At 46.8% G+C, this 1021256-nt stretch overlaps 371 protein-coding genes across 411 annotated transcripts in view, besides 77 other annotated features; 182 read left to right on the top strand and 189 right to left on the bottom strand.

Annotated features, from left to right (window-relative positions):
* The window catches only part of TSTA_117140 (uncharacterized protein), a gene marked incomplete at its 3' end in the record, with an annotated part of 669 nt that extends 646 nt beyond the window's left edge, over positions 1-23 (bottom strand). The window contains exon 1 of the mRNA XM_002481875.1: positions 1-23. This exon is cut by the window's left edge and continues 95 nt beyond it.
* A 121-nt stretch (positions 24-144) lies between these two features.
* Positions 145-4398, bottom strand: TSTA_117130 (ubiquitin C-terminal hydrolase (HAUSP), putative; the record flags this gene model as incomplete). Its single annotated transcript, XM_002481874.1, has 12 exons — positions 145-479; positions 535-664; positions 720-1034; positions 1094-1508; positions 1563-1672; positions 1734-2332; positions 2403-3351; positions 3403-3511; positions 3576-3765; positions 3819-3976; positions 4042-4186; positions 4290-4398. The coding sequence occupies 12 exons, from the start codon at positions 4396-4398 to the stop codon at positions 373-375; spliced, it is 3336 nt and encodes a 1111-aa protein (XP_002481919.1). The 3' UTR covers positions 145-372.
* Positions 4399-5388: 990 nt separating this feature from the next.
* TSTA_117120 (pyruvate dehydrogenase kinase, putative) lies at positions 5389-7449 on the top strand. Its single transcript, XM_002481873.1, has 4 exons — positions 5389-5683; positions 5741-5860; positions 5922-6204; positions 6260-7449. The coding sequence occupies exons 1-4, from the start codon at positions 5562-5564 to the stop codon at positions 7049-7051; spliced, it is 1317 nt and encodes a 438-aa protein (XP_002481918.1). The 5' UTR covers positions 5389-5561; the 3' UTR covers positions 7052-7449.
* Positions 7450-7637: 188 nt separating this feature from the next.
* TSTA_117110 (microsomal signal peptidase subunit (gp23), putative) lies at positions 7638-8692 on the top strand. The gene is made up of 3 exons (XM_002481872.1): positions 7638-7924; positions 8012-8085; positions 8154-8692. The coding sequence occupies exons 1-3, from the start codon at positions 7779-7781 to the stop codon at positions 8672-8674; spliced, it is 741 nt and encodes a 246-aa protein (XP_002481917.1). The 5' UTR covers positions 7638-7778; the 3' UTR covers positions 8675-8692.
* A 3-nt stretch (positions 8693-8695) lies between these two features.
* On the bottom strand, positions 8696-9520 carry TSTA_117100 (stress response RCI peptide, putative). The gene is made up of 3 exons (XM_002481871.1): positions 9368-9520; positions 9229-9304; positions 8696-9158 (listed from the first exon to the last, which is right to left on the bottom strand). Exons 1-3 carry the CDS (start codon positions 9411-9413, stop codon positions 8987-8989), a joined length of 294 nt encoding a protein of 97 aa, XP_002481916.1. The 5' UTR covers positions 9414-9520; the 3' UTR covers positions 8696-8986.
* Positions 9521-9760: 240 nt separating this feature from the next.
* On the bottom strand, positions 9761-12310 carry TSTA_117090 (uncharacterized protein; the record flags this gene model as incomplete). The annotated part of the gene is made up of 2 exons (XM_002481870.1): positions 9761-10876; positions 10931-12310. 2 exons carry the CDS (start codon positions 12308-12310, stop codon positions 9929-9931), a joined length of 2328 nt encoding a protein of 775 aa, XP_002481915.1. The 3' UTR covers positions 9761-9928.
* A 1904-nt stretch (positions 12311-14214) lies between these two features.
* TSTA_117080 (glucose dehydrogenase, putative) lies at positions 14215-16022 on the bottom strand (the record flags this gene model as incomplete). The annotated part of the gene is made up of 3 exons (XM_002481869.1): positions 14215-15158; positions 15220-15933; positions 15989-16022. The coding sequence occupies 3 exons, from the start codon at positions 16020-16022 to the stop codon at positions 14215-14217; spliced, it is 1692 nt and encodes a 563-aa protein (XP_002481914.1).
* Positions 16023-18268: 2246 nt separating this feature from the next.
* TSTA_117070 (uncharacterized protein) lies at positions 18269-19154 on the bottom strand (the record flags this gene model as incomplete). Its single annotated transcript, XM_002481868.1, has 4 exons — positions 18269-18559; positions 18635-18781; positions 18953-18989; positions 19072-19154. The coding sequence occupies 4 exons, from the start codon at positions 19152-19154 to the stop codon at positions 18269-18271; spliced, it is 558 nt and encodes a 185-aa protein (XP_002481913.1).
* A 202-nt stretch (positions 19155-19356) lies between these two features.
* TSTA_117060 (uncharacterized protein) lies at positions 19357-20927 on the bottom strand (the record flags this gene model as incomplete). Its single annotated transcript, XM_002481867.1, has 3 exons — positions 19357-19602; positions 20383-20532; positions 20586-20927. 3 exons carry the CDS (start codon positions 20925-20927, stop codon positions 19357-19359), a joined length of 738 nt encoding a protein of 245 aa, XP_002481912.1.
* A 971-nt stretch (positions 20928-21898) lies between these two features.
* Positions 21899-25663, top strand: TSTA_117050 (uncharacterized protein; the record flags this gene model as incomplete). Its single annotated transcript, XM_002481866.1, has 2 exons — positions 21899-22303; positions 22338-25663. 2 exons carry the CDS (start codon positions 21899-21901, stop codon positions 25557-25559), a joined length of 3627 nt encoding a protein of 1208 aa, XP_002481911.1. The 3' UTR covers positions 25560-25663.
* Positions 25664-26667: 1004 nt separating this feature from the next.
* On the top strand, positions 26668-28319 carry TSTA_117040 (translation initiation factor eIF4E3, putative). The gene is made up of 3 exons (XM_002481865.1): positions 26668-26763; positions 26843-27643; positions 27699-28319. Exons 1-3 carry the CDS (start codon positions 26729-26731, stop codon positions 27925-27927), a joined length of 1065 nt encoding a protein of 354 aa, XP_002481910.1. The 5' UTR covers positions 26668-26728; the 3' UTR covers positions 27928-28319.
* A 559-nt stretch (positions 28320-28878) lies between these two features.
* Positions 28879-32469, top strand: TSTA_117030 (Ulp1 protease family protein; the record flags this gene model as incomplete). Its single annotated transcript, XM_002481864.1, has 5 exons — positions 28879-28950; positions 29010-29081; positions 29140-29212; positions 29270-30333; positions 30387-32469. Exons 2-5 carry the CDS (start codon positions 29026-29028, stop codon positions 32467-32469), a joined length of 3276 nt encoding a protein of 1091 aa, XP_002481909.1. The 5' UTR covers positions 28879-28950; positions 29010-29025.
* Positions 32470-32770: 301 nt separating this feature from the next.
* On the bottom strand, positions 32771-33488 carry TSTA_117020 (disease resistance protein Aig2, putative; the record flags this gene model as incomplete). Its single annotated transcript, XM_002481863.1, has 2 exons — positions 33353-33488; positions 32771-33303 (listed from the first exon to the last, which is right to left on the bottom strand). Exons 1-2 carry the CDS (start codon positions 33378-33380, stop codon positions 32771-32773), a joined length of 561 nt encoding a protein of 186 aa, XP_002481908.1. The 5' UTR covers positions 33381-33488.
* Positions 33489-33878: 390 nt separating this feature from the next.
* TSTA_117010 (uncharacterized protein) lies at positions 33879-35581 on the bottom strand (the record flags this gene model as incomplete). The annotated part of the gene is made up of 2 exons (XM_002481862.1): positions 33879-35129; positions 35190-35581. The coding sequence occupies 2 exons, from the start codon at positions 35579-35581 to the stop codon at positions 34004-34006; spliced, it is 1518 nt and encodes a 505-aa protein (XP_002481907.1). The 3' UTR covers positions 33879-34003.
* A 404-nt stretch (positions 35582-35985) lies between these two features.
* On the bottom strand, positions 35986-37399 carry TSTA_117000 (GTP cyclohydrolase I, putative). Its single transcript, XM_002481861.1, has 3 exons — positions 36999-37399; positions 36641-36945; positions 35986-36578 (listed from the first exon to the last, which is right to left on the bottom strand). Exons 1-3 carry the CDS (start codon positions 37312-37314, stop codon positions 36276-36278), a joined length of 924 nt encoding a protein of 307 aa, XP_002481906.1. The 5' UTR covers positions 37315-37399; the 3' UTR covers positions 35986-36275.
* A 341-nt stretch (positions 37400-37740) lies between these two features.
* Positions 37741-39559, bottom strand: TSTA_116990 (chromatin assembly factor 1 subunit C, putative). The gene is made up of 6 exons (XM_002481860.1): positions 39416-39559; positions 39306-39368; positions 39140-39245; positions 38626-39087; positions 38085-38570; positions 37741-38028 (listed from the first exon to the last, which is right to left on the bottom strand). The coding sequence occupies exons 1-6, from the start codon at positions 39432-39434 to the stop codon at positions 37854-37856; spliced, it is 1311 nt and encodes a 436-aa protein (XP_002481905.1). The 5' UTR covers positions 39435-39559; the 3' UTR covers positions 37741-37853.
* A 467-nt stretch (positions 39560-40026) lies between these two features.
* On the top strand, positions 40027-44541 carry TSTA_116980 (exonuclease Kem1, putative; the record flags this gene model as incomplete). The annotated part of the gene is made up of 2 exons (XM_002481859.1): positions 40027-41746; positions 41800-44541. 2 exons carry the CDS (start codon positions 40027-40029, stop codon positions 44331-44333), a joined length of 4254 nt encoding a protein of 1417 aa, XP_002481904.1. The 3' UTR covers positions 44334-44541.
* A 1791-nt stretch (positions 44542-46332) lies between these two features.
* On the top strand, positions 46333-49504 carry TSTA_116970 (protein kinase, putative; the record flags this gene model as incomplete). The annotated part of the gene is made up of 2 exons (XM_002481858.1): positions 46333-49142; positions 49210-49504. 2 exons carry the CDS (start codon positions 46333-46335, stop codon positions 49403-49405), a joined length of 3006 nt encoding a protein of 1001 aa, XP_002481903.1. The 3' UTR covers positions 49406-49504.
* A 287-nt stretch (positions 49505-49791) lies between these two features.
* Positions 49792-50763, top strand: TSTA_116960 (short chain dehydrogenase/reductase family; the record flags this gene model as incomplete). The annotated part of the gene is made up of 2 exons (XM_002481857.1): positions 49792-49864; positions 49919-50763. The coding sequence occupies 2 exons, from the start codon at positions 49792-49794 to the stop codon at positions 50761-50763; spliced, it is 918 nt and encodes a 305-aa protein (XP_002481902.1).
* On the bottom strand, positions 50120-52395 carry TSTA_116950 (NADH pyrophosphatase, putative). 2 transcript variants are annotated; one of them, XM_002481855.1, is made up of 3 exons: positions 52170-52395; positions 51649-52113; positions 50120-51597 (listed from the first exon to the last, which is right to left on the bottom strand). In XM_002481855.1, the coding sequence occupies exons 1-3, from the start codon at positions 52279-52281 to the stop codon at positions 50894-50896; spliced, it is 1281 nt and encodes a 426-aa protein (XP_002481900.1). In that variant the 5' UTR covers positions 52282-52395; the 3' UTR covers positions 50120-50893. The 2 variants fall into 2 exon arrangements, with proteins under 2 accessions (XP_002481900.1, XP_002481901.1); XM_002481856.1 differs by having other exon boundaries at positions 51649-52395.
* Positions 52396-52938: 543 nt separating this feature from the next.
* TSTA_116940 (uncharacterized protein) lies at positions 52939-55473 on the top strand (the record flags this gene model as incomplete). Of its 2 annotated transcripts, XM_002481854.1 has the most annotated exons (3): positions 52939-53064; positions 53120-54239; positions 54333-55473. In XM_002481854.1, 3 exons carry the CDS (start codon positions 52939-52941, stop codon positions 55355-55357), a joined length of 2271 nt encoding a protein of 756 aa, XP_002481899.1. In that variant the 3' UTR covers positions 55358-55473. The 2 variants fall into 2 exon arrangements, with proteins under 2 accessions (XP_002481899.1, XP_002481898.1); XM_002481853.1 differs by having other exon boundaries at positions 53120-55473.
* Positions 55474-55753: 280 nt separating this feature from the next.
* Positions 55754-57918, top strand: TSTA_116930 (uncharacterized protein; the record flags this gene model as incomplete). Its single annotated transcript, XM_002481852.1, has 2 exons — positions 55754-56017; positions 56080-57918. The coding sequence occupies 2 exons, from the start codon at positions 55754-55756 to the stop codon at positions 57916-57918; spliced, it is 2103 nt and encodes a 700-aa protein (XP_002481897.1).
* Positions 57919-58199: 281 nt separating this feature from the next.
* Positions 58200-60014, bottom strand: TSTA_116920 (efflux pump antibiotic resistance protein, putative; the record flags this gene model as incomplete). Its single annotated transcript, XM_002481851.1, has 3 exons — positions 58200-58525; positions 58584-59727; positions 59799-60014. 3 exons carry the CDS (start codon positions 60012-60014, stop codon positions 58200-58202), a joined length of 1686 nt encoding a protein of 561 aa, XP_002481896.1.
* Positions 59904-59925: a microsatellite.
* Positions 60015-60554: 540 nt separating the features above from the next.
* Positions 60555-61817, bottom strand: TSTA_116910. Of its 2 annotated transcripts, XM_002481849.1 has the most exons (3): positions 61726-61817; positions 61295-61646; positions 60555-61236 (listed from the first exon to the last, which is right to left on the bottom strand). In XM_002481849.1, exons 1-3 carry the CDS (start codon positions 61766-61768, stop codon positions 60657-60659), a joined length of 975 nt encoding a protein of 324 aa, XP_002481894.1. In that variant the 5' UTR covers positions 61769-61817; the 3' UTR covers positions 60555-60656. The 2 variants fall into 2 exon arrangements, with proteins under 2 accessions (XP_002481894.1, XP_002481895.1); XM_002481850.1 differs by having other exon boundaries at positions 61295-61817.
* A 187-nt stretch (positions 61818-62004) lies between these two features.
* Positions 62005-63339, bottom strand: TSTA_116900 (PQ loop repeat protein). The gene is made up of 4 exons (XM_002481848.1): positions 63061-63339; positions 62869-62988; positions 62577-62801; positions 62005-62517 (listed from the first exon to the last, which is right to left on the bottom strand). The coding sequence occupies exons 1-4, from the start codon at positions 63102-63104 to the stop codon at positions 62103-62105; spliced, it is 804 nt and encodes a 267-aa protein (XP_002481893.1). The 5' UTR covers positions 63105-63339; the 3' UTR covers positions 62005-62102.
* Positions 63340-63563: 224 nt separating this feature from the next.
* Positions 63564-66649, bottom strand: TSTA_116890 (alpha glucosidase II, alpha subunit, putative; the record flags this gene model as incomplete). Its single annotated transcript, XM_002481847.1, has 3 exons — positions 63564-65720; positions 65773-66508; positions 66565-66649. The coding sequence occupies 3 exons, from the start codon at positions 66647-66649 to the stop codon at positions 63656-63658; spliced, it is 2886 nt and encodes a 961-aa protein (XP_002481892.1). The 3' UTR covers positions 63564-63655.
* A 524-nt stretch (positions 66650-67173) lies between these two features.
* Positions 67174-68895, top strand: TSTA_116880 (nucleoside diphosphate kinase). Its single transcript, XM_002481846.1, has 7 exons — positions 67174-67252; positions 67353-67383; positions 67462-67505; positions 67563-67666; positions 67746-67811; positions 67865-67929; positions 67981-68895. The coding sequence occupies exons 1-7, from the start codon at positions 67236-67238 to the stop codon at positions 68113-68115; spliced, it is 462 nt and encodes a 153-aa protein (XP_002481891.1). The 5' UTR covers positions 67174-67235; the 3' UTR covers positions 68116-68895.
* Positions 67981-69101, bottom strand: TSTA_116870 (uncharacterized protein). Its single transcript, XM_002481845.1, has 2 exons — positions 68953-69101; positions 67981-68895 (listed from the first exon to the last, which is right to left on the bottom strand). Coding segments are annotated over exons 1-2 (630 nt in total). The 5' UTR covers positions 68954-69101; the 3' UTR covers positions 67981-68266.
* A 967-nt stretch (positions 69102-70068) lies between these two features.
* Positions 70069-72306, top strand: TSTA_116860 (methylenetetrahydrofolate reductase; the record flags this gene model as incomplete). The annotated part of the gene is made up of 2 exons (XM_002481844.1): positions 70069-70190; positions 70252-72306. Exons 1-2 carry the CDS (start codon positions 70104-70106, stop codon positions 72304-72306), a joined length of 2142 nt encoding a protein of 713 aa, XP_002481889.1. The 5' UTR covers positions 70069-70103.
* On the bottom strand, positions 70738-74134 carry TSTA_116850 (tRNA-guanine transglycosylase family protein). The gene is made up of 3 exons (XM_002481843.1): positions 73749-74134; positions 72657-73683; positions 70738-72594 (listed from the first exon to the last, which is right to left on the bottom strand). Exons 1-3 carry the CDS (start codon positions 73999-74001, stop codon positions 72414-72416), a joined length of 1461 nt encoding a protein of 486 aa, XP_002481888.1. The 5' UTR covers positions 74002-74134; the 3' UTR covers positions 70738-72413.
* A 103-nt stretch (positions 74135-74237) lies between these two features.
* On the top strand, positions 74238-75855 carry TSTA_116840 (thymidylate kinase). The gene is made up of 3 exons (XM_002481842.1): positions 74238-74280; positions 74346-74501; positions 74558-75855. The coding sequence occupies exons 2-3, from the start codon at positions 74351-74353 to the stop codon at positions 75121-75123; spliced, it is 717 nt and encodes a 238-aa protein (XP_002481887.1). The 5' UTR covers positions 74238-74280; positions 74346-74350; the 3' UTR covers positions 75124-75855.
* TSTA_116830 (GIY-YIG catalytic domain containing protein) lies at positions 75153-76538 on the bottom strand (the record flags this gene model as incomplete). The annotated part of the gene is made up of 2 exons (XM_002481841.1): positions 76127-76538; positions 75153-76065 (listed from the first exon to the last, which is right to left on the bottom strand). The coding sequence occupies exons 1-2, from the start codon at positions 76381-76383 to the stop codon at positions 75153-75155; spliced, it is 1170 nt and encodes a 389-aa protein (XP_002481886.1). The 5' UTR covers positions 76384-76538.
* A 912-nt stretch (positions 76539-77450) lies between these two features.
* Positions 77451-77484: a microsatellite.
* A 467-nt stretch (positions 77485-77951) lies between these two features.
* TSTA_116820 (PHD transcription factor (Rum1), putative) lies at positions 77952-83689 on the top strand (the record flags this gene model as incomplete). Its single annotated transcript, XM_002481840.1, has 6 exons — positions 77952-78302; positions 78365-78413; positions 78470-79279; positions 79345-79439; positions 79498-82160; positions 82220-83689. 6 exons carry the CDS (start codon positions 77952-77954, stop codon positions 83325-83327), a joined length of 5076 nt encoding a protein of 1691 aa, XP_002481885.1. The 3' UTR covers positions 83328-83689.
* A 238-nt stretch (positions 83690-83927) lies between these two features.
* On the top strand, positions 83928-85469 carry TSTA_116810 (exopolyphosphatase, putative; the record flags this gene model as incomplete). The annotated part of the gene is made up of 2 exons (XM_002481839.1): positions 83928-84118; positions 84149-85469. 2 exons carry the CDS (start codon positions 83928-83930, stop codon positions 85467-85469), a joined length of 1512 nt encoding a protein of 503 aa, XP_002481884.1.
* Positions 85470-85573: 104 nt separating this feature from the next.
* On the bottom strand, positions 85574-89604 carry TSTA_116800 (SH3 domain protein (Cyk3), putative; the record flags this gene model as incomplete). Its single annotated transcript, XM_002481838.1, has 1 exon — positions 85574-89604. The coding sequence occupies one exon, from the start codon at positions 89602-89604 to the stop codon at positions 85909-85911; it is 3696 nt and encodes a 1231-aa protein (XP_002481883.1). The 3' UTR covers positions 85574-85908.
* Positions 89605-89749: 145 nt separating this feature from the next.
* Positions 89750-89773: a microsatellite.
* A 2807-nt stretch (positions 89774-92580) lies between these two features.
* TSTA_116790 (conidial pigment polyketide synthase PksP/Alb1) lies at positions 92581-99181 on the top strand (the record flags this gene model as incomplete). The annotated part of the gene is made up of 4 exons (XM_002481837.1): positions 92581-92879; positions 92930-93221; positions 93277-97461; positions 97529-99181. 4 exons carry the CDS (start codon positions 92581-92583, stop codon positions 99179-99181), a joined length of 6429 nt encoding a protein of 2142 aa, XP_002481882.1.
* Positions 99182-99752: 571 nt separating this feature from the next.
* Positions 99753-101937, bottom strand: TSTA_116780 (conidial pigment biosynthesis oxidase Arb2; the record flags this gene model as incomplete). The annotated part of the gene is made up of 4 exons (XM_002481836.1): positions 99753-101112; positions 101191-101361; positions 101452-101622; positions 101690-101937. 4 exons carry the CDS (start codon positions 101935-101937, stop codon positions 99918-99920), a joined length of 1785 nt encoding a protein of 594 aa, XP_002481881.1. The 3' UTR covers positions 99753-99917.
* Positions 101938-102662: 725 nt separating this feature from the next.
* Positions 102663-103776, bottom strand: TSTA_116770 (uncharacterized protein; the record flags this gene model as incomplete). The annotated part of the gene is made up of 2 exons (XM_002481835.1): positions 102663-103689; positions 103754-103776. 2 exons carry the CDS (start codon positions 103774-103776, stop codon positions 102678-102680), a joined length of 1035 nt encoding a protein of 344 aa, XP_002481880.1. The 3' UTR covers positions 102663-102677.
* A 152-nt stretch (positions 103777-103928) lies between these two features.
* On the bottom strand, positions 103929-104890 carry TSTA_116760 (conidial pigment biosynthesis scytalone dehydratase Arp1). The gene is made up of 4 exons (XM_002481834.1): positions 104620-104890; positions 104501-104556; positions 104401-104442; positions 103929-104325 (listed from the first exon to the last, which is right to left on the bottom strand). The coding sequence occupies exons 1-4, from the start codon at positions 104873-104875 to the stop codon at positions 103963-103965; spliced, it is 717 nt and encodes a 238-aa protein (XP_002481879.1). The 5' UTR covers positions 104876-104890; the 3' UTR covers positions 103929-103962.
* A 711-nt stretch (positions 104891-105601) lies between these two features.
* TSTA_116750 (conidial pigment biosynthesis 1,3,6,8-tetrahydroxynaphthalene reductase Arp2) lies at positions 105602-106499 on the top strand (the record flags this gene model as incomplete). Its single annotated transcript, XM_002481833.1, has 2 exons — positions 105602-106391; positions 106462-106499. 2 exons carry the CDS (start codon positions 105602-105604, stop codon positions 106497-106499), a joined length of 828 nt encoding a protein of 275 aa, XP_002481878.1.
* Positions 106500-107375: 876 nt separating this feature from the next.
* TSTA_116740 (conidial pigment biosynthesis protein Ayg1) lies at positions 107376-109373 on the top strand. The gene is made up of 5 exons (XM_002481832.1): positions 107376-107756; positions 107818-108650; positions 108712-108844; positions 108909-108982; positions 109051-109373. The coding sequence occupies exons 1-5, from the start codon at positions 107664-107666 to the stop codon at positions 109157-109159; spliced, it is 1242 nt and encodes a 413-aa protein (XP_002481877.1). The 5' UTR covers positions 107376-107663; the 3' UTR covers positions 109160-109373.
* A 384-nt stretch (positions 109374-109757) lies between these two features.
* On the bottom strand, positions 109758-111585 carry TSTA_116730 (conidial pigment biosynthesis oxidase Abr1/brown 1; the record flags this gene model as incomplete). Its single annotated transcript, XM_002481831.1, has 3 exons — positions 109758-109797; positions 109882-111182; positions 111250-111585. 3 exons carry the CDS (start codon positions 111583-111585, stop codon positions 109767-109769), a joined length of 1668 nt encoding a protein of 555 aa, XP_002481876.1. The 3' UTR covers positions 109758-109766.
* A 1989-nt stretch (positions 111586-113574) lies between these two features.
* On the top strand, positions 113575-115284 carry TSTA_116720 (C6 transcription factor, putative; the record flags this gene model as incomplete). The annotated part of the gene is made up of 7 exons (XM_002481830.1): positions 113575-113712; positions 113771-114171; positions 114270-114345; positions 114430-114608; positions 114636-114791; positions 114865-115203; positions 115258-115284. 7 exons carry the CDS (start codon positions 113575-113577, stop codon positions 115268-115270), a joined length of 1302 nt encoding a protein of 433 aa, XP_002481875.1. The 3' UTR covers positions 115271-115284.
* Positions 115285-116158: 874 nt separating this feature from the next.
* On the top strand, positions 116159-117689 carry TSTA_116710 (uncharacterized protein; the record flags this gene model as incomplete). Its single annotated transcript, XM_002481829.1, has 4 exons — positions 116159-116489; positions 116549-116626; positions 116685-117199; positions 117271-117689. The coding sequence occupies 4 exons, from the start codon at positions 116159-116161 to the stop codon at positions 117316-117318; spliced, it is 972 nt and encodes a 323-aa protein (XP_002481874.1). The 3' UTR covers positions 117319-117689.
* On the bottom strand, positions 117591-120484 carry TSTA_116700 (small nucleolar ribonucleoprotein complex subunit (Pwp2), putative; the record flags this gene model as incomplete). Its single annotated transcript, XM_002481828.1, has 5 exons — positions 117591-119370; positions 119422-119663; positions 119716-120211; positions 120270-120382; positions 120467-120484. The coding sequence occupies 5 exons, from the start codon at positions 120482-120484 to the stop codon at positions 117591-117593; spliced, it is 2649 nt and encodes an 882-aa protein (XP_002481873.1).
* Positions 120485-120739: 255 nt separating this feature from the next.
* On the top strand, positions 120740-122812 carry TSTA_116690 (septin). The gene is made up of 7 exons (XM_002481827.1): positions 120740-121034; positions 121113-121126; positions 121190-121232; positions 121288-121450; positions 121510-121820; positions 121874-122382; positions 122443-122812. Exons 1-7 carry the CDS (start codon positions 120990-120992, stop codon positions 122504-122506), a joined length of 1149 nt encoding a protein of 382 aa, XP_002481872.1. The 5' UTR covers positions 120740-120989; the 3' UTR covers positions 122507-122812.
* Positions 120759-120794: a microsatellite.
* A 117-nt stretch (positions 122813-122929) lies between the features above and the next one.
* On the top strand, positions 122930-124298 carry TSTA_116680 (WD repeat protein). Its single transcript, XM_002481826.1, has 4 exons — positions 122930-123085; positions 123143-123485; positions 123545-124131; positions 124195-124298. Exons 1-4 carry the CDS (start codon positions 123028-123030, stop codon positions 124215-124217), a joined length of 1011 nt encoding a protein of 336 aa, XP_002481871.1. The 5' UTR covers positions 122930-123027; the 3' UTR covers positions 124218-124298.
* Positions 124299-124475: 177 nt separating this feature from the next.
* Positions 124476-129031, top strand: TSTA_116670 (ATP-dependent bile acid permease, putative; the record flags this gene model as incomplete). Its single annotated transcript, XM_002481825.1, has 17 exons — positions 124476-124724; positions 124772-124914; positions 124942-125424; positions 125535-125782; positions 125835-125966; positions 126237-126413; positions 126453-126666; positions 126693-126779; positions 126858-127008; positions 127122-127197; positions 127250-127361; positions 127418-127489; positions 127538-127653; positions 127918-128133; positions 128211-128403; positions 128464-128544; positions 128609-129031. 17 exons carry the CDS (start codon positions 124476-124478, stop codon positions 128844-128846), a joined length of 2988 nt encoding a protein of 995 aa, XP_002481870.1. The 3' UTR covers positions 128847-129031.
* A 215-nt stretch (positions 129032-129246) lies between these two features.
* On the top strand, positions 129247-130317 carry TSTA_116660 (uncharacterized protein; the record flags this gene model as incomplete). Its single annotated transcript, XM_002481824.1, has 2 exons — positions 129247-129970; positions 130007-130317. The coding sequence occupies 2 exons, from the start codon at positions 129247-129249 to the stop codon at positions 130315-130317; spliced, it is 1035 nt and encodes a 344-aa protein (XP_002481869.1).
* Positions 130318-130427: 110 nt separating this feature from the next.
* Positions 130428-132836, bottom strand: TSTA_116650 (LCCL domain protein; the record flags this gene model as incomplete). Its single annotated transcript, XM_002481823.1, has 2 exons — positions 132202-132836; positions 130428-132141 (listed from the first exon to the last, which is right to left on the bottom strand). The coding sequence occupies exons 1-2, from the start codon at positions 132687-132689 to the stop codon at positions 130428-130430; spliced, it is 2202 nt and encodes a 733-aa protein (XP_002481868.1). The 5' UTR covers positions 132690-132836.
* A 455-nt stretch (positions 132837-133291) lies between these two features.
* Positions 133292-134191, top strand: TSTA_116640 (uncharacterized protein; the record flags this gene model as incomplete). Its single annotated transcript, XM_002481822.1, has 3 exons — positions 133292-133387; positions 133446-133706; positions 133970-134191. The coding sequence occupies 3 exons, from the start codon at positions 133292-133294 to the stop codon at positions 134189-134191; spliced, it is 579 nt and encodes a 192-aa protein (XP_002481867.1).
* A 345-nt stretch (positions 134192-134536) lies between these two features.
* On the bottom strand, positions 134537-136076 carry TSTA_116630 (uncharacterized protein; the record flags this gene model as incomplete). Its single annotated transcript, XM_002481821.1, has 3 exons — positions 134537-135257; positions 135310-135653; positions 135807-136076. 3 exons carry the CDS (start codon positions 136074-136076, stop codon positions 134573-134575), a joined length of 1299 nt encoding a protein of 432 aa, XP_002481866.1. The 3' UTR covers positions 134537-134572.
* Positions 136077-139159: 3083 nt separating this feature from the next.
* On the top strand, positions 139160-141200 carry TSTA_116620 (aromatic amino acid aminotransferase, putative; the record flags this gene model as incomplete). Its single annotated transcript, XM_002481820.1, has 3 exons — positions 139160-139310; positions 139376-139949; positions 140004-141200. The coding sequence occupies 3 exons, from the start codon at positions 139160-139162 to the stop codon at positions 141052-141054; spliced, it is 1776 nt and encodes a 591-aa protein (XP_002481865.1). The 3' UTR covers positions 141055-141200.
* Positions 141201-141232: 32 nt separating this feature from the next.
* Positions 141233-143331, bottom strand: TSTA_116610 (C6 transcription factor, putative). The gene is made up of 3 exons (XM_002481819.1): positions 142343-143331; positions 141852-142284; positions 141233-141793 (listed from the first exon to the last, which is right to left on the bottom strand). Exons 1-3 carry the CDS (start codon positions 143140-143142, stop codon positions 141392-141394), a joined length of 1635 nt encoding a protein of 544 aa, XP_002481864.1. The 5' UTR covers positions 143143-143331; the 3' UTR covers positions 141233-141391.
* Positions 143332-143736: 405 nt separating this feature from the next.
* On the bottom strand, positions 143737-145416 carry TSTA_116600 (uncharacterized protein). Its single transcript, XM_002481818.1, has 2 exons — positions 144754-145416; positions 143737-144701 (listed from the first exon to the last, which is right to left on the bottom strand). The coding sequence occupies exons 1-2, from the start codon at positions 145170-145172 to the stop codon at positions 143771-143773; spliced, it is 1350 nt and encodes a 449-aa protein (XP_002481863.1). The 5' UTR covers positions 145173-145416; the 3' UTR covers positions 143737-143770.
* Positions 145417-145528: 112 nt separating this feature from the next.
* Positions 145529-146694, top strand: TSTA_116590 (TPR repeat protein). The gene is made up of 2 exons (XM_002481817.1): positions 145529-146062; positions 146123-146694. Exons 1-2 carry the CDS (start codon positions 145612-145614, stop codon positions 146581-146583), a joined length of 912 nt encoding a protein of 303 aa, XP_002481862.1. The 5' UTR covers positions 145529-145611; the 3' UTR covers positions 146584-146694.
* Positions 146695-146863: 169 nt separating this feature from the next.
* Positions 146864-148716, top strand: TSTA_116580 (G-protein complex beta subunit CpcB). Its single transcript, XM_002481816.1, has 4 exons — positions 146864-147050; positions 147132-147258; positions 147346-147663; positions 147851-148716. The coding sequence occupies exons 1-4, from the start codon at positions 146971-146973 to the stop codon at positions 148274-148276; spliced, it is 951 nt and encodes a 316-aa protein (XP_002481861.1). The 5' UTR covers positions 146864-146970; the 3' UTR covers positions 148277-148716.
* Positions 148717-148830: 114 nt separating this feature from the next.
* On the bottom strand, positions 148831-150258 carry TSTA_116570 (TPR domain protein; the record flags this gene model as incomplete). The annotated part of the gene is made up of 2 exons (XM_002481815.1): positions 148831-150135; positions 150169-150258. 2 exons carry the CDS (start codon positions 150256-150258, stop codon positions 148831-148833), a joined length of 1395 nt encoding a protein of 464 aa, XP_002481860.1.
* A 205-nt stretch (positions 150259-150463) lies between these two features.
* On the top strand, positions 150464-153283 carry TSTA_116560 (DUF159 domain protein). 2 transcript variants are annotated; one of them, XM_002481814.1, is made up of 4 exons: positions 150464-150533; positions 150582-151107; positions 151156-152594; positions 152672-153283. In XM_002481814.1, exons 1-3 carry the CDS (start codon positions 150507-150509, stop codon positions 151878-151880), a joined length of 1278 nt encoding a protein of 425 aa, XP_002481859.1. In that variant the 5' UTR covers positions 150464-150506; the 3' UTR covers positions 151881-152594; positions 152672-153283. The 2 variants fall into 2 exon arrangements, with proteins under 2 accessions (XP_002481859.1, XP_002481858.1); XM_002481813.1 differs by having other exon boundaries at positions 151156-153283.
* Positions 151471-151504: a sequence feature (CT-rich).
* TSTA_116550 (uncharacterized protein) lies at positions 152330-154074 on the bottom strand (the record flags this gene model as incomplete). Its single annotated transcript, XM_002481812.1, has 3 exons — positions 153901-154074; positions 153456-153844; positions 152330-153401 (listed from the first exon to the last, which is right to left on the bottom strand). Exons 1-3 carry the CDS (start codon positions 153943-153945, stop codon positions 152330-152332), a joined length of 1506 nt encoding a protein of 501 aa, XP_002481857.1. The 5' UTR covers positions 153946-154074.
* A 496-nt stretch (positions 154075-154570) lies between these two features.
* Positions 154571-154592: a microsatellite.
* A 72-nt stretch (positions 154593-154664) lies between these two features.
* Positions 154665-154754: a sequence feature (GA-rich).
* A 1879-nt stretch (positions 154755-156633) lies between these two features.
* Positions 156634-158724, bottom strand: TSTA_116540 (transcriptional regulator Cwf13/SkiP, putative; the record flags this gene model as incomplete). The annotated part of the gene is made up of 3 exons (XM_002481811.1): positions 156634-157028; positions 157083-158519; positions 158578-158724. 3 exons carry the CDS (start codon positions 158722-158724, stop codon positions 156843-156845), a joined length of 1770 nt encoding a protein of 589 aa, XP_002481856.1. The 3' UTR covers positions 156634-156842.
* A 361-nt stretch (positions 158725-159085) lies between these two features.
* TSTA_116530 (uncharacterized protein) lies at positions 159086-160686 on the bottom strand (the record flags this gene model as incomplete). Its single annotated transcript, XM_002481810.1, has 2 exons — positions 160376-160686; positions 159086-160312 (listed from the first exon to the last, which is right to left on the bottom strand). Exons 1-2 carry the CDS (start codon positions 160559-160561, stop codon positions 159086-159088), a joined length of 1413 nt encoding a protein of 470 aa, XP_002481855.1. The 5' UTR covers positions 160562-160686.
* A 668-nt stretch (positions 160687-161354) lies between these two features.
* On the bottom strand, positions 161355-163973 carry TSTA_116520 (DnaJ domain protein). Its single transcript, XM_002481809.1, has 4 exons — positions 163323-163973; positions 162926-163264; positions 161585-162862; positions 161355-161517 (listed from the first exon to the last, which is right to left on the bottom strand). Exons 1-4 carry the CDS (start codon positions 163809-163811, stop codon positions 161359-161361), a joined length of 2265 nt encoding a protein of 754 aa, XP_002481854.1. The 5' UTR covers positions 163812-163973; the 3' UTR covers positions 161355-161358.
* A 303-nt stretch (positions 163974-164276) lies between these two features.
* Positions 164277-166172, bottom strand: TSTA_116510 (uncharacterized protein). Its single transcript, XM_002481808.1, has 2 exons — positions 165189-166172; positions 164277-165122 (listed from the first exon to the last, which is right to left on the bottom strand). Exons 1-2 carry the CDS (start codon positions 166127-166129, stop codon positions 165071-165073), a joined length of 993 nt encoding a protein of 330 aa, XP_002481853.1. The 5' UTR covers positions 166130-166172; the 3' UTR covers positions 164277-165070.
* Positions 166173-172785: 6613 nt separating this feature from the next.
* TSTA_116500 (60S ribosomal protein L4) lies at positions 172786-174246 on the bottom strand. The gene is made up of 3 exons (XM_002481807.1): positions 173998-174246; positions 173771-173921; positions 172786-173706 (listed from the first exon to the last, which is right to left on the bottom strand). Exons 1-3 carry the CDS (start codon positions 174200-174202, stop codon positions 172944-172946), a joined length of 1119 nt encoding a protein of 372 aa, XP_002481852.1. The 5' UTR covers positions 174203-174246; the 3' UTR covers positions 172786-172943.
* A 215-nt stretch (positions 174247-174461) lies between these two features.
* Positions 174462-175918, bottom strand: TSTA_116490 (uncharacterized protein; the record flags this gene model as incomplete). The annotated part of the gene is made up of 1 exon (XM_002481806.1): positions 174462-175918. One exon carries the CDS (start codon positions 175916-175918, stop codon positions 174680-174682), a length of 1239 nt encoding a protein of 412 aa, XP_002481851.1. The 3' UTR covers positions 174462-174679.
* A 1459-nt stretch (positions 175919-177377) lies between these two features.
* Positions 177378-178370, bottom strand: TSTA_116480 (Impact family protein; the record flags this gene model as incomplete). Its single annotated transcript, XM_002481805.1, has 2 exons — positions 177378-177731; positions 177756-178370. 2 exons carry the CDS (start codon positions 178368-178370, stop codon positions 177378-177380), a joined length of 969 nt encoding a protein of 322 aa, XP_002481850.1.
* Positions 178371-179065: 695 nt separating this feature from the next.
* TSTA_116470 (uncharacterized protein) lies at positions 179066-179559 on the top strand (the record flags this gene model as incomplete). Its single annotated transcript, XM_002481804.1, has 2 exons — positions 179066-179442; positions 179497-179559. Coding segments are annotated over 2 exons (440 nt in total), but the record flags the coding sequence as incomplete, so codon positions are not given.
* Positions 179560-182074: 2515 nt separating this feature from the next.
* On the top strand, positions 182075-185139 carry TSTA_116460 (kinesin light chain, putative; the record flags this gene model as incomplete). Its single annotated transcript, XM_002481803.1, has 3 exons — positions 182075-182450; positions 182496-183074; positions 183132-185139. The coding sequence occupies 3 exons, from the start codon at positions 182075-182077 to the stop codon at positions 184979-184981; spliced, it is 2805 nt and encodes a 934-aa protein (XP_002481848.1). The 3' UTR covers positions 184982-185139.
* Positions 185140-185992: 853 nt separating this feature from the next.
* Positions 185993-187974, bottom strand: TSTA_116450 (uncharacterized protein; the record flags this gene model as incomplete). Its single annotated transcript, XM_002481802.1, has 2 exons — positions 187718-187974; positions 185993-187523 (listed from the first exon to the last, which is right to left on the bottom strand). Exons 1-2 carry the CDS (start codon positions 187762-187764, stop codon positions 185993-185995), a joined length of 1578 nt encoding a protein of 525 aa, XP_002481847.1. The 5' UTR covers positions 187765-187974.
* Positions 187975-188021: 47 nt separating this feature from the next.
* Positions 188022-190125, top strand: TSTA_116440 (hexose carrier protein, putative; the record flags this gene model as incomplete). The annotated part of the gene is made up of 7 exons (XM_002481801.1): positions 188022-188126; positions 188190-188566; positions 188618-188746; positions 188796-189126; positions 189178-189509; positions 189562-189661; positions 189726-190125. 7 exons carry the CDS (start codon positions 188022-188024, stop codon positions 189903-189905), a joined length of 1554 nt encoding a protein of 517 aa, XP_002481846.1. The 3' UTR covers positions 189906-190125.
* A 36-nt stretch (positions 190126-190161) lies between these two features.
* TSTA_116430 (uncharacterized protein) lies at positions 190162-190930 on the top strand (the record flags this gene model as incomplete). The annotated part of the gene is made up of 2 exons (XM_002481800.1): positions 190162-190525; positions 190586-190930. 2 exons carry the CDS (start codon positions 190162-190164, stop codon positions 190876-190878), a joined length of 657 nt encoding a protein of 218 aa, XP_002481845.1. The 3' UTR covers positions 190879-190930.
* A 2591-nt stretch (positions 190931-193521) lies between these two features.
* Positions 193522-195396, top strand: TSTA_116420 (sugar transporter, putative; the record flags this gene model as incomplete). Its single annotated transcript, XM_002481799.1, has 2 exons — positions 193522-193774; positions 193881-195396. The coding sequence occupies 2 exons, from the start codon at positions 193522-193524 to the stop codon at positions 195182-195184; spliced, it is 1557 nt and encodes a 518-aa protein (XP_002481844.1). The 3' UTR covers positions 195185-195396.
* A 1472-nt stretch (positions 195397-196868) lies between these two features.
* On the bottom strand, positions 196869-198856 carry TSTA_116410 (uncharacterized protein; the record flags this gene model as incomplete). The annotated part of the gene is made up of 5 exons (XM_002481798.1): positions 198714-198856; positions 198388-198658; positions 197761-198331; positions 197427-197697; positions 196869-197369 (listed from the first exon to the last, which is right to left on the bottom strand). The coding sequence occupies exons 1-5, from the start codon at positions 198834-198836 to the stop codon at positions 196869-196871; spliced, it is 1737 nt and encodes a 578-aa protein (XP_002481843.1). The 5' UTR covers positions 198837-198856.
* A 325-nt stretch (positions 198857-199181) lies between these two features.
* Positions 199182-200321, bottom strand: TSTA_116400 (endosomal cargo receptor (Erv25), putative). Its single transcript, XM_002481797.1, has 4 exons — positions 200087-200321; positions 199905-200034; positions 199553-199853; positions 199182-199486 (listed from the first exon to the last, which is right to left on the bottom strand). Exons 1-4 carry the CDS (start codon positions 200282-200284, stop codon positions 199468-199470), a joined length of 648 nt encoding a protein of 215 aa, XP_002481842.1. The 5' UTR covers positions 200285-200321; the 3' UTR covers positions 199182-199467.
* A 169-nt stretch (positions 200322-200490) lies between these two features.
* On the bottom strand, positions 200491-204686 carry TSTA_116390 (uncharacterized protein; the record flags this gene model as incomplete). Its single annotated transcript, XM_002481796.1, has 2 exons — positions 200491-202255; positions 202311-204686. The coding sequence occupies 2 exons, from the start codon at positions 204684-204686 to the stop codon at positions 200843-200845; spliced, it is 3789 nt and encodes a 1262-aa protein (XP_002481841.1). The 3' UTR covers positions 200491-200842.
* A 397-nt stretch (positions 204687-205083) lies between these two features.
* Positions 205084-205118: a microsatellite.
* A 2662-nt stretch (positions 205119-207780) lies between these two features.
* Positions 207781-207808: a microsatellite.
* Positions 207809-208951: 1143 nt separating this feature from the next.
* TSTA_116380 (C6 finger domain protein, putative) lies at positions 208952-210593 on the bottom strand. Its single transcript, XM_002481795.1, has 2 exons — positions 210486-210593; positions 208952-210258 (listed from the first exon to the last, which is right to left on the bottom strand). The coding sequence occupies exons 1-2, from the start codon at positions 210585-210587 to the stop codon at positions 209077-209079; spliced, it is 1284 nt and encodes a 427-aa protein (XP_002481840.1). The 5' UTR covers positions 210588-210593; the 3' UTR covers positions 208952-209076.
* Positions 210594-211258: 665 nt separating this feature from the next.
* Positions 211259-212195, top strand: TSTA_116370 (RTA1 domain protein, putative; the record flags this gene model as incomplete). The annotated part of the gene is made up of 2 exons (XM_002481794.1): positions 211259-211439; positions 211507-212195. 2 exons carry the CDS (start codon positions 211259-211261, stop codon positions 212193-212195), a joined length of 870 nt encoding a protein of 289 aa, XP_002481839.1.
* Positions 212196-212835: 640 nt separating this feature from the next.
* TSTA_116360 (uncharacterized protein) lies at positions 212836-214265 on the bottom strand (the record flags this gene model as incomplete). The annotated part of the gene is made up of 2 exons (XM_002481793.1): positions 212836-212941; positions 212980-214265. The coding sequence occupies 2 exons, from the start codon at positions 214263-214265 to the stop codon at positions 212836-212838; spliced, it is 1392 nt and encodes a 463-aa protein (XP_002481838.1).
* A 2804-nt stretch (positions 214266-217069) lies between these two features.
* On the top strand, positions 217070-219469 carry TSTA_116350 (developmental regulatory protein WetA; the record flags this gene model as incomplete). The annotated part of the gene is made up of 2 exons (XM_002481792.1): positions 217070-217187; positions 217629-219469. 2 exons carry the CDS (start codon positions 217070-217072, stop codon positions 219296-219298), a joined length of 1788 nt encoding a protein of 595 aa, XP_002481837.1. The 3' UTR covers positions 219299-219469.
* A 154-nt stretch (positions 219470-219623) lies between these two features.
* TSTA_116340 (uncharacterized protein) lies at positions 219624-220790 on the bottom strand. The gene is made up of 3 exons (XM_002481791.1): positions 220554-220790; positions 220384-220500; positions 219624-220328 (listed from the first exon to the last, which is right to left on the bottom strand). Exons 1-3 carry the CDS (start codon positions 220624-220626, stop codon positions 219940-219942), a joined length of 579 nt encoding a protein of 192 aa, XP_002481836.1. The 5' UTR covers positions 220627-220790; the 3' UTR covers positions 219624-219939.
* A 397-nt stretch (positions 220791-221187) lies between these two features.
* TSTA_116330 (calponin homology domain protein) lies at positions 221188-223197 on the top strand (the record flags this gene model as incomplete). Its single annotated transcript, XM_002481790.1, has 2 exons — positions 221188-221354; positions 221408-223197. 2 exons carry the CDS (start codon positions 221188-221190, stop codon positions 223137-223139), a joined length of 1899 nt encoding a protein of 632 aa, XP_002481835.1. The 3' UTR covers positions 223140-223197.
* A 109-nt stretch (positions 223198-223306) lies between these two features.
* TSTA_116320 (uncharacterized protein) lies at positions 223307-225147 on the bottom strand (the record flags this gene model as incomplete). Its single annotated transcript, XM_002481789.1, has 2 exons — positions 224938-225147; positions 223307-224880 (listed from the first exon to the last, which is right to left on the bottom strand). The coding sequence occupies exons 1-2, from the start codon at positions 225029-225031 to the stop codon at positions 223307-223309; spliced, it is 1668 nt and encodes a 555-aa protein (XP_002481834.1). The 5' UTR covers positions 225032-225147.
* Positions 225148-225453: 306 nt separating this feature from the next.
* On the bottom strand, positions 225454-226795 carry TSTA_116310 (unfolded protein response protein Orm1, putative). Its single transcript, XM_002481788.1, has 3 exons — positions 226194-226795; positions 225768-226126; positions 225454-225715 (listed from the first exon to the last, which is right to left on the bottom strand). The coding sequence occupies exons 1-3, from the start codon at positions 226324-226326 to the stop codon at positions 225665-225667; spliced, it is 543 nt and encodes a 180-aa protein (XP_002481833.1). The 5' UTR covers positions 226327-226795; the 3' UTR covers positions 225454-225664.
* Positions 226796-227308: 513 nt separating this feature from the next.
* On the top strand, positions 227309-229177 carry TSTA_116300 (zinc knuckle domain protein; the record flags this gene model as incomplete). The annotated part of the gene is made up of 2 exons (XM_002481787.1): positions 227309-228314; positions 228365-229177. Exons 1-2 carry the CDS (start codon positions 227352-227354, stop codon positions 229175-229177), a joined length of 1776 nt encoding a protein of 591 aa, XP_002481832.1. The 5' UTR covers positions 227309-227351.
* On the bottom strand, positions 229002-230399 carry TSTA_116290 (HAD superfamily hydrolase, putative). Its single transcript, XM_002481786.1, has 5 exons — positions 230193-230399; positions 230096-230128; positions 229823-230032; positions 229613-229775; positions 229002-229562 (listed from the first exon to the last, which is right to left on the bottom strand). Exons 1-5 carry the CDS (start codon positions 230381-230383, stop codon positions 229356-229358), a joined length of 804 nt encoding a protein of 267 aa, XP_002481831.1. The 5' UTR covers positions 230384-230399; the 3' UTR covers positions 229002-229355.
* A 42-nt stretch (positions 230400-230441) lies between these two features.
* TSTA_116280 (uncharacterized protein) lies at positions 230442-231924 on the top strand. The gene is made up of 2 exons (XM_002481785.1): positions 230442-230599; positions 230659-231924. The coding sequence occupies exon 2, from the start codon at positions 230786-230788 to the stop codon at positions 231797-231799; it is 1014 nt and encodes a 337-aa protein (XP_002481830.1). The 5' UTR covers positions 230442-230599; positions 230659-230785; the 3' UTR covers positions 231800-231924.
* Positions 231925-232048: 124 nt separating this feature from the next.
* On the bottom strand, positions 232049-237468 carry TSTA_116270 (uncharacterized protein; the record flags this gene model as incomplete). Its single annotated transcript, XM_002481784.1, has 2 exons — positions 232049-234137; positions 234190-237468. 2 exons carry the CDS (start codon positions 237466-237468, stop codon positions 232536-232538), a joined length of 4881 nt encoding a protein of 1626 aa, XP_002481829.1. The 3' UTR covers positions 232049-232535.
* Positions 237469-239752: 2284 nt separating this feature from the next.
* TSTA_116260 (uncharacterized protein) lies at positions 239753-240817 on the top strand (the record flags this gene model as incomplete). The annotated part of the gene is made up of 2 exons (XM_002481783.1): positions 239753-239875; positions 239986-240817. 2 exons carry the CDS (start codon positions 239753-239755, stop codon positions 240607-240609), a joined length of 747 nt encoding a protein of 248 aa, XP_002481828.1. The 3' UTR covers positions 240610-240817.
* Positions 240818-242525: 1708 nt separating this feature from the next.
* Positions 242526-242561: a sequence feature (GA-rich).
* Positions 242562-242832: 271 nt separating this feature from the next.
* On the top strand, positions 242833-245836 carry TSTA_116250 (DUF907 domain protein). Its single transcript, XM_002481782.1, has 2 exons — positions 242833-244719; positions 244788-245836. Exons 1-2 carry the CDS (start codon positions 243079-243081, stop codon positions 245364-245366), a joined length of 2220 nt encoding a protein of 739 aa, XP_002481827.1. The 5' UTR covers positions 242833-243078; the 3' UTR covers positions 245367-245836.
* Positions 245837-245952: 116 nt separating this feature from the next.
* TSTA_116240 (U1 snRNP complex component Yhc1, putative) lies at positions 245953-246681 on the bottom strand (the record flags this gene model as incomplete). The annotated part of the gene is made up of 4 exons (XM_002481781.1): positions 245953-246239; positions 246302-246370; positions 246428-246562; positions 246615-246681. 4 exons carry the CDS (start codon positions 246679-246681, stop codon positions 245953-245955), a joined length of 558 nt encoding a protein of 185 aa, XP_002481826.1.
* A 587-nt stretch (positions 246682-247268) lies between these two features.
* TSTA_116230 (phosphoglucomutase, putative) lies at positions 247269-248975 on the top strand (the record flags this gene model as incomplete). The annotated part of the gene is made up of 2 exons (XM_002481780.1): positions 247269-247803; positions 247828-248975. 2 exons carry the CDS (start codon positions 247269-247271, stop codon positions 248973-248975), a joined length of 1683 nt encoding a protein of 560 aa, XP_002481825.1.
* A 556-nt stretch (positions 248976-249531) lies between these two features.
* Positions 249532-250411, bottom strand: TSTA_116220 (uncharacterized protein; the record flags this gene model as incomplete). The annotated part of the gene is made up of 1 exon (XM_002481779.1): positions 249532-250411. One exon carries the CDS (start codon positions 250409-250411, stop codon positions 249923-249925), a length of 489 nt encoding a protein of 162 aa, XP_002481824.1. The 3' UTR covers positions 249532-249922.
* Positions 249829-249863: a microsatellite.
* A 2-nt stretch (positions 250412-250413) lies between the features above and the next one.
* Positions 250414-250456: a microsatellite.
* Positions 250457-251572: 1116 nt separating this feature from the next.
* Positions 251573-251633: a sequence feature (A-rich).
* Positions 251634-252053: 420 nt separating this feature from the next.
* TSTA_116210 (cell wall glycosyl hydrolase YteR, putative) lies at positions 252054-253393 on the bottom strand (the record flags this gene model as incomplete). The annotated part of the gene is made up of 3 exons (XM_002481778.1): positions 252054-252201; positions 252257-252909; positions 252958-253393. The coding sequence occupies 3 exons, from the start codon at positions 253391-253393 to the stop codon at positions 252112-252114; spliced, it is 1179 nt and encodes a 392-aa protein (XP_002481823.1). The 3' UTR covers positions 252054-252111.
* A 1200-nt stretch (positions 253394-254593) lies between these two features.
* TSTA_116200 (endo-1,3(4)-beta-glucanase, putative) lies at positions 254594-256802 on the bottom strand (the record flags this gene model as incomplete). Its single annotated transcript, XM_002481777.1, has 5 exons — positions 256413-256802; positions 255896-256349; positions 255521-255841; positions 255229-255245; positions 254594-254954 (listed from the first exon to the last, which is right to left on the bottom strand). Exons 1-5 carry the CDS (start codon positions 256769-256771, stop codon positions 254594-254596), a joined length of 1512 nt encoding a protein of 503 aa, XP_002481822.1. The 5' UTR covers positions 256772-256802.
* A 218-nt stretch (positions 256803-257020) lies between these two features.
* Positions 257021-257215: a mobile genetic element.
* A 1007-nt stretch (positions 257216-258222) lies between these two features.
* Positions 258223-259958, top strand: TSTA_116190 (carboxylesterase, putative; the record flags this gene model as incomplete). The annotated part of the gene is made up of 2 exons (XM_002481776.1): positions 258223-258691; positions 258799-259958. 2 exons carry the CDS (start codon positions 258223-258225, stop codon positions 259956-259958), a joined length of 1629 nt encoding a protein of 542 aa, XP_002481821.1.
* A 412-nt stretch (positions 259959-260370) lies between these two features.
* Positions 260371-262525, bottom strand: TSTA_116180 (NAD dependent epimerase/dehydratase, putative; the record flags this gene model as incomplete). The annotated part of the gene is made up of 6 exons (XM_002481775.1): positions 260371-260843; positions 260903-261019; positions 261064-261077; positions 261105-261268; positions 261324-261330; positions 261468-262525. The coding sequence occupies 6 exons, from the start codon at positions 262523-262525 to the stop codon at positions 260371-260373; spliced, it is 1833 nt and encodes a 610-aa protein (XP_002481820.1).
* A 92-nt stretch (positions 262526-262617) lies between these two features.
* Positions 262618-262698: a sequence feature (A-rich).
* Positions 262699-264641: 1943 nt separating this feature from the next.
* On the bottom strand, positions 264642-265913 carry TSTA_116170 (uncharacterized protein; the record flags this gene model as incomplete). Its single annotated transcript, XM_002481774.1, has 2 exons — positions 264642-265138; positions 265430-265913. 2 exons carry the CDS (start codon positions 265911-265913, stop codon positions 264642-264644), a joined length of 981 nt encoding a protein of 326 aa, XP_002481819.1.
* A 2456-nt stretch (positions 265914-268369) lies between these two features.
* Positions 268370-268729, top strand: TSTA_116160 (uncharacterized protein; the record flags this gene model as incomplete). Its single annotated transcript, XM_002481773.1, has 2 exons — positions 268370-268416; positions 268501-268729. The coding sequence occupies 2 exons, from the start codon at positions 268370-268372 to the stop codon at positions 268727-268729; spliced, it is 276 nt and encodes a 91-aa protein (XP_002481818.1).
* A 178-nt stretch (positions 268730-268907) lies between these two features.
* TSTA_116150 (uncharacterized protein) lies at positions 268908-269265 on the top strand (the record flags this gene model as incomplete). The annotated part of the gene is made up of 2 exons (XM_002481772.1): positions 268908-269038; positions 269094-269265. 2 exons carry the CDS (start codon positions 268908-268910, stop codon positions 269263-269265), a joined length of 303 nt encoding a protein of 100 aa, XP_002481817.1.
* A 777-nt stretch (positions 269266-270042) lies between these two features.
* Positions 270043-272063, bottom strand: TSTA_116140 (oxidase, putative). Its single transcript, XM_002481771.1, has 7 exons — positions 271668-272063; positions 271496-271614; positions 271416-271446; positions 271209-271358; positions 270836-271156; positions 270600-270774; positions 270043-270545 (listed from the first exon to the last, which is right to left on the bottom strand). The coding sequence occupies exons 1-7, from the start codon at positions 271861-271863 to the stop codon at positions 270215-270217; spliced, it is 1323 nt and encodes a 440-aa protein (XP_002481816.1). The 5' UTR covers positions 271864-272063; the 3' UTR covers positions 270043-270214.
* A 356-nt stretch (positions 272064-272419) lies between these two features.
* On the top strand, positions 272420-274400 carry TSTA_116130 (integral membrane protein, putative). The gene is made up of 8 exons (XM_002481770.1): positions 272420-272722; positions 272776-272911; positions 272971-273158; positions 273218-273254; positions 273317-273384; positions 273438-273820; positions 273878-273945; positions 274001-274400. The coding sequence occupies exons 1-8, from the start codon at positions 272612-272614 to the stop codon at positions 274291-274293; spliced, it is 1284 nt and encodes a 427-aa protein (XP_002481815.1). The 5' UTR covers positions 272420-272611; the 3' UTR covers positions 274294-274400.
* Positions 274401-275187: 787 nt separating this feature from the next.
* On the top strand, positions 275188-277772 carry TSTA_116120 (choline dehydrogenase, putative). Its single transcript, XM_002481769.1, has 2 exons — positions 275188-275469; positions 275535-277772. Exons 1-2 carry the CDS (start codon positions 275411-275413, stop codon positions 277477-277479), a joined length of 2004 nt encoding a protein of 667 aa, XP_002481814.1. The 5' UTR covers positions 275188-275410; the 3' UTR covers positions 277480-277772.
* Positions 277773-277930: 158 nt separating this feature from the next.
* TSTA_116110 (uncharacterized protein) lies at positions 277931-280361 on the bottom strand. Its single transcript, XM_002481768.1, has 5 exons — positions 279615-280361; positions 279328-279540; positions 279044-279276; positions 278767-278990; positions 277931-278715 (listed from the first exon to the last, which is right to left on the bottom strand). Exons 1-5 carry the CDS (start codon positions 280347-280349, stop codon positions 278003-278005), a joined length of 2118 nt encoding a protein of 705 aa, XP_002481813.1. The 5' UTR covers positions 280350-280361; the 3' UTR covers positions 277931-278002.
* A 749-nt stretch (positions 280362-281110) lies between these two features.
* On the top strand, positions 281111-282214 carry TSTA_116100 (hydrolase, carbon-nitrogen family, putative; the record flags this gene model as incomplete). The annotated part of the gene is made up of 4 exons (XM_002481767.1): positions 281111-281155; positions 281239-281327; positions 281387-281796; positions 281856-282214. The coding sequence occupies 4 exons, from the start codon at positions 281111-281113 to the stop codon at positions 282212-282214; spliced, it is 903 nt and encodes a 300-aa protein (XP_002481812.1).
* Positions 281933-285094, bottom strand: TSTA_116090 (vacuolar dynamin-like GTPase VpsA, putative). The gene is made up of 7 exons (XM_002481766.1): positions 285032-285094; positions 284895-284964; positions 284736-284830; positions 283925-284681; positions 282972-283872; positions 282836-282920; positions 281933-282775 (listed from the first exon to the last, which is right to left on the bottom strand). The coding sequence occupies exons 1-7, from the start codon at positions 285055-285057 to the stop codon at positions 282607-282609; spliced, it is 2103 nt and encodes a 700-aa protein (XP_002481811.1). The 5' UTR covers positions 285058-285094; the 3' UTR covers positions 281933-282606.
* Positions 285095-285495: 401 nt separating this feature from the next.
* On the bottom strand, positions 285496-288058 carry TSTA_116080 (vacuolar ATP synthase catalytic subunit A, putative). Of its 2 annotated transcripts, XM_002481764.1 has the most exons (4): positions 287596-288058; positions 286794-287543; positions 285828-286724; positions 285496-285771 (listed from the first exon to the last, which is right to left on the bottom strand). In XM_002481764.1, the coding sequence occupies exons 1-4, from the start codon at positions 288007-288009 to the stop codon at positions 285715-285717; spliced, it is 2118 nt and encodes a 705-aa protein (XP_002481809.1). In that variant the 5' UTR covers positions 288010-288058; the 3' UTR covers positions 285496-285714. The 2 variants fall into 2 exon arrangements, with proteins under 2 accessions (XP_002481809.1, XP_002481810.1); XM_002481765.1 differs by having other exon boundaries at positions 285496-286724.
* A 557-nt stretch (positions 288059-288615) lies between these two features.
* On the top strand, positions 288616-290209 carry TSTA_116070 (Auxin Efflux Carrier superfamily; the record flags this gene model as incomplete). Its single annotated transcript, XM_002481763.1, has 5 exons — positions 288616-288853; positions 288904-289263; positions 289321-289798; positions 289860-290043; positions 290129-290209. The coding sequence occupies 5 exons, from the start codon at positions 288616-288618 to the stop codon at positions 290207-290209; spliced, it is 1341 nt and encodes a 446-aa protein (XP_002481808.1).
* A 38-nt stretch (positions 290210-290247) lies between these two features.
* TSTA_116060 (catabolite degradation protein, putative) lies at positions 290248-293968 on the bottom strand (the record flags this gene model as incomplete). The annotated part of the gene is made up of 7 exons (XM_002481762.1): positions 290248-290755; positions 290804-290951; positions 291010-291493; positions 291541-291947; positions 292009-292103; positions 292228-293384; positions 293948-293968. 7 exons carry the CDS (start codon positions 293966-293968, stop codon positions 290653-290655), a joined length of 2415 nt encoding a protein of 804 aa, XP_002481807.1. The 3' UTR covers positions 290248-290652.
* Positions 292130-292222: a microsatellite.
* Positions 293969-294792: 824 nt separating the features above from the next.
* TSTA_116050 (inositol polyphosphate phosphatase, putative) lies at positions 294793-298802 on the bottom strand (the record flags this gene model as incomplete). The annotated part of the gene is made up of 6 exons (XM_002481761.1): positions 294793-294926; positions 294977-295644; positions 295695-295954; positions 296007-296216; positions 296267-298682; positions 298755-298802. 6 exons carry the CDS (start codon positions 298800-298802, stop codon positions 294836-294838), a joined length of 3693 nt encoding a protein of 1230 aa, XP_002481806.1. The 3' UTR covers positions 294793-294835.
* A 651-nt stretch (positions 298803-299453) lies between these two features.
* TSTA_116040 (uncharacterized protein) lies at positions 299454-300408 on the top strand. The gene is made up of 6 exons (XM_002481760.1): positions 299454-299526; positions 299619-299662; positions 299735-299808; positions 299869-299930; positions 300002-300103; positions 300179-300408. Exons 1-6 carry the CDS (start codon positions 299522-299524, stop codon positions 300258-300260), a joined length of 369 nt encoding a protein of 122 aa, XP_002481805.1. The 5' UTR covers positions 299454-299521; the 3' UTR covers positions 300261-300408.
* Positions 300409-300412: 4 nt separating this feature from the next.
* On the bottom strand, positions 300413-301791 carry TSTA_116030 (proteasome component Pre6, putative). 2 transcript variants are annotated; one of them, XM_002481758.1, is made up of 5 exons: positions 301505-301791; positions 301443-301449; positions 301339-301391; positions 300892-301279; positions 300413-300829 (listed from the first exon to the last, which is right to left on the bottom strand). In XM_002481758.1, exons 1-5 carry the CDS (start codon positions 301533-301535, stop codon positions 300493-300495), a joined length of 816 nt encoding a protein of 271 aa, XP_002481803.1. In that variant the 5' UTR covers positions 301536-301791; the 3' UTR covers positions 300413-300492. The 2 variants fall into 2 exon arrangements, with proteins under 2 accessions (XP_002481803.1, XP_002481804.1); XM_002481759.1 differs by having other exon boundaries at positions 301339-301449.
* Positions 301792-302723: 932 nt separating this feature from the next.
* Positions 302724-302766: a sequence feature (GA-rich).
* Positions 302767-302946: 180 nt separating this feature from the next.
* TSTA_116020 (RNA binding protein (Arp), putative) lies at positions 302947-305109 on the top strand (the record flags this gene model as incomplete). The annotated part of the gene is made up of 4 exons (XM_002481757.1): positions 302947-303102; positions 303195-303252; positions 303340-304046; positions 304132-305109. 4 exons carry the CDS (start codon positions 302947-302949, stop codon positions 305047-305049), a joined length of 1839 nt encoding a protein of 612 aa, XP_002481802.1. The 3' UTR covers positions 305050-305109.
* A 577-nt stretch (positions 305110-305686) lies between these two features.
* Positions 305687-305709: a sequence feature (AT_rich).
* A 213-nt stretch (positions 305710-305922) lies between these two features.
* Positions 305923-309653, bottom strand: TSTA_116010 (nuclear condensin complex subunit 3, putative; the record flags this gene model as incomplete). The annotated part of the gene is made up of 3 exons (XM_002481756.1): positions 305923-307483; positions 307535-309147; positions 309200-309653. 3 exons carry the CDS (start codon positions 309651-309653, stop codon positions 306143-306145), a joined length of 3408 nt encoding a protein of 1135 aa, XP_002481801.1. The 3' UTR covers positions 305923-306142.
* A 324-nt stretch (positions 309654-309977) lies between these two features.
* Positions 309978-311591, top strand: TSTA_116000 (cysteine synthase (o-acetylserine (thiol)-lyase) (csase)). Its single transcript, XM_002481755.1, has 2 exons — positions 309978-310133; positions 310187-311591. Exons 1-2 carry the CDS (start codon positions 310016-310018, stop codon positions 311182-311184), a joined length of 1116 nt encoding a protein of 371 aa, XP_002481800.1. The 5' UTR covers positions 309978-310015; the 3' UTR covers positions 311185-311591.
* On the bottom strand, positions 311242-312610 carry TSTA_115990 (sulfite oxidase, putative; the record flags this gene model as incomplete). Its single annotated transcript, XM_002481754.1, has 4 exons — positions 312519-312610; positions 312396-312454; positions 311896-312343; positions 311242-311838 (listed from the first exon to the last, which is right to left on the bottom strand). Exons 1-4 carry the CDS (start codon positions 312540-312542, stop codon positions 311242-311244), a joined length of 1128 nt encoding a protein of 375 aa, XP_002481799.1. The 5' UTR covers positions 312543-312610.
* Positions 312611-312785: 175 nt separating this feature from the next.
* On the bottom strand, positions 312786-313939 carry TSTA_115980 (Mitochondrial import inner membrane translocase subunit (TIM22), putative). The gene is made up of 3 exons (XM_002481753.1): positions 313625-313939; positions 313466-313561; positions 312786-313407 (listed from the first exon to the last, which is right to left on the bottom strand). Exons 1-3 carry the CDS (start codon positions 313715-313717, stop codon positions 313072-313074), a joined length of 525 nt encoding a protein of 174 aa, XP_002481798.1. The 5' UTR covers positions 313718-313939; the 3' UTR covers positions 312786-313071.
* A 488-nt stretch (positions 313940-314427) lies between these two features.
* Positions 314428-316378, bottom strand: TSTA_115970 (uncharacterized protein; the record flags this gene model as incomplete). The annotated part of the gene is made up of 2 exons (XM_002481752.1): positions 314428-314749; positions 314868-316378. The coding sequence occupies 2 exons, from the start codon at positions 316376-316378 to the stop codon at positions 314557-314559; spliced, it is 1704 nt and encodes a 567-aa protein (XP_002481797.1). The 3' UTR covers positions 314428-314556.
* Positions 314445-314468: a sequence feature (AT_rich).
* A 678-nt stretch (positions 316379-317056) lies between the features above and the next one.
* On the bottom strand, positions 317057-319777 carry TSTA_115960 (Mst3-like protein kinase, putative; the record flags this gene model as incomplete). The annotated part of the gene is made up of 6 exons (XM_002481751.1): positions 317057-317965; positions 318025-318642; positions 318711-319312; positions 319375-319542; positions 319599-319666; positions 319723-319777. The coding sequence occupies 6 exons, from the start codon at positions 319775-319777 to the stop codon at positions 317698-317700; spliced, it is 1779 nt and encodes a 592-aa protein (XP_002481796.1). The 3' UTR covers positions 317057-317697.
* Positions 319778-320580: 803 nt separating this feature from the next.
* Positions 320581-320613: a sequence feature (A-rich).
* Positions 320614-320966: 353 nt separating this feature from the next.
* TSTA_115950 (actin interacting protein 2) lies at positions 320967-322733 on the top strand (the record flags this gene model as incomplete). Its single annotated transcript, XM_002481750.1, has 2 exons — positions 320967-322568; positions 322623-322733. 2 exons carry the CDS (start codon positions 320967-320969, stop codon positions 322653-322655), a joined length of 1635 nt encoding a protein of 544 aa, XP_002481795.1. The 3' UTR covers positions 322656-322733.
* Positions 322734-322870: 137 nt separating this feature from the next.
* Positions 322871-324102, top strand: TSTA_115940 (NAD dependent epimerase/dehydratase family protein). The gene is made up of 4 exons (XM_002481749.1): positions 322871-323059; positions 323126-323145; positions 323205-323916; positions 323968-324102. The coding sequence occupies exons 1-4, from the start codon at positions 322878-322880 to the stop codon at positions 323990-323992; spliced, it is 939 nt and encodes a 312-aa protein (XP_002481794.1). The 5' UTR covers positions 322871-322877; the 3' UTR covers positions 323993-324102.
* Positions 324103-325256: 1154 nt separating this feature from the next.
* On the top strand, positions 325257-327951 carry TSTA_115930 (uncharacterized protein; the record flags this gene model as incomplete). The annotated part of the gene is made up of 2 exons (XM_002481748.1): positions 325257-326460; positions 326494-327951. The coding sequence occupies 2 exons, from the start codon at positions 325257-325259 to the stop codon at positions 327651-327653; spliced, it is 2364 nt and encodes a 787-aa protein (XP_002481793.1). The 3' UTR covers positions 327654-327951.
* Positions 325835-325866: a microsatellite.
* Positions 327952-327966: 15 nt separating the features above from the next.
* On the top strand, positions 327967-328822 carry TSTA_115920 (UPF0047 domain protein). Its single transcript, XM_002481747.1, has 2 exons — positions 327967-328329; positions 328400-328822. The coding sequence occupies exons 1-2, from the start codon at positions 328054-328056 to the stop codon at positions 328556-328558; spliced, it is 435 nt and encodes a 144-aa protein (XP_002481792.1). The 5' UTR covers positions 327967-328053; the 3' UTR covers positions 328559-328822.
* Positions 328400-329682, bottom strand: TSTA_115910 (NADH-ubiquinone oxidoreductase). Its single transcript, XM_002481746.1, has 3 exons — positions 329267-329682; positions 329001-329168; positions 328400-328939 (listed from the first exon to the last, which is right to left on the bottom strand). Exons 1-3 carry the CDS (start codon positions 329624-329626, stop codon positions 328811-328813), a joined length of 657 nt encoding a protein of 218 aa, XP_002481791.1. The 5' UTR covers positions 329627-329682; the 3' UTR covers positions 328400-328810.
* Positions 329683-329931: 249 nt separating this feature from the next.
* Positions 329932-330691, top strand: TSTA_115900 (uncharacterized protein; the record flags this gene model as incomplete). The annotated part of the gene is made up of 3 exons (XM_002481745.1): positions 329932-330000; positions 330056-330427; positions 330488-330691. The coding sequence occupies 3 exons, from the start codon at positions 329932-329934 to the stop codon at positions 330689-330691; spliced, it is 645 nt and encodes a 214-aa protein (XP_002481790.1).
* A 59-nt stretch (positions 330692-330750) lies between these two features.
* TSTA_115890 (uncharacterized protein) lies at positions 330751-332495 on the bottom strand. Its single transcript, XM_002481744.1, has 4 exons — positions 332413-332495; positions 331748-332359; positions 331275-331694; positions 330751-331212 (listed from the first exon to the last, which is right to left on the bottom strand). Exons 2-4 carry the CDS (start codon positions 332221-332223, stop codon positions 330879-330881), a joined length of 1230 nt encoding a protein of 409 aa, XP_002481789.1. The 5' UTR covers positions 332224-332359; positions 332413-332495; the 3' UTR covers positions 330751-330878.
* Positions 332496-333812: 1317 nt separating this feature from the next.
* Positions 333813-336657, top strand: TSTA_115880 (CCCH zinc finger and SMR domain protein; the record flags this gene model as incomplete). The annotated part of the gene is made up of 3 exons (XM_002481743.1): positions 333813-334720; positions 334772-335455; positions 335504-336657. 3 exons carry the CDS (start codon positions 333813-333815, stop codon positions 336060-336062), a joined length of 2151 nt encoding a protein of 716 aa, XP_002481788.1. The 3' UTR covers positions 336063-336657.
* Positions 336309-337656, bottom strand: TSTA_115870 (citrate lyase beta subunit, putative; the record flags this gene model as incomplete). 2 transcript variants are annotated; one of them, XM_002481741.1, is made up of 4 exons in its annotated part: positions 337636-337656; positions 337355-337567; positions 337038-337258; positions 336309-336986 (listed from the first exon to the last, which is right to left on the bottom strand). In XM_002481741.1, exons 2-4 carry the CDS (start codon positions 337407-337409, stop codon positions 336309-336311), a joined length of 954 nt encoding a protein of 317 aa, XP_002481786.1. In that variant the 5' UTR covers positions 337410-337567; positions 337636-337656. The 2 variants fall into 2 exon arrangements, with proteins under 2 accessions (XP_002481786.1, XP_002481787.1); XM_002481742.1 differs by lacking the exon at positions 337636-337656 and having other exon boundaries at positions 337355-337596.
* A 2532-nt stretch (positions 337657-340188) lies between these two features.
* Positions 340189-341866, top strand: TSTA_115860 (uncharacterized protein; the record flags this gene model as incomplete). The annotated part of the gene is made up of 2 exons (XM_002481740.1): positions 340189-340837; positions 340890-341866. The coding sequence occupies 2 exons, from the start codon at positions 340189-340191 to the stop codon at positions 341864-341866; spliced, it is 1626 nt and encodes a 541-aa protein (XP_002481785.1).
* A 347-nt stretch (positions 341867-342213) lies between these two features.
* On the top strand, positions 342214-342839 carry TSTA_115850 (uncharacterized protein; the record flags this gene model as incomplete). The annotated part of the gene is made up of 3 exons (XM_002481739.1): positions 342214-342472; positions 342521-342591; positions 342714-342839. 3 exons carry the CDS (start codon positions 342214-342216, stop codon positions 342837-342839), a joined length of 456 nt encoding a protein of 151 aa, XP_002481784.1.
* Positions 342840-342975: 136 nt separating this feature from the next.
* Positions 342976-344566, bottom strand: TSTA_115840 (mannosyl-oligosaccharide alpha-1,2-mannosidase, putative; the record flags this gene model as incomplete). The annotated part of the gene is made up of 3 exons (XM_002481738.1): positions 342976-343189; positions 343316-343803; positions 343865-344566. 3 exons carry the CDS (start codon positions 344564-344566, stop codon positions 342976-342978), a joined length of 1404 nt encoding a protein of 467 aa, XP_002481783.1.
* Positions 344567-345855: 1289 nt separating this feature from the next.
* TSTA_115830 (uncharacterized protein) lies at positions 345856-346741 on the top strand (the record flags this gene model as incomplete). The annotated part of the gene is made up of 2 exons (XM_002481737.1): positions 345856-346114; positions 346161-346741. 2 exons carry the CDS (start codon positions 345856-345858, stop codon positions 346739-346741), a joined length of 840 nt encoding a protein of 279 aa, XP_002481782.1.
* Positions 346333-346353: a microsatellite.
* Positions 346742-348616: 1875 nt separating the features above from the next.
* On the top strand, positions 348617-349582 carry TSTA_115820 (clathrin-coated vesicle protein, putative). Its single transcript, XM_002481736.1, has 4 exons — positions 348617-348763; positions 348819-348864; positions 348924-349210; positions 349271-349582. Exons 1-4 carry the CDS (start codon positions 348676-348678, stop codon positions 349417-349419), a joined length of 570 nt encoding a protein of 189 aa, XP_002481781.1. The 5' UTR covers positions 348617-348675; the 3' UTR covers positions 349420-349582.
* A 32-nt stretch (positions 349583-349614) lies between these two features.
* TSTA_115810 (catechol dioxygenase, putative) lies at positions 349615-350836 on the bottom strand. Its single transcript, XM_002481735.1, has 2 exons — positions 350429-350836; positions 349615-350377 (listed from the first exon to the last, which is right to left on the bottom strand). The coding sequence occupies exons 1-2, from the start codon at positions 350677-350679 to the stop codon at positions 349696-349698; spliced, it is 933 nt and encodes a 310-aa protein (XP_002481780.1). The 5' UTR covers positions 350680-350836; the 3' UTR covers positions 349615-349695.
* A 6351-nt stretch (positions 350837-357187) lies between these two features.
* On the top strand, positions 357188-358688 carry TSTA_115800 (uncharacterized protein). Of its 2 annotated transcripts, XM_002481733.1 has the most exons (5): positions 357188-357393; positions 357470-357517; positions 357592-357627; positions 357696-357827; positions 357885-358688. In XM_002481733.1, exons 1-5 carry the CDS (start codon positions 357214-357216, stop codon positions 358554-358556), a joined length of 1068 nt encoding a protein of 355 aa, XP_002481778.1. In that variant the 5' UTR covers positions 357188-357213; the 3' UTR covers positions 358557-358688. The 2 variants fall into 2 exon arrangements, with proteins under 2 accessions (XP_002481778.1, XP_002481779.1); XM_002481734.1 differs by lacking the exon at positions 357470-357517.
* Positions 358689-361020: 2332 nt separating this feature from the next.
* Positions 361021-361057: a sequence feature (AT_rich).
* A 109-nt stretch (positions 361058-361166) lies between these two features.
* TSTA_115790 (fumarylacetoacetate hydrolase, putative) lies at positions 361167-364884 on the top strand (the record flags this gene model as incomplete). The annotated part of the gene is made up of 5 exons (XM_002481732.1): positions 361167-361207; positions 361266-361331; positions 361870-361940; positions 362008-362294; positions 362353-364884. 5 exons carry the CDS (start codon positions 361167-361169, stop codon positions 363802-363804), a joined length of 1917 nt encoding a protein of 638 aa, XP_002481777.1. The 3' UTR covers positions 363805-364884.
* Positions 361668-361692: a microsatellite.
* TSTA_115780 (potassium ion transporter (Trk1), putative) lies at positions 363443-366672 on the bottom strand (the record flags this gene model as incomplete). Its single annotated transcript, XM_002481731.1, has 2 exons — positions 363443-364917; positions 364984-366672. The coding sequence occupies 2 exons, from the start codon at positions 366670-366672 to the stop codon at positions 364159-364161; spliced, it is 2448 nt and encodes an 815-aa protein (XP_002481776.1). The 3' UTR covers positions 363443-364158.
* A 1161-nt stretch (positions 366673-367833) lies between these two features.
* TSTA_115770 (uncharacterized protein) lies at positions 367834-368990 on the bottom strand. The gene is made up of 3 exons (XM_002481730.1): positions 368494-368990; positions 368102-368432; positions 367834-368042 (listed from the first exon to the last, which is right to left on the bottom strand). The coding sequence occupies exons 1-3, from the start codon at positions 368931-368933 to the stop codon at positions 367902-367904; spliced, it is 912 nt and encodes a 303-aa protein (XP_002481775.1). The 5' UTR covers positions 368934-368990; the 3' UTR covers positions 367834-367901.
* A 979-nt stretch (positions 368991-369969) lies between these two features.
* On the bottom strand, positions 369970-370986 carry TSTA_115760 (uncharacterized protein). The gene is made up of 3 exons (XM_002481729.1): positions 370548-370986; positions 370243-370495; positions 369970-370179 (listed from the first exon to the last, which is right to left on the bottom strand). Exons 1-3 carry the CDS (start codon positions 370963-370965, stop codon positions 370068-370070), a joined length of 783 nt encoding a protein of 260 aa, XP_002481774.1. The 5' UTR covers positions 370966-370986; the 3' UTR covers positions 369970-370067.
* A 1058-nt stretch (positions 370987-372044) lies between these two features.
* Positions 372045-373977, top strand: TSTA_115750 (alpha-galactosidase; the record flags this gene model as incomplete). Its single annotated transcript, XM_002481728.1, has 7 exons — positions 372045-372122; positions 372198-372330; positions 372382-372522; positions 372580-372669; positions 372731-373039; positions 373114-373298; positions 373355-373977. 7 exons carry the CDS (start codon positions 372045-372047, stop codon positions 373736-373738), a joined length of 1320 nt encoding a protein of 439 aa, XP_002481773.1. The 3' UTR covers positions 373739-373977.
* Positions 373353-375654, bottom strand: TSTA_115740 (eukaryotic translation initiation factor eIF-4A subunit, putative; the record flags this gene model as incomplete). 2 transcript variants are annotated; one of them, XM_002481727.1, is made up of 4 exons in its annotated part: positions 373353-373969; positions 374039-374248; positions 374304-375197; positions 375251-375654. In XM_002481727.1, 3 exons carry the CDS (start codon positions 375498-375500, stop codon positions 374229-374231), a joined length of 1164 nt encoding a protein of 387 aa, XP_002481772.1. In that variant the 3' UTR covers positions 373353-373969; positions 374039-374228. The 2 variants fall into 2 exon arrangements, with proteins under 2 accessions (XP_002481772.1, XP_002481771.1); XM_002481726.1 differs by lacking the exon at positions 373353-373969 and having other exon boundaries at positions 374119-374248; positions 375251-375505; positions 375557-375587.
* Positions 375655-375777: 123 nt separating this feature from the next.
* Positions 375778-377618, top strand: TSTA_115730 (splicing factor 3a subunit 3, putative). Its single transcript, XM_002481725.1, has 3 exons — positions 375778-375932; positions 375987-377395; positions 377451-377618. The coding sequence occupies exons 1-3, from the start codon at positions 375843-375845 to the stop codon at positions 377473-377475; spliced, it is 1524 nt and encodes a 507-aa protein (XP_002481770.1). The 5' UTR covers positions 375778-375842; the 3' UTR covers positions 377476-377618.
* Positions 377619-377693: 75 nt separating this feature from the next.
* TSTA_115720 (ATP dependent DNA ligase domain protein) lies at positions 377694-381481 on the top strand (the record flags this gene model as incomplete). Its single annotated transcript, XM_002481724.1, has 2 exons — positions 377694-379059; positions 379108-381481. Exons 1-2 carry the CDS (start codon positions 377909-377911, stop codon positions 381479-381481), a joined length of 3525 nt encoding a protein of 1174 aa, XP_002481769.1. The 5' UTR covers positions 377694-377908.
* Positions 381482-381821: 340 nt separating this feature from the next.
* TSTA_115710 (20S cyclosome subunit (APC8), putative) lies at positions 381822-384121 on the bottom strand (the record flags this gene model as incomplete). Its single annotated transcript, XM_002481723.1, has 4 exons — positions 381822-382951; positions 383006-383189; positions 383241-383955; positions 384018-384121. 4 exons carry the CDS (start codon positions 384119-384121, stop codon positions 381873-381875), a joined length of 2082 nt encoding a protein of 693 aa, XP_002481768.1. The 3' UTR covers positions 381822-381872.
* Positions 382115-382202: a microsatellite.
* A 577-nt stretch (positions 384122-384698) lies between the features above and the next one.
* TSTA_115700 (F-box domain protein) lies at positions 384699-386735 on the bottom strand. Its single transcript, XM_002481722.1, has 2 exons — positions 386209-386735; positions 384699-386139 (listed from the first exon to the last, which is right to left on the bottom strand). Exons 1-2 carry the CDS (start codon positions 386562-386564, stop codon positions 384804-384806), a joined length of 1692 nt encoding a protein of 563 aa, XP_002481767.1. The 5' UTR covers positions 386565-386735; the 3' UTR covers positions 384699-384803.
* A 3429-nt stretch (positions 386736-390164) lies between these two features.
* Positions 390165-392538, top strand: TSTA_115690 (high affinity methionine permease; the record flags this gene model as incomplete). Its single annotated transcript, XM_002481721.1, has 8 exons — positions 390165-390426; positions 390509-390844; positions 390908-390983; positions 391044-391230; positions 391290-391558; positions 391629-391765; positions 391815-392067; positions 392125-392538. The coding sequence occupies 8 exons, from the start codon at positions 390165-390167 to the stop codon at positions 392342-392344; spliced, it is 1740 nt and encodes a 579-aa protein (XP_002481766.1). The 3' UTR covers positions 392345-392538.
* A 2668-nt stretch (positions 392539-395206) lies between these two features.
* Positions 395207-396300, top strand: TSTA_115680 (uncharacterized protein; the record flags this gene model as incomplete). Its single annotated transcript, XM_002481720.1, has 2 exons — positions 395207-395970; positions 396228-396300. 2 exons carry the CDS (start codon positions 395207-395209, stop codon positions 396298-396300), a joined length of 837 nt encoding a protein of 278 aa, XP_002481765.1.
* A 460-nt stretch (positions 396301-396760) lies between these two features.
* Positions 396761-399573, top strand: TSTA_115670 (farnesyl-pyrophosphate synthetase). Its single transcript, XM_002481719.1, has 2 exons — positions 396761-396995; positions 397070-399573. The coding sequence occupies exons 1-2, from the start codon at positions 396876-396878 to the stop codon at positions 397991-397993; spliced, it is 1044 nt and encodes a 347-aa protein (XP_002481764.1). The 5' UTR covers positions 396761-396875; the 3' UTR covers positions 397994-399573.
* TSTA_115660 (zinc-binding oxidoreductase, putative) lies at positions 398286-399613 on the bottom strand (the record flags this gene model as incomplete). Its single annotated transcript, XM_002481718.1, has 3 exons — positions 398286-399396; positions 399464-399509; positions 399547-399613. The coding sequence occupies 3 exons, from the start codon at positions 399611-399613 to the stop codon at positions 398286-398288; spliced, it is 1224 nt and encodes a 407-aa protein (XP_002481763.1).
* Positions 399614-400762: 1149 nt separating this feature from the next.
* On the top strand, positions 400763-403659 carry TSTA_115650 (glycogen synthase Gsy1, putative). The gene is made up of 5 exons (XM_002481717.1): positions 400763-401144; positions 401196-401293; positions 401347-402985; positions 403037-403232; positions 403281-403659. Exons 1-5 carry the CDS (start codon positions 401057-401059, stop codon positions 403387-403389), a joined length of 2130 nt encoding a protein of 709 aa, XP_002481762.1. The 5' UTR covers positions 400763-401056; the 3' UTR covers positions 403390-403659.
* Positions 403660-403784: 125 nt separating this feature from the next.
* TSTA_115640 (uncharacterized protein) lies at positions 403785-404944 on the top strand. Its single transcript, XM_002481716.1, has 2 exons — positions 403785-404126; positions 404192-404944. The coding sequence occupies exons 1-2, from the start codon at positions 404037-404039 to the stop codon at positions 404360-404362; spliced, it is 261 nt and encodes an 86-aa protein (XP_002481761.1). The 5' UTR covers positions 403785-404036; the 3' UTR covers positions 404363-404944.
* Positions 404178-408264, bottom strand: TSTA_115630 (GARP complex component (Vps54), putative; the record flags this gene model as incomplete). The annotated part of the gene is made up of 3 exons (XM_002481715.1): positions 404178-405039; positions 405092-407984; positions 408054-408264. The coding sequence occupies 3 exons, from the start codon at positions 408262-408264 to the stop codon at positions 404817-404819; spliced, it is 3327 nt and encodes a 1108-aa protein (XP_002481760.1). The 3' UTR covers positions 404178-404816.
* Positions 404384-404428: a microsatellite.
* Positions 408265-408559: 295 nt separating the features above from the next.
* TSTA_115620 (DNA replication licensing factor Mcm5, putative) lies at positions 408560-411059 on the bottom strand (the record flags this gene model as incomplete). The annotated part of the gene is made up of 4 exons (XM_002481714.1): positions 408560-409226; positions 409280-410682; positions 410741-410867; positions 410923-411059. The coding sequence occupies 4 exons, from the start codon at positions 411057-411059 to the stop codon at positions 408734-408736; spliced, it is 2160 nt and encodes a 719-aa protein (XP_002481759.1). The 3' UTR covers positions 408560-408733.
* A 566-nt stretch (positions 411060-411625) lies between these two features.
* Positions 411626-412860, top strand: TSTA_115610 (ribokinase; the record flags this gene model as incomplete). The annotated part of the gene is made up of 1 exon (XM_002481713.1): positions 411626-412860. Exon 1 carries the CDS (start codon positions 411715-411717, stop codon positions 412858-412860), a length of 1146 nt encoding a protein of 381 aa, XP_002481758.1. The 5' UTR covers positions 411626-411714.
* Positions 412861-413798: 938 nt separating this feature from the next.
* On the bottom strand, positions 413799-414134 carry TSTA_115600 (uncharacterized protein; the record flags this gene model as incomplete). The annotated part of the gene is made up of 2 exons (XM_002481712.1): positions 413799-414013; positions 414113-414134. The coding sequence occupies 2 exons, from the start codon at positions 414132-414134 to the stop codon at positions 413799-413801; spliced, it is 237 nt and encodes a 78-aa protein (XP_002481757.1).
* Positions 414135-414698: 564 nt separating this feature from the next.
* TSTA_115590 (uncharacterized protein) lies at positions 414699-416460 on the top strand. Its single transcript, XM_002481711.1, has 2 exons — positions 414699-414867; positions 414937-416460. The coding sequence occupies exons 1-2, from the start codon at positions 414747-414749 to the stop codon at positions 415761-415763; spliced, it is 948 nt and encodes a 315-aa protein (XP_002481756.1). The 5' UTR covers positions 414699-414746; the 3' UTR covers positions 415764-416460.
* Positions 416461-416528: 68 nt separating this feature from the next.
* TSTA_115580 (RNA polymerase III transcription factor subunit, putative) lies at positions 416529-418471 on the bottom strand (the record flags this gene model as incomplete). Its single annotated transcript, XM_002481710.1, has 3 exons — positions 416529-417823; positions 417876-418266; positions 418331-418471. 3 exons carry the CDS (start codon positions 418469-418471, stop codon positions 416529-416531), a joined length of 1827 nt encoding a protein of 608 aa, XP_002481755.1.
* Positions 416591-416633: a microsatellite.
* Positions 416673-416729: a microsatellite.
* A 1586-nt stretch (positions 418472-420057) lies between the features above and the next one.
* On the top strand, positions 420058-423326 carry TSTA_115570 (protein phosphatase regulatory subunit (Ssc1), putative). Of its 3 annotated transcripts, none has more exons than XM_002481708.1 (7): positions 420058-420158; positions 420253-420639; positions 420714-421313; positions 421386-421910; positions 421964-422091; positions 422158-422482; positions 422649-423326. In XM_002481708.1, the coding sequence occupies exons 1-7, from the start codon at positions 420135-420137 to the stop codon at positions 422772-422774; spliced, it is 2115 nt and encodes a 704-aa protein (XP_002481753.1). In that variant the 5' UTR covers positions 420058-420134; the 3' UTR covers positions 422775-423326. The 3 variants fall into 3 exon arrangements, with proteins under 3 accessions (XP_002481753.1, XP_002481752.1, XP_002481754.1); XM_002481707.1 differs by having other exon boundaries at positions 422611-423326; XM_002481709.1 differs by having other exon boundaries at positions 422158-423326.
* Positions 423327-423758: 432 nt separating this feature from the next.
* Positions 423759-426352, top strand: TSTA_115560 (vesicular fusion ATPase, putative; the record flags this gene model as incomplete). Its single annotated transcript, XM_002481706.1, has 2 exons — positions 423759-424009; positions 424086-426352. The coding sequence occupies 2 exons, from the start codon at positions 423759-423761 to the stop codon at positions 426277-426279; spliced, it is 2445 nt and encodes an 814-aa protein (XP_002481751.1). The 3' UTR covers positions 426280-426352.
* A 652-nt stretch (positions 426353-427004) lies between these two features.
* TSTA_115550 (histone acetylase complex subunit Paf400, putative) lies at positions 427005-438761 on the top strand (the record flags this gene model as incomplete). The annotated part of the gene is made up of 3 exons (XM_002481705.1): positions 427005-427059; positions 427145-427302; positions 427380-438761. The coding sequence occupies 3 exons, from the start codon at positions 427005-427007 to the stop codon at positions 438759-438761; spliced, it is 11595 nt and encodes a 3864-aa protein (XP_002481750.1).
* Positions 438078-440296, bottom strand: TSTA_115540 (mRNA splicing protein Yju2). Its single transcript, XM_002481704.1, has 3 exons — positions 440145-440296; positions 439860-440091; positions 438078-439802 (listed from the first exon to the last, which is right to left on the bottom strand). Exons 1-3 carry the CDS (start codon positions 440159-440161, stop codon positions 439236-439238), a joined length of 816 nt encoding a protein of 271 aa, XP_002481749.1. The 5' UTR covers positions 440162-440296; the 3' UTR covers positions 438078-439235.
* Positions 440297-440632: 336 nt separating this feature from the next.
* TSTA_115530 (20S cyclosome subunit (Cut9/Cdc16), putative) lies at positions 440633-442963 on the top strand (the record flags this gene model as incomplete). Its single annotated transcript, XM_002481703.1, has 2 exons — positions 440633-440729; positions 440790-442963. 2 exons carry the CDS (start codon positions 440633-440635, stop codon positions 442961-442963), a joined length of 2271 nt encoding a protein of 756 aa, XP_002481748.1.
* A 675-nt stretch (positions 442964-443638) lies between these two features.
* Positions 443639-443671: a microsatellite.
* On the bottom strand, positions 443653-446642 carry TSTA_115520 (C6 transcription factor, putative). The gene is made up of 6 exons (XM_002481702.1): positions 445570-446642; positions 445252-445517; positions 445067-445201; positions 444927-445017; positions 444195-444865; positions 443653-444107 (listed from the first exon to the last, which is right to left on the bottom strand). The coding sequence occupies exons 1-6, from the start codon at positions 446412-446414 to the stop codon at positions 443731-443733; spliced, it is 2385 nt and encodes a 794-aa protein (XP_002481747.1). The 5' UTR covers positions 446415-446642; the 3' UTR covers positions 443653-443730.
* A 181-nt stretch (positions 446643-446823) lies between these two features.
* On the bottom strand, positions 446824-449067 carry TSTA_115510 (MFS multidrug transporter, putative). 2 transcript variants are annotated; one of them, XM_002481700.1, is made up of 4 exons: positions 448498-449029; positions 447827-448430; positions 447438-447769; positions 446824-447377 (listed from the first exon to the last, which is right to left on the bottom strand). In XM_002481700.1, the coding sequence occupies exons 1-4, from the start codon at positions 448931-448933 to the stop codon at positions 447103-447105; spliced, it is 1647 nt and encodes a 548-aa protein (XP_002481745.1). In that variant the 5' UTR covers positions 448934-449029; the 3' UTR covers positions 446824-447102. The 2 variants fall into 2 exon arrangements, with proteins under 2 accessions (XP_002481745.1, XP_002481746.1); XM_002481701.1 differs by having other exon boundaries at positions 447827-449067.
* Positions 449068-450291: 1224 nt separating this feature from the next.
* On the top strand, positions 450292-454383 carry TSTA_115500 (phosphoribosylformylglycinamidine synthase; the record flags this gene model as incomplete). Its single annotated transcript, XM_002481699.1, has 1 exon — positions 450292-454383. The coding sequence occupies one exon, from the start codon at positions 450292-450294 to the stop codon at positions 454381-454383; it is 4092 nt and encodes a 1363-aa protein (XP_002481744.1).
* Positions 453857-457408, bottom strand: TSTA_115490 (gamma-tubulin complex component GCP5, putative). The gene is made up of 2 exons (XM_002481698.1): positions 457229-457408; positions 453857-457177 (listed from the first exon to the last, which is right to left on the bottom strand). The coding sequence occupies exons 1-2, from the start codon at positions 457295-457297 to the stop codon at positions 454541-454543; spliced, it is 2706 nt and encodes a 901-aa protein (XP_002481743.1). The 5' UTR covers positions 457298-457408; the 3' UTR covers positions 453857-454540.
* A 134-nt stretch (positions 457409-457542) lies between these two features.
* Positions 457543-459352, top strand: TSTA_115480 (alpha-1,2-mannosyltransferase (Ktr4), putative). The gene is made up of 4 exons (XM_002481697.1): positions 457543-457871; positions 457931-458194; positions 458251-458869; positions 458930-459352. Exons 1-4 carry the CDS (start codon positions 457718-457720, stop codon positions 459084-459086), a joined length of 1194 nt encoding a protein of 397 aa, XP_002481742.1. The 5' UTR covers positions 457543-457717; the 3' UTR covers positions 459087-459352.
* Positions 459353-459485: 133 nt separating this feature from the next.
* Positions 459486-460774, bottom strand: TSTA_115470 (cytochrome c oxidase subunit Va, putative). The gene is made up of 4 exons (XM_002481696.1): positions 460277-460774; positions 460056-460101; positions 459835-459952; positions 459486-459772 (listed from the first exon to the last, which is right to left on the bottom strand). The coding sequence occupies exons 1-4, from the start codon at positions 460465-460467 to the stop codon at positions 459654-459656; spliced, it is 474 nt and encodes a 157-aa protein (XP_002481741.1). The 5' UTR covers positions 460468-460774; the 3' UTR covers positions 459486-459653.
* A 146-nt stretch (positions 460775-460920) lies between these two features.
* Positions 460921-460952: a microsatellite.
* Positions 460953-461339: 387 nt separating this feature from the next.
* Positions 461340-463326, top strand: TSTA_115460 (fatty acid elongase (Gns1), putative). The gene is made up of 3 exons (XM_002481695.1): positions 461340-462005; positions 462065-462347; positions 462400-463326. Exons 1-3 carry the CDS (start codon positions 461598-461600, stop codon positions 462735-462737), a joined length of 1029 nt encoding a protein of 342 aa, XP_002481740.1. The 5' UTR covers positions 461340-461597; the 3' UTR covers positions 462738-463326.
* Positions 463327-465002: 1676 nt separating this feature from the next.
* Positions 465003-465025: a sequence feature (AT_rich).
* A 1626-nt stretch (positions 465026-466651) lies between these two features.
* Positions 466652-468383, top strand: TSTA_115450 (uncharacterized protein; the record flags this gene model as incomplete). Its single annotated transcript, XM_002481694.1, has 2 exons — positions 466652-467854; positions 467882-468383. The coding sequence occupies exons 1-2, from the start codon at positions 466755-466757 to the stop codon at positions 468381-468383; spliced, it is 1602 nt and encodes a 533-aa protein (XP_002481739.1). The 5' UTR covers positions 466652-466754.
* A 180-nt stretch (positions 468384-468563) lies between these two features.
* On the bottom strand, positions 468564-473152 carry TSTA_115440 (nicotinamide nucleotide transhydrogenase, putative; the record flags this gene model as incomplete). Its single annotated transcript, XM_002481693.1, has 16 exons — positions 468564-469040; positions 469105-469368; positions 469427-469595; positions 469650-469796; positions 469846-469979; positions 470031-470456; positions 470509-470670; positions 470728-470868; positions 470915-471067; positions 471120-471578; positions 471646-471763; positions 471810-472070; positions 472128-472179; positions 472292-472381; positions 472447-473005; positions 473062-473152. 16 exons carry the CDS (start codon positions 473150-473152, stop codon positions 469009-469011), a joined length of 3258 nt encoding a protein of 1085 aa, XP_002481738.1. The 3' UTR covers positions 468564-469008.
* Positions 473153-473670: 518 nt separating this feature from the next.
* Positions 473671-473718: a microsatellite.
* Positions 473719-474060: 342 nt separating this feature from the next.
* On the top strand, positions 474061-476389 carry TSTA_115430 (uncharacterized protein). The gene is made up of 3 exons (XM_002481692.1): positions 474061-474839; positions 474888-475294; positions 475344-476389. Exons 1-3 carry the CDS (start codon positions 474092-474094, stop codon positions 476223-476225), a joined length of 2037 nt encoding a protein of 678 aa, XP_002481737.1. The 5' UTR covers positions 474061-474091; the 3' UTR covers positions 476226-476389.
* A 137-nt stretch (positions 476390-476526) lies between these two features.
* TSTA_115420 (uncharacterized protein) lies at positions 476527-477057 on the bottom strand (the record flags this gene model as incomplete). Its single annotated transcript, XM_002481691.1, has 2 exons — positions 476527-476581; positions 476660-477057. 2 exons carry the CDS (start codon positions 477055-477057, stop codon positions 476527-476529), a joined length of 453 nt encoding a protein of 150 aa, XP_002481736.1.
* Positions 477058-478249: 1192 nt separating this feature from the next.
* Positions 478250-479508, top strand: TSTA_115410 (short chain dehydrogenase/reductase family protein). Its single transcript, XM_002481690.1, has 4 exons — positions 478250-478396; positions 478446-478656; positions 478710-479084; positions 479136-479508. The coding sequence occupies exons 1-4, from the start codon at positions 478296-478298 to the stop codon at positions 479442-479444; spliced, it is 996 nt and encodes a 331-aa protein (XP_002481735.1). The 5' UTR covers positions 478250-478295; the 3' UTR covers positions 479445-479508.
* Positions 479509-479909: 401 nt separating this feature from the next.
* On the top strand, positions 479910-482044 carry TSTA_115400 (amino acid permease, putative; the record flags this gene model as incomplete). Its single annotated transcript, XM_002481689.1, has 10 exons — positions 479910-480008; positions 480094-480114; positions 480171-480219; positions 480270-480345; positions 480396-480621; positions 480668-480788; positions 480837-481180; positions 481269-481391; positions 481437-481842; positions 481893-482044. The coding sequence occupies 10 exons, from the start codon at positions 479910-479912 to the stop codon at positions 482042-482044; spliced, it is 1617 nt and encodes a 538-aa protein (XP_002481734.1).
* Positions 481212-481255: a sequence feature (AT_rich).
* A 1399-nt stretch (positions 482045-483443) lies between the features above and the next one.
* Positions 483444-483474: a microsatellite.
* A 420-nt stretch (positions 483475-483894) lies between these two features.
* Positions 483895-483956: a sequence feature (GA-rich).
* A 24-nt stretch (positions 483957-483980) lies between these two features.
* Positions 483981-485300, top strand: TSTA_115390 (nitrogen metabolite repression regulator NmrA; the record flags this gene model as incomplete). The annotated part of the gene is made up of 2 exons (XM_002481688.1): positions 483981-484624; positions 484678-485300. 2 exons carry the CDS (start codon positions 483981-483983, stop codon positions 485090-485092), a joined length of 1059 nt encoding a protein of 352 aa, XP_002481733.1. The 3' UTR covers positions 485093-485300.
* Positions 485301-486028: 728 nt separating this feature from the next.
* Positions 486029-487398, top strand: TSTA_115380 (uncharacterized protein; the record flags this gene model as incomplete). The annotated part of the gene is made up of 2 exons (XM_002481687.1): positions 486029-486203; positions 486251-487398. 2 exons carry the CDS (start codon positions 486029-486031, stop codon positions 487396-487398), a joined length of 1323 nt encoding a protein of 440 aa, XP_002481732.1.
* A 265-nt stretch (positions 487399-487663) lies between these two features.
* Positions 487664-488791, bottom strand: TSTA_115370 (feruloyl esterase B precursor, putative; the record flags this gene model as incomplete). The annotated part of the gene is made up of 2 exons (XM_002481686.1): positions 487664-488581; positions 488633-488791. 2 exons carry the CDS (start codon positions 488789-488791, stop codon positions 487664-487666), a joined length of 1077 nt encoding a protein of 358 aa, XP_002481731.1.
* Positions 487838-487865: a microsatellite.
* Positions 488792-489879: 1088 nt separating the features above from the next.
* On the top strand, positions 489880-491376 carry TSTA_115360 (extracellular endo-1,4-beta-xylanase, putative; the record flags this gene model as incomplete). Its single annotated transcript, XM_002481685.1, has 9 exons — positions 489880-490114; positions 490187-490276; positions 490337-490458; positions 490508-490653; positions 490720-490808; positions 490864-490899; positions 491004-491062; positions 491116-491181; positions 491239-491376. 9 exons carry the CDS (start codon positions 489880-489882, stop codon positions 491374-491376), a joined length of 981 nt encoding a protein of 326 aa, XP_002481730.1.
* Positions 491377-492628: 1252 nt separating this feature from the next.
* TSTA_115350 (aldo/keto reductase, putative) lies at positions 492629-495021 on the top strand. Its single transcript, XM_002481684.1, has 3 exons — positions 492629-492803; positions 492852-493006; positions 493063-495021. The coding sequence occupies exons 1-3, from the start codon at positions 492680-492682 to the stop codon at positions 493849-493851; spliced, it is 1068 nt and encodes a 355-aa protein (XP_002481729.1). The 5' UTR covers positions 492629-492679; the 3' UTR covers positions 493852-495021.
* On the bottom strand, positions 493061-495491 carry TSTA_115340 (AMID-like mitochondrial oxidoreductase, putative). Of its 2 annotated transcripts, XM_002481682.1 has the most exons (3): positions 495356-495491; positions 495033-495286; positions 493061-494984 (listed from the first exon to the last, which is right to left on the bottom strand). In XM_002481682.1, the coding sequence occupies exons 2-3, from the start codon at positions 495268-495270 to the stop codon at positions 493960-493962; spliced, it is 1263 nt and encodes a 420-aa protein (XP_002481727.1). In that variant the 5' UTR covers positions 495271-495286; positions 495356-495491; the 3' UTR covers positions 493061-493959. The 2 variants fall into 2 exon arrangements, with proteins under 2 accessions (XP_002481727.1, XP_002481728.1); XM_002481683.1 differs by having other exon boundaries at positions 495033-495491.
* A 1195-nt stretch (positions 495492-496686) lies between these two features.
* Positions 496687-497463: a mobile genetic element.
* Positions 497200-498630, top strand: TSTA_115330 (uncharacterized protein; the record flags this gene model as incomplete). Its single annotated transcript, XM_002481681.1, has 2 exons — positions 497200-497319; positions 497449-498630. 2 exons carry the CDS (start codon positions 497200-497202, stop codon positions 498628-498630), a joined length of 1302 nt encoding a protein of 433 aa, XP_002481726.1.
* Positions 498631-499803: 1173 nt separating this feature from the next.
* On the bottom strand, positions 499804-501426 carry TSTA_115320 (uncharacterized protein; the record flags this gene model as incomplete). Its single annotated transcript, XM_002481680.1, has 2 exons — positions 499804-500916; positions 501058-501426. The coding sequence occupies 2 exons, from the start codon at positions 501424-501426 to the stop codon at positions 499804-499806; spliced, it is 1482 nt and encodes a 493-aa protein (XP_002481725.1).
* A 2913-nt stretch (positions 501427-504339) lies between these two features.
* On the bottom strand, positions 504340-506395 carry TSTA_115310 (lysophospholipase, putative; the record flags this gene model as incomplete). Its single annotated transcript, XM_002481679.1, has 4 exons — positions 505803-506395; positions 505172-505742; positions 504761-505125; positions 504340-504705 (listed from the first exon to the last, which is right to left on the bottom strand). The coding sequence occupies exons 1-4, from the start codon at positions 506202-506204 to the stop codon at positions 504340-504342; spliced, it is 1704 nt and encodes a 567-aa protein (XP_002481724.1). The 5' UTR covers positions 506205-506395.
* Positions 506396-506581: 186 nt separating this feature from the next.
* TSTA_115300 (NAP family protein) lies at positions 506582-508212 on the top strand. The gene is made up of 3 exons (XM_002481678.1): positions 506582-506914; positions 506983-507852; positions 507901-508212. Exons 1-3 carry the CDS (start codon positions 506794-506796, stop codon positions 508011-508013), a joined length of 1104 nt encoding a protein of 367 aa, XP_002481723.1. The 5' UTR covers positions 506582-506793; the 3' UTR covers positions 508014-508212.
* Positions 506657-506720: a sequence feature (GA-rich).
* Positions 506673-506748: a sequence feature (A-rich).
* Positions 507705-507760: a microsatellite.
* On the bottom strand, positions 508084-508982 carry TSTA_115290 (SNARE domain protein; the record flags this gene model as incomplete). The annotated part of the gene is made up of 3 exons (XM_002481677.1): positions 508084-508160; positions 508240-508895; positions 508951-508982. The coding sequence occupies 3 exons, from the start codon at positions 508980-508982 to the stop codon at positions 508084-508086; spliced, it is 765 nt and encodes a 254-aa protein (XP_002481722.1).
* Positions 508983-509400: 418 nt separating this feature from the next.
* Positions 509401-510607, bottom strand: TSTA_115280 (uncharacterized protein; the record flags this gene model as incomplete). The annotated part of the gene is made up of 2 exons (XM_002481676.1): positions 509401-510512; positions 510556-510607. 2 exons carry the CDS (start codon positions 510605-510607, stop codon positions 509401-509403), a joined length of 1164 nt encoding a protein of 387 aa, XP_002481721.1.
* A 1072-nt stretch (positions 510608-511679) lies between these two features.
* Positions 511680-513159, bottom strand: TSTA_115270 (monocarboxylate transporter, putative; the record flags this gene model as incomplete). The annotated part of the gene is made up of 2 exons (XM_002481675.1): positions 511680-513060; positions 513122-513159. The coding sequence occupies 2 exons, from the start codon at positions 513157-513159 to the stop codon at positions 511680-511682; spliced, it is 1419 nt and encodes a 472-aa protein (XP_002481720.1).
* A 208-nt stretch (positions 513160-513367) lies between these two features.
* TSTA_115260 (uncharacterized protein) lies at positions 513368-515616 on the top strand (the record flags this gene model as incomplete). Its single annotated transcript, XM_002481674.1, has 2 exons — positions 513368-513766; positions 513799-515616. The coding sequence occupies 2 exons, from the start codon at positions 513368-513370 to the stop codon at positions 515614-515616; spliced, it is 2217 nt and encodes a 738-aa protein (XP_002481719.1).
* Positions 515617-516142: 526 nt separating this feature from the next.
* On the top strand, positions 516143-516987 carry TSTA_115250 (uncharacterized protein). Its single transcript, XM_002481673.1, has 2 exons — positions 516143-516426; positions 516477-516987. The coding sequence occupies exons 1-2, from the start codon at positions 516409-516411 to the stop codon at positions 516834-516836; spliced, it is 378 nt and encodes a 125-aa protein (XP_002481718.1). The 5' UTR covers positions 516143-516408; the 3' UTR covers positions 516837-516987.
* A 94-nt stretch (positions 516988-517081) lies between these two features.
* Positions 517082-519271, top strand: TSTA_115240 (uncharacterized protein; the record flags this gene model as incomplete). Its single annotated transcript, XM_002481672.1, has 2 exons — positions 517082-517774; positions 517823-519271. The coding sequence occupies 2 exons, from the start codon at positions 517082-517084 to the stop codon at positions 519005-519007; spliced, it is 1878 nt and encodes a 625-aa protein (XP_002481717.1). The 3' UTR covers positions 519008-519271.
* On the bottom strand, positions 518717-520387 carry TSTA_115230 (uncharacterized protein). The gene is made up of 6 exons (XM_002481671.1): positions 520281-520387; positions 519798-520228; positions 519663-519742; positions 519586-519616; positions 519380-519537; positions 518717-519171 (listed from the first exon to the last, which is right to left on the bottom strand). Exons 1-5 carry the CDS (start codon positions 520380-520382, stop codon positions 519477-519479), a joined length of 705 nt encoding a protein of 234 aa, XP_002481716.1. The 5' UTR covers positions 520383-520387; the 3' UTR covers positions 518717-519171; positions 519380-519476.
* Positions 520388-520734: 347 nt separating this feature from the next.
* TSTA_115220 (uncharacterized protein) lies at positions 520735-523270 on the top strand (the record flags this gene model as incomplete). Its single annotated transcript, XM_002481670.1, has 2 exons — positions 520735-522324; positions 522385-523270. The coding sequence occupies 2 exons, from the start codon at positions 520735-520737 to the stop codon at positions 522922-522924; spliced, it is 2130 nt and encodes a 709-aa protein (XP_002481715.1). The 3' UTR covers positions 522925-523270.
* Positions 523271-523992: 722 nt separating this feature from the next.
* Positions 523993-524027: a sequence feature (A-rich).
* Positions 524028-524866: 839 nt separating this feature from the next.
* On the top strand, positions 524867-526881 carry TSTA_115210 (glutamine synthetase). The gene is made up of 4 exons (XM_002481669.1): positions 524867-525074; positions 525145-525354; positions 525511-526437; positions 526488-526881. The coding sequence occupies exons 1-4, from the start codon at positions 525072-525074 to the stop codon at positions 526503-526505; spliced, it is 1158 nt and encodes a 385-aa protein (XP_002481714.1). The 5' UTR covers positions 524867-525071; the 3' UTR covers positions 526506-526881.
* Positions 526882-526922: 41 nt separating this feature from the next.
* TSTA_115200 (MFS monosaccharide transporter, putative) lies at positions 526923-529218 on the bottom strand. Its single transcript, XM_002481668.1, has 4 exons — positions 528952-529218; positions 528705-528829; positions 527525-528656; positions 526923-527472 (listed from the first exon to the last, which is right to left on the bottom strand). Exons 1-4 carry the CDS (start codon positions 529035-529037, stop codon positions 527157-527159), a joined length of 1659 nt encoding a protein of 552 aa, XP_002481713.1. The 5' UTR covers positions 529038-529218; the 3' UTR covers positions 526923-527156.
* Positions 529219-531691: 2473 nt separating this feature from the next.
* On the bottom strand, positions 531692-532610 carry TSTA_115190 (uncharacterized protein; the record flags this gene model as incomplete). The annotated part of the gene is made up of 4 exons (XM_002481667.1): positions 531692-531729; positions 531766-531956; positions 532179-532222; positions 532272-532610. The coding sequence occupies 4 exons, from the start codon at positions 532608-532610 to the stop codon at positions 531692-531694; spliced, it is 612 nt and encodes a 203-aa protein (XP_002481712.1).
* Positions 532611-532721: 111 nt separating this feature from the next.
* Positions 532722-533585, top strand: TSTA_115180 (monooxygenase, putative; the record flags this gene model as incomplete). Its single annotated transcript, XM_002481666.1, has 2 exons — positions 532722-532764; positions 532900-533585. 2 exons carry the CDS (start codon positions 532722-532724, stop codon positions 533583-533585), a joined length of 729 nt encoding a protein of 242 aa, XP_002481711.1.
* Positions 533586-534255: 670 nt separating this feature from the next.
* TSTA_115170 (zinc knuckle transcription factor (CnjB), putative) lies at positions 534256-535866 on the bottom strand (the record flags this gene model as incomplete). Its single annotated transcript, XM_002481665.1, has 6 exons — positions 534256-534794; positions 534856-535069; positions 535119-535217; positions 535269-535399; positions 535453-535670; positions 535727-535866. 6 exons carry the CDS (start codon positions 535864-535866, stop codon positions 534256-534258), a joined length of 1341 nt encoding a protein of 446 aa, XP_002481710.1.
* Positions 534316-534516: a mobile genetic element.
* Positions 535448-535606: a mobile genetic element.
* Positions 535867-535995: 129 nt separating the features above from the next.
* Positions 535996-536030: a microsatellite.
* Positions 536031-536307: 277 nt separating this feature from the next.
* Positions 536308-537367, bottom strand: TSTA_115160 (3-hydroxyacyl-CoA dehyrogenase, putative; the record flags this gene model as incomplete). Its single annotated transcript, XM_002481664.1, has 2 exons — positions 536308-537157; positions 537211-537367. 2 exons carry the CDS (start codon positions 537365-537367, stop codon positions 536346-536348), a joined length of 969 nt encoding a protein of 322 aa, XP_002481709.1. The 3' UTR covers positions 536308-536345.
* A 203-nt stretch (positions 537368-537570) lies between these two features.
* TSTA_115150 (GNAT family acetyltransferase, putative) lies at positions 537571-538348 on the bottom strand (the record flags this gene model as incomplete). Its single annotated transcript, XM_002481663.1, has 2 exons — positions 537571-537667; positions 537753-538348. 2 exons carry the CDS (start codon positions 538346-538348, stop codon positions 537571-537573), a joined length of 693 nt encoding a protein of 230 aa, XP_002481708.1.
* Positions 538349-538669: 321 nt separating this feature from the next.
* On the bottom strand, positions 538670-540105 carry TSTA_115140 (actin-related protein ArpA; the record flags this gene model as incomplete). Its single annotated transcript, XM_002481662.1, has 3 exons — positions 538670-538914; positions 538968-539282; positions 539338-540105. The coding sequence occupies 3 exons, from the start codon at positions 540103-540105 to the stop codon at positions 538852-538854; spliced, it is 1146 nt and encodes a 381-aa protein (XP_002481707.1). The 3' UTR covers positions 538670-538851.
* A 457-nt stretch (positions 540106-540562) lies between these two features.
* TSTA_115130 (glycosyltransferase family 28, putative) lies at positions 540563-541566 on the bottom strand. The gene is made up of 3 exons (XM_002481661.1): positions 541132-541566; positions 540943-541081; positions 540563-540895 (listed from the first exon to the last, which is right to left on the bottom strand). The coding sequence occupies exons 1-3, from the start codon at positions 541454-541456 to the stop codon at positions 540757-540759; spliced, it is 603 nt and encodes a 200-aa protein (XP_002481706.1). The 5' UTR covers positions 541457-541566; the 3' UTR covers positions 540563-540756.
* Positions 541567-541720: 154 nt separating this feature from the next.
* On the top strand, positions 541721-543161 carry TSTA_115120 (37S ribosomal protein Rsm24, putative). Its single transcript, XM_002481660.1, has 2 exons — positions 541721-542351; positions 542411-543161. The coding sequence occupies exons 1-2, from the start codon at positions 541760-541762 to the stop codon at positions 543010-543012; spliced, it is 1194 nt and encodes a 397-aa protein (XP_002481705.1). The 5' UTR covers positions 541721-541759; the 3' UTR covers positions 543013-543161.
* Positions 543162-543744: 583 nt separating this feature from the next.
* Positions 543745-545065, bottom strand: TSTA_115110 (uncharacterized protein; the record flags this gene model as incomplete). The annotated part of the gene is made up of 3 exons (XM_002481659.1): positions 543745-544577; positions 544642-544723; positions 544796-545065. 3 exons carry the CDS (start codon positions 545063-545065, stop codon positions 543745-543747), a joined length of 1185 nt encoding a protein of 394 aa, XP_002481704.1.
* A 1634-nt stretch (positions 545066-546699) lies between these two features.
* On the bottom strand, positions 546700-551857 carry TSTA_115100 (chromatin remodeling complex subunit (Chd3), putative; the record flags this gene model as incomplete). Its single annotated transcript, XM_002481658.1, has 3 exons — positions 546700-547588; positions 547647-551403; positions 551462-551857. The coding sequence occupies 3 exons, from the start codon at positions 551855-551857 to the stop codon at positions 546948-546950; spliced, it is 4794 nt and encodes a 1597-aa protein (XP_002481703.1). The 3' UTR covers positions 546700-546947.
* Positions 551858-552010: 153 nt separating this feature from the next.
* Positions 552011-553751, top strand: TSTA_115090 (RNA methyltransferase, putative; the record flags this gene model as incomplete). The annotated part of the gene is made up of 2 exons (XM_002481657.1): positions 552011-552061; positions 552192-553751. The coding sequence occupies 2 exons, from the start codon at positions 552011-552013 to the stop codon at positions 553749-553751; spliced, it is 1611 nt and encodes a 536-aa protein (XP_002481702.1).
* A 100-nt stretch (positions 553752-553851) lies between these two features.
* TSTA_115080 (aspartic endopeptidase (AP1), putative) lies at positions 553852-555743 on the bottom strand. Its single transcript, XM_002481656.1, has 3 exons — positions 555084-555743; positions 554163-555023; positions 553852-554103 (listed from the first exon to the last, which is right to left on the bottom strand). The coding sequence occupies exons 1-3, from the start codon at positions 555426-555428 to the stop codon at positions 554032-554034; spliced, it is 1278 nt and encodes a 425-aa protein (XP_002481701.1). The 5' UTR covers positions 555429-555743; the 3' UTR covers positions 553852-554031.
* Positions 555531-555561: a microsatellite.
* A 1919-nt stretch (positions 555744-557662) lies between the features above and the next one.
* TSTA_115070 (SNF2 family helicase/ATPase, putative) lies at positions 557663-561582 on the bottom strand (the record flags this gene model as incomplete). Of its 2 annotated transcripts, XM_002481654.1 has the most annotated exons (5): positions 557663-557832; positions 557916-558061; positions 558120-561095; positions 561156-561299; positions 561463-561582. In XM_002481654.1, 4 exons carry the CDS (start codon positions 561580-561582, stop codon positions 557945-557947), a joined length of 3357 nt encoding a protein of 1118 aa, XP_002481699.1. In that variant the 3' UTR covers positions 557663-557832; positions 557916-557944. The 2 variants fall into 2 exon arrangements, with proteins under 2 accessions (XP_002481699.1, XP_002481700.1); XM_002481655.1 differs by having other exon boundaries at positions 557663-558061.
* A 741-nt stretch (positions 561583-562323) lies between these two features.
* TSTA_115060 (uncharacterized protein) lies at positions 562324-563112 on the top strand (the record flags this gene model as incomplete). Its single annotated transcript, XM_002481653.1, has 2 exons — positions 562324-562480; positions 562520-563112. The coding sequence occupies 2 exons, from the start codon at positions 562324-562326 to the stop codon at positions 563110-563112; spliced, it is 750 nt and encodes a 249-aa protein (XP_002481698.1).
* A 236-nt stretch (positions 563113-563348) lies between these two features.
* On the bottom strand, positions 563349-563882 carry TSTA_115050 (uncharacterized protein; the record flags this gene model as incomplete). The annotated part of the gene is made up of 3 exons (XM_002481652.1): positions 563833-563882; positions 563599-563774; positions 563349-563530 (listed from the first exon to the last, which is right to left on the bottom strand). The coding sequence occupies exons 2-3, from the start codon at positions 563699-563701 to the stop codon at positions 563349-563351; spliced, it is 285 nt and encodes a 94-aa protein (XP_002481697.1). The 5' UTR covers positions 563702-563774; positions 563833-563882.
* Positions 563883-564033: 151 nt separating this feature from the next.
* TSTA_115040 (AP-3 adaptor complex subunit mu, putative) lies at positions 564034-565984 on the top strand (the record flags this gene model as incomplete). Its single annotated transcript, XM_002481651.1, has 3 exons — positions 564034-564077; positions 564131-564550; positions 564613-565984. 3 exons carry the CDS (start codon positions 564034-564036, stop codon positions 565982-565984), a joined length of 1836 nt encoding a protein of 611 aa, XP_002481696.1.
* Positions 564938-568630, bottom strand: TSTA_115030 (aldehyde dehydrogenase, putative). 2 transcript variants are annotated; one of them, XM_002481650.1, is made up of 3 exons: positions 568278-568630; positions 566845-568217; positions 564938-566714 (listed from the first exon to the last, which is right to left on the bottom strand). In XM_002481650.1, exons 1-3 carry the CDS (start codon positions 568433-568435, stop codon positions 566671-566673), a joined length of 1575 nt encoding a protein of 524 aa, XP_002481695.1. In that variant the 5' UTR covers positions 568436-568630; the 3' UTR covers positions 564938-566670. The 2 variants fall into 2 exon arrangements, with proteins under 2 accessions (XP_002481695.1, XP_002481694.1); XM_002481649.1 differs by having other exon boundaries at positions 564938-566432.
* Positions 568539-568558: a microsatellite.
* Positions 568631-569007: 377 nt separating the features above from the next.
* On the bottom strand, positions 569008-571203 carry TSTA_115020 (isocitrate lyase AcuD). Of its 2 annotated transcripts, XM_002481647.1 has the most exons (5): positions 570841-571203; positions 570634-570789; positions 570234-570576; positions 569619-570171; positions 569008-569550 (listed from the first exon to the last, which is right to left on the bottom strand). In XM_002481647.1, the coding sequence occupies exons 1-5, from the start codon at positions 571048-571050 to the stop codon at positions 569190-569192; spliced, it is 1623 nt and encodes a 540-aa protein (XP_002481692.1). In that variant the 5' UTR covers positions 571051-571203; the 3' UTR covers positions 569008-569189. The 2 variants fall into 2 exon arrangements, with proteins under 2 accessions (XP_002481692.1, XP_002481693.1); XM_002481648.1 differs by having other exon boundaries at positions 569008-570171.
* A 1204-nt stretch (positions 571204-572407) lies between these two features.
* TSTA_115010 (alpha,alpha-trehalase TreB/Nth1) lies at positions 572408-575215 on the bottom strand. The gene is made up of 5 exons (XM_002481646.1): positions 574866-575215; positions 574729-574801; positions 574542-574663; positions 572764-574490; positions 572408-572718 (listed from the first exon to the last, which is right to left on the bottom strand). The coding sequence occupies exons 1-5, from the start codon at positions 575001-575003 to the stop codon at positions 572589-572591; spliced, it is 2190 nt and encodes a 729-aa protein (XP_002481691.1). The 5' UTR covers positions 575004-575215; the 3' UTR covers positions 572408-572588.
* Positions 575216-575397: 182 nt separating this feature from the next.
* On the bottom strand, positions 575398-576685 carry TSTA_115000 (short chain dehydrogenase/reductase family). Its single transcript, XM_002481645.1, has 4 exons — positions 576507-576685; positions 576216-576450; positions 575814-576117; positions 575398-575729 (listed from the first exon to the last, which is right to left on the bottom strand). Exons 1-4 carry the CDS (start codon positions 576534-576536, stop codon positions 575510-575512), a joined length of 789 nt encoding a protein of 262 aa, XP_002481690.1. The 5' UTR covers positions 576537-576685; the 3' UTR covers positions 575398-575509.
* Positions 576686-576827: 142 nt separating this feature from the next.
* Positions 576828-579096, bottom strand: TSTA_114980 (thiol methyltransferase, putative). The gene is made up of 2 exons (XM_002481643.1): positions 578372-579096; positions 576828-578300 (listed from the first exon to the last, which is right to left on the bottom strand). The coding sequence occupies exons 1-2, from the start codon at positions 578855-578857 to the stop codon at positions 577926-577928; spliced, it is 861 nt and encodes a 286-aa protein (XP_002481688.1). The 5' UTR covers positions 578858-579096; the 3' UTR covers positions 576828-577925.
* On the top strand, positions 576885-577859 carry TSTA_114990 (OTU-like cysteine protease, putative; the record flags this gene model as incomplete). Its single annotated transcript, XM_002481644.1, has 2 exons — positions 576885-577747; positions 577799-577859. 2 exons carry the CDS (start codon positions 576885-576887, stop codon positions 577857-577859), a joined length of 924 nt encoding a protein of 307 aa, XP_002481689.1.
* A 378-nt stretch (positions 579097-579474) lies between the features above and the next one.
* Positions 579475-579533: a sequence feature (GA-rich).
* A 277-nt stretch (positions 579534-579810) lies between these two features.
* Positions 579811-581673, top strand: TSTA_114970 (MFS multidrug resistance transporter, putative; the record flags this gene model as incomplete). The annotated part of the gene is made up of 3 exons (XM_002481642.1): positions 579811-580479; positions 580553-581314; positions 581380-581673. The coding sequence occupies 3 exons, from the start codon at positions 579811-579813 to the stop codon at positions 581671-581673; spliced, it is 1725 nt and encodes a 574-aa protein (XP_002481687.1).
* Positions 581674-581909: 236 nt separating this feature from the next.
* On the bottom strand, positions 581910-586766 carry TSTA_114960 (PE repeat family protein). Of its 2 annotated transcripts, none has more exons than XM_002481640.1 (5): positions 586424-586766; positions 586170-586242; positions 585474-586097; positions 584388-585341; positions 581910-584331 (listed from the first exon to the last, which is right to left on the bottom strand). In XM_002481640.1, the coding sequence occupies exons 1-5, from the start codon at positions 586505-586507 to the stop codon at positions 582152-582154; spliced, it is 3915 nt and encodes a 1304-aa protein (XP_002481685.1). In that variant the 5' UTR covers positions 586508-586766; the 3' UTR covers positions 581910-582151. The 2 variants fall into 2 exon arrangements, with proteins under 2 accessions (XP_002481685.1, XP_002481686.1); XM_002481641.1 differs by having other exon boundaries at positions 584388-585335.
* Positions 585224-585264: a sequence feature (GA-rich).
* Positions 586263-586296: a sequence feature (UNKNOWN FEATURE KEY polypurine).
* Positions 586767-588267: 1501 nt separating the features above from the next.
* Positions 588268-590554, bottom strand: TSTA_114950 (gamma-glutamyltranspeptidase). The gene is made up of 4 exons (XM_002481639.1): positions 590308-590554; positions 590232-590250; positions 589822-590171; positions 588268-589762 (listed from the first exon to the last, which is right to left on the bottom strand). Exons 1-4 carry the CDS (start codon positions 590467-590469, stop codon positions 588488-588490), a joined length of 1806 nt encoding a protein of 601 aa, XP_002481684.1. The 5' UTR covers positions 590470-590554; the 3' UTR covers positions 588268-588487.
* A 530-nt stretch (positions 590555-591084) lies between these two features.
* Positions 591085-593637, top strand: TSTA_114940 (C6 transcription factor, putative; the record flags this gene model as incomplete). The annotated part of the gene is made up of 5 exons (XM_002481638.1): positions 591085-591473; positions 591525-591552; positions 591604-592083; positions 592135-593367; positions 593470-593637. The coding sequence occupies 4 exons, from the start codon at positions 591085-591087 to the stop codon at positions 593365-593367; spliced, it is 2130 nt and encodes a 709-aa protein (XP_002481683.1). The 3' UTR covers positions 593470-593637.
* Positions 593638-593861: 224 nt separating this feature from the next.
* Positions 593862-595410, top strand: TSTA_114930 (uncharacterized protein; the record flags this gene model as incomplete). Its single annotated transcript, XM_002481637.1, has 3 exons — positions 593862-594194; positions 594262-594580; positions 594637-595410. The coding sequence occupies exons 1-3, from the start codon at positions 593983-593985 to the stop codon at positions 595408-595410; spliced, it is 1305 nt and encodes a 434-aa protein (XP_002481682.1). The 5' UTR covers positions 593862-593982.
* Positions 595411-595780: 370 nt separating this feature from the next.
* On the bottom strand, positions 595781-596184 carry TSTA_114920 (HET-s/LopB domain protein; the record flags this gene model as incomplete). The annotated part of the gene is made up of 2 exons (XM_002481636.1): positions 595781-596008; positions 596050-596184. 2 exons carry the CDS (start codon positions 596182-596184, stop codon positions 595781-595783), a joined length of 363 nt encoding a protein of 120 aa, XP_002481681.1.
* A 1811-nt stretch (positions 596185-597995) lies between these two features.
* On the top strand, positions 597996-599726 carry TSTA_114910 (formate/nitrite transporter family protein, putative). Of its 2 annotated transcripts, none has more exons than XM_002481634.1 (3): positions 597996-598768; positions 598823-599300; positions 599370-599726. In XM_002481634.1, the coding sequence occupies exons 1-3, from the start codon at positions 598472-598474 to the stop codon at positions 599522-599524; spliced, it is 930 nt and encodes a 309-aa protein (XP_002481679.1). In that variant the 5' UTR covers positions 597996-598471; the 3' UTR covers positions 599525-599726. The 2 variants fall into 2 exon arrangements, with proteins under 2 accessions (XP_002481679.1, XP_002481680.1); XM_002481635.1 differs by having other exon boundaries at positions 599365-599726.
* A 6039-nt stretch (positions 599727-605765) lies between these two features.
* Positions 605766-607295: a mobile genetic element.
* On the top strand, positions 606012-607483 carry TSTA_114900 (pogo transposable element, putative; the record flags this gene model as incomplete). Its single annotated transcript, XM_002481633.1, has 2 exons — positions 606012-607333; positions 607444-607483. 2 exons carry the CDS (start codon positions 606012-606014, stop codon positions 607481-607483), a joined length of 1362 nt encoding a protein of 453 aa, XP_002481678.1.
* Positions 607484-613122: 5639 nt separating this feature from the next.
* On the top strand, positions 613123-616437 carry TSTA_114890 (C2H2 finger domain protein, putative). The gene is made up of 3 exons (XM_002481632.1): positions 613123-613688; positions 613769-614313; positions 614373-616437. Exons 1-3 carry the CDS (start codon positions 613228-613230, stop codon positions 616040-616042), a joined length of 2676 nt encoding a protein of 891 aa, XP_002481677.1. The 5' UTR covers positions 613123-613227; the 3' UTR covers positions 616043-616437.
* Positions 616438-616514: 77 nt separating this feature from the next.
* On the bottom strand, positions 616515-619044 carry TSTA_114880 (threonyl-tRNA synthetase, putative). The gene is made up of 4 exons (XM_002481631.1): positions 618505-619044; positions 617601-618441; positions 616873-617542; positions 616515-616817 (listed from the first exon to the last, which is right to left on the bottom strand). The coding sequence occupies exons 1-4, from the start codon at positions 619011-619013 to the stop codon at positions 616663-616665; spliced, it is 2175 nt and encodes a 724-aa protein (XP_002481676.1). The 5' UTR covers positions 619014-619044; the 3' UTR covers positions 616515-616662.
* Positions 619045-619256: 212 nt separating this feature from the next.
* On the top strand, positions 619257-620365 carry TSTA_114870 (snoRNP protein (gar1), putative; the record flags this gene model as incomplete). Its single annotated transcript, XM_002481630.1, has 5 exons — positions 619257-619317; positions 619385-619432; positions 619485-619585; positions 619658-619803; positions 619899-620365. 5 exons carry the CDS (start codon positions 619257-619259, stop codon positions 620152-620154), a joined length of 612 nt encoding a protein of 203 aa, XP_002481675.1. The 3' UTR covers positions 620155-620365.
* A 122-nt stretch (positions 620366-620487) lies between these two features.
* On the top strand, positions 620488-621777 carry TSTA_114860 (phosphatidylserine synthase). The gene is made up of 6 exons (XM_002481629.1): positions 620488-620669; positions 620724-620784; positions 620834-620871; positions 620934-620945; positions 621010-621188; positions 621260-621777. The coding sequence occupies exons 1-6, from the start codon at positions 620600-620602 to the stop codon at positions 621626-621628; spliced, it is 729 nt and encodes a 242-aa protein (XP_002481674.1). The 5' UTR covers positions 620488-620599; the 3' UTR covers positions 621629-621777.
* A 1614-nt stretch (positions 621778-623391) lies between these two features.
* TSTA_114850 (WSC domain protein, putative) lies at positions 623392-625604 on the top strand. Its single transcript, XM_002481628.1, has 3 exons — positions 623392-624433; positions 624496-624956; positions 625023-625604. The coding sequence occupies exons 1-3, from the start codon at positions 624115-624117 to the stop codon at positions 625041-625043; spliced, it is 801 nt and encodes a 266-aa protein (XP_002481673.1). The 5' UTR covers positions 623392-624114; the 3' UTR covers positions 625044-625604.
* Positions 625605-626464: 860 nt separating this feature from the next.
* Positions 626465-628787, top strand: TSTA_114840 (uncharacterized protein; the record flags this gene model as incomplete). Its single annotated transcript, XM_002481627.1, has 2 exons — positions 626465-626678; positions 626730-628787. The coding sequence occupies 2 exons, from the start codon at positions 626465-626467 to the stop codon at positions 628556-628558; spliced, it is 2043 nt and encodes a 680-aa protein (XP_002481672.1). The 3' UTR covers positions 628559-628787.
* Positions 628788-629040: 253 nt separating this feature from the next.
* TSTA_114830 (succinyl-CoA:3-ketoacid-coenzyme A transferase (ScoT), putative) lies at positions 629041-631074 on the top strand. 2 transcript variants are annotated; one of them, XM_002481625.1, is made up of 3 exons: positions 629041-629370; positions 629423-630602; positions 630657-631074. In XM_002481625.1, exons 1-3 carry the CDS (start codon positions 629308-629310, stop codon positions 630968-630970), a joined length of 1557 nt encoding a protein of 518 aa, XP_002481670.1. In that variant the 5' UTR covers positions 629041-629307; the 3' UTR covers positions 630971-631074. The 2 variants fall into 2 exon arrangements, with proteins under 2 accessions (XP_002481670.1, XP_002481671.1); XM_002481626.1 differs by having other exon boundaries at positions 629423-631074.
* Positions 631075-631212: 138 nt separating this feature from the next.
* Positions 631213-631753, bottom strand: TSTA_114820 (uncharacterized protein; the record flags this gene model as incomplete). The annotated part of the gene is made up of 2 exons (XM_002481624.1): positions 631629-631753; positions 631213-631545 (listed from the first exon to the last, which is right to left on the bottom strand). The coding sequence occupies exons 1-2, from the start codon at positions 631641-631643 to the stop codon at positions 631213-631215; spliced, it is 348 nt and encodes a 115-aa protein (XP_002481669.1). The 5' UTR covers positions 631644-631753.
* Positions 631754-631907: 154 nt separating this feature from the next.
* Positions 631908-633589, top strand: TSTA_114810 (metal homeostatis protein bsd2). 3 transcript variants are annotated; one of them, XM_002481621.1, is made up of 4 exons: positions 631908-632090; positions 632179-632637; positions 632690-633372; positions 633435-633486. In XM_002481621.1, the coding sequence occupies exons 1-3, from the start codon at positions 632067-632069 to the stop codon at positions 633281-633283; spliced, it is 1077 nt and encodes a 358-aa protein (XP_002481666.1). In that variant the 5' UTR covers positions 631908-632066; the 3' UTR covers positions 633284-633372; positions 633435-633486. The 3 variants fall into 3 exon arrangements, with proteins under 3 accessions (XP_002481666.1, XP_002481667.1, XP_002481668.1); XM_002481622.1 differs by having other exon boundaries at positions 632690-633589; XM_002481623.1 differs by having other exon boundaries at positions 631908-632637; positions 632690-633589.
* Positions 633590-633819: 230 nt separating this feature from the next.
* On the bottom strand, positions 633820-635022 carry TSTA_114800 (uncharacterized protein; the record flags this gene model as incomplete). The annotated part of the gene is made up of 6 exons (XM_002481620.1): positions 633820-634321; positions 634395-634465; positions 634515-634549; positions 634586-634612; positions 634662-634880; positions 634992-635022. 6 exons carry the CDS (start codon positions 635020-635022, stop codon positions 633820-633822), a joined length of 885 nt encoding a protein of 294 aa, XP_002481665.1.
* A 5280-nt stretch (positions 635023-640302) lies between these two features.
* TSTA_114790 (C6 finger domain protein, putative) lies at positions 640303-642368 on the bottom strand. The gene is made up of 2 exons (XM_002481619.1): positions 642012-642368; positions 640303-641958 (listed from the first exon to the last, which is right to left on the bottom strand). The coding sequence occupies exons 1-2, from the start codon at positions 642141-642143 to the stop codon at positions 640516-640518; spliced, it is 1575 nt and encodes a 524-aa protein (XP_002481664.1). The 5' UTR covers positions 642144-642368; the 3' UTR covers positions 640303-640515.
* A 382-nt stretch (positions 642369-642750) lies between these two features.
* On the bottom strand, positions 642751-643839 carry TSTA_114780 (RTA1 domain protein, putative; the record flags this gene model as incomplete). The annotated part of the gene is made up of 2 exons (XM_002481618.1): positions 643286-643839; positions 642751-643226 (listed from the first exon to the last, which is right to left on the bottom strand). Exons 1-2 carry the CDS (start codon positions 643785-643787, stop codon positions 642751-642753), a joined length of 978 nt encoding a protein of 325 aa, XP_002481663.1. The 5' UTR covers positions 643788-643839.
* A 1387-nt stretch (positions 643840-645226) lies between these two features.
* On the bottom strand, positions 645227-646212 carry TSTA_114770 (sugar transporter, putative; the record flags this gene model as incomplete). Its single annotated transcript, XM_002481617.1, has 2 exons — positions 645227-645408; positions 645453-646212. The coding sequence occupies 2 exons, from the start codon at positions 646210-646212 to the stop codon at positions 645227-645229; spliced, it is 942 nt and encodes a 313-aa protein (XP_002481662.1).
* Positions 646213-647743: 1531 nt separating this feature from the next.
* Positions 647744-648325: a mobile genetic element.
* Positions 648326-650208: 1883 nt separating this feature from the next.
* TSTA_114760 (MFS sugar transporter, putative) lies at positions 650209-651961 on the bottom strand (the record flags this gene model as incomplete). Its single annotated transcript, XM_002481616.1, has 5 exons — positions 650209-650564; positions 650637-650931; positions 651010-651244; positions 651299-651497; positions 651571-651961. 5 exons carry the CDS (start codon positions 651959-651961, stop codon positions 650209-650211), a joined length of 1476 nt encoding a protein of 491 aa, XP_002481661.1.
* A 320-nt stretch (positions 651962-652281) lies between these two features.
* Positions 652282-654736, top strand: TSTA_114750 (C6 transcription factor, putative; the record flags this gene model as incomplete). The annotated part of the gene is made up of 2 exons (XM_002481615.1): positions 652282-652342; positions 652578-654736. The coding sequence occupies 2 exons, from the start codon at positions 652282-652284 to the stop codon at positions 654644-654646; spliced, it is 2130 nt and encodes a 709-aa protein (XP_002481660.1). The 3' UTR covers positions 654647-654736.
* An 8-nt stretch (positions 654737-654744) lies between these two features.
* TSTA_114740 (dihydroxy-acetone synthase, putative) lies at positions 654745-657165 on the bottom strand (the record flags this gene model as incomplete). Its single annotated transcript, XM_002481614.1, has 5 exons — positions 654745-655476; positions 655532-655693; positions 655767-656399; positions 656467-656947; positions 657011-657165. The coding sequence occupies 5 exons, from the start codon at positions 657163-657165 to the stop codon at positions 654745-654747; spliced, it is 2163 nt and encodes a 720-aa protein (XP_002481659.1).
* Positions 657166-657841: 676 nt separating this feature from the next.
* TSTA_114730 (oxidoreductase, short chain dehydrogenase/reductase family) lies at positions 657842-658841 on the top strand (the record flags this gene model as incomplete). The annotated part of the gene is made up of 3 exons (XM_002481613.1): positions 657842-658408; positions 658473-658586; positions 658641-658841. The coding sequence occupies 3 exons, from the start codon at positions 657842-657844 to the stop codon at positions 658839-658841; spliced, it is 882 nt and encodes a 293-aa protein (XP_002481658.1).
* A 469-nt stretch (positions 658842-659310) lies between these two features.
* TSTA_114720 (uncharacterized protein) lies at positions 659311-661245 on the top strand (the record flags this gene model as incomplete). The annotated part of the gene is made up of 2 exons (XM_002481612.1): positions 659311-659470; positions 659571-661245. The coding sequence occupies 2 exons, from the start codon at positions 659311-659313 to the stop codon at positions 661160-661162; spliced, it is 1752 nt and encodes a 583-aa protein (XP_002481657.1). The 3' UTR covers positions 661163-661245.
* Positions 661246-661850: 605 nt separating this feature from the next.
* On the top strand, positions 661851-664347 carry TSTA_114710 (MAP kinase MpkA). 2 transcript variants are annotated; one of them, XM_002481610.1, is made up of 6 exons: positions 661851-661910; positions 662070-662331; positions 662497-662629; positions 662687-662753; positions 662813-663127; positions 663187-664347. In XM_002481610.1, the coding sequence occupies exons 2-6, from the start codon at positions 662219-662221 to the stop codon at positions 663819-663821; spliced, it is 1263 nt and encodes a 420-aa protein (XP_002481655.1). In that variant the 5' UTR covers positions 661851-661910; positions 662070-662218; the 3' UTR covers positions 663822-664347. The 2 variants fall into 2 exon arrangements, with proteins under 2 accessions (XP_002481655.1, XP_002481656.1); XM_002481611.1 differs by lacking the exon at positions 661851-661910 and having other exon boundaries at positions 662023-662331.
* A 72-nt stretch (positions 664348-664419) lies between these two features.
* Positions 664420-668793, bottom strand: TSTA_114700 (ubiquitin C-terminal hydrolase, putative; the record flags this gene model as incomplete). Its single annotated transcript, XM_002481609.1, has 7 exons — positions 664420-664749; positions 664808-665257; positions 665315-665486; positions 665542-665962; positions 666018-666648; positions 666701-668707; positions 668769-668793. 7 exons carry the CDS (start codon positions 668791-668793, stop codon positions 664634-664636), a joined length of 3822 nt encoding a protein of 1273 aa, XP_002481654.1. The 3' UTR covers positions 664420-664633.
* Positions 668794-669578: 785 nt separating this feature from the next.
* TSTA_114690 (NADH-ubiquinone oxidoreductase 213 kDa subunit) lies at positions 669579-670698 on the top strand. The gene is made up of 4 exons (XM_002481608.1): positions 669579-669808; positions 669890-670009; positions 670066-670260; positions 670320-670698. The coding sequence occupies exons 1-4, from the start codon at positions 669622-669624 to the stop codon at positions 670412-670414; spliced, it is 597 nt and encodes a 198-aa protein (XP_002481653.1). The 5' UTR covers positions 669579-669621; the 3' UTR covers positions 670415-670698.
* A 1085-nt stretch (positions 670699-671783) lies between these two features.
* On the top strand, positions 671784-674891 carry TSTA_114680 (PH domain protein; the record flags this gene model as incomplete). Of its 2 annotated transcripts, XM_002481607.1 has the most annotated exons (5): positions 671784-672312; positions 672363-672850; positions 672899-673236; positions 673308-673762; positions 673827-674891. In XM_002481607.1, the coding sequence occupies 5 exons, from the start codon at positions 671784-671786 to the stop codon at positions 673856-673858; spliced, it is 1842 nt and encodes a 613-aa protein (XP_002481652.1). In that variant the 3' UTR covers positions 673859-674891. The 2 variants fall into 2 exon arrangements, with proteins under 2 accessions (XP_002481652.1, XP_002481651.1); XM_002481606.1 differs by having other exon boundaries at positions 673308-674891.
* A 331-nt stretch (positions 674892-675222) lies between these two features.
* On the bottom strand, positions 675223-675921 carry TSTA_114670 (uncharacterized protein; the record flags this gene model as incomplete). Its single annotated transcript, XM_002481605.1, has 2 exons — positions 675223-675503; positions 675672-675921. The coding sequence occupies 2 exons, from the start codon at positions 675919-675921 to the stop codon at positions 675223-675225; spliced, it is 531 nt and encodes a 176-aa protein (XP_002481650.1).
* Positions 675922-676927: 1006 nt separating this feature from the next.
* On the bottom strand, positions 676928-679476 carry TSTA_114660 (RNP domain protein; the record flags this gene model as incomplete). The annotated part of the gene is made up of 9 exons (XM_002481604.1): positions 676928-677427; positions 677480-677633; positions 677697-678148; positions 678229-678280; positions 678373-678483; positions 678548-678641; positions 678808-678874; positions 678947-679301; positions 679462-679476. The coding sequence occupies 9 exons, from the start codon at positions 679474-679476 to the stop codon at positions 677291-677293; spliced, it is 1437 nt and encodes a 478-aa protein (XP_002481649.1). The 3' UTR covers positions 676928-677290.
* Positions 677796-677976: a microsatellite.
* A 2940-nt stretch (positions 679477-682416) lies between the features above and the next one.
* On the top strand, positions 682417-683798 carry TSTA_114650 (uncharacterized protein). The gene is made up of 2 exons (XM_002481603.1): positions 682417-683285; positions 683355-683798. Exons 1-2 carry the CDS (start codon positions 682752-682754, stop codon positions 683685-683687), a joined length of 867 nt encoding a protein of 288 aa, XP_002481648.1. The 5' UTR covers positions 682417-682751; the 3' UTR covers positions 683688-683798.
* Positions 683799-683868: 70 nt separating this feature from the next.
* On the top strand, positions 683869-685750 carry TSTA_114640 (WD domain protein). Its single transcript, XM_002481602.1, has 3 exons — positions 683869-684520; positions 684576-685380; positions 685460-685750. The coding sequence occupies exons 1-3, from the start codon at positions 683971-683973 to the stop codon at positions 685677-685679; spliced, it is 1575 nt and encodes a 524-aa protein (XP_002481647.1). The 5' UTR covers positions 683869-683970; the 3' UTR covers positions 685680-685750.
* An 85-nt stretch (positions 685751-685835) lies between these two features.
* TSTA_114630 (GTPase activating protein (BUD2/CLA2), putative) lies at positions 685836-690215 on the bottom strand (the record flags this gene model as incomplete). The annotated part of the gene is made up of 3 exons (XM_002481601.1): positions 685836-686224; positions 686283-687303; positions 687356-690215. 2 exons carry the CDS (start codon positions 690213-690215, stop codon positions 686366-686368), a joined length of 3798 nt encoding a protein of 1265 aa, XP_002481646.1. The 3' UTR covers positions 685836-686224; positions 686283-686365.
* A 1754-nt stretch (positions 690216-691969) lies between these two features.
* On the top strand, positions 691970-694902 carry TSTA_114620 (autophagy protein Apg9, putative; the record flags this gene model as incomplete). Its single annotated transcript, XM_002481600.1, has 2 exons — positions 691970-692700; positions 692763-694902. 2 exons carry the CDS (start codon positions 691970-691972, stop codon positions 694900-694902), a joined length of 2871 nt encoding a protein of 956 aa, XP_002481645.1.
* Positions 694903-695850: 948 nt separating this feature from the next.
* TSTA_114610 (class I alpha-mannosidase 1A) lies at positions 695851-698941 on the top strand (the record flags this gene model as incomplete). The annotated part of the gene is made up of 3 exons (XM_002481599.1): positions 695851-696908; positions 696963-698615; positions 698676-698941. 3 exons carry the CDS (start codon positions 695851-695853, stop codon positions 698713-698715), a joined length of 2751 nt encoding a protein of 916 aa, XP_002481644.1. The 3' UTR covers positions 698716-698941.
* A 399-nt stretch (positions 698942-699340) lies between these two features.
* TSTA_114600 (uncharacterized protein) lies at positions 699341-701799 on the top strand (the record flags this gene model as incomplete). The annotated part of the gene is made up of 7 exons (XM_002481598.1): positions 699341-699395; positions 699464-699556; positions 699664-699782; positions 699868-700096; positions 700164-700264; positions 700326-700482; positions 700533-701799. The coding sequence occupies 7 exons, from the start codon at positions 699341-699343 to the stop codon at positions 701675-701677; spliced, it is 1899 nt and encodes a 632-aa protein (XP_002481643.1). The 3' UTR covers positions 701678-701799.
* Positions 701800-701851: 52 nt separating this feature from the next.
* Positions 701852-703213, bottom strand: TSTA_114590 (cell wall glucanase (Scw4), putative; the record flags this gene model as incomplete). Its single annotated transcript, XM_002481597.1, has 3 exons — positions 701852-702856; positions 702930-703117; positions 703147-703213. 3 exons carry the CDS (start codon positions 703211-703213, stop codon positions 701852-701854), a joined length of 1260 nt encoding a protein of 419 aa, XP_002481642.1.
* Positions 703214-704022: 809 nt separating this feature from the next.
* TSTA_114580 (serine palmitoyl CoA transferase subunit LcbA) lies at positions 704023-706164 on the bottom strand. The gene is made up of 4 exons (XM_002481596.1): positions 705740-706164; positions 705162-705672; positions 704605-705096; positions 704023-704546 (listed from the first exon to the last, which is right to left on the bottom strand). Exons 1-4 carry the CDS (start codon positions 706066-706068, stop codon positions 704364-704366), a joined length of 1515 nt encoding a protein of 504 aa, XP_002481641.1. The 5' UTR covers positions 706069-706164; the 3' UTR covers positions 704023-704363.
* Positions 706165-706284: 120 nt separating this feature from the next.
* TSTA_114570 (1,3-beta-glucan synthase catalytic subunit FksP) lies at positions 706285-712614 on the bottom strand (the record flags this gene model as incomplete). The annotated part of the gene is made up of 3 exons (XM_002481595.1): positions 706285-707035; positions 707091-712415; positions 712484-712614. 3 exons carry the CDS (start codon positions 712612-712614, stop codon positions 706708-706710), a joined length of 5784 nt encoding a protein of 1927 aa, XP_002481640.1. The 3' UTR covers positions 706285-706707.
* A 2657-nt stretch (positions 712615-715271) lies between these two features.
* Positions 715272-715298: a microsatellite.
* Positions 715299-716400: 1102 nt separating this feature from the next.
* Positions 716401-718837, top strand: TSTA_114560 (SprT family metallopeptidase, putative; the record flags this gene model as incomplete). The annotated part of the gene is made up of 2 exons (XM_002481594.1): positions 716401-717434; positions 717488-718837. 2 exons carry the CDS (start codon positions 716401-716403, stop codon positions 718563-718565), a joined length of 2112 nt encoding a protein of 703 aa, XP_002481639.1. The 3' UTR covers positions 718566-718837.
* A 49-nt stretch (positions 718838-718886) lies between these two features.
* TSTA_114550 (mitochondrial protein Fmp26, putative) lies at positions 718887-720751 on the bottom strand. Its single transcript, XM_002481593.1, has 7 exons — positions 720441-720751; positions 720267-720385; positions 720135-720206; positions 719912-720082; positions 719741-719859; positions 719474-719690; positions 718887-719418 (listed from the first exon to the last, which is right to left on the bottom strand). The coding sequence occupies exons 1-7, from the start codon at positions 720631-720633 to the stop codon at positions 719062-719064; spliced, it is 1248 nt and encodes a 415-aa protein (XP_002481638.1). The 5' UTR covers positions 720634-720751; the 3' UTR covers positions 718887-719061.
* Positions 720752-720795: 44 nt separating this feature from the next.
* TSTA_114540 (ABC iron exporter Atm1, putative) lies at positions 720796-723916 on the top strand. Of its 2 annotated transcripts, XM_002481591.1 has the most exons (7): positions 720796-721449; positions 721498-721557; positions 721610-721724; positions 721778-722046; positions 722104-723150; positions 723209-723425; positions 723487-723916. In XM_002481591.1, exons 1-7 carry the CDS (start codon positions 721090-721092, stop codon positions 723600-723602), a joined length of 2184 nt encoding a protein of 727 aa, XP_002481636.1. In that variant the 5' UTR covers positions 720796-721089; the 3' UTR covers positions 723603-723916. The 2 variants fall into 2 exon arrangements, with proteins under 2 accessions (XP_002481636.1, XP_002481637.1); XM_002481592.1 differs by lacking the exons at positions 723209-723425; positions 723487-723916 and having other exon boundaries at positions 722104-723173.
* On the bottom strand, positions 723683-724417 carry TSTA_114530 (uncharacterized protein; the record flags this gene model as incomplete). Its single annotated transcript, XM_002481590.1, has 2 exons — positions 723683-724105; positions 724136-724417. 2 exons carry the CDS (start codon positions 724415-724417, stop codon positions 723833-723835), a joined length of 555 nt encoding a protein of 184 aa, XP_002481635.1. The 3' UTR covers positions 723683-723832.
* Positions 723959-724666: a mobile genetic element.
* A 752-nt stretch (positions 724667-725418) lies between these two features.
* On the top strand, positions 725419-726686 carry TSTA_114520 (uncharacterized protein). Of its 2 annotated transcripts, none has more exons than XM_002481588.1 (3): positions 725419-725665; positions 725742-725931; positions 725989-726686. In XM_002481588.1, the coding sequence occupies exons 2-3, from the start codon at positions 725904-725906 to the stop codon at positions 726180-726182; spliced, it is 222 nt and encodes a 73-aa protein (XP_002481633.1). In that variant the 5' UTR covers positions 725419-725665; positions 725742-725903; the 3' UTR covers positions 726183-726686. The 2 variants fall into 2 exon arrangements, with proteins under 2 accessions (XP_002481633.1, XP_002481634.1); XM_002481589.1 differs by having other exon boundaries at positions 725419-725669.
* Positions 725989-727707, bottom strand: TSTA_114510 (2-dehydropantoate 2-reductase family protein, putative). Its single transcript, XM_002481587.1, has 3 exons — positions 727482-727707; positions 726769-727412; positions 725989-726703 (listed from the first exon to the last, which is right to left on the bottom strand). Exons 1-3 carry the CDS (start codon positions 727678-727680, stop codon positions 726509-726511), a joined length of 1038 nt encoding a protein of 345 aa, XP_002481632.1. The 5' UTR covers positions 727681-727707; the 3' UTR covers positions 725989-726508.
* Positions 727708-729214: 1507 nt separating this feature from the next.
* Positions 729215-729235: a microsatellite.
* Positions 729236-735109: 5874 nt separating this feature from the next.
* On the bottom strand, positions 735110-739510 carry TSTA_114500 (uncharacterized protein; the record flags this gene model as incomplete). 3 transcript variants are annotated; one of them, XM_002481585.1, is made up of 5 exons in its annotated part: positions 735110-735873; positions 736002-736253; positions 736301-736956; positions 737010-738782; positions 738835-739510. In XM_002481585.1, 5 exons carry the CDS (start codon positions 739508-739510, stop codon positions 735793-735795), a joined length of 3438 nt encoding a protein of 1145 aa, XP_002481630.1. In that variant the 3' UTR covers positions 735110-735792. The 3 variants fall into 3 exon arrangements, with proteins under 3 accessions (XP_002481630.1, XP_002481629.1, XP_002481631.1); XM_002481584.1 differs by having other exon boundaries at positions 736013-736253; XM_002481586.1 differs by having other exon boundaries at positions 735110-736253.
* An 808-nt stretch (positions 739511-740318) lies between these two features.
* Positions 740319-748069, top strand: TSTA_114490 (myosin type II heavy chain, putative; the record flags this gene model as incomplete). Its single annotated transcript, XM_002481583.1, has 5 exons — positions 740319-740765; positions 740836-740979; positions 741033-741217; positions 741270-747255; positions 747307-748069. 5 exons carry the CDS (start codon positions 740319-740321, stop codon positions 747751-747753), a joined length of 7209 nt encoding a protein of 2402 aa, XP_002481628.1. The 3' UTR covers positions 747754-748069.
* A 928-nt stretch (positions 748070-748997) lies between these two features.
* Positions 748998-750268, top strand: TSTA_114480 (gibberellin 20-oxidase, putative; the record flags this gene model as incomplete). The annotated part of the gene is made up of 2 exons (XM_002481582.1): positions 748998-749374; positions 749537-750268. The coding sequence occupies 2 exons, from the start codon at positions 748998-749000 to the stop codon at positions 750180-750182; spliced, it is 1023 nt and encodes a 340-aa protein (XP_002481627.1). The 3' UTR covers positions 750183-750268.
* Positions 750269-750310: 42 nt separating this feature from the next.
* TSTA_114470 (oligopeptide transporter, putative) lies at positions 750311-754004 on the bottom strand (the record flags this gene model as incomplete). Its single annotated transcript, XM_002481581.1, has 9 exons — positions 750311-751087; positions 751158-751498; positions 752006-752706; positions 752781-752967; positions 753098-753156; positions 753204-753312; positions 753369-753517; positions 753572-753738; positions 753861-754004. 9 exons carry the CDS (start codon positions 754002-754004, stop codon positions 750311-750313), a joined length of 2634 nt encoding a protein of 877 aa, XP_002481626.1.
* Positions 754005-755335: 1331 nt separating this feature from the next.
* Positions 755336-755372: a microsatellite.
* A 754-nt stretch (positions 755373-756126) lies between these two features.
* TSTA_114460 (phosphoenolpyruvate phosphomutase, putative) lies at positions 756127-757258 on the top strand (the record flags this gene model as incomplete). The annotated part of the gene is made up of 2 exons (XM_002481580.1): positions 756127-757174; positions 757239-757258. The coding sequence occupies 2 exons, from the start codon at positions 756127-756129 to the stop codon at positions 757256-757258; spliced, it is 1068 nt and encodes a 355-aa protein (XP_002481625.1).
* Positions 757259-757765: 507 nt separating this feature from the next.
* On the bottom strand, positions 757766-758917 carry TSTA_114450 (uncharacterized protein; the record flags this gene model as incomplete). Its single annotated transcript, XM_002481579.1, has 2 exons — positions 757766-757909; positions 757955-758917. The coding sequence occupies 2 exons, from the start codon at positions 758915-758917 to the stop codon at positions 757766-757768; spliced, it is 1107 nt and encodes a 368-aa protein (XP_002481624.1).
* Positions 758918-759756: 839 nt separating this feature from the next.
* Positions 759757-761065, top strand: TSTA_114440 (phosphonopyruvate decarboxylase, putative; the record flags this gene model as incomplete). Its single annotated transcript, XM_002481578.1, has 3 exons — positions 759757-760522; positions 760547-760949; positions 761017-761065. The coding sequence occupies 3 exons, from the start codon at positions 759757-759759 to the stop codon at positions 761063-761065; spliced, it is 1218 nt and encodes a 405-aa protein (XP_002481623.1).
* Positions 761066-761153: 88 nt separating this feature from the next.
* Positions 761154-761188: a sequence feature (AT_rich).
* Positions 761189-761509: 321 nt separating this feature from the next.
* TSTA_114430 (pre-mRNA splicing factor, putative) lies at positions 761510-762527 on the top strand. Its single transcript, XM_002481577.1, has 2 exons — positions 761510-761649; positions 761724-762527. The coding sequence occupies exons 1-2, from the start codon at positions 761647-761649 to the stop codon at positions 762471-762473; spliced, it is 753 nt and encodes a 250-aa protein (XP_002481622.1). The 5' UTR covers positions 761510-761646; the 3' UTR covers positions 762474-762527.
* TSTA_114420 (mitochondrial GTPase (YlqF), putative) lies at positions 761909-763732 on the bottom strand (the record flags this gene model as incomplete). The annotated part of the gene is made up of 2 exons (XM_002481576.1): positions 761909-763406; positions 763469-763732. 2 exons carry the CDS (start codon positions 763730-763732, stop codon positions 762597-762599), a joined length of 1074 nt encoding a protein of 357 aa, XP_002481621.1. The 3' UTR covers positions 761909-762596.
* A 387-nt stretch (positions 763733-764119) lies between these two features.
* On the top strand, positions 764120-766671 carry TSTA_114410 (anion exchange protein, putative). The gene is made up of 3 exons (XM_002481575.1): positions 764120-764863; positions 764917-765848; positions 765909-766671. The coding sequence occupies exons 1-3, from the start codon at positions 764306-764308 to the stop codon at positions 766504-766506; spliced, it is 2088 nt and encodes a 695-aa protein (XP_002481620.1). The 5' UTR covers positions 764120-764305; the 3' UTR covers positions 766507-766671.
* Positions 766672-767104: 433 nt separating this feature from the next.
* Positions 767105-769950, bottom strand: TSTA_114400 (phosphoinositide 3-kinase, putative; the record flags this gene model as incomplete). Its single annotated transcript, XM_002481574.1, has 2 exons — positions 767105-769828; positions 769892-769950. The coding sequence occupies 2 exons, from the start codon at positions 769948-769950 to the stop codon at positions 767167-767169; spliced, it is 2721 nt and encodes a 906-aa protein (XP_002481619.1). The 3' UTR covers positions 767105-767166.
* Positions 769951-770386: 436 nt separating this feature from the next.
* TSTA_114390 (nuclear protein Qri2/Nse4, putative) lies at positions 770387-771970 on the top strand (the record flags this gene model as incomplete). The annotated part of the gene is made up of 3 exons (XM_002481573.1): positions 770387-770720; positions 770779-771606; positions 771656-771970. The coding sequence occupies 3 exons, from the start codon at positions 770387-770389 to the stop codon at positions 771841-771843; spliced, it is 1350 nt and encodes a 449-aa protein (XP_002481618.1). The 3' UTR covers positions 771844-771970.
* A 152-nt stretch (positions 771971-772122) lies between these two features.
* On the top strand, positions 772123-773524 carry TSTA_114380 (uncharacterized protein; the record flags this gene model as incomplete). Its single annotated transcript, XM_002481572.1, has 4 exons — positions 772123-772281; positions 772345-772535; positions 772566-772813; positions 773250-773524. The coding sequence occupies 4 exons, from the start codon at positions 772123-772125 to the stop codon at positions 773522-773524; spliced, it is 873 nt and encodes a 290-aa protein (XP_002481617.1).
* A 283-nt stretch (positions 773525-773807) lies between these two features.
* TSTA_114370 (uncharacterized protein) lies at positions 773808-774420 on the bottom strand (the record flags this gene model as incomplete). Its single annotated transcript, XM_002481571.1, has 2 exons — positions 773808-774161; positions 774184-774420. The coding sequence occupies 2 exons, from the start codon at positions 774418-774420 to the stop codon at positions 773808-773810; spliced, it is 591 nt and encodes a 196-aa protein (XP_002481616.1).
* A 490-nt stretch (positions 774421-774910) lies between these two features.
* Positions 774911-775805, top strand: TSTA_114360 (uncharacterized protein; the record flags this gene model as incomplete). The annotated part of the gene is made up of 2 exons (XM_002481570.1): positions 774911-775043; positions 775102-775805. 2 exons carry the CDS (start codon positions 774911-774913, stop codon positions 775803-775805), a joined length of 837 nt encoding a protein of 278 aa, XP_002481615.1.
* Positions 775806-776543: 738 nt separating this feature from the next.
* Positions 776544-777192, top strand: TSTA_114350 (uncharacterized protein; the record flags this gene model as incomplete). Its single annotated transcript, XM_002481569.1, has 4 exons — positions 776544-776606; positions 776661-776826; positions 776885-777072; positions 777127-777192. The coding sequence occupies 4 exons, from the start codon at positions 776544-776546 to the stop codon at positions 777190-777192; spliced, it is 483 nt and encodes a 160-aa protein (XP_002481614.1).
* Positions 777193-777518: 326 nt separating this feature from the next.
* Positions 777519-778105, bottom strand: TSTA_114340 (uncharacterized protein; the record flags this gene model as incomplete). The annotated part of the gene is made up of 2 exons (XM_002481568.1): positions 777519-777692; positions 777764-778105. The coding sequence occupies 2 exons, from the start codon at positions 778103-778105 to the stop codon at positions 777519-777521; spliced, it is 516 nt and encodes a 171-aa protein (XP_002481613.1).
* Positions 778106-780196: 2091 nt separating this feature from the next.
* On the top strand, positions 780197-782268 carry TSTA_114330 (LCCL domain protein). Its single transcript, XM_002481567.1, has 2 exons — positions 780197-780756; positions 780810-782268. Exons 1-2 carry the CDS (start codon positions 780248-780250, stop codon positions 782257-782259), a joined length of 1959 nt encoding a protein of 652 aa, XP_002481612.1. The 5' UTR covers positions 780197-780247; the 3' UTR covers positions 782260-782268.
* Positions 782269-782365: 97 nt separating this feature from the next.
* Positions 782366-784296, bottom strand: TSTA_114320 (Ser/Thr protein phosphatase family). Its single transcript, XM_002481566.1, has 3 exons — positions 783500-784296; positions 782975-783450; positions 782366-782922 (listed from the first exon to the last, which is right to left on the bottom strand). The coding sequence occupies exons 1-3, from the start codon at positions 784101-784103 to the stop codon at positions 782683-782685; spliced, it is 1320 nt and encodes a 439-aa protein (XP_002481611.1). The 5' UTR covers positions 784104-784296; the 3' UTR covers positions 782366-782682.
* A 185-nt stretch (positions 784297-784481) lies between these two features.
* TSTA_114310 (ThiF domain protein, putative) lies at positions 784482-786442 on the bottom strand (the record flags this gene model as incomplete). The annotated part of the gene is made up of 2 exons (XM_002481565.1): positions 784482-786177; positions 786402-786442. 2 exons carry the CDS (start codon positions 786440-786442, stop codon positions 784521-784523), a joined length of 1698 nt encoding a protein of 565 aa, XP_002481610.1. The 3' UTR covers positions 784482-784520.
* Positions 786443-787402: 960 nt separating this feature from the next.
* TSTA_114300 (homoserine O-acetyltransferase) lies at positions 787403-789133 on the bottom strand (the record flags this gene model as incomplete). The annotated part of the gene is made up of 2 exons (XM_002481564.1): positions 787403-789019; positions 789113-789133. 2 exons carry the CDS (start codon positions 789131-789133, stop codon positions 787544-787546), a joined length of 1497 nt encoding a protein of 498 aa, XP_002481609.1. The 3' UTR covers positions 787403-787543.
* Positions 787483-787503: a microsatellite.
* Positions 789134-790208: 1075 nt separating the features above from the next.
* On the top strand, positions 790209-791383 carry TSTA_114290 (alpha-1,6-mannosyltransferase subunit (Och1), putative; the record flags this gene model as incomplete). The annotated part of the gene is made up of 2 exons (XM_002481563.1): positions 790209-791289; positions 791349-791383. The coding sequence occupies 2 exons, from the start codon at positions 790209-790211 to the stop codon at positions 791381-791383; spliced, it is 1116 nt and encodes a 371-aa protein (XP_002481608.1).
* Positions 791384-792024: 641 nt separating this feature from the next.
* Positions 792025-792045: a sequence feature (AT_rich).
* A 17-nt stretch (positions 792046-792062) lies between these two features.
* Positions 792063-793763, bottom strand: TSTA_114280 (cAMP-dependent protein kinase catalytic subunit, putative; the record flags this gene model as incomplete). Its single annotated transcript, XM_002481562.1, has 4 exons — positions 793196-793763; positions 793029-793118; positions 792848-792972; positions 792063-792785 (listed from the first exon to the last, which is right to left on the bottom strand). The coding sequence occupies exons 1-4, from the start codon at positions 793440-793442 to the stop codon at positions 792063-792065; spliced, it is 1185 nt and encodes a 394-aa protein (XP_002481607.1). The 5' UTR covers positions 793443-793763.
* Positions 793764-793847: 84 nt separating this feature from the next.
* Positions 793848-795242, bottom strand: TSTA_114270 (vacuolar ATPase proteolipid subunit c, putative). Its single transcript, XM_002481561.1, has 8 exons — positions 794989-795242; positions 794918-794935; positions 794850-794862; positions 794702-794784; positions 794533-794645; positions 794376-794460; positions 794234-794319; positions 793848-794182 (listed from the first exon to the last, which is right to left on the bottom strand). Exons 1-8 carry the CDS (start codon positions 795034-795036, stop codon positions 794140-794142), a joined length of 489 nt encoding a protein of 162 aa, XP_002481606.1. The 5' UTR covers positions 795037-795242; the 3' UTR covers positions 793848-794139.
* Positions 795243-795958: 716 nt separating this feature from the next.
* On the top strand, positions 795959-799890 carry TSTA_114260 (Rho guanyl nucleotide exchange factor (Rom2), putative; the record flags this gene model as incomplete). Its single annotated transcript, XM_002481560.1, has 4 exons — positions 795959-798656; positions 798713-799143; positions 799198-799629; positions 799698-799890. The coding sequence occupies 4 exons, from the start codon at positions 795959-795961 to the stop codon at positions 799776-799778; spliced, it is 3642 nt and encodes a 1213-aa protein (XP_002481605.1). The 3' UTR covers positions 799779-799890.
* Positions 799891-800231: 341 nt separating this feature from the next.
* On the bottom strand, positions 800232-802367 carry TSTA_114250 (septin AspA, putative). Its single transcript, XM_002481559.1, has 6 exons — positions 802204-802367; positions 802033-802102; positions 801826-801942; positions 801676-801763; positions 801006-801611; positions 800232-800941 (listed from the first exon to the last, which is right to left on the bottom strand). Exons 1-6 carry the CDS (start codon positions 802225-802227, stop codon positions 800689-800691), a joined length of 1158 nt encoding a protein of 385 aa, XP_002481604.1. The 5' UTR covers positions 802228-802367; the 3' UTR covers positions 800232-800688.
* Positions 802368-802770: 403 nt separating this feature from the next.
* Positions 802771-802830: a microsatellite.
* Positions 802831-802998: 168 nt separating this feature from the next.
* On the top strand, positions 802999-804787 carry TSTA_114240 (phosphatidylinositol 3,5-bisphosphate-binding protein, putative). The gene is made up of 5 exons (XM_002481558.1): positions 802999-803122; positions 803191-803229; positions 803301-803398; positions 803454-803810; positions 803862-804787. Exons 1-5 carry the CDS (start codon positions 803014-803016, stop codon positions 804390-804392), a joined length of 1134 nt encoding a protein of 377 aa, XP_002481603.1. The 5' UTR covers positions 802999-803013; the 3' UTR covers positions 804393-804787.
* On the bottom strand, positions 804702-805682 carry TSTA_114230 (uncharacterized protein; the record flags this gene model as incomplete). The annotated part of the gene is made up of 2 exons (XM_002481557.1): positions 805576-805682; positions 804702-805503 (listed from the first exon to the last, which is right to left on the bottom strand). The coding sequence occupies exons 1-2, from the start codon at positions 805629-805631 to the stop codon at positions 804702-804704; spliced, it is 858 nt and encodes a 285-aa protein (XP_002481602.1). The 5' UTR covers positions 805632-805682.
* Positions 804856-804884: a microsatellite.
* Positions 805683-805843: 161 nt separating the features above from the next.
* TSTA_114220 (dynein family protein) lies at positions 805844-808001 on the top strand (the record flags this gene model as incomplete). Its single annotated transcript, XM_002481556.1, has 6 exons — positions 805844-806279; positions 806345-806506; positions 806566-806942; positions 806996-807089; positions 807141-807787; positions 807840-808001. Exons 1-6 carry the CDS (start codon positions 806117-806119, stop codon positions 807999-808001), a joined length of 1605 nt encoding a protein of 534 aa, XP_002481601.1. The 5' UTR covers positions 805844-806116.
* Positions 808002-808192: 191 nt separating this feature from the next.
* TSTA_114210 (tyrosine-protein phosphatase precursor, putative) lies at positions 808193-809216 on the top strand (the record flags this gene model as incomplete). Its single annotated transcript, XM_002481555.1, has 2 exons — positions 808193-808249; positions 808353-809216. 2 exons carry the CDS (start codon positions 808193-808195, stop codon positions 809214-809216), a joined length of 921 nt encoding a protein of 306 aa, XP_002481600.1.
* TSTA_114200 (spermine/spermidine synthase family protein) lies at positions 809215-811445 on the bottom strand. The gene is made up of 4 exons (XM_002481554.1): positions 811374-811445; positions 810136-811309; positions 809782-810082; positions 809215-809727 (listed from the first exon to the last, which is right to left on the bottom strand). Exons 2-4 carry the CDS (start codon positions 811185-811187, stop codon positions 809314-809316), a joined length of 1767 nt encoding a protein of 588 aa, XP_002481599.1. The 5' UTR covers positions 811188-811309; positions 811374-811445; the 3' UTR covers positions 809215-809313.
* A 279-nt stretch (positions 811446-811724) lies between these two features.
* TSTA_114190 (uncharacterized protein) lies at positions 811725-812408 on the top strand (the record flags this gene model as incomplete). Its single annotated transcript, XM_002481553.1, has 2 exons — positions 811725-811878; positions 811951-812408. 2 exons carry the CDS (start codon positions 811725-811727, stop codon positions 812406-812408), a joined length of 612 nt encoding a protein of 203 aa, XP_002481598.1.
* Positions 812409-812663: 255 nt separating this feature from the next.
* TSTA_114180 (uncharacterized protein) lies at positions 812664-813383 on the top strand (the record flags this gene model as incomplete). The annotated part of the gene is made up of 2 exons (XM_002481552.1): positions 812664-813109; positions 813287-813383. The coding sequence occupies 2 exons, from the start codon at positions 812664-812666 to the stop codon at positions 813381-813383; spliced, it is 543 nt and encodes a 180-aa protein (XP_002481597.1).
* Positions 813384-813430: 47 nt separating this feature from the next.
* TSTA_114170 (serine/threonine protein kinase, putative) lies at positions 813431-816856 on the top strand. 2 transcript variants are annotated; one of them, XM_002481551.1, is made up of 2 exons: positions 813431-816178; positions 816232-816856. In XM_002481551.1, the coding sequence occupies exons 1-2, from the start codon at positions 814675-814677 to the stop codon at positions 816699-816701; spliced, it is 1974 nt and encodes a 657-aa protein (XP_002481596.1). In that variant the 5' UTR covers positions 813431-814674; the 3' UTR covers positions 816702-816856. The 2 variants fall into 2 exon arrangements, with proteins under 2 accessions (XP_002481596.1, XP_002481595.1); XM_002481550.1 differs by having other exon boundaries at positions 816229-816856.
* A 28-nt stretch (positions 816857-816884) lies between these two features.
* TSTA_114160 (AMP-binding enzyme, putative) lies at positions 816885-819044 on the bottom strand. The gene is made up of 6 exons (XM_002481549.1): positions 818936-819044; positions 818786-818856; positions 818581-818728; positions 817438-818523; positions 817089-817386; positions 816885-817037 (listed from the first exon to the last, which is right to left on the bottom strand). Exons 3-6 carry the CDS (start codon positions 818707-818709, stop codon positions 816922-816924), a joined length of 1629 nt encoding a protein of 542 aa, XP_002481594.1. The 5' UTR covers positions 818710-818728; positions 818786-818856; positions 818936-819044; the 3' UTR covers positions 816885-816921.
* Positions 819045-821041: 1997 nt separating this feature from the next.
* On the top strand, positions 821042-823843 carry TSTA_114150 (uncharacterized protein; the record flags this gene model as incomplete). Its single annotated transcript, XM_002481548.1, has 7 exons — positions 821042-821128; positions 821187-821255; positions 821318-821381; positions 821437-821577; positions 821631-822836; positions 822893-823350; positions 823407-823843. 7 exons carry the CDS (start codon positions 821042-821044, stop codon positions 823683-823685), a joined length of 2304 nt encoding a protein of 767 aa, XP_002481593.1. The 3' UTR covers positions 823686-823843.
* A 125-nt stretch (positions 823844-823968) lies between these two features.
* Positions 823969-824711, top strand: TSTA_114140 (nuclear distribution protein RO10, putative; the record flags this gene model as incomplete). The annotated part of the gene is made up of 2 exons (XM_002481547.1): positions 823969-824248; positions 824299-824711. Exons 1-2 carry the CDS (start codon positions 824017-824019, stop codon positions 824709-824711), a joined length of 645 nt encoding a protein of 214 aa, XP_002481592.1. The 5' UTR covers positions 823969-824016.
* Positions 824712-825410: 699 nt separating this feature from the next.
* Positions 825411-825432: a sequence feature (AT_rich).
* Positions 825433-826244: 812 nt separating this feature from the next.
* Positions 826245-828243, top strand: TSTA_114130 (high osmolarity signaling protein Sho1, putative). Its single transcript, XM_002481546.1, has 4 exons — positions 826245-826859; positions 826932-827087; positions 827153-827275; positions 827321-828243. The coding sequence occupies exons 1-4, from the start codon at positions 826791-826793 to the stop codon at positions 827816-827818; spliced, it is 846 nt and encodes a 281-aa protein (XP_002481591.1). The 5' UTR covers positions 826245-826790; the 3' UTR covers positions 827819-828243.
* Positions 828244-828814: 571 nt separating this feature from the next.
* Positions 828815-830080, top strand: TSTA_114120 (PQ loop repeat protein; the record flags this gene model as incomplete). Its single annotated transcript, XM_002481545.1, has 8 exons — positions 828815-828968; positions 829033-829067; positions 829129-829214; positions 829269-829359; positions 829416-829545; positions 829607-829663; positions 829716-829764; positions 829816-830080. 8 exons carry the CDS (start codon positions 828815-828817, stop codon positions 830078-830080), a joined length of 867 nt encoding a protein of 288 aa, XP_002481590.1.
* Positions 830081-831331: 1251 nt separating this feature from the next.
* Positions 831332-833491, top strand: TSTA_114110 (response regulator, putative; the record flags this gene model as incomplete). Its single annotated transcript, XM_002481544.1, has 3 exons — positions 831332-831932; positions 831985-832628; positions 832684-833491. The coding sequence occupies 3 exons, from the start codon at positions 831332-831334 to the stop codon at positions 833050-833052; spliced, it is 1614 nt and encodes a 537-aa protein (XP_002481589.1). The 3' UTR covers positions 833053-833491.
* A 172-nt stretch (positions 833492-833663) lies between these two features.
* Positions 833664-835175, bottom strand: TSTA_114100 (HLH DNA binding domain protein, putative). Its single transcript, XM_002481543.1, has 2 exons — positions 834614-835175; positions 833664-834562 (listed from the first exon to the last, which is right to left on the bottom strand). The coding sequence occupies exons 1-2, from the start codon at positions 834941-834943 to the stop codon at positions 833936-833938; spliced, it is 957 nt and encodes a 318-aa protein (XP_002481588.1). The 5' UTR covers positions 834944-835175; the 3' UTR covers positions 833664-833935.
* Positions 834071-834113: a microsatellite.
* Positions 835176-836759: 1584 nt separating the features above from the next.
* Positions 836760-836791: a microsatellite.
* Positions 836792-836908: 117 nt separating this feature from the next.
* Positions 836909-838307, bottom strand: TSTA_114090 (uncharacterized protein; the record flags this gene model as incomplete). Its single annotated transcript, XM_002481542.1, has 2 exons — positions 836909-837580; positions 837801-838307. 2 exons carry the CDS (start codon positions 838305-838307, stop codon positions 836909-836911), a joined length of 1179 nt encoding a protein of 392 aa, XP_002481587.1.
* A 306-nt stretch (positions 838308-838613) lies between these two features.
* Positions 838614-841236, bottom strand: TSTA_114080 (RNA binding protein; the record flags this gene model as incomplete). Its single annotated transcript, XM_002481541.1, has 1 exon — positions 838614-841236. One exon carries the CDS (start codon positions 841234-841236, stop codon positions 839596-839598), a length of 1641 nt encoding a protein of 546 aa, XP_002481586.1. The 3' UTR covers positions 838614-839595.
* Positions 841237-841890: 654 nt separating this feature from the next.
* Positions 841891-841928: a microsatellite.
* Positions 841929-843722: 1794 nt separating this feature from the next.
* On the bottom strand, positions 843723-844550 carry TSTA_114070 (uncharacterized protein; the record flags this gene model as incomplete). The annotated part of the gene is made up of 2 exons (XM_002481540.1): positions 843723-843776; positions 843834-844550. 2 exons carry the CDS (start codon positions 844548-844550, stop codon positions 843723-843725), a joined length of 771 nt encoding a protein of 256 aa, XP_002481585.1.
* Positions 844551-845123: 573 nt separating this feature from the next.
* On the bottom strand, positions 845124-846108 carry TSTA_114060 (mitochondrial 37S ribosomal protein MRPS16). Its single transcript, XM_002481539.1, has 3 exons — positions 845958-846108; positions 845635-845830; positions 845124-845513 (listed from the first exon to the last, which is right to left on the bottom strand). Exons 1-3 carry the CDS (start codon positions 846032-846034, stop codon positions 845463-845465), a joined length of 324 nt encoding a protein of 107 aa, XP_002481584.1. The 5' UTR covers positions 846035-846108; the 3' UTR covers positions 845124-845462.
* A 154-nt stretch (positions 846109-846262) lies between these two features.
* Positions 846263-848970, top strand: TSTA_114050 (AI-BP family protein). The gene is made up of 5 exons (XM_002481538.1): positions 846263-846482; positions 846535-846643; positions 846701-846766; positions 846822-846916; positions 846978-848970. Exons 1-5 carry the CDS (start codon positions 846387-846389, stop codon positions 847407-847409), a joined length of 798 nt encoding a protein of 265 aa, XP_002481583.1. The 5' UTR covers positions 846263-846386; the 3' UTR covers positions 847410-848970.
* On the bottom strand, positions 847577-850064 carry TSTA_114040 (polyubiquitin binding protein (Doa1/Ufd3), putative; the record flags this gene model as incomplete). The annotated part of the gene is made up of 3 exons (XM_002481537.1): positions 847577-849450; positions 849509-849962; positions 850017-850064. 3 exons carry the CDS (start codon positions 850062-850064, stop codon positions 847577-847579), a joined length of 2376 nt encoding a protein of 791 aa, XP_002481582.1.
* Positions 850065-850286: 222 nt separating this feature from the next.
* Positions 850287-851532, top strand: TSTA_114030 (uncharacterized protein). The gene is made up of 2 exons (XM_002481536.1): positions 850287-850670; positions 850725-851532. Exons 1-2 carry the CDS (start codon positions 850390-850392, stop codon positions 851491-851493), a joined length of 1050 nt encoding a protein of 349 aa, XP_002481581.1. The 5' UTR covers positions 850287-850389; the 3' UTR covers positions 851494-851532.
* Positions 851533-851730: 198 nt separating this feature from the next.
* On the bottom strand, positions 851731-854524 carry TSTA_114020 (uncharacterized protein; the record flags this gene model as incomplete). The annotated part of the gene is made up of 2 exons (XM_002481535.1): positions 851731-852782; positions 852954-854524. 2 exons carry the CDS (start codon positions 854522-854524, stop codon positions 851807-851809), a joined length of 2547 nt encoding a protein of 848 aa, XP_002481580.1. The 3' UTR covers positions 851731-851806.
* Positions 854525-855999: 1475 nt separating this feature from the next.
* On the top strand, positions 856000-858368 carry TSTA_114010 (carbonyl reductase, putative). Of its 2 annotated transcripts, XM_002481533.1 has the most exons (3): positions 856000-857361; positions 857428-857808; positions 857873-858368. In XM_002481533.1, the coding sequence occupies exons 1-3, from the start codon at positions 857109-857111 to the stop codon at positions 858118-858120; spliced, it is 882 nt and encodes a 293-aa protein (XP_002481578.1). In that variant the 5' UTR covers positions 856000-857108; the 3' UTR covers positions 858121-858368. The 2 variants fall into 2 exon arrangements, with proteins under 2 accessions (XP_002481578.1, XP_002481579.1); XM_002481534.1 differs by having other exon boundaries at positions 857428-858368.
* Positions 858369-859492: 1124 nt separating this feature from the next.
* TSTA_114000 (uncharacterized protein) lies at positions 859493-861094 on the top strand (the record flags this gene model as incomplete). Its single annotated transcript, XM_002481532.1, has 2 exons — positions 859493-859924; positions 859980-861094. The coding sequence occupies 2 exons, from the start codon at positions 859493-859495 to the stop codon at positions 860997-860999; spliced, it is 1452 nt and encodes a 483-aa protein (XP_002481577.1). The 3' UTR covers positions 861000-861094.
* Positions 861095-861303: 209 nt separating this feature from the next.
* On the bottom strand, positions 861304-863246 carry TSTA_113990 (clock controlled protein (Ccg-8), putative). The gene is made up of 2 exons (XM_002481531.1): positions 863064-863246; positions 861304-862968 (listed from the first exon to the last, which is right to left on the bottom strand). Exons 1-2 carry the CDS (start codon positions 863188-863190, stop codon positions 861686-861688), a joined length of 1410 nt encoding a protein of 469 aa, XP_002481576.1. The 5' UTR covers positions 863191-863246; the 3' UTR covers positions 861304-861685.
* A 1355-nt stretch (positions 863247-864601) lies between these two features.
* Positions 864602-869027, bottom strand: TSTA_113980 (RNA-directed RNA polymerase, putative; the record flags this gene model as incomplete). The annotated part of the gene is made up of 1 exon (XM_002481530.1): positions 864602-869027. One exon carries the CDS (start codon positions 869025-869027, stop codon positions 864945-864947), a length of 4083 nt encoding a protein of 1360 aa, XP_002481575.1. The 3' UTR covers positions 864602-864944.
* Positions 869028-870622: 1595 nt separating this feature from the next.
* Positions 870623-871734, top strand: TSTA_113970 (uncharacterized protein). The gene is made up of 3 exons (XM_002481529.1): positions 870623-871140; positions 871225-871491; positions 871528-871734. The coding sequence occupies exons 1-3, from the start codon at positions 870772-870774 to the stop codon at positions 871699-871701; spliced, it is 810 nt and encodes a 269-aa protein (XP_002481574.1). The 5' UTR covers positions 870623-870771; the 3' UTR covers positions 871702-871734.
* Positions 871735-872122: 388 nt separating this feature from the next.
* Positions 872123-873571, bottom strand: TSTA_113960 (ankyrin repeat-containing protein, putative; the record flags this gene model as incomplete). The annotated part of the gene is made up of 2 exons (XM_002481528.1): positions 872123-873459; positions 873529-873571. The coding sequence occupies 2 exons, from the start codon at positions 873569-873571 to the stop codon at positions 872123-872125; spliced, it is 1380 nt and encodes a 459-aa protein (XP_002481573.1).
* A 1584-nt stretch (positions 873572-875155) lies between these two features.
* TSTA_113950 (uncharacterized protein) lies at positions 875156-877575 on the top strand. The gene is made up of 3 exons (XM_002481527.1): positions 875156-875851; positions 875916-876381; positions 876433-877575. The coding sequence occupies exons 1-3, from the start codon at positions 875329-875331 to the stop codon at positions 876911-876913; spliced, it is 1470 nt and encodes a 489-aa protein (XP_002481572.1). The 5' UTR covers positions 875156-875328; the 3' UTR covers positions 876914-877575.
* On the bottom strand, positions 877065-877895 carry TSTA_113940 (RNA binding protein, putative; the record flags this gene model as incomplete). The annotated part of the gene is made up of 2 exons (XM_002481526.1): positions 877612-877895; positions 877065-877536 (listed from the first exon to the last, which is right to left on the bottom strand). The coding sequence occupies exons 1-2, from the start codon at positions 877818-877820 to the stop codon at positions 877065-877067; spliced, it is 681 nt and encodes a 226-aa protein (XP_002481571.1). The 5' UTR covers positions 877821-877895.
* A 342-nt stretch (positions 877896-878237) lies between these two features.
* Positions 878238-879221, top strand: TSTA_113930 (uncharacterized protein; the record flags this gene model as incomplete). The annotated part of the gene is made up of 2 exons (XM_002481525.1): positions 878238-878294; positions 878337-879221. 2 exons carry the CDS (start codon positions 878238-878240, stop codon positions 879219-879221), a joined length of 942 nt encoding a protein of 313 aa, XP_002481570.1.
* Positions 879222-879509: 288 nt separating this feature from the next.
* On the bottom strand, positions 879510-881863 carry TSTA_113920 (transcription factor (SPT8), putative). Its single transcript, XM_002481524.1, has 3 exons — positions 881575-881863; positions 879898-881515; positions 879510-879843 (listed from the first exon to the last, which is right to left on the bottom strand). The coding sequence occupies exons 1-3, from the start codon at positions 881615-881617 to the stop codon at positions 879630-879632; spliced, it is 1875 nt and encodes a 624-aa protein (XP_002481569.1). The 5' UTR covers positions 881618-881863; the 3' UTR covers positions 879510-879629.
* A 1028-nt stretch (positions 881864-882891) lies between these two features.
* Positions 882892-884846, top strand: TSTA_113910 (Amid-like NADH oxidoreductase, putative). 2 transcript variants are annotated; one of them, XM_002481522.1, is made up of 7 exons: positions 882892-883056; positions 883120-883164; positions 883229-883276; positions 883348-883817; positions 883883-884300; positions 884376-884443; positions 884501-884846. In XM_002481522.1, the coding sequence occupies exons 1-7, from the start codon at positions 883003-883005 to the stop codon at positions 884580-884582; spliced, it is 1185 nt and encodes a 394-aa protein (XP_002481567.1). In that variant the 5' UTR covers positions 882892-883002; the 3' UTR covers positions 884583-884846. The 2 variants fall into 2 exon arrangements, with proteins under 2 accessions (XP_002481567.1, XP_002481568.1); XM_002481523.1 differs by having other exon boundaries at positions 883883-884304.
* A 127-nt stretch (positions 884847-884973) lies between these two features.
* Positions 884974-888531, top strand: TSTA_113900 (DEAD box helicase involved in nonsense mediated decay, putative; the record flags this gene model as incomplete). The annotated part of the gene is made up of 4 exons (XM_002481521.1): positions 884974-885387; positions 885446-885804; positions 885855-886279; positions 886364-888531. 4 exons carry the CDS (start codon positions 884974-884976, stop codon positions 888529-888531), a joined length of 3366 nt encoding a protein of 1121 aa, XP_002481566.1.
* Positions 888394-888427: a microsatellite.
* Positions 888532-888673: 142 nt separating the features above from the next.
* TSTA_113890 (ABC bile acid transporter, putative) lies at positions 888674-893898 on the bottom strand (the record flags this gene model as incomplete). Its single annotated transcript, XM_002481520.1, has 2 exons — positions 888674-893654; positions 893834-893898. 2 exons carry the CDS (start codon positions 893896-893898, stop codon positions 888932-888934), a joined length of 4788 nt encoding a protein of 1595 aa, XP_002481565.1. The 3' UTR covers positions 888674-888931.
* Positions 893899-895387: 1489 nt separating this feature from the next.
* On the top strand, positions 895388-897341 carry TSTA_113880 (ubiquitin conjugating enzyme (UbcC), putative). The gene is made up of 3 exons (XM_002481519.1): positions 895388-895601; positions 895662-895788; positions 895849-897341. Exons 1-3 carry the CDS (start codon positions 895425-895427, stop codon positions 896370-896372), a joined length of 828 nt encoding a protein of 275 aa, XP_002481564.1. The 5' UTR covers positions 895388-895424; the 3' UTR covers positions 896373-897341.
* On the bottom strand, positions 895843-898413 carry TSTA_113870 (phosphatidylinositol transporter, putative). The gene is made up of 4 exons (XM_002481518.1): positions 898034-898413; positions 897841-897982; positions 897413-897790; positions 895843-897354 (listed from the first exon to the last, which is right to left on the bottom strand). Exons 1-4 carry the CDS (start codon positions 898330-898332, stop codon positions 896857-896859), a joined length of 1317 nt encoding a protein of 438 aa, XP_002481563.1. The 5' UTR covers positions 898333-898413; the 3' UTR covers positions 895843-896856.
* Positions 896277-896362: a microsatellite.
* A 244-nt stretch (positions 898414-898657) lies between the features above and the next one.
* TSTA_113860 (transcription factor (Snd1/p100), putative) lies at positions 898658-901693 on the bottom strand (the record flags this gene model as incomplete). Its single annotated transcript, XM_002481517.1, has 2 exons — positions 898658-901339; positions 901556-901693. 2 exons carry the CDS (start codon positions 901691-901693, stop codon positions 898829-898831), a joined length of 2649 nt encoding a protein of 882 aa, XP_002481562.1. The 3' UTR covers positions 898658-898828.
* A 472-nt stretch (positions 901694-902165) lies between these two features.
* Positions 902166-903233, bottom strand: TSTA_113850 (Cu,Zn superoxide dismutase SOD1). The gene is made up of 5 exons (XM_002481516.1): positions 903107-903233; positions 902703-902882; positions 902495-902646; positions 902343-902439; positions 902166-902290 (listed from the first exon to the last, which is right to left on the bottom strand). Exons 1-5 carry the CDS (start codon positions 903117-903119, stop codon positions 902268-902270), a joined length of 465 nt encoding a protein of 154 aa, XP_002481561.1. The 5' UTR covers positions 903120-903233; the 3' UTR covers positions 902166-902267.
* Positions 903234-903681: 448 nt separating this feature from the next.
* On the bottom strand, positions 903682-905317 carry TSTA_113840 (transaldolase). 2 transcript variants are annotated; one of them, XM_002481514.1, is made up of 6 exons: positions 905165-905317; positions 905066-905096; positions 904877-904995; positions 904656-904820; positions 904212-904595; positions 903682-904156 (listed from the first exon to the last, which is right to left on the bottom strand). In XM_002481514.1, the coding sequence occupies exons 1-6, from the start codon at positions 905201-905203 to the stop codon at positions 903920-903922; spliced, it is 975 nt and encodes a 324-aa protein (XP_002481559.1). In that variant the 5' UTR covers positions 905204-905317; the 3' UTR covers positions 903682-903919. The 2 variants fall into 2 exon arrangements, with proteins under 2 accessions (XP_002481559.1, XP_002481560.1); XM_002481515.1 differs by having other exon boundaries at positions 903682-904141.
* Positions 903694-903721: a sequence feature (AT_rich).
* An 836-nt stretch (positions 905318-906153) lies between the features above and the next one.
* Positions 906154-913970, bottom strand: TSTA_113830 (Beige/BEACH domain protein; the record flags this gene model as incomplete). Its single annotated transcript, XM_002481513.1, has 7 exons — positions 906154-906363; positions 906421-906633; positions 906696-907001; positions 907064-907218; positions 907277-910979; positions 911034-911398; positions 911459-913970. The coding sequence occupies 7 exons, from the start codon at positions 913968-913970 to the stop codon at positions 906154-906156; spliced, it is 7464 nt and encodes a 2487-aa protein (XP_002481558.1).
* A 1693-nt stretch (positions 913971-915663) lies between these two features.
* Positions 915664-915707: a microsatellite.
* An 86-nt stretch (positions 915708-915793) lies between these two features.
* TSTA_113820 (autophagic serine protease Alp2) lies at positions 915794-917808 on the top strand (the record flags this gene model as incomplete). The annotated part of the gene is made up of 3 exons (XM_002481512.1): positions 915794-916153; positions 916221-917159; positions 917217-917808. The coding sequence occupies 3 exons, from the start codon at positions 915794-915796 to the stop codon at positions 917391-917393; spliced, it is 1476 nt and encodes a 491-aa protein (XP_002481557.1). The 3' UTR covers positions 917394-917808.
* Positions 917769-920715, bottom strand: TSTA_113810 (uncharacterized protein; the record flags this gene model as incomplete). Its single annotated transcript, XM_002481511.1, has 3 exons — positions 917769-917807; positions 917858-920117; positions 920168-920715. 3 exons carry the CDS (start codon positions 920713-920715, stop codon positions 917769-917771), a joined length of 2847 nt encoding a protein of 948 aa, XP_002481556.1.
* A 162-nt stretch (positions 920716-920877) lies between these two features.
* Positions 920878-923060, top strand: TSTA_113800 (short chain dehydrogenase/reductase family oxidoreductase, putative). The gene is made up of 3 exons (XM_002481510.1): positions 920878-921989; positions 922055-922302; positions 922353-923060. Exons 1-3 carry the CDS (start codon positions 921932-921934, stop codon positions 923013-923015), a joined length of 969 nt encoding a protein of 322 aa, XP_002481555.1. The 5' UTR covers positions 920878-921931; the 3' UTR covers positions 923016-923060.
* Positions 923061-923240: 180 nt separating this feature from the next.
* On the top strand, positions 923241-925435 carry TSTA_113790 (amino acid transporter, putative). The gene is made up of 5 exons (XM_002481509.1): positions 923241-923440; positions 923504-923577; positions 923634-923988; positions 924058-924286; positions 924340-925435. Exons 1-5 carry the CDS (start codon positions 923376-923378, stop codon positions 925135-925137), a joined length of 1521 nt encoding a protein of 506 aa, XP_002481554.1. The 5' UTR covers positions 923241-923375; the 3' UTR covers positions 925138-925435.
* Positions 925436-925458: 23 nt separating this feature from the next.
* Positions 925459-926751, bottom strand: TSTA_113780 (Bax Inhibitor family protein). 2 transcript variants are annotated; one of them, XM_002481507.1, is made up of 3 exons: positions 926501-926751; positions 926376-926446; positions 925459-926316 (listed from the first exon to the last, which is right to left on the bottom strand). In XM_002481507.1, the coding sequence occupies exons 1-3, from the start codon at positions 926639-926641 to the stop codon at positions 925722-925724; spliced, it is 807 nt and encodes a 268-aa protein (XP_002481552.1). In that variant the 5' UTR covers positions 926642-926751; the 3' UTR covers positions 925459-925721. The 2 variants fall into 2 exon arrangements, with proteins under 2 accessions (XP_002481552.1, XP_002481553.1); XM_002481508.1 differs by having other exon boundaries at positions 926376-926751.
* Positions 926752-927056: 305 nt separating this feature from the next.
* TSTA_113770 (signal transduction protein Syg1, putative) lies at positions 927057-930428 on the bottom strand (the record flags this gene model as incomplete). The annotated part of the gene is made up of 7 exons (XM_002481506.1): positions 927057-928148; positions 928208-928297; positions 928351-928524; positions 928572-928715; positions 928768-930189; positions 930221-930296; positions 930415-930428. 7 exons carry the CDS (start codon positions 930426-930428, stop codon positions 927057-927059), a joined length of 3012 nt encoding a protein of 1003 aa, XP_002481551.1.
* Positions 927149-927197: a microsatellite.
* A 75-nt stretch (positions 930429-930503) lies between the features above and the next one.
* Positions 930504-930545: a sequence feature (T-rich).
* A 689-nt stretch (positions 930546-931234) lies between these two features.
* Positions 931235-931675, top strand: TSTA_113760 (uncharacterized protein; the record flags this gene model as incomplete). Its single annotated transcript, XM_002481505.1, has 2 exons — positions 931235-931586; positions 931637-931675. The coding sequence occupies exons 1-2, from the start codon at positions 931323-931325 to the stop codon at positions 931673-931675; spliced, it is 303 nt and encodes a 100-aa protein (XP_002481550.1). The 5' UTR covers positions 931235-931322.
* On the bottom strand, positions 931547-933687 carry TSTA_113750 (triglyceride lipase-cholesterol esterase, putative). Of its 2 annotated transcripts, XM_002481503.1 has the most exons (3): positions 933576-933687; positions 933368-933447; positions 931547-933309 (listed from the first exon to the last, which is right to left on the bottom strand). In XM_002481503.1, exons 1-3 carry the CDS (start codon positions 933608-933610, stop codon positions 931823-931825), a joined length of 1602 nt encoding a protein of 533 aa, XP_002481548.1. In that variant the 5' UTR covers positions 933611-933687; the 3' UTR covers positions 931547-931822. The 2 variants fall into 2 exon arrangements, with proteins under 2 accessions (XP_002481548.1, XP_002481549.1); XM_002481504.1 differs by having other exon boundaries at positions 933368-933687.
* Positions 933688-935046: 1359 nt separating this feature from the next.
* TSTA_113740 (protease S8 tripeptidyl peptidase I, putative) lies at positions 935047-937822 on the top strand (the record flags this gene model as incomplete). 2 transcript variants are annotated; one of them, XM_002481501.1, is made up of 5 exons in its annotated part: positions 935047-936485; positions 936536-936760; positions 937023-937160; positions 937268-937409; positions 937471-937822. In XM_002481501.1, 4 exons carry the CDS (start codon positions 935047-935049, stop codon positions 937332-937334), a joined length of 1869 nt encoding a protein of 622 aa, XP_002481546.1. In that variant the 3' UTR covers positions 937335-937409; positions 937471-937822. The 2 variants fall into 2 exon arrangements, with proteins under 2 accessions (XP_002481546.1, XP_002481547.1); XM_002481502.1 differs by having other exon boundaries at positions 937023-937409.
* Positions 937823-937885: 63 nt separating this feature from the next.
* Positions 937886-939740, bottom strand: TSTA_113730 (oligosaccharyl transferase subunit (beta), putative). The gene is made up of 4 exons (XM_002481500.1): positions 939493-939740; positions 939301-939411; positions 938531-939240; positions 937886-938472 (listed from the first exon to the last, which is right to left on the bottom strand). The coding sequence occupies exons 1-4, from the start codon at positions 939629-939631 to the stop codon at positions 938044-938046; spliced, it is 1389 nt and encodes a 462-aa protein (XP_002481545.1). The 5' UTR covers positions 939632-939740; the 3' UTR covers positions 937886-938043.
* Positions 939741-939858: 118 nt separating this feature from the next.
* On the top strand, positions 939859-940641 carry TSTA_113720 (NADH-ubiquinone oxidoreductase 9.5 kDa subunit, putative). Of its 2 annotated transcripts, none has more exons than XM_002481498.1 (2): positions 939859-940233; positions 940296-940641. In XM_002481498.1, the coding sequence occupies exons 1-2, from the start codon at positions 940050-940052 to the stop codon at positions 940340-940342; spliced, it is 231 nt and encodes a 76-aa protein (XP_002481543.1). In that variant the 5' UTR covers positions 939859-940049; the 3' UTR covers positions 940343-940641. The 2 variants fall into 2 exon arrangements, with proteins under 2 accessions (XP_002481543.1, XP_002481544.1); XM_002481499.1 differs by having other exon boundaries at positions 939859-940237.
* Positions 940642-941460: 819 nt separating this feature from the next.
* Positions 941461-942188, bottom strand: TSTA_113710 (uncharacterized protein; the record flags this gene model as incomplete). Its single annotated transcript, XM_002481497.1, has 2 exons — positions 941461-941835; positions 941928-942188. 2 exons carry the CDS (start codon positions 942186-942188, stop codon positions 941461-941463), a joined length of 636 nt encoding a protein of 211 aa, XP_002481542.1.
* Positions 942189-942445: 257 nt separating this feature from the next.
* On the bottom strand, positions 942446-944763 carry TSTA_113700 (transcription factor RfeG, putative). 2 transcript variants are annotated; one of them, XM_002481496.1, is made up of 4 exons: positions 944014-944763; positions 943893-943937; positions 943729-943827; positions 942446-943656 (listed from the first exon to the last, which is right to left on the bottom strand). In XM_002481496.1, the coding sequence occupies exons 1-4, from the start codon at positions 944152-944154 to the stop codon at positions 943168-943170; spliced, it is 774 nt and encodes a 257-aa protein (XP_002481541.1). In that variant the 5' UTR covers positions 944155-944763; the 3' UTR covers positions 942446-943167. The 2 variants fall into 2 exon arrangements, with proteins under 2 accessions (XP_002481541.1, XP_002481540.1); XM_002481495.1 differs by having other exon boundaries at positions 942446-943827.
* Positions 944764-944808: 45 nt separating this feature from the next.
* Positions 944809-944935: a sequence feature (CT-rich).
* Positions 944936-946277: 1342 nt separating this feature from the next.
* TSTA_113690 (uncharacterized protein) lies at positions 946278-947828 on the bottom strand (the record flags this gene model as incomplete). Its single annotated transcript, XM_002481494.1, has 6 exons — positions 946278-946697; positions 946728-947170; positions 947212-947317; positions 947344-947505; positions 947554-947581; positions 947659-947828. 6 exons carry the CDS (start codon positions 947826-947828, stop codon positions 946278-946280), a joined length of 1329 nt encoding a protein of 442 aa, XP_002481539.1.
* Positions 946515-946556: a microsatellite.
* Positions 947829-948114: 286 nt separating the features above from the next.
* On the top strand, positions 948115-950142 carry TSTA_113680 (sister chromatid cohesion protein (Eso1), putative; the record flags this gene model as incomplete). The annotated part of the gene is made up of 2 exons (XM_002481493.1): positions 948115-949355; positions 949407-950142. The coding sequence occupies 2 exons, from the start codon at positions 948115-948117 to the stop codon at positions 950140-950142; spliced, it is 1977 nt and encodes a 658-aa protein (XP_002481538.1).
* A 481-nt stretch (positions 950143-950623) lies between these two features.
* TSTA_113670 (conserved glutamic acid rich protein) lies at positions 950624-953626 on the top strand (the record flags this gene model as incomplete). Its single annotated transcript, XM_002481492.1, has 4 exons — positions 950624-952214; positions 952266-952350; positions 952399-952837; positions 952888-953626. The coding sequence occupies 4 exons, from the start codon at positions 950624-950626 to the stop codon at positions 953149-953151; spliced, it is 2379 nt and encodes a 792-aa protein (XP_002481537.1). The 3' UTR covers positions 953152-953626.
* Positions 951832-951852: a microsatellite.
* Positions 953627-953817: 191 nt separating the features above from the next.
* On the bottom strand, positions 953818-955597 carry TSTA_113660 (uncharacterized protein). Its single transcript, XM_002481491.1, has 2 exons — positions 954919-955597; positions 953818-954869 (listed from the first exon to the last, which is right to left on the bottom strand). Exons 1-2 carry the CDS (start codon positions 955141-955143, stop codon positions 953904-953906), a joined length of 1191 nt encoding a protein of 396 aa, XP_002481536.1. The 5' UTR covers positions 955144-955597; the 3' UTR covers positions 953818-953903.
* A 1514-nt stretch (positions 955598-957111) lies between these two features.
* TSTA_113650 (ER membrane protein Wsc4, putative) lies at positions 957112-959869 on the top strand. Of its 2 annotated transcripts, XM_002481489.1 has the most exons (6): positions 957112-957468; positions 957557-957815; positions 957873-958171; positions 958296-958394; positions 958449-959003; positions 959063-959869. In XM_002481489.1, exons 2-6 carry the CDS (start codon positions 957695-957697, stop codon positions 959078-959080), a joined length of 1092 nt encoding a protein of 363 aa, XP_002481534.1. In that variant the 5' UTR covers positions 957112-957468; positions 957557-957694; the 3' UTR covers positions 959081-959869. The 2 variants fall into 2 exon arrangements, with proteins under 2 accessions (XP_002481534.1, XP_002481535.1); XM_002481490.1 differs by lacking the exon at positions 958296-958394.
* A 97-nt stretch (positions 959870-959966) lies between these two features.
* TSTA_113640 (uncharacterized protein) lies at positions 959967-961470 on the bottom strand (the record flags this gene model as incomplete). 2 transcript variants are annotated; one of them, XM_002481488.1, is made up of 7 exons in its annotated part: positions 961239-961470; positions 961103-961188; positions 960806-961045; positions 960529-960631; positions 960400-960471; positions 960304-960365; positions 959967-960224 (listed from the first exon to the last, which is right to left on the bottom strand). In XM_002481488.1, the coding sequence occupies exons 2-7, from the start codon at positions 961127-961129 to the stop codon at positions 959967-959969; spliced, it is 762 nt and encodes a 253-aa protein (XP_002481533.1). In that variant the 5' UTR covers positions 961130-961188; positions 961239-961470. The 2 variants fall into 2 exon arrangements, with proteins under 2 accessions (XP_002481533.1, XP_002481532.1); XM_002481487.1 differs by having other exon boundaries at positions 961249-961470.
* A 300-nt stretch (positions 961471-961770) lies between these two features.
* On the top strand, positions 961771-964460 carry TSTA_113630 (glutathione S-transferase, putative; the record flags this gene model as incomplete). Its single annotated transcript, XM_002481486.1, has 4 exons — positions 961771-962124; positions 962176-962510; positions 962572-962655; positions 963160-964460. 4 exons carry the CDS (start codon positions 961771-961773, stop codon positions 964139-964141), a joined length of 1755 nt encoding a protein of 584 aa, XP_002481531.1. The 3' UTR covers positions 964142-964460.
* Positions 964461-965724: 1264 nt separating this feature from the next.
* On the top strand, positions 965725-968503 carry TSTA_113620 (stress response transcription factor SrrA/Skn7, putative; the record flags this gene model as incomplete). Its single annotated transcript, XM_002481485.1, has 7 exons — positions 965725-965775; positions 965847-965863; positions 965963-966035; positions 966102-966245; positions 966312-967205; positions 967258-967447; positions 967503-968503. 7 exons carry the CDS (start codon positions 965725-965727, stop codon positions 967991-967993), a joined length of 1860 nt encoding a protein of 619 aa, XP_002481530.1. The 3' UTR covers positions 967994-968503.
* A 686-nt stretch (positions 968504-969189) lies between these two features.
* Positions 969190-971552, top strand: TSTA_113610 (translation initiation factor eif-2b epsilon subunit, putative; the record flags this gene model as incomplete). Its single annotated transcript, XM_002481484.1, has 4 exons — positions 969190-969336; positions 969386-969510; positions 969558-970735; positions 970787-971552. 4 exons carry the CDS (start codon positions 969190-969192, stop codon positions 971491-971493), a joined length of 2157 nt encoding a protein of 718 aa, XP_002481529.1. The 3' UTR covers positions 971494-971552.
* Positions 971553-972164: 612 nt separating this feature from the next.
* On the top strand, positions 972165-974181 carry TSTA_113600 (RING finger protein; the record flags this gene model as incomplete). Its single annotated transcript, XM_002481483.1, has 4 exons — positions 972165-972571; positions 972642-973170; positions 973218-974104; positions 974153-974181. The coding sequence occupies exons 1-4, from the start codon at positions 972478-972480 to the stop codon at positions 974179-974181; spliced, it is 1539 nt and encodes a 512-aa protein (XP_002481528.1). The 5' UTR covers positions 972165-972477.
* Positions 974182-975050: 869 nt separating this feature from the next.
* TSTA_113590 (mitochondrial carrier protein, putative) lies at positions 975051-977284 on the top strand. The gene is made up of 8 exons (XM_002481482.1): positions 975051-975183; positions 975316-975385; positions 975457-975492; positions 975553-975685; positions 975736-975828; positions 975880-975936; positions 975988-976432; positions 976490-977284. Exons 1-8 carry the CDS (start codon positions 975152-975154, stop codon positions 976542-976544), a joined length of 921 nt encoding a protein of 306 aa, XP_002481527.1. The 5' UTR covers positions 975051-975151; the 3' UTR covers positions 976545-977284.
* Positions 977285-978981: 1697 nt separating this feature from the next.
* TSTA_113570 (AAA family ATPase, putative) lies at positions 978982-982891 on the top strand (the record flags this gene model as incomplete). The annotated part of the gene is made up of 3 exons (XM_002481481.1): positions 978982-979071; positions 979131-981348; positions 981409-982891. The coding sequence occupies 3 exons, from the start codon at positions 978982-978984 to the stop codon at positions 981627-981629; spliced, it is 2529 nt and encodes an 842-aa protein (XP_002481526.1). The 3' UTR covers positions 981630-982891.
* TSTA_113580 (uncharacterized protein) lies at positions 981833-982714 on the bottom strand (the record flags this gene model as incomplete). The annotated part of the gene is made up of 2 exons (XM_002481480.1): positions 981833-982665; positions 982687-982714. The coding sequence occupies 2 exons, from the start codon at positions 982712-982714 to the stop codon at positions 981833-981835; spliced, it is 861 nt and encodes a 286-aa protein (XP_002481525.1).
* A 475-nt stretch (positions 982892-983366) lies between the features above and the next one.
* On the bottom strand, positions 983367-985143 carry TSTA_113560 (trehalose-phosphate synthase/phosphatase complex subunit Tps1, putative; the record flags this gene model as incomplete). The annotated part of the gene is made up of 4 exons (XM_002481479.1): positions 984802-985143; positions 984375-984747; positions 983952-984322; positions 983367-983905 (listed from the first exon to the last, which is right to left on the bottom strand). The coding sequence occupies exons 1-4, from the start codon at positions 985100-985102 to the stop codon at positions 983367-983369; spliced, it is 1584 nt and encodes a 527-aa protein (XP_002481524.1). The 5' UTR covers positions 985103-985143.
* A 774-nt stretch (positions 985144-985917) lies between these two features.
* Positions 985918-987378, bottom strand: TSTA_113550 (metallo-beta-lactamase domain protein, putative). Its single transcript, XM_002481478.1, has 4 exons — positions 987157-987378; positions 987076-987088; positions 986667-987008; positions 985918-986609 (listed from the first exon to the last, which is right to left on the bottom strand). Exons 1-4 carry the CDS (start codon positions 987238-987240, stop codon positions 986179-986181), a joined length of 870 nt encoding a protein of 289 aa, XP_002481523.1. The 5' UTR covers positions 987241-987378; the 3' UTR covers positions 985918-986178.
* A 100-nt stretch (positions 987379-987478) lies between these two features.
* On the bottom strand, positions 987479-990581 carry TSTA_113540 (mitochondrial aconitate hydratase, putative; the record flags this gene model as incomplete). The annotated part of the gene is made up of 5 exons (XM_002481477.1): positions 987479-988085; positions 988139-990083; positions 990164-990183; positions 990245-990322; positions 990546-990581. The coding sequence occupies 5 exons, from the start codon at positions 990579-990581 to the stop codon at positions 987822-987824; spliced, it is 2343 nt and encodes a 780-aa protein (XP_002481522.1). The 3' UTR covers positions 987479-987821.
* Positions 990582-991457: 876 nt separating this feature from the next.
* TSTA_113530 (C2H2 finger domain protein, putative) lies at positions 991458-993168 on the top strand. Its single transcript, XM_002481476.1, has 3 exons — positions 991458-991834; positions 991890-992069; positions 992139-993168. The coding sequence occupies exons 1-3, from the start codon at positions 991794-991796 to the stop codon at positions 992257-992259; spliced, it is 342 nt and encodes a 113-aa protein (XP_002481521.1). The 5' UTR covers positions 991458-991793; the 3' UTR covers positions 992260-993168.
* TSTA_113520 lies at positions 991458-995065 on the bottom strand (the record flags this gene model as incomplete). 3 transcript variants are annotated; one of them, XM_002481473.1, is made up of 4 exons in its annotated part: positions 991458-991731; positions 991850-992329; positions 992380-994736; positions 995037-995065. In XM_002481473.1, the coding sequence occupies 2 exons, from the start codon at positions 995063-995065 to the stop codon at positions 993008-993010; spliced, it is 1758 nt and encodes a 585-aa protein (XP_002481518.1). In that variant the 3' UTR covers positions 991458-991731; positions 991850-992329; positions 992380-993007. The 3 variants fall into 3 exon arrangements, with proteins under 3 accessions (XP_002481518.1, XP_002481519.1, XP_002481520.1); XM_002481474.1 differs by having other exon boundaries at positions 992411-994736; XM_002481475.1 differs by having other exon boundaries at positions 991850-994736.
* A 253-nt stretch (positions 995066-995318) lies between these two features.
* TSTA_113510 (mitochondrial carrier protein, putative) lies at positions 995319-996531 on the bottom strand. The gene is made up of 4 exons (XM_002481472.1): positions 996324-996531; positions 995926-996268; positions 995515-995869; positions 995319-995460 (listed from the first exon to the last, which is right to left on the bottom strand). The coding sequence occupies exons 1-4, from the start codon at positions 996490-996492 to the stop codon at positions 995392-995394; spliced, it is 936 nt and encodes a 311-aa protein (XP_002481517.1). The 5' UTR covers positions 996493-996531; the 3' UTR covers positions 995319-995391.
* A 251-nt stretch (positions 996532-996782) lies between these two features.
* TSTA_113500 (dsDNA-dependent ATPase Rad54, putative) lies at positions 996783-999426 on the top strand (the record flags this gene model as incomplete). Its single annotated transcript, XM_002481471.1, has 5 exons — positions 996783-996788; positions 996842-997507; positions 997570-997653; positions 997709-997832; positions 997880-999426. 5 exons carry the CDS (start codon positions 996783-996785, stop codon positions 999424-999426), a joined length of 2427 nt encoding a protein of 808 aa, XP_002481516.1.
* A 292-nt stretch (positions 999427-999718) lies between these two features.
* TSTA_113490 (vacuole-associated enzyme activator complex component (Vac14), putative) lies at positions 999719-1003251 on the top strand. Its single transcript, XM_002481470.1, has 10 exons — positions 999719-999880; positions 999951-1000113; positions 1000180-1000350; positions 1000409-1001102; positions 1001156-1001871; positions 1001924-1002028; positions 1002082-1002200; positions 1002248-1002327; positions 1002378-1002534; positions 1002596-1003251. Exons 1-10 carry the CDS (start codon positions 999813-999815, stop codon positions 1003017-1003019), a joined length of 2697 nt encoding a protein of 898 aa, XP_002481515.1. The 5' UTR covers positions 999719-999812; the 3' UTR covers positions 1003020-1003251.
* Positions 1003252-1003424: 173 nt separating this feature from the next.
* TSTA_113480 (DHHC zinc finger membrane protein) lies at positions 1003425-1005246 on the top strand. Its single transcript, XM_002481469.1, has 4 exons — positions 1003425-1003768; positions 1003828-1004444; positions 1004495-1004535; positions 1004592-1005246. Exons 1-4 carry the CDS (start codon positions 1003630-1003632, stop codon positions 1005238-1005240), a joined length of 1446 nt encoding a protein of 481 aa, XP_002481514.1. The 5' UTR covers positions 1003425-1003629; the 3' UTR covers positions 1005241-1005246.
* Positions 1005247-1006133: 887 nt separating this feature from the next.
* On the bottom strand, positions 1006134-1007793 carry TSTA_113470 (uncharacterized protein). The gene is made up of 3 exons (XM_002481468.1): positions 1007154-1007793; positions 1006774-1007087; positions 1006134-1006714 (listed from the first exon to the last, which is right to left on the bottom strand). The coding sequence occupies exons 1-3, from the start codon at positions 1007368-1007370 to the stop codon at positions 1006508-1006510; spliced, it is 738 nt and encodes a 245-aa protein (XP_002481513.1). The 5' UTR covers positions 1007371-1007793; the 3' UTR covers positions 1006134-1006507.
* Positions 1007794-1008533: 740 nt separating this feature from the next.
* On the top strand, positions 1008534-1010145 carry TSTA_113460 (uncharacterized protein). The gene is made up of 2 exons (XM_002481467.1): positions 1008534-1008954; positions 1009005-1010145. Exon 2 carries the CDS (start codon positions 1009073-1009075, stop codon positions 1010027-1010029), a length of 957 nt encoding a protein of 318 aa, XP_002481512.1. The 5' UTR covers positions 1008534-1008954; positions 1009005-1009072; the 3' UTR covers positions 1010030-1010145.
* A 44-nt stretch (positions 1010146-1010189) lies between these two features.
* Positions 1010190-1012746, bottom strand: TSTA_113450 (cell wall glucanase, putative; the record flags this gene model as incomplete). Its single annotated transcript, XM_002481466.1, has 2 exons — positions 1010190-1010641; positions 1010696-1012746. 2 exons carry the CDS (start codon positions 1012744-1012746, stop codon positions 1010500-1010502), a joined length of 2193 nt encoding a protein of 730 aa, XP_002481511.1. The 3' UTR covers positions 1010190-1010499.
* Positions 1011580-1011614: a microsatellite.
* Positions 1012747-1014021: 1275 nt separating the features above from the next.
* TSTA_113440 (uncharacterized protein) lies at positions 1014022-1018482 on the bottom strand. Its single transcript, XM_002481465.1, has 5 exons — positions 1018388-1018482; positions 1017270-1017561; positions 1015967-1017079; positions 1014797-1015573; positions 1014022-1014740 (listed from the first exon to the last, which is right to left on the bottom strand). Exons 1-5 carry the CDS (start codon positions 1018460-1018462, stop codon positions 1014559-1014561), a joined length of 2439 nt encoding a protein of 812 aa, XP_002481510.1. The 5' UTR covers positions 1018463-1018482; the 3' UTR covers positions 1014022-1014558.
* Positions 1014997-1015043: a microsatellite.
* A 600-nt stretch (positions 1018483-1019082) lies between the features above and the next one.
* Positions 1019083-1019135: a sequence feature (T-rich).
* Positions 1019136-1021256: the final 2121 nt, after the last annotated feature.

Here is a 1021256-nt window from a genome sequence, read left to right as displayed (position 1 = left end):
ATCCTATCTCTTATGAGAAGATTGTACTCTGCTTCGAAGTCAACGTATGTGATTGAACACACAAAGTTGCAAATCATTGGTCTGCTCGCAACCAGAATCTAGAACCCGCAGCACCCGCACATGCCGTTTCTCCGCTGTGGAGAGTCCGTGATTTGCATAGAGGTAGTGGTTGCCAGGTATTCCGTAGCATAAGATATCACCCATAACATAAATACCATAATGGAATATTGAAGTATGTCTTATTTAACGATAGCGCTATATGAATCCTCTGGGTGGCAGCCTTCGAGTAAAAACTATCTTTCCAAAACATGCACCCAGTACCTCCCCGTTGACAGCGTACATACCCAACAACGCCGATGTGAGTTTCTCCCCTTATTTAATTGAGAATGTTTCACCTCTCCAAAAGCTTCGGTTCTTATTCACATGGTCGAGTCCCAAGGAATCATTAGCCTCCGTGGCCACATCGGAAAGAATATCATCTACGAGTTTGTCAGTATATAGCTAGCTTTCATCTCAAGAGATTTTTCAACATACCATCCTCTAAATATCTTGTATTTTGGTAGATTCCCTGAGGAACCACGGCGAACTTGATCTTCTCAAATTGCTTGCCTTTGATGCCAGTCCGTTTGGACAATCGTTCTTTGGTCTGTTTGAAAATCTCGCCCTGCAACTCGTGTTAATCGTGTGCCTATAAGTCTTATATCATACCTAGTACTTACAGGCTTGACAACGAATTTAAAGGGGATGCCATGCGACTTGGTTGGTTCCCGGTCAAAGTTAAACGCCGTAATGAGACGCTCATCACCTTTCATATTGAGCTCTTCCTCTGGGATTTTCTCTGCGTAAAGCGACACGTACTCATTCAATCCAGTAATGGTAAGATCGTGTCGAAGCTCCTTGTGTAGCTTGCCGTTCTGTACCTCATAGATCCGAATGGCCTGCATTGACTCGTCATCGATATCGGCCTTTTTCTGGAGAGCGGCTAATACGTCGTTTACAGTGCCGGTCCTAGGTACAAGCAGTTCATATGTTGTCTGCGAGCAATCTAGTCAGTATATATACAGTGCACCAAATACCGAGATAAAAACTGTACCTCCTTGTTGATACCGTCGATGAGCCAAGTCACCTTCAGGGTCTTCTTCGTTTCATATTCACTAAGACTCGTGTCGAGAACTTCGTAGTAAAGCGCATCTGGTAGATGCATGCTGTACCCGTAGCTTCCATACTGTCCGTTTAGGATCTGAAACAATGTCTGGTTGATGGTTCGTTTGATGGGTTGTTTTGGTTTGCCATTGTTCGCGAGCACAGGAGAAAACCGAAGATGACTGTAATCGACGCCTAGATGCTCGCCAACTTTCTTTGCAAATTGCTCGTACGTCATCTTGCGACTAAGGGTGAGGACAAATTCATCTCCCTGTCTCTTCAAGGGAGCGAACTTCACTTTCATTCTGTTCAAGAGATAGTCGTAATACTGCCGAGTCTCTGTATACAATACAGTGGCAGGAAGTCTGAGATACGATTAGTATTGACCAATGCATGTGCCATGATAAATGAACACTTACTCAGCCTCTTTATACGTTCGTTGAAATGTAATGATGTCTCCATCCTGTATCTCAGACTGATGAAAAGTCTGCTTAGGCTTCATTGGGTCAACCATCGTGTGTTTGATTTCCTTCGAAGAGTAAACAATATTAGCTAGTCGCATTCGAAGACAGTTGTTTGTGCAAACATACCTCAAAAAGTAGGAATTCAGTCCCTGGGGCCCAACCCATCTTCTCTAGAATAATAGGTGCAAGATCTGCCACTTTTTGATTTTTACGAACATACACTGAACCAACACCTGTCAAAGTCTGAGCAGGCACGTCAAAATGTTTCAAAAATACGAGGACAGAGGAGCTAGACTCCGGCCACGACACCACGCCATCCGACCCTGGTTCTCCGACTTCCATCCACACTTTAAGAGGGTTATTCTTGGTGGAAAGTCGGCTCCAGGCTTCTTCCATAGTTATATCCGGATTCGGAATAACCTGATCGGGACGGATTGTCTTGTTTTGTCGGTTAACCATGACCCAAAGGCGTACTCGCTTGGGATCCAGCCCTCTCTCCTCAGCAAGCTCCTGCGCAAACTCGCCAACCTTTTTTGCACGGAGAATGCGGTATGATTTGGGTAGGGCCGGATCTCCACTTGGAAGGTCAGAACTGGTAAGATCGAAACCATGATGAGCTTGGAAAGTCGTGTCATCAAGGACTCCGACATTCATATATAAGTGAGCCTCCTCTCTTTCCTTCCTCCTTCGAGCCAATTCAGCACGTTCTTCTACCAAGCGTCTTTCTGCAAGTGAAATTACAGTCAGTCAGCGATTCGGTATTAGACAAGAACCATGACTTGTACAAGTCCCTACCTATATGTGATGGAACATCCTCTGTGGTTATAGGAAGCAGCACGTCATCTAATCGAGTTTTCCGAATGTACACCAACATGTATGCATTCATCGAGCGCTTTGTCGACAAACCTCTAGCATACTGTTGCCTCATAGCTATCGAACCGTTGGATAAGTCATACTCTCCGCCAAAATTCTCCTCGAGGACTTCCTTGTCGCTGGCACGAATAACTTTGTCGTCATCAAACCGGTAGAAATGGCCATCTTTAGTGGGCTTCAAAAATGCGTAATAATGTCCAGCATTAAAATCCCCACTATGCACCAAAACCCCATGAAGCTGATACTCCCATGATTCGGATTTGTCTGCATCTTCTGATAGGTATGGACTGAGATCAATGTCCATTGGGAATGTGTGGCGGTCGTTGATTTTCATCATGGCATCCCGATTGATGTCGTATTCAAATCGTTTCAAGTGAAGATGTAGTACAGGAGGAAAACTTTCGAATATCACACCTTTCTTGGCGTCCTGTAGGCCATATGGCGGACCAGCATCATACTTATTCTCACCTTCAAGTGTTTCGACTTGAATATAATCTTTGAAGCTGTCATCTAAGGTCTTGTTGCCTCGGACATTGAGTTGAATATCCCAGAACTCCTCAACGCGAGACGACTCGTAATTTACGTTGATACAGGAAAGATATGTTTTCGTCTTTCCCACAAACAGATCTGGAAGGGCCTTCTCAGCAGGTGTTCCTTTCATCTTTTCCTCAAGTCTTTCCATCAATTTCCGACATAATTCCTGAACGTCTTGTTGTTCGAATATTTGTCTGGATTCCCAGCCGAAAGATGCCGTGAGTTCCGTGGTTGAAACGGCGTTCTCGTTTGTTTGAAGATTGAAGAATAGCCGCTGAAGGGTCCATGCACTGTTTTCTCTTGTGGCCTCCTCCTCGGTTGGAATTTGATATACAGCCTGCGAAATTAGTATAAAAACCCCTTTTGTGTCTTCCAGTAAACAACATACCTTTCTAAATGCGTTTGTAAAGTACAATGACTGAAGTAGAGAGTTGAGATAGCAAGTTGCACCTTGATTTCGCAGACCTACCATTCCGGTCTCTTTCTTCGAATCGTAGCTACGAAGAAGGTTTGTTAGATAACGTCTATAAAAGAAACCAATCGGGATGCGGCACGACGTACTTCTGGAAGCTATGCCATAGAACTCCTGTGGGATCTTTCACGATCCGAACATAGGCAGTTACCATTGCTTCATCGTTCTGGACCAAAGGTATTCCTCGACCATCCCACTGCAGATTAAATAGCTTCCTCAGTTCGGCAAATCGAGTGAAACCCCAGTCGGCTTCCTCAGCGTTGAATCGATGCGTGGCAACTTCGATGATCGTCAGCGCGTCTAACAAGAAGGCGGAAGTGGTTGTCGCTTACCATGTGACACATATATGGAAGGATCGTTTACATTCCACAACACTAGAGAGAACTGGACGCATGCATACCAATTTTCGGGTGGCTCCTTTTCCCAGGCTTGCTCAAGATAAAAGGAAGCATGGTCAACCTGATTGCCGTAAGGGAAGAAGAGAATCCGCCTAGCAGACCATTAGAGATGATTCGAGCAGCTCCAAAGGACAATAATCCAGTAAGATGTACACACCATGGAGCTCCTCCACATTCAAAGACAGGTCCATGCTCTTTCTTCTTCAGCTTCCGCCAATCTTTAATATGCCATGTATGATAAGCCTCAGCTTCGGTCTCTAATTCGGGATCCTTAGGAAGGACTCGTGTCATCATGGCTGGAACTGTTGAAGGAATAGAATGTCAGATTCCAGCTGTAAATTTCTGAACCACCGGGCTTGTTTTTCACGGCCTTCAGGAGCGCGGAGAGGGAAAGGTGTGACGTACAGTCGTTCGCCAGCGGCTCGGACTCGGGTTCATCCTCAGAACCTGAGCGAGACACGACAATAACATCGGTGCGATCATTGTTGTATTGGTCATATCCATCGTAGAGCATCTCGCTCTCCCCAAGCTATATCGGACAAAGTGGAAAAGAGTAATAATTAGCCTTAGGTCTTTCGCGGTGTAAGAGTCGCAGTGGTAGAGTGTGCTTATGGTTCGATGCAGGGTGCTTGTTGACTGAGTGGAAGCTGTGTGGGCTAGGTTGCTGATATGTATGCCGGAACGGCGGAGTCGAAAACATAGATGAGCTCGCACTTACATTGTCCATGGAGGGGATACTGCCTCCGCACAATTACGGTAAGGTAACGAGCGCACAACGCTGGGGAAAAGTGTCTCAAGATACAAACTCCCAAGGCGACAATGAGGCTGTTCGAGAGATGGATAGAAAATATGGATGAAGTGGGAGAAAGGCGGAGTGACGATGATTGCAGGAAAGAATCAGTAGACCTGGGCAAGAATTCAAGCGCTAGTCTTGTTTATCGTTAGTGGTATTTACCATACTCTATTACGCACATATCGTGCCGTGTCTCATACAGTAATTTTCATTTCAGTGTATATACATTGTAATACAGGATTCTGAGCAAACAATATGTTTCGTCCTCTTTTGATCTCATGTCGAACATGTTTCGGGTTCTACCAGTAAGCTATCTTTATAACTGAATTACATTTCACTTCTCATGATGCCTATCGCTGTCAGAGGTATCTATTGGCTGGTCAATATCGATAAGGCTGTACGGTAATTACGTATATTACCCAAAAATGCCCAAGCTCCTTGTACATGTTTGATGGTAAGTGCAGGGACTGTTTCTGATAGTGATAACATAGTGAGACCTGATAATTGAAAAATATAGCAGACTTTAAAGCTATCATCACAAGGAGTCTTCCCTAGGTAAGGGGAATTATCAGTGTATCAATGATACGTAACTCAGTAAGAGATAGTTGCGGGGAAGAGTCTCCGAAGGCTAGTAAGAGCTTGTTCACATGCCACGCTAAGCATCTCTAGACCGCCTTGGCAAATACATCCTCGACTTTTGAAAAAGATTCCATGTTACTTACTTTCACTTTTTCATTTTATTCAATGTCCACTTATTCTACTATGCCAGTAGACTGCTGAATGGCCATGTGCAGATATAATAAGCAGCATCGTGCAGCGAATAATACCCGGACTAATTGGGACACTTTTGCTAGGAGGGCCCGGCAATTGCATGACGAGACAACATGATTAGAAGTCGTGTGTCAACCTGCTACCAACCACACAGCCGCATATTTCTCAATTCTGCTTCATATTCCACAGAATCTCACAAGCCACCTCCATGGAGACCTGCTAGTATACTTGATGAGTAAAAATTGATGCCTTTTCCTCTGATTGAAGCGCCTTCTGACTGTGTGACTCACAGGTGGGTGGAAAAACAAGTGCGCCCAATCAGTCTTCGTCAATTGACCTTTTTTGGTCGAGCTTTGACAGAGCCTCGCTTGCTGAGTTCTGCGAATTATGTTCGAACCGAGCTTCCTACGAGGTGTGTTGATATTCACTCTCCTCTTCGCTGCGTTTCGATGTGGCTAACACTCACGAAACAGACTTGCTCATCGTCTGCGTGACATGCAAAGACTGCCTTATGTAGTTGTCGCAAACCCGCATATATCGACGGTCTATGAACTTTACTACAAGGCTTTCGAGAAATTTAGGACTATTCCCGAAATCAAGTCCTTAGCCGACAATAATCGCTACTGTGATGTCTTACGTGAGATGCTCAAGGAGCACCTCACGGTCATTCCGAATCTCGCCATGGGGGTGCTTGAGTGCCAAGGACTTGTGAAACCGGATGAAATTGATCGATTCCTAAACACGATGCTTCGCGCGGTAAGCTGACTGTTTTATATTAGTTTGGAAGTCTTGTCTGATATTCAATATCCAGAGAATATCTCGTCGGGTGATAGCAGAGCAGCACCTTGCTTTGACAGAGTCCTTTAACACGTCACAGGAATCGATAAAATCTGATCCTAGAACTGACCAGAATTCCGATTTCGTCGGTGAGGTCTTCCTCAAATGCAATGCAAAGGATGTGGTTGAAAGTTGTGGAAAATTCGCACAGGAGTTGATGCGCCAGAGTTCTGGGTCAAATAAAATACCTGAGATTAACATTAAGGGGCATCTGGACGCAACGTTCCCCTATATACTTGGCCATTTGGAATATATCATCGGCGAACTTTTGCGAAATTCTATTCAGGCAGTGATGGAGAAGTATCGAGAAAGCCCTACAGATCCTCCACCAATAGAGGTTCTGATTTGTGAGGCATCGCAGTATGTTACTATGCGCATATCTGATCGTGGCGGCGGTGTTCCCAGGGAGATATTTCCAACTCTGTGGTCATTCAGTAAAGGACCACGGACACAAGATCGTTTGGAAAATCTCGGTCAGGTCCCCACTCTGGCTGCCACTATGCAAGAACTCGAGGTTCCCCGGAAAATGGAAGCTGGGCTCAAACGAACTTACCGAGAAGGCTCTTTGTCAACTTTGAGTTCACGTCCACCCAATCTTCGCCTTGGTATTGGACTTCCCATGAGCAGAGTTTATGCCGAATACTGGGCTGGAAGCTTAGAACTACATAGTCTGGAAGGCTACGGAGTCGACGCTTTCCTGCAAATTTCGAAGCTCGGTAACAAGAACGAGCAAGTTACTACGCGGGCTTCGGTGGATGCAGTATGATTTATGTGTATGGGCTGGAACGACCTTTGGAATATCAATGCTACATTTCAGGGTTGTATTTATTGTCGCGCGAGCACTACTACTATACGACGAAGCTAGCACACAACCTGCTAAGCTATTTGAGTCTCTGCATTCAAACCAGACATGTGGTATGATCCAGGTAAGCGGCTGCTCCTCTACATCCGAGGCCCGGATTGGGCCTACCTACGCAGCTTCGTCGAGGGCTTAATATCACGACCCATCCTTTGGAATAAAGAAAATAAGGAATTGGAAAGGCCGATGAAGTCAAATCACATACTGCCTTCTTCAAATCTTTCCCGAGGTAAATAATGACTAGGTATCATCAGGATTGAACTTCCTGAAAAGCGATTTCAAATAAATGAAATTTTCAAACACTCACACGTTGTCTCATAAATTATATTATTAACCTATTCACCAATTAACCAATTATGACTTCTTTATTCTGTTGTAACTTTGTATGCGAGAAATAGGTGAGTTGTATGGCCTGAGCTCTGATTGGCTCAAAACGTTCTACAACACGTGTCTTTCCAGTGATAACTCTAAGCTCCGATTATCAGTATGCATCGGACTCAATACCTACTCCAATTGCTAAACTCATCAAGTTATTTCTGTACTTGGGCATCATTTTCGTCAGTTAAATATACGCCTGAGGGCGTTCCTATATCACTGATTGCTTCATTTTGCGCAGTCTCAACAATCAACAACCATGCATTCCGCAAGCAATCGTGTACAGGGCGTATTCGGCTTCTTCACAACAGTGGCAGCTTTTGTCGCCGGATTTGCAGCTCTATCTGTCCTTTTGCATCCTGCCACAGATGTTTCATCTAGCATCGGTTTGACAAATGTGCAAGTGTATGTTCGATGCGGAATCGCCGAAAGGGCATCTTGTCGCCTTTTTTCTGCTTGACGAATGCTGACTTTCTTTTTTCGTGGTAATAGGGTCCGAGGTCGACCGCACTACTACTCCTCCAAACGAGAAGAATATGCCCGAATCGAATTCGATCTTGATGCAGGTAAAGCGCCCAGCTGGTTCGCCGAGCTTACTGAATACAAGTCTAATTCAATATTTCATCTGATGCAGATCTCTCCCCGCTATTCAATTGGAACACAAAACAACTCTTCGTCTACGTCCTAGCCTCGTATCCCGCGTCTTCGGCAGCAAGCGAAAATCCTCACAACTCCGAAGCTATCATCTGGGATATGATCATTCCCGCACCAGAATCGCCATATTCATTTTCCAATCTGAAAGAACGATTCTTCCCATCAACCACAAAGTCCGTCGGCAAGAACTCCAAGAAGACCAATAATAAGAAAACGCAACCGAAGAAAACCGAACAGCAACAATCAGGTATCCTACACCTACGCAACCAAAAATCAAAATACCAAATCACGGATATCTCGGGTAAGATTGCGGAGCGGGAAAACGTCACGCTCACAGTAGGCTGGAATGTGCAGCCCTGGGTTGGAGCGTTGTTGTGGAGTGAAGGGACAGGAGCGTGGCCTAGGACGGAGGGACAGGTTGGAAGGAGTAAATCGTTTAAATTCCCGGCAATAAAGACCAAGTCGAGCACGGGTACGACGTCGCAGGCTACGTATGTTTAAGTCGGGCGTTGGGCATATATTCGGAGTTGGCATGTGGGCTTTATATTGCATTCTTATAGGAAAGTGGTAAACACAAATCGACAGATACCCAAACCTTACACTTTTATGGGGGCTATACTTGACTGGCACCATACCAGTCACGCAGTGAATAAAGTTCTCGAGAAAAAAGCAAAAAACCAAGGCGACGCCAAAGCACAGGGGTATTCCGCATCTTGTATCCATCCAGTACCAAATAACCCTAACACACTTCAACGCAAAGACTCAAGCTATCCTCATCCCCATCATGATCAACCAGCACATAGCCCGCTGAAATCAAGTTCGTATAGTACCATACTGCGTTTGCTGATGATGACCTCCGGACTGAATCCGCTCCGAATAAACGCCTGTAGCCGGCTTCGCTAACGTCGCCCCGCCAGCAGCGAGACCCCGACGATGGTAATACACGTATTCTAGGTAGTAGGCATGAATGTGTCCTGGGAAGTATCTGTGAATCAATGGTGTTAGTCAAAGATACCCGGATACGTTGTCTGAATCGGATTTGCGAGGGAACATACCCAAGAATAGTGAGGAGGATGTTGATTAGCAAGTCCGCGCTACAGCCTGAAATGAGGAAGACCCCGAGAGGTGGTACTTTAATATATTGTTAGCATCACAACCGATGTTTCGAAAGCTCAATCAATAAGATACACATACTGAACAAGGTAATAATGATGATGCACAAAGCAGAGCAGTCGGCCATATTGATTGCAGTGTATTCTCTTTTCGTTCGATATGATTATTTCCCGGTCTCTTGATTGACAAGTGTTTAAGTATAATCAAGGCAAGAGTACATATATGATGTGGCTTTCAGGAACAAGCACAAAAGAAAAAGCTCCTGCTTTATATTCTTCCAGGAGTGGGCTGATTCAAGGGATGATGTCATCACTCTTATAACTTACCAACAATACGCGAGTTACGATACACTGAAATACCAGTAACATACATTGATGTAACGAGTGTAATAATGAGCCACATGTGGCACTGTAATGTGGCGTTATTACGAATAGTGTCTGTCTATTTGGATGTCTAGGATTAAACACACAACTTTATAATAGACAACAGGCAAAGTTTATATATTCTCTAGTCGTTACATCATCATGATCGGAGGTCTGACAAAAGCTCCTCATCACACCTAATCAAGGTGAAGACACTTTTTCTCTCTAATATACTGAGGGATGGAATTAAGGATAGTATCGTAGTTGGTGATGTAGGCTTTCAGAAAGACATCTCAGAGCTAAACCGAAGTCCACTGCCGCGATTCCCTAGTCCATTGTTGTTGATGCCAGGGCTGGTCGGTCGACTGCCGTTCCCCCATGACTTGGGACTTCGGGGTTGTGTACTAGTTGCTCGTGTAGCTGGACGGTTGTTGCGAATAGTTCGAAGCTCTTCTTCCTTTTTCCGAAGAAGAGACTCACGGGATTCTAGAGTCTGCTCAAGTTCCTTAACTCGAGCTAGGTGTTTTGCTTCGCCGTTTTGCAGTTTAAGTTCTTTCAACTTGACCGCCTCAGCGTCAACTTGACTTTGAAGAATCATTTGCTGGCTCTGTAGAGCTTGTTTCTCATTGGCTAGTTCTGCGGCACGGGATGATGCATTTTGATATTGTTCACGCGCATATTCGGCTTGCTTCTTTTCATACTCGAGAGTTTTTGTGAGTTTCGTATGGTCGTCGGTAAGTTCACGAATCTTCTGTCGTAAAGTTTCAAGTTCTCCGCTCAAGCCGCCTTCAGCTTTGAGATCCTTCCTCGCTGATTCCAAGTCGTGTTTCAGTTGGGTCCGTTCATCTTTGAGCTTCGTTATCTCTTCCTGTTGTTTGACGACTTTCTGTTCAAGCTTTGCTTTGTCCACGGTCAAGCCATCTCGCTCTCTTCGTAGTTGATGCAACTCCTTGTTGCGAGTTTCATATCGGTGTTGTAGATCCTCCCATCCTTTGATACGTTCTTTTGAGCGAGTCTCGTAATCAGTAATCGTCTCTTGCAATCGATCAACTTCGGCAGCATGATCAGTCTTCATTTCAACCAGTCGAGCCTCGAGAGCCTGCAACTTTGCGGTCAAATCCAAAGTTTGACTCGGTGGTGCAGTGGACTGCGTCGTTGTTTGAGTAAGATCCTGTGATAAATGAAGGCGCTGCCTCTTCGAATCAGGAGCGACGGCATCCAAAGTATCCTTTCAGCGAGTCAGAAAACAAAAACCGTATCTAGCCACAATATAGCCACTTACAAATATACGTTTATTCACGGACGATCCAGTTGTCATCGGATCCGGAGCTTGCGCACCGAGAGGTTCTTGGGTTTGCAGATCATTCGATACAAGTATGTGAAGTGGTTCAATCGGAGGAAGGTTCCAACTAACATTAAAGTCTTCTGACATAAGACAGGTAAAAATTTCTTCAGCATCATCCTGCACGCCCAAAGCATCATCTTGTAAGTCGCCCAGGACATCCACAAGACTCTTCACAATATGTACGAGTAACCTCAATCTTTGTGGTTCCGGGAGATCGGGTAGACATCGCTGAATGTGCTCACTAGAATTGGCTATCATCAAGTGCACAACAGGGAGCAAGTTCCCGTTACGCGTGTATGTGGTCCTGAGATGCTCGACCACGGGGCTTGACGTATTGAATGAGGAATCAAGTGCAATGATGACTGCCGGCGGCCGATAGGTTTCCACAGTACCATCATGTTCCGTAGACAGAATGCCCACGCTGAGCGATCCATTGACCAAAGAGAGCTCGACGTGTCCATGCATCTCAGCACGGGGTCGGACGGGAGCAAATCCTTTCCCTTGGAAGTAGCGTTCAACTAATTCGGCAGTTTCCTTCTTCCCCACCATAAACAAGATGTGCAGATCTTGTGCCCCAGCAATCTCTATCAAATGACCTAAAAATAGGAATTTGGAACTGGTATATTCTGCCCACGAGGCTTCTTTGTGAGAATCCCATTTAGACTGTTTCACGTGCTCGGCTATGTTCAGATCAGTATGAATCGCAACGTTGTCGAGCTTTTCGATAAGATGCCGAATGTCCGATATGACTTGAGCCTGCTCAGATTGGGAGGGGACAGTTCCATCCCCGGACTTAAATCCAGACAGAAGCAGTTTTACAGACTCTGAATGCTCCGCGAGAGCTCTCTCGTAGTTATCCTTGCCTACGGAGTCCATGGGCATAGTAACGGCAAATTCAGAAGGGCCAAGTCGAAGCGAGCCCGGGAGACAATGTTCAGTCTTTTCGAAAATAGCACTAGGTTGGATAGTCTGCACACTCGCTTGTTCGGGAAACAGTAGTGCTGGAGAGACCACAATGACATCCGTTGCGTCCCCTTGTTCCTCGACTGATGCAGCCAGGTTTTCAGGATTCTCGTGCGCCCGAGTACTCAAAGGTAATGTTGTCTGGGGGACAGATACCGGTACAACAGGTTCAATGTCCCCTGCAGATGATGGCGTTGCACTTTCGGCAACTGAAGTCGGAGCAACACTGGCCGGCGCGCGCAGCCGAGCATGAGCATTTTGAAGTTTCTCCTTTGGAGTGGAGCCGGGGATGTCGTCGAACCTCCTTGAAGACTCAAAGCCTTGACGAATTGTCGGATCTGGTCTCGTCTCCATAGCGCCTCAAATATTAGAGATCTTAGAGGAGACCGAGAAGCTAAGTTCAATCACGGGTTACAAAGCTCCTATTTGTGAGGGAGGAAGCTTAAAGTTTCAGTAATTGGTAGAGTGGCAATCTGTAGAATTTTGCCTGATGCAGAAGCTTTCTACACGTTGCATTTGCTGACTTGATCTGCTATACACTGGTCTAACTTCAGTTTGTCAATATAGCGTACCAGAATGTAGAACGAACGACCAATGCTTCAGACCTACCTGATTTGGCCAGTTGCGCGCATATACCGGTATTTTACGCGCCGTGTCAAGCGCCAGTCAATGCCCAAGGAATATATTGAGCGAGCATTGTTGTAATAAGAAATTGAACGATTCAAAACAGTTCTGAAGCAAAGGATGTCTGCAGCAGCAAAGTCTACTATAATAACCCCAGTGGAACGGTCTGTATGGGACAAGATGTAAAGCGGACAAGAAACGAAGGTCGGGAGCTTATCGACACAACCTATGCGGACTAGACTATATTAGGTTAGACTGTATATTCTGCCACCGCCCGGTCGCCCAATATAAATTCAAGGGGGCTCTCCTGACAACATTCTTCCGTATATGTTCGTTGCAATGAAAGTAACGAAAGATGGACATGGCCAATTTTCACAGTATTATTAGTTTAAGTGGATAAGGCTTGGAGCGACATAAAGTTACCCAGAAGACACGTCAACCTCTAGGGTAGCGTTTCTCCTGTCTTTCAACAGGCCATGATCACAAATTGTTGCAAGCACCGGCCAAGACAAGTATCATAGGGATGTCAATATGATATACACTTGATTTGGGCGGTCTTGGGATTGTAAGAGTTGTATGTCACAGATTGGGCGTTCACTTATAACGAGAAGGACGAGCCCGGCGTTGTAAAGTCTACCCTTCGCAAGCATTTTGGCGAAAGGGGTCCTTGCTAATGTTGAAGTCCCGCAGATTTATTTTGCGAGCAAGGTATTTCCAAGTAAAAATAATAATTATCTTCCTCGCATTGCTCACTTCATTTCACAGATAAATTGCCGTGATGTACTTGTGCAAGAAAGGATCTGGGGTTGGACTCAACATCGCTTGGGGTTATATCTCCTAGTCTCAGAAGATGTCTGTTAAGCAACAGGCAAGAGATGATTTGCGACAGTTAAATGAGGTAAAAACTTCTTCCTCCCAACAAGTCGACTCTACATCGTACCGGACCCGGATCCCCTCTCTCATCGAGGCATTCAAGAATTGGAAAATGAAATGACCTTCTCAACCGACAATAGCGACAACGATCTCGGCTTTATGCACAACGACTCTATTCTATCCACCTGCATAGTGGATAATGACAAAATTGTCGGGCTTGTTGACTGGGGGGGCAGGATATTTTGGTTGGTAGACAGCAGGAACTGTCCACGTCAAGATCCGAACACCGAAAAGAGAGTCCTTGATCTAGATGAAGATTTCTTGAACAATACTCTTTTCTGAAAATGACCTTTACGATAGTCCCTAACCATGAGACCAACTGCAGCTTTACTTTCAGGATCCAGAATTTCACTGTTTGGGCATCTCTTCAATATACAGGTTGAATTATATGCTGGCTAGACCCTTTGGGTTTGCGCATTCGACTGAAACGCGTATCATCCGGATTGATTCGGCCGCCAAAGGTATACGAACACCTTTGGAACATTAGCATGCAATGAGGAAGGAGAACATGTACAACGCTATTTTCAATAACTTCATCACAATTTGGAGATTGAACTCGGTCATTAACAGAAGCATGGGGAGTTGACATTGATAACGCCGTGTAACTAATGATTAATGAGAAAAGAGGCTTCAGAAGCAGATTCTTCAAGAAGGAATGAAAATTGGATCGAATCGCAACGACTCAGCTGGTACATACATCATTACAGTTTATACTCTTCAATCAGTTTATCCGCGCATGTGAGTCCCGTAACATAGGCTACAGCCTGGGTATGACAACTAGCCAAAACCGGAACGACGCTCAAGTCTGCGATACGAAGTCCATTAATACCTATCAGTTTGAACTGGGCATCCACAGCCGCATCCAAATCTCCAGGTTTCCCCATCTTGACAGTACCCGTCATGTGCCAGCTTGAGGAAACATTTTGCGTCCAGTACTCCAGCAGATCCTCTTCAGAATCTGACTTTGGAGCAGCTACATCGGCTAAATTATTCTTCTTGTAAGAGTCACTATTTGCAAATCGGAGAGCATCACGGAGTGATTCAATTGCGGCGCGTCGGTCAAATGGATGAGCGAGGAACTTGGGATCAAACCGGAGAGGTACATCGGGGTCTGAAGATTGAAGGAGGACCTCTCCGCGAGTCTGTGCATTGTAGAGAAAGACAAGCAGGCATGAATAGTTCAGAGCGCTTTCGGGGAATTGAGGAATAAACCAATGAACCGGAAAATGAGTGAGTATTTCATAGTGAGGCACAGTTTCGTGCAATAAATACTTCTTCTCATCATCCGGCAGTGCTTGAAACTCTTTTGAGGAGACGAGTTGGTCCAGTTTGAACCAGCCAACGCCCAACTGGCAGGCGAACTTGGTCCAAGGTCCTGTGCTGTCATGCTTCCACCGTTCAAGGGCTTCATCCATTTTTTTCTGGTCTCCATAGAAAGCTGCCCGATCAGTGTCACCTTTGACACGAGTGTAGACCAAGGGAACAAAGCAATGATCGCGGAGACCACGCCCAATAGCAGGTACTGGCAGTACAACGGGGATGTTATGAGCTTCTAGCTGGTTAGCAGGTCCAATACCTGAATGCATTAGAATCTTCGGCGTATCAAGAGCGCCAGCAGAGAGGACAACCTCTTTGGCGGCGAAATCTAGCCCGAAAAGATTAAATAACGACCTCACTGAATATAAGGAGCTGACAATCTGGCTTACATTGATTTCCCTTCGACTCTACTCCCACAGCATTCTTGCCCTTCAAAATAAGGCGTTGCACAGGAGCGTCAACGATGACAGTAAGATTATCTGGTCTTGGAACAAGAAGGTCCGCTGCCGTTGACCGCAAGCCCTTATAAGAAGAGTTGATTAACATAGACATCCCGATCGGATTGCCAGAATTGTGGTCTGGATTCAAAGGAAACCCAGCACGTTCGAAATCGTCTATCATTGCCGGGACATCTCTCTCCCACTCACTCGCGAATCCGACATGAAGCGGACCCGATGTGCCGTGGTCCGAAGCCTTCGGGTTGGCATATTTCTTATCGATGCCAGCAGGAATATCGTTATGGAAGGTCTCAAGACTCTTGTATCGAGCTTGCATACGGTCCCATCGATATGCATCGTCGCCCACGATTCTAGCCCACTCGTCGTAGTCACCACGAGCGCCAACACTATAGACCCCAAAATTGATGGCACTGGACCCGCCAATACCTTTTCCACGTGAGTAATCAATTTCACGGTCATTACAATGATCCTGAGAAGTCGTTTTGTAGCCCCAGTTCATTTCTTTGTTTTGAAAAGTAAGCCATCGCTGTCCATCCACACGGAGATTGCGGTCTTCGTTGTTGCTCCCAGCTTCAAGTAGGAGCACTTTTGGACGGCTCGAAGCCTGAGCCAGAGATGCAGCCACTGCACTCCCAGAAGGTCCACCTGGGTCTGGTTAGACTAACAATGCTTAAAGGGAATCATGAGAAGGGTGCCCTACTTCCGACCACAATGAAGTCATATGTTGTTGCCATTTTCGCGCGTCAAGACTATTGTGCAATTCAGATCTACGACGAGCTATAGAAATATCCTCGATGCAGGGCATCTCTTTCTTTATTAATGTAGTTTTCGTATTCTCCTGGCACCGGCTGAAAAGATCCAATCTAATGTCTGAATGAGGAATTAGTTAACTAGCTTGGCAGCGTTTTACATAAAACCGGCAATCCCGGCCAAGATAGCGCGATCTAGATTGATGCTGGGATGTTTAGAAATTGAGGCAATTACTATTTAGGAAGCTATCTGGTGGATAGATATTTGGCAGGCAAGAAATTCAGTCTTCGTTGAGCTTGCGCCTGGACCCCCTACGACCCACTTAGGAATCAACAACCCTCGTATTTGCATACGCTGATCACGATGTTTTAGAGTATGCGCATTAACGTCTACTGTCAGTGTCAGCTTGCCATGCAGCTAATTAGCGAGAAACTCTGGCCGATCTCAGTTCTTACTTCTCGCAGTTCTTTTCATTGACGGATTCGTCCATGGAATCTTCTCTCGTGGATTCTGGAGTACAAACTACGTATATGAGTCTGGGTTGCTATAGTTCATCGACCTCTGAAAAGATAATCGTGGGCCTCTCAGTACTAAGTCTACCTAGGTACACGAGAATATGTGTCGGTATGCAGGGGTAACCTTGAAAGAGTGATGCGATAGTGTACTTGAAAGCGTTTCAAATGAGGCCTTGGATCTGTTCAAACTTCGAAGACTCGAAGTCGGGGTTTCATGCTACTTAACCTTAAATGGATTTGACCACGCTTTGGCCTTCCTTCAGCAACTGGCTCAAAATCAAGCCGTCTGTCTCATGAATGTGTGTGCTGCGTGAGACCGTTAAGGCCACTTCCCCTCTTGGAACCTGTTAGTTGGTCATAACTAGTGGCTATTGGCTTTTAACTATGTGTTGTGGACCAGGCATCCAGATTCCGAGGTAAGCGAAGTTCAGAGAAGTAATTATTAGGAGTTTGGTTTTCATACCCAGCCTGATGTTTTTTTCAGTTCGTTCGGCCAGTCGTCTGAAAGACATCACATCAAGTCAAAAACAAACGAGACATGAACCACAAAGTTGGCGCGAACTTAGCCATTCATTGTCTATTCAGAAGAATCCAGCTCGGGGTAGCGATGAACCTACTCTCTTCTTACGGTCTTTAGATGCCACACTCTACGATTCCGGTGCCAATTCCTGTCGCCAGGGAAAGCGACCTGTTAGGGCTGGCACTTCCCTTCTACCTATACTTTCCATCTGTTTTAGTATGACTCCGTACTTCCTGTGCGTTTCTACCCTATCCTAGACTTCGAGGAAGCTCTCGTTGACCAGATATCTCACTATTCGAGCAACCCACGGCATCTTTAATTCTTTGACAACAAAAGTAGTGTCATCCCAATACTCGGAAGCTTCAGAATCCAGTAGGTGGTCGAGACATACGATATATGTGTGCCGGTGTCGCCGAATATGTGGATGAAGTTCGATACCTTCAAGGACTCATCTCAGTGCGCTCTGCCAAGTGGGACCGAGGACTCTTCAAAGAATCATGTCCATAATACACTGAGGCGAGAAAAATTTGGGATAAGAAAAACTCAAGTTTTAAGACACTTACTGTACACAGCCAGGGAACCCGTACCTCGCGCTTGGAACCATGTGTGCTATGCCGCTACACTATTGAAGCTTCTTGACATGATTATTTGCAGGCAGTTTGCTCTTGAGGGGAAATTATTGCCTTAACTGAATAACAAAGTGCAGTACTATCAGATGAAGGTTTCTATACTTGTAGCAGTTTCAGATTGGATTAATTGGAGGCAAAGTTATGTGAATTCTTATTTCTAGGCTCATGCTATGTACTAGCAGCCATGGCGCCTCTAGATACATATATCAGTGCATGGAAGTATTTAATATCATCAAAAAAAAGAACCATCCTTATTGCGCAACATCCACGAATAGTTTCAGATCCATGCGCAAAGAGTCACATCGCGAGCAAGGATAAAAGAGAAAACACGCTGCTGCTCAAAACGAAGTGAACGACAGGATGATATGTATCAGGAAGGTATTGAACGACCTGGATGCCACAAGAAGACATTATGCCAAATTCTTGGTATTGAACAGCCGGTTGCCCGTATCAGTACCTCCAGACCTAGTGCATTTGTTCTGGGACAGACGTAATGTGACGATGCTGAGACTGTCGTAGCTTCCAGCCAAGGCTTGGGAGAGATGGCCGCCAGAAGCACACTCAGCTTAAACAACGCTAGCAACAACCACAATGCGAATGGTAGCATGAAGGTTGCAAATGTGTTGCACAAATTCTGCAATGGACTTGCCGCTGTTAATAACCAGGTCGACAAGTAGAATGTTGATTTGACCATCTAGATGTCCCAACTTGACATCAGTGGGATTTTTGGCTTGAAAATATATTGCACTAGGGAACATGTCCCAGGCTCCATGAGCCATGGGGCCTCCTACCCTCATAAGAGAGACGATCAGGGTCCGATCCTCATGGAAGAGTCGATATCCATCGGTGAAATGTCCCTGCTCATGGGGAATGGTGTATATCTTACGCCAATGACTGAACTAACAAACACGGTTGCCAAAATAGCTGCTTACACGCCGGTGAGCTTCATATAGAATAAGACTATTATTGCGTGCATCCCGCATAGCCGTCTTGAGCAACTTTGCAGATGTTCTATCCGTTGGGTCGATAACGTCGATATTTTGCTTTCGCTGGCCACGAATGAAAACGTCGACGGTGAACTGTTACTGTGTCAAACTCGTCGCTGGAAGTCGGGTTGCGTCGAGACGTGGAGGAGCGTTAGGAGGTAAAATCACCTGTTAAAGCTTGAAATCTGCATCCTCAAGAGCCCCTTCTAAGGCTTCATCCATCGTCTCGCTTCGTTGATGTTCGTTTCCCACGATAACAACTACCTTGTTGGCTTTCTTCAACATTGGAATATCCAGCGGGCTATCGCCAAAAGCACAGACACAAGTCTTGCAGTACTCTTGTAAACGATCCACTACCGCTTCTTTAGCCGAGGAGTAACAACAATGCGGTCACTAAGACGGCCTCCCAGAACAGTTTGACCGTGTCTTCAGCCGTCAGAGTTCGATCAGCGTCGAGAACTAGCATGGTTTCTATAGGGCCATCTATGTGTGCTATGATTTTGCCTAGTTTGTGGTCAACTGATGCCGAGTTTATCTTCTCATTATCATAATGGAAATCCATCATCAATTTTGTTCATCGGGAAATCCATAAGGCAAGGTGATAAAGACATAAATAGAATCGAATGCTTGTGGCAAAGTTTGCGCAGCTGGGACTTCCCATAATCTTGCTATTCTTGTAAATTTTTCACGGAGTCATTGGCTCTATTGCGAGTCTGATCTTCGAGTCGTCGTTGCGCAATAACTTCAGGTTGGACATCCAAGTAGAGGATGTGAGTGTAAGTATCCAAATCAGCCTCGTTGCAAACAACGTCCTTTTCCTTGCCTTCAGACCGGAAAATAAAGTGCCCTGCGACGATCGCCGTCTTTCCATTATCCTCGGCATCTCTTCCGATCTTTTTGATAGTGCGGGTCCGCTAATATTTCCTGCTGCCGTTAAGCAATCTGGAAGACGTGTCTAGACCACCTAAAAGGAGTTCCTTTATCACATGGGAACCATCGAAAAATAATATGAACTTGTCATCTCTAAAGATATCTTTTGACTTCTTCAGATAATATCATATGTCTTTCCGCATCCGGAGATTCCGTGCAGTCCAACGACGGTAGGTTCGACGTTCGGAGAAGGGGGAGGCTACTCCCCCATGGGACTTGTTGGTTGGGATGAATTGAGGTTTTCAGAGGTGATGCATGTAGATGTATTGACTTCCATAGTATTTGGAGACATGCCTGTCTTTGGTTGACTGGCATACAAGTGACGTGAGATTGAGAAATGTAGAGTCAACATCCCTAGACTGGGGAAGGGGAAACAGCTACTTGAATATCTGCATCAGTTTCTGCTGTGTTGCATATTGCAATGTTTGACACATCTATAAATGCAAGAATGCGGCCCAATGCAGGAGTTGCTTTGTATACCACTCTCACACGGATTGGCAGGTGATAAATAGATCTTGTAGAAATCCTTTGTCTGGGACAATATTTTAGGTATCAGGCTTCAGAAGAGACAACAAGCTACACATATTGGATTAATTGTTGATATAAGCAGACAAAGCTTACCTAGGTAAAGAATGATTCTATATTGAAGGTACACTTCACCTAACAGACTAGATTTGGTTCCTAGAATCATCCTAGAATTTATGATAAGAAAGAGACTGTCAGACATATTATAGCGATAGCTATCTAAGACCAATGCAACATACCAGCGCAGCATACATGTATACCATGCCATAAACTGGAGGTAAGAGTGGGTAGAGCATGCGAGAAATGGAGCCATAACCGGTAGATAGGAAATGCCAGAAGTTGTCTGTCTTACCCGACCTGTCACCAGCCGAGACCCAATCAATCAAGGCCTAGACAAGGTGTCACGGAGAAGTGGCCATATACGCAGCAGCTTCGAGCGAACTCGAGTGAATTGGACGGGATCAATCTGATGACGAGTGCAACTTCGAATAACTTTTCGGTTTTTTGTCGGATTGACGACCTCTCGTACCACATGGGGAGCGTGGCACAACAAGGAAGCTGTGATGTGGAACAGCCATCGGGACGAGAACTTGCCAAACACATACAGATAAACAGGCATATACTTTCGATCAAAGAAGTTATGTAATGGCTGGATATCAGAACCATCATGCTGAGCTCGACTGATTGAGAAGACGACATCCGAAGCTTCGCAGATTTTCTCCGGATAGGTTTGTGCCTCGCAGAGCTCTTGCTCCTCCTCTCGAAGTCGGTCATAATGCGCCATGAACGTGATGTGTGGCGCTTTAGACCTAGTACACTGTGCACACTGTGCCAAAATGCCAAGAACGTAAAGTCTCTAAACGCCATGTCGTAGTTGGCTTCGTATCTGCAGTTGATATGATACTCCGTAGAAGAGGAAGAGTTGGTTGACGGAGGATGAAATCTTAATGTCAACAAGACTAGATTCGCTCGGTGTTCAAGCAACATATAAATAGTCACTTAACCCATCTCTAAGCTCAAAACTGCCAGTGGTGGGCATCGAAATGAAGACATGCATTCTGGCTATCTGGTAGCGTATTGGACGCTGCTGTGATGCAGGTCCTAAAGGAAGGTAGTCAACGCCTCTTTGCCAGAAGTGAGTCACCAAGAGTCGAACGAAGCCAGAGGTTTAGATGGACTTTACTAGTGGATCCTCAGGGCGCTGAAGATCAAGCTCATTTGTGAATAGCTTCACCGAGCAAGATGGTTTAGACTGATCTAACAGAAACTGGGAGTATCCGATAAGCAAACTTAACCTGAAAATCTCCATTCTGTATAACAACTCTGTGGTCAAAGATTGTACAGAGAGCCTAATGGTAGAATCAGTGAATAATAAAAGAAGATGAAGGGATGAAGGAGAAGAAAGACATGAAAGAGTATGGAGTCTGGACACGGTGCCAAGACCAGGACGGGTAGCTGCTTCCAACCTCTTTGGGCATAGTGACGACAATACTCTCTTTTTCTTTCAATCTTCAAGACAAGACCTCAAATACCTAATGTCATTCTTTCATTACTAGCCTGCTAGTATTTTTCCTTTGTCTTTTATAATTTTATCTTCCTCCTAGTTTATACTAGAAGTAACTTCGGCATGATCATGCCTTTCTACAGTTTCTCTTGAAATCGATGAATGCGGAATATCTCTACCGGAGTCATGGAATAACCTCAAGCAAACCGCCAACGAGCGCATCCATTTCTCACCAACTAACGTCCAAAGACATGGAAATGCCGGCCGTTTCAGAGTCGCATGAACCGGATCAACGTCCGAATCTCATATGTATACCACAACTTTCTCCAGATATTGAAGATCCAGACCGGTACTCTGTACAGGGCGTTGTTACACTTGTGTGGCCGTTTTCCAGCTCGAATCGCGTACTCAGCCTTCTCCTCGCCGAACCAGACTTTCGCCTCAGAAACCAAAACGGGCAGGTCAAGGTGACATTTTGTGGGCGATGTGCCGAGGAGGTTGCCCGCACCAAAGTTGGTATCGGGGATACAGTCACGTTGGGCTTGCAGGGAGCGCAATGGACAGAGAATCAGAAAGTTCAGTCAACTCCTGGGAAGTCACTCCGTTGGGAATTGCAGTTCAATTTTCGGGTGAAGTTTGAGGTAGGAAAGTGGCTAGTATGTGTTTTGACTTCCGGCTAACAGTCCCAAGGCAACTAGGAACGGGAAAACGACTGCTGCCGTTGATTATGAGCAGCCAGCGTCACCCAAACAAGATGCGCAACATATTGAGTCCATCACTCCTGCGCAGCTCTCTGGCCGTCTTCCCTCCCCGACTCTGTCTCAGGAGCGGTGGGAAACACCTGCATTTCTGCGTATGAAACGACTTCGATCGGGGAGCCCTGTACCTACTTCCGCCTACGATATCCTCGCAGAGGAGGATGGATATATACCCGGCATAGGTAGAAAACGGCCGAGGTTCAGTTTTCCGAGTAGCGAGTGGCGATTGCTGGACGAATCTGACGATCAATCAGAAGATCTCATTGGGAATAACGAGAATTGGTTCGACTCCGACGAGGAATTGCTAGACCGAGATGCGGATGGGAATATTAATGCAGCATCAGCTGACCCCGCCTACGAATCCGAGGACCCTACTGGGACGCTACCCCATACCAGTCTTGTGGAAGATCGGGTGGGGGATAACTTGCAACTTGCTGAGTCTGATACAGCTGTACAGGGGGTGCAAATTGTATGTGACAATGTCGAGGAAGTCGAAGTTGAAACGCCTTCTTTGGAACAAACACCCGTTGAGCCTAATTTACCAGATGCTCGGCTCTCCTTTGCATTACCACGTCTGGATCATATAGCCTCTTCGACTTTCCCAACACCATCACCTCTGGTCCACACGCCCGCAGACTCTCCGAACCTTTCCGATGTATTGCTTAACAATATACCAAATCCCCGGCCGCAATCCTCCCAAGAATTCACCGAATCTGCCGATCAGAGCAATCATGTCAATGTCTCATCTGATGTCTACAGCAACCACTTCTCGGCTGCTGCGGAATGGCATGAATTGGATGCTCAAAACAGAATGAATAAACAGGGCTTGCAGAAAAATCTGCAATCAGTATACGTAGAAGTGAATTCTCACGAACTGTTCAACGATGGAAACACTGTGCAAGGCGCCCACGAGCACTATTTATCTTCGGAACCCACTCACGCAGGTGAATGTTCTGCAGAAAATGGCGATGGACCCACGGTTTTCGACAGTAACGGGCCGGAAATCACGAATGAAACAGAAGCGGACGGAGACGGAAAAGATCATGAATCAATACAGGGAGACCGTATTGAACAAAGTGGCGGCGAAATCACGAATGCGTATGACTCTATTTCTGAGGATGGCAAAGATGGTGATCTCGCTGGGTCGGAGTCGGACGATGTGGATGACGATGCATCATCACATGCGGAGATCATTAGTGTTGGCGGTTTTAGTCCTGTTGGCTATAGAAGAGAAAGTGGGCAGGTCGAAGAGGAGGAGGACAATGAAAGCGACTCTGAAGACGGAGGCTTTTCCGATGATGCCGAAGGGGATGAAGATGACATTATGTCTAAACAATCTGAAGAATCCGGTCCTGGAACTGGATATGATGAGGGGAGTGCTGACGATGCTTACCGAGAGAAATCACCATTGAGAAGTCCGCATCCTACCGTCCACCCGGAAGTAATCGTATTAGATAGTGATAGCGAAGATGAGCCTCGTCTAATGACAGCACCTTCGGCAAAGGATAGCAATGACGCCACCAATGACACAGGATTGTCCCCACAGATTGATGTCGCCGACGATCAGAATTCAATCCAGAGCATCGATGACATGGAAGAAGATAGAGATGCATACAACGATGGGGAAGATGAAAAAAGTGATGGAGACATGGTGCCAAGCGAAATCGATACTCAGGAGCACGAAGACGCCAATGATGAACATTTACTACGCCATACTGTGGACAGCCTAGCCGCAACGGGTTATGCACAAGCAGAAGAGGATTGTGAACACAAAGCTCCTGCTAGTGACATGGATCAGATACTGTCAAAGCCAGGCGATTCTGACAGCGTAACTGGACAATTAGACGCGACGAAAGTGCGACCGAAACCTAGCGCCACAAGCACCATTGACAACAATACGACGCATGAAGAGCAAGAGCATGGCAGCGTTTTGGATGTTGACAATATGCCAGTTGATCACGGCGATAACGAGGATCAGTGTCCGGCCTCAGAAGGTCAAATAGCCGTCCAAGAGCAATTTACCAGCTCGACCCAGCGACTGGCATATCGAAATGTGTCTCCAATGCCGGTACCTACTCCTCCATCAGCAGTCAAAGGCGATTCTCAAAACAGCCATCTCGGACCTACGGCTCTACTTTCAGTGGGTCATGGCTTATCGCCACCATCGGAGATGGTTGAGTCGGAAGTTGTCGATGATAACGGCCACTGTCGCTGGATTGATGGCTCGGATGAGAGGCCTTCACAAATTTCTGACAGGCAATTATCAACTGAGGAGTACCCGGTTCACCATTCTGTTGATGAAGGTGGGAACGTCTCAGAGAAGCTCGACGAAGTCGTTCTAGTAGAGAACCATACATTGAGACCGACAGAGACTGAGGATTATGAGGTAGATGAGATGAGGCAGCGCGGCTTTCAAGAAGATCACACGTCCTTCATCGACGAAACGACGAAGTCGCAAATCTACCTTCCTCTGGCTACGCTCGTTGGACGGCTTCACAAGACAGTTGACGTTATTGCCGTTGTTGTCGATGCGTCACCTGTTGAGTTCTTGACAACTACAACTAAAGGATATAACATGCAACTACGAGTTACCGACATGTCTATGGCGGGAACAACAATCGTCGTCAATATCGTCCAGCCAACAGAAACATCACTACCTAGAGTGACGGAAGGCGACGCGGTTGTGCTTCGTGCTTTTGAAGTCCAAACTTATAATAGTTCTATTGAACTGCTAAGTTCTGGCGACAGTGGTTGGGTCGTTATATCTCCCCAAGCTGACCTGCCTCATATTACTCATTCGAACGTGGTCTTTGAAGAAAATGAACATGTATACGTGGAATCACTGCAGAAATGGTTTTGTGAAGCCGGCGCTGCAATGGCAGCCGACCATATGCTGCAGCTCTCTGTCAGTCAAGACCAGGAGCAGTTTTCGCCTTTTAGCGCGGCATCCAGTGATGCTGGCAGCTTGGAGTCAAGCAGGAGCGGACCTGTGTCACGGCCCCGTCCGCGACGAAGGAAAAGTCATCGCCGAGTCACAATACACGAATTGAGAGACGGGCGGAGGTATACTGAGTTTGGATGGCTAGACAGCGACTCCATACATGAGCTGCGGGATGGAACAGTGTATACACACTCGTTTGAGAGAGATAGATGAGGTCTCCTGTAATTAAATTACATTCAATTGTACATATTATCTATTGTTCACCTGGGCACTCGCTTCTTAACAATTCCGGGCAGCATCTAGTCACAGTGGGTAGTCTCCGGAGGTCTATATCTCTAAAAATTCCAAGTTAGCTGTGAACAAGTGCTTGCTAACGACGATCCTGATTTGCCAAGGACAGTACGAGGGGGAAAATGATTATTTATTATCAGACTTTGCCTTAACACCTCAATCTCAACCAGCGACCTTGTAGAAAGGATAGAACCGTAGTTTTGCGGTTGAGGATCGGATTACCATACGCTCATGATTCTTCATCTAAGACAGGGAGCTATGAAGACGACGAAAAAGATTACACATACCGAAGGTACTCGATCCAATCTTTACAGTCCGTCAGACATGCCATCCTTCAATATCACAAAGATAGAGGAGAATAGATCAAATCTACGAATAGTTTCAAAAGGTTTGTCCCGTCATTCAGGTCATCAACGCATCATGGGAAGCTGCAAAAGAAGCAGCCCTCGTGATGATGGTTTTAGATGCGATAGTTGGCTGTAACGCCAATTAATCTCGACACACACATCGGAATCGCCAGCGCTGTAGGAAAATGAAAATAGAGAACTGGCGATGATTTGAGTCGGTGGTCTTGGGTTTTGGAGAAGAGAAGAAGGAAGAAAAATTTCCTGCAGAGAAATAAACAGTCAAGCCCCAAGTGGAGCCTCGTCGAAGGCGGGATCGGGTGACAGAAAGATGCCGATTGGTGCATACGGTGTCTGTAACTGCGTATGTAATTCTAGCTGTTTTCGTACATTTCATCCTGAATAAAGCGTAACATTACACGATAAATTACCAATTTCTCCAAAACCTCAGGCCAATCCATCCCATCCCACTCCAAACATCATCCTCACAAAACTCAACCACCTCGTTTCTAACCACTACCCTGCCGCCTTTACTCCGCTATTTAGCTCTTCAATAACGACTAATTTATACTTTAGTGTGTTACTCCTGAACAAATCCAAGAACAGCCTCTCCTCCAATTGTCCGCTACTCAGTATTCGGTACTCGACTTTTCGCTTACACTCAAGTCTCCAAATCTCGATACTTGACTTGCTTCTCAACAACCGAATGTTCGTTGGCCTTTCCGAGCTGTCGTAGCCGCCTTCTCGATGGATCAAGCAAACCTGTGGACCCGGAGATCAAAGTACGTCGCTATTATTTTCGTCTTTTTGCTTCTGCGGTGTAAGTGAGCTTTACTGTATACTGACATTTTGTACCTCCAGCGCAAGCAAATTGTCTCTGTCCACGGCCAGTGACAAGGAAGGTAGCTCCAGACCAGAGCTTCCTCGTACTCATTCATCGAAGCGCTTCGGACCCGACAGCTCGCACGGACGATCTAATCCTTTCAACGCCATATCACCCCTCTCCGGAGGTGTCTCTTCGCCTTCCGCTGGTGCGTCGAACGCCTTTGGGCTTGGTTCCGGCGCATTCGCATCTTTTGGCTCGTCCACAAAGACTCCCAAGACTCCCGGGAGCACTTTCGATCTCAGTTCGACGACAAAAGACAAACGCGATACGAGCGAAGATACGTCATCTGCGGCGGGAAATATAAAATCAAAGACCTCCTCCTCCTCACTCGACACCACATCTACAACGGCTATCAAAGAACATCCACTGAAATCAACTTGGATTGTTTGGTACCGCCCTCCCACTCCGAAATACTCCGATTACGAGAAATCGACAGTTGCTCTCGCATCCATATCATCCGTGGAGAGCTTCTGGACAATCTACTCCCACCTGAAGCGCCCCTCACTTCTTCCCACTGTTTCGGACTATCACATCTTCAAGAAGGGCATCCGTCCGGTGTGGGAAGACGAGGCCAACAAGCGTGGTGGAAAGTGGATTATCCGCCTAAAGAAGGGTGTGGCGGACCGCTACTGGGAAGATCTCCTGTTAGCCATAGTCGGCGACCAATTCGCAGAGGCAGGAGACGAGGTCTGCGGTACGGTCTTGAGTGTCCGGAGCGGCGAGGATGTGCTCAGTGTATGGACCAGGATCGACGGAGGCCGAAATATTAAAATAAGGTATGACCCGGGATACACAAAATGACTACATACAACTTACTGACCGGCTTTACAGAGAAACAATAAAACGTGTACTAGCTCTACCAGCAGACACTAACATAGTCTGGAAGAGTCACGATGATAGTATCGCCCAGAGGTCAGCCATCGACCAAGCTCGACAAGAGAAGGCCGCGGCAAACTCCGGCCATCATCACCATGGCTACCACCACGGAGCCAACGAGCGCCGAAGGGGAGGTAACAATGATGAATCCTTCGGAGATAGGAGCAAAGGAATGGCGTCTTGATTTTTTTTGGTCATAAGGCGGTAATCTGTTCTTGATGCAGCCACTTGTATAGTAAAATTTCTTGACACAATTGTCTTTGATGTTTCCTGCGGGGGTTTTTGGTCATTGCTGCATTTCTTGTTTCTGTTTTTTATCTTTATTCGGTTTTGATTGGATTGGAGCCATGATCGTATGACAATGAGTGGGAAGGGAATATCCGGAAATACAAAATGTTCAGAGCTATTATGGAGTGATGTCTTGGGCTTTTTCTTTTCCTTTTCTTGTCTCTTCTTCCTTTGGACTCACTGACTCATGTTGCTTTTGGAGAGATTTTACTCATATGGTGTGTGTGCATTATGAAAGGCTTACTCTTGATGTTGATGATCGGTGGAATTGTAACAGTATGATGATTGATATGAAAGATTCTCTTCTAAAGGATAGTAAATAAGTCTGCTAGAGGTATATATAGTGGTTCCTGAGGCACCAAGAGCAGCTTCCGGCAAAAAAAGTCTGGGCCGCCTTTCTTAGTGGGTACGGGGCACATGCACCACTGCATCATACCGGCAGCCATTTATCATTCTTCCAAACCACTCTGAAAGCTCCGCGTCTCCTCATTCTCATCTGATCAGCTTTGCCAGCCTATGGACCTAACTTATGATGCCTCTTTACGCGTACTCATTGGCAGATCGCATAAAATAAATGCAGTTTCTTGCGGAACTTACGCAATATCTTACTGGACCACCGCCTTCCACTGGTCACCGCTCAGACCCCAGTGCCAACTCTGATAACCTTGCGTCTCATGGTGAAGAAGCGGAGGATCCGGAGAGAAAATCCGGACAAAGGACAGCAGGCGCATCTTCAAATGCGAGGAGAAAAGGCAATATGACTGTAAGTATTTTGGATTATTCTATATACACGGAGTGACAACTGCCCCTCTGAGGAAAAATCACTTGTTTAGCTCGACATTGCATGCACAACATACTAAATCTAGTCATTCGAAGACTGTTGCTAATTTGATATCTAGTTTTTGTCACGGGGGGATTTGTGAGCTCTCATTCTAGCCTCTATAATCGTTGAATCGTCATCATTGCTGACTCAGATAGTGCTGGCAGACTGAACATGCGGCGGAGAGAGGAGAGTGCCTCAGCTGAGCAGAGATTGTTTCCAACCTACAAGTACGTCGAACTTCCTACTAGTCCTCGGAGACTACCGCTGACTTTCTTCTTCAATTAGCAAATCTCCAGACGATGTTCCAATCAGACCTGGGCAGACATTCGGGGGTTCTAATAATAAGTCACAAATCCGAGTACGCATACATCTGGAGCTGATGATATTCTATCACTAACTCTCTCTTTAACCTCAGAAATTCAATTTTCACCCAAGAGATTTCATAAACTCAAGACGGAGGGATAGTGGCCCGGTACGTGCCTGGGGAGGACGAAACACCGCTAACGGCTCTGCGCAATATTCAACGCCATCTCGACACCCGCTGAGCTCGCCAACATTGGTTGATAATGATGACAGGGTATTGAAACGTCGGCGTCATTCATCTGGCCCAGTCATTGATTTAGTGGTTGATGATGACACACAGTCGGTTCACGAAGGAGACACACGTCGAGACCAGAGTGTGGAACCAACTGGAGACTATGAAACGAAAGGAAACCCAACCCAAGTGTTTCAGGTCCCAGAAGATGATGACCCTGAGGATGCTTCCGTGGAAGTGAAATCGACCAAAGAAGAGAATAGATCAGGCGAATCTATAGAGATTGACGATATTGCCCCCTTGCAGGTCGAAAAAGTCAACTCTACAACTCACGTCGTTAAAGACGCAGCTGACAGTGAAGAACACCATCTTTCTGACAGGAGTGAAAGCCCGGATGAGCTACAGAAGGACGTCACATTTCGAACGTATCCTAGAAAACCCGCTTCAAATCTCCGAGCCATCAATTTCGAATCAATTTCCGATGAAGACATCCAAAAGCAAAGTAGGGGATTAAAACGCAGAATTTCGCCGAATGATATCCGGCCAACACTCTTCAACTCGTCAAATAAGACTCCAGAGAGAAGATATCCCCGCAGCCAGCGATTTGTTGCATCCCACAGACACCTATTTGAAGTAAGCTTCTTTAGGTATGGCAATGTCAAAGTTGAAAACCGAAGCGTCCAGCTATTCCTTGATGAGGGGAAAGGAACTATTGGACTGCTCACTTCGAGCAAGCTGCAACCGTCAGTGAGCGTACCGATTCGCCGGATAATGCAGGTCCTAGTAGGTTCACATAGTAGCTTAAAAACTCGATTCAGTCTTTCCAAAATTGAGGGTTCTGTGAATCAGGATCTGGTCGATGTTGAGTTTGCAAGCGAACAAGAAAAAGACCAGCTTTGTTCTTTGCTACAAAAGAAAAATGTGAAACTTCGTGAGAAATTAGGGTGGGTCATATATACACTATTTCATGGTCCTAATCAGCGCTGACATTGCACAGGAATTGGATGGACAAAGCCTTTAATAATGTGACTACTATCGACCTGATTCATCAAAAGCGGCCGAGCAGTCCCGGTAGTCCAGAGCCTGCCGACAGTACAAAGCCCGACCTAGTGAAACGACAAAGGTTATCAGCGACAATGCAAGGCGAAGAGGAATCTCTCAAAGGTATCAAGCAGCCACCACGTCGGATGGCTTTACCAGTTACGCAGTCTTCTGGTCCAGTCAAGAATACTCGGTCAACACACGACGATGAAGGAATCGCAATCCCAGTGAAAACATATCAAGCATTTCTCAAAGAACGGGAAACAAGATGCAAGGATCGCCAAGGTCTTGTTGACTTAGTCGAAAATGAACCTAATTCCATCCCCGAGACAGCCTCCCCCGGTGACGGCACGTGGTCGAAACCACTCGTGTACCCGCGCGTGGGAAAGAAAAAGGCAGAAGTCAATAGTTACGACCTCGAGCGCTTACGCGACGGAGAGTTTCTGAACGACAATCTTATAGGCTTGTATGCTCGCTTCTTGGAGCATTACCTTGAACGAAACAAACCAGAAGTGTCCAAGCGGGTTTACTTCTTCAATTCGTATTTTTATGCCACGCTCACCACTCCTGTCAAGGGGAGAAAGGGAATTAACTATCCAGGCGTTGCGAAATGGACGAGAAATGTCGATCTATTCGACCATGACTACGTCATTATCCCTATCAATGAAAGCGCCCATTGGTATCTGGCTATAATTTGCAACCTCACCAGTCTCAAGAGACGCTACAAGGCCGAGGAAGTAGAGGTCGCGTCGGAGCAAGAATCTCCAGAGCAACAAGAGACGATTGATCAGAAAGAAATCCCCGAGACTCCTCCTTCTGCAAAAGCTGCTACCCCTGAAGAGACCACCCGCGTCTCGCATGCGTGGATGAAAGTAAACGACGTCGTGCCAAACTCAAATCCTCAAAGCGGCGCAGATTCTGCCGATGAGTGGCCCGAGAAGGAAGAGAATCGGACTTCGCCACCTGGTGCTTTCCACAACGGAAATTCTTTTGAACCCAATCAGTCAATTGCTGCTGATACGGATTTTGTGAAGAGGAAGAAGCCCAAATTTGCAGGCCCGATATACTCGCTTGACCAGCCAACAATCATCACATTTGATTCACTCAATGAACCTAGGCAGCATGCTATCAAGGTCCTGAAACAATACCTCGTCGGAGAATCAATCAAAGCAAAGATCCAATTCAGCATGAAGGATGTCAAAGGCATGACGGCCAAAGGAATTCCGTTGCAGCCTAACTTTTCTGATTGCGGTCTCTATCTGCTAGCATATTTGGAGAAGTTTGTGCAGGAGCCAGACACATTCATCAGAAACCTGCTCCGGAGAGAAATGGACACACATATTGACTGGCCTACTTTGAAGTCGGGACTGTTGCGACGGAGACTCCGCGAATTTCTCTTCAAGCTGCATGACGAGCAAGAAAGTGGTCGGGACACTGGTTTATTGGTGGATGCACAGCCAATCTCTTACTTATTAGGTCCCTCGACCGCTAATCCGACTGAAAACGCGCAAGATGCCGAAGCTGCCCCTGTTGCCGAACCGGAAATTATCGCTGATTCTTTCCAAGAGAAGGATAAAGAAGATGAAGCCGATTCAGATGAGCAGTCTATCGTTCAAGAGACGCAGATTTCAGAGCAACAAAGCGCTCCAGATCCTCCCCCTGAGCGGGAGACAATCAATGGGTCAAAAGCAGCGCAACATGTCAGTGAGGTGGTCGAGATTCCCAAAACACCAGAACGTGAATTGCCAAACCGTGAATCGAACGCTAATGTGGAGATACTTGACAGTTCGCCTGTTGACATGAAAGACGCTGCAGATAAATCCGGAAAAGAAAGTCCTGGTCCTGGGAAGCGTGTCGAAGCTGATAAAGATGTGTTCGAAGACATGTTTGAGTACCTTAGTCAGGACACTCCTCCACGGAATATTGTGGAGGTGCGAGTACCTATTGTGCAGGTGCCGGGAACACCACCGTCGTCTAAAAAGCCTGGCAGAGACAGAACTAGTCCTCGACAGGTTAAGTCGAAGAGGAGGACTTCATGATCTCATGTATGACGAACATTGAATCCTAACATACTGGTGATAGTCTTCTCATTTTCCACTTTTTTGTGTTATCACTATTTTCTCTTGATTTGCTTGTGTCTAATTGTGCATAGATGGGTGGGGGGGGGAGCATTTACATATCAAGTTGTCATTTTTCCGGGGTTATGGAGGTTAGCATTATAGGAGTCACTTGTATTTTAGATACCAATATGCATGCTTTGAATGAGACCCGTTTTCATTATTCCGTCTATCGTCTAGGATACGTACAACCACTCCCGTCTACCCAGGTCGTAGACAACTATCACAAGTCATCCTCCGGTGCAGTAATCCACCATTGCAACTTATCCCTCTTGAAAGACTCAAAATCCCACTCCGCATGCATATCAAGATCCGACTCCAGGTCCGTCCATACATATGTCGTCGCCTCAACCTCGTCCATTTCAGTCTCATTACCACCCTCAGCCAGATGGGCAGTCTGATCCAATCCCTTCTGCAAGGCTTTGTCATCCCCATCCTGAGCTTGCTTATTCTCAGTAGAGGCAGCAGTAGACTTCAAAACCCTGACCTTCACAGTACGCTTCTCGTATTGTGACCCTTCAAAGGTATCTAATCTCAATACATCCCCTTCCGTAAGCCCCGTGACAACAACACCTAGTACAGCCGAATCGGCCTCAGAGGAAGGTAAAATGGCTGGATAATCTGCATTATGCACTCGATAGCGTCTGTATCCGGGTAAGAGGGCGGGCCGGGTGGTGAGGAGGGCCTTTTGCCAGAGTTCGGGGGTTGGGGAGCCGTGGATTATGCGGTGGAGGATTGAGGGGGCCATGAGGGTTCCTGTTTGATGTGTTAGGATCATATGGATATGAGAATGTTGAGGTATTACCATAGAAGAAGAAGGTGTGGTCACCCATGTCTTTTTTTTTTCTCTCTTTTTTTTGCTGGTGCGGGGTTGTTATTGTGAGTTGGAGATTGATACAACTGCCCCTGATAAGATCTTTGATTGACGATTGCTACTGATACCTAGGTAGCGAGGTTGACCCTTCGCTGGATGGTGTTCGAATATGTTCGACCACTTGGGTAGGATCAAGGTTGTTCCAGCTTGTTGAAGATTAAGGATGTTGCAATATACTTAGGTAGAATTAAGATTTTCTTATCAGTTACCTAGGTAGATATATTTATATTTTATGGCAGGTGACGTGAGGCTGGGAAGCAAGTCTCTAGATTCTAGGCACTGGAAGCATTTACATAAAGGACTAAGTTGTCTCTGCGGTTGTGAGAGCACTCTGACACAACATTAATATGACTAGATTTATTCTTCATCACCGTTTCTCGAAGTTACAGTGTGTGCCTGAATGGTTGACTATAAGAAGCATTGCGGGGAAGCTTATCAATTTGGATACCCTAACCCTGACTGACTCACCAACATAATTTCAATTCCATTCATTTGCTATCAAAACTAATTAGGGTGACTACATCAGACCTGTGCTGTGCGAATCTGATACTGCAGCCGAATAACACTCATAGCGCATGGCCATCACTTATCAGCTTCGTCCAGCGACATAGTATCATCATCATCAACAACTGGCTCTGGCCGTGGTCCCGTGCAGTTCAGGATACAAAAGAACGCCGGCTCCATATCCATACCCCTACGCACGCATTCTTTGAGGATCAAATCATCGGGGCGGAGAAGCTTAACATGTCTACCATCCTTACCATATCCCTCATATTGCAACAAGCCCAATTCAGCAAGAGGCATTCCGTAAAAATCGGCTGGATCGTTGTTGCGAGGCTCGTATTTCCATCGTAGCCACGTCTGCACCGTTTCAACCCTGTTGATGAGGAATTTGCGTTCGAGCACACGGCATAGCATGGTCATACTGGGTTGGGCTATGAGCATGCGACGCATGTGGCCGTAGGCTCTCTTAGCAAGTGGATCTGTGCAGCGCATGTCGATTCTCATAAAAAGCATAATTGCGTAGAAAAGATCAGATGCGGACCATAGATCTTCGTTTTGGATGATAGCAACACGGCGCTGGTTATCTGGGATATCCATCAGGAACCAGACTTTCTTGACGATTGTTGCACAATGTCCTGGGAGGTAGAGGCCTTCATCGTTCAGCATGGTGATGATTTTCTGTGCTACCTCTTCACGATAGCGGACCATGCGAAGCCAGCGGAAGGAAGGTATCAGACGAGATTGCCCACGAGTCTGATCGAGTTCGACACGGCTGTCGTCGTTGCAGAGTCTGCGGTAGCATCTGAATGGGAAAACTGTTGCTGCATCCGAGGCATAACGCATAGCTTGAGAGAGCATTATGGCTGTTGTGGCTGTGTTAACCACATTATGCAAATCCTTAGAGATGGCATAGAGAGTGACTAGTTCGTCAATGTCGAGGCATGTGATGAAATGAAAGAAGATGTGGGCATGTTGCAGGATAGCCTGGAAGATATTGAACTGGGGCGTCCCACGCCTAGCGTCAAGACGACAATTGTTTTTGAATGACTGCATAGACAACTGCTCAACTGACAATGTGGGTTTCTTGGATTCGCCAGTGTCTCGCTTCACCCGCTTGGAAGTGCTGTTGATTCGTGGCCCACCAAAATCTGGATCGGGATTTGGCACAGCTGGTGGCTGAATGATGTTTGGAAAGATATCATTACTAGAAAGAATTTTAGTCAACGAGAACATTCTTCTGCGGTGTGGCGATGTGTAAACTTACGCTCGACGTGGTCTCGGCTGGGCTTGAGGAGCCGTGACTTGAGGAGCCGTGGCTTGAGAAGGATTCGCACCACCAAGCAGCAACAGCCCAGAGACAGCAGCTACCAAGTTTGGATCTGCTCCTCCAAGCTGTGCAGCGGATTGCTGAGAAGGCTCCGCGGCTCCTCGAGACACAGATGGATTGATAGTTGTGCCTTGGCTGACCAGAGAGTCGTCGCCAAAGGTTCCTGGATGGACATTCACGTCTTGAAGGCGTGGGTCGATGTTTGGATCAAGATTTTGAGCACTGCTAGATGGCTGAGCAGGCGCCAAAGGTCTGTTGCGAGCAGGTGCACTGGGTCTCAACTGAGAAGGTTCATCTGATCGACGACGAATGAACTTGACGCGTGCCATGCTGTTTGGATCAAAACATCGAGTATGAGGAAATGACAATTTGGACAATGACAGAAGTGTTGCCAGAAAGAAGATGAAAGGAGGAAGTCGGAAGGCGTTGCTACGCAGCGTCAGATATCAGATGAAGGCAGGTAGCGAGGAGAAGAAACTCAGCTGGTTGCCGTGACGGTGAGAAGGCTGGGTTTGTTTGTTTGTCTGAGGGGCAATGTCACAATAAGAAATTTGCAGTCCCTGAAGGTGAAAACTGTCTGTTGTTTCACGTGATAACTCCATTGTCAGGCATTTTGTCTGCTCATCCCCCTTGTTCTATAGCCTGGAAACATCTAGGATTCAGTAAGAAGCCCTAACAGTTAGGATCATTAATTAAATCTCATTAGCAGCTTCTAACAGTACAAAACGCCTTTCAAATAGAGTCGAGTTCCTTGCGGAGTATCATGTATGTATCTAAAAATCGTTGAGAACAATACATTCATGCAGTTTCAGTGGAAAGATCATCACCGCCCACTGCTGTAGAGTGTAAAAATGAACATGAAAGCAAAATGCCTAGCCAAAAATCCTGTTGAGAGGTTCCGCCATAACTCCGTTCTTGAGAAATCGCCGAGAGGGAAATAGAAGAGAGTGGTAGAAAATAAGAAAGGAAACGCTTAAAATACACTCAACTCACAAGATATCTGATTACTGCTGCAATTGCAAATCACCGGCGATTGAGAAGTGTCAAAAACTCCTCTCGAGTCTTCGCGCTTGTTCGCATGCAGCCAAGCATACAGCTTGTTGTGGTTGTGCTGGTAGTCTTTTGCACACCACGCATCACCATGCAGAGATGCGATGATTCCATGACAACACCGACTCCTCGTGGATTCAACACTTCTTTGATAGCTAAAGCGATTTGTTTCGTGAGACGTTCTTGGACTTGCAGGCGCCGGGAGAACATTTCGGCCAGACGGGCCAGTTTGGAAAGGCCGAGCACTCGGCGGTCAGGAATGTAACCGATATGAATCTATAAAGGAAGTCAAGTTAGTTGCTGCCATGGGTCCCTGGAAACGAGAGGGGAAAACTCACCTTCCCGGTAAATGGTACCATGTGATGCTCGCATAGCGAGAACACTTCGATATCCTTCACAATGACTAACTCATCGTGATCTTCCATAAACGTGGCATTGTTTACCAAATCCCGAACATTCTCCATGTATCCCTTTGTAAACCAGAGCATCGCCTTAGCATAGCGTTCGGGGGTCCCCAGAAGACCTTCTCTTTCTGGATCTTCTCCCACACACTCCAAGATAGTCTTCACAGCACTTGCTAGCCTCTTCACTCGCTCTTCATTCTGCTCAGGAGATTCCTCTAGCCGCTCTTTTGTGCCGGGGCCTAAGAATCATTAGCTCATGAATAAATGCAGTCAGAGTGATACGTATACTCACATGGCCAGCTCAAGCCGTCGAAATCAATTGGTGGTACCAGTGTGTACGGACTGGCCGGTCGACTAACTAGTGAAGGCGGACTCACTGGTCCTGTCTTATCAGCCTCGTTGGGCTCATTCTCTGCATTTGTGTCCGCTGCCTCAAAACTGACGGCACCGCGGAACGACGAGCGGATAGAGGAATTCAAGCTCTCACGCTCGCGAGCACTATTGCTCGTCGCGGTCGAGGAATGTAATGGTGAGCTGCCATTCAAGAGATGAGACGGCACTGCTGAATAGGGCCTTGGGCCGAGAGGTGGGGATGAGCCGGAGCCCATTGCGTATCAGTTGATGATGTGAGAAGTTTACAATGACCGAGCGACCAGGAGTCTATTTTGATGGATAAAAATGAGACAGGAGCAAGAGAATTTAAGCACCAGGGCGGAAGAAAGACAATTGATGAGTAGATTGACCGGAGCTAGGTAGACATCGGAAACAATGGCGGTCCTTTCGGTCAGCGACGATTGCTAATTATTTTTTTTTTTTTCGTAAGACGATTGGATCCCCGCAATGAATCACCTATTCTGTTGCCGCTTTTACTGTGGAAGGAATTGCCCGAAATTACTTTATGTGCATCAACCAATTAGATTATAGGACAGCTTCAAATTAGGCTTAGTTCTGCTGCTGCTATAACAACGGCAATGCACGACTTACTGATAAGGAACGGGCGATAAGCTCAGTTCTTTTAGCCCTTTGATTTCATTCATTGTTACTCTTGGATTCTAGGGAACTATTCTGAAAGGAAGATTCTGGAGAAAGGCTTATTATGGCTGGCATTTTCAGGATTGCCTCTAGCAAGTGCCTAAGTTGTCTCTCTTCAGGCCTCCAACTCCTCTGTCGGGACATCCCCGAGATCTTTGCCCACAATCGCATCTGAGACTTTCCACACTTGCAACAAATTATCCTCTGCTGCCGAGCAGAGCACCCATGGATCGCTCAGATTCCAGCTAAAGTCGGAGATTCGGTTGGTATGACCACCGTGCATAAACAACCTATTTACAAGACGGTTAGTAGGGGTATCACGATGGCTATGGCACGAGGAACTCACAATTCAGGTGGACCATCTTGAGCATCTTCAGGAGTCTGTTCTTCGCCCGCTCTGCTCAAATCCCAGAACATAATCTTTCGATCGTAGCTTGCACTTGCCAAAACTGCCTCTTCAAAGGGGTGCCAAGATACAGAGGTGACTGACTCAGTGTGGCACTCAAGGGCATGTAGTTTGGATTTCAGGTTTCGAAGATCCCACAACCCTATAGACTTGTCCGCGGATCCCGTGGCTAGGACCGTTTCGGCGGCCGGGTTGAATGCGATCGCATTGATAGCGTCTCGGTGCTGTCCTTCGGCAACAGCTGCCGCTTTTGTGGTGTCGGACTCTCGAATGTCGATGATCTGAAGCGTAATATCGTCCGACACAGTACCGATGAGCGAGGAATGCAAAGGGTGATATTGGACATCGTTCACGATAGACGAATGATGTGTATAGGTACTAATTGGCCTGATAGCCTTATTTCCCTTGGTGTACGTTTCCATATCCCTGTAGCCGTCGTTAATTTCCTAAAAGCAACAGGCTCGAAATGGAAGTTACCCACCAGAGTCGCACTGTCTTGTCTTCACTTCCAGTCACCAATTTTCCCTCTGCATGCGGGCTCCAGCTCAGCCCGAACCCTTCCTTTGTATGTCCTAACAGCTCCAACTGGGGATTAACGGTTCCTGTGGGAATGCTTGGGTGTTTAGACCGATCCCAGATCATGACCCTACCATCCGTGCACATTGTCGCGATGATGTTGGGGTTCTGTGGTTGGTATCTTGCTTTATTAACCTCTCCCTTGTGGTCAATTTTCTGGACAATATTGAATTTGACTTCCACCGCGCTCTTCTTTGCGCCGCCCCCGTAACCTCCAATTTCGCCGCGCTCCTCATCATAGTCTTCTGCTTCTGGGTAGTTTGGGTTTGGTAATTGGACATGCGCAATTTGCAGATAATTTTTCGCGTCGTTGGATGTATGAGTACCAAGGAGTAAGCGATGCGTAGAATAAGGCTTGTCGGGAACCCTAGAGCTCATTAGACGAAAGACTTTCAACGACAAAAATACACGAAACATACTCTTGTTTATCGGGAAGCCATTGCGTGGTAAGGGTGGGCCACTCGAGAGCAGTGCTCAGAATCATGTCGTAGAGAAACGGCGCATTTTTCTTCCACGTTTTGTATTCTTCGAGACAATGAACAAGTCAGTCGTAAAACGTGTCTCCTGTTACAGAATAAAACACACCTTCATTGATAATCTTCTCTTCATTTCTCTCTTCTTCTTGCTCCTCCTGTTCCTCAATAAAACCTGGGTCGTTGTTAGAATGAGCTCCAACCGAGAATAAGAAGTCTCACCATCGTCATAAGGCTCCATGACTGCTTTCAGATTGACCTGATCGCGAGTGAAGATCTGTTAAAGATTCAGGAAGGAGTTCCTGAGGCAGGAAACTGTCCGGCTTTTATATTTGGAAGTTTCCTGCAAGAAGTAAAGCTGGTGATGGCAGAAGCAAGCAAATCTGCGGTGGAAGCTCCAAACACGCGGAGCGCGTTAATAGGCACTAAACCATTTCCGGCGAGGGAAGTCTGCTCCCGGAAGGGGAGAATCATTGCTCCGCAGTAAAACACCTCGACTTTGCAGCCTTAGTTTCAAGGCTAAGGCGGCGAACGCATGAAGAGGCAGTATCATCCCGCATCGGAAGGTGAATAAGAGCACACTGTTCTTGTTCGCATTCGCATCGCGCGTCTGAAGATTTCTTCCTTTCTTTTTATTCGATCTCGTTTCGTTTTCTTTTCTGATTTAGTACCACGTTACGAGTGTTACGTTTTCAGATTCTACATATCTCTCCTTTGGTGCTGTTGAGATCGTTTTATTTAATGCCTTGCGATTGAATCGCGAGATCCCAGCTTTCTTTCTGTGGTGCCTAGTTCGATCCCATACCATCAGACTCTCATAGCTAGAAACAGCCATGGGTGTTCCCAAATTCTTTCGATGGCTCAGCGAGCGCTATCCCTCGATATCGCAGTTGATCGCCGAGAATCGCATCCCAGAATTCGACAATCTCTACTTCGACATGAATGGAATTATTCACAACTGCACACACAGCGATTCAGATTCACCCACGCACCGGATGTCCGAAGATCAAATGTTCATCGCTATTTTCAACTACATCGAGCATTTATACGGGAAGATAAAGCCAAAGAAGCTCTTCTTCATGGCTGTGGATGGAGTAGCTCCGCGCGCAAAAATGAATCAACAGCGTGCTCGACGATTTCGTTCTGCGCTTGATGCCGAAGTCGCAAAGGAAAAAGCTATCGCTCAGGGTATCGAAATGCCAAAGGAAGATGCATTTGACAGCAATTGCATTACCCCAGGTACCGAATTCATGGCTCGGTTAACCAAACAGTTGAAGTACTTCATTAGCAAGAAGATCTCTGAGGATGTGGATTGGCAAGGTGTTGATATTGTTCTCTCCGGTCATGAAGTACCGGGAGAAGGCGAACACAAGATCATGGAATATATCCGTCAGGCGAAAGCCCAGCCGGATTATGACCCAAACGTGCGCCATTGCTTGTATGGATTGGACGCAGATCTGATCATGCTGGGCCTTCTTAGCCATGACCCGTACTTCTGTCTACTACGTGAAGAGGTCACATTCGGACGACAGGCACAAAAGAAATCGAAAGAGCTCGAACATCAGAACTTCTATTTACTGCATCTTTGCATTGTCCGGGAGTATCTGGAATTGGAGTTTCAGGAACTGAAGGCTATCAAAGATTCTAGCATTGATTTTGACATGGAACGTATCATTGACGATTTTATACTTATGGCGTTTTTCGTTGGGAATGACTTTCTACCAAACTTACCGCACATGCATATCAACGAAGGGGCACTCGCATTGATGTTCACCAAGTACAAAGAGGCGCTTCCAAAGATGGGTGGTTATATTAACGAGTATGGAACCATTAATTTGCAACGGCTAGGTATTCTTCTCGATCATCTCTCTGAATTTGAGTTTCGCTTTTTCGAAGCCGAGTACTCGGACGCGAAATGGATCCGTTCGAAGTCTTCGAACAGTGACGCAACGGAGTCGAATGACAGCCAGAAATCGTTTACGATAACCCCCTCACAGAAGAAGCTTCTCAAAGACATCAAGCAATATGTTTTGAATCGACCGTCTAATATTCAGCATGCTAAGCCGTTGGATCTTTCACCAACCCTTCCCGCGCGAGACCGAAAATTCGTCGAACAACTTGCAGATGACCTACGACTAATGTGGACGACGATAACAGACGACCATGGCGAACGATTCATCAGACTTCAACTTCCAGGCTCTACCCTTGCCAATGGAGGGGAAGGTGACGCCGAGGAATCCGAAGAATCCGAGGATGAAGAAGCTTCTATGGCGCTCCGACGAGTGATCAAAAGATATGAGAATGCAAAGGTTTACGAGCAAACTGCAGAAGAGGCTCAGATGGCTGCCGAGCAGAAGTATGAGAAGAAGTTCCAGGAATGGAAAAACAAATATTATATGGAGAAGTTTGGTCATGGTCTGGAAGACGAAGCAGCAATGACCAAGTTGACGGAGAACTACGTGCAAGGACTTCAGTGGGTGTTATTCTACTACTATCGTGGCGTTGTGTCCTGGCCGTGGTACTTCCAATATCACTATGCGCCCATGATTTCTGGTTCGTACCCTGTTTCTTTCCAGTTATATTAAGGCTAATTGGTCTTTCTTCAGACGTGAAAAAGGGTCTTGGTGCAAATATCGATTTCAAACTAGGACAACCATTCCGTCCATTCCAACAGCTTATGGGCGTGCTACCTGATCGTAGCAAAAAGATCGTCCCCCCTGCTTATTGGGACCTTATGACATCTCCAGACTCGCCTATTATCGACTTCTATCCCCGTGACTTTGAGCTCGATATGAATGGCAAGAAAATGGAATGGGAGGCCGTCGTCAAAATTCCTTTTATTGACGAGAAACGTTTGCTCCCTGCTATGGCCTCTCGTGAGCATCTTCTAACTCCAGAGGAGAGAGGACGGAACGAATTTGGTGTCACGCTGAAGTTCACGTACTCTCCATCTATTGAATTTGTCTATCCATCCCCTCTCCCTGGAATCTTCCCGGATATTCCCAGGTGCCACTGCATCGAAAACATATACGAACTCCCAACTATGGACGGACTTGAACATTATGTTGGACTCGTCGATGGTGTTAAGCTTGGCGCTGCGGCTTTGGCAGGATTCCCAACTCTAAAGACACTACCACATGCCGGGCAACTGGCATTCCATGGCGTTAATGTTTTCCAGCAGGACAGTCGTAAGGAGAGTATGGTCATTACACTACTTGGGCCAGAAGCCAGATCCAATATTGAGTTAGCGAAAGCGAAGCTTGGAAAACGCGTCTACGTCGGCTATCCTTTTCTCCAGGAAGCCCTTGTGGACCGAGTGTCGGATGAGTTATTTGATTACGTCTTGCCGGAAGGAGAGCAACATATTGTTGCGATACCACATTCTCCACCCCAAATAGAGCAGTGGGCTAGGAAGTCAGACAGAATCGAAGGATACTATAGCAAACGCCTCGGAATGATTATCGGCCCTGTTGAATCAGTCATCCATGTTCAATTGCTCAAAGGTCTGAGAAAAACTGACGACGGTGCGACAATTAAGGAATTTGCGGATATTCCTGGGCAAGAGACAGATCATGCTCTACAGCTTATCGTTGATAGCATTATCAGTGAAGACGAACGGTTCCTTGAAAGAGAGGCGCTCCCCATTGAGGAGGAATTCCCCGAAGGGTCGAAGGCTTTCTTCTTGGGAGAGTTCAACTATGGAACAGCAGTGCAGGTCACTTCACATGAAGATGGGAAGATCACTGGTATGATGGCAGCGGTCAAGGGTAAGGAGCCCGAATTTGGTAAACGACATGTTAGGGAGGCAGAGAAACTCTCGCCTTATACGCCATCGTTTGCTATCGCAAGGAACCTCCACTTGAACGCTCTCGTTTTAGCAAAGATCACCTCGTCATTCTCCGTGACAATTGATGGCCAAAGAGCTAATCTTGGTCTCAATCTGAAATTCGAAGCTCGCAAACTGAAAGTCTTGGGCTACTCCCGCCGAGGAGACAGCGGCTGGGAATTTAGTAATAAGGCGATTGACCTCATTCAGCAATACATGATCAAATTTCCAGAATTTATTGCCGGGATTCAGAGGAATCCACAAGGTGATATATACGAGCCTACAGACTTCTACCCCGAGGAGATTGCGATGAGTAAAATGAAGGAGATCAAAGCTTGGTTGAAATCTGTCGAGTCTAAACATCTGGAGAAAGTCCCTCTTGATGCTGAGCAACTCGATTCTGACGTTGTGAAACGTATCGAGCTTGATGCGGATCGCATAGCTCAAGTACAATCTGCACATGAAATCAAGCGAATCAAAGGCGTCCCGCGACAAGCACTGTTGAAGCCGGCTGATGTTGAGCACCGACTTGGAAATCAACGATTTTCTCTTGGAGATCGCGTTGTCTATGTTCAGGAGTCTGGAAAGGTTCCTCTTGCTTATCGAGGTACCGTGGTTGGCGTCACTCGCACTCCTCGAACAGTCTTTCTTGATGTTGTGTTCGATGCACCATTTATGAGCGGAACAACACTGGGTGATCGTTGCTCTCCGTTCCGAGGGCAGACTGTTCCCGTATTCTCTATTCTCAACCTAACCGATCGACAACTCGTGGCTGGATCGCGGGCTGCAAATACGAGGGCAGCACAGAACACACCAGCAAATATAGGCTATGGATCACCTCTGGGACCAGGCGGGCTAGGCCAGTTAAGGGATGCTCTTCCCCCTGCTCCTCTACGGGGATCGTATCGCGGTGCCATCTCTGGACAGTCCAATGGACGTGGGGCACATATCTCGCGGGGTGGTCGTGGTGGCATCACCACGAAACCCAGTCATGCTAATGGTGATGCAAATGGCTTGCAAAATGGCCATAACTTTCGTGGGACGAGAGGGCGAGGACGTGGTGGCGCTCCCCGTGGACAGCATCACACTCGAGGAGGTTATACCTCTGTGGAGAATGGTCATCAAGACGAAGGAGTGATTAAAAACAACCCTAACTTTCGACCGAAAAGCTACAACAATGTGCCTCCCCCTGCAGGCTTAAATAACGGAACTGGACGGGGAAGGCCCAACGGGGCTCGTGGAGGAAATTCTCATGGTGGTGGTCGGGGCACAGGCTTGGCCAGAGGGAGAAAGCCTGCAGCAGCCACCCAGTAGATTCTGCGAGGAATTTTGCGCGAGGTTCTACGCTTGGGTAATGGTTATGGCAATGTAATTTTTTCGTTGTATTGGATGCTGAATGGTGAAACACGAACTGTCAGTCTTGTATCCTCTGTATCATGGATGGTGGTTCCGAATAATTAGAAATGAATAAACAGGCTAGTACAGGTAGTAACTGCTGTGACCTAGCATTTGCGCAGTACTCGAACTCTAAATTCTTATAAATTTGTAGATTGATCTTAAACGAGATGGAATTATAAATGCCTCAGGCAGCCGTTCTCTAGGGAAAATAAGTCACGTGGCCTGCCTGCTACTCAATCCGAGACTTGGCCCGCTCTGCCGGACATCCCAGACGACCTCTCTATAACCAGCCTGTTTTGCAGACCGATCTTTGCTATTTTCCGATTTTCGATATGTTCAAGAGACCCCTATATCGTGACTGTCGTCGATGGGACATCGCCTTGACAGGAGGTTCTTGACCCGATCCTCATCGATTCATCTAGCTCCTCAGTTAGCAGTCACCGTCGTGACTTCTCATCCTCGCTTTAAATATCGTGCATATCGAACGCTCGCATCAACACCAATAACCGAGGATGATTACTCGTTGTTATTCTTTGATAGCTGCGACCTTATGCAAGTCTGATTGCAGCTGGATTTCCTGAACTTCATGCCATTCGTCACTCCGCCCCGAACATCAACGGTCAACTAGTAGATACTTGATACGTTCACGTTCCGTCGTCTTTCTTAGCCTATATACAGCTTGGATTCACGGTTCAGCGTTGTCGTTATGTACTCGACCTGCATTAACAGCACTAGCGTTCCCTTCCCTGCGGGTTGGGGTATATATCGAGACAAGATGCGATGAGCTTGACAACAGATATGGAGAACTCCAAAATGGCCAAACTGACCGATTCACACTTGGTTGCTATTATTCATGACAAATCTCCTGCGTTATTGTTCAGCGTTCTGCCTGATGAGATTTGGACAGCACGATATAACGACAACAAGGGTAATACTAGCCCCTCGGCGTCATGGGACAGGTATCATTTCGGTGATACTTTGTCTTCCGTAGATAGTTCGTTCAAATGTCCCTGGTCTATCATTGATCCCTGCATCAAGCTAGGCTCTAATATCAGAAAAGCAGCCACCTGCTGCTTCGTCCCAGCAGAGACAACGGAACAGATCGTCGGCCTAAATCTCGTTGTTCATACAAACCGAATTTGGCATTCGCAGGCACGTCTAACAAGATGTTTACTGGGACTCGATATTATTGCTATTGGTTGATACCAGGTCTTAAGTTCAGTCTGGAGGGTGAATGGTTTCGACAGTCGGACACAATCCTCGTCATGACACTCTTTCGGGTCATGATGCGAGATGTTATCCGTTACGAGAGGGTTATTTTTTTTGCTACAGAGCTTTCGTAGAGTATCAGCGGTGAATGGTTCCTCTAGAGGAGCGTCTCATCTGATGACATTGTTACAGCATGACGCGGACACATTGCGTCTTGGAAGCGTTTGCTGGGAACAGTTCTTCACCGTAGATTGACTTGTTGCCGCGCAAGTCCTGTATACTCGGATGATATGCGCGAGGTGTGTATACCTCTCCATTCTCAAAACAGCCATAGTACAGTACATTTGCGAAATATATCTTGAGTTTTCATACTGACAGGAGCCTCAGCGCAGCAGGATCACGCATGCCATCGCCCGCCGAGAAGCCGAGACGCAGTCTGATTCGGAAAAACCAATAGTCCGTCCACCCTGCGCTAATCTCCGAAGATGCCCTGCGAATGCCAACGACGAACCAGGCAAACCGGTGGAAAAAAGAACTTTTGTTCGTGGTGACAAGGCAACACCCAGAGAATCTTCTCATTCTATACGAACCGGTCTCAGATCGCATTGAAAGGATTTCTGCCGAATGCTATAACTCCCTAAATGAATCAACTCTACTCGAAATTTTTTCTATAATCTCCCCACCCGATGCAGTTATCGAAGAATCTATGGCTGCATCTCAAAGGAGTCCGGGGCTGAAAGACGAGTGGAGAGCTACACAAGAACATCAAGATAAAAGTGCTTTCGTTCGCGGTCGCTTTTCGGAGCACGAAAGGGGAAAGAACAGACACCGCGTTAGGCGTAGGCCTAGTGGTCCGGATCGTCGTTCAAGGTCGCCAGTATCGTCGCGTTTTGGCCAGCCATCTGGGTACGAAGATAGCTTGGGACAGTTTGAATCATCATCAATACCTTCGGCGTCGCGAAGACCGTCTTTTTCTTCCTCTCAATCGCTACCCGTGAGTCGAGACGGACCAAGGGCCCAAGAGGCGAACGACGTATCATCCGAAAAGTCCTACGGGCGTGGTGGTGCTGACAGGGAGGCCTTTTCACAAACGAGACGCGGTCGCTCTCCGCGTGGCCCACGCCGAGATCGTAATCGCAAGAACCGTAACGCAGGGAATCATCAGCGTGGGCAGTCAAGTCAGCAGAGAAGACCATCAAGGCGAGAACGATATCAGGAACGAAACTCCAGAGCTCGTCCATTTCCGAGCGGGGGGTTTGATCAACTTGAGAACAATCCCAAGTCTCGTTCGTCCTTATCGCCTGCAAGACCAGATACCGTATTAGGTTCAGCGTCACAAAGATCAAACAGTCCAGGATTCTCATACGAAGACCGTAATAAGAGCGGGCGGTCACCGTCCATATCATCAAACCTAAAAGGTGAAACAAGCACATACAAACATAGGCCCGCCACAGCAGAACCACGGGATTCACCGTCTATGTCTCGACCGACTTCGTCTTCGAATGCTGAGGCTCGCAATGACCCCAGTGGCAACAATAACGCTTCTGAATCTTTTTCTAGACACGGAACGATGAATACGACGCAGGACTTCGATATGCGGGATGCGCCAACAGGACCACGTGCGGACAGGCAACATGCTTCTCAATATGGGTCATACCACGGGGGTTCAGAACCTAACTCGCCGTATCCAAATAGTAGAGGAGGTCGCAACAAGCACATGGGGAATGACCAAGATTCATATCAGCATGATACAAATCACGCCCCCAGCAACATGCCTCCAGCTCGCGGAGGCTATCATCGAGGTTTTCAAGATCGTCGTTTCTCCGGCCATGGCCCATCCGGCTTCAACGGTTCCAGCTCGCAACGAGGCAGAGGTCACTTTAATAGTCATCAATGGATCCCGACAGGACCTCGAGATCGAGGAGAACAGAACAATTCACCCAACTTTCACCACTCCGGTTCAAATACACCGCAATACCAAGCTTCTCAATCCAATGACCAGCCACCAGCCGCTTCTCACCATGATGATAATTCCAGGTTTCTGGGAGACGTGAACATGGAACACGTTCAAGCTAAGCCTAGCGCAGATCTTGGGGATGCTCAAACTATGCCACCGCCTCCCCGAGAACCGGCTTCGTCGACAACCCCAGCGAAGGAAGGTAGTAAATTTAGTTTTGCATTTAAATCGAAAGCGAACCCTCCGCCTCCTGCAAAACCTGTCCCCGATTTGGCTCAGAGAATGCAAGTTCGTGAACCGCCTCGGGGGCCAGCTATGCGTCCTCCTGAGCAGCCGTCTCGTAATAGAATGTCTGGACCGCCTCCGCCACCAAAGTTCAAACAGGATCATCGACGAGATCGAGACCGAGATACGCACCGCGGCCGAGGCAGAGACGATCGACGAGATCTCCACCCGAGAAATCCGCGCGATTCAAGGCGAGAAGACCATCGCTTTGACCCCCGTGATGCGCGACATCGCGATGACCAGCGACCAGACTTTAGACACGATCGTCGCAGGGATAGATCTCCTGAGCCAAAGAGGCAGAAAAGGACTGTTCAGCGCGTTAGACCTCGACAGATACTACCGGAAGAGTTTCGAGATTCAGACTCCGTATACTATCGCAAACCTGGGGATGAATCTGTTATTGGTGCTGGCACTTATGGAAAAGTGTTCAAAGCAATACATATATATACACAGGACAAAGTTGCTCTCAAAAGAATACGGATGGAAGGAGAAAAGGATGGATTTCCTGTTACTGCAGTGCGAGAGATCAAATTACTGCAACATCTACGGCACAACAACGTTGTCAGCTTGTTGGAGGTGATGGTGGAAAGGAATGAATGTTTTATGGTGTTCGAATACTTATCACACGATCTGACTGGGTTGATTAATCATCCTACCTTCACACTTACGGAGGCCCACAAAAAGGACCTTGCCAAGCAGATGTTTGGTGGTCTCCAGTATCTTCACCATCGCGGTGTTCTTCACAGAGACATCAAGGCCGCCAACATTCTGATCAGCAACCGTGGCCAACTGAAATATGCGGACTTTGGATTAGCCCGTTTCTTCTCCAAGAGCCGCCAACTAGACTACACAAACCGAGTTATCACGATTTGGTATAGACCACCCGAGCTACTTCTTGGTGACACTCGATACGGGCCGGCAGTTGATATTTGGAGTGCGGCATGTGTTTTCATGGAGATGTTTACGAAAAAGGCAGTGTTTCCGGGCGATGGAAAAGAGCTCAACCAACTCGACAAACTCTATAGCAGCCTTGGAACACCAACGCGAGCCGACTGGCCAGGCATCGTCGACATGCCTTGGGTAGAATTAATGGGACCGACAGAGAGAAAGAAGAGAGTCTTTGAAGACACGTATCGAGACTTTCTAAGTCCCAGCGCACTTGATCTGATGTGCCAGATCTTTCAGTATGATCCTGCTAAACGACCGACAGCGGATGAAGTACTTGCTCATGCATATTTTACTGCTGAAGAGCCCGGTCCACAACAGGCTACCGAGTAAGTTTTTCTTTACCATAGTTGATCTCAATTGCTTTGCACATGACTAACCTAAGATCTCCTACAGACTAGAGAACATCGAGGGTGACTGGCACGAATTCGAGTCGAAAGCATTGCGCAAGGAAAGAGATCGAGAAGCTCGAGAAGCTCGAAAGGATAGAGAAAGGGAAAGAGAAAAAGAGAAGAGAAGGGCGAGCACTGGGCTTCCTCAGGAGACACAACGTGATGCGAAGCGACAACGTCAAGAGGAGGACAGTGCATAACAGCAGCAGCAGCACCAACAAGGATAATGAGATGCTTTTTACGAGAACTGATCATGTCTTATCTATCTATACAATCAAAGTCTAATGCCATAATGCTTATGCCTAGCGTCCATCAGACATTCGTCTTATCGTAGAGACCTATCCACTCCATCTGGGCTCATCCGCTGAAGCCAGATCTTAGATAACCACATCCCATGAAACTTGCCTCTTCGGGCAAGTGGGACGCAAGCACGTCAGTCACGGACAGAACTCCGTGGTCGACAAGAATCAACGAACTTATACCCCTCGACGCTATAGCAGATCCAGGAAAGGACTACAAATAGAGCCTGATCGCGCTGCCCTTAACTTACTATTCAAGTCATCCTGATCGTCCAGTATCATTCAACATGTCGCATCTCGATGCTTCCAAGCTATTTTCGCTCAATGGCCTTGTGGCTGTAGTCACTGGCGGCGGAAGTGGTGAGTCCGTCCTATGCAATCCCATCTTGCTACCTATGTTAACGCATGTATAAGGTCTGGGACGTACAATGGCCCTCGCACTCGCGCAAAACGGGGCATCAAAAGTATTCATCATTGGCCGTCGAGCCGACGCTTTGAACGAAACAGCATCCCTCTCTCCTCGACTGGGAGTCATTATCCCGGTCATAGGAGACATCGGATCTAAAGAATCCCTAGAGAACGCATACAAAACCGTTTCTTCTCAAACCGAGTACATTGACCTCCTCATCGCGAACAGCGGCATAATCGGTCCGGCAAACGCACGCAATGTAACGGAGGATGGCGAAACCGTTCCGTTGGAGAAATACAGAGAGAGTCTCTGGTCAATTGATCCGAAAGAAATGACTCACACCTTCCACGTCAATGCAACCGGTGCCCATTTCACGGTCGTCGCTTTCCTACCGCTTTTAGACGCAGCAAACAAGCGTCGTCCACCCCAAGTGCCCAATAGCGGTATCTTGAGTCCTCCCCGACCTCAGATTATCATCACTTCCTCTATTGCGGGATTCATGCGCGAAATCGTTTCGGGGTTTGCCTATCAAGCTTCCAAGGCAGCCGTGAATTCACTTATCAAAATGTGGTCGAATAATCTACTCAATTATCAAATTCGTGTCAACGGTATCGCGCCGGGAATCTATCCAAGTGAGATGACTACTGGCAGGCTTCGGGAATTTGGGACTCAGCATGGTGTTACGGAAGGTGATGCGCCAAAGACTGCTGTTCCATTGACGAGGCTTGGATCAGAGCAGGATATTGCTGGGCTTGTTTTGTTTATGGCTGGTGCTAGTGGTGGGTATCTTAACGGGACTATTGTCATCTCGGATGGTGGCAGATTGGCCTCGAAACCTTCCAGTTACTAAGTGCCTACGTAAGCCTTTGAAGATAGATAAATTTCTTGCACATAGTCGATTGGTCTATGCACAATATTAAACGAGTCTATTGAACATCAAGAAGCTCTCTAGTAAACGGACCATCTATGTACATCCGGTATTACATCTTGGCAAGTTTGTCGCCAACATATTCCTGATTGATAGCCGCTTGTATCAACTGATTAGCTATAGCCGTGACCGGGGGCAGTCGCAGATTGCCCTCGACATATTCCTTGCTTGGAGGTTCGCCAAGCATGCCGGCACCATTTTTCAATGCTTCTTCGACTTCAGCAATAGAGAACCATTTTGCATCTTCCAGTTCCGGGTCATGCTCGAGGTTGATAACTTCATGCGCAGGGTCGCTGACTTGCGCAATGGCTCCAATCATCAGATTGGCAGGGTATGGCCAGGGCTGTGTGGAGTGGATAACGACTCGCGATAAGGTTACGCCAGCTTCTTCCCAGACCTCACGACGCACAGCGTCCTCAACGGACTCACCAGGTTCAATAAAACCAGCCAGAGTCGAGTACCAATTTGGTGGGAAACGTTTCGAGCGGCCGAGTAATAGTCGTTTTCCGTCAGCGGAAAGAGTGGCAACAATAATAGTAGGGTCGGTTCGAGGGAACGAAAGGTTGGAGATGGTTGTGCGAGTTGGGCATGGCCCTTTTTCTGGGCTCTTGCCCTCTGCAGCCAGTGCCTGATCAGTGGGTGGGCATGCACGTTTTGTGCCGGCGTTGATAGAAAGAGTGCGATGACCGCATGTTCCACAGAATTTATTGCGACTATTCCAATCCATATAAGCACGCGCTTGGGCGTATATAGCACCTGAATCTGCTGTTAGTAATTGAGAGGCAACAATAATGAAATTGTGCATACCGTCAGTTGGAGGTTGCAGCAAGTGTTGTCGTGTAGTAAATGGCGTAATCCCTCTTGCCGCAAGCTCCTCAACTACCGACTTGGCTTCAGCCTTCTGCTCGTCGGTACCTTTCTCGCTGACATCCAGCGCAAAATAAGGCCGACCCTTATAGATAGTCCATTGTAACAATTCCTCGCCGGTCTGCACACTAGCTGCAGCACTCTCGTCAACGCCTAGGAAGATCAATTCTGGTTTCGTAATGCGCGAATCAAACTCCTTCAACATGTCCTCTTCGGATTTATCAAAAATGGTCGGAGGGACTAGCTTCTGAACGTCCTTGTACTCGGCATGGTATAACGAATTAGGACCCTTAATCAAGGGAGACAGGTCTTTGAGTAGAACGAAACGGGCGGAGGGATGCTTCACAGCTGCGCTGAGAAATGCATGGTCCGTTCGCAGAAACGAGAGGCGATTCAACGGAGAGCCTGACGATATGTATGTTTAGTACAGTCTTAGAACTCAATGGCGAATGCCTGAGTACCTCCGAAGTAGTTCACAGTCTCCCTGCCGAAACGCCGCGCCAGCATCGAGTCCGCTTGGATATGAGCGGGGTTCGGAAGCTGGAGGATGTTATTTGTATCGGAATTGCTCATGATGCAGATGTCTTCTAGACAGAAGATATGTTTTAGCGGAAATTCAGGACTAATCCAAAGGTCATCGATATATCAAAGAACACAAAATAAAATCAAAATGCAGTACCTGGGCGCAGAGAGGCGAGATGACGCCTGTCGCTGTTCCTCCCGATGAATAATCCCGAATTGATTTATCAGCTAGACATCATTAGGTGCCTTGATTCTCAGGCATTAATATTGGTAAGTTTCCCATTCTAGTAATTCTTTCTAAACCCAGTCATTCCTGCTATTTATCGTGCAAACTCGTCGCAATTACATACAACAACGTTTCTAAGCGCTCTCAGGGGTTGGCATTTCGATTTATACTTCTCTTTGTATATGCTGGCGCCAGATGAACTATATCCTCAGGCAACAAGGCAACAAGGCAGACCCCAGGCACTGCTGCCTACTGTCTGCCACGCCTATAAAAGGGGCCTCTTTTCCCCTTCTTCCTCTCGATTCTTATTTATTTTTCAAACTGTGAAGACTCTTCCTATTACTAGTGTCTATTCTGAATACCTGTCAACCGCTTATATAGTTGACATTCCATTATTCTGTGATTTCTTTTCATTGTAAAATCGGCTTGATAGTATACTTATACCTGACAACAACAAAAGAAGAAAACAATAAGCAGAAAATATGTCTCAATCTCAGGTTACAGTTCACTCTACTGAAATTGATATAACGGATCTGCCCACGAAGTCGGTAACCTTTGCTCCGAACAGGGCTACTGTTACTCGGGAGATTGAAAACATTCAAACCAAGGCGAGTATATTCCTAATTCAAATATGGAGTGATCACTTTCTAACACCGTTCCTAGTTGGGCGCAAATGAGATCATCATCTTAGGACTTGATCCCGATATCGACCCCGACTCTGTCCGGGTAGAAGGCTACGGCCTGGCAACCATCACCGACACTCAGACAGAGATTGTCCCTCGGAAGCAGCAATTCGAGGATCAATTTCCCGATCTTGTAGAAGACGATGAAGATGAATCCGAGGATAACTCAACGCTCTCCGACGACGACTACGGGGTCGACAGAACTGCTTTCGAAAAAGCAAAGTCAGAACTAAAATCAGCAGAAGCAACTCTAGCTCGTTACCAGAATAGACAAGACACTGCTGTCAAGGTCCTAAGTTTTCTGGATCACTACGGCCAGAGCATTAAAGCTGAGGAGGTGGACGTCACTAAAATGACTGACTTTTTGACTGTCTACGGCGAGCAACGTGAACAGCAGAGCGAAGCACACATATCAACATCCGCAGGTATTGCTCTATGGACTGAAGAGGTGGAAGAGGCTCGTAAAAGGTTCAATCGTGCTGAGGCGGCTTTCAAAAAGGCAAAAGATGCTGCCTCGCGCGAAATTCGTCGACAAAGGGAGAAGAAACAGCGCGAGAAACAGCAGAAACGACGAGAGAAGCAACGTATTATCCAACAACGACGCAGGTTCTGGACACATAACGTGGGACAGGTTGTCGTCTGTCTCGATCGTGCATCTGAATTTACACCTGCTTCAAGTAGGAGGCAGTCTATTACATCAGTCACTGGACCAGGAGTTGATTCTACGCCGTCTAAACCGCTTGACGAGGATCACATTAACCTTCGACTCACATATGTAGTACCCAGTGCTAGATGGGCACCTCGCTATGAACTCAAGATTAGCACCCCAAAATCTTCAGCAGACTTGGTGTATCGTGCGGAGTTTGAAAATACCACCTCGGAGACATGGAAAAATGCTAAGATAACTTTTTCCACATCGCAGACCTTTTTCTCCGGGCTGGACGAGAAAATTCCGATTTTGGATCCCTGGCACGTAAAACTCGGAAGCGTAGTCGGAACGTTTACAAAAAAGGATGTTCCTACCAGCAGTGTTCAGAGCAAGAAAGAGATGATGGCCAATAATGTCGGACCATTCCACGAATCTAAGAAAATGAGAACAGGTGGGTTATTTGGTGCTTCCACCACTTCTCCTCCGGCCTTTGGCTCTGTTAATGCTGCTGGGCTTTTTGGTTCTAACAATACCGGTGGAGCAGCATTTGGAAATACCAATCCGGCCAATGTTAATCTTTTTGGCAGCGCACCAACACAACAGCAGGTGCAACAACAGCAACAGATAATGCGACGAGCGCAGCAGATACAACAGATGCAACAGCATCAGCCAAACCAAATGGCACAGGCACATATCATGCCACGAGCGCTACCGCCTATCGCGAGTTCGAGTCATGCGAGAGCAGCACCAGGGATTGCTTTCAGAAAAGCTCCTACAAGTGCAGCTGACGACTCAGATAACGAATCTGAAGACGAGGCTGATGAGTTAACACTAAACCCAGAAGACCATTCAATCGCACATCAAGATTCAATTCGTCAAGACTATGGTCTTACTACAACATATGATCTCCCGGGACAGCGGACTCTGGAGCCATCGACAGTTCAGCGACGCCACGTTATCGCTGAACTCCATCTTGCCTCTATCATTCTATCTCACGTTCTGATTCCTAAACTCCGACGTGCAGCCTTCCTCAAGGCACGAATCACCAATACCACAGCAGTCAGTCTGCTCCGAGGCAAGGCCGGAATGACTGTTGATGGTACATTTTTGGGGTCAACTACACTCCCAAGCTGCGAGCCAAGCCATTTCATCGATTTATCCCTTGGTGTTGACCCATCTATATTGGTATCGTACGCCAAACCAACAGCCCGTCGAGCAACAACGGGGTTCTTCAGCAAGGAGGACTCGACTATTTTCACGCGTAGCTGTTGGATCAAGAACACCAAAAAGAGCGAAGTCTCGATTATCGTACTTGATCAGGTTCCCGTCAGTGAAGACGAAAACTTGCGCATCAACATTCTGCAGCCAAAGGGACTGGACAAGGAGAATGATACGGCAAATCTGAACGAACTGTTTAAGAAAGGGGAGAATGGCAAGGGAGATGTTCTACTAGGAAAGGATGGTCAGATCAAATGGAATATCAAACTGCGACCAGGCAAGGACGTCAAGTTGGTGCTGGAATACGAGAGTCGTATCCCCAGTGGGCAGCAGATTGTTGGACTGGACTAGGTTTTACTGTTGTATCTATCTATCTGTCGAATCTCGATTCCAAGTATGTATATTTGACGAATATCGCACTATATAGTTTTATCGTAAATAAATTTCACTGCATTGAAATGAATTTCAATAGTTCAATTTTGATAAGTAAATTCCGAGAAATGAAGTCAGAGAAACAGGAACAACCTTGGAAAGAATCATAGTTGCTGCTTTGTAAGTCTCAAGTTAGGGCTTGTTACTTCGACCGAATATTCCGCCGACGTCTCGGTGGAAGACACAATCTCGGTCGAAACCCAACCCCAATCGTATTCAGCTGAATTGTAGTCGGCAAACTTCAACCATCTGAACAGCACAGAGATTATTTACACAACAGAATCATTGCCTGATTATTGATCCACAGTGGTTGCGATGGAGGACCATCGCCGAGACCCTAGCTCGGCCGGATATGAGTATCCTGTTAAGCAGCGGAAAGTGCGCAAAGGAACTCGTAGCTGTTGGGAATGCAAACGCAGAAAAGTCCGATGTTCTTTCTCCGCAATTAATGATAATTCTACAGTCTGTGTTGCATGTCGGAAGCGTCGTACCCCCTGTGTCAGCCAGGAGTTTTTGGAGGACTACGCTCCTCCCTCATCTCTAGGGATAGTAGCGCCAGTTCATGGTTCCGAGACATTAGTAAGTATATGTCTACGCTATACCAGGAATGCCTCTTGGTTGTAGTTAACTGGCCGGTATAGGGGACTTCCGGCATACAAAAAAGTACTACCGCAGAGTCTGCGGCTCTATTAACGCCAGAGTCCTCTCGAGGATCGACCGTCGATGACCATCGAACACTTTCCGGGGCGCACAAGTTGGCTGAGCTCTCCAAGGCACTCCATGCTGCCTTCCCAGCTCAACAAGATGTCAATACCATATGCCAAACCACTTCATCATGTTTATTGGTTATCTCTCAATTACATACCCGGCCACGAAACGAGATCGATCTTGATGAGGACAAGTTGAAGAAGCGGCTTGCTGAGATCCCGCCCAGTACTACTCATCCGATCATCTTAGCAAGGCATATGCTTTTATTAGCCAGTTTACTCCAGGATATGCATACCGTTGAGCAGGAGATTAGGATGACCGAGACGCCCCTAGCAATTATGGATCGGCTGCTGGATAGTGTCACAACGCTAATCATGAAAAAGGATAGCCTTATTACAACCGTCGATGGACTTCAATGTGTTCTCCTCGAAGGGACGTTTCATGCAAACGGAGGTAATCTGCGGAGTGCGTGGCTTGCTTTCCGCAGAGCATTAAGTCTCGGGCAGTTGCTTGGTCTCGATCGTCCCCAGATTCCATCTTTACCTGTCATTGATTCCAAGAGGAAAGTGGACTTGCGTCAGCTTTGGTTCCGCATACTTTACTTCGACACCTTCTATTCCATGATGCTTGGTCTTCCTCAGGGAAATGTAGATATGTCGATGACATATCAGACATTATCCGACTGTCCATCGATCGACCAGCTTGAGCTCGTCCAGGTGCAAGTGGCGTCTGGAATCATTGAACGTGACAAGCGACATTCCTTTGCAGACGAATACGGAACAACTCGAGATATCGACAATCAACTGCTCCAAGTAGGCCGAGATATGCCGAACAGGTTTTGGCTACCACCCCCGCCAACTGCCAATGTGACTGAGAAGGATGCCATCCTTGCCGGGTTTCGAGATACATTCGTTCTAATGGACGTCTTAATTTACTATAATCTGCTTAACCAGCTTCACTTACCATATCTACTTTGGTCAGATTTCGGTAATAAGAACTACGAATATTCAAAAATTGCTTGTATTCAAGCTAGCCGAGAAATCCTGACACGGTATATTATCCTCTTGAATCACAACCAGCTATCTTTCTTCTGTGAGCGAATCGACTACTTTGTGTTGATGGCATCCATGACTCTGCTACTTGTCTACCTTGGCAATCATCGTTGTCCTCGGGATGTAGCAGAGACATCAAGCGCAATTCCTCATCTCCTTACGCCACACCAACGCCTCAGTGACCGTGCCACAATGAAGCAGGTACTTCGTCTGATCGAGCGAGCCTCTGCAAAGGGCTTTGAGGAGTCTCAACGAAAGGGGTTGAATTTATTGCGCTGTCTGCTTAGCATTGAAGCTGATGCAGCATCCGGTCAAAATTATACCATTTCAACCGGCGTCAGTCATAGTTCTTCCTATCAACGCGGTCCCGAATATTTTCATACTGTCGGTAGTGATGTCGAGGACTCAGTGTCTATAAACATCCCCTATCTTGGTATGATCAAGATTACCCGACAGACCACGCCTATGCCAGAGATAATGAACTCATTGCAGACTGATCCGAGTGCAGTGAATGGAGAGAATATGTACCAGTCATCCACGACAACTCAAGTGCCGCAGCAATTTTCGTATGGCCTGCAAGAGTTGGGCGATGATTTGGCTGCCGCAAGTGATAATTATCGACTATCTTTTCAAGACATTGATCTGGACTTTTTTGATAGCTTAGTACGAAGGAGAGACTTTGAGTTTGGTCTCGATGGGTACGATGGAATGATTAGTTGAGTTGATATTGGTCCGTAGCAATAATTGTGATTCAGGCTTGTTTCGTCTTGGAATTACTATTTGATATGTGTAAATGACTCGAATTCTTCCACTTCAGCAGATTAGACAACTGCTCTATTCCAAGGAAACCAATACTTGATAATCTAATGCAAATAATGTCAGTCTAAATATTAAATACTATGTATGATGTTGTCCCCTTCACAAAGTACAACCTATCCATCAACACTACAAGGCTTGCTCTTCCTGAGACCCTCAACACGACTCCTTGTGCTGCATGCAATCTAAGCAACAGCAACAATCACATCCGGCTTTGTAGAATCAGAGTCCTCCGCTTTCTGCTCGTGCAAATTCTTCCACGAACTCAAAAGGCTGGCGAAAAAGGCAAATCCCATCATTCCGATGGCAATAGTGAAAGCTGCCCTGATACCGGCCATGTACCCATCAAGGACCATGGGAAGCTCCTCGGCATTGAAAACTTCTCGAAGCTGAGTTGCTCCCGCAGCAACGATTTTGGTGCGATCGATACTTGAAGCAGTCTTGATGATTTTGTTTATGAAAGCTGCCTGCGCTGCTGCGAGAGAGAATGCTCCTCCGATGACTTGAAAGACTGTGAAAATGTCCCAGAGTTAGAAAGTATGATATGATTTGCGACGGTAGACACTTACAAAACAACGTCGCAGTAGCTTTCGATATATCGGCAGCACTTGCGTTGGCCTGCGCAATGTTGATTGTTATCTGAAAAGGAAATGAACAACCAAAACCGGCTAATATTTGGTAACCAATCCATTTACCAGTGCCGGTATGAAAGCCCAAAGTTCGAAAAAGTCCGAAGCCTATGGTACTAATGGCCGCCCCGGCCGCCATGAATGGAACAGTCCAGCCTGTTTTGCCAACAACAAATCCACCCATGGCTACACCTATGCTGATAGTGAGAACGAGAGCTAGATTCCGAACACCCGACTCAATAGCGCTGACGTCCTGGATACTCTGGAAGTAGATCGGCAGGTAATACAGAATAAGAAAATATGCACCAGCAAAGGGGAATTGATACAAAGCGCCAGCCCAGATGGATCGTTGCTTGAACATGCGAGGTACGATCATAGCACGCTCCTTTTGGAAATACTCCCAGACGACAAATGTAGCGGTGATCAGGAAAAAGCCGACAATGAGGCCAATGACCACACTACTGTTCCATAGCCTTGTTTGGCCCCCGTATTCAAAGGCCATAATGAAAGTAATGATGGCAGCCATGCAGAGTATTACCCCAACAGGGTCCATCTGAAGTAACCGTTCCCTCCATGTTGCTGGAAGGGGTTTTGCCTGACTGGGTGTGTGGAAAAAGAAGACAATAATAGCAGCCACGACTCCACCAAGAGGTAGGTTGATGTAGAAACACCATCGCCAACTGACACGATCCGAGAAGACACCACCCAGCAGAGGACCAATGACAGCAGATATCCCATATGTCGCTCCAGTGATACCTATGAATGCCGGTCTACGCCGCGGCTCAACTGAGAATGCGATGATGGTAAAAGCACCTGTTGACATACCAGCACCTCCCAGACCGGCAATGGCACGACCAAATATGAAAGCGATTGTATTAGGGGCCACTCCACATAGTAAACTACCCACTTCAAAGACGAAAACGGATAATAAAAAGGAGTTTTTGAGTTTGTAATACGTATAGATCTTTCCCCAGGACGTTTGGAAGCCCCCGAATGTCATGAAATATGCACTTCCGAACCAGGATACTTGGCTGACGCTGTGGAACTCATCTGTGATTTTGGGAATTGCGGTACCGACGATGGTCTAGATATCGATCTGTCAACTTTTCTTGCACTAACTTATGCCAATCATCGCCCCTTGGGAGACTAGCTGACCTGGTCAAGCGCAGATAAGAAAACACTAAACATCACGGCCATGGTGATGAAGGCCAAGGGGAGTGCGCTTGGATATTCTTCAGTTTTGGAGTCGTATCCCGAAGACTCTGTCTCTGTCTCTGTCTCTTTTGTTATGTAATCTGGATCTGTTACTTCAACCACCCTTTCCACGTCGGGATTGATCACACTCTGTCTGGGAGATATGGCAGTCGTCATATCGCTTTTGTATGAGAATTTGTTCTTGTCAAGGAATGAATAGGTGCGATGTAGACTTGGACAACAACCTCGGGAAGATTTGCATCAGCTTCAACTCAGATGTAGCAGGCGTTCATGGCGTTATAAAAGGACCTCGAAAGGAACCATCTTACCCCGATTAGGGCTTGACCGAAAGGATGACCCGCCCAAACGAGATCAATCTCATACCGACCCAGAATTAGTAATCCAAGTTACTATCTGCATAGAGACTTTATTATGATCCCAGGGATTGTTCTAAGGATTCACAGAAGATGGAGAGTCAGTTCAAAGGAAGAAAAAGGGGCGACACTTCGGTCGTGCTGCTCTTCCGCCGAGGTTTTCGGTCGAACGTGTCCTATACTTGCTCAAATAGGAAAATTCAATGAATAATGCGTTTTTCTCAAGTAAAGTGAACTGATCACCCAGGCCTTCCACCGAGAACAAGGTGATTAGTTCGTTTCATCGCCGCAGGCTTAATAATGCCTTGGACAATCGAGATGCTATGCAATTAATGTGTTTCATCAGCCTAAAGAATTTGATCATGCTGAATATTCATTCTGTGCCTATTCATGGTCCCAAGCATGTATAGAAATGTGCATAGAAATACATAATCCACGCTCGAGTTTATCTGGAAATACCAGTAACCCTCTGCACAGCATCGGTGAGAGGCAATTCCGGATCAATAACCCCCGCTACCTTCAAGACATCGACCGTCTTCTGCACAATCTCACTACTCAATCCTCTGGTATGTTTGACAAATCGTGTAGCCTTCAGCCATTCCCGTGCATCATCTTCCACATAGTGGCATCCAAAATCTCCCGTACCTAACAGCTTGATAACGTTCTCAGTATCGCTCTCAAATGTAGAAATACCTTTATCTAACAACTCAAACAACGCCTGAAGAGTTGCATCATTCTCTGGTGTCGGGAATGTCTTTGTAGATGCCACAATAAGCCACGATGGCCAAGGGGTATATATCTCCCCAATCTTCTTGAGTGGAGGTGGAGTCGTCGATGGCACAGCGGGATCAAAATATGGCTTTGTGGTAAACTGCTCCCACATGAAGAATTCTGCGTTTTGTGATGCGCCTGACGATGAGACGCCTTCTCGTAGATCGCCGAATGGGCCGAGAATGACGGGTTTGAGACTGTCGACGGACCAGCCTTGTTGTTGAGAGAGGACGAAGGACATTATATGTGATCCACTGGAGTTTATATCAGTGCTGTCTGATGGACAATATGTAGCAGTCAGTTACTACTCACCTGCCCAACCTGCTCACGCCAACACGCGAATCCTTCAAATCGCTAACCCCAGTCAAATCCTCTCTATTCCTGCCTGTGACAATCGCCCATCTCAAAGGCGTCTCAACCCATTGTCCTACAATCCTATATCCACCGTCATCGCCGGCAGCCTTACTTGCTTCCAATTGCTGCTTGCCAGTCAGTCCCGCGATCCAGCCTTCAGTGAGACCTATGCCGATATCAATCTCATTGGAACGGATGGATGTTATCATATGCCCCGTTCCGGACGGGAAGCAGATGAGTTCGAGCTCAAAGGGCAGATTTGCGTAGGATGGGTCTCGAATTGCAAGATGGAGAGGTGCTAGGTAATGTTCTTGAAGTCGTTGGTAAAATTCGACACATTTCGCGACTCGACTGCCTAGATAAATAGAGGGAGGTAAAATTCAACGTACCTGGCACGTAGCCTACTCGGATTGTTTTCTTTAAGGATGCCATGTTGTCAGCCTATTGTCCTGTGCAGGAGATGTTGAGTACCTTTGTAGGTGAGTCTATAAAATTGATGCGGGGTTAACCCCCGCTTCCAAGCCTCCTTGGAAGCTTAAGCTTGCTATCAAGCTCCGCTATGAGATATAAATATGTGTCCATGCTGCGAAAATAATGCGACAGCTTGGATAATTTAGATCCAATACAGTTAGTAATATAATATATAAAAGAAACTGCAGTTGCAGTGTACATTAATAGTCGTATATATATATCTCTCTCTCTACATAACCCCATAATGCCCTAGCATATGCCAACCAGATCACTAGGGAGCTCGATGAGAAGACAATCAGCCCAGGTGAATATCCTTCTCATTTGCGCCCCATCGATCACCATTCCCCGTTGCTGTATGAGTAGCCTTCCCAGTACCGTACATCAAGTATTGTAGGCCCAAGTACATATCGCACATGCATTGAAAGATTGCACAAAACTTGAATGCCGGAGGAATAACATCCTTGGTATAAAACAGGTAGCTCATCTTCATAGCGTCACCGAGAAGCCAAGAAGCTAGAACGGAAACACGGAATCCTTTACAGGAATGAGAGCGCTGGTTGGCGAGGATCTGGGGGACAGGGAGAAAAGCTTCGACTGTGAGTCCGGCGACGCCGAGGAGGTTGATGTAGGTCTCCGTTTGAGAGATGAAGGGGAGAAAAACGTGAATAACGAAGAGAAAGCCGGTGAAGTAGCCCAGAACAGTCCAATATCTGATATTGAATATTATTAGCATAGATCAACCCTCGAAACACTGGGAGAAATGACATACGGCTTCTCATTCCTCCAGCGCCAAAAGTTATATGGTCGCATAAACCCCATAAGAGTGTTATCATGATACTGTCCACTGAACGGTACATGCTCAATATTATCTTTTGCACTCGGAGTTGGTCTATGGGTCAATGCGATTTTCAGCAGTACCAACTGCACGAATATCATATTGATTGCTTGGATGAATAATGAGGCGGCGTAATATGACCCGAACCAGTAGAAGAATCTAAACAAGAAGACGCCTTGTCAGTTGACTGAAAACTCCTTCGAGGAAGGCAGGACGGCTAACGTACTTGAAGATAGACGCTATGAGCATAATCAACGGAATGTCTAAGGAGAAGCCGGCTGAGCTCTTGCTCCGATGGATGCTATGAATCTGGTCGGCATAGGACGTGATGGGCGCGGTAATGAGACTGTGACCAGAGATAAGAATTAGTAAGGAACAAACATCGAATCAATTGATGTTCTGGGATGAGAGCCCGTACAAGAATGGCGCCCCATATTCTAGTATAATATCAAGAAGCCACATTGTTGCTATGAAAGTATTCTTGTGACCTCACTCAAGGATCGGAAAATATGAAAATTGATAATTGTAGAAGATCGAGGAGCAATTGAAGTCAATCAGGCAGATTTGATGTTGTTGATTATCATCTGAACTGGCGCTTGAGTTTTCGGGTGGCAGCGATGTTTCACCTTGCTGACCGAGTCGGAGTTCCAAGGACCTCGAGAATTCCGGTCGCGAGTTAGTGAATAACTAAATCCGACAGTAAAGAATGATGAGGATTTACAGTAGCCGTCCAGCGCGCGCAAGTGTGATTCGATATGTGAGAATTCTTGACGGACTGAAAGGAAATTGCTGATTGCGGCCGGCCCGCAGCCTTAAAAGTCAGGCTTAGCGATTAGATTGAGAGTGGGTCGCGACTCCTGGCGATCATCCGGACTGAGCCAATAAGAAGCGTCCATCTACTACATCTAATTACGAAGACTCAACTCGTTGATCTTTGATAGAATTGACTTGATACTACTGATCAGTATGTGCGAGAGATGCAGACACATGTACGCCGTAGTACAGAACATTCCCTAGAATTCGATCTTCCATGACTTTCCAATACCAACATTAGGATTCTTCACCACAGCAAATGCCGCCTTACCGTTCTTGCTACCAGTAAACTGCAAGACAGCCTTGGTGGCTTCCTTAGCTCCATCTTCGATCACCGTGACGGTCTCTTTCTGTTCCCATTCTGCTGGTGCACCGATCACGACGATCTTCTCAATACGCACATCGGCCATTGACTTGAGGTATGCATCAGTCTTTGGGCCTTTGGTGCCGATGTCTTCGGATACAAACGTGGAGTCCACGAAGATGAATTGTCGGTGGATGTAACCACCTTTCTCGTAGTCATAACCTTCTCCGTCGTCCACATAGAGAGTGCCGTCAGCTGAACCGTTCTCGTCTAGTACAACCACCAGGGTATAGGGATCCCATCTCATCAATCCACTGCTGCGGCGCGGACGATCTTTGCGAGGAATGACATGCCCACCCTGCATAAGGACTGGAACTTTATCCAGTGGAGCAGGGACCTTGTGCCACTTTCTACTGCCCTGGTAGATCGTGTAGTCAAAGTAGTCGTAGTACTTTTCATTATCAGACAGGTAGATGTCGACAGAATCCTGGTCCTTGGCAACAACAGGCTTAACCAGGATACCAGTCGAACCGAGGTAGAATTGGTCATCCATGGCAAAACCGTGCTCGTCCTCCGGATGAATGTAGTACTGGGGCCGCACAATGGGGATTCCACTAACAGAAGCCTCGTGGAACGCTGTGTACCATGCAGGAAGGAGTTGATAGCGGAGACGGATTGCCTGACTGATGATTTGCATAAAGGGCTCACCAGTCAAATATGGTTCACGCCGACGCGTATCAATATGAGCATGAGCTCGGAAGAAAGGATACCAAATACCCGTCTGGTACCAGCGCACGAGGAGATCCTTATCGGGGTTTCCGAAGAAACCACCAACATCTGCTCCGGCGAAGGGGAACCCAGCAATACCTTGATTCAAAACCATGGGCATGGACATCGCCAAGTGTCCCCATTCAGCCTGGTTGTCGCCGGTCCACATGGCTCCCATTCGCTGAGTCCCGGCATAAAATGATCGTGTCAAGACAAATGGACGCTGGAGCTGACCCTTCTTTCGCTCGACCAAACCCTGGAAGGTGGCATTAACCACAGTCATACCATTGATATTGTGAACATCTCTGTGTTCCCAATTTCCGTAGTGGATGTTGTCCTTTGGCATGGTGGTTTCCGGTCCGTTAAACACTGAAGGCTCGTTCATGTCATTCCAGATAAAAGTGTTGTGGAATGTGCCCTTGAATTTATCGTATGAATAAAGACTTTTCCACCACGAGATAGCGGCCGGGTTAAAGCAGTCGACCCAATGTGATGAGCCTGGCCAGCACCAGCCGTCGTAGATGTTTCCATCTTTGTTCTTGATGCCCAGGTCTTTGCCCTTGAGCTCATCAATAATAGGGTAGCCATTTTCGTTCTTCAAGTGGGGATCGATAATAGCCACAAGCTTGCGCTCTGACGCGTCCAATTGATCTTGCATACCCTTGGGGTCAGGGAAGGTCATTGGATCCCATGTGAAATACTTCTTGCCGTCCGTATATTCAATATCGAGCCAAATAACGTCGTAAGGGATCTGGTATCGGTCGAACCTGCGATCGACTTCTTTCACGTCTTCGTCAGTGACGTAGTTCCATCGACACTGATGATAGGCGATGGCAAATTGTTGTGGAAGTTGCGTATATCCCGTCAACTCTCCATAAGTTTTACTAAGGGCTTGCGGATTAGGACCGAGAAAGACGAACACGTCAAGTTGACCTGACTCAGAGAACCAGTGAGTTTGTGTAGTCTTCTTGCCGGAAAGTCCTAGCGATAGCGGGTTAGAAGTGGATTTGGCTTTGACAATATCAATCCATGTCTCAGCTGCGTTGAGCCAAAATACGCCCACGGATGAGTTTTTGCGGTGAGCTTGCATGAAAGGGATGGCGCCGTATAGGGTCATTGGGCTGTTTAGCTCATACTCAAACACATCACTATTGTATAGTCGGTAGGGATCTTCGTGGTTACCGGAGCCACCACTGAAGACGATTAGCTCTAATTCATGTGTAGATAGTGGAAGTCCATGCTTACCGTGTCTCTCTCAATGACATCGAGTCAGCATGTTCCGGAATACCATATACATGCTCGTATCCTGGAAAAGTAATGTCCAAAGCAACACTTTCCGGTCCTTTTGGCTTGGAATCAGTGTTTCCGCCAAAAGACTCCTCCCACCACGTGGACTCATCCTCAGGGGTGGTCTCGCCTTCTGGAGCATCAACCTTGGGTCTCCAGTGCTCCAGATTGAGAAAGCCCCGGTCATTCAACTTAACGTGGGTCTCTCCATCACGCTGGAAACTGATTTCCAACGGCGCATGGCGGAGTACCATTAGATACTGATTTTCAGGGCCATATTGGACCTTGGTATATCCCGTCTCAGATTCGGGGCTGAAGACAGCAGCCTTGTTCGGTGCCAGACCGCCAACAATGGCCCACTTCTCGGCCTCGTTATATCGCTCCTTTCGAATATTACTGCCGTGGCGCAGTTCGATATCTCCCTTGATCCGCTTTTCCTCGTCCAGTACGACTCTGGCAGCACCTGACTCCAAGAATGATACGGTAAGAGGTAGCCTGATCTTCTCGCCGGATTTAATGGTCTTCGACACAATTCCGTGCAGATATCCATTCTTTAGTTCGACAGTCGATGGGTCGAGCTCATATGGGGGTTTCCAATTGCTTCCCGAGGCGATAGCTTCATCAGCATAAGCTCGGTTCCGCTTGCAGAAACCGGACTGGGAACATGTCTTGAAATTCTCGTGCTTGACGCTCACTTGTTGTCATTAGCATTTTCTTTTTTGAAAATATAGAAAGCATATTGATACGTACCAGCAGGTAGAACGAAACAAGCAAGGATGGTAAGGAAGCTCAGGAACAGCACCAACTGTTGCTTCACAGACCGAGGTCCGGCCATGACGTATGAAAGATGAAGAAAGCAATTGAGGCTGAAATTCAACTATATGCAGAACAGCAACTCAATGTGAATATTCTGACCCCCATCTATCTTGCATAAGGCGTGCAGAAAAGCTGCGATAATAAGTGATGCAGCAGTGACTGATATGTAGGGGCTAGATAGGACGAATGAAGCTGCCAGATAAACAAGTCCCAAGCTGCGGCCGCTAACAACTCCGCCAAGACCACGATCTACCCCTGTATTGGGATTACCAAGTACAATACACTGGTATTTTTCAACATCTCCCATTTTGTATATAAAAACGTCAAGACAGCTCACAATTCAATGCTTGAAGACCAAATGCATGTTAGCTGATAGTACCCAAGCTATGCCCAAAGTAACTATAGAACAAAGAGGCTACTCTGACAACCAGTTGTACACGTAGAGCAGTCAAGTTGGCCTGTACGGTACCCCTCCTGCCCCACCGCTCTTTCTGCTGTCCGCCATAATAATTTTCTCCCACTCCCCTCCATCTTCTCCTCCTTACTTCCAATCCTCAATTCAAACAGTCTTCAGAGTCCTTTTCTGAATCTCTTCTACATTCAAAATGTCTTCCGAGCAGACGTGTGTTACCTTGCTCCTTCCACCTCCATGCTTATTCGCACTTATTCCCTGCTTGACCGCCTAAAACTTTTTGCACCCCTCGTACTAACCGTTCGTCTAGTTTCATTGCTATCAAGCCCGATGGTGTCCAGGTACTTATGAACCTCTTCCGATCAATCTTCACACAAATTGGCTCCACGATCGTTGTGACCATACTGACAAATATCTAGCGTGGTCTCGTTGGACCCATCGTCTCTCGCTTCGAGTCCCGTGGGTAAGTCATACCATGATCATCTGCATCGAACAATCGTACTAATCGCTTAACAAACAGCTTCAAACTCGCTGCCATCAAGTTGATCTCTCCTCCTCGTGAGCTCCTCGAGAAGCACTATGCCGATCTTGCCGACAAGCCTTTCTTCCCCGGTCTCGTTACCTGTTCGTCTTCCTTCAAATAGCGTCCTTGGTCCTGTGGCGCTGCAATTGATTCCAGTGTCAATACTAATCTAGAGCTCAGACATGTTGAGCGGACCCATCGTTGCCATGGTCTGGGAAGGCCGTGACGCCGTCAAGACTGGTCGTAGTACGTTATATACCAATTGCCTGGAAATAAGGCACCTTATTAACAATCTGCAGCCATCCTCGGTGCCACCAACCCTCTTGCTTCTGCCCCTGGCACCATCCGTGGTGACTACGCCATTGTAAGTTGCTTCGACGAGATTAGCGCAGTTGCACCAACTAATATATTACAGGACGTCGGCCGCAACGTCTGCCACGGTTCCGACAGCGTCGAGAACGCCAAGAAGGAAATTGCTCTCTGGTTCAAGGAGGGTGAGGTCATCAACTACAAGCACAGCCAGTTCGACTGGATCTACGAGAAGGCTTAAATGTCTGTTGTCAATGCCTCCTGACTAGACGATAGAGAAATAAAAGATATCAAAAATAAGCCATGCGAATAGAGATCTTTTCAATATATGACTACGTCGTATGTCCAAGATCTTATGGTGTAATGGTTTTGTACATTCAATAGAACCGAGATCATGTCCTTTGGAAAATGCCTTTTATGCCTCTCCCAATAGGCCCAAGCAAGACTCGCGCAAACCACGGTGTTGCCCAGACACTCGCAACAATCCTCAAAGGCAACAATGCCTTCGTAGTAACATATGCTGCGGCAAACTGAAGAACCAATTGCGCCCCTTTCTGCTGGGTCAGGACTTGATCATCCGCCGAAGGTGTACATGAAGAAACATTCTTTGCAGCTTCTACATCCTCACTACCTACCCATCCTTTCTTAGTCATCCACTTCCCGAATCGCTGTACGGCTTCATTAAGGGTATCATTATCACCGGCGGACAGTAAGGGAGTCCAACCGGAATAGTGGAAGAAACCGAATAGACCGAATAAAGGGAGAACGGCGGTGATCTCGTGGAGAACGAGAAAGGATGTTATATGTGTAGTGGGTGCGCCGATGAGAGGGGTTGTGTAGCCGCGGAGGAAGCGTGGGAGTCTATCGTTGAATTTTTGTAAGCGCGCCCGAAGACTGGAAGATGGTTCGGGTGCTCGATCGGGGGACGCGGAGTTTAATAGGCGTCGCTGGAGGGAGAATCTTCTTATTATGTGTAGCTTAGGGTTTATCGAAGGTCTTGGGAAGAGTCTGGAGAATATCACTGAATGAATCGTCAGGCACTGATGATTGTAGATTTGGAGCAGAGTAGTTGACTAACTGATTGCATTGCCATTGGGCCCTGGCAGATCGCAGACCGGATTAGCCAGAAAGAAACTATTAATCGAATCCGAATCCTGTTGCTATCTTCCCATCATTAACATTATGCTTATACGCGCAACTCGCAGGATGTTGTTGTTCACGCAATTCATCTGGAGAGAAGCACCTTGAATGTTTGTGTTGTTTGTCTCCAGAAAAATATCCACTATCCCGAATATGGCTAGATTTAAACCCAATTTACTTTAGTCTGATATAAAACTGATATCCTGAATCTTCACTCTGCAGTCAATAGCTAAGGAACAGCTGCATCAGCTAATTTGGTAAGGGGATCTTGCGAGTATACTACTATCAACAGAAAGAAAAACGGTCCATATTCTCATGGAGACTGTTTTCTCCTTGAATGATCTCGGCGCCACTTGTATTCCGATATTGGCCGGTGTCTTGCAAGCGGCCGAGGATGGTTGATAGCAATCCCGCCTAGAAAGGCAGGATTGCTATACCAACAGTGACCGAGTGAGACGATCGTTTCTGCGAAGCGGCTTCTGCTATCATATTGGGCTGTGCATCATAGATATGCTACAATACTCCAGGACCATCGCAATCAACTCTTAGTACTCTGTACTCTGTCGCTTTTTCACCTTCCCCGAAGCCGGCATGCAACGGTATATATTCACTGACGGGCCACAAAGAGGTCCCGGAAGATAGCGCTTGCAGAGTGAAAAGAACAAGGTCGCATTGATACCTCAATGCCTCAATCCAAAGCCAGGTTTGGCCGTAGAAGGCAGTCCCAATTGACCGCACACTCGCTGTCATCGATCGAACCCCACATGTTCTCCGCGCTCCGATTTCGCATCAATTTTATTCTGAAGCTAAGCAGTTAATCGACAAAATCTACGCTGTTGTTTACTTGAACAACCATTTCTTTAAGTTAGTTAAAGTCAAAAGTAGTGAGCTGTCAAGTAAGAGGTAAAATCAGAAAAGAAAGTGGAATATCGGACATATATTCACTGCGGGGAAGAGTACAGTTCTTGATGGGCCCCACTTGACGATTCTTTTCCGGTCCCTTAGTTGAGTCCATCTTCTCCAAACACCACTACCTTCTATCTTTTGTATTCATATCAATATTATTCTTTAAGGCAACTCATTCTCAATATGGAGAAAATTACTGAGAAGATTGCGGCTTTGCCGCCAGGTTCCAATTATTTCTCATTGGAGTTCTTCCCTCCCAAGACACAGATGGTTGGCTTATTTTCCACCGACTTCGTTGGGAGATCCCAACTAACTTATCATATCTGAATAGGGCTCGGTGAATCTACAAGCTCGTCTCGAACGCATGGCCCAGGTTTTGCGCCCACTATTCGTTACTGTGACATGGGGCGCTGGAGGAACGACGGCTGCAAAGTCTCTTGAGCTGGCCGAGATCTGTCAACGTCAATTGCAATTAACGACATGTCTTCATCTTACGTGCACGAATATGACCAGAAGTTTAATCGACGAAGCATTGGAGCAGGCCAAAGCACTCGGTATCAAAAATATTCTTGCTCTCCGAGGCGACCCACCCCGCAGCGAGGAGTACAATATGGATGGAGATGATGATAGCAATAAGGACTTTACATGGGCTATAGATTTGGTGCGCTACATTCGACGTACATACGGCGACTACTTCTGTGTCGGAGTCGCGGCGTACCCCGAAGGTCACCCTGGAGAGTCTCAGACAGACATTCAAGATCCCGAAAAGGACCTGCCGTACCTGGTGGAAAAAGTGCAGGCCGGAGCAGATTTTATCATGACTCAATTAACATATGACTTCGAAACATATCAGAAATTTGAGGAGAGGCTGCGAAACCATCCGTCGGGAGCGATAAAGTCTATACCTATCATCCCTGGTCTTATGCCTATTCACGGTTACAAGATTCTTACCCGGGTGACGAAACTTAGCGGAGCCCATATCCCGCCTGCAATCATGTCTCGAATTGAGCAAGTACGATCAGACGATGAACGGGTCAAACAAGTCGGCGTCGATATTGTCAGTGAGATTGTAAACCAGATCAAGTCCTTGCCCAATCCAGGACATCGTGGATACCATTTCTATACGCTGAACTTGGAGAAGTCGGTGACTTTAATTCTCGAACGTTGTGATTTGATTCCACCTTCTAGCGACGATGACGCCGTTGAAGATGATATTGCGATTGAGGAAGTCGCCGTATCGAATAATAAAGATGATCTCAAAACATTAGTGTCACGCCGTCGAGCCTCGTCGGTCAACTCTGGTCCTTACAACAGGGTCATTGTGGACAAGCTACACGTACCTACAGACCAACAGTCGGAACATTCCTCGAGAAAATCCATCACATACGAAACTCTTGCTTCCAGTGCCGGCGTCCCAGCACTCAACCCACCCCCACGAAGCACACAGCTACAAATCTCAGAAGGTATCGGATCACTAGGCCGCGAAGCAACATGGGACGATTTCCCCAATGGACGTTGGGGTGATTCACGCTCGCCCGCCTTTGGTGAAATTGACGGTTACGGTCCTTCTTTGCATGTCAACGCCACCGTAGCAAAACAGTTATGGGGCTTTCCCGTGACTAGAGAAGACATTGGTGCTCTTTTCCGAAAACACGTATCTGGAGAATTGTACATTGTCCCTTGGTCTGAGGGAGGGGCAGCAGAGGACGCAAATCTCAACGCGGAGACGGAAACGATCAAACCACAACTATTACAGATTATCGAGAAGAAGAATTGGTGGACACTTGCATCTCAACCTGCCGTGAATGGTGTACGAAGTGACCATCCCGTCTTTGGCTGGGGTCCACCTGGCGAGGGATTCGTTTTCCAAAAGGCCTTTGTCGAATTCTTCTGCCCCAGTTCCGACTACCAAAACAAAGTCAAGCCCACTCTCCTAAAACACGGCAGTGAAGAGTTTTCCTGGTTCGCCATCAACGCCGCCGGTCACCTAGAATCATCATTTTTGATATCAACCTCCTCGTCCCCTAAACCGGAAGACACCTCTTCAGCCGTCGCCGCGGCCGACGAAGAACCACTCGAAATACGCGAAAGCACAGGTATGGCAGTGACATGGGGCGCCTTCCGCGGTCGCGAAATCACAACACCCACCATAATCGAAGAAGTCAGTTTCCGTGCTTGGGGTGAAGAAGCATTCCGTATCTGGGATGAGTGGCGACGTATTTACCCTCGTGGATCGGCTACGGAGCGGTTACTGAATGAGACCAAGAATGATGTGTGGTTGCTCTGTGTGATTGGGCATAGATATGGAGCTGGTACGGTACCAGGGTCGGAGGAAGAGAAGAAGGAGATGAATACGTTGTGGAATGTGCTTGCGGGGGATATGTAAATAAAGTATGATATTAGATAGTCTTATTCGAAGTGTATTCTGTACGCAAGCTGCGTCAATTGTCTTATTTTTCATCTAATTATTATCCAAGGTTGAAGAAGGATCAATCAGCCACTCTTCTCCGCAAATCCCTGCCTCTCCAAGCCTTCCGCATTAGTATCCGGAGTCGCTACAGAGGACTGCTGTGACTCGGCATATTTCTCAAGGGCATCGTTCAACCTTCCATAAGCAGGTTCGTTTCTGCGTGGTTCGCCGGTTTTGGAGACGTAGCTACTATATCCTCGTACCCTATACAATCAAAGTCAGAACATTCAACATATATCATAAAGCGACAAGATGGCAAGACATACCTAGGTCCCTGACCAGTCTGTTTCGGAAAAGCAGATTCATACTCTCTCTCAAAAGAGGCGATATCTGCCTCGAGCGTATTGTTTGTGATGGATTCACGAACAGCTTCAAAAAACCGATCCATTACGTGATGATTATGGATCTGTAGTAATGACCAGGCAAGCATTTCCTTTGCTGAGAGTAGATGGTGGATATATGCGCGGTGATGTTTTCGGCATGCATAGCATTCACATCCCTCGGAAATCGAGGTGAGATCTGTGCTGTATGACTTATCCCAGAGATCGAATGCTAGTGGTTTTGAGGTAACATTTGTGGCAGTATTCGTCAATGATGATGGCGTAAACACAAACTCGAGGGCAATACCAGCATTGGACAAATCCCCAATGAATGGAATGGTGAATAAATCAGCCCCCAAAGCGATATCGCGAAGTATTTCTTGTGGCACCCATGGCTCACCGATACAGAATCTCGCAAGGTCGCTGAGTGTATCTGGAATGATGGATAAAGACGCAGATTCGTAGAGAGCCAGACCGGAGATTTTAGGCCGTAACTCATCCTCCAAATCATCAAGGTATAGACTTTGCTGCGTATTCTCTAGCGGGAGAATCGGCGCGAAATATAGCGAAGTATCGTCCATATTATTGCAACTGGAGCTGTCTGATTCGCCATATAAATAATGTGTCGCATCGCGAGTATACGCGTGTGTCCGATCAACCATCTTCGCTCGCCTCTTGACACCCGGTACGTGTCCAGGGGTCAAATCCGCAAACCCAATGACGATATCCGGTCGCAATTCCTGAATTGTCTCTAGCCATTTTGCATGTTCTAGAATGTAAGAGCCCGCCGAGGTCAGTATTGTAATTGAGTTTGGCGTGTTCGCTTGCGGAGTGACGACCGGTTGGGCCCTGCGCGACGCGAGGATGAGGACATCATCGTCTTGCGCGGCGATAAATTTTCGTAATCGGGACTCCCGAGGGTGGGATTGAGGTATATTCAGTATCGGTATTGTTCGAGGAGCTTTATCCAAGACTGCACTAGCACATGGAAGAGATCAGTAAAATGGCAACTGTGCAACAGTTCCCGGTTTCACATACAATCCTCCAACCCGACGTAAAGACTGCCAATTGCGGTACTATTTCTGACTATATCCGGCGATATATGTGGAACAGTGCCTCTCGAGGTTATAGTAATATAGTGCGGAGTCCGAATGGGTTTTCTGTTGGGCAAGATGAGTTTGCCCACGCGAGCTGCGAGACCTGACGAGGCAGCTGATGCCGCAGAACTATGCACGGTCACAAAAGGGTTTCTCATCTTTTCAGTATTTTGCTCATCGAATTCATTCCCCATTTTTTTCCTTTTTCTTTTGAAAGTAGCCGGAATCAAACCGGATTCCTTTTATTTTGTCCCAAGGTTCAGGGGGTTATAGTAAGGATGTGATAATCCTATACTGAACCGAATAAGAGTCTTGCCTAGAAGATGGATCAATTTCTTGGTGGATAATTTTTTTTAATCTTTTCCAAACCGTCGGACAGAAAATGATTGATGGATTGACCGCCTTGCGTACTTCAAATTTCCCAGTATCTGCGCACAATTGATGCACACGCGACCAGCAAAAAAGAAAAAAAGGTAAAGAAAAGACAACAATCAACTGTTGCACCCTATTTGTTTGCAATTGCTGAATTTTCTGGTAGTCAACATGGCGGAGTTATCAGCAAGCGATAAGGAGAAGCGCGGGGCTTTGGTTGTGGTGGAAGGATTGGACCGCGCGGGAAAGTCCAGCCAGTGCGAATTGCTGTACAAGAGCCTCTTGGGCATGAATTACAAGGCCAAATACATTCGATTTCCAGGTATGAGATGTATCTCTTCATTGAATTTGTTGGCATGTTGCTGATTGCGCAGAAAGACCGCAGTACTCCCATTGGCAAACAGATTGATAGCTATCTACGCGGCCAGTCACAACTGGACGACCATTCTATACATTTGCTCTTCTCAGCCAATAGGTGGGAGTTAGCCCAGAGTATCCACGAGTATATCGCTAATGGGACGACGGTCATCGTGGACCGATATTCATATTCTGGCGCGGTTTACTCTGCTGCCAAAGGAAACCCCAATCTGTCACTTCACTGGGCATGGCAACCAGAGGTAGGCTTACCGCGCCCTGACCTCTGTCTTTTTCTGAGTATATCTCCCGAAGAAGCGGCAAAAAGAGGGGGCTATGGTGTTGAGCGATACGAGACCGACTCCATGCAAAAACGTGTGAGGGAGCTATTTCTCTCGCTGTTGGATCTCCCGCATAATGATGAGATCTGTGTTATTGATGCTGGGCAGTCCGTCGACGAAGTTGCACAGGATATCTTGGATCCAGTTCTAGAATGTATGAAGAACGTGGACTCCATTGGCCCGTTGAAAAAGCTGGGACCGTGGACATTTATCCCGACGGGAGAGAGCCCAACCGGCCGGAAGGATTAGATTTGAGCTTCGCATTATATCGGGAATTGTCAGTCAAAGCCATCTTCCTCGCTGTCGTCAATCACTATCTCGACTCGTCCTGTCGAGCCTTTGACATTTGCAGCGTTACGATCACCGTCCTCTGAGCTAGGCTCGACGTTCACAGCATTCATCCAATCCTCGTCGAGATCTTCATAGTCACCATCAAGCGTATAGTCACCTGTTTTCGCCGGTTTTTTACCTCCTTTGGATGATTTCGTGCCTTGGGTATTTGCCTTGTCTTTGCGCTCCCCTTTCAGTAACTTTGTAGCGTTTTTCCCTCCGTGTAGCCGCATACTCAGTTCTTTCATCAATTCTACCCATGTAACTTCTTGCCTGCAAGCTGGGCATTCTCCAAGGATCGGGACCAATCCAGAGCTTCCTTCGTCTTCCAGGAAAAGCTGGGATATACAATTGACATGGAACACGGCGTGGCAACGGCGGTGTGAACAAACCACAATGATTTCAGTCTGTGTAGATAACTGCTGCTGACATACCTCACATGATAATGAATTAGTATTATCGCCCAAGAGAGACGTGGATTTTGCCAGGTGTTCTTGAATGCCACCATACGTTGCATCAATATGGGTCATGTCGTTCGCTGGCAGGTTGGAGTCCAGCACACTGGCACCCTCAGCACGGAAGTCGAGTTTGACGCGTATGGTATCGGGAAGCAACCCGTCTGCACGTTCTATCCAACGTTGCCAGTGATTATGCGCTTCACTTGACAGAAATCGCACGGTCAGGGGCCATGTTCCGAAGTAGGTAGAACGTAACAACTGGTGTAAATTGCCCAGTACCTTTGGCGTGGAGGTCCATATGCCAGAGCCCTTGTCCGTGGGAGGGTTCTTGCGCTTTCGATTCAGTTGGTCGGTTTCTACAGCACCTATGTGACGGGTTGTGTGTACATGCTGCCATGACCACCTATCAAATATGTTATTCAGCTTGTAGGCCAAGTAAATGCCAGAAACGTCAAAGAACGTACTCGAATTGCAACGCGCCAGTCCGGCTCGGGAAGCCCTCTACAATGGCCACCATCTCCCACGGCCTCAAGGTATTGCGCTCCGTCCTCTTTGCGCCGCCTTTTGCAAACCCATTATGCTGCTCTAGACGTCGCGCTGGATCTGGCGTTGAGCCGATGTAGAGGGCGCTAGGTCTTTTCGCAGAGCGGAGTAGATAGCAGCAATAGAAAGCCGGAATGGGTTTGGTTAGAACTGCCTCTTCTGAGACGGTTGTTGTCATTGCTCAAGTCACTTCGGCCATGCATCAATTACCGTGTGAGGAAATCGCGATCCGCATCACCAGCTAGACGACGTGTTACGCTAAACCCGAACGACACGTCGTCACGTGATGCCTTCGCTGAGCGGGGATCGACCTGCGCTTTTTGCCAATCTATCGGCATATCAACAATCGTTCTGGTCTGATCTTACTTTGTACACTTTGTCCAGGGGCTACTCGGTGTGGCTGCCTGAGGACTCAGGAGTGCAAGCACCCAAAGATACGATGTAGAACACGTGATGCAACTGCCTGTTTCGACCCGCTTTGATATAACTCCAGCTCTCATTGGAGGAACACCAGCCATTCGACGTTGGTCTCGCAGCGAAGTGGGGCATAGACCGGGTTAAATCTGACTGCACTCGACCAGCTTTCGTGATGGTCGATGATTGTATGACCTTCGATATGTTCCAAGGTTATTAATAACCACATCAAAGTGCGATGATCACATGGACTCGATTGCGGCTGAATTTCCGCTCGGATGTTATCATGCTCCGGGCGTTCTTTTTACCCCTGGGCCCTACATTTATATATCATCATCCCCATCTTGTTTTGGAGCCGACGACAAAGAAAACGATAGGGCAAGGATGTAAGAGCCTTGTTTGTGTTTCTTCCACATGATACATGCTATTACACTCCAATACTTATCATAAGCATTCCCGAGACTTGGTGCCTATTGAGTGATTTTGTACCGGCCTTCCGTTTGCAGGATATGTACAACTGCGGCATGTGTCCTATCAGATCGGATTGCCCCTGTGGGAGTGAGATCTCTCGCCATCAATCAACCAACTATTGTTCCTGGGATGACATTCTCAGTAATATAGCAATCATCTTAGTATTTACTATTGTGTAGAATCATCAAATGTACCTCTATTATTGTTCGGTACCGGCCGGGGCTGCCAGGGAAAGAACGACCTATCATATCCGCGAATGTAGAAAATTCCCAATGAGGGAAAGCCCAAACGACTCGGAGCTAGAGTGACTGACGCTAACACTAATCTGCCCCATCTCTCTCGGTCTTCTTCCTCTTTATACTCTCCTCGCTCTCTCTCTCTCTCCCTCTCTCTCCCCATCTACAACTGTCGGCTACTGCCTGTTCGACCTGTCGGTTTACCAGCTGGCCGTCACCAATCCGCCCAGTGAGCTGTCAGCCTAGCTGGCTCAACCCTCTCTCCGTACCACTCTAACCCAGTTTAGACCATATTGCTCGCTTTCCACGGTTCCCGTCCCGAATCTGCTCTCTTTCTCTTCCCTCCCTCCCTCAATTCTCTTCGATCTCCAGGCTGGGAGACCTCACACTCGCCTTGCTAATCACTCTCGAAGACTATCCGACCACTTGTATTACGTCTTTCTCTACTCTACGTCATTATCAGTCAACGTCTTACACCTTGTCGTTGATCCTGGAATTGTACGGCACCGCCTTGTCCAATGCCGTCCTCTCCTCCTCTTCAGTCTCGATAGAACTGGAAAGCGACAACGTACTCCACCGTCTTCCCATCGATATCCGGCGCCATTCGAAGCGACTCGAGTAAGAGATGGTGGCCCCCGCGACCACTCCCGCAAATGCGCAAGCGAACAACCCCCGGCAGCGGACGAATGCCTCCTACCCTTCCTACGGTCACAATGTGCCACTGAGTGCTCGACGGTCTGCACCCTTGGATCTTTCCACCGTTGAGCGACGTGGCCAACCAAGTGCTGCTCGAGAACCAACAAATCGTGTCCGTGCTCATGGCCTATTGGAGGCCCCTACCTTCCGTCCCACCGAGGAAGAATTCAAAGACCCGAACGAATACATTCGAAAAATTGCACCAGAAGGAGCCAAATACGGAATTTGCAGAATCATACCACCCGAGAGCTGGAACCCTCCATTTGCGGTAGATACAGAGGTGCGTTTTTTCTACTCTTTTTTATCTGCAAAAAAAAAGCATACTGACAAATTACACTACAGAGGTTTCATTTTAAAACCCGTCGTCAGGAGTTAAATTCAGTCGAGGGAGGTATGTTTCAGCCCTTGACGAGATATTCCAGGTTCCACGTTCTGACTCAACCCCAGGTACCCGGGCGAATCTGAATTACCTCGATCAGCTAGCGAAATTCCATAAGCAACACGGCACCAACCTCAACCGGTTCCCCAGCGTCGACAAGAGACCTCTCGATCTATACAAGCTGAAGAAAGCAGTCGAAGTTCGTGGTGGCTTCGATCAGGTCTGCAAGCTGAAAAAATGGGCCGAAATTGGGCGCGATTTAGGCTACAGCGGCAAGATCATGTCGTCGCTCTCGACGTCGCTGAAGAATTCATACCAACGGTGGCTTCAACCTTACGAAGAGTATCTCCGTGTTGCCAAACCGGGCGTGCAGCAACAGCTTGAGGTCGAACAAGGAGGGCCCTATACGCCGTCACCTAATCGTTCGCCGGTAGCAAAGCGACCTATGTCCGCTACTCCATCAAATGCGCGCCAGGATTCTCCTGCCGTACGAGCTTCCAACATCCTCAACGCATCAATTGAGACCGATCATGTGTCGGAACAGCAAGCCTCTGCAACGGAAATTCCTGTTCGCCCGACGCCGGGTTTTACCGCTGTGAATCGTCCAGGAGGGTTTACGCCTATCAACCGTTCACCATCATTTGCTGCGGTGAATCATACTCCCCCGATCAAACGAGAGAATGAAAATGGCACGTCCACTCCCAAAAGTATCGCGCCATATCCGGGTAAGGATAAGGCCGAAGCAAAGCATACCCCGGTCACCAATGGGCATACGTCTCATCCACTCAAACGTACCATCAGCCATGACAGCCTTGCCGCTGATTCGCAAAGTGATGAACTTGACGCTTCAGGCCGAAGAAGCAAGCGACTCCGAAAAGGTTCGTGTAAATAATGACATGTTACCATCTTATTGATCTTATTCCACTAACAGATCTATGCACAGATGGTGTACCCACAGTTGCTGGCTCTCACATGAGTCTTCTTCGTCCCACCCCACCTAAAGGAAAAATGAAGAGTGGCACACGTAAAACGGGCGAGGTATGTACCCCTTTGGTTTTGATTGAAAATCATCAACTAAACTGACCTTTAATTCCAGAAATGCGAGGCTTGTGGGAAGACAGACAACCCCGAGACCATCTTCGTGTGTGACAGCTGCGAAAACGGCTACCACAAATCTTGTCTCGAGAATCCTCTAAATGCCGATCCTGATTATGATTGGCACTGCCCGAAATGTCTTGTCGGTACTGGCGAATTCGGTTTCGAGGAAGGCGGAGTTTACTCCTTGAAGCAATTTCAAGAAAAGGCCAATGCGTTCAAAAAGAATTACTTCGCTCCTCGCATGCCTTTTGACCCCGTTTTGAACACGCAACGCCGTGAAACCGAGGACGACGTGGAGCGCGAGTTTTGGAGGCTGGTCGAGAGCCTGACGGAAACCGTGGAGGTTGAGTACGGGGCCGATATTCACTCGACAACCCACGGCAGTGGTTTCCCGACAGTTGAGAGGAACCCACTAGATCCATATTCTCAAGATCCCTGGAACTTGAATGTGCTACCCTTCTACGGCGATTCTCTATTCAGGCATATCAAGTCTGACATTTCAGGTATGACTGTGCCATGGGTCTACGTTGGGATGTGCTTTTCCACTTTCTGCTGGCATAATGAAGACCACTACGCTTATTCTGCGAATTACCAACATTTCGGTGCTACCAAGACTTGGTACGGTATTCCTGGGAAGGATGCTGAGGCCTTTGAAGCAGCGATGCGGCAAGCCGTTCCGGAGCTCTTCGAAACACAACCCGACCTTCTGTTCCAGTTGGTGACTCTTCTTCCACCTGATCAACTGAAGAAGGCTGGTGTAAATGTCTATGCGCTTGATCAGAGAGCTGGCCAGTTTGTTATTACCTTTCCCCAGGCGTACCATGCCGGTTTCAATCATGGTTTCAACTTCAACGAGGCCGTTAACTTCGCTCCGACTGATTGGGAACCGTTTGGTGCCCTCGGTGTTGAACGGTTGCAAGCATTCAGAAGACAGCCGTGTTTTTCACATGATGAACTGCTAATGACAGCTGCAGCTAGAGATACATCCATCAAGACTGCCAAGTGGCTTGCACCGGCACTAGAACGTGCAGTTGGTCGCGAAGAGTCTGATCGTGCCTCTTTCCTTGCCCGCCATCGGGAAATCGCTCGGCATCAATGTAAGTTTAACGGAAGTGACTGGTCCAATGATGCGGACTGTAAATTGAAGTATGTCGTGGACGAGGAGGATCTCCCGGAAGAAGAGTACCAGTGTCATTACTGCAAAGCTTATGCATATCTTACCCAATTCCGTTGTGACAATACCGGCAAGACTATCTGTTTGATCCACGCCGACATGTACGAATGTTGTGACGAGCCTCTTGAACAGAGAATGCTCGGTTCACACCACACCCTGCGATATCGAATGACGGATGAATCATTACGAAACCTGGTCCAAAAGATACGAGACCGGGCTAGGATACCCGAAGCATGGACTGAGAAATTGGACAAAATACTGGAGGACGAAGCGAAACCTCAGTTGAAGGTCCTCCATAGCCTCTTAAGCGAAGGTGAGAAGATCCCTTATCACTTGCCCGGCCTTCAAGACCTGGCGGCTTTTGTTCAGCGGTGCGACAAGTGGGTTGAAGAAGCCAACAACTACATCACGCGAAAGCAACAGAACCGCAGGAAGAATGAGAAAGCCTGGCGTAAAGGCACTTCGAAAGCCGCACAGCTTGAAGAACGCGATCGTGAGCTTCGCAGAGTGGAAAACATCCACGCTCTACTTTCAGAAGCTGATAAACTGTCCTTCGACTGTCCACAGATGGCGGCCCTGGAAGAGAAGACCCACGAAATCGAGAAATTCCGCCTGGAGGTCCATCTCGCCCTTAACTCCAACATACGATCAGCCTCCGAGATCGAAGAGTTGGTCGAATCCAGTCGGAATTTCAATGTCGACTTGCCCGAGGTGGAAAAACTCGAAACTCTGCTTCAGCAAATAAAGTGGAGAGAGCAGTCTCACGTAAAACGCGAGCAGCACCTCACACTCGACGATGTCCATCAATTCATTCAGCAAGGAGAGGAGTTAGGCCTTTCCGAGAATGATCCAGACCTGGTACATTTCAAGGAACTTCGTCGTTCTGGTGACGCATGGGAAGCCAAAGCCAAGGAGTTGATTTCTGTGGAAGCTGTTCACTATGTGCAGTTGGAAGCTTTGTCTGCTCAGGCGTCAAGGTTTCCTGTCTCTCCTGAGACTCTAGCCCAAGTCGAAGCCATTTTGACCAAGCAGCGTGACGCTCAGAACCATATCCGATCTCTTTACGAACGTTCCAAAGACCCGGACCTTCGCAAACGCCCTACCTACAAAGAAGTGCGAGAACTGATGGAGTCGCTCGAGCAGCTCAATAGTCGACCAATCGGAGTGATAGATCTCGAACGCGAACAAAAACATCACGAAGATTGGATGCGAAAGGGCAAAAAGCTATTTGGAAAAGCCAATGCGCCTTTACACATTCTGAAGTCCTATATGGAGGTGGTTGAGAAAAAGAATGCAGCCTGTTTTGATCTAGATGATCGCTGTCGCCCACCTGTCGAACCTTCCTCACGTGACAACACTCCTGATGGTCTTTTGGAGAATCCATCTGCAAGCTGGTTTGAGGCGAAGTCACGAAAGCGAGATGTTTTTTGCATATGCAGATTACCGGAATCAGGAATGATGATTGAATGCGAGCTGTGTCATGAATGGTTGGTCCCCGGCTACTTTGGCAATTATGAGCAAGAACTGAAGCTGACAAAGTATTTAGGTATCACGGCAAGTGCCTGAAGATTGCACGAGGCAAGGTCAAGGAGTTCGACAAATACACATGCCCAATTTGTGATTGGCGACGAAAAATCCCTCGTGATGCCGCGCGTCCCAAGCTGGAAGATTTGCAAGAGTGGCAGGCGGAGATTGCCAATTTGCCCTTCCAACCGGACGAAGAGGAGGTTTTAAATAGCATCGTGAAACAAGCCACGCAATTCCGGGAGTTTCTTCAGAGCTTCACCAACGCTGCATGCACCACGAATGAGGAGGTCCCAACTCTGATCTTTTATCTTCGCAAAATTGAAGGGGCAGAAGTTTTACTCGCTTACGAGACGAACTTCTTCCGTCAAGAAATTCACAAATGGGCACCGGTGGCCCCTGAACCTCCCCCAATTCTGGAGCAGTCCCTTTCAACACGGAAACCACGTCCCACGAAGAGTCAAAAGATTATGGCACAGCTAGGGGTAGACCGCGTTGAAGACCTCCCTGCGCACCTCAGACCCAAGACTATCCAAGCCGGAAAGCGCAAGTCTATGGATGCTTCTCAGCCGGGTCGTACATCGCAACCTGGAGGTAGCGGTACGACGGACTACAAATCGGATACCCCTGGAGAGAACGGAGCTGGCCTAGAGAACTCGTCTACACCGTTTTTTTCTGGCAGCTACGCCAATCTTGGGCAGGATTCCAGTCCATCATTCAGACTATCGTCGACACCAGAGCCTGCTCCTGCCTTACTTCCTCATGCTACTGGTCATTCTACGACATTCCCATCGCGCTCATCACCGCAAGGGTTGGACCAACCACTCTTTGGCGGGCCCTCTGTTTTTCGTGATCCACAGGAAGGCGGCCCGGGGGTAGGCATTGATACTGGAAATCCTTTCGGTAGCAGCCCACCTCGCCAAGAGATGACCGACGTCTTTGCTGATCTAACAAACGACGACCCGGAGACTGTCGAGCCGATGGAAAACACTCACGCCAACGAAGCCCTGGAGGCTCTTGATGTTAGCAACGGCAGTGAAAGACACGACTCGAACGCTGAAGGCGATGGCAATATATCCGGATCCGGGGATGACGTCGAGACCCGCGATAGAGACGGCGATGGCTTCTAAGAGTGTATAATATCCACAAGAAGTCACCAAAAGCGGCATTGAGACGTTTCGAATTGCTTCAAGACGCGTTTGCTATTTACGAAATGGTATCTACGAGAGTATGTTTTTTTTTTTTTTTCTCGGTTGGTGTCGGGCGGAGAAATTAGAAATCTATACCTGTGGCGTTCAAAATTTCTTCCAGCAAAAGCTCTTTGCTGATTGTCTTTTTCTGTCCTTCTCTTTATGACAATGTCTTGTTTGCTTGTACTGTTTCTTGTTAGAACTTTTTCTTGCTTGATACATCTTCCTTTCTTCACATGACACTTGTCATCAAAAGATGGACAGATGATGTGTGTATGATTATAGCAGATCTACCAGAGATATCAATGTATTATTATCATTCGATAAGTCTGGATCCAAACATGAATTGTTTCGTAGACTCTTAAGTTGGTGCCTGATTTTTCGGGCCGTAACTCAAAATCCCACTATTTATTTCTAAGGTTTTAATGTCCTGGGTGACATCAATTTTCCCTTGGATATGACTGTCCATATCTTCTGATTTCCAACTAACCTGGAAAACCCCTCATAACTCTGGACCAAGACACAAGAGCTGGTTAAGAAATGCCTCAAGATACAAGTATGAATCTCGGCCCATCACATATCACCTCATCTGGCCTACTCCCATTCCTCAAACATGCCCGCCACCACTTTCTACCCACGATAAGAAATGGGATTACAACATACAGCCCGATATATGTACTGGGTAACCAGTCTGCAGATCTTGATTCTATAATATCTGCAATATTATACTCGTATTTCTTCTCACGGGCCGAAAAAAGAAGGTATGTGCCTTTGGTGAATTTAACGGATGTACGGGGTGGATCGGGATTGAGGAGATTGAGGCCTGAGTTCGCGTGTGCGCTGGAGCTTGCTGTCTCATCGTCTTCTTCATCTACTGCTTCAACAGAGGGTAAGAGGGATAAGGATGGAGAGGATGGGATTGTACAATTGCTCAAAGAGCATATTCTCACCGTCGCTGATCTACGGGAGGGACTTTTATCTTCTCCAGATGTTGTGAATACAGATGCAGAGCCCAAAAAGATGGGAAACAAACTGGAGCTCGACTGTGTGATGGTAGACTGGAACAATCTTCCGCACAAGACATCTCCGCAAGAAGAGCAAGGCAAAGGCTCAATAGATGGTCTTTCGGATCTCGTCTCTTTCACCGTCACTGGATGTATCGATCATCGTCCCGACGAAGGGTTTGTGCCGCCGTTGGGACGGTTGCCGGAGGGGAGTCCGCGGGTTATTATTTCCGGACCTGGTTCGTGTACTAGTTTGGTTATTCGTGAGATTCGAGAGCGTGTGTTGTGGCCTGTTTCGTCTTCCGAAGTGCATGAAGAACGGCAGCGGCAACACGTTAGTGAAGGAAGTGAGGAGGGTGATTGGGAAGTCCAACTAGCCAAACTTGCGCTTGCCTCTATCCTGATTGACACCACCAACCTCACAGCCGAAGGGAAAGTGACCGATGTTGATCGCGAGGCTGCTTCCTTCCTCACGGAAAGAATCTCATCTTCATCTCCTACTGGTGGGGGCGGGAAAGAATGGGATAGAGATTCCTTCTTCCAGAAAATTCAATATGCGAAGGCGCATAGTTTGGATTGGTTGACTGTCGACGAGATGCTTGGTCGAGACTACAAGGATTGGACTGAGACCACGCCATCCGGTGACAAGAAAGTTATCGGGATTGCGAGTGTGGTTCGTCCGCTGAACTGGATTATTGACAAAGGGGAGGATGAAGATGATAAATCAACCACCGCGGATGACAACTTGAAGTCGTTCTTGGGTAAGTTGAAGAAGTTTGCGCTGGAACGGCATCTGGATGTCATTTCTGTAATGACGGCATTCAATACAGAAGACGATGGCAAAGAAGAACGGTTTGCACGAGAACTACTCGTTTGGGGCCTTGAAGATGACAACAGCGACGCTCTCGAAAAATTCGCCAATACAGCGAAGAAGCAACTGGGACTACAAAAGTGGAATGAGTTCCCCATCGAAGGTAGTCACGAATATTCTGGTCGTCTATACATATGGAAACAAGGGAATGTTTCTCAAAGTAGGAAGCAAGTTGCGCCACTGCTTAGGAGAGCCTTTACGGGGTGATGCACTGTGTATACGTATGATATGAAGATGCAAATGGTATCCAATTCTGACAAAATTTGACTGATCAAGTACAGACACACATAGAGAGAACCAATATCGACACACTCCTGATCGTCAGTGGAGGAAAATAGAAAACTTGAAGATCCATGCATCTTAATCCCAAAGATTTCTTCAAACAAGGGGGAAAAATAATGCAATGGAGAACAATGATAAAAACAGAAGTATGAAACAAGATTTTCAAGCAAAGCCGCTAATTGCAATGCAATGGACAATGGAATGAGACAGACTCATTCGCTCTATTAACGCCGTTCCTGCGCCGGTAAATGAACACGGGACAAGGAAAAGGTCTTTGAAAAAAAATAAAAATGAAAGAAGCAAAGATAAACCGCCGAAGCCCTCTAGTTGTATGTCGAACCAAACCGGGCAAAAGAAATGCAAATTAGTAAGACTCCCATTCGCAAAACACGCACCATCGCGCACTGCGATCTGCCAAAACAAGTCCGCGCCAAACGCCGCGTTCGCCAATCTTTATAACAGTCTCCCATACGCTACCGTCCGGAGTGCCTTCGGTCAATGAATCGGAATTCTCGTTGGTCGTGCTAATCATATGGTCCGCTTTGCGCATGAGACGCAGAATCTTCCCGGATGGCGATTGTATGGCTAATTTAGCGGGCTTATCTCGATTCGATGTGGACTTGCTTGATGACACAACTGATGTATTCGCCGTAAAGCCGTCTAATGATGTACTAGAAGCTACGGATCCACCGTAACTGCTGGACACCATGCTCAGGGCACTGGATGGACGCATAATTGAGGGTGACACCCGCCCATCACCCGGGATATCCCCACTGCTGGATTTTGAAAACGGCGCGGCTGGGTGTTGCCGAACGGCAAATACAAAAGTGTTGTTGATTGCCAGCTTGCCACACTGCGGCTGAATCACGTACAGATCATGACGCTGTGCATGAGGAGTTGGGTGTCGCAGCAAGAACTCGTACGGGGGGTTCTCTCCGGTGTGCAGAATTGGCAACGTGACAGCAAGTGGATGAGGAATGTCTCTGCTTGAATGCATCAACCCCTTCTTGCCTGCATAGATCTTGAGTACGCCTTGTCCTTCATCACCAGGGAGAAGTGCCTTGATCGTGAAGCGTTTCTGACCGCGAATCCAATCGGGCTGAGCGAGCGCACGTTTGCGTACAACATCTCCACTCTCAAACCAGTCACCATCAACATCACGGGCGAACGCCGGGGCTTCGACCTCAGCAGCGCATTCAACATCTGGTGGAACGAGAATGCGTAGTTGCATGATGTCCAAACCTTCAATGCGAATGTGACTCGTATCATAATTAGGTATCTGCATCGAGTTCTTGAAGAACGCTGGACTGACTGGAGGCAGAGCTAAAAGAACGTCTGGAGAGATGGGCGGGCAAATATGCTGTTCTTCAGGATGAAGAGGAATATGTGTGTAGCAAATTTCGAGAGGTCGAGCAAGGAAATACCAGCTCTCGGCATGTTGAGAGTTCGTTGTCACGAATTGACTACGTTTGGGATTTGTGGGACTCGCCAGCGAACAGTCCATGAATCGCCATTCACCATCAATCAGTATGGCGTTCCACCAGTGGTTCGGTCGGGAGAGGGCAGTCAGGTCTAGAAGCTCTCCGGGACTCTTCAAGTAGCCCTTGATGATATCTGCATGCAGTCCAACAGCAGAGCACATTTCCTGGACAAGAAATGCAACGTCCTGAGGACATCCGCGCTTCATATTAATCACGCGTTTCAAGTCCACCTCATTTTCGTCCAATGGTTCCTCCCACGCGATCTTTTCGCTGACCCAGATGAAGATGGCTCTTAAACGCTGGACATCGCTCTTATATGGTCGACAGATGTAACCTTGAGCTAAACTGGCTGGGTTCGTCAAGGGTGGCAGACTGCTAATAAATCGTGTGCTCTTGTCCACTAGGTTAAGGTTAATGGCTCCCCAATTCGTGGGCTCGCTAAGTGGGAGACCATCGATACTTTCATCTCCTTCTGCCGTTTCGTAAAGCTCCTCAACGGCGTAAATAACTGGATGGTCCATCATTTGACAGCGTTCCGCGCGCTCAATACGCTCATTTCGACTTGGCGTGCTTGCTCGGTTCACATCACGTCGAACTTGCACCCAGTCAATGGAACTGCTGGTTCCTAGGTCTGGCTGCGAAGCATTCTGTTCTGAGCGTCGTGACGAGCCGAATGACTGAGTGAATCGATGCTTGGTGGGTGACGGGGACCCACCACTATGTGGTGACTGAATGCTGCTTCGAGCAGTTGCCGCCCCAGTTTTGGCAGATTCAAGGAACCGCTTAAGAAATCCATTCTTCTTGACTTTGGGTGTGGACAGGCCACCGAAGACTCCAGGTGAATCATTCAGATCTTTGCTGGGTGACCATGGTACAGCAGATTGAGCGCCTTGCCTGGAAGTATTGTGGCTGGAATGGTAAGAAATGCCACTGATTGGTGTCAGCGGTCTTTCAAGGTCACTAAAAATGCCTCTGTTTAAACTATCCATTCCCGTTGTCGGCCGCTCAGCCGAAAAACTGCCCCATTTTGCCTGCCCATGTCTTGCAAAACTTCCCGCACTCGTTGCACTGAACTGACCGGCTGAAGTTCCACTCATCAAACTGGCGGTGGTGTTCGTACTAGTTGTATCAGTCGTGAAAGTGCTCTGAACACCACTTGAAGAATTCGTTGTGTTGGATTTATTAGTCATTGTACGGTTTAAGAACTGTTTACCCAATTCCACTGCAGATTTTCGCGCCCGCAACTGAGGCCGCGGTACACCAATTGAGTCATGCCTAGCATGGTATCCATGTTGTTTCGGCGGCGGTGGTGGTCCAACATCATCTTCACTATCCTGGGTCGACTGATCTGACTGGTCGTGAAGTTGTCTGAGTCGACTTTCCATTCTTTGTACATAGTTGTTGAACTGAGGGGGTCCGTCATAGTATCTCTGACCGTAAGCTTGTTGCTCATCAAATCTATTTACTCCATGATCAATATCCTCTTCGCTGTCCAAGCCGAAACCCAAGGATGTGTTCGCCCGAGGTCGGGCAGGCCGTGGACTCGTCGCTCGAATCTCGTTATATGCATCGGGTGACCATGGATTAGAAAATTGGGGGGTAGGAGAAGGAGATGGGGCGCCACGAGGTAGACCCATGTCTTGCAAAGAAGTCATCACATCTTCCATGGCATCTCTTAGCGGTGAGGGAGTGTTGCCATGACCAACTGACGAGTGGCCACCTGGCGAGTGCCCAGGTGAATGGCCAGGTGAGAGACTGGGAGGTAGAGGAGATGTTTCACGTGGAGGTGGCGTTTTGGCGAATACAGTATAACGGTTATTCATCTCGATTGGCGTAGGCGCTATGCTCATACGATGCTGCTGGCTCCTTACTGCCACTCGATGAGGAGGTGGAGGCGGAGGTGGAGGAGACGGGGATGCCTCGCGCACTGGAGGTTGCGGAGGAACATAAGGGACGTCTTCAAGCGTCATTTTCGAGGGTACTGGATAGGAAGGTGCGGTTGAGACGAAGTCGTCGCGCGTTTGAGGCACTGGTGACGGCGCACGAGCATTCTCAGCGGGACTTGGGGATACTGTCTGCGACGGCGGTCTGTTCAGTGTGTTGCGAGCTCTGATTGCAGTGGTTGGTGTTCGTGGAGGTTTTTGCGGTAAAATTGATCGCGGTGGTGTATTTTCCCGAGAGGTCGCTGTGGAAGGTGTCTCTGATAGTTTTTCTCGAGCTCGTCGATTGGCCTCCCCTGGAGTTACCGCGTGTCTGTGTGCTTGAAATGGCTTCCGGAAGACCGTTCGTTGCTTTTTAAGACTGCGAGAATCCGCACTATCATTTCGAGTCAAGGCGTCTGTAGTGGATCGAGTCACAGGCACGAAATCTTCCCCAAGGACCACAACAAAGTTCGAAGGGAACAGCCCCATCATCCGTTTATCACGGCGCAAACGCCCCATCCACCATGAACCGTCACCGGCATTGAGGCATTCTATCAGATCTCCCTCAACAAATCCAAGATCTCTTTTCGACTCCCCTCCCCATGAATAAATCGCTCGACACCAGCATGGAAACTTTGTCGGCAGTGCTGGTGTCATAGCGATACTGTCACAGTCGCTTGCCTACACGACTCAAACAGAGAGGCAGATAAAGTATCGCGGTGTCGTCTCCCCAATGTATCGAGCGTGCGCGATTGATATTAACTGTGATACAGAGCAATTGACTGGCTGTAAACGTCGTTATTGTGTGTGTGTGTGTGTGTGTGTGGAAGGTAATAGCTGGACGGAGAATGAAGATGAGGAAGGGCGGCGGTACCAATAACAAGGATAGTAATGAGTGATCAATGAGCCAGCTCAGCGAGCCATTGTCTGATGCTGTGTAGCGAATGATGCGATGAAGCCGGTAGACTCGAATAATGCTAAGACGGTCGGGCTCTTCAGTCTCGACTCGAGTCAGATAAATTCGGAGAGAGATGTAGTGAGAGATTCGAGAGAGCAGTGTTGGTTGCCCTGTTGGGCTTGGCCTGGTTCATTGTTTGTGCCCTGTGTTTACGCTGCACCTGTTTGGGTTTAGCGGCTGGCAGCCTTGTTGCCTTATCGATAAGCTTATCTTCGATCTCGGCCCGAGAGATCTTCCGCTCTTTTTGCATCTACTCAGTACAGTTTACTTTTTCACTGTTCTATCATCAACATCGCATCGAGACCCTCCAACTGTCTCCAACCATGCCGACGTGTTAAGTCATTTCTTTTCGAAATGTTTCTACCGAATACTACCTGTGTACACACATCCCGTTCCGGCCAAGTGCATTAATCAACCGAGACATTGTCGAGATACGTGCAGAGGACTCGAAGTAAGGATTGTGAGGCGGGAAAATGAAGATTAGCAATTTCGTAAACTGATCATTGATGAGGAGTCTCGATTTTCGCCACTTTATTACAAGTAGATTGAGCAGCGATAGCATGAACACTTTCGCAGGTAATGGGGATAAGCATGACGCGTTTAGGAATGGCCTCAACCGAACCATTCCTAAGTCTATGGCCTATCAGCCTGTTTGTTTTAATATATGTTCTGGTTCCAACTCAAAAAATAGGGAAGAACCAACGTTGAAGCCATCGCCCTGAATGAGGGTGTGCAATCTCCCCAGCATCTGGTGACATAATGTCTTACAATACAGACATCATTCCATTAGAAGCTTGCATTTCGTGCTTGAATCGAGTGGTCTGATGAGTCGGGGCACTGTCTTGACGATCGAACGGAAGGAAACACCTAGCTTACTGATATTCTAAAGATATCACTTGGCATTTCCCCCTTTTGATAACCTATTTCTGGAAATGCAACGTATCATTCTCGATAAAACCAATTGTGATATCCTGTACTTTAGGCTTCCCGATGAATATATTGAAATAATATCCCCGATGTCTCCGGGGTGCACTGCATCCGGTTGCAGAGTTCATTTCCAAATGCGGCAATCGGGCACATTCCACAGGTCACGATTCAGCCAATAGTATTTAGGTAGCTATTTATATCTCACCATCAAGACGGATTGAAGTCACTGGGCACTCAGCATGTAGCCGACTGTTGGTAACTAACTAGGAAAAGCTGGAAATTGAAACTCATCTCGTGTTCCAAGTCATCCCATGCATGCTTTGCTGTGCGAGGAGCAAAGCATCCCTTCTTCAATTACTCCTAGAGCATGTAATGAACTTGGTTCTGAAAGATTACGATTGACGTGTTTTCTCCAAGGCTCGCAAAAGCTTCCTTTGGATTGTGCGTAACATGAAAAAGAAAGTGAATGAGGTAGTGCTAGTGGCGGTTTCATTTTAAGTCTCACTTTTAATACTGGTCTGTATGCATGGACTAGGACCCTCGAGATTTTAAGTATTTCGCATGAAAGGAAAGGCCCTAGCTACTAAGAGCAGTTCTGAAATGGTCGTTTACGTCATGTAAGAGGCTCATATCTAGCCCTCGATCTTGAAGTAATAATCGCATGCCATATAATGCACGAAAGGAGATAACTCATCTATCAAGTGTCGTAGCTTGCATGAACCGGCCTAAACCGGCTCCAATGGATAGGACGACCAGATGCTCACTGAAGATACAAGGCATAGAGAATAAGGCTCTGATTGAGTGAACAGAGCGCATCAGTTCTCTTCAGCGAGGAATGGTATGGGAGGAAATATGTAAAAGTAGGGCTACTGAATTCCACGTGACATCAGCGTTATTATGGTATTTTTGCGTAATAACGGATTGAGTACTAGTTAATAATGCCAATATTTATGTAATACGTTACCCGTATTTTACGCCAGGGCCCCAACAACTTCCAATACAGATTTCCCCGTCGCCGCATGCGGGTTCACATAATAACCAATAATTTTTCCTTCTCTATAGATCAACCCCTGCCGTTTTCCTCGACCTATCAACCTGTTTGCATTTTCAAGCATACTGATCTACCTGATATCCGAGATCATGTGTATACAAGTCGAGAGCTACCATGTGGTCCATCACGGCTATGGCTGGGGTTAAGAACGCGATCCATGAGTCCGTAGGTGTTCATATCGATCTGGACCATCGAATCAGGTCGACAGATCAACAGCCTGTTTCCTTGCTCCTATGGATCGCTCATCGTAACGGTGGTATCTCGCAGCTTGATGTTATCCACACCGCCGCAAATCGGACCTGAGGGCCTTCCGATGGCCCTTCATGTCACAGACTTTCCCCATTCGGCAATACGTGCCATATTACATGGCTCAAATAGGATAAAACGCAATTCTAGAATCTTGTCCATGTACTTGATGGATCCTTAACTTGACGTTACCGCTTGCAATTTTGTCGGACTAACGTCATTAATATCTCTCCTTGATTTCTACACAGATATATCCGTACATAATAACTAGGGCATGAGGGTTTTTTGCACTAAGTGCTATCAAGAGGAAAATCTTGCAAAATCTATGGTCTCCGTCTTAGACCCTCGGCAGTACTGTTTATTGAATGATCAGTCAACCATTTGGGCTACCAGTGACAAGGAGATCCACATCCATTATCAGCAAAGTTACGCAAATCCACAATAGTCCTGTATGAGAGCCGGGATGGGCTCGACAAGTTGGGCTTATGTCTTTGGCGATCAGACAAGCGAGTTTGATTCTGGACTTCGACGTCTCCTCCAGGCAAAAGGCAACACTTTCGTTACATCCTTTCTAGAAAGATGCTCCTTCGCTTTACGCCATGAAGTAACCCAGCTTCCACCTTCTGACCGTCGCAAATTTCCTCGTTTCACCAGTATTACCAGCCTACTTTCGAGATATCGGGAGTCAGGACCAAACCCTGCTCTCGAAAGTGCATTAACTATCATCTATCAACTGGGATCCTTTATTAGGTAAGATAATCCTTGTACTTTTCAAACTATTCGCTTCTAACCGAAGGTAGTTATTACGGAGATGGCGGCCAGATTTATCCTGTAGGTTCGGAAAGCTATGTGATTGGGCTATGCACTGGCCTGCTTGCATCTGCAGCAATAGCATCATCAAGAACCATTGGAGAATTGATTCCTCTAGCTGTCGAAGCTGTCGTTGTTGCTCTTAGACTTGGGCTATGCGCCTACAAAGTCCGTAACTACGTCGGCCAATATGATGGTCGCTCTCAAAGCTGGTCTGCTGTAATCTCAGGAGTGAGTGAGGAGAGAGCTCTTGCTCTCATTACTGAATTTGGCAAGAAAAAGGTACGTCTTATGCATGCAAAGTCTACTAAGTGGTGCGTCTTATTAACTCATCCAGGGTCTTTCGCCTTCATCTCGACCTTATGTCAGCGCTGTCAGCTATAATGGACTTACGATTAGTGCACCTCCTCTGGTCCTTGAAGAACTTATTGACTCTGAGTTATCAAAGCACGCCAAGCCTCTCAGAGTAGCAGTTCATGCACCCTTTCATGCACCGCACCTTTATGGGCAGGAAGATGTGGAGTGGGCACTGAACACCACAAACCACGGCTCGTTCAAAGACTACTGTTCGCGCATTCCTGTCTTATCCAGTACCACTGGCTATGAAATTGCTGCAGAAAGCTTTGAGGACTTGCTCAGGGTTGCCGTCGAAGAGATTCTTCTCAAGCAGCTTTGCTGGGATAAAGTTCTTGATGGCTATTCATCCATTATCAAGGGTTCATCCGTCTCTACATGTACAATTTTCCCTGTCGCAACTTCGGCTTCTTCAGGGCTTGTGTCTGCATTGAAGCGCGCTGGAATCTCTGAAGTTCTTCTGGAAAATACACTCAGTGATTCTACCAAGCCTGGAAAGTTCCCAAGTACAACAGGCAGGACCGAACAATCCAAAATTGCCATCATCGGTCTCTCCGGAAGGTTCCCAGATGCACCAAGTCCCGAGCATTTCTGGGATATCCTCTACCAAGGCCTTGATGTTCACAGAGAGGTACCTCCTGATCGGTGGAACTGGAAGACGCACGTCGATCTTACTGGCAAGAAGCGCAACACCAGTCAAGTGCCATACGGTTGTTGGATTCCTGAGCCAGGCCTTTTCGATCCCAGATTTTTCAATATGTCGCCAAGGGAAGCACTTCAGGCAGATCCAGGTCAGCGGCTGGCACTAGTCACGGCGTATGAAGCGTTAGAGATGGCAGGTTTTGTTCCTGACTCCACGCCCTCTACGCAGAAGGACCGTGTTGGTATCTTCTACGGCATAACCAGTGATGACTACCGTGAAATTAATAGTGGTCAAGACATTGACACCTACTTTATCCCTGGCGGTAATCGTGCTTTCACTCCCGGACGAATCAATTATCACTTCAAATTTAGTGGGCCGAGTGTCAGCGTGGATACTGCATGCTCCTCTAGTTTGGCAGCAATCCATATGGCTTGCAATGCATTGTGGAGGAACGACTGTGATGCCGCCATTGCTGGAGGCACGAATATCCTTACTAACCCCGACAACCACGCCGGTCTTGACCGAGGCCATTTCCTTTCTCGCACGGGAAATTGCAATACCTTTGATGACGCAGCCGACGGTTATTGCCGTGCGGATGGTGTAGGCACTGTTGTTCTCAAAAGACTCGAAGATGCGATTGCAGACAATGATCCTATCCAGGCTGTAATTGCAGGAGCCTACACGAACCATTCCGCCGAGGCTGTTTCAATGACACGTCCTCATGTCGGTGCTCAGGCTTTTATCTTTGACAAACTTCTGAATGAAGCCGATGTTCATCCCAATGACGTGAGCTACATTGAGATGCATGGAACTGGCACCCAAGCTGGTGATGCGGTTGAGATGAAGTCAGTGCTTGACACATTCGCTCCTGATCATGGTCGAAAGCCAGAGCAAACCCTCCACCTCGGATCAGCAAAGTCAAACATCGGCCATGGAGAATCAGCATCGGGTGTTGCGTCCTTGATCAAAGTATTGCTCATGATGCGCAAAAGCACGATTCCTCCGCATTGTGGAATCAAAACAAAGATCAACCAGAATTTCCCGACAGATCTCAAGGAACGCAATGTCCATATTGCTTTCAAGCCTACGCCTTGGGTAAAGCCGGAGTCAGGGTTGCGCAGATGTTTCCTTAATAACTTTTCTGCAGCCGGAGGAAACACTGCACTCCTTTTAGAAGATGCACCAAATCGCCAAATTGCTACCATTGCCGATCCGCGCTCAATGTTCTCAGTTGCAGTCTCAGCCAGATGTCAAGCCTCGCTTAAGAACAACATAAAGAACCTTTCAGATTGGATCGAGAAGCACTCTTCTGACATGAAGGAGGATGAGTTTTTAGCCAAGCTATCCTACACTACTACTGCTCGACGTATCCATCACCCATTCCGCATTATGGTTTCTGGAACAAAGGTTAGCGAGGTGCAAGAAGCTCTTCGTGCAGCAGCTAGCCGAGAAACCATTAGCACAGCTCCATCTGTCGCATCGGGTGCCGGTTTTGTCTTTACTGGGCAAGGAGCACAATACACCAACATGGGGAAGCAGCTCTTTGAGGGATTCTTGCAGTTCCGTTCTGATGTTTTACGTTTCAACGGAATTGCTCAGAGTCAAGGATTTCCATCTTTTGTCTCCTTAATTGATGGCAGTGTACCTATTGAAGAATTCGGCCCGGTGATCACGCAGCTGGGAACAACTTGTATGCAGATGGCCATAGCGAACCTATGGATTTCTTGGGATGTCCGTCCTACGTTCGTCATGGGTCACAGCCTTGGAGAGTATGCTGCTCTCTATGTCTCTGGAGCATTGACAGCTTTTGATGCAATCTACCTATGTGGTCGTCGTGCCCAACTTCTGGAAGAGAAGTGCAAGGTTGGAACTCATGCAATGCTGGCAGTGAGATCTGGCTTGAGCGAGATTACTCCTTTCCTCAATCCAGGAGTGCACGAAGTCGCTTGCATTAATGCTCCTGGTGAGACCGTCATTAGTGCTACCTCTCAGAATATTGATGCTCTTGCTGAGCAGCTCGTTGCTGCAGGAATTAAGGCCACCAAATTGAAAGTGCCCTTTGCCTTCCACTCTTCTCAGGTTGAGCCAATTCTGGAGGAGCTCACCAAGGTGACCAAGGGAGTCAAGTATCACAAGCCATCAATCCCTCTTGTATCTCCCCTTCTCGGAGAAGTGATCAATGAGAAGAACTATGAGCAACTCAGTGGAACGTATCTTAGTCGACATTGCCGAGAGACTGTCAACTTCCTCGCAGCTATCGAGGCTTCCCGACATGCCAAGCTCATGACGGACAAGACTGTATGGATTGAAATTGGTTCTCACACGGTCTGTTCTGGTATGATAAAATCTACCCTTGGCCCTCAGGCAAACACGGTAGCCTCGCTGCGCAGGAATGAAGACACATGGAAGGTGCTTTCCCAGAGTTTGACATCTTTATATATCGCTGGCATTGATATACAGTGGAAGGAGTATTATCAAGACTTCAAATCAAGCCATGAGGTACTTCACCTACCAGCCTACAGCTGGGATAACAAGAATTATTGGATAGATTACAAGAACGACTTCTGTTTGACAAAGGGTGGCGATCCAGTCCCTCAGATTACTAGCCCCGCGCCTTCACACCTCACAATTTCTGCTCAGAAAATCGTCAAAAGCATCGGTGAAGCAAATAAAGCAACTGTCATTACCGAGACTGATATCTCTGATCCCCGTTTGTGTCCTGTTATTCAGGGCCATAAGGTCAACGGAACTCCTCTCTGCCCCTCTTCATTATACGCCGACATTGCCCAGACTTTGGCAGAATACTTGATTGTCAACTTCAAACCCGAGCTCAAAGGAGTTGGTCTTGATGTCGCTGATATGGCCGTTCCAAAGCCCCTAATCTACAAGAACGCCGGGCCTCAGCTCTTCCGGGCCGCTGCAACTGCTGATTGGGATGGCCGACAGGTATCCATGCAGATCTACTCCGTCACTCCTGAAGGCAAGAAGATGGCAGATCACGCAAGCTGTATTGTCAAATTCTTTGATGTCGAAGCTGCACAAGAGGAATGGAAGCGCAATGCATATCTTATTCACAGAAGTGTTGATCGGCTCTTCCAAAATGTTGCTAACGGCGATAGCAACAAGCTTGGTTGTGGAATGGTCTACAAGTTGTTTGGGGCACTGGTCGATTACGACAAGAACTACAAGTCGATGCGAGATGTCATCTTAGACAGCGATCAATACGAGGCCACTGCTTTGGTCAAATTCCAGGCTGAGAAAGCAAACTTCCACCGGAACCCGTTCTGGATCGATAGTATAGGCCATATTACCGGGTTCACTATGAACGCAAACGATGCAACTGATTCGGCCAACTTTGTCTACGTCAATCATGGCTGGGATTCGATGCGTTGTGCTACAAAGTTCTCCGCCGATGCGACTTACCGCACTTATGTTAGGATGCAGCCCTGGCAGGGCACAATCTATTCCGGTGATGTCTATGTTTTCGAAGAAAATGAAATCATAGCTGTATACGGAGGGGTAAAGGTAAGCATTTTTTATCCACTCCCACAACGACATCCGGCATGGCGAATTCTAACTTTGAAGGTTATAGTTCCAAGGAGTACCGCGCAAGATTCTCAACACTGTCCTTCCTCCACCAGGCGGTACCGCACAGGTAACCAAGCCAGCGACAAAGGGCCCAGTTCCTGTTCCTGTCACCGTGCCAAAGACAAAGCCCATTGCAAAGGCAGTCAAATGTAGTGCTCCTAAAACTCCTGCTCCCAGTGTCCTTGTCCAAGCTTTCAAGATATTGGCTAGCGAGGTTGGCCTGTCCGAAGCAGAGCTTTCGGACGACCTTGTCTTCTCTGACTATGGTGTTGACTCGCTTCTCGCCTTGACTATTACCGGAAAGTTCCGTGAAGAGCTCAACCTCGATCTTGAATCCAGTATCTTCATGGATTATCCAACTGTCAAAGACTTTAAAGGACTTTTGATGCAGTCTGCAACCCCAGTGGATAGCAGCGAATCCTCCTCAGAGTCGTCTGTATTCGACGATTCTGGGTTAACGGAACCACCTACTCCCGGAACCCCTGGAGATTACCCTCCACCTATGAAGGTTGCTCCATCTCTAGAAGAAGACAAGACTCTGGCTACCATCCGCCAAACCCTCATTGAAGAAATCGGAGTGTCTGCAGAGGAGTTGACTGGGGAAGCAAACCTCAGTGAGATGGGTATGGATTCTTTGCTATCTTTGACTGTACTCGGAAGATTACGTGAAGCTCTCGGTCTGGATTTGCCATCCGAGTTCTTCATTGAGAACCCAACAATGGGCCAGGTTGGAGAAGCTCTTGATTTGAAGCCAAAAGCTCCCATACGGCAGCCCAAGTCAGCTATGTTGTCTACGTCAGCGCCATTACTTCAACCAGAGGATTTGTCTTCCAAACTTCAACACCCTCCAGCCACATCTATTCTTTTACAAGGAAATCCCAAGACGGCCAAACATACACTGTTCCTCTTCCCTGACGGCTCTGGCTCGTCAACTTCCTATGCAACACTCCCCAAAATATCTGCAGATGTCTGCGTTTATGGATTGAACTGTCCTTATATGAAGACTCCAGAGAAGCTCAACTGTGCCCTTCAAGATCTCACTGCCTCATACGTGGCCGAGATGCGCCGTCGTCAACCGAAGGGGCCCTATAACGTAGGTGGATGGTCAGCCGGAGGAATCAGCGCTTACGATGCAGTCCGTCAGCTTGTTATCGAGCAAGGTGAAACAGTTGAGAGAATCTTCTTCCTTGACTCTCCATTCCCAATTGGTCTCGAGAAATTGCCTCCTAGGCTGTATAAATTCTTTGACGACATGAAGATCTTCGGTGACGGAAAGGCACCTCCACCAAAATGGCTTCTACCACATTTCCTCGCTTTCATCGATGCGCTAGACATGTACGAGGCAGTTCCTTTCCCAAGCAACGATCCCAAGTATGAGAGTCGCCTACCAAAGGCATATCTCGTCTGGGCCAAGGATGGTGTCTGCGGCAAGCCTAGTGATCCTCGCCCTGCACCATCTGAGGATGGCAGCCACGATCCTAGGGAAATGCTTTGGCTTCTCAATGATCGTACCGACTTCGGTCCGAATGGCTGGGACACGCTGGTCGGTAAACACAAAGTCGCTTCAATCGAGGCCTTGCATGAAGCAAATCATTTCACAATGATGGACGGTAGTAAAGCCGGTGGATTGTCTAGCTTTATCAAGAATGCTTTCTAATGGGCCCCGTCTGATCAAGGACAATTTTCGTTATTTTCATATCTACTTACTTCCTTTTCGTGGTCTCATTTTGGTCATATTTCTCTCATATTTCTCACAGGTCATTCCTTTCCAAAACTTCACTGTTTGTCCTTATTCGATCATTTTTTGTTTCTAGATTGAATGTGTCCGAAGTTCTAGGCTATATGCATAAATTAAAAGGTAGTTTAGGTACGGGAAAATAATATTTCAAATATAATATGATTATTCGACTTCTATAGTCCAAAGAATATAAACCTTGAAATATTGTTAAGTCTCTTTGTAGGTCTGGCTGCTTTTCGCAAGGCTGGGTATTTGTCCTTGTGCTACATCTAGGTATGTACCTTGGTATAAACTTATACGTATACGGCAATCAACTGAAATAACTTGTCGGTTTCAGCCCTGGAGGGCATGAGTTGGGGCTTATGAACCTTACTGCTAATTTCGTCATAGCATTCATTCTACGCAAAATTTTTATGGCTTTAATTCCTGGAAATTGTCCGCCAGTTCGAACAGGATTATAGTATTGACACGAACAAGGACTCGGAAATTAATGCATATAAGTATAGCAGACATCACGATTTTAAGCATGAAATATGAGTAGAAGCTCCGATATTAAGCCCAAAGAGTCATTGATACTGGGTATATCTCTATGAATGAACAAACAAACTCTCGTACCTTCGTTTTCTTGCACGAGAGATGAGCTTAAAGAAGTGTATTAACACGCATCATCCCAATAGCCACTTTGGATTTGATCCCAAACATCATAACCATCCAACAAAACCATGCCCATTCCAGACCATAGATGCGTCTCCATGTGACAGTGCAACAAGAAAGGTCCGGGATTTTGCACAAAGTATCTGATTGCTATCCACGCTTCCCCTCGGGGAGAGGTGACAAATGTGTCTCTGTAGAGAGGCATGTCAAGGAAAAAACTCTGCGGACTTGCAGCAACACCTTCGTCGATGGAGGACCAATTGAAAATACCCTGTGCGGCGCCGATCAAAAACATCTTGTTCGAATGTTTATGAATTGGGTGAGGGGGCTGAACAGGCGTAATTGATGCGTCCCATAAGCGCAATTGATAGACGATATCGACCCAGGTGTTATTTCTGGTGGCGATTTTGAGGGCATTCTCGAGGCCAGGGGAGTCCTTGTTGTATAGAACTGGTTCCATACTGTCAAGATCCGCTGGAAGGGATGTGGTACCGCCTAGGGACCACTGCCAGGAGGAGTTGATACGTGATAGATTCAACAAAAAGAAATCATCTGCCTTTTCAGCAGGGTGGATTTCTGGGAAAGGGGGTAAGACGGAAACATTCAATGCAACAACATCGGGGGATGTGGGCTGACCACCATAATTGATATAGGGCACAGATTTCCTGGCATTATTCTCAGCGCCCCGATACTGCAAAGTTGCATAACCGGCAATAATTTGGTTGCCACCGGTGTCGGTAATGGTGATGTTGTAGTTGGCAGGCTCCTTATCAAGTTTGATAAGAGCAGAATACCGCTCACCATTATAGAGTTCGAATGTGTCAGCAAGCTGAGGCTCTATGTACCTGCCATCCACTTCATAAATCCACATTGGGTGTTCGTCCACAGAAACAACTAGTGCTTTTTCACTAGCTGCACCGATGAAGTTCAGACTAGCCCAGCCATTGCTTGGGTCGACTTCTACTGTGGCCCTGGACCCCTCGCTAGCCACACAACCCTCGTTGAGTTTAGCGGGGAGCTTTTCTGCGTGATGTTCCCAGAGACCCTGAGTACCAGTGACAAAGGGAAGACATCCCTTATCAGTGACATTTGCCTGTAGCACATGTTGGACAGAAGCGGGCATCAAAGAGATTAATTCTCCCTGTGGCGGGCAATAAACGGAACCCTTGCCTTGAATTAGGATGCTGTCAGAGCAACTGTATTTGAAAGTCAGTCACAATTATGCATGAACCCTCAAATACGTATCAGTACAAGAAGCAAGGGAGGTTACATACAAAATGTCATAACCTGTCTGTTTCATTGCATCCATGTACTCAAATGAGGTATATTGAGTCCAATCCGAGACAATAATGAGCTCTGCATTCTGAACTGCATGCCTTATAGCGCGCAGCTCGGTGGTATCAGTTGTAATCATTTCGAATGGATCTTCTGTCTGTTTAGAAGGCCTGCATTATAGTCAATTTTGAACTTCCGTCAGTAAAAGTAGGTGATGAAATGATACCAGTCCCAGCATACGCCTCATAGGATCTACTTACCGGATACGAATTGCGCCATAGAGACCATCTTGCAGAGTAGCCATGTCGTGGGAATGGTACCAATAAGTACCATATTCATTCGCATGCCATTGATAAATGAACGTATTCTCTGGTGCTATGGCCCACTGAGTGAGGCCAGGTACTCCATCTGCCCATGCTGTGTTTTTTTGCCTGGAGGAAACACGTTAACAAAGGTTCATTGGGTAGAAAATAGGAATAAACGGGTTATTTCTCATACTCAATTCCGTGGAAATGCACGCTGGTATTGAATGGTAAGTGATTGCTGACAGTTACCGTCACATCGTCCCCTTGGTCCAGAACTAACGGTGGTCCTGGGAATTGTCCATTGACAAAGATCATCTGTCTTTCTTGTCCATTTGGGGCACCCACCTGCCATGTGAGGTCAAGGTCAAAGTGGACACGAGCGCCATGGGTAAAAGTGACTATAAACGCCACAGCTGGCAACACTCGACGCGAAAGTGTCATAATTGGAGTGTTTTACAACACAACAGAACAAAGGCGAAAGTGAGAGCCTCTTTCAGAGTCAAATGAAGAATGCAGGGGTAGAAGTCGCACACGAATTGGAATCAATAACCGCCCCCTTGACTGGGTGGCTTCCTGTGTGGAATTGCAATTTGATATACCTATAGCTGATACATTGCTGCGGCTACAGTAAGAATATCCGACAAGAGGAAATAGCATAGAAAGAAAAATATGCATTCAACATCAAAATAACCGCATTGGGAAGGCGGTATATTCAAATTTTGTTTTCATACATTCCGAGCTAGTGTATAGATATGTCCGGACGTGGATGTCCATATAAAATAACATTCCTCGGCAATTCGGGCCGTCTCCGTAAACCCTAGTTCGGTCCCGTTCCTAGATATTGAGCAATCGGTTCCAGTTGAAGTCGCAGAAGATTGATGTTAGTAGATTCTAGCGACAATTCTAGAAATCAACCTCTCGTTATTGCCACTTAAGACTGTCTCGTTCTCGATCAAAATGACGACATGTGGTTGCACGATCAGCGAGTTTCTATCTTTACATTCAGGAATTATGAACTAGTACGGTTTCAAGTAGCATCCAGAAGCCATTTCTTTGTTTACGACGGCTGTGTGCAGTTACTAGAAAAGATGATCAACATTAAGAACTACTCATATCGCATGGTTCATAAACCCGAAATCAAACACACAACATCCCAGATACCTGAATACATGTGCTAGAGCTCAGAAAAGATACATGCCAGCTATTTTTGCCGGTTCTATGAAGCTTCCTCCAACAGGTGCAGTTTGGCCACCATTTGTCGCGATATAAAGTATTTCCCATGGCCCATTGTGGACGAACTGAACAGTGGTTGGCCCTGCAATATCAGTTGAGTTGATGCCACCGTATATAATGCTTGTTGGATAATTTTCATCATCAAGGTCAATTGCGATAATAGAATTTTGGACGAAGGTCGCCATAAAAGCCACACTTCCATTTGGAGCCAAAGCAAAACCATCCGGGACAATAGTCTGGTCGTTCAGAATAGTTTCTATAGGTCCAACGGCAGTCCCCTCCTCGAGATCAAGAGGCACACGACCAAAGACTTTGTTTTGGGTTGCGGTGAAGTAAAGATATCCGTTTTGCATGCGCAGGTTGTTCACTCCAGCTAGGCCGTCGTCTTGAATCACAATTGAGTATTCGCCGTTTGCCGTATCTAGCTTGTAGAGTGCACCCTGACCAGCGTCTGCAATGAGGACATTAACAGTATCTCTCGTCTTTTGAAATGTCACCACTCCATGTAAGAATTGAGCGTCGGGAATTGCAGCAATCAAGTTGGCCGTACCGACACCATCTCCGTCGATAGAGACTTTCCAAGCTGAGAATGAGCCTGCCTCTGGTGTGAGGGTGGTAGTGTCCAGGTTTCCAGCAATGACAACGTATTCGTCGTCATCAATAGATGAAATCCCGATCAAGTTATTCGCGTCCGAGATGTTCGTTGCCACCTGAGCAGTTCCTTCGTCCACATTGATTGTCCATACTTCTGGTACATCGGTTCGGGTTATAACGAGATCGTTATTCGGCCGATTAGCAATATTTGCAATCCATGATCCATTATCTTCAAATTGGAAGGCGGTGAAGGGACTTGCTTCTGCGTCTCTGAATCCTGGTGTGTTGCTAGCTAGGGATAACAAGGGCAACACCCCAACACCCAGAACAGAAATGGCTGATTTCATCTTTTGAGAGTATTCCTCGCTGCAGTACAGTTAAAAATCTTCGAAAGAAAATAAACTGACTTATATTTTCAGATTGTAAATACTTCCTCAAAGAAAGATATGTCATTGTTAAAGATTTCTGTTGGGGTATACTACGTCTATTAGTATTTCAAGGACACTGGCCGTCACCAAAGAATTTTCTTTCATTCCAAACAAACATTCCACCGTCGCGCTTGCTACTGAAATCAGTTTCCAATCATCCGTTTCTTTTATGCGAGTCTGGACCTAGGAGACAGGTATATAAGATTGCTCCTTAGTGGCGACAAGCCTTGAAGACATCCTCGAACTGATACTCATTCCAACGAACTGTAGGCTTCAAACCGGCAAACTTCCATACTCCATCCACCTTGCGATAGTAGTGCTCGTTTGTAGCGTGACCATGACCCTTGACCTTGACCGTTTTTAAATCAATGTCGGTGTAAACCTGGTGGGCAGCTCGTAGTTGGTGGTGTCCGACGACTTCGGTATCAGATATCTTTTCCCACCAGGTTTGGCCAAGTAGATGCTGGGTTTTGACTGTGGGATCGCCTAGGAAGCTTGGATCGGTGATCATTTTCATGTACTCATTGGCAGTTATTGAGTCCCATCGGGCAAGCCCAATTTGGGTGTAGTCGACCTGTATGATAGTAGTTAGCCAGGATCGCAAGTATTCTTCTCTTGACACGTGTGTGCCTGGCAGCAGGTGACGTACTGTCAGAGTTGGAGCAATGATTCCCCTGAGTCGATCCCAGTCCTGGAATTATTTTAGTTTCTGCAACTCCGTCTTGTAAGCATCGAATGGCCTTGGCTACCTTGGAGTCATAGCTGTCTGCCCAGTCGAAAACGACCTTGGAGAGTTCGAGAAAATCTGGTATAACTACTTAGCGGTCAAATTTCAATAGCTGCAGACACATAATTTGCTAGATGTTACCTTGAAAGCTAATGTCCAGGTTTGGTTTCCCAGAGCTCACAAACTTTGACGGCTCAACGTCCTTTGTCAGAGATGGTGCCATGCTGAATCCTTGAAGATATTTTCGTTTAGATATATTGACAAAGGTTGAAACCAAATATCTTCTGCGGCACAAGTCAATACTGCCTGACACAGTGACAAATTTCGAGTAAACGTTCAGATCAAACGTGGGTGAGAAAACGGAAGAGCTGACCCCGGACGAAATCTGCGCTTTCATTTATGGAGTCACCCTACTACGTAAATTAAAGTAAATTAATTCTGAATTTATAGATGCAAGCAATGCATGCTATGATGTTACGCCTCATGTCGTTGCACCAAAACCAACCAGCTTGATTTACATACACATAGAGAACAGACGAGGATGGCCTATGGGAGGCTGGGAACCGACTACGTACCACCACACCTGCGGCGCAATAACGACCCTATGTTAATAATATGGAAAAACATACAATCAGGTTTTTCCGGATTTAGAGAGGAGATTTGTTTGTTTGCCTGTCTTCCTTAGCTTTGCAACGTACCCTAAAGAACCACATATAAGTGTTTCCGAAAACGGAAAGTTTCAAGCCCAGAATGTGACCAAAAGCCATATTGTACCTTAGGTCGAGGTCAACACATGACCACTGTGCAATTTGTTTGGACGCATGCAACACATATCTAGGCCCTCTGATTTCAGCAGGGGTAGCTAAGTCGAGGATGATATCTTTCCATTTTTGGAAAGGGGGGCACGCTCGCGGTCGTTAATGTCCTATACCCCTACTGCAAGGGAATTCCGACACGAGTAACCATTCTGCGCCAAACGAACCTATCGTGAAATACGCTACGTAGGTTCTGAAACGGTTATTTGTAACCAATATAACATACTCTTCTTTCCCCTCTACCACTTAAATAATCCTAAAGAACACTCCACTTCTTCCTTTATCTTCTCATTCATTTATCATTCACAATGATCGCTTCAAGTAACAGCACAAATGACAACGCTTGCCATGCTACGCCACGCACCCTCCTTGGTAAAGTAGCGCTTGTCACTGGAGGTGGGCGCGGTATTGGCGCCGGTATTGCCCTTGAACTCGCTAAACGAGGGGCATACGTAGCCATCAACTATTCGTCCAGCGCCAGCTCTGCCAACCAAATTATCCAGTCTATCGAGGCTGAGGGCTCTCGCGGTGCCGCTTTTAAAGCCGACGTTACAAAAATCGAGGAGATCGAGAGTTTGTTCAACAGTGTGCACCGATACTTTGGCCGCATCGATATTGTTGTTTCCAACGCGGGAGTCGAGAAATTCAAGCCATTGAGTGAAACAGCCTTAGAAGATTTCAACGAGGTTTTCAACATCAACACTCGCGGCCAGTTTTTCGTCGCCAAAACTGCCCACAAGCACATCGAGCAGGGTGGTCGAGTGATTCTGATGTCTTCCATTGCCGCCGGTGTCAGTGTCCCAGGCCATGCTCTGTATGCCGGTAGCAAATCGGCCATTGAAGGCTTCACGCGCTGTTTCGCTGCCGATTTCGGCGAGAAGCGCTGCACAGTAAACGCTATAGCGCCCGCTGGCATCAAGAGTGATATGTGGCTGGCAAATGCTTGGCGATACGCCGCAGGCTGTGACAAAACTTCTTCCTTAGAGGAGATCGAAACTGCTTTGGCAAACGGTAGTCCACTCAAGAGGTGTGGTGTTCCAGCCGATATTGGTCGGGTCGTTTGCTTCCTTGCCAGTCCAGACGGTGAATGGATCAATGGTGAGTCTTCGCCTCAGATCTTTCTAATAATATTATATAGATTACTAATCGTTGATGTTATTTTATTTAGGACAAACTATTCCTGTCAACGGAGGTGCCAATATCTAAACCAACTACGTCCCAGGCAGAAACCTGACAACTACACTTCAAATATATTCTGCAGTTTTCGGTTTAGAGTTCGTTATTTGTCTTATCTGTAAATACGCTGGTATGGAATTCATATTCATACCTAGGTACAAGCTATTGCTCCTTATGCAAATACTAGTATTCTATTTTTACCAAGCCTATTTGAGTAATCTGTTATGAACAACAAAGCACTGTAGACGTACACGTTGACGAAGCATATCTGCTCATCGCCATTAGGATACATACCCTTGAAAGTATTTATTCTAGGAGTCTAGAGTTGCACAATCTATTTTTGCATTGAAATCCTGCATGAAGCATCGATGTAAGGCTAAGGCTGTAATGGCAGTTGGACACGACAGCCACAGACGTACAAACCAGCTTTAATTGCGTCATATATATCCAATAGGCATATTAAAAGATTTCCGGTAATCATAGCATAGGATCAACAATGATACGGTCGAAGCACATGTTGCGCCTCGATAAGATGATCCATGATGAACAATAATTTCCTAATTAGGACATGGTTTCCGTTTTCGGAAAGTGTCTGGACACCAAGACCAAGGAGGCAATATCTACGAAATCTTAGCCCTTGTGCAACTTTTAGACAACAGTATTTCAGCCCCCTTGCTGTAGAAATTGTAATTTTTTTTATAATAGATGTCATTCAAGCAACACATGATTTGAATGCATCCGAATTGCACAATTGGATGCTCAAACTCGAGCAATGTGGATACAAAGCCCTATCTTGGCGATCGAACAGCGGTTGCAATCGGAAACTGGGACAATGGAATGCATGCCTTTCGTGGATCTTACAAAGCTATATATAGGCATATGGAGAGTATTCTTAGCCCTTGTTTCGAGGTAAGTGGGCTGAATCTGGCCACAGCCCACGTTCTATCTGCAGACGGAAGATACTTCATTCCGACCTTGGAAACGAGCCCTGATGACACATTTTACCTCGATCTAAAGAGAACACCAGGAGCGCATTTGGACTAGGCTTACACTCACTTTGATTTCAAAGGTTTTTAGCTTCAAGTACAAAGGGCAAACATCAAGGCGATGAGTGTCTCTCTGCTCAATTTTCCCCCATTCTGCCTTTCTTTCTCTATACTCTCTCTTCAATAGTCCTTACCCTTAATCAACAAGATGATAAACTGGATTTTGGGTGACAAATTCTATGCGATTTATCCGCACAAGAACTCAATCAAGGGTTTGTGGGAGTCGAAATGGGAAGCAGCTGTAAGAAGCATTTATCCAGCCTCTAATCCCGATAAAAAGTGTACTTACACTTCGGAAACAGTGCCTAAAAGCCGTCTACCCTTTCCATGACGGTGCTTTCGAAGATTTTAAGCCCATCTTCGAAACCCTCATTGCCGAGAATATCAATGACGCGTACACGGACGAATATACAAACGCATTTCTGCCCACAGCAAAGGCACTCGAGACCAAGGCTTTCGAAGCTGCAGAACGCGGTATTTGGGATAAAGCAGCAGAGTACTACCGCCGTGCAGCAGTAGTATATCGCATCTCACGCTTCCCCTACGTTAGTACCATCACTGAAGGCAATACTGTCACAAGCCCTCTCAAGCGTGCCGCCTTCGATCGCCAAAAAGAAGTCTACCTCAAAGCCGCTTCTACATGGAGTCCGCCCATCAACGAAGTAATCATCCCTCACAAGTACCGTGCGGGCAAGGATGGCGAGACCATCCCACTACTTATTCGCATTCCACAGCAAGCGGATATAACCAACCAAGTCCCCGTCGTCCTACTTATGACCGGTCTAGACGGATATCGATGCGACAATTCTCAGCGCACCCACGAACTTGTTGGTCGCGGATGGGCAACTGTCATCTGTGAAATTCCAGGTACAGCAGACTGCCCTGCTGATCCTGCCGACCCAGAATCAGTTGATCGGCTGTGGAACTCTGTGCTGGCGTATATTGCCTCCAGACCAGAGTTCAATCTCAAGAAAATTGCTGCATGGGGTTTGAGTGCTGGTGGTTATTATGCTGTTCGAGCTGCTTCGACTCATCGCAACCAATTTTTGGGTTGCGTAGCACACGGACCGGGTACTCACCATTTTCTAAGCGAAAAGTGGCTAGAAAGGATTGATGATCATGAGTACCCATTCATGTGGGTTTCTAGTCTCTCTGGAAATACAGTAATTGAACTAGTGTACTGACGAGATATACAGAATATCCAAGGCCATGGCTGAGAAATTTGGCTTCCAGAACGTGGAAGATTTCATAAAGGATGGACAAAACAAGTTTTCACTACTAGAAAATGGCATTGTGAAAAAACCTTCATGCAGGCTTCTATTGTTGAATGTGGGTGTCCTACCCTTGTTTTCCCATAGACTATTCAGGAACGGAAATTAACCATGATTGACAGGGTATCGATGACGGTGTAGTTCCAATCGAAGACTCTTTGATACTGTTCAACCATGGAAGTCCCAAGGAAGGCCGGTATGTCACTTACCCATATAAATATGTATTAACGTTGTTACTTTGCAATCTACTAACACGTGTCACAGTTTTGTTGAGAAATTGGCACATATGGGCTATCCAGACACCCTGGCCGTGGCATACGAGTGGTTCGAGAATCTTCTAACCAAGGGAGATAATCCAGGATTGCGAAACTGAGGTATGCTACACAGGGTGGGGAGAGATACTGCATTTGGTCCTTATTTGCATTGTTATTTCGTTTTTTCATTTTCATTTTACCTATCGAAACATTACCGAGCCCTGCTGGAGGGTAAGTGAGGAGATTGGAACAGACGGTACGTATTTAGGACGCACTTTCATTTTGTATTTAGCTGTCGCAAGTCATTATTGAATTAATTATTCTCTATATTTCCAGGGCTCTGTATCTACATATGTAGGTAGATGACAGCCAGTGTGCTTGTACAGTATGAGACTTCTTCGGGATTTCCTGTGCCGAACTCCATCGATTGATACACAAAGTTATAAACACCAACTTTTGTAGTAATATATTAAGAGATAACTCAAAATCCAATGCTGCTATGTACATCATGAATGCATTTGAAAAAAACATTAAAATAGACGTATCTCTAGGGAGTAGTGAGTATGCCACTTCTCGAGTTCCAACGAGTCGTAAAGGAATGATAAGAACAGAAGTGAACGTCGAATAAAAGAAAAGGGTGACTATTATGCTCTAAGAGGAAATAAACGAGTGAGTACCTAGCTAGGTAGGTAGGTATAGTTGAAAACGGAAATCAGTTGATATTATTTATGGGAACGTAGGTGGCGGGTAAGAAGCCCTAATTCGGAGTTAGCGCGGACATAACAGTCAGGAAACCTAGTCCATTGGCAACATTTGAGCAAAGAAAATGAGAAAAACTTACCCTGAATCGCCTGGATAGATATAGTTATTTGCTCCCTGTAGGTTTGTTCCCTGCTTTCCTGCCGCGTTTCCGCTAGAAGGCGATCCATAGGCATCACAGATACGAATATGGTCTTTTGATCTGTACATATTTTGAAATTGGTCTGGTGCCTCAATTATTGTAACCACAAATCCGGCTTCAACATGCCATTCAATATGGCAATGTAAGAGCCAGACACCGGGATTGTCAGCACGGAACCGAATAACAGCATGGCCATTATTCTGCACCATGATGGTGTCACGTATGACCGGAGTGGAAGAGACATTCGCGTAATAACCGTTAAAGAAGCCGCCGTCAACATTAGTGCGTTGTAGAACCTGAAACTGATGGCCGTGCAAGTGCCACGGGTGAAGGTTATTGTGGTAGTTGTTAATCACAATTTCTACGACGTCGTTATGCTTGAGGATAATCGGGTTCACGTCCCCGTACACAGCAGGGTTGTTGTAGTACTTCGGGCCGATGGTTAACGCTGTGTAAAGTGTAGGCACTTGTTGGGGCATATAGGTCCGACCATTGATCGTGAACCGGCTGATTCCGTTGATGGTAGTGTGACCAGTATTGAGAATGATTTGATGATCCACCGGTTCCAGCAGTGGCGTGCGATCATATGGCACAAACGACAAGTCATCAATAAAGTCAAACTCATTGATAACTGGAGGCGGTGGTAGCGGCAAAGACTCATCATACACGAGCCATGCAGTAGCATTAGGGTTATAGTGTTCCGGGATGGGCTTGTTCTCGTAAACGAACATCATATTGATGTCAATGGTATCCCAGAAAGCATAGTTTTTGCTTGCATCATCTTTGGTCTTGATGAGAACACTCATACGTTGGCCGGGGGCAATTCGAATGTTCCTCTCCCCCACTGGGTAGGGTTCCACCCAGACACCGTCGATTTCCACAACGGTCATTTCATGGTCGTCAAACAAGAATGCATGGCCAGGCCAGTTTCCAACGCAGATGAAGCGGACCAAGTATGTCTTGCCTGGTTGGACTTTGAACTGTGACTGTGTCGAGTCATTGATCAATGCAACGTCAGGGACCGGTTCATCCCCAGCGTTGCTCTGTGCATTGTCGGTCGATTCATACTGGTCAAGGAGCTCGGGCATCTCCTGGTGATACCAGTCTGTCAAGGTGACTGTAAACTCATCATCCCATTCAAATGGAGGACTTGGATCGTGAACAATCAATGGGCCGCGCAAGCCATCGGGATACTGTCCCATATTATGTGAATGATACCAATATGTACCAGCTTGATCGAGCTAGGATGACAAGTAGAATTAACGAGATGTCCACAGTGGTAGAAGCCTATTGGTTTTGGATGCTTACCGTAAAATTGTAACGGATAGTTGACCCGGGAGGAATAGGGCATTGGGAAACATCTGAAGCGCCATCCATAGTACCGGAAGTATACTGATGTATGCCATGCCAGTGAATAGCAGTAGACTGGTTTCCCAGGCTATTCGTCACATCCACAATCAACCGGTCACCGACATCAACATCGACTTGTGGACACGGCCATTCATTATTAATACCAATTACCGGCCTTTCATAGCTATCCGGGGCAGCATTGACCCAAGTAACATCCCACTGGAGGTAGACATCCTTGGCGGCAACAAACTGCACAAGGCCAGAAACGAACAGTAATGCAAATGAAGGAATCATATGAGCGACTTATATCTCTGTCAGCCCACAATTGAAAAGAAATGTAAAGATTGACTATTAGTTGGAAGTAACGATCGAAAAGGATTGAGAAAAAGGCACAAAAACGTCAACTTCTAACGATTGACTAGACGGTGCCGAAAACCTACCAGACAGGAGAACAGAAAGAAAAAGGATAGACTCAATTGCTTCTATTTATTCGAACAGAATAGCATGAAGTTATCCAATAACAGGATGTTTTGATTTAGTCGTTTGTGGAAATACCGACGCGAAGCACAAATTGAGATTGCGGAATGCTTATATTCTCGCAACATCGTCAACAACAGAACGCAATTCGTCGAAAGATAAGGAGGCTGACCTGAAGATCTGGACACACGTAGAATTCCGCTAGGATCAAGTGGTGGGTAGTCGAATCTCAGTCTATAGGTGTAGTTAGAGTGCCGAAATACCCCTTGCATCTGTTCAGAATATTTCCGATAATGTACCTGGTGATCAATTGGCGAGAAATAAACAAATATTTAGAGCAAAATAAGATACATAAAAGTATTTCTAGAGACTCGGAAGATTGCAAAAGTATAACATCGCCGACCTTCATCAACGGTTACATCAAGCTCGCTATTTTGCTGTTACATCTCATCCGGAGGAGATAGCACTTGAATGATAAGACTGTAATGCAAATTCCCATACTGGTAATCTTCGGAATTTTGCTTATGGCTATGCCTGGTGAGACATGGGGTAGTGGTCCTCCACCCTGGTCGAGATGACTTGAACAAAAGTCAACTCCTGACCTGGGGAATTAGGGTGATGTTCCAGTTGCTGCGGTAAAGATGAGGTGGGAAAGCAATTCATATTTCCCAAGGTTCCTCTGCCCAATTAATTGGGTTGCAGCAGTATCGTAACGTTGGTTGCTGATCACCAGTGTATCCGAGTACAGAGTGGTCGTTAACGGATAAGACTTCATAGTCCAAAGGAGAAGACTCGCACGGTTTCGGAAATTTTTATTAGGATCTCCAAAATAAGGCCGATAATTTTATCCACGTTCCCTGCTTATCTAGGTGCCAGTTTAAATGACCAATGAAGGGGTAGAAGAACCCGGGTCTTATGTTGGTTTGTTGTGTTCAAACCCTGATCTATTCCATGCACAACTTCATCAGGGATGCAGAATGCAGTAGTGAATTGCTAAATACCAAGGCTGCAAGTCACATTCAGACATATTTGATAGGACAAGGCAAAGATAGTGCATAGAAGATTATGACTCGTTCGATATCTGTAACTATCGGGTACTGTCCGATTTATGCCTGAGTTGTTCTTAGGGCTAAGTTAACTATCAGCCTCAGCCTGGATGGATAATAGGGTTATCCCCGTTTTTACCTGTACCTCGTATCAGCAAACCCTAACGTCAATAAAGCTTGACCTTGTCAGCTATGTAAACGCCTGACAGGTAGGTTATACATGTACGACCACAGAATATATAAAAGACAACCATATTTTGAGCTGGAAATACCGCGACGCCTCGAAATGCCCTCATAAACCATACAAATTACCACCCCATAACGAGCCTCGATTTTGGTCAAATGGTCTAATTTCCAGTCCTCACATAGTACTACTTATTCGTATCTCAAGCCTGTCACAACACAGACACGTAACTATAATCGGTAGAGAACTGGAGATCATCTCCGATAAAGTTAGCATGATCCGCAAATCTCTCCAGTCCGTAGCTTTAATCTCACGGAAATATCAGACGTTACAAACTCGCATAGATGAGTGGCTAGATCTCAAGATGCACTAACGACCTTTTAAGCAGTAGCATCAGATTCCAATCCCTTTGAAGTGAGCAGATTAATTATTATGTATAAGATGGCCTGCCCCGCTTGGCGAAAGTGGCTCTAATCACTTCATCACATTGACATTTGCTCTTGGAGATCATCGCGACTAAAAGCACCTTTATCGCTCAGGAAAAGTGAGGCAGCGAACTCTCAGGCACGTTAACCAATGTCGAAAACCACACCGACACAAGATCCAGCCTTAGCTTCACGATGGCCCACGGAATTTCCGCCCAGGCGCGTCTCATCCCAAAGACGAAATCAAAAATCCACTGCGTGTGAAGCCTGCAAGGTCAAGAAGATCAAGGTATGGGGGTTCGCGTAACTCGCTATTTCATTGCCTATTGACAAGAGGAAAATAATAGTGTTCTGGCGGTCCACCGTGCGAAAGTTGTGTTCGAAATGGTATCGAGTGCGTCGTTGACGAGACACAAGATGGTCGTCGCAAAATAGCAATCAAACGAACAATCGACGATTTGGAAAAGGATCGAGATCTTCTACTGGATCTGGTTGCCAGTATGCGTGATGGCAAAAACACCTACGTGGAACAACTATTGAGTTTGATTAGGGGCCATGGTTCGCTCGGCGAGATCAGAGCGTATATAGATGCACAAGTTCGAGAAGCACATATCGAACAGACACCGGAACTCGAGAGACTTCAGCAAGAAATCCAGGAGTCGAGAAGCGTTCGGGCTCGTGAGATGAGGAGTATAATGGATGTTCAAAGGTTGTCGGATATTCCTGTCCTGCAAAACCCTGGGTCACGGTGACTGATGATAGTGAATTGGTTTCTCACTTGATCTCCTTGTGGTATACATGGAACAATCCATTTTATAATTATATACATCGCGAAATATTCATTAGGGACATGCAAGCTGGCCAGCTAGATTGCGAGTACTGTTCTCCTTTCTTAGTCAACGCCATTCTTGCTGAAGCAAGTGTAAGTATTGGATGCCTAGGATTCGAAGGTTGTACAGGTAGGTTAGTATTGTTGAGCTGACTGTATAATTTCATATATCAATAGGCTCTAAGCGACTATGTCGAAGTGTTCACTGATCGGGATGATGCAGCAACTCGGGGCGAAAAGTTTCTCATCGAAGCAAGAAGACAGCTTTTCACAATGGACGACTTCGCAACCCTTCCCACAATTCAGGGCTTGACAATACTGAGCGTGGTCTACGTTGATCAATTCTCGCTACAGAGGTATATCGTCTTCTAACGCTGTGACAGGATGTCTATTATTGGCAAGGATCGTTCAGGCTGGATGTATCTTGGAATGACCATACGTGCTGCTCAAGAGTACGAAAATTCGGTACTGAAAGGCAATATGGAAAATGGAAATGATTCCATCAGTTACGCTCTCTGGGGTATCTTCAATATGATCACGTATGTAACCTAACCTATGGCCCTCTCCGTGATTGATGCATGGTCAAAGAAGAACCAACCAACTCTTATCTAGCACTTACTCCGTCTCTCTGATGCGATATGAAGCCAAACCATTACCTCGATATCCACGACCAAAATCTAGCCACAACACCAAGTGGGATGTCTGGTCTCCCTATCCAAGACAATCGCAACCAGTTCCGGGGCATATATCTTGCATCTCACATGGATGGTCCGATTTGATAATTATTGTCAGCCAAATCGGAAAATGGATGTGCAATAAAGAGGAGCAACTTGGATCAGATATGGCCACAAAAGTCACGAATTTCTACAAGGAGCTGCAGAACTGGAAAAAAGATCTACCGACATGTGTCCAGGCTGAGTCTGCCTCGGTGCCTCAAACACTATACTTGCAGTAAGTGTGACCACCCAAATATCAGTCGGGTTGACTGACCGGGACGACATCTAGTATGCAGGAATAAACAATCATAATGCAAATTTTCGGCTTCGTTAGGTCACACGGCGTGGAACTGGATGAGATAGATATCCAAGACATACGCATTAAAGCGGCACTTAGAGTCCTGGATATGGTCAACCTACACCGCACCAAATGGCAACGCATGTCTCCAACTATGATCCACTGGCTCAGCGTCAGTCTCTTTGTCTTACTCGAAGCTCTTGACAACGAAAACAACAGAAAAGCCTTCACGGAACTATGCGTCGTCACGCGTGCATGTGCCCAACGCTGGATGTTGAGTAAAGGTATACTACGGATGGTACAACTTAATGCTGCAAAGATGAATGTGTCTCTACCAGAAGAAGCCCGTACAGTTTTCATTGACTTCACAGAGAAGGATTGGGAGAGGAAACATCGAACTCAATTTAAAAGCCTCTACCCTAATTTCTCGTCAACTTTTCAGGATCGAGAAGGAGATGACGTAGAAATGGATGGATTTTTGGATAAGTGGGACAAGATGAACTTGAATGAAAACACACGGCCAGGAGATAGTCACTGATCGTGAAATAGAGAGTTCCAAAATTCTCGTATTGTTTTATATATGAGTTCTTCATCTCGGAAGGAAAGCCGATGCGGATATTTATCCCCTCAATGCATTCATTGAGGTGGTTTCTCCCCGCTTCATGACCCCATGGTTGCCGAACGAGCTGGGGTATGCTCAAACAACCTTGAAATATCACCTGTAATAATAAATATCTGTAGATCAACCTCCCTCGCTTGTTGTAAACTTATACCCCGCGTTCCGTAGTGGAATCAACTCAATCACCATCAGTATCCCCCGTGATACCGAATATTATACAGTGAGCAGCACGAAAGACGTGCCACTGCAGCTACATGAGACGGATCTAAAAGCATGTCTTCAGTCAAGATCCCCTCATTTGACAACCTGACCCTTGACCCCTCAGGCCCAAAAGGTAACGCCTGGGGCCTCTTCGGAAAGGACAACCACCTAGGCATGCTCAACCTGCTCACCCCAGATGTGATTAAGCAAAGTGCAGCTGAAGAAATCAGAGAAGGAGCCCGTTTCGCATTGGACTGGAAGCTCAACGCTCTACACAAACCAGCATTTGGAAGAGAGTCGTTCGAGAAGAAGATTCACCACAAAGTGCCAAGGGCAGTGAACGATGATGTTTTGGTGTTTAATACACAGTCTAGCACCCAGTGGGATGGGTTTAGGCATTATGGTTCGGTTTTCCGGACGCATTGCAGAAACAGAAGCGCAACTGACTTCGAAGCGATATAGCAAACCAGGCACACAAGCTCTTTTATAATGGGACTTCACAAGAAACCATTGAGACGACTGATGTTCTTGGAATTGACTGTAAGCAATAACCCGTAAGCTCCTTGAAATGGAATCACTGATTTCGAATCGAATGAAGCATGGGTCGATAATGGCGGCATCGTTGGACGCGGCGTCTTAATCGACGTCGCCTCTTACGCCGAAAAGAACAACGTCACTTTTCCTCCCTTCGAAAGCACAGTAATCCCTCTCGACCTTGTCAAAAAGGTTGCAGAAGAGCAACAAGTTTCATTCCGACTAGGTGACATTCTCTTCATTCGTGTGGGATTCACAAAGGCATACGAACAACTATCCGCCGAAGAGGGTCTTGCCCTCGGCCAACGAGCCATCTCACGATTCGCGGGTATCGAATCTAGCGAAGCCACTTTACGATGGATATGGGAGAACCAGTTTGCTGCCATAGCTAGCGATGCGGTTGCAGTTGAGTCGTCACCTGTAGATGGTCCTCAGGTTCCTCCGGAGTGGTCCTTGCATCAGTGGTGTTTGGCTGGATGGGGAATGCCGTTGGGTGAGATGTTTTATCTGGAAAAGCTTGCCAGTTATTGTGCAAAGAAGAAGAGATGGACGTTTTTCTTTTCCAGCGTGCCATTGAATGTGAGTTGATTCCTAACCATCCAATCCTCTCCTGTATACCATCGTTTGACCTGAGTATTCGTCGTTCATAGGTCCCCGGAGGCGTCGCCAGTCCACCAAATGCTATTGCCATAATGTGAAAACGTCTTGAATGGTTAAATAGTCATCTGCATTGATGATTGAGACATGTGACTCATACCACATGAAATTATGTACATTGAAAGAAAGATACCACGAACGATGCAATGAGAAGATATTGTGCGAATAAAACTTTTGAATATACCCCAGTATCATGACTTACCCGATACGCCCGCCAAAAGTATGCAAATATGTCTCAAATAGTGGGACCAGCAGCCGACCAAACGCTAAGCTGGTCTGCCGGAGTCAAACAAGGCCCCTGCAGGTCTCTTTTTTATTCTATTTCGATCATTTCTTGATCAACAGGCGCACTCTCATTGATCCTTAGCGTATTATTGGCCTTCTTGGAAGCAAGAACCGGTTTAGACAGCAAATAATTCAACCCATACACATTCTTCTCTGTAAGACGCTTGAGGCTGTCCCTAAAGTCATCCAGAACCCGCTGTAAAGCGCGCAGTTCCGGTGCTAATTGACCATTATGCTCCTTCAGGTATCGGCCGTGTACACTGAGAATAGACTCAATCCAGAGCAAGTTGAATTCGAAATGTGGGGTCTCCTCTGTTGAGTGCGCAATGAATCGAATGAATCTCGGAAGATATGCCTGAGGAATGGAGCGCACGATATGAGAAATATCACGATAAGGAATGCTCTCGTATACGGTGCGGATGAGTGGTGCTTCGTTCAGACGGAACGCCATAATTAAAGCTTTGAGGAACGATGCATCATCGGTGGAAGTGGCATGCGACGACTTTTTGGCGTCCTGTAGCGTATCCAAGATGGAATCTGGGGTGATGTCTATATCCAAGTCGAACGGATCAAAGACGAACTCCGTATCAAGACTATAGATTAAAAGTCCTTCCGTCGTCGCCGCACAAAACGATCGGCCAGTTGGCGCAAATGAGACAGCGGAGACTCGGACCTCTGGCTTTGTATTTCTCGCCCCAGCATCGCCACGTTTCGCGCCTGGCAGGCTACGATCAATACGACCTTCGAGATCAGACGCCTCCCCTGCTTCATCAAGCAGGCCACGAGGTCCGGCTTCGGTCAAATCCTTACTGTTCAAGTATTCTTGAGTGCCATCAATGGACATGTTCACGGACACAGTATACTTCTTGACCAGCGAGCCAGTAGTCACGTCATACAGGCAAATGTATTTGCTGTTGCCTCCAGCTAGCAAGCAAGTGCCATCGGCACTGTACGTAATCTTCGTAAATGACTTTGTGCCCTCCACATTGGCGGCTGTCCGTCGATCAGATATTTTTCTACCTCCAGAAACATCACGACGCCCTTCTATAGCACTTTCTTGAACAGCATCGAATACGTTCCAAAAGCTGAGTTGTCCGTCAAGACTTGATGCAGCTATTTGCTTCCCGTCAGGGCGCATATCGACACTCAAAACATCGGATTGCAATTGCAATGGCTCGCTAGTTTGCGATCGACCAAATATACTCCATATCCGGACAGTGCGGTCCCAGCTACCACTAACCAGGTTACTGCCATCTGCAGCAAAAGCGAGCGACACAACTGGCCCTTCGTGCCCGGCGAGTTGTTCGAGTAATTGACCAGTCTGCACGGACCAGACATGGATATCGAAGGAATCTTGAGAGCCGGCGCAAACCACTTCTCCGCTTGGATCAACAGCGAGAGAAGTGAACCCAAGCCTAGAAGGAGCTGTAAATGTTCGGAAATTGCGATATCTTATCAGGTCCCAGGCTCTGACTGATCCATCCAATGAGGCTGTATACAGAACGTTTCCCTTTTTCGAGAATTTGCAGTCCGTGACGGCGCCGGTATGTTCTGTAAATGTTACAATACAGAATCCGGACGAGGTATCCCACACTTTGATCTTGCCGTCATCAGCTGTGGTAATCACTCGCTGTCCGTCTGCCGAGTAAACCAAAGAATTTAGCGAGTCCAAATGTCCCTGTTGCTTGAGTATATATGATTCAGACTGCCACTCCCACACGAGGAGCTGGCCGAATTTAGACGATCCGAATGCCAACCACTCGCCAGACTTGTTTATGGTGACAAAATCAATATTACTTTGTGAAACGCTGTAGAATATTAGTATATGTAAGCTAATGACCTCGTTGAAGGGAGCTTACCTCAATGTATGAATATTGTTAAAGTCTGGCAATTCATAGAGTCCAAAAATGCCGTTTGAGAAACCAACCACTAGTAGGTTAGACTGTGCATGAAAAGAAGCGCACTTCAGTTTGGCGTCATTCTGGAGAAAAAAGTCTTTTCTCATAATCCGCCAGCGCTCTTCACCGTCTACCTCATCTTCTAGTCTTTTCGTGGTATATTCCCATCGGAAAAGTGCGCCGTCCTCGCTCACAGTATAAATCTATTAAAGAGTCAGTAGGACGTCAGGGCAACTTGGAAAATCTATATCTTACAGCTTCTTGATCTGCAGTAAAAAATGCCGCCTTGACTCCCTGCCGATGTCCCGCCAGAGTTGTCGGCTCGAATCCGTCTTGCGGGTCCAAACTCCATACCCGCGCTGTTAAGTCCTTGGACGATGTAAGGATGAAACGAGAATCGCTCGACCACTCAATGTTTTGAATCGTATCAAAATGCCCCGTAAGTTCCCTATGCAGAACGAATGGCGCGTATTCTAAGTCTCCACCAGCGTCGGTTCCGGGGACTGAGGGGGTTTGCCATAGCTGCAGCCGCCGTCCAATGCCCACGGCGAAATGCTGGCCAGACGGAGAGAATTTGAGCGCATCAGCTGGGCCCTTGAATGAAATATGATATATAACAATGCGTCGTTTGAAATTGGTTAAGATAGCACGCCCATCTTCGTCAACGGTGAGAAGTAGATTGCCTTGAGGATTGAGGTCGAGCCGAACAATGTTCTTGCGATGGAACAGAGGAAGGGTATATGATTTGTTGCTAGATCATACAATGTTAGAAAATATAACACTCTCCCCGTTTAGAAGGATGGATATACTTGACTAGATCAAAAACAGTGACTCTGTTGCCCACTGGCGACAAGAGGCAGGTACCGTCGGGAGTAAAGAGTAGATTTCCCTTGCGGTAAACAGTTCCCAAAAGATTGGAAAACTAGAAAGTCAAGTGAGAAGTTAGCAACAGCGGTCATTGCATAACATTGAAGTAAGTACGGCGAAAGGCCAGCGTATATCATACCTTGAAATCCGTCTTCATTGTGCCTGTATGTGCATGAGAGTATCCCCCGGTAAGCTTCAACCTTGTACAAGATTTCAATTTTTTGAAGCTTTTCTTCGGCCTCGGAACGATAAGCAACAGTTAATCCGTTCCGAGAGCGCAACTAAGCCTAGTTCGGGAAGGTGCGATCCGGGGCCTGTGCCTTCCCGAAGTAACCTAGCTCTGTACGCTGTGATTGGCTCCAGCTGCGTACAACCTTAGTGAGCTGCCCCACCGTGCCAGTTCAGGGGCTCCAAGTCCAACAACAACACTGAGACAGACAGACAGACAGACAGACAGAACAGACAGAACAGATTCTGGATCAGCAGCCAGCAGCTAGTCTCCTAACTAGTCTCCTTCGGTCCATCCCCTTTCCTCTACTTGTTTGTTTCTCATCGCTTTCCACTCCTGCTCCTAATCATCCTTTGGCTTGGGTTGTCTGGCCTGAACAAAGTCTCTGTATTCACTTCCATTCGGTTTCTCGAAACACAATCAACTGTGAATAATGGCTACTTCAACTGAGACTGCTTCGCCAATTGGCATTGCCAATGTAAGTGATGACACCTCTGTTCACAGTTGCCAATGTATAATGTATATGAGCATTAGCTAACGCAATTCGTTGATCTAGCTCCCCAACCAGCGGTATGTCAATTGCATGGTTATCAACTCCTGAGGATTGGAACTCATATTGATGGAACTTCGCAGTCATAAAATTGTCGCAAAACGAGGAGCGGCTTTCACAATTATGGTGCGTCTTACTGATTGACACAATTGCGAAAGAACGTTTACCAACAGAAATACAGGTTGCTGGTGAGTCGGGTTTAGGAAAGACTACATTCATCAATACACTTTTCTCGACTACGATCAAGAACTACGCCGACCACAAGAAGCGGCACGCCAAACAAATCGATAAGACCGTTGAGATTGAGATCACCAAGGCAGAATTGGAGGAGAAGTTTTTCAAAGGTATCACACATCACCATGGATATGCTCGGTCGTGTCATATACTTAACCTGGCATTTTAGTCCGTCTCACTGTTATTGACACTCCTGGTTTTGGTGACTATGTCAACAACCGCGATTCATGGCAACCCATTATCGAATTCCTGGATGACCAACACGAGTCATATATGTTGCAAGAGCAACAACCCCGCCGAACAGACAAGATCGATCTCCGCGTTCATGCCTGCCTCTACTTTATTCGTCCTACCGGCCACACCTTGAAACCCCTCGACATTGAAGTCATGAAGCGCTTGAGCTCCCGTGTGAACTTGATTCCTGTCATTGCCAAGGCCGACACCCTCAGCGCATCCGATTTGGCTCGTTTCAAGCAGCGGGTGCGTTTGCTGAAGATATCTCTGTGTTCGCGACTCTTACTGATGGCGTCTAGGTTCGTGCTGTTGTTGCATCTCAAGGTATCCAGATCTATCAACCGCCCGTCGAGGAGGACGATGAACACGCTGCCGCCCACGCCCGTAGCTTGTCTGCTGCCATGCCGTTTGCCGTCATTGGCTCTGAGAAAGACGTCAAGAACAACGAGGGTAAAGTCGTGAAGGGTCGTCAGTACGCCTGGGGTGTCGCCGAAGTCGAGAACGAGGACCACTGCGACTTCAAGAAACTTCGATCCATTCTTATCCGAACTCACATGCTTGACCTCATCCACACCACCGAGGAATCTCACTATGAAGCGTACCGTGCCCAGCAGATGGAGACAAGGAAGTTCGGAGAGGCTCGACCTCGCAAATTGGATAACCCCAAGTTCAAGGAGGAGGAAGAGAACCTTCGCAAGCGTTTCACCGAGCAAGTCAAGGTCGAAGAACAGCGGTTCAGACAATGGGAGCAAAAGCTTATCTCCGAGCGCGACCGCCTCAACAAGGATTTGGAGGCGACCCATGCAGCGTATGTCATTTTTTTTCCCCTTCTAATCAGATTACCAAGAATACTGCTAACTGTCACTAGTATCAAGCAACTCGAACAAGAATTGGAACAGATGCAAGGTTCCGCTCGAAGCGGTCGTCGTTAGAGGTCTGGGGAGTGATACCAAAATTCGAGAATATGTCTGGGCCGTTGGTGACGGCTTACTAAGAATTATGCGGACTGCATGCCTTTCATTTCGTATTTGAGACTACCCCTACTATTTCTTTGGTTTTATCCCGAGTGAGCGAACAAAAAGTACTCGTTATCCTGGGCCAGACAAATCCCGGACCTGGGTGAGTCGGTGATTCTTTTTGCCTCATAATGTCGTTGAGTAATGGTTTCTTGCGTCCTATATAATATCCTTTCCTTTAAGTGATAGCTTGCCAATACAAGTTATTTAATATTTTTCATGAGAAACTTTGAAGTGAATAAATATATCTAGCTTTGAAAGCTTTGGAAGCTTGACTGCAATCAGATGGTCTAAGCTCCGGTAAGCATATTTCTTCCCGCAACTGTCTTTTTTAACCTTAAGGCTCATTCCGACTATCCCATCACACGACGTCAGTTGGACCTTTAAAAGCTATGTACGTATAACGGAAATCCTGACACTATCTAATTATTCTCCGGATGTCAATCAGCCGGAAATTCCCAACTCGCCACGCCCATACACTCAAAACTCACAGTGGTAAGTCAACTCGCAGGAACCAGCAATCAGCTCCCACCACTAATAGTTCGCTTTCAGGCCCCGTCAACACGGTGATATTCTCGAGTTATCCAGGAACATATGTCCTGACCGGCTCAACCGACCGAGCTATACACCTGTCTCGAGCTCTTCCTAGCTCCGATACCCACTCACTCGTCGAAACCACGCGACCCATTCAGAAGTACGAGGCGCATGGTTACTCGGTACTTGATATCGCCGTCAGTTCGGATAATGCGCGCTTCTCCAGTGTAGGAGGAGATCGACAAGTCTTTCTTTGGGATGTTGAGCAAGGGTCTACTGTGAGGAGATGGACGGGCCATTCGAGCCGTGTTGAAGCCGTGCAATTTGCGGGCGAAGGAGATTCGATTGTCGTCTCAGGTAGGTGACTTCTATACGCAATCGCATGAACTGCGAACTGAGTTTATATGTGTGTCAAGGTAGCGCAGATACTACGATCAATTTATGGGACGCGAAATCCAACGCGTATAAGCCCATTCAAACCTTGACTGAGGCTTCCGATACCGTGTCTTCATTGCACGTTCATATGCCCACCTACTCAATCGCTAGCGGAAGTTACGATGGACGAGTCCGAATCTACGATCTGCGTATGGGACGTACCACGGTAGACGTTATCGCACACCCTGTCACGAGCGTAAGATGTTCCGCCGACGGTAATGCCGTGCTCGTTTCCAGCTTGGACGGCAAGATCCGGATGCTGGATCGTACAGATGGTAAACTACTCAAGGCCTACGGTGGTGAATCACAAGTCGGCAAGTTTGGAGAAAAATACATGAATAAATCGCTCCGAATCCGCTCTGTGTTCGCCAAGGGAGATGCCGTTGTCTTGAGCGGAAGTGAAACTGCAGATATGGAGAGCAAGGAAAACACGAGTCAAGCGTTTGTGTTTGCGTGGAATGTTCTTACTGGCGACATTATTGCGACTATACCAGCTGGGGAAGGCGTCAAGGTGATCAGTTGCGTCGCATGGAATGAAAAGGGCCAGTGTTGGGCCGGTGCCTGTGCTGATGGTGAGTTTGTATCCACGATTTCCCATCCTTTATCAACTACAGACAGCTAATCGTCTTACCAAGGCACGGTGAAAATCTACAGCTGATGCGTATAATCGAATTTTGAGAGATTACCCAATATTGTCAACAATAGCCAGCGGATATATCACCGTCCAGCCAAGCGTAATGTAGAAGTGCATATATACAGATAATCGAACAGGACATTCTAGTCGGGGAGGAAGGAGATCCTGATAACAAAAGAGCTAGCCACGATACCTGCCAGAAGGTAATGACTTCTCTTCATTTATAACTCTCTTCACTCAACAAGGAAACAACCATGAACACACGGAATTTCCGAGTTATTGATGCGTAGTAAATGTCACATGCCTTCCAACTCTTCGCCAGGGGTCGACAATGTCTTCGGCCCTGCTGTCGGCACTGGGTACCGCGATGGCTTCGACTTTACATTGTTGTTTGAACAGAGCATATTAAGCATTCCCCCAGCTACCATTCTTCTGATTATCCCGCCTCTCCGGATAAGATATCTACTTAGGAAAAATTTTCGGACGCGATACAATGCAGTCCGAATTACAAAATTTGGTAAGGAGTCTTTCGTACAGGCCACATGAACTCAGAGAATACTTGCTAAACAATGGGGCAGGTTATTGCGGCCGGGTTTGCAGCTGTACACCTAGCGCTGCTCGTTCTTTGGGCATATACCACCGTGCCGCGCACAAGGGCTACCATACCCTCAGTGGTCCTGAATGTTCAGCTTGTGATTCTTTCCTGGACTGAAGACACCCGGTAAGTGAGGCCAGCTTCTCTCCTCAGTGCCTATCCGCTGTTGTCTTCCCTTTTTGATATATCTCAAGCGAGGACTTTATGGGCCCTTCAGGGCAGGAACGAGTCTATTGCCACCGCATTCACCGCGAGTGTAGGATTGAAGGCTACATTCTTCCCCATTGAAAGCACAGGAAAACGACGATATTTGCATAGGGAATATCGCAATCTTCCACCAGAATCTACTAGTGGAATTTTCAAGCATTCTAAACTATTCCTTGCCGGGTTCAAGTCAGTTCTCACACTGAATGATTTGGATGGGTTGGATAAGAACCTGCAGTCCACTGGCCAAAGTCACAAAGCCAAATATGCGTGGCAGCGGCGCAAAAGGCCAGAGAGGCGCTTTGAAGTGCCTATAGCCATTTGCAAAGCATTGTGGTGGCCATTGCTTTCGGCAGTCTTTCCACGTTTGTGCTTAATTGGATTCACATTCGCCCAGCTGTTTCTGATATCTTCTCTGCTTGACTGGCCTCGGTGAGAGCCAGGACTCCGAGAATAAAGGATATGGACTCTTAGGTGCCACAGTACTTATATATCTAGGCCTCGCCATTTTGAATTTGCATTACACTCACCATGATATATAGCTTTATTGCCATGTTCAGGGGCGCGATCGCTTCGTTGGTCTATGAGCATAGACTCAGTATTTCAGACGGGAGTCTTGATGATCGCTCGGCTGCTATTACCCTGATGACAACAGATATTGGTCGGATATCTGCCTGTTTGGTCAGCTTGAATGAATGCTGGGCTCTACCTATTGAGATTGTTATTGGTATAACCTTGCTATCCATTCGTATTGTTTGGGTAAACCTTGTACCAGTGATCATGACCATATGTAAGTCTGTTGGTTCATTTGAGGAAAATATTCTTAACTAAAGCCACTTTAGTCTCTGGAATGGGGAGCATGAAGATCGCCAAACACATCGGAGGGCGCCAGAAGATCTGGGTGGATTTAGTACAACAACGAATTGCCATCATGGCCTCGATGCTCTCCAAAATCCAGACCGTCCGGCGTATGGGTTGGAGCAACGCACTGGCGAAAATCATCCAAAAGAAGCAAAATGAAGAAACGCGCCGAATGGAGGGCTTTCGATAGAGCATTGTAAGCATTGTATGGCAGAATGTCATCCAAATTCCAGAATCTACCTTGGGCCCTAGCTCCTGCTTTGACATTTGCAATATATACCTCTCAAGAAAAATCGTCAGATACAACAATGCTTTGACTAGTTTGTCTATCATCACACTTCTCACCGATCCGGTATCCAAACTGTTAAGTGCCATTTCTTCAGCTGCTGCTTCTTCTGGTTGTTTTGACCGAATTCAGAAGTTCCTACCAACACCATCGAAACCTGCAAATTCCAGACGCCGAACCCAGCCGGGGCGACAGAAGCTCATACGTGCCACCCTTGGCCATGCATTTTGTGAGAAAGGTCGAATCGAAGTCTCACCTAGAAATATTGCCTACTGTGCTTAAACTCCGTGGCTTCCAAATTCTGCCATTCAAGGCGCTATTTGTGGCTTCATAAACGAGAATGAAGATACAAACCGTATTGACATTAAGTGGTATGAGACTGTTCTGCGTGCATGTGCTCTTGGCTACGACCTGAAACTACTGGACAATGGTGGTAGAGCGAAAATTGGAAGTGGTTCTAGCACTGTCGTAAGTGGTGATCAAATGCAACGGATCGCTCTGGCCAGGGCCTTGTATTCCAGGAAGAAGTTTTCTTACTAGATGATGTCTTCAGTGCACTTGATAACGCCGCCAAAAAACTGATTATGACTCGTCTTTTAGGAGAAAATGGCCTACTGCGGCAGCTCAATTCTGCGGTTGTGTTGGTGACAAATGATAGTAAGCACAGAAAACTATCAAACATGACTATTCGTATGGGCACCTTCTAACACCTCTGCAGCGAAACTTTTCTCATATTCCGATCACATCTTTGTCCTATCCAATTGAAGGTTGGAAGTGACAACTCTAAACGGGGCGCGCAGCGGTATTCGCATGAACTTGAAGTCCTAGTAGTGATACTGGAGTCGAAATATCTGAAGATAGAGAGAATAGTATGTCGATGCCCTCTATCAAAGAGACCGCTGCTCAGCTATTGAAGGATAATTAAATCAATGATCTCACTCGAGCAACGGGAGATGCTACAGTTTATATGTACTACATGCAGTCCATTGGCTGGCAAAAGATACTCACGTATGTCTTTCTCGTGATTCTCCATGTCTTTTGCGCACGTTCAGTCGTAGGTATTCGATTTCTTCCTCTATGTATCAATTCAAACTGACTTTTAGCCTCCAGAAATATGGCTGGAACGATGGGCTACTCACGACGGGGCCCAGAAAGCTCATTATGGTAGTGTTTATCTCGTATTGGCCGTAATCAATTCAGTTGGGAATCGTGGATATGTTTGGTAAGGCCTAACAGAGTCCTTTCTTCGACATATATGGGTGGTAAGCTGTTTACTAGGGCTATCCTTGTTTCTTTATCTCCTTCGATGTCACGAAAACTGCACCGAAGGCTGCCAAATACCCTGATGAGGTTCGTTGCCATCGAGATCTACTTTTATACGTACTAATAATAGAGTAGAGTCTCTTCATCATATCTTTCTAGCACAGACAGTGGCGTTATCTTGAACAGGTTCAGCCAAGATATTGCTCTGATCGAGGGCCAGTTGCCTATTGGCATGCTTGTATTCGTCCCTAGTAAGTAATCACTGAATGAGGCATGAGGATCATTCTAACACCAATCTTCAATTAGATCTATTCACCTCTGTCGCCACAGCCGGCTTAATCGCAAGCGAATCAGGACACATACAATCGCCGTCCCATTCCTTCTCATCGTCATCGTCCTCCTGCAAAAGTTCTACCTTCGCACGTCACGGCAACGCCGTCTCCTTGATCTCGAAAGCAAGAGTCCTCTATATACACATTTCATGGAAATGATAAGTGGACTCGCTACAATATAAGCATTCAATTGGCAGGAGCAGTTTCTTCGTAAGAATTTTAAACTGCTGGATACTTCACAGAGGCCGTACTACCTTCTTTACTGCATCCAGAGATGGCTCACATTGGCCCCGGATTTGATCGTTGCTGCAGAGACGGCCACCCTCGTCGGTCTGGCTATCAAAATCAAGGGCTCTGTTAGTGACGGCCTGATTGGTGTCTCTTTGAATAGTATACTTTGCAAGTTCTTACTTCTCAATTTTGGATTAAATTGTGCTACATGGTTCCGGCTTTGCTAATGCGAATCCTGGCTCTAGCATTCAGCAATAGCCTTTCCAGTGTTACCACCAGCTGGACCCAGCTCGAAATCTCCCTTGGATCTATGTCAAGAGTACGGGATTTTGAAACAAATGTTGAGATAGAAGATGAGCCGAAAGAAGAGAAAGGATCCCCCGCACAATGGCCTAGTCATAGCATGATTCAGTTCAGACAAATGACTTCTCAGTACAGGTAATGAAGTCCGAAATTGTGCCAGTGGATCCTTGCTAAAGACAAGATTCTGGTTTTTAGTCCCGAAAACGTTGTCCTACGGAATATCTCTTTCACCGTGCAATCCCGCCAGAAAATACGCATCTGTGGACGGACAGGAAGGTACGTCAAATCAAATAAGAGCGGGAAACGCATTTCGCTGGCTCTTTCGTTAATAATATTATAGCGGAAAAAGCACTTTCCTGGCAACAATTCTAGGGATATTAGAAATATCACACGGTAGTCTAGTCATCGACGGAATCGACATCACCAGCCTTCCCCGTGAGATACTACGCGAAAGACTCGTAACTATCCCTCAAAGTACGCTCATGCCGGAAGGCAGTAGTATCCGGACAAATGCTGATCTAAGCAGACATCATTCCGATGCAGAGATTATAGGTGCACTTGACTGCGGCTGTCTGTAGAGGAGTGGGAATGTATTTGCTAGACTTCTTGATGGTGATGCATTATGATCTCTGTCAGACTGGATATCCCTGCAACTGAGCATGAACCTTGGAAGTACTCCATAATGAGCTAGAGGGTTAATTAAGTGTAATATGGAAGTACATTTATTTACTCAATTCAGAAATGGCATGAAGATGGAAATCCCTTGATGTCATCAATTTGGACACAGTGAGCACTAACACATCGACCGCGAATGGCATCCCCGCGCATAGCAACGTGGTAATACGACTCCACCAACTATCTCATAGTCCTTGAGTAATCAAGGAAATGCTTCGCTCAGAGGCGGGCTATTTAACGAGATGCATCCGAGCTGATACCAACTCCATATAATCCCGTGCCTATACATCGGAAAACATAATAATGCGTACCTCAACCTTGCTGGTGGCTGCGCTGGCAGCAACAGTCAGCACAGCAAAATGTTCATCCAACGTCACCATCTACCGAAACGAGAGCTTCCTGCCAGGAAACAAACTACCGGAATCTCACATCACGACCGACGGCAAGGATATCGTCAATCTCTTTGTCTCATTAACCAGCTCAACAAAATGGACTCTAATCTCCAAGACCAAAATAGAAGGCGACACCGGCGAACCAGAGGGAATGGTCCGCGTAGGTGACCAACGTCTATTCGTAACATCCAACCAATATACAATCCCAACAGTGAAATATAACAAAACCATCAACGGCACTGATCGTACCCCCGGGGCGGGGTTTTCGCATATGCTCATTTATGATTTGGAAGGACGACGTATTGCCAATGCATCCTTGACCGCGCCGGGAGATATTGAGTATCACGGCGGAGGCATTGATTACGATGGCCGCTATGTATGGATTACGCTCGCTCAATATCGACCAAATACCACTGCTACAATCGCTCGCATTGACCCGTTAAACTTGAAAGTTACGCGCGTGTTTCGCACCGCTGATCATAACGGCGGCATCATCCACGATACCATCACCAATGAACTAGTAACCCTAAACTGGAACGGGCAGAACGCGACAACTTGGTCTTTGAATGGATATCCCAAGGGGTTTACAGCACTTCCCAGCTTTACATATCCGTTACGAAATGTGCCCAACCCAAGTTTTTTTATTGGATATCAAGACTGTAAATATCTAGGTCATCACACCATTCCAACCCTTCTCCTGGCCCAGGCCTGTTGCGGATTACAACCCGATTTCAACCCCGTGAGATCCGTGATGCTTTGTGGCGGTGTAGGTACATTCGGTAAATTGAGTCTTGGTGGCATGGCGCTTGTCGATACGCAGACTATGTTGCCTCTGTGGGAAGTGCCGATTACGTTGACAAGTGATTTGGGGGTTACGCTTACGGAGAATCCGGTGGATGTGCAGGTTGTGGATGGGAAGTTGAGAGTGTGGTTTATGCCGGATCAGCATAATAGTACCTTGTATGTTTATGAGGCTAATTGATAGTCTATACTCTGATTGTAGATAACTACGGATTGAGCTCCATAATCTCATGAGGAATTGAGTATATCATATCACAGAAGACATATCCACCGGTCTATATGGAGATGAAATCATGAACCTCGCTTCTGTTGCGGCGGGGGATCAATCCATCTTCCATCCCGAAGCCAAACACCAGCTCCCCCATAATGTCCAGCTTCAGATCCTTTCAAAAAGGCGAAGCGGAAAAAGAGGTCTTGTGGCTCGTCCTCATTTTCATCTTTTGCTTGCTCAGTTATTGACGATCTTCGGTGTAATTCATCCTTTTGCACCGTGAAAGAAACCATGTCATCGTCAGATTCATCCCCGCTGTCAACATCTTGTAAATTGAGGTCGTCACTGTAATTGACTAGTTCCAAACCCCGGTGACCCTGTCGACGCCAGGTGAATTTCCCCTTTCGGTCTTCATCGAGATATCCCCGCCAACGTTCGACGTCGTTCAAAAGAACGCTGATACCGTCAACACCGAGATGCTCCATGCGTTGTCGCTCCCAGAGATGAAATGTAATGTTTCCATTACCACGATATGCGGAGCCACTGCCACTGCCAATTGCATTATTGTAAAATATTGGATGCATCGGGGACGCTTTGTCTAAATGAATGGACACAGATGCATTGGTGATATTGGGATATGAAGCACCCCACCATCCACCGGGACCTGTTGGATCTTCTCCTAGAGCTGCGGGTGTTTCAATAATAGACGCAAAACCCCACCGCGCGACACCGTTGACGAATAAGCCCAAGAGTAACCCTTGGTAAATGAAAGATGCACGAGTTGGAATGATGGTGCCTGGCATAAGCAACATTGCAAGTATATAATGGTGAATCCGAAGTCGAAGGCCCGGCAATGCCAGCAGGAAAAGAAGTATGGCGACGAATGAAAGATATACCTTTAAATAGCGTGGCATTAAGCCCGCTTGACGAATTAGCCACGCTTGACTTAGCACAATCACGATAATTATTGAAACCACAGTAGCGAGTGCAACCTTGGCACCAGGTTGGTTTGCCAGATCATGTGGAGTCAGACGTTGAAGGGGTATCCAGAGAGCGAATGTGTAGTTGTTCAGGGCACCGATAAATGCAGGAGTCAAGTACAAGATTGACTTTTCAATTTGATATCCTGGATGCGCTACTCGCTGCAAAAGTGGTCGAGCCGCATAGAGATAAAGAACGTATGCTATAAAGCATGCCGGAAGTAGGCGAGAGAGCAAAATAGAAAATAACTCCGCTAGTGAAGGGAAATATGGAGGGTCAGATACGACTCCCACGTGTAAAATGAGCATACTAAAAGTGCTAAAGTAGAAAACTCCTGGAGATAGTGTGAAAATACTGATTATAGCGACGGAAGCCGCTGTGATGCCGAGCAATGGCCATCGTGGATCTGCTGGACAGGAGTTTTGTGAATCGGAAAGTGACAAAAAGTAGAAAGACTTTGGAAATGTCGATGGAAACCCAGTCGAAGTGATTCCGTTCCGAGTGGACGATGGGAATGAGTGTCCTGCGCCGTTCAATTTCAGCACGCCGCAGCCACCACTTGAATCGCTCACGACACCTGCATGGATTGCAGCTTGGCAAATGAAACTATCAGCTCGATAGATGCCCAGTTCAGAAGAGTCGGGTTCCGGGCCACCAACAACAAGAGACTGGTAATTGAGGGTTTGGTTGCCAACGGTCCGTTCCTGTTGAAGGATGACTGATTTGCAATTACCTGGACAACGGAATGCGAGGTGAGAGGCGTCAAAGGGCCGGCATTCATTCCCGTTCAAGCCACAGCGATTTCCGGCGGCCCTAACTATAAGTAAGTATTTGATGCCAATAGGTAAGAGCCTAACGAAGACTGCAACGTACCAATAGCTTGCCGCACATGATATGACCTGTGGTCGACCATAGTCTTCAATATTGCCAGATGTATTGGCCTTGAGAATAATAAGGAACCATGGCAACAGCCAAAGAAAATATACCAAAAGAAGTAATGCCACTTTATGTGCCTTCCTGGGAGCATATCTATCGAAAAACTTCACCGGTATCTCCTGGATTTTGGGAAATAATGGCTGAAACAGCAAATCATGAGGTGGATCGGGACCTTTGACCCAGCGGGCTGTAACCCGACCAGCCTTTCGCAGTGGAAGAGGGATCCAACGCCATTGGAAAGAAGAAGAAGATTCTCTGAGCCAGACTGGCATACGAAAGCTTGTGCCATCATGGCCATGGTGGTTGGTTTCAACGTTGAGCACATGTGTCACGGGGTTGTCGAGATCTTCATCTTCGATTCCATCATCCGTCAAAGGAGGGGCAACGTAGATGCCTCGCTCTTCATCACGCTGGTCTCGAATCATATCTGATAAGGAAAAGGAAAGAATGCATGTGAAAGCTCTAACTTTGTTGCTGTGTGTGGAAACTCGTGATACGATGACTCCTACAAAGGAGTGACTCGTAAATGCAAAAATAAGACGTGACTGGTAACGCTTCAACAAAAGGAGAGCAAGTATATAGAATGTACGAATAGGGACAAAGTGTTGATGATTGTTTAGAGTCGTTGGATGAGATGAAGTCGGATCATAGTAAGCCCGAGATTCATCCAATAGGCAGCTACGTCATTGGGTGATTCAGTGTCACGTGGCAGTTATCCGCACAAATAGACTTTCTGTAATTATGCATGTATAATTGCCCTGCACAATCTTTAAAGGAACTACATCTCGTAAAGTTGTCTTTTCAATCAACGACATCATCCAGGAGACCTGGGCGAATGAGTTTATTCGCAGAGGTCGATGCAGCTTGAAGGAACACTAACACTGCAGAGTAGCTAAGGTATATCAGCACAGATCCGACGCTTACCTTAGTTTTTCTAGTTTTCGCCGCTGTAGCAGCGAGTTTATCTCCCGGCCTCGCTTCTGTGGCCATCTGCACACCAAAGAGAAAAAGTGAAATGAACGCGGAGATGACACCGAGTCGTGTGCCAGTCGATTTGACAAGAAGATCCAATACCCATATTGGGATGAGGAGCGTAGCAAGACCTATCAGCAAGACGATTATTGTATCGAATAGACAGACTCTCGTCTTTGACTAATAGAAAATTGCTTCCTCATCGTAAGAATTGTCTGCCCAGAAGTTGCGCAGATGAAGATCTTTGTTGCAGCTGGTGTATGCGGCGGAGAGGTCTTGCCAATATTCTAGTGGGCCAGTCCAACGAGAATACTCTCAAAAAAACTGAGAACTATTACGCAGCCCGTGCAGACTGGAGGAAACACTTCTTTATTCCACTGTCAGGAATAAAGCCAAGTATAATTGCTGCAAATATCTCCTCAGAGACTTATCTCGGGGAGGGCTCTATAGTAAAGGAGGCATGGTTCTACGTACGTTTTGAGAGAATATCTTTCCCGGAGACCGTCGCTAACAGGCACTTAGGATACACGGAAAGAAGAATGGATGAATGGGCTCCTTATAAGGGCAATCAGACTACCAGATTACGTATCTCTTCATGAAAGGAAGCTGATCATACAATTAGCTCTGACATTGCATTCTGATAGGATATGCTGAGAATTTTGAAGATTGAGAGAGTGCTATCGAGCACGAATGAGTATTTTTTGGCGAAAGTATTAAAGTAGAGGTAGAAAAGGTGCTGGAAGATTGTGAGAAGAAAGAAGGTATGATATTGGAGGCAGCAGAGGAAGAACCAGAGGGAGCAACTGTGGGAGTAGCAAGGGAAGCAGTGGAAGTAGCAAGGAAAGCAGTGGGAGTAGCAAGGAAAGCAGTGGGAGTAGCAAGGAAAGCAGTGGGAGTAGCAAGGAAAGCAGGGGGAGCAGCAAGTTGGGAGAGCCTGCGGCTGCTGCGGCCCTAGATTCCAAGGATATGGCAGCAATGCCTGTGAAGCTTATGTGAAAAAACCGACTGGGCCCGTCATACCGAGTGGACTACCACCACCACCAGTTAAACCACATTTGAGGATGGGATGAGTTTTCCGGCCATACGCATTCAGGGTGTGAAATTGACTCTTGTTGAACAGGTCTGGGGTGTCCGCCCGGGCATATCTAGGTAGAAGATCCTGTAACTCAGAGTGGATGAGTTAGACAGTAGTACCCAGCCGATTTCAAGCTATGGCATTTGGTATATCTGTTGGCTGTATATCTATGTTCAAGATCATCTAGGTATGTACCACTCATAGAAATTATCTGGCATGGCTACTGGTAGAATATCATTCAACACTCATTTTGTGAGAAGATTATGGAGAAAACGGATCAATATACCCAGGACAGGTGCTGTTTGCTGGTACGAAGAAGCCCGTAGTGTCTGCATGCTGTTTACCAGCAGGATCAACAATAGTAAGCAGAGCTTCTCCTGGCCCACCACCATTCGCCCACATGAATGTGAATGGCACGAGCTCCCCAACCCCGATATTGACTGTCACAGAACCAGCTTGATGGATATAATCGCCTGCGAGGTAATCGTAGTTGGTATTCTTGTAGTCGCTGTACGCTTTGGTTCCGTGCCACGCGTAGAAAACATTGTCAGTGTCCGAACTGGAGGAAAGAGTATAAATTCCAGGTCCTTCCTTTGCCCAAAGATATCCTTGAATCACAATGCAGACGAATTCACAAGGCTCATTAGCTGGTAAATTGCATTCGTGATTTCCGCTTGAGGTTGAATATCCCACGGTTTGGAACGAAGCAACGTTCTCAACATACCCACTGAAATTGTACTTCGGACTATTGAAGTTCTGTGGATCAAATGTAATCGCATGTCCCGGGAAGTAATTCTGTGAGCTATAGTAGTAGTACCAATTCAAGCCGAGTTGAGTATTAGTTGGTACAGGAGTGTATGAGGTAGTGGTAGTAGTTCTGGTCGATGTTGCTATAGACTCAGTCGTGACCACAAATGCAGTGTGGGTTGTGACTAAAGTAATAACTCTGACGACGAGTCAGTTACCAATTCCTGCCAGACTTCTAGGATGATACTAACTCCGTAGTCACGGGGACTGTCGTTACATCGATAGTAGCAGTGACAGTACCAGATGCCACCCAATCGGTTGAAGTTTCGGTGACAGTAAGAGACGGGCCGAGAAAGCATTCACAAGCTGAAGACAATAATGAGTCCTTCAGTGGAGGTACCCAAGTTGGCGTGGGAAGTGGCCATAGGGACAGGGATAGTGTTGTCGGAAGAGGAGTAATGGAAGATGCCTTTCTGACAAGTTTGCCTGCTACGGTAGTTGCAGCAGCGGTTGCTGGACCAGCTGCGTTTCCGAAGCTGGTTCCAGAGTAGCATTCTGTTGTAGGAGATGTGACGGTGACAATATGAGTAGATTCCTACAAGAGGAGGTAAGCAAATATTGTTCATACTACCGCCAGCGCAAGGGCAAGGTAGACATACAAAAGAAATGTTGAAGGTTTCTGTGATTGTTGTGCTCTAATTACCATTAGCAATCAGATATGAATCCTCTGATGTGATTTCAAGCTTACAGTGCTCTCAAAGTCCACAAACGTTTCCGTGATGGTGAATGGAGCTGGTACGGTCTCGACAACGACAGTGGTTGCCGCTGGAGTTGTGACTGTAGTTGACACCACCACTGTTGAAACACCAACAAACTGAGAGCAAAAAGCAGGAGCTAAAGGATTAGCACTGAATACGGATACTGCATCTGCCAAGCAGCTGCAGTTGGATGGTGTAGGATCCAGGGGAAGTGCAACCACAGTACCCAACACGAGGCACAAGTGCGGAGATAGCTTCATTTTTGCGAAAAAATTCATAGCTCGAGCAGCCTAGACAATTCCACTTGTACTCTTGATACCAGAGGGAAGTTCAAATCGCTCCAGGAGACCCATCCTTTTATATGGGAGCATTTCCCGTTGCAGATAACCTTCCTCCAACATGACAAAAAGGGGGTCTCGCAGCACCAAGAGAGCAGCGCATCCGTCTCTCCAATTTTCTAGGGGAGCAAGGTAGAAGTGGGAGTTCATGGCTAGCTGATGAAATGAATATTGATCGATTAAGACGAGTTGCAAGTCTGTATGGACAGGTCCAATTTTCAAGTCATACTTTCCCCCTCATCCATCGCGAACTCTGGTACATCAATTAGAACAGTGGCTTGCATTCTCATATGTAGAACTGAGTCAAGCGGGAAACTAAGCTCTCCGTGCTGCAATGTGGTTCACAATAACAAGCAAAAGTAGCCAACTCCGGTGTTAGGATTGGAAAACTGACAGTGGCGGGATGACAGGTGGCAGGGGTCTAAGCAAGCAGCTAAAAGTATCAGTGGGTGGTCAGGAACCTAGGTTCGTCCACTTCTTCAAAGATGGATGTTTCCAATCACCTGCAAGCCACCACCGCTAGATTGCAGGCGATGCACAGTTGAAAATTATTGGCCAGGGTCGAGGCGGGCGAAGATTTGTCACTTGACTCTTTCAGCCAGCCAACAGCCCGGGTACCGTAGCAACCGGAAATGGACTCGGGAAAGAGATCTTCTGAGTCGACAAACATGCATTGCAGCCATTGCAGATAGACTCTGTCCTTGGTTTACGCAACTTCACATCGGCGTGTGTTCATGTTTCGAGAGACTTCTGACAACCTGACGTTTCTGTCACTATCTTTAATGTCCACGCTTTAAGACATGTTTTGAGGATAGTTCGCCGCATATGTAAAGATCGGGGGAAACTGTCTAGAGCCCGAACCAATTTGGGGGAAACCTTCGGTGTCTCATGAATTCCAACATTTTGATTATGAGATTCAGGAAATTGGCTGTCTTTCAAATTCTTCATTCATGGTTAACGAGCGCAGGACCCCTAGGGATCAACAATCGTAGGCAGGGTGTTAATAGCACCGTTAACTAATAAGGAAATATTTTCTGTAGCCCTAGCGAGGTTCTTGTTCAACAATAGCAATCCTCGTCTTGCCGAATTACTTGGAAGTACGTTGAATCAGGTCCTAATGGTGGATTAGCAGATTGCAAGCTTGGAAAACAAGAGGCAATATCCCCAAGGTCATACTAGAAGGTTGTACGTGAAGATAAAATGGCCAAAGTACTACAGAATCTCCAACTCCGTAAGCGTCTATTGAGGTCATATATGCAGAGTTATATTTGTAATCCCTTACGTTTGTCTGCAATATTGTCAGCGAGATGACATGCACCAAGAGATTGTATAATACACACACCAAATTGTATCTCGATTCCATCACTTGACAAGGTCTCGGGCTATGTCTAGTCAGCAATTAATTTAGTGCCCGCAGGAGGTAACTCACTACAACAGACAATGCAGCATTCGCAATAAGAACATCAAGTCTCTCTTCGAACTCGGTGAACTACTTTGCAGCAGAGATACAGCTCCTTGCATCTGACAGATTCAGCTCAAGGAAGTGCAGACCTGCTGTCATATGCGGGTTGATCGGCTCAAGGTGATTACAGAGTTGCTCGAATTTTCCTTTCGATTGAGAAGCAACATATACTTTGGCAGTGTGCTTTAATAGCTGCTCTACCGCCTCTTTACCAATTCCCGTGGCACCACTAGGGAACGGATTTTGTGTTGGTCTGTATAAAGGCTGCTATAATGTCAATGATTCTCACCCGGTGACTATGACAACCTTCCCAGTCAGATCAGGAATGTCTTCAACAGAGAAGTTCTTTTGAAATGACTCTATGACTATTGTGAGCCGTCATTGGTCAGCCGCGGCTTGTCATGTGACCTCGCTTAAGCTGGGCCACTATATTAGATAGATTCGAGGGCCCCTGGCCTCTCTCTTCCAGGGTGATCAACCAATATCATCCTCAAGATCAAATGCCACATCAAAATGCAGAGAGACTAAACATTCTGATTGCTAGAGGCCCTATAACTGTGGGATACCGCTTTATAAACGAGTAACTCCGTATGCTATAAGAAGTTGTAACTAGTCTCTGAACGGGGTTTAGAGACCGGCCACCCCTATCTCCGGGCTTCGTGGTTATGATACTACATAGTTTTAGTAGCAGCAAAGAAAGATAGCTTCAAGTTCACAAACAATAAACCTAATATCATGAGGCTGTCCCGTTGTCTCACCTGGAAGATAAAAGTCAGGACTCTAGGCTTGCGGAATGTTTACAAGTTGCTGCCTTAGAAACAAAATTAACCACGTGACTCTTGTCAGATCGAGTCAATCTCACATCAATCTACATCAATCTACATCGTCTTGCTGTTAGTGCCTAACCTGGATAGGATATTCCTTCCAGTCTGTAGTTATCGTATCTCTCGACTCTATCTTTATCTTCAAACACGAAAGTACCATACGTATCGTACATTACAATACCTTCGTAAAAAACGACATTGCCGATCGTAACGGCTTAGCTTGACAGAAGTAACATATATCATTGGACAGCGCCCTTCTCCATGCAATTGGCAATTTGACAGAGATAAGGCGTTGTTGAGCGGTCTCCGTAATGCCGCTGGTCTGGGGGAGTCGATGGGAGCTGTCTCGTATTATTTGTTTCTGAATGTACCATTAGAAATCTATTTTCAATATTATTGGTGAAATGTCTTGAATTGATAAACAATTCTTGGTTAAATATGGGTACCTGGTTCTGTAATTGATCCGTATTACCATTACAACCCAGTAGGGCACACTTATCGTACTTATCAGTGGTCCAGGTAATCATGAATTAATAATGTGCTGTCTCCCCAACTAGTCAACATCGAAACAACACCAATTCTGACAGATGTGAGGGTATCATCTTCAATCACGACATCCTAGTAGTTACCTGCATCCTTGTTCAGCAGATCTACATCCATCGGAGACTTTCTCAACGGTCCGGTCGGCTTGCATATCCGCCACAGATTGACACACGACAATGGCTCAACATCCAGAGTTCCGGAGCTCGTTGCATCCTCCCTTGGATTTATCCCACCACTTTTCGCAAACTACCAAGAATAGACAGAGTAGCAACGTGAAGGGGCTATATAAATGGTTTCAAATCCCTGGAATGCAGAATGTGGCCGGTGGTAGGTGGTTATCTCTCCATATCAGTTTTTGTAGATACGGATCCATTAATAGACTATTATGTCAGGCCTGCCGCACGAATCCTACTTTCCCTATGATACTCTTGAAGCAGCGGCAGCACGGCCATCTCGATTCGACCTACCGGACTCATCAAAAGGGAAAAACAACAAGCCGGCAGAATGGCATGTAACAGTACCCAAGATCCAGGATACCACCGATATCCTCAAAAAGATTGATCTATCAACTGCTCTTCAATATGGTACCGCTGAAGGTTATCCACCTTTGGCCGCGTTTATTCGCAAACTTACTCGCGATCACCTTCATCCCAACATCCCCTACGCTGAAGGACCGGAGATTATCATGTCATGTGGCAACACCGATGGATTTGGAAAGGTCATCGAGGCTCTTACTAATCCCTGGAACAAGACAAGGGATTGGATTCGAGACAAAGAGGGTGTTCTCTTTGAGGAGTTTGCCTATATGAATGCTGTGCAGACAGTTCAGCCCCGTGGTCTTAATATCGTTACAGTTGCTGTGGACGCTGATGGAATGAAGGCTTCTGGACCAGGCGGTTTGGCCGATGTGCTTGAAAATTGGGACTTTAGCCAGGGAAGATGTCCGCATCTGATGTACACTGTGACGTAAGTTTGTCTCACTAAAAGAAGGAAAAGAAGAAGATGTTGACTATGACGCAGCCTCGGCCAGAATCCTACCGGTAGCACAACCTCCATTGAGCGTCGCAAGGAAATCTATGCCTTGTGTCAGAAATACGACATTATCATAATCGAGGATGAACCCTACTGGAATCTTCAATTCCCCTCGTCAAGGAAACATGCCGCCAAATATCGCGGGGATGCTGTACAGGCAGATTTGTTCAACCGAAACTACAATGCACACGGTCGATCTTCCGGCTACGAATTCCTGGACAGCCTCGTGCCATCCTTTTTGTCAATTGATGTGGATGGCCGTGTCGTACGTTTAGATACATTCTCCAAGACCATCGCACCCGGTTGTCGTCTAGGCTGGGTTACCGCCCAGCCAGCTATTATTGAACGTATAGCGCGCATCACCGAGACCTCAACCCAGCAACCTTCGGGCTTTGTCCAAGTCATGGTCGCACAGTTGCTACTGCAACAACAAAGCTCACCCGCAGCACGCAAAGCGACTGATAAAGATAACCTAGGCTGGACATTGGACGGATGGATCCAATGGCTCGAAGGACTACGAGATGCCTACGAGCGTCGCGTACACGACATGTGCAGTACCTTAGAAGAAGGTCGAACTGTCGCCATTGACAAACCTGCCCCTGCCGCCAAGCACAGACGTGCCCCCAGTAACGGCGGTCTCGATAGCTGGTCCGTCGTCAGCAAAGTACCCATGTACGACTTCAACTGGCCCCTTGCTGGAATGTTCATTTGGATCAAAATCCGCTACGACACGCATCCTTTACTCGAAATATATGGCGCTGAAAAAGTTTGCAAGGCTCTATGGCTCTTCCTACTTGAAAAACCTTTCTTAGTCCTTTGCGCTCCTGGTACAATGTTCGCGCCTACTGAAGCCATACGTGGTCGCGCATCTAAGTATTTGCGTCTTTGCTTTGCCCCCATGGCTGAAGATGCGGTTACGGACATTTCGCAGCATTTCGTGGCGGGATGTAGAGCGTTTTGGCAGTTGGAGAATTTTGATGATATTCCTGGTTTGGATGATCCTATCATGCCTGAAATGATGGGTATGCAGATGTGTTAAATACTTTTTCTTCTAATGATTTTACGACTTGAGTTCTGGGTTTGATACGTACAGTTCGCCGTTTTCGCCTATATATAAGAGCTATTTAGTGCTTTACTTAGATTGTAAAAATTGGTTTTTGAATATAGGATCTGATGGCTATTATTAAGTGTCTCGATGTGAGCTGTATTCACCAATGCAATGGCCATGAACAAGTAATTATTGATTGGAGTAATATAATGCAATGCCATAATGGTCTTAAGAACTAGATGCATCGCCAATGTAGTATAAATACGTGATCGAAACATGAATACCAGTCCCTGTGGTGCTGTCCTATACGTCATCAGGTGCAGAGTAGTTAATAGTGGTCTGCCGTATGCAGTATCGTCCGTTTCACATAATCATCATATTCATCATCGTCCTCCTCCTCCTCAGCTTCATTGCAAATATCTTCAATCTGCCGAATAGGGAGTACCGTTGTTATCGGAGTCGGGGTTGTCGTAGGAATAGTAGTTGGTAAGGTTTCGAGAGAGAAACCGGGCATTGGTCTCGGAGAATTGCCCCATCCTCGAAACTGGAGTTTTTCGAATAATATCTCCATTCTAGGGTTCACATTTCCTCGTAGTGAGGCTAAGAATTCAGCGATGTGACAGACCATCTCTTCCGGGCCGACTTTCATGATTTGTCGGCGTTCGGAGACCCATGGTATGCAGGATAGCATATCTGCGAGGGATATTGCTACGTCTGCCAATTTCATTTGCTGGAACAAGAGTCAGTAACAAGCTTTCAATGGAAATGTTGAATATAGGTGAGCTTACCATGCCTATACCATGAGCCTCGATGATATTACGTGAAAGATGACTCAGATACATGAGCACAATCTCTGCCACGTGTTCAGGAAAACAAATGCTCAAATTCTCGTCATCCGCGTTCACGGAAAGTTTGATGTGGAATATAGACATCTTCCATACCATTATCCTCATCCATTGCTGAGTAATAAGAAAGTCGGCTTGCTGGACTTGCATCTTTGACTCTACCTGTTGCAGTCCTCGTAGCTGCTTATCAGTGCCGACGAAAAAGTCAGCCGTCCGAATCAGCATGTCGCTATCCATAGCGCGGCCAAATGTATGGAAAAGTTGGCACAGGTCTGTAAATGCAACTAGGCCAGGTTGGACATCTTGAGTTTCTAGCTGGGGTAAATCGGGATCTAATACCAAGATTCTCGGTAGATCGAATCGAGTTGTATGGCCGCTGAACAATTCTGTCCGTGAGTCAAACTAATCAGTTCACTTTGTGGGATATAGCATACCGTTCTGTGATACTCAGAATCCGTATTATACGAAGATGCAACTGGGCTTCCTTTTTGGATAGCCCTATGTAGTGTTTAGCTTGATCGAGTTCGAGAAACTGTGCCAATGTGATCGCCTCACGTATGAGCACTGTCGCTCTGCAAACATGGCCACGGTTTGCATAGAAAATATGTAGAAAAAAAGACGAAAGTAATAGTTCGAGACTTGGTTTCTCATGATAACGAAGTGTAGCTCTTGCTCGTTCTGACTCCCCAGCTACCCATGTATTATCAACCGCATGAGCAGCTTGAGCGATATCCGAGGGATTGAATTTCAAATGCGCGAGGACAACCGCCGTTAAGGCTGTACATAAAGCGTAAGCTTCTGCATCTTCCGGATCTTGAATCCGTAAACTCATTTCATCCCGGTCAACGACCGGCCATACCGAATATAGTCGTTCATGGTATACATCGAGGTACTGCTGAATCAAAGGAATTGGTAAGGTTGGCGAGAATTGAGAGCTGGTCGGTGGAGATTCCACAGTACTGCTACTACTGCTACCACCGTCTCCATGCTGCTGCTGCTCCGGAATGACAGGCACAAGTTGACTCTCCGGTACAGTTGCTGAATCTTGCAAGATACTTTCTTGGAGACGGGCCAAACGCCGCTTTTCAGCCCATGGCCCCTTGGGACCGGGCTTGGATTGAGCTCGGGATGTAGTGCAGGAAATGCCCAAAGTATGACAACGTCCGCATGGATTTCCACGATCACATTTTATTTTCCTCGTGGCACACGGGTCACAAGCTCGACTACGGGTCATTTGCCTGATGTAGCGGACTTTGGCGCGTGGAGCCCATGAGTATACATAGAAACGAGCCCGGCGGCGGAATATTTTGCAGGAGAATAAGTGCTGGGAGATATTGTCGCGAGAAAAAAAGGGGTGCTGTCTCAGGGAAATTTCAGCAGTCGAAGACGGTCTTATATATAGCAGGGAATTCAAACTCGCTTCCAGAAGAAAGTAACAAAATCGTCAGCTTGGTTTTTGGTGGAGATCCATGCCGAATCATGGTTGTGGTCACGTGAAGACACCTTACTGGCCGAGAGTGATGCCTGAGCCACCGGTCACATCGTCTCCAACACCATCTCCATACATAGTACTCTGGAGACTGTCAATCGCTTAGTGCAACCCACAATGCTTGGTTTTAACCACCAATAAGCCTGAGAACCAGGTGCTTGACTCTGGAACAGATGTAACACCCATGCAAATTTATACGACTAGCTACAGATTCACTGTTACTATACTTAAGAGATATTCTCGGAGTCATCCTCGAAATGATATTTTGTTTATCAAACACTAATCAAGTTTGAATCCAATAAAGCCATTAACATGGATATCAAGATAGCAAAGCTTGAGTTATGCCGACGTCTTTGAAGCAACTGCAAAGTACCTACGAGTAAGGCATTCGGCTGCTCGGTGCGATATATGCTGGTTGATATGCTCCGATCGTGGACGTTTCAGGACTCATATATTGAGTACTATACGCTGGATGCCCTCCCTTTGGTAGTAGTAGCCGCGGGGGAGGGGGTGGTAAAGGACTCCCTTTCCTTTTCTTCGACCGCTGTGACAAACTGCAGCCCATGCATGCCGGATCCGCACGACAACGTGCACATGCACTGCCCGGATTGTTGACTTGAAATCTAGCCTTGACGCTGTAGACCCAACACTCTAGTCCCTGGATCTGACATCGTGTACATCTGTCCGCACCAATTCGTTGGACTCCAAGCTCCGTTTCCATTATCCTTCCAATATTGCTAGCCACCCGCGGACTGTCTCGATTCTCTTGAGCCCACATATACCACCATTTACCAACTGCAGTCGGTTCGTATACCTCCTTGGTCTTCGTACCAAAGGCGGTCCAGTTCCAAGGTAGACGAGGTTGATCAGCTATATCAGCTTGATCGAATGTGCTTTCATCCTGTGGTTTTATAGGTTTGTCATTCGTGCTAGTGGAGGGTTCAGTTTTCAGATTCGTATTGGTTTCGTTTTGAGGAGCGTTTGGGGTAACGTTTTGGGAAGCGGTTCTGGGGGCGACTTCGGGGGCGTTTTGAGGGGTGATAGAATAGTTTTCTTGCGAGCTTGGAGAGGTTTTGCGCTCCAGGACTGTGAGAGATTGGTCTTTCAAGCGTTTAGATGTTCTTTTTCTCGCGGGTTTAAAGAATTTGATTCTCGGCCCTGTTCGAGGTTCGCTTACTACGGTCGTGGGCGATTCATTCACGAACCTTGTAGAAAACGAAGATGAAGGAGGTGCATGTGTAAGATATTGTGGCGTCGAAGCAGCTAGCGTTGTAGCATTGACTGCTGGTGGTAGATGAGAGTTTCTGGTTACGTTAGCCATAATCTCATATGCAACATTGGTTATTGACTTCATACCCTTGATTAACAAAGCGAGGAGTGTACGGCCTATCACGGGAGTAAGCATACTGCGGTTCCGCATCCGACTTTCGTGGTGTCCATTTATTATCATCTCCTGATGAGCCAGTGGTAGTATTGGGGTGGGTATCGCCTTTCCATTTGAGATCTGTCTGGGTGTCTGAATCATTTTTCGTTTCTTGTTCTCCTGTCAAGTTTGCATCGTCCTCCAAATCTGTGCCGGCATCAATATTTGCATCGTCATCCCAGTTTGTACCGTTCTCCAAGTTTGTGCTGTCATCCTGGTTTGTATCTTCCTCCCAGTTTGTGTCATCGTCCAGCTTTGCGTCGTCTTCGAAAGATTCATGCTGGTGGCTTTCTGGTGGCGTCTCTTCTTGTTTTCTTGAAAACCGTCGGAACAGGCTCTGAAGAAATGACATTTTTGCGAGTAAGGCTCAGTATGTGGCGATAGAGACTGGACAGCGCGCAATGCGACAACGCGCAACGCGTTACCGACGCGCTAAAGGAAACTCCAGTAGGGTTGAGGAATATGAGTCGATAGCGCGGATGCTAAACTGAAGATTATCTAAAAATCATGCAGGGTTAGTCTTCAAAATATCGTGAGGTAAGGTTCTGGTTGCTCTGATAGGCTGTATGAGGGGCTTTTGATTATTGACTGGTTATGATGTAGAGACTTGTCAGTCTGCCGAGGTACCTACCCAATTTTATTGCTTATGCAAACAGAGCAAACAGGAGAAAACAATATGATGTCAAACTTGCCTCTTTGCATGCTTACAACATCAGTTTAAGTATTCATTTCGCTTTGAGGAGTATTTCTAGGACAGCTGACTATATCAGTTGCTGCAGAGTTTGTATACAATGGCAGCAGCACAATTTATTCGGTCTCTGCGACCGACAGCACGAAATGGCCTAAGGACTTTTCCAAACTTGCAGCCACAAAGTCGAGCTTTTGGATTATCAGCACATCGTGCCAATGAACGCGCTCCGAGCACCGCCAAAGGACACCGGGAGATTCAAAAAGAGCGCCCTTTGAACCAATCCATTCCGAATACTACCTCGACACTTACCAAGGACTACCCGAAAGTTGGTGCTGACAGCTCTCCGCCAGATTTTCTGAGCACTGTCGACCCAAACTATAAGCCAGCTGATCCGTATCCCGGAAAGGTTGAACATTTGACTGGCGGGAGGGAATCTGCGGGTGCTCAAAAACCGGAGCTGGAAGTGGGTGAGATGGAGGGTATTACGTTCAAGGTTGAGCCGCTGAAGAGGCAAGGTGAAGATACGAGCACAATGCGTGCCAGGTTACTATGTATGCCAACTTTGTCGTTGAATGTGGTGTACTTTGAGCAGGACTGACTGTCGAATATAGATCAAAGCCGGAAGAGAGGCATTCTCGAGACCGATCTTTTACTGTCAACTTTTGCAGACGTATATCTCGGAAATATGTCCAAGGAACAATTACAACAATACGACAAATTCCTCGACGAGAACGATTGGGATATTTACTACTGGGCTACTCAAGAACCAAAACAGGCCGAAAAAATTGCATCCTCTTCAGCAGGAGATGCCGGTTCTGCCGTCAAGGTAGATACGCCGACGGAGGCATGGAAGCAAGGAGCCGGCAAGACTGGTGAGTGGGCGCAGACAGTGGGAGCATTCAAACCTGCATATCGTCCGGTGCCTTCTCGATGGGCTGATTCGGAGATTTTGGCCTTGGTGAGACAGCATGTGCAGGATAAGAGTGCAGTCGGGTTTCATGCCGCTAAACAGAAGAAACGAGGAGGAAGCGGTTTGGGCCGGATGCCAGATGTGAAGGTGTTTGACTCGTAGAGTCGATGTCGTTGTATATTACTCGATTCATTTGTATGGTGATGTCCCATAGTGTGTTATTAGTCCGATGTGATACGTTCTGATAGCCTGTATGGCACTGTACCTGATGCTGACAGAAGCAAGCCACATAATAATGCTGACTAATAACATGCTAGGCTGTATCCAGTAGGCGGTGTGGTGTCTGTGGCTCAAAGCAAAAGCTCGCTTAGGGCTGTTACTAGGGCACAAACCCCGAACTAGTGCGCTTACGGATTACTCCATCCATTTTCCTCAAGAACTTGAAGCGGCACGGCGCTCAAACGATATAGATAGCCCTTCTAGTCGTCTTTCTCCTCCTTTCTCCTCTCCCCGTTTCAAGGTTCTTTTCCCTGTCGCCAAACCTTGATCATGGCTGAGCAGCTCATCCTTCGCGGAACTCTTGAGGGCCACAATGGCTGGGTTACCAGCTTGGCTACCTCTCTTGAGAAGTAAGAACGGCGTGATCTCGATTTTTTTTTTTACGTTGTTGTTGCCGACAATCTTGCTAATTTCAATGGCATCGTTTACAGCCCCAACATGCTTCTCTCCGCCAGTCGCGACAAGACTTTGATCGTCTGGAACTTGACTCGTGACGACCAAGCATACGGTTACCCCAAAAGAAGCCTTGAGGGCCACTCCCACATTGTCTCCGACTGTGTACGTTTTTTTTTTTCGAGCTTATGGATGACAATAATTGGATGGACAACCATTGTTTTGAGAGCATGGGGCTGACCGGTCAAATAGGTCATCTCCTCAGACGGTGCCTACGCTTTGTCTGCCTCCTGGGACAAGACTCTCCGTTTGTGGGAACTTGCGACTGGCAACACCACCCGTGTCTTCAGCGGTCACACCAGCGATGTCCTCTCCGTTTCCTTCTCTGCCGACAACCGTCAGATCGTCTCCGGTTCCCGTGACCGAACCATCAAGCTCTGGAACACCCTTGGTGACTGCAAGTTCACCATTACCGAGAAGGGCCACACCGAGTGGGTGTCTTGCGTCCGCTTCAGCCCTAACCCCCAGAACCCCGTTATTGTCTCTGCCGGTTGGGACAAGCTTGTGAAGGTATGTTTATTCTCTGCACGTCGAGATTCGTGCGAGTCGAATGATGTATTGCATCAAACGTATTTGCTACTTCAGAGCCTTCGGGCCATGAGACAAACAACACCATTATGCCCTGATCGATCCACCGTGTCATGAATACATCAAGCTACAGGAGATATCAATTGATCGGGTTAGCTAACCAATTCAGGTCTGGGAACTCGCTTCCTGCCGCCTTCAAACCGACCACATCGGACACACCGGATACATCAACACCGTCACCATCTCCCCGGACGGTTCCCTCTGCGCTTCCGGTGGCAAGGACGGCACCACCATGCTCTGGGACCTCAACGAGTCCAAGCACCTCTACTCCCTCCAGGCCGGTGACGAGATCCACGCCCTCGTCTTCTCCCCTAACCGCTACTGGCTCTGCGCCGCCACCAGCAGCAGCATCACCATCTTCGACCTCGAGAAGAAGAGCAAGGTTGACGAGCTCAAGCCCGAATATGTCGAGAAGGGCAAGAAGAGCCGTGAGCCCGAGTGTGTTTCCTTGGCCTGGAGCGCTGATGGTCAGACTTTGTTCGCTGGTTATACCGACAACAAGATCCGTGCTTGGGGTGTTATGTCACGAGCATAAATGGGGATTTTTTTTAATGTTGGGTTAGGAGCAAAGAATTGAAACGGAATTTTGTAGAAAAAATTATCAAAAAGGGCAACGAATCCATCAAAAATACCACATTCAATTTGTCTATTCCGATTGAGTGACTGTTTTCTTTTTGAGAAAAAGAATGGAGGCTGGGTTCTAGGAAATGGAATGAAGCGATGAGCATTAATGAAAGCCAGAATTTCTTTTTTCTGTTACTATGAGTTTTCGTCTTTTTGCGCAAACTTTCTCTGATTACCACTTGAGGTTGGTTGGGATTGTAAAGCATCATCTTTTTCGAAACGTTTCCCTTCGATCTCTACCCTTCGCAGGGAAGCAGAAGTCGTTCAGGAGTGGCTATGTGACGTTTATTATCATGCAAGATGTTTGAATAAAATCAGGACATTAAAAAATCTAAGTGCTTCCCACTTGGTCATACATATGCATATCGGTGTAAAGGATCTTAGCACGAGACACTGGATTGAAGAGGTATGTTCCAGTCATGAATAGGTAGTGTACATATGCAGAGTATTCAACTAATATACAAGTTATTGTACCTTTGCCGTCTTCTTTCTTGCTCGATCATAACTTGCCAGTAGTGTAACCGCCTTCTCAACACCTTCTGCATAATTCGCCGATTCGCAATACCGTTTCTCTTCACGAAGCCATTTCCGAGCCTCCTCATCTGCTCCCCGCCAGTCCGCAATGGCTGAAAGGACATCTGCTGCTGCCGCACAGCCCAAATCGCAGTCTTCATCGCGCATATCTTCTTGGACCATCTTGGAGACTTCGATTGCTTTAAGGGCCCATGCTCGAGAGGATTGCATTTGTTGCTCAACAGTGACCGGGGGTCTCTTTTTGTTAGTGGCATCTTGTTGGTCAGGTTTATGATCAAACATTGCAGCTGCGATGTTGGCGAGCAAGACGACCTGTCGACAGGTGATTTCTTTACCCTCCACGTCTCGCAGGATCGCTATCGATGGCATAAGCAATTCCAGAGCCTTATCTGGTCTCCCCGCACGCAACCAAGTCTCCCCGAGATCAGACATGATGTGTCCGACTTCCTCCGCATTCAACCAACCATCTCCTTCCTCAGGAGTAGCCAGGGCAGGTAAACCACGAGCCTCTCGATAGCGTATTTCTTGTCTCAAGATTTCCAGCGCCTGTCTCCGTGCCAGGAATGATTTGGCGGGATCTTTCAAATGTTCACCCTCTTGCAACTCAGCGATGAGTAAATGCGTACCAATGACTTTCTTCATGGTCTTATCAGTTTGTCTCAATTCATATTCCTTCGTCTCCTCTTCCGGTACCAGTAAATCTCGCAAGTTGGGGTCCGCCACAGGTTTGTCCTTTGGTAACGTCACGGAATATCTGGTCCTTGTATCCGCGGCCCATTTAAAGGCATCCTTCATAACCGTCGTCAGCATCTGAACGGCTTGTTTGTGATATCCAGCTTTGACCAACATATCGGCCATTTGAAGCTTGATTCCCAACACTTCGTCAGACCAGGGATGCATCCCTAGCTCCGTTGCAACGCGCAAAGCTGCTCTGTAATGTTCCAAAGCCTTTTGAGGTTCGAGATTGATCTCTGTGGAGTACAACGCTTTGCGTAATTCTTTGGCGACTGCGGGAGGGAATCGGTTGACTTTTTCATCGACCTCTGTTGCACTAAGGTAGAATCTTCGTAATAGATATGTGGAGACTGCGGTAGCCGCGATGATTGATACGATGGCGAAGGGGAAGAAGACTGGGTTCTTGCGCCAGATGTCTCTGGCTGCAGAACGGTAAGTCCGTCGGATACGTTGGGAGAATGCTGCGGTCCGTATTTGCGTAGAAGTATACGTTATCGGGAGCTGTATTGTTGTAGGTCGTGATTGTGGACGAACATCTTTGTAGAGAGAACGGCGAGGAACGTGTGAAGCTTCTGTTGAGGGAAGTCTCAAGGCGACGAATCGCCTTGATGCGCAGCTAAACATGGTTATTCCCTGATGTTTATACCCCCATGACTTGTGTCGCAAGTATGATAGTGTCGTAATGTACAAGCGAATGTCGATGAGGATGATGCTGAAGTCGGACAATTTTCGTCTCCTAACCTTTATGGCAATCGCAAAGTGGCCCGAGCTTTCTCCACCTTCATGACGTCGCCAATCGATCTCTTAACTTCAGCAGTTTACACTCATTATTGCGACGATGTGATAGATCTTGTCTATATTGAATAAACAAGATGTGCGGGCGCTATGCCCTCGGAGTTGTAAGTAACTAACATCCTCGTATGTTCAGTACACGCTAACATAACCAGCGCATGTTCTTCGTCCGACGCCGCATGCAAGAACAAGGAATGCAAGTCGACGAAGCGCCAGAAGACGACGAAATACGCGAAACCTACAACTTTGCCCCTGGATACTACGGCGCAGTCTATCGCGCTGATTCTCCTGACCACGGCTTCGATGATGAGCCACCACCACACGATCAAGACAGTGAGAACATATCATCATCCCCCGCTGAAAAGGACGGCGAAGAAGAAAAGACAATAAAATATAAACTTCAAAAAATGCGCTGGGGATTAATCCCCTTCTGGACAAAACGACAACCCGACTACGGCTCTATGATGCGCACAATCAACTGTCGCGCTGACTCCCTCGCCGAAAATAAGGGGATGTGGACATCGATGAAACGCAAGAAACGCTGCGTGATTATCTGTCAGGGATTCTACGAATGGCTGAAAAAGGGTCCCGGAGGAAAGGAAAAAGTGCCGCATTTCATTAAACGGAAAGATGGAGATTTGATGTATTTTGCTGGTCTTTGGGATTGTGTTCAGTATGAAGGTTTGTTCCCTGCTCTATCTCTGTCGGATCGATTGACTCATTGTATAGACTCAAACGAGAAATTGTATACATATACAATCATCACAACCGATTCAAACCCCTACTTAAAATTCCTCCACGACCGAATGCCCGTCATCCTCGACCCAGCCAGCAAAGAGATGCAAGCCTGGCTTGATCCCCGGCAAACAACATGGAACAAGGAACTACAATCAATCCTGAAACCTTACGAAGGGGAATTAGAATGTTACCCGGTCTCCAAGGAAGTGGGCAAAGTTGGGAATAACTCGGCCGAGTTTTTAGTGCCGGTCAATAGTAGAGAGAATAAGAGTAATATTGCTAATTTCTTTGCTAATGCGGGCGCGAAGAAGAAGAAGGAGGAGGAGGAGAAGGGAGAGGAAGCGGCGAAGGGTGCAGACAAAGAAGAAGAAAAAGGACGGATTCGAAACGAGACTGATCCTGAGGTCAGAGAAACGGTAGATGCAGAGTGGACGGAAGACAACGCACCCAAACCCGTGCCTCGGTCTGATCGTGATAAAAAAACATCCCCTCAATCAGGCCTGAAACGAAAATTTTCAACAGACGAAAGCCCACCAGTCACAAAAAGACAAAAATCACTATCGCCGGTCAAGGAGAGAGACACGGCCGTTGGAGGACGGAAAATGAAGAGTGCAACGAGTAGCTCTCCGTCAAAACCGAAGAGCATCAGAAATAAACGTGCTGCCGCAGCGGCTACCACGGGCTCGCAACGGATTACCGATTTCTTCAAAAAGTGATCGTCTACTTAAATCCAGTAAGTGGAGATATTTTCAAAATGTCAGATTCGGTGAGAATGGGGTGATTTGTCTTTTGCGAACGTCATTTCATTCAGTAATGGCGATTTACCAGAATATACCCCCTATATGTACAATTTCGGAAGAACAAGTAAAGAAGACAGTGCAAGTTATCATGACATTCATGAGTATACATATGATGCAACCTGAAGATAAATGAACACATAAATCACAGTAGAGAAGAGAGAGAAGAGATAATTTTTGCCCGCTATTACAACATTTTTTTGCAATCCGCTTGATAAAACTCAACCTTTTGGTATCTTATGTCATGACACATCATAATAAATAACATTAAAAGAAGTTGGAGAAGAAAAGTCAATAACTTTTGGTGCGGTCCTGTGATGCCCGCAATCTAAAAATTTCATGATCATGAATGTTTTTTGGGCCTCTGATTACTCTGCATCCGTTGGTGCGGGTTGGGCTTTTTCGGCATCAAGAGCTTGGACGGCGAGGTTGATCTCACGTTCCCAGACTAGAACAGTCCCGGCACGGGCGGTGCTTAAGAAACTAATCTCAACAGCATCGCCGTATTGTTCCGGTTCAAGGCGATGATGTGGGATGGATGTAGATTTCGTGGTACTGTTGGCGTCATGGGACGGTCTTCGGTCGTATACTGCGGGATGGTAGGCCTCAATACCAGGTGGGGGAATGTCAGAAGTATACTCTGGGACCTTTAGACCGGTGGCAGAAGAGGTACTTGGAGCCAAGCTGCTGACGCTGTCCGATAATTGGAGATCATCGATATTTGCAGATCCAAAAGAGAATCGTTTAGACTCATTGGCGGGAGAACTGACGATGGACATGGCAGCGCCTGGGAAAGGATCGCGATTGTGGCCTGTAGCATCGGCGAGGCGGCCTGCGACGCCGCATACAATACCGGTAGCGTCAATAGGTACGTCACGCAGGTCGAGAGTAATGGGTATTAGAATGTCTTCCTTGGATCCGAGAAGGATACTGCTTTCTTCGTCGTCTGAATGCATGCTTGGATCAAGCGTGAACCGTGGCAGTAAGCGCTTCTCCAGTAATAGTGATGCAGCTGGGTCGGCGGATGTCAAAGTCAGGGACAAAAACCGCGGATGATCGACCAGGAGAGCAGTTGTGAGTGCATTCCGAAGAATGGCAGCCGAGGACTCGGTGTCACCGTCACGATGATGGGCGGAACATTGCACTAATTGAACAGTCTGGTCGACACGAGGGATAATCCGGTTCTTTCGAAGAAACTCAAAAGTCCGAGTTTGAAGTTCGTTTACAGTGGATGGCGGAGGCGTAGATGGAGGTGAAATATGTATTGATGACTGTAGGCCCGGCGTTGGGGGAGACTGAATGTTGAAGTTGTTAACAAACTGATCGGAGTCGGTCTCGAATGTGAATCCTTGGCTCGACAGAGTGTGGATAACCTGGTCTTTTGACCGGGCCGGAACCAAGATATAGTCGGAGAAGTAAGTGGAAATGAAAAAGATAGATCTAAGACTGTTAGCCAGCGGTAGGGAAAGAACCAGTGGGTTCTTGTATACGTACATTCCGGCGAGAGCAAGAGGGCCGGTTAACTCTAGGACTCGTCGGCCAGCGTCCAAGCCTTGACCTTCAACTTGCATGGCAATAAAGTCATCGTCACTAATCCAAACTTTTTGATTCGACGAAGCAAGCTTGTTGAATTTCGTTGCCAGCGGCGTGAAGAACCGCTCTGCCAGTTGACGAGAGCATACCACGGAGCACTCGACAGGGGTCACTGAGAAATTGATGAAGCCGAGATTGAAAGGAGTAAGGCTGGCGCGGTCTACATCTTCACCTTCTTCCTCTGCGAGCTTGTTGATCGCAGGGATGTCGCAATAAAGCAGACGCAAAAGCGGCTGCACAAAGAAGGGATATAAATCCAGCGGAATATGGACCAGGGCTAAACCCGAATCCTAGGCAGGTCAGCATTGACGGTTGACAACCCTTAAGTCAGTGCAAAAAGACATACTGTGATCTGTACAGTGGCTGATATAAGAGACAATGACTGGTCCATGTTGTAAGTGGTCTCTATTAAGATAGATAGATGAAGTCGGTAGAGACTGGATACACCACCAGCAGTCGACTATGTGTTTTGGAAAGAATGAATTTGCAATGCATGAATTCGAATTACCAACGAACAACTAGAGAAATACTTTCTTTTTAGAAGTATGAATCAGCCAGTCAAAGCGTTGCTGGCAATTAGGCAATCAGAGGTGATATAACGTGAGCGCGACTGATTTTATGATAGAGAAATGCACGATGGCGTGGCCGCCTATCGAGAGAGAAGACAGCAATTCGAGCGATTCAACGTGGATGGTGTAATTTCTTTGCTCCCTTCTCTTGTCACTGAAAAATAAAAAAAAAAAAACTTTTTTGTGTCTGATACTGTTCTGTGGTGGCAAGAATGATCTTAGCGCATTAAATCAATAGTTTGATAATGGCCTCATGTAACTATAATTGGTGTTACAGTAGTGACCGTCAGGTTGTATGCCCTAAGCCAAGGCCGTGCAGAACCCTAGCTAGTCGACTAGTTCTGGCGTGGTTAGGACTCGGATGCGTCTGGTCGCGAGAGAATAGAAAGGAGATATGAGAAGAGATGAAGAAGGAAAAATCGAGGAGAGTATATAAAAGAGATAAACAAGAAGAAGAAGAAGAAGAAGAGGGGAACATGGGGATGACTCTTTCCTTATCCGGAGTGGGTCCTCTGCCCTCTCTTCCTTTTTGTATGGTCAACTCTTCTCTATACACTCTTTATTTTTCTTCTTCTCCTCTTCCCCTCTCCTCTTCTTTATCTTCTTCGCGTCAATACCCTCTTATCTTCTCGCTTAGCTGCCAAGTGTTTACTGCTTCCGGTCAGTTGTTCCGCACTTATCTCTATCGACGGCATCTTTCCCCACGTGCGTACCGGTACATACAAGCTTGACTCACAATCCGAAAGGGTTCTATCTCTCTACACACTAGCGAGCTGGTCAGCCAAGTCATACAGCAGCCACCGGACGATCAGTGCATCTACGTATTTTGTACGAGCAAGCCAGTCGCCTCGTGAGAAGCATGCTTTGACGATTGGCGATTCATGATTGTCCAAATGCGGCAATCTCTCTAGCCATCCCGGCCAATCAGGCAGACACAGCCTCAACACTGTTACTGACAGCAGCGTTCGCCTGAACCGCCACGATGACGACTGAGCTGAGAAGCCGAGCTGAACCGAGTTTGTTTACAGAAATAATAATATCCGTATCCAGCATTCCGGCACTACTTACGCCGTAAAGAGGGGTATTAAACGGCGGCCGGAGCGCTTGGGCTTTGATTGAGCAATCTATGCATGGTCGTGTTTGATGCTGAGTTGTCAGGCACAAGTACTGTACCATCTAACACCTCGACAGTAAATTAACCAGGGATTCATGCAAGTATCCGTGCGCTAAGTGAGGTACGTGCAGGCCTTAATACAGCCTTCTAGGATGGGCGGATCGGAGAATAGGGTATGGCGGTTCGTCTGGCCTGATTATTGCGAGACTCCCTATTCGACAGGCACTGGCCAATGAGACTGGAATATCAAAGATCAAAGTCATTCTTGCATTTTAAGTATGAAGTGCTATGAGCAAGGTTCCCTTAGACCCTGAGAATCACCATGCATTTCGAGGTCTGTGCCTGATTCTATTGCGCGTATCGCGCTTTTGCACTAATATTGACGAGTGCTATTAGCGTCAAGCCTGACACCTAACTACGTATCTTTTTTACCTACGTACTACTATCTGACTTGCATCAAGTGGAGAGAAGAATTCGGAACAATTGTCTGACTGTCAAAGATAGGGTACAATCGGCCAACCGATTGGACGGCACAGCCGAATCTACCCTATCTCAACCTTTGTGTTTCGTATGCTTGCTAGTCACGCTACCTCTGGATACTGTTGAGGTTTGCGTATCTGGACTGGAACGAAGTCAGGTACCTATCTCGGACTCTGTGTCTACAGTGAGAATACTACCAGCCAAATACGTACTCATAAACTGGGTGTCGGCGGCAACAAAAGAAAAGCAATATATTCCGTCCATCTGATAGGATATCCGTGCTAACCCTAACCTTCAAACTCAAATCCGCTCCCCCACGGGGTAGACATTTAGTCAAGTTGAGAACTCGTCAGAAAAAAGCAAAGAAGAGAAAAGCAAAAATGAGTCATTCTTCTCTCGTTACACCGTACAAGAAGAAAGAAGATAAGCCGCTGACGTGATCAATATCGGGGTTGTACACGCCCCCGGATAGATCATTTGACGATAGCCACTGAATGAATCGAATTAGTGAATACATTACATTCGTTCATTCATTCGATCGTGCGTCCGTACGTCGTACCATGCCACCACCCTTGCGATACGAAGATGCAAGAGATCGGATCTATGTGCTCTTCCCCGGATTTTGATCCCCCACGTTTTATGTTCAATTTATCATAGTTTCAGAAGGATTCTGTGGGGAGGAGGGCTGATAGTGTCAGACTGTTGACTAAGGGGATGCTCTTGGTGCCGAGGTATATCTACGCGCTAAGCGTGGCTTCAGCCACTATGATTTGATAATCCAGTGGCACAGCGCTGTAGTTATGCGGTGATTTGTCTGATACATATCGACCAAGCAATTCCGATGCCGTGTCGAGGTGAAGAGGGATGAACAGGCCTATTAGGTAATGTAATGGCTCAGAAATAGAAAAATACAACTGACGAAGATGTGGTCAAATCGTTGATAAAAGCCCGTCTAAGATGTAAGCATAGAAGCCAGGAGGCAAGGAATACATCCTAGCATACGTTCGAATATAGACGTAAGTCCAAGCCTCGTATATGAACCAATATTCACTATTTTTACACAACGCCATGATTGCATAGTTCAAAATCATCCTTCTGCTAGACATAACGGTCAGGATATGCAAATTAGTCCTCCTCTTCTACCCTCGCCCGCTTCGATCCTCGACCTCCATCTTCATCTCGATCAGCCTGTTGAATACCGTACCGCTTTTGACCGGCGCTTGAACTGCCACCGGTCACATCGGCAATCATACTATCAATGCCGAACGGATCTGCAGTGTCCTTTTCAAACTCAACAGGGCCATCGCGAGCCTATACACGTGCGGCATTAGTATAAATTCTTGAAGGGTAAAACGGTAACCTTACCTCAGCTTCTGCTGCACCCCGGAATCCCTCCTTTGCTCGTCCGAGAACTTCAAAACGACCACTCTTTTGGATCTTGCTCATTTCACCGGAGGCGGCATCCTCATCGTATTCATCGTCTGCCTGCGCGCGAGGACGATAAATACTACTAATAGCATCCTGAGCTGCAAATAGTGGCTTATCGTAAGGATTGTCCTCGTTGAATCCCGTTCCCAGTCCACTAGTCTGATTAAACAAGCGCGAGTCATACATAGACTCTGTGTTTTGGGTAGGTTTCGCTAGTCCCAGCGCCACTTTCTCCGAAATATCACGATTTTGCTCCCGTGCAAGCATCTGAATACGACGTTCTGTGCCCATACGAGATTGTCGCAGTTGTCGCTCCGCTTCCTGTCGGCGCTCACGACGAGCCTTCTCCCGCTCTCGAGCCGCCGACTCATCGTCGCTAGGTGAGACTGATCGCGACGAATATGCAGGTGAAGGGCTGCGACTACCACTAAAAGACCTCGCACGAGACTCTCGACGACTCGATGCCGCAGTAGATCGCTGTTCGCGCGCCTTTTGTGCCAATTGTCGCAAATGTTCTTCCTTTTGCGCCTTCTCCTTTTCAGCCAGTTTTTGCTGCATTTGTGCTCGTTGCCGGACTTCTTCTCTGGCATGTCGGTCGGCTGTAAATAGTGCTTCGGCAAACTGCGCGAATTTATCGTTGATTGTGACGTCTTGTAAACCTCGACCGTCTGCTGCTAGACGCTTATCGAGAGGCACTGTATAACCTTTAGGATTCTTCCAGTTCGACACTGGCGGTGGGATTTTCCATGCTTCTTGATCTTCGGCGGTCAATTTTCGTGGCGGAGAGTGCATTACTGGCGGGGGTGGTGACGGGGGACCACGTGGAATCTTCTTGTGTTTGAATTTCGGGGGCTCCATGGGATCTTGCTGTCGCTCCATAATCTTCATAATACGATCATTTTTCCTACTTGTATCCCCCATCTGATTTGCCGGGGTGTATCGCACAAATGTAGGATCAGCTCTCTGTCCACCACGAACGTTTTTGGGTTTCTGAGCTGCAACAGCTCCAGTGACCAATCTGGCCAGAGCATCTTTTGTCTTTTCCATTTGTTCAGCTACTTCTTCTTCCGACGGCCGATCGAGAGAGATTTCGCCCATATCTACACGTTGTCGAAGTGGGATGAGGTCTTTGAATGAGGCATGGACGATTCTGTTATCGCTATGACCCCGTCGCGCAATGGCATCGTATTTGACTTTTCCTTCTCCATCGACCTGGACTGCGAGCGCGTTAGACGTTGACTGGGCACCTTTACGACCCATATCTAGCGGATATTGTGCAACGAGAATTTCTGGAAAGGCGCCGCCATCGCTGAAATCTTCAGGTGCTCTCGGTCGCCATCCCGTTCTGTTGCCGTATGGTGGAGGTCCGGTTCTCTGTAAAACCTTTATTAGTATAGAACAGTAATCAATGCTGTTGTGACGGTTAACGTACCCTTAATACAACCTGGCTCTCATCGAGGGCACCCGCGCCGAGCACTCGGGGTCCACGCTGCTGCGCGTGAGATGGAATCTCTTCATCTTCACCTGTGTATTTGGGTTTTGGTAGAGACTTGAAGAGACCCGATGCAACTGAAGCCATGGTGGGTATATTTGTGTGGTGGCGGCGTTGAAGTAAATTTACTGCAAAAGAGGATGGATGTTGAAGTTTTGATGATGGCAACGGTTGCGCTGTTGGTTTATCTTGGCTACCGTAGTATCTCACCATCAGTAGAAAAGCTTCAACTTGGTACCTCACGTAGATAAATTCAGCCAAAATTGAGGTACAAAGTAAGGAAACGAGCTAGTATCTACAATTTCTAAAAGTGCTCAATTGCTTCGACATAGATCACCGGCCGCTGATCATGTGCCGGGTGCTGCTGTTCCCTTCAATATTAGACAATGCTACTTCTCTTCTCTATCAAGAGTCGACTACTGACTATTTCCAGTGAATTCAATGTTGATCAAACTTTTTGGTAGGTATAGGTCTTAAAATACTCCCATCCCCACTCGTCCTCCACCCAGTGCCCTGGTTGATATTGCTCGTCAATTTCCGCCCTTGATCTCAACCGAAATTCACCACTGGCATCGCAGACCCAGAATCTATACTCTCCGTCTATACCTTGGATCGGTATGCACGACATAGGCCTAGTCCTGCACTCGGTTTCCCTGTATGAGCGGATCCATGGTAGTTCACTGAAATATCCTCTACGCTGCCAGGGTGTGTCAGGACTCCGGGCCTGGGTAGGGGATTGGGAGTTCTTACATTTGACATTGTCAACACCAGTCTCGCCAGTATTCCAGTCTCCAGTATTCCATTCGCTGGTATTCCAGTCATTCCATGCATTGGTCGCTGGGTCTGGAGCCTTTGAATCGTTTTCAGGAACGACCGGCCAGTCATCGATGACTTCTGCAGCTGGAGTTGCTTCGGCCTCTGGGCTCTTTGAATCGTTTTCAGGAACGACCGGCCAGTCATCAATGAGTTCCGCAGCTGTAAATGCTTCGGCCTCTGGACTCTTTGATTCGTTTTCAGGAAGTACCGGCCAGTCATCGATGGCTTCTGCAGCTGGAGATGCTTCAGTGTCTTCATTCTTTTTTTCATCTTTCTTGTCCTTGTGGTCTCCAGAAAAGTCGACATTCTTCTGATCGTTGGTTCCTAGATTATGGGATTTGTTGTCGTCCTTGGCTTTGGCCTTGCCCTTGGTCTTATCCATGGTATCATCGCTCCTATCGTTGACTTTTGAACTTTCCTCTTGGGAATCTGACTCCTGCGTCTTTAGCTTTGCCCTTTTGTCATATTTGGACTTCTTGCCACCCCTATCGGTTTCCTGGTTCCAGTTCTTGTTTTTTCCTTGGTTGTTGTCGTCGCTGTCCTGGTTGTTTTCCTGGTCCCAGTCCTTGTTTCTTCCCCGGTGGGTATCGTCGCGCTGGTTTCTCTGATCCTTGGAGCGCGATTTTGCAGGTCCCGCTGTAACATTCAAAAGGCTATCGGTGGTTTGGACACCAGCATCTATTGTGTTTCTGCGGTCTCTATGTGGGCGGTCGTTACTGGTGTTGTCGGTCGCCTCATTCTGGTTTGAGTCAGACCTCACTTGTCGCCTGTCACGGCTTTCATTCGCTCGACTTTGCTCGCGCGCTCTTCCAGCGTTAACAGTAACCCCTGGCGGTAGTCGTGACGTTCCACGATTGACCTTTTATGGCAAGTACTTCAGTCAGACATAACTTGGAATTCTTAGCAGGGACATGAAGCTCACAGTCTGAGAACGTCGTACGGGCCGAGTGTCGATGCTCCTGACAACTTTTCCATCAACTCGTTGACGGACGTACACATGCTCAAGTTCTGATTCATCTTTTGGTTTCTTCCTGTGCTTAGCCAAGCTGGGCCAGAAACAGACCATCCACTGTTCAAGGCAGCAGTCGATGCAAATATCGAAGCACATCTTGTCAGTTGTTTTTTCTGATCCGTTTCTCAGGGAAGATGTGTGGTGATGAGATCCGCTGAGACAGGGTCAGTTGATTTTTATATGGAGTCAGAAGAGGAGTGTGTCAAACAACAGCAGTGGTTGCAAAGAAAACAATCGTAAATGTGCACAGTCTGTCTTGTAAGACTGTGTGCCTACAGTGAATCGTCACGACGACACAGTCATGGTAAACAACACACTTTAGGAAACCTAAGGGTTTCATTGATGAGAGTACCCCTTAAAGAAGGCTCATTACGAGAGATATCTTATCCAAGCAACAAAACTGAAGTGAAATTAGAACCTCTCTTATGTTGTTATACATACTACATAGACTATCCATTCTACTTAGGACTTGCACGCTAATAGAGGGAAACAAGCAACAGATCATAGAGAATCACAAGCAAATACTCATAAATCAGAACAACAAAGGAAGATTTTTAGAAGGGCATCAGACGAAAGAGATAGATATGTTCTCACCACAGATTCACACATGTATATTTTCATATGAAGATATAAGATCTAATTAAGATATTTTAGCAGGAGTACCTAAATAGTGAGGGTGAAGGCTCCAAAATAATAGTAATTATAGTAATAATATACTATGTAAGACTTCAAGGTATACCTTTAATAAAAGCCAAACACCATCTAACATGCAATTTTTCTCCAACGTCAACATAGCTAGGTATGTGACAATCGAGCAAAGAGAAGAGAAGTCTAGACAAGTCTCCTTTTCAGGGTAACATAATAATATACATGTTACTGGTGAGCACAATAATTTACAAGTCTTCTGAAAGCAGCATATGTTCTCTTTGCGGACAGGCCAGATCTTCTCCATCTTTGGCTTCGGTATAATGACGCAGACCGTGGAAATCATACCATACTTTTAATGTTTTGGGAAGGAGAGGAGCTGGGTCATAGAAACCTATTATTTGAAACTGTGGTTGAGATTATCAAGTCAGTATTACATCGCCATCTCCTGGTTGAGGGATGTAAATGACTTACTCGAATAGTGTCTTTCGATATAAATAGTCGACTCTTTTCAACTAGAGCGGCCACAGGGATCGTAGCATCAATGACTTTAGGGTCTGTCAAATCATCGGTAATTTTTGCATTCTTCGGCGGAATATAACCATATTCAGCCTTTACCACGACTAATCCGCCTTTATCCTTCTCACGCGCTTGTCGGCGTCGTGTATAGTCACTCATCAGCTCAATTTGTTGTGCACTCTCTTTCTGGCGCATAGGTATCTGAGATTTGAGGACCTTTCGCTTCCGGATAATTGCTTCACGGCGATGACGTCTCTCTTGTGGACGAATGTAACCAAATTCGATGCCGAGATAGGTAAGACAGGGCACAAGAACGGCCAATGTAGATATATCAGCGTCTGCAAGATCGAATGGGCAAATCATAATGGGCACTTTGATAGATTGTCCCAGACGATGCCATTGAACTGTCATGACTAGACCCCGCCTGTCACGTAGACCAACACCAAGACCCATAGTGGTGAAATCGCCGACTCGTCGAAGAGCTTTTATAGCCCATGTCATTCCCCCTTCCAGATCGACGGAAGCCTCAACCTCGACTCGCACACCGCGATGAGCCGGTAAAGGAATTGTTGGATGGTAGCCGTCGAGATTCCACTCTGAACGTGGAACGTCCTCGAGTTTGTCGGCGAAGAAATTGCGACTGTAGGTCAGATTCAGACCTCCCCCAACTGGAGTTGCAGCAACGCTCCACTGCCATATCTCGTTTCTTGTTGATTTTGGAATTTCAGGGTCCCCAGCAAGGTCTGCAGTGACAGGATCCGATATTGTAGTATACTGAAGTTGTAACGAACCATTATTTGATGATAACAAATCTCTTCTTGGGTCAATCGACATGTCTATGAACGGTGATAACAAGCCTCGTACAAATGAGGGCCATGTCAATCGTGAACCAGTAGTGTACGTCAGAGTGCCAAACTTCCGAAGCCCAAACGGCCTCTGAACAAATGTTGTGATTTTAGGCATGAATTTATTGGGCTTCGATGATATGTCCGTTTTCATGAGCACCGTGAATGGTTTGCCGTTGGGAAATGGAACTACTTGCTTTTGGATATGCATGCTCAGCGTCCGAGTAGGTAGAATACCCAGAGTTCCACCAACGGATGCCCCATCGAGCAATGACCGCATACTAAGCTTGGGTTGAGGTCCTGCCTGCAATCCAGCAGATGGGAAACTATGGTTAATAGATGCACCGAGGTTGAAAGATGCACCACCTAGTATACGCGGGCCGTCAATCTATAATATTCTCAGTCACTATGCATGCTCTTTTTCAACCAACAGCTGATCGGGATAGATTACCTGGACAATCTCTGTCGTTCCATCCTCGTAACTAATTTTCAATGGCTGCCTGATTTGTACAACGGCACCGTTGATACTGGTATGAAATGTGACCTCAGGTGAAGATTGTAGCTGCTCTTCTGGCTTGTCATCCTCCTGAGATATTTCTTCTTCCGGTTCTGTGTGGTTGCCAGAAAACCATGTCCAAGCACTCGAGAAATCCGGTAAGGCCGCCTTAAAATTGTATCCAAGAACATATCGACTCACACGCATAGGTGGCGGCCAAGTGATCCGCAATTCGTCTTCCTCCTCGCCTGGTGAGATCCATGAGGACGCATCGACGGTAACCGACACGGATCCCTGGCTCCATACGTAAGTACAGGACCTATATTAGGCAAGAGAAACAAGTAAAACATACCTTTGCGCCAACCAATTCTTCCAAAGCCGCCCTCTCCCTGGCCTTCATTCTCGCAAGAAACCACCTCCTAAACTCAGCAGGCGGCATTGCTCTTGGACCGACTTGCCCTAAGCTCGCATCTCCGTTCTCCATCCTCGTTGACATACGTCCTCCCGCACTCCATTCCCGCTCAACTCCTTCCTCGCCTTCCAAATCATAAACAACTCGCTTCTTCGGATCGATCAAAGTCGTGTATGCTTCCTGTATACGTCTGAACTGCGCGTTGGCTGCTTCCACGAGATGCGGGGGTTGCTTATCCGGATGGAGACTTAGCGACAGGTTGTGGTATGCGGTTTGTAGCTGGCTGTCTGTGGGGGGTGGGTATCGCGAGAGTCCGAGTAGGCTGTAATAATCGACTTTGTCAGGGTATTGCAGAAACCGGTCGTAGTCTTTGTCATCTGCATAAGTGCTGCCATTTGGCAGAGTTTCTTCAGATCGTGAAGAAGCCATTCCCACCGGAACGTGCGTCGGAGAATTAGCTTAACAGCTGAAATCAGACGAAGAGAGTGAGAGCCAAACGGAATGAGATTATCTTTCCATTTTTGTAAAATCAAGACCCTCTTCTGTAGTATTCAATATATATAATGGCATAATCGAAGAATCACTTCGATTGAAATGCCCAAGTTGTGCAAGTCGGAAAGCTCACAAGGTGTTTCCCTTCCTGGAGAGCTTCCGCAGGCTTGGCGCCAGTCGCTGTATGCTGAGCTTATTTTAACCCTAAGATAGCGGGGTCAAGTCTATAAGAGCTGCGTGCTATATAAGTAGAGGATATTATGTCTTCGACTGCGAAAATGACATCGAAATAGCTATATCCATATCTTATGTGTTCTTTCTACTCTTCTACATCTGCTAAAACCTACGGGACAATCGGGACTCCCGGGGTTACCCTAACCCCTAGTCCATTCAGCAACGATTAGGACGACGATAATATGTATTGCTGCTTCAAAGCAACTTAGAATACACGACAAATTTATTATCATAGAGGTCACCTTGTACTCCGTACATTCGTGAAATTCTGCGAAACAGCATACCTCGCTCGGAATGATAATCGTGCAACGCCGAGTTTAACATCATTCATCATGTGTGTCGATAGTGACACAGGGATAGCAGCAGGTCCAGACCCGTCAATTGCTACCTTGACTTTGGACGGCACAGCATTACACAGGTATACAATGCAATGCAATTGTTCTCCAATTTCTGTCGTATCGCGCTTTCGCCATCAATGTTGTGTTGACCGACTACATCAAGACTACTGATATCAAGATGAGTGCAAATCTCCTCTTCCGAGAGCCGCTATATCGCTTTTCGGGATGCAACAGCCACGATGCCAATATCTCCAGCCACATTTGGTCCGGGTCCCACTAACGAGTCAGTTTGACTACTGCGGATCTTCGGTTGTCGACACAAATGGTTCATTTGTTCCATTCAAAGTTGTTGCGCCGTACGAAGGCCATCAATGGAAAAAAAAATCCCAGCCGTGAATCTATTTTCAAAGAATCACGGGGTTATAGCCCTCATGAAAAGCTCCTTCCGAACCGCAGGATTATCGGCGGGTCTCTTGCGCTAGGATTGTTTCGGAGAAAGTGGAATATTGCGTATTTGGCAAAGAAATCAGTATCCTGTCGAGGTATTGAACATGTACCGTGAGGTCGTCTTCCGAAGTAATTTGAAAGAATGTCTATTTGCCGCATCTGAACTAGTCATCTCGTTCACGCTGATTGAGGATCGTATGAAGACGATCTCGCCCGACTCCCGCGAGGTCTAATTATGAATAGCCTGTCAGTCTTGAGCCGATTACTAAAGGAACAGATACAATGATTGACTTACGCGCTTTCGAACCTACACTCCCGCCCCGACTTTTGACATTGGTCACATTTCGGAAGATTTGGCTGACATTTCACTTTCTTTTCTCTGCACGGAATACAGGCCTGCGCCAAGCGTTTCCGGGCCTTCCCAGCCTTTGTCAAACCCCAATTCGGATTGACTGGCTGGCCGTCAATCAGTTTGGGGCAGTAAGAGTTATCGGCAAAGATATAACAGACTCCTTTTCCTGGGAGGTACCGCTCATCAACGACCTGATTAGGAACAGCGGGGCCTCGTGACCCAGGGCGCGAACCCTCTTGTCCGGGGCTTGATACGAAGTGGGATAATGACGGATCAGAATGCCGCGGGCTTGCTGTGGCATCTTTGGACTGACTTCTGGAAGAATCTTCGTCTGAGACGAGATGCGAACGAGATCTATGGGACGGACGTGTATAAGAGGCCTCCATACCCACTTGCGAGATTGGCGGCAATGTACCAGACTGCGGAGATCGATTATCCTCATATTCTCTGTCGCCAGAGGTGGCTAAAGAGGAATAATCAGGATATCCTCCATGGGATTTCCGTGGAGGTTTGTAATGTGAACTTGGAGGAAGCGAATGTATGGATGGCGAATTTTGTAGGCTATGGCCATGGCGCGAAGTAGGAGGAGGAAGAGAAGGTAAGTAGCCTGCATTTCCCCCAGAGAGCAGTTGGTGGACGGATGGCAGGTTTTCTCTCTGAGCAGGAAAATCGTTCCTCGAATGCTGTGCGTCTGTTCTCTGGTGTGATGATGTCTGTTGCTCATCCGCAATTAGCCCTATTGGGATTGATGAATGTGGTGGTGGGAGTCGATAATGGCGACTGTTTCGGTCCTGGCCATGTCTGCCACCGTCGTAATGGTAGCTCATACTCTGCAAAGGAAATGTATGGCCAGGATGCTCGATTCGTGAATACGTTATACTCATCTCAGGCTGCTATTATGATGTCCGCAGGAACCCAGTTGCGTAACAATATCACGCGGATTGCCAAAAAGCGGATGATATGGGTATCTGTTGTAGAAGGTGTCGAAAAACCGCAAAGGTATCGTCGTTTTCAGTGTTTCGTCAACGGCAAGAGGTCAAAACTACCTTTGTTGTGAACGAGCGAATCAACAAGGGGTTTCTTGCTGGGGGATTATGGGTCCAGGATGGCTAGGTCTTCTACAAAGACACTTTTTTGAGAGGATTTTCGCCAGCTCGATCGTGTGTAATCAGATGACGCAATAACTGCCAAGAGACTATGGCATTAATTGACGGCAAGCAAAGCGTATGCTCATTGCAGAAAGCGAATAGGGCTCGTGAATGGGTTCGAGCATTAAATTCCAACAGTCGACGATTATGCACACTCAGTTTATATCACAACCCTCGCCCGATTGAGAGCAATTCGACAGCGAGCCCAGTGTCACGAAGTGATGGTATGTGAACTTTCTGCGGCAGTGCCCAGACACAATCTGATGCAACTTACAATGGGTTAGTATGACATTGGTTGCAAGAGAGAACTTGGCCGGACAGTCAATATGATGCCACGATGCTTTTTAAAAGCCTAGCATGATCTTCAGTGGATTTGCCTGCATGGACCCGTCAAGAAAACACCAGGCAACGAATGAAAGGCGGATCTGGACTGATCACTGATCTTAAGTGTGTGCATGTGTTCGGCATTGATTGAAGCGAGGAGCTCGAGAAAGAAGAAAACCGAATGCGAAGGAGATCAAACCGATATAGAGGGTCGATGTTGCGAGCAAATAGGAAAGGATTTCCAAACGGGCACCACCGAAAGCTCCACGTTGTAGAACTAAGTCGCAATCGCTCTGAGTTCGACTGGATGAAGACCCTTCGTTGGCAGTGGGACCATTCAGCATTAAACTCTCCAAGGAAGATGCTTTTTTTCGTTCTTTACGATGTGGTATGTACATACTACGTATGTACGTACATGCCGAACCATGCAATCAACAGGCTTCCTGTTACAGCCCCTAACTGACAAGCAACTTTAGTACACATCGCCAAGGATACCGTCCATATTACTGTTGCCCCATTTCGCTGCTGTCGCCGGGTCGCCGAATAGATAGTCGGCGGGGGTTCTAGCGGAAATCGAGAAATTAGTATAAACCAATACCGTAATGCCCAAGAATTGGGACCGCAGCCATTAGTTGTAGCCTGTTGCGACTCACTACATAGTGGGCCGGCATGGACTGAATCAGTACCTAGGTAAATCTTCGGCGCCGTTTGGCCCTCACTCTGCAGTACTAGTATCAATCCTCCTAAGACCTAGAATGACCGGGGTTGGGCATTATCTTACGATGCGGCTTGCAGGCGTACAAGGAGCCATTGAGGTGTACAGTCTAAGCAGTATGAGGTATTCGCTCGAGGCATCTGAAGACCAACAGCAGGTCTAGTCCACAGACCACACACGGAGTTGAGATTGCGCTTGTAGTCTGTGTCTACGGTCACAGATCGATCGGTACGATCTATGCTCATACCTCCTCGATAGGCCTTGATTAGATTGTGCGTAAATTAAGTGACGCTGCCTTCTGAGAGCACTCAAGGTTTTAGGTAGGTTGTACAAAATGTAGGTCTGATCATCAGCGAGATGTTGACACGCTTGCAATTCGATTTCAGTCAAGCAAAAGAAGCTAAAAAGTGGGCTGGAGATGATAGACGTACCACTCGGCTGAGACACGATTTGTCTTGTTCTGGTACTCCGTAGATTAAGTCGACTCTAACGTTAGCCGTCTGGTGGAAGTAATTTTATCGACCGAAGTTGTTTCTTGTCCCCAGCACGGAGCATCCGTCCAGTGTCCACCGTGCATCTTATCGGTAAGCTCTTGTCCCCAACAGTACGCGGTCGCCAATCAAATTCTGTTGATGACGAGTCTTGCAGTCCGATGTTCGCTCAACAGACACGGCTGGTCGGCATCAATGCATCTGTGAACAGGGGTACATCATCAGGCAAACGAAAGTCTCGTACGCTGAGTGAGCAATCAAACACAAAAAGGAACTGCCGAACGGGCATTTCCGAGGAGAATTTTCTATCGAAATTCGAGAACAGCCTAACGGCCAGCTGATCCATCTTGTACCTGACGTCGTTTGCTCCATATTCTGACCATTATCATATGGACGTGCGTCCGGGAGACTAGGCAAAAGCGCCGTCTCACATCTCTGACTGTTGTAGCCTCTTACAAGCAGTATTCGTCCGCACGTAATCTGGATCCAACTCCATACTCCACCGCAGTGGGAATTGTAGGTAGCGGGTCTCTTGTCAATTGGTCGAAGGAAACGCCCGGCAGTAGTGCCGACGTCCTAACGCAACCGTGTGTGGCGCCATTTTTAGAATTGGAAAACGCCGAGAGAAGAGTGCAGGGTTTCCCTTGTTGGCTGGTGTTCCCCCTGTACGTACTTTTCAAGAACAGGGACAAAGAGCGAGCGGATCTACGCCCGGGGGGCGGGGACGGCAGCCACAATGGGGGAAGACCATAACTATTAGCCTCTCGTAAAGGATGAGTAGCATGACCCATACAATTCAGTAGCGGCTTCCGAAGCGCAGCTAGCCACCGCTAGAGGCACATAGCTGGCAACTAGTTCTGAGCTAGTTCTGCCCCGGTGCTGGGAAACGCAGCTAGTGGGATTTAGGCGGGCGAAATCGTGTTGGGCGGGTATGTAAAAATCTCCGTCTGGGCATGCTGCCATGCGGAAGATTTCTCTCCAAGAGTCAAGCCACTTCGGCAAAACCAGGTAGATCGACCCGCTTCAACGGACAGTGGAATATCGGGTTTTGCGCGTTTTATTCGCTCCAAGTTCCGGGGCTGTGAAGAGTTTTACCCCTTTGCACAAGCCCTCGAGGTCGGAACAAAAGACACGCTCCTTTGGGAAAAAAGCAGGGCTTCCGAAAAGGACTGGTCCACTTTCTAATCAAAAATTAATTATACGAGAAGACCTTGCCGTTGGATGAATTGACGCCCTCTCCACTGAAATAAAGTATGTAGTATCGACTCTTACCTCATTAATAAGTGCAGCGACCTATGGGTTACTGGCACCGTAGTTATTAGTCAAGCCACGGTAGGCTCATTCGGCATAGTCTCTCGACAAGGATCAAGAATCGGGAACAACGGTGGAAAGAAATCAAACGAACGTAGCACGACTAGTGACGTTTTCAAGAGAAGAGGTTTTCTTCGAAAAAAAATGAAGGAAGGATGTTTGATTTGAGGATCTACGGAAGATCTCCTTCCTTCCACACATAATTCACATGACTTCTCTGTAGTATTATCTTTCCTATTACATTCAAATATCTGTGAGGAGGAACTTGGTGCTGGGGTGTATATACTTACAATATGCGTGGTAATACTTCGACCTATCATGCATCGTCCTTGGTACAGTAAATATAGATGACGGCCTAGGTAGAGTCTAGACTTTAGCTAGCATAGAAAGGGTCCAACTATCTAATACACTATTGAATTTTTAGTTCCTTTCTAGTCCTATGATGGTATGACTTGGATATACACAATAAAAAACTTGACCATAGAAAGTAGTGACTACGTATGTAGCTCGTACGGAGTATTTCTTTGGTGAGAAATTCTCCTAGACTGTAGAAAGGCAACGAGGCAAGCTTCCAGAATATTAACGAACAACAGCTTCTTACTCAGCAGGTATATACTGCTGATTTTACTATCAACTGCCTATTTCCTTGACTCAGTTGACTAACTCTTGGTATTATTGTTAGTAATAGAACAAGCGCCGTGTCTTCGCTTACATGTGAGAGAGAAGCCGGCCAGAACTGCATTAATTTATTAGAGTCACTTATAACTGGTCAACCAACAAATACCACAACGTAGTTAGATCAGCTTAAATGAATGCAAAAGATATCTAGGCTGTAGCTAAAGTTAAGCATGTATACGTAATTCCAATCGTGCGAGGCGCAGGTAGCATTCGCTTCAGCAGGGGATCCAAATTTACCGAAATAGGCAATTGCGCACCTGAATTAGGGTTCCTCGCATCCAGTGACCAAACCACAGACTACTGAATCATTTATTCTCGGCAGTCAGAACGCCGATGCAATTAGGCCTTTATTAGCCTGTCAGCGCCGCAAAATGTTTGGAAAGTTCGACCAAAGCCCGTGTGTGCATTACAAGTGTACGCCACGATAAAGTATAAAAACGACTGACCTATTCTTAAGTCCTTTGGACTTTTCTGTAGATGAGCTGCAGTCCTGGGAGAGAAAGCCGTGGTTTCCAATTCACTTTGAAAGGAGTGCATTCAATCCATTCATCCCTGTCCGAGATATGCCTCACCTTATACCAATAACTGTCGATAGCCTCGTATCCGCGTTCTATCAGACATCAAGCCTACGTACGGAGTACTAACTTACATCCGGGCTACCCTATTAGTAACCCGGCACTAAGTCGATCGGAAGGAACGTGCTGTCGTTCCCGTTCCGCCTTGTCCAACTCTCCTAGCCTGGAATGGGGATACCTTCAAGCCTCGAGGGATCACCGGAAACTTCAAATTAATCGCGCATTGAAGATTACAGTTAGGATGTTGTAGCTACGTAGTTGTAAGGTCATGATGTAGTACGTACTACGTGTTTTGTTTTTTGATTAGTTAGCATCCTCACTCCGTAATCCCTATCAGTACGTTTTTTTAGTAAACTGACTATTGCATGCTTGAGTGGAACCCGGAGATTCGAGAATCTGTCGATCTGGTCCGTGGATAATCCTCTCTTCTTTTGTCTGTATGCCATTGCTATATTGAAGTTTATACCAGGCACATAGTTACGTACATCGTATTACATGATGATATCCATCCATTTGTCTCACCCCCAGAACTTACTTGATCCTGACCGAATACGACGTCGCAGCCACGCCCAGAATTAACCGAGTCAAATATGTTACGAACTAACCAACAACTACAAGTCCCAGCTCATGAATCTGGCCTCGACAATTGGTGCGTAGATGTTGGATAAGGTGGGAAGACTTCGGGATATAGGCAGATGCAAGTAGCGGACCGTCGCTCATAAACCTATGTTTCTTTTTCCTTTTTTTTTTCCCTTTCGTTTATCTAGTCGTTAATGAATCTCAATTTTAAACTCGACTTGCCTTCTGACGTTATTTATAGATCTACAGTATCCGTGCGGGAATAAAATATCATACATTCGCCATCATGGTGTGCTGCATTAGTGCGGCACTGAGCATGAATAGATAAGTTAGGGCTAGGGTATATACAATATTTGAACCTCGTCCATAGCCTCGAGGTCCTGGGCAGTCAATAGACAATGCTGACGCTATATCACCTTGTCTCCTATACGCTATCAACCGTTGACTTAACATTGCTGAATCAAATGCATGTGCATAAACATTGAGAATATCCGAGGATTTTGCGTTCTGACGCCCCGAAGTGGTACGATCTCAAGCCGAGACCGAGATAGAAATCATATGTACCCTATCAATACCTTTGTAGCAGTTGTAGGTGTGGGTACATACAGGCCAGACAAGTAGCAATACCTGTGAGTCTATATTAGAATCAATTTAAGCTATCTAGGTATAATGTACCTAGAGCATGCCGGACTTCCACGGATTATTTTTCCCGAATTCTTTCGGTGATCGGGCTTGGTATACGGTACGGTATACATGCAGTAGGGTACATAGGTAGTATCTTGTTGATAATGCTTTTATCTCAGTCACTCTCCTTCCGTTTGGTCATATCTCTTTCGACATACCTACGTAGATGGGTAACCTGGCAATCTCCAACTTTGGAATAACTCCTTAACGTAGGAACCCTATTGCCTAAGCTCGATGCAGCCAGCCGTCTAGCTATACTACAGTCAGTATGCTCAAGATTCTTTGAAGCTAGATGATATTAACCAACCTCTTTCCAGACTTTAGTACAATGCTGATTCGTGCGTCTGCCCGTACCTAGGTAAGCTTTTTGCTAGGGCACGTACTTCCTTTTACGGGCACCCTGTCTCTACAAGGAGGCTTGTTTCAACCTATCTAAGCGAAGTCCGCATGATTTGATCTGCACCATATATTAAAAACCGACAAGGATCAGCAGCAACAAAAACATGTGAAATGTTCCTCCGCGCCTACGTCCGTATCTCGATTGGAAAAAACAGCCCGTCAATAGGATGAAGGGAGCTGAAGTTTTGAGAATCTCCGGGGAGATGTTTGAGCAAGATCCAACGTTTGAGATGGACTTCTGCATAAAACCATGGAATACAACGGACGATTGTTCCAGGTTCGGAATATGCGTTCTTGAATATCTTATGTATTGGATTTCGACAGGGTTTTGTTCTGTTGTTTTTCGCGGATGTCGTCGTTGTTTCCGGGCATGGATTGGAAGGTACTAACACTTGAATTTGAGACATGCATATATTCTCCCAACTGATGCTGGGAATTCACTCATGACATTGGGATGGCATTGGGATGTGTAGTATCTCTCTTTCGGTATTACGTACCGATTTCCATAATCGGATACTACAATCGACAATCCGTCGAGAATGCAATGCAATACACAGTTCAAGTCAATAGGATCGGTCATGAGATAGAAGATTATACACCCTTACGTCGAGAAACCAAGTCGAATCATATCTGGTTCATTGATAGCATCACACATTATGGCACGCATGCATATTCATTTCATGTAGCTGTGCTAGAAACTAGTGGTAGTGGACATAAAAAAACCCCTATTTTGAAGAAACAAAGAAAAGGTGCCAGAAAATGACGAAAAACAGAACAAAAGATTGCTAAAAGGTTTACTGTTCAGCAAGGATCTTCTGGAACTGCTCACCAGCACGTTCGGGCTTGGATGCCTCGATCTTCTGCTGACCAACCTTGTCCTTGGAGTACTGAGCAGCATAAGGGTTGAGACGGAGCAGAACTTGCTTGTTGCGAAGAGGATTCTTCTTCTGGACGAATGGACGCTTGGTGCGGGCCTCACCCTTGGGCTCACGGAGCACGGACTGGATTTCAGAAGAGTTGATGATACGGGTGATATCTGCGTTGGCAAGAACGTTGGAGGGGAGGAGGAAGTCCTTCTTAAGAGCAGAAGCAGTAGTAGTAGTACCGTAGACTTCGTCCAAAGCAGCGAAAGCAGAAGAAGTCCAGACAATGAAGCGACCGAGGTGACCACCAGGGGCGAGTTGGAGGAGGTTGAGAGCGTAGACAGATGAGGTCTCAACACCGGGGATGTTGCGGAAAGCCTTGACGAGCTCCTTGCCGTCGGTCTCAGGGTTGTAGACGACGAGAGGACCACGGCGTTGGCGGAAACGACGGCCTCGCATCTTACCCTTACCGGCACGGCTCTTGCGGGACTTCTGGACCTTGACGAGGTCGGGGCCAGCACCGACAGCCTTGAGGAGGGCAACGGCAGCCTTGGTCTTGGCGACGGCAGCGTTCTCGAAGGTCTTGGACTCGACCACGAGAGGAACCTCGGGGACATTGGCGACACGGTGACCGCGAGCGAACAAAAGAGAAGGAACGGAAGAGGCAGCCAAAGCAGAAGCGGTAGCAAAGCGTCTAAACAATGTCAATTAGAACCATCTCCAACCTTTGAATGCCCTTCCTATCAAGTTTATCCTACCTCTGACCCTGGTTGACCTTCTGGTGCCATTTCCTCCAGACCTTGGTAGGAGCGAACATACGACCGGAACGGCACATGTTACCGAACGCAGCCTGACCAGCACGGTGAGTACCACCACCAGAGACACGGGGAATACGGGCAACAGCGCGACCTGTAATTCAAATCCAAATCAATTTCAATCCTCCAATGTGTAGCCAATTCTCCCAATTTCTACGATCAAAACGTACCAGTACCCCAGGACTCGGCAGAAGTCTGTTCACCAGCCTTCTCGCTCACGGCATAGGGCTGTCTCTTGTTCTTCGCAATACCGGTGTGAACTTTCTGGACGATATCCGGGCGGATTGGCGAAGAGAAGACGGTGGGCAGAGGGTGAGTAGCACCAGAGGGCTTGCCCTCAGCCGTGGCGATGGTGACGGTTGGTCGGGACGCCATTGTTGTCGACAAGTTTTTGGTGTCGTTTGGTCGTTGTCGAGATCGAAGTCAGGATGTTGAGATAGCTTCGAGATTGAAGATGTGGATTTTTTTCTCGCTTAGTGGATTCTGCCGCCAGGTGCGGGTAATTCAGCCGAAAGAGGAAATAAGGGTTTAGGGCTAAGGCTTTTTCGGCTGCTACTGGCAGGCCCACATTAAAATTTACAGCCAATCATGTTCTATTTCCTACGATTTTGTTCATTTAAGCTGGGAAATTCATGACGACTCAAAAACAATGGTGGATTCTTTATATGACTTGTGCAAGACAGTCAGAATAATAATAATATAATGATTGAAGAATGTTTCCCATGTTCATTTTTCGTTTCTCATGTACATGCACGGCCGTTTAAAAATCATGAACCAAGTTAAAGAACCTCCAGGGCAAAAGAAGAGAAAAGACGCGTCAATGACTTGCAGTCCAGCTGCTACAACTCAATATCAAGCCGTACTAAGAAGATGTCGTCGGTTGTGTATGTGGCCACCATACTCTCGCTTTGCAACAATGTTGAGCGTGGCAGACTGTCCAGACTGACATGTGGTTCCAGCAGCGATAGGTTGAACAGCTGACCAGGCACCACTCGCGCAGCGTTGGTAGGATTTACCGCCGATACAATTCCACATACCTTCGGATGAACATGCGCCAGTGAGACCACCAGAAGTAGCACCGCCACTAGCACCAGTACCGGCGCCAGCACCTGGGTTTGCGGAAGGTTCTGCTGGTGGGGAAGCAACTGGCTGCACGGTATTTTCCGGAGCGGTCGCGGTAGTTGGTTGAGCGGCGGTAGCGAAGGTAGTTGGAGCTCCTTCTGTGGAGCCGCTGCCAGCAGCACCAGCCGAACCAGAGGAACCACCAGACGCACCGCCAGATGCACTAGAAGAGCTGCCAGACGAACCGCCAGCAGAGGTGCTGCCAGTAGGCTGAGATGCAGGGACAACACCAGTAACGGGTCCAGAACCTCCAGAGCAGGCAGGCTGGCCCGATGGTTGAAGATTTGAAGCCTGGCCAAGTTGTTCTACCGAGCTGCCCGGATTCGGGAAACGAATGTCGACTCCCTCCGTAGTTGTACATCCATTGATATTAGCGACAAACATTTGAGGGAAATCAGCACGCTTGGATATCGATGTTTTCTCCTCTCGCTTCTTGCTACCCCCCTTTGCAAGGATCTGAACAGGAGCACAGTTCATGTACATTTCGCGATTACCAATCCGATTGAACCAGGTCCAAGCCAAAGTATAGCGACCCGGGGCGATATCAGGAATTGGGAAGTGGAACTTTGTGGGATCAGGGGCGTTGGCGTCGTTTCCGATATTGCCAGCTGCGTTTACGGGACAACCTCCTTCAATGGAATGGATGACCATCCACTTGGAGTTCTTTGTAGGCTCTAGATCGGTTGTCAAGCTGATCTGGCAGGAACCGCCGCCGTGAGTTGCGCCACCAACCAAGCTCAGCTCAGGTGAGTCGCCCACATGGTAGGTGTTAGCGGCAAGCGTAGCGGGTGTAAAGGAATAGGTGTCTCCTCGTAGTTTGCAAGGAAAATCGGAGCCGTCAGCAGCCAGGGGAGAATTGTTCAGGCTGTCTTGTCCAAATGGTTGAGGAGAAGACATCTTCATGTGTCCCTGCACAGTCGAAGCTGCAAGGAAGGCGGAAAGCAGAAGATGTTGCTTCGTGAGAAACATTTTGAAGGTTAAAAATGCTGACTCTTTCTTAGGCGGAAAATATTTTTGTTGCTTTGAGCGGTTCCAGCCGACTCAGTAGGACAAAAAGAAAGGATCGTTTATCCCAAAAGGATAGAATATTGAATGTCGAAAAGAGTGATAATCGCGTCTACTCCTGGTGACAATGACTTATAAGGATCGTGAAGGGATTAACGGTTCTGTCAAAGAACTTGACCTGCAGATAAAGAACAGAAAGGATAAAAAATGAAGTTGATGGGAAAGAAATATTTTTGTGCAGCGTGTGACGAAAGGAAAGGAAAGAAAGATAATGAAATAGCCAAGACTCATAGGGGGATAGTCATATATATGGTACAGGATTGAAAGGTATTATTGAGGCTATTGACTGGGTGTCACCTAACTAGCGCAAAGTGTTTGAATGGTATTCACCAATAATTCCTCATTCTTGATACAAGCCCATTGTTTTATTGAGAATCTCCTCCCTATTGGCAGGTTGTTGCCAAGGAAGAGACATAGTCAACTGGGGATTGACGAAAAGTCCCTTGCCATGGAGAAGCCGTGTTTCATGCAAGGATACATGAGGGAAGGAATCTTACAAGTCAAGTCTTCCAAGATACATCTTTCTTTGACTCATGATACGATCTGTCCAAAGTTGTGTGCCATAAAGAACTAGATCCCTCGTCTTGTCTCGACAATCAGAAACACACCATTAGTTTAAAGTACCACACTAAGGCAGTTGAAACCGGCTCAAAGGACGACTCGGGTTATCCCCTTGAGCCCCAGTTTCAGATACAATATCCATTGTCAACTGCCCAGCAAGGTAACAGACTCGTCTGAAACAGCCGCAAGGAGGCCAGTAGGTGTGAAATGGACCAATCAGCAATTCGAGATTACAGTCCCTGGCTATTTGATGAAACTTGCTGCCAAATCTTGAAGTCTGAAAATTAAACAATTTTGTCGAGTCATTCGGTTTTTTTTGGCCGATTGTTTGGTTTGTGTGAATTATTCAAGATCTAGGCATTCGAGTGTGTGATGACGATGATCTCATGTCAAGACGAGGCTAGATGTAATGTTCTAAGAGCATCTCGACTATGACACAATTTTTGATGACAAAAAGAATATTGAATTCTACATTCTGTGACCCTTGATCTGTCCTACTTCTGTTACCACTGAGTTAGGATGCTGAACTACGTACGACTCGGTGATCGAGGAGATGACTTTGGTAATGAGAGGTCTCGTGATTCCATGAACCCTAATTCCATGCACCCTCCCTGTATGACAGTTGCAATTCAAAATACTCCAAAGCAATTCGACAGCGTCACAAACGCAATAGTATCGGCAATCCCTCTTATGTACCCTATCCAGGCTTAGAGAAAAACAACTGGCCTGGACTTCGTGCGGTGACCTATATCGAATAGTCTCGTAACATAGCAGCGAAAAATCTACAGACTCAACAGATATTTCACTTTTTCCCCTTCTTCTTCCCTTTGTCTTTGGCACTCGAAGCATCCCTTTGAAACCCCGCCTTGATAAGTGCGTCTTTCCCGACATTGTTAATAATTCGAAACCTATCCGGGCCAAGCAAGATTCCTCCATACCACCGCGTAACGACCACTAGCACATCCCAAACATCCATCAGCTGCATTAGATGTAGTAAACGTCCGCCCGCAGCGGTTTCTCCATCATCATCACAGTCTTGGAATATCCTTTCAATGTTGTCATCTTTTCTCTCTCGAATACGCCATGCGCTAATATTGTGTGTCGCACTTGCGACCTTTTTGTCTGTTGCTAGGAGGTAATCTAGATACGCCTTTGCCTGGTCTCTGCTAGTAACAGGTACCGCACGACCGACAAAAACTGATTTCTTTTCTGTGACAATATCGGACAGTATCCAATCGGGAGGGCTATCTATGCCGAATGAGTCTTTCAAAGAGAGAGCCATGAAATTATCGGCAGTCTGGTCAACCTGATCGTCCGTGGCATGCTCTCCAACTGGTGTTTCGTTTCCTCTCGATGCATTTTCAGGGTCTGTTGTTCCACCAATGCTCAATTCAGAAAACTTTTCAGTCGCCTCGCTGATTACTTCAAATAAGCAGACTTGCCCCGGTTGATGTGCTCGGCTGACAATATCCCTTAACACATCAACAGTTAAACTCCCTTCGCCGCGGGAGGAGGTCGATGCTGTCCCAACTACTCGGGGAGGTGTTTCCGGATACTCATCGTCAAACCCGAATATAAACGATAGGTGAGGATGCTCCGGAATACGCAATCGTATCGTCGTGGTAATAGCAGCGGTGCTGTTATCTGTTCCTCCCAAATCTAGCGTTCGTGGGACATTGTCCGAGGCTGAACTGATTGTATTGATTTCGATCGTATCGGGTTCGTATATTGCATTTATCGCCTCAATCTCTTCAGCAAGCTCTCGTTGCTGCAGATTTTCGAGGGCGGAAGACATCGCATCGTTGCGATTGCTCTCTTCGATTCATCAATGTTCAAGTTGGAAGATGGCGACGCCCCGCCTCGGACAACCTTCCATAGAAGGCTCCGGATAAATATAACCCCGGCTAAATCAACATCCTCTGTAACGAGCAACAACAAAATATCTAATATGATCGAAGAACAGAATGTACTTGAAAATATCAAGCTTTGGGGTGAACCTCAGTCCACTGGGGAAACACAGCGCTTGCAGGTAAGACACCAGTCGACATACGCGCTGTCTTTACACAAGTCACTAAGCAAGGCCTAAGTAGAGCAAGCAGATGGAAAGAAGACTCGATAACAATATATGACACCAATGTTTCAGAGAGCAAAGCTCTTCAAGAGAGACTGTGTGTCTGCGTCTACTAGCTAGTAGCAGGATTACTTTGTGGGAAACTAGCCATGGGGACCAACAATCAGTGATATCACTTTCGGCCAGGTTCTTAAGGAATCTGATTCTTCTACTACTTTTCAAGTCACCAGTCAAGGAAGGATATGCATCTTAAAGGTAGTATGTCGGCCTTGATCAACTCAATTACCGAACATTCCTGAAGACGACTCCAGTACCACATAGTAGAGAGATCTCATTGCCGACCCCAAAATCGCAAAATCGATTCCTTCATCTGTGAGAGCACTGCATATCGTCGTCTTCAAAAGCATTTACTCTCCTAGCAATGTGTGTTGCCCTACTTTTACGGAGTGGTAGAACAAATCGACGCAAAATCGTGCCAACCTTTTCTGAAGCGGCTTTGAAAGATAAGCAACTCCCCAACGCTGTCCTCATCGAATATATTCCGGACTTGCATCGGATCAATCTTTCAACATATTCAGACCACCGCATGGTTGGATTTTGTACAATTCTGGAGAAGATATATGCAGTTGGAATATATCACGGTAACCCTTACCCTCGAAACATGACTGTCCAGACATCCACGAACAGGGTTGTGTGTATTGATTTTGATCTTGCACAAACATTCTCAGGGAATAGATTGGATTGGCAGCGGATGAAGGATGAGAAATTCATGGTGGATGAGTCTTGTGAGGATCTAGTAAGTACTTACTCCCGAATTCGGTTTGTCGATACAAATTAACCATTGCTTTAGACAGAAGACTTCAAAGAAGGCAAGCTATCGCGCGGCTGGTATTATTATTACAAATATTTATGAATCCCTCTAAAACTACGGAGTTGTTATGAATGGGTTATGCAGCGTTTGCGTAATAGGAGTATTATGGACAGACGGAAGGTCTATTGGTTTCGAGCTATCCTTTTATGTATAGTGGCTTTGGCGTCAGGAGTAGTTAGGTTTCTTTCCCTCTTCAATTAAAGTCGTTCTCTGGGAGGGTTTGTAGGAAAGAAAAGTTTTTGTCTTCTCCTTTAGACTTAGAATAGTTCGGACATCCTTGACAATAATGGAACAGCCTCATGAATTGCCGAGAGTTCTACTTTGTGACAATTGCATATGAATGTGGCCATTCGTCTTGGAGCTCTGGCGGTTTTAGGGCTTATCTGACACGATGTCCTTAGTTGGTAATATCAAAGACACATGAAATGAGGGAAAATTAAAGTCGTCGAATTCAAAGATTATAGAGAAGTGAGTGCATTCTCCTCCTAATTTATTCAATTGCCAAACGTTTATATGACTGGGGAATCTGCAAGTAACCATTAGTTTTTGTACCAACTGAACAAACAGAGAGGCGTATGTCCGGAAACTACCGTTCATTCACTGAGAGATGCCCTTGGTTTCAGGCTCCAATATTCTGAGCTTAAGTATTTATTTACCTCTCCTGCCTCTCCTGCCTCACTTTCCTCGTTCTTCTTCTTCTTCTAATACGAGAAATCTCCATTCCTGCCATCCATCTGCCAACTCAAAAGGTATCACGAGCTTTGGAAGAAACATCTATAAACCAAGTCATTTCTCAGACACATACGATATCTAGATACAAATCGTAACGCGTACACGCGATTTGTCTGCGACGTCTTCCCCAAGCTCCCGTTCTGCTGTCTCTTTGGTCTCGATTCTTCAAACGTACAGTCGAAACATCTATGAAGTGTTTCATGAACTGAGTCAAATGAACTTCGAAGAATTTTTGGCGTACATACATACTGGTGCATATCCTGTGGCAGAACAGCTGCTCGGACATGATCTGGAAGTTGAAGATCGCATGAAGTTGGGATTGGTGTCTCGCGTCGCAAATCTTGTCGTGCAGGAGTGGCCTATTCTAAGCACTCTGCGCATTTCGACACACTCAGCAGACTTGGATTATCTGGAACTGGTATCCAAGAATGAGAAATTGTTAAGTCATGTACCAGAACTCGTGTTTGATCATTCAACTTTCTCACTTTTCTTTCTTCTACTAGGGAATGCCCATGAGAACTAGTCTTGCAATGAGACAATGGTTCTGTGTTTGACATGTCGTAAAAGTGTGTGATGAATATGATAGAGTGAACACCCTTAAGCAACGGCAAGATCTTTGTAAGAATAGCAACGTCCCAGTGACTTTGCAGATTTTCTCATTGCGGTACCTCTAGATCTTTCCATATTCCCATGGAAGTATTTGCCCGGGCTTCTCCAAACTCTCTGACAAAGCACTGCCTTGAGAAGCCGCGAGAAATTAGTTCCTAGACGTATATCATTCCTACCGATTGCGACATTCTGGTCCAAGGTCGGTGAGACCTATTTGCCCAACCCAGCATTTCGTGATGACGATGATGTGATCGACACACTTGGGGATCAATATCTTGAAAAAGAACTCCAGAGGTATTTCGCAATAGGTGGGATAGAGGTCCTCCATGACATATTGTTGCAAGGGCCTTGGAACCTGCGCTCATATCGGAAAGCATACCTGCAACATCTGTTCCCAAAACTTAAGAGTATGGCTTTTAATGGGATCCCACCCGAACTGATGTCTCCAATGAACGGAGGACCAGTTCATGAAATCTTGCGTGACTCCGCGGAGTGCATACAAGAATTGAATATATGCTTGCCACAGCCAGATGATAATGTCAGCAGAGTGCATTACTACTCTGGAATGGACTCGCTAGTCCATGCATTTTCACTTTCGCTACAACACCTAACAGTGGAGATGGAAAGGGTTCACCGGAGCGAAAGAGATCACATCGATTTGATACGCATGTCAGCCAAGATGCTACAGTCACACCAGAAATCTCTTTCCCAAATGTACACATATAGATTTATTTCAAACCCTAACATGAATCATAACTAATCCATATGCAGCTAATGGGTTATTTTAGGTATGTTTCGAAGCTGAATTAATCGGTCATCTTTATCTAAAAGCTCATACTCCAAGTCCTTTTTGTCTTTTCGCAGACGGAAGAGGTCATTGATGATAGGGTGTTTAGAGGCCATTTCTATAATTTTAAATACTTTGTATGTGTATTGAAGGTGCCACTCGCTGTCCGATTACGTTATTGGCTGCTTCAGAGAAACAGCCTGATGCCAGCCTCATGAGCTACCCCCTGAGGGCATGGGCGGCTATTGCAGCCCTGTGGTTGGTGAGTATAGATGGGAGGCTGTGAACACAAAACTGCCCCTGTTCTCCCACGACGTTAATGCTGACCGTCCGTCTCCAGGTGTTGTCGTCGTCAAGACCTTGATACAGTAGAATCTGCTTGAATCTCTACCCTAAATCCTTCGATAATCCGTGCTGCTCTTAGTAGAAATGCGCCCGAAAACCCGTAAGGATTTTGCGATCGCCCTTCCTCTCGAGGCCGACGCCGTTGAAGCCCTTTTCGATGAACAGTACGACCGGCTCGGAAAATACTATGGCAAACAGCCAGGTGGCGCGAATGCATATATAAATGGAAGGATTGGCAAGCATGATGTGGTCCTGTGCTACATACCAGGAATGGGCAAAGGAAATGCAGCAGGTGTTGCAGCCAGCCTGAAAGTCAGCTACCCAGGCGTCGAGCTTGCTTTAGTTGTCGGTATCTGTGGAGGCGCACCACCGCCACCAAAATATCAAGAGATATTTCTTGGCGATGTGATCATCAGTAATTTTGTGGTCAAATATGATTTTGGCAGACAATACCTCGGCGGTTTTCAATGAAAGACTGGCGTCCAGGACACACTCAGCAGACTAGGTCGAAAGATCTGTGCTCTTCTAAATGGTCTCCGCGCTGAAAATGCCCGCCGTGAACTCCAGGATCAGACCCAACAATATCTTCGCATTCTTCAGCAAAGAGGGGCGAAGTGGTATCGTCCAAATGCCGACGATATTCTTTTTAATGCCTCTTACCCACACAAACATTATAGTCATGCTTCTACTGGGTGCTCCTGTTTTGGAAGTGATTCCCCTGATAACATTTGTGAGGCGGCATTAAGGCAGAGCTGCAATGAGCTTGAATGCAACAAAGGTCAAGCAATCCGATATCGAGAGCCCTCAGAAGCTGTCCAGACTTCTCTCTATATTGGAACCGTCGCTTCTGCCGACACGGTAATGAAATCCGGACAGCACCGTGATGAAATCGTCCGAAAGGAGAACGCCATTGGCTTTGAAATGGAAGGGGCGGGGGTGTGGGATCATGTTTCGTGTATCATTATCAAGGGTGTGTGTGACTATGCCGACAGTCACAAGAACAAGTTGTGGCAAGCATATGCAGCAGCAACTGGAGCCTCAGCGGCAAAGGCTTTCTTGGATTACTGGCCTGTAGACCACGAAGGTCAGTGAACTGTCTAGTGGGAGCTTGGTGATATCAATTGTCTTATATTCCTGATAGATGCGAGTAAAACTCGTCACTTGATGACCCCCTTTGAGAGAAATGACTGTTTCGTGGGCCGCCACGACGAAATCCAGAAATTAGAGGATTTAATATCTGTGCCTGATAGAGCAAAAAGGCTTGCTATTACTGGACTGGGTGGAGTTGGGAAGACACAAGTAGCTCTGGAGTTAGCATACCGGATGCGAGACAGAGAGCCTGAATGCTCAATCTTTTGGATCCCTTGCACCAGCTCCGAGGCTGTTGAGCAGGCGTGTATGACTATTGCGGAAATGGTAGGACTCCAGGACGTGAAGCCAGCAGAGATAAAAGAGCGTATCAAGACCTACTTCAGCCAAAATGACGAAAAGTGGCTTCTGATCTTTGATAATGCAGATGATATTGATATGTGGGTTAATGGTAATAATGATACTCTACCATTAAAGAACTTCCTTCCTGTCAATAACCACGGCCACGTCATCTTTACGACCCGCAATCGAGAGTTAGCGGTGGATTTAGCATCCCCTTATGTGATACATGTTCGCGAACTCGACGAAAAGACCGGCATGGAGTTTCTGGAAAAGTCTCTAGTTCGCACCGACCTGCTTCATGATTCTCGTACGACAATTGCTCTGCTTGAGCAGCTGACGTTTCTTCCATTAGCTATCAGCCAGGCTACTGCATATATCAACAAAAAAGATATAATGTTGTCTGATTACTTGATACTTTTAGAAGAGCAGGAGGCAGACGTTGTGGAGCTCCTCAGCAAGGATTTTGGTGATAATGGACGCTACAACGATATACAGAGTCCGATAGCCAAGACGTGGCTAATCTCATTCAGTCAGGTTCAGAAGCTGGACCAACTCGCCGCTGAATACCTATCACTCATGGCTTGTGTCAATCCACGCAATATACCGCAGGCCTTTCTTCCACAGCCAGGATCCAAACTGAAGATGAGAGATGCTCTTGGGCTTCTCAGCGCCTACTCTTTTATTACCATCCAACCTGGGAATTCCTCTATTTCCCTTCACCGCTTGGTACATCTGGCAACTCGAAACTGGATGAGGAAGGAGGAACAATTTTCGGTCTATATAACCAAAGCAGCTGACCGATTGAATGAGATTTTCCCTCATAATGACCATACCAATCGACAGCTTTGGAGGGAATATTTACCCCACACTCTATCCTTGTTGAGTGAACGCGAGTTTCGCGAACAACAACAGCAGTATATTGACTATATCCAGAAGGTGGGGGCCTGCTTGTACAGCGACGGTAGGAATAATGAAGCGGAAAAATTGTTGGCACAGGTCATGATGGACCGGAAACAGGTGCTAGGGCCTGAGCATCCTGTCACTCTGGCCAGCATGAACAACCTTTCATTAACATACCTGAATCAAGGACGATGGAAGGAAGCAGAAGCGCTGCAGGTCCAGGTTATGGAGACCTGGAAACAGGCGCTAGGGCCTGAGCATCCCTCCACTCTGACCAGCATGAGCAACCTTTCAGTAACATACCAGAATCAAGGACGATGGAAGGAAGCAGAAGAGCTTGGGGTGCAGGCGACGGAGACCCGGAAACAGGTGCTAGGGCCTGAGCATCCTGACACTCTGACCAGCATGTGCAATCTTGCCTATACTTGGAAATCACTCGGAAATATCCAGGCCGCCTTTGCTCTAATGGAAGAATGCTTTGAGCTCCGGATCAAAGCCCTGGGCCCTGATCACCCAGATACTACATCCTCATCCCACATACTCAGCTCCTGGAATGCAGCAGACTCCGGCAGTTGGCGCTTTGGACGAATCTGGCTAATCTCTGTAGTTGTTATTCCACTCTTGGCATTAGCTATTACTGGGATTCAGAGACTCTGCTGAGATACTGTAGTGGGTATCGTACTGCTAGTGGCTGCAAGATACAGTATTATTCATAATGATTATCACGTACGTCGGGGGCAGGCACATAGTAAATCCTCGAGGATCAAGCCGCTGAAATTGGCAACATCCCCTGTTTTGAAAGGATTGTATGTTGTTAGCCAAGGGTGAACCTTGACACGATCCGCGGGTTGGCAAACAGGTTGCAATAACCGCACATGCCACTGTTTATCTGTTTATCATGTTTACATTTTGCATCGAATCTTCAGATGTTTCTGTATTCACAGTACTAAGTTACCAATACGCAAAAAGGTTTGATACAACTCATTTTTTTACCAGAATACATACTATCTACATCCAGTTAAGCATGTGGGGTTAAATTAGGGTTTGAAAAACGATCTATGTATATTTGCTTGGGAAGGAGATTTCTGGTGCCACAATACCACAACTTGTTGTTGCATTATCAAGTTTAACCATTGATGGGGACTCCCTGTGTACAACATGTGCAGAGCTTGTGAGGTTAGGCAGAGTTATTCACAGCTGCAGATCAATGAAAACATTGACAATGCATGTACTAGCTCTAGAGAATGAGACCTTAGAAGATGTTCTCAACGAGTGGAGAAAGTCCGGGAATCTGAATAATTTGAAAAAGGTTGTTCTTACAGGGCAGTGCTTTGTATGGGGTCCAGATGGCAGTCTTATATCTGAGTCTTGGTATATGCGCAGAAACGGCTGAAACCTCGTGGATTGCTTGCAAGGAAGAACAACTATATTTCCTTTTTATTCTAATTTCACTACTGTCCTCATGAACAGCTAGGATGAATTTTGACTTGATTACTTGGGATACTGGAAACCATAGGAAGGTGTCTTACAACCCACTCAACGTGAAATGAAATCAAGAATACCCAATATCATGATTGAAAAAAAATATAAAAAATACTCCGGCAAGAATTCATGTATGCCTTCTAAACAAGTATTATACATAGATTGAAGGTATTTTTAAACATCTCAACTCTACTCATCTGGCCCCAGTAAAGGATCGTGTGATAACGAAATGAAACGTGCCCTCAAGTCTGGCTGAGTCTCGGATCTCTTATCAAACGGCCACATAGGCCGGCGAATACGATGGTGCCCTAGCCTGACAAGGTCTTGATCAACACCTCCAGGAGTGAGAGCCAGCATCCAGTCCGCTGCCATATCAAACAATTCTGGTTCCAAGTATCCAATTTTGACAATTACAATGTCTGCAGAGCGAGGCTGGAGATTCAAATCAGTGAAATCATGCTCCTTATGATACGGCTTTCGTAGTTTTGTCAAAATAGCGTAGGCACTACCCACTTGCAGGACAACTTCAATCTCTGCATTTTTATCACCATGTTTGATTGAGTGTACTCTCCCAGTCATTGTAAGAGGACCTGAATGTATATTATCAACCTCTGCACCTGCAGTCACTGTCACTGTCGCCCCAATACCAGCGGCAACGGCTACTTCGACAGCTTTCGGACCAGGTACGCTTGCATATATCACAGTCGGACCTGAAGCATCCTGAAACTCGGGTCTATTTAGAAGTTTGGTCAAACCCCAGGTCATATCACCACTGCCGCCCGCTGTCGGGTTATCCCCACTGTCTGAGATAAAGAATGGCCGTGCAGAAGATGCCAGAGCTCTGTCTATGCACTCTTTGAATGTTCCGGTAGGACCAACAAAGTCAAAATCAGCATGAGAATCCCAGAAAAGCTTTGCCAAATCCTCGGCCCCTTTAGCAACAACAGTCTTGTCCCAGCCAGTGACCATGACAATGGCTCGGTTGCGCGGTTCGTCGGCCCAAGCATATCCGACCCAAATCGCAGCATCTATAATACCATGTCTGGCCTCGACATCCGACACGGCAGCATATATATGTTTTGCAGGCTCAACCCGAGTCGATGTTTGCTCACCCGGTAGCAGTATGGGGAGAGGTATCCACGCTTTAAAGGGTCGTAGCCATCTATCTCCCGCCAAACGCTGTTTTGTGAGCAAATCGACCAGATTTCGGCAGGCGCGCTCTTTTGTTTCTTGTTCATCCTCGTGAGGTGCCATTCGATAGCATGTAATCAAATCAGTCCGGTGAGCAAGCTCACGCGACACATTCCCATGCAGATCCATAGATGCCGACACCATCACGCCCGGTCCAATGACTGTGCGAATACGACGAAGCAGCTCTGCCTCTACATCATCAAGTCCCTCCACACACATAGCACCATGAATATCGAACCATAGCCCATCAAGTGGCGGTGTACACGATACTATATCCGTAAGTCTAGCCAAAATTTCTGCCGCTAGTTCCTCGAATGCTGCTCGAGTGACTATTCCTCCGGGGAGGGCATGACCGATAAGGGCTCCACGCCATTCGGCAATGTTTGCGAGGGGACTTCCCGGCTTGAGGAAGTCATATTCTTGGATGCATTCAATACCCCTCCGCGGATGGAATGCTGGAGCCAGCGTTTTCGAAGGAGTGAACGTCGATGCCTCACAAGCCAGTCCAGCAATAGCAATAACTGGACGGCTATACATGTTGGTATGAGTGGGAGATGGGAGACTTTGGAAGAAAGAATGTAAGGTCGAAGGTCAGAAAAGGAAATTGGTGCCTGAGGCAAATGGTAAGTGGGGAAGGAACAAGCCGCCTGGGTGGCACCTTCCCTGATAGGCAAAATTCTTATCTTATCGGCTTATCGGAGCGGGAAGTATGGGGTAACCTACTCAAGGTAACATCGCTCGCCTTCAGATTGAAAAATACCATCAATCATTGAGTCGACTCTGAGTTTGCTATTGGTGAGCTAGTGAAGAATGCATATCTTTTTACGTCTTCACTTGGAGTCGCTCTCTAGCTTATCTTCACGCTACGGTGGTATCCTGGACAATGGCGCGGATGAAAGAGAGGAGACCTTTATTCTCCTAATCCTCGGTACCACATTGCCATCCTGAATTTTTTTCCCTCTTTTCGAATCATTTATTTCACCCCCGGGGATCTATTCTCGAGCAGCGTGCTCACCAAGGCTACAAGATGTTGAAACGATCGCCAACCGGTACATGGATGCCCGCATGGGTTCCGGAGTCTACCACTACCGTCGCAGCATTGCTTATGATATGCTCCATGGTGCAGTCGGCTGTGAGTACTCTTATTCGTTCATACAGTTACAGAGGGATAATGCTAAGCTAAACTGGACCAAAGACTGGAGGCTACGATGGCTCTATGATGAACGGTCTCAACATCCTTCCCTCGTATACCGAGTATTTCAATCTGAATGCCGCGACGACAGGTCTAAACACCGCATCAGTATTCATCGGAAGTTTCTTTGGAACTTTGTGCTCCGGAGTGCTCTCAGATTGGCTCGGCCGTCGCTCGACACTCCTATGGGGTTCCGTCGTTACTTTGGTTGGCATTGTTCTTCAAACCGCTGCGCAGGACATTGCCATGTTTGTGATATCCCGGATAATCCTGGGTCTTGGACTCGCAATCTCGGGTACTGCAGGAGGTGTCTATCTTGCTGAAACGTTTCCGAGCCGTTGGCGTGCATGGGGTGTTGGGCTGCTCAATGATTTTTACTAGTGAGTCGATCTTACAACACCACCTGATTTACGCAACCTAACTTTTTCAAGTGTTGGGGCTTTGATAGCTGCGGGTATTACATTGGGGACAGGTGAATGGAACTCGACCTGGGCATGGCGTGCGCCGTCGTTATTCCAGGGCATATTCTCTCTGGCCTGTATCATTATAATACCTTTCATGTGAGTGATACGGCCCCTAAGGAGAGATTAGATTTTAACCGTCATAAAGACCCGAATCTCCCCGTTGGCTAGTCCATCAGGGCCTCCACGACTTAGCACGAGAAGTGGTTGCCCAAACAAACTCAAACGGCAACCAAAGCGATCCCGTTGCGCTGGCTGTATACAAAGAGATTCTTGATACACTTAACTGGGAGAAGAGACAGGGGAGAACAATGAGCCCGAAAGAACTTATCAAAACTCCTACTGCCCGAAAAAGAATGTTGATTGGGATATCACCAGGTCCTTTTTCTTGTATCGCAGGCAACATTATCGCGTCATATTATCTCGGCTCAGAACTCGACACTGCCGGTATCAAAGATACTGTAGAGCAGCTGAAAGCGGTAAGCTTATACGAGCATTGTTTGGCATTTAGAGACTGACCAACATTTGAGAACGTGGTTCTGAATGCATGGTGTTTAGTCTGTGCCCTAACCGGGACCCATCTTGCAGCCAAATGGGGTCGCAAGCCAACCGCGATCTTATCACAAGTACTGCTGATTGCATGTCTCTTCATTATTGGCGGCCTCTCAAAGATGTATGCCGATAACCCGGACGGTGCTTCTAATGCACTGGTTTATGGAGATGTGGCGGTCATGTTTTTGTTCCAGGGATTCTATTCAATTGCCTGGACACCACTGCTATATCTGTACCCACCGGAGGTTATGAACTATTCGATCCGAGCAAACGGAGTAGCATTGTCGGCATTTTCACTCAATGCATTCGCGTAAGTTTCCTGCCCCATCAAGGCTGTTTTGGCGATAACTGACAAGACATAGTCTTGTGTTTGTGTATATCATGCCAATTGGCCTTGCAAATATTGGCTGGAAGATGTACATGATCAACGGATCATGGGATATTGTCATATTGATTCTGATCGTACGTGGCACCCATCATCCCCCTTTTTACTTGGTCGTTTTCTAATAACTCATGCTATGCACAGATCGTCTACTGGGTGGAAACAAAAGGCAGAACTCTCGAAGAAATCGATGCCATCTTTGAAGGCGAGAAGCATTCATCAGTGCCAGATGTCGAATTGCTTCGAAAGGGAAAAGAGCATATTGATGTGGGAGAAGTGGAGCAGCAGATTGTGGCGGAGGTGCTAGCGACAAAGATGGAATAAATGATTTGGATATACGCATACAAACTTGTGATCAGAAGAAATTGCGATGTGGTTGTTTTTACTCGGTGAGGCATTTGTGCTGAGTGATGTTGTGGAGTCGGACATAAGCACGGGTGGTGGCTTTTCCGCGCTTTTTTTGCGTTACAACCATCCACCATTCAACCTTTATGTCAGTAAGCATTGCTCATTCAATTAGAATACAAATAATGGCTATGTCTGTAATAACCTTTTGAATTCATAAATTTCAGTTGTCAAAATGAAGCAGAACCGTCTCAGACAAATAGCACCAGGATTGCAACGCCGATTCCCACGAAGTCGTTGCTTATCCCCTATTCCTCGGCTCTTCTCAAGCTTTCGACCTGCGCAGCAACAATGCCATTCTACCAAAAAAGCCCCTTGCAATAAGAGTAGTGGGCGATCAAATTCAGAAACTCCTCGAAAGCCGCGATTGAGGTCAGTGTTTGATCCCGGGTTCTGGACCTGCAAATCAACCTGGAAGCGCGCAGGAATCAACACGTTACGCTGTCTTGTCGGCTGCACACTTGGCGATTTCTCCGCATTATGGATGCTGCAAACTTATTATCCTGGACTGGGCATGGGAGTTATCATGGGTGCATCTAGTAATCACACCTCTTTTACTCTCCTCGAGTTGAAATAATTCTGAACTGACAAATGAGCAGTGGCATCAGGGATCACAACATCAATAATCCTTGAAACCATCCTTCTCCGCCGTGGCGTGGATCAACTTTCATGGCTGATGGCAGCTCGCACCGCGATGGGAATGAGTATGGCATCCATGCTGGCCATGGAGGCCGCTGAGAATATCGTTGATTATCATCTCACGGGAGGTGTAGTAGATATCAGCGACCCGAAATTCTGGACAGCGGCGGCAGCGTCTATGGCAGCTGGATATTTGGCGCCGTTGCCGTATAATTATTTACGGCTTCGGAAGTATGGGAAAGCTTGTCATTGAGAGGAGTTCGAAGCATAAAAACTTTGTGGTTTATCTGAGTTGTTCTTCATTCTTCATACCGAGCAGACTCGATCCAGACGTCCGATCTGGCCAAAAGAATGTCTCAGACGGCTGTGGCGTCGGGGATCCACCGCGGAAAGATTCTGAAGCTTAATTCAGGCCATCTGTACTACAGTATACTGTGGTACATTATGATATAGAGTACGTATATATTATAACTTCCTGCACTTGAAGTTGACTCACAGTCACTGTTCCGGAGTCTCTGAAATCATGGATAGATTACTTACTACTGTATGGTATAAACTGGTCGAAAGGTCGGCTTGGGAATTATCTATTGAGACATCGGATGAAGTCTTCCGATAAACAGTCAACCGATCTAAATTCTAGTCTCTTCGTAGGTAGATGATCTGTAATGAATCATTAGGATATGATTGGCCATATTGATGCACTATTGAGCTACTATTGAAGACTTGTCCATTTAATCGCAGAAATCGAGTCATGTCCTTACATATATTCCCGAATAAAACGTTATGCACTCGGCTAGACGGAGTCGCATCGGGGTTTGTTCTTGGGTCTAGGAGAGGTAGTTTATATTGACATGCAAGTCGTACAACGTTCCGCCCTGTTTTCTATGTGTGAACGAATCTTTGTGAGATACCTGAGAAAGATATTTGTGTTAGTTTGTTATGTTTGCAGGTACTGGCAGCAGGATCCTAAGCATAAATAGCTTGGATTTCCTCCCGGAGTTTTCTATTCTAACAAATCAGCATTCCAATTTTATACGACCTTTCTCCTCTTCTCCGTTTTCGGGCATCCGCAGTCTATATAGATGGCCGGCTTATACACAAAATCCGCCATATATAGGGTTCTACTCCCTGCCTAACAACACGTTTCGGTGACCGCATGTTGTCTATAACAAGAGCTTGCATCGGGAGATCAACGCGTTCAATCGGCTGCAAGGACTCGACCCAACCCAGATATCTGGTCTACTCTCCTTAGCTCAGGCCGTGAGTCTTTAGGAGAATGCAATCTCTACGACACTCTGCCAATCAACGGGTCACTTTCAGACCTGCGGGGTGGACTTTGTCTCAGCGCACAGCAGAGTGAGGTAGCTCAGCGTCTTATCTCATACCCGTAGCCGCAGACACACGTCTCGCCAAGTATATTCTCCGCCTTAGCCGGCTGAAGAGCCTCATATCCAGACACGGAATCCTGCGGCTTTAGCAATACGATCCAACTATCAACGCTGGTGATCATGTCTCCGCCGATGAAAAGCATTCATATATAGAGGCGATTCGCAATCTACGAGATGAGCTCCTTCGAACTGTCGACATCATCGTGTGCGCTAATTCTACAGTATCTACTCAAACGCTCTTCCCGACTTGGTTATTGTCGACGAAAATGCAAACATGCACAATTCCGCTCTGTTGCAGGCTATAGCTCTTAAACGCGAAGGTTACCGAGACCCGTCCAACTTAAGCCGCCGTCACATAGCAGAATAAAGGAAACCCGTTGGCAAAGCAGACAGGAATATCCTTGTTCACTCGACTGTACCGCTACGAGCATTGGTTAAGAGGACGTCGTGATTCACAACTAGCCCACGTAGTCAATCTGAGCCGGGTTGAGACATGAAAAGGATGAGAGTTCGGGAATGACAGACTTGCACCATTTGATCAGAGCCACGAAACAGTATCAGGTGCCTTGGAGCCAATATAAACCTCACATTGCCCTCCCTCGGTGGCAAACTGATTCCCAGCTCTTCGGATGGCCAGGAGTGTTGAAGCGGGTTGTTCGTCTCATTGCGTGGACTGAACCAATTCAGACAATAAAAGGTACCGACCACAACTTCATTCTCAGATGGGACATTTCCCCCTCAGCTCCCTCTGCCAAAACTAAGATCAAAAAATGGTCATCCCGAAAGAAATACCTCACCGATGAAAATTACAATCAGCCAACCCAGAAATCGTGGAGTCATGGTCTCTCTGCATGGTAGCTTTTCGTTGGCAATGGTGGTGAATGATGAAGTTTGTCAACTGTCAGCCACAACTCTCGGGGTATATCATAGTGGGGCCGCCATCGCCACGAGGTCTCCAGAATATTTCCCTCACTGGATGTCCGGCAGGGACAGCGGCCGTCAAACCATGGACGCCACTGTGGTGAGGCAATTCGTCGATTCGATTCGAGTTGTTGTTCGAGTGAAGTTTGAGAGGAGAGACGAAGAGCTTAAAAGGATCGGGCCAATCAGCAGCGAGGCCGTACTCCGCGGAAGAAGAAATTCTCCTCAGGAATCCATCAAGATTTGTTTCTCTCTCTTCCTCAAACATCTTCATCTCGGCTTCTTATTTTCAATCGTCCTATGTGCTATTATCTGTTGCATTACGTCCTGTGCGACTTCCAGAGGCTACGGTAAAGTCCGACTTGCACCACTCCACGTGAATCGGACACGATCGTTGATCACGCCCTACTCGAGCCTACAATGGCTTGGGCTCTTCTACCCCTGTTCCCCGAGAATGAGTCCGGCAGTGAAGAATCGTCCCATCACCGATAAATCGCTACGCCACCGTTGGTTTCAAACCCGGGCCCAACTCTGCTGTCAAGTAGCGGTGACTTGCTGGATGTTCCTCATTCACGATTATAGACACAATGGCTCTTCTTCTTTTCGCAAAGAGGAGTCACATCCTATCTCATTTCACTCCTCGTCTAGCCGCGGCCGTTAGCCTGATTGCGCTCTCCAGTCTCAACTATGGCTTCGATAACCAGGGAATTGCTACCAGCCAGGCCATGGCTACCTACAAGCATCAATTCGGAACTTATAACCCCAAAACGGGTTCTTATGCCATTCCGACTTACTGGACGTCTTTGTTGAATAGCTTGAACTTTATTGGATTTGCTTTCGGTGCGTCTATCCTACCGTTCTTACCTCGCATTCTCACTCTTCGGCTTCTGCTACCTTTACGCGGTGTCTGTTAATATACAACGGTACTGATCGGCCGTCGTCTTAGGATTATATATAGGCAGTATTATCAGCGCGCGGTACGGCCGTCGTATGTCCATGTTTTGCATGTGCGTGTGGGCGACTATGTCGGCAACGGTGTTGGTAACGTCGCGCCAAATCGAGCAAGTCCTGGCAGGCCGTATACTCAATTATACCTACATCGGCATGGAACTTTCCACCTGTCCACCGTTCCAGGCGGAGATCGTACCTGCACCTATACGAGGATTTGCCGTGGGAACATATCAGACGAGTCTCCTACTTGGCGGAATCATCATCAATAGTGTTTGTCGCGGTACTTCTGGGCTGACGACTAACGCCGCTTGGAGAATACCACAGACTTTGTTTTATATTATTCCCACCGTGGTTGGAATCGGTGTTTGGTTGATTCCAGAGTCTCCTCGGTGGCTGCTTTTGCAAGGTCGTGAGAGGGATGCCCTCGAATCGTTACGCTTGCTTCGAACTACTGCAAGCCGGGATGATGATTATGATTGTGAACATGAACTCTATCTGTTGAAAAAGTCCTTGCTAGAGGAGCAGAATCAGGGAACGTATAGGGATCTCTTTCGCGGTAGCAATCTGAGACGAACATTCATCGCTATGGGGATGAACTTTTTCATTCAAGCCACTGGCTCACCGTTTACTGCTGCTTACGGCACCCTGTTTGTCCAGTCACTCAACTCGATGAACGCATTCGACTATTCGATCATGAGTTCCTGCATCAACACCTTCTGTTGTCTCGTTTCTACCATGATAACCGACAAGGTAGGCCGAAGACCTATCCTGCTGATAGGCTCGGCGCTACAAATAACATGGCTGTTCTCCATGGCCGGCATCGGTCTTAGCGATAATCCCACATCTAGTGGGAAACACGCCATTATAGCCTTGACGGCACTCTCTTCAGCGAGTTTGTGCTTTAGCTGGGATCCACTGAACTATATCATTACAACCGAGTTACCAGCATCCAGGCTACGAGATAAGACGCAACGAGTTGCATCATCTGTCAATATCGCCACAAACTTTGCATTCTCTTTCAGTACGCCTTATCTTCTTGACGCGCCGTATGCAAACCTCGGATCAAAGGTTGGGTTTATTTTCGGTAGTCTGGCTATTGCTTCCTTTATCTTTGCATATTTCTGTGTTCCAGAGATGAAGGGACGTACGCTTGAAGAGATTGATGGGATGTTTCAAAACGGAGTCCCTGTCTGGAAGTTTGGAAAGTATCGGGGTTCGTTTGAGATGGGGGCATCGGAAATGGCCGTCACTGTTGAAGAGGAAGATGCTGTTTATCAAGAGATGCATGTGGGCAAATGATAATGGATGGTGCATTCATACGAAGAATTTGCTGGAGTTCCCCTGAGCTGGACAACTCGATTAGGGTTGGGCGTTATGGAACTTGGTACTCTAATTGGCTCAATCTGCTTAGTAAGAATATTCCTCGCAGCCAGCTCTTTCTAAGCTTCATTTATACACAAACATTGTACAACACATATGATAGAGTATTTCCATACTGAGGACAAAAGCCATGCCTTGGAAACCACAGATTTGTCCATTCTGTCGAAAACAATGCGCGAACAAGTAAGGCCTGCAAACCCATCTCCTCAAGTACATAAGGAAGATGGCGATATCCCGCTGATGGGATCCACGATGCGTTAAAAATCAGTGCGAAAGGTTATCTTGACGACGAAAATAATGCAAACAACAAGCCTTCTTATAAGTGTCCATCATGTGCAAAAGTTATCATTGGCCGAAGACAATTCATTGCGCATGTTTTATACTCGTCATGACGATGAAGGGAAAGGAGATACTTCAATCTTATTGCAACCATCCTCATATGACCCAGAACCCTACAAGATATGGCGTTCCAAGGGTAGTTTTCCATTTTTCTGGCTTCCCCTAGGTAAATCAGCTTTGATCTCGAGTAGAGCTTCCAATGATTGTTGACTAACGAGACAAACCAGAAATACGAGAGATGGTATACAAGGAGATTCTATACTTCAAACGCATAGAGATCCGCAGTTCCGAGAAGGCAGTGGAACATCTACAAAATGGAGTTTGGCTGCAGCACAATCCACCGAGCAACCGACTGGCTCTTCTAGCAACGAGTCATCAAGTGTATCACGAGGCAGGTCGAATCCTTTATCGGTACAACACGTTCATCTTTCACTGCAAAAATGAAATTCCTGTATTTTTTATTGGCGTACTTCAAAATGATACAAAGAAGAGGTACATGTCAAATAATCCTTGATTCTATGTGAATATACAGTGTAAACTTCTCCATCCCACCGCATCTTTACAACGGAGTAAAAGCTAGAACCATCAATAGCAAACCATCAGAGAGACAAGCTAATTTGCATCATGGGCCCATGGTGGTCCCCCAATACGCAAAAGTATATCAAGTAGACTTCAGCCGTACTATCTCCTACTCATTTTCCTGAGAGCCTGAAAAGCAGCAATGCGTACTAAATCATCATCCTTGACCCTCCGTTCATGTATATGCAGCCAAAACATTTTGTTTTCTTCTTCCACCCTCACCAAGTGCGATTTTAACATAATAGCGGTTGCGGGAGTCTCTGTCCGACGCATCCTCAGCGTCAAGTCGTAGAAAGCGATGCATATTGCAACGAAACACCGGCTCTGGAGACATGAGCATCTTTAAAAAAGTCCACGAATTGATCTTCATAATTCCCGATGTTGATACCGTGCGGGCATCCTTCCTGAGTCGTTCTCTTCGTTGTATATGGCTCGAGTAGGTCAATATGATTCTCGTATAGAACATCATCGCTACTCTTGCCATTTGACAGTCCTCAGCAGAGAAGCATTTTCCCTCCCAATCCCATTACATAGCACGTTCAAGTCTTTAACACTATTAGGCCACGTCCATATACCATGGCTGAAGCTGATACATTGTCGGGTTCATTCATTCTTAGTAGCCTTGGAAACATCTAGACGGATATCCACTCCGAGGACCCGTAGACTACGTGCCTCTCAGACCAAATCACAAAACCCTTCTCCATTCAACATATCTCTCCGACCCATCATGTCCAGACCAACGAAGCAACTCAAACTCCCGCTTTGTAGGACGCTTCGACAACCTCATAGGCCACTTGTCGATAATCGTATGTCTCGCTTTCATCTCAAGATGAGACATCTTCCCAATCTCCAAGAACCGCCAACGCTTCATGTATCGTTCAAAAGCTGGCTCCAAATCAAACAACAGACTGCGAGAATGGCCAAAATTCAAAAATTCGGCACTGCGCTTGTATTCCTCACCGCGCAGTGGCCCGTATGGGTTGAGTGGTAGGAATTCGCGCAGTATCTTGTCTGTCTTTTTCTTGGATTCCTCCCTTTCCTGAATGGTTGACATTTCAGTCGCGGTGTTGAGGAAGAATGTGAGTAGTGTCGCTTTTGGGTTAAGTGATGGGTGTTGAAGGAGTGGTCCGTAAAGGCTAATGGTACGTGGAAGACCCAAGGAGGCGAGGTTGGTGATATTGGCGACCTAGATGGAGCCAATTTTTGTCAGTGCTGTTTCTTGAGGATACCTTAAGAGACATACATCGATACGATCATAACGGCGCTCGTCATCAATTTCCACGATTCGGGTAGGTAGGACCAACGCATCCATACAAAACAGAGACATACTTAACCACAACGCGGAGAGTCTCTTGCAGAATTTGACCAAGTGTTGTCGAATATGCATGTATAGGAGTCCGTAAATGTCATCTTTTGCAGAATAAGCCTCCTGCAGCACATCGCGGAGCTCCCATCCATGAAGGGGGTCAGCAAAGTCCGTCATTGGCCACGAAGTCTGGCTGTGGAAAAACGTCCTTGAATTATTTTTTTTTCATCAACAATGGCATAGTGATAGATCGGAGAGAAAGTGTACTTACGGATTTGGCACGTTGAAATCGCCGCGTGCTGCCCCAAACGGTAAAAGCAGGCCGTCTGTCCGGAACTTGATTTTCGCAACACGCCATGAAGGGGGAAGGAGGAACATGGCTCTGTCGAGATAGTCAATCCGACTGAGAACCATGGTCACTGATCTCCTCAAATCTGCCGCATGCTCAAAGGAGATATAATGATTTCCGTTGCAATATGCAAGCAGTAGGTTCCAGACCTTCCCATCAAGCTCGACACTTAGTTTGGTTTCGCCGTACGTCCAGAGAGCACTTGAAGATGCGCCAGGTTTCACTATGTTCGAGTTCAAAACGTCTTGGATGATTGGAAGGATGGTATTCTTGATTGACTGAGCAATCGATTCGGTCAGAAACGCAGAGTACCAGATATGAATGATCATGTCACTGGCAGTTTCAGGGGGGAAATTGAGCGCAATCAGGATCATCAAAACATTTCGCGCAACGACGGTCTCGTCTCTATCGTTGATATCGACGTGGATATATCCCTGGTATTCACCGGATAGGGAAGCAATCGTTTTGATGAAGTTTCTGGGATCTCCAGAGGCTATACACTGAGTTTGGCAAGTAGGAAGCCAATGACTTAGGCAGAGAAGTGCTTACCAGCGAAAAGCAGACAGAGATCTTGATTTGTGTTGCTGCCTTCATTCTCTTTCAACTGAAGCAAGTCGATTGCAGGTACATTCCCCCACAAATACTTGTTAGCACCATGTATGGCCATGCTTGCAGTGCCGCTATCATCCAAATCATTGATGAATGCAGGCTTACGCCGCTCAATTTCCCATGCTGGTTTCCAAGAGGACTTGCGAATGTGGTTTGTGCAATCTAGCTTATGGATGGGCCAGTGTGCTTCCCGGCATGATTTGCTGCAGTACTGATGTTTTCCTTAGTCATCTCTCCCATCAATGAAATTCACTAGGTTGACTTACCAGCACCAGCTTACAAGCAGAACAAGTTTCAGTCCCTGTTTTGGAGCATCCGGATTGCCCTCCTTGTTGTTGATTAGCACATGAGAAAGGTCCCATCGTGGCTGTAAGCTCTGGAGAAGACATGAATAGAGGAGTTGTGAATTATTTGATTATGAGCAGAAAAAAGGAAGATTTGTGCTTTAGAAGATAACTTATAAGTCTAAGACAGATCTATCGTCGGATTGCTGTGCTGGACAAAGGGCCGGCCATTTCTGTCAATAATGTTATGTTGATCGTCTCTCAAAGAGATAAGGTGATGCGCATCATTCACAAAGTTTATTAGAGGAGGAAGAAGATGAAATATCAGAGTGCTTGCTTATTAGAACAGGATGTATCTCTAGGAGGATTCCCAGGCTATTTATGCTTAGAATCCTGCTGTCAGTACATGCAAATGTCATGGCCATCACAAAGATCTTATACACAAATGAAACAGGCTGGAGGCTGACCATGTGAAGATTTCCTATGTCTAGGGTACTTTAGAACGGCTGAATTGATATCAATGAATCTTTATTGCATGAATATCCAACCAAGCTTTAAACAATCATTTCGCTCATTTCATTCAAAGCCGACAGAAAGGGTACCCAGTATCACACATAATGCATGAATGTATCACAATCAGCTATAAATGCTTGCAAGAAGTATATCATAAAAAATACATTTTCATTAGAAAGAAATTCCTCCCAGTCACCTCAAACTCCATCTCTTTCTTATGCAATCAAATGAGATGCTTCGATCTATTGTCCTCGAGTTAGCTCCAGTTTTCCCACTGACAAGAAAGGTGGGAAAAGAAAAAAACAAACCTGAAATAAGCCCTCAAATAAACAACCTGCCAAGCTCCAAGGCCCATCAACATTCCCATTGTCCCAAAAGCGAACCATTTCACCCTCTCATTTGTCGACTCATTGGTATCACGCAGTTTCTGTTCCCGTTGACGCAAGTAATCCATCTCATTCACGATTTCGCCGACTACTTCCTCGATACGACGTAGGTCGGTTTCGACGGGTTTCAGTTTTTCTTGTGCTTGGATGCTGGACCAGTCGCGGGCGTCGGCGCCGATTTCGATGTCGAGTTCGATTTCGCGACTGACGGGCCCTCGCATGTCTTTTATCATCTGTTAGTACGAACCCAGGGAGGTAAGGAAAGGGAGCGTACGCCGAGTATTAGTAATGGTATTCTCAAAGCAGACGTCAAAAGCCGTATCAGCAGGCGAGGTAAACGCCTGACGAGTTTCGCCGACAATGTCCTTGGGACGTCCGTAATCATTGCCCATTGCATCTTTGATCTGTTTATTCTCAGCCCATTGCAATTCCACAAGTCAATGCTAAAATACATACGTGCATATTAACAACCTGTCCATCCCCTTTACTCCCCGACACAATCGCCGTGACAACAACAAGCTGCCCATTCGAGACGAAATTGCGAATACATCGCTCACTCTTTGACGTTGTAGCTGCAAGATCGAATTTGAGCGCAGAACTCAATCCGGCCCACAGTAGTAAAAGACCTAAGACGGTCCTCAAAGTGTATGCCATCGCTGTTCTGTCAATGAATTGGGCGCTTTGAGATCATGGATGAAGCCAGCTAAACATCAAACTAACATGCTACCGAAAGGAGGTGCTGGCTTGGCGCGGTGATCTCCGGATTATTATTGTTCCGTTTGCCCTAATATCATGCATATTCTGTGCTAAGACTTAACACCGTTAAAAAGTTAGTTTACATGAATTACGTCTGCTGGATACAATTGTTATCGTTGTTATCATTGAATATCATCTCCAATATACATACGTCATAGTAACATCTTCACTAACTAAGCGGAAGAGGTGCGTCTGAGAATAATTTCGGGAATAAAGCAGGAGATACTCTTAGCTAAAGAGCAGTGAGCTTCAGAAGAGAAGATAGTAGAAAATGAATATATTTCACAAGATCGAAAGAAAACAAGGTATCATCGAGATGTAGAGTCACAAGTAAAAGGGGCAGCTGTATAACAAGGATAGTAGAGATGTTGTGATAGATTAAACAAAACTATCTGCGCGCTAAATTGCACCGCGCCGTCAAACCATTAAAAAGGAAAGGATATCAGCTCGTCGGAATTAAGCCTCCACCCTCTTGCGGCGGAAAAACTTGGAAAAGGTCGAGTCCTTTCTGTCCTCTGACATAATTGTAGGCGGACGGGAAATGGGCTCAGGTGGCCCGGTATTTTTCAGAAAATCTGCAAGGGCACCCGTCTCGGTTTGCCGTGCAGGCCGTGAGAGACTAGGCATAGATGGTTGAGACGCTAGTCCACGCTCGCGAGTCATTTGAGCTGAATAGCCAGATCTATTCGCAGGAAGGCCATTTGATTGTGGAAGGGGTGAGCTGATTTGTGGTTTGGTAACAGTCTTGGGGGACCGCATCGAGGGCATTGACTTCTTTGACGTGGGGGTCTTGTCAGTGACAGTATTTCTTCGGAAACGATTCCTAACACTGGACACAGTCTGCCCGGAAGGAGTATTTGGAGGTAGTGGGTACGAAGTAAGAATGAATGGCTCGGGAGCTTTCTGGGTGACTGGTGGTGGAACGGAATTTAAAAAGTCAAGCAGGCTCTCTTCGGCCCGTGGTGGTTTCGACGGTATGCTAGGTTCCGAGAATTGTTCCTCATCCTCGTCATCAGAGACATCAATGGCGTACGGATCTCGCGGGCCACGTCTTTTTCGTGCTGGGATAGGTGGTGCATCGGCCGGACCAGATTTTGAAAGAAGCGGAGCACGAGAACTCGATGTCGATTCGGCACCCGTACTTGCAAGGGAGGGTGTCACTCTGGTGTCGTTATCACGGGCTGTTTCATTCAATACAAGATCATCTGAATCCATGGTATTCCTAAAGGGGGCCACCGTACGCGGAATGCGATGAGTTGATGCGCCCGGAGGGCCTTCTCTAATAAAATCAATCAGGTCGGATGTTTTGTTGCTATCGTGACCGGCTGGATCACGAGCTTGAAGTCGCGGTCCATTTCTCTTGGCCGAGTTGGTCGAACTCCTGGGTTTGGCTGTTGTCCGGGAAGAGATGGATTGAGCGGTTTCTGGCCGGGACGAGTTCACAAGCGACTCTGATCCATCACGCGTATGACCACTGGGTCCCGCCTCGGTACGAGGTCCAGTAGCACGGATAAACTGCGCGAAATCTCGGACCGATTCACCGCCCACTCGGGCTTCGCGAGCCTGATGCATAGCCGCTCTACTCCCACTTGAGGTTCGACTCACGGGGCTTGCTGTTGAGTGTACACTAGTAGGGCTAGACTTCTCAGAAACCGTACCACCTGCTGAATGCGATCTTGAGCTGTCTATCATGGATGGAGCGGGCTTCGTGCAAATTACTGGAGCTTCTTGCTCTGTCGTCGAGCGTGGCGCTGGAACTGGCTCTCCAGGTGGAGCGGTAGTCCTAAAGAAAGTGGCTAGGTCGGAAGTATCAGTGCGATCCTTATGAACGTCGTTGCGAGCCGTATTCCATCGAGGGGACCCAGGCATCTGCTCACGATCCATAGTCAGTCATTGAATCTCTTAATTCGCAGCAGAATCTTACTTCTATCTCCCGCATAGTACGAGGAGTCAATGTGAATCGTATCGTCTCGTCACTTTTGATAAGTTCATCTAAAGCAGCTTCATCCGCATCATCGCCAGCAGCAAATCTGCTAGCATCTGAAGACCTGCGAGGTGGAGCAGGCAGGGGCACGTCAACCTCTGCAGGATGACGACCGATAAGCACTTTCAATTTACTGGAAACGTTGGATGCTCCAGAACCGGATGTAAGAGGTCGCTTCTCGCTGATACTCGTAGACCGACGAGATCGAATGGACGCTTGCGACGTGGTAGTTGGACCATACACACGCTGGACTGTGGCACGTTCCCGACCTGGAGACGGATCGTCCTGACGAGGTTGGCTCCGGACCGAGGCAGCGTGTGAAGCGGCGCGAGAAGGTATCGATCGATGAATACTTCCCTCGCTATCATCCGATGTAGAATGAGGAGCTCCGATGCTCTCTGTATAGAAGGAAGATGCCTGTTGACTTGGGTTGGGCGAGTGGCGAGGAAGGTTATTGATATTTTCTTCGACAGTTGTCTGCTTGTCCGTTTCGAGTTGGCGTGGATGAGAAGTAGGCGCTATTGGATGTAAGATAGTCTGGGCTGATTCATGTGCATAAGACACGTCATCGGCATGGAGAGCATTTTGCTGTGTTGGAGCAGACTGAACGCCACGACCCATTTCACCCCCTTGCATGGATGGATGATCATCGCGATAGTCTGCTCGATTTTCAACTACATAAGTATCGGGACCCTCCTTTTTTGTTGTATCCTTGGATTGTTTTCTTTTCGGTCGCTGCATTGAAAGACTGTTAAGTTTAGGTCTCTGGTAAGTCCCCTGCCCTTCAACAATCTCATCTCCGGGTGCGTCGCCTGGCATGGAGTGAGCAATATCTTCATTACTAGTCGTCTGCGAGACGGTAGCGAGGGGCTGCAGCTCGTTCTCCGAACGTTCTTCCGTCTTCTTTGGAATTGAAGTTGAGGTTACATTCCTATCTTCGAGTGTAGGTGCTTCCGTGGTTAGGACAGTCTCGTTCCCTTCATTTTCCGTTACGGTCTCGAGTGACAGCCCCGCTTCACGCACCGGCGAACGATCGGCCTTTTTGAAAATTTCAATATGGACAGGAACAGACTGTGCACGGCTGTGTTGGGGTGAATTGGTAGCTGGCCATGTACCAGGATAGCGGCTCGGAGAAGTCGGGGTCGGTGGTCCAGAACAACGAGAGACTATCAGACTCCGTGGGCGAACTTTTTGAGCAATCGCGGCTTGCATCGTTTCGGCCTCCTCTTCACCTACCCACAACCCGGGTACCTCGATTTCATCGACATCCTTTTCGTTCATGGGCAATGCGATACTCGCCGGCTCAATTGATCTCCGACGGCTTTCTTTCTCTTCCGCATGTTCATCAACTCTCGAGTCTCGGCCGTATATATCGTCCGTGATGGCAAAGGCACTTTTGCTGCTCGGGGTCGTGCTTCGTCTAGCGAATGACTCTCTAGAGAAAGATCTCGCCAGTATGGGTGATGAACGGATGCCCTTCTTCCAAGTTCTCCATAACCGACCCAATGTGCTGTTCAGGGCTAGTTTTTCCATATCGCTCTCCTCGACGGTCATTTTCTGGTTTGCCCCTTCAGGGTTCGCTAACTTGGAAGCAAGCCTTGCCGCTGAAAACACCCTATTGCGAGCATTTTCGCCTGCAATGACGAGCGCATGCTCTCCTATGTACTCAATAATGGATGTTAAGAAGATGGCAGCGGCTGGAGTGATGTTTCCAGCATGGCCAGAAAACCGTCGTGGTGCGCCGCCTGATTCATCCAAGCCCTCCCTGACAATATATTCATCCTCTTCCTCTTCTTCCAGGTCTCCTAATCGGGTATACACCATGCATCTCAACCGAGCTAATTTCCATGCTCGAACCAGGTCGAATTCGCCGTGGGGAGCGCGGCCGCCCCGAAATTCTTGCAATTCGTCTTCATCTCCACCGCCCATGTATTCACCAAGCTCTTCATCCGCAGCGGCTACTACTTCTCGTGCCAACCGTGGCTTCAGGACGTCGGCAATTGCGGGACGGAGTGCGCTCAATTGGGTAGACTTGGCCGAAGCGAGAAAGCTGAACAGTAAATAATCGAGAAAGCCGTTCAAGAGCGCAAGACTGTTGGAATTGATGCATCCTTCTTCGTCGCTGACCATGACTTCGTTCTGTTCCATATCAACGCTTATTATCTGGGCGGCAGATGAAGGAGCAATAAAGGCAGGACTAGGATCCACAGGGGGTGGAGACGAGAGCATAGCTTTTGGCGTGGCATCGCTGGAGACGCTCACACTTCGCGAGCGTGTGAGGGGGCTCATATCCCCGATGTCCTGCTGGTTCCGCATAGTGGAGGATCAAGGTGGTTGTAATGATTCGATAGTTTGAAGGAATGAAGCCAAATTCGGGCATATAGACAAAGAAGCGTGTATTCAAAAAACGAAAGGATACTGAGTAGTCATCGTCCCACTCAATCACAAATCGTATACTGTTGAGTCAAATGTTAGTCCTTATCATCCGATCTGATATGGTTGGAGTAGGCTGAGGGAGAAGAGACGAGTCGGCCAATGCGAAACCAGCGCAATAGGGCAATTCGAGTCGCCTCAACTCATAAAAGAGAATTCCCGATGCAATTGTCTGAATCAGTACGTACCTTGAGTAAATGGCTTTCCAGCATACCGAACATATAGTATCCACTATCAGCAGGTTGTGAAGAGTAGAACGAACGAACGAACGAGATATCAAAAAATAAAAATAAAACAAAATAAAACAAAATAAAAGTATATATAAAACAAGCAAATGGAATAAATCAACAGATACAGTGGTCAATGTGGTTGACCAAAGGTGCAGAGAAAAAGAAAAAGGGCGGAGGAAGCAACCTCGTGCGGTTCAGGAGAATCGACGCTAGGCCCGCTCTATTCTTGAGTTACCCTTGTCCCACTCAAATGGGGTCTTCTACTTACTCTCTCTCTCTCTTACTGTTACTAGAGAAGCATGGAGCTCACCCGCAACAGAGCCCAGATGCTGGGTGTCCAATAACTACCTATGCGTCAATAATCTCAACTTTGGATCTTTTTTTTTCCTCTTTGCAATTATTGCATGCACCATTCTTATCAATTTGGCCCCACGACGTTCTCTAACTCGCAGAAATTGGCAATGGCTGATCTCGTAAGCTCCGTCGGCCCCCGTAAATTGCCTAAAAGGGGAAGCGTACAGAATCAGATACTTCGACAATCCTGGTCGACTCTTTTTGCAGCTGGAACTCGGATCTCTGTTACACCAGACAAATACAACGAATGGCATGTTCGTTTATCTCTCCGTTGTACGCAAGCGGACGGCGTACGACAGACGAACTTAATAGCCGAACCTCGCTCGGCATTCTAGGTCTGGTGTTTAGAGCTGAAAGGCGAAACCCCTTGCTTTTGGCTCTGCCAGAGTTCGCACTAGGATCGATGTTGACCACGCTGGTTGTGCAGTTCGTCTGATTTCGCCATCTCCTAACACACACAAGTCAACTCTGAACAGTTTACCATCGCATACCTATGATATCCGTTGTCTGCATCAAGGGTTCGGTTCAACTCAGGTATCGCGATTCATCTCCATCGAACTATCTTGGCCAAAGCTTAAAGCACGCACTCAATAGAAAGCGGGTCTCAAACCTACCCCTATTGACATTAGCCGGGCTTCGCCTCAAGTTGATAGGGCTTGATAGACTGTGCTATTGTGTTAATCATAATACATACACAATACTACGTTGACGGGAACAAGTCTATAGTATATAGTCCGACTCAGTCATTCGCTCTAATGCCGGGCAATCATGCATATGCAAGGTGCAGAACTGAATCATCTTTGTTCAAACCGAGACGCGAGTCAAGAATAAAAAGTCTTTGTCTGTCACGCATCAGAACAGCGAACTCATTCTTCCAACGGATCCTGGTCTTGACTCCGGCACGACGACCCCTAATAAGGGGCAGGACCGTCATAGCTCCAGTTCCAATTTATTCCATACATAGTACGTACTTCTATATCAACCACAACTTTGATACTTTCTATGCCGTACCTCTTGGCTCCTATAATTTACCCATACCAACGGCACAACCTGGAGGTTGGAAGAGGTTGATTCTTCAATTTCTTCAAGCTCGAGCCCGGCCGCTGACAGCGATCCCCACCAAAGCCCGAGCTTGGCTGAACATTTCAAGTGAACATCACCATCATTTCCAAACTGAAGAATCGATCCATGCTTATGAAGTAAGTACGTAAGTATAGTTGACGAACTTTAGTCTCGCAAGGCCCCTGACCATGCAGTGTACACTTGAAAATCACACAAACCGATCCCACAATCCCACACGTTCGGAAGCCCGAGGTCTGACAAGGCGGACATTCAATCGTCGCGTCACGTGTGGTCAAACGTCCGAATGGAGGTACAAAGTTTGCACAACGCAATGGACCTCAGACTTGTTTCACTGTAGATCCACTCATGCATGGATTTTTGTTTTTTTTGGGGGGGGGAGAGGGGGCGGGGGGTTTGCTGTCCGGTTGATAGGGCATATAACTTTGAACGGTGATATAACCTATTCGGCATGGTTCTATATATCATGGGGTCTTATTACTGGGAATAAGGGCTTTATCATTTCGGTTAAGTTGATAGCAGACCGTTACGTTTTAGCGAGGTGTCAATTACTTTATTTGACAGGCTAAAGATCCACTGACGCGGCATACGGCTCATTAACTACGTAGTAAATTCTTTCGCTGAGTCGTCTTGGTGATCTGGAGTTCTGATAGGATCTTGACTGCATATATGCAGCTAACACTACGGTCACTTACCAACTTACACACACATGCATCGATTCTAAGTTAAGAAGGTTCAATCAGGGCTTTTCATCTTATCCATGGATTAAAGTGCATATGCTCTTTTTGCCAATGCTCCGGAGCCGTGTCTGTGGATATCACGGCTCGTCGATCAAACTGGCCGTTTATTTAATCCTGCCTACTAGAACCTAGAGCTACAGTCCTTGCATGTAGAACATCCACTCGGAGTTTCTCTGCGTGTCCCAATTGGCGATATTCATAGAACTGAGCTCCGGAAGTGCGGGATCGACGTACATTCTTCAAATCAGAATGGGGGCCTGGGGAGTAGGATCTTCATACCTTGTACTGGAATTCCGTTTTGCAAAGGAAAAAGAGCTTCTGCTACGAGAATACATGTTATCATGTTTCTGCAGGAGGCAATCATCACCGATGAGGACGAGCTCGTCACCAGAGTCTAGGAGAATTTAGATCTAAGCCTTATGAACACCATTCGACCCGAAAGCCACTCCCTCAACGAATTTACAAGACGACTGCATGTACAGGAGGCCCTGCCCGCCTAGCCTGGAACCAGTTGAATAGACCTACTGTGCTGAATTCCCCCTCGTCGCTAGGACTCGTTCCAGTACCAATACCAAAAAAAAAAAAAAAAAAAAAAAAAAAACCCCCAAGGAGGAAACACCGTCGGACGCCCAGAAAACCTAGCAGCAACGCAAACGACTTCACGACTGCAGGCACTACGGCAGATCCCGTTGGGACTTTAACTGTCTAACAAGAAAGCCAGCAGTCAAGGCAGAGGACACTGAAGAATCATTATCGGAATCTGAGCATGCCCGCTACCCAATTGTAGGCGCCGCTGGCCACTAGGCTTAGATGCGTGTATGAATCAATCAATCTTTAGTAGCTATGCCCAAGCAGGTCAATACGAGGAATCATATTATGATATGCATAAAATCAAAAAACGGTAAGCTTTGACGACAGCTAAGTTCCGGTCTCCGAACCTTGATGATCAAGTGTTATTTTTCGCTTCCCAACATGGGACTTGCTTATAAACACCTCAAAATGTCCTCAAAATGTCCAAGTTTGTCAATAGTGAGCAATTAAGAATCCATCTCGTCAGTACATGTCGTAGTTCATGAACGTTTCTCATCTGTAGATTTCATCGCGCTCTGCGCGTGTCGATATTTATTCTGTCAGAGCCATCCATTCTATTTGTGAACTATTCAGGCATCTGAGCTTGTAGTTGGTCCACATTATATTCGTATCGCGTACTTATATTGTTATTGACCTGGCAAGAAGACTCGGCTTAACCGGACCTTGTCCTCTTTTTTCCCTCGGGATACATCGAGTAGCTATCAACCCATAATCTAAAATACAACGGGGACCATAAAGCTCCCTGTCTATTGATGGCGAACAGGATCGGGAACCATGATAGTGGATGTGATAGTAGAACGGCTCGCTTATAGTTACATGTTAGTATGAGAGTTCTAGATTCGTATTGATATATATTCCTTCAACTGAAAGAATTGCTCCTCTGGATTTGATAGTAGCTTACCAACCTTGGAGCCCTTCTGCTATGGTGGACATTCATGGATGTATTATCAAGGGACCGGCTTACACCTGCATCTTTGATACGTATCTCGCAGTTGTAAACAGTCTGCGCCTTATGCACAGAGTCCCTCATTACGCTTTTTACCAGTACCGGTACTTGTTCGATGAAATTCAGCGCTGACCGGGTTTATTCATCTCATGAATCGGAGCTTGCCGAAAAGAAAAAATAATTGAAGTTACCTCGGAAATCTCCTTTGATATTGACTGGCTAGCCATCATGGCCAGTTTACTAGTGATTGGAATAGGGGGTAGCAGGGACTAACTAGGACATAACTAAGACGTGATATTCTCATGTTACATAATACAAACTACATTGGGCATCTAATCCTTCTCCAGTTGCTGCAGTGGCCACTGAATCCACCCATGAAACTCTTTCTGTAAAGAAGCAGAGATACCCTCCATGACATGTACATCCCATCCCTTCATAAACCACACAGATCGCATGTACTTCAGAAGCATAGCCCAATATGCCAAAACCACAAGAGCCATTGACTCTTTCTGTTCGAGCCGGTTCACAAACTCGTCTGGTATTCGGTATACCCATCCGATAAGCACCTGCATCAAGCCTACTGGTGGCCACTGAATTGATCGTTTTATGTTGACCTCAGCCCTTACAGCGAGTAGGTCATCGATGACTGAGTTATACATGGCGCGATCTGTATCTGATGGCAATTCTTGCTGAATCAGTGTCCGCATTTCTTGTAGGTGCTCAAGGTAGCTGTCCGTCTCATTCTTCCGTAATAACGGATTAACACTAACTGTCATCGACTGAGAATTCGGAGCTAAATCTCCTGTAAAGACTTCACTTCTATGTGATTCCACGATTGATTTGACACCTCTCATGAGCACCCGCCATTCAGATTGGCCATAATCACCAAACACCAAGTACTCCCCAGTCCTTGGTCCTCTAGCAAAATAAACAAAACAAATCAACACAGTCGAGATATATATTTGTTGACTGGTCCGACTATCGAGATAAGCCAAAACAGCCGTGACCGACTGGAGACCAAAAGTGAAATGATCATCTGCTTTCCGCACATACTCATCTCGTCGGTTGGGAAATTTATGGCTCAAGTGCAGAGAAGATAGGGCAAGGATGAGATGATGAATGGAGGGAACGTTCATTCCCCATTGTGGGACGTGAATCTGCCAAAGGTCGCAGCTACCTGTGTCGTCACTGATGGTATTGTAGGTTGAAACTATGAAGTGGTGGAAAAGTTGCAGGTCATCCAGAGAGATGTGCTGCTTGTTCGCGGAAGGGGCGTCCAAATTGCATTGAATTCCGATGGAGTGCGTCGATACCGATTGATATTCTGCCTCGAAACTAGATGCTCCCTTCTTTTCGATGTCTTTGAGGTTGTTATGTGAGAATGTGTACGGTCGAAATCGAGCCGTTGTTTCGGGTAGATATGTCGATATGGAGGTTTCAACATTATCAATAGAAAACGTGCATTCAAGAGCACGACCCGTACAGTTGGAGCAAACGGGCTTTTTCTCGTCGCACTGTATAAATGTGAACAGTCAGAAGCTTTCTCCTTTATACATTCTGTCCGTTCCCAGCGTAGAAGTAAATGCCCTTTTATTCTCGGAGATGACTGCTTGTCATTTCAAATGACCTTGTAGAGAGATTTGTAGAAGACACCCGTGGAGTGATACATAAAACTATCCGGTAGGTATTCCACAAGGCGAGATATGAGGTAAGTCGGGTTCAATCAGATGAGTGAACTCACTTTTATGCGCCTCTTCTTGCAATTCCCACATCCTGCTCGTGACTTTCGATGCGATCGTCGCGTTGTCTTGTTCGATTTATTATAAGAATCTTGGTTCTCCATTTGGTCGAGAATGAGGATGAGGTTTGGCGAAGAAGGGAAATTTCGGCGTATTCGTATTTTGTCCCGTTCTTATTGGTCGAGCGGAGACTTGCTCGCAGAGGGCCCGATTTCTAACCCGAAGACTATATATCCTCTTGACGTCTTGAAGACTTTTCTATTTGGAAAATCTCTCACATCGTAACCGTTTTGGAGATATGGGCAATCTCCATGACTTCAAATTTCGTTGCCTAAACTAAGACTCCTGCCATTTCAGGAAGACCGTCGCGTATTCGTACATTATCCCATTAACCCTAACCACGGACTTGCAAATCACGATGGCTCTTAAGAGGAATGGAGCCATCGCTTGCTTCAATGGCATATTCATCAATATCAATTGGCTGGTCCACTTATTTCGATGACCAGGCAGATGGATTATTTGGACGGTTCTGGAGATCTGTTGCTATATTTGTCTTAAATGTTCGAGGTATCCCAAGACCCTTCGAGACTTGAATGACCAGGAGTCGATAAATTCACCTGAGCATCGAGACAAACTTCCAAGGCTCTCAGACATATATAACTGAGTATGAAGGTGTCAGAAGCTGGCACAGCTCAGATATTATTATATTCTGTATCTACTACGACTTCTTTACCACAAGTGTTTTCATTTGCTTGATTGTTCTCTCTGTTACATTATGGACAATCCCAGGTTGATAGGACGAGGTCTGGCGCCTTTTGATCTTTATCCTTACAACCCGTCCAAAACAGCTGGCTGGGTATTTGTCGTCATCTTCGGCATTGGAGCAGCCGTACATTTTGTTCTGATGTTTCCTTTGCGAGCGTGGTTCTTCATTCCATTTATACTTGGTTGTGTCGGTAGGGCCACATGGGCAGTTTTGTTTGAGAAAATAACTTGATTCCGTAAGACTGATATATACGATAGGTGAAGCGTTCGGTTATTATGGCCGAGCATGGTCTCACAACAATATCCGAGATGGCAGTCCGTATCTTCTCCAACTCATGCTCATCCTGGGATCTGCACCGCTTCTCGCTGCCACCGTCTACATGACACTAGGCCGTTTCGCCCGCTCTCTACAAGCGGAGAAGTACACAATTATGAGTGTGCGATGGGTGACAAAAATCTACGTCCTGATTGATATTGCAAGCTTTGGTTGCCAGATGGCAGGTTCTGCTATGCAAGCGAGTAGTGACCCCACCGGAATCAAGCTCGGCCAGCATATAGTCATTGGGGGATTGATTGTTCAACTTATTGCTTTGGGATGGTTTATTTTTGAGAACACGATTCTTCATATCCGACTCACCAACGGGCCAACTGTTATCACGTTGAAAGATCCCTCAATTCCCTGGAGATCAACGCTTTGGATGTTGCGCGGTGTTAGTGTGCTTATTTTCATACGGAGTGTTTATCGGTTGATAGAGTTCACCAGTGGTAGTGACAGTGCTCTGACAAAACATGAGGCTTTCTTGTATGTTTTTGACGCGTCGCTGTTGTCTCTGGTTGCGTTTCTCTTTGTTGTGATTCATCCTGGACGACTTTTCCGGAAGATCCGCATATTGACATTGCACTCATTGGACGAGGATGGGAGTATGATGTTGGATGAACGTCCTTGATTATCTTTCATAAGTCTGGTTATGTTTGCTAGCAACCTTGTTCGGGCCATAAGTTTGTGTAGAGTATAGGCGGCGGAAAAAATGATGGAATTTTGGTTGTACATCTTCCTAGAGATTAGCCATAATGTCGCGAGACCAGAGCTTTGCCTTCTTATAATTATTCCCGGCTATCAAAATCATACATTCTCTTTTCGCTTTTGCCGTAGGTTCAGAGAAAACTATTTTTAGCCCTAAAAGCATATATGACCCAAAATGGCAATATGGGCGTATTCGTATTGGGGGACTCCACTGTACCGAGGGTCCACTCTATGATTGAGGCAGTTATGGCTGAGTTCACGCAAATGATAGTTAACTAAGTCAGGTTAATGTAAGGCTCACTGATCAAAGGCAAAGTTTCTCAGTTCTACTCAATGAGTAAAAGCGGCAAGGGGTGAGCACTAAAACAGAGCGGAAAGGCGTAGTAGGTTGGGCTGAGTAAATCACATGTTTCATAGGAATGACTCCTTAGGCATCTATCCAAGGATGCATCTCTCTCTACTCGTACACAAAAATAAGTCGAAATCATGAATTACTAGCAAGGTAACTAGGTTAAATACATCAATCGAAACTTGCTCTATGCCATATGGTCATGAGAATGTATCTACATAACTTTTCGTCGTCTCTCATGCGACCATTGCTGAGTCGTGAGATATCTGTTTTGCTGGTCACCGGAGCCAGCCACTAAATCACTCCCTTCTATCAAAAGGCTATGCTGCGACAATCGATTATGAGGAGAATCAATCACGCTGCCAATTCCACTACTTTATTTTCTCCCATCGCTTTAAGATTTTCAACGCCCTTGGCGATAATACCGTCGTATGTGTATATTTTCGGACGTTCGAGTGCGTAGACGACACCATCCGCGAAAAAACTCAACTCGTCTTTTCCAACGCTGGCTATCCCCTTGAGGAGGCGCTCTGACAAGAGACCTTCAATTTTGTCCCAGAAACTGGATGGCTGCATGTGGGGAGATGCAGCGGACATTTCTTTCTGCATCCGCGAAGACTGGGCAAGATGCACGAGCTCGTCGAATTCCTCGCGTAAGACGACATGACGAAACATGCCAATGACATGCTTGAGTGCTTCATCAAGCATAAAGCATCCGGACGAGTCTTTTTCACCTTCGAAGAAAGGCGACTGAAAACGACCCTCTCGGAACCCTTGCACTCGATCCTGTAGACGAGGTTGATATTTTCGCCCCGTGTCTCCATGAAGCCCGTTAATGAACGCGATGAAAAGTTGCCTGTCAACATCCATTACGTCGCGAGGATGATCTTGCGCAAGCTCTTCGATTAGCCCATTTGCAATGGATGTTTCTGCATTCATATCATCTTCTTCATTGTCTCCTTTACTATCATTACCAACAAGTCCGCGCTGTCTATCGGCAAGTAGCATAAGTTCATGGAGTGTCATTTGAGGAGTTTCGGATCCTTCATTAGCGTCAACATCAGGAAGCTCGACTGCTTCAATGTATGAGACATCTGGATCAAAGCGCACAACGTTTTCAAATGCGATGTGAGAATCGTCGAATTGCAGGTCGTCGGTGTATCCATCAAAATCTTCATCAATGTCTTCAAAGTCTTCGAAATCGTCGAATTCAGAAGTGCTATCACAAGGATCATATGGCGAAGTTGCATTTTCTAAGGGATCGTAGGAATAGTCCTCGAATGCAAATATTTCATCGCCTTGCAAAGAATTTTCGGGGTATTGATAATCATGTTCACTAAACTCCACATGCTCGGTGCCCTCGACTCTGGAGTCGTCTGATTCGTAACCAAAGTCTGTGCCACTTAGGGTGTGAACAGAATTTTGGAACTTAAAATGCAGCTTCGGAGTGTGTGGAATTGGAATCCCGAAATCGGGCAATGTAGATGATATGTTCGTAAGGGTCGTGTTGATCGTACCCAAGGAAATGTCAGAGACATCATCGGAAGCGCAAGAGCTGTCGCGAAGAGAAGAAGCAGTTTGCGATCGGGAGAAAGTGGTTGGAAGAGAATTCCAGGGAGGATATTGTTTCAAAGGGGCTTCCATGTTGGCGGTTGTCGTGATCCGGAAATTAGACAGTCAAGAGTCCAGCTTCAAGTAGAAGGTGACGACAAGATAGCAGATTCAGTGACTTGAAAGCCAAAGGCGCTGAAAAGTCCGCGACGACCCGAGGCTTGCTCGACTGTGATTGCGATGTGGTTGCGTGAGAGACGAACAATAGATGGGCTCCAGCCACGAATAGCACGTGTGAAGTCCATGGTGGGAAATGTGAAGGAACAGTGACTTAGACAACCGGCAAGTTGCCAGCCTTGTAGTACTTCAGACTCATAGCAATATTTCAAGATTTCAAAAGCGGAAAATGTGAGAATATGGTCGATATCCACGAATCCGGCTACAGCGCCTTCTTTGATTCGTGCCGAATGTTCCGTGTGATCGAGGTCGTCTCAGTAAGTCGCGGTTCTGTCCTTCGGTTAAATAAGAGGTTCGAGGTCTTTATGTGTAGGCGACTTTGAGTTGAAACGTGTCGCAAAATTGGGTTTGAAAAGATGTCGATTCGAAAGCAGGCTGTTCAAGGGCGACAGACTCGATATGATGCTGCGAGTGTGTAGTTTGGTGTGAAACTCCGACCCCGAAGAAGCTGCGCGAAGAATATCAGTGGGCGATCCCCGCAATCCAGTGACTCGGATCGCTGGGATGGAACAATTCTCAGGGCCTAGCACAGTAATATGTATGCTAGAATGTGAAAGAGTCGTCTATCGACAACTCTGGTGTAAATAATGGTAAGAATAATCGGCGTTGTGTGTGGTGTTGGGTGGTTGGGAAGTTGAAGAGTTTTGTGAAGGGGGCAGAGTCGCACTTGCCATCATGACTCTTCGCTTTCGGTCAAGGAAGGCGCGGGAGACTTCGGCGTCCGGGCCGTGGCGCATCAAACGGACGTCACGTTGTAGCCTGAGGGCTCAGGCTGCAACATCCCGCCAAGCCTTCTATTCTTTTCTTCTTGCACTTTCTGGCCATTGTTTACATCGCATCATATTCTATTCTACAGTGTCTGCCAGATCTCTTGGGTGAGGCTTTCAGTGAAAGTGGCTTGCAGGCTGCCCAAGGCGCTTTTACACAAAGGCAACGAATTACCGAGGACTAGGTATCAGCCGATGCGAATCACAAGGACAACAACTGGTGGTGGTAACATGTTGTTTATTTTCACTACGTATAGGTGCAATCCTGAGCGTGATGGTCGAACGAGCAATATCTATAGTTGACAGACACTTGTATGAGGCCTGCATCAATCGATATCGGCCAAACACTCAAGCGCAACGACTCTACCTCCTATCCGAGGGGCTCCCCTGCAAGCATTTCATGACCCAATTGGATTACATGGGACGAGATGAGCGTGGCATAGTCAGGCTGTGAGAATGCTCCTACGCAAGAAGCGTTGCTGTGGCCTCATTATACAAAGGTTGTGATCCTTCAACCAGGATCCTTGCCACTACAACCAATTGATGACTTGTGTCAGTACAGCTCTCAAAGCGCCGAAGCATGTGATATACAAACTGCCAGGTCTTTGAATCGAGGACTGTTCCATATGCAGAAGCAGTGCTACCTCTGCGAATGATACCGTGGTAAAAGTCATACCAGCGGAGCTTACCGCAATGACCAATCCTTTCAGTCTCTTATACGGGTCAAAGACCATGCAGCGCATTAAAAACAGACGTTTCGGAAGTATGAAATCTCCTTCGGGTCTCCTTCAGGGCAACCTCAGGTCTTCTAGCCTTCAAAGAAGCTATATCTTGCTTCACTCATTACATTGGGATCGGAGGCCACATGGCCATTGAAGACAGAACCAAACAGACCGTTTTTGGGCATCTTGTAGATTTCAAAAACAAACAATCTGTTACGCAATGGTTTGAGTCAACGAGAAATCCTGAGTGATGATTATGCAATGGGAAATGAGGAGTACTCAATGGTTATTGGTATAACTGGACTGGCGCACACAGTATCTGGTCTTCATTGAGAGGGAAATGGCACGCAATGAGAGCCGTAGATAGCGGTTTTCGATGTCATTAGTGAAGTGATATGTTCTTAACTTTGAAAGGCCAAGCTCTCTTCCTTTGTTCACTGTGCCCAAAGGCTCAGGACACAAAGCAACTCCGTCAGAAAATCTCAGTTCGAGAACATTTCCTCACCATACGCCAGATGTACCTTTGAAGCTCCTACTCTGTTGGAACCAACTGGTGCATCTCATCCCATATTGTGCAGTGACAGTGAGTGGATCTACGATAAAGTGTTACATCTACTATCTTATGGGCTTCACTGCTGATTACTACATCAGATTGGCTACGAGTGGATACAATACTAGGTGACGGTCCGCACGTCCGGCCCATTCCCATATTTTGGCCTAGACAGTCCTGAAGCTTGCTTGTCATTGCTGAACTTGTGTCCACATTCCTTTGAGTCCCAGCATACCAATGACCAACATATGACAACTTTGATTGGTCAGGACAAGGAACCATCTACTTGACACTATGGAGAAAGGGCTTTGAGAAGAAGCATAGCCGATCGGATGTAATTAATGTCTTTGTGGCCCTTTGACAGAATTATACCGGGTATATGGCTATCGGCTTTCGAGACTCAGGTGCTATGCATGACGCTTACATCGCAGTCACCACACGTCTAGTCTACTTTGATTCAATGCTATTCTTGTTTGGGAGGACAAGTCTATTCTAGACGTTCGGACCAAGGTTCAGTCTGAATGACAAATGAGTTTCACATCACATTTACTATACATAGATACTCTCCATTGGTCATTTGGTTCAAGTTGGTGACCCGCAGTATCAGTCCAGCTATACGACATGGCCGCTTTTGGAAAGGGTGACTTGGGACATTCCTCCCTGTGGCTAAGCCGAGGCCACTTGACACACCCTGGCAGTGCCGAGAGGAATGTCAGCCACTCGAAATCGACCTATGAGAGTGTGCCTATTGTGGATTGAGAACTGCTCGTCTGTGATACTAGCCATGTATTGGCTGATATGTATCGTGATAGCAACATTCCGTGAGTCTTTCTTTAGACACTGCGGAATGCAGTCTGGAAAGTCGGAGGCTGGTTGGAGATACATGCACACTTCAAATACCGCCTCTCGTCTGTTTGTTTACTTTGTTTCTTTTGCATTGATTCATCAATTGTCAAACATCCCTTTCCAGTGTTTGCTTGATTTGCCTCTTTTGCATTGCAATCAGCCTCATCCTCGGATCTTCGGAAGACTGCGTTGCCATATCCAAACCCTCGTTCGTCGATCAATCTTACCCTAATCGGAGATCTTTCGACAACGCGGCCTTTTTCCACACTTACACCAATCACTGAGAAACGTCAACGATATACTCGCATATACATGACATTTCCCCTCTAACCAGAAGCGGAAAATACTGCCATCCCAGTCTTCATCATGTTCGCCCCAGCGTTCGACCATTCATTCAACGACTTATTTAACCAATACGTCAACACAGACCCCTCTGCTAGTGGTGACGGAAATAAGGACATCCACTTCACTAGTAGCTTTGATCAGTTTTTCTCTGTCGGCTCATTTTCCAGTGACTGTGGCGAACTTTCACCCGCCGGACCCAAGCACTCCCAACAGTCATCAGCGCAAAATTGGCATAAGGATGCATGGACAATACAACAAGATTCCCTAAATGATTTGCAGTTACATCGGCCCAAACCTGTTCACGACACGGTACAACCCTCCCAGATCGTCTCTGGCTTTAATACTGTAAGCCTTGAAGAGTCTTCTCCCGAAGCTCTTGGTCTGTTGTCTACATCACCATCCTCTCCTCCCGCAACACCCAGCTGCAAAATCCACTCCAAAAGTGCTCCAATCACTCCTAAAAGCGTCCGCGTACGGAAGTCAAATGATCGTGGAAGTCTATCTCGTAAACAAAGCTACTCTCCCAACTTGATGCGCTCGCATCTTCAGAGGTCGAAAATGGCATATCCAGAAAACTGGTTATTACGGTTGCAGCATCTTAACGGTCAGTTGCCTGGTGCAGCCGACAGGCTTCCATTATCTCCTCCTCCATCAGACATTCTTGTTCAAAATGAGAGCATGCGACGTGATAGTGGCATTCATCTTAACTCGAGTACGGAGAACCTTCTGCGAGATGCAACGGATTTCTCTTCTCACTATGCATCAGCCATGTTTGCTAGCAAGATGCAACAGCAGCCGGCTGGCTTTATAAATCAGAACACCTCCACGCCACCCCCTGTGGATGACATGTTCCAAACACCATCCTCCTCAGACTCACAACAATTACACGCGTGGCATGCAGACGCCCTTGCGTCCACCTTCCAGCTGACGTCTGACATCAACGGTCACGATAGTCATTGGTGGAGCTCACCATTACCGACGCGGGTTTCGCAGCCTCAGACTCAGAACTCATACCTAGTCTCATCACTTGGCCACAAGTCGCCCATGAATCACCCTACCCACCAACAGCAACAACAGCATGATCTACTTCAAGGAGGCCTCATGATAGATTTTGGCTCAACATTCGGTCTTGGTGCTAATGCAGATGCATTTTCATCCGCCGCGCCATTACATTCCACAACTGCCACTCACATTCCCACCACCTCTCATCAACAACCCACGTTCTCACATCACCCTTACGTTCCTACATCACAGCCCGCTCACCAGCAACAATTCATCGCGCAGCCATCACGTACCCCATCAGTCTCCCCTACAAACATGACATCACCCAAGTCACGCGCTGCGCTGAAGAACAGTACCCCTCGACGAGCGCACGCGAGGAAGTTATCTTCTAATTCAATATCAACCCCTAAACCCGTCAAACTCAGCACACCAACCAAGGGATCTTCCAAGGGCTCGGCAAATGTGTCATTTGTCAATTTCACACCAGAGGATAGCAAAAAGATTCTCACAGGTGTCGCACCTAGCGGCAGCTCCAAGACCAAAGCTCGCCGAGAGCAAGAAGCTCGTGAGAAGCGAAGAAAACTCAGTGAGGCTGCCCTCTTGGCTGTCAGGAATGCTGGCGGCGATGTTGAAGCTTTAGAAGCCGTCCTGTGTTGATCTTGTTACTAATACGGATATTGTGTGTTTTATCTAGCCTAATTTCTACATGTTTTGTACTGTACTATGTTGTACTTATATACCTATTTGAACTTTAGAGGGGCGGCGTTTATGGTTGTTACTTGCTGTCAAGATGTTATATAGATATATTGCATATGTGTTACACTCATCATCCTGTTCTATTATATTTCTATGTGAGTATTTCCATAATTAAACTCTATCTAAGGCCGCCAACATACACGAATGTCACTTGATGCCTAGTCGGTAGAGAAGTCGCGAAGACTACTCGAAATACGAGCCAAGGGCAGGTACTTAGTAGCTCTGGAGAAAGGTCCATTGTAATGAGATGACTGTTTCCAAGTTGTTATACATAAAACCGCATATCCCCCTTCCTTTTCCGGATTGATATCGAAAATTTTGATTTACAACTAGATTACATATACTGCCAAGGGTGTGACTTTCGTCTGTCAGTAACAATAGGTATGTGCAGAGAAAAGTATACACTGCAATGCCGTTCGCTAAAAAGACGGCCCGGTTTTCTGCTCGTCTTCTCGCCCGTTCCGCAATGTTTTGGTGAGAGTATAGTCTTAACGCCGGGGACTTCCGGTTTGGTTCTGACTTCCATATCAATGATAGCTTCTTTATCTTCGAGTTGCGTCTGGTGTCCACGCCTCGGGCTGCCACTTCTCTCCCGGACCTGTCGGGACGTTTCTCGAAAGAGCCTTGGTTTTCTTTTGACTAGCATCTTGCTGAATTTGCTCCTGCCCCTGTACCTGATTCATAACTCCGGGTTGCCGCTCAGATCTCGGATCTGATGTTTTCGTAGGATGCAATGTCTTATCACTCGTTCGCGTAGCAGGGCTAGTCTGCTTGGTTTGAGGTTTATCGAGATACGACGGTTTAGCTGCCCATTTCTCGTCTGCAATTTGCGCAAGTTTCTTAATCTGAATTTGTCGCATGATATCTCTTCTCTGTTCTTCGAGGCTGGGGGGTTCTTGACGGACATATCGGAGCCATTGATGCCATTGTGCTGTTTTCAGTGTAAGCAGAAAGCCCCCTTTAGCTTCATATAGTGATATCCATACGAGTGATTTTCACGTCCCCATAGTGAGTCTTATTGTTATATTTGACGATACGGCGTAAGCGGTTGGTGTTTATGGCATCGCGGAATTCCCAGAACGTATTACCTGATAGATCCTGGCCTTGCCATACGTATCAGTAGAGCTACTGCAGTTCGGAGATATTGTATACAAACCGACTACCCAGGATCTCCTCCATGGAAGCTTAAGAGCTTTCCATTTGAACCACAGACTGTTCACCGGACTCATGTCGCCGGTTTGAATGAGTTCCGACGTTTTTTTTCTTTTTCTGATGGCCTTTTGGTCGCGTCCTCGGACGGTCACTTCCTCACAGCTTGTTAGAAAGCCATGGATATTCTTAATTGTTTTGATTGCGATAATCCGAATTGTATATTATAAGTCGGATAGGTGATGGTGAAGCGTAAGAGTGAAAGAAGATCGGCTACTTGTAACTCCGAAATATTTTGTTAGGCTGGCACGCAACGTCATGGATGGGGCTGGTCCGATCAACCTCTCTCCATACTTGCCCAAAACAAACTCTCCACCAAAACAATTCAATTTCTTTCCCCCTTTCTCCTTTTTCTAAGGAGTCATATTGGAAATCCCCTTTATTTCTTGGTCAGTCACAATATTTAACTGAGGCATTGTCTCACGCTGAGCAAACCACGTCAATTACTCCCTCCTAAATCCGGGACCCCGCATTATTCCGGCCTGACATTGATCGTCGACAGAACTAGGCTTCCAGATATCGGTCCCATACACGCTGTACTCTGCGCATTCGATGCATATCAAGGCTTCTAGGTAAACAGAATGGCCTCAGTGACAAGTCTAGATAAAGACCTGCGCAATATGCGCCTGTCCAAATACACCCCTCAGGCCGCCAACGAAGTTCGCGACTGGATCGAGGAGGTTCTCCATCAAAAGCTACCATCTGGAGATCTACTTGATGCACTCAAAGATGGTGTCGCGCTATGCAGGTAAGTCTACCTCACTTTAATTTGTGTCCTGGATGAAGCTCATCTCTTAATAGATTAGTGAACCTTGCTGTTTCCCCCGGCGTAAAGTTCAAAGAGTCGTCTATGCCCTTCGTCCAAATGGAAAACATATCACACTTTCTCCGCGCATGCCAACTGGCACCTCTGAGCTTACCACCTCATGACGTTTTCCTCACCGTTGACCTTTACGAACGCAAAGACCCGGCGCAAGTCCTACAGTGTATTGCTGCATTTAGCCGTCGTGCCAATACGATTCAGCCCAGCAAATTCCCGCGTCCCATTGGTGGAGTCAAGAGCAAAGGTGGATTGATGAGTCCACAAGGAACAGGTTCTAATTTCGGGGCTAGCACTAGGTCTCGTGGTACCAGTAATGTGAGCCAGACGAGTTCAACTACTTTTGACCCAGTCAATAGGCACAACACGCCTGGGCGTGGTAGCCCGCATAAGACGGCACAGTCCCCGACATCGCCACCGCCAACTTTTAGTAGCTGGAGTAAGAAATCAGACGAAGGAACGACTGCGCCAGCATGGAATATTCACCAGTACGGATACATGGGTGGCGCTAGTCAAGGTAACCAAGGAGTCGCTTTCGGAGCTAGACGGCAGATCACGACACCTAGTCCTGCCGTACCCAGTCTTGCGGAGAAAGAAAAAAGACGCCGTGAAGCCGAAGCAGAAGAAGAACGTCAACGGCAAGAAGAGGAGCTTCGTCGACAGCAAGAAGAGCAGCGGGCTCGGGAAGAAGAGGAGCGTCGTTGGGCCGAAGAAACAGCACGCTTGAGAGAGAAGGAACGGCAGGAGATCGAGAATGAGAAAAAGCGATGGGCTGAAGAGCAGAGTAAGTGGGAGGAAGAGGAACAGCGTCGGTTAAAGGAAGAGAAGGAAGCTGCAGAGAGACTTGAACAGGAACGGGCACGTAAACGAGCGTCTAGTGACGCACGCCTGAACGGCCAATTCCTCAGCCAGTACCAGGCGACGCAAAAGACGGCGGAAGAGTCAGCAGAATCCCAGCGCATCAAACAACTGGAAAGAGAGCTCGAACTGGCTAGGGAGCGCGAGCGACATTATGAACAAGAAAGACAAGATCTCAGAGCCAAGGAAGCAGCACGCAAAGCTCGCTCGCGTAGTCGAAGCCGACCAAGACCCGTCCAACCCAGCTACGATTTCACCTCTCAAGAAGAAGAAAGGAAACTCCTCCGCTCTGAATGGAAACAGCAGCAGAAGAACATCGCTCCTGTTAAGGAACAAGAAGATACCCCACCAGCTCTACCTTCCCGACCATTGCCAAATCCCCTAGAGGCCACCTCTCCACCATCTCGACCTCTTCCCGACCCCCTCAAATACAGTGGTGGTAAGGACAGTAGAGTCGACCGCTTCCTCGCCTCCAACCCTGCGCCTGTGCAATCGAGGCCAGTGGCACACCGACCGCAAGACTACACCACAACCTCCGAAGTGGACGCCGAAAACGATCGCAGAATTGCTTCACAAGCAAAAACCAAAGCTGGCGGCTGGGCCTCAAAATCACTTCTTGAACGCGAAATGGAGCGCGAGCGCGAACGCCAACGAGAATGGGAGGAGAACCAAAAACGTACTGCCGAAGCGGCGAAACGTGGTGTTGGAGCTAATACGGGCAGTGCACCTGGCCAAGGCGCGTGGGATGTGCATCAATATGGGTATTTGGGCGGCGATAGTCAGAATCGTGGAGGTACTGGACTTGGGGTTTCAGGGCCTCGAAGGCAGATTATAGGTCCTCGTCCTCCACCGTAAATTCCTTGTCGATATCATGTTTTGAAGTTGACTTACATATCGTTTTGTTACTTGGTTGTATGTGTTCCTAGATAGTTAATTTGGTACATTTAGCGTCCTTCAATACTTTTTTCCTGGATTCTCGGCGAATCTTTGCAACCTCTTGTGGCAGTCATTAAATATTTCATTTATTCCGCATCAGATAAGTTCACCGGAGGCAATATCTCCTCAACCAAATAAAGCAATCGATCCGCACTTTCAACCAGCCAAGACCACTCCTCATCCTCGAGTTTGCGACTCGCCTTATTCCGACGAATTTCTGCTTCTGCCTTTTCTATTCTCCGTTGATTGCCTGTCATGACTGATTCTCTTAGTATAGGCGTATTGCGCAGCGAGTCGTTCCTAGCTAACAGTATAACCAACGCCTCTAGAAGAATCGAGTATTTGGCATTATCTACTGCGCTGGCTGTGTTGGCGGAGTAGGGTAGGTAGCATTCTTGGAGTTTCTCCTGATGTAGATAGATGTCCTTTGAATCCGGTGCTGAGCTTTCACGCATGCGCAGAATCAGGGTCTCGCACAAGGTACTTTGTGCGTCTGCTGTCATCCATGGAAGAGTTTGTGGAGAAGCAAATGTCTGAAAGATAGGGAGCGGCAGGTGTCGAATATTCTCCACAAACAAGTGGTAAAGCGCGTGCGTGGGCATGAACGTTTTTGGCATAGCCAAAGATACTTTAGTCAAAAGACTAAGTAGTCGTTGTCGAAGCTCAAGGGAGTGAAAGCCACCGTAAGCAGCGACGTCCCCCTTTGCGTGAGCTTCATCCGCCAATTTTTTTGCCTCTTTTTCTTCTGCTGCTGCCGCTTCGTCGTCAACAACAGCTGAATCAGGGGCTCTTGTACCTCTCCGAGCACGCTTGGGTCGAGTCCGTAGGGATTTGTCTGCTACATCTGAATCATCTTCGTCCTGGAAAAGATAATCGCCGTACTCGTCTTTATCGATGTTCACTTCGGTCCTCTTTCTCGAATTCGAGATCTTCTTCTCTTCGTCCTCCTTTTTTGGTTCTTTTAACTCATTTTTGAAAATCTCGCGAAATTCTGTCACTGATGTGGCGCTACCGTCCGCAAAGATGGCGCGTAGTATACGACGGTTCCTGCCATAACCAGTTGTAACAGTGTCGATGAACTTCCATACCAAGCTGTCCTTTAATACCTCTTCAGGCTTGAGTTTTTTGTCTAAATCGACCTTTTTCTCTCTCTGTATCCAGTCCATCTCCATGGCTAGACACATGTATTCGAGCCAAATCTGCCATCTTTCCCAACGCCGTGGGTACAAAACTGAGCAATTAAATGTCCAGCCAACAACATGCCAGAAATCTTCTGCTCGTGACCATACCGACTTTGATTTTGCAAGGTCCAGATCTAATGGTACCTCGTCGTCATCATATCCAGATCCAGAGACAGACGTCGTTGACTCATCAGCCTTCCATTGACCGCCGTGCCTGGAAGACTCGAAATGCGTGAATGTGAAAGCGACGTTTAACCTCGAAGAGATAGGCCCCACTAGCTGCAATGTCAGCCGGAGGAGCTGTAATGCAGCACTCGCTGCATCTTTTTCTTCTTGTAATTTTGCTCTGGTGGTGGTAGACGGGTGCACGAGGAGAGTTGCTGCAAGCGACAAGTGCTGGGGTGCAGGCACATATGCCGGGGCGTGTGTCGCGGTTCCGTAGGATAATATGTTCAAAAGGAGACTTAAAGCCTGGGAGTCTGCGATACATGATCCATCAGCTATTGATCGCGAATATCACTTTTTTCAATACTCACATAGTTTCTCCTCAAAGTAGATGGCACAATGTTGGCGTAATTCGTACGGCAGTGGCTTTGCAGCCCGAAATTCAGATCTGGTCTCCTGGGCCATTGAGGTTATGACTGGATGAGTCGGTCTGGTCGTCGAGCAGTCGTGGCATTGCCGTTGAACGATTAAGGTAATGCGCAAGTCATGAAGACGTTTATTACAGGTACATTGTCAAGAGTGAGTAGTGAGTGCTATCTCAGAGTTGGCGCGTGGTGGAAAAGAGGCGGCGCGCCAGCTTATCGATAAGAGGCAGCCCGCGGTCATTTAATCTCCGTACCGAAACAGTTTAGCGTATTGTTGTTCGTCTGAAAAACCAACATCATACTAATACTGATTACTGAACCTACGTATTGATATATTATTCGAATATGAATGAACATACGAGCTATTGATGCAAGGATCTTGAATTTTACTTTCTGTCACGTAATACAGACTGACAGGTTACCCTCCTCACACAAGTTACAGCTACTTGGTAGTCAAGAAGTCGAAAAATACCATAATTATTTTATTTGTCTTTTCAACAAAATTCCTATCTATAATAGTCCGGTTACGCCGCGGTCAAAACTATGCGCTCAACTGTAGACAAGGAGTGGATTCTGCCGATACAGATAGACGACCGGTGAGATCAATATTAGAGGGAGCGTCTGTCTTTTTGAGGCTATCGCAAAGGAGAGAAATAATGTCACAAGAGCAAGGCTAAGAATCATCCGGAAGTTCGGAGAAAAGCCCTATCCGCATACGGTGAGACTGGGAAAGGTTAGCATTGAGCCTGTTGCTTCTTGAAAGAATGGTCACTCACAATGGGTAATTTAGGAATAACCACGCCTAATGTGGCCAAAAAATTAATAAGAAAAGAGGTCAAGTCGTAGTGAGTGTAATGAGTGCTGAGAAGAAATAAGATGATAGGCACGCTAAGCAGGAACTTTTTCGCAGGGGTATATTGATCTCCGTTGTCGATTTGCTCCCACATGTTGAGGTTGTCGTAAGCGCCGGCATTGAACTCAAAGGGGATTCCGCGCACCCAGTGAAACATGATGAATGTGACAAACATATAGGTGATATTGGTGAGCGTCCACGATGTCTCTTGAGACACTCCGGGGATGATATCATAGAAAATCTTCAACGCAGCAATCAAGACAAAATGGATCGTCCAGGCACCTATTTTTGTTTCTCCGTTAGTATTCTCGACCAGCAAAAAGTCAAGTAGTATGGTAGTGTAGCTCACCCTTTGCATTAACCCAATTGGCATTAAGATTAGGAAGTGCCGCTTGATCACTCATCTGTTCATTTGACTCGATGGGTTCCTGATAGATGATACTGCTCGACCTCCTCCGCCTCCCACCTTTTGACTGGCTCATCTTTCTAGAATCTGGTGATGACCGACCGGTACCTCCGTCGACGTCCGGCGGGAAGGAGATGGTCCGGGGAATAAGTAAGGACGACAGTTTGGCGGTATTGACGACGGAGATGTCTCGAACGAGTGGTGGATTTCGAGGGGTAATTTAGATGCAAGCACGCTGCTGAAGGTCAGCTGCTGCTAGAGTCGGTATAATGGATGATATCCAGAGGCAGCAGGCTTCTAATGCAGTGTGAGGTCGTACGAAAATGTGTCCCGTCGGTGAACAACCTGGGGGAGAGGAGAGCAAGGAGAGGGACGAGAAAAGTCGCGTGTGTAGTGACAGCTGGAATAGACGGAAGGAAAAAGACGGTCAAGTCGAATGGTAACGAAGTATGTAGTTAATAGTTTGTTTGAGATAATATTCAGACAAGGCAACAAGAAAAGAGAAAGGCTGACTGATTGGTCTGGGGCGATTGCGTGGTTGTATCCGGATGTATTGGCTGTGCTCGCAAGCTCGCAAGGGCCTGGTAAAACCTCATCCCGATCAGAACTAGCGCCGGAGGCTGTTTGTTTGGTTTGTTCAGTCTCTTTTGGGTTAGCGTGACAGACTGTAAGGGTCTAAGGGCTGGAGGCAAACTTGTGAGAATCATTTCAGAACAATTGGATACCGAGAAGAGGAATCCAGAATTCGCTTGATTATCATTTTTTTTCTACAGACAGACTGAAGAGTTGTCCAGCTTAATAGCCTTTTCTTAAGGCATACAATATACACAGTAGCGTGCCAAGATTGTACTGTTTCTGATTGGCTGGAGCTGTTATTCTCCGAATTTGATCTTCAAAAAAAGTTGACTGCTTAGTACTTACAACAAGAGGTAGAACACAACAGCGCTGCGATAAGAGAACGAGATTGTTCATCTAGGTGATATCCAGCATGCCGCGCGGCTCTCTCGGTTGCTACTATTTTCTCGCATGTGCCCTTACGAAACTCGATTCTTTGCCAGATATTGACTTTTGCGCACATCACCACATTCAATCGAGCTAAAGATGGCAGGCATATCTGACGACGAGGGCGACTCGCGCACTGCTTCGGTTGGTCAAGCGCGATCGCAGGGTCCCACCAACTCTGGAAAGAAAAGGTCACAAAAGTCCCACAAAACGTCAAAGAAGGATTTGCAGGACCTTGTGCCCCAAGGAGCGAAATTTAGTACCACTCCGCTGCAAGTAGATCCAGATTCTACCTCCTCATCTGGACCAGACTCTTCGAACAGTGACGGCGAACCTGATCAGAACATGAACAAGCGACGAAAGACAAATGCGCCTGCAATCAATTGGAATCAAGCAAGCCGTAGTGCCATACGCACTACTCTTGGAGCGAAGCCTACAGCCGCAGTTGCTAAAATCCAACAAGCGAAGTCGGCTTTTAATGCGGTGAACGATAAATACTTTCGGAGTCGTAGCGCGTCTATATCGGATGGGGAAGCAGCAAACAAATGCGATACTCGCGCAAATGAAAACAGCACCGAGGCTGAGGAGGAACCAAAAACATACTTTGTTGACGACTCCGATGCCTCGGACTCAGAAGACGTTTCGGAGGGAGACGACTCTATGATGCTGAATATCAAACAACGGAGTAACGGCCATGGCCTGGACGGAGCCCAGGATGATGTGATCAATCTGTCCACTCCTCCTTTCGTCGTCGATATCTCCCCGAATCTTCATCCACCCCAACTTGATCAGCAAGAGACACAAGAGGACAGCAGTTTTATATCAGAACCTTCCATCACACAGCTTCCACCGCAGTCAAAAGCGGAGGCATTCTCCGAGTTTGCCGCAAGCTATAAGACATCTCCAGCTATTCTTGCAGACCTGAAAGTCAAAGATCTCGAGATACAGGCTCGCTTCTTCTTTTATAATTCTAACATCAATGAACTCGATTTAACGAGGCCTATTTCGTGTACCGAGTGCTTACAGGAGGGGCATCTTGCTGCCGTGTGTCCCAGTAAAGAGGTGTGTTGACCAGCATTTGATTTATGGACCGAAACTAATTCATCTCATAGTGTGAGAACTGTGGCGCTTGGAATCTACACGAAGATCGGCTATGTCCATCTGTACGACGATGTCAACGGTGCCGAGAAATCGGTCACGATTCCCATACTTGCCTGTCTAGTCTAAAAGCCTCAGCTGCCGAGACACCATGCGATTATTGCGGCTCTGATACTCACGCTGAGTTTGACTGCGATAAACTGTGGAAATTCCCAAGAATACAACCCCTGGACGGCCCAATCAAAGTCTCAATATCATGCAGCTACTGCACCAACAAGAACCATCTGTTTGGTGATTGTCCCCTCAAAAAAGTACCAACAACATCTAGTACATTTTCATTGAAAGATTATACACCATCCGTGATTACAAACCTCAATTCCGTGATCGGACCCAAGAAGGCAGATGACCTAGGAATGAGCATCCGCGGCCGAGCTGCGAATTCCCAAAATACATTACTACCAAATGACGAGGATACGCTGGTGCTCCATGGTAAAAGATCGCAACCGAATCCCCGCGGCGGTCGAGGGAAGATTACTTTCAGAGGAGGCCTAGGCCAGAACAGAGGCTTGTATGGAGAGCAGCCTCCTCCGCCACCACCAGGTCTGCCTCCTTTACCTCGTGAACCACCGCCTCCGTTTCAACCTAGGGATTATCGGGATCGAGATGACGGCTTTAATAGACAGCGAAGGCGCTCTCGTTCACCTGCATCTAGTCATAGACCCCAGCCAGGAAGTTACTCGAGAGAAAGTTCGGGCCCTCGAGGACGCGGTGGCAGAGGTCGGGGTCGTGGTAGAGGAAGTGACCAGTACCGTCCAGGCCGGCGATAGACCAGCTCTATATTATATGATCTTTCGATCTTGTAAGAAGAATTTATCTTGCATATCGCATTTCTGGCGTTGTGGAGGTATATTTATTTCGCCAAGGCAAGGTATCAGAAATTATTGTGCTTTATACGACTTCTATCTGTAGATATAACATTACAACTAACCGTGAAGGCGAAACTCTTTAAGTGCTGCTGGATCTGGCACAGCTATCGCCCGCACTATCGCCCACGAATCCCTTTTCCAGAATATCAACGAGTTCATCAAGTCTTGAAATGCAAATATCGGTGTGTAGGTGCTCCTTCAGGTGGGCATTCCGTTCATTTACAAGGAGCACGGTGGCTGCGCCGGCTTTATGTCCGGCGGTCATGTCGTCAATGCTGTCGCCTACCTGCTGGGCAGTCAGCCGATAGAATTCAAGGGAAGAAAGTGCCATCTTACCATAATCATACTCTCAGCGCGATTCTTTAATCCCCACTGCTCTGCAATATGCAAAAGTCCCGCAGGCTCTGGCTTTGGAAGGAGATCAGGAGTATCGCGCGTAACAATCGGCTCAAAGATATGATTCGGAAGATGATTTTTCAGGAGATGCGTAACAGGTGCTCTGTATCCATATTAGAAGAGTATACCAGAAAGCTGTTATTAACTTACTCAAAGTTCCTCGTGCATAATGCGCGACGTATCCCCTTTTCTTCAAGATAGTCCATCAAAGCTAAAAGTCCCGGCTGAGGTTGTTGGGCAAGCATTGCCTCACGCTCCACTGCCTGAACTTTTGCAACAGCTTCCGTACGATCTTGTTCAGTAGGAAGACTGCGAATATGTTCTAGGATATCGGTTGACTTGTCAATTCCGAGAGCAGACCTGTTCATTGAAGAATTAGAGTCATTAGATGACAGGCTCTATAGTTTATGGTGCTGAGCATACCGCATCTGTGTGAACATGTAATGTTGCGGAAGGCTGTTGCAAGCATGTTAGCAATCTAACTACCTTACTAAGTGGGTGCTATGATGCAGAGAATTACCAAAGTGTGCCATCGACATCAAAAACAATGCCTTGCAGTTTCGGCGCATCACTCGTATCTGTATCTTGACCCAACGGAGCGAACCTGCGGGGTCGTGCAGGCGCAGTGTGGACGGAAGCCATGGTCCTTCGAAAGTGCAGGTATCGTAGCAAAGGTTGAGCGAGCTGTGTTCGTGGACGTGATAGTATCATCTAGGATGTTTTTTTTTAGGTCGGATGAACAACAGAAGATGCCGAGGTCATTGATCTCGATTGAACTCTGATAAAGATTATCGGGATATCCCCACCTGGCTTCTTGGTAATCAGCTCCATGATCTACTTGCATACAGACGTATTGATAGACCATGAGAGAACACTGATTGTATACTCAGTCAACAAGTTGAGGTTGTCATGATGGCTGCTTTTAGGGTAAGCCAGCACCTTCCTCCAGTGCTCTTTCCTTTGGAACTCACTCGATGGATATAAAGCCAGTCGTCAGCCTCCCCATTCGAGCATCATGTTAAACACAACAAATATAGCAAATAGTACTGCATCGATCCTCGCCTATATCCCGTTTATGATATATTAGCATTCCATCTACCTCGTGAAATCACCATGGAAGCCAAAGCTCTCGGTCAACTTCTAGACGAAAAGAACCAGTCCCTCCGTCTGAATTGCAAATCATCACAGCTATTCCATCTCGCATTCTGGACCGTATACCTACTCTTCTTACGAACTCTGGGCGTCTTTCTACGTTTCATCAAACTATCACCAGAACGGCTCCAAGGACACATTCTCAGGACCGAATTCCGTATCGCCAACATCGCCGTTTCTATCATCCAGATACTCCCCGACAGAGATATATCTTACTCATCTTTCTCCAAGAGCACATACCGACAACAGCAACCTCGTCAACGAGATGGGAGTTATGAAGGTAGCACCCTATCTACCGGTCCAGCAGATGACCTCATGGCACCCCGGAAGAGCTCTCTCGAGTCTGATTACACACCCCCAGCAATGTTCATACATCAACCTGACATGGCTTACCTCCGCCCTCAAGCCCCTGGACCTCCCTATCGTCGCGAGAACTTCGAGAACATCCGACCAGGGTCCTCATTGATATCACACTTACCACCTGGTATCCACGCCAACGGCCGTCATCGAAGCACCCAGATCATATCACAAAGCCTGGATGGAACCGTATCACCTCCTTCGTTCGCAGAACCAATTCCACAAATACCCTTACCTTCTATACCAGCGTTCATTGCTCGTATGCCGTTCGTATCGGTCAGCGATTCTATTTATTCCTCTGATTCCGCGCAGCTTCCATTCTCGGAACGGAAGGCGTCTGCTGAGGCTCGGACGTACATCGATGTACTTCCGAAATGGTCTTTTGAGGACTCTGATGGAGCTCATCAAGTTAACCCTACAAGTGAGAATGATGCTACAAATGCTTCTCAGGGAAACGCGTTGGGTTTTCCTGCGCGTATCCGAACTGATGCGCAACTCAATACTCTCGCAGCGGTGGCGCAGCAGTATGCGAGGATGAATTATAGGAGGAGCAGAGATAGGAGATCATCTTCTGCGCCGGTGGTGGTTCAGAATGATGCAAAGGAGCTGGAGGATTGAATCATCTGTCTACCTGCTTACTAGGTGACATTGGCCGTGGTTTATTGTCTTTAGCTGTATGAAATAGTGCTATTGTATTTATATTTCCCGATAGTTAGAACTTCGTCATTCTGGACAGGAATTTTCCCTCCAGTTCAAGAATGATAACTTGCACAGGAGAGTTGAAGAAAGACCGGCATGAATAAAAAAAGCTTTTGCATTGTATAAAATTCCTCATCCTTAGACATGAAATTTATATTTTTAAGAAATCGTAACCTCTCGATGATGAAAAGAGCTAAATACATGACGCCTATGATAATCGCCGGACTCGGAAAAGCCGTTTCCCATCACAATGATAGTTAATAGATAGGATAGGTAGGAACGAAGTGAAAAGCAACAAAAGCCCCTCCTAATTTGATATCATGTGCAGGAAGAAGAAAATACATGCAATGAAAACTAAGGAAAAACAGACAAACCAAAGAGCATAGATTTCTTCATGGTCACATTATCAGTTTCGTTATAGACATGAATGAAAAGAAAATTGACAGGGGGAAAAAAAGGGGGGGGGTCATGATTAAGCGGAGAAAAGAGAAACTTCATGCTCGCTTAATGCAGAGACATAATATGCTATTATGTTCATGATCAGTTATAGTGTGGAGTGGTATAGACATAATAAAGCCTTTCGCTCGCAAAATAGCAACAGATAATAACCCGAAAGTTGGATAAAGTAGAGTTTCCTAGAGAATCATGCCAAAAATCAATATTCATCGTCGTAATCGATCTTGTTGGGACTTCCGCGATACTGATGACGCTTGATGTTTCCAGGACTGTACTGTCCAGAACTAGTAATCGGCCTGGGTCCAGTAGGTTTTCGAGTAGGTGGCTGGTTGACAGGGGATGCACTTCCACGATTATTTCGAGCAGAGAATCGATCAGTATGCGGAGACCCGCTGCCGTCTTCCTTGATTTTAGGGGGTCGTTGAGGAACCAATGGTCCTGCATCTTTGATCTTTGGTGGACGAGGTGGGCCCCTCGAGGAGCTCACTTCGGAGTAACCCGCATCTGAGATTGGAGTCAGTCGAGCATTGCCACTGCTATATCTGTTTGTCGCATTGGCGCTATAATGAGGAAGACTGGATTGTGATCCCCATCTCTCCGAAGAGGGTGAGTTTGGCGCATAGTCTTGGGCTTGAGATTCCAGGTGTGTTTGGTACCGATCCGTTGGTCCTTTCTGTGGTTGCGGGTGTTGCAAATTAAGGCTGTCCCGGTGTGCTTTGTATTTTGGTCCCTCGGAGACTTGAGAAGGAACAAGTGGAGACGGAGGACGATTGTCTTGTTGTCCTTCATCCAGCGTGTACGTGGATCGAAGCCGATCATCGCCGAGCGGGTCGTAAAAGTCGCCCGTATTGTAATGATCTTGCTTGGCTAGATCTGAGCCGGAGCGCGACATCTCTGACGATGGACGCTCCTTCCGACCAGTCTGCATGCTGTTGCGAATACCTTCACCAACAGAGGAGGCAGTTGTCTTGGACCATCGTGAGATTTTGAAAAAGGACGAGCTGTTAGATTTGTGTTTCCGTGCTTTCTCATCTGATTTTCGCGGAGTGGTCTCCTGGCTACCTGAACTAGTAGGCACTGGCTTTCGAGGTGGTGTGCCAAGGTGTTCAGGCACACTTCGCTGATCGGCAACACGGTCATCATATGGAACTTCTCTTTCCAAGAGCGGTTGCTCATATGTATCAATTTCTTCGTCGCCTTCAAGCACAGTACTAATCCGGTTTCCTGATGGTCGTCGTGTATTCATTGGTCGACTGTCGGCTAGGGGTCGAGAAGAATTCGACGTGTATCCAGACTGTCCGTCAGGAGATCCAGTGCCTGCTAAACCTTCAGGTTCGTATCCATCTGGATAAGCCCCTCCATTGATGTTTGAATTGAGACTGGCGGCATTCGTCGCCGGTGCTGTCCCGACGCTTCGACCTTCTTGAGCATTTCGTAGAGCTTCCACTTCGTCGAGAAGTTGTTCAAGCATGTCTTCAATCTTCGTCAGGTCATTGGAAGACTTCAGGCTCAGACTCTTCATAGCCCTCCTGAAGACGTTTCTGCGTTTTGCTTGTACCTCCTCGCCGTAGTCAGCTGCAGCTAGTTGGCGGTTAGACCTTGAAGCGGGAAGTGGACGTGGACCACCAATAGCCCGAGTACGTTCGTGCTGCTTTTCGTTTGCCTCCATGAGTAGTTCATCCTGCTCAGCAATGAATTTCTTCATTTCCAAGAACGAACTTCGCATTTCAGCTGCGCTGCGAACTAGGGTTACCAAGATCTCGGTATCTCTAGCATTGCGCTGAGCATCTCTCACGGTGAGCTACAAACTGTCAGTACATCCATGGAACCTGATTGATATCGATTCAACTTACGTGATTCATCAAAGCAATGATATCCTTTGATTCAATACTGTCAAGGCCCCGACCTGTGGCACTGTCGTAGATGGGAGAAGCCATGCCGTGAGAATAACCGCTGAAGTGGCGTTGATGACCAGATCCAACAAAGGGATCGTCTTCGAGGTCCCTATTGTCGAAGAGAAGAGGCGGGTTGGCATGGTCAAGTGTGCTGAATTTATTGCGTGGCTCTGGTGTCCCGTTACTTGGAGACATCGGGTTTGCTGCCGAGATATAACCCTCGTCCTTGGCCCCTGGCGGTGTTGAATACATACGACCACTCATATAACCTTGGCCATATGTCTGATCATACCCGATACCGTGTTCTGCGGCGGATAAGCCCAGGCCTGCTCCTAAACCCCCGCCGATTGCTGCAGCTGCAGCTGGGTTCAGGTCATGTTGAGGCGAAGACTGGAGGTCTCTGACCTGTGGTGGGGTGGCGCTGTAAGGCCAGTGATCCCTACTGCCATGAGGAACACTACCAATCGGGCCCTGGATGATTGAAGGGTTGGTGTTGATCTCTGATTCTTCTTCCTCATACTGTGCCTCCTCTAGGTGAATATCCCGATTGTTGTCTACGATAGTACTATCGAGAGGGAATCTTTCTTCTTGCTCGCTAACATCTTCGTCTGATTGAGTGACACTTTGAGGCGGTGATGCTGCGCCTAGACGCTTGGTGAACGACTTCTCGTCATGATTGTGAAGATCATATTCATGCTTCAGAGGACTTCCTCGGCGAGAGCCTTCAGCTTGACTCTGCTCATGAACTTCTTCAACATTGCTTCCATTCACAGACCGATTCAGAGAATCTGCCTGCGAGCGAGCTTGGGAAAGACCAGATCTGGTATCCATCACAGAAGGCTCCAACAAAGAGGCCACTGCGGATTCCACTGCAACGGGAGTTACAAACTTTGGATTGACTGCAGCTCCTTCATTGAGTTCCCTTGGAGTATCGTCATAATTGTCATAGGTATTGACATGGACAGCATTGTAGTTAGTGTCAGCCTTGAGATTCTCATCGTGGAAGTCATCGTCATGGCCTGCGTATGAGGAAGTCTCATTCCATTCTTTCCCGTTTTCGCTTTCAATGTTTCGGTCCGTTTCGTAGCCAAGTTCAGTAGGAGCCTCGTCATGCTGTTTCAATATCTCACTTCGACTCTCGAAGCTGATACCCTCAGGACGCGTTGACCTGGCCAGTTCGGTACTAGGCGCAGAAGACAAGGACTGAATGGAATATCTTCGGTCGTCTGCTTCCTTATCCTGGTACACTTCTTCCTGCTGAGTTTGATGCAAGTCATGATCACTAGCTACGCTTTGAATGGGACTCAAAGCACGTGGGTGGTGAATATCCTCCTCTGGACCTAGCATGTCATGATCTGGGTGATGTCCAAGCAGATTTCCAGCTGCAGCTGCTGCGATGGCGCCGCCAGCCCCCTCGAGAAAGACGTCGTCATCTCCAAAGTCAGCTTTCTCATCAACTTCATGACCACTGCGGTCGCTTTGCCTAGAAGACAGTTCCCTGTGACTACCAAGCGGTGTGCCAGGGCTGGGAGAAGCCAGATCACGTGGAGATCCTCGAATGACCTCTTTAATCTGGCGGGGCGTTGGCGTTTCTGTGTCCGCACTATCAGAGGTTCTCTGTGAAAGCAAAGAGTCGCGAGTGAGCTCGGTATCGATGTCACTCCGGAATGGCATTGGTGGTACATTATGTTTTTGAAAAACCAGTTCTGTGTCGGTGTCATTGATACTTGCCAAGCTACTGTGACTCTTGGACTTGCGTTTCCTAGGCTTTTTACCCAGGCTGGACTTTGAATCATGGTGCTTCAGAGCGGCAGCCGTAAGTGCACTTCCGACAATACCTGCGGCAGCGGCATCCCTGAGACCTTTACTCCTCTGGCGTCGTAACTTCTCCTCCTCGGTGAATTCACGCTGGTTCCCAGGAAGCGAGCCCTTACGAATTCGAATTTTGTCTTCTGGAGACGCCGTTCCTGTTTCCCTCTCCTTCTCCCGACGTCGCTCTTTGTGGCGTCGTCGGCGCTCTTCAGGGGTGACCGCCTCTTCTTTTTCGGGGCTCGCCACGAAGAGGGAGCTCTTGCTAACATCCGGTGCGCTCGAATGCTTTGAAAGCTGTCGCTTGGGCACATCCTTCGAGTTGACACCGCTCCCAGACTCGATCGTGTCGCGTTCGAACTTTAATTTGTTGTCGCTGACTTTTTGATCCTTCTTGAGTTCTTTCAGTTCGGGGAGGATCAGACGCCGAATGGCGTCTTCAACGGTTTCGAGGAACTTGGTATTGTTCAACGATGACTTGGATGTGTTAGAGCGGAAAGATAGAGCGTCGCCGGACTTGTGACGGGATGAGACATTCGAACCACTGAGCAGGCTAGATTCAACGCTAGGCTGCTCTTCATCTTCATACTTATGGGAGCGTTTTTTCAGAGGCTTCGACTCAGCACCGAGAAGCTCTTTGGTGTTGCGAGCTCCATCGCCAGCATTCAGCTTCTGAGCCACTCTGTAAGCGATACGCTCGCGGCTCAGGCTTCGACTCCTTCGTCTTGAAGGTGCCTTGAGAAGGTCGGCTTCGGACGTGCCTCGGGCTTTGTCTAGACTCTGGCTCCGCTTGCGACGAGGTACACCAGAAACATTAGAGCCATCAAGCATGCTGTCTGCCGGCATTGATGATATTTCGGAGGTAGGCTGAATATAGCGCTCATTAGAAAGGTCGCTTCCATTTCCGCGATCTAGAAATTCAATCTCAAGAGGCTGGTTGCCTTGCTCGTCATCAGTGACGCTTTGATCGTCGTTGGTTTCAGCGATGGTTTTTTGTCTCGATGGAGTGCTGACAGAGATGCGTCTCGTGTAGTGTGGTCGCTTGCTGCTCCCGCCCTCGCGTATCTGAATAGTGTCGCCATGCTCTCTATTCTTCCTACCGGACGGAATCACTTTCACCCTGACGCTTGGTCTTGAGTGGAGTTTCGAGCCATTCTTCTCACGCTCAAAATACTCGATAAGAAGCGAAGTTTGCGACTGATGGGATGTCCGCGAGAGCTTTGACGAGTCATCATCATCTTTCTTTGACGAGCGGCGTCGAGTAGAAATGGTGATGGGACTGCCATCGTCTGGTAGAGAATAAGACGATTTGTCGGTTCGTCGAGAAACGTCGGTGGCCATGTCGGTGGTTGTTAGGCTGCTTCCCGTAGTATCGACGATTGATTCGGTTGGTGCAGGTAACAAAGGACGGCGGGAATTCACGCCCATGATGTTGCTGACTTTAGCGAGAGGAGTGCATAATCGGTGATGTCCTGCAAGTGTAGTGGGTTTCCTGCTTCAAGATTGACCTGTTCTGAGATAGCTGCGTCGAAGGACAGCTCAGGTGGGGATCAATCGCAATGTAAACAGACGTTTCTGTAGGGTTATTGCAAATGTGACCCCAAGATGAAGTAATAAAATAAACCAAGACAATAGTTATCATCTGTGAATCGCCATGAGCTGAAGGCGATTTGAAGACAGACAAACTGTTGTCAAGGTTGTCGCCCAGTCAGTCGGTGAGGCGACTACTGATGGGCCTCGATAATGATAAGCTGGGGCCTCTCAGCAAGGGAAGAGAGGTGAAGGCTGAATATGCAACTTCGGAGTTGCTGAGAATGTAAGAAATAGTAAAATTAACGATGCAACAAGATGCATTGGAGACAAATGCAAGGAAGAGCAAGGAGGAGAAAAAGAAAATGGTGTTGGACAAAACAACACAGAGAGAAAGAGGCTGGGAATAAGATCGCTGGGCGACGGGCGGCTGGGCCGAACCTTCCCACCCACTCACGTTACAAAGTGGCTGGTGTACAACAAGAAACAGGATAATATCCGATTTTCTGTATTCTCTACTTACTTAGTTACGTTGTATGCGGGCACGTATCCGAGTGAAGCCTTTTGCTACACTCGAGTGACACAGCGACATCGCATGGGACCCTAGAGCTAGTCATCCTATGCAGGTCATCGCCCACTAAGCAACATGGCTTTTCTCGAGTGTGACCTGACCTGGACTGACGATGGCGCCTTCAATAGTTCATGTGTTGGCCTCAGTTCGCAAGTGTCAGTCTGCTACGTCTCCGATCTACGACTACAGTTTCCCACAATACGTCTGAGTGTGCAAATGACAGGTCAACGCCATAGAAGCAATTGTGATGAAGATGTCTCTATTTGGTCTCCCCGGCGACGAGACTGTCTCTATTGGTGGCCGTGGGTCCGCTAGTCTTCTGCTTGATGAGTTGTCCAACTGCCCCTCGACTACTTTTCATACATCATTGGATGTCTAGTCTTGAAACAACGCAGGTTGACAGTCCAATTGTTACATCTCAGATCGGCCACGGAGGACATTGGAGATCAGCCTGTGTCTCCGGTGTGATATCGGATTAGAACAAAACTTTCTCAGGAGAGCCTCATGGATAACCCAGCCACCACTAATAAGCGCCACAGCCATTTTACAGAGACTTCTACGCACTTGCAGGCTTGTTCCTGCCACAGTATATTCTGTCGCGTAATAAGCGAGCCATAATGCATACCGCGATGTGATTCGGATTCGAATTTGATGTTCCGAAATCTACTAATGGTCAAAGCAGATCATCATCTGAATGACGTGAAATTCGACGGTTTGGATTCATACACTCAACCAACAAGCAGTATATCTAACACTCACCATAAAGTGTACCATCCTTCTGATAGCTGCAGCCTTTGTGATGATACATAATGCTCTTATGATATGTGCCATGCTCTTGGTGAAGACTTCAGTATATTGCAGAAGTTGTGACTGGCTAGGTCCCAGTAACTGTTTCAGGAGGCAGTCAAGTCAGTGCCCTGGATCTTTTCGGCGCACATACCACATGCCGCCTCCTGCAATTGCGTAGGTGAAGACAGACAATATAATGACCGTAATAATGAAAGGATTTTGCGAAGCTGTAGCGTCACCGTTAGGGTCAAACAGATGCATCCCGTAGAAGGACTGGATAAAGTCAGCCCAGCGCAGCACTGACTACTGAGTTGAGGGACAGGGGCACTCACCTTGACAAGACCCATAGGGAGATAGAAAATAGAAGCGATAGTAAACACCAGGATATATCTGTTTTGGGTGTTACTTTTCATCGCTTCTTTGACCGAGGTCGCACTGAAGAGCTACACATGATAACATGGAGCCGACTATTAGCACAGATAATAGGCACCGATTCTCCGCAAACCGGGGAACTAAATGGCTTTTGCGGGGTGTCCTAAACCAAATAAATAGATCAATGTCTAGAATTCGACATACGGATCCCTGATATATAGCTTCTCCCGAGGTCACAGTCGTTCTAAGGAAAAATCGTCACAATGGCATCTCAATACCAGCTCCAAACATTTCCTTCCAAACCACGGTTATTCATTCTAAGCGACATCTCACGAGCCAGATGATGCAGAATCACTGGTGCGTTATCTGCTGTACTCAAATCAATTCCAGACCGAGGGACCGGTGGCTTGCACATCCACATGGATGAAAATCAAGGTCTGTCCGCAGGACATGCATAAGATTGTCGATGGTTATGAAAAAGTCGCTGACAATCTTAATGCACATGTCCATCCGAACGATCCATATCCGACCACGGAATATTTGAGATCTTCAATAAAGATGGGAGCTGAGGTGGTGTAATGAAAATTTGCTTATATCCATTGATATGCTATATACTGACAACTTACCAGACATACAGTATGTCCGCGGTGGGCGACAATATTCCCCTAAGCAAAGGTGGCTAGTTATTCCTGGAGCGTATTGAGGTATCATCAGAACAACCATTATGGATCCTATGTTGGGCAGGCACCAACGTACTCGCCTCCGTCCTGCTGAGTCGAAAATACACATTCTTCCTCGGACGCTGCAGAGTTACGGTCAAAATTACGCGTTTACACGATCTCCGGCCAGGACGATACTGGCGCGTGGATCCGCAACAAGTACTCTGTACGTACCCGGATATCTTCTGTATCTGCTCCATTCACGGGTGGAGCCAATGCGGACTCGCGACATGGTCTAGTATCTCCGGTGAGCGATGGTATGGCTTCGACCACGGTGGACCAGATCCAACAAGAGTCAGCAAGGACTGGATTCGCAAAAACATCCAGATTGGTCCACTGGGGTCTGTGTATCCAGATGTTATGGTTATCCCGGAAGGGGATACGCTAACATTCCTGTATCTCATTCAGAACAGCCTTGGTGTACCTGAACATCCCGACTACGGGTCCTGGGGCCGAAGATATAATCGTACATCTACCACTAGTGGCAACAGATATTATAGTGATGTAGCTGACGAAATGATCGGTCTTGACGGCCGAAAACACAAGTCCAACCAAGCCACAATCTGGCGATGGCGGAATGCCTTTTAAAACGACTTCGCCGCACGCATCAGATGGACGCTTTCCCCAGACCCGAGGAGCGCAAATTACAACCCCGTGGTCATCTTCAACGGAAACACAGGAATCGAGCCTTTAAACTTTGAGCTGGAGGCCGGATCAACATTTCAGCTAGAAGCGTCCGCCAGTTACGACCCAGATGAAGATGACACGCTTACTTTCAGGTGGTATCAGCACATTGTTCTGCCGAACATCAAGTGGGAAGACTTGTGGTTCGCTCACTTCATGAAGCTGGTAGTATCGTCGAGGTGCTTGTGTTGAGCTCATAAGCCGCAAATTGGTGTCCAGGGGTCAGTTGTTACACCTCATTTTGGAAGTCGAAGACAATGGGTCCGCGTCATTGATCAGCTATCATCGGGTAGTCATCCAGACGACAAACAAGAAATTGATAGGTGGAGGTAGAGGTTCGGGTTGTATTGGGGATACTATGAAGGACATTCATTGTGTTAGGAGATCCTGATTAGCAAGACTTGTTTAGTGATCGGACAAGTTTAGGGCTAACCCTCAACATCACGTGTTCCGATAATTGCCTTAGGCTGCTAGTCTGCTACGGAGCCGGCGAAGCCGAGACACGTGCACTCATTCATTGTCTCGATAAAAATAGTATCACGACTTCCACTCTCCAGTGGCAAGTCCTACAAACTTCGAAGTGTATACAGATTCTACAGAAGATCAAGAGCCCAGGCAATGGGTTGTATTCATATGTTCAATTCGTTACCATGGCATCCCCTGAACCGTTCATCAACCAGTGGGGACGAGAGAAGATCATACGAAATACTTGGCGATCTTATCAAATGGTCCAGGCTGCACAATTAAGCGATCATTGTAACTCAGCCTGAGCCAAGAGGGCAGTGCAGAAAGGCCCTTAACTTTCTTCCCTCCCCCAAAAGCTGCCAGTCTAAGCACGGAGAATCGGGTGAGACAAATCTCAAACTTAACAGGTTGGGACTAGGAACAGGGGGTCAATCTGGTGAGCCGTTTTGGGAATGACTACAGAATATGGTTTACTTCATATGACATATGCTGCTCTAGTGCCCAGCCAGATTTAAGCCGTTGTAGCGGATAGGTTTACGTACGCAGGATAGTGGCTATGCAATTTCAACTTACGAGACACAGAATCTTGGAGTCTTGGATTGTGCGACATCACGGATGGAAATGGAAAAAGGGCGGGTATGGAGATTTGCTCTTGACGCTTGACGCTTGACACTTGACACGATATATGTTTAAAATATTTGTAATTCGATGAAGCTAAGTTATTTGGATGTCTCTGATTTGTACTCAGATCGTGCTTATTCTTAGAACGGTAGTATTTATTCTGTAATTTATGTATCGTCTCGTATGACCTGTAGATCTATCCAGCAGAAAAGGGAATATGACCCCACCTTTTGGGCTGACGGCGAGATATAATTGGTGGCCCACAAATTAGAGGTTGGGACGCGCGTATCTTGTGTTATCTGGACCGTATTGTCATTGTATCAGCGTATACTATAGTAGAAGTGGACAGAATGACCATCTAGCACGTCACCGTCTTCTCTCCCAGCCTGTCTATTCGCAACGTATACAAGACTACAAGACAAGCACACATATATAGAACTTGGACTAAAGAGTTCTTCAACACGGCACTACTACGCCACTGTAATTACCCCGTACCTTGGCTACCAACCAGCTGGCCGCGTCTCCTGGCCTGGTCATTCTGGGCGTCATTGGCCAGCCGCATCGGGTCTAGCGCACAGTCTCACCCAGGGCGCTTAATTAGAGACCGGAGACTGAGACTGCCCGCTCCCGTCCAGGCCGTTTCTCCATCCATCTCAAAAAGACACTCTGACACTGTCTTTGCAACAACCAACCCCTTCGACTTTCGACTCGACATTCGTTTTGTATTCTTCCGATCTTCTTCTTCTTCTTTTCTCTTTTCTTCCTCTTCTCACTTGTCTTGTTTCGCTTTTTAGCTTCAACCCTGTCGGCCCTCGATCCCACTAGTTACATTCCTTCGTCGTCACTACGACCGACAAAACCGCCAAAACAAAAACGCAAGGCATTCCCCTTCTATACAGTCGCTCCCTCTTTGACGGAAACCACAAACGAAAGCCAGCATCGTTCCGCGTAGACAAAAGTCAAAAGCAGCAATTTTTGAGTTCGAACCTCCAGACGATCGCAAGTACCCCTTAACGATCAACTCTATCAGTCTCGTCCAGGTCGCTACGACGTAACATTCGACGCTACACAGGGCTTTGGCAAATCCGATGGTGACGCAAGCTTGAGTGTTTAGGGAATTGTTCACCCCACAGCCGGTTCTAGGAAGTGACCCTGTCCAACTTATACTACACACGACTTCCGTTTCCGGCCATTCTATCTTCACCTTGACACTCTGGAGTGTCCATCGATTGTCCTTATCTCACCATCACATCTAAATACTCGTCGTCGGTGATTACAACCACAAATATGTGGTTATCCTCGAGTCTTTCGTACCTCGTGGCCATTGTGGCCTTGTCACCCTTCGTGTCAGCCATTCGGCTCCTTCAGTCGACGTCGCTAACAGAATGTATGGCGAATTCGAACTTTTCGGCATCTCTATTCCAAGTCACCTTCACCCCCGACAACAAAACGCTCGCTATTAATATCAACGGTATTTCGTCGATATCTGGAAATGTCACGGCAGAAGTCGTAGTTACCGCGTACGGCTTTCAAGCATTAAGACAGAAGCTGAGTCCTTGCGATTTGAAATTGGACGGTTTATGTCCCATGCAAACCGGTCCTATCGCTATCGACACCACCATTCCTATCTCTGATTCCGTGGTCAAAGCTATTCCCAGCATCGCTTTCAACGTTCCTGATCTGGATGGACAGGTCTTTGTATACATCAACTCCACAGATACTGGCGAGACTATCGCTTGTCTGGAAGCCAATCTTACAAACAGCCAAACAGTTCACCAAAAAGCTGTCGAATGGGTTGTGGCTGTTATTGCAGGTCTCGGTCTTGTGGCTTCGGCCATTACCTCTGGACTCGGTCACTCAAACACCGCTGCACACGTCGCTGCTAATGCACTGTCTCTTTTCGGATTTTTCCAAGCTCAAGCTATGATCGGCGATACGGCTGTTCATATGCCTCCTATCGTTGCAGCTTGGACACAGAATTTCCAATGGAGCATGGGTATTATTCAGGTTGACTTTTTGCAGAAAATCGCGACATGGTATCAACGGGCTACTGGCGGAACTGCGAGTACACTATTGCAGAGTCTGGACACTACATCAGTGGTAGTGCAAAAGCGAGCGTTCGACACAGGGATGGACCTATATCGCCGCGGTATGAATTATTTTGATAGACGAGCCACCGGGACAAGCCAGACAGTGACGATATCTGGTATCGAGCGAGTGGGCTTCAAAGCTGATATCGAATCGACCAACATCTTTTTGACTGGTCTTATTTGGTTCGTCGTTTTTGTCGCCTTGGTCATGATTGGAGTTTCGGCATTCAAGGGTATTTGTGAATTGTTGGTTAAATACAACAAAATGCCTAGCGACAAGTTCCAGGATTTCCGAAACGGATGGAAGATTGTCATGCGTGGTATTCTCTTTCGCCTCACGCTTATTGGTTGGGCTCAGATGTGTGTCCTCTGTCTTTGGGAGTTGACAAAGCGTGACTCTGCGGCTGAAGTCATTCTTGCTATACTCATGTTTTTGTCGATGGCGATAGTGCTCGGTTGGGCGGCTTTCAAGGTCATTACACTTGCCAGACGGTCCATTGCCATGCATAAGAATCCGGCCTATATTCTCTACTCCGACCCTGCTTGCTTGAACAAGTGGGGCTTCTTGTATGTCCAGTACAGGGCTACAGCATACTACTTTGTCATCCCTGTGCTTGGGTATCTGCTTCTCAAGGGCATATTTATTGCCTTTGGACAAAAGGCGCAAGTTGCGCAAGCTGTCGCTTTCTTGGTCATTGAGGCTTCCTTCTTGATTGCCGTCAGCGTGATTCGCCCCTGGATGGACAAGAGAACCAACATCTTCAACATTTCGATTGCGGCTTGCAACTTTTTGAATGCTATTTTCTTACTAGTCTTTAGCGATGTTTTTAATCAACCGGTAAGTAATTTGCACCTTAAGGAATCAACTCCTTTCAGAAGATTCGTCCTAACTTTGCGGCTTAACAGGGAATGGTTACTGGTGTTATGGGAATTGTCTTTTTTGTCTACAACGCAGTTTTTGCGTTGGTTCTTTTGATTCTGGTTTTGATCGCCTCTATATACGCGATTGTCTCCAAGAACCCAGATATGCGCTACCAACCCATGCGCGATGACCGTGGCTCATTCATCAAGAGCAATGTTGAGCTCAACACAGAACTAGATGCATTAGCCAACACCGCTCGTGGAGGCGGTGAGATGGAACTTAAATCGACAGCCTACCACCCAACATACGAAGAGGAGTCTCACTCTATTTCAAGCGGTAACGGCGCCAGTATAAACGGTGCCACCATAAACCATCGACCACACGACATTAACAAGGCACCTCCATCACCCATCGATCCTGCGGTGCCTTTATTCCCTAGCCATGCACCACCATCGTACGAACAAAACGGGTACGGACAAAACGGATACGGCCATGAGATCGAACGGAGTCGATCACCGGCACAGATTGGAGATTTCAATCCTGCATCTGCATTAGCCATGCAGAATTATAGACAACAACACAATGCCAGTCCATGGCAACGAGGCGCCGGCTATGATCATTAGTCTTGCTATATGCCTAGAGTCGTTTGTCTGTTTATGATGAGACATGCCATACCATACCATACATTTCAGGCCGTTTTTACGTTTATTCTCTATCACTCCTTCTTTTTCCTTTTATAGAACTTTCAACCTCGTCTATGGATATACCAGGCGTTCATCTTCGCTTCATTTATCTCTTATCTTTTTTCTTTTACTTCGACTTCTCTATTTTAGAACACAGCATGTGCGGGATCTGGCTTATCATTATTCGGGGTTTTCATTATGGTATTTCTTTCTTTCCCTTGAAGAAGGGGACGGATTCGAAACGTCATTTTATTTTTCCCCTTGTAATTGTTTTCTTTGATTGTATGGGATAACGGCGTTGTCTCTTTGGATTATGCATATCTATGTATGTATAAAATTATTTGCTTTATTAGCTTCAAGGGGCATGGGCTGTTTGCGTATGTAACAATTGAAATGTTTCGATTTATTTCATTCGCTTAGTGAGTATACAGTATCTTGGAAAATCACTCCAAACTCCCAGAGCATTCATATTTTACATGTAACAACCATATTCCAACTTTCCTTAGCTTATGAGTAAATAAATGCATCACCGATCCATCCCAGGAGGTCGAAATCCTCCCCCAGGCGGACCAGGCGGGAATCCGCCGGCAGGAGGAGGCGATATACTCGAGCCAGGAACACCACCAGGACCACCACCGGGAAATCCAGGAGGAGGAAAATTTGCCGGAAGACCACCGGGAGGTGGGAATGGTAATCCACCTGGTAGAGGGGGCATACCTGCAGGAGGACCAGCGCCGGGGGTTTGTTGTTGCATGCCACCGGCTGGGATGGGGAAGGGGGGTTGAAAGGGGGGCATGCCGCGGCCTCCTGGTGCTGTTTATTACATCTTTAGTTAAAAAGATAGAAGACAGAGGGATACGGGTTGAGAAACGTACGAGGTAATCCACCAGGAGCACCTGGAGGCGGAATACCGAATGGTGGAGGAGGCATTTGACCTGGTCGTCCTATTCACATCAGCACTCTCTCTTTATATCCCTCTCTGCGACTAGGAGTAGACGTACCAGGTAACCCAAACGGCGGCGGCGGAAACGATCCCGGCGCACCAGGATGTTGTAACAATGGATTCGCCTGTCCCTCCGCCGCGTATGAACTCGTAATTGAATCGATTACTGATTGCGCTTTTTCATGGCCGATTTCTGTACATGTCAGTTGGTTTACTTCCAGGTCGATTGGCAGAGGGAGAGGTACGTTGGTAGTAATCGACCACGTTACGGATGTGATTTCGACCAGCATTGTGTGCTTTGCGCACGCTCATGGAATCATGCGTTAGGTAGACGTCGCAGTAGTCGCCTGTATTAGATGTCGGTTAGTGATGAGAGGTCGGCGATAAAGATCCAAAAGAACCTACAGAAGAGTGCAATGAAGGTTAGCTTGAACGTTATAGTAGGAATGAAGGGAACTTATATTTCGGCATTGTGACTGATATCTTCCTCTTGAGACGGAGTTGAGTATCGCGCCAAAAGCGCGATCGATCGATTGATGAATGTCAAGAATCAAAGTCGCGAATCGTCAAGACCTAAGCGTTCAACTATTTTTCTCGATTTTTCGGTGTTGCGGTGTCTTGTGTAAGCAGATTTATTTGAAGTCTAAGAATGAACCGTCAAGCAAGACGATAAGCTCATCTCCAGTCATTTAGGGCGGTATGGGATGGCAGAATGATCATCAGATGCGCCAAGAGCGCTGTTTCACCGCAGTCATCAGGAGCGCGAAGAGCCAAGAATCGTTGTCAATAGAGTGTGGTGATGGATACTCAATTGAACTTGGCGCAAGACAATCCTCTACGCTAGCGCTCAACAACCCAAACGTACAGTGTACAAAGCTCTACAAGACCTAAGAATGACAATGACAACCCTTCGCGACCACCTCGCCTACACACCCCAACCCCTCAAATTCGGCACCAGCGGTCGTCGCGGACAAGTAATCGACCTAACCCAACTCGAAATCTACACCAACGTTCTCGCCGAAATCTACTACCTCCAATCCCTCCCTTTGTCTCAGGGCGGAATCCAAACCGGGGATGACTTTTATTATGCCTACGATCTCCGCCCCAGTTCTACGAGATATGTAGACGAACAAGAGACTCGACGTGGTGGGCTATGCCAGGCTGTCGAACAAGCACTCAAAGATGGAGGGATGCGCCCGCTGAATCTAGGCGCTATTCCGACGCCGGCACTTACCTATTTCGCTCTTCAGAGGGGGAAAGGGAGCATTATGGTAACGGGGAGTCATATCCCGTTTGATCGGAATGGATATAAACTCAATACGAGCAAGGGGGAGCTTATGAAAAGGGATGAACAGCCGATTAATGAATTGGTTGAGCGGACTCGGGAGGAGATTATGGGGCAGTCGTGCTCAGAATCTCTGTTTGATGAACAGGGTATGTTGCGCAGTAGGCCGTTAGAGTTGGGACCTGTTTTGCCCGAGGCACGAACGGCGTATATTCAGCGGTTTATCGATTTCTTTGAAGGAGAGTCGCTACAGGGTATGACGATCCTTGCTTATCAGCATTCGGCTGTGGGACGTGATCTTTTGGTGGAGATTTTTGAAAAGTTCGATGCTACAGTGATTCCCGTGGGAAGGAGCGAAACGTTTGTGCCGATTGATACTGAAGCTATTGACCAGGCTCAACTTGATACGGTGCAAAAGTTATACGACGGCGTTGGCCAGTTATCAGTCGACGCCGTGATCTCGACTGATGGCGACAGTGATCGTCCACTCATCCTTGCGCCGCGGGAGGGCAAGCTCTGTTTCTTCGGTGGTGATCTTTTAGGCATGATAGTCGCGCAATTCCTTGATGCTGATGCGGCCGTTGTCCCCATCAGCGCGAACGATGCCATTGATCATGGTCCCTTGTCCAAGATTACTGAACCAAAGACCAAAATCGGCAGTCCCTACGTTATTGCCGGTATGCAGCTAGCAACTGAAAAGGGGCGTACCCAAGTCTGCGGCTGGGAGGCTAATGGAGGTTTTCTAACTGGATCTGACTTGAAACGAAATGGGAAAAGGTTATCAGCGCTTCCCACTCGAGACGCAATGCTACCTTTACTTTGTGCTTTGTTTGCGGCACAGAACCAGCGCATGACACTTACAGATTTATTTGCTACGTTGCCTAAACGGTATAGTCGTGCCGCATTACTGAGAAATTTTCCTCGATCCGCCAGCCTGAAAATCATAAACCGATTTTCACCTCCTGATGCTATTATGAGGGAGATATCCTTCAACGATGCATCACACCAAATAACCATTCGAGATTCCAGCAATTCCCCGATTGACACTCAAGCCGGCGACGAAATTAAGCGAATCCGCACCGAACTCGAGACTATATTCTCACCTCACCGTGGATTTGGGCCGGTCATTCGACTGAACTATACAGATGGAGTGCGCATGTATTTTGGGAATGGCGATGTTGCTCATTTCCGACCTTCGGGGAATGCCGACGAGCTTCGTATATATGCTATTGCTGATCGGCAGGAGCGGGCTGATGATATTGCTATGCAGGGGGTAGCTGAGCCGGATGGATTGCTGAGGCGGTTACAGAATGCTGTGTAGTGGTTGGGCTTTGATTGAGCAGAGTAGCGCAGTAAGTTACGCTTTCTCTCAGGATTACATAGGAACGTGCTGGCTACACTTTACGACGTAAACCTCGTATAATTCTCGCCACTACGAATCAAATTTTCCAAGCCATAAATACTTCTATTCATATGCAAAATGCAGTCATAAGCCATTCCCAATTCAAAGACTGAGAGCCCGGCGACGGATCGTGGCGTCAAAAGCCGAAAAAAAGCAATCGGACATTGTTTACCAATCACACACCAGAATAACAAGCACACAATAGCCAGCGAAACCACGAATAACATTTCTCAAAGTCCCCATGTTCTTTTATTCAAATCGGAACTCGGCGAAAAGATCTAGTCTACTACTACGTAGACTCGGGACAACGATATTCCCATTCGGGGAAAAATATCAGAACTTTTGCCGTGAGAATTTTCCAGTGGATTCGATCCACTCTGATGTACTACGTAGTAAATAGAGACGAGGAGTCATTCAGATGAAAAAAATTTTTAAAAGTCATAGTATGTATTCCGTACTATGATGAGAAAATTGAGTAGTGAAGATGTCCATTCCTTCAAACCAAGTATTAAGATAATTGTATTCATACAAACAGGTCATATAAGTAGAACAAGAGAGTATCAAACTCCCAGACCGGAAGACGGGGGTATAATGCTATACGAAGGATTCACTCGAGAACGCTTCGCTGCAGAGTCATGATAAGTAAAGCAAACAAAGTCGTGAATGTGAATGTGAATATGAAAAGGGAAACTTTTTTTGGTATTATGCCCCGAATTGCCCATCCCTATGACCTCGCTAATGATCAAATGCGCCGTTGACTGAAGCAAATTAAAAAAGAGAGAGAAAAGAAAAAAAAAGAAAAGAAAACTTTTGGTGGTCGTGATGTCGTTATTAATAGTCGTTTCTTGTTGAGAATAGAGAGCAAATTATTGATGGCCAGTAAGCCGGCTCCAAGTACGCTCCAAGCTCTGACGAGCTCGATCCTTTGCGCGATCAGCCAAGGACTCATTGCTGGACGAGCTGGTGCTAGACTGGCGTCGTTCCAAGCCGTATGACTTCTCACTGTTGAGAATCAAATTCCCGGCGCCGCCACGCCCAACATGGAAAACAGGCGCAATCTCCTTTTCGCGACGCATCTCACGCTCTAGCTCCTCATCGAAACTGAAGATGGCGCGTTCACTGCTGCTGTGGACATTGCCGGCGCCTCCACGGCCAGACTTGAAGGTCAGGGGAGCCCTGGAGTCGAGTCGAGTCAAGGATGCAGGGCCCGTGGCGGTTTGGGAGTCGGTGGTTTTGGTGTTGCGAAGCGAGATGACGTTGCCGGCGCCTCCTCTTGAGGTGTGTAGGGCTGGCCGGCGGGTGCTAGGCACCGAGGGGTGAGGCTCAACGACAAGATATGCAGCAGAGCGTGACATGCTGTTTGTATGTCTGTATGTTTGTTTGTCTATATGTTTGTATGTGTGATGATGGTTCAGTTCGAGTATGTGTGTGTGTAGATGTCGCAAAAGAGTCAGTTGTAGTCAGATTCAAGTTTGTTGTAGACATAGTATGGATCAGGAGTCCGGGGGAAGGGGTTATATAGGTACGGGTCCACAGCAAAGAATTGCACCATCGTGGAATCATCTCGTCTCACGGTCTCAGGTACCATCTGGGCAAGTCACACGGTCACCTGTGGAGAAGGCATACTATCTGCCGCACGTAGAGAAATACTATGTATATCCATATACCGTAAAGCGGCAAGGAAATTGCCTCTTTCAGAAGGTCAATTCTGGTCCCGTAATAGTGGCCGCTTTAAAAGTCATCTGACCGCGCCCTCACGGAAAACTTTTTTCACGCCAGGCGGAACCACCAAAACGTAACAGAAATTGCTGCGCACAACCAACCAGCGAGTTTCCTGGGGGTAATGAAAACTGCTATATCCACTGACGTAGGAGTACTGCGACAGAACATGCCACGATGGTCCTCGGCGGTTGGCCAGCTCACAGACGAACAACGCAAGCTACAAGCAAGAAAGAATGTGCCGGACTCGACAGCACCCATTCGCCTGCATGTACGGAGTAGACTCATCCATGACTGCGTTTGTATGAGAAATCGCATCATCAGCTTACTTACATTACGTATAGTCGCTTAGCAACGGATCAGTCAGAGTGCCGTGTTCCGATACGCCTGTCTACTACGTAGTAGTGTCTCCTGTCCGAGAGCGTACTCCATAGTCTGGACCATGATGTCTCCAAGGAGGCAAAAGGGGGGAAAATTTTTCATTTCAAATTTAGCTCTTCCCCGGATTTTCCTTCGCTGCTTACGTGATTGGCTCCCCCGCATTCTCTCGGTTCGCAACGTGGTCATTCAGACTCAATTATTACCTCTGGTAATATCATAGATGGATATAGAACTTGTTATTGCAGACATCTACGCACATACACGTCCATACAAGCACATACACGCACATACTACATACGTAGGACTCTCGACCGGCGCTGAAACTGCTGCAGTCGCATGTACCTGGGACTCGGCAGTCTCCGATCAACTCTAGTTATCTGTAGCGGCCGATGGAAGAGTCGGCCTGTTGTTTGCCCCTTTTCTGTTTCTTTTTCTTTCTCTTTTCTCTCTTTTCTCTCTTTTCTTTCTTTTCTTTTCCGGTTTCCTAGCTCCTCGCCATAGTTTAACTTTGCCATAGATGGAAGGTTGAAACTGATCAGTCACAGGGCTAACACTGCAACACAATTCTCGGTTATGATTGGTTGAAATTGCCGAAGCAAGAAAATCGCCGAATGTAGACATAATTCCCTCTCGTCCCAATTTCACGCCATTTACTTTGACTCACCGTCGTGACCGTGGTCTTGTGACGAGTCTTGCCAGTCTATTTGTGTGCAATGTCTTAGCCGAGGATGTGGTAGAGTTGCCGTTTCCGGTAAATCCAGAGGCCTAGGCAGTGGATACGTGGGTTCCCCGGGTCTTCGACTAGTTTTCTACCGGATATATCTCCCAGGCAATAACAAACACTCAGCTGCTAGCAGTCATGTACGCTTTATAGAGTCGAATATCAGTGAGCTAGCATTGCATACTCTGATGTTCGAGTGGACGATGGCAATCGCCATGAAAAGTAGTATATCTATCATACAGCCATCTCGTTCTCCAGACTCGCAAGAACAAACGACGCCGAGCCATGCACACTATTAAACAACAGCGGCTGCGTCACATAGTACTATCGCTTCATTAGCAATACAACCAACCCTCAGGAAGAAAAAAAGGGGGAATACCTCATAGCTCGCTGTCGAATTCAAACTGCACACCGAAACAGTCCCGTTCCAACCCAACGTCCCATTCTGATTCTTCACCACAAAGGTATTGACAAGATACTCATACGCTTTGTTTGCGGTCTCTCGATATCTCGATGCAGGGAGATAGCCAAGTCTGACACCCTTGTACAAACCATACGTAAACATTGCACTTGCACTGGACTCAATATAGTTCCCTTCTCGCCCCGCGAAGTTTAATACCTGCCACCACGCCCCAGAGACAGGATCAACGACATTCGCAATCGCGTCTGCAAGAGCCACAAAGCGGCGATGAACATAACCCCATTGCAATGGATCTGGCTGGAATGAATTTAAATCCAGCCAATCAACCAACGCCATAAAGTACCATCCCAATGCTCGACCCCAGACAATGGGACTCGCGCCGGTTACGGGGTCTGCCCACACGGCGGTTTTGGAGGCGTCGTAGCCGTGGAATAGAAGGCCGCTTGTGTTGTCATAGCAATGGGACCAGAGGAGATCTAATTGAAAGGCGTCCGTTGCGGTGTTCGGGGCTGGCGGGTCAAAATGTGTGGTGTATAATGAAGTAAAAGAGGTGTAGGAGTACATTCCATCTAGATAGCTCCAGTTGGGGTATGTAAAGTACCACAATCCACCTGTTCCTGTCAGCTAGGAACCTCTCAATTACTGGCAAAGATTCTGACCGTATTGGTTCCTCGGCTGCAGAGCAATAGACTCATTCAACGCATCCAAAGCACTTTTAACAGTCCGATTGCCCTCATCGTAATACTCCGCTAACAGACCCCTCCCGAGCGAAAACCGATCTAATGGATACGAAATATCCTGAGAAGCATTAAGTAACTTACCCAAAACGCTCTCACTACCCCGTCGCACATACGCTCGATAGTCATCTTTAGTGCAATCCGACGCTACAAAAGGCGCGTCGATCAATCGCAGAAGCGCGGATTGCACGATTCCTATTTGTAGATAAGTAGAGACAGTTGGTTCCTCAGGAGCAATTCCTTGGCCGCGAGAGATGATGCTATCGGCCATCCAGGTTGAGTAGTTGGTTGATGACCCTGTAATGGTGGTGGATAATAGGGTTAGAATGGGTAGCGGTAGCCATTGCGATAGCCTCATTGTTCAATTGATATTTGATATGTAGGTAGCTAGGCAGTTATCTAGGCATATGTTGACAATATTCGAGTCCGGGACGACCGGATGGTTCAGGTGATCGACACAGCCCTAGAACGAATACGTTATACGTGATAAGATACCACTAACGAAGCCAACGGAGTAGCTCAACCAGTCAAACTAAACTCGATTCGATAATCACAGTAGTGGTATGACATTGTATTTTCGACTATCTTAAATCAACATTGATGTGTGTAATCGAACCTGAAAGCAACATGATGTCTATCCGCGTTGATTACTAAGCTATGGTAGATATAGTTAGGTCAGTATCGTTTTATTTGCCCCCAGGTGGACCGGATGGGTGTTGAGGGCAGTGGCCATATCTTGTCGCAGCTGCCAGGATTCTGCAAAAAGCACCACGAGAGGTTTTCTTGCGAGGCGATGCAAGCTTTTTCGTTTTATTTCTTGACATCTACAATACTCGATCTATACGGTATACATACCCGGCATCTGACGGATAATTTGTTGTTGTTGCACATAAGTCGTGGTATGGGTTACAGATTGTATGGAGTTGATGGGTTGATGGGTATTTACTTAGCATTATCATCATAGGTCAGTAAGGCTGTGAGCCAAGTCTGCTGCAGAACACATCTAAGCTGGAAGAATAAGGGAATATTCTGCTTGATTCAACATAATCCAGATTACGTGGTTTGTTTTCAGCTCTATACATAAACTGTACTTTCAACTTTGTAACCCGAACCTCCAAAAATTTCCTGTTTCAGTAATTCGACCTCTTTTAGGAAATTTCTTCACGTCTTTCTAATTCACACGTACCTTTTCGACTTCTACCTTCTACTAATCTACACACATATTCCGATTCTAGATCTTCTGAGATGACAAGACTCAGGTCTGATGATTGTTCATTTTCAAAGAGTTATCAGACATATTTCTCCAAAAACGAGCGAGGAATGTCTTCCACCACCATATTTACAAAGAGTAGTAGTAGCAAGACATTATATGCAAAATCCACTGAACTTGGACATAATTCAGTGAATCGATAAAAAACAAGCATAAAAAGAATGAAAAGCGCAAAATCAAAACATCAACTTCCTCCTCTTAATCCCCCATGCATTCCACAACCAATCCACCATTCTTTCAATCGCCTAAATACGTCCCCTCAAACCCCATCTTCATCAAATCCACCGTTCAAACAAGATTGTTTCTATCATACGCCGAATCCCTAGTATAACTCGTTCCCGTATTAGGATTCGAATACTCCTTATGCACGCGAGTCGTATTATCCAATCCCGTAGTGTCCCGATCTACATCGCGATGATAGTATCGACCGGACTCATCCATCTGCTCGCGGTGATGGCGGCGCGTGGTGGCATCGGCGTCGTAGTCGATGTGTTGATCGTAGGCACCCGTGGTTGGGTCGTAGGTTGTACGGTTTGCGCCGCCGCCGGTTGTGTCCCCGTAGGTGCTGTAGCTGGTGCCACCGTAGGTGCTGGTGCCGTAGGTGTTGGTACCATAAGGATCGGTGGCGTAGCTGCTGCCCCAGGTGTTGCTAGTCATCTTTGGTTAATTGTTTTGTTTTGTTGAGATACAACTCTTGAAAATTTTTCTTTTTTTGCGAAGTGTAATTTGAGTTTGCTTGGTTTCGAGAAGGTTGAGTTTGGGCTGGATTCTTTGCGGTTTTTATAGACTTCTTCCTCGCACAAACTCGCCTTATGATAGAGTTTGACATCATGTTGCCCCTACTACGTTATCTGTGGCTAGAGTGATCTTATATACGGAAGTATCTTTTGGTTGTATTAATGTGGTAATGGCAATAACCATACGCTTCTTGGAGGTAATTCTGTGGTCTGAGGTAAGTCTCCGCCACCCTCTGAGTAAACCATACATCCAACTTGCGATAGGCAATAAAGCAAGATAAGTGTCATAATCTGTGGTGGCGTTCTGAGTAAACATAGCAAAACAATATCCCTTTATCCCATCTATACTCATAAGTCGCCCTTGTAATAATAGTTCCCAATACTCATTATGTCATTAATTCCAACCCGTTTCCGCTGATAGTCGATGATGTGAATGATGTAGACAAACAAAATTTCGTAATCAAGAAGATTGATAGACCTTGAAACTCTTAAACTCCCAATATGCCTCTGCGAATGCACCAGGATTCGCAGCCACGTATGCCGTACAATTACTCGGACATTGTGCCTGATCAATGTAGTACCTGTCGGCTGCAGCCAGTGATCCACATAAATCAATGTTGGCAATGATACTTTGATTCCGGAAATGAGATGAAATGCTGCAGTCTGTAGAAGGGAAATCCGCCGTAGCTTCACCCCAGGTTGACGGGTCGGGCTTGCCGTCGGCGATATCAGATGGAATGGAGTTGCGAGGCCACCACCAGATACGGATACCAGCGTCACGAAGTTCAGTAGCGTAGACCTTTATATTATTAGCATCTTGTAAGGCCTAGAAAGCTCATAGGCGAACACTCACCCCTCCGCCGTTTTTGTTAAATTCAGGGCCATAGGAAGCAGTGGTACTAGACACGCCGCATCCCTCGTTGGAGTTCGTGCCGTTGTAGCAGTTTTTCGATGTAACTTTACCCGTTTCCTTGCGTTTTACGCCCATGCTGCAGCCGTCCGTTGTATGCAAAGTCATACTATTTCCCCAGGTACCATTGTTCGTAGCTTCGATAACATCAATCTCGCCATTGGTCGGCCAATTGCTCGAATCCGCAAGCCACAATGCAGGCCATGTACCGCAACCATAAGGCGTGTGAAGGATATCAAAGATGAATAGACCATTGTTGTACGTGTTGTTGGACTGGATGCGAACGGAGTTGCGTCCACCGATGGTGTTTGGATAACTAGTATCAACCTTGATCACGGCCGAGTCCTTGGTCGCATATGTGAGGTTAGACCAAACTGCGTTTGCCCTCTGCAGATAGCTGCAGATAGTTAGTCAGTCGATTAACACATGTACTACATGAATGTAACAGAGGTTTACTTACAAAACAAAACCCCCTGTTGGATCCGCATCGGACCAATACCAGAAATTATCAAAAAAGTTCTCTCCTTCATAGGTATCCTTCAATGAATATGTAAGCGCCGAATAATTCGGGTATCGGTTCGCTTTCCAACCCTCATATGCGCCGACAATGATCGCAATGATTATCACCACAATGCCGCCAGCAGCAATGAGTCTTGTGCGGGTTCTCCATCCTCGCGGATCAAATCTCGAGTACTGTGATAATTTCTGAGGTGAATCGTTGTTTATGCTGGAGTTGAGGGCGATGTTATCGGCATATGGAGGGGCAGTATCACCATGCGATTTTGGGTATTGCGTCTGGCCATGCGCTTGATATGCCATTGCGACAGTGCTTGAAAATCAATGAATATCCTGTATTAATCCTCGAAAGTGAATATTAGCAAAGTATATTGGTACTGAAATAGCGAATGGATGACGGATGCAGGAGAGAAGGGAAGAAAAATGATGATGCAAGGCAGCAAGGGAAAGATGAACAGTCTGCGGTATTTACGTATTTCCTGTTTCTGCCACTCCACTTGACCACTTATCAATCACATTGATTTATATAAAGTCGTATACGCCCTGTGTCCACTCTGATTACGTGGACATGTTAAATATAACGACGAGCGCGCTAAATGCGAAGATCTGAAGATAATTCAAGAATATTTTGATCGTGTATGAGAGGTTATATCGGTGTATGGGATCTTGCTAGAAGATATCTACAATTTTGATGAGACTGGCCTTGGCATGGGATTCTGCGCAACTGCAAAGGTTACAACAGGAAGCAATTGATATGCTCGACCAAAGATATTAGGCCTGGTGATCGAGAATGGGTGATTGTAATTGAAGCAGTTAATTCAACAAAGGTCCGGTTGTATTCTATTAACGAGAGTGTCGTAAAGACGAGTATCGAGTTATATCAAAGAGACAATAAGAGAGAAGTAACTGTTCCAACTAGCTTAGAGTGATACGTGTAAGGTAATAAAAACCAGTAGAGTAGAAGTAAATACACGGTGAATGAGCGTCCTTATATATTCTTGTGCTGGTAGCAGGAAAACTGACTCTGTTGTGTGTCTCTCTCTAGGAACCTAGGGCGGAGATATCTAGCTACCAGCGCGCTAACTACATCAGGTAGGCGGTGCTGACTATCTAAGGGCAGAATCCCAACATATATTCACTGTCTGAGAATGTCGACTATGTTGCACTCGACATAGTCTGGCTATGTTCGACTATGTCCTCGAGCCGTAAGTTGGCTAGGTCCAGTGTCTTTTCCTGATTAATCCTAGCTCCTATCGGATAATCCTTTGTTCCTTGATGCATTAGTCTATTCGCGATAGGCTAATCTATTGACTGTGACTTCTTGATTCTTGTGACACTGGGTAATTTTCAACGTCGGAAGGCTGTTTATCTTCCTGCTCATCCACCACGTTCTCTTCTGTCTCGTCTATATATAGATGATATATAGATGATAAACGCTACGGGAGTCGTGCCTGAGGTGCATCGACCTGCTCGTCTGGACGCATCTTCCGACCCCGTAGCATTTCATGTTAGTCGCTTTTTGGTCGTGATCATACACGACTCTTAGCTCCGAATTGCTTATGTGCATTCTATCCGCTCGCAGCAGCATTTATTGTCTGCGGCGTATGTTGTTCTTCCCGATATTGATCTCCTGCCACTGCCTAGTATATTATTCCTGATCATCTATTACTTCGTTCACTATTTAGCCTAAAATCTTTATTACTACTTGTTATTTCACTTCTATCTTCGCAACGATCAGGAACATCCTTGCCAGCATGTGTGCGCAAGCCGTGCTCGCTGCCGTGACATGGCTGGCCTCAAGTCTTGTCGCCGCCAGTCCTTACGAGCAGTGTGAAGCCTCCACCTCCAAGTTCCTCAAGGTCGAGACCACCAATGGCCTGATCGAGGGCCACATTGTCGACGACACGCCCTGCGTCATTGAGTATCTGGGCATCCCGTACGCGAAGCCTCCCGTTGGCGACCTTCGCTTCGCCAGTCCCCAACGCTACGAGGACCACCACAGCTACGAGGCCAAGGACTTCGGCTACGATTGCCCGCACAGCACGTTCCCGTACATTGATTATCCCGACTTCTTCGAAGACGCAAACCGCATCATCGACTACTTTGCTGCAAGCGGCGGCACGCCGCAGAGCGAGGACTGCCTGACCCTCAACATCTGGGCCAAGGCCACCTTTCGCTCTAACCTCGCCCGGAAACCCGTCCTCGTCTTCTTCTACGGTGGCAGTGAGTACCTGGAGATCTCCTGGTAGGGCATCGTGGACCTGACGTTGCTACTTTTTCTCCTTTAGACCAGCCTTTGATTTGATGCTGACATGCCGTCTCCTTGCCAGAGTTCACATTTGGAAACACCAACACGCCATTCTACTACGGCGTCAACTTCGCCAACGCCGAGGACCTGGTTGTGGTCACGGTTAACTACCGCATGAACATCTTCGGCTTCCCCGGTGCCGATGGTCTGGACACCAACCTGGGCATGCGCGACCAGCGCCTGGCCACAGAGTGGGTTCGAGACAACATCGCGGCCTTTGGTGGCGACACTTCTAAGATCACCATTAGCGGCCAGTCTGCCGGAGGTGCCACTGTCGACTACTGGACCTATGCCTACCGCGATGACCCCATCATTAGCGCCGCCATCACTCACTCAGGCAACGTGTTCAGCTTCCCGCTACCGGACCCCTCTACGCAGCAGGACAACTGGGAGACCGTCGTCGATTACGTCGGCTGTGGCAACGCGACCGATACCTTCAAGTGCATGCGCAACGCCTCCTGGGAGGATATCAAAGCTGGCGCTGCCACCGTGAAGTCGGGCCAAAGTAGCAGCCCCCTGCGGACCGTTCCCAGCTTCTACCCCAAGGCTGACAACCTGCTTGTCTTCACCGACTACCTCGAGCGCACCGATCAGGGCGACTTTGCCAAGGTGCCCATTCTCTACGGCAACAACAACAATGAGGCCGGCTTCTACGCTATCACCGTCTACTCTAACGGTGCAGTCCCCACGCAAGAGCAGGACAACGTGTTCAACCTCGAGTCCTTCACCTGCGCCGTCGCCAAGCAGGTCGAGAGCCGTCGCAGGCACGGCACTCCCGCCTGGGCTTTCCGTTACATGGGCGACTGGAACAACACCCGTCTGTACCCCACCAGCGGTGCTTATCACGGCACTGACATGCACATGCTGTTTGGCAACTCGGCCGCCGTCAGCGGACTCCCAACCTCGGAACCCCAAAGGGGGCTCACCAAGCTGATGCAGCACTCCTGGTTTGCCTTCCTGGACAACCCGCGCACTGGCCTGTCCGAGCGTGGCTGGCCCGAGTACGATCCCAATGAGAAGACGCTTGTCCGCCTGGGCAACGACAACAAGCCCGAGTATGAGCTTCTGTACCCTTCTTCGTACGACTCCTTCTGCTCGAACACCACTCTGGGCTCCTTGGGCACTTCGACGACCACTTCCTCTGTTAAGGTTCGTTTGGAGGCAGAAGCCCATAAGAACTAGCGAACTTCAGGAGTGCTCCAGACCTATGGTGGCGGTATTTCCTTGTTAGTAAGAACTGTAGGAAACTAACAGAGGGTGCTCTACTCTTACTGACACTCCTCGGTGAAGCACACTACTCCCACTGAAACTTTATAGCAAGTCCTATACAAATAGTGGCATATTGTACCTGGATGCGGAACGAAATGGGGCCTTACGTATCAGATGCTCCAATCATCTCTACGCAACCAGGCTTGAACCAGCTAGCAGATTCTGTAGCGCGATAAAAGAGAACATGCAATGAACAAAGGACTGCTCTTTCTCCACCAAGAGGTCTGCCCTGCCACTTTCAATAGTTTCGAAGTCATTTTGCAGCGTGTGTGCTAGATGCCTTAAGGGAAACAATAGTGGCTAATTCATATCAGAATTACTTCCATCAGGCATGAGATAGTCCAATCTCAAAAGGAGCATCCTGGATGGTTGTTAGGTCGATTAATTTGCCTGGTGAAAAGGCGGCCTCATTCAGGATACATTGCCTGTATTTGTCACTGTACCATAAATGTACAGATAGCTTGAAGTTACCAACAAGCTGAATTCCCTGAGACTGATACCATTGGAGTATATGATCAGAGAGCCTGTCACGACGGGTCTCCAGAAAGTCAACCTCAGATAGATCCCACTTGTCGTTCGAAGTATCCGGTCTCCCTTTCTCCTGAACATCGACAAGTATAACATGTTTGGTTTGACCACTGCTGCCTTTTAACCATCGATTTGCATCATCATAGAGCTTCGTCGTAGTCTCAGAAATGCCAACTTCAAGAGCCACAACTGGCCATTTAGTTCCAGACTTCATGAGAGACGCATCTGCTTGTTTTGAAGAGCAGTCGGATTCGCCGGCCAATAAACAATCTAGGACTATAGTTAATTTGCTGAAGGTAGGCACTAGATAGGTTTAAGAAGATGCTTACTTTTGCTTCCAGTCAAGAAGTAGCGCGAGTCAGTAGCGGCACTCAACCTGTCTCGTAATAGCCCTAGAAATTTACCAATCAAGGCAGCTGCATCTTCATGAATCCATCCTGGGCCCCCTTTCAAGACAATACATGCATATTCTGAGCATCATATTCCACACCGCGGATGTCGTTACTGATTTTATCAAGCCAGTCATAGTACTATGCAGAAGAGACCTTGAACTTGTCGATAGCAATAGACTGCTCAGAGTGACGCCTCAGCTCAATAACACCATCAGCGGAGAGATCGACCAATGAGCGACCTCGGTCAAGAATACGCTCGATTTGACCTTGTGCATGATGCCCCATGTTGATGGCAGTTGGTATCTTTGAAGAAACTGTTATAGTGGCGATCGGCGGTGATTCCTAAGACTAATAATACCCTCTTGCTGCGGCGTAGAAATCAGGTTAGTAGTTGAATATTACCGATCCTCTTGTTCATTGTATCATGATATTGATATTGGTGACTGGTATTTCTTTTTGGGTTACAAATAGGAAATCGTTGTTGACAATGTATGCTAGCTACTTCTTAATGCCTAAGCGTATGCTTTCCGCTTGCGCAACCTTCTTGAGAACTGCGTCTTGGTCTGTCACCGGCTCGTAGCCCAGCTGTTCCCTTGCCTTGCTCACATCCCATTGGCAACCACCAGCAAGGTATCTAATGCGCTGACTGCGCATTTTCGGAAATTTTGTATTGAAAGTAAAAGCCCAGTAGAGCCATTCACCAAGTTTCGCGATACCAACCACGAGCCAGAGCGGCATGACTTTTATTTGATCTGGCGGAACCAGATGACCGGCGCCAGCGTACAATTTCCGCGCAAAATCAAAGTAGGGAAGACTGACGCCGTCGGAAATAAAGAAAGCTTGGCCGCCGTTGAGACGACCCTCGAGTATTCGTTTGGCTGCCAGAATATGTGCTTCGCAGGCCTTCTTGACGTAGACAAATTCAAAGATTGGTTTGTTATCGCCGACCTGCACGTTGTGTTCGCCTCTTGTGATTGTCTCCAGCAACGTGCCCACGCAGTTATCGTCATTCTCGCCATAAAGTCCAGGGATGCGTATGACAGCGGTGGTCAGGGTCAGCGATGTGTTCGCAGCCTGCACCTCAGCATCGGCAATGGCTTTGGATTTGGCGTATGGATTGGCATCTTTGCTGCGCTCAGTGTAGAGCTTGGCGGTTTCCTCTGTCTGTTTGACTCCGGGCATTTGCTCAAGCGCAGAGTCTGAGCCGGTGTAGATAAAAGCGCGCGTGCTCTTCGTTTCACGAGCAGCCTTGAGGAGGTTGCGTGTGCCCTCTATATTCGTCTTGCGCAGAAGAGATTCTGGGGCAATGTCTTTCGGCGAGGCGGTGTGGAAGACGACACGTGGATTGATTTTTGTGAAGAGGTCAGCCACCTGCCGGGCATCGCTGATGTCTCCTGCATGGTAGGTGACGCCTGGATGCAGGTTCTGGGTCGGTGTCCGGCTGATAACGTGAATAGCTGTGCATGTTGGCTCTTCCTGTAGCATCTTGACCAGATTGGAGCCTAGGTAGCCACAGCCGCCGACGACCAGAACGACTCCAAGATCAGAGTTAGAGGCCATGTTGGGAGTGGGAATGAATGGAATAGCGGTTGCTGGAGATGCAAAGAGTTATGGTGAAGCTGTTTGGAGGATAGGATGAACGATATATTCGTTTTCCCTTTCTTTTCCCCTCTTTTTTCCCCTTTCTTTTCCCTTTCTTTTCCTCCCGTTTTGTTCTTTTATCTTTGTTCTTTGTTAAGAGCAAAATAGAATGTAGAGAGTTGATAAGTTCTAGTTAACTACAGAACCTGGATTAGTAATGATAATTACGCGTGATACTGGTAAACAAACGGTAATGTAACAGAACGTAGCAGTGGTGATGATTGACACGAATGTGGCCGGTACTGGGAATGGCCAATTTCGTTCCGTGACGGTACCGAACATTACATTACCGCCCCTGATACTGGCTCTGCTGAGAGCAGATCAAATGGCAAGCCTTGTGTAAGTAGTGGTTATGTAAGTATCATTATCAGTTAGCTGTGTACTACCTTCCGTATAGATCATAGCACAATAGTAATATCACAGATTTGTATACTATGACAGGATATGACCTGATTCACGTAGACGCTGGCCATTGAGCCCGAAAGTCCACTCTTGCCACAGTTCTGGGATTGTTCAAGTAGCTCTCGACATACGATATTGCGGTGCCTGTGAGGCTTTCTCAAATGCCGTCACAGGCGGTTGAATAGGTGCTGTAGGCTAAAGGCTGCTCCTGATACAGGGGAGGGACGATTGAATTATAATAGGAGATGGCTTCCAGATCTGCCATGGCTCCAGTGGGAGGATATCAACCGTAAAGATGGATTTTCCATATTACTCGATGATTGTGGCGGTATAGCTGGTCTGAGTAAAAAGGCGGCTGCAGAACAGAAGGTTAGAGTATATAGCTGCGACAAGTCTTCCTCGCGTTGACTCCGGTACATGAATGAAGTTCATCAAGGGGGATGACGCGGCGTGGATAGCCCTTGGTTTAAAATGCCGAACTTTACTTCATGATCTACTCGCATTGACCAGCAGGGCATCAACAATGTGAAATACCGAAATGATTCATTAAAGTACATGTCTGCTCTGATGCAATTTCCAAACTGTAATCTGCCGAGAAACACGCTCCAAAATAGAGAGAACATTGGAACCATTATGGAGACTGGGATAGATGGATTTTGCAAATCCGTACTACGCCCTTGCGGTATAAGCCATGTCACGCAGAACGCTAGTAAAGGTGTAATACAAATAAAATTGTAGAAAATGATTCGACATAGACTTGTGGTTTCGCGAGCGTATATCCCCAAGTCCTTTCGCTTGTCCCCCACTTCTTCCAGTTTGCTCCTTTTCTTTGGCAGGAACTTCCAAATGTCAGAGGAATGAGCTCTTAGCCTTCTACATTTGTGGTGCAGATGAAGTAGCGGTCGTGGTTTGTGGTAAGCGTAGAAACGTTTCTCGAATTCGTATTCGGAAATCGGGGGAATGTTATCCATTGGCCTTGGCTGATACTCGTATTCGCTGTTCGCATGATCAGGGAATGCATCTTTGATTCTGGGCATGAACTCGTGGTCATCAAACTTCTCGAACTGTGATACATATCTTTAACCAAAATACTTGGAATACTGTATTGGATAAATGGAACTACCTTGTGAAAGTCACAATGAGAGTAACTCCAAACACTACAGCTGCTCCGTAGAACACCTCTCGGGCGGAAACACTCTTCTTCCAGGGTGGCGAAGAATGTTTGGCAGCTCAGATTGCTGACGCAGATCTGTGCGAGATTGTAGTCTTCGCCCATTTTTACGAGGAAGAGAACGGTGTTGGTTGGTCGTCCTATCCAAGGTATTGACCTTGAGTCCTGGGTGTTGATGATGCAGTGACATGTTAGAAGGCGGTTTAACTGGTTGATGGCTTTTTGATTTTGATGGGACACATGGCTAGGAATCTGTCTATTGATCATAGGGACTAAGTTGGATCTACTATGTGCATCTGAAAGAGGTTGCATATTTTGGGTTGCCGTGGTGTCCATAAGAAGACTCCTGATTATGGAACGGAGTCGTCTGACAAAGGTATTCGGTAATTCTCCCTATCGCTCTTCACCATATATCTACGCTGCTAATTAGAACCTAGTTATCAAGTAGTGCTGGATGAGACCTTACACAATTCCACCGTATCCTTGTCTCTGATTCCTCGGACAGCGAGGCAATGGCCACCAATCCCAACGCTCTCCAGTCCAACGCTCAACTATATGCTGATAGTGGCCGGTGAACCTGAGAAATCCAGACATATTGTTATCGTACTTAAATTTATTCCGATAGTGATAAACGTGTCGCAATTCTGTGAGGAGATCCCACAGGTTATACCGCGCAATCTCGCCATGGTTCTTGTCTGCTGGGTTTGACCACCTGGTCACTAGATCTCGAAGCCGAGAATGTAGCGTGGGCTGAACAAACTCTCCGGGCCGATGTCGAAGGATCTGATAAGTAGTGCTTTGCAGAATGAGGTGTTTTATTTGATCTAAGTGTTGCAACGATCCTTCATAGGGCTCATCATCACCCAGTTCCTCTGTCACAGAGTCTTGGTCGCTTTCTTCGTCCTCGGGATTGGAAACCTCGATTACATCACTTATCCGAGAAGTATGGCGATCCCTACCTATGTTGAAGGAAGTATTCTATTTTCCTCTCATGCGCTAAGCGTTTTCTTATCTGCTACGATTCCTAGCTCTACCTCTGAAACGGGAAAGTGGAATGTTTCGCTCTTTGTCAATAGGTGTCATGGCAAATAGTTCATGGGTGATCATAGCCGAGTATGAGCTTACAAAGCTTCTGAGGTCTCGGTGTAGTTCACTGAGGCTATCTGCCTTGATACTAATCGCGAAGTGATTCAACAATCTCCGGAAGTGGTTTCGCATCCTTTCAAAGCAAATTTTTTGTGCAGATATACCAAGTAAAAGGAGCGAAAGTACGGTGTCATCTTCATGAAGCAGAGTTGCAAATCCCTGAACGAGTAACGTATTTATATCCGCTCTTCCAGAGTCCAATGATCTAGTGCTGGGAATGGAGAGTGTGGCAGAAAAGACTGAGCCGTCCTCAATGGACGAATCAGAATCTTCAAATTCCACGAATACCTGCATCCGAATCCTTATTATTTGCGCCTGTAGCTCCTTTGCTTCTTTCCATCGTCCTTGATTCACGTATATAGATTCCAGATTGCTTATTCTGCTTAGCGTATCAGGATGCTCTAGTCCCAGAACGTGCCTAATACTTTCGATCACTGGCACTTGAAGCTCTTTTGCTTCCTTCCATCGGCTTTGCTTCATGTATGATTCTTCCGTGCTGATAACACTTGTGCTCAGGGAACTTCTCTTACCGTGTGTCTCACATTTGATGGCACCCCCGTGCCTGTCGACACCGAGAGGTTGGACCATTGGATCTAATCCTGGAAAAATCGACCTGTATTTAAGACTTTACCTCATGGCTATTGCCTCATGTGAATGACCTGATGCTGTTCAACTATGATTTACCCGGGGATGAAAGGAATGAGGGAAACGGAGCCTAGACCCCTGTTCAAGACCCACTATTAAACGCCGTTGAGGATCCACTGACTACAAACTATGGTGATCTATGGTATACTATATCATACAGCTTAGTTTAGCCCTAGTTTTGGCTGGATAATTCCAACACAGTCATATGGTTATTCCCATATTAGGAATTCTTTGTATGGGATACGGTGACAGGCTACCCTGACATAAGTAAGAGATTTGGTAGGCTGAGCATCTGTAATGATAAAATGCACTACTCCATATTCGACTACTAAGTTAAACCTGATTCAGAGCTTTGAACAGACCTACCTGCATCCTCAAACACTTAAGCTGACAGCCACATATTGCCATGTATAGCTGGTATAGTAGTTTAAGCTGACTCAAGTCCTTAATATACGCTCTCAATACATGGGATACACACAGTGTACAGCTTTTCTCGGCGTCTACTTAATACATTATCTAGATAACATTTATGCTAGGCATTCTCAAGAGTATCGTTCAACTCATCTGCCGCCGCTAGAATGAATACGAAGCATCCTTCCACCTTCACAGCCTCATTTTGTATATCAGTAGAGAGTAGAAAATATTTAGAATTATGCAGAAAGCGGTACAGACGACTGCCACGATGCTTTTTTTAGTGCGTCGCCCTCGCGATATAGACCCGGCGTGGTTTGGGAGACCATACTACTAACCTTTGACCAGACCACTGCCGGGAATAGGAACATAACGAACACTGTATAGCATAGGCATATAAGTAAATAATGTCCTCGGAGAATCACGATATCGGTTACCGAATTCAAGCATAGTAATAAGGACATATCCATTATCGCAAGGCACAATGCGCCTCCAACAACAAGCATGGCTTCCATGGTACTGGAATCACACATATTTGAGACCTGATCAAGCGCGTGCAAAAGGCCGCAGTGTCAAAACTAGACGGCAAAGGAGTTGAAAGAGATGCAGGAAGAGTTGACAGTCTCTGTGGCGAGGAAAGACTAAACAAAGCTGCTTTGTTCCCAATGTGAGTTTCTGAGGCAGCACGTCCGATGCCGTTGTCGCAATCGCTGACACGAAAGTTTCAACATGACTTAATATTGTATTCGGAATCTCGAGTATAGCTGTTTCAACCTGACTGAAAACGAAGGTAACCAGTATATTGGGTACGGACGGACTCCCACGTTTTCGAGCATTCAGCAACTACATGTAATTACTCAGTTATAGATCCATTAAACCCTACTAGGCTTACAGTTAAAGTGAAAACCCCATCTGCGTTGTTTCCATTGTCTCTCAATATATCAAGGGCAAGTGCTACAGTAACTACTTCTGAGGTAAAGATCAATAGCAGGGCGACATGATGCCATTCTAGGCTAGCTAACTTCATCCGTGAGACCTAATTCTGGAGAAAAATGACGGCTATATTGGCAAGAAATGGTAATCCGTGAAATGGGTTTTAGCTTTTATATTCTTCGCAGGCCCCAAACTTATAATAACAGTCTCTCTTTTCAGCCAGGAATTGATGTTTTTTTTAGTTTTTTTAATTTTAGCTTCCTTTTTTGGGCAGAAAATCAGAATACCTGTGGTCCACCTTTCCTATTCTGCACCGAGAAAGAGGTGTATATGCATACAGAAAGGGCTCCAGTACCTTTGTAGAATTATATTCTAGCGAAGCAAAGTTTAGTATGACTGCCTATTTGGAGTGCTCCAACCCAGTCAAGACCAAACAGGAGAGAACAATTATGACTACGGCGCAAATAAATAAAGTCTATCAAATCTAGTATACAGTTTCCACGACCTTTAAACCGATGTTATCCCGCCACCAAGCTACAGACGGATAGGTTGTACTCAGTACCTGGCAATATGGGTGAATCAAAGGATTACTACGAGATCCTACATGCCGATCCTAAATCAGGGCAAATGAGATTAAGTAACAATTTCATAATCTAGGTATTTATTCTTGCTTGGAGTTAGATGTTTAATAACTAGGTAAGTACTAATCTCATTATCCTACTCCTATCAGCCAAACAGCATCATCCCGACAAAATCACGGCAAAGAAGCCGAGTATAATTCAAAATTCCAAGACCTCAAGCAACCTTATGACTTATTATCAAACAAAGAGCAGGAAAAAGAATATGACAGGAATCACTGGAGGACAAATACTGGTAATACACCGTCATCCGCAGGCCAACGCACTGGTTGGAATAGACGAGAAGGATTCCCTAAACGAGACCCTCCATTTCAACAGAGAGAAAATACTGGCCCAAATTATTAGAAGTCAGGAACACCCAGAAGTAGATTCCAGCACAGCTCTTCGTATTATTATACTAGCACAAAGCATCCAAACATGAACAAGGAAGGCTTTAATCCCGGAAGATCCAGGTTTCCTAATAGGTTTGCGCATGAATATCCTTGCACAAAGCATACAGAACAAAAAGACAAGGTTTTAACCCAGAATACTTTGGGAATGCTCTCCAGGCCGCATGTTCAGGAGGTCATTCGATATTGGAAAATGTTACTGAACAATGAAGCTGATGTCAATTCTCAGGGTGGACCTTATGGAAATGCTCTCCAAGCTGCAACTGTTAAAGAATACATCGATGTTGTGCAAATATTACTAGAAAGAGGAGCTAATATCAATACTCAAGGCGGAGAGAACATCCCTCGGGTAGTCTACCTGAGAATGGAGAACCTGTTCTACTCTTAGTATCACTCTGTTGCTATCAATGGCCACATATCAGACTGCAAGATAATTCCTCATTGGGCAGGTCAATAAAAGACCAATCTCAATTGATATTGTAATCCAAACGAAGCGGCCATAGCCATCTCTAAGATAGTCAGTGGATGTCGTGCCCCAACAAGGATTGTGCAGATAACCCTGGAAAATGGAGCTGTATATTAATACTCAAGATGAATTTCTGGGCAATGCTCTTCAGGCCGCTTCAATAGGAGAGGGTACCAAGGTTGTGCAAATGCTATCGGAGAAAGTAGCCGATCTCAATGCTCAAGATAGGCAGTATGATAATGCTCTCTCTATGCAGCTTCTGCAGGAGGTTGACTGCTAGATAGAGGGCTGAGGTCAATGCTCAAGATGGACATTATGGGAATGCTCTCCAAGTTGCTTCTGCGAGAGCAAATGAAAAGACACAGCGAACTCTATTTGATGAGGAGGCTAATGTCGATATTTTATACGACTATCCCTGTAAAGAGCAATATGCAAGTTTTCCTGAAGAACAGGGCTGACGTTAATACTCAAGGTGGATTTTTTGGCAATGCTCTTCAAGCTGCATCTGCAGGAGGAGCATTTTGATGTTGTGCAGGTATTGCTAGAGAAAGGGGCTGATGTTAGTGGTCAAGGCGCAAATTATTCTAACACTCTCTGTGCTCCCTCTGCAAAAGGATATAAAAATATTGTGGAGATATTGCGGAAAAGGTTGCTTACGTCCATGCTACAGGGAAAAGGATATAGGAACAATCAATACATCGACGCCGTTGTAGGATTGCGACAATACAGATGAAAAATAAAGCTACATTCAACAATTGATAAGCAGCCATTTCGTCATTTTCACATAATATTCAGATGATGAGGTGCAAAGAGATAGGCAGAAATGTACACATTCTTTCTGATGGTGAGAAAAGCTTTGTGTGGATGTAAGTCATATGGGGATAATTTGTCCGGGTGTTAATAAATTTCAAGCTGGATAAATAGACTATTTTTATGGCTGTTCACAGCTTTTAAGAGCAGAATTCCAATCCTCATCTTGCATTCATGGTATGGCCATAAATTCTGCAGTCTTCTATGCAGTAAGAGCTAAACAAACTTTTGCTCTCAATTCTAATATATATAAACAGTCTTCCTACCACGACCCAATATAGAAATAATGCTCATCTGATTTTTGTTTAGGGTCATAATCACTTTCTGTAATCGATATTCAATGTCTCACACTAAAGGATTAAGCTGGAATAAAATGATTCTGGAGATTATCATGACCCTCGCAGGCTATATTGGGAATTGGGGGCTCTCCACATATTGTGGGACAGGGTTAGGTTCAGTAATGTACAACGACTCGTGATATTTTCCAAATGCACAATTTCTAGTCCTACATATATACAATCTCTTCGCAACACAATAGTCTTCTTCATCCCTTCCTCTGGTTCCCGTCTTGGCTTCCAAGGGCATCAATATGCAGGTCTACAAAACAGCATTGGCCCATCCAGCTCCCGGGAACGCAGATTGAAGTCCCTCCCAAAGTGGTTCGCCATTGTAAGTAATATCTTTGAAAGCCGGACAAGCCAAGTCCAGCAGTGGTGTGGCGAGCGCATTCGTGATGAGTTCCAAAGGAGCAGCGATTGTGGAGAAGATATTGGTCAACACATTGGGGCTGACGGTTTTGACGACTTCGAAGGCAAAGCAAAGCAGATTGTTACCCTCGAGGAGATTTGCGGCATTGAGGAGACCACCGGTGAGATTAGAGAGGTCAACGCCGCTGAAAGTGTTTACGGAGCCGACGTTGCCGCCAATACTTGAACTCTGATTAGAACTCTCAGTCACGAATTAGAGGTATAGGGGTGCTTACTTGAGGAGTTCGGGATATTTACCAGCCATTCCCAACAGGTCCAAGTTCAATTCCACTAGCCCAAAGTCGACTGGACGACGGTACCAGTTTTCTGGGATACGTTCATGGCCGTACGTGTATTGCAATGCATTGTCCGGTCCGCTGACGCCGAAGATACTCTTGAGAACATCCTTTGCTGTATATCACGGAACATTAACATCGGCTTCAGTGAGTGATTCAGCGCGGATATAACATACTAAGGACTCCCTCGGGATTTTCAACAGAATGATTCCGGAACAGCCGTCCAGCAAATATGTAACCAGCATTTCGGGCGATAGCACCGGTGAATGGGCCATAGTAGAAGTTAGGATTGGTAGCCACGCTCTCATAGTACCGATCCTTGGCAAATTCTGCCATCAGGTCCATGCTGAATGTGCCGTCAGTCGACATGTCATACAGATGCTGAAACTTAGTCAAGTTCAGCGTCCATGCATCCCCGGTGAGATAGAGGTCATCGCGGAACGGGGATGAGTCGGATTCAATGAAGTTGTGGGAGCCGTTCAAGCCCCGTGGAGTTCCTTCAACACTTAGCTCTCTTACGGTGTTGACCTGGAGAGAAGAGGTACATACCGAGGATGCCAAATACATTGTTCAACAAGTCTTCTATGGCAGGTGACTCGCCAGCGATTGAGAAGCTGGGGTTGAGCGAAATTGGATCCCCAACCCAGACGGTTCCCATGACGCCAAGGATAAGACCAAGATCAAGGGCCATTCCCCATACTTGATGAAATGATTAGTGCGCATGTTCGATAACCTTGTTTTTCGAAAAGAGATTACCTTGATTAATGGCAGGGACAACTTCCGCCAGCTACAATCTTGTCAACCGGAGAATAGATACGAGTAGGGGGAACACCTACCGACACGACACCATTATGAGGGATGTATCCATGGTTTGCTAGAGCGTTCAAACCAGGACAGGGCCCACGTTGATCGCCAGCTGCAAAGTCAGGGGGCACGAACTGGTGTTCACCGGTGACTAAATGTTGCGTCAGGCAATGGGGTACCCGATGAGGATAGCGAACTGCTCACCTTCAATGGGAGAAGACAGGGGATCAAGAAGACTACGCTTCTGGATGGCCTTCTCGACTCCATCCTTGATGTCAGCGAATGGGCACCGTTGTACCTTAGCCACGGACATCATTTTCATCAGGTTCTCCGACGTGGGAAAAGCAGACACGCCGCTAGCAGCCAAGAAGGCTGGAAATACCACGCTTTGAAACCTCATATTGATTTCCTTTCCTCTATTGGACTTGTTTGAAAAGAAAGAAGAAGGGAAGAACCGAAAACAACAAATAAGGAACGACTCCGGGTGAGATAGATGTTCGTTAATGAGCGGACGGTTGAACAAAAGACAGCCGAAATGCCTTTCCAGAAAACGAACGATGCAGAAAGGGATAATTCAACAATGATAATTCATTCAGAGTCAGGAGAAAAGTCCCTTTCCGTGTCAGGTTCAACTTTGTTTTCGAGCGGAAACGGAAACCTTCCAGCCGTGGGACAGGGCTTGTGCTCAGATTGTCCGACAAGTTTACTTCTTTTGGCGGTTCGAGGCCATTGACTAGCGACGTAAGCTATATTCCGGAATTCCCCATTTTTTGAAGTAAATGAATTGAACAACTGACATTGCCAATCCTCGCCTAAAAGAGGAAAGTGTTGCCTTCATAGGGTAAGTAACCGAGCACGTTAATTGACAGAATATTGACATGGATCTTATCCTAAGCCCAGCTACTTGGCAAGGATTGACAAGGTATTTCACGAACTAAAAGCATCAATTATAATGAGTGGAGAATTAATGCAGTAGAGCTTAAAAAGTTTAAGTGCTGACTGTTAAGTACTTAGATCAACACCTGCTAAGTTCGGTGAACAGATGGTACGTATATTTTGGTATATACCTACAAATGACAGGAAGAACTGCGAGATCCATGACAACAACTCTTTCAAGCAGTTCGGATAACAAGAGATAACCTTGGAAGATGCGATCATTCGCGATCACCGCAATTTTTGCAGTAATCTCGACTGTTGTCATCGCCACAGCCCCCCCGCCTAGTGAAACAGCACTTCTGGGAGAGCTGCCACCTTGCGGAGTATGAACGTCCTCTTAAAACGCTGCTCTTCAAGTCTATTAACAGATAAATAGCTTGCTTGCCTTGAACAAGAGATCCCCAAGTCGAATTGCACGGCGACAGATTTGCCATGCATCTGTACGAACAAGGAGCTGAACGGACTGATTGCTCTTTGCGTTTCACAATCCTGTACAATTCGAGAATCACTCAGTATGAGTTCCCTAATCTCACGATATTGATGAAAATGACAAGGAGTCTAACTTTAGCAGCGACCAAAAATGTGACTTCCACTCTCTGTGGCGCGCCAGTAAGGGACCGTACTTCCATTGTCTCAAATGCTGGGATTATTGGAGGCGTTGTCGCGGTCTTCTTTTACATTCTACGAATGCTGTCTCGTGTACCACAGTTTGGAGGAGGTACATTGGGTTTGGATGATGCGGTTATGACTCTGGTCGTTGTAAGTTTCGACCCTTTTGTCTTGCGGCGCAGAGAAGAAGAAAGCTGACTTGTCTACAGGCACTGGCAATTGCGCTGGCAGCATTGTCCGATGTTTGTACGTGAATCTACTCTGAGCTCGAATCTTCTTATTGAAGATGATACTGATTTGTTTGTCAGTGGCCAAGCATGGCCTTGGAAAGGATATGTGGACAGTTCCATTTGATGACATTACATACATTCTCTACGTTTGTCTCCTGCAACAACCCCAGCCTATATACACGTAATTAACGCGCGATAGATCTACTATTTCGACGAGGATATCTACCTCAGCATCTTACCGCTCACCAAAATATCAATCCTGCTGTTCTATCTTCGAGTCTTTCCACAAAGATACTTCCGAAATGCGGCATATGTCGCTATTGCGTTGAATGTGGGTTACTGGATTGCCTTCGTGCTCGTCTCTGTCTTTCAATGTCGTCCCATCAACGCTGCATGGCTCCGATGGGATGGCGAACATCCGGCGAAATGCCAGAATATCAACGCTCAAGGATGGACGTCAGCCGTGCTCAACATGGCTCTTGACATTCTTACTATGGTTTTGCCTTTGCATGAATTGAGAAAACTCACCATGTCGATGCGAAAGAAGATTCTAGTGATGATTATGTTTAGTCTGGGTATTTTGTATGTTTGACGAGCCATAAAGAGTTCTTTATAAGTATATTGCTGACTTCTGTCTAGCGTGACCCTTGTCAGTATACTACGGTTGCACACTTTGGTCGAATTTTCCAATACGTCGAACCTCACATGTAAGTCCAAGTACATCCCCGTCAAGAATCCAAAACTGATATCCAGGAAATAAAGGGGACTACGTGGAGCTGGGTTACTGGAGCACAATCGAAGTCGACGTCGGTATAATATGTGCCTGTCTACCCGCCATACGAAAACTTCTTTGGAAAATCTTCCCAAATACATTGGGCAGCGCTGTTCGTCGTGGTGCAAAAACTCCGAATTACTACGAACAGCGATCTGGTCACTCTGGCGGTATGATTAGGGAGAATCGACGTGCCACTCTGGAAGATGGCGATGCTTTCCCGCTTGTCGAGGTGACTACTCTTGTGGAAGTGACTTCTCATACAGAGTTGCCAAAGGTCTGAAGAGCTGGATAATTTTTTTTCCCTATGTTTCCTTTTTTTGCTTGGCCTCCCAAAAGCGTTGATATGCCAATCTATTACATTACATTTGTACCATCATTCCATTTATTCAGTTGTATTTCTTGCCCATCATTAACCTATTGTTCGCCTTGTATCGTACAATTCAACAAAAGTAAATCATCCGAATACTCCACGTAATTGCTTTTCTTCTAAAAACTGGAGTTTTCTCAGCTTTTGTCGATCGCTTTGCTTCGACGGCACGAGAAGTTAGGGCTATTTGCCGTGGTGGATACATTCTTCCAGATATCTTTGCCGCACGGATTTAGACTCATGTCAACATTGTCAAGACTGACCGTCCAACGCCTCCCCCACTCTCAGCGGGACTGAAAAACGGGTTGACGGGACACCGGACTTACAATTCCAGCTCTTGGCCATGTCGGCCATCGATTAGTGAGAACTGTAAATACGCCTGCTATTACCTTATCAAGACCAGCGCCGTTTCAGACAGGGACAGGGAACGGCACATTATCCATGCACCAATTTTGTTTATGTGCCTGTCAATGTATTCCACAGTAGCGATCGACAGGAAACGTGTGCAAATTCGAACAGACCTGCATGAACTTGTATAAAACTATCTGTATTCTTACCGTGTAGACGGAACAATAAGCTCCATAGTCAACAAAATTAATTTAGTAAGGGGTTAACTAACAAATAGTTACGACTGGTTGGTCAGCTACTTTACGTCAAGCTAAGAATTGACATGTTCTATGTATATTAATCTCTTTAGTCTTCCTCGATTGTGGGCTTATGCAGTTCTAAATGTCCCGACCTTTAACACGGGATAGCAGTCAACCTACCTAGCGGAAAGGGGCTGTTTTAGTGGTATTAAGCAACGTGCTGATCGCTATAATTATTAGATAGCTTCTATACCTAGGTAAAGAGTGCAAAGTAAGAACATGTGGTGTTGACACCCCCTGACTACCGGTAAAAGCCGGCTTTATATCATAGCTTGAAGTTCATCTGCATTCAGCGGCTATTCAATTCACATTCTTTCTTTTGATATTCAAGCTTTTGATTTGGGCGGACAATAGAGCAACAACCTTCGAAGGTTGGCTTGACAATGCTTCTTCTGGAGTGTCTTAGTTATCTCTCGCTCTTTGGAGCTGTGGTGACGGCTTCGTAAGTTACCTCCTAGCGCCAATCAAGAAGGGATAAAAGAGTACTAAATACTAACTCCCAAGAAGACATTTGAATTTTCATCATTCCCACAAGCGTAGTGCCGTGGAATATGACTATGTCATTGTTGGATCCGGTGCTGGAGGTGGCCCCCTCGCTGCCCGTCTCGCGATAGCCGGGTACAAAGTTCTCCTGCTCGACGCTGGCACCGATGAAGGGAATGCAACTCAACAAATGGTTCCAGCATTGCAACTCCAGTCTACCGAGTATGAGCCCCAACGCTGGGATTACTTTGTCAACCACTACACCGATCTTGATCGTCAAAAGGAAGATTCCAAGATGGTATATAACACGAGTTCTGGGGAACTATACGTCGGTCTTGATCCCCCTGCTGGTGCTGAACCACTTGGTATTCTCTACCCACGTGCTGGAACTCTAGGAGGGTGCACGGCACATAATGCTATGATTACCGTGACGGCACAAGATGCCGATTGGCAATATATTGCAGACATTACTGGCGACAAGTCATGGGAGCCCGACAATATGCAGACCTACTTTGAGCGTCTGGAGGCCAACCGTTACCTGCCAACTTCAATTGTCGGCCATGGCTTTAACGGATGGCTCATGACCACCTTGACCTCGCTGGGTCTGGTTGTCGAAGACCAGAAGCTCTTGTCCTTGATTCTAGCCTCCTGTACAGCTGCTGGAAAATCCATCTTGGGTATGATTATTAACACCGTGACTGGCCTAGCCGGTGTCCTTCTTCGAGATCTGAACTCTCCCGATCGAAACTGGGCCACGGGGCCCTTCCAAGTTCCTCTCGCTGTCAAACTTCCAGATCATTCCCGTACTGGACCTCGCGATTTCCTCATGAATACCATAGCCGCTACAAACTCGGACGGGTCACGCAAATACGTTCTCGACATCCAGCTTGAAACGCTCGTCACAAAGGTCATCTTTGATCAAACTGGTGCTACTCCGCGCGCGGTCGGAGTCGAGTATCTCCAGGGCCAGAGTCTTTACCGTGCTGATTTACGCTCGAGTAAGGCAGGTCCCGGTACTCCTGGAGCAGTGAACGCCACCCGTGAGGTCATTCTGTCTGCCGGTGCTTTCAACACCCCCCAATTACTCAAACTGAGTGGTGTCGGCCCCAGGGCTGAACTGGAGCAGTTCGACATTCCTGTAGTAGCTGATTTACCAGGCGTCGGCACCAATCTTCAAGACCGTTATGAGAATACCGTTATCGGCGAAGCTCCCACAGACTTTTTCATCACTGCCCAATGCACATTCCTTCGTACTTCTCCCGATCCATGTCTCAAGCAGTGGGAGGACAACAAGATTGACCCGGGCACATATGCTACCAATGGAATCGCCATTGCCATCCTCCGCAACAGCAGCACTTCTGATACCTCTTTCCCGGATATTTTCGTCTCCGGTGCACCAGCCAATTTCAAGGGATACTCTCCTGGTTACTCCGCCTATTCATTGGCTGACGCAAAACACTGGGCATGGATCATTCTGAAATCCCACGTACGCAACAACATGGGCACAGTGACACTGCGCTCGACAGATCCCCGCGATACACCCGTTATCAATTTCCGCTATTTCGACGAAGGCGTTACTACCGATGGGGCCGCTGACCTGGACCTACAAGCCCAATACGAAGGGATGATGTTCGCCCGTCAAGCCTTTGCTGACTTGATTCCTCTCGATGGCTCGTTCACCGAAACCTGGCCCGGCCCTAACGTTACCACTGAGGCGGAAATGAAGGATTTCATTAAACGTGAGGCTTGGGGACATCATGCATCGTGCACTTGCCCTATTGGCAGCGACTCGGACCCTAATGCTGTTTTGGATTCGGAGTTCCATGTTCGTGGCGTTGAGGGTTTGCGGGTTGTGGATGCCTCTGTCTTTCCCAAGATTCCGGGGTATTATATCGCTCTGCCCACGTATCAGATCAGCGAGAAGGCTTCGGATGTCATTATTGCCGCGGCGAAAGCGAGCGGTAACTGAAAGCTCGTAACTGATGCTTTTGTTCGATCGTATATAGAGATGTAAGATAATTCTTCCTGTACATTATCTTCTTGCCATTAGACCTTTGTCCATATACTATGTAACTATAGAGGATCTCTCCTCAACTACGTACTGTACCAGCGATTTTGACTTATGGCCCCTAAAACCCATGTTCACCAGTAGCAAAGCTTTTACCAGAACATGGTCGAAAACTCCATCCCAGTTCACGTTCGAATCTGATTGCTTCTGCTCCATTCAAGTAACTGCGCTTCAGTCCATAGTTAAGACTGATTCAAGCAGAGGTCACTTATCCTCAAGCCGAAGCGATCCGAACCTATAAGCCATTAGATCGTGGAGAGGTCCTGCTTTTCCTCAGGTATTCTGGGACTGTGATTCCGCTGCCGCGGAAGGGATCACTGACCGGACCGGTGTTCAGATTATGGGCGATCGACTGACAGCAGGATAGCGGACGGGGTCAATGAGTCAGTGTGCAGCAAGGAAAACTCAGTCTTTTAACAAAACATCAATTCTTGTTGCTCCAATTGTCCTGCCCACTCGTTGCCTGCCACCGGCTTTTACTCCATCCAACAATCAGATTGAAAATCTCATCGCGTTCAGCCTGATTAACGTCCACACTCTCAATCCTCGTCCTCTTTCCTCCAGCCATCGTATGGTATGAGCTTTTTATATCCCAAACGTTGCCTTTGAAGACTTCTTCGCTGGCATTCGTATTGTCAGTTGAAAACTCGAAATCTAATCTTTTTAGACTGAGGTCGAGGCCTGCTAATTTTGAGAATTTGGGGCTACGCTGCTTCGTCATTTGCAACAGTTGCGCATAAGTAAGTGACCATCGTGGTTCTTGATCGAGTAATTGTCTTCGTTTTTGGTGGAATGTCGTTAGAAGATGCGGGTTTTCAACGAAGCGTATGCCTTCGGACGTCAGGATGAGTTGTCCCTCGCGGCCGTGCTGATAAGCAGTAAAGTAGACTGATTGGACGTAAGGTGAGGCAGTGTCTTCATTGTCACTCTTTATACTGTCTGTTTCTTGATATGGAAATTTCTCTGCTATGTGTTCTCGGGTCTCGGCCGCGTCATGGAAAGCATCTCCACGAGTATCTTCCTGATTGGAGTGAATGTCATGAGAATAGGTATTTTTGCTGTGCGCCAGCCCGTGTGTCTTTATTTCGTGTCGACGAAGGCTTTCGTGTTCTTGCAGAAAACGTATCGCCCATTCAGCTAGGAGACTTAGTGGGGTTTCCCTTGCACACAATCCAATGGAAGACTTACGATAGGAAGGTACATCCCAGAATATCCATCGGAACGGACTGACAAAGTATCTATACCGTGGGTATCGACTAGCGATTGGCCAACAGAGGAAGAAGACATTGATCGCAACAAACCATACGACCTTCATGCAAAACTCCATATCTGTGAGCAAAGTGACGAGTAGACAGGAAAAGAAAAAGAACAGACTAGCCGCCGTTTTCCGGGGGTCGCGCCAATAGTAAAAACTGAGTCTTACATTAGTTTTAGTTCTTAGGGAAGGAAAAACCAAACGGCATACTTTCGTGTGATTTCAAGAAGAGTCACCAAATCACCAAGTTGAACCCGTATAAACGGAGCAATCTGGTCTAGTAATGGTTCAAGCCACTTTTCTCGTCCATACCGATCAACCATTTCGCCGAAATGATAAGCCTGAGCTTCTCTGTCGAGAGAACGATCTAGAGATTCCCGTATAGCATCGGCGTTTGATGGGTAAAACTTGTTCTTCAACGTGATGTATAGTATGTAGGCATACTAACAGCGCATTAGTTTCAATGTCACTCCTAAGTGAACATAATCACTCACCAAAAACCCAACTACATGCTGAGTATGCCATAGCACCGCAAACACGGCGTACCAAATGGCTGTACGCCGTGGATTTTCCCAACGATAAAGGTCTCGAATACTCATCCACCATGCTTGCCAAGGCTCGGTGGCCATTACGAGACGCTCTACCAGCGCAACCATGTCCAGCGGTGACTTCCATTCATCAACGTCCACATATCGCGCCGTAAACGGCTGCGAATAGTATAGAAAGAGCTGCAAGGTCGTAAGTTAGGCAGGGTATGAGCGAAATAGATATCATAGCTTACCTGTCCCAGATATCTATCCCACCTGAAGCGAATCTCAACTCCATTGGCATCCCTTTCGATAAACTTCTCATCATCCAACCTTGGAAAATCTGCAATTCTCGACGGCGTCACTCGAACGGCCTTTATATGCCGAGTCGTTATCCATGCAATAATGATACTCTGGCGATGCGCCTCTAGTAACTCTACCTTTCTGGTTTGGATTTCCGCATCCGTTTGAAGAGGCTGATATTCTCCTAGAGGAACGCCATTTTCTCTACTATGAGGGCTCTTCTCTCTCCTCGCCGCGGGTGTTCCCTTCCTACCCCGAGTCTTACGTGCTGGTGCCTTATCTCCATTCTTCTTAGCTTCAAAAAGAGCATCGTGTGCGGCAAGGAACTCGCGATCAGCTTGAGGAGTGATATACGGCCGGGTGGCTTTCGAGAGACTTTTCGCAGTCTTGCCCTGGCAATACTTGAAAATGGTCCGTTTAGGGTGTAAGATACTACCAGCCACCTCCTTTGAGGATGCCTTGGCCGTACGAAGGCGTGGTAGCCGCGGAGGGGTTGTATTTGCGCTCGTTGTTACTGCCGACGGGCTTGTTCCTGCAACCTGGGACGGATTAAAGGCGGGATCAGTCTTGAGATACTCGTGCGAAAGAGTGCAATTCATGCCGTGGTCGCCATCGTGATTGATAAAGGGCGAATCGACGGATGCAGACCGTTTACGAAGCGCGTGGCTGACCAGATCCTTGCCCATGTTTGTTAACGACAGGTTTAGGGTTAGCTGCAGAGAAAGGCCTCCATGTTAGGATGCAAGCGATGGATGAGAGGTCTCTATTCGTCCATTAATTCCAATAACAGGTGTCGGATCCCCGCAAGGGCCATGATATCCACAAATTGGGATCTTAGGATGTAGAGATGTAGGAGTCTGAAAGAAGATAAACCAACTCTCACATGCGGGAGCGGGAGCCTTATATGTAATTCGCTGCATGACGTATGACCTCCCTCTTATCGATAAGCTCAACTTGCCCTCAGCAAAAGCCATTTACGTAGTATATTTGTTAGGCATGAGTATCAATCATCCAGTGAGATATGCATATACCTCTGCTTAGATTGTAGTTTTCAGTAACAGTGGATCACATATCCATAGAGTGGGCTAGCGACAACCCTAACCCTATTCTCGCCAGAGGCGGGCACACTTCACCTAATCATTGCTTACCAGTAGCGCAACAGCTTCACAATCATGCCCACAATCATGTTCACAATCATGTTCAACAGGAGTCTACTCAGGGTCTGGATGGATTGTATGCTAATTATCTCCTTATTGGGAAGGTAAATGACAGATCTTATCAAGCAAACGCGATTGGTCAATCAAGAAATGTGGGTCTGATGTAGGAACAGTTGAACAGATCTACGACTTCATCTTTTCACCTCGTCAAACCATCTTGACAGTCTGGCATTCTTCAAGACTGAACTTAATTCAGATAGGAGCCGACGCATACTAAGTTTGAGTTGATCATGGCGCCCATACACAAAGTAGCCGTTATACAATGGCATATCAAAGTCGGTCCATCAACTTCCCCGCACTATCATACAGCTATCTACTCCGTACAACGAAAGACACATACTTACAGCACGATGTACAGAACCTTGACCCGGAATATAATCACTCTAAGGCCATTCAATTCATTACATCTGCCGCTTCCAATGGCGCAACTCTTGCTGTTCTTCCGGAGTATGTTTTCTCACATACCTCATAGATCTGACCTCTGCTAACATCATTTTGCGACGAAGATACCATCTCTGCGGCTGGGCACCAGAATCACCCGAATTCTACACACAAGCGCTCAGAAACCAACCCTACCTCAAATCCTATTGCCAACTAGCCAAAGCCCTCCACATCAACATCGTTCCAGGAACAATCATCGAAGCCGAACGAAAAGATACCTCCACAGACCAGCACACGCTCTACAACACAGCGTATTTCATTTCCTCATCTGGGGAAATCCTCGGCAAATACAGGAAAAAGAACATATGGCATCCTGAACGACCACATTTAACCTCCAGCGGCGCAGATCCGCACGAAGTTATACAAACCGGAGTGGGTAAAGTCGGGATGTTGATATGTTGGGATTTGGCGTTTCCAGAAGCGTTTCGAGAATTGATTTCGAAGGGTGCTGAGATTATTATTATTCCTACTTACTGTATTTCTCACCCCATCCTTTTCTCCCGGTATATCTATATGCTAACACGATGTCAAAAGGGGGCAAACACGACGCCAACGAAGAAGCCCTAAAACTCAACCCAAACAGCGAACAACTCTTCATCGACTCCACACTCACATCCCGCTGCTTCGAAAATACATGCGCCATCATATTCGCCAACGCCGCTGGTCCCGCGGATTTCTATCTAGGGTCGTCGCGTGTCGTGCTCCCTTTTATTGGTGCAGTGGGTGGTAAGACTATGGGTGCTGAGGAGGAAGGGGTAATGGTTGTAGAGTTGGATTTATCGGTGCTAGCACTGGCGGAGGAGAACTATAAGGTTAGACAGGATATGGCGTCTGAGGGGTGGTACTATAGTTATCGACACACGGTTGATAAGAGACCTGCTGAGACTGCTTAATTATAATCATGGAAATATTCGAGGCCGGTAAGATGTAAGTAGCTAGAATATAAGAGACGCAAGTGCTAAATAAGGGGAATCCCTAAGAAAATATGTAATAGCAACATCGTATAGTAAAAAAAGAAAGTCATCATGTAAACATTTCATCAATCATAATATCAATTGATGATCAACCTCGTCATACACACACACTCACTCCATTCTCAAAGACATAAGCAGGAAATATAGAAAATTCATGCAACCGACCCTTTTCCAACGTCGCCAAGATCAGCATAAAACGTGACAGAACATGAGGAATAGGCGCGATAACGGAAAGAAACAGAAAGAGGATAAAAAGCCGTCTAATTATCTACTACTAACACCAACAGACAAACAGACTAGAAGCGCTGAATTTACTGAACTTGACTGACAATTTCGCTAGCGCGGGTTAGACTTTCGACCATTTGTTGGCATTCCTTTCGGCGACGGATGGTGTAGTCGCTTTCCTTGAGAAGGTCGTCGAGTTCGTTGTTGCGGTACATGTTTTCTAGAAGTTCGCGTTGCATTTCGTCTTTGGAGAACCTGTATCGCAGGTTAATAACAACTCCAGGGGATCGCAGGTTAAGAAGTGTCGGTACTTACTGCACAAGAGTGTACATAATAGCCTTAGGAACCATGTCAATCATCGTCCGCTTGACAATGTTAAAGTAGGAGGTGATCAAAAGTTCTGAAAATCGGTTAGCTAGTCGGAACGCGTCCAAAAGGATGAAAGACATACTGATAACTTCAACTTCAATATTCTCCCGCTCGTTCAAGGTGCCAGATGCCTTCAATGTCGGTGGGGGAGGCTCCATTGCAGCCAACTTCTTCTTGTTCTTTGATGCAAAGAAACTTCCGAAAAATCCGCCCTCCTTATTTGCATCTGGGATAGTGTCCAACGAGGGACTGGAAGAACGAGGTGGCAAGGGCTTTCCTGTCTTGGGGTCGACTTGAGTGGGTTTACTGGCTTGCGTCCGTTCATTGACGATAGCCATAGCACGGTGACCGTTCAGGAAATCAGGATGGCCGGTATTGATGTAGCAGGCCTCCATGCTGACCAAATCCTTGACGAGCTTGTTGCAGGGTTCCATTGATTTCTTGAAGAATTGAATTACCACGTTGTGGAACTTTTCTTTAAGCATTGGGTAACGGCGGAACAAACTCTTGTTTAGCAATTGGCTCAGAATTCGGACAAGTTCATCGTAAACAAGCGACACACACTTGAGCGAAGGATCTTCAAGTCGCTTGATCTGTTGCTTGACGATAAGTTCGAAAGCCGTGGTTCCAACAAACAACGCAGGTGAAGAACCAGATGAGTTGTAAAGGATCGTCCGAATATCAAGATCCTTAACATGGTCAAAGGGATCGATAGCCTTCACACCGTTGGAATAAATCTCGTGAAACACAAAGCTGATACGAGCACCACCGGACAACTCGATGTTAGAAAGCTCTTGGTTCTTACCGTCCAAAGCGGTACGGTATTCATTGCTGAATTCTGTAATAATGTTCAACACTATGTTGGCACTGTTACCGAGCATCGAGTCACCAAGTTGTGCCAGCTCTTGGCTGTATTTCTGAAGTGACGACGAGATCCTGGCCTTGATATCTGGGAGCGTTTGTTTGATATGCATCATAAGAATCTATTATACGGAAGTTAGTAGACGAAACCCAACCCTAGTCGAAACAGCTTACTAGGTTGAGCTTTCGAGCCAAATAAGGAGTACCGCAGTAGCTAGCCTTATTCCTATAGGCCTTGTGTCCCTCGAAAAAGTTCTTTTCATGCTCCAGCGCATACGAGATAGGACGCTTGTTCTCAATGTCACGTTGTCCACGGTTGACAACTGGAACGTACCCAAGCCGTAAGGGAATAATCCTGCCCGCAAGAATATCCACAACATCGGTACCTTCGTCCATCAGATCGACCTTGGTCAATACCCCGATGGTGCGTTGACCTTCAGGATCGACTTCACGAGCGAGCTTCAAACCATCGGAATTTGCCAAATCCTGGTTGGCGGCTGTGACAGCGAGAACAATAGCATTTGGCTTGCTGATGTACTTCAACACCATATCCTTGATCTGCTTCTCAATATCCTTCGGTTGATCGCCAACAGGCACCTTGGTCAAACCGGGTAAATCGACCAGAGTGAGGGTCAGGACGTTTGGTGAGTAGATGCGCAAGTTGATAGGAACGGGGGAAATGCCAGCATTGCGACCGACTTTTGTTTCCGTTTCACGAATAATTTCCTCTCGAATCTTATTGAAGTCGTAAAACTTTTGTCCTGGAATGTGCAAGAACTCGCCGTACTCGTCGACATTGGCCGCGCTGTCGGAGGTTCCTTCTACCGCTTTATCTTCATCCGTTCCATTTGCCTGTGGTTTGTTGGGTGGTCGATTAATCAGTTGTAAAATCAAGGGTCGGCGAGTGACGATTCCGGAACCTCGTGGCAAACTAGGAATCGTAAATAATTGTTCTCCTCCGTCCACGTACTGGGATAGAACTCACAAATCTCGCCCGACAATGTTTTCCAAGACAGAGCTCTTTCCGCTAGATTGCGAACCGACGACGGCGATCTGTGGCAAATCGATAGGATTTTGTACCTGGAGTAGAGAAGATATCAGTCTACATAATATACATTTGACCAAAGTATCGAATAGTACATACCCCTACTGTGGAAAACACATCTTGAAGCTTGTTTACCAGAGAGATGAGTCCGGGATCGTTGACGTTGATTCTGTAATTATCATCGTGGTTAGTTCTTGGTTATTCGTCACAAGACAGCTGTACGGGGGAATGCGCACGAGTAGCCAGAGGGGGCGGTGGCCATGCTGGCGGTATTTTTGGAGCAATTATTCGAGTCGCAGTGATGAGGCAGCTGTAGATCAAGTGCTGACAGCTATATAAGGTTGAAATAGGGGTGGAGTAGGTTCGCACAGTTGGGGGGAGGGGAGTGTGAAGATGATATACACAGGCCGCAACAATTCGGGCACGTTCAGAAGAAGTCGTGGTAAATACTGCCTACGCCTGTTCGGGACTAGTGCGCCGAGGGAGTCATGGGTCTGCTGGTCTGAGCGTTGATGCCTGACTCTTAAGGCACAAAAGGTCTAGATGGCTCTCGGAGACCTTGGGTGACTTCACAGTGAATTTCAGATTTTCTGTTAAGCTATTCGCCTAGACTATACACTCAGAATCTCACAGTCTCCAGATTTCTAGAACCCGAGGTCGCTACAACGATTTCGGTCTAAAATCTACTACGTACAGTAGTACATGACGCGATATGGCTTAAATTATCTGTTGCCCCCACGACAATTGTGCTGCCTTGAGCAACCAGATCAATATATAGGTATACTAAGCGAAACGACAGAAGAACAGCTAGGGTTATATGCTGAAAGAAGTATTGGGTAACAAGAAACAATCAAAAGATATACTACAGACGTGTGGCCATCCATATAGCAAAAAACAGTGTCTATCCAACCCAGCCAGTCTATTCATCAGACACGGAAGCAAATCGCTCAGACATGTCTGACAGCAGTTTCTCATACTATAATAGCAACATTAGTACTTGCGTCTCTGTTTCATAAAAGTGGAGAGACATACCTTAGCTGAGACTGCCTTTTCGTCATCCGGAACTTCAAACTTCATGTTTCGTAGAGCTGTCTGAATGTCTGCAGTCGCCTCACGAACCTTGGCCCAGCTCTGGCCTTGAGCAACAGCTTTCTGTGCTTCATCGTGGTATCCCATGAATGCTTTCATCATATATTGAGTCTTCCACAAAGGACAGAACTGGTCGTAGTCACTGTAGCCGTTCTGCTGCAAAAAGTCATCCTTGAGGAGAGCAGCCACGTCAAGAGTAATCTTATCCGAATCTCCCAAAGCAGATTTGCCGACTAGTTGGACAACTTGGTCGAGATCTTCCGAGTTGGACAAAAGCTCTCGGATCTGGTCTCGGAGTCGAGGGAATTCAGGGTGTTCCTTTTCGTAATATTTATCAAGAATGGTGGTATATTTGCTGTAGGAAACCGTAGTGTTGATGGAAGGGAAATGTTTGCGCTGAGCCAATTTCTTATCCAAACCCCAAAACACTTGCACGATACCTAAGGTACTGGTTGTGACGGGATCAGTGAAATCACCACCAGGTGGACTCACGGCACCGACAATGCTGACACTACCCTGCCGCTCGGGGCTACCGAGAGCAACACTCTTTCCGGCACGTTCGTAGAAAGAGGCCAATTTAGCACCCAGATAAGCAGGGAAACCTTGATCTGCAGGCATTTCACCGAGACGACCAGAAATTTCACGCAAAGCTTCGGCCCAGCGAGAACTGGAATCGGCCATCATGGCCACGTTCTTTCCTTGGTCACGGAAGTATTCGGCAACAGTGATACCAGTATAGATAGAAGCTTCACGAGCAGCGACGGGCATATTCGATGTATTGCCGATAAGGCATGTGCGCTTCATGATGGGTTCTTTGCGACCATTGATATCGATCGAGAGCTAAGGAGTCAGCATAAAATAGGAAATCCGTACGAAAGTATGAGAATAAAAAAAAGCCATGTCACCAACCTCTGGAAAGTCCATCAACACTTCAGCCATCTCATTACCACGCTCACCACATCCAACGTAGACGATAATATCACTGTTTGAAAACTTGGACACGGACTGCGAAATGACTGTTTTACCACAACCGAAAGCTCCGGGAATACAGACAGTACCACCTTGCACACTAGGAAACAAAGAGTCCAACACTCTCTGACCGACGATAAATGGCGAATCCGATGCAAGCTTCTCGTTCACCGGTCGGGGAACACGAACTGGCCATGTGTGCATCATACCGTGTTCGGATTTCTTGCCGTCAAATTCAATTTCCAAGATCTTCTCGTCGACAGTATAGCTTCCAGCCTCGGCAATCTTTGTGATGGTACCCCGGGCACGAGGTGGTAGGAGAATCTTGTGCTCATCCAACAGACTATTCTCATAGACAATACCCCAGATATCACCACCAGTGATCATATCACCCACCTTCTTGGTCGGCTTGAAATCCCACTTCTTCTTTCGATCGAGAGCTGGCACGGAGATACCGCGAGGAATATAGATACTCTCAGAGACGTCTGAGATAGCCTTGAGCGGTCGTTGAATACCATCGTAAATTGTTTCCATAAGACCGGGACCAAGCTCGACGGACAAGGGTTTACCAGTACGGGAAACGGGATCCCCGACTCTGACACCGGCGGTTTCTTCGTAGACTTGAATTGTTGCTTTGTCTCCATCAATACGAATGACTTCGCCGACGAGACGGTCGTGGCCGACATGACACTTACGTATATCAGTCAAAACCCTCGAAAAGTCGGGGGACAAAGATACTCACCAATTCGTACATGGCACAGCCAATCATCTTCTCGGCCACGACGACGGGACCAGAGATGGAAAAGACAGCGCCGAGCTGGTCATCGCCAGTCTGCTTCTTGTCAGAGGGCGCCATGACGGGTGGAGATGGAGTCGATGGCAGGGGAGGAGATTGCAGCTCGACAATAATTTCAGCAGGAAGTTTGTCTCCAACAGAAGGCGAGTCACTTGAAGAGAAGAGCGAAGAGTGGTGGTTGGCGGCGGTCGGCGTGGTGGATGGAGGAGTCGAAGTTGGAGTTGGAGTTGCGGGCAGCGGTGGCAGGTCCAAAGGTGGAGAAGCTCTCGTAGCTGCGGCAGAATCAACCACGGTCTGCTTATGCGACAGCAAGTCCAATAGTGATGGGCGGACCTTGAGTCGAGGTCTTAATCCAAGCATACGCTTTATCGATGTACAGATTGATGTTGTTGCGAGTGAGACTCAGAATGCGAATGAAAGGTTGTTGTGGTTTGTCTTAGCTGAGCTAATAGCGTCACCGGGCCGATGTCGACTCGTATGTTCGACTCAGCGATAATCATGGTAGCTGATTATATCGACAGTCGTCCAGTCTAGCTTGTGCTTACATATCTTGTCCGTTCAGACTGCAAGCCAGGATAATACTAATCTGTGCGTTACCACGGAATTATTTATATGAAACTAAATAATTATCCACAAATACTAGATCTATCGAGTCTGGATGCAAGCTTTCATGGTGAAGTTGTCACCGTCAGTAGAATTAGGGTTACGCCCATCCATCACCTTCACAACTACCTACCAAGAGCATCACAGTATACGAGAATAGATACTAATCTCGAGCACGGTTTTAGATTCAAGATCTTATCGCAAATGAAGATACCAAGAAAGCACTAAAACAAAGTCACCATAATGACATCACAGCTCCAGACCAAGTATATGAAGAATCTCTGGCTCTCAATCTTATTTGTACCAATATCTTGACATACTTACCTCCTACATTTACCACATGCGCAGACAGTATATACAACAATGCCCGACCTAAAAACAGGCCTCGTGCAGCCCTTCCTAGGCGCACTTCAGGCCTGCACCTCCGTTCTACTGACCCTGCTATACGGCGTCATAACTCGACAAGCCAACCTCATCAATGACGATACCATAAACCAAATGTCCGCTATATGCGTGAAGATATTTCTTCCGGCGCTGATACTGGTCAAGTTGGGCTCCGAGTTGAGTTTGGAGATTGCTTCACATTATATTCCTGTTTTCGGTATCTCTCTGTCTCTCTTTGGTTAACGGTGCAGTGCTGATGAGAAGCAGTATGGTCGATTCTTTATACGATTGTATCCATCGGTTTCGGGCATGTGTTTTCTCGCTGTTTGCATCTACCCACCTGGGTGACGCCAGCAGTAACATTCAACAATACAAGTTCTTTACCGCTACTACTTCTACAAACTCTCCAGTCAACTGGCAGTCTAAAACTGATCACAATGCCAGACCAGTCAGAGTCCGATTGCATGAACCGTGCTCAATCATACTTTCTGGTCTGTGCCGTGGTATCAAAAACCATGGCCTATGCCCTTGGACCAAGGATGTTGGGCCACAAAGATGCCAGCAGGGACAATCAAGAGAATCATCACGATGATGAAGAGAGCGGCAGTAGTTCTTCGAATGTATCAAGTCAACCCCAGCAACAATTCCGAGATATCACCCCGCAACAACACAACCCTACAACAGACGAGCAAGAGGAAGAATTAGACGAACAAACCTCCCTCCTCCCGAACCCAATCCAAAAGGCACGCCAGAGATTCTCGTCTAAATCCCACCGACTTCTCCACACCTTCATCCCTGGGCGAGTCCGGCATCGTATCGATTCTATCGATTCACCACCTTTCCTCGATACGGCAATCCTCTGCACAGCAACGGGGGTACTAATAGGATTAATCCCCAAACTTCATCAAGCGTTTTTCTCCCCGTACGAAGACGGGGGCATATTTAATGCCTGGTTGATATCGAGTATCGAGAATCTAGGGACGTTATTCACGTCTCTACAGGTGTTTTTGGTCGGGTGTAAACTCGGTGTTAGTTTTCAGAGGATGAAACGATCTTCCTCTTCTTCCTCCTCCAATGACCAAGACGAAGAAGAAGGTTCAGGCAGGGTCCCTATCAAAGCTGTCCTGGTAGTTTACACTATACGCCTGATTCTCTGGCCTATGTACGTTTTCCCCCATACGCCCCCTACCTAAGCACAGACCTGGAACTAACTAAGAAAACAGAGTAAGCATCCTAACAACCTACCTCATAATCCGCTACACATCCATTCTCCCCCACGACCCAATCCTCTGGTTCACGCTAATGGTCCTTCCAACTGGTCCACCGGCACTCATAAACTCCGGACTTGCGGAATTGAGTGATCAAGTCACGAAAGCTGATAAGATGGCTATTGCGAAGATGTTAGCTGTACGTCCCCCTCCCCCCCCCAAATCCCATTCCTTCCTCTTACTAGCTGATGGAGACGTACTAATCCATTATCGGGATGGGATAGATCATGTATGCCCTTTCGCCATCTATATGTTTTACAATAACCGGTGCACTCAAAGCTACCGAGGCAGTTCGGACCCGGTAGCCATGTATATACTATGAATACCTACTATGTACACTATTGATGTGATAGAATCAATTCTAGCTATGTGGGAATATCTCTGTAGCGCCATTCTACCTAGCCGATCCGTGCAAATGTTGAAAGATCCATGGATGAGTAAAAAAGCCTTGAAAACACTGAAGCAAGCATGAGGCGGCACCAACGCAGAATAAGATATCAGACAAACTTGCCGCATCAATGCTGGGTGATATAATAGATAAAATCAAGAATAGGGAGCAACCTAATCCATGATGCCATGTATAAGCAGAGGGATAAAAATCAATATATGTGAGGAGATTCATCTCCATTGATGATGATGCTATTGAATAATATGAGAAAGAAATATCAACTCGGCCAAAAACATGATAAATTTCGCCAGTTGTATACTCGGCATCATTTTGATTCCACCGCCGTCTTAGTAATTAGAGTTAGCTTGTCGTTGATCGAAGAGCGCTTATCCGCGTGAAATCCGAGGTCTTTGAAAGTCGACCTTTGTTTGAGCTGTCTTCGCTGGGGTTATCTCGTGTCCATCTAAACATGTCAGTAAGAATCCTATCAACAAAAGGAAGCGTCACGTACATCCGCACAACACAGTCGTCACCGGCCGATGCAAACATGCAAGGATTCTTCGGATTCCAAGATATTGCATTGACACATCCTTTTGTGTGTCCGTCCAATACTTCCACAAGGGCCCCGTTCTCTCTATGCCAGATATAAATCTGAGAGTCTAAACAAAATCAAGTGTCAGCCACAATAAAAAATAATTACAACTTGTGTAGGCGTACCCTCGCTTCCACTGACGACAAAGTTCTCGCCAGCACCGCCGAAACGGCTTCGAATAACCCACTCTCCCTGTTTCTGGCCATCAAAGCGACGAACAACCTCTGTCGTCTCTATATCCATAAGTTGTATTTGATTATTTCGGAGATTCAACAAAACATATCTGGAGTCGTGGCTGACGCTGACTGAAGTGATATGATTTTTGAGAGAAAGGCAGAATTCCTCTGCGCGTGACGCAAGATCATACACATACAGCTTGTCTTCATTATCGGATGCGACTAGTCGAGTTCCGTCCGGTGTGATGGCGCAGTCTTGTGCTCGGAATCCACCCCGCCACACATGTATTGGATTTCTAGACCGTAATCCCCAGTAACAGAGCGGCGCCTTATTGTCCATGGACGCAGTAACAAACGTCTCGCCATCCGGAGCCCATGCAGCAGAAGTAACTATATCGGTGTGGTGCTCAATCGTCATAAAACAGCGGCCGGTCTAAACAGTCAGTTTGATCCAGAAGTAGATATGGGAAGGAAACATACCTGAACATCCCAGACCTTGGCCGTCTTGTCCTGCGAACATGTGATGATCTTAGAGTCATCTGGGCTCCAGGTAGCAAATACCACAGCGTCATGATGTTCATAGAATTTGTGAATCACTGAAAACTTGTCTGTAGCATCGTAGATGATAACGGATTTATCCTTGCTGGTTGTAACGAGCTTCGTCCCATCGTGGGAAAACTCAACATACCAGACTTCATTTGAATGCCTCGTTAATTGCATCGTGTTGTGGCGAGGGAATGCGTTGCGGTCGCACATGTGATCAGAATATAACGATGGCGATTGTGCAGTGTTGTGGAATAAGCATTGATTGACCCAATTGCTCTTCACTTGGTTCAGAAGAGAAGCAAGCCGATGATCTGGAATCATTACTGCCGGAGAAATAAAAGCTACAGGGTGTTAGCTAAGCCTCAAGATTCAGATCAAGAAGAGGGGGACTGCAAAACATACTGGACAAATCAGAAAGTAACAGTTCTCGCGATAAAGCAATCGATCCATTCGAGCCTGACAATTCCCGGAGATGCTCGACCGGGCTCATCAACAGACTATACATGATTAGCTAGTCATTGGTAAAAAAAAAAAGAAAGAAAGAAAGAAAGAAAGAAAAGAAAAGAAAAGAAAGAAAGAAAGAAAAGAAAAGAAAAAAAGACGGAAAGACAAGAAACTTACCTCGACAGAGCATGAAGTTGCGGGATATTATGATTTAACGGAGTCAACTCTTGCCGAAGAACCATCAAAGCCGCACCCAAATCTCGAGCCTCTAGTAATTCCAAGAATTTCTGTTGTCGCAATAGGAAAAGCATTTCATTCTTGTCTGCAGTCTCGGCAAGAGCCAGCTTGCCCCACGACGATGGAGATTCGTATTCTCCATCGGTTCCCTCATGACCCTCTTCAAAGGACTCCAGAAGTAAATGTTCCGCTTCAGCCCATTGTCCATCAAGCACTGCATTCCTAAAAGCCACCACGGCGGGAGATTCCAACTCATATCCGCTCTCCCTACTAAGAGCACTTGCAGCCCCGCTGTAGCCCAGATCATAGAGCCCCTGTATCAAGATCCTGGTGACTTCCTCCCGGTCATGACCAAAATACGACGAAGATAGAGCTGATGATTTCGCCGCCGACCCGTTAGTGTTGTTTGACTGCCCGTTGTTCAGATGGCTGTTGTTCGATTTCCCCTTCAACGAGCTCTTCCCCCGCATCGATGACGTAGACAACAATCCGTTCGATGCATCTGGCCGTCCATTTGCAGTCCTCGTAGAGTCTCCATTATTGGGCCGCATGTTTTCCAAACGCCTGCGCTTGGGGGAGGGTGGAAGGCCTTCTGCTCGGCCTGCTGTTGACCGTTGTGTTCCGCGGGTACCCGCAGAAGAAACGTCGGTGGCTAGCGGAGGGCGGGCAGAGCTTCGCACACCAGTTTCCGAGGATTCTGATACAGAAGACGACGAAGACGAAGACGAACCCTCGGAGCGGCGTCGACGGCGGCGGCGGCGGGGGTTATGAGCTGGAGTCAGCGTAATCTCGGACACCTGATTTGTACTAACCCCGTTACCGTTGGAGGTAGGATGTAGAGGAGGGGAATATCCGGTATATTGGGAGAAACTTTGCTCTTCTTCTGTGAGAGGATACGGGTCTGAAATGAGATCTTCGATATTGAACGATGCAGAGCTAGTGGTGCTAGGGGAATCGGGGTGGTCGGAGGCGATAGGGGAGGGAGAGTCTGTCGGATCTTGGTCTGCCAGGTCGAAAATGGACGAGTGGCCTTCGACCTGGCTCCGGAAAAGAACCAGGTAGGCTGTAGAGGTGGTTGTCGGGAGATCGTAGCCAAGCTGTGCTTCAGTTCAGTTCAGCCGACGCTCTAGTTAGTATTTAGGCGCGATGCGTAGTGAATCAAATGTGAATATAGAACCCAGACCACACAGAAGGTGGAAGTGGGAGCAAAGATGATGAAGAGTAAGAATAGCAAGACGACGGTGGTTGATATAGCAGGAAGCGCAGGAAGTTGCTGGTGGTCAAGTGGGAAGTCAGCAGCTTATCACGTCTATCCGCGCGGAGTAGGAAGGAAGCTCCACTTACTATGTACTATCATAGCCTACAGCCACTGTGGATTCGCAGACGATGGAAAGACCATACAAATATACAAAGTCAGGAAAGCAAGCAAAAACAATAATGATAAGACGACAAAAGACAAATATATTCAAGTGATTCGTGGACTAGTGGTATGGGAGAATATGAGTCGGAAAAGACCGCAGAGAAACGGAGCCCGTTGGCCGCTCGTCCGTCCTCTACCACTACTACGTACTCTCAAGCGCTGTGTATATGAGTATGTACGTATTCAATTAACTAATTACTGAGGATGCAGTTATCCTATCTGTCTGTACTCTATACATACGGCTATCGGTGTTGGGCTCATAGGCGTATGTACAAGTCATCTGCCGTGCGGAGCTGTTAACAATGAACAGTCAGGCAGCTAACTAACTGTATTGACAAGTCACGAGGATTGCTGTCACCTGAGCTACTTAGCTGTTACTCTAGACAGTCCAACATCTCCATGCGTATAAACACCAAGATCGAACGAGTCAAAACGCATACCACAGAAAATGCTCCATAGAAATCATGACGCCATCATGATCAGAAACCATTGCCACAGACAGACAGACAGAGAAGTATATAAAGTTATCCCCTCCTCGATCCAACATCTTCATCCCCAAACAATCCCTCAATTATCTATTATCTCTTCACGATATTATATTAGTACCTCCTACGAGTCTACGAGTACACAATGGGCTGTAACTGCGGAGCCAATTCCTGCCCCTGCTCGGGCGTCGGTACCTGCACCTGCGACAGCAACTGTGCCTGCAAGAGCTGCGGAGTATGTATCCTTTCGATTATGTACACTGGAACAACGAAACTGACATTTCATTGATCAATAGAAGTAATTCTTGACTTTCCTGCACCGAATTGACCGCCATTAGGTTTATTGTGGGAGGAGCCAGTTGGATGGATGAGCGGATGTCGACGAAGTATCTACGAGAAATGCAATAATATAATATCTAATATTGAATTACATTCATGTTCGTATATTAGATTAATAATCTTCTTCACCATAGTAGACATTTCATGTATCGTTGGCAATGCTCGTCATGGAATCCCATCAAAACAACCTCCCCCCCCCCCATTTTTGAAGTCCCCCAAATGCCCACCACGCTAGCGTCATCATAAGCAGTAGAACAAAACGCCGGAGAATATGCTATATCATTGACATAAAGGCTAGACGTATTTACGTCTTTGGCTTGGACGACCCGCCGGATGTAATCACTTCTCGAGCCTGTTCTCGCTCCATGCCAAAGACATTCACTAGATACTCGATACTGCCGAATCGTTAGCGGTGTTCGAAGTATGAAGTGAAAAGAAAACGTACCTAGATTCACAAGCAAGTCTCTTCTTCTCCTTTGAAAATTCCTTCTGACACGCCTCCCACGCGGCTGCCCGTTCCTCGGGTAGGATGCTTTTCACTCGCATCTTGAAAGACGCACTAACCGGCCGATGATCCGATGCTCGCACCTCATGTCGTCGATACTCGGTCTGCTTGACTTTACCGATTCCACGATACAAAATCCTATCACACCACGCAGGAGATCGCTTCTTGTCACTCGTGTCGTATTCATCCGAGTTAACGTCGTACTTGTAGGTTGGTGCAAACGTAATCGGTGCTTCGGTAAACGTTCGAAGACGGAAGCTCGGGTTCTTTCGTTTGGACGCAAGCAGTTGATCTCGTTCCAACAACTTGGGAAGATTGTTCTGTCGTACCGCGTCGATAACCACATTGCGAGACATGGAGTCAATCCGATAATTCAAATCTCCATTGAGAATGCATATCTCGTGATCCAAAATCATCGACCCGTCACCACCGTTCACGAAGAGGTCAGTCCGCGTGCTAAGGCTATGCTCCGGAGGAAGAGACTCTGCTTCGAGAATTGCTGCAATATCGTTGTTTCGGTGTGCTGTATGTGACTGGCCGGCAGCCAAATGGCAATTAATAAAACACATCGAACTGTCATCGAGCACAAATCGCAATATCAAAGCTCCCTGATACATGTTAGCAGGTATTAAACCCAACTTCATGATACCAACCATACCTTATTGCCGTGCAGGCCCCCCATTCCGCGCTTGACTTCTGCGGCACTGACATTGCGAACTCTTTCTCGCTCCTTCTGCTTGATAAAAACACACGTAAATAACCCCACGAGGTTAGCAGTGTGGAGAAGAACATATGATTCTTCAAGAGGCATGGCGTTATTGATGCAAGCCGCCAGATGATCGCGCCACACCCGGTACTGCCGGCTCATATGCTCTTTTTCATTGTTCTCTCGTTTTTTGCTTCCTAGGAGTAAACTTTCTGTGGAGATATTAGTTTTGTCCTATATATCAAATCAGGTAAAAATACGCACTGGCAGTGATCTTCTTGTCTTCCAGATCGACTAATTCCTGGAATCCAAACACCAAAATCTCTGGAGGTTGCTCTGCGTGGATAGCGTTTTCAATAAACGCACTGCCATGCAAATCCCGAGGCACAGAAGCCCCAGCGTTCCAAGTCACTATCGTCGCTCGTATTTCCCGGAAATTGCAGTATTCGACGTCTCTTCTTTGCATACGCGACTCTGTATACTGTCAGCAAACTATCCATCCTTGAAAGAGAATCTTCACACACCCAGCCAGTCGTCTTCCAACATGCCATCCCACAGGCGCAGATAGTTATCTGTCCCAAGCGAAACGACCTGGAGGCGATTCATTGTCCATAACGAGCTCGGATCAAGTACAAGTCCACACACAGGGCTTTCATGAGCATGCCAATCCTTCTTCACGGTCCATGGGTTAGTCGATACGTCGTAAACGTATATCATTCCCGTTTTGTATGCAGCCCAGAGATAATCTCCCACGACTGCCAGCGAGTTGATCTTGTAGACACTGACGTTCACGGAAGCCACGCACGAATAATCGGTCGAGGAATATACAGTGACCTTCCCGTCGGCATGGCCCAGGTAGACGCGGCCGCCGTCTTTCGTAGTATGTGTCCCAGATGTCACATCTCCGGTGTGGTTTGCTCCCAATGGTTTCTTCAACACTTGGAATGCTTCTCCGTGGGCATCTGGACGGTAAACTCGAACTTCCTTGCCAGTGGCAAGCCACAAGTCATCTCCAACAACCATAGAGAACGTGTGCCCCTTCGCCACGCGATCCTGCGGACTGTCATAGCTATATTGAAGATTCGGGGTACCGGTCTCGTCTGGCGGCCACACCAACAACTTTCCCTCATCGTCCAGAGTCCACATTTCTTTTTTATGACGATATATCCTAATGACTTCACGTCTCGAAGGATATGATCGTGATGTGACAATAGACTGCGTGTTGATATCTATCTCATGAATTTCCCCTGCGCTGGTACCAACCCACAGACGAGTTCCCTCATCTTCTAGGCCAGTCCCAGGTTTAAAGGCCACCGTATGAGCCTTGATAGTTTCTCCATGACTAATACTCAATATCTGCTCCCCCGTCGTGAGATCCCAAACCCGCGTTAAGTAGCCGGTAGTACACGCATGTTTACCGCACACGTCAAACTCACGTGTGTCGTATCGAGTTGGAATCGTAAGAGGACCCGTTTTGAAGATTGGAGGACGACGGTTAACTTGGGAAGAATCGGGATAGTCCGTTCTGGACACTGGAGCTTCTTCTGGGTAGGCTTCGTCTTCTGAATCTCTCGAATCGCTTCTCGATGCCTGCTTAGACATGGTATGAGAAGTAATTTGTGAGCGATGTTGACGGATTTTGGATGTTTGAGGCGTATCTGGACCAAGCTTGCCACTGACGGTAGCGGTCTGCCTACGAGGCGGAGGGGCAAACCGTGTATTCATCTCCAGTGTCGGGAGGCGACTCGGAGTAGGTATCTTGGGTGCTCGGGAGGGCATATCAAGTGATGTTCTAGGCGGTAGGTCGGGGTTCCTCAACTCACTTGGGCCGACACTTCGCGGCTGGCCATCGCGAGGTGGTAAACTTGGGCGTAGCTCCGGCCGATCATCATCGGGCAGCGTTTTGTGACCTACTGGCCTTGCTAATCTAGAATCTCGCGTGTTTGAGACAATCTGACTCGCTGATCTTGAATGGTTTGAGGGTGAGAGACCAGTGCCCCTTCTTGTGAAGCCAAACTCCCTTGCATCTGTTGGATGTGATGTAACCAAAGGTGGCCGGCTTCTAGCATCGGTAGACTGAGTTGCATTCGTGACTGGACGAGTACTTCGATCAACAGGAGGTGGTAAAGAAATAGGCTCCGGAGTTGTAGATAGCGATCTTGATATTTTAGGCGATTTGCGCGGTGGCTGGCCTGCCTTAACTTGGGGCTTTTCGGGACTGCTTGGAGGTGTGCTGAACGGCGAGATTTGGGCTGTCGTAGGCTGATTTCGCTCGTGCGTTGGAGTAAGTGCGCGAACATCTAGATTGGACATATTTGCCGGTTTGGCCGGAATCTTCGGCTTCTCTCCTCTACTGACAGGAGGCGGAACAGAGGAGCTCTTTACCGAACCGCTAGGTGAATGTTCTCGGGATGCCTGAGGAGCGCCGGCTGACCTGGCTCCCGGAGAATTTGGAACCCTTGTCCCTGCTGGACCGGGTGGGCTTCTCGCTCGTGGATTCGTAGCGGGTGTTATATCGGAGGTTCCTCGATTGAAGGAAGGCCAGTGCCCACCGTTCTGTCCATTAGCCCCGCGAGGAGGAGAACGAGGTGACTCGACGGTCAGGCTCGGTGTCATCTGCGGTATAGAGCGGAGGTTCATTGACAGGGGACGAGAGAATCTCCGAGATCCTGGAGACTTTTCCCGCTTGGAGTCCATCCATGGTGCATTTGATGTTCTATCGACAGCAGACACCGACCCATTTTCCGAGCCACCGCTGACTGCCCATGGTGAATGAGAGCGAGGTAAGTCCAATGATGCACGAACTATTGGGTGAGACTCATCCTCCAAATCCTTGAATCTCGGGCGGGATATCCGGTCATAATTTGATCCAGGAGTAGGTGGTTTGCTTTTGGAGTACGAAAGGTGTTCGAAATGAGACAATAGAGAGGATACCGGTTTCTACACATAAGAATGTCAGATCATCGAAGCCTGCGTATGTCGTGCAATAATGCGCATAATATTTGAACTCACAAGCGGCGCCTCATCGGCACCTTCCACATCCTTCCTTTCTTCAGCCATGTCCCCTAGGCTCAACTTGGCTCAAATAGAGCCAAAACATATGTCCTATATTCTTTCCAGGTGTGTACAGCCAAAAGAGACCCGGTTCTGGCTCAGTAATCAAATTGGTCAGATGTCGGCGGGGTGGCTTAGATGTGGAAAGGTTCAGCCTAAGCTAACCGGGGCCGTAGAGTAAATTGTATCTCTTCAAGCTCAGTCCTGTATGAAAACGTTTCTAATAGGCGTTATTCCGGAGATTCAATATAGGAGGAGTCAAGGAGTTCCGCCCGCGTCCGCTTCTTTTTTGTATATGGGGATGACGACGGCCATGACTTCGGCGGTGGAGTATGAGCATTTAGTGAATTTACTTACATGGCTATGTCATCCTTGGGAATACGGTGACGACGGAATAATGGCACAGGTAGATGAGAGAGTAGTCGGATAGCACAATTTTGGATTCAACAACAAGAAGAAGAGAATCGGCGTAGATATATATAAAAATCATAAAAGGGAGAAGGGCAACTACGTAGTTGCAGAGACTAGACTCACTAAAGCGCAGATCACGGCCAAGCGGGAACGCAAGGAGGTGGCGCCCCTGATTGGACGATAAATTATACTCGAGACCGTTCAGGAACATCCCACTTGTTGACATATACTCACTCTTTCTCTTCTGACCGTCTATATATATCCCTTCGTACTATCATTGAAATACATCCTTTCTAATCGCAGACTCTGTCAAGATGTGGTACGTACTTCCACCCCTCACTCGCGTTCTAAAACTTCCAAAGGTCAACGCAACATTCCTGAAGATATACAAACTAATGCTTTCCTACATAGCAAACACGTTCTAAACGCTCAGGTGTCCATCCGTTCTCCGTGCTGTACGTCTTGCTCCATACCGAGATCCTACGAACGACTTCTTCGCAGCTGCTGACGGCAAACACGAATACCAGGTCGAAAGTGGTTCGATTGCGCCGAATGCCATCAAGAACAAGAATCTCATCCTTTGATGCAATCATTTGATATGGTAAAGCTTACCTGATGCGCCCTACACGACTGAGGAATGTGGCTCTAACCTAGTCGCTAGACCTTTGCATGCAAAAAGTGCAAAAAATGCTTTCGTAAAGATACATCCGAGTTCGAAGAAAGGTAAACGAATCGAAAGCACAAAAACAAAGTCGCATGACGGGGACAACAGACTGAAAGAGCTTGGTATCTAGTGATGAATATTGTCCGCACTGTGACAACCATTTCGTTATTGAAGCAAAGACTCCCCAGGCTTCGCTACAAGTGGAGGGCGAGGACGTTCGTATGGACGCGAGGTGCGTATCGACTCCTCCATTTGTTCGTACCTAATTTCTTCTTCGATACTGATCGTTATCCTTTTTGTGTGTTAGAATGCTCAAAGATGATCGCGTTCGAGGCGACGCAGAACGATCTATATTCAATATTCGAGATGCAGCAGACAGACTGGGATAAGCAGGCGGAAGGCGATAACGACGAAACGAACCTTAATATTCGAATGCATACTCTTTGATACGGCGTTTTCCTTCTGTCTATAAATATTTTGGTCGCGATCAGGTGTAATCAGCGCGTCTACATGCAAATACTGTACCAAGGACTTCCGATATGCACGACATAAAATTCCATTTATTTGTAATATTCGCCCCTTGCTCTATTACATCTGCCATCCAGATACTCCGTAACTACTCTAGCTCTCAGAACCTTCGCCTGTAGTGCCTGCTCGTGTCAGAATGGCAGCTGTTCCAGTTCCCGGCGTCCGTCCAGTCTTCTTCTTGGCCGCCTCTTCCTGTTTCTCAGCTTCGATACTCTTGACGTAAGCCTCGATGTGCTCCGTAGGAAGCATCTCTATGGGCTTGCCAGGTGCCATTATAGCAATCTCAATGTTCTTTGCGCCGGTCTGCACAACTTCCAGTAACGACTTGATAGTGAGTTGAAGGGTGGCTTCACGATCCATATTGTCCTTGTGGTTTCTTTCGAGGAATTCACGGACGGTCTTGCTCGAGCGGCCGATAGCATTTGCTTTCCTATAGCACCCATGATAATTAGCACACACACGGTTTATAAACAGAAAAGTAGATTGTCCCACCATGCAGAGTAGATTCCAGAAGGCTCGGTCTGATACAGCCGAGGAGTATTATCACCCTTATCAAAGCCGACAATCAAAGTACTGATACCGAATGGACGGACACCACCACTCTGAGTGTATCGTTGTTGCACACCGGCGACATATTTGGTAATGTATTCGATGGTTACGGGATCTTCAACGGTCAGGCGGTGAGACTGCGCTTCTAGTCGAGCTTTGTCGATTAAGATTCGAGCATCGGCGTTCAGGCCGGCAAAGGCAAGGCAGACGTGGGTATCAATTAAACCGATCTTCGAGGGCGTGATGCGGGTATCTTGGAGTTTCATGGCGGATCGTTTCTCGCAGCCCAACACGACAATATCTTTTCCCTTGACACCGACGGCACATGTCCCTTTATTCGCGGTCAATCGAGATGCTCCCTTTTCTCGTGGCTGCGCAGTTGGTATTTACCTCTCTTCACAGCTTCTAGAGCATATTCCACCTGGAAGACGTGTCCATCGGGACTGGAATGGGTTAGACAAGGGTATTCATGAGATGAATGGCAACTCGTTTACCTGAAAACTGTAGAAGATTGATCAGTATCTCATCGAATAGACAGATGGGTAAGCTATCGTACCTGAAAGTGCTCTATCGTAGCCCGACGCCATGTTGGTGCTGTATAAAGCTTGCTACGTTATTGAATGAGGTATAATAGGACGTTGAGCACTGAGGAAGAGCTTGATAATAGTCGGTAAGCAGAAGGAAGATGGCTGATGATATTGGGAAGCTGCGATGACGGATACAACAGCACCAAGGGAAGATACGAAGGCAGCTGTCTCTGAGCTCCAGCACCGCGGCTATGCGTCTAGCGCGCTTGTCCACCAATAAGGGCTAAGCATTCTGTTGCCATCTCGATCTCACCCTCCTCTGTTCACTGCCATTTGTCTCTTTTACTCTAAACTATTTTATCTTCATCTTACGAGCCTTCAGCAGCAAGTCATTTTGCCTACCATGATTGACTGCAGGTCTGCTAGGTTCGGTGCCAGGCCATAGTTACGGCTCCGCAACTCCATTTCCAGGGGAGTTGCAATCACGATCCGGAATGATCCCTGGAGACGACAAAGAGCTGGGCTTCAGGAAAAAGACATGGCATGATCAAAGCAGAGACAGGAACAAGATCCTCCGGATGCTGCGGCAGTTTCCTAGTGGCTCAAGGACAAACAAAGCGGGGACTCTGTGTTGCTCCAGGAAAAGTTCCTCCGCTTATCACATTCAATATTCCCTTTCTCCTGTCTCGACTCTATATGAATGTCACTGCGATCTTCATCAGTTACTGTATACATCGTTGAAGTTTGCAATTAAATGACTATATGTATAGAATACTCCTTCGAAGATATCCATCCGCCGCTTCACGCAAGGAAATCCCGCGCCGTCAATCCGAACTTCCGCTACTGTAACCTCTCGAACAGGCAACAGGGATAATGATAGGATGGCATAGCAGCTTCTTTATGACTCGTTGTGACCATACCGAGGTTTTAGGCACAAGATAGCTGTCAGTTGCATCAACATCGATGCCTTGACAGGCATTGCGTTATAAGAATGCCATCTCCTGTGTGATTAGCAGAATTAGACACCAGCAACTGGCTACCTCAACCAATTGTTTTGGTATTTCCCTAGCACTTCCAGTCGTAAACACCATGATAAATGTCATGGTGAGGCCGGGGACTAGGAAAGTAAATTAATTAATGCCTGGGCCTCAGGGTGGCCGTTGTTGGCTGTGCTCTGCTCCACCAGCTCTTGTCCCCGTAGCAGCTTTTTTTTCTATTTTCCCGCCGGTCTTTAGCACCTCTATCTAACTCCTCCTCTTCCTCTTCCTCCCCCCCCCAATCCTCTTTCTTCGTTCTTTGTATTTATCTCCCTATTCTTCGGTCACGACCATTTCTTGTCGTGATCGATAATTGCTTCTTGCCTTTATTCTGTTTATTTTTTGGGCAGGGGCGTTTGTGATTTTTTTTTCTTCCATTCTTACTTTGACTTCTGCCATTTCCCCTGGCACTCCTCTCCCAGACGCAGCGAGACATGGCCGCCGTTCTGTCCCCCATCCCGAAGCTGGACCGCTACATTGTCATACACGTTGCGACAACCTGCGATGAACATGGTGTTTATGTGACCAAGGATTCTGCTGAGGTCATCGAGCTTGGATGGATTTTACTCGACACCAAAAATTGTGATGAGGTACGCCCGTCAATTGAATGATGCTCTCGGCTTGACCTTACCACTTTTTTTTTTCTTCCGTTCCACTGACCTTGTCCTTTTGATTCATACAGTTGCATCGAGAGAGTATCCTCGTGAAACCAGTCAATACGCCAATTACACCGCTGTGCAGTAAGTCCCTGCGTCTCAGTGGCACTTTTGTTCTGTTGATATTAGTCGCCGAAAGTGGATGGGCTGACGAATCCCGTTGATTATTAGCGAGCCTGACCACTTTGACATGGGAAAACGTGCGCAACGCTGGAAGTTTCCGGGATGCGGTCAATCGTTTTGATGCCTTCGCTCAGGAACATCTTATCTCCAAAAATCTCGAGTTTTCTTTCGTGACCCTCGATTCATGGGACCTTCGTGTGCAACTTCCTCGGGAAGCCCGCGACAAAGCCGTCGTTCTACCACCATACCTACAACACTCCCGGACCTTTGACCTTCGTACCGAATATCAAAGATGGCAAACTCACCATCCGGAGTCGTTGCCATTCGGTCCCAGCTCTCTTGCTAATATCTGCGCTGCTCTCGAGGTGGAACCTGTTCAATCTTCTGCCCCAATCAAGCACAACTTGCCTTTCCACCTGCAGGCTCTTGCTCCAGCGTCCCCTCGCCGGGCAATGGAGGAGGCTATCACTCTGTCTCGCGTTCTCAAAGGTCTTATTCGCAAGTCTCAGCCTGCTCATGAACATCCCGAAATCCTCACTCGTCCAATGGATGCGAGAGCCGATGTTCGTGCTTTCTTGGCCGAACGCAGCAAGGTGCTCCATATGAGCGGTCTTCCACATGACACCACCCAGTCAGAACTCGAGAGCTGGTTTACTCAATACGGTGGCCGTCCTATTGCTTTCTGGACATTGCGTACTCCGGATCAGCACAAGCCTACAGGAACTGGCTTTGCCGTATTTTCGTCCCATGAAGAGGTATGCAATATCTTATTTACTGGACATATAAATCGTTACTCTCAAGTGACTGATCAAAAACTAATTGATATATACATATATATAGGCAGCTGAGAGTCTTTGCATGAATGGCCGAGCTCTTAATGAAAAGGCTATCGAAGTGTCTCCTTCATCTAGCCGCGTCTTGGACCGTGCCGCCGAGATTTTGACACCATTCCCTCCATCCAAAAATCGCCCCCGTCCTGGTGACTGGACTTGCCCGTCTTGCGGTTTCTCCAACTTCCAGCGCAGGACTGCTTGTTTCCGTTGTTCATTCCCTGCCGTGGGTGCTGCCCCTGACCCTTACGGATACGGATACGTACCCCCATCTATGATGCCGCCCATGAACCCTCACGGAGGTCACGGTATGGGCCATTCTCGAGTTGGTGGTAACGGTGTTGTTCCATTCCGTGCAGGTGACTGGAAATGTGGTTCAGAGGGCTGTGGCTATCACAACTTCGCTAAGAATACCAATTGTCTTCGCTGCGGCGCCCCGCGTTCTGGTGCAGCAGTCGTAGCAGACTCTGCATTCCCATCGCCAATGGAGCCTCCTTCTGGGTTTGGCATGGGTCCAGGATCAATGGCTGGTACCCCTACCCCAGCACCCTTCCCCACCGCTGGCGGAGGTGGTGGTTTTGGTGGATTTGGGCAGCAATTTGGGGCCCCTCCAAGCAACTATGGTTTGCCATCAGGTCTCGGAAACACTCCCGGTCCTTATCCACCAATGGGCCAGATAAATGCAGGCTATGGCTCAGCTAATGCACCACACTCGGCGACTTCTTTTGGCAATCCGGCGACTCAAGCCGCCTTCACTGGAGCTGACCACGGCTCTCATTCGAATGCCTTGAACGGCAACAACCTTTACACAACCGATGGTGCTAGCGACCCATTTGCTTTCCTTTCCACGGGCTTAGGCGGGCTTACTGTCAACGATGACAACCATGGCCGCCGAAACGGAGCAGCTGCCAACAAGTCACCCGCATAAGCGGATCGTTCTGCAATCCCCATTTCCGTCCCTTTACGTCGTTGTTGGTGTCATTGAATATGCCTTGTTGGTCAAATATCTGCGAGCTTTGTGTCTGTATGTGTATGTGTCTAGTCTTTTTCCCCTTTTGCAAAGTTGCAAGAAACGTGTATCACGTTTTTTGGTGCGTGAAATCAATATGGAAGTTTGGTCCCGGTGCATTTTGGCAGGATGGAGCTGGCTGGCTGGTCGCTGATTTCGTGGTCTCGTGTTTTATTCTTTTTCCGCCTTCTATTCCCCGTTTTATTTTCTTCTTTTCGCGCCATGCTTTTTGGTTATCGGGCTTTCGATCATGTCTACAAGAAAGAAAGGGAGCAGGGAGCCAGGGGAGTGTATCCATCGGGGGGGCTTCAATCACATACTCATACACATGCACACTTACACTTACCACATTCGCTCACCCCAAAACTGCTACTACGATGGAGGAGGAAGAGTCTAAACCAACAACAACCCCATATCCTCTTCCTCGCCACCACCCCCCAAAAACAAAAACAATCAACTTTGGATGGTGGGTATATTTAGTTTTGGGATTGTTTCTTTTTCAGAAAAAGGGGGGAAGAAGACAAAAAATCAAATTTTTTTGTTTTTGTTGTTTTTCTTTTTATAATATTTTATTTTTTTGAGCGATGCATGGCATGGCATGGCATTGGGTCGGAAAGAATATGAATGGGCTTACTTCTTCTGGGTTAAGTATCTTTGTTATATGCTACGTTATCAAATCAAATGCGATAGAGTGAACATACTTTTCTTCTTCGAATATGGGTTTGTTTCAGCAAAAAGAAAAGGCGTTTGGCCTAGGTAATTCTGTTCCCTTAATAGGGATTTAAATGGATTCAAAAGGAAAGGAAACCTTCGATTGACAAACATAATATGTAAGTAATATCACTATCCAACCACAAAATATGTATAATAAAACAGCTAGTAATCAAAAAAGACACCAAACCGCTCCCAAGTTCCAACTAACTATACTCATGTTCCGACGTACTCATATCAAACATGTCCTCCCCTCCACTATGCAACGTGATAGTAATGAAAACGAATAAGCAGGATCGGTCTACTCGGGTTCTTCACTGGTCCTCTCATTCTTAATAACCGTCACCCGGCTATCATCCAGTTCACCTTCTTCATCAATCTCCATAATCGTCTCGTCAATAGCGACTTCTGTCGTGCCTGCACGCACACCCTGACCAGAATGCTCAACGGAGGTTTGTCGTGATCTAGGGCCGGCGTTTGTGTAGTCTGAATCCACGGTGCTGGCTCGTGTGTTGCGATTGGTGTCTCTGCTATTGGAGGTTTGTTGAGAGGCATACGCAAGGATTTTGAGGATTGTGTTCTTGACTTTGACTATCGCGTTGCGACTGGCTGCGTCAGTGGCGGCTTCCTCCAGGGCATCGTTGAGGAGTTCCTTGACATTCTCTGCGAGTTCCACGATCTCAGGATCGATTTCCTCACGACTGTTGCTTCTGTTACTGGAACGGAAGGCATCTTCTGTTGCTTCGGTGAGTGCACGAGATCCCGCTCGTGATCCAGGCGCAATTGTTGATGCCGGGGCAGTAGGAGCGGATATGTATACTTTGCTAAGCATAGACATCAGGAGTTTCTTCTCTTCCTTTGAGCATTTGTTGGGTCCGGCACTGATTCCGAGGATTCGTTCCAAAATGTCATTGACTAATGCCAAATGCACGTAGCCGTGAGCATTAGAGCTTGCGGTTCCACCTGCAAGAATATTTTCACCTCCAAGTCCGACTACTCTGCGCTCATCGGTCCATTCGACAAGCATACCAGTGACCTGAGTCATTAATGCTTTAATTTCTCGCTCACCGACGCTTTCGTCAATATCGCCATCGCTGTCCTCCTCGGCTTCGAGGGAGAAGTACTCCTCGGCAGCGTTCAGAACGGCTCGTACCACAGGAACGGCTATTCTGCGCATGCGTTGCGTATTTGCGAGACGTGAGTGGCAAAAGACCGGGAAGAAGTACGTCAGTGCTTGTCTAAGAACAGGGTTTTCGCGAGTCCGAGGATGGAAGAATGAGATAATGAGTGATTGAAGTAAAGCTTCAATAGACGACTCATTATGATCCTTAATTGCTTGTGGGATGTTAGGGCCTGAGGGTGTGAATATGTTGACAAGAAGCATCTTCGACAGAGCAACCGCTGCAGCTGACTGCACGTCAGCAGGCGACGTTGATTTCAGTGCCTTTGCAAACACCTTGAAAATGTTCTTCTGGAACGGAGGTGGTGTCACTGTCTCACTGTCTCGTTGGATGACTGGGAGAAGTAGCGTTGGATGTGCAGTGAGCATATCGGCTAGAATATGGAGTGCTGTAACTTGAAGGGCTTCGTGGCCTTTGGTAAAGCAATGAATGAAGAGGGTCATGTTCTCTTCCGCAAGAGTCTAGACATGCATTAGCTGAGCAACAAGACAAATGCAGACTACAAAGCTCACCTTATCGAGCAGACAACACAACCCCAAACATTCCAGACCCCTCTCTCGAATAGGGGCTTCATGACTTCGCACGGCCGGAACCACGAGATTGTTCAACATCGTAACCAGATGCATGTTTTGCTGAAGATTCCCTTCAACATTTTGTAGCATACACTGGGCGATGTGAAGACATTTCATGTTAATCATGATTTCACGAAGCACCTTGGCCTTGGCTTTCTCCTTGTCGAATGGTACATCACTAGCTGGAGTCATGGATCGATCGCGGCTTGCTCTTGAGCTTCCATCGTCACTAAGCTCAGATCGTGCTGACACAAAACTGTCTTCGGTTGCAATTGCATCGTGGACTTCAGCAATAGCTTCCAGAACGACGCTGCAGAATTCAGACTCGCCAGCAGCGTCAGGACCACAGACATTTCGAAGGACCTCAACATGTAGCTTAGTGCATAACTCGGGGAGTTCAGGTATTGCCAAGTTCTCTCTAAGCAAAGCAAACATCTTCCGTCGTCCAACCTCATCCGAGTAATCGAGCGTCAGAGCTATTTGCAGAAGCTGTTCCACAACGAACTCAAGCTCCATCGTCTCTTCCTCATTGTTTTCACCACTGGCAGAAGCTTGCTTCAGTCTCGTGAGCAGAGCACTGGAGTATTTTTGAAGGAAATATGCTAGAGCAGTGACTTCCGGCATTTTATCGTCTGCGAGGCTGCCGTACTTGTCTTCATTCTCAAGCCGACAGAAGTCATTGAAACTACGAGCCAAGAATGCCGACTCTGCTGTAAGGCCTTGCCAGAAATCTTCATCAAAGACAATCTCTTCGCGGTAGTCAGGGCGACCTTCCCAGAAGGCTCGCATGGCTTCATGGGCCACACCACCCTCCATACCGGAATTGACTGCATCTATACGTTCCAACAGTTCCAAGAGAGCGGAGATGTTTGGCGCTGAAATCTGCCCTAGAGTGGTTCCTTCGCCGGAGGGCTTGTTGCCAGCGCAGTCTTCAATCCATCTTTCGTAGAACAATTTTCCTGTGGCTTTTCTGACATTCTCGTCCCGATCGCGTAGGCCCCATCGTAGAAGCTTTTCACGCATAGATAATGACAAGTGGCGGAAATCACCTAAGGTAGGTAATAGGCGAGAATAAAGTGCGCGTCGAGTAGCAGCATCCAAGTCTCGGGCCCTCTCGAGCAAATACGGCAGTGACGTTTGGCTTAATGGCAAGTTAATCAGTAATGTTTTGCGCACATCCGCAGTGGCATCGTTCTGGAGAATATCGATGAGCTTTTCCAGTAAAGCTTGCGAGGAATCCTCAAGTCCACCTTCACTCTCGTCCCCTACTAGACGCGCCAAGCCCAGTACGGCCTGGACTCTGACTGTGGCCTCTTTATCCCGAATTCTCTTGAGAAGGCCAGTTCTGACCAAACGAAATACTTCGTCGTCTATTGAATCGAGCGAGTTTACTAGATGCGCAAGCAGTTGTGTTGAGCGGTACCGAACTATCTTATCTTTTGCGGCTAATAATGGCACTACCATGTTGGCAATAGCCATAGTTAGTCGCGTAGTCGGGGTCTCTGGGAACATTTGTGTTTCGTCCACGTCCGCTGGATTGAATACCTCGCCATCTATCGTTTCATCAGTAGGAGTTCCATTCGCCACAATTCGCAAAGCACTCACCCTTCTCTGAAGCATGGTTCAAGAACAGGCCCAGGAAACGAATCACACGGTCTCCAACAGATTCCGTCTTTTTGATGGGTAATATGCGAAGAATGCAGCGGGTGACTTCCACATTAAATTCTTGCTCGCCGACAGTCTCGTCGCTCGAAGGGATTTCTCGATCTTCCTCAATCTGCCCATCCTTCGTTTTCTTAGGCGGCGTAATACCACAGCATATTTCTTGGACTTTTCGTAACCGCACAACGAGTTTTCTGTGCCCGGTTGTAGAGCGCTGGGAATCTGCAAAAATTGCGCAAACGTCTGCGCGAAGATGGGATGATGTCGTAGGAAGCGGTGGTTCGGGCGGTACTGCTACAGATGGGGTCGCCGAGGATGCACGTTTGGATGATACGGCGCTCTGTCCAGATGTTTTGCGTGACCCAGTGGACGGGCCGCTCGTTGAGCGAGCGGGCATTGTTGGAGGAGTGACTAATACGACGTCACCTTACCAAGTAAACGTGAAGGTAATCGTTAAGTATAATGCAGCGCCTCCGAAATGGCAGTCTGTTGTCGTGATCTCTTCAAATTGAAGGAGTTGCGGGGAGTAATCAAAACAAGAAGGAGGTTCAGACTTGAGCCGGATGTAAACAAACACTAACCCAAAGCGCGTTAATCATCATGCGATAAGATAAGGGTTTTGTCCGCCAGACCGCCTTGCTGACTAACAGGTATGATTGGCTGACAGTACCGATCGATGGCGTGATTTTTGGGGATCCCGCGGTTAACTTCAAGTCTTCCTGCGGTCCAGAGGACTTTTATTCCTCGAGCATCTTCACAATGTTCAAACACGGTCTTCGCACGTTTGCGACGACGGCTCTGCGTAGTGCAGAAGCCTCGACTGCATATAATACAAAGGTCTCTACAGCTCAGGGATGGGTCAATGGCCTCACAGAAGGTACTCTCCCCGTATGTTTTAACTGCATGGGCATGGGATTGACAAATTCATAGCAATTGGCAATACGCCATTGATTAGACTAAAGCGACTTTCCGAAGAGACCGGTTGCAACATTCTTGGAAAAGCCGAGTTCCAAAACCCCGGCGGTAGTGTCAAGGATCGTGCAGCATTGTATGTCGTGAAAGATGCCGAAGAGAAAGGACTTTTGCGCCCAGGCGGTACTGTGGTGGAAGGAACTGCTGGAAACACCGGTATTGGTCTTGCTCATGTCTGTCGGTCCAAGGGATACAAGCTCGTTATTTATATGCCCAATACACAATCACAAGGCAAGATCGACTTATTGCGACTCTTAGGTGCCGAAGTGTACCCCGTCCCAGCAGTTGCGTTTGACAACCCGCAGAACTACAACCATCAGGCCCGACGACATGCGGAGTCTCTCGATAATGCTGTATGGACGAATCAATTTGATAATACCGCAAACCGACAAGCTCACATTGAGACAACTGGGCCTGAAATCTGGGCTCAGACTCAAGGCAAAATTGATGCCTTTACATGCGCCACTGGAACAGCCGGTACTCTGGCTGGTATCACTCGTTATTTGAAAACTGTCAGCGACGGCCGTGTAAAGAGTATCCTTGCCGACCCTCCAGGCAGTGTGTTGCATAGCTACATCCAAAGTGGAGGCAAACTCGCGGAACGGCAAGGCGGAAGTATAACAGAAGGTATCGGTCAAGGCCGCGTGACGGAAAACCTGAAACCCGACATTGATCTCATCGACGACTCGCTCCATATTAGCGATGAGAAGAGCATTGAAATGGTATATCGCTGCTTGGATGAAGAAGGGTTGTATCTTGGTGCTAGTTCAGCGTTGAACGTTGTCGCTGCCAAGGAGGTTGCTGAGAAATTGGGTAAGGGTCATACTGTCGTAACGATTCTGTGTGACGGCGCATATCGTTACGCCGACAGGCTCTTCTCCGATAAGTGGTTGAAGAGCAAGAATCTTCGTGGTGTTATTCCCAAACATCTGGAGAAATATATTGTACTACCATAGATTGTATACAGCGACTCAAATGTACAGCATTGAGCTTATTATTTTGGCTTATATCAACTATTCAACAGTCAAGTCCTTCGACATTCCGTATCCATTATATGCGACTCCACGCAAATTCCACAGCGATGTTTCCTGCTGAGTGTTGCCTGCAGCGTCATAAGCCCGACTCAGCAAGACTTTTCCAGTACCTCGCTCCATAGGTACCGAAGCCTTCCATAACTTCCAGCACCACTTATCATTAATCTTACTTTTGGGGACACCCAGCTGAGCCTCGACCCATGTCCCACCCCCATCCCCGGAGACCTCAACCCGAGTAACTGGACCACAACGACCCTGCGGAACAGCGTACCCCTTAACCTCAACCCTGCGATCCATAGACAGCTTGACCGTCTCGCCATCATCTGGGGATGCAACAACGGAATTGATCGGCATATCCAACAATGGAGGCACTTTCATCCAATAATCCTTTGCCTTGTCCGAACTGGTGATTTCTGGTGGCAGAGCCTTGTAGTCATATTGCTGATAATAGTTTTGACTATGCTCGTTTTGAACTGTGATGCGATCCAACCATTTCACCCATCTGGCACCCGCGACGCCCGGGATGACGACTCGGACTGGATAGCCGTGGTTTGGGGTCAGGGGGACATCATTCATCTTCCCATTCAGTTAGTACTCGTCCATCAGAGACTGAACAGCAGGGACGAGACACACCTCCAATGCAAGAATAACCTCATCCTCCACACTCATACACCTCTCCAATTCCACACTCCCGCCAAACCAGGTATCATCCTGACACTCAACCTGATAACATCCAAAAGCCACAAACCTCCCTTCCTTACCGACGTGATCATCCACACCAGCCGCAAGTAACACATCTCGTAACCGGGGGCCTTTCCATCTACAATTCATCATTGCCCCGTCTTGCCAGTTTATTCCCTGCACTTCTTTTAATTGCGTGCTCATTGTATCGCGACGATTACCGGCGCATTGGAGGGCCGATATGACCTCGTGCTGCTGGAATTCGGACGTGAGATCGTTTATGGATAGCTTTAGGGGGCAGGTTACTTGTCCGTCTATTGTGACTGTATGGTTTTCGCTATTGAGGTGAGGGATTGGGCCATGATTGCGGTCATAAGTTGCTTCGGTCTTGGTTAGGAAACTGTTCGATGCTAAGTAACGAGTATAAGTACTATGATGAGGACTAGACTGACCTAGATACAAGTTTCTGTATTGGGGGCTCCTGGTTCAAGGGTTCTTTGGAGTGCTCGATCTGTTTAGCTCGTTAGTCCTTTCGCTGGTGGAAAGGGTGTCGGAAAGAGCTACAAGGAACGTACAGTGGTAGTAGTACTATCTGTCATTTCGTGTTTCCGCCGATGGATATGTATTATCGCAAAATAGTCTGTTGTACATATATTTTGTTGTTGTCAAGTCTCGTTTGCCTTGTCAGCACTGGGGTGTATGGCTTTGACGTCATTCGCTTCCATCAGATGTCCTTGCCTCTATCATGCCCTAAGACGCCATCTATTAGGATATAGCCCAAGAAGATCTCAGCACAAGTCGGCATTGTTTTTCATGTTTACTTACTCGTCATGGTTCCATCTGAGCAGATGCAATCTTTATGAATTAGTCTAGGTCTATCATCAACCCAACGAATAATATACATATCTCAATATACATGAGTGGACAGGAGTGGAAATAAACCCTCAGAAACCGCAAAAAAAGAGCCCAACCTGTAACAAAAACTCCAGCAATGCTTTCTTACATATATGTATCATGGGTGACCATACCCTATGTTCTTCCGATAAGCCCTGGTCTTCCAAAAAAAGAAAATAAAATAGTCACACATAAGATCGAAAATAATAAGAACCCCTTAGCGGCATTAGAGAATCAATTCTCCCCTGGCATACGCATGTAAGCCTCAATAGCTGTACTAAAAGCCGCAAACCCAATACACCCCGTCAACGCAGCCTTGGGCCCAGCATTCCTAGCCAAATAAGCCCCCGTCAAACAACCCGCCGCAACATGATTTGTCAAATCGTTTTTGGCGCGTAGACCTTCCACTGTACATTCAGCAGTAGTATAAACGGCGCCGATGTATCCGAATGTCTTTGCGCTGCTCCATGCTCGAGTGCCCATATCCTTGAAGCCGTGTTTGAGTTGTTCGCGCCAGGGGAGGTTATATATTTCTGTGCCTTTGGCTGTGAGGGGAACGTCGTATGCCATCTATACACATAATGTCTTGTTAGTAGATTGTTCGACAATTAGAGAGGAGGGAACATACAGCGCCAGTAAGAAAACCAAAAGCACCACCTAGCGCAAATCCAGCACCACCCGAAAGAGCTATTTTGAATGGACACGATTCTGCAGCTGCGTTCATCTGTTATTATTGAATTAAAAGCGTTAGCTATTTGCAACAAGCCGAAATGAAGAAAGGCATTACCATTTTAATCATATTCTGTTCCTGCTCACTCATGCCTGCATTCTGTCCGGCGCCAGCGCCGCCCATGGGCGAGGGGAAACCGGGGAAGCTCATATTATCGTTCTTCTATATCTAGGTATTGTTTGATGATGACTGTTATATTCGAGCGAAGGGACGGAGCTGTTCGGTACCACGGGAAAATGCGCTGATTGAGCGAATGCGAACCGCAGACCGGATACAAACAAGAATCAAATATAAAACGGTTGCTTATCCGGTCAAAAGATGCAATTTAGCGGATATCTTTGTCCGCGCAGTGTTTTGCTCGTCTTTGATCTCAAGATGATGGCCGCGGAGGTGGAGAAAAGTTTATAAAAATGTACGGCGGAGATTAGAGACCAACTGTGCAGGTAAAGTCTGCCAGTTACATTGGATTCACATAAAACAGATTCTGTTCTTATAATATTAGTTTGGTAAACTTGCAGTTGATCAGTCCGACCTTGGAAAATAATGCAAATTCCAACCAGTGGTTGACTCGGATGATTTATCCATGGTAGACATATGATTTATAGCGTAGTTAACGCGTATATCGTACTTGAAGAATAGGTCTTCCAACAAAATATGTACTATATATCTAGTCTATTCGTACATCTGTCCAAAAAAAAAAAAATAGACTCAAAATACATCACAGTGAAATGGTATCGACCAAAAGATCCTTCCAGTCGGTCTAAAGAAGCGAAAAAAAGAAGTGATAGTCTCATAAAATAGCAACATCAGGTCTCATCTCGTGATTCATGTTCGCTGAAGCAAAGCGCAAAACATCCGTCAGAAAACAAGGTGCAAGAAAAAAAAAATAAAAAATAAAAAACAAACATCGTGTCAAAAGGTAGAAAGATATGTATATGCAAGAGGTTCGATTTTAATTGGCAGTTCATGATAGCATAAGACGGATCGGATCAAAAAGCCTCCCAATCGTCCTGCTCCGCTTTCGAGGATGACGAGGGGGAAGTCAAACTCTTTTCCCATTCATCCATCAAGCTTGACGCGGTGCGCGTGAGTTGAGAAGCACTGAATTTGCTCAATGCTGGCCATGGAATGCCATTATCCGAGCGAGGACGTTCTCCTTCATCGGTATTTCGTTCCCCAAAGCTAATATTTCCCCTTGCCGTTAGTCAAGATGGACTTCTTGCTAGAAGCAGGAAAAAGAAAAATATCCAAAATCAATGAATAGACAAACACAAAGCGCATCGCAATATTTCGAACTCACCTTGCACTAGTCCTTGGACTGCTGAGCTGGGTTGAAGGAGATTGTTCGTTTCTAGAAATAACCGTCGACCGACTAGACGAAGGCGTATGCGATTTCCTAACTGGCTGCGGCGTATCCCAATTATCCCAGTCATCCTCCTCCTCCACTTCGAGTTGGTTCGAGTTTCCGGACCCTGTCTGTCCTTTTCGGGTATTGTTGGCGACGGTGGTCTGATTGGGTTTGAGCGTCTGCCCCGGGGTATCAACTCCGAATTCACTCCAAAATGATACCTCTGTGCCGGCCGAAGAAATTATATGAGGAGAAGAAGAATTGTTATTACCATTTTTCTTTGATGCCGCGGCATCCTTGAACAGTGATGATGAGGAGCTTGTACGACCGACAGAAGCTCCATTCTGTTCCCGGCGTCGAACCGGTGTCACGCTCCGTTCGCTTCGTTGACCGCTCCGGGAGCGTGGTGTGGTGGATGCTGGGGGTTGTAAGGTACGATTTCGAGTAGCGCTGATTCCTTCCTCGCCTACCGTAGCTTGTCGAATATCTTCTAGGAATGTCCATAGTCCCTCTCTCAAATCGGATGCCATCTGTCTACCAGTGCGTAGAAGAGCTTCGCTAGATGGCGGAGGCAAAGACCGCCGCCAATGATTCTCGTCTGTCGACTTGTCCGATGCCTCCGCCGTCTTTGATGTATCAGCCCGTTCCACAGATGGTAGCGTAGCAGATCGAGGATGTCGCGTTGCCTGAGTTTCATTGCTTGTGGTCGATCCTGAAGGACTTGCCATTGGGAACGGTGGTCTGACCACACCTAGCTCAGGCGAAAGTAAAGACAGGGTCCGAGTATGTTTCGAGCCAGCAAAGACCCGCCGGCCGTTTGCAGAGATGGTTGTTTCGCCTTTCGCAGCACTGCGGATACTGCTCCGTCTCTCCAATTCTTTACTTCTTCTGATCTGAGCAGGTACGGTATCTACGGGTGTTGTCACCGACGCAGCTGCAGTACTCGGATCTCCGGAAGAATGATCAACTGAGCCACCCACAGATGACCGTATAGGCCGCATAGCTTCTGCATGGTGACTGATCTCCGTCTGCTTCTTTTGTCTCTCGCTCCGAACCCATTGCTTCTTCAAACTCGTCAACTCCGCCTCGGCTTTTTGTAATTCTTCCTTGATTTCGAGGACTTTGCGCTCTTGCGAAGCAATGGCCGTCAAAAGACCGGTCGGTTCTTGAGCTAGTGCCTCGCCTAGGATGGAGGCATCAGGAATGGACTGGCCGGGTGACATCATCCGCGGAGAGGACTCGGCAGCAGGCGTAGCGACAGATGGCGACGACTGTTCTGATCGAAGATTAGGAGGCGGCACAATGGGGAAATTGAGGGTTAGGCGTTTTGCGTGTCGAGCCGCGACGTTGGGACGCGACGGCAGAGGTGTCTGTTCCTTCTCTTCCGTCGAGGGCTTCTGTGGCAACGGTACCTCCAAAGAAGAGCCATGGTTGGCAGCCGCGGTGGTGGTTGGCTCCTCCATGTTATAGATCAGAGTAGTGCGATCATAGGATTAAGGCACAAGGACAGATTGGCATGCACTGTAGCATGGCTGAAAACAGAACAGAAAAGAATCGATAGGACGAGAAGATTCAGGACGCCACCGAAAAGAATGCTGCAAAACGAGAACACTAATTGAATAGAGTAACGGTCGTTAAATAGTAAAACATAAAAAAAAAAAAAAAGAAAACCGAACTGTGAAAATCGAACTGCAGGGCCGAGTTAAATAAATATCAACAGCAGAATGAATGATAGGGGGAAATTAAGAATCAGCTTACGATAAATTTAGTTGGGATGGTTAGTTTAGCATTGCAGGAGAGATCGGCCGCGGCAATGAGGCCCTTAGCAATCAACCCTTTAAGGCTTAAGATGAACAGCAAATTAAAGCGTCAGTTTCAGACGCAGCCATCGGCCTATCAGCATGTCCTTAGCGACAGGACTCCACGAGGTTCGGGATGCATGTCTTCAGGGGCCGCCTGGCATATCTCCACCATCTCACAGCTCTAGACCGGCCACTCCACTTTGTTGATTATTTACCCGACTACGGAGTACAGTCTGTAATTTGTAGCTACGTAACACTCCCAGGACAGTATCGTGTCTCACTGACTATCGTGTAATATGATCTACTCTATCTATATCAGAATGCAATTGCGAATATCCATCGTCATTATCGAGTGTCCTATCCATAACACTAACCTATGGAATTCAGTACCTCACGGTACAACAAAAGTATGAACATCACTCGCGTAGAGTACAAAGTAAGCGTCCAGAACTATCTATCGAGAATCAAAGGACGATAAAAATAATCAAACACAAAGTGTAATCGACCGAGAATTGAAACGTACTGACCAGCCGCAGTGGTGGTATAAAAATACACCGGGGGAATCAACGAACGTAAAGAGCTAGAGTGTACAGAAAGATCAAGGCAATAAATGCCTTCCAAAATAACAGCATAAGGCAACAAGACAGAAAGTAAATAACTTCTTTCTGGCAGTATCTGCCAGTATATCCAACGAGACTCCGATGCTGTGCAGGCAGAGTGAAAACGAATGATGCATGTAAGGAAAACAATGTACAAGGGACACATTGGCGTTGTTGGTGATAAGTGATTTTAAATGTCATAAATGATTGCATCGACAACAACGGCCAAGCTGGCGAGATGCGAACGGGTCAGAGTGAGTGTGGGTTACTTTCGGAAAGGAGGTGTGGTGGAAACGGGCGATGTTCGGTGGCGATGGGGATGTGATTGATAATGTTGTACAAAGAAAGGATCTTCTCAAATCGTAGGTAGAAGTGGTCTACTTAGATGGCCGGCCATCGATTGCGGAGACCTTCGCTCCAGCGTTGATAGAGAACATCCGCAAGTTGTTTCGTATGCTCCATTCCTGGAACGTGCTGCCCAGGCATGCCGCTGGACGCCTGGGGACTGCCTTTTTGTTCGCCCAGAATTTGTTCTGATTGCCGACGACGGTGGCTCTTGAGGTGAGGATTGTTTTGCGCTAGAACGAGCTTTGGTTTCTGAGGCGTCGTCGGTGTCGGTTCGGGTAGGAGAGCGGATAGTTTGGGATCACTGTGATCTGTTAGCAGGACGGAAAGTAGACCCAATGAAAGGAGAGTTGTAAGACGCACGTCCTCATCTTTTCGTTGGAAAGCTTCAGGATGTGATATAAACCTTCGGGATCAACCATTTCAAGGTCGCTGAACGCCTCCGCCAGTCGAGAGATTGCCTCTCTTTTCTCCTGGTCGCCAGTGTTGGCCAGGATTTCCTGGCAAGCGAGGCCAATACCTTTGCTATATGCTCTTCGTCCCAGTTGAGCCTCTTTGCTGTTCGGGACAGGTTCAGTAAACAGAGTCTTGGCCGCCGCATTCTCATCTAATCCCGGTGGATAGCTATAATGCTGTGACTGATCATTGTTCCCTCTGTCAGAGACGCGACGAAATTGGCGCACTGTAGATGGGCTGTTTCCATAGCTCAAGTTGAGGCCTAGTGGGTGTTTCACGCCGCTGGATCGTCGCTTTGTATTCGATCGCTTGACGGATGGGGATCTTTCGGCCGGTGTTCGTCTAACGGTAGAATTGGCGACAGGCTTCGACATGGACTGCGGAGTCATTGATTTCATCTCTTCGGACTTTACGAATGGGTCCTCGCAAAAGTCCTCGGCAATCACTGGTCTCTTGACCGTGGGTGCCTTGACTGTGTCAAACACCCATCCATCATCATCTTCCTCCTTTGACGAGAATGTGGTCCTGTATATATGTAGATATATATATTAGCCTCTCAATTCGAATTATACGTCGGTGAAGATCCTTCTTACAGAGTCTCAGCATAGTATCTCGGATCGTCCAGATGATCCTTGCCGCTATCCCAGTCTTGCTTTCGTTGAATCAGCTCTTGCAGAGCTTCGGTTTTTCCTGCGCTGCGGACGAACTTGTGTTTCAAAAGCTCCTTCGCAGTGTACCGCCTATCGGGATCCTTCACCAAGCACTGTGCGACGAAATCTTTGAATGTTTGGCTGAATTCGTTGCCTTCGAGACGCGGAGCTGGAGCTTTGGGAATGTGAAAGAGCACTTTCATTGGATGGGTGCTCGCATGTGGTGGCTCTCCGTTTGCAAGTTCCATTGCAGTTATTCCCAATGACCAAATGTCTGCCTTGAAGTCGTAACCAGCCTGCTGAATTACTTCCGGAGCCATCCAGAAAGGAGTGCCGACAAATGTATTTCTTTGCGATTTGATATTGGAGAGCTGTGCTGCAACACCGAAATCCGCCAACTTGACTTTGCCAGATTGAGACAGCAGGACGTTGGCTGCTTTGATATCCCGATGTATCTTCCCTTCCCGATGAAGATAATCCAACCCCAACAATAGTTCACGGCAAACAATGGCGATATGCGCTTCGCTGAAGGTTCCTGGTTTCATCTGAACGCTGTTAGCGGTCTGCCCTTAGGGCACGTGCAATTCCATGCGACTGATTTTCTTACCAGATCCAAACATGAACCACCTCCGAGGTATTCCATAACAATCCATAACTTGTGACCGCGGAGAAAACTGGCTTTATACTGGGTAACGTAAGGACTTGCACAAGCGGCTAGGACGGATATTTCTTGTTGAATTTCAGCAATGTCATCTTCACTCGACTCGAGGTCAATCTAACATCGCATGTCAGTACCGTAGAGATTGCATTGAGATGAAAAGAAAGACCCACATGTTTAATGGCCACAATCTCCCCAGTCTCCTTCTCAATACCCTTGTAGACAGTGCCGAAGCTGCCACCTAGATAAATCATTCATTAGTCGAGGACAACTCAGACTCGAAAATTTTACGCTTACTGCCGAGCTCTTCCATCACCTGGTAACGGCTAGCCATATCGCCGTCGGATGCCATCTTCTGCCAGAATCGCGGAGGAATGCAGATAAGGGCAACGAACTGGGCCCTTCTCTATCCGACAAGACTCCTGTGCTGCGCAACAGCAACAAATCGGAGCTTGAGAGGAATTGATGAAAGGTAAGAAGTAGAGGAAGCGGAGAGGGTAAGTGAAAGGGGGAGGAAGAGAAGAAGATGAGTTTTCTTAGAAGATAGCTCAAGCTGCCTGATCGAGGACTAGTCGGACTTAGGGCAGCTGCGGGTGGAGGAAACAACAGTCGCCCAGAGCAACCGGCTGCGCTAACACCCCGCTCTTTCCTAATTCGCCATAACCCTTACCTCTGATCAGATCAGTTAAGTTATTCTATAGTTACTGAATAGTTACATACCTTACATAACTTACACTATTAACTAAACTCTTCTATCCTGTTTCTTCAGCCTTTGATATGGGAAATACTGCGCATTCTCTGAATGTTTTGACTGAGTTTACAGGCCAAACACCGCGCTCATTTAGTTTCATTCACCGAAACTCGACCAACTCTATTCATACTTGCTGTCAGTGCAGAAGTCAGCCGTACGCGATTACCTTCGTCTGATCAATTCCTCCGACTAAAGCTCGAGGTCGATGGCATGCCCGTGATCAAAGCCTCGATGTATATAATGGAAACAATGGAAACAATGGAAATAAAGGAACAAAGCAGCCTTGAGAATGCATGCCATCATTGACACTGCCAAAGACAAGCTTCTATCATCCACGCAATTACTGGAATGCTGGGGTTTTCATGCACGAAATCATATGGTCTGATTGTTCAGATGAAGCAGAGTTCTCTTTTCTTTTCTTTTTCTCTTTTTTTTTTCATCACTCTTCGTATGCCTTGAAAGGGGTATCTGCGGTATGACTAGAAGTACGTAGGCGCCTGAAGTAAAGGCATGGATTTCCTTGAAACCAGCTTGTGATTCGGTTGCCGAGCACATTGTATTATATTGTAGGTTAGCAATGCTGCACTGTCGCGAGAAAGTGTACTTTTGTATGGCGAATGCTTGGCTGGATTACATACACCGCGGAAACAGATGAGCTCAACCAATCCCGTACCGCCCCGAGCTTCGTTCTCCGCAATCGGCTTTGTACTCGACTCGGGACATCAAGGGAAAAAAAAGAAAAGAGAGAGAGAGAATCAACCTCTGCTTACCCCATACAAAGACAAACATCATGGCAGCTCCGCGCAGTGTCGCCGCTGCCCTGCGCAGGACAAGACTATCATCTCGTTGCCGCTGCACACATACCATATTCACGCCGACTGTGGTCCAAACACCTCGTCATTTCAGCATAACCACCAGCAACCGAGCAGACCCTTACAAAAAAATACAATTGACTGCGGCGGCTTACCCTCAGATCAAACGGGACCCCAGATTCGCCGAGGTCACAAAAGAACATGTACAATACTTCAAACAGCTCCTCGGCACAGACTCCGCGCTCATCGATGGCGTCAACGCCGATGCAACCGACGACCTGGCCCCCTTTAACAGCGACTGGATGCGCAAATACGGAGGTCAGACACGGCTTGTCCTGAGACCACAGACTGCGGAGGAAGTGAGCAAGATTTTGAAGTATTGCAATGAAAATAAATTGGCTGTTGTGCCTCAGGGAGGAAATACCGGTTTGGTGGGAGGGTCCGTACCCGTGTTCGATGAGATTGTCATCAACACGGCGCGGATGAACAAGATCCGTTCTTTTGATCAGGAGTCTGGTGTTCTTGTTGCTGATGCAGGTGTCATCCTCGAGGTTGCTGATGCACATGTTGGTGAACACGGCTATCTGTTCCCATTGGATCTTGGAGCAAAAGGATCATGCCATATTGGAGGTAACGTTGCAACTAATGCTGGTGGGTTGCGTCTCTTGCGTTATGGAAGTCTTCACGGAAATGTTCTAGGATTGGAAGCTGTCTTGCCGGACGGAACTATCATAGATAGTCTGTCCACTCTCCGTAAGAACAATACGGGCTATGACTTTAAGCAACTGTTTATCGGCGCCGAAGGTACAATTGGTATTGTCACTGGCGTCTCAATCCTGTGTCCTCCCCGCGCCAAGGCCGTTAATGTCGCATACTTCGGCTTGGAAAGTTACGAGCAAGTCCGCAAAGCCTTCCGTGAAGCCAAGGGTCAACTCTCTGAAATTCTCTCCGCTTTCGAATTGATGGACGGCCGAAGCCAGGGTATAGTGCGGGAGTCTACTGGGAACAAGCCCCCTCTAGAAGGCGAATATCCATTTTATTGTCTAATTGAGACCAGCGGCTCCAATACCGAACATGACCTTGCCAAATTAGAATCATTCCTGGAACATGTCTTGGGAGAGGGTATAGTTGCCGACGGAGTCCTTGCTCAAGACGAGACACAAATCCAATCCCTCTGGCGCTGGCGCGAAGGTATCACCGAGTCTCTCAGCCACCTCGGCGGCACCTACAAATACGACGTCTCTATCCCACTTCCTGAACTCTACCAGCTCGTCGAAGACTGCAAGAACCGTCTTACCGAGAAAGGTCTCGTGGGCGATGATGACTCCTTCCCCGTTCGTGCTGTTGTCGGGTACGGTCACATGGGAGACTCTAATTTACATTTGAATGTGTCAGTCAGACAATACACCAAGGAAGTCGAGAAGGCCATTGAGCCGTGGGTGTATGAATGGATCGCCAAGCGCAACGGCAGTATCAGTGCAGAACATGGGCTGGGAATTGCGAAAAAGGAATTCATTGGATATAGCCAAAATGATACGAATATCAAGCTTATGAAGCAGTTGAAGAATTTGTATGATCCGGTAAGTTTTTCCCCTTTCTATACGAGCCTGAAATGTTTACTAACTGCCCTGCAGAACGGAATCATGAATCCATACAAGTACATCTAATTGCTACGACTGATTTGATAACACGCATGTCTTTAAATTATCAAAACGTAAATATTGAAGAAGAAAAGAATTGGATTTAAAAAAAAAACAAATTGTATATCTACGTCGACGTCATCTGATGGAGCTTTCCCCACATGTGTAGAAACTGACGACCTGCTTTTCACAACACCACACCACACTCTGTCTTCCCTTGACATCTGCAACATCTACGAAGGAAGAAAAATGTCCCATACGGCTCTAGTTACCGGCGCAACCGGTCTTTTGGGCCGTGAAGTCACAAAATCCTTCAAGCAAGCGGGATGGTTAACTGTAGGGCAAGGATACAATCGAGCCGCCCCGCCAACGATTCTGAAAGCGAATCTGGAGGATCCGGCGGATGTTAAGAGGATACTTGATGAAGCCAAGTATGTTTGAACTTTGAGAGTAGTATGACTGTCAATTGGCTAATTGGTGTTGTGATGCTCGGATAGACCACAGGTTGTTGTTCATTGTATATTCCTCCCATTCTCCGACGGTTTCAAAAAAGAAGAAATGCTAATTGGAATACAGGCGCCGCAAACCGTCAACCAGATGCCTGCGAAAAGAATCCCGAACAAGCACGCAAAATCAACGTCGAGGCCACCCGCGCCCTAGCAGAAGGAACAAACGCTCGAGGTATTTTACTAATATACATCTCTACGGACTACGTCTTTGCCGGCTTGGAGGGAGAAGCACCATACGAAACCGACGCAAAGACCAACCCTACAAACATCTATGGAGAAATGAAACGTGACGGCGAAGAAGCCGTATTGGAAGCTACCAAGGAGACCGGCCTAGGAGTCGTCCTGCGCGTACCGGTCCTGTACGGACCGACAGAATACAACGGCGAAAGCGCGGTAAACACGATCCTAGACGCAGTCGAAAAGAGCAAAGATCCCAACGCAAACATCAAAATGGATGATTGGGCGCGCCGCTTCCCGACAAATACCCAGGACGTGGGACGGGTATGTAACGATATCGCGGTCCGCTACATTCGGGACAAGAATAACATCAAATCCCTGCCCAAGATCCTCCATTTCTCCGCAGAGGAGGATATGACCAAGTACGAGATGGCGCAGCGCATAGCGAAGATTCTAGAGGTGAAGATTCCGGGGATGATTGCGAATAAGGAAGGGAATGATCCGAATGCTGCTGTCAAGAGGCCGTATAACACGCATTTGTCGACTAAGGCGCTTCGAGAACTTGGGATCAATGTGCAGGCGATGAAGTTTGATGATTGGTGGTAGGTTTTCGTCCATGCATGAGATTGATGACTGAGCTAACAGGAGTATAGGAGAGCATACTTGAGGAAGAAATAAATTAGGGGTCTCACATCGATTGTAAAACGATCATGTATCCATAGTCCAAGATATAAGAATAGGGTGGATAGATCAGAGGCTAAAACATGGCGTCATTTAAGGAGCCTTTCTAAATTTGGATATCGTTACCGCTAGTAAGTACGTATCCGTGTGCGTAATTTACTTATGTAAGTTATCGACCACATTATTATCTGCAGTTGTGATGAATTTTACAATATATACTACTGAATGCTCACATACGACTAGGGAGTTCAATAACAAGTCCAAGCAAGTTTTAGAAGAATTGGCTTGATTCATGGGATTGTCGAGCCGGATCTCTTACGAGTCATGACGCGGTGTGTCCAGATTGACCCTTTTCGTATTCATTGTTACAGTACGAAGTAGGGAGTCTCATGTTCTGGAAAACCCAATTCCAAAAGTATGGAGAACTCGCGTGACTTCTCCAGTTTGTAGGTGATCTCCCGGGCTCGACGTTTCCTGTCAAACCGTCAGCGCCATCTGCGGCATTGACTACACTTGAATTGATATATGAGCCTATGACGGGTTTGATATATGATTTATCCAACCGTTCAAAAAGAACGATAATAGGACAACGAGAAGTTTCAATAAATTACTAGCGCGTGTAATAACAATACGCCACCAGAGCTTGTTTCAGGCATGTTTCCTTGCATGCGAACAGAGTCAAGGAGCCAAGACTTCAGGTAGCGCGGAACGCGACAGGCCCTGGAATTCTGTTTAATTAAACTGAAAAAAAAGAAAAGAAAAAAGCATAAAAAGTCGAAATGCGCCCCGGTTCAGTCTCTAGATAAATTCTTTTAGATGATGGGACTTTCTTTTTCAACTTCGACATCAATTCGATTACACCAGTCAGGATATTGAATGGATCGCATCATTGAGACGATATGCTTGACTGCGAACTGTAGGGGAGGCACGATTACGTTGTTGCGATATTGCGGATGTGAAAGGGAGAAGAGACGACCCTGACAGAACCTCTTAACGACGACTTTCCCCAGAGGTCTAAACCATTATATTGGATTAAGGCAGGAGATCTCGGGCGCGGTGCCTGAGGCCGACAGATGCAATAGGAGACTGTCGAGCGGCCCAGTCACTCATCTATAATAACTGTGCAACCCCATCTGGCGCCCTCCAAAAGTGGATTCATGCAACCCACGAGCCTCTCATAATATTGCAAGGAGCTGCACAGAACTTATTCCTTCCCACGCCAACCCTGCGACTTTTTGGATTTGCTGCACCTCCACTCGCAATGGGCACCCAGCTGGAAACCCCTTCTGGGGCTCCTACAGGGACCACCCCCAAATTCTCACGATATCGATCCGTCCGTCGTGCTGCAGCTGAAGCGCAAAATCAATGGACCGGAGATGCGCCACCAGTCAAAAATGAGACCATTGCGCGAAGCATGTCTCGCTATCGTCGGCCCAAAACAGCAAATGGAGCGCCTGCGAATTGTCCTCCTGTGCCATCACTGCCAGTCTCAGCACAGCTACCACAACCCGTCAGGCCACGGGCCGAGGAAGCTCTCAGTCCGCTTAGTGGTGCTTCTCACTCTGAAAAGGTTCAGTCTCCATTGTCGGACCGCGAGGACGAAGATCAGCTATCAGAGGCTGAGAAGGCGCGTATGAGGGAAGAAGCGATGCGGAAGCTGACCATGGCAGAGCGGCCTAAGGCATCGGCTATGCTGCCTCAGGCTCATCAAGACAGCCGCAGCAAATCGGCTCCGGCAAACGACAGAGAGAGAGGGCAGAAGGGAGTCGCTGGGCACAGCAGGCGCGCATCGTGGAAGGACCGATTGGGGTTATCCCACCACAAGAAAGAAGATACCACCAACACTAACAACAGCAACAACAACAACAACATAGCCCTTGCAGACCCTGGCCTTGATGCCCCCGTCTCCGCAGTCAATGCTGGCGAGCGAAGAGTCCTGGTGAAATGCAAGTCTAGCTCCATCAGACTACCTGTCACGCCCACCACGCGAGTCAAGGACATCGTCTTTTCTGCTGCTAATTGTTTTTCTGAGAGCATCGATCCTAGAAATGCCATCATCCTCGAGTCGTTCGCGTCCCTGGGTCTCGAGCGACCCCTGCGTCGATATGAGCATGTGAGAGACGTGTTGAATTCGTGGTCGTCAGACGATGCCAACGCGTTGATCATTTCAGATCCACCATTTGACGGCGCCAGTCGAAAACTAGAGCTTCATGCTGCTCCCACCACACAACCAAAGGACGCCAAATTCTATCTCTACCATTCCTCGAAACCGGGCAAATGGGACAAGCGATACATCACATTGCGCGCTGATGGTCAGGTTGTGCTCTCGAAAAAGTCAGATGCAAAGGAAGCAAAGGACTTTACAAATGTTTGCCACATGTCTGATTTCGATATCTATACTCCCACAGCGCGACAAGTAGCTAAAAGTATCAGGCCGCCTAAGAAGATATGCTTTGCTATCAAAAGTCAGCAGAAGTCGTCAATGTTTCTTTCTACAGAGAATTTCGTGCGTTTCTTTGCCGCTAGTGACTCCACCATTGCACAAGATTTTCACGATGCAGTCCATGCTTGGCGCAGCTGGTACCTTGTTCATGTTTTGGAAGTTGGCAAGGCTCAAAATGAGACAGCCCATATCATTCCAACTCCAAAGTCTAGAGATGGCCACAGCTCTCCTACTCAACACCAACGCCATATATCGACTGATACAATCCCATACCAACTGGGCTCATTCACGCCTCTAATTGAGTTTGGTCGCAATGCAGAGCCTACTGTGGCAGTATATGAGAAGTTAGTTGAGGAACCTAGTGCAACAAGCCGGGATATGTTCTTGCGCAAGAAAAAGACAAGAGATCATGCACCCCCTCCTTCTTCCTTCCCTGTGAATCTCCCTGCATTAGAGACAAAGAAAGAAGCGTTATCTCCACCGGATGATGATTCTACATTTTCACCAGATAGTCTCCTTGGAAGAACATACAGTGAACGACAGGCAGCTCAGCGTGAGAGAGAAGGGACTGAATCTGACCCATTCCTCTCACATGGCTTGCTGAAAAATCTGAGTCCCACAAGCACTGATCAATCTTCCCAGATTATGCCATTCAGCAATCCCTCAAGTAGACAGAACAGTCGCTCAAATACAGTCCGCTCTCATCATCACCCTGCAGAGGGCTTCTCGCATAGTCGGTCGAATTCTGTGCGTCAGAAAGGAAAACCACTGGTCGATCTTACTCCTACATATAGAGAACCACCTCACCATGCAAGAAAAGGCCATGGAGTCAAAGTCGACTCGGGAATACCTCTGGTCGAAGTAGCCACTGGGTTGGAAGCTATACCAGGCGTACCGACCATTCCTTCAGCTACTACCTGGAGACGAGACGAAGCCGCACCAGCACCTATCCCTGGTCATCGTCGAGCCAATACAGTGAAAAGTCAGCATCATAATCATGTTCCGGTATTGGATACCTATGTCAGTCCATCCGGTGCTACCTCGTTCACACCGAATGGCCTTGTAGCTCTTGCTTCACCAGCCACTCAGACTAACACGAGTGTCGGTCGTGGTGTCGCTACTGGTGATCGCCATGCTACTCGTCCTTTACTTGATATGACTCCGCAAAGTCAATTCGCTGAGGGAAGTTTGCTACGGAGTATTGAAAAGTTGTAATGTAGGGGGTCTGTCGTTGACGGAGAAATTTTGAATCTACAATAATTTTCCTGGAGTTTGGATAGCAGTTTGGTCTATACCCTTTCTTTTTCGGATATCCTTCTTTTTGACAAGAGGATTTTCTTTTTCTTTTTTATTTGGGAGATTTCATACCATGGACTCTCTGTGAGCCTATGCTTATTGGATTACTGACGACTCAATTTTTATTCATTAAAGATAGCTCGCTTTTGTAGTAAGCAGCATGTAAAGTATTGAAAAAGTCAAGAAAATGACGTCGCCAAAAGCGGGACAGCTCCCCACCATTTTTGAGATCAGATATGAAACTTCCGACTGATTCTAACACTAGATTTCTCCCACATCCAGACACAACAGATTCGACTTGGAAAAGGAGACGAAAAAAATGTCCTGGTTCCAAAAACAATTCACCCTCCCCTCCCGCTCTCGCGGCAGCTACCTCATCACCGACACCGTGATCAACGAACTGCCCGAAATCCGCGACTACAAATGCGGACTCCTAAACCTATTCATTCAACATACCTCCTGCGCTCTATCGCTAAACGAGAATTGGGACGAAGATGTGCGCGCCGATATGAGCGATGCGCTGGATAGGATTGCTCCGTACGATAAGAAGGGGAACCTATATAGGCATAGTGCTGAGGGAGAGGATGATATGCCTGTATTTCTCCATTCTCCCATTCACGGTTCTATATTGAAAAGGCAGATTGCTAATTGTTGGTGGTGTGTAGGCGCATATTAAATCTGCGTTGGTGGGTGCCAGTGTTACGATTCCGATTACGAATGGAAGACTTGCTACGGGGACGTGGCAGGGGATTTGGTATTTGGAGTTTAGGGCTAGTAAACACACAAGGAAGGTTGTGGCGACTATCCAGGGTGAAAAGGCGTGACTGCACATATATCAAGGGGGACAGAAACTGTAACTACAGATCAATACAAGCTGCATAAGATCCTAGCATCTTGAACACACTATTCAAGTGGTCCAGGAACAACTGTCTATGATTCCATGACTATTCTTCGCATAAATGTACATAATGAAGATAGAAAAGTTCAATGAATCAGCGACATAAACAAAAAAAGAAAAAGCAACGCCGATGAATATTTAACAAAAGAGAACTAAAAGTACGTGCGATTTTTATGATCTATCGCTGTTCATAGCCCCCTTCGGTAATTCGTTGAGCCTCTTCGACCTCAGCCGGGTGTCCAGTGGGTTCAAGAGGGTATGACGTGCTGGGTAGGGATTTGAGGTATGATTTATTTTTCTCGTGGGCCTGTTGATTTTCATTAGTATGGGCTTTTACTTCTTGACTCTCAATGGATATGAGCACGTACAAAAGGAAGTCCACAGTATCCGCATGTAGCGATTTCGGGCTTGTCGGTGTTGATGAAAATTCGGGGATGGCCAAGAGGACCACCGCCGCCGTCGCAGGAGACAACTCTCTCCTTTGTCCATCGCACGGGTTGTTTGTGGATCAGCTCAATGGCAGCGTAGGGTTGGGGCTGTATCAGTATTAGTATCATGTCCGTGTTCCGTATCTTGGATAGGGATAATCTGCCAATGCAGCACAACCGGCCATCAATTCATAGGATGTACTGACCTGAAGTTCAATAATAGTCTGCTCAAATCGAGGACCAGTCATGGCCTCAGCTCGTGGCTTCTGACTCTGAGCCCAGGTTGTTGCACGGTTAGGAGCCTGTAGCTGTCGATTCTGCTCCCCCTCAACAGGCTTCTCGACAAGTCTTCCATCAAAAGCACCCATTGAATCAACTGGGACCGCATTGGTTGCAGAGACATTGGGGACGGACTTCTTGGGTGTCGGGTCGTTGGCCGGATTCGAGGCACTGTCGGACCAGCGAGGGGTGCTCACGGAATACGAGGCTCGCGAGGAAACTCGCACCGACGACCGGGATGTCGAGATGGCGACGGAGGCAATTCTGCCTCGTGCTGAGGAGAACATTGCGTTCGTATCGATTGGGGAGAGTTGGGGGGGGGGTGTCTTTCGCTGTTTGAGTTAAACAACGGATGAGGTTGAAGGAAGAGGGCGGGAATTTGGAGGTTTGGCTGAGCTCGGGCGGTCCACCATGGGACCAATCAGCGGGTCGGATATTTAGCTTTGCATTTTTCTACTTTCCGTCATGAATTTTATTCAACTCCAACAGCGATCAATGTCAACTTCTCTTCGAGTATCTGAAATTTTCATCCGACAATGAAATACCCATAACATTTCTAGGACAATTTTCAATTGCATAATCAATTTACACAATGCCTGGCAACACAACCCCAGGCTCAAAGCCGCCGAAGACAATGTCTTCCCGGCTCTTGACCATGAAGGTAAATCAACAACACGCTAATTATACACCTAGCAGCATCTCACCTCAATTTCTAGTTTATGCAACGCGCAGCCGCATCATCCAGCCCCGTCGCAAGCGAAGACCCAAAAACCCCACCTCCCAAACGTCAACGTCTATCCACCACAACCAGTGAACCAGCAACAACGCCCAGGTCAATTTCCGACCTCGACGCCGTCAACGCTGCCCTCGCAGCCGAAGAACAGAAACGCGCAGATGCGATTGCGCGCCAAGCTGCCGAAGCAGGCGAGACCAATTGGGTGTTGGATTTCGAGGGTCCTGCTACAAATAATGTTACCTCGCAGCCTATGATTGTCGCTGCTGATTCGTTGGATGCGGAGGATCAGGACACGTCGTATAGTGGTCGGAAATGTTATGGTGGTTTTAAGAGCAAGAATAGGCGGAATATAGTAAGATCTCACTCACATCCCCAGTTAAAAAAGGGCTGCTAATGCAGATATCGGTTTTAGTTTGAGAACGTTGAGGAAGAATTTCCGACAGATCCGGTAGAACTCGCAGCATACATGGCAGCGAAGAAAAGGAAAATTGAAAAGGAAGAAAGGAAAGCTGATAGGGCGATGCAGAAAGCGACTAGTATCTCTGGCGGAGGGAGACCTGTGGTGGACGATCGAAATAAGATGAAGCATGGAAGATCTGGGAAGCGGTCTAAATGAGGGTTGACCCACTGAACTTTACATATAAGCTACCTTTTCCGGATCGAACGAGACGTGATCGCATGGAAAGATGCATGCATGACTGCGACGTGACTATACGGCATATCATGGTCTAAAATACAAAGTCTATCAAATGGACAAATCGCCGTGACCGTGGATAAATACAAAAAAAAACGGCGGGGACTATTTACTGTCTGACATGGGTATGCAGTCCGTAAGTGTCTGACTCATCTCCATCACCGTCATCAAAGACATCGGAGTCGTTATCGGTGAACTCGTCTCGATAAGATCGATTCCTGCGGGCTTCAGCCAGTTCGTCCCCGACATCGATATCGATGTTATCCTCATCATACAATCCAAGTTGTGCTTCCTCATCGCGAGCTAGAGTTTTAGCGGCGGCATTGACGTCGGGGTCATCTGAAAATTCATGATGGTGGCGTCCTGCAGCGTGGTCTTCTTGTATAGATCGTCGGATGCCAGCTCGTTCTTCGGCTTCGAGCTCTTTGGCACGAGCAAGTGTTCTGGCAGATGTTAAGACATTCCTTCTTAAAGTACTCTTCGATAACGAGAAATCAATGCATACCTTCTATAAATATAAAAGCCAGTGGCGACGCCAATGGAGACTGAAATAATGATACTAATGACATTGATCGCCTTGGAGCCAGCGCTCATTTTTTCATTGTTCTCCGATAAGATACGGATGCGGCTTCCAATAAAAGCAGGCACCATGAGTTTCGGCGATATTATAGCCGTAGCGAGACCATAACTCAGCGGTTTAACGGTATGGAATGTCGATACGGCGCCATTACAAAACGAGTATGGCAACGGACAAAGTCGGATCATGCAGAGGAGCTTGAGACCATCATATTTGAGTGTCAATGCAAGCGCCGCGAATCGCTTGTTATTCTCCATCATGCCTTTGACGAAGCCGGTAAGAACGGTCCGGGAGACGATAAATGATAATGTCGATCCCACGATAGTAGCTGTCGCGTAAATAATCCATCTATGAAAATAAGAAGTTAGAAAGTGAATACCACACTGGGGCTCAAAACCCACCCCTTCCAGAACCCAAAAAGAAAACCTGATATAGTTCCAAGTGTAGACCAACCAACCAGCGGAGGAAATGAAACGAGTATAATCAAGAACCAGACAACGACATAAGCCAACGGGGAATGCTCCCATTTCTCAGCAACAGGACCGAGCCAAATGAAGATTTTCCCGGCAAGAATCAAAGAAGCCACACCAAGGGCGCCTACAAGCAGGGAGCCGGTGAAATATATTATTTTCTGAACCAGAGTCAATTTCTCCCATCGATCTTTGATTGTACGATAAAAAAATTCAGCTTGATTGATTATTCGGTCCCGGAATGAGACGGCTTCCCCCATCGAGAGGGGTCGAGAGCCTCGCCGCGATAGAACGGGGGAGTGACTCCATGGCGGACGGAGAGGGGAGAATAAGGGAGATTGTTGGTCCTCGGGCTCTGAGACTGGAAGTGACAAAGCTCGCGCGGTGGAGGTGTAATCTGCAGGCATTGCAGGGTCGGGGAGGTATCACGATAAAGAAAGACGTAGAGGAGTTTGTTGGAATATAAACGGTAGAGAGCTAATATCTAGCCCTCGCTGACAGTGCTGGTCATTGGCGGGTGGCAGTTTGATCAGAAGAGTGGCACTGCAATCTGTTAGCTTAACTATGTGATTTGTTGGCAAGGAGGTGAGATTTACAGGTAGTATAGATTTTGATATCGCAAGCAATGTCGAATGAAGCATAGCGAAGAATTAAGTATTAGAGATGAAGTTGATATCTTGATACGTATGAAGACTGGCCTAAAGCGTGCCAAGATGGTCTGTAACGTTACGCGTTTTGTCACAGATTGTTGCTTGTTCTTGCATGCCTATTGGCTGAATCGCTGTTTTGCAGTTGTCTATTGGGTAAATTACATACAAGAGGCTTATGACATCCACTGACATCAGTTGTTTGTTTACATCTTCTCTTTCTTCCTTTATATAACCTCTACCTCATCTGAGCTATACAATCAAAACTGATCTTTTGGTAACAGTGCTCAATTTTTCTATGATCCTTGATCATTAAATGATCACAGGCAATGCAGAGATCTCAGGGTTGGCATTGAGATCAGGCCCAGTCGCATACTCCGGTAGGCATCTCCAGAAGCTACCTATCAACAAGAACATCCCATCATATCAGTTACACAGACAGGTCATTTGTGACTCGGTTGGCAGATCTTGGATGTTGAAAATGCACTGACTAGAGATCTGAATACTCTGGGTTTATGCCTTATGACAGGGCATTGAATTGCAGAATAACTATACAGCTATAAGGAGTCCAATTATGGAATCAATCAACTCAACCTATGATTAGGTTGACAAAATAAGATAGAATAATCTAATCTGTAAGTTAACCCGGGAACACCTTTGTGAGAGCTTGTGAGCACATCACTATCAAAAGGCTACAAAACAGTCTATTCTATGTGTGCTGTGCAGGCTCTCTTTCTCTTTAGATAGATTCTATGTTGGAGAAAGGAAGGACAGAAGGTACTATAGGGAGGATCTCAGGTATAAATAGCTAGCAATTCCTACCAGTGTTACCTTAGATAGTTATCCAATCCATCATATTATATTACTTTTTCTACATCAATGGAAGTATGAGTCTCAAGGACGAGGTCAGCGGAATTGACCTTGATCCTTAATCCTACAACGTGGACTCTTACTAAGGCTTACCCGGGTCCCCTCCCCATCTTCTGCATCTTCTGCATCTTCTGCATCTTCTGCATCTATTTACTTGCGATCTCCTTCAATATCTTCACATTAGCCTCTGTGCTTCTTTATATATACGTGCTATTTCAATACGCTTTCAAGTATACTTTGCCTCTTATTTCAAATCTCTCTGCGATAATCTGGATACGATGTGACTCTTGGCGGCCACTCTGTGTCTATCCATTCTTGTTCACCTTCTTCCCCTCGACCAGCATAGAGGGAGACTTGTCTTTTTTATCTATATACTTCTCTCATTTTGTCGCATTTATTAGCATTCTATTTAAACTTTGTCTTGTTTATTTACATCAAATCCTCGAAGCCGGCTGTGCTCGTCAACAGACAACAGCAGTATGGTCTCCGAAGAGCTGTTCGAGCTTTGTCAGCCAATCCTACAAAACACCGATCTTGACGACGAGGAGCAAACGGAGCAGCTGGAGGATCTCCTCCGCTCAAAGACTACATTGACCGGAGCTTCCTTAGAAAATGCCGTCCTGGATATATTATGGCGCCAGCGCAATCAGTCCAAACCCGATACATCGCCGCCCAGTAGACATACCGTTATCCGCCGGTCATCTCCAGCACCATGGCAGGTCGCACGATCCACGACACCGATATCATCTCCTTCGATGACCGGAACTAGTCCCGCTGGACCTGGCTTTCATCTGACCCGAGCTGGTATTTCACGCGGACCTCGTTCCGTGACCGCGTCTCCATTCACCTCTCCACGCCCATCGCCTCGTCTAGCCTTTGCGCAACCTATACCACATTCGCCGAACCTCAATGCTTATGAATTCTCCGATCAGAACTCTCCGTCCTCGGAGTTATATGGCGATTTTGGCAGTGAGAGCAATGTCGATTGGTTGGTGGCAGACGATCAACTAAGCGTCACCTCGTCCATTGGTGGTTTGAGTGCATCTGCGCCGGAGTTTGTACCGGACATGAGTCCTCATGATATACTTCGCTCTGTTTTGGGAGATAAAAAGACCAACGATGAAATTGAGGCGGCTCTAGAGGCCAACAGCTATGACCTTGGTGCTACAATTGCAGCGCTCTCGGGAGACTCCGGCAGAGATGGCTCGCACAAGACGGAAGAAGCCCGCGTAGTCGTGGGAAAATCCATGACTGTAGATCACAGTCGCCCGTCGACTCCTTCCAACCAGGGGCGTAACCCGGTGGTGTGCAAATATTGGCTTTCTACGGGGACATGCTTGCGGGCAGACTGTCGCTTTAGCCATGATTTGACGAATCATATTTGCAAGTAAGACTATCACTGATCAATGGACGATTACAATGCTCACTGATTATATAGATACTGGATGATGGGCAATTGCCTTGCCGGTGACGGGTGTCCGTTTTCACATGATCCTACCAGTTTGATAGGCAATTTGAGTCTTACTGAGGGACCGGCAACCCAATCCAACTTTCAGCTGGACAACAACCAAGAAGCATTCCCAGCTTTACAAACTCCTGCAGCTATCGGAGACCAACAGTGGTCAGCTCAGCACATGCGCAAGTACGCAAATCATGTACTGTTAACCAACCCGGCTGGAAATACGTCGCCCTTGGTAGGCGGAAGAAGAAATGGGCCAAGTCGTCCCCAATCTCGACCGACAAGTCGCCATCAGCAACGTGACTTGAACCCATCTCCCCTTTCGGTCGACGATCCCGAAGCTTTTCCTGCACTGTCAGCCATGTCGGCAAAAGCTCCAGGCAAGAAACACCATGGCAAGCGCGGAGGCCATAATAACAAGGATCCTATTACAAGCTCTTTGGCTGATGTTGTGCGCGTCTCTTCACCTGGACCGGGAAAAGGAAAGAACTCGAAGACTGGAAAAGAGGTGAAGAACCGAGAATTGAGTGCGGCAGCATTAGCTATCCCAGCGCCGCAGAACATTCCTTGGCTTGAAACTGGACCTAGGGCCAATCAACAGTATATACGGTATCGCACGGATGCGATTCGACATGGCACTGTGCGAAATAAATTTTTGCAGAGGTGAGTTGGACTTCGCTCTCTGACTGCGGTATCTAATGTGTTTTGTAGTGCTGCGCAAGCCTGGAATCGAAGTGACGCGAGAGCGGCCAAGGCATTGTCACTTCGAGGTCAGGCTGAAAATGAGGCGATGCGTAGATGTCACCGAGAAGCCGCTCGACAGCTCTACGAAGAGCGCGAGCAGCATCTTGCGAACAATGGCCTCGATGATGCCACGGAGGAGCTCTACGTGGATCTACATGGTCTTCACCCCGAAGAAGCCGTCAAGTACCTGGATAAAATCCTTGTGAAGCACTCAACAGAAGACCGAATTCTTTATGCCATCACTGGGACGGGCCACCACTCCAAGAATGGAAAAGACAAAGTGGGCAAGGCAGTCAAAGTCTGGCTCAACGAGTTGAAATATGTCTTCCGTGAATTCAGCGTACCTGGCGAACGTGGTGGATATGTAGGTGGCGTCTTAGGAATTGATCCTACCAATTATGACAAAGAGGCGGCCGAGAAATGGCGCAGCGAAATCGAGAACCAGACCGAGACGAACGACGGACAGCCTATGTTGTCGATGGGGAAGGTTCAGCTCCTCAAGCGTGAGGATACTAACGGCAAATAAGCTATCAGAGAGGGCTGGAATTTTTTCTTCTCTCTTTTCCTTGTTCTAACGTTTCATGACTCAACGAAAGCTATGATCTGGATACCCTGAGCGCCTGTAGGAGACTACTGCTATTTTCTGTGGCGCTGCTTTCGTGACGATTAGATCAAGTTGGAGATATAAACATCTCATCTCTACCAGATGTAGAATTAAGAACTGAATATCATTATAACTCTTATATATGCCAGTTGATATGCAAAAAGAAATTTACTCCGGCTCCTGTCCCTTCCACTGCCCTTTTAACCCATCAACATCCAGCCCACAAGCCTCTGCCCTCCTCACAATACTCTTCGCCTTCTCCGCAACAGGGACATCAATCATCTTCCCATCCAGCGTCCAAGCCCCCCTCCCATCCTCTGCCGCTTTCTTATCCGCAATCACTACCCTAACCGCCCACTCCACTTCTTCCGCCTCTGGACTAAACACTCTCTGCACCGTATCCACCTGCGTGGGATGAATACATTGTTTTCCATTGAACCCTAACCGTTTCCCGCCTCTGGATTCTTCTTCCAACACCGCGGTGGTGTTAGTATCGGATTTATACGCTGTACAGACCAGGTCAATGGTTGAAGGGAGATCATGGGCCCTTGCCGCCGTGACTATAGCCGATCTTGCGAATAGGAATTCCGTCAATGACGGTGTGCGCGTAAGACTGAGATCGAGCGCGAAATCTTCAGCAGCGAAGATGAGTCCCTGGAGGAGAGGGGTTGCGTTGCAGATTTCGTTGAGATTGGTGATTGATTTTGCGGATTCGATAAGTGCTAGGATTGAGATCGGCGTTTTTCTGTCAGGTAATGTATGGGTGATTACGTCGTGGATGAATGTTAGGTCGGAGGCTGAATTGACTTTGGGGACGACTAGAGTTGTCAAGTTTGGGGATTGTAACTACTATACATCAACTTCGTTGCCGCCTTAGGTAGGAGGAAGGGAACGCACGACTTCAGTCAAATCAGCCAATGCCAATCCACTATCCACGGAATTGATTCGTACTGCTCGTTCACGTATCCGTGTCGGAGCAGGTTGATCAATTGCTCTCCGCACGAGCTGACGTGCCTCCGCCTTCTTGTGCGGAGTCACGCTGTCCTCAAGATCATAGGAGACGCAATCAGCAGCCAGAGAGCGAGATTTGTCGAGGAATCTCTGGGATGAGCCGGGGACTGCATGCTTACATTAGACTTGCTTTTGTATAACGGCCTGGCTTCAACCTTGGAAACTAAAAGGCTGGATAGAATGCGGGAAAGCTGCTTCCTTACCGTAGAGTAGAGCTCGTCTGAGATTGTTCCGAGCAGCGGAGGCCATGGTAATCATGACAATGTGCAGTACGCAGTATAATCACCGAGTGGAAGTTGATAAGACCTAAATCGTTGTCGGATGAGTTACCCCAGAATATGGACCGGCTAAACCTTAGTGATTGCGGGCCGGGCCTGGCCCCTATAGCCGACTGCTAGAAGCATCAATACCAATAACTAGGAATATGTTAGAAATAGGGTGTTATGAACCGCTAGATCAAGCACATTAGCCGGAAGTGACTCACGGAGGCCAAGGTGTGTTCCAACAAGTAGATTCTCTAACAACTAGTTAGCGACTGTACTTCGTACATCGTTCAACTCTCTCCTGGGACATGCCCCTCGCGCTAATCGCTTTGGAATAGCGTGTTCCAGTTGGTTACCTAAGCAGCGCCGTCCCGGCGCTGCCACACTGTAACTTAGTACACTATCTACTCCGTACGGAGCATAGATTTGCTAGGTTTTTTCTCACAGAATAAAGTATACATTTTATCTAATAATGGTATATAAAAAGCTAAATCTACCACGAGGAAAACAAGGATATTTGAACAAATCCGAAAACAAGTCATTTCCCTCTTTTGAGCTCATTTCCCGTGCCGAAGCACATATAAGAAAGCCATTTTTGTAGTATGGAAGATAGAACACCTCAGAGAGAGACAGCTCAATACATACAATATTGCTAGTCACTTCTTCTTTCCCCATCTTTGTAAGGTACCATTCAGGATTGGCCTGGAGTAAACCCAGCAATCCGACACGATTTGGATCGGCTCAATCAATCCAAATACACCCTCAACAAGTTGCTAGAAAACTACCTCCTAATGTTTAAAGAAGTACCATTGTATAGACCTGGCTGGAGTCTCTATTCGTCACCCCGTTTTGAGGTGACGTCTTGTAGATTCGATTTTGGATGCACCTGTTTGATTCTTTCTACCATTTCCCACAGTTAACCAACACCCGTACACTTGGAGACAGAACCGGCGTCGGGGTCTTACTCTCTTTGATTGTTTCTGAAACCCAATATCAAGTAAGACTAAAGTACTTCTAGTTTAGCTTAGAAGCATATCTGCTTCGCCGTATCATGAATGGTATTGTATCGGACATATATCCACATGATCAAGTTTTACATTTATTGTATCTGGAATACCATTGACACGGATAGTGTCAATTAGCGTCGTCCATGGTCTCTAATAGAGAAAAGTAATGCAAATTCTTCGACTGAGACAGTTTCTTAGTCGGTTCTAGATAGATATTGTTTCATGTTACTGTAACAGCTCCGGCCTTCAAAGTACCAGACGCTCATACCATATGGTTGTTGACGCAATATCTTAACTCATCTGTCAACTAAGTAGTTAATCTCGTAGAAGATGATAAAGTATCCTGGTGATCGACTCCTAAAGTTTCTGTCTGTAGCTGTACACAGTCCATCATCAGGTCAAGGCTTCCGCATCGCGACCTTGGTCTTGGTCTTTCAAGATGAAGGCCAGGTTGGCCATGCTGGTCAGCATGTCAGGATGCTCCGCACCCAGCACCCTCTTTCTCGCTATTATCACCTACACTTCCAGCTCTTCAGCCTCTTTCCATCGCCCTTGATTCCTGTACATCGACGTCAGGTTGGCCATGCTGGTCAGCGTCGAAGGGTGCTCCGCACCCACCACCTTCTTTCTTGTCTCCATAACACACAGAGAGAGCTTTTCAGCCTCTTTCCATCGCCCTTGATTCCAGTACGTCGACGCTAGGTTGGCCGCAGATTCGACTCATGCGAAACTCATGACCTACCAAAAGGGCACACTGCAAGGTTCCGGGCCTTCGTGCCTCGTTTCAGAGCAGCTGTTTTCCTGATTCAGGAACGGTTCACAGAATTAAAGAAAGTGGATGCAGTTGACCTTGCTGTTGAAACTCTTCATAAAACAGCTAGATGTCTCGATACAATTGCGGGGCCCACTGGTGGATCTTTGCAAAGTGTATATCTTATATTGAGTTCAACACACTACGACTAACTTACTGATAATGATTAAATTCTGACAACCAGAATTTGTTTTCAGGTTGGCCCGTATCCAAATCTATATTCAGTGCTCCGTCTTCCGTGCACTAAGAACTGCCCAAATCCAATCGCTAGATATCTCTACGAGCGTCTGGCCTTGAATGAAAAGTCTCGAGAAACATCCCTTCAGGAGCTCAAAAACTGTGGCGACACTCTCGAAATTATACTGGGAGATTCGCAACTAGAAGAAGGTTACATCGAATCGGAGTCGGAGCATCCCGAGGGGCTTGATGAGACCTGGACTGGTGTTAGTAACGCACACGATGCTTTTCTTGCATGCGATTGCGATACAATACATGTTCAAAGATTCTATGAGATGAGGCTGCATATCTCTACTGAACTGGGTCGCATCATGACTCAAAGCAAAGATAAACTGGATATCCTGATGACGGATGAACAATCTCATTGTTCGTACGAGGTTCACTTCGATGTTTCGAAGGACTCCAGGTCTGTTATTTTCCATCAGCAGCAATGACAATTGCTGATTATTTGAAGTCCACAACGTCGCGTTCGATTCGTGGGGAAGAGTAGTATGAATTATCACCAGCCGTCATTATCTCCTCAACATGAACTATGAAGTTGTTTCTGCAAGGCCATACAAGTGAATCCAGATGCATCCGTTTTCCGGTGGAATCTGGCTCTCCAAGGTAGCCATCTCTGGTGTCTACCATATTCTAAAAGAGAGTATCTCTCAAGCACATTCGACCAACAGATCACTCTTCGTGATTTAATTTGGGCAAACAGTGCTGGCTGGACGCTAATGACCAAGCTAGTTCTTGCTGTTGTTCTAGCGCATTCCCTTTTATGTATATACGACGGCCCCTGGTTTTGCGGTCATTGGAATCGGTCGAAGATTGTCTTTTATAGGGAGGGAAGTTTCATTCCGGTGAGACCGTTTCTATGCACTCCGACGCACAAAATCAGTGTTGAAACTGCGAACAGTGAAAATTTTCACCGCTTCCCTGGAATTCTCGACTTCGGGGTGGCCTTGCTAGAGATTTACCTGGGCCAACGTATCGCCAGTGACCAAAATCCAACCAACAATCTGTGGGCGATCGCATCGCGAGTCTTGGAAGAGCAAAAGTACAACATGAACTCCAACTACCGAAGCGCCGTGAAAGCATGCCTTCTACCGGATTTCGGAACTGGTTGTGACTGTACACCTCAGAAATTTCGTGGACTGATTTTCAGTCAAATTGTTAGCCCCCTACAGAAGGAGTTGACCACATTCACACAAGGTATTACGGAAGTTAGTTCACTGAGTGAGTTTACATCCAGAATTGATCTGGTATCCGGACATTTCTATCACATCACTTATATTCAGGAGCGTTCACCACTGCCTGAAAGACCGATATCGGTCAAAACCTTGAGTTCAGAGCAGAAAGATCTTTACCATAAACCGGAAACTGGTAAGTTTTTTTTTTGCTTCTAAAGCGGCTTACCGGCTTCTGACGAACACAGAGTTTCGGTCTTTACGCACCTACTCAAATAAATCCACCGTATCTAATATTTCTAACAATAGCTATTCTCACAATTCATACACCGTCGCAATCATCTGTCCCATGGGCATCGAAATGGCGCCTGTCCTAGCAATGTTGGATAAAGAGCATTCGAACCTTCCTTTAGCTCGACACAGGAATAAGTACATCTTAGGAGAAATTGGGGAACATCGTGTTGTAGTGACTGTCATGCCGGAGATAGGTAACAATCGAGCAGCTGCCGTGGTTACACAGCTTCAAAATGATTTTGCGGAATTACGATTCGGTCTTCTGGTTGGAATCGGAGGAGGGATTCCTGATCTCAAGAATGACATCCGACTCGGTGATGTTGTCGTCAGTCAACCGGTACTCAACTTTGGTGGAGTAGTTCAGTTCGACCGAGGCAAAATGCTTACAGACAATCGCTTTGAGAGGACAGGTCACTTGAACAAACCCCCGGCGCTGCTTTCATCAAGCCTTGAAACCCTTAAAGCGCGGCATAAGCAAAACGGAAACAGGATTAACGATCACTTAACGGAAATGCTTCGAAAGTATCCAAATATGGTTCAAGAACAGTACATCTACCAAGGGCATGAAAACGACATACTTTTTCATCATTCCTATGATCATGAATCTGACAGTGACTGCAAGGATTGTAAGAGGGATATGCTTATTGAACGGCAACCACGCGAATCAAGATCGCCTAGGGTTCACTATGGAACAATTGGCTCTGCAAATATGGTCGTCAAAGACGCAAAGATTCGTGAAGAGTTGAAGCGAAATCTAGGAATCATCTGTGTAGAGATGGAGGCAGCTGGTCTCATGGACGAATTTCCATGCCTTGTCATTAGAGGAATATCTGATTATGCTGACTCCCAGAAGGTTAAGAGGTGGCAACCCTACGCAGCTGCCGTAGCAGCTGCGTTCGCAAAGGAGCTCCTATCTATTGTGCCCCCTTGAGAAATCAGCTTGCGTTCGCATATTACTGTCCACACCTTGAACTCTGAGCTTGTAGGCCAAAAATTGATTTGAGTTGAGAAACTGCTAAGATACTCTTTACGGATGATAGATATCATTGCCGCCGGATCGGCTTCGAGATTTTCAGGCAGACCGTATTGAAGAAGCACAATCTAGAGAAGACGGACTTAAGGGCACTCTATGCACACAGATCTAGATAATGGATATGATATTGCAATATCATATCCGCGCTGCTTCATCGGACGCGTACCGAGAAATTGAATGCGGTATCTGTACGAGCATTATTCAGTAGTTTGTATGGAATCAGTGAGGCTATAACACATTATGAAATGGTACTGGTCGTTGCTAGCGGCTATGGTATTGGCGCAGTAATACTGTATATGAAGAAAATTATCCTTGGTTATAACACCCCCACGACCTACGCACGTCGGCTGCATTTCGTGTGGCAGGTGGAAACACTTGGTAAGGGCCTTGAAGCAATGGCAAAGGAGTTTAACAACCCTTTTAGATATTGCTCGGAGGAGGGGCAAGATCTTCTCAATGATCTTTTACAAGACGATATACTGGACAATGGCTATGGTCGTCTCCGTATTCACCTCCTTTCAATATCCAAGCTCTGATAAGTCTCATTTGCAGATTCTTTCAATTTCAATCTATGTGACGAAGGACAAGCTCGCCCAGGTTCAGATATAACAACGTTACGTGAGGTACGTATATATAGATTCAAGAGGGATCACAAGAGTTGAGCATACAAGGTAGGGTATGGAATGTCAATGTACTGAATTTCAACCTATCTCCTTCTGCTCTGCAGCATCTATCGTTTTTATAGGTTTCCATGTTGCCTCCTGACCATCTGAACGTTAACCGTAAACAGCGGAAGCAGGCTTTATGTGACGGGCCAATGATCCTTCTTACACTGACCAGTAAAGGTTTCCGTCATAAATTGAACTACTAGAAACCATAAATATCACTAAGTTCTCTGACGCAGGTATCTTGTCTAAATATATATATTACAGCACTGTAAAGCATATAAACTGTCCATCGATCAAGTCGGCCGACGAAACGGGTGTGCCTCCGTATTGAGCACATACTCATCTAAACTTACAACATCGGGCTCCGAGAAAATCAAATAGAAATATTTCAAGGTCTCCACAGTCCAGAAAGACTCCATCCGGTCTTGCTTTGGGGGGGTTAGGGACCGTACGGTCACTCAGTCCGGCATGTGCGATGTCCGTGATAGTGTGTTTAATGATGTTGTTGAACATATTCCATGCCTTTTCTTGGAGTACCGGGTCGCCTGTGATTCTGTATAGGATGAATACTGATTCAATTGTTTCGGGTCTGATGACATGTTTGCTTAGCCTCAGCGCATTTATACACCTGCATGTACCGCAACAAGAACAAAACCAGAAACAAAGAGGAAGAGCTTACCGTAAAATATATCTACCGTCGTCGATCTTTGATACGCCTGGTGGTAAATGTCGAGCTTTAATAGTGGTTTCCGCAGATTCTTCTGGATATTGCTCTTCAACTCCACGATGCCATTTGTCTTCGTCCCAAGGACAACTATTCTGGTCTTCACAGGCAACCGGACGGATTATTTCAGGCATAATACCCGAAACTCCACTTTCATATCCCCATATGCAGCCGTCCACCAGCCTGCGTGCCACTGTCAGTTCCTCGGGGCGTCCAAACGCTTGTGCTCCAAGAGCAACCATTCCACCAGCGAAGCAGCTCAGGTGCTGGGCCTTTGCTTCAATTGTTGGCTCATTGCCGTTCCATGAAACATCACCGGGAAACAGTACATGTCTTCCGTCTTCTGTCATGGGACGGAAGAATATGTGAGACTTCATGGCTGCAATAGCACCCGAATATGATTTCCGATATTGCTGCGAGCCTCCACTGAGAAGAAGATGTTGCTGTTGATAATCAGCTGATTTGCCAGTATAATCATGAGAAAACTAGAGAGAGAAAAATTACCTTTGGTAGATATTCGTAGAGGGAATCTGCCATTCCTCCAATAGTGAAACCAGAAAATTCATGGAAGTTCTTAGTCTTTGCACTGACCACAACAGGCCAGAGACCTGGAACTTTTGTCATCTCCTGTTGATCATCGAATATATTCATAATGCGCTGAACAGCATCAAACCAACGAGGATCCTTTGTTATCTGGCTGAGCCTGGTAAACTCTAGTGTGAGCGACCCAATCTCCGCCACAAGCACATTTTCTCCAGCCTCCTGGGGAAGATTATTCACTGCGTCATGAAATTTCCACCGCGTGACAGGCATTCGATTGGGAGTGTCGAATGCGGCATACAACATTTGGCCGACCTCGATTGCTTTTTGTAATAGGACGGGATACTGTCCTTTGCTAATATCGTAGGCGCCTAGGAGTCCCCCCAGATATCGAATGGTAGTTTCAAATACATTGACCTCGTCTAATGTGCATGTAGTAAAGTTGAGTTCGGCGATAGCAAGAACCGCTTCTTTGAATTCATCATGCAAGCCCATCATCCATAGCGTATCTAGTTGTATTTGGGCTGGCGTTAGCGTGTAACTCATCGCTATCAACAAAGATTGCAGAGAGGATGCACCTAGTGTATCAACCAGCGTTGCAGCCCATCCACCAAATGGATCATGCGCTTGACCAGATAAAGGCTTAACCTCATCGCTCGCACGCATACTGTTTATATCCTTGCCAAGAATGCGAAAAGTTTCCTTTTACCGCATCCAATCTCGTCTGCCGGATGCTGCGAGACGAGGTTGTTTCCCCAAGGAAACGATATTGTATAGATGGGATACTTTGAGGGACGGGTGATGGAATGGATATTGTGTCCTGCACTGGATATCGCTGCTTCAGCCGGGCCCAAAAATAGTTTTCATCCACACTGGGTATAGAAATTTTATCATTATTATTCTTGTCGTTGCCCCATAATAGTTGATTGAAATTTGACGCTACCCCCGTTGATTGTGTGGATGTTTAGCGCTTGCTGCTATAGAACAGGTAGAGGAGGAATGTAACAGTGATCGGAACTGTAATGAAGGAAACAGGCCTATTCCTCATCAAAATCATGGCGGAAGACGCCACATTCGATAGGAAGTAAAATGGCGAAGAGTTTGTATATTCTAAGGAGGGGAATTGATGTCTAGTAACTAGCAAATATTGTACGGAGAAATGGTGGTGTTTCTGTGTTGCTGAGAGGAGGAGCAAGTCTCGAAACAACATGTCCAGTTCATGTGACGCTGGTTATAATTAGTAGGCTTGGGTCAGGGGCTTTTAGTGACTGCAAGTTTGTCAAACCACCGACCAGCGAAACAAAAGGCATCGGGATGCTCGCACGGGTCGGTTGCGGCACAGTTTACGGAGTACATTCCAAGGTAAGGCCAGCTGTCTGGCCTGAATTACCGCCGGCACGCCGAGCTAACGCTCTTCTTTGGTTAACCGACGCCACGTTAGGTAGGTGACTAAGGCACTGGTGCGTTGCTAGATTAGTGTCAAATATGCACATATCCTACAGAGAAAAGCAAATATTGTCTCGAGTTGTCAACCATGCCTTTTTTTTTTCTCAGGCTTTTGATTGCTCGTTGGCTGTCCGTTGTACGGAGTAACTAGTTAAGCGCTAGACTGCTAGTTAGTGGACTACCTAGTAGGGCTGGTGACAAGTACTAGTTAACTGCCTTGTGAACTGGTCACTGTTCGAGGCTAATGTATTGGTAATATGCCTGACTGAAGCTGACTCCCCCAAAATAATAGTATCAGAGTGCAGTTAGTTAACGAGCTATCCCCTTGCGAATGACTAAGTGCCATTCATTTCTCTTCTGTTTTCGTACTATGGAGAGACTCTTCGGGCTTCGTTATACTCGCTCTGACTTTGCCCTATCCATTCAGTTGCACAGTTGCACTAGAAGGAATTTGCGGTTTTCTTTTGTTATCAATTCCATCATCATCATCGTTCTTTGGCAAGTCTGAAATGCGCTTATTGCTACTCGCCGCGATATCCCCCCTTTTTCAGACCGTTACAGCAGTAACAGTCCAGAGTTACTGGAAGATCCCCGATGGCAACCAAAGTGATTTCGCATCGACATACACTGAGGGAAACATACTACCAACTGCATGGAATGGGTGGGATTCTTCGTGGACAAACTATTATTTGAATGGAACTACTATCGCTGATCTTTGGGTGACTTCGTATAATTTCAAGCAATATCAATATTCTCAGTACCCCACCGGTGTGTCTTCTCTGACACCTTAAGTCGATATGGACACTATCCATAGGTAATGTCAACATCTCGCAAGCCGGATCCTATAATTGGACCATCGATGTCACCTCCACTGGTCTCGCGAACACCGCAGAATACGTTCTACGCTTTATCCAGCCAGGACAGACATACAATTCAAGCGCCCTTCAGATCTCATCCACTGGTTTCATTATACTGCCAAGCCAGGTGACGACGACGACGACGACGACACCAACCTCAACGAGCACACAGGCATCAACTAGCACAACTAGTGTCATCACACTAACACCGACAACAACAACGACAAGTGCAGCAGTTGACCCATCTTCATCAGTTTTAAATAGTGGTGCCAAAGCCGGCATCGGCGTTGGAGTGGCAGTCGGAGTCATCGGTATTCTTGCATTCCTTGCATTCATATTGCGACGCCGGGGGTACTTCACGCAGGATAGTTCTGCATTTTCATCTTCAGAGCCGGAACAGAACTCTGTAGTAGAACCTGCCGAACTCAATGCGACATCTGAGGAAGCAAGCAAGAATGATTATTTGCCAGTGCCTGTTCATGAACTTTCTGGGTCTCCGCCGCTTCCGATAGAGCTTGATGCGAGCAAGACTTACTGATGAATTTTGGCGACATTTTATTTTGAATATTCCTATAATTACAAGACAGCAGATTGGGAGACTAAAGTACAATGGCGAAACTAAATGAATGATTGAATTTGCAGGTTCTTGCTGTGTACAAGGGGTTTAATATAAGCTAAAAATAATCGATAAAAAATGATGGCTGACGCAGAAGTACAGTATTGACGATCTGTTAATAAAATCATGAAGTAGAAATTCTTCTCGATACAGAATGCTTCTAAATGAAAACTGCCAGGTGATTTGAGTCTCTGAGATAAGATTCTCCGGAAGGCATTTGATGAAGGAGATACATCAGATTCTTAAGACAGTACGTAAGATCACTACTCTTTACCTGCGGGCCTCAGTTTTCTGCTGCAGTGTCTTTCTTCATATATGATTATGTTCGGATTAAGGTGTAGCTGGATAAGTCGTTCCCGTTGTTGCCTGCTTGGGCATCTCTTATACAACCTCCTATACCCACAATTCCTGACCTGGCAGATGCGCTTGTGGCAGTTAGAAGGCCTACTGCCTTGCTGGCAATACCAGTCGCTTTTCCCCATCTCTCTCGCATATTGTTTGTATCCATACTGTTCATGGTGGTGTCGTGAATGCCTGGATAGTTTCTATCCGCTCAGTTGGTGTGACTTTTAGCGCTCGCGATATCCTCTGCAGCGGAGACATGAATCTTCGGCTTGTGGTGATTCTCAGTTTGACTAGTAGGTTTGATTTAGATAGAGTCTGGAACTCGATCCATAGCTTCATGGCTTTTTCTGTGTGTCCATTGTGGAAGGGACGGATTCCTGCTTCTGCTTCAGCCACTGCGGTTACAACTGTCCAAAAAGCTCCTGTAACTGCGATGGCTCCATATTTCTGAATTCTGTTCAAATAATGTGTTCCATTTGTCCCGCAGGCGTGCATTTAGACATTAGAGGTGTAACTTCCACTGGCACAACTGTCGCCATGAATGACTGCCTTGCTGTACACAGGAATATCAATTGCAGCCTTCAGGCTCTTCATCAGAACCGGTAAGATCTTCGAATTCGTCGGGTTAAAGCGCATCGTCTTCTACGTTAACATCCATGGCAATAACACTGAATGCGACAAAGTAAGGCTTGGTAGAATATATTGAAATCCTGAACGGCCAAGTTCGCAACGACGATCGTGGGACGTTAGATGTCGTCCTCATCCGGCAGAATATTAGCATTAGTCTAATCGGCCAAATTGCTCACCGCCTGGACTTACGATATAAAACGATTGGTCGAAAAGTCCGAGAATCCCACTACGTACTCCGTACTTGGAGGGTGATTGATGGCAGTTTCAGTTCGGGATGGCGCATTAAGCAAAACTGCATCGGGAAGTGTTATGGTGCTATACCAGACAAGAGAGTATGGGTCAACATTAAACCTGAACATGCTGGGATTGCAATACAATTGAAATCGACACCTGCAGAATTGCGAGATCATATCAGCTTGTCTGTAGCTTAGATCTTCCCTTCTGTATTTCCCTTTCTCCTCCCTAGCTTAGGATTTTTATTAGTTAGGACCTAATAACATTCAGTTCGAAGCCTTTTAGTGTTCTAACAGCATGTAACTTTGTAGCAGTAATAAGTTAACTTCATTTTATGAGATTTACATGTGCGCAAATGTGATTTCAGGCAAATACTAATTTGGTTTAAACGTACCTATAGGATGCCAGATTACAAAACGACACATTGGGGGACTATACCGGAAAAGGCAAGACTAACGACAAGAGGAAATTCACGAGTCCTCGCTTTACAGTTTAAAATACAACCAAAATAGGTATCAGGTAAGGCTGGGTATTAGGCGGTGAGGGACGGTAAATTGACACGCAAGCTGGTGATAGCAACAACACTCCAGTCACCACACCACACACTCACGTACCAGCAACAAATCGAGGACTTCACAGTGCTCACCATGGATCATTTACCTAGTCAGGGCGACCTGAATTGGCGCCTCAGTGCCCATCCGATAACCTTGCTCTTCTTCCTAGGCTTCCGCATTGGTTCGTTCTTGAATGGAATATTGGTTGGAACCTAGAGAACTAACAATTGCAACAGGAAGTTTGTTAATGTACCTCTTTGGTGTCCTCTTCATCGACAATTTGTACATCCCTTTACCCCACAACATACCGCTTTCCGAGAAACTATCTGACATACCAACAGCGTCCTCGTCTTCATAATAACCCTCCTCCTCCTCTCCGCCGACTTCTACTACCTCAAAAACATCGCCGGCCGCCGCCTCGTCGGTCTCCGTTGGTGGAACGAAGTAAACACCGCCACCGGCGAATCGCACTGGGTCTTTGAGAGCTCCGATCCAAATGTACGTACCATCAACGCTACAGATAAACGGTTCTTCTGGCTGAGTCTGTACGCTACACCCGCGCTGTGGATTGGATTGGCTATATTGGCGATTGTGAGATTGCAGAATGTTATTTGGTTGAGTTTGGTTGGTATGTATTCTCTCTTCTTCTACCCCGAGTGGTTGGTTCGATATTGACTGATCTGGATAGCGATCGCGCTCATTTTGACGATTACGAATACATTGGCCTTTTCGCGGTGTGATCGGTTCAGTCAGGCGGGTACATTTGCTAATAGTGCGTTGTCTGGAGGGATTGCGAGTAACATTGCCTCTGGTCTTATTGGAAGGATTTTCCGGTAGATGAACTTGTGTTTTCGTTATCTTCGTATATACCGGGTGTTTCTTATTCCGGTATGAAACCGGTATGAATTCTACTTATTGTCTGAACGACCGCATCTTATCATATGTATTTAACTGTGTAACAGTATCAACAACCTACGAATATCATCTAGGCATCCTGTGCATGCTCAAGAAGAAACTTAAACCATAAAATCATCATTTGGCGTCAGGATATCTGCTATGCTTCTAGCATTTTAACTGTACAAAATATTCATAAGAATTGGATCCTGCATGTTATTATAGGGCAGCCTTGCGAGAGCGCTCGAATGACGACACAGGCGGTGCCGAGTTGGGGTTAGGGTGATGCTTCTTCAGCGCCATTTTAACATTATATTCCAGATCGAGCTGAGCCTTGGGGTCGTCGGTCTTGGGCTTAAAGTCTACAACCAGATCATCCTTGACAGCAAACACAGAGTCGATTTTAAGATGAGGGTCGTCGCTGGGGTAGATCTGGTTGATAATTGTGGCGTAGTCGGGGTGAGTAATCATAAGATGAATATGAGCAGGACGCATGGGCGAGCGATCCATGACATTCAAAAGCACACCGGCGGGACCGTCGGTGGGAAGAGAGTACGGAGTAGGATGGTAGCAGTACCAATAAAACTCTCCCTTGGCATTTGATCTGAATTTCCCGCGAAGATTGTTCTCGGTCTGTTCGGGGTCTTGGAAGTCGTATTTGCCGTTGGCGGATGCTTGCCAAATATCGAGGACGGCGCCCTCAATGGGCTTGCCGGTTTCCATGTCCGTGAGGACACCGTGCATATAGGTCACTTTTCCATTCGGGTTGGTGTTCTGAATGATGCTATCTCCGAGCTCTCGGAATGGAGCACTGGGTGACCAGAAGGGGCCGAGGATGACATTAGATGTGGGCGAGAGCCCCTGTTCGGTGACGATTTTGTTGGCGATTTCGTCGACCAGCCTATCAACAGGTTAGATGCTACTATCAGATACCAGATTTAATGGGACATACGATTCAAGGCCAATAACGTCGCAAACGCGATGGCATTCGTTGCGAATAGGTGTGCTGATCTGACCAATAGAGTTGATGAATTCAACGCCAAGCATCCACTCGGCTGGGGTGAGTTCGACCTCGCGAGCAAAGTCGTGAATGTGTTTGATCAGCGATCCCAAAACCACGCGAGCACGCTCGTTGGTCTTGGGTCCCATGGCGTTGATAACGCTGGGAGTGAAGTTGGGGTCGAATTGGCGTGTGGTCGACATCGTGTATTGTGTCGTGTGTATGGAATAAAAGTGATGGTTCTGGGGAAGTCTGGGGAGGGCAAGGAGCCAGATTAAATAGCACAAAGCACCGTGAATGCGAACAACGACGGCAAGTCTTCTCGGCTACCCTCGACGAGCAGTTCACATCTGTAAGATATAGAAAATACCGGTACCACATGCCGTTCATATCCTCTTGCGGAGGGGCTGCCAGCCGGAGAAGCGCTTACCCGCTGCCAAAGAGGTTTAGCTTCCCCGGATTCTCTGTTTAATGCCTTGTTGCCTTATCCGACCTCGATAAATTATTCTTCCAACAATCACCTGATCCTCTCCATTAAATATCTCCGACCACTATTTGTGTGCCGAAAGGACCTGCATTTGAGCCATTTTGTATGAGAGGTCGGTAAGCCACAACCCACATGCAGTTTCCGTACCGTACGGCTCTCCGTTGTGGCTATTTCAGTTGATTATCGGCCCTACAACGACTAGTGAGGGAGTAAGTGCTCGCTTCAATGGTTTGGGACCAGATGATGCAGAGTTATAGTGCAAATAAACAGGTATCTGCGTTGCATGATAAAAGGCATATCTGATTCTCAAATGTCATCTACAATCATTTTGAACGGAGATACCTAATATCAGAAACAAACGGAGCACGCAACCGCCGCAATGAGTGTTGCAGTGACACTGGGCAAAGAGACTATTCAACCCTCATCGACGGGTTCTGGGTAGCTGACCCCAATGAAAATCATAGATGTATCGTTACTACTCCTGCACAAATGAGCTTGCATGACTCGTGAGAAGCCTCTACATTTGATCTTTTCCAACCCAAAATTGCACAGTCGATTGTTGCTCAGCTTGTACGCGGTGTTGCGTTTCTTCATACTAACAACATTGTCAGAGGCAGTTGTACGTGTTGACGGTCAGCCGTTACAACGCAACATGCCAAGCCAAGTATACATACTCGGATGGTTCGGTGTTGCTAGTAACTAACGACCTTGTTCTTGGTCAGGAAAATATTATAAGTGATTTCGAAAAATCTTTCGATCCGCAGAGGACATCTAGACCCTTCTCCAGAACACTTCCTCTGCTCCAGCCACCGGAGGCTAGATTCTTGGTTGAACCACTTTCCTTCCCCTCGGACATATGGACCCTTGCTTGTACCATCTGGGAGATATTTGGTCATCGGCCTTCGTCTATGGCCTCTTTCCCCTCTCCTGGCCGAGTAACTAAGGAGCAGGTTGAGGTACCGTAAACTGCCTCCTGAATGACGGAGAAAGTGGACCCAAAAACTCGAGTGGTCTAACGAGGAAGTCGAATTTGAGCTCATCTCTAATTGCCAGGATGGCGTACGCAGGACGAGAGACATTAGACTTGATCATAGTATACAGAACTCTTCGGCTGAAGCAGGCCTAGAGACTATGGCAGACGAAGGGAAGAGAGACTTTGAGGCGATGCTGAGGTCGATGCTTAGGCTCCGACCAAAAGAAAGAGCGACAGCGCAAGAGACACTGCACTTAAAGTGGATGATATGCCGGGGAATACCCTCTCTGGAACAAAGCCGAACTCTTTCTGAATCTGTAAAAGGTTGATACCATATGGAAATCTTAGCCCTATTTATGGGTAATATGGAAAGATGGATAAAATCATGTATATGGTACGATTATTATTTCGTGCTTGACTTGAGGATTAGCTTTACTTCAGGTTGGTAAGGTCGTGGCATATGGACCAACTGGGAATATGTAGGTTTAGGGTAAGATAGTCGTCCAGCCTTTGGACCTGGCTTGGTTGTAGTAGTACTACCCCAGGAACCTCGTATATCTTTCTTGAAAACCACACACCAGCACCCATCAGTAAGGATTCCCAAGGCGGGTATACGACACCTACCAGACTGATGGGAATCTAGAGAATTATCGGTGCTACTTGAAGTGATCTAATCTAATAGCAATTAAAGTCATCCTAGACTAGCACCCAGCTAAAAATAGGGCTTAGCTTCTCGGGAGGCTGCAGCTAGCCGCTAGCGCGTGGCGCTCTCCCTAAAACCGGGACCCTTAACAGCGAGAATCAGAACATGGGCTGCGCCTATGTGACACTAATAGACTCTCCAGTCTTAGTTAGCAGCGTGTCTGGGATGCAATAATGGTGATTCGTATATTCCGCGCCAACAGCATATTCCTCATTTCGTTGGGCACAAGTTAGATCAATTATGTATGCAAGATATTAGTTTGCGGCGCTGTGCAGTTAAATACTTATGAGTCGGTCTAACACTTACCCTCCAAAACATTACTAATATGTATTTATATATGCAAGACACAGTACGTAGCGCTCTATATTGTCCGCTGTAGTTATTGATCGACATAATCTGTAAACTATCCTGCTAGGCTGCGACGCCTTCATGCGTCATATTAGACTCAGCTTGGTGTCTTGGTGTTGGTTTTCCTTCATTAGATCGCAAAACCTAATGAGGACAGCTAATCCAACAAGCTGGCTGAGCCAGTAATACTAAATTCCTAATATTGTGACTGATCCGAAGAACTAGGGGGATGCGCTAGTGCGCGCGGATAAACTATATCCCATTCCGGCACCGAGATAAGCAGGATTGCTATACCGACACTTTGGTTTAAGGCAGACTTGGGCAGCACATTGAATACAGTGTAGTTGTACTAACCTATATTATTTTGACCTGCGATAGCCACTGACTACCACAGCATTTAGAGACAAAAAATTTGGCCTCAATTACTTGGTTGTCTGCGGGATTTTGCAACTAATCGCCTTCAATTATGAATACGTTACTGTTGGTTTACCTTCGTTAGATCGCAAGATCTAAGAAGGACAGCTAATCCAACAAGCTGACTGAGCCAGTAATACTGAATTCCTAATATTGCGACTCATCCTAAGAACTAGGGGGATGCGGGTGGTGAGATGTAGTTATCCTCCGTACGCTATAGCGCACGGATAAACTATATCCCATTCCCGCGCCGAGATAGGTAAGATTGCTATACCGACAGTTACATGCAAAGGCTGACATAATGATGCGATAAACAAGCCTGCGCAGAATTAGTCATGTATAAATTTTCATCAGTCCCTGTTTCAACGAACACGAGGATGTACTTTTACATTCTTCGAATAATATATACCCCACTCTGACAACTCGCCATTAGCAAGTCTCGGATCCGGCAGGCAACTGGGGAAACACATGCCCAGTCAAAGCCCGAAAGGGAAAGGCTACCAGTAACATGGTGTACGGCGTTTTGTTTTGCTGCCAGGGTCTGGTGGGGAATAGCTCGCGAGATCAGAATTATTTCCAATGGTTCATAGCCAGCATCATTCAGTGTTCCCTGCATATCCGGTTTTTTTCCTTGGTTGTGTTAGTGTTACGGGCCAGTCCCGCCTTATGAATTACTATAGATTCATTCTCGAGTAGATAACATACATGAGGAAAAGAAGGAAGGGAAGTGTTAAGATTCTTGAGGAAGATCTGGTTGCTGAGGATTATGAGCAGTAGTGGAGATATCAGTTGTACGCTCCCCTTTGGGGATTGATGGATTCTCAATGGAGCGTTCTCAACGTTCGTATTCTTCTGCCTATTATCTAGGAAACTATCTAAGGGGTGAGGTGTTCTATCCCGTACGGATAAATATCGGCCCGAAGGCTATATAATCTTTACAGGAAGAGAACAAACAGCTTCCGCTCAAACGTACAAATTTATATGCAAAGGGTGAATGGGGCTGTTCCAACTAACTTAGCTCAAGCACGGAATTGTGGATAGCTTCATGTTCGGATAGGGTACGTTCGGATAGAGGTAATTTCCTAATAGAGAATAGCGTATCCGGGCGCAGCTGGAGGGTGAAGTATAGCTCTCCTTGAGACTCTACCTGCATGATGTCAACGGGGATAAGGTAGGAAAAAGGGGCACTGTTGAGGCTGTCCAACGAGATAAGTCGAATGCAACTCATAAATCTCTGTTGTACTTTAAATATCAGAGAAACACAGCTTGGACATTGCGAAACAGATAAAAGGCTACTCGTATCCTCTGTGATTATTGCAACGCTACGCTCTTATACAGCGGCTGCACGTGCTATTGTTTCTTTTCATTTCTAACCAAAAAGCAAGGCCATAAAGCAATTAATTGTCCACAAACTCTGCAGCTAACTGTTAAGGGCTGACCCCAATATCGATAGTTAGGGCAAAGCGGATTACATGCTCCGTGATTGTCGCCAATGGTACTGTGGTAGCGAGGGCCCTCCCCACAAGAGCGGGCTCCGGAGAACTGGATTAGTGCTCTCCAAGGGATGGCAGAGAGATTGGGAAAAGAGAAAGACAATGATATCTCACATGCGGATGGAGGTTTCCCTTCTACAGTACGAATGGAATGGCGAATTCCGACTTCTTCCGTTCATCTGGACCTCAGCAACTGGATCCTGCGCAGCGTACAAAGTCTGCTCTGGGTGCGAAGCGAATGAAAGAGCTTGATAGTAAGTCTATAGGGCTCCGAAAACGGCCTATCACTGCACTGGAGCAAAGTGGCTCAAAGATCATTGCGCTTGCCCGTCGTCCATCGCTAGCCCCTGCGAAATGCTAGTATCTGCGTGAAATCATTTTGCCCAGACACTACTTGCAGGGAAGCCTTCCCACTTTTCACCCACTTTTCACCCACTTTTATCTGTCTGGCACTAACTAGGCCTACAGGATATTGAAAATTGTCCATCTCTCAATGCTCCAAAAGCTCTTTGAAGAGCAACCCGACGAGTTGGTCCACTTCAGGACGCCGGAATGGGAATAGCTTGAAGAATTCTTGCGGCTCCGAGGTCCACCCATACGCTTGTAAGTCTCTCGTTCTTTTATCCTCCTCTCCATACGATGCCAAAGAATAGAGTAATGCGGTCGTTTACGAGAAGTGGCCAATCAGATCTGCAAGTGTTGGATCGATCACTAGAGTGAAACACCTCGTTCGTACTATCCCTGAACGACGCGCTTTTGCCCCTGGAAGCTGGACCTGGTCCCCAAGTATAAATATGCGACCGGTTCAACAGGGCCCTGTATCAGCCCAGAGGCTTCCACCATAGACTACATCTTCCAGCAACTCACCAGTTTTGATGATTCCGAATTGGCGATTTTAGACTTATTAGAGTAGTCTTTTTAACGGCCGTTTCTTTCCACAATTTTGTTGCGTTGTGTTATCTTTTTCTTTCTCCTGTTTTTGGGCTCCTCAAAAATTGAGATGCGATATAATTCCATGATTAATTGTTCCATTCACGCTTCAATACCAGTTCATGCTATGGACGGTCTAGATTAGCATTCGAGTGCGAAACCCTGAGTGGATTTTAGATATGAGAATGTTTTAGACATATAACTAGCTCTTTTATGCTCCGGTAGAATTAGTAGAGAACTATCATGTAGAAGCGGCTAAAGGGCCATCAGATGCTTGGCTCCAGTTTGCATTGATGGTAGGCGGTTTGGCTGAAGATTGGATATTATGACTCTATATGTTAGCGGAATATCTTGATCTTTCCTAAGACCTAGGAGGGAGGTTACTTTCTCTAGTCTAATATCTCTCTAATTATACTCCGTAGATAAAGTAATGAACACTGTGAGGTCTTAAGCTGCTTTGTGCCAGATGTCGGTAGGAGACGGCTGGCAAGAAGAGCATATGCAGGGGAAACAGCCTCGTGCAAAGGAAGATAAAAACGACCAATCGGATTCCAATTACAGCCTGAGAGATTTTATGGTCGTTACACCTGAAAAGTTTAGGTCGCTTAGCCTCGTGGTTACAAGACTAAAATGCGGCGCTGTCAAGCCACTTTGTGACTTGTACCATGACGATCCGTTCTGGCCAAGTTTAGTAGCAACTTGAACCATTCTAATTTTTTGGGCAAGGGCATGTCATGTCTCAGTCTATGTGTTTTTCGAGTACGTATACTCCATATTGCCATAGGTGAGCATACCCAAGAGGCCTAAGGCCCCTAAATGTGTTCCTACATCTTAGTCTGGTTGTATTTTAAATCAGATATGTCTATCTTTTGTCGACTGTCTCTAAGCATAGCAAAGCTCAATTTAAGATAGTGCTCCTTTCAATATATTTTCGATTCATGTATGGCAGAATCTTAGAAGCTTTGTGTAGATGTCGTTATAGAGACATAGAGACAGTGAACAAGGCTGACAGGCTCAAAGGATGTGTGACATGAGAGTAGGACTTTACAGAGTGGAGTCCCTTAAGTCCGCTAAGGACATGTGAAAAATCTGCCCAAGAGCAATATGGTTCAAGGAGGACTAGTAATGCTCTTAATTTAAATCTAAAGTCTCCCTTCTCAGGGAATAAAAGTTCATTCTTGATTGGGCACAATCCTTGTCACCGACATTCATAGGAGACAAGGCTGGCACAAGTCAGTTTACATAGGGTTAGCGTATGTGGCAACCTTTACAGGCCACACTCCATCGACTTTGGTGTTTTTTCTTTCTCCTTCCCCATATATGATGGGGCTCACTTCTTCCTTCTTGCAATCTCTTCTCTCTTATCACTATCAAGATTAACACAAGGCAATGCCTGAAGGGCGAAGGGTCCTGATATTGAGAATACCATCGGAGAAACTAGCCCTCACACAACCCATGGATGGAGTGAAGAAACACATTAAGAGAGTTGGCTGGAAAGCAGATGAGAAGGAGAAGCTGCTTTTTCTTCGTGACCAGCATCCAAAAATGCCTATAAAGGAATTCCAACAGGTTTGTTTCCTTTTCATTGGCAATGGTGTTTCTTTGCCATTTACATTTCAAATGAACCAACTTACACCCTATATAGACATTCTTCCCTGACCGTACTGCTAAGGCTGTGGGAGAGCAGATTCGTGTAGGGTGCCTTCAGAGCTCATTACATGAGCTCTTTCTTTTTGTATTGTTCCAACTGACTTGTGCTACTAATAGAAAATGAGAAAAGAAGCTGGTGAAGATGGAGATGATGTAAGTTCTATACTCTTGTCTCTTTGAGAGAACAACTGCACGTGATCCGGTTCTGACAATAGATGTAGGCAATGACTCAGCCAAGTCGTCCACAGAAGAGGACTGCATTTGTTTTCAGCAGCGAAAGCGAAGACGAGGACTCGAGCTCAGATGAGAGGATTGAGGATATCAACCCTTCGGGTCACCGTACTCCAAATAAGGTACAGATAATACCTACGAAGGTACATGGAAATTAACTGATATCATAATACTTGCAGTTCGTTAAATTATCACATAATACAGGAGCTCAGTCGCCATCAGTTCGTCCTGATATAGAGCAACGAGTCCCAATAATCCGCCCCCAAACAAGTGAAGCCCCACAGACTTTGGGAGAAGCCACGACAGCCCCATCTAGACCCAAGAGTACTCCTCCAGAGACTACCGCTGTGGTCCAAGATACCAAGAGTCTAGAATCAAGGCCAGATTCAAGACCAGAGTCCACCGATAAAAATGCAATTCTTCCAGCTTCTCAACTTGCAAAGTGCTCTGGAACCGAAATCCAATGTGTTTTTAACCAGGACATGCAGCAGCTACAAGCACGGCTCGAGAATCAAAAACAATATGTATTACCGGAGGCTGTAAGTAGACAAAAATTCGCCAGAAGAATCACGGCTGGTTACGAAATTCTTCAAGCATTGTGTCACATCGAAGAGGACTTGTCCTCCGAGACTAGTCAGTTGAGGGCACAGAATTCAGTTCTCCAGAGAGAGTATGAGATGATGAAAACTGAGAAGGACTTAGAGATTTCACGACTCCAGGAAGAAGTCAAATCTATTTCACGACTCCAGGAAGAAGCAAAATCTTTGCAGGCAGAAAGGGATCGATTGATAGATGAGAATATACGTCTTAGAAGAAAGGTGGAGCTGATGAAAGACTTGGTTGACAGTTGAAGGGGCATTCGGTGCGTGACACTTGACTGCTGAGGGTAATAGGAGTCTTGTAATGTGTAATATATGCTGATAGTGCCTGGGACTTAGCTTTTGTCTAATTTTTCTCAGACGGACAGGACATTTAGTCCCTTGCCAAGTTGCCACTACCTCACTGTGGGCAATTTTTAGGAACATTAACAAAAGTTACATTGAACAATAAAAATTCCAACAGCTAATTCATACTAACTAATAGCATAAGTGTTTGTACGCGCACAACATCCTGTCGGAATTTGGCACCACTGCAAGAAGCTGCGGGGAGTTTCTGTTATACGTGTTTCATGATTTTGGGATAGCTCACAAAATCCTTTGTGAGCTCATATCCATACTTCACTCGTTGTTTGTACATGTCTCAATTGCCGGATTGAGTCCTTACTCAATCCCCAACGTAGGTTCCTACGCAGGCATAAATATGGCCTGCGTTCCCCATGAGATAGTGGGAGTGAGGAGTTATGAATAAGGAATCATGTTACTATATTGATCGAACTCACCCTTAGGCTTGTTGGACTAGCCTTGCACCAATCCCTGCTTCGTGTTCTGGGACCGTGCTAAACCAACAATAAGTCTAGCAAAAAGAAAACAAAGAAAAGGTGGTGAGGAATTAATTACTGAAAATTAGTTCTGGGGCTATTATTCGTCCATGGCAATGCGGCACAGTCAACCGTGCACCTACACCCATTACAGGACTCTAGCCAGCTACAGAGTTGAGGGAGCCTTCCGCTGTCCATCTTCTGCTGTCGCGGATCAGTGACCGCAGACGGTGGCATTCGATCTGGTTGCTCTCGAGTGGGGTTGACGCCGTATCGTTGGACACCGTTTAGTGTGCTACAGGACCCGGTTGACCGGACTCATGTCCTGGTCCGCGCCCTTAGGGGCCATCTTGTCACTTGCAATGTTTGAACGTACATTCCTTTGTCTGCTTAGACCCAGAATGACATTATTGGGCTCATGGCTTGCGTCAAAATGGTTAATTGCAGGGATTGTTATCCACCCATTGCGCAGCAGTTTGCGGCGCAGGTACACCATGCCCACGCTCCACCCACTTGAACAGAAAGTGAACTGACAGGTTGCTGCCCAAAAACTGTTATCGTTTCAACCTGCAGACAAATCTACTACGTAACAATAATAATAATCTATCATATCGAACTGTTGCAAGCAATAGACCCAGATGTTTGAACTGGACTACAACTGCCGATAAGCACGCCAATGCCATACTCCGGGCTGTTGGTCTTATGGTACAATTCCAACTGTAAAGCAGTTGCTGTCTAAGAAAGGCTTCCTCATGGCCACCGTTTCCTGCCAGTCCGCATCGTGTCGAGTAACTGGAACAAGACCACTTTGGCAGTAACCGATAACCTTGGAACGGAACCAATTCAAGAGAAAGTTACTTAGAATTTGTTTAAGTATCACAGGGGGTCCGAACAGCTTGAGTCTATGCCTGGAACTGTTCGAACTGTCCGAGAAGCGAGTTCAAATGTAAATGGACCAGACCGGGTACGGGTCTCGGAGCCAGCCCCTGGTTCAGACCTTCCTCGCACGAGAACAGTTCAAACATAAACGCTAGTAGGTATGCGGCGCAGTCAATTAGCCTAGTCATAGTGTCGATATCAAGAAAACAGCGCTACCTTGCCGCGAATTATAAGTCAATATAAAAAATTTCGTTGCCTACGTCAAATATCAATCTACGACTCAAAAAATCTGCTTGTATTATTACGGCTAGTTTGAGGGGTTGGTATAACCAGACAAGAGCTTTTGTATTTGACGGATGGGACTCATGCCGGCTCTATCAGGCCTGTCATCCCTGTAGATAGGATTGTTTTCTCTTCTCAAGCTTCAGTCTCTGTATGTTAGCAACAGCACCTTTGTCAGTAAAGATTGAAGACACCAAACCCTTCTGCCCTATTGCTAATTCCTCCTGCCCAACTACCGGATTAACCTTTCATTACACCAATGCTGGTATAATCGTGGCAGTGTGTCAGATGACATCAACAACCATATCAAGATGCGTATAAATCATAAAATTCACCAGTTGTGTACATAAATGACCATCTATTGCTGTCTTTGGTTCGATAGACTGTCCACGGCACTGCCTCATTTTCCATTTTGTTCGTCAGACTTTTGATAATCACGAAAACAAGCGTATTTAGTCAGCTGTAGGCATTTAACTGACTTAACTAGTTACCATAAATCTGGCTGAGAGAAGTGCGTATTTAAACAATCCTTAGCTAAGCACATTATTGTGGCTGTGCTCGATGGACTATGAACTGTGACAAGTATTCGTTATTATGCCTATCATAGATGTGGCCTAGGCATTCCATCAATCGATCCTCCACCGCAGTCGCTAGGGCTATGACGAGAATCAGATCCGCTGTGTACAACGACATCATTGATTCTCAGGGTAATGGATTCAGGAGGACGAGTTTGAAAGATATTTAAAAAAAAAAAATAAAAAAATAAAAATAAATGTCACGGTTCTACCATCAGAGACTGCTTTGGGCAGCTATTGCACCCAGGTGAAGGAGCGGGTAAAGGCGGTGAGGTTACTCCGATGGTTGCGCAGGAGGAATTATCAATATGGCAGAAGCGTTCGGTGTCTTCAAGTCTTCATTAACAATGTACGGTTGCTAACATACAGAGACTGAAGCTTGAGAAAAGAAACAATCCTATGTACAGGGAACCTCATTCTTATGTGTGTGTGGACTACAAGTCGAAATTCCGACATGGTGGCAGGTATGACAGGTAAGATAGAACCGACATGAGATAGATCAAGTCGGTGGACTGCTGACTTATGATCTGTCTACTTGGTTGGTGTGATTTGTCACAGCGACCCTGTTGTGCTGTTATTTACAACATGGGAATAGTTTCATCTTTGATGCTTTGTTGCAGGCTTTGTCCGGAGACCCTGAAAGGATTTTGTAGGCATGCTCCGACATGGAGCATGCCATGGAGCAAGCCCTGCTCAGGCGTAAATACGGGCCTGCTCCCGGGCTCCCCTGTAGATAGTTTCTAGTTCTCAGCTCACGTCTTGTTAGCTTTCTACGCCATACATTTACCCAGATTTCCTAGCTCCGTTACAATAAAAAAAATAAAATAAAATAAAGCAGAAAACTTGGCTGGCCCCTTAGCCAAGTTATACCCTTTCGGGTTCTCTTTGGTAGGGCTCAAAAGGTCAGGATCCAACTCTAGGGAATTGGCAAGGCTCGGGTAGGCTACGTAGTAAATTATAAGCACTGGCCTATATCTACTCTGAGCTAACTTAACTAACGTTAGTTAATAGCTACCCTTCACTAATTAGTGTGTTGGCTACACCGGCAACATCGCCGACCATGATCATGGACAGCGATCAATGTCCGATATGTGGAAGAAGAATAAATACAGACATATAAGTACCACGAACCGTGTATTTACTTTATAGTGCAGCTTGAAGAGTTCATAGCCGGCACTCGAATCAACATGCCATTCAACTACTGTGCATATATCGACTTCTCTGGTGAACATCGCATTGGTCATCTCGACCTCAATTCCAACAAAATCCAGCCTCTGTCGTTGGTATCAGGCACTTGTCTTTCAAATTTATACGAAGTCATTGAAGCCGGTGAAATAAACATTACGATATCACGAGAGGACCAAATCTCGCTATCTGATGTCAAATTACTTCCCCCAATCTCTGGAAGGGATATTCTGGCAGTTGGCAAGAACTATGTCGAGCACGCCAAAGAGTTCAACTCGTCTGGCTTTTGCTTCAGACAAGAATGGTCAGCCTACCTTACCAGTAATATTCACCAAATGCGCAACATCAATTGTGGCACATGGTGAATCTGTCCTACTTCATCCTGGATTTACCGAGACGCCGGACTATGAGGGTGAAGTTGGAGTCATCATTGGGAAAGCAGGACATAAAATTCCCGAATCCGAGGCCATGGATTATGTTTGGGGTTATACCATAATTAACGATTTCACCGCTCGCGAACGTCAACGAGATCACAAGCAATTCTTCATCGGCAAGTCGCCGGATACATACTGCCCTATAGGACCCGTCGCAGTACCCAAGGAATATCTACCAACCAACCTACGACTGCAGACTTTTGTCAACGGAGAAAAGAGACAAGATGCAACGATTGACCAGCTGATTTTTAGTGTCCCGCATCTCATTTCGTGCTTGTCGCAGGCCCAGACACTGCAACCGGGTGACACGATAGCTACTGGCACACCCTACGGAGTCGGATTCGGATTTCGACCTATGAAATTCCTCAAGGCTGGAGACGAAGTGAAAGTATCTATTACCGGACTAGGAACTCTGACGAATCGCATTGCTGCTGCAGACGCAGTCAATCCCACTGTTGACCTTGTGAAAGCGCAATCGCCTATCCCCATTTCCAACCAGAAAGCACGAGGTCATAATGGCCTCTTAAAAGTTGGCAACAAAGAGCTCTTCTATCAATTCCTGGGCCAGAGAGACGGTCCTCAAACTATCTTCATACATGGACTGGGTGGATCATCGACCTATTTTTCTCCTCTTTACAAAAAGCTTCAAGCTACACATGGGTTACATCTTATCGATCTCGAAGGCCAAGGTTTATCGCCCACAAGTGCGTTAAGTAATCTTACCATCGAATCGTTTGCATCAGATATTCACGACATATACAAATCAGTTCGACCGGATTCCAAACCCGCCACGATCATTGCCCACTCTATGGGCTGCTTGGTAGCCGTGAAGTTCGCTCTGGAGAATACAAGTTTAGTCTCATCGCTAGTTCTTATGGGGCCTTCTCCATCTCCCTTATCCCAGGCCAGCAGTATCGCAATTTTCGCACGTGCAGAGTCCGTCCCCAACAAAGGCATGCTTGCAGTAGTGGATACCATGGTCAATACAGATCTTTCCATTGAGACAAAGACTGACAATCCCCTAGCAGTGGCCGCAACACGCATGTCTCTACTCGGTCAAGATCCAGAGGGATTCGCAAAGGCATGCATGGCACTGGCGAGATCGGCCGAGGAGATTCTAGATATAGCTCAATTACCAGCGTCATGCAAGACTTTGATTATCGCTGGTCTCGAAGATGAGTTTAGTACGCCGGATGTATGTTCTGACTATGGGAAGCGTATAAAGTCTTCTGAAGTGAAGGTTTTGGATGGTGTTGCGCAATGGCATTTATTTGAGGATGTCAAGGGTACCTCTGATGCCATTTATTCTTTTTTAGGAGTGCCTTAGTCTTATATGCCATGGCTGAGACTTAGTACATATGTGAAAATATCCATAATGTCTAGCAATGGAATCGATTCCCAAAGAGTATCACAATTCTCGCCAGTACAAATGCAGTAGCAGCTATTCCATATCAAAGAACATATTTGTACAAATTTTGTCATAGTCTACACATTACAATGTCTTCAACAAGTCCAAAGCTCCTCCTAACCTGCAAGACTGCGAACGACATAGGAATCCATGTAAAGATTCTGGGCATTATATTATTATTAGTATAGCAATCAATAATCGACAAGCCGTATACCCACCCGCTCTAAATCAACAGAAACCTAACATAAATAAGCGAACATGATTCAAGCAAAATCAATTATCCTCCGACCGTCTAGGTCTAGATCTAGTCCTGCTCCCTAAGGAGTAATTCGTGCCTATTTGAAATATCCCGGACGACTGTCCGTTAGCTGCCATGTCACTGAGATTCGAAGTCCGACGACGTAGACGTCGCTCCGCATCGTCTTGTTCCCTCTGCTGTAGAGATTCAGAAGGGAGAAGAATAGCTCGATCAAGCGCATACGGCAATCCACGGTGTCGACCACGAATCTGCATAGCAATGATGACCAACTTCGAAATGACCCTGAACTGCCCGGAAAAGGATGCATTCGTGTTTGGGTATCCAAGGGACAGACCAACTGTGCCGTACGCGGAGACGATTTCGAACAGGACGGCGAATAGAGAGAATGCATAACTATCTGCGCCACTCTCCAAGCGATCGGCTTCAACAATGGCAATGATGAACAGTCCCAAGAAGATATACCACAAATCGAAACTCAATTGCCGGCGTAAATGAGCACCAATGTAGCTAGGTTCAGTTACGTCTTCCGCTTCTTCTTCGGCCGAGCCGTATATACCGAGACTTCTCTCCTCGTACACATTGGTTCGTCGCATGGAAATGGCGATTGGGAAGACGGAGATGTACATCATAATCAGATAGGATACCTGGATGGCCGGGTGCAAAGCTGAGAGATTTACTACTCCGAATCCAGCAGTTCTTGTCGAAAATGCCTGGAACAGACCATCCAACACCCGGTAACCAGCGGGAATAGAGGTGATAGTCGGGTCATTAAGCTGTGCCGAAGAGTTAGTAAAGATTCTTTCAGTAAAAGGACAGGCCTAAAAACGGGAGGTACTTACATCAAGTATAATGAAGAAAAGCAAGTCCGCACCGTTCAATACAACCAAAATAGCAAAGAGCCACCACGTAGCGTTTCGAGGAAAGAGTAAAGTGAAACATCGCCGAGGATGATCTAATAAAAACCGAAGCTCCTCCCATAGAGCGCTGCCGGTTATTGTAAATTTGGAAATTATCCAAATGAGCAGACGTAGCATGCAAGGGAAACCGGTGTTACCAATGACGATTAGGAAGCTCATAATGAGAAGCGGCCACACAGCTTCATTGAAAGAATTCATAGAATCGGGCGTCAAGGTGAACCCTACGTCGTTGAAGGCCGACTGAGCCGTGAAGACACCCCACCAAGCGCGGCCTTGGCCATCACCGGTCACTACGGCTCCGTATTTTTGACTAGCAACGATCCATGGGACAAGACAGACTATACCCATAATGTGGAAGCCAACGAAATATCCAACCAACACAAGAGCGAGCGTCTTAAGAGCTCGGTATTCAATACCTCCAAGTTCCTCACGTTGCTCCTCGGTGAGAGCAATGAAGGCTGAATTTCGACCAACTGTAGCATTCCAGCTCAAATACGGTAGGGTGTCTCTGTCTTGCTCCTGAGTCATGGATCTGAATATACCGGTGAAGGTACCTCGCCGAGTTCGAAGGCGTCTAGGCTCGTTGTCACCTTCTTCGTCGCGCATAGTAGTGCGTTGTGAATTTATTCGAGGAAAAGTACTGGTCCGTGCTCTGAAGCGCATGATATCAGGCTCGTTAATGGTAATATGATTCCCAAGTTCATTTCCGCTTTCTTGACGTTGCTGTTCCTCATCTACCGGTCGCGACTGGGGACTAGTAGGGTTATCCTGGTTATCCTCGACAGCTTCATCTAAAGCCTGAGGAACACCACCACGGTCGAACTCCCGTGGGCTGGGAATGCGCAAGGTGCCTTTGTCCGTTCGTTGATGTTCCAGAAAGGCAATGTGTTGCTCTGGACTCCTTTGGGTTGGAAGGCGTAGACCTTCAGTATCACTTAACGGAGACGGTGGACTCAATTTAGAAGACTCATCGCGACGGTCATTAGATGTTGCGTTGGACGTTCCGGTGTCTGAATTGGCATCGGTATCCGTTTTGTGACTATCTTGAGTTCCGTCACGAGCCTCGCCCTGCTCATTCCGTAGCACAACTATTGACTGTCCACGGACGCCTTGTTCCTCTCGATTAACATCATGCTGCTCTCTCCCCGTTGTGAATGTCCTAGTTCTCGTCCGCCGTAGAGCACGGGCATCTCTAACGATATGCTGGAATCGCTTCTCAAACCAGTAAAGCCGGACAAAAACGACAAAGGTATTAACCACGATGGGATTGGTCCACATACCTATAACGTACAGGAAGATTTGGGCGTAGGTTGGTATCTTGTTAATATCAATAGTGTTGAGCCCACTTTGCGTAGCAGCGCCAGAAGCGAAAAACAGGGCGTCGATGTACGGCATATTGCCACCAGCAACTAGCACGATAGATCCAACGAAAGCCCACAATACGAGATATACATAATGCAACGTGATGAAGTTGTATTTGATGTCCCGAATATAAGGTATATTTGCGTGCATGAGAGTGAGATTTGCGATAATCACTCCTGCGAATGACCGGAGATGTTTGAGAACGGAAGCGCCGAATCCAGCGGTGCGTTTGACGTGTGTGATATGCATTTTAGTGTATATCGTAGGAAGGTCGAAGGTTCACGGTTTCGTAGACGGTTTTCTGCCTAGGACTTCGTTTCCACGGTAATTCCCAACCTCGGCAGTGAGGCCTGAGAGTGTTGATAGTTGGTGTTATTCGCCAAAAGCAGATATTCCGTGCTTCGATTTCAACAATTGAACCGGAGTAAATCTCATGTTGATTGTATGAGTGCCTCGGAGACGGAATATGCAAGTACGAATGCTAGTGACATGGATGTCTGAAAGTTGAATAGTCGAATGGTTCGGAGAGCAGACAATCACAGTCGACACATTGATTGTGAGTAGAAGAATATATGGAGATATCGAGTGAAAAGAATTGTCGCAAGAGAGAGTGAGTGAGTGCGTGTGTCGCGAAGAGAAAGCAGAGAACAAAAGGAGATGAATGAATGAAGATCCAAAAAAAGCAAGCGTCGAAACCTCGATGGGCGAGTGGCACGTGCGGCGTGGGCCACTAAATGGATTAACGCGGATCCAGCCACGCAGCTTCCGTCATGGCTAGAAAATACCTCAATCTCTATCGACTCCTCCGAGGAACAACGCTGCGATCTCTGAAACAAGTACCATCTCATCTTGTTTATATCCACATTTATTGCCAATACTACGGAGTAGAGCTTGCCTTGTAACTCTTGTTTATGCGCTCTTGAATACCGGTCCAGCCTCACAACTTAGGCGTTGATCATATCCAGCCGAGATACGTCAACTCACATCTCTTGCCGTCGCACAATCTCTCGTCGATTTACGATATTCGCATGCAAAGCAGATCCACATCGATCTCGCGTGGCCAGGTTTCACAATCCCAAAATAATGGATGCTCCGCAGCATGCTGAGCTTCGTATTGCCAATTCTGGCCACTAGTATGTGTCGCACCGACCGGCCCGAAGACAAAACAGAGCACGGTTGATCGTGGAAAGTTACGCAATTCCTAAGATAGCGAGAAGAGTCAGGTCCGAGACGCCGGATGACAATGACTACGGAGTATTTGGTTCGCTTTTTATCGCGGCACACAGGTCAGGCTGCACTTCGAGGAACAGCACAAGGACTGCTACGCGCGAATTTGTATATGCTTAATCTCACAATAGCGCGGCTCATCATTGCTGTCAGTTCTTACAGCATTTTGTTACTTGGAGCCAAGGCTTATAATCGACGCATATATTCAACCATCCTATATACACGGACCACCCGACTATCCAATCTCTAGCCTAACTGTTGTTTGCAGCTGCCTCCATCAAAGTTTGCTGCGTACAAAGGGAGTTTTGAACAGATGGAGGGTTGCTACTAGCGCTGCCCCAATCCACAGATCCCAAAGCTTGGCCGGCTGCTGTGGAGCTATCTGAGCGGATCTATCCCCAAGGCAAACATTAGCAAGAGGCTTCCTTGGAAGAGAGACATCAATCCTTACATAATATTGTGCATCGACAAAGTGCCACCAATCCTCACTTCGGAATGCATTGTCGGTAGACTGACTGATAGGATCGTTCCACCCAGTGTTCCGCGTATCGAAATTGGCGTGCTTGGACCACGACACATACACCTTAGGGTGATCGTTACCTTTGACGCCATTGGGATTGATTGCATCGCCAACGTTGACTTGGTCTGTGGTCAAGGTGTTCTGGATATCGCCCCAGGCCAAATCATGATATCCACTGTGAGCGGAAAGCAATGCTCGACTCGGTGCCCAGGTGTTGTCGGCCGTGTTCTTGGAATGAATAATGATTACTCGTTCCCAGTCACTACAAGATCAAGCCCATGTCAATTCTCTGTCAAGCATAAGCGTTTGGGGAGGGTTCCCACTAGTCATGGCCTGTATCGATGACACCAACCACTTCGGCACCATCTTTCTGATAAAACAGGTTATATACGACTCGGACTTCGGTCGCATTACACTGCTGAAAAGTGTAGTAGATTGGAAATGCCGGTCCAGGATTTCCAATAGGCACATCAGGCTGACGGCAACCACATCCCATGTCCGGATATTCGCATTGGGGTGCCGGAGGGGTCTTATGTGCTGCATCATAGATATCCGGCGTTGATACGTTGCCACTGAAAGCCCATACTGGATAGCAGGGAGGCTCGTCCAACGCCTGTCCAAAGAACCACATAGGCGCATACATATAGGCGAGGTCGACGGCGCCGTTGTTCAGATAGCTGGTCATGACATCGTCGCTGATAGAAGTGACAGCCAAGGTTGTCGAAGCCAAGGCGGCTATCACTGTAGATCGAAGAACGATCATCGGGAATGTCTTAACTCACAGGAGCGTTGGGGCAAAATTCAAAAATCGTCAAAAGGCGAGAGGGGAAAGGAGATCGGCCCATTTTGTAGTTCAACGACCATTTGCTCTTGCCCATGTAGCACGTAGTAAAGTATCAGGCGAACTAGCAGGATGGTCCATGAAAATGATCCGTTCACATGCATGCCCGCTAGTTACGCCATGGAACAGTAAAACTAACCAGATGCTACTCCTAGTATAGCGACAACATTCATTCATCTTCACTGAGAGGGGCACACGTGTATTACCAACCCGAGCGATTGGATCTCGATATGGAATCGGATTATCTATTCTACTATATTACAGCAGCAGATTTGGTATTTCGTCGTCTTGGCAAGTACCGATCTAGAAAATGCTATCTTGACTCTTTAATGATGTTACATGCAGCGGATAGTTAGGGCTTCCGGAGGATTCCACCATGGATGACACGGCCCAATGATACTGCTGATTTGAGGAATGCCACCATTATTTTCGATGCTTGACTGAAGTTAAGGTTTTCTGCTGATCATTCGTATTTACGCGGGCTGACCATACCTAGGTAGAAAATCATGTGAAATTGCCTTGGGTCTGGTGTTGTATCAGGCGACTGGATCACAGCCGGGTTACGTTCTCATGGCTAGTCTGCAGATGGTCTGCACTTGTCTGAGACTCCAATTCAACAGAGAAGGATCGAGAAAGGGTTGATCGATTCTTCGATCTGTAACGACTGGGAGTCAGCAATCTGTAGGTACTCGGAATATTTCATACGCTTTCAGTATGTTCGTGCAGGTGAAGTTTCCCAGTCTTTCTTGAAGCAAAAGATGAATGCCAGGAGCACCTAATCTAAAAGTGTGGCAGAGAGACAAGTTACATCCCAAGGTGACAATATGTCATCGATCCATTCGTTTGGTTACAGGACGTGGCCAGCATCCGACTGAATCATCACGATACTAGCGTGTAGACTTTATTCATCTCTCGTAGAAAGGTATTGTAAATGCAAAATGGTATCATGTCTTCGTATATCTACATGAATAAAAAAAAGAGAGAGAGAGAGAGAGAAAGCTCTACCGATAGCCTTCTAATTGTACATGCCTTCCCCTGCTTGCATGGGTAGGACAATCAGATTTTATTTCCGTCATCATCCAGTCTATTACTTTTATCATCCAACTCGGACCATTTCGGTTTTCCATCGTGGACTTCGACTAGTCGTCTGCTGTAGAAGATATGGTGGCTATGTGAATGTTAGTATATAATCCTTGGAAAAAGAAAAAGACATAAGAAGAAAGTGACATACTCAATTTCAAACACCTTCCGTCGAACCAAGTGCTCCTCCTCCGTCTTTCCCAGATCAATCAATTCCGGAAATATCAAACACATATTCCGTCCTTCATCCATGATGGGTGAGTTACAATTTGAGCAGTACACTTTTGTAGGGACTTGATATTTCTTGCTCTTTTCGTGGGATGACCAGAACATTAGAGAGTCTGTACCCTTTTTGAACCGGATATCGGTCTTGAAGAAGATGGCGCACCACTGGAATGGTGCAGCTGGCTGACACATTAGTATTATGACACTTCGAGTCGGTTGGAATAGGCATACCGTGGAGGACCTGACAAGCTCGACAATGACAATACTTGGCAGCCAATGGACGCTCCCTCTTGATCTGATATTGCACGTTTCCGCAATGACACATAGCCTCCCATTTCACAGGACCAAACTCTTCATCTTTCTGGATCTGATACGGTGCACGAAGCTTCCACGACTCATCAATGTGACGTTCCGATGGGTCTTCGGCAATGGACGAGTCCAGGTGGGAGTTCGAGCTCGAAACAGCGTCCTTTACTTCGTCACGCATTTTGTAAATCGTTCCTTTGATGGGCTTGTTGAATTGTGCAGATGAACTGTGGAATTGTCGCCTTGGTTGTGGCGGTGTGAAGAAGATAATGGCTGGTATGAGCCTGTGATACCCGGTCAGAGACGCAGATTGCCGAGGGATATAAAGGGCTCGACGGAACATTTTTTATACGTACCCAGTTTCTTTTCTGAAGAAGAGCGAACGGTAAGCGGAGAGGTTGAATAAATAGTCGAGATGTTCTGAGATTTGACATTGTATGAAGGCATATCGTCGTGATGATGTCATGAAGAGATCTCTACAACGGGATGCGATCTACTACCCGACGATAAAGAATGCTTTATTCTTGCGTTTATTTATTATTGACGATATCTGTTTATTCAGTCGCTATTCTGACGTAGTGGTACAACAGTGATACAATTTAGGGTTACTGACGTTCTGCCCTAACTCGTTACCCCTGGCCGATCCCAAGATACCACACCACATAAAGTTTTGTTTTCAACCAGCATGATCGATGCAGTGAGGTATAAGGGCAGATCTCTGCCAGTATTTACCATTGGCGACAAGCTTTTCGCTTTCTGGTCTTCGTCAGGCAAGAATTATGTTGACGGACTGTTCGTTGCCGGGGTGCTTGCCTTCAACTTGCCATAGGTACTGGAGGCGGAAAATGAGAATCTGGGAGAACAGGAAGAGAGATCTGTTAAAAACTCAATATATTCTCTGAGTTGCTTGCAATGTTTCCCAATGGCTTAAAGCTGAACACCGGTAAAAGTGGCTCGGGTATTTCTAAGCAATCCTCAATGGAATCTAGTATTCCTTTCACCGTTAAAACAAGTACTACCGTTGCAGTTACAATTTTCTGCAATAATTCACACGCACGGCCAATTAGTCATGGCTAAAATTCCATTGAACATCGGCAGCACAGTATGCAAGCTTGATTTCTGGGGTCCCGGATAAATCTCGATTCAATATCAGCCAAACATGGGCAAGGGATCTGCAACCAACCCCGCGAATTGCGATTGGGGGGAGGTGGCTTCAAGCTATTATTGTTGTACAGAGAAATGCAAGGACGTACCTGGGCACAAAGCCGACGATCAATTGAGACATGGAGAATTTCTTTTCGGGGTTCTGGCCGGGTATATAAGCTTGCAGATTCCCACTTGGATGGAATGAAATATCACTTGTACTGGTGCATTTTACAATTGGGCCAATTTAAAATAGTTTAGAAACGACCGGAACACATAATGCTCAGTCGCCCAACTGCAGCAGCCTTGCTGCTGACCTTGAGGAGTGCAAACGCATTGGTACTTCCTGATGGTGTGGTATGTTTACATTCCTCATGAGTGACACGCGATGCTCACAAAAGTCACCTTATACTAATAATACCCTGAATATAGGGAAGATTGCCAGCTCTAGGCTGGAACTCATGGAACGCATACGGTTGCGATGTTGACGAGACCAAGATTGTGACAGCTGCTAATAAACTCAACTCGACCGGATTGAAGGACCTAGGCTACCAATATGTCAACAGTGAGTCAGTTGACAAGATATGGATGGCATCAAGTAGCTGATCGGCAATAGTTGACGATTGTTGGTCCGTTAAATCTGGTCGTGATAGCGTCACAAATCGCATTATCCCGAACCCTGACACGTTCCCAAGCGGGATTAATGGTACCGCTCAGCAGGTTCATGACCTTGGCTTGAAGATTGGTATATACAGTAGTGAGTATAGACCCGACACGATCGTATGAGGCATCGTACTGATTCATACTTATTCAGGCGCCGGATATCAGACATGTGCTGGCTATCCAGCCAGTCTCGGATATGAGACCATCGATGCCCAGACCTTTGCTGACTGGGGTATTGACTGTACGTCTGCTCCCAACCACAAACCAAGTGTATCGCGATACTTGACTGATTTCCTCGTCAGACCTCAAATACGACAATTGCAACTACCCCTCCGAATGGGATGACCAGTACAATGCTTGCATCCCTGACAGTGACTACCCCGGTGTTAACCCTAACGGCACCTGTCCAGATCTGACAAACCCTGCACCTGCGGGCTACGACTGGAGTATGTCCAATACCACGAAGCGGTTTAATGCCATGAGAGATGCGCTGGCTTCTGTTCAAGATCAGCGCGTTATTTTGTATTCACTGTGTGAATGGGGCAACGCTGATGTCCCGTCTTGGGGTAATGGGACAGGTAATTCATGGCGTGTAACTGGCGATATCAACGGTACGTCTCTTCGAACATCTCGATGGAGTCTGTGCCGGTGAGGTACTAATTCAAAAAAAAAATGCCTGAAACAGCAACGTGGGACAGAATCACTGCTATCGCTAACATGAATGCTCATGAGCTTTCAAGTGTCGATTTCTGGGGCCATAATGACCCAGACATGTTGGAAGTCGGCAACGGCAATCTAACGATCGAGGAGAATCGTGCTCACTTCGCTCTATGGGCAATCATGAAATCTCCCTTGATCATCGGAACAGACGTACGTCTTCTCCTCTTGTCGCCGTATTCCCCTATTCCTTAACACTGTAATCATAGTTATCAACAATCCCAGACACACACCTCTTTATCCTCAAAAACGCCGATCTCATCGCCTTCAACCAAGACCCGATCATTGGCAAACCAGCTCTTCCATACAAAGATGGCTACAACAACGGTACATACAACCCGCACTACCCACCTGAGTACTGGTCCGGCGCGACTTCCCACGGCTGGAACTTGGTTCTACTTTTCAACTCCGAGAATGTCGCTGCTAGTAGGACTGCAGTGTGGTCTGAAATTCCACAATTGAGTGGACACGATAGTAAGTATAGAGTTGAGGATGTTTGGACGGGTAAGGATTTGGGATGCGTCCATAAGGAGTATACGGCGCAATTGGAGGCGCATGATGTTGCGGTGCTTAAAGTGACGGGTACTTGCTAGATTGTCAAGTTTTGAGTATGTTAGGAAACGGGTAAAGTTGGAGGATGAATTTATTGAGCTTGAAAATGTCAAGTTGCAGCATTAAAGAGGGAAAAGCAATGTTTATTACAATGACTTTCATCAAAAATAAAAATTCGAAATCTCAATGCACGCTCAGTGGTTAAGCATCCAAGGGGTATAATTTGAATTTCATTGGCTATATTTATTTCAGCAATCTGGTAGTACACTGCCCTTGAAGAAGATAAAAGCATGTTAGCCTGCTGAGTGTTATAGCTAAGCAAGGATTTGTCAAATACTCACTGTGAGGACTTTTCCCGTTTCCTCCACGCATAACCCAAGAACTAGTACCTAGTACCTCGATGACCGGTCGTCTGAGTGAAGCTGGTCGCGAAAAAACCTGTTCGGCTGTTCGGCTGTGCCGACGGCGGGTTTCACTGGTTTTCATATGAGGCGAAATCATTCATTTGCGGATGAAAAAGCAGCTCGATCACTATGACAACAAATCGGCAACTGCAGTTCAAGTCAGATTGTGTAGAACAAAAGAATCTGAAGTGGAAAGACTTACCATTCATAGGCATCTCATCAATTTGAGTGGAATAGTAAAGTTCGATATCACGAAGAATACGAACATCGTCACTGGTAACGAAATTGATAGCAACACCCTTCCTACCAAATCGGCCACTTCGACCAATTCTGTGAATGTAATTTTCACGGTTACTGGGAAGGTCGTAGTTGATAACTAGAGAGACCTGCTGGACATCGATACCACGAGCCCAAACATCAGTCGAAATAAGGACACGAGAGTTTCCCTGTCGGAAATCCTGCATAATGCTGTCTCGCTCCTTCTGTGGCATTTCTCCGTGCATGCTTGACACTGTGAAGTTGGCCTCGCGCATCTTGTCGGTGAGCCAATCGACCTTGCGCCGAGTGTTGCAGAAAATGACGGCTTGAGTGATGGTCAACGTATCATAGAGATCGCACAGGGTGTCGAACTTCCATTCTTCCTTCTCGACAGCGATAAAATATTGCTTCAATCCTTCCAGGGTCAACTCGTCACGCTTCACGAGAATACGCACGGGATCTGTCATGAATTTCGTAGTCATGTCAAGCACATCGTATGGGAGAGTGGCAGAGACAACAACGACTTGAGTAGCCGGGGGTAGGTAACGGTAAACATCGTAAATCTGCTCACGGAAACCTCGGTTCAACAGCTCGTCTGCCTCATCGAGGACTAACATTTTGATATTGCGAGTTCGAAGATGGCGTCGTCGAATCATATCTGCAACACGTCCGGGAGTACCAGAGACCACGTGTTGACCGTACTCAAGTTTTCTGATGTCTTCGCCGACATTCGTTCCACCAATGCATGCGTGGCATTGAACGTTCATATAATCGCCGAGCGCCATAACGACAGATTGAATCTGAGTCGCAAGTTCGCGAGTGGGAGACAAGACCAAAGCTAGGTTGCGTTAGAATCAGAAACACATCGCTATGGAGACAGTATAGACAAACCTTGTGTTTCGCGAACCACCGTATCGATAACCTGAAGAATACTGATAGAAAAGGTAGCAGTTTTACCCGTACCAGATTGCGCCTGAGCAATGGTATCGCGACCCTTGCAAATCTGGACGATGGCGCGAGATTGAACGGCCGAAGGCGACTCATAGCCGTATGCGTAGATGCCTCGTAGAAGATTCTCTTTCAGATGCATATCCTCAAAGGTCGGGGCAACAGTGACCTCCTTCGAGGTTGTGAACTCCATCCGTTCTAGAACATGTTAGTTCCGTCAATTCGAGTAAAATATCCAAATGTTCTCACCATCTGCACGACGATCAATTCCTTCCGCCATAGTGAATTATATTAGTTCGTGTGATAGTAAGAAGGTAAGTCAACAGCAACGATTGTCGCACAATTCTGGGGTCAGAAGCAACTTGCGGTGGCGCATGCCGATATTTTATGTTGCTGGCCCGTGCACCGATAAACTCACGTGACCTTCTAGTACCCGCAAAAAGCTCTGAGCTATCCACTCCTTCTGTGTCGCAACAACCATTTCAAGCAAACATACTGGGATTATTTTTTATAGCTTTCCTTTTATCTGCTCGCCATGGTTCTCGAAGATCAGCGATTCATCCATGAGGATCTCGAGCGTTTAGAGCAGGGAATCGCTGACCGGGCGGCTGAAGAACCTCGAAATGTATGCCTTTATCCATTCTTTCCTACAACTATATGCTGACTTTTATTTGCCTAGATACGTGAAAGACTTGCACGGGACCATCAAATCGCCGGATTCTTAGATCGTATTGAAGAACAGTCAAAAAGGTTACTCGACATCTATAAAGATGCCGAAGGTCTACGTGCTCAGGAAATCCAGTCCATCTCTACAGGCGACGCGTTCGAAGAATTCTACAAGCGCTTGGACGAAATAAAAGACTTCCATAAACGCTATCCAAATGAACCGGTCGAGAACTTGGAGCGCGCATATAAGCGACGACACCCAGGAGAGGGTGAAAGCTTCGCCCCCGAAATAGATTCTATGTTCACCGGAGAAGAGGCCTATGGGCAATTCTTGGATTTGATTCAGCTCCACGAGGACTATCTCAATATTCCCGGGATCAAACGACTCACATACATTCAGTATATCGATCAATTCGATGTGTTTACTCCCCCACAAATGCCTATCAAACGGTCAGCGAAGGTTTCAGATAGATACTTCAAGTACGTGGGCGATTTGACAAGCTATCTTGAGAGTTTCCTGAAGCGTGTCCGACCCTTGGAGAACCTCCCCAAACTATTCGCATCTTTTGACGAGGAGTTTGATAAACAGTGGGCCGCAAAGGAAGTTCCAGGATGGGGCGCTGAAGCCACTACCAATGAAACTGCTGTTGGACCCAAAACTGAGGGTACAGGGGAAGGTATATGGTGTGCCGACTGCGAAAAAGAGTTTAAAAACGAGAATGTCTACAAAAATCATCTGACAGGGAAGAAGCACATCAAAGCTGCTGAAGCGAAGAAAGCCAATGGGATCACAGCGACCAATGGTTCTGCGTCAGCAGGTGGTATAAAAGACGCAACCTTAAAGTCACTCAAAGAACGGGCAGTTGCTGAACGTGAACATCGCATTCGATGCTTAACCAAAACACTACAGTTTGAACGGGAAGCAACAAGGGTGAACGTGGAGCGAAAACAAGGTATGACGGAGCGTGAGAGGCAGATGGAAATCGAAGCCCTTATGGCAGATACGGAGCCATCATCCGGTGCCTTTGGCCGCGAAGAAGAATCAGATGAAGAAGGAGACGACAGGATATACAACCCGCTTAAACTACCACTTGCATGGGACGGTAAACCTATTCCTTACTGGTTGTATAAACTGCATGGCCTTGGCGTGGAGTATCCCTGCGAAATCTGCGGTAACTTCGTTTATATGGGTCGACGCGCGTTCGATAAGCACTTTTCAGAAGCACGACATATTTATGGGTTGAAATGTTTGGGTATAACTCAACAAACCAACTTGTTCCGCGAGATTGTCAAAATCGAAGATGCAATGCGACTGTGGGAGAAACTTGAGCAGGAAAGGAAGAAGGAGAAGGAAAGCAAGGAGAATGTGGTACAAATGGAGGACGCCGAAGGAAACGTCATGCCAGAAAGAATCTACTATGAGTATGTACTCCTCCCTGGTTTATACCTTATATGGCCAACGCTAACATTTGTGTAGTCTTCAAAAGCAAGGCATTCTATGATTTGTCTTCGTGTTTCGCTCTGTTCTATGGTTAGCTACTACATTGGAGGTGGGGGGCGTGCACGAGATCAGGTGTCAGGTCAATACATGCGTACTACTTCCCAAGGATTCGGTTATCTGTTCATTATCTGTAGGACTATAAAGATTCCAAATGTATGATACTCAAAAGGCATTCGTAACTTAAGTGAAAACCCTTAATATGGCACGTTTATCACGTGACTTCGCGAACCATGGATGCGTGCTGGGTCTCAGCCCTAATCCCCCAGTTGCGTTCTTTGCTCCTTCTTTCTGAAATATCTTTCCTAGTTGTAACTCAATTGCTCGCTCTAACCAACAAAAAGACTGCCATACGGTCACTGTCGTGATAAATCATCCAAAAATGCGGTCTTGTGCTCTGAGCACGCGATTTGAGTTCGAACATTGTTGGAAAGGGAATGGGTTTCAAGTTCTCCTACGTGTGTGATTTACTCTCCGGCCTAGAGCGCAATCGTCATCTCAAAGCCACGAGTACAGCGAGAGCGCAAAACCCCGATTTCCGTATAATCTCCAGCTGGTTCTTGAACTACTCGAAGCGGCTATACGACAAGGATACGGACCTACTTGCCGTGCTATCATGTCTGCTTCCCGAGAAGCGGCCGGATAGAGTGTATTTTCTACAGCATGCTTCGCTAGCTCGGATTATCGGCAGATGTCTGTACCTTGGAGCCTCGAGGTTGAAAGACCTCGGCCGGTGGCAGGTCAGCGGAGGAGGGGATCTCGGTGAATGCGTCGAGAATGTAATGAGTCAAGCTGAGAATCAAATACCTCCGGGGCAAGAAGTCACTGTTGAGGAAATTGATAATGCTCTTCAAGAAATTGCTTCCTGTTGTCGATTTTCTGGTCCGAGTGTGCGCAGAAAACACGCCGCTGTCGATTTCGATGAGGTACTAGGATCGCTCTATCGCAGACTGAGCAGCCGAGATGCGAAATGGTTGACACGCATGATCTTGAAATCATACCATCCCGTGCAGATTCCTGTCGATTACTTTCTTAAGAAAGTTCACTTCCTCTTGCCTCACTTACTGCTGTTCCAAAACTCACTTGAAGCTGCGGTTGAATTGTTGAAGTCGCCTTCACTGAAGCTCTTCCCGCCTCAACCACAGTCAGACTTTGCCAATTTGTTAAGCGATAAAGCCCTCGAACACCTTGTACCTCGCCTTGGAATAAAGATAGGTCGCCCTGAATACTATAAGGCCCGAAGCATCAAGCACTGCAGCAACATGATTCGTCAACGGAGAATGAGCCTGGAAAGGAAGTATGACGGAGAGTACTGCCAGATACACATAGACATCTCGAAGGGACAAGACTGCATTCAAATCTTTTCCAAGAGCGGCAAAGACTCGACCCTTGATAGGGCTGGAATCCACGATGTCATAAAGCGTAGTCTCGCAATTGGCGATACGAATTGCAAGGTGTCTCGACGCTGTATTCTGGAAGGGGAACTGCTTGTTTGGGACGACAGAGACTGCCAGATCATGGAATTCCACAAACTGAGGAAGTTCCTCAGTCGATCTGGTGTATATATTGGTGCAGACCTTGATTCACAGTCAGTGCCCTACATAGGGTGCAATATTATCCACGCTAACTTATCTAGACCAAAGCCGTATGAGCATTTGATGATCGTTTTCTTCGATATACTGCTACTAGACGATGACATTTGTCTTAGTAAACCCCATAGATTACGGCGATTGCTGCTGAAAGAAACAGTTAGGATTGCCCCTGGACGTGCCGAAATATCTGAGCAGGAGATCATTGACTTTTCCCGCCCTGATGCCATACGACGTCTTCAACTGGCATTATCTCGAAGCATCACCGAAAGATGGGAAGGTTACGTGATCAAAGCATGTGATGAGCCTTATTTCTCTATCTTATCGCCAGAGAAAAGCGATAGCTTCAGCCGTTGGATCAAGCTGAAGAAGGATTATATACCTGGACTGGGCGATACTGCTGATTTTGCCCTGATAGGCGCTCGGTATGACGCGAAAGATGCCCCATTGTTATCGAAAGTCCGTCAACTCTCCTGGACACATTTCTTTATAGGCTGTCTCGATAATAAGGAAGACGTTGTTCGACAGACCTCCTCGCCACGATTCCGCATCGTCGACATGATTGGCACACACAGCTTGAATGAGAACGATATGCAAGTACTCAACCAGTGGGGCAAGTTTGCCGCATGTGATGTTGACTCAAACACAGCATTTGATTGCTATAGCATTCAGAACTCTTTGCCCAAGATGGATGTTGCATTCAAGACCCCGTTTGTTGTAGAGCTGCTGGGCAGTGGCTTCGATAAGGCAGGTAATGCTCAGTATTATACGCTGAGATTTCCTCGAGTCCTGAAGATCCACTGGGATCGATCTTTTAAGGATACAGTTTCTTTCACTGAGCTGCAAGATCTGGCTGAAAAGGCACGTGCTGTTCCTACTGAGGAGCTACAGGAAGAGAATGCTTTATGGTTTGAGAAGGTAGTCTCAACTGATAAAAAGAATGAGTATATTGTAGACAAATCCCAAAGCACAACAACGTCATCATTCACATGCACATCTTCTTTGTCCAAATCAGCCAGTCTAATCTCACCAGATTTGACACCGCCTTCAGTCAAACAGACACCAGCTTCGCTTATTAGAGCTAACAAACAGAATCCTAGCAAAGCTTTTAGTCAGTCGCCATCTGTCAGTTCGCTTAACAAACACGAACGCACATTGTCTCTTATCCATCCTCTTTCAAAGTTGAATTCTACATCAACCTTGCACGCTGCATCGTCAGACCTGCACTCTGCATCGTCAGACCTGCACTCAGCATTGTCAACTTTGTACTCTGCATCGTGCTCGAAGCGTCCTAAAATATCTGCATCAACCTCATCGTCAACCATGGAGAATTCTATTCATTTGGATCAAGCTCCGCAGCAGTCTCTTCGAGCTCGAGGAAGCCCTATCCCACGAGCATTGACTACCAGTATTGGCAGCATTAGCGCGAACCCTACATCTCAACTCCCTCACACCCCAAGGTTGGCTAGTGGATTCACCACACCACTGCGGGAGAATCCAAATCTTGCAGAGTGTCCAAATCCAAAACGTGCAGTTGCTACCTATAAGGAGGCTTGGAAGTTCATTGCAGATGCAGCAGATGTCGCTAAGAAAAACGAAGACGAGAATTATGACATCGGGGATTATCACTTGAACAAAAAGGATTCCCGCCATCTCCAAGTTCCTCTCAAGTCTCCACTCTCTACTATTCCAATCTACTGTGGTGAATTTGGCTTTCAAGAGGACATGTTTCGTCAAGCTCCACGTGAATTCACATTCTCTGCAAAGCATTTTGTGAAATCATTGGGTTTTCCACACACTCGTGAAGCACTTCAGTGGTCCAACCCGGCTGCAGCAGAGTTTGGCATTGCTATGGGCATTGTGCTGGTCAACATCAAAGACCCATCTCGAGTCCTGGCTATGCAGCTGTACAACCTCGGTAATCTGGTGACCTCTGAACTTTCTCAGCCAAACACCGAGCTTCCATCTCAGGGAAAGATTTTCTTTCTTGACAGCCGCATCCTCAAGGCTGGAGGTCATGAAGGCATCAACAATGACATCTTTCTCTTGAACGACTGGTGGACCGAATACGGCACCCAGTACTTCTACGCTACCGTCTCCTGGCGCCAGGATCGCAGCACTGCTCCGTCTAACTCTGGTCCTCGTCGCGTGATCGATCAGATCAATAAATTTGGTGCTAGAGCTCTTCACTTTGGCGAACCTGCAGCTGCAAAAATTATCAATCTCTACGAACCCAGCGATGTCGAGGTTTTAGGCGAGTTTGTCTCCGTCCGGCCTAATGTCCATCTCTTTGGTGACCGTTACAAGGACCCCAATGTTCGTACTGCGGAGGACGACAAATTCCATTATCCACTCGATATACCAGACCCTAATGGGGGCCTGGGAATTCGCTACCCTCAGCAGCAGCCGTTTTTCGTCTAAGTTGTGCCCAGCATTTGATCAGTCATTGATTGGTGTTGGAAACGTTGGACCACAGATTCTTGGCCACTTCTTGAAGGTTCTTGAAGAGATGCCCTGAAACTTTTTTCATGATTTCTTGATTTTTCTTTTTCTTTTGTGACGAGGTTCGAGTCATGATGAGTTGGACACGCGCTCGTCGTTCTGTGTCGAGGGGTGGAAATGCCATGTTATCCTCGATAGTCTCTTAATGATTTTGTACAGTTTGGGGTCTTGTACCTATTCCTACCTTTCTTTCTAGGTTCAGTGGTCAACAATGTACACTATCCCCCATAGTTTAATGAAAGTTATTTAATCTCCTCTCCGACAAGAACAAGATCATATATCATAAAGCATTAAGATACCAAATTCCTATCTATATATGGAGTTGTTTTTCATCCCCACCCTCCCTTCTCGCCCTAACATCTCTCATCAAAGCCTTCGCTTCTTCAACTTCTATCCCGTCCTGACACAGCTCACTGGCCAACTGATCCGCTCTGTTTAGATCTCCATGCTTGAGTGCCCATCGAGCAAGCCACAATCGCGCTTTGGATGTCGTCGCCGTAACGCCTGTACCACCCACAGCTTCGACCTCATTATCATCATCTCTACTTTTCTGTTGGCGGCGTCGTTGTCGTCGAGACCGTAGTCCAGTCGTCTCGTCATCCGAGTTCCCATCGTCACCGAGGGCGTCATCATCGTCGTCAGAGTCCATTTCATTTCGTTCGATTTCTCCACTTTCTTGTTGTAGAGTAAGTTCCATATACGCCGCGGCTTCATCCTCATCACCCAATCGTTCATACAGCAACGCTATTTGATGGAGTGTGTCCGGGTCGAGGACCTTACGTCCTGCCGAAGGATGCGTCGGATCAGCATCGAGGCTTTGCTCATAGTATGCACCTGCAACCAGAGCACGTTTCATAGCTTTGATGCTGTGCTGCAAACGGCCCATTTTGGCATAACAGGTCCCTACTGCTAGCCACATCTTGGGATCGTAGGGCTTCAATGCAGCGGTGCGTTGATAGTAATACAAGGCATAGAACGACATATCGAGGACTTCGTATGCTTGACCTAGACCGTACCATGCTCGGTAATCCTTACGATTGACGTCGACGGCACGACGGTAAGATTCGATCGCTGCGTGTGTGTTTTTCATTTCGATATATTCATGGCCCATGAGGGTCCATGCCGATAAAAAGTTGCGGTCGAGTGTAAGAGCTCGTCGGAAGTACATGACTGCCTTTTCATGCTCAGATTTTAGGGAGTAGTAGTTTCCTACCACGCAGCAGGTTTCTGGTCGAAATTTGTCCGTTGCTGTGGCTAGTTGTGCAACGAATGCGAGTTGAGGTCTTGCTCCCATGACATACAAAATGTTGGAGTAATGGTCGAGGCTATCTAAGCGATGGGGGAATTCAATAAGTATATCTGCAAATATTGCTGAAGCCTCTTCGAAATCTGCAAGATGTTAATCTACACCGTCCGGATATTCAATGGTACAAGGCCACTTACCCCTGGAGTGATAGTATAGAAGAGCTCTCTCGGTCTTCAAGAATGAGCTAGTCGGGAAAATAGATTCAAGGCCGTTGAGAGTTTGATGTGTTTCATCAGTGGCCTGATACAGTTCCTGACTGCAATGAACCTGGAAAATAAAGGACATGATGTTTTGTGGAAGGGTCTCTGCGACTTGTTTTAACTGATTTACGTCAGTCTCGCCGATTTTGAGCAGGGTTGAGTAGAGACTTACATCGTCAACACTTGGTAACAGTTCATTCAGTTCCTGCCAAGCACCCCAATGAAACGGAAACAGGTGCACACTCCGTACCAACCATTTTTTCGCTTCTTCCTCATTCTTGCCCTTCAAGAGAATGACCGCATACAAGTACTCTAACCACCCCTGGCCACGATCTTGCAGTCCACGTTCTTCCCGCTCTGCGAACCAACCCTCTAACCCTCGAGCAAGATCTGGCAGCTCTCGATTGACAGTCATACCACCATCTGCAGGCCCCAATACCATTTCTGTCTCCTCATCCCGTCGCTTCTCTCCGGCTAGATATTTGGCATATAATGCTAAGAAAAGAGATTTCTGACTGAGCTTCGGATACGGATTTCGGGGTAGCGCCTGACCAGCTTTTGATCCCGGTCGTATGAAGGACTTTCTTTTGCCTTTCTGAGGGGTCAATGACGTCCTGCTCTTGACGTTCGGAGACACGTTAGAGAGAGAAACGGGTGGTATCGTAGGAGGGAGAAAGACAGCGGCGCATCGATCATATTCTCGGGTGTCGAAGTAGGACTTTGCTAACAGGTATTTGTGTGCTTCTTGTAACTCCAGAGCAGCCTCGGTGGGATCTGATTGAGAAGTAAATGGATTTACATGCGGTTGTGGCTCCGTTTCCACTGGTGATTCAGCATCAGTATCGTTCCCATCGGTGGAGACGAGAGAGTTGAGCATCTCTGCAGCCCTAGACAATGCACTTATTAACTTTCAAGCCTTCAATTTCTAGGAGTATTGGCCACCAATTACCATTTTGCGGACTGATAGAGACAGCGCTCTGAGCATTTGATTACCGCATCTTCCAGCCGTAATCTAAGCTCCTTGATGCTATCTTCCGTAAAGGTCATTGCCATCTTGTAAATACCTGGGCCTTATGGCCCGTATTCGCAAATTGAACACGTCCGTCTACCGGAAATGCGTGATGTGGAGGGCCGGGGAGCTTCAATGTATTCGTATCGTATCCTTTTTGGACGCGTTGACGTACGGTAAACAGGGCGCTGGTACCTCGAAAAGTACTCGGTGAGTTTGTAGCGTGTAAGTATGGAGAGTATACTTCTTGAGAGCAGAAACTAGAGACTGCTGCCAAATTAACGAGGGTCTGTGAATGTTCAAAGAGAATGTGTTTGTAGAATTAATGGACGACATGAAGCAAACATGACAAACATAAACACATGTGGGGGAGCTGCAATCTGACCATGGATGACAAGTTAACAACCCTAGAACCCCGATAACCCTAATATCGAGGAGAAGAAGTGAAGTAGTTTCCGTCTAGCTTTGATCGTTCGGATCATTCGAAGCAGTGTAAGTTCTTTTGCTAACATAGAATTCTACACTAGGGGATTGAATGGTATGATGGATAATCTGCATTCTGTTAGGTCCTCCAGAGGGTGATTTGTTAGTGGGGTTCATCTGTTGATATTGGAGACGCATCTGAATGAAAGATCCTACTACAATAACGCCAAATAGGAAGAACTAGCTATGCAGATGAGCTGATTATCATACAGAGAATAATGGAAACCTAAGAAGGAAAGGGTATCACCTCCAGAGGTCATACTTGCTGTCCCTTTTATTACCCCGAATCCCGCCACTACTCATAGGTCGTCCTTCATTCACGGGGACAGCAAGATATCCTCCAAATCCATTTCCAACAAGAACACTCTGTCGCGCTTCTCCACCCCATTGCGGACTCAGTTGCGCGGAGTGCAAACTGACCGGCCTTGTCGTACTCGTTCGTCTACCAGATGACATGGGCTCGAACTGGGTCACATTCCATTCGAATTCATCCATGCCTTTCGTGTACAGGGTCAAAGGGTGTTGCAAGCCAGGTCCTAACGACTGTGATCCGCCTTCGCCCCCACCAAATAGACGCGGCGGAGGAGCCAGGAGAAGTATGTCCGCGAAAGAAGAATCTAAAACATAGAGGCTCCGCAGAGATGGAAGGTTATTTGCCTTGAGCGAAGACATTAGGTAGTCATAGTGGGATTTTGTCACAGGTTGTAGTCCAGTCGGGCTGCCTGAACAGGTGATCTCGTAGTGCAACGTCTTCAGGCTCCTGGACGCCAAAGGCGGGACCTCTTGAGTAAGAAAGGAACTATCCACCTCTAGTTCTAGGGTGAGATTTGCGAGTCGAGGCGCCCTCGAGAAAATCATATAAAGTGATTCTGGACGAACTCCGCATTGCACCAGAGCTAACTCTTCAAGAGCCTTTTGATTTTGAGGAACGGAAAGGTGAGTAGCCAGCCCGCTAGCAGTAATGGATAACATGTTCCGGATGGTCAACTTTGCGATAGGCGGAAACATCGGCAGATACTGGTTAGGCGTGAAAACAGAGTCTCGTATTGATGGCATACTCTCCAATTTCAAGCATCGCAAGGCAGGAAACGAAGAGAGAACCTGCCGTAACGTACTCTCTTCAACTTGAAGATTCGATAGTTCAAGACTTTCCAGATTCCTCCACAATGACGAACCGGGTATCTTAGAGAAACTCATCTCGGATCCATGTGCGTAAGTCATCCGTCGAACGTCGGGACAATTCGCCATCAGCTCCTGTTTCAAGGCGTACGACGAGGGGTCGTCAGTGAAGAATCCCACTGGTAGGTCGACATATCGTAGGTTTCTGAGTACGGATATTGCTCGAGCGAGGTCCGATTTGCTAGCCTCTCGAGTCATGTAGGGCAATCTCAGAGACAAAACAGTGTTGGCAAGCTGCTGCGAATCCCTAACTGTCCTCATGAACTGGTACAACCGCGACTGCGGAACATCCAACTTTTTCCCGGCTTGGTCGACGAAGGAGCGGCTACGTTTGCGTTTAGACGACAGTTCAATCTCGAGCTCACAGTAATGGACGGCGTCAATGCGGACATGCTGGTATCTGCAGTCGTGGATCACAAATTAGACCAATGGATCACAGAGGTGGACTAGGAGACAGGAGAACACGAACAGTAGTTTTTGGGCTGACTTGCACCACTTCTTGTTCACCAAAGCGCAACATGCCAAGTCTCGCATATCACAGAGCATGCAGCCATCTTCAGTTATCGACTCTTCGGACGAGTTGTATGATTCATCGAGTGTATGAGGGCAGACATAGTAGAATATTCTGGCGAGGACATCCGCAGACAGTCGTTTCGTAGGATCGGAGCTCGAAGAAGAATAAGAAGACAATGGCGAAGTCCTGCTGGTAGCCCTGCTACTGTTGCTGTTGAATAGACTTGACGCGCGGAATCTCTTCTCCTTTTTCTTCTTCCCCGCACTCTTTTCGTTATGCGATGGCAAGACGTATTTCCGGAACAGGCGCATTTCTCCTGCGGCGACGAGCCCGTATCATTCAGAAGAGAGCTACCATCAGCAGGATATGTCAATGTGAGAGATAAAAGAGAGGCAGAGGCAAAGTCAGGTCATTCCGAGAGTGGAAAAAAGGTGGCATAACGAGACGCTGAGACAAATCCAAACGGACAAAGCGTGGCTGCAATATGTGTCACACAAGACTAGATCTCAGCTCACCCCTGCTGCTTCTGGGCGGTGTCGGGGTTGTAACTTGGCGGAGAGACGATTAGCATCTTGTCTCTGTCTGCTGGTTTCATGTTGGCGGCTGATAGGGCCCTGATTGGAGCTTACGAAGCAAACAAGGTGTTCTCAGTCTATCCACTGGTTCGTTCAGCCGTTGCGCCGTTGGCCCAATCAGGTTAGGCTCAAACTGCTGCGAGTCATGTCACATGAACCAGCGCTACTGCAAGCCCTAGCCCTAGCCCTAATTTCTTTCATCTGCCATCCAGACAACCCAGAGTTGCTGGGGGTACAGAGGAATTTATAAGATTGTTACACTGACCGTAATAGGAAACTGTTTGAACTACGCAGATGGGTCCTAGGTGCTCCTTGCTCGTTTTATTTGTTATGGTCAGTCGTACAATAATGTTATCTTTTGCCCTCCTACAATGAGATGAAGGGTGATAATAGCTCTGTGCGTAATTATTACTTGGATATTTCTATCTACTTGGAGTACAGAAAACTTTGCTTCCTCCATCTCTCTTTTGTTCTTTATATTGACACTAGTTTTCCTCAATTCTTCCATCTCTTTGCTCACTCTTCTCCCCAGAGACATGCTTGTGAAAGACATAATTTGACTATTCCATAGGATAGGACCGGCTAGGAAAATAAAATCTTGTATTCTGTATATAAGAAAAATTTTGGAAGAGCACAAGAGGAAGGACAGCATCACAGAATTTAAATACAATCCATCCCAGCAAGTTCCACGAAGAACCAGGCGTCGCGGAGGGAAGCATAGCTTTATTTGGCTTCTAAGCTGCGACATAGAGGATGCCTTCCCATAACATAAAAAATGGATTGAGGATGAACTGGTAAGACAGATAGTCGAAACATCTTGTGGCTCAATGCTTACTTTTATTATAAGTAGTTGGGGGCATACATCCACTATTCTTGAAAAGAGGATGAATTTCCTTATTCCTTCTTCTGTCAGGACGAGGCAATAAAATTCTTCGTTTCAATGACACCCACTCCACGGCTCTACACACTACGTGATCACGTTTCCAGCAATCAGATAGTATGGATCTCTGCGACGCAATCAAGTAGAACCAAACGGCCTGGCCACGCTGGCCGACAGAGACGAGCATTGTTCCTGACAGTGAACTTAGCATAATGCAGAACACATTTGTCAGAAGCTCTAACTGGAGCCAGCTGACTACCCATCTCCTCACAGAACTGGCTTGGCCATCCGATTGTGAATAAGCATAAAGCCTATACCTTCCAGCGCCCAAGTGATTTATGGATCACTCAAATTTTGGTTGATACTGTTTTCGCAGCTGTGCAGATATTAGTTTTCAGTATTACTGTCTACTTCATGCCCTACACCCCTCTAGTTGTCTTCGCTTTTTCGATACCATCGCTTCTGCTTTAAAGCGGTCTCTCAGAATGAGCCACATCCAGGACGACGGGACACTGAGAAGAGAGGACATATCGAAGAATTGTTTTCCAGTGAAGATGGTCCTCGCATTCTGCGTATCACCAATGGACCCGAATTTACCGCACGCCCATGTCGCGGCCCCCGCAACCCCTGGCGAGACAGAGAAGCATACTCGTTGTGCTTGGAAGTAAAGAAAACGATATCTGCATTGAAATATACCTGTATCAAACAAATCCGTACAGGTCAACCACAATACCAAACACGCCCACCTTATCCTGGTATCTTTACTGCACTTCCAGAGGTAGCAGCAATTCCAACCACATTTCGAAAGTATCGAACGGGTATTGCTTGACGAGGAGTTTCTAACATACATGAGCTAATTAGCGATAAAAATATAAAGGGTCGACTCGGTGATTCGCACGTGTCGAAGCCAGGCGATGTGTGTCATATGTCTGATCGGATATATTTTTACGTGGATGCTCCGAAGCTATAGCCGAAGCAAATCAGATAAATATTACGCAGGTAGTGAAGCGTTGGCACTAAATAACTGAACAAGACGTTGCACACATGCTATATCATTTAGTATAGTACGATGGCCACATGAAGTGAGGTGATGTTCCAAGATCAGGTTGTCAGCGTCCGGGCCCCTTTTCCAGGGTTATATACATAGCGTTCGACAACGTCTACCAGCGATGGAGACGACCTGCAACAATTGACGAACAGATATCATAAATTTAATTAAAATTGGTAGCATCAGATTACAATGAGTTAAAATTCAGTGGTGATATAGCTGATGAAAACAAAAAGCAGATTGTGCTCTCATACACTCGTACTAGCGCTTCCTTCGTCCATCTCCCGCCAACTACAAGCCAAAGACGCTCAAGAGCAAACATGACAGATCTACATCTCGCTCGCTGTTAAAGTTAGAGGGATGGCATCATTTGACCGTGTGAGGTGGTCAGGATCATTTAGTAATACCACCTGAAAGCGGGCCGCGCCGGCCAGATCATATCAAATTACCAACCCTTCTTCGTCTATCTTCTCATCATCCGCAAATGGGCGGCCACTCCGGACGGAGCAATCTTGAGAGCTAGACCCACGACATCAAATCCCGTTGATTCCTCATATGGATATAGGTACGCAGTGGAAAGCTTTGTCGTGGCGACAACTGAGTTCGGTTCCATAGCAAGCTAGGCTTAAACATATTGACATTGATGGCGGTGTCCACATAGTCAATTTTGACGTTAGAGAACAGCAGACAAATACTGCGGTCGTCTTGGGGCAACAAAGCATGATAAGGATTCGTAAGTCTTTGTCTCTACACTGACACTCTCTCCTGCAAACCTCGTCCGCGATGGTATCATTCATCATTGAGCGCTGTTTTTACGCGATCACCCAAATCCCGATCACTCTGATCCCACTAGTGGTACAAATTATATGAGGTTATAATATATGCGAACTATGCACGGCCCCAGTGACGAATCCTACCTTCCCAAGCTGCCTAACACATGGGGGTAGTCGCCGAAGACGTTTTTACCTGCGTATCTCGGTTATTTTTAAAAGCTGACGGCATATATATTTTAACACATATCCACATGGTGGCCCTGCTCTGGGCGTGTCGTGAGAATCCCCAGATACGGCACGGAAGTGTCCATCCTCCGCCTGGAAAGACATTTCCAGCCAACAATCAGCTATAACACAATTTCTTCATATTCGCACACAATGCACCATAATCCCTGTCGAGGTGCAGATAACGTGGTTGCGGTCGAATGATCGTCGCGATCTTCTTGTGCCACTAGCATGGCGCCATTGGAGACATCGATGAGCACTCCTTAGCGGCATCGATTAATGAAACATCAGACTCGTATTTTTGCGGTTGATCGTCTATAAGAAGGGTTTAAAATGGTGTCTTGTTTATTTCTCCGGAGTCCGTCGTCCTATAGCATGAGTTGATGAATTAACATAAATCCAATTCAACAATGGCATCACCCTTCCCTGATCAAGAAAAGGGCCACGATGTGGGAGTCAATACCAGCGACAGGGACTCCGATGAAGAGTTTGTCAAGGATGGTGATATTGCTTATAAGGTGGCAGAAGGTGCCAACACTTCCATCGCAACTTATCAAGATGCGAGGGGTGCGCCGGTGGAAAGGCAATCTCCGTTGGGATATTCAGTCGACTCATGGGTGAGCTTGTGCTTGAACGTCAACCAGATGATTGGGACTGGTATCTTTTCGACGCGTAAGATTATTGTCCCTGAGCTTTTCGTGTTGCTGGAATTACTTGTGGTTGTGATTGGCTAAACTTCTTCTCTTCATCACAGCGGCCACAATACTGAAGGGTGTCGGTTCCGTGGGTTTGACTATGATATACTGGTTCATAGGATACTTGCTATCCCAGAGCACCCTCTCTGTGTATCTTGAGCTGTCGTCCTACTTTCCCAGTCGTTCTGGATCCGATGTCGTATACCTCGAACAAGCATATCCGAAACCATTGTACTTCTTCCCGACGGTGTTCGCCATCAAGCACGTTATCTTCTCATTCACAAGCAGCAACGCGATTGTTTTCTCCCAGTACATGTTCAAACTCGCAGGGCATGTGTACACAGCGTGGCAGTTGAAAGCAGTGGCAATAGCCGTATATACTGTGGCAACAGTAGGTTAGTTTATAGCTTGACTCTCTCCATATGGTAACAACATACACTAACCATAAAATTCAATAGTTGTTATTCTGAGTACCAAATGGTCTTTACGGGTCGTTCTCGGCTTTGGTTTCATCAAGCTCGCTACCTTATTACTGTTTGTGACCTCTCAGTGCCTCGGTTCGAGCCGACGAAATGCAGTTGCTAACCGTTGCAGGATATCGATTGCGGGTTTAGTGGTTCTTGGAGGGCATACACGCGTAGCAGATCCTAATGTCAATTGGAGAGATGCTTGGAGAGGGACGTCCGATGCCACCGCATACGGTGCCACCAATGCTATGGTCAAGCTCATTTTCTCCTATGCGGGCTATACCAACGCCTTTGGTCTTGTGAACGAGATGAAGGTGAGAGACTATTCACATCCCTGACGATCCATCCTTTGGGGCTTGTCTAACTATCTTAGAATCCAACCAAAACGCTTCGTTGGAGCGCTCCGGCCTCGTTGATTGTTGTTACTGTCCTCTACATTCTAGTCAACGTCGCTTACTTCTCCGTTGCCTCGCGAGAGGACATCTTGGCGTCTAAGCAGATTGCTGCGGCAGTGTTCTTTCAAAAATTGTTTGGCACTAGCGGAGCTGCACGAGCTCTGAATGTGCTTATCTGTTTGAGTGCCTTTGGAAATATGGTTGCTGTCTTGGTCAATGGGTCGAGAATCCTTCGTGAGACTGGAAGGTTAGTCCCGATGAACTAGAATGTTCTCAATTTTTAGTATGGCATTATGCTAACTCACAACTGTTTTTAGACAAGGTGTTCTCCCTTACCCAAAATTCTGGACTTATACGAAGCCTTTCGGAACGCCCTTGGGACCGTATGTCTTTCAATGGACGACTACTATCATCATGATTCTTGCACCCCCTGCCGGCGATGCTTTCAATTTCGGTATGTGCTACACCATCACGAATGTAACATAAAATTAACGTGTAAACAGTTGTGGATCTGGCTGTTTACCCTTCAAACGTATTCAATCTACTCTTGGTTGTTGGCTTGGTCTTGATTCGCCGACGCAGGAAGCGAGCCGGTCTTCCGCAACCTCAGTATCGCGCATGGGACATCGCTATTGCCTTTGCAACTCTTACAAATACATACATGCTCATAGCTCCGTGGTATCCACCACTCACAGGCGCTACTGGCGGCGATGTCAGCTTCTGGTACGGAACGTATTTGGTAGTGGGCATTGGACTGTACGTTCCGCCGGAAATTCTTTCCCATCTGAATACAACGCTAACAACTTTGAACAGGCTCGTTTTTTGCGGCGTGTACTATTACGTGTGGATCAAACTTCTACCAAGACTTAAGGGCTATGAACTCCGACAGACAGTGATAGAATATGAGAACAACTCGGTTGTCCATCATTTAGTGAAAGTAAACAAGGCCGATGTGGCTCGCTGGGATGAAGAGCATGATGCCGAAGGTAAGCTGCGACGGCGGCATGTTCATGACTCGGCGGATTCCCAGTAGGTGGGTGGGATGAGATGCCTCAATTAATATACTTGGACTCCGATTTACTCTAAAATGAATATGATGACAACCTGTATATAATGACGATGTTTCTTTATCATTCCCGGATGGCTGATGGACCGCCACCACGCCCCAGAATACAAGTTCCATCTACACTCACTACTATGCAGAAGTTAAAGATTTGGGTCATATTCAGACTGGGTCTTCATGGACTGTTGTATCTTCTTGTAGTATTGTTCCACAAGCATGCTAGTATCCCTGGGCACTTGTGTGAGTGCTTCCAGGGTTACTTTCATGAAATGATTCCAAAGTCATCTAGCCTGTCACCAGATGCTATGCTGAGGATCCGAGTCATAGAACCAGGAGTGAACAATGAACCATCCCCTCACTCCCATCAGAAGGTGTCGGTGTTCAAAAACAAATTCGACAACTAGTGCCGGCTAATAAGTGGTAAAATTTATCTTGGATATCTAAGTACGAAGTATACCTTCTTCGGCCCAAGTCTCACATTTTAAACTCTCTTTAGGTACAGGATGAGGCTTCAGGCTGCTTTCTAGATCTCCTATTGAACCGTCTGCTCGGCCATTATAGCCATCTAAACTCCAAAATCCTGTATATAACATAATATGTAGTAACACTATCCTTGGACAGTCATCTGATTGGCCTTGATGCAGTTTAGTGAAAGAATGTCTCGATTGGGAAATTACTGGCCAGTGGGTCAGAGGCCCCACATCCGATGCAAAAACATCGGATCTTGATTGGCAATCTAGGTATTTATGATGCGGGAACTAACTCGAAAGTATCTAGGCTCCTGCAGATCTAAAAGTATACTTCAACCAATAAGATGCCATTGGTTCTATGATGGCCTTTGAAGATATCCGGCGAGTTAGACAATGTCAATCAAATTATTTATCAATACATGATATAAGATTGTTCTGAGACGAATAGTTGATATGCAACCTTCATGTCCTGTGCAAGGGCAAAGTGGGAGAGCAACACGCATCGAACGGATAGATCCATCACTTTTCCCCGCGCCAACTGTATTTAGCTAACGGAAAATGAGCGCCACTAAATTGCGTAAACGAACACTCGTTCTTCAAGAACCAAGTACTTATTTCCTACTCTGCTAAGGCTGTGATTTACACTGCAGCTAGCCAATAGCAAGAACTATCTTAGTACGTGCCTGTGAAAAAAGACGGCGAGTCAAGGTCTTGAGGAGCCTCTACACCAACACATGACGGGTTGGGGTTGGCTGGCTGAAATTCAATCCTGAACAACCAACACGCCGATGTACACTCTATTTCATCCCCACTTTTTGACAGTAATAGTGCATATTTCCCCAGGCTACATGAAAACTATTGCTTCTTTTCTCTTATTAAGGTATAGAACAGGTCGAGTGGAGTTGAGACATTCCAGTCCAGGTTTGAATCTTCCCGTGCCTGCACGGAGGGTGGTAGCGCATGTACAACTACCCGTTAGTAATTGAATTATGAATTCTTCTTCTTCTTCGAAATCTCATTTTTGATCTCATTTGGTCGAAGTGCTTATGCGCAGGAATCATAGTGCAATGGATCCCTTGTTCGGAAGCTTGAGGACAGCATCGTCTATGACTACATATATAGTATGCATCCGCACTAGACCCGTTATATGTCAATATAATAAGCTTATATATCTGGACATACTGCAGGTCGTTGTCCTAGTTTGGAGGCGGAGAAAGTATAAATGAACTAGGATCTGTGATTAGGTTCCCTTTGCGAAGCTACTCGGCTTGTGTGGGCGGGTATGCACGTACCCAATCTCTATCTACATCTAAGGACCAGAAATATGTGTTCAAATTCTCCACAATGCTAAGGGGGCCTAGGTCTAGAAAAAACCTGGTGTGGATGAGTTCAAATGGCAGTCTCAGAAACCTTGGAAATATGAACATATTGGCCGTAGACTCTGAGGTTGGATACTCTATCAGGTATCACGTCTCCACTCCACACTCTTCTCAGCTGCGTTGAGGCTATAAGTAGCATTTTCATGGATCATATACGAACCTATCATCTGACACACAATAGTCAGGAGAAATCGAAATTACAAGTCGCCGACCATACTCTCTTACACACTATTTACCTGCTTCAGGTTCCCTAGGAGTTCCGGAGATGCCGTGGTATTCCAAGTTTCTATACGAGGCTGGCTGAGGATATTCTTAAATATCAGAATGAGGGGAAAGTGATCTAAGAACCATTCACTCCCCCATGTGATCTCAAGATATCGAGGTCTGGATCTCTTCTATAACCATATTCAGCTCGCATCTGTGACCTCATGATCTTCATGATTATTAGATTGCCTCGGAGTTGAAGACAGGAAGTCTCAAAATGGAATGTCAACTACTAGCCAGCCACACTCGAAGACGAAAAGTGGAGTGGTGTAGGACCTAAACTCCATTTTCGCTTCGACTTCACTGCGTTCTGCCCAGTAGGGTCTTTCGTTGGCTGGATGCTGCAAATAGTCAAGGTACTTGAATAGACAACTGATGGTTACCACCACTCGACCGATACTATCTTAGTATGGTTCATGCAACTCTGAAGGCTATCACATTCTAGCTTGACTTCCGGCAGGGGTAATACGTACTCGTACACCATCTCTAGCCTAGAAAATGAGTTCGGGCTGACTGTGGACTAGATCCAAAATATCAGTAGCTCGCTAGATGTTGAACACACTGCTGGCTTTCTCAAGAGGAGAAATCAGTTTCCTTGGACACTAATGTCTTCGAGTTGTCTATAAAAAGGTAATGATTCCCCTCGAAAACTGTCACATCATCATTCCCATCTTCATCTTCAAAAGCAACAACAGAACAAGAAAACCAAAACTACCAATATGAAGGCATTCTACTCCTTCCCTCTCCTTTTTCTCCCTTCTCTGGTCTCTGCTACGCCCAGTGATCTCACCACTATCGAGCTAGACAAAAGGGCGTGCACACCTTTCAAAAACCCCCTAACTAATGCCAGCGGCTGTTGTGATATTGTATCCGCCCAACTCTTCTGGGTGGATATACTCCTCGGTATTGGAGTCTGCTGCCCAATCGGCCAGGTTCTTGAGGGCTTCAATTGTGTCACTCCCTCTTCCGGCGGCTCTGTTTGCAGTGGCAAGGCCGTGTGCGCAAACAAAACCGGCGTTGATCTGGGTATCAAGTACGGACATTGCTACGTCCTCCTCAGCTTGAACAATAACTACCTCGGCCATGACAATGCTCTTAAATACGTCGTGATGGGCGAGAACCCTGGTGTAGTCTTCCGTGTCTGCGGTGACACGACTACTTGTACCACCTCTGCCGATCAATACGTCCCAGTCAATGGTACATGGTACATGCAAGATCAGATGGGAGATCCCAACGGTAGCGGATTTGCCTGGCTCGGAGGTGCTGGAGACCTGAACATTGTGAATTCTACAGACCAGGCACTTGCCATGGGTGGCTCCTCTACTTGTTTTGGCGGTAACTGCGCTATTTGCATTACCTTCCCGCCAGGTGGTGCTCATGCTCCTTGCCCTCTTACTCCAGGCCAGTCTCACTTGGGAATTGCTGCCAATCCAAATAGTTGCCAGAACTTTTATTGGCAAGAAGTGTCATGCCGTTCGGAGAAGTGAGAGGTGACATGCTACTCCCTGTTTTGTGCTCAATTAGGAACAAGGTAGATATCCTGTTGAGAAGGATTCTTGGTAACCGGGTTTAGGGTTTAACGGTGTCGCTGCTTCGCCTTGACTATCCATGGATGAATTAACTAGGTATTGAACAGAAATCTAACAGGATTACCACTCTTTAGTACTTATATTAAGTACAACCGTGCAATTAAGCCTGCTTATACGCTGAAAATGTAATATTTCTATAATATCTGTAAAGCCAGCTTGCTGAATGCCAGATCTCGCCATCGACTGCCAAATCCGAATCAGTGGGATACGTGGCACAGGTGTAAGGCTAGAATTCTAATGCCATCTTGGTAGTGTAAGTACATAACTAATTTCGATGCATCTAGAGACAGACCATATATACACTCTGGCCATGGGTGTCGTTTGACTTCTTCATCCAGTCCGGCTTCGTATGCAATATGTACTTAGACGTACTATGGGCGCCCTCGGTATGCATGCTGTTGATACATCAAGACCATGGTGATAGTTGACAAACAGTGTTTCTTCCTCTAAGCAAGGCATGCTTAATAATATGGCTGTTCACCATTCAACCTTTGAAGTCGTCTTCTCGGGAGTCGGGAGATATACAAAATCTCCGGCATTACTCAATTAGGGCAAAGAATGGAGACAAAGCCGAAAGTGGGTATCCGCTAGCACCGTTCTGGACCAAACGCAGTACCGATCAGAATGGGGCCTGAGGCAGGAACAATTAATTATTTTTACCCCTCTGAAGTCACCTCCACCACCACCACAACAACAACAACAACAGAGCACTTTCCCATTGAGCTGCCTAGCTATTTGTTCCTCTCTTACCTCGATACGATATCCTGTCCCTTGGTTGAGTCTCAATTGTTCTGTCAGCATGGCCACTCGTATCTCGCGATCTGAGTTTGAGGGGTTCGTACACCCCCTTATCAAGGACATCCTCGAAGCGACTGAACAGTACAACTTGCCAGAGAATGCTCGAAAATGGTTTTCTGATGTAAGTGACTGTCACCACACCAGTTTCAATTCGGGGTCTGTTCAATTGCTTACGAAAGAGCTTCATCAATCTAGTCCCTCAATGCCAATATTGTCGGCGGTAAAATGAATCGCGGCATGTCAGTGCCCGACACTGGCAGCATCTTACTCGGTCGACCTCTAACCGACGAAGAAAAGAAACATCTGTCTTTACTCGGATGGTTTACAGAGCTTCTCCAAGCGTTTTTTCTTGTCAGCGACGATATCATGGACGGCTCAATCACTCGCCGAGGACAACCGTGCTGGTACCGAAGGGAAGGAGTTGGTATGATTGCTATCAACGATGCATTCATGTTGGAGAGTGCTATCTATGTCATTCTCAAGAAATACTTCCGATCACACCCTGCCTACACCGACCTGCTTGAACTTTTCCACGAAACTACCTGGCAGACCGAGCTCGGACAATTGTGCGACTTGATTACCGCTCCCGAAGACCACGTTGACTTGAACAACTTCTCCATGGAGAAATACACTTTCATCGTCAAGTACAAGACTGCATACTACAGTTTCTACCTCCCCGTCACCCTTGCTCTCCACTACCTACAGGTTGCTACGCCCAAGAACTTGAAGCAGTGTGAGGACATTTTGATTCCGTTGGGTGAATACTTCCAGATCCAGGACGACTACCTGGACGCCTTCGGATCACCAGAGACAATTGGAAAGATCGGAACCGACATCCAAGACAACAAATGCTCGTGGCTCGTCAACCGGGCTTTGACCATAGTCACCCCCGAACAGCGCAAGCTTCTCGACGAGGCCTATGGTCGCAAGGACAGTGCTCTAGAGGCCAAGGTCAAGGCTCTTTATAACGACATCAAGCTCGAACAACACTATTTGAAGTTTGAGGAGCAGCGCGTTGGCCAACTGCGTCAACAAATTGAAGCTGTTGACGAGTCGGAAGGTCTGAAGAAAGAGGTTTTCTCGGCTTTTTTGGAGAAGATCTACAAGCGCAGCAAATAAATGCATCTCTCCCATCCTTTTCTCGAGACACGAGTTTGATGGGACTTGATGGGTTTCTGAGGTCCTTTTTTTTCACTTTCTTACGCATCTTCTATTTTCTTTTACATATTTTCATATGCCTCCTCTATCAAGTCACCGCATCCCTGCCTAGCCGCTGAGCCATAATATGCTATGCATGAAACAAATGTCCATCGATAGAACATAGAATAGGTTTCACGATACAAATTCAATTCATCGGTAAGAAGTCTAGAATGACCATATAGATAAAACTTCTTACATTAAAAGGGCCAAATCAACCAGTCAAAACAACAATTTTTCCTTCCGCTGCATTATCATCCATACACTGATGCGCCTCAGCAATCTGATCAATGTGAAACACCTTTCCAACTTTGATCTTGAACGTCCCGTCTTCCACCTGCTGAACAATATCATTCAGGGGTGTATCCATGAACTCCTCAATCCAGCCACCAAAGGTAGTTAGAAAACGATACTTGGGAATAAATTCCTGCGGCTGAAAGTTCTCAATATTCCACGAATTACCAACAATACCCACAAGGCTGACAACGCCACCTTTGGCTGTAGCGTTAAGGGAGTCTTTCAAAGTCACAACGCCGACTAGTTCCAGTACCTTGTCGAATTTTTGGCCCTCATCTTTGATCTGCTCGGCGATAGCCCCATCGTCGACGAAGAATTCATCAGCACCGTACTCGCGGAGCATTGACTCTCGCTCCGGTCGTCGACTCGTTGAGGTGACATGTGCACCTAGTCCCTTTGCAATCGCCAACGCAGCAAGGCCAACCGATGTTGTACCACCTCTGATAAGCAAACGATCACCCTTTTTGACATTCAAGGATTTTGTAATGGCGCCGTAAGCAGTGTTTAACATCTCAGGCATAGCGCCCAAAACATCCCAGCCGAGTTTCGTGGGTACAGTGATGGCCTGTACTTGATTCGTGGGTACGACGGTATACTGAGCATATCCACCATCGAATTGACGACCCATACCACCCATAGCTGTCATTACGATCTGACCTTTCTCAAACTCACCGCCCGGAGCATGCTCAACGATTCCTGTGGCTTCGATACCTAGGGTTCGCGGGAAGTCGACTCCAGGCGAATGACCCTGACGAGTAAACATTTCTGAGCGATTGAGACCGAAGGCTTTGACGCGGATCAGAACTTGGCCTGGTTTAGCTGTGGGTATGGGTCGTTGCTCGACTTTGAGGACTTCAGGCCCGCCCTTGGTGTGGATGACGACTGCTTTCATTGTGTTGTTTGCTGCCATTATCGTTCTGCTAGATGAGTGGAAATGGGTTGTGTATATGTTGTTGGTACTGAGAGTGCTAGCAAGGATGATGCCACACCAGAATATGGATCGGAATGGGTTTCGATGTAATGTCAATCTGATATTGGTTGGAGTAAGGGCAATTGACATCTCCTTGTCCTGAAGGTTGTCTGAAGGACTCTAACATCCTCCAGTCCCCTCGGGAGATTCGACTTCTTAAATACTGCATTGCTACACAGAAAAAAGAGCTCAATTGATGCAAACCAACATCCCTGCATATCGGATGTTTGTCCTCGATAAACGAAAGCTCGTTGACACGCTCGGGCCTTAGCCATATCTCCGTGCGCTAGGCTTGATTCGGGGATTTGTAGTATTTGCAGTGTTTGCAGTGTTTGATTTCTGCACCTTTGTTGTTTATATTGTTTGCATCCGGCATGAATTCTTCTTGGTTAACTCCGTGGAGCTTCAGGATATATACTGGATAGGTGAGGGGAACTGGGTCTCACAGAGCCGGTCGTTGCACTGACCAAAGCTACTGGTGAAAGGTACTGAGCGCAATAAGGCCAGCAAAAATCTGGTCCTTAGCTCATTATCCTCCCACCTCTGTATGCCTCGAAGCTCAATATGCTTCCATCTCTACTGTTGGTATGAAGTTGTTGCTGTAAACGAAAGAGCGTTGATTGGTTGGATCCAGGCCGTCCACGTGATATGACATAATTGATACTGATACCTGTTCGATGTCCGTGCATCCGTGGTACAATTACGGTAATATCACACTGTATTGTTTGTATTGTGTATTCTGTCCCTCACTATCCCATCAACTTCATCCTGCTACAAGGAACAGCCAGAAAACGATGTTAGTGAAGGAAGATATAACCGTATATACTGAGAAGTACAGTAGAGGTTTTCAGCCTGTATCGAAGAGCTCGTAGTGTGCAACGCAAAATGAGAGCAGCAGCCAGATAAAGGATTCTTTCCGCGGACACAGTTGCTAGCCTCTGTATATGGACATGGTTCGGCCATCCTGTCTACGAGTTACTGCTATTTTCTTGAATTGCGAGGAGAACTAGAGCGTGTCACGAGGCCTTCAATTGAGGCTTTTGGCAGTGCAATTGATTTCCTGGTTGATATAGCTGCTTGAGAAGCTAGTCTCCCGGCCAATAGCTCCGTCAGATGAGTTCAGTGGCTGGAGAAATAAACAGTCACACAGCTCGAAGCACGGGACTTGGCACGTCGTCCTTGCACAGATTGGGGCTAGTGATGGCTGCAATATATCGTCATCGTACGAATTGACAGAGACACCACAATTACGTCGAGCATCCGCATTCCTGGGGAAGCAGATAAAAGGGAATACATTGAAGGGATTCAGAGTATACAACGATAGGACGAGGAAATAATAAGAGATCAAGCAGAAAAGATCTTCTCCCCCAACGCCCCACTTTTATCTGACAGGCCAGTACCGTACCGTACCGTAATAATACACGCCCCAGACAAGGCAACTTGGAAGAGCTTGTGCTCTCCCCGCAAGACCCCGGGATACCAGCCAGCTCTCTGATACGTCTCGTGCTGTCACCTATAACTGCCTCTTTTTTTTCATTTTTCGCCTTCGCCATCATACCACCCACTCCCCCCCTCTTTTTGCCTCTGTGCCAATTTCTGGACGAGCATCGCAACTGTTTCGACAGTGCATGCTACCCTTTTTCGTCTCACTTGTCTCACTCTCCTTTTACAGCCCAGGCCTCTGATTGATTTTTCGGAGGAATTCGCATCGCATCGCAATGGCTTCGACTAATGGCTCTGGAACGCCTCGGCGCGACACGAGGAACCACTTCCTCTTCGAAATCGCAACCGAAGTTGCAAATCGAGGTTTGACTCTCGGTTGACGAGTTTTTTATGTGTTTCTAACACCTGTCATAGTCGGAGGTATCTATTCCGTGTTAAAATCCAAGGCGCCTGTTACCACTGCGGAATATGGAGAACGTTACACACTCATTGGTCCTTGGAACCGAGCTTCCGTGAGTTGCCTCTCGACTCATACCAATGACATGACTGACGCGTTCAAATGCAGGCCGCTGTCGAAGTCGAACCTATGGAACCGACGAATCAGGCGATGATTGAGACAATGGCGTCAATGAAGGAACGAGGCATTGAAATCATCTACGGACGCTGGCTAATTGAGGGTGCTCCTAGAGTGCTGCTCATTGACACTGGTACTGGCTATGGCTATTTGAACGAGTGGAAGGGCGACCTCTGGAACACTGCCGGCATCCCCTCGCCTGAAGGCGATCATGAGACAAATGAAGCGATTGTCTTTGGATACCTGGTAGCATGGTTCCTGGGAGAGTATATCGCACATGAGTCGAAACGAGCTGTGGTGGCCCATTTCCATGAATGGTTGGCGGGAGTTGCTCTCCCTCTTACAAAGAAGCGCCATATGGATCTAACAACTATCTTCACCACCCATGCTACTCTATTGGGTCGCTATCTATGTGCTGGCTCTGTTGATTTCTATAACCATCTCCAGTACTTCGATGTTGACGCCGAGGCCGGGAAGCGTGGTATCTACCATCGCTATTGTATCGAGAGAGCAGCCGCCCATTCCGCCGACGTTTTCACGACCGTGTCGCACATTACTGCCTTTGAAAGCGAGCACCTACTCAAGAGGAAGCCGGACGGTGTGCTGCCTAATGGATTGAATGTTAAGAAATTCTCTGCCATGCACGAGTTCCAGAATCTACACTCACAAGCCAAAGAGAAGATCCATGACTTCGTCCGTGGACACTTCTACGGACATATGGACTTTGATCTTGAGAATACGCTCTACTTTTTTACTGCCGGTCGTTATGAATATCGCAACAAGGGTGTGGACATGTTCGTTGAATCTCTAGCACGACTGAACCATCGTCTAAAAACAAGTGGCTCCAAGACCACTGTCGTTGCATTTATCATCATGCCCGCTCAGACGTCGTCCCTAACAGTCGAGGCATTGAAGGGTCAAGCCGTAGTCAAATCATTGAGAGATACCCTGGAAATGGTTGAGAAAGGTATCGGCCGCCGGCTCTTCGAACGTTGTCTTTCATGGAAGGAAGGCGATAACATGCCAGACGAAAAGGACCTCATTACCAGTCAAGATCGAGTCCTCTTGCGTCGCCGTCTGTTTGCCTTGAAGCGTCACACGCTTCCTCCTATTGTCACCCACAATATGGTCAACGACCATGAAGACCCAATCTTGAACCAGTTGCGTCGCGTGCAATTGTTCAATCATCCTTCAGACCGAGTCAAAGTTGTTTTCCATCCCGAGTTCCTCAACTCGGCTAACCCTGTCTTGCCACTGGATTATGACGACTTTGTACGAGGTACTCACATGGGTGTTTTCCCTTCGTACTATGAACCATGGGGTTACACTCCGGCTGAATGTACGGTCATGGGTGTTCCCAGCATCACTACAAACTTGTCTGGTTTCGGATGTTACATGGAAGAACTCATCGAGAACTCATCTGACTATGGTATTCACATTGTGGACCGACGAGCCAAGGGTGTGGACGAATCTGTCAATCAGCTCTGCGATTTCATGTTTGAGTTTGCATCCAAGAGCCGACGACAACGTATCAACCAGCGTAACCGGACGGAGCGATTGAGTGATTTACTTGACTGGAAGCGCATGGGACTTGAATATGTCAAGGCACGACAGCTAGCTCTGCGACGAGGTATATCACTTTGCCTTTCAACGTAAGAAGAGGATGCTAATGTGTTTACAGCTTACCCAACATCTTTCGATAGCGAGGAAGATTTCAGCGACTATATTGGAAGCACGGCACAGAAGATCTCTCGACCACTCTCGGTTCCAGGATCACCCCGTGACCGAACTGGTATGATGACTCCTGGAGACTTTGCATCGTTGCAAGAGGGGCGAGAGGGCCTCAGCACGGAGGACTATATTGCATGGAAATTGCCGTAAGTGTGTTCATATTCGCATCTCGGTGTATACTAAACTTTTTGCAGTGAGGAGGAAGAGCCGGACGAGTATCCATATCCCTTGACTCTCAGAGCCAAGAAACCAACTGATCGTCCTCAATCACCGCTTGATTCGATCTCATTGAATGGAAAATAATCATTCAATGAAGCACCTTCGTCAATACGAATAGTTGATTTCTTCTATTCTTTTTGGGTCGTCCTTTCAAAGCATGAGTTTATACTTTTGCTATTTCTACATTTATTGCTGTGCATTCTGCTTGCTTGTTTTGTGTTTCAGTGTACAGCTATCAGTGATTTATTATCTTTCATTTTCATTTTCTACGTGTATAATTTCGAGATTAAGGATGCATCCATTGTCAACATAGTCTGAGCGATTCAACAATTGCATTGTTCGATTCTGAGAGATCAATGTACGCGCGGTACGAGTAGAAGTTAGGGCTAATCATACTGAAAGGGGTAAGGAAGTAACGTGACGTACTTCCCCATCAGGGAATCAGCTATAATCAAGCTAGAACGTCCAAGAAAAGTTGATATTTGACCAATGACTAAGGGAAGCTGGTGGAGCTCCCATCTCCAGGTTCCTGGTGTGCACTACGTATATTCGACGTCATCGATAATTGAGGCAGCTCTATATAACCTCAACTTCACAACTTTTTCCTTTTCATCAACTCCATACTCTTTAGCAGCAAGACATTAATTGAAAGACACATCTACTGCCTCGTCATTAATCGACAGTACAAAGAAGTATACATCATCATCTCTACCTCTACAGAATTTATCAACATGCCTCGCGGAGCCGAATACGACAACGGAGTCCCTCAATCCGACAACGCCATTGAGACAGGCCCTACTAAAGCCCATGGCACGAACCCTGTACGTCCTCCCTCTCTTTCCCCAACCCCGCTGAAGTTTCTCCCATACTTACAGTGAATTTGTAGGGCTCAGATATAGACCGCTCCGGCAAAGCAGCTGATCTCCCCGAGACAATGGGCGGAAACAATCTTGCTAGTGGTGGCGGAGGAAGCACCGGTAGCGGATCAGGGAAAGGTGGTCATGAGCCCAAGACTTTGGGTGATAAGAAGGGTTTGGGAAGTCAGCCTGGTGTTTAAATCTAGAACGTTCGGAAATGAAATGAAGGGATGGATGGATTATTGGAATGAATGAATGAATGAATGGCGTCCGGCGACATCAATGGATGAATGAGAAATGACTGAACATTACGATGCTCGTCGATGGATATTCGATACCGTAACCTACTTCTTTAGTCTTTAGGGACATCAAGGATTGGCATGACCAGTCCCGAAACAATACCCATACAACAAGATCCATTCATCTATCCATAAATTAAAGATGTGTATGTACAGTTCTAAAAAGACGCAAAAGAGAAATGAAAATCGGCGCTCATAAGAATAAACTGTATTCCTGTACAATGCTAACTGGGAAGATAGCGTAGAAGGAAAGGTATAAGGTAGTAAGTATCGTGGTACAATAAATCACAGTCGGAGAAAAGTAGAATAATGTGGTATAATATGTAGTCTTCTCAAGCATCATGGATATCGACTCTTATGACTTGCTATCAGCTTTCTTGTCATCCTTCTCCGGTACGGGTGGAGATGACGACGCTTCGTTCGATGGAGACGAAGTTTCTGTCTGTGGTGATGGTTCAGCTATATTCTCGGGTAATATGGTCTTCGCATTCACAACTTGAATCAATGTATCACCCAAATCCCCGGAACCGTCTATCTTGCCCATCTTGGATTTGAAGTATTCGACATCGGAAAGCATCCTAACCATCCAATTAGATTTTGACTATTACCAAGAAGTTTGGGGAAGCATACCTCTGTCGTCCTGATTCCGTCTTGAGGTTAACCTCCTGAAAAGCCTTTTTCCATTGCTCCCTATAACTCTTAAAAACCGGTTCCATAATCATCATAACGGTCATTTCAGGAAAATGCCGTACAAGCACACGATGCAATGTCGCCGTCTCTTTCGTCAATGTCTCCATATATCCACTAACAGCCTTGAGATCCTTTTCTGCATCCCAATCTATCTTTTTCATGGAATTGACATGACTAGCTGACCGGCCTCCCATGATATCCACTAGTTTTTCGTGGATGCCATTTTGATGCTCCTGACATAGTCTTTTAACCTTGTCGAATTCACCCATGAGTTGACTGGACGGTGACTGTCTGCGAGCAAATTCTCGAACATATGGAATAAGCGCAATGATGAAGCTCAGTGCTTGTGAGGATAACGCAAGATGCTTGGTGTTGATATTTTTGAGTCCGGCACTTCTGGTAGCTCCCGCACCAAGAATCAATTGCGAAGATCGCGAGTTGAAGAGTTTCAAGCATTCAACCAGATTCGAGCCAATGTCCTGGGTCATACTAGGCAGGTTTGCCATCAGGTATTCAAACTCCTCGATACTCTTCATGATCGTCACCGCAGACTCAGGGAGTACATATCGCTGTTCATCAAAGCTAGCATGGCGTAGTTTTTCTTTCTCCTTCGCCGAACCGTTTACACCAGTCCCATTCTCTGCATTGGGGTTCGTCGCAGGTGACTCCGCTTCTGCAGGCTGCCAGATCCTAGAAACATGCAACCACAGATCCACATCGGTCGTACTAGCACGAAGGATTCGTTCGAGGACAGCATTTTCGACGTCGCCGAAATCTCTGGCATCCCATTTATCCGCATCCATGACCTGCACAATCTTGTGTCGCTGGTTGTCACTGAACCTGACAATGAAATCACGAATCTGGTTGTCGACTACCGTCTTCAAGGACGTTCCACTGCGTCCAGATATAGCCTCGCATTCGTCGGCGAAGAGTCGATTCAGGCTAAAGTATCTCAAAAAGTCCTCAATGGGAAGGTGTGATGTCTGCTCAGACCGTACTTTCAATACCTTTACAATCTGTGACTGCACAATGTCCACTGCTTGACCTAATAAGCTAGACATGTCGAGAACCTGAAGGATCTCTTCCTGAACAGCTGCCACTTCAGCCGCACTTCCATGCGAACGTGGAGTCTGCTTGATGTTCTGTGGATCAGGGCTACGTGTCGCTGACCGAGCAATAGCTGGACTTGGCTGAGCTCCAAGTCCACTGGTAATGTCTAACAGCACCTTGACTTGCACACCCAATCTTCTCAGCGATTCACTAACTCCCGTATAAATCTGCTTGAGCATATCATACGCGGAATCGGCATCCAGTGCTCGCAGGTTTCGAGCTAAAATTGAAGACTTCTCTTGCGAACTCAGCTGTCGTCCGCCGTGCGTAGATGCCGACATGACCGACTCATTATCGTCGTCAGACGAGCTAGGAAGATGTTTTCGTATAAGAGCTTTCATCTCGCGCAAGACAGCCGTCTTGAAAGATGTAGCTGCGGGCATTGTATAGTGCGATCGGCCTAATCCTACCAATTCGGCATGTAGTTTCGACCTAAGCTCCCCATCAAAAGCAATATATGCTGGAGAGATAGAAGGCGGAGCTCTATGTCCACCCCGGTTCCTTTGGAATGATGCACCCCAGCGTTGTAGTGTAACATCTCCAGGTACACTACTAATATGTCGCCTTAGATCTGTAAGTAGATCGTCCACAAACCTGCTTTCGTATCTCACACCTATCCGTTGTCTCAATCTCGCGAGTTCTTCGTCGATGCCTTGCAGAGCATGAAGACCTCTAAGATCAACTGGCGGTCTCTGCTCAGCAGCGTCCTGGTTGCGACGTCTAGTCGCCTGTTCGCCAGCCAGCAGTAGACCCACCTCATCCAGCCCATCAATAGCATCCTCGACTTCTCCCTGGTCGATGATGTTTTCGCACTCTGTCACGGCCTCAACTACTTCGTGAAGTTGGCTCATAGCATCGGCTAACTTGCGAATATTTTGACGCCGCTGGCGCAACTTGACAACCTTCAGTCCTCCCATTGCCATCTCCTTATCGATCTTGTTCAAATCCTTTCGCAAGATCTGAATTCGTCTCACGGAATCCGCTGCCTCTGCATGGAGTTCACGCAATGACCCCAAAGCGGTGAAGAAGGATTTTGAGGCCGTAGAGATTGATGATATCAGATGTATCTCCACTGTGTCCATGTACCAAGAGAGCTTTTCCTGTAGAATAGCATTTGTCGCAAGTGCTTTCCTTCTAGTTGCGGGGGGTTCAACAGCTGCACCATTACCTGCCTGATCCGAAGCTTTGGATGGCTGACGCACAACTTCTGATTTCTCAGACACAACATCAAAGGTACGCGGATTCTCAAGATGGAAATCCTCCTCAAAATACACATTCGGTATCGTCGACAACGGTGTCACTGCTTGTGCACCTTTACCATACGATGAACGCCTCATACCTCTCATATCAAACGGAGAATGGGCGCGAGAACTCGTCGACACACCGGATAAACGCCGTTCTAGAATAGGCGTCCTTCGACCATCATATTCATCAATTCTAGGCGAGAGTGCAGATGAAGGAAACAGAGTTGCATCGTTCCTGACCAAATGAGAGTCATTTTCCTCGTTTCCGCTTCCTTCTTTCGCTCGTTGGAACGCATCGTACAGTGAACCGACTTGTTCAAGGTACGGCTGAAATGCTTTGGACTCGACATTCGATATATTCGTCAGCGTCACCGGAGGTATGTCCCGTGCTGTGGGTGGTTTATAACCCGTTGCCGGTATGGAGGTATGAGCGACGAGACCGGTACGAACGATGGGTGGTTGTAGAAGTGCTGAGATGGCTATACAGTACAATCAGTCAGCAAGACAGTAAAAAAGTATTGGAAGAAACCTCTACTCGCCATTTTGACCTAGCTCTGCAATAGAAGAGCGATGAGTAGACGAATCCAAAATCCCGCCGATACTAACAAGAGAGCTAGCGGTAGACGATCGTCGCTGCGGTAATCGCTGTGCCGGCGCAATCCGAGGAGAGTCATATGTATTCTGACTGAATTGTTGCAGCGATGGTATCGAGGTAACTGAAGCCAGGCTGTCAATCGACTTCCGCGGGCTCGAAGTCATCTCGTTCGAGGGGCCGAAGCCTCAACGTAGGTCATGGACCGGTTGTCGTCGCTTCTCGGCTCTTTCAGAATATGCATGTATTCAACTAAGGGATTATTATTCGTATGATTCGAGTCAATGATTTATTGCTCTGGTGTGGACGTAGGACGTGTTTGAAGTACACGAAACTTGAGAGACCGAGCTCTCAGCAACGTAGGCCATAGAATTACATTATTCCTGATTAGGGAAGGTGTTGGCTGAGCGCCGAGCGGACGGAATGACAAGGCCTTTAACCTTCACCTTATGATTCTCTCTCGCACCAAGGTCAAGGATAATAGAACAGAATATTCAGATTCCATGGGTATTACTACATATCTTTCTACCAGTAACAAACCGAAAACAACAGACCCAAACACCTTTCATCACCCTATATACCATGCAAGACCGAATTCATAAACAAACGCGAAACTGAAAGAGACGCTTTATAAACTCAAACACCATTTCTGTAAATCTGCGATCCACCAGAGCGAATGCGTATCGTATCTCGTCGCTGCATAACAAGTAACGCTCGATTGAGAGCCTGTTCACTATAACCGCGCCCGTCAACGAATTCGCGGCGCAGAGTAGCCAGACTGGTAGACCAGCCGATGGGCAGACGACGTTTGACTTCATCTTCAACTTTGGAAACTTCTTCCATGAGTTCCTTGCTACCTTGGTTCTCTCCTTGGGTAACAGCGTCCATAGTGGACGCGAGGAATAGTCGAATGGCCTCATCAACATGAGCTGTCGTGGCGACCGGCGATAGTTGGAGTTTAGCAAGGGCCTCTGTAATTCTGATGATGGCCTCTAATTGACGGACGGTGATAGGAATGGAAGAGCGAGCATTTGCATCAAGCTCGGCGCGGTGAACTTGCTTGCGGATTGAGACGAAGTGGGACGAAAGCTTGTCTGCTGCTTCTTCGGACAGTTGAGGAGCGCATCGTCTGTTCACCTGGTTAGCATATTGAATGGGATTTTACAGTGAAGATTGACTCACGTCTTGCAATAGCTAATGTATCTTTTCATCTTCTCCAGAGGAATCTCTGCTTCGGTATGCTCGTCGACACCCTTGCCTCCCATGTGAATGCCCATCACATGGCGAGCAATTCGCTCGTCTCGGCCACGGTCATGGTCATCGCGAACAATAAAGATCATGTCAAAACGTGACAGAATAGTTGTTTGGAAATCAATATTTTCTCCAGGCGTCTTCAAGTCATCATAACGACCAAAGATCGGATTCGCAGCTGCGAGAACAGATGTTCTCGAGTTGAGGATAGTAGTAATACCGGCTTTTGCAATTGAGATTGTTTGCTGCTCCATGGCCTCGTGAATGGCGACACGATCTTCGTCTCTCATCTTGTCAAACTCATCAATACAAACTACACCACCATCAGCCAAAACCATCGCACCTCCTTCCAGGTAGAACTCGCGAGTAGTGCTATCACGTTGAACTGAGGCAGTAAGACCTGCAGCTGAAGAACCCTTTCCTGAAGTGTAAATAGCAATAGGTGACACTTTTTCAACGAATTTCAGTAACTGAGACTTTGCAGTACCAGGATCACCGAGCAAGAGCACATTAATATCTCCACGAAGTTTGATTCCGTCTGGAAGGATTTTCTTCGAGCCACCCATTAAAAGACAAGCAATAGCTTTCTTGATATCCAGGTTGCCGTAGATTGAGGGTGCAATGCTTCGAGCAAATGCTTCGTACAAGTCAGGACGACGGCTCATCTCCAAGAATTCTTGCTCTTCTTCCTCAGTAAAGGTAGCGGCTCCCTTGGAAGTATGATCAATATCGCTGGTGATTCCTACAGCACGCAAGTAGGGGTTCCGGATGGCGACCGCAGCAGCTTTTGCGCCACCCTTGGATTGATAAATCGAAAAGATACCCATGACCGTGCAGCGTGATCCTGGCACAACTCGATTTGCCAAATACCGATCGGCAGATATAAGGACATGACGAGGCAACTCGCCGACCGGAACCTGGTCTGGAGCTTCTTGAAGCTTAATGACTTGCTGGTCAACGAAGTGGCATTTTTCATGCACAATCACATATGGGTCCAAAGGACAGGGCTCGCTCTGTTGTTCTCCGGGCTGAACTCGTCGCCCACATCTCCTGGGCAATGTCAAGCCAGCAAAGCCGCTATCAACACTGATATTGTCTATATGTTCGCAGTTTTTACACCGAATATTGACAACGGTGGCTTTGGAGGAAATCGTCGAGGCGCCGATCACAATACCGGGAATTCGAACAAGATGGGAAATATTAGTAGCGTTGAGGTCACGAATCGAGGTGTGTGTCGCGCTTGAATGAAGGAGAAGCTGGTGAGGAGGAAGTTCAACATCCCTTTGTGATGGATAGACGATATGTTGTGTGCATTGTTTAAGTGCAGCCTCGAACTGTACGCATCATCGTTAGTCTGTTTCAGCGAGATCAGCATCACAGTAACATGCTTACCAATGGAATTATGTCGGCGGGCTCTGTGGTGAGTTTATGAGCAAGCTCTCCATTATATGAAATCAAGTGTGCAATATCGATATCGCAGTAGTACTGCTTGACCAGGACGTTCTGTCGCAGTTGATCTCTAAAACTCAGATCAGTCACTGCAACGCCTGCAGATACATAGTCCCATTTCGTACCTGTAAATGAAAGAGTTGTCAAGCTGAAATGCGAGGATGAATTCTCGTAGTCGTCCTTGGATAGCTACTCGCGATTCATCGGCGCCATCTTGACTAGGAGCGAGTACGCTCAAAGTATAGGGGGTGCGTCTATCCATCTGTGATGAGAGTTCAAATATAAAGAACGCCACGGATGTAGACAGAAAAAATGTGTTGATGTAAAAGTGTTGTGCCGGTAAGGGTTCAAGACAGAGTTGTCCGAGATAGTAGTCGAATAATAATTATCGCTGTCCCTGGAAGAAAGAACGCAGAACGCGAAACGCGTCGCGTTTTTTCTCCCACGCGTTAAGTGGTCTTGATCACGTGAGAAGTGCTGATGGGGTAACCCTAATCGGCTCGTTAAACCCTAATCGAAGGACTTGTCGGCTAGTTTCCTAATCGGTCACCCTTCTTTTTGTTCTGTTTTCTCTGTTGATTGTGACTGGTACATTAATTCCAAACACAGACAATCTCGCAATGGCTACAATTGTAGAATAAAATCAATCTCATTGCGATAGCTATGTATTTCTCTGGGAATTGGGATATTCTTGACTTTCGTAGAGATCTCTACATTTGTATACAAGTGGAGCTTCGGTTTCTACTATGTATGATGTCGGTGGGGTTAGTCGTTCCTCGGGGTCTCCGCCAAATCGGTCATAAGGCTTCATGTTTAGTTCTGATACTTAGTGGAACAAAAAATTATATGAATCTGCCGATGACCTCCTCAAACTAATCACTTGCTTGCGACAATACATCAGAATTCGTTGACGCACAATGGCACCTCTTCTCCGCGTTATCGGTTCGCTCAACGCGGACATGGTCTCAGTAACTCCCCGCTTCCCTGAAGCAGGCGAGACGATAACAGCAACTTCATTCACGACGAGCGCAGGAGGGAAAGGCGCCAATCAAGCCGTAGCCTGTGGCCGATTATCCCGATCGAGACCTACCGAAACGCAATCGTCGACTTCAAACAATCCAGTCAATGTTGAGATGGTCGGCGCTGTCGGTAGTCGTGACGGACATTTTCAATCTCTCCTAGGACCGACGCTAGAAAAGTCTGGGTTGGATACATCGAGGATTAGGACGGTGGATGATTACACTGGTGTGGCGGTGATTATTGTGGATTCGTCAGCTGGTGGAGAGAACCGCATATTGTTCTCACCTGGAGCCAATTATTCAGGCATGCAAGCGATTCCAGATGTTCTCAACATGGGTCTAGCACCTCCAGTCCCCGACATCATAATCATGCAGGGAGAAATACCCACCGAGACCACAATAGGCATTCTACGAGAGATAGCGAAATACAAGAAAAGTCAAAGGGACAATGGACGAAAAGGAATTGATGCAGGACCAGAAGTCATGCTCAACCCAGCGCCAGCACCACCAGGAGGCTTGCCGGAGGATGTATATGGGGCCATTGATCATTTGATCATGAACGAAACAGAGGCTGAGCTAATGGCACCTAAAACCGAGGAACTACTACGTGTCGTCCCCAATGCCAAGGGAGCAAGTCTCCGAGAACAGGCAGCCCAGTATTTCCACAAATTGGGGGTGACATACGTGGTCATCACACTTGGGGCGAAGGGTGTCTGGTACAGTTCTTGCGACGCCGGCACAGCAATTGCTGCCGACAATCACACACGATTCACAAATGAGATTTCAGCCGCCAAAGTGTCCCGCGTTCTGGATACCACGGCAGCAGGCGATACGTTCATTGGCGGCTACGCAACACATATAGCTCGGTGGCGAGAACAGCGACGTGCACGGGGCAAATCGAGTCATGAGCTTGAGCAGAATGAGAAGACAGAGCGGTATCAAGTCGTGATGGATGAAGCTATGAAACGCGCCGGACGGGCATCGGCGCGGTGTGTGGAAAAGCAGGGCGCAATGAACAGCATTCCATGGGAGGACGAGATCTAGCAATGGGAAAAGTACTGGCTTTGAATAGAGAATAGATAAATTTAGGCTTGCACAACCATACAAGCGTCATAAACTGTGCTTATCTAGTAAAAAGTAGCTTGCCACCTGATGCAATTGGAGGTATGAGAGATAAGTTGGTAGGTTGGTAGGTTGGTAGGTCAACACAGCATTCCGCGACAATTCCAAGCATACGTAGGCGGCTTGTCTGGTGGGATTTCCCGTGGTCCAATCTCAAGTACGAAATCATAGACAGAGTTGCTTGGTGGAGAAAGAGCGCTTTATGATCTGTGGGCGGGAGCTGCGGTGCAGCATGCAGACATACTGGCACGACTCATTCGGACATGCCATTTAAGTGAACAAAATGCGAGGTAGTCTGGCGTCGTCGATGCACATGGCACAGTGATAAGTACAGTTCATCAATGGCCAATTCTCAAGCAATCTGAATGCACGGCATTAGGGGAAACCTTGCCAACAGCCAAGGAACCAGGGATAGACTGTCAACCGCGCACGCATCGGGATATATTGTATTTTAAAACAGAGTGTTTCAACGCGTTGAAAGAAGTGTTAGCGTGTCGAGATGCAGATGTATCTACTCGGATGATGGCGGTAGAAAAGGTACTTAACACGAAAGTACGCCTTACGCGTCAGGCACGCGTTAAGGCATCCACCGCGATCCGCGCTAGGGCTTCATAGTCTCACACAGACTGATCCTCAAGATCAGCATTTGACAAGCATGAAAGAATTTAGAAACATTCTCCACAGTCCACAGAGTATATCGATAAGTTTTGACCATCGAGCCTTTTTTCTGGTGACGTATATCCATGTGCATACACATCTTGCGGCGTATATAGAATGCAATTGTCCGGAAATCTCAAATTCAGGTGTCTCAGTAATTCGTTCCACCGCAATAGAAATGCGATCGCTTCCATCTGAACAAGTCAAGGCACAGCTGCGAGGGGCGCATTGAATGAGGTCCAATCGTAGGCGTCGTAGATAGCGGCGCGCCTTGCGTAAGGGGAGACTCTAGCTGTTCTTAGTCTTACATCGTCAGCCATACACGACGCGCCTTTGCATTGCTCGTCTCTGCCATTGGCAGCCACGACAGCAGCAACCCGCGAAGAATCGATCTTTGGCTCAAGTTTCCGCAGGTTTACTACATGCGTAGTAGAGTACTAAACCACTCCGTGCTATGTATGTCTGAATAGTTTGATCCAAGCAGTGTTGCATACCATAATACCGTACAGTACCATACCGGCCCGCGCTGGCGTTGGCATGCTTGTGTGGATTCTCACTGGTATCGCTGTCATTCCCGCGGTATTGCTTACAGAATACTTTACAGAAATACCGACGCGGTGAACTCTCCAGCCAAGGAAGCGCCTCCAGACTCTTATAGCAGGCGTCGCCCTTCGAATTCATCTTTTCTCCCCTCTTTCTTTGCCTTCTGTCTCTGTGCTGCCTCCCAATCGAGACAACTATCTCCTCGCCGGTCGACTATATCGCCACCGACACACAAAGGATTGTCTGTTTACAGTATCCTCCACACTCTTTTGACATTTGTTGACACCAGGTGCAATTACCGATATCGTCGCCGCACAAGGGATCATACAACGAATAAGAAGAAATTTGCGGAATAATAATTGAATTCCTTATGCGATATCTATTTCATTCGCCCAAGAGCGCTCAACATACCTAGAATCCTTCGACTTTCGTCCACAAATAGCTTCAAAAAGTCGACCATATATTCGGCTCCAAGGCGCCTTGGCTATTCTTTCCTCTCTCCAACAACTCGATAGCTTAGACTTGACAGTTCCTCTACTCAGAACCTCCTGGACTATTTCACTTCTCAATTTCCTCTAATCTCAAATACCTTTTTCTGCATCGTCGAAATGTCTGCAATTACCTTGTCTATTACTCCGGCGATGCCTCGCCAGACTCTTTTTCCCGTGACGCGTAGTAACCGTCGTACACTCCAGCGGACTAAGCTGAGTGCCTTGAACAAACTCAATGGTAGGGCTCCAGATTACTCAATTGACTCTCGAAGTGACAAGAGAAACCTAGACGCTAATATATCCACAGGAAGCGTCGGATCGACCCCACTTAAGCGTACAATTTCCTTCGACTCTGACGGGGAGAACGTCAAGCCTTGTATCAAGTCCGAGCCCACTAAGCGGAAGCGCTCTGTGGGAGATGAGGGACAGCTGTCAGAGTCTCCCAAGACCAAGGCCAGCCGCACCGAACCGACCATCTGGGTCGGCGAGGAGAAGGTTTCTAGCCCCTTGCCAAAGGGCTTGGACTCACTCGTACCAGTTGATCGAGACTTCAAGACCAAACCGAAATCAGCCAAGGCCTTTGGACGTCGCTCTAAGCTGGCCCCGCTCTTCCACGAGTCTGTCCGCAGGAATGCGGCTAATGTTAGCAAGAAATCCATTGAGCCTCTTCGAAAGCCCGTTCCTGCTAGCTGGAACTTCGATATCCATGTCGACACTGAAGTGGAAGAGGCCACTAACTTGATGGAGCATTCTGCCTATCGACTTGATATCAGCGACGGCGAGGGGAAGACTCTTTTCGACGATCGTGACAAGGAGAACATCCCTCCACATGAGCTTGGTATCTCTTTGCCAACTACCGCTCAGCCAGTCTCCATGGCCTCTCGCAAGAATATGATGGCTCAATATCGCACTCCACTTAGTGAGTTGGAAGTTGCCGATTACTATAGTGAGGGCCTTCATGCTCTCTCCTGTGAGGTCATTCAGGAGGATACTTATATCAAAGGACCATCCACACAGGTGAGGATGGCACTCAATACACCAGACCGACTCCAACCGTTCTCTGTTTGGCAGTCTACCCAGGCTAGACGTCAGTCCAAGGATATTCCGGTTCAGGAAATCAGCGCATCCGCATAGGTCTTTACCCTCGCAATCCGGAAGCTTCACTATTTTTTTGCTTCGATCATTGCTCTCCACGGTGTTTCATGTTTTTGGGCTTGGTTTTAGCATCGGCGTTAGGGTTGGGCGGTATATTGTGATGTTCCAAATACCCTGCGCGATTAATTCTTGATATTTTTTTCCGTCTTTTCCGTTGTCTGTGGTAACCTGGATTGTGTGGGTGGTGTTTCATCACTTGTCAATATTGTTCTATCAATTCTGAGGTAGTCAGAACCCGGCCCAGAGGTGTCTCTCCTTCAGCTAAGGTGCCTAACACTCCTCGCTAAGTTGATACACATTTGTCGGTCAACTTAGGCTTGCGTTTGATTGTCTCTCCATACCGGAGTAGAGCGTCCGCAGCTATTATGCTGACTTGTTTGAATTTATTGACAATGGGTTTTGAACTTGGTTTTTATCTTTCTTGGAACTAGCGGAGTTCTACTTTTGATTATTGCAGGCGTCATGCACTTCTTGTCTTCGAATGATATGAGTTTGTTTCCTGAAAGACGTCCTGTTTTGTGCGATTAGGCTGTCGAGATGAAAATGTTACGGGAAATGAGGGTACGAAAGTTTGTTATGAATATGATATGTTACGTACGACCTTGACCTTCTGCTGCTTGTCCTGTGTCTAGTGCTAGTAGTGCGAGTGTTTACAATAGAGGCCTTGAATCGGTCGAATTTACCGTCCATGGAGAAGTAGATCTTGAACCGACTTGAAACTTAAGTACATTCACTCACTCGGAGTCACTCGGAGTCAAAACTCCGACCACCAACATCCATATCGTCATTATCCTCATTTTCGTTAACCTCCTCCTCCTCTTCCTCCTCATCCTCTTCCTCTTCTTCTTCAATAACCCTTCTCGTAGCCTCCCTCTCCTCCTCATCCTCCGCCGTCTCCATCGACGTACTCGCAGTAGTCGTCGTCGTCGCCGCCGTCGTAGCCGTTTTCACCTTCTGCCCAGCCATCATCCTCCTCCAACTGATAGCCCCCTTAATCGTCGCCCTAACCTCTGTCGCAAGCATCGTTTCTCTAGGCGTCGCCTTCTCAGCATCCAAATGGAACCCTTCCAGCCTCGTTCCACTTTCTTCAGTAACATGATCCGGAAATCCCAATAAACATTCATACTCTGCATCACTCGGTTCGCGATGTTCCTGCGACAAGGCATGGATCTTTTGTCGCATAATTACTTTTACCTTTGCAATGGTGCCGCTGCCGTACCAGCCGTCGCTGAAGATTTCGCATTCACTCCGCAGAAAAGTGTTAGGGTCCGCGTTGGGTGGGTAGAGGATCTGTTTGAGGATGGGATCTACGATGTCGCAGACCATCCAGATTTTACCGTCCAGGGCTAGAGGGGCTTTACCGGTCCAAAGATGACTGTTGGGGTTTTCTGTGTGTGTTACTGTTGGGATGGAACTGATATCGAGACCGCTAAAGCCACGCGAGCTGCCTGAGGTTGTTGATTGTTGATGTTGTTTTGCGCTCCCACCGCCGTCTCGACCTATTTCCGGTTCCCGGGCTAGGATACGAAAGACAAAGGTTTGATATTTGCGAGATTCGACGTCCTTGCGCGGATCATGGCCCAATTTCACGATTGCATCTCGCCATGGTCCTGAGCGAAATATATAGCCCACATAACTAATTGCGTATTTCAAGACGTAGCGTTGGTCTTTACCGGGAATTGCGTTGAGTAAAGCACGACGAGTCCATGCTAACCGCTCTTCGAAAAGTTTCTGAACGGTAGCGATGACGTTTTGAAGATCTGGGTCGAGACTGGATATAGGCGGGATTCCTTCGCGTGGTTCGGATGGTACTTCGGGCACATCGCAAGTTACGAGATGCGTGAAGACCTTGTTTGGCATCTGTGTGTTGATGGCTGTAACATTGCCGGACGTGTCTTGGGACAATTTCACTGTTGGATTTTGACGATACGTGTATTGAAAAGGGATGAAAGTTTTGGTAAATGCTGGCGGAGGGATTAGATCGACATTTTTTGTTTCTCCTCTGCTCATGGAGATGTCGAATTTCCTCATTTTCTCGTCTGTCCCGTTCAGTTAATTCACTGAATGGTATCCAGAGAGGATAAGACTCACATTCAAAAGGAAGAATTGTCTCCCGAAATTTCTGTACAAATGGACTCTTCGCCGTAGAATACACATAATCAGGAATTTTCCTAAAATTATGCGTCCTCGTAACTGTACCAACAGGTTCAACAGAGTACCGATGCGCATTATCCATCAAACTCCGTTGTCTGAATGCACAGCTCTGTCGTTCCTTTTCAATATCTTCCGGCGTAGAGGGTGGACCGTCTGAGAAGGGCTCATCACTGCCTCGTTTTCGTTTCCCGCCTGTCCATTTGGGGACCGTCACTTTGAGCAGGATGTTGTCTGTTTGTCGATTAGATGAGTCTATGGTGCTTGCCATGGGGTCCTCCGGACGCAGGCATAGTTGAACTTTGCTGCCCGGTTTGGATGGGTCCAGTATCTATATCAAATGTTAGTTGTGTTTTTTTTTTCCTCTTTTTCTAATGTATTGTGCTGAAACTCGCCTTGGAGATGCCGGTATCACTTTGTAGTGTTTTTATCGCTCTGTCGACATTTTTGACAATACCGGGATGTTCGACAGCTACGATACGACGCGATGGTATGCGGTACCAAGGTGCATATTGAAGCTCATCATCTTCAGCCATATTGAGGTCCAATAAAAATATATCGAATTGAAGCTTTTGCCGAAGAAGTTTTTGTTGGTTGGCAGTGGCAAGTTTTATAAAAACTTGGAAGGTACTGTAATTCCACTGTTGTCATATAGATGGAAAGAAAATATATGTTTTCCCGTCGCCAGCGGTGTGGTGATGTTCCAATCTCTCTTCTACCCAAATATTGCGTCTATGGGTTTAGTATAATACCCATATTAAACATGACCTGGAGTACCAGCAATTGCCATTGCGAATAACAATTCTATGAATAGTGTTCCTGCGTATGAAAAATGAGCGTAGGTATTCAACTGCAATCTCATAGATATACGGATTATCGTTATTCCGACAGCCTTTTCAAACATGTAAATATTTTCATCCACAGTCCCTGAAGACGCTGGAAGCTCTTGTAGCTGGTGTGTTCTGCTATGACCAAGTCGGAACTGAGGATCAGATATGACCTGTAGTGGACGACATCACCTTCTGAAGTTCGAAACCTGCTACCCTACAATATATTTGTTCCCGAGGTAGGGTTCTATGGCACTGACTCAATGCCTAATGCCATACCAACCTACAAAATATTCGCCGAGGACATTGATTGAGGAGACCTAGAGATTATACACCTATGCCAGGGTAGATTATCCCAGCTTGCGTATGGCTCCATACAAGCCCAGTTGATGTTGAATAGTTTGTATTGCCCCTTTAGATGGTGTCTATGGGTTGTCAAGTACAAAGAAGACATTACTTGAAGATTATTCTTGCTTGCTGTGATTATAAGGATCTCCTGGTCTCCTCATAGATAGAATTTCTGTCCTACTCCGTACAACTGAGTAAGATGTGTTGAAGCGGTCACTGGCTGGCCGGCCCCTTTTTGTTAGGCGCCAATTCTGCCATGTTTCTATTGGTGCTCACACTCCCCTCAGTCTGCATTGAACAGAACCCTGTATGTGAAAGTGCAAACTTGTTTTCCTGTATTCAGTTCAATATCCCACTAGGCAGTAAATAGCATAAAGTAGTGCTACTGGTGAATTAGCATCCAAATGCAAAAGTTGTGGTTAACCAAGAAGTAAAGATGAAGGCTTAGCGGTCGCCGGGCCCATCCCCCGCTCACCTTCACTAAGCGACTCCTCCACCGCCCAGACTTCATAACATTACCACTGACATGGACATTGACATGGACAATCGTCACTGAATGCTTTGTCGTGCTTGTTCCTAGCAGAACCTCCATTCTCAGGTACTTCTGTTCTTCAGACAAACCATCTACCAGAAAAAGTCCCCTGTTTACCCAGCAATCAGCTCTGGTTTAAGTGAGGCTATTTATTGTTTAGCGTGTCGCAACCTCGACGACCTAACACCTCCAACTACCGTGCAACAGTCAATCGATATTCTCCGTCTGTCCTCTCTCACCACCATCAACATCTTTTGCTTAAATATCCGCATGGGTCTCGTCATTTCCAGCACGCGTCTCTACTACCCGAGAAGTCTCTCATAATTGTTGTCGTTGACAAGCCAGAAACCCAGTTATCGTGTTTGTTGTCGCTCCCGTTGCCGGCCCCCCTCCTCCCTCGTGCCTCTGATTTGCATATCGGAGAGCCGTTGTGGTAGTATACACATCACATACATCAGTGCTATAAAAAGGCAATCGATATAATCTGGCAAAATGAAGGGCTTCAGACAGAGGGTGGTGAGTATAATCCACACCCAAAGACGAGTGCCCTACCTCCCCCCTGCACATTGATCGATCCCCAATATCATCCAGAAACCGCTAACAATTGTAGCACGAGCAGCTGTCGCGGGCAAAAGATTCGAACAAGTCGTCGAAAAAACGAGACTCGAACAATAATACATCGAATACTGGCCTCAGTCCTGCTCATCATGCCCAATCGACCAGCCCCAACCATGTAACCCCTACATCCTCTACAACGTCCCTGAACGAAACGAGGAATGCGAAGGTCGATAATGCTTCTCCAGCTGCGATCAATTCGCCAGCAGGTCATCAGAATAATCAGGGTGCCGCTGCTCCAGCCGGCGCAGGACAACATTTCGTACCCTCTGCGCAATCAATGGGTGGTAACCTCGGTGGCCAGCCCGCAAATCTTCCCGGGACACCTACAAGACAAGGGCAACAACCCATCACCCCCAGTGTTGTGATCAGCCCTAGCTCGGTTAGTATTTCCTCTCACGTCGATCGAATTATCTATCTCACCGAATTCAACACCCGCTAACTATCCTTTCATAGCATGTTCCTCTTCCTGGAGCTGCCGAAACCATGCCTGGTGATCTTGCGCCCCCAAAGAAATCTCACGTCTTTGATAGACTTCATTCCACGCCCAAAGATATGTCTGAAGGCATCAGGACACCTAAGCGCCAGCATTCCTCTCGATTCGATATCTCCGATCAACGCCAGCGAGAACTGGAAAAATTGCCTGGTTTCCATGAAGTCCCGCCGAACCGTCGCCAGGATCTGTTCATGCAGAAGATTGACCAGTGCAATATTATATTCGACTTCAATGACCCCACTGCCGATATGAAATCTAAAGAGATTAAGAGATTGGCACTTCACGAACTCCTCGATTATGTCGCAAACAACCGTTCGGTTATCACAGAACCCATGTATCCTCGAGTGGTTGATATGTTCGCCAAAAACCTTTTTCGGCCTATCCCGCCTCCAGTGACTCCACAAGGAGAGGCTTATGATCCCGAAGAAGATGAGCCTGTATTGGAAGTTGCTTGGCCTCATATTCAAGTGGTCTATGAGTTTTTCTTGCGGTTTATTGAGAGTCAAGACTTCAATACAAATATCGCGAAACAATATATTGATCATCAATTCGTTCTCCAGGTTAGAAGACACTCCAGGAATACCTATTCTCGGTTTTTCGAAGATCATGCTAACCCTTGTATGATATTATAGTTGCTCGAATTGTTCGATTCCGAAGACCCCCGCGAACGCGATTTCCTCAAAACGACGTTGCACCGTATTTACGGAAAGTTCCTCAACCTGCGTTCATATATTCGACGCTCAATAAACAATGTCTTCTTCCAGTTCACATACGAAACCGAGCGGTTTAATGGTATTGCAGAATTGCTAGAAATTCTAGGATCTATTATCAACGGGTTTGCCCTGCCGTTGAAGGAAGAGCACAAGCTTTTCTTGACCCGAGTCTTGATCCCAATGCATAAGCCCAAGGGCTTGAGCATGTACCACCCACAACTCGCATATTGTATTGTCCAGTTTCTTGAAAAGGACTCAGTACTCACAGAGGATGTCGTCATGGGTCTACTCCGTTATTGGCCCAAGGTGAACAGCACTAAAGAGGTGATGTTCTTGAACGAGGTTGAGGATATTTTTGAGGTCATGGATCCAACGGAATTTGCCAAGGTTCAAGGGCCGCTTTTCACTCAGTTGGCCAAGTCGGTTGCCAGCCCTCACTTCCAGGTGCGTTTCATTCTATGATTGCCCTTTGTGCTGCCACACTAACCCTAGTTTAGGTTGCTGAGCGGGCTTTATACTTTTGGAATAACGAGTATTTCTGCAACTTGGTCAGCGACAACGTTGAGACCATCCTGCCTATCATGTTTGCACCCTTGTATGAAAACTCCAAAGGCCACTGGAATAGGTACGTACTCGACATGTCTTTCTGTCGCAAGCTATCATCTGAATATGTGTAACTGACCTTGTATAGAACCATTCATAGCATGGTATATAACGCCATGAAGCTTTTTATGGAGATCAATCCCCAGCTCTTTGATGAGTGTTCACAAGAATATAACGAACACCAAAGTGGAGCTGAGGAGAGAGAACAGGCTCGTCGCAGAAGATGGGAGGTGCTTGCGGAACAAGCTGAAAAGAGGAAAAAGGGCCTCTTAAAAGAACCAACTACATCAACCACGTCGGTCCCTGCAAGTAAAGCCGATGATATCGATCCAGTCACACAAGACAGCCAGAAGCGCTTGAATGCTCTCAAACTTGATGAGACTACTACGGTTAAAGACAGGGCCACGACTTCGGTTAGTTAGCATCCAACCCTTTGCTGGTGCGTGGAAGAGAGACATCCATTTCACTGTCTTTTATCAACCCTTGCTTCGATTTTGCGCCTCTTTCACGTGCTAAGATTTTACTTTCTGTGTTTTTTTAGCCATCCTGATTCTAACTGTGAACGACTGTGTGTTCCAGAAACATGTTCGCAGACGACGCAGTGGAAGTGGCAGTAGTGTGAGAATGCGACGAAGTTCTGTTGGTAGTGCATCTGGTTCTCCAGCAACGGTGGTACTGTCGCGGAGTAACTCGAGTCGACAGTAATGTGTCTATGCATTGACCCTTTTTCTTTTCTTCTTTGTGCTATAAGCATGTGTCTCTCCAGGCATTGCAAATATCATAGCGGCTGCGTATATTCGTGGTGAATACGACCATCCGCATCTTTTCATTTGTTTTGGGTTCCCCCTTACGATAATGTTGGTACTCCGACTACTGTTTCTACACGTTCCGTTTACATTTTCTTTTCTTCACAACCTTCTCATGTATATGGTTTAACCTATTCTCTTACCGTCTATTTTCTTATGTCCAACTCAACAGGAGATTTTCAAGACAAGATCCGGCTCAGCATACTGGAGCATACTTGTGTCTAAGCATCCCCTTTGAAAATCTACCCTCCTTTCTAGACAGTGCTGTTTTTGGGTAAGGAAAAGGGTGATATGGCGTTTTCTTCTTTTCCCTTTTTGTGTCGAAAGTGTTAGAGTACTGACGGACACTATCTATCTGCTGTCCTCTCTGTCTTCATGGGCTTTTTGTCTGATTTAATTCTAGGTGTCTCGTACATGATTGGTTAGAAGGAATTCAACGAGCTACTTCAGGTCGTATGAGCTCGGCGTCTCTATAGGTCCCAGTATAATCGAAGTCACAATAAATGCCTTGTCGAAGTATATCCGTACGTAATGTTCTATATCCGTGGCGGAGTCGGTGAAACAATCACCCTGCTCCGACGACGGCTAGGCGGTGACATAACGTAGGCCAATCTGTTCAGTCAGTAGCATCAACAACATATAGTCAGATTCACTTGTGCCACATCTCAGTTTTTTCAGTGGCCTCTACCTACAACAGATATACCGCGACTGCAACTGTTTTCGAGACGATCAGCGTCGCAAACCACGTTTGAGCATAACACTACCCCAGACCGAGAGTCCGAGACGAGCTCCTAACAACTAACTACTAAATAAGCCGGAGAACACTGAGCTACGTCTTCTCGGAGCTCCATCTGCTATCCTCACAAATTCGCGACCGGCAAAAATGTTCAATCGAAATAACATCCCTTTCACATCGAGGTCGAATCCTCCCCCTCCAGATCCGCGCCGGGGTAATGGCTACGATGCTGTCATATCTGAGGGGGATAGGAACCCCAGCAGAGGAGGCGGCTACGGAGCTCCCCCGCCACCGCAAAGAGGACCAGCACCCGGTGCAAGAAGACCAGTCAACGATGGATCAACTTGGACATTACGTTCCGAGAAGAGTCCGAATACGCAGTATACATATGGTAATCTGTAAGAAGCTCCCGTCCAACGTGTCATCACAGTTGTGCAATATGGGTGGACAAACTGACCTACTTGTGACTTTTAGGGTCGCCGTTTCGACTGCCGATTTCCCTCCTTCAGCTTTCGGTCAGGAGTTTTATGTTCTTATTAACGACCTTTATGTTCTATCTGCACGCCCCCTTGATAGCTTCCCACCCGGATACATTGGTTTCGCAGAGAGGCAACGAATGTGGGCTAGAATTGCCGTGACAGATTCCGTAAGAGTACAAATCTATGATCCTTTTCGACAAGAGAGGAAAGCATATCTTGGCTCCGCGGATGTTGAAGTGGGATTCGCTGGAAAGGCTAGGACAGACGAGCCGTATGATCAAAATGAATTGGCAAATGCTGTCATTGAGAAATTCAAAAACCAGATTCTGGCTCCCGGACAAAAGGTCTTGATGGATCATCGGGGAATCCCTCTTTCGCTTTCCATCAAGACTGTCGAGTTGGTAGACCTGATGTCAGAAAAGCAACCTCAACAATCCGCAGAGGGCGTTGCGACTGATCCTACCGCTCGAGGCATTCTTACCCCTCATACAGCTTTCAACTTTTACAAAGATGCAAAGAGTGGGCTTAATCTGAAAGCATCTGATCGCAGGCCTGCCGCCAACTCCATCATTCGACCAGATTTCAAGTTCGAAGATATGGGTATCGGTGGTTTGGATTCGGAATTCAGTACTATTTTCCGTCGTGCTTTTGCGTCGCGAATTTTCCCTCCCGGTTTGATCAACAAGTTGGGTATTCAGCACGTCAAGGGTATCCTTTTGTATGGTGTACCAGGAACAGGAAAAACATTGATTGCGCGACAAATTGGTAAAATGCTGAACGCCAGAGAACCGAAAATCATTAACGGTCCTGAGGTGCTTAATAAGTACGTCGGCCAGTCTGAGGAGAATATTCGAAAAATGTTCGCAGATGCAGAGAAGGAGTACAAGGAGAAAGGCGACGAGAGTGCGCTACACATCATCATCTTCGACGAACTCGACGCTGTCTGTAAACAGCGTGGTAGTGGCGCCGGTGGCGGTACTGGTGTTGGTGACAGTGTTGTCAATCAATTGCTATCCAAGCTTGACGGTGTGGACCAACTGAATAATATTCTCCTGATTGGTATGACGAACAGAAAAGACATGATTGACGATGCTTTGCTACGCCCTGGTCGTTTGGAAGTCCACATGGAGATTGGTTTGCCCGATGAGAAGGGTCGTGCTCAAATCCTAAAGATTCATACGCAGAAGATGAGGGAGAACAACGTGATGGAGCCTGATGTGGATTTGGTGGAGCTTGCTCAGTTGACAAAGAACTACTCTGGTGCTGAGATTTCGGGTTTGGTCAAGGCTGCTACATCATTTGCTTTCAACAGACACGTCAAGCCTGATACTATAGCCGGCATCAAGGACGACGTTGCGAACCTGAAAGTCCGACGAGACGACTTCCTCAATGCTCTCGAAGAAGTTAAACCGGCCTTTGGCGTCGCGGAAGAACAGCTTGGAGACTGTATTCAACAGGGCATCATCCATTTCTCTGATCGAATCAAGGATATCCTCAATGAAGGCAACCTGTTTGTGAAACAGGTCGGCGAAGAAGGCGGAACCCCACTATTTTCAGTTCTATTCCATGGCCCTCCTGCTAGTGGCAAGACTGCACTTGCGGCCCGTATAGCGATGGATTCGGGCTATCCTTTTATTCGACTGATTAGCCCAGAAGACATGGTTGGCTTCACGGAGTCCGCAAAGATTCAGCACATTACCAAGATCTTCTCTGATGCCTATAAGAGTCGCACCAGTATTGTGGTTGTGGACAATATTGAGCGACTCATTGATTGGGTGCCAATTGGAGCCCGATTCAGCAACGCTGTCCTTCAAACACTGATGGTTTTCATGAGAAAGGCTCCTGCAAATGGGCGCCGGCTCTTGATTCTCGCAACCACTACAGAACGTCGCCTTCTCAAAGACCTAGACATGTACAGTTCCTTCAACTCCGACATTGAAGTGCCCACGGTGAATACCTACGATGAACTACGATATATTTTGGAGGGATTAGAGACCTTCACACCTCAAGAGATTGAGGGCATTCTTGGAGGAATCTACAGTATCGATGACGACAAGAAGATTGGAGTGGGAATCAAGAAGATCTTGTTGGGCATTGAGACTGCCAAACAGGATATCGACAAAGCAGGCAGGTTTGTGAATGTCATTAATCGGCTGATAGATCAGGATAGAGGGCCTGCCTTTTCATGATAGGATGTAGCTACTTGTACATATCCTTCTTTGTTAGACAAACAATGATTGACATTTATCAGATCCGCTAAATACAATCATATTCCCTCAAAGAATATAAGACTGATAAAATAGGGCAATCCAGGTGATCAAACCTCCAATTGGCTATCTGATTGGCCAATGGACGGATTTCCCCGTTGTAAGGTACGCCTTGGCACAGGCACAGGACGGAAGAACCATTGATCCGCAAAATTACCAAAAGTAGCTTAGTGTATCTCTACAGGGTCTCGAGGATGCCCGCGCCTTTGATAGTCAGTTTCCAGTCGCGCAAGCCTTGGAGAGAGCCCTGTCTGCAATTCGTTTTCTGTCTGCCACAAATCACCAGTTCTCTACCAGACAGGACTCTTTTCTTAATTTTATTTTAATCATTCTTCTGTCCTTAATTATTATTTTATCCTCCTTACATTAATTTACGAAGGCAGACGTTTTTTATTCTTCAAGAGCCAGCCGTTCGAGTCGTTCGTTTTCAAAGCTCCGAGCTGTCTTTTACCCTCGTGCGCAATCTTTTTTTACGACCATATTCGAACCATATGTATCACGACTCCTCGGTTTAAAAGGGAATTGCGAAACCTTTCGAAGGGACATGCCGGCCCGTAGGCCTGGCATATGAACGGAGACGAAAGCTTGTTGTCAACATATTTCGAATTCGGTAGCGGATTGATCGATCAGAATCATTTGTCGCAATCATGACAGAGGCAAAGATTGATACCTACGTGAAGAATCTCACGAATGAGAAATGGGGTGAGTGAATTATTTCAGGGCGCATGGAATTATTCATTACTGGTTTATGGTTGTTAATAATGTGGTGTTTGTTTGATTGCTCTAGAGGTTGCGAAGAAAGCCAATGTTGCTATCGAGCTTAGAGATACTATCGAAACCCTCTGCTCGGGCCCCAACTATTCTATATTTTTGACGAAGCTATGGCCTGTTTTTAAGAATCTCCTGAAGGGGGATCCAGTGTTCACAAACACATCCTTTGAACAAGTAAGGAAGTCCTCGAAGATTGCAATTTGGCTGTTCGAAGGCGAAAGATTTAATACTAAGACCATTTCTTGCATTAGAAATTTCGAAACTCCCTTCTCGAAACGTTGCACCGCCTGCCCACAGCTTCTCCCGATGTTGAGCCGTACGCGGTTGACATGGTGGATACGTTGATGCAGCTGGTCAGGGTTGAAAATGAAGAAAATGCAGTTCTATGTATGAAGACCATCATGGACCTGGTGCGAAACCAGGTCAATGCGACAGCTTCGCGAGTCCAGCCTTTTCTCGAACTCATCCAGGAGATGTTCCAGGGTATGGAGGAAGTGGTGCGGGATACATTCGATACTCCAGCTCAAGGCACAACACCCGGTATGCCTTCGACGCCAGGCGCGGTTTCTCAGAACTTTCAATCTCCGCGACCATCTTCTCCCAGCACAACAGTTTCTGATCTGGGCCCCGATCAACAAATGAGTCATCATTTGCAGAAAGGAATGCAGTCGTTTAAGGTGCTTGCTGAGTGTCCCATTATCGTCGTATCGATATTCCAGGCACATCGTAACACCGTCAATGCAAACGTCAAGCTGTTTGTCCCGCTTATAAAGAGCATATTACTCTTACAAGCCAAACCACAGGAGAGAGCGCACGCAGAAGCCCACGCTCAAGGGAAACTGTTCACAGGAGTCTGCAAGGAGATTAAAAATCGAGCTGCTTTTGGTGAATTTATCACTGCTCAAGTCAAAACCATGAGCTTTCTTGCTTACCTTCTCCGCATGTATGCGAACCATCTGCAAGATTTTCTGCCAACTCTCCCAGGTGTTGTTGTTCGGTTGTTGCAAGACTGTCCACGTGAGAAGTCCAGCGCGCGGAAGGAGCTGCTGGTCGCTATCCGTCACATCATCAACTTCAACTACCGACGGATCTTCCTGGTTACAATTGATCAGCTGCTGGACGAAAGAACACTTATCGGAGATGGATTGACTGTTTATGAGACTATGCGACCTCTTGCATACAGCATGCTTGCCGACTTGATTCACCATGTTCGAGACCATCTCACAAGGAACCAGATTCGCAAGACAGTCGAGGTTTACACTAAGAACCTCCATGACGAGTTTCCAGGAACTAGTTTTCAGACTATGAGTGCGAAGTTGTTGCTAAACATGGCAGAGAAGATTTCGAAGCTGGAAGACAAGCAAGATGCGCGGTACTACCTTATCATGATCTTGGATGCCATTGGTGACAAGTTTGCCGCTATGAACTATCAGTTCGACAATGCCGTGAAAGTATCTCGTGCAAATAAAGAACGCGACGACTCGACTCCTGAGAACTATCTTGCCGATCGGGCCTCCCCTCCAGACTGGGATGAGATTGATATTTTCACCGCAGTTCCGATTAAGACGTCCAACCCTCGAGACCGAGGTGGCGATCCGGTCTCTGACAATTTATTCTTGTTCAAGAACTTGATCAATGGCTTAAAGAACATCTTCCACCAGTTGAAGAATTGCAACCCGACACACATACAGATCGATCCCAACAATACACCGATCAACTGGCCTGAAGTCTCGTATGGATACAATGCAGAAGAGGTTAAAGTCATCAAGAAGCTTTTCCATGAAGGTGCTCGCGTCTTCCGATACTATGGCGTAGACCAGCCTGCACCTGACGTCAGCTACTCTTCTTCGTTTGAGTATCTTGCCAGCCAGTATACTGCTCCTATGGGTCCTCAAGAGAAGGAGCTTCTTGAGAGTTTCGGAACAGTATTCCATTGTATTGACACGGCAACTTTCCATGAAGTGTTTCATAGCGAGATACCCTATCTTCACGAATTGATGTTCGAGCACCCCGCTCTCATTCACTTGCCACAATTCTTCCTCGCAAGTGAAGCAACTTCTCCTGCATTCTCTGGTATGGTTCTTCAGTACCTGATGGACCGTATACAAGAAGTCGGAACCTCAGACATGGCCAAGGCCAAGATACTCCTGAGGATGTTCAAACTGTCTTTTATGGCCGTCACTCTTTTCTCAAATCAAAACGAACAGGTTCTCTACCCTCATGTCACAAAAATAGTTACGAAATGTATCGAGCTATCAGTGACCGCCGAAGAGCCCATGAATTACTTCCTTTTACTACGTTCGTTGTTCCGCAGCATCGGAGGTGGAAGGTTTGAGCTTTTATACAAGGAGCTACTTCCACTATTGGAAATGCTTCTCGAGACATTTAATAATCTCCTACTGGGCGCTCGCAAGCCTCAAGAACGCGATCTTTACGTCGAGCTAACTTTGACTGTGCCGGCACGTCTAAGTCATCTCCTTCCCCACCTTAGCCATTTAATGCGCCCAATCGTGGTCGCTTTGAGAGCAGACTCGGATTTAGTTGGACAGGGCTTGCGTACCCTTGAGTTGTGTGTGGATAACTTGACAGCCGATTACTTGGATCCTATTATGGCGCCAATTATGGACGAACTGATGACGGCACTCTGGGATCACTTACGACCGCATCCTTACAGTCATTTCCATTCTCACACGACGATGAGAATCCTGGGTAAACTGGGTGGTCGCAACCGCAAATTCTTGAATCACCCGCCAGAACTGTCCTTCCAGCAATTCGCGGACGACGTTCCTAGTTTCGATATTAGGTTGATCGGCCCGAACGAGAAACGACCGTTCCCGATCGAGATTGGCGTGGATGTGGCCTACGCGAAGCTTTTAGAGAACCCAAAGACACCCGTGGCGAAGGCTTCAGATGCATATTACAAACAGCAGGCCTTCCGTATGTTAAGCTCTCAATTAAAGCTTTACATTGGTTATGATAATCTGCCCGAGGACCTTGCATCCCTAATTCGCCTTCAAGCCGATGATCTTCTAGAGAGCAAGATTCAAGGGCCTATTGACATATTGGACAAGTCCGAGAGATCTAGTTCCATCCCCAAGAAGCTGGTTCAGGAAGAAAGCTTGAAGAAGCTGCTTAAAGCATGTTTCTTTGCCACTTCTATCCCAGATCTTGAGCAAGCTGCGACTAGCTTCGTCAAAGATGTCTGTCGTCACATCGTTGTTGTCGAAGTAGGCCGAGCATTGGCTCAAGCTAGACACACTCGACGACCTTTCGACGTCAACAGTGGTGAAGGTCCTGTCTACTTGGATTCTCGCTTGCTTGTCAATGTTATTGTGGACTGCTTATCGTCTGATGACTCTAAAATGCGAGACTCGGCGAAAAAGGCTATGGAAGACATCAAACAAGCTGCTGGTGTCATCTTTGGTGGTTCAGACAAAGCTGCCAAGTTACCGTTTTGGCAGCATCTTGGTCGTGTATTTTGCCATAGCTGCTACAGCGAAGAATGGTTTACCAAGGCCGGAGGTAGTCTAGGTATACACCTTCTAGCTACCGAGCTAGATCTGGGCGATACTTGGCTCTTTGAGCGACAGGTTGACTTTGTTCGTGCTCTGATGTATGTCATTAAAGATACACCTGCCGATCTTCCTGCGAGCACTCGTGTTAGAGCGCAGACAACATTAGAGCTTATTCTTCGGCGGTGCAATAAGGGCATATCCAAGGATGACTTGAAGAATGAAAAGAGTCGTTTCTCCTGGCTTTGCGGCTTTCTCATCTGTGAACTGTCACATATGAATAAGCATGTCCGAGAAACTTCGCAGAAAGCATTATCCCTCCTTGCTGAAGTTGTTGGTTGTGAGCAACACGAACTCATGTTGCCAGTTAAGGATCGCCTCTTGCAACCTATCTTCAATAAACCTCTTAGAGCTCTTCCTTTTCCTGTGCAAATCGGATTCATCGATGCCATTACGTTCTGTCTCGGTCTTCATAAGAATATTGTCGTCTTCAACGATTCACTTAATCGTTTGATGTTGGAGTCACTGGCTCTAGCTGATGCAGAGGACGAGTCTTTAGCTTCCAAACCGAACGAGTTCAAGAATGCAGAGATGATTGTCAATCTGCGAGTAGCATGTCTTCGTCTACTCTCAATGGCCATGAGTTTCCCAGAGTTCGGCGCTGGTCCGAATGCCAGTAGTCGAAGCAGAGTTATCTCTGTCTTCTTCAAATCTTTGTATTCGAGATCTCCGGAAATTATCGAAGCTGCAAATGCTGGCCTTCGTGACGTTCTCACACAGACGAACAAGTTGCCCAAAGATCTGCTTCAGAATGGTCTTCGCCCTATCCTCATGAATTTACAGGATCCCAAGCGATTGACTGTGGCTGGACTCGATGGCCTGGCTAGGCTACTGACCCTCCTGACCAATTATTTCAAGGTTGAAATCGGACAGCGTCTTCTCGAACACATGAAAGTCATTGCAGACGACGCTACGTTACAGAAAGTCTCGTTCAACCTTGTCGAGCAGAATCCGGTTATGAAGATTGTTGCTTCTATTTTCAATATTTTCCATCTTCTCCCACCCGCCGCGACGACTTTTATGGAGAACCTAGTCAACAAAGTTATTGACTTGGAAGAGAAATTACGGAGAACCTCGAATAGCCCATTCCGCAAACCCCTTGTGAAGTACCTGAATCGTTATCCTAAGGAGAGCTGGGCCTTCTTCCAACAGCGCTTCAATGACGAGCGTTACGGCCGTTTCTTCGGCCAGGTACTAGCAGATCCCGACAGTGCCGTCCTTCGATCCGCCGTCGTTGCAGACACTGAAGGCTTTATGAATGCCGCCTTTGGTACCGAGTCAACTGACGGCAAGAACACAACAGCAATCAATGCAATCCACGTCGTCAATTCTGTTTGCATGCATGAAGCTACGAAGAAATGGCTCCTAAACCAGCCTAGTCTGCGCCCGAAGCTGCTCAGTACAGGCCGAGATCTTGAGATCAAATTGAGAAACGATAAGCTTCCAGCAAGCGAGCGATTAAGGGTTGAGCAGGCGGAGGATCAGTTGATGGATGTGTTCACCATCTATTTAGCTGATTCACTTCAAGATCTCGATTTTCTATTTGAAGTTATTAGCGGTTTGTCAGCCGATGAACTGAAGAGAACCCTTGCTTTCCCGAAATTCATCTACAAGCATATCATCACAAATGAGTCTATTGACTATAGGAGATCTGTCATCATGAGGTGCCTTGACCTCTATGGACAACGCACGTCATCTCAGAGGATGAAGACATACGCTTTCCACAATCTCGTGAATCCCATTTTTGCAATGGACGTGCAGGCGACGTGGAATAGCCCCCCAAATATTCCAAAGTTGATGGATAAGAGTATGACCGAATCAATCCAGAATCGTTTATGGCGACCACAAGTTGGTGACATTGCGGAGGAATCAAACCAACCAGGCGTCGATCATTCCCGCATGGAACTACTGCAGCTATCCGCATTGTTGATCAAGTATCACTCTCAGACTGTCCAGGAGTCGCGTAAGGACATCATCAAATTTGCCTGGAACTATATTCGACTGGAAGATATCATTAACAAGTACGGTGCTTACGTGCTGATCAGCTACTTCATTGCTCACTATGAAACGCCCCTCAAGATTGTGATCCAAGTCTATGTAGCTCTTTTGAGGGCTCACCAGAACGAAGGCAAGGCTCTTGTGACCCAGGCTCTTGATGTTCTCGCTCCTATTCTACCCACGAGGATTGCGACTCTTAGCCAGAACCCCCAACAGCCCCCTCCTGATCTCCGTTACCCACTGTGGGCTAAGTGGCCTCGCCGCATTTTAGCAGAAGAGACTGCAAACTTGCAGCAAGTGATGAGCATCTTCCAGTTCCTCGTACGGCACCCGGATCTCTTCTATGAGTCTCGAGAGCACTTTGTACCTCTTATCGTGCCATCGCTCAGTAAAATTGCTGCTCCACCCAATCCTTCGAGCGAGAGCAAAAAATTGGCACTGAACCTTATTGGACTAATCTGGCACTGGGAAGAAAAGCGAGTTCGTGGAAGCAGTCCTCGCGGTCCCTCAGAGTCACCGAACTCAAGGAAGCGCAAACTCGATGAGAATCAACAAGCCGAGTCACCTTCATTGGTATCAAGGACAGAATATAGTGTGTCACCGGAGATGCGAGCAGCGCTTATCAAGTATTTGATAACCTTCATTACTACGCTTCCTGAGCGATTCCCCGTCCCAGCATTCAAGCTGCGCGAATTGCCTACAGCGAAGCCCCAACCTCCAGTTGTCACAGGAGAAATGGTTAAGAAGGCAACGCAGCTGTTGACAAGTCTTCTTCAGCCCGAATTCTGGGGAGACCTGGATATCGATTTGTACCCCAAGGTCACTGAGCCAATTCTCACTGGTGAGAAAGCCGAGAAACCCGACGAAAAGCAGATTACTAGCATGATCAATACTTTGCAAGTACTTCGTGTACTCATTGCGTCTAAGCCAGATGAATGGATTGTCAGCAGGTTGCCATTGATTCAAAAACTCTTCGAAAAGCCGTTGCGCTCAGACAACCCCGAGATTCAGGACTGCCTGCATGGCGCGGTGGATGATGATAGCTCGTCACGCAAGATTCCCCCACCCGTCAAGCGAGTTCTAGCCGCTCTCCCTGAAGATCAGCCAGAAGAGGAAGATGGTATGGATATGGATAGTTCTCCCTCGGAGTTTGTCACTTTCTTATCTACGATTGCTACTGAGGGACTTTCCAACAACAACTATGTCTCCAGCCTTAACGTTCTGTGGACCTTGTCCTCAAGCAGACCTGCGGAGATGGATGCACACATTCCCCAAGTCATGAAAGCGTTTTCTCAGAAACTTGCCAAGGAACATGTTGCTGCTTATGCTACCAACCAAGCTCCTGGTCAGCATCCTGGAATCAAACAAGGTGATAACGGTACTCCAGATCAACAAGAGTTTGAGATCGGCGTGGATCTCATTCTTAAGACTATTGACGTGATCTCAATCCGTATGTCCAGCCTTGGAGACCAGCGCCGGCCTTTCCTTAGTGTTCTTGCCCAACTCGTGGAGCGGTCACAGAACATCAAACTCTGCAGTAAGGTCCTTGGAATGGTTGAGTCTTGGATTTTCCACTCCACGGAGTCATGGCCAACCCTCAAAGAGAAGACCGCTGTTCTACACAAGATGCTACTTTTCGAGACTCGCCCTGATCAGACAATGCTCAAGAAGTTCCTCAATCTTGTCATTCGCATTTACGAGGATAACAAGATCACTCGCACTGAATTGACTGTCAGATTGGAGCATGCTTTCCTAATTGGTACACGAGCTCAAGACGTGGAAATGCGAAATCGCTTTATCACGATTTTCGATAAGAGCTTGACTCGTACAGCTAGCTCTCGATTAAGTTACGTGATGACGTCGCAGAATTGGGATACACTTGCGGACTCGTTTTGGCTGGCGCAAGCTTCGCATCTCGTAATGGGTTCTGTGGACATGAACACGCCTGCTCGGCTTCTCCCCGATGATATGACAGTATATCCGATATCGTTCCTGTTCGGTGCCGCCGAACAAGATCCGAGAAAAGCAGATGTGATGGTTGATAATCAACTGGAGAGTCTCGTGGCTGAGTGCAAACGTTTCGCTGCTGAGATAGGAGATGTGAGAACAAGAGATCTACTTGAGCCTCTTTGCCAGCTTCAGCATACCGATCCGAAGACATCTTACAAAGTGTGGACTACTATCTTCCCCATAGTATGGTCAACATTATCAAAGGATGAGCGCATCGATTTGGAGAAAGGGATGGTCACTCTTATTACTCGCGAGTACCATCAGAGGCAGATAGACAAGAGACCCAATGTTATCCAGGCACTTCTCGAGGGAGCTGTGCGATCCAAGCCTCGATTCAAAGTCCCGCCTCATGTCATGAAGTTCTTGAGCAGGACGTATGATGCATGGTATACGTCTGCAGCGTATCTAGAAGAGTCCGCGAACAAACCTACCATCGATACTCCGATAGTGCGAGAAAGCAACCTTGATGCACTTGTCGAGATATTCGCCGGTCTCCAAGAGGATGATTTCTTCTATGGCACATGGCGAAGACGATGTAAATTTGTGGAAACAAATGCTGCCTTGTCCTACGAACAGCATGGCATGTGGGATAAAGCCCAGCAATTGTATGAGAATGCTCAGATCAAAGCTCGCTCAGGCGCCATGCCGTTCTCGCAGGGAGAATATTACCTCTGGGAAGATCACTGGCTCATCTGTGCTCAGAAGCTCCAGCAGTGGGAAATCTTGAGTGACTTTGCTAAGCACGAGAATCTCAACGACCTTCTTCTGGAAGCAGCGTGGAGGAACATTGAGAACTGGCAGAGCGATACCAATCGTGAGCAATTGGATTCTCTGATCAAATCGGTTTCTGATGCTCCCACTCCACGTCGCACGTTTTTCCAAGCCTTCATGGCGTTGCTCAATTTCCATCTCAAGAAGGATGGTATCCAAGAATTCAACAATATCTGCGACGAGTCAATTCAATTGTCCATTCGCAAGTGGCATCAGCTTCCAAAGAGGATTACCAATGCTCATATCCCGATTCTGCAACACTTCCAACAACTCGTTGAGTTACATGATGCTAGTGTGATATGCAACAGCCTTTCTCAGACAAATGAACGGAACTTGGACACCAAATCAGCTGAACTGAAGCTACTTCTAGGCACCTGGCGAGATCGTTTACCGAATGTCTGGGATGATATCAATGCTTGGCAAGATCTGGTCACTTGGCGTCAACACATCTTCCAACTGATTAATGCCACTTATCTCGGCCTGCTGCCACCTCAGACAAACAATGTCGCAAGCAATTCATATGCCTATCGCGGATATCATGAAACGGCGTGGATCATCAATCGGTTCGCTCATGTTGCTCGTAAGCACCAGATGCCAGATGTTTGCATCAATCAACTGAGCAGGATCTATACTTTGCCAAACATTGAAATCCAAGAAGCCTTCTTAAAGCTGAGGGAACAAGCGAAGTGCCATTATCAAAATCCCAAAGAGCTCTCGAGCGGACTGGACGTCATCAATAACACCAATCTGAACTACTTTGGTGCGCAACAGAAAGCTGAGTTCTACACTCTTAAGGGAATGTTCTTGGCGAAATTGAACAATGTGGAAGAAGCCAATGATTCGTTTGGCGTTGCGTTGTACTACGATCTGAAGCTCGCGAAAGCATGGGCGGAATGGGGACATTTCAATGATCAGCGATTCAAGATGGACCCCACCGATTATGAGCTAGCTGGTAACGCTGTGAGCTGCTATCTCGAAGCTGCTGGGCTTTATAAGAACGCCAAATCTAGGAAATTGCTAAGCCGTATTCTTTGGTTGCTGAGTCTGGATAATGAAGAAGGTCGTGTATCCAGCGCATTTGAGAACTTCAAGGGCGATACCCCAGTGTGGTATTGGATCACGTTTATACCGCAACTTCTCACAAGTCTTAGCCGCCGTGAGGCTCGTCTATGCAAAGCAGTGCTGGTCAAGATCGCTAAGCTCTACCCACAAGCCTTATTCTTCTTGCTTCGCACGAACAGGGAAGATATGATCAGTATCAAGAAGACACAAGAAGCCAAGCAGGAGAAATTGAACCGTGCGAAGCAACAGGCATCACCTGGTATGAAGGTCGAACCCGGCAATGTCGCACGGCTAGGTACGGCCGGTGAAGAGAACCCACAGTCCTCCCCTGCTGTAGCCAATACTGCTACTCCACAGAATGCCGCCGCTCAACTCAATGGCCAGCCTAACCCTCAGGCCCTGGCGCAAGCTCAGAATGCCACGCAACAACAGACTCCAGCACAAGAGCAAGGTCAGCCTCAAGCACAACCCCAGCAGGCACAGACTCAGGTTCCCGCCCAAGGGCAACGGCAAGGACAGGTTCCAGCACAGAACGCAAATCAACCTTCAAATCCTGGAGAGCCGGAGAAGGAGCCAATCAAGAAGCCATGGGAATATTCTGAAGAAATTATGGCAGGCTTGAAGACAGCTTTTCCACTGCTAGCACTATCAATGGAGGCTATGGTGGACCAAATCCAAAAGAACTTCAAATGTCCTCCTGACGAGGATGCTCACCGCCTGATCGTAGCATTGTTGAATGATGGTCTCGCATATGTCGGCCGCACACCTGTAGCTTACGCTCAAGATTTCAAGCTACCGCCTGCTACAGAAGCCAACATCACTCGATTCGCCGAGACTATTCTTCCAGCACATATACGCAAATCTTTCGAAGCCGATTTTGTGGTCAAGAAGATCACAATGTTTGAGTATGTGCAGAAGCTGCGACGCTGGCGCGACAAATTTGAAGAAAAACTGGATCGTCGTCCGCAATCGCAGAACCTTGAAGTGTACTCCCCTCATCTCAGCGAATTTAGATTCTTGAAATTTGAGGAAGTCGAAGTTCCTGGACAGTATCTTCTGCACAAGGACAAGAATCAGGACTTTGTTCGCATCGATCGCTTCTTACCGGATGTTGACTTGGTCAGAGGTATTGGTGTTTGCCATCGCCGTCTTAAGATCCGAGGCCTTGATGGCAGCATTCATCCTTTCGCTGTTCAACACCCTGCAGCCCGCCATTGCCGTCGCGAAGAGCGCATTCTTCAACTTTTCCGCATTTTCAACGGTATTTTAGCTAAACGCAAGGAAAGCAGACGTCGCAATCTCTACTTCCATCTGCCACTCATGGTTCCCGTTGCTCCTCATATTCGCTTAGTACGCGATGATCCCTCATACATTTCAATGCAAGGTATCTACGAAGATTACTGTCGGCGAGAAGGCATCAATAAAGATGAGCCTGTGCTTTTCACCATGGAGAAGATGCGTGGGCTTGCTGAGATGAAGCAAAGCGTAAGTTTTAAGCCTGATCTTTACAACATTTCATATGCTAACATGTCACAGCGTTCTATTGAGCAGCAGCATGTCCTTCGCACGGAAATTCTTACTGCTATCCAGGAGAAATGGGTTCCCAATACGGTTATGCTGGATTATTTCCAGAAGACCTACCCCAACTACGAGGACTTCTGGCTGTTCCGTCGCCAATTCTCGTACCAGTATGCCGCAATCTGTTTCATGACCTATGTCATGCACATTGGCAACCGGTATCCCAACAAGATTTCCATCTCTCGCGCTACGGGCGATATATGGGGCTCTGAGCTGATCCCAAGCATCAATCCAACCAAGGCCTTCTTCTTTAACCCCGAACAGGTTCCTTTCCGCCTGACGCCAAACATCCAGACCTTGATGGGACCTATTGCTACTGAAGGTGTCTTTGCCTGTGCCCTTATGGCAATTGCTCGCTGCCTTACAGAACCACGTCACGAATTGGAGCAACAGCTCAGTCTTTTTGTGCGTGAAGAAATGATTTTCTGGGCTACAGCTCATCATCGTGGAAACGTCTCGGAGAACCAGCTACGCGAACTAGTCCAGAGCAATAGCGGTATTATCGTTAACCGTGCTGTTAGCCTGGCCAGTCCTCCAGAGGGTAATTTGCCTGCCAACCAAACTACTATTGATCTTATCTCGAAGGCCGTCAATCCTCAATCTCTGGCTTCTGCTGATGCTCTTTGGATGCCATACTTGTAGTCGGGTTTCATGCCTTTTAAAGAATGGGTGGATTTTTTTTCTCTCGGCGCGTGTTATGACAGTTTTTCATTGGGCTATTTCATAAGAGTTGATGATCTGTGCACGTATCTCAGTTGTGTCCTGTTTACTGCAGCTTATTTCATGTTTCTTTTCTATACCACACTGTTCATCATCTCAGTAAGGGCGTTTGGGATTATGGGAGCGGTCTTGGGTATTTCTTATGAATCTGGTTAATGATTGTTTTTCTTGCTTACTTTTTTATCTATTCATTCATGTATGTGTAGCTAAATTCGGTCATACTACTCGGTTTAGCCCACCAATAATTTCTTCTTGCAATAACTTGAAAGTAGAACGTACGTAGATATGTGAATGTGTCCCCATCACTTTTAGGAGAAAAAGAGAATACAGATGACGATAATAGCTATATCGTTGCAAATATAAACGCCACAACGGCCGAAGTAACTATACATGAGATTAGACCAACGATGCTTTCTTCTTGATACCCAAGCCTGCGTTGAATGGTTTTTTCGGCTTCCTGGCTTTTGCAAACGACATTGCAGGAGCCGGGGTTTCAGCCGTCTTCGCCGCAGTCTCCTCTTCATCCTCAACTAATCGTTTAACTTTCTGCCCCGTTGAAGTCATAAAAGCTCGACGGGCAATCTCTTCATCTTCCTTCTCGGCCCGCAATCTCGCCTCTTCAGCCTCATCCTTGACATATGCTAAAGCAACATCCTCCCCGAGAGCTTCACCCCTCTCAATGCGCGCGTTCCTTGTACGAATTTCATCAAGAGCATCGGCAACGGCCATTTCACGCTTGGAGTCGAGCATTTTTTCTTCTAGTTCGGCCATCTTGTCGCGTTCGAGTTGTTCGAGTTCCTCATTCTCTTCGCGCTCTAAGCGGTCTAATGTTTCTTCCTCGGTTTCGTTTAAGTTGTCTGCTTGGGTGTTTCTCCATGGTTCAAAGTTTCGCTTTGCGCCGCGTTCGCAGACGTAGTCCATATTTTTGGGGTCAGTTTTGAAGGTGATTTCACCCGAACATCGCTGCAATAATGAAAGTTAGAAGCTGAGTCGTACAATGGGGAAAGATAAAGTACATACCGTGCAACGTATATAAAATCGATATATTGCGATAGACAAATATTTCTCCTCAGTTGTTTCTTTTCGAGCGTTGAATTTGCGGCCTTTGTAAATGTATTCACCACAGCTGGTGCAGCGCATTGAGAAAGGCGCCATCAAACGGACAGTCAATAGTTTCTGCTTCACACCCGGGACCTTCTTGGTTCGTGTGATGGCCGACGGATCGAAATCCGGGGGATAGTACTTTGTCAAGCTGTGAGTATGTTAGTCGCTTTCGTTCAAATGAGTTGGATATGGTTTACATACACTTTACGCTCAGACATGGTGGCTTCGTGGCCTGAATGCGGTTTTTAACCGAGTATAGGATGGGAGAAGATGCGATCCGAAGGAGACAGGAGTTAAACTGCACACTGGTTTGTGGGCTGATGCAGCGAGTGTGGTAAAGTAGTTGAAGTGGCGGAAGATGGATATTCTTAGAGTTGAGGTGATAGGCTCAGCGATAAGCAACGATCTGCTGCCTTAGGCTCGCAACATTACAGATTCCGCGGGAGCACTGACGCACGGACCAATTGTTGATCTCTAAAGAAACATCCCGCGTCGCGCCTGCGATAAATAATACCAACCTCAACTACCGACTGGCGACATTGTTATGGCTCTCACAGCTACTTTGCAGCTTTTTCTACGTTAGGAGAGCACCATAGCTTATGTATCAACAATATACCATCCGCTCTGTCTCCTCCATATGATACTTTCACTCCCCGCGTGCTCTCGCCTTTCCAGCACAATCACTAGACATGGAGAAATTCCTCCGCAGTTGGCGGCAAGATGCTTTGAATAGAGGACAGAACGACTCTGCTGTCTATATTGGGGACAAGGTCCTGGCATTGACAAGTTTGTATTCGTTTTGGAATTTACTTCTTAGATCTGTACACTAACTGGCCATCACTACAGACAGCGATGCCGACGCCTTCTGGCTTGCACAAGTGCATTTCAACAATAATAACTTTACTCGAGCGCTAGCTTTACTTTCCCGAAAAGACCTTATATCACGCAGTACATCATGTAAATATCTCGCGGCTCATTGTTATATCAAACAGAATAAATTCGAAGCTGCGCTTAACGTTCTCGGAGACCAGAATCCAACACATCTTATCAATGCGGCAGGTCACAGTCGGCGCAAAATACAACATTTAAACGGCCATAGTCATGTCACACTCAGAAATGGAAAAACGGCGGCATCAAGGTCGGATCGCGCTGATAGAAATGAAGAGCGAGAGCGAGAAGATGCCAATAATCTACGGTTTGAAGCTGCCATGTGTTATTTACGCGGGCTCTGTTATGCGAAACAAAATGCATTCGACCGCGCACGTGACTGCTATAAAGATGCTGTTCGAATTGATATCCAGTGTTTTGAGGCCTTTGATCAACTTATGAAGAATTCGCTCATGTCTCCGGCCGAAGAGCTAGAATTTTTGGAATCATTAGATTTCGACTCTGTCACTATACCCTCCGACCCATCTAAATCTCAAGAAGCTGCACATTTTGTGAAGATGCTTTATACTACGAGACTTTCCAAGTACACTGCGCCTGCCACGCTTGCTGATGCCACCGAGACTCTATCGACACATTATAATCTCGCTAATAACCCGGATATTCTCCTCTCCCGTGCCGAAGCACTATATACACAATGCCGATTTGCTGAAGCTTTGGAGCTCAGCTCTTCGATTCTCACATCTCCTGAAACGGGCGGGGCGCTGATCGAATCGTCGGTAATTCCCGGACAAAATTTGGGACATTCGCCCGCTGTATATCCTCTGCACCTTGCTTGTCTTTATGAGACTGGAGCTGTCAATGCGTTATTTTTGCTATCGCATACTTTAGCAGACAATGCACCAGAGGAGCCATACACGTATTTGGCCATTGGTGTTTATTATTTATCTGTGGCTAAGATCGCTGAAGCACGACGTTTCTTTTCTAAAGCCTCACTACTAGATCCTCATTCGGCACCGGCTTGGATCGGATTTGCGCACACTTTTGCTGCTGAAGGAGAACATGACCAGGCGATCGCCGCTTACAGCACTGCAGCGCGACTATTTCAGGGTAGTCACCTGCCCCAACTATTCCTGGGAATGCAGCATCTAGCACTGAATAACATGTCTCTTGCGCATGAGTATTTATGTGCGGCATATGCTATGTCTTCAGGGTCTCCCTCGGGCTCCTTGACCACTATCCCCAGCGTACCATCTGGCGGACTACCGGCACTTGGCGGTGACCCTCTTGTCCTCAACGAATTAGGCGTTGTGCTATATCACCAAGCAAATCTGGAACCTGCTGCGGATCTATTCCGACAGGCGCTACTGCTGGCGGACTCACTACAATGCGATCCCGGTGCATGGGTGGCCACACGGGCTAATCTAGGACATGCCCTACGACGTATGGGCCATTTGGATGAAGCACTAGCTCAGTTTGATGAATGCATAAGAGTTGGTGCCGGCGGTGGTGCGACTGGCTACAGTGCTGCAATAGGAGGTGTCACTGCCACTTCGGCAGGAGTGGCCGGGTATGAAGATCGTGGGTTGATCGGGTCGCTTCACACATCACGCGGTCTGATCTATCTACAACAGGGGCGAACTCTGGAGGCCGTTACTGTGCTACACGAAGCTGTAAGGGTTCTTGGTGTAAGCGGTGGTGACGCAGCTGGCGGTGCGGGTATCGCAGGCACTATTCTATCCAGAGCACTAGAACTATGGTCAATCGAAGGTCGCACAAAAGTCATTGGACCCGGTACTGGACGCCAAAAGAGGGATACACTCCCTCGGTCAAGAGACGATCCTTTTGGATCAAGCATGACAGATCCGATCGTGCATGGGGGCAACACAATCGAAGACGATGTTGAGATGGAGCTTGACGAACATGCAAAGGACCTCCTCGGCGCCGCTTTGAATAAAGTCCGACCACGGCGCACAGGTAAAAGACCTCAGAGACCGGCGGCATCAATTGATCTACCTCCTCAAGATATGGAGATAGAGGAACCAATTGGACGTAGTAATAGAGGTGAATCGCAACTACCTAGTCGACGCAGTCCAACACGCAGAGTACAGTCTCGACGTCCTGATGGTGCTTGACTGGCTGCTTTTCCTTCTCATAGTTTGCTTTTGGGGCTTTTTTGTTCATTCTGCATTGGGAGCGAAAAGAGGGCGGCGTACTGGATTGGCGATAGAGTATTTTGTTTTCAGGGGTTGAAGTTGATACAAACGGCAGTCCAAAAAAAGAAAACTTGCATGTTATGTTTTTATTATTTCATGGATTGGCGCATGAAGTACAGAAATGACTTTTAGGTTTTAGCACAAGAAATTATACGTTCGACGATAGGAATCTGTTTCCCAGGTTCCAATTTAAGATTAAACAATGCATTCAATGTTCATTTCGAAGTCAGTATCTGCAATCAAGTCCGTATAAAAGAATATGTATAAATCGAAGGCGTAGTTCGAATAAGTACACTAAGAGAAAAAAAGTTGAATAGGATGCTTTTAAAGCATCCTGATTTTAAAAAGAAATAACAAGATCAAAGACAGAAAAGAGAAGTAAAGGATTTCATGGATTACCCAATAAGGGCAGAATAGGAGTCTTTTGAAGCGTTTCGGTATAGGAATAACTCACACACACTCACACACAAAGATAAATGGACTCAGGAAAAGGAATATCATAAAAAGCACTCAATGCCTCATTGAGTCTATGCACAATTCTGACCCATTATTTATCCTTGAATAATATCGCACAATCAAACTCCAAGACCAGGTAAAATAAAAAAAAAAAAAAAAAAAGAGGAAAAAGCTGAACGCAATGATCAAACTTGAAAAGTAGAGAGGGAGAGAGAGCGCAGGAGGTTTTGTTATCCCCAGAGTGGAGGGTGGATGTACTCTGCAGCCCTGTCAAGGAGATTCGGGAATGTCCAGTCACCGCTGCTGGAGCTTTCGGGGGTTGGAGGAGGTAACGATCCCATGTTCGGAGTATATGCAGATTGAGGTTGGGGATTTACAGAAGAGGTTCGTCGATATCCCATGGATTGTTGTGCCGATAGGGCATCTGCGGAACCGAGAGATGCAGTATGGCTACTGCCGGGCTGATTGTTGTACGAATCGAAAGCAATGTTAAGTTTCTGTAATGCGCGGAGAGACCGTACGAGAGGTTTGGCCCATTGCGTCTGGGTATCCATTGAGATATTCGCTGGGATCGATGCCGGTTGTGCGCCCTGATATGAATCTGAAACTGATAAGTGAGCTTTAGTCACCCCTTGAATAGTGTCATATTCGATGGACATTTTATTCTGAGTCACATTCTTGGGGGATGCCATACTTGTACCTGCAGGGACCGCGGATGCGGCAGAGTCGAAGCCGCCCTCGGCAGTCGCTCGTTCAGATATTATCACTTCAAGCTCGTGCAGAAGCTCTTTGACTTTAGGTTCGGTCCGTCCTTCGTCGATGACAGCAAGAAGGAACGCACAGCTAATGGCACGTTGCAGGGTGATCCAAGCGCGCGAGCCATGGGCGCTGAATGAGTGGAGTTCGATGTAAGATTCAACTGTGCTGATGAGATTTTCGACACAGTAACGACGCACAACGGGTAATAAGGGATCTTCTTTGTCGGCTTCGGGTTTCAGCGCTGGCCTGCAAAGTTCTGATGTGATGTAGGACGAGTGGACCCTTAGCGCAAGTCGTTGGAGATGATCCATAGACGTTCGGCAGTATTGACGATCCCGTAAATGCGGAGACGCCTCGGCGAGAAATTGCTGTATCCGGTCTTTGTATGTTTGTATAGACTTGAAACTCATGCGGAAATGAGGCGTAACCATACGACCGCGGACAACTTCAAGAGTTAATGATATGATTCTGCACATCGTCTCGAAATAGTCGCGATTCCCTGGCATAGATTCTGGTCGGTCGGCAATGTCGGGTTGACTGACTGCCACAGTTGACGGCCGATCATAAGAGAGGGAGAAATGGCTGTCTTGCCAAGCCATGGACCACCTTCAACCAAACACATATCAATACTGATAAGAAAATGTTTACGAGTCGGGAATTTTCTCACCATATGTGCTGTCGAGTGTACCGCTCAACGGGGTCAAATCGATTCGACTCAACGTGAAGCCCCAAAGCCAGGCCCATGCGCATTGTCATTCCTACCTGGAGTGTAAGTACTGAGCAAGGATGGAAGGTAGAAGGACGTACCTAGTAGAACATAAGAGACACCAGGGTTCATGTTATATGAGAGAACGTTGCCAATAATTAGCAGCGTCTTCATTGCCTCAAGAGTAGGTTGAGATACGAAATTACACATGCGAAGGCATTGGTAAGCACAGCAGACTATGCAATTAATACGGTGGATGGATCGCAAGTGACATGGATGAACTTACCATAAACTTGGGATGTAAGTTCTCGCTCCTTGCCAGGAAGATCTGATGATTGACACCCAGATGCTAATACAGCAAAGAGCGACCCAACAAAGGCCAGGCTCATGCCAAACGGCCTTTGCGAAAGCCCTCGATCCTCGCCTTGTTTGAAGACGCCCCCGGCTGCACTCCTATTTCGTAGGAAAGTATGAAGATTGGCCTCAAACCCAGGTACGTCCACTAATACCGGGTAAAGAGTACCAGCGATATCTCTGTAGTAGTGAAAGAACCTAAAGCCCAGTCAATTGAATGCAATTAAACAACACGGCTTCGATTACTCACTCTAATATTTGTTGATCAGTTGGTAAAGCATTGCAAACTGCGTTCACGTCGAATGCAGAGGTATCGGAAGACCATAAATCAACGAAAGGATATGTAGCTGTTTCGTTGTCGAGACCAAGTTTGGGTAGAATACCACCCTCAAGCAGCGCTTGGGCTTGAAGAGAACCGGACTTATTCAAGATATATGCCAAGACTGATCTCGATCCGAGATGGACCGTGCCTTCGCCGTATGTATGTGTAGTATGTATACCTTCACGTTCTGGAGATGTTCCAGGTGAGGAATTATTTGCATCGGCGCTCTGAGCACTATCCGGCGCCATGGTAATCGATGAACGACCGGCATCGATTTGCTCTAGACCACTTCTCAGAGTGGACATGGCTTGTTCCATTTCCTTCAACTTGTTGCACACATTGTTCCAATGTTCACGAGGTACCGAGATTCGTCCACTCGAGTCAAAATCCGCAGGAACACTATCTACAGTCTCTGATTTGACCTGTACACTGGAGCTTTCGACACTCGGGATACTCATCTCCGGTACCTCATCGTTGGTGGCGGTCGGCTGGAAAGCCGTATTCGCCTGTCGCTTTTTTGACGGTCGCTCATAAGAACAAAGATCGGCATGGTCTCTTTTGACGCAGCCATCGCATGGAAGGTTGCGGTCGCATTTAACTTTTCTGGTATGACATGGATAACAAGCTTTCGGCTCTCGCGCCTTCCGTTTCGTCCTGATAATTGCGTCTATTTGTGCCTGAGGTAAATCAGAAATGGAGGTGGTTTGCGTCGTGTTCGTTCCTCTACTCCCCTCGGGGGCGAATGGATCGGGTCGTCCAAAAAATGAAGCCATGAATGAACTGGTGAGGGGCTAGACAGATCGGACCGTAGGAGTTGGTAGTGGAATTGCGCGGATTATGGAATCGAATTATTTTTGTCGATGGGGTTGAGTCATCAATTGACAGAACTTCCTAGCAATTCCATAGTCACATTGAGGAATTCGGGATTAATGACGCAAAACAGGGACAGAGGTGCGATAAGGGCGAAGACGAAGAGTTATGTCCTGTAGTATTTGGCTTGCGATGTTTGAACGCGGGAAATCGATCTTTCCTCTGATCACGTGAACAAAGTTCTTACTAATGTGTTCGAAGCGCCGGGATTGGTCAAGCGCGTCCAGCCACGAGCCTTGCCACTATCTTACGGCCGATTTTATCGAGAATATTTTGATTCTCCACAGCTTACAGCCGAACATCCTGAACACTCTGAAAAGTGAATATTATGATTATTATATCGCTTAATGTACATTTTGTCTAACGCAGAAAATGATATCATGACCAAAAGAAAAGGAGTCTAACCCAGGATGAAAAAGAAAAAGGACAAAAGGGAAAAGACAGAACGCCGCCAGACGCGAATGATGCAGTGATGCTTGAGAACGAACTCATACTTGGTCAACCAATCGATAAGGTGACCATTCCTCTAAAAACCCCACCGTCTATTTTTCTATACAACAACTCTATAACCTTTCTATTCGACCTCCGATCTCAATGACCGCCGTCAAACGGAGGCATTGCTTTTGTTTCCTCGTCTTCAACAAAGGCGAAGCGGGAATATGAACGGATCTTTTCTCCGTAGAACCAGAAAACATAGGGAATTGCGCAACATGCGAGTCCCAGGAATGCAAGAAGGGTGCTTGCCCACTCGTAACCAAGTCGGTGGTACATTTGGTTCGTGAAAAGAACGCATCCCGCTCCCCACATGGACCGCAAGAAGGTCTTTGCTGCGAGGGCAGATGCTGCTTGGTGTTGGTACGTGTCCACTGCGGGGATGGTTAGCAATTGCGATTCTTCAACAGTGCGTGCAGACTTCGGGTGCTTACCAAGATAATTGTTTGCGGAATTGTACAAGAAGATGAAGCCGAATCCGACAGGAAAACCTCCAATGGTGGGACCAATCCAGTGCAAGCGTGGATATGAAGTCCAGGCAAAGATGAAAAGACCAATTGGAATGAACCAACAGGAGAACATCATAGGAATGAGTCGAATCTCTGCAGGTGGCCTGCCGTTGTATTTGGCATGCATTTTCAGGTAGTGTTTGTTGACGATTGGAGCGCAGCATGCACTGACAACAACTCCAAGGGCTAATGGGATGAACATAAGACCGGTAATACCGGGGCTGTAACCTTTTCCTTCTTGGTAAACGATAGGATACCTGAAAATCCTGGTTAGCTAGGGTTACAAGGAGAAGAGGACTGAATGATGGACATACGCAACGAAGAACATGTACAGCAAGCCGTACAAGACGGACATATAGATCGAGATAAAGAGGACAATAGGTTCGAGAAACAACAACTGGAAAGGGCGAAGCATAAAGATGCGAATCTTTTCACCCAGAGGACGCGAGTCGATCTCTTGCTCTGTCACATATTTATCATCGTTCTCGGTCTTACGCAATTTCTTAGCACGCTTTTTAAGCAAACTTGGCGCATATGTTTCAGGAACAGTGAAAGTGATCAGACCCCAGGCGACGCCGGCAACAATCAACTGAATCCAATATAGCCATCGCCAACCGGCAGCGTCATACAGGAAACCGCCTACGAGGGGGCCAATTGCAGGTCCAATGAAGGGAGCGGCACTGAAAGCTGCCATTGGCACACCACGTTCTTCATTTTTCCAAAGATCTGATAGACTGCCTCCAACCAATGTCATGGGTGCACTGAAGGCGATACCGTCGATGGCTCGACAAACGATAAGCGTTCCGATGTTAGGCGCAACAGCACAAGGAATCTCGAAGATAAGGGCAACAAAGAGTGTAATGGCGTAGACGGGTCTTCGCCCAACGACCTCAGATAACGGTGCAAAAACCATAGGGCCTAACGATAGATAAAGTTAGTCTTCTGTAATTCCGGTTAGCCTGTGTCTAGAGGCCGAAAAGCTTACCAACTCCAAAGCCAACAACAAACACAGTGATGGTCAGAAGAGAGACCTCCGTTGAGACATGGAATTCTCTAGACGGTCCATCAAGACCGGCTGTAATGACGGCACTCGCAAATGCCACGACAAAACATGTCCATGCAATGACAGCTGTGAGATACCACTTATAAGCCTTGGACCAGTTCTTAGGATTTTCCGGATCGTCAATCTTAAAGGTAACCAATTTCCAATCGGCGACTTCACCAGTGACATTTGAACGAGTGTGTCTGATGATATTTCCGGTTCTTGTCTCGGTGATATATTCCTCCAAGTCGGCACCTTCGGTAAGTTGACCGAAAGGTAGCGTCGTGGGATCTACCTCGCCAGCATCGTACCCTAATGAAAGGGTTCTCGATCGCATGTGAGCATGCTGTGGTGGAGCTTCACCCCCTGTTGTAGACATGGTGTATATCCGATGGGTAGTCGCGCACAGGCGATGTTGAAAGTGATCTCAACCAACGTGTCTTTAGTCGATGAGTATCTTGATAGGATATACCCTGTGTTGGGTCTAGGTAGTGGAGATGGCGGAATTGTCACTATTCAACTACGATCGAAAGGGATTTGGCTGTATATTTATAACCAGCACAAAGTATTCCGATTCATTCAGAAAGAAAAAGTGGACTGACGTAAAAATGCATGAACCCAATATTTCCTAATCGGGAATTCGTCCCAGCTTGGGAGGCGCTAACGCGAAGCGGCAACATGCTTCGTATGGGACCGAAGGCCGACAGTTTTGATGTAAATTGTATGTGCCTGGCTCAATGATTTGAAATTATTTGATTGATCGTCCTTCAGGCGTCAATATGAATGAAAGTCATTACTGCCCAAACAAACTCGCCAAAGCCGAAGCAATTGCTCATCTACAAAATCTCTGAGAAACAAGAACGTTTGAGGATCACCTGAAGATCAGCCCAGCGCCAATGCTACATAGGATCATCGATGACAACACGATTGCATCGATCACACGGAGACTCTTGTGTATGCCAACCAAAGACCATATCCATGACGGGAGAGGCGGCTTTTGAGCATTATGAGCATGCCCGTTCCGTAGGGCTATCAACTTGAAACGGGATGAAAATGGTTCGGTCCGTGTTTGAATCGATGATCGCTGCATGTGAAGTCTCGGAAGCTGACCCGTTGGCGCGGTTCTAATAAGAATTAGTAGAAGTGTCACGGCGTCTTTTTATGGGGCCAAAAGAGAATCTCGAACGCCTCGATACGGCCTAGTCCTGATCTAGAAGAACTCTCCGACGGAGCATATTTCCTTAACCATAAGTTTATGGAAAATGGCCAATCACAGATCAGAAATGTATTTAATAAACTAAGCCCGTTCAGGCAATCCTCAGATAACGGATGCCGGCATAATTTCGGCCTGATAAGGTTGCGTCGCTAGTCAAATGACTCAGTGGCTATCTTGAAGGTTGACAGACGCTCTGGGCTCTGCCACGTAGGCGTTCCTACGGCTATGTACTCCGTACGCGGAGTTCTGGCTGGAAAAGTGTTAAACCCAAACAGGAATGGTGCTTAGAGCACGTGACTGATAAGAAAACTTTAGCTCTATAGGCCGAATTGGGACTAGGGCGGGGCGACTATCAAGACCGTCACTAGCAATTTTTTGTGCAGAGTCATACTCAGTCTAGCACAGCCAGCGTAGCCATCCGATTGATTGAGTAATCAGTCAATGTGTTATGAGCTGATTTTTAGCTGTTTTTCTTAAATACTATTTACAAAGCTCACGTTCCACCCACCCTTTGAGCTAGGATGGTGGCCTCTGATGAGCAGACCTACCTGGCCCTCCCGGGACCGGTGGCATTCTCCAGATCTCGCGGTCGTGCAATTGCTCTAGATATCGGAGCAATTGATGTTCGAGCCCAATGGGTCCACTACGTCCACACGGCCCAACCTCTGCAGGAAGCTCAAGAAGCAGTCCTTGAGCAGCTCCTTCGATACGGTGACATTGTCGATATTCCTCCCACGTTCGAGCCAACCGATGGCGCCGTACAAAACTTTTATGTCTACCCGAGAGTCGGAACCATTTCACCATGGAGCTCGCAGGCAACTGGAATCTCTCACGTCTGCGGTCTTTCGACATTCGTCAAGCGCATCGAACGAGGCTTGAAAATTTCAGCACTCTTCTCCGAAGGCTCGACACCGGAGGAAGGATACTTGGAGCGTCTTCATGACCGAATGACACAGGTCATTAGCCAAGAGGAACCCGACCTCGCCAAAGTGTTTTCAGATCATCCACCGCTTCCATTAGAGACTGTTCCTCTTCATGCCGGAGACAGGACCCCTACGGAGATTCTCCAAGAAGCAAATAGGCGTCTGGGCTTGGCATTGGATCAATCGGAAATTGACTATCTTGTTGCAGCATACGCATCGAACGGCCCTGTGCCCCGCGATCCTACCGACGTCGAACTTTTCATGTTCGCTCAAGTCAACTCTGAACATTGCCGTCATAAGCAGTTTAATGCAACCTGGATTATCGATGGCAAACAGATGCCCAACAGCCTCTTCTCGATGATCAGAAATACACACAAGAAGAATCCAGAGTATACAGTTAGCGCTTATAGTGATAACGCAGCTGTGTTGCAAGGCGAGAATGCTGGATTCTGGGCTCCAGACCCTACAACCCGCGAATGGACTCAGACCAAGGAGCAGGTTCATATACTGGCCAAGGTCGAAACACACAACCATCCTACTGCGGTTTCCCCATTCCCCGGTGCGGCTACTGGCTCTGGTGGAGAGATTCGAGATGAGGGAGCTGTCGGTCGAGGTTCAAGACCAAAGGCCGGCTTAGCAGGATATTGTGTGTCTGACCTTCTCATACCAGAACTCAGACAGCCTTGGGAACTTGATGTTGGAAAGCCTCATCATATCGCAAGCAGTTTGGATATCATGCTTGAAGCTCCTATCGGCAGTGCAGCCTTCAACAACGAGTTTGGACGTCCATGCACGGCCGGATACTTCCGGACCTTGCTCACTGAGCTTGATATCGGAAATGGTCAGAAGGAAATTCGAGGATACCACAAACCAATCATGATTGCTGGCGGCGTAGGCACTGTTAGACCCCAACATGCTCTCAAAGATCCCAAGTTGGTCAAGCCTGGGTCTTTCCTGGTTGTTCTAGGTGGTCCGGCTATGCTTATTGGACTTGGTGGAGGTGCCGCGTCGAGTCTCGCTTCTGGAGAAGGATCTGCGGATTTGGATTTTGCTAGTGTCCAGCGTGGCAATGCAGAAGTCCAGCGTAGAGCCCAAGAGGTTATCAATGCTTGTGTGGCAATGGGAGAAGACAGTCCGATCAAGTTCATTCATGATGTTGGTGCTGGTGGCTTATCGAATGCCCTTCCGGAATTGGTCCATGATGCCGGTCTAGGCGCAACGTTCGAACTCAGAGAAATCGATAGTGCCGACCGTGGCATGAGCCCCATGCAAATATGGTGCTGTGAAGCCCAGGAGAGATATGTCATGGCCATCGGGGAGGAAGGAATGAACAAGTTCACTGCCATTGCCCGTCGCGAGCGTTGCGGCTTTTCAGTTGTTGGAAGAGCCGAGCAATCCCAACAATACGAAGAGAAACGACTTGTTCTTTTGGACAGAGATTCAAAGGAATATCCCAAGCCTATCGACCTTCCACTTTCAGTTCTTTTCGGAAAACCCCCCAAGATGACTAGGCAGGTTGATTCACGAAAGCTGAAACAACCGGCCTTTGATGCTAGTCTCTCGACTTACCTCCCCGCAGCACCATCAGAGCAACGTCTCTTCGAAGAAGCTGCTAGCCGAGTACTTTCTCTTCCTGCTGTTGGATCTAAATCCTTCCTAATTACTATTGGTGATCGAACTGTTGGAGGTCTTACTGCTCGAGACCAGATGGTAGGACCCTGGCAGACTCCAGTTTCTGACGTATCCGTCACCGCTACCTCCCTTACTCAAGGCATAAGAACCGGAGAGTCTATGGCTATGGGCGAGAAGCCTACACTTGCCCTCATCTCACCAGCTGCTTCGGCACGTATGGCTGTTGCAGAGTCCTTGATGAATATCACGGCCGCAGACTTGTTTGATCGTCTTAGCAGAGTTAAGCTCTCGGCTAACTGGATGTCAGCCAGCAGCCATCCAGGAGAAGGAGCAGCAATCTATGAAGCTGTAGAGGCCATCGGTCTCGGTCTGTGCCCTCAGCTTGGAATCAGTATTCCTGTCGGCAAGGACTCCATGTCGATGAAGATGAAATGGAACGACGAGAAGACAAAAGAAGCCAAGGAAGTCACTGCACCATTGTCCGTTGTCATTTCGGCTTTTGCCCCCGTTCAGGACTTCAGAAACACATGGACCCCTACGCTTCACAGTTTCGAGGATGTTGGCGAAACCGTTCTCATGTTTGTTGACCTTGCATGTGGTCACAAGGCTCTTGGTGGTTCAGCTGTAGCGCAAGTCTTCAAGCAAGTCGGTCAGGAGAGTCCTGATGTCCGTGATGTAGAACTTTTCAGAGACTTCTTTGATGCTACGCAACAGCTCCATGAACAGGGCATCGTGCTAGCATACCACGATCGTTCCGATGGTGGTCTCTTCACGACATTGGCTGAGATGATGTTTGCTGGACGTTGTGGCGTTGAGATCATGCTTGATGAGTTACAAAAGGAAGGCGATATCCGAAGCACTATCGAGACTCTCTTCAACGAAGAGCTTGGAGCTGTTTTCCAGGTCCGAAAGGCTGATGAGATTCGATTCCGATCGTGCTTCGCTACATGTGGACCACCACCTGGCCTGATTCGACGCATTGGCCGTGTCTCCCAGAAACCAAAACAGAATCTCACCATCTACCACAAACACAAACTGATCTACCGCCAACCCCGTGGAAAGATCCAACAGATCTGGTCGCACACATCTTATCACATGCAGAAAATCCGAGACAACGCAGCATGCGCTGACCAGGAGTATGCCAATATCCTTGAAGACGCCGACCCAGGTATTTCATGGAATATCAAATTCGATCCCAAGGACAAATGTCTCCCTATCCTCACCAGCTTGAGCCAATTCTCTCCATTCAGCAACAAACCTCGTGTCGCTATCCTTCGTGAACAGGGTGTCAACAGCCAGGCTGAAATGGCCTTTGCTTTTAACCTTGCTGGCTTCGCCGTTGTTGACGTACACATGACTGATATCATCTCTGGTCGCGTATCACTCGCCGCTTTTGTCGGCCTCGCCGCCTGCGGTGGCTTCTCATACGGCGATGTTCTCGGCGCAGGTCAAGGCTGGGCCAAGTCCGTCTTACTCCACGAAGAAACCCGCAAGGAATTCAAGACATTCTTCGAACGTCCGGACACATTTGCCCTCGGTGTCTGCAACGGATGTCAATTCCTCTCACGACTCAAGGAGCTCATCCCCGGTGCCCAATCCTGGCCTAGCTTTGAGCGAAACGCCAGCGAACAATACGAAGGTCGCGTTGCAATGGTACATGTCTCCGACCCTGACCCTTCTGCACCATCCGTCTTCCTGCACGGTATGCACGGCTCCTCGCTTCCCATTGCAGTGGCTCATGGAGAAGGTCGCGCATCCTTTACAATGACCCCGGACGTCACCGCACAAGACTTTGTCAGACATAACCTTGCCCCCGTCCGATATGTGGACAATACCACCCTCAAACCCACCATGACATACCCATACAATCCGAACGGTAGTCCGGAAGGCATCGCCGGTATCAGGTCTCCTGACGGTCGTGTTTTGGCTATTATGCCTCATCCGGAACGTACCGTTATTGGCGGTGTTGCTAGTTGGTTACCAGCGGATGCGGAGAAATGGGGGGATGTTGGTCCTTGGGGACGCATCTTTTATAGTGCTCGCAGATGGGTTGGTTAGGTATACTGCGTGTTTCCGTTCATTATTCTTTCTATATAAAAAAATCTGCATATTTGTATTGACGGTTTTACTAAGCAATGACATAACTGATGTTATATCAAAATGGCAAAGTTCCTGTTATGTAGATCTCATGAGTTATTTATTGACTATGGATATATCACCTCTTCAACTGCGCATTCCACGACAATCGATCAGCAAGTATATCCCAACTCTGTTGTCCATCTACCCTCCCGACACCTCTCAGTCCCGCAATGACAAATGCCAGTGATCGATGAAACTGCCTCATAACATATTCCAGTCTGTGTGAATAAGATGATTCAATGAATGATATACTAGTCGTATTTCCTTCATCGTAGTAATCCTCGTCGTCATCATTTTCACGATCATGATCGTTGTGATCTTCATCCTCGGAGTCAGAGCTATCCGCTGTCCGTCTTCGGTGACGTCTTCGTCTCGATTGTTGTCTTTGACCGTTGAGGGCAGTAGATGAGCGATGCGATGTATCGTATCGATTCGCATCTCCATGACGCGCAGCTTGAATATCGGCAAAATGAATGCACAAATCAAGCAGGTTGATAATTGCTTGATAAATAGGCGCTAGATTATGCGATAAGAAACATTGCTCCTCAATTGAAGACATGTAAGATTCATGCACGGAAATCATGCCATCTATATCTGGCGACTCTGCCAGAGTCTTTTCCATGGTTGTGGTGTTGGTGGCTATTACCATATCCGTGATATGCCCGTAAAGTGTGTTTGCGAACCAAAGCAAATTGTGCCGGATAATATAGCTCAAGCCATCATCTTCATCATCGTTGTCCCCGGTGTAATCCTTCTTCAGTAGTCGTTGTCGTTCAAGAATGTATTTCGCCCGTCGGATCTGCATCAGAAATGTAGAAATGCGTTGATACATATTCATAGCGGGTTTGGTGATGATGTTAGCAACAGGCCAGGGAAGTACATAGTCTATCGAGATGGACTTGAGTATCTTGACTTTACGGCTCTGGCTCTCAAAATCGTGCAACGTATTGCGCGCCGAACGCACAATGAGTCGAGATGTGTCGACACAATCCGTTTCGCCAAAGGCACTTTGTACTAATTCGGTAAGAAGGTATCGATCGTTCCAGACTCCACCACGTCTATCGAGTGATTCGAAGATCTTGCTATCAATTGCGGCAGAGACCGAAACATCTTTGCATAGATAGATATATTGCAAGGCAGAGAGCGATGTCCATAATCCACATTCCTTGTTGAGCTGATCCCGCAACATACTCGAAGCTAGGATGTGATTTGTTGAAATCAGGTTCTCGACAGCCTGGTCTAAGAGACTGGAAAAGGGTAAGAGTTGCCATGATGTATCGTCTGGACAGACAGCTTCAAACTTGAGTGGTTGCCAATGGGTTGACTCAGACTCGTCTATCGCAACATTCAGCTTTTGTAGAAAAACCATGCTCTTTCCTGTGGTGAGAATTCTCCGGGCACTTGGTTTGATGAATATCGGCGCATGGAGATGACCAGACGTCTCCCTTAGAAGATACCAGTCATGCCATACTGTCTGCAGGTCATGCTCGTGTCGACGATCGGTGATGAAAAAGTGATCTTGAGAAGACTCGAGATCTCCACTTTCTAGCCACAAGCGCAACGGTCGTGCATAAGCTTCAAAGCAGGAGAAGAAAAGCTTTGCGAGAGATCTGTATTCATGTTCGTTTCCAGAGGCTTGATTAATGCAAACCAGATTATATAGCAAGTCTAGACAAAGAAATGACTGCTCTGGTGGCGCTGACCCCAGTTTGGTGACGAGATTACCCAGGACCAAGAGTACTCGTACTTCTTTCTGGACCTCTTCTGTCAATTGTAACAGACTGACCGTGACTGTATTCCCTGACGACAGATAGCTCAGTTGCTTCTGCGACAAAAAAGCATCAAACTCTGCAAGTTCCTTCTCAACACCTCGGGTGAATGTTTGCAAGAACACTACAGATTGTGGAATCTGTACAAATTTTCTTAATTTTCCAAGTTCAACGCCAATATCGGCACAAGAACGAAGAATATATAGGAACACTGAATTAGAGGCATGGCTGAGAGCATATCTCCTGTCCACAGCAATACTGTTATCGATATTCCAAAATAATGATGTAGGCAATCCTTGCAGCATGAACAGTATTTCACGGACAGCCTGCAGCTCCGTAACGAAACGAGTATGACTCTCCGAAAACTCGCGGACTGCAGCAGAGTCGTACTCCCAGAAATGGCCGCTTTTAATAATCGTTATCAATTCGTCATCGTCTCCACATGAGAGGAGTTCGTCAGGTATTACAAACTCATCTCGCAATGGCTGTGTTCTTTGAGGCAGTATCCTCGGAATTGAAACATCACTGGAAGGGAGCGAAGATTCACTATCAGAAGAAGCTGCACCATAGTCAATATCGTCCCAAATATCTTCATCGGCAAATTCAGACCCGGCAGCGTCTATTTCTGACCATTTGATGGCAATGGACGCGCCGCCAGATCTAGATGATTCAAATTTAGGCACTTTATACACATTGGCAGGGCGGTCAGATAGCTGCAACAAGAGAGACAATAATTCAGGTGTCCATGACGAGCGCTGTCCATCCAATTCTGACAGACGACTACCTAAAGCGTCTGCCAGATCATCCTTGTTGAGGATGCGGAATTTCTCCTGTAAACCATCCAGATGCTTCTCTATAGCAAATGGATCGGTGCGATTCCAGGTACTGCTGTCCTTCAATATTGCATCGCAGCGCTTTTTGGTGGATGGAAAGGTGGCAGATGTCTAGTTCACCAAGTTAGGGCGTAATCATAGCTGATACCAGGCCCTACGTACCTTATCTGATCGTGTTATTGTGACAATCAATTCATCGATCAAAGTCCCAATGGCCGCCGAGCGGGCCATGATGATAACACGCCGCTGATTGCATCGGGCAGGCGGAGATTTATGTAGTGTCAGCCGGGCAGATCCGTCTTCTCACGTTGCAACAAATTTGAGACTAGAAATCATTTATTTATTGGTCAGTTGTATACAAAATGAAGTTGTTCTCGGAGACGCGTGGAGGACCGCGTGTGTACTAGGCCCAATCAGGAAAAGCGCCGAATTTTGGAGATCCTCAGGCCGAACTTCTAAGGGGAGAAAAGCTGCATCCCATTCTCGCCATCTGAACTAAACAAGTTACACAACCTGGGATAAGGGGGATATTTTACTCGGGACGAGCTTGAGATACCTCTCAAGTCTCCTTTTCAGAATATTCACTCTCCCACAATATACAAGTTCAACATCTATTCGATTGAGTTTTAGTTCCGGTCCCGTTTCGCCATCATGGCCATCGCAAGGCCTATCCGGCTCCTTGGAGCAGTTGGAATCTTAGGGGTTCTGCTGGTCCTGTACAAATTTTCGCATTCGACAACCGGCGGATTTACGCCTGTTGGCACAGATAAAATATCAGATATGAAAAGGGATCCCTTACTAGATCGTGAGTTCCTATCGATCAGCAATAAGTGCCGACTTAGATACTGACCTCATCTCAAACAGCAACGGGAGAACCTGAAGGTATATTATGGCGAGCCGAGGAGCACGATTATTCCCCCGAAAGCGAGAATTCCGCACGTATCAATGCGACGCTTCTGTCGTTGGTTCGCAATCAAGAGCTCACTGAACTTGTCACGACAATGAAGGACCTGGAACGTACATGGAACCACAAATTCAATTACCCATGGACATTCTTGAACGACGAACCTTTTACGCCTGAGTTTAAGAAAAGAACTCAGGAGGTCACAAAGGCGAAATGCTATTATGGTATGCAGTCTTCTTTCCAATCCGCACTAGATAGCCACTTACACAGTTGATTATAGAACAAGTCCCCAAAGACCACTGGGAAGCTCCCGAATGGATCGACGACGAGTTAGTCAAAGAATCGAATAAAATCTTAGAAGAGAATAATATCCAATACAGCGACAAACCTTCATACCACAAAATGTGTCGATGGAACAGCGGCATGTTCTACAAGCACCCAGCTCTGGCCAACACTCGATACTATTGGCGAGTCGAACCGAATGTTCAATTTTTCTGCAACGTTGACTACGACGTCTTTAGATATATGCAAGATTACAACAAGACATATGGATTCACAATCAACCTCTTCGATGCGCCGGAAAGTCTGCCCACTCTCTGGCCCGAGACTGAACGGTTCCTTGCCGAACATCCCGAATATATTAGCGAGAATAACATGATGGAATGGCTAGTGGACGATAAGTTGCGACCAGAACATAACAAGAAAGCCAACGGCTACTCTACCTGCCATTTCTGGTCGAATTTTGAGATTGGTGATATGAACTTCTTCCGCAGTGAGGCCTATGAGGCTTACTTCAACCACCTTGATCGTGCCGGTGGATTCTTCTATGAACGATGGGGTGATGCTCCTGTTCACTCGATTGCTTTGGGTCTTTTTGAAGATGCAAGCAAGGTTCATTGGTAAGTCAAGCATCCTCAAAGCTTTATCATCACAAGTATTTACTAAGATGGAAATCACAGGTTCCGAGACATTGGCTACCGTCACATTCCCTACTTCAACTGTCCCAATTCACCCAAATGCTCAGGTTGTACACCCGGCAAATTCTACGAGGGAGCATCTTTCTTGGCCAAAGAAGATTGCCGTCCAAACTACTTCAAGTATGTTGGAACCCATTGATCATGTTCATGGTCATGGTACATAATGTGTTATGACATTATTCTTTTGTATCTATCCTTCCCCCTTCCGACTTCATTCCTCCTGTAATTTTACAGACGAATTGTTTATGAGACTATTGTTCATTATATATGAATCTATCTTGGAAATAATACAGCGGAGAACGGCGTTTTTCAATGTTTTCAGTTCTTTTGATTCAGAGCTTTGGAAGAAATTGTGATTACTCGTATACAAGATACATACAAAATGCACTTATCTATTGTACCTTGAACAAGACTTCGGGATTGTCTATGTAGCTAGATACCGCCAGTCTGGAAGAATACGATTCATAATGGAAGCTGTTGAGAAATTACAGACCTCAGGTCAGCAGTCCCATCGGTACAGATTACTTGATACCATACTTTTCTTCATCCACAAAGCTTTCTATTTATCTATACAGATTTCTCTCCAGGATTGAGAAGGCGAAAGATTTCAGACTATGACACATGATCACACATGATCGCACAGGGCACACACGAGCGAAGGCAAAAAGCAAGCAAGATATTAGAAGTAGCATTAATCGCTATCTTCTTACTCGTTCTTAGGGTAGAGCTCCTCCCGAAGAGGGACGCCGAGCTCATTTCGGAGACCTTCGAGGGCTTCGAGATATTGCTTATATTGACCTTCGTTCTCCACCTTGGCCCGGATACCTGTGTTCATGGGTTAGTTGGGTTGGATGGTAGATGATGACGAATTGCAGGTCAAGACGAACCTTCAAAGACTCGGACGGCAGTGGGGAAGTCGTTGACACGGCGAGCTGCGCGAAGAGCAGCAGAGAGAACTTCAACAGAGGGGACGAGATCGTAGGCGAAAGCGTTGTTCAGGTTGCGCTATGGACGACGTATTAGTTCAATTAATTCATGTGTGCCGAGTCAAGCAGTGGCTAGCTGAGCGCTTGTTTTATCCGCAGGAGTTTTCCAATTATTGACGTACCTGGAGCTCGAAAACATCTTGGACGGCATCGAATTCCTTTTCGTATCTGCATTAATATATTAGAGCCTGAGAATACTATAGTAATTGATATAGAGTCGTGCGATATGGTTGATGGTAACAATTCTGGTACCTGATGCCATGTATTGCATGATGTCAAATTTCAACATCCGAAACATATACACCAAGTTCCCTACCACCACCGCTCAATTGGGCATGCGTACCTGGCAGAGAACTCCTCGTAGGTCTCTTCCTCATGACCACTGCGAAGCTTGGCAGAAGTGCTGAAGTTATTGGCAATAGCGAAGGAGGAGCGAACAGGCTGGCTGCAACGAGGAGCGTACGACGAAGCTCTGACGAAGCTTGCCGGGCGAATGGATCGCGTCGCGAGGCGGAAGAGAGTGGTAGAGGCCATTGGAGAGGAGAGAATCAAAGCAGAGATCGAATTGATTAAGTTATTTTTGCTCTTCCCTAGGTGGGAGATGGACTCGGTCGTGGCAGAAAGAAGAGGTGGTTGGTACCTAGTGATGCTTGTGAGGTGCGGTTGGAGGTTTGGCCCAGCGGAGTTTTGCGGGTGGTGTGATGCTGTGGTGCCTGAGGCTGCAAGTCTGCAACCTTTCCCTATCCGGTAGACTCATACTGACACAATTGAGCACTGGTGATTTCCAGGAGTGGTCTGAATTGAACTGAATTATTCATCTTGACTTTTATGATACAAGCTTGGGAGAATTATAAATTGTAGAGGAATTGTCAGGTATGAAAGCACCTGGATACATATAAAGGCTGTCCAATCATAGTTTGGCGATTACTGTACTTAGTAAGGACATTTAGACACAATTCACAAAATAATTGCATATCAATCGTCTAGTATATATGTATATATATATATATATATTATATTCGTACATTACGCAGCATAAAATTCCTCTGAGTTTTAGGTCTTGTAGCTCCGAATGGTTGTCATACTGTAGCCAGGAGAAACAGCCTCGGCCGGGAATCAACATTGAAATTCATATGCAAGGCGGAGGGTCCGGAATCAACAGATCCAACTGACCAGTCTGGAATAGTGCAGATCCTTAGCTTGCGAGAGAGTTGCGACGAGCTGTCAAAAATTGAATGAAGAAGTCGAATTTTGCTGTGTTTTCCCCCTTTTATGTAGTATCAGATCACACTAGCCCCGGCCAGGCCTAGCGCATGTCATCCGTCAGCCAGTAGGATCGCGGGATGGGTCAACCTTAAGAATTCTATCCTCGCGTGCCTCGCTGTCCTCTCTTTCTTCTCCTTTTCAATCAGGTTGCTGTTCTCTGGCTTTTGCCTCGATTCTTTCCTTCTCTCCATTTCGATTTCGCTTCATTCCTTCGAATGACTCCCGTTGTCTGCCATTAGTATATTTAATTATTTCGGTTCTTCTTTCTCCATTTCTCGGCTTGCGACCTCATCCCGTCAGCCTCAAACTTTCGGACAGCAAGGAAACACGTATTCCTCGCTCGATCGTGCATCTGAAAATTGAGACAATAGTTTCAAGCAACCACATAATCCGCGACCATGTCGTTCGACCTCAAGCACATCCCTCTTCCAACCATCGATCGCCCATTCGGCATCGAATTATGGCCAATCTTCAACAAGGCCTTCGAGGCCGTCCGCGGCTATCCTGCAGAAGATTTCCGCTTCGTCAATGGAGAGACACCAATGTCCACTTTTAGTGAGACCGCCATTGCCCTGGTCACATACTACGTTGTTATCTTCGGTGGCCGTGAAGTTATGAAGAAGCTCCCAGCGTTCAAACTCAACTTCCTTTTTATGGTCCACAACTTTATTCTCACTGCTGTGAGTGGAATACTGCTTGTTCTCTTCCTTGAGCAGCTTATTCCTACTCTTTACCATCACGGTGTCTTTTATGCCATTTGCGATCACAATGGTGGATGGACTCAGCCATTGGTTGTTTTGTACTATGTAAGTGTCCATACACAGATGAGGAGTAATATGCCAATGAAACTAATGATTATCACCAGCTCAATTACCTCAACAAGTACCTCGAATTCATTGACACTGTCTTCCTCGTCTTGAAGAAGAAGCCTTTGACTTTCCTCCACACCTATCACCATGGTGCTACCGCTCTATTGTGCTGGACTCAGTTGATCGGACTGACTTCGGTCTCTTGGGTTCCTATCACTCTCAACTTGGCCGTGCATGTTGTTATGTACTGGTATTACTTCCAGAGTGCTCGTGGTATCCGTATCTGGTGGAAGAAGTACATCACCATTTTCCAGATCATTCAGTTCGTTATCGACCTCTGTATGTTTTTCTACACCTAGCAATTATATCTCCCGGTCACTAACAAGACTAGTCTTCATCTACTTTGCTTCCTACACTTACTTCTCCAGCACATACTTCCCATGGGCCCCTAACATGGGGACCTGTGCTGGTGAGGAGTTTGCCGCATTTGCCGGCATGGGCATTCTCACTTCCTACCTCGTCCTGTTCATCTCCTTCTACTTGGTCACCTACAAGAAGGCAGCCAAGACTGGCCGCCCTCGCAGCAACACTGGTCGCCAGGCTCTTATTGACATGAAGGATGCCGAAGTTCCTAGTCCTATCGCTGCCGGTCGCAAGGCCCAGGCTTCTTCCAATGGAGCAACAACAACTGGACGCCAGGGACCTGTTACTCGCTCTCGCAAGGCGTAAACGCTGAACAGGGGATCAGATTGTGCATTTTATCCGGATTGAGCTCGAAATATAGGCAACTATATTCATTGATTGAGTTTATACGGACAAGCAATCAAGGAACTGCAATAAGGAACTACAACAAGGTACAATGCACATTATGTGCATCATGAACCTAGTGCGAAGTCCGTTACGCAACAAATCTATTTTCATCTATTCGACTGTATTCTATATTACAGATATTACACGTTTAATGAGCGACGGTTACGGCTGGGTTGATTCTCGATTGAGATCATCCACCAAAAATTATAATACGGGAACAAAATCATTGGGTCGATTCTATGCATCGAAGGGGAGCATATCGAATGGAACGGCACCGGCGGAACTATGTTCTAGATCCTTTTTCTTCTCTTTACTCGCCAACTTCTTGCTTTTTGTATTATTGTATATGGTTTCTTATTATTTTTCGGGCATTTTCTCGCGTCTGACTCATTGATTGTTGGCCGTAATTTGAGGTATGCTCTGTTACGCTTGAACGCTCATGTTTCGAAAGACTTGTATGTCGATAATCTGTATTGTACGCACTAGAAATGGAGAATTGAACAATGACTATGATTCCCTAAACCCGAGCAAGGCCACTACTCTACATATGGATTCTTGGAGTGCTGTGGTACGACAATACCTATCCCTAAGTTGACACATGCGAAGGAACATTGGCCATCAATCGAACCGGGACTTAGAATAGCAGTCGTAAAAGAATAATGACCTGTCCTTGGATGAAATTGAGTTGATCCTTTCTTCTATTGACCAGACAGGCGAGTCGTTGAAGTAGTCATCAAACAAAGACGTCTCTATATACCCCGAGCTGCTGACATGGGGGCAATTATCGAACATGGATCGGGTCTGCTCAGATGCGTAGCTACCAAAGTAAGCATGTTATTGGTCATGAGTTTTATAAATCCATGTATGACTGATGACCCTACAGGCTTGGGGGCTTGTTAGCTCTGAAGACCGCTGGAGAATGACTCGAAACAATATCGAATACGCGCTCCCCTGAGACAAAAAGAGAATGGAGAGTATTCAGAATACGAACGACTTTGAAGGTTACCCAGGTAGCTGTCCAGCTGGTAGTAAGACCATCGCTAGATAGGACGACGTGAGATTGAGATCCGTCCCAAATTACCAAGGCATCATCGAATAGTAAACTTATTAGGATGTACATCATAGTTTACTGGATATATACTTCCATACACAGAGTCCAAATTAGTTTCCACTAAGCTAGCTTTCTGAGCTGTCAGCTGTCACCGTCGTTGCGCATGTAGCCCGTTACATAATTTCCTAATTAGGCAAGTATAGCTCATGAAGTTGGTGGACTTCCAAGGTTCAACGTGGGTTAATGGATGGCTTTTCAACTATTTTTACTCGGAATTTAGTCTTGGAAGATAATATAAATTTAAAAACTTGGTTCTGTTGATATTACTAGTATCATATTGCCGTCCAGTGTCTACGGAGCCAAAATGAATCTTGCGGAGGAACAAATCAGGGTGGACCAAGGATCTAAGCAGGTCCCATTTATAAAAGTTATGTGCTTTTATTTTGCATAATCGTAAGAGTCCATTTTCTAATCACATTTCAATTAACAAGCCGGATTGAATAGTCGAGTCCGAGATGAAGTATCGGAGACTCGGGGATCTGCATCATTATACTCACACATGACTTGAGCCAAGCTGAACCCTAATCTGAACATCTACGGAGTATGGACTAGAAAGATATCCTAGACAAGAATAGAAAAATCTAATCTTAAGTGAAAACGCAAGGGTTATCAATCTTGCCAGCTTATGCACATCAGACACTTTCGAAACTTTCTCCGGTATCTTGTCCAACGTCCAACATACCCAAAAAGCCAAGACAACAATTATTTTCTGGAACAGTGGTCATAATGGCCATAACTTCAAACATAACTATAACGGAACGCTAATAGTATCACAAATCCGATAAAGCCGGAGTACGGAGTGCATACTCCCATACTCAGTTAGGGATTCATGATCTGCAATGGGATGCTTTCTCTGCTGCAAGGGCCAGTTCGATAGACTGAAGATAAATTTCCGATTGATTTCAGAGTATGTAATCAGAGTAGCTGGAGGGGACGCATTCCTTGATGATACAGTTAGAGTCAGGATTTCCAAGGTTGATGCAGAGACAAATGTCTGAAGCAAAGGTGAGTAGGATGTCAGGCAAATCCTCGCGATAGATTAAGCTATGGAAGTTCTCGGGTCGGTTTCTGGGTTAATATATATTTTTTTTTAAATCCAATATGCAACTGACTTCTAGACTGAGTCTATTCAGATATTGTACAAACTACTATATTGGAGTATGTATCGAATTTTTACTCCAAATGTAATTGACGGAAACCCTAACTTCAGCCCATCAGAACGGAATGATCGTTTCACCATCAGCCAATCGCCCGCCTGTCTCACACTGAAACACATGAACTCCTTTGACAGAATACCTCACTATGCATTTATGAGTTTAGTCTTATTTTCAGAATGATACCGCCTCCTGTCACTCTATTCGCTATCCCTCCGAGGACTCCCCTCTCTTCCTCGTCTTGGCAACAGCAAAGATAAATATGGCGTGTCACAAATCCACGTTGAAAGCTCGCATGTATGGCAAAAGTTGCTTGGCCTCACTAGTTTGTGGATAAGAAGATGCTACATATCTTTAATCTATTTAAATTGTACTGTGACTATCGTCCATGTCTGCATGTATGCGTGTTGCCGTTCAATTATCCATGTGTACTGCACTCACTTTATGCCATCGAATGCCAGCTTCGTACTAGTTTGACGCATTGAACCTGTCATCCATCATGACTTGACCTCTTTTGGCAGACTGCCGAATTTAGAAATGCGCCATTTTATTTGTGATAATAGTAGTGACATCTGATGTGTCAGTTTGTCCCCTCGAAAACAACGATGTTGTGAGCATTGCTGACTTCTCGGACAGTCAGGATTAGATCATCGCCCTTGAAAAGGTGGTCAGCTTGTCAGGAATAGTTACCTGGTCAATAATTGGACCCTGGGCATCGGTTAGAGTGTGCAATGTGGTCAGTGCCTGGCCAGTGGCTCCAAATCGACAAGGATAGGGTTAGCGATCCTCCCTCGAAATAATCATCATAATCAAGGGCGTATGGTATCCACGTGTCCTTCACGAGTCAATCCGGTCAGGAAAGGACAAGTCAACGACAAAGCGATAGGATAGGGGAATTTCGATCCTAGAATAGGATCGAGCAAGACTCGACTCCTGCATATCTGGCCAGTATCGAGATGATTATTGGAATCTTGCACAATCAGTTCGAAACTCAATACATTACTGTACACACTCTAAACATGCCGTTCAGAAAGACTTTTTCGAGCACAGATGTAACAGAAGTAAAGGGTTAAGTGTAGGGGCCGAGGGCGAAGCCCCGCCGCTAAAGCCACGCCAAACCATCAACCTGTAACTCCGCCAAAGTTAGCCCTATATTACAGCGGTAGTATAGTACAACGTCTCCATAGTTTATACATAACAGTCCGAGTTTCCACCATCCTATCATGTTATGTCAGGGATTGACATAGCTATGCAATCAAGCTAATGAGTAATCCTGTGAAATTATTGGGATTCTTTCCCCTTATTGATCAACCCTGTTGCGGTCATTTTGTCACGGTAGATCTGTACCGAGGGGGGTAACTATATTCGATCATAACGAACTGTGATCGTATTGCCTTTCCTTTTTCCTTTCTGGTCGTATCTGGTGCTTTGACCTTTTCTTTATTATTCTCCTCCATACTTCAAATTTAGACCTTCGTCTCACTTTCCAGCTATTTTTCAATTTTTTTCTCCTTTCTTTGTCTCTTGCAAACGTACTCAACAGATGACTTGATCACGTCTTTCGAGTTCAACCCTACAGACGGTTATAATTATACAGCAAGAAAATCAAAGAGAAAAGCAACTACATATACACAGCGCAAGACCACTTGTACTTGAGTCACCTCCAGCAACATGGAAGCTTCTATGGTGCCAGAGATGTCTGTCAAATCAGCCCAGCATGAGCCATTGCATCTGCACACTATACCCCCTTGGAAACGCTACGAGTCAGAAGAAGAGGATGTCTCCGAGACAAGCTCCCAGAGCGTGTTTTCCCCCACTGAGGGCGACGTATCCGCCGAGTCTGATGCAGATGAATCAGTTAGCGACCTGGCAGAGTACGTCGACGCCGAAATGCTTGCCCCGACATATTACAATCCGTCTTCGGATGACTCGTCCAGTCTGTATTCAAATCGTCTTTCGATCATAACGGCAAAACGTAGTAGTGCTGCAACCTGCGTCCCTAATAACTATGGGCAAGACACGTCTACTATTGACGATAATGAGGATGTGTCTCCGTTGACAGACTACATGACTCCACCGGTTTCTCCAATTTACTTATCAGCTGTATACTACGTGCCAGACGGATCCGAGAGTTCGTCTCGGGACGAAGCAGATGCTGAAGATAACGATGAACCCGAATGGCATGAAGTGTCTGAAGCAAAACAGGTGTTTTTCACAGCACCTACTTCTAAACCTAGTATTATCATTATTCAGAATGTCACAACTGAAGCTATTCTAACTGCTCGAATGGGTAATCCGGTTGAAAATCAACAATCTACTGAGCAGAATGTTTCGGACAATCTCCGCAAGAGGTCCTCCACCAAGAGATCTTCAAGTGCATCGGGAATGACTACTTCTCCGGACCGCTCAAAACGTTATTCGGCCATATTCTCCCGTGAATTCACCCACAACGGCGAGGCTGCATATCTCGATTCTCGAAATCGTACACGAGCATACTCTTCACAAAGCCCAGCACGAAACTCATCTCATCCAAGGACATCACGAAAGGACAGCAACGCCAGTACAAATACAAACTCTTCAGAACGACAACAATCCCGTCCACGCCGCAATCCATCTCTTCGCTCTTATTCCAGAAGCAGCAGTCGACATACACCAGACTACGAACCACCACCAAACTACTCACGACCACGCTCCATTCGCAGCTCAAGTGTTGCCAGCGACATGACAACCAGAAGCTCGGTGTCTTGGAAACAAGTGCACACATATAATTGGTCTAATACCTCGCTACAATACTCAAGCTCATCCTCTTCCTCCGTCGTCGATCATCCCACCTCATCATCACCTCCACCGGGCGAAAACGAACCCACAAAACCAACACCCCATCCCCTCTCAATAATCACAACACCAACATCTCCAGTAACCGCAGATTTCCAACAACAACAACCGAGATTCACACAGTCAGCAATCACATCCCACCATACCTTTGACTGGTCCCCCGTCATCGAATATCGACGATCATCTACCCACCCAATGCAAAAGACATTCCCCTATTCTCGCCTCCATAATCCATCTTTATCTCTAAGTATTGCCACTACCCCTGAGAATCTTGATCTTTCACGAACTCGGACTCGAAGTGGTTCCATGGCACCTACCACAACATCTACGACACAAAAACCATTCATATCTACAGCGACCTCGTCAACGACCAGCAAATCATCCAATCATTCACATTCGTCCAGTACAATGAGGTTATTAATGGGCGGATTTCGGGGTCTAGGGAAACAACGTTCCCATAAATAAATCCCTATATAGCCCAGCCCCAGACGACTATCAGCTACCTCTAGGATACGATGGATGATTCGATGATATCCCGTCCCCATGTTTTAAATGCTATTTGGACCCCAGCGCAAATTACCTGTTTGTTGATCTTATGCTTTGCTTTCTCTCCCTGGATGGTTCTGCGCGAGGCGTTGATTGGTTTATGGATTTATGGTCAGTACATGACATGTACGCGGTCATGTATACGGTCAGGAAAAAGAGGTTTTTTTTCTTGATCGGTGCTTATTTTCAGGGTTCTTTTGGCTTAGCTATCTTTGGGAGTTACGTGTATGTTATAACAGTGGCGTTTTTGTATTTTTGTTGAGGATTTTTTTGTTGGTTTTATGCTTAAGAGCAATGAATTGTTAGTTGGGTAGCCCTAGGCTAGGGTGTGATGCATCTTAGTTATGTATGATTAGTCATTGACAGGATGAATGTATCAAGTTTGATTTACAATATCTGCTTGCTCCTTTGAAAATTACTGACTGATACTCATACAGTAATGAGATTGATACCTTGAGACTTAATCTGCTAGCCCTAGATCAATGTATCATTTGTACATTATGTGCAGCATCTAAACAAAATGATCCTTGAAGAGAACGCTAAATCACTTCCGACCCTCCAATACATTCTTAATAGCTGTTCGAATGGTTAGCCTGTGTAACAACTTACAAGACAGGAATAGGAATATACTCAAACGTACCATCACATGAACTCTTCGCATCCCCAAATAGCATCTTCGTATTTGGCATATAAAACATCGGATTCGGCACATCGGCATACCCACTTGACATTCCGCGTTTCATGACAATGACCTCTTTGCTCTTCCATGCTTGTAACACTGGCATACCTGAGATGGGTGAGTCTGGCTCGAGGGCGATCGGATTCACTGTGTCGTTTGCACCGATGACGAGAGTAACATCTGTATCGCTGAAGTCGTCGTTTATTTCTTCCATTTCAAGCACGACTTGGATACAGTAATAATTAGGCACAATGGCACTCTGAGTAAGAAGGAATGAACTCACTGTCATAAGGAACGGAGGCTTCCGCAAGGAGTACATTGCATTGACCAGGCATACGGCCTGCTACCGGGTGTATTGCAAATCGTACATTGACACCCTTAGCACGTAGCATCTTGGTGATCTCTGAGATGGCATATTGTGCTTTGGCGACTGCCATACCGTAGCCCACGACCTATTTACTGTCATATTAGAGAAAGCAGATAGAATTCCAGTATCTGCCTCTTACAATAATAACATTCTCCGCACTAGCCAGAGCATCCGCAGTCTCGTCCACAGACGTCGTCGCAACCTCACCCTCAATCTTTTTACTCGCTTTTATTGGTGCAATGCCGCCGAAGAGTACGTTCGTGAGGGACCGATTCATCGCAACACACTACCCAGTGTCAGTGATATATCCCGAATATGAAGGAGATTAAACCTGCCATGATGTATGATAGAATAGAGCCACTGACTCCTATTAGCGAGCCAACTGTCGTAAGCAGAGGGTTGTCCAGCATGAATCCCTCGGCAACCAGCGCGAAGCCAGAATATGCATTCAGGACGGTAATTACGACGGCTTTACACATCAGTCAGAACACTCCATAGATCCTCGAAATAAAATACTTACGCATATCGGCACCACCTATGGCGGCCGTTGTCGTATAGCCCTTCAAGAAACTCAGCGCGGTGTTTGTACCCAGACAAGTGGCAGCAATCACAGGCGCTCCCGGAGCCATGGTGACAAATACCCCCATCGTTGCAATATTCGCTCCAAGAAGCGATGAATTGATGACATGTCTACCTGGCAGGATAGTGGGGGTGGACTTCATGCGCCCAGCCAGTTTTAAAAATGCCACGATTGAGCCGGTAAATGTGACACCACCGATGAGGACTCCTAAATATGCTGTCACCATATGCAGTGTCGAAACATGACCGATCTCTGCCATGACGCTGCCGATGCTCGTAAGGACTGCTGCTAAACCGACCACGGAATGCAAGGCAGCGACTGTCTGTGGCAGGCCAGTTGGAGTGATTCGGCGGCCAATTACGGCGCCTAGTTCAGTCAGTTTGACATTGAACAAACAAAATCTCTTGCTTAGCTATACCTAGCAAACCTCCAATACCAGCAACCGCGCCAAATTGTATCAAGGTCTCCGGAGAGAATCCGACCGCGAGTAGTGAGGCCAGAAATCCTGAGCTGACACCGAGAATTCCAAGAATGTTCCCTCGACGTGCAGTCAGTTGGGACGCCAGACCAGATATAGAGCCTAGTATATGTATTAGCATCATCTGGTAAATGTATACGGCCACCATGCTCGTCTTACTAATACAGAGTACGCTACTAACGAGATATCCAGCCTGTACAAGTCCTGCCATGCCAGTGGCAGCAGCAGCAATGTATCCTCCACCGAAGAGAACTCCAGGGATGGCGTATAACCAGGGGTATTCCGGAGGATCAGTAGGGCCTGTACCGGTTAGAATCACATGCAATACCGGCAGGGACATACTCACGCTTAAACATGTCCAGCATGCGTTTAGTAATTACAAACCCTCCAGATACATTCACAAATGCGAGCAAAACAGAGAGTGCTCCCAATGCCTCGGGAATGGTAGTTGGAAAATAACCTCCACCCATGACGAAGAGACCTCCGATACCAACCATCCCTATTCAAGTCAGTATTATTCACAGCGTATAGGGATATCTAGGATTACTGACCGGAAATGGCGTTAGTCACGCTCATCAGAGGAGAGTGCAAGGCAGGTACGACGCCCCATACTGCGCGATAACCAACAAGTCCAGCTAATCCAAAAGTAAACATGTTACCCATGAATGCCGGGCCAGTCAGCTTCCCTAAAGCGAGAGCTGATCCCATACCCGCAGTCACTGTGACCACTTCGCGCGTTGCCTTTTTCCATGGCGTCAATTCTACTGATTTCACCTCTTTTACCGGCGCTTGTACTGTGCCAGCAGTAGGTGTTGAAGGAGGTGTAGGAGGCGGAGGTGGTGGTAATATCTCGCCGTTGAGGCTTACGATCGCGCCGCGTGTCACTTCGTCGTTTAGATCAATATTAAAGCCTTTATCCTTGTCTGCCAAAGAGAGAAGGAACTTTGTGATATTGTTTGAGTACAATGTAGATGATTGAGTTGGTAACCGTGAAGGCAAGTCCGTGTATCCTAGGGGTCGTCAATATCTCAATGCAGCATGGCCTTGAACAGTCACCACTAGAGTGAATTTCCTTACCAATGACCTTCACTCCGTCATATATAGCCAGTTTTCCGGGAACCGTAGCTTCACAATTGCCTCCAGCTTCGGCAGCAAGATCGACAATCACCGATCCCGGTTTCATTGCATCTACCATCTATAAGAATGAGAGAGTAGATCTTAGTAAAAGGAAAGAGCCATACCTCTTTAGTAATGAGTTTCGGTGCTGGCCGACCAGGTATTAGAGCAGTTGTAATGACTATATCCACTTCTCGACATTGTTCCATGAACAGCTTCATCTCTGCCTCGATGAATTCCTTCGACATTTCTTTGGCATATCCACCCTGACCAGAGCCGTCTTCCTCTATATCGACTTCAATGAACTCTGCACCCAGGGATTGTACCTGCTCACGAGCTGCGGGGCGTGTATCGAAAGCGCGAACAATTGCGCCGTTGCGACGTGCCTATCATGAACATGAATTGTCAGCAATCATTCCATATCAATTCCGGAGGACACATACAGCTCCGATTGCACTCAACCCGGCGACTCCAGCTCCGATCACGAGGACTTTGCTAGGGGGTATCTGCTCCTGTCAATACGAGCTCACTGGAACTGTGCAAGTAAAATTACCTTTCTGCTATACGTCAGCTCTCTACTCTTGAGGCTTCAAATCGAACTGCTTACCCGGCAGCTGTCACTTGACCAGCAAGAAAACGGCCAAACTCGTTTGAAGCTTCCAAAACAGCCTTATACCCGGCAATATTTGCCATCGAACTGTTTTATTGATCGCCATGATTCTCAGCAAATGTGGCAGCAACGGCTACTGTATAGTAACAAACCTTAGTGCATCAAATACTTGAGCTCGCGATATTCGAGGAATCTTGTCCATAGCAAAAGACGTGACGCCACGTTTTGCGAGAGCCTCGACGACCGGTTTGTTCTGCGCAGGGTAAAGAAACGAGATGACGGTTGCACCTTCGCGTATCAAATCTACTTCATTCTGAGAAGCATCATCTATGCTGGGGGCGCGGACTTTAAGGAGAATGTCACTCTGAGACCAGACTACATCTCCCTCAACGATGATTGCGCCGGCCTTTCTGTAAGCTTCATCAGTGAACTGAGCCTCGACGCCAGCACCAGTCTCTATCAGAACCCTCGAGAAGCCCTTTTTCAAGAGAAGCGCTACGTTTTGCGGCGTGATGGCCACGCGACGCTCGTTGGGAAATGTTTCGCGCGGAATGCCAACGGTGAGCGATTGGTAGGGCACGACGACTACGCAAGAGGTAGATGCCGTCGCAAAGTTGTGCCTGTGAGGTGCCGAGCTTGCTACGAGAAAGCGATCCTGTCTATGGCTCCGTGGACGCGAAGTTGTTCTGAGACAGTGGAATCGTTGCCATGCTGTAGGCAGACGTGAGTATTGATGTGGCGCAGATTGATAACAATCATGTTCATACCTAAGCATCCCAGTATGCGTAAATTCGCTGGGCTTGTAGGGATTACCAAAGAGAATGACGCCAGGGCCGGCGCCTTCTTTAGCCAGCTCATCGTGTCAGTATTCTATGAATTCAACATAGAGAGACGGTATGCTCTACTGGCAGAGTAATTGACAAGAAGAAAATAACATGGTGTCAGAAGATGAAGGAGGGGAAGAAAGAAGGTGCAAGGGGTAGACAAAGCGGAGAAGGTAGCAATGGCCTCTCGGTACCTCAGGCAGGCCATGACTCCGTCCTTAGCAAGATGCCCTAACTTTCCACGATTCATATCAGACAATCTAATTAATCAGCCAGGTGGTTGTGGTTACATGAAAACGCCTACTGGTACCACGATGCCTCATCGGATGCTCGGCTGCTTTCCATTGGCGCATAAGCCGGTAAATCAATCAACTGACTGATATCATACGAAAAGTTGGGGTGATGCGGGGAAGACTCCGCCATCCGAACTAAATAGTCTCAGCTCTGAAGTGTGCCCAAGTGTCTACTATGTCTCTATTCCTAGACACATATCATACAAATCAACAGGTATAAAGAATTTTATACCACATCAAGGAGGGAAAAAAGAACTGCAAAAAAATTAAAAAAAAAAAAAAAAAAAAAAAAATAAAAAATAAAAAATAAGATGCGTTTGACAAGAGTGGGATTCGAACCCACTAAGAGGGATATCAGTGACATGTTATTACTGGGATCAGGGAGAGGAATACTAACCGCCCTTTCGGACTAGCGAAACCACAATCAACGATATGATTGGACCTTAAGCTAGCGCCTTAGACCGCTCGGCCATCTTGCCTTTTTGGTTGGTAGGGCCAAATTTTTTTGTCTGAAATGGTTATCTCTCTTATATACTTTACGTACATGTTAGTGCTGTTACCCCAGGTTGTCAGGCGGCGTGACTTCATTGCGCCCCCCCCCAGCCATTGTCTCTTCTCCTGATCGTTCCTAACATGAGGCATTATTTTTCTATATCTCCTGACTTTTATCTACCTTCAGAATGAGGTCACGAACCCTCGTTCCCTTCACATTCGAGCTTCTCCCACCCGGCTCCGTACAGCCTCGAGGGTGGATCCGTGACCAATTGAAACTCTGCGCTGCTGGACTGGGCGGCAACCTCTACAACTTCCATCGGTTCGTAAAAGACACCAGCTGGCTTGGTGGTGACGTTGAATACAGCCCCTTGCGCGAATCTGCTCCCTACTGGTACAATTATATCGTACCACTTGCCTATGTACTCGACGACGACGAATTGAAGGAACAAGCCAATGCATTTCTCGACCGGACTCTCAAGAACCAGCATGCAGATGGATGGATTGGGCCGGAACATACAAAGCATAGCCGGGGGATATGGGCTCGATGTCTTGTCATGATGGGCATGGTGAATCATGCCCTTGCCGATCCGTCTCAGTACGATCGCATTGTGGATTCGCTGCTCCGTTTTACCAGACTTGTTCATTCTATGTTGAAGGACAACTTCCAAGGACTTATACCTCATCCTGGAGATGAGTTTGATGAGTTTTGTATTACGCGCGCGCATGAGTTATCCACGTCCTTGCAATGGTTATATGAGCAGGTGAGCAATAAGCGGGACAAGGAATTGATTTGGGAAACAATGGACCTTGCCTGGGAAGCTACTCGTGTTGGAGATCGGGATTGGTCCAAATTCTTTATCGAGGAGCAATTCCCCAAGAAGCCTGCGGCTCCTGGGTCCACACTCATCAAACATGTGGTAAACGTTTCAGAGGGTATGTTGTCATCTCTCCTTATGGAGTTGATTTACTGACCGGCCACAGCGCTACGTTATATGCCGCAGCTTTATCGCATGAATCATGACCATGAATTAATTACAAAAACCCGTCAATCCGTCGATATGGTGTTCAAATATCACGGCACAACATTCGGAGCACTTTCAGGCGATGAATTCTTGGCTGGCCTTCATCCCAAACGTGGTGCAGAGCTCTGTGGAACAGCAGAATTGATCTTCTCTCTTTCGTATATGTATCGACTGTTTGGTGATAATAGCTATGCCGACAGAGCCGAACTTGCCACGTTCAATGGGTTGCCAGCCGGTATGACACCGGACTGGTGGGCTCATAACTACCTGACCCAGAGCAATGAAACCTGGGCAAGAAACCTCGACAACTGGCCATTCTACAACTGTGGCGGGCGTGCCTTGGTGTATGGGTTGGAAGTGAATTACGTGGGTTTCCGTCTACGCGAAACAAAGATGCATTAACTAACAGTAACAGCCATGCTGCTTGGTCAATCATTCTCAGGCTATGCCGAAATTTGCAATGAACGCTTTTGTTGCCAGCTCGGATCTGAGGTCCATTTCACATCAATTTCTCGTGCCGGCAGAGGTCACGATTCCTGTCAAAGGCGACAAACCTATACATATTGTCAGCGAGACACATTACCCGTTCGACGAGAAAATCACCTACAAGATTGAAACTAGTCGACCTTTCAACTTTTATATTCGGGTTCCTGAATGGGCCACTAAAGGCACCACCGTGAACAGAAGTTTAGATACTGATGAAGTCAAGGAAGAGACAGTAGAAGTGGATGCAAGCAGCCTTTATAAGATTGCAATCGCACCCGGCAAGACCGCTTTTAGGATCACACTGAACGCTGAAGTACGTGTTGTGCCACGACCGAACAATGCAGTTGCCATATATCGAGGCGCACTATTGTACGCCATGGAAATTCCGCACAAGGCCAAAGTTGGTCCCCCGACACATTTTGCGGAATGGAAACCATTACCAGACGCCAATTACTCTTCAAAACTCCGTGATGTAGAATATATTCCAGCAGGTGATTGGCAAGTGGCCATTGATCCATCCCAAATGCACTTTCACCGATCAGAAGTCAAAGGAGACCTGCCAAACCCCATCTTTGAATCCGGTGCACCTCCAGTTTCCATTACTGTGGCTGGAACAAAGATCTCGAATTGGAAGTTGGAGGGTGACTGCGCAGGACTTCCTCCGGCCGATCCATCAGCGACTGGGAAACCTTTTGCGGTGAAATTGGTTCCTTTTGCGAGTGCGAAATTGCATATTTCGGAGTTTCCGGTTGTTAATTTGAGAAAGGTTGAGCTTGAGAGTCAGCGATCTGGTCATTGTATATTGATGTGATTGGTAATATCGCCTTCAGGGCTGAATCTCTATCGATTTAGCTGATTCGTCATTTCAGAATATTGGATGTGACGGATATCTATCGTTGGTTAGCTTAGCTACGTGATCGATTTTGTGTATATTTTTTTTTCCGGGGATTCCTGCTCACTGAGCACTTGCTGAGTCTAGGAGCCGACTAATCCTGCTGTGAGTCTTAAGACTTAGGTCTGCTTCATGGAAATTTCTGACTATCTTCAGGAGTAATATTGGCAACATGGTAATGATATCTATATTCATTTCTATCTAGATAGAGCACTCTCCATCATCTCCTTGTTTTGTACCATTTGTCACGCTGGAACGAAACATTTGTGCCACCACTACTTAAAGGTCATAGCCATTTATCCATGGATACCAGAAATATATACTGAACACTCTAACAACCAGGATTATCATACCCAGCAAGCTGATGCCGACAATCAGCCTGATCCCAAGCCCACAAAAAATAATACTCATCCCCATACTGCCACTCCCCCTGCGTCGCATAATGTCCTTTCCCAGTATCCAAACATTGATCCCTAATCTGATACATAGCCGCCCAACAATTCGGTGAACCACCCGTACCAACATCAGCTTCTGCAGAGGCGATTTGGTAACCGGCAGTTACTTCGACGGCTTTGTAGCCGTCGTTGTAAGGTTGGGAGTTGCATGTTTGCGCGATTGCTTTGTTGATGGATTCCCAGGTTGCGCCCCCCCAGGCGCCGCCGTGGGAGCCTTGGCAGGTTGCGGCTTGGGCTTGGAGGAGGGTATTGGTGGTTAGGAGGGTGATGATGGTGGTGGTGATGGAGGTTTTCATTTTGGTGGTTGGTGTTTCGTCTGACTTGGGTTGAGATGCTGAAGTATTGATTTAGTCGAGTGTTCGAGAAATGCGGTCCGTCTACTTATGTGTAGTAAGATGGATTGATAAATCTGCTTGTAATAAAGGCTTCTGAGAGGTAGGGATACCTAGGGGTTTATATAGTATTTCTCTTACCTTGAGTCTATATACAACATGACTACTAGTACGCACATGTCCAGCAAAACAAACATGCGTCGGCCCCATCCCGACGATTCAGACGATTCAGCAATTATCGACAAGCCACCAAGCAAGACAAAGATCACAGCTTTCCTTCCCTGGAAAGTGCTTGGACGATGTATTAATGTTCAGCTACGAAATTTAACATTCTTAACGAGATATCAGATGAGACTTTTTAAGCATATCCATTACCTAAGTGGTTTAGTAGCGGATATGAATGGGGAAAGAAAGTAGTAAACGGTAATAGACTAGCCCTGGAGGGATACAGAGACTCAATTTAGAAAGACGTTGAAATTCATGGATGAAAGTCATTTTATGTAATGGAATATATTCCAGGCAGCGCATCAACAGTGTAGCTCTCGAAGCGGACTCAATCCGGTAATCAACTTCAAAGCCCTAACGTGATGCCCTAATCTGGACCTGCAAAGCAAACCCCAACCCATCCCAGACAAGAGCATAACAGAGACAAATATTTCAAACAATGACTAACAAAGTTTTAATACTTTGACAAGTCTATTCAGCTGCGGCTGGACTTTTGTTCTGTCCCAATGGAGCAATTGTTATGCTTGGTTACCTAGGTATTGAAAGCCCGATTCATAGCCAAAAGCATGTTATGATCAAGCATGCCTCTCTCATCACTAAGTAGAGAATTCCATGTGCAATAAATTTACCTTCCTATTGTGGTCAACCAAGATAGCTTATGTTGATGGGATTATGCATGAATGGAAGACTGCTGGGGAGGAAGTCTTCCTAAGGAAGTGATGTACAGCCTGAACAGAAATAAATATCTATTGGCCCGATTCAGACCTCAACTCTTGACATGGACTGATCGAATGTGTTGGGGATGACTATAAAATCAGGTTAAACCATTAATTCACGGTTATAATTCTATGAGTCGCCCTGACGTAACATAACCCTAAACGACATAAATATATACTTAGCCTCAATAATACTTAACCTCAACTCTTCTCTTAGACACTTTGATTTCCATATTCAGTTCAGATCTGTAAATCCTCGTAATGCAGTCTGCACTTCACTCCATCATCGGTCCCAAAAAGGTGACACCAGACAACCTAAACGGCCGCGTCGCAGTCGTCCTCGGCGGCGCATTAGGTATTGGGTATTTTCCTTCAGCCTAAAATTTCAATCGCTCATCTAATAATTGATAGATATGAAGTCGCACGCGCCTTTGCTCTAGCAGGCGCTCGCGTGATAATGGTCAATCGCAAATCGGAGCAAGGCGACGAGGCAATCGCAGCAATCAAGAAAGAGAGTGAAGACAAGGCCAAAATCGATTGGGTTGGATGCGACATGGGTGATTTGAAACAGATTAGGGACGTATTTACGAACATGAGGGAGAAGGAGGAGAGACTCGATTTGGTATGCCCCCGCCCCTGCCATAGAGGATAGCAGTGCTGATTGATGATAACTAGTTGGTATTATCAGCCGGCATCAATGCAAACCAATACCGCGAAACGAACGACAAGATCGATTCGCATTTCCAGATTAATTGGCTCGGTCAATTCTACGTCGTTAATCAGTTGTATCCCCTCCTGCGCAAGACGTCAAGACTACCCGATACACCCGCTCCCCGGATCGTTTGGGAATCGTCCGAGTTGCATCGCATGGCACCGTCTGATGTCAAATTCAGCTCCAAGGAGGAAATCAATAACCCGGACATTGGGAGTGCGGCCTTGTATGCCCGGACGAAGTTGGCGATTATTCTGGGTGTTGATTACGGGCTTGTGCAGAAGGTTATTAAGCCTAATCATGATCATATTTATGCTTTGAGCGTACACCCTGGCGCGGTACGTTCAATTTCCCCCTTGTACCGGTATCGCAATACTGACAAATAAAAGGTCAATACAACAATGCAACAGCAATGGAAAGAAGCCTACCCAGGCCTTCTCGGAAAACTGCTCACCGCGACAATGCAAGCCATCAGTCGCGACCCCGAACAAGGCGCCTACAGTGCTCTGTACGCAGCAGTTAGTCCCGAGGTCGAAGAAAAGGGTTGGAATGGCCATTATTTCACGGATCCAGGACAATTGGGACAACGGTCGAAGCAGGCGTCTGGTCCGGCGTTGGGAGATTCGCTATGGGAATTGAGCGAGAAGATGATTCAGGATGTTGTTGGTGAGGATGCGTTGGTTGATTGGAATTCTTAATCTTTACATGCTATCCACACTGTTAAAACGTCAATAAATCATACGATGGAATTTACCAAATCAGTACACCGGTCCATCCACTCAAAAGTCTAGAATGACATGACATAAGATCGTAAGTAAGCAAAAAACAGGAACAAGAAAATTAAGCATCTTCTTAGTTGACAGAAGAGGGGCCAGTAAGAGCTTACGTGAAGCATTGTAACCAAACCTTTAGGCTTAAACCAGCGCTAAACTCGTCCAGAAACAAAAATTTTCATGTGCTCGGGCGATAGTCTTGAGAGCTAAGATCGGACTTTTTAGGAAGAGAGCTAGCTAGCTTGTCATGAGAGGCGAGACAAATATATTTCTTTATTTGTTCGTGTGATATTGTTTCCTTCTTCTTTTATTTTTGATTCAAAAAATTTTTTTTTCCGGCTTACTTGCGAACGGATTCGGGAGCATCACCCCACGGCGCAATTGGGTAAAATGTCGCAACTCGCGCAACAGGACGATGTGCCTGTTCCTGCTACTGTAGAGGAAAACTCGAGGGATCCGTCTTCCATTGATGAAGATGCTGCGTTATTGGTAAAAATACGCCCCTCTCAAAAAAAAATCTATGAATTCAAGCTCGAATGAGCTCAGTCTTCTTTCCGAGGCTGACTGGTTATAGGAAACGCTGGGATACAAACAGGTATATCTCAATGAGAGCATGATTGAAAGTTTGCCAGAGGTATTGATGGACCACAGGTCCTCCATCGATCATATACTTTTCTAGAAAACTTTTCGACTACTTTTGGTATGTTTTCGTGATCGTACTACATGGTACAGCAGCTAACGTCAATCAAGCGGCTCTATACTTTGTCGGTGGTGTTCGTGTCACTTTCAGCACCGGAATTGCCAGTGGTGGTAACCTCGCTTACTGGTGAGTTTCCCCCGGCTTTTCGCTTGTCAATTGCTAATAAGATTGGACAGGACGAGTTACCTCGTCACACTCGTATTCAGCTTCATAACAGCCGCCGTCATTGCCGAAGTCTGCTCCGCTTCACCTTCTGCAGGCTCCATCTATCTCTGGGCCGCTGAAGCCGGTGGTCCCAAATATGGTCGTTTGTTGGGATTTGTGGTTGCGTGGTGGAGTACTACGGCCTGGACGACGTTTTGTGCTAGTAATACGCAGGCTGCGGTGAATTACATGCTTTCTGTAAGTTTTTCTTGCCTTTGGATTTGGCGCTGGACTGACGGGAAAGGAAATCACCGTGTTCAATCTGGATTTTCCTACTGATCCGGGTGATGTCAAATTCCGGGCTGTGCAATGGGCCTGCACCGAGGTTTTGCTTGCGTTAGCTGCGCTGATCAACTTTATACCTCGTAAGTCACCATCGAGGAATGAAAATGAGATATAGCTAATGGGTATAGCGAAATACTTCCGATGGGTCTTTTACTGCTCCTCCGCAATGGTCCTTCTTGATTTTTTACTCAATATGATCTGGCTCCCCATTGGAGTCGTGAATAGCTGGGGTTTCCGTACAGCCCATGAAGCTTTCATGACAACGTACAACGGCACCGGGGCCTCTCCAGGCTGGAATTGGTGTTTGTCCTATCTTGCTACAGCCGGTATTCTGATTGGGTTCGATGCTTCGGGACATGTTGCCGAAGAGACCAAGAATGCCTCTGTGGTTGCTGCCCGGGGTATTTTCTGGAGTACTGTTGTGAGCGGGTTGGGTGGATTGGTTGTCATTATTCTCTTTCTTTTTTGCTCGGTGTGTTTGCCCCTCCTGCTTTTTCTATTTCTTTTTTTTTTTTTTTTAAAAAAAAAAAAGAAAAGAAAAATAAATGCTGACATATCAGCCTGATCCTGATACCCTTTTCTCCTTTGGCGCGCCTCAACCGTTTGTCTCCCTTTATGCCGTGGTCTTGGGGCAAGGTGGTCATATTTTTATGAATATCGTCTGCATCGTCGCTTTGTGGTTTGTAAGTAGACCCTCCCCTTTTCTGTCTTCCGAAACTAATAATCAGAACACCGCAATCGCCATCGTCGCGGCTTCCCGTCTTGTCTTCGCCGTAGCCCGTGACGGCGTCCTCCCTTTCTCGGGCTGGGTGTCCCAAGTCTCCGCCGAGGGCCAACCGCGTAACGCCGTAATCGTCGTCTGGGCCGTCGCCGCTTTGGTTTCTTGCACCATCCTCCCGTCCGCGGTGGCATTCACCTCGCTCATTTCAGCGGCCGGTGTCCCCTCTGCGGCTGCCTATGGATTGATTTGTCTTGGAAGAGTGTTTCTTACGCCCAAATCCTTCCCGAAGCCGAAATGGAGTTTGGGGAGATGGAGTAAGCCGTTTCAGATTATTTCGATCTTTTGGAATGGGTGGGTGGTGGCTGTGTTGTATTCGCCGTACTCGTTTCCGGTGACTGGGGAGACGTTGAACTGTATGTTTCTCTCTACCTTTCAGATTGGAGAGTAAAAGCTAATGTTATAGATGCACCCGTCATTATGGGTGGCGTGACTATTTTCGCTCTTGTCTCGTGGTGGTTCACACCCGAAGATGCGTGGTTGCCGCGGAAAAGGATCCAGCATTTTGTCGAGAGCAAGGGAGAGGCGAGAGCGACTACGGCGGAGGTTTCGGAGTGATTGGGGGAATAGACGATGAAGATGGTTATAGCAGGCGCATATAAAAACATAGATTCATCATAGACTCTTATTAATACATCTACAAAAAGACGGGTTGAGTTTATAGGGTTGAGCTTGGAGCAGTTTAGGGTTCCGTGTTCAGTGATTAGGGATCAGGGTTAAGGGATCAGTGATTAGGGATCAGTGATCAGGGTTAATGGTTTAGGGTTTAGGGTATATAACCCTATTCAGGATGAAGTAATATTGCATGACATGGTGCAATATGAAACAATCATTACCCTAACCCTTCTTATCTGAAACGCATTTCCGCGGAGCGTAACGAAGCAACCAATCAGACCGCGCATAGCATGAAAATTACTCAAAGCGGGTCTCGCTAAGCCTGTTTTAGGTAATAGATTGTGGATGTCACGTCATTTTGCTGATAAGGCTGTATCCGGCATCGGATTCTCTTCAATAAGCTCAGTCGCTCAATAGACCACAATATGTATTAACTTATTGCTTTGACCTCTTATCAAGGTACAAAGGTTACCCCGCGATCTTCATATGGGCGAAGTGGATATCAGGAAAAATTTCTTTTCTGGTAGTTTAAACTGGTGGAGGATTTTCATGGGGAAAGTACATACGTAGTCGGATCATTCCGGTATACACTGATTCTGTCGATAGCGATATCTTATCATTATCTGTACTACATAGATATCATATAACTAACTATAAGACGCAGAGAATATTCCTAGTACCGCTGCAACACGGTACTCATACCAAGTGGAGGACAGGAATCCACTTCCTGTTCCTGGTTACGTAAAGAAAAGCGTTCAATGGACGCCCTTTTTGCTGGTCTCTTTCGACTGTCTTCCAATTGAACCATCACTTTATACTGCGTGACTTGCACCTTGGTGGTGTTTGCGCCGAATCGGGAAAGTCTTTCCTGTTTTCTGTTCTTCTGCCAGCTGGCGAGGTATGTCTTCCTTTTGCTTGATTACAGACTTCTAGTTCATTCCAATAACGTCTTCGATAGAACGATTCGCAGTGCTGGAGGGTCACTTACCAGTTCCCCGGACGTCGCAATGCTTAGCGCAGTCCAGTCGGGTCCTCAATTTACTGCTGTATTGGCACAATAGTGCTCATTCCATTGGATAATATTCCATTTTTTCCCATCCGAAAGTGAACCATTCTGAGAGTCATTTGCGATTCTCTTACTTCATCCATACTAAAACTAACCCTATTTCTCTTCCGTTGGCGGAGCTGCTCCGCCGGTACCACAGAAAAATTTCATCTCCACAGTGAGGACGGAGAGGTCATAAGACTGAAAGACTCAAGGTCTGTTGAAGGGAAGCTCAACAAGAGGATACTACCGGAGGATACCGCCTGGCAAAGAAGGAAGAGAAACACAGAAGAGCCAAAAGAAAGAAAGAAAGAAAAAAAAAAAAAAAATAGACAAATTATCAGCATCAACTTACGACATCAAACTGACCCATTCAGCGCATCTACAGCCATTCTGCGACGGCCAGAACATCAGCATCTGCCAGCACAAGCAACATATTATTACTCAATATTCTCCACTCGGCACCCTGAATTGTGCGCTTATTTGATCCTCGCCCGCCAGATTGCACCATCCGCTTTGCCCGTCGCGACTGTCCTCAACTGGGGTATATCTTCCTATCTTCTCTCCTTTGCTCTCGACTCGACTCCTGTCAGCATATTCTTTTCTCTTCCTACATTCAAGCGTTGTTCGAGCAGTGCGATTGCGAACCACTCACCACTGTTCATTCCACCGTCATCTTGACTGCCAAAGAGACTACTACAGTGCTACACACGGCATCGTCACGTGAACCCACCTCCTTCCCCAGATTTCTCTCCTCTCTTTCCTCTTTCCTCTTTCTCTTTCTCTCTCTCTCTCTCTCTCTCTCTCTCTATATTCCAAAACATCTATACACGAATGACCCAGGTGCACAAAACCATCGCGGTGGTGAACGCCACAGGGCGTCAAGCAGCCTCTCTCATACGAGTGGCATCTGCCTTAGGGTATGGCGTTCGCGCCCATACCCATACCCTCAAAGGCGTGATTGCCGAGGAGCTCTCCAGTCTGCCCAATGTCACCCTCATCAAAGGCGACCTTTTGAACAACACAGCTTTAATGGATGAAATCTTCAAGGGCGCCCAACTCGCATTCATCAACACAGTCTCCCAAGCCGGCGATGAAGTCGTCATAGGTCGTGCATTGGCCGACGCCGCCAAACGCGCCGGCACAATCCAGCATTACATCTACAGCAGCATGCCAGATCATTCCGTACACGGCCCTTGGCCCGGTCCGCCAATGTGGGCGTGCAAGTTCACCGTGGAGAATTATGTCAGACAGCTCGGGATTCCGGCAACGTTTGTTTATGCGGGCATCTACAACAATAATTTCACCAGCCTTCCCTACCCGCTTTTCCAGATGGAGTTGCAGCCTGACGGGAGTTTTGAGTGGGCGGCGCCGTTTAACCCGGATGTGCCGCTGCCGTGGCTTGATGCCGAGCACGATGTCGGACCGGCCTTGATTCAGATTTTCAAGGATGGTCCGAAGCGGTGGAACGGTCATCGGTTGGTCTCATCTTCTCTTACAGTCACGCAATGTATACTGACTGACTCTACAGAATTGCCCTCACCTTCGAGACTCTCTCTCCGATACAAGTCTGCGCCGCGTTTGGACGTGCCCTAGGTCGACGAGTGCGATATCGACGAACATCAAAAATCGAAATCAAAGTCAAGATTCCAGAGGGATATCGCGAACAATTGGAGGTCCTAGAGGTCCTATTTGGTCAACTGGAGGCTCCGTATTTCCCACAGCCAGAATTCAATACCCCCGCCGCCGGATCTCCCAAAGGTCTTGGACCAGCAGGTGGAAAAGGTGCGGGTGCCGGTATGATGCAGGGACCTGGTGGAGTCGTGTCTCAGCGAGTGACGGATGAAGCTCGGAAGTTGTGGCAAGGCTGGCGTGACATGGAAGAATACGCGCGTGAAGTCTTTCCCGTCGAGGAAGAAGCGAATGGATTGCAGTGGATGCTGTAAATCTTTTTTTGCATTATGACTTCTCTCTTTCTTAGTTACTCATTGCGGGGCGTTGTTCCTTTTATGATTTGCTCTTCTTATGAACTGCATATTGGGTGTCACCTATGGCTTGGGACGATTTTACTTTATTTGATTACTACGAATGATGGTCGAGTCTCAAAAAATTACGGCGTTAGTTTCATTTGGAGCGCGGACAAAAAAAGTTTTATGTGATTAATGAGCAATTGATGTATGAGTGAGAATAATATCTTAATATGATGTTCATCTCTGATAGACCTAAGCTACTACGTATTTAGATAGATAAGATGCATTCTGGCCCTATCAGAGAATTGCATCTCGATAAGCACGCCACTATCTGCTAGGAGAGCAATGTAGATGGGCGAATAATAGACAAGCATGTCCAAGTGGATCTGCTGTATTGAGTAAGTTAGGGCTACTACAGCTGATGTTACTTATTTAGGCAGGTTTGTATCAAAGTCAACATCGACCTGTATGATACACTTACCAGCGCTACCGATATGAGACAGGAAAAAGAATAAGACATAATGATGTACAATAGCTTCAAAGATTATTGGCTGGTAGAAAATAAAGATATTCATTGGATGATGGCATACATTCCATTCATTCGAGATACATTCTTGCTAATCTGCCCTTCTCCCCTTGTTTTTTTTTCCTTCTTTTTCTACTCATCGTCCTCGTCTCTCCTTTGCTGCTAGTACGTAGTCATACAGTATATTCATTCATCGCAACTTTGTCTCGAGGGTTGATCCCCTTTATTCTTTTTCTGCTGGTCAGCAGTGTCGCTCGTTATACTCTCTAACCTACCGACCCTGCGTATCGAGTCGGTGATTAATATTGAATAGACGTCTAGCAGAGCAGGTATTTGGCAGTCAGTCTTTCATCCCCCTACACTTGGCGCAAGACAGCGACATCAAAATGAGATCTTCATTCATTACCCTCACCTATTTCGCCAGCACTGCTATCCAAGCAGTCCAAGCATCCAACTTCTGGCGTCTACCGTGCAAAAGCCGCACTGTTGCCGCTCGTATAGACCCTATCATGTCCCCTGGCGAAATCAACAGCCACTTACACACTATCTTCGGCTCAGGAGGTTCGTCCGTTTCTTCCTTGAATAATAAGTTTTATCTGACAGGTTAGGCTTCTCCCCTAACGTCACACAAGACGACCTCCTCCAGTCATCCTGCACATCCTGCGCAGTCACCCAAGACCGATCCGCCTACTGGGCACCACCACTAATGTTCCTTTATCCCAACAGATCCAGTACTATGGTGAACCAAGACGGTGGTATTCTAATATACTACTTTGGGTATGGCGAAAACCCACAGCCGTTCCCTCCAGGGTTTAGAATGGTTGCTGGAGATCAGTATTTACGCAATTTTACAGGCCCCGTGCCCGATCCACCGACCTCGGAATGGACGACAGATCAAAAGACGCAGTTTTCTCTAGCGCAAAAGTCGTTGGGATTTAATTGTTTGCATTATCATAGTGATACGCATGAGGACTCGTTGTATAGGCATACTTTACCTGATAAGCAGTTCCTGGACGAGAATTGTTCCGACGGATTGAGATTGGAGCTTATGTTTCCTTCATGTTGGAATGGGGTTGATATTGATTCAGTCGATCATAAATCGCACATGGCCTATCCAGATCTTGTCAAGGATGGGACTTGTCCGGAGGGATTTGCGACAAGATTGATTAGTCTGTTTTATGAGACGAAGTATGATACTCAGGATTTTAAAGGGGTGGATGGACAGTTTGTGCTTGCTACGGGTGATCCGACGGGGTGCGGATATCATGGTGATTTTATTCAGGGATGGCAGCCGGATTTCCTTCGGCAAGCGATGGATGAATGTTCTAATCCTTCTGGGGAGGTATCGGATTGCTCTTTGTTTACATTACAGAGTGATGAGGATGCATCAGCTTGTCAGGTCCCCGTTCCAGAGGAACTGACGGCTGAGAATCCGTTCTTCAATGGTGATGGCTTATTGGGCGATGTGCCCGTCCAAGAAGGGCCGGAAAAGGCTGCGCCTTATGGAGCTGAGTTGCTGGATTTGACGGATCATTTGCCCGTGCCTAGTATTGGGGTTGTTGATGATGTTGCTCGTGTTGTGGGGGGATTAGTACCTACTCCTGCCACATCACCTGCTCGTTTTGATTCGAGATCTGCGAAGTGTGAGAGGGACGTTGTGACTGAAACGGTTGTTGTTGAAGTTCGAAATCCAGCTACTGCTACTGCATTGCACAAACAGGAGCATTGGCATCATGATCATAATCATCGGATATAGTCAATCTATCTACGAGAAGCTCTATTCAGTCGATGAGATTTTGACGGATAGGCAGTTCAGATAGCACAGTCCAGGGAAGAATGGATACAATTACTTGCTGTACCTAACACAAGATTATATTCAATTTGAGAACCCGTCAGAGAAAGATATCATATTGCACATTTCATCAAATTGAGCCTGGCAACTAGACCCAATCACAATCCTCCCATGTCCATAACAATCTGTCATCATCCATACCACATTTCCTGGAGTTCCAGGCAACTGTTTACAGACACTGCGAGTAATAATCATTCACCTTCTGACAGGTATACGGACTGGCACAACTGGTACATCCCGTATATCCATTCCCACCACACTGGTCCCAATGCGCCGCTGTACATCCCCCTGTAGGACCGGTACTAGTAGTCGTCGCAGACGTCGTTGTCGTCGTCGAACCAGAACCACCACCATTACCACCACCGCCACCAGTAATCCCAAACCAATCCAGCACAACCGACACATCAGTCGGCACAAAATGTCCTACACCGGACGCAGAGAACGCCTGAAACCTTGACCCATCGCCATAAATCATCTTAGTATAACCCGATAGAGGGGTATTAGTCTGATTACTCGTAAAACTCAGACCCATGACGGTGGTCCATTGGCTAATCTCTTGGTTGAAATCAGTGTATGAAATGACGTTATCTGCTGTTCCGTGCCAGACTTGTAGACGGGGATATTGGCCCGTATATCCCGGGTAGGCGTTGTGGACGTACGCTGCCCATTCTTGAGGGGTATGATTGATCTGACCCCGAGAACAGGTCTGATTCGACATTGCCGGATCAGCTCCCCCAGCGCCAGAGAGGCATGCAAACGGCATGCCCGAAAATGCAGCTCCAGCAGCAAAGACGTCTGGATACGTGCCGGCCAGAACATTGGTCATGATTGCCCCGGACGAGGATCCGGTCATGTAGACTTTGGATGAGTCGGCGCCGTATTTGGAGATGGTGTATTTGACCATGTTGACGATGGAGAGAGAATCACTACCGCCGTTGTGCGTGAGAGATGCCGCGGTATCGGCGTCGAAGCAGTTGAGATCCCGTGTTGCGCTTGGATAGATGAGGATGTATCCATATTGATCGGCGGGAGTGTGGTAGTCGTACATCCCGTAGTATTGAGTGGCACTTCCGCCGCAGGGGTGCATCTATACTTCAAGTCAGCTAGTGCTCAGTGCAAGACTTGGCATCTCACTTACAGCGACAATGATAGCCGGCTTCGAGGCCAGGTTATTAGGTACATAGATGTACATTTGCAATGAACCGGGATTGTCACCAAAGTTGGACACTTGAGTGAGACTTGCTGCGAATACAGTTGGCAGCAGCCATGCCAGAAGGAGGACCAAGGGGATTGCCATGTTGTCAATGCTACAGAATTTCTGTATACAAACAACCACAACTTTTAATTTGAATATTTCAAGATGCTTGGATTGAGGCATCAGATGCCCCAATTTATATCCTTCCTCCCATCATACTGAATGACAGACAGCTTGAAACTATACCGAGGCAGCATGTCTCCATTGGGATCCAACAACGCCAGAAGTAACCATCTTGGGAGCTTCTACATCAAATACAGTAAACACAAATGTTTCACCTGCATCTCAAATGCCGAAATTTGCATCCGTTGATGGGGTTCTCTGTTCTTATTTGTAGTCTGTTTAACCAGAGGGGTCCGTCAGAATCCATCAGGATCGTCAGGATCAATAGCGGGGAGAGTCGGTCTTTCTTTCAGATCAGCCTAAATGAGAGGAGTTAAGCAATAGGCTTAAATCATAGACTGAGATATAGTTTACGGAATAATAATGCCAAGATAGAAGAGGGTCATGATCTTCAAGCGCAAGCCACAGTTGATAGAACATACGTAGATGACTTTCCGAAATCTGGGGAAAACCCGGGGCAAATAACCGACATGAAGAAAAAAGATTGAACAAGCAAGGATGAAATGCCGAATGCATAGTATGTACTATGTCATTGAGCATATCTTTAGACCAGCTTAGAATGTGTTGAAACTTGAAACAACTCGGCAAGTAAACTGGAAACGCGATGCCGCGATGTGTCGCACCGTCGAGTTAATATGAAACCCGCCGATACTCCGCTGCAAAATAAGGAAGATGATCATATGGTAAACCGAACTGTTTGCATATATAAACACATGTTCCTTGGGGCTTTTGTATGATCTGGTAGGTGGACAATATTTATTGATTTCCGTCTGGAGATATTCCTAAAATCTACCGACATTAGAGCCCCTGAAACGAAGTCCTGAGGATTTTATTAGGCTTTTAGGAGAAATTATTCAAGTCATCCGAGAGAACGGATACAATTTTACCTTCAACATGTAGAACAGTTGTCACAGATATAAAAATCCATCCATCTTGCTCCTGGGGTTATACATGTCACCAACCACACATTCGTAGTCCTCCATAACCGCTCCGAAGAAAGAAACAAAATGACTCGTCTATCACTGGCACTATGCCTTCTACCATTAGTAGCAGCAATGGCCGTTGACCGCCGTCAAGCTTCTCCAAGCTTGGACACTTTAATCAAGAATGATGGGAAGCACTTTTGGGGTCAATGTGCTGATCAAGGTCGTCTGACTGAGAATTCGCAAAATCCGGCCATCTACAAGGCCGATTTTGGTCAGGTTACGCCGGAGAATAGTATGAAATGGGATGCTACTGAGCGTGAGTACATATTCTTCTTCCGAAGTATTTGAGGCAGTGGAATTACGACTCAGAGTGCTGAGGTGCTTCTAGCTAGTCAGGGTAATTTCGACTTTTCAGGGGCTGATTGGCTTGTGAATTGGGCAAAGCAAAATGGGAAGCAGATTCGAGGCCATAATCTAGGTTGGTATTCCAGAAGTGTATACCATTGAATGACATCGAAGCAAGAGCTGATGTTATCAGTGTGGCATTCCCAACTACCGAACTGGGTCTGCAATATCAAGGACAAAACTGCCCTTACAAATGCTATGAAGAACCACATCACTACAGTTGTGAGTCGGTACAAAGGCCAGTTCTATGCCTGGGTGTGTTCCCTGACTCTTGGGGTGGAAGTATGTATATTAACGTATCCAGGATGTTGTCAATGAGCCTTTCAATGAGGATGGCAGTCTACGCCAATCTTGCTTCTATAACGTGATCGGTCCGGATTATATTAACATCGCATTTGAGACCGCCCGTGCTGCAGATCCCAATGTCAAACTTTACGTGAATGACTACAAGTAGGTCACTCGAGTGATTGAGATTCTTCTAATTTATGGAAATGACTCACGGTACATCCCTTGCAGTCTCGACTCCGCTTCATACTCCAAGACCATCGGAGTTGCAAATCAAGTCAAAAAGTGGCTCGCTGCTGGTGTTCCCATTGACGGTATTGGTAAGAGGTGCTTCTGTCAGTCCAAGTGTCTACAGCTACTCATAACTGCATACAGGTTCTGAATCACATCTCGGTGCAGGCCAAGCATCTGGTGTTCAAGCATAAGTACCCCAAGTTCATAATTTGTTTTACTCTCGATATATCGAAACTGACATTATTATACTGCTCTTCAACTTCTGGCCTCGTCTGGTGTAGGAGAAGTGGCTATCACCGAACTTGATATCGCCGGCGCTTCTCCTAGTGACTACGTTGCTGTGAGTATTCAGTTCTCTCTGTATACGGCAACCGTCCTAATTGCTTAATCTAGGTCGCCCAAGCATGCCTAAATGTATCCAAATGCGCCGGTATCACCTCGTGGGGAGCATCCGACAAGGTATACATATTCACCTCTTGGGCTCTCTTAAGGTCTGTATGCTGACCGGTATCGCAGGACTCATGGCGCTCCAGCGACAAACCCGATCTCTTTGATAGCAACTACAATCCCAAACCTGCCTATTCCTCTGTGGCAAGTTTCCTAAGCAGTCATCATGCAACCGCCGCTGCTGGTGCAGCAGCTACGGGTGTCTAGAGTCGGTACCACCAATGTAATTGTTCAGGCTGGACTAAGCCGACTACTTGCCAGTCTCTGTTATAGTACCAGGTTGAAGATGACGGAGATAAGGGATGTTGGAAGGCTTGATGATGTGTCGTTCATTTTTGAATGGCCTTGCGCACAGTCCAGCGCCAGTGTTGTACGACGTTAATTGGTAGTTTGCAAACACCAAAAGCCATCATTATCAATGTAAAGAATTCAGGATGGATCGTATAGACTCAGAGGATTAATATCGTCCAGTAATACTGTAATAGTGATCAATGATTAGCTGCTTGTAAGTATTGATAAGGAGATGATTCGATGCGTTGAATCTCTGTGAATTGCTTGTCTTGTTCGCTCATCTAGCTACATACGACTCAGGAGGTGAGACTATAATTAGTCTCGGAATCACTGACCTTATGATCTTACAAGCAACAAGGTTCAATCAAAATGGTCTGTGTACTCTTATCTTCGTTGTAGGCAATAATCATTCATACTTCGGACCATTTCCGAGTGCTTCGGAGATTCCACCGATTTCTTGCTAGCCCTAGTTTTCTCTTTTCGGAAGCCGCCTACTCTGCAGAAGACGACGAAACGGAACCAATTTGGAGGGTGCAAGTAGCATATCATAAGAAATATTTATCGAGTATATTTTTATGCTCGTTTTCTTCTAAATGAGTTTCAAGTATGCTACTGAAATCAAATACTGTAGTACTGGCATGTAATGGTGGCGAGCTGTTGAGAAAATCTCCGCACAACATTGAATACAGTATCAATCCACGAATGGACTTATTTCCGATTCAACAGCCGCATTTCATGTTCCTCTTCTGAAGTGGCACATCTTAGCGAAAAAGAATTCACCGATTGAGCATGCTCTTTAGCTATAACGGAATGAGATTGACTTCTGACGCCATAACCCCTCAGTGGATACACAAACTTATCGACATGTCACAGAGAGCATATTCTCAATTAGGTCCCCGCTCGTTCACTAAACACTTATCTCTTAGACTCTAGCGCGTAGCTTAATCTTCAAGGCCACTAGAAAGCTCCAAGTGGGTGGAAACGAGGAGCTTAAACCTCTTTTTGATTGCTAATCAAGGAATTAAAAGGAATTAACAGGGTTAAATCCATGCAGAACCAAACGTAGTGCGGGGAGATTAGAATCACCTTCCTATACAGGAAGAGAAGCAGTGGTCAACAGTACATAAACAGGGATTCGCCCACTTTATTGATCCTCGATTCTTCAAACGAATTACTCTGTCCTCAAAGAGAGAAAATATCATCGGCACAATTGATCACAATGACTACGGAACTTCCCAAAGATCTCCCCAAAATGGAATACCGCCATCTCGGGAATAGCGGTCTACTCGTCTCAGTGATTTCACTAGGAGGATGGCTCACTTATGGTGGACATGTAGAAGATGGTATTTATTTTCAGTTCCGACGCGAAAAGGAGATGCTGACGTCGATAGAAAAAACATTCTCTTGTATGAAAGCCGCTTACGATGCTGGAATCAATTTCTTCGATACCGCCGAAGGATACGCTGGCGGTCAATCGGAGGTAGTCATGGGCAAGGCTATCAAGAAATTTGGCTGGAAGCAACGAGATTTGGTTATTTCTACCAAGGTACTTTCTCCAATAAAGCCCTTATTTTCCTATGAACGAGTGCTAATTAATGGTAGCTGTACTTTGGTCAAGATAATGCCAAAGACCCCGAAAACCCACTCAATAACCGCGGTCTTTCACGCAAACACATCATCGAAGGCTTGAATCAGTCCCTCGCACGTCTCGACTTACCTTATGTTGACATTGTGTACGCCCACCGTCCCGACCGAACTACACCCATGCACGAAATCGTGCGCGCATTCAATTATCTGATCGACCAAGGCAAAACGTTCTACTGGGGAACCTCAGAATGGAGCGCGTCCGAAATCGCCGAAGCGTGGCGCATAGCTGATAAATTGGGACTGATTGGACCCGTCGTTGAGCAACCACAATACAATCTTCTTGAACGCCAGAGGGTCGAGAAGGAGTATAGATGGTTATACGCCGAGCACGGGCTAGGATTAACCGTCTTCTCGCCGCTCAAACAGGGTATTCTGACTGGGAAATACAACAATGTCGAGGCACCTCCACCAGGTTCCCGACTCACTGAAGCCGACGGCAAGATGGCCTACGTAACCCAATTCGCAAAGACATGGGGCAACGAAACGTGGAAGAAGAATCTGGCCGTTGTCGCGAATCTGAAACCGATTGCCGAAGAACTCAACGTTACGTTGGCGCAGTTGTCGCTTGCGTGGGCACTTAAAAATCCCAATGTGTCGTCGTTGATTACTGGCGCATCGAGACCGGAGCAGGTTTTTGAGAACGTTAGGGCGGTCGAGGTGGTGAAGAAGTTGACACCGGAGATCATGGAGAGGATAGAAAAGGCTGCGGAGACTGCGCCGCCTGCTGAGCCGTTGCGTTATTAGTATATTCTCAAGAAAATACCTAGGTAGAATAAACAAAAAAGAAAACAATTGATTCACGCTTAAATAACAGGGGTATTGACGTATAGACCAGTAATACACATTATATATCTAACCAGCAATGAACTTCTTTCCCGAACCTGTAAAGTAATCCTTCCCCTTAACGAAAGACACCAAGAACCCTGGCGGCGTGAAGTTGCCCAGCTGACCGGTTCCCGTCGACTTGCCCATCGGCATAACGACCATCAGAGATTGCTCAGTCTTATAGACGCCTCGCTTACCCTTTCCGGTAATGTCAGCTTTCAGATTGGAAATCAAAACACTGACTTGTCCGGCGACACGGCTCACGAGTCGCGCAGAGTAATGCGTGATATCACCCACAGCATAAACTGAAGAGTTAGCCTTGGATGCGAAATGAGTATCAACTTCCACCCAGCCATCCTTATTGAGCAAAGAGGCCGGGATGAATTCATTGTTGGGCACAACGCCGACAGTAGAGACATAAATGTCAGCGGTCAACGTCTGTCCATCAGCTGTAGTAACAGTCCATTTCCCGGTAGTTGAATCCGGTGCAGCAGAAGTAACAGCCTTGTTAGTCAGGATTTTGACTTTCTTTTGCTTCAGGATCTTCGCCGCCTTCTGACGGGTAGGTTCCCTCAAACCGAACAAGACATTATCCGTGTTTGTGACGAGAGTAATCTCAAGATCGGGACGAGCCTCGGCCAATTCACCCGCGAACTCGACGCCTACCGCACCAGCACCACCGATGATAATACTCTTGGCGGACTTGATGGTTTCCTGTGCGGTTTTGAGTTCCGCTTCGACTTTGGTGCTGCTGGATTGCTTGAAGGGGACTTGGAAGCTGCCTGTGCCTGTGGTGGCGTTGGATGTGCTCCCGGACGCAATAACCAAATAATCATATGCGATGGTTCGGCTTGTACCCGTGCTTTCCTGAACGGAGACGTTTTTTCCCTCGAGGTCAATGGCGGTAGCTTTGCCCTGGACAAACTCAAAGTTCTTCTTCGCGTTAGGGTATTTGTCAAAGAGTGGAGCGATGGGGTATATGTATTTTTCTCTGGGGATTTCGCCGGGTTTGCTGACGAGTCTTGGTGATGCGATGTTGAAGTAGAACTCGTCTATGTTCATTAGTATGCAATTTCATCTACTACCGATAAAAAGCTTACCAGAAGGATTGATCAACACCACTTTGGCGCTGGGAACCTCCTTCAACAATCCATGTGTGGTATTAATACCAGCCCACGAAGCGCCGATCACAACGACAGTCTTTGGAGAAGTCTGGGCCATTTCGGCGGCTTCAATAGCGTTCAAACGGCGCTGTCTCCAAGACCAAAGCACGAACAGAGGGAGAGCAACCAGGGAGGCAGAGAGGTAGATTCGTTGGTTGTTTGTCAGATCTGTCATTTTAAATCCTTTCTCTCTTTTCGAGTAGCTTAGGGAGTTAGGGGCTGGTATTTATATTCGTCTGATAGAACCTGGGGATGCGAACTAGGGCAACGAATAAAGTTTGCTCTGTGGAGCTCAGGAGCTTTGATTATGGAGCAGAAGGTGGCCTGACTCCTAGTCCTGACTGATTCTGTAAAAAGGAAAGCATCAGCTTGTTTGATTTCTAATAAATCACCTTCGATTTCTAAGTCTCACGATAGTCTCATGGCGCTTTTTTGACCCTGAGCGGCGGCGCTAATGGCTTGCTGACAAACTGCTTTGATTGGCAAATATGATACAGTATATTGTATTACTATGACAGGTTATATTACTATCCCAGATAAAACTGTTCTCGGCTCAATAACGAGCCGAAGAACTGAGGCGGAGACGCGGTCTCCGGCCAGTATGGAATGTATCGGAGCTGTATTGATACTAATACACTAATCTGGTTACAAACCATATACACAAGGCATAAATTACCAATGATGAGAAATCTATTACCTTTGCTTTTTCTCACTTTACGTATGTGCGCCGAGTCGCTGACGAGTAAATATCCCGAGGATTGATTGATTGTGACTGTATGGGAATGTACGGTCCATCTGGGGCCCCCGTACACCCACAGTTCTCCAGTCCTTGGGTCTTTATGTGGACATCCAATCTCCAGGGTCGAGTACATGTGAGATGCAATTCATCCATGCTAGCCTCGGTGAGATGCTTTGTATACGTTTTCTGTGAATTCTAAATCCAAGCCAAATTAATATTATATAGCTTGAGTCTTGCTCGGGTATCTCCAGGTCTCTCTAGGGGCTGGTGAGGCGGAGGTCCAATAATCTTAGGGTGGTGATCTAGCGACACCCCCCTAGTTCCAGCGACACCAGGGTGTCGTTCTAGCGACACCCCCACGTGACTCAGTTATACGGATTGGATAATTTTCACGTGTCATGTGATCAGAAAATCAAATTTCCTTCCAAACATTGCCATATTTGGCAATGGAATCTAGGGTTAGGGCTAGATTAAAGCGGCGCTCAATGGTCTTAAGGCACTCAGGCATGCAGTCTTATTGTTACACAAGATGCAGGTCGTCAAACATTTGCATCCTTTATCTTATGGCATAGCGACTCGATGGCCTTAAATCAGTTATTAGCGTCCCTCCTCCAGGGCTATGAAAGCTCTGGAGATGATGCAGAATCTTAAAATGATCTTCACAATCGAATTCCACTTCCCCCTTGTCTAGAAGAAGAAGTATTTGACTCACCTGATACTATTATTGAATTCATCAACAACTTTGCCCAGAACCACAGCTATGCGGTTTCCAAACGGCGCTCAAAGAGAGCTAAAAATGGCTATATCAAGACTGTGTTTATGAAGTGCTCTCTAGGAGGGGAGTACTATGATTGTGTGGTTAAGTGTATGCGACAAGGGAGCACAATACTTACTGACTGTCCCTTCTTCATCGTCCTGCGACTTCAGCAAGATGACACTTGGCTTGTTGATATCAAAGAAAAACGCCATAATCACGATCCGTCGCTAATATCCACTCATTCAGTCCATCGTCATTGTTAAATACTTGAACATGCTACCCAAATCAAAGCCCAACTAGAGAATGGAATTGACACACGCCATATCATTGCTTCACTTAGGAAGAAGCGTGGAGATAATGTTGGGATAAAGGACCGAGATATATATAATTTCAGACGCAACATGCGAAAGCGCTTCTTAAATGGTTGAGAGCTAATTCACGTCCTTCTCAGCTCATTCCCGGAGACTGGAGACTGGGTTGTCAATTACCAAACCCATGATGATATTGTCACAGCTGTGTTCTTAACCCATAAGAGCTATTTGGATTTACTACGGCTTTACAATACTGTGCTCTTTTTAGATTCCACTTACAAGACCAATAAATATCGAATGCCCCTTCTTGATATTGTTGGCTGCACGGGAACTAATAAGACATTCTGGGTCGGATTTGGCTTCATGAAAAATGAAAAGGAGGAGTCTTATTTATTTATTCTTAAAAGCCTTGAGCAGGTAATCTTCCGTATGGGGCTAGGGCATCCAAAAACAATCATTACCGACAAAGATCAGGCCCTAATGGGTGCTATTGAAGCTATATTTCCATATACACGAAATATCTTATGCATTTGGCACATCTAAAAGAATCTGATGGTTAAGTGTCGGCCAGCTCTACGCCAGGAAGTCATTCGAATCGATTATGAGGGCAAGGGTATGAAGAGCACCCTAGTTGATGAATTTAAAGAGAAGGTTGAAGCTCATTGGGTCGCTTTTTGGCAGGACTTTATGAAACTCGTCAATGCATATACTGAGGAAGAGAAAGATGCTGAGTGGAATAATTTCAGGGCTAAATACAGCCATAATGTGTGGGACACGGTCTTTGAATATATCAAGAAAGAATGGCTTCAGGAAGATACGGCAAAACACTTTTTAAAATGCTATACCAATGAGTATCTGCATCTCAACAAGCAAGCAAGCTCACAGGTTGAAGGTGCCCATTGGATTATCAAACGTGACCTTGGAACTTCCACAATGGACCTACTTGGAGCCACACTATCAATTGAAATGACAATTGAAAAACAACACCAAAAAATATGGCAGGAAATTGAGGATGAGCGCGTCCGAATAAAGATAGATTTCAAGAACCTGCGGCTTTTTAAGCATGTTTTGAAGAAGGTCTCAAGTCATGCACTGAAAATAATCCATAGTATCTTTGAAAGATACCTCCCGGAGAGCGCCCCTGATAAAAAGCCAATTAAGCCCTGCACGGGTGTGACTCGACGGACTCTAGGGATTCCTTGCATCCACAAAATCAAGGAATACTATGAGGCTGACACATCGATTGAGCTTTTTGAATTCTGTCCACATTGGCGGCTGCATACCGACGAAGACCTTCCTCCTGTGGATCCACGAGAATTAGTCCTGGAGCCAGAAGTAATCAGACCGCGTGGCCGTCCTCCTGGTGCAATTAACTGGCCAACTACAAGCGAGCAGAGCCAGTCAGCTGAAGATAGATCTACTAGAAGAGATCCCTCTGCATTTGAACATCTATTGACTCAAGAATCAAGCCGAGGACGAGGAAGTGGCCACGTACGTGGTAGCCGTGGAGGAGGACAGGCGGGTCGTGGGCGTGGAGGAAGACAGCAGGGTGGCGAATGTGGTAGCGGCTCTGCAGGCACCAGTGAAGTTAGCACTCAAAGTCACGAGAATGATGATAATGAAATTAGTGAGAACAGGGATGATAAGACCAACGAGAATCAGATCAGAAGAAGCAAGCGACGTGGCCGTGGCCAGCCAGCGCCATGGCTAGGCGATGAGAATGAGTAACAGGCAAGGAAGGTGCAATTTCTTTTCTGAGACAAGAATCTTACTTTGCTGAAATACTGTATGATTAGACTAGCAGGAAAAATGACAATTGATAGTGATGTGATAGACTTAGCCCTAACCCTAGATTCCATTGCCAAATATGGCAATGTTTGGAAGGAAATTTGATTTTCTGATCACATGACACGTGAAAATTATCCAATCCGTATAACTGAGTCACGTGGGGGTGTCGCTAGAACGACACCCTGGTGTCGCTGGAACTAGGGGGGTGTCGCTAGATCACCACCCTAATCTTATCGAAGGGCAGATCAAGCCCTTGCATTTGTCGAAGACAGAGCCCAGCAGTCAGATCCTTTTTTCCGATTTCCAACCGTAACTGTTGTCGAGCTGAAAGGGATTATATCTTTATGGACATTCTTTGCATGCAGCTCGAAAAAGATTAGTGAATCAGATGTTCTTATTGCAAGTTGGTGTGCAGGATCCGGCGTGATTTTTGCAATCAAGATTCCCATTTCCGTATTAGAAAAAGAATCGACAGTACTTGCTTGTCCGCGACCGATCATCGCCCAGTCTGGAAGCTTGCGCCAAGGGAACAACCGTGAAGACGAGGCACTGATTCCGAGTTTGGTCTTGATCAAGCGCTCATCGACGGCTTTCCAAGGACGTTTGTAAGTTCGTGTTGGTGGTGGATGGCTGCTGCTTCACTTCCTTCGCCAGTCATGCAAGAGGATCCTCAGATTCGGACTCAACGCCAGACGAGGTCGATCGAAGGAAGTCCATGGTGGGTGAGAGGTAGAAGACTGATAAAAAGTGTGAGAGATTTGGTTACCAGTTAATTAAAGTCTACTACATCAGGCACCAGTTCCTGACGGCTGAGCGGCTACAGTCTATGACGAAGGGAAGGTCGCCTCATATTTCCACTGATCTCAGCTTGGATTACTTTGACATGAGACTGAAGAGCATCCTATTTACGAAAATCAAATAGATAAGTATTTTGAAGGTTCCCTTCACCCCTAAATCGAACCCACTTCTGGAATATTGACTTAAACCCTGAGAAACCTTCTGTCTGTAGGTTTCCTATATTACCCCTATCGACTGCTTCACTTTGAAGCTAAGAAGAACACAATATTGACCCCATTTCTAATATTTTCAAATTTGACTTCTATTAAGAATTAACTAATGGTGGCTGTGATGGCCATGATGATTGTGGTGGACTTGGGATGGTATAGGAGCCTCGCAAGCACTGGCCGTAGATGCCTGCACTTTTCCTGGCATGGCTGACGAGTTCTGCGCTGATTTGGACACTGCCCTTGAACTGGATGGGATAGCACTCGAGGATCTGGCACGCGAGACAGAAGACGAACTGGAGATAGCGGTCGAGCTCGGTGTTGCTATATTGATCTTCGATGGACTGGCGATGTTGGATGATCCACCTGCAACGGTACCCTCGGACTTCACAGTGATGACACCGTATGCTGGGACAGACACGGACACTATACCATTCGATACATTCATGTCGAGAGGAGCCATTTGGGAACTCTGATCCGTGACAACGGCAAACACATTATCTGAGCTGGCTCCTGGAAGGTCGAGTTCAACGTTTTGTGCAATGCCACCGCTGTTGGTGAGCACAGTTACCAGACTAGAATCAGTATTGACAAATGCTCCAATAATAGTGTTTGGAACAGTTCCTGTGGTAGCAACGCGGTGTGCGCCAGGCCTGATATACCGGGACCAATGAGCCATTGCCCACAGGCGACCCGATGGGTATACATCTGTCCCGTCACTCAGGACAAGATATGAAGCTGCTTGCTGCTGACTGACTTCCACACCTTCCCAATACAGGTACGCAGATAGGCCAGCGTTGACGATTCCTTCTGCTAGTTTGACAGCCCAGGTAAAACCTTCACATAAGCTTCCGGTGCTGTACCAGGTTGTGCACCAAGGGTTGGTTAGATCAGCCGCTTCGGTGATCCATGTCGTCAGGTTGGTATCCATGGGAGTTGTTGCGTCGCTCGAGTACATGTGCGATGTAATCACGGACAGATATTCATCCATGCCGGCCTTGGTGAGATTCTTTGTGTAGGCTTTCTGTGAGTTCCAGCCAATATTGTCACAGCATGTCATCTTGACATGACCAAAACCCTCAATTTCCAGGGTGCTATGTAGGATTGGAATCATTGAAGCCGCTTGCGCGGCGTCAGAAAGCATAAAGTCAGACCCATCCGGTTCGTTGAGAAACCCAACGTGCGTGATTGGGATTCCTGTCTGGTTGTAATAGTGCAGATACTGTACAATCAGGTTGGCATAGTGTTGTTTCCAGTCGCCAGATGAGCAAGTAGCGCCAGGGGTGCCGCACAGGCGACCGTAATCGGTTTCGGTTCTCATATAGACCGGTGCAGATCAGGAATTGGCATATATGGTACGGACACCGTAACCCATCGCCTCTTGACTGAACCATACCTGACCTTCATCGTCTCCATCCCAGATATAGGTAGGCTTCGCATTCGGACTTCCAGGACTATTGGGTTCGATAGAGTCTGCCGAGTTGCTTCCGGAGCCGATACGATTGCGAATGATGGAGAGACCTGCCCCGGTGGTGGTGTTGAATAGGTAATCTAGACCTTTCTGTTGGGGTCCTTGGGCGAGAGCTTTGAATTGAGAGGCCCGGCCGAAGGCCTGAGAGATGCCAAAGCCATCGATAACTTGTAGCTGTGACTTTGGATCGATGGTCACGGTGGAGGCAGAGCAGATTCCATGGTAAATAGAAAGTGTCCCAAGACACTTGATAAGTTGCATTGGAAAGATGATCTGGTCGGCCAGTCAGTAGGAAGAATTGGAGTGTTGAGAGTGGGATAAAGATATGATGAAATTCAGTCTAGGCCCTGAGTCAACACGATAATCTAAAACCCCAAACTAGAGCTATAGTTATACTATTACTGATCCTCAGAATCCCTACATTCTATACCCCTATTCCATCGTGATATCAGGACACTAGACAGATAGTTCATGAACACAAACAAACTTTTGAAAGATATCAGTCCTTAAAATCAACCCTAAAAAGATTATGTTTCGAATTAGAAGGGTTTCGACCACTCTCTTGACAGCAACTCCACACGAGACTGCTCTTCAGAGCAAATGTGCACGTTGATCTACCTAGGTAATTGACGAACGATATCAATTAAAATTAAGAGTCCCATCTTTCGTTATTAATCCCAAACCAATCCCGAATTCCACGAATAAAAGGACGCAGACGAGTCAGCGGGTATGCCGTATAAAATGGTTGTGAACCTGGCCCATGATCTATCTGATACTCTAGCATCTACGGACTTCTATTGTGGATCATAATCCCATCTGATAAAGAGTTGAAACGAAACATAATCAATCATATTTATCCGAGAAACTATCCGAAGCATGCTCCACCAAGGATAGTTTCACGTTTGCTTTCTCACTACTCAGTCTCCTACTACGTAGTTAAGGCACATACCTCTTGTGCCAGAGAGATTGCTTAAGGGTAGCATGGTCGGGTTTGAGGAGCTGAGGCAATATTGTATATTATCCGGGCCGGACCTTGAGAAGCCCGTTTGGTGAAATCACAGCTGCTTAGAGACTGTCATCGTCCTTCCGTGCCAGTGGAAAGCCTTTCCGATGCAAAGTCCAATCTTCCATCTGAGATTCAGACAACCCCCAGACAGATTTTACCATCTCTTGCAGTTCCTTAGGCAACAGTCCACCCATACAGGAAACAGAAACTCTGTATCTGCTGCTTTGAGTATATAAGATTCCAGATTTCAGTGGCAAGAGTCTCGTCCATGGCTGCGGTGAACAAAGCCTCCTCGAGAATTATATGTCGTATAATATGACTATGGGCTTTTCTTATCATCTCAGGAATTACGTCTTCTGGTCGAGGCTTGTAGTGAAGATCAAGGGTGAGATTACGAAGACTAGGGAATGTCCCGAGAGATTCATAAAACAGCCGCTCATCGCAATTCCCCTTGAACCGCTCAACGGTCACTCGAAGGTTTGTTATGTGAGGAGCCCCTTTTACAAGGTTCAGGATATCGTCATACATAAGTGATGGGTATGAGTGGTATTCACGATACTCGATATGTTCCTCGCTCCGCTCTGGCTCCAGTACTCGAGAATAAGCGTCGATGAGCTGATTTATCGCGTAACCCTCGAACGCGGAAATATTTCAAAGGATTCAGCGAACTGAAAATAGTCTTGAAATCTTCCTCTTGTAGAGGCGGCATTGGCGCATATGGTCGTGGTCCAAGAATATGTTGTAGTGGACTGTCAAGATTGATGAATAGACGTCTGTTCCAGCTTTCGCAGACGGGGCAAAAGGCTTGCTAATTCTAAGACATCTGCAATACGGATAATATCCAATGCCTGGATACTAGAAAAATCGAAGTGCTGACCCCATTCAGATATGATTTGTAAATCGTTCACTAAGTAGATACCCCGAGAGTCTTACCACAAGAGAACGAAGTAAGGAGTTATCGTCGCACTGTCGATATGTACCGGTGCCACTTGCAGATGCCTTAGATTTGTAGCCATAGTAAAGAGGGGTATGATGGCCTGCTGCCTAACTATGCCATGTCCATCACTCCCACGACCGAAAAATAGTTTAATTGCATGTAGACATGGAGGGGTAAACAAGCCAATTTCGAAATCATCCAATAAATCAGGAACATAGAAGAGCGCGCTTCCAGGGCCGGGCAGAAGGAAACAAATTTTCTGTTTACTCCAAATATTGAGTTTGGCATGCTGGATGATACTGATGAAGAGCCTGTAGCAGACAACCAGGGAAGTTGTTTGCCGCGGCATAGTTCAGAATCTCAAGTCTGTTGAGCATACCAAGCAGCTGTACCAGTGGTTACCAATTTCTCTCTTCGTAAAATGAAGGTGCCGGCTCTTGATAGTCCAATGAAGAAGCGCGCCGTCGGGACATGACTTTTTTTTTGCCGGATTTGAGTCTATGGCGTCTGAAATAAACTCACTCATATCAATGACATCCTTCAATTGCGGTTTGCGTGAAGCTCCAATGCCCTCGGGCCTATCAAGGGCAAGCTGACCCCCATGATCTGGGAAGAGTCAGAACGTCCAACCGTCTCAAGCACGCTTGGTAAAGCGTCCAACGGGGTTTCGCGGTAATCTCGTTTACGTCATTTTCAAGCGAGGTATAGTCATAGGATTTGATCGCTGTGGATTCATAAATACAAGGCAAAGATGCCTGATAGAGGTATGGTTGACAAGGACGAAACTCCGAAGGCTTGCATCACAGACATCTCCCGTCTGTGATATAATGTCAGTAAAATGGCTGCAAGAAATGATGAGCTGTGCCATACGCATTCGCAGATTAGTTGTAGGTCTAAGGGTAAAGAATCCATGGTGGCCAAGGTTAGCTTAGAGCTAAGATGCTCTGCGCTGAGAGAATCCTAATTTTGTTTGACCAAAGTGGAAGAAGAGAAAAATAACAGATCAAGAGAATGCCCACATTATCGACTCAACAAAAGCCAGGAAGTTGCTGCCTGGTGGGTTTTAGTTGCTCAGGTGAATCGAAACACTAAGACAATTAGACAAAGCCATGTACTCCAGGGCACTGCGCTGCAAACGTCAACAATGAAGTAATCGACTTTCTGTATTTACAGATTTTGAACCATGAATAATTAATTTCAATATATACATACCTAGGTATTCTAAAATCTATCAAGCCGGCGCCGAACCCGCCATGGCCTGCACATTCCTATTCCACCCAGCGTTACTACTAGAATGCTCATTATCTTCCAGACTCTCACGACTGTCAAGTTCATCTCGTTCCTTCATAGTCCTCGCACCAACTCCAGCCAAAGCCCATATACCCGGTCGTCGGCGCGCCTGCATCTCTGCTACCGCTCTCTCATCCGCATGCAGATGAGCACCGGATTTGCGAAGGAGCACAACATGGTCTGTTAGACTTGCACTGGCTGCTAGGAACAGCGGTGTTCGTCCTGCGCTGTTGCGGAGATGCACCGATGCGCCTTGCAAGAGGAAGTAGCGAAGAATTTCGAGGGATGGTGATTGCGCCGCGATGTGCTAGGTCATCATTAGTATGCGGTCTTATTTGAGTATGGAAGGATAGGAAACGTACCACTGGGGTGTTTCCTGAATAATCACTGTCGTTGACTACCCAATTGTTGGCACCTCTCAATAAGTCTTTGACCTTTTCAAGATCGCCTTTGGCAATCGCATATCCCAATGCAGTAAGTGTCGTGGTTCGCTCCGACAGGCCTCCCTCGGGATGGCGGAATACAGTCTGGGAGTGAGAGGTGAGTTCTCCACGTAACGGAATGGCCATGTCTCGCGCAATTGATTCCGGAGTTGAGTCTGGTAGTGCTAAGAGGTACGCGAGTTTCGTCAATGCTGCTTCTGTCGTCATGTCCTGTCCGGCTACGACACCAGCCCTAAAAAGGGTCATTCCGGGCGCATATACGGGACTCACGTGGCCAGTGAGACCTGTCAAGTTAGTATGTTAACAATAAAAGTGCATTGAAAGGCATACATTGAGTGATATTGATAATGACAATCCCCCGCTGAATAGCACTCGCCAACACGTTGGTCATAGCGTTATCCCTTCCGCCAGGCGCATTGCCTGCACCAAACGTCTCCAAAATAAGACCACGTAGTCCCTTTAACTGCAAAACCGCATCCACCATTTCTGGTTTGATACCAGGGAATATCCTCAAACATGCAACATTAGTCGTATCCAGATTCGTCCGAATACTGAAATTCTCAATACTCGTCGGGCGATGCACAAGGTCCCAATTAACCTGTGTTCTCATCGAGGTCGTGACAGCCAGCGGCGGCGCATTGGGGGAATCAAATGCTGCAAAATCGCTCGCGGCGACTTTGGTGGTTCGATTACCTCGGAAGAGTTTGTAGTTGAAATATAGACATACTTCAGGAATCATAAAGTGGCCTGCAACAACCAGACTTCCCAGAAGATTGTCCGAGGCGTCGTTTTGTAATTCCAGCATGGGTGCTTGGGAACCTGTTAGAATGACTGGCTTGCCGAGATTTTGGAGCATGAAGCTGAGCGCTGAGCATGTATAAGCCAGGGAATCCGTTCCATGCTAGACAAGTCAATCAGCACGTAGTCAAATGGCATACTAAAGACGTGGTAGAGAACGTACCAAAACAACAAAAGCATCAAACAGAGTATAATTATTATAAATCGTCTGCGCAATCTCCGCCCACCCCTTGGAGTCAATCGAACTACTATCTAGTAACTCCTCAAACTCAAAGACCGTATACCGCACTTGACGGTCATACAAGCTAGGCGGTGTCCGCAAACTCGCATATTTCCTTTTCTCGCCAGCGGCATTCACAACGACGTCCATACTGACTGATGGCCGTGAGCCGTCGTTGAAGATGGGCATTTTGGCCAGACAGGTCTGTTGAAAGTCGCGCGCTGGTATGAAGCCGGAGGGGGAGCGTTGCATGCAAATTGTGCCCCCGGTCATAATGATGAGGACCTGGGATTCGGGGATGGAGCTAGAGATATGATGGGTGTCCATTTTGGCCGTTTGCGACATCTGGATGTCTTGATATGTTCAGTAGTCGGTCGTATATAGGCAATATGGCACTTCTTCCGGGATTGGTTATCGCTAAATCGGTGTCTGCTCAATCGCCATTCGGTATAAGTTCAAGTATGTATATAGCGTCCTGAAGTTCCATCAATATATTCGATTCAAGAAGAGTTGTTCTGTATAAAAAAATGTTGTCTGGAGAATTTCAGCGGAGTCAATCAATGCATGTGATTGGTGCACCCGGAGCACCAATGGGCTTGTCTTTTCGCATTCCTGTTACAAATCAGTTGAGCAGCTCATCGAATGAATATAGAGGAGCATCTTATGAGTTCAACTCAGTCTGAGCACAGAATAATTGAACCTGCATACAGAGATTCTCGTAGAATACATAGGGTAAAGAGAGTAAACACTGAAGAAGGAGTGGGGCATGCCGTCATTGAATCAATCAGAATCGGCGACTTCCTTCCTTAGCTTTTTTTATTTTGATCTCTGACTTTTTTTTTTTTTTTCCCTTTCTTTCTTCTCTCACTTCATTATTATTATCATTTCTTGACGCCTTTATTTTGACCATATCAATTACATCAAACAGATAGAAATGTCTGGAGACGAAGCACCTTCGCTCTGGGAGCGCATCTCTCTCCCTTCCATTCCCAAGGAAGTTGGTCGCAAGATTTCCCAGCTCGAGCAGGAATTTGTGCGTGCTGAGCTTGAGCAGTGTGCGTTTACATTCTTCTCGTCTATTTTTGCTATCCTACACTGAACTAACATCTATGTCCGAAAACAGTGCGTAAACAAATCCCAGTTCTGCGCCCTCTCTACGCTAGACGAAATGCTTTGGTAGCTTCCAAGGAGCTGCAGGATGCCGATTTCTGGCCCCGCGTCTTCGCCAACGCACCACAGGAAATTGATGAATATATCCTCGCATCTGACGCGGCTGTCATCAGTCAATGTCTCAAAAACTTGACCATCGAGCGCTGCGATGTCGACGAGAACGGCAGCGGCGGTGATCCCCGCAGTGTGCGTTTCACATTTGAATTTGCCACGGGTGAGGAGGAAAACCCTTATTTCACCAATGCGCAGCTCGTCAAGGAGTTCCACTATCGTACCAAAATCTCCAAAACACCCAAGGGCAAGCGCCATGTCTGGGAGGGATACGTTTCGACTCCAGTGCGTATCAACTGGAAGAAAGACCAGGATTTGACCAAGGGATTGCTCGATGCTGCGTGTGACTTGTACGAGGCCGAGCAGAAGAAGGGTGCAGGTGTTGACCGCACTACTTTGCCCGAGTACGAAAAGCTCATCACTAAGCTTGAAGAGGCCTCTGCTGAGGCTGATGCTCTTGTCGGTGACGAGGAAGAAGAAGCTGACGAGGAGTACCTTCCCGGTGGCGTTAGCTTCTTCAATTTCTTTGGATACCGCGGCAACACCGTCACCGCGGAGGAATCTGCCGCTGCTGAAAAGGAGGAGGCTGAGCGCTGGCAGAAGATTGAGAATGGCGAGAAGGTCGATGATGAGGATGACGAGGATGACGACGAGGATGATGACATTGACGAAGAAGAGGAGAGCATTGCGACTATTGAGATCTTCCCTGCTGCTGATGATATTGCTGTCGCTTTGGCAGATGACGTTTGGCCCAATGCTCTCAAGTACTATGGTAAGTCCTCCTCTGGTTATCAATTGAGCCGTACTAATAGACTACCAGTCCAATCGTACGAAGTTGCCAATGACTTTGATGACGAGATGGACATTGAGGAACTTGACGACGACGAAGGCGAGGACGATGAAGACCGTCCCGCTAAGAAGGTCAAGACCTAGATGCTCGGATAACCCAGTTTGACTTTGAAAAGTTTTGCCATAATTTTTGCCAGATTTGTTTTAGAATTTTTCACAGCACGAGCAATAGGATAAACAGGAGGACGAGAATGACGAGTAGTATTCCAATACAACAAGTGGAATACGTATCTATTATACCATTTGATTAGTTTTCTTTCAATTTCAATCGATTTCACACTTTGTCTCTGAGCCAGAAAGTAATACTCACCCTCATTCTTCCTCACAATAGTCCTAATCCTCTTCATCCCACTCGCCAACTTCCCTCCAACACTATCCGCCAACCCTTCCACATCATCCAACAAGACAGCCTGATCCTCAAGCTCTCGTCCCATCGTATCCGCCTGCTGTCGCAGGTTACCCACGGTGCGAAACACGCCGTCCAACTGTTGGTCCTGGGCAGCCATTAAATCGACTTGTCGTTGTTGCTCAAAGTTGGCGTAGTAATCATCATCCTCGCCTTCTTCTCTGTGATGATCGAATTTATCGTGTATATCTGGTGATAAGGTGTCGAATTCGGACGGGTTCGGGAGCGAAATATTATTCTTCCCTTTTGCTGCAGTTGTAGGCGCGGGTTGTTTGCCAATCTCAGAAACCATATCATCAACCTCCCTCCCCAGATCCTGCACAAAGCCTCTTCGGCGCTCTACTTCGTCAAGTTCGAGTCCATACCGGTACGGATCACGTTCTACTGCGCGTACGGACTGGCGCAAGTCGGCTAGATCAGCCTGCAGGTCTTCAAGCGTTGATTCGAGTTCTGTGCGAGATTGGACGAGTTCGGGGTTTGAGGGGGAGGTTGTCAAAGAGCGGATGCGGAGGAAGGAGGAGTAGAGAGGTCGGATTGTTTGGAGGGTGTTGAGGACTTCGCTGTATGTATGGATTAGTATCTGAGGTTGTTCGGAGGGAGCTTGGGATAGCTTACGATTGGACTTGGAGGAAAGGATCTTCCGACATGGTGTGTATAAAAGGTATGATGAATTATTAAAGAAGTTTTTAGTGCGATATTCGTTCAAAAGGAAGCAGTAACTGTAGTATGGTGGTGATTGTGAACGTGTTGATTGAGAGATGTTGATGTTTGTGAGGTTTCTCAGAGGTACGGACCGCTAAGGCCACTCACTATCTATGTAACTAAGGCACCAAGCTCCACCAAGCTATAACTACATAGATATTTCAAACATCGCTGTCATTGCTACCAAACTACCTGTCTATAATGCTAAATCTATGCTCAATAACCATCATATATACAGACGCCAATTCCATGCTTCGTAGCAATCAGTCAATCATCGCAGAAAGTGGTATCATCCGCAGGGTAAATTCAAAGCAAGACCAAAAAAAAATCATCACAAATGAGACTTAAAACCGAAAGTGCAGGTTATGCATCAAATAGTTCGCCTTCTCCGCGCATTTGGCGAACCCATTCCTTGCCAAGGTCAAGTGCATGGAGTCCAAAAAAGTCGTTGAGGATACTTTGCGTACTTGAACTTCGCAACCATGCCTCGCACTTTTTACAGTCAACCGTTGAGTCACCGTTGCGCGCATCCCAGTATTCTTTCAAGGCTTCCGAATAGTCGCATACTGGTAGCACGCCGTCCTTCTGTTTCCGGGCCCGATCTTCTATACTACAACAGTCTCGATCGGGAAGCTCAAGGAATATCCGGGCAAGTGAATGCGCGCCTTGTCGGAGGAGAAACCAGTTCGTGACGTCGACGTCCTCGCCGCTCAGACTACTGATACTCGCGTCATCGTCCGGACAGTGCGCGAAGATGATAGTTTCCAGAAACTGCCGCAGCATTTGTAGAGCAATATGAAAATCGACCCGGCGTTCCAGATCAAGCATTTGCCGGAACCGCCATCTCAGTTTTCCGATCTCGCGTTGCTGCGATTTTCGAAGTAAGACCACGTAGATGTGAGAAATGTGTCGAGGGAACCACCAGTTACGGTTTATCCCGGACTTCTCGCAGCGCATACACGGCAGCCAACTCAACAACATAATCCGATAAGTGTTACCTGCAGCTCTATGTGGGCGCAGTTTAACCCGCTCGACGTCGCGAGCAATATCCGACATGTGAAACATGACGTACAGTCCCCTTTCGACACGTTGTCGAAACATTTCTGCCTCTGCATCCATTTCCCCAGCACCTTTAATCGCCCACCAAGCACCAAACCCCGAACGAGCAACCCGTGACGCCAACTTGAGGGCCGTCTGTCGCCGAAACACGAATTTCTGCAAGTTCACGAAATTGAGCGGGTTTCGTTGGCCCGTGATGGGATCCATCGTCAGGATTCTGTCTAGCGGTGGATTGAAATCGTGGAGTCGCAAGAACGAGGTGCAGAGGAACGTCTCGTGGGATTTGATGGTTTCGTAGGTAGCCTTGTTCAAGCGACATAGCGTGGGGATGGTTGAAGCATCGCCCATGCTCAAGATCAAGAACAGCACATCTGGCACGCCGCCGAAGATAACGGGTCTATCGATCGACATGATTGCTGGGTGATAGTCATGTCTTTCGGGATGCTGAAGTTGTCGGACTGGCGGTGATGGATTCATGTGATGAGTTGCCGGAGGAGGGTGCGGTCAACATCTTGTGGGCTTGTCCATCAGTGATCTTAACGAAGCATGAAATTGACAACTATTAAACAGAAATATCAAGTAAAATAAGAGACAGAACCAGAAGAGAAACAGAATAAATAGAGGATCAGATGGTGGGCCGTGCGGCATTCTAGAAAGATAATCAGTGAAACATGGATAAGCACCGCCAAGCCTCGCCAGTGCCTAACACTCCTTCACTTCACCACGACAGGATCATAAGGCACTGATTAGTACACTCCTGACTCTGTACAAGGAGTCAAGGACCCTGGAAAGCTCGGAAAAGTGGAGATGACACTGGAATTTGGGGCCAAAACTCGCCGCTTTCTTGATTTCGCCTACGCAGATGCCCATGACCAGTGATTACTCGATGCGCTAACTCGACTACGTTCTAGGTTACTAAATTAAACCCGATCGGAGAGAATTGATTGTACGATGTTCTATCAAGAGCGGAGAGTGTATGTCTCTTCCGTACGATCACATGTGAACTCCGCGTATTCGAACGTATATCGACGAGCTCGTCGATCATGACGATGATATTATCTTGTTGCTGCATCGAGAAATACAGATAAAGAGGCTGGCCTGCAGAAGATTTATCCACACCCTCGTCGATAGCACAGTCCCCTCGGACAATAGCCTGTCACTAGCCTAGGGGTATCGCTTCGCCGTCAGCAAGCCAATCATTAGTGCGGGACTACAGAGTACGTAGCACTCACTATATTGGACTGATCAGAAACTAGAAAACTGATGGTGGTAGCAAAACGGAGCGGTCCATCAGTTGACGGAGTCCAGGGTGCCAAGGCTATAGGGCTACAGCGAGCGAACCCTAACGTCATGTCCTAGATCTGCTGTCATCGTGGTCCCTCTACAAGTCTCCTAAGTATTTATCTTGTCGAATAAATCATTATCTGAGAATTATCTATAGTTTTAACAAGGCTGCGAGCATTGCCTGGCTTTCCAACAAGTGTTCCAAGGTCAACTGGTTGAAGGACGGGCCAGGATTAGGGTTATCAATATGAAACATCCCTTAAACATCAGACGACACGCGCTGTACACATTTTTCGTTGTCAGACCTTGATCATGGGCTTGGACCCTGCCTTCATGACTCGAACAACAGCGAGAACAAATCCAGCAACAGCAATTGTCACACCACCATACACCCAAAGACCCGTCCAGTTGAGGGACTCCTCGCTCGTCCCAAGAATGGCACCAGCAGTCGGCCCCCCAATCAGCAAACCCAAACCTCCAATCGCAAATCCCAGTCCCAGACGCGTACCGATCAGAGCCCGGTTCGGCGTGAGCCTGGTGAAGCATACGGGCGGCAAAGCTACGATGACACCGCTGAGAAACCCTGTGACGACTGCCTCGACAACCATTCCCGCCGTGTTGACTACAGCGAGCAGGCAGAAGACTGTAATACTGAGAACTAACGCCATTGGTATGAAGGTATTGAACACGCCAATACGGTCAGAGACCGCATTGGGTGCAATCCGGCCGAAGATCGAGGCAGCGTTAAAAATGGCGACTATATAAAACCCCAGTGAGCTGTCGGTAAACCCCTTATCTATCGGGTAATAAGAGATGTAGAAGATGAGCACCGAATTGCCAATAAACACAATCAGAATGGCCAATGCAAAGGTCATATAAGGTGCATCTCTAAATGCTGACCAGTCGATCACAGCACGAGGCTTAGGTGGTCTGAGACGCTGTTTCATCACAATGACAGGGATGAAAAATGTCCCCAAAGCAATAAAGGCCATGGTCCTTACAGCCCAAGGGAATCCAATCTGCCCGATGAGTCGATAGAGTACGATAGGGTATATGACACCGCCGAACGATCCACCGGAAGATGCTATACCAACTGCCAGGCCGATGTGCGAGCTGAACCACGTCGGAAGTAGCGAAACAGTAGGTGTGAAAAGTAATCCACTACCAATACCGACGCAAAAAGCCTGTGCCAGCATGGCCTGCCAGTATTCATGACATAGTGAAAGCATCATATAACCAAAAACGATCATGAAACTGCCAAAAAAGAGGAGTAGTCGGAGGTAACCACGGTCATAGATAGGTCCGGCAACGATACCAGTCAGTTGAAGGAGAAAGCACTGGATGGAACCAATCCAGGAGATGTTGGAGGAAGACTCGGTGAAAAGTGCCCCGGATTCGTAGTAGGTTTGGAAGACTCCGAATGTGTTGATCTGACCCCAGGTATTGAAGAAGATTACGAAAGCTCCGACGACCTGAAGCCATGCTGAAAGTCCGCCGTCAGGAGGAGGCGGAGGTGCTGGAGGCTTTGCGACTTCAGATTTGGGAGCATCAAAGGTGTTGTTAGTCTCGCTTTCCTTGTTGGCGCTGGGCGATTCCGTTTCTCTGTTCTCGTTTGCTTCGTTGACTGTGTCAGGAGCCATTTTGTTCACAATTTCAGTACTCAAGTGAGTAAGTAGTGAGCTAGATTAGTTGCTATAACTGATATATAGACATACATAAGAAGAAATTTGCTTATTTATACAGGGAGGGGACAACCCTAAAGTCCGCCGCATCGGCCATGATTTGTATGTATGCAGCTGATTAATCAGGGCTATCCTTTGCCCGTCACGGCGGAACAAGCCGTCCTTCAAACCTCAAATCACTTCACGACCTTGAAACTTACCATATTTTCTCCTCTGCGACGGAGAGCTAACAGAGTATACAGATACATAGAGTCATCCTTTAAATAAAAGCGATGGTGATTTCCGATTCAGGCGGAGAACCCACAATGGGAACGCCGAACCCTGATCCATCAGCTAGTCATAAAAAGGTTCGCAAGGGGACGCGGTCTTGCTGGGAATGCAAACGGCGGAAGATCAGATGCATCTTTGCATCTCTGGGAGATGCTGCATGTGTCTTTTGCCAGCGTCGAAGGGTACCCTGTATCGGCCAGGAGATACCAGAGTCTTTGGCCCTGACCAGAAAGGGTAATCGCGGTCTTAGTGATCGTATCGCAAAGATTGAAGATGTGTTGAAGGATTTAGTTGCTAGCAAAGATACTAGAGGCGCGAGCCGGATTGGTGAAGAGTCGCAGCAACAGTGTTCACAGTCTGATACCTCAGGCCTGAGGTCTTTGTTGGCTCGAGCTCCTTCGACGCCTGCAAAGGCAAGTGGACAGACCATAGCTGTGATATGAATCATTCTCTGACAATTATCTAGATACATAAAGAGCACTCTCTAATCCCCCCCATATCGCCAGCTGTGCCAAATCGAGCTGAGGCTGATACCACAGCCCACTCCTTATGGGCAGCCTTTCCATCCGACGACGACATCAGGATCTTGCTTCCAGAAAGCTTGAGAACATCACGTTACACCTTCTTGGTCAACATTCACCGGCATAGCAAATTGACACACGAGACGCTCGCAGCGCCGTACCCTTTACCGAAACGTCCTGATCCCAACACTCATCCCGTCATTCTCGCCAGGCATATGCTCATGTTTGCCATCACTCTTCAAGCCCCACGGGAAGGATTTCTGGATCTTTCGGAGTCACCAAGCGTACTCGGCTGCCGCTTAGTCACAGCTGCTGTGACATGGTTAATGGCACAGGAGGAGACACACAACTCCATCGACAGCCTGATTTGCATCATGCTCGAAGCCGTATTTGAAACGAACTGTGGCAATCTACGTAAGGCATGGGTTGTCTATCGCCGAGCAATGACGATTGCACAAACAATGGGTCTGCACCGCTCGCAGATACCTCCATTCAAACGTATTGACCCTACGTTCGATGCTGATCCAAAGTTTATGTGGTTCCGCATTGTCTATATGGACCGTTATCTCAGCTTACTCCTCGGCCTACCACAGGGAACGACTGATAGATGCATGGGAGACTTAGCTAATTTACAGCATGAGCCACCACTAGGTCAATTTGAGCGACAACTCACCGTCATAGCATCGTCCATACTAGAACGTAATGACCGATGCTTCACACCGAGCGAGGTCGTTACAACGCAGTCCATTGATGCCGAGCTATTGAGAGTTGCTACAAATATGCCCGCAAGCTTTTGGGGTCCAGCGAATTTCCAAAACGTGACGGTAGGATCTCCTGAAAACCTGTTGGAGACAGTACGGTTGTCAGCCCATGTCTACTACTACGGTCTCCTGATTCAGCTTCATCTACCGCACATGATGCACAGAATCAGTGATGATACCGGCCATGAATACTCCAAGATTGCATGTGTCAACGCGAGTCGCGAGATCTTAACACGCTTCATTGCGCATCGAAGCTTTCAGCCAAAGTCCTCCTGCTCACGACCAGTAGACTTTTTTGCCCTGCTAGCTGCAATGACACTTTCGCTTGCCCACCTCGATGCTCATAGTCATACGACTAACTTCCTGGCCCATCAGCGTCTTAGCGATCGTGCTATCCTGGATCAAGCCTTGGAGAGAATGGACATGATGAGAGACAATAACGGGGACGTCGTGATGGAAGACAGTGGAAAATTGGTTCGACAATTGCTCGAAATTGAGATGAATGCAGCCAATGGGAACTGTTACTCTGCTAGCAGTATCGAAGGAGAAGATGTTGCGCACGACTCTACAGTGAAGGTATATGGAGGGGAGCTGCGTCTACTGATCCCGTACCTCGGCACTATCAAAATCACTCGTCAGGGATCTATCTCTCGAGACCCTTTTGAAAGCAGTACTGCATCTTATCCGACCAGTTTCCCGTTTGAGTCAACAGGAACTACACTCAATGACACAACCGAGTCCGTACAACCTGCGGATGTCCAGCAACCACTGACCCATTCTCTTGGCTGGACTCAACCCTCGTCATGTCTGGGAGGATTCCTAGCACCATCAACCAGAGACGAACAACATCGCCAATTAGGTTTAGAGAAAGATGATATTAACCTGCAACCGCAAATGGACATTTCCGCCATCCCGGCCGGCGAGTATGATTGGGCTTTCCAGGGTGCCGATATGGCTTTTTTCGATACTCTGATGAGAGGCTATTCTAGTATTGACAATTGAACAAACACTAGGAGTATTTTATTAGAATTATATTTTCCATTAATATATTCTACATCAATGATTGAATAAGGAACTCTTACTATACAATTTACTGAACTAGGGCATAGGAGGCCGGGAAGGAGACGTACGGACGAGTTTCCCCCGGGTACATGCGCCCTATATCCATCCACGGATTCTTTACGTCAATATACTCTTAGATGAGTAATCAATCAATTTGAGGCGTCGATAAATGGTAGATATATACCTATGTATCAGGCCACTATCCGGGTTGCTATACCAATCTAGTCGATTCGTAACACCGGTATGAGTCAGCAATATGTCGTATACAGCCCATATAAAAGCCACAAAATGACATCTGGAATCTCATATAACAGAGCCTTTCTCCAGACCAAAAGTCAACGAATTATGCCTCGTAAAAATGGCTTTACTCAGTACCCTGTTGTAGTGATAAACGAGTCACGTGATGTCAATAGACCAAACATACAGTACAAACGTCCAATCTTTTAAAGCCGTTAACTGAATACTTAGGTAGGATTAGCATATATGTACTCAGTCTTTCTGGGCACTGCAATGTCAGCTGTAACTCATGTTGCATTACATGGTCACATTCAATTTAGCCTAATGACTTTGCGTACTTGCTTGAAGGACTGGAAGGAGTTCGGTATCAAGGGTAGGTATAAATAGGGATTATGATCATAGGCAGTTGACCGTCAATAGGATATCCAGAAGAGAAAATTCCGACTATATTCAAAAGATCCTACAGCCTGTCTGAATAGATTGGCCTGCGCTAAGATGGCTTCACTTTTCAAGGTACAATTAATTCCCCTCTAGCTATACTTATACTAAACCTCAACGAAAAGAATCTCCTCTTCACCACAGCAATCGTTGCACCAACAGCCCTCGTCTCCGCCTATAGCGTCACGTACGAGGGCTACTACCAACCGAACTGCGGTTTCGAAGTAAACTACGGCAACTTCAGCGCACCCTACAATTGCTGGGGATTCGAGATATGGCCTGTTAGCAGCTACAAACTTTATTCTGAGGGCCCAGTTGACTGTCCCGAGGGTACATCGCTACAGATCACGTTTTATGCACAACAGGCTGGTGATCAATATCATTGTGGGATAGATCCGTTGCTTGTTTTGCCTATCGGGGAAAGTCAGGATTGTGTAGAAGGGTTGAATATTTCACCGGCGATTGCGGAGGTGACATGTGCTTAGATTTTTGATCATATATTCGAACGAGCCTATAAGTAGGTTGGTAGACTATAGGAAAAGGATTTTTTGTATGGGTCCAAAGGAGAATGCGGGGACCGCTAAAAAAAAAATTTAGGCGTTAAATTAGACCTCAAATCATACCCATCACATTCCCCCACACAAATACAAAGATAAACGCAGCATTCTCCATATTATGAATTGATGCTAGAGATTGATGACTACGAAAATAATCCTCTTTCGGACACGTAATGAGCCCATACCTACCCCTCCCGCTCCATGAAGAGTGGAAGGATATCGATACTTACATCAAAGCACTCCTCTCCTTCGCAACATCCACGCCTCTATTCTTGAATCTCTGCGGCGGTGTGCATATTCTCGATTTCCTGACCAGCGAACCCGATCTCTACACGACGTTATTTGCAGAGGACTGGCGCCAATTCTTTCACGAACACGACCTATACGACATTCTGGACTTGATTCTAACGGACGATCTAACACCATTCCGATCCCCCGATGGCTCTGGTTGGAAGTTTTCTGAGCGTAGAGAAGAGAAATGGAAAAATGGACCGTTACCGCCTCCTTCATTACTAGATTATATTAACGACATTCGCCGGCTCAGCCTGCGACGAGATTTCACTCCGAAATTTCCTCCGAATACCACCAGCGCCATCCCGCGCCGTCTCGCAGTCGGCATGAAAGATAAAAAGCTACACGAAGTAGAACACTTTTCCAAATACGTCGATTCATTCGCTACCTCTGTGTCAGAGACAAGACATGAACCGATCACACATATAGCGGATTTCGGGTCTGGGCAGAATTATCTGGGGAGAACGTTGGCGTATTCGTATAATCGGCATATTATCGCAATTGAACGGAAACATGCATTTATAAAGGGGGCGCAGGGGATGGATGTTACTGCGAAAATGGCGAAGAAGAAGGTTGTCAGGATGTATAATAAGAAAGCGCTCAGGAATTCGAAAGTTGAGAAGGTGGGTTCGAATGGTGTGGCTGAGGAAGTGTGTACTGCGTGTCTTCCGGAAGGTGAAGAGGTCCAAGAAGAGAAAGAAGGAAATGAAGAAGATGATAGCACTGTTTTCAGTGTATTCAAAGACCTCGATATCAGCGCAGAGGATTTACCCACGTCTACGCCCAACACCACTCAAAAAGTGGAAGAAGTAGACACCCAACCACGAGGTACGATGGATTATATCGAGCACAACATCAAAGACGGTTACCTTGAACCTATAATCCGACACGTCGTCAATCCCGAGACTGAACAGGACACTACAAACCCATCACCGAGGACAAAAGACGACGCTCGCGTCCTAGTAGTCTCACTCCATTCCTGCGGCAACCTCCTCCACCACGGCATCCGCTCTCTCATCCTCAACCCTTCCGTCGTCGCAATCGCCATGATAGGATGCTGCTATAACCTCCTGACTGAACGACTAGGACCGCCAACCTACAAACTCCCCGTCCTGCGCCATATGCATCAACGCCTCAGCGTCGGAGCAACACAAAAGGATCCCCATGGATTTCCCATGTCAAACCTCTTCGAGAATTACCCTTATAGCGGTGGGAAGGGCATAAAATTCAACATTACCGCACGAATGATGGCCTGTCAAGCACCGTTCAACTGGTCCCAGGAAGAAACCAAAGCGTTCTTCACACGACATTATTACCGGGCCTTGCTGCAAAAATTCTTCGTCGACCATGGTATTGCTCCCAAACCGGAACTTGCCACATTCGATGTCTTGACACGAGATCGCCCTACTACTTCTTCTTCAGACACATCACCACCTCTCATAATCGGGACATTACGCAAAACAGCATATAAATCTTTCATCAACTACGCACAAACGGCCATTGCAAAACTCGCCAAAGAACCTGCTCACCGCTCTAAATTGCTACCGCTGCTCGAGAACGAAGAAGCCACAATTGCCGAACTGGAGAAGTACGTTAGCGAATACGCGCATACGAAGAAAAGTCTGAGTATTGTTTGGATTTTGATGTCGTTTTCTGCGACATTGGTTGAGGCTATGATTGTGATTGATCGGTGGCAGTATCTAAGGGAGCATATGGCTTCGGGGATTGTGCAGGAGTGTTGGGTTGAGCCGGTGTTTGATTATGCGGAGAGTCCGAGGAATTTGGCTGTTATTGGGATTAAGAATTGAGGATATATCATGTGTATAGATTTCTAGATACCCAGCTGAGGCCATGAGCTGTGCAAGCTATACATGTAGTTTCATGTACATATGAATGAAGTGCCTTCGAAGGGTGTGCAACGCCCTTCGGTCCTAGACGTTTCAGGAAATGCTCGGCAATGATGATCTGTGCCCTGCTTCCAGTCCAAAGTCAGCTCTTGTCGATCCATTTTGTCAATATCATATCGAAAGGAGATTCAATTTCAGCATTGCGTTGAGATACGTGTTTAACATCAATCACACTTGTGTGTCTGAGTGAGCTGGGTAACGGTGTTGTCATCATGTAAGAGCGAGTAAGAGCGAGGCAGACTCGCATGGAGGGAAGAATAGTGGAGTACCTACGAATGGAGGTTCGGTCTGAGCCGTTTGATGTACGTAGTACTCGCTGGAGGCTGCTATTTGGAGCAACGATTGATGTGGTCTTCCAGAGCCGCGATGCTCAACCGGCTTTCCGGAGTCGTTCAACTAGCTTCTCTCTCAGGAATGGGCTCAGTCCGAGTCTAATCTCGTATTAGCTTGTATACACCAAGACTGATATGACTACTCACATCCCATCACGAGTCACAATTCGGTAAGTGCCTGTTCTTGTCAGCTACTCGTCCACTCGCCGACTCGGTGTACCAACCACTAGATTGGTAGTTCCCATTTCTTCCAACAAACTTTCCGTTGCCGTCAACTTCGACACTACCAAAGATATCTTCAGGCCTGAAGTATGATGATTAGCTCCAAATCTCTGTTTGGTTGCCTTTTCCAGACTCACCACGCAATTCGACCATACTCTGGCGGTCGCCGGCTATCAGATACATGAATCCATCCGCCTCTCCCTCCAGAACCGACACCACCTTGTCCGCTTGCACCACCAGCAGAATCACCTCCAGTACTTATCCCCTGCCCATAGCCTGGTCTTCTTTTCTGGTTATGTTGAGGTGCAAAGAAGAAACCACCCGAGCCCAAGTTGGCACCCGCTGTAGACACCATCACTTGAGCTTGGGATTGTACTTCGGGATCTTCCACGGCATGTTCAGAAACAACTTCATCCAGAATCTTGAGAAACTTGGAATTCTGCTCGAAAGAGTCCGGAGTAGGAGGGAGTTTTGAGGTAGTGCCAATGGCAAGGTCTGTATTTGGTGGTTCTGAAGAGAGCAAGGAGAGAATATGATTTCCTGGTCTCGATTTGTCGGGGAAGGTATACTGTAGATGAATGAGCATTGTCCATTCTTGGGACGGCAGAGAAATAACATACTATATGAGGGTGGCCTTCCAAAGTAGACACTAAGCGCAATTGAGGTAATTGACGCAAATTATGAATGACTGGACGCGATGACCGCGTAAATAATGTAGCCATGTTGATGGAATTGTGTGAAAAGACGGAGAGGAGAAAATCGTGTCGGATTCGAGGAGCTCCTGCTGAAATATGACGGAGTGGAGAACGGAGCTTGGATGCAAACAATGCAAACACTGATCAAGGTAATTACTCTGCATTTCAAGATGAATTCTTTGATTGTTTTATGACAGACACAAACTACACACACTCGTTATTCAACTTCAGCTTGGAGAGAGAGAATAGCTTGCTAGAGGTCATCTAGGCCAAGGCCGCGTCTCCAAGGTGCCGGTGTTACCTACCAAACCATCCCTCCACGATCCTTAATCAACGTCCATTCCATGAATAACCATTCATAAACTCACAGTGACAGGAGATGGCGACTCCCTCTTCGAGACCGAACCCTGGCGCGACGCCTACTCATCTGACCTCTTCCCCTCATCCTTCAGCAGTCCCCATGGGCCGTGGTCTATCTCACAAATCACCTTCTATGAAGACTCCTTCAGCCTCAGGTACTGCTCATGGCCATCATCTCAGCACGTCCTCGCATCAAGGCGCTACACCTCTCACGGCGATCGCCGGATTAGATGACCCGGTTTCCCTCAGCTCGCCCTCCGCTCTGTTGGCTCTCGGTGGATTCACAGGCATGAGCCCAGCATTGAATGTACAGGATGGGTTGGTCGGCCCCGGTATGCACGACAGTGATATTCGCGCTCTCACTTTAGGCCTTGGTGGCGCACGTAATCATGAGGAAGAGCGGCGGAAGCGTATAGAAGAAGTGGTACAGTTACTACGGGGTCGGGTAGCAGGTCGAGGCGTTAGTCGAGAAGCAGTGGAGAGATTGGGCAGGTTGGAAGGATTCGAGTCTATATGGCAAGAGGATAGTTTGAGCATTGCTGGAAACTCTGTTGATCTCGAGATCGAGTTTTATCCCGGTGAAGATAACGTCAAGGACGTCAGTTTGAGTTACGCCTCTCTCGAAGGAGAAAGTGAAAGTGAAAGACGGGAAGAAGCTACAATTGTGCTCAAAGGTGATCTCATACAAACTGCAGAGGAACGCGAAAATAGGGCCTGGAAGTCACTGAAAGGTTTTCAGAGTAATCTCGAAAGACTTGCGAAGCTCGATCATTTGAGTCAAGAGATTAATTGTTTCGAGGCGGTTGAGAGTCTTTTTGAGAGTCTGCAGAAGGTCTGGGACGCTGAGAGTCGGCGAGGGAGTTATCATAGCGTCTACGAACATCTTTGTCGAGGATCTATCGGTAGACCCAGTCTACATAGAAGAGGTCGTGTTGGGATGGGACTGGAGTATTGGGTTGAAGGCCACAGAATACTGCATGCGAAGCAGACGAAGAAATCAGCGGACCCCATGGCAATAGATACTGAAGAAGACGACGATGGATATTTACAAGACCAGCTACGAAGCGTCACAATCGAATGTGAAGAGGGATTTCCTTCACTACGAATCTCGAAAGAATGGGTCGGGGCGGAAATACTGAGTACAGTCGAGACGAACGATGCATCCACGGCGGTGAACTGGATGGATCCACCACCTACATTACAGTCCTCTGTCAGCGAGCTTGACACAGACATGGTAGGGTCTGGGACGGCTAATCGACGTTTTGTGGCGAAATTAGAACCCCATATACATGTTCCGCTCTTGATAGCAAACGACATATATCGACACCTTGGGTTGACGATTCCCCACGATTACAGAACGACAACGTATGACGGTCTCTTGGTCCCTGGTTGGACGAGCAGCGGTATGAATAGCAACGATTCGATGGCTTCGGAGTCGCTGGAAATGCCGGAGAAGCGGCGAATGAAAGCTGTATTATCGTTCGACGAGAAGGATGAACCTGTGCAGAAAAACCACAGTTATTCTTTCCAGGCTTTTGAAGCTGCCCCAGGAATGACTATTCGTGAATTTCCATTTTCTCATCCGCGACAGCTAGCTGATATTTTCCCGGTATGTATCCTGTGCTGTGAGAAATTTGTGTTAGTAACGTAGTATGCTGACGAGACATAGATATTCCGGCAATATAGTTTATTGGCAACGTTGATGCAGAAAGTCTTCCCGCGGAAAGAGATTGTGGCCGGTTCGGTCCATGAGTCAAAAGGTTCATCAAAGACGTCGGAAACATTGTCAATGTCTGGAAATTCAACATCAACCACTGAACAAATCAGCATACTCAGCAATGGAGATCCGAACGAAGACTTTCTAAACAACCTTCTGGCAGAGAGTACGATATCTCTTCATACCGAATCTCAGGCCGGCGACGATCTAAGCGATGTTCGAGTGGACATCACGCTAAGAACGCAAATCGGACAGGCACCGTTGATCATGTTGTCGATCACTGTACCAGAAACCAAACAAAAGGCGTCAGTCAGCTTCGAAATTCGACTAAACGGGCGAGTGAATATTGCTCAAGTGTCTGGTTTGGGGGGTAGCAAAGATGAGCAGTCAATGGCGAAGATCCACCGGAAACTGAATCGTGTCTTGGAGGTATCCGAAGATTTAAGTGTTCTGGTGGAATATGTGGTGAGCCAATTACGGGGGATGTCATAATACCGCGGTGCATTATGAAAGCATCCGCCACCCCTGCATATAGATGGACTATTAGTCTGTTATCAATACGACCCAAGCTCCAAAGATGCCGCACTTGTTAATGCTTACACAGACAGAGGTGGTCTCAACCATTGGTCGATGCCGTCAGACTAGTCAGGTCGAGGAAGCTTCGATCAATCTCTTATCAGGATCCGGGGTAGCTTGTTATCTAATCGGGACTGGAACCCTTGCTTCGGGGATGGACTGGCGCGATCATCAGTGGCATGTATCGTATTACAGTATTGCTGATATCTACAGAGTCCAGACTACACATCTAAAATCTAGATTTGAGCATCTAACTTTACTCATGAATCAAAGCAAGGAGTCAAGAGATGGTAGACACACAGACTAGACATATCAATGATAGACAGCCACTTGACGTACGGACACAGCCATCATGAAAATATGAAGCTGAAGATAAAATTAAAAATAGCAAACCTTAAACGCAGCCAAGAACATCGGCCCGGCTCAGTAGTCAACAAGGTGTGTCATCAAGTCCGTCCAGCCAATCAGGTATCTCCGATAAGAGATGCAGCCTTTGATCCGCCTTACCGGTGCCGGGCGATCGGTACGTAATTCCGTGTATTGAATTGCAATTACGAGTTGCCACTGTTTCCGTATATTTTCGTATATTTTCGTATGTTCAACCTTGTTGTCTGGGTAAATAGACTTGAGGGTAACTATTTGTTTCCCCGCCTTTGATATTGTTGATACTGTTATCGATAGCAAAACTAGCTACATCTGTGCTCGCGGTGAACTCAGTCACACCACGCTTACAGCGCGTATTCAATATTCGACCTCCTCTAAAAGTACACATGTATGACGGCGCGTAACCTCGAATCTACTACTCATTTGACTACTCCTGATTGACTCGACTCGGACTGTCGTACAATAGCCCGAGCTCTCTTGACTGCTGTGAACATAGAGTCGTTCCTACTACAAAACCGCATCGTGTTAGTCCGCATTCTCTCATGCCAGGGCGTCTGACAGTGTTTGCTGAATCATTGACGAGGCATTTTCTTGTTGTCGTTTCTTTTCTTTTCCTTTTTTCTTTTTCTTTCTTTCTGGGTTTTCCCCGGAGATGTTGAAACAAATAATTCTCTCGCATGATGTTTATTTCTCAGAATCAACATGTTTCAAACCGCGACATGCGCTGGTTTTTATGTCTCAACAGAAAAGTGTTAGATATCCGTGCTGAGGGATTGGCCGGTTTCGGTGTGCCCATCAAACCCTAATTTATATCGGCTGAATGCCGCCACACTACTCGGAGGATTTCGAGTACGATACGGGTAAAGGATAGTCAATTTGCCAGTCATGATGGCAGTAAATTTAAAATAAACTGTGTTTGTATTTACTATTTAGCATATAATGAACTCGTGGGATAGGTATAAGGGTTGTCGGGGAGAACAGTGCCTCGTCCGAGATACGAAATAAACCCGGAGACGATAGCGTTATCGGCCGTCTGATTGTCTGGGTAGATTACCGCCCGTAATACTACCATGACCAATTGCTATCGAGTCATATCTTTATGAAAATATACAAGTATACGTAAGCTTTGACCCTTTCCTTTTTCTTTTCTTTTTTTTCTATTTAACTGTCTATATTATTTTACTCCTCCACGCTTAAACAAGACTATCGGTTCTTCTCCGTGGCTGGAAGATGGGGTAGATACGTACGTAATAATGGGTATGTGTCTGTAAGTAAACGGTAATACACCACCGGGACCAGCCTCGACCCAGAAAAATGCTGCGCCTTTCTCTGTTTCACTCATGTCTCTGTACTGTTTCTTTACGTACAGTACCAAAACAATCACTAATCAGTATTTTTGCCCCCCCCCACTAAGAAAAAACCGATTCTGCTTGGCTGTTTCCTTCCTTTCCCCCTCCATCCTCCTTCCCCAATCGAGTCGTCGCAGACAATAAAAAGCCTCCTTCGCCTCTTCCACTCTCTCTCCATCTTCATTCTTCTTATCCCCCTTAAACAATTTTATTTCAGTGTTCGCTTTTGCTTTGCTTTGATCTTCTGCTTTGCTCCGTGTGACACTGTTTCCTGTCAATTTACTCTGATCATTATTTTCGAGTCATTCGTCACACATAGACATTATCATCATGGTATGTGGTGAATTGTGATTGCAACTATCTCCAAGTCAATTGTGAACAATCGCTAACGTCAATGGCATAGGCTACTTCAACTATCGTTTCCAACACTGAGAATGTGCGTTTTTCCCCTCCTGCTCTTGACCCGGCCGATAAGACCCGGTCACGCGATAACCTCACAACTCATTCTAACACGCTACAGCTTCTCAAATATCTTGCCCTCGACCAGAAGGGCAAGGTTATGGCCGAGTACGTCTGGATTGACGCTGAGGGTGGTGTTCGCTCCAAGACCAAGGTACGTGTTACACCAATCATCTCCGATGCTTCCTTATCTCCCGATTTATCGCAAGCCGCGCTTCCCTCCCGATAAGCCAGCCCACTTCCCCCTCAACAGCAACGCGAAGCGAGCGAGCTAAATCAATTACTTTCTACTGGTTACTGACTCTCGTAGACTCTTTCCAAGGCTGTCACCTCCGCCGATGAGCTCCCCGAGTGGAACTTTGACGGTTCCTCCACTGGCCAGGCACCCGGCGACAACTCCGATGTCTACATCCGCCCCGTTGCTATCTTCCCTGACCCCTTCCGCAAGGGAGACAACATCCTTGTCCTCTGTGAGACCTGGGACTCCGATGGCACCCCCAACAAGTTCAACCACCGCCACGAGGCCGCCAAGTTGATGGAAACACACGCCGACCAGCACTTCTGGTTCGGTCTTGAACAAGAATACACTCTCCTCGGCTCCGACGGATGGCCATACGGCTGGCCCAAGGGTGGTTTCCCTGGTCCCCAGGGCCCTTACTACTGCGGTGTCGGAACTGGCAAGGTCTACTGCCGTGACATTGTCGAGGCTCACTACAAGGCTTGCTTGTACGCCGGTATCAACATCTCCGGTATCAACGCTGAGGTCATGCCCGCTCAGTGGGAATACCAGGTTGGTCCTTGCGAAGGTATCCAGATGGGTGACCACCTCTGGATGTCTCGTTTCCTCCTCCACCGTGTCGCCGAAGAATTCGGTGCTCAGATCTCCTTCCACCCCAAGCCTATCCCCGGTGACTGGAACGGCGCCGGCCTTCACACCAACGTCTCCAACGACGCTACCCGTGCCGAGGGTGGTATCAAGGCCATCGAGGCTGCCATGAAGAAACTCGAGGCCCGTCACGTTGAACACATTGCCGTCTACGGTGAGGGCAACGAGGCTCGTCTTACTGGTCGCCACGAGACCGGTTCCATTGACAAGTTCTCCTACGGTGTCGCTGACCGTGGCGGCTCCATCCGTATTCCTCGCCAGTGCGCCAAGGATGGCAAGGGTTACTTTGAGGACCGACGACCTGCCTCCAACGCTGACCCTTACCAGGTTACTGGTATCATTGTTGAGACTGTATGTTCCCCTATTTTTCTCTATTGATGAGCCATACTAACTTAATCCAGCTTTGCGGTGGCGTTTAAACGATCTCGATTATAAATGTTACGAAAGAAAATGAGAAATAAAATAAAAATTGGAAAAATACCCAATCAAACCAATCAATCAACCCATGGATACCCTACCGTTGCCGTCGTCCGTCTCTTACTCTTCAAACACAACCATGTTCATGAATTAGACAAAGGTAGAGATGAAATAGGATGACTCAACCTACAGAATTAGTCATACATACCATCATACAATTCATTCATACTTTTTTTTTCTATTATTGGTGTTTTTATCTGTGTATGTTTTTGGTATTGTCTGGCAAGGTGTTCTGTGTGGTAATGAGTCTAATGCATAGATGGCCTTATTTAGCAAAGTTAAGTTTATTTTGACAACGTTTGTCCATCTAAATATATATGTAGGCCTACATATGAAGTGATTACGTCCGTTATCCAGTAGAATATAGATTCATGCATTCTTCTACAGAGAGATAATATAACAAGTTGTGATCTATCTATCCTCCTTTATCTGTTTCCCGTCCCATGACGAGCTCAGTTGGGTATTTACAGTAGAAATAAAAGAAATGAAAAGGGGTATATCAGAGAAAAAATGGAGATCAACATCAAGTTCGTAGAGTCCACGCATGCATAGCATGACATGTACCATATCCATGAACGAGTCCTGCGATCCGATCAACTCGACTCAGAAATACGAACCGCATCCCCATTCTCAATATGATACTGCGGATTCGCATGATCCTTATTTGAGACAGTTCGTTTCTCTCCATCTGCATCACCGCCGACGACGACATGATGAAAATGCTCGTCCGTTTGGGTGTAGTTGATCAGTAATTCTCCATTCTTCCCGTATCGGCGCGGTTCTTCGCGCGCAATTCTGACGACGGACCAGATTGATTTGGTCTTGTGGAAGATTGCGTCCATTTCTTCGAGGGAGCGGTATGCTGTTTCGGGGTAGAAGAAGTAGACGACGGGGAAGATGAAGGCGTTTCTTCAAACTGTTAGTGGACGACAAACAGATAGGAAGGGTGGGGGCTGCTTACATGACGGCAAAAATGATATAAGTCTGATACTTAATCGTCTGGAATGCCACTGGAGTAATCATGACAACCATAAAGTTAAACGCCCAATTGGCAGATGTCGACAACGCATTGGCCGGCGCACGAATACGTAGAGGCACGATCTCAGCCGGATACAACCATGTCATTCCCAACCATCCCCAGGCGAAGAACGTGTTGAAAACGAACAGAAATACAGCAGCCACAATACCCGGTTTGGTTTGACCCTCAAAACTAGTGCTAATCGCCAAAACGACCATGGAGAGAGACATGCCTGCAGCTCCGATTAACATCAGAGGTCGACGACCGGCTTTCTCAATGATGAAAATCGGTAGCCAAGATGCGATGAAGTATTCGGTACCGTTGCATGCGGCTAGAATACGGGACAAGAATCCAGATAGGCCGATACTGTTCTGGTAGATGGTAGCAGCGTAGTAAGTGATGAGATTGATACCGGAGATTTGTTGGAACATCTGATTGACGTAGGCGAGGACAACACGGTGGAAGTGGCGGTTCTCGTCCATGGTGAACAAATCGCGCCAACTGGTGTTTTGAGCCTCTAGAACCGTATCCTTGATAGCAGCAAATTCGTTCTCGACAATCGTGTCTTCACGGTTGGTGTCTAGCAACGCACTCAATACCTCGGTAGCTTCGTCTTCGCGGCCCTTGAAAATGAGCCATCGGGGCGATTCAGGCAAGAGCATGACAAAAGCCAGAATGATCAAGGCAATGACGACCTGGAATGCAATGGGAAATCGCCACGAGACCGAGTTGGGGTCAAGGAATGAAAACCCGAAATCCAGCCAGTAACTGAGACAGATACCACCGGTGATCAAAGAACCTTCAACCATGACCAATTGGCCTCTACGATGAGCCTTGGAGCATTCAGACTGCCATGTGGGGACGGTAGATGTGTTCAATCCGTTACCGATACCAGTTATGATACGGCCGACGATGAAGTGAGCTAGGCTGAAGGCAGTACACTGCAGAGTGGCGCCGATAACCATGATAGAAGAGCCCAAAAAGATCGTCTTGCGGCGACCGAGACGGTCACCAATGAAGATACAAAGGATCGAACCGACGAAACATCCGACGTTGTAAGCAGAAACAGCAGCTCCTACAGCCAGTTAATTCAATCGGCTCAGAATCTTGGGTCCAGACGTACCTTGAATGTTGGATCGATGCATCTGTTGAGAAGAGGACATTGCCCGGTATGCGTCAGAGGAAGTATCGAGGTCAGGGAATTGTGAGATGAAGGAGTCCAAGGTCAAAAGACCACCCATGACACCTCTGCAAAGGTTAGTTCATTGCCTCATGGGCTTGCCACATAAGGGAGCTGTCCGTACTGATCATAACCGAAGAGTCTGCAGAATGTGAGCAATTATCTTTGCCTGCACAGGACAAATACGTACAAGAAATCTAGACCGGCAATCACGCCGACTGCGATATTGAGCTTGGTGCCTCGAAGGCCGAGGTAGGAGCGTCCACCGTGGCCCATATTGACTGTCTATCTTTCTACAGCGCACTGGCCCATACACGATATACGCGATCAATTCGAGGCTGACAAGCAATGGGCATTCAAGGGGGTTGTATACAAGAGAGTGATGCCGTGACGAAACCAGTCCGTCTTGTTGCTTGAGGGGAGGAAAAAGGGACGAAGAGCAAAGGATCAACATCGTCCCAGAGGAGGGGAGGACGCGGTTATAAATGAGCGCACCGTAGCTCCTGCTGAGTGGTACATGGGAAGCATAAGCTGTGCCATACTAATGCATATCAACGCGTATCGGTACAATACACCAGGTTATTTTCGGGCAAGAAGTAACCGAATTTGATCCACTCACAGCTAATGATTGGCTGCGCGCACCAGCAGTGCATACAATCTCGCCAATAGGGATGCTTATATATCCGGATGTGGAGTAGCTCGTGTACTGTATGTAAGAATACAGCAGAAATACGATGTGCAAAAAAGGAAGGAGGGTGGGGAGTGGAGTCTGGGGGAAAAACGGAAAGAGCGACCAACATTCAGCCATGGCGTCATGCTTCAGGGCTGTCAGGGACGCGCTAGCCTGTTCTGGAGAAGCCGTAGCCAATGTTCTCTCTCTCCACGTGATGTTTCTGGGGTTAATCCTCTGATTTACTCCAGGCAGGTCACGTTCCCTAACACTGCTAAGCATGTACTCCGTACAGTGCTTAGGTAGTACAGCAGTGTTGCATGTTGTACCAATCAGCTGTAAGCAGCCAGCTGTGGCTGCCTCAGGCCGATTCTACATTATCCTCCGCTTGACGAGAATAAATCAATTCGACACATCACTTCGCACGCGCATTCTAGCTCACACACGGCAAGGTCCTGCTTAACCTAAGACAACCAATGTTCTCAAAATCGGAAATGCGGGAGTTCCACTCCAAGGCTGAACTTTGTATCGGCTGTGACTCGCTCGAGAAAGCGTTGTTGTATCAGATTGAGATCTTGCCACGACTCGTGAGTGGGTTAAACTTTTTGTTACGGTGCCTGTCGCTTTATTCCGCTCAGTATATTGGCTCATGCTGTGGTGTGATGTTCGGCTTACTTACTAGATCAGTCATGAGAATTTTCTCCTACGTACGGACATTGATCGAGATCGTCGACCACGCGATGAAAATCGAAGCCAGAAGACAGTCTATTTATCTGTGTGGCAGGTGCATCGCACATGGAGCCGTCTACTTCATGAATTTTCTCGAGCAAGCCCGAGCATCTCTGTTCGGCATGGACGCAAAACCCTTCACAGTCGAACAGACGATTCACCAAAACTTCGTCTTTGCACTGCATTCTCTGCAACGCCGGCGTATACTGCCGGTAGCCGACAGCCGACCACAGACAGCATTATGCGGAAGAATACAATCAGTAGGCTAACACAGGCGAAGGGGTGGGTCGCCAAGCGTGTGTAGTTCATTGTTCTCTGAGCCTTGACATCTAAGAGTGAGACTGTCGTCCAAAATCGACGAACAATCTAATCACAGAGAAACGCAGGCATACTTTCCGTAGCAAGACGTACAGTGGGGGTGCAGTAGTGTTGACACCCCCCTTCTTACCGCCCACGTTTATTGCCTGCAAAACTTACACCAAGGGTGCCAACACTACTGGAAAGGCACTGTACCAACATCGGTACGCACCTAAATGCGGGATAGTCGGTTCATGCTAGTCACGTAGTGTGAGCCACCCCCGGATACGTAAGTTGTCTGTTTCTTTTTCACCGATCGTTCAGGCCTCAGCTCCGTGGGGGACATCTCAACCGGAATGACCATATTAGGCAATTCCGTCGCATTTTCCATACGGGGTGCTGTTGAGACGTTGGATGGAACATGGGGAAAGATTTATGGGGAAAAGTACGTACAGCAATGCCATGACAGGCGTCTGATTACTATTCGTTTCGATGAGCCTTTTTGCTCTACAACTGCCCTCTCAGCTGGAGTACGATCGATCTATCAAACAATTTTTTGCGCTGAGAAGGGCATATATTCACCCCCAAAGCTTACTATGTTTACAGTTGGGGAAACTTCTAATGTTACAAGGTTCAGCAAAAAGTCTAAATAAAGATCCCGGCATACCATAATTGCAGAATCCTTGCGGAAAAGTCTAATCCCAGGAACCTTTTGCTTCCAAGGACCGGAAATATACCGTTCAACCGAAAAGAAGCTCCGTCAGTTTGGCGGATAGATAACCCCGCCTGGCAGTTAGTTTCGTTCGTACATATCACCGTCACGACATGAGATGGACAGAACGATGTTCTGAGGCATCTTCAATAACTACAGCGTAGGTACGTGTCTGCGGAGACCAGCTATTCGTCATTGGATTATTCGAGAATCGCTATATCACTACACCGGTCCTCCTCCATCGTACATGCTACACCGTCTACTCGGCGCATAGTACATACGTCCCTAGAGGGGATGTTGATGCATGCATCAGCAAGGAATGGCCGATCATTCCAATACGCGCATAGCTACATGCACATCTAACTAGCTACCTAGCTATCATGCATCCGGGGTCCAGACAAGATCGGCAACCACGCATCATAATTGATGCCTCGCGTGCCCGGAAATAACCTCCTTGTACCCTCAGACACCTCCTTTCTTGGATTTGGTCTGAAGATGTTCGAGAGAAATCTCTCATGGATTCTACGTAATGACCATCTTTGGGATAATCGTGTGTTGATCTAGATCTCCACAGCTAGCTTTGCGGTTCTTTATACGTTCTCCCATCTTTGCGGCCCTGCATATATAAGTTGAGTTAACAGATGAAGGCAAGGACAGTTTCTTCAATGGCTCGTTTACAGCCAAAAACTTAGCATAGAAACCAGGGGTTATATAAGCTAGGTCAATATTGTTTTGGTCTCTTTGGGGAAGTTGGAAATAATCCAGCCTGTGGATATTAACCCTAACCCTATGATACCGTAAGAAAGTCGGGTTGCTAGCCCTAGCCCTAATTCTCTGAACTGAATCAACCTCAAAACGTGAGATAAACCCATGCTGTTCAAGCAGGAAAAGACCGCTATGTACCGCTCAACATGAACACGTAACGATCATATAGTGCTCGGATATCGAAAGCTGAAAGAGGGCCAGTGAAAATATTTAACTCCTTTTTTCGCCCCTGACTACTCCGTACCCATTGGGCATCGAAATTTGATTATTCTCATTTGCCAGATTTGCCTATAAAATTATCAGCCGCTTCTATTTTCAATCGCCAACTCGTATATACGTGCAGGTCAAGCTCCGCATGGCTGAGAGTAGATTTGTTTTCCAGTATCTGATTGATGGGGTTGAATATCCATGGCGGATCGAAGTAGGACTCGCTACTACGTGGCTGGCAACTATGTAGATTTTGTTTGCATGCTGCCAATAATCTATCAATGAGGACGTAACGATAAATACGAATACCTCTATAACGGTACTTTCCCTCCCCGCCAAACTCTTGAGTTCCCAGTAACTTGCCAGATAGATCGCGGTAATGAAGCGTATCAAAATTGTAGCTTTTTCCTTTTATACTTGCGTAAACACCTAAATGATCAAGGATTTTCAGCGCGTTTGGTGATAGCATAACTGCTCCGCCAATGTTGAGAGGTGCTGGTCGAGATTCGTAGATAGTGACTGGAATGGATGCTGGTGTAAAGCCAGCGAAAGGCTCAAACCTGCGAGTACTGAGCCGATGATGGCCACAGTCGGTTTTCTAGATGCCATTTTGACCGTGTTAGGTACACGATATCGGGAGACTTTTGGGTTATATGAAGCCGGGAATGTCTATTAATTTACTTGACAATTTTGGAATCTTAAACTCAATGATCTCGTTCACGCTCGTTCAGGACTCGTTCGATAAATATAAATAACAGAGAAGGGGATACTGATCCAGTTCGGAAGGAAATTCACAAATGTGATCGAGGATAGTCCTACGGATGGTGTGGAATTCGGCTTTGCCGACGGCAGCACAGAGTCTGCTAGTATTCTAGTCGGTGCAGACGGCATTCATTCCACAGTCCGGGAATACCTATATCCAGATTTACAGACTATATTCCTCGGTATGGCAGGTATAACGGCAGCTGTATCAAGAGCTCAACTCAAGCTGCCCGAGGACTATCATATCCCGGTGACAATAATGTCTCCCCAGGGCGCATTCGTTATAGCGCCGCAACAGGCCGATGGTTCTGAGGTATTAATTGGTAAACAGCAGCGTGTATCTGCCGGCAAACCAGGCTGGGACCGTGAATTTGTTGCCGATAAACAAGGAGCAGTCGAATTTCTCCAGACCGGTAACGCTCACTTCCCGGAATTTGTTCGGAATGCTGTTTCACAAATCGATCCAGTCAAGGTCAATAAATGGCCGTTCTTCGTTGTTCCTAAACTAGACAAATGGGCTTCGGAGACGAGACGAGTACTCATTGTCGGCGATGCTGCGCACGCTATCCCTCCATCTGCGGGACAGGGTATCAATCAAGCTTTTGAGGACGTCTACGTTCTCGCATTGTTGCTTAGCAAGGCAGACAAAATCGAGAATTTTCAGGATGCTCTGAGTTTCTAGCAGACGTGTCGTCAGGAGAGAGTGGATAAAATCCTGGAACTCAACAAACAGATTGATATGCGAAGAATGCCATCTACTGATGGTGCTAATTTCGGCGCCGCAAGGGAGGAATTCGACCTGGCTTGGTTGTATAAGCCAGATTTCCAGAAAACGGTGGATGATTGGGTTTCTCGAAATAAAAAGGTAGATGGTTAGCTCAGAAGCAGTCGGCGACAAAACACTGTGATTCAGATATTCAGTGAATCGAGGACACCAGACTCCGACCAAGGCTTAACCATACCTGGTAAGAACGTATATTAGCTAGTTAAGGATTTGTGTGCATCGGGGATCAAGGTATATGTCAATGGCAGAGGTCTTTTGCATGACTTCAGAGTAGCAACCACCGCACAACGTTGAGCAGGGATAGCAGAATCTGCTTAAGCCGAATTTAAAGAGATAAGCTTACTGACGACATTCGATCTGAGAATGTGACATCAACCGTTAACTACTTCCATTGATTGGTAACCTATCCTAATCAAGATGTTCGCACGTCTCTCAAGCCAGATACAACTTCCCCAATTCTTTACGTCAAGTTTATCAACATGAAAGGAGATGATATCAAAAAAGAGAAATCTTGCACATAATCTTCCATACTTTTTGGTACACTTGCAGCTGCGCAGACGGCAATCCCCTACCAGGTAAATTCGGCTGCAGATACTCCTCCAGCGTTCCAACCGCCATCGCCACCATCCTCCGCCGCTGGCTTGGAGCAACGGCGGTGGGTGTGCCCCATTTCTCCGCAGTTAGTGCACTTCACGCGGGACCAGTCTCGAGGCTTGGGGCAATCACGACCGTAATGGCCAGTCTCATCACAGTTGTTACACGTGATCAGATCCATGTTCTGAGGCTGGTCGCAATCACGCGAGAGATGATCCTCAGCACCACACTTACGACAAGCCTTAGCAACTTTGGACGCAGATGGGCAGTCTTTCGCGAAATGGCCAGTATCGTTGCAACGGCGGCACTCGACGTTGTCCATATTAGGAGGCTCAGTGCACTCCGCAGCCTTGTGATCGCTAGCACCGCAGTTGCGGCAGCCGAACTTGCTCTTGCGTGGCTGAGTGCAGTCACGAGCACGATGTCCAACCTCAGAGCAATTGACACATTTGATCTCGACACGTTCGAACTCTACACGCTCCTGTTTGCAGGCCCTGGATATGTGACCCATCTCTATAGTTCGTGTCAGTGCCATGTCAACGCCATTTAATACATTGCCAGGATATCTACTTACCTCCACAATTCGAACATTTGGGGATCATTCGATCATACTCAAAGCCAGCATCAGCAAGACGCTCAAGGTTCTCTTCAGGAGTTGTAGGCCAACGCTCTTTCAAGGTTCCGCGACGGGGGTCAGGACTGAAGAAGAGCTTTACGACGTAGGTGCAGTCCAGTTTTCCCTGGAGGTCAATCAAAGTGTACGCTTCGGATCCTTCCTTTTGCTTTTCCTACACAGTGTCAGCTGGTTGCATGATTTGTAGTTGCTGGTGTACTTACAAGAGCGATCAGGTAGATTTTAGCTCCCTCTGCACGTAGCTGCTTCTCGATGTCGACGAAGGTCTTGGTTGGGTCCGCTTTCATGTACACTTTGAGCGCCTAAATTATTTGTTAGACAGATTCAAGTAACATTCTCGATCAGTGACTTACTTCACGAAAGTCATCAAGGTCGCGCTCGGCATCCGCTTTCTTGATCATGGCCCAAGCCTGTTCAGGGGTTTCGTCTGCAACGCAATTCAAGTCAAACTGACGGTTTTCCTTGCACTCAGCAATCTTATGGCCTAGTTGATGAGAGTCAGCACTATATGCAGATCCCACTGAGGGCAGTACTCGCCCTCCTTGCGGCAGTTCTTGCAAACTTCAGCGGGCTTCTGAGGACATTCCATCGCAGGATGACCTTCTTCATTGCAGATACGGCAAGTGCCTTTGAAGACACGAGGATGAGGGCAGTCAGCTTTGTTATGGCCTTCTTCGCCGCAGTTAAAGCAGCCACCGCCGCCCCCTTGACGAGGTTCAGGGCAGTCACGAACAAAGTGACCAGACTGGCCACAGCTGTAGGATGGTATGAGCAAGACAGCTAGTTATGATAATAGATATTGAGCATTTACTTGCGGCAAGTGTCGTTACGAGGAGGTCCAGCGGAGTCGTACTGTGCTTTCACTGGAGCAAACTCCTTAGAAGGACCAGGAGCATCCCAGTTGTTGTCATCGTTGGCACCTCCATTGGCCTCGGTGTCCCAGTCCCCCATCTGGATCGCGTCAAGATCAGTATATTTGATGGCGAAGACGTACAAGATGGGTTGAGTGATGAAAAGGATGGAAATGACACGGGACGTATGCTGTGTGATAAGAGAAAGAGAGGATGTGTGTGTGTGTGTGAGTGAGAGAGAGAGAGAGAGAGAGAAGAGGAGAGCAACAAGATGGAGGAGAAAGGAGCGGTGGCTCTTCGTATGACGGGCATCCCCGTTTGTTTTGACGCTCACTTAGAAGACGACTCCCACAAAGACAAATGATATACTCAAATTGAGAATAAAATGAAAGAAAAGAAATATGTGAGCCAACTTACCTTGCATGAGATACAGCAAGCACTTGTTCCTCAATGGGATGAGTTGTGAGGTCTGCTGATGTTGAAGAAGAGACAAGAGAGGAGGAAGCAAACAAACAAACAAAAGGGGAAGGCAACCGAGAGTGTCATGTGACAAAGACATTGTCATATCATTCTGCCTAGCTAAGCTCGAGTGATGGCAAGGACCTTCCTCGTCTTTTCATCTCTATCCCTGAGATCCTCGTCGTCCAACACCCCATAAGATTGCTCTACCTGCTGACACAGCGCATCTTCCCACGCAGCCACAGAACCCTCACCCTCTGGCCGCAACGATGGCGTCCCAGCATCATCCCAACAAGCCTGTACTGTACCCCCTACTTTTTTCAGGAGACCCCTGATTCCTTGCTCTTTACCTCCGCCTGCATGGTAACTCCAAAAGGGTCCCCTGACCGCCCAGCGTGGTCCCATGCTCTCTTCAACGATACGATCCACCTCAGCTGCCGTGACAACTCCAGAGTTCACAAGGTGAATTGCCTCTCGGAACAAGGCGAATGATAGACGATTGGCTACGAAGCCAGTGACCTCTTCATGCAGGACAACGGGCGATCTATTGAGTGTCTTCCAATATCCAATGGTCTTATCTATATAGTCTTTCGAAGCATCCTTGTCAGTAGAGATGTTGCGAGGCGGAACGATTTCCAGTACTGGCATGATATGCGGTGGATTGAACGGATGGACAACTAGCAGGCGAGCTGGTTCCTGCATATTGACACCCTGGACAGACGATGGGATGCCAGAAGTGCTCGACCAGAACAAAGCTGTTGATGGAGCTGCCTTTTCGATTTGGGGCCATAGCTTCTGTTTGAAAGATACATTTTCCGGTCCTTGCTCTTGGACTATGTCGACGGATTCTAATGCCGTTGAGAGCGTTGAGGATATGATGAGTTGCTTTGACTCTAGCAGTTGTGGCAAGGATACGTCGGCGCCCACATATTCTGAGTCGGATTAGTGACGATACTCCATCCTATACCTCTGTAGAGCTACACACCTGGTAACGTTGTCTTGACGTAGTCTTCTATATCAGGCCGGGGATCGTGGATGACGACTTGGATTCTCTTGGTAGGATGGGAAAGATGTAGAGCCGCAAAGGAGAGGCCGATTGTCCCGGATCCAACAATGGCAATCCGTAGGTCGAACGAAGTCATGTTGAGTGCTTACAGTAAATATCAGTTGGAAAAAAAGAGCTGTTTACGTAGATGTAATATTGGTGAGATATCTATTGGATATATATAGGCACATCCTTACCTCGGAGTGCGGAGATAATTCCTAGGTAAGAGTGACCCACCTGGAAGCTTTCCCCGTCTACCCGGAGATACAAAAGAAAACATTCCTATCTCCTACCACACTGCTACAGTAGAACCTGGCTATAACGACAGAAAGCGTGCTCCGTATTTCCACTAATATCAGCTTGGATGACTTTGATATGGAACTGAAGAGCATTCAATCTGTTAATAGTCGAATGAATCAATGATATTGGAGTACTCTTCACCCCCAGATCGAACTTACTTCTAGATATATTGACTTGGGCACTGAAAGGCCTCCGGTTCGTTATAGCCAGGTTCTACTGATGCCTCTCCCAGATCCTTCTCAAGCTGCACAAAACACAAATCCGCTGGCAATGCCAAATCACTAAACCTGTCAACAGGGAACGGCGCCGTATCCCCGGTCTTCTGATACCCACGACGGATGTACCAAGCAATCAAAGCCTCGCGTGTCGAAAGCGCATCCAATCCAAACTTCGTCACTCCCCATGTCTTTTGACAATATGCTTCAGCATAGGACAGGATCTCACGTCCAATTCCACCGCGTTGATGATGCTGGTCTACAGCCAACATGGAAAGACGAGCGAGCTCATCGCTGCGCTTGGTGACTTCAAGTGATGCCACGAGAAGTTCCTTGCCACCGTCGCCCCTGGCGAAAGCCATCACAATCGCGCTATCTGGATTCGTGATCCGGGGCATGACCTCGTCAACTTCGATCCGGAAACGGATGTTGAGCTCCATGTCGGCAGTCCAGTCTTGCCGAATGTCAGCGGCGCGGAAAGCGGATTGCACTAGTTGTTCGATTGCGGGTGCATCTTCTGGAGTTGCGGTACGGAATTGGAGGTTGCTTTTTGCAGTAACCATTGTGCTGTGACTTGAGAATGGTAAGAATGTCTTAATGTTTTGGTCTGTGAATGTAGAGATCTCGGGGTTGAACGGACATGATCACCACAAGGCCAGGCTAAATATACCCTAGATTTCGTTCTGTTGGTTTGAGGGATTTTATCGCGCCTTTTGACTAGGTAGTATCGTCTGTTGGGCATCCACACGCCTTTTGATCATTCAGTAAATATAGATAGAACTAAGCCACATCGGGACCGATCCGATCTAGGGAATTATGAGTCGGTTGTACGTGCTCCAAAGATAATAATGATGTTTATACAACAGGAAGCTAAAATTTAGTATCTCCCGTATAAAATATCGAACCTTACACACCAAATGCAAGAAAAAAAAAAGAACAATGGGGTATCACAAGGAGCCCTAGCAGCGCCCCTCCTCAATAAAAATTTGTGAATATATTCCGCTATCACCGTCTACCTCGTTGAACGATGGTTCAGAGTCTCTGATCAATCTCATCGCTCAATTGACTATGCGAACTTGCGGTGTATGATCTCCGGGTCTTCGTGCCATTCATCGGCGCTTACCCACATCTAAGCACCATCAGTTAGTCGCATGCAAAGCCTTGTAGACAGAATGTGATTACCTTTCTAAATGTACTCAAGCCTGCCAAAATACCTCCTCCAATCCATGTAGTGTATTTACGCTCCGCAGGCGCAGAAATACGAATCTTCATATCTTCAACGGCCAGTCTCTTGATCTCTCGCATTAACCGATCGGGGAAATTCTTGCATAACGTCGTGCCTCCTGACAGAACGATGTTGAGATAGAGAGCTTTTCGGAGGTCGAGATCGGTGCGAGTAATTGCATCCTGCACAATTTGGTGAACTCCCGGATACTCCATGCCGATAATCTCGGGGTCGAACAAAATCTCAGGAGCACGATAACGTTCTTGGCCAATCTAAAGAATAAGTAAGTAACAACATCCAGCATCTCGAGCACGTTCACAATCTTACCTTCATCTTGTGTCCGTCCGGAAGAACGTATTCAACAGTTTTGGACTCAGACTTGTGATAGCTATTGATCCATTCCTTCTCTTCCTTCTTCGGATCCAATGACACATAGCAAACCTTTTCTTTGATCATGCGCACCACCTCCTTCTCAGCGCTCGTATGCAGAACATAGCCATTCTTTCGCAACAACAATTGCATTTGTTCCGTCACATCTCGTCCAGCAACATCTATTCTTCGAATACTGTTTGGTACCGCAAATCCTTCATACACGGGTACCGCATGTGACACGCCATCGCCCGAGTCCAACACCACACCGGTCGTTCGACCAGAAGCATAGAGCGAAAGTACCGCTTGAATCGAGGTGTAAAGAGCTGGAATATTAAACGTTTCAAACATTATCTGGGCCGCAATATCTCTGTTTTTCCTGGGATTCAACGGCGGCTCAGTCAAGAGCACCGGATGCTCTTCGGGCAGTGTCTTCAGTTCGCTCTCATACACGTGGTGCCATATTTTCTCCATGTCATCCCAGTCCGTAACAATGCCGTGTTCTAAGGGGTACCGAATCTTGAGAAGCCCTCTCAAGTCCTGTGCCTTTTGCCCAATGAAAACATCACCCTCTAGACCACCTGCCATAACTCGCGGGTGTTTGGGTCGGCCGACGAATGACGGAAAATAACATGATGGGATTTCTTCGCCAGCGAATCCGGCTCGTATCGTGCCGCTGCCATTATCTATGACAATAGGAACGTTGTGTAGGCTCGCGTCCGTCATTCTGGTTGTGTTGGTCGTGTCGATTTTGTTTCGATAAACAAAGATGTGATGCGCAGGCGGGACGTGTCAATTCGCGAAGTCGTCACTGATCATGCAGAGACCAAGTAGCACAATTGAACCACAGAGTATATCAAAAATTGAAAGAGAAGAAATGCAAAAAACGCGAAGAGAAATGAAAGACCGTGACGGCTCCGTGGTGGTCCTGACGAGAAAGTTGAAGTGATTTATTGTTTCTACGGAGGAGCGGTTCTTCCCCTGTCCGCGCCTCAACATCGAAAAAGGAGCTTGGGCCAACACAAAGAACACATCAACATTTATCAACGTGCTTTACTCGACGATATACCTTGTATTGGCCCGACATATAACAATAACATTGTATTTGCTACTTCCGTTGGAAATTACTCGATGCATTTATATAATAAAACTATACTCTGATCGTTAAGATACAGCCAATGAGACTAATAGGATACACCTTTCTCAGGCAACGAGCAACCGCCCCTACGCATATAGTGCTTATCACTCATCATCTAAGACGGTAAATAAATACACATCCTAACACGTTGCTGGATCGTGCGTGCCCGAGGTCGGATTTTCGGTTCGAGTAGAGCGAGCAAGTTGAGGCAATTTCTCCTCGTTCACACCGTATCGCACTCAATCTAGGAATCCCATCTCTTCCTCCACAACTCCGGCCAAGCCCCTGCTATCTTTGAGTTCCCCTCTATCCTTTGATGGCCAGCTCCGTAAAGTACTGCGAAGTTTTTCTGCTTTCGGCACAGATTCTGCCAGTCGGCTACACTTTGTTAGGGATCGGTGTTCCAATTTCGGAAAGTCACTTACTTTAGGTTACCGGCAACAGCCCAGCCGTTCTTCGCAATCTGTCGGGTGAGGTCTTCTTGGTGGTTGTCTTGGAGTGCTGGATTGGGCACTACCACCAGAGGGACACCGATACGTAGAGCTTCCATGATAGAGCCGGACCCTGATAAAAGGTCAACAGACGCTTTGACAAAGGAGACGAGACAGTTTTACCCGCATGGCTGAGTATTATTCCCTCAGCAATATGCTGAGATTCATTTGCCTTGGTGGAGCGCATTTCCTGGACAAGTCCGTCCTTCTTGAAACCAAATCCCTGAATATCCAAATCATATCGCCCAGGGCTTCCGGGAGGGTTATTCTTGATAAATGTATCAAAAATCTCCTGGCCCTCTTTGCCGTACTGAATCAAAAGCGCGGTATATCCATGCTTCTTGAGCGCCTCAAGAAAAGGTTGGGCTAAGACATTTGAGAGTAGAGTATCGAAAGGTGCCGTAGCTCCAATAGTCACAAAACACACTTTGCGTGATGGATGAGTCATATTCGCAATTTCAACAAATTTATTAATCAAGACATCTTCAAGATAAATGCATGCAATACTGAGATAAGTATGCAGTCAACTATATAAAATGGTTGAACATTGGAGGAAGTGATGTAGTTAAGTTAGTCAAAGCGGTCTTGCTTACATTATTCCTCGAATGACACGCTAAACCTGAAAAGTAAGCAAATACTAACTATTTACGGTTAGTTCTTTTATTAGCGCATAATCTTCCCCGATGGGCCAGAAATAATTGCTCGAAACATCATCCAAGTTACAACTTTTTCGACTCTGCGCACATCAATCATGTCCGGGACAGCGAAAGCGCTGAGCCGTGCGGCTTTGATGTTATCACAAAGACAGTATGTGAGCATCCCGCAGGTTTTCCACACGCGCACCACGCCAATCCGTCTCCAACAAACCCGGCGTTTCTCCTCGTCGCCCTTTACCTACGTCCCAAAAGATGCCGACGAACCGCGGGATATCGACCTCAAGGATATTGGTGACCTTCCTGAATACTCAGTCGAGAATTTTACCGATGCCGAGAAGTCCATGTACGAATTGATGTCCTCTGAAGAGCGAGCCGTATTTGATGCCGAAAACAAACGCTTCGTCGAGGTGTGGAACGACCCGGCTGTACGACAAGAGCAAATTGACCTGGTTGAACAATCAGCGGCACTAATTGATAGAGAATCAAGAATGCGATTTGAGGATGTGAGAGAGAGAAACCGTGGTTTCTGGGCGGAGGAGGAAGAAGATGAGTTCTCCAATGCGGAGGATGGAGATGATACCTACAATGATGATGAGATCACCTCCATGGCCCACGCGGAGTTGGAATTGCATCGCGAGATCCGAGAATATGCTCGTATCGCGGCATGGGATATGCCATTATTGAGTAGTATGTTATCCCGAAGTACCTCAGTGGTGTTCAGTTACTGATCGTGACTACTTTTTCAGACCTTACCAAGCCATTTGAATTGCCCAAGGAAAACCAAATCCTCCGCTTCCGATACACATCCTACATGGGTGAACAACACCCTGCCGAACACAAGGTTGTTGTGGAACTTAGTTCCAAGGATCTTGTACCGAAACATTTGACGGAGGCACAGCGTCAGACATTCCTCAAACTTGTCGGTCCACGCTACAACCCCGACACAGACATTGTACGCATGTCTTGCGAGAAATTTTCGGCCCGAGCCCAAAACAAACGCTATCTCGGCGATACCATCAAGAATCTTATCAAAGAAGCCAAAGAGGGCGACTCCTTCGCAGATGTACCCCTTGACCTCCGACATCACAAACCAAAAGTTCGATACACGTTCCCCGAATCATGGAAAATGACCGATAACCGGAAGCATCAACTCCTTACGGATCGTGAACTTCGTCTCCAAAGCGAACAGGAACGTAATACTGTCGTGGATGGCAAGGAATCCGTTCTCCATGCAATCCGTACTTTACCAGCTCTGAGCCAACATCCTCAGCTACGTGCTGCAGATGAGAAGGGTGCTGTCAAGGAGACAGTGGCAAGAGGAAAAGTTGGTGCAAGGCCGAGAAGATAGAGTTTTTGTCGTCGTCGCTGCGAGCTATGTATATTCATTTCATGTACCATACCAATCCGCAATTTCAAAATGTTTAGAATATTACATTTCACCGTCCCAGCTCGATTATCTAGCTCTGAACATCGGCTGATGGCTCAGTGTATGCCGACAAAAGTACGAACTGGCATAATATAAATCAACTTCCATACTCCACACCAAGACATTACGAAGACGAGGAAAGATGATAAGGAAATGATACTCATATTTTGACGACTTCTCAAGTATCGACCACTATCTCCCACGTTCTATCATCAACCCCATCAGTCTTTTTGACACCGCAAGCGGACCAACATTCCACCAACTTTGAGCATATCGAAAATTTAGGATGATTCAACATGACGATAGAAAAAAAAAAGTTAAAAGAAAGAATATTAAAATAAGAATATTCGTTAAATCCTTTTGGTGGTTCTTTTTGCGATCCAAAAGGCGAGATGATGAAGAGAAGATAAAGAAATGACAAATATATTTTTTTGGTGTTTTTTGTGGTTTTTGGTAAAGGAAAAGAAAGAGAATGAAACCACGTCCTTAGTCAAGAAAAGAAAAAGAAAATCCGAAATCGTCACTACTGTCATGGCCATGGTCACGTTATCCATCATTCGTGTCAACAGTAAGTTGTCGAGAGAAGAGACCTCATTGAAGAAGAGAGAAAAGGGGTTTACCAATCTTCAATGAGGACGTTCGACATGCATGTCTTCAGATCAAGATCAAGTTTCCATAGCGGTCCTCAGGAAAGGAAGTAGGAAGCAATTCGCTGATGCTCCGATAACCAGGTTCATTAGCATCAATCTTGTCAAGCTCGTCGTTGAAGCTGTTCCAGGTATCATCAGCAGCGTTGAAGTCCCCAACGTAAGTGACGGGGAACTTGTTGTCCTGAGATACCATCTTCACTGTTTGTTCCGAAGTCGACCGAGGGGTTCCTCCCAGGGAGCTGAAGGAATAGAATGAGTTTTCAGTAAGCGTCATGGAGGGGGTTGATTCTTGAGACGTACTATAGTCGTTGTTAGGACCCTTCGATTCAAATAGACGTCGAGAACGCATGGGGAGCCGCTCCGTCGGAGTCTGGGGTGATGCATCATACTTATAGCCAAATGATGCGGTACCAACACGCTCAAAGTCGATGTAATGATTGGCGTTGGGGGGAGTAACGGGGTTCGCGCCGTTTTTCGCGGTGATGACGGTGTTCTTCATCTTGTCGGTGAGATCAGCGATTTCGTGGGAGGCATCCGCAACACGTGCAGCGGTGACAGTTTCTTCATCATTAGAACTCTCAGGCGTAATTGCAGCAACATTAATGTCACTCTTCTTGCCATCAGGGGTGGTGACATTGCCATTGCTCCTGGCAGTCTGATCGACGGGCTCAATGGCTTTCTGGGTACCGCGAGGCTTACGCCAGTTGTTCTGATTGACTCCAGAAGAGCGAAGACTGGGCACTCCAAATTTCTTTTGGTACCATGGTGGAATGTCGTTCAAGCCAACCTTCTTCATGGTTTCCGGGTCCATGGGCATGACATGCTTGTAGATACAGCCTGATAACACACATCACTAAGTAACAACAAACTTGAATTTAGAGTCATCAAGTCAGGGACATACCCTGCTGCTGAAACATGCACTCGCCATGACGGATCCAATAGGAACAGTACTCCTTTTGGCCTTGGCTAGTTTGACCACCATGCTAAGGAAACAAATCAGTCAGTGGCATTTCTCTTGAGCAATGCTTGAGTTGGGAACACAGAATCACACTGACCTTCTTGTCACCGTAGCGGCCTCTGCCCTTGCCAAAGCGGTCATTCTTGCCCTCAGGCGAACCGGAGTCCTTAGAGACGCCAGTGACGACGTAGACGACACCACGGCTTGGGACCTTTCCAACGCTCGTCATACCGCCGGTGTCAGCCATACCCAACTGACGAGGGATGCCATTGATGGTGATCTCAACTGGAAGCTCGTCGAGAGCAATGAGAGGGACGATGGTGTCATTCTCGCGAACGAGGAAGAACTGAGGACGAATTTCAGACATGATGTCGATTCTATCCAGAAATTGAGATTGAATAAAGAGAAATGTGATGTGGAAGAGATAAACAGATGAGACAAGGCGATACAAGATTTGTTCTTGAGACAGAGGAAAATTGGACCAGAGTCTGACAGAAACTATATGGTGTGCAGCTTGACTTTGGGCACCTGTAGATTTGTGGAAGAGAAGACTACGAATCTGTCCCAAGTGATAATAATGAAGAGATCTTTGAGTCAGATACCGTGATGGTATAATGAGTAGAAATTGGATAATCGTGAGAAGAGATGGATAGGATAGAGAGTATGAAAGGAAAGGAGGAAAGTCGAGCTTAAATAGTCGGACTATACAGACAAATCTGGATAAATATGGATTGCTCCTAAAAAACAGAAGAAGCAAAGGAGGCTGGGAGCGGAGAGGAGGGGAAGGATGAGGAAGAGGTCGTGAAAGGGTCGAGACGGGATAAGAAAGGCGGCGACCGAAAAGTTTCTATCATGATCCTCAGCAAACGGTCACTCCCCAGCCTCCAGTACAAATTGAGCAAGTTTTTACAAGATATTTGATTATTATGAAACACTCCTAGCATAGGGCTGCTCCTCCACTGTCTGTTTTTCTTTGTCCTGTTTATTGGTATCTGACACGTGCCATACTGATTTTGATAGGCATTCGCCAAGCTTATCTATTGTATTCTATCAAAAAAGAATAACATAAAGCCCTCATATAACCATAGGTAATGACAGTCAATTGGTCAGTGAGCTGATAGGAGGCTGGGTTGAAGAAGATGGGCGTTTGACAGAGTTACGCCTGGTTCAGGGCTTTTTGAGATCGAGACTCGACATGGCTCAGATATAGGCCCCCCGACCAATCACCGACGTCGACACAGTCCAGTGTATCTTCCTCTACCTACAAACGAAAAGATTCGATGTCTCAGTTGAGATAGCTGACGAATGCTTATTGGCGAATGGCAAATTACAGTTCAAGATGGATGATCAGGGTCCTTGAAGAGCACAGAAAAACACATGCTTCCCATGTGGTGATATCAAAGAGTTTAGTACTGATAACACAGACACTTTATCTCTCCTTGAACGTCAAACATTAGGCATCATTGCCTTGTTTATACAATGGAGGCTCTGCATATATAGAATTATGCATCTACATAGCGAGAATATGAGTCTTAACGAGTCAAAGAAGATTTTTCCAGCACAAAACATCAGATTCTAGCTGATCCTCTCTTTCACAAGAATATTGAAAGAAAATCTGAGCCCAACCATCCATTTTGTAAGAAATCAGAGAATGATGCGATTAAATTAAAGTAGATGCCAAGCCCTAGAATTCCCATGGGTTTATTGTTCTGCAGCCTGCATGCACGAGCGGGAAGCTCCACAGGGGGAGATCACTTTAGCTTTCACGGTTGAACTTAAAGTTCTCACAGGCCGATTCCTTTTTGACATTCTATTATAAGCACATTTCATAGAGAATAAGCTAGATTCATTAAAGCAGCAATGAAGCAATTTAATTATAATACAAGCAAAAGCATACGTAGCAACTGCATATACCTGAAATCTATCCGGGAGTTAATAGGCACCTAGGTGATCTCTCGCTTTATTCAAGAGAACAAGAAGTATGGAGGGGTTATCCATGTAGCAAGGTAGCCTGGGTATTCTATTACTATACTGCATTGGCATATTGAATTTTGACCTCTAACATCATAAGGAATTATTTCGCTTAATAGTACGTTCCATCAGAAATACCATAAAAGACCAATCGACCGCCCTTCAATCATAAAAAAATCAAACATGCTTTTCGCATAAGATACGCAAGAAAACGCAAGAAACCTAATCGATTGCATTGAAGCACATGATCACAAAACACGAATGGGTCCCAGAAATTCTCATGGCGGAGGTAAAGGCCGGGGCATTTTGAAGCCATTAGACGGTGGCAGAGACTGCGGTGGAGGGGCTGGTGGATAAGGCGCATTTGGAGGTATGTTAAAGCTGGACGAGGGGGTAGGGGCGACGCTAGGGTAGGGACTCGAATACGGATTGCTGGCTGAAGGGGGAGGGTACGCTGGGTAGGGAAGTTGACCGTAAACAGGGGGAAAAAGGCCAAAAACTCTGCCATCCGGTGCGATGGAATGACTAGTGTTGGGTTGAGGAGGCATGGAAAAATCACCCGATGTAAATCTATTTCGGTCGGCTTTTGCTTTCTCCCTTTTGACGGTGCAGAGATAGTGCCTGGCGGAATCCACAAGCCACTTTGGCTCGGTGCTCTGCCTTAAAGACTGGAGCATTGACAAAATTTGCTCTTCCGAATTGAGATGAGGGCATACCCGCTGATAGCCAAGATGAGCAATTCCGCAAAGCGCACAGTGTTCCACACCAGCGAGCTTCAATGGACAATAGCCGACGGGATGTATCTGATTGCAGGCAAGACATGGAAGCAACCGATCAACAGGTCTATTAGGCTGGCCTGCATTTCCATTTGTGGGGTCCGGCGTGGGCTTGTTGGGGTCGACGCGTTTGAATGGACGAGCTATAGATGAGTAAAGTTAGCACAATTCAATATCATTATAGTACTGTGAAGGTCTTACCTTTGGCCTTTTTGACTTGCTCAAATTCGAGTAACGCTCCCTCGTCATCGCTCTCGGATGACGCTTCCTTGGCGCGAAATTCATCGTCGCTTTCAGCCTGGACCATGGCTCGTTTAGTACCTCCAGGAGAAAGTTGTTCATCCTGTTTCTCTTTGGCGGAGTAGTTCACCACAGTTCTCTTTCGTTTCCCTCTTCCAAGTGCTTGTGCGTTTGCCAAAGCTTCCTCGTCCGCTGCCTTTTGTCGCTCAGCAAGAATCTTTTCCCACAAAGTGTTGTTCACTGGCGTAGCTCTATCGGAATCCCCTAATCGGTCTTCAAGTGCAGCGTTGTCATTCGCCCATACTCGCGCGAAACTAAATTGAGATTCAGCGGATGCATCATTCCCAACTTGAGTATTCTCAGCCTGGCTACGATCAAGCAGTTTCTCAACAGACTCCGCGTCATAATGAACATCCCCACTGGTATCGTCCTCAAAAAGAGCCTCCGCGCCATGTCGTAGAATTGATTCCAAGTCCAGCCCTTCGTCTTCGGCCGCATCCATTTTTTCGATAAGAACGTGGTCGAGTGCCATCTTCTTCTTGCCTATCTGCATGATCTTCTCTTCGGCACTTTCGCGAGTCATGAGCTGGAAGACAAGAACTTTCTTCTGCTGTCCAATACGATGTGCGCGAGATAGGGCTTGAATATCTTGATGTGGGTTGAAATCAGGATCCATAATGATGACAGTATCTGCTGTTGCAAGATTAATGCCCACACCACCAGACCTTGTTGATAAGAGAAAAGCAAAGTATGTGGAATCGGGCGCGTTGAACGCATCGATCTTCTTCTGTTTCTCATGAGCGCCCATGGATCCGTCGAGGCGGCAATAAAATAGACCGAGACCGTCTAGGAAGTCCTCAACAATATCTAAGTTGTCGAGAAACTGACTGAAGAGAAGAACTCGGTGACCACGTTCCTTGAGTCTTGGTAGCAACAGCTCAAGCAGTCGAAGTTTTCCTGAAGCTTCCACAAGATTTCTATGCGACAAGGTGGGATTTGATGTACGTTCTTCAATCTGTCTGCTGTATACAAAGGGATGACAGAGGCATTTGCGCAGTTGCATCAAAATATTGCTCAAGCTGTGCCGTTCATTCTGTTTTGTCTGTGCATCTTGGTTGTTTTGGAAGATTGACTTGATCAATTTGCTGTTCTTTGCCAAGATCGATTTGTAAAGCTTCTTCTGCACAACGGACATTGAAACCGGGATGATGATTTGTGCCATTGGTGGAAGAAAAGTGAGAACCTGCGCCTTTGTACGGCGTAAGAAAAAGGGCCGAATAATTGCATGTAGTTCTGGCACATTCTCCTTTGTCAAAGTCTCATATTCCGCCTCCAAGTCTTCAGCATTTTGGGTCGGATCGCAAAACTGAATGAGATTAAACAGCTCCCGAATGTTGTTCTGCAGTGGCGTGCCAGTTAACAGTACCTTGAACGGAAAGTTGATACTGGACAGAGACGAATACAGAAGGTTTTTGTCATTCTTCAATCGCTGACCTTCATCCACAACAAGACCAGCCCAAGGAATACTTGCCAAGACTCTTCGAGCTTTGTCGTCGACCATGGTTTCATAGGACGTCACAAGTATATGGGCTCTGAGATCTCGTGCATTCTTTGGGAACATTTCCAAGTCATGCGCAAGTTTCCGTGCTACAACACTGCCGTAGTATGTAACGACGCAGAGTGACGGTGCCCACCTCTTCACCTCACGACGCCAATTTGGACAAGTCGAATTTGGCACAACAATCAAGAAAGGCCAGCAGCGATGATATTCAATCAATGTCGAGAGAAAAGAGATGATTTGAATTGTTTTGCCGAGTCCCATTTCATCCGCAAGGATGGCGTTTTGCTTTTGGTACCATTTATAGTATAGCCAATTGAGACCATCCAGCTGGTAATCCATGAGTTTGCCTCCAGTCAAACAAGCAGGCTGAGCCTTTTTCACCAGCGTTCGGAAGTCCTGCTCTCGAACTGTTTCAAGATGTTGTTTTAAAGAAGAAGCCTTGGGAACCTTGACATAATCCTTTAAGACCCAGTCCTCATATGCAGCTTTGAAGTCATTCCAGCGTTCTGTTTCTGTTGGCGAAGGCACGGTCTCCCATACGGCATCCTCATAAAGCAGACCCTTGTACTTGACATAGGCTTCCTTGACATCCTTTACCCTTGCAATATCGATTTCTTTTGAGTGTGCGCTGACGGTGTTCGTGTATTTGACGTCGAACACTAGATCAACTCTCAGGTAATCTTCTGGGATGGCATCCTCGGCAGTCATTTGAGGTTTCAGGCCTTTGGGCGACCTGAAAAACACCTTGCGCATGAGGTGGGAACCAGCTCCCCAGATCCAGGAGCCCTCCATCCACGTGGTGCGATAATAGGACTTCTTCTTCCACTTTACCAAGTATTCCTTTTCGACCTCATTCATATCATTAGCGGTATATCCAGGAATGTATGCATCAGCATCGACCGGTCGCCATCCAACAAGAGCTTCAATCTCCCCGGGGGCTGAAATGCAGGTATGACACTGCCATCTCCTGGAGTATTCAGTAAGTCGCACAGTCGCAAGATCGGCATCTGATTCTGAGGTATCCGTGTCCTCTAGGTTTGGGCCGCATATTGGTGGTAGTTCTTTCAGATGGAACGCTCTCTGACAATTGACGCACCGAAACATGACATTATCGACATTGTTGATCAAGTCATCGTTCACTGGTGTAATAGGATCCTCCCCACTGTTCTTCTCGCGCTGTTGCTGTTCTTGTTTGGAATTGAGTCGCTGTCTAAATGGCCGCGAGGCTGCATTTTCTTCGTTACACGCGGTACAATGACCTAGATGTGGTGCATTTGTATCCTTCTTTCGGGCGGTTCCCAAACAGCGACGACACTGTAGTACGAAGTGATCCCAGCCGACTTTGGTCACGAGATGTTCCCGTTGGCTTCGAGGACCCAGACAAGACTTGTGATAGGCGCTTGTGCAGCCCTGGCAGAATACCAGCGGACCTTTCTCACGATCATCTCCTTGGATATCGCAACTATCACATACTTGACGATGACGTTGTCTGAAGGGGTCATCATTTGACAGTCGATAGAACTTTTCCTTGGCTCCTGAAAATCTCTTCTCTGTCTGTGATGCCTCTACCTCAGGTATGTCATCCTCTAGCCTCTCTCTAAGACTGTTTCTGTGAGAGTGACCGGTTCTGGCTGAGGACCGCACACCACGACTGCGGGAATTAGAATTGCTGTCGTCATAGTGATGTTCCTGTATGCGTCTAATGGTACGGGTAGCCTGTCTATCCGAACGTCTCCTCTTCAGCAATACTGTTGTTGAAGTACTGAGGACATCATCGCTTGACTTCTCGTCATTTGAATAAAGTGCAGACCGAGTCACTCTATGCTTAGAGGCCCTGCGCGATCGACGTACTGGTCGGCTATCGGAGTCTTCATCGTCCGTATCATAATATTTACCGCGTGCTTCGCGACGTTTAGAACCTGGCAATCGACTGCATCGGCGCTCTGCGGAGCTGACTAGCACGATTTCATCATCTTCCTCCATATCTTCTTCTTCAAAAGATCTCGAGACTTCTGAACCAGATCCTTTGTAGCTCCCTGATCCATAGTCATTTGTAATAGAGCTTCGAGCTCTTCTAACTTTCGGCGGGCCATTCTGCTTGAAGTTCGCGATAGCTTCCGAACCGTTTTCCAAGGTTCCCACGAAGGTCTCATTTAACTAAAGTGCCATAACGAGTTAAATAGTGTATAATTTCCATCAACATTTATGAAATTACCCATTCCTTCTCTGAACTTGCAAGTTCCACTTCATAAAGTAGGTTACCACCAGCGCGCTTTTGTCCCCAGACCCGCCACGCCGTTGAGTGACCAGGCAAGAACTTGTAATCTCCCGCATTTGACGGTAATGGAGGGACTTCAACGGTAATAGTTTGAAACTTCTTAGGCGTAGAGGTAGATTGCACCACTGGTATTGCTGGGACCGCCGAAATCGAAGGTGAAAGTGAGGTGGAAGTAACGGGTCGCGTCACAGATTTTCGGGGCGGCGACTGAGCATTTCGAATCACAGATCCAATTGTTGCATGTTCAACTGAGGAGAATTGTTGTAGCAAGTCGACAACAAGCTCATCTGCATCCTCAGACCCCGACGAAAAGTCCTTGTCTGATGAAGGCATTTTTGCAGACGATCATATGGGAAATGTCTGAAGTGAATATGTAGAGCGTAGATTTGCTTCGAATTCACCTTCAATCTCGCATCATAGAGCGAAGTTAGATACACCAAGTTTGAAACAGTAGCGTTTATTGATGTTGGATTCTTTCAGAAAGTTATGCTAATTAACGCGGGATCGCGAAACGCGTATCGGAAGATTGTTGACCCGGTCAGCACGCGGCGTACAGGCATTCCCATTGGCTGAACATCTGCTCCATACTTCGAAAATATATTGAAGCAATTTTTGTGCCAGATACTGACCTATTATCGGAGTTCTTTTTCTGTGCTTATCTACACAGAGAGGCACAATGATTACTACTCTAACACATAGATCCTTGAGATTATGCCATAGAGTCAATTTTGCAAGCGAAGTCATATTACGAAACAATTGTCTGCCAGGCACCCGAAATGCATCGCTGACTTCAAATATCGCACGCGCTGCTAGAAAGTCAGCCGCCATCGACGCATCGAGACAGAAATACGATCGTTCTTTAAAGGATGACAGACGCTCCACTGCTTCATCTTTTCGAGAAGACCCCAGGAATAATCGTCCATCTTACGACCGTGATACTCCTGCCAAACGACGCAGTAACAAAGATGAGAAGCGCGATTACACTTTGAACTGGTTGAACAGAGGGAGAGTCTCGAAATCCAGTGGTGAAGGCTATGTGAACTCCCATAAAAAGCTTGGAAAAGGCTCTGGTAATATCAAAAGAAGGCGAGGCAAGGATCACGAGCCGACCGATGCCGTTCCAGAACGAATAAAGACCAACGTACCCGTACCGGCGACAATACCCTATACGACACCCGCATCCGAGTTTATATACGGCTTATCTGCAGTGGACGCGGCTATACGATGTACTCGCCGCAAACTCTACATGCTATACATATACCAAGCCGTTGGGGAGGAACTTAGCCCCGAGAAGATTGCCCTACGCAAATTAGCGCTTGCCCGCGGAATACAAGTCAAGATGGCGTTTGCGGGATGGGACAAGCTACTGGATAAAATGAGTGCAGGCCGTCCACACAATGGAGTCATTCTTGAAGCGTCGCCCATGCCACAAATCCCGGTTACCAGTCTAAGGCCCGTTCCTTCACCCATTGATGATTTTTTTGAAGTTGGTCTGGACAAGCAGTCCGTGGAAGAGGCTGAAGTGAATGGCTCGAGTAACCGCATTGCACGTGTGGAACGATTTGAAGAGGTCGAGAAGTCTCGGTTCCCTCTAGTCATCCTTCTAGATGGCATCCTTGATCCCGGAAATATGGGCGCTGTCATTCGGTCTGCTTATTACCTGGGTGTAGACGCACTCGTTCTGACAGGCCGCAACTCCGCACCCCTGACGCCGGTCACAATCAAAGCCAGTGCAGGCGCCGCTGAGAACATGACAATATTCAAAGCTAAAAGTGAAATTGATTTCATCCGCCGCTCGCGGGAGAACGGTTGGCGCTTTTACGCCGCAGATTCTCCCCAAAACGTCTCTGACCTGGCCGCAACTCATGGCACATTGGCTGATTATACGGCTACAGTTGCTGCCAATGGAAGCAGTCCCAGTGCAAGTCTCCTGACTTCTGCACCAACGGTTCTAATGCTCGGTAACGAAGGAACTGGTCTATTACCTCGCATCAAAGCCCAGGCAGATGGGTACGTCTCTATCCCTGGAGCCCGTATCCGACCCGATTTGGGAATCAATGATGCCGCTCGTGTCGATAGTTTGAATGTCAGTGTTGCGGCGGCGTTGTTGATGGAGATGTTTATGCGCGTTCCTCTTCGAGTTGCGAGTGCTGTGCCAGTGTCTTGGACTGGTTCGGAGAAGGCCACGGAAGATACGACGCCTCCGAAATCCTTCGATTTCGACTAGATCATTAGTGGGTCTGTGTACTATATTTCACCTTTTCTGTATTATACGATTACGCGAAGTGTACATTACGATTCTATCTTGCATATAGACCATAGAATTTGTTGGGGGCATCATAATGATATTATTAATAATCTGAAAATTGATAATTTGAAAGTACTAGAGTTACCCTAATGTTGAGGCGCCGCCAGTGTTAGACGTTCCAGGAACATTAAGGGTATGCTCCAATCAGTAAGGAATCAAATCAATCGTCAACTCGTCACTAACTTGTCGTAGGTATCATTCAAGAGGAAGAGGAAGCGTCAGGATCAGGTCTGGCAACAGCACCGAATCGAGTGTTGCCCACGTCGAAGATCTAGTATACGTCAGCTACGTTAATTCAACAAGATGTATTAAGATGATAAGAGGACATACCGCGTAGATTCCCTTCAACCAGGTGTCGCCTAGGATATCGAAAGGGTTGGAACCACGAGACTGAATACCACCATAGACGTATCCATTACCAGCATCGGCAAAGGCGAGGGCTGACTTATGGACAGCAACCTGAGTATCGCCAACCCCAAAAGTGACGGTAGGAAGCTTGTCGGGGGAGGTGTTGCTAGGGAAGGTGTAACCCTGTTGGGAGCTGTCGTACTTGGATCCTGGAATGGCATCGTAGATGGCCTTAACGGTCTCGTCGTCAACAAGGGCCAAAGTAGTACCTGTATCAGCAATAGCAGTGTTGCCAGAGCGGCTGATAGTCTTGCCGTTCACGGTGGCAGAAGCCGAGTCAAAGGTCCAGAAACCCTGGCTATTGTCGACTTTGGCGTACACGATCTGGTTGCCGGTAGCCTTCACAGTATCCTGGTCAATGTATCCGAACGTGTAGAAAGAATTGTCGCTCTTTACGGCTGCTTCACCCAGGTGGGCAGTGAAGAGCCGTGCATCCGACGGGATCAAGTTTTGAGAGATCAATTCCTGCATTGGAGTCTGAACAGCTTGTGGCTTGACCGTGTTGATTGTGCCGAAAGCTAATCCAAGCAAACCATCCCCCTCTGATTGTTGGAACTGAGCAGAAAGGTCCTTGGCCAGCTCAATAGCCTGGTCCTTGATTTCAATGCCTCCAAGATTGAGGACATCAGTGCCAACATCACCAGAAGCAGAGGAACCATCTCCATAAGAGATCTGCCATATCTGTCCAGAGGTGACTTTCCAAGAGCTAGACTTCGATGGGTCAAAGATAGTATGGTTTGATCCAGAAGATTGGATGCTGGATGGCAATTCAGTGGACCATACCTAGAAGTTGTTAGTTCATATTTTTTACGAGTCAAATTTTCAAAGATGTTCTGGTCGCACCCAAAGATCTGCAGAGCCAGAGTCAAAGTCCAGCTTCAAAGTCTGAGCAGGAGTACCAATGCCAACTTCAGCCAGGTACATAGTATCATTCTGGACATCATCGGCTGGAACATCACCTGTCTGGCCATCTACTTTCTTTTGCAAGGCTCGGTGGACGCGCGCACGACCACCAACGGGTGCGTGGCCGGCAGCGGTGAACTTTCCTTGCTGCTGGATGTGGGTTGCGTGAAAGTACGGGCCATCAAGGGTAGTATCGAATCCATACTTGCGAAGCAGATGGACGTAAGACTTGGTGCCGTTACGTTTGTACTTGGGGTTCAAGAGAACTCTGACTTTGCTAGCCATGGTGTGCAAATGAGATAGTTGTTCCTTGGTGTAATGCTAAAAGAATAGAATTGGACCGGCAATTGCAGTTGAGAATGACGTTTAAGAATGATTGTTTATGATAGAGAAGAGAAGAGGAGAGGAGAAGAGCGGATAAGAAGTGAGGTTTATATGAGCAGAGAGCATAGAAAAGCACCGGTGACTGGAGTTGACACACGGAAAGAAGGTGGGACCTGGGTGTGGCTGCTTGTGTTGATCATAACAAGCTAAATCGAGGTCAAGCTATCCACTCATCGAGGCGCATGACAACGATGCTAAGTGCAACAAGCTTGTCGTCATCACTTGCGCTATCAACAACATATCAAACGCCACTAACAGCAACCTTATCAGTTGACGATGCGAGTGACAACGTCAGCGTCCGCCAATGACAAGTACTAACTATAATGCTTCATGTCTATTTACAACTTTCGGCTAGCGACATTTAAGTTTTAGACGTGGCACGAAGTGCAGATTTATCATGAATCTAAGCAATCAATTACTTACCTAGGCCTTCACTCTGAGACCATGTTTTGGAATCTGGAGTCAAGTTTCACCTTATTGCTGGGAGTATGTAGATACTAGTGGCCAGCGAGTCCCGATATCATTGGAGATGATGAGATGTGCAAGGTACACTACGCCTGATCAGTCGTAGTGGTACGGACTAATGTAATATGATGTAGTATTCTGTATTTATATCGATATACCCAATCAATGATGTAGGAGAACATTAAATTTCCAAGCCACACTCTATTCCTATATCCAATGAGTATCCTCGGCATGGACATTTTTTCATTCAAAATACAAGTCAGAGGATCAGCAGTGAAACACTCATTTCATACAGGAACAATGCCTGCTTGAAATAAGCTTCTATCTGCGGAATAGCGGCCCGCTGCGGGGTATTCTACCAACTTTATCATTGCATTAGTGTAAATTACGGTATTCTCGATACGTATGCATGGCTATCAACTCAGCAGCGCCACAGCCGATACCTCAGATCGATTAAGCATACTTGATGGCCATTTCTGACCATGATATTAACACTTCTTTAGTACGGCTCTGTCTTTGAGATTCCATCTATTCGTCCGACACTTGCAGGTGACTCACTACGTCAGCGACCACACGATCACAGTTAGCCCTAATCTGAGCAGGTGAGAATGGAACAGGTTCTATGGTTATTCTAAAAGCGTATCAGTGAAAAGCAAAACCTTTCCGACGTCTATAGCAGTCATCCAATACTTCTTCAATTGCATGGATGTTTGATTTAGATGGATTGTCTGAAACACCCTGATGTAATAGCTGACGCGGCTTCAACTTAGGACTTCAACTAGGAATAATAAAGCGGTTTAATAACATTGACTTATATGTAGCTATATTAGAAGGTCGTTAAGCATGTGTCCCGACACCAAGCCGATCACTTACTCTTAGATGTGAGGGACCTATAAATAACCAAGGATAAGTTGTCGGAGAGATATCTTGCTAAAATTAGAATGGTGATATATCATATCCGCCTACGACAACTCGAATTACATCAATATTGCTGTTATTTATGCGTATTTTTATGGTAGTGCGATGGGTGATCCCTGAGTACCAGTTGGATGACATCTGTCCTCGTGAGACCTGGAGCCGTGTATCAACTCCCATCAAATTCAAACCTGTCAAGACCTGGCCATGAAACGAATCATGTCACGCTAAAGTCTACCTAGGTGATGTGATCAAGTATTCGAAAACTATGTTTCCAAGGTTGTGCTTTTTTCCAAGGTTTGACTGAGCAGCCCAGACGACACTGAAAGAACTGACGAAGCCTGGCTAGGCATTTCCAACTTGACTGCATCTGAGCTTCATTCTGGTGCTGGGATCAACGACTTTGAGAAACTAATCCCACCAAGCCAAAAATGCCAGCGGGTCTACAGGATTGAAGAGATTGCAGAGGAGAGTAAATTGGTATGCTAGTGAGTGATGACTCAGTATAATCAAGCATCATGTTGAAGCCCAGGAGGATTGAGATGGGCTCTATCCATGATCAGCATTCCATACCTAAGGAATCTTTCGAAGAGGTTGATGAGGAGTGAGGAGAAATCCACTACTTCCTAGGATACTTAGCATGTTTCGTCGGATACATCTGCTCTCCAGTTCATGCAATACCCAGGTACAGTACTCTGTACCCGCCTTGTTCCTAATGAGTAAACCTACCTAGGTGCCTAGGTAAGATGGAGTATGTCGCATTGATATCTGAATAGAATAGAGTATATCTAAATTCTACCTAATAGTTAACTGATTAATATTCTGTCATCATTATCTTTGCAAATAGTCAAGTTGTAGTTCTACAGAATAAACCTCCTCAAAAAACTGAAACGCCGATGTAAACCAACCTGAGCAGGACATTCAGCTAAGATATAGATCGTTCAGCCGAGTCCGAACCATGACGAACAGCAAAATCAACAAATGATACAAACCCCGGGAACACTAAACTTGCACAATATACACCGGATTCTGACTCATCATTTCTTCTTGCTCTTCGATTTACTGCTCTGAACATTGGATGAGACGCTGGCAGCTCTGGATGTGCTTGCAGATGAGCCCTTACTGCCGGCTTTGACGCCCTTTAATTTCTTATTCTGTTCATAGCATGTTAGTATAACGTAAGGGAAAGAGGACATCCTTGGTTAAATTTACCACCGCTGCTCCATTCTTTGATTTCTTCTTGGCGGGCGCTTCGTCTTCATCTTCATCGCCATCCTCTTCCACACGATCGCGATCACGACCGCGGGCTTTGCCGCTCTCTCCATTGGCTTTCGGCTCAGGTTCAAACTCTCGGGCTATGGTATTGAGCAACGTGGTACATCGGCGACTAAGTTCAACTGGTGTACGACTGAGGAAGAACCAATCGAATCGGAATAGAGGGCTCTCTCGAATCTCCTCACGCATTCTCTCGAAGAGTTGAATACCTTCGGTATCATCCTCCTTGCCTAATTTATCAAGCATAACAAGCAGGAATCGGTCTTCCTCCTCGGAGTACACCTTCTTGTTCGTGGTAGATACCGTGTAATTGATCTTAAGTTGCTGTAGTGGAACGCGGTACATATCCAACTTCTTTCGAAGCATTTTCCGCTGGTGTGTATTTTTTCGAAGCTTTTCCTCGCCTTGTTCGATGACGCGGATGTATTTGGGGTAATCATTGATCTCGTCGTAGCGATCCCAAAAAACTTTGGCGTACTCCTTCACTTCCTGAGGAGTCTTGCTATCCACCTCAGTGGCGATACCTTCGTAATCCGTTCGACCAAATTTGGCAGACCCGTTTACGAACTGTTGGAAGTCTCGCCGATTCCAGTGCAGAAAGCCCATTTCGGAAAGTCGGGCCTTTTCGGCCTGTTCTTCTTCAGTTAGGGGTACCGCGTTGTCAATCTCTTGTTGCTCAAGGTCTCGATTAGCTTCACGTTCGCTCAGGTCCTCGTCTGTTCCATCAGCAAGGACAGCTTTGTACCCAATCTCTTTGTGGAAATACGCTGTCTCCTTCTCCTGTAGCTCATGCAGACGTGGGGGAAAGAACTGCCAGTCATGAATGGAAACTTGTTTAGGAGCACGTGGTACTTTGGGCTTGGGGTCAGCGGTACGTCCACCAGTAGCAAGAGCTTGACGATAGTATTTATCGATAGAGTAAAACTGCTCCTTGCGCTCTCGCTTGGCAGGATTGATCCAGCTGATACCGATGTCTTTCTTACGGTTCGTGAAATCCTCACCATTCCATTCATAGGCATTGTCCGAAGTGAACTTCTGAAGATCATCGATTCCGAGCTTTTCGTATTTCTTGTTGAGTTCTGCCGTGCGCTCTTCACCTTTGCGCAAGATTGCGTCGATGTCATCATCAGTCATCTCAGCTCCACCAGTGAGCGTGCCTCCCTGCTTCTTGAACACGTCAGCAGCTCCATGCTGGATCATGCCTAACAATTCATCTTTGGATGCGGCATTCTTTGTCTGTTGCTGAGTACGACCTTGCTGAATGACAAGCTGGTCCAGCCGTAGTTTTTGGGCGGCTCGCTCGAGAACCTTCTCCTCAATGGCATGCTCCGTGACAAATCTAAAGACAACGACCTGTTTCTTCTGACCGATACGGTGAGCGCGATCCATGGCTTGCAAATCCGCTTGTGGGTTCCAATCGCTATCAAAAAGTACGACAATATCTGCAGTGGTAAGATTGATACCGAGACCACCGGCGCGGGTTGTAAGCAAGAAGATGAACTTGTCCGAGCCTTCTCTGTTGTACTCATCAATGGCTGCAATTCGGTCTTCATGAGCCGTCGAACCGTCAATTCGACAATACTTGTGCTCCCGGAAAACGCAGTAATCTTCAAGAATGTCGAGGACACGACTCATCTGGGAGAAAATAAGCACACGGCTTCCTTGTTTCTTCATGCGGTTCAAGATCTTGTCCAAAACAACCATCTTGCCCGAATTGTCGATAAGATGCTCGTCTGTTGTATATGGTGGACCGGGCTCGGCGCCTTCAAAAAGATAAGGATGGTTACAACACTTGCGCAACTGCATCACGATGTTGAGCAACCGGGTCTTCGACTCTCTCTTGCCAGCAGCGCCGTTCACAGCATCGATATCCTTCTCGAGGATTTTCTGGTACCATTTTACCTGCATGTCTGACATACCAACGAATAAGTTGACTTCCTTCTTGGGCAACAAACTTTTCTCAACATCGCTCTTGACTCGGCGTAGCAGAAACGGTCGAAGAACACGGTGCAATTGCTGTACAACAGTGTCCTGGTCAGAGTCCTGATTGGAGAACCATTGATCAAATGCTTCTGAGTCGCCAAAGACATCGGGAAGCAAAAAATTGAGAAGAGCCCAGAGTTCGTGTAAGTTATTTTGTAGAGGCGTTCCGGTAATAAGCAACCGATTGCGGGAGTGGAAGACGCGAATAATTTGAGAAAGTGAAGATTCCTCGTTCTTGATGCGATGCGCTTCGTCGATAATGATATATTCCCAAGCAAGCTTCTTGAAATGGGACTTTTCTTTTAGAATCATTTCGTAGCTGGTAATGCAGACATCGAAATCCTCCTTCTCAAGGCGCTCAGTAATTAGCTCATGGCGTTCCTCCTTGGTTCCCTGCAGGACCATAACGTTGACCTCGGGCGTCCATTTTGCGAACTCCATCTTCCAGTTGTGCAAGGTAGACTTCGGTACTACAACCAGATGTGGTCCGTTGATACCACAGATGTGTCGAAGGTAGCCAAGGAAAGAAATCGTCTGCAAAGTCTTTCCGAGACCCATTTCGTCTGCAAGAATACCCGATATGCCATTCTCGTGAAGCGAAACCAACCAGTTCAAGCCGGCTATTTGGTAGTCTCTCATCTCTCCGTTAATGAAGGCTGGGGACTCGCGGAAGATGGTGGCTGTCTCTCCGCCGCTCTTTTCATCTTTCAAAAGTTCTGCATCTTCTTCCTTTTCAGTACGGCGTCTCCTGTCGCCGCTAGCACCTCCTTTGCGAGAAGACCCCTTAGCCTTGCTAGTTTCATCGGCGTTTTGTCGGTCAATTTCCGCCAAGATCTCTTTAATGCGCGGGTTCGGGTTGGTCTCGATAAAGTGACGGAATAAATCTGTTAAACCTAGGAGATATCGGAATCGCCTAATCGAGTCATCTTCCTAAACAACAGAGAACGATTAGCCTACTGAACTCAATGATTGACTTCCATGCGAACAAACCCTTGACTCGTCTAATCGTCCGTGCTGCTTGCCGAGAACGCTTTTCCTGAGCTGAAAAGCTTCGGACCTCCGTTTGCGTCCATCTGTATGAGTGAGATCGCCTGCAATGCTGCTTGCAGTCGTGTTGGGGTTGGTATCCGAATCCTATAATTCTTATGTCAATCCTGCCGCTCATTCAAATGTTCTTTTCACGGGATATTATCGTATCATACTGTATAATCCGGAGTATCTTGGTAGTCCTACAGTGAGAATAAGATAAGTAAAAGCTCTATAAGTGCTTTGATATATGAAAGCAGAATGGACGTACAGCCATGGGGTAGTCGGGCTCGTCGACAGGAATACGAGCAACAGATTCGTTTCCGTCAGTCATCGGCGTATCCACCTGGGATGAAGTATCCGAGTCCGGAAGGTTGCGTGAGGGCGCCATGGTGGCGGTGGTAGCGCCCTGGAAGCGATGGGATTGAAGACGCTCAAGTTTGCTCAAACTGTAGATCGAGGCTATGTAGCTCTGGCGACCTTGATAATCGCTAGGGGATGAATCGCACAATAAGTTGGCACCAAATTACCTAATCTCAATAGCTGTACGTGCTGCCTGGCGTCCGTTGTAACGAAATGTGAATGAGATGATGAAGAATCGAAGTCATCAGAGATCGCGAAAGGGAAGGCAAATGGGAAATTCCTAGTCCAGGCGCGTAGAAAAGACGCGCTCTGATTGGTAGTTCTGGCTGACTCAGCAACATCCGAGGAACATTGTTTTGCCGAAAATCAGATACCAGATAAAGTTCCATTTGGGATTAGTGCGGGATGCCCTGAATCACGTGGAAGCGGATCGTCTAAGTCACACCAAGAAAAGCGACTAAACTGATTAATCCGGTTGCCATCAACGACTAGTCGGGTCATCTGGTCTGATTATCGACGACGACACTCGACCTGTCGTTGTCTACATTGGTTGACTTGTCTCTCTTTGCTTTTTGCGTATGTCCAGATAGACGAGACCCTTCTAAATTGAGCGAGAAGCATCTTGTCGTTTCACTCCTTTTTTGTTTCAAAAGATCCTCAACAACATTTCCACAAGTTTCGTTTTTTCTCCAAGCTCGGGCCTCTTCCAGAAGGCCACTCGACACCAACTCAAGTTGTCCCAAGGGCATTCCCACCAGGATCGCCCATCATGGACTCAATGAGATCGTTGAACACATCACTTCCCAGCTCTACGTCACATGCTCAGCCGCCCGAACAGTTATTACAAGCTTTTAAAGCCGCTGCTCTCTCGGTCACGAACTTGTATAAGAGTGCTGTCACAGACCAGGCCCAGGCGAAGCAACTTGGTTATCAAGAAGCAATTGAAGATCTCTTGCATTTCCTAGATCGAAAGCACCTTGGGTTAGGAGATGGCGAAGGGTGGCAGGTCCGCCAATGGGCCACGGAACGACTCGATGGAGTCCCATCCAACAGTGAAAGTGAGGATGACGATAAACCAGCGAGAAGTTCATCACCGGTAGTCTATCGGAAGGAGCATCATGACAACGATCAGTTACGACATAATCCTGAGCCTACGCAACCTCGAACAGAAGATGCCACCACTGACGAGCAACGGCCCCAACAGACCGAGCCTGTGCAGCCAACTGACTCCGCCGATACTACATTCACTAAACCTCCTGTCTTCACATTCTCTGCCGGACCTACTTTTCCTGTCTTCTCACAAGACGTCGATATGCAATCATCAGACACCTCGTCCATGACCTCCACTTCACAAGATGAGCCTACTGGAGTTGGAATATCTATGTTACCACGGAATACCCGAACCGCCGGTCGTCTCAACGTCTCTGCTCGACGATCACCAACTCATGGGACAAGTGTGGGGAACAAGCGCAAGCTTCAATTCCCTGATTTCTTCGACTTATCGGGCCTAAATGGGCGCGAATTTTTTGGCGGCGGCAAACGCGGGCGATTTACATGAGGTTTTAATACACATACACGACGGAACGATGGCATGCATTTGTGATACCCAGTGGAAGTGGAGGAATATTCTTAGCATTTATGAGGAGTCTTTATGCATCATGGGCTGTTTCGCAGTTGGCGGTCTTATATCAGAACCCCATTTCTAGACTTTATTTTATATACTATACATGAATATTCAATGGAAGAAGAGACTTTCTTATAATACAATCCGTGAATCATGGCCAAGAGCCTACATCAGTTGAACGCCCTGTAAAGTCCTAGACCTATGAGAGAAGCGGACAGACTTGCTATGCCGAGCTGCCTTGATCCCATCTTATATTTGCTCGCACTTCTCATAATTGCTGTCTCTTGTTTTCTCAGATTCTGCATTCCTGTATAATAGCTATACACTCCGAGCCCAATAAACGCCGCGGACCCTAACGACAATGACAATTTGTCTTTAGCAACCGTTACGTCGAAAAGCTCATATTTGTGGATGTCCTACCGGTGATTCGACATGCTAAGCAGTCTTCATACTGATCTTGTCCTGCAACCTGTTTTTCGACTTCTTCCGCCTTCAGCTCCCAAGGTGCTTTGGAGTTCGTCATGACTGTTTGGTGAAGAAATGAGAGGACGTCGAACGGTTTCTTGGTTAGCAGTGCTGGTCAGTTATTGTAGTAACTATGCCCGGTTGTCATTAGTAAACTCAACAAGCTTGATCAGATATTATTAGACTCACCACCCTTTTAATCATCTGATACCAGCCCTTCAGCAAAAAATCGAGTGTCTGCTGAAAGGTGGGAAGAAGCACATGTTTTGTCGAAGCTGCGTCGGCGGCATACGGCGGCAGAACTTGTTTAGTTGCGGCCTGCCTAAATATCACCGGCCGGCCAGCGTCATAGGTATGCGATCGGTTACATCTACACTCAAAACTGCCATCATGAACGGCGCCATTAGAGCGCTCTATATTTACGACGAGCACAAGTATGATTCCTCTCCCGATTTTCTGACATTCATCGTCGCTAACTGCTGATTAGTGTACCAATTCTAGAACATGTGTATCGCTCTCGGCCGCCCTCCGCATCCTCTCTCATATGGCACTTCCTGGCACACCCCGCACCACGTCCCTCGTTACTGTACCTCACAGAGACCTCACCTGCCGTGACTGTATTTTCAATATCACATTCAAATCTACTATTTCTTTCTCCGAGCGATGTTGACACCGAACCCCTCCTTGTCCTCGAATTCCTTCATAGAGTCGTCGATGTGCTTGAGGAGTTCGTGGGGGCTCCTCTGTTGTCGACCAAGCTACAATCGAACTACGATGTAGTCGCACAGCTACTAACGGAAATGTGCGATGCGGGCTTGGTTAGCAATACTGAAATCAATGCCCTTCAAGAAAATGTTGAGACTGCGGGTTGGATGAACAAGTTCCTGGGAGGTGTCGGGTTACCACGGTATGAAAACATCAACATTGCGTGCTTGCATTTTCACTCATGCTAATGGAAATCTTAATCAGCGCGGCATCTCCGAGTACAGCCTCTGTCAACCCGCTCAAACCGCAATTGCCTAATTCTAGGGCTGCATCGGCTTTGGGGCCAGCTATACCGTGGCGGCGGCCTGGCGTGCGCCATACATCGAATGAGATATACGTTGATATAATTGAAAGCCTGTCCGTAACAATAGCTCCATCCGGACGATTACTTTCTGCGTTGGCTTCCGGCACAATAGCATTCACAGCAAAAGTGTCTGGTGTCCCTGATCTTCTACTATCCCTCACAACGCCAGGGGGGCAACGAGCGATAGATCAGAAAATGCGACTACCCGTGTTTCATCCTTGTGTTCGTCTTGCGCGTTGGAGAGAGCGACCTGGGGAGCTGAGCTTTGTGCCTCCGGATGGAAAGTTTATACTCGCTGGATATGAAGCCGACCTCCTCCCAATAGATCCAAGCATTGACGAGCCGCCGAGACATATGGAGAAGTTATTTTTACCGGCATTTGTTGCTGTAGAGAAATCATTAGGACCAAGCGGGAAAGATTTTGAGGTTCGTTTGACTCTCAACACAAGCTTCCCGGGCGTCCGACAAGCCAATACCGGACGTACTGGTTCTGGGAGCTCGACACCCTCCTTTTTAGGAGGCGGGAGCAACAGTGGTACCCCATCACTTCCTGTCCTCGACGAAGTGATTGTTCACGTGCCTATTCCCCAGGCAGTCCGAAATATAACAGATATGCGCCCAAGTAGAGGTGAAGCAGATTATTCACCTGGTGACGACTATCTCGAATGGCGAATATACACCAAAGATAGTGGATCGGTATCCGGCACGGCGACGTTACGTTGCACAGTCGTTGGCTATCATGATGATTTAGACGAGACCGAAGCAGAGATTGCAGCTGGTCAAGAACTGTTACAAGGCTACTATGATGCCGATTCATATCAACAAGACCCTACAACATACACATCCGAGTCATACCCTACAGGGAAATCTTCCAAACCGCGAAAACCGAAATCCACGAAAATGAAGAAAAAGAAACCGAAATCAAAAAAGACTTCTGCAGCCAATGCCGCCGTCGAGGGACAATCGACTTTGACACCTGACAAACCGAATTCATCCCAGACTTCCACACCACCTCCTTCTACCACCGCACATTCTACGAATAACCCACCTTTCAAGGAAAGCGCCTCCCGTAAAGAACAGATCCATTCAGCTCTTATGCCCAAATCCGCCACTGTCTCTTTCTCAGTAAAAGGGTGGCTACCTTCGGGTATCCGAGTGGACAGTATAAATATTGATCCACGGAAAAGCCGGGGTTTGGGTGAGGGTGTACGGCCTTATAAAGGTGTGAAATATCTTTGTGTAAGTCGAAGGGGTATTGAGAGTCGTTTCTAGTCTGTCTCCATATCTTTTGATTTTATAAGAAGTGTCCCTTCTTTGCATTCTGGATTATTGGAGCGTGTTTGTTTGGATTAGTTTCTCCAATCTTTTTGTATTAATGCGAAGCATTGCAGTGACGGGAAATGTATCAATATTTGAATACTACGTCTTCAAATACTAGTCTAGTGAACATGATTGAATAATCAAGACCAAAAAGCCATCAAATTCCTAGAAAGTACATACATCGTACACGAATTGCTAAAACAAACAGCTCCAAAGGCAAAGACTTTGATTGTGAGGTGGATCCAATATCGTAGATAGATGCAAAAGTACAGATTTCCTCTGATTGTCAGTTCTCACTGTCCCAAGATGGGATTCAACTAACGAGCGACTATATTCCCATCTGGAAATTGTACTCAAAGCTTCGAATTTCGTTTCAGATATTCTCTGATCAAGTAGACGACTATAATGAATAAGGAGAAAATGATTGTTAGATTAGTTAGTTTTTCCAAGAAATTGGTATCAAAGATCAAAATAAAATCAACGACTTAGGGATTCAAAGATGGAAAATATATCAATCACAATTTCGAGAATAACGAGGGGGTATCGGATCAAAAGTTTTTCGAAGGTGAATTGCCATTCATAGGGCAAGAAAGGCGGGCAGTGCTCGATTCAGACGATCACAGCCCTAAATGAGAAACTCATTTGGCTTGTGAGCCAACATTGACAGTCGTAAATTGTTCATCTAGTCATAGACGTTGATGTTTAGATGTTATGATGGCAAAGCATTCAAAGAGGTAATCAAATAGACAAGACACAGGATCGATCGATACCACGGCAGAGTTCGGAAAAAAGGAAATGGAATCATAACTTACTAATAGCAACAGCAGCAACACGAGATGGAGTTCCTCCAAGAATATATTTCAACCAGGTAAATCGACTCTGACGACCTTCACGATCAAAATCCGGAGAGCCATCCATCGACAACTTGATCATCCGCAACTTGCTAGCGGTGTACGGCGGGTAACGGGCATCAAGCAAATATTCCATCCATCGTGGAGTGTTGGTATAGGGTCGAGCATGAGTCCAGACGTCGATACTGGATCGGCCCCGATAGGCACCAGTACCGCTTTCACCAACACCGCCGAAGGGCAGAGTATTGACATGTGGCTGGGCGTCGTTGAGAGAGACACTGCCGGACCGAAGACCGGCCATGACCTTTTGGTGATCTGCTGAGTTCCCAAATACGGATACACTGAGTGTTGTATCCTGGACTTTGCGTGCGAGACTGATGGCTTCATCGACATTGTTGGTAGGAAGGACGGCGCAGATAGGACCAAAGGTCTCGTTGATAACCATCGAGTCTTCGATGGAGTCGACTTCAATAAAGGTTTGCTCAATGTATCGTTCTTTTTCATCAACAGTACCTCCCATTATAATCCTACCCTTGCTGTTGTCCAGCATGGATTTTAGTCGTTGGAAAGCCTTGTCATTGATGATACGTGTAAAATCAGGTCCCTTGCTGCTTCCACTAGGGTAGAACTCCTTGTACGCCTTCTTCAACTGCTCAATCAATGCTGGGAGCACTGATTTCTCAACAAGAATATAATTCTGAGCTGTACAGGTTTGTCCGCCGTTGAGAGTCTTGGCCCATAGTAGACGACGAGCTACAATACGAAGGTCAGCATTACGTGTCACGATGGCAGGGTTCAAGCCTCCGAGCTCAAGGACCACGGGGGTCATGTGTGGTGCAGCAGCCTTGGCAATGATACGGCCGACGGTTTGGCTACCAGTGAAGAGGATCTTGTCCCATTTCTCAGCCAAGAGGGCTTGCACTTCAGTAATAGAACCCTGTACAACCGTATAACACGAAGGGTCCAAGGCAGTCTCAACGATCTCCTGCGCTACCTGAGCGGAATTGGTAGGCTGTTCACTGGGTTTGAGCACAACAGTGTTACCGGCAGCGATAGCACCGATCATGGGCGAGAATGTGAGTTGGAATGGATAGTTGCATGAACCGATAACCAAGACCGTTCCCATCGGATCTTTACGAATTTTGGGGGCCAATGGCTTATAAAGCCAAGGGATATCGGGAGCTGGCTCATCTTTGAGCCATTTGTCGAGATTCTTCAAGACAAACAGAATCTCTCCAAGTAGCCACATGATTTCGGCTACCTGGGCCTCGTATGGGGGTCTTCCCATATCGCGCGCCAGCGCTTCAACGATACGATCTTGATTATCGCGGATGCTATTTCTCATTCGTTAGTTATTGGACAAAGGTATATATGAATAGGATAGGATAGCTTACGCCCAATATAGCTTCCGGAGCTGGAGTTTGCGGAATTCCACTGGTCGAGTCTTGGAGTCGTAAAAAGAGTCCTTTAGTACGGCAATCTTTTTCTGGATGGTTTCCACTGGAGTATACTCCAGCGGATGGATTTTAATGGACTCATTGGTGACAACCATCTTGATGATGGAGATGTAAGATATGGTAATGGTATAAGATCACTTGTCACTGGCTGGCGACTTAGTCCAGAGTAAAGAGCAGAACACAATAAGATTAACCAAAAAATAAATAAATAAATAAATCAAGAGTAGAAAATTAAAAGAGTCAAGTGGCGTTAAGATAGTAGATATACCTTCTCCGTATCATGTGAAGGCAGGCAATTAAGGAGAAACAAGTGGAGAAAAAGAAGTAAAGATCGCAGGCAGAAAAGAAGCGTTGACGGGTAAGCTATGCTCACAGCTTGCGGGGTTACCTAGGCCAGGTCCGACTCCCGAGCTCCATTAAATGCTAATCAGCGCGCTTGGGGCTTGGAAGCTTTTAAGGAGCCTCGGTAAGTTACGCGCGTAGGATCTTCATGCTCACGGTCCATCTTTAGGCCGCTAGTACATAGTATCTACCTATCAACGATTTTATATGCTCAACATCTGCTGATGGTGGTATGGACTCTAGGACAAATATCTTCCCGCTTCGCGCGAACGCGTCTTCAGACTACAGTGTTGCACGATTGATTCGGATGAAAGGGAATCATTTCAGTGAAACTTACGTGCGTACTGGTGTATGTAGACTTGGACATTTTATTCGCAACGTTCAAATAAGAAAACAGGACGATTTGTTTCATGTCCGTTGACAGACAACATCACGTGATAGAATTCAACCCTGAACATATACAAAAAGACGATATCTCAAAGCAAACGATGCAAAAAAATAATATGTTTAGGACTTGAACTGTTCTTCAGTCACACCCTTACCCATAGCAGCAGTGCTGCTAATACCACCCGTCACCATCGCAAGACTGTGATCAATCAGGTTGGCACCACTCCATTTCTGATGCGTGACAATATCGACCTTGCGCTCCATCTCGGGTTCTTGGATGAGTTCACCGTATGCGCGCATACCCTGTTTGGCATAGGCGGAGGCGAATTGGTCGCTGATCAAGCCTGTGCTGTGCAAACCGGCCAACGTGATGAATTGCCAGCAGTAGCCGAGCTTGCCGAGACGGTCGATGTAGGTAAGTTGTTCGTCTTGGGACATGGCGGCTTTCCAGTTGAAGGAAGGGGAGAGGTTATAGGCGAGTCTGCACAGAAAAAAAAAGATTAATGATCTGATACTTATATTGACCGGGGTGGCAGGAAGATGACTTACTTTTGCTCGGGCCAGACGGCATGGACACCTTCGGCAAACTCCTTAGCTTGCTGGTAATCAGGAAGCTTGCTCTCCATCCAGATCAAATCGGCGAATGGAGCATAGGCGACAGCGCGGTTGATGGCGCACTGAGTACCACCTTGGTACCTATAGTAACCCTCTCGGGTGCGGGGGGCATCCCAGTTCCAGTAGATGTCCACTCCGGTGATACTCTTTGCAATGGCGCGGGCTTCAGTGTTGCTCTTTCCCTTGGCAGTTTCCAAGTATTTGTCAATGAGTTCCTTCTTGTTACCAGAGGCAGATTTGTTGATTGTGTCGATGACAGCGTCGTCGAATCTCTTGAGGCCGGCTTGAGCGACCCATTGGTCCTCGATGGCTTGTAGTTGGTCACCGGTTTTACCAGACTGTTCAGCGGCAACCATCAAATCATTAAGAGGTTGAATATTGGCGTTGGTGGATCCAATCAAGTAGGCATGGTCACGGTAGTCGATAGTGGAGGTGATGAGGGTAGCGGCTTCGGAGTCGGTTCGTGCAACGGCGAGGAGATCAGTGCCTATTGTTGCGGGTTAGATTGATCGACCTCGGGACTATACAATACAAAATACAAGGACATACCCATGATATCAGCCTGAGCACGAATAGCAACCAAACGGTTGATGTGTTCACTAATAGGCACCAAGACTTTGCCAGCCATGTGTCCACACTTCTTTGTACCGGGCGCCTGATCTTCAATATGGATGCCAGCAGCACCACGCTCGACGAAGAGCTTAGTGAGCTTCATAACGGCAGTGAGACCACCATGGCCAGTATCAGCATCAGCGATGATGGGTCGGAGGTAGTCGTAGTCCTGGACCTGGCTGCGTTTTTCGCGGGGGGTAGTAATACGCTCTTCGCGCTGTTTTCGGTCGTGGAAGAGTTGAGCCATGAACAATTGGTTGACTTTGTTGGGGACGGTGTTCTGGAAATATGTTAGCAATGGGCCGATTAGTAGAGCAGCTAGAAGTAATTAACATACCATGGGGTAGTCTGCAAGATCGGGAGAGGGCTCATCGGTCGAAGATGCGGTTGAAGAGCTTTGCCATCCGGAGACGTAGATGGTATCAAGATACTTGATCATCTGCGTAAGCATAGTTGGTTCCAAACAGCCGTATGTGTAGCTAGCAGTTTTGTTCTATTTTGTGTCAGCTTGCTGGTCAAACCCCCAGGAATCACGTAGACGTACACTGAATCTCTCCTCCAAAATCTTCCAAAGCTTCTTAGCCTGTGCATTGGAGGGGTACTCAATCTTGAGTGTGCCGCGCTTCGCAACAATCTGCTCAGCAGTGAAGGGGCGATTTGTGTATCGCCATCGTGAATCAGTCCACCATTGCTTGACAGCATTGACCTCTTCCAGATACTTCTGGTCTTCGAGCTCGAAGTCTGTGACGCCCATTTTCGATATATTTCTGTTCTTTCCGGGAGTCGAGTACGGATCAATCGAGGATAGTATTTGACAAAGTACTCAAGGAATGAATCTCTGGAACCCTAACGCTTGACCTGTTAGGTTCTGACTAGATAGTATACAGATTTATACAGATGAAACTACAGAAAAAGAAGAAAGAAAAAAGCGGATCTAGAGCTATTAAAGTAAAAGCAAGAAGAACATTTCATAGCCGAGACGCAAGGTCTCCATCAAGCCGAAATCACGAGCCAAGGCAAAGTTCAACCACAGATTTTGTGTCTTCATGACGCCGTCACATACCCGAGCTTTGATAGGGTTACCGGGGTCGGTCGGTAAGGCTCGGAACATGTATTCCAGCAGATCATACAACGTACATAAACCTGGTGTATTTGTCTTGGGATTTGGCTATATTTTTGCAGTGTCACTCTGAGAATAAATGATATGATTGGGTTCGTCCAAAATAGTTCCTCAATCACAAGCTTAACACTGCCTCCGCAATTCGGAGGGAGGCGAATAGCTCTAGATTTGGCTGAATTTAGCCAATTATATGCTGTATCGTAACTCTGGTTCATTCTTACTTCCATTCGTCCTTGAGAATGACTACATATGCTATCGCCGCTGGAGAGGAGATGGTTTTCGTGCAAATAGGCATTAACTACCGCTGATAGAAGGAAGACAGTCAAACATTGCGACTCTCTCTCTTCTCAGGGAGTATAATGAATGTATCGGAAGAGCATCGCAAGACCAATTTCCATATCGATAACAATGTCAGTGCAGCATAATTCAGTTCTAGACTGTATTCTCGTAACGTTATTACCATACTATGTTTCTTCACGATTTGCATGTGAACTCAGAATATCGCCCAGTTATCCCCTGTCAAACAATAATAATATTTATTATACTCGATTTGCGTCTCTAAATTGAACATATAGCCTGATTGAGTTCTTATCAACTGTTCGCGAAGCAACCTGGTGTCAAGTGTGAAAGATATGACCCCGGTTTTCGCATTTCCGCACTAGTAATTCACATAACCCGTACAATACACGAATTTTGTCACAGCACTTTCCGTAGACCTCGGCTCAGAGGAATGACTCAAAAGATGTACACTGGCAGGACTTGATACGAAGAAATGTCGGAATGAGTCATTTGGAGAGCTTGAGGATGCTCACAAATGAATAATAGTATCTAGCTAGTTTGAGAAAGCTTAGATTTGGTCGTCGTTTTGCAAGGATATACATCAAATGGTTCGGAATTGGGCCGCTCTTAGATGGACGGTCCCGAGGACGTCTATCGGGAATCTAGATCAGTCAAGAATTGATGAATACATTTTATTATAAACTCTGGGAATCCTGTCTACGGAAAGAAAAACAAGATAGCAAAAGAGGAAGAAACGTGACTCCCCTACATCATCACTAACATACATGCAGAATAAATTCTATCAAACACCATGCACCTCTTTGGCAATTTATTCGTCATATCGTCTAGAATCATTTTTGGATCAACACGAATAACGAGGAAAAATACAGTGATTAGTAAGGGAATTGTTGATCAACTGCCTTGCTGAACGTCTCGTATGGAGTCACTGCTCCCAATGCTCGTCTCTGATGCGCATTGAGGATTTCGAGGCCGTATACGTAACTGGCATTGACCCAACCGAATCTAAACATACGTTAGCAAAATCTGACGAGGAGAAGGATGACTTACCCTGTCTTGCTTGATCCTTGGTTACCGTATTCAGCTTCTACTCGGTGAGGGTCAATCGGACGCGTGACATCGTACTTCTCCACAACAATGCCGTTGAAATCGACAAACGCTTTGGTGATCATGTACAGCCACTTATACGCCAAGCGCTCTGCATCGTCTTGGTATCCATATCGCAAAAGACCAGTCCATGCCAGCATCTGTTGCGGAGCCCAGCCAAAGGGATAGTCCCATTGACGATTAGGTCGAGTCAAGCTGATCTCTCCACGCGACTTTTCCGTTCCAGAAGCTAGACCGCCAGCTTCTTCCAGGCGAGGAAGTGCTTGTCGGACGAGTTTCGACGCCTGTTCTGGAGTGGCCAATCCAGCCCACATGGTCCAGAACGTCGTGGCGCTCTCGTACGATATGCACTGCTTCTTGACTGTATCATAGTCGAAAAACATACCTTGTTCATCATTCCACATCAACTTATCCATGGTGATTTTTCTCTTCCTCGCTCGACGATCCCATACAGACGAAGTTTCAAACTCGACATTTGCTGTTTGCGCGGTGCGAAACTCTGGAGGGATCGCCAGCTTGTCCTTGAAGTAGGTACGGATGACTCGTGAGATATCTACTTCGTACTTGTACAAGAGCGAGTTGAGGTCGACGGTCGCTAGATTGGCACAGACCCGTTCTAGGCGATATGATGTGTCATGGCCGGATTCACGAACAGCGCGATCATGCAAGAAATATTCGTCAAGCTCAGGTTCTTTAATAACTCCGTCGTTGTAAGCAGCAACGAAGTCGTTGAATGACATCCCGTGCTTTTCAGCATATGGCGTGAGAAGGTGAAGGAAGTGACTGGCTTCGGTTTCGGGAGGGACTCCTAGTCCTTCAGGACGATATCGCGAAAGACCTGTAGCTGGATCGTATCGGGGCTCTGCGGTCCATACACTGTAGTATTCTTTGATTGCTGCAAGTGTCGCCATTCGTAGGAACTCAAGCGCATCGGGTTCTGTTTTGATCCTGTCGTATACTCTCAATGCCATGTCCGTGAGGAAAGGAGGCTGTGATCGAGTAAGGTAGTATGAGCGGTTGGCATTGAGGATCTTGCCGTAGTGTTTGATACAAAAGCAGAAATTAATCACCATAGCCTTGGCCAAGTCTACCCGGTCACTGACGAGCAGACCCAAAGACTCCATGTAACTATCCCAACCGTACAGCTCGTTAAACCGACCACCAGGGACAACGAACGGAACACCGCGCAGATCTTGCTTGCCCGTCACCGGATCGATATATTTTTCCATCTCCACGGCTAACAAACCTGGCTTAGGATTCAAGCTCTTTACGTACTCTGGGGTGATTGGGCCGTCCAATCTCTGGACATCTAGCCCCATCGCCGGATTCTCCTCCGCAATCCTTGTATAGTATTCCAGTTGCTCCGGAGCTCCAGGTGGCACATATATGCGAGGCCGTGGATCGCCAGTCCAGTCCTTGGGATCCAGCCCAGCAACGGCAATGTTTGACCCATCAATCCTTCGGGTCAGGGCATTCCAGAAAGTCTTTTTGATAAAGCGAGACAACCGGCTGACGGGGTTTTCACTCAAGCGCTGTTCATCGAGTACAATCCTCTTGCGGCCGTATTCTCTAGCTATTGTGAGCTCCTGGAGCAGGTTGGACAACATGTAGGTGCCCCGAACGTCGAATTTGTTATACCCGTGAGAAGCAGCCGTTCCAACTGGCAGGACCTGCGAGAGTCAATATTCGTCTCACCCCACGGCCAATTGGAATTTACCGACCTTAGGACCAACATCCTCAATAGTGATTTCCATATTCTGGTCAGTATCCTCCCGCTCGAGCAGTGTCGCGATCGTCTTGTCGACGTCGATCAAGAATTTGCGTGGCGCCGAAGTCGTTTCATCTGTTGGAAAAGCACACATGAGCATATTGCTCCACACATCAATGGTAATATCACACAGTACATACCATGACTTCCCCGCCGTGCGGGCAGCTTCCCAAGAAACTCTTTGATGTCGTCCCGATTGACGGATCTCAAATCCTAAATTCCAATTACCATAATCAGTAACTCAACCACTCTTATCAATGCCCGAGCTGTCACTCACAGCTGAGAACGTGCGCCGGTGGTGGTGCCCATCGGCGCCATCATGGTGACCGTCAGGTCCACCGTAGTAGACTTCAGGTTCTGAAAAGGGGTCAGACGCTATGGAGATGGCGCGTTGCAACCGTTCTTGGGTGTTCATGATAGGAATTGACAGGGATATTCACGGAAGTCGTTCGAATTCGCTGTTGTGGTGTATATCAGGCTAATTTCGATGTGGGCGGAAGGGTTAGCAGCGGAGTGGCGGTAAGACAGGGGTATCTCGAATCGGAATGATGGAGACAGAACTTGTCTCTGTAAAGCTTTTGCTTTGCAAGATGTAGCACTCGGACAGACAAAAAAAGGGCATATGATAAATAGAAAGAAGAGGAACAGGAGGACTGTCTTTGCCCCCACGTAAAATACAAAGATTGTCGAGCGGGTTTGGGTTTCGTCACTGCGGGATCTGATATGATGACACAGACCCACTTGCTCGCAGAGCCCTTAGTAACGAGTAGAGATAATCGTTTTTCAACTCCACAATAGGACAATGTGGTGCAGCAGTGTACAGAATGGCTCTTTTCTTTTATTTACATGCCTGGACATGCACTCCGGCACTTGACCGAATCTAGCCAGTCAGCCGTAGTACTATATACTACAAAAGGCGTTTCACAATCTCGGATTGACTACCATGCCACCGTCCACCGCAATCGTAGCACCGTTCACATATGATCCGGCCTGGCTGCTCAGAAAAATACATGCGCCTGCTACATCTTCCGGTTTGCCGATGCGACTCAATGGGATGCCTTCGACGAGAGCATCCTCCATCTCGCGCAGAGTAGCGGCCATCATTTTGCTACGGAAGGGGCCGCATGCCAATGTATTCGAGCTGTATAGGGGGAGAAAAAAGCAATAACGAGTTAGTCGGAGTTAATTGGAGCGGTCTCGAACAGATGGGCACATGACCACTCACGTGATGTTCCTCTTTCCCAAATGGCTGGCCAGCGTACGACTCAAATGGTGCAAGCCCGCTTTCGAAGCAGAATATGCAAATGTCTCCATTGGTGGAACACGGAGTCCATCTACAGATCCAATGTTTATGATCCGCGCCGGATCACCTTCGCTGGCGCCCTTTTCGAGGAAGGGCGTTAGGAGTTTGGTCAGGTCAAAGACTCGGTGTAGATTGAGCGTCAATACGCGCGTCCAGGCTGCTGAAGGGTATTCATCGTAAGGGGCTCCCCACGTGGACCCCGAATTATTGACCAGGACATTAAGCTCTGTTGGGAAAAAGGAGAGGAAAAAGCAAGCATATCAGTCAGTCGTATGGTCCGACGGGGGTGAACGTGACTATTGACGCCAAAAGGGGCAACCGTACTATTCTCTCGCTTCCCGAATTCTTCTACTAACTTCTTGATATCTTCTTCCTTGTAGAAATCGGCAGGGATAGCATGGGCTTTACCCTTTCCCAGAGCATTGAGCTCACTGACTGCATTTTCGCATGCCTTGGCGTCGCGCGAGGAAATGTAGACTGTTGCACCGTTCGTCACGTATCCTTCCGAAATCATTCGACCGATTCCCTTAGCTCCGCCTGTTACCAGGACAATTTTGTCCTGGGAAGATGACTGTCAAATGGGGGTAGCGCGATATGTAGCCATGGCTTGCTCACCTTGACATCGAAGAGATTTTGAATATCCATGGTTGATATATATATAGAGAGGGAGAGAGAGTAGATAAGGACTTTAGATTCCAAGATGTTTCAAATCAGTCAGTCCATGGCCAGAGGAAGAATCTCATCGCGAGGATCTTCCCCGTAAACACAGCATCGTGATCAATTGAGGAGCTCTCAGAATAACCGGCAAATGGCCGAGGCTGACGGTACGGGAGGCTTAGTCCTATCTAGGATGGCCTTTTAGGGCTTTTATTCTAGGGCTTGGTGGGGACATCCCCGCCTGCTCTAACAGCAGCCAGACTTTTCTCGAAGCTGCTTACACACAACTCCTTTCGCAACAGGGCAACTCTGGGTTATTCTAGATAGTTGACCATCATGGAGGAACTGCAGGCAAAACATCGCAAAGAGCAACGCGATCTCCAGGCTCGAATAACCCAGAAGAAAAAGAACGCCACCAAGAAAACCCGCAAAGCCGTCAACGACGAGTGTGATCGGCTGCAACAAGATTTAAAGGCACAACAAGAGCTTGAAATTGCACAACTAAATGGAGACGCGGTTGCTACCACGACCGAAGATTTAGATAACCTCGCTCTGGGCAACGATCAGGAAGCTGCGCCTGCCAATACAGTCGCGAAGGTTGTTGATGTAATCGCGAAACCTACGCCTACACCTGTCCCAACACAAGAAAACAATGAGAACACACGCTCAAAAAAGCCCAATCGGCAAAAAGCGCGACTAGCCCGTCGGGAGGCAGAGAGAGCAGCTCAAGCAGAGATCGCCGCGGAGGAAGCAGCAAAACAAACTGATCATCGCGGAAATGAAAAAGAGACGATGGAGGCCGCGTTTAAACGATTAGGTCTACACGAAATTGAAATAAATCCGGATGGACATTGTCTTTATTCAGCAATTGCATGTCAACTGGATAGCTTAGGATTGGGGCTGAGGCCAGATCCTGCCCGTATTGTCTTGCAGCCATCGACGCTCTCCCGAGTTGATACGGTGACTTCACCCAAGCATGACGGTTATCGCGCCGTACGGGCGGTTACTGCAGACTATATAACGGAGCATCAAGACGACTTTGTTCCTTTTATGGAAGATCCTGTGGATGAATATGTCAAAAAGATACGATTAACAGCTGAATGGGGTGGGCAGTTGGAGTTACAGGCCATTGCTCGCGCTTACGGTGTGGAAATAAATGTTTTGCAAGGTGACGGACGGGTTGAGAAGATTGAACCTGGGTCAGAAATTGATGACGATCAAGTCAAGAGGATTTGGTTGGCGTATTATAGACATACATACGGACTTGGAGAACATTATAATGCATTGGCACAGAACACGGTGGCCGCATGAGGATGAGCTTCTTTAATTGACCATATGTTACTTTCCGTTCTTCTCAGCTTTTTAGCAGCCGCCGTTTTAAACACCGGAAGCGTCTTGACGACGCCATACTGAGACGCGATCAATAACCTCTCCCGTTTTCTCGTCTTTGCCAACTGGATAAGTTCGCTCCGGTTGATAATACATAGCTCGCACAAGTCCCACAGGACTCGGCTTCTGCGAAGGATCAGCTACAACATGGCCGTCCGAGTCGTAAGCGATTTCTTCTCCCGGACGACTCAAATGTGCAAAATATGCAGACGACGGTGCTGCAAAGGGCGGACCGTGCGTTTTTGGATCTTTGAGCCTTGGCCATTCAAGGCAGATCAAGGATCCAATCGGTGCAGGTGCAAGCAGCTGACGATGTCTCATAGCCCATCTCGGTCTTAGCCATGGCTGCAGAGCGCAGAAAAACTTAGAATAGATCGCATCAGTTGAAGCCCACGCTCAAGATAGGCCAATATTCAGGAGGCAATAAAACTTACAGTGTAGTCATATATCAAGTCGAATGAGTTATCCGAAAGGCCGATTTTCTCCAACCAGTCATCCTTGAAGTAATCTCCTTCCACATAGACCACTTTTCCGCGACCAATCTCAGCGTCCCTGATGGGATACTTCTCAGTATTTGTAGCCGCATATCCTTTAGCATATTCGACGGCAGCATGACTATAATCAAGCCCATAAGTATCAAAGCCAAAACTGGAGAGAAGCAGAACATCGTAACCCGTTCCACAGCCGGGAACCAATGCTCGGCGTCTGCGATGATTGGCAAAGACGCCTTCTCCGGATTCTTTCAATTTCGTCAAAAGATCTTCTAGAGCGATGCTGTGACAGCCACGGTCCCACGGTAGCTTTTCGTTTTCTTGCTTGTTGTTCCATAAGTCGGCCCATCCTTGGACGTAGTTGTCGCCGGAGAATTTGGCCATGTGGTTTTGGAGCCCGCTTGGTTGTGGGGGTGGATTATCGGCCATGGTAACACTAGTCTGATAGTCAGACTGTTAATTTTCCTCGTTTTTATATGCTTTGTCTATCTTCTGCTCAAGATGTCGACAAAGTCGATGATATGTAAGTAAATAAGTGTGCGGAGATTGGTATGCCGCCAATCATCGGCAATTTGCGCAGTCCCACATGGAGACTTCAATGACTACATTGTTCTCAAAAACACCATAATGAGTTGATACTGTCAGAAAGATGATTTACTTGAATTCTTACAACTACTGATAAACGATGCATCGAACATGATGTGCCTGAAGTTCTTCACCGACAATCTGCGTACTACAAGTCAAGACAACAAGGCACCAACATAGTGGCCACTCGGCATCTCGGCACGTTTAGTTAAATTTTTCTTCACATCCCAACCGACGATAAAGCAGATAAAGCACGACAACCGGCGAGTTTTATGTGCTTTAGCATTATGTATGGCCGTGCGGAGTACAGCTCCGCCAAAGAACCACTTGATCAGTAATACTGGCCCCGTAAAAAGTGTGGGCATTTGTACCGCTACCTACAGAGTACATGACTGCATGCCTAATCGGGGTTGGAATTATGCCTACCCTAAATGGAGAAAAAGTGACTTTTCGATCTACTATCTCTTCCCTTCGTTTCATCTTTTCATTTTTTCCTTCTTTATCTTTCTTTCGTTCTTTCCAGTCGATCTAGAAGACCCGATTTCACACGATAAGGGTGACGTCGGAACAAGCCCTAATTTGCTCTCTTCTCTTCACTTGCCGAGCATTTGACAATCCATTCAAGGGCCAACTTCCTGAATTTGATAGATAATATTCATATCAAGTCTTCCGGATAAGACAATCAATAACGGCGAAAAGAGGAGAAATTGGACTCAAGACAAGGGGATGACAACAACCGACGGATACTTATCCGCCTGCTACACTACTATAGCTACACATAGCCGAGTCTAGCAAGGATGACTTCACCGAACGAGGCTCAGAACTCAGGGGACAAAAATGTAGTCTGCAGTGAAAGTCCTGATAATACACAAATATCGAGCGAAAAGGAAGTTCATGAAATTGATCAAGAAGCTATTGTTGATGGAGATGACCGTTCCGATACATCAACAGTATCTGAAGCCACCAACAACGATACCAGCCATAACGACATAGACAACAAAGATTTAGAAGAGAGCTCGGAAGTTATACGACGCATTACTACCGAACTCGGTCCACCCGTAATAGTTCCCCGACTGAAACGTCGTGGACTATTTGCCCAGTTGGCCCTCGTACCCGAAATAGAGAACGGAAAGACATACCAACGAAGAATAAAATGGTATATCACCGCAATCGCTGCAGTTGGTGGTGTGGCTGCACCGCTTGGATCGGCTATCTTCTTGCCATCGCTACACCAAGTTGCAGACGATTTGAATTCAACGCCAACTATCGTCAACTTATCCATTGCCTTATATATGCTGGCCATGTCCATCTTTCCGCTGTGGTGGTCATCGTTCAGTGAAGCCTTTGGACGACGTTCTATTTACATTGTCTCCTTTGCGCTTTTTGTCGTGTTCAATGTCCTCAGTGCAATCTCTCATAATATTGCCATGTTGATCGTCATGCGTCTGTTGGCAGGTGGAGCATCAGTAAGTCTTCCCTCCCCTTACCCCACCAAATATTTTCAACTTATCTGAGAATGGATCGTTGACCGTGCTGTAGGCCTCCGTTCAAGCTGTTGGAGCTGGCACAATTGCAGATATTTGGGAGGTCAAAGAGCGCGGCCAGGCCATGGGTTATTTCTACATTGGTCCACTTTGCGGTCCACTATTCGCCCCCATTATCGGAGGTGCGCTGGCCCAGAGATGGGGTTGGCGAAGTACAATGTGGTTCATGGTGATTTTCGGTGGTGTGGTTTGGATTCTCATTTTGCTTGGACTACCAGAGACCTTAGCGGTGCGAAAGAGTCCCAACCTACAATCAAATACACCAACAGATGCCTCTTTGGAAAGAAGTACAAGCCGAGTATCTTCCAAAGTGGCGCAGAACAGTGCCAAAGTTCTGAAAACGCTGAAGATGACTCTTGTTGACCCGCTATCAATAATTTTGTACCTGAGATTCTTCCCTATTGCTTTGACAATCTACTATGCGGCTATCACTTTCGGTTCCTTGTATGTTCTCAACATCAGCATCCAGGAGACATTCGGGGCCGCGCCTTATAACTTTTCAACCGTGATATTGGGTTTACTTTATATTCCCAACTCACTTGGGTACCTCTTTGCAAGTCTCTTTGGTGGCAGATGGATGGATAAAATCATGCACCGCGAGGCTGTCAAAGCAGGCCGATTCGACGAAAAGGGACGTCCCATCTACCAGCCTGAAGATCGTATGAAGGAAAATGCTTGGTTGGGCGCCTGTCTATACCCTGCCGGTTTGCTTGTTTATGGGTGGACTGCTGAATATCATGTGCATTGGATTGTGCCAGTATGAACTCCCAATCACTCCTGCAAAAGCGCCTCTGGTATATTCAGATACTAACTATCTAACAGATGATTGCGAACTTCTGCTTTGGAGTAGGATCCATGATAATCTTCGGCCTCGTAACAACAATGCTCACCGAGTTCCTTTCCCGCAAGTCATCGGCTGGTGTAGCTCTCAACAATTTTGTCCGAAACATTTTCTCTTGCGTTGGAACAGTAGTCGCATCTCCAATTATTGATGGCATTGGTAATGGTTGGTTGTTTACTATCTTGTCTTTGGTCAGTTTCTCTTCTGGCGTGGCTGTCTTACTACTTATGAAAAGGTATGGACCAAGATGGAGGGAAAGGGGTATTGATCATTAATCATCTACCGAGGCTATGGTAATCCCGGCCACGATTTCACGCACACGTGCATGTGGGCGTGATGGATATGATTTACGTTCAAGACCTTTCGGCAATTAGAGTATATACAATCCCGTCTTTCCGGTTATGGGACGTAGCTGTCTAATGGTTATTGTGATTGAAATGGATAGGCTTGAAAACTTCCGAGTTGAACTTCCAGCCTCTCAAGACAGTTAAGGTTATATATAAGCCGTATTGTAATCATCAATAATATTGATCACTCTCGTGAATTCGTCAAGTAGCAGTCGTTACAGTCAACCAATAATGAAGCGAAACCCAAAAAGCTCATGAGAGCAATATGTATAAGAAAGTACATGATAGAAGAGTAACGCTCCAGATTCCCGCATCGCGATGCAACATTTTGTCGAAGTTTGAAAAACAAAGCAAACAATAAAACCATCATACACCCTCTCTATCTGAGAGCAAAAAGGAACACAATCTAAAACACCCTAATCGATTTGAACAAACCACCGAGTCGAGAGGATCCAGGTGCAGAGCCGGATCCAGACTTTGAGTTTTGTTCTTGCGTTTGTCGACGAGAACTATGCGCATGTTCTGCTGTACGCTCATCTCTTCGACGATTTTCATGATGTCGACGTCGTTCCTCTGTGGGCTCCTCCCTACGACGCTCGGACCGATGTGGCCGTTCTCGCCTCGTCTCATCTCTGGAACCACCGGATGCTCTCTCCTCGTGAGAGCGACGACTATGGCCGGAATGATGTGTAGATGACCTTCGCGCCAACCTTGACTCGGGAACTGCGGACACGGCAGCAACCGCCTTAGCGGCATTGATGACAAGTAACGGTCCATTGGTATCTGATTCTCCCGTAGTCAAAGATTCAATCACCTTGCGCGCAAGAGGGTCAGACTCTGGCTTTGGCGATGCTTCTCCTCGCTTGTGTCGGCTTCGGCTTGAGGAGTGGTCGGACGAATGATGTCTTGTCCGACCACTGCTTCTGATCTCCTTGCTTTTGCGACGCTCAGATTCGCGAAGGCTCTCCCTTTCTGCCTCTCGCTTAGCCCGACGAGCTGCTTCTTCTTGTCTTTGCTTCTCCTGGGCTCTTTCAAGCTTTAGCTTCGCTTCTTTCCGTTGCTTAGCTTCTTGTTGTCGGCGAGCCTCTTCAAGTGCCATTGCCCATCGGTTTTTTAATAGACCACCGTCGCCCTTTGGACGTTCCAGCTGACCTCTGCCGGTTTCCCTTGAACGTTCCGATTGGCCTCTGCTGTTTTCCATGGAGGTTCTTGAAGGTCTGTCTCGAGTCCAGCCAGAAGTGTGGCGTCGTCTTCTGCGGGAAGAAGGTTCACGTTCAACGATAGGCTGATCATCATCAACAACAGCTGATTCACCGGGATCGTTGGTTTCGAGCACTTCCTGAGGTACCCGATCTATGATATCTGCTTCAATAGTAGGCTCTGTAGCCTCTGGAGCTGGCTCCTCCACGGGTGCTTCCTTCGCTAGTGGTTCCTCGTTGACAGGTTCGCTGGGAGTTTCGGCAGTAGCACCTTCGGCAGCAGGAGCTTCCACTGGCTCGCCTTCAGCCACTTGTTCAGCTGCCTCCTCCGGTACTGTTACTTCTACTGGAGCAGGCGCTTCTTCAGCAGGGGCCTCCTCCGCTGGCGCTTCCGCAGCTAGTGTTTCGTCAGCGGCGACTTCAGCAACAACTTCTTCGGCAGGTTCATCCTTTGCTGCTTCTGCAGCAGGTGGACTTTCTTCTACTGGTTCGGCGGCCGCGACTTCCTCAGCAGCGGGTTCTTCAGCCACCGGCTCAGGAGCTGATGCTTCCTCCACAGCAGGTTCTTCGGCTTGGGATGTTTCCTCTGGCTTGTCATCCGCTGGCAATTCCTCTGATGCAGGTTCTGTAGCTGGCTTCTCGACTGGCTCTTCTCCCGTCTCCTTTGCGGCAACCTCTTCCTCAGGAGCTGGTTCCTCGGCAAGCTCGTCCTTGGGGTCATCTGCGACAATTGTCTCCTCTGGAGCGGGCTCCGGAGTGGCCTCGTCGATCACAGACTCCTCCTGTGGCGTATCCTCAGCTGGCACTTCCTCGGGAGTAGCGTCTTCGGTAGCCGTTTCCTCTGGTATCTTGGCTTTGAGCTCTTCATCAGCGGTGTCTACTTCAGCGGAAGACGCTTCAGGTTCTTCGGATACCATTTCGTCTTCTGCTGTAGGGGTTTCTTCTTCCACCGGCTGAGCTTCCTCTTTCGCAGGCTCTTCGATAGTTTGGTCATCTGCAGCAGCTTCTACGGCCTCAGCTTCTTTAGGGGTAACAGATTCCTCATTAGTCTCTGGCGCATCAGTAGAAGTCTCTTCGAGGGGGTCTGGTTGAGGTTCTTCTGTCGCGGGAGATTCCTCTTCAGTCGACTCAGTCTTCTCCTCTACCTCTGCTGCGGCTTCTCGTGCCTCAGATTCAGCCTCGGGAACGACAGCCTCCTCTGCAGCCTTTGTTTCTTCGTCATCGTGTGCATCAATTTGAGCACTATCCCCCTCTCCCCAAACTGGTTCGGCTGCTGCCGACGCTTCCTCTTCGGCGTCATCCTCCGCTTGTTTTGCCTCGGCTTCCTTTTCCGCCTGAATGCTGTCTTGTTCTGCAGAAAAGTCAATCTCAGAGAAATGGTCATCATCTAATACAAGGTGTAAGATTCCAAGTCAGAGTTTGGACGAACCGGATACTACCTACCGTTCTCATTTCCTTTTCCGTCGTGGGCCTCATCAGCCCCTTCTAATGCATCGAGTTCGTCATCCCAGCTGTCGAGTAAATCGTCAGCATGATCTTTTTCTTCTAAGATCTCCTCAGCTGGAGTGACTGTCGTATCATCTGTGGAGACATTCGCAGATGACGGTTCCTCGGTTGAAGCATCTTCCTTGGCATCCTTAACAGTCTCTGCTGGGGTCTCCGCAGAAGTTTCCGGTGTAGAGTCTTCTGCAGCAGGTTCTTCCTGGCTAGCCTCAGGAACAGCTTCTTCAGACGAGGGTTCTTCTCCTTCTTCCGTTGTCTGAGTGGCTTCTGCCGGGGCTGCTTCATGAAGCTCTTTGGAAGTTTCATCAACGGGGGGTGCTTCCTGTTCAGGGCCGTCGCCCTTCTCTTCCTCAGCGGGCAGATTCTCAACGACGGGTTCCTCAACAACCGGAGCTTCAGCAACCGCTTCTCCACCGGTTGGTTCTTCAGTAGCTGGCTGCTCGGCGACTGGTTCCGCGGGGGTCGGTGTATCTTCCGTCGATGCTTGTTCGGTTGTGTCTGCCGTGGGTGGATCGACAGCAGCAGAATCTTCTGTCGATACTACCTCCTGAGGTGCTTCTTCTGCTGGAGTGTCCTGAGCCTGACTCTTTTTTTTCCCCTTCTTCCCGTTCTTTTTCTTCGATTTTTTACCACCACCAAACCCCTCCCAGGCCTCTGTTGGGTTTGATGACTCTTCAACTGGTTTTTCTTCTACCGGTAAATCGACTTTAGTGGCTTCTTCAGCGGGTGGTCCCTCAGGTATCGCTGGAGCTTCTGGCTCTGGCTCAGAGGGTGCATTCTTCTTTTTATTCTTCTTATCTTTCTTTTTGTTCTTCTTGGGATTTCCCCCAGTCGATTCATTCTTGGGTGGTTCAGGACTTTCTTGCTCTTCATTAGCGGGCTCGGATTCTGTGGCTTCAATTCCTGCGTCAGTCTGTGTCGCTTCCTCAGTGCTCGCTGGCTCTTCTTGAGCAGGCGACTCCGCCGTTGGTGGATCTTCTGCTGGAGTCTCTTCAAGCTTATCTGCGTCCGGGGGTTGATATTCACCTTCGGGGTTTGTTGAATCTGCTGCTTCCGCTGAAGGAGTTTCTGATGCTCCATCTGCTGCAGTATTCTCTGCTGCAGTATCAGTAGGTGCTGGCTCCTCTACCACCACCTCGTCTGGCTGGTTTTCTTCTTTGGGTTGGTCTTCTGGAGGCTGTTCTTCTGCGGATTTCTCATCTGTTGGAGCAGCTTCTGCTTTCTGCTTTTCTTCGGACGGCTCTTCAGGGGTTGGACTACTCTCTTCTGATGTCCCATTTGCTGGGTTTTCTTCTATGGGCGTAGCATCTTCTACCTGTGGAGCATCATCTGTCGATGGATAATTCTCTTCGGGTGAACCATCCTCTGATGATGGAGTGTCCTCCACCGCTGGAGTGTCTTCCGTGCGCGGGGTGTTTTCAGCTGGAGCCACATCTTCTGTTGTGACAGCCTCTGTAGATGCGGTCTCCTCTGCTGGCGCGTCCGTGGGGGTGTCGTTTTCGCCTCCCTCTTTCTCTACAGATTCTGCTGGCGCATCGGTAACTTCAGTCGAATCACCATTAGCTGTGACATCCCCTCCGCTCTCTTCGCCTTCGGCCTTCTCCTCAGTTTGAGTGGCCGGTTCTTCATCCTTTGCCTCTGACGGTGGGTCTGATGGAGCCGTGGCTATGTATATCATTAGCATAGATTCTGAAAGGCATAAAATTGGTATTTCAATCTTACTATCGTTAGCGGGCGCTGGAGTTTCTTCTGAAGGCTTCGATTGATTCTCCTCGGTAGTCTGTTCAGCGTCCCCCTTTTCCGGTTCATTGTCAGCTTCTTTTTCTTTCTCCTCTTCTTTCTCTTCTTCCAATGGCAGCGACACCGAAGGTTTGGGGACAATAGGGTGATATGTGAAGGTCAAGGTTTGACGGTCAAAAGTTTGATAGCCACTGCTATCAAACTTTTGATATTGAAATTTGGGAACATTTGCGTACTTCATTGTTGGCATCTGCAGAGGCCTGGGGTTCAACAGGGAATGGTGTGAAGGGAGTCTTCTTCTTATTCTTTTTCTTGCCCATGCTCGTAGGCAAGTCACAAAGAAAGGGGTAGAATATTGACGATTGGTAACGGAATCAGGAGAATAGCATATGACGGCAACTGCAGGATAATTGCCTGAATCAATAGCTTGTGGCAGCAAATGCAAATGACAAACTAAAATTCAGATCGATGTATCACACAATGCCGAATGCGTTGCGAAAAGCTCCTAGACGGATCGGGAATGGTGGTTCCTGGAAGCCCCTTGTTAAAAACTCACGGAATAGAATATCGAGTGATGATGGATGAAAATTGTAAAGCGACGAACCAGAGAATAAATTGTCGAAGCCTCCAATAGATGGAAGTTAAAATGGTTACAAGGGCGCTTTTGGACTCGTCAATGTGATTGGGACCACGTCCTTGATTGATTCTCTTATAGAAAGAATAGAAGATGTACACAAAGTCACAAAACAATTCATCCGGCAGAAACTGGGTAGCGATTTCCCTCCCCGGCAACAGCGGGTTGTCACCCAAACTGGATGGGGATGGGATGCAATGTGGTGGCATCACATTGGGAATAGTGCCATGCTCATTGTTTGAGACTGGAATAGATCCACAGTAGTATTATGATGCCTGTATGCCTCAAAAATTGATGACATATCGTTGCTAAATTAGACGACAACAAACTGCTCTTGGGCCCACTGAAGGGCACACCACCTGGCTTGCCCTATTCATTCGCCCAGTGTCAATGGTGGGACATGTCCAATGTGTAAGCGATATTATCGCCAAGTATCAGTGACTCAGTTGCGTGTGTAATTTCGTTTATACGTTGGGATATCCATCATATCTGTCGAAGTTCTCGCGTCTTCCAAGGTTCATGCCCGACGCCTGTAATGTACTCAATTGGGCCAATTGGAAGAACACTTCATCATGCAGGGTGATTACAACCCGATTCCAGTAAGCTGGTCAGAAAATGAACTTACAGTAGTTTATGCCAATCAAAGGGCTGTTCAAAGTGAAGCGAAATCTTCATGCAAGACACCCCGCCGAAGTTGACTGATGCCCAGTTCAGGGCTCCGCTTCTCTCCACTGTTGCGAACATCGCAGTTGAGAGTTACGACTGCGATTTGCACTTTTCAGTGTAGCAAGACACCCTGAAACATCACCAAGACAGATTCAGCCCGATTCTATTGTACAGACAATTAGATCAGTCGCGGGACAGTGAGACTTTTCTTCATATAGCTGCAGTAACGTTGAAAAATGTCCAACTCGAAGAAAGTCAGGAAGCTCAATCAATGAGTTGGCATCGGCCCTAGTCCTTTTTTGTACTAGAATTGTGAGTTCGCCAATCAGAGAGCACACTTCAATCCCAAAGCGGAAAGGTGCATTAGGCGCCGCAACGGCCCGCACCATGCAGCTCTGGGATGTTCTGGCAGCCTCTGATTGGCTCATATCGCCGTCAGGCTTTTAAGGGGCCTTAGGCTGCTCACCTCTTCTTTGTACGGATGTACCGAACTACGTAGCGATATAGCTTCTCTGCTTTCACCATTTTGCGAATGCATCGACCATTGATCCAATTGTGCTACATATCTCTGTGGTATGGAACGGTCAGTGTTAAATTACTCGACATCTGGAACAATGTCCTACTCATGATACAATCGGAGCATACAGCCATGCTAAAGACGATGAAGACTTAAAGAAAAAAGTCACCTTGCATCGATCATGAGACCAAATTGTATACACTTGTGTGAAATGCAATTGAGCATGCATACTCATTGATTCTTAGAGGTCGAAATTGACTATCATTCTATGGCGTCTGTCTATTGTAATCATGACAAAGACGCACAAAGGGGGGTTCACCACCTCGAATTAGTCTTTATTCTCGGGGTTAAGCCAATATAAAAGCCAGAGATATCCACGATCATCTAAATATTTAGTTCAACATTCATGCATGTCACAGCCAATTATGATGTCTCCGGTATATTTTCGTCGACATACGACATCTGTCCTCTTTTTCCTTTCGGCTACAACGGAATAGCCATGCCGTCGCCCCTTGGATCGCTTCCAGCGCTATAGACCAATTGCCCATCATCATAATGGACTCTTATCAATTGGCCGCGTCCGAACATACCCCGCTGATGTCCCGTCAATACTTCAATTTGGTGTCCAAGCTTTCGAAGGCCTTTCACGGTTTCATCACTGATACCTTCTTCCACATAAACCGTGCGATCCAATACCTTGCCCTCCTCAGGCGTCCCCGCACCTATGCAGATGCGTGGGGAATCCAGGGCTGCTTGGGGATTGTAGCCAAAGGCCAACATGTTTAATAGAACTTGCACGTGCCCTTGCGGTTGCATGAAGCCACCCATGACTCCGTAGACGGAGTGAAGTGATCCATCCAAGTTTGTGATCATAGCGGGGATGATGGTGTGATACGGGCGCTTATTCGGAGCAAGAACATTTGGATGTCCCGCTTGTAGCGAGAAGTTGGATCCTCGGTTCTGCAAGGTGAAACCACAACCAGCCGGTATTATACCGGTACCAAATCCGGCATAATTGCTATTGATGAAGGAAATGCCATTTCCATCCTTATCTGTGACGGCAAAATAGACTGTATCACAGTGATTATGAGCGGGGCTACCATGGTCCAATATGTCGGACGCCTTATTAGCATCGAAGAATTTAGCCCGTTCAGCTAGATAGGGAGACGAGATCAACTGCTGTGTAGGCACTTTCTCAACATCTGGATCAGCTACCCACCAACTGGCGTCTGCAAAGGCAATCCGTAAACTCTCAATTACAGCGTGGAGGTATTCTGCCGAGTTGTGTTGTCCGGGGGAAAAGCGTGGAATCTTCCCTGCGCGCTCCAACTCCTCAAGGATGCCAAGAGCCATCAGGGCTACAATACCCTGACCATTAGGAGGGTGTTCCCAAACCTCAACACCGCCCTCACTGTCGTCGCTAGAGGCGCCTTGCTTCCCTACGCCCTGCCCTCTAAATATCAATGAAATTGCATCTACCTCTTGACTTCCGCTCTCTGCATGATTCTTCAAATCGTCCAGAGTAAGGTATCCTCCAAGACCTTTCAGTACTTTGACCGTTTCTTCGGCGATGCGCCCCTCATAGAAGCCTTTCTTTCCTTCAGCAGCCAATACTCTGAACGTTCGCGCCAATGACGGGTTTTTCAGGATTTCCCCAGGAAGCGGTGCCCTGACACCGTCCGGTGCAGAAGAGTCATGCTTGAGCATCTCCTTGAAATTAGGAGACGCATTGCGAAGAAGCTTTTCACCGCTGTGCCACTGAGCCACTATTCAGTTTCGTGCATATATGAGAACTTTTCCTGTTCGAGCATACTTACAAATTGCGAAGCAAATTCAGATACTGGGAATCCTTTCTCAGCAAGTTCAATTGCGGGTGTCAAGATCTGTTCCATGGACAGCTTCCCGCTACCGAATTTTTCAACTGTATCTATCCAGCCTGCGGCAGCACCAGGAGTTGTGGCTGCGAGCGCGCTATGTAGGGGAATAGTACCTCCCTCACCGGGCGACAATCCGAGATCTTTACGGATGGCATCCAGCGAGGCATTCGCAGCATATCGACCTGAGCCGTTCAAAGCGTGAATCTTCTTGGTTGTGGCATTGTAGAAAAGACAGAACATGTCGCCCCCGATACCTGTTGAAGTTGGTTCAGTAACATTGAGCGCCGCGGCTGTAGATCCCGTGTCAGCTTCTGTTTTTTCTCTGCATCAAGAACATTGAGAGATAATACCAACTGCCACAGCAGCATCCTAAACGTCATCATAGTTAGATCTCGATCGGTCTTCTTGTATAAAATCGGGACATACTGCTGCATTTCCCCCTTCCCTTAGAATCCTCTGGCCTGCAGCAGCTGCTAGAGGCTGAGTGCAAGCTACTATGCCATTCGTGCTATGGACAACGCTTCTTCGACTTGCAAAGTCGGAATACCTCGGTGTTGACGCCGGGTATACGGTCTTGGCGCTAAGCATGATGTATGTGAGGTTCTCTGCAATTGATGAAGTAATAGATGATCGGGTATTGTTGCTCGCCGTCAATTGTAATGGTTTTAACTGCAATTCGTGCGAGAGGGATGTTGCCTCAGTTTATCATTCAATGAGTCAATCAGCCAGTCGGTTATAGTCCCCATGTGACACGGAACCCCTCCCGATATTTGGGGATATTTGCGGGTTAACCACCTGCCTTATTCGTTATATCGTGGAACTCAGTGGGCTCTCGCATATAAAGTGGGTAGTGTAAGCAAATTATCAATAATTTTTCGGATTAGAAGCTCTAAGGACTAAGGACTCAGGCCTCAGACCTCTTCCATAATCCTGAACCAGGAACAGGGCCTTGTTTGTAGTTACCAATTAGCTATCATTTTATCCTTCGTTATTGTTGATGCCTCAGGCATGAGTTCCCGCCCCACGTGGTTGGTGAGATCATCCACTTAGACAACATGCTCGCAACTATCATCGGAGCGATTGCAGCTCTACTTTGTCCGACCTGATCGCGGTTGAAGGTTGCAAGGTGTCATCACAGCGTTTGCTTCACAAGCAATAAGATCGGGCGACGTCCATTCACTGCCAGGTAGTCAGTATTCCGATATGTCATCGGACGCGCCGTGCCTCCCTGCAAGGCCCCAACGAGTACTCGCATGCGTCCTCTGCCAACAAAGGAAAGTGAAATGTGACCGAAAATTTCCGTGCGCAAATTGCGTCAAATCGCAGGCGCAGTGTGTGCCAGCTACACTGGCCCCTCGTCGGCGAAGACGTAGATTTCCCGACCGCGAACTTCTCGACCGGCTCCGTAGCTACGAGGAGTTGCTGCGGCAAAACAACATTTCCTTCGACTCAGTCCACAGTGAAACAATCACAGAGAAGGATCATGTTGGCGCGGAGGGCGAGCATGAATTGGAGACGCAGGAACGAGGAACTAGCAGAGCAGATTCAGTTCCTTCAACGACATTGGAATCCGAGAGGAGCCATGGAACAAAGTATGCACCGCTCCCCATCGATGCGCTTGGAACTGACTGACATTCCTACAGGAGTTTTTGGCACACTATGAGTCAAGGAGTACGATCTCACGTATCAACCGAGCCTATACTGTACTGACGACGGCTGCAGTTTCGAGATCCCGGTAATGATAGCGATTCTTCAAACGACTTTGTGCGAGAGACAGAAGTCAAAAGAGCTTGGGATGAGACCATTCAAAAAGATGATAATCTCTTATTTGGATCGCGTGATTCCACTGTCGACCTTTCCATTATTCATCCCGATACGATTCAAATATTCAGGTTATGGCAGATCTACCTGGACAACGTAAATCCGCTACTCAAGGTCACACACACTCCGACTCTGCAAGGACGCATTATTGAAGCTGCAAGTAATTTGAAAAATGTACATCCCACTTTAGAGGCCCTTATGTTTGGCATCTATTCTATCGCAGTAACGAGTCTCACCGCAGATGAATGCCAAGCAATTATCAGTTCGTCGAAGGAAGATCTTTTGACAAGATTCCACTTTGGCTGCCAGCAAGCGCTATTAGGCTGTGGATTCTTACGGACCGGTGACCGTGACTGTTTGACGGCACTATATCTTTATTTAGTAAGAATAACCACAGAACCATTGCAGAAACTTTTGATTTAACGGCTCTAGATCTCCCTGAGCTTTGGCGCAGTTCCACAATCCATTTCATCTATGCTTGGTATTGCAATCCGCATTGCGCGGCGTATGGGCATTCATACCGAATCGACCCTAGCGAAATGCTCTATCCTTGAAGCTGAGATGCGTCGAAGACTATGGTGGTCACTCGTAGTTTTTGATCATCGCATAAACGAAGTTTCTAGTTCTCTATACTCGATTCTCGATCCAACTTGGGACTGCAAAGTCCCTCTGAATGTGAATGATTCTGATCTTCGGCCCGAGATGAAAGAACCTCCAGTGGTTCAAGGGACGTCTACCGAGGCGCTTTTTGCCATTGTGCGAAGTGAGTTATGGGATCGTATGCGCCACACTGCGTTTCACCTCGACTTCACTAATCCTTCCCTCAAACCGCTTGCAAAACACCCTTCAAACGAAAGCGCCTCGGAGCTTACTGAGATGGCTCGACTAGAGCGATTCATCGAGAATCGATATCTCAAATTCTGTGACCAAGACAATCCGATTCATTTCATGACTTTGTGGAGCACACGAGCACAGATCGCAAAATTACGCTTGTTGGAACATCTTTCTTCGCATTTTGATTCCACTCGGACAGATGCACAGCATGAGGCTGCTACTTCTCATGCTCTGACTCTGATTGAGTGTGATACGAAGGTCATGACCTCGTCTTTAACCAATCCATTTCATTGGTTCAACCAATTCTACTTTCCCTTCCCAGGATATATCCAAATTGCCCAGGACATAAGATCTCGGCCTTACGCAAAGCAAACTCAACGGGCATGGAAATCTTTGAGCGATAACCATGAGGCTTGGTTTAAGACTCAGCGGAAAGAACATAAACCAATCCATCATATCTTTGCCAAAGTAGTACTCCAGGCATGGGAGGCTTACGAAGCAGCTATCCAACAGCCAGACAAGATTCCGACGCCAAAAATTGTCTTATCAGTACGGGCTGCTTTAGCTGAGAATTCGAGACAGGCAAGGAAGGGTGACGTTGAATCTCTTGATACTAACCTGTCTACGGGACTTGAAGGGTTCGCGATACCGACGCCGATGCCGGTAGGCTATGACAACCGGTGCGTGTCCCTCAGCACGGGCTTGCAAGCCGATTTATCAACGATGCGTTCAGAAATGGTTTATGACGTCGAAGGACAAGCGCCAATTTTTGATATGAGCCAACTCGATTGGACTGCGTTCGGTGGGGGTCCTAATTGGCCAGGCTTTTGAGTAAGTAGACCCATTGTTTCCATAATCCTTATTGAGACAAGTATTTGCAATACCTCCACGGCTTGGTGAGATTTTGGCACAATAACTTGCGTTCACCAACAGGATGCCACCTATGAAGAGCGAAGAATAAGTCAGCATTGCTCAATTGTTCTCTTTTCACATCATTTCTAAGAATTTTGAATGAGGCAAGATGACTCCCTCAGTGACTACCCTGACAGTTCTGTAACTGGGAAATTGGCCCGGAGTCGAGCCTATCGACAATGCTTTGGGCTTTACGTATTATATACAAAACAGGTAGATCCTATTTGATAGAGCTTGTTCACACCGGTGAAAGTTATAGTGATCAGACGCTCTTTCCTCCTTAGTGAACAAGAACCCATAACCTTGTCATTCTTTAACTTTGCTGGTCGTATCCGGTAGGGTTAGGGTGAAACATTACATGCCCCACCTTGCTGTGTCTTACATCTGCGGAGGAAACAATCCTTCCCACTTCTACAACACAAGCTCTAAACTTGAAGCAATGGAATTGCTGTGATAGTTCTGGAACTCCTGTTACAAGCCATTTGGCTCGGATGGTCTGTCTATATATATACCATATCCAAACTCGGAGGCAGCATGGTAGTCTTTGTCGACTATGAGCGGGATTCGTACGATGACGTACACCTACAGCCTTACACCGACAAGGGAAGCCTGTCAAAAGAGACACACAACGAGGGGCTTTTGAAAAACAATCATTTTGTGCTCAATGAGGTCGAAGATCAGCAATCATCCTCCTCTCGAAATGATTCAAATATAAACGCGTTTAGCCGCTGTTTAGCTTGTTATCCGTATGTTCTCCCGTTATTACATCTCCGGCACGGCCCAACTATATCTGCAATAGCTAATATCTATTAGTGTAGTCAGAGAGCTAGCGCGTTATCTAGATTTGAATACCCTTGACGCTCTTTCCAGGATGTGTCGGCAAGTCAGAGCGAATTTAATACCCTACAGCCGCCAGCTTGTCAAACGAACATTACGATGTGAGACACAATATAGCACAATATTGAACGAGATCTTAAGTGAAGGGGTTCCACTATCGGAGGCTATACAACTTACCAACCGATCAATCACCGACGATAATCTCAAGATCGGGAGGCTTCGGTGGGGTATATCTGGACTGTGTGCTCGCGATATGGTTGCAGAGTGCCAAAGGTGCTCGAAGGTAGTGTGTCGGGTCAGTATAACTCTGCAGTACATATTTGAAACTGTCTGCTGAATTTCATCGTACAGAATTGTACGGTCAAACCTCCGAGAGCTACCATGGCCAGACACCGTCTACGCCGGCTCTGCAAGACTTGCCGTACAGCTCCGATAGTCTACCACCTCTTCCCTGGGAATAAGATGCTGTATACAGACCTTACCACATTGCATCAAAGTATGCATTCATTCACTTTTCCAGCCTTTGCACGTACTCCATGCCGATGCGAGGATACGCTGTGGTTGTGTGAGACTTGCGGCTACACTTTGGGCAAGAATGACTCGACGTATCGACAAGTATGGACATGGCGTACGCGCTATGGCGCGTATCTCGGAACCGGCCTGGGCACGGGTATTGGAGAAGGTTGTCAAGGTGTGAAGTGTGGGAAAGGAGAGAACTGTCTTGCCGCTCAAGCGATTGAACTGGAAGTGGATTGCGAGGCGGACGAGTCGGCAATCGCGATTCCACACCACCACAATCATGAATCTAACGGCCGCATAAGCGAGAATACAGGGTCACCTCCTGGGATAGATGCGCTGTCTCTAAGAGAACGACGTGATAGTCATCAACACGACGATGGACCCGGCTACTTGCGACAAGAAATTGTCGGCATCGGTGGAGTCGTCAAGGGAAAGGTCAAGAAAAGAGTGGTAGTTGGCGCGTGCGTGGAGGAATACGACGATGAACGCGAAACCGGCAGATATCTCCAAAGGGAACTGGATGGGCAAGAACGAAGTTGGTGTGGATGGTGCTGGCGAGTCGTTCCCAGTCGCAAAGACTGGGAGCAGGGGGTGATACCAGTGTGACCGCATCTACCATATGCAACGACAACGAGACTAAGCACCGTCGGAGACATCGCGACTTCCAAGAGTCGAGAATGTCTAAACTTGGTTTTATGTCATCCGCATGGCGAGTCTTGAATATTATGTAAATGTATGACACGAAGTATCGGTTGCTATCACTGCGTGCACACTTACGGGAATCTTTTTGCAATAGTTGTTCGTTAGTCGACCTAAGTCCCTGCCCACCGACTTCGGGATTCATCCGTGCTTACAACCAGAACATCTTTGTAGACTTCAGAGCGTATAATGTGCGATCTTCACATCGATATCTTGTTACTGTTACCCCGCAGACACGGCAGAGCCGGGGATTTGATGGCCGTCCCGGGGCGTATCATCATAGCTTCAGGCCCGCGCTCATCCTATCGATGACCTTCTCACGAAAATCCAAAAAGAAGCCAGCCTCTGATGATTGAGCAAAGTCTCCTTTCAGACAATCAATGACTGCTGTTGAATAATTGGTGTCTATTTCATTGGGAGGATACAGCTGTGCAAGTGACAAGAGAGCCTCGTACACCTCCTTTGCTTTGGGTAATTTTCCAGTCCGCTGGGCTCCTTGAGCCGGCTAGCAAAGAGCTGGAATATCGTCCTCCACATCCCAATTACCAGAAAGACAACCTTCAGAGCATAAATATCATGTTTGCAGGCAAACTCACGGCCGGGCGTTCCTTGTCGATCAGGATGACGATAAAGGTTGCGCACAGCATCAAAGTCACCACGCATTTGCGTCCGACCATCCATGGGACAGGCATATTCTCAATCATTGAGGAAGGCAAGACAGCCACGGCCAGAGATTCCGGGTTGTAACGGCCGAATACCTTTCTCCTCTCTCTGGAATAGAAGGATCCCTTGACTTCATATGTTTTTATGAAGCCATCGAGAGTCATGCAAGCCAAAATCTGAAAGTTGAATCTCTTTGGATCGAATCCAACCAGTTCTTGCAGGAGCTAACACCCCCTCTTTGATAGATTGTGTTGAGAAGAGGACCTTGAACAGTAAGGCGTTAGTCTTGCAGAAGAAGGCAAGATTTTCCGTGAATTTTAGTGCTGCTTAACAAGAGTCCTTCAGGACATGGGATTGGTTGAGAGGGATATAGATAGTGAAGCTCAAGCATAATCTGACTGAAAGCCGACCGTTGTCAGGACTACAGTCATATCAGGTGATCATGCGAAGGATACTACCAGGAAGGACGGTTGATGAGATACTTATACTCTACCCAGCGCTATGTTTGTCGTCGGAGTATTAAATGACGCTCACTTACCTAATTATGTAATTTACCAGCAATGATGAAACGACACATAACAGCATATCGTTCTCACAATCCATCCCTCTCTGTACCAATAGACCGCTGGAAGCTTCGAAGCATTCCGCTTACAACCAGATATTGGGCATCATATGTACCTTAAACTTTGCAGCGTATATTGTGCGATTCAGGGCGCATAGGGCACCTTGTATGCTCTGATTCCCGTCTTAATCCCTAAATATAACCATTCAATTAGAGTGTAAGATCCTTATCAGTGCCAAATAACAAGGACATGACTATCTTCCAGATGGGGAATGATGGCATTCGCATGTCCCTCGAGCTAGCAATGACCTATCAAACATGCTTCAGAGCTAAGGCTATTATGTGTTCCTTTATCCATACTTCAGACTCCCTATATATAATATAACAGCTTTGTCCACTCTCTACCAGTGCATCTCTACTGGTGTTGTCCACCTACCTTACTTAGATTAGCTTTCAATAGTAATTTCAATTCCGGCACAGTTCATAAATTCAGGCCGTCATTTGCGACTGTTCAATGTTAGTATAAGATTCGTCCAGACAAAGGAATCTTATTGTCAACATCTTGGTTCTATCGTTTTTATACATATATTCTATAACCCTAAACCAACCACTTGACTACTTATGCCATGTCTACCTCATCTAGGCAGAACAGCAATGTCCTAAATAAGCTCGAAATCATAGTCCAAGAACCCCATCAGACGGTAGGAGAAGTCTAAATTATACCTACGTATCTTTGCAAGAGTGATCTCCTATATTTTACGCACAGACGCCCGTGGACGCCCTGCCTCCAGCGATCGACACACCTCCTCCATGGGCAAATCAACTTGAAATGCTCCGAACCCTGACTGCTATAAGCTGAGGCAAGGAAGATAACGATAAACAACTCAGAAGTTAAGCTTACGAGAAAGAATGATTTTCATTGCTATTCTGATTGGCCCAAACGAAGAGCTCTTATATATTGCGCGGAGATGCATGAAAGACTCCATAGATCCACCAAGGCTGATATAAGCATCTTGGCGCTTCCCATTGATAAGGAAAGTACACGCTATAATTGGTCAATCTATGATAGTGCAGCCTTTTTGGGTCTAGTGCCGTCCTGGCATTGCATTAGCGTGAACCATCCGATCATGGTTGTTTATCTAGACTTCGTCCAAGCTCGAACTAAGTCCGGAGATATGCATCGCCATAAGACCTCTATGGACTAGACCATATCAACTTTTGAAATTAGAATGAAGATTTTTGAATTCCTAATCCTCGGGATGTAGATCGATCCAAATTGATCATCGAAGCAATTGGCCAACTGCCACAGAAAAGTCCGATTAGACTTTTCATTAGAACTACTCAGCGGTTTGTTCCGACATTGAGAATGATAACTGCTATCTGTGTCTAGACTCTATACCTTCAAATCTCAAGCCGGTCCATATTTGAGATATGCACTGCGATGATCGGTTCCAGACAATTGGTAGTTTTCTGTTTTCGTCATACCGAAAAACCGACTATCGTTGCACGCCAATGCTTGGGGCGGAGGATCGTGCTCCTTTGAAGGGAAGCTTGATCATTTTATCCCACATGTATATTTTCAGAGATAAAAGAGAGCCAAGACCCCGAGCATCCCAAATGTTTCTTGCTGTTTCTCAGATACTTTCACATGCCAGCTCATACCTCGTGTTACCGGAGAGAATTTAGACCCTTTCTATCATTATTGCCTAATAATCATTTTGACAAATCTATATATAGACCCTTATGAATATGGCTTCAAGCTTCACCGTGAACTGCCTCACACCAAGCGAGGTAGTCCAGACTGTTACCCTCGCAGGCACCATTAAGGGCAACATGCGCCTTGACAAGGTGTTCTTGAGTGGCGTTTCTGCGGGTTGTTTGTTGGCATTTGCTTGCGCTACCGCTCTCAGCACCAATACTGCTCCCTGGTGGCAGGAAAATGCTCCTGGGCTAATCCGTACGATCGCCGCCTTGGTCTTTCCCTACGGTTTATGTATGATAATCTTGACCGGTGCCGATTTATGTACTGGATCTTTTATGGTTTGTCTACACTGCAGATCCAAGAAAAATGCCTAGGTGCTAATACGATGACAGTTCACCACCCTGGCAGCTCTTCAGCGTCGACTCCCGTGGTACAAGATGTTGATCCACTGGTTCGTCACATTCTTCGGCAACTTGTGCGGGTCCCTCTTCATGGTAACTATCATTATCGGCTACGGCGAAGTCTTCAGTGCAGACCCTTACAAGAGCCAAGTAATCACCTTTGCTACCAAGAAACAAGTCACTCCTGAATGGCAGACTGTGTTTCTGCGCGGCATTGGTTGTAACTGGCTCGTCTGTCTCGCCTGCTTCTTCGGTATGCAGGGTCGAGATCTCGCAAGCAAGATTATCGGTATCTGGTGGCCAGTTTTTGCTTTCGTATCCTTGGGTTTTGACCATGTTGTTGCCAATATGACTTTTATCCCCATGGCTATTTGGCTGGATGCTCCCGGAATCTCGGTTGGATTGTACATCTGGAAGGGTATAATCCCAGCTTTCATTGGTAACGTCCTTGGTGGGGGATTATTCTGCGGTGAGTCTGAAGATTTCTCAAAGCTTTATATTGAGAATTCCAAATACTGATCAACCCACTTAAGGACAGGTATGTACTACTGGTATATGTATGCTCTAGAGGATGACTTCTCGCTCGCTATGAAGACTATTACGGGCAGGAAACGGGACATCAACTCCGACATTGAGGCTAATGCTGCCGCTGCTGCTGGTGCTGGTATCAAAGAACCTCCTCATTCTGATTAGAATTCTCTTTACAAGCTTGATCCTAATTGACGTTAGCCTATATGCAGCTGGCTGTAACTAGGTACTCAATACTTACAATATTAGGATGGTACCTAGTGGGTGCTATGTGAACGGCCGGCCTACCAATGTAGGTACCTAATTATACTTAATAAATAATCGCATAGTCCTGAAAATCAATGATAGCTAAACGATATTCTTTTCCGAAAAAGCAATACCTACCTCACTCGTTACTCTTCGTCAGTCTGATCTTTCTGAGCAACTGCTGGCTCCATTCAAATTGCTCAATAATCTGCGCACATATATATTATATCCGTGGCCTTACTTAACGACGCTTCACTTTGCTACCTGGGCTGGTAGGTACCAGGAATAGCCGTATATCTTGGCGTAATATTTTGGCACTCAATTGCCTCACGGTTTCCATAATCATACTTCCTAACTAGGTATAAATTGAGGAAATTTGCACGCTAAATGATCTCGACGTTAAAGAATCTAAGGTTGATAGGAACTAGGTAGTTCCTCGAAAAAGATTCTTGAATGGATATGATGCCAGTAACTTAAGGCAACAGGTTGGTTATGGTTTCCGAGCTCACGTGGCGATTTATACTACTATAACAAAGAGTAACAGATTCTATATACTTGCAACAAGATTCGCAAGGTGTTGGAAGTGAATCACATTGTCCATACGTTGCAGTAAGTACTTGAAATCAAGCGGTAAAATCATAAATAGACTAAACCCGTCCTAAGACAGTAGAGCCATTTCTCTCGCTTGATCCCTAAATAGTAAATTCGTTTTGCTCTTTGAAATAGATATTTGCTGAAGACAATTTGAGGCTGCTACAATCGTACTTCAGTCAAGAACTTCGATTGTAATCTGGCCAAACACTTGACTGGTCATTAAAATTTCTCAAGCCAGATCTACACAGTATTCCCAGATGTTAAAATCTCCTACCACTTAGACAACTTTGCTCGAACATTTATGTTGAGCTTGGAGAGTCATTGCTCCTTTTGTTCTCGAGGCACTGATTTGTTTGAAAAGTGAGTTTGTAAAAGAAGATGATGCCGTAAAATGCAGTTGAAAAAAACTCTCTAGTTGATACTGGCTTCATATCACTCGGACAGCCCACCTTCATCAGGGTTCAAAGAGTGCCTCGGCGGGTGCGGGCTCGGAGGCAGACCTCCGAACCATACTGAATGTTTCTCCATCTATCTCAGGGTGATATTAGTTAGGTAGGCGTGCTGAAGACAAAATAAACTTGGAATTAGTTACTCATATGCCTAGGTATCTGAAGTAGGCATCGTATAGAGAACATCAACCCGTCAGAACCAGTAAATTTCATGCTAACAAGTTCCTGTGAGAGATGAATTTACCAGATAACTGCACTGTATGATGAAAAGAGTAAAATATTCCAATATATATCACATTTGAGAAATATATAGTACTGAAAGATAGGTTACAAGAAGGATATAAAGTCAAGTCTAACGCCCACATGCACTTGATGCTCAGACTACCCACCAGTTATAGTGGAATATAACAAGACAGAGCTACTCCAGTAATTACAATGAAGACTGGGAAGATCCATCAACCCTGAAACGCAGGAAATACCTGGGTATGGTATATTCCAGGTTACTACTACTTCGTAGTTTCCATGGCTTTTCGCTTTTAATCACTTTACCAGTACGCGACTTGCAATTATAAAAGCTTTGCCCAGGCCAAGAAATAAGTTTGATACTGCTAGTAGTATTCCGGAAACTCTATACATTGGACGGCGATAACTTCTCTGATGGTTGTTCTATTGGATCTGGAAATATGAGTCGTTGTTAGCTTATGGCCGTGATGATCAACCAGGCTATCAGAGAAGGGTCAGTCCTCGATCCCGTCGATCATTCTCCTAAGCGAAGGATGCAATCAATTTAAACCTCATTTAGGAGAAAAGGATTGTCTTCTATTGGCCTTCTGAAATGTATTTCAAGTATCACGTTTGACGTGTACGTCCTGAGTGTCTTCACACATATGTAGTTGATGCTGGGTAGTCAGGTATCAATAGGAAAAAGTGCACACAGTGTATGCCCTGTTGCAAATATCGCTACTGAAAAGCGTAAGACTATCGGGGATGCTATTAGTGAAGCTGAGCGGTTTTTTGCCACTTCGTTGATCCCAAATTCTCGGTCTTTCTGAGCCTTCATTATCTGACCCCTTGTGTAGTCAAATGTAACAACACTAGTCAAATGCAACTATCTTATATCCAGGTCTAAGATGAACCTCTAAATTAAAGATTTATTGAAAGGCTACTGAATTCATTGGCTATTGTCCACGCCCAAAGGAACCTGCCTCTGTGATGGGATACTGAGATACTTTGGTTAACCGCATTTTAGTAATTGTCTCGGATTCTAGTTACATCCGTTGATGCTAAGATCATTAAATTCCAGTTGAAGTTGGTTAGTTTGATCAACACAGGAAGGTTAGTCTAGAATTATTCGCGGAAGAATTCAACGTTTCGGTGGATTCATCTGCCTGATTGGTTCTACAAACCACTCACATATCCGTACGAGTCAGGTTTAGAGTTTTACGTTCTGTAACGATTCGAAATCTCGAAGGTTACTTACTGGACAAGGCGCGAAGACCTGACGAATCCATACAAAAGAAGAAAAGTGGCGAGGATCACTATCCACTCATTGATTCACTTGCAGAGAGGTCTATGTACGCGATAAGACGACGGGAGCGCATCTGCTAACTTGGTTTGGAATCTAAAATCAGTAGTCCATTACTTTGAATAGTTGTATGTAGCTATTTATGGTGGCGTATAGTTTAGGTAACATGTTAAAAGTGGAGAAGGGCCCAGATAGTTCAGTCTCTCTTGAGTCCGGCATTACTTTAACACCCGGAATTTCCCTTTTCAACAGAGGTCCATGTCAAATTTTGGATAAGCAAAGCAAAGAAGAACACAGCGGCATGGGCGGCTTACTATAATAGCGATCCTTCGAGTTCGGGAGAATTCGTAAGTAATTGAAGATAGCTCCGGTAAGAGGTATGTCAAAGACGCTTCAAATGCTTGTGCAAGTCGTGTGTCAGACTGCATACTTGAATCAGCCTAAGGACATCAACCGGTTGGAATGATGCACCCTTTTGTAGCGACATCATTTACAGGATTAAACAGTGGATGATAGGCTGCATACATGGTCAACACTTCTCGAATTTCAGGCTGCGTGTATGTGTGAAATCATTATGCAGCCTGACCGAAGAAGCATAACCGACAGGGGTCGGATGCATCCAGCATTTAGAACTGACTGCAGCCATCACATGGCTATTGGAAGAAATACTACGTCCTTCTGGAATATTTCCATAACAGTAATTGCGACCTATCACTCTCGACGATCCCATCTTACGAGGGAAATTGTGGGTCCAACATGTGTGCGGAGACAATGCTACAAGAAGAGGGGTGGGTGGAGACTAAGGTTAAGGGCCAGCCGCCCGAGTGGTGGCAAGCCGCATAATAGCGGGTTATGCTGCTCAAATCCCTCCAATGATAATAGAATAAATATGCGCGTGGCTGACTAGTGTGAGATTGTGCTGGCCCCGTATGGGTGATCCCAAATTGTGGGATTTCTCGCCTCGCACATGGAGTCCGGAGTATTTAGACGCCAGATGGAAAGTTGCGTGGTGATTGTGATGGAGGGGTACTTCATGCCTCAGCACCTTGTTATTCAAGTAAAGAGTTCCTGCGGAGTACTACTGTCGCAATTTTCACAGTCTTCCAAAGTTATATGTCATCGTACATAACTGATGAGTCTTCATCTTCATGCACTTTTTGGTTGGCGCTACGTAGCTCCGTCGAAATTCGAGAGGAGAGATTGGCCGACTGTGGCTCTAGATGCTGAATAGACTTGTGTGGCGCTCTATTGTTACTATGTATGTGCTAGCGTGCCCACATCCTTCATGATACAATTGCACAATGATAATACGAATAAACAGCGGGTGTGCGGCATGCCGCATAGACAGTAGTAGCCCATGCCTAGGTAGAAGAACCACAAGTCGTTCGGCTTTCGAAATGGAAAATGTACACTTCATGGTTTAAGTCATACTAGCTATACGACGAAGGGATTAGGAGTAAAGATTCTTGATTGCTTAAGAAAGAATTTCCAAGGATTTGTAGATTCGATACGTAATGCGGAGTCTGTACATACATAGTACATCTGTCCATTCTGACAGCCACTAGCTATAAACACTTTTCATGATAGGGTACGGAGTACATGCTACGTGGGATTCGTATCAGCCCCACTAGCGGATCGATAATCGATAAAGCTTCGAATACCAAAAGCAAAGCGTACAGCGTACACAGATGCGTTGCCCACTCGTTGAGAATCGACCAAGCTATTTCATATAAGCGTTAATACAAATATTGTGAGACTTAACGGGTTCGAAGATGCAGCTCTCTCCTGTTATTAATCTTACCACGAGTACATTTGCATATCTTCCTCTGTATCTCCGTACTCCACACGACAACATTCGGAATGTGTACAGTGTAGTAGTAGTACTTCTACAGACCGGGAATTAAATCCTCACGGTGGAGTACAGTCATGCAAGGCATTGATTAATGCTGTCGAATTACTCCGTACACCAATCAAATAACATAGGGACCGGACCCCTGTTGTGTCAACAACTCAACGGGCTGTTAACTATTGTTAATCGCTAGCCTAATAAAAGCGGCGTGATATTGATCCGTAGATACCGCGGACATTGGTGTTCGGGACGGCCGAAAAGTTCGTATAGTTAACTGTTTATTTGGATCTACTCCGTACCTCGTAACCTCACAATTGGCTTCTTCGGCATTTGCTTTTTCTTCACTTGGTTTCTCTATTCCATTGCCCCCTCACTTCAAATCATGTTGCTACTACATAATATCGAGTCTTTCACAAAGACCTCAAAGATTTAGAGTTTATGTAAATGAAACCGTAGAACGTGCCGATGTTACTTTGCGTCAACCTAACTGCCGGGTTGCACATCAACAAAATAAGATAAAACCCAGATTTTCCCGTCTGGGCTTGCTCCAACTCAAAAGCTTGCTCCGTACTAGTCTACAGTGCTAAATACAAGAACCTGACAGCGCTACGTCCTCGGCAGGGATCCATTCTGGTTACGTGTTACATGGAGTGGTGGATGTGCCGTTTAAGCTCCGTTGTCAAACAGCAATAGTCCGTCCAATGGATATGCTACCGATAAATATATTGGATTTAAGTCACCGAGACTACATCAGTCTGTGTCCAATAATATCCCGACTATCGTTAGTTAATCCACGTTTTCTTGATGACCAGGATAACGCGTACAGTGTCTCATCCAATCTAGTACAAATCTGGTGTGACTATATGCAGAAGAGTGCATATCAGATGTTCAGGAATAAGGACAATGTTGAAGAACCTATACGAGCCAAATTTGCGATCTAGAACTTTCAATTGGATCTCTGCTGGAATGAGACATGATTTACTATTTCAGGAATTAGCATCACTGGTAATTAATTACTAATACGGTACTGGTGCATACTCTCTTTCGTATCCATGGATAAATAGGTACCTCAATAGGAAATTCGTACGAAAAGACATGTCCACCTTCCAATATCATAATCTATGAAAGTTTAATGATGTATTCTCATGACTTTGGATAGATTTCAGGACTACTACTGAAGAATGTTAAGTTGCAGTTTCGGATCATAAATGTTCGCTCCTGAAACTATAGCGCGTATCCTTACTTTTGTCTTTGACAAGGGTCCCTTGGGGTGTCGAAAATTAGATCACGTGATTCAATCACAGTACGAGCGGATACGGAACGTCTGCGCCAGAATACAAGTTATTACCAGAAAGGGATCCTCTTTTTGGTGAAGTGGTAATTTTGTTCCGACATTGGGTAATCATCACATGACCCTCTACTACTAAAGGACTATATTTATATGAAACGTTCGATGCTGATGCCCTTGCTTTGAAACATGGATCGATTGCTATGCTAAGCGATCATATTATCAATCAGAATGCCATCCTAGTCCAGACTCCAGAGAGCTTCAGGGACATTACTGTGCAGTAATGATACATAGAGTTCAAGGGACATCAACGCTAACGTAATCGGACACCCACCCGATCATGACACCCACCCGATCACTTCCGCCCAACCCACATCAACTATCTCTGTACACAAATTTCAAAGCTTCGCCATGCCACCAATTCGTACAGGATATCGGGAAAAGTGGTGGAACAAGAGGGCAAGATCCTACTTGCTATTTCCGATTTAAAAAATGGCAAAATTCGATCAATTCGTCAAGCCGTACGCATTTACAATGTTCCTTACACAACTCTCCATGACCGACTCAATGGCATTGAATATAAGATTGAAAAACGCGCCAATAGTCATGTATTGACTCAGAACGAAGAATAATCTCTTCTAAAATGGATCCTTGACCTCGATAAGCGCGGATTACCTCCCCGGCCATCCCTCGTACAAGATATGGCAGATCTTCTTCTTTCTCAAAATGGAAATAAACATGTCAGTGAGAGATGGGTTTATCGATTTGTTGATCGACATCCGGAAGTCAAACTACGATTTTCACGAAGATATAACTACGAGCGAGCAAAATGTGAGGATATTAAGATAATCCGAGAGCATTTTAACCGCGTACAAGAGGTCATCCAAGAATATGGGATCTTATCGGAAGATATATATAATTTTGATGAGACTGGCTTCGCTATGGGTCTCTGTGCTTCTGCAAAAGTTATTACAGGCAGCGATCGATATGGAACGCCTTATTTATTGCAACCTGGCAATCGCGAGTGGGTTACAGCAATTGAAGCAGTTAATTCCACTGGATGGGCTTTGCCCTCATACGTTATCTTCAAAGCAACAACCTATTATCAACAAGGCTGGTTTGAGACTCTTCCACAAGATTGGAGACTTGATATTAGTAAAAATGGCTGGACAACAGATGAGATTGGAATACGGTGGCTTCAAAAGCACTTTATTCCTCATACGACAAGCCGTACGAAGGGGAGATATCGGATGCTTATTCTTGATGGCCATGGAAGCCATTTGACACCTCAATTTGATCAAATTTGCACTGAAAATAACATTATACCAGTGTGTATGCCACCTCATTCCTCGCATCTCTTACAGCCTCTCGATGTGAGTTGTTTTGCTGTTCTAAAACGACAATATGGACGGCTTGTTGAGCAACGTGTACGGCTTGGGTTCAATCATATTGATAAATATGACTTTCTTACGGCTTTTCCAGAGGCTCGTGCAATGGCATATAAAGCTGAAAATGTTCAGAATGGCTTCAAAGCTACTGGATTAGTGCCATATAATCCAGATCATGTTTATGAAAAGCTTACAGTTCAACTTCGGACCCCGACACCCCCTCCTAGTCGATCAAGTAATTCACAATCTTCTTGCCAGCAAACACCTCAAAATCCACGTCAATTCAACCGTCAGACGGCAACAATAAAGAAGCGTATTAATGATCGTACAATAGGTCCATTTGAGGTGGTCGATCAAGCGATAAACCGGCTGTCCAAAGCATACGAAATGAGCAGGAATGAGCTTCTGATTATACAGAAAGAGGTGCATGATTTACGAGCCGCAAATGAGAAGGAAAAGAAAAAACGTAAAAGGTCTAGAGCTCAGATATCTCATGAAGGATCTCTTACAGCGCAGGAAGCTCAGGAGCTAATAGGCAGTCGGAATGAGGCATCTCAACCTATCCCGACTGCACCAGTCGAATCCGAACCCCAAACCTCTCAACCACGCCTACGAGCGCCACCGAAGTGCAGTGGGTGTGGAATTATCGGGCATAAAATTAATCGATGTCCAAATCGTACTACTAGTTAAAATATTGTATTTATTTTGTATGTGAGTGAGAAATTCAAGTTTGAAATTCGTATAGAGCGCGCTTTCCGGAGAAAGTGATCGGGTGGGTGTCATGATCGGGTGGGTGTCCGATTACGTTATCACTTTCTATATCATCCGCACCAGATACATAGGTACATAGATATAGATGGTACCAAGGTAGTTTCTCAAGGCCAATGACCAATGATCCTTCGTGGACACGTGCTGTAACGAGTAGATCAAGGACTTCCAAGTGGTCAATGACGACTGATCACCATAGTAAATTACTATGACCACATATATATAAGTTGTGGAATACTGAGTGACAGCTCTATTACTGCTACGTATCCAGGAATCACCGAATAAGGAAGTGATGAGATGGATCGACGTGGATGACTCGCAGGAAAATCTCCTATCTCTTATATAGATCGCATAGGTAGTCACTCAGTTAGGATAATTGAAATGGAATAGCTAGCAAGACTAGCAGCAGGCTAACAGCAGCGTGAACTTGTGGAGCAACAAACCAGCTGGTAATTTGCTGGGGTTAATCCGTAGTGGTCTTAGTTACGTTACAATCAGCGTATAGACTCGTGGCCCTCGTCCCATTTCACTAGAATCAGTAAATTCGCGAGGCGCATCCATAGTACATTCATGGCCAAATTCTACTTCGTACAAGCATTTGCTGCTATTCGTGATGCTTGCACAAAAAGAAAGATGAGTCTAATTCCAACAGCGTCCATGAGCTACTTCAAGCCACAGGTAGAAATGGCGTGGTGATGGCTTCTTCAGCTTACGTTCTCCACCGGCTATGAGTTTCTATCCACGTATTACTAGAAACGGAAAGACGGGAGACTGAAAGAGGATAGTTTATTATATTCGAAATAAATAGAACGATCATGTTTCAGTGACAGTAGGAACATAAGCAGTCCTCATATATATCGGCCAGAAAGCCATGTTGGAATCGATATGGCGAGTCCGAAGGTACCTCCCAGCAAGGTTCCCATTGTGCCCCGAGAAGCCCAAATAATAGGCTGAGTGGCTGAATTGCTGCAGTAACGACGTGCTATGAGAACGCCCATTCATAATGAATAAAAACTACTACATACACAGGACTATCCTTACAGTGATTAGTAAAAGTAAACCATCCTAACCAGGCTCCGGATCGGCATAATCTGGAATCTGCGGAACAATTTCAGAAGGATTCCAGTTAAATTTTGAAGCACTAGGCATGGAATGTAGACCAAAAGGTTACTGTGATAAAATCATACTAAGGTTATGGTTATTGGATGTAATACTTGCAAGGAAAAGCCGCGCACCGTTGAATTTGACTCTCCACTGTCCATAGGTAACTTTGTAGGCTAACCATATATTGAGACCGACTATGATGTAAGTGGTTACTTATCATGACTCGCGTAGGCGCCTATCCTATGGATCTAAATTCCCTTCGACCTCTTCCTGCACAGTGCATGTCATTGAGAATGTATTTAGTTGCACTGCATTGAAAGAAGATGCGAAAGGAAAGCTTAGACGCGTTATGATAGAAGGAGAAGTATTACGGCAAGACCGCTGCTGTTGAAGATTGAATGATAGATTCTTGAGAGTCTGTTTTAGACCATTATTATTACATAGATGGAATATTAATCCATCAACACTTAATATTTACCACACCTTCGCTTTACAAAACCTGAATGAGGATCGGATAGTATTCGACAAGTTACTCAGCTTGGTTAGCTGTTATGTAAATTATTGGTTGTGGATTACGATCAAGCATGAAATAGGTAGAGACTCGAGAGGGCAAATGACTACTAGTTGGTTATTACCAAGGATTTGCGGATCGACTCCAAGATGAAGACGGCGTGCTAAGTCCGTGCCATATGACAGGAAGCATGCTGCTTTCAGAGTTTAGACTACGGATTCTTCAGACTACGAATGGAGCACCACTCACACGGCGCATCCAGCCAGGGAATGTTGCATTAGGCTTGAGGAAGGATTTAAACCCTGTTCGCATGGATGCATTGTCCAATCAACATCTTAAGAGTTAAGATAAATGCCAAAATGGTAATTGGTACTACGGATACATAGTGTCTAACTTTAACGTAAAATCTCATGGACCCGTATAGTAGAATTGATTAAGCCTTCTGCGCTTGTTTCTCCTGATCTTCAATGCTGACCGTTAAATCGTCCGACTAAGCCTGCTGAGACTTTGATCTCATCTTTAGCGAGTGCGCACTTGTCAAGGAGATCATATGATGCTAATAGCGTTACTATTAATTACGGAGGACCTTTTCTGATCATTTTTGTCTAAAAATACATAGCAGTACTGTACTACGGAGTGCCTAGTACTTCATACGTGTTAATTCGTCTAAGAGCGTGTGGGGGGAGCGGCTTCTCCTCACCCAATATTTGTTGCACGTGACTTGATGGAGAGTACTGAAAACTTATAGACTCTATTTAATTGATATATGGACTCCATAAATGCCTCTTTTTACCATATTCGCTTACGATGAACACCAAGCTAGACAGTTCACAGTTGCCTTTTTCAGTAGTTTATTCGGGAACAGTGGGTACCAGGTAAGATTCGATGGAGTGCATGCGTGTACGTTATTTTGTATTGACGAGCTGAGACACTTATTGAACCCAGTGGGGGACCGGTATTTATCACCGTATTTGGTCTTATTTCACCAGGATAATAACGTAGTAGCAGACAAGTAAACCTCAGTCATTCTGCACAGTGCGTGGGCTCTCGTATTGTCTGTACGAAGTTTTACGAAACGAGTCAGAAGATAAGACGCAGGTGGGTCTCTAAGGTTAGGGTTGCCAGCCACCTTCCAAGATTTGCAGCCTAGAATCCCACAGCGTGAGTGTGAATCAGCCAATCATGATAGAGTTCATGCCCCATATGTGCTGAAGTCTTGTGAAACATGCGAAGAGAGATAATCCAAACTTCATACGCCGTGTATAAAGAGAAGAATTCTGACTTCGGCGACGGTTAATCTATCACCTTCTGTCGCAGATATGTAGCGATTACACACTAGCGGGGAAGCCTGTCCAGAAAATATTGCCGGTGATACGGAGCCGGGAGCTCCGACTCCATAGGCTTGAAACATTCGAGGATTCCCTGGTCGGTCAATCTAAATAGTAAATACCTAGGACAAAATTGTGGTTTCGCGGAAGCGGGTTGCTGTTCCATCCGATTTCTATCAACGTTAAGGTCTGGGCATTAATTACTTTGCATCCAGGGTCTCGAGGATGTTCTTCCAATCTTCTTCTAACGCAGCAACGATACCTCCAGAAGTCCAAATACAACCAACACATGCAATGCATCTAAACGCTGCTTAGAGTGAGTGAGCGACGTATGTTATCTCCCGGCAGAATCTGCTGTATACCTTACTCCAGTCACTTGGTCAACTTTAGCCATTTGCGGTATCTTACCTTCTAGAAGATCGGGGTGGAAGTTTCTCTGTGTAACTGTTGGGAAATACTCCAGTCTGATTGATGCAGACAGAGGGAATAGCATACGTAACCATAGATTAGTTGTGGCCTAAATAGAACTAACAGGACGGGGCGTCCATAATAATCACTCACTTAATAATATCTAACATATCAGTTAACTACGTGGATGTACCCATGTACATAATCCTTCCGTGCAATCAGTCATCCAGCGTAAATCAGATATCCTCAGCAATCATGGCTTTTCTCGAAGATGCTTATTTTCATTGGCCATACCACAAAACTGTGGTTTTGTAATGGGCCCTGCATAGCGTAAACTGTCATACGCTAAAGACAACTAAAATGGCTAAGGTGCTGCAGCCAATCATCTCCGCTCTCGTACTCGCTAAAATAAGTAACCCTTGCGCTCTTATCTTCCCGGACAATCTGGGTTCAACGGGTGCAGAAGCTGAACTACATATCCTCCAATCGTCTTTCGATGATGGAGATTTATGCTGCACAATGATGGAGATGCATCGGTTCATCAGTCATCAGCTTTCGCTCTTGGGAAAGTCTTCGCACCCTCTACGATTCGATTTCCCTGCTTCTTACTTTTGATTTATTTTCTTTTTGAACGTTCATGTCTCAATTTTGTGTTCACTTACCAGTATTTGACTCATCGTGCATTATGCGCTCACTTTATGTATGCTTACTGTTGAAGAGTGGGTGCTGTGAAGTTCGGGGTTCGAACGAGCGTTGATGGTATTTTTAGAATCAGGTGCAACATTAATAGTAAACTACGTCTCGAGTTCGCTCTGTAATATGTATAAATCAACCAGTAAATTTTACTAGTAACTAAGCAACTAACCTATATTCATGCTCTTCGTACTTTCCTGTACCGTAGCAAAATAAATGTGATACACTGTCAAAAGCATTCTCTATGCTGCTCCGTGCAACCAAGTTGAACTACACATTCCAAATCTGCTTCTCCGGATCAGCGTCCCCACCATGGTAGGTTAGAGATCCCATTCTTGTCCATCGAATTCTAATTGTTCTATTCTTGTCTCCAAACAGCTCACCTTCTCCTCTAATCTCTCTGAGGTAGCTGATTTGCCCCGCCAGAACGTGGCCAACAATCCAATATGGACCGTCGACACGCAATTGGATGATATACGTAGTCATTATTTAATACGGTGATTGGGCAGGGTAGGTTTCAACTGTCATTATTTTTATTTATAAATGACTAAAAAGCACGATATATTGCCTGCCATCCAGTCTTATAAATCACATATAGTTAGCTTTCTCAAACTAACCATGAATGAGGGTCCACTGATAGTACAGCGATTATTCTTGCCTCATATTGTACGCAGTAACGTACCATTTCACCTGGATGGGAAGGCTGACTACGCTGACTGCTGTATGGTATGTATACGAGCCTTACGAGGCATGTAACAATACGGTTCCGTTACAGTCATGGCGTGACGCTAAACGCTCACTGCCCCACTCCAGCCCGCGTAAGAGTGGGCCAACCAGCGAGGTCCTCGACAAAGTTGTTTATACTGAGTGGAGACTCGACAATCTGGGCTCAGCCGCATGCTGTAAATTAGCCTTTTGCGCTAAATGCCTTCAGGCTTCCATTGTGCTTCTTTTTACATACCGTACAGCCCCAGCTGCGGCTCGCTGCGACACTCTATTGGCCACGTCACTCCAGCTGATGTATTAGACTATTAGCCCAGGCCAGCTTATGGAGCCCTCTGTGTCTCATCGAAATGATATTATTGAATGATGCTTCTACGAACCCCGTATTCCGTTCAAATCCGTTTCTTGTTGGATGCAGATCCACCTGCGTCTTTCCAGTCTAGGGCTAGCCCAGGTGGTTCTGCAATGAGCGAAAAGTGACTAAGCCTAAGCCCTCGAAGTATGGTGGTTGACTCGCATATGGGATGGATCATCAAGAGTAATCTTCGCAGGGACGAGTCCTCTAGCCTTTCGTGCAACTGAGCCACTTGCGTACTGGTTTGCTTACCCACGTTTCAAACCCCCGCTCGTTACAGTTTGGTCCGGGCTCATTCGTTGGCTGTGATCGACACCGTATCTGGTCATCATCTGTCTTGTTCCGCCTAACGAATGCATACATAACCTGACAGGGTCCCAGGACATCTTGATTCCTTTTCCATCATATTGCTAATTACAACGTTCTCTTGACTCAAACTTGGACTACTTCGACTTCGTTGCCCTTGAGATTCGCCTCTCCTTCTCTTCAACTTTATAGATCCGTCACCAGTCTATTTAGACCCTCATATCGAGGAGCACATTATCTTTCACAGCAGCTTCATTGGTAGTTTGATAAAGCAGAAGAGCCAAGCTTTCTGCTCCGTATAGTGTTGCTCCCAGGACCCTACTCAAGCGACTAATGGAAACATTGCCGGATCTTTCCACCAAGGCAAGATACCCAAAGGCAACTTCTTCCACTATTATCCAACCTCTACAATCACTGGCTTCCTCAACATCCACTACCCAGATCATTCAACCTTTCGCCGGATACTCGGCCACTACTACGCTTCATCCAATTGCAGCTATTTCTACTTCTCTCCCTTCTACTGTCTCCGGCACAATGCGGCGATCAAACAACGTGGCCGAGATCCCTCTCCCTATCACCTATACACCGACCACACACCGAATCAGCAAAGCGAAGAAAGGGAAACGAGTACACGCTTGTGAATTCCCCGGTTGCAATAAAGTATTCACTCGCGCAGAGCATCGAAGACGACATGAGTTGAACCACAACCCGGAGGCTTCCTTCCCATGTACTTACGAAGGTTGCCGTAAAGCGTTTCATCGATCTGATCTTTTACAGCGCCACATGGAAAGACAGTAGGTTACATCTATTTGGTGTCCATGCAGTGAAACCACACTTTCTAGCCAATCACTGATTTGCTAATTTGTGTCTACAGTGAACTAGAGGGCCAGTCTGACAGTGGAATGTCACAGCAATGGCGGCATCAGAGCAAGTCCGCCTCTATCACATCTGCTCCTACCACTATGATAACATCAGTGCCATTAGATGTCACATCTGCATCGTACCCGACCAGCCAGGTCTCCACTCCTTTGTCCTCAGCAAGCCCAGTGATTGGAAGTGCAATCCATCCAGATCTTGCTGGTGATTACTCTTTACCATGGAACGGCATGGAGATTCCTCTTCAACCTCGCCCAGCGGTTTTTGGAAGCCACATTCGTGACTCCCCGGATGACTTACCTTTCTACTCTTCTCCAGATACCTGTGGCTCTCCAGCGTCGGACGCGGCTGGGTATGGACTACCACCGCACCCTTCCTCTGCCCCAACTTCGGTCATGGAGCCGTTCGCCTATTCAGATCTTACCGCGTCACCTCTACAGCTTCCAGCGGCTACACGCGAATGGGATGGCTTGGATATCGTCTCTTCCGCCCCTAACATGATGCCACTCGCCCTAGACGGAAACCAGATGATTCACCCAGTAGGTGAACCTTCCTCTCACCTAGGTGTTAGCTATGCAGATTCTTGACTAACTTGTTTCAAGAGTCTTCAGTGCCAATACCCCTCTCACACCTGGATGGGGATGAATGGTATTCATTACGACGAGAGCTCACTTCAGCGCCCGGGGTCCTTTCCGGAGACGACGGCATGGAAATCATTGACACTGTAAAATGGCAAGATTGTTTTGAGTGCTATTGGGAACACTTTCATCCCTTATTCCCTATCGTCCACCGCCCTACTTTCTTCACTACTAAACCTAGCCCACTCTTGTCTGGCGCCATGGTTGCAATCGGTTCTCAGTTCGATACACGGCCGAACGCAAAGGAATACTCCTTGGCTCTTCTCGAAGCTTGCAACAAGTTACTGGCCAAGCGGCCGGCGATTACCAGTAGATCTCGAGTGAACGATATCCAGGCTGTCTTCCTGCTCGAGCATCTGTCGAAATTTAGGTCACGGAAGGCGGATGTACAGATCTCCCATCGGTTTCGCAGTTTATATGGAAGTTTTATGCAAGATAGACATTGGGTACATGTGAATCCTCTTGCTGTTTTGAACACCCTGCCTCCCGACTCCTCGCATGATGCTTTAAATAGAGCACAAAAGTTCTGGGTTGAACATGAAACCAGGCGTCGTGTCTTGCAAGCTGCGTTCATCCTGGACGTTTTGCAATCCAAACTTTTTGGCCAGCCCTCCGTTTCAGTGCAACCTAGTTCCAATCCATTCAACAGGCAACCGCAGATCTCGCAAGCAACCAAGATTCCTTTTCCGTGCTGTGCGGAGTTGTGGGAGAGCAAAGATTTAAGCCAATGGGTCTCTTTAGCTCGATCCTACGTCTCTTTATCTCTTCCTTCCGCTGCCGCTAGCATCCATCGACTTTCCGGGCTTCGACCGGAAGGACTGGATTATTTCCAAGCCTTTCTGATTCTAACTTATAGTTTCTCTTCCTACGTTGACACCGAAGACGAAGGCTTGCCAAATAACCCACTAAACGCTCTCATCACATTTTTCCAAGGTCAACCCGGAAGTCATCACTCTCAAATCCTTTTTAGCTATCATACTCTGATGGCCGTACGGTATACGCCATTACACACCCTACTTACGGTCAGTGGCGAGTCATGGCTCTTCAATCAAAAGATTGCCCAGGAAGGCGAGTTCTGGAGTGCGAAGACAAAATTACGACAGTGGGTATCTGATACCGACGATGTCAAAAAAGCTATCTGGCACGCTGTGAGGGCTTTACATTATGCTATACATAGCCCTGAATGGCAATCGTCTACAGCTACTCCTATTACAGTCAATACCGCTTGGACCAGAAATGTGCCTGTGATAAAATCCGCAGCGGCGGGTCCATCTACCATGCTACAGGCGACTTGGAGCGTCTATACTTGCGTTCTGATATGCTGGGCATATGGATTTGATTATAACAATCTCGCACGATCAGAAACAGAAAATCCACCAGATCATCAGGCCGATGAAGCACGGACATACATTCATAACATGATATCCTTGGCTCCGACCTGGAGACAAATATCTCAAACAAACATTCCAGCAGCAGTGCGTTGCAACATGTATCCACTCTTGCAATATATACGGATGACTCAGCTTCATGAAGGCCGTACCGGAGGTCTACTCCATGAAGCCAATCGAGTACTTGCTCGATTGTCCGAACCTAGAGGTGCACGAGGTGAAATAAGGGGCATGTGGAGTTTCTAGCCCCTGTTCTGCTTGCCGTTAGCTGCAAAGCATATTCTTCTATTCATGTTTTCTTAAGATTTACCATTCAATCTTTCCCCAGACTCAAAGTAAGTTGGCGAAAGACTTTGTAACGATGTACATACATACGACTTCTGATGTGGGATGGCTTTCGGGATGGTATGGCGTTTTAGACTACGATTCCTCAATCTTTTCTTTTCTCTCTTCGCATTTGATACTTGTTGATTATGACGTTTTCTTATCTTACCAGAATTCTGTCCTGTGATACCTCTTGTGTATTATATACCCTGTCTTATTTCCCATACAGATAACGCACTGCTTACAACATGACATTCCTCTGATCTTACCGTTGCGAAGTTAGATAGATTGTACATAGAAATCAATTTGTTTCATGGAAGACCGTTATTGTCCAGGTATTAGCCCTGGAGATCAACTTTTGGAATTTGAAGGGGAAGCCCTTCGAGGGCAGACTGGTATATAAACTAATGAATATATTTTGTTCTAAAGTTCGATAACATAGCTGTTAGAAAACCACAATGACTGATTTTACTAATATTTCTTTCAATGCTGCCGTTAGGCCCAACCGTATGCCGATTTGTGTTCCGTCAGTCTTGTCTCAGTTACAGTGCGTTAACAAGTCTACGCTCTTTGCGGAGAGCCTTTAGCTTGACGCGAGCTTCCTCGAGAGAGATCAATTCGCCTTTAGCATGGGAACTCGGGTCATCCCGGTTGCGAATGTTGACCGATCGGCTTTCCTTTTCTTGTGCGCCAACAACTTATGTGACCGTTAGTCTTGGGCAATTCAAGGAGTTCATCTAATAACAACTTACCGAAAATAAAATTGTATTGGGCCAATTGACCTGTACGAATCTTCTTTTGTAGAGTGTTTCCGCTGACATCCACGTCAACGTTGAACTTATCAGCCAATAAATTTTCTTGGAGTTCTTTTGCGTAATCATTGAGTGCCGGCATAACAGGGACAATCAAGATTTGACGAGGGCTAAGCCAGAATGGCCATTTACCAGCGAAATGCTCAATCAGGATACCCAAGAACCGTTCGAAGCTGCCAATAATAGCACGGTGGATAACAACTGGGCGCGCACGATTCGCATTTGATTCCTTGGCCTTCTCTGTGTCGTCCTTGTTGGCTTTGGCATCCGAACCAGCTTGCTTTTCGTTGGTGATGTATTCTAACTTGAAGTTGATCGGTGCTTGGTAATCGAGTTGAATTGTAGCACATTGGAAGTCCCGCTTGAGCGCGTCTGAGATAGTAATATCGATTTTAGGACCATAGAAAGCACCATCACCTTCATTAATCTCCCAGTCATCTCCCTTGAAATTGTTCAATGCCTGGCGAAGCTGCTCTTCTGCATAATTCCATGCCTCCAGCTCACCCATGTACTTTTCTGGGCGAGTAGATAGTTTTAGTTTGAAAGTAAAGCCAAAGAGACCATAGACGGATTTCAGGAAGTCGAAAATTCCTTCGATCTCAGAAGTTATCTAGACCATCCATAATTAGGCTCACAAACATGGAAATTAAGGGGAGAATACAGCATACCTGTTCCGAGGTACAGAAAATATGACTGTCGTCTTGCTGGAACTTGCGCACACGCGTGAGGCCATGTAGAGCTCCAGAAGCCTCATTTCTATGCAACACACCGAAGTCAGCGATCCTCAGAGGTAGCTCTCGATAACTCCTCTCGCGGTGACCGAAAAGCATGAAATGACCTGGGCAGTTCATGGGTTTCAAAGCCCATTCTCGCTTCTCAACGTCCAACTTGAACATATCATCCGAGTAGTGCGCCCAATGTCCCGAGGTCTTCCAAATACCCACATCGTACATATTGGGTGTCTGCACCTCTTGGTATCCGCGTTTGCGATACTCTGCCCGTAAGAGTTTCTGTAATGCGTTGAAGATCTTTGTGCCATGAGGAAGAAGGAAAGGGCACCCAGGAGAGACATCGTCAAAGAAGAAAAGCTCCTGTTCCTTGCCAATTTTCTGGTGGTTACGCTTTTCAGCCTCCTCAAGGAATTTCAAATGCTCCTTCATGCCATTCTTATCTGGGAAAGCAACACCTCTGATTCGCTGTAAAGAGTCGTTTGATTGATCACCGAGGAAATAAGCGGAGGAGTTTTGCATGATTTTAAAGGCCTTGATTTTGTTTGTGTTCTGAATATGAGGTCCGCGACAAAGATCGACTAAGGTTCCGCAGCGATAAACAGTACTCTTCTCTCCCTCCACAAGGTTGTTTATGTAGTGCAGTTTATATTTGCTGTAAGCGAACATCTTCTTAAGATTTTCCTTGCTAACTTCAAGTCGATCGAAGCTTTGGCGTTCCTTGAAGATCTGGTTTGCTTTCTTATCGAGTGGTGCCCAGTCCGATGGGAGAACGGCGCGCCTATAATATAAACAAATTAATGACTCTCTTGCGAACTGCCAGTCTAATGAAAGCAAAGTTTACCCATTTGGCATAGCCATGTCGTAGAAGAAACCCTGGGGAGTGGGTGGACCGTGCGATAGAAGACAACCAAACTCGAGTTCGCAAGCTTCTCCTAGACAGTGAGCACTTGAATGCCAGAAAACATCTCGTCCTTCTGGATGGTCAAAAGGAAGGTAAGAGAGCTTGCAGTCCCTCTCCAACGGGCGATTGAGATCCCACAGTTCCTTGTCGTCAATCTTCGCAATTACAATATTGGCGCTGATTTCTTTTGGGACATCCTTCAAAAACGACCCGGGGGTGGACTCCCAGGATTTGCCAATTACCGTTGAAGGGTTTCCGTCACCAATATCAAGTGTAATTGTTATATCAGATCGAGGCTTCTCCGCAAGCTCTTTGAGATGTTGCTGCCACAGCTCTTCGAAGAGCTTGTTTCGCTCGATGAAGGGATCAGGCAAGGAGCTGGACTTTTGCTCCATTTTGGTTTCACTAGCAGGGCGAACAGGAAGATCTTTTTGTCCTTCCGAAGCCATTGATGCCTCACCAACGACAGTAATTTTCTGTAGAAAGAGATAATGGAGCGACGCGAGGTGAGTCACATAGAAAATTACTCTTTTGGTGGGCTGGAGGGGAACACAGAGGAAGGCGGTGTATCACGTGAGCCTGCCTGATCTAGTTCCAGACTTTACCGCTTTTAGTACCCACAGCAAAAAAACTTCGGAATCAACGAACATTTTCTACAGCAACCACCTCGACAATCATACATCACAGCAGTCATGTCTTTTCGTGGCGGTGGACGCGGCCGCGGCGGCTTTGCCTCTGGCGCCAATCGTGGAGGTAAGAATATCCTTCTTCATGTTGCGGAAAATACAGAATTGGTGTGCTAATCGTGTGCTTGGAATAGGTCGTGGGGGCTTCCAGCAATCATTCGGGCCCCCTGCCCAAGTTCTAGGTATGGATCTATGACAATCGATTGGATGACGGACAAATACTCATTGATGTAGAAATGGGAACTTTTATGCATGCTTGTGAAGGTGAAATGGTTTGCGAATCGATCAACCCGAAGATCCCATATTTCAATGCTCCGATCTACCTGGAGAATAAGGTATGCGACTCGCATAATCTATACCTAGCAAAAGCTAGCGTTCCAATTTTGATTCTAATTTCTTTTTTTTAGACGCCGGTCGGAAAAGTTGACGAAGTGCTTGGTCCGATTAACCAAGTCTATTTCACTATCAAACCTCAAGAAGGAATCGTCGCAACCTCGTTTAAGTCCGGAGATAAATTCTACATTGGTGGAGACAAACTACTACCTTTGGAAAAGTACATTCACCATACCATATTTACGTTCTTATGTTTAATTGTTTTGCTACATCCATGCTTAAAAAGGTGGTCACTAACGTCATACTCGTTGATAGATTCCTTCCGAAGCCTAAAGCGCCTCCCGGTTCCAAGGTCAAGAAACCAGCTGGAGCCCGCGGTGGTGCTCGTGGTGGTCGCGGAGGACGAGGGGCACCCAGGGGTGGTGCTCGAGGTGGCCGAGGTGGCCCTGGAGGCTTCCGTGGTAGAGGTGGTGCAGGTGCTCCTCGAGGCCGTGGCGGCTTCTCGCGAGGAGGGTCAGGAGGATTCGGAGCTCGTGGGAGCTCTCGTGGAGGTTTCCGTGGACGTGGTTAAGATTTTGCTCGCAAAATATCCGGCCAGCGTATTGTTTCTCGTCTTGTTATACATTTGGCGTTGGGGGAATTGGATACGGATTTTTTTCAAATTTACGGCTGTCGCAAGTAACTAGAAATTTGCTCTCACCGGTTAAAAAAAATGCTGTAAATTATCATTTTCAGGCAAGCGAATCCTAGAACTTGTGGTGGTGATGCACCAGCCACACGATCTGGACGGTCTTGTGAAATTTTTTTGAGCATTGTGGCTGGGTAATGCAAACGAATCAAACAATGACGTCTGGCTGCTACGCCAACCTTCATCCTGGAAAACGTAAATTCGAAAGGAAAGCCCGCGGCACCACCTTCAATCAGAGCCCTTCACCAAAAAATATCTATTTTGTTTTATTCCTTGATACGTCTCGGTAATAGGAAGTATCTATCATCGCCTCATCCTAGTGAACACCATGTCTCGTCGAACCCCAGTCCATTCGGCGATTTCGGAGCCTAACACTGGCAACGGTGTAGGTGGAGATGGTACGTACAGATGACAGGCAGCTTAAAGAACAACGATCGCTAACAAGTTCGTAGTCAGTCAAGAGAAGCAGAAAAAACTGCTCCAGGCAGAGACAGGGCATTTTAGCATGATTCGGTTGGTGTCCTTCAGCCAACCTCAGCAAGTCAGACATTAACATCAACAGGACCTTGCACCTTGCGGATCTTATAACTGAATTGAATGGTGCGTTTCAATGGATACCTTCTCCAAATATTGCAGACGGCTAACTGGGGATGTTATTATAGGCTTTTGCGGATGTAAGTCTTGCAGCCGACCCTCGAAAATCTCGGACCAGGAGTTTAGCTAAACAAAGTGGAACAGTCATGTCGGTCCTGTCGTCGATGCGATACTTGACGGAGCCCGAAAGCATTGGTAATGTCTGGTTAGCGCTTGCGTTCATGCCTTTTGGTCTATTCTTCGACTTTATGGATGGTCGAGTTGCAAGATGGCGCAAAAAGTCGTCTTTGATGGGTCAAGAGCTGGACTCTCTGGCAGACTTGGTATGCGAACCTTGGATATTCATCTTTGCTGTGTTTACGGAGACTGACTTGTATTGCTCGGTTGTTTACAGATCTCTTTTGGCGTTGCACCCGCTGTAGCAGCGTTCGCCATTGGAATTCGAACTTTCGCAGACCACCTCTTCCTTAGCTTCTTCGTCCTTTGTGGCTTGACAAGACTAGCACGATTCAACGTCACCGCTGCCGTTCTTCCCAAGGACAAGACCGGAAAATCGAAATACTTTGAGGGCACCCCGATACCCACTTCCCTATCTATTGCGAGCCTCATGGCCTACTGGGTTTCTCAAGGCTGGATCCACGAAAACTTGCCGTGGGGTACTATTCTCAAAGGCACCGTACTTGAATTTCATCCAGTTGTATTGTTGTTTGCGCTCTGGGGCTGTCTGATGGTTAGCAAAACATTACGTATACCCAAGCCATGAGATGTGTCTCATTTGAGCAAGACCTATGAGGTTCGGGGACTATATAGAGGAACCTGTCGCTTGGACGAGTTGTGCAAACAGTTGCACATTTAAAAGTTATGGTAGTATGTCTAGGAGTTGCAAATGAATGGTATTATTTACTGAATTAGTATATGGTGTTCCACCCGCTATAAATCATAATCATATCTTGTATGACAACCGGCATCCATGCATTCAATGTATATTGATACCTTGAAACGACCTAAAGCACTGTAACGTTGGCTATCTAGTGGAACGTGTACTGGTCGCCGTTCTTTGACTGAGAACATAGACTTTTTCTTAACAACTCGATGGCTTAGATTCCAATGTTCAGTTGGGCGCATCCATGGATGTCTAGACTCACGAGTCAGAGACTCGTAAAACGATCTACGCCAATTCTTTTGTTTAAAATTTTTTTTTTGGTTTACCGTATCTCTTTTCTTTTGTGAACCGTGACCCGTGGGGTCCAGCACTAAATGTGAGGTTCTAGACCTCGTCTATGGCGTATGTCAGCTTGTCAGCCTGTCAGGCAGCTAACAATCAGCAGCGAGAGTAGCAAAATGATAATGGACTCCGTTGAGGGTGAAATCCTTTGTACGTAATGTCTGACTAGACCCTGGTGGTATTCTGAGATCGGGCAGATTTTTTATCTGACATGTTAATTTGTCCTAGGTATGGACGTGCCAAGGGAGGAATTCGCGTCTGCTCTTTCGCTTCGTTTATACGGTTTGTTTTTGTTCCGAGGAGGAATGCGGCAATCATAAATTTAGTGAGGAATCTATGTAAAGTTTTGTTAGTGTAGCTATGCATTCTACGTTGTTTGAAGGACTCCCCTAGGACTCCCGATCAACAACCTGCGGTTCTTGGCAACATTATTTTCGATACTTCATTTTGCTTCTCGAGGACGCGTGCAGCTGAATCGTTATTTGTGATGAGAGCCTTCACCCTTCGGAACTCTTCTCGACTGCTCTATAAGGATCGGGCCGTCCAGGAATGATCGGTAAATTTGCGCCGATGGATCTGCTGCGGAAGGCCTCGGATGACGTTGGGCTACAATGATTACTCCTATGTACGGAGTATTCGTAACGAATTTTGAAAGTTCGATCGAAGCCGAATCCGAGGTCGTCTCGAAGGCTTGGTTGCGATGGAGGCTTAAATGAATTCACGTGACAGTCAGAGTCATTGTCGCTTTTGGATGGTGTTCTGACTCAGGGCGTGGGTAACTTTCATGACCATGTCACCGGACAGTACGTACGGGTATGGCTGAGTCAAAGATATCAATTGAAATGGCTTATAACTAGAAATCAATAACGCTTTATCTCATAGTCAATATGTAGAGAACGGTCAATTTATCAATCGAGAATTTGAGATGGGTGGGAGACGCCTTCGGACTCTTTTGCTCCACCGATGCAGCCTTAGACGCAGATGGCCGGCTTTATCGCGCCACACCGTCAGCCATAGACTAGGTGTGTCAATCAACAACATTGGACTCATAAAGGCTGAAGCAGTGGCTTCATTGAGTCTTTCAGATACTAGTATCTGGGACATGTAACTCTTCCTCGGTATGCTGTACGGAGTAGACAGCGCACAGAGTACATGTATGGGTCTGTGTGACAATAAAACGCACCCTATGGAGACGATGTCCCGCTGCGGCCAGGCACAAGCCAATAAGATTGGGGGAAAGGACCCACTAGAGACTGATATGGGCCGATAAGCCAATCAGCAGTGCGTAAGGGGGTCACTAGCGGGCCGCTAGAGGGCGCCGGACTGCAGCCATGTTTCTGATGACCCAAACCAGTCTAGGTCATGCCCATTCCAGGAGGTCTCCCGTCTCTCCCTGTCTGCCCTGTGCCTTCCTTCTCCAGACAGACTCACACGATCCTTAGTCTTGCCGTCGTTACCTTCGTTTCCCCATTCTCTCGTTAATTTTCCCTCACTATACTATTACCTACCAACTTTCAGAGCCTAGTCAACCTTTCATTCAATTCAGTCCTTCGCTGCCTGTCCTTTGTCTTCTCTATCAAGGAAGGCTTTTCATCACCTCAAACAAACCAAAACACGAACCGACGCCCGGCTGGCAAATACCACACAAAGTCAGGGGCTCATCTATTGCACGGCGCCAGCGGGCGACCTGCTTCGACACTCACTTTCAACCAACGTCGGTTCCGGAGTCTCCGTCGTCTTGTCAATCGTAACGACTTGTCTATCTCCAGAACATCCATAAACCCCCTGAATTAGTCCACAGACGAACAACATACCGTCGACAACAGGATTTGACCGATTTTGTTGACAGGCTCGTGCCAGAAAGAGACGCACAGAACAAGAAGAAAAATAACGATATCAAGAACCTTCGTGTCGGTGACCAAGGGCTACGCAGGTCGTCCCTTCATCGCCATACTACAGGTGTTCCGTGTCCTGAGGGTGTCGAATCGTATACGACAAAGAAGATAAACAAACCAGAAATCAACATGGTTTTCACAGCGTCCAGCGTCGTTTTGGCGGCATCCTCATTGCTATTGTGGGCTCCATCTCCCGTGGCTGCCGACATTGCTTACAACACAACAACATATGTCTCCTGTTACTCGTCAATACCCAATGACTTCATAAACAACGGATCATGGATATATCAAAGCAAAGGGTACTGCCAGCATCAATGTGTCCCCTTGGGATATCCTGTGATGGCCATGACGAATGGAAATGAGTGCTGGTGTGGTCATGAATTGCCTGCAAATTCGACTCAATCTCAAGGGTGTGATAAGACTTGTGTCGGTTATAGTGACGACGGCTGTAAGCATTCTCCCAACTTTTATAAGCGGAAAGTGCAAGGGAAGACTAACAAATCATTGTAGGCGGCGGGAAGTCTGCATTCGATGTCTATCTAACTGGTTTTCCCATGGATGACTCATCTTCAGATACCAGCAGCAGCACTACTAGTTCCGCCACTACCTCCACCACCGCTGGAGTCACCGTCGTTACACAAGCAGGACAAACCATTTTTATCACAGCATCTAGCGAACCCTCCGCCTCGTCCAAGTCAAGCGGTACGAATACCGCCGGTATTGCTGCGGGTGTCGTCGTAGGTGTTGTTGTATTGTCAGCAATCATTGGGGCTGCGGTATTCTTCCTCCGACGTCGGCAGAAACAACGCGTTGAAGAGGAGTACAGACGGAACGCTGAAATCAATGCCTTTGCTCAAAAACCATCATCAATGAGTTCAGATGCTCGATGGGATAGCGATTTTATGGCTCAACGACGCCAAAGCAATGGCAGCATTGCCGATTCCCAGGACTTTTCGCGACGCATTCTCCAGGTAAGAGCCACCACCACATTAGTATTATCGTATTAAAGGACTCAGGCTAATTGGAAACCGATTTAGGTCACCAACCCCGATCGCTGAATGCTATCACAAATAAGTGCGTCCTCTACTACGATTTTATAATGTCTACACCAAAACAATACTGGATCAGTAAATCGATCGACCTGTCTCAGCTGTTTTGTTCTCGCCGTCATTCAGATGCTTTTTTTCTGACTTTCGGCTCTCGAAACCCACCCTCCTTTTTCGTGTCCATACATCGACATAAGTTCCTTCCTTTGACCACGACATATCGCCCAACTCATCCGAATTACGAATATTGCTGTCTGCAGGTTCCTCACTTTGGCGTGCTTTTCTTTCCTTTTATTATTCCGAGTCTTTTCTGGGCGTGATGGGTTGCGGGCATGTAAATATATTCAGTTTTTTCTTCCTTTATTTGTTTGAAATTGTGAGCTTTTCGAGATCTTGGAAAACATTACTGCAATGACCTGGCTTGGGAGATTTATTGAGATTTTGCTTTTTTAGGGAAAGGAGGAATGGACACGCAAGTGAGGTCTTGGATAGGGAAGCCAAGACATTACTGTGATTAATTCAGATGTGGATTAAGAATTAGCAACGATGCTGCAATGTATTGATTGTATCTTGAAAATAGCTGTGCTATAATCCCGTTCCATAGTATCTTGGCTGCATACAAACACGGTTCTGCTCCAGAAGAATACGTCTGTAATGCTGTCCTTCGGTCGAAAAGTGAAGCCATTTACACTCTGAAGCTATTCCCAAACAAGCTGCGATCGCGATCAACCCTAGAGCGGTCAGCCTATTTCGCGGGACCTGACTGGCTCGATCCCAACTGTTTTGCTGGCCTCCTCCCCAATTCTCAGATCGACCCTACAACGTTGTGATCGCGATAACTTCCTCTCTCTTCTTCCGAGACAGCACATACCCGCTCTGTTACCGCTCGCCCATAGTAATCATACTACTGAAACGGTCCAAGATTCCCTCAGCTGCTAGATCCTTTCGCTCTTTATTTTTTTTTTTTTTTTGCGTGATGACAATCCTATCGCCCCCTATAGCTTCTTCTCAATGGCTCGGACGTTATATATACCATCGATTCATCCACTCTCACCGCAATGGGTGGGAGAATCGAGATCGTGGACTCGGCGTGGAGGTCAAATTCTATTATAAATTGGCATTACACTGGATCATTGTCCTTTTGAGTATTTGCTGCCCTTCTTCAAAAGAATTACATGGTGATACAGATGTCAATTGCTCCGATCACGTCCATGAGCTTTTGAATATTGGGCAATACAGCAGCATATCCTGTTCATGTCCTTGATATATTTCGTCCTTCTTGATCTTCATCTCTTGTGGTCCAATCATACCCAATGCTAGTATTGCGAGTGTGATACTGCTATGATTCTTTGATGATTCTGGGTTAACTACCAGTTTAAAATCGAGTCTCTTCTTCACCTGGTTTGACAATTTCGTCAGTTGTGCTTCAACCAATGACTGCATCACTAGATGGGAGAAAGGGGAACAGTAATGGTAGCCACTCGCTACCCAGATCTGCGTCCAAATCCCGAGGGACAGCGGGCATTGTACAAATGCCTCATAGATCCATTGGGAATAGAACTGAACAAAGCCAGCAACATGCTGAGTCTGAGCATTGGTTCATCGAGGCGAATCAACACGTAACATCCCAATTAGACGGATTAGGAGGTAAATCAAGGAATGAAGATTTTTCTTCTTTGTTGACTGACAGACTGGCAGACGATGCGCCCTTCTTCCTTGATGCTGTCGAACCCAATTATTCTGGCGGGAGGCTTTCAAGTCCAGATCCCATACACGATCCCGTTCTGTCTTATATGCGCGGGAACAATAACGAACGGGAAAATGAAGAACTTCGTGGAATCATTGACGATTTGACCTTGGATATCAAACGATTAAAGCGAAAGCTTCGCAGGTACAAGGAAAGAGATCCCCCTCGACTTCAGGCGGATAAGCTATTTGATGTCCGCACTTATGGTCTTCCACGCCGGCGAAAACGGCAATTGGAGAGAATCCTGCAGCGATTTGCCTCTGATATCTCTGCAAGTCACCGGTTCCCGAGAGATAGGTCAACTGCCACCAAAAGCAAGCATATGAGCGACAATACACCTGTATCAGGTGATGATGCCCTTAAAGCAATCGTGACCATGCTGTTCAAGCAGCGTTTGGGCGTTGCAACCAAAACTAATCACCACCATTTCGAAAATACATCGCAGCCCCCAGATGCCTGGTTTGATGTGAATGACACACTGAACTCAATAAAGCATGTAATTTCAAACATTGACCCTGATTTCGCGCGGGAGGCTTTGAAGGAACATGGTACACCACTTGAGCTTTCGTCAGATGGCTGTTCTGTGAGATGGACAGCTAGCAGCCGACGTGGGTTGGCATGGTCCAATTTGATGTATGATCACGTCCGTAGCCATCCGAAGGCGCAAGATTTTCGAAGCAAATCGATCCATCCAGAAACGGTCCTTGGTCTTGCTGGGAGCAACACAACATCATTGCATAGACCAACCTTCTCAGACTATATACCTTTTATATCCAGAACCCGTGCTAGTGAGGCTGATGATTATTATGATGATGATGGATTGTCTATGATAAGTAGTGGTTCCGAAATCAGCTTTCGCGCCTCTGTAAGCGGTGAGAATTCGAGTATTCGTTTGCGATCGCAAGCGGAGTTTCAAGACCGATCGACTTACTACAAGAATTCGACCTTTTACATTGATTACTCGGGAGATAATCTCGATGTAAAAGACTCACAACCACAGGAATTCGCGGGGACCGAGGATGTTGCGGGGAAGCGCAAGCGCCAAAGCAGTCCTGATCGATCGCGATGTCAACAGCGACCACATACCACCAACATTGCTGCAAATCGATTTCATTCTTATCCAAGCGAGAAAGACCCGGCGTTGAACCTCAGTCAATACAACTCCCCTGCTTTATCTCTAGCTGAAGAGCCATTGTCATCAGCAGTAAATGGATACATGACCACATCAATGGAGCTTCCAGCCTCGGGTATTGGGGATGTCGTCCCTGACGATAATTTTGCTGTACATGTTGCCATGAAATACGTTCCAGTGAAGCCCAACGAGGAGACAGGTGGTTGCATTGACAGAACTAGTCGCTGCGAAGAGGTGCCGTGTCGGAAAAATGAAGCATCGCTCGTATCGCACCATACCTTGAAGGACACCAATACCTCCTCTAGTTCTAACGGCAGAATCCACAAGAAGGGCAAGAAACTCTTCCAAACCCACGTTGTCACAGCGACACATGAAGAATTGGCACCATCGTCTTTACCACCCGCGATATGCGGATTTTTTTCCTCGGCAAGTTCCGATGATGACGGCGACCGCGAGGGTGAAGACGGCGATGATGAATCTGATGCTGGTTTTGGAAAGCGAGGGGAAGTGATGCATCATGATATTCCTCCGCAGGTACAAGCCAACGTTCGGGTCACTGAAGGCGAACCGCTAGCATCTGTGCATTCAATCGAGAGATGGAATGCGCATGTTGTTGCTTCGTTGGGGAACCGCGAGAGCAGTCTCTGAGAGACATTCAACGATGGACTCGTGGGACGTCCCTGTTCCTCATTACGAGAGTTATATTGAGTAATTTCATGAGATCCTCATTCATGGTGATGGATACCGTTTAACCGTGTCAATACTTCTGATAATCTAGAGCTACGTGACAGGAATACATACGGTATGAGGCATGAGTAACCGCCTGTTGCCGTCACTAGCCGGCTGAATGCAGTTCTAACAGTACTTGTCATCCACGCATGCCACTTCGTGATCCTCAGTAAGAATATAAATCACCTTATGCGCGCAGTAGGAATCCGAGCCTTTACATCAAAAGTAAGAAAATACATATTCGAATGCTGCTTTGAATGGTGATGATAATTCTGTTCTGAGAGTTCTAGCTACTACCCCAGCCAAACAGCGGAAAGCGCGCAACCATTCCGCGCGAGTCTCCACATTTGATTATCCGGGGTAAAGCCCGAGCGCATCGGATAACAACATCGGATGATGGCATCGCTGTGAAGAGCGGAATATGAGGACTGCGTATATATAGTGGTCGTGTCCATGCTCGTTATTGTCCTAGCTGGTTCAGTCATTTATTCTTAAAGTTCACCTACGTCAGTATTAAAGTGATTCCCGGTCTATATTGCACGAAGAACGACGAGACTGAACGTGTTGATAAGAGCATTATCAGCTTGTATACCGGGAATAGGCCGGTACGAAATTGATAGCAGTTCAAATCCGCTGAGAGAGTAGCTCTCAAAAGGATTGTGGCGAAGATGCCCTCACAAATCAGGTACTGCCTACGTGTGGCAAGGCAAGTCACTGCTCGACAGAACAAGGTAGGAATGTTTGTCTATGCTTCTAACTACGCAAACGGTTAACGCAATACAGCACCAGCAATTCCTCGTTCGCGCATTCTCAAGCTCCGTTCGCCGATGCGAAATCAACAAAATCCTCCCATCCGCCGAAGAAGCTATCAAAGACCTCAAATCCAACTCAACCCTCTTAGCCGGAGGCTTCGGACTATGCGGTGTCCCCGACACTCTTATAAACGCTGTCCGAGCCAACCCCCAAATCACAGGCCTTACTGCAGTCAGTAATAACGCCGGAGTTGACGGATCCGGATTAGGCTTGCTTCTTGCCAGTAAACAAATCAAAAAGATGATTGCTAGCTATGTTGGTGAAAACAAGACGTTTGAGCGCATGTATCTCAGTGGCGAGATTGAGTTGGAGTTAACTCCCCAAGGTACACTAGCTGAACGATGTCGTGCGGGCGGAGCAGGCATTCCTGCTTTCTATACGCCAGCTGCGTTTGGAACGGTGGTTCAGACCGGTGAACTACCCCTAAAACATAACAGTGATGGCACCGTGGCCCTGTACGGAGCACCGCGAGATGTTAAGGTCTTCGATGGGAAGAGTTACGTTATGGAGGAAGCTATCAAGGGCGACTATGCATTTGTCAAGGCTTGGAAGGCAGATAAATTGGGTAACTGCCAGTTCCGATACGCCGCAGCCAATTTCAACGGTGCCATGGGCCGAAACGCGAAAATGACCATTGTTGAGGCAGAACATATCGTTGAAGTAGGCGAAATTGAACCTGCCGCCGTCCATCTGCCAGGAATCTACGTGAAACGCGTGATTCAGAGCACAGAAGAAAAACAAATTGAGAAACGAACATACGCCAAGGAAGAAGGCGATGATATGTCCGCTCTCGGAAAAGGAGATACAGCAAACAAGCGTGAGCGAATCGTGCGACGTGCTGCAAAGGAATTCAAGAACGGCATGTATGCGAACTTGGGTATTGGAATGCCCATGTTGGCACCAAACTTTGTCGACCCATCTGTCGAGGTTATGTTGCAATCGGAGAATGGTATTCTTGGATTAGGGCCGTATCCCAAGCAAGGTCAGGAAGATCCCGATCTTATTAATGCTGGCAAGGAGACTGTGACTCTTTTGCCGGGAGCTGCTGTTTTTGGTAGTGATGAGTCTTTCGGTATGATTCGCTCGGGACGTATTGATTTGACTATTCTCGGGGCTATGCAAGTCAGTGCCCGAGGTGATCTTGCGAACTGTAAGTTTATATTCTTCGATTAACCTGGCTCTTCGTTGCTAAAGCTGTCTTAAGGGATGCTTCCGGGCAAAATAAAGGGATTTGGTGGTGCCATGGATCTTGTCTCCAACCCTTCAGCGACCAAAGTTGTCGTGACGATGGAGCACACAGATAAAAAGGGCAATCCAAAGATCTTGAAGCAGTGTGAATTCCCATTGACTGGCAAGGCATGTGTCAGCCGAATCATCACAGAGCTGGCTGTCTTTGATGTTGATTTCACTGATGGGTTGACTTTGATTGAGATTGCTGATGGTGTCACCGTTGACGAGGTTAAGGCTAAGACCGGTGCTCCCTTCAAGGTTACCGATGACCTGAAGCCGATGTTGTAACTCGTTACAAGGGCTGATGATTGATGCCTGTATTCTATATCCTCTTGCGCATATAAATGATTTTCAGTGCACATTACCATCATAACAACTATCACTGATCCATTATGATCGTTCCACGTGACTGGTTAAAAAAAATCGTATGCAATATTGTACAATATACAGTGGCGTACATACATTTCCCCAACTCCGTACCCATCATAGCTCGAACAATGCTTTCACCATCCTTATTTCTCAACCCTCGACTATTTGAACCGTAACATCCCTCCCAATCTCTTCTGTATCCTCCCCAACCAATTCCGGTTAGGCGCCTCTTCAAACTCTCTCACCACATCATCATAATGACTGGGATTGCTAGCGGGACGTCGTAAAATTTGCGGCAACGGGTATTGTTTGCTATATTGATTGTTGAGGAGGGATGTAAGCGCATTTATCGACGACTGCGATATTTGGGGAGTCTCAGACTCGGACTTGGGCATGCGGCTTTGAAGATATGTTTGTACAGAGACAGAAGCTGGTCGCACGGTATCGGTGGGCCAGCTTTTAACGAGATGCGCCAGGCGCGTACTGATGGTTTGCTGTTGATGGTTAGATTGAATGTATACCTCTGGCGCACCTGCGAAGGAAGTCATGTGGATAAGATAGGCTTGGGCTTGCTTACTGGTGATCTCGACATTTTGTATCACGCGATTGCAATTAAAATGTACTGAATATAGTCGCGTAGGCTGTTAAACAGTAATTCCTCACGTTGAATTGTGGTGATCTCATGGAGAATATCGAAGCTTCGAAGTGAAGGACAAATGAAGATGTCCGGCCGCCCCGAAAATCCTTTTGTGCCTCAGTAATCAGGTGTCGACGTCAGGCTGCCACCATTGACTCCGCCACTGACTGAAACTCCGACCGCCTCATCGAGAGAGAGCCCCTTCCATCCAGATCCATCATCCATCATCCCTCTGTCTCTTCGTCTCCTCCAATCATTTAACCTTTTTTTGTTCTTCTATATCGATTCTTTTTGCCTCGTCATTGCTGTTGTCGATTTTCTTTTGTAGTTCACTCATTCAAGGCCCATCTATAACCCAGTCCGGTAAATCCGCTTATCATGACTTCGCAGTCATATCAACGGGTAAGTGAAACCACTCCCCTTCAAGTGACTATGTTACTGTCGTTGCTGTCACTAGACGTTTGCTCATCTCTTTATGAATGATCTATAGGTGAATACTCGTGATGACGATGATGATGGTCGACTCGAAGCCTTTCCGAATCTGACTGCTGGAATCCCCGCTTCGCCTCCGCCTCCTTTCCATTCGCGATCATCGTCACCTTCGTCGCGTCGCTTGCTCCATGAAGACCCCATGCGAGATGGTCCCGATAATGCGCTAGAGGATGCCTTTGATGATGGAAATGACTCAGACGACGCGGATGAAGCCGACGATAGACAGCGATTGATGAGAGGAGATCCTACTATAACCGCAACAACCACCAATAACACATCAGCAGAGTCAAATGCGGCGGCCGCTCAACCGTCATCAACACAAAGACGTGCCACTATGCTACCGACTTTTACTTCAAATTCGCGAGTGATAGGAACGGGTTCATCAAATGACGGTGTCTTTGCCAACCTCAATGCCAAGCCCGAGAGGGCTGAGAAGCAGGAAGAAGATCTACCTCCAGTATGCTGTCTTCTCTATTCGTGAAATTATTCGCGTACTGATTTTCTACTAGTCATATGAACAAGCAGCTGCCGATGCTACACCTCCTTATTGGGAAACTACTATAATGGCCCCTGGCATGTCCTCCGATGAAGTATACGTCGATGGTCTGCCTGTTGGATCCGTCTTCTCGTTTGCATGGAACGGCATGATTTCCATGTCCTTCCAGCTCGTCGGATTCCTTCTCACATATCTCCTTCACACTACCCATGCTGCCAAGAACGGCAGTAAAGCCGGTCTGGGTCTGACTCTTGTGCAATATGGCTTTTATATGAAAGGAAGTGGCGTCTCAAGACCCGATAATGATGCAGACCCATATACATCTCCACCAGATCCTAATAGTCATAACTTTGATCCGAACTCTATTGGCGACGGTTCTGGTGCAGGTGGCCAAGGAGGTGGAAGTGGAGGCAACGGCATCTCCTCAATTACAACAAGTGAATGGATATCGTATATCTTGATGGTTGTTGGTTGGTTTATTTTGATTCGATCCGTTAGCGACTTTCTTCGCGCTCGCAAGCATGAACAACTCATTCTACAAAGTCCGGAAAGAGGCCTTAGTGTCCCTGTTATCGCCGAAGGCGAGTCCGCCGAGAGGGTCGTCTAATCTGCACTATGTTCAGGCGCATAATTGATGACGGAGTCCTGGCGTCTCGTTCTTCTTATTTTCATACGGTTACCTTTGGCTTCTTGGAAGTGAGCTCTGTTTGCTATAACCGCTTTTCCATTGTCTCTTGTATTGTACTTATTTTTGGAAGATACCACATATATTCATTAGGGATACCTCTCACTTCGCTCTACCGGTCATATCTTGTAGATGGGCTTCCCCGGAGATAGGTCACTCAGACTAGAGCTGCAAACGAAGATTACCTACCTGAATATAGCAGTGAGATAATCTTATTTTGAATTGACAAAATGGATTTGAACTTTTTCGGTTCTTCAGAGCTGCTTGGTCTGATATAGTCGGTCAACTTTACTACGTCAAGTTCGATTTTCATGGTCAATGAGGCTCAACTCTTGAATAATACTGGTAAGTCCAAAGCACAAATCGATCCTGTTTATGCCTAAGTAGCTAACTACTACTATCCATATATGTCAATTTTGACATTGTCCATGTCGAAGCCGTAAAACAGTTTGGGATACCTAGAAGCAGATGGCAATGATCATGAAAAGGACAAATAGGGTTCCTATCCTTGGATTCAACTGGGAGCCAGCTGACTTGGCCTGCATAGGAGTGGTTCCCGACGAAGAGCCGGAAGCAGAAGCAGAACCAGAACCAGTGGAGCTTCCTGAGGGTCGTGAAGTGGATAAGGGCGCAATTGCGCTGCTGATGCTGCTGCTACTGGCAGTACGTTCCTCACCCATAGCTAGTGTTGAATTTGCAACAACGGGCTGTGAAATGTTTGGCTGATCGGCACAGATCGAGTCTAATGCAAGCGGGCAGCTTTCATCTGTGCAGATACTCTGATACTGCGGACCTTGAGCCTCTATCACAGTTTTCTTGGGAGCACACCGGTAGTCAAACAGACCCTCAAGAGCCATGGCAACAACATTGATATCGAAATTGGCGACACCAAATGAAGCTGCTGACAACCCGACCTGGGTTATGAAATATCCGATTTGGTATGGATCGAGGACCATAAACCTAGAATAGCACAAATTAGAAATGCCTCGAAGTATCCATGGATACGTGTCTACATCTAAAGGAAGTATCTTACTTGTGCACCTCGTACATGCTAGCATTACCGATATAAGTGGAGAATCCTGGCATACCGACTTTAGGGCGTCGCTGGTTCAGGGCGTCAACTCACTGTAATAGGACGTGACTAGAAATTTACTGAATCTTGAAGAACACCAGCAATAGGTGATGTTGCTAAAATTCCAAAATCAAGAATCACAAATGCCATACCTATTCGTGCCCCGATGAGTCCAGGATCTGGACAAAGTCCAATTAGCACTACTGGTTGCAAAGCAAAAAAGAGCACCACACAAGAACGCATAGATGATAGATACTCCAATAACGGTTGTGAGACTCTTGACGCCAATCAGCGCTATGGAGGAAGCACCGGTTGCCACCCCGAAGAAGAGAAGCAGATTGAAGGAACCAATTCGAGGGTCTAACAACATCGGAAGCACTTTGCCAGCAGGCTCGAGAAGTTCATAAATGCGAGAACGTAGGATGCGATGTTTGCAGAAGTAATTTTCTGGTCAACTGTAAATGATTCAACGTAGTTTGAATGGAATATAGACACCGAGGATAAGCAGTGCATTCCCAAAAAAGAATATCATGAGAACGGACGTATCGATTATCGTACGATTCTTCTTTGGAATGACACGGGCCCTCATCACGAATACTGAAATCAGAAGTGTCACTACACTCACAAATCCAAAACACGAACACTCCATCCGTATCCGATCCTCGGCTGAAGATTATTGAGTAGGATTGGAAATAAGATACTGTAGCAGAGGATTTTTGTTAGCCAAATGTACTTTCAACAAATATAAGTAGAATATCAAAGGCCCTTACCCAGAAATACCACTTGCAAGTGGCAGGTTAGTGGTGAAGTATGTTGAAAGCACGGACGTGCCCAACGTAGATATGATACCACCTCCCAGGCCAATGCATATATTGTGGAAGAATGAAGTGTTAAATCTCTATACTGATACTTTGCATAAAGGCAGCGATAGTAGCCAGCATCGTAGAGTGGTCAGGCCAGAAAGTACCAAAAAACAATAGAAAGCTCTGAATGGATCCAATAGCTGCCGCTTTCGGTGCAGAAACCCTATTTGTTCTGTGTAGTAAGGCTGGAAAATACCATAACTATTACTAACACTTGCGAAACGAGTGTAAACATTTAGTTAGCTTCTGAGCGTCCACTTTCATTGCGCGATAGTTGTTGAAGCAGCATGCGTAGACACTAACGCACCATAACTGTTGAAGTAGATACAGAAGCTGGCGACAACATGGAGCCACGCTCAAAATCCCCCATTGGGAGAGTCTTCTGTAGAAGACGAAGATGGTGTGTCATCAATCTGCAGCCTCTGCTCTGTACTTCCCATGCCCTGACAACCTCTGAGGTAGCACTCACATCTTGGGCGATTTGGCCATCGTGGAAAGAGTGTCTTGCCGGAGAGTAGCTTTTTTCAAAAATCGTGAAAATGAAGGAAAATTTTGGCGAAAAATGAGGGGATGGAGTTGAATACCAGGATGAGAACCAACTACCCTGAAGACGAAATATCAGTAATCGATGTATAGTTGACCTCACGTAGAAGTCAATGATGAAGACTTAAGAACAATTTCAATACATTAAAATGGGAGCTGCAATTTACCCTCTAATATAGGGCGTCGCTGGTTCAGGGCGTCAACTCACTGTAATAGGGCATGACTAGAAATTTCCAAATCGAGTAATTATAGGAGTTTTGCCCGTTTTTAGGGCTCTGGGTCAGACGAGAATTATTGACAACCACAAAGACCCACCACGAAGTTTGCACTGCATTAGAGCTTTTAGGGTTACGGAAAGCCCTAGACCAAAATACAGTATGTAGTAGATCATACCTTTTCCCCTTCGATAAGCTACATAATTTGAACTTTCATCCTTCTTCGTATTACCGCTACTCTAAAGAAATATGTTCGACTTTGTTTGACCGCGGTATTGTGAACGCTTCAGTTATCTCAGCCTGCTCGGTCGTATCTTTGAGATTCCAGACATCTCATTCAACTAAACGTCGTAACCTAGGCATACGTGAAAAAAGTCAATGTTATGGGCAGAATCATCTTACCAGGTTCCAGCAGTACGGCAGCTGCAAGGGTTCCAAAGAGTAGCTGTGCTATTGTAGCAGATTCGCATATATTAGGGTCTACGACATAATGTCTTGTATAAGAAATAGAATCAATGGATACTGCTGTGTCTAGAATCCTCACCTTGGATGATGCCCTAACCTACTGCTTTCTTGATGGTATCTTTTATACAGCTATTGCCACTACTTTTTGTGATTTATGATTGGACCCCTACCAATTGAAGGTACGGTATAATCAGTGATGTTCTCGCAGAAAAAGGAATTACCCCTTCCTATATAAAACACCCCGAATACTCTGTTGGGATTTCTTAGTATAAAGACGGCACAACACCTAGCCTTCCTCCATCACAGACCAGAACACTTCCGTTTAGATATGCTCCAGCTTTGGACGTAAGATAGAGAATCGTCCCAGCAATATCTTGATCCTCTTCAGCGCGTCCCTCTGGGAACAACTTGCCAACATCGTAAGAGATTGATGCCATTACAGACATCATATCCGTCATGAACAATGTAGGTATGTCAGATAAATAATGATCGGTGTATTAATTGATCAAAAGACTTACGCCCAGGGGCAAGTATATTCACTCGACTACCGTATGACACCAATGATGTTGACAGCTGCTTCATGAGGCATGTACTTGCAGCCTTACTTTGACCATATGCAAATCGAGCTGTCGGTGTCAGGCGACCAAAACTAAGGGTACTGCATGTTGCTATTACCTGGCTTCTTTGCGATACATTTTTCTCCTCATTTCCAGGATGTAGAAGCTTCAGGAATGTGAGGGTAGAACAACAATATCCTGCGGTATTCACTTCGAATGTTTTCACGTAATCGACATCATGATCCCAATTCATCCTTATGAAATCGTCAATAGTACTGGTAGGTCCGAGCTTGGTGGACTCAGGGGCCCTAGTCTCGGAGTTACAAATGAGTGAGATAGCCCACTTCTTGTTGCACTTTGTCGGCACTTCTTTGAAGGTCTGATTTTGAGGTGATGTCACACTGTATAGGAATAATGACATTAGGATTAAATTATGCACATTCCAGAAGAGTCTAGAGTCAACTACCGAGAATGTATACTCTCTCAGCTCCATTTGCAGCAAATGAATGCACCATTGCACGACCGATACATGTGAAAGGTAGAATGAGTTATTAGTCTGTAACTGAAGAATGAAGACGATTACATGCCTGATGCGCCACCCGTAATAGCTATAGGGCCCTTTACGCTGAATAACTCTGATGCCTTCATTTCGAATTCCACAACATAAGTCTCTCAGAGATACAGTGAAACCTAGGAACAGAGGTAGAGACTCGGAGATAGACTCTTCACTTGAAACTGTAATTATTTCTGATGACAAGTGAATTTATTCCAGCAATTGTCATACTTTACATTTTTTTATGATTAGGCCATCTGCCAAACTGAGGTAATCTGGCTACAAAGTTGTGTACAGCCTATTGAATTTGAAAACTAAATGTCTGAGACAGTTATCTCACATTACAGTAATTACATCCATATACGTATTACGCCTTTTTGTATCATGTACGCCGTACAGATTGCATGTGAGGTGGGGGCATGTGGATGCGCCGGCCCGCCCTTAGCCCTAACTTTCTCACTCTTATTGAGACCCACCATAGTTACTCACAAAGTTTTACTAACGTAATCGGTAAGCGAGTTGGCCACCCGTGTATTCCGTACAAATGATCATTGTTCATCATCTCTATACAGTCGTTTGCACATTCAGAGTAACAACTAAAACTCTCTTCTCTTTCCTCTGAAACAGTGCCAAGGATTGCCTAGTATAGATCTAGCTAGATCCGGAGTAACCCTAACTGGCGTGTTTTTTTCCCTGGGGTATTGTGCATTCACATAATAATATGCCTGTAAAATACATGTATCACTGTCACGGCTTGGGCACATTTCCTTTCTTGCTCTCTTTCATTCCTTTCTTCTAGGCCAACCGTTCAAACATATAAATTACAGTATATTACTGAGGTAAGATTCAAGATGCAGTGCCTTTGGTGGATAAAACCAGCGCAAATCTAACGATTCAGCGGTTTATCACCTTTAAAGGTACTAAAGTCGCATTTTATAACCATATAATATCAGGAACTAGTAAAGTATAGGGGTAATCAACACGTCAAAATTTTGACCATAGCTGTGTTAAGTCAAGGAACTCCTTACAGTAGCCATGCCCTTCCCGGTGAAGGTGAGGTTGGGTCTTGCATTACTTAACCCAGCTTGCGCTAACATGTGGATTCAAAAAATTCATTCAGATCCAGGCTTGGGGCTGTTCATATAGGTATCAGCTTCAGACTGGATCATCTCCATCTCAAGATCACTCCAAGTGGGGCTAGGGGACATGTCATCCTCGCTATATTCGTAATCAGAACCCCAAATCTCACGTCTTCTGGCTCTTTTCAATGCTTGATCAGCCCGCAGGCGGGCCCTTTCCTGTCGCGCCCTGTAATCCTCCGCACGCTGTTCGATTGCTTTCGAGAATAGCCGACATCGTTTACATTCACAAAGACTCCTGCCCCCTTCTACTGCCGCATCACTGAAGCTCCCGCAAGATCGGCAAATCACAAATGATTCTCCTTGTACGATGATAAGACAGCCGCGGGTATATCGGGTAGTACCTTTTGCAGGGTTTATGCCGCAATCCACGCAGAATCGTTTCTCTGCATCGATTGCAGACCTTGCTTTCTTTTTCTTTACCATATTATCCGCGAATTTGGCCCTTGGGCGCAAGCGCAAACAATCTCGACATGTATACAGGTCTTTCTGTATCCCAAAAGCTGAGACCTCCACTTCCAGCATCTCGTGAATACTGAGCTGGGGAATCAATTCATGGAAATACCGGCAAATCTTTCTCAGTCGCATACGGCTAGGCAAATCAAGGCACTGAACAACAAGTTCATGGATTTCCGTGGGGAGGTTAAGGAATGTTGTGGATTCCGCCATCATGGGATATCGAAATGATAGGAAAATCGTATTCAAAGCAATGGAGGGACTGGAGAGCACTAGGTGCACTGTATTATCGTCAGTCCAGAGTATGAGGACAACGAAGAGAATAACACTAGCTAGGTTGCGTAGTTTCAAGAATTTTTAACATAAAGTAAAGAAACTGAAGACAGAATTCACGTCAATCCCCGAGATTGATAGACGACTATAATTTAAGCGGGTCATTTCAAAGTGACCCCGCTCTAGAGTGGGGTAAACCGCATCTGAAGTGGACCACGGCGGTTGGCGAGGGATGAGCCTGTATCATATCGTGGATAAGCTCTCGGTCTAGGAACCTGACTTGATGGTTGCAGCTGCATGAGGATAAGCTACTACCACAGATAGTACGACAGTGCACAAGCCGCGCTACGGATACTGCAACAACCATGTCTCAAAGGTCAATGGTTTTACTACTAATCCGGCAGACTGGTCAGGGCACGTGCTAAGACACAGCCAAATATTCCAGGATTGTATTTTATCGCCATACATGTATTGTAAATAAAAATTTGTATTAAGCGAGACAGGCATTATTTCCGGATAAATATTATTCCCACGCTATTCTATATTTACTATGATGTCTTCTTGGCATTGTTTCAGAGGAAATCGAAGAGAGTTTCAGTTGTTACTCTGAATGTGCAAACTACTGTATCTCGACAAAGTCATATACATACACTACTTTAAGCATTCACAGAGCTGAATATTCGTGTTAAGTAATTAATCAGTAAGTTTGAAAAAATATATAAGTCAGTATTGAGCGGTGTTAGTGAGGGTCCTGTCCTGAACCACCCATATGGTGTCAGCCCATAACATATAGGAATAGCAATAACTGTGACATGGATGAATTTTCTAAGCACCAAAGCATCACATGAGACAGTTACAGCATAGTATCTTGTCCTGATAGCCTAACATCATGACAGATCTTGAAGATAGCGACTTCCGCGCGATCAATAAAAAAGGTCTCAGAATGTTTTTTGAGCAAAGACTAGGTGGGCCTATATGAGACGGCGACCTGAAATCGACCAGTCACCCTTAGATTTCATCACTCTATGATATCAACTGGCCATTCCATTAAGCGGATAAGCTCTTCATCCCCCAGACCATGAATCAAGGTATTGATCTTGTAAATTTCAGCGTCACATGTCTTACCAAGGTACCAAATATCTTCAAAAATAGCTATAGTCGAGTAGAGATGTGCAAGGATCGTCAGGCTCACACCGAACAGCGTGTCGACATTCCCATGCGAGTCCAAGGTCGCGATGAATTCCTCGGGTAGACGATGAGGCCACGCTGAAATGGCTGCATCTTCGAGATCGATCTGGATCTCGAGATCTGATGGTGACTGAGAATTGAGTGGCTTCATCTGTAGAACATAAAGGATTCTCATATAGAGGTCTTCAACCACGCCTATGACTTGTTCGCATGCGCTGAGGGATATCCTACCCCCAGCATATCCACTTTGTTCGGATCGAGGGGTGGCATTTAATAGTAACCCGTCACTGCTTTCTTCAAAGTTCCTAGAATGACGTAGGTCTACGCATATATCTCGTAAATCCGTCAAGGCGCGATTGGCCCCTGTGGCAAACTTCCGAAGCCTCTTTGATTGGATATTTTGGTTGAGCGCCACGCCTGAGCGCAATTCTGTTTCACAAAGCTTCCAATCGTCGTTGGCATTGTTGAAGAAAAGTAGCGACCTGAGGCGGCATCTTCTCAAAGTGGACCAAAATTGACTTAGGATACATGTGACGCCACGAACAAGGTGAAGCCACTGTATCTGGAGCGGGGCTTGTGAAGGAAAGGCAGATGGTGAACCGTGACTGGAATTCTGAAAGGTACCCATTGACGGATTTGGGTCTTTGATTCCAAGGGATGCAAACGCAAAACCTACTACCAACATGGACCCCGCCAGCAAGGCTTCTGCATTGGGCTCAGCGGGGGCGCAAAGTGCTTCCTGCAGCCCGGCGAGTCCTAGTTGATGATGTTCCATGATTGAATGAAGCCGAGGGCTCCAGGAGATGGAAGGATCAGAAAATGTTTGAATATTTCCGTCATGGCCATCCCTAGTGGTCAGAATGTCTATGCCAGCCAGGGCCAAGACAAGGTGCATCAGGAAATCATTGGCTGCAGCCAAATCGAGAATACCACGCTCCCAGGCCACCATCTTGATCTTGTGAAGAGTCATCTTTTTTGAGGTGTGCAAGATGAAGTGTTGAAGTAGATTGAGATCACTCATGTTCAGACTGGACTCTCGTTGGATGCTGACATTTTGCGGGTCCTCCGGAGCTGTCAAATTGAAATTCAACGGGCAAAAATGTACTTCCTGGGTATCATTGCGTGCCTGAAAATGAATACTCTCGGATGATGGCCTCTCGCGAGAGCCGGGCCGCTGTCTTCGTCTCTGGCCACGTGTGTCTCCTGGGCTGGGGTAAACGCAGTCATCACCCCGAATTAAACATGCACCACAAACGGGCCGTACCTCATCACACTGGGGTTATCAGTAATACTGACCGAGGTCATATGTCAAGAATCGATATGTACCTTGACGCGACGCAGCTTGCACGTGTAACAGCCATTGCGGGACTTGGTGTGACTGATGCGTTGCTTAGGACGAAAGTGCGACTTCGCTGCGTTCCGAGATCCTTCCTGCCCTGGCATTGTGTGTAGCGGCATTAACTTTGGCTTTGTCTACTAAGGAGCTCACGTAAACCGAAGAAAGCTGATCCTAATGGCCCAACAGATGCACTAAGCGATGGGGTAGGTAGTGGACATAACTTCAGATGTGAACGTGGGAAGAAAAGTTCAGGGTCGAAAGGTGACTAAAAGCGCGGAAACCCCTATCGTACTTCACCGCCCAATGCCCGCTACCACTCAATGCACAATTTTGGCGATTTGCCATGTAAACTATTTTGAAGCTTACAACGTCATATAAATAGAAAATATTATAGATTTTTGGCGAGTACTAATTAAGCTATTGCAAAAAGAATGAGCTACATTTTACCTAGCGAAAACCCTCAGGGAGCCGAATCTGCCGTCCCCTACGGTTCATAGCAACAATGGGCTCAATATCCGGCTCGGTATCATTACGTACTAAACTTTGAATGAAGACCTCTGCTTATCAAAGAAATATGCCCCATATTGTTTTTGCTAAATCACTAAACCAAAGAAAAGAAAATTGATGGATGTGGTTTAGGCAATGTTGCGAAATCCAGATACGACCACCAAATGCCATGCATCGGTAACAGAATGAGTCTAACAGTACAAAATTGAAGCTTAGTTTTTATGCTCCAGATGACTTTAATCTCTGTTGTCCACTGCTCTCCTCATCTGTAGACATAAGCCGCAGCGCGCTCTCCCGCTTGCCGTCATCACGACCGAGATATGATCCAGGGTAGACGACTGCCAACACAGCTCCAGTCAAAGACATGAGACAAGCGTCGAAAATATACAAGAGATATTCTCTCTTCATAATAAAGCCATCATTGCCCTCAACAAATTCTACCACGCGGAAGATCGACCGCACCAGAATGAGGGAACAGGCAGCGTAGAGCGCCCACATTACAGATTCCCAGTTCTTGCTGCGCCCCGATAAAGGCGAAATATTTCGCGACTTTCTTCTCTTCACGCGCCAGTGGAACACCGCTGATACGACGACGAAGAAGCCGAAGAAAAGGAGCTGAATAGCAAGACCACCAATGACGATATTTGCGCCAGTGTTCATAGCTGAAACCGTTCCAGCGGCCATATAACCACCCCCTAATAAAAATTAGAATCGAAAAATAGGATTGCTAAGAGGCTGGAAAGCTTGCGCTTACCTCCACATTGAAGGAGGAATGAGATCACGTCTCCGACCACAAATATTCTCGTGAGGAATCGGACGGGTACGATGGAGAGTTGTTGAGAGTTTAGGGTACCAATGACTCTACCCAGAGTCATGTAAATGGAAGCGGCGAACAGGGGCGGTGCGACCAGAATCAGCATGGTCTGTACAATATATGGACCGAGAGCTGTGGTGTTAAAGTGCGAGAAAATGCGAGCAATATAACCAGCACACTCAACTGTTACGTTGAAGATAGCCTTGTTAATCATCCTGGTGAATTTGAATTCTTTCCAACTCGAGGGGGGGAGGGAGTTCTCACAAAGTAGGCCGATAATAAAGGGAATGAAGGAATAAGCGCGGCATCGCCATAGTCGAATACAGTGAAAAATTGTGATTAATAGGAAGACCGCTGCAAATATGGATGCCGCCGTGATCGAGGGCGTATAGCGGTAGAGTGCGAAGTTGATGGTTCCATCGCTGCTCGCGATAGAACTCATGGTAGGCGGGTTGACAAATGAGTAGAAGTCGATGAGGATGGAAAGACTAAAACTGGAGAACAGAGAAAGTAAGCTGACTTTATATCGAATGATCCTGTCTGGACTCATTCTGAATATAGACCCCTTTAATCTCTTGTGGATCACGTAGCTCGGATCCAGACTGTGGTGTGAAAACGAGAATGCGAGAATGCGAGAATGGAGATACGAGAATACGAGAATACGAGAATACAGGTGGAGCTAATCGACAACTTGTGAATTTCAGATCTTTAGGGTGGCAATGGGTATCTCTATTTTCCATCAGAGACCCATGGCTCTGTTTGGACTTAACCCTGGTTGAAGAAGGTTCACAAATTACCATATATTCGGATCCTCGCTACACGAGGATTCGCCGCCCAAACGATACTGCCCACCCAAAAGATATCAAATCTATCAGATCGATTGCAACCGATCCAGTACTCGGAATCAAATCCAAACAATCTGTACCAAAAATCACCGTTTAACCCGAAACTCCGTTCCTACAGAGTCTCTTCAACCTCCTTCCACCTCGGCCACAATTTATCCAGCACTTTTAAATCATCACCCTTTTCGATTCGCTTCATACTCAACCTGGCTAGAATCTACGATCCCAGCCATTTTGAGAGATTTACGAGAACCTGTTTCCTCACGGGTCCAGCGGATATTGCCCGCGTAGGTGGAATTGGCAATACGACGCGAGTATTCATCAGCAATATAGGCGAATCCTTGCGCAGCTTTCGCAAGCTTTCTGAACAATGCACGAGACGGCGGTACTGTCGCTCTGTGACTTGTAGTAAGGCTAGTGCGCGCTTGCTCTACTCCGTATGCTCCGCCGAAACACCCGTTTTGTACATGCAATACCACTTGTTCAGGAAAACCGGAAGTATATATTCATCATGCATGAACATTTTCGTAAATAGAAGACCGAAGACTAGAAGCACATTCAAGAAGCGTAATTTGACTTTATCTGATTGTAGTCATGGCCAGTATGTTTTATTCCAGCATGTAACTATCGTACAGTGTGGTGATGGTCATCAATAGTGGATTAAAGCGAATCTCTCTGTTCATCGTGTGATTTCTACAAAATCTGCTCGCTCAACAGGGAGCGGATTGATCTGTCTCTAAGTAGCTGGCCGATATTGCTTTGGGATTGCTGGAATGACTCTGTATGAATGAATGACCATGAACTATCCCACTGACAATACACCACATTTAGGTCCAAATGCTATCTCTAGATGTATTATTCCACCCTGGAATAAATCACAGAGTTTTTGACAAGGCCACTGGATATCAATCATTACTTGAGCTCCTGATGGATATGTTCAACCTTCCCGTCGCTTTCTCCTGCCTCCACCTTCCCGCTGGCTTTGGCATCTGGCCCGTCGAAGATATATGCAATATCCTCTGGTGTCGGATCCTTTGTCTCAGGAAACATCAAATACACCAATGAATTCCACAACAACCCAAACCACAAAGATGATGTAGAAGAGCCACTCAAGATTCTCGAGGCCGATCGGCACGGCGAAAGTCGACAGTATCATGAAGTAGAACTGCACGAAGTAAAAGAAGGACAGAACCTTGGTGCGCAGGTGGAAGGGCAGGATATCTGGGACATAGAGGCCGAGCTTTCCATTGAAACCGAAATTTTACGCCGGCGAGAACAGATAGAGGAAGACAACGACAGTGTAGGCAGAGAGGCCTTGTTTGTATGGTCCTTGGCGAATATGGCACTTCCGGCCATGATGCAGATGTCGATCACCCACATGGCGCACAGAGAGCGGAGGAAGAGAGTCCGACGTCCTAGCTTGGCAGGCAGAGTCGCAAAGTACACAGCATTGGCCCAGGAGAGCATCTGAGATGTCGCGTTGATGAGCGCCTGCTGCAGATCGGAGGTCAAGCCGACCAAGTTCAGAATTGGAGACAGGTAGTAGGGCACGAAGGCGTTTCCAAACATTTGTGAGCTGATCGCCACCCAAACCATGATGAACAGCCGTCTGTGATTGCCTGACCCGGTCACAAGCTCACGTAAGAATGAGGAAATGGTAAATTCTGCGGCGGAGTGCTCTGCGCCGAGAGCACTTTGAATCTCGACATATCCAAACTGCATGGCCGTATCGTCTTCGTCACCTTCTCCGTGATACTTGGCCAGAACCGCCAATACTTCCTCATTACGTCCCTTGCTGATGAGCCAACGCGGAGATTCCTGCAGGGCAGACGGGATCCTCCATGACGCCGTACCATCGATGCGGAAGGTTCCAAACGTGCACCAGGCAGCCACGATGGAGCCCACGGAGTAGAATGTATCAAGGTCTTCTCTCTTGTAGGTGAATTCTCCGATGCGGAGGATTCCAGCAAATGCCACCTGGCAAGTAGTTGCGAAGTTCAGGTCATCTATGAGATCTGCAGTCATTTCTGAGAGCTGTGATGGAAGTGTAGCTAGGCTAGATGATAGTTTTGTAATGGCCTCACGTAAAATAGGCTTTCTAACCTATACTTTGGTTGTTGGGGTGAGCCTTCTCGCGCCGTCAATAAGGCGCTGGAAGTGTTTGTTATTAAAGAGCTTATCGTTGAGGAAATTATCAATATGATAGACTCGGAGAGGAGCTAAATCTGACAACACAGTATCTAGTTTGATTGTTTTTTTGGTTAGAATTACTAAGGAGTTGGGAGGTTATCTATGAGATTAATGATTGTTTTGACGCTGCCATGCTGGTAAGTTTTGTAGCGCGTAGTTCTTGAGGGCTCGATATAGAGTTCTCTGTCCTGCACGACGTCCACGGCACTCAAAGAGCACATGCCTAACTGTCTCGTGAGGCTCCTTACAGGCCTGACACTTAGGCAATTCCCGTCGGCCTATCCAGTGTAGATAGGTGCTGATTGGGGCATGCTCTATCTTTAATTGGTAGTTATGCTGGACAGAGAGATAGATAGAGCGTGTATTAGTGCTGAGCCCATTCCAGAGTAATTTTAAATAGTCTATACTAAGTTAATGAGCTTGCGAAGAGAACCACGCGGGCAGTTTAGGGTTAAAAATACGGAGAGGTCCTACTGTCAGATAACCGGGATATCCGGCGATGTAGAAGATAGGCTATTTGATCAGGTCATCCAGTCACCTCAAGTTACCTACACTTCAGCAAATAAGGAGTCATCTTCTTATCAGGGGTCAATATAGCCCTCAAAGTTTACCCCTCATGATAGCTCACAAAAGACCCCGCCAAAAGTGTCTATAAAGGACCCGGCATTGAACATGATGTATCAGACAGAGAGAGAGAACTCAATACATACAATCTTGCTAGTCACTTTTTCTTTGATCCTAGTAAAACACTCTTCAGGATTGGTCTGGAATAAACCGACTAATCCGACACCTACCAGTGGGGACAAATGTTAGCAATTTCTTGGAAATTATTACGAAAGATCTGCTAATGCGTTTTCCTAGAAGAGAGCTAATATGGCATAATTTAGATGTCTCTCGCCGCGGCTAGGATAAGTAGACTCTTCAATAGTGCATTGGATGGGCTATAAAGAAAGCCTTTGCTTAGTCCTATATGTACTGTAGAGCTATCCATATGGATAATAATAGTGTGGTGAAGCCAATGGTGGCTAAAGAGTAGGAAATCTTGTAGAATGGCGTCTACTTCTATAGTATTGATATACACATGTGTGTCTTGAGCAAGGGCCAGTGAGGTAGCATTGCATGATTAAAGCTAGTGGCAATGGGCTAGCCAGCAGTCTAATGTAGACTTTGATGAGAAAAAGAAGAGTCCCTGGCCTATAGTAGAGGCATCTATATAGAGATGTGTGATGTTGCAGCGGCAGGGGTCAATTAGGAGTACATCATTGAAGAGAGACAGGAGTCCCTCTACCATTCCAGATCGTTACGTACCTCATAAGGGATACGGCGCCGCGTGCGACTCCCACGTGGGAAAGGCAACCTAAAAGGTGTATAGAGATCGTAGCCTTGTTCTTCTGAGCTGGACCACTCTTGAACAGAAGGCTAGTAAGCCTGTGAGGCTTTCTATTTACTTGAGAGAAACACTTGTTGCATTAAGAGCAGCTGGGGCGTCCAATATGGCGCGGCATAGCTTCTCTTGTAGCAGACGAGCTTCCATCAAGATGGAGTCTATTTGAATTCCTAGCACTGTAATGTAAGTCCCTTGCTCGTCCTTTTTTATATTGCGAGGAATATCCAGGTAGTTAGTTATCATATGGTAGACTTTGTTAAAGGCATCTATAGGATTGGATATTGAGGGATAATATATGATAGCAATAAAGTCATCTAAATAATAGTTGATGTAAAATGCGGGAAGGAGGCACTGAAGTATCCAGTGGAGAGCCTCTGCAAAGAGATTAAAGAGAAATAGAGCTGTTGCTAGTCCAAAAGGGAGGCAACATTCAACATAGGTGGAGTTATTCTACTGAAAGGCTAAAAAATACTGGCTGTCTTAGGCATCAGGAACTATCCGGAAGGCATCCTTGATGTCCTGTTTGATAATTGTGCAGCCAGATCCTGCCCTTATGATCTGGTTATATATAATCGATCTTCACATATTTAATAGCAGACCAGCTATCTGGTATGCCTTGATTAATACCACGCCCAGGGGGCCAGGATAAATCATAGATATGGCGCCATCCCCCATCGTGCTTAGAGATAAGGCCTAGTGGCGAAATAAAGGAAGGTTTGGAGGTAAATCTAACCTAATGGAGATTGAGGTCTTCTGCTAGCTTCTCCGTGATAATGCTGGGTTCGCATATGTAGTGATTGGGGGAGTGATAAGAGTGTATCTTGCCTCTATAGCTAATCTAGACGCCGTAGGTTAGGATACCGGCTAAATTTGATCCTAGATCACCGGGGTAATAATGAAGGAGGTTACGCCATCTCTATGGATGAAGAGGCGAAGGTGAAGGGTATAATTTTGATAGTTCTGTGTTGAAAATAGGGTACTGGATAATTGTATTGGGCCTCGCTGGTTGGCCATAAGGTATTTCTGTCCGCGGTAGAAAGTAAGGGGTTGTCCTAGGGTTTTCCCTTTTCACCACCTGAATTGCTTGCTACTTTCTCTTGCGGCAAGTTGAGGCACCATAATCGGTTAACCTACACACAGTACATTCATGACATCTCTTGCAGCCTTCCCAGAGGCATCCTGTTATATTGAACTTTTCACAAACCTCTATATCATTATTTAAGGATCTGGCAGACTTGGCATTGCGCGGTCGGGCTGCTGACCGGTTCTGTGACGACTTAGCTGGTAGTGTAAGGTTGTAGCGGAGATACTTCTCGCGAAACTAAGATGTAACCAGGTAGCTATCCATTGATAGCTCTCCCTTATCCGGTATATATTGGTGGAAATTGAGAGCCGGCGGAAGTACTGCTTCTGACCAATGATAGGTCTGGGCAAAGTCTAGAATCTGCATCATAAACATGAGCAGGTTGGCGACAGCCTTAGGGTACTTGACACCAAAAGATATCCTATAACTGCCGCGTAGGTGAGGAAACAGCTAATCCATATTTGAGGGTTAGGACCCCAGTCTTCAAAGCGACGAAGCAGCCTTTTTGAAGCCTACGGTGCCGCCTGACTCGGTCATTTTGAAGACCCGATCCTCTTGATCCGTATCGATTACTGACTTCTCTTTGAAGCGAATGAGTTTGGTCGCCTTCAATTTCCTTTCGAAGACGCGCGTAAGGAGGGCGGCGGAGACACCCGGAAACATATCGATGAGTGATTTTACCAGGGGTAGCTCACGGTTTCCTTCTTGATTATTCTCGTCATTTCGCTGGTCCAAGTGAGTTCGCCTCTAGCAGAGATCGACCTCATTTTCATCCAATTCCAGACGTCTAGCCCTGTCCCTTTGTATTTGTGCTAGCCAACCGGCGCGGTCAGTCGTACTCATGGTTTCCCAGATATGGGCTGGAGGCCATACGGAGTCCTGGGGAAGCGGCGTGGAGGTGCTAGGCTGGCTGGAGGATGTCATCGTGGAGGTAAGGAGGAAATATCGAGAAGGATAAAAAACAAGTCTTGACTGCGTGAGAGATGACAAGCAACTTGCGGAGGCGAGCGGCTGACTCTCATGAGGCAGTTGTCAGGAGGAAGAACCCCGCAGTACGCAGCACGTGTGGGTGAAGACTAGTCGCAGTATGGTCGTCACGTGAGGCAACCCCAATAAAACAATCTCATTTAATATCCTCGAATTTTATTAGATTAGGCGTTGTGTTGGGCGAAATATTCAAAAACAGTTTACATATAAATTTGTAAGTGCAGGGTTCTCGGCCGGTTTGGCCGAAGACCTTTTGCGATGTACTGTACCATAGATAGTAGATCGTGCTGTACAAATTTTGCTTCTGACGTGTTCAGTTACGTGACTCAGAGCAACCCTAACTCGGTTTTCGTAGCAAGAACATAAGTTACACTTAGACCTTCTCAAGCTGCACAACATTTTTATCCTTATCAAAAACAGCTTCGCCGGTAGACTTTTCGGGCGCATTTCCCATGCCAACTCCGGGCTTCGCATGGAAAATAATGTTCTCTCCAGTGAACAATGTATCAATATCCTCCAGGGACAAGTTTCTGGTTTCCGGGTAGAAGAAGTAGATGAGAGGAAGGAAGCAGAAGTTGAATATACAGAAATAGACATAAGTCTTGTAACCGATGCTATTGATGCTGACAGGTGTGATTTCGACGACTAGGAACGTAAAAATCCAGTTGGAGGCTGTGGCCAAAGAGGCAGCGCGCGTACGAATAGCAAGGGGTGCGTATTCGGCAGGTACTGTACGTTTGAAAAGGACTTGTTAGTTTCTAAGGAACCTATTCTCGTGGCAGTGATTGAACAAATGCTTACATAGCCAGGGAATAGCTAAAAGCCCAACAGCGAAGAAGAAGTTGAACAAGAAAAGCATGATAATGGCGACAATACCAGCAGCTTTTCCACCATCATGGACCGTTCCTGCAAGAATGGCCATACAAGCACATTGACCAGCAGCGGCGAAGAGCATCAGCTTTCTACGACCAAGTCTATCAATTATCCAGATAGGGATCAATGAGGAGATCCAGTAAGCAATTCCGTTGAAGCCAGCCAGCAGAAGAGAGGTGTTGTGAGACATGCCAACGGACGTTTGGAAGATGACAGGGGCGTACTAGAAAGCAAGGATGTTAATTTTGGATTTCTCAAAAATTGATACTCGTGAGTCGTGAACAAGGAGAAGGTGACGGACATAGGTGATGAGATTGATTCCAGATAATTGCTGCATGAACTGGCCACCAATACCTAGCATTGTTCTGTAGAAAAACCTTTGCTGTCCGTTCGTCAACAGCGCTCGGTAGGTTCCTGCAGAGGCTGCTTCACGTTCTTCGATAATGGCGCGCTGGATTTCGTGTAGATCATGAGACACTTTCGGGCTATCGATATCTAATAGTTTGGCACCCGAGTGAACCGCCCAGATGATGTGCCTAGCATCGTCATGACGATTGTGAGCAACTAGTCATCTAGGCGATTCGGGCAACATAACAATGCCACCAAGAGTCAAAAGGGCAAAGAAGATTTGGAAAGCCAATGGGAATCGGAACTGAGACTCGTTTTTGACAAAACTCATGCCGTAATCAACCCAGTAAGAAAGGGCAACTCCGAAGATATTGATCGCAAGTTCAATACAGAGACCTTTTCCTCGGTTATGTGCGCTCATCAACTCGGAATGCCACACGGCTAATCGAGAGAATTAGTTATTAACGTATAGCACACAAATACCTTCGAATGTCGCAGAAAAGTGCTCACTTACGGATAGTACTGGTATTCATGCCATTTCCGAGACCAGCCACAACTCGGCCGACAATCAGCTGCGCGAGGCTGTAAGAAGAGGCTTGCAAAGCAGCGCCAATACTCAAGACAATGCAGCCAAGTGCAATACACTTTCTCCTACCGAGGTGCTCCCCAAAAACCATGCAAAAGAGAGCGCCAAAAAAGCAACCGATTTCGTAGATAGCCACAACCGTTCCTTGGATAGTTGAGCTTCCGCCGCGTGTTATATCGATGGTTGGGAAATTTCTCGTAAAGGCATCTCCTGTAAGAAGTCCTGACATAACGCCTTGATCATATCCGAAGAGCAAGAACCCAGAGCCAGCAGTGGCCGTAATGGCCCAGTTCAAGGGTCGTCCAACTAGACGGGTCATTTTCGAATGCATGCGTAACGAACTAAACACAAATCAAAAGCAACGAATAGTTTGACTTCATGTCCCACAAATTCCATTAGCCGTGAGTGAAGACAAGAACGAATCGAAGTGTGGAGGAGGATATTTATGTACTGGGGAGTCCTGGATCCAAGCTGCACGTAAATGGACAGATACTCCTCAACCGTCGGGATAGAACCGAAATCATCCATCCTTGAAAGGGCTAAAACTCATTTCCATAATTCCAGCTTTGACTCGTGCGTGGAGACTCTCGGGAATTGTGGGTGAAATTTTGCGGGGGAACCAAATTGGCAGACTGCCATATGGCTGCTAGCAGTTACCCATTGCAGGACGTCCATGGCGAAGAGGATCCAAGCTCGATAGGTTTGCTCTCACAATTGCCCTTTTGGTCCATACGGAAAGGAAAATGAGTGTTATCCCGTAAAGTATGTTTTTTGCCCTATTCGGTAGTTGTAGGCGATGTAGATGTAGATCTCTTCCATGTGGCTACCCCACACTCTCCTTGCTCACCGTTTCTACTTTTACTCCAGTCTAAACGGCCAAAATCATACTTCTTAGCTACGTACAATGGAAGTATGTGATACTTCGCATGCAACAGGGCAAGAGCACCAGGAAGGTCGACGCAGTGGCAAGAAGCTCTGGAAACGGACCAGATCAGGATGTCTGAACTGCAGACGGAAGCGACGAAAATGTGATGAAAAAAAGCCTACTTGTCACCACTGCCACAGGAGTCGTGAAAATTGTAGATGGGGGATGCGAATTTCTTTTCGTTCCGAGAACTCGCAAACGGTGCAGATGCCCGTCATACAAACTCGGACACCCAGGCGTTTCCGAATATTAGACATCACATCAGAAGTCATTCGTGATTACCATCAAACTGTACCAGAGGAGGAGGGCTCTCTTATCCACAATGATTTCTCCTGCAGTCCAGGTAATGAACTGCCTGACTATGGCGGTGAACGAGAAGAAAGGAGGCGAGTAAGCCAAACAGGAAGAGAAGAGGATAGAAACAAACGGGGTATTGCAGCGGAGAAACAATATCTCTGGAAGGACTCAGGACAGACTAAAGACTTCTCAACTGGCCGAGCAGAGTCGAGTGTAGAAGCGGATGGGGGTATCTCGTCCAGATATAACACTGATCATTTGTCACGGTCAACTATCGCATGCACCAAAGGACAAGTTGCCTGCGAATCCCCAGAGCAAATTCGAGGTGTTGATGGCACCACTGACAGTTTCGCAACAAATAGCGTGTGGTTAAGACAAGTGCTCCAGCGGGACCAGCTATCGATGGACGACGAATCCGAGTACAGCGCAGTATACTCTCCCCTATCACAAACCGTTCAAAGCGGCTATCACGATCCACCAATGTCTTTGACTGACTTTCACGTCCACGATGGGATTTTCGTGCCTGGGTCAGAGTACCTTGAGCTTCACTCGACATTGAGAAACCACCTTATCCTAGAGGCCAAGTCGAGCGCGCCTACTAGACACTGTACTCCGGTTCAGGGAGAGGAGTTGCATATTCCGGTGAATCATGCAAGTGCCCGTATTAAGATTCCCGAAGATGAAGAATTTATTTTATGGAAGAATTGGCTGGAAGAACTCGCACCTTGGTTGGATAAATTCGACAACCAATGTCACTTTCAAAACACTTTATTGGATATGGCTCGCTCTCATGACCACCTTAGTTATGCTATATTAGCCCTATCGGCACGTCAGCTGGAGCGAAAGGGCGCTACTACGCATAAAGAACGAAGTCTAGAGTTGTATCACCATGCTATACATATTCTCCTACCACTATTACCGACGCGCAGTACGGCAGTGATTGCATCATGTGTAGTTCTCTGTGTGTTAGAAATGCTCAGCTGTGCGCCCAAGGCCTGGCAACGGCATCTAGACGGCTGCGCAGGGTTGATGGAAGCTGTTGGAATGAATGGCTTCTCCGGAGGACCAGAGCAAGCACTTTTCTGGTGCTTTGCCCGCATGGATGTTTGCGGAGGATTTATTTCATGCACCAAGACCCTCATCCCCGTTGATCATTGGGCAACTGGCGACTTTGATGCGGACGTGCGTCTCTTTCAATCGGTACCTACGTTCGACATGTTCGCAAATTATATGGTATATCTATGTGCACAGGTCTTGGATATTCTTGCGCCATGCCATTACAAATTCGGACGCATCGGCGGTCCCCGACATAATAACCTTACAGACCGAGAATTCACAGAGCGTTGGTCCAGGCTATGGTTCTACGTGCAAGACTGGTATCTCAAACGCCCAGAAGAGATGAAAGCTGTGATGGAATATTCCTCGACAAGTAGTGCTTTTCCAAAGATACTATTTGCTAATCCTGCTGCGGTATCTGGCAATCAACTATACCACACTGCTTCATTGCTCATGTTACAAGCTCGACCGCCGGGATTGCGTTTGGAACCAAAGCCACGGTCTCCTCTGTGGCACGCACGCTTGGCGTGTGGTATCTCCATCACTAACCATCACCATGGAGCATGGACCAACGCCATTCAACCAATCTGGATTGCAGGGCAATGGATGAGTCATCCAAGAGAACATCAAGAAATTTTGGAGCTGTTAGAGCGGATCGAGAAGGAGAGTGGGTGGCCCACGCAATGGAGAGCGGATGGCTTGAAGGAATTCTGGGGCATCATTTAAATGAATTAGGAATGAAGCGCTGAAGTAGCATTGAGGTCACCAGAAATAACTACAAAACTCCACATACTCTAAAGGTGCCTTCCCATATAGTCGTTTTTCTAGTGGTGGATTGGGTTCAGATCCCTGAATTCTCCCCGCAAAGAATCAAGACCATTCAGTTTGACATCACCCACAAGTTTGGCCACTTCAGGAGCAATAATTTGCTCATCGAATCCGAAATATTTGTATGCCGCTGCACCAGGCAAAGAATGTCCAAAAGAAGACATGGAGAATCCTGCATCAGCATAGCGTTCCCATCCATTCACAGCGTAGGCCTCAATGACCACACGTGGGATCGACTGATATTTCAGTACACTCCTCTTATATTCGATGCTCTGGCTTTCAAAAAGTTTTTGGCACGGGAAGCTGACGACGCGAGCTTTGATCTGAAACTTTTCCTGCAGAAGATGCCGTGTACGCATAGCGAATACCATCTCGGCACCGACACCGAGCAATGTCACATCAGCATCTTCTTCTTCGACAAAGACATATGCGCCCTTTTGTGCCTTTTCTCTGCACGAGTAATGTGGATATTGTTCTAGGTTTTGGCGAGAAAGTGAAATGATCGTTGGGGAGGATGTTGCTTTGAGAGCCGAAATGAAAGCTCCGGCAGTCTCTTCGCTGTCACATGGACGGATATAAAGGATGTCAGGCATTGCCCTATACAAGACTGCCAGAGCAATAGGCTGGTGCGTAGGGCCGTCTTCACCTGTACCAATCGAATCGTGAGTGGCAATGTGGATTTGTTGGAGGCCTTGTAGGGCACCCATTCGGACACCTGGAGCGGCATACTAGTTGAAGGTTAGCAATGGATTCAGAAAATGGACAGCATTGCAGTGTAATTACGATATAGAACATAAAGAATGTAGAGGTGACCGGGAGGATTGTTCCTTTGTTGAAGGCTGCCAATCCATTGGAGATCGCGGCCATGGCATGTTCCCTGATACCCCAATGGATATAACGTCCGCTGTAGTCTCCATTAATACCACAGGTTGTCTTCAAATCAGGCTGTATCATGAGAAGATAGATGATTAGCAGCTATATTTGTATAGAAAGACAAAAATCTATGAAGTGCACGTACATTTTGAAAGTCAACTTTCCCCTTCCAAGCCATATTAACCGAAGGCGTCAAATCAGCAGTTCCCACCATCATATTGTGCAACTTCGAAGCCAGCGGGTTACAGCAGAGCCCCGCAGACTTTCGAGATGCTGTAGGGATGGTAGGAAACTCTTCTTTTGAGGGTAGGATCTTAGTCCAATCATCAGTCATCTTTCCTTGTACTCTCAGCGAGAACTCTTGATGCATTTCAGGGTACTCCTTCGCATATTGCTCGAGCAATTGCTTCCAGTCATTTTCAAAGGTTTCGCCTCTTGGTACCGCATCACGGAAGAAATCATAAACCTCATCTTGCACGATAAAGTGCTGCTCTGGGTCCATGCCGAATCTCGTCTTGATGGACGCAACATCCTCCGCTCCGAATGCCACACCGTGAGCCTTAGCATCACCAGCGACTTTACTCCCAATACCGATGAGTGTGTGGACATTAATGAATGTTGGCTTTATGTTGTTGGATCGGGCCTGTGCTAGAGCCGCAACGAGCGCAGGGACATCGTAGCAGCCGTCGTCGACTTCGATGACGTCCCAACCACATGCTCGCATTTTTGCGTTGATATCTTCTGTATTGCAGAGATCCACGCTGCCGTCGCAGGTAATCTTCCGTCACAGCAAACTGATGAGTTATTTATCGTGATTGTGTATATGTTGAAGGGGCATATAGTACCTGGTTGTTGTCATAAATGACAACTAAGTTATTCAACTTCCAGTGTCCAGCAAGCTGGATAGCTTCCAACGCTACGCCTTCTTGAAGACATGCATCACCAATCATGCACCAAGTCATATTGTTAACAATTTCAAATCCAGGTCTGTTATAACGAGCTCCAAGATGCTTTGTTGCCATTGCTAGTCCTACGGCATTCGCAATTCCTTGTCCCAGTGGCCCAGTGGTGACTTCAATTCCATCGTGCTCGATTTCCGGGTGACCGGGGCATATCGAATTAGTACAAGCCGAATGGTACGATTTTAGTTGTTCCATTGCCATCGCAGGGTAGCCGACCAAATGAAGGAACGTATATTGGAATAAGCATGTGTGGCCATTTGAGAGAACGAAGCGATCACGGTTGAAGTAGTTAGGATTTGTTGGGGAGTATTTCATGGTGTATTTCCAGAGAGCGATGCCAATCGCGGCCATGCCCATTGCACCACTGCCAGTATTCTGTTAGTCTTCATGGCTCTGGTTTTTTGTCTGGTAGAACGGCGCAATTCACCCTGGGTGGCCTCCATTGAACTGTTCGCATAAATCTGCAATCAAACATCGGAAAGTTCTCAAGGCCTGGTCAATCTTCTTTTGATCTTGAACCGGAGATGAATGAAAAGGGGCAATGCTATTCGTCGCAGCCCCATTTGTGATTACTGCTGCCATTGCGAATATCGATTGTTGACGAGTGTATAATATCCCAGGATATTGGAACTATAAAAACTCTTCAAAATTCAAGATTATACCAAAATCATCAATTGGTAAACCTGTTAGCACCCCGCGACGTCCGCTTTATACGTCTACCATGTTGCTACGCGCCGCTCGATAATGGAAAGAGCAGGTACCACTTATTATTCTTGATTCACCCTGATCTGGAAATCCGCAATTCCAGAGCTCCAAAATTTGTCTCCATAATATTTTTGTTCTCGTGGTGTTTTCCTGTTCATGAGGGGTACTATTGCATCTGTCCTTGGAGACGGCGCTTAGGGTTTCCAAATTAGGGTAGAGAAGTGTGGTCATGCGGATTTTCCCGAACCCGCAACGCTTGCAAAAACCATTCTGGTTCTTAAGGTATTTAAATTATTCTGTGATCAATGTGCATATTCTGGAGTGATGACAATCATTTGCCGACTCTGAACCGAGCTCGTCTCGGGACCTTCCATCTGCTTCCTACGCAGAAATTAGGGATAAAAACCTTTTATTGGCAAATCTATATCGGCTATGATGTTTTCCTTATAGGAATTAATGTCAAGTCCCTTCTCTTCTTATATGTTCAACATACATAGTTTCCAAATCTAACCCTTGAGCGCAATCGTTCTTTTCTTATAACAGAACAGCAAAAATGTCACCTGTCTTACTCGAAGATCCCCAGGCTAAAACTGCACCTGCAGTAGAAACTAAGCCTCAATATAGTCTGGACACTGTTCCAAACATGCTTTCCCTTCGCGGCAAAACCATAGCTATTACTGGTGGTGCCAGAGGTCTCGGTATGGCTGTCGCCTATGCAGTTGTTGAGTCCGGCGGCCATGTAGCCTGTCTCGATCTCCTTCCTGCTCCTTCCGAGTCTGAGTGGGCTGGGCTCCAGAAGCTGTGCAAACCTCGGAATTTGACTGCCACATATGCCAAATGCGATGTTACGAGCGAGGCTGAGATGGAAGAAGTGATCAATGCCATTGAGCAGAACGGGATCGAAAACGGAGCGCCATTCTATGATATGGTCGCGTGCGCCGGCATCCAACAAAAAGTGCCTGCTCTTGATTACAATTCTCAAGACTTTGAGAGAATACTACGGGTGAACGTTACTGGGGCTTTTATCACGGCTAAATGGACGGCCAGGAAGTTGGTTGAAAAAAGGAGGCCAGGCAGCATTGTGCTGATTGCAAGCATGTCAGGAAATATCGCAAATCGGGTATATTTTATTAGCCTGCTATTCATGTCTCTTCCAAGGTCCATCTCAATTGACTGATAAATAGGGGCTTACCTGCTCTGCATACAACTCGAGCAAATCAGCCGTCCAACAAATGTGTCGATCTCTAGCCCAAGAATGGGGTCAATATGGCATTAGAATCAACACACTATCACCAGGTGTAAGTCTCTTATACTTCTTCCCTTTCATCATGATAACTAATTGTTACTTCTAGTACATCCGCACAGATATGACCAACCAATTGCTCGCCGCCGAACCAGAGGTAGAAAAGATTTGGATGGCTGGAGCTCTCTTGGGAAGACTTGCAACACCAGACGAATTCAAAGCACCGGCCATTTTCCTTCTCTCGGAGGGTAGTTCATTCATGACCGGTGCAGATTTAAGGGTTGATGGAGGTCACTGTGCCTCGGCGTAATCCCATGACGAATGTATATCATACGCATTTTGGACTTCTTCACATTGAATTAACATGCGTTATAGACCTATTGAAAATTTGAAACCCCTTTCATCACGTTTCTGGCCCAGTTGCAAAGCATCGTTTACCTGAAAATAGTTGCCTATTTTGGAAGTTTTCAGGAGGACAAAACAGAGAGGCGCTAATACTTTCCTGATCGACCGGAAAGGGTGAAATTAAGCGCAACTAATCATTTCAAGTATAGCGCAAGTCGTCTTTAGGGTTATAGGTTATAAAATAACCCTAACAGCTGCCTAAGGCAGTAAGGGCCATTATGTCACAGCTCAGCCTCATCTAAAACTCTCTGCGAGCTAAGCCACACAAGATTATTTCTTGTACGACAGGCACCCCACGACCATCACAGTCACCATCACCAACATGTTATACCTCCCGACTCAAACCACACCGTAGTGATACTCATTTGTCTTTCATGGCGGACATTGCGTCTCTCTCATCATCCCCAGTCGAAGCTCGATCGCTATCCTCGATCACATCCATAGCTGCAAATCCCCCCGCATACCCGCGAAATCCGACCCAGGCCAAATTCGATCGACTTGAATTGTACATTGTGAAGGTGCCCGGCAGTAAAGGTTAGAGATTATGAATCTTTCTCAATTACTTTCTGGTTATTTTCTCGAGAAGGATCATGGTTTCTAACAAAACAGTTGCTATCAACTGTCATTTGATTAGATGTTGTGCTAACTCCACTAAAACCTCCAACCAAGTCCAACATCTCAATTGAAGCCATTAACTCCTCGCTGTATTACTTGCATGTCGCCACTGAAGAAGATGGAGATATTTTACGGTCTATAGAGTCGGAGCAAAGGGAGCATCCGCCTGATGCTCCGGCATCTCGTCTCCCGAACGAAACTATCTCACGTCTGAATGATTTTCATCGGAAGCCCGTAGGAGGACAGAATGCTTCAATAGCACAATGTCCTCCTCCACCGCCACCCCACCTAGAAGGAATCTCTGGCTTGGGTAATGAACAGCTATCCCACCTACAACCAACGAATCAAGGCCGGTATCAGGCCCAATCCATCAACGACGAAAACACGCCTAGCAATATTCGCAGAAAACCAACTGTCTCCGGTTCTCCAATCACCCGGAAAAAGGCGAACAGTGTCTCAGGAAACTTCGCGATACCTCGACGCCCTGTGTCAGCTTCAGGAAATCCGACACCGAGTGTATTTTCTTCCACCTCGACTGAGCAAACTACTTCACATGTAGAGCAAAGACGTTCGTACGACGGGCCACGACCCATACCCTCCAATCCAAGTTCTCCTTTCCGCATCACTCTGATCCGTCGCGACGCAGCTTCCGGAAACCAATGGAATGTCGGCACTATATCCAGTTCAAGAGCGGATAAGGGCGTCATACATGTCGAGATATCCAACCCAGGATATGGGAAATTCATGAATAATATTCGCTTCTCCACGAATACCACAGCCCACGATCTAACCGGCGCGGCTACCGAAGGGCAGAATGCGGCAGATGTCTTAAAGAAGATGGCACAAAATATGACGCATGACGATGGCGATACCGGAAGAAGGGTATTCTATCGAGACATCGTCCCTATCAAGCATGACTATCACGGTCACTCGTTGTCAGAAGTACTCTTCAATCGACACTCCGGGTCTACAGAGACTCCGAAAATTACGCAATATGTATCTTCCAAGGTCAATCGAGGATACTACTCGTTCCAATCCCCGTGGGACGGTACTTGTTCGTTTGTGGCCAGCGTGAATGGGGGAAGTCTCAAGTGCAAGCATACAATACCTGGTCCTGTAATGAGTTCCGAGGCGGGTGTTAGTGGTAGCGGACAGAATCCTGAAGTCACGGTTTCGGAGTTACGATATAACATTCCTTTCGCTCTTGAACAGTCGTTTCGTCCTCCTTCAATATTGAATGCGAATGGTAACAGCAAAAGTCCGTCAGAAAGGGGAAAGGGTAAACGCGCAGCCTTGAGCCAACTGATAACTACGAACATACAAAAGGTCCAACAACATGCTCGCTCCCGTTCACAAAGCGGAGTTTTTACCCCTATCCTGGGAAGCACACGCAGCAGTGGAGATGAACAGTCACCTGCATCAGTAGCTCCTGCTGATGATGAAGATCGACTCGACTTTTCGCTGGCAAGAGAGCTTGGCGGGGGTGGCATGAGCGGGAAAAGCGCTAAGTTAGGCAAACTCATCATCGAAGATGAAGGCATAAAGATGATTGATCTGGTAGTCGCAGCATCGATGGGTGTCTGGTGGCGTTCAACTTACCAGCCGTCATAGGATAGTATTTTCTCCTGAATGTTGGCTATGTAGTTCAACTTTCTATCTTTGAATATATCTCTGAAATATATGAGCAATAGAAACATCTCATAAGTCTTCTTTGATACACTTGGTGTTGTAACTTACAGTTGAAGCGAATTAGCCCTATGACCCTAACCCTACCGTTAGGGCAGATTTAGAGTGACAGACGTAAGGCTGAGGGGCTCCTATTTCTTTTCCCTTCCGCTCTCAGCTTGCTTCAAATGAAATCATCATCAATATCATGAAAAAGCGCTTTTTCTTGGAGAATAAATTGTTAATAAACTCAACGAACATGCCTGATCTATGCCGCCCTTTATTGTGGAGAAAGAGTAGCACTGGGATATATGATAATGCGCCGCAGTGCATATCACCGCGACGAATAGAATAGATGGAGTACGTGTTCAGGCAAGTCTCGAAGTTGTAGAGGCCCAATCAAGTCACTTTTACTTACAGATTTTTACTCTCTGCCCCTCGTTTTCCCCTCTCCGGCCTTTCCTATACCCTACCATAGGCATGCTTACGAACCCTGGAAGTACGGCCTAGGTAGTTGTACTATTCCTCTATGAACCCACAATAATATCTCTAATTTCTCTAATTTCTCAGGGGCCTAGACTACATACAGTATCCGACCACGTTAGTTCTTCTCTCTCGACTTTTCCTGACAGTTGAACAAGTCATTTTCTTTGATATTCACTTATAAGTTCAGCATACACAAAGAAGAAAAGCAGTGAGTTACTTATCGGATCCCCACCACGGGCTGATTGACTGACGGACTGCGGGGCGGGCTTTGGTGCCTCACGTACGATCAGATCAGCTCACTGACTATTTACTTTCCCTCTACCACTACCTCTGCCATCACTCACTAACACTCTCTGCTCCGTGGAAGAAAGAATCAATACGTCTTTCGCTACAAGGTCCCGCTCGTTATAAATTGCGAATTACATCTATACCTTCAATCCTCACGACGGACCGCCCCAGACAGCCTTCCCCGCCCAGCGCCACGAACAGCATAACAAACGAGCAAAACATATCACCATGTCGGATCTCCAGGGGCGAAAAGTCTTCAAGGTGTTCAACCAAGACTTTGTCGTCGATGAACGATATAATGTGACCAAGGAGTTGGGCCAAGGTGCATACGGAATTGTCTGGTACGTCTGGCATATAAACAAAAGACATATTTCTGTCTCGAATCCTGGATGGCGCGGTTAAGCCATCCAGGTTGCGCCTTCTCCTACTATTCAGCATGGAAGCAGTGGATCCGAGCCATGATTTTCTCACTGTTTGATTTTCATCATACTGACTTGTAATTTTAGCGCCGCCGTAAACACCCAGACGAACGAGGGCGTTGCCATCAAGAAGGTCACAAATGTTTTCAGCAAGAAAATTCTCGCAAAGCGTGCTCTACGAGAAATCAAACTATTACAGCACTTCCGGGGCCATCGTAATGTATGTTTCTCTCCGTGAGAATCAGATATCGGGCGTCATGGCTAACACTATCGCAAGATTGCCTGTTTGTATGACATGGACATCCCTCGCCCGGATAACTTCAACGAAACTTATTTATATGAAGGTGCGCGACCCAATCACCATATTTCTCAACCTAGATGCTGATATGCCAATGATATCCAGAATTAATGGAGTGTGACTTGGCTGCTATCATTCGATCAGGACAACCCTTGACAGATGCTCACTTTCAGTCTTTCATTTATCAGATTCTATGCGGCTTGAAGTACATCCATTCGGCCAACGTGTTGCATCGTGATTTGAAACCTGGAAATCTGCTCGTCAATGCGGACTGCGAACTTAAGATTTGCGATTTCGGTCTAGCTCGAGGTTTCTCAATCGACCCGGAGGAAAACGCTGGATATATGACGGAATATGTTGCTACTCGATGGTACCGTGCTCCTGAGATTATGTTGAGCTTTCAGAGCTACACGAAAGCCAGTATGTTTTCCCCGAACCTCCCCTGGCCTTTGAACTCCCGTTAATCCCTTGTCAAACAGTCGATGTATGGTCCGTGGGCTGTATTCTTGCCGAACTTCTAGGCGGTCGTCCATTTTTTAAGGGCCGTGACTACGTCGACCAACTCAACCAAATCCTTCATTACCTCGGTACTCCTGCTGAAGAGACACTCTCCCGAATTGGCTCACCTCGTGCGCAGGAGTACGTGCGTAATCTACCGTTCATGCCAAAGATTCCTTTCCAGCGCCTCTTCCCCCAAGCCAATCCTGACGCCCTTGATCTCCTTGACCGCATGCTTGCATTCGACCCATCGAAACGTATCTCCGTTGAAGAAGCACTAGAACATCGCTACCTCCACATCTGGCATGATGTCTCCGACGAGCCCTCGTGTCCAACAACTTTCGACTTTCACTTCGAAGTCGTCGATGATGTCGGTGAGATGCGTAAAATGATCTTGGACGAAGTGATCAACTTCCGAGCGCACGTCCGTCAACAACAGCAAGCCGCATACCAAAACCAACAATCGCAACAGGTTCCTCAAAATGTTCCCATTCCGGAACACAACCAGGGTCCATGGAAACAAGAGGAGCCTCGGCCTCAGGAAGCGCCTCTTCCAGGCTCAGTTCAGAATGATCTTGAAGCTTCCCTCCAGCGAGGAAGTGATTTCTTACACTGAACAGATACTTGATTATATATTATTCAAAATGGTGGCCAGCTTTTCTACGTTTGACTGTGGTCATATCCGACAGCTTCTCCATTTTCAATAGATAAGCCTTACTGTATGTGAGCTGCATTCATCTACCCCCCCTCCTATCCACTATCATCCATGCACTGTTAACATCAGTACGCATTATTCATTATACATATATCATGTATATGATTGTCCCTTTCTTTTATCCCTTTCCTTCAACCTGTCGTTTATTCCACTCTCCTTTTTCCCACCAATTTTTTGAAGATATAATCATTGGAACAAGGCTTGATTCATGCAGGTCTGGTTTCTTTTCGTCGAGTCATATCATGTCACGGAGAACGAGGTTTGGCGGGCAGGCCCCCATCGACAGTGTGTACCTACTACTATCTACCATTTAACTATGCGATATTGCTAAACCAGTGCAAGTGTCGTCATTTTAGTCAATAGAAGAACTTTCATGTACATCCAATTAGTTCAGAATTAGGTGCCACGTCACTCGCCTTGATATATATGAAATTCATTTCCCTAATACCTATTGTCACCTCATTAGGTAAAGTCGTAACATTGATAGGTGTATGTACAGTAGTCATTTTTCTGCTCCTCACTCTTGTGGATATTGCATATAAATCATAGCTATGCATAGACAGGACTCTCAGAACAGGAAAAGAACACGGGTATGTAAAAGAGGAATCTAGCACTGAACATCATAAAGAAAAATATGGACACAGAAACATATCAAGCTTCACACTTTCATGACGATAATACATCGCTTCAATAGTGATGAAAAAAAAAAATAGTTAAGATACATCGACATGAGAACTGACAGTGATGCTCATTTGGTCTTCGGATCCTTTTCGTTTTAAGGGGATAGCTGTTGGTGAAACTGGAGATGGCGGTGATTCAACGCTCGAGACTACTCAGATAAGTCAGTTTATTCTTTCTTCTGGAACTATGATAAACAGCTCACGTACCTTGGGGCTCGTCTTTCGTCTTCACATCAAAATAGGACGGCGGTTTCATATCAGTAGCGACATCAATATCCATAGGCCCATCGAACTTTGCAACGGCATTCACGTCGGAGTTCTCCGTCGTGTTTGTTTCTGAGACAATTTCTCGGCGGACTGGTTCAACCAACCGATCCTTCATAGCGGCGTTGACGTAAACCAGGAAATACGGTGTTGGGGGATTGGCCTGATTAGGGGTTCCGAATATCTCTGTTGTGTCTTTGACTTCTGTGATGTCGTTATCATTGTATTTGCGCCAAACTTGCTTCTTGAAGTCAAAGATGTAGATGTAATAGTGCCCAAACTCTACAGATCCCTGATGCATAAAGACGGCGTAAAGACGATATGCCAATTTTGTATAGTTATTAAAACTGCTCGAAATCATGGCTTCAATGTCCTTCGTTTCCTGTTCGATATCTACAAGGTAGTCAATTAACATTAGACATAAACCTGTGTGGAGAACCGGATACTCACGAGCCAATTCAGCCTGGGTTATTTGTGACAATTTCTGCATTTCAACTGCAAGTTCCGCGTTGATATCAAGGGAATCGCTAGGCCTATCATCGGTAGAATTAATTGCAGAAAGCTCTGTCAGAAGGCTTGAAGCGTTTTTGAATAGTGAAGGCATATTTTGTCCGTCATTGTCCTAGGAAAGAATGAGCGCTCTCATCATGGCTAGTTCCAGGGAACGTATAACTCACACTTGATCTCAACAATTCCGCTTTGCGGCTTTGTAGAGCAATCAGCTTTCGTTTCCAGGCCCAGCAATCCCTGCGTCGTTTCACAATATCTTCCTTCTGAGTGTCCATATAACGATCGAGATAGATCGTCTCCTTGAGGTCCAAGTGATGTGTTGACTTGAAAGATGTCTTCTTAATTGGGTCAAACTGAACTCTCTGTACCTGGATTTGCAGTACTGGGGGCAGCTTGCTAATGGCACCGAATTGTTCCACGACCGCGTCATCGACGAATACCTCCTGCATGTCAAATGCGCCGTCGATAGCCGAGTATATATCTCGTGAGCCTGTTGCAACGTCAACCTTGATGTCAGACCAGAGTTCTTCTTTTGAACGTGTCCCGTTCTGTGCTGTAATGTACGTCTTTGTCTTGCCATAGAACAAACTAGCAGTAAAATTAGCGACTTCTTCTCTTCAAGGAGATAATTCCACTATCTTACTCTTTGATTTGATCAAGCTGCTCCCCATCTGGAGCAATACCTCGGGGTCTAATGGCACACTCGCTCTGAAACAAAACATTGTTGATGACTTCAGTGACATCTTGTTGAGCCCCAAGTTCAACTTCTTCTATCAATTGCCTTTTACGATCTGTTTCCGCAGGTCGGGGCGGCTCTGGAGGTGGTCGACTCGGCGGATCAACTTTCTCTAGAGTTTGTGGCTGCGAGATAGTTTGTGTGATATCTTCCGTGTCTCCTGACACAGCGAATGCAGATGCAGGCAGCGGCGCATCCTTCTCAGTCTCAGGGTCAGAAACAAGAGTAGTCTCACTATCGATGTCGTTGACTTGACGGTCATGAGCGGGAGTTCCTTGAATCGGAATGGTGTTTTGGTCGACATTCTCATGTCCGGGAGATGTTATGGATTCAGGTGGTCCCAGTGGTCCTGCCACTGGCGCACCGTTAATTTCACCAAGACCGAAAGGTCTGATCCCGGAAATGGTGGATCTTCGGCGAATCTCCGCCTCGTTTGTAGAGCTGATTAACGTCAACCTAGCCAGTTCTTGTTCGGGTCGAACGAACGCTTTGGAAGTTGTTATCATATTGTGGAACAGCCCGCGAAGCTCGCGGAGAACTATGCATGGTCAGTAACCGTTCAGATGAGGTAAGCACTGGAGAAAACCCACACTTTTGAGACCGCTCGACCTCAGCTCTCGATACTTTACGCGAACCAACTTTCTTCTGGCGTAGGGATTCCTCGTCCAAATCCGTTTTATTGTTTTCAAAATCCAGAACCATCTCCCGGTAAGGACGCACAGTGAAGTAGAACTGGAGTAAGCTGTTAAGGTAGCAAGTATTACCTATATTTTGGAGGCCAACAGGCCATTCAGACAAAACTCGATCGCTGTGCGTTGTAGAGCCCGAGACGAAGCTACTTAGCATAGGACTATCTTTCTCTTTGGCAATGATACTAAGAGCACGCGTGTAGGTTTCTACCTGCGTTGGAGCTTCATCTACACAGATCGTGTACGCTGCAAGTATAGCGTCATCGCCAACTGTGCGGTCAGGTATTTGAAGGAGACGATATGCATCTCCGACATCCATCTCTCCCGCCCCGGTCTCGCCAGTTTTGAGAAAATGCTTCAAAGTTTCGGAATTGCGTTTTTCTGCTATCAGTGACAAAGCTTTCTCCGAGATTTCTCTGCTACTAGGGCTGTCATTCACTTTCGTGGTAAACATTGTGATGACAAAATCGTCAGGCGTGTTCTCTTCGACTCCGAGATAAACGAGGGCCTGCTCGGCATTGGATACTCTATCCTCAGCAGCAGACTTGATTCGTTCGCTTTCCCTCACATCCCCGATACGCCATAGTTGTTGCCGGGCTTCAGTTTCCTGGGTGGTAGAGCTTAGATATGCGTGGAACCTTCCAATAATAACATCATCTGTAAGAGTTGTGTCATTCGGATTCAGATCGAAGTATTCATAAGCCTTGAAGATGTCACTCGTTGTATAGGCGCCCCTGCTGTATGCGATCGTCACAGCCTCGTTAATTGTATCGCGATCTGGGCCGCCTCGCCATTGAGCAATTGAGCTCAAACATTGAAGATAATGCGGGCCCCTTGACGGATCAACCGCAACTTGGCGATGATATGCTTCAATTATGAGGTCGGAGGCCATATCTTCCACGGTGCCAAGATCCTCGTAGCACGGCTGTCCAGGCATTTCGAACTCGATGAGTCTTGTCGATTTCGCATAGTTGGCAGCTTCAAGAGCATTAAGAAAGTCATTACTAGCTCGTAGTGACGGGTTCAGAGCATACGGGGTCTTCTTCTCTGAGACGGGTCGCTGCTCGATCAATATGGACAGTTCATGTATGACGTTATCAAGAAAGATATTGAGTTCGTTTTGGAAGGGTGGATCCTCGGATGCTTTTGGATCTGGAGGATCCCAAAATCCTTCGTCCCGAAATGAGAATCCCAGGAATTCCAGCAGGTCTTTACAATGTTTGCCATCAACACCAAAGCAAACAACAAATCGTTTGTTGATGGCGGAAATCGGCTTGCTACGTTGTGGATCCTGAAGAGAATTGCGAAGGTATGTGCGCAAATTGTCAAGAATAGTTATGGGTTGAGGCCGTGCAATTCCCTCTAGACGCTCAGGTTGAGCCGCTATCGCTTCGTCTGCACGCTTGTTGACCAGTTCCACGTCCGTCAGGAGCTGAAGAAAGTCATGATTCAGAACAGGGGACGTAATCTGTACGGAGACAGTGATGCCACATGTCAAGTAAGAGCATTTGTAATAGAAAGTTTCCGCGCTTTGTCCTCTCGACGTGGTCGAACCATTCGCGTGGCTACCAGACTGACAGACAAGATGATGCAGATGGCCGGACGTAGGGGCTACATTGGCGGTATAATTTACCACCACCTGCGCATGCAATCGACACTTTGAACATACTGCACAAACTTTTGAATAGGCTCCTCGACCCTGTCTTTGATCCGGTGTTACAACGATGGTTTGGTTGGGCTTCGTGACGTACACGTGTTTGCAGGCTGAAGGGGAGAGCCATTCTGGCGGGCCATCGTATCCGTCCGGAAATACGGGGGGAATATCAACGAGCAGGTTGCGACCTGAAGCTGGAGGGTGAACGGGGTCATATAACTCTATATCCTGGAGGAAGCGCGGAGCAGTCTTGCCTTTTCGAAGTTAGTAAATCAGACAGAGCCACCACGTGGTATAGCGCCATGGCCGACTTACCTGCTCTTCTGTGTGAGGACATCATTTTGAGAATATATCTGTCTTAACACGACTTCACGATTGTATTAACGCCGAGATGTAGGCTACCGAATCGCATAAGCATCGACTGAGCGGGTGCAGCACCAACCCCCCGGTACTAACGGATTCTTGGATGGTAGGCGTAATCGGCTCGACTGAGAGAGTGGATGACTGGGTATCTAAGTCAGAGGAAATTTCATGCTGCTCATTTCATGTCAGAAATCGTCCATTTGTTGGATTCAAGAAGAGTAAACGAGATCGTAAAGGTACTGCCTGAGGGGCGAACCCACCTACAGATGGCAAGCAGTCTGCTGACTTGTCTTCCTGCAAACGAGAAACAGGTCTGGGAAATTTGTCTTGTCTATGAGCATGGAGACATAGGGAAATGTTCCCGTATACAAGATGTGAAATAAATGAATGTGAAAGAAGACAAAAGATAGAAGCTCTAAGTAGTCTGCTTCATACAGGAACACCTGCTTGGAGCTATGCAATCAGTGCCAAGACTTGAAGTCCGTGCCCGTTCTTACAGCTCTCAGCAACCCACAAAGAGTTCAGGATCCGTAATGAATGAAGCTTCGAAGAGAGTGTATGCCTAGGATCCGGCTCTTCAAATCTTTTTGAAAACCAACACGGAGGTCGTCGACTGAGCAAGCCAAAAGGGGAACCGTGGAGTGCTCCAAGTTACTACAAGTTGTGGCCCGCAGTCAATCAGGAAACTAAGCCTATTACGAAAGGCGGTGGCAGAATAACAACACCCAAAGTTAACGTCGATTGATGCGCCGATGCTTCGTTGTAATTCAAAGCAGCGCATAGTCGGCGTGCTCTCAGAACCACAATGGCTTCACAACACACAGAAAACAATACCTACCATCCTCGAGATGCCATCGATGTCGCCCTGAAGAGCACTGCTCTTACGGGAGGGTTCGGTCTAGTCGCTTCAGCTGTTCAAAACACCTTGGCAAAGCAGAATGTCGGATCCTTAGGTATCTTTCTTAGGAGTGGTAGCACAATTGCTATCTTCGGTATGACATACTCTCGATGATTGAAATGGGCTAAGTAGAGAAAACCGGGACTGATTTGATGTGTTTTGCGTGGGATGACAGCGGCCATGGGAGGCACATATTCATTCGTGCGAACGGCATCGGCCAACCTGCGAGAGAAGGACGATACATGGAATACTGCCTTGGGTGGATTCTTTGCGGGCTCAATTCTTGGTCTTCGAGGTATGGGTTTTATTCCCGACTTCCAATAGGCACCGCTTTGCTGATATATGCAATAGTACGATCCTTCCCGTCAGTATTCGGATACGGTACCGGATTGGCGGCGACCTTGGCTACTTTCGAATATACCGGAGGCTCGCTTTTCGGAAAACCAAAAGACCACAACTTAGACAAATATGAGGAATTAGAGAGGTTACGGAAGAACTACCGGACTCCGGCAGAGCAAACATTCACAGAGCTGGGTGAAGGACGAGGTATGTTGATGCTTTGCCATGGAATTGTCCCTACGCCAGTTCTAACTTTAAACTCGTAGGTATTTATGCTCCTGGATATGCCGAGCGTCGGCGCGAGAGAATCAAGGAAGCATATGGCATTGATGTTCCGGTAACACCACCTCCAGCATCTTGAGCAAGAGGTTGAAAACCAATGTAGATTATTTCTGCCTCGCTCATGCTCGTCGAGGTTTTCATTCAGCCTTTCTTCAACTAGATTCTCAAGCGTCATCTTTGAAGACACAGTACGCCCACATTGTGCTGCTTCCGTACCAGTTCTTTTTCTATTTTCCATTTTGTCTTCTATTGATCCGCATTGTATATCTGCGCCTGAGGATACCGCTGGGAGATAGCTGTAGTAGTAGCCAATGGAAGCAACCTTTTGATCCATGTATTTTCTTATGGAACTACACAAAATGCCAAAAACTCATGTTGGTAGCAATTGTATGCATTGTGATTGGTCAGCGAGCATACCCTACGATTGGTCCATCAGGGGAGATATTTCCGCACATTCCCGAAACGGTGACGTCTTGACTTTGATCATTCAACGTCAAGAGAATAAAGATTCTTAAAAGAGTAGAGATCTAGGGATGATACATGGACTGCGGAAAAACTGCTCAAACGGATTATATTCTCAGTAACTAGGCATCACCATTTTATTCTGGCTGCTGTCTAAGCCACCACGTTACGAATGGGCGTTGAACTTTCGGTTCGTGCAAACTAGTATATCGTCGTAAAAGGGCCAAGGGCTGCTCGAAAAGTCCACTCTTGATGATGAACAAATGAGGAGGCTGCGATCACTGGTCCGCTACGTGAAAGTACACTTATCGAGCAAAACGTAGCGTCCGTAAGTGGCTCATCGCCAACACGTAGGGTCACTAGGATCTCGAGAGCGTAGGATCAGCCCATGCTCGGCGACTATTCGTCCATGTCTGCTTCCTTCGCCACAGCTGGCTGCGAACACCGTCCACGATGCCGCTGATATATGCTTGTAGTTGGAGGAGAAAAGAGGTTGGAAGAAAACTATATTGTATGATAAAGCGGGACTGGGGAAGGCGCAACCAGGAAAAGAGAGAGGTTCCTGCCCGAGCAAGCAACGACAGTCGACGTCATCCGCTTCCGTCACCCGTGCAACGATCGCAGGCCGGACTATTACTCCATACTTCTTACATATCATATTATACTTCTTTTTCTCTTTGCGTCTTCCCCGTATTATCGCCTCATATTTGTCATTCCTTTGCGTTCCATTCGATCCTGATTGATTCAAGTTTGCGGAGGAGAGAAAACGTGTGATTGACACAACGACTCAATCGCGGGGTGCTCCATGTTCGTGCAGTCAGCCTGATACACTTCCGACAGATCGTCACTATCTCTTCGGCACTACTCCATCCATTAGAGCAACAAGCAGTTGATCTGTATTTCAAGCCTATCCAGCGATTTTTGAGGAATCCATTGTCTTCCATTTTTCATTGTCCCACCATCCAGCCAGAAAAGTGTGAGACACGATGGCCATGCCATCACAGTCACCGCTCCACGAGGGCTACAGCAACATTCCTTTCCCCCATGACGCATCACAGCTAAGCCGCGGTTACGGCATGTCGGCAGAATCGCGACCGACCTCTTACATTGCGAATTCGATTGTTCCCTCTGATTTCGCAGTCGCACAGGAGACGCACCCAACACAGTCGGCCTACCCGTCACGTTTCAATGAAGAGATTGACATGTCCCAGCGAGGCAGCCCTATAATGATGGACGGCGCAGGTGGGGTAAATAATCTGCAAAGAAGCGAATCGCAAATGTCACATAACAGCATTGCGCCGTCCAGAAGCGGCACGTTGAAGAAAAAGGCATCCCTAAGTCGGAAGGGTAGCTTGAAGCGGAGCAGCAGCAGGCGAAGTCTTCGCGCCGGCAGTGTAAGGAGTCTCAACCTCGGAGAGAGGGAAAAGTATGGCAGCGACGACCCTAATAGTGCCTTCTACGTGCCAATCCCAACGACTGGTAGCCCGACGGACGAGCTCGCAAATCGCTTCCAAGGTACGTGAAACCCTATCATATTTCTGGACTTTAGCTGACTGATATCTCAGCCTGGCGGAAGGTACTCAAAGACCTTATCGTATTTTTCAAGGATATACAGAAATCATATGAAACGAGAGCAAAGTTGCTCCTCTCGGCGGGTAATATCATGAACAACACATCCCTACCACCAACCTTCCTCAACTCCGGTGGGCTAGGCGATGCGACGGAAATCCTACGCGACTATCACAAGCAAGGTCTCATTGAAGCCAACAAGGCCAAGGAAGTCGAAAGCGAGGTGATTCTCCAATTGACCGGTCTAAGAAGCGATCTCCAGCAGAAAACCAAAGAAATCAAAAGTCTGTCCGCAGATTTCAAAAACAGTGTCGACAAGGAAGTTGAGAATACGCGAAAGGCAGTCCGAAATCTACAGGAGAGCCTAGGTCTCGTTGATGTTGATCCGTCTGCGACCTCTGGCAGGCATGATCCATTTATCCTGAGATTGCAGGTGGATAGGCAAGTCGACAAACAAATCGAGGAGGAAAACTATCTTCACAGAGTAAGTTGCCTATATGCTGGCTTCAGAGACGTGACTAACGCCGACCAGGCATACTTGAATCTGGAGAACTCCGGTCGTGAACTCGAGGCAATTGTCGTCGGCGAGATACAGAAAGCTTATAATGCCTACGCTAGTATCCTGAAGCGCGAGGCAGACGTTGCCCTGGATGCCGTAGAGAAGCTTCGAGCAGGCCCTATATCTATGCCCAAAGATCATGAATGGAACAACTTCATTGCAGAAAGCGAACATCTTGTTGACCCTAGAATACCTATTCGCAGCGTTGAGAATATCTCTTATCCCGGCAAGGATCACCCAGCTGCAGCTGAAATTCGATCTGGCATGCTCGAGCGCAAGAGCAAATACCTCAAGAGCTATACCCCCGGATGGTCTGTTTTATCCATTTGCTGCCTTCTTTCCAAGTCACGATCTCGTACTAATACGATTTTTGTTTAAATAGGTATGTACTATCACCGACACACTTGCACGAATTCAAATCCGCCGATCGCGTCGCTTTCCAGACACCGGTCATGTCTCTCTACCTTCCGGAACAAAAACTGGGCTCTCATTCGCAGCCAGATTCTTCATCGCACAAATTCATGCTCAAAGGAAGACAAACGGGTGCCATGCATCGTGGACACGCCTGGGTATTCCGGGCTGAGTCTCATGAAACGATGATGGCTTGGTTTGAGGATATTGCAAATTTGAGTGAGAAAACCGGCGAGGCTCGAAATGCATTTGTCAGGAATCACGTTCGAAGTTTAAGTGGGAATAGCATTCGACCAAGCTCTATTAGTAGTGATGGGGTTATGGATGAAGACGAAGCCGATCAGACTCCTTATTCGAGCCAGTCTGCTGTCCTTCGAAGGGCCTCTTCAGTGAAGAAGGAGTCGCCTGCACAGCGCCCTCAACCAGGTGGGCGTTTCCCAAGTGATGTACAGATCGACCGACACTTACAGGCAACCATGTCACTTTCTAGTGGAGAGAGCTCTGGTGTCCGAGAAGCTATAGCCGATGCCGGGGCCCTGCCGGGGTCTGGCGTTCCATTCTCGACGAGCCAACAACAAACCGAGGAATTGAATCACTCCGCACTTCCCTCACATGGTCAATTGGTTTATCGACCAGCAGACGGGGCGAATCGTGAAGTCTACGGAACATGGACAGGAACTACCGCCGATCATTATCCCGAACACGTACAAGGTCGTAATCTCGATCAGGAGCAGGTTTATCATCAACAACCCGTCACATCTCCTTCGCAAGCTCCTATTGTCGTCGCTAGCGAGATGATCACTGATAGGAACGAAGAAGTTCCTAATGCCAACGCAGCTGAAGCGCCGGCGAATGGTACCTTATATGCCGCTGGCAATGCAGATGTTCCGTCACTAAACAGGCAAGAGTCTCAAAAGTCGCGACAAACTCATTCCACCTACTCACTGATGGCTTCGACCCCAACCTCCGAGGCCACTTCCCCTCTTTCTGACAATGCCAACAATGTAGCATCGAAGCGTCCTGATCCCCAGTCAAAGGAGAGCTCCTCGACGCTTGACGTGCTCAAAATGCCAGGACGATATCCTCGTCAAACAACAAATTAAAGCATTGAGTATCTTCGTACATACATTTTCTCTTTTATACCCGATCTTTCCATCCGTTTCATACTTACCTCGCGACGTGTGCCGAGTACTGCTCACTCGTTCACCCCCACGCGATACAATTCTGTCAAGCTTACAACCACAATCGCTTGAGTATTTTTCTGCGATCCGGTCGTCACTCTTACCAGTGCCACTTACCACACTCTAGTACTCTTTGTCTTTCTTCGCTTGTTTTGGAAATCATGACCCTAACTGATATTTACACCATGATACCTCGTCTTATGACCTCTTGATTTGGCCTTCTATGTTTTTCTTTATATATGGCAATATCGCTTTCGACAGTACAACTTCATTCTTTGCCCACCTTTATTGTTCCTTCTCTGAGTGAGGGGAGAAGGATTTTGTACATAGCAGTCATTACAAGTCGTTGAATATATAGTTTGATGTTCGTCGTCTATCTCTTGCCACTTTACGCAGTCTCGTGTCCATACATCATAGCTGACATGGGTGGTGACAGGGAGGAACCCTAACTAAATTACCAAACCAAATTAATGACAAGAAGGGGGAGGGGGGCCCTACCTCTTGCGAGACGGCATATTTTCTATGCGTGGTCAGCAAACCGACACCTATAAAGGTAGGTATATCCCTACAAGAATTCCCTTGTACTGCCCGGCCATCTTGCCTATGAAAGGAAGGTATATCTAATTGCACACCATACAGACTGATATCCTATGTTTCAAGCAGCTGTACTTTACCCACCGCGGTGGTGTTGTCACCTTGTCCGGATTACCCTTGACGAGTCCATGGCCCAGAAAATGGAGGGACGACAGTAGCCTTTGTCCCCTTTGGTATATCGATATCCATGATGATCTTGCTATTGGACCCATAGCCCCAATTAGCGTATATAAGGTCATGAGGAGTAGGTACCCGTCCTTGAACCCTCTCGACCTTGAAACCTGGTAAGGGGGCAAAAAGGAACTCTCGGTATCCTACAGTGACAGGACGGACTCCGAGTGCGTATTCTGTCAGCAAAGCTGTTGAATAGCCTCTCCAATAATGAGTCTGGTCTGATCCTGTAGAGACCAACTGCAACCCAACACAAGGGTATTCGGAGGCACTAAGGGTCTATAAATGTTGACAAAAGATCCATCAGGATAATCACTTGCGAGGACAACTATGCAGACCCTGTCAGTAAATACGAAATCCTTGATGAATATCGTTCAAATTCCGCTTACAGATTGGGCCGGTAGCCTGGGTAGCATTGATTTCCGTGCCCATTCGCCATCCAGTCCCGCCGTAGTCAATCATGGCTTCAAATTTTACTGTGCAGTTTCTCAAATTGACTATTTCCCCCGTAGATGCCGGTTTCTGGCCCCGAATGTAAGTTCCATTCTTAGAGATATCCCATGTCGCAGACTGTGTTCCGGGAGCAAAATAAGTGAACTGCTCTGTACGTGGTCCTAGTGCCCAGATATTGATATACATAGAGTTGCTAGAAGCAAACTATCCATCCAGAGCAGCGAGATGTTACATGATAGGTATGAATTAGTGCTCTCCCAGGAACGGAAATACAGTACATCCTTACTGGCGTGATGTCTATGCTTGGTATAAATGAAGGGTGGCTGAGAGTTAAGCTATAACCCTTTCCTAGCTTAATGGACTGTCATCGCCTGCGAGCCCTGAATGAAGGAACCCGTGATGTTTCCGGGGCCCGTTATATTGATTGAACGTTTCCACTCTGGAAGTGGCTGCTAATGGATTGGCAAAAGCGAACGGGTCATCTCCTTGTAGATTTTCCAAACCCCTGACAGTGCACTAGATTAGTACAGTCGATCCATCAGATCGTAGGGTGATCTGAGACACATAAGACTCACTTGTAGGCTTCGCTGTATCTAACCCCAATCTGAGCATAGCCTTCAACAGCCAGAACATCAAAAATTGGCTTTCCGGCTACTGCCACTCCATAATCAACTGGCAGATTATTTTCCATTAGCAACGTCCACTTCTGTGGCTATTCATTGGATGACAGAGCTCACCAGTATAGGAATCACCAACGGCGTTGAATGTCAGCCGAGAGCTGGTGATATTGGTTCTGGTACTCGTTAAACCTGGGCTGATTGACACAGGTTCCAAGAGAGTCTGAGCACCTGTACTTGAATAGGGCTGTGGGCTGGGTAATGGAGGCCATGGTATTGAGGATACAGAAGGCAACCCAGCATGAGCACTACCAAACACAGCAAGAATTATCCCGGTGTGCTGAAGAATGAACATCATGGGCTGAAGAACCTAAGCCTAGTTCCAAGTCTAGCATAAGCTTGGGAAAGAATAGGATGGAATGCAAAACTATATGTGTTATGCATTTGACCGGTTTGTGGTCTTACCTCCTCCGATTTACTCCAGAAATACTAACATTAGAAATATCGGGTAATGTGGAGGAGTACCGGCACAGAGCAGTGTTCGGGACTACGTCCAGAGAGTTTGAGTTTATGTTGATGAGTGGATTACCTGGCAAATCGATCTCTGTCAGTCACTCGAGTATACATGTTCCCTTAAAATACTGACTACAGGATCTCGATCAAAGGAAAAATGAGTCAAATTCAGGCTGGGGATATCGTATCGTACACACAATACACCATGATCTTTTACAATGCAACCTTATAATTTTCCTTTTGCGCAGAAGCAAATTTCCCAAGGCGATCGAAAGCGAAAGTAGAATAAAAGCACCGAAATAGACAGGGGACGTGAGGTAATTAAGCTCGCGTAAACAGCAAAGAATCCGCAACTTGATCCACTACTGGCTCTCAAGAAGAAAGGAAGTGTTGTTAAAGCAATAAATCAACGTGATAATTTCAGATTACATGATCTGGTCCTGGGTGATGCCAGCCGATTCGTCACCCGCGTCCCCAGCGTCGCCTGCACCAGGAGGATGAACATATCGGACAAATGTGATCCCCAAAGGACGACCACCGTATTGGTAACCAGTGAATTTGGCTATAAAAGTAAGAAACTATATCAGCATAAACAGCGAGGATTTTGCACTTACAGATTGCGGTCTCTGCGGTCTCCGGGCTATCAAACTCGACGACGCCAGTTCCGCGAGAGCGGCCATTTCCTTCGTACTGAATCTCTGCACGTTCAACCTTACCAATCGTAGTAAATAGATCCACCAAGTCTTCGTTACAAGTAGACCAAGGAAGCTAACAGCGCCCTTGTTAGTAGTGCATCCTCACACAAATGGGTTTCAGCAGGCAAGAACTCACGTTGCGAACATAGATCACAGCACTCTTATCACCGCCAGAGGTAGCGTAGTCAGTAAAAGGGTTAGGCGGTCCGGGTGGAGGGGCAGGAGTAGAATCGAAACCGCCGCCATAGTTACCACCGCCGCCGCCGCTAAAACCACCTCTTCCATAGCCTCCTGGTCCTCCGAAACCACCTCGTCCTCCAAAGCCACCGCGACCACCGAAGCCACCACGGCCGCCAAAACCACCTCCAAATCCGCCGCGACCGCCAAAGCCGCCGCCAAAGCCACCTCCACCACCAGCGTATCTATCTTCGCGAACCTCAAGGATGCGTCCCTGCCAATCATAACCATTGAATTGCTGGATAGCAACACGGGCATCCTCAGGTGACTCGAATACTACGATACCCGAGCCCTTGGGGCGTCCGCTTGGGTCACTTAGGACATCGGCTCGAATGACAGCGCCTTGTTGAGCTGCGAGAACCATTCTGGTTAATTCCGACTTGATTCCGAGGAATATCCTACGGAGGAAAAATCAAATATCTCGCACTTACCAGCTTGACGGAAGAGGTCCTTCAAGTCTTGCCAACCAACGTTGAAAGGAAGCTGAAAACAGACGTATTATGTCAAAAAAACCCCCCCAATCACTGATGAAAAGACGGAGACCAAAAGTCTTATGGGAAGGGGAATGAACAAACATTGCTGATATAAATCTGTCGACCTGCAGCTCCGCCACCGCCTCCGGGGCCGCCTCTACTGGGGCCCGAGTCTCTCTGTTGTCCAGCAAAACGAGGTTCGGCTTCGCGGTCCTACAATTTGGGTTCAGGATTAGCTTCGAAGACCCTCAATATCACATTATGGTGGTATAATCACCTCTCGAACGTAAACTAGGCGACCCATGAGGTTCTGGTTGCTGAGCGTATTCACTGCATGCTGAGCTTGCTCCCTCGTCGCATATTCCACAATCCTATAATCTCGAGTTAGCGACACATCCTAGTACTCAAAGGAGTGCAGTATACTCAATGACTTACCCGCAGCCCTACAAATACCGGACAGCCGTGTCCCAACCCGTCAACCCAACAGTCCATCAAAGTAACCAAAAAGAAAACCAGAAAAGAACCAGCCATATCTACGCATTGGCGCCCACCTTGGACATTCCATTCGGAAGTAACAAAACATCGGCAAAGAGAACTTCTCCAGCTGTAGATCATATAAATCATAGTAGTTGGTTAGCCTTGCCAGACAGTGCATGTAGTGGGTTATAGCACTTACCCTGTCGCATAAAGTCTTTCAAATGATGCCATTTCACATCATACGATAAATTGCCAACATAGACTCGGCGGTCTTGCTGAGAAGAGTCTCGAACAGACTGCATCATATGTTCTCGTGCCGCTGAACGATCCTCGAACGATCTTCCGGATGGTGGGCCTCCTCGTCCACCGTACGCAGATCCCGAGTGTCCTCCAGAAGCTCCACCGACACCACTCATGGGAGATCTATCTCTTCGCTCGCTGCGATGATAATCTTCACGGCTGAGAGAGCGACTGCGAGAGTATGAACGACGAGACCGACGGGGACTTCGAGAACGACGACCACGGTCACCACGAGGAGAACGAGATCTGTCGCGCTATGTACGGTCAGTGCGATTCGAGTCGCAGCTTTTAGGTGAGAGTACAGCTAGGGAGAGATTCTGCATCAAGAAACGGGAAATGTGGTCCGCGATACGATCAGAGCAACAAGTCGGTATGGGGCCTGAGTTCGCCAGTCCTGAAAAGAGCCTCACAAACCATGGCATAGATCATGGGGTTCACTTGCGAGACATGCCCATGAATAGGCTACGCTCAGATAGCTTGGGAATATGCGGTAGAAACGTAATGAGAAATATAAGAAATCGCAAATCACTCACTTGATTCGGGCGGTATACGTCAGCTGTTAAATTGCAGCGTTAGTACACACAATTTGCCAAGTATCAATGTTGCGCAAGACAAGAGACGATTGAAAGATAGGAGTAGAAGATGATAGTATGGAGAACTAATGAATTAAACGATGAATAAGTTTGCAAATGATCATCACTCGCCAGGCACCGACAGCCGATGCTGAGATAATCACCTTGTTGGCGATTTTCCAGTTGCATGTACTGAAGCCAAGACAGGTTGGAGGTGGGCTAGACCAGCCGGCTACATTGAGGGAAGGGAGGGGAAGAGAGAGGGGAATGGTCAGCGATCACTTGGGTGAGCTTGGGAACGGTGTTACCTGCACCAGGAGTTGCGTTGGACGATGGGAGGAAATCAAAATCAACAATAACACAGAGATTATCGCAAATCTCTCGAAAATCGTGCCGCGCGAAATAGAATAGTGGAAGATGTTGATCAGGCAGGAGGGCAGAAATAATGCAGTGCGAAAGTAAGTCGATAATCAATTTCTAGCCTACCCATGATTAATGAAAGCAATAATTGGCGGCGCTCCCCTCCGTTCGAGTTGAAATTGTAAAAGGTAAGGTGGGAAAGCGCAGGAAGGCTGCGAGGCTGCACTGCACGGGGAAGGGTGATGAGGGAGACACTTGAGTGGGCGAAGAGCGAAGCCGACGGAGCGCTTGTACGTCCTAGACGTCAAGGAACGGTCCCTCTGGACAGGGATCTCAGGCGAATAGAGTGTAAGACCTGGAGTCAGACCAAATTTTGACAGGTGCTGAAAGCTGTTAGTTGACGGGCACTTGGACATGGCACGCAGCACGACAGTGGGAACGCGGCCCTACTCGGGCCAGAGCGGAACAGACAGACGAGAGATAGATTGCATATGTTGAGCACAAGGAACGAAGAATGGTAAGAGGGTGGAATGGAAGAGTAAATCAATCACAACCAGCGGTGGTGAGCGTGTACCAGGAGCCCTTGGCAGCCGCTGAGTCTTTTTATTAGCTGCTGCAAGTTCGGCCCATTGGTGTTAGAAGGGGGGTGTGGAAGCAAAAGGAGGGGCCTTGTATGGACTGAGATATCAGGCCATACGAAAAAGAAAATAGGATTAATTTATCCGGACACAGCCTTTCAGAGCAGCGCGTATGGATTGACGCGTTGTACGCAGCAGTAGTTCTGTTTCACCTCGCTGCGACGTCCGAGAGGCCACGGCAAGTCGAAGAGCACACGAATTGATGAGAGATTATCCACTGACCTAAAGCAAGCCTTGTCGCAAGCAATTTTCGTTCTCTTTTCCGCCGATGAATTGCGTGTCGAGAAAAGAGATAGCCGATGAGTAATTGACTGAGAGAGAAAGAGACCTCACGATGGAATAAAATCATCGCGGGAAGGTGCCCGTCTTGGCGGGCAGAGATGTTGATTCCTGGATCCTCAGGCTCCGATGATGTTTGTGATTACATAATCAGTCGGTACAATGCTTTGTTTGTGCGTCACGCGTTCCAAGTTCTCTCTGAGTATTTTTCTATAAGCAGATGCTGGAACAACGGGACGCAGTGATCAATGGATAAATACAGCTTGACATCCTTCTGAATGGGTGCGCCGACGCCTGTTGGCGTCTATTTTCAACGATGAGCCATTCACCATAACTATACATGGATGCTGACAGCCAATACCTGAGAAGACCATTTTTTACCTTTTTTTTCTTTTCTGCACTGTCTTATCTCTTTTTATGACAACAATGGATGAGCAGCGGCGATGATACCTGCAGTGTAGTGACTGTCTTTGGTGGCCTGGAATGCCGGGGTCACCACTGCTTCGAGGCTGCCGAGGGAGAAGAATCAACCTAGCAAAAGAGGCCACCGAATGCACTGCAAATGCGCGATGTTCTGACACGAAAGAGCCATTCGCAAACAAGCCTCGGACGGCGCGTCCTTCTTATTTGGTGTTCTAGCTGCACCTATCGGGCTGCGCATTATCATCCACCAAGATCAATACAAGCATACCCCGTACAACTTCCTTAGGGATATGCTACACTTACTTGGAATCTGAATCGCAATACCTGGGAAGAGGAAGGGGGACCAGTTCCATGACAGGTCGTTTCATATAGTCCCGCTTTAGCTGCGCCAGGTAACAGTAAGATTTGACGACTATGCAGCTTTCATGGAACTTTTGCAGCGGACACAAGTCGTTTGAGCCTTTCAGAGTATTGATCTACAGCATCTTCGATGCTGATTGCAACACCGTTTTCGCCAATGAGATCGACACAAAATTCCGCTGAGGACTTATGCCCAGCCTGCCTCAACGTCTCTACGCACTGTAAACGACCTCCTACTGGCGTCTTATTACCATGTCGTTAGGCCCGGCACGATTCCCGGCCACATACTATCCTTCTGGCGGCAAGTCACCGAGACTAAGTGTACTGCACTGCCCATGATTTATCCAATAGCTACCCTACTTACTATGCATTCCCTAATGCATCTGCACCGCGTGCATGTACTGTCGACCTACCAAACGTCACACCGGCGAGTTGACATGACTCATTCAGACAGAATGGAAATTTTCCAGTTGGTACTTTGGCCACATCCTTCATTATAGCGTGTCCTCATCTTTCCCGACATGGAACGGTCTTACACGAATGTGCATTTGCATACGTACATTCTCTTGTATTCTGATAGACCACATATCAGGTTATTGCTTGACATACCCCACTTAACCTTTCACCTCGTTGAGGGTAGATGTACACCAGTAAATCCATGCTATCGACAATGGACATGTTCACACCCTCTGGGGAGTAGAAAGACACTCGGCTCGAAGATACATGCCCCATATGCCAAGACAGGTGAATTTATAGACTTGAGCCAGACATTGTACATATGTTATGTTATACATAATATATTAATATACTGTTAACTAAGACCCAGAATGCGCTTGTCTTGAATTTCTCCGCTCAGTGGTCTGATATTCTACGGGCTTGAAGCCAAGAGCTGGATCCACAGACTGCCGGCTCCAATGACAACACTGGAGAGTAACCTCTCTCATCTTTCTTCCTGACCTGCTCAACCCATCAATTGATTCAACCCTTCAAGCTTCACCACGAAACAATTTCTTTTAAAGAACTGAAACTTTCTTGTATTAATTGAATCCATTCGACAGGAGAAGTGTCACAAATGGCCACTATATGCGGTTGCCGGCCGGGTGCCAAAATGATCATTGCTACACCAAACTCGTGGATGTCCATGGCTACTCGATCATCAAGCAGATTTATGGGCACACGACAGTACCAAACTACACGACAAAGCGGGTGCTATCGATTCAGCACCCGACCAAGTGTATCGCTACCTTCTTCAGCCAGATCTTACCACTCGCGTTTCCATGCGCCTCTCCCTACCGATGAATATACCAATTCTCAATGCACGATCCTCTCCGCTGCCCTAGAACATATCCCAGAGCATGGCTTCACCAAGGAAGCTTTGATTAAGGGTGCCCGGGACATGGGGTTTCTCGACGTCTCCATACAACTATTCACGAGGCAAGAGATGGATCTCGTCCTCTACTGGCTGGCAAGCAGACGCGGATTACTACGGGCAAAGGTACAGAACGGATTGTTTGATGGAAAACAGATGAGCATTGATGAGAAGATCAAGGCTCTCGTTATTGAGCGATTAAGAATGAACAGCCCGATCGTTCATCGCTGGCAGGACGTAAGTTCAAATGTGCTTCTCTGGTAATAGATGATGCAGGCCATTCTAACAACTTTGTCATATCTACAGGCACTTGCGCTCATGTCGTTCCCCACGAATATTCCTCTTTCTCTTTCCGAATTACACTCACTTTCATCCGATATACTATACCTCGCAGACGATATTTCTGTGGACAGCTCATGGTACTCGAAACGTTTGGCATTATCAGCAGTCTATGCGAGCGCAGAAGTTGTCATGACTCGAGACTCCAGTCATGGATTCATATCCACGGAGAAGTTTGTTGAACGACGATTTCAAGATAGCCAAGCCATTGGACAGAAAGTCAGTGATGTGAAGTCATACATGGGATTCATGGCTGGAACAGCTGTTAGTCTAGGGCGAAGCTGGGGGCTGAAGATCTAAAATTTGCATGCATTTTGCTGTACCGATACAACGTATAATTCACTTATGTACCATACGATATTCAGAGTATCAGATGTTAGGCCTTGAAATGTGATGCTTTTACTTAAGTGGTCACGTGCAAGCGCGCCTCTCCCGTTCCACTTTACGCGTCCAAGATTTCCTTTTGTCTGATCCCGGCTGCACTGAGGAGTAGAAGAGTAGTATCATTCGGATGAAACATACTTTCCCTATCAAGATATCAAGAACCCAGCCTTTCGATCCACTCTAGCATGCAGTATCCATCATGCCGCGTCCACAGGTAGAAGAACTCTCCGAATTCGAGAAACAGCGTCTCGCCAACATCGCCGAACGCGATGCCCTTCTCAAGAAACTCACTTTAGAGGCGCAGTCATCCGGCCTATTCGCAAAAGCATCGCTCAAACCTAGCGGCAAAGATACCACATCGCGATCGAAAAAGAAACCCGCACCTCGCGTGAAAAAGGAAGATGAAGCCCCAATTGTGCGGCGTATGTCATCTCGCCTACGAGGCATCCAGGCAGATAGCGAAGTCGCAAAACGAAAAGCAGATGAAGCATTCGAACAAGCACAAAAGGCTGAACGAGAGAAAAGATTACGCAAATCCGATTTCTTTACTCTTGATAATATGCTCGTCTCTGGACAGAAATTGGCCGGCGATGCTCTCATTGGGATTGATGTGGTTACTAAGGGTGTCGCGAAGCCCTATGAACGGACATTTGCGGATGAAGATGTCAAAAACACGAAAGATGAGGATCTCAAAGCATTGAGAGAGGAGATGAGCTCATTGCAGCTGTGGGACCAGTGGACGCCAGGTCGTACGTATATGCGCTCAAGAATATATTGGAAGGTTGCTAATGAGATGTTCTACAGGCATCAAAATCACGCCTGAACGAATATACACAATGGCATTCCACCCTTCCGAAGCGAAACCCCTTATATTCGTGGGCGACAAAATGGGCCATTTGGGCGTATTCGACGCGTCGCAAAAACGACCCAAGATCGAAGACGACGAAGAAGATGATGACCCTGACCCGGCAATCACGACTCTCAAGCTGCATACTCGCACGATCAGCTCAATGGTCATACAACCGCAAAAGCTGACACGTCTGTATACCGCAAGCTATGATAGTTCAATCCGGGAACTGGATCTGGAGAAGATGACGTCTGAAGAAAAATGGGCACCGGCATCAAGATCCACCGATGAACCTGTATCGAGCATTGACATGGCATTAGATGATCCCAACTGTCTGTACTGGACAACTCTTAGCGGTCTCTTCAGTCGCTATGACCTTCGCTCCCCCAATAAACCCTCTTCTGTGCGAGAATGGCAGCTTTCCGAGAAGAAGATAGGCGGCTTCTCTTTGCTTCCATCACACCCACATTTCTTTGCGACTGCGAGCCTGGATCGTACAATGCGATTATGGGATATAAGGAAATTATCCCATTCAAATCCAGAGCCAATTGGCGAACACGAGAGTAGACTATCAGTATCGCACGCAGCGTTCAATAGTGTCGGTCAAATCGCCACCTCCTCATACGATGATTCTATCAAGCTGTACGATTTCGGCAAAAAGGGAATCGCATCATGGGAACCGGGCCATAAACTTGACGAGAAAGGAATGAAACCCGATACGGTAGTACGGCACAATTGCCAAACAGGTCGTTGGGTTACTATGTACGTTCTGTTTTTCTCTCTCTCACAAATACATTCCTCTCTCTTCTACACTAGTTTTACTGACACCTAAATTTTATAGTCTTCGGCCACACTGGCAACAAAATCCGCAATCGGCAATACAACGTTTCTGCATTGCCAATATGAATCGTTTCGTTGACATATATACCTCGAATGGTGACCAGTTGGCTCAACTAGGTGGCGAGGATATCACCGCTGTTCCTGCGGTGGCAGTTTTTCACAGGAGCAAGAATTGGGTCGCTGGTGGGACTGCGAGTGGAAAAATCTGCTTGTGGATGTAGATTAAATGATTCGTTTTACTTGCAGAATATGTAATATATAGACAAGAAAGAAGGTGGTACATTCAAGTTCTACAAAGCCCTGATTTTATTGCGTGAGCAGATTTCTTGTATAATTGTAAAGATTAACCTAACCTATGTTCTTAGCCCGCAAGACAACAACCCCTATGTCTTTTGGATATAAGTGCAATAAACCGTTCTTGATGTAAAGCCAGATAGCCAATTCCAAAAGATAGAAGAACAAAATGTCTCTAGCATGATAAACATTCGGTGAAGCGAGTTTCAAAAAGGAACAGAGTGGAGCATCAAAAGAGCAAAATGCTTGTAGGTCCAAGAGTTTTGGATAGGAGCAAGAAGAATAAAAATAAGAAAAGCTAGATGGGGAAAGGGTATCCAACACCAAATTCAACAGATGCTTGTAGGAAAAGAGTACATATCAATGAGAAGAAATGCATTAATATCGTGTAGATAGCGTAATAATAATGGCTCTCGCGCATCGAACAAAAGCGATGTAAATGCTAAAATGACAAATTGATATATAGCCATATCTAGTAAAAGTGAATTAGGCCTGGAGTTTCAAAGGGGGAGCCAACAAAGCCCACTTACATATTGAGAATTTGCGAATAGTCTAACTTCGTTGCACGTTTCATATGAGTTTCCGATGTAATGATGTCTGACTCGATCTTATGTTATAATGTACTGTTGTTTGACGAATCTTTGTTCTTGCGTCGCGACGTTCCTCCAGGAACAAAGTCGAAAAGCCGGAGCTTGCTGGATGCTTCTTTTCCTATCGTTGACTGCCGGCTCTTGGAGCTCTCGGGATTCTCCAACGAATATTGTGAAGAGTTTCTGGAACTAGTGACACTTTCGCGATGATCTGAAGACCGGCCTACCGCGAACGGGAGACGGTATTGTTCCCAAGTTGCAGAGGAAGAACTCGGCGGTGTATCTTCATCACCGTCCGCAGTTGTGTCAGTTGACCGACGAGGAAGCGAAGGTTTCGGCGCAAAATATCCAATAGAGTTACGATGGCTCGAGACGACTGCCGGAGCCGTGAGTGGAGTCTCCGCAGCAGGTGTAACCGGTTTGGAAGCTTCGTCGAAGAAGGTTATAGACCGATCCATTGATTCCACCAACTCCTCCCATTTCATCTCGAGATTTCCACTCGGGCGTTCAGCAGATTCGGCTTTGCTGAAACATTCTTTGGTTCTTCGCTGGATTTCTAAAGCTAGCGAATGAAACTTCGCTACGCTCGGATCAATCTCCTCCAGTTCGTTCAACTTGTCCGGCGCTTTTGCCAACCATAACTTAGTCAGTGCTGCAAAGCTTCTAGCGTGGTCGATGAGAAACGGAAGGCTTGGGAAGCCTTCACGGGACGTCGGTGGTAATCGCCCCAGTATCTGAATGGGTGTGGCATATTGTGGGGTGACTATCGCTGCTGGTCTCTCTGCTGGAATTGCGCAGATAGAATCAACAAACTCCTTGAAAGCAGAGCGGTTCGAAAGTAAGAATTTATTCATGGGCTCCATCCACGGTTCCTTGCTACCAAAAGTTGTCATGTTCGCTAGGCCTTGAAGGGCCTTCGCAATAAGGGTTAAGGTACGTTGAGCACGAGGTCGTGGATGATCTATTTAGCCGTCAGTTCATGCACGTTAGACTATAGCCAAATAGGAACTTACCTTTCATTAGACCGAACAACTTGGGATTCAAAATTGCAGGGCAGAAAAACCGGAGAAAGAGAAATCCCGAAACACTGCTATAGGTTACTGAGCGTAAGAAATCACCATAGCGATCCTCCGCACAAGCTCTCACATGCCGGAAAATACGTCGAAGTTCTGCTGGACATCTGGAAGCGGAAGCTGAAATCGATTTCCAAAAAAGACTGGTGAGTCCGATAAGATTCCTCCAATTGCGATCCAACTCTTCTGGTCGGTTATATCGGAGTTTGAGCGGGTCTACTTCGCAGTCGGGGTCACTCTCGTCGAGGTCACGGATACGTTCTCCGATCGTTTCTTCCAAATAGTCTTTTCCCAAGCGCCTCATATGCATATCAAGTGCCTTCGTCAGCAAAGAATTACCCCGGAAAAGCAAGTTGGCTTCGACTGTCGCAGAGCGACCCAGGTCTCGCACTATAACCTCACGGTCCTGTCCTGATTCTTTCGAGTCATTAGAGTGTATTCTTGTCGTGTAACGGAATCGGTTGTGGGCAGTTGAGGTAGTGTCTCTGTCGAAACCATCAATCTCATCTTCTACGAGAGCCGAAATCCACTCTGCAGCTTGCCCTGACACCTGAAAAATGTTGAGGAGAATTTCAGACATGCGGGTAAGCTCTGTAGGAACGAGTTGGATCATATTGATGGTGAGGTTGTTGGGAAACGTGTGAAGTAATTCGGACATGAGCTCGTATTCGTGGGACATTAGGACAATCATCTCCTCCAAGCGAACCTTCATATACATTTCTCCCATGACCTGGTCCCTGTCATCGATAATCGGCCACCATTTCTCGTGATCGACGCCTGCTTCAAGTTCGTCCAGGCGTAAATCGACTCGTCCGGAAGTTGCATCATGCGATGATAACTCGAGGTCATCCAAAACACTCAAGGGGTTAGCCTGAGAATCAAGACTATAAGGACCATGCGCAATAAGCGTCCAATCCTTTTGCGCAGGGTTCAATGTCTTCAGAAGAATCGACGCATTAGAGAGAATTGGAGGAAGGTCAGGGAAAGAAAACTCCTCCCTCCAAAATGGGTTGGATGTTCTCTGCTTCACTGCCGTTTTGGCCCGTATCTCACCATCCAGAAGAACTTCGGCATAGTAGTCACTAACAAAGCTCTTTTCGGTAGGATCAAAAGGCTTCTTGCTTTTAGGTGACTCTTCTTTTCTATTCCTGTTGCCTGACAATTTTGCTTCGGTAATGCGCAGCGATAGCATTCTCTCTATTCGAAACATATCGGTCGTTGATGCGGCGGAAGGATTGATCAATGTCTGCGATCGACTAGAGTCTTCGCCAGCAGCGGCTTCAGGTCCGTACAATTCAGGTATTGTGAACGCCCGTAGGAGTACGAACCAAACCTCAAACAGCACGCGGCTCTCCAAAGACAGAAAAACAGGCCGAGATGCAGTTTCTGATACCGACAGTGCAGCATATTGAGGGTAGATTGCAATGCAATAATCATCACCTAAGACGGAAGGCTCTAACTGCTGAATGGCACATCGCGACAGTTGCGAGAGATGAATGACAGCTAATAACGATACGTCTGCCTCTGTAAACAGCTTGAAGTAGCCATTTTCCTGCAAAGTGCAGCTCACCCTTTGCCATGCCGAGGAATGCGTTCTTTGATTTCTATGCTGCGTGGATGACCGCCATCCAGATTCTGGACGTGCCCCAGATGGACTGGGCTTCTCCCAGAGAAGCATTTTACCGACCTTTATAATAGCAGCTTCCTTCTGCACCGTACTCTCAGAGTTCCGCCTCCGATCAGCAATCCGACGGTCGACAATTGCTACTGATTGAGGTTTCGTTCTCTTATTCTGCACACCTTTCGGACGTATAGGCTGCCAGCATAACAACGCCGCCAGCCAGGAATCAAATGTTTCATTAACATGAGGCTTGAGCTGAATTCCCAGGCCTGACGAGAATGTCGAAACGCTGAGGTACGTTGACTGAAGCTCAGTGTCAAACATGGTCCGAACGTGACAACCCCGCAGGTCCGGAATCAACGTTTTTGCCATGGCAACTTCACCTTTAGCTTGGTATATTAGGCTGCCAGTAGCCACATTGATGGCACAATAACCAGAGGTCCATTGCGTATTCGTAGCGGTTCGAAAAGATAGTATACCATGCATTCGCCCGCACGTTGTCTTCATCAGCTGGAGAATCTTGGCAGAATCAGCATTGGATAATGGAGATACAAATGCAGCAGGATTTCTGGAAACGCCCGTGATCAGTGCAGGGCCAGCAGAGGGTGCTTTGGGCCGACGTTGTTGACTGTTGGGTACGCCCGCCGTTGGGGACTGAACAACCGAGGGGTAGCCTATGGAGCTCACGGATTCCTCGGATTCTTTTGTGTCGGACGAAGGTACTGCCGTGTTTATTGAGCCAAGCCTATTTCTCGCCCTCGACAAGAAGTTGGGTGATATTTCGCTTCGCTGGTCCTCCAGAGTCGTTGTCCGTGATCGAGCACGCTGACTTCTGCTTTCACTTGACAGATCGTCGTCATCGGCCGCAGAATGGTAGGGACTAAACTCACGACGGCGTTCCCATTCTGTGTTCTTTGATCTGGCCGTGGAACGCGGAGAAACAGCAGGATTTGTAGAAAGATGGTCGGACTCGGAGAGAGAAGATTGATTACCAACGTCGGATATAGAATCCGGCGTAACCGTCCTTATAGTGCCCTGCTGAAAACTTTCCGGATATACTATCCCATGGCGATCTTTTGAAGACGATTTCTTACTCGCTCGTCGCTCAACAGGCCGCCTATGAATACTACCATGTTGAAGCGAGTTCCGCCTGTATCCATTGGAGCGCTCTTGCTCCATCCTCCCGGGTCTGTCACCTAGAATTGCGCCCTATAAACTCGTCGGTAGTACCGGTTCTCCGGTAGATAGCAAGTATATGCTGCTCACCGTCCCCCGTAAGTGGCAGGGTATTGATCAACGACGGCTGGTTACCGGGACGCATGGAGCGAAATGCGACACATTGGTCGAAAAAAGCTTGGTATGCGCGCAGTCGCTCAATAGCTCCGACAAAAACCCCTGCAGCGTTTGCGAAACCGTTAAGAGGATACGTAACGAGGGGTTTGTTTGGTGAACCGACTGGGTTCTTGCGATTCGCGCTTATGGTACGACTAGATCAGCGTCTGTCCTTCCACACCACAATCAGATTGTAACTTGCGAAGATTGATGCTGAATGAAGGAATCAGATATATAGAGATGACAAAACAGAATAACAATAACACAATTCAAGCAGAATACTTGATAGACACCTCCTGGGTTGGGGATGGGAAGACACTCGTTTGCGCGGGGGGAGGGGGTCCTCAAGAGAGCGCAATTCCGTGCGTCACGATGAATAGCAGGGAGAGTGCGGTCTTGCAGGATGAGGATGATGAAAGAGAAATAGAATAATACAGGCAGAGACAAAGCACTTACCTAGAGAATCGAGGATCGCGAGGGAGGTCAATTCGACAGTTGATGGGAGAGATGTTAATTCAGAGCGAGGTTTCGGTGCGGTAGTTGGCCGTTGGTGGTCAATGATAGACGCTGAGTGGCCAGAGTAACTACAATGTTTTTTGACTAGTGAAGCCGCGACTCGCCAGCTGTGGAGTCCGTCTTTTACTCTCGATCTTCATGGCTACTTTGTCTTCTCCCTTTACTACCAATAATAATAACAGCAAACCACTATTGCAATATTCCGTCAATTATACCTCAGGGCTGTGCCTACCGGTCCGGCAGAGATTGATGGCGTTGATGGCAAACATGTCTATCACAAGTCGATTACTAACGGCCTCCTCCAATTTCAAGACGCCAACGCTATCACTGAAAACTACCACGACCAAACAGTATCGGGCCATAAAGTCCTTGAATGCGACAAGAAATCCTGCCGTCACTACCAAACCTAGCAGACTACAAGCCGATAGCCTAAGGCCATAGTCACCTTAATACTCGGCCAATATTGACCTGGGGGGGATACATATCATAATCCACAATCTCCAGTGAACCCGGTGAACGGCTGTCCGACATTTGCCTGGCCAATGAGACCCGCACAGCAAGGGGTCTCAGCTTATCAAGGAGGACCTGATTAGGAAGTGAGTGATGAAGCTTAAACAATGAAAAGAACGGCGGTCTGATTCAGGACAAACATAGTAATGCCCATGAAGAACTGGAAAGTAGCCATGGGTATCTGTTTTGTAGATCCCGAGCAGTAATGGCCTCCGGGAAGATGGTTTATGGCCAGTGTATAACCATATAGACATACCTACCGTAGTTACTAGTCAGTTTTTTGATTGTTTCGTTATAGAAAAAGAAAAAAGCAAGAGATATGGTGGAACAAAATCACGTGTGTTTGGTCGATGCCAAGCTCCGCCTGCGTCATGCGCTCCTCCCGCAATTGAAGCTTCGACGAATATTGAGAATGCATCACAAGGACTCCAAACCCTTGGTCACATATACAAGGCAAAGTCAGGTCCATGATCTATGCCGTCACCTGTCTATCGCTTTGTTGTTTGGCTGCGACTTTGTCTAGATCTATCTAGACTATGCGCCGCGCAGTCATGAAGTGACAGAACACGACCACCATGATGAATTCGAATATTTTATCGCGGGTGCTGCCTCCTACGGGCTTACCCTCCATTTACGAAACTATTAGGCAAGACGACGAAGCCTCTGGGAACTCCGATATCGAGGAGCGTGCTGCGATGGCTCTGGACGAGGAGAACCTTCAGGAGTCTCTGCATCACTACGATCCTGACGACGCCGGTAACAGTCAAATAACTACACAGAGCACTGCATTTCTGGGACAAGGGCGGCGGCCTCGAAAGCTATCAGATACTCATTCACCAAAGGCAGGAGGAAATGGAACTAGATCTGGTCGACCTCGGTGGTTACAACACTTATCACCCCGTGTAGCCGAAGCTGACGAGGGCGACGATGACGACGTCCCTGCATCCCTGTTGATAGAGGGACACGACCTCGAAGATATGCCGCAGCCGCCCGCACCTCCCTCACATGGATTGGACTACCGCGACGACGTTTCCCCAGGAGTCGGCCCGTCGTCGACCAGATCCCGAAAGCGCTGGGAATCACCACGGAACCGAAGAAAAGGTCATCAATTTTTGCCCACCCCGATCGTCCAGCAAACAAAAAGACCAGGCGGTTTGTCTGGCTTAGCATCTGCGAGCCCCAAGGACAAGGCAATGTGGAGGTGGGCGAATGTCGAGAATCTCGATAACTTCCTGAAAGATGTATACATCTATTACCTGGGAAATGGCATTTGGAGTATACTGATGAGCCGGGCGCTCAACTTATTGTGAGAATTCCTAGACCTATGATATATCCATGTTACTGCGTGAGTCGTACTGACCGTTCCAGAACTCTCGGCTTTGTGGTAGGCTTTACGACTTTTCTGTCGAGTTGCGTGAACTATAGTTTGATTCGCGGCAGTACCTCCCTGCACAACGTTCTTGTGCCGAAATGTATGACCAAGATTTCAACATCAACCACTCTCCTGCTATGGCTCTTTACCTTCTTTTGGATCGGTAAACTTGCCCAATATATACTTGATATCCGAAGACTGCGCCATATGCATGATTTTTACCACTATCTATTGGATATTTCCGACCCAGAAATACAAACAATATCGTGGCAACAAGTCGTGAGTCGTTTAATGACTCTGCGAGACTCCAATCCAGCTACTGCTGCTGCCATCTCTGCAAGACATCGTAGGTTCATGGGCAGCCAGTCTAAACAACGAATGGACGCACACGACATTGCCAACAGGCTGATGCGGAAAGAGAACTACTTGATCGCTCTATTCAACAAAGATATACTCGACCTCACATTGCCCGTACCTTTCCTGCGAAACCGACAGTTGTTTTCGCGCACATTAGAGTGGAATTTGCATTTGTGCATTCTCGATTATGTTTTCAATGAGCAGGGCCAGGTTAGACCGCTATTCTTAAGGGATACGCACCGACGAGCTTTGAGCGAAGGGCTGCGAAGACGGTTTATCTTCGCCGGAGTCATGAACATTTTCGTTGCCCCTTTTATCGTTGTTTATTTTATGATGCATTACTTCTTCCGATATTTCAACGAATACCAAAAGAACCCATCTCAGATTGGCTCCCGTCAATATACCCCCCTCGCGGAATGGAAATTTCGCGAATTCAACGAGCTCTGGCATCTTTTCCAACGTCGCATAAACATGTCTTATCCCTTCGCTAGTCGCTACATCGATCAGTTTCCCAAAGACAAGACAGTGCAGATTTCACGCTTTGTGGCGTTCATCGCAGGAGCACTTGCTTCAGTCCTGGCGTTGGCATCACTTTTGGACCCAGAGCTCTTTCTGGGATTTGAGGTCACTCAAGATCGTACTGTGCTTTTCTACCTAGGACTCTTCGGTAGTGTGTGGGCTATCGCTCGCGGGCTAGTTCCAGAGGAAACGCTTGTGTTCGACCCCGAATATGCACTTCTCGAGGTGACAAATTTCACACATTATCGTCCAAATCACTGGGCGGGGCGATTGCACAGCGACGAGGTCAGACAAGAGTTCGCAATGCTTTATCAGATGAAGATCGTCATCTTCTTGGAAGAAATTCTTAGCATGATCTTTACTCCCTTTGTGCTCTGGTTCAGCCTCCCGAAGTGCAGTGATCGCCTAATTGACTTCTTCCGTGAGTTTACAGTTCATGTAGATGGACTGGGCTACGTGTGTTCCTTTGCCGTCTTTGATTTCAAGAAAGATGCTCAGACGAATCCTCAAGGTCGCGCGCCTCACCACACTGGGCCTCCAGGAGACTTGCGAGACGATTACTTCTCCACCAAGGATGGAAAGATGCTTGCTTCATATTATGGCTTCTTAGACAGTTACGGAACAAATCCCAAGGCTGCTCCGCCACCTGGTACTCGGCGAAGATTTCATCCTCCTCCATCTTTCCCTGCTCTTGGATCTGCACATCCGGTGGTCGATGCGACTCCCCGGGCAGATCGTTGGGACCAGATGGCCCCCCGACATTCGCCTACGGTAGGCCCTCAGGGGTATCATTCCACATTGCGCGGTTCTCGCATCGGCGGGGCAGCTGGGTATAATTCTCCATTTCATTCGATGCTTCTTGATCCGCACCACCAACCTTCGGCGTCAGCATTGCGCTCAGCACCTAGAGTGGGTGCGCAACCTCGGTTCCGACCGTCACGCGCAGCTCCCAGTGCCGTTGATGGCATGGATGACGTGAAAGAACTATCTGATATCGAAGCATCCACCAAGAATGCTGTCGGTCAACAATCTGGTCGGGTTGGGGACGATTCTACAGGAGCTGTTGCTACTAGTGACAATAACCTGGAAGGATCGTGGCGTATGAACCTGGCAGGAGACGCGGATGATAGTGATAGTGTAGCAGAAGGTGATGAAGTGGAAGCGATCGTCAACGGCCCTGGCGGCGTGCTTGGTTTGATCCAACAGTTCCAGAAAGCAAACAATGAAGGCAGAGCTGGTGGAGCTGCTGTGAACATATGAAGTTGTTGACTAACCACCTACAACTAGGTAACTAAATTCAAATCTACGATAGAGGGCATGCATCGCATAAACAAAACCGTAGTCGTACTTCAGATTCCGAGGTAGAAGAAAAGCGGCACGTGTCCCAAGATCTGGGAGGCCAGCGATTGGCTGACTCCACGAAAACGCGGGGGATAGTCAGATCTAGACTTCTTCTTGCTCCCTTTTCACGATGGCACAAGTTGTTATTGTCGTTGCGCCATTGTACGTACGTAGTATCATTCGGAATCCTTTAGCTCGTGCACAAGCTTCCTGCTTGTACAACCGCAAAACGATGAGCGATTCTAGCAGCTCGAGATTTTACTTAGGCTTAACTTGATCGGCACTATCTTAATCGATCTACGTACTCCGTATGTAGTTCACTAAAGTATCAGGTCTACGTTTACCAGGCTCGTACTACATACTCAAAGCTCCGCATAAGCACTCAAATGCAATCTCCCGCCAACTACTCTTTATTGTAGCAGTCAAGGGTGTGATGTGGCGCCCTGGGCATTTAAGTAGTGAGCGTTCAGTTCTGGGCGGTCTCCACCTACTCCGGACTTTCTGTCTGTTCACCCATTCTTCCTTCCCTTCTATCCCTCGACTCGACTGTGATTCAACTTCTCATCTCTCATAGTTCGGTACGAACTTCATGCACTTCACGTGTATTAAGGACCCATGAGTGCAAGTTTACTCTTACCGTTCATTCAGTCATTCCTTCATTATCGAGGGCCAACGGACCAGCTGCGGCATCGCCGAGCGACCTGAGACACCAAAGCTTCCCCTGTCGAGTTCATACCACGCATGACTGGCGCATCATTTTTCCTTGTTGTTTGAAGACTGGGATCTTCTTCCTCTCCTTTTTATCTTGAAAATTTTATATACCCCTCTGCCATAACTCCCGCGCGATCTGCTAGGTAGCTTCTCGCCATGCTTCGAAGTCGCAGATACCGCACCTTTGTCATTTTCAGCGTCATTTTTGGTCTTGCTTTCCTACATTTTATAAGATCGCGAGAATGGTCTAATGAATGGAGGGAGCCAGCCGCAAATACGAAAGTAGCTCCTGCGCCTGTCGCTCACGATCTGGCCTCCCCCCACGACCATGATGCTGCAACCGAGATCAAGTTTGATTCGAAACATCGCATTGACGTCCCTACCGCCCCGAAAGAGAAGCCCTTGGATACCAAGAAACCATCTAACCAAGACCCTGCGAAACAGAAAGAATTACTAGATAGCCAAAAATCGAAACCAGAGACTATTCAGAAACCTCCAACTCGTCCCGGCACCGATGACTCGAAGTCAATTGATACGCCGTCTGTGAAGGAGCCCACTTTCAAATCCTCTGGTGACAAGTCTTACGAAGGAACCCCTAAGAAACCAGATTATCACCTCAACGATCAACTAAGCGATATCATCGAACCGATACCCACCAAACATTGGAAGAAGCTCCCGGAGCATTTTCCCATCCGTGAAGCCGATCTCATCACCCTGCCCACCGGTCAGCCTAAGAAGCTACCAACGCTTCAGGTTGCGACCAAGGATGAGACCTCTGCGCAAACCATTCTACGCAAGCAACGGCTGGCAGCCATCAAGGAAGAGTTCGAGCATGCGTGGAGCGGATACTCGGAATATGCAATGGGACATGATGAAGTTCGACCTGTGAGCGGTAGCTTTCGAGATCCATTTGCAGGTTGGGGCGCCACACTCGTCGACGCATTAGACACGTTATGGATAATGGAAATGAAGGAAGAATTTGCCGACGCTGTAGAACAAGTCAAGAAAATTGACTTCACAACGAGCGCTATTCGAAGCGACATTCCTCTCTTTGAAACGGTGATCCGTTACTTGGGTGGCCTTATTGGCGCGTACGACATTTCCGGTCAAAAGTATTCGGTACTTTTAGACAAGGCAGTAGAGCTGGCCGACATTTTGATGGGCGCCTTTGACACCCCGAACAGAATGCCAGTTACCTACTACAAGTGGGCTCCGTGAGTTATTCTTTTTCGACTATTTTCTATCCGTGATCTCTAACAATTGCATAGTGAATACGTAGAGCAGCCTCACCGCGCCAGTACTCGAGTCGTTTTAGCTGAGCTGGGATCTTTGTCTGTAGAATTCACCCGCTTGGCTCAGTTGACCCAGGAGGCTAAATATTATGATGCGGTTGCACGCATCACCAATGAACTTGAGGTCATGCAAAATAACACGAGGCTCCCTGGTATGTGGCCTTTAGCGATTGATGCGTCAGGGTGCAAAATGCGCACTCCACAGCTTCCAACTCTCTCAACTCTTGGTCAAAACTCGGACCTGAAGGTCAATGAAGATAGAGGTTTGGGGACACCAACGCCAACGCCTACACCGAAGCCACTTCAAAGGGATTTCGTTATCCCGAAAGATCTGGAGAAACGTGAAATTGGGCTGGAAATTGATGCTGAACCTGCGGACTATGAACCGGAAACTAAGGCAACATCCACCGTCCAATTGACATCTTTCCCGAATAAGGACTGTGAAAAGCAGGGCCTAGCATCACCCCACGGTGCCAGATCGGATCGATTTGGTTTGGGCGGACAGTCTGATTCGACTTATGAGTATCTACCCAAGGAGTACATGCTTCTCGGCGGTCTCAGTGACCAATATCGCAGTATGTATGAGGTTTCAATGGAGCCAGTGCGGGAGAAACTTCTGTTCCGGCCTATGCTCCCGAATCAGGAAGATATCCGGTTGGTGGCCACCGTGCAAGTTTCCGACCCTAGACATGAGGATGAGGAAGAATTAAACATTCGGTATACTTACGAGGGTACGCACCTCACCTGCTTTGCTGGAGGCATGTTTGCTGTGGGAGCAAAATTGTTCGGAATAGATGGCGATATGGATATTGCAGCCAAATTGACTGAGGGCTGTGTATGGGCTTACGGGTCAACCAACACGGGCATCATGCCGGAAGGCTTTGAACTTCTTGCGTGCGATGATCCTTTTGCATGTACCTGGAATGAGACGAGGTACTTGGATGTAATGGACCCCAATGAGAAATCTCGCATCCAACAAGCGGAGGCCTGGTATGAGCGCGAGCTGCAAAACGCAAAGCAAGCTCAAGAAGTATCTCTCGAGAAAAAGCCAAACATTGTTGCTCCTGTACGGATCTCGGAATCAGAAAAGAGCGATACCACTGGTGAAAAATCCTATAACGGTATTGCCAAGCGGGAAGCTAACAATTCTGGCGTTGATGACTACGACGAACATGCACACCTCTCTGCTACGAAGACGACTGTGGAAAGCCAGGAAAATGCGAAGTCACGCCTTGATACCAAGGTCCAAAATAATGGAGTCCCTGCTAAACCTACAGTTTTATCGCATAAAGAGTACGTTGCTAACAAACTTGAGATTGATCATATCCCTCTGGGCTATACGAAAATTCAATCTCGAAAGTATATTCTTCGTCCGGAAGCCATTGAATCTGTCTTTATCATGTACAGACTTACAGGAGATGAGGGTTGGAGAGAGAAAGGGTGGAAAATGTTTCAGTCCATTGCACGATATTGCCGAACGGAACTCGCAGACTCTGCGATTTCCGACGTTACCAGCACAGCACCTGAGCTCCTTGACGAAATGGAGTCTTTTTGGTTAGCGGAGACTTTGAAATATTTCTATCTCCTATTTAGCGATCCCAGCGTCGTTAGTCTTGATGAATATGTGCTGTAAGTGCTCTTTACTTTCATCCGAGTCTGTGTACAGTTGGCTAACGTGCATACAAATAGTAATACCGAGGCGCATCCTTTCAAACGACCAGTGTCATAATCGGCAACTTTTACTAACAATATTTTATTCCTTTTTTGTTTTGGCTTCTCAAGACCGTATACGAATTGTGATGAGTCTCTATCTGACTTTCGTACTTCTTGGCTTTTGTGTATTGTACACTCAAAGCCTTTTGAATCAGCCTACATATATATACCCTGAGGAGCATGGAAACTGTCAAAGTTGTTAAGCATACCAATGAATCTAATAAAAAGTTCAAATCATTCCCATTACTGTAATCATTTCAAATCTTACCTAAGTGCCTACTGAGGATAGTCCTTTTCTTTCAAAATCTCGAAACAAAAGTCGAGACTTTCGACGAGGCATGCAGCTGTGCATATTTGTCCAAATATTACGCCAAAGCACTGAAAGCAATATCGCCTTAACGTTCCAAGTTTTTCCTTGTTATTGGTGTATACTGCCCTATTCTCTCACATGACGCATCACTCTGATAAGGGCGGGCGGTGAAACCCGCATTCTATGAAGTACTTCCAGAGTAAGACACTCAACTTCCCCCTCAATCTAAGTCACTCGTGCTGCTACTTACAGATATTCTCAAATTGCGTTGATAGGCACACGACGGGATGACTGTTCATTCAAGTGGAAAGCACTTGTGTTTATGCAGGAAATGGAGCTGGAAGACGTTTCCTACAGCTTGGAGAATGAACAACAATTCTGGGTTGGTGAGTTGCATGAGTCTTCCCTTTACCCTGCCTATCAACTGCTTTAGTTTGCTAATGCGCCTCGATAGAATTAGAGAAGATATTATCCGAGAAATGTGACTCGCATGCCCGTATAGACAATGCCCTTCGCGCCTACCTGGGGTTCAGCGCCCAGTTTAAAGGTAATGAATGTCAATCACACGTTCAATCTACCATTTCAATGAAATGACAACAAGCTTTCTTTTCTCGTATGGAAATGAAACAAATGACTAATAATTTCCGCGGTTAGATGAATACCTCGTCAACGAATATGACATTTCTCGCTGCTCATACAAACTCTTTTCGTCAAGCCTCTTCGCCCAACACGCCGATTACATTCGAAGACAGATAATATACAGCTTATTAGAAGTACGTTTGCAACATCTTATACAGTGGCACAATACTACGCTTGTGAAGTCGCGCTAATGAAGGTCCTTGCGATTGCGGAAAATAGGAGGATGAGCCGGATATTCTACAGTTCATCGTGTCATTCCTACTCTTTGACGGGCGGCAGAATGATAGCACCTTTCTGCTCATGAACGAAGTCGGCACTTTTCCAAGGCTATTGAAACTAGTTCATTCCATCAAACTTCAAGATGGTGACGGTGCTGATCTTCACCGTATGTTGATGGATCTTCTTTATGAGATGTCCAGAATACAACGCATCAAGATAGAGGATTTGGGTGCGTGGATCAATGACATTTGGGATGTATACTTGATTTGGAATCATAATACTAACATTCTGTGTAGTACTGGTAGAGGACAGCTTCATTAGGTATCTCTTCGATCTCATTGAAGGTTTATCTGACGATGCCCATGACCCTTACCACTATCCTGTGATTCGCGTTCTGGTACGCATTTGTCCTTCCTCTTGATACAGCTTATTGGCATTCAAGCTTACTCTGTACGCAGCTGGTATTGAACGAGCAGTTCATGGTCCTTGCGCACGATCCTGCCTCTGGGACACCCTCTAATCCACTCACAAACAAAGTGATGAAGATACTTTCCGTAGATGGAAACAATTTCAAAACATTTGGTGAAAACATCATCTTACTACTCAATCGAGAAGGTAAATCTTGATCTTCTGGCCATAAGACAGCATCATTCTAACCTTTCTAGGCGAAACATCTTTGCAATTGCTCACACTTAAATTACTCTACCTCATTTTCACAACTCCATCTACCTATGAGTACTTTTACACAAATGACCTGCGAGTACTCGTTGACATATTGATACGAAATCTACTGGATCTGCCGGCAGAAGCTGTCGCTTTGCGACACACATATCTACGAGTTCTTTACCCCCTTTTAGCACATACGCAGCTCAAGGACCCACCTCATTATAAGCGCGACGAAATAAGAAAGACCCTGAGCATATTGGTCCACAGCAGAATTGAAGGAAACGAGCACGACTATGAAAAGATTATGCATTTTGGTGAAGCTGATGATACAACGAAAAGACTTGTCTCTCGGTGTAGTCAAGTGGAATGGTTACACGATCCAGAGCCAGAACTATGTGACACACCAGACATACCCGAAGAGGATGGGCAAGCAGAGGTGACAGGCGTCCCTATCCCAGATGTATCACATGAGAAAGGCGCAGACCTGGCCGAGTCACCGGTCTCACAAAGCTCTGATTCAACTACATCGCCTACCGAACTCGCACCGCCATCACCCAATACTTCCTTTTCCGTGATAGCACCTGATATAACTACCAAGACAGGCTCAGATGCCAAAGTCAAATCCAAACCACCACCTCCCAAGTCAAGGCGCAGCGGCCATCATGTCACAGAGGAACATGATGATAATCGCGGAAGATCTGCAGTTTTACGCGAACATCACGCCCCGACCTTGACGGTCAGCCACGAGTCACCATCAGGGACACTACCTCTTCCGAAACCTCCATCCACATCAAGATCAACGTCGAGACCAGCGCCGGCTGTGCCTCCACCGCGGAGATCAACTCATCATGCATCACCAAATGCGACTACATCTGACCATCACACTTATCATCACATCCATCAAAACACCTATCCTCCCTTACCTATCAAATCGAACCACAAGCCCCCGCCACCAAAGACACGTCGTTGGCAACATGGTGCAAAGTTATCGCATGAGTTGTCTGGAGCTGATGATGAGCGGTCTGCATCTCCTGCCTCTGTCGGAAGCTTTGCTCCTCCAACAGACTCGGATGATTCCCATCCTGTACACGACTCCTCCGTAGCCATCGAACAGACAATGGAGAAAACGAGTCTTGAAGCTTGAATACCAGAAACACATTCATCACTTGTGGCTACAATGTAACTACTTAGTCCATAGGATGACCAACACTTTAGCAGCAGTGCTGAATCAGACAAACACAGACTACAATATATTGCTTAATGTCCAAAATCTATGAACTATTTCGTAATGCTAATAATAACTATCTAGATCAAATATTTACACCTCATCCTCCAAGGGACCAATCAAACTCGGAAATCCGCCAGCGGTCTTAGCCAACCCATAAAGACCCCAATGTGTCTCCGTCCCAAACGTCCAAGCATTATCCTCTTTCCATTTATCATCAAAAGCACTGAAGAACACGATCCCGCCGTCAGGGAAACTATGTCTCAAACTCTGGAATGCAATCATCTGATTGTGTCTTGAGGGCACGGCTTTACCATTCGGTTCTCCTGCAGATGGCCAACCTGTTTCCGTAATTATCACTTTCTTATTACCTCCCTTCGTGGCCTCAACGACATGGCGGGCCTGCTCAAGGACGTACGGACCAGCATTTTCAGGTGTCTGAGCAGAGTCGAAGAAGGCATGACAATTCGCAGCACAATAATCAGATTCATCACACAGTTCCGGGTGTGCAATCATCTGAGTGAAGGTATCAACCGTTACCACCGGCCCCTGATACCCTGCTCGACGAAGTATAGTGCGCGCAGAGTTCACGGTTCCGACAACCTCCACGGGGGATTTTGAGCCTCTGTTGACCAGTTCATTCCCAATAGAGACGGTATGGAAGGTTGACCAGTCACCACCCGCCGCATCAATGATCTTTTGTAGATCGGTTTCAATGTCGTCAATGTCGTATAACCCCGCAAAGACCATCATGTCGTTTTCCCTTGCGGCGTTGGTCACTGTCAGGGCTTGATTGCAATCTATTCCGTAAAACCGCACGTATGCGAATTGTCGAAGTTGACGGATATCGTTACTGACTTCTGCTTGGTCCTTGCATGTGCCGTCGGCCTTGTAGGGGGAGTATGAAATTCCGTAGTTGCTGCGGCCCAGGAAAGCATTCGGGGCATCCAAGATGAAGTTTGAATCCAGGAGGTCAGGAAGATGACTCAATGCTGAAGGTCGAGGGAGTATGTGCCGGTTTGATTGAAGTATTGTGCGGGAAGCAGAGGAGGGTACTATCGCCGTTGTTGACGAGATAGAAGGTGGTGCATGGTGATCCTAAGTTGGGGCAACGTCAATATTAATCCAACGCAATGAATGAAAGCAGGACATGCTTTGGTCAAATACTCACCGATACAGTCACCGTCGACGATGGTCTCGCGGAGTGCACTTGGACATCTACCGTGTGTCCTGCTTGGTCGAGTTGGACAACAACAGTATTTGTTAGGGTTTCTTTCGGGCACGGTTGTGCGGCTCGTCCTTGCCATAAGACTCGCTTCGATAGTTGATGATGGTCTTGACGTCTCTTTAGTGCTTCTTCTAATCTGATTATCAGGGGCTTTACTTACTATGTACATGGCCGTCCGTAGAATGAAGCAAGGCCAGGGCAGCAATGCCCAGGATACAGTACTTCATCTCTCACTTGAATAAGCTAAAAGTATGAGAAGCTTCTGTCGATACAAAGAGAAAATAAATTGGAATCAGTTCGGTGTGATGATCGAGGAGACTATCTTATCATCTGCTTTAGGGCTCGGGGAGTATATACAATTCTACACTGACAAGAGCAAGAAGGATATCCAAATGCTAATATGAGGAAGGAGAATGATGACATGATAGGAAAAAAGATCTCTCAAGTTGATCCAAGATCTCCAAATTTCAATAGTCTTCATTTTTGTCCAAAAAAGGAAACATGTAAACAACATGCTGAATTCCTCCACAAAGAGATCTAGGGCTAGTCTATGCCAAGTTCAATCCACTAGGAAGGAAAATTTGCAAAAAATACTTGGGCTTCAATCTCATATTCGATAAGCGACGTCTAGGAATGCGACTACCCCAGGTAGGTATGTATACTCCTATGGGCTTTTGCATGACCAATCAGGATTTCCAAAGTACGTGGCTGTGGCATATAAGCGTGCAATCCCAGGAGCCACACTGCTACAAATTAAAAGTCATTCAAAAGGTCCTTTATATTCTCTACCGACAGTGCCCTGGCAAGAAAGATATAAGTAAACTCTGTGCGACATCGAACCACACGCATCCGAAGAGCCGCTCTAGCGCCCTAACACTTATTCCTAGTAGGGTCCTGGTCAGATTCGGGACAAACACCTCAGACCACTCCGCCATCTTACCCTCGTCTACTGTGCTTTGGAATGTTACCTACTCATTCCGGATTTATTCAGTGGAAAGTTAGTTAAGGAACATATCCAGAAGAGCCATGCGTTCTTCCGAGGTCGACTCATGCATTATTATATTGGATTGACAATATGGTTAGAAGAAGAGTTTGCCTGCAAGAATTCGTTCCTGTCATTTTCAAGCATCACCAAATTAAAAATATATGTACTCTATTAATGTTAACATGATTCGTTCAAAGAGAAAGAAAACGACGATTCAGGCTTTTGAGGGACTCGGAAGTCCGTTCGATAATACAACCAAACGAGACTGAAGACATAACAGAGTCGTCAATTAGGAGCAAGAAACTGTCCAGTTGCCATGGATATAAATTATATTATAAGAATACAACGCAGGAGAAGTCGTAGTTATAGCAAGGCAGAAGATATTATAAATCTTATCGTTTTTTGCCTAGTACTTTCGTGATCGCATGTCGGATAATCGTGCCTGCTTTTTCAACTTCGCGCTTCGTCAAGCCGGTCGTCAGGCAGATCTTAAGAGATGGGAGGACTTGCTGACTTGGCGTCACACTATCAGGCAAGGTTTTTAAGCGGGTGATAAGCACACCGTTTGCCAAAGCCTGTTGACATGCAGGTCAGTACGTGACAGAATTCGTGGAACCAATGGAAATTGCATACCTCATCAACTATATCTTGCAGCAAAAACTGCTGGTCTTCAAAAGACAATTTCCTCGAGGATACAATCTCCGGTTTGATTGCCATTATCATGATTGGATTTTCTGGAGCACTTGTACAGTACATCCAGTCACTCCGCGGATCAAGCTGTGACCACATAGTCTTAATGTTGGATCGAAGCTGAACAAAGAGGTCGGGGCTGGTCTGCATCAAGTTGATGGTTTCACTAGCGGTAGTCGACAACAGAGCAGGAAGAGCAGCAGAGAATGTGTATGCAGATGCGGAAATACGCTGGTGGTGAACAATCTCTTCGGAACCTGCGCAGAAACCGCCTCCCGCAATTACAGGACCAGCAAGAGAACCGACTATCATATCAATTTCAGTGGCATCAACATTCTGGTACTCTGTGATACCGCGACCATTGCGACCCAAAACTCCGAAAGACCAGGTTTCGTCCAAAATAAGGCGGAATTTGTATTTGAATTTGAGTTCAACCTAGCAAGACAAAACATGAGCGATCTTCAATTGGAAGGCAAATTTGAACGAAGCGCCAGACTTACAACTTTAGGCAGATCAACCATATCACCAATAGACTCGAACAAGCCTTCAGTGATGATAAATCGTCGAGTCAACGGCTTGCGCGCTTGCTCCCGAGTAACCTTCTCAAGCACGCGCTCAAGATCCTCCATATCATTATGCTCGTACCAACGCACAGTGCTTCGAGATATCTGAATACCTTTGCGAATGGCATAGCTTACACCCTTATCAGCGACAATGATATCTCCTCTCTTAGAAAATGCGGGAATAACGCTTGAAATTGTGGAAAAGGCCTGCGCATATATAATACACGCCGCTGTGCCGAGGAAGGCAGCAACATCCGCTTCGGTTTTGATGTGCACATCTTGAGTACCGTAGAAACCTGGGGGGCCGCAAGGTCCGACACCGTAAGTCCGCAGCGTTTGAACGGCTTTCTCCTTGAGGGTTTCGTTTGAAGTGAAGTTATAGAAATTATAAGATGCCAAATTCACCACAGTTCGTCCATTCGACAATTTGACTTTGGGGCCGGTCGGGCTAATCACGACGAAAACATACTTCAGCATATAATCCAACCGCGCTTCTTAGAAAGACAGCAACATACCCTACAATGATTGCTCTTTTCTCAACCTCAAGCTCTTCCAAAGCCGTCGGGCTGCTCACCAGAGGTTCTGGAGTCCATTCATCCACCAAATCATCAATTTCTTCTTCCGAGAGTTTCACAATACCAGGTTTTGTCGAGTATTTCGGCGCAAGAAGATAGCGAACCGCGAAAAGAAACAAGAACAGCTCGACAGCTGAGCGAATTGGGTCGTTCTGATAACTGGATTTGACATAACGGAGGAAAATCGCAGAACCGGGGACACGGTGAAACAGAGTGGACAGTTCTTGGAGAAAGTCCGTCAGGACTCGTTGGATTTCCTGGATATCCATCTGTCACATTGCCTTCTCTCAGGCGCAATTGAAGATATTTGAAAGGGCAAACACTGCTGACGACTTTGGATTGTAAAGTTATGGGATAGAGTTGTCAGAGAAAGGAGAGATGGTCTTGCCGCCTCTGACCGGACGGGCATCCACCCGGAAGCATTAATCTTAGGCAGCCATTAATAGAGGGCGGATCACGTGACCTACTGACTTGTTAATTTTTAAAAACCTAAGGGGCAGTATAATTTATGCTCCATACAGAAGACAACGCATATGTTGATGAAGAAATATGGAACAAAACCAGAGAATTGCATTTGATGATACAAAAAGGCTATCGTCAGATAGTGCGTTTGTAGAAGTATAAAAAAAGCATAATCGCATGAGAAACGAAAGTGGCAGGTTTTAAGAGACATATAGGTTCGACGAAACAACAGCCAATCAACTCCATAAACGTATACAGTAAAAGCACAGGAGATGTAATTACTCATTACTAGCAATAAAAGAGGTGATGAGTGAAATGAGTGCGGGCGATGCAGTCGTAAGAAAGAATGCCCGAACTGAGCCATTTTCCTGGATCTTCAGGCATTTGTACAGCATCCGAGATGTGAAGATAAAAGTAAAAATAGATAATCAAAATCAGTATGCAGTCTAGAACATGAACATCATCTTCGCGCCGGCAGTGCTGGTGCTCTTGCTGCCGCTGTCAGTACCAGAATGCGCGATAAAACCGGCCGGTAGACCAGATCCGGTATAGTATGTATGGGTGTCGTTATGGGCGTCTCCAGCATCCAATGGCTGCATAAGGTCCTGTGGGATTGAGGGAAGCTTAATGTTCATGCGGCGAACGACCAAAGGCGCGACAACGAGGACAATAAACAGAATAAGCATGGTGAAGTAAAGGATGGCGTAGCGGATCACACGACGCCGACGGAGCTTAGACTGCTTCAAAGAGTAGATAGGAGGGCGAATTTGTCGGCTAGATAATTTGTTAGCATGATGAATCGAGCATAAAGTAGAGGAAATAGACATACCTAGGACGAAGCCAGAAGAGAATGACCGAATGGAATTTGTCAATGTATGGCACGCAGAGAGCGGGAAGCATGGCGAAAAGGAGAAGATGACCCAAGACGAAGTCGCCGGCAAAGTAACCAAGCTCGGTGATCTTACAGAGGAATTCACGGCCGGGCTGGGAGAGAGAGTGCCATCCCATGTTGTACCACTTTCCGGTCCACCAAGCAATGTTGGATTGGTCATGTTTGAATTCTCTGGTCAATGTGAGAGCAATGATCAGTTTATAGACGAATCGCTGGATGGCTGCCATGGAAATCATGCCCAAGACGCAACGAGGGAAACTCCAGCCTTCCAAGAAGAACATGACTTCGAATATAGCGAGGAGCATAATGACAGCGACACCGTGAGCGATAGCTGCAAGCACAGAACCGAACTTCTTGCAACACATGCTGAAAACAGGACCCATACAGCAGGCCATACCGAACATGGCGCCAGCAACGCCAGCATTGACACCGATAGGAGCAAAGGCGACTATAGCGATACGGATAAGCGCGTTGGTGGGCGTTGCGCCGCTGTCCGTGACACCAGTACGAGCGTTTATGTAGAGATAAGGAATTATTGTGACTGCGACCAAGACCAAAGGGCCTAGGATTTCGGAAAAGAAGATGTTGGTAATACGCGCGCGAGGGACATCGCCTGACAGCTTCTCCGATGGCACACCGAGGACCTTGCGTTTATATCCAGTGATCCTGGTACGAGAAAGGCGGCAGAAGGCAATCCATGAAGAGTTGTGGGATCTGGAATTGCCACGCGACAGCCAACGAAGATAGTCACGATAGTCAATGAAGAAATCATTCCATGAGAACTGGTGAGGATTGAACAAAAACGGTGAGATACAAAGAGCCGTCAAGGAAACCCAGAACCAGATCAAAGCAGCAGTCCACATGGTTGTCGTGGCGAAGAGCAACATGAGCAAACATCTGGCGCCGAGGTAGATCGAGGGTCCAGCGAAACGAGAGTAGAGAACACCGAAGGGGATACGGGCAGTTGCAAAACCACGACCGGTACCGATGTATCTGGCACCTCCATAGGAGAGATCTTGCTGAATGGCATTTGCATAGATTTGACAAACGAACACCTCGAACATGAACGAAAGAGAACCAAACTGTTTGGCAAGACGAGTTGCTGCACGCCAAACACCTCGCTCAGTCAATTCTTGAACCACCAATGGCACGAAGGAAATGAAGAACACAATGAAGATAGACACAATACAACGGTTGACCCAGTTAGTGATAGGTACAAGGTTAGCGCAACCAGTAGGCATGAGAGGATCGGTGATTGGAAGGTTGGAATTGAATCGGCAAAGGATGGTTTCGTGACGAAGGGCACCAAGATTAACCATGGTAATCATGAACATGTTCACAGACAACATAATGAACATGTTGTTGACGTGGAAACCAGGGTGAGCATAGTAAAAGGACAAGAAACGATCCAATGGAAGTTGGGTGCCGAGGTAGTAGTATTCACGAGACAGCATCTGCTCACCCATACCAGTACCAATCTTAGTCGTAAAGTTGAGAATGGATCCAAAACCTTGATCACGACCTTTGCCACATTGGAAGTATTCACAGTGCTTGATTCTTCCACCACGGAGGACAGCATTCATACCAGCGTAGATATCCTCGTTCAAATGGAGACCTTTCTGAGCCTTAGAGACACCACCGCGAGTGGTCATGAAAATACCGTTGAGGAAATCAGGATGACCGTAGTGAAGTTTACCACCAATTTCGGCAAGAGTACGAGCGAATAGAGTACCGAACGTCTGTTCCTTTCCGGCAGCGACATCACCAAGGATACCAATGTTCTCGGAGAAAATGTATTCACGAGCACCAAGAATAGCAACAGGATCAGTCTTAGGAGTAGGTACACCTGGCGTATACGGAGAGACATTGTCCGTAGTCAATTCCTCAAACTCGGCAAGAACGCTGCGGATTTTCAAACATTCCTCGAGGTAGTTGTCCTGGTTGGCATCAATCAACTGAATGTATTCACCACGATAGAAGATGATGGAGTGGTTCTGGTTGTCGGACTTCCCGTCTCCTAGAATGGGGTTGCCAGAGAGCTGAATGCGGAACTTGGGCTTCCGAAGACCGTTCTCTAAAATCTCCGAGTGTCCATCAATAAGAGCAGAGTAGAGTCTTGGCTCCTCACCCTCGTTAGCCGGTGGTTCTTCATCAAGGTAAGCGATCTGGAGGTCGGGGTAAGCACGGAGAAGGAATTCGGTGTTTTCACGCTCTTCCTTGTTGAACTTGGCGTAACGTTGCATAGAGACACAGATCTTGAACTTCCGGCGCGCCATTCTCTCCAATTCACGTTCCAATTTATCCGAGTTGCCGCCAAACATTTGGACAACTTCGGGGTTCTCAACCCGATAAAGGAGCTTGATGGCACGACTGTAGTTCATGAAACCGGAGATTGTACGGTAGAGGGTTTGAGTACGAAGAGATGCCCAGATACGAGTGCGCAGAGTGTATTCGGGAGCAGCAGACTTGAAACCAATGCAGTAGAAAGGGAGGTCGTCGATCTTGTTTCGTGCTGCATCCTTCTCGGATTTCTCATACTCGCCATTGAATTGAGAGGTTTCATCTGCAAGAATCTTGGTGTCCTTCACAAAACAGTCCCACTCATGTGGGTGGAGCTGCTTCAAGTATTCCAGAAGAGTGACACGAGAGTAAGGTTCGTCTTCCCTAATGATCTCTCGCAGGGAAAGGAGAATCTTTTCGCTGTAATGAGGAATCAAAACGGTGAAAGTTGGCATGTTGTCGACGGGAAGTGGTTCAGGAATGGGGGTTGAAAGCGACTGGGCAAAGAACGAAATGCGACGCTCCGCTTCACTCTGAGAGGGGAAAAATTCGGTTTTGAATGAATGATCCTCCTGAGAGACGAAGAATGTGGGCGCTCTCAAAGTCCGCTTGCCTTCCTGCTCCGAAGGAACTTGATGATAGAGAAGCTTCTGAACATGGTCAATGGCGAGGAGATGTTCACGGTACATGGAAATGACAATGGCGTTCCAGACCTGAGAGATCAGGACCTTCGGCTTATACTTGATTTCCATATCCGTGGTAGCGAGAACCTTGGAGTAGATACGCTTGGGCAACCGAGAGAAGATGTTTCGCCAAGGACTCCAGATAGACACACCCAGATGGAACGATCGCGCCACTGAGAAGATTGTATTCAAGATGATGTACCACAAATAGCTATCCAGGAAGAAAAGAGTCAAGTCCGTGAAGAACATCAAACCAAGAAGGATTTGAGGTTGAGCATGGCACAGATATTCTTTGATGATCTTATCACCCAAACAGTGCTCGATCTTCATCGGGCGAAGGATACGGATGGGGTCCTTGAAGGAGAGTGTGAGGAAGAAGTATGATTCGACCAATTTGGCGGCGAACACGCAAACCCACATGCCATAAGACATCCACATACCATTACCACTGAGTTGAGGAAAGCTGGCTGTGAAGGTCTGACTGGCAACGTACTGGCGTGTATTGTTTTTCATGTAGCTGCCAAACAAACCACCAAGTGGCATGACCGCAAAGAAGAAGAACGTTGCCAAAGCGATGAAGAACTGTACGATACCGAGGGCCAATGCAATAGTGTCTGTGCCATCTTTCGATACACCAAAGACATAGATAGCAGGTCCAATGTTAACGGCGAAGACTGCGAGCAGAAACATAAGACGCTTGGTCAAGTGCTGGGCACCGGCCCATTTACGTGGAACGTAAGCCCACTCGCAAATGGTTGCAACAATGTTGATGAGAGAAGAGAGTGTGCCACCCAGGGCAACTGCTGACCACGAATAAGAGCCAGGAGGCTGATTGTTGAGTTGTTGCTGATAATTTTTGGTGTACAGCGACTTGGCATTGAAGGCAGTGAAAAACCAGAAAGCACCCAAGTGAATAACCCAGATTCGATTGAAGTTAGTAATCATGTGGAACCAGGAACGGGTCTCACGATAAGTCTTGAAAAATACTTTCTTCCAGTTGACGTCCTTCAGCTTTTCCCATCGCTCTGCGGGCGGAATATCCACAAGCCGCGTCTTGTCTTCCAGGATGATGCGCTCGATACCTTCAGGGTACCAGAAGAGCTGGTTGACATCGTCGTAGCCAATAATCTGGCTATGATCACGCTCACGACGAACATATTTACCATCGTAAATCTCATAACCCTGATCACGCAGATAGCTATACAGAGGAGTGATGGCATTGTTGAGATATGTTCCTTCTTCAACGGGCTCGACACGATTTTGGCATGCGGGGGAGTTCAAGTAGTCATCAGCACACTTGAAGATGAAGCAGAGACACTCGGGCGTGAATCGTACTTGATTGGCCTCACCCCAGCAAAGCAGATAGAGGGCGATCTGTCGGCAACGTTCATGTTGAGACATGCGGTTCATACGTGTCTTCCAGCGGAACTCGGCAGCTTCCAAGCTATTGTCGCCCTCCAACGCATCAAGCGTTGCTTGTTCATTCTCGGGATTCTGCTCAGCAGCCTTCTTGGCCGCTTTACGGGCCTTTCGGGTTCTACGATTGGCTTTTCCAAGCTGCATATTGGCGAATCCCACGGCATCATCAAGGTCGAGATGAGCTGCGAAGTACCAACGGCGGTAGTTGGCATTGTCACCACCAATATAGTCTGCATGTAACGAGAGAAGTGCCTGATTGGGGGTCATGCGAGACGCACGAGAATCGAGAAGAGTCATGAAATGGTCGTACATGTTCCGCATGCTGTCGCGTTGGAAACCAAACTTGTTGACGAGGTCAATGAAGATGTCCTCAATCTCCTCCTTGGAAAGGGGGATCTGAGCATCCGAAGTCCAAGCTGGGTACGGCTCGCGAGAACGCTGACCGGCGGGGAGAGCGTTGGTATAGTCCATGCCATAAACCGGGGTTGAGGCGCCCGATGAGCGGTTTCCACCGTAGGAGATCTGAGAAGACGGTGGGCGGTAGTTTCCATATCCTTGACCACCCATCTGGCTTTCGTTGTAGCTATTGTAGCGTTCATCGCCGCGACCGTAGTAGTCCATGTCGGCGGCACGCGCTGTCTCGGATCTCATGGTGAAATCACTAAAACTTTCCGAGTCCTCTTCAGAATCGCCACGTCGACGACCGCGGCCGTTCTGTGCGTAGTCAGGATGTCCACCATGGCCTTGATCGTAGTACTGATCATTGTAGTAGTTGTCTTGACCACCTTCATAATAGCCGCCGCCTCCTGCATTGTGCTCGCTGTGACCTTCAGCGTTGTGCTCGCCGTGACCTTCACCGTTGTGCTCGCCGTAGTAGCCACTGGAATTCAAAAGTATTAGTTCACGAGTCTGCCGGATCCATTCGTTGTATTCTCTGAGTAAACTCACCTCTGGTCGTAGTAGCCGTCTCCGTAATTCGAGTACTCGTTTTGATCGTAGTACCCATGCTGATCGTCATGGTAATAGGCATCACCACCATGGCCTTGATGGCCGTAACCATCGTCGTAATGGCCAGACATGATGGCTATTTATAATGCAATGACAAAATAGTCCTGTCCAAGTACACCGTCAGCTACGTAAGATTCTTATCAAGTTTCACCGTCCACGCCGTGACACCCTGAGCGATCGATCAACAAACGTACCTTATAAACAGCCCATGAAACCGGTCACAAATGCTCGTTGAATATACAGACTAGTCGAACCAATTAAAGTCTCATATGGCTGGATAACGAAGAGGAAGATGAAAAGTCGGTCACAGCCAGGTGACGAATGCTCGCAAAATGGCGTGATGAAACCTGAGTTGTCCTTGGTTGTCACGACCGAATAAATTTATCAACGATTGAACAGATAACTATTAATTATCGTTTGACAGGGAGTCGTCGGGATGGTGAACGAATGATTGTTCTTTGCTTTGTTTTGTTATGTCTTTTTTTTTTCGAAAGAACAGGCTCAGTGACAGCTTTCAGTAACGTCGCCAGCGCGTCGTCGATGGGCGAGTTGAAGGTGCAACAGATGCAGGAACCTACGGTTCGCCCAATGATCCTCTCCTTGGCTGTCTTTTTCTCCCACCAGGTGGTGAAGAAAAAGGCAAGGACGGGGATGGCGAGACGAACGAAAAGTTGTGGACTCAGCAGCAAAAAAAAAAAAATGGATGGATGGATGAAAAAGAGTGTAAGGTAGCGATGCAACTAGGAAAGTGAGCGAAAAGAAAGGAGCGAGAGAGAGAGAGTCTTGGATAGTTCAGAAAGCAGGGTTCTGCTTACTGAGAGGACTTGCTGCAGACAGGGCAGGGGAAGGGGGGGCGGAGCCAGTCGCAGGGCAGGCACAAATTGTTGGTGCTGGCAGGAGCACACTGTGAGTTCTGGCCAGGGAAAGTGGGAGGGGCTCGTGGCTATTTTGGGCTCATCGGTCTCATTACTAGTCGAGGTGCGTACGTGTATGTAAGTTACACTGTTCGTCCTAAGATTGCTGTGGCAATTAAACTCTCTGCAAACAGAACAGGTCAATGATCAGGTTACGACCACGCACAGATCGCAACTCGCGATGATTCATCAGGTATGGAGGACAAGAGTAACACCCGATTACTGGCTGGACAATGAAAGTGGGTCCTGGCTGTTGTGTATCGAATACCGCTATCTTACAGGTCGAGACGAGAGGATAACTGGACAGTGGGGAACGGAACAGGGGTAAGCGTGTCATCTCAACCAATCAGCGAGTCACATTGCTGATAAGATCCCCTCCGCGACTTCCGGCTGACGCCGTGAGTGGCCAGCGGAGTTATGATACGTTACCACAGGCCGTATCATGTTTACCCCGAAAGTAGCAAAGCCCCTGAGACACGGCCCACAGTGGCAAGGACGTACTACGTATTAGATGTACTATGTACTTACGCGCAAAGCCTCATAGTCATCCATTCTATCGCCAGCACAGAAAAAAAGAAGTCGAAAAAGAGTATTTCAGTTCCATATGTTTGGAGATCAAGAATTTGAGCTTGCAGCCGGGTCAACGATGGTATCCGACAATTGCAACGCTCACTGGTCGGTATGAAGGGGACACAGACAACATAGCAAAACCAACCGCCAAGACCCGCTGAGATGTTCCATGGAATGAATACCCTCCGATTGGCCAATCGAATCTCTTTTGTCGAGAACAATGCTTTGCTTCTTTATATATATATAGTCTATCTTACTCTACTGCTCTCAGAATTTGCCAGCTCAGAGATTTTTGAGATCGTCTTCATGGCAATCCCCCCATCAGATAATTTCGTGGCATTCGGCTGCATGTCCTCCGTGCTAATCACCGAACCAGGATCATAAATTAATGCAATATCTTATGCATTAAGATCTTATCCACGGGCTAAGCCACCTTTCTTGACAAGTATCTATCGATAGCTCCTGTCAAATGATAAACACGCAGTGATCACTTAGGACAGGTAAGTAAGATAGACGAGTTAAAAAAAAAAAAGACTTACCGTCAATCGTCATAGCACATATCGTTCCTTGTTTCTACATCTTCTTGACCCTGCTATTTTCCATACAGAAAAGCTAAAAACTTGAATTGTCGGAATTAAGCCCTCTGGATCGCCACCGGTCCGCTTCTGTGGCTTGCTCTAATTTCCACTAGCCGTACGATACAGTTTTGATACACTTATCATGCGTCTTATTGGTCCTATTTCATCTGCCATCTGGAATAAGCCAGAACTACGGAGTACAAGGGCTCGCTAGTAGCTTGTCAGAATGGAGATGGATCTTGAACTCTCAATTTAAGTACGGACTTGGGCGCTGCTTTCGTCCGCATGTCCGGCATACTATGTCCGGTCTCTGTAACGGGCCATAATAAATATCGATGACAGCTGTTACATGTGCGAAAAGGGGCTCGCACATACGGCCTACACTTAATCTCATTCGCTGCTTTCCAGGTCTGAAACAAGCTAGTGGTCAATTCTACTCGGCAATTGAATCCGCCGCAGTCGCATTTGATGTGTGGCACGTATGACGATTTGAAATCATTTCTCATGTCCCCGAACTCCATAGCCAGATCATCGAGGCGGGTGAAGATTTTGCTCTTTAGGCGTTACTTCCAAGGTTGCCAAGAGATCACGGAAGCTTATCTGCTCTATCGATAAGCAGCGTCCATGGTTGTAGTCTGTAAGGTACATCGCATGGTAGAGTTATCCATTATTATTATTATTATTATTATTATTCATGTTTATTGTCCATACCCAGCGCTATAGGCTATGACAGACCACTAGAAGCCTTGGTGAGACCCTAAAGGCTCACCCCTATCAGAATCATACATGCAAAATTCAAAAAAATCACTATCTCGCCTTCCGTAGGTACAAATCCTGACTAGCGTGCCCTTATTCCTATTCCTCCAATGTGACACCTAGGCCACCTTCTTCCAACATATCCCATCCCCACGCATCACTAGACTCAGCCTCTCTGGCTGTCCGCTCCTTATCATTAAATAGGTTGGCTTCAGTCACGAATTGCAGCAGCCCCTGGGTCGTTCTAGGTTCTGCGAACAGCCTAGCCTCGGGACTTTCCTCGGCCGTTGTAGGCAGCGGCACTCCGGCTTTCTGGAGAGCTCGATATAGAGTTCTCCGTCCTGTTCGATGTCCTCGGCACTCAAAGAGTACATGCTTCACTGTCTCGTGAGGCTCCTTACAAGCCTGGCACGCTGGGGGTAGAGCTATCCATTCATGGTGATGAATACAGTTGCCAATTTGTATCAATTGATGGATATTCTGTTTCTTGCGATATGCATCTCAAGCTACAAGATTCTAGATACATGGATCAACTGATACCTAGGTATCTCAGATTTCGCTGTCCAGAAATATTCCTGTATATGGTATATATATATATATCTCTCTCTCTCTCTCTATATCACACCAGTAGAGGTGTGGTCAGGAACAGTAAACCAACGATGATGGCATAATCCGGTGAAGAATCGGCCTTTAGATGGAATTAGGGTTTGTCGACGATGTGGACATTGATTCGACCGATAATTAGACCTATTGGCACCCTAAATATTGAAGATTGTCGTCGGATCCATGAATTAATTGGTGTATCTTGTTATCAGACTCCGGTTATCGCTTGCCTGCCAAAGCGACGTTGTCCCGCCAACGGCAGCACATAAACACAAATTGTCGACGTACTTTCCTGGATCATCCGCAACACAGAATCAATTGCTTCGATATAACATACCAATTGCTTGGTCAACGTATATCAAATGCGCACATGTTTTGTGTGTGTGTGGCATGATAGTCACAGTTCTTATCAACCGCATATTATCTTGCCTACAATATGGCACGATTAAACACATCTAACCCAACCGTCGTCCGCCATGGACGTCCGAGTCCCAGTCCCGCAAAGCCAGCATCACCATCCTCGTCATTCACTAGAACCACTACATGGTCACCTTTAAAGCCAAGGTCCAAGCAACAAACCAAAAAGAACAATGGGGTTTCGGAATTCAAGATCTTCGAAGACGAAGAGCAGTCAGACAACGACGAGGAGAGAAGCGCCGATCCGTTTATTGAACCTCAGCATGCGAACAAAAAAAAGCCTATGGCGCCGTTGAAGCTCACACATACAAACTCAATTACTTCTGGCTTGTCGAAGCGCGCATCTCAGGACAGTAGCGGTTCTTCGTCAAGAAGGTCACGATTTGGTAGCGATTCAGAGGAAGAAGAAAGTTCAGACAAGGAGAACCTCTTTTTTGACAATGAAGCTGAAGAGGATCCTGACGATTCTGAGGAGGAAGGTGATGACGAAGAAGAAGATGGAGGAGAGGATACTGGGTTGCACGAAGATGCAAACTCAGGAGCAGGTAACGGCGTAGGAAGTGGAAGAAGATTTGACTCGGAGCCACCAGAAGCCAGCTTCATGCAGTATAGAGAGACAAGACGGAAAGAAGAGTCAGATGAATCCGAGGTAGAAGTGAGTGACGACTCAGATGGGTATAACTCGCTCGATGATTTCATCGTCAGTGACAATGAAGACTTGAGCTACTTTGATGATGGACTTGAAGAGGACGAGGACGAGGAAGTCAAACCCCCCACACCAAAGCCATCTCGAAGAAGGCTTATAAGGGGACGAAAACCTCGAACCTCTAGCATAAGTTCACAAACACAAAGACTTCACATCTCAAACGAAATTCACTCACCAGCCTCCACAGCAACACCGCCACAGAAGTCTTTGCACAACGAACAAATTTCTCTTCATTTCTCTTCTCCCTTCACACACTTACTTCCCAACGAGGGACTCGACACAGAAAGTGAACCCACAAAGTATCTCAAACCCAAAAGAAGCCCACTTCGTGAGAGCATCAACTCTATGTAAGGCTATCTATCATGAAAAAAGGGAGGGATGTTCTCTAACTCGATTCTAGCTCATCAAGTCCTGGATCAACGAGGAAGCAACAAGTCAACAAAATGGAGACTCCCCCGTGCAGCCCTTCGAAGGACACACGGCTGTCCCCGTCCAAAATGACACCCAGAATACCACCATCACCTCATCGTCAGAGCTCTGATGCGTTCTGGAGTCAGGAACTCACCAACGCCTGGAATGATCAGTGGTCACCCCCTAAGCCAAAGACCAAAAGCAAGGCTCTGGAGCGTGTCCTTGCCCTGAACGACAAGGGTAGTTTCAGCACAGACGCTGACAGCGTGACCATGGGAAAAGCCTCAAGCGTCGACACCCCTGCCAAGAGTCTTAGCAAAACGGCTCTTAAGAAGGCAGAACTTGCTGAAAAGAAGACAGCGGCTGCTCGCAAGAAAGAGTTCAATGACAAGAAAACCTCACTTGCTATGAATTTCTTACTTGAACTTGACATGGCCACTACAGGAGGTCGAGTTAACGAACTCGCCCAGCCTACAGGAGGAATCAAGATTGAGTGGAAGAAAACCCTACGCCGCACTGCAGGACGCGCGACTTGGAAGGTGGTAACAATTCGAAAGCCAGATGGAAGATTCACCTTCGTTCACCACGCCTTAATTGAGCTTGCAGAGCATATCATTGACGATGAGTTTCGACTCCTCAACACTATGGCGCACGAATACTGCCACCTTGCCAACAATGTGATCTCGGGAGTTCGTCACCAACCTCACGGTCCAAGCTTCAAAGAATGGGGTCGCAAATGCGTCGAGGCAATGAAACAGCACCCCGTTTACAAACGGTACCCCATCGAAGTGACCACGCACCACACATACGAAATTGACTACAAATATCGCTGGATCTGCACTGACTGCGGTTATCAGTATGGAAGACATTCCAAGAGCATTGATCCAAGCAGAGTGAGATGTGGACATTGCAAAGGTCCATTGCTGCAAACTCAGCCCAAGCCACGAAACGCTTCAGCAAAGAAAAATACGCCTGTCAGCAACACCGAAATCAATCAGAATGGTGTACTTGGTGAAGAGAACTTTGATAACATGTTGGAAAGTCTTGGGAGTGCTCACCTTGGTTGATGGTCATGTTGGTTATCCATGTTGTGGTGAATGAACAATTGGATTGTGTCTTTTCTTTTATGGAGTATTTCTGCATGAGATCTGGAGTATGTCTGAGTAACTACTTGTTTCCTTTTCTTTTTCTATTATCATGATGTGAATATCTCTTCTTGGTTGATATTATCAGGGTGATGTTTCTACATGTCAATGAACGTCGTGAGAACAGCCTTCTTGAATGAAATTATTGAAAGTCTATTTTAGCATCCACAATCTTGATGATCATTACGCGTTACACGTTCAGCAAGCAGTCTAAAACCTTATTCTTAGGAGCCTCATCACGTATATTTAAAGCCTAAGGCTATCTTCAATCAATAGATATTGTACATCGTTATCCTGTAAGCTACTGCGTAACTGAGTCTATCTGTATGTGAGGATAACCAGAACAGAAACAAATGGAACATGATTCAGCAAGGACATAACATCAGCAAGAAAAAGACACAGGCATAAACTAGTATAATCATTTTCTAGCAATTTCTGCATTCTGTTGCTTGAGCTTCTCGAATTCAACTTTACCGTCGCGGATCGTGGCGATGGTTTGACTAACACCTTTGATTTCCTGCGTCAATCCCTCGACTGTTCTGGACGGCCCTGGAGCTTGAGATACGGCTTCTTCAGCAGCGCGTTGATAGTCGATTTTATCATTTTCGTTTGTGGAAGGACTAGTTCTAGCTTCGAGTTTGTTGATGGCGTCGAGGGTGGCTCCGGTGGGTGTGTCGGCTATTTCGTTGACTTCCTTATCGCTCATGATATCTCGTACACGCGCTCCGCGAGACTGGATGAGAAGAGTTGCGGGGCCGTTGAATTGAAGAAAAAGCTAGTGGCAGTCTCATTAGTTCCATTATGCTTGTTCGGACGATTGAAAAGCATACCCTATCACCCCAGATTGTCCTTCGGGCCCATGTGCGAAAATTATGGATTAACTTCATAGAAGCCTTCCAGGTGTCGGATGCTGTCAAGTCGCGAACATATCGTGATTTTAGTAGAAGTTCAGGGATCTGTAGACCCGGGATCTGGAAGCGTAATGTGGTTGACTTGAAACGATATGGTTGAGGCCGCGTGGATGATAACGTGTATGCGACAATATTGCTGGATAGGTTAGTTGCCGTATCCAATTTATAGGGACAGTCCAGCCATACCTTGGGTGAGCTATATATTGCTCTCCAGCCTTCAGCTCAACTGAGTATACTTGACCCCTCCCAACGAGAGCCAGGAGTCCTCGACCTGTAACTTCAGAGCTGCCCCAATTCGTTACGCTCTGCACCGGACATGTCAGAATTGAAAATCCACTATGAGGCATAAGCGCATACCAGATTTGTATTGATCCTGGGCTTGATTTTCAACGAATGTCCTGTCCATGCAAGCAATGCTCGTCGTTGAGCCACCATCCAGTCCACTGTTCCATCTAGGTGTACCACGGCAAAAGATGTAACCGGTGATCGGACCGATACCAAGGCCTTGATGGGACTCGGAGATGAGATCTAATCCTAGTCAGCAATCCAAAGTGCATTGGATCCGCAGGACGTTGATCACCTTTTGGTATAGGAATGGTATTCCGACAATTGCTCTTCGGGACGGCTCGAGGACGCTTAGTGTTGATATTACCTGGCAGAACACACATCAGTAAAAGCACAAGATCGAACTCATAAGTCAAAGTATCAATACATTATCTGCTTTCCCGCTCAATCCCACCAACGTGCCCCTTTGGGTATACAGGTTCTGCGATGCGGATAAAGAAACCGAAAGCATCGAATATGGGGTGCCGACAACGTGGAATTTGGCATCTTTCAGCGACTGCTCGTTAGTAGATGAACCTGAATGCATTGATAAGAGATATACCGGCAGATGAGGCACTGCTAGGCGTGCTGGAGATGGGGAGATTCACTCCATTGACAATGGTAGGTTCCCCCAATGGCGCCGCCTTGATTTGGACGTTTCTCACGCCATGTCGTCTATAGAGCGGCGATGAGACACTGACTCCGGCCCTGGCCCTGTAAACGGCCGTCGCACCTTTCCCTAGAGTAAGGCGCATGGCAATAGCAGAAGCATGGGTGTGATAAGAAGAAATCGAAGCGATGGCGAGGACGGCTTTTTCTTCTGAGCCCTACGTCAGTTTGAACTTTTTGGTGTTGACGCGCTAAAACCGGTCCGTTGAGGAAAGCTCCGGCGAGCGGAAATTCATTGCGGGACTTCATTCGATCTAGAAGTTAGAACAACCACTTTTTCGCTATTTTTCCCTACTTATTGTTCAGTTTCTTTTTTTTTTTAAAAATCGAAATCACAATAACTCTTTGGAATATGGTCACTGCCGACAAACTTGACACTTCCTGCAATAACCTCAGCATCCTCTAATCGCCGAATGCGGAGTACGTAATATGCCACTGGCGCCTGTAATTGCGCAATCGCGAACCGCTACCTCCGGAGACATTCAAGGATTCTTTCTCAGATTCTAAAGTCGGAAAGACATCAAGTTGGACTGACCAACACGATGTTCGCTAGAGCCGTCAGGTCGTCTTGCGCGCGACTGCCGCAGCGATCGCAAGGCCTTTATGGAGTCGCTCGCGTGAACAGTCAAAACCAACTGCGAATCTTAACTACGAGTCGCTCGCTACGAGATAACCAGAAAACCACAGCTAGTTCTTCGTTGCAATCGAAGACAACTGAAATAGCTCCTCAGATTACGAAAAAGGACGATGCGCCAGGCGTACAGAAATTGCTCGCGGAGACCAAATCAACTCCGAAAAAGAAGTCGGAAGATATTCTCAACACAAGCGCAGCTACAAACAAAGAACAGCGAAAGGCAGACTGGGCCATTATGAAGGATTTGGCAAAGTACTTGTGGCCGAAGGTATGGCTTTATCTCTATGCGCGGTGGTATTTGACTAAGCTTGCGCAGGGTGATTGGGGAACTAAGTTGCGAGTTGGGACAGCTCTCACACTGTTGATTGGAGCAAAGGTAAAGAAGTCGCTTCTATTGCAGCTTCACTAAGATTCTGATACGTTGGCAGGTTCTCAACGTCGAAGTTCCTTTCTATTTCAAAAATATTGTCGACTCGATGAACATCGATTTCGCAGCTGTGGGTGGCACGGCATGGACAGTGGCAGGGTCAATGATAATAGCCTGTAAGTTTTGAGGTCTTTGAGGAGTGGGCGGTTGATTAAACATGCATCCGTAGATGGAGTTACGAGAATTGGCGCCACGGTATTTCAAGAATTGAGAAACGCTGTATTTGCAAGTGTTGCGCAGAAAGCGATTCGAAAAGTTGCGGGCAATGTTTTCGATCACCTTCTACGACTAGACCTGAACTTTCACTTGAGCCGACAAACTGGTGGTCTCACAAGAGCAATCGATCGCGGAACCAAGGGTATCAGTTTCTTATTGACGTCTATGGTGTTCCATGTCTTTCCCACTGCATTGGAGATTTCGATGGTTTGTGGTATTTTGGTAAGCAGCCTTCTTTCTCTGGCGGATCGATATGGACAGTGAGCTAATCTACTCTAGACATATCAATACGGATTTCGGTTCGCAGCAATCACAGCAGCCACTATGGTTGCATACACTGCGTTCACAATTACAACCACAGCGTGGCGAACAAAGTTCAGAAGACAGGCTAATGCTGCAGATAACAAAGGAGCTACAGTTGCTGTCGATTCATTGATCAACTACGAAGCCGTTAAATACTTCAATAACGAAGCGTACGAAGTGTCACGTTATGATAAAGCTCTCAAGGCATACGAAGATGCATCTATAAAGGTGACTACGTCTCTGGCATTCTTGAACTCGGGACAAAACATGATATTTTCCAGCGCCCTAGCTGCCATGATGTACTTGGCAGCGGATGGAGTGGCAACAGGACAATTGACAGTAGGAGACTTGGTGATGGTCAATCAATTAGTCTTCCAGTTATCAGTTCCGTTAAATTTCCTGGGTTCCGTCTATCGTGAATTGAGACAGTCTTTACTTGATATGGAGACCTTATTCAACCTTCAGAAGGTCAACGTCACTGTTAAGGAGCGACCAGATGCCAAAGTCTTGGACTTGTCCCGAGGAGGTGAAATTCGATTTGAAAATGTGACCTTTGGATATCATCCAGACCGACCCATTCTCAAGAATGCGACTTTCACGATTCCTGCTGGGGCAAAATTTGCAGTCGTCGGACCCAGTGGCTGCGGAAAGTCCACAATCCTCAGGTTGTTGTTCCGCTTTTACGATGTTCAAGAAGGCCGGATTTTGATTGACGGCCAGGACGTGCGTGATGTGACGTTGGAGAGTCTACGGAAATCCATTGGTGTTGTGCCGCAAGATATGCCTCTCTTCAACGACACAATTGAGCACAATATCCGGTATGGCCGGATAGATGCTACCAGCGAAGAAGTCCAGAAAGCTGCCCAGAGAGCGCACGTCCACGAACTCATTCAAAGGTTGCCGGACGGATATAAAACAGCTGTGGGTGAGCGAGGAATGATGATTTCTGGAGGGGAAAAACAACGGTTGGCGGTGTCGCGGCTGATTCTAAAAGACCCGCCACTGCTCTTCTTTGACGAAGCGGTGAGTACAGCATGAGGGGTATGTCACTACTGCAGTTGCTGACTGTCGTTCACTACAGACTTCAGCTTTGGATACATATACCGAGCAGGCCCTTCTCCAAAATATCAATAGTATCATCAAAGAAAAGGCACGGACAAGTGTGTTTGTTGCGCACCGGCTGCGGACTATCTATGATAGCGATCAGATTCTTGTCCTCAAGGATGGCCGAGTGGCTGAGAGTGGCACACATGCGGAATTGCTTGAATTGAAGGGTGTCTATGCAGAGTTGTGGCATGGTGAGCTATTTCACTTTTTCTCACGTTTCTTCGAAAGCGAAAATACTGATGATATGAGTAGCCCAAGAATTGTCTCTTGCCCAGGATGCAGATCTCGAGAAGAACCTCGAAATCGATCCCGAGTTTGACCTAGCCGAAAATGTGACCAAAACAGATCAGCCACAGTCGAAAAAGTGATATAGATGAATACGTTGTACATATAGATCTGTATATAGAGCAAAAGTGGGATTTTTAGCGGTGTCGCAGATCGGCTGTTAGGGCTTTTCAGCACGTGATCAGATTCCGGATGTTGATGTGTTAACTAACTAACGTAATCCACAAGCGAACCACCACTTTTTCCCGAACGCGTACAAAATATTGATCTCAAATCTCAATTTCTAACCACATACAAATTATATACAAAAGAATTAACTCCTAGTACGATTAGGACATCCGGTTATTTTATGTCCTTCAATACCGCAACCACTGCAGCGAAATTGACGTCGTACAGGTGGATGAGAGACTGGGAGCTCAGGCTCGGCTGGAGCAGTAGTAACAGCTTGAGATGCCTCAATCTGACCTTGTACAAGTGCCTGAGCTTCCTCTCTGGTAATTCCATGATCATGGGATATTTGCTTTTTAGATTTTTGGCGTTTTTGCTTCTCCTTCTCATGTGCAGCCCGTAGATCATGGAGTTCCTTCTGTGCAATTGTAAGCTTATTAATACTCACCTCATAAGCCTTTGATGCCCGTGTAAACACTTCACCAATAGCCTCGGATGAACTTCTTGTATGCCAGCTTATTCTCTTCTTCATTGTAGTCATTTGGCGCTTAAATTGACGTGGGTTTTGAGGGGTTTGCAAGCAGGATGATTGTGTATCACTTGATCGACTTGGAGGGGGTGTTGGAGTCTTCAATCGAACAGTAAGCTGTTGATAAACTCGATCTGGATTAAATGGTACTAATCCAGTTGCTGTAAAGCTATTCCGAACAGCTTGAGCTTTGTATGCCATCGTACGAGCCTTTGGGAATGCAGTAAGAAAGTCAAGTTTATCAATATGATTGAATCCAAGCCTCATTCGCTGCTCAACAAGCTGTCCATAATGTCGCTTTAAAACAGCAAAGCAGCCAACATCAAGAAGCTGTAAAAGATGCGAGGAATGGGGAGGCATACAGACTGGAATAATATTATTCTCAGTGCATGTACGGTCAAATTCAGCAGTTGTGGATTACGTTAGTTGTTGTTATTGGTGGTTATCTAAGCTAACTACAGGAGCGCTGAACCCTTTACGGAGGTCACATGATTCTCAGAACATAGTTAATCCATGCCGGAGGGAGATCCACGGATGTAGCACGAATATTAACCCCTGAATATTTCAATATTTACTACGATTTACTACATACGTACATACTTTGTCCATGCAGTCAACAGGTTCGTTCAATGTTCAATGCTCAACTCAACGAATCCTTCAAGAGTCCGAAACCTTATGACCTAGTAATTATTCGCGATGAAACTGCACTAGTGGCGCATATTAGCACAGGTCTGTGGTCAAAGCTGCCAAAGCAATGGGCGGAAACTCGCGCCACAAAAGGCTGTATGCCTGAAATGGATCACTAACTGAGTAAACCGCCTGTGAGAAATGCACCTAACCGCTTGGTCTTATCGCTCAGCTAAGTTCTCTACTATTGAAACCTTCGCTATAGATTCCCGTTTCTGTGGTGATGGTAGACAACTTCCCTTTACAATTTATTCGATCTTGCTGAGTGCATTCGTAATCTTCTTCCAGACTCCAGAGCTGTACGCTGATCGAGGCTCTGCATCTGCCTCGTGGGAGAGTTGTTGAGTGGACTCAGCGAGGATATCGGATCAATAAGAAGCATGAAAATAATTAAGAGGAAGACGCTAGAGGGACTAGACCGCCTGGAGCACGCGGTTTCCCCACAACGGGCCCCCCTGATGGCACCTTTCCACTGGGCACGTTCCCGTCTGGTTTTCTCCCTCTCTCACTTCCTTGCCCTCTTCTTCTCTTCTATATCGACACTCTTATATCTTATCCACACTCCTTATACAAACTGCAAATCGAATATCTACTAGCCAGCGTCTTTTGACCATTTTCAATCCTTATTTAATCATACTCCGTTCTTTTCTGGCTTGATTCCCGGCTGATAAATACATACTCCTCTGGATTGCTACTGCGTATATCTCGCTTTTCCAGAACAGTCTCTGTATCAGAATACCACGTCATTTCTGCGATATTTTAGTACGTATGTTGATCTCGTTTCATATTATTCAGTCATGTGTGATGCTCTTAGCTAATATGGGCTCACTGTTTACAGCACTGCGTACCCTGCTTCGGATAGACCGGTTCATTGCCCGTCCAACCATAGACATTTTTCCAATAAGCCGTGGCAACGTGACATACTAGACCGCTGATTATATAGGCTGTGGACCTATCCTTCAGTCCTCGAATACCAAGTGAATATATTTATATTGACAATATGGGTTTCATCGAAAAACTCCAGAGTAGTAAGTCTATCTTCTAACCATATTAAAGGCTATCTCTCATACTAACATTGAATACAGAGCTTGAGCTTTATCGCCTTGAACAGCGATACACACGACGCAAGAATCGTTCCACATTTTACGGAGATGCCCAATATGTTGACGGCGAATACGTATACACCAATGGCCTAACATCCCCCGCTGTCTCCAAGAACTCGACAGGCGGCCACTGGCGACCAACCTGGGGTCGATCTACCAGTTCCGATTCCCGATAAATACATTTTATTATGATTCACGTCACAAATATACTCTTCCGACACGATTTCTCTTCGACGAGATGATTGTTATCATTACATGACCGCTTCGGCGGATTTTGCCTTGGCCGAAAGTTTTCTGAGATGTTATGGAACCGCAGAGTACATGACTTTTTTTCAGTCTTTCGGGTTTCTCTGCATATTTATATTGTTTGGTGCATCATATTCACGGTGATGTCTTTTTCTTCGCGACATATAAACAAGTTGATTTGGATCTTGTTTACATTTCAATGCACATATTTCTATTGACATGAACAATCTTGGACATTTCAATATCACGGCTGTATCTAGCTATCTTCTAATAGAGATAGGGATTGAGGTCTTTCAAGGGGAACTTTTATCAAACCATTTTGGGCTCGTACTTTCCACTGAAGAGCTTTCAATATACCGTAAATCACTGTGAGTGTGGGTGCTGGGACATTGACTCGTTGAGCCTCACGCAAAGGCTCGCCCACGATGTTCTCATATTCAGTAAAATTACCCTGAATCAATGAGGCGTTAGTGCTGTACTCATCGCGGCATTTGATCATATATTGTTTAGCTTTACCTTGCTCGTATCTTGTGCCATGCTTGGCTTGAAGAAGGACCACGTATCGATGTCAACCATCTCTTCCACTATATCCGCCGGAAGAGGGTGACCAGTAGCCTTAGCAATGTGCCAAATCTCCCACATGGCAGGCCTGACCAAATCGTTCACGGGATGCTTTGCGTAACGAATTGTGGTCGTATCCATATCGAGAATGGCGCAAATGGAGTTGTAACAAGCGTTATAAATCAGTTTACGCCAGCGGATAGTACCAACATCCGGCTCTAACTTGCACGATGCCTTTCCCGAAGCGCTGTACAAATCAACAAAACTTTGCGCGGCTGCCGATTCACGTTCCATAGAAATGCGAGGATTATGGAATGGACTGATAATCAAGATGTCAGGGTCATCTTGCCTTACTTTTCCGGGTTCCGTCTCAGTTGCACTGATCATAGAGACGCCAGAGAGGACAATATTATCGGGAAACGCCTTGAATAACGGCCGCTCAATATTGATGCCGTTTTGCAACAGCACAATGATCGTATGTCCATGTGTAACAGCGGGAGAAATCACTTCTGCAATTGCCGGAGGCTGGTCCGGGATGTTTTTCGTGGTGACCACGATGAAATCAAAGGGCTTACCGTTCCCAGAGATTGTCCGTGTAACTACACCCATTGATTACCGGTTACTGAGCGGAACGAATCAAGCACGACGCAAGGGGGTAAGAGGCTCACTTTTACTAGGCCTCCAGCCAGTCACCTCGCCATGCTCAATGGAGGAAATGCTGAAACCGTTCTTATCAACGGCATCATAATTGGATCTCAGCACGGCGGTTACGTTGGCCTGTGTGCCAACTTCAAGGTTGTATGCACACAATGCCCCAACACCACCGCAGCCAACAAGAAGGACCTCGGATCTCGTTTGATTAGCCATGTCTGCCCTAATGCTTGTGTTATGGTCAGTCTGGCTTGAAATCTAGGTGGGTTGGCGGCTCCGTCTTATCTCTGAGGGTAGTTTTTCCCCGCAATCTCCTCCATTTTTCTCCAACCTCCTCAACTCATCTAACTTTTCGATTTTAAGAGACTCATCGGACTGGGGTATGAAGAGATGATTTTACGACATCGGACATTATCTGATGCTCAGGCGCACTCAGAGCTTATATAATACTCGAATTAGGCTTGGTCTCCTCGAAAGGCTGCACATTTTGTCCAGGTGCGGGGTATTAGCTGAGCCAGACCTCCCAGCCTTGCCTTCGAAATCCGACTTTGTATGCTTTCGAATGCTCTCCAGGCGCTAAGAATTGCAATTGCACTGCTGGTAACATGACAACCGGGGCATATTCTATTTGTCCTCTCTGTCATGAAGATTGGCCATATGCCGTGTGTGCCGCACGAAGTTGCAAACAAGCTTGCACAGATTTTGTGCTGAAAAAATGAGGCTGTTACTCACCGATTATAAAAGATGATTGATGCCCGTGGTAACGACCCTCAGTCTCCTTCCGAAATCCTTTTCTTCGAAATGTCGCATCGCCTCCCCATCATTATTCTTTCCCCACCTGGGTACAGCACCGGCGAACGTCCGAAAATGTTGTCAATACCACTGCGTACTCTCTCACCGGCCCTCCGTCCAGTCGTTTTTGCTCCCTACTTAGGTAGTTGAGCCTTGCCCGGAGAACGCCCTGGCGATTTTCTCGCTTTTGAGCATAGCATTCCGTACGACATGGACGAAATACTTCATTTGAGGCTTGTCTCGCGGAGATAAGTCTCATTTCCACTCGTCGTGCAAGTTGAAAACCTGAAAGTATCAGCTGGGATCTACCGTTACTGGATCCGTCACCGCTATGGCTGTGATGGGTTGCGGTAGTCAGAATTCAGCGAGCCCGTACCAGCCCCGAAATTGACCTGACCTCAATTCCGCCTCTCCGGTTTGGAGTGACCAATCGTCACCAAGATTACATTACTGGTCATACTCCTCTCTGAAATTCGCCTGGGGCTTACTGCGGTTTATACCATGTGCGCCCTCGTAAAGCTGTCGTCTCTGAAGGTATAGCTTGCCAAAATCACCACCGCCGGGGCTCACATTTGCCCTGGATATTCAGCACTGCCATGATGTACTACTACACGGTAGAGACGCCCTGTGATGGAGATGGGATGTATATTTAAAGCCCCTGGGCCACAAGTGAGGATGAAGGTAAGAGAAACCATCTACTTTCGCCATTACTTTCTCTCTTTCAGCCAGCGCTGTAGTGAGATATAACACTGTCGGAAAGAATCTTCTTTCTTTCTATATATCTCTTACACTATATCCTCGTCAGGTATCTCGGTTCTACCAAGTCACCATGGATTGTTCTCACGAAGACTAACGCATGTTTGATTAGGACGGCCTTTCGATCTTCTATATACGCCTTCCCGGACCTCGAGGACGAAGACAGCCAGATACCGAGGTAACGCAAAAAAACAGCTCTCCGCATCATCATCATCATCATCATGCCAGACGCTCCCAAAGGCCAACCCGTACAGGTGGAAGTCAAATGGTACTGCTCTCAGTGCCTTGACGGGCCCTATTCAGCATGGCAAGTTCATTGCCAGGAATGTGGACATCAGCGTTGCAGCCTTTGTCGAGTCGAGAAGCACTATGTGCCTCGATGAGCCTAGGCTCTGACCTCCCCAAGGTCTCTTTTCGTGTCCGGATCAAATCTTGATCCTCAATTCTAGCACCATGGAATTGAGGGCCTAGTTCCGAAAAAACCTTGGGGGAGGGCTAGGTTACTGTGCGCGTTTGCTTTCTCAAGGCTCTTTCACTTAATCGGTCTCAACATTGATAATGTCCCTGTAATATATTGTGGTTCGAAGATTTCGGGATTAGATTTGGGATTAGATTTGGGATTAGCGGTGGAGCTATGGAGTTGGATTTCACATGGGTTTCTTGTGTTCTGCAGGTTATGATTTCTCCTTTTTCTTAGTTTGTATGCATGTATTTTAGTCATTATCAATGTTGATGCCGATCTACACATGACCATCTTTCCAGAGCGTCTGAATGAAAAGTCTTATCGGCGACCTCCGAGACACCGCGATAAGGGCTTATGTACGATAAATACTCAAAAGTAACGATGCAAGTGTGCCCAGGTGAGTCATCACATAGTAAGATCTTGTCGTAGTTTATACAGGGGCAGTGCTAGGGCTCGGCATACAGTAAACTTGGAAGAGCCTCATCGAACGCTCCGATGTATGTAGTATGCATTCAACGGCCAGGAACATTATAATATTCTGTAAATGATTACAAGAATGTTCCACACATTGGGCAGAAAAGTTCAAGGTTCATAAAAAGAAATGTGGCTGCGAAGAAAGAGAAAGACAAAATGTTCATTGCTTGATGTTCTTTGGCTAGATCTAATTTCAACGGCACGAACTGTTACTTGCCGAGCAGCAAAGATGATTTGTTCGAGTCTGTAGACTACGTTTTTGGCTTTTATCATATTCGCCGATTTCCCAAGAAAGAGAAAGAAAAAAAAATAAAATCTAGACTTCAGCAAAGTCACCTATTATGACCAAGGACTAATAAAGTTCCTCATCAGATCCCAAGGTAGGTTAACCCTGCGCCTACGGTGAAAATAAGAGAGAGCCTTGCAAAAGGGAAAACAAATCCAATGACTCACTACTATAGTCTCCATGCTAAAAGAAAGTCCAGTCCATACCTAGGTATTGTTGGCATGGGGCAACCCCAGGGTACCTACATAACCCTAGATCTAAGCCCTAATCCCCCGTTCGCGCCCGCCGCCTCAACGTCATTTTGGTCACCTGCCAAGTGTAGATACAAACAATTGCCTCATTTGCGCGATATTAATTCTCAACTGAATATTCAAGGTAAAATCATAAGACTACTGCAGTCTGCAATCATTCTCTGAAGCCGGCAAACGGTATCCGCGGACGAATCATCATCTCTATGTAGCGTATTCAATGTGGAACTATAATCTACTATTTCTCTTGGAAGTTCACAGCCATGCATTGGGACGGGGCCTGGGTATCTACCCCGCTGAGAACGGCTCTCTGTGGTCGATCGTAGTGGTACTACGAGGGTTTACCGGATAGACGAGACGAATAAGATCAGAGAACAGGAGAAAAGATGAGATATTTCGTCTGATACCTCAGGTAAGTCGGTATAGACTGCTACCTCTGAATGGCGTTGTTTGGGATGAGATGAAGCGCTTCCGAATAGGCAATAGACCTGCCTTTCCTAATTCGGCGATTTCCAGCGGAGCGGTTCTGGCACTATTGATGCCCATTGCCCGACCAGTATAATCGATGTTTGCTTGGTAATTTGATGATGAGATATATTCTGAAATATTGAGTATCAAATGATCGATTTTAAGCTATAGGTGGCTGAGCCATTTGAGTTATTTCCCGGGCGCAGCGCCCAGAGCTTCACTTCCATTCCGGGTCCCGCAGACAACGCCCGAGATAACGACGTCAAAGTAGAGTTTGGGGTGAGAATGGGATTGTTTCCCCTTTGTTTTTGCTTCTTATACGAAGTAGTCATAGTACCATATCTTGCTAATCGCTGCGCCACAGGGTCCAATTCGTCCCCTCCACCCCGGCTCGATTAGTAGGGCTGGCCTGGCATATTAGATACATGGATTGACAATTAGTGTAATAGATATAACTCAATTATTGTGCGCAGCTTTGTTACGATTTCATTTGTGATTCGATATCCTGTATCTTGCCCTGATTACATCTGGCCTACCATTTACAATAAGATGCATCGATTGAAGTTCAATATCATATGGAGGCGGAGAACTCCGAAGCGAACTTATCTTCGGGCAATATGTTTCTTGATTTACATTCTCTGTTCTTCATTCAAACTCATTCTCCAGTCTGATTAGTAGTATTTTTGCATCTTCATATTTGATATCATCCGTTTCCGATTGGTGCTTGAAATTCAACACTAAATTACCGTAGTGTATTGTATTACGTAGTACGTATTGTATGTACTATGACGCCCAGGGTCATAAGAGCCGCATGGAGCTGCGTATGAGCAGGGATAGAAATGGCAACGACATTCCCATACTACCTAGGAAAACCCGTCGTTGCAAAAAGTGATTGAGCCATAGAGAAATGCCTCAATATGCCAAATATCCCCGACTGAAGACACGAGTAATTATTCAAAAAGTGAAGCTGGGCCCTGGCAGTAAGTGTCGAACGGTGGGCTCGGGGAGTATAACCCGCTGTACCCGTACCGTTACCAACCCAAACCCCAACCAATGAGAGCGATGAATCGTGACCATTTCTATCCACCTCTATGCCTGGGGCTTCCAGGCAACGACAGCTAGATCCTTTTAGGGCTAATCAGGCGGATTTTGATAACTACATAGCTAGAACTACACCTAACTCTATTGTACATATTATCCAGCTCCGGCGTGGAACTTGTGGCTATCCTCCTCCTACCCCTGATTGGATCTATTGAGACCGATTCTGCCTCAGGGCTTTTTACCATGTTGACTGCCTAGTTATACTGGGTCGCCCTGGTGCTATTATGCCTTAACTTCTCAGTAACACCGCTTCTGAAGACCGCGGTCTGGAAAATACCATTCATGTACAGTATTCCTTCTGAGACATGGGTTTCTGCCTGTTGAATTGACGCTTCACTGCGGATCTTGTCAGGCGATGCTTGAATATAAGATGTTTCATTTCGTTTTGTGTTGTATGTATCTGTGTATAAATATTCATGAAAATCCTTCAATCTCTGCAGAAACTTTTCTACTCACATAACACAAAACATCTTCCATCTCAAGCCACCAAAGTCGGAAGCAACTCCCCATCTACAAGATTCTATAAACAACAACAGACCTCAATCAAACATGCCTTCCACAACTGTCTGGTACTGCTGCAATTGCAGAAATGGCCCATTAAACGTCTTACTCGACTCTTCCTGCCCGGCCTGTCATAGCCCACGTTGCTACAATTGCCCAACCGAGAAAATATCAAACCGCTACAACTATCAAATGCAAGCAGGAGATGTGGTCCATCCTTACCCTGAATTGTTCGGAGCTACCAGTCTGAGCGCAAATACCTACACCAGTACCCCATCATTAGGGTCGTTGAATCTCGCGCAGGAACAATATGGAAGGGCATCATTGGCATTGATGCCTTCTCAGACACCTATACCGTCCCGCGAAACTGGCCACCTGTTCTCGCTTGAGAACCCTTCAATTGCGGACATCTTTCAACATAGTGGATTGATCAACGGTCGTCCAACTACATACTACTGCTGCCAATGCAACGATGGACCGAAGATGTTTGACACCCAGCCAGCCTGTATTATGTGTGATCACCGGGCCTGCGCGAGCTGCCGTCCTTGTTGAAGACACTTGATGACTATTCCTTGTTTCCTCTTTCGGCATGATTGATCTTTTTAAGCGAACACAGTTTTTTATGTTTATTGAGCGATGTTTGGGATTGGGCATGTTTTGGATTGCATTTTCTGATGGCATTGTTTGGGATTTGCTTTTTTTCAGGTGAGATACCAGACAGCCAGGTATCCAGAACTAGATTGGCTTCTTGGCTTCTAGTATTCTGGGTAATTGGTTGAGTGATATATATCACCGTGTACTATATACCATACTTGTGCTTTTATACTGTTGCATGTATTTGACTTTTCTTTTTGCCGTTGCTTCTATCGTGGTGACTGTTGCTGCTTACTGTTCCTTTATAGACCTGATTTTTGATGCATTGATTTCTTCATGAAGGAATAACACATCTTCAGAGAAAATCTTAATACTCGTCATTGTCTGTCAATCGATATAGTTTCACATTTTGCTTTTTCCCTTTGCTTCGAGATGACTCAGAATTTTGCATGTATGTAAGTGACGTTAAATGCACACACTTTTTTCATTATGCACAAAAGAGACAAAAATAACTGCTAAATGGCCACTTCGACGTCAGATGTGACTCAGGCTACTGCAGGGTAGGCGCATTTTTAGATCATTTTGTGACTCAAGTTCGTCAGTAGTCAATTGAGCCTTAGGGTAGAGATAGGGCTAATTGTCCCGCAAAAAGGAGCCTTGAGCCGCTTGCTCCACTTATTTTCATATGAAAACTGCGGACTGTTCATTCTTTGGCTCATTATACTATGTATGTTTCAGAGACTCTGTCCTCACATGATGAAAAAAGAACAAAAAAAAAGATCGAGTCGACAGAAATAGAACACAAAATGAAGGCAAAGTGGAATGTGACTCGGTGTGGAGACGAGATCGATGCCTGGAGATCTAGGCGCTAAAATAGGATCGGTCCCGGACGAGGGATCTCCGTTTTCCAGTCTGTCAGACCCTAGAACAAGATAGTTGAAAGAATGTCAAATCGGTAAACGTGTTCAGAAATCTATCTAACATTCTTACTACTTTTGTCTACGGATTACAGAGTACTCCGCGTCAAATCGGCCAGGCAGCCATAAGGTTGATGCGGGGCCGACGGCAACCGAGTCTACCAAGTCATCTATCTATGAATGCGTCTCTTTTGATTCCAATTCTATGCGGGAAGTATTAGGACGACAGCACCTAAGCGACATTTGGATAGGATCTGTCATTCGAGGTGAAGCCCTGACGGCATGATCGACTCTACATTGATCGTATTTCTGCCTAGAACATAGTCGGAGTTTTCAACTGCCATCACCTTTGCTTTTGACGTAAGCTGGTGTGAAGACGAGTAATAGTCTTCCTACGTATCTGGATTTGATATATTGACCTTTCAAATAAAGTCACCCCACCAGCTCATCTGCCGCACCCCATGTAATGTTGTGTTTGGACCTCCCTACCACCCCTGCGTTAGCCCTACAACCATCATTATTAAATCCCTGCCAGTGCCAAAAGCTCAGGCTCGGCAGGATCATATAGATAGACCAATGGAATGAAAGCGATTACTACTCGGTGTTTCGTGTATAAGGCCTAAGCAGACCATATCAGAATCTACTGCGATTTTTTGATAACAGATGTACTCGGTCAAAAATCAAGCGATCCCGGTGAGAAAAAAGAAAGACAAGGTTGTAGCCCCTCTGATACTTGTCTGCCTTGGGTGTACTTCATTTTCGAAAGTATCGTGATCAGGTAAGACAATCGTGTCTGCCTTAGTTGGATTAGTCGCAGATTACTGACTGGAAAGACAGATTGCCAATCCCCATCCTCGAGTCCGGTAAAATCTTGACGCCTGAAACCATCATACTCAATGTCTTATGCATATTATTTGCTCTTGCACGAACTCAACAAGTATTATGTACTCGACCCTCCTACCTAGTTAAAGTTACGGATAACATCTATGCATATTAAAGATACTGTGTCACAAAGAATGAGAATGCTCGTATTCGAAGAGTATAGACAAATACCGTCATAAATAATCACGTATATTAATGATAAAGTGCGGACTAGCTACTCAGTCCTAGATAACCGAGATTAATCGCTTGGTGCGCGACTTCCGTCTGAAATTAGCTGTCTGCCTGCCGTGTAGTAACTTCGATCTTCACCCGCATCACTGGCGGCATGCCTGATCCAAGAATCTGTCCTTGACCTACGTTGCAGACAAGGTGTAGACCGTAGGAATAGCCGAGATCCAACCGATGTGAACTCCATAATTTGTGGAGCCTGTGCAGCCCCAATTGAAGAAATAAGACGACAAACGCCTTCCGATGCTACGCTCATCAACAGAGCATGCCTGAATCGATGTAAAAGAAGTATGAATAAGAAAGGGGACGAGGAAGCGAAGTAGGGAATAGAAACAAGAAAGAAGGGGAAAAAGAAGAAGAAAAGGCGAAGTCAAAGACCGTTCAAGGCCGGTAGCTGCTCAATGCAGCGCAACGGTATCAAAAAAGGACGGAAACCTGCCATTGTAATGCCCATATAGGTTGAGTCAGACATGAGAGAGGCGATCATACTGCGATCAGGCTACAGAGGGAGAATGCGTGAAGGGTCGGAGAGGAAACGTCTACGGTATGCGGCGATTTCACCTGCAACAGTGAAGAAGTCATTCACTTGCTCGCGTCGCATGTTATTGATGAGGTCTTTCAACCCTTCAATATAGTTTTCTCGTTCTTCGGCTGTCTTCCCTTCTCTTTGATTTCCCATGTCGACGAGTATCTTGTCATCTGCAAACGGACAAAATTCACCAAGAGTTAGTGTCTAACCAAGGATGAAAATCACATGAAGATTCAAAGGAAGAATGATGCTGTGGAAGATAAGAGGGGATTTGGAGGGTGAGTGGAAATTCTCGAACCGTCAACGCACCGGGCATCACTATATCTCGCCAATGCTGATAATCGCAAGTTGCATCATTACAGACGCCTCCTGCCGCTTCGTAAGGACAGAATTGTTGTAATGGATTAATTGAATGGCTGTATGTTAGGGATCGATAACTATCTTTGACCTCTTCAACAAAATTGGGGTGATAGCGATAGGCTCTAAAGAATTTCAGGGGGCTTTGGTAAGGAGAAAATTTCGATACCGTTTCACCACTATGTGCCGTGTTCTAGAAATATATTAGTAATTGACCGCAGTTCAACATGACCAACGTACGTCAAGGGCATCTCCCTTAGATGCAATGACAACAAAATCCTGAGGCTTGCGAGTCAATGTCATATCAGCATCATTTTGAGTGACTATTTCCGGTACAGTCTCTTTTTCTGGTTCTTCACCCTCCTTCGGGCTGAGCTTCGGAGAATAGACCTCATCCAAGTCCTCCGGTTCGGGAGGTTCATAATTATCAGTTAAGACTGAAGACTCCCGTGAGGTATTGTGCCCATCCACAGTAGATGCAGTATCCACAGTGTGTTTTTGTGCCGAAGCGAGGTTCGCACTTAGAGTGGCAGTTGGGGGAGTCTCGACCGGCAAAATATCATGAGCCGGGTCCTCCTGTGCGACAGAGCTGTCGCTGGTATCAAGAGGTACCTCCACAGCTTGCTGTTCTGATTCCAATTCTGATACTTGGCCCACTGAACTTGATGCTGAAGAGCTAGTTGATTCGTCCATTGAGGACCCAGAAGATTCCATGCTCGGATCTTCGATATCGGCAGCATCGCTCGCTTCCCGGCGCTCAGGAGGACCAGGCTCAGGTAATGGTGTGTTCGGTATTTGAGGGAACTCGGTAGTTTCGTCCGCCGCAGTCGCAGTTGCCAAGGTTGCAGTAGGGGGCTGAGAGTCGGAAGAAACAGCGTCAAGCGGTTCGAGTACAGCTAAAACTATTGATTAGCTATAACCATAATGAACTCTATCGAATATAACTCACCTCCTGTATATGTGCCCTGTTCTATATCCTCCTTGACAGCTCTCAACTCTTCAAGTGTCAGACCTTCGGTTTCCATACCGAGACTCTCTAGTTCTTCGCCGAGTTGCTTTCGTTCTTGCCGACTCCGGGCAATCTCGTTCAACAACTTCTGCTCCTCACGTTTATATTCCGCGAGCTTGGCTTCGAATTTCATAAGCTCAGCGTCCAAAGTAGGAAGACCTGATTCGATGACTCGTTTTCGGAGCAATTTTTGTCGGATCTGATCCAACTCAGAGTTATCCATGGACGCCAACGATTGTACCGATGGGCTGCGTTGTAAGCGTTGGGAGTTTGACTTGTCCGACGGAGTTGCCGTATCTTGTGTTTTATCGATGACATATCGAGACTTGTCTTCATCGGCTCCTATATTTGTAGCCACTAGTGAGGGAGAACCATTGCCAGTCATGGTTACCAAAGGTAGAGTGGTCTTTGACTTTTTGGCATTTTTCTCCTCCCATTCGGCTATTCGACGGCGCATAGCTTGTATCTCGAGGTTTTTCTGTCGGAGGCTCTCTAGTTCATTAGTCCTGCTTTGAGAGGTAACTGATGACGAAGATGCATTGCGCGAGATGGTGGCCCGCGGTAAACTACTACTCGCTTTCGGAGGTGGAACATTTATTGCAGGATCGCTAGTCTCAGGCATTCCAATGTCCTCTTCCTCATCCATGGATTCATCCTCGCTGATATCAATCACAAGTCTATCGGTCATGGAATGTTTCTTCGTTTCTGGAATAGGTTCGTCAAAATCAGAAGCTCGAGGACGTTTTCCAAGCGAATTCTTGAAGGGGGTGGAAGCACCAATGGATCTGTTCTCAACGATCGAAGGGCTACTCCTAGGCTCGGATGAAAATGATAATCCAGGAATCTGAGGAGTTGAACTTTTGGATGGACTTGGGGTGATAGCCGGCCGTTCAGGGAGAGGGTGATGAAGAGGAGCCGTTGTCTCCGGTTTCATATTTGGCGTGTTTGATATTGATGTGACTGGTGCTGGAGATACGTTTGTGTCTTCAGAATGCGATTTTTGCCTTTTAAGACCCATTTTCTTCAGTTGCTCCATGCGCTGCCTAGCAAGTTCAGAAAGAGCTTTATTTTTCTCTTTTGATTGCACCGGTAATTGAGCTTTGGGTTCTTGAGCATCTTTTTCAACACTCGGTTTCGCAAGCGAGCCATTGTGCAAAGTCTCTGAACTTGAAGAAGATTCAGTAGCAATGTTGGTAGCCTTTTTCTTGGCTTTCTCAGCCAGCATTCGAGCAATGACGTCTTTCCGTTCTAATGGTTTCTGTGAAGTGGGAATAGAAGTGGCTTTGAGCTCATTATTTGAAACGGCGGGTGATGGGGATGCTGGTAACTTTTCCCGAGGTTCGGAACTAGAGTCTTTCCTGTCGATGGCAGGCTTTGTGACTTTGATTTCGGAGACCTTTGGCCTAGGAATAGTGGACCCAGGATACTTTTCTCCCGCAGGGGTAATTTTGATTCCGATATCATCGTAGAGCTGCTTGAGAACAGTGGGATCTATGTCTTCCTTGACAAGCTCACCATATCGAATATTATGCGGGACCAGACTAAGTAGAGCACCCAACGCCATCTCACGAATCTGAGCAGGGGTTTTGCCGTTGAATTGCGAATAGCTGCTCTGATTGTTCACTTCGCTTTTGCGTGGTCGAGATGCATCAGCCCTTTGGACCTTGGCTGGAGACAGTTGATTTATCCCAATAGTAACTGGTGGGTTATAAGCTGGGACAGATTAGCTATGGGTTCCTAAATAGTGTTAAATCTGGCTACCCACGAGGTGAATTGTTCCCTGGTGCCGAATTCTCCGGATCTTCATCGCGTGCGCCATTTTTCCCAATTGGAAATTTAGGGGACTGCAGGTGGGAGAAGCTCGCATCCGTATCTAATGCAGTCTCGCTTCGGGGGATAGGAGCTTCGCGACTAGTTTGCGTAAATGTCCCTGACTGCAACCCAGGTTGATGATGCTGGCGAGATAGCCCGTAGCTGGAACCATCGCTCACTTCTCCTTCTTCTCGCTCTGTATCATTGGTCAACAGCGGCGAGGGACGTTTCGATCTTTCCTGTCGCTGAATCGCCAAAGAGTCAAGATTTTCGGAAGGTTGTGTAACTGCACTTTGCTGATTTGGATGCAGTGAGTCAGCTGGCGTACTGAAAGGAAAGTTGGCCGCGCTATAAAGGGGTAGCGGCATCTGTCTGTTTGCGAATTGTTGCGGTAGGTAAGGTAATGGCGTTGCATTGGACGGCATCCCCAAGCCTGGTAGTTGAATTGGATCATTAGAGCCGAATGGTAAGCCAGCGAAGTTTGCGATACCCGTTGGAGCGTTGTTCATCGCGAAGAAATTAGTCCCTGATTGCTTGGGGTCGCTTGAACCGTAAGGAAGCTGCATTGGCCATGTCGGCGCGTAGTTGTGCTGCCCATCATACGACGGCGGCACAGGGTATTGCGACATGTCACGAACCTTAGGAGATTACCCAGGAATATTGAGAAGAAAAGCTATTCTAGTGGATGGAGTTGGCCGAAACCGATCGTTTGGATCTGTTTTCTTAGAAGCAGAGATATCGTAGCCGGGACCAAGAAAAGGAGGGTCGAGTTGGTTCGCGATGTGAAGCCATAAAGATTAGTGCATAGAACAGTAATTCATTGCTAGGACAGAAATGAGATTGTGTCCAGCCTTATAAGGAGAGCCCCAGTATATCCAAGACGAACAAAGAGAACACCCAGATGAGGTAGGCCAGAAAAGCGATGGGGTGGTGAATCGCGGTTTCTGGATGAGACGAAAAGTTGATTTTTGGTTGACGCAGAATGAGATCACGTGATCACGCGAGCACCAGGAAAGTGGCGCTTACCAAGTATGGATTAGCGCGTCAATAATGCTAAAGCTCTGCGTCACCGCTTCCTACGTTCCAGCTAAGCTCAAAGAGGTTAGACTAGCTGATGTGAGTTGGGTAGTTGCGGAGTAGGCTGGTCGCTCCTGGTAAAAGGTAAACAAACAGGCAAACCGTCAAAGATCGATTGAACTACATGTGTACTCTCCACCTATGCGCAACCCCCAGTTAGTCGGTCTATTTCTGAGAGTAGACAGATATTGAACCCTTATCTAATTATTATTCATTGAACGCGAGTTTGAATTTCTTCCTTTCATTTCCTTTTCCAAGAGCACGTCGTTTCGCGTTGTTCCCCACGACCTTACGACTTAGATCGGCCGAATGAACGAACAATGAGCTAGGTATCTCGACATGCATTGAAAATTCGACAATATGCAGCCCTCGTCAGTTAATAATTCGCCCCGAAGGGCCAACCCCTTTAGCCGTCACTCACCTTCGCCCTCACCAAGTCCCCAAGTGTCAACATCAAGACCAAAGTCTGCTGTGTTGCCCACGACCTTTGTGGAGCCTGAAAAGAAATCGCACACGCGGAACTCGTCGTTATCACACTTCTCAGCGGTAACTCTCGGGTCAGAAAATCGGCCACGGTCGAGTTCTCTGAGACAGTCAGTCCACGCTTCGGGAACATTTGCTCCCCAGTTCATTAAAGCGGAGGAACTGCAGAGGGGAGCCAACTCGATTCATAACTTGGAAGGGGATAATGACTTCTCGGGCAAGCGGTATGTTTGGTTGAAGGATCCCGAAAAGGCTTTCATTCGGGGAGAGGTCCTCGAAGAGAGACAAGATGGCAACTTGTTTGTGCAATGCGAGGATGGCAGTGTGGGTGAAGTATTACCTAGTCAGAGAGGCAAATGATCGCTAATATATTTTATTTTCTCTCTCTGTCTAGCAACGCGAAGTAAGTATAGAAAATGCGGATAAAGTCAACCCAGCGAAATTCGATAAGGCCGACGACATGGCCGAACTTACTCATCTCAACGAGGCGTCTGTTGTGCATAACCTGCATTTGCGTTATCAAGCTGATCTCATCTATGTTAGCCATCCTATCCCCTTCGTTGCTATGGTAGGCGCTGACAATTTGACTAGACGTACTCCGGCCTTTTCTTAGTTACTGTTAACCCATATTGTCCCCTCCCGATTTATACAAATGAGTATGTGAGAATGTACAAGGGTCAGAGTCGAGAGGATACACGGCCGCACATATTTGCAATGGCAGATCTAGCGTTTCGCAACCTCGTGGAAGAAGGCGAAAATCAAAGTATACTCGTGACGTATGGTTTCCTTCCGGACTATTTTACATCAAGATATTAACAGCAGTTTTAGAGGCGAGTCAGGTGCCGGGAAAACAGAAAACACTAAAAAGGTGATCCAGTACTTGGCGGCAGTAGCCACTCCCGAGTCGTCTGGGACACGATCTGGAAAGGCTTTCTCCAATCTGTCGCAACAAATACTCCGCGCCAATCCAATCCTGGAAGCCTTCGGAAACGCCCAAACGGTGAGAAACAATAACTCCTCTAGATTTGGAAAGTTCATTCGAATCGAATTCACTCGCTCCGGCCAGATATCCGGGGCATATATTGATTGGTATCTGCTTGAGAAGTCGAGGGTGGTTAAACCTGGTAGCCGAGAACGCAATTATCATGTCTTTTACCAGCTATTGCAAGGCTCTGATAAGAATTTGAGAAGTAAACTTCTTCTTGCAGACATGCAAATTGAAGACTTTGCATACACGAGAGATGGCAACGACTCTATTGCTGGAGTATCTGATGTCGAGGAATGGAAAGCACTTATGGAAGCTTTCCAAATAATGAACTTCTCCGAGAATGATCGCATGTGCATCTTACGTACCGTTGCCGCCGTGCTGTATCTTGGAAATATCACCGTCACGAAAGAGCGTGTCCGCGGCGATCAAGCAGCTTTGACACCGGAAGCCTATGAAAGTGTCCACAAAGCATGCCAGCTCCTCGGTGTCGACTCCGACTCGTTTGTCAAGGGACTTTTACATCCGAGAGTCAAGGCTGGCAGGGAGTGGGTCGAGAAAGTCCAAACTCCAGAACAAGTCAGACTGGCACTTGATGCATTGGCTAAAGGTATCTATGAGCGGGGCTTTGGTGACTTGGTGAATCGTATCAATAATCAGCTTGATATGAGCAGTTCTGCCAGCGACGATACATACTTCATTGGTGTACTGGATATTGCTGGTTTCGAGATATTCGAAAGCAACAGCTTCGAGCAACTGTGCATCAATTACACCAACGAGAAGCTCCAGCAGTTCTTCAATCACCACATGTTTGTGCTTGAGCAAGAAGAATATGCTAGAGAGCAGATCGAATGGCAATTCATTGACTTCGGCAAAGATTTACAGCCAACCATTGACCTTATCGAACTGACGAATCCAATTGGCATTTTCTCTTGCTTAGATGAAGATTGTGTGATGCCAAAAGCTACGGATAAGACTTTCACGGAAAAATTGCACTCTCTCTGGGACCGGAATTCGCCAAAATATCGTGCCTCTCGACTAAGTCAAGGGTTTGTCCTTACGCATTATGCTGCGGAAGTGGAATATACTACTGAAGGTTGGCTGGAAAAGAACAAAGACCCTTTGAACGACAACATCACTCGCTTACTATCTGGCTCGACCGATAAACACATTTGCAATTTGTTTTCGGATTACGTCGATACTGACGATGAACAAGGCTTTTCGCGAAGCAGGGTAAAGAAAGGTCTATTCCGCACTGTGGCTCAAAGACATAAAGACCAGCTGTCAAGTTTGATGAATCAACTTCATTCGACTCATCCACACTTCGTACGTTGTATTCTTCCAAACCATAAGAAAAAACCCAAACAGTTCAATGGACCTCTTGTCTTGGACCAATTGCGATGCAATGGTGTCCTCGAAGGTATTCGAATCGCTCGAACTGGTTTCCCAAACCGTCTTTCTTTCAATGAATTCCGACAACGCTATGAAGTCCTTTGTCGCGACATGCCTAAAGGCTATCTTGAGGGCCAAAGCGCGGCTCACATTATGTTGAATAAATTAGGCCTGGATAAATCGTGGTATCGCGTTGGTCTGACAAAGGTTTTCTTCCGAGCCGGAGTACTCGCGGAACTGGAGGAGAAGCGAGATGCTCTGATCCGAGAAATCATGACATTATTTCAGTCCGCGGCTAGAGGTTTTGTCCAGAGGCGCATTGCGAATAAGAGACTGTACAGGGCGGAGGCAACTCGTATCATTCAGAAGAACTTCCACGTTTATTTGGCTTTGCAACGGAATCCTTGGTGGCGATTATTTACTGGAATGAAGCCACTGCTTGGAGCTACCAGAACAGCCGCTGAGGTGAAGAAGAGGGACGAAAAGATTTCGCAACTTGAAGCCAAGGTGCAACAGGACCTGCAAGACCGCCACAAATTAGAGGAAGAAAGGAGACGAGCGGAGTTAGAAATCAGTCGTGTCAAGAAGACTTTGGAGAGTGAACGGGCTCTTGCATTGGATAAGGAGGAAATCTTCAAGCGCCTTCAGATTAGAGAGGTTGAGCTGAGCGAGAAGCTAGCAGAGGCCATTGCTGATCAAGAAAACCTCGAGGGACAACTTGACGAACTGATTGAAGCCAAGAGAAAGGCCGAGGAACAGCTTGAAGCAAGAAAGGTTCAATTAGAGCAAGCCGGACAGATCATCGTGAAGTTGGAAGCCGACAAAAAGCAACTACAGGAGCGACTGACTGCGATGGATTCTGAGTTGAAAGAGATGGAGAATACGCATTCTCAGCGGGATGTCCAAGTACAGGATCTCACTCAAGAAAAGAAAATGCTACAAAGCCAACTCAGCCTGAAGGAGAGAAAGTTACAGGATCTCGAGACAAAACTCCTGAAATCCGATCAAAATCTCGATGTGAAACTAGCAAAGACCTCCAAGGAACTTGAAGCCTCCCGGATTCAGGTGAAGAACCTCTTTGATGAGAATAAAGCCATCAGGCAAGAGATCGCCGAGCTCTCGAAGACCTCGACCGGTTACGAGGAGATGATCCGACGTAAGGAAGGTGAACTCGTAGTCCTTCGTAACGATGCGAAAAGATACGAAGAGGCTAAAAAGAGTCTTGAGGTAGAGCGACAATCCCTTGGGGAACGGCATGATAACATGCAGAAACGCCTACGTGATCTACAGGCCGAAATGGATGCAACAAAATCAGAGAAGCTTACGTTAGAGCGTGAGGCTGCTGATGTTAAGAGGATGCTTGAAGCCAAGATGACTGAGGATGCTGAAGCTGGTCACAGTCGAAGGCTTCTTGAACAGCAGGTACAGGATTTGAAGGCTCAGCTCTTCCAATTGCAGGCCGATCTCAGCCGGGAGAGACAATCACGGGACGATGTTCAAATGCTTGGGGAACACAAGCTAGCCGAGCTGAAGGGCAAGTACGAAAGCTTGAACGAAGCGAAGATCACCATAGAGAAAGAGATGTATATTCAGCAAGATACCTTACGTCGTGCCACCGAAGCTCGTACAGCTGCCGAACAGGCTCGCAAAGATCTACAAGCCGAACTGATTAGAATGCGTGAACGCTTTGCCAATGCCGAAAAAGCACGATTGGATGCGGAGAGCCATGTCGAGCGGAACCTGATAAAGCAAGCTAACGAAAAACAAGCGGCACTTCGCGAGGAACTCGATATTGCTTCTAGCCATTTGCAGGAAGTAGAAGGCGAAAAATCCCGGTTGTCCATACAGGTCCAGGAACTCACACAGATGCTAGCGGATTCCGAGAACTTTCGCGAACGTCACGATCAACAGAAGGAGCGGCTGGAACGCGAGCTGGTTACTATCAAAGGTAGACTAGCTGCATCTGAGAATGATAATCGTGCTCTTCTCAATAAGATCCAACAGAAGAACCTGGAGATTTCTCGTTCGAATTCAAAGGCTAGCGACAACCAGCGATCACGGATCGTCCAGCTGCAAAATGAAAAAGCTAAGTTGGAAGAGGAACAAAAGAAGGTGCAGCGTCAATTAGGTGATGCCCAGGTTACCATAACTTCTCTTGAAAAGCAGAAAGAAAAGTTGGCTTTGACCGTTGAAGATCTGAATCATGAGGTTGCTCGAGAGCACAAGGCGAGTCGTAAGGCCGAGTCAGCTTCCTCAACGATGACTCTTCAGCTGGCGGAAGCAAATAGAAATCTCGAAACTGAGAGGCAAATGCGGAACCAGGCACAAGCCAATACTCGCCAACTTCAAACAGCCTTGGATCAGGCACACAAAGAGATTGAAGATTGCCACCAACAGTTAATGCTTCTGCACAAGGTCTTTGATCCCGAGGTTGACGAGGCCTCGAAATCTTGGGAAGCAATCCAGCCTGATCTCTCCAAAAAAGTGGACCTCGCTCAACTTCTCGAGCTGGCTCATAGGGACTTACGTGTCTCCGAAGAAAGATATAGCAGGGCGGAAAGCCAATTGGTAGAAATGCGTCAACGTCATGAAGGCGAGATAAAAGAGATGGACGCTCGCTACAGCTCGTCAAAAAGGGCCTTACTAGAGGAGATTGACAATAACCAGGTTTCCACTTCTCGATCACCGACCCATATTCGAAAGAATTCCGAGAATGCAAAGAGATTCTCCAATCCTTCAACACCCAACCGGCGATTTAACCTCAATGAAGTCAACCAGGATTCCGGCCGCTCAGATCGTACTGTCGACACTACAACGTATCAAAAGCGAATGGACATGGCGACAGAGCTTGAAGAGTTGCAGAACAAATTACAAATGACGGAAATGCAAAATAGACACCTACAAAATCAGCTTGAGCTCGCGACTCCTAGTAGGGATATGTGGCAAGAGGATAGTCCATCGATCCGCCGTGTCCAATTGCTGGAACGTGAAAATGGCAGACTTCATGAAAAGCTGGACGACTCAGCTAAAAAGGTTTCCGCTCTAGAGCGTATGATGCAGACCGGAGAGTTGTCCTTGCGTGATGTACAAGCCAAGTCTCACGAGGAGCTTTTTGATCTCCTCAACTCCCAGGAACAATCGAGGAAGTCGCTTCTTAATGTCAATAAAAATGCTATAGCGGAACTTACGGAGGCGAAGTCCCAGTTCGAAAAACTCAAGAGAAGCAAGACTGCTTTAGAAGTCGAGTTAAGAGATGCTCGCTCCGACCTTCAAGACGCCGAGTTCACAAGGGAACAGGAAGCTGCAAGCCGAAATCAACTATTGCAGGAATTTTCTGATCTACAGATTCGTCTCGATGCCGAGGAGTCAAAAGTCATTGATTTGACATCTAGTCTCAGTTTGTACAAGAGTCGTGCCGATGAGTACTTCAGCAAGCTTGAACAAGCAGAAATTGCGGTACTCAAAGCTGCTCGAGCCGAACAATTCGCCAAATCGCAAGCCAAAGAAGCAGAAGAAACATGTGCTATGATAATGGCTGAACGTCAGCGTATGGATTCTCTTGTCGAAGACCTACAACGACAGGTCCAGTCGTACGAAGAAAAGGTTGAAGATCTCTCTGCGGATCTAGAAGGAGCTCTCCAAGGTAAACGACGCCTGCAAAATGAGCTAGAAGATTATCGAAACCATAGAGCGTCAGAAATTGAGGACAAGGAAGCTTCCCTCGAGCAGACAAGGAAAAAGTATCAGAGAGAGTTTGCGACTATTGCCAACGAGCTCGAAATCGAGCGCGAGAACCTACTTCATGTCCGCGACGAGAATTCGAGGTTGCGTGAGGAGTTGGAAGACTTACGCAGCAAATGGGATAATGAGGTGCTCAACAGCTCAACGTGGGCTAAAGAGAAGTCTCGTTTGGAAATGACCTTGCAAGATGTCTCCTCCTCACGTGACGAAGCAATCAAGGCGCACAATGATGCTCAAAGCAAAGTTGTGTCATTATTGTCACAGGTGCGGAATCTGCGTACTTCTGTCGATGATATCACCTCAGAACGAGACTTGTTAGCAAAAGACAAGAAGGTCTTAGAATCCCGACTGAAGGAGGCTACCGATCGTCTTGAAGATTTGGCGAATGGAGATAGCCCTTCCATGAGGGACGCGGCTGGCATGGACCGCGAGATTCTCGAACTCAAATCTAAGCTAGCGCAGCATGAAGATGTATCTGCAGCTGCGGTTGGGAAGATGCGCCGAGCAGAAGCTCTTTCGGTGGAGATGCAGAAAGAACTAGTCGCTGAGCGAGAAGCGAACGCCACTCTTTTCAAAGAGAAGGCATCACTGGAGAAGCAGCTTAAGGAGGTTCAGCTCCGGTGCGTCGACTTGGAAACTAAGGGGTTTTCATCGGCTTCTCAAGATATCAAATTCCTTCACAAGCGAGTTAAGGAGGTAAGGAATCTATCCTTGGAAGGTCCGATATTGAAACTAACAGTGATATAGCTCGAAACGCAGTTGGAGGAACAAGAATCTAAGTATAGCGCCGAGCAGCGTTCCACACGCAATGTCGATCGTACGGTCAAGGACTTGCAATCGCAGATTGAACGAAGGGATAAAATCAACTCGCAGTTGACCGACGATATCAACAAATCCCGCGACAAAATTGAACGCCTCCTGCAAACGATTGATGAACTTCAATCTTCTGACTCTCAGAGCCAATTGCAAGCAAAGCGGGCAGAGCGAGAATTGCGTGAAGAGCGCGAGAAAGCTCTTCGGCTCGAGAGAGAGCTAGAAGGATGGAAGCAATTGCGTGTCGAGAGAGGCAGCATTGTTGGAAGAGCAAATGGATTGAGTGACGTTGCTAGTCGACGCGGCAGTGGCGTGTATATCGCTAATGGTACGGTCGAAGTACCTCAGCGGAAGTTCAGCAACACTAAGGGCTTCATCTGAGTTGCTTGAATAGGACTCGGAGGGCGGTATATGACGCCATATCTAAACATTTGTCGTTCTTTTTCTCTGCTGTTCTGGCATGTGCGATACTCATCTGCTTGGGGGCCCGGGTTGTTTAGTGTTCTGATGATGATAATATGATATGGAGGTAAAGGACATGAGTGGCTAGGTGGTAAGAGGGGGTTCTCGTCTTGTTTTTGTTTATACTATATGTGCATTTGCATGTATTATGGTCTTCATTAGGGTGCGATTGATTTGGTCGGTTCCTGTTTTGTTTTTGAGCTAGTCATTTTGATGAACATAATCTCTTTCTTTCATTCTGGAATGCTGCTCATTTCATCATTCATAAGAAGTAGGTTGGGCCATCGTCGTGAATTTTGGAAAGGAATTCGATACAAACAGACTCATATCTACTTGTCCTCACATCCTTTCTCTACTTCCTACGACTTGAGATCCAAATTAATACGTGTACAGATAATAATAAGTATCAATGACCTAAGTCAATCAATTTCTAGGTGAATTCACTGGTTCCGGTGTCTTGTATGGTCTGCTGCGTATAGTTAGGTATAACTGGGTATCAACCCCTTTCGGCTCCAGGTTATAGCCGTTTGACCTACCCAAGAATTCTCCATTTCTACAAGGGCTTGGAGTAAAGACACCTCTTTCGTCACAGCCTGGCAACCCCTCTCGGTGAAAACAGTGTATTCAGCTGAACGCCGGGTGAAGTTAGGGCACAGTTGCTGCATCCGAAAATGGATTAGTGCCAAATGTCAACGTTCGATGAGGTTCATGTCGAACGCAACTTTGACAAAGCATTAGTTTGATCTTAGAAAAGTATGATCAACCGTAGACATCAAAATCATACCCCGCACACTATCCATACAAGGTATCATCGGGCAAGTCATGGCCAAGGAGTTGAACACAAGTTCGCTAATGCGGTACTCTGGTCATTGGCGGATGTTGTTGTGAAATGGCAGGGATGTTGGGGCGATTTTCGCATGTCCCTCCACAGCTGGAGTTGCAGCTATAATGTCAACTGACAGGATGAAGAACCGCCTTGTCTTCATGGCGTCCCATGGTGTTAGGCCTGGACTTTGGCTACCCGAATAAGTAAGTGCATCCGTGACCATATGATGTTATGCACTCTGACTGTAAAAGTGTATAAAAAGCTGAAAGGATGTGCAGGCAACGTAGTCTTTGAGATATTACAACAACCGAATCGATTACTTGCAAGTATTTAGAACATGTCATCTATTAGGAAAATTCCAATCCTTGATCTGAAGCTCGCAGATGATCCTGCAAAGCGAGGGCTACTTCTTGACCAGTTGCGTGACGCATTGTTCAACGTTGGATTTCTGTATATCTGCAACCATGGAGTCCCACAAGATATAATCGATGCTCTGTCAAGTAAGCTTCCGACGCTCTTTCATTTGCCCCAACAAAGAAAGAGGGAGTTGTCCAAAACCAAATCACCACATTTCCTTGGCTTCAGTGACTACGCACAGGAGACAACTCAGGGAAAGCTCGACTTAAGGGAGCAATACGACATTGCCACTGAACTACCCGAGGTGTACCAGAAAGATGCCACACCGAACGAACGTGGAAGAGATTTCTCAAAATTGTACTGGAAACTCAGAGGTCCCAAACGTGTGGCCGTCAGAAGATGAAGTCCCTGGCTTTATGAAAGCTGCAAATGAGTAAGAATTTAGAACACGATAAGTAGGAATCAATTCCACTAATATTTCTGCATTTACTTGGATGCTTTCTCGGAATTATCCTACAGATTTGTCCACCTCGTGGAGGAGGCTTTTAGCATTCCTATCGGGACATTCGATAGCTTCTTCAACAAAAACTCCGATTCCGCCGTCTCTGATTCTACAACTGCGAGCGACTTCCTTTCGCCCCAGCATCGGCTCAGATTCAACTTCTACCCAGCAATGCCTCCAGAGCAGGAGGGTCAGGGTGTGGGCCCACACAAAGACATGGCAGGGTGGCTCACCTTTCTACACCAGGTCGGTACTGAACGCGCGCTGGATGTGCAAGACAGGGATGGCAGCTGGATCCCCGTAGACCCGATCCCTGGCACCCTGGTTGTCAATTTAGGGTATGCATTTGAGGCGGCCACCGAGGGTGCTGCCAGAGCAACAGTACACCGGGTAAGGGCACGTTCACAGAAAGACAGATATTCTATTCCATTCTTTATGGGTTTGCCGCTCGACCTTAAACTGTCAGAGGTTCAGAATGTCATCCCAGAGAGCGTCAGGGCGATGAGACGCAAGGAGCTTGAGAATGGCGAATGGGCTATAGATAAAAAGATTGAAACCTTCTTGGACCCGAGATGGGATAGCATCGGCGAATCGGTGCTCAGGAGATTCATCAGAGGGTACAAGAAAACTGCTCTAAAGTACTATGGCCAGGAGGTATATTAGTATTACACTCAGTGAGGTGGTGCAGAGAATGCATGTTTATGCTTTTATAGCAAGTCCTGATAGTGATAATTCATGAAACCAATGCGAAGTTTGATACCTGGGTAGCTAGGAAACCAGTGTGAACTGATTCACTCAATCTCGTAAGTGAAACTCCTTCGTACTTTCTCTCCCAACCTAAGGCAGTCCTCTCTGCTCTTCCTACTCATCACAGAAAAGTATGCCAGGTAGCTGAAAATATTAGCCCTCGGCCCAAGTAGCTTATCGCCCTTTTTCTTCGCCGTCCTGTAATCTACTACGGCCTGATGTAGATCCGCATGCCGTTCCAGCGTCTCTTTGCCGGCGTCCGGGGTTTTCATCACACCAATTTTGTCCTCCTGAATGATGATCACCTGGAGCCACCATTGAGGACCATGGGAGAAAGGTACGCTTAACGCACGGCATCGATCAAGGTCGCCGAAAGCGGCAAGTATATGATTGGCGTAGTAGTCAACACCGTACGTTAACAACGTAGCGCTACTCACGAAGTAACCACCCGGCCGAGCATTGATCTCGTGCAGGTAGAAGGAAGGTTCCTTGTTACCGGCTAGCTGACGGCCTGGATACAAGTCGACAAGGCCATCGCGCGTATCGTACTCCTTGGATGCATATCGAATTCGCCCCTCGCAGTGAAAGACACCGGTGTGGAAACCTTGTCTCAGAAGGGCTTGATGGAGTGAATCCTTCGTGACTTGAATCTCTTTTGGAGAGAGTCCTGTAGGAAGAACCATAGATGTCTCCACAAAGGACGCATCCAACGGGTTTTCCGCATTGTCGCCAGTCTTGGGAAAGTCGTCCGCAACCTCGAAGAAGGTGACATCTCCATCAATAAGGATGAAATTGGCATCAACCTCGGGTCCCTCAATATACTGCTCACTCAATCATCACATCAGAACGCGGGTTCGGCCCATCGCTGTGTCGACTCGAAGCCCAGGCGACTGCTTGGATGAGTTCGCCTTCGGTCTGCACTTTCAAAACGCATTCACTACCCCACCCCATACAGGGTTTCACAATCACAGGGTATTCAATGGGCGGATGGGTTTTGGACAACAATCGTGCGTGTAGCTCGTCTAGATTAAAGACCTTGAATGCCCCTCCACTGTCGGTTTCCATCTCCCGCGTTTTGAATTTGTCTCCAGCAATGATATATGACTTTGGTGGCGCAGAGCGGAACCCCAATATCTGACAAGCTCGTGCGGTACCGATTGCGCCAGCATTGTTGACCGTCACTAGCGCATGGATAGGTTTGTCATAGCTGCGCACCGCAGCCACGATGCGGTCTACAAAGCCCTCGTCAGCGGTGATATTGGTTGGAATAAAGGCACACTACACCCGCTATCAAACCTCTGATCACATGAATCATGAATCTGTTCGGTCAACGCTAGCCATAACCAGGATTTCTATGCGACGTCTGATACAAAGAACTTGACAGAGGCATTTTATCCCTTTCTTTTCTGTTAGTCCCAGCTTGACCCATAATAGGTCTTTCGAGGACTGAACATTGGGTTACCCCGCGCAACCCCTCGCTACTCTTATGTAGTAATCCAGATACAAGGAAGGCAGACAAGGGAGTATGCAGTTACATCCAATTTTGCCAGAAACTACTTGTTGTGTGCTGGATTTGCCGACTACTGTAGTTCTGATATTTTCTATCCATGGATAGTTTCAGCCCTTCGTCAGCACCCCGACTGCTTCTATCTTAACGTGTCTGATGGTACGTATGTACAGCAGAATAACAATTGGATTTCGGTAAAATGTTTAGTTCTTGGTTTCTGAGTTTATCTTACCCTCGGTTTGGCCCCTAGCACTTTCGTCTTCGTTTAGAAACATCGTGTTCACATCTTCATTATCTTTCTCAAGGTGACCCATGAGCACCCAAAACACCACACCTGCCAACCCTAAACTTACTGCCAGCCCGACATACATCCACAATACTTTGGGATCCTGTGAAACTGAACCGAGGGCTATACCGATAGCGCTTCCAACGCCAGCACTGAGCTGTCGCATCGATTGAACCACAGTGCGCATATCCTTAGGTGCCTTGCTGTAGCTATACTCGCTAAGCGTGACAAAGCCGAAGATTTCGGACACGGCTAGGATAACGTAGACCGGCGTTTGCACCCAGACCTTGATCGTATTGGGCAGATGGGTCTGTCCGGCTCTCTCTGCGGCAGGACACGCCAACGGAGCGTCGTAGCAGGGACCAGAGTTATAGATCATCTTCTTCACACCGGCTGCATAGGCAAACGTGGCTGCCATCGTAAAGGAAGCCATGGCCATGCGCATGAGTGGACCAAAGGGGATGTGATATCTCGCAAGAGTTGGGTAAAGTACTTTCTGGATGATTGGACCGAGTATAACGCAGGCGATTGGGTTCAGAATCTGAATACCGTCGTTGGGAAAGCCTGTGAGCTCCATTTCACCTGCTTGTGAAACCAGGTTGTTGGTCATCTGGTTGATGCCAAGATGAAACAAGACGAACCAAAGCCTGCACATGATGAGGTCAGTAAACTCTCGTATCAAATGCGCATAGAGGTCCCCGGGGTTTCAAATAGAACGCACATTACTTGGCATGCACACAGACCACTCTTGATCTCTGTAACGAAACGATCCGTCCATGGGACTACCCGGTTGTGCTTTTCATATTGCCAGCGTGGCCGCGCGGCATCGATTTTAAACCTATCTTGAATAGCATATCCGAGAACCTTCCCGGCTTTCAGCAAGACACCGCCTTGAGCTGGAAACCTCTCTACAGCTAGTCAGTTACACATTGGGGCTATTTATACGCAGGGACGCACCGAGTTTCTTGCTAAATATTGCAAGCAATGCAACTCCAATTTAAGATGAACACAGTGCAAGGAGGTTGGCCGCCCAAAAACCACGTTCTTTCTCAAGATAAGTTGACGCAAGAATAGAAAGGGCGGCTATATTGGTGATCCTACTGAAGTAAGTCTCTGCTATCTATTGATTATATGAAACGCTCACCAGTAGTAGACATTGTACACATATTGTAAGGTCAAAGTTCGATCTATGATCACGCGTTCTCCAGTCGGCAAGGTCTTGATTTGTGGAAGCTTGACCGGGTATTGATCTCCTGATGCCTCTATGAGATGTATTCAAAGATAATGTGCATAAGGGACGGTATAGTACCGATGAAGGGTGTGATTGCTGCCTTTGTACGCCCAACACCAAGACCTATCAAGACCATCATGATTGCAAATCCCACCATGCCTGATTCCTGGCTGAAAAGAGAGGGTAGAGACGTTATGAACTGCACAAGTGTACCACAAAAATACAAGCTAGTCAGTGTTAGCAAGCTAGTAAATTCTAGGTACTCTGACAATGTAACCCACCTCAAGCTGATACAGAGAACGGTGTATCGCCCCAGCCAAGTGTCCGATGCAATGGCAAACGGGACTGGTACAAAGTAAGAGAATAAGTAGAAAGCATTGAAGACGATAGTCGCTCGAGACTGTCCAAGTCCAAGAGCACCTGGAACAGCACTATCACCTGGTGCATTCTGTATATAGTTCTCTGCCATCTCGTCTTAGCGAATTGCCATATTGTGTGCCGTCTTGTCGTCAACCACTTATGCCAGGGTGTTGAGATCGTATAGTATGTGAAGCGCTCTGCTCCACTAACCAGTAAGGAAACCCAGACTTTTTGCGGTATGTTATCAACGACATGCCTCATAGATGCAATCTCTTCCTCGGTAGCGTCTCGAGACGAGGGAGACCCGTCGTCGACGGATGCAAGGCCGCTTTCAGCTTCTGAAATATTAGCCATATCGTCTGAGAATAATGATGAGCGGTTGGTACCGACAATGGAGGTCTACAAGATACTAACTACTACGTCTAAAGTTGCCTTAAATAATAAAATCCCGCACTTGGATGAGTCTAGGATTGTATAGGAAGGCGGTAATTCGTCCCGTCTTGGTAGCCTCGACAATCCTTTACAGTTTACGCCCATATCCCGAACGTAGTTAGCATTGTGATCCACTCTGAATGCGCACGAGCATGAGAAGTGGGGCCAAATTATGCTTAAAGGCTAATCTCGTCACATTTTGATGTTCGTCCCGAGTAATCCCGATACGGACAAAGAAAAATCTGACCGTTACATTCAAGTTTTCAGGAAGTGACCAATGGGTTTTTCCATTTGTCATCTTTCATGATATTTAGCCTATAAATTGCATCCCTGAGATCCAATTGTCTTGCGTGCATTGGTCCATCTACCACGCCATCTTCAGCTTTCAAATCTCTGAATCGACGGTTCGAAATTGGATAAGCAGCCCAAATATTAGTGCATTCATGTGCGAGTTCACACCGTCAACTGGTAGTACAGGGTACACAGCTTCTTGAGAAGAGCGAACTAGACTAGCAAGGATAGCAGCCCTAAAACGGAGCGAGGCTGGTACTGCATGCGGAAAGATGGTTAAGGTGCTCTTGTTTACGTAAAACTCCAAGTTGAATATTAGAATTTCATTGAGTTGTTTCAGCTTCCCTAGTAAACATTTAGTGCATGTTCTATCTGTTGTCAGTCATGCGCTCCGCTCACTTGAATCTTAGCCATTGCTCAGATCTCTCATGCTGACAAAAATTTCGTCTGAATATTCAATGTTTCCAAAAGTGTTGTGTTTCAGACAAACCTGATTGTCGACCACAGATCATTTCATCAACCTGGGTACTTCAAAGAGATCCTTCCCTAGGTAAGAAGATGACGGTGTAGATTGGCCCTATTATTTATATTTTGGCCCCAACACTCGTATTACCATACTTTAAAGCCCCTAAATTGTTTTCCGGCAGGAAATTTCTGGCACGAGGCCTTCTTGCAAAAGAACGGGCTATCGTGACTTATGACATCAAAGGAGCATCAATTTGCATTGGGTTTTGCCCAGTTGGCCACTGTCTTACGCTTTACGAGAATAACAGTGTCTTATATGTACTCCCTACTTTGGCGCAAGGCAGGGATGATAGAAAATGTTAATATATTCCTCATATAGAACGTATTTTGACTCTCATGTTTGCGGAACAGATTGGTGGAGAAAATAGATCAAAGCGTATGTACATGGAAATATTAGTTACATATAGCTTGTCAAATGTAAAAATGATTGCTTGGTTTCATCATCATCATCATCATCATCATCATCATCATCATACTCGTGACCTGTTTGAAGAAAACTATTAATAATCAAGCAGCAAGAAAATGGGATTGCGGAGTTGAGTAGCCCTAGCACCCCACATTTTTGATTACGAAGACTAAGCAGAACAGGTCGCATGCCTAGTTACCTTGTTAGGCTAGCTCCCGCACTTACTCCTGCGGGGAACGGCCTATTGCCGATCCGATGAAAGCCACCGAAACTCTAAAACTTTCAATCCACGTCTAGTTAAGTAATCATCACATAGACGATCTAACATTGCGTTCTTCTTCGTCAAAGAAGAGATATTATACGGTGAGAGAGTTTGACTGCATGATTAAACTGCTGATAAAATATCTCGCCAAATTTTTCTTCAGGCAATTAGTAAGGGCAATCTCGAATGGTGTCAGAGGTCGGGCTTTTGCATTGAACCGTGGTGTACTTTCTGTGACAATGTCATACAAGGGCTTTTTAAAGTCGGCCATATTCAGTAAAGAAGATGACATGACATATAACCTTTGAGGTGCATGTCATAATTATGTTCAAGTCGGACTGAACACACCGGTTAGCTGAAAGAGACCTGCTCCTGTTGCAAGGATAGTAGTACCGATATCTAGAACAGGGCATAGTAATCCATTTTGGGTGTGATTTAGCTAGTTTCGCCCCCAAGAGTTGATAAAGCCCTCAAAACGCAAATTAGAAGTAGATAGATACCTTCCTTGTTCCTTCCTGTTGGCACCTTAGGCCGATTGAAACGTCGCTAGAGTTCATACAATGTCTCAATCCATCAAGTCCGTATTGAAGAAAAATCAGGACAGAGTTCGTCTACTCGAGGCCCATGACCATGCAACAAAGGAGGCTGTTCGCTTGACATTCAGCGACAATGGCGAATCTTTTGATGGGATCTGGCTGAGTGGCCTAACTCAGACAACCTATCTAGGCATACCAGATACAGAACTCATATCCCCTCTTCAGCGAGCAACGTATATGTCGAGTTCAAACAACAACATCGAGCAGCATGGATCGCGTCCCCTCTGCGCTGCCTTTGATGCGGATAGCGGTGGCGATGTTAATGACATTCCTCAACTAGTCGCGTTATTATTGTCACTCGGTGTCTCAATGGTCATTATCGAAGACAAGAGCGTGACAGCGCCGGGCAAGGAAGTCAATTCCCTCGCTGGCGCTTCCCACTCCCAGGGCCAGGCAGACATGTACGAGTTTGCCAAGGTTCTTCGAGCTTTCAGGGCTGCTGCCGGAGACAGTGAGATCATGATTACTGCACGAATCGAAAGCTTCACCACTCGCATGGTGGGGAAGAACGAAGCAAAAGAGCTAGCGTCTGTCAGGCTTGCAGTGGATAATGCACTGGCCCGTGCCGAGGTCTACAAGAAGGGCGGAGCAGATGCTATCATGATCCGTAGCAAAGAGAAAGACCCAAGTGAGGTCTTGTCATTTCTTGCTCAGTTCAGATCGCAAGATGTGAAGACTCCTCTGGTTGTGGTGCCAACCACCTACGGTTCCATCACAGATGAGGAGTTGCATCAGGCTGGAGCAAATGTTATCATCTACGCCAATCATTTAATGAGGGCAAAGATTACAGCTGGTGATGCAATATCAAGTTTCTTCCTGGCTACTAGAAAGTCGAGCTTCTCTTTTGGAGATAAAACTTTGGACTTTACCCTACAATGCCGAAACTTTGGGTATCTTCTGCAGAAATTGGAAAAGGCTGAGAATCTGAGCGAGTCGGCGCAAGAATACCGCGCCCTTGCAACGAGATACGTACTGATGAACGTGAAGAAAGTGACTAAGGCGCTTCTAGAAGGTAAGAATGCCAGGGCTGTGGACAATAATATCGCCACAGCTAAGGAGCTTCTCAAAATAAATAGCCATCAAGTCTCCCCTTTGATCAGCCTTTTCTCGAAGTCTGGAGAACTATTTACGGCCAGGCTGTGAGACTTAGATAACCAAGAGTTGAGGAATACTTATTTTAGGAGGTCATCTGCGCACTTCCGAGCCTAGGATTGTTTGAATCATCAGTTTGCATGCACATTTCAAAGTTTGGATAAGTGTAACAATTGCTGAGACATCTTGAATTAGGAAAAAGTTTCGCAAGACAGTTGGCTTGGTACAGACCGTTACTAAACATGAGGTAGTCATTTTCAGGCCAACTTTCGTTCGCGCAAGCTATTTTACTATAAAAATACACGGGAATTCCAATAGCTATGGTTCTCTTGCAAGAATTGCTGCGTATATGATAATTTGAGAGTTGATAATGTTAAAAAGACCTTGGATAGCCTGTGCATTGATATACCCCTCTCACATATAGCCATACTTCACAGTCGGCTGTGGTCCCCTTGAATAAAGTCGTCAATCAGAGATTTGAATAGCAACGCATCAACTCAAATGAAAATAGCTAAACAGAGTCAGGGCTACAATGCTCCAACAGCTTCCGCATTAACTCCTGGGAAGAGGCTGCGCTAGCGTCTCGTTGACTCTGCGATGCAAGAGAGTTATTCTTGTTCCATAGATCAAAACATCCTGCACATTGTGTCTCCCGCTGTACACAATTTCTGTTAGCTCTGAGATTTGCCGTTGGACCCACAATATAGTATGGGATACTACCATAACTCTCAGAGATCCTCAGTAGCTTCGTTTCTATTCCGATAGCGGCGGTTGCCGATTCTGCTACCATGATTACTGCCACAATGTTCAAACGTGCAGGGTCAGCGAGAATCTCAGGCACACTTGCAGACAGTAAATCACCTCCGAACTCAACCAGGATGATTTCGTTGGCAACAGAAAGGGCACGTAGGTTTGATTCAGCTGCGAGAAGGGACTGCTGGTGAGTGAATTTAGCCCGCTCATCGGGCTCCTGAGACGGAGCGTATGTGGTCGGCATACCAGCATCCGCTGTATCGAGTCCTTGATTGGCGTGTACGGCAAGTTCTTCAATTTCCATGCGTTGCGCAGTCCCTGAAGTTTTTGCAATGCCGACTCGCCGTCCAGCAGAAGCAAGGCTCTTCAGGATGTCAATGCAGACAGTTGTCTTTCCTGCATCGGACTTGGACCCCACAACAATAGTGACAGGCTTCAGCTTGTCTACGGAAGGCAAATCCTTGGCAAAGTCCTGAGCTTTGGCTACTTTGCCACACGAATAGCGTAATATGCTGAGCACTTTGACTTTAGAGGGGTCTCCCTTGCCCGGAGGATTGTCCGGTGAGACACCCAAGCCGCCGCCAGTACTGACGTAGTCAATAGTTGATCCCACAGCAATTCCCTCAGTGGGCAGAGCCGAGCTGTGGCCCAGGCTTGATTCACGGCCGACAAGCGGCGCAATGAGCATCTCGTTCAGCACCAGTTGCCTCTCATGACCCTCACGGTCCTCCGTCACTGTAGCTCCAATAGAGACAACCTTGGCAACTACAAGATTGTAGTGATGGGCTCGAGCATCTTGCTTACCAGCGAAATGTTCAGCGAGTTCAGGTTCCGTAAGCTGTTCCGAGCCAGCCCATGGGAAAGCCTTGAGAAACTTTTCCAGGTTTCGAACGTTTGACGTAATATGCATCTTGACCGAAGTTGAAAACCACAAAATGTTTTCAAGGGAGGAATGGCCACAAGTGGTCTAAAGAGAATGGAAAAGAATCTGCTGAAGTGATGCGATTTGACTTAAAAAGGAAGTAGGGTCCTCTATTAATCGAGATTATCAGGAATTGCCTCTGTTACGGAGACTGACATGTAAAGTACTGTAAAGCTCAGTATTTTGCTAAATATAGGTAGCTGATTCGTAGGCTTGTCAACACCCACCGTCCGTTGTTATTGAGATATAGGGCAAGGAAGTGTCTGATAATCATCTTCGGGGCTGAAATCAATTATAAGGAATTACTTATGTAGGGATGCACATAAACATAAGGGACAGTGCACATGTCTCTTTTGAGAGGAATTACTTAACACAGTTAATAATTCCAAGTTTCAACATGTTTGGAGTGGGAGTGTCAAGCGGCCCTTAGATATCCTTCTGGGCATCGCACCATACGGAAGTACATCCGTACTACTTTGTGCATTGTCCGCGTCAAAATGTAACTCCATTAAGGCATCTAATACATGCCACGGCCCATTGCTAGCTCTCCCATGATTATTGGAAACGGCAGGACGTCACGCGACTAGGAAATGAGGTGAATGTCTGATCGTGGGGGCGGAAAGCGTTGAGAAATGACATGATAAACAGGATATTGGTTTTGTCAAAGCAACGGGAGACCGTTGGCGAGTATAGCTGCACCTCCGGAAGTAGGCGTCTACATGATTTTACATTTTCTTCATCACGACTTGAGGGGACTTGGGTTTCATACACTTTCTCTTTCCTCCTTTACAGCCTTCTAATTCGAGTTCAACTTGTACATACTTACCATGGAACAGCCATTCAATCTTGAGCAATTCTACCAGGATGTCCTGAAGGTGAACGGAATTGACCGGTCCTTTGGTGTTCCCGATTCAACACTGAGCCCTTTCTTGAGTTACTTGGCAGCAGCGAAATGTACGCGCAAGCATATCACAGTGGCTAGCGAGGGCGCCGCTGTGGCGCTGGCCGCTGGTTACTATCTGTCTACAAGCAATCTAGCTCTCGTGTACATGCAGAACTCTGGCTACTCGAATGCACTAAATCCTCTACAATCTCTTGTTGCAAAAGAGGTTTTCGGCATCCCTATGCTTCTGATGATAGGGTGGCGAGGTAGGCCAGGTGAGAAGGATGAACCGCAGCATAACCTCATTGGCCCCGGCATCGTGAGAAACCTCGAAGCAAATGATATTCCATATGAGGTAATTCCAAAAGGCTTAGCACAGGCTAGAATTGCTGTTGCTCGCCTCTTTGCCAGGGCGAAGAAAGACAATACGCCCGTCGCGTTGATTGTTCCCGCAAATTATTTTGCAGCATACGAAGATCCTTTATGGGTTAGTTGGACGACTGCTCCACCGAATGAGTCGAAGACTTATCAGTGGCTGTCATCAACCAAAAGACCTGCCCTGTCCAGAGAGAGTACGATCGAGAGCGTACTTGGTGCACTAAAGCCCAGTGATGTCTCCGTGTCATCTCTTGGTGGTAATAGTCGCGAGCTGTGGATGCTGCGAAAGAACAAAGGCCAAAGTATTGCAAGGAATTTTTTTGGTATTGGAGGTATGGGCCACACATACGCTCTAGCACATGGAGTGTCAAATGGCTGCAGGAAGAATCGAGTTATTTGCATAGATGGCGATGGATCCTTCATGATGCACCTAGGTAACAATGCTATTCTTGCTCCGTTACCAGATCAGAGGGTGATTCACGTGGTGATCTACAACGGAAAACATAGCTCGACAGGAAATCAGCCGTTAATGATAGGTCGAGGAGACTTTCTTGCACTGGTCGAAGGACTACCATATGAAAGGAAGTTTATTGTAGATACGACAGAAGGAGTGACAAGGGCACTTGGATCTGTTGACAGAAGCGCTCTAATTGTTGTCACTGTCAATGGCGACGAGCGCAAGTCACTACCTCGCCCAACTGAAACACCAACAGAACAGAAAGAGGCCTTCATGAAGTCTTTCGGCACGGGAAGCAAGCTGTAATGTATTCACTCCTTTTTGTACCCCGACCTCTTCCCAGGTCGCTGTACTGCTATATATTTTAAGGTTACATATGGACACGCAGCAGCGCCGAGGCGCAGTCTGTATGAAGTAACAAAGCTACGGAATTTCGGAACTCACATGACTGAAAAGCTCAAGTCCACGTTACTGGAAGAAGATTTCATCTCGCGGGGATATGCATGATTTATTATTTTCAAAATTATAATTCTTAAAAAAACTTGGATTTCATCAATTCCCAGTGTCGTTACAGTTAGTTAATGTCTTACATGGCTTACTATGTGTGCACGTCTGTCCTCGTAAGCTTGCAGTAATAGTTCTTTAAACTATCTAACTATGTTTGATGCGAGAACTTAAATTATGAATACATAAATATAAGCATTAAGCCTTTTGACACTATTCAACGAGGGTTTCTTGTTGAAAGTAGTAAACCAAGTTAGATGTCTGTGAAATTAGGGTACAGTCGTCGAGTCCTAAAATGGATTAGCGCCAAATTTCAACCTTCAACGTTTGAAATATCGATGCCAACCTCCAGCTTCCACAAGCTAAACGACGACATCTTCCCCTTTGTGCATAAATACAACAGCCAATCGCGCATTTTGATTCCAAAACATTCTTCTAATCTCATGAGCAACTAAATATCAGAACCTCATAACATCTTTTCTCTCAATCACCATCATGGTAAGTGGTCTCAGTCATGTGTCGAGGTTCCTTCTTAATACGGACGAACGCAAAACTTACACCTCATTACTCAGGCGCGAAATAGCGAGAAGGCACAGTCGATGCTCTTCCGCTTTCGAGCGGCGCAGGCAGCAGACCTCGGTATCCTCGATATTGCACGTACACGTCGACCAAAGGCAATCACACAGATAGACTCCATACCGACCGCAGAAAAATGGCGAGGTCAAGTGTTGAAGGAAATCTCGCGAAAGGTTTCCAGGATTCAGGATCCCAGTCTCAGTGACTATCAAATCCGGGATCTCAACGATGAGATCAACAAACTTATGAGGGAGAAACACATGTGGGAGTCGCAAATTCGGAACTTAGGCGGACCAAACTACATGCGTGGCGGCGGAAGAGTTTATGACGATGAGGGCAGGGAAATACCGGGTGGTGGGAAAGGTTACAGATACTTTGGGCGAGCACGTGAACTGCCTGGTGTCAAAGAGATGTTCGAAGCTGCGGCGAGAAGAAATCGACCAGAGGAGGATGAAACCGAGAGCGGGAAAAAAGCTGCTGATATGCTTCGCAAACACGTTGATGCTGCTTACTTCGGCTATGGAAGGGACGAGGAAGAGGCTGCTCTGGTTGCTTACGAGCAGAAACGTGAGAAGGAAGCGATTGAAAATATGATCAAGAATGGAGAGGATGATGCGGACGATGGCTGGGAACCGCTGCCTGGTGATGCAGGCGATGGTGTTGAATGGAGGCTTCCCACACTTCAAGAAGTTCAAGAAGAACTTGTTGATAGGAGGCGCCGAAGGCTTCTGGACAAGATCTCATAGTCAAATGTTCTCGATGGGACTTCCGTGTTAATGAATACGAGATATGCTATTTGTACACTATTCGTTTTTATTGATCTGCATTTATATACATAATACTATACACGCTCGACATAACATGTCTAGCTACCGTCGCTCCGAGCTGGATATCACTTGCGTTTCAGCCGTGCTTTTGGGAGCTTGCAACCGCTGCTCCTTCTTCCGGTTTATTCGTGCACGCGTGATAGCCTTGAGCTGTTGCGTCCGACTAGGACCTATCGTCTCTATGTTTCCCTCTTTTCGTGCCCTCAATTCCGCTCTTATATCATCCAGAACAAACTTCCCTAGGTCACCTGACCGCCACTTTTGAACAAAGTTGATGGCAGCTTGTTCTATATTCGGAACAGCGCCTTTTGAAAGCAATCCCACTTGGAGGGAAAATCGAGTAAGCAGTGGCATGATCTCATTCGTAGGACCGGACCATCGTCCATAGATTTCGGGGTTAATCAAGTTTATATGATATAAAAGATAGTCTGCCAACGTGACAGGAGGGATAATCGTGTCTTTGACGCAACCGCAAAGAGCAAGTTTCAGCATCCTCTCAGCATCGGGCATATAGGGAACAAACACTCCCGGTGTGTCCAAAACATAAACCGAAGATCCGTCTTGTCTTTCTACCACCTTGACGGGTGTACCGATCTTGCGCGTTACACCTGGGTGTTCACCCGTCTTGAGCGCTTTCGCTTTATGGACCCCTTGATTCCTGAGAGTGTTTATCAACGATGATTTCCCGATATTCGGCATCCCGACGACCATCGCTCGACACGCTGCTATTCGATGAGCGGTTGATTTGTCGTTTTTTAAATGTCTCAAAATAGAACTGACGGAGTCTGGAGAACTAGAGGTGGTGAAAAAGACGGTGGTGTTGGGATCCAGTTTGCGCATTAATTCCTTATTCTACATGAAGATGTCATTATTAGCTCCAAAACACGACTGATTTTGGACTGGGTTTTATGTACTCTTCTTGCCATAGCATCGGCTTCTCCTCCCAAGTCTCTCTTCGTATATACAATGAGACGTTGTTTATCTCCGAGAGCCTCCTCAAACATGGGGTTGATGGAAGTAATTGGGACCCGAAAATCACGACATTCGATAATATAGTCTATTCGGGATATCATACTTTTCATCTTCTCCAGACCAGCCTTGTGGTGGCCTAGGAAATACGATCGCGGAATCGAGTCGTAGTGAGGGAATACGGCGCGCGGAATGAATTTGGTGGTCATCGTTGTTGACGCAGTGAGAGCGTTTTCAATTGGGCCTCGAAATACACGAGCATCATATCAAATCAGTCACCCGTAAAATCGATCGTACATTGCCAAAAACTTCTGCTGACTGGCGCTAATGATCGGGACGTTGGCAGTTGACCATCACTGATCGGAGTCGGCTTCGGAAAAAGACAAAAGTAGCAGAACGACAAAGGCGGTGAAGTGCAAACGCCTATGACGTCGATACCTGTGTTTTTTTGTGGGCTGATAACGATCCCAGTCCAGCTTTGCCTATTCATCCTACTCCAATTCCCAAAGAATGCTTCTATTATGTCCATGAAAATGGAATATATAACGACTATGTCTATGGGTAAGAGAATATCTTCCCTTTTATGAGGAAAAAGGATACGCGCGGGGTAGGTATGTGGGCAAGGCTTGTCAGAGTCTTGACCACCAATACACTTAAACAATCGTCCAATTTCATCAATTCAGACATTATCAACGCTGATTTCTGAGAATTGAATTTTAGTGAGAGAAATACTTGACTCTACTGCATCATAAACCCGAAAACTTTCGGTGTAGACGTTCTCAATGTCTCTAATTACCGCCTTTCGTCCTCGATCCACTAGGACTTCATCCTCTTTGCGACACCGGTCAGAAAGGGCACACCGCCGTCACCAGGGAAGGTCTTCGAATGATCAAAATGGGATAACTGAAGAAAATGGAGAAGAAGAAGGCCCCGATGCACATTCCATTATCACCCCATCGAAGCACACACCTAAACCCTGGCGAGCTTTGAAAGGCTCTGTCGCTAAAGGCGGTCCTCTTCGTCCATTTCGACTTTTGAAACAAGACATTGTCAATATTCGCAGGCGCTATTTGTCCGACTGGACGGTGTTCAATCAGCAGATCTTCGCTAGCGCCGTGTACGTATTTTTCACCAACCTTCTGCCTGGTATCACATTTGCGAGTGACCTTTATGTCTTGACCGGAGCGAATTGGGGCACAATTGAAGTTGTCTTTAGCACTGGCCTTTGCGGTATCATTTTCGCTCTTGCTTCAATTCAACCATTGACCATTCTCGGCGTGACTGGGCCCTTCTCCGTACTGGCTGAAAATATATATGCATTGTGCCATGACAGTTTCAAGGTACGAAACCCCTCTTGCAGCTCAGAAGTTCATTGGCCTGACAACCAAATCAGATTCCTTTTTTGCCATTCATAGCCTGGTCCTTGGTCCATGCCGCTTGGATGCACTATGTGCTAGCTATTGTCAATGCCCATGACTGGACCATGCGATATGTCACAACATTTTCCACCGAGATATTTTCGTTACTGAACAGTGTGATATATTTCCACAAGGCTATTCAGGAATTGCAAAGAGCTCACAATAATCTTTCTTTTGCGGCATTTCTTTACGCCATTATCGGTGCAGTTGGTACCATGCTTCTTGCTATATTTCTGTCAACTGCTGAATCGTGGCGACCGCTGTTTCATCGATATATCCGACTTGGCCTTACAGAGTATGCCGCTGCAATCTCAATAATCATATTCATTGCTATGCCTCACGTCGGAGAACTGGCACACTTGGACAAGATGACCCTCAATGTAAGCCATTCATTTCGGCCAACGTCTCCAGAACGCGACACATTTTTCGTCAAGTTTTGGACATTGCCCCTAGGATGGATACTCGCTGCCATAGTGCCTGGTTTGATCATCACAGTACTGTTCTTTTTCGATCACGAAGTGAGTTCAATTATCTGTACCATTGACAGATACGGAACCAGAAAGCCTGGAGGCTTCGCATGGGATATTGTTCTCCTGGGAACAACGACGGCTATCTGTGGAATCCTTGGGATTCCCCCAGCAAATGGATTGCTTCCTCAAGCCCCACTTCACTCAGAGTCGTTGATGCACTCAGAGCACGAGCGGCATACAGTGGTTGTAGATGGCGAGGAAAAGGTCGAGTCTCGCGAGGTTCGCCGTGTTTACGAGCAGCGTTGGTCGGCATTTTTGCATGCAGGGGGCATCATGCTCTTTGTTAGCCCTCCATTTATGACCGTTCTGGGGTTGACACCAACTAGCGTATTGGCTGGGCTGTTCCTGTTCATGGGTGAACAGAGTCTATCAGTAAAGTACGTACCGTCCGAACCACAAATCCGAACTTGTCAGCTTTTCTAACCCATACGGCGCAGCCCTATATTATATCGCTTTTTCTACATTCTGACCCCACCGTCAGAGCTTCCTCAGCTTCCCGCCTCTCTGCACAACGAGGATAACCCTTCCGAAAGACCTTCGTATCTCCCCATCCATTATTATACTGTTCTTCAAATCATCCTCACAGCAGTGGTCTTCGCTCTGACTCTGACAAAAGCCGCCCCGGCATTCCCGGTGCTCATTATCGCTCTGGTTCCATTCCGTCTGCTCTTCATGAAACGCTGGTGGAATCGCGAAGTGCTTCGATTTGTTGATGCATGGGCATGTCGTGAAGGTACCCCTGAGGATGATGAGGACCAGCAAGCTCAAAACAAGATGAGTGATTCTGCAGATGATGCAGTGTTTACCGCGGACGCTTATCCATTGGATAATGGACGAAACGCAAGTGGAGAGTTATATCCCACGTCTCGTGTGCAAGCTGACGTAGGTGATAGTCCTGAAAGGGATAACGCACAAGATTGGATAGAGTTGGATTTGAGAGAACCTAGAGCTTCGGAAGATGAAGAGATAGAAGTTGGTACTCAATCGCCAAAGGGAATCAGGAGTTTCGACGCTTATTATGCTGGCAAACTGTGAGCTGCTCGTGTATAAGCGTGAAGAGGTGGTCCAATGCGTTCTTGTTTTATGTTTTTACTGGTCTGCGCAGTACATGTGTAGCGCTGGCAATTACCGACTTTATCAATCTTGTGACGAGGCTGTGTAATGTGGTCATGTAAGGGGTTGATAGTTCTGTATATACAGATAGATCACAATATCAGATTTTGGCGATATTCTTACTGCTTGGTGGCATAGTCTTAGAGTTCAATGATTCTCGTCATTCTACTGAGTGTAACACATTGCACACGAATTTCAGATCACTGTTTCGCAAAGTTGGACTTTAAACAAGCTCACGGGGAGCATGCTAGGAGATGTGTTTTTTTCTAGCCAAGGGAGCAACGTTCGTATGGAACATGCATGCAACTCATGACTACCATGACTGGGTTAAATCATTGACGATGACTGCGGCCAATTCGCAGTCGTAATACTAAAGCGAGGACATATAGAGCGCATCGCTGGAGGTGTTACATGTCTAAGCCTTCCCCAAGGTAAGTCCTGATCCTTGGACGTTCAACGAGAAATCTTATGCAGATGGATGCTTAGTTCGCTCCCACTTTTCAAATAAACGAAGTGGCAATATATGCATATGGGTTGTTTTGCATAAGCTCGAACCAATCATGTAGTCATATATCAATTAGATCAAGTCCTCCATCCTTGCACAAAATCGTGCAACCTATCGATGACAACACCAAAGATAGCGTTCACACTGTCAGAGATTAACTGCTCGAAATGCCTCATGGCCTCTTCCTCGGTAAGTTCCAAGTGAAACCGTTCCTTAACCTTGAGTACAGCCTTATCCGGCTCGACTCTAATGTCTGGGATGTTGGCATCAACCATCAGACTGAAAAGATTCAGGATGAGGTTCGCTGACTTGCGGAGAGTAGTGTAAGCTGTGAAGCAATGTTGTTTGAATTGTAGATAGTGTTGCGAATTGGCGCCACCCATGCCCTCTACCATCTCTTTACAGAGTTTCATCATCGGTGCGAAAGGTTTGGGATCTCGACCGAGAATGAAGCCGAAATCTGCATGGAAGAAGTGCCCATCTGGCGCCAGTAGAAGATTTTCGAGATGACGATCTCCAACACCAAGGAGATACGTGACGACACAATAGCCTGCACATGACTTTATGTATATATCCATAGTCTCTTTACGAACACCGAGTGGCTCTGAGTCATCGGGATTGTTCGCCCTGAGATACGCGAGAATAGACCCTTTGTATTTCGCTGACGCTGCCGAAAGGGAAGTGGAAGGGATGAATTGTGCGGCTCCAGCTGTTGCGCCGGTTGCTAGGATGCGATATGGCGTAAGCTTCAGGTCTAAATTCTCCTTTTGCAGTAGTTGGTCCATCAAGGTGATAATCTGAATGACTAGCTGGTCCTGACGGAGATCGTCACCGACCTTGAAGTGGACGGGATATTTGCGGCCGTCGGAGGTTTTGAAGTTGATAAGTAGTGGGGATAGGGAGGATTTGAAGACGTTGGAGTCTTCCGGGAAGCAGCCTGTTATAGTGACATTCGGATCCAAGGGTAAGGGTAAAGGGGGGTCGATGGTGATGATTTCATTCTTGGGATCCTTGAGATATTTCTTCAATTTCTCAATTTTAACGACACGATTTTCTCGCGAGAAGCGTATCTCTTTTGCAATTCGGGTCAGGACAGTAATTAATTCGCCTTGACGGAGCAAGGTCTTTCGATGTTCTGGATGGACTTTCTCCAACTCTGTCATAAAGTAGTATTCCACACGAGCGAACAAGCGCCGATGAGATGCCAAGTTTGCAATACCTGTGTCATCGCATTCAACCATAAGATACCAGTGGAGATAGTTGCCGAGGACGAAGTTATTCGCAGCTCGTGCTATTAAGAAATTTGCCAACGATGAGTCATGTGCCACTTCTTCTGGGGCTTCTTCGGGTGTCTTTTCAAATTTCAGGGCTTGCACGAGCTGCAAGAGATACAGGAGAAGCTCGTCATCTCCTGCCTTTCGTAAACGTTCAACTGCATATGCACGCACAGTAGCATTGTCGAAAGTTGGTCCTAAAAGTTCCAGAGCATCATCGACGTCAATCTCGGTCCACTTGGGTAAAATATCCATGGCTTGTCGAGCCTCACCGAGATCTCTCCAATTGACTGATTTGACGAATTTGGTGAGTGCCTTTTTATCGCGAGTCAAATAGTATCGGAACCGCCAGATAAGGTCTTTCTCCTCTGCAGTTAACTCATGAGTTGGCCCATAAGACATGATAAAATTCAATTCATCACGTATTTTGGGGTTAGGCTTCAGGTCACGGTCCATGATTCCAGTTCGATGACTACGGACAAGCCTTCTATGTTTGTCTTCACAAGGGTTCCCGGTCTGTCCGACTTCCGGATCATAGATTCTGATAACTCGGTAGGTTCCCGCATCATCATGGCCTTCAATTCCCGGACCTAGACGAACTTCAGGTGGTGGTTTGAGGGTGGCCGGAGGGTTATTATGTGTGTGTTGCGGATGCGTAGAAACTGGCGGGGGAGGATATTCATAATCAGCCCATACAATAGGGTGATCAAAACGTGGGAAATCAATATATAGAAGAAAATTCTCTTCATCAAGTCCTTCCGGGTCAGAGTCTTTTTCATTGGCCCCATTCTCCTTCTGCTGAGCTTTCTTCGCTGCTTGAACTATAATTGCTCTTTTCCTGGCGGCTTCTTCTGCATTGATTTTGATTTTCTCCAGTTGGCGAAAAACCAACTGGTCCAGCCAGTCTATTCGTGTTATCTCGCCCATTTCATGTTTCTTTATCAGACCCTCTATTCGCTCGAGTTCAGCCTCCTCTGGGGATTGGGTGAGTGAAAGTACGCCGTTCGTCTTGCGTCGGTGAGCAGGTGGTATAGCCGGTGTTGCACTTGTTGAAAACCCGTCCGCAGCCTTGTGTCGATAAATCTTGCATTTCTGTCTTCCCATCCGCAGCTTCCCATCAGCGTCAAAAAGTGATATTGTAGTTCCACCAAATGGCACGCCATGATTATTAGAGGCTTCATTGCCTAAGGGTGAGAGGTCCCATATCGTAATAGCCAACTGAGATCCCAAAGGCGCATCTTTGATGAATAGTGGCATTTGCAACCATTCGTTCCATATACGACTCGTCTTGAAGGATTTATATGATGTCTGCATCGGCACGCCGAGGGGCTTTGAATCGGACCATAGCTGAACGGTTACAAAAAGATCTGATGCCGGGCTCTGATTTGACCCGAGATGTCGCAACTCGGGATTCTTGAGGAGTGTTGAATATGGGATCAGCTTCTGTTTGCCTTCCAAAGCACCGCTGAGAAACAGTTCATTAGTTCCTTGTTGTACTTGCTACCTCCAGCCAGCCCACCTGACTTACATCTTCACCTGCACCGGAAAGTCGACCTGTGTTGAGGTCGCGAACGTGAATGCTTCCATTTTCCAGGTCGCTTCAGCTTCTCCTGTCACTTCCTTCCATCACGAGCGAAGTATAGTAGCTGTTGATATCGTCTGGAATTGTTTCGTCATCGTGGTTACCCATCATGATAGCCGAAACGAGAAGGCGGTGTAGCAGCTTGATCGTTTCACATGATTCGAGAACGTTGATGCCTGATACTTAAGGCGTCAAGGCTTCATTCTGTCCCGCAGTCGCGGTTAAAACGCGCTACGATAATTGCCCCTTTACATGAGATCTATTTTCGCGTTTCTTTTCACATTCGTTGGTCCTTATTCTATGCCATTCACTTCTATCGAGCCAGCCTTGTGATTCGTTTCATCTAATCTTTCAGCCTGATAAGGGTTCCGTGAAAATCGAATTGCAGTGCCACATTTTAGGTCGAATCTCTTCCGCTCCAAAGAAAAAAGGACTTTGAAAATGGCTCCGTCCAGATTTTCTACAAGCAAAGATCAAGACGACCAACTTTCATCCCCTCCTTCGTCCCCCGCGCTCTCAGTCGATAAAGAAAATCATTATCGCCAACGGCCTCAAGGCGGAAAGAGGAAAAGCGACATCACAATGGCACATGATAACTCCGTATCATCGTCAGGCAGCAAACGAAGACGACTAGCTGAATTACAAGGAAATATGGAATATACCCAGACGCGCGCCTCTCAAAGAGCCGTCACCGATTACTACGACCCAGATCAAGATGTTAGCGAGCGCCGCGAAATTCGAAAGGGTCTTCGAGATCTACAACGTGATCTAAACGGTAGGTTTGCGCGCTGCGCATAATAGTTATGGAATAGTGTGCTGATGTCAGAGTAAAGATTGCAGGAGTGAATATCTTCAGAGCGGAAATAAGGGTATTCTCAACACGATCCAGAAAGCAAACGATCTTTTCACGCGAGTAAAGCAGACGTCAGATGCGACCGTTGATTCTCAACTTTTGGTCAATGCGGCAGACTTATCATATAAAAAATCGGCGCGACTTGCATTGGATGGAGCTGCAGCCGGCATAGATGTAGACGAGTTTGTCTCCAAGTGTCTGTCTTTCATGCGCCAAACTCCATCAAATGGGGCGTCAAATCCCCTGAGCAGCACACATCGTCGCAGAGCAAATGGCGATGATAGTGATGACGAGGGAGTTGACGATACGTTGAACTGGGATAGGCTGGGACGGGCTGCTTGTTTCCCGTACAATGCGCGTCCTTCATTATCCGGCTTCCTTCTTGGTCCACTATCTGTCCAGAAACGCACTCGACAAGTTACGCAACGTAGAGTTGCAAATCAAATCGACAGGTCACAGGTTGTGCGGCCGCAAGATCTTGAAGAACAAGATCTAGATAGACAAGAGTCGTCGAACCTGACTGCGATGTGCACTAAAATCAGCAAACTTTTGCAGGATGTGATAAATAGCCGACAAGCTGCTGTTAATGCCGAGATGTACTCGTTGGGGAGGGAGCCTACAATGGATGAGCTTTATGCAGCTATGGACAAGCACCAGATCGCGGAGAATGGTGGCATTCTCCTTTACCCATTCGCCATTAATCCAAAGTCGTTTGGTCAAACTATTGAGAACCTATTCTACATAAGCTTTCTGATTAGAGATGGCAATGTTGGCATCTCGCAGGATAGTCATGACTTTGTTACTCTACGTGAGATATTCTTTTCCCTTGCATTCGTCACTGTGCTAATTGATTTCAGACTCTTCAACACCATACCCACCACTGGAGGCACAGGAAAAAGGAATTCAAAAGCATCAACTCATATTGAATCTCAATTTTGAAATATGGCATGACCTGATTGAGAGTTTCGATATTAAAGAATCCATCATACCGCACCGAAACGATGAAGAGTTCCTTCAGCAAAACCAACATGGTTGGTACAATTGAGTCTAGAAATGTATATGGCTAGATTTTCTTCTTTGTGGCGCAATTGGTTTCTTGGGAAGACATGTGTTGTTTGATACCCTCCTTCTGATAGTATTTATTGCAAGCTGAATAGAGAGCATTAACTTTGATATGGAATCGGCGCCGTGAAAGCCCACTCTGAAGCAATACCCTCGTTACAGCGATTGCGTACTGAATTAGTGTGGAAACGTCTGCGTATATTGTGTATTTCCCGAGGGAATCCTTAGATCATCCATCAACTATACTTCCGCTTTTATCAACATGCCTCTGACCTCCAAGTTCCCAAGCCCATCAGCTTTCGAGCGCCTTCCTTTTGAGTTGAATGCAACAGTGTTGTCATATCTGTCTAATAAGGACATAAAAAATCTACGCTTGACCAGCAAGGCCGTTAAAGCAAAGGAATTCCTACGCCTGAAGAGAGTCTTCATATCCGCCAATCCACGCAATATCTAAGTCTTTCGCGATATTGCTGATCATGATCAGTCTCGGAATCAAATTACAGAGATTGTTTGGGATGATGTGCGTCTTTCTTACGGGCAGCGGATAGATGACAAGTATCTATCTGAGGATGAAGATTCTCCCCCTCCTCCTGAGCGAGGGGTACCGTACTGGTATGTAGTTGCGTGCCAGGAAAGCAAAGGTACTTTAATCCGCACAAAGGAGGAAAGGAAAGTGTCTGTCCTACCACTGGTGAAATCATGAAGTTATTACCAGCAGCTACTTCCACAGCAAGATGAAATGCTTGTTTTTGGCGCTGATATCGAAGCATATCGATCTGGATTAGAGCAGTTTCCACATCTGAAAAGAATTACGCTTACTGCAGCAACATGTGGAGTCCTTGATCATCCAATGTATGCGACTCCTATGATACGAGATTTCCCGCCTGGCTTCACTTATCCAGCTGATCGTGCCACTTGGCCAGTTCCGGGAGAAAGCCTTCAACCTTATGAATGTCCATCATGGGATTTGGAAACAGAGAGAACTAAATAGCGTGGATTCTCTGCTCTTACGCGTGAGCTTGCAAGACAAAAACATCACATTTCAGAGTTCATCATCGATGTGAAGGAATTGGAGACTGGATTAAGTTGCCACGTTTTTGATAAGCCTTATGAAGAGTACAACAGCTTCAGTGCTCTGCTTCAACAGTCTAATTTTGGGCGCCTTGATGTCGCTCTTTGAGCTGACGGTCAATATTATAGCTCCACTGACTCGCAAGAGGAATATTTGCAACGAGGGAGATCTTGGTCCTCTTTTCACAGCGGATATCTAAATCGTGCTCTTGAGCTTATGAAAGATCCATAATCATGTTAGTATTCGGGTTCGGGCGAATCATGATTGGTGCTTCGACTATCTCGACGCACATGATTATCAGCCTTGGCTCCCATTAGGTAGTATAATACCCATTGGCAAATGGAAGACACTGCGACCTTTGGGTCTTTCAGGGGTAATTGTTGATATAGATGAGTTGATCTCTATGCTTGCTGCTCAGCCCGCAACGCTACGATCTGTTGAGCTAAGCTACCTGTTCTTCAGGACGGAAGGCGAGTTTGGGTATTACCACCTTCTCGATGCTATGTGTGGGAAGGTGGGATGGAAGGGACAGCGAAAGGCCACGCATGCGTGGCCATTCATCATGGGGGATCGGCAATTACCGGGCATATGAATGCAGCGATAGGGAGATTAATGATTTTCTTGATGAAGAGGCGCCAAATCCATTTCACCCAAACACTGAATGGAGCGGCGTCAGAAGAGCAGAGCCCATCCTAGCTTTAAATGTCCTGGAGGTAACTTTTAGGGTTACAATCCTTACGAGCTAAGACGGCAGGGGTAATATTGATGTTTAGCTTTAGAAATATTTCTTCACATGGCATTTCATGTCATCAGCAAGACAGTTATCAGATCCAACGCTCTATGATCATATTGAGATCAACGTAGAAGAGCAGAGATCAATCATCTATCCCATACACCGTCAAATCCTGGCTCATCTCCGGCAGCGCATAAACAGCACTTTGCGCACCACCAAATACCTTCAATGCCCTATTTCCCCTGAACTGCAAGCCAATCTTCTCCAACACACGACGACAACGTGCATCATCCTGACCACAAAATCCAAAAGCATCATTGATTCCAAGCTCCCGACGTGCATACTCCAATAGCCCAATGCTGGCTTCAGTTGCGTACCCTTTACCACTCTCCTCGGGCAAGATTGTATACCCAATATCCGGTGCGGAATATGCATTTGGTGGTTCGCCTTTCATTAGAGAGGTTACTCCAATCAACCTGCTTTCTGCGAGGTGCACCTGGGTACGGTTTTAAGGATACAAGAAATTGGCCGTGCTTGTTCCTTTTATAGTCTTGGAGGACCCGATTCCTGATAAAAACATTTGACTTTTCGGGAGTGTCGAGACCTGTCTTGCCACATGATTTGATGAAATCTTCGGTGTTCCAGAGACGGACTAGAAATTCAGTGTGCTCAGAGTTGTCCGCTTGGAAATATGAGATATGTAAACGCTCTGTAGGGATACTGAATGTTGGCGAGGGCGACCAATCATTTGACATGTTGATCCGGGTGCCTCTCCTAACTGCTAGGTAGATACAGGGTAGTGACAGTCAAGACTTCGTCCTGCTTAAATATGTTCAGAATCAAAGTCGACGTCTGCCTAGTGACTCATAGGATCTCGCGCCATTCCGCACTTCCATCCGCCATCAATCTATGCCGAATTGAGACATATGTTGGACATCTGCTTGACCTGAGTCGTCGTCGTTTATGGTGAAAGAGCAGATAATGAACCTCACTGAGAAGTACTAGTCAGATAGAAACCGTCTAGATCAAGATGAGTAACAACACTGAGGGTTGTGATTGGCCAGAGCAATAGTCACTTCGAGTTAAGGTTTGAGCCTCGGCCTGCGTCTTCCCGATCGGGACACAAGCTCCATCCGTCGTTACATCATCGATCTTTTTCTCTCAAATGTATCCAGACGAGATATTATTCCTTCATCTCATTTCTACAACATCGAATTTCTGTCCAGAGACAAGACGACATCCATTATGAGTTCCAAATTATTCCCAGGTGACCCAAACAAGGTCATGGTGATCAGACAAGTCACCAAGGATATCACGACACTCAGCGTTCCATTCTCGCGATTCGGACTAATAAAATTTGGCGGAAGAGCTACTCTTGGTATGTTCTTAGAGCTTCATCTCTAGAATCGAGCAACTGATTGTGTGTAATTGTATAGTCAAACTTGCGACAGGAAACATGCTCGTGGTCTCTCCCGTGGCACTTACCTCTGAAGTACAGCAGACAATTGCGTCGCAGGGCGGACGGATTAAATACATTGCAGCACCCGATCTCGAGCACCACATCTACCTTACTGCATGGAAAAAGGCCTTCCCCGACGCGGAGATTATCGCACCCGAAGGTCTATACGAGAAGCGCCAGAGCAAACCCGACCAGAAAGATACCCAATTCTCACACATTCTCACCAAAGCCAACAAACGCGATATCCATATATCAGAAGAATTTGATCGCGAAATTGACATTGAATACGTCGATGGCCACGGGAACAAGGAGATTGTGTTTCTACACAAACCCAGCAGAACCATGATTCAAGCCGATTTGATTTTCAACCTACCCGCAAAGGAACAATATTCTCGTACGAATGAGTCGCCCACGTCAGGCATCTTCACGAAACTATTCACACCCTTGATCTCGGCCAATCCACCGCCAGCAACATGGCACAAGCGGTTTGTATGGTATATCACAGCCAACGATCGCAAGAGCGTCGGCGATTCAGTTGTGCGGATAAATACATGGGATTTTGATCGGATTATTCCTTGTCATGGTGATATCATTGAGACCGGGGGAAAGGCGGTGTTTCAGAATGTGTTTGAGTGGTTTTTGGAGGGGAAGAAGAAGAAGCCGCAACGACAGGAGCAGTAGACGACTTTTGTTATCTTTTTGTATTTTTTTTATTAGCGTTATGTTTTGGTACTATGTACCTTTAATCAGGGAGCTGCATATCGGATATTTGTGTACCTATCATAGCGGAAACAGATGATGCTGTGAGACTTACCCACGCACTCCAAGGAAATTCTCCTATTCGTCTCTCTACATCTGCTAATATGCAAGGCCATCGCAATGGTCTGTTGAGATGTTACTTGTCACCTGATATTTGTTGTTGTTTCAGGCACACATGACGTCATGGCCCATGACGTCGAAGGACTGATACCTGAGGAGCTTCACGTACAATCTGGGAGACCTACTATGATACGCAATTAAAATACATTATATATCGCGTATTCGATATATTCATCCCAAGCTAGGTAGAGAGAGATAACAAGGAGGTCCAATTTACCTTGTGGAGAAACGGAGCAGAGATATGAAGAGTCCTGGATCGACCAATCAGAAGCGTCATCCGCTTGTCCATCTCATTGGTCCAGCGTGTCTATTTTGCGTCATACCAAGCAGTCAATATGCACTTCATCAAGGCAGTTGACTCTGATGCATGAGGGTGGGCAATCTGGGCCGAGCGAAGAGCTTAAATGCCATCTCATCCCTCGACTTTTGCATTCCTTTTTTCCCTTCTCCCTAAGCCACGACAAGTACGCCAGCTGTTCAACCACAGGTCGATATCCATCCAGCATTACCTACTTAGTACTATCTGTCTAACTACACAACATGCCTGTCATCTCTCGCCTCTTCTCTGTCCTCCTCCGTCTTGCGGAGCTTGCTTGTGCTGCTGTATGTCCACATCTCCTTTCCCCTGTCTCTGAATGTCACGTCTAACATACGCAGGTCGTTGCTGGTATCGTTGGATACTATCTGCACCGCTGGAGCGATGACCACCTCAGTGCCTGGGCACAAGGTCGCTGGATCTACACCGAAGTAATAGCAGGCCTATCTTTGTTGCTAGGCTTACTCTGGTTAATCCCAACCGCTCATACATTCTTCATCTGGCCCAGTAAGTTGACCCAAAACCGAGACAACAATCTCGTGGTTCAATATCTAATATTGAATAGTTGACATTATCATCTCACTCTGCTGGTTCGCTGCTTTTGGTCTGCTGGTCGATGCTTTGGACGGCGTCGACTGTGGCACTGCCTTTTCCTGGGGTTATATCGGCCACAATGACTGGTGTGGACGCTGGAAGGCAGCTGAAGCCTTTAGCTTCTTGTCGGCTATAATCTGGCTTGTGTCTGGTATCTTGGTATGTAGTCGTAGTCTATCAGTCTTGAGATTTATGCTAATATTCTTCGTTTAGGGAATCTACTTTGTCTGGCGTGTCGACCGTCGCCGAAACTACGTCTACGGACGCTACAGTGTCTAAAATCTGCAACTATGCAAGATCCGACGACAAGACGCTATTACTGGATTAAATTAGTTCTCAATGCTCCTGACAGTCGCTCCAACGGTTTGCTTTAATGATTATGCTATGATGACCTCGATACCCTTCAATTTTTACTCTTTTCAGTCTCGTGTTGAATACCCTTGGCTGTGTTAACGCTTGGTGTTGACGGTTTCATTGAAATTGATACCATTCCTTGATGTTTTAGTTAATTCAGTCTAGTCAACAAATCAGTCTATCAACTCATCGTACATGTATATTATTCCACAATATCGCATTGCCATAGCCATTCATATACACCTAGACTTTCACAGCCGCAAATACGACAAAGTCGCACCCAAGAAACACAAAAATGCAGGAATCTCACTAGCAAAAGTGCGAATTGCATCAAGTTGGACAAAATTCTTATTACGCTCATGAATCTTCTCATCGGATTCCTTGGTAGGATTCTTATCCAAGATTGGCATCAGATGAACCCTCGTCTTTACAATTTATATCAGCTCCGACTTTATTGAAGCACTCGAGAGAAGAGGAGGTCCGGGGGGAAACCTACCCAAGGCAAAAATACAAAATGAACCACTGTAAACGCAATAGCAGCTGCATAAAGCGTCTCTGCAGTCGACCCCGTCTCCGAAGCCCTATAACCCGCCACACCACTCAAAATACTCCCGATCCGTGAAGAGGCTACGAGCGCGAATCCCGAGGGGAAGCATTTGTGCCATACGTGTCGGATTGTTGCTGCGGGGACGACGTTAGGGTCCGAGAGAGGGTTAAGGAATATGTGTTCGCTGTAGGCATAGACGAGGGCATTGGTGGAGGTGATGAGCCCGAGGAGTGGGAGGGGTGGGAGGAAGGAGGAGATTGTGAGGGATGATAGGGGTTGAAGTGAAGACATTTTTGATATGCTGTGCCTGTATCAGTGGAATAATCCTGAGTTGAGCTTTTGAGGAGGAGAAGATGGATGAGTGTGTGTATATAAGGCCACAGACAGTGAGATGATCAATAATATAAAAGGTGAGTGGTACTATCTTGATTCAACGTACAGAAGTAGAGCAAGTTTCTTTTGATGCTTAATTATGACTGGTGGGTTGGTTTATACAACCACGGGCTCGGAGTAACAAACAAGCATTCGCTAAGATCGGCCCTAAGATGGCCTATGGGGCCCATGGGGCCTTTGAGTTGGGGGCCTTTGAGTTGGGGGCCTACAGGGCTGAACGGATCATCCGCCTCGGGACGTAGGATATCAAACCCCCCGATGTTACGGGCTAGTCCCGCCTAATGTTCACTATATGGACATGATCAAATAGAAAACACAACATGAGGAAAGAAAGAGAAAAGGACAACAAGATCTCGTCGTACATACGAGTTTATATAGAAAAGGGGAACGCTCGTGCTGGGCTGGGTTCGGCGCCGGATGTCCGTATAATCGTAGACACCACATGAGTGCCAAGACATGAAGTCCTGTTAAGGGGCAGATCAGCTAAACTTCGAGCTTCCAATCTGCACTCCAGCTACTGAGTGCAGAAGCGAATGAAAACGATACAGATTTTCTAGTGAGGGCTTCGTCCGAACCACATCAATATGAGGTCAGCTCATAACACCCGAGCTCCGTTATTTCCATCAATGCAGATGCTAAGAGGAACCTTGGAAATATGATGGTATGTCCAATCATGGTGAAGCAGTTAAGAACCTCTATTTATATATTATTGTTGAGGTCAGCCAGTTTGACGGAATTTCAGTAACTATTTCTATACTGTTCTCAAAAGTAAGACGCATCCTTTCCTACTCCTGAAAGTCACTCCCACCTCTGGTGAGGATTGCGATGCAAGCTTGGTTCCTGAAATTGTTGACATGACCCATTCCATACTCTAAGAATCTTGTGAATGTTTCAACAAATCCTGTTCTGTCGTATTCAGTATCCTCTCACGCAACCACCTGTCGATCTCAACATGTTTTTCTTCCATGACACAAAACTGACTCTCAGCGTTTGGCGAGACTTCTTAGACACTCAACTACATGGCTGAAATGGTTATAATCTGCTTCAGCTCGAATCAAGCTGTAACCACGTTACCATTCTGTTCGGCCAGCTTAGCTTTCCCAGTAGTGATTGACATGGTTTATGGGTTTACGTATGCGTGCCTTGTTCCTTGATGTTATGAGAGTGCGACAAGTCTGTGTCCACTAATCATTCATGTTCTAGTTTCTGCGCAACGCTCCAAACCCTTCTTCCACGGAGCGAATGCCACCACCAACGGCGGAGTCTGTCATCAGCACAAAAGAAAGAGGTGAAGGTTGGAAGACTTAATGGGTTCTTGAGCGCAACCAACCTGAATCCCGGGCGTGTTGGCAGATAAATCTGGTATCCATACGCTGTACACAATCTTGTTCAAGATTCTTACTCCTTGGCTGCTAATTAGATCAGCTACCATCTAAGTAGTAATCAAGGCCGGGTCTATATCCACCAGGGAGGTATCATAACTCTTTAGTTGTCATGCTATGTCAAAAAGAGTTGCCCTAGAAAGAGCTAGGGAACAAATAATGTATGAGCATAAACAAGTTCGGTCTTCTGAACTATGGATCTTCACATTCGTAGAGTATTCGGTTAGGTGTTGCATTCTGAATTATATCGTACAGACCATTTTGAGTGAAGACCGTGATAAGATGAGCGTATTTCTCTCAAAGTATGGCACATCAATTCCCTTCCTGGATATTTTGCCCGACTCCGAACCATTGAACGTTCAATTTTCAGATCGATCAGAAAGCTGTTTAGTTGCAGGGGCTTCGACAGACTGACGAGGCCGCTAAATCGTGATAACTCAATGCTACTATTACTGAAATTTTGGGCCGATAATCGCCAAATAATGTGTGTGCATTACTTGTCATTACAGTGTAATTACATGTTTTACAATATCCGTACGGTACCGTAGCCGTAGTGGGACGGGGCTAAATACGGCAGATCAGCTACAGCATTTCACTCCTTTACAACACCCATGAGCGTTGCAACCTTGGAACAGATCATGTACATAAACTAAGGAAAATGGTCTCTGGTCACGGAGATCTCGGTCACTCGTTCTCTGACAATGATATACCCGATAACAAGGAATCTGTTCCACTAAATGATCTTGAATCCGGCAGGACCGGAGTCGATGTTAGCAGCCACAAGGATCCGCAAGATTCTGGCCGTTCAGATGATTCTCTCGATAATCCAGAAGACGAAGTCGGGCAAGGACTTCTCGGTGGCCGAAGCTATAAACATCAACAAGGACAGAATTCTTCCGCTCAATCAGGATGGTTCAGCTCTTTTCTAAGAGGACCCAATCCTCCCCGACGACATCGCATTCGACCATTCTTTGAGAGCTTCCAGACCGCACCCATCCGTATTATCAAACGACTGTTTCCAACTCTGAGGTCGCAAGCCATCGCTTTGATCGCTTTTCATGCTCTTTGGGCGACGATATTCTTAACAATCCTCAATTGGTCAGTGCTTGGACCAGAGATTCCCGGCTACGGCATGCCGAATCGGCTTTCGTGCGGAGCTAGATTATGGTAAGAATTTCATCCAGTCTCTTTTAATAAACGACCATCTGATACAGTTATAGGCACAATGGTACCCTCTGTGGGATTGACGGTAATGCATGCCGTCCTTTTGACGAGCAAAAATTTGCTTTTCGATGTCCAGCGGGATGTCACGATACCATTCTTCTCGAGCCATACGCCGTAGGCGACCAGGAACTCAACTACAGAAGCCTGGTCGTTGGAGGTGCAGCTGATGCTGAGAATACTATTGGCTCTTACCGCGGCGACTCTTTTGTCTGTGCCGCTGCAATCCACGCTGGAGTCATTAACAACGCTGCCGGTGGATGTGGTATTCTTCGGCGTACTGGCGAGCAGACCAGCTTCATCGGAGTGGAAAAGAATAGCATCACAAGCGTCTCGTTCAATTCGTATTTCCCACTATCGTTTGATTTTGAGAAAGAGACGATTGCCATCTGTCGGGATCCACGTTGGCTACTATTCACCGTATCCTTGATCTTTACCTCCATACTTTCTCTATGCACGACATCACCAGTTGTATTTTATGTCTCTGTATGGTTCATATCATGGTTTCAGGTGGCACTTGCATCCGATCCGCCTTTTGCTTCAGACTACCTTGAGGTCGTCTCTATCGGCATGGGTCGTTTGTTACCTGCTTCCTTTGTTGGCTGGGCTATATACTATTTCTGTGTCCGGGAAACGCTCAGTGGTCTCACCGCTCAATGGGAAAAAACTATTTTATGGCTTGGACCTTTCTGGGTCGGAGCTCTTAACACGGATACCTTTGACCGTATACCAATCTCTCGCTTGACTCCGCATGACATCCAGCAACAACCAGGCGCAATCCCGGCATTGATCATTATCGTCACCATTCTTGTTATTACTATAGTCACACAAGCATGGGCCATCTGGTCAGCAGGAAAGCTACCCCGTTATCTGGTGATATACGGAATCATGGCGTGCACACTAATCGTTATGATTATTCTTCCTCAGCTCAACCTCCGCATTCATCATTACATCCTTTCTCTTCTCTTGCTTCCTGGAACAGCACTTAAAACTCGACCATCTCTCGTATACCAAGGCCTGCTCATGGGTTTGTTTATCAATGGTATCGCCCGGTGGGGTTTCGATAGTATTCTTCAGACCCCGAATGCTCTACTTGGAGACGCGCAACTGGGCAGCGTCCTACCTAACATTACTGCACCCATCATCGGTGCTGGAGGAAATAACCTTACATTCTGGTTTTCAGCTCTACCAAGCGATGTCTCAGGTATCGCAGTAATGATCAATGATGTGCTACGCGCCAATCTATACCGTGCTGTCTCTAGAGCCGAAGGAACCGGTACAGGCGTCAAGTCATCCCCGGAATTGTCCTTCGAGTGGACACGCTTACATCAGAATCATTCAGAATATTTCCGATTTGCGTATATGAAGAATAGTGCATTGGGAGGTTTGTGGTATGAAGATTTCACCAAAGCTGGTACTTGGAGAGATAATGGTGATTGGATTCAATGAATCAAACCCGAAACTGAGGTTGCTCATTGAAGGCATTCTTATATTGGATTGACTGTCCACGGTATTATTCTTACATAGTCGTTTTTAGAAGTTGGCATGTAGATTAGAGGTATACCCATAGACATCAAATCTATCGCTTATATATATTACTCGCCCCTTATCTGAGAAGAAGCCATGAGTCACTGCACAAACAAGGTAGCTATTAAGTACATAGGTCCGACGCCGATGCATCTTGGGTATCATTGGACATGACACAAGCACAACTGTAAACGGCACGGTTTCACACATCTGCCAAATATAATCCTGTAAATCCCACACCCAAAATTAGTTAAAAGCCCAAAATTTGTTAAACATATTAACTCCAGAACAATGCGTGAGCAAGCAGAGCTCGGAAAACACCCAAAAAGCAAGGATACACCCAGCTCACGATTTTACATATTCGTTACATTTCACCTGCACAATTTCATTCTTACCGCCGTCCTCGATGACAAATGCACTCAATTTTCGACCGTAAACGCATCCGGAGTCCAACCCCTTGGTATACTGACGGATATTGAGTGATTTAGCGGCGTCATGTCCATATATCACAGTCATAGTTTGAGGAGATACAGTACCAGCCTGTCCTTGTCCTGCTACTAGCAATTTATGATATTGGTTGTAAAGCTTTTCAGATGTCAGTAGGTCTTGGATGTATTGGTGATATAAGGAGACTCACTTTGAACCACGGCACGCCATCTTTGCTGGCGCTTGGAACATGAGTATCCAAATCGATGGTCCGCATGGACATCACGCTCGACAATTCCTGTCTCTCCAAGGGTACGCCGGGAACCAATCCGCCGTGCACAACAGCTACTTCTCCCATGTCTTTGATTTGCCCGACTTTCAATATGACAGGACAGTCCTGCAAGTATGCGACTTGCTCATCGGTTAACGACTTGGCTACCCTGCGTTCAGCCGTATCAGCCACCACGGTATGTTCCTGATTAGAAGACTCGCTATGATGGACTTTCATGTCTGAGCGCTCAAGCAAGATGCGGTCTTCGTGATTTCCTCGTACGCATGAAGCACCAAGTCCGCGGGCAAGGTCTACCACACCGCCGCTCTTGGGGCCTTTGTTGATCATGTCCCCGGTGAGGATGAGGTGATCGCCAGCATCTGGATCAAAAGATACTTTCTCCAGGAGTTTTTCCACTAGATAGTATGAGTCAGTGATCTCACTTGACGGAGTCCACAAACTTACATTCATCCTGGCACCCATGTACATCACCAACAATAACTAGCCGTCGAGATGAACGACCTTTTTTCTCCTCGAAGCTCGGTAATAACGCCGGATTGAGCGTTCTCATAGGCAGCACATCGACAAACTCCGGGCGCACATTGGTCCCAAACCACCCACCTACTTTCTCCAATGTATCCACATTAAGCGACGCGAGTATATCTTCATGCTCTTTCATCATCGGTTGTAGAACAGTTTCCCATCCGGTAAAAGCAAACATCAAAAGAATAGCGTAAACGACCATATATCGCCTGAATTTCGGAGCCATGACGATCGACGCTATGAATCCGAGGCCTGGAACGCGGTACCAGTCAAGCGAAGCGGCAGAGGAAGTCGAAGTTGAACGAGGTCTGGAGGCACGAGTTTCCCATTTATTCTTCACGAAGTTGATCAAAGGTCGTTGAGCACCGCCTTGTGGAAAGCTTTTGAAGAAGCCGCTTTGAGAATGCACAGTTTCGTCATTGTCGTCGTCGCTGCTGCTTGAGACGCTGAGATTGTCCATATCCATCTCGAAGCCTGTAGGTTTCGACAGAAAACTGACAGATTGAGTTCTTTCTTTTCTGGCCATGATGACGACGTTGCGTTACGTTATGGGGACTCTTGATGAGTCTTGGCGGGTTGCTGATTGCGGAATTGTTTGATTGTCTGAAGTTCCGGGATGGATCTCTAAACAGCTAACATAGCTGGAAATCGCTGGCGCGGGCATGTGAGATTGAGGCAAAAAATAGGACGAAACAAAATGTCGAATGTATTTCATAGTCGTGTCTCAGCTTGATCAATACAGGTTGAATTCATCCAAGAATTTCCAAGATGTGAAGTTGACAAGTATGACCCACTATTTTTACGTTCTACCAATCACAGTGCTGTATTAACGGCCTTTGTTCAGCTGCCAAGTTCGGTCAATTGCGGCCTCTGATTGGCTCTTTCGAGTATACTTGGAATTCATGGTTCATCAATAACTAGATACGTGTTCCGTATAGATGCACTATCTGTACCGCTCATAGATCTCCGCCTCCTTCAGACGAGCATCAATCAGCTGCAGTACTTTGTCGTCATAAATCTCCTCCACATTCTTCCCGCCTAGAAGAACTTCTCTTTCATGCTGGACAGCTTCTTCCTTCGTCATGCAAACCAGATTCCTCCAATTTATTGGGACAAGCTTTTGTCCATCTTTCTCCCATTGTGGATTGACTCTAAACCCTTCAGCCGGTCGTTTCCAGGGCACAAGGACCAAGCGGTTAGAAATACCGCTAATCACGCTTCTCCCACGCCAAATCTCGTCGACTATATAGCCGATCTCCTCCTTGCTGAGTGGCATGCGCAGTCCCACAAGTTCGTTATCCTTGACTTCTGCCCTCACCAGCCTCTCTATTGTACCCTGGAGTAATGAGTACATGGTATCGCTGAGCTTTTCACGCTTTTTGCCCGCCAGACTGTAGTCGATAGGGTAGCCTGAAACAGCACAGATCACGTGGTTTGCTATGGTATATCCAAAGACAGCAGGCATCGTACCAAGAACGGGAAGAATCCGCACGCGAAAGTCGGGCAATACACCCAATTCCCCAACTTTTCCTTTCGCGAATTCTTCCTCGGGTAGCGGCAATAAGGATGCTTTTCCAGGACCTGGTTTTTCGACTGAGAACACTACTGGAATACCCGAAGTCACGCCTAGAACACGCAAGCGCCGACGAGTGCTGCGAGATAGCGGATCCTCCATACTTACAGAGATATCAGCCACCGCAATGCGGGTCGGGTCGGATTTGCATCCAGCGCCCATAGACGAAATGACCTTGATAGAATTCTTATGGCAGTAATGCAACAATTCGACTTTGGATTCGATATTGTCAATGCAATCGATAACGTAGTCAGGTTTCTGTCCATTGGACCCTCTGCCTGTCCAGGGAGCAAGGAGTGTATCAGCCACATTCGCACCGAACAATTCGTTCCGACAGTCGAAGTGCACCCACGGCACAATCTGCTCCAATCGTCGTCGTATACAATGAACTTTTGGTGTACCGACATCCGCCAGGGTGGCAAGTGCATGTCTATTTAGCGATGAAAGCGTAACTTGATCAAAGTCAATGAGTCGGATCTTGGCCACTCCGGAGCGAGCCAAAGCTGCGGTGGCATGAGAACCAACGCCGCCACAGCCAACGACAATTATGAAAGATGAGCGAAGTTTCTGAAGACCTTCATCCGTCAGAAAGACTCGATTTCTAGCAAGTTGTTCAAGTATAAGTTCCTCATCGTAGTCTCCTTGTTGTGCTCGTCGTGCAAGCGCCGCACTGCGCTCGTCTTCTTTACTCAGCACTGGCAGAGGACCTGCCGTTCCGAATTCGTTGAGACTCTCTGCATGATGCTTGTCGTCAATCTGTGGAATCGAAGCCTTGAGTGATTCTACAGCTTCATGTCTTCTCAGAGCTTGGTAACCGAATATGCCTGCAGCGACAGCAGCCCCGGACACAACTGCCGCGGCAGCAAGCTGGACGGAGTGAGAGCCAGCTTGCCTCTGCAGCCACGAGCTCATACTCTCTTTGTTATTCCCTCTGTCCCGTCGGTCTCTCAGACTCTGGTATCCTTGTAACTCTCTATCATCAAACGAATCTGGGTAATCGTCTTTGTCGTAGTAAGAACGGGACCTTCTATGATCTTTGTAAGCCATATCGACGAAAATTAGCGATTTTGCGCATATTGGGAATCAATGAGACGTAAATGTATCTCACATTTCAATCAGGTACTTTTGTATATGCACTGCTACCTTGCCATGCCAAAGCAGCACAACAGCGAATATGATCACGTGCTGACATGACGCTGTCTTTTGTATGCTTGCAGGCGGGCAGATTTCCTATCAACAGCGGAGACTCACGTGGGTACACCGGCCCGATTTTGATCCAGCTCGGCTAGCATTTTCTCATCTCACCTTTCAAGCTCTGTTCTCCTCCTTCCTTTCTCAACAACATCAACACACAACATTTCTCAACAGAAGACTGTGTACGTCTCAGTGATGACAACTTCTCACATGAGCTTTTGACACATATGGTCCTATAGTCAGTGACCACATGGACTTTATCCCTGATATTTGGTTCGTTTCAAACACGACCTGATCGGTGGAAGAAGACGTGTTAAATGTGTGGTTGATGCAGGTGAACAGAAATCTGAGAGCCACTACGGTCTGAGTTTATTCTCGTTCCTTATTGTTTACATTACTATCTACAGATCTGGGCGGTTTGGTCGTTTGACACTGCCATTAAATGTCGGTGGTTCAGCATCAACTTCCAATGCCGTCTCCAGCATTGTATCCTCGTATTCTCACAGTCACCCTCGATCTACCACCACAAAACGATCCCAGTGATGCCTTACATGATGACCCAAATCTTAGGACACCTCGGAGACATGCTCCGCGTGTTGCCTCTAACGAGTGTAGCCGCGTGCAGCAGGCCTTTGACGAGCCTTTACCCAAAGGTAGTTTTCAATCTGAACAAAGGCTAGGGAGAGTTTGTATTTGCCCAAAATTTTTTTTCTCTTTTCTATTGTCTTCTCGGATAGCAATTAACTCACCAGTTTACATCTTCTGCAGAGCTGTGTCGTCGTACCAGCTGATGTATTTCGTAAGTCAGCAATACAATGATCATCACACATTTCATTTTGTCCCTTTCTTTTTTGCTTTGTATACATACATACAACCCGGTGATGACACGTCAGTATCCAAAAGCCAAAGTTGAGGTATCCGGCACTTGTACATCGTGCATGGAAGCCAGTGGTAACCAGAGAGCTAATCTGAGGGTTATATATTTTTACTTAAATGTTATATCCATTATTTCTGTTTCCAAAGTATTCCAAGGTTTCTTTAAAAGGTACGATGGCGTTGTATGTAATTAGGTATATTCAGTCCGAAAACGCCTATCTATGTGTCGAATGTGACGAAATTAAGAAAAGAAACGCCCGCAATGCTATGCTATGCTATGCTAGAATGCTCCATGATAAATATACACTAGGATAAGATGACGCTCATCCCAAAAACTTCCCAACTCGACCTCCAATATTCTCGAGATCTAGCAGGAACGTATCATGGCCGAAAAGTGAGATATCCTCACCTAATTCGACATGCTCCACATTCTGATTTCCGGCAGCTCTTAGTGTTTCCGCAATCTCTCGCTGTTGCCATGCTGGGAATAAAATATCACTTGCAACGCCCATGACAAGTACTGGGTGGTCTTTCAGCGGGGACATGCCACGAATGAGATCTTGTGGAGGTCCATCAGCCGAGTCGTCGGTTGCCGGTTCGTTCATCGGTGTCAAAGACGATAAAGTGGCAGGTTGCTCCTCATAAGGCTTATCAGGCAATGCCAAGCTGCAGGAAGCACCGTTCCGTTCCATACTGCCCAGTACCATCCTCTTTTGATTTTGTACCCTTCGTGCTCGGGTCGCAACTTGATGAGCGTAGCCCAGATCAAAAAGATCCATAGCCTTGGACACGTATAGCAAGCTATTGGCATCGTACTCGAGACAGAATTTCTCTCCTGCGTGGTCCAAATAGGTTTCGATCAGGAAGTCCGGACAGAGAGCTGGCTGCTTGCTGGGATCCGCTCTCTTTCTGCCAAATCGGTTTTCCCATTCAGGACCACTACGATATGTAACGGTGGCAATCTCTCGGGCAAGTTTCATACCGTGATGAGGAGGAATCGAGTCGTAATAGAAGCCGCGTTGCCAATTGGGGTCCATCATAAGGACCTGTCGTTGGGTATGTCGCATGGCGATGCTGTATGGGTGACTGCGCGCACAGCCACTGATACTAACCAATCTTCCCATCCTTTCGGGGAAGAGAACACCAGATGCTAAACTTAACATTCCGCCCATGCTGGAGCCAACGGATGCATGCAGTTTCTGGATGCCTAGTGAGTCGAGAAGTCTGAATTGCGCCCGAACCATGTCCTCGATCGTCAAAATAGGGAAACGTGTCGCATATCGCTTCGAGTCAGATGGGTCAATGGATGAAGGGCCTGTGCTTCCATAGCAACCACCGATTACGTTTGTGCAGATAATATAATATTTGTTCGTATCGAGAGGAGCCCCGGGACCAATGAACTTTTCCCACCAGCCATTCTTAGGGTTCGTCGGTGTGCTATGCGCATGACTTGAGGCGGAGAGGCCTGTATGTAGGAGAATCGCATTGCTCTTATCGGCATTCAGGGTACCCCAAGTCTCGTAAGCAACGTCAAATTCGGGGAGCACACCGCCCCAGTCGAGAAGTAGCGGGGTTTTGCAGTGGAAGTTCTCATGCTGTCCGGTCGTGTAGGATGGTTCTGGACCAGAACTCATTGACCGTGTAGATAGTGACGCGGACTTGGCTTCTTGAGCATCAAGACAGGGAAACGACATGGCAGGATTCGAGGAATCAAATTGTTGTTCGCGCACTGCGACAGACTGGGTCCAGCGACGTGACCTGTAATCAGCGGTGGGCCATGGTGTTAGCGATGGCGATGTCTGTACTCTATATCGGTTTCTGATCTGGAAAAAAGCATCGGTATGGTGTGCATGTTTCGTGGTCCACAAGGACGACGAGGAAGCCGTACGCACGGCGCCTCGTAGAGAGGTCATCATTGGAAGCTGTCGATGTACGGTAAATCCGATGACAAGAAACGACAGTCCGGAAGACCCAGATGCAGATTGAAGTGAATCAAGAACGACATGGCTTCAAATTTTTAGTAATCGCAAATTTCGACCTCCGCAAAGCTCCCCGCGCATCGCAGCTTCTCCAAAAGCACGTCATGTATCGGCGCTGTGATTGGTTAATCATGCCCGAATTCAATGATTATGTAATTTAATGCCTCAGGCAGCAACGACAGCACTAGTTATGATCCAGAGCCACGATTGTTCTTAGAAAATGCAACTGCGATTCAAGTCATATCAGACAGTTATGCATTGAATCAATTCTACAATACTGGCGAGGCTAGTATATACGTCCGTTGTGGCTTTGACGCCAGTATGTTAATGGGGCGGCTCTCCTCAGCGTGGATGACGCGGCTCGCTGACGACTACTACTACGTATCACACATCTGAGATTCGTCTTCATCTGGAAGTAGTTGTGGCGTCTAAGGGTTGTTTTGTTGGACGCCACAAGAGTTGCTTGAGGTTTGCATGAATGACTCTTGAGAAAAAAGAATTCATGAATTTTTTTTGGTTAATTCTACTTATTTTCCATGTCATGTCGCACGGTCGGCGCTTGAGCAGGAGAAATGTAACGTTGAGGTATTCGAGTATACGACTGCTGTAGAGAGACATATAGAGGTAGATAAGCTGTCAAGTTGTGTAGGTTCGTAAGATAAGACGCTACGCCCGATCCGTGAGATCCGCCGTTAACTCGCCCGAACTCTTTGGGCCCGGAAATTCAAAGTCCCTACATCGGTTCTGACTTTCACACAGATCCCATCATTATTAAATCGCTCCGCCTCCTCTAGATTCGTATATTTAGTTTGGAAGCCAAGCAGCATATCGCCATGATGTTTTTGGTACTCAGGCCATTCTGAATAATTTACCGGAGCACGCCACTTCGACTCTTCAACGTCGACAAAGCGCCATAATTGCGACCTCGATCTGATACCGTGACTGAATTGACCAGCGCGCGCCAGTCAGTGAGTCTGTCGCTACTCGACTACGGGCTTTGACGTGAACCATGAAAGAAATCGAATCAAGGCAATATCCGGCGAAGAATCCAACCATGGCCCCCATTCGACGTGCTATCATAGCTTTTGCGCTGCTAGTCGGCATTATCTTCTTATTCCGGCCCTTCTCAACCTCCGATGCAGCCTACCGAGACGGCTTCTCGCAGGGCCAGAAGCCGCTGCGCATTCCACCTCAGGCAAGGGGTCGCGCGGGGACCGGACAATCGCAACTCCCTGTCGGCGAAACGGCATATCCGACACTTCTCGAAAAGCTTCGATATCAATACCCCTATGATCTCGACAGCAAGTTCCCGGCATATATATGGCAGACGTGGAAGGACTCTGTCAACTCCAATTGGTTCCCCGACCATCTTCGCCCGCTAGAAGCATCATGGACCGAGCGAAATCCGGAATTCGTTCACGAAGTAATATCGGATGAGGCGGCTGATCACCTCGTTCAATATCTATATGGATCCGTTCCTGAAGTGGTGGAGGCGTATAATTCACTACCGGCACCCGTCTTGAAGGCGGATCTTTTCCGATATTTGATTCTGTTGGCACGAGGCGGTATATACTCTGATATTGATACGGAAGCGCTGAAGCCGGCCATTGACTGGCTTCCGGATGATATGGATCCGTCGTCAGTCGGCCTTGTGATTGGTATCGAAGCTGACCCAGACCGCCCGGACTGGCATGAGTGGTATTCACGAAGAATACAATTTTGTCAATGGACAATTCAAGCCAAACCGGGCCATCCTGTCCTCCGTGACGTAGTGGCGACTATTGTCGAGGATACTCTACGAATGAAACGAAAAGGTGTCCTGACTAAGTCTAAGATGGACAAGTCGATTGTGGAGTTTACTGGTCCTGCCGTATGGACTGATGCCGTATTCCGCTACTTCAACAACCCTGATTATTTCCTGAGTGAGGGAACTCGCAACGTGACTTACGAAGACTTCACCGGCTTGACCAGACAGAAGAAGGTTGGTGATGTCGCAGTTCTGCCGATTACCAGTTTCAGTCCGGGCGTGGGTCAAATGGGTGCTCAAGGGCCAGAAGATCCTCTGGCTTTTGTTAGCCACCTATTCGAAGGTGTCTATCCCCCAGTATACACACACAATGCTTGAGCTGTGCTAATGCAGTTTATCTAGGATCATGGAAGCCTGAAAGCGAGCGTATTTCTTAATCGACTACACTATATACCTCTGGCATCTCCATCTATATATGCAAACGATGGATCAACATGGCCCTACACCTGCCTCTGATACCATAATAGAAACACGATATCGTATCCTTTCTCCCCATTCTGCTAAAAATACAACATCGGCAGCGCATTAGCACGGCGTTTTTTTTTTTTTTTTTTTGGTTGGTTGTTTTGGGGGGAGGGGGGGTTTTTCACTGTCTACCTTTTGGATATTCTTATAATTTTACGGCTCGCGAGCGAGGAGCACGGGGTTTGTTTACTAGATGTGTTCAGGAAGACTACGATATTCGAGATGTTTATATAGAAATCGTGTAAAGATTCAAACGGTTGATATCTATTAGTGCCATATAATTCAATGTTTCATTCGAACTGGATTACAAATATAGTACCCCTTTGTGCAGCTGTAGATTTCACAACGGTTTAACACAGAAGAAGTAGTATTAAAATGGTATAAATAAAAGAAAAGAAAGTACATCAGATGTAAATTATCAGACAAGGTTCATAATATGTCCAGTCATTCTTCTGGGTATAGTTGATGATATGTAATGAGAGCACAAATATTGACAGAACATTGAAATAGAACAGACTGTATCAAATGTACACTTTTGCCTTCCCAACATAGGAAAATAAATATATATATATATCTTCATGAAAGTATGCATCAAAAATCATTAAAAAGAGGCTCATACTTTTCTCTCATATCAGTTGTATACGGCTCCAACTGGTCCGAATCCGGAGGAGGAGGATATTCCTCAAAATTCGTTGCATCAGCCGCATGTTCCAAACGTGGAATAATAGGTCCCTTGACCCGCCGATTGTAAAGGTCATCCCAGTTGATATTGTCGAACCAAGGATGGGCTTTGACTCTTTTAGAGCCTCCCTGGATATAACCCAGGCGTTGCGTTACATCTGTCTTGCAGAGTTGCGAGACGATATCCCTCGCTGCGAGGTTCATGTTATGTGGAAAGCGAAGGCGGCCTTCGACAATCTGTTCGTATAATCGCATGACATTCTGGTCCCAGAAAGGTGGTTGTCCGACCAGAAACTCATATATCAGGATCCCCAACGCCCACCAGTCAACTGCAAGACCATGGCCGCTGTTATGAATCACTTCTGGCGCCAGATAATCCGGTGTCCCGCAGAGGGTATAGGTTTCACGGTTACCCACTTGTTTTGCGAATCCAAAGTCGACTAGTTTGATGTGTCCGTCGGTATCAATCAAAATATTTTCGGGTTTGAGGTCCCGATACGCAACGCCCTGAACGTCGTGTAGATACTCTATTGTTAATGTGATTTCTGCAGCATAGAACTTGGCTGTTGCGTCGCTAAAAGTCCGCGCGCGTCGTAAGTAGGTGAATATTTCGCCGCCGGGACAATAATCCAACTTGATAGAGTCAGATCGAAATTTGGCTGGAAAAGAAAATAGCAACACGTGTCTAAGCGTACCAGCATGTATAAAGACTGATCGTCCGAAAATGTAGTGATCAAGGTTGTAATGAAGGGATATCCAGCTACAGCACCTAAAACTCTTCGCTCATTGCGGACATGTTCAACTTGTTTGAGCTTGATCACTGCCGATAACGTATTTAGTAGAGTTCAATCCGAAAACGTAATCAGCTCAACGTACCGTCTGCTTTACGGAGAACTTTCAATGCGTAGACATTGTCCTTCCTAGGATCATTCTTCACGCGCGTAAGCCAGACACGCGCAAAGGTTCCTGATCACATTGCATAAATTAGTTTCCAAAAAGCCACATTTATATCCTTCTACCCAGTTTCAATGGCATTGACATACCTGTTCCTAGGGTCTTTATAAGCTCAAAATCGTCTACCTGGAAGTTCCGGCTCGGTTGGCCCAAGTCAGATGCAGAAAAGTCCTCTTCGGAGCTTATATTGTGCCTTGTGGTAGATTCTGTACTCGGCGCAGAAGACGACGTAGTGAAATCTTCCGACTTTGCTGCTGGATGCACTTTGGGTACGACTATTGGGTTTCTTGCCGGCTCATGTTCATGTATCGTGGGTTCGACTGTTTCTGTGGCCATACTGTTGACAAACGGTCATTTCTCAGCCTCTGAGTCTGATATGTGTCGCAAACGTTGGCGTCAAAAGGGTGATACAAGCGTCTGGTACCGCGAGAAATGAAGACGGTCTCCGAGATGAGACTAGATCAAGGACATGTAGCTGAAACCGATTCGTAATTCTTCGCCGTAGCAACGGTTTTATATATGATACTGGGGGTTTGCGATTGAATTCTTGTTTGATTTTGTTCAGCCAGGAGAATCCGCGATTGTAGAAGAATTTGTGACTTCCCAAAGTTCTGGACGTCCACGGCCCGATTTGAGTGGTTCCGCGCTTTGGTCCCCGCAGCTTTCGACAGTTCTTACTCTGACGTTATCTTAGCGGGGCTTTTTCACGTGTCTTTTCTGTCTCCATAGTCCATACATATACAAGCAATAAGTCATATTCAAGGGTAATAAAATGGTAGCACATATATATATCTAAGATGGTGCAGTACAACTGCAATTGAGATGCATGAAGTGGCCTTCAGGAAACAGATTGCTCATGCGCGGTGGTCCTGTCAGTGAATAAAAAGCCTCGCATCTCCTAACGCCTAAAAAAATGAGCTATCAAGACATCAACGAGACGTCTGGATTTTAACCATGACTTTAATTCGCTATACCAGCATGCTCGCTGTCTTAAGCTTTCCTCCGAGAAGTTAAATGAGTTTACGCTGCCCGTCTAGCCACCGCTGCGCGAGTTGAGAATCAAGCCGACAATCAAACTGCACTTGTATTAGTCGTGATCCTCTCTGTATATCTAAGGACAGACATACCCGTAAAGTCCCAACACCTCTCCGAAAATCAAGATCAAAATCATTCCAACGTAGACACGTGATTGTTGCATGTACGAGCGGACACCCTATGGATAGATAATTAGTAATGTACTCAAGTTCAAACACTCAAAGTCATGCTTACAGCATCTCCCACAACCCCAATGGTATACCCTGCCGCTATTCCGGCCAGGCCGACTGAAAGGCCCGACGCAAGATGCATAAAGCTTCTGTAATATGCAGGTTAATATCGACGACATACATCTTTGCCTTCATTTAACGACGACGAAACTCGAACGTACGTGTATAGACTCGTGTTCTGGCCCGGGGGAGGGTTCATTGCGTTTGCTATAAGCACTGCGACGACCAGACCGTAGACCGCAATAATACCGGACATGACGACGGGGATCAACGACTTTTTCCAGTTAGTTCAAGTAGCCACAAAAGCGCAAAGGACTGAAAAAAAAATACCCTCATGATCAGATCTGGTCTATATTGTCCCACACCCGCAATACCAATGCCTGATTTTGCGGTTCCATATGCCGCGCCGATTGCTGCCATTTGTGAGCGGATATCATTCTAAACTGAGAAAGGAAGCTTTGTAGGTTTATCAACGTACACCCGAAGATCATCTTCGAGTAGGTTAGTGTCTTGTCATAAAATGTGACGATATCTCGCAGGACTTACTGCGGCTGCTACTCCTGCCTGTTGCTCTGATTAGTATGACGCCATTCAGCCGAGATTGAGAAAGTACGTACAAAGGAGAAGAACGGCGCAAATTTAGGCGAATATTCACTGTCCGTCATTTTGGCTATAGTATTGCACGTAACTCGCTAACACTCAGTAGAGGTAGGTTCGGAATCTGTGAGCGTGTTGATACACAGCACCGGCTGCCCTTAAGGAGCCAACTGACCACGGGCGACGGTGGCTATCCTAAACCCTAGGCGTGAGGAGAATGTGCGATAAGGGTTCCAGGTTGAAAGATGTGAGACAGGTAAGATGTAAGTAATGTGTTGGAAGTGAGGCCGACAAGCTCTCCATGTTGAGCTAAGAGACTTGGCAGAGGTTGCTAAGTTGTCCTCTGTGGCGCCCCGTACATGGGCGGCGTCTCCGGCTCGGCCTTGACCAAAGCGACAGACTCACAACACAATCACCATACCCTCCGTGGCTTGCTTGCTTGCTTCATCACGACCACTCTCTCTTTATCGACACCACGCTTCCCATCCTTCTATACCAACCCTTCTTCACGGCATCTTCCGCCTCGACTGCGGTGGGACTTGTGCGCGAGGCGTCTCCATTGAGCCTCCTATTCTAGTGGGAAAAAAGGATGCGGAGGGTATGACTGCAGGGGCCCTGTTCTATGGTTGCGCCCAAGGCTCCTTGCACCCTCATCGGTTCTAATCAAGCCGATCTTAGCACTCGCTACTCACTTTCCACAGAGATAGCTAATTACAACACACCGGAAATCGAGTGTCGTATATGAAGCGAAGTCACGCGTGGTCAGCTGTCTCAAAGAAGAGTCCCAGTCTATTTGGGGAAGACACCATCGTCTCTTTCCTCGTCCATCTGTGACCTTATCAAGGCCCTGTATGTGATATTTCCATTAACAGCACACTCAAGTCAGTTTTACCCGTTCATTGCAAGTTCGCATCAATCATTGCACCTTGCGAACAGAACCAACTGACCTTATCATTTAGTTGTTTTCCTACAGCCATCTATTCGCTTACCATGGCGGACTTGGGACACGACCGAAATTATCGGCCAAATACATACGGGCAGGCGCCGAATCCGACGCGCGATGCTGCCTTTTCTGATATTTTTGGTTCACCAGCACATGCCGCCGGCCGATCTCAGACGATGACTTCACAAACCGCTCCCTTCCCGAATGAGCGATCGCGTACGATGACCTCTCATATTCCCCCGCCCTCGATGCATATGCAGCAAAGAGGACCACCACATCCAGGAGCAGGTATGCGGCATCTGTCCAATGGCTATGGGAGCCAGCAAATCCCCAATGGAAATGTCGCACAGCAACCTCACCAGAATTATCCTCGACCATTCCCACGGGGCTCCCCATATCCTGGACCTGTCCGTGTAGGCTCTGGACCGAATCCTCATTATCCCAATCCAAATTTTCCTATTCCACAGGGTCGTCCAGGTTTTTCTCCAGCTTTAAATTCGTATCCAGACCGCACTCGGTCAATGGCTAATCTTCCAATGAGGCCTCCTCCCCAGCAAACATATTCACAGCCTCCGGTAACTCGCGACAATCACTATAATTCTATTGCGAGAACACCGCAGGGACGTCCCGTACCTGAGAAACATGAGGATCCCCGGACAATGTCTCTCAGCTCATACTCATCTTCTCGTGATCACGCCCAAACAGCCTACGGCCGGCCTGTACCTACAAGACCGTCAAGGCCACCTTCTGGACCCGATCATATACCATCTCAACTGCTTCCTGCTGGACCACAAGTACAATCGCAAACGCAAACACAGGCCCAAGGTCAAGCTTTCCCAGAACAACAAGGACAAAGTGACGGTAACTATCATCATCTACGCCGTCCGAGCGACGCGTCTATGACCGTAAGAACTATGTCGATGGCTTCTACTCTCATTTCCGATCGGACAATGAGCCTCCAAAGTCAACCCATGCAGAAGCAAACCACTCAGTCCACAAATACAACAGCAGTTGCACCACCTCGCAAATTAAAGCCATTGGTTTATCCCGCTCTACTCTCACGTGTCGCCGATGTTTTCCGCGAAAGGATGCCTCTGGGGGAATACCAGAAGAACGGGCTTTCATACCAGAATGCATTTTCGGGATCAAAAGCAGTGGATCTGATCGCTCACATTATTAGAACACCAGATCGCAATCTTGCATTGCTGCTTGGTCGTGCACTGGATGCACAGAAGTTCTTCCATGATGTGACATACGATCACCGTCTCCGAGACTCTGCTGTTGAGATTTATCAATTCAAGGAAACAGTGACTGAAGATTCACCCACCTCGGACGTGAATGGAGTGTTCACACTACTCACAGAATGCTATTCTCCAACTTGTACACGGGATAACCTTTGTTATTCGATTGCTTGTCCTAGACGACTTGAACAACAAGCTCGCCTCAATCTCAAACCTCAGCCTGGTTTACGACATTCGTCTTCCAAAAGTAGTCTTCACGCCGATGATGATAATGACAACCAGAAGCTTTGGATCAACATGGTTCCCAAGGAAGTTTCCGACACGCTTGAAGATCGGGAGAAGAAGCGACAGGAAATCATTTTTGAGATCATGTATACGGAAAGAGATTTCGTCAAAGACTTGGAGTATCTTCGAGACTTTTGGATGCGGCCACTTCGTTCAGCAGGTAATACTAGCTTATCTCCAATTCCCGAGCATCGACGAGAAAAGTTTATCCGGACGGTGTTCGGAAACTGCCTGGAGGTGCTGAAAGTCAATTCTGCTCTTTGCGAAGCACTCAACGCTAGACAAAAAGAAAACCATGTTGTCCATACCGTTGGTGATATCTTTTTGCAGCACGTCCCTCGTTTTGATCCATTCATTAAATACGGTGCCAATCAGCTCTACGGAAAGTATGAATTTGAAAAAGAAAAAGCTTCAAATCCTGCATTCGCTCGTTTTGTCGAAGAAACCGAACGCTTGAAAGAGTCGCGCAAGTTAGAGTTAAATGGCTACCTCACGAAACCTACGACTCGTCTTGCTCGATACCCTCTACTCCTTGAGCAAGTGGCCAAGAATACCGCCGACGATAACCCAGACAAACAGGACATCCCCAAAGCAATCGGGTTGATCAAAGACTTTCTTTCCAGAGTCAATACTGAGAGTGGCAAAGCGGAGAATCACTTCAACTTGGTTCAGCTCAATGCAGCCTTGAAATTCAACCCAGGAGATTATGTCGATCTGAAACTCACCGAAGAAAATCGACAAATGCTTACAAAAATGGGATTCAAGAAAGGGCCAACTGACAGTTCTGAAGTTACTGCATATCTCTTCGACCATGCCGTACTGCTTGTGCGGATCAAATTGATCAACAAGCGCGAAGAATATCGAGTATACAAGAAGCCAATTCCTCTGGAATTGTTGGTTATTGCGCAAATGGACGAGGTCATTCCTAGGCTTGGCCTAGCAAAAAGATCATCATCCAGTCTCATTCCTGGAAAAGTCATTCCCAACAACGCTCCCATACCGAAAGAAGGACTGCCAATTACCTTCAGACATCTTGGAAAGGGCGGTTATGATTTGACTTTATATGCCACATCGCCAACGCAGAGGAAGAAGTTCATTGAAATGGTTGAAGAACAGCAGAGGAAGCTACGGGAGCGCAATAGCAACTTCTACTCCAAGACTATCCTCTGTGAAAACTTCTTCACAACAGCTAATAGGGTCAATTGCTTGGTGCCGATAGGTAAGTTATTACAGTTCTTGTTTTAGCGAAGTATTCTTATTGATTTCTTCTTCTAGACGGTGGAAGGAAACTCGTTATTGGTACCGATGATGGTATCTATCTAGCTGAGAGATGGCCCAAAGACAAGAATGCGAAGCCAAGACGCATATTAGACGCCACTGCAGTCACGCAGATTGATACGCTAGAAGAATATCAATTAGTTTTGGTCCTTGCCAATAAGACTCTTAGCTCATATCCGATGGAAGCTTTAGATGTCAACGAAGGTCAAAATCCTCTTGCGCGGCGGCCAAAGAAGATTCAGGGACACGCCAATTTCTTCAAAGTTGGTATCGGACTAGGACGACATCTGGTGTGCTCTGTCAAGACCTCTGCGCTATCGACTACCATTAAAGTCTTTGAGCCTATGGAGAACTTAGCAAGGGGAGGCCGAAAACCGGCATTGGGTAAGATGTTCAGGGGAGGACAAGAAGCGTTGAAACCATTCAAAGTAAGTTCATATGATTTTTTTTTCTCAGGTTGCCAACTAACTGATATTGACTAGGAATACTATATCCCAGCGGAGTCTTCTTCTGTACATTTCTTACGAAAAACTTTGTGTGTTGGCTGTGCCAGAGGCTTTGAGGTAGTCAGTCTCGAAACCACAGAAAGCCAGTCACTTCTCGACCAAGCGGATACTTCCTTGGATTTCGTGGCGCGAAAAGAAAACGTCAAACCCATTCACGTTGAGCGAATGAATGGAGAATTCCTTCTGAACTATAGTGATTTCTCGTTCTTTGTGAATCGGAATGGATGGCGAGCACGACCAGATTGGTTAATTTCTTGGGAAGGCACACCGAATGCCTTTGCCTTATCATATCCATACATTTTAGCATTTGAACCGAATTTTATCGAGATTCGACATATCGAGACGAGTGAGCTTATTCATATTATGACCGGGAAGAATATTCGAATGTTACATTCATCGACACGAGAGGTGAGCCATTACTTTTGCTCTCGTCTACGTTGTATTACTTTGAAGTAAACTTGCTGACTTGGCATCAGATTCTGTATGCTTACGAGGACGAGGAAGGCGAGGATGTGGTGGCTAGTTTGGATTTTTGGAGCAAGGCCACAGTAAAATGAAGCGAAACATGTGAATAAGATGACAGAAAATGGTTTCATATTGTATCAAAATCATTGGGCAAATCAGTATATCCGATGCCTCGAGCACTCTGTACCCGTTTATACTTGTGAGGGCAGACACCTTGTAGAGACGTGTTAAGACTGGACGGATCAAGCTGGGAAAGACGTGCAGATCGACTTCGTGCCAGATTCTACCTTTCAAAATTTTGGCCAGCTGGAGTATGAGGTGACATCGCGTAACTACCAATGGTGTGAGATGGAACTCATGCTGCTCGAAGATTTGCGAGAAGGCGGTGGAGAGACGGATAAAGTAGACGGGACTGATTGACATGAGCGATATAACTGCGTTCCAGCCGACTCTGGCTGTGGCGATTTTGAAGATTCACTCTGCATGAAGAGATATGTTTGTTTTCTATGTTGTTCCGCATTCAGAACAGAGTTACATAAGTAATTCAACATAACAAAATACAATTATTGAAATACCTAAATAAGGAAACAAAGTATTAAAATCCAGAAAATGAAGGTCACAGGTGACTGGGAATCTTTTGGTGCTGCAAAGCTCAAACCAGAGGGGAAGGTGAAAAGGAGAGAAGAAAAAGAAAGGAATGGGTTGTTGACTAAGATATCAACAGGAAAGATCTTCTTTTATTTCCGCAGGAGGTAATTCAAGACCATTAATAAAGCGGTGTATTTCCAATCCGAGGTAGTAAACACCGAGAAAAACGCAGTCAAAAGATCTCCGAGGTGTAATAAGCAAGACACGTAAGAAGGGAAACGTCGAGGACGGCCAGGCCGCCAATCTCCCATATCATAGATTAGAGGGTTTCACATCGCCAGGACCAACACCAACATAGACCTACTCAGGTGTACATGACCCCGGCACATGAGTTCGTGTACATAATCACTATAATTAAGCCTCCCCAGCTTCTCCATTGGTTTCTTCAGTTGCAGCCAAATGAGCACTGGCCTCTCGTTGCATACGAGCCTCGATCTCTCGGAGCTGGCTCTCACGGGCCAAGAGTTCCTGGCGTTTCTCGTTGATTTCGCGTTGTACCCTGAGTTCGATTTCACGGAGTTTCTCCTCCTCACGACGGAGCTGTTCTTCCTTGAGACGCACCGATTGGGATACAAGGTCTTCTGGGTTCATGGAAGAATCTTCGTTTCTATATGTACATTTTTCGTTAGTTGAGAATTCCGATGGCTGTGGGTGTGTGTAGTATGACTTACGATCCAGCACCGCCATCAACACTCTTACTAAGCTTCTCAGTACGGTAGTTTTCGTAGAGGAAGTCGTGGGTAATCTCTTTGAGATCTGCAAGATGACTGTGTAGAAGTGCGCTTCGAATGGCGAGGAAGTCTGAGTGACGGGGGTTTTCGACCTCGACGATACCCCATGGGTACTGCCTGGCTCGTACTTTCTTGCCGCCAATTTCAAGGACCTCTTCAGAGCCAACGATGGCGAATGGCATGAGACCACGCAACTCTGCGTTCTCTTCGACGGTGTCCTCGTCGTCCTCCTCAATATCGTATGGGAAGTTGTAGACAGGGATACGGTAATGCTCAATATCTTCCATAACCAATTTCTTAGACTCTGCGAGCTCTGCTGGGGTGAGAGAGTCTGCCTTGCCGATGACGGGGATGACGTTCACACGTGGAGAAAGGCGTTTCATCAATTCGATATCAAGTTCTCGGAGACCGTGGCCGGTAGGGGTGATAAAGTAGAGGAGGACGTGGACTCGGTTGTCCCTGAATCGGGGGTTACGCTTAATCCGTGACTCCATGGCAAGAATATCATCATATTGGCGCTCGAGGTAGCCAACAATTTCGGAGAAGCTGTTTGATCGTTAGCAATCGCAACTTGCCCGATTCAATGATACAGGATGCAGGTGATCCGTACCTGGCCTCATTGTCGATTTGGTCGCCGAATCCGGGAGTGTCGACAATTGTCAACGAGATACGAGTTCCTTCCTCATCGAGTTCCAGTTCTAATTGCGATAGTAAGTTTCATGCGCTGGTCCGCAAAACAAAGGCTCCGGATTTCACCTACCGACAGTCACTGGCTTGATTCGAACCCCCTCCTCAATGTGTGCGTTGGCAGCATCATCTGCATCCTTGTGCTCGAGAACCTTCTTCCCGCAGAGAGTGTTGACGAATGTAGTACGACCTGCAGTAAAATTCAATTGTTAGAAGATGGGTCCAGGTATCGAATTGATGGCCATGCTTTGATAGACCAGTTATCCACAAATAAACTCACCCGTTCCACTCGCACCGCAGACCATCAGGCAGAATTGAATCCCCTTCTTGACATTTTTCTTGCGACGAATCTATGCAGTAGAAACAATAAATGTCAGTATCTAAAGGGTACTGGCTCGTGCGGATTGGGTGTGGTATCGTAGCGAACAAAGTCAAATGAGACAGAACATACCGCGTTCAAAGGCGAAGACATCATGGCCGATTATCTGGACTGCCCAAGCGACGGGGAATGTAGAGATATGCTGACAGCGACCGGTAAATGAAGAGATTGGAGGTGGTGGTCGGGGGGTAGACGAAGGTGAAAGAGAAGATGGTTGTCTTGAGTCTCCTGAATGGGGCAGGAAGGGAGAGCGACAACAGACACAGTTCGGTTTAGGGGGAAAGCTGTCTAGTGGGCGGCCCTGATTGGCTGGTGCTGTTACTGGTCGCGGCTGCTTGCTTTGCTGCTCTGCCTCTTTCCCCTTTTCCCACGGCCCACTCACCGCCGGTCACGTGGTCTCTCCCATGTCTTACATTTCTTGCATTTCTTAGACAGATTCTTGATGATGATATGATATCTTTGCTTTACGGGCTTCTCTTGTGCAACTGTTCCCAGCCATTCTACGTGGCTATCATTGTATTGTATCTTCGGCGCGCATATACATTGACCCAATTCCAAATCCTACTGCCAATTGAACGATCATCTAGTGCTTCGACTTTTCCTTAAAATACTTCCAGATCTTGCCATATCTCTGCCAATTACTACTACTACTACTACTACTACTACTATTACTACTATTATTATTACTACTACTTCTACGAACATCCTCACATCAATTGTGCTGATATGGATTCCACCTCCACGAAACAAGCTTACTAGGGTTTAACTAACCTAACTAGGTTACGGACCATTACGTAATCCATATCTATCTCCGCATGGTCCACCGAACCGAGTGACTTCCAACAACTATATACAATCACGTTCTGCATACGATGCTGCAACATGAATACACGCCAGGTTATCGATGACTCGGCAGGGCCGGTCTCCCTGTCGGCAGCTTTCAACAGCGACAGTAGCTGCTTCTCGGTCGGACTAGATACAGGTTTCTGTGGTACGCTGCGTCGCAACTCCCCGCATGAGGTAAACAAACAGGAGCTTATGGATATGATCGTCTCCCAGTCTTCAACTCCGATCCATGTGAACTCAAAGTATCTCGAGGTGCGCAACCAAACTGTCTCATGCTTGATCTAAAACATAGAAGAAAAGCGCTAAACGGTGCTCGTCTCAAGATTTCAATGCAGGTATCGGCGTCGCAGAAATGCTAGGGCAGTCCAACTACCTTGCCATCGTTGGCGGAGGCAAACAACCGAAACTACCGCAGAACAAAGTATGCAACACATCCTTCGAGCGTTCTATGTTCGCTTCATGCTGAACTTCGGCAGATGGTTATTTGGGATGACGTAAAACAAAAATCCGTGATCACGCTCGAATTCCGCACCTCCGTCCTCCGAGTACGTTTATCCAAATCGCGCATCGTAGTTGCCCTTCTTAACAGTGTCCATGTCTTCGCCTTCTCCACACCACCAGAAAAGCTCTCAATATTTGAGACCACAGATAACCCCTTAGGGTTGATATGTCTGGGCAAGAAGCTCTTAGCCTTCCCCGGCAGGTCTCCAGGACAAGTTCAACTGGTGGAGCTGGAGACGGGAAATGTCAGTATCATTCCGGCGCACAGTACCAGTCTCAGAGCCATCGTGCTTAGTCCAGATGGGGAGGTGTTAGCTACAGCAAGTGAAGCGGTAATGTCCATGAAATTCATATTGATTAATCAGATCTGACTAAAGGATAAGGGCACTTTGATACGGGTATTTTCTACCAGAAATTGCGCAAAGATCGCCGAATTACGACGAGGCGTTGATCATGCCATGATCTTCTCCCTTGCCGTTTCCCCGTCAAACACGTATTTAGCAGTCACGTCAGATAAGTCAACGCTACATATCTTCGATCTCCCTCATCCTCGAACGCTATCGCGACGCAGCCAATCTCCGTCCTCATACTCCGAGGACGGGGTGAACCAGAAATGGGGTATTCTGGGCAAGATTCCTTTGCTTCCCAGGGTGTTCTCAGATATATACTCGTTCGCAAGTGCCCATTTCGAAATTGGCGATGACTTTCCCGGCAGTACACCTTATATTCCTCCTCTAGGCACATCTGTCGGACGGCCATCCAAAGGCGTTCTTGGCTGGACAGACGACCAAACCATTTTGATAATTGGCGCTGGTAGAGAAGGTCGGTGGGAGAAATTTGTCATTCGTGAAGGTGAAGACGGCAAACGTTTCTGCGTCAGGGAAGGCTGGAAGCGCTACCTGGGAGGAGGATGAAATGATCTCAGCCGGTAACAGAATTTAACCCGAACTGTTGGCACACACCCAAGCATTATCGACCACCTGAACTCCCAGCTGTTCAACGAGTACATAATGCCAGCCCTTATCGTTCACATCAGGACAACCAAATCTGGTCATTGAAGGACCCACCGACGCCCATGCAATGCGATTTAAGAAATTTGCTTTTCCAGTCCACCACCGGAATTGCTCTCGCGATGTGTGAACCTTTGGAGTGTCGAAATGTGCATAACTTTGTCGATCTTATAATTGTAGATATGTAACAAGATTGTTCAATATGCTATGCTTTTAATCTCGTTCCCGTCTAGACCGTTCCCTAGACCTTTCTTGTCTTCGGTGAGGAGACTCTGATCGTTCGCGACGGTGTCGTTCTCTGCGACTGCCGTCGTCTAGTTCCCTGTGCGATCTCTCACGGGACCGTTCATCACTTCGCCTGCGGCGGTGATGATGATGATGATGATGATGGCGATGTTTATGCGAGCGTTCGCGGCTATCTTTTCGTCGACTAGATGATTTCTTCTCCCTCGATTTCAAGTTCTCAAGAGCTCTTGCAACTTCCTCCTTCTTCTCTTGAATTAGATATTCCTTCATAGGATCTTCGTCATCATGGTCTCGCATCAACTCCACCAATTCTATTTCTTCCTTGAGCATTGGCCGCGACGGCTCTTCCACGTCATTTTCGTCAGTGTCTCCTCCTTTCCGCCAGCTCTTCCGATCTCTTCGTTCAGTATCTGTGTCTTCATCTCTATGTCCGGTAGTTGAACCCATGATTGTCGCTACATTATCTTCCTCTTCCTCTCCATCTTTCCTCTTGTATCGCGTATGGTCAACTCGGAGAACACGCCCCATTACCGTCGCACCGCCCAAATTGTCTACCGCAAGATCGGTGCTTCGCTGATCTTCGTATTTGAGAAAGGCGAAACCTTTGCTCTTGCCTGTATCTTTGTCGCGTACGAGGTTGACGTGGACCGGTTCGCCATACTGGGAGAAAATCGTAACAATATCGCCTTCGGACAGGTCAAACGGTAGGCCACCTATGTAGATGTATGCTGTATCACGATAGTCGGCATGCCAGGATGCTTCGGGTGGTCTATGTAGAAATCGATGGCGTAAGCAGTGTGTTCTTAACGGACGTTTAATAAACATGGCTTGGATAACTTACACGGCATTTTCAAGCTCACGCTTGTTCAGCGCTTGTATTTGACGTATGGAATTCATCGCAGCACACACAGCAAATACTGTAGGGATCAAATACCGTTGGAGGATCTCAGAAAGTAAAGCTTGGAAAGAGCTTGACGAGAAAATGATGGCGGGCTCAGCCAGTCACAGAGCGCGTGGCTGGCCCACCCGCTCGGGACTAATCTATGAGGCATCATTGTTTACTCGAAGCGCATCTTCTGTTCATCTCAACTGGTTTTCCTCCCTTGCTCATTCGGTGTCATATCATTTTCTGCGAATAACTTCTGGCCCAACTGATTTAAACATTACTTTCGACTTTTCTCGTGTTTATCGATCATACTTTTCGTCCACTTGTCGCCATCTCCCATCGCCTCGAGCGACGTCCCCTGAACGCGGAACCGTTTTAGTTTGCGGAGCGAAAAGTGACACAACGATTGGATATCCATACGGCATTTTGATCAGTGTCAACCGTGGGTTTTATATAACTTACCAGTCCAGCCGGATATGGTCTGATTGTCTACGAAATGGTTGGTATCGGGTCGCGTATGTCTACTGGGACTCAGAACTCTGGCGGCCCGGGAAGCCGGCCGTCGAGTAAAGATGGCAACAAGAAGAATATCTGGTCTTCTATGTTAGACAGTGTGGCTAGTGGTAAACGACTACCAGAGAAGAATATGATTGTGTTAGGTATGTTGTGGCCGGATGGAGCAATATTTGTGTGTGTCCAGCAAAATGTTAATTGTTACCTGTAGGAGGCACACCAGAAAGTCAAAGAGAGTTTTTGGATACATTCTCCTCGGATCCTTCAGACCCGTCGCTACCAAACGAGAGGAGAAAGGGAAAAGTCGCCCCTCTTGCGAATGAATTTGCTTTGGGGTACACATATCAAGATGTCCTCGATGCGGATCACGAAGGTTTGTCTCCGATGTCGCCGATGAGGTGTGATGTGGAATCTGATTGACAATTTTACAAGATATCCTTGCACGAGTCTCGATATACCTCCTTTCCGACCCATCTCCCTCCTTTGCACCTCTTTTACGGCCTCTCTTAACACCTCAGTCCGTTCCAGAAACGCTAATTGTAATACTCCTTGACTGGTCTTCTCCTTGGACCTGGGTTCGGCAACTACGCGAATGGATCCGACTCTTAAGATCAGTAATGATATCGTTGGAAGATTCGACCAAAATAGTTATGGAGGAGGTCATGATGGAATGGAAGGATAAAAAGAGAGGATTGGATCCCAACTCGGCAACGAGTGTCACGAATTCTGGAGGGCCGGTAACGATACCTTTAGGACCAGGTGAATGGGATGAGGGACTTGGAGTTCCTCTATGCGTTGTCTGTCAAGGGGTTAGCGGAGTCGTCTCTTTGTGCACATGAAGATTCAGCTAACACTTGCCTAGGCAAATAAAATAGAACAATTGGAAAAGGAAAATGGCTGGCGAGAAGAAGAGTTTGACTTTATTCTTCAATTTATGCGAACTATTCTGCTGAAACGTGAGTACTACTTACAAATATTTGTCAACAACTTGCTAATGCTATGCATAGACGGTGCCTCACTCATCTACACCACACCATTCCTCGCAAACTCTTTACAAAGTTTGATCCATTCGACCTTGGGTATACATTCGTTATTAAGAAGACAATCCCTCAAACACAACGTCATAGATCGGGACAAGGTCCTTGTACCGGCCAACTGGGATTCTTGGGGCAAGATTCGTATTATCCGAGAGGGGTTTGATATTGAGGGAGTCGGCGATGCATGGTCTATCGAAATTCAAGAGTCATCACGGCATTTGCTTAATGGTGCGAGACAAGACGAGGACGTCGAGACGACAGGCGTACCTACATCTCCCATTGGAGAAGATGGCTCAAGCGCCGTCGCCATCTACGAGCAAACTATCAAGGATCCTAAACAAGATTCCGCCGCTCCGGGAAGCGGTGTCAATGCGAACAGGAACAAGATCGAAATAGAGACGGAGGATATGCAGAAATTCTTAAACCAGCAACTCACTAAACTGGACCAACTCAAGGCCGAAGACGAAAAGGACCGGGAAGCCAAGAAAGTACCAAAGGCTCTTGAAATGTCTCCTCATTTTGACGAATCTGGGCATGTTAATGAACATATCGGGCCTGTACAATTCAATATGGGAGGTATCCAAGTTGATGCTGACGACATGTTGAGGAAATTGAAGGTAAGATATGCCAAACAAGCTTCGAATTTCCATTGCTGACTTGATTTCACAGGAACGAGAGGCCAACCGTACACCGAAGAGAGAAGCCATCCCATCTACCGGGCCAACCGATGAGAAAGCACAGAACCAAGCACTCGCCAGCTTCTTCGCAGGACTTGTCAAAAAGCCCGGCGGCAGTCCGCGCAGCAGTCCAGCACCTAACTCTAATCAATAAACTTATTTTTTCTCGTCTATTTTTTGTGTGAATACCTTGGAAATCGATTCTAGAGAGACATCTGGTGTTCTTTCATTTTAGTTTCTCTTTCACTTTGGGTGAGATTTTCGAGTCACCTCCCCTCTTTTATCAATGTGTCTTCTTTGTAACTATACATACCAATATGATACCCTTCTGATTCGTATCATCTGATGGCTTGCGTTGACTTGTTGACTAATCATGGTCAGATGGTACCTGAAGACCCCACTGTACCTGAACCATTATCCCAACCTCGGCATTTATAATACACGATAGCACTTACATCCCATATACGGAAAGAATACCTATAGTTGAACATATCGTTCGTGAAAGAGCAAAATGAGCGTCGCAGCACAAGTCACTGCAGCTGCAGCACCTTCAACCCCCTCACCACCCTTCATCCATGTCGACGGCGTCCCCAACTTCCGCGACATAGGCGGCTATCCCATCACATCTTCAACCTCAATAAGACGCAACTTCATCTACCGCTCCGCATTACCCACCCGCATCACACCCACAGGTCTTCAAAAACTCACGCAAGACTTGAGAATTACTACCGTCTACGATCTACGCTCAAACGCTGAACTGCGCAAAGATCCAATCACATCTTCCCCCTTAGATAACCATGAGGCTGTGAAGGTGTTGCATGCCCCCGTCTTCCCCGAGAGGGATTCAAGTCCCGAACAATTAGCAAAGAGGTTTGCGAATTACATGTCTGTCAACGGTTCGGAAGGGTTTGTGGCTGCTTACGCAGAGATTTTGAGGGATGGTGTGAATGCTTATAGGGCAATATTTGAGCATGTGCGTGATCGACCCCGGGATGCGTTTCTGGTGCATTGTACAGGTGGCAAGGATCGGACGGGCGTGCTTGTAGCGCTTTTGTTGCTTGTTGCGGGTGTGCAAGATCGTGATATGATTGCGCATGAATATTCGTTGACGGAAAAAGGGTTTGATGCTAGTGTCAAGGCTCATTTGACGGATAAGATTATCAAGGATATGGGCATGGATCCGGAGAATAGAGCGGGTATTGAGAGGTTGCTTTCGGCCAGGAAGGAGAATATGAGTGCTACTATAGAGTATATCGAGAGGCAGTTTGGAGGGGCGGAGGGTTATTTGAAGGGTGAGTTGGGGTTTGGGGATGATGATGTTGAGCGTATTAGGAAGAGTTTGGTTGTGGAGGATAAGGGTTTGTTTTGAACAGATGTTCAGAAACAAGTATATTCCAAGCTTCTATCCATAAACGCTCGACATTTCCGAAGGCAATTATATGAATTCTTCATATATATGAAACATGTTAGTAGTTCTCCCATACCTTGGCTGGAAGTACCTTTCTCATAATATTCCAATGTCCAATCGCGTTTTGAGTATGGTAAGACTCTAGGACATCCGTCTTACCAACTTCTAAAAGACGCTGATCCGTCGAATCATCACCGATGCCAAATATCTTGTGGTCTATCTCCCGTCGTGGTACCATGTACGACTTCCTAGACTGACTACCGAGATAGTCACCTTCATTGGGCTGTCTGAAAGTCAACGGAGGCGTACGAGTCTTCTTGCAAAAGACGACCATGTTGATGAACTCGAGAGATTCTTCTGCTGGTGTTTCGGAGCCGTCATTTTCACGGAAAATGCGACATTCGGGAAAGACCGTCTTTATTGTGCGGATTACTACTCCTGCACCGGGGAGAGAAACATCTCCAGCGTAGTTCTGACGTGTAGTTAGCCATCTATAGACCAAAAAGGGATGAATGAGAAGACGAACAATTGCAATCACACCGTCGTCTTCGAGTAATGCGTCAAGCCCTTGCATAAACTCCAGAGTGAACAACTCAACAGGTTCGACACCACCCGTGAAAACATCATGAATGATATAATCATACTTCATGCGTTCGTATCGTGCGGTCTCGACGAATGAAACTGCGTCATCAATGACTGCAGTATGGTTTTGCGGGAACCCAAAATGTTGTAATGCAAAGTTGTATACAACCGGATCGATTTCTACAATAGTCGTATCTATACCGTGTTGAATCAGTGCAGCAGGGGTCGTACCTATTCCGAGTCCGCTATGACAGGTCAGTTAGCAAAATCGAGAGTATAAGGGAGGAGATGCCCATACATGACGAGCGCATTGCTATCCTTGTCCTCTTTCTCCGGTAGGCTAGAGTCAGGCTCCACAAGCCGGACCGCCTCGAGCATAGTGAAAACAGCATATATAGGATCTGATACTCGCGGGTTATAATCCGATGGTCGACTCGTCCATTGTCCTCCCAGAAGACTATGATCACATCTCATGGCGCGAAATCCAAGCTCGACATTGTCCAAGACGGATATGTATCCAGTCAAGGACTCCTGCCGGTCAACTAGACTGTATCCCACCTCATGTAAAGTCGAATTGACACGAGCCGGTGTAAGCACAAACGATGCGTCCATATCCGACGTCACGTAGAGGTAAACTCCGGGTAGCATAAATAGAACCCATGACAGATAGGAGGGAAGAATAAAAGAGTAGATACATGCAATAATAACTTGCAAATCAAATGTCGTCATGAAGACATTCGAGCCGATATACGATGGTAACAAAGTCTGAGATGCCGAATCCGCCAGTCTGAACAGAACAACCCCAAATAATAATGGAATGAACCTCGAAAGGAGTTGCAGTCGGTTTGCTCGGCGAAGGTTCGATGTATTTGAGATAATCCTTGAATACGAGGACATTGAAAGTAACAGCAACGGGCAGATGGTTATCAGTTCAGTCAACACCGGTCCAGCCGGGTTACCAAACCGAGAGCTCTGCTGGAAGAGGAAGCTTTGAAAAATGGGGATAGATATTGCGAGTGCCGGAAGAATGTTTTCAGCCTTTCTGAGGGCATTAGGAATCCGTGTATACAAGAAAGACCCTGCTAAGATGGCAGTGTTGCAGAGAGTTTCGTGATACATGTGTGCTGGTGTTGAACCATAAACCGGTGCCAAAGCCAACAAGGATACTCTGGAATATACCGCGGCAAGACCAGGAATCATCAAAGCTCTGGTGGAGTCTTTCCAATCATGGCGAGTACGGATTGCTGCTGGTTCTTCAGAGACAGTGACAGGGATAAGTGATCTCTCAGTAACAGGGTTAGGTCTAGGGTCAGGCGTGGCCTGGAATTTTGCCTTTCTTTGCTTCGCCATCTTCGTGAAACAGTTATCCGGACAGTGTATGACCCCAAAAGCTAATCAAACCCAGAGGACAGTTGGTCTTCTATTCAATCCGCCTTCATCGTATGATGACGGCTCTTCACCAGATATACCAGCTGAATAGTCAGAATTAGCGGACTGATGTTAATTAAACTCTTCCGGTACATTGAGTCAGCCTACCTTTCATGTGACAGTACAGTATAGACACTGGAGCTCTCTTATGTGAGGAGCAATGTATAGACATACAGTTCTGATAGGGGACAGAACGCATCGAAGAGAAAGCTGTAACATGTTTAGAAGTTGAGCTAGTGTAAGATTCATACTATGGTAATCTATATTACTAGACGAATAGCTATCTGGTACGGTAACTAACGTAATCATCCGTATCGGATAGATAAGAGAGCTCTGATAAGTCTATGCGATGGCGATATTATTCATCTTAGAGGCAATGTCTGCATACTATAGACGTAGTCAGTGTCTATCCTTTGACTCTTTCCCTTCTAGTGTCCTCGCAATATGCCTTTTTTTCCAATGTCGACTGGACTCTCTCAACAAGATGCAAATGATGGTGCATCGCTAGCTTCGCATCAGCTGAAACCTCCTGCTTCAGTGCAGGTGAAGAACCGTCGCAAACGCTATCTTGACCAGCATCCAGAGTACTTTTCTGCTGACCTTGAAATGGCCGGTTCGTTTATTTAGATGATACACAAACATTTTCGCGCTGTTGATAGCTTACTGACTCGTGCGACCCTTCTAGATCCGTTACTTTACGACCGTCTCATCAGACGCTTCCAGACCCCCGCAGAACGAGAGGCAGAGGGTCGCACCAAGGGCTTTTCTGGCATACTACAAGCCGACATTCAGCGATCAGAAGCTAAACTAGATGCGCTCGCTCACCCCAATCCGAATGCAATGCTAAGTTATAGACGAGGATCCAACGGCGAGATCGTGGCGGAAGATAAAGACGACATACCCGCCAACAAGGAAGAAGGCATGCAACGTTGGAAATGGGAAATGGAAATGCGATTTCTCAAAGGCGCCGACTATGATTTCGACTATAAGACAGTGGACGAAAACGACGAGTATGATGACTGGAATGAGGAGCAAGAACGCTACTTTGACGAGGAGGAACCTGAGTGGATTTTCGACAAAGGACAGGAAGGAGACGTTCAGAAAGATAAGTTGATAGGGGAGACTGGTATACAAGATTTTTAATCTAGACCCTGTGTTGTAGCGCTTACAGAGTGGGAGTACAACTTGGCTCATTCTTCATGGTCGCTTTCACAACATCTGCTAAACTTCTCTGACCAAATAGAATGCGCTGAGCTTCTGTCCAAAAATGGTCGCGAAACGGTGGAACGGTACCACGTCATGTTGACCAGAACACCAACAACCCCACGCCTTTTTGTCACGACGAGATTCAATTGAATTAATCCCTTCACAATACGAGATGCTCAATTTATTGGCAGCATGTTGTTCAGCAAGAACCGAAATCATTCCACCGACGGTGAAGAACCGACGACTCCTCACAAACAGGAGAGGCCTCTCTCTTGCATGATTTTCTTCTTCGCATCTCAGATGTTAAGTAATCTGGAAGCACGGTCGGCATCTTCAGAATCGACAGCTGAAGCTGGAGTTTTACCCAAGAAAGCTCACCGATTGGATGTTCTGCTTGCAGAGGTAGGGGAACATGCAAATCGCAGCCCTTACGTTACACGCTTCGAGCCAATCCCGGTTGAAATGTCACCTCCCGGTCGACCTAAGGGCACATCTCGTGACGAGATGCATGATGTTCTCTTGCTAGCCAGCTTCAAGAACAAAAGTGCTTGGCAAAAATGGATTGAAACTCCAGAATGGCAGCGATTTATGCAGAGGACAGAGAATGAAGGCGTCTTCCGGCGCATCCCGCATGTTCGGTGTGCGCATAGTCTTAAAGGACTGAGGAATACACTGGAAATTCTTATGGCTTGAACTAGACCGGTCTCGATTGAGACTTGTTCCCTCAACAGCCCAATTTTAGGATACAATACGGACACGTACGGAGCATATTCTCGCCTGCCTTTATCTTGCTGTGTAATACTATTCTCCGGCAGATTCGGCGATATTCAATTCTTCACCGGCAGTCACGGCATGGCAGTCGGTGTTTTAAGGTCGACATTTCCCGAGGCCTCTAATTTGCAAAGCCGTTGAACTTTCAATTCTCTCAGATGATAGACAAATAATCAAACCTAAATATCGGTGTGACTTCATTGTACAGCATCAGGAAGATATACATGCCTGGCGAACAAACATGACCGCAGCGCTTACGAGTGGCGGGCTGACGTGGCAAGGAATACATATCCTGAGCAGGAATATCATTCACTTCATTTTCAGTCAGTTGGCTTAGAGTCAGAGAGCCCGCTCATTCCGCCGCCTCCTCTGGCCCGCCAAGACGAAGACCTTCAAGAGAGAGGAATGCTTGGCGCGAGGCTCTTGGCAGTGTCACTCTTTTTGAGAGCAATGGCTATTCTTGAGCAGTTCAATACGAGACATTTACTTTGTCGTCTGGTGTCGCACACGGGCGATCTGTTCTGAGGCTATGCTCGGTCAATGGTAGCCCCTGATCTGCAAATAGCGGCATCACTGGCTCTTGGCCTCCTTGGCGATGTTCTCCTTCTCTATGATACGATCGATCCTCTCTGCACAACGCGCAAGCAGATTTATTTCGACTCTGATGATTCTTCAGATGCTTGCCTACCCTGTAATACTGCAATGCAACCGACTGACTGCCTGCCCAGTTGATTGTGGAAGCACCGCCGGTCACCAAACTAATAATAACGGGCCCATGACTAGTGGACGTATCTCGCACGGTCGCTCAAAAGCCCTTTTCGGTGCTTTCTTGTTTCTATCTAGCACTATTCCTGCTGCTATTCCTGCTGCTATTCCTACTTTTTTGTCATTCCTCTCTGGGTGGCTGTCTCTTGGCCTCCGCTTGGCAGGGCGGGAAACATGCAGCATTTGACGGAGTAACTGATTGACTCCTACGTACGTAGGTAGCTTATATGTACAGCACATCTGCTGCCTGTCTGGACCATACTGTGAGTCTCACTTGCGTTTTGTGCTGGCAGGCAGACACTCTGGTGCCTTCCTGATTAGACTTTAGGCCCCTTCCTGCTATATATACACCTCTCTTTCTTTATACAACATCGTGTCTTGCTCTTCTTCTACAATTCTCCTCTTATCGACAAACTAACTATCTATCTTGCTTCATCGTCGTATTCGACTACTGGCTCTCTTTGCTCGTCTCATATGTTACTACTCATCCTCCATTGGATGCTATGAACCACTACTAAACAACCGCCACTCTTTTGGATTATTCATACATCGACTGGCTTCAGATTACGGCCAATTCTCGTCTTTCGATCATTCTATTCCATATTCTTTTTCTTGGTATTATCCCTCCGTATCGTCATCGCCATCCGCGGTCAATCGTCTTTCAAAAATGTTCAATAGTCCGGTCGTCTACTTCAGTGAGCATCGCCCTTCGACAGCAGATCAAGGACCCTCAAATAAGCGTCGTCGCCTGATGCCAGCAACCGATGAACACAATTCCGTACTCAATTGCGGTTGTACTGCTTTCCCATCTAGTTGGATCAGTCTCGGAGCCATCCAGTCGGCACAGATGCTAGCGGCACCCTCATTTCCCATCCTTACTCCGGAAATTACCTCTAAAGGTGCCCGGCTTAGATTTGGCAAGACTCCTCGATTGAAGGCGGGGTCTACCGGCACCTCGTCACCGTTGCCATCAAGGCCTTCTACCAAATCAGGACAAAACAGAACAAAGACTCGACATACCGCAGCCTCAGCTCCGAGTACATCCTCTTCAACTTCACACACATCCGCGTCTACCTCGATCAAGAGTCTCTTTCGCCGCGCTGGTTTGACTCATCATACCGCAAAGGGGCTGATTGTCCCAGATGTTCATCATGAGACCGCTAGGGATACAGCGAGTCGACATGGATACGCTCAAGAATTAGAGTACATCTCCACAAGAGATATACTGGATGCCCCTCCTTCGCCAACTGGGGATTCTCACTCTGCGGTGCACCATGATAACGATATCTCACTCACCATCAGAAGGCCTTCACGCCTTCGGAAAGTGACTTCGCGCTTATCACTCAGGGAAAGGATCACTTTCACCGGTTTCACGCATCCGAAACCATCACGCAAGAAGCTTTTTAGGTCACCATCTATGGGTCATAGCCTACGACAAAGAGACGATCCCGACATTGCTATCCCTGCCATGTTTGGCGCGGGGTTAAAGTCTCGTCGGCTCGGCACCACTCTCCCAGCAAACTTCAATGTCGACTCGTGTGAGCTCAGCGATGAGTTTTGTAATCGACGGATAATGTTCGGCAAAAGCGGCAAACAAATAGGCAGGGGTGCGACAGCTATAGTACGAACTATGTATCGAAAGGGCGGGTCAAAGAATGACATCTATGCCGTCAAAGAATTCCGGAAATGCGGACGAAACGAAGATAAAGTGGAATACGAGAACATGGTCAAATCGGAATTCAGCATCGCCAAAAGCCTTCACCACCCAAACATTGTGGAAACAGTTCGTCTTTGCACGCACTCCGGCAGATGGAATCATGTTATGGAGTTTTGTGAATATGGGGAGTTGTTCTTGTTGATTAAGCAAGGATACCTTCGTGACATTGATAATCTTTGTTTTTTCAAGCAACTCTTACGAGGCGTAGCATATCTACACCAAAATGGCATTGCCCATCGGGATATCAAGCCCGAAAACCTCTTGGTCACGTCAGACGGACAACTGAAAATCACTGATTTTGGTGTTTCAGAAGTCTTCTTAGGGATACACCCGGGGCTCAGAACTGTCAACCAAACAGAAAATGATCCAGGGCAAACGAAGGAGGTTCGAAAATGCCCCCCGGGCATTTGTGGCAGTATACCTTACTCATCGCCAGAGGTTCTTGCTGAAAGTGGTACGTCTGTTGTTGTTCTTACATTTACCGAGCTTAGCTGACAGTAATAGGAGATTATGACCCGCGTGCTCTTGATGTATGGTCATGTGCCATTGTGTGTTTCACTTTATTTGTGCGGGGTAGCCCATGGAAGGCTGCAAAACCCGAAGATCCTCACTACAGAAAGTTTTTGGCTGGATGGCACAAGTTCCTCCTTCGGAACCCGAATGGTGTCATAACCGAGACAGAATCACCAACATGCGGTCGAATCTTCACCACATTCCCGAAGAAAGGATTGAATCAGCTTGTACTCAAGATGCTGCATCCAGATCCTGAGACTCGTATTTCGATCGAAGAGGCTCTAAACGATAAGTGCATCCAGACCATCGACTGCTGCAGTCCAGATATTGAACACGAAACTACTCAGCAGATCAATCAAGGAACCCGCATGGATACTGTGTTTGATGTTATCAACAAGGACAGTCTGAGGATGGCCCGAAAGAAGGCACATCGTCATCTTCCCCCAGAGAAGAAGCGTTCATGACTAGCGATGCTTTGTTGCACAAATTGAAGGAAGGGATTCAAAAATCATTCTATGTAAATAATCAGGCTTTTGTCAACTCGGTTCTGGAGCACTCATTACCAGGGATCGTTGTTACACGTAGCATCTGCATCTTGACAGACTATTTATTTCTTTCCAACTTTCTTTCCAGTGGTATATAAGTAGATTGGAAGGCCTAAAGTGAGAGTACCGCCCTATTCTATCACTCCTCCTTCAACAACTGAATAGCAAGTTCCTTGAGCCTGAACTTTTGGATTTTTCCACTTGCTGTTTTGGGGAATGCGTCTGAGCTTGGAAGGAAGAAGACGAATTTCGGCACTGAGATAGATATGTTAGCTGATAATTTGTATGCACGAGATGTAAACTCGCCTAGATGACTACTCAACTTCTCCCTCACCCACAACCTCAACTCTTCTTTGAGAAGGTGCCGCTGCTCCTGGTCGCGTGAATTGGAAGCAGAGTGTATAACCACGAATGCGCCCACTACTTCACCATATTTCTCATCCGGGACACCAACGACAGACACCTCCTTGACGGCCGGATGGGCAAGGAGACAGTTCTCAATTTCTAAAGGGTGAATATTTTCGCCTCCGCGGATTATCAGGTCTTTGATTCGGCCTGTTATGGTTATGTAGCCGTCGGCGGACATGCTTGCTTCATCGCCAGTCTGGATACGTCGTTAAGAATGGGGCTTTACCTGATATGGGAGGCTACTTACGTGCATCCAGATCTTGCCATTCTCGTCCGCGAGCATAACTTCTGCTGTCTGATCCGGGGCATCCCAGTATTCTTTCATGAGTAGGTATCCACTCACAGCCAGCTCGCCCTTCGTTTCGATAGGGAGAGTCTTACTACGATCAGCCGGGTCCACGACCTTGGCTTCAACGTGCGGCATCAATCGGCCTACGGTCGTAATCCTCTTGTCAATAGGATCATCTGTAGTCGTCATCGCAGAAACGGGGCTTGTTTCCGTCATTCCGTAACATATTGTCAACTCAGTCAAGTTCAGCGTCTTGTGTAGTTTGCGCATAAGTTCAGCTGGAATACTGCTTCCAGCTGCGATGCCAGTACGCAAGTATTGAAATCCATCGTGGGGGACTTCGCCCTTTTCTAGGAGACCCAACTCCTCGATGAACATTGTCGGTACACCGTATAGAGCCGTACAACGTTCTTCTCGCACGGCTTGGAGCGAAGCGAGGCCGTTGAACGATTCAGATGGGAATACGATGGCTGATCCGTGGGTTGCCGTGGCCATGTATCCCAAGATACATCCGAAGCAATGGAATAGCGGTGGCGGGCAGCAGACGATGTCATTTTCTGTGAGAAGCATTCGATCGCCGATCTGAGTACCGTTGTTCAAGATTGAGCGGTGAGTAAGACAGGCTGCTTTGGGCATGGATGTTGTTCCTGACGTAAACTGGATATTGACCACATCATGAGGAGAGAGTCCTTGGTCCGGTAATGCCTCTCTGTCTGCAGGTAGGTCGGATACTATAGATGAAAAAGGTGTAAGAGCTTTGTATGCCGAGCCGTCAAATTGACCAGCCGAGTTGTCAACAACTACAACTTGCTTGAGTGATGGGATCAACTCCGATTGAACATGAGACTCGGCGTGGAGGTCAGGGACAAGATGTTTGATAAGAGGTGTATTGTCGCGAGGTTGACGACGTGGTAAGTTTGCTTCGGCACTAATAATCAGATGACTTGCTCCCAAGTGACTTAAGGCGGACACAACCTGGTTCGCGTTAAAAGAAGGGTTGAGTGGTACCAAGATGGCCCCCAATTTGAAGAGTGCGTAGGTCAACTAAGAAGTAATGGATCGTAAGTAGTGAGACCGCACTTCGATTGTCTTTTAACATACCGATGCATATTCGAGAGAGTTTCCCAACATGACCGCTACGCGATCACCTTTCCGTACAGATAGAGACTGAAGCCCGCGAGCTAAAGCATTACTGTGACGATCAAGCTCATCGTAGGTAAAGCGGCCCATTTGGTGGCGAGCAACGACCCTGTTAGTGTCTTAGCTTTTTGATCACTTTATTGTACGGTCCGGACGCTTCACTCACGCGGGACGATCTCCGAATTTCTTCACAATTGTTGCAAAATGATCTCCTACCGTCTGTTCTATTAAAGGCGGCTATATAGTTTCACATCAACACAGATCCTATCGAAAACACTTTGTCCGGTCAGAGAGAAGCTGGGTTCATGGGCCGTACCGTATCAGGGCCCCGCGCGTAACTCTGTGTCAACAAACTCCGAGCATGTCGCGTCGAGAAACGGAATATATTTCGGCCAATGTTGTCATTGCTTCCACGTACAAGCAAGCTTTTCCTTGCGCATAGAAAGAGAAGTATCCGCATAGCTTCTCAGTGGATGTCACGTCCGTCTCAGCACCGCATCCATTGACAACGTGCAACTCTCCCTGTCCTATCCTACTTTGTAACCTGCTTGGTGGAAGTATGAGATAATCGCTATCAGTATATGTGTTTGATATTATATACCCTGCAACTGAATTTGCGTATGGTGCCAATCAAAAGCAGAGGAAAACAAGGGACAGGAAAGGACAGAGAGATAAGGCAGAGGAGGAGCTCGGATATGAAATGAGGGGAAGATTTCCGGGGTTGACTCCCGGCGCTAAGCGCACCATCTTTCTTGATCTACGCGACATTTGCCAGGTATATAGCGGTTTAACTATGTCAGATAAAGAGGTTTTTGGAATATTTTTCTTCTGAATTTATCTTTAAATCATGCCTACACTTGTCAAGGTCCTCTGTGAAAGCCCAGTGCAATGTACGTATGTTGAAACACAGAGTGGGATGAGTCTTCCCCGCAAACATCCAGGGTCCGCCTCCACGAAGTCTCCGCATTTCATGCCAGCCACATGAAGTGTCGAACGTCAAAACAATAATCCTCGGCTATGCTCCAGAAATACCAATTCAAAGACTATTTGGGATTCTATGGCGACAGTTATTTCGTTATCGAACGACTGATATCGTAATAAGGAAACATACAGGACAATCTATAGCGACCCCTTGGATTACCCATGAGCAGGTGAACAGGGCTGCTATCGGTATAAAAGAACAGGGCGGGCAAAGTCCTCCTAGAACAGCCAGACATCACGGACTGGTAGGAGTATCCTACCCAGCATTAGCAGGTGAAAACATAATAACAAATTAAGTGCTGTTCCCGACCTTTGGGCGTCCATCTGAGATGAAATATTGAGCGTACTGGCTCCTTCAGAGAGCTTCGCAGCGTCGCCCAACGCAAATTTGACAGCATCTCTCGCCGTTCGCACAGCTTCCTGTATCAATACAAGCAAGCATTAGCACTTGATTTCAATACATGTACCGATTCTAGATACAACATACCACCAACCGGAACACAGTGCGCCTCATGTGGCTCAAGAACGGCGCTGGTATGGGATCCGCCAACTTGGAAGGCAACGAAGGCCAACACCGCAAGTATGGTAAACTTCCTTCTGATGAAAGTGTGCCTCAGACAAATGAATCTTTTTATTGAATATCCGGGTTCTTCTTTGTTGCGAGCAACAAAGAAGAGCTTTCAGGGCCCAGAATCCATCCAAGCCAAATTGAAAGAAGGTTAGGTGATGCTCGTCCTATTAAACAAAGATTCGGAATGTATCTAACAGTGTACATGTCATATTCCTAATATATTGATATGCTTCCACGCTACTGTCTGTCCCGGGGGGAGTTCTTCAGGACGATTCATGGATGACACTCGTCCATAACTTCTGTGCGAATGCAAAGACAATTTATTGATACCATCCAGCATGACATTAAGAGCCAAGGAGTTATCCATGGCCATCAAACGGGATACGATGTCACAATCCCATTCAGACGCTGCATCCGTAAGAAGCAAGTGCTTATGGTTAGGGGTGTGCTCTATCATATGTAAAAGTATGATCCACGCATGTTTCTATTACAAGACTAGTATATTGAAAATTTATTCCACATTGATATGAAACATAATGCTACTATGAGAGCAAGATCAAAGGTTTGACTATGAGAGAATAGCTTTTGTTAGGGCTATGTCGCCTAATCGGGCTAGCAGATTTCCTGCCTGATTTCAGTGGCATTCTTTGTAGCACGCGGGGAAGCTAAGCATCATCATCTTGCTAAACTATTCATTTTCAGATCACAAAGGAATATCACTATCCAATCACTATGTTTTCATGATTTGCATAATACCCATAACTGATACTTTCATCCCCTCTTCTTGTCGCATAGCTCGTTGGCGCACGTTGCTTGCTGGAAGCTCTCAGTGTCCTAAGAGCTCCTCAAGAAGCAACGTGCACGAGCATCATGGCCGCCGAACCGTCCGAAGATGACATTGGCAATTTTATCAGTTTCACCAGTCTTTCACGAGAGAAAGCCATCTTATTTCTGAAGGTAGAAATGAAAATAATCTTTCGTCTGAACAGAACGCTAATTACGATGCTTACTCCAGGCAAACAACCTCAACCTAGAAAAGGCCATCAATGCATATTTCGAAAACCCCGACGGCGTCCCATCCGAAGTATGCATCTTGGAGATATGTTCCTATTCTGGATATGATCGTGACTGATTGAGAAATTACAGCCTCAGGATGACTGGACGTCGTTCAACAATTCGCCGTATTCTCAGGACACCCAGTCCGTGCCGGGTGAGCGAGCTTCCCTGAACAGCTTTCGAACGAACTATAGCTCATCATCATTTAGCATTTCATATCGAAAATTCCGATAGTAACCCTGGGCATGGATACTCAGTTGCTCCCTCGCGCCCACCGTCCCGAATGAATGTCAGTGAAACGTTGAGTGATCGCAAATATGAAGGAAGTGGACATGATAGTACAGGCGCAGGTAGCGGTCATATGTTCCAAACATTTGATACCTCTACTGAAATTTTATTGTAGATATGAAACTCACTGACGCTCAAATGGAAGAACGCGCGCTCCAACAAGCGGTAGCCATGTCGTTAGGCCAGGAATACGGTAAACAAGAAAGCGGCGTTATCGCAAACTCTCAGGACACTCGATTTGGACCGGCAACTCAGGACTTCTACGATGAAACCTCATGGGGTATGACCGTCGTCAATTCGGGGGCTAGGGAAGAAATAATCAGTCCGGACCCTGAAGATCGCCTGCGCAAAGATGATGAGCCAGCTTTCCTTCGCCCTTCACAAGAAGCTTTATACATTGGAGGATTTCTGACGATACTTCATTCCATACCACTTGCGCGAGAAGCACTGCTATTGCGAGAAAAGACCGTCCCCGACTATGGCTACGACTCGCAATGGTGGAATGGGCAGTCAATCAAGATTCCCCGAATTGTTTCTTTAGATGACCCATACGTCGACGATCAAGATTGGGACGATATCATCTACGAGACTCAACGATTGATGGCTTTCTTGGATGGTACGCGGCGCGCCTTTGGAAGTACTGATGCACTCGCTAGTTTAAGATCTCTTTATGGCTACAATGGTGATGGCGGCGTGGAAAGATTCCTGGAAGCATGGCAAGAAGCATCTGTTCGTGCGACTCCGGCCAACCAACTGTCAATGGTCTTTTCCTCCTGTGCAATGAAGCAAGAAATGACTGAAATGGATACACCGAACCAAAAGGAATTTTTCGTTTTTAACACGTATGTCGAGTCTGGACCGAGCCAAACCTTGTATGATGTTTTGGATGATGCCATCTGGCCCGATATACCGGGAGAGGAACTGGATGATGTGTGGCTCGATCATGTCGGCGAGATTCTCACGATAAAACTGGAAAATTACGGCAGCGAGGCGATGAATGTCAAGATTCCTGCTACTTTCTATCCAGATCGGTATATGGAGGCACGTCGTGACACAGTCCGCGAGTTGCGTATGGAAAGGCTAAATGTTAGCCAAAAAATAAACGACATTGAAAATATAGCAGCACGCTATAGACGCACGGAATCTGTATCGAGAGCTGGAATGTCCAATCAAGAGCTGCTAGAAAAGGCAGCACAAGCTGTCACAAACGCATTGCCGAAAGATCCAGCTGACGGAACAAGCGAATATGATGATGCCAAAGCACAACACTTGACCGAGCAGCTGCGTGGAGTTGCAGGTCTCATTAAAGATAAATTGAGTGGTATGGAAAGCGTTGTTATTTGTTGAGACGTCTTTCCTTAGCTGACCCTACCGCAGAACTCGAAGCCGAGAAGCAAGCAGCTCGTGATACACTCCGAAACCACTCCAAGATCTTGACTGAGTCGGCAGTCTCGTCTGACGACCCACCGCATTACAAGTACACCCTTAGAGGCCTTTGTACAGCACCTCACATTACCTACATTTTACGAAAAGACTCCCCTCCTCGAGCGGACGAGGATCTAATCGAAATGGAAGACAAAAAGCCCGAAGAATGGCACTGGTGGCGGATAAGCTTCTCGACAGACGATGCCAAAACACAGCAAGCTGCTAAACCTGAAAATAAGAGGATTATGAATAGCAAAACGAACAATGCGGATGTCATTGGATATACCGCTGTCAAAGTGCGTGAGATTGAGGTCCTCAGAGCAGCGCGAGAATCGAGGAGTGTTCTCCTAGTGTACGCGAATAATAATGCAGTGGAGTTCCCGTATGAACCTCCACCGCCAGCTCTACAGGTATGTAAAATTTATGTTTCACATCGGACGAAAGCTAACCATAGTTTCTGTATTAGGAATTTGTCAAAACCGATAACATCACTTTCCAAGCAGAGCTTGACGCAGCCACAAACATCTACAACGGCGAAGAAGGCCCAGGCGAATCCGCAGATGCCGTTATGGAGGACTGGCCCAAGATCGACGCTGAAGACGAAACGACACCCGCGGCAACGGAAAATGCGTCGAAAGTCAACGTCTTTGATTACGAGGTTGATGCCTTTGACGAAGACACTTCTCGTCAAGGTCAGGAAATGCAAGAGATGCAGGAAAGGAGAGGGAAGAGTCTCCTGCATTGATATGATGATTATGTATAATGATTCTATTTGTTACTGTCCAGGTTCTTTGCTTCTTGGCACATACTGTTGGCTTTCGGTTGGATAAATGTTATAAACGGAGAATGTTTTGTTTATAAAGTGGATTTGAATATACTAATTCTCGAATTAATAATTTCACGATCATTGATTGAAGCTCTCGGTGTTGTCCGTATAACTTTTGAGTTGTAGTCCTTGCCGTGTGGGGAACATGGATTATCCCCCATCAACGGAATCAACAACAAACACATTCCATCATTCACAACATACGAAACCCATCTTACAAGCTTCTACATTCCAGCTTACATCCAGCAAAATGTCCCTAGAAACCGAGGCTGTAGCATCAGCTACAATTGAACTTCTCGAGGGCCGGCTCCGCAGGCTAGAATATCTCCTGACTGGCGACACACAATGGACCGGAAAATCATCTACGGCACCTAAACCGGACACATTAGAAGATACCGTCGCGCGTCGCTTGACTAGTTTGGAGAGAACGCTCAATTCTTTGAGCAAATCAAATCCAGCAGTGCGAGATGTGTTGCAGCTGTGTAAGCTTAATCTTACCTCAAGAGATTTGTTGTTTGCTAATCGTGCGCAGACTCTCGATTCCCCGATTTGTTTCCAGGCGCCTCTACGCACGAAGATACTATCCCCGCTGATCTAAGTACACAAAACCTCGCTTCCATCGTTCTATCCTATGCCACCGCATTCCCCGAAACTGCATCGCGACTTTCATCTCTCAAAGACCTACCCATTCCGGACGCACAAGCTTCAACCGCGCTGATTGAACTTCAACCACGTCTCCAGAAGCTTTTGAGTATTCAGGAACAACAAGCTATCGAGATATCCGAGTTGCGGAAGCGCAGTGCACGGTTATTGCAGCGATGGTATGAATTAGGGGTTCTTAGGAATAGTGAGTGTTGGGCGGAATGGGAGTCGCGATTGGAAGATATTGAGCGGGAAGTCAAGAGGCGTGAGGTTATACATGATCGAAGAGAAAGGGAGATATAAAGAAGTGGCTGGTTGAAGTTTTCAGAATACGTATGGGCTATGGCTTTTTGGATAATCGACTCGAGAATATCTGAAGCCCAGGAATGATTGATGCTCTAGACTTGTATATCGTTGGTAAGTCTTATCGTTAGATCTCAGGCGGACAATGAAGCCACTGATATATGTTACAGGATATTTGAGCGATACGAGACGCTGGGTAACAGCCAAGCTGATCTCGAAGTCATTCAGAAGGATAATGCTTCATGGACAGGTGAAATGCCAATCTAAAATTCTATACATAGCCGTCGCGTTACTTGAAGAAGCATAATATGATCGCCAAGGAGACATGCATCTCGATTCGTCATACGGCATCGGCGGACGCTGGACAGCGAAGAGGGAATATCATCCAGTACGTCACTGGTGCGATCATTTGAGGTTGGCATACCAGTCAATTCTACATTCCTACGTCAGGCCAATAGCAACGGGCTTGGGGTTATTCAGACTAGCTGTATTACATTCTATGTTCCTCATCAAGCATATTCTCCATACAAATGATTGGACGCAGCGCTGTCATTAAGACTGTTGATTGACTCATTAGCCGCTGCCTGATGCTTTGTAGGGGTAGTTCGTCTGATGTAGAATGTTGACGTCGCACAGTGGATCAACAAGCGCCAGAATACCAACGAGATATATTCATTCTTATATATGAAAATGCGTAACTTTTATATATATATATATATATGATTTGTCGTATTTCGTGCCTTGCATTATTCTTATCACTCGGCAAGGGAAACAAAATCGATATGTATGTAAGATGTATTGATTGTAATTTCGCGTATTGAAAACAACCAATGGCAAGAGCCCACCGTTCGTGGGATCGGAGGGCCTAGCCCGTTCCTGATCAATAACAGCGTCTGATTGGCTGTTTCATGTTAGTGGATCCTGGCTATTTTAATCAATCGTGTATGTATTTTTTACCTTACTCGACTGACACGGGACAGAATCATCGGTTCTCAAGAGGTACTGCCATCCTATCGTCAGTATATAAAGATAAGCATGAGCATTGCCGTCAGATGTCGACGAGTTCATGCCAGATATCCCAGCATCAGGAGCTTCCCAGTTTTGGCTGCGTTTGAGAATTCAAGCAACGTGAAACAGTTCCCAGGTGCATGCAGTTGCCCCGTGTGGACGTCATTCCTATTCCCCTCTTTATTGTTTGCAGTCATTACCAGTGATATATCATTCTGTAATCGGACTCCGGCCATGTTGATATCGACGGACAACACTTCATTGTGACCCAGCTCCTTGATCTAATTAAACGAGTAGGTCCTGAGAACGAATTACGGAGGATACGGATGGGTATGAAAGGTAAATTAAACGACAAATACAGAGCAATACCAGCCAGCCATCCTATTCGCAGCTTAGGGCTGAACTCCCTGCTTCGTTAATTACCGCTTGCCACGTATTGAATACACAGCCCGTCTTACAAACCGGGTCCCCACTCTAATTAGAATGCACGTCCTCCCCTTCCTCATCTTTCCCATCTTCTTGAACATCCACACAACCAACACCAACAACTCACTCCTCCTGCCCGCCGCAGGCAATTCCTTTCATTCACTCGTTCCCTCATTCTTGTCTCCTTTCTCGACTATCTGTTTCCGTGATCTATAAACTACTAACTTATTTTCTTTTCTTCTGTTTACTTTTCTCGCCCCTTGAACAGCCTGGTGCTGATCTGGCCTCGGAATTCTTACTGCGGCAGGGCTGACTGTCTGTACATCCAACCATTCGATTAAAGCAACTTCTCGTATCTACGCATCGCCTACGATTGTCTCCAAATCGGTTCGATCGATATCGTTGTGGTTGATCTTTCCTGGATATTGCATCTGGTTCCGACGGTGTTACCTCGATACATTTCCTTGCCGCACATATCCGTCGCCTTGTGGGATTTCCGTGTAATAGAATCAACATTTCACTTTGAAGAGATCCGTTGATATATCGTCCTGCGACTGCGCCGACTCAGACTTACTTGATGCTGCGGTAGATTTATCGCCGCAATCACCCTAGAACTACTCTCTCTTACATCAACATATCGCGGCAATGCCACGATTCGACCCTAGTAATATCCTAGGCGATCCTTTCGCACTATCCACCATTTCGATATCAATTGTACGTGAGAAATCGACTTTCGCGTTCGCATCAGCATCTTCATATCATAACGATTACTGACAGCCTTCTTAGATCGCATGGATTATCTCCTTCATTGGCTCAATCATTGCAGATGTTCAGACAGATTTCCCCAACTATGCCTGGTGGGCGGTCGCCTATATGATCTGTGTCATTGCCGGTATAATTGTCGTTGTGGGTTCTGATACTACCCTGATCTATAGCAATGCGGTATGCTGTGACCATGAATGCGAAGTGTATATATATATATATCTATAAATGCTGACTATTTTCAGGTCGTTGGATATCTATCTGCTGGTCTTGCATTCACTACCTTGGCTGTGAACTCTTTGGTTTACCAACCGCAATCATCGAAACAGGCTGCTGCCGCTGGTTTCATCTTGTTGTCTATGATCAATGTAAGTACGACATGACCTTTTTTGTAGGCGTTGCTAACAAGATAGATCATTTGGATATTCTACTTTGGTTCTACGCCAGAGTCAAGCCACCGCCAGGCAATTGACTCACTCGCATTGAACAAAGTAGGCAATGCATACCACAACAGTCGCCCGGCCTCCAATGCATTCGGCGCTCGTCCCGCTACTACTGTTAGCCAGCCTCCTCAGATGTACACCTCTGCTCAACTCAATGGTTTCGAAACTTCGTCGCCCATGTCCGGTTACCCAGGCGGCCCGCCGGGATCGGACAAGCGCAATACAACTGCCACCAACTTCCCCCCTGCCAACGTGGAGCCTTCGAATGAAGTCAGTCAACCAACGGAATATCCCTACAAGGCGAAGGCCATCTACTCATACGATGCGAATCCCGACGATGCCAACGAAATCAGTTTCACCAAGGGTGAGGAACTTGAAGTATCTGATGTCAGTGGCCGATGGTGGCAAGCAAGGCGAGCAAACGGAGAGACGGGCATTGCTCCGTCGAATTATCTCATCTTGCTTTAGAATCCTTCTCTGCAAAGGAAGGACTAAAGCAGCAAAAAGATAACACAAAAAAGAATACTCTCCAATGAACGTGTGCTCATTAATGCGATTTCCGCTTCGGCGTCATACACCTAGTTTACTTTGATACCCTTGTGACAGGATCATCCTGCGGTTTTCCTTTTTTTTTTTATTATGACTGATTTGTTCGGTCTTTGTCTTTTCCTCTTCGACTGCGATTAACACGTCATGTCATGTTGCGATGGGATTTGATTATTACCTTCTCATGACCATAGTATTGGGTTTTTTTCCGTCCTTAGTTTCGTTTTCATTTCTTTGTTTATCAACCGGGATGTTCAATTAGGAGGCTGTGGATTTCTGACAAAATTGAATGGTTCAGTGTCAGTGTAGAATATATGGTCAATTTCATATTTGATCAATTGCAGCGGATATATCGTTATCTTCTACTTTATATATAGTCTTAGAAGCCTTTTCGTTCGTATTTCTGATTGGCCACTAGACTCCGAATCTCCGACTTTTCTCTAGCTATTGACCGAATCAGGACTAGCGAAGGTGGATAATCTAGCCAATCACGGAACTTTATTGCAGATATTGACATCGAACGTCCATCATTTTTTTCTTTCCTCTGCATCCGACCTTCCATATCGAGTTCTTTTCCCTTCGTGACTTCTCTCGGTTTTGGTATCTCTGTTATGTTATGTTAATATATGCTTGGTCTGTGATTGCTTCAAGACTTATGGGGTACTAAAGTCTCTTCTAGAACAGAATCTCCACAAGATCGGGTCCATCTTTCAGGTCATTGCATTGTCCGGTTTAGGGTTCGATTGATTCGTGTATAAAATTTTAGGTTGGAATGGGCTGGACCCTCTTTATCCAGTTTACTTATATAATAATAAGATCATGTGGTTCTCTTTCTTCTCTAGCTTATCTTCTCTGTCGTTTTTGAATTTACAATCTTCCAATTCAATCGTCATTTTATGCTTTGGAATCTGTTGAATCATGAGTGGCCAAGATATCCCCGTGGCGGCAAATGTGCTAGGAACAATCGGTACGGTGTTCTGGTGCATTCAGCTAGTACCTCAGATATGGCATAATTGGAGATATAAGAAGACCGATGGATTGCCGGCGAGTATGATGCTGTTGTGGGCTCTTTGTACGTTGTCCTTTCATGCTGTTTTCTGCTTTGATAACAGCTACTCATATTAGAAACTCTCTAGGTTCGGTGCCGTTTGGGGTTTATATGATTGTTCAGGTATGCTTATACCAACTACACAGCAATAGGTGGAGATGATCTAACTGGGTGGACTTGATAGAATGTCAATATTCCACTTCAGATTCAGCCTCAGATATTTGGCTTCTTCGGCTTCGTTAGCTGGGGACAGATCCTACACTATCATGAGTCAGTGCCCCAACAAATGGGGCTTTTCGGGACTGTTTGCTAATCGTGTTTTAGTGGATACTCGCAACTCAAGGTATCACTTCTTGTCATCGGCTCTTGTATTTTGGCTGGTGGCATTGAGGCTTTGCTTATTCTTACATTGCGGGTACGCTTCTCTTCTCTTTCGGGTATGCAAAGATTAATGCTAACACGTTCTGATAGATTCCATATCGAAAGGGTATAACATGGCCGGACTTGATTTTCGGCGTTATAGCTGCCATCATGCTGGCCTCGGGCTTTGTTCCACTTTACTCGGAAGTTTGGAAACGGAGAGGACGAGTGGTGGGAGTTAGTAAGTCAAATCACCGGCGGAGCTTGGTTGTCTGAATGCTGATCGGGCTTTTGTTTTACAGACTGGGTCTTCTTGAGTATAGATAGCTTAGGAGCTCTCTTTTCGCTTTTTGCACTTGGTACCTTACATTTCTGGCGGAATGTTTCGGAATGGATACTGACGTTACCTAGCGGCACAAGGCACATTTGATATTCTCGGTGGAATCCTTTACATTGTCGTGTAAGTTCCCATCCTCGACCTTTAACTTTCATCTGACTTATCATGACATAGCTTCCTCGCCGAAGTATTTATATTTTTGAGCCATGTGATATGGCGTTTCCGTCATCGCAAACTTCTCCGAGAAGCCAAAGAAAGCGGGAAGACTGTCGATGATCTATTAGCCGAGAAGGATGGCGATCCAGTTGATGACAACGAAAAGAGCAATTCATCTGTGACCCAGACACCGGTGGACCAAGGCGTGGTTGCAGGTGAGCAAACCGAAGCAGGTGTTTCGGCATCAACAGAAGATAAAGATCTTGAGCGCGGTCAGGGTTGAGTTCTGCATTGTTTATATGGGTTTGCCGTTATGATAAGAGATACGGCTGCATTTGCATTTGCATGATATGGTTGGTTAGGGCGTTTGTCTTGGTTGTTTCTGCATTATCAACTTGGTAGACCGGCATACATTCATCATAGAGCCGATTAATCTGGAAATTGGCATGGATATACAATCACTTACCTAAACTTGATAGCAGTCAACTTTCAATACATTGGTATTTGCTATCGTAGCCTGCAGGATCCAGTTGATAATCCCAGAACATACCTTGAGCCCTGAGGCTTGAGCCGGAACGTCAAGCGTGGAGCCGTAGTGGATCATCATAACAGGGCAGACCCTAGTAATATCGGGCACACTTCTCTAGATCACTCTTTAAGCATCAGCTTTCACTCTCTCAAGTTGCGGATCGTATTCGGTAGGTACTGGCTAGCCAGAGCTGGGTCAAGAGAGGCTAGCTATACCGGCGAGATCCGGGGGCATCTTGTAATCTGAAGAAGCAAAACAGTGGATATCGCAACGTGTATAAATGAAGTCGATAGGTGTCGTTGCGTTCGTAATATAGATCTAGTGGAAGAAATAATTGTAGATTGTTGGCCACGATGGAGTCGAGTAAATTAAGAGGCGTCTCTAGCCGGATGAAATGCTGGCAAGGTGGGAAGCAGCCCAATCACATGACTCAGCACTGGGCATGGATTGCTCTAGAAATTAATTTATCTTCACAGCTTCATCTTCATCAACAACAACAACGACGACGCGAGCGGTCCTCCCTGGCGAACCACTTCCCAGGGCTATTTTGTGCTTTTTAACAGCCGTATCTCCTACCCCCGACACATCGCAGCCAGTCCAATGATTCAATCTCTTATCCGCCGCCACCACCTCCACTGCTAATTTCACCACCACCGCGGTCACATAGCCGACTCATCCTGCAAGCTGCCAAGCTTCCCGTTGTTACCTCTCAAGAGTTTGCATTTAATTTGAGGTCTTTAATGTTTAATTTTTAGATACTCGAGACTCCAACAAGCAAAGCATCATCGATCTTATCCTATCAAGCCGCAGTCGGATGAAGACCACGAGGACCGTCCATTGTCACGTCTAGGCTAGTGCTCTAATCAGGTTTTCGCTACATTGGTACCTCCGAAGACAATCTTACCACAATTTCACGAGCAGGGCTGGCACATTGAGTTCTCAGATACAAGTGTGGCCGTCGCATAGCTCCTTCATTCGGGTGCCATCTCATCCGGCATCATCGAGATGGTGCACCGGCGAATTTGGGTCAAACGACCCGATGCGTCTGCCACTCTAGTATCGATGCCGGAAGACAGTGTCGTTGACGAGCTACGAGATCATGTCTTGCGCAAATATTCGAATTCGCTTGGAAGGACATTTGACTCACCGGATTTGATGGTGCGGATATTACCTCGCGCGACTGCGAACCGAGCAGCTGCACCGGATCGATTTCTGAGCCCGGAAGAGTCCTTGTTTGCTTTGATTGATCAGTATTATCCCGGAGGACAAACTGTTGAGGAAGCTCTTGTTATTGAAGCGCCTACTCGCCGGACACCAATCAAACCGTCGCCTCGCCAGTCGTTCTACTACCATGCAGAGCCGGGTGAACATAGCGAATACTTTCCGCTTATGCCAGTCCCAATCAATGTGGGGACACCCCCAGGTCATCCAGCAAGCTCTAGTAATAGCAGTGCGGGTGCAGCTCATCAAACTCCTGCCATGTCTGTCCTTACAACAGGTAAAGTTCCTCCTCTTCCGTCACCAGGAAGCCGTCCCAATCGACACTCGCGAAGGCCTCCATTCGCCCGACACACGACCGCTTCGCCAACTGCGCTGGTGTCCAAAGGTATAAAAGGAAGATTCACGTTTTATAAACACTCTTTTCTGATTTCTCTTAGATACAAATCTTGCCGTCAACGGACAAGCAGCTTCCTCACAACCGTCTTTGCCTACGCCACCAGCGCCAGCTGTTCCTTCAGATTCACCAACACACCCTGCGCTTAACACAGTAACCAGGACGGCTTCTCCCCGTCCGGCACGTAGAGCAAAGAAGCTATCTTCCCCGAATCCAGGGGCTTTTGGGGGGTTGATCGAGGGCACAGTCCCACCAATCAATGTGCTTATTGTCGAGGACAATGTCATTAACCAGAAACTACTCGAGGCTTTCATGAAACGTCTCAGTGTCCGATGGCAGTGCGCTCCAAATGGTGAAGTGGCAGTTAAGAAGTGGCGGCAAGGAGGGTTCCATTTGGTTTTGATGGATATTCAGCTTCCTGTAATGAATGGACTGGATGCGACGAAAGAAATACGGCGGTTAGAACGGTTGAATGGGATCGGTGTTTTCTCCAAGACGGCTTCTGGCCGGTCGAGTGCTACGCCTTCGTCTTCTATACCGGCTGACTGCCCGTTGAAAGAGGAAGACACCTTGCAGGATTTGTCGTTGTTCAAGAGTCCGGTGATTATAGTGGCATTGACAGCCAGCAGTTTGCAAAGCGACAGGCATGAGGCTCTAGCGGCTGGCTGCAATGACTTTTTGACCAAGGTATTTTGTCCGTTCAATCCGATATTCATTATGATGTCTAATCTGTTTTGGATAGCCCATTGGATTCCCGTGGTTGGAACAAAAAGTAACCGAATGGGGCTGCATGCAAGCTTTGATTGATTTCGAAGGCTGGCGGAAATGGAGAGGATACGAAGATTCACCACGAGGTATTGGCGCTACATCGGAAAAACCAGCGTCGACGAATTCTCCATCACGTCTGCGAAATAACGCTGCAATTCACGCCGTCAAAGTCTCAGCCAGCGACTCCACCAAAAAAGAGAGCGCAAAAGTCTCAGTCATTGAACCAGATGCCTCGGGAAGCAGCAGCAGCAAGGACGAAGATATTGAAGTTCCCATGCCTCAAGGACTAGCCCAAGAACTAAAAGCAGCAGAACCATCGAAATCATCCACAAATGGGGTGTGACAATCACTGAGTCGGAGATTTGCTACACCGATTGAGCGAATCCGAAAGTTGTTTCGATAGCGTGACGAGATGATTTGCATTACATTGCATTTGCATTTGTCTATTGCATTTATGCATCAATAACTTTTTTTTTCTCCTTTTAACATGCCTTTTTTTTTTCCCTAACTCGTCATACTCTATGTTTTGTGATGAATTTATCTCAGATACCCATTCTCGTACTGTTCTTGCTTCAATCTCATTACGAAGGTTATTCGACATTGTACATTTACATCGACTATCTCTTCTAATCGTTTCAGCCTTGCTATCTCTCTCGACTGGAAAGGGGTCCTGCAAAGATGCGCATACGTATACGACTCAAGTGTATCAGTTTGTTCCTTTATATTGTTTATATAACTACTCTTTTTCCAAATATACGATGGGAATATAGGGGTTTTCATATACCTCATCTATCCAGTTCTTAAATTGTGCTTCCTAAATAGGTCATTTTTCCGATTTGATGGAGATCTGTGTAGAACATCAAAAAGATTTGAGACGACACATAGTACCGATTTACCCTCCCCCCCCCCCCCCCCCAACTTTACTATCTACTGTCCTACGAAAAAGGAGATAATGGTAAGAATGATATTCATTATCAATGTCGAGAGTAGAAAGTGATTCCAGCACATTGTAGTTATAGTATAAGGTGGAAGTGAGACTTCAGGTATATATATATGTACATATCGTTAAAAAATAAAAAAAATCGAAGCACCCGGCTCCAAAAACTCCTTGGTCCTGCCTGAAACGAAAAATGGGTCGTATTAAATATCGGGGATGTTGTTGTAATGGGAGGAGTGGATATCAAAAAATAACACATTTTTCGAAGGGGAGGGGGGGGAAATCTGGTCTATCGCCGCCACATCATATTCCCTCTTGGTAATAGATTTTCCTTCAGAACGAGTAATTCACTTTTTAATCTTGAGTTCTCATCCTGCAGTTCATGGATATATGATAATGCGTTTGTGAGAATCTCGGATTTATTTTGTTGTTGTTGTTGCTGTTGCTGCTGCTGTTCTTGATGTCGTCTTCCGTCTCGAGTTGGTTGGCAGAGGGAATGCTTTCTCGGCCCCTTGTTCGAGGCTAATTGTGTACCGGTAAAAACGCCGGAGCGGGGGATAGCGTTTCCCAGAGCAAGAAATTTCGCGTTCATGTTTGTCCGGTATCGTTTCTCAATGGCGTTGTGTGCTGCCTTTTTCCGCTTCATGACTGCTGCTGCGTCGTTGTCATGTGAGAGGACCGACCGGCTTGATTTATTATTCGAGGATTTTGAAGAGGATGATGATTTGGGCGAGGCGAGTGGAGAGGATGGCGAGCAGGTTGATGTTGATGACGTGGAAGCATTGGAGTCCTTTCGCAGGGGGATGATGGTATTGGTTGTGGGTTTATTGGTGACACCAATAGTCTCGACGGGGGATACGCTCCCGCTTTTGTTGTCGTTGCTATGTGACGGGGACCACATCTCGCTCTCGGGGTCCTGGGTAGGTTAGTATGCGTGCAATTGGCAAAGTGGAGAGGAAGCACATACTGAAAGAGGAGATGCATCTGACAGGGCATCCTCAGTCTTGATCGTGTAACCTCCATACCCCGCCGGAGAGCCGTGATTGCTAGTAGCATAAGAGCGAGGCTCGAGTTCAACAAGACCAGCGTCTTCCGTGAAAGGGTTGAAGGTCTGATCAACACCGAATGAGTCCCACGGCAAGATCTCGAAGGGATCCTTGGTTAGCCATTCGGCGTCTGAGGGCCGGTAGGACGACATCAGATTGGATGGATCGACGTGGTCACTCATATCTGCAGGGAACTCCATCGGCTTTGTGAAGTCAAGTGAGGATTCGAATGTGGGCTGGAAGGTGGCCATGTTGGCAGGCCGTGTGAAGAGTAGAACCTAGGAAGAAGCTGACTGAACGTTGTCGTTGACCATAAACAGGCTCGAGCGGTAAGAGTGTTTGATGTAGGATACCCGAGTCGAGTGAGTATGCTCTGAGTCAATGCAACAAGTACTCAAAGAGCCAATACTAGACAGTCAAGTCGGGTGTGAAGCTAAGGAGGAGGTGGTGTTTAGCTGTGGCTGTGATGTGAAGTGAGAAGTCGAGATGGTAGGCAGGTATCGGGGCTCATCTAAATATCTTATATAAAGCAAGTGATCGATCACGGCAATAATAGCCGTATCAGAAAAAAAAAAAAAAAAGCCGTGCCCGGCGCCGCAACGGTTAGATGAAAGTCCGCGGCTGGATAAACCTTTAATTCAGATCGGAGAACGGCGGGCAGGGTCAAGTGGTACAGCAGAGCCTGGATGTTTGGGATGTGATCCACTGTTTTAGCCATTGAAGTCATAGAAAAGGGCTTGAGCGGGGTGCTTTTCTTCAATAACTTGATATAGGGGGCTAGATCACTCATCCGCGCTGTCAGCATCCTATCACGGCTGCAGAGAATGCATGGGTGATACAATTCCGAAGCTGCACGCACACGGCCGGTTTTGGATATGTTTTGCTGAAGGCATTTAGCATCTAGATGTCTAGCCAGTGGGTCGAGCTAGTAGCTGTCAGAAGTGGCGGCGCTTACCGAGCGAACCATAGTCTTTCTGCACAGCTTCATGTATGTTTTCGGAAGTGATGATGTACAAGACACCAGCGCGTCGAACAGGACCATAGAGCACTTGATAGCTCAGCTACAAGCCAAGCGATATCCAGCTGTCCAGCAGAAAAGAGGCCCAGAGACAAGAAGAGAGGATACAGAAAGATCACGGAGTCGAGCATTCGGCGATGCGCCGGATGCTTCGGCGCCGAAAAAGAAGGCTGCGGCCTTCTCTCGGCTCGGCTTGACTGAAGCCCAAGCCCTCACTCATCGCATCGACAGGAACGTCGATTCATGGCTTCGTCTGACACGAGAAGTGACTCACTGCATTATCACATTATCGCCTTAGGCTCGTCTCAGTGCTAATCCACCACTCGCGGCTGTCTGTCTATACAGTCCAGGATACAGAGTATAACATCTGCTAAAAGAGAGAGATCGATGACGGCAACACTACCCGCAGAATTGCAGGTATACCCGAGATCCATTTGCCCTAAACCGTTGCCCTAGACTAGTGAAACTGGAGTAAACATGAACAAAGCCACGTGAATCAGAAAGAAATTAGGGCTTCGGCCCCGACCTGCCATAGCCAGCCCAAAAAGGAAAAAAAGAAAACAACAACACGCGGCGCCGAACCACCACCGAAAGCCGAAATATCTATGTCGTCACTTTATGTACGTAGTATTATTTCTGGCTTTCGGTCGGTCCCGATATTCTTAATTTCTTAACCAGATCGAAGATCCCGTATGCAAGGATCTATCGCCCGAGATAGACTTCGTAGTTACCATACCATATTGCGTATTGCATATCGCATACACGTCAGAAATTCTCCGATTAGTTTTCGAATACGAAAATGGCCGGTATGTTTAGCCAGGACGTGTCATATTCTGTTCCGGTTTTGATTGCGAGTTTAATTGATTTCCGAGGTTTAGGGTTTGGCCTCTCAAACGGATATTCTGACACCGAGTGATGCCACCAGTCGGTAACGCTGATGGAGGGAAGACCTTGTTACAGAGTCATGTCCAAACTTCTCTTGCTGTACGGAGCACCCAGGGACCCAAGCGGGCTGTTTTACAGCGCGGCCTCCTTCTATATCCTCAGGTACGAGACGAGACGAGACGAGACTAGACTAGACTGATATACAAAACAATCAAGGTAACCGGAAATGCCCCTGTGGCTGCATTGGATATTATGATATGATAATGATACATGATACGTGATTATACTGTACAAGGCTGGATGTCTCGAGCAGTCAAACCTCCACTTTCTGCGGAATCTTGACCTGTCCCTTCTTCCTATCATACGTGGGCACACCATATCGTCGACCAGGAGCAACATGGCCACGACCATCTGGACCGGTCGTCTCCTTGCTGACCACAACATCCTTGAAGCGGAACTCAAACCTGGAGTTGTCCGGCTGAAGTCGAGTCAACTGTTTCTCGGCCTTTTCCTTTGCAATTCTCTTCCGCTCCTTTTCTAATTCATCAGACTGTTTGAGGCGTTCCTGATATCGTTCCAGATATTCACGACGCTCCATTGAGTGCGAGATCTTGTCCCGCTCAAGCGCAATCAACTGCGGATGCGGTATACGGGCATCCGCAGGGAGGAGAACTTGTTGTTCCTCATCACCCTTGCCGACTTTCTCATAGCGTCTCGGTTGCGGTACGATCAACGATTCAACATTGACCGTCGCCTCTTCGCCCTGTTCCAGAGCCGGGGCCGCCGAGAAGACACGTCCTGCGTCAACACGCGTAAACTGGCGTGACTCAGAGACAGGATAGAATATTTGTGGTGCTGTCAAGCGATGAACCGGCAGGTCATTAATAGACTCGTGCGTCGGTTGGGACTCGCCCTGTTCAGCCAACGGAGTGGTAGGCACCATCTCATGGACAGCCCGAGCATATGGGACTGCCATTGACTTTCCCTGGTGACAGTACGTTGTTAGTAAGCCGGATTCACTCATTACGCCGAGAAGATATGATCATGATAGGGCAGATGTATTGCTTCAGAGAGTTGTAATTTTGAACTTTTAGTAACCATTTCCGAGCTGGGAATGCCCGAGTCTTGAAGACTAATCGATTTTGCTCATCATTGCAATAACGGACTAAGGAAGAAAGCGGTAAGATAGAGTGTTAAGAACATACCTCATTTTTCATCCGTTTCTCCAACTCCTTCAACCTCACCACAGCTCCTACTCGCCTCATATCCACTCGCAACTCAACACTAACACTTCGAACACTCTTCCCCTGGACAACAACACGTTTATAAATCTCATTGGAGAGCTCATCACTAAGAATAGGCTCAGAAACAAAGAGAGGATTCAGAGGGAAAGGCTGTTTTGATTGATAACCGTCCTCGGAGTCTGCATTATCTCTCGTGCTTGATGCTTCTGAGTCACCACCTCTGCGATTTCGTAATGCCGTCACGTAATTGGTGGATCCGGGGATGTGGTGTTTGAGACTTGCACCTGGTCCATTCAACCAGTCGAACATTTGCTCCCTCAGCCGCGTCTGTGCGACGCGCGATGATGAGAGATGTCTCCGTGCAGAGCATTGTATCTGTGATGTATTGTGTGATGTGATGAGTGTGGAAGAGGAGGAAGGAAGAATGGAGGATGAGAGAATACGGTTCGTCTTTATCCGTGGAGGCATGGTGACAGCTGAGTGAGGGAAGGGTTTGATTATGGAGATAATTGATTAAAGCTCAATCCAAGGGGTATTATGTTTGTTAAGATTGATCAATGAGAATCGAAGATGTTGCGCAATTGAGGGTGAAGCACCCTTGGTTTGAAGGAAATAGAAGGAAGAGAAAAGGAAAAATTGTTTCTCTGTGATTAGCCGCGAGAGCATCACGTGATATAAACAAACAATGCAAACAAGCTTGGCGCAAATGGCATCAGGCCCACTGGGGTAAATAAATTCAACTTCTCTAATTATTCAAATGAATACAGTCATCAGAAGAATGATCTAACTTCATACCAAGGTCATCATGAAACAAAGAGGAATCCAAGCTTGAAAAACAATAGTTATCAGTAATAATGCAGCCACAACTTCCAGATCTGAAAGAACGCCTTCACATGAGTCAATCAAGTGCTAATAATACCTACTATGTAAGTGCTGCAAGACAAGAAAGCCTAATAGAACATTGACAGATTCAACTTTCAAAGAAGTACATCATCCAGCAGAAGATGTGGACAGGAAAGCCATTCTCGCGAGAAGAAAAGAGTGGAAGGAAGGAAGCATAGATGATTGTAAAATGCAAATAGAATGGGGAAATCAAAACACGCAGTCTCAAAGCAATGCTGTAATGTCAAGGCAGTGACTTGAAAGCAAAGCCTTGAGGGTCAACTGGCCATACAAATTATCCATCCATGTTACTCATGCGCCGTAGAATGGATGCGGTTGTTGCAAAAGGGGAATCACATGAGCAAGGCAGATTCGAAAAGAAAAAAAAAAGAATTAGCACCATGAAGCCATCTTTCAGAACATCCTCCAAGGGCGACCATACCCAGAATCCATGGATAATTTTCAAAGCGAAACATAATAATGCAAGGCAAAAAAAAAAAGACAAATGATTATAAGAAGCAGCCTAAAGAAAATATGACAAGGAAGAATGAGAGGGGAAAAGGATAAAAATGCAGGTCTTGAGATAAAGATGAAACTCCCTGTCAATCAGACAACACAAATGTTGAACAAACGCTGCGCGAAACGAAACCGATGATAGTGTAATGGGAATATATGAAGAGGATGATGGTCGTCTCAGCTGCAATGCAAAAGGAGGCAGAAACGAAACCTCCTGATACCGACTCTAACTTGAAATTCCAATATCCCCAAGCGCCGTATAACCCAGTAAATCATCAAACATGCCAGACATTACCGATCCGTAATATGATGTTGCATTTGTATAAAGAAAGATGACGATGATGGTTGGTTCGACCACTCATCGACCCATCATATAATCGGGATAGACACTGCTGAAGCCGCCCATACCGGGCCCCTGAGCGTTTCCAGGAATCCCATTGCCGAAAGAAACAGGATTGAGAGAGCTTAATCCGTTGGCGCGAATACCGAGTCCATTGTTTGGGCCAAACGAGTTGCCGTTGGCCATTGGTGCGTGAGAATTCGGCGGTGGAATAGGTCCATTTCGGGCGCCCACAGGAAGTGCAAGACCCGGCGGGGCAGACAAGCCTGGTGGAGGACCACTGGCTGTAGAGAACATGGCATTCGGCAGGGGACCGATACCAGCGCCGCCATGTATGGGCGTCTGTGGGCTAAGAGGCGTTGGAGGGTTGACGCTGCTACCCGGCTGTCCGCTGCGTACGCCAAGAGGATTCTTCGAAAAACTCAGGCGGATACCTGTCTTGACACTGTTGGAAAGCTTGTAGCCATACAACTCGTTCAAAGCCTTGCTGGCCATTGCCACCTCATCGAATTCGACAAAACACATTGGACCATTCTGCTTGTTGCGGAAACACAATCTCTTGTAACCACGCTGCTTAGAAAAGAGAGCTTTGAGCTCTTCTTCCTGTGTATCGGCTGGAAGATTGCCAACATAGAGCGTGTTGCATGGAGGGTTCAAGTCGTTCGGATTGGCAGCTGGAAGGCTATGGCGTGGGTTATGCTGGTTGGGATAATGGAAAGGCGAGTTGCCGTTCATGTTCGGTGGCATCGCACTTGCAGGAGTCGGTAATCCCATACGACCGGCAGTCCCGTTGGAGTAATTCTGAATAGGTGGTGATGTAACGTTCGTGGATAACGATAGATTGGCAAAACGGCTGGTTGGGATTGAAGGATTAGTTGAGCGCCGCGTGAGGGGCATATTCCCATGTCCGTTCTGCGCATAGCCAACGGGATCTTTGAGCAGCTCGCCGGTCTCTTCGTCAAGGTCTTGGTCGATGACTGACTTGCCGCTTACACGTGGTAATTCTCCCAGTCCACTACCTATGGGGGATCGTGGTGAGAAAAGACTATGAAGCCGGGAATTGGTGTCTGGAGCAGGAAGCGCTTCGTTGACGCTGGGTTGCTGAGAAGCACCGTTGGCCATTGTCTGGAAAGTGCCGTTGAAGCGAGACGACTGTCGAGCAGTAGGCCCTGGAAGACCACGGGAGGCGGTATGGTCGATGGTATTACGGCGGCCTGGAAGTGGCCCAGGGAACATCTCGACTATCATGTTAGCATCGTTGCTCGTGTTGGGCTTGCCATCCAACATGGCTCGCGCTTCTTCGGCGGCAGCGACTGTGTTGAACCGTGCAATAGCACTTAGAAACTTGCCATCCTCTGGTAATTCGGATGGAACGAAGTCAGCATCGACGAAGTCCTTCGCAAAGAGGAACATGCTTCGCAGTGCTTCTCGACTGGTATTTTGAGGCAGTCTGCGCATCAAGATCGCGGCGCCACCACTGCCCATACGGTGAAAACCATTCATGGGAGGCGACAAATCGGATTCAGTGAGTCGCATACCGTTTGTTCCTAGACTATCAAAGGACGAGCTGGTTCCGATCGGCGAAAAGGGGTAGGAGAAGGATGAGCTCAAGGACATGGGAGGCTGGGAAACAGCGGAGTTGTACACGTCGGTCGACATCGCATTATGCAACCCAGACGGCCCTTGTGACAAAGACTGAGGAGATGACGTACTGGACGAAACAGATGTCGCGCGCTGGTTAGTACTGAAAGACCCAGGGCTGGTGCGGCTGGACTGCGTTGTTGAGCTGCCGACCATGCCTCGTCCAAAGAAGTGAAATGAAAGACGGCAAGATAGCGAGCTCTACCGAAAGCGAGAAAAAAAAATTATTCAAAGGATACGACAGGAGGTAGTCGAAAAAGAGAAGCCTAGAAGCCCTAGACCAGACGCGACGGTAGAGTGGCGTATCCGAGATGCTGTCTAATCACGGTTGGCTTGGGATGCGACGCGATAATCAAGAGCCGTGTAGGTCTGGATTCGTCTTTTACTGATAAATGTATTTTTGCGCCACATAAAATGAGACTGCTGGAGGTGTTGCGACAAGTATCTGATCGGTCGGCGTCAGTTATTCGAAAAGCGCGGATGGGATCGCACACGCGGTCTGCAACACGGTCGCGCGGAAATCCCAGGACGCGGGAATGAACAGATGGAGATGAAAAAGCTGTTGTATAATGGAACAAAGAAAGCGCGACAGATGATAGATGAAATGAAGATGCGATAAAGAGTCGCAAGGATAGATGACCAAATGAAAAGAGGAAATATGGCAGTGGAGAGTGATGATGATGATGATGATGATGACGAGGACGGTGGTGTGGTGAGGTGAAGATCTAGGATAAAGTTGGGGAAGGGGGGGTGGGAAGAGAAGTGGGAAGTTCGAGCAGCCTGCGAGCCCTTACGAGGGAAGGTGGGCGGAGATTAGCGGCCAGGGGAGAATAATTGTGTAATTTATGGTAATGGACGCAGAAATCAGGATTGTGACTGGCCAGATATGGCTCACGATACGGCCACAACAAGCCCTGATTGGCCAGCCACATCCACGTCCCAAAGAATCAAGTAATTTTCAATCGATGGATTCGATTAAAATTCTTTGGGTCATGCTGTTGGTTGTTTTCTTGGGACTGACATCGAGCCGGGAACGGCTTAGCACGTTATTTAAGTCGAAGGCAGACACCGGCTGTACTGTAAATTACGACGAGAAATACACGGAGCATGACCAGAAATAAGAGGTGATGGAGTATGCGAAGCCCTAACACGTGAATTTCTCACCGAAAAGCGTTTCAGTAGTCTATCCCAATTTTATTTTTCCAGCTTTTCTCTTCAGACGCGATCATGTCCAACGCGCTGGACAACAGTCAATACGATCGCTGCAGGCATGAAAGAGGGGACTGAATCAGAAAGTCGAGCCTGGGCCTGATAAGTCAGCGTTCTAGGCGGCCCAAGGAACAGGAATTGCGGACCCGGCAGACTGTCTGCGGCCAGGAAGAGTTTAGTTGGCACTTTCACACCTCAGGCACGGCGCGTCCTAGCGACTTAGCTCGTATTGTATTAAAGGAATACGATACGGTGTGCGAACGTATTATTATACATAGTATGCACTACAATGTAGTGTACACAACCCGTGCTGAGCCTAAGACTGATTCGGATATGGGCTGTTTATTGCTTCGTCGATCGTCTCTCTCAGTGGCTGAGCGTTGCCGGATTATGTGGATGGCCAATCAGATCTGTCGAACCGAATGCAGAGACAAGGGTTAGTGGGGCCGGGCGAGGACTAAGACAAAAAGTCAAGAGCAAGAAGAGCGAACCAGAGCACCGCTTGCGACCAGAGTGGGGCGTCTTGTTTTTTTTTTTTTGAAAACGTTTGGAAAGTGTGCCAGGCGCTGACCACTCAGAAGGTGGTCAAAATATGCATTTACACAGGTTGATTGGCGTTTCTTAGGAATACTGTCCTTTACCACTTATGCCATCCATTATGGTATCCCTAGAGGCCGCGCGGGTAACGAGTGGGGCTCCAGGAATGATAGTAACTGTCTAGCTGGGATGCTTAGGGTAATATGATATTTTACGCAGCTGTACAGAGTCGGTAACAGTGTGATCAGCGATCAGCATAAGACGAGACAGTGATTAATTCTTTTCGTCCGGAAATGTTTCGGAACGCATAGTTCGCGCGTCACTAAATATTATTGGCTACATAGCTGCATAGTGGGGCGTAACTGTACGTATTGGTTATCGGTAAGTTACTCTATTAGACTTTCGAGAACTGCACCTGTGCTTGGTTAACACAAAAACATGGGCTACTATGGATATTCACCACTGTCAGACTCACGACTCAGTGACCACAATCGGAGCGCGCGGATCGTGATATCAGCATTTAGTCGCCTATCTTATCCATTATCGGCTGCTTCAGCCCCCAAATCCTGTTTATAAGCTCGAGACAGTACGGACTTCAAAGTATGAGAGTACAGACCGTCGATTAGGGGAACATAACTATCCGTTGACTGTTTCATCGAGGTTGTCGTGTCGCTCGATTTAAGCTCATTCAGCCTTGCCAGATACGGGAAGGTGATGGAGAATGGATCCACAAGTCACAGACCATATCCAGGAAATCATCAGTGCGCATTTACTACTTCAAGGCTCGAGAAATTCAATATTATCAAACATTTCTAAGGAAATAGAGGTTATCGAAGGAAACAATGTCAGCTAGTAGCGTTAACAAATACCTTCTTGACGTCCTTCATATCAACAATATCGACAAATTTGGGCAAGACCCTCTGCAAAATGAAATCGTTGACATCGTCCTCATCATCCATCACTCCACTTCGCGGGATAATAACATGATAATCCAGATCCGCACCATGACGAGCCGACCCCAGAATTGCCCCAACAGTCGTTAAGCCACACAACACAACGTGCCGTATGCCACGCGCGCGCAGATACCCCAGAAGATCACTCGAGCCAAAGGAGCTAGTTTGAAACTTTGGCAAGAGAATCTCATCAATGTTCGATCCTCCAAAGCTACCTCCTTGCGGGTAGAGAGCTTCAGGGATTGAATAAGCCGGGGTCTCTGGATTCTTCGCTTTCTCTGCCACAGTGAAGAGACCTTTTTCTTCAAGAGACTTGACCCAGGACGACAGTTTGTTGTATGGCGATATGAAGGCGTTATTGTTATATCCGTACGGGAGGACATGATGGATGATGAGCGGTATTCCTACGTAGGCGCCGGCTGCCTGTTCCGTCGATTCTGCTGGCGCCGTGCGTCGCTTATGAATATCTTCGCGAAAGAGGTTGATCAACGACATTATTTCCTGGATATACCGTTCTCTTCTCTCTGTAGGGAATCGTGCCAGAATCTCATTCTGGATATCTGAAAGAAGTAGGGCAGTGTAGCGTAGATCGACATTGGTATGGAATGGTTTGGGGGTGCCCATGGAAGCCATTGCTGTCAGTCTAGAATATGATAAGGAGGTATAATAATTGGTTATTTGAGAGTGCTCCTAGGTATACTGGAGTCGGAGGAATCGTCATATTTATGTAGAAGAGACACGTTATGTAACCATCGTCTAATCCCGAGCTGTAAAGTCTTGATTAGCAAGCTTCGGTCTAATGTGTTTTCTATGTCGGACAATAGAACTACTGGGACGTTGTCTCTTATTTACTGCATATGGTGTCCCGAGTTTGGAGGTAAGCCACAGCGTTGGCTGCAAGGTTATCCGGCGGTAAGAAATATCACGGCTTGCCTCGGACTTCACTGGTACAAGCTACCGAAAGTGTGAAGTGCGAGAGCATTCGGGAATAATATCAGCCAATTCACTAATTAGGGCAATATGGCCGAGTCCTCGGGTTTCGGGCGGCTTTATATTAGACTCCTCCAAGCTGAGCTACAACCCTAACATACTACACAGCATATCGTTCAACAAGCAAGTGATCCGTGAACGGTCAGGTTGCTTGGTTTTGATGTCGATAAAGCATCTGGGCGCTCGTCGTATACATTGCGAACATGAAATGGCTGATATTTACGCACATCATGACCCTCAAAGGAAAATCTAAGGTCATACATCAATGCCAAAAATTTGGAACGAGTGGACGTCGATATGCCACTTCTTATACTTATAGAGAAAAGCTCCAGAACTGATAAAAGACCGAATAGTACAGACTATATTGTACATGCGAAAGATATATAGACAGAACCCAAACGCCGAAAATGCTGTGGTACTCGGGACACTTCTGCCACACGAGAATCGCTAGCTTCCTGATATTCCTCGAAAGATCCTCCCCTTCTTCGTACCATATACCTTTTTAGTGAGTTCAGTTTCTCCTAATTGAACGCGGTTGGGGAGCTGAAAGCCCGATCAATTCTTCTGCGGAGCAAATCTGTTCGGCTTGGGTTCGAGTAGTCCAACCTTTGCAGTGTATAACAGTCAGTCTCATCAAAATCTATTATACGCCCGATATTTGTACTCGAGCAGGTCACTATCTCCGTCTCATTCCAACCAAAGAAGGTCTCAAAATATATTGACGTACCATACTGAGTAGCCGCCACACGGAATCGGTGGGCTGCGCACCGACACCCAACCAATACTTGACTCGTGATCGATCGATTGAAATCTCTTTAAAAGGCTTTGCGACCCGTGCTTCCTCCTCGGACAAATTGGTCGGTTTTTGTGGTAGGGGGTTGTAGGTTCCGACAACCTCAAGTGGTTTGGAGTCTCGCGCCGACCTGCATTGTACAATTGAGTTAAATATGATCAATTATTCCAGGTAAAATCTGAGAGTCCAAGAGATTAAACGGATTGGAAGCCATCTTAGGTAACCGTCGGGATCATGGGAGGTAAAAAATAACATACCTAGCTTGTGCGACAACAATATTGTAGAATGGCGAATGGCGCGGACCAAATCGCGCAAATCGAATCTTGACAACCATTATGAAAGACGAACCGAGTGACTGAACAATTGTATTCGAGGTGGTGGTTGCAGCACAATAGTGTTGAGACACTCTTTCTTTTAAATGACCTCCGCGGAGAGGATCTTCTTCTAAGCTCCGGAACAACGTTGACCCGTATAGATGGGAGCAAGAAGAGCCTTACCCGATTGGGCAGACTGATATGCATGTGTTTAACGATGATGCAATGATATCTTTCTGCATTTCAACACCATCTTCTTAATTTATTTGTACTTCATCTTTGATTTCAATTTGATTCTGTTTTATAACGGACTACTTCGGAACCTTGATCAGTGTGATACACATCTTTGAATCGTACCGACGACAAGTATATATGTTCCGTACGACAACCTTTCTCAAGCACACGACACATCACCTGTTCAAAGTAAAACCGTATCGATTTGCGAAAACAGCAAGCATGTCTCTCAAGGTAAGTTTTCTTCCGCCAGAATTGTATATTATGAATCTGACAAAGTTGCCAGGCAATATCTTCCAAAGATGCAGCTGCCTTGGATAAGGATCTAATGGACGTGGGAGGCTTTTCACTAGACCAATTGATGGAACTAGCTGGTCTCTCTGTATCGCAAGCTGGTACGTTTATCAAGTGATTGTAAAACATTGGCTGGTCTCACTAAAGCGCGGGCGTAGTATATCGATTTCATCCTATAAGTAAAGGCAAGAATGTTCTTGTTGTATGCGGACCTGGAAATAATGGTTTGTACAGCCATCTATATCCATCCTAAATGACATGCTAAGCTTGAAATTACAGGAGGGGACGGACTTGTTGCAGCTCGTCATTTAGTGCACTATGGCTACAAACCATCTGTTTATTATCCGAAGCAAGGCAAGAACGAATTATACGAGGTAGGTCGAAGAACCGATACGTGAAACGATAGAGCATAAAAATATTGATGGGCCATCCCAGCGCCTCAAAATCCAACTTCGGAACCTCGATGTCCCCTTCGTACCAGACTTCACAGATGCCCTCAAATCTGCCGATCTGGTAGTCGACGCCATCTTTGGCTTCTCCTTCCAAAAGCCTCTCAGAGAACCCTTCCCATCCATCATAAGTCAAATGGAAGAAACAAAAGTACCAGTCCTCAGCGTCGATGCGCCCAGTTCATGGGATATTCAAGAAGGACCACCAAAGGAAGGTCCCGGTGCCAAGTTCATGCCCGGAGCGTTGATTAGTCTTACTGCGCCCAAACCATGTGTCAAATGGTATAAGGGTAGGCATTTTGTTGGGGGAAGGTTTTTGACAAAATCAATTGCGGATAAATATGATTTAGATATTCCTGATTACCCGGGCATTGACCAGATTATGGAGGTTGGTGTTAATGCTGACGAGAAGCTCTAGATTACGAAATTGGAAGAATTATGTCTCTGATGGATGGATGATGGGTCAAGATGTAGGCTTAATGAACTATCTGTAGCTGGCTTTTGATTGTAGAAAGAATATGAATATGATTGGTTCATGTGAGATATGCAAAAATGACCCAGAAGACTTCCAGAAAGCCAGTAAATCTATCGCATGACATCCCGGATCTCTCCAATCACACCCTTCACCCGCGGTTCGCGTCCAGCACTAGAACTCGAGACCTTGCTCAATATTTTTTCAACGTCGTAAATATTCTTTGCGGCACTCTTCACTTCCTCGCCAGACGCTTTGACAAGCGTCCCAAGAGCCACTAGTCCGCGATACACTGCCTCCGAGTCCTTTTCATCTGCAAAGATCTTGGACAGTTCATCAAGCAGTTGAAGAGCGTGCTCTGCAGATTCTGCACTTTGAACCCGTCCCGGATTAGTGAAATAGACCGCATAATTGATGTATAAGGTCGTAGCGGCTATCGTAACATTTCGATTCGACGGTGCACCTGCTGCTGTGGTAGCTGATGATACCATCCGAAGAATATCATCGAATTTGGTCGCAGCAAGATCTCCACCTAGAGGGGTATCAAAGAGATTTGCAAAGAATCGAATTGTCAGCATGGCATTGTTGACACTGATGGGACTATCGAACACCCCGCTTTGTTGAACGGTGTCGATAATATCCTGCCCCTCAAACCGAATTTGAGCAGTAACAGGTGTAGCTGCCGCTAGAAGTCGAAGTAAGTCAAGTCCAGGAAGTCGATTTGCAGGAGGCCATTTGAGAGCCGCCTTCAAAACAAGTTGTATGCTGTCCTCCACGGCAGCAGGATCTTTGGGGAACGAAGCAGTATTCTCTAAGTGATTGCAGAAAGCCACAACTGTATTTAATTCGGGCGGGTTGTAGGAATAGTCCTTGTTCCCAGAAGAGACAAGCTGTTCGTTCAGTTCCGTCAATTTCTTCACTATCAATTTGATATTCGCTGACTTGATAGAGAGGTAGCTTTTCTGGGGAAGCACATTTTGACGGGTTTCTGGTATCGACGGAGACTGGGGTGCAGCGGCGGCAGCATCGCCTGGACGATATCGTCTCTCTTGACCCCAGGGATCAGAACCAGGCCCTGCTTGCTGGGTATCTGTCGTCTGACCGATTGTTGCTCCTTGTGTATTCTGAGTTATGAAATTGGCTACTTGGTCCAAATACCCGATCGGTAGCTCATTATCATGTATAAACTTCGTAGCAGCTTCGTATGGATTTTGGGACAAGTTGTAAGGCAGTTTCAAAGGTGGCTTGCCATCCTCAATGTCGACATCGAAGACATAGTCATAATCTTGTCCAAGGTACTCAGTCTTCCTTCCGGAGCTTCCTGCCGAATCGACAACTGTACCGACCGCAATCCATTCCTGTGTTGCTGACGACCAAGTATGGGCTGTAACGCTGCCATTGTCTTCCCTAATCATTTGCACCTGGCCATCTTTGGTGCCAGACTTCTGTTTGAGAAACTCAGGCCCTGGTAATTTTTCCTTGTTGATATTACCCACTTGCTGTTGTGGGATTGCAGACTCCTTCACAGCGTCCTCGAATTGTTGAATGACCGCTGGGTCAGCCTGCCGACTGGGATCTTTGGTGAATATCCTAGCCACGCGATCACTCGCACCCGTAACAATATCCCCAGTCTCCTGACAGACAGCAACACCCCATACAGATATCGCGGGGTGTGTAATTGTCTGCACACATTGATTTCCTCTCCATATTCTGACAGTCCGATCTTCGCCTGATGTCACCAGTTCGCCCGACGGGGTCACTGCGATTGAGTAGATGAAGCTTTCGTGTCCATGAAGCTCTCCTACAAGGTCTCCATTGAGTGTGAAAAGTCGTGCTATTCCGTCATTGCCCGCAGAGGCGAATTGGGCACCGGAAGGATGGCCAGCGGGTAGTTTGCACAGAGCTCGCACAACATCCCGAGAATCCTTAATCGTTTTCAGCAGTTTTCCCGACGTATTAAAAATACGGATCATGCGATCAGCACAACCTGAAGAAGTTCGTCAGATACGTCACATGCCTTGGTTTCTGACGGGTTCGTAGCATACCTGTGATAACGGTGTTCCTATCGTAGGCCAATACAGCCCATACGCTCCCATGGTGGCCATCAAAGACCACGTCGGTCTCCCAGTTGCCTATCCGCCATAACCTTGCCGATGAATCCCAGCTTCCACTGATAACCCATCCACCCTCAGGACAGACATCTAGTGAGCATACGTTGTGACTATGGCCCAAGAGCATTGCATCCGCATTATCACCGGAGGCTTTGGAGGGTTGTCGAGCTTCTATTATCGTATCTTGTCCACCAGAAAAGATGAGGCCTTCCAGATATTCGCCAGCAGGAGGATAGTATGCGACTGTATTGACAAATGACGACCCATGCGAGGAAATAGTGTAATCGTACGTCGGCGGTGGAGATGAGACTTGCTTCCAGATACGAACAGTAGCATCTCGAGAAGCTGTTACTACCAATTTGCTGTTTGGGAAGGCCACAGCACGTACCTGTTCTGATTAGTAAAACAAGTATGCAACGATGAACGACGACAATAAGCTTACATCATCGCTGTGGCCTTCTAAAGAAGCGGATAGCTTGTATTCCGACATACAATAGGTCTTGTAAGATACAAGATATAACCAAGAGAAAAGCGAGGAGTGTTAATACTGGGAAAAGAAGTTGCTTGCTAATAAGAATGTATCAAACTTGAAGAGAAGTTGTTGACAATTGGCTATCAGCAGTGACGGCATGCGGGGAGACTAGTCACGTGAGTGATGCGGGACTGGGGAGCTCAAAATAGCTTCTCCAGAAGGAAAAAAGCTTCATTGTCCGAACGTCAATCATCCTGTCTGCAGCCAATTCCAGCACAATAAGCGGAAATCAAAGAAAATTGAATCAAATAGGAGTTTCTGTGAAAGTTTGAGGAGAACAACAATGGAAGTTTTACAGAACTCCCCTTCGGCCAGCTCCTTCACTCCCCTCGCCGAACATCAATCACGCACCCCTCAATCCTTCTATGGTGGTCCTCCAGTACTGCATTACCATAGCTCACGATGCAAAGTGGTCATTTTAGAAAGTGATATTAGCGCATCTCCAGCATTGAATACCCTCCGCGGTGGAGCGCCTGTTGCTAATGGATCATCGGAGGTTGCGCCTGAACCGCAAGAAGGAAAAGAAATCGTAATTGATGGGGTTGATGTTTTTGTAACATCTGAGTAAGCTACAATCATCGACTTTCGAAAATAGCCAATTTGCTGAACGAAATATAGCAAATTCCTCCTCTACCGCACAGAAGCAAATTCCGGCATAGCTTTACCTTATCCGCTCATCTCTCTCCATGCAATTCAACGACTCCGTCTGCCTGACACACCCGAGAATGAACAGGAAGGGCAAGGCCTGTACATGCAAATTGCTAAACCTACGCCTGCGGACGGAACAGGCGCAGAGGAAGACGAAGAAGAAGACAGTATCACGCTGACCATTGTCCCCCCATCCGTGACGGAAGCTGCTAGTTCTGCACTTGGCTCATATTCAGCGGGTACAGAGATGACCGGCCTTGTGGCAGAGGAAATGGCAGCTGAACAAGGAAATGCAGAGGCGAAACCTGAAGAAACCGCAACACAGGCTCTTTACGCAGCCGTATCTGCCTGCTCAAATCTACATCCGGATCCTGTCGCGCCCGGCGAAGAAGGAGATGATGACTATTATGGCAACTACGAAGATTCTACTGAGCAACCGGGGGTTGGTGGGATATTGCAAGCTGCCGGATTGATCGTACCGGGTGCTTCTGATGGTGGCTTACCACCTCCGGTAGATGGTAGTTCGGGTTGGATTACCGCTGAAAATATGCATGAGTATTTTGATGAGGAGGGCAATTGGATAGCTGATGGAGAGCCTCCTGCTTCTATGACTTTGCCGGGCTTGGGCCCCGGCGCTGGCAATGTGCATGGTAGGAATGATGGGGATCAGGTCGAAAACGGTGATGGTGCCGGAGAAAAGAATGGGGATGGAGAGACGAAATGGCGGAGGACGGACTGAAGCAAGACTCTTTGCGGTCATATAGATAGGCAATAGTAATCCAAAAGGAAGGCTTTAGGGCTCAAAAACCAGTGAATATGCCATTTAACAAACATGTCGCTTTGAGATTGACAATTATCGTGCTTATATAGGATTGATTCGGTTCTGCTACTTGTGATTACGAGTTACTTGAAATATCGAACACCACAAACGAAAAAGTCAACGATCGCGCACTACAAATGCGTACAACAATCAAAACAGGCGCCATATCTACATAAATTGGTATCTCGAATCATACTTTACACATACGCACACATTATGTATAACCATGCTTTCATTCCTTCAGAAAACCGTCTCGATCGTACAGACTTCCTGGAGTTGCTGCCGCGCTTGCATAACCTTGGACCTTTCTGCTCGGCGTCTGCATTGCTGTGATATTAATGCGCCGCTTGCGTGCAACTTCGTCCGAACTGTCGCTGTTATTGTCCTGATCACGATCTTCAAAAGCCATAATACTGCTGCTTGGCGGTACTTGACGTATGGTTGATAGCTTTTGATTTTCTATGATAACATTCATATTTTCCTCAACTGTGTTTTCAGAGTCAATTCGCTCAAGAAGTTTGAATGGTGGAGGATTCTTCTGTCGGAATATCGGTGACGTGACGCTACCATCCTCGCTCGCATCTTCCCAGATAATCAAGCTGTCATTACTTAGTACCGAATTGCGATTGCTCGGCGGCTTCCTAATATTTCTGTCGCTATGCCGGGTGATACTAGCATTTCGACCCATACGCCGATATGATCTAGAATCCTCGTCACATGCTTCACTGTTCATGCGCCGAAGCAGAGTTATAGACTTTCGAACATCCTTTGTTGGAGATGCAGTGAGTGTGTGTGATCTGTTAACACCCCTTTTGGTTGGAGATTCGCGGTCCGGCGATCCATTTTCGGATGTTCCAATTTGCAAAGATGATGGTGGTTCTGTCTTTTTCTGTTGTCGGTCCGGTTGATTTCGTGGTCCTTTTGGCGCTGGTCGCCGCGGACTTCCCGTCGAAGCATTTACCGGGAATTTAGGCGAAGAGCCAGAGAACTCATTAGAGCGCGGGAGAGACCACAATGGCTTGTGCCTCTCCGGAGATGGAGTTGTTAGAAGCTGGTTTTCATCAGGTGGTCGGGCAAAGATGTTGTTGGGGATTACAATTCGGTTCTCAGACGTGAAGACGTCGTCAACCGAGTCTGCTCTGGAGCGAGCGCGTTTTCGAGACGACTGTGGGCGAGGAATGCGAGAATTTGTGTCAGGTGAAGCGTCACTGAGTACTGTAGGCTCTTCTTTAATGGACCCTGTCGATAGATGACGACTCTGCCTAGAATAACGCTTTTCTTCATAACTTGGGTGGTGTACGCTTCCATTTCTCGAAGGTGGTGACTGGATTGATTGTCGCCGTTGCATTGGCTTGACTAAGTTTTTCTGGAGATCCAACACTTCTTCTGGCTCTTCTAGCATCGGCGAGAAGGCAGGACCACCAAATGTAATGGGTGGGTGTATGGAGATCCGCACGCAATTTTGCCTCCTATGGCCCTTTTTCACACTCTGGGCGGATTTCATAGCGGAAGGTAAAGGGGCTTTTTTAAAGCTATCCCTTGATCCTCTTGGGCCAGGAGCTTGGGTTGATTTGGGTCGATCACCTAAACTCTGGCTGAAAATCATGTTCGGCTCTTCCCTGGGTTTAGACCTTTCGTACATTGAATACCGCTCTTGTCGATGGCTCTGGGGACCAAATTCCTGCCGAGAATACAAGCCTTGACCTGCGGGGAAGAAAGCGTTGGGACTAGTACCAGATATGCTACTCACTGGCCTGCTGCTAGTGTGACCTGCGGATGACGCAGACGACAGAACCGTTTCACCGCGTCGTGGTAACCGACTGGCCCAATCTGGAGGTTGAGGTGAGACCTCTCGGGTAGTCAAACTTCGTCGAGGAGAAGGATCTCCTCTTCCGGATTCCATTGACACTGATGTTAGATGAGCAGTTGAAGATGATAATCTCTGAGATTGTGTTCGTCGATGTGATGCGCAGTCTTGAGCCACGCTTCCTCCAATCACGATATCGTAAGGACTAAAGGGTGTGAAGGTTGGGCATGGTGGCAGAGATGGTGAATAGTTGAAGTCATGATCGACCGACATTGATCTTCGCAAATTGCCATCCAAAATTGAGCTATTTGCAGTCTCGACACTCAATGATGACATACCCATCAAAGAGTCTTCTCTTGGAAACTGGTACGATTGTGAGATATTCAATGGTGTAGGTGGCATTGGCATATCTGGAGCTATTCCAGCTGTTTGGGCTGTGATACTCCCGTTCCGCAGCCTGGTGTGATTCTGGTCGAAATAAGTGGGTTGGCCACCGGCGACTGAAGAGAGCCTCTGCTCTGAATGAAGTAGTGGCCATGCAGTAGATCCTGGTTGACTGTTATACATTTCAAGCTGAAGTATATCATCTCTTTCCCTTTCTGGCGTGTTGCGTGGAGTGATTTCCGTGGGCAGCTCTGAGAAACCTGCAATAGCTGATTTGGGCTCTTTTTCTTTGGCATCAGGATAGACTGGACAGACGATTTTTTGTGGTCCTGGCTGCAGGTTGGGGAGCGACTCCATATGAATAGACTTTTGGTTGCTTCGCCCTATTGAGAGACTTTTCGATAGAGATTTTGAGATTGACCGTCGTATTGACTTTGACTTTTCCTTCTTGAGAGGAGGTGGTGGTGATGTTTTTGGTTGAGATGGTGGTCTTTGAAATTTCTCTTGTGACCCAAGCGGTGCCCACTCCTGGCGTGTTCCGTATGGATATGTTGGCAAGGGCGAGGTGAGGGGAGAATCTGTCACAAAGCTACTACAAGCTTGTCCTTGATGTGATGCGCAGTGCTCAACTTGCGCTACTGCAAGAGATAGACGATCTTGTCGTTTCCTCCACCAAACTGCTACCCCGAGGATTACGCTGACGATGAGCAAGACGGAACATCCTACCGCCACCGCGATCATAACCGGGAGACTCGGCATTGTCAGAGTTTTCGTATCGATTATCAAGTTATTGGATGAGTTGACTATTGTATGTCAAATCATTAGTCAAAAGCGCAAGTGGCACTTGCAGCAGCGGCGCACCAATATCTGTGGATGCGTCCTCCTGGATGCACACGGGCTGACGAGATGACGGCATAAGTGAAGCAAAATCAAGACATGTGTAACATGAATATTATGCCCAGCTAAGACAGACGGAAAGTTGTCTTATGATTGTTGTGGGATGGGTGTCTGGTTATGATTGTGGAATGCAAACTAGTCAAGTTCTCAACACGCGAAGAATGTGCTAATGCTGGTCGAGTATAAGAGAGCAGACATATTTCCTACCTATCATAGGCTGTTAAGTCGATGATCATGTCTTGAAACAGGAAAATAAGTTTGTTACTTCATGTTTTTGTCATGGAATCATATGTATCTTCGTGATTTAGGCCGGCTGGCAGCCTGTGCAGCCCAAGTTGGAGACAGCGTTGTTTGTGAGTTTGTGGAATGTATACATCCACTAAGACCGGATAGCAAAGGAGCTTTGACATGTCCATGAGAGATGATGACATGATGTGTCAGAGCAATGGATACTTTTATATAATCGAAGGTTCCAATGCATCAATGATCCCTCTCTTGGGTGGTTTCTAGAAGTCGTGATGTTGGCCGGAAGGAGGAGGAAGGAAGGGATGAGACGAAATACCAGCTGCTCACACGTGATTTTTCTATGACTTAAAGCAATCAATGTAACTATAGTTACTCAGGTACAATAGTGTGTTTGAAATGCGATCGGCTCAATTTAATTCTACCATCGTCTCTCGACGCTTCCGGGTTATCTTCTGCAGCTGATGTGCTGCAGTAAAAACCAGTCTTCTAGCACCTAGCATAAAGAATAGGCAATGATTCCCTGTGAAATTGTAATTATTATTTTGTCCTTTGATACAAGGACGCTGACGATGAAATTGCTCTGTAGCCCTACCTACAACACTCATCATCCATCTTCCTAAATAGGAAAGTTTTGGAACATGCCTGATTAGGGCTGGCCGAAGGGGAGCTACTTGGGGTAAGTGGGTAGAAACTTACACAGTCCCCAGGATTACGATCAATATACGACGGATTATTAAAAATTACTCGCTAATGACTTCTTTCCTTTCTTTCGAGTAGTTCATTTCGATCTTTGAGACCCTGTAAAGTGACTATCTCCCAGCTGGGATGTGTACACCTCGTAGATCCCGCTTCACATGCAGTATGATCGCACATAAACATACCCGGAATGACACGGGTACTGATAGAGAAAAGGAAGAGCGATAGAGGACTTCGAACACGAATATCCTCGACATTTGAATTGTTTATGTCTCGTCAAATGTGTCAATCTGATCCGTGGTCTGACATCAACACCATGGAGCCTCGAAAGATGGAACTTTTGTTTCGTCTGAAATCGCCCACCCGAAATCTCTTTAACTTCTCCACAGTGGGAACACCTTGGGACACATTGGCCCCCTCATCATGTCATAGTCCGGCCCTCTGCAGAGCAAATCAGCATCGCAGTCGAATCATGTCAAGATAAAAAGGGTGCTATGAGTACTAATAAAATTTTAGGTACACGTATATCGCGTTAGTCCGTCCCTCTCAACAGTACGGTATCATAAATGAGAGTTGTCCCTTTTGGTGTCAAGTGACTTCTCCCTTTCTCCTCTCCGGAGTCCTCCGCGCGCAATTTTGATGAGTCTAGAAGCCATTTGGAAAGAAAAAGAAACGAAGTATCCAACGAGTTCCCCTCACCGGTCTTATTTGTGGCTTAAAAAAAATACAGTGTCTGGATTCCGACCTTATTTTTCTGATGGAGCACATGACCGATCGTTGGGGACCTTAGTGTGGGATGAGAGGGCGGCGTTGTGATAGCTGTCAATGGCTTTATGCAGCTTAGAGATAGTGCGCATTCAGATATTTGAGAATTATCGGTGTAAACGCCATGTATTCCAAAGTTTCAGTCGCAATTGCCAAAAGGAATGAGATGGTCAACTGAAGCGAGATGAGAGATATGCACGGAGAGTCAAGTCTTGTGATGAGCGATATCACAACAGATCTAGATACAGTTGAGTGAACATTGAAACACACGAACCAACATAAATATTGACAGTATAATATGGCGGTTTAGCCGACGAAAAATCGTGACTCTTGTCAGGAACGGCGAGTCTAGGTTTGAGTTTCCCGGCGATGATGTTATTCTGTGGCACCGAGGGGTCCTCTTGGATCTTCGTTCAGGACCATCTTACCTTCTCAAGCGTTTTTCCCAAGAAACCCATGTAGATGTGTGGCTAGTCTGCGAAAAAAAAACCCCCGCCGATACCCACTTGTACCGCCGCTGTGAGAAGCTCCAGCACTGCGTTGCTCGATGCTCACAGCGATCACCGCTGGTTTGCCCCTCCACCCTAACAGCCCAGAGCCAGTATTAAATCTTTAAGATCCCCAGGACAGTTGTCCTCTGTTTTTCTCTTTGCAAGAATACCGATCCTCCCGTGTGAAGTCCTCATATATACCCTTTTTCATATCTTTACTCGTATTTTTTTCTTTGTTTCCTCACATAATGGCTGGCTCTCCTCTCGACCAGAATGCTGTCTTCGTACACGACAACAGTGTGCCTCCCGTGCACACCAGCCTGTTCGCTCTCTTCTCGTTGAAGGGAAAGACTGCTATTGTCACCGGCGGTGGTGCCGGTATCGGTCTTGCTGTCGCCCAGGGTCTCGCTGAAGCCGGTGCCGATATTGCCTTGTTCTACAACACAAACGAGAAGGCACCAGAGCGTGCTGCCGAGATTGAGAAGAAGTACGGCGTTAAGGGTAAGGATGTTCCTCCGGAGCGACTTGGGATGTTTGCTGTTTTGCTAAAATGACTCGTTCTATCAGCCAAGGCATATCAAGCCGATCTCCGTGACCAGAAGAAGGCCGAAGCCACCATTAACGAGGCTGTCAAGGACTTTGGTCGCCTTGACGTTTTCATCGCTAACGCCGGTATCCCATGGACCCAGGGTGCCACTGTTGACGGCCCCATTCAGCACTACCTCGATGTTGTTCAGACCGACCTCGACGCTACCTGGTACTGCGCTCGTGCTGCTGCCGCTCACTGGCGACGACAGAAGGAGGAGGGTACTGACGTGAACGGCAATAAGCTTGAGAACTTCACCTACGGAAGCTTTGTTGCTACGGCCTCCATGAGCGGTCATATTGTCAACATTCCTCAACTCCAGGCTCCTTATAACGCCGCTAAGGCCGGTGTCCGCCACCTTGGTAAGCACATCTGCTCTGTGTTTTGCAGCACACGATTATCCTTTTCCGCTGACAGCCAACATAGTCAAGTCCCTTGCCGTTGAGTGGCCCAAGTTCGCCCGTGCCAACACCATCTCTCCTGGTTACATTGCCACTGAGATCTCCAATTTCATACCCAAGGAGACACACGATCTCTGGAAGTCCAAGATCCCTATGGGTCGCGAGGGTATGCCCGAAGAACTCAAGGGTGCTTTCTTGTACCTCGCCAGCGATGCTTCTAGCTACACTACTGGAACCGATATCATCGTCGACGGTGGCTACTGCGCGCCATAAATTCATAAGATCCATAGATATAGAGCGAGTCCGACACGATTCGAAAAGTGACGTGTTTTTGCATAGATTTATCAAGGTTGATTTTGGTTTATCTTGATGACATCAAAGGATTTCTCTTGCGATTGACGAGATTATGCGATTTTGTTTTGTTGTTCTTGGTGACGATTGCTTGAACAATAGACTTTCAGTATATAGATTGAATCGGCTCCTTCAAGACCGGAAAAAAAATCAAGTATATGTTGACCTGATGACTTGGAACATACCTTTTGACAGATGAAGACTTAGTTCTGTGCTACCTGACTCAAATGACGTCGCAATCAAGCCCTAGTTTCGAGTAAGCAACATAAAAAGATTCTTGATCAGAAACATGTTGAGGACTCTCCACAATAAGTATACGAAAGAAGGAGAATAGAAATATCCTGCGATGTTTGTTGTGGAAGTCCTGTGACCTCGGGTGAATGACCGGGGGGAAGGTTGCAACCAGCGAGTCACGGGAACCTCTTCCTCTTCTTGTTCTTCACCCACTGACCCTCAGAGACTGAGTCCTGGTGATCGCTGCTCCTCCACCAGTCGCTCTCTGTTCATGGAAATGTCGCTTATCCTGTGCAAAAATGGCTGTCGCTGCTCGGAACCCTTCCTGCCAGGCGATCCCTAGATCCGCCGACTGAATCCTGTTCCTGGATACACCGCCGCCTCAGAGTGATACATCCTGGGAAATGGTCTTGTCACTTGATAAATGAATGCTCGACGTGATACAGTCAGCGTTGCGGTGAAAATGAGGATGCTGGATCGATCAACCCTAGACATATACATACTACATCCTGTTTTCCCGTCTCTTCCCCCTCCCCATTTCCTTCTTCATCTTCCTGGCATATACATGTATAGACCTAACCGTATCTTGGTGTGATCTCTGGAATTTGAGCGCTGATATCATGACGACCAATACGCAATCTGGGAACCGCTTGGATGCCTTGAACTCGAATATAAAGCAGCGTGCGAGACTAATGTCAATCGAATATCTGGTGGCCACCTAGCTGTCCACACTGTCACCGCTCAACTCTGAATCACCCTATTCATCTATTTGTTTGTATTACAGTACAGTCACGTTCAAAAAACCTTGACTGGTATTGTCTCCTATTGTTTGTTATTTTACACTTTTCATTCACCTTGTTTCTCGTACAATTGACTCAGCTACTTTGTTCTCAATCCCATCTTTCAAGCGCAGCCCCTTTGTATACTTCTCGCATTCTCCCAGCAATAACTTCGACCTCATCTCATGCGTTGATAGAAATCTTGTGTCCTGCACCGAATTGACACGAATCTCCGATTAACAAAAGAGCCTGGAATACATCTTTGAAGAGAGCACCGCCCAATGGTTCAGGAAACCACCGCTCGTAAGCGATCCTCAGGGTCATCCTCGAGACGCAAGAGGCCACTGCGACTCAAAATCAATCCGCCAAAACCTCCAAGGCTAATACTGAAACCACCAAAGCCACCTCAACAGCAGGCAACCAGGTTGAAAATGGTCGTGCGGTCTCCAGAGTCGTCTTCACCTAAGGTAGACCCTCGTCCTAGGGGTTGGCAGGACACACCGCTTCTTGGAAATGGTGAAGATGCCTCGTATGACTATAGCGACATCTGTAAAGTGCAAGCTATTATGAAAGTTTTCAATGGCATTTCAAGCGCGACCAGGAAGGTTGAGGTTGCAGAGCAAAAGCTCAACAGTAACGAGCGGCTGCCCAGTGACGTGACCATAGCTCAGGTGGGCGCTCTGAATGATATCGCTAGAGCTGAACTAGAAATGGTAAGTTTCCCTTCAGTTTAATTATGATTCCGAGGGTCACCTGACAATATCACAGAACGACATATTGCAAGAAGCCCTCAACTGCAACCACTGCGAGAAGACAATGCGTCTCAAACCCGAATCCATGGAGTCAGATATCCGACACGGCATTTATCGCTGCACTGAAGATCCCCCATTCCTTATCAACCCGCCTTATGAGGACGACGTGGCTCCAGACGAGTTTCCCGAGGAAGTCAACGACCCAGGCTATCTGCATTTAGCAACAGAAGCTCAGCAAGAACAGTATCTTGAATTAGTCGAGCATTTTATAGCTCGAAACCGTGAGAAGAAGGTCTTCTGGGGAATGGAAGAAGTTGACCAGGGCTACGAATCCAAATTCGCTTTCTATTGTGTGGACTACCATATTCACCATCATTTTGTCCACAGACGTAGCATTCTCAACTACTGTCGAACCAACGAGGAGATGAACGATATTCGAGACTGGAAGTACAGGCTGGCAGTATGGACTGCACAGAACAATATCCAATTTGCAAGTCAATCCAAAGAGACGCGGGACGAGAGCGAGTTTACTGTGACCACCACCTCTAGCATGACTGCCCCAATTCAGGTCTCCCGAACAGCAAAGCCCGGAGCATTTGACACCTCTCCCACCTCGACCAACTTTTCAGGAGAATCAACCGCGCCATCATCCCGAGAGTCATCCGTCTTCTCGTCATCAATTGCCCCTTCTTCTCCTTCAACAACATCCTCATCTCCACCTAAACCGTTGTCATTTCCCAATCCGTCTCCACCAACGACTCTCCCATGGCCCAAACAGCAAGCCAAATTCTCGAACCAAATCAGCCTGCATCGGCATTTGAGTAATCCTCATGAAAGGGCAGCGCGAGCCCGCAGCGTCCGCGAACGCTGGGAAGAGGTCATGAAAAAACGCGCCGAACAACGCCGTGATGGCCTCATCATAGCCAATTATGAAGCGGCATTCACGTTACAAAAGTGGCAGCGCCATAGAGGTGGACCACTTTTCATGGCCCGAGATGGAAGCATCGGGGAGTTGTTGAAACGATACAACCGTTGAGTCTCCGTACTTTCGTCATCAAGGATTCCGATTTATTCTTCGTCAGAACTTTCTCTTTCTTTGCCGTCCCCTTTCTAATAAAGTTGGAGCCCGGATGAGCTTTAAGATACCCAAGATACCCCTATTCATGTCATTTTCAGGAGACTCTAGTTACAGTACGGCGTTTACGGTTATTCACATATATAATCTTTTTGATCTCATTCTATGTATTTTCTCGATCTAGCGATGTTTGGCCAGGTGAACAACAAATAACAATGTATGTCACAATTTTCATTGATCGAGGAAATACCGAATTCTCAAAAAGCGTAAGGGAATTCAATTCGATTGAAATAAAAAAGCCGAGATAGTACGCCTGATATCTCTTAATATATATAATAGCAACCATGAGCAGTTATAGACAAGAAATCGAGACTAATGGGGAGTATAATCAAACAAGAAAGATATCAACGAGATCAAAGAAACATAATGAAAGAATGCAAAAGGCAAGAGAGTCACAGATTTCGAGCCTATTTCTTTTTGTTGCTGGTTATTCTTCCATACATAGAAGACTTCGAAACATTCAGTTGTAGTTTAGGAAATAGTCTGACAGATAAACCGTGCTTGTCAAATAAAATATATAACCAGAAGGAAAGTAATGACTGGACGTTGCATGTACTCTTCAACTTCCCCCTGTGATTGCTAGCATATCAAACAGCATCAGTGCCCGTCATTTCAACATCGACATTTGAAGTATCAACAATTGGCTGTTTGACATCAGAGAAAACTGCTGTCTGACCATGCTGCGTGTATTGAGGGCTACTCTTCGGCGCAGTTTCTGGCGGGTTTCCGTGCGACTCATCGTTTTTGAGATCTGGAAGTTTACGACCAAGTCGTTCACACCACGTTTGTGCACTGACCAAAGTCTCGTCCACGACTCGGTGGACCTGTGACATCATTTCGAGTCCCTCTTGAGCAAGTACAAGAACGCGATGTGCGCTAGACGCTTCCTCGGAGCTGGATGTAGTAGAGTCCGAAGGTGTTGTGGATGTCGATGCGATTTTGAATCGTTGAGGCAAGGAGATAAGGTGGCTGCGCACTAAGGTTCCCGCGTTCTCCGGTAGGGCTCCGCCTGTGTATTTGGAAACAATATTTACAACTTGCTTGAGTGTGCGCAACACATCTTCTTTGACGGCCTGCATATGTTGCAGCAGTAATGCACGGTTCTGCGATGAGTTCTCGTCCGTCAAATTCTTCTGCTTCTCTTCTTCCCATTTTTCCAGCATACTCTTTAGAGCCAGTACAGCCGAGTTGAGTCGGCCGTTCGCCCACTTGAGCCACTTTAAACAATAAGTCAATCTGCGGAGGGACTCTTCGCTCATTGCTACACCGAGTCCAGATGTTGAAATCATGAGCCGGCTCTGCCATGTTTTGTTCTGTTCTGCGTTGTTATTCGATGGTTGATCATGTTGCTGGATCTCTTCGTAATTCGGAGATTTCTGATCATCGTAAGGGGGTAGAGTCTCCGAATAAGACGTTTCCGAGATCGAGCGGTTGCGATTCATCTCGCTCATGGGAGGCAAAGCCTTCTCGAGATCTGTATTCTCGTCTACCTCACCAGAAGTAGGATTCGTTTTCCGCCGCTTATTTCGATCAGTTGATTCGTTCGTGTCCCTGCGCTGAAGTGCCCATCGGAGACCACCTTCCACACCGGTCTTGCGACTAACAGTGCCGACTGTATTGGCAACGGGTGAGCCGATGTTGCGCTCGAGAAACTCAGCACCGTACTTGAAACGCGATGAATATGATTTTGAAGAAGTATATGCGGACATGGAACTGTTGATAGCAGATGATATCAACGGATGTGTAGAAGTCAAAAGAGATATCAATGGTTCGGCCTGCGACTGATCAGATTGGGAAGCGGGGGAGGTAATCTGTTGAGGATGCGACTGCGATAGAGCAGGAGGATGAGAAGGAGGAGTGTATGCAAAGTCTATGATCACAGAATAAAATCTTCCAGTTAGTCATTGCTTCTTCCGGTTCGGCAAAGGTGATTTGCGATGTGCATATGGAGGTAGAAGAACTAACCTGAACGGAGACCCTCAAGCGCCTGCGCGGCTTCGATGTCGTCCATTGACAATACACTGGTGGCTCGTCGAGCCCGATCGTCGACACTATTACTATCCACGTCCATGATTGTATTGGGAGAGTTCATAAATCGTATTAGAGAAAGGAAAACCGCGGTGACGGAACAAAGGAGACCGGGAGATGCGTCGAGCGCTTCGGCAGTAATTACTGGCACTTAATACCACCGGGTTTATGCCCGTTGGGACAGAAGCATGTGCTTGGGCCTGTGACAGCCTAAAGAGAAAGCTGCTGATAATGTTTGATAGTATGCCTTTGTCGGATCAGGCAATCGTCGTTGGACAGCGGCCGTCAGGCGTTTCACTCTAGCAAAGTAAAATTGGTGGTAGAAAAGCGGTGGAAAAGACGGTTCGTTGAGACTTTCTCTTTCGATCTGGTAGAGACTCTTGATAAGATTGGATGGTGATTGTCCTTAACACGGGAATTGGCAAATTCAGCCGGAGTATTTGCCGTGAGTAACGTTCGTCAGACGCTGGTTGGGGTAGATGTCAGAGGGAGGTTTCGTTTGGTGATGTTGGGGCCTCAAGGTGATTTGGCACGTGAAAACGGCATGGCAGCGGCAAAAATCACTGTTTTTAAAGATGCAAGGGCGTGGTGTTAACTCGGGCTGTATGGGTTTCGATATTTAAGTTTGTCGAATGCATGTGGCTCCTTTATAGCTACGACGTATTCTTTTCCGCGCACGCACACTCACCAATGAGATCATATTGCGCTCTCAATTGTACGATCTGATTTTGTCCGTTCTGTGTCACGCACTTATGATACGATCTACTCTGTGTCTTTAGACTTACCTGTTCGGCAGTTTCGTATAACCAAAACATTTGGCTAATATAAGGTACGACTCATGTGTTTCCCTTGAGAGCAGATCAGAGTCAGACACAGGCAAAGTCACATGTCTTTGTTTAATAATCCGGTGTGCATAGATTTAGAATTTGATTCAAAATCATGTGATAATTGCCGACCTCGCCCGACATTCGCCTGGGCTTTGCTGCCTGAGCCCTAAGGCCTTATGAGAAGGAGAAGCTAGGCTGAATCGAGCAATTTCACATGTCGCGTTTCCTTTCCAGATTTGGCAGGTGTTCATGAATCGTGGACGATGGGACAAGGATATACGTCCAGTTGAAGCTGCATCTAACCGTCATAGGCTCGTCTTTTAGGTCAGTTCAAGCACTCAGAGTGACTCCAGTGTGCCACTGCATAAGGGTGGGTTCATCGGGTGTTAGGGTTCGATGATTAGCACGTGTCTGAGTCTATATTTCCTCAGTCTTTGATTGGTCAACGCATCACGATAATGCTTTGCTTCCAGATTACTCCAAGTACAGGTCTAAGTTAGGTGGGATAGAGATTTTCATGTGCTTTTCTTGGACTTCCAATATCTGGGCAAACCATCCGGGGGGCGGTGTCGTGGTTCTCATTAGGATCAAATAGTTTTTAACCTATATCTCTAGGGTACATATGTAATATCCTCAAAGTTGCTATTTGCGATGAAACCCAAAACATAGGTGAATATTATAATACCGAAATATCTTCAGTCGTAACCCAGATCGCATCCCACATCCATGAATATCATTGCTATATTGACCACCAAGGCAGCGGTGACAGTCAAAATTTAGACACATAACAGTAAATGTACCTCAAGTCGGGCTCCAAGGAAGCCCGCTTTAAATGACTAAAAAATTCTATGGTGATCAAAATCATAGAGGCAATGGCATCTCTCATGGTACGCACGACCAGCCGAAATACAATATTCAATGAAGCGGAACTTGGATCTGGTGACACCTACAAAAGCCTTCAAAATGGTGTCACACAACACACAGTGACGACTCAATGTTGACTTTGATACAGTCGATCAATTTCATTCAGTGCGTCAATCGCTGATTCCCGGTCGAATTCTTCTGAGCCATCATCATCATCGCTTTCTTCATAGCCTTCTAAATCCTCGGTTGCCAGTTGCTCAGCTTCTGCGCCTGCTAGTCGACGGGCAGCACTGCTGTTGACTTTCATGCTGACGTAGACCTGGTCACGGATCAAACGAGCTGGCTCATTTCCAATCTTAATCCAGCACAAAGCCTCACCTGCTGCGTACAGTGGGAAAGCAGACCGCCAGCGAAAGTAGTATGAAGCCGAAGCCAACAGTATTCGCCATTCATATTCGCTATTCTGCCACGTATGTACAAGAGGGTGGCAGATGCTAGGCATTTGTATTTGGCCTAGAGTTTCAGCAGCCAACTGAATCTTGAACGCTGTCGTCTTCTCTGGCGTTTCAAGAGAATGGCATCCGTGCTGCCATTTGCTATAGGCCTGGTCGATCTCCGCCTCTAGAGTTTTTAATACTCCGTACAATGCGGGGCCTTTCGCAAGTCCTATATTCCCACTTGTTCCAGTATCTTCCTGTTTCTCGCGCTCCGCTCGCGCAAATGCATTTTGCCAGGGACGAAGAAGGCTTTCATCTCGTTTATCTTCTACTCCACTAAACTTCTGGTTAAATTTCTTAAGGGCCTCTTCCCTTTCCTGAAACGCAATATCGAATCTCAGAAAATCATTAATGTTTTCCGGTTTCCCTTTCTTTGCGCCCAAATCCTTATACGCAGGTAATTGTCTCTCCCGTGGGCTAATACTCTTGCGGTATCGCGCCCATTGTTCCTCTGTGAGCTGGAGACCGGATTTTGTGCTGTCAACAAGGTGGCTGAGGAGCGTTGCCAATTCAAGTGATAACGGCGAACTAATCCCTTCCTTTTCATCATATGCCAGCTTGTTGTGTTCAACAGTGCACTGCCCGAGGTTTGTCGTAGCCAGGTTGAATTTGAAGGTATTTTGAAGCATATCCTCGACAGAGCTTACTGTTTCCATCGGCCGAGCATGCTTCACTAGTCCAAAGTGTTCTGGTCCAGGTTCGATGGCGGGAGGTGTGGTGTTGGTAAAAGATTCCACAATCCCTGAATCCCAACATACCCAGGTGCGGTCGCCGTCGTAATCTCCACCAGATAAGAGGCTTGCAAGTGGAGTCGTGCCTTTAGTCGAAAAGACGATGACATCTTTAAAATGCCGAAGCTCTGACTTCCAAACCGCTCTTCTTCTTTGGATGTCCCAGGGGCAATGAGCCGGGGTTCGTCCGACAAGAACATCCACGCCATCCACCATAGCATCATCAAAATAGGCGCAATCCCTCCACTGGCCAGAGAAAGCAAAATGAACCTCATTCTCTTCAAGTACCCCATATGGATCAGCGATACAATATGCATAAGTAGACAAAGGAATAGGAATATGAAGTTGAGTGACGTAACGGTCCAGTGTGTCCCGCAGACATATCCTCAGGCGCTCTCTTAGTGGATGAAAATCCCGTGGAGAAAAACCTGCTTCCAAAAAACGAATAATAGACTCTATGTTGTTTGATAGCCACTGATCTATCCTCCGTATATTTGTGCGAGAGTGGCCATCTTCAGTATTGGGCCGGATTTTCTGTATCAAAGCCCGAGCCAGGGGGATGCTGTTCTTTTCCATGACAATTTCGAATTCAGAATAAATACTCCTGATTGCGTCTCGCGCAATATCTGCCACGCGATTCCGAACTTGCCCGCGATTGTTCAGAACTTCGAGAAGTTGTGTATTAATTTCCGAAGATCGCAAAGGCTTTGACCAGCCTACAACCTCAAACGTGATTTTTTCTTTGTCGACATGACCGAAAAAGTCTCGAGGGTGCGGCTTGACCTTTAGTTGAGAGTCGGATACCTGAATCCAAAATCTTTCATCTTCTCCCCGGTCTCTATCGACCATCCACAGGCCTTTAGCTCCGGCAATACGACCCTGAAACGCGCTCGGTGTAACCCCGTCTATCCCTAGTTTTGTACATATGTCTCGAGCTAGTGAACGTGACATCAGAGCGCATCCGTCGTTCATGACGGGCTTATCAGGGGCGTCAGGGAGCTTCAAGAACTGATGTGGCCGAACCACCACTGTTGCCCACGTCTTCGAAAGTGCAAGACTAAGTCGACTGAACAATTTGCAGTCTGTCTGACTGCGATTCTCATTAAGTGGGGTGTGCCACTGTATCAGTTGGTCCACCGTCATTCGTGTGTGTGATTCCGCCGCCTCATTAACGGGCGAAAGAGTTGGAGGTGAAAGTCTTGTCGTGAAGTCAGAGCCATCGACAGCGAAGAAGTCTACACGGACTCGAGGATCGCCGGGCTTGGATTTCTTCTTCGATTTAAACTCCTCGATATAAAAAGCTTTCCAGGTTCGTTTCAGGAGATAGTGATTGTTTTGGACCAACCAATCAGCCAGAGCCTCGCGAAGAGAGTTCCGATCTTTAATTCGCAAATGACCCGGTGGCCGCGAAGGATAGGGCATCGTTATGGTCAGAAATCTGTCTGATCCGAAGCGACGGTAAAAACGACATGTCCGATCAATCTTGAGCGGATTAAGTCGGAATTTGAAGATACCAGGTTCGTCCTTGGTGCACCAGTCAAGGGTACCACTTAGGATCACAGCTTCTGAGAGCCTATCGCCTTCAAAACGCCCGCAGGCAGCGTTCCAAGCTTTCACAGACGGCTTTTCAGGAAGGGTCTTATTATTACGTTGGCCAAGATCCGAGAGCCATTGCCAGAAGTCCGAATATTTCTCGTACGGCTTATCACCGACAAGGATATCCTTTGGGTTCATATCCCAATATTTCTTAACTCGCTCCAGCTCATACCTAGCCCGCAGAGGAACCTTTGCGGAGAAACATTTTTGGTCTTTTGAAAAAGGACCATTTCGAATTAGCTCGGCCACTAGTTCCTGCTCTACGGAGGGTTGTTGCTGCTCGGTTTCACGGGATGTAGGAACATCGCCTTCTAATGACTTTAGCATCATGCTGAATTCTTCGCTCATCATGATTCCATCGACAGAATCGGGTTGCGTTGCGGTTTCATCTGACGGCTCGGTAATTACCGTATCGAAAGAAGTTTCGAAATGCCGTGAATGTTCTGGCCGATCAAACACAGGATCTGCTGTCGTTGTTGCAAAACTGACTTCTGGGCTCGTTGACGGGCCTGCCATTCCGAAGGATGATGTATCATTGAGAGGGGAGCTTTGGGCGGCCTTGCTGGCAGGTGGCGGATTTCCCCGAGATGATTTCGCAATGAACATATGGTCCGTAATCTTCGATTGTCTTTTCGTTGTACTCCTAAACCTCTGAGCCTCGACGTTCAGTTTGTCAGCTCGATCTGAAGGATCTGTATTCAAGTTGAATTCATTGCACTTCGGGTCGTCATATTCGTCTAGGTTGCCCAAAGACGGATATTGCCCTTCGGCAGGCAGAGTCGGGGAGCTAGGAGCCGTGTAAAATACCTCTTGATCATTGCTAGCCTTCCTTTTGGCCTGCGGCGTTCTTGCGACTTGGGGCTCTTGGTAATTGCAGTTGGAACTGGTTCGAGGCGGCCCGTTGGCTAGGTTGCGAGGACGGGGTGATGATTGCGAGCCTTCCAAAGGGCTTTCTCCTCCCCTTATAATCCACATCTCTGAATGAAGAAAACCCCATAATGTGTCCACCCTTTTCAGACGTTCCTCGCCTGAGGACTGATAGCGGTGGGTATTACTGGTTTTGAGAAAATCTTCTCTCGATGGAACGGTCCCGGATTCTTGATTCGGCTTATGTACCCATTGCTTGCCCTGTCTTATTTCTGAGCGAACTTGCTCACGGAAACCATTCAAAGCACGTTCGAATGCTTCAGTATTCTTCCAGAATAATTCTTTTATCCAAACTCGACATTGCTCCTCCTTTGACCTTTCAGTCACAGGCCGAGAACTGGGGGACTGCCATTTTGGATTTGGGATTCCCAAGGCAAATTCGTAATTTAGGTTTTCAATTTCTCTCTCTAAAACTTCCACTCTCTTTCCAGATGGGGTTCGGGGGAGCGTTGATGCCATCTTCGTGATCTGAATCTCAAAAGCCTCCTCGGCCACAACCAGGGGCCTGAAATTGCTGTCTAAACGATGCACTCAAGTCAATGTGAGGCTAAAGTAATATCGCACTGAAATTCTAGTATTGATTCAGGATACTTTGTTCTGAGGTTTTTCAAAGTCTGACGATATTGGAGCGGTAGCTGTCAGTTAATATGAACGTAGCCTCGTGTGAAGAGGGGTACCGAGTCTCGATCTATAAATATACAAACGAATGGCTTGAAGCAATCACATTTCTTGTGGGGGCTGTGATACGCAATTGGCTCTCAATTGTCTGTACTCTGTGAGAGAAGGAGGATATCCCGGCAACAGAAAAAACAATTCCAAACTTATTCTCGCATCCATGGGCATAGAAAACAATGTAAAGCGAATTCGCTGCGCGACTGCGAAGAGGGTCGGTACATCGTTAACAGCTTAAAAGTCTGAATAATAAGAACAGATCTAAATTGGTGGCTGGTGTGATGCAGCCGGAGTCGCAAAATAACTGGTGCTAAGTCGGTCAAGTGGGGGGATAAGCTGATGGCTGGGCGAGTAGGATCATGAGAATTGGCGAAGCGTTTGTCAGTAGTCGAGAGCAATTATTCTCTGTGCATTGGAAATGTGACGGTAGATAGAAGAGAAATGTTGAGTGCGTCTAGATGAAGTCTGTATTGTACGGAGTATAGATAGAGGAAAGACAAGCGAGGGTCATGGTACAGTGGGCAAGAACCATGGTCCATGCCTTCCTTCCGGTTAGGTTAGTTCCCGCTGTCCCCGTGGGCCCCGCTCTTTCCCACTCAACTTAGTTTGGCTCGGTAACTACGGGCAGGTTTTACATAGTAGAATACTCCGTACCGCCAAGCCCGCGACGACGGCAAAGGAATTGTTAGAATGCTCTATCCTGATTAGGTTTAGCGTAACGACTAGTCACATAGTTATAGGAACTTCGAGCCCGATCAGTAGAATCAACTGTTTGTGCTTCTAGGTCTCTATGAAAGCTCTATGAAAGAGTCTTTTATACGTGACGGGGGTGCAGGCAGTGATTGACCATACGACGTATCCAGGGACTAGTCTAGAACAGGAAAACTAACGGTAAACGGAAATTCACAGGGACTGTTAGTGATCCTCCTGTTGTTGACGCTCGACTTCAACAATTCTTCATGGAAGCATGATTGTCCAATTTGCTACCATCCAACTCTAGCCCGCCATTACCGGGACCCGACCCGGCATCCTTCTTCCACAGAACACATCTCTACCTGGCGACTCCTCTGAACAGGCGCAAACAAAAATCCCACTCTTCAGAGTGATCTTCCGAAGCAGATTCCCGTGGCATACCTTCCTGATTCGGTCTGCTATCGTGACATTGAACTCTTCTACCTACGAGACTCTCAGAGCAAAAGTGACGTTCTCTGTGCTGTCATAGAGCTTTGTAACGTTGACCGTAAGGTGCTGATGGGTAAGTGTGTTTATGACCTCAAATACTGCAGTGCTTGATCCACTACTGACCCATCCTGCCAGAACCAAAATTTTTATGCACGGTGACTATCAATTGGCATATTATCCAATCACTCAAATCATTTCTTTCGCTTCTCGGGATGGAGCATTTGTCAATACCAACCTCACACCTACCGCTGGCTAATATATATCTTCAAGCCTAACCTCCTCCCCACCCCACTTCCAAAGCACCACTTCTTCTCACCATGTCAAACGACGACCGAGGATATATCCCCAAATGGGGCGAGTTGCCCGTCGAGCAATACCTAATTGCACGTTTCCCTTACCGGCTATACTGCTCAGAAAGATCGCTAACGTTCCGCAGAGATACTGGGACTTTGCAGCGACAGAGTCCTTCGACCAACAGCGCCTCCGGCGCATCCGGCAATTTATCGATCTGGACGAGATACCCCGCGAATGGGATCCCGTCAATTACGGCGCACCACCGCCATGCATGCCCACGGCGGAGGAGATCGACACAGTCCTCCGTCCCTGGCGGTCGGACGAACTGCGCCAGAAAGCATGGGAAATTTTAGAATCGGGCAACGTCGCACCGATCTTTCTCCGGACGCACTATGACCCGGATGATGAGAAGATGGAGGAATGGGTCGGTGCATCGGAGGAGTTTGAGAACCAAGCCTGGTGGGCGTGCTTGAACGATGCAACTCTCTTCAACTTTGGCTCTGACTAGCAGCGCGTATACGACATCACGCCCGAGGTTGCGGGTCCGGTGAGCGGTGCCGGGTATAAGCGATACCCGTCACCAGAAATTGTGGAGACGTCACGAACACAATTCAAGACCTCCCTCAGCAAGTCAAAGCAGGAGCCCGATCGGTGGAGGGAGGATCCGCATCGCTTTATTGAACTCGAGGCAGCCGACCTCCTCCGCACAGTGGCAGCAGCGTACATTCTCGTTGCGGATCAGGAGGCCTTCGAGACCGGCGGCCAATTGCGTCTGGTTTATGTGGACGGTAAGCGGAATGTCATTCGGTAGACCCGCGTCGAGGCCGATGCGCAGACGATCACGGACGTCATCATGGACTGGGATCAGTTGAATCTGCCTCCGGACTTGTGGGAGGAGGGGACCATCGGTGATAGGTACCACGTTACCGGGGATTTGGGGAGAGAGTTGTATCAATTAAGCGAGGCTGATATGGCGGATCCTTGATCTGCGTATAATTCTACTCAGGAGCTTTATCTGGCCATTGCTCATTCCTGTTGTGTGAACTATTTCCGCAACATGGACCCCCAGTTTACGCAAGCAGCGTATAGATAAGCGCAAACCAAGACAGCATCAGAGACGAGGACAATTAGAATAGCTTGTATTGCGTCTCGTCATTTAATTCCTGCGTCCAACCTAGCTTTATATAACCGGTGGGTCCCAGAGTGAAAAGAAAGGGGGCGGCGATGAGTGGAAGAAAGGAGTTGAAGGGAAAGAGAAGAAGAAAAGAGGGCGAAGTCGTATCTTTTATGTCGGGGTGATTGTGAAGGAGAGGTTACGTGACGAGATTACATACACAACGCTCTCATTACGAATTTTCTAGACTAACCACAGACTTGGAAAAGCAGTAACGGCAGACGAATCGAAACTATGCCGCTTCGGTAACATAAACATGTTCACGCAAGTAATCCTTCCAGTCGCGTCCGGTCGGGGGTTTGCCATCAAGTGCGTGCGTATCACGGGTGGAAAGGAGATGATAGATCTCATAGTGGCCAGTGTTCTTGGCAAGAGACAAAGGAGTGTCACCCGAATCGTTCTTTGCAGTTGGATCAGCATTAGCCGAGATTAGAAGTTTTACCTTCCGGAGGATGCCTTTGACAAACTTCTTCGAGGCATTGGAAGTCACTTCCGCCAACAGCAGATGCAGTGCAGTATTCTGTTGCTGGTCTGTAGCTGTGACATCGGCGCCATGCTGAACTAGCAACTCCACCATTTTGGTTGAGTAATTATACGCTGCGAAATGGATAGGGCGCCACCCATCGCCGTTGACAACCTCGACCTTGGCCCCGGCGTCGATGAGCAAACGTGCAATTTCGACGTGGTCCCAATTACAAGCCACATGTAAAGCAGTCGCACCATTAGCGAGAGGAGTGTTAGGGTCTGCGTTATATGCAAGCAAAGTTGTCACATTGTTCACATGGCCCCCTTTCACAGCCTTCATCAGTGGCGTCTTTCCCTGAAGATTCTGTTTGTTTACGGCCTCCAAGGGACAGCCCAATTTGAAAAGTATAGGTAGGACGGCAGGTGATTCATTTCTACCACCATGATGGAGTATATTGTTGCCGCCCTCGTCGATTGAGTGAATATCGGCACCCATCTCGAAGGCGCGCACAATTGTGGCCTCCGTGCAGATATGGCATATGGCTTGAATGGCGCTCTTGACCTTGATATCAGCCCCACAATCCAACAACACATTCACCAAATCCTCATGACCCAAGCTGGCAGCAGTATATAGAGGGCTGAATATGTCTGTAAGTATGTCTGTTAAATTTGGATCTGCTCCGTGCTTCAAGAGCAGTTTGGACATCTCCACGGGACGGGGGCAGTTAGCTGCCAAATTCAAAGGTCGATTCCCAAAGATGCTGCAAGTATTGGGGCTAAGGCCATGTTGCAAGAAGCTGTCCACAACATTTAGCTTACCATTGCTAACTGCATCTGTAAACTTTGAGCGCGTGTGGATGTCAGACTCCTGTACTTGGTCCCAAAGGATGAGGCGGTCCACATCACCAGTCTCAGTGAGGTACTTCTTGAATTCTTCCTCTGTCGGCTCAGCCAGTTTCACTGCAATGCGGTGACACTCTTCCCTAAGGATCGACCAGTTCTTTGAAGTCAATGCGGCGAAGTGACAGAGATCGGCGGGGCTGTCTTGCAAGAGGGAGCCGATCTTTAGGATGAGCTCTACTGGAAGACGCGCAAGCTGACTATCTGCAGTTGGATCAATGGTCAACTCCTTTGGATATATGTCTTGTATTATAGCATTATCCCCAGAGGCACGTGCTCGAAGGGTGGGGGTGTGCTCGTGAGCGTATCCAGGCATCGTGCAGCAGTAGCTGTGTTGCGAAGGCTGCTGACACGTAGAGATGTAATCGAAACAAGGTGATGGGACGCGATGAAAAGGGAGTAGATATAATATTGTTCGATTTTTATTCCTGCCTGGAAGATGAAAATTTGCTTTGGAACATGTTCTCTAGAGAAAATGAAAGCCTATTTGTATTTTGACTTGTCGACAACAATCCTCAGATTTTGCTGAAACAGTGAAGCAGAAGTGAGAGAGAAAGGAAATCCTTGAAGGGAGAAATGTGGAATTGCAAACAATTGGTGGCCCCAATAAAGAGTCAAGTTCTTTCATGGTGACGCCCAACTAGAGCTTGACTAGTAGGAAGGCAGTACCCAACTATTTTCAAAACATAATTCCAAATGAGGCTTGAAAGAAATGGTTTCGAACGCAAAGTGAATGGAATTGTTAGAGAGTCATCGAAATCTTCTTTGATAGATATATATATATATATACTTTGCTATCCAGATTGTTACAGCAACTAACATCAAGTCAATATCAATCAATTCGAAGCAAGGCGATGTATGGAACTAACTGGCCATTCTACAACAAACATTGATACCTTCTTTCAATACTACCGAAGACTACCGGTCCTTCACCAGTGAAGGCGGAGCTACTGGGAGGGTGTTTTTCGTGCAAGATGTAACTATTCAGAAGTAGGGCTAGGGCTACACTACGTCACCTGTCTGTATGTGATTTTATAAGCCTTACTGCCTCAGGAATCCAAAGCGCGGAGAAACCCTAAGAGGATATCCAAGACGGGATATTTTTTCCGTTTTAGGAATGAGTCTACCAACCCCAGTTTTTGCCCTCTTGGGTCAAGCCGTCCAGTATTTTGCCTCTCCCTGTTCGGCCAGTGAGTGCGGATATTCTATCTGCGCTGATAAGAAGATATAGGTACGTATTTGATAGGCTGTAGGCTCGTGGTGATGTACTGATTGACTCTGGTCTGGAACGCCCCTCTAGTAGATATCCATTGCGGGGGAGGTGTAGATAGTGCAATGTATGTCATGGATAGTATCTGATAACTGATAATACGAATAGCTCAACGTCCTTCAATTAGACAAGAACGAGTGTCAACTATTTTGTCTACATCCATGGGTGATATGAAATATGTTGTGTTACCTTAACTTCGGAACAGGCATCAAGAGTCATATAGATGGTCAACCCTCATGAAATACAGCTGGACCTTATCCATGGATGCCATAGATACGAGGTTGCTTAGACATACCGATAATATTGCTTATCTTGAGCCCACCAAATTCCTTGATGTAACTGCATCTCGTCACCAAACATGGTAAGCAATATCTCACTAGCATTGATTAGCCATGAGTAACGACCCTTGAATAGGTTGTTCCCTCCCCAAACTCTGGCTCAATACAAACGCAAAAAGTATGAACAAACAGTAAACGTTGGAAAGACACAGGTAGTAGAAGTTGTGTCTTGTGATATTTCCCCGGGGGGTCTTGATTACTTTTTTGCGTATCAAATCCCCCTCTCTTCAGGATTCCCGAAGTCCTTGTTTCAATATCGTTTCTAGAACATCAGTTCCTTGCATTCTATTTTAACTGCCATCTTGATCCTTGTATATACACTTCCCTGTACCTTCCACTGCCAGTCACGGACGTACCATCTCATGAATGTATCTTGTGGCTATATCGTCTTGATATAGGTACACGCATACACTCGTTTGCGTAAGTCCCTCATTATATCCAGCAGGAGTTAACTTTCCCTTCACAATGACTTTTCATATATGGAGCCTCCAGTGGCTGGTCGGCCTAGCTCTGTTGGGTACAACTGTTATATACGTTGCCTTCACCAGAGTCAGAGGACGCAGCATACTAAGCCGTGCCCGCAAAACATCAACATCAAAGACACCACCACGCTCGCTATCCCCAGAGAAAAAGCCTTCGGCATCTTCAGGTGCGCCTGATACATGTTACAGCGATGCCCTACCCCCTCCACGAAGAGAGGCAATGCTCAACATGAAGAGCAAAATACCCAAAACGGCCTCGAAGCATATTAGTGAAGAACATATCCTCAAAAACATTCTTCCCATGACTCAGAATTATGAAACCGCTAGTGATGGACTCTATACTTCGATGGGCTTCTCTGTAAAGGAGATCAAGGAGATGGGAGACTTTCTAGATTACTCTGCGCTGAGTGGTGTGCCCTTGCCGAATGCTCATCAGGAGTTTAAGATTGAGAAAGCCCTGCCTCGACCATATCGGCCGTTTAGATGGAATTATCATCAGACCATGTGTATGTTCTTGAGTATTCTGGATGTTCTCAACGATAGAGGGAAAAAGAAGCTAATCTATACTAGCATTGAAAAAACTTGAAACCGATTGGTGGGTCGAGCTCGAAAATACGTACAAAGAACGAATCGCCCAGCGCAAGGCACTATATGAGAAGCATGGCAAAGATGTGCTTGACTGGATGCCCGGATCGGAACTCGCTTGCAAAGAATTGATGGAGATGGTCTTGCAGTTTATCTGCGCTCGCTACCCTCAATATTTTTCCATTCGAGACGACCGTATTTTGGTAAACAAGATTCTGGAGACCGAGCAGGACATCCGTTCCAAACAGCCCTTGGAAATTCTCATGGACAATGTCCCCGAAGACTTCGCCATCACCTTGAGAGACGACAAAACCGGTTATTACGTGTTTCGTGCAGGTGTGATATGCTCATCGCTCGGTTGGAATGTCGGTACCAAGATTGGACTCCAGCTTCATGAAATTCATGCACCAGTTCCCGACTACAAGGAGAAAATGAGGTTCTCCATGGACCGGTAAGTGTAGTCACAATTTCGTGTCTTATTTTCCATCGCTAAATCCAGTAGATTCTTCACCAAAATGCCAGCGGATAAGCCTATCCAACGTGGCTCGTGGGGCTTAGAGATCGATAAACCGTTGTACATGCCAGCGGGACATCCACACGAGCAACACAGACTGTCGCAGAAACCAGATCTTGCCCTTAAAGACTGCTTCCTTCGAGTTGACTGGCAGACATTACGACGTCTTCCCATCTCTGGAGGTATAGTCTTCAACTTCAAAGCGATTTTCACTCCCGTTCAAGAATTTAGAGACGAGCCGAAGATCCCCGCATTGGTTGCCAAGATTCTACGAAACGGAAAGGAGAATCTCATGAAGTACAAGAGCACATGGCATGTAGAGCATGTTGTGCTTCCCGCATTAGACAAATGGAATAAGGAGCAAGAGGACAGCGGTGCCATTGAAAGGAATTGGGAGGTGACCACGTTAGATGAGGATCCGTGGTACAAAGGTTGGGAAGACAAGTGGCACCGTCAACAAGGGTTTTAGGTGGATCCATTAAGAGTTGCTGTTTTCTTGCGAGATCGTCGAGCGTTTCAAATGCACGCATGTAAACGTATCATGTTCCTATTATCGGATCCGTCATGATTCATGGAAAATCGGCGTTGGTGAGATTATCTCAAGATTTCTTATTCCATTTTCATTCCTCTTGCCGCATAGTATCTGAACCGCGATCACTATCATCGTCTTGCCTGCTGTGGTAACTTGCCACACTCTCCCGGTCAAGTTCCTCCAATTCATCAGCCAACGGGCTAATTCGTTCTTCCAATAAGTCCAGATCTTCTAGCATTTGTCGAGAAGGTAGCTTCCATAAACTCGTCGCGCACACTCGATCTTTCGTGAGCAAATCGTCGATAAACTGATCCATGGTGGTAAGAACGTAATTTTCGCGCATCCTTCGCTTCAGCTTCCTATAATCCAGCAGTAGCGGCTCCAGATATTTGTAAATTTCGGCAGCTTCGAACGTAAGACGAATATAAAATGCGGCGAGGGATCGTAAATACTTGAAGTCACCTCTACCTTTGACCACTTCTCCGTTGATTTCTGTATCCTCCGGGTTCTCCTCATCTCCACTTCCTGGATCAGTGAAATTCAAATATTCGAGAACAATGCTTTTCTCTGGCGCTAGCTGAAGCATCTTGAAAGCTAGGCAAAGGAACGGAGTTGGTTTCTGTGATAATCCGTACGTTCCACCGATCGACGTCAGTTCGATTGCGCGATCACACAGTGTGGCAGCATTGAGACCGAAGCATTGCTCTTTCCAATAGTATGAATCTGTGATACGATCGCGTACAGCTTTTTCGAACAATGTGACAGGATTCACGCCGCGGACGAGGGGGCCAGTGTAGCCTCGGTTGTCGAGAAAGGTGCTCGCATCCGCTCGATGAGACGACATTCTTTCAATTATACGTTTTTGACCGAACAGCCGAACGTTCCGGGGATATTTAGCACTCAAATGAATTTATCCAGCAGCAAGTTGATCCGCGCTTGTGTTTTTCCTTACCTTGAGGTGTCCCTATCTAACCTAGTTCGGTCTAGGCTTGCGGTCCCGTTATCGATCGCTGCGGCCTGAGGCTACACTAAGTGCGGATAGTTGCGCCGGGCAACGGCTTCGTGTAAACATGTCAGTCATACTACTTCGTTCTTCCAGTAACAAATGATGTGCATGTGTCCAGTCTAGATCAACCAAAAGGATTCTTGATAATGTCCTTCTTATTTTGATACCAACTCCAAGTCCCAACTACCTCAACCTCCTACGATATTAGGTCCAATTGATTGTGGTGTTTGTTTCATTCAGCAAATGCCAGTCAACATGGTACTCCTAACATCCTCCACAGTTGCGACCTTCCTCATTCCAGTCATCACCTGTGTATGCACGTTTGGCATTTTTCTGGCGGGGTACGCACTACAGCAACATGGAGTACGAAACATAGAACGAGACTTTCGTTCGCTAGATTCGATGCAAGCGGACTATGAACACATGACATATGATACCAACAAGGAGCAATCGATATTAGATCCAGAGACTGGGGAACTCTCAACATTGAATCAAGGCAACTTTGCATATCTGCAACTTCTTTCCGAGCCTAATCCTGCGAGTATATGTTCGACGATCGCCATTTATAAGAAAATGTTTGAAGGCGGATCGACAATACAAGACCGTCTGTTCATGTACCCGCAAGAATGGGACTTGATAACGCCCACCGATCCTGTCGTTAGCCAAGCATTATCTTCTCTGCGAGAAGCGAGCGTGCAATACAAGTTCTGGCTATTACCCATTGACATGCACCTCGTCATTCAGCAAGGGTACTCGCTCACAGACTCAAAACTACTACGCCTAGGTGAGATCCAATTCATGGCATACGACAGTGTCTTATACCTCCGGACGCCAGGACTGTTACTCGATGCGCAGGAACTCGACAAAATGATTCTGACGCGTCCCCTCCCTATGAAATACGAACCGACACGTCAAGAATCATATCGAAATGCGGCGTGGATCGGCATGCCTTTGCGCGCCCATAACGAGGCAAAGATACCACCCGTATATCTGATATCAGTGAATTCTATGCGAAATAGGGTGGAAGCACGCACACACGTCCCCAACGTGGCACTCCGAGGGTTTGGAGATCTTGCTGCTGGGCCGAATTTTGTGAAAGTGACAGGCAAGGACCCTGCATACGTATTTTTTGATTGGGACGAAGACGGCCGTATCCAGCAGGAAAATAATACGTACTATGATCGGTGGAGGCAGGAGTCGGCCAATGTTTGTGGAGGACTCGACTTGAGTCTTTATTGAGTCACTGGTCTTCCTTCAACTGCTCTTCCCTATTTATTCTTCTTCATGGGCTGGCCCGCTTTTCCCACAGAAATGAGACATGATTTCCCTTTAATGTAAATGATTCTTTTGTTGATATATGAAATTTGGTTTCCGGTGTTTGAATCTGGGATGGCTTTTGGTCAAAGGGGTCTGTTCACTTCAGAGTATATGCTTAGTGGTTGACCTTGTATTGTATTATACCTTTCTGACTGATATCAATATTCATTGTTAGTATGATGCTCCTTCTGAACTCCTGGAATAGTACATCCGTATATCTAAAAGCATGACAGCTAGCCGTGCATTATCTTAAGACAATAAAATAGGGGCATTTAGCCCTAGACAGAAAGACAACAAACCAGTCTCAAAGCAAACGATGAAGATGAGATTTTACACATTAATCTCATAGCCTAGCAGCACTTCAGTGGTATTTCCTTCCCATCCACGGTTACCACTAGCAGAGATTAAGAAGCGACAAGCTGAATCAATATACAGCTGTGATATTACACCTGTTCGGTGACCTGGGATAACGAGGAATGGGACAGGGGAGTGTTTGTGAGGTTGACCCTTTAGGTCATACAGCCGAAGAATGTCGTGTGAAGCACTAGTTATAATTAGCATGGTTTTTGGCATTTGGCAATAATTCATAGAAACTTACCAGAGTAGATGACGACCGTTGGGCATTGCTTTCAGTGCAGTGACCGCACCTCCCACTTGGGGTAATTTAAAGACCCTCTCTGGGTCTCTTAAACCTTTATGCAGGCTGTACTCTTCCACTGTTCCATTTCGACGTCCTGCGTATATGTAATTACCGTCTGGAGACCAACAGGCATTCATACACCATGGTGGGACGTTCCTAGGAGTGATACGAGCAACAGGGTCAGGCTGTCGTCTGTCCCATATACGGATTGGACCGTCAATGGACGAAGCGAGGAAGGTCGTGTCGGAGGTTATTCGAGGGGAACTTTCTGAATCTTCGACATTGATAGACTCCAATGCCTCCGCATACGGTAAGCCGTTCACGGTAGAGTCAGATTTTTGTTCTATTTGCCCATTATTTTTAGTCCCGTCCCCTCCCTTAGGGGAAGTAGCATTCTGGACAGTACTGGATTCAGCATTCAGTGATGGCCAATCGTCCGTGCCATTGGGCTGATGGACATTTTCTGACTCCAGCTTCACCTCATGTTCCGAAGGTCGAATGTCCATGTCAAGTGAACCCCCGAATAATGCATTCTCTCCCACATTTGCTGCATCACCGGATCCTTCTCCATCGTCTGCCATGTGGTTGTCCCCATCGCCGAACAGGGAGTCAGCGCCGCCAAAGAGAGAGTCTGCTGGAGATGCTGGTGGAGCATCGTCATCTTGACCTGCACCACCACGGCCCGCAGCGCCATTCACCAAGGTAGAAGAAGGCAGATGATTATTGGACGAGAAAGACTTTTCATATTGCGGTTCCATCGTATCCTGTGGAATGGGTAGCGCAGAATCTGGTCGGACTTCTATAGCCGAAATTTGTCCAGAACTGATACCGAACGCGGTCCTGACCTGCCCTATGTTCAGGTCCCAATCTAAAACTCGCTTATCCCAGCTTCCAGATAGAAGACTTCTCTCATCCGGAGATAAGTTGAGCACGGAAACAGCTGATGTGTGACTTTTAAGGAGCGCGATTTCTCTTCCTTCCTCATGACGGACCGTTTGGAGGCGAATGTTGCCTGATTCTAGGCCGGATAACAGCCATAAGCCTTCGTTTTGAGCTGCAAGCGAGTAAACAGGTGAAAGCACATTGCCGTCCATATTTTCCCAATAATTCATCAGCACACCAGCCTTGACCACGCTGTCGACAAAGGGATGCCGTTGAGCAACGGTCAGCATTAATTTGCCATTCACTGATTCAACCCAGTTATACTTCCGTATATAACCATCACTACCACCACTGAAGACCCAGCGCATATCCCCGGTTGACGTCACGGCATTAATAGATGTACTCTGCGGCGCGGCGATCGTGGGCACGATATCATACGTTGTCGCAGTCAGGCACTCTGGCCGGACAGTAGGACGGTAGGCATCGAGAGAGTCTACTAAAATATTTGGATCTGTATCTTGTTGCGCATCATTTCCGGGGCCGTCAGAGGTCTGGCTGTTGTTCGATGGACTTTCGGCGTCTTGTTCTTGCTCTTGGTCGAGCTCTTGATCGGGGTCGTTGTCGTTCTCGACATCGCCGTCATCGGCATCCCTCATTTGTTCATCCTCATTATCAGAACTTCCATCTTGAGACCCTATAAATCATTTCTGCGATTAGTGTCTCGTTGATGCGACCAATCTACCGGCGATTTACCTATAAGATCACGATCGTCATCATCATCGGCTAGCGAAGGCATCTTCAGCTAGTATTATCACCCGCGCTCCCCCCGGCCGAGCGTTAAGCCCTTAATCGGCCGGGTTTCCACAACTGACGAATTTCTTGGTAGTTACTAGAGCCGATTTTTGGCGGCGAATTAGCTTGTCGCAAGGATCGGGGATATGTTGCGGCTGAAACGCAAGGGAAGTTGGAAAGGGTGAAGGAGATTTCGGAATCTGTCTGCTCGGAACAATGTTTCCAGGTGACTCTTTGTCTGGATTTCTCTAGGAGGTCTGAAGGGTATACGACGTGTTTGGCGGCGTGTTGAACTTGGTAATCGCGGGATCTCCGCATTGATGCCTCAGGCATAACATCTCCACTGGATATGTCAAGACATGCTTCTTGCATTTTTGTTGCAGTACGTAGTCTATCAGATTGTCCTCGTCGCATGATAGGGTTTTTGCAAGCCGCAGAAGCAGAAAATCTCGCTCAAACTTCATCCAATCACGGTGCATATGAGGTAAATACGTGTCTGAAACCCTAGAGAAGCGGATCTGAGAGAGACCTCCCAGCTACTGAGTCTTCTCCAGGGTGCTCCGTCTCTTGGCGAAGAAAGTAATGAGCACTAGATATTGCAAATGGCAAAGTAAGGAAGTGAGAGAAATAGCTGCCTGAAATAAGGCAGCCATGGGAAACCTCTCTGTTATTCCTACCGGGGTTCTTCTTCTACTATTATCATCCACTCGAAAACGCTCTGTCTACGGTGTAGTGGCGCTCAAAAAGACTTATCTAGTTCTTTCATCTAAAATGTAACGAGCTGACATACATTGAAAGGATATTGCGATATTTCGCACTCATTTTCCTTTGTGCCTGATGCTCAATCAAAGGGTTGAAACTTTGTGAGAGCTCCTAGCATTCACCGGAAAACGTCCGCAGTTTCCGGCTCTTCGTTAGGTATCCGTCAAAGTGTCCGAGCCATTGACCAATATTTTGTCAAAGATGAGTACGGATAGCCATATCCAACAGGCGGGTAAGACTTTATACTAACTCCGAGATATGTCGTCCGTTGCCGAGTTATTGGCTGGTGCATGACACTCGGACATAGTGCTCCGCGGTCGTCGAAGATAGAGGGCTTATCAGATTGATCAGATAAAATTGCATTCCGGTTGCCGGCAGTTGTTAACAACACTTCATTGCAAGAGTAGAATAAGCCGAACGCGCGTTCTCGCTCCATACCCGAGTCGTGCGGATTTAGCACAGTAGAAAAGGCATGGAGACCCCGAGGCAATGGCTGACCTTCGTGTTTGCTTCTCCGATTACCTGACAATTGCCTACTCTTGACGAATCGAGTATATAATCGTTGTAGAACGGGACTCTTTTTAGCTATCGGCACTTCGTTTCACATACTGAAAGATTGTCTTGATCATGGCGAGTCAACTGAAAAATGTCATTGTAGTGGGAGGCTCCTATGTTGGACGAGTAAGTAGCACTTGTTGACTATGCTTACCTATCTTCTTGGCTAGAACTAACATGAGAGACAAGGCTACAGCGCAAGAACTTGCCCGTATCATACCCACGACACACAGAGTGAGTTATCTATGATACCGTACTCGTACAGCTCAAAGACCACACGGACTGAGATGGCGTCCAGGTGCTATTGATTGAGCCACATAGCCATTTCCATCACCTGTTCGCATTTGTAAGTCGAATGTTTGGCTTGTTTTCACATCGTTCATTGAAGATGCGACAGCATATACTCATAAACCATAGCCTCGATATTCCGTTGTTCCTGGTCACGAGCATAAGGCATTTATCCCATACACAGGTGTCTTCAACTCCTTACCTAATAGCTCGTCACATGCCGTTGTGCAAGCACGGGTCCTTTCTGTCCAGCCTCAGTATGTGAAACTTGATCGGGAATGGCAGGGATCTAATCAGATTCCTTTCGAATACCTCACCATCGCAACTGGAACAACTCTGGCAGAGCCCGGCACTATAAAGCACGATGACAAAGTGTCTTCAGTTCAGTATCTGCAGAGGCACCAGGAGCAAGTGAAGAAAGCCAATTCCATTCTTATAGTCGGTGGAGGAGCCCTTGGAGTTCAAGTGGCCACAGACCTCAGAGAATACTACCTTGAAAAGGAAGTCACACTTGTACATTCTCGGGCACAGGTGATGCCGGCTTTTCACCCCAAGATTCATGACATAGTCCAAAAAAGATTCGATGAACTCGGTGTCAAGTATGTTCACTATGTCCTCATTTCATGCTGCCTTCACCTCATCTCAATCTAACCGATGGTCAAAGACTAATTACAGGTGCTCGAGTGGTGGTACCATCAGAGAGATTTTCAACTGATGGATCTCAATATGAAGTCCATCTGACCAACGGCACAAGACTAACGGCGGATTTTGTGATCCTAGCCACTGGGCAGAAGCCAAACAATGACCTCCTCAGAGATCTTATTCCTTCGAATGGCGAGTCTCTGGCCAACCCTAAAAATGGCTTCATCCGCGTTCGACCGACCTTGCAATTTCTGGACAGTAAATATCCCAATCTATTTGCCGTGGGTGATATTGCGGATACTGGATTGCATAAGGCCGCAAAGCCCGGGGCTGCACAAGCTGCTGTCGCTGCTAGAAATATTCAAGCCATGATTGAAGGGAAAGAACCTCGGGAACACTTCAGTTGGAGCCCGGCAGCAATCCATCTCACTCTGGGATTAGTAAGTACAATAAATGATATGAGTTCAGTGAGGGACGAGTTTTGGCACTGAGTATCGTACTGATGCCGCCTGTAGAAACGGAATATTCTTTTCCGCAATCCCTCTGGCGAGCAGACTGAGCCAACTGTGAAATCCAGTGACAAGTACGTATATGGTGGTCTTCATCCAAAACTCACTTGCTAACAGTATATGCGATGCAGTGGCCAGGAGGATCTGGGAGTGGAAGCAGTATGGGCAAGAATGAATGTGCCCGTCGACAGTCCAAGTCGGTACCATTTATAGGACAATGCCGTATCTTGCTTACTTGCTTCATTGTACAACACATAATCAAAGATTGCTGGATGAAAGAGAATGAATGGCTGGCTTATGATAGATTATAAAGAATAAGATTTCGGTGTCCTGATAAGTCGACCGCGTTTGTTCCTTCCCTCTTTGTCGTTTGCCCTGCTACCACATGACTAGACTCATCTCATCTTCCACTCTTGCTCATTTTACCTTTTTACTCGTTTCTACACTTCATCGGATCCTTACTTTACCATCATGTTTCCCTCACCAAGGAACATCTAGTTTCTCACTCAAATGACATTGCATTTCTCGATGTCCTGCAATCTGTGAGATGACTTACCTGTAGATTTGACGGTTTCCTGTCTATCTGTCAGTTCAAATTTTCAGTATGCCCAGCAAACAAAAAGGCCTAAAAAACACATCGAAGGGGCCCAAGGGTCACCCACAAGAAGGTTCATCCCTCAATCTCCTTAGAGTTGCTGCCAACAAAGCAAATCCAGACATTCGAAAGTATGTCCTAAAAACGCTAAAGGTTGACAACAGCGAAAGTTGGCTCTCCCACCCGGAGATTCCTACTGCGCAAGAGATTATGGGCCAGACAGGCGCAATAGATCTTGACGACGGTACTATTGATCTTCCCACGAACCAGATTGACGGACCATGGGAGTCGCCAAAGGCGTACCTGAACGCCCATTATGAGCTTCTTAGGGAGGATACCGTGGCTTCACTTCGAGACGCAGTAGCTCTTGTGCGAGATGAGCCTAAAATGACCGACACTAACGAGGTCTGCATCTATGAAAAGGTATGCAATGACAAGCCTAACCTATGTCTCCATTTCGTTGGCTAATAAAAACTCTTAGGTCTATATCACTGGCATAACTCTCAGTACAAAAGGCGTCGCGACAAAGATATCTTTCTCCACTTCCCGTGCAGGGAAAAACATCGTGTGGGAGTACACAAGTCGGTTGATTACAGGTTCCATGGTGGCACTGTCTCCAGCAGATGATTGCTTCCAAACTCAATGCCTCGTTGCGGTTGTTGCAGCCCGTCCTCTTGAACAGCTAAACAACCGACCTCGTCAAATCGACATTTTCTTTGCTGAAAGCAATAATGCCCCATTCGATCCTCAGCAAGAGTGGATAATGGTACAGGCAAGGTCTGGGTATTTGGAGTCGAGCCGCCACACAATGAAGACATTGCAAGTTATGAGTAAAGAAAGGCAAGTCTATGAGAGAGCAAGCGGATTATGATGGTGACTAACGGAAACAGTTTCCCTTTCTCCGAACACCTTTGCGACCTCAAGACCGATATTGGTCATCCGACCTATATTGGGGAAAACCCGCAAATGAAACTGTTTGACAACAAGTACGCCGACATTCTGTCTGACTGGCCTTCAGAGCCGCAGAACAACCTCGATACATCCCAATGGGAAGCGCTGCATCAGATCTTGACGAAGAGGTTGGCAATAATACAAGGCCCTCCAGGAACGGGAAAAACTCATGTATCTGTTTCTGCGTTACGGTTATACCTATCAAATTGGAAGGAAGGCGACCCTCCAATTGTGATTGCTGCTCATACTAACCACGCTCTTGATCAATTGCTTAATCATATTTCGGCTTTTGTTCCAGACTATATTCGCCTGGGCGGCAGAAGCCTCGACGAAAATGTGAAAAAGCGAACGTTGTTTGAAGTCAGTAAGTCCACGTCAGTGCCGCGTTTGCAAGGGAGCAGCATGCCACAGATACGGCAGAGGTTTGAAAAAATTCAAAAAGTGATAGAGGAACTGCTATCTCCGTTCTCTGCCGAGGAGTTGTGCGATCCACTCCCAGGTACATTCTTTCTTAAGCATGGTGCCATCACAAACGGCCAATATAGACTTCTCTGTGAGGGAGCCGGCGGCTGGGAAGGATCATGTACCGAGCCCATGAGTATCTGGCTTGGTGACTCATTTGGAAAGCATCGTGTTACTTACAATGATGAGAGCTTCGAACAGGAAGACGATGAGGCGGATATGGAATATGAGCAGCTCAAAGAGTTGGAACAAGAGCGAGACTACCTGGATGATGAGCTTGAAGCTCTTAATGGATATTTCTTACCTCTGCATGAGCCATTCATTGGACTAGAAGATTCGAACGAGCCTGAAGAAACGGAAGCAGACATGGGCGATCTGTGGCAGATACCTCCCAGCAGAAGAGGTCACATCTACAATAAACTCAGACAACGTGCTAAGAACAATCTGCTTTTATCGTTCAGAGTGAATGTTCAGCAGCACAATGCTGTCGCTACAGAGCGACAGATTGGCAAGTGGGAATATGATTACGTGGTGTTGAAGGATGCCAAGGTCATAGGAATGACCACTACAGGACTAAGCAAATACCGTGCTTTAGTGTCGGCCCTGAAACCAAAAATCATCATGATTGAGGAGGCAGCTGAGACAATCGAAGCCCCCATAACTGCAGCATGTGTTGAATCCCTTGAACATTTGATTCTTGTCGGTGACCATAAACAGCTACAAGGAAGCTGCTCTGTCAGAGAATTGGAAAGCCCACCTTACAATCTGAATGTGTCAATGTTCGAACGACTAGTGAGGAATGGTGTCGACTTCAGGACTATGACCCTACAGCGTCGTATGGTTCCGGAGATCCGACGTCTACTCACACCCATCTATGATAACATAGAAGACCATGAGACAGTCAATAAACTCGCCAAAGTGCCAGCCATGGGAGAGGTTCGGGCATTTTTCTTTTCTCACCATTGGAGAGAAAATTCGGATAGCTTGTTCTCCAAATACAATCACAATGAAGCGCTGATGGTTGCAACTTTCTTCCTCTATTTGGTATTAGCAGGGCTGGATTCCGCGCATATAACAGTGCTCACTTTTTACAACGGCCAGAGGAAGAAGATCCTTAGCCTTCTGAAAAGTAACAAACACCTTCAGGGCAGACATCTCAAAGTTTACACTGTCGATTCTTACCAAGGAGAAGAGAATGAAGTTGTGTTGTTGTCTTTAGTGAGAAGCAACGACCAGAACGGGATTGGTTTCCTCAAAATCGAGAACCGTGTCTGTGTCGCACTATCTCGAGCTCGACGTGGGTTCTACATGTTCGGGAACGCTGAGCATCTCGCTTCTGAAAGCCCTCTATGGATGAAAGTGATCAGCGTCATAGGCAGTGGAAATGCGACTACTACTTGTATTGCGCGCTACATCCAATTAACTTGTGAAAAGCATGGAAATAAAGAGTTTGTGGAGATGCCCCAAGACTTGGTAGAACTTACAGGAGGGTGTAGTGTTCCGTGTACGCAGACTCTCGACTGCGGGCATACTTGTGCACTACGATGCCACAATTTCGATCATTCTCAAATTGAGTGTCAAGCCACATGTGAAAGGACTCTTTCCTGTGGTCATACGTGTGGAATGACGTGTTCGGCGGAGACCTGCGTTTGTTCAGTCTGCGGACATTGGGCTATGAATCCAAAATTTCCTGGGCAGAAGACCGTGCTATCACAAACCAATGCTTCTCAACAAGCAAAACCCATCACACAGCCCTCAGTTGCACCCTCAACTACCTACGCAGAGAAGGCAAAGGCACATGTCACAGCATATCAACAATTCGCAAACGGCGGCGCCAAAGAACACGATCGTCAAATTGCAGAGACCATGCAAGCACAAAGAGCACAGGAAATACTCGCTCGCCTTGATGCCGAAGCAGAAGCGAGCTTGTTTGCGGACGATGAGTTGGACGAATCTGAGGCCGCCGTTTCTACCGAAGAATCGGCTGGAGGAATTTTGTCAGATGCAGAGAAAGAAAGCAGCAGCACCAGCAACAGCAACAACAGCGACACCCCTACCCGAAGACGTTTCGTAGAGACATTTGATCCGTCGAAAGGCCTGAAGGAGCTGACCATCAGCTCTAATGAGATGACTTTGATTGACCTATGCGACTGATCCCGCCAGAATTATCGAGTATTCAGAGATTGTTGTCAAGTAGAGGATCTACAGAGCGTACACCTGAACATGTAACTGGTCTCTGTTCATCATGGTAGTCATGGTCTTAATTAATCTAGAGTGGATGAACAAGCAAATAAATGGACTTTAAACACTGAAATCTCCCTATTTCGACACCATCAAAATCATAAGTATAAAAGCTTAGTCTCAGAGTAAACCCGAGTAAATCCTTCCTAGTAGACGACCCGTAACGAGTGACGTATAGAACTCAGTCTCATGTGCGGATCATGAAAAGTGCATTGTCCGTGTAGAAATTATATATACTTTCAGTTTTCAGATATGTATGTGCAAAAAGTTTTGAAAATGTAGCAACCTAAATCAATCAATCCATCACTCCGTATCAACAAAGTGTTTTACTCTCCCAAGCACTTTTTGCTCCTTCCAGTAATACATCCATATTCCCGCTATTTTCGCACATGCCTCTAAAACTTCCATTTTCTTTATTGATTAACGTCCAGGGGTGGTCGTATTCAACGACTCGGCCGTGGTCGAGGACTAGCACTTTATCGTAGTCGATGATTGTTTGGAGACGGTGAGCGATAGTAATGATTGTGCTTTCCTTGAGCTCGCGGAGGGTCTCTTGGATCTTGGCGTCTGTTGCGTAGTCGATTGATGCTGTGGCTTCGTCCATCATGAGAACGCGAGGACTCTTGAGGAGTGCACGCGCAAGACACAAGAGCTGGCGCTGACCTTGTGATAAGTTCGAGCCGGATTCGGCCACTGGTGATTCGAGATTACGGAAGACATTCTTGTTCTCCGGAGCTGCGGAGTCGTCCGCTGATTGATCGGCAGAGGCTGGACTGCCTGGTGTCGCAGTCCCTGAAACTGTGTCTGTAATGAGATGGACACGGCGTAACGCAACAAAGATCTGTTCGTCACTGAACAAGCCGAATGGGTCCAGATTGGTACGTATCGTGCCTGTGAAAAGAGTAGGATCTTGAGGCACGATTGTGATGTTTTCGCGCAAATCTTGCAGGCCTATGGTACTAATATCGATTCCGTCAATCACAATTTTGCCGTTTACTGCTTCCAGACCACGGAAAAGTGCAAGTGCAAGCGAACTCTTTCCAGCCCCTGTACGTCCCACAATACCAACCTTCTCACCTGCACTAACAGAGAAAGACACCTCCTTGAGCACACAGTCGAGGTCAGGACGGTATCGAGTGGAGTAGTCAATGAAGTCGACAGCTCCCTTGGTGGGCCAGCCCGATGGTGGTCTACGTTCTTCTATGATTTGGTCTGCCTCTTGTTCGACTTCCAGGTATTCTCGGATACGTTCGACAGAGTTCATGCTCTGTTGAGATTCCGCATACAGACGCACCAACCAGAGGACATTCTCTGTAAAAGTGACAGCGTAAGTCATGGATAGACCGGCAGCTCCGGCGTCGATACGACCAATGTTCATCAACACAAATGCAGCAGAAAGGAATGAGACAAGAGCACCAATCATATCCACGCGGTAAGCCAGCCATCGGTTGGTAGCCCACAAATAGATATGCGGCCGATTATATGAATCGATATGACGATGATTGTCAATCATGAAACGTTGTGCATCACCATATGCCCGAATACTAACGATTCCAGTCAAAGTCTCGCCAAACTGCTGGTATAGCGGACTGCGTTGCACCGACTCCAGACGTTTCAAGTCACGAGATGCGTTCAAGTAAATGGCACCAACTGCAGAGAAAAGTATGGTGATAATGATGGCGGTAAACAAGAAACCAGGTGTAATGACCGAAATGAGGATCACAATCATGACCACTGATGCTAAACTATGAAGCATGCCAATGGCAATAGGAGCCACATCTTGGTCGATAGCTTCGACGTCCTTGGAAAATCGATTCATCAATTGACCTAGAGGTGTCGAGTCGAAGAACTTGAACTTGGCATGGAGCACGGCTTTCAACAGTTTCTCGTGAAGCTGCCAAGAGGCATGCAGCGAACCCCAGAAAAGAACCAATTCTCTAAACATCGAAATCAACACGTAGACAAGACCAAGCAATGAGTATACACCCAGGTAGTACGCGACGTTGACTTCATTGTCAGCAGTATCACCTCGTACACTACTCGCCAGGACCCCATTCCAGGTATTTGAATGCGAAACACTTCCTGTCACAAAAGATGGGAGTTTGAGATTCGACATCATCGCATAACCACTCATATCCGTTGCCCCAACTTGCTTCGCATTATAGGCGTTCGCCCACTGTCGGATCCATACGTTTGTTGCGACGTTGCCGATTTGTTGTGCTACGAAAACACCACCACCGGCAATCCAAAAGTACCACGGACCCATCGAAGCCAAATACATTTGTATCGTCGACCATTTGACGCTACCGGTAGCTTTTGACTCAGTGAGCTTGGAAGCAGAGCTTTCCCCTTGAGGGATTTTGCCATCTGGAACGGGTTTGGACACCCCGTTTGTCCCATTTGCGTTGCCGTTACTTTCCCCGTTAGCTAACTCGATCTGTTCTTCCAAATCGGATGCCGTACGAGATGGTCCCTTGGAGCCCGGCCTCGATGCTGGCCTGGACTTCATCAGATCTTCTCCCAAAGCACCAGAGGCTGCAACCTCATCGGGGGATCCTTGACTGGAGATCTTGCCATTGTCCATAACGACAATGTAGTGTGCTTCCGGAGCGACAAGCGCCACATTATGTGTGACAAGGATACAGGTACGGTGTGCCATGAGAAGACCTGTAAAGGCCTCCCGAAAGATATGTTTTGCGGTATGTGAGTCAACTGCACTAAGGCAGTCATCAAGTAACAGATGCCGAGCTCGACTGTAAACCGCACGTGCAAGCGAGATGCGTTGCTTCTGGCCACCTGAAAGACTGATACCTTTCTCACCCACCAACGTCTGATCACCTGCCTCTAGAATCTGCAAATCACGCTCAAGAGCGCAAGCTTTGATAACAGCATCATAGCGTTGTTTGTCAAAAGGCGACGCAAATAAGATGTTTTCTTTGATTGTAGCGTTTACCAGCCAAGCTTCTTGAGCACAATATGCGACACTGTCAGTGAGCAGAGTTTCCGGGTCAACTGGCAGTTCGGCACGATTGGCTGTTACTCCAGGAAGATATACTCGGCCCTCCAACAATTTCATTTCACCCAGTAAAGCCATGAGAAGTGACGTTTTTCCTGAACCGGTAGGACCAGCTATAACATTCAACCGACCAAGTTTAAATGATACATCAACATCAATCAACCGGAAGGCATCTGTGAGATCTTGCGTTCCGGAATTGCCGCCCCAAGTCAAAGTGGCTTTTTCGAGCGCAATCTTCGATTCTCCAGATTCGTCTGTATCTCTGAGAACTTGATTGTATTTGTCGGTTTCCTCTTCGTTCAAAAACGACTCCACACGGTCGATGGATACCTTGGCTTCTTGAACATGGGCAATCATATCCGCTAATTGATCTAACGGGACTCGAAGGAGTGAGAACATTGACAAAGCGGGGAAAGCAATGGACGGTGTGAGCTGCTTTTTTTCAATGACGGTATACAAGAGAAAAGAGGTGAGGGTGATCAAAATCGGAGTGCCGTACCAGACGGTGGCGGCACAAGACCATATGATATATCGGTAGCGCAAAGACCGGAGCTCTGCGCTTCTCTTCTCATTCACGATATCGTTGAATCGACGTTCCCAAGCAAAGTACTTGATGATGCGAATGTTCTGCAACACTTCATTGGTAGTGTGGATGCGAGCATCTGTCTTGGCGAGGATCTCGTTCTGAATACGACGGAAGCTGCGGGCGATATAGACGTTGACAGGCAGGATGAGAACCATAAGGACAATGCCAGCGAAGGAGCTGAAACCAAGTACGCGGTATAGCAGAACGACGGCAATGATCACCTGTACAGGTACACTTGCCCAGAGAAAGTGGAGATAAGCGCACACTTCACTAACTTTGAAAGAGTCGATAGCCATCAGATTGATAATAGTTCCAATCCTAGTCATAGGCGCAGAACCATCTTCCTTTTTGTCATCGGATTTCTTCTTGTGCTTAGAATCATCCTTCTCCTTATCGGTCTCAGTAGAAGCACCGGCTTTACGTCTCAACGCCTTGGAATAGATTTCACCAATAATGATTGCACGCAACTTGAGGCCAACATTGTTCCGGCCGATCCAGAGAGCCTGGCCATCAGCGGAACCTTGAATAGCACCGGAAACAAACAGTAAGATGGCAAAGAGCCACGCGGCGTTTGGCGGGCTCGACCGCGGATCCTCAACATGTTCAAGAATAGCTTTGAGTAGCAAAGTCGGGATGAAAGTGAATAGATTTGAGAATACAGTCCAGGCGGCCTGAATAATAAGATCCCGTTTAAAGTATCGTAGCAGCCGCCAGATCAACTTGTAGCTTCTATATTGATGACGGAAATCATTCAAAATCGTACCAGCATGTCGCGATACAGTCAAGTTCCACACATCATCCAGCTCTAATGTTTGGCGGTAACCCTTCCAAATGAGAGGATCAACCCATGCGAAGGAGACAAGAGACAAGAGACTAGCGTAGGGTTGATGAGGAGGCTCCAGACCATCTTCCCGCTGAAGCAAAACGCTTTTATTTCCTCTTCGCGTGGTAGTCGCAAGGATTACTAAGAGCGTACAGACGGCAAATTCGATGGACGACAGGATGAGAGCACGCCGCGAATGGGGATGAATGATCTCGGAGCGGAAGACGAAAACGATCAACAGCCATTGGATGCCGTATAGAGAAGCCGTGTGATTCCAAAGCCTGGGGTTTATCTGCTTGTCCAGCGTGGAGAGAATGAATCGCACGGCGGCAAGGACGAAGATGTACGACCAGGATGCGAGTTTAGCGATGGCGGCAATTGTGCCCTTGTGACCCCAGGAGTGCGTTACCAGAACTGTAATGCAGACAGCTATTTCCGCCAACAACGCGACAAGCTCCAATGCCACCAGAAGAAGCTGTCCTCGAGGGCGGCTGAGCTCAAAGTCGCCATGGGATATACGACTGGCGGACTTGTGTAGAATGAGATCGTCGACATCCTCATGGTAGTCTTCGTCGGCGCTATCGGGGTTTGCATTGCTATTTGCCAATGACCTGTAGCAGGATCGTGACCATTGTACTAGTCGGGGGTAGGTATTAGGAAAGATGATTAATAGGAGGGAGATACCACAGAAAACGAGGGGTAGCAGGGTTTGGAGATAGCTAGAACATGAAAGAAAGAAATCTGTCAGCAGCCGCAAAAATTGAACAAGCCCGGAGATTGTATCACGTACTTGCGTTGAAAGCAATGAGTAAGATCATCGATGACCCAAATGGGACCATGGCATTCTAAGCCCATGTCTGAACGGAAGAGGGTGTTAAGAGGAGGACAGGAAGGCGACAAGGTAGAAGTATGGAGATGATGAAATCTCGGCGGTGGTGCGAACGAGATGTTCTTCAATTCCTCATCTGTCGTATGTACTTTTGCAACTCTGTCTGAAGGGTTGGAGAGAGAGAGAGAGAGTGTGTGTGTGTGTGTGTAGGAGTGAAATTGTCCAGTTACTACGAATAAAGCTGGTCGCGAAGCAGCATTCCGACGCCAACGACGTAATGCGCAGAAAACTTGGGACGCTCGGGCCAGAGCAAGGGATCGCCAGGAACGTATTCGAGGGATAGCCCAACGGAAGATAGAATAAGTGATAGGGATATCCGGGTGTTGCAGCGATTTGAAGAGATATCTAGAGGAAGAAGCAGGAAGAAAAGCAACAAGAGAAAAGATGTAACATCACAGAGCAGGAAAGAACGTGGGCCAAGACTAAGCCCAAGAGGTTAAGCTAATGGCAAAAGCGGAGTCAGCCTGCAGGTCTAGTCTATTAAACATCCAGCTAGTTAGAGCTGCAGCTCACGAACGGGAATTACTACTATACTGTACTTGGTCTCCGCCTGGTCTGAGATAAAGAAGTTGTCGCGATCGTCAGTCCGGTTGCTATGAGAAAAGGAAAAAGAATCTTAGAATCGCGGGACGGAGAGCACAGGGCTTGATCAAGCCGGCTATCAGCGGTCTGGTGCAGCGAACAGTTACAGCACCTTGCCACTTTCAGAAATTTGAAGTCGTATCGCGAATGAGTCACAAAGAGACAAAAGAATTAGAAGAATTTGCCAATTACGAAGAACATCACCGACTCTTAAGCAAATCTTTACATACTATTCGTATGCAGTATATTATGGCGGGGCTGCGGGGCTTGAGATAAGAAGGGTTAGGGTTATGGTTCTACATATCTCTCTCTGTGTTGTACTCCACATATCAAAGCCAAACAAGAATGGGATCATCTACTTGCAAGTTGATAGAGATTGCATAATGCCCAACAGAGCAGTACATAGGCAAACAGTCTGCAACATATGCAATTGCATAACATGCGAGTACCCTCAACAACAAGCTATGTTTGCTTATCTCATGCAGGGTGATTATCTAGTTAGATGCCTGTACTCCGTATTTACCCCCCACACAAATAGAGGAGATGCGGTGAAGCAATAGTCCGGCGAGAATTACTAATAGACTGCTCTTTATTCACTATCCTATTCTTACGGTTTTTACAGAAAGCAAATAGGACAATCCATTGCTGTTTGAGATGGTGTACTATTGTATAGCGTATGACTCTGATACAATCAACAAGCAAGAGTCAAGATGCAGAAAGTCATCAGACGAAGAAGCTCTTATATGAAGTTTATGAGAATCTGCAGAACAAGTCGTGTGACTAGAGACTGTCACACTAAACCCAAACAGACCACGCCTTCTTCCCGCAGTCCCTTCAATTCTTGCCTTCACTATTCCCCATGTGTTGCTTTCTATCAGGCATCAGGTGATCTGAACTAGGGTCCACTTTTATGTCTAGACCCCTAAACCTCCAGTTCCGCCACTCAGCCATCACTCGTCATCTTGCCTGTTGCCATCTTCAACATCACACCCCTTTGCATTTTTGTGTTGCAAGCGACATCATGGCGGAGCGCATCTTGATGAACGAGTTCAAGGCTCTTTCAAAAGAGAAATGGGTCAACATCGAGGTATGTCATGCCATTTACATGGCTACGTCGCTGAGACTTACTAATTCTTCGTGAAATCAGTTAAAAAGCGAAGACATCTTTTGCTGGAAAGTCGCCCTGATCGTGCTGAACCCTGATTCTTTGTACTACGGCGGCTACTTTAAGGCCGTTATGGAATTCCCCAAGAACTATCCATATTCGCCTCCAAGTGAGTCAAATCTCAAGGATCAATTGTGAAACAACAGGGAAACTGACTAGTTCGCTCTAGAGTTTCGGTTTCATCGCCCCATATGGCATCCAAACATTTACACCGACGGCAAACTATGCATCTCCATCCTCCATACACCCGGTGAAGACGAACAGTCTGGCGAACTCGCGGCAGAGCGGTGGTCTCCCGCCCAGCGTGTCGAATCCGTTCTCATATCCATCCTCTCCCTTCTCGACGACGCCGAGTGCTCCTCCCCCGCCAACGTCGATGCGGGTGTACAACTTCGCAAGGATCCAAAGGGATATCGGGAACATGTTCGTCAGGACGTCGAAAGCTCAAAGCAAGATATACCCGACGGCTTTGTCATGCCTACCTTTGAATCCACCCTTTCCAAGCCGACTGAAAAGGATGATGCGGATAAAGAAGATCTTGATTTCTGGGCCGATAGTGATGTGGACGATGACCCGTTTGGCGGTAGCGACTCATCTGATGTCGACATGGATGAAGACGACGACGACGAAATGGGGTCCCTCGACGAGGACGACGACGAGGAGGATAACGAGACGGACGGCGATACTTCATGACTCTCCATTAGTGCATTTTCAGCGAGCACAGCGCAGGCGTCTACCTCCGCACATATTTATTCCATCACTCGGCATTAACAAGTCTGCATAGCATGGTGTTTTATCTATTTCTTTTTTTCTCCCTCAATTTCACCTCCACAATACCCCCTTTCAGGCGCGACGGTTACTCTAGTTTCGAATGGTTTGGTTTGGATGGGATTCGCGTTATGCAATGTATCGATACGCATCTTTCTCAATCTTCCTAGATCAATAGACGGCTTTGTTTCATTCACAGAATTTGCAGATTAGCACCAGTAGCTTTCAAGTCACACGCCCTAAATAAGTAATAAGTAAAATGCCTCTATAATAATTAATAAGAGGTAAATCCCATGGGCATGCATTGCATGGTATGTACCACCCATTGGCCAAATATACGCATATCGAAGAACCAATCCGAGAAATATCAACCAATATCCAAAAGATTGACCAAATCGGTGTGAAGGCACTAAGCAGCAGGCGATGCAGTCTCAACAGGGGCAGGAGTAGATTCTAACTGGTCCACTTTCTCATCCTGGATTTGTGCTTCTGCGGTTGTTGGCGCTTCGGTCCTCGCTGCTACTGGTTCTTCTGTCGTCTTCACAGGCGGAACAGGAATAATCGCTCGTCTAGGCTTACCCTGATCCGTACCCAAAACCTGAATATGATCATCAAAGAATCTGACTGGCCCCTTCAGGAAAGCCGGCTTCCCACCGGGAGTCGTAGGCGGAGACTCCAATCCCCCTGCTAGCGCACGCGCAGCATCGTCCATATTTGGCAAATCGCCCCATTTGAAATCTAGAGTTCCGCCGTACTGTGAGGGGATGGATGATGGTTCCATGAATGTTTCAAGGGTGGATTTGACTTCGGAAGAGGATAGGATGAAGATTTTGGATACGGTGACGGGGTCAAACCAGCGTTTTATCCAGTTCCAGACTGTGGGGAAGAAAGACGGGGCTCCAATAATCTATACCCTTCATTAGCATGCAGACGGATGGGAAAAAAAAGGCGAAAGAGGGACGTACGAAAATACGATCCAAAGTCTCGGGATAGTGAGCTGTAGACAGCACACTAGCATCTTGCATATGACTTCTCAAATTCCAAAACTGCATCAAGCTCACTCCACTGATATCCACGATATTATTGGAAGAGACAATCGGGGTCTCCGGGTTTGGTCGCGCAAGAGCAGAGCATAGTGGATGTACGAATTGGAGTAAATTCTCATATAGCGAGAAGAGACAGAGAAGACGTGCGGGGATGGTGGAGTCCTTGTGTGTTTCGGAAGCGCCTTGTTCGCTCACTTCTTGCGAGAATTGGGATACGTTCTTGTTGGTGAGGTGTTTGACTTCGAAGAGATAGACGGGGATACCGCGACGGTCTCGGCGACCGGTCCATTGGGGGTACTTTATACATTATTAATCAATATATCCCACAGACGAGACGAAAAACGTACCATTTGTCGCGTCCGCTCATACGATTCCAGTCGTATATTCTCATACAAATCATCAATCTTATTCTCCTTGCGCCAATCTTCCGTCTCCGAAAACTGCTTATAAGCGCCTTGAACATCAAACTTGCGCGCGCGCAAAAAGCGCCTGGCGAAAGTCAGCACATATGCAGCAAGAAATTAAGAGACGGAGACAAACAGCAAAGTAGCATCACTATGGCTAGGAACACCCGTCTCATCCTTCCGAGGCTTATAATAACCCTTCTCTTCCACCAGCGCCTTGAATTCAACCAACTTCTCTTCCTGCTCTGGCGTCAAATGATTCAAATGTCCCGCTAACCAGGCCGTGCCGGAGGCTTGATTTGCGGATGCAACAAGATCATTCTCGGCGGCGATCTTGCTCAGATCACCCTTGGTCTCAGATCCTTCTGTGGGGGGTTGTTCGTCATTGTTGTTGTCGGGTTCTGGTTGTTGCTGTTTGCGGGAGAAGAAACGCATCTTCTTTATTCTTCACCAACACTTGGTCCGGTCCGCTCTGACGTTGTACGGATGAATGACTTTGTCGGTGACAATCCCTTATTTATACTCTGTAGAATATATAGATCAATAATCAAAAAAAAAAAACAAGAGCTATGAAAAGGGGCAAGCTGAAAAGAATAGCTCAAGGGCAAAAAAGCAGCATACTCCGTAATGAGGCAATCTCTCTTCAGCTGGTTGGGCCAAGAGACCCACAGCCCGGACAGCTCGGATCTCGGATTCTTAAGCAGAGAAGATCTTTGGATGCGATGACTCGTCTTTTTTGTCAGTCTATATGAGGGTCATGCGCAGTTCATTTGTTAATTTAAGCTGATTGCAGGTAATATGACTAGCTACGATATGCAATGCGGACCAGCTTGCTGTCTGCAAAGTGACCAAGTGTCGTCATTTCAATATTTACACAGCTAGGAAGACTATCATTTTTAAAACACCGGATGTCTCTTCGATCCAACCATGTTTAGTCCTCCGTCAAATCACCATACTCCCACATGCCTCGGCGGTTCTGCTTGGCTTCCTCTTCCACCTTCTTGTAGTGAGCCAATGTATCGGCAGCTGCTCGCTCCCACGCCTTGAGCTTGCGAGGCACCATAGCTAGACCTTCGCGGAGGATTTCGGCATTAATGCTCTGCTCCAGATTCTCCGACGAGCGTGGATCCAAGAGAGTAACGAAAAGCGTCCCCTCAGGAGATACATAATCAACATTAGCCACGAGCTCACGGTCAAAGGTCTGCTCGCCAATGAATTGCACGGCATCGGCGAGATACTCAGGCGACACTGGGAACTGGAGCAGAGACAATGTGGCATCTGCAGCCTGGGGCTTCAGCTTCTGAACCGAGAATTGCTGTGTAAGCGGTCGCAATCGAGTCCATGGAATGACCTCGGAGTTGCCGTAGTCAACGTACAACACTTCTGCTGTCTTCTTCTCTCGGTCGTTTCTGCGGATCTTGGCGCGATACCACTCGTTATCTTCAGAGAACTGCGCAGCAACAAAGTCACCAGCCTTGGGAGGACCAGGAAGTGGCGTCTCGTTGGCCTTGCTCAAGTGGAACGAACGGAACGAGTTCATGAGTTCAGTCAAAGCCGATGTACCACTTCCAATCTGTTGCACCTTCAATTTTGCAGTGGTTGGGTCGATGTGAGTCACCATAACATCACGATAATCTTTGCGTCGCTCAGTGACGGTTTCTCCATTATCCTCAGCGGCACCGTTACCGGCCAGTTCTTCCTCTTCCTCAACGTCCTTGCTGGGATCCCAATCGTGCCAAATGCCTTTTCTCGCCTCCTTCGCCTTCTTCTCCGCAGCGAACAGCTCTGGACCATGACCCGATTGCTCAGCCGAGTAAGCATGCACAGTAGCGAGACCCTCCTCAACCAGAAGCTTGGCAAAGTTCTCCCTGTTGACATACAAGACACCAATGAAACCTCCAACTTTGTCAATATTCTCGACGTCAATCTCCACATCACGTTGCAGGACCCTTTTGTTAGCAAACTCGTGGGCCTCGTTTCCGAATGGCTCGGCTGTGTCATCAGGACCGCGTGCAGACTTGGGCGCCCGGATTCCAGAGAGGACAAAGGTCAATTTGGCGTTTTCACGTGGCACAAGAACAGTAAATCGAGAAGCGGACTTCACAAAGTCGACAATAGCAGGGACCCTCTTTTGTCTCTGCAAGATAGACACTTCCATCTTCGCTTTCTGGACGTTCTCCGAGTAATCCTGATATTGCTTAGTCTTAGGGGGCTTGTTCGACCACATTCCTTTCTGTTCGCTCTTGGCTGCTTCTTCCGCAGCGAGGAGAGCGTCGTATTGTGATGAGCGATCCTCATCGTCATGTCTGTGGCGAATAACCGAAGCATAACCAGCCTCAACCAGGTATAGAGCGAGATTAGTATTGCCCTGCACAACTGTAGCAACCTCACGCTCTTCATAGCCCTCAGTAGCTGGCTTTTTGCCGTCAATGGTGACCTTGACATGTTTTCCAATGACCTTTTTGCGTAGATATTCCTTGGCTTCGGCGGCATACGGCGCTTGGGCAGGGTCAGAAGGCTTGGGCTGTCTAATGCTGCTAAGACTGATTTTCTTTTCTGCGCCGGCTTTGTTCCTCAAAAAGATGGTATCGGCATTCAGCACGCGACCCACGATATAGTCCCTATCAGCCGCGCCAGCAGGGCCCTTAGCAGCAACGTGACCAGTAAACAGTCCAAGCTTCTTATCCTTGGCCGTTTTCTCGGCTTGACGGAAAGTGGCCATTTCCGCGCCCAGTAGAGTAGAGTGATGATCGAAGCAGCGAGCTAGACCAGCTTCCAGTAGGTATTTGGCGATGTTGCCGTTAGGGTGTAGCACGGTGCCGATAAGTTGTCCCTGAGGAGTTGCTCCGAGCAATTGACTTTTGACCTTTCGCTGCAAAAGTCTCGCTTCGACGAATTGTTGTGCCTCAGAACCGAGAGGTTCACCTTGCTGTTGGGTTCCGTCTGCAGCTGTGCGGGGAGCAGAAGGTGCGCGAATACCAGCGACAGCGATAATGGTGTGTAGATGGCGGGTAGGCTCAAGGAAGAGTCGCATCAGCAATCTGTCACCATTCAACACTCGTTCCACGACAGCATCCAATTGGCGACCCTTATATTGCTCTACCAACGACTTTACGTCTTCGATCACGTATTCTGTGTCAAGAGATCCCCTTGGGTCATTACCCCAAACACCCTTATTATGATCTCTGGCTTGACCCTCCAATGCTCTCAGGTGGCTCAGCAGAGTAAGCGAGTCCTCGGATTCGTCGCCGCGCTTGCCAGCTTCTTCTCGAACACGAGCCCATCCTTCCTGAACAGCCAGTTCTGGGAGAGAGGCCTCAGTGCCAGGAAGTTTGACAGTTCCATATTCACGACCAGTGGGGACAGCGTAGAGGACCTGGAATTGCACCACCTTGCCGACAAGGAGCTCACGAAGGAATTCACGGGAGAGGAAAGCAAATGGCTGTAGACAAAAAGAGACTGGTTAGCACTGTCGTTCCACGATCGTGATAGTTTAATAATAAGCTTAATCTTGTCATCAAAGAGCGGGGAAGAGACAAAAGGCCACATGTCACGACATTGGAAAAGCTTGCTTATTCAAGACAGTACAATATAAAAATCAACCAGTCAAATTGCAGCTATTTCAAAGAATCAGATGTCTCCAAAGGCAAAATCATACCTCATCTCCTTCTCTCCTCAGGCGCGGAGCAGACACATATGCCAAGCTTAATGTACGCTCTTGTCCTTTGTTGGTGACATGACCCAAAACAATGGTATCTCCAGAAAGAACCTGCTTGACTCGAGCTTCGAAAGGCATGATGAATAAAAACAAATAACTGAATTAAAGGGGAAAAAAAAAGGGGAAAAAAAGGAGAGTGAATTGAAGAGTACAAGTAAGAAAAGGATGAGGTGGCTGAAAGGAGAGGTGTGCACACAAATAGAGGAACAGTCGCTAGCGTCTCGAAAATGCGGAGAACTTACTGAGCACAGGTGGAGCTGTCAAACAATATTGTCTGGATCATACCACATCAGCATATAAGGCGGTCAAAGTGGACAGTTCTAAAGTATTAAGGTGTACATATCATGATCTACTATAAAACTAAGTCTATAAGGGAAAGAATGGTGCATAATAAAGTATCTAAGACTACATATATACTTGATCAACTTCTTATGTGGCTTGTGTACACTTTACGACTAGGTACACTGCACAAACAATCAACGGCCTGTCTAACCACTGGTGTATATGTTACAGCTTACAAAATAAGGATTTTGAAGTCAGTGAACATATTCAATGCTAAAGAGTCATTGCATTGTCTCTATCCATTTGGTTCATCGTCATATTGCAACTGATGACTACCTATCATTCATTTTCAGGCTATATGGCTAAACATTTAAGCAGAGATACCAATAACACCTACTACGAGTCAGTGGAACTTCCTGTCTCTGGGAGGAAAACGATGGCTTACCGCAAGCAGGGCGAGGACCAGCGTTACCAGTCTTCTTGGACTCCTCGTTACCACCACGGCCGAGATCATCAGTACCGGCGTGGACGACGATGGTACGCTATTGAACAATTAGTCATCTTGACACGTCTTGCGGGAAAAGGTTGGATACATACACCGAGAACACTCTCAGCACCAATCAACTTGACGAGCTTGTCCTGGACAGAGCCGACAGCGTTGCCCTGAGCATCGGTCTTGAAGTTACCCAAGTCACCGACATGGCGTTCTTCATCGGAGGGAGCACCATGGGTCTTTCCGAAGGGGTTGACTACCAATTTTCATCAGTACTATACTGGCCGAGAGATCTAGGAGAATACGACGTACAGTGAGGTCCGGCAGATGTGCAGCCGTTGGTGTTGTCACCGAACTGGTGAACGTGCATGCCACGCTCAGCGTTGGCGTCGTGGCCGGTGATGTTCCATGAGATGGTGGTAGGGGAGTTCTCGTCCGCCTGTTCAAAGGTGACGGTACCCTTGATGTTGGAGTCTCCACGGAGGACAGCGACTGGGAGTAGGTTAGTTTATAATGAATAATGAAGATCGAGCCCGTGACCACTAGACTAGTCTCAGGTACAGAAAAGTGACCTGAGAGACGGAATTCCTCCAAGGTGCTCAAATGTGCTCATCATACCAGCCCGGTCAATGGCGGAGAACTAATCCGCGCACGACCAGCGTCTGTTTTGATGGCGGTGGGGGAAAACCGAGGCCAATGATGGGCAGGTAACTTACCAGCCTTGACCATTTTGGCTAGATTTTTAATGATTGGGATATCTGATGATAGGAAAGACGTTGAATAGTGATGCAGTTTGACAAGAAACAACAGAGTCTGAAGAGTGTTACAAGGAGGAGAAGTCCTAATAAGAGCAGGAGTTGTTCGGACCGAATTCGCTGAGGGGAAACAGCAACCCCCACCTTCCTTAGTAATTACAGGATACTTAAGTTACCAGCTTAATTACTGCTTAATACTAGCATCGAAGACTCTAGAAGTACTAATTCGACGCATGCTACAGCTATGCGAATGGATTCTTCCTATCAATCAACCCAATTTTACCCTCACACCTTCTCCAGCATGATAAAAGCTCCTCGTCTTGAAGGTGATAACGTGTATCGGCAAATACAGAGAGATGTCATAACTGCCCCTCATTCCGCGCTGAATGCCGTCATCCTGACCTGCATAGTTCGGTATTTGTGGTATCAATACCGTATTGGCTTGGATTAATCATCAGCCCAGCCCAGACTCCAGTATTGCGTAATTGCAGGGTTAGGGTTATCCACACACACGACTAGATTGAAGAACCTCACGTCAACTACCTCAGTATATTTATATAATATTAAGTATTTTTAGGATGGCTACCTAGGCAATGAAAATCATCTCATGCAACATTAATATTCACATTCTGATCATTCTGACTACCCAAATCAAAAGCAGAGAATGAGATGTGCACACATAAGGGAAGAGAGAAAAAAAATGAACAAAGGGAATCTAGAGCCCATCAGTTATCATCAAATTTTGTATTTCTTATCATCATATCAGTCTTCCCTCTAAGCTTGAATCTTGGCTTTGAGGAGATCCTTCAAGGTAACGGCGTCAGCGGCGAACTTGGAGATACCCTCACGGAGCTTCTCGACAGCCATGGCTTCTTCGTTGAAGTCGAATCGGAAGAGAGCTTCGTTGTTGAGGTACTCGCGCTTGGGGATGTCGAGGGAAGCAGCGCCGGAGGGGTCGAGTTTCTTAGGGACGGGGGCGGTGGAGTTCAAGAGTTCCTCGAGAAGGTTGGGCTGGAAGTTCAGTTAGCGGAGGAATGTACAAGAAATGAAAGCCGGGCAAACTTACGGAGATAGTCAAGTAGTCACAGCCAGCGAGCTCGGTGATTTCACCGATATTACGGAAAGAAGCACCCATGACAATGGTGTTGTAGCCGTGCTTCTTGTAGTAGTTGTAGATGCTCTGGACGGACTTGACACCAGGGTCCTCTTGAGCAGTGAAATCGCGCTTGTGGGCGTTCTTGTACCAGTCTAGAATACGACCGACGAAGGGAGAGATGAGGAAAGCACCAGCCTCAGCAGCAGCAATAGCCTGGACAAGGGAGAACATGAGGGTCAAGTTGCAGTTGATTCCGTGCTGGGACTGCAGGATGTGAGCAGCCTGGATACCTTCCCAGGTGGAAGCAATCTTGATGAGAACGCGGTCCTTGGAGATCCCAATGGATTTGTAAAGCTATTCATTGACCTAAGTTAGCATACAGCGTCAAAGAACATGTCTGCGGAAGAAGCTCACCTCGATGATATGGAGAGCCTTGTCAACGGAGGCCTTGGTGTCGAAGGAGTACCGAGCATCGACTTCGGTAGAGACCTTTCCGGGAATGATGGCGAGGATCTCCTTGCCGAACTCAACGAGGAGACGGTCAAGGGTAGCATCGACCTTCTCATCGACAGTCTTGCCCTGTAGAATGTATGAGTGATCGATCCGATTAGACTTCAAATGAAAAGAAATCGTACGTGTTGCTTGCCGTACTCGACAGCTGTATCAATCAACTTGGCGTATTCGGGCTTCTTGGAAGCCGCGAGGATCAGGGAGGGGTTGGTGGTGGCATCCTGAGGCTTGTACTTGCCAATGGCTGCAAAGACGTCAGCTATCTATCCATCTCGTCCATTATCTCCAATCTCAGCAAGAAGGCAATAACATACTGGCAAAGTCTCCCGAGTCGCAAACGACAACCTAAATGAACACAAAGTTAACTCTCCGTTGTTCGATCAGGCGGGCTGGATGTGGCGGGGCAAACATACGGTGCCGGTGGCTTTCAATTGATCCAAAGACGAAGACATTGTGTTAGGGTTTGGAGAAGGAATTGTGAATGTTGCAGTAAAATATATCTACAAGAAAAAGCGGTTTTCGCGATTTGGAGGATAGGAAGAAGGATATAAAGAAGAAGGAGCAGCAAGGACAGAAGAAATGGTTGGTTTATAGCGGGGTGTTGACCGAACGACAAATAACACTGGCGGCAAGGACGTGGGGCTATGACGCTGTATTGCTCTTACAGCTGGCAACGCATTTCGATGCTTTTCTCCCTAAATATTCCCTGTTAGTTACTAAGTACTCACATTACTTAGTAACTCTACTGTTTTTAAATGTAACACGCGGTTCTTGTTATCATGCCAGTTAGGAGCCTATGTCCCTCTCACCACTCCCTACGGGTCTCCGCGGAAGAATAGTCTATGTAACAGAAAGGATATAAATCCATTACTCACCCTTATTAACCAGACACATAATAAACCCCGGGTGCGGTGCGCAGTGCTCCGACCAGGGTCAATTCGAGTCAAATTATGGAACAGTTCGTGATCACCTGGACTCGTGAGTACGCCATGGATATTTCCAAAGAATTGGGGGTGTCACCGGCAATAAAACGCAGTTAGTCAGCGTGTCATAAGCATCTAGAAGCTTAGGTAATTATCGGAGGTTGGAATTGCGAGACCCGTATATCCCGGCTATCTGGATATCACGGATAAATTCAGTCTCCATGCATATATACACATCTCTCACATTATCATGCCATTGAGAAGGATGCATCACCGTTAGTCATCAGAGAGAGAAACTGTTTAAAACCAAATTGGCCGCCCTTTTAAATGTCGTGTCTATATATACCTAGTAATAATGAATGCATGCTGTAAACGGAATTGCTTAATACCAGAGTCTAACTTTTGACTTCACTACCTCTCCCATGAACGTATGCCCCTTTCTCACAAGCGTCGCTGAATGCAGTCCCATTCGTACTATATCATAGATCAGTAACTGAAGAGTTCAACTCCAATAGAGTACTTACGACACGGCCAGCTTCGTCCCCGGTATACACACTATGTGGAAGTGGAAGAATGCAGCTAATGCCAGCAGAGACGTTGACGCCCGTATCTTTATGCTGATCCACATGATGGAGCTGGCGTATCAGTTCGAGATCGAATCGCCCGTTCCTTATAACTTTGCTCCAAACCTGTATTTAAGCATTAGTGATATCTCGTTGGAATATAACTTGAAACATCTCACGCACATTGACCACGCCTCTTTTATGGCCAGTAAAGAGGAGTTCTCTCTCCAGCCACTCATTGCTTTCCCCTTCATAGAAAGCACATGATATGATGTACTCGTCTTCGGCCTCACAAATCACCTGATCCACAAGAAGAGCACCATTCAGCGAATACAGAGTAATGCGTCCCCCTCGACAGACCATGATGGTTCCGGTCCTATCGTTAATTCGAGCACACTAGTGAATGTTAGTAAAACTGCTCAGTGGTTAAAAATAACCCCGTACGCTCGATTGCTTACCTCTACTGGCCCTTCAGCGGGGAGTTCCCGCACAAAACGTCGCCGGTTTAGATCCCATAACATGATCTGGCCGTCCGAGGATGCCGATAGAAGAGTGCTGAAGGACCGGGATGTAGCTAATACCGACACAGAAGTCCGATGTCCGTAAAGACAAGCTAGAGGCTGTAGCTCCATCGCTTTGCTGCTGGTACTGAATAACCATATAGAGACAGTACAGTCGCAGCCTGCTGTAATCAAGGTTTGTGAGTCCGCAAAAAGAACGCACGATAGCTGTCCCACGTGTAAATGCTCAAAGTGACCCAGGATCTATCACGGATTTCGTTAAGTCTTGTTCGGTTTCATGTGTGAGACAATCCTTAGGGACGCACCTTTTTGCTATCAGCCGCATAAAACCTGACACTGCCATCTGAAAAGCCCCATTCCAGGTACTTGTCAAAATTTGGAGGGACATTAAGTCGAAACGCGGGACTACACAATAGGCGCTCGCTCTTCATCGACAAAGAGGACACTCGTTCATGGATATCTGCGAAGAAAGTATTTAGCATACATCTCCTTCAATTTCTCGAGAAACATCTGCTTACCTAGTAGAGAGAGAGGAACTCTCGTCAATGACTCGGCCAGCGTGTCAAGGCGGCCCTCTCTTCGACTCACATCATCCCGACGAGGGTGAGGCCGTTGAAAAACCTGATGCGGTGTCTGCCCGAAATTATGAATAATACCAATAGTGGCAAGTCGTTCAACCGGATCTTCAATGTTGTCTAGATCTTTTGCACCTTGATATGAAAGGTGATGAAAGACATTAGCAGCCTCGACAGCCGCTTCTCCCTTCTGTTTGAACCCGAAGACAAGGTCGATCCATTCATGAAGGTGCTCCGTCACGTAAGGGCTTTCTAGTGCTTCTCGATGCTTAGCAATAAAGATCTTAGGATCACCCTTGGCCCACGGAGGCAATTCGACAGAGTCAATCGCTTTGGTCACGTTTTGTCGAAGTCCAAAGTCGTATTTATTGGAGTTCACCAAGAATTCAGGCAGATAAAAGAACTCCGGAGTGAGTTCACGGACATCTGACAGATTTCCTCGCGAAGCAGATTCCCAGGCTTTGCCAATTGAGTAAAACAGCCGATCTGCATGATCAAAAGTGCCGCCTTGCAAAAGGAGATATGATTTGACGAATGGCTGTAGTCGAATTAGATACGAGCTGACTATCATTGCAGAGGAATAATGAGTCCCGTAGTGGAAGGCAGGGGCGTTCTCGTCGCCCATCTCAGCAAAAGACTTGTACCGCTCGCGGAATTCCACTTCTCTGGTAGGGGTCTGGCAACCCATTGGTTTCGACAAATCACGGAAACTCTTGATATTGTCCAGGTCCAACTCATCACTTGTATAATCAGCTATAACCCATGGAAAGACAGGGTACTGAGTCAGATCGTTGAATGTTCGGCCGGCCAGAGTATTTATAAGCATCAAGTAGTGAAAGTTAGACATCTCTCCCTTCAGCCATTTGCGAGTAGCTGGATTCGTAGAAGACTGCCCAAAGACGCTGGCAAATTTCGATCCCAAAGATTGTGGCGCATCATCTTGTACCCTCAACATCTCGAATCTCCAGATATCCTCAGGCCGAGTCACGTTCATATTCCCACCGAATTGCGGGGCATGTGCACAAAGTTGATTGTATAGTTCGTCTCTAGCTCTCGAAGAAATCAAGGTTAGAAGGTAGCTTCGCCCGTCCGTGAAGAACATTTCGAGGGCGACATCTCGAAATAGAAAGCGTCGCTTGGAAACGCTGATAAGGTCTTGCCATTTCCAGCTCCTCACTTCGTGTTCGCGAGACTTTCGTTCGTTGGATTCGCGACCAGAGATCATGCGCACAAACGGATCTCTTTCCTCGAGAGGGGCTTGCCAGACATTAACGACCTCTCCATCTGCACGTTGAAAGTAATTATCAAGAATATAGATGGCCTGTTTGCCAATAATCAAGAGACCTTCACATGCTTCCAGTCCAATGATGCAAGACATATTACAGACACTCTGCACTTGGTCACCTCGCTGAAGACTTCGCAAGACTTTCCTGTTCTTGTCCTCGTATTCATCAATATCCACTCTGGGGTCATCGACCATTTCAAAGCTTTCTTCAAGAGCAGATCTGTCTTCAACATCGCCTTCACCCTCACCTTCACCTTCAGTCTCGCCAGGGCCTTCAACGAATACGGACGTAGTAGGAGTATTACCAAGGGGCTCCGATATTGTCGTGGGTTGTAACTGAGTATTTATTTTCATAACGGGGGGTTCAGAGGCCTTTCGCTTCGGCTGATAGTTCTGTCGTTCATCCGAGTCATCAGGAATCACACGAAGCCTCATTCGACTACGTCCCTCGGTTTGGTCAAGACGCCACCGCTTCTCACTGTCTTTCTCCAAGACACCGCCGAAGCGATACAAGTCTTCAGACAGACGGGAAAACAGTGACCACATGAAAGTGTAATTATCATGCTGATCTTGCAGAAGCCTCTGGTGTTTCAAAAATTCAGACGCGAAGATGTTAGAAGTCCAGTGGTCAAACGTAGTATTGTGTTTACGAGTAATGTCCTCAGCAAAGTTCTCTTCTTGAACCCATTGTTTCAGTTTGTCTTTCCGCTTGTTTAAGCGAGAGCGGCTCGATTCTTGGGTCTTGCTATTTTCTTCTTGAACGAAAGTATCCCAGAATTTGCAGAGACTACCGAAGAAGAATGAGTCCAGATCCTCGCGCTGATCATCGATCCAGTTCAGGAAAGCTGCGTCATCCATTCCAGCTAATTCCTCAAACCCACCAGTGAGTCGACGTTGTAGAGACAGCGGAGCATGGCTCAGTATGGAAGTCATTTCAGACGGCTTTTGGACAAGAATTATCCGCCACAGGGTGGCAGCAGCCAGGCGAACCTCGCGCTTCTCGGATATCGACTTAATGTAAAGCTGATAAAAGAACAATTTCAAATATTCGACTTCGGATTCTCCGGCTGCAAGGATAATAGTTTGCCAATAGCCAAGACGGTTTAGGAAGGTCAATGAATCATTATCATCTTGTTCCGACAGTTCGAAAAGGATAACTCTAAAAAGTACAGATCGAATGATAGTGATAGCTTGGTTGCATAGCCGAATAATCTTCAATGACGCTATTTCAGGACGAGAAAGGTATTCGAGCACGAAGCCGGCGAGATCAAGTGTCTGGTGGCTGCCATCCAGAAACCAGCCCTCGAATAAGGATTCTCCTACATGTGTCAAAAACCGGGAAAAATTCGTCAAAACGCGCGGTTCTTGTAGTAATTTCTCGTTGGCCGAAAATACGGACTGCAATTCTTCAATGGTTCCCCGGAGAAGCCAAGATAGCAAATATGCCTGATGTTCTAGATTGCTCGGCGGTGTTTTCAGGAATAGTCCAAGACCAGCAAAATCTTTGCGATCCGTGACTTGTGAGGCGAAAATCTTGAGAACGATTGATCGCGTCCTTAGGACTAGTTCATCGTCTTCATGAGAGATGCCTTTATCAATATTTGTAATGGGGGCTCGGTTTAGATGTGCTGACGAAGCTGTATTCTGTGGTTTGTCTGAGGATATAAGAACAAAAGAGGAAGAACGTCGCAGAGCTCCGCGAGCGTCTGATGTAGAATCCGAAGGGGCGACCCTTGCTGTACGTAGCACTGGCAGAGGGGTCACAGTCCGGTGCATCTTTGCAGCATTACGTTCAGTAGTGGGAACAGCTTCCCTGTAATGAAGCTCAACCTCGGCATTGACTATTCTCGAACCTGTCATAGGAAACAGAACAAAGAGGAGTTTTTGAGTGTATATTGAAGTTGCGGCGAATTCTTTGAATGCAGGAGACTTCGCATGCATATTGGAAAGGAAAGTGATAACATTTGACACCACTGCCCTGTCTTTTGCTGGAGCGTTGTCAAACATCGAATCTTCCAGACCGTTTCTCAACATCTCAGTAATGACTGGAAGCACTTCGGGGAAAGCAATGTCAAGGCGCTTCTTGTAAACAAGCACGTCCAGTAGCGATGAGAGGTCAGTCATGGCATCAATGTCTACCTCTGCCACATCCAACCCGAAAAGGATGGAAAAGCAGATAGGCCATAAAGAAAATATATTCCACCACCTTTTGAGTCGATTTCTCATGATAATGTACCCGCCCGTTTTGTCAGCAAGCTTCTTGCTATAGGTTCCACCGTGAACAACTATGAGCCGTGCGAGAATTTTAGTCGCCATTGTTACAGCCTCTGAAGTATCTTCACACATCAAATAGAGAAGCCACTTCACCAACATGTTAGTGTCAATCCTATATTGTTCGAGTTTCTGAGGACTTGCCTTGTTTGTCACTGCTCGTGCAAATCTCCTTATGTTGATGAAATCGCCTGGTGTGCAGAGATAGTCGGTATACATACGAAGAAGTTCCAGGCCAATTTCTTTTTTTAGCATGGCTTTCTTCGGGCTTGAATTGGACGCCGAAGATAGTTGGCGAGCACGAGAATTGAAGCGCATGCTCTTCTTTTTATGGAGGCTTGGTACCTTCTCCTCGTGTAGGGCGAAAGTAATGTAAAGAGACAATGATCGTAACAACTCTGCAGACACACAACTCTCGAACAAAGAGCTGAAGGCTGGTATAAACAGACTCAATGTCTCTTCAGTAAAATCCTCGCCTTTCAAGGCATCCAAGAATCTTTTGTTGACTCCTGAGAAGAGATTAGACATGAGCATGATTTCTTTCTAAAAGGCAATGAAAGGGAACTCACGCATGCGAGAGAGGCGTTTTGCATTGAAGTGACGATGTTGGCTCTCCGTGGCGAAAGTGCTGAATTGAGAGTAATACATTTGGAGCAGAGAAGGCTCTCCATAACGCCATATATCAAGGTCCACTAATAAAACACGGTACGCCAGAGGGTTCGTAATGATAGATTTGCCTGGCTCTTCAAAATTGTAGCCAACAAAGGATAGGATATGCCGAAGGAGCTCAATTGCCAATGACGACCTTTCTCGATTGTCAGAGCACACTGTTGATGTTTTTGACCCGCCGAGCTGCGCGGTCTGTGGGAATCCTAATTTCTCCCGAAGTAATAATGCGAGTATACCATAGCCACTATCCCTCTCCATTGCTTCGCTGTTTCTCCAATTTCCCTGAATAGCTTCAAATAATATCTCAACTGCAAGAATTGTACTTTCCGGACATGTAGCAGCATGAAGCATATTCAAATTCACTATTGCACAGCCACCAATTCTCCAACTAGCATCATCGAGAGATTGGGGTACGGAGACAACAGGATCGCCAGCAAGTATTGCCATTCCGCTCGGGTTAGTGAGGGCATCGTTTATTGCCGGAATGGCTCCGTTGATGGCGATAGCGTTACCTCCTGTATTGATCGCCTGGTACAAGTTTTTCGCAGCTTGTCTTGACAATGATTTGACGAGCTGTGATTCGTTGACGTTGTTACTATCATCGTCGTCTAAGACTGTAGTGGGTGAAATATTGAGGAGAAAGGAAGACTCGTGCACAAGAGTACTAGCCTTTTGGCGAATCGCGGTTACAATATCAGAATTCTCCTCTTTGCCGGGATGCAGGCTTTCATTTCGCAGATTGAGCGCTGCGGACGCCTTGTAGGTCTGGAATGACCCTAAACAATCTTGGTAGTTACCATGATATCTTGGTCCGAGATGATAGAAGACCGATACCAAGTCATCACTAAATGTCTCTTCGGACAGAGTTGCATTAGCAACAGACCACTTCGTCGTGCAAACTCCCTTGCCTATCTTGACAGCAAGATCTTGAGGGGTACCCAGGAACGCCTGGACTCGGGGATATTTGGTCGTAGGTCGTGAGACGGGAACACTTGGATAGTCGATCTTCAGTTGCTCAACAAACTCACCGTCAACAAACAGCGAAGCACGCGAAGGAGCTGTTGGCCGTGCCCTCCGGTGAATAAGACATATGTGGTACCACTGCCCTTGTTTGAAAACCATTGACTTGAAGCGGACACTAGGTCGCGGTCCATTGATGGAGGTTTGCAGTATAAAGTGGTGTGTATCTTTTTCTAAGTATGCAAGCACGAAACAAGACTGTCTAGAATCGAAGGCGCCGAATATTGTCGTATGTGATTGCGGATCGAAATGGTCGAACCGGGCCCATATTGATAATGTGTATCCGAATGAAGATACCGGTGGAAATGGTCGACCCAGAGTTGATAGCTCAATGGATGAATACCCATGGAGGGTCATGTCAAACTGGATGCAAGGTGGGCCCTTGGAGGATCGCATGGCGCGGAGAAGGAAGCTGGAAGCTTCCAGAGAGCCACATGCTTGCCTATAGAGATATATAACATCATCGAGGTTCGGGATGCCTTCCGTACAGAGGATATGGCCTAGTTCTTTATACAATTCTTTTTCATCATCGGACAGCCTATCGTCAAAAATGGAGAGTATGATAGACGACAAAATGCCAGTTGAATGAATAGCAACAACGTTTCGTTTCGATTTAGAGGCTAATTTGCAGAGACACGCTGGAATGGCCAGTCTCTGGACTGGGTACTGGGTGGAATGAGATGTTTGAAGGAGCCACGTGCGTAAGATTGGGCCTATAAATTCGTGCAACTCAACCGTCTCCGTAGAGACAAGTAGTTTTTCAAGATCCAGGAGAACGCTTGAAGCAGTTGGTGTAAGCTCTGACTTATATTGGGTCCTCAAAGTAGCGAAAATCGTAGCGGCAGTCTCCTGGCACAGAGCCGCGGCAAGCAATCCGCCATACAGTTGGTCAACATCGATGTCAGGCAATTGCTCTCCATCAGCGTCACCGACCAACAATTTTAGCGACTCATCGACAGACCACGCCGTGTCACACACGATCTTCTTGGCATAATAGCGTCTATTCCCTGTATGGTCGTGTAAACACTCAGAGAGCACGACTAATACGTCTGTCAAAAGCGTCAAAAGAGCCTTTCTATCTTCACTCGACAGTTCCTTCGGGTTGTATAACTCTGCCAATTGGCGGACCAAGCTTAGCAATGTCTGGAATCCTCCCAGGTTTCGAAAAGCGTCTTTTAGTTCGCGGGGCTTGGCGGTATCAATCAGCGAGTGACGGAGTGTCAAGGTACTTTCGGTCGACTTCGCAATACTCTCGATATTGAATGGGCGACAGTCAATTATCTCTTGTATGGATCGGAGGATGGGTGTCAGATCGGCGACTACTTGCTCGAGCGAGGCGGACAGTGACGAGGATGAGGAGCGCTGTTCAGCCGGGTTCGGTGAGCCGTCCATTGTGCCGCGCAAACCTGCCCAATCCCCCTTCTTCTTTTCTGCTGTTCACACCATTCAGGAACTAGGCCAGAGGCACTTGACTTGTCCGGGTTCCACAGAAGCGTTCGGAATCATGAGGGAGTGTGGTTGTTCTAAGAATCTTTGGCACTAATTGTTGATCAAGTGGAGGAGGATACGGGCAGTCGCGAGGCAGGTGGGTCTTGGAGCCGCCGGCGGTTTTGGAAGCAGGTCAAGCTCTCCTGTTGTGTATGAGATGTGAAAAATATGGATCTGTGGTGCGTGAGCATCAATTCGGAGAAATATCGTATGACACTAGCTAGGCTAAAGTGCCTATGTCGAGTCCATGTCTATTCTGAAGTCGCATCACCAGTATCGAATCTGTGTGCGAATCTAGCCAGTCATCACCGGAAACTCAAGCCCTCTGACGCAGCTGGCAGCTCCACAGGGCGGCTCCGAAGAATCACGTGATTCTAAACCACAAGCCATCTGATTGGCCAGAACAAAGAAGCGATAAGACGATAAGATCTCGACAGTCGAAGCTCTTGATTGGTCAGATTCTGCCTGTCCGCATCTTGATGATCGCCCAGTGAATGCTCCACCGCTGGTCAGCAGATGGGAGGCACACGAGCACTGCGAAACGGATAGATGCAACTGTATCTCAGGATTGGGGAGTGTATATGTCAAATGAAGGCACGTATGTGCTACACGTCTGTGACGGGAAACGACGATGATGAATACAGTACTGATTAATAGACACAAAGGCGGTGTTGACTCGGTCGATGGGGATCTCCACCCTAGCATGCCGCGTACGCCTCACTTGACACCCGTAAACGACACCATGCTCATATTCGACCATTTAGATGGCTACGTGTATTTGTGTTGAGAATGGGGCTTAGTGCACACATAATCGGAAGCAGCAATCTAGCAGTTACATACGGAGTAGATGAATACACTATTAGTCTAATAGTATTACCCCATCCAACTGCTGGCATGGATCCACCAAGGGACATGTCGGACGATAAGAACTTATCTATGCATCAAGAGACAGAGTCAGATGAACTTTGTTTATCGCTATCATAACACAGATCATCATGTGGAAGATAGTTTCAGGAATGATACATCCCGGGCAGCACAGGGCCATGCTATTATATTCCTTGATAGTTAGTACATGGTTTTATGGATGGGTAGATCGTATGAATCCTCAGTAGGCTGGCAGTAGCAACATGGCGCTCTTCCGATTCGGGTAATCAGCTCCCAGATCCTCCAGCATCCTTGCCCTTAATAGTTTCATAAGCAGGCTCAAAGCACAGAGTAATGACTGTAGATATGATGTTAAATTGAGCACATCTATCAAGGCACTTCTCAGCAATATTCAGAGCAAACCATGGACAGTTATCGCGTCACATGACCAGCTCAACGCAATCAGCCGCTGCCATTGGTGGGGATTGGCCTGTTTGAGACGGGGTTGAGTCACGCTTGGTCACAGCCGCCCTCCATCAGCCAATGAACGCAGAGTATGTTCCTATTCCGGCCTAGCGGGTCCTGGGTTGCCCCAGCTGCCTGAGAGGTGCCTGCTCACGTTATCTGCTTCCCGGCTTGAATCATCACCCCAGTCCCCTCTTGCCGAACTACTTATCTCCATTCATCTCCATCCGCCGTCTTCCTCTCTCCAACTCTCCTCCCTTCCTTCCTGTCTATCCATCCATCCATCCATCCATCCATCATCCATTCATCCATTTCGCATCTATATACCTGTTGTGTGAACTGTCTTTCCTTTACAGTATTACTCTCGTTGGTATTCTTTCATTCTCCAGCCAGTCATCATGAAAGGCATCCTCGGCCTTTCGCTATTGCCGTTGTTGACGGTTGCGTCACCGGTGATGCCCAGCACCATCCACAACGATGCAGCTCCCATCCTCTCTTCATCCAACGCCGTTGAGGTCCCAGATTCATATATCATTGTTTTCAAGAACCATGTAGATCCCGCTTCTGCAGCTGCCCATCATAGCTGGGTGCAAGATATTCACAACCAACATACGGAGCTCAGAAAGCGATCTCAGTTCCCCTTTGCTGGCGATGTCTTCGCGGGACTCAAGCACACTTTCGACATTGCCGGAAGCTTCCTTGGCTATTCTGGACACTTTGACGAGAATGTCATTGAGGCTATTCGACGACACCCTGACGTGAGTTGCTCGCAGCACTGCTACGATTGCTATTGAAACCGTGACTAATATGTATCTCCGTTCTTAGGTTGACTACATCGAGAAGGACTCTATTGTCCACACCATGGAAGATCCCACAACCGAGAAGAACGCCCCATGGGGTTTGGCTCGTATTTCTCACCGAGAGAGCTTGAGCTTCGGAAGCTTCAATAAGTACTTGTACGCTGCCGACGGCGGTGAAGGCGTTGACGTATATGTCATTGACACCGGCACCAACATTGATCATGTCGACTTCGAAGGTCGTGCTTCCTGGGGCAAGACTATTCCTACTGATGATGAAGATGTCGATGGCAATGGTCACGGTACTCACTGCTCCGGAACCATTGCTGGTAAGAAGTACGGCGTTGCCAAGAAAGCCAATGTCTACGCCGTCAAGGTCTTGAAGTCTAACGGCTCTGGTACCATGTCTGATGTCGTTCAGGGTGTTGAATGGGCCGCTACACAACACATCAAGAAGGTCAAGGACGCCAAGGCTGGAAAGGCCAAGGGCTTCAAGGGTAGCGCTGCTAACATGAGTCTCGGTGGTGGCAAGTCTGTCACTCTTGACCGGGCTGTCAATGCTGCCGTGGATGCTGGTATCCACTTTGCTGTCGCTGCTGGCAACGACAACGCCGACTCCTGCAACTACTCCCCTGCCGCTGCCGAGAAGGCCGTCACCGTCGGTGCCTCTACCTTGGCTGATGAGCGTGCCTACTTCTCCAACTATGGCAAGTGCAACGACATCTTTGCTCCTGGTCTTAACATTCTCTCCACCTGGATCGGCAGCAAGTACGCCGTCAATACCATTTCTGGTACCTCCATGGCTTCTCCTCATATTGCTGGTCTTTTGGCCTACTTCCTCTCCCTCCAGCCTGCCAGCGACTCTGCCTTCGCTGTTGCCGAGATTACTCCTAAGAAGTTGAAGGAGAACCTTATTACTATTGGTACTCAGGGTGTTCTCACTGACGTTCCCTCCGACACCACTAACGTAAGTCTGACTCTTATCTAATCGGCTAAGGACACAATAGCTAACAGTCTATCCTAGATTCTCGCCTGGAACGGTGGTGGTTCTTCCAACTACAGCGATATCATTGCCAAGGGTGGTTACAAGACCAAGTCCGTCAGTGACCAAGTTGACGATTTGATCATCAAGGCCCAGGAGGTCGTGAACGAGGAGCTCGGTGCTATCTACAGCCACATCAAGGATGCCGTTGTCGCATAAACTTGATCTGGAGCGATGGGTTGATGTTAGCATAGCTGCGGCTTTATTTTAGTCATGTATGTCTAGGGCTTCCCAAATTTTTTGGGCCGCTGCCGGCACGGCTCACAACGCTACTCGTGACTTGGTTTCTGGATCCGAGTTCGTGACATAATCCGTTAGATACTGGATGGATACGAATACAGATTGATTATTAGATTTGCATATTGTTGTTTTGAATTCCGTGGACTTTGCATATCTCGTATTGGCTCTTTTGTGGATTTTTCTTTCTTTCTACCGGTAGTTAGGAGTTACATCGATAACAGGAAATTCATTGAATTAATCTACACATCATAATTTAAGGGGAAAAGAAGGCTATGAAAGCCTTCTAACAACACTCTACCGCTTCCAGATAAGGTTGATTTGCTTTCTCCGAGCCTATATACTAGTATTAGTAATGACCAATAACAGAACTTCTGAGGACTTACCATCGGAGCCAAAAACCATACACCAACCGCAAGAGCAACCACTGTCCCCAGAAGCTGCAACTTGGCAAAACTCCTGCCCAAAATATCAAAGGCCTGACTCGGCGCAACCCGAGTACCGAATACATCACCACCAAAGGCAAAAACTAGGCCTGTACTTTCGAGTAACGTGGGAGAGACGATGACGGCACGGATACCGGCTACATCCCGAGAGTGGGTGAGATACCAGCGACCGTCGAATTCGAGGTTGGGAGTGTATCTGAAGAGACCTTCTTCGATTTCGGCGGGTGTTGCATCACGGCCGATCGGCCGACGGGGGTCGAGGACGTGGCGTGGGATACCGACGATGGCGTCAGATGCTGGCAAGGTACAGACGAGTTGTCGGATTGTGATTCCCTGTCGTGTTTGGGTTACGGCGAGGTGGGAGACGGGTTCGGGAATGATGAATGCTTGTGAGACGACATGGGGTTTGGGGTAAGTATTGGTTCCACCGAGACTGGAGTAATTTCCTGCTGTTCCTAATGAGCCACGGTCGTTGGGGAGAGCAGATTCGTATAGCTCGGAGACGATGAGTTGATAGCCTTTGGATTCTGATTCATCGGTCAAATCTGCCCAGAGTGAATAGGCGAACCAGTTCTCTGAGATGATTGATGTGATGGGCTGTGTGTTGTCTACACCCTTGTGCGTGCTTGAATGAAGCACTTTGCCTGTGACCGAATCAAGCAGGTAAAAGGTCGCCGTATTTGGTCCAATAGCGGTAATAAGAGCAAGATTTGGGTTGAGATATTTGTAGAGAACCGAGCGATCTCCGAGTACTTTGCCAATCGATGCAACAGGATCGTGCGCTGGTCGTGAGGTTGCTGAGATGATTCGCTCTCCTGCAGGTGGCAGGAATTGCCAAACAGGAACTTTATTATTTGACAGATCCCATCCAAGCACTCTATAATCTTCACTCAAAGTCACGAGATAACCTGCCTCCTGAAGGGGTTCAAGAGGCGTTCCATCTTCTGCGACTGCAACGGCAACCGTGTTTACGCCCTTCTCAGTGGGAACTAGAGCAACGGAACGGATATGTGCGCCAGAAGCTTTCTGAGATATGATACTGCCAGAGGTAACATTAAGCGAAACAGTGCTTCCGTCCTCGGCATAGATGGTGACAGCGCCCAAGTCAGTCTTAATCGCTTTGACCTTCCAATCAGCAGTGTCGACAACTTTCACATTCCAGGACACGGAGCCGTGATTCCCGGTATCAACAGCTATGACTCTTCCCTTCTCTGTGGCCACGATGGCGAATTTCTTCACCCCAAAACTATCCAGGTTAGTGACCTCGGCGGACAAAAAGCTGGAAAAGATGCGTTGTGGCAGTTCTTGTAGCCAAGTTGGCAAGTGTTCCAGGTCTCTAGCGTGGCGCTTCACCCGATGAATGTAGGCACTCAAAACATCTTCATGACCTTCCAACTCCAGTTCGTGAACGAGATCCTCGCTGACGTTAGGTTCAGCCCATGCAGCAGCAACAGCACCTGAAAGTGATTCGTGTCTCGTCCATTCGTGTCCCCCATTACGGTTCAGTTGCCAATCTCCTGAGTCCAATACATACGCAAAGCGTACAGCAGCGGAGTCACCTTTGCTTATAACCTCTGCAACGGCACTGCTCGAACTTCCATGTCCGCTCTTTGTGAATGGCCATCTGCCCAAGATTCCATGCGAAGCCGACGAGAAAACAGATACTTCTGTATCGGTAATTCGAGTAAAGAAGACGTTTGCAGCTCTGTGACTAACTGCGAAAACAGACTTCCCAGATGTACGCGGTAGCCGATAGGCTTGTGAGATTGATGAAGTCTGTAGATCGATATGGTAGACCTCAGCCCATGATGAGGAGTCGGTGTCGTAGCTGACCAAGAAATGTGGAAGACAGTTCAGGCCTGTCGGTCCGTAGATCTTAATATCGCGAATCTCTTCGTTACTCGTATTTTCGATGTCAAAATTGACAACATTCTTTGATCCGATAATGTTAACTTTCAGTGTCTTGCTGGACTTATCAGCCCATGCGATGAAAGGTGAAGCGGTGTTCGAGCCGACTAGGAGCACAGACTCGGGTCCGGACACATCGTTTTCGGAAGAAAGTGTATGATGGCCTTTTTGCTTTCCGGTCTGCGAGTCTAGGGAAGTTACTCTAATCTTGTAACCCTTGAGGAGAGCCGATTGGAGAGAGATGTAGAACACCTCTGTTGCGGAAGAGGATACCTGAAATGGTACGTCGGTGCTACTTTAGGTCAGCATTGAAACAATCATGCGCGCACAATCCAGCGTTACCTCTCATCCTTGAACTCCCATTTGGCTGTTCCGGTCGTTGCGTCCAGCCGCTGAACAAGTCCCCCTTTACCCTCAGATAAAACAAGTACATCCCGACCATGATTGTTTGTTCGCCCATCTTCAAGCTCTAGTAATTCCAAATCCTTCACGACTCCGCCAAGTAGTCTATTTTCCCAGTGTAATTTCCCATCTGGCGCACCCCAGGCAGTGACTTTGTCGCCAATCGCACTAACAACTGTAGCTTCTCCATCGCTAGCACGCAGAAAGCCCTCGACGCCCTGCGTCGAACCAAGCTGTGTCAAGTCCTGTCTCCACACAATTGCTCCATCTCTCGGGTTGACTGCTCCTATAATCGATCGCTCCGAAAGAGTGTATAATAACGACGCGTTTGACGAAGATGAGGGCTGGTGGAAGAAAGTCGATTGTGGGGATGGGGTGCCGAGGAGGGCATGATGGAAATCGAGATGGTCGATCTCATCAACGAAGACGGCCGACGAGGGAAGGGCGCAAGAGGCGAGGAGTACAATCGCCGTCCTGAACCACATCATGATCTTCTCGTGATGGGAGCATGCGAGAAAGATCTTGAGGTTGGAGTATGAGTTGATCGGACGGAGCTGTTTGGGAGATTGGCTGGCCACTTTCCAAGCTGCGGGTCGACCTGTTAGCACTAGCTCCGGCCGTCAAGCCAAAATAATTTCTGCTTCTTCATCACGATGAGATACGACTATTATTATTGCAGCAGAGGTTGTTATTTTGGATTCTCCTTTCTGACAAAGAACTCTACGAGACACTGTCATTTAGGATTATTTCCAGACTTATATCCATGGATCTTTTCAATGCGTGAGCGGTACTGCACGCTTTACGATGACTTTTTCCTTCAACCAACCTTTTCAGCCAAGAACATAAGTCTCTTGCTCGTTGCTGTTCGAGTTCTCCTTTGCCCCTTGTTGCACCTCCGATTTCTCATAGACCGTAAGTAGCGAGAAAGCAGTCCAGAAGTTTTGCAATGTCTCGGAATAGCCCGCAGTTATCTCGTACGAGAAAATCCCTCTCACGTTCAATATCGACAGAAGCAGAGATTGGTGCTGCATGTGACAAGTCCACTTGATTCAACAGCTGGCGTAGAGTCATAGCTGTCAGGACTCTGCACTCCAAGCTAGGGTTATGTCAATGATGTGTCCTTGAATCTCCCAGCGATTGCCTACGACCACTGCATTCAAGCTCGACAGTAAGGAAGCCGTGCCGTTAAACAGACATCCGCTCCATACTACAAACCCTTCTTTGCTTAACAATGTTTGGCATCCATCGATATTCCTATCTATCTTCCATTACCGATTTCATATCATAGTACTCTATGACGGAACTCGGAGATACGAGTGTTGTTTCGCTCGGTTGCGTTCCCCGCAGGAGCTTCGGCATTTGATCTATATAAAGATTCCCTACAGTCTCGATACCTCTGAGTCCAATAATGATATGGATGGATTCGAACAAGTGAACAATAAGAGCGAATAGTACATATTTCATCTCCACCCTCGGGTAACCTGCCGTTCTTGCCTCGGGCTTTACCCCGTGATTCGCTTTAACTTCCCCGGACATGTTCAACTTCTCGAGTCGTCAGGGTTCTTTTTGCGGGGTTGCACCTACAAGGCTACAACTCATAACTCATAAATAACGGTGGACTTACCGTCTGTTCCTTTCCCTCTCAACATATCTGTTGTTCTCCCAGAATACTTCCAGCATTGTTAATTGAATAGCATACCCGTCATGTCGGTCACCCATCCTGTCAAGGGCAAGACTGCCATAATCACCGGAGCTGGTTCAGGTGAACTTTCGTGTTACCCACGAATCTGGTCAATCGCAAACTAATCATTTTATGGCTTGCTACAGGAATCAATCTTGCGTTTGCAACATTGCTTCTGGAAAATGACTGTAATGTGGTGATCGCGGATCTCGGCCTTCGTCCTGAAGCGCAGGCAGTAGTCAACAAGTTCAATGGCCACTCGGGATCTGCTAGAGCTATCTTCCAGAAGACCGACGTGACAGACTGGACACAGCTGGAAGAGCTGTTTGCGGTTACCGAGAGAGAGTTTACGGAGATTGATATTGTCTGCCCCGGTGCAGGAGTCTATGAAGAGGTTTGCATCCATGTACGTCACAGATAAGAGATTCACTAATACTTGAATAGCACTGGAGCAATTTCTGGCGACCTCCCGGCAGTCCAGAAAGTCGCGATGACCCACGAGGAGGACGATATCGTCTGGTGGATATCAACCTAACTCATCCGATCCGAGTGACTCAACTTGCAATCTCACATTTTCTACAACACCGGAAGTCCAACAGCAGCCGCAAACACATTGTCCACATCTCAAGCATAGCTGGACAGAGTCCGTCAACAGCAGCACCGATATATGTAGCAACTAAGCATGCAATCAGCGGTCTAGTCCGATCTCTAGCCAAGTTGGATGAGAAATTCGGTATTCGTGTTACAGCCGTGGCACCTGGATTAATCAAGACACCCCTCTGGATGGAACATCCTGAGAAGCTCAAGATGTTCAAGGAAGGTCAAGATGTATGGGTTACGGCGGAAGAAGTTGGCGAAGTTATGCTGGCCCTGGTGCAACAGGAGGAAGTAAGTGAAATCATCGGTGACAAGGGTAGACAAGGAACATTGTTTCCAGTCAAAGGAGGCACGGTTCTGGAGGTCTCCAAGACTGTTCGAGAAGTACATCCATTCAATGATCCTGGTCCTTCTAATCGTGCTGGAAATACCATCGCGAATGTGGAGGCTGTTGAGAATGAAATATATGATTTGCTATCCACGGATGGATGGGGGAAGTCCAGGCTATAGCTATCAGCGATATATATTATGCATGAAGCACAATTGCATGATTCCAGCATGAACAATAATGTCTGTTGTAGTGTAAAAGAAGCAAATGAGGAACCCAGAAGGGGCATATTTCTCCGATGGCAAATACCCCCACTATTCAGCGATCGACGCAATATTATTGGACCATTTGTTATCTGTCGCAAGACAGGCTGATAATCATGCCAACATTCACCACCTCAGCCTCCTAAGTCATACCTTTCTGTCATCGCTGCCTTATCACTCAACGATCAATGATCTGATTTCCATATGCCGTCTCTAAAGTTCAATGACGGCTTGTTGAGACATTGGCGCATTTCTTCAGAGCACATTCACTAAACCGAAATGATGACAGAGGGCGAAGTGGTGATGCCTCCTTCGACAGGAGCAGCCGCCCACAGAGGCCGACGGTAATCACCACATATCTCTGATATTTATTCTCATAAGTGAATGCTGATCGAATTTGTACATAGGAAGCGAGGAAAGCGAGATGTCTTCCAAGGAACGGCCAGCTGGATGAGCAGTGTCATCAATTTAGTCAATACAAGTAAGGCAGAGCAACATCAAATCATATAAGCTCTAACACATCTCCCTATCTTCTAGTTGTCGGTGCCGGTGTACTCGCTATGCCTCTCGCGATGGCACACATGGGAATAACATTAGGCGTCATCGTCGTCATATGGTCAGGAGTCGCAGCTGGATTTGGCCTCTATCTACAAGCCAGATGCGCACAATATCTAGATCGAGGATCCGCATCCTTTTTCGCTCTTTCGCAACTTACATATCCTAATGCCTCCGTGATATTTGACGCCGCGATCGCGATAAAATGTTTTGGAGTCGGCGTGAGCTATTTAATCATTATTGGAGATCTTATGCCTGGAGTCGTGCAGGGGTTCATTGGGAATACGGCGACTAGCGACTTTTTGCTAGATCGTCATTTTTGGATAACGGCTTTTATGTCAGTACCTCCCACATTTGAGTATACGGAAACCGTGGCCGCGGTGTCAAACTAATTTTGATCGTACAGGCTTATCGTTATCCCCCTTTCTTTCCTTCGTCGGCTCGATTCATTGAAATATACTAGCATTGTCGCCTTAATCTCTATTGGATACCTTGTTATACTGGTCGTATATCATTTCACAAAAGGGGACACAATGGCTGACCGGGGTCCGATTCGTATTATTCATTGGGCAGGAATTGCGCCTGCTCTGAGCAGTTTCCCGGTCATCGTGTTTGCTTATACGTGCCATCAGAATGTGAGGCTCGTGTACATGAAGTTGGACGGACGTGATATGCTGACTTGCACTAGATGTTTTCAATTTTGAACGAAATCCGTGATAATGGCCATTTCCAGACCACGAGCGTTGTCTTTGCAAGCATCGGCGGTGCCGCTTCGATATATATCCTCGTAGCCATTACGGGCTACCTATCATTCGGAAACAACATAGGCGGAAACATTGTCGGCATGTATCCTGCATCAGTATCCGCTACTATCGGCCGAGCCGCAATCGTCGTTCTCGTCATGTTCTCGTACCCGCTTCAAGTACACCCTTGTCGAGCATCGGTGGATGCCGTACTGAAATGGCGACCAGCGCGAGTAAGCAACGGCCACGACGTTTCACCTCATAGATTCCCTCTTTTACCTAGGGCAAACCGCGGTCCTGAGCCTATGAGCGACCTTCGCTTTGCATCCATTACTTCAGCTATTATTGTGCTGAGTTTCATCACAGCTATGACTGTGACTTCACTTGAAGCCGTGCTTGCCTACGTCGGTAGTACAGGAAGCACCAGCATCAGCTTCATCCTCCCGGGTCTTTTCTACTACAAAATATCCTCCCCGGATTCAACAGCCCATCAACAACTAATGAAAGAAGATGATGAGGCAAACGACGACGTCGTTTCCGATGGCGAGGTCTCCGGAGACGAGCAGCAACAAAACAGTCTATTGTTAAGTGGAAGTGGCATACTCTCGTCAAGCGGCATTCTACCCGGAAGTCGATTGAAAAAGACCCTGCTACGACGACTCAGTCTTGCGCTTTCCGTATATGGAATTGTGGTCATGGTGGTCTGTCTCAGCATGAACATATTCTTCCATGCATCTAAATAAAGCCGACTCTTTCTGTTTCTGATAAAGTGATATAAATTGTGCCATACGGCGAGTTCATACATTGGGACATAACATAGCTTTTGGCCATTGTAAGTTAGGTGTCTATGAGCGTTTAGCTTTCTTTTGCTCCTTTCTTTGCTGTTTTGCTCTTTTCCTGATGAATTAAACGAACTTCGACCATACCAGCCCCTTCTCTTTTTGTTTTCTTTCTTGGAAAAAGGGGGCGCTTCAATGTACATAATCAAGCCAGTATTTCATTTAACATATTGCTAAGAATTTACTTGACTGACTTGTATGGGAATGATTCAGGCCTGTCGAATTGATTGAACGCTATTTCATTCATAACTAGATATGCCTATAGAAAGAATAGGAAACGCAGATATACACATATTCTGTATAAGCCATGCGGGCAGGTAACGAAGTAACTCAAAACACGAACTGCTCATTTATCGCAACTCGAGCATAAAAAACAAGCGCGATCAATTGTTATGAAAAAAGCACAAGACCTGAGGTGTTATTATGTATCTGTATATGTGTTCAGTGCAGAGATCGTAATCTCCCTGATAGCAATGCACTGAATCGGCTTAGTTATTGTTCTGAGAGTTGAGAATCCGCAGAATACTCAAGAACAAATTGATAATATCCAAATACAACGAAATGGAAGCGGCAATCTCTTCCTCAACGTGATAATGACGCATAATCAACTGCGTATCGACGAGGACATATCCTGAGAATATAAGCGCAGCAACACCACCATAAACGAGCTCCACGCCGCTATTATACGGGAAGAAAGCAGCCATGAACCCGAAGATGATGAGCAGCCACAATCCACCAAAAAGATAGGGCATCCAGTGCGTGAAATCATATTTCGTCTGGCATGCGAAGATAGTCAAGGCGACAAAGATGCCGAGTGTGATGACGAGGGCTTGAACGACGATACGAGCATCGTAGAATGAGGTCACGACGCTGATGGAGTATGCTTCTAGGGCCGTGAATCCGGAGAGAAAGAGAAGATTTGTAGGGTACGATTTGCGTTTCCAGTAGGTGAGTAACATGAATGCGATTGCGCCAACGAGGGAAACGATCATGAGCCAGAAGTGGGATTGGATCCACTGCCTGTAGGAGTCGCTGAAGAAAGAAACTGAGCTGAGGACCGTGGTTAAGAGGATTTGTACAGTTCTAGGGAAGTATCAAAGTTAGAGATATGATCGTCATCAATTTCATCAAGTAACACTTACAAGATAGAATACACCTTTCGAATAAACTGCATCCGGATGGGAAGCGTTCCCTCCGCGACAGTTCCTCCAAACTTCAAGTCATTAGCATTGTCCGTTACCAACAATCACAAAAGGTCAAGACATACCTTGAAGTCATCAGGAACATTATCATCCTCAGATCGCGGTGTTTCCGCAGTAGCATCATATGAAGGTGGGGGCTGAGCGTACTGAGCTTCCTCAAACGAGTCGCGCTGAGGAGCGGGTTGGTAGCGAGTATTCGCAGCCATGCTTTACTTCCAGTCAAGATTGTCTTGATCTAGAAAATATTAAAGACAGGATCTGGTGATGGATATCATGCCCAAGGATAAAATGATGGGAAGGGAAGTGTGTAGCCTGACTGGATCGTTCGAAACGTTTCTAGAGTTTCATTAACAGAACGAGTGGCGCCAGTCACGTGGGTCGCGCCGCGGATTACTACTCGTGAGGTCATGCGCTCAGCCTCGGGACTTTTCCAATCGGGTAATATTAGATGGGAGGGTTATTTAGGGTTAGAAGTATCATGAAAGTCCGAACTTGTGTTTAAAATGTATTCCCTAAATCATATACATAGTACCAGTTGATAGATACATCATATATATGCAAGTATAAGTAAAGTTGTAACCGAAAGCATCAAGCAAGTCATTACACACCCCGAAAGCTGTATCAACCACTCCTGCTGTGATTAGTCCTTTGGCTGGGCAAATCAACATCTGAGTAGGCAGCAGCACCATTGGTATTCGATTCAGCGTCTCTTCCATCATCGTCATCATCTTCGTCGTCATCTTCGTCAGTCGAATTATCATCCATATACTGTAACCCGGCGTTTGCAGTCTCTCCTGATAGAGGATCGACCCGACGCCGCCGTTGGAAATCGTGAGTATGAGCTGTTGCTACCATGTTACCGAATCGAGACATCGCGTGAGCTATAGTTGGCCGGCGAGCACGTAGTGTCAACGGAGATTTCCCTGCAATTGATGCTGACTCGAGATCGACATCATTAGCGACAAAAGCAGGTGTATGAGGAGTTGGATCGGTCGGATGCTCTCCAACGCGTACTTCCTCTTCTTCTCGCTCCATCTCCGAGTCCCTTGTCTGCACAGGCGATGGGTGGCCAGCGACATCCTCAGCCACCGTGTTTTCCTCCACTTGATAAGGCAAGGGAATGTCCCGTAGAGCGCGGAACAGATTGACATTAGTGCAATGCTCGTTCTCTACTCGAAAGATCGACCAGACCCCTCTTCTAAACACCTCGCTGAGACTAACGGCAAAACTGAGAAAAGCCGAATGCTGAATGTCGTGGGTGAAAATGGCATAAAATATCCAATTAAACCGGACAACCACGTCGACCACAATTGCCGCATAGTAAAACCATGCTTTGCGAAAAGCAAGAACTTCACGTAGCATTTTATGCGGTGCATAGAAATTTGCCAAACTCCAGTCCATAGCTACGTCCCAAATTGAGCAATATACCGCGTTGATAAAGGCGAAGACGATGAAAAGGATCTGGTATCGAATATCACGATCAATGCGGAATAAACTGAGTGTCATATAGTACAGAATGCCGCAGGTATATTTGCCGAAATTGACGAGATGAGGAAAGACATTCTTGGTGTCGCGGTATCGCCGTAGGCATTGAAGTCCACGCCATATTGACGGCAATGTGGTGAGGAAGCCCAACAGTCTGGAATGGCTCGAGTTGCAAGTCGGTGGATTATTCCAGTAATTTGCATAAAGACAAAAGAAGAGCTCAATATTCTATAAAAATATCAGTTGAATTGTCTCAAAGATAGGTATCGGAGAGAGATATGACTCACACCCATCGCGTATGTCTGGGAACAATACATATCGCCCAGGAAGAAATCTCGAAACTCGACAGGGTAAAGGCCGGCAAGTAGGAGACGCCACTATCTGATGTCAGCTTGCAATGAAAATCGAGCCAAGCGGGATAGAAACGTACATTGGAAACGGCCCACCAAACTCGACTGTGATGATAGAATATTTTGAGAGGTAGAAAGAGCATCACGACAGTGATGAAAATTAATATCACCGGATAATACAAGAACATGGTGTCAACCCATGAAAAGTTGACCCACATGAAAAGTCCAAGCAAAAGAAAGAAAACAGAGGGTATCTATTACTGTTAGCAATCGAACAAGATCCAAATGGTTATGGATGTACCTCAGCCAGTTGACGCCAATCCAGTGTGTGGCGACTGTCGTATTCGAAAACGAAACCATAATTTATCTTTGCCCGAACCCAAATCATACAATCCAAACAAAATAATATGCAGTGAAAAACGACTAAGAAATACCCTCCATAAATCTGTCTAGAGTCAGTATTTGCGCAAGTATGGAAATACGAGTTGACAATGTACCTGAAGTAGGTAGGAAGTCTGCACTCGGACAGTGCTATCTGTACCATTCAACAAGCCAATGGCCAAGATCAAGCCCTGAATGCAACTGACAAGTCCAGCAGCAAGGAACAAGCCTACTCTGAAAGTGCTTGGTGAATGGTCGTCTGAACGACGCTTTCCGCGAAGTTTAGTAACGGCGATCTTGCGATTTCCCTTCTCAAAATAGCGAGCGTAGAGATCTTCAACCACCACCATGTGCCCTTCGACAATCTCACTCTGCACAAAATAAGCTCTATTAACTTTCTCGGACATATAACGCAGTGTAGGTCGCATATCAACAGTTTTGTCGAATTTCTTATTGATCTTTCGAAATGCTTTGCGGTTAAGATACGCATACGCTTTTAACAATTCCAGACCACGATAGTATTCCTGCATAGCCAACTTAAGCTTCCTCTTTGCTGTCCGATAGGGTACATTAGCAGCTTCTGGTCTTCGCACAAAGTCGCGCCAATCCCCCGAAAGGTCCTGGCCCATGGGTCCCGGCGTTTTGGGCGTCTGCATATCGGCCAGAGCACGTGAATTCTTTCCAAAATAATGCTTACCGGCAATAGCCTGAGTCCACTTCGTTTTGGGGAATACGCTGAGATAGTTGCCGTTCTGATTTCCGCCCTCCTGCGTAGACTTTGGTCGCTGCGCATCTAGCATTTCCGTTGTTCGTTGATCCCTCATGATATGCAGTTGCCGCCGAAGTGCCTGCAGACGCTCTGTCGCTTCCACCTCTTTCTGTCTGTAGAATGTTTCTATCTTATCTAATTCAGAATCCAGGAAATCAAAGAAATCGTCTTCTTTCTTCGTCACTTCGCTTGATATGTTGGTCTGGTAACTCTTTCCCGGTGAATCCATGTCGCTGTTTGTGAACACCCTTCTGAGGAAATTTGCCGTCTTCGAATATCCATCGCTCCCGCCTCCATAAACCCTGCCAGATGGCGGTGTCCCATTTCTTATAATAGCTGGAGATGAAGCAAGTCGTTGAGGGCGGCCCGGCGTCCGTTGAATCTGCGGCGATGTCGACTCATAAGCTGGTGGGCCCAGTTGCAGCGCTTTGTTCTTCTTTGCCGTGCGATCAAGTCCAATCGCAGGTGAGGGGAGTTCGAGGTTGGGGAGATGCTTGGAATCATACTGTTCGGGTTCAGAAACTATACTGCCATAACTTCCTACGACATTCGAAAACCGTGACCCTGGAGTCTTGAGCGGGCGCTGCTCGGGTATATCTCTACGAGAAGGCGATCCATTATAATCTAAGGGAAATTGAGCGACGGATGTGGAAGCATTGGGAGGAAGCCGCTGAGATGGAGTTCCTGCAAAGGTGTCGTGGCGTCGGATTGGAGTGCGATTTGCTTTTTGCAGTGCTCTTTGAATTGCTTTTATCTTCTTTTTTCCGAGCTAGATATAATGTCAGTGTATAATCTCTTACAGCACAAGGTTGTAAACTTGCCTTATAATTCAGATATTTGGCTCGCCATTCCGGAACCAATTCATCGTTAAGCTCTCTGCAATTGAGAATGTGTTAGCTGCAAGTAATGCACTGTAGGTAGGACACAAAAAAGCAAGCAATGAAGCGGGTTGATCCGGTATGTATGTATGCCATCCGGGAAGAGCAGAACGTACTTGGCGAACTTCATCGTGGAGCCGTATTTCCAGGTTCATGATCAACCGCAACAATCTCAAAATAAAGAGACTATTACTGCATCCAAAGTGAAAAAGAAAAAGAACAAGAAAAAGAAAAAGAGAAGAAAAGATGAGTTCAGATGGTGAGACGAGCGAATGAGAAGGAAGGAAGCAGCAGTGGCGTCAAGAAAAGTCAAAACTTAGCCTGGTTGGCTGCCTTAGCGTTGAGGCTTCGCATCGTCATTCTTCATATTTTTTTTGGCTTTTTCCACTAGCTATATACACTCCGCCGTGAAAATAAAAAAGATCGCAGTCATGTAGGGAGTCAACATCAAATATGATCACTCCAGCACGTGCTGAATACTGCAATTTCATTCGTCAATTGCAACCGACTGCACGATCCTCTGGAATGTAAGCCTATCTCGTAGTCCAAATCGGGTAATGCATTTGACTTCTATGCCCTGATACGGCCAAAAGATGCTTCGTGCTCAGTGCGCCGGAATTAAGGGATTTATAATATAGTTGGTATAGTCTTCTCCAGGTTTCCAATATTATGGTCATCCGTTTCTATCTATGGGCCTTCGAGTGATATCGATACTGAGTTAGGGCTTAGGGCTGCTCACTCCTTATTCCTACCAAGGTTTCTCTTGGATCCAGCAGTATAGCAGTACCAAGTTGTAGAAGCAAGTACTTGGCAGCATCATTGTATTTTATGTGTGGTCATGATTCCATATGGTACAGGTTGCATCATGATGTGATCACATTAGGTTTGCCATCAGCTTCAACAAGGACTACCACCTAGGGTATAATCATGGACATCACAACTTTCTTGCCAAAGAAATCTACAATTACCCGGCGAAACAAAAACCAACGAACCCTCGCGAAAATCAGCAGACGCGTCAAACACAATGCCGAAAGACTCTCACGTTCTTCCTTCCAAACCCATCGAATCCCACCCGGTGCCCAAGAAAGCCTTTGGCCGTGTCCTAGACGACGATCGTCCAATCGACGACTTCGAGAATACCGTCCGCAGAGAAGAAGCGCAAAAACTCGCTGAGGAACGAGGTCCGAGTCCGCCGAATCGTGCCGCAGCTAGACATCCGCCTGATCATCCTCATGCGCCTCATCAGCCGAATGGAAGAGAAGGGACGACGTCGAGCAAGTATCGGAGTGTTCATAAGCATTAACAGGACATGGAGCCTTTTGACATGAAATGGCTTAGGAAGCAGCAACGATCGAGCACTTCATTTTATATGAATAGTTATGTAGCCCTGGGTCTATATATGTACATTATCTGAGAAACAATTGGCATATGGATATGGGTATCAAATTTAAGATAACTGCAATATCGCTTTCTTACAAGTACAGTGCTAGTTTTCCCCTTTGAGAGTATGAGAGGCATAAAGCATCAAGTCAGCGTGTCAAGATCAACATCTTCCGGCGCCTTACTCGGATCAATTCGCCAATCCTCGTCCCCGTATGTCAAGGTATTTGGTGAAAAGCGACCTTTGTTTGAGTTCATGGAGTCTGTGCGTAAGTGCCGCCTCGGCGATTCCCTCAGTGTAATATCTTCCTTGACAGGCCGTAATGAGAATTGATCGTCCCCATTGGAATCAGTTTCAGGGCCTGTAATCTGCAACGGGATTTCCACCGTGGACTGACCGTGAGCGTATCGTTCCAGTGCGTCGTAGACATGGTTGAAAACCAGTTCGTTCACGTCCGATGCCCAGAGGAAATCTAAATGCTCGTATTTGGGAATTTCTCTGACTGTAGTCCGCCGTGGCAGTTCACGGAGCATGACTCCAATATCCACAAGACTATCGCTCCCGCCATAGATCAATACGATGGGTGACCGGATATTTCTTGTAGGATATCTGACCGGCTTATAGTACCGACTGTTGTTACCCACCGCTAATGGCCCGCCTACTTCATCATCATACATCTGAAAGGCCTTGTTGCGAATGATTTGGAACCAATGAACGACAGACTTCGTACTGGTGAACGAGTACAGATGAGGGTAAGCTGCTAATTTCTGGTGTTGCGATATATTCTCGCCGGTCCAATTGAAGAGCGTCCTTAGTGAAATATCGATGATTCGCACGAAGATTGGCGGGTAAAGAATCGCTTGCCACATGGCCGTAGAGCTGAGAATACTTCGGCGCCCGAAAGCAAGAAATACTACTTGTGGCGAAGCTTTCATTAGCGCATCGACAATGCCATTGTACAGGCCCGCTGGAGACATAGCAGGTGCTAGAGCGACGAAGACGTCCAGTTTCTGGTTAAGGGTTGGATGGATGGAGAGCGCCGCAAATGCCTGGGCGGTCCCCTGCGAGAATCCTATATATGATAGAGACGGCTGCTTGGTGACTTCAAGAATGTACTCGATACTGTCCGGAATATCATGAAAGGCAAACTCGTCAATGGAAAAGTCCCAAAAGTCAGTTGTAGCAGGTGAATTTCTCGTTGACTTTTTGGAGTATTTGTTGCCGCGATTATTACCCAGCCACACATCATAGCCTCGCTCAACGAGCTGGAAAGGTAAACATCGTTGTTCATCAGTCAAGCATACCCAGACCTCGCTGTTCATGAGCAGACCGTGGTGGAGATACACAACTTTTTTGCGCACGCCCGCTTCCCCAGCATTGACATAGTCTGCTTCTTCGCCGCGACGATATGGTAACCGGTGAAGACCGAGGAGGTAACCATCTCTCGTTTGAACAATATGCTCCTCAGCTTCGTATCCGTATATGGAACACAAGTCCGCAAAGTCGACTGCCTGTGCGATTGATTCCGCTAGGCTTCTTGTTTTTGCGCGTGAAGCCCTAGTCTGAGTTGAAGTAAGAGCATTGAACAGTGCTTTGGACTGTTCGTAACAAAATCGGATTACAGGGTCGGCTGCATTACAGCCATATTAGTAATGAATAATTCAAGTAGGAGGAAGCACAAAACGTACGCAGGCATAATGTGATCAGTCTCAAGAATCCTTCCACAAACACCAACGATAACGAAGCGAAGAGAGCGAGGTACTCGGCCCTGGTCAGGTATTGATAAGTAAATGAACAGTTGGAGCTATTTCCTTTGGCCAGAATCTAAGGCAAACAGTTGATTCTTCAATAGTGAATGCTTAGCGACAGTGGCCAGTCACACATGGGCTTTCTTACCAAGCAAGCCTCCCAAGAAATGGGACACGAGGCATTGCAAGCTGAAGCTTCGGCTAAATTATCTGCTGTAAGAAGCTGAAAAGAATTCAAGACATTTGTTGTATGAAGCATCAACCTCGAGAACATCAAGATTGACGTATCAAAGAGCTGGCATGATGTAACTTGCATGTGATTGCGCTAGGCTGCCGCTACGGATAAAAGAACATCCGTCTCACGTTCAGGGGTCAGTACAACCCTAACCCTACTGACACTTCAAAGATTGATTTGCAATATGACATACCTGGATATCAGCTGAAAAAGGATTGAGAGGAAAGTGGGGGAATCCCCTTATGCAGTAATTTCAAACTCTGCGTTGGATGGATGTAACTGTCCTTGGACTTCAATGGTAGCTAGGGCATCGCGGGCACGTGACTAACCGTGCATACAGAAAAGAAGCACAATGTTGATAGTTGGAATGATTTGACTCCATATGGGTCTTCTAAAGTTCTAATAACCGAACGAATTGAATAAGAGGCGACTTGTGTGGTCTCATTGTCAGAGCGACCTTGATTATACTCTTCCTGGTTGTACATGTACCTATCAGTCTGGGCAGATGACAGTACCTAGAACTAAGCCTACCCAACGATCTATTTATTTCCGAGTCCTTGATGATGGTAAGATAGGTACGTACGTAGAATGAGCGCCTAATTTCTGTCAAAGATTTAGCTCCGTCTCGGTCGATCTCGCACTGGCGATACTACGCACGTATTAACGAGATCGGGCATGTCTCTCCAACATTGAAAACAGTGATGCACCTAAAGTTTAAACCAGACCAAGATAGAAGATCTACTCGCTAATGACGAAAATGGCAAATACTACGTATCAAATCTTTCCTCACGCGGTGTTTGCTCATGGACTCGTGATATCTGCGGTAATTCTTGTCGATCATGCCGAGTTAGCCCTAATTCAGGCTAAGGAGGCTGTTGGTCCCGTGCCTGGACCCTGGATCTCGTTACTTAATTACGTCCACGACTAGAGAAAAACTTTTTCAGGTTGGCTTGTGGCTTCGACGCAGAGTGAATCTCAAGAACAACCACATCTCAATACGTAACTAGTATGACGTGATGGCACCTTCTGTGAGCAGTTGCGCTGCCTTGAGACCCAGATTTGGTGGATCGTGGCTTGCGCATCAGAGCTATAGCTGTTCCTTGTCTTTCTTTATCTTCATTTGTGCTCGATCTAGTAGAGGCTAAGATGAGTGTGAGATCGGTTGTGGATTTTTTGCGAATGTTGGTTCGTCTATATTCTTTTTAGGACTTCACTCATCGCCTGGGCAGAAGATCGGTGGTGACGACTCCTGCTTGAACCACTGGAAGGCACATATAAGAAGGCAATTTCCTCAAGCTCCTCGGGTCCTCTCTTTGCTCCGGTTCTTTCAATCGGAGCGAGGAAAGAACACTTTCAAAATTCATTACCACAGTTTCCCTAAACAATGGTTAGATCTGTTCTTGTGCCGTTGGCACTTTTCGTCCTTTCCAACCTGAGTCTTCCATTTTTTACCCTTGCAGCACCCTCTACGAGCTATGCAACAGTAGAAGGCTTTGACTCAGTCCCAAGCGGGTGGGAGGAACTGTCTCCAGCATCTCCTACACAGGTGCTCAACTTGCGTCTCTCTTTAGTTCCAGCAAACAGAGACAACTGGCTAAATACCGTGCTCGGCCTCTCAACCCCAGGACATGCAACTTATGGAAAGTTTATGTCAGCAGAACAACTCAAAGAGCTGATAGCCCCTTCTTCTGCTGCCTCTGACTCCGTTACTTCATGGCTCACTGGCCAAAAACTGCATACCAACGCGATCCAAGACAACGGAAACTGGTTAGCCTTGCAAATGACAGTTGAGCACGCCGAGAACTTGTTGCAGACCAAGTTCTATGATTATAAGAGTACCACAACGGGCGAAATTAGAACCCTAACGCTTCAGTACTCCATTCCCAAACCGCTTGCCGGCTTCATCGAGACAATCCAACCGACAACCGACTTCACAGAAGTGCAAGGCCCCCAGATTCAGGCTTACGGACCAGATCTCAGTAACCTCTCCTCTTTAAGTAACGAAAGCACCCCATCTCCCTGCAACACACAAATCACTCCAGCATGTCTCCAATCTCTATATGGTCTGCCCACAGCGAGCTCAAGCAGTCCAGGTGCTGGGATTGTAGTCCCGGGATTTTTGAATGAGTACGACTTGGGTCTCTTTCTGAAGACGTTTCGGCCCGATCTGAATCCTCCTCCTTCGTTCACAGTAGAGTCTGTCGACAGAGGATTGAATGACCAAAGCAAGCCAGGTGTCGAAGCCAACCTCGATATACAGTATACCGTTGGCCTGGCCAATGAGATTCAGACCACGTTCATCTCGTCGGGCCTATCCACCGTAACAGGTTTCCTCGATGTCATATCGTATATTGTCAACCAAGCAAAGCCGCCAAGTGTCTTATCCCTGTCTTATGGATTCAACGAGAACGCGTTATCATCCAGCGCTGCGAACAGTATGTGCAATGCATTTGCTCAACTTGGTGCTCGTGGTATCTCCGTTATCGTTGCTAGTGGTGATGGCGGAGTTGCCGGAATCAGACCAAGCAGTTCCTGCAATGCATTCATCCCGACATTTCCTGCTTCCTGCCCTTATGTCACTACTGTCGGTGCCACTGCGGGAGTCCCAGAAATTGGAGCGGCGCTCTCTGCTGGTGGATTCTCGAATATCTTCACCCGCCCCTTCTACCAGGAATTAGCGGTTGATGGGTATCTGGCTGGTATCCAATCTCAATATAACAGTCGCTTCAATGCTAGCGGCCGCGGATATCCGGATGTTGCTGCACAGGGAGAGAGAATTGTTATAGAATTCCAGGGAAGCCCGGTTCTGGTTGATGGCACTAGGTATGATGGACCTTCTTGCTCACTTAGATGATAGCTAACTCAGATGACAGTCCCTCTGCACCAATTTTCGCTTCAACCATTGCGCTCCTCAACTCTCAGCGACTTGTGCCGCTGGGTTTCTTGGATCCATGGCTCTATCTCGAAAGCGGCGTGCTGAGCGACATAACCTCTGGAAGCAATCCTGGATGCAACACCAATGGCTTCCCGGCTGCACATGGTTGGGACCATGTGACTGGGCTTGGGACACCGAACTTTGCAAATATGCAACTTCTCATGTAACCAGTTCTGGCTCTGTAAATACCTATTCTTCCTGTCATGGTCAGCTCAAGTATAGAGCTTGATATCGCTAGTTGTACACCTTTCCTAGATAGTCCACCGAGATCAAGAATTAATTACTAATACATGGCCTCTGACCCTCTGCTTCTGATGATAGCATGAAGCTTATTTTCGACAGAAATAAAATCGATGTAGATGTTTTGACGATGACCAATCAGACATGCAGTTGAATGTCAGTTAGGCTAATCCGATTTTGGTAAGGTCGTTCTTTAAATCTCATCTCCGCCGCTCCGGAGTTCTCCACGATCAGTTGATGAAGAACTACGACGACAAGTCAGCCCTTGTTCTACTGGACTATATTCCAACTGAGCAAGATGCCGAGTTCCTGCAGAGATATCCGTGAGTTTACAAACAATTTTTCAACTATTTCCAACAAAACCGATAAAGCATAAAGCATCCTGCTTTGAAATCCAGAAATTATTGCTAACCTTTTGATCCTACTACAGGAGCAGCGCTGGCGCAATGTCTCCAAGAATCAGACTGTATAATGGTACAACGGAATTCACCAAATGACTGCCTCAAACAGCCCTTGTCAGATGAACTACCAGTTCGATGTCAACAATTAAGCAAAGCGCTCGCGGATTGCAAGTACGTTTCTCCCTCCTCTCCATCTCGATTCGCACACATGCTAATTGATTTGGTGCAATAGACGTGGTCTAGTCGACATGCGCAAACGTTTTCGCGGCAATGCGCCCATCTCCGTGTCCAGAGAAATCGAAGGAGGAAAGTCGACACAGGTACCACAGCAGTTGTATGCAGGCAAACCGGCGTTCACGTCTGTCAAGGAAATTAGTGGTGATGAGGTCCAGATGGATCCTGAGAAGACGCGGGGCTTATAAATGCATAATCTTTCGGATGAAGACTTTTCTTTGCGCAGCTACTTGTTTGACATATTTGCATGGGCTGGAGTTTCTGCTTTTTGATGTGTATTTTATGCTATCTCTGTTGTATAGTATTTTGATTTCGGATGTAATGATATCTATGTTCATAACTCTACTCTGAATCACTGAACAGTTTCCAGGCCTTGATTCGAATTGTCCTTGAAGACAATGGAGTATGTACGATAAAAATGAATAGCATTCATGTTGCAGTGTAATATACATTCAATTCATGATATCTCAAAAAAGCGTGGTACAATACTGGCCATCCATCAAGGAATTCAATTTCCCTCGTTATAACCCACATCAAACTTCTTTTGTATATAAGATATAATTCGAAATCTTTATTTGATCTTCTGAACCTTCGCTTCTGCGCTCAGCACCGGGGCCGAATAGAGCCATACTAGCACAAATGCAATGAAACCCCCAATAACAGACCAAAGTCCCGCAATCCATACCCATCCACCAGTGATCTGCCAGCTTCGTGGGTACTCGTCGTGCGCAAAGTGGCGGACAGTAACCTCATGCTTCTCTTCGATGTTGGTCAGGAATGGGCGGTTGTAGTTTACTCGGAATGAGAAAATGCCGTGTTGGTCGGGAGTGGTGAAAGTGACGCCAAAGACGGTACTGTTCAGAGTGCTGGATTTGGGCAAGAGCTTAAGTCTGTGCCAGGGAGATAGCATGGTGAACTCAAGTTGGAGTTCGTCGTTGGCGGGAACCTTGTATGGAATCCACTTATCGAACTCATACTCAGAAACTTCAATATCAAATGTCTATTTCGACCATTAGTTATGTCTTGACAAGGTTCATTGCCCGAGAAGATTAACCTACCACGTCGTTCTTAATGCGATAAATCTTCGGGTTCACCGCGCCTTCAATGTTTCCAAATTCATCACTGAGATAATGCTCAATCTTGCCAACCTTCAAAACGCCAAGCTCCTGGAATGTCCAAGCAGTGAGCTGCTTGGCAAATTGCCGATTTGCAGTTGTAACTGCCGACTTGGATTTCGGAGCCTTGACAGACGCAGAAAACCATTTGTCTTCCAGAGCCTCTGCAGATCCGAGAACAGTGAAACGAGCAGAGTTCCTCGCTTGTAGTGCCGATACCAACGCCAATTGCGAGCCAGTCGCAAAGCTATCCTCGACGGAAAGAGAGTCCTCCTTGGTGTTGTAGCTATAAGCTGTTTCGGGGGCTCGTACGATAGGTGTAAGGAGCGGGCTGGCGTTTCCAAGAGACTGTCCCACCGGGCGGGGGAAAGCTAGTACACCTTCACCGGAGAAAAATGATTTTACATCTGACCTCACGGGATCAGGCAGAGGTAGAAGAAGAACATCATGCTTTTCGGACGCAGAAATAGTATCGTAGTTAAAATGATCGATCACAATTGACGAACGGTCAGGCGAGATATGCAGATCTAGCTCAAGGAGGAGAGAGTTGATGGAGCTAGGAGTAGTAGACTTTCCGGAAAGGGCGAGAAGAACATTGCCCTCGTTGTTGACGAAGTCGAGCAGAAGCTTGGGGGTCAATGCAGGACCAAGACCTGATAGCAAGTTATAATCGGCAATTGTCTGTGGATTGTGACATCAAGTACGGCACTGACCTTTCGACTTGGATGGAAGGAGAATAAGGTGGTCGTATGCTTTCTCTCCATGTGCAAATAACGACAACTTGTCGCTTTTGGGAGATTCGAAAGTGATGTCGTAGCCGCGGTCTACGCAGAAAGTGGTTAGCCACACCATTCTTTGTTTTTCTTGTATTCAGGATAAAATGAAACGTTAGAATGACTAGATACCTTCTAAATCAGCCCATAAATTCGAATATAAGTTCTTGTCTTCTTCCAAAACGACGAGCAAGCGGGATCCCGAGCTACTCAATGCATGTACGCAAGCTCCCCAGAAGCCAAGTAGTAGAAAAGAAAGAAACGACCTCATCTTGTAATAGGTCTCCGCTCAAGGCGGGTTGGACAGTCGACTTGATATCTAGAAAAATATCCGAACTGAAGCGACAACAATTGAAGACAACACCGAAAGAATGAATGTTGAACAAGACAGATAATAGCATGGAATTGTAGATCGGGCGACGTGTTGCTCCGGAGTGCCAAGACTTGAGGTGCTCCACCTGTTAGAGTTAGCGGGTTTGTGATAACCTCATCTTTGATACCTCAGTTCAATGAATCTTTAGCGCCACGACCATTTCTCTCTTGCTCCAATCGCTCTCAGTGCGTCAGCCTCTACGGTCGAAAACTGTGCACTATATTTTCGCACCATATAAAAACATCTGCAATTGGGTCACTCCTTGACCACCATCTTACGTCTTGCCTTCCCACACATCCGAAGAACTTCCGCAATCATGTCGGCCCCTCACTTCTGGTCAACGCCATTGCGATACCTTCGCTGGGCCTCACACGAAAAGCCTGCCATTTTCTACTCAATTGTTCTCGGTTCCTTCGGCCCTGTCTCTCTCGCTGTCGTACCGCCCATCCGCCGCTACTTTGGTGACGTTGATCCTGAGACGATTCCGCTTTCGTATCCAAGTTTGTACCCGAACCGCTTTGATTCTGAGGTTGACACGAGCTAATTTCATTCTTAAATATAGTTCCTAAGGGTCCTCGTGTGATCCCTCAAGGCTTCGACGACGAGTAGATATATTTACGCCTGTGATATGGATTCACTAGTGTTAGGCCGAACCACCGGTCTTTACTGGCCAAATTTGACTGTGTTTTGATATTGTCTGGGAATTGAGAGGAAGGCAGCCAAAGAGCGAACAACTTCCCCAGTGGTTACCGGACAGCAAACGAGTTTCACATAATTTGAAACATTTCATTATCGGTATTCTCAAATTGGTGGAGTTGATATTGTACATATAGAAGTGGATGGACTCGAAGCATACAACCTATTTTCCTGTGTTGAAGTGATGCAATAAATTGCCATTATCGAAGTGTAAGCTAAGTATAAGTTGCTAAAAATTAGCGTATAAACTGGCAAAGCAAGTCAGAAGCCCGATAGGAACTTGGGGTTATGCCTCATCTAACCGGCCTTTGCGGAGAATTTTCAAAATTTAGCAAGGCTCATAAGCTCACCCTTCAGCTGGGTGAACCTCCGGAGAAGATCTTCGGATCATCTGGTCGATGAATTTGAGAACCAAAGATAGTATCAGCACTCTGAGGAAGCCCCCTTTGTTACCTCCTCGTCATCATCTTCCAAGTCAGGAGGCACCGGCTTTCCAACATCAGTCATGTTCCACGGAAGATCCCAACCCATCACTTCCGTACACAGCAAGTGAACCGCTTGCAAATCGTCCTTGAGATCAAGCTGTGACCCATTCACCATCAAAACTTGACGTATTTGCGCACATCGAACTTGATCTGGCGGACTTTGTCGTATACAATCCTGCGAGCCTTTTGGACATGGGTGTTGTGAAAACTGACATAGTCCTGCGGATTTAGGTATGTACCTCCACCTTCATAAATGGCTCTGTATAGCTCCGTGCCGCCATGGGACCGTGTCGATCACGACGATTAGTAGCGACGACTTGGCAGAATCATTGGCGACGGACGTTGACTGCCATCCACACATAGATATCATTCACATACGTAGCTCGTGAGGTCGCGCACTTTGCCTTCGTCCCTTCAAAGCACCTGCGGATAATGCCCAGAGATGCGCATCTCGATTGTACCCTTGATTCTATAAAGCTCTGCTACTTTCTGCTTTGCAAATAGCACGGAATTGTGGCTTTTCTTCTTGCTGTTCGGCAGAGAGTTTCATCTCCCAACAACATGTATGACGGCATCCTTGAGTATGGACTGAGACTCAGTTCTGATGGTCTGATTCCCCCAAGGAATCGGGCGTGGGAGAAGGGCGCCGTATAGTAGCTGATCCTGACGCATCGGGGAATTATTAATATAGGCACATACTGTTGCAGCGGCGCCGACACTGTCTGCGGTATCCATCAAGCGACTAACTTTCTCGAGAACTGTTTGAAGAGAAGATCCGCTGATGTCAGGGTCCAAGGTGTCAAATGTGCAGAATAGGTTCCTCCATGACTCGAATACATATGCAGGTGATTCAGTACTGTAGGCATTGGCAAGCATAGATTGGTTTCTGTCTGCAACGATGCGGCCATATTTGTCGATTTCCTGTTTCACACATATGCATATCGCGAGTCCAACAGATACGTAAGTCCCCTTAAGAGCAATCGTAATATATACAGACCTTTCTGCGGAAAAACTCCATTTGGATGCTTTTCAGAGGACTCCAAGACCAGTCTGTATCGCGTAAAGCAGCCACCGTTCACTGCTGCTTTAACTAATTGTGCCACATGTTCGGGTGCCACTAGCTGTCTCAAGTTGTTGGGAGAGCAACGGCGGAGGACGTCAGAGTGCAATTGGTAAACTTCATCAGCGTGGATGACGATAACAACGTCTCCGTTGTGGAAAGAAGGGAGTTCTGAGGGAGCCTCGTCGTTTTCTTGACCTGCTGCGCCGGCCATTTTGAGAGGGCATACAGGGGCTGGTTAGATGAAAGTGGAGAGAATAGATGAGCGAAGGTTAAAGATTAAATGTAAAGAGAGACCAGAGGATTAACGAAAACCTAAGTAGATGAGAGTCAGGGTGATAATTGAAGATGAAGTGACTTTGATTTTAGGAAGTCGACTTCGGGTGAACACCACAACAATAGTTTCCTTGCTCGGGTTAGATGAGATATACACTAGAAATTATCGAAAGATGGAGAGGTGGAAGTCAAGATGTGGCCAGATAGAATGTGTCAATTGTAATGTATCAAACAGTTCAACGCCTGTAATGCATGTATCTACAACATCAAACCCCAGTAGATCCCGTATGAAGCAACACGGAAACAAAAGGTCTTCAAAGCTCCTGGCAGATGCAACCCACAGGCATACCGAGGGATATTTTAGACGGATGAAAGCAAGGCGGCTCTCAACGAGGGGCTCAACCAAACCAAATACCAAATTTCTGTACAACAACAGCGGTAAGGTCAACAAAATCCCAGGAAGATAAAGGAAACTCCACGCATAATCATCACATGTAACAACAAAGACCACCGCCTTTTCGTAATCCAATCGTCCAATTAGAGGTGACTCACAGCCAACTTCATCATGGCTGCAAGTCCGCCGTATTTTCGTCATTATTCCTGGCAAGTCCCATCCGTTGGAAAGCTCCTGAGACGCGATTCATACATACATCACCGAGCCCAACAGCTTCCACCGGTCTACCCCTAAAGCAATTTTGACTCCATTGACACCATGCATCCTTCCTCCTAGGAAATCGCATTATAAAACATCCTTTTCTGAAAGATCAATCGAAAATATCGCACCACCGGCTCATCGAATCCAAGAGGTCCAAAACATCCGTGGAAAAGCATGGCACATCCTATATTTTAGGTGCGAATTGGGACTGCTCCCATAAATGTGAAAGGAAACAAATTTTGCCAGCATCAAACTCGTTCATCTACCGAGCCCTCCGGTGAGGATCCCTGTTCTGCTGTGGCCGACTGGCTCCTGTCCTATGGTCATAGGCAGCCTCTGGAGTATATCTGGGATCCATTCCTAAACGGGCATCCGCAGGTGCGGTGGCAGCAGGGTAACCCATACCGGTTGTGACAGGAGAGTACTCGGGATCATTATCATAACCAGCTCCTGGATAGCGGGGCGCGGCATTTCCTCTTTCATATCCATAGCTGGGAGTACTACTGTAGGTGTAGGCAGGCTGATGAACATCTGATGCCGAAATAGGGGGCTGGCCTTGACCTGGGCCTGAATAAGGATTCTGCTGTGGGGGTGAAGTATAAGGGTTTTGGTTATATCCAGGAGACTGTGAGGTTGAATAAGATTGTGTGGCGTATGGCTGACCTTGCGGTGCGCCATATTGCGATTGTTGGGCGTATGGGTCGACGTACGGAGCAGGTGCTGCGGCATACGATGGTGGCGATGGGCCGCCCTGTGAACGGAGCTCGTGGGTTGGCGAAACATAGCTCCCTGATAGCTCGTTAGGGCTTCGGGACCTACGTACATCTTGAACATAAGTACCTCTGGAATAACCCATATTGGCCCGGCGTTCCACTTCTTGTTCCCAACGAGCAGAATCGGCTTTCAGGTCGGCAATCATTTCCTGCGTAGACGAACAGAGTCAGCACGATTGACCAGGAGAGCCCAAGAGGGGAAGAAAGAACATACTGATGTGAGATTCCGGTAAGCTCGTATTAAGTAGCCTGAGCGGCCCTACACGAGACTGTCAGTATTTAATTCTATGACAACACATACCATCTACGTAGGTGTTTTAGGGTTGACAACGAACTTGATGTGTTCCAGGTTTTACGAGAGCATCATTTCCCAGGTATCTGCAGATATCGGCTTGGATGACTTCTCGGCTGATCCCATCTCCCGGGATAAAGTATTCATTGTGGCGCTCCGGGCGCTCAAAACCTCGTCCAGTCATGGTGGCCAAAAGGAGACTCAGAAATAGAGAAATAGAAAAGCCAACGGCAATGATATATCCTTGGTATTCCGCCCGGGGATCAATAATCCAGGAAGTGAGTAATAATGAGTTGTCTGATCCTGGCTAAGTCCAGTGGGCAATCCTAGCGTTGACAACGATGGCAACAGAAGAGAAAACCGGCAATCAGATAATCCGCGGGCTAGTCAAGCGTATGGACACGCACACAGTCTGAATGACAATTAAATCCAGGGAATCCAGGAAATCCAATGGATATTGCTCAATCCAGGACTTTTTGAGAAGAGTGGGCGATAAACAGAGGCCTTATCAGCAAGACGAAAGACCAAGGGAAATTATCTGGCCTAATACAGGTCCGAATGAGAAAGTCCACGAGCAAGTGATGGTTAAATAATTGTTGTAGTCTGGCACATTAACCGAGACAGTAAAAAAATAAAGAAGCAAGGTGTTGAGTGAATATCCCAGTGGTGCGGATAGAGCGAAAGACTTTCCTGGCTGGAATCCTTCTGGGTAATGATCCTGCGGAGTAAAGAAGCTGGGTCTTCCTTCTGTCCTCTTTTCTGTTTTTCCTCCTTCAAGGGAAGGCAAGTGCAACTCTTTTCTATTCCACCTTTGATGGAGATACGTGATGGCCGATGAGAGAGGGCCGGAGTGTAAGTAAGGAAGAGGAGAGGAGGAGAGGAGGAGAAAAGAAAAGAGAGTGAGAGGAAGAAAGTCGACGGCGAAGATCAAGATAAGGAACGAGGGAAGGAGGGGAGGGGCGAAGGATCTTTAGGAAGGCACGAAGGTTGTGGGCGGCTGCTGTGGATTCGCCGCCCGGTTGGCTGTTTCTCTGTTGTTGGGCTGGCTTTGGGCTACGACGCGCACATGCTGCTTTGCTGGCGCCACGACTACACCGTTGATTCACTAGGAGGTACTGGCAGAATAATTACTTCAATGTATCCAGGTCCTTTATTACGGTCGAATTCAATATTCTATCCTGGTCAGCATTACGCCAGTCTTTCTGACCGACGGACGACTGCCAGGCATGAAGAAACACTCCTATCCAGATCTCTGGCTTCTCAGATCCACGGATCTTCCATCCAGTCACGGTGACTCGTGAAAGGACTTCTGCAGAAATCTGGAATGGTCCGTTAATCATTTCTGTTTGCTGAAGACTCACGAGTCTACTTCAAGTCGCCGCTGAAGCACAAAGACCGATCGACGCCCGCCTCTCCGACATAAGAATCTTCTACATCCACTGTGATGCAAACAGTGCTGATGTCGGCTCCCTGAATGCAGCTTATTCGATGGCTCTTGCTTGACGATGGGGAAATCAGAGTCTGGAGTAACACCGTACTGCTCCATACGGTCGGACCGATGCGCGATTGTGAGGACAGAAACGCAAGTGTGTCAAGGTCACGGTCGGGATGGCAAGCAGGCAACACGATGATGCTGGTTGTTGGGCCGTAATGCGTAGCTTTGGGCATCGATGAGGCTGTTTGGGCCAAGATGCTTAAGTGCCATAGGTCTAAGGTGGCCAACGCACAAGCCACTATGACTAATCAAGTATGGTCTTTTTCACACGGAGGTCGCTACCATCCAATGGCACGAAGTGAGTGCTTTCTACCAACTAATGGTGCCATCCCTAAGTAGCCCTATAGACTGACTCCAATAAATCTTTGGTACTCTGTACAAACACAACAAACAAGCTCGGACACTGGCCAGCACCAGGTCACGGGACACGGTCCGGCCCGAACTCGCAACCCAAGGTTGTGCAGGACCTCTCTAATGTGATTGGCTATACTGCTATGCTGCTATACTAATTTACCAAGGTAAATGCTTGCATGATGTGATGTTCTTCAGGCCATAGAAGTGTAGCTTCGAGTAACTATGTTAGTCAGAGAAAGGTTCCTGTCTCAACTCCCCTTCTTGCCACTCAGAGAGCGGTACTTGTATGCTCGGGACATAGCCCAAAGGATAATTCGTATCCGACCTACCCTCCGAATCCAGTCAGTTATCCTCTGGTTATCTCCTAAACGATACAATGGAGGGGAGAAGACTTTCATTGTTCGCGCGCAACGTACTATTCAGCGCTGAACTGCCCTAGTCTATGCGATAGCCAGGGATCAACTGCTCGTCTCCAGGCAACTTTGGTGCTCATTCTTTTGCTCATCCTTCGATATGACTACCGACGCACGGCTCTCAAGGGGTACGCGCGCTACAAGGATTGATTTTTGCTTTCGCATGTAATCAGGCAATACCCATTTGATCATCCACTCCGATTTCAGTACCTCTTCAGCACTCGGGTGCTCCTCCGGCCTGAACGAGAGCATTCGGATGATCAAGTCCAGAAATGCAGCTTTCTCCTCCTCCTCCTCCTCCTCCTCCTCCTCCTCCTCCTCCTCAATCTCGCCTGCACACTTTCTGTCTCCATTTCCGCACACCAAGCTCAAATGACTCCTGGAACGGAGGCCATCTATTTCGACTGTAGGACGCTGTTGGGGACCCATCCTCCTCAAAAATCGGGGCCGTCCTTCCCAACGCTGCTACCACTCGGAAGGTATAGGTCCAAGTACGTGGACATACTGAGCGATTATCTCATCCTCATGTACAAAATCGGTGCTAAAAATGGCCATCATTCCAACGAGCTCCCAGATCGCAGTAGCCAAGCCCCAGATGTCTGAAGGATATGTAAGCGGGTTCTGCGATTCAAATTTGGCTTCTGGAGCTTGAAACGAGGGTGATGTATGGCAGTCTTGCCCGAGGCGAACTTCCGGAGCCGGTGAAAACGCCTCACCAAAGTCACTCAGAAGAGGATATGCATCGGCCAATGAGAACTTCTCCGCATATTTTCCTAGAAACAGTGGTTCTCCGTCACATCTCTTGACAGGAACTGTCTCGGGTTCGCCGTTATTTTCATATAGTTGGTTGATGGAAAAGTCATCAAAACTTGACGGGAGTTTGACCAAAACGTTGCGTAATTGCATATCTAAACCAGCAATATTTCGTATCAATTTACCTGCATGAAACCTAGATAGTATCGTCATCGTTATAGCAAACCTCCATGAACATAGCCTCGTGAATGAGTATAAGCGACGGCCTGTGTAAGTCTATATGATATTGCTCGAGCAATATCGAGCGAAAACAGGCGGCTGAGGAGATCTCTCTGAGATTGCATTGTGCACGGGTTACCGTATAGCACGTATGTATTCCATTGGGACCTTGCAATTTGAACTCATCCAGTAAGACAGGTACTAAACGACATTCAGGATGCATAGGTGGAGACGACGGAAGCGGACTAGACAAAGCCTTGAGGATTTTGGTCTCACGCGGAAGCGAGTCTGCTACACCTATCTTGACAACAATCTATCGCTTCAGGTGAGTATCTAGGGCGAGCCAAACCGTCGAATAGCCCCAAATCCAAGTTTGTCTGCAATGTGATATTGGTCATGTAGCACGTCCCCAATCATGACAGGATGATAACCTCCAGGCTGATATTCTCCACACCTTTGATTCAGTTGTACTCGATGCGATGGTTCACGGTCAAGGGGCGCGCAAGACCCCGATCTGACGCCTCGGCGCCAACGGGATTGAAAAGCAGGAAATGAATATTGTCGTAAGGTCGATGCTAACGAAAGTGAGGTGGTGTTCGCGACTATTTTCACGCAACGCGTCATGATATGTTGGCGTGATTGTTCAACCCCAGGATGGGAGACATGAACACAACTTTGAATTCAATATAGGCGGTAGTTAACTACGTATGGAGTACTAATCACTTTGGTGGAGATAGCGCGCGGCGCCGCTTTAACAGTCATGTGATCGCTCATTGCGTGGCTCTTGGGTTAAGTTAGTTCGAACACTTGATCGTAACGCGACACGATTAACGATTCTATACTGTCAGACAAAACGAAAATGTGTATAATATAAACCAGATAAGATGAAAATGCAAGGCGCCTGCAAAGCATGTCGCGCTCTCCCTCTCCAGCCGCATTTGTTCAATCGTCGCCGAGTACTTCAATAAAATCGTCCCGCTATACTTTCCGGCATCTTCATCTTCTTCGCCAAAACTCTCCATCGAGCCCTCTCAGGGTCATCGCTCACATCGATCTCGATGCCTTCTACGCCCAATGTGAGATGGTTCGCCTGGGAACCCCGCGCGATACACCCCTAGCCGTTCAACAATGGGAATCACTCATTGCAATTAATTATGCCGCACGTCCGTTTGGAATTACTCGCATGCTATCAGCTACAGAGGCGAAGAAAAGATGTCCAGAATTAGTCCTGCAACATGTCGCGACCTTCCGAGAAGGTGAGGGGGGAACATGGGCTTACCGTGATGATGCTTCGAAGAGAATCAAGACAGACAAGGTATCCCTCGATCCGTATCGAGCGCAATCACGTAAGATCCTGAGTACGATTAAGGAAGAAGTTTCGCGACAAAGGGATCAGATTCTTAATTCCAAGGACGTTGTTCCGTTGGAATTCCAGGGTGCAAAAGTTGAAAAGGCATCTATTGATGAGGTCTTTATTGATCTATCATCACTAGTGTATGCCATTCTGTACCAACGCTATCCTGAGCTGAGAAAACCGCACTCGACGTCTGATAAAACAACTCGCCTACCCTCGCCTCCGACGACAGCGCTGGAATGGTCCTCAGAAGACGGCTTAGTTGATCTGGACGAACAGGAAACTGAGGAAGATGATCCTGACTGGGACGATGTTGCGATGTTGATTGGTGCCGAGATCATTCGGTCAATCCGCTCTGCCATTTGGGACAAATTGAGTTACACGTGCTCTGCTGGTATCGCTCGCAACAAAATGATGTCCAAACTGGGAAGCGCACAGAACAAACCTAATAAGCAAACAATCATTCGCAATCGTGCCATCCAGAACTTCTTAGGGGGATTCCAGTTCACTAGAATCCGGATGCTTGGAGGGAAGCTAGGAGAGCAGATTAGGGCCGAGTTTGGAACTGAACAGGTCAAGGAACTGTTGAATATATCTGTCGAGCAGTTCAAAGCTAAATTAGACGACGACACTGCCGTTTGGCTGTACAATATCATTCGAGGGATTGATGACAGCGAAGTCAACACTAGGACGCAGATCAAATCCATGCTCTCGGCCAAGTCTTTTCGTCCTAGCATCAACTCGGCGGACCAGGCACGAAAATGGCTGCGAATATTCGCAGCAGACCTTTACAACAGGTTGGTGGAAGATGGGTTGTTAGAAAACAAGCGTCGACCAAAGTCACTTAGTCTACATCATCGGATAGGCTCGCAGGTACATTCAAAGACATCGCCAATTCGTGGCGGAAAGATGATTACAGAGGATATTCTGTATGATCTCTCGAATAACTTGTTAAATCAAGTCGTTGCAGAAGCACGCGCATGGCCATGTGCAAATCTATCTGTCAACGTGACTGGGTTTGAGGAAGGTCCTGTCAACAATAGAGCCATTAATAGCTTCTTCAGCCCGGGTCAGAGCAACCCATTCACGGAGTCATCCCTTACGAAAATGGTCAGTGACTCGTTGGAAGATCGAGATAGGCCGGCAAAAGTGAGAAAAGTCGCAGCCAAGGGGATAGGTGAATTCTTCAAAAGAGACTCAACATCTTTGGTCAGTTCAGATGGGAACAATCAGTCACCTTCAGCATTTCCAGCTCATAACATGCCAATTACGAACAGCCAGTACAGTCACCATACACCCAACGTTTCAGAAACACAGGGAGAATTTCCTGGTCAGCTTTATAGCCTATTCACTTGCTCTCGATGTAATGAAGAAATGTCAGAAGACCAACGCGAGGAGCACGACGACTGGCATTTTGCCAAAGACCTCGAAGCCCAAGAGTTACGAGCAGATCAGACCTCACGCAACATTGCTGAACAATCATCTAGGCGCAGAATGCTGGATCGCAAAAAGACAGGGCCTGGCCGGCCACGGGTATTTGCTTCTGGGCCCGAGAAGGGCCAGAAACGACTTTTCTTTGGATAGATGCATGTTTTTATGTATGCATATGGCGGAGTATGTGGAATGATACCCTATCTTTTCTTCTCAGTATTGCAATTGTAGCGTATGTCGACCTCGCTTGACACCGGCTATCTATCAGCCTTGCTGTAGACTAACTAACGTATGAAGGTGGGGTGCGAAATGACATCAGCAACAACTACGACCACAACATGTAATCCGTCTATATTCATCTCTTTCATCCTTGACTTGCATTTGTATTGTCACATATGTCTTCTCTTTTTTAATCTGTTTGTTTGTTTTCTTCTTGCAGATTCTCTTTTTAGCGGTTTGTTTCACGATTCTTACGCATCGTACCCCGCCGATTTGAGTAACACTGTTTATGCCTCACTATCTCGAAATCGCAGGTTTCGCATACCATATATAATCAATGCAGCACTTTTGGAATCAGAAATTAGCAATAAATATACAATATATTCGCATCATCTAATCATTCGAACATATCGCAATGTCCCGACCAGCGCCACCGGACGATGTCTACGAGAAGGATAACTACTACGAAGAAATAGACCGAAGGCGACGAAACAGAGACGATCGTTACTTTGATCCCGAATTTGGGCACCGTCGACGCCGCTTAACACGCTCTCCGCCTGCAGTCCGCGAGGTTGAAGAGCGAGTTCGGGTCCGTCGCGACAGCTCTGCACCGGATGTCCCTCCTGACCGTTACTTACCTCCCAGAGATGAGGACGTTATACCCCCAAGGTATCGTGACAGAGTGCGTCCGGACGACTTGAGGCTGCAGAGAGAGATGGACGAGGGTTATATCCGGCGTAGGACTCCGCCGCTATCTCGTCACCATCCGAGCAGAGGTTCGAGGGACGAAGTCACTCTGGACGAAGGAGATGAAATTGATGATTATCGCAAAAGATCACGGGAAAAGGAGAAAATCATCTTCGAGGAGCGGAGGTTACATCGTCCTCGTGAAGAGGATGAGCGCGACGATGTCATTATTCGCCGGAGAGATCGATCATTGCCACCTCGCCGAGTGAGAGAAGACGAAGAGGATATAATCATTGGAAAAGATAAAAGGCGCATTGATCCTCGGGAGGAGCTAGATGATGAAAGGATTATTTTCCGCCACCGTGATCGCCCGTCACGCCGAGAAGATGACTCTGAGCGCGAAAGAATCAGCCGTCATAGACGCTCGATGCCAGTACTCGATGACTATCGCGCGGAAGAGGATGAGGTGGTTATTCGTCACAACCATGATTCTCCTGGTCCCCGTCGCCGCCGTCGTCATCGGGACGAGAGATATATACTTGACGAAGATGGACGGGAAGAGGTCATCTTCCGGGAGCGAGATCGCCAAAAACAAGAAGAGATCGAAATACGCCGGGAGGAAAGAACTCCTCCCCATCGTCGTCGTGACGATGATGGCGAGATTGATGATATCCGCATTCGTCGGCGAGGTCGCTCCATTCCACCACCGAGAGAAGAAGATCGGGATGAGATTGTTATCAAGCACAGAAGCCGATCATCGCCTCGAAGAGAAGACGACCGGGAAGAAATTGTCATACGCGAGCGTGATCGTTCCACACCTCGAAGAGGGGAGGATGACCGAGGGCAGATACGGATTCGTCACTTCCATGGTTCGTCGCGGGCGAGAGATGATGATCTCGATGATGTAGTGCTACGACGGCGATCGGTCCATTCACTTGATGATGATGATGATGATGACCGCGAAGAAGTCATCATACGCAAGAAGCATGGAAGGAGAAAATCAGTGCCCCGGGGTCTCGAAAAAGACGAAGTAGTAATACGTGATGACGACCGAGGCAAAGACCGCATCGAGTTCCGTCATGTTCATAGTCCTCCTCGTAGCCCGCGTCGCTCTGTTTCCCGACCGAAAGGCGGTGATAAGGAAGAAATCATAATCAAGGATACCGATAGGAGCGGAAGGCGAGGGAAGAACGAAGCTAGTCGTGAAGTCATCATACGGAAAGAGGAATCATCATCGTCGGAATCATCCCGTGAACCTTCGGTTGTTCGCAAACCGCCTATTCTTCAGGAAGTAATTACCCATCACCGTCATATTGACAGTAAGTTCGCTGCTCACTGTGTGATAAGATAGCATATACTAATAAGAAAAGGCTACGAGGTTGTTCCACCTGTCCGACGAGATAGCCCCGAAGAGTCACTCGCTGACGATGTGGACGTAATTGACATAAAGCGAAGGTAAGAGCTCAATCAGCGTGTATTTGACTATACTAATACGCCTTCTAGAGGGGATAAACGCGGGCGAGCATATGAAGAAGAAATCATTATCGACAAGGAAAAAGAAAGGAGCATATCTCCACGCCAACGACATCAACTCGATGAGGACGAGGATAAATTGGTCATCACTCGGACCAAATCAGGAGATCACGGAGTCGAGAAAGAGGTAGAAATCAGACAGCGAGAGCGTGACAGAGACCTTCCAGGATTTGAAAGGGAATTAGTCATTCGAGAACGGGATCGAAGAGAAGAAATCGAAGCATTCCCCGAGCCCAGGGAAGAAGAAGTCCATGCTCATAGGAGATATACCGACAACACCAGAAAAAAACGCAACAAACTCTGGACAGAGATCTCCAAGGATCTTGTTATCCGAGAAGCTCTTAAGCGAGCAGGTTACGAGTTTGATGAGACTGATGATTTTTACTACGTTTTTGAGTATCTCCGCTATGTAAGTCGGTGCTATGCTTTCCATTGTTCATATCCTAATTTTCATGATAGGATGACGTCGAAAGACTTGTCGACCTCAGCGAGGATATACGTCAATTCCGCCGCGAACGAATCCGTGGCATACGGCGTGAGCGAGAGAGACTTCCACCACTTCCCGTTATTCCCGGTCCACCTCCTATTGCACCTCGGCCTCCATTGATGCTGGAACGGCCGCCTGTTCGTGAGCCATATCCATGGGAGGAACGTGAGCGCTATCGTGAACGGGATATCGTCATCGAGGAAGATCGACGCCCGCGCCGATATCGAGAGATTTAATTCCTTCTTATACACTTATTAGCTACGACACAGACAACATCAAACGACAGTGACGAGATACGATAGATACGATGTCATGACACTATTTTTTTCTATTTACATATCTCATCTACACTTTACTATGGAGTATTTAATGGTTTATAGTCCCGTATTGAATTGAAGAGTTGCAAATGAGCATCACCAGATGTCAATAAGCACCGACCATGGATACATTTCGCCAGTGTACCAAGGATGTGTTAAGGTACCCGGACCCATTTACAAAACATAATACAATCATTTATGGGTCTTCTGTCTCATATGTACCATGGATAAGAGCTGCGACAATTGGGTAAGTGGCTTTGCAGCTCCATGGATGAGGCTCAGTTGAGTGGTAATGCGCCTGTAAAATAATTACTTGTTTGGGACTGAGCTTAGGGTTAGGCTCATCCCCCCTACTATAAAGAAAAACGTGCCAATGATTTTGATTTTTTGAACATATGACATACCTCCTAAGTAGCATACAGGAATATCCTGAATTATCCTGAAAAAGACGAGACTTTTATACCTGTATGCTGTGCAAGCTGTCTTCTCTCGCCTCACTCGAGAGACAGAGGGGGATTCAAGATCAAGTACTCCGTATAAATTCAGACTTGGGAGTACTCCAGCTAATTAGATACTGCCTAGCTTCATTGCAATCCGTGCATTCTAGATTGGTACCTATATACAACAAGGGGATAAGATCAATGTAGATCTACCACCTGGTGTAGCCAGCGTCATCCCCGCGTTGCTTGCTCACCCCAGCCACTTGCCGTGTTCCATCCACGGTTACGGCGAGGATGCTTGGTGTTTAAGCACTCCTTACACCGAACCACGTACTTTTCAATATGATGTTCCTCACCATCAAGAGTAACGGTCTCATGCCGCGGGGAATGAACCGTAGCATTGAACGTACAGTTACAGTTCCGACAAGTCTTCAACTCTCGTATCGCGTCGATACACCTCTTCATTCGCGAATTTCGACGTCTCTCAATGTCCAGATCATTCATAAGTTTGCACCAGGAATTTATCTGGTTCCACCCTTCCTTCTCACGGTCTTTTTTTTCCTGCGCCCATTCTTCTCGGTCGGATTTGTATTTGGCGGCTTGGTTTCGCAGTAATATCACTGCAAATTGGGGGTGTAGTTCCCATTTGTCAAAGTCCTCCAGGAGAGTGATGTCGTTCAGATGCTCAAGGGCTACACGGACTATGACATCGCGCAAGATCTCTTTTCCATAGTACTGCCGCTCCTCTTCTGGTGTCTTTGGTGGCATAGTAGTCTCAAAGGCGTAGTTGGCGACCTCCAAGAACCCCCTGGAAGACCACCCTTGCTTCTCGAGAGTTACCTTTGCCTTGTTTTTAGCAAGGTCTTTCAGGTCATCAATCATGTAGTAATCCGCAATCGCATGGACACATATGTGTGGTTCCACGGCGTTGATGAAGTCATGCTTCATTTCCTCAGATTCCGTTAGAGTACGTGGATATTTGCTATGAAGAGTATCAACGTCCTCGCTGTCGCCAGAATAATTCTCTTCCTCTTCCGAGAAAGGTTCATCCCAATCGTACATTTCCCTGTTATGGGGATCCACATGCACATAATCTGGCTTGCCCTGACCATAGTCCCCAGTATATAGGAACTCAACCATACGGCGGACTGTCAAGGAATCGAATCCCTCGATGTGAATGACACCTTCTTTTCCTTCCTATAAAGACTAGTTAGCTGGCTTCTCACATTAAAGTGAAGGGGCCAACCTTCCAACGCTCTTCACTAGCGGCCTTGAGCACCTCGGACTGAGTACAAAGAACGAGCTTATGGACCGGGAACTTCTCGCCGTCACATTCCAATGTCAAGTCAGTGTAATCTCGGTCAGCCATCATTGCTGTCATGGCTTCCGCTAGTCTTCGGATCAAGCGCGGATACGAGTGCCTAAACTCGCCGAGTGGGTAAAGTTCTTTGCGTTCTTCCTCGTTCAACATGGTTAGATGTCTTGTCTGTAAGGGTGATGATTTGCTTTATGCTTGTTTGATATATTTGTATACGCGTGGTATTCGTCAAGGTTAGCGACTCGGAATAGTTACAGTCAATAACTATTCCTTGTGTTTACGCGGGCGGAGCAGAGTTCAAACCAGTAACAAAGTCGGCTTGACTGGTAGAATGACTCCTCGAGGTCCCAACACTTTTGTTATGTAAATGACTCAATAGCAACGGATGTGTCCGCTTTGTGCCTGCGTCTTTTCATATTGGCTATCAGACTCCCACGGTATTGTATCTGCCTTGCAATAAAACTTGTAGTAAAATAGAAGGAAAAGGAAGATACCGAAGGTTCGAATTTCCGGGCGATGTCATCATGAATCGGTAACCTTAATTGTAGGGATTACCCGATTTGGAACAAACCCTAATAAAAGCCCTAAAAGGTGAACTTCGCATCACTCTGCTCTGCGTCTCTGCAAGCACGGATCAGACGAAATATCTGTACTTTACCAATATTTGAGTATTCGCTATGTATTTGAATATCAGACGCGAACATCTGCTGAACCTGTCACCGAGGTCTTATCGACATCGAAAAGGAAACTAAAAAGTGAGGTGGTTTTAATGGCCAGATTTCCATCGTTTTCATATGGTTTTAAATCCTAGCATTGCTGAATAGTCTCAATAGCTTTGAAACCTCGGTGTTAGGCCTCGCCACGACGCATGTGAGCTCCTGCCCAGGTGGTCGTTATAAGATGGAATACTAAGGTCCGGATGTCGACCACGATATATACGGTATGTTTCGCCATCAAGCGTGGCTAATGGGCAATATTACCATAGTACTACCGTATGTATTAAGAGTCAAAAAAGGAACATATTTCAAGACATGCAGATCCAGTCTTACCTAGGAAGCTGTGGTTCGCTGGGTTTTGCCCGCAAACTTAATCGGAGGATGCATATACGTACTACGTAATCCGTCCAGTCGATGTTTTTAGCGATGTTACCTCGCTATCCAAAGGCATAACGTTATATAACTTCATATTATTGACGCATCGCATCCTTTCAATGCACGGCCAAAGCACAGCCTGATCGTCAATGTTATGTCACGCTTGAGTCCTCAATCCGTTTGACATATATGAGAGACAATGGCAGATGCAGGCAAAATAGGACAGTACCCAGCCGTTATTGTAACACAGCAAACCGATCTTGAGTCCATGTGTCGGCCGTTTCTTCTGTGAACAGTGGACACGAATCGATTGGCTCCTGGTCTGGCGCAGTGCTAGCTTATCACTGCTCCATATGTGTGCCTTTACGATCGGCATACATGGAGGCGCTTTGCATTCTGGTCACTGCATGCTTGCATACTTAGTTTTATTAATATCAATATATATTTGTACCACATGTACAGTATTGTGTCTTTCGATGAGCTCGACATCAATGAAGATGAATAGAATTGTAACGTAAATAACAAATACCAAGTAAATAATACGTGGTAATACAGCCAATAATACCGATCGCTACATCCACAGACCAGAATTCTATTGGTCAGATTACGCCATGATCAGACTCCTGATCCACAGTATACCGCAGCCTGATTGGCTACAAATACCCGCTACCCGCTTTCAATCTGGGAACGATTCCGCCAGAAGATAAACAACACAGTCAGCATTCATGTCAACAGTACGACTAAGAACGAGTATGCCAGACACTCTGGTCGCTGTAGACATATCCTCTGGTTATATTAAACAAAATATATCCATCGTATATATATATATATACTCGGAAAACATACAAAGGTGCCATCACCTGTCATACGACGACGCCTCCAACCAAGTATTCTGATAGGACCCACCCACCCCTCTAGTTAATCAAACTAACCAACTTTCCTCTCTTTCCCCTTGGCTGGCCATCAACAACTTCTCTTCTCTTCTACAAAGTGTGCTTGTCATTGACATCGCAATTAGTATCGCCTTTATCTACCATCTGTCTCACCCTTTCGATTGTCTGACAGCAAGGTACTCAGACAATCAATCTTTACTTTGTTACACCGAGCTCGTTTGCTCTTCTTCTCTCCGCGCGGTGTCTGTCCCATCTCTTCATCATTTTCATCAATCTTCCGCGTCTTACCGGCTCCCACCACCATCTATTCTTCGACTACGACGATCGAATCTCGATACTTAATTGATACTCGAATCGGGCCCTGTTGAGCGGCTGCGAAGATGCCGTTGGCGATCTATCGATATTGTTGTGTGTAATACGTTTGCAAATCCGGGCAATTGGGCCTAACACCGACCGAGACCGTCGCGACCACCAAAGTTCCAACTGATTTGACTGTATGTGCGAGGACGATTTCCCTTGGAAGGATTGGATATTGAGATCAACTTTCTTGGAGTTCATCTGCTAATTGACTCGATCGTTCAGTGAGACATCGTCAACACGTGCGATCCTCCGATTTCGAGAGAATTCCATTGATATCGATCACATGATACAGCACCTTGAAAACACCCAAACTACTCTCAAGTAACACGGGCAAGGGGACGGAATAATACCGGCATAAAGATGACTCTCCAAAGCATGGTGCATCTAGGAGTCGTCGCTCTTCTACTCGGCTCGTCTTCGGTCACCGCACTGACAATCGAATACTGCTCCAACGCAAACACCGCTTCAGATAGTACACAAAGTGCGCATCCCTTCAATTCGCTTAAGGTCTCAACGCGATGGCTAATCATACTGCTAGATACGAACATATATCAGTCGAACGGAGCTTGTAATTCGCTATGTACTTCAGACTACGCCTTTGCGGTCCTCCAAGGCCAGAATTGCTGGTGCTCAAATTATATCCCTGCTTCAACAGTAAATGTCACCGAGTGCAACTCTGGCTGTCCAGGCTATCCGGATGATTTATGCGGAAATCCCGCCAAAGGTCTATTCGGCTACATCGCCATGTCAAATCACAAACCATCCGGAACAGCAACCGGCAGAATAGATACTACCAGCACTGGAACCGCTTCTAGTTCCTCTTCAACCACTTCTTCGGTGAGTAAATTTACCCTTGTATATTATCATGCCATTCCTTGCGCGTATATTACCACCCTTGGATTCATATGTCAAGGTGGCTTGGTGCAATCTCAGAAGTGTCTGGTTTTTAACAACCACTCAGGAGAGCTCAGCCACTGAAACATCCACATCCGGACCCAAAACTGTCACTGTAACCGAGTCGGCTTCCACGGGGACGACTCTGGTAACATCGGTGTCTTCTGTATGATCTGCGAACAATCTATATTTGAACGTCTGCTTATATATCCTCGTCTAGGGTACTTCTACCTCATCAGAGACCTCGACTACCATTGCTCCAACCATCTCCATTCAGACTATAGCTGGCCAGCCCGTGACAATCACCGTCTCAAATTCACCGTCCGCCACCTCTTCTTCAGCGTCGTCCGATCATAAGAGCTCGTCATTGAGTGGTGGAGCTATTGCGGGTATCGTTATTGGATCCCTTGTCGGCGTGGGAGCTCTAGCCGCCTTCATACTGTGGTTCTTCTTCTTCGGACGTCGAGGCAACAGTGACATTTCTGAAAAACCGGGCTCTCCAAATGGAGGAAACGATGGCAGCATTGCAGGCGGAACTATCGATACACGGCGTCAAAGTCGAGGCTCACAGATGAGCTTCATGCGCAACTTTATGGGTCCGGCCGGCCCAGCAGACCACGAAGTATCACCTACCTCGCCTAACGACTATCTCAATCCGAACCAGGCATTTATTGACAATCGCATGAAAAAGGATGCAGTTTTGTATCCCAATGGGGATCGACTTAGCGCGGTGTCTCTTCGTGATGACGAGGACTATTCGCGCCCTGTTTTGAGGGTTTGTCCACTTTTTCTCCTGGCTTGAAATCCAAATCTGACTGCTAACATTTTGAACAGCTCACGAATCCAGATTAACTGATTGATTGCGTTTCTCGATTCCTCATTTTTCTTGCATACACATCCCGGCACAGCGCAGCGAAGCACTGTTTTTATCTATGATACCCGTCCCGGTTGCTCCGGAACTTCACCATTCACTGCCTTTGCAAGCCGTTTCTCTCACTTTCCTCTGACTGGAGTTGGCTAATGTCGAACCCGTCTTTATCAATCCTGAATGAGAATCTTTGTCACTGCAAAGGGTAACATCGTTTTTCTTCGAGCATATAAATATTGCGCCTGTTTGTTTTTTCTTTACCCCTCGCTTTTCCCATCTGTTTTCCAAAATTTCCAGCAGGAACGGAGAATTCGACCTCATCCTGTAATGGCGTTTGGGTTTGGGTTTGGGTTCGGACTTGATTGAAATGATATAGATTCTGAAGCTTTTTTCTTTTTTATTGTGGAAAGTATACGAACAGAACCACCTTTGATGACCACCATAACTACTTGTATTCTAGTTTGTTTAATAATTATAACTTATTAACATAACTATTGATGGATCGGACTGTTGGAGAATATCCATGGGAAATCACGTCGAAACTACACTCCGAAAGAGGTATAACGCCAGAATGTCCGCTTCACGCTAAGCTCTGACTCGTATCGATATTTAAAGGCGCGTCGAAATATACTTTCCAGTATATGGTTCTGAAAAGCACCGTACATGGCCTTGCTGTACTCCCAATACTCAGTCATATAACCGGCACACTCCCAGTCAACAATCCCACTAAGCCGTCCACGATGAACAAGAAGATTAGTGCAGTGGCAATCGCAATGCGTAAAGTATGAGCAATGATCTCCTCGAAGATTTTCTTTATCGACGACTTCGGCTGGTGAGCATTTGAGATGACTTGATAGATGGTTATTGAATTCAGACTCGAAGGTGGAACGGTCCGCCAGATCGATCTGGTAGGCGATGATCAACGATTTTAGCTCCTAGGGTGTTGCAGAATAGGAATGGTGAAGGGTTGGAAATTTTTCGTAATTGCTCTGCATAAGATCCGAGTTCGTCTGCGAGGCGATCTCGTTCCTCATACGACATGAGATGCATAACCTCATGGATCATCTGCCCACGTAGATGGTAGATATACCGTGCCGGCATATTCTCCAGCATCGACCACACGAGGTGCTAGGATAGAAGTGTACTGAGCAACTAGCCTCTAAGCATTCGGCTCATTATGTCGAGAGCGATCATATTCTTTTAGTACCAATCCAAATGGCAATCGTTGCACATACGGCGTTGTCGAGGGGCCATAAAGCCATCTCCCGACTTTGTTAAGAAGCATATAGCATGACAAACGAACCTGAAACGGTATACAAAGCCATAACCGATGGAAGCGCTTTTCGGAGAATAGGAATATCAAAGTTTATTTGATCTGAATTCAGTATTTAGCGACTAATCAAACCACACAAAAGAGTCCTGGCTTTCGTACCTCTGATGGATCTTGGCCAGCCACGAGATGCCTTATCCTCAACGTAGAAAAGATGAATGCATTGGCAAGCATCGATGAACCCCAAAGAAAAAGAGCGTCGGAGCTGGAAGGGTCTTAGCATTAGGCGTGGAGAACCTGAAATGTGGCAAACCGTCGATATCAGTTCCATCGCCGAGAAAAAAGGCCTTCTGGTTCTTCTAAATGCATGGTTCCTAACGTATGCTGTGTAGTATTATTTTGGAACTGCTCTAGCCTCAATTATGAATGTGAGCCTTACCATAGCATCTAACTTATCTTCATCTAGCTCGCGCATAGTAAATTCCGGGCTGTCCCGCGTGCGTGACACGAGCCTAACGTACAAGTGACCCTGTCGAAAGGCCTTGTGGACGCTGGGAGACAGCACCCAGAGGTTTTGCAAAGAAGTCCCATCGTTGCATTCTTGGTTTACAAGCTGCGAGCGTGGTTTGGCGACGTATTGCGGAGAGAGGTGTGCTTCAAGCATCTCATACAAGCAACCCTGTTCGAGTGTCAGAGACATGGCTGCAACGAAATAATCAGAGGAAGCGGATTTTACATCTTCTGGTGCTTCGAGACCATGCATAATCGAAGGAGAAACCACATATGCCGTCTCCCCGGTGCATTCTGGATCAAATGTTGATACTAGAGCGATTTAGCACGATGATATCCTTGCTGAAATATCGAATTCTTACTTCTCGTCACCTTTTTCCTCCAGTCCTTCTTGAACCCACCTAGATTAGTCTCTACATTATGGTCATTACCTTGAAGGCCATCCGGAGCGACTCGCAAACTCCGGGTCCACGGCGCCCCATTCACGAAGCCCCCAGAATGAGATGTTCAGTTGGCGTAAGTCTCGTCGAGGAGATGATATCTAGCGCGGTGTCTATGGAAGACATAACAACTCGTATCTGGCAATTGTTTCATGGTGAAGGAGTCAGCGCGAACAATGATGTTGACGAAGGAAGCAACGATTGGACGGAGTTAAGACGGCTCCTCTTCTACTTCATATGGGCCAATCATATTGCCCACTTACGCAGACACGATACTGTATTAGGCTTAGCTGCTGAGCCATACCTCTTAAGCATCAACTTTTAACATCTTTAAATTCTTCACGAATTTCATTTTTCTCTCTCTTCTTCTCACTCTTATGTTTCTCAATATAGACCGTGTATATATATACCTATATCCAGAAGAAGCAAGTACCACCTCAAAAATTTCAAAACAATGACAGACAAACATCAACCAACCATAACCATCTTCCGTGGTTTCTCATGCACAGCAAACTACGCCTGGTCCCCCTTCGTCACCAAGCTCGAGGCCCGTCTCCGATTTGCTGGTGTATACTATAATCTCGAGCAAGGGTCAATCATTAAAGCTCCTCGAGGGAAAATTCCATACATCTCCATCACATCGAAACATAACAATGAGCCGGAATTTCTTTCAGATTCACAACTCATCAGTGGCCAATTGACGGAGAATGGTATCTTACCTGACCTCAACGAGGAGTTGTCGCCGACTGAGGAGACCATGGATCAAGCCTTGAGAGCTTTGTTAGAGGATAAGCTATATTTTTACAATGTATTATCCTTCCCATTTAATATCAACTCTATCACTAATAAGAATTCAAAGACGAACGAACGCTGGAATGAGAATTACTATACCATGCGTGATGGTGTCATGGCTTCTATACCCTACCCTATCCGCGTGATAGTAGGATACATTGCATGGCGCAAAACCAACACTACCCTACACGGCCAAGGAACGGGGCGGTTTTCTCTTGAAGAGATTCATTCATTCCGTAGCAAAATTTGGCACGATATCGACAATTTACTTGCCGAGTCGAGACACAAGACTTCTGCTGCCGCTGCCGGTCGGAATGTATTTTGGGCTCTGGGGCGGAAAGGGCCTACTGAGGTTGATACGAGTTTGTTTGGGTTTATAATTGGTGGATTGGTTTGTGATGCGTACGTCTCTTTTCTTTCATTTTTTAATCATTGACCTGTCTTGCTAATGAGTCTGTTGCAGTGGCCCCGAATCTAGGAAGTTGATTCGCAGTTTACCGAATGTGATTGAATATGCGCGTAGGATCCATGAGGAATATTTTCCTGAGTATGCGGCGCCTGTATGGGAGCAATATTTATTTTGACTATGTGTATTATTTGCCTGATATTTCTTGTGATACTCTATGTTGATGTACGTATAGACTAGAGCCTTGGAAATTCAATGAAGTTAGGGCTCGTTATAAACAAACCCAGAACACGGCAACACTTTGCGTACTTTCTCACTCTACATGGAATTAATTCCGACGCTTACTTACACGATATCTGTACGCCGTACAGTGATTTGAATAATATGTTAAACCACAATTGGTCTGTTCGCATACGCCAACAATGTTGGTCGTTGTTATTGGTTGGTGGTGTCTGTAATTCCGCCTATTTTGTCATCTAGATTAGTAAGAATGCTCTTCATCGCTTGATTTGTCATTTGAATAACAGCCAATCAGAATGCTTTGTCTTGGAGATTGTTGGAAGCGTCATCGGAATTGTACCGTTGTTATTTGAGATTGTTGAAGATAGGACCGTATATATAGAATTACTTTGACCTTGGTGGTAGGGAAAATCAGCAGAGCAACCTCCAAAGCTCAAATCCATTTACGAAGCAGGGATCTACAGCTCTTCGAAAAGGCAAAATGTTGTTTGTACAAACATCCCCCGACACAAAGATTCATCTCCGTCTGGTGAAAGAGTCATCCATCTCTTCATCCTCCCCTTTGATTGTCTTCCTACATTACTGGGGTGGCTCAAGTTCAACCTGGTACAAAATTACTTCACCCGACTCACCGTTTTCCCTGAGCTCCCGCTACCCCAGCGTCTCAATGGACCATCGAGGATGGGGAGAATCCACTGGACCTACTGCACAGAACGGTGGTACAGCAAAAGATTATTCCGTCACGCCACTCGCATCAGACCTTGTCTCTGTGTTACAAACCCTAAGGACGAATGAAGCCACAGCATCCGTCGTCAAGAACAACGGTATTGTCTTCGTCGGCCACTCGATGGGTGCAAAGGTCATTTTAGCTGCCCTCGGAAGTGCCTCGGATGATATCCTCGCACTTGTCAAAGGTTTGGTTTTGGTGACACCAGCTCCACCGACACCTCTCATTCTGCCGCCGGACATGAGTGAGCAGCAGGAACATGCTTACGACAGCAAGGAATCCGTGCAATTCGTACTGTCGAACATTCTTTCATCACCCGAGCTATTGACGGATGAGGACATGGCGATGGTCGTGAGAGATAGTCTGGTTGGAAACACGTTGGCAAACGAAGGATGGATCAGATATGGAATGAAGGAGGATCTCATTCCAGTTTTGGATGAACTTGCTTCGCGGCCTCATATTATGAATGTTAAGGTGAGTGTGTTGGCTGGTGAGTTTGATGTGGTGGAGCAAAAGGATCGAGTGCAGAGTGAAGTTGTGGAGATGCTTGCTGCGAGAGGTTTCAATGTTGGGTTTAGTGTCGTCAAGGGTGCGAAGCATTTGATCCCTTTGGAGTATCCGGAGGCAGTGTCGCGTGCTATTGATGAGGTGCTGAACTGATATTTTTGGATGCATGTAATACTCGTTAGGTACAATTGTATCACGGGTTGTGGCGTCCCGCGAGTCTAGATCACCGTCTTGGAAGTATCTGGAATGCACTTGAGACCATGTGGTCGTTAATCCAACGGCCACTGAATTCTTGACTTGGATATTAAATGTGAGCATTCTTGAGGCTCTTGGCCGACGCCACCGGATATCTCGCAGTCTGGCGTAGATATCGTTAACAATGTTGTAGTAGAATGTATGAGTTCTTGATCCCGGGCAATATGAGAGTACCTATAGAGACACTTATGAAAGAACGGGCCTGACAATGACCCTGTCAATAAGAAGGGCAATAAAGTGCGAGTACTCCTTCTCTTTCGGGATGACATGGATACCCTACATCCACTTGCATGATAGCTGCATCCGCGGATGCAGCTACATACGGCATTGTATGTAGATGCAACTGCATCGAGCACACGGACCAAATTCTAAACGCAGATTGGCGACGCATGGGCAGGGTCAAAGACACGCTGGAAGCGTTGTGTGACTCGATGGTTGGTCTGAGCCGACCACTCACGTTTAACCGGCACTGGGTAGGGTATCAATGTAGTTAAATATATACACAGAACATAGATTCGAGGTCAAGCTAAGCGGTGGTTAGTCGATCTGCAATAGCAGACAAATATAAAGATCTCCGTTCTTGCACGGAGAAATACGGAGTAGGCGGAGGAAACTAGAGAGCGCCAACACGTCAATGGCTCAATGCGTTTCGGTGATTTCTCAATCAGACAAATATCAGGCAGAAGACTTCACGATAGGTACCTGATTCCACATATTCCACATATATTTTCATGTAGTATTCAGTGTATGTAGTATTCAGGGTCCATACGGAAGACCGGAATACGACAAGCCTCAGTGGAGCATGCGTTGGAAGAGAATCAGAAAAAGAAGAAGCTGTTGAAAGAGTGAGAGACGACGAGTGGAGTCCATGCCCCTCTTAGAAGTCTGAGCAAAATCAAGACCAAACTATGGCCTCGTCTCCACTGTGAACTGTTCGTAGCTGAGACATCTGTTGAAAACATCTGATGGTGACCGACTCATGGAGTAGAGAGAGGTACAATAGTGAGTCAACAATGTACTCATACCTATTGAGTCCTGTAGAATCAGAAGACAGGACAATAAGCAACGCCCATCTCTATAAGTTAGTTATTACTCTTCTCGCATTGCTCGTGCTGTACCCACTGTCTTCAATCTTTGCTGTAGCTTCTCGGCAAATTCCCCTCCTTGCGTTGACTCCGTCGACTCCCTCGACAGCAACTCGTGGCTGGACTAGAAGAGTTGTCAGTCTATTACTGACTGTCTGACAACGAACGATAAATACGTACTTCAACGTAAATAGCACTTTTCTTTTTTTTTTTTTTTTTGTTGTCGCCCAGTTGGTGCACACTAAAAATCGACAGGGGAGCAAGCTAGGTTCTTCCGTCTGGGCCTGCCGGGACCGCGTCTCGCCCATTTCTCCTCCTTCCTTAACTTTACTTCTTTCTTCTTTCTCGCTTTTTGAGACGGTCCGCCACACTCAATATCTTCCCCTCCCCCAAGCCATGGACGGCCAGACCACTGGGACCAGCTCTGCTGGTAATTCGAGCGATTTCGTATGTTCTCATTTTCCTTCAAGAAGATAGAAAGCCCTGTTCGCCTGCTAACAATATGCTCGAATCTACAGGTTCGCAAATTGTACAAGTAGGTTACCATCTTTGTTCACTCCCCCGGTTACAACTCCTGTTTCATCACCCACAATGCGATCGCTCAAAACTGTTTGATTAATCAATTTGACAATAGGATGTTGGAGGATCCATCGTATTCGGACATTGTGCGCTGGGGCGATGAGAATGACAGTTTTGTTGTACTAGAGGTACTGAATCATCTTCATCCGATGACCTTCGATCAGCAACTGATGACTTGATATTGTTGTGCACAGTGCGAGAAATTTACCAAAACTATCCTCCCCAAACACTTCAAACACAGCAACTTTGCCAGTTTTGTTCGCCAGCTCAACAAATATGACTTTCACAAAGTGCGCCAGAATAATGAAGAAACAGGGCAATCGCCGTATGGGCCTAATGTCAGTGATTTCCTTTCGGCCTTTCGATACTTCAAGAGTACAAACTAATCGATGGGACTGAGCCAGGCCTGGGAATTCAAACACCCCGAATTCAAAGCTAATAATAAAGATTCGTTGGACAACATTCGAAGAAAAGCGCCAGCACCTCGAAAGCCAGCCCAAATGAATGAAGATTCAGTCCCGACCCAGCAGATCGATCTGATGAACTCGCAAATCATGGCCCAACAGCAGCAAATCCAGTCGTTGACCGACCGGAACGCCCAGCTTTCGGTTGATTCCCAAGTGATCATGCAGGAGGTCATGCGCTTGCAAAAGACCATTCTTCAACATGAAAACGTCATCCATAATGTCATGAACTACTTGTTTACTGTCGATGCTCGCCACCGCCGTGATAGTCGCGCCAGCGGTGCCTTTGCTGGTCAAGATGGCTCAGCTGCAGACGATCTCCCCGCCTCGCCGTTACAACAAGCATCCAAGATTCTCAGTGACTTGAGCTCTTCGCAATTGCCTCCCAATCTCGTGAATTTTGATTCTTTGAATGATCCCACCAAAGCTCAGATGGTTTCGACGCCTCCGTTAGGCGCTGGCGCACGGAACGGCATCGCCCGAGGCCCCAATTCGGCTGGATCGAATCCTTCTATAGGTTTTGTTAAGATGAATGGTGAACTGGAGACGGCTGTCTACCCAGTTGGCGCGACCAATGGTATTGATCCAATGTATAGCGAACATGTGAACAATATCCCGTACTCAATTCAACCAAAAGACATGGCTGCCCCCGAAGCAGTCGCTCCGCAACAGCAACAAATACAGCGCCCGTTCAACGAGACTCGGAAGAAGAATACATTTGTCAACCCAGGCTGGATCAAACAGCCTAATATCTTGCTGGTCGAGGATGATGATACGTGTCGTCAAATTGGTGGTAAATTCTTGGGCTCTTTTCAATGTCAAATTGATAACGCTGTATGTTTCCCCTATTGACCCAAAACAACGTTATCATTACTGACGTTGGTAGTACGACGGTCTACAAGCTGTCACCAAAGTGCAGTCGGGCAAGAGGTACGATTTGATTTTGATGGATATCATAATGCCTAATTTGGACGGGGTATCTGCATGCCATTTAATCCGTCAGTTTGATCGCACACCGATTATTGCTATGACTTCGAATATTCGCAAGGATGATATTGAACTGTATTTCCAACACGGTATGTTTTATCTCGTTTGACCCAAAACTTCACATCTTTTCTGACGACTTTGTAGGCATGGACGATGTTTTGCCCAAGCCATTTACAAGGAAGAGTCTCCTGGACATGCTTGAAAAGCATTTGATGCATCTTAAAACCGTGCCCACAACAACCATGGATCCAGCCTCGGTAACACCCATGACCACGCATACCTCGGCGGCACAGTCTATCAAGGAAGATAGTTCTCCTGGACAGTCACCAGCTGCATCTATGAATAACTGGCAGTCTCCCGGGCAGCTTCAGGGAATGTCGCCGGTACACCTCAATGTCCAACAAGTTCCACAATATATGCAGCCAATGACTCCTGCGGGGCCATTTGCAATTGACCAAAACGGAGTTCAATATGCGACTCCATCAGCTCTCAGTCAACCTCCTCTGCGCCCACAGCACCGAAGACAAGTCTCTGATATGTCAAGTACTCCAGATGCAGCAGGCTACGCCAAAAGACAACGCATGTACTCAAACCCGCAGATGATGCCTCAAATGGCCGGGCAGCAGAACGGTTAAATCTTGTCCAATTTTGGTGTGCGTTTCTCTTGATATTTCATCTCATTGCATTGGGAGTGGCAATCATATGGCCTCGTTTTTATTTTCTTGAGTTATCTATCCGTCCTGGATTAATGTCTATTCATCAGGGACATATAATTCAACCGGACACGGCAGACATCATACATCATATCGGCGCATAAGGCGTTTTTCTGTCTATTGCTCTCTTATGATATCTCTTTTGTCTAAAAAACGGGCCCGGAAGGGGGGGGGTGGTCCGCGAGTCTTTTTGATATATACCAGGGCAAGTTTTAAATCATTGGATCATGACATTCTGGTATTTTTTTTTATCATTCTCTACAATTTTAATTTCCGACGGTCATTCTTTTTTCTATCTTATGGCATGTTCATTCAACTCCAGATCATGATCAGTGGCAGAGGAATGTAACATTCATCTTCTCTTTCCATTCATTTTGACCCCATTCCGAAGGGTTTCAGGTGATGAGCCTACATAGTTTTATTTGGATAATATGATACGAATCCGACCAATTTCCAACACGACATATACTAATTTCTCAAAATATACATACGTAGTACTATGTAGCATCGAGTAGAACACATCCAAGCTCCAAAGCTTAGATCAGATGAGTTACACAACTATTGACCGGGGGCCATGAATCATCGACGGTCTAGAACGCAAGCCCATTCAATTTTAATCTACACAGAAGATCTGGACTGGCTACGTACCGAACCGCCCGGGCGATTGTCCATAGGAAGATTGTCTGGTCCCAGAACGGGCCAGAACGCTGTTGTCTCGGTCTGGCCAGATCTTCGAGGGTTGTGTGATTGAAATTGATGCCTTGAATTTCAGGCTGCAATACGAGGGCATGTTTGCTTTGTTTGTTTTGAGGAGTCATATGTTACACCGCCTTGGTTTGTGCTGGTTTTCTGCCGAGAAATAATCGATTTGATGTTTGTGTAATTGGGAGCTTCATTTTCTGTGGGACACTGTCTGATAGTTGCGTCGGTATTTACTTAACACATTCAGTTTTCTAGCTGCTATTTAACTATTCCGCTTTTTATGGGAATCGCGATTACTGTCCATCTGGTGACACTATCAACCTTGATCTCAACCAGCCCCGCACCGAGAAAATATCAGACTCCTGCCTAGGTACTCTACTCGATAGAACAGCGACAACGCTCCATCGGTAACAACAATGGGTCCGAAGCAAAAAGGTGGTGGAGGGGGAGGAAACAAACAAAAGGGAAACGCTACAGAAGAAGTCGAAGAGACTTTGCAGGCCGTTGTCTTTGCGGATACATTTGAGACTCGATTCGAGCCGTTTACTTTGGAGAAGCCTAGAGTATGTGTGGATCAGAGCTACAGTGATGACCAGTACTGACGATGTGTAGTGTCTATTACCGCTGGCTAACACTCCTCTGATCGAATATACGCTTGAATTTCTCGCTAATGCGGGCGTGCAAGACGTTTTCCTCTACGGAGGAGCACACTCCAATTTATTGGAGAAGCATATCAGGTATGTTCATAACTAGAATATCAAGTACTAGACTGATAAACTATTAGTACATCCCGATGGAAAGCACCGTCATCACCCTTCAAGAAACTCACCTTTCTCAAATCCACATCCACCTCCGTTGGAGACGTCATGCGAGACCTAGACGGCAAACACCTGATAACAGGCGACTTCATCGCCGTCAGCGGAGATGTAATCAGCAACTTCCCCATCGACGAAGTCCTCTCTAAACACCGCGCTCGTCGCCAAGCAGACCGTAACGCCATCATGACCATGGTACTGCGCGAAGCCGGTGCACAACACCGGACAAAGTCATCTTCCGTCTCGCCGGTTTTCGTCGTTGATCCTACAAAGGATCGTTGTTTACACTATGAGGAGATTGATCATTCCGATAAATCGTCGTCGTCGGGTCCTGCACGGTTGACGATTGATACAGAGATTTTGACGAGTCATGCCGAGATTGATATTCGTCGGGATTTAATTGATTGTAACATCGATATTTGCACACCGGATGTTTTAAGTTTGTGGTCGGATAGTTTCGACTATCAGTCTCCGCGCAAACATTTCTTATACGGTGTCTTGAAAGATTATGAATTGAACGGGAAGACGATTCATACCCATATCATCCAGGAGCACTATGCGGCTCGAGTGAGAAACTTAAAAGCTTATGATGCAATCACAAAGGATATCATATCACGTTGGACATACCCGCTTTGTCCAGACACGAATCTGCTTCCGGGACATACCTACGAGTTGCGACGGGGCAGTATATACCAGGAACAGGGAGTCATACTAGCTCGGTCCTGTATAGTGGGGCGACGGACGGTCATCGGCCAAGGAACGAGTATAGGCGACAAGACCACCGTCACCAACTCGGTACTGGGCAGGAATTGCCGGATAGGCAAGAATGTGGTCCTGGATGGAGCGTACATCTGGGACGGGGTGGTCATTGGCGATAATACAGAGATTCGCCAGGCGATTCTAGCTGGGGACGTTGTTGTGGGAGATAATTGTAAAGTTGAACCGGATGTGCTGTTGTCGTATGGTGTCAAGATCTCGAATGGAGTTACCGTGGCCCAAGGTACCAGGATTAGTGCTGCTCCGCGCGAGGATGGATCTGTGCCTGCAAATGAAGAGAATATCGTGGGTAGCGAGGGACGAGGTTATGAATATGTTGGCGAGGAAGACGAGGAAGATGAGGATAACCGTAGCGAGTCCTCTGGTCTAAGTAGGTCTTGCCCGTTCGTACTGACACGAAATCGCTGACTTTTTTCCCCAGTCTACAATATGGCCAATCTCTCTCTGTCTACCGATTCCATCTCTACACTATCAAGCGAGATCTCAGCCGATGACGAGTATTTCCACGGCCAGCGAAGCGACAGCTTCGGAACTTCGGTTTCTGAAGACTCGGATCGCGACCACTTCCAATACGACGCATCCAACAACTTGTACGAAAGCATGCGTGACGGTGTCTCAGCCGACGTTGTCGCACTTGAACTAGTCAGTCTCCGTATGAGTGCCAATGCATCAGACCACCAAGTCCGTCATGCAGTAGCCTCATCATTCATGAAACGCATCTCCCAACTAATCAGTGAATCCGGCAAGGGCGCCGGTGAGGCAGTCCACGACGTATTCACACGCTACAAAGATGTCGTCGACCGATGTCTTTTCGACAAGAACAAAGAGGCAAAGACAGATCAGACCGATCTATTGTTGCAAATCCAGCAGGATCTTGCCCATCGCGCAAAGGGAGATACAATTCTTTTATTTACGGCTAAGGAGTTGTATGATCTGGATATTATTGAAGAAGAGGCCTTTGAAGCCTGGTGGGCTGATGAGCGATCTATCGCCACGGAAGAGTTGAAGAAGGTGCGAGCCCAGACGCAGCAGTTTGTGGATTGGCTGGCGAATGCTTCGGAGGAGGATGACGATGACGAGAGTGAAGATGATAGTGAGGATGACGAGGAGGAAGATAGCGATGAATGATTATGTTGTGTAGATATAGTCAAAGAAATCATGACTGTGACTGCAAGTCTTTGGTGGTGTTGACCTTGATCGTACTTTACTCGCATGAAATATGTGAACCTAGGGCTTTAGGACGGCTTAAAGCGGCGCCAGTATTTTCTGCCTTGTAATGCAGGCATCGATGGTTACCAGCTGACAGACTACGACCCCACTCGCAGCTTCTCTCTTACTCTCGCGTCGATGTCCAAGTTAATTTTCTCTTGACTCATTTTTCTCTGACTGAAGGAAGAGTTCTCATATCAAGGATTACTAACTGATAATACCTTGGTGAGCCGTTATTGGCCGTCAAGGTGTCTTCGTCTCGATTCTCTTTTCGCCGCTTTGCTGGGTTTGCCGCCGTAACCTATCGATCCTTGGGCTGTGACCAGTGACACTATCTGGGTCTCCCCTTCCACCTTATCGTCTCCTGCCAACGAAGTCCTAACCAACACCACATGATTGTGTATATTTCTTACTTCCGTATATCCTGAGAAAAATAAAAAGGTACCGAGGAAAAGGATCTCTCCTTTTCGTTCTACTTTTCGATCTTTTCAACTCGCCTCCCTCTTCCCCCCTCCCGAGCCTCACCTCTCAGGTCTTCCCGATAACCCCAGAAATACCTTCACCACGCCTCCCACAACGAGGAAGAGGAAGGCAGTCGAGGAGGCGGCGGCGACAGTGACAAATTCTCGTTCGAAAAAGGGCGATCTCGACCGCGAGTGTATATCCAAGGCTACTAGATCGGGATCCGGGTCAGGGCTGGGCCCAGGATCAGGATCAGGCCCAAACAAGTCGCTGCGGCTGGAACGAAGTGTCTCCCCTCACCAAGCAGTAGAAGAAGAGCAACAACAATCATCGCAGACGTCGTCTAGGAGTAGCAAGCAAAGCAACGACGATAAAGAGTTTTCCCTCTTGCTTAAGAAAAAGGTGTCCACTTTGGTGACTCCCACTGCAACAACGCGGAGCATGGATTCGGACGATGAGTTTATGACCGATGTTTCCAGTCGAGAAGAGGATTTCCTGGATACGCAGGATAGCGAAGATGAGAGTTTAGGTGAAGGTTTGTTCTCATTAATGTATTATTATTAAAGGCCTGGGGAGTTTGATGGCTCACTCTTTGTTTGATTCAGACTTCGGTGACGATTTTGACGCCGGCTTTTCTTACGACAAAGATCTTGTACAAAAGACTAAGAAACCTTACGAAGTCGACTTCAAAGTTCTCAGTCCTGGCGACATTGATCGTGAACAAAACTCTCAGATCGCGGAAGTCTCGTCGATTCTTGGGCTACCTCCCGAGTCTGCAGGAATTTTGCTCCGGTTCGCGCGATGGAATAGGGAAAAGTTGATAGAGTCTTATATGGACCGGTCAGAGGAGATTCTAGAAGAGGCGGGACTGGGGCATAGCTTCGAGGCAAATCCCAGGACAGAGGTTGTCCCTGGCTTCATGTGCTCGATCTGCTGCGAGGATGGTGACGATTTGGAGACGTACGCTATGCGATGTGGCCATCGGTTTTGTGTGGATTGCTTTAGACACTACCTTTCGCAGAAAATCAAGGAGGAAGGTGAGGCGGCGAGAATTCAATGTCCTCAGGATAACTGTCATCGGATCGTTGATTCCAAGTCGCTCAACTTACTCGTAACGGATGAACTTAAGGATAGGTGAGTATTACGACCAACCAGCTGGAGAAAGTCACTGACTGTTACAGATATAAAACGTTGCTTACTCGAACATATGTCGATGATAAAGACAATCTGAAATGGTGTCCCGCTCCGAACTGTGAATTCGCCGTAGAATGCGGAGTCAAGGCTAGAGATCTTAACAAGATTGTGCCCACGGTACACTGCGCATGCAAGCACAGTTTCTGCTTTGGATGCGGTTTGAACGATCATCAACCGCCTCCCTGCTCGTTGGTCAAGATGTGGTTGAAGAAGTGCGAGGACGATTCCGAGACGGCAAACTGGATCTCGGCCAACACGAAGGAATGTCCCAAATGTTTGTCTACGATTGAAAAGAACGGCGGATGCAATCACATGACGTGCCGCAAGTGCAAACATGAGTTTTGCTGGATGTGCATGGGACTTTGGTCTGAGCACGGAACCAGTTGGTATAACTGCAATCGATACACGGAAAAGTCTGGCTCGGATGCTCGGGATGCTCAAGCGCGGTCTCGTGCATCACTTGAACGATATCTACATTACTACAACCGATACGCCAACCACGAGCAGTCGGCCAAACTGGACAAGGACTTGTACCTCAAGACTGAGAAGAAGATGACCAGTCTACAGTCTCAGTCGGGTATGTCGTGGATCGAAGTTCAGTTCCTAGACACGGCTTCTCAAGCATTACAGCAGTGTCGTCAGACACTCAAATGGACATATGCATTTGCCTATTACCTGGCGCGCAACAATCTAACGGAGATCTTTGAAGATAACCAAAAGGATCTGGAGATGGCGGTGGAGAGTTTGAGTGAGATGTTTGAGAAACCGATTGCAGAACTGGCGGAACTCAAGGTGGATATTCTTGACAAAACGGCATACTGCAATAAGCGCCGAGTTATCTTGTTGAGCGATACAGCAGAGAATTTGAAACAAAGTAAGTTGTTTTCCTGAATGTTACAAGAATATCTACTGACTCGACTAGATGAATGGAAGTTCAACGTGGAATTATGACGATTAGAATGACGACCTCTACTTACTATGCTATGTATTTATTGTCTTTTCCTAGCCTGGCATGTTTTATCTTTATTTTCCAATCGATCAATGGCATTATCCAGCGATTACTCATTCATTTATTCCATCTTCGCGCGAGAATTCGACTGTACCGAAACTAGTCTGAATAAATATCTTCTCCATCGGACGAAATGAAGTTTTCCTAGCAAAGCACAGACTCCGTAAAGCCCTCCGCAATCGGACATCCGAACTTTCCTGGAAAAGCCGCGGAAGACCGAGCCAACACTCCGAAGAAGAAACTTGGCCTATAGCCACTGTGTTTTCAGCTGGTTCACTAACTATCAAATATTATGTCCGTCCAGAATCTGATAACAATGTAAAAAGACGGAGTTACTGAATCGAGCAGTTCGGGCCGGTGTGGAAGAAGTTTGGGGAAGTTGGTTTGATCTGATAAGACTGCTTGACAGACTCAGTGAACAGAGAGCCATTAAGAGATGTAGTCAGGCAGAAGAATAGTCTTCTTTTTATATATAATTTCAGTAATTATTATTATAGGTAACAGTAGCAATATCGTAGGAAAGAAAAAGGATTCGAAAAATAGAAAGAAAATCGAGGCCAGAGTCCAGGTGGTTCTGTTTAGTCAACTCAGATCGCAATGCAAACCAAGCAAAACAGCTACAGATGGAGTTTCCGTCACTCCCAATTTTTATCTTCCCATCCATTCCTCCTACTTATGCAACCCAGCTTGATCTTTATTCTTACTTCATTTTCAATATTCTCGATCCTTTTGATTAGTCTACAAATTTCATACTCGAAAAAGTTTTAGGGAATTGGCAGGAACTTATTCCAACCCTGCGTGTCATTATCATCACCACCCAGCCCGCTAGTTATTCTTCAATCCAACAAAATAACTACCTCCCGGAGTCAGCTTGCGGCTCCGGCTGCGCCTTCAGAGCTTTTTCCAGCTCGGATGGCGGAACACATCCCAGGACAGGAATATGAGTACGTTATGTTTCTTCTATATCTCTTTTCTGAGGCGACCGGTTTTTGCATCTATGATTCAATTGCGTGGATCGAAACCTGGGGAAGATTCGATAGGACTGCAATAAAGCTAACTTTTTTTTGCGACGACAGGTATGAAGCTCTTCCTTCGAATTATGGCTTGGGCCACAATATGTTAGCCGGTGCTTTCGCGGGGATTGCGGTATGTTTCGAGAGTCACACACAGCTGAAGGAAGGTTAGGGTGGACGGAACTGATGGGTTCGGAAATATAGGAGCATTCGGTTATGTATCCGGTCGATTTGTTAAAGGTTTGTCTTTAATACCTCGCAATGAGTTGAAGGTGCGAGTTAGTCTTATTAACTTTCTAGACGCGAATGCAAGTTTTACATCCGAGCTCCGGCGGGCTTTATACGGGTATCACGAATGCGGTATCTACTATCTATCGGATTGAAGGCTGGAGGACGTTGTGGAAGGGCGTCTCGAGTGTGATTGTGGGCGCTGGTATGGGATTAAGCATGAGTTTCTGTACAACGTGGCTAAATATGTGTTAGGTCCTGCGCACGCTGTCTATTTCGGTACATATGAGGCGGTCAAAGAGTTTGCAGGTGGAAATGCGGATGATGGCCATCATCCATTTGCTGCTGGTAAGCTTGCTCTTCGTGATGTGCAAAACCATATGCTAATTGACTTGCTAGCTTTGAGCGGTGCATGCGCTACTATTGCTAGTGACGCTCTCATGAACCCATTCGATGGTAAGTTCGGTTTGCGATTGAAGTTTTAGACCATCCAACTAACCTCAACAGTCATCAAGCAGCGAATGCAAGTCCACGGATCCGTTCACAAATCAATTGCGCAATGTGCCAAAGCAGTCTATCGCGCCGAAGGTCTCCAAGCCTTCTACGTCTCGTACCCAACCACTCTCAGCATGACCGTCCCTTTTACAGCTACGCAATTTGTAGCCTACGAGTCAATATCGAAGATCATGAACCCTTCGAAAGAGTATGATCCATTCACTCACTGTATTGCGGGAGGTCTCGCCGGTGCCGTGGCAGCGGCAATCACTACACCACTCGATGTGATCAAGACACTTTTGCAAACCCGAGGATTAGCGACGGACCATGAGATTCGAACTGCGCGAGGGTTGTTCAATGCTGCTGCTATTATTAAGCGTCAGTTCGGATGGGCTGGTTTCCTGCGTGGACTGCGACCTCGCATTATTTCGACCATGCCCAGCACGGCGATTTGCTGGTGAGTGACCCTGACTGTCGAACACTAGCAGATAGACACCCGAGCTGACAGTACAAGGACTTCGTATGAAATGGCAAAGGCTTACTTCAAAAACCAAATGGCCGACAAATGAACCGACCACAGCCACTAACCTGTTACTCTTCACGAATATGGTGTGGATTTTATCGATCCGACACTTCCGCTTTTCCCCCATGAACACCATTTTCTTCTACAGCCGGCATGAACAAGAATAACGAACGTCGTTTTGACTGTCCACACCTTTCCCCTCATCGAACATCTTCATCGATCTCCTAGAGGCCAGCGGGCTATTTTTGCTGGCTTCTGACGACCCATCATCCTCGCATCATAACGTTCTATTCTAGCGATGTATATTGTTGCCCATCATTTTCATCATCATCGCGAAGGGGCATTTCTGATATTTCTTCGCACATCACAACATCAAACATCTGAATTCGGTATGTCACCATCAGCATGAAGTAACTTCATTTTTGATTTCTGCATCCGAAGAAACCTTGGAATTTCATCACAGCAACATTCTTGTTTCTACATATGTTGCGTTCGTTTCTATTTGGCGTTCAGATCGGATGGGATTAAAATAATCTGTAAAGACATGGGAGAAAATGGGTGGATTACTTTTTTTTTCTTATCATCTATTTTCTTCTTAATCGCCTGGATGTTCGGGGATGCTTCTTTATGTTCGTGGTTGTATGATGTTGCTTAAGGGGTTTGCCATTTTTTTTGTATGTTTATCATGTACTCATAGATATGTGGAAGTCTGGTCTTGGCCTTTTCATATGGTGAGGAATGGAGAAGGAGAAAATAAAAAGATATACAAAAGTATATCGATGCATTGAATATTTCAAGGTCCGGTAATTATGTCGTATGTACGAAAATCTACTACGTCACTTGTATGTTTCTGCTCGTAATTACATATTACTCCAGTGCTGTCAACATAACCTAATAACAACTTCAATCTTTCTCTACATCCGGTATCTAAGAAGCACTTGGAGACCAAATCAAATGGACAGCACAACCTCCCGTCTCCGTAAAAGGCTTGACAGTTTGTGGAGGACCATTTGCGACGAGGAGAACTCAGATCGCTCTCAGAAGACCAGTTGAGCGCTTGCAATATAAGGCTTATCCAGCATCATTTTGAGACCAATGATGACGAAGAGTATGACTCTACTGAATAGTTGTCTACTACCTATCTGAGTTATTATCCACCTATTCTTTTTGTTCCGTGTCCTCAGTCGGCTATCGATGATCATGCTTTCGATATCGAGGAATGTATCGATCCGTTGACTGTGGACATTGAGCTTGGATTTGAAAATTACAAGTCTCGGCGAAATGATCCTGGGATTTACACAGAATATCTCTTCTGGTATCTTGAGAACTGGGCTATCCATGGCTTCTCACGCAAGCATTTCCGTCCGATAGTTTGGGGTCTTGCAGGGCTGAGTTATATTGTGCCAATACAACTGAAATGCTTGGTGCAGGACCTCCCGTTCGATCATCTGGTGGGTGGTTATCGCGATCCGAGTCGTCGTCGTCGCCGAGCCCAGAGTGCTGCACAGCGCGCGGAGGCAGCTCGTCAAGAGGATGCGACGACCCAGGGAGCTAATGAGTAGGAACTCGATGCCCCTGGAGAGACGGACAGAGAGGAAGGGTGACGTCCGAGCTGTACTCCGCTGCGGCATGCGTTGAAATAGTGCCCTGAACGCCAATTATTGCTGAAATAAGGCAAAAAAGAGAAATCTGCTGAATCATCGCAGTACCTGATGTCAAGTCTCCAGCAACGAGCTCGCACCTCATCGTGGTGCTGGAGTCTAGTAGCCATTCTGGCGAAGCTTAGTGGAGCTCTTGATCTTACATGAATTTGCCTGTTGGTGTGAATAGAGTCAAGGATTTGGTGAGAGACGTAGCTGTTAGTAGTCTTATAATTGTAATTACCTGAAAGTCAATGAGATCTTCCTAACTAGATTCTTATCAGACAGTCTTGTGCTCGAATATGCCGAAATATAGGAGGTGGTTGGCAGTGAGACTTTTCAGCTTTACAGCCTGAGGCGGTGCATCCTCGACCAATTCTTTCTCAATGCTGCTCGAGACAGCAAATCTGAATGAACGAACTTCACAAGCATGAGACATTCTCTGCGTAGCAAAGACCATGTTAGACGTGATCGAGAGACATCAGCATGATTTTCTTGGCGTCTAAGTTCGGCTCGATCGAAGCAACACTAAAACGAGCAACGACGTCACGCGAGAAAGACCGAAAGACCCATCAAACCAATGCCCGCTCCATTCTTCAACTCAGCCACATCTCAAGAGACAAGAAAACAACTTGCGTACCTTTATTCTAATCCGAATTTCATTTCCTTGCCTGTTTATTTTTCACAGCACAAAATTAGCAAAATTAGACCCTTGCTTCATGGTCACCCCTCTATACGGACTCCCCACCTGAGTTGCGACTTACTCTGACTGCATGCGAGCAATCACTGGACCAACAACCCAAACAATCGCATGGCGAGCTCGTCTTTGTTGATACCTTCTAGATGATGCGCTCAAAGCCCTCGTCTTCTATGCAGAAGACCTACGATGAGTGCTATTTGATGTGTTCTACGGCTGTCTACTTTGAAGGACAGGTACGTAATACTCGGTCTAAGACAAAGCAGCTTCTTGCTCATTGCTGCATATTGAATAGAATAACGAAGCCGAGGCTCTACGATCATGGCGCTCCGCCCTCGAAACTATATACTACCATAACGCATATCGCGTGCCCCCGAATTACGTCCCCAAAACCGAGACTGAAAAGGCTCTACAAGAGTCCCTTCGACAACTTGAATTGCAATGCAAGGAACGGGTAGATTTACTAGAAGCCCTGCAGGAAAGTAGGAAAGAAGCCGCCGCGAATAATGACGAGAGTACCGACGAAAAAGATTCTTCTGTGAGACCAATGGGTCCCAGACCACCAAAGCTGGAAAAGGGAAAGAAACCGTCGACAAATACCGGCAATGCTGCTCGCAGCAGTCCGCAAGGATGGATTGGGAATGGCACTATTCCGGCCGTTGATTACAACGATTTGTCGAAACCTCCTCCTTTACCAACTAGACCTTCGGCCTCCGCGGCAGCGGTGTCGTTAACGCCTGCTGCGTCTCTTGAATTGAAAGAGACGGCTCCTTCGTCTTCATCGCCCCACAAACTTTCGCCGTCACCTGCTCCAGCAGCTGCTTCTTCCCCGGGCACACCTCTTACGAAGGAATCGTCTCGTGGCTCGAGTCCCGAAAGAAGAAAAATCATGCTCACGACGCTTCGTCAGAAGAAAGATCCCAAAAAGTCCAAAAACAGAAATTCCTCTTCTAGTCGCAGTGGAACTCGTCCGGCAGCGTCAAAGGCGGCCGGGCTTGCTTGGGGAACAATCAAGAAACACCATCCAGTACCTCAAGCGTCAGAGTCTAGTGACTCCGATTTGCGTAAGGATACTGATTCGAAACAAAGACTGTCTGGCGAGGATGTATCCCGGAAAGTTGGACAGCCAAAGCCCGCTACCAGTCCGTTCTCTTCAGATTATATTCCGAGTTCGAGCTGGCGTGAGCCTACCTATCCGGACCAAACTCCGTCAAGTTTCGCTTCACCATATATTGATTCCGCTGCTGCGGCTGCAACAAAGTCCTTAACGAATGATGCATCATCTAAACCGCCACCGACTGCACCTAAACCACCTATCAAGTCATTACCTCCGCCGAAATACCCGGTTTATCGTAAAGAATATCCTTCACATCCCGTCCCTGCTTCTAGTGAGAGAAATGTTAGAACACCACCGCTCAACCGATCAGCTTCCGCGACGCACACCCCGACAGTCTCATCGTCTACCGGTGAGACAGCAGACCAGCCGATCCGAAGGACACTCCCCAAGTCGCAGTCGACACCGCGGGTTTTCGTTGGAGAGAACCGAGCTTCTGTCTCGTCTGTTAGCGGAGACGAACCAGCTCGTCCATCTCCACGAAGGGTAGATGCGAGTTTTGATGGCGCTGCCGCTGCTTCAGCTGCTACACGCAAGCCGAAGCCTCCTGCACCAAGACGGAAGCCTAGAATTACGCCGCCATCGAGTGACCAGGACTCTGCCGAGGATGACAGTTCGTCTGAACGAGGAGATGACGACCCCAAGTTACGAAATATTATGAAGAAGCTACCCAAAGGAATTGACATCAACACGGCTCGACAGATCCTAAATGATATAGTTGTCAGAGGCGACGAAGTGCACTGGGATGACGTTGCAGGACTTGAAACAGCGAAAAAGGCGCTCAAGGAAGCTGTGGTATATCCGTTCTTACGACCGGATTTATTTATGGGGTTACGGGAACCCGCTCGGGGCATGCTATTATTTGGACCGCCAGGTACAGGAAAGACGATGCTTGCGAGGGCGGTAGCGACAGAGTCTAAGTCAACATTTTTCTCTGTATCTGCATCAACATTAACGTCAAAGTGGCACGGAGAAAGCGAGAAACTTGTTCGAGCATTATTTGGACTTGCCAAAGCATTAGCGCCTTCTATTATTTTTGTCGACGAAATTGATTCTTTACTATCTACCCGGTCATCGGGATCGGAACACGAAGCATCTCGTCGATCGAAGACAGAGTTTCTGATCCAGTGGTCTGACCTCCAACGAGCAGCTGCAGGTCGGAACCAATCACTGGATAAGAATCACGATGGAAGCGGTGATGCAAGTCGAGTATTAGTATTAGCAGCAACCAATCTGCCATGGGATATTGACGAAGCTGCTCGACGACGATTCGTCCGTCGACAATACATCCCTCTACCGGAAGACCACGTCCGAGAACAACAAATCCGCCGTCTGCTCAGTCATCAAACCCATGAAATGTCAGATGAGGATATACAAGTTCTCGTCAAAGTTACCGAAGGTATCTCTTCTCATCCACTTACACATTAAGCAAAACCAAAGCTAATGATTTTATGAACAGGATTCTCAGGTTCCGATATAACAGCCCTCGCCAAAGATGCGGCAATGGGTCCGTTGCGTAATCTCGGAGAGGCATTATTGCACACACCAATGGATCAGATTCGACCGATCAAATTTGAGGATTTCGAGGCTAGTTTGTATACTATTAGGCCGAGTGTGGGCAAGGAAGGATTGAAACGATACGAGGATTGGGCGAGAGAGTATGGAGAGAGGGGTGGATGATCTTTATGAATTATATGCATGTTACTCATGAGTAGGTATATTGTATGATTAGGATAGTCAATGTATGCATCGATGCGACGCATTGGAAGTATCGGGATTATAAGATGAATTCATATCTAGTTTTTAGTGTAACAAAGTAAATGTACAATAATCTTCCGAACAACAGGTAATGTACACACACGGCACCGAACAACAAAATCCTCTCAAGCATTGGTTTGAGCTTCAGCAGCAGCCCTCTCAATAACCAAAGCCCTAATCCGACCAATATGCTCCTTACTCTCCACAACCCGTCTAGTAGCCTTCTCAACATCCACTCCTTCCTCTGCAGCAACCTTACCCGCTTTTCGAACCAACTTCTCCATCCTCTTATTCACCATCTCCGCCTCTCTCTCTTCGCGCGTCAAAACAGCAGGTCTATCCTCCACCGCAACTCCAAACGGCGAAATAATTCTCTCAACCACATGTCTCACCCTCGGTGCTCGTGGCGCCCCCGACGAGAATTCAATAACGTCCCCTTGACGGAGCGAATTGCGTGGATCATGCACGAGATAGGTGACTGTCTTGGGGTAGTATTTGCGTACTTTTCGATCCCATTCACGGGTTTGATAGGATACGCGCACGGTTTTGTCCATTAGGCCCACGGATGTAACGGTGCCGCGATTGAGGGTGTAAGGGTATTGGCGAAGAGATGGCAGGGGGAGGTCCGCGGGCCAGAATGCTTGTTCTTCTGCTGTTTTGTTGGGTGATGGAGTGGAGAGGATTTCTTCTTCGACTTCTTGGACTTGTTCGATTATGTTGGGTGAGGATTGTGTAGTAGTAGTCGTGGTAGTGCTGGTTTCTGTATCCAGACGCTGCGTCTCTGTCGATGATTTTTGTTGCTCCTGATCAGCCTCGACCTGCTTTTCCTCCTTCGGGGTTTGATCCTGCGGTTTGTTGCCCCCAAGAAAATCCCAGATTGATCGTCTCGAGTTGATGGCGGTGGCGTATCTGGTTTGTACTGGGAAGGTGGGTGTAATTCTGCCTGCGGATTTTGCCGCTGCCGTAGAGAGAAGCACACTGCTTCTTAGCAGATTGCTAGGCGCCATGTTCTATATTATAAACCTGGGTGTAAGGCGCTGTCGGGAAGACTCGTAAATTTTGTTTTTTGTCGACGACTGAGCGCCCTGTCAATTAGACGATTATCAAACCAGTAAAGTCGAGTATACCCAATTAACCAAATCCCTTTCAATTCCTCACGGTAAAATCACTTCGAAGGTTGCGGGTCGTTAGAAATGAAAGGAAATCATAAATTGTTGAAGGTATGAAGAGAACGGAAATGTTGCGGATTTCTCGCTCTGCGTTTGCACTGTTTGTATTTACCCAACATCCCATCCCGCTTTTGACCAATCAGCTATCCGGCTTACACTAAGTGGCTAGATGCATCTCGTCAGCAATAGTAGTATATTCGTATTTTCGTATATTGATAATATCCAAAAACACCCAATCTTGATATAGTGTACATGTATTCGTTTATCACCATCCAATCGTATATACGATGATTGAGCCTTACAGAAGCGGCATGAACAGAAACAATATGAGAGCTTCGTATTCAAATGAGGAAAAAAAAAGGTAATCCAAGACAAAAACACTCCGTCCGTACGCCATCCTCCTTGCAATTCATTTTTCTATCATAGCCCGTTCTTTCCCGCCTGTTGCGTGTTGCCGACTGGATTCGACCCCAACGAAAGGAAAATAAATCTAAGATTTAGCCTCCCCTACTTCTTCCTCCTCCGACGACACTACCACCACTTCATCAGGGGCCGTCTGCTCATCGCCATTAACCGCAGGTGTAGAGACACCAGGGACAAGGATCGATGCTTTTCTCACTGAAACCTTCTGTTTCGACTGTGCGGAGATGCGCTTCAATTCACTGACAAACGATTGTCCCCAAAATGCGCTCGTGTATTTGGACACGTACTTCTCGAGCTTGGAGAAATTGAGCGCTTTCTGTTCCTCGCTCATGGTCACGGCTTCTTGATAAGCTCCGGCGAGTTCTTCTGTGTTCCAGGGATTAACGATGATGCTGCCGTTGAGTGATTGAGCTGCACCGGCAAATTCGGACAAGACAAGGACGCCGTGACGCTTGTGCTGTGTAGCGATGTATTCGTAGGCGACGAGGTTCATTCCGTCACGAGTAGAGGACACGATGCATGCGTCTGAGACGGCATACAAGGCAATGAGCTCGTCAAAGTTGACGGACTTATGCAGGAAGTGGATTGGCATGAACTCAACAGTACCTGTTCTTGTCAGTACATTTCTTGAAACCAAAACATGTAAACGTACCAAATTTTCCATTAATCCTGCCAACAAGTTCATTGACAACTGCTCGCAGGTTCTGATATTCCTCGACGTCTTGTCGGCTAGGAACTGCAACTTGGACAAGCACGACCTTGCCAACCCATTCAGGGTGATCACTAAGGAAGACCTCCAAAGCATGTAGTTTCTGGGGAACTCCCTTGATATAATCCAAGCGATCAACTCCGACCATCAGTTTCACGCCTTGGAACTTTTGTTCAAGCATCTCAATTCGTTTCTGGACTTTCTCCTTTTGAAGTCCATCCTTGAACTTGTCGGGGTCAATGCCAATAGGGAACGCTCCGGTAGCGACAATTTTGCCTTGAAACTCGATTCCATTCGGAGTAGTTTGTAGGTTACTAAAATCTATTAGTATATTTGTCTTCCCCCATGTCATAAACCTGTACTTACAGAAGTCGAGAGCAACTGCTCAAAAAGTGTCGTGTGTAGTCGTAAGTGTGGAACCCGATCAGGTCACAGTGCAAAACACCTAGTAGGAGCTCATTTCGCACAGGTAGAATTCGATAGATCTCGCTGCTGGGGAACGGTGTGTGAAGGAAGAAACCGATCTTGACATTCTTTTTTGATTCACCAATTTCTTCTCGCAGCATTTCCGGTAGCAGCATCAAATGGTAATCGTGGACCCACACTAAATCACCGTCTTGAATATCCTTAGCAACAGCTTGCGCGAACAGGCGATTGGCTTTCTTGTATGCATCCCATGCATATTCGTCGAATGTGATTTCACCAGGATGGTAGTGGAATAGCGGCCAGAGAATAGAATCTACAGACGAACAATGTCAGTGCTAGTTACAATGAGCAAGAAGAGTGTACCCACTAGAAAAGCCGTTGTAATGTCTATCGGCAAGCTCGTCATCAATCATGACGGGAATAGCTCCATATTCGTCCTTGAGACGCTTTTGCACCACAGGAATCTCCTCTTCAGGAACCTCCAAGCCAGGCCATCCATACCAACGAAACGTAGTCGATTTCGTCAGTCCGCTCAATCCACTGACGAGACCCCCCGATGACATGGAAAAGTCATACTTTCCATCATCTGAGCGTTTGATTGTGATGGGCAGTCGGTTCGACACGAGGAGCAATCTCGACTCCTCGCTTTGATTTTCAGCTGAAGGCATCTCGGCGATTATGTGCGTAGAAACTATACACTTTTCGATATGGTAATTAGTCTAGACCGAGCGATCCGCACGACCAAGGCTCAATGCAATGTCTGCAGACAACGTCGTAGCTAACGTGGGATAATAAACAGCTTCAATGTGCAACTAATTTCTTGAATGGAGTTGTCAGTAAAGAATTTAATATATGAAATGCCCGCATTGGGAGTCCAAGTTTCTGATTATCGCCAGAGGGGAGCTCAAACAAGGAATGCGTCGGGAGGAAAAACTGGGTCGGAATCCAATGAGGGGATCGATGTCATTGACTCTTGGACAGAAGAGATTCGTACAGCATAGATCAAAAATGGAAGAAAGGGATTAAAAAGAAATAATATATATAATTACCATCACAGACCATCCAACATATATGAGAAAAGCAAGCAGTATGAGCTTTATCAATGTGATTTGAATGACGTCTCGCTTTATTCACCTGTTCACCTGTTCACCGGATGCAAATGTAGATGTCTTCTTCACGCGACAACAGCACAGGGATTGTCAGGTAAGGGCAATGGCGAGGCCAGATGGAAGGATAAAGATGTCCTCAATAACGAACTCATCGATGGAGGGGAGAATAAGTAGAGAGACAAAAGAATACGTAGGGATAAGTAATGGAGTTAATATGGAGACGGTTTGGTGGAGTAAGAAAGTAAAGAAGTTTGGAGGGGCAGAACGTAATGTGGAGACCTCAGGCCGCGACTCTATATACTACTACTTTACCCCAACGGCCCTACCTAAGGGACCACGCATTGATTAAATATACTAGTATGAGGGATAATTGGACTAGACGAATGTTAAAAGAGAAACCGGACATGAGACCACGCCGCGGAATCTTACTCGTGGCTCGATACGTGTAAGACTAAAGGCCTATCACGATATTCCTTCGGTCTCTCGGAGCTCTGACATGGAGAACCCATAAGTTAACTTACCTCTATATGTACGTAGTGTAGTACGTACGATAACTACCCTACCCTTGCAAGCCACATGACGGAAAAACAAGAAAGTGGCAAGAAGAATTCTCTTGCAGGAAATAATAATAGTTCTCACAAGGTAGGCCTTTGTGCAATAAGCTGCCATCCTCCAGAAACCCGATCATGCTCAACCTTACCCTCGGCTTCCAATTTATCCAGTACTTGAATCACCCCATGCGATGCGGGCAGATGCAAACTCTCAGGCACATCTTTATAAATCACCTTAACCAGCTGCATAGGTGTCCAACGCGATAATCGTTCGGGAGAAGGTGTCGTAGTATCGGCTGCTTTCGCGTCCACGCTCCCGAATTTGAGGACTCGCAAAACCTCGTTTTCCCGTTGTTGACGGTGGTTAATATAGTCCGTTATCTTTGTGCTGGCGTCATTGATTATGGCGCCATGACCGGGGTATGCCCGGCCTGAGACCGAGTCTTTCATTTTCTTTAGACTGGAGAGATAGGTGCTGAGGTCCTCGAAGACCGCGGTTCCGTGGCCTAGAACATCTAGACTCTATTAGAATTCTCATGGGCACTTGATCCGATGATCCAGGTCGAACATACTGTCACCAGTAAAAATAGCGCCTTCCTCCTCAAAGATAAAACTCATATGATCTTCTGTGTGCCCTGGTGTATGGAACGCCTTCAGCGTCGCACCATCAACCTTGAATACCTGCCCATCCTGAATATCCGTCTGCCCTTCTGTCGGCTGATGTTTGTAGACAGTAGCCTGTGGACAAATCTTTAGCAGATCCGGTACGCCGTTAACATGATCATGATGCCAATGTGTGAGCAGCGCTTCGTGGACAACTGCATTTTCTTCTTTGAGGACTGATTGGAGTAAAGTAGCCCAGCGAGGGAGACCTTCCCCGGTATCGATGAGAATCCGTCGAGGGCCGAGCCCGACTAAATATGTGTTTGTTCCTGTTAAATGCCAATAAGTGAAGCTCTTTGGTGGCCGTACCAGACTCACCTTGTAGTGTAAACTAGTACATCCGCCTTACAATCAGTTTTCTGGGGTCGCGAATACGAGCGGGGTAGGAAGATGACCAACTTTGCCTGGATTTCCAGCTAGTATTCTGATAACTGTTGTGCTCAGTCTCTCGACTTCTGGAAGCGGTACGAGCTGCGTAGCCATGGCGACAACGACACGGGTATTATATTTCCTTCCTTGCGAGTACAAATCGATGAACAAGTGGACTACCTCAAATACGATATATATGTTTTCTCCGCAATATTCAGCAGCTGAGTAAAGTAGTATGGTGCATCCGTCATTGGATAAATAACATCACCGAACCTCGGCAATATCGATCGTGATCCTGTCAGAGGATTATGTCATCACATCGATGTTCTATGGCTTCCACCAAAACAATTTTAACAAATATTAAATATAGCAAAGAATCATCGTTATACACTGATATACCTAGTCTGAACAAGAAAGAAAATAAATGACTTATAAAAACATGACGGGCTATCTCCATGCAAAACACCAAAGAAATTGAGACAACCGTTCAAAGACAATCAGAGTCTGTAGCATTTTGTATTTATCTCGCTCATCTTCCGTCCAATTTGAAAAAATGTCATTTTGAGCCATGTCATTGAGTGTCAGCTCTGAAAACCACAAATATCCTTCTCCAGTGGTATCACAAAATCGAATTCTTTCACCTCGTTGTCTTTTCGAATTATATCTTCGAGGCGATCTGGCACGTAGGTAATGATTTAAGCAGCACCGCTCTTGCGGGCCATGGTGTTCAAGGCAGAACCATCCTTGAACCACTCAATCTGGGACTCGTTGAAGGTGTGGGAGAGCTTAACGTCGAAGGACTTGCCATCCTTGGGGTGGACGCGGAGAGTGATGGGCTTGCCGACAGCAAGCTCAGTGCAGAGCAAGTCAACCTTGGCATCAGGGGGGATACGGTCGTAGTCGGCGGGGTCGGAGAAGGTGAGAGGAAGCATACCCTGCTTCTTCAAGTTGGTTTCGTGCTGTAATAGAATTAGCAAATATCATGATGGATAGAGCAGAGAAGAATACTCACAATACGGGCGAAGGAACGGGTGATGATGGCAAGACCACCGAGATGACGGGGCTCAAGAGCAGCATGCTCACGAGAGCTGCCCTCACCGTAGTTCCAGTCACCAATAACAACCCACTTGATTCCACGAGCCTTGTAGTCACGAGCAGTAGCAGGGACAGCGTCGTACTCGCCAGTAATAGCGTTCTTAACCTTGTTAGCCTCACCATTCTCGGCGTTGATAGCACCAATCAACATATTGTTGGAGATGTTGTCAAGATGACCACGGTACTTCAACCAAGGACCAGCCATAGAGATGTGGTCAGTGGTAGTCTTGCCCTGGGTCTTGATCAAGATGGGGATACCCTCGGCATCCTTTCCATCCCAAGGCTTGAAGCGGGTAAGAACCTGGAGACGGTCGCTGCTTGGGGAGACGGCAACATTGATAGATTCGCGGTTCTCGGGAGGAGCCTGGTAGGTGTCACGACCGGGGTCGTATCCACGGGCAGGGAGACCTTCACCAGTGGGGGGGGAGAGCAAGAACTCGTTGCCGTCCTTGTCCTTGAGCTTGTCGGTGAGAGGGTTGAACTTGAGGGTTCCGGCAATGGACAAGGCGACGACCAAGTCAGGGGAGGTGACGAAGGCGTGGGTGGCGGGGTTGGCATCGTTACGGCCAGTGAAGTTACGGTTGTAGGAAGAGACAATGGTGTTAGGCTCGCCCTTCTTGACGTCCTTACGGTCCCACTGTCCGATACAAGGACCGCAAGCGTTGGCAAGGACGACACCGCCGAACTCCTCGAGGGTCTGGAGCTGACCATCACGGGCAATGGTGGCACGAATCTGCTCGGAACCAGGAGTAACAGTGAAGAGGGACTTGGACTTGATACCGTGGTTCAAAGCATCACGGGCGATAGAAGCAGCACGAGACATGTCCTCATAAGAAGAGTTTGTGCAAGATCCGATCAAACCGACCTTAACCTCCTCAGGCCAGCCATTGGCCTCAACAGCCTCCTTCAACTTAGAGATGGGGGTTGCCAAATCGGGGGTGAAAGGACCGTTGATGTGGGGTTCGAGCTCAGAAAGGTTGATTTCGATCAACTGATCGTACTCAGCACCCTCGTCCTCACGAAGCTCCTTGGCGTACTCGCGAGCAAAGTCACCAATTTGTTGACGCTTGGTAGCCTTGAGGTAGTCGTACATGCGGTCGTTGAAGGGGAAGACAGAGGTGGTGGCACCAATTTCAGCACCCATGTTGCAAATAGTTCCCATACCAGTGCAGGAAAGAGACTCAGTTCCAGGACCGTGGTATTCAATAATGGCACCAGTACCACCCTTGACAGTGAGGAGACCAGCAACCTTCAAGATAACGTCCTTAGGAGCAGTCCAGCCAGACATTTGACCAGTAAGCTTAACACCAATGACCTTGGGGGCCTTCAATTCCCAAGGAAGACCGGCCATGACGTCGACGGCATCAGCACCACCGACACCAATAGCAGCAATACCGAGACCACCAGCGTTAGGGGTGTGGGAGTCAGTACCAATCATCAAACCACCGGGGAAGGCATAGTTCTCGAGAATGATCTGGTGAATGATACCGGAACCGGGTCTCCAGAAACCAATGTTGTACTTAGCACAAGCAGTGGAAAGGAAATCGTAGACTTCCTTGTTGATCTCATTGGCGCGAGCCAAATCCTTGTCACCACCAAGTTGGGCCTCAATCAAGTGGTCACAGTGGACGGTGGCGGGAGTCTGAACAGAGGGCATGCCAGCGGACATGAACTGGAGGATAGCCATCTGAGCAGTAGCATCCTGGCAAGCAACACGATCAGGTCGCAATTTCAAGTACGACTTGCCACGCTCAATCTCTTGACCGTGAGGGTCATCCAAGTGAGAGTAGATGATCTTCTCGGCGAAGGTAAGAGGTCGGTTAAGACGGCTACGAACGATGGAGAGGTTCTCTGAGAATTTCCTAAAAACGAGTCAATAACCAACTCTCTTCGCAAATTTACTGAAATTGCTATTTTCATGGCGAGTTGGTGGAAATCATACTTGTAGTTAATGTAATTTCCCTATTAAGCGAGGTTGACGTCAGTCCTGCACACCCTTGCTACTTACAACAGGTCAGCTTACCTTTTCCCAGTTGGTCATTTCGACCTTCTTGTCAAGGGGAGAATCAGTGACGGTGGCCAGTCCGCGAGAACCGAGGAGCTACATCGCGAATTGTTAGTATGTGGTATAGTGATTGGAATCGACTCCCGCAGTCCTGTCGACAGTCGATGAGGGAGTGGCGCAGATAGTGACTTACAACTCGGGACTTGGTGCCCTATAAACGATGAAATCAATTAGCATCATCGAAAAAACAGGCGATCAAGCGTGATTCGAATGTCGCGCGATTTTTCTCTTTCGGCACGACCTCGAGAGGACAACTTACCACCGCACCCAAGCGGGTGAGCCTAGTGGAGATCATCTTGGTATCTCTAGGCAAGACAGACAGAGCTGCGACTCATTCAATGAGCAAAGCACACGTTGTCCAGATATAGCCCCAAAGCCTGAACACAATGGGAAGGGAATTGTGGAGGGGAGATGGAGAAGTTATAAAGAGGAAGAAGAGAAAAAGACAGGTGAAAAAAAGGGCATTGGTTGGCGTTGCTATGAAGTGACGCTGGCGGCGGTACTCTAAAACCGGAGCCTGAGCCGGCAACGTGACGGTATTGAAATTTACATCCTTTTCTCCTGCTCTGGCATGCGATTCCGGCAGGCGCCGCTGGGTCTAGCCAATCACAGGACCGCTAATTGCTCTATCCACGGCAGAAGATACAGGGAAAATACCGCATCCCTTTAGTCCGTACGTACCAAAACAATACACAAATACATCCCGTAAATTACTGTGGATCAGCGTTTGCCAATGGTATGCGAGCCATTACAAAAGCTCAAGAGCTCTCGTGATAAATACAGTGCGATTCCTCGATATTGCTGCGAGATAGCACAGCGTTCACCGTTGAATATAGAAGAAAAGGGTGATGTTATTTTACTTTCTGGTCGCATTGCTTCCTCGCCGCGAGCTGCAAAGACTGCCATAGCAGCAGACTGAATTTGCACATGTTCGGCTGATGGCGACGTCCCGTAACCGGATAGCTAAGTTAACGAGGGGCAAACATAGCACTCTCAAGAATTCATTCGCAGATAACGATACATAGCAATCAGCTTTCTCAAGCTTCCCCAATTGACTCGAAGCTGCTAGAAGCATACTACTGCAATTGCCTTGTTCAATCAAACAACTGAGTAGAGAGTAAACAAGTTGTTGATCAACTGACAGCTAGTGCATCAAAACGTCATACATTACACAGTGATACAAGCTCATAGGAAAAGGAAAATCCGGTTATCCGATCTTAGCCGGAAGCACCGTTTGCTCTCAGTCTGTGGTGTGCTAACCGATTTGGGCAACTAGCGCAGGCGCCGTCCAATCAGAGTTTGGACATTTCGACCTGAAAATTTTTTGTTAGGCTTCAAGGCAAGACTCAGCAGTGTAGCAGGCTGGTTCGTTATTCAAACAGCGCATGTCCGATCTATTACTGCCGCCAGCAAGTCAACTGGTGATAGTCGCATACGCACAATTGCTACAGAAGAATTAGCGGTCCGTGCTGGAGTTTCGAGGCTAGGAAGTTGTAGAGATAGCAAAATGGGTGCCACCAGAAGAATCAAGACAAAGCGACGGACGAGGTATGTAGACTTTACCAAGTACCTGCGAAAATAACTAATGAATTTCATCTCACAGAGACTACGACCAAATCCGTCAGGACCTCGCTTCCAAGAAACACCTACAAGACTTCAAAGCCACCAAGGATGCTGAAGATCTTCCCGGTCTAGGACAACACTACTGTGTCGAATGCGCAAAATGGTTCGAAACTGAGCACAATTTGGTGGCACATCGCAAGGGAAAGAATCATAAGAGAAGGTAAGAATCAAGAGCCCGCGGGAAGGATGACTGGTCAACTGTTGCTCACAACGTCACCATCTCCAACAGACTGCGAATCCTCAAGGAAGACGTCCATACGCATAAGACGGCGGAGCAGGCAGTGGGATTGGTCGTCGACAATGGCAAGCGAGAGCATACATTGATGGATACCGACGAACCTGAAACATAGTTCCGGCTCAATCAATATCACAATGCGTGAAACAGCAAACGAAGCGCAGAAAGCAGTTCGACTCGAGGTACTGGACACAGCAAGTCAATCATCGGCTGACCATCGCACAATTAAAAGTACCTGCTTTGAAGGGATAACGGGTTGCTTCCACCATATATCTTCAAGTCTCGACATGAAAACATGTGCGCATGTCAAAGAGCATTGTATTGTATTCGCGACTGTGTCTATTCCGCACATGCTCGGTACGATGCCCAGTGTCCGATGTTCGCCAGAAACCCGTCCCGAATAGCCGGCCCACAAACTTCCGATTCACGGCGAGAAAACGAACTTTCGTACGGGTCCCGCTAAAATGGTTCGTAATTTTGAAATAGATTACCAGCCGAGGTAACAATTGTGGATTTTCGTATTTACACATTTACAATACAACTTGCGCTTCGTTGTTTATTTCAATAACCTCTGAATCAAATAAGGAACGTTCATGAGTGTCAATGTTGTCTAGTTGCCACTGCGATGAAAGCGTAGTCTTTCCAGATTGGCGTCGACGTCCAAGAGTTTAGTCTGAATGTTGGAAGTCTCGGACACTTGCATCTACCACGTGTGATAATGCAACCTCCGCATATGACCAGGATCTTCGTTAGCGAAGTCAACAGCTTCGAATATCTTAGAATCTACTATACTATTGCATATACGGCTACGGTATATTTTTCAATGACATGAAAAGTGTATGCGAGAACATAAGTCTACACACTCAAGGACAATATTCTCCATCTCCAATATCCCCCTTCCATTCAAAATGCACAACGTCTACAATCTTTCGGAGGATCTCCGGTTTCAAAAGGCTTCTCGTTATATCAGCCATCCAGGCAAGATGCGTCTCGGATTTGTCGCGATTGATCGAGTATAGTTTATCCATGGTAGCACGACCCATGAGGACATGTGGACCGTCCTTTCCCAGGGTGCCATAGTGCTCCAGTACTCTGAGCAAGTTATTATATTTCGTCTCGTCCTCGGTTGAGTCGTACTTGCAGGTGGAATAGTGATCAACCTCTCGGACGCCGTTAACGAGCTCATATACCTTGTGATGAGAGGCCATGACAACCCAATTACAGAATCCGAGCACCACCATCCCGCTTAGTCGGTCTGATCCAAGGGTTTCGCAAGCTAGGGTAAGGCATTGCGAAATGCAAGAGTCCAGATATCCACAGAGACGTCCGCGAACGCCTCGGAGAATAGGGTTCTCTCTTTGCTTTCGCATCGCGTCTCCCCGGAGATCGACCAGGTCATTGAATAATGAACAGACTGTAACGAGTCTGAAATATTTCGTTTCCGTGATTTCTTCTCCTGTAGCCAACGATGCCGACATGACTCCCACCCAGATGGCACTGTCTATATATCTGTGTACAACAAGTCCAGTAGTATGGCTACCGTAAAGACCACCTGCAAGGCTCGCTCGTCCATGGTCCCTATAATATCCGAGCACACGAAACTGGATCAAAGATGCGACCAGATTATCGAATTGTATTGCTGTAACAACATCTGCAAGCTTGCAAAGCTTCAAGAAAGCCACAGCTGCCGCTCCGTCCCTTCGCAATGTGGTTAGCGTCTTCTCATCCATTGCATCGCCATAGTCTCCGATGAGAACATCATTGCCTGCATCAGCGATGGCTCGTAAGAGGCCTTCGTCACATAGACTGCCGCCACAGGCCATTGCAAAGAAATATTTTGCATCTGCGCACAACTTGATTTTCTCTGTCGTGGGGAACAGGCTATCATGGACATTCGGATCAGAGTCGCACTCCGGATTAGGTCGTCGATCAGGAGCCCTGATCTCGGGAATTGGATTGGTGAGTCCCGAGCCATGGCATGTATCCGGAATGGGTTGGGGGTCACTGTTTGAAAGGAATAGCTCAATGATGGCGTCAGTCAGGCCTTGAGTTGTGAAGATTTCTTGCTTCCAGTCATGCTGATTGTTGATTACTCTCTGAGCAGCAGCAACGGTCCTTCTAATGGATTGACATTCACTATCCTGCCACAATGAGAGATCTGTTAAAGTCGTCTTATCATCTCGCGTATCCCCTGCACAGTTGCACTCTACTCGAGGGTCATATCTCTCAGAGAAAACATTAGTTTCAGGGCTTGAAGGTGCAAGGCTTCCTCCGACTTTGATGCGTCTATGAACCAAATGTTGGCGGAATGCATGGACCACTTCTGCGAGAATGTCTGGTTTGAGAAGATACGGTAGGTATTCGTCCTGGAACAAATCTGCCATTTCATTCGAACTCATGCTTGGGATGTCCATTCTGTCGAATCCGCTTTCTTCCGCTCCATATTCATCGATCTCAATTGCATCTATTGCATCTCTTTGTTCAGAAGATGAGACCCAGGCGTCTACCCAGGCGAGATAGACTTGCAGTCTAATAATATGCTTCGCTGCCGTCATGTCGACCTCGGAAATGTATTGAGAGTCGAATGTTAGTCTACTATACTTAGACTGTAGGCCAACGTGGAAGCTTAAATGAATAGCTCAAAAATGAGAGAGGAATATGGGAGCAACGCAGGGAATAATATACAAATAAAATCTTCTACTTTTTGAGTCCGTAAGCTTCATGACCGCAACACGCTGGAGGGGTAATGGAAAACCCTGTTCGTGTCGGCGATGTGTATCAACCTTGAAATTCTTTTCATTGGGTCTAAGGCTGTCTTGTAGTGGTGGGACTAACGTATAGCTGCATCTGTATCGACACTAGAACCCATAAACTTATGTGGCAAATTCTCACCTGCTGCAGCCAACAATAGCTGCAGCCATCATGAGTTTCTGTATGGTCAAATATGATCCACCGTGGCTATGCGCGGAGAGAATATTTGGTGATACTCTAGTTACGACCACCATTAATCTCGCAGTGGGCTTAGGGTAATCTGTAACTAGTCAACTACCTGCAGGCTCCAAAGCCTTAAGCTACTTAGCGCCGTTCACACTGAGTATTCGGTAAGTTCTCAAGCATAGAATCCCATCCAACTCATGGTGAAGCATAATCTTTCGGATGTAACTACTCCCTTAGCAATCAAATTGGTTGCATTCTACATCTTTCAAAACCTAGCAGTAGCCGCTGCCGAATCCAGTACTTAAAACACCTACATGCTCACATGGGGTGCTGTGGATGCTCTATTGAATTCCTTCATCAACCATTCATAAACAGCCCACTGCATATCCATCTGGTTAGCATGCATGGTAAAGTTGGATTGCGACGGACTTACTTGAGCGGCATTGACTATAAAAGCCCGGACACTACAAATGCCTAGTCCACGAAAGAATACAGAGAAACCCTCGCTACGGTACGCATCTCGAGCAATTTCTAGCGAGTTGAGTATTCGTGGTCTGGAAGATGATGTCGGTGGCAGGAGTCTTCGCTGAAAATCCGGAACTTCGCTGACTGTATGTGCAATGAAAGGTTGAGCCTGCAATCTAGTCTTCACCACATCAAGTGGGAAAACAGAAGCCCAAGTGATAATGCCGGCTACTCCACCACAGAGCAGGACTTTTAGGGCTTCTTGCTGACTGCTATCATCAAGAGATGATAGACTGCGTTTGCATAGTTCATAAGACCAGAAACTACAAATTGTATATATTAGACTGGAGCTTAAGCGCACTTGACGAGGCAGACATACTAGAACCCGTAGCCTACAGAGTCCCTGATACTCGTGATAAGCCCGCCAAAGTATAGTCCTCTGACTCCTTGTACTCGAAGAATGTCCCGAAAGACTGTCCAGGAAGAGATGTTCTGATTTCTACTGAGTTGCGTTCGGCATTTGACAAGTTCAGTTGGTGATGAAATAACCCAGCTGGCCATGCCACCAGCGGCTCCGGCCAGCCAAATATTCATCAACGAGACATTTGCGTCAAGATTAGTTGGATTAATAACCGATGGATCCAGGAACTTGAGAGATCGATTGTAGGCAACAAAGAGCAGGGCATTCAAAGCTCCATATCCTAGAATGGGGGCGGCGGCGCCTAGAATTTGTCAGCCAATTGATTCTTACTAGAACAAAATTGTAGTAGAGCATACCTTTGATCAATGATGATTTTGTTTCAAAGTAGCCATGGCCTTGTGAACTCGCCCGGAGGGACTCATCACCTCGTCGGGCTTGTAGCCGCACTTTCACGAGATCAAGTGGATTTCCGATCAGTATCCCTACAGCGCCGCTGACATACCCAGCCACAAAGTCAGATGACATTGGCCTCTACAAGCGAATGCTGGGTTTTGTCATGTATATCCGGAGTTGCTTACAAGGTTGGCGGGGTATGTCGATAATACGATGTATTAAGATCACGTGATATCGCGTCGCGAAGGCAGGTCGGACGCGGCTGTTTTGTCAGCAAAGACGCGTGGTGCCTCCCGAACTATGTACGCTGGATGGACAATTGGAAGGACAAGACTGGAGTAACTTTGGGATCGCATATTTTGGGAGACGTTGGAAGTTTTGGAATAATCTATTTTGTGTCTGGGAAAAGCTTGTGATACAGAATGTATGTGTTCATTCAAGACCAGGCGGCATGGATTGATGCTAACTAAAGAGCAGGCAGCGTCCACGCCCAGTAGCTACTATCAGCAAGCAAACCCCCCAAAAAGCTCTTCGACTCCACGGACCCTCTGAACAATCTGCGGAACGATTATCAAAACCTTTCAAATGTCCCGGTCAAGCTAGAACCACCATTACATCTGATCGACCAAGCCGGAAGCGACGCAAGGTGGACTACACCGGTGCTGATGGCACTGCCGACGATGACTATAATAGGCCATGGACGACCGAGGAACGGCTCGCACTTGCAAACCGTGATATCAACAAGTTTGGTGTATTCAAGGTCAAGGATAAGGAATTGACGATCAAACAGCGTTTCTCGGTCCCCTTGATAAACAAGACATCTGGCGGATATGATCCCTCGAGACCCGCACCGACGTTGGGAATGCGACGAGGTGCTACTTTCGTTGTCAAACCTCTACACGACCCGAGTGGAGAATTTGCCATAGTTCTATACGATCCCACCGTCGACGACAAACCTGCAATGAAGACAATAGAGGCGGAAAGCACGGCGGAGGAGCCGCCGAAGTTGGATGAACCGCTGGTTCATAAAAGTTTGGCTGATATATTAGGCCTAAGGAAGCAAGTCGAAGATCGCCCTAAAGTTCCTGTTGTCATTGATCCCAGACTTGCCAAAATTTTACGACCTCACCAGATTGAGGGCGTAAAGGTATGTGCTGCATCCAAAATTCTGTCATTGCCGGTATGGATTAACAATCTCCGATTGCAAAGTTCCTTTACCGGTGTACCACCGGAATGATTGATGAAAACGCAAATGGATGTATCATGGCAGATGAGATGGGACTTGGAAAAACGGTAGCTATTTCTTCTTCTAAGATTGTAAGACGCTCGCTAACAATGCTCTGCTCAGCTGCAATGCATTTCCTTAATGTGGACTCTTCTCAAGCAATCACCAGAAGCTGGAAAGACTACTGTGCAGAAATGTGTCATAGCTTGTCCTTCAACCTTGGTCCGCAATTGGGCTAACGAGCTAGGTAAGTGCTTCTCATGTCTGTCTCAGGAATGATCACTGATTGATTAGTCAAATGGCTGGGTCCTGATGCTGTGATACCATTTGTGATTGACGGCAAAGCCACCAAGGCAGAGCTATCAAGTCAGCTAAAACAATGGGCTATTGCCTCCGGTCGTGCGATTGTGCGCCCTGTACTTATAGTATCATATGAGACGCTGAGGTTGAATATTGAGGATCTCAGGGACACACCCATTGGCTTGTTGCTTTGTGATGAAGGCCACAGATTGAAGAACAAAGAGAGCTTAACCTGGAAAGAACTCAATAGCCTAAATGTCAGTCGCCGCGTCATCCTATCTGGCACACCGATCCAAAACGATCTATCTGAGTACTTTGCTCTTGTCCATTTCGCGAATCCGAACTTGCTGGGATCTCAGAATGAATTCAGAAAGAGGTTTGAGATCCCCATTTTGAGAGGCCGAGATGCGGCAGCAAGCGATGAAGACCGGAAGAAAGGCGATGAGCGTTTAGCAGAATTATCTACTATTGTCAACAAATTTATCATTCGACGAACGAACGACATTCTTTCGAAATATCTGCCAATCAAATACGAGCATGTCGTATTCTGCAACCTTAGCGAATTTCAGTTGAATCTATACAATTATTTTTTGCAAAGCCCAGAAATCCGAAGCCTTCTTAGAGGCAAAGGCAGCCAGCCGCTCAAAGCTATTGGTCTTTTGAAAAAATTGTGCAACCATCCGGACCTCCTTGATCTTTCAAGAGATTTACCTGGATGCGAGCAATATTTTCCAGATGATTACGTCCCTCCAGATGGCCGTGGCCGTGATCGTGATATCAAATCTTGGTACTCAGGCAAGATGATGGTACTTGACCGGATGCTCGCACGGATACGACAGGATACCAACGACAAAATTGTTTTGATTAGCAATTATACGCAAACCCTTGATCTTTTTGAGAAGCTATGCCGCGCACGCGCGTATGGTTGCTTACGATTGGATGGAACGATGAATGTGAATAAGAGACAAAAGTTGGTGGACAAGTTTAACGACCCGAACGGCGAAGAATTCGTGTTCTTGCTGAGCAGCAAGGCTGGTGGTTGTGGTATCAACCTAATTGGAGCAAACAGATTGGTTCTTTTTGACCCAGATTGGAACCCAGCCGCAGATCAGCAAGCGCTAGCCCGTGTCTGGCGTGATGGCCAGAAGAAGGACTGTTTTGTTTACAGGTTTATCGCGACAGGGTCTATCGAGGAGAAGATCTTCCAGAGACAGTCACACAAGCAGTCACTATCGTCATGTGTCGTGGACTCTGCCGAAGATGTGGAACGGCACTTTTCTCTTGATTCTCTCCGAGAACTATTTCAGTTCAAACCGGACACACGAAGTGATACTCACGACACATTCAAGTGTAAAAGGTGTAGACCGGATGGAATCCAACACATCAAAGCGCCTGCTATACTTTATGGTGATACAAGCACTTGGAATCATTTTGTCAATGATGGTGAGAAGGGACCACTGGGCAAGATACAGGATTTACTACTGAGGCAGGAGACAGCAGAGAAAGATGTTTCTGCCGTGTTCCAATTCATCAGCAGTTGATTGTGACACAGAATAAGTAGTGATTTTTTCCTAGATTACATAGCTTGCTCTATATAGTTCAAAGTAAATATCATGTAATTTATTCGTATGAGGTTCGTTGGATTTGTATAATTCATAATTACCAGGATGCCCCTGTTAAGTAGTGTTACCGTACAATACGCAGCAAAAATACGTACGTCACCGCCGATAGCGTCCCCGCACATGTCAAACTCCAGCTAACTGCATCACACCTTAACTAGAGCACTTCTGAGTCACTATCATACTTCTACGCCATAAATATTTGCTTGAAATCAGTCCGAGGGATATATCAACAACCTAGGAAAGCAGCCATGGATGCTTAGGGTTTGGTTCCAGTTTGAGCGCGGTATGGTCACTCGAGGTTCGCCATGGACCAGTCTGTTCAGCGCTTGTTGAACGACAAGCTCTACGATAAGAGAAAACAGGGAGCTTTAGAGTGTGTGCAGCTCAATCATGTTATTTGGATACTGTGAAGTTCTTGCTAACTTGCGGATCGTCGAAAACAGGCTCGAGAAGATCGTCCGTGATGCTACAATAAAAGGGGAACACGACAAGATCCGAGAGATCGTAGATCAACTGTGCCACGACTACGCTTACGCCGTTCATCAGCCACATGCTCGTAATGGAGGACTTATTGGATTAGCCGCCGCTTCGATTGCTTTGGGATCGGTGGGTGGATAGCTACGTGGATAAGGTGTTAATATATGGCAGTGCAGCTGATGGATTCGTTCACAGGAAGGTGTAGCTCCATATCTGCAAGAAATCGTTCCGCCGGTTCTCGCTTGTTTCTCCGATCAAGATGCACGAGTGAGATACTATGCATGCGAGAGCATGTACAATATTGCCAAGGTTGCTAAGGGGGAGATTTTGCCATTCTTCAATGACATATTTGATGCTCTTTGCAAGGTGCGAATATTGCTCTGTGGCATGACATATTACTTTATATTGACTCTTTATTTTTTAGCTAGCTTCTGACTCCGAGCTTTCGGTCAAGAATGGCGCCGAGTTACTCGATCGTCTGGTCAAAGATATTGTCGCTGAATCAGCTGCGTCATATGTCTCTGTGTTGCAACTTGGGGAGAAGCCGTTACAGGAGTTGGACCAGGGTCGAGATCCAGATGAAACATCGGTCGAACTTCCAACAGCATTTTCGCTTCCAATGTTTATACCGTTGTTGCAAGAGCGTATACATGTTCTCAATCCTTTTACTCGAACATTCCTTGTCTCCTGGTTAACTCTGCTCGACACAATCCCAGACTTGGAATTGGTGTGTTACCTGCCTGCGTTCCTTGGAGGGTTGATCAAATTTCTAGGAGACCCCAACAAAGATGTAAATGTTGCCACTCAGGGGCTTCTCGAAAGATTTCTTTCTGAAATTAAAAGAATCGCCCGTATTAAAAAAGGTATTGCGGAAAGCAAGAAGAGCAAAGAGGAGATTGCAGCGGCTGCAGCTACTAGTGAAAATACGAGCGTCGTCACAGGTAACAGTGATGAAGTAGGAGGCAGTGACGATGTTGTGGCAGAGTCTGTCTCTGCGGACGGGAATGATGACGAGCAAAGCATAATTGTTGACGGGGACTGGGTACCTGGTCAGGATGCTTATATAGACTATCCGAAGATCTTGGAGATCTTGGTAGGCTTTGTCGACACTACATATGGTAAGTACTTAAGTGCGCCAATACCATATTGCTTCTTGCTGATTGATTACTAGATGAGGAAATGCAATTGACGGCCCTGCGATGGATCGATACTTTTTTCGAAATCAGCCCTGAAGATATACTTCAATTCGTCCCAGCACTTTTGATTCAGGTTCTTCCGGCAATATCGAGTGGTTCAGATCAAGTAAGACAGGCGGCAACAAGGGTTAATACATCACTCATGGAATATATTGTTTCTCTGTCGGATGAAACAATGGAAAGCTATACATCTAAAGGGAAAGAAGGTGAAGAAAGAAGGGCATCCGTACAGAGTGGAAAACCTTCTCTTGATAATCAAAGCAATGATAGTCCTTCTTCCAGCCCACCATCGGACCTGGACTATGCTGCAGCGGTCAATTCCTTGACCCTACAATTCTTGAATGAAAATGAGGGCACCAGAGTCGCTGCTCTGTCATGGCTGATTATGCTTCATCGAAAAGCACCTCGCAAGGTTCTGGCTTTTAATGACGGCACGTTCCCTGCTTTGCTGAAGACGCTATCAGATCCGGCTGAGGCAGTCGTCACCAAAGATCTTCAGCTTCTATCTCAGATTTCACGTAATAGTGAAGACGGATACTTCACTTCCTTTATGATTAACCTTCTCCAGCTGTTCTCGACCGACAGAAAACTCTTGGAAGTGCGTGGGAATTTGATCATTCGTCAGCTATGTATGAACTTGAGCCCGGAACGTATCTATCGCACACTGGCAGATTGTCTCGAAAAAGAAGATGTTTGTTTTCTCTCACACTGGTACCATTAACCTATACTGACAGACACATTAGGACATTGAGTTTGCTAGTATAATGGTGCAGAATCTCAATAATAACCTGATAACAGCACCAGAACTTTCTGATCTGAGGAAGAGGTTGCGAAGCTTAGATAGTAGGGTACGGTATTCAGATATCGACATAGTTGGAAAGCCTACTGATTGCTTGTTTAGGAAGGGCAAACATTGTTTGTTGCACTGTTCCGGTCATGGTGCCACAACGCCGTTTCCACATTTTCCCTATGTCTGCTTGCGCAAGCATACGAACAAGCGTACAATCTCTTGCAAATCTTGTAAGTATATTAAATCCATGTTTGTAACAAACACTAACCGCGGGAAGTGCCGAGTTGGAGATGACAGTGAATATGCTGATTCAAATCGACAAATTGGTACAACTTTTGGAATCTCCAGTATTTACCTGTGAGTTCCATCATAGCCACCGTCTCCGAAGACATACTCACATAGCTTAGACCTTCGATTGCAGTTGCTGGAACCTGACAAGTATCCACATCTATATAAATGCTTGTATGGAGTCCTCATGCTTCTCCCTCAAAGCTCAGCATTTGCTGCTTTGAAGAACCGACTGAACAGTGTGAGCAATATTGGCTTATTACAAGGTCCTCGTCCGTAAGTTGACAAGACCATATGACATTGTACTTCAGCTAATAAAGTTACTATTATACAACAGTCCTGTCACCGCTGGTGGAGGTTACGAACGACCTTCAGGGAGTCGCTTGAAAAGTCGTGAAGATAGCTCTGTACGGTGGGTCGAATTACTGGACAAATTCAAGAACGTACAAGAAAAAGCAAAGCGGCATCAACGAGCATCGCAGCGGCAGTTTGAAGCAGATTCAACAGGCACCGCCTGCAAACAGCCTTCACTGGTTGGTGCATTGTCTGTTGCAGCTGCAACCGACCATCAAGGCAGCAGGGACAAGGTTCTTCCTGATGTACCTAGAAGCGGATTCGGAAACGCAGGGCTTGGAATATCTGGCCGCACCTCGGATGGTACAGCACGAGACGGTCGATCTACCCCGACATCCACAAATAAAAGCAAGTCTAGTTTAAGTCATCTTGGTCGATTGGGCATTGGCGGTAGGAAAAAGCACTGAAATTGGCTCGTCAAGGACTTTTCCACAAACCGAAGCTCAACTAACTTTTTCGGTGCTATGACAACAACGATATACTTTTATACTATAGGGTTATGGTTTGTTCCTTTTGAGCATTTCGTAGTGAGATAGTTACGTGATACCAGTCATACCACAAGATACCACAAAGACCTTATGCAAGTCTCTGAACTGCCCGGTCTTCTCTTATTAAATCTATGAATATAGCTAATCTTGCAAATCCGTACTGCCAGCTAAAAGACTAACGTTAGATACATGAGTAAAGCTTAAGCATCATCAGAATTTCCATTTTGTATTTTCTGTTTCGGTGATGAAAATGTGCCCTTATCGCCACGTGATTTATTATCAATAAGAATACTTAGCTTATTCCTGAGGTTCCTTGATTTCCCCGAAGCAACGCAGTGTCGGCCACCACCATCGAAGCTGAAAACTCGCCCGTTCATTATAATCGCTTGTTCACTAAGCCTATCATATCTCCAATCTCTTTTATTTCTTCTTATTATTATTCCTAATATACGGCTTCAGCTGTAACGACCGAATGGAGAAACCAAACTGACACCGTCGGCGGACTGCACAGAACGGACGTCTACTCAACATGCCTGCGCGAAACTCTCAATCTGCGCCAGTTTTATGCGACGAAAGAGATGCAAATCGATATGTATCTAGGGTAATACCACCGGTGATATTCGGAATATTTGCTTATGCAAGCTATGTTGTAACAAAGCCGCTTTGTGGTAAGAGTTTCTAGCTAGGAGCGAATCTACCATCAGCTCTAACGAATAAACCTTGCCAGTTGATTACTTGATCAATCCTCGGCCACACCATTACGATCGCGATCCACGAGTAGGCACTGGCATTGCAATCATTGTAGTGTTCTATGTCCTCCTTTTCCCTACGATCACCACATATCTTCGTCTTGTCCTTGTCGTCGCATTCAACCCGGACTATTTGCCGAGAGGAGCGGATTGGGCGCCTACCGAACCAGAGCATGAAAGCTGGTTATCGAAGAGACGCAGGAGGGCAGACCATGGCAACGAGATTACGACTAAAAATAACGAAAAACGATCCGCTGCCGAGTCTGCCGACATAGCACGGCAGACTGGCGGAGTTGCATATCCGCTCGACGAGAATGGCCAAGAGAAGTTCTGGATGAAGGACATTTACGTTTGTCAAGATGATGGGCGGCCGGCCTATTGCTCTAAATGCTGCCAGTTCAAGACGGATCGGGCACATCATAACCGCGACGCTGATCGTTGTGTGCGCAAACTTGATCACTTCTGTCCATGGGTTGGCGGAGTCGTTTCGGAGAGCTCATTTAAGTTCTTTCTTCAATTTGTTATTTATACTGCATTCTTCACATGCTTTTGTTTAATTGTTCTTGCTATTTTTGTTGCCGAGCATCGTTCTGATGTAAGTTCTCTTGTTAGCTTACCTTCGGTAATAACTGACATTTCAAACAGACCGGTAGAGTGAATGCTCAATGGGTTGTCGCGTTAGGGTTGTAAGTAGACAGAGCAGCTTCCTTCAGTCTTTGGTTGAAAACTGACTTGAGTTTAGAGCCGCTTTATTTTTCCTCTTTTCCGGAGGCATGAGCGGAACATCACTACAACTAGCTTCTTTAAATACTACAACAATCGAAAATCTTAGTAGGCGATCTAAGGTATGGATGCTTGCTATATATATTAGTCCACAACAGTATCAACGCATGACAAATCGGACGAGCGGTCCATGGGCTCTAACTTTTCCCACGGTGACGTTTCCGACTCAACCTCCACCTGTGCCCTCTACCACGCCCGGTGCACCTTCATCTGAGGCCGAACCTCAATCCAATGGCGTTGCGAGCACTGCGCCGAATAATACGAATAATGCAAATAATACTAATCAACCAACCGACATGCGCATGTTCGCAATTCTCCGCACTCAACCCGGCGAAAACCCCTTTGATCTTGGTGATCCCATCAAAAATCTCCAACAGGTCATGGGCAATACACTTTGGGATTGGTTACTACCCTTGAGGATAGCTCCATGTGTCGACCACAGTAGTATTGTCAGTGCATATCCCATGGGTTCTGTGGTGGATCGTTTGAAACGAGAAGCTGGTATTTTGTTCGAAGACGACGAGGGAGAAGGGGGCAATGTACATACTCATCAACAAGCCGCTATCAAACATCAGAAACGCGAGCATGGGCATGAAACTCAATGCTGATATATAATTGAGTTATTTTGATTATCTTTTCTTTCAATATACCTTTGCAGTCGATATTTAAACTGACTCCAAACACACAAGTACTACATAACCCTAACCCTATTGATTCATCTCAAATGTTTGTCTTGTTTGCACATACCTTAAAAGCAACCTCACCCAACATGCAACATGCAATGATGAACGCTCATTGAAAAGAGATACATCAAAAAAATGTCCAAAGGACCACTCGGTCGCCCACCAGGGGTACGTAAGCCACATCTATCTCTTCCTCGGCAACTCTATTAAGAACCTCTGAAATACTAAGCCTAACCACAGTCTCTCAACGCCCCAATTGCAGCATTTACAATGGCAGTCATATTATGCTCTTATTGTGCATATTCGATTCATACCGCCCGGAGGGGCGCACAATCAACTTCTCTTTCCTCTTCAACAAGTGAAAATGCATCGCGGCGAGAGCAAAAGTCATCATCATGGGTTCAGAGGGCGCTGGAGGAAGAGCAGAAAGAAAAAAGAGCCTAGGGCAAGCAATTAGATTAGTCAGGATTTTGAGCTCATCCAGACCGCTCACCTACTTGTAATTTTACGAATAAAATGTTAAGAATCTATGTTGTTCCAGGTCCGATCACGCTACTATATCACAATCGTCATATAAGAGAGTGTCAAAGATGCTAATAATTCATTACTCAGGGGCTTGTTAGGAAAGAGGAAATGCGTTTTCAGGCTATTCCAAGCAAATTAATGGTGACGGGAAATCTATAAACTGTTACACTACTTTCAATAACTAGCTGCTAGATGTATGAGATTCAGAGAAAGGAACCGGTTGTAAAACTCCTAGAGGCTACTTAGGTGTTTCTTAGCATGGATATTTCGTTATCAAACCCATACGAACCAATGTCCTGAGAAGTCATCTAGAATTATTACTTAATCATTCTTTCGCTATTCTACGAGGAATTCCAAGAAATATACAAACAAGTGCTTTGATCTGGAGAAAGGTTATGTAACATTGAACCATCACTTCTCCAAGAACTCCTGAAACCAAAGCAAAGGCCAAGAATGGTCTGGTAATGAGCGCTATTTCATATATACTAGAGTTATCGAATCAACAAAGATTGGACACTTGAACATGAACAGTAAACCAAGAGCACCCTAACGCCATCCAGACACCATTATCAATTCGTCAGATCTGAGAATAGAGGGAAAAGGGCTGTATAGGGTATTATATTCGCACGATATCTCGACTCTCCACGGGTTGTTCAATGGACTCAGTCTAGATCAGTAACCCCGCAAAAAGCATAGTAATAAGCGTCACAAAGCTTATAGGAGTAAACCCCGGTGCCATCAGAGACGGCGGTGCTGCAGAAGTCGTTACGTTGACTTCGTAAATATCGGCGAACGCAATGTCGGATGAATTGAAGCAGTTGTCTTGGGTGACTTTGACGCAATCCTCTGGTAACGCAAACTCAATATCGACACACTAAATTCGTTAGCTTTGGGCTTATATTTGAAGAACGACGACGGCGTCCAAGAACATACGTTATACAAAGCAGCACCATGTTTCGCCGTCTCAATGACCTGAATAGTCGCCAAGTCACCCACGTTCACCGTCAAACCAGCCGGTAAGGGTACCTGAGGTAGGCAGAATGTGCCGGGGTAAGGGTTCGCAGAAGGACCGATAATCTGGAAGGGAGGAAGCATCGGGTTGCTCATGTTTGGCGGTATGGCACCGAGGCCGAGATTGAAGTAGAAAAATGCTGTGGCATGGCCTTGGAACCAGCCTGGTTGGATGGAGATAGCGCCGCCTTGAATAGGCCATTTTGTGCGGTTGGTTGAGGTGGGCATTCCGCCGCCTGGCCACATGAGGTTAGCGACTTGAATACAATCCCTTGATGAAAATCTCTTAAAGATGGACTTACAAGGATACATCCATTGCATGCCATATGGATAAATCGTAGTATCATTCACATACGCAGATCCAAGTCCACCGGCCTCCTCCACTGAACCGTTCGTGTGTAGATTGTTCCCTCGATATCCGGGGTAGACGATAATAGTATGTGCGTTAACCCAGTTCACGCAAGCAAGTATCATGACCGCCAGAGCCGTCCATTGTGATATTGATTGTTGGGAATGCATGTCGAAAATATTTGCAGTAAAAAGAAGAGGCAAATGACCTGGTCTAATCTATATCAAAGTTGACATCGATCTCGGGCCGGACTCGATTTCACCGCGTGTCAGGATACGTCGAGAACGACCTCTCAGTCTGGACTCTGTCGAGATAACTTTGGTATTCTCTCTTGGCAATATCCTAGTAGTTGAATATATTTATAGAGCAGAACAGGATGATCTATAGATGGCTTTGGATAGTTGAGAGAAGAGGTTCTCATCCAAGGCGGGGGGCAAGCCAGTCAGAAATACAAGAAATCCGAGTAGGGCGTCAAGGAAATGAGCTTCAAAAATGTGTGACAAGAGACACAGACAGACAAAGCACAAAGATGACCCACAAATCACACGATTTCTGTTCTACAATCCATAGCTACTCAGAAGCATTGCTTGCATGTCGCCTCCGATTCGACCGAGGGTGAAGTGTCGAAAGGTGCAGGAGAACATATTTGCAGGTACTTCTCCAACGCAAAGTAATTGACGATAGGGAATATCACATGTCCAGCCAATAGGGAAGCAGAGAAGTGTCAATCTGCACGGCTGTCACATCCCACGATGCATGAGAAGCAGTGTTTTTTGGCTGTGATTTGTTGCTGGATAGCCGCCGCGTTGAGCACTAAGAGAAGACTAACAGCGAGTCTGCCCCAATCAACGGGATCATCCGTCCGTCCCCGCAGCAAGCTAGCCCTAATCAGTCACCACAGACATCTTGAACCCTAACCCTATGCCATGAGGATAACTGTGCCAGGATGCTTATTTGCTAGAAGAAGATCACACAGTCTAGCCTTTTACATCCAGTTCTTATCTCCAATTTTACATCAAGTCAGCGCTAAAACGAGCTCCACGATTGGTTGAACCCAGTTTGCTCCAGGTTGCAGTAGCACTACAGTTATGCTTGTTCCTTCTCAATTTGCGGCGCTGTCAATTTGAGTCGGTCTGTTAACTATCTTGATATGAATTGTTCTGGCTCATTCGTTGTCTTTAATGATCTTCGCTGCATGAACTGGCCCCGGCATCTAATGTGATTGACTTCTCGGATATGTTGCATTTGGCGCTGGGTTAGTATATATACCCCGCTTTCTGTTTACTCGAGATACTTATCCAGCAAAAACGATTCTGGATGATCAAGAATGTTATGTGCAAGTCTAAGTGATAGGCATGTTCGCCAGTTGATTGGGAAATTCGTTGGATATCGAACTCCTCTAGCGAACAGCTAGGATCTTTATTGCTGCAGTCCTTTGTTCCCTCAACATAACAGTAGAGGGCTCTTCACCCTTCAAATATGTAAATCCTTGACACGGTAAGTGTCTTCCTAGGATAAGCTGGTACAGTCTAGACAAGCTTAAACTCACAACGATAAGATCGAGTCTCTATGGATACACTTTCTATAGATCTTGTCTCATAACCCTAACTTCCATACTCGGTCTAGCCTGATTGTGGATGGCCCACTTTAAAGTTTATCGGCGCATCAATCAACCTTTTCATGATAGACAATAGACACAGAAAATAGACGTTACATTGGGACATGAATTGATACGAGTATACTATAGACTTACAGTATGTTCTCCCCTTCTTGTCTCGCGCACCAACGACTAATGCATCTCTAGGTCCTTACTATATCAGAAAACTACATGATACCCTCATGAGCGTGACTACAACTTTATGATTTACCAAAATGCCACACACATCCAGTAAACACAGGAAGAAATTCACTCACCCAAAAAGAATCGAAATTACTGATGAAGATGGCTGGACTCACGTCTCAAACACGCATTCAGTGCCTTCACCTTCGTCGGGGAGGAAGAAGATGATAATGACGGACGGCGCAGTCGATGATGACGATCATCCTGCTCAGACCATACTCAATGATGACACTGGATCAAGGGGAGGTGAAGCTACAGCATATAAATTATCACCATCAGAACCACCACCAAGACTAACTCTGCCCGAACTACGGAAACAATTCACCGCACATCAGGGAACGTGGGAATCATCGCAGACATGGCAACAACTCAAACATTCCCTATCCAAAGACATCCTCGATCAAACCAATACGCAATTACGCATCAATAATATAGTATGCATCGGCCTCGGTTCACCCAGCGGCTTTGTACAAGGTGGATGGGTCGATCGGCGGAGTGTAGCGCTCTATCAACTCGCCTCTCTAGTCTCGATAGCCACCTCTCTCAAACAACACCAAAAAAATCATAAAACTCCCAAAAACGAAGAGCAGGAAGAAGATGATGATGAAAAAGAAATAGAAATCATAGCCCAAGACCCAGTCTTCAATACCCTCGATGTCGAACTCCTCTCCTCACTCGGAATCGAAGTCGTAAATACACCAGAGGGCTTCAATGCTGTCAACGAAAGAACATTTTTATTCGCGCCTGGCGCTGAAAGGAGGCATTTGAGATTAATGTTACCATCTAACCCGGCCATGGTATTCGGAGGACCATTGGAAGAAGGGCCTTCATTAACCTCTCAGAGATTTGATGAAGACGACAACAGTACGATTGAAAATGATGATTTGGCGGATTACGTGGCTCGGACGCGGTCCGTGAAATTACAAGAGTTTGAAGCGAGACCGGAAACGTTTTGGCGGATGAGGGTTTATTGGCTATATGATGAGTGATAAGTTTGGATCATACCGATACATTCTTGGGTCGGTGTCTTGGTACTTTGGAAAAGTTGTTACTATAGGAACTGGCAGCATAGACTGCGTTTGAATGTTATGCTTCATTAGAAAGTCCTACGTGAATTATTACCAGCGTTTATCTAAGAATAGATTCATTAACATCGTGGATTTTCCGTAATCAGACATCCACGGCGATCAAAATATCCATAACCAAGACTATCCTATCGCAATAAGAGTTCGTTCCCAAGTCTCATAGCATATGCATCCATCACAAACAATACCTAGTACCTAGGTACGTACGCATCAACCAAAGCATCAGAAAAGAGAGAAGCCGTATTCGTACAAGAACCCAAACGCTAAACGTGATAATATGTATAATCGTAAGCAACAAACTCCCATCCCAAGTAAACCTTTTGAATTAATAACGCCTGTTAAGAAAAAAAAAAAAAAGAAAACAATAACCAGGACTATACAGTCTTTCCACCGCAGTCGGGAATTTTCAAGCCTGGTTTAAGGTTGCGTGCGGAATCCATGAGACCCCATTTATCCTCCCATTCTTGGCCGGGAGTATCGTAGATGACTTTCCAGGGCTCATCAAATGCTTCAAACCTATAGTCTTGTTAGTGCTGATGTCAAACCGTGCGCAGAAGGAAAGTGACGCACCAAAAATACTTCGTCCCATTGTTTAATGCCGGACAAACCCAATCGGACAAAAATTGATTCATCTCGTCAATACCAGCAACAGACCCGGATGTACTGTCCGTACATTTGTTTGACCCACAGTCGTTGCCACCTGCACTCGGCCAGCCAACCTCGGAGATGTATGCTTCCTTGCTCGTACCGGTCGTTAACGCAACATCATGATTGTTGAAAAAGTCGACTGTCCAAGCCGCTGCTTTGTCGACCTGAACACCACCGAAGAATGGATGAACATTGGCCATAACCAAATCAGAAGCATCCACCAGATTCTGGGTCCAATTATCACCCAGGTCTGACGTGGCCACTGGCACTTTCAATCCCTTTGCTGTCAAGTTCGAACGTACGTTTTCTATATATGAAATGAGGGTTTTCTGAGCAGTTGACTGATCCGAGAAACCTCCAGAAAACAGAACTTCGTTTCCGACAATGACACCCTCGATGATTTTCGTATCGTTCATGTTGTCTATAACGTCGTAAAGTGTCTCGATCTGTCGATTGGTCGTGGTCTCATTGGAGTTAACCCATACCCCGAGCCATAGTTTCATATCCGTAAGTCCCAATTGATTAATAGAATGCAGCACCATTTGCGTCTGATTGCAATCTGTACCATAGACACGCACGGTGTTGGTCAATTGCGACAGTATAGCCATATCACGAGTCACGTTGTTCGGACTGGGGGGATATTTCAAACACAACGGATACTGAACGCCCCATGATGTGTAGTCCATGCCATGGAAGACCCGATGCAAATCCGGGTTGTTCATGAGCTTGACAATCTCAGGAGAATTCTTATCCAGATCTCCGTTTGTAGCCAAATCTCCAGCAGCTGTATTGATGTTCGTACCGGGGTCACTACTGCTGCCGCTGCCGCCGCCGCCGCTGCTACTCTTCCCGGAATCATTTGAAGAATTGCTATGAGCCTGACTACCGAGTATACCGCCGACGATTGCTCCAACAATAACCGCCACAATAGCAAACCCGACCAATAGTGTAAGTAGCCACCTCTTACGCTTTTTAGCTGCAGCTATGTCAGCTTGGCGAGTAAGAAACGCATCCTTTTCATATGGAGATTGGCCAGCACCGCCGGCACCGGTAGGAACGGATTCATATGTCGTTGGGCCTCCGCGAAGACTGTTAACAGCGCCTAGAACGCCACCGGCAGCTGCACCCCCCGCGGCACCAGCTGCCAATGCTGGGGTGGATTTTTTACCAAACCACGACCGCCGCTGCTGCTGCGGGGGTGTGTTCATCAGGTCATCATCGCCGTCGTCGGCAATGTCATTAGGATTGATCGCGGTGGGATCATGGCTGTTGAACGAATGGTACGGTCCATCGTAGAGGCCGCCGCTCGGATACCGCGGATAAAGCTCCCCAACGCTTATTTGTGATGGATTCGAAGGCGATAAACTAGGCGTTCTTTGTTGCGGAGGAGTGCTGGCTGCAAGAGCACTTCCTCCTAACGGCATATTGGCAGCGAACTGTGTCCCGGACGGATCTACCTGGCTATGTCGGTTGGGATTGTTGGTAACCCCGTATGGACCATCTGTATAATGTCCGTCCGACGGACCTTCGTAGTAACCATTCCCTGGTTGCCCTATTGACCGTACAGCTTCCAGGCCGCTTTCCCGTTGATTCCGACTTGCAACGTCGTATGCAATACCACTGATTCCACCCCCGACAGCCGCCGCACTTAGATTATCCGCGCCTGGCGTAGCGGTAACATTGGTACGCAACGAAGTCGAGCGATCGATCGGTGGTCTGTTGTCGGCCATATCTCGCGATGGTGAGCCGATACTACGATGCTGAGGCGGTTCAGGCGGAATGTCAGTATCGATATTGCTGGGTTGTTGTGCTCTATTATAAGCCATGTTTTGACGAGTAGACGGATGATTGCGGAAACCGCGTGGGGCACCCAAATCGGATACAGGTGATATCTGACTTGACGTACTCTGGATATCGGACGTGATAGGCGAGACTTCGCCGCGGGAGAAAGAGGTGCCAGGCTGGCGTGACATACTCTTTACTTTTTCTGAAACCCCAGATAGTGTGTACAATTTGAGCCGCTTTCTTTTTATCTGTTCGTCTTCAATGACGTCGATCGCGAGAAAAAATTAGAGAATCAACCGCTGGAATGCACAACGTCTCTGCCCCCCAGGTCTGTCACGATGAGTTAAATCCAGCCCAGGAATGTAGGCGCACATCAATTTCGTCTGTGTTTTCGTCCGGTTACGGGCCCGCTCTTGCATAAGTAAACAAGCAGAACCGACGAACCGAGTAAATAGATACTAGCGACGTACAAACTGCAGATTAAAGAGACAAGCAAAAGTAACAAGGGATATACTGTTGTGTGTAGAGATGAAGAGAGGACAAGAGTAACATTCGAGGTAGGAACGTTGCCGGGTCGATTGAGCAAGAACGGGGACTAGCGCCAACCAGCTGAAACCGGTTACCACATAAGCCTCAGAGGGGCGGAGTCTCGGTTTTTCTCAATGTACAAGTTTTGGCAGTAAGACAGGTCTCAACTCTGTTGCCCCTGACTTATTGACGAAGTACCTCTCTGATGTTACTATGTGATAGATGTACATATGCGAGAGTTATGCCTCTGATATCTGTCTCTAGATGTATCATCTGTTATTGACAGATTGTTTATTGATTGTTGATTCCCCGCTAGATAGGAGACCCACAACTTCGACCCGCTAGTCCCGGTTTGTAAAAGCACTGTGATTCTGTCTTCATTGTTCAACATTCTACTTACGATAATTCCTACTTAGCACTGCCATTGTTGTAGTCTTTTGGAAGATAAACTGACATTCGATGTACGTAGTACATAGTACTACTCATATCCTGTAGTAGCATGTACAATAAACATAGCCTGTCAAGCACCAGCTGCTTGCGGATTATCACTGAATCAGCAACCACACTGTACGCTACGACTTCGCCATACCATGTCTTTGTCTACTTCTTTTTGACAGATGTCTCGAAATTTATGATCTGAGTAATCTCATAGCCTCATACTAATTGAGTACGTATCCCCTATCTATTCTAAGTCTAGCGGTATCGGTCGATCTGAATCTATCGTCGAATATTTTGACTCCGGAAAATAAAGGAGACAAAAATAGTAACATTTAGCATGTACTAACTTGATAAGGACTAGTTCAGGGTAACATGATTTGCCCAATGAGGAAACTTTGTGTGTCTTCACTTTTCCGCGGCACTGCCTCGGTTAGGTCTTCGTCTCTTTTCACATATGGATCATACAGGGAAGTTCGTGACCTAGAGAGGGATATAATGGAGGCAGATTAGATGTCCACGTGCTATTACATATCCGGTAGAACTTGTATATCAAACAAAAAGTATGTATTATTGTATCCTCTCCTTTTCTCTTTCCTCCCACATTAGAAAATCAATCCATTTTTGCCATGTCCCAATATGCAATTAAACCCTATATCCGATCCCTCCAGTAAAACAAGAACCTGCAATACCATGTACCATATCAAACAACCATTATCAGCCGGCCCAGAGAGCAACTCTCTTCCTATGTTCGTATCGCGTATCCAACTCTTTTCGATCGTGGTTTGACATATAACAAGCAATAGAACAAGAAACAAACAAGACGAAGAAAAGCAAGAAGAGAAACAGGAAAAAGACAGGGTATATAAAATCGATAGGGACAGTATGTTACAGAAGTGACCAACATAGAAAAGAAAAATGATAGTCACACAAAATTAAGAGCCGGTACAGCCCACGGTAAGGACAGGGGGAGAAGAGTAATTTATACAATTAAAGAAAAAACAAACCCTAGGGGAGGTCGTCATTAAGAAAGGAAGCTAAGCTTCAACCTCCTCGGCTTCTCGTCGAGATGCCGAAATTGACGAGCCTTCGTTCTTTCGTTGACGCCGGGTATTGAACTTGCGTCTTCCGATTCGTGTCTCAAAATGTGACGCGATAGATTCCGGTTCTTGTCCGATTGTCAGCATTGAACCGCGCATTTTGTTTCGATATGCATCTACTATGATTTACTGTCAGTTTGGGAACAATATTCTCTGGCTGACGGGAAGGACTTACGTGATCGTTGCAAGAATAAATGTCGAGTAGCAAATACCCTGCTTTGGCTCCAGCTCATACGGTACCCGAAATCGTTTATAATTTTATCTTTGCGGTGTCGACTGCGGGTTAATTGTGGAACAGGCATGGAGAGGCCCTCGATCGACGGCACAGTCACAATGGTTCGACCAACAGTAACGGGATCGTTACCGTTTTCAAGTTCATAATCGTCATCATCATCGTTATTATCGTCAGCGTCGTTATCCTCGAGATACCGGCTGTCAGGAACAGTATGCCCCGGAGACCCTTTCATCTGCACAGGATAATAAGCACGAGGGTATACGGCGTTCGTGAGACGGTATGAATCTGGAATCTCGTTGATGTTGACTCTATCCAATGTGACCTTCACTCGCGCACGGCCACCGCGTTGGTGATCTTCAACTAGAATGAATTTCCGTCGTTTACCAACGGGTAGGTTGCCAAACAGAACTTTATCGCCGGGCTTGCCTGTACCGCCCTCCGTTTCATATGAATCGTCTGCTTGGTGGCGCTGGCTGGATGCAGTGGCCACGGATTGTCGGCCTATAATGTCGAATCCACCTCCTTGAAGGGGAGGGGCTATGGATGGCGCTCCTAGACCACTAGGTGTATGGGCTGTTGCAGGGTATGAAAGCATGCCATGGTAAACCTGTCCAGGACGAAGGCCTGGAGTCGATTCATGAGCATCACTAATCGGAGGTTTCGCACTGGTTGGAACGTAGGGAGGACGTTGAGCACCATTCGATAAATCAGTGCTGCCTATAGTTTGGAACAGTTTGCGTTGGGATTAGCCTACGCTGTCGACCCAAAGAAAGGCAAGTGATAACACAGGGACGGCGAACAACAAGAAGAGAAAAAAAAAAGGGAAGAAAGAAGGTCAGGTACACAACAAAGAGAAAACAAAAAGGAGACCATCGCACGAAAAGACGAGTTACAGTCTCGATAAAATAATACATCCATCATCGTACAATCTCCAACTGTATACCGCAAAGCGTTCATCTCTATCGAAAGCTTCGCCCAGCAACATAGCACCTGACATACATCACACACACAAAGATACAGTCTATCGCCGAGTGCAGTGCATACAAGAACAAAGGAATCTTGTTCGGTGTTTAAGAAATCGGTTTTTTTAGTATCGGTGGTGGAACATACCGCTAACTTCTTCATTCCCAGCTTGACCATCTGCGTGGTGGGTGTGATGCTGTAAGGGCGGCGCTGCGAGCGTCAGGGGTGCGGTCGGCGGTCGAGCGGTCGGCGCGAGTCCCACAGGGCTGTGCGTGAGAAGATGAGGCACAGGCGCAGCATTTCCGCCGAGTTGGTGATTTGGTTGTTGATTCGCTTGTCGACGATTCATTTTTGCCATACGTCGAACTCGACGGCTTCGCAGCCGAGGATCCTGGTTGCTGTTGCGCCAACTGTCGACGGCGCGCTGGATCAAGCCTCTCTTTCCTCTCAGAGGAGGATTCAATTCAGCCAAAGCCCAGCCAACAGCATTGCATTCAGTTTCGTACACCAGTCGGTTCCCACGGTATTGTTCCTTGCTGCAGCATGCACGAGGATATACACAGTTCTCCGTCTTGAAATCTGCTGATAGAGCTTCCACGTTCACGGACTCCACGTCGCAACGGATCGTGTACTCCATTTTCACACGGTCACGTGAATATTCGAATGCAATCCATTGCACTCCGTTGCTGTCTTGACGGACAAGCTGCGGAGTTGTCGCAGGAATAGGACCAGGGGCCGCGTTGGTAGGGTTTGTGCCAGTCGGGTGACTGACATGCACATTGTTTGCCGAAAGAGGCGGCACAGAGGGATTAGGTGATGTCAAAGTAGAAGCCGAAATTGATGGCCGCTGATTCTGACCAGGGGTGTGTTGTTGTGGGATGGGATCCACCTTGAGCCGGGGGCTGTTGTTACCCATCGTCGAACTAGACATAGCTGGTTGATGTGTTGATGGAATAGTGTGCTGAATAGGTGCCGTCTGTGGAGGCATCATCAAAGGCTGAGTAGTCAAGGGGTGTTGTGGCGGCGCAGGTGGTTGGGGGTTGTAGGCCGGATGAACAGGATTCATCGGTGAATACGGTTGACCGTAACTGTACATCTGCGATGCAATCTGGGGAGACTGCGCATAAAGGCTACGCCCATGCTGATCATGTGTTGGTGGCGATGTCACCGACACAGGGGAGTTTGATTGAGGGGCTGTTTGGTAGATTGGAGGATATGGCCTCTGCATTTGGGCAGTTGCTGCCATAAGATCTGGGGGTCCTTTTAGAATGTTAGCAATGTACAGTCAAATTGTTAATAAGTAATCCGATCCGTGCGGGCCAGGTCTTGTAAGGATTGGTTGAGAGTCGTAGGTGCTTGATTTTGGTCTTCCGCATTCCTTGCATGAAAACAAAGTCGTACTGTCCTACGGATAACAGGGACGGTAGAAAAGACTCGATCCAAAACTCACCACTAGATGGATACTGCGCCGGGGTGGTTGTTGCCGGGTATGGATGGGCGTGTGAGGTATAGTAACCAGGTTCCTGAGCAGCTGGTGGGTATTGTGGTGGAGGCGGGTGCTGTAATGACAGACCGTTCAGACCAGATGGTGCAGAATATGGATTGGTTGGAAGGGATCCTCCCGTATGTTGGTGCGGAGAATCTGGCCGTTGATTATGCTGGTGTAGAAGGCCTCCAGGGCGGGAATGTTGCTGTAGATTCTGAGGGTGCTGATGGCTGTGGTTGCTTCCTAGGTGCCGAAGCTATGAATGCTGTCAGCAATTGATTGCCAGTTGTACAATTCAAGAAGAGTTGACATGATGAAAGTAAAGACTCGAGCATGTAGCCGCAAATGGATGGAACGATCAGATAGAATGAAAGCAGAACATGGAGAAGCGGAGCCTGGCACGCGGAGAATTTATCTGAAAAATGAGGAAGTCGCGATCATCATGCACGTGGTTGGCGGATCGGCATGTGACTTCTAACGTGTAAACTCCGGGGGCCCTTGCTTGTTGTCTGGCTGTACATCCCTTGATATTGATGTATACCATTTGCATAGCATGCTCCTAGGGAGGTTAGGTCCGCGTGGAGAGACAGAAATGTCAAGTTCCACCCCCCCCCCTTCCCCCGCGATATAGCGACCCAGGGTCTGGCCAGTATGGTCGAGACTGTTCTGCCGTTTATCAGGGGCTTCTCGGTCAGCTCATCGACCAGGATGCAGAAGCATCTATGTCGAGCAGTATTCTTAGCGCACGATATAGTGGTTGACGGTACTGCATATCGGACATGAAGAGGGTCCATGAGGTGCAGCGGTCGCGTACCCAGGCATAAGTGATACGTATCTTGCTGTGGAAGCGCAGAAAGAGAATTCACTGTCCCGGATCTCTATGGTATCAAAGTTTGATTCTTTCCACTTCTGATACCGGGCGCATGGAAGTTGATTTGGCGGCTCAAGCAAAAGCAAGGCATCCCAGTTGGCGCGTAGGACATGACTCTCCATGCGACCATTCATGTTCGGCATTTTGGTCTTGTCCAGACAAGGAAACAAAGAGCAGAGAGAACAATAAACTTCAACGAAATTGAACTTACCGAGTCATCTGAAGGATCATCCTTATACTTGTGCGCGGGTGGAGGACCAAGGTCGGGTTGGACCACAGCAGTCATGGTTGGACCGCGTCCGTCCCAAAGAACACAAAGAAGAGCGAAGGTTGTTCTTTTTAGCTGGGATAATACAGATTACACGCGACACATGAGAAAGAACGGAAGAAAACAGAAAAAAATAAAAATCAAGGACCAGGAGGACGAGCGCTATGGTCAAATCGATGAGATCACAGAACGTTTTTTCTTTTCCTTCTGCGAGACACAAGCATAAAAAAGATGTCCGGGATAAGGTTTCTGGCTGCGTCTTGAGTCGCAAGTTTAGCAAGTAAGGAAATATTAAGCCCAGGAGGGATCAGCAGTAAGACTAAGTATGCTTAGTATAGTCGCGGAGCAAATGGGTATATTCCCGAGGGTTGATTTGATTAAAAAGAAAAGTCGTGATGCTAGGCCGGGAGGGAAGGGCTGGAACGGTTGCCAGTCCACACTTAAAAAAAAGGCTCCCGCAGTGGATAATCCGATTCAAGCAGCCTGTCAGGTGTGTGTGGCCGAGAGTGGGAATAATAATGCCGCGCATTAGACTGTTGGCTTTGTGAGGCTTGGAAATAAATCTTGATTATGAGGAAATGCAACAGGCGCGCCACACAAGTTGAAAGGGAGGGGGGCCGAATGGAATAGTCAACAGTGATAGGAAGAGAGTAGAAGGGAAAAAGAAAAAAAGGATGAGAAAAAAAAAAAACCGGGGCGTGGAGGGGGGTGGTAGCTAAGAAGTTAGTTGGTTTATTTAGGGCGTTCGGCCTTCTTCTCAACAGATGAAGTGAGAATGTAAAGAGTTGATATGAATTATTATTGGATGGCTACGGAAGGCCAGTCCAGATCAAGACAATAGTGGTGATCAAAATGGAAGTAGAGTATCTGACTGAGAGGACGAAGTAGAGCATGAAAGATGTCGAACAGAGACTGATCTGGAAAAGCGCCAACAGACACGAAACAGGAGACGATTTAGTGAGGGCTTTCATTGGAGAAGGCCGGAGAGATGGCTGTACTGGGGGGGTCGTTTGTGGATTTGAATCGAACATACTATGTAGGCAGATATGCTTTTACGAGGGGCTCAGCGCCTAGTATCTACGTACTGAGTCTAGATATGCAGATAGCTAATACCAACAGCTATCACGACGCAACTAAGTATAGGTTGACTGTGGTATTCAAGCAGAATAGATTGAGCAATTAATATAAAGGACCCGAATGGCTACCGCCACAGCCAGCCAGGGTAGCTTCTCCGTATGTCGTTGGCTGGCCTAGAGCTGCACACTGCATGCAGCTGCACAACGGAGGACGGAAGCATCCTTGAAATCGTGTTAATAACTTGTCCTAGCCTTTAGCGAGGTGGGAGTTAGGAGTTGATTTCATTAGTCGTTGACTGAAATAGACTAGAGGGTGAGATGATGTGCAGTAGTGTCGACCAGCTTCAGTCAAGGAATCACGGGTGCGTGGAAAAATCTCGGGCGGACCCTGCATGATTTGATTTCAAGTTTTGCCAGGGTCAATATGTAACTATGGACTGATTAACCACAGTTACAGTCGGGATGTTGAATGTCAAGAAGCAAGGAATACATGATTGGAAGAGAGGATGGAAGAGGTTCATGGAAATGATTTCCTGACGGGACCTGATCGACGGAGTGTTAAATTACGCGCACAATACGAATCCTTACTAGTTTCCTGCTGTACAACGTAACTAATGTGACGGGGCAAAAACGTTGTTGGCAGCCGACCGTTATGACTTGTCAGGTTTGTGTATGAAATCGCGTGTATCGATACCAGATGATGTTGTTGTAAATAAGCCTATTGGGTGGTTATATCCCACTTCCTCCAGCCTCGTACCAGCAAGTACTCCGGAGTACTGTACTCTATGACAGAGGAGATTATACGGGGGGGGCGGGGGGGAAGCAAAAAGAAAAAAGAAAAAAGCTGATATATCGGCCATGATCACAGCGACTTGTAGCCTCTGGTGTATCGTGAGTTATACTCCGTAGCAGTACGTACGTTCCTAGATCTGGCGGCCCGCTTCCACGATCTGATGCTCCACAAGCTCATCCGAAGCGAGAGGATCAAGCTACGGCCTCATACAACAACTCGCTACCATGTACTATGTACGTATGTACGATTTAGTCAGTATTTAGTCAGTATTTAGGCTGATAGAAGTAAGGACTTGATGTCATCCCTTACTAAGATTATGGCTTTCTATTGGAACTGGCCGTTGCAACGGATGACAGAATCATCAAGACGGATCGGAAGTAAACCGTGGACCCTGGCTGGTTCGGTTGTCGACCCGATAGTTAGCAAATACAAGCACGTACGTATAAAAGGATTAATAATATGAACTCAAGCTTACAGACGAGGAAACGGTGTGCGATCGACCATCGCAATCACAATTGATTGTCTACAAATTGGGCGCGAATGCCTTAAAAGCCCTAACGCCGGCGTCGTCCAATGACTTACCGTCTACTCTCCACCAATAATCCACCTTCCGCAGCCCCGGCCAGCTCCATACGACATAAAGCAAGCCACCGTTTGTGAATACGGAGACTTACGGATTTCCGAGTCAACTCGAAACAGTCTAGAAAAGATCGTTTATTTTTCAGGGTCGATTGTGGAGCATGCCAGGCTGGCCGATCTATTCTGGATCTTTTAAGAGCTCTGATGTGATGTCCGGCTGAGTCGATAGAGTAGGAATGGTCTACTATCAGTACGTATTTGTGTATCGGTACGTAATGCCTAGTGCGAGCGGGTCCTCGAGCCTTTGAAAGAATCGCCGTATGTCTCACTCTCATTTACGTACCAGATATCGTCACTATTCATA

Source organism: Talaromyces stipitatus, genomic scaffold (genome assembly GCF_000003125.1).
Source record: "Talaromyces stipitatus ATCC 10500 scf_1105507295555 genomic scaffold, whole genome shotgun sequence".
In the NCBI taxonomy this organism is placed as follows: Eukaryota; Fungi; Ascomycota; class Eurotiomycetes; order Eurotiales; family Trichocomaceae; genus Talaromyces; species Talaromyces stipitatus.
The sequence above is the reverse complement of the archived record's forward strand: the minus strand, read 5'-3'. Positions and strand labels throughout refer to the sequence as shown.

Bases quoted from the DNA above. Each gene is read 5' to 3' on its own strand.
- TSTA_113870 (XM_002481518.1), bottom strand. From the start codon at position 898,332: ATGCGTTTCTTCTCCCGCAAACAGCAACAACCAGAACCCGACAACAAC. The intron at 897,983-898,033 runs GTTTGTCTCCGT...GACTTTCGCCAG, and splicing joins CATAGTGATGCTACTTTGCT to GCGCTTTTTGCGCGCGCGCA. The intron at 897,791-897,840 runs GTACGTTTTTCG...TAATGTATAAAG, and splicing joins ATGAGCGGACGCGACAAATG to TACCCCCAATGGACCGGTCG.
- TSTA_113990 (XM_002481531.1), bottom strand. From the start codon at position 863,190: ATGAACTCTCCCAATACAATCATGGACGTGGATAGTAATAGTGTCGAC. The intron at 862,969-863,063 runs GTTAGTTCTTCT...CTGTGATCATAG, and splicing joins GCTTGAGGGTCTCCGTTCAG to ACTTTGCATACACTCCTCCT.
- TSTA_116340 (XM_002481791.1), bottom strand. From the start codon at position 220,626: ATGAGTCCGGTGAACAGTCTGTGGTTCAAATGGAAAGCTCTTAAGCTT. The intron at 220,501-220,553 runs GTTTGTATACAA...ACGTATGGCAAG, and splicing joins GAGGAGATCCTGGGTAGTCG to GCCAGGATCTATCAGGTAAT. The intron at 220,329-220,383 runs GTATGGATATCA...CACTGAAAACAG, and splicing joins TGGGGACGTGAAAATCACTC to CACAATGGCATCAATGGCTC.
- TSTA_113920 (XM_002481524.1), bottom strand. From the start codon at position 881,617: ATGCCTTCGCTAGCCGATGATGATGACGATCGTGATCTTATAG. The intron at 881,516-881,574 runs GTAAATCGCCGG...AATGATTTATAG, and splicing joins TGACGATCGTGATCTTATAG to GGTCTCAAGATGGAAGTTCT. The intron at 879,844-879,897 runs GTAAGTTTCTAT...AATTATAACTAG, and splicing joins AACGGTCGTCATCTACTCTG to TGCTTCACACGACATTCTTC.
- TSTA_114860 (XM_002481629.1), top strand. From the start codon at position 620,600: ATGTCTCGTCGAACCCCAGTCCATTCGGCGATTTCGGAGCCTAACACT. The intron at 620,785-620,833 runs GTTGGTGTCCTT...TAACATCAACAG, and splicing joins GGGCATTTTAGCATGATTCG to GACCTTGCACCTTGCGGATC. The intron at 621,189-621,259 runs GTATGCGAACCT...GGTTGTTTACAG, and splicing joins TGGACTCTCTGGCAGACTTG to ATCTCTTTTGGCGTTGCACC.
- TSTA_116680 (XM_002481826.1), top strand. From the start codon at position 123,028: ATGTCAATCAGCCGGAAATTCCCAACTCGCCACGCCCATACACTCAAA. The intron at 123,486-123,544 runs GTGACTTCTATA...GTGTCAAGGTAG, and splicing joins TCGATTGTCGTCTCAGGTAG to CGCAGATACTACGATCAATT. The intron at 124,132-124,194 runs GTGAGTTTGTAT...CGTCTTACCAAG, and splicing joins GGCCGGTGCCTGTGCTGATG to GCACGGTGAAAATCTACAGC.
- TSTA_114710 (XM_002481610.1), top strand. From the start codon at position 662,219: ATGTCGGATCTCCAGGGGCGAAAAGTCTTCAAGGTGTTCAACCAAGAC. The intron at 662,332-662,496 runs GTACGTCTGGCA...TTGTAATTTTAG, and splicing joins GGTGCATACGGAATTGTCTG to CGCCGCCGTAAACACCCAGA. The intron at 663,128-663,186 runs GTATGTTTTCCC...CTTGTCAAACAG, and splicing joins TCAGAGCTACACGAAAGCCA to TCGATGTATGGTCCGTGGGC.
- TSTA_113850 (XM_002481516.1), bottom strand. The intron at 902,647-902,702 runs GTACGTCGTATT...GAAAATTGGTAG, and splicing joins CACATCTGCCGGACCTCACT to TCAACCCCTTCGGAAAGACC. The intron at 902,440-902,494 runs GTATGTATCCAA...ATTGTTCAATAG, and splicing joins GTGCTGAGAGTGTTCTCGGT to CGTACCATCGTCGTCCACGC.
- TSTA_116520 (XM_002481809.1), bottom strand. From the start codon at position 163,811: ATGGCTTCTTCACGATCTGAAGAAACTCTGCCAAATGGCAGCACTTAT. The intron at 163,265-163,322 runs GTATGTTTTACT...GTATGGAGCCAG, and splicing joins AAGAATTGGTTGGCGCAAAG to GGATCCGTGTCGGTTACCGT. The intron at 162,863-162,925 runs GTAATCTATCCC...AGAATATTATAG, and splicing joins GAACGACAGAGATTGTCCAG to ATTGACGGCCCGCGTATACT.
- TSTA_114060 (XM_002481539.1), bottom strand. From the start codon at position 846,034: ATGGTTGTCAAGATTCGATTTGCGCGATTTGGTCCGCGCCATTCGCCA. The intron at 845,831-845,957 runs GTATGTTATTTT...TGTACAATGCAG, and splicing joins ATTGTTGTCGCACAAGCTAG to GTCGGCGCGAGACTCCAAAC. The intron at 845,514-845,634 runs GTACGTCAATAT...TACACTGCAAAG, and splicing joins TGTGGCGGCTACTCAGTATG to GTTGGACTACTCGAACCCAA.
- TSTA_115230 (XM_002481671.1), bottom strand. From the start codon at position 520,382: ATGGCTACATTATTTACGCGGTCATCGCGTCCAGTCATTCATAATTTG. The intron at 520,229-520,280 runs GTATGTTATTTC...ATTCATCTACAG, and splicing joins TGGAAGGCCACCCTCATATA to TATACCTTCCCCGACAAATC. The intron at 519,617-519,662 runs GTTGGTACACCG...TGACAAGAACAG, and splicing joins TGGGAACTACCAATCTAGTG to GCACTTACCGAATTGTGACT.
- TSTA_114520 (XM_002481588.1), top strand. From the start codon at position 725,904: ATGGGTTTCATCGAAAAACTCCAGAGTA. The intron at 725,932-725,988 runs GTAAGTCTATCT...CATTGAATACAG, and splicing joins CATCGAAAAACTCCAGAGTA to AGCTTGAGCTTTATCGCCTT.
- TSTA_113880 (XM_002481519.1), top strand. From the start codon at position 895,425: ATGTCTAGACCCCTAAACCTCCAGTTCCGCCACTCAGCCATCACTCGT. The intron at 895,602-895,661 runs GTATGTCATGCC...TCGTGAAATCAG, and splicing joins AGAAATGGGTCAACATCGAG to TTAAAAAGCGAAGACATCTT. The intron at 895,789-895,848 runs GTGAGTCAAATC...AGTTCGCTCTAG, and splicing joins CTATCCATATTCGCCTCCAA to AGTTTCGGTTTCATCGCCCC.
- TSTA_115650 (XM_002481717.1), top strand. From the start codon at position 401,057: ATGGCTTCGACTAATGGCTCTGGAACGCCTCGGCGCGACACGAGGAAC. The intron at 402,986-403,036 runs GTATATCACTTT...ATGTGTTTACAG, and splicing joins ACAGCTAGCTCTGCGACGAG to CTTACCCAACATCTTTCGAT. The intron at 403,233-403,280 runs GTAAGTGTGTTC...AACTTTTTGCAG, and splicing joins TATATTGCATGGAAATTGCC to TGAGGAGGAAGAGCCGGACG.
- TSTA_113910 (XM_002481522.1), top strand. From the start codon at position 883,003: ATGGCGAGTCAACTGAAAAATGTCATTGTAGTGGGAGGCTCCTATGTT. The intron at 883,057-883,119 runs GTAAGTAGCACT...ATGAGAGACAAG, and splicing joins GAGGCTCCTATGTTGGACGA to GCTACAGCGCAAGAACTTGC. The intron at 883,277-883,347 runs GTAAGTCGAATG...CATAAACCATAG, and splicing joins TCCATCACCTGTTCGCATTT to CCTCGATATTCCGTTGTTCC.
- TSTA_114130 (XM_002481546.1), top strand. From the start codon at position 826,791: ATGCCACGATTCGACCCTAGTAATATCCTAGGCGATCCTTTCGCACTA. The intron at 826,860-826,931 runs GTACGTGAGAAA...CAGCCTTCTTAG, and splicing joins CCACCATTTCGATATCAATT to ATCGCATGGATTATCTCCTT. The intron at 827,276-827,320 runs GTAAGTACGACA...CTAACAAGATAG, and splicing joins TCTTGTTGTCTATGATCAAT to ATCATTTGGATATTCTACTT.
- TSTA_116000 (XM_002481755.1), top strand. From the start codon at position 310,016: ATGTTCAAACACGGTCTTCGCACGTTTGCGACGACGGCTCTGCGTAGT. The intron at 310,134-310,186 runs GTACTCTCCCCG...ACAAATTCATAG, and splicing joins GGTCAATGGCCTCACAGAAG to CAATTGGCAATACGCCATTG.
- TSTA_115520 (XM_002481702.1), bottom strand. From the start codon at position 446,414: ATGGCTTCATTTTTTGGACGACCCGATCCATTCGCCCCCGAGGGGAGT. The intron at 444,866-444,926 runs GTGAGAAAATTC...GTTTGGTTGAAG, and splicing joins TACACTCGACAGCACATATG to GTGGTCCATGGCTTGGCAAG. The intron at 444,108-444,194 runs GTATGGCATCCC...CTCACTTATCAG, and splicing joins CGCGGTCCCTGCAGGTACAA to TTTCAGATTCATATCAGGGC.
- TSTA_114690 (XM_002481608.1), top strand. From the start codon at position 669,622: ATGGCTTCACAACACACAGAAAACAATACCTACCATCCTCGAGATGCC. The intron at 669,809-669,889 runs GTATGACATACT...GTGGGATGACAG, and splicing joins TAGCACAATTGCTATCTTCG to CGGCCATGGGAGGCACATAT. The intron at 670,010-670,065 runs GTATGGGTTTTA...TATATGCAATAG, and splicing joins CTCAATTCTTGGTCTTCGAG to TACGATCCTTCCCGTCAGTA.
- TSTA_115010 (XM_002481646.1), bottom strand. From the start codon at position 575,003: ATGAACACCCAAGAACGGTTGCAACGCGCCATCTCCATAGCGTCTGAC. The intron at 574,664-574,728 runs GTATGTACTGTG...CTTTTCCAACAG, and splicing joins CGCACGGCGGGGAAGTCATG to ATGAAACGACTTCGGCGCCA. The intron at 574,491-574,541 runs GTCGGTAAATTC...TGACTCTCGCAG, and splicing joins TTGAGGATGTTGGTCCTAAG to GTCCTGCCAGTTGGAACGGC.
- TSTA_115730 (XM_002481725.1), top strand. From the start codon at position 375,843: ATGGTTCTCGAAGATCAGCGATTCATCCATGAGGATCTCGAGCGTTTA. The intron at 375,933-375,986 runs GTATGCCTTTAT...TTATTTGCCTAG, and splicing joins CGGCTGAAGAACCTCGAAAT to ATACGTGAAAGACTTGCACG. The intron at 377,396-377,450 runs GTATGTACTCCT...ACATTTGTGTAG, and splicing joins CCAGAAAGAATCTACTATGA to TCTTCAAAAGCAAGGCATTC.
- TSTA_116990 (XM_002481860.1), bottom strand. The intron at 38,571-38,625 runs GTGGGTAACTTC...CGACGGCTACAG, and splicing joins GACAAGACAGTGCGACTCTG to GGATATGGAAACGTACACCA. The intron at 38,029-38,084 runs GTGAGTTCCTCG...TCTTGTAAATAG, and splicing joins CAAGATGGTCCACCTGAATT to GTTGTTTATGCACGGTGGTC.
- TSTA_116130 (XM_002481770.1), top strand. From the start codon at position 272,612: ATGCGATCATTCGCGATCACCGCAATTTTTGCAGTAATCTCGACTGTT. The intron at 272,912-272,970 runs GTATGAGTTCCC...TAACTTTAGCAG, and splicing joins TACAATTCGAGAATCACTCA to CGACCAAAAATGTGACTTCC. The intron at 273,255-273,316 runs GTACGTGAATCT...TTTGTTTGTCAG, and splicing joins GGCAGCATTGTCCGATGTTT to TGGCCAAGCATGGCCTTGGA.
- TSTA_116900 (XM_002481848.1), bottom strand. From the start codon at position 63,104: ATGTGGCTTCTTGATATTATACTAGAATATGGGGCGCCATTCTT. The intron at 62,989-63,060 runs GTACGGGCTCTC...CTCTGGTCACAG, and splicing joins GAATATGGGGCGCCATTCTT to TCTCATTACCGCGCCCATCA. The intron at 62,802-62,868 runs GTACGTTAGCCG...CTTCTTGTTTAG, and splicing joins CTCATAGCGTCTATCTTCAA to ATTCTTCTACTGGTTCGGGT.
- TSTA_117100 (XM_002481871.1), bottom strand. From the start codon at position 9,413: ATGGCCGACTGCTCTGCTTTGTGCATCATCATTATTACCTTGTTCA. The intron at 9,305-9,367 runs GTATGTGTATCT...AATATATTAAAG, and splicing joins CATCATTATTACCTTGTTCA to TACCACCTCTCGGGGTCTTC. The intron at 9,159-9,228 runs GTATGTTCCCTC...ATTGATTCACAG, and splicing joins ATCCTCCTCACTATTCTTGG to ATACTTCCCAGGACACATTC.
- TSTA_115490 (XM_002481698.1), bottom strand. From the start codon at position 457,297: ATGGCCCGCTCGGCGGCCATTGGGACTTTGATCGATGAATTGATTGTC. The intron at 457,178-457,228 runs GTACGTAGGGCC...TTGGTGAACTAG, and splicing joins CAATAACACGATCAGATAAG to ACATCTGCCACCTTTCCATC.
- TSTA_116080 (XM_002481764.1), bottom strand. From the start codon at position 288,009: ATGCTTGGATTAAGACCTCGACTCAAGGTCCGCCCATCACTATTGGAC. The intron at 287,544-287,595 runs GTGAGTATCTTT...GATATACGTAAG, and splicing joins GCTGTGCCATGTACGAATTG to TGTCATGTCGGCCACGACCG. The intron at 286,725-286,793 runs GTTGGTGACATG...CTGACTCCTTAG, and splicing joins TGTTGATGGACTTTCCAGAG to CTCTCGATCGATATCAATGG.
- TSTA_114050 (XM_002481538.1), top strand. From the start codon at position 846,387: ATGTTCCGTACGACAACCTTTCTCAAGCACACGACACATCACCTGTTC. The intron at 846,644-846,700 runs GTACGTTTATCA...GCGCGGGCGTAG, and splicing joins TCTCTCTGTATCGCAAGCTG to TATATCGATTTCATCCTATA. The intron at 846,767-846,821 runs GTTTGTACAGCC...TTGAAATTACAG, and splicing joins ATGCGGACCTGGAAATAATG to GAGGGGACGGACTTGTTGCA.
- TSTA_114250 (XM_002481559.1), bottom strand. From the start codon at position 802,227: ATGATGTCTTCGCCTTTGAACGCG. The intron at 802,103-802,203 runs GTATGTTCTGTC...TCTACTGCATAG, and splicing joins TGTCTTCGCCTTTGAACGCG to ATTCGTCGCAAGAAAAATGT. The intron at 801,943-802,032 runs GTGAGTTTATTT...ATTTTACTGCAG, and splicing joins CTGCGGTGCGAGTGGAACGG to GTCGTACTACATTCGTCAAC.
- TSTA_115640 (XM_002481716.1), top strand. From the start codon at position 404,037: ATGCCTCGCGGAGCCGAATACGACAACGGAGTCCCTCAATCCGACAAC. The intron at 404,127-404,191 runs GTACGTCCTCCC...GTGAATTTGTAG, and splicing joins AAGCCCATGGCACGAACCCT to GGCTCAGATATAGACCGCTC.
- TSTA_115020 (XM_002481647.1), bottom strand. From the start codon at position 571,050: ATGGGCGTCACAGACTTCGAGCTCGAAGACCAGAAGTATCTGGAAGAG. The intron at 570,172-570,233 runs GTATGTCCTTGT...CCGCAACAATAG, and splicing joins TGCTCAGGCTGATATCATGG to GCACTGATCTCCTCGCCGTT. The intron at 569,551-569,618 runs GTAAGTCATCTT...TTTTCTGTGCAG, and splicing joins GCCGTCTGGCCCGAGCAAAA to ACTCGCCTATAACCTCTCCC.
- TSTA_115910 (XM_002481746.1), bottom strand. From the start codon at position 329,626: ATGTTCTCCTCAGCACGAGGCAGAATTGCCTCCGTCGCCATCTCGACA. The intron at 329,169-329,266 runs GTCAGTACATCC...ATACTGATACAG, and splicing joins AGACTATTATTGAACTTCAG to CCCCAACCCTACGCTGCCAT. The intron at 328,940-329,000 runs GTACGTGCTCAT...GAAAATCAACAG, and splicing joins GATACTGTGGACTTCCTTTT to GCCCACGAGAAAAATAAATC.
- TSTA_114270 (XM_002481561.1), bottom strand. From the start codon at position 795,036: ATGACGGACAGTGAATATTCGCCTAAATTTGCGCCGTTCTTCTCCTTT. The intron at 794,646-794,701 runs GTATTTTTTTTT...AACTGGAAAAAG, and splicing joins GACCAGATCTGATCATGAGG to TCGTTGATCCCCGTCGTCAT. The intron at 794,320-794,375 runs GTAAGCATGACT...ATCTATCCATAG, and splicing joins TTGGGGTTGTGGGAGATGCT to GGTGTCCGCTCGTACATGCA.
- TSTA_113550 (XM_002481478.1), bottom strand. From the start codon at position 987,240: ATGGCTACGCAGCTCGTACCGCTTCCAGAAGTCGAGAGACTGAGCACA. The intron at 986,610-986,666 runs GTATGTTCGACC...AATAGAGTCTAG, and splicing joins CGCTATTTTTACTGGTGACA to ATGTTCTAGGCCACGGAACC.
- TSTA_114790 (XM_002481619.1), bottom strand. From the start codon at position 642,143: ATGCCGCTACACACAATGCCAGGGCAGGAAGGATCTCGGAACGCAGCG. The intron at 641,959-642,011 runs GTACATATCGAT...TGATAACCCCAG, and splicing joins GCAAGCTGCGTCGCGTCAAG to TGTGATGAGGTACGGCCCGT.
- TSTA_116850 (XM_002481843.1), bottom strand. From the start codon at position 74,001: ATGGGGAATGAATTCGATGAGCAAAATACTGAAAAGATGAGAAACCCT. The intron at 73,684-73,748 runs GTATGTGAAACC...GTGCTAGTGCAG, and splicing joins TTACGTCGGGTTGGAGGATT to TCTTGGATAAAGCTCCTCGA. The intron at 72,595-72,656 runs GTATGTCTTGCC...TTGATTGTATAG, and splicing joins CAGACTGGTCAGGGACCTAG to GGTACGAGGATATAGTAGCT.
- TSTA_116840 (XM_002481842.1), top strand. From the start codon at position 74,351: ATGGCGGAGTTATCAGCAAGCGATAAGGAGAAGCGCGGGGCTTTGGTT. The intron at 74,502-74,557 runs GTATGAGATGTA...TTGCGCAGAAAG, and splicing joins CAAATACATTCGATTTCCAG to ACCGCAGTACTCCCATTGGC.
- TSTA_116400 (XM_002481797.1), bottom strand. From the start codon at position 200,284: ATGGCATACACTTTGAGGACCGTCTTAGGTCTTTTACTACTGTGGGCC. The intron at 200,035-200,086 runs GTATGTATTTTA...GAGAATAAACAG, and splicing joins GACAGGTTGTTAATATGCAC to ATCAAAGATGCAATGGGCAA. The intron at 199,854-199,904 runs GTACGCTCCCTT...AGATGATAAAAG, and splicing joins TACCATTACTAATACTCGGC to ACATGCGAGGGCCCGTCAGT.
- TSTA_114550 (XM_002481593.1), bottom strand. From the start codon at position 720,633: ATGCGCCTTACTCTAGGGAAAGGTGCGACGGCCGTTTACAGGGCCAGG. The intron at 720,207-720,266 runs GTATTGATACTT...GTGTTCTGCCAG, and splicing joins TGAGCGGGAAAGCAGATAAT to GTAATATCAACACTAAGCGT. The intron at 719,419-719,473 runs GTATGCTTTTCA...GACTGCCACTAG, and splicing joins GGACAATCTGGGGTGATAGG to CTTTTTCTTCAATTCAACGG.
- TSTA_114960 (XM_002481640.1), bottom strand. From the start codon at position 586,507: ATGGGCAAGAAAAAGAATAAGAAGAAGACTCCCTTCACACCATTCCCT. The intron at 585,342-585,473 runs GTGAATATCAAC...CAGGAATTGAAG, and splicing joins AGATTCAACAAACCCCGAAG to CCACAGAATCCGAGCCCGCT. The intron at 584,332-584,387 runs GTAGGTAGTATC...ACCTTGTATTAG, and splicing joins CGGAAAAGGAAATGAGAACG to ATGATGACCATTTCTCTGAG.
- TSTA_115700 (XM_002481722.1), bottom strand. From the start codon at position 386,564: ATGCGCCTGTTCCGGAAATACGTCTTGCCATCGCATAACGAAAAGAGT. The intron at 386,140-386,208 runs GTTCGTGTTCTC...CCACGACTGCAG, and splicing joins AAGTCAGCCCAAAAACTACT to ATACCAGCATGTCCGCATTG.
- TSTA_113460 (XM_002481467.1), top strand. From the start codon at position 1,009,073: ATGCCACACACATCCAGTAAACACAGGAAGAAATTCACTCACCCAAAA.
- TSTA_114850 (XM_002481628.1), top strand. From the start codon at position 624,115: ATGGTTTTCACAGCGTCCAGCGTCGTTTTGGCGGCATCCTCATTGCTA. The intron at 624,434-624,495 runs GTAAGCATTCTC...AAATCATTGTAG, and splicing joins CGGTTATAGTGACGACGGCT to GCGGCGGGAAGTCTGCATTC. The intron at 624,957-625,022 runs GTAAGAGCCACC...AAACCGATTTAG, and splicing joins TTTCGCGACGCATTCTCCAG to GTCACCAACCCCGATCGCTG.
- TSTA_116610 (XM_002481819.1), bottom strand. From the start codon at position 143,142: ATGACCCGTAGTCGAGCTTGTGACCCGTGTGCCACGAGGAAAATAAAA. The intron at 142,285-142,342 runs GTATGCTATATC...AGAATTGTTCAG, and splicing joins ATTCTGAGTATCACAGAACG to CGGCCATACAACTCGATTCG. The intron at 141,794-141,851 runs GTAAGCTCACCT...CTCTTGTTCCAG, and splicing joins AGGCTCATGGTATAGGCATG to CAAATGAAATTGGCAGACGT.
- TSTA_114010 (XM_002481533.1), top strand. From the start codon at position 857,109: ATGGCTGGCTCTCCTCTCGACCAGAATGCTGTCTTCGTACACGACAAC. The intron at 857,362-857,427 runs GTAAGGATGTTC...TCGTTCTATCAG, and splicing joins GAAGAAGTACGGCGTTAAGG to CCAAGGCATATCAAGCCGAT. The intron at 857,809-857,872 runs GTAAGCACATCT...CAGCCAACATAG, and splicing joins GGCCGGTGTCCGCCACCTTG to TCAAGTCCCTTGCCGTTGAG.
- TSTA_116590 (XM_002481817.1), top strand. From the start codon at position 145,612: ATGGCAGCAGCACAATTTATTCGGTCTCTGCGACCGACAGCACGAAAT. The intron at 146,063-146,122 runs GTATGCCAACTT...TGTCGAATATAG, and splicing joins AATGCGTGCCAGGTTACTAT to ATCAAAGCCGGAAGAGAGGC.
- TSTA_116910 (XM_002481849.1), bottom strand. From the start codon at position 61,768: ATGGCATCCTTAAAGAAAACAATCCGAGTAGGCTACGTGCCAG. The intron at 61,647-61,725 runs GTACGTTGAATT...AACGACTTCAAG, and splicing joins CCGAGTAGGCTACGTGCCAG to AACATTACCTAGCACCTCTC. The intron at 61,237-61,294 runs GTGAGTAGTAAC...TATAAACTCCAG, and splicing joins GGCGTGAGCAGGTTGGGCAG to TGGATCACATATAATGTCCT.
- TSTA_115590 (XM_002481711.1), top strand. From the start codon at position 414,747: ATGTCTGCAATTACCTTGTCTATTACTCCGGCGATGCCTCGCCAGACT. The intron at 414,868-414,936 runs GTAGGGCTCCAG...ATATATCCACAG, and splicing joins TGCCTTGAACAAACTCAATG to GAAGCGTCGGATCGACCCCA.
- TSTA_116120 (XM_002481769.1), top strand. From the start codon at position 275,411: ATGCTTCTTCTGGAGTGTCTTAGTTATCTCTCGCTCTTTGGAGCTGTG. The intron at 275,470-275,534 runs GTAAGTTACCTC...ACTCCCAAGAAG, and splicing joins GGAGCTGTGGTGACGGCTTC to ACATTTGAATTTTCATCATT.
- TSTA_115300 (XM_002481678.1), top strand. From the start codon at position 506,794: ATGTCTGGAGACGAAGCACCTTCGCTCTGGGAGCGCATCTCTCTCCCT. The intron at 506,915-506,982 runs GTGCGTTTACAT...GTCCGAAAACAG, and splicing joins GCGTGCTGAGCTTGAGCAGT to TGCGTAAACAAATCCCAGTT. The intron at 507,853-507,900 runs GTAAGTCCTCCT...ATAGACTACCAG, and splicing joins CAATGCTCTCAAGTACTATG to TCCAATCGTACGAAGTTGCC.
- TSTA_116740 (XM_002481832.1), top strand. From the start codon at position 107,664: ATGATAAACTGGATTTTGGGTGACAAATTCTATGCGATTTATCCGCAC. The intron at 107,757-107,817 runs GTAAGAAGCATT...CTTCGGAAACAG, and splicing joins AGTCGAAATGGGAAGCAGCT to TGCCTAAAAGCCGTCTACCC. The intron at 108,983-109,050 runs GTATGTCACTTA...CACGTGTCACAG, and splicing joins GGAAGTCCCAAGGAAGGCCG to TTTTGTTGAGAAATTGGCAC.
- TSTA_117110 (XM_002481872.1), top strand. From the start codon at position 7,779: ATGCATTCCGCAAGCAATCGTGTACAGGGCGTATTCGGCTTCTTCACA. The intron at 7,925-8,011 runs GTATGTTCGATG...TCGTGGTAATAG, and splicing joins GGTTTGACAAATGTGCAAGT to GGTCCGAGGTCGACCGCACT. The intron at 8,086-8,153 runs GTAAAGCGCCCA...CATCTGATGCAG, and splicing joins CGAATTCGATCTTGATGCAG to ATCTCTCCCCGCTATTCAAT.
- TSTA_114580 (XM_002481596.1), bottom strand. From the start codon at position 706,068: ATGGATATCCAGGAAATCCAACGAGTCCTGACGGACTTTCTCCAAGAA. The intron at 705,097-705,161 runs GTAAGTCTGGCG...TTGTCTTGCTAG, and splicing joins TGGTTGATCTGCCTAAAGTT to GTTGAACTCAAATTCAAATA. The intron at 704,547-704,604 runs GTATGCAATTTC...GCATGTCAACAG, and splicing joins TGCAAGATATAGTTGATGAG to GCTTTGGCAAACGGTGTGCT.
- TSTA_115760 (XM_002481729.1), bottom strand. From the start codon at position 370,965: ATGTTCCGTCGAGCCCTTTATATCCCTCGGCAATCTGCGTCTCTGACC. The intron at 370,496-370,547 runs GTATGCCTATTC...TGTGTCAGCCAG, and splicing joins AGCTTGTCAGGTCCTCCACG to CTGCACCATTCCAGTGGTGC. The intron at 370,180-370,242 runs GTATGTCACTTT...ACATTCACATAG, and splicing joins CGGAAGGTGTTTGAAATTGA to CCACCATATCTTCTACAGCA.
- TSTA_116580 (XM_002481816.1), top strand. From the start codon at position 146,971: ATGGCTGAGCAGCTCATCCTTCGCGGAACTCTTGAGGGCCACAATGGC. The intron at 147,051-147,131 runs GTAAGAACGGCG...CATCGTTTACAG, and splicing joins TTGGCTACCTCTCTTGAGAA to CCCCAACATGCTTCTCTCCG. The intron at 147,664-147,850 runs GTATGTTTATTC...TAACCAATTCAG, and splicing joins GTTGGGACAAGCTTGTGAAG to GTCTGGGAACTCGCTTCCTG.
- TSTA_115480 (XM_002481697.1), top strand. From the start codon at position 457,718: ATGGCCATCGCAAGGCCTATCCGGCTCCTTGGAGCAGTTGGAATCTTA. The intron at 458,195-458,250 runs GTATGCAGTCTT...AGTTGATTATAG, and splicing joins AAAGGCGAAATGCTATTATG to AACAAGTCCCCAAAGACCAC. The intron at 458,870-458,929 runs GTAAGTCAAGCA...TGGAAATCACAG, and splicing joins GATGCAAGCAAGGTTCATTG to GTTCCGAGACATTGGCTACC.
- TSTA_113440 (XM_002481465.1), bottom strand. From the start codon at position 1,018,462: ATGACTGCTGTGGTCCAACCCGACCTTGGTCCTCCACCCGCGCACAAG. The intron at 1,015,574-1,015,966 runs GTATGTTCCACC...TCCAAACTATAG, and splicing joins TGGGAATGAAGAAGTTAGCG to GCAGCACTGATTTATCGAAT. The intron at 1,014,741-1,014,796 runs GTAAGTCCTTCC...AGTAAATCATAG, and splicing joins TTTATTCTTGCAACGATCAC to TAGATGCATATCGAAACAAA.
- TSTA_116030 (XM_002481758.1), bottom strand. From the start codon at position 301,535: ATGGCGTCGGGCTACGATAGAGCACTTTCAG. The intron at 301,280-301,338 runs GTAAATACCAAC...CCGCGAATAAAG, and splicing joins TCTAGAAGCTGTGAAGAGAG to GGACATGTGCCGTCGGTGTC. The intron at 300,830-300,891 runs GTGGGACAATCT...TGGGTGCTATAG, and splicing joins TCTGGAATCTACTCTGCATG to GAAAGCAAATGCTATCGGCC.
- TSTA_116040 (XM_002481760.1), top strand. The intron at 299,809-299,868 runs GTAAAGCTTACC...CCTAGTCGCTAG, and splicing joins TGATGCAATCATTTGATATG to ACCTTTGCATGCAAAAAGTG. The intron at 299,931-300,001 runs GTAAACGAATCG...CTTGGTATCTAG, and splicing joins ACATCCGAGTTCGAAGAAAG to TGATGAATATTGTCCGCACT.
- TSTA_114810 (XM_002481622.1), top strand. From the start codon at position 632,067: ATGACTTCGCAGTCATATCAACGG. The intron at 632,091-632,178 runs GTAAGTGAAACC...AATGATCTATAG, and splicing joins CTTCGCAGTCATATCAACGG to GTGAATACTCGTGATGACGA. The intron at 632,638-632,689 runs GTATGCTGTCTT...ATTTTCTACTAG, and splicing joins AGGAAGAAGATCTACCTCCA to TCATATGAACAAGCAGCTGC.
- TSTA_116110 (XM_002481768.1), bottom strand. From the start codon at position 280,349: ATGGGCAAGGATCTGGTCAGCCACGCGCTTCGTAAACGGTCTGCATCC. The intron at 279,277-279,327 runs GTGAGTGATTAT...ATGCGCTGTTAG, and splicing joins AGCATGTAGTTGGGTTTTTG to TATGCCTACATACTATACAT. The intron at 278,716-278,766 runs GTAAGTCTTCCA...TAAGTCTCCTAG, and splicing joins CTGGGATGTACCTTCCTATC to CTGAATGGGCGATACGTTTT.
- TSTA_116600 (XM_002481818.1), bottom strand. From the start codon at position 145,172: ATGTCATTTCTTCAGAGCCTGTTCCGACGGTTTTCAAGAAAACAAGAA. The intron at 144,702-144,753 runs GTATGAAGTCAA...TAACGTAACCAG, and splicing joins CCTCGCTTTGTTAATCAAGG to AAACTCTCATCTACCACCAG.
- TSTA_116140 (XM_002481771.1), bottom strand. From the start codon at position 271,863: ATGAGGTTTCAAAGCGTGGTATTTCCAGCCTTCTTGGCTGCTAGCGGC. The intron at 271,615-271,667 runs GTGAGCAGTTCG...CGCAACATTTAG, and splicing joins CCTGTCTTCTCCCATTGAAG to TCACCGGTGAACACCAGTTC. The intron at 270,546-270,599 runs GTAAGCACCCCT...TCAGAGTTCAAG, and splicing joins AAATATCCCGAACTCCTCAA to TATTGGCGGCAACGTCGGCT.
- TSTA_115820 (XM_002481736.1), top strand. From the start codon at position 348,676: ATGGATCATTTACCTAGTCAGGGCGACCTGAATTGGCGCCTCAGTGCC. The intron at 348,865-348,923 runs GTACATCCCTTT...ACATACCAACAG, and splicing joins GTCCTCTTCATCGACAATTT to CGTCCTCGTCTTCATAATAA. The intron at 349,211-349,270 runs GTATGTATTCTC...TGATCTGGATAG, and splicing joins TATTTGGTTGAGTTTGGTTG to CGATCGCGCTCATTTTGACG.
- TSTA_115920 (XM_002481747.1), top strand. From the start codon at position 328,054: ATGTCCTGGTTCCAAAAACAATTCACCCTCCCCTCCCGCTCTCGCGGC. The intron at 328,330-328,399 runs GTATTTCTCCAT...GGTGGTGTGTAG, and splicing joins AGGGAGAGGATGATATGCCT to GCGCATATTAAATCTGCGTT.
- TSTA_113490 (XM_002481470.1), top strand. From the start codon at position 999,813: ATGGACCAGTCTGTTCAGCGCTTGTTGAACGACAAGCTCTACGATAAG. The intron at 1,000,351-1,000,408 runs GTGCGAATATTG...TTTATTTTTTAG, and splicing joins TATTTGATGCTCTTTGCAAG to CTAGCTTCTGACTCCGAGCT. The intron at 1,002,029-1,002,081 runs GTACGGTATTCA...TTGCTTGTTTAG, and splicing joins TGCGAAGCTTAGATAGTAGG to GAAGGGCAAACATTGTTTGT.
- TSTA_113660 (XM_002481491.1), bottom strand. From the start codon at position 955,143: ATGTTGAACGAGGAAGAACGCAAAGAACTTTACCCACTCGGCGAGTTT. The intron at 954,870-954,918 runs GTTGGCCCCTTC...TAGTCTTTATAG, and splicing joins CTAGTGAAGAGCGTTGGAAG to GAAGGAAAAGAAGGTGTCAT.
- TSTA_113590 (XM_002481482.1), top strand. From the start codon at position 975,152: ATGGCGGAACACATCCCAGGACAGGAATATGA. The intron at 975,184-975,315 runs GTACGTTATGTT...TTGCGACGACAG, and splicing joins ATCCCAGGACAGGAATATGA to GTATGAAGCTCTTCCTTCGA. The intron at 976,433-976,489 runs GTGAGTGACCCT...TGACAGTACAAG, and splicing joins CCCAGCACGGCGATTTGCTG to GACTTCGTATGAAATGGCAA.
- TSTA_115540 (XM_002481704.1), bottom strand. The intron at 439,803-439,859 runs GTATGTACTTTA...TCATTATTGCAG, and splicing joins GATTTTATATACGTTGCACG to CGATGTTCGGGTGAAATCAC.
- TSTA_115000 (XM_002481645.1), bottom strand. From the start codon at position 576,536: ATGGATATTCAAAATCTCTTCGATGTCAAG. The intron at 576,451-576,506 runs GTGAGCAAGCCA...TCATCTTCCCAG, and splicing joins AAAATCTCTTCGATGTCAAG to GACAAAATTGTCCTGGTAAC. The intron at 575,730-575,813 runs GTGAGTGGTCAT...CCCCCTATACAG, and splicing joins TTGGGAAAGAGGAACATCAC to CTCGAATACATTGGCATGCG.
- TSTA_113790 (XM_002481509.1), top strand. From the start codon at position 923,376: ATGATGACAGAGGGCGAAGTGGTGATGCCTCCTTCGACAGGAGCAGCC. The intron at 923,578-923,633 runs GTAAGGCAGAGC...CCTATCTTCTAG, and splicing joins CATCAATTTAGTCAATACAA to TTGTCGGTGCCGGTGTACTC. The intron at 924,287-924,339 runs GTGAGGCTCGTG...GACTTGCACTAG, and splicing joins CTTATACGTGCCATCAGAAT to ATGTTTTCAATTTTGAACGA.
- TSTA_116510 (XM_002481808.1), bottom strand. From the start codon at position 166,129: ATGAGTATAACGTATTCACGAATCGAGCATCCTGGCCATACATTTCCT. The intron at 165,123-165,188 runs GTAAGTCAATCA...ATTCATAATTAG, and splicing joins GAGTGTAGGTTCGAAAGCGC to ACCTCGCGGGAGTCGGGCGA.
- TSTA_113510 (XM_002481472.1), bottom strand. From the start codon at position 996,492: ATGTCATCTGACTTTGTGGCTGGGTATGTCAGCGGCGCTGTAGGGATA. The intron at 996,269-996,323 runs GTATGCTCTACT...GACAAATTCTAG, and splicing joins AAAATCATCATTGATCAAAG to GCGCCGCCGCCCCCATTCTA. The intron at 995,870-995,925 runs GTATGTCTGCCT...TACAATTTGTAG, and splicing joins TCTGTAGGCTACGGGTTCTA to TTTCTGGTCTTATGAACTAT.
- TSTA_114160 (XM_002481549.1), bottom strand. From the start codon at position 818,709: ATGGGCCGCTTTACCTACGATGAGCTTGATCGTCACAGTAATGCTTTA. The intron at 818,524-818,580 runs GTATGTTAAAAG...ATTACTTCTTAG, and splicing joins ACTCTCTCGAATATGCATCG to TTGACCTACGCACTCTTCAA. The intron at 817,038-817,088 runs GCGAGTTTACAT...TATCTATCTCAG, and splicing joins GAAGTTGAGTAGTCATCTAG to TGCCGAAATTCGTCTTCTTC.
- TSTA_114980 (XM_002481643.1), bottom strand. From the start codon at position 578,857: ATGGCCGATAATCCACCCCCACAACCAAGCGGGCTCCAAAACCACATG. The intron at 578,301-578,371 runs GTAAGTTTTATT...ATCTATTCTAAG, and splicing joins ACTTGATATATGACTACACT to TTTTTCTGCGCTCTGCAGCC.
- TSTA_115470 (XM_002481696.1), bottom strand. From the start codon at position 460,467: ATGGCCTCTACCACTCTCTTCCGCCTCGCGACGCGATCCATTCGCCCG. The intron at 460,102-460,276 runs GTACGCATGCCC...ATATTAATGCAG, and splicing joins TACGAGGAGTTCTCTGCCAG to ATACGAAAAGGAATTCGATG. The intron at 459,953-460,055 runs GTACGTCAATAA...CGTCGTCCATAG, and splicing joins AAGATGTTTTCGAGCTCCAG to CGCAACCTGAACAACGCTTT.
- TSTA_116690 (XM_002481827.1), top strand. From the start codon at position 120,990: ATGGCTACTTCAACTGAGACTGCTTCGCCAATTGGCATTGCCAAT. The intron at 121,451-121,509 runs GTATCACACATC...CTGGCATTTTAG, and splicing joins GGAGGAGAAGTTTTTCAAAG to TCCGTCTCACTGTTATTGAC. The intron at 122,383-122,442 runs GTATGTCATTTT...AACTGTCACTAG, and splicing joins TTGGAGGCGACCCATGCAGC to TATCAAGCAACTCGAACAAG.
- TSTA_113470 (XM_002481468.1), bottom strand. From the start codon at position 1,007,370: ATGCATTCCCAACAATCAATATCACAATGGACGGCTCTGGCGGTCATG. The intron at 1,007,088-1,007,153 runs GTAAGTCCATCT...TCATGTGGCCAG, and splicing joins CATGCAATGGATGTATCCTT to GCGGCGGAATGCCCACCTCA. The intron at 1,006,715-1,006,773 runs GTATGTTCTTGG...TAACGAATTTAG, and splicing joins ATGGTGCTGCTTTGTATAAC to TGTGTCGATATTGAGTTTGC.
- TSTA_113730 (XM_002481500.1), bottom strand. From the start codon at position 939,631: ATGAGGTCGTTTCTTTCTTTTCTACTACTTGGCTTCTGGGGAGCTTGC. The intron at 939,412-939,492 runs GTATCTAGTCAT...CTTTCTGCGTAG, and splicing joins TTTATGGGCTGATTTAGAAG to ACCGCGGCTACGACATCACT. The intron at 938,473-938,530 runs GTAGGTTAATCT...TGGTCGAAATAG, and splicing joins ATCGCATTAAGAACGACGTG to ACATTTGATATTGAAGTTTC.
- TSTA_116280 (XM_002481785.1), top strand. From the start codon at position 230,786: ATGGAAGCCAAAGCTCTCGGTCAACTTCTAGACGAAAAGAACCAGTCC.
- TSTA_114540 (XM_002481591.1), top strand. From the start codon at position 721,090: ATGTTCGCTAGAGCCGTCAGGTCGTCTTGCGCGCGACTGCCGCAGCGA. The intron at 721,725-721,777 runs GTAAGTTTTGAG...ATGCATCCGTAG, and splicing joins AGGGTCAATGATAATAGCCT to ATGGAGTTACGAGAATTGGC. The intron at 723,426-723,486 runs GTGAGCTATTTC...TGATATGAGTAG, and splicing joins CTATGCAGAGTTGTGGCATG to CCCAAGAATTGTCTCTTGCC.
- TSTA_115430 (XM_002481692.1), top strand. From the start codon at position 474,092: ATGAGGTCACGAACCCTCGTTCCCTTCACATTCGAGCTTCTCCCACCC. The intron at 474,840-474,887 runs GTATGTTGTCAT...GACCGGCCACAG, and splicing joins TGTGGTAAACGTTTCAGAGG to CGCTACGTTATATGCCGCAG. The intron at 475,295-475,343 runs GTGGGTTTCCGT...TAACAGTAACAG, and splicing joins ATGGGTTGGAAGTGAATTAC to CCATGCTGCTTGGTCAATCA.
- TSTA_114880 (XM_002481631.1), bottom strand. From the start codon at position 619,013: ATGGCTTCGGAAGGACAAAAAGATCTTCCTGTTCGCCCTGCTAGTGAA. The intron at 618,442-618,504 runs GTAAACTTTGCT...TTTATATTATAG, and splicing joins GACATGGCTATGCCAAATGG to GCGCGCCGTTCTCCCATCGG. The intron at 617,543-617,600 runs GTATGCTGTATT...TGGATGGTCTAG, and splicing joins TTTTCTGTACCTCGGAACAG to ATAACTTCTGAGATCGAAGG.
- TSTA_115770 (XM_002481730.1), bottom strand. From the start codon at position 368,933: ATGATCGTTCTTCGATCTACAGTGATAGCCGCCTTGGCTTCGACAACC. The intron at 368,433-368,493 runs GTGGGAACCCTC...TTGATCTTGTAG, and splicing joins ATCGATACAGGCCATGACTA to TGACTGGGAACGAGTAATCA. The intron at 368,043-368,101 runs GTAAGGATTGAT...CCTTGGGGATAG, and splicing joins TTGTCGATGCACAATATTAT to ATCCGCTCAGATAGCTCCAC.
- TSTA_114950 (XM_002481639.1), bottom strand. From the start codon at position 590,469: ATGCTTAGCGCCAAGACCGTATACCCGGCGTCAACACCGAGGTATTCC. The intron at 589,763-589,821 runs GTAAGTATGCTC...ATAGTGGCTCAG, and splicing joins CTGAATTTGCTTCGCAATTT to TGGCACAGCGGTGAAAAGCT.
- TSTA_114170 (XM_002481550.1), top strand. From the start codon at position 814,675: ATGTTCAATAGTCCGGTCGTCTACTTCAGTGAGCATCGCCCTTCGACA. The intron at 816,179-816,228 runs GTACGTCTGTTG...TGACAGTAATAG, and splicing joins AGAGGTTCTTGCTGAAAGTG to GAGATTATGACCCGCGTGCT.
- TSTA_114330 (XM_002481567.1), top strand. From the start codon at position 780,248: ATGGTCTCTGGTCACGGAGATCTCGGTCACTCGTTCTCTGACAATGAT. The intron at 780,757-780,809 runs GTAAGAATTTCA...ATACAGTTATAG, and splicing joins TCGTGCGGAGCTAGATTATG to GCACAATGGTACCCTCTGTG.
- TSTA_115200 (XM_002481668.1), bottom strand. From the start codon at position 529,037: ATGGGCCACGGTGGACGCTCCTACCTCGGCCTTCGAGGCACCAAGCTC. The intron at 528,830-528,951 runs GTACGTATTTGT...TAACCTTTGCAG, and splicing joins ATTGCCGGTCTAGATTTCTT to AGGTGTCATGGGTGGTCTTT. The intron at 527,473-527,524 runs GTAAGCAGCCCC...AACAGTTTGAAG, and splicing joins TATATCATTTTTGCCGTCAT to AAACGCCTTCATCTTCCCCG.
- TSTA_117040 (XM_002481865.1), top strand. From the start codon at position 26,729: ATGGATCAAGCAAACCTGTGGACCCGGAGATCAAA. The intron at 26,764-26,842 runs GTACGTCGCTAT...TTGTACCTCCAG, and splicing joins CTGTGGACCCGGAGATCAAA to CGCAAGCAAATTGTCTCTGT. The intron at 27,644-27,698 runs GTATGACCCGGG...CCGGCTTTACAG, and splicing joins GGCCGAAATATTAAAATAAG to AGAAACAATAAAACGTGTAC.
- TSTA_113780 (XM_002481507.1), bottom strand. From the start codon at position 926,641: ATGGCTGCGAATACTCGCTACCAACCCGCTCCTCAGCGCGACTCGTTT. The intron at 926,447-926,500 runs GTATGTCTTGAC...AATGACTTGAAG, and splicing joins ATGTTCCTGATGACTTCAAG to TTTGGAGGAACTGTCGCGGA. The intron at 926,317-926,375 runs GTAAGTGTTACT...ATACTTCCCTAG, and splicing joins CGAAAGGTGTATTCTATCTT to AACTGTACAAATCCTCTTAA.
- TSTA_115800 (XM_002481733.1), top strand. From the start codon at position 357,214: ATGCCTGAAGGGCGAAGGGTCCTGATATTGAGAATACCATCGGAGAAA. The intron at 357,518-357,591 runs GTAGGGTGCCTT...TGCTACTAATAG, and splicing joins CTGTGGGAGAGCAGATTCGT to AAAATGAGAAAAGAAGCTGG. The intron at 357,628-357,695 runs GTAAGTTCTATA...CAATAGATGTAG, and splicing joins CTGGTGAAGATGGAGATGAT to GCAATGACTCAGCCAAGTCG.
- TSTA_115890 (XM_002481744.1), bottom strand. From the start codon at position 332,223: ATGCCTGCAGATTACACCTCCACCGCGCGAGCTTTGTCACTTCCAGTC. The intron at 331,695-331,747 runs GTGGGTTTTGAG...TTATTTTCATAG, and splicing joins CTTTTTGGGTTCTGGAAGGG to ATGGATTATTTACGCGACAG. The intron at 331,213-331,274 runs GTATGCATTGAT...AACATCTGCCAG, and splicing joins GGCTTTTATATTTATAGAAG to AACACTTGCTCGTGCCAAAG.
- TSTA_117120 (XM_002481873.1), top strand. From the start codon at position 5,562: ATGATTAGAAGTCGTGTGTCAACCTGCTACCAACCACACAGCCGCATA. The intron at 5,684-5,740 runs GTAAAAATTGAT...TGTGACTCACAG, and splicing joins CCTGCTAGTATACTTGATGA to GTGGGTGGAAAAACAAGTGC. The intron at 5,861-5,921 runs GTGTGTTGATAT...CTCACGAAACAG, and splicing joins CGAACCGAGCTTCCTACGAG to ACTTGCTCATCGTCTGCGTG.
- TSTA_115510 (XM_002481700.1), bottom strand. From the start codon at position 448,933: ATGTCTACAACAGGGGGTGAAGCTCCACCACAGCATGCTCACATGCGA. The intron at 448,431-448,497 runs GTAAGCTTTTCG...ATCTATCGTTAG, and splicing joins TGTTGTTGGCTTTGGAGTTG to GCCCTATGGTTTTTGCACCG. The intron at 447,378-447,437 runs GTAAGCACCCGA...CCATCCCCGCAG, and splicing joins TTCCGCAAACAATTATCTTG to TGGACACGTACCAACACCAA.
- TSTA_116310 (XM_002481788.1), bottom strand. From the start codon at position 226,326: ATGAGCCAGTCAAAAGGTGGGAGGCGGAGGAGGTCGAGCAGTATCATC. The intron at 226,127-226,193 runs GTGAGCTACACT...AAACAAAAATAG, and splicing joins CAATTGGGTTAATGCAAAGG to GTGCCTGGACGATCCATTTT. The intron at 225,716-225,767 runs GTGAGTGACCAT...AACCTTTCCCAG, and splicing joins TTATTCCTAAATTACCCATT to TCTCACCGTATGCGGATAGG.
- TSTA_114510 (XM_002481587.1), bottom strand. From the start codon at position 727,680: ATGGCTAATCAAACGAGATCCGAGGTCCTTCTTGTTGGCTGCGGTGGT. The intron at 727,413-727,481 runs GTGAGCCTCTTA...CAATGGGTGTAG, and splicing joins TGGCTGGAGGCCTAGTAAAA to TTACACGGACAATCTCTGGG. The intron at 726,704-726,768 runs GTAAAGCTAAAC...TCATTGATTCAG, and splicing joins TGGCACAAGATACGAGCAAG to GGTAATTTTACTGAATATGA.
- TSTA_115980 (XM_002481753.1), bottom strand. From the start codon at position 313,717: ATGAGCTTCCCCGGTTTCCCCTCGCCCATGGGCGGCGCTGGCGCCGGA. The intron at 313,562-313,624 runs GTAATGCCTTTC...CAATAATAACAG, and splicing joins AACAGAATATGATTAAAATG to ATGAACGCAGCTGCAGAATC. The intron at 313,408-313,465 runs GTATGTTCCCTC...TTATGTGTATAG, and splicing joins TTGGTTTTCTTACTGGCGCT to ATGGCATACGACGTTCCCCT.
- TSTA_115350 (XM_002481684.1), top strand. From the start codon at position 492,680: ATGACTACGGAACTTCCCAAAGATCTCCCCAAAATGGAATACCGCCAT. The intron at 492,804-492,851 runs GTATTTATTTTC...TGACGTCGATAG, and splicing joins TGGTGGACATGTAGAAGATG to AAAAAACATTCTCTTGTATG. The intron at 493,007-493,062 runs GTACTTTCTCCA...AATTAATGGTAG, and splicing joins ATTTGGTTATTTCTACCAAG to CTGTACTTTGGTCAAGATAA.
- TSTA_116090 (XM_002481766.1), bottom strand. From the start codon at position 285,057: ATGGCCACCGCCCCCTCTGGCTACTC. The intron at 284,831-284,894 runs GTATGTACTATT...TCTCTACTCCAG, and splicing joins ATGTGTTTTCCACAGTAGGG to GTACAAAATCCTATCGATTT. The intron at 282,776-282,835 runs GTAAGTACCGAC...CCTGCGATACAG, and splicing joins ATTATGTACACTCTTGTGCA to GTTCTCCAAAGACGAAATGC.
- TSTA_113480 (XM_002481469.1), top strand. From the start codon at position 1,003,630: ATGCCTGCGCGAAACTCTCAATCTGCGCCAGTTTTATGCGACGAAAGA. The intron at 1,004,445-1,004,494 runs GTAAGTTCTCTT...CATTTCAAACAG, and splicing joins TTGCCGAGCATCGTTCTGAT to ACCGGTAGAGTGAATGCTCA. The intron at 1,004,536-1,004,591 runs GTAAGTAGACAG...ACTTGAGTTTAG, and splicing joins TGGGTTGTCGCGTTAGGGTT to AGCCGCTTTATTTTTCCTCT.
- TSTA_114100 (XM_002481543.1), bottom strand. From the start codon at position 834,943: ATGGCCACCTTCCAGCCCACATTCGAATCCTCACTTGACTTCACAAAG. The intron at 834,563-834,613 runs GTATGTGCTTCC...TAACCTACCCAG, and splicing joins CAGATGCATCTCCTCTTTCA to GACCCCGAGAGCGAGATGTG.
- TSTA_113950 (XM_002481527.1), top strand. From the start codon at position 875,329: ATGACTTTTCATATATGGAGCCTCCAGTGGCTGGTCGGCCTAGCTCTG. The intron at 875,852-875,915 runs GTATGTTCTTGA...AATCTATACTAG, and splicing joins GAATTATCATCAGACCATGT to CATTGAAAAAACTTGAAACC. The intron at 876,382-876,432 runs GTAAGTGTAGTC...TAAATCCAGTAG, and splicing joins ATGAGGTTCTCCATGGACCG to ATTCTTCACCAAAATGCCAG.
- TSTA_115340 (XM_002481683.1), bottom strand. From the start codon at position 495,270: ATGACAGATCTGACAAACAACCAACGAATCTACCTCTCTGCCTCCCTG. The intron at 494,985-495,032 runs GTAAGCTTTTTA...TAATGAACATAG, and splicing joins GGTGTTGATCAATCCTTCTG to ACGAGTTCTACTTCAACATC.
- TSTA_113700 (XM_002481495.1), bottom strand. From the start codon at position 944,154: ATGACTGGACGAGGTTTTGAGCGCCCGGAGCGCCACAATGAATACTTT. The intron at 943,938-944,013 runs GTTCGTTGTCAA...AGTCTCGTGTAG, and splicing joins TAAAACCTGGAACACATCAA to GGCCGCTCAGGCTACTTAAT. The intron at 943,828-943,892 runs GTATGTTCTTTC...TCGTCTACGCAG, and splicing joins CTTACCGGAATCTCACATCA to GAAATGATTGCCGACCTGAA.
- TSTA_115810 (XM_002481735.1), bottom strand. From the start codon at position 350,679: ATGTCGACCACACGCCAATTCGACCCCAACTTCACTCCCAGCGTTATC. The intron at 350,378-350,428 runs GTATGTCCCATT...ACCTGTTGATAG, and splicing joins GACGTTATTGGCCTTGAATC to GCTGGTCGACGAAATCGCCA.
- TSTA_115080 (XM_002481656.1), bottom strand. From the start codon at position 555,428: ATGGCTAGCAAAGTCAGAGTTCTCTTGAACCCCAAGTACAAACGTAAC. The intron at 555,024-555,083 runs GTGCGACCAGAA...AACAACTTCTAG, and splicing joins CTGGCTCTGCAGATCTTTGG to GTATGGTCCACTGAATTGCC. The intron at 554,104-554,162 runs GTATGTCCTCTT...GACGTATACTAG, and splicing joins GGTTGAAGGGAATCTACGCG to ATCTTCGACGTGGGCAACAC.
- TSTA_116560 (XM_002481814.1), top strand. From the start codon at position 150,507: ATGTGCGGGCGCTATGCCCTCGGAGTT. The intron at 150,534-150,581 runs GTAAGTAACTAA...TAACATAACCAG, and splicing joins GGCGCTATGCCCTCGGAGTT to CGCATGTTCTTCGTCCGACG. The intron at 151,108-151,155 runs GTTTGTTCCCTG...CTCATTGTATAG, and splicing joins GGATTGTGTTCAGTATGAAG to ACTCAAACGAGAAATTGTAT.
- TSTA_114830 (XM_002481625.1), top strand. From the start codon at position 629,308: ATGCCCTCACAAATCAGGTACTGCCTACGTGTGGCAAGGCAAGTCACT. The intron at 629,371-629,422 runs GTAGGAATGTTT...AACGCAATACAG, and splicing joins TCACTGCTCGACAGAACAAG to CACCAGCAATTCCTCGTTCG. The intron at 630,603-630,656 runs GTAAGTTTATAT...AGCTGTCTTAAG, and splicing joins CCGAGGTGATCTTGCGAACT to GGATGCTTCCGGGCAAAATA.
- TSTA_114650 (XM_002481603.1), top strand. From the start codon at position 682,752: ATGGCCACTATATGCGGTTGCCGGCCGGGTGCCAAAATGATCATTGCT. The intron at 683,286-683,354 runs GTAAGTTCAAAT...TCATATCTACAG, and splicing joins TCGTTCATCGCTGGCAGGAC to GCACTTGCGCTCATGTCGTT.
- TSTA_115130 (XM_002481661.1), bottom strand. From the start codon at position 541,456: ATGACTCATCCATCACGCAAAGTGTGTTTTGTGACTATTGGAGCTACG. The intron at 541,082-541,131 runs GTAAAACTGTCT...ACCTTTTATCAG, and splicing joins AATAATACTCAGCCATGCGG to GGTCCGGCTCTATCATGGAA. The intron at 540,896-540,942 runs GTAAGTGACTTT...AACAAAGTGTAG, and splicing joins GCTGTTGCCGGTAACCTAAA to CCGACTGGCAGAATCTGTGC.
- TSTA_114320 (XM_002481566.1), bottom strand. From the start codon at position 784,103: ATGGCCAGAAAAGAAAGAACTCAATCTGTCAGTTTTCTGTCGAAACCT. The intron at 783,451-783,499 runs GTAAGTTTGTGG...CATACTATCTAG, and splicing joins ACATGGGTGCCAGGATGAAT to TGGAAAAACTCCTGGAGAAA. The intron at 782,923-782,974 runs GTGAGTCTCCTT...ACATCTGAAAAG, and splicing joins ATGGCGTGCCGTGGTTCAAA to CTTTACAACCAATATCATAA.
- TSTA_115120 (XM_002481660.1), top strand. From the start codon at position 541,760: ATGTCCGGGACAGCGAAAGCGCTGAGCCGTGCGGCTTTGATGTTATCA. The intron at 542,352-542,410 runs GTATGTTATCCC...CTACTTTTTCAG, and splicing joins GGATATGCCATTATTGAGTA to ACCTTACCAAGCCATTTGAA.
- TSTA_114200 (XM_002481554.1), bottom strand. From the start codon at position 811,187: ATGGCGAAGCAAAGAAAGGCAAAATTCCAGGCCACGCCTGACCCTAGA. The intron at 810,083-810,135 runs GTATGGGCATCT...GACCTGTCATAG, and splicing joins GATAGCAATGCGCTCGTCAT to CGGACTCGGAATAGGTACGA. The intron at 809,728-809,781 runs GTTCGTCTTCTC...ACTACACGTCAG, and splicing joins ACGACGGTGTGATTGCAATT to AACTACGCTGGAGATGTTTC.
- TSTA_115210 (XM_002481669.1), top strand. The intron at 525,355-525,510 runs GTACGTGTTACA...TGACTCTCGTAG, and splicing joins GTGTTCGCTCCAAGACCAAG to ACTCTTTCCAAGGCTGTCAC.
- TSTA_114410 (XM_002481575.1), top strand. From the start codon at position 764,306: ATGTCTCTAATTACCGCCTTTCGTCCTCGATCCACTAGGACTTCATCC. The intron at 764,864-764,916 runs GTACGAAACCCC...CAACCAAATCAG, and splicing joins TGTGCCATGACAGTTTCAAG to ATTCCTTTTTTGCCATTCAT. The intron at 765,849-765,908 runs GTACGTACCGTC...CATACGGCGCAG, and splicing joins GAACAGAGTCTATCAGTAAA to CCCTATATTATATCGCTTTT.
- TSTA_115670 (XM_002481719.1), top strand. From the start codon at position 396,876: ATGGCCACTCGTATCTCGCGATCTGAGTTTGAGGGGTTCGTACACCCC. The intron at 396,996-397,069 runs GTAAGTGACTGT...TCATCAATCTAG, and splicing joins CTCGAAAATGGTTTTCTGAT to TCCCTCAATGCCAATATTGT.
- TSTA_115570 (XM_002481708.1), top strand. From the start codon at position 420,135: ATGAAGGGCTTCAGACAGAGGGTG. The intron at 420,640-420,713 runs GTTAGTATTTCC...ATCCTTTCATAG, and splicing joins TTGTGATCAGCCCTAGCTCG to CATGTTCCTCTTCCTGGAGC. The intron at 422,483-422,648 runs GTTAGTTAGCAT...TGTGTGTTCCAG, and splicing joins AAGACAGGGCCACGACTTCG to AAACATGTTCGCAGACGACG.
- TSTA_115030 (XM_002481649.1), bottom strand. From the start codon at position 568,435: ATGGTTGTCACCAATGAGTCCATTAAAATCCATCCGCTGGAGTATACT. The intron at 568,218-568,277 runs GTAAGCTATCCT...AATGAGAAATAG, and splicing joins CTCCGGAAGCTATATTGGGC to CATCCGCGATAATCAAGATC. The intron at 566,433-566,844 runs GTAAGTTATGAT...TATTCATTATAG, and splicing joins TGTTGCTGCTGTTGCTATTA to TCGTCTACTTGATCAGAGAA.
- TSTA_114240 (XM_002481558.1), top strand. From the start codon at position 803,014: ATGAATACACGCCAGGTTATCGATGACTCGGCAGGGCCGGTCTCCCTG. The intron at 803,230-803,300 runs GTGCGCAACCAA...GCTCGTCTCAAG, and splicing joins TGAACTCAAAGTATCTCGAG to ATTTCAATGCAGGTATCGGC. The intron at 803,811-803,861 runs GTAATGTCCATG...CTAAAGGATAAG, and splicing joins TAGCTACAGCAAGTGAAGCG to GGCACTTTGATACGGGTATT.
- TSTA_113840 (XM_002481514.1), bottom strand. From the start codon at position 905,203: ATGTCTTCGTCTTTGGATCAATTGAAAGCCACCGGCACC. The intron at 905,097-905,164 runs GTATGTTTGCCC...GTGTTCATTTAG, and splicing joins AATTGAAAGCCACCGGCACC to GTTGTCGTTTGCGACTCGGG. The intron at 904,596-904,655 runs GTGAGCTTCTTC...GTCAATGAATAG, and splicing joins AGGCTCTCCATATCATCGAG to CTTTACAAATCCATTGGGAT.
- TSTA_113970 (XM_002481529.1), top strand. From the start codon at position 870,772: ATGGGGCGAGTTGCCCGTCGAGCAATACCTAATTGCACGTTTCCCTTA. The intron at 871,141-871,224 runs GTCGGTGCATCG...GGCTCTGACTAG, and splicing joins ATGAGAAGATGGAGGAATGG to CAGCGCGTATACGACATCAC. The intron at 871,492-871,527 runs GTTTATGTGGAC...GTCATTCGGTAG, and splicing joins CCGGCGGCCAATTGCGTCTG to ACCCGCGTCGAGGCCGATGC.
- TSTA_116250 (XM_002481782.1), top strand. From the start codon at position 243,079: ATGTGGTTATCCTCGAGTCTTTCGTACCTCGTGGCCATTGTGGCCTTG. The intron at 244,720-244,787 runs GTAAGTAATTTG...GCGGCTTAACAG, and splicing joins GCGATGTTTTTAATCAACCG to GGAATGGTTACTGGTGTTAT.
- TSTA_117000 (XM_002481861.1), bottom strand. From the start codon at position 37,314: ATGGGCTCCGGCTCATCCCCACCTCTCGGCCCAAGGCCCTATTCAGCA. The intron at 36,946-36,998 runs GTGAGTATACGT...AATGATTCTTAG, and splicing joins CGACGGCTTGAGCTGGCCAT to GCCCCGGCACAAAAGAGCGG. The intron at 36,579-36,640 runs GTGAGTTTTCCC...CTTCCTTTATAG, and splicing joins TGGTACCATTTACCGGGAAG to ATTCATATCGGTTACATTCC.
- TSTA_115940 (XM_002481749.1), top strand. From the start codon at position 322,878: ATGTCCCATACGGCTCTAGTTACCGGCGCAACCGGTCTTTTGGGCCGT. The intron at 323,060-323,125 runs GTATGTTTGAAC...ATGCTCGGATAG, and splicing joins AGGATACTTGATGAAGCCAA to ACCACAGGTTGTTGTTCATT. The intron at 323,917-323,967 runs GTAGGTTTTCGT...ACAGGAGTATAG, and splicing joins ATGAAGTTTGATGATTGGTG to GAGAGCATACTTGAGGAAGA.
- TSTA_116880 (XM_002481846.1), top strand. The intron at 67,384-67,461 runs GTACTTATGAAC...ACAAATATCTAG, and splicing joins TCAAGCCCGATGGTGTCCAG to CGTGGTCTCGTTGGACCCAT. The intron at 67,506-67,562 runs GTAAGTCATACC...CTTAACAAACAG, and splicing joins TCTCGCTTCGAGTCCCGTGG to CTTCAAACTCGCTGCCATCA.
- TSTA_116760 (XM_002481834.1), bottom strand. From the start codon at position 104,875: ATGAAAGCGCAGATTTCGTCCGGGGTCAGCTCTTCCGTTTTCTCACCC. The intron at 104,443-104,500 runs GTAGCCAAGGCC...AAATAATTCCAG, and splicing joins CAGACAGCTATGACTCCAAG to GACTGGGATCGACTCAGGGG. The intron at 104,326-104,400 runs GTACGTCACCTG...ACTATCATACAG, and splicing joins TCATTGCTCCAACTCTGACA to GTCGACTACACCCAAATTGG.
- TSTA_114030 (XM_002481536.1), top strand. From the start codon at position 850,390: ATGGAAGTTTTACAGAACTCCCCTTCGGCCAGCTCCTTCACTCCCCTC. The intron at 850,671-850,724 runs GTAAGCTACAAT...AACGAAATATAG, and splicing joins GATGTTTTTGTAACATCTGA to CAAATTCCTCCTCTACCGCA.
- TSTA_116500 (XM_002481807.1), bottom strand. From the start codon at position 174,202: ATGGCGTCCCGACCAACCGTCACCATCGCCACGGCTGAGGGCAAGCCC. The intron at 173,922-173,997 runs GTACGTTTTGAT...TTTGAATTACAG, and splicing joins TGCCGAGTCCTGGGGTACTG to GTCGCGCTGTTGCCCGTATT. The intron at 173,707-173,770 runs GTAGGATAAACT...GACATTGTTTAG, and splicing joins AAGGTCAACCAGGGTCAGAG to ACGCTTTGCTACCGCTTCTG.
- TSTA_116950 (XM_002481855.1), bottom strand. From the start codon at position 52,281: ATGAGCAATTCCGATACAAATAACATCCTCCAGCTTCCGAACCCCGCT. The intron at 52,114-52,169 runs GTACTCAGGCAT...ACATATCGTCAG, and splicing joins GACTGTGAACTACTTCGGAG to GCTCTCCGTTGAATCGCCTC. The intron at 51,598-51,648 runs GTATGCACAATT...CAGCAGATTCAG, and splicing joins GCTGCAACCTCCAACTGACG to GTGCTATATACGCCCAAGCG.
- TSTA_114640 (XM_002481602.1), top strand. From the start codon at position 683,971: ATGCCGCGTCCACAGGTAGAAGAACTCTCCGAATTCGAGAAACAGCGT. The intron at 684,521-684,575 runs GTACGTATATGC...GATGTTCTACAG, and splicing joins GGACCAGTGGACGCCAGGTC to GCATCAAAATCACGCCTGAA. The intron at 685,381-685,459 runs GTACGTTCTGTT...TAAATTTTATAG, and splicing joins ACAGGTCGTTGGGTTACTAT to TCTTCGGCCACACTGGCAAC.
- TSTA_115410 (XM_002481690.1), top strand. From the start codon at position 478,296: ATGCAGTCTGCACTTCACTCCATCATCGGTCCCAAAAAGGTGACACCA. The intron at 478,397-478,445 runs GTATTTTCCTTC...AATAATTGATAG, and splicing joins GGCGGCGCATTAGGTATTGG to ATATGAAGTCGCACGCGCCT. The intron at 478,657-478,709 runs GTATGCCCCCGC...GATGATAACTAG, and splicing joins AGGAGGAGAGACTCGATTTG to TTGGTATTATCAGCCGGCAT.
- TSTA_116290 (XM_002481786.1), bottom strand. From the start codon at position 230,383: ATGATACTATCACGTCCACGAACACAGCTCGCTCAACCTTTGCTACGA. The intron at 229,776-229,822 runs GTAAGTTAATAA...ATATGGATACAG, and splicing joins TTATGCACGAGGAACTTTGA to AGCACCTGTTACGCATCTCC. The intron at 229,563-229,612 runs GTAAGATGGCAC...ACTGCCCAGCAG, and splicing joins GCGCTGAGAGTATGATTATG to GTAGGCGACAGCATTGACGA.
- TSTA_114910 (XM_002481634.1), top strand. From the start codon at position 598,472: ATGAATATGGCTTCAAGCTTCACCGTGAACTGCCTCACACCAAGCGAG. The intron at 598,769-598,822 runs GTTTGTCTACAC...ATACGATGACAG, and splicing joins TATGTACTGGATCTTTTATG to TTCACCACCCTGGCAGCTCT. The intron at 599,301-599,369 runs GTGAGTCTGAAG...ACTTAAGGACAG, and splicing joins TGGTGGGGGATTATTCTGCG to GTATGTACTACTGGTATATG.
- TSTA_113750 (XM_002481503.1), bottom strand. From the start codon at position 933,610: ATGCCTCGTGTCCCATTTCTTGGGAGGCTTGCTTG. The intron at 933,448-933,575 runs GTAAGAAAGCCC...ATACCTGACCAG, and splicing joins TTTCTTGGGAGGCTTGCTTG to GGCCGAGTACCTCGCTCTCT. The intron at 933,310-933,367 runs GTACGTTTTGTG...GCTGTAATGCAG, and splicing joins ACTGATCACATTATGCCTGC to CCGACCCTGTAATCCGATTT.
- TSTA_113800 (XM_002481510.1), top strand. From the start codon at position 921,932: ATGTCGGTCACCCATCCTGTCAAGGGCAAGACTGCCATAATCACCGGA. The intron at 921,990-922,054 runs GTGAACTTTCGT...GGCTTGCTACAG, and splicing joins AATCACCGGAGCTGGTTCAG to GAATCAATCTTGCGTTTGCA. The intron at 922,303-922,352 runs GTTTGCATCCAT...ATACTTGAATAG, and splicing joins GTGCAGGAGTCTATGAAGAG to CACTGGAGCAATTTCTGGCG.
- TSTA_115460 (XM_002481695.1), top strand. From the start codon at position 461,598: ATGTCGTTCGACCTCAAGCACATCCCTCTTCCAACCATCGATCGCCCA. The intron at 462,006-462,064 runs GTAAGTGTCCAT...GATTATCACCAG, and splicing joins CATTGGTTGTTTTGTACTAT to CTCAATTACCTCAACAAGTA. The intron at 462,348-462,399 runs GTATGTTTTTCT...TAACAAGACTAG, and splicing joins TCAGTTCGTTATCGACCTCT to TCTTCATCTACTTTGCTTCC.
- TSTA_114890 (XM_002481632.1), top strand. From the start codon at position 613,228: ATGGAAACATTGCCGGATCTTTCCACCAAGGCAAGATACCCAAAGGCA. The intron at 613,689-613,768 runs GTAGGTTACATC...TTGTGTCTACAG, and splicing joins CAGCGCCACATGGAAAGACA to TGAACTAGAGGGCCAGTCTG. The intron at 614,314-614,372 runs GTGAACCTTCCT...ACTTGTTTCAAG, and splicing joins CCAGATGATTCACCCAGTAG to AGTCTTCAGTGCCAATACCC.
- TSTA_113650 (XM_002481489.1), top strand. From the start codon at position 957,695: ATGACTCTCCAAAGCATGGTGCATCTAGGAGTCGTCGCTCTTCTACTC. The intron at 958,172-958,295 runs GTGAGTAAATTT...ACAACCACTCAG, and splicing joins CCTCTTCAACCACTTCTTCG to GAGAGCTCAGCCACTGAAAC. The intron at 958,395-958,448 runs GTATGATCTGCG...ATCCTCGTCTAG, and splicing joins TGGTAACATCGGTGTCTTCT to GGTACTTCTACCTCATCAGA.
- TSTA_113720 (XM_002481498.1), top strand. From the start codon at position 940,050: ATGTCGGCCCCTCACTTCTGGTCAACGCCATTGCGATACCTTCGCTGG. The intron at 940,234-940,295 runs GTTTGTACCCGA...TCTTAAATATAG, and splicing joins GATTCCGCTTTCGTATCCAA to TTCCTAAGGGTCCTCGTGTG.
- TSTA_113530 (XM_002481476.1), top strand. From the start codon at position 991,794: ATGGGTGCCACCAGAAGAATCAAGACAAAGCGACGGACGAG. The intron at 991,835-991,889 runs GTATGTAGACTT...TTCATCTCACAG, and splicing joins AAGACAAAGCGACGGACGAG to AGACTACGACCAAATCCGTC. The intron at 992,070-992,138 runs GTAAGAATCAAG...CATCTCCAACAG, and splicing joins GGAAAGAATCATAAGAGAAG to ACTGCGAATCCTCAAGGAAG.
- TSTA_116380 (XM_002481795.1), bottom strand. From the start codon at position 210,587: ATGGAGAACCAAGATTCTTATAATAAATCGAACAAGACAACGCGACGA. The intron at 210,259-210,485 runs GTGAGTTCACTC...ACATTTATACAG, and splicing joins GCAAGAAGAGGCGCATAAAA to TGCGACGAGAAAAAGCCCGT.